The 1,127,294-nt window shown below is 40.1% G+C and overlaps 17 protein-coding genes and 2 long non-coding RNA genes across 67 annotated transcripts; 10 read left to right on the forward strand and 9 right to left on the reverse strand.

Moving 5' to 3' along the window:
• The first annotated feature begins 7,913 nt into the window (after positions 1-7,913).
• On the forward strand, positions 7,914-12,783 carry EIF3F (eukaryotic translation initiation factor 3 subunit F). Its single transcript, XM_054637028.2, has 8 exons — positions 7,914-8,231; positions 8,332-8,402; positions 8,535-8,614; positions 9,702-9,839; positions 10,954-11,045; positions 11,249-11,385; positions 11,523-11,636; positions 12,388-12,783. Exons 1-8 carry the CDS (start codon positions 7,922-7,924, stop codon positions 12,463-12,465), a joined length of 1,020 nt encoding a protein of 339 aa, XP_054493003.2. The 5' UTR covers positions 7,914-7,921; the 3' UTR covers positions 12,466-12,783.
• A 4,360-nt stretch (positions 12,784-17,143) lies between these two features.
• On the forward strand, positions 17,144-30,554 carry ANXA7 (annexin A7). Of its 3 annotated transcripts, none has more exons than XM_054636958.2 (13): positions 17,144-17,277; positions 18,743-18,800; positions 21,586-21,802; positions 22,121-22,222; positions 23,408-23,448; positions 23,713-23,815; positions 24,102-24,196; positions 24,949-25,062; positions 26,335-26,505; positions 27,985-28,155; positions 28,263-28,338; positions 29,570-29,682; positions 30,205-30,554. In XM_054636958.2, the coding sequence occupies exons 2-13, from the start codon at positions 18,744-18,746 to the stop codon at positions 30,325-30,327; spliced, it is 1,383 nt and encodes a 460-aa protein (XP_054492933.1). In that variant the 5' UTR covers positions 17,144-17,277; position 18,743; the 3' UTR covers positions 30,328-30,554. The 3 variants fall into 3 exon arrangements, with proteins under 3 accessions (XP_054492933.1, XP_077039322.1, XP_077039321.1); XM_077183207.1 differs by having other exon boundaries at positions 29,926-30,339; XM_077183206.1 differs by having other exon boundaries at positions 29,570-30,339.
• PPP3CB (protein phosphatase 3 catalytic subunit beta) lies at positions 27,270-73,403 on the reverse strand. Of its 5 annotated transcripts, XR_008534637.2 has the most exons (15): positions 73,185-73,403; positions 62,416-62,616; positions 60,245-60,369; positions 58,127-58,238; positions 57,096-57,241; positions 51,664-51,803; positions 51,492-51,569; positions 51,298-51,392; positions 49,681-49,806; positions 47,630-47,707; positions 43,109-43,193; positions 42,134-42,231; positions 32,697-32,754; positions 32,014-32,085; positions 27,270-27,643 (listed from the first exon to the last, which is right to left on the reverse strand). XR_008534637.2 is itself a non-coding variant. In XM_054636955.2 (14 exons), the coding sequence occupies exons 1-14, from the start codon at positions 73,252-73,254 to the stop codon at positions 34,805-34,807; spliced, it is 1,560 nt and encodes a 519-aa protein (XP_054492930.1). In that variant the 5' UTR covers positions 73,255-73,400; the 3' UTR covers positions 33,294-34,804. The 5 variants fall into 5 exon arrangements, 4 of the variants coding, with proteins under 4 accessions (XP_054492930.1, XP_054492929.1, XP_054492932.1 ...); XM_054636955.2 differs by lacking the exons at positions 27,270-27,643; positions 32,014-32,085; positions 32,697-32,754 and adding exons at positions 33,294-34,983; positions 36,630-36,659 and having other exon boundaries at positions 43,109-43,190; positions 73,185-73,400; XM_054636954.2 differs by lacking the exons at positions 27,270-27,643; positions 32,014-32,085; positions 32,697-32,754 and adding exons at positions 33,294-34,983; positions 36,630-36,659 and having other exon boundaries at positions 73,185-73,399.
• An 8,902-nt stretch (positions 73,404-82,305) lies between these two features.
• USP54 (ubiquitin specific peptidase 54) lies at positions 82,306-174,335 on the reverse strand. 8 transcript variants are annotated; one of them, XM_077183208.1, is made up of 23 exons: positions 173,930-174,335; positions 128,566-129,412; positions 125,853-125,945; positions 115,877-116,011; positions 114,640-114,753; positions 114,399-114,481; positions 112,488-112,593; positions 110,455-110,601; positions 108,959-109,108; positions 107,532-107,700; positions 106,096-106,266; positions 101,967-102,098; positions 101,288-101,668; positions 100,025-100,259; positions 99,127-99,266; positions 97,970-98,143; positions 94,831-94,950; positions 93,505-93,697; positions 89,825-91,278; positions 87,358-87,476; positions 86,086-86,226; positions 84,430-84,616; positions 82,306-83,719 (listed from the first exon to the last, which is right to left on the reverse strand). In XM_077183208.1, the coding sequence occupies exons 2-23, from the start codon at positions 128,710-128,712 to the stop codon at positions 83,061-83,063; spliced, it is 5,250 nt and encodes a 1,749-aa protein (XP_077039323.1). In that variant the 5' UTR covers positions 128,713-129,412; positions 173,930-174,335; the 3' UTR covers positions 82,306-83,060. The 8 variants fall into 8 exon arrangements, 6 of the variants coding, with proteins under 6 accessions (XP_077039323.1, XP_054493551.2, XP_077039325.1 ...); XM_054637576.2 differs by lacking the exon at positions 173,930-174,335 and adding an exon at positions 152,522-152,726; XM_077183210.1 differs by lacking the exon at positions 173,930-174,335 and adding an exon at positions 122,594-122,695 and having other exon boundaries at positions 128,566-128,584.
• Positions 174,336-181,147: 6,812 nt separating this feature from the next.
• MYOZ1 (myozenin 1) lies at positions 181,148-194,177 on the reverse strand. Its single transcript, XM_054637619.2, has 5 exons — positions 194,102-194,177; positions 193,005-193,186; positions 184,357-184,591; positions 182,177-182,336; positions 181,148-181,379 (listed from the first exon to the last, which is right to left on the reverse strand). The coding sequence occupies exons 1-5, from the start codon at positions 194,175-194,177 to the stop codon at positions 181,148-181,150; spliced, it is 885 nt and encodes a 294-aa protein (XP_054493594.1).
• A 12,478-nt stretch (positions 194,178-206,655) lies between these two features.
• SYNPO2L (synaptopodin 2 like) lies at positions 206,656-236,895 on the reverse strand. Its single transcript, XM_054637624.2, has 4 exons — positions 236,791-236,895; positions 225,417-225,568; positions 222,257-222,918; positions 206,656-208,991 (listed from the first exon to the last, which is right to left on the reverse strand). Exons 1-4 carry the CDS (start codon positions 236,893-236,895, stop codon positions 206,656-206,658), a joined length of 3,255 nt encoding a protein of 1,084 aa, XP_054493599.2.
• Positions 236,896-239,749: 2,854 nt separating this feature from the next.
• Positions 239,750-277,592, forward strand: SEC24C (SEC24 homolog C, COPII component). 4 transcript variants are annotated; one of them, XM_054637109.2, is made up of 25 exons: positions 239,750-239,872; positions 247,316-247,518; positions 250,468-250,551; positions 252,936-253,077; positions 253,927-254,105; positions 255,327-255,767; positions 256,956-257,086; positions 258,238-258,306; positions 260,008-260,119; positions 260,944-261,071; positions 262,510-262,648; positions 264,589-264,704; positions 265,968-266,092; positions 266,353-266,544; positions 267,558-267,651; positions 269,344-269,460; positions 269,938-270,108; positions 270,485-270,581; positions 270,848-270,993; positions 271,383-271,521; positions 272,151-272,269; positions 272,651-272,830; positions 273,476-273,667; positions 274,082-274,171; positions 274,613-277,592. In XM_054637109.2, exons 2-25 carry the CDS (start codon positions 247,344-247,346, stop codon positions 274,751-274,753), a joined length of 3,519 nt encoding a protein of 1,172 aa, XP_054493084.2. In that variant the 5' UTR covers positions 239,750-239,872; positions 247,316-247,343; the 3' UTR covers positions 274,754-277,592. The 4 variants fall into 4 exon arrangements, with proteins under 4 accessions (XP_054493084.2, XP_077039328.1, XP_077039329.1 ...); XM_077183213.1 differs by lacking the exon at positions 258,238-258,306; XM_077183214.1 differs by lacking the exon at positions 250,468-250,551.
• A 959-nt stretch (positions 277,593-278,551) lies between these two features.
• POFUT4 (protein O-fucosyltransferase 4) lies at positions 278,552-284,112 on the forward strand. The gene is made up of 3 exons (XM_054637003.2): positions 278,552-279,292; positions 280,547-281,172; positions 283,191-284,112. The coding sequence occupies exons 1-3, from the start codon at positions 278,594-278,596 to the stop codon at positions 283,336-283,338; spliced, it is 1,473 nt and encodes a 490-aa protein (XP_054492978.1). The 5' UTR covers positions 278,552-278,593; the 3' UTR covers positions 283,339-284,112.
• A 7,719-nt stretch (positions 284,113-291,831) lies between these two features.
• On the forward strand, positions 291,832-296,977 carry CHCHD1 (coiled-coil-helix-coiled-coil-helix domain containing 1). The gene is made up of 3 exons (XM_054637005.2): positions 291,832-292,037; positions 292,436-292,554; positions 293,692-296,977. The coding sequence occupies exons 1-3, from the start codon at positions 291,896-291,898 to the stop codon at positions 293,800-293,802; spliced, it is 372 nt and encodes a 123-aa protein (XP_054492980.1). The 5' UTR covers positions 291,832-291,895; the 3' UTR covers positions 293,803-296,977.
• A 42-nt stretch (positions 296,978-297,019) lies between these two features.
• On the forward strand, positions 297,020-322,553 carry LOC129123157 (neurotrypsin-like). 2 transcript variants are annotated; one of them, XM_077183216.1, is made up of 16 exons: positions 297,020-297,286; positions 298,504-298,684; positions 300,707-300,752; positions 301,953-302,189; positions 303,436-303,559; positions 304,259-304,434; positions 304,750-304,897; positions 305,724-305,902; positions 306,302-306,443; positions 307,485-307,687; positions 308,644-308,785; positions 309,036-309,241; positions 309,837-309,915; positions 310,152-310,274; positions 310,816-311,096; positions 312,630-322,553. In XM_077183216.1, exons 2-16 carry the CDS (start codon positions 298,613-298,615, stop codon positions 312,938-312,940), a joined length of 2,469 nt encoding a protein of 822 aa, XP_077039331.1. In that variant the 5' UTR covers positions 297,020-297,286; positions 298,504-298,612; the 3' UTR covers positions 312,941-322,553. The 2 variants fall into 2 exon arrangements, with proteins under 2 accessions (XP_077039331.1, XP_054493386.2); XM_054637411.2 differs by lacking the exon at positions 297,020-297,286 and having other exon boundaries at positions 297,335-298,684.
• A 2,695-nt stretch (positions 322,554-325,248) lies between these two features.
• Positions 325,249-380,113, forward strand: ZSWIM8 (zinc finger SWIM-type containing 8). Of its 5 annotated transcripts, none has more exons than XM_054636858.2 (26): positions 325,249-326,345; positions 345,771-345,924; positions 347,105-347,199; positions 351,357-351,529; positions 353,256-353,363; positions 356,145-356,226; positions 356,870-356,990; positions 357,331-357,532; positions 358,451-358,626; positions 361,018-362,023; positions 362,817-362,948; positions 363,465-363,644; positions 364,904-365,087; positions 365,653-365,751; positions 366,643-366,767; positions 367,990-368,221; positions 368,481-368,636; positions 369,554-369,776; positions 369,959-370,248; positions 371,067-371,290; positions 371,574-372,056; positions 372,649-372,817; positions 375,090-375,263; positions 376,668-376,787; positions 377,719-377,897; positions 379,097-380,113. In XM_054636858.2, the coding sequence occupies exons 1-26, from the start codon at positions 326,168-326,170 to the stop codon at positions 379,298-379,300; spliced, it is 5,469 nt and encodes a 1,822-aa protein (XP_054492833.2). In that variant the 5' UTR covers positions 325,249-326,167; the 3' UTR covers positions 379,301-380,113. The 5 variants fall into 5 exon arrangements, with proteins under 5 accessions (XP_054492833.2, XP_054492834.2, XP_054492836.2 ...); XM_054636859.2 differs by having other exon boundaries at positions 368,484-368,636; XM_054636862.2 differs by lacking the exons at positions 325,249-326,345; positions 345,771-345,924 and adding an exon at positions 350,110-350,159.
• Positions 380,114-385,663: 5,550 nt separating this feature from the next.
• On the reverse strand, positions 385,664-509,385 carry NDST2 (N-deacetylase and N-sulfotransferase 2). 3 transcript variants are annotated; one of them, XM_077183219.1, is made up of 16 exons: positions 509,182-509,385; positions 484,875-484,953; positions 436,727-436,786; positions 408,206-409,601; positions 401,110-401,197; positions 400,780-400,934; positions 399,093-399,278; positions 398,565-398,693; positions 394,801-394,983; positions 393,901-393,997; positions 392,615-392,738; positions 391,010-391,184; positions 390,611-390,781; positions 389,184-389,293; positions 387,582-387,684; positions 385,664-387,430 (listed from the first exon to the last, which is right to left on the reverse strand). In XM_077183219.1, the coding sequence occupies exons 4-16, from the start codon at positions 409,196-409,198 to the stop codon at positions 387,305-387,307; spliced, it is 2,640 nt and encodes an 879-aa protein (XP_077039334.1). In that variant the 5' UTR covers positions 409,199-409,601; positions 436,727-436,786; positions 484,875-484,953; positions 509,182-509,385; the 3' UTR covers positions 385,664-387,304. The 3 variants fall into 3 exon arrangements, with proteins under 3 accessions (XP_077039334.1, XP_054492838.1, XP_077039335.1); XM_054636863.2 differs by lacking the exon at positions 484,875-484,953; XM_077183220.1 differs by lacking the exons at positions 484,875-484,953; positions 509,182-509,385 and adding an exon at positions 471,562-471,820.
• Positions 509,386-514,792: 5,407 nt separating this feature from the next.
• CAMK2G (calcium/calmodulin dependent protein kinase II gamma) lies at positions 514,793-633,243 on the reverse strand. 21 transcript variants are annotated; one of them, XM_077183221.1, is made up of 24 exons: positions 632,838-633,243; positions 630,900-630,994; positions 628,020-628,094; positions 580,925-580,984; positions 565,724-565,778; positions 565,087-565,152; positions 562,188-562,260; positions 558,897-558,999; positions 557,944-558,027; positions 556,978-557,072; positions 554,264-554,386; positions 551,907-551,990; positions 551,229-551,271; positions 543,355-543,395; positions 534,687-534,719; positions 530,781-530,849; positions 529,134-529,178; positions 528,442-528,490; positions 526,294-526,407; positions 524,518-524,643; positions 521,955-522,030; positions 521,375-521,469; positions 520,068-520,313; positions 514,793-517,539 (listed from the first exon to the last, which is right to left on the reverse strand). In XM_077183221.1, exons 1-23 carry the CDS (start codon positions 632,900-632,902, stop codon positions 520,081-520,083), a joined length of 1,902 nt encoding a protein of 633 aa, XP_077039336.1. In that variant the 5' UTR covers positions 632,903-633,243; the 3' UTR covers positions 514,793-517,539; positions 520,068-520,080. The 21 variants fall into 21 exon arrangements, with proteins under 21 accessions (XP_077039336.1, XP_054493640.2, XP_077039337.1 ...); XM_054637665.2 differs by lacking the exon at positions 534,687-534,719 and having other exon boundaries at positions 632,838-633,241; XM_077183222.1 differs by lacking the exon at positions 628,020-628,094 and having other exon boundaries at positions 632,838-633,238.
• On the reverse strand, positions 614,574-616,498 carry LOC143694774 (uncharacterized). The gene is made up of 2 exons (XR_013183474.1): positions 616,293-616,498; positions 614,574-614,730 (listed from the first exon to the last, which is right to left on the reverse strand). It is a non-coding gene; the product is annotated as an uncharacterized LOC143694774 (long non-coding RNA).
• A 14,648-nt stretch (positions 633,244-647,891) lies between the features above and the next one.
• Positions 647,892-718,378, reverse strand: LOC143694818 (uncharacterized). Its single transcript, XR_013183536.1, has 5 exons — positions 718,251-718,378; positions 701,478-701,592; positions 693,964-694,083; positions 649,508-649,668; positions 647,892-648,026 (listed from the first exon to the last, which is right to left on the reverse strand). It is a non-coding gene; the product is annotated as an uncharacterized LOC143694818 (long non-coding RNA).
• Positions 702,790-711,290, forward strand: PLAU (plasminogen activator, urokinase). The gene is made up of 11 exons (XM_054637442.2): positions 702,790-702,890; positions 704,432-704,544; positions 705,132-705,183; positions 705,353-705,457; positions 706,000-706,165; positions 706,421-706,506; positions 706,626-706,815; positions 707,443-707,597; positions 708,514-708,654; positions 709,219-709,367; positions 710,191-711,290. The coding sequence occupies exons 2-11, from the start codon at positions 704,485-704,487 to the stop codon at positions 710,383-710,385; spliced, it is 1,299 nt and encodes a 432-aa protein (XP_054493417.1). The 5' UTR covers positions 702,790-702,890; positions 704,432-704,484; the 3' UTR covers positions 710,386-711,290.
• Positions 718,379-756,661: 38,283 nt separating the features above from the next.
• On the forward strand, positions 756,662-812,669 carry VCL (vinculin). 4 transcript variants are annotated; one of them, XM_054636930.2, is made up of 22 exons: positions 756,662-757,085; positions 775,285-775,355; positions 781,417-781,567; positions 783,403-783,511; positions 785,900-786,022; positions 786,281-786,441; positions 792,178-792,268; positions 793,031-793,178; positions 794,052-794,205; positions 795,139-795,314; positions 796,300-796,490; positions 797,831-798,030; positions 798,738-798,866; positions 799,882-800,031; positions 800,617-800,725; positions 801,709-802,011; positions 802,593-802,717; positions 803,037-803,222; positions 806,167-806,376; positions 808,480-808,683; positions 809,303-809,407; positions 810,084-812,669. In XM_054636930.2, exons 1-22 carry the CDS (start codon positions 756,918-756,920, stop codon positions 810,228-810,230), a joined length of 3,411 nt encoding a protein of 1,136 aa, XP_054492905.2. In that variant the 5' UTR covers positions 756,662-756,917; the 3' UTR covers positions 810,231-812,669. The 4 variants fall into 4 exon arrangements, 3 of the variants coding, with proteins under 3 accessions (XP_054492905.2, XP_054492903.2, XP_077039345.1); XM_054636928.2 differs by lacking the exon at positions 806,167-806,376; XR_013183475.1 differs by lacking the exons at positions 809,303-809,407; positions 810,084-812,669 and having other exon boundaries at positions 806,167-807,097; positions 808,480-808,619.
• Positions 812,670-814,531: 1,862 nt separating this feature from the next.
• On the reverse strand, positions 814,532-834,308 carry AP3M1 (adaptor related protein complex 3 subunit mu 1). Of its 2 annotated transcripts, none has more exons than XM_077183231.1 (9): positions 834,181-834,308; positions 825,287-825,562; positions 824,087-824,258; positions 821,715-821,852; positions 819,694-819,779; positions 819,213-819,346; positions 818,340-818,547; positions 816,860-817,004; positions 814,532-815,564 (listed from the first exon to the last, which is right to left on the reverse strand). In XM_077183231.1, exons 2-9 carry the CDS (start codon positions 825,557-825,559, stop codon positions 815,464-815,466), a joined length of 1,257 nt encoding a protein of 418 aa, XP_077039346.1. In that variant the 5' UTR covers positions 825,560-825,562; positions 834,181-834,308; the 3' UTR covers positions 814,532-815,463. The 2 variants fall into 2 exon arrangements, with proteins under 2 accessions (XP_077039346.1, XP_054493276.1); XM_054637301.2 differs by lacking the exon at positions 834,181-834,308 and adding an exon at positions 833,913-834,065.
• A 10-nt stretch (positions 834,309-834,318) lies between these two features.
• Positions 834,319-1,102,697, forward strand: ADK (adenosine kinase). Of its 2 annotated transcripts, none has more exons than XM_054637303.2 (11): positions 834,319-834,452; positions 849,711-849,785; positions 869,283-869,336; positions 905,959-906,037; positions 956,026-956,198; positions 961,390-961,498; positions 1,025,608-1,025,778; positions 1,056,056-1,056,091; positions 1,062,221-1,062,335; positions 1,084,416-1,084,502; positions 1,101,519-1,102,697. In XM_054637303.2, exons 1-11 carry the CDS (start codon positions 834,391-834,393, stop codon positions 1,101,641-1,101,643), a joined length of 1,086 nt encoding a protein of 361 aa, XP_054493278.1. In that variant the 5' UTR covers positions 834,319-834,390; the 3' UTR covers positions 1,101,644-1,102,697. The 2 variants fall into 2 exon arrangements, with proteins under 2 accessions (XP_054493278.1, XP_054493279.1); XM_054637304.2 differs by lacking the exon at positions 834,319-834,452 and adding an exon at positions 842,752-842,903.
• The last annotated feature ends 24,597 nt before the right edge of the window (positions 1,102,698-1,127,294 follow it).

Below are 1,127,294 nucleotides of genomic sequence, written 5' to 3' on the forward strand. Positions count from 1 at the left end.
GATGTCATCCAGAATAGCAAACAGCAAATGCCATATTTTTGAGAGAATTAGAACAGAAAATCCACAGAAAATCTAAAAACAACTGTGGAAATTCTGAACTTCTCATGTCAAATTACACTGTAAAAGTTGTGAAGTTGTAGCTGCAAATAGAAATTTAACTTTTCAAAATGGGCCTGGAAACCAAACCTGAACAGTCTAATTGAGTGTACATAAGCACACTCTCTGCCACAATAACTCAAGTTGAACAGTGCTGTGAAGACCTGTGATTCAGCTGGAGTACTGGGCAGTTGGAATCAACTCCTTGTTTGTGCAGACCAGTCCAACCAGCCTGATACAGTTTGCTCAGCCAATGCTGTATCATGCTTTCTGATGCAGAAAGGCAAATTGGCAATCAGAATATAGAGGGTGAATTCATATGTCAGTGCTCATGGAATTTGAAATCCAGACAGATTGGTTAGGACAGCATTTAGCAGAGAGTAACCTGTGCAAGGTTTGATACAAGATGAAATAAAATTTTGCTGCTGCACCTGAGATCTCAGCAGCATGAACTCATCTCAGCTGAAGAATTATTTCTTCTTGGGAAACAGTATGGACACAATACTGTTCTCCTTAGGCTAGTTGAAGACTTCCTCTCTTTCCAAAGTGCACAGGGTCTAGGTCAGGAAATGCCCTGTTCAGCTTCCTCTCAAAGCTGTTTCCTCAAAGGGTAAGGTCTTTCCCGCCTTCCCTCAGAAAACTGTACATATCCTACACATAAACCTATCCTCTACATTAAAATGACTGAAGGATCATCAGGATCATCAGTCATATTTTGCAGAAGTGGAAAACTGAGATCTAAAGGTTAAATGACTCCCCCAAAGTCAGTGGAACAGACAGAGGGACAATACTATCCTAATTGTTTTCAAGCCCTTCACATTGTAAGAGCTAAAGCACTACCCAAAGTATGTCTCTGGCATTTTTTTCAGTTATATGGATGCCTTGCCTTAACATCACCCAAATGCCAGCAACAGAAACATATTGGATCCTCAGGTCTCCCAAGCTCCTACACAGAAACTGTTCCCTGGATTTTATTCCCACTGCTCCTTTCCAGCTCCTATTTCTATATGCAAATCATTATCTTCTTACCTTCTCCCCCACTGCCCACTTACTCATCCAACACATCATGATGCAGCTGCCTCAAACTGGAAAAAACCTGTTGAGAGCTGTGAAGGGACAGAAAACACTGTTAGACCCTGGTGATATACAAATCATATAAGTATTCACAAAATAACATTTTTGCCATTACATATCTTGGCAAGCCTCCCTCCACCATCAAATGAAATATCTATTTTCCATTATAGTTACTTCACTTCTGCATGCATATTTTGTCTCAAGACACCAAATCAAATGCTTGTGCTGAATGACACAGCAAACATTGTCAGTCTCAAAAGGCTTGTTCAACACTTTAGAGGACATATGCAATTTTGGTCTGGGCTGATATGTACAAACAATGGTCATTTTGACCCATGTCATAAAGGGCACCAAGGAAAAGGATTTGCTTACTGATAGGAGAAGTAAAGTCATAAAGTGATTGTATAAGAACAAGGGACTGGAAAATGAGATTATCTTCCCAACAAATAGCACACTGACACATTAGCTGTCAGAAGTGTTAGAAGTTCTTAATATTTGAAATCTGCCTGCACAAGAACTTTCACACTTATCTGCTATTAGTGGCACTATGCATAATTTTATTTGGGTGTCAGGTATTAAAGGACACAGCTCTTCTCTGTTACAAATGCTTTTAAGTCAAACACAGTAGCAGCAAGTCACTAGACAAAGGAACACTGTGTTTAAGGCTGCCTGCCAGAGATGACTTATTCAAGTTGATTACACAGAAAGGACAGTAGTGCTGCCACGCTTCTATCCTATACTCCCTGGGGAAGAAAAAAAGCCAAGAGTCATATCTAGGTTTCCTTCAGTTCTCACTGCATGGGGTAGGCAGAAATAATATAAAGACACAAGGTTTGATCTTGCAGAGTAGTGCACCTAACTGCTTTGCTAGGTCAATGCAAGCACATTCTATCTTAGTTTTAAGTACAAGCAGCATATAAAATGCCTCTCATTTGAAAGCTGACTCTGTCCATGATTTGAGTCAAGAGCAGAAAAGAATCATTATTTTAGATCATCACTAAGCAGGAATGTCTTGAGAGTTTGAGGAGTTCAGGCTCTCATCAAAAACCCAAATCACCTTTCATTTCCATATATTTCAGCAAAATTTGGGGTTATACTGTCATATTATCACATCTTAAGGTTGCCTAGTCTTAATATCTGTAAGTAAATTTCTCCATAACATTCCTATGTGAAATGAAGGTAGGATTTTATTAATTATGAGGAATTAAGGTACAATTGCAGTAAAATTAACAAATTCTACCTCATTGATTCAACCTTAATGGTTACTAACTTAAGAAATAAACTGCTGCGTGAAATACATGTAATAAACACTGGTGGGAAAAGCTGTATGCACCAATTCCCACTTACGCTACTCACTTCAAAGGCGGCAGAGTGAAGTCAGCAATTAATTAGCAGTGAGTGGCTGGCAGGCTGCGGCGCTCCCACAGCCCCTGGAGCCGGCAATGGCCCCGCGGCTCCAGCCGGGCCCCGCGCGCCCTCTGGCGGCGAGCGCCGCGCATCCCCCGGGAACGGGAGCCGGCTCTCACCGGGGAAGGACCGAATTTCCTCCGGCGGGCACGACAGACAGCACCTTCGGTAAGTTCGGTAAGATCTGCCTGCACCATAAAATACACTGCTGGCTGCGTTTTTATAGAATATTAGGACTAGCATTTTCAGTCAGGTAACACACCCAGGAAAAGACAGTGAACACATGACTGTACAGACTACGGGAGAGGCATGGTATGAGACAACAGAAGACTCTTTCAGAATATTGTAGAATCATAGATTCATTTACGTTGAAAAAGACCTCTAAGAGGATCAAGTTCAACTGTTAACTGTCACTATCAAGTCCACCACTAAGCCATTTCCCTAAGTGCCACATCTACACATGCTACTTCCCTGATCCAACGTTTGACAACCATTTCAGTGAGTAAATTTTGTCTAATATCCAATCTAATCCTGCTGCAACTTCAGATTATTTCCACTTTCAGAATAAAAGCAATTAGCCATGGATCCCAACATTATGCAGTGATTTACAAAATTACAACAAAAAGCCCACCACCAAACCTACCTTCTCTTCTTGAAGAGCTTATTCCAAGTTTTTACTGACAGATTCCCATTAAAGCCTGAGGGGTTACAGTACTGCCACATCAAAAATCTGCCTTTCAAATCAAAATGCCCTTTACTGCAGGTTTTTAAAGGTAGTTCACCCATCTTTTTTTGACAGATCTCTCATTGGAAGCAGTGGAACTCTACATGCAAGAACTAAATAAAAGCAGCTAAAGAAATAGGTTTTGGGACATACTTTGACAATTTAAAAATTTCAACACTTCTCTGAGCCAAACATTTGTACCATTTGGGGTTTAGGATACTTTATTTCCATAGCCATTCTTCAGTGAGTATGTGTTTCCATTTTCCCTTCCTCAGTAAGTATAAAACTCTGACCATGAAAGTATCTGTTGCCCTACACATGCCAGCCTATGGGCATTGCTCTCTGTTAATTTTCACTGCAAGTTTTATTGTATACTTTAGCTTGGATTTCTATATTTCCATATAGCAACTAAAAAGCTCCAAGCAGCCCCCAGTGTGCTATTTTGATTCTTTTTTTTGATCACCTAATGATAACTTCCATGGCCACTCTAACTTTAACAAAGGTATATTCTTTTATCTACATAGTATGCAATTGACACTATGCCTCATTATTTTTAGAAGGTATTTGGATTTTCAGTTTAAGCATTACCTCAGTAGTCCTATGTGTCAGTGTTATTTCTCTGATAATTAAGGCAGCCCCATAAAACATTACACAAAAGCAAAAAGGGCCTGAATCCTTTTTGCTGAAATGATGAGGCTGAGTCAGCTGATGCATTGCACTGGGAGCTGGTGGCTGTTAACAGCTGTCTTTCATCTCCTGGTAATTCTCAGATGCATCAGTATCTAAGACATTTGATGAAGAATAAATAAGGGAACTATTATCTTTTTTGAATAGGAAAAAAACAAAGACAACCCCCAAACAAACAAACCAACCCCTCACAACCCAGAACCTGAAACCATTGCCCATGACTGCATCATGTATAAATCCCGGATAGAAGGCAGAGCTAATGGATCCTTGCATGGTTTAACCCCAGGCAGCAGCCAAGCAGTGCCCAGCCTCTCACTCACAGCTCCTACAGTGGGATTGGGGAGAGAATCAGAAGGGTAAAAGCTGGAACACTCCTGGGTTGAGATACAGTTTAACAGGGAAAGCAAAAGCCATACACACAAGCAAAACAGAACAAGGAATTAATTCACTGCTTCCCATGGACAGGCAGGTGTTATGAAGCTGAGTAATGCAGAGTCCCCAAGCAGGTGCAAGAGAGAGCCCTTCATTGCAAAACCCAGGCCTTTTTAAGCAGTTAGCTCCTTATCAGCTACATTCCATTTAAGCACAACAAATGTAATTCAACCAGCAGCCATAAGCCAAAATGTGAGCACATAATGGCTGTATAACTTGTTTTTCTGCCTCCAATTCAGCTGAGTCACTTTCCCATAGTCCTTTTCTACTTAGCCAAGTAGCAGGCCTGAGCCACAATTTTACAAGGATAACAAGGCCCTTCTTTTATTAATGTTTTACCTGCAACAGGCAGGTGTTCAGCCATCTTCAGGGAAGCAGGACCCCATCACCTGTACCCCTTATTTGGGAAGACAAAAAAACATCACTCCCAACATCCCCCATTTCATGTATTGAGCATGATGTCAGATGGTCTGGAATACCCCTTTGGTCAGTTTGTGTCACCTGACTGTGTCTTCTTCCATCCTTGTAGACAGAATGTACAACAACATTCTTATAATGAAGGAATAAAAAAAATATTAAATCCCATGAAACTACCCAGATAAAACTGCATTCTGAAATGATAAATCAAATCAATTGTAGATATTTCACTTTACCTGTAATGCAATATAACAAATCTCCCCTAGAGCAAGAAATTATGTTAGATAATTTCTAACATAAGATAAGAAGATGGCTACTGATAAAGAAATTACACATCACCAGTGAAAGTGCAGCTGACATGACAGCAAATGCAATAATAATGACTCAGTCACAATCAAGGACTAAAAAGAGAAATATTACAAGAACAGAGCTTGGAAATAATTATAGTCATCATTGAAATCAGACGCAAGGAAACATACCAAGGGACACTGTAAAATCAGAAGGCCTTGAGTTACCATGCTGATCCATGCACACATGAGAATGTGTTTTCAGTGTCCCTCTAGGCAGACAAATTCTACTGCAGTGGGGTAGTATCTGAACATCTTAATCCTATCAGTAGATATATGTCAAGCTTTTATCAATAGGCACCATTGATAAGTGCATCTACCCTGCTCTAAAAGTTGTTATCATCTTACTGCAGGGGTTCCACGCTGTTGTCTCCTTATCACAAAAGTTTCATACTTTCTTGGTGTTTTCTCATGGGCAACTCCTTCCTTCTTCTTCTTCACAAAGCAGTCAACTGGCCCCAGTCCCCCTCTCAACCAGCCACCCCACTCTTTTATAGCACTCTTCTTCTCATTGGTTACACCTGTGGCCTGTTAAAGTCAGGCCTGTTCCTACTATTTGATAATTGGCCCAGCTGCAACTCCTTAGGGGTAAGATTACTTTCTACACTATCTTTATTTTCTTATATTCTATCCCCCTACAAAAAGTAACCTGATACTTTGTGAAACAATATTAATTATAAAGGTCTTCATTTTTCAGCAGTCATTTAGCAAGGAAAAAACAGTGTTATAGCTTGGAGACATCTGCTCCAGGCACGATCACATGATTGATTTTCTTATCATTAGATTTATACAATCTTTGTATTGAGCGGGCTTTTTATGAGCCAACCACTGGTCTTGGACTTTTGAGATACAGGCTATCCATCTTCACTCACTACATATACTCTCTGGCACCCTGTGCAGCAACTGGACATCAACTAATTAAAAGAAGGTTATCACAGTTGCCAGTTTTGAAACACAACTGCTGCTTGCTTCACATTAAGTTGCCTAATTTTTAAGGTGAAAACATAAAAGTATAATGGGCTCTTACAGAGCCTTGCTTGCTCCACATGACTCTGCAGCTGACTATGTCAAATTAAGCACTAAGCCCAGTTTGATGCAAACAAAAATGAGATCAAACTGCTACTCTCTAACAAGAACACCTCACACATTAGACTCCTCAATGACACATCAAAGCTCTGGGAACAGAAACGTTTTAAAGCTTTATGCAATTTCACCCAGCCACACCTACAAGAAATGAAGGCTGCACGGAGAAAGCCTAAGAATAGGAGATCCAGTTTTTACTGGCACACAGACCTGGAAGTGCTTTTATGAAGAGATAAAATCTGTTCATGCTCCCATACATTAGCTCTGCTTTGTAGTTTTGAAAGGTGTTTCCCATTTACGTAACAGAAGCAGACTGCTTCCACATAGGCAGAACGTGTAATCCTTATATTGAGGTGCTTCTTTTATACTTGGGAGCCTTCTTCAATGACATAGTTGAAACTGCTCATTTACTGATGACGTTCAGGCCTCAATTAATGAAGCAGAGAAAACTCCAAAAGTCATCTGTCATGATAAAATGGTTAACAAAGAGAAAGCAAAATTTGGAAAGAATCCAGTCCCCTTAGCAGCTATTGAAAGCATATATGTTTCATTTCACAGAATATTTTCAGGTGGAAGGGACCCACTGGTCCAGGAGTCACACAATGTGCCTGAGAGCAGGGTTCAAACACTTTTTGAACTCCGTCAGGCTGGTGCTGTGACCACTTCCCTGGCGACGCTGTTCCCTGTTCCAATCACCCTCTGGGTGAAGAGCCTTTTTCTAACATCCAAATTAAATCTCCCCTGACACATCTTCAGGACGTTCCCCTGGCTCTGTCAATGCCACCACAGACATCAGAGCCTGCCCCCCCCGCTTCCCCTCACGAGGGAAGAAGCTGCGGGCTGCGATGAGGTTTCACCACCTCAGCGATTCCTGCCCCACCCGCACAGCTGCGCTGCTCGGGAGCGAACCCACGGGCGCTACAAGCAACAGGCAAGTGTCATCCAGTAAGTGAATTTGCTGGGCAGTCACTAAACCTTGGATAGGGACAACCAGCATTTCCTCTTGACAGAATACTTGACGACCTCTTATTCTTCTATTGGGGCAATAAAGACTAACAGCACTTGCTCGTCTCACAGAACCAAGACCCCAAGGGCTGCATAGCCCCGCATTACATCACTACTGGAGCACCTTCCCAGGCGCCGCGCCGCCCAGCTGCGTTTGCAGCGCCACCACCTGAGAGCCGTGAGGCAGCCCCGGCCGCCTGCGCCCTCACGGCGCCCGGGGCCCCGCGGCAGCGGCCCTGCCGTACCCGGCCCGCCCGCATGAGGGCGCTCACCCGGCCCCGCCAGGGGAGCGCGCGGCGCAGCACCACACACCAAGCGCGACCCCGCTGCCTCCCTACGCAGCGCTGAGTGGCATCTCCGCAGCTAATAAATGGCCTTAAAGACGGGCGGGGAGGGCGTTTCTGACCAATAGGAGAGCGGAGAATGGGGAGGCGGGTAATGCGAGAGCCCAATTGAGAAACTTTCCGGCCCCGGGAGGGTGGGAACAAGAGTAAGGTTCAGTCACAGACGGTGCGCGCTTCCTCGAATCAGAATGTCTCCCCTCATCGCCCGTTCCGGATTGGCTAACAGATAGCCTCAGCTCGCCCGTCTCGCCAATAGGAAAGCAGCGCTGCATGACAGACGTTCGGCTCAGCCAATTACTGTCGGTATGAAGGACCCAGCCTCTCTCTCTTGCAAAATGGCGGCTACAGCTCCCAGTGCGGCTCCTCCAGCGGCCGCTCCGCCGCAGAGTCCGACGGCGGCTCCCCCCGCCCCGGCGGGGAGCGCTCCCCCCGCAGCCGCGCCGACTCCGCCGGCCGCGCCGGCCCCGCCACCCGCCGCGCCACTGTCAGCTGCGCTCTCGGGCCCCTTCCCCGGCGGCCGCGTGGTGCGGCTCCACCCGGTTGTGCTCGCCTCCATCGTGGACAGCTTCGAGCGGCGCAACGAGGGCGCAGCGCGGGTGATCGGGACGCTGCTGGGTGAGAGCCGCCGCCCTGCCCTGCCCTGCCCGCCGCGGCCTCGGGGGCAGCGCGGCGCCCCCTTACCCGCTGTTCTCCCTTCCTTCCTCTCCCCCCGCAGGCACCGTGGACAAGCACTCGGTGGAGGTCACCAACTGCTTCTCCGTCCCGCACAACGAGTCCGAGGATGAGGTACGGAGGCGGCCCGGGCAGAGCCGGGCTTCTCTCGGCGGGGCGCGAGGGGGAGCCTCGCCGGCTGCCGGCCGGTGCCCGTGTTGCCCTCCGGGCTAAGCACCCTGTAACCGGCTGTCTCGCGTTTCGCAGGTCGCTGTGGATATGGAATTTGCCAAAAACATGTATGAGCTGCACAAGAAAGTGTCTCCTAGCGAGATTATCTTGGGCTGGTAAGTTGTCCTTCTGCAAGAACACGCAGGTCGTTCTGTTGATTCCTTAAACTACTTAAAATACATAATTCACTTTGTCACAGATGGAAAAGCAGAAGCACTAATGTCCGTGACAGTCATACCTTGCAACTCTTGTTACACAGTCAGTGGTAAAGCTCCTGAAGCTCATGAAAAGAAGAGACAGTATTGGAGACTTAAAGGGTTGGGTTTTGTTTATGTCTAGCAAGGTACCACAGAGGGAGTGATGTGTTAGAGAATGTGTGTCCAGCTTTGTTAGAAGAACTTACTTCCTGTAATACAACCTGTACCATGGAAGTTAACTGGTTAGAAAGAAGAGAGAATACAAAAGAGGCTTTTAATGTACCAAAGGTGTCAGGAGGAATCACTGATACCAGTTTGAGTACTTAGTTCTCTGCTGGAAGTAACCTGTGTGTGGGATGTGAAGCAAGATCAGTTCAGTCTTATGGGAACAGAGTGTGGCACAGTGTGTTTCGCTCTTTTCATGCCTACAAAATGGCTTCATTTTCTTTTTGTGTAGCAAGCTTCCTCAACAGCCTTCTAATGGCACAGCAGAGTACAGCTCCAGTGACAGGAGTTTGCCTGAGAATGTGAGATGCTAATTGTAGAGCAGTTAAAAGAGCTAGATTAACAAGTTCGACCTCCTGCAGAGGGATGTGTGATTTGTGGATGAGAAAATTCGTCCAAGTTTGTTTGGTATGCTTTGACTTACATAGATGGAAAAAGCTGGTCTAGAACACAGTGACACTGTAACTGAATATTGAGTGTTCAGTAATTGAATATTGGGTGTCTGATGTGAATTTACTGATGTTTTATGGCTGGTACTGCAACACAGACCCTTTGCATATTTTCGACATGGGTGTGCTCAGCCTGTGATTCCTACAATTTTAGCGACAAGAGGCCATAAAGTAAAAAATCCTCAGTTAAAACACTTCTGTTTAGTATGTTGCTACATCTTAGTCTTTGGAAGTTGGTGGTTTAGGATACAAACCTGTTAAATACCCACAGTATAAAACACTGGGCACTTGAATGTTGGAAGGATGGCTCTTCACCGTGTGTTCTTTTGAAGGTATGCAACAGGGCATGACATCACGGAGCACTCAGTCCTGATCCATGAGTATTACAGCCGGGAAGCTCACAATCCAATCCACCTCACCGTGGACACGAGTCTCCAGAATTCACGCATGAGCATCAAAGCCTATGTCAGGTACTCTGGGATTTCTGGGAGGGCAGCAGTCTGAGTTACTGAGAGATGCCCCATCAGGGTAACAAGGAATGTAGTGGGGTGCAGTGTCCTTTCTTGGGCAATATTGTGCAGTAGTTAAACATAATGGTGAGCTGGGGATCATGGCTTACTTCTCATGGTAGTTAAACATAGTGGTGAGCTGGGGATCGTGGCTTACAAGACATTGGAATGTCTTGACCATTGTATATAGGCTTAAAGACTTCATTCATTGGAACCTCATTGGGTTGGTGAATCATGACTTAATTTACAATTTTCAGAACATCTTTGGGATATTTCACAGGGTTCACACAGCTGGCAGTAATGTCACTAACTTCCATTACACTGACTGAATGATAGCCTGTAGGCACAGGGCTTTATTGCTTGGCAGTGCACTTATACAAGTTGGAGGATAAGTGTGGTTAAAACAATTCAAACAGCACCTTCTTGATGGGTCTTTATTTCCCTTAACCCCATCATTCTTATCAATTAACAATGGAGATTAAATATTAAGAAATTAAACTCTTCCACCTCACTGAATTCCTCCCACTATTGGCTGAGGAGCTCTGCTCTGTAAGGAAAAAACCCTTTTCTTTGTAGAGAAAGTACTGCTTCTTGACTGTGCGTCTTTAAAATGGGAACTGTTCCATCAGATCTTATTTAAAGCTTAAATGGACTTCAAGTACTTAGAATAAGAGGTATAATAAAGGTGTTGAGAGTGCTTTGTACTTGAATTTTGTCATATTGCTCATTGTTTCAGTAATTTCTTAAAGCGTGAAGTATTTCAGGATGGAACAGCACTTTGTCTAAAAGCAAGAAGGAACTCTGCTTAAGATGATAGTTCTTCATGCATTCATGGTGACGTCAAACCAGCTAGGAGTATTCTTGGATGAAAAAGAACAATTAATAGCATGCCAGAACTGGTTTCCTGTCCTCAGTTATCCTTGGGTCTTAAAATTGCTGATTTTGGTGAGAATGAGTAATGTACTCATGTTCATGCTTTAGTGCTAACAGAGATCTTTGAGATGGAAATCTCTTCCTTCCTCCCTTATATATGTCCTTGCTGAAAACGTTTTGTTGTTCTCTTTTTTTTCCCTAGTGCCCCAATGGGAGTCCCTGGTAAAACCATGGGCGTGATGTTCACACCACTAACAGTGAAATACGTTTATTATGATACAGAGCGGATAGGAGGTGAATGCTTTCTTCCTATTTTGGTTATAACCATTGTTGTGACAATGTTCAAATGTTTCTTTTACCTGGTAAAACTGCTGTTCTGGGAATTTTACTGGTAATCAGACTGTCTTGCTGAAGCTGACCTAAAAAATTTTCAACAAGGGTTTAAACTGGTATCTGTGGCAGTCAGTTTTTTTCACTGATCTTCCTTTTGCTTTCAGTGGATCTTATCATGAAGACCTGCTTTAGCCCCAACAGAGTGATTGGCTTGTCCAGTGACTTGCAGCAGGTGGGGTCGGCCTCAGCCAGGATCCAGGACACCCTGACCATGGTGCTGCAGTACGCTGAGGACGTGCTGGTAAGGCCAGCTTTCTGTCAGCCAGGAAAAAAGTCTGATGTTAACTTGTGCATCTGGGTTTTCTCTTTATTATTTCTCTTTCTGGGCCATAAATTCTGAGTTCCACTTATGCTGAAGTGTGTTTTTCTTTTGCTTAGTCTGGCAAAGTGGCTGCTGACAACACTGTCGGGCGCTTCCTGATGGATCTTATTAACCAGGTGCCAAAGATTTCACCAGAGGACTTTGAGACCATGTTGAACAGCAATATCAATGTAAGATCTTAATTTATTTTTTCTGTGGCTTGCTAGCAATTTGGAAAGTTTTATATACAGACATACATTTGTCGATGATCTATCTTTTCATACAACATGCTAATAGCTAATATAGCTTTTTTATTGTCAGTAATTTGGTGTTGTAAGGGCTGAGAGTAGATAAAGAAGCTCAGCATAATCTTGCAAGAAAATGCAGATAAAAGTATTCCTTTTTAAGGACTTAGGAATTTTGCAAGTCATCTGAAAACCAGTACCAATTCTTCTTTCATATTGATTGGACAGTATGAATTTCAAAACTTTAAAAAAAATTTATTTCAGCAATAACGGGTGACTTGCCAGATTCTTTTGTCTGAGCTGGAGTTCTGTCTCTGCATATCACTTACAAACATGAACAGGGTTTTAATTTTAGCATGCTACCTGATTTCTCTAACAGATTTTTAGAAAATTTAAGGTTTTGAATGTGTTGTTCACCACAGTCTGTAAGACCAGAACTAATTTTTAATTTTGCTTATACCCTTTGACTTCTCTGGTTAACATGGGTGAACTCAGAGTTAAAATTTCACAAGCAGTGTTTCATATGCCAGTAATACCAAAAGCTTCCTGCAAGGCAAGGATTCTTCAGGGTAGGACTTTTAGGACTAACAATATTTCTTGTAGCTGATTGTAAAATGCTTTACAGATGTTAAAAAATCAGCTAATAAGCTATAATTTGTTAATATTCTAATCACTGGTTTTTTTCCATCCCTTTCAGGACCTACTGATGGTAACCTACTTGGCAAATCTCACACAGTCACAGATTGCTCTCAATGAAAAACTTCTGAGTTTATAAAGAAACTTTTGCCACCCTACACTTTAAGGAGCCCGAAGAATGAGCAGATACACTTCTCTGTGGTGTTAGGAATTTCCTTGGACTGTAATTTAATGATCTACATGACTTGGTTTACATCACTATTTCCATTGCTCTGAAAAGCCCCTAACATGTTTTAGGAGATGAATGGGAATGGCTGCAGTTCAGTTGAGCCTGGTATTTTAAAATGGAATACGAAAATCTTAGGTCTTGTGGATTTGTCTACTTGTATAACAAAATACAGCTTTATTGTAAGAATGTATTTGGAATAAAAGTTCCATTGCAGTGGCAACAATGGCATCTGTCCAGAAAAAAACTTCCTCATTTATTGTGTAATGAATCCATTTTTGAAAGAAGGTGGTGGGGGGGTAAGGTGGCATCAGGAAAGAAAGAGTGGATGGGAGTGAAGTCCAATTCTCTGCAGTTTTTTTTTCCAACTGCTAAAGCACACTGAAAGTGTGGAGATTTGTGTTGCATATAATATGCTTTACTATGAAGGACTGCAGAATAGTCTCTGGTTTATCAGTGGTGCTGTGTATATCCCTTCAGCAAGGTACTGACACTACAAGACAGTAAATTCAGTTTATGGTATCACTTCTATCCATATAATTATTTTCTGATTGTTTGGGAAAGGAAGTAAAGGTCACTAGCATTAGCCTCTTGCAAAGGGGGAGTTCAGAGAATTAAAGCTAGCAACTGAGTTCATTGTAAAAAAGAGTTTGAAAAGTATTTGTGGCTAAACAAGCTTGGCTACTGGAGTTTCCATCTTTGCCAAATAAGAAAATGACAGCAAAATGACAATCCATGAGATTTGAGGCAGAAAGTTGGGTGTTGCCAAATAGGAATTTTCTATTTCATAATGCTGTTTCTATTTCATACTGCTGCTAAAATTATGTGAAGAGAATCCCCATTTTCTCCCCAAGATATGTTTCATGTTAAGTTCAGCTGGAAGAAAGCCAATACAAATATCAGCTGTAACTTTGCAGAGTCTCTGCCAATAATATTACCTTTAGAAGGCTGTCTTACAGTCCAGCTGTGCTGAGGGGGTACTCTGCTTTAACAGAGTTAAAGCATCCCTCCTCTACAACAAAACTGTTCCCACTTTAGTAAGGACTGTATCTAGTTTGGTGAATGAATTTGAAATTGAAGTATGCAAAGAGAGTGTTCTCCAAAACTGGTAATTTGCCAGCTAAATCCAAGAATAAGACTCAGATTACAAATCTATAGATCCTATATTGGTTGTTCCAATTTAGAGAGTTCCCCCAGTGACTAAATGCTAAATTCTAAGTTCTAATTGCAAGGTCAGTGTAAGTGAAAAGTGAAGGTCAAGCAAAGATCCTCATCTCATTGAAAATGTTATTTGTGAACATTAAATAAGTATTAAAACTCAGGTTTTTTATTAGTCTGAATAAAAATGTTTTGCTTTCCTTTCTCTTTTTTAAACTTAATATTCTTAAATTCAGCCATTTAATGTTTCAAAATTTTCATATCACAGTGTTTTTTGAAGAAAGTTTTGACATGGCATCAAGTGGCAGAAAAGAGGAAGCAGCAAAGGTGGACAAGTCTCTCAATTATTGCAAAGAAGTTGTGTGGAGAGAGGGGGAAGCAAAATATTCTTTCCCTGACCTCTCCTCTGCAGGAAGCTCTTTGTCATTCCCTGTTAGGAAAATGGAGAAAACATAAAAAGAAAGCTATTCAGCTTTTAGAGTGTTAAAAATCAATGTTTTATAAGCTGGTGTGCACAAAATGCAAAGTTCCAAGAAGAACAATTTGTGATCATTGGGGAATTTGCCAGTCCTTGCAAGTACTGAACACTAATAATAAAGATATGTGATAAGGGACACAGACATTATGCTTCTCTCTGACATCTTCCAGCACAGTACGACTGTTATGTTTCTTATAAAAATTAATACTTTCAGGATAAACTATCTTATTTATAATTTATATTTAGGGAATGCCTTCATAAAAATTCAGGAGGAGGTGGTAATGGCCCACTATTTTTTAACCGATGAGACTCAGCAGAAAAAAATTCTATATTGTTGGGAATGACAAACCTTATTGTTATCTGCAAATTGAAAATTAAATCCTTGCTGCCAGGTTAACAACTTCATTTGGTGATTATTTCCATGTACTCAGATGAAGGTCACTAAATTTGTGTTTTGAGTTGAGTCACTTCAGTTTCTTGGCAGAAAACTCAAACCTGCTGCAAAGAGGAGCAGTGTTTTGGTGTGCAATTTTGTGAACCTGTGGACATACGCCACCTCAACCTGAAATTCATGGGTTCAATCCTGATGATTAAAATTGATGTGAAAATGTTAGACACACAACCCTTCTAGAAGAGTTAAGCAGAACAAGCTGCTGTTCTCCTGTGGTTTGAGGAAGGGTGAAGCTTCAAGTTCCTCCCAACGGAACCAGAGACTGGTTGGCAGCTCTGTAGGGGTTGTGTGAAACCCCGATGCTCAGAGCAGGGCGGGTGGAGCATTCCATGAGTCACCGGCAGTGACTCCCTGGAGCAGCTGACCAAACCCAGGGCTCCTCCTGCCTCCTGAAGGGGCTGAACTCGCTCTGCTCCCTGCACAGGGAAGGTTACCTCAACAGCTACTGGGACTGCAGTCACAAGGCAGTCTAACAGTAGAAGTGGCTTTAGTACATAATGTAGACTTGGGCCACTGCAGTATCCTGTGGGTTTATTACACTTGGACCTATGGTTCAAAGCTGACCAGTTCTTACAACAAACTTGGGGGAAGTCTTTGTTTTTAATTTAATTATATTGGCCGGAGTAGAGCACCAAAAGTAACTTCCTATTACTTTAGTGGGAAACAATATTCCAACCAAGACACATAGAGAAGCAGCAATGCTTTAGCTGCCTACATCACCAACAATAAATTCTTCTGGAAAAAAAGTTTTGTTTCAGCTCTTTTGACAGCACTCAGCACAACTATGTAGTTGAGCCAAGTCACTCCGGACCAGAATTCTGTCCAGTACCATGTCCTAGGATCAGATCCAAGAATATTACAAAAGAGAAGAACAAAAGTTTGTCTCTCCATAAACTTGAATTTTCTAATAGTGAGAAGCTGCCTTGACTCTGCATGGGGTTTTAGAAGCTTTCCTAAATGTGTGGGCTGTAGGTATAATAACAAGCCAAGGGATTTCCCAAAATACAGAGTGAAATTAGATGACCACAAGGGTTCCATTGCATGCTTTAAAAAAGTAATTCCAAACATTCTCCTTGATACATAAACATTCAATGCATTTAACAGATTCTTCAAACACATGTAATTTTGTTAAAAATATTTTCTTCCTTTTACACAAAAAGAAAGGAATTTATTTTAAAACAAATCTTTCTTTTCTTGAGTAGCTTAAGTCAAAACAGTCCAGTAAATGAAAAAGAGAAAGAACTGTGTATTTTATGAATGTACTTGGTTCCCATGGAAACAAGGATTAAAATATATACCTGTCCTGAAAGAAATGTGCTTAACAGGTGAAATAAAGTAGACATGAACTCGGAGTGTCAGCTGAAGAATGCTGTGAGGATTAAATTCTTAAAGCCACTCACTCCTGATGTGTTCTGGGCAAACAAGAGAGAACAAGCCCAATTTTCCTGGATTGGTAATGTATTAGATTCATGTGGCTTTAGGTGCTCTTCATTTGAAGTGAGCAAGCATGGTAAATTATTACCCAGCTATTTTCTGCTGTCTGCACTTCACGCTGTTTTATGGACAAAGAGAACAGTGGTTGTTATTTCATCTAGAGCTGAAGTGCTGCACCAGGTTACAGGAAGGAACCAAAGCTGTTTGCATTGGAATGGTCTCTAAACTGCTAACATGTTTGTCATAAAGAAACAAAAAAAAAGGGATATTTTGAATAACCTCAAGTAACTGGTGCATAATATTATAGGTGAATCCTTCATAAATCTTATATTGTTTGTCAGAATGTCTTATGAATAATTAACCATCAGATAAAGTACCTGTTTATAATGTCTATTCAAAGTATAATAGTAATAAACATTACAACAGACAGAAACAAAACAGTAGGCGCACTCCCCATAATTACATTCAAATAACTATAATTAACATTTCTTTCTAGAAAAGTGTATGTAGTAGTCAGTCAATCTTACCTTTATGTCCTCTTGGGACTTAGATCCTGGTCTTCAGTAACTACAGCAAAAGGAGCAGCTCCTCTAGCTCCGTGCACTTAGGTCTTTTATATTCTTTGCCTGTTACATGCAGTTCTGGCGGCCTGGGTGACTTGATGGACTCCCTGCAGCTACTGAACAATGATCCTCATCTAAAGACGCATGTGTTATTGGATTACAGACTTGGCTTAAAACTACACGCATTAGGGCTGAACTCCATTGCAGTGGTGCTACAGGGAAACTGCAGTGTGGACTTTTCCTTCCCTTTCCTACCGGGTGGCAAAGGGCTGCCGTGGGACAGCATCTCCGGGCGCTTCCTGTGGGAACGCTTCCCTGTCACAGCTCCACTGGCGAGCGGCTCTGCGTTCGTGGCACTTGCGCCTGTGAGCTTACCTCTCGTCCGTCCCGAGAGACAGCCGGGCATCTCACAGCTCCCTTCAGCGAGACAGCCGAGCCTGCACGGACAGCAAAGGGTTCTGTGCTGGCAGGGCCGTCACTACCGGCACCGGGCGCGGTGCCCCTGCCCGCGGGGAGCGCGGCCCGTGGGCCGGGCGGGGCGGGCTCGGTGCCGGGGGCGGGGCGGGTATCGCCGGCCGCACGGGCTCCATTTTGCGGTGTGGCTGCGGAGAGAGGTCGGAGGCTCCGCAAGTTCCCCTCAGGTGAGGCGGCTGGGGGGGGGGAGGGAGGAGCCCCTCGCCCCAGCCCCGCCGGCTCCGCTCGCACCGCCCGGGGCCTCGGCCGCAGCCCCGACTCTGCTCAGACATCGCTGGGGGGCTCGGCCGCAGCCCCGGGGTGTGCATGGAGCTCCGGGCAGCGCTCCCGGAGCCGCGGCCGCCCGCGGTTCGGGGCTCGGCAGGTGTCCGACCGAGGGAGGTGTCGCCTGCCCCCGGGAGCCGCACCCCCGGCGGGAGCTGCCCTGGCGCTGCGGAGCGGGGACGAGCTCAGGTGGCCTCGGGAGAAGTGGGTACCGGGACAGAGGGACACTTGCCTCCGCTCGCAGCTCCACCTCGCCGGAGGGTTCGCCGGGCCGGCCCGCGGCTGGCGGCTGGGGGAGCGGGAGGAGCCTGGGGCGATGCGTGACTGCCCTGAGCGGAGCGGGGCAGCGGCAGGCGGGGCCCTTAAAGGCCGCGGGGGCGGGCGCCGTGCCGGCGGGGGTGCGGGGCCGGGCGGTCCCGGCGGAGCAGCCGCCACGGGGAGACTTCTCGGTGTTTACCGGCCGAGCTCCCGCCCAACGCACGGAGCGCGGCGCGCCCGCTGATGCTTCACCGCGGGCCAGTGCCGCAGCTGACTCACACCCGGCCCCCGGCTCAACCCGCCCCGTGCCCATCCGCGGACAGCGGGGGGAAACGACAGTCTGATGGAAAAAAATCTGTTGTTGTTTTGGTTATAAAAGTAGTTATGACAGAGCCACTGTTCAACTTGAGGATGCTTGTGCCAAATTTAAAGTCCATTTTTTTCCCCCCGTCATTAAAAGTTTCATAACCTGGCTAATGGTCTTGGATCTCCCTGCCCAACTGGTTGGCAACATGCAGGATGGGATGATCTCTACCCCTACTCCCCAAGTCCCTCTGTTAAAAATGTGACTAAGAAAAACCCAGTTACTGTCAGGAAATAGAAATTGGCTCCACAAATGAAGTAATGCTAAATACCTGTTCTTATCGAATTACCATTTTACATGGCATAGCTAGGGTACTGCTCTTCTCCTGGGAACTACCCCTGTGAGCGGAGCAGTGCCGGATGATGGATACAGGTGCTTGGTGCAGTCCAGAAACCTGCATAGTTTCTGTCCTGGCAAAGGGTTCAAGCTCCCTCCTGCTGGCACCTCAAAGTGTATCCTGTATTTTAGAGCTTTCTGGAAGTTTGAGCCTCTTACCATGCTTAAATGTCTGTCTGACCCCTAAATAAGACTGATAGTTAATTACTATAATTACTATGAGTTGAAGATGCTTCCCTTCTGAATTCTGATGGTTATGGTCAGATGTAGGAGAGAAAAAAAGGAAAGTTCTGTGGGTTAATAGCAGATTATTCAAGTGATTTAAGAGATAATTAGCAAGCTAATACCTACTACAAACTCAAAGATAGTGCCTCACAATGAAAATACCTTTTTTTTTTTTTCTTCCCCAGAATGTCATACCCAGGTTATCCCCCTTCTGATGGCTACCCTGCTTTCCCAGGTTACCCTGTAAGTATGGCTCTTGAATGTGTTGCATTCCTAATGCACTTGTGTTCTGTGAATACCCCTTCTGACTGTGCTCCATGTGTCTGTAAATAGTAGCTAGTAGTAAATAGTCGTAGTCAGTTCATGTACCCTGTTCTCTAGTCTATGGTCTTCCTCTGTGTATCTCTGGGAATGAGTTTACAGCTGTCACACAAGAATTCCAAGAGGAAGCTTAATTTTTTTTAGTGACACCCATTGTTCCAGAAAAGTCTTTGGTCTTGTTTTATTTTATCCTGTGAGCTTGGTGTTTTAAATATAGCTGTCTCATCTCAACAATTCTTTTTCTTTTCTAAAGTTTCTTCTGTAAATAGGAGGTCCTTCACATGTAGGGTTAGAAGTAATCTCTGAACCAATCTGTACAAAATACTCACATAGCCATATCCCAGGATTTTCAGAGATGTTCAACAAGCTTCACTGGTCACAGCCATCAGGAAGAGCTTGGAACACTTCACTCAAGTAGCCCAGCTTTCATATAACACCAAGTAAATATTTTTCTGAGGATAGAGGACACTCTATCTTGACTACCTTATCCACAGGACTGTTCCACCTTCATCTCACAACTGAATGGACTAAAAATTTGAAGGAAACTTAATGGAAGGCTGAATTGTATCAGGTATGGCTGATACTGCAGTCTTTTTGATATGCCTGCAATATTTTTCAAAGCTAGATTAATCTCTGTGCTTTTATGGCATTGATGGTGGCACTTGTCATGCTGTAATTATGGGAATTTTACCTGTGTTCTGTGTAGTACAGAACTAGACTTAAGCACGGATCAGCCTGAATGCCTTTAAGATACTGAAAAGCTATAAATACATGTAAAATATAAACATATACATATAAATACGTGCAATAAATTCTCTGATGATTTTGCTTTACAATCTATCCTTACTTCTTCTGAAACACTAAAGTCAGTCAAATGAAAAACATGTTAGAAACAAGACTATTAACTCCAGGATTTCAGGATTTCTTCCCTTAAGGTTCTGCTGAACCCTCATGATTTTAGCTGTAGTTTATTTTTAACTACATCTGAAAATATCTTTTTTTCTTAGCTAACATCTAAAAAATAGCCAGCTTCAATGAATTAATTTATAAGACCTTTTAGACTTGTTATCAATGATTTTCTAGTCTCGTTGATGATGCCCAATATGATAACCAATTTAAAAAGCATATGTGAAATTGGTTTTTTCTGCAGCACCAGTAGTAATCTGAGCAGGGCTTTTGAGGATCCTAATTTTGGATTTATGAATCTAAATTCTAATAAAATATTTTTGTTGAGTCAGGCAGAGAAATGTTAGACTGTACCTCTAGGGAAAAGAATATTATATAGCCTGGGCACAGGAATTTGGGGGTAGAAATCTTGGGGCAGCCAAACCCGAGAACATTTGATTTAGGCTTTTCTGCTCTGCACTTTATTTGTTTTCTGGGGTCAAGAATGAATGTGTACTATATGTAATGTGTGACTCGTATTTCTAAAGCAGTAAAGATGATTCCCAGCAAGTGAGTAATGGGTCCCATCCATTATGCTTCATTATGAAGCTGATTTTGAATGCCTGATTTCTAAGATCATGTACAATGACTTTTACCTTACAGGGCTTTCCCTTAGAGATCTAGATTATCCAAGTAAATATTTCTAATATATCTTAATGCTAATAGCAGCCTTTGTGGTATGGCTGGTGAATCATACATGTAGCAAAACAAATATATATCTGTTAGACTTGTTCTTTTTATTTAAAACCTGTAATAGGTGTTCAGTCTGACTCAGTGATCCAGATTTAATCATTGAATGTCCATGCTTTATAACCTGGATTCCAAAGGAAATGGGAAAAAAAACCCCAAAAAAGTTCTTACCCTGTAACATTTGAGAATACTGTTTGTGCAAGAGAGGCAGAAGTTTCAAAGCTACTAAGCTCTTAAAAGTCTTTTAACAGGGGGTGAGCTCCTAATGCTTCAAAGAGAGCAAGCTGAGCTGAGCTCACCTCCTCCTTGTGTGGGATAGAAAGAACAGCTTTCCAGTTAAGGACCAGGAGTCACAGTGGCTGACAAGACGAGTGTGGCTCAGCACTGAGTCCTCAGGGAGGAAGGCTAATGGCACAGCAGGCTTCAGCAAGAGCATCTCTGCAATGCTGTGTCTGCTTGTGGCCTCCCAGTACAACAAAGGCATGGACAAAGAGGAGCATGTGCAGGGAAGGCTGCTTACCTGGAGCAGAGCAGGCTAAGCACAGATCTGTTCAGTTTTCTGCTGGCTGAGGAGGAGCAATAGAGACATTGGAGCCAACTCTTGTCAGACGTACACAGTGAAAGGGCAGCTAGAAAATACAGCTTGCAATTGCAATTTGGTTTGAGGAAAACATTTTTCTCTAGGATAGTGGTCAAAAGCTGGAACAGGGGCCCAGAGAGGCTGTGAATTTGTCATTCCTTGTATAAACTGAAAACTTGACTATCAGGCCTTGCATGAGCTCACCCAACTCCAAAGCTGGCCGTGCTTTGATGGTGGACGGGATCACAGGTTCCTCCAGAGGTGACTTCCACCCTGCAGCAGTCTCTGATTCCATGTCAACATAGGAGATGCATCAGAATACCCAACCAGGAGGACCCCACCCAGGCTTCAGAATTCTGCTGCTGCTGTGAGCCCTACAACTAATTGTATAATTCACGTTGTTATTATACACGTGGACATTTTGGCAGCTTGGGAGTTTTTACTCTAATGTGCTGTTAACAGGCATACAGACATCCCATTTTTGTGTTTCAGCCAACAGGACAGGAGTCTGTCTATCCACCAGCTGGTCAGTATGCCTATCCTGCTGTTCCTGGAGGATTCCCTCCATCAGGAGGAGGGACCTATCCTGCAGCACCACCAAATGCTGGGTTTCCAGGGGCAGCAGGGTATCCCGCCCCAGGGGGCTACCCCGCTTCGGGGGGCTTCCCTGGAGCTCCCCAGGCTGGAGGAATGCCACCTTACCCTGGAGGTAAGATCCTTTGTTAGAGTACCAGTCAGGAGTGATCTCCAGTGTAACCATTCCCTGTGCTTGTCAGAAACAGCAAAGAAAAGCAGTTTTGTTCAGTGATGGGTGCAGGCAGCAGCATGCAGGCAGCTAGGTTGCCATCCAGCAGTAAATACCTGAGTGCTGCTGGCAGAGCCTTGCTGGTTCTGGGTCACTGCACAGACACGGAGAAACCGGTCTCTTACATAGTTTTGCTTAATAAGCTGGCTCCTGTTGTGTCAAGAAGTCAAGTACAAAATACTACGTGTGCTAAAGTCTTTTTTTTTTCCCTGGCTCCTCCAGGCCCTGGCTTTGCTGTGCCTCCCACTGGGCCTGGCTTTGGTGGCTATCCACAGCAGCCTCCTGCCCAAAGCTATGCTGGAGGTGGACAAGCACAAATTCCAGGTATGTCATATATAAGAAACTCCAAGCATCCATGGTTAAACCAAGAGACTCCAGGATAGGTAGTAACAAATTAAGCCCTTACCTTTGTTACTTGTAGCTGTTGAGGTTTGTATGCTGTGCACCTCCTGCCACCTTTTCTGACCAGGCCACTGAAGGGCTGATAAGAACCATGTCTGTAGGTGCTACATCCAAAGGGGATGGCTGTCCCTGAATAATGGTCATGACGCAGTGGTTTAGGTCCTTTTTCAAACTGCAAGTATCTGATGAGAATTGTGAAACCCAGAGTCCACATTCAGTGAGTATCTAGCAGTTCTGTTAATCTCAATTGCATTTTTCAGATCTGTGTGTTCACAGTGATTCCTGACACACTGGAGAAAGAGGAAAGGAGAATGCACACATTTGCTTAAAATCAGTGCAGTGTTTGTAATGCTTTGAGTGGTCAGTTGCTATAGAGATGATTTTCTTTTAGAAAATCATATATACAGAGATATATAGAGACTATAGAGATGATTTTTTTTACCTTAGAGATGATTTTCAGTTACTCTAGAGATGATGTCCTGGAATGTATTAGTTGTGTTTTAAAGAAGTTCTAAGCAGCAAAACCTTTTTGTTTTATGGTTGCTGTAGTTAACTAGTTAACTCTAGTACTAAGTTGCTATTAAACTGATAAGGAATGTGCATACATATTATGAATAAAAATAAAATTCCAGTACAAAATACTAGTTTTAGCTTTTGTATTACTAGTGCTTTTGATCACAAAATGAGGTTACTTCAATCCTTTTTGCAGCAATGAGTTCTAAATATTTATTGTTTACATGCTAGGCATTTTAAAATGTACATAACATCTTTTAAAGAGAGCATGGAACACACATTCTTTGTTTCGGCTATCTTGGCTTCTGTCAAAAATAGCAGAATTTCATAAAGAGACATCCTTCCAGTTCCCACAGCACCAGTAAGTTTAGTATTTTTAGAATTGCCTTGCTAGTGTATGTACCAAAATGCATCTGTGATTGCTTCTTCCTATTATCCCCAAGGGAAGAAATTCAATTACAGATTGTGGTAGGTACCATTAGGAAAGAGGTTGTGTGCAGTGGTAGGTTTGACTTTATATTCAGATTAGATGGCATTTCCATAATAAGAGGAGACCTAATTAATTTCTCCTTCCTTGTTCTTTATTTTCTCTAGGATTTCCTGGTGGACAAGTACCATCCCCAATGCCTGGTCTGGTATGTGCTGTTTTCTTTTCTATAATTGATCTTATGTGGCTTCTGTAGTTTTAATGTTTTTACAGCTGATTTCCAAAGGTTTTGGTTTTGTTCTGCATCAGGAGTTTCCATCTACCCTCAGAATAATGTTGCCCTGATTCTGTGTTAGAGGAAAAAACAGAGAACTAACGGAGAACTCCTTCTCAAGTACTGATTGCAGAGTTGTGATTTTAATTTGAATTTTTATTGTGCAGATATCTAGTTACATGTGACTCTTATTTTCAGCCTGCTGCAGTGGTTCAGTGTACCCAGGGTACAATTCAAGCTGCTCCAAACTTCGATGCTGGAAGGGATGCAGAAATCCTACGCAAAGCTATGAAGGGTTTTGGTAAGTAAGAAATAGAAGCTATAGTTCTTATTGATCTAACTTCTTAATGCCATTATTTTATTTTCTTCAGTGCTTATTTAACTATACTTCCCTCCCAGAAGCTTTTCAAAAATTACCTTTTCAAAATGGCTGGGGTTATTTAGTAGATGAAGTTACACAGAAAATTTGGTGGACTTAAATAGCAGCCTCTTATTATGTAATTATGCCCAAATGCAACAGTATAAAATGCACAGTTTTGGAGGGACTATATTGCATTCTTACATGACATTGCCCTTCTGTTTCCAAGGAACTGATGAGCAGGCCATCATAAATGTTGTTGCTAACCGCTCCAATGATCAAAGGCAAAAAATCAAGGCAGCTTTCAAGACTATGTATGGCAAGGTATGTTCACTAGTTCTTTGAATTGGGAAATAAACCCAAACTTTCAGCTCCTGCTTTAACTGCCTGGTTGCATTTTAGTCCTGGGGAATGATTTGAACATTTTTAAAATGCACTTCTTTTGGTTATATTCCTTATGTATTGGGAGACATCTGGTATTTGATATAGGCTGGTCCTGATACCTGGCAGAAGGAGGGGTGGGGGAAGGCTGGAGGCTGTCTCTGTCCCTGACCACACAAGCTTCTCATGCTTGACAGAAAATAATCAAGCTTAAACTGCCCTTATTATTAGTATTAGTAATACTCAGTATTACTAATACTAATAGTATTAGTATTAGCAAAAAAACTCAGTAGTGTCAGACACTCAGTATTAGTGTCTGACACTACTGAGTTTTTTTGCAGACAAACCAGCACTGAAATCTTCTTTTTCCCAAGAAACAAACTGAGAAATGATTGAGGATTGGATAGTAAATAAAATTCCAGGTTAATTTAATTTCTTCCCTGTCATTCTTGCAACCTAAAGTGAAATTTTGTAATTGTGGCATTAATGAGGAGATAATGGAGAAGAGCTGAGCTGTCAGAGACTTGGACAGAGGGAAGTTCTAATAAGAAATAAAGCTTTACAGGAAAAACAGCACAAAGCTACAAAGGTAGAAATAAATCACAAAAGTAAGTTCTAGTTTGATCTTTCTTCAGTATGTAATCTATATAATCCTAACACTCTGCAAAGCCCTTTCTATGTTTATAATTGAACAGGATTTAATTAAAGATCTGAAGTCTGAGTTAAGTGGTAACGTGGAAGAATTGATTCTAGCCCTCTTCATGCCTAGTACCTACTATGATGCCTGGAGTTTACGTCATGCAATGAAGGTATGGTATTCTTGCAAAGGAAACAGTTTGAAACTATCTTAAAATGCTCATCTAAGAATACTGAGTCCCAGCATTGTTGAAAAATCCACTAGTGTCAAACAAATCCCGGGATTGCAGGGCTTAAAATTCTTTCCTGCTGTGTCCCCAGTTCCAGACATCCCCAGTTCCAGACAATTTCTGCTGGATTAGCCAATTGGCCAGGGCAAATGTCCATTCAGTAGAGGAGGAAATGCTGCAGGACAGAACCTTGTTCTCTGCTACCTGGGCATAATTTTTGCTAGAACCTAGAAAGGGCCAGGGTTAAAACCATAACCCCTGTTTAAACCAAAGGTATATGCATTTCCTTACTAGAAATAAACCTTTGTTACTGAAAGATATTTTTGGATTTTCCCTTTTTTACCCAAAAAACTTAATGAAAAAGTAATTTCTTAAAGCCAGATGATGGATGTATCTTTTGAAATATAAAGACACCATTTAGAGATTAGGTGAACTATTGGTTTAAACTTTTAACTCAGGTAAACTGGTACATCCAGTTTACTGGAATGTCTTGTTTGAGCTGCAGCAGCTAGCAAGTGGAAATGAGTAACTCAACCCATGTATGAATGCACACCTTCTAGACAACATGGAGCTTAAATGAAGATCTGCCTTTAATGGGGAATAGCCACTTAACCATTTTCAAAAATTCATAATATAAGATTACCTGGAAGTCTCACATACATCTCCTCTCCTATCAAATCCTTCCCTGAATTTAGATGCTCATGCCAGTAAGATCCCCCAGTATACAGAAATCACAATTAACTTTTATTCTGGAGAGAGGGAAGCATCTATAAAAAGTTCCACATTGTGGAAGCAGCCACATTTGGATTGAGAATACACTTGTGTACTGACCAAAACAGAATTTACATGTGTACATTTGACTTTAATGATTATTATAAGACTTTACGTTCCTTTGGTAAATTTCCAGATTAAGGTTGCCAAAGAATTTCCTTTCCTAAACCATTTTGCCTTTAACTTTGGCCATTGTCACCGATGTGGATGTATGGGGATGTTTTGGGGTGTTTGTCTGAACTGGTGCAGAATGGCATGTTTGAGGAATCTTTATTCCATTTTAAGTACACAGGAGACTCGGTGCTTTCGCACTGCAGGCAATACTGCTCTTACAAGCTAGATTGTATTAAATTTTGAAATACCAGATGACTGCCCTATTTCACAGTTGAAGGAAACTGCATAGATAGTGCTCTGTATTTATGCCTTTGTTTTCTCTGCCTGCAGGGAGCAGGCACTCAGGAGAGTGTGCTGATTGAGATCCTTTGCACAAGGACAAACCAGGAGATTCGCGAAATAGTCAACTGCTATAAATCAGAATTTGGAAGGGACATTGAACAAGACATCAGATCAGACACTTCGGGACACTTTGAACGACTACTTATATCTATGTGCCAAGTGAGCTTTTAATTTTTTTTTTAATATAAGATAACAGTGTACAGTCTGATATGTTTAGTCATAATGGCTCCACAATAGCCTGTGCATGCTTAGCATGAGGCAGGTTTTTAAGAAATTAGCCCGTGGTCATTAATTTATTCCCTAAGATATGACCCTTCAGTCCCTCCTCAAGAGATACTTCTTATCTACAAATCCATTATGAATTCTGTGACCTAATTTAGCACCCTTAATTAATATCAGAACTTATGTGGAAATATTGTGCAGATGCAACCAAGTGGATCCCTAAACCAGTGCTCTACACTGCTGTTAGAGCAAGATGCTTTTTATTTTTTGCATATGTCAACAAAGCAATCTGGGTGAAGCTGATTGGATAATCTCTGTGGTATGCAGAATGCCTGTGAGAATCCCTACAAACGAGATAAGAGCAAAACCTCCCCGTCAAGTTACTCCAGTGCCTGCCTTCCCTTTATGTCACTAGATGTAGGGAGGTGCTGCTGTTGAACTCAGATAATCACTGGAGCTCTTTTATCCCATATCATTTACTAGGGCTTATTTTGTGTTGAAGAATAGTAACGTGCAATTACTCATATTTAGGAAGAAATATGTAACTAATGCAACTTCCCACATTTCTCTGATCAATTTGCCTATTTCTGTTAGAATTTCTATGGCACTTCTCTATCTTATTGGCTTCTTCCTTTGTGAGAGTTCAGCTATGATCTAGATATTTGGTTAAAAGTCAAAATCCACAAGAAAGCAAACCTGGAGAAGCTCATGCTGCTAATTTTTATTTTGATAAATCCAGTAGTTTACAATAACTGACAACCACATCATTTAAATAGAATATTAACCTCTATAGATACAACAGTATTGGAGAGAATGTATTCAGCCTACTCAGCCAGTATGTTTAGCGGTGTCCATCCATGCACTGGGCAGCAAAATGCCAAAACAACCAACAAAGCACATAAAATGTCATATAAGCCCTACTGACATAAGTGTAGTAAGTGGTTTCTAAAGACATTCTTACTTGAAATAAGCAACTTATAAATAAAATAGGAAGGAAACCTGAGATATTTCAGGTGTGCATATTCAGTAAGATAATTCATTAGTTCGTTTGGGAAGAGTCTTTGCAACTTGAAGCCTAGAAACAAACAAATCAAGAGAAAGCTTACATTATTAAGTAAAATAGAGAATTAAGTACAGTACTTAATTAGAACTATGAGATGGTTTGTAGGGGTGAAGTTATCTGAGTCAGTGTATCTGCAGTTTAAAGCATGTCCTACAGATAGTGTTCTGAGCCACTTTTGTATTTACTTCCTATAAAGAATATTAAACCAAAGAGAAGTTTTAGTATTTCAAACGACCTCTCTTTCTGCTTCAAGCTTTGAAGATATATGCTTGGGGTCTCTGTACAATGGAAGTAGTTAAAGCATAGCTTTCTCTCTGAAATTTAATTTTGAAATCTGCTGTGTTTGCATTAAGGGTAATCGTGATGAGAATCAAACTGTGGATTATCAAAAAGCTCAAGAAGATGCTCAGCGTCTGTACCAAGCTGGTGAAGGAAAACTTGGGACTGATGAATCTTGCTTTAATATGGTTCTGGCAAGCAGAAGTTTTCCCCAGCTGAAAGCAACAGTTGAGGCATACTCCAGGGTAAGAGGTGTTCACCGATTTCAAATAAGCTTGGTCAATGTATTTTAAATTAAGTTCCAGTTGCTACTGCATTTCATCATCCACATATTAATCTCATTTATTTGTAGATTGCTAATCGTGATTTATTAAGCAGCATTGATCGAGAATTTTCTGGAAATGTGGAACGTGGTTTGAAGACTATTGGTAAGTTATATGTTCTTCCCTCCCCTCTTATCCTTTAGGAATTAAACCTAAATGTAACCAAAGAAAAATCCAATGCAGCACTGGCCATATGGCAACTGATCACATAATCAGAGACTCTGCTAGAACAGAAGTAGCTTCAGTTATTCAAATGATTCATCTTGTACTTCAGTGAAGAAAATATGCAACCATCAAGAAGAAGTCAGTTTCAAATAAGAAAAGGCCACATAGAAACTACTTGTCACTTCTCTGGGAAGGCAGGCAAGTGCTCAGAACCAAGGGTCACTGGTTAGTGCTTGTAGCTGTGTAATTCAGAGTTCTGCAAAAGGGGGTACCAGTGTCACAGAGCTGTGACTGGGTGTGCAGCTCCTCAGCAGAGACAGCTGAGCCACCCACACAGATAACCTCAGAGCCAACATGAACCCACTGACGGCACAGTTCCTTTTCCATCCCCCTCCTCGCTACCATCTACCCCAAAAAGCTCAGCTGTGGCTAAGGACAAGCTTAGCAAAACAGAAGATGTTGTTTTGAATTAACTTTTTCCTACTGACTTGCTATAATAAAGCAGTTCAACACAATTCAGCACAATTAACTGATGATGAAATGAAAATCAGTAATATTTAGTAGTAAATCTGGAGACACCAGTCATATCAGTGCTTACCCAAATGACAGCAATTCTGTAGCCATAATGGATAAGCAAAAACTTACCAGAGTATATTCTGCTCAAAAGTTTAATGGGAAAAATTCAGGTCTGAGAATCAGGTAGAATAGTGGCTTGTCTCTAAGCGTGAACAATCTACCTGAAACAAGATCTATTCTGTAAGTACAAGAGTTGCAGAACTACTACAGCACCTTCTACATTTGTACTTTTCCTAGTGAGATTCTAGCAATGGAACATGAGTAAAATACCTTGTGTCCCAATACCACCTATCCAAGGAGAAGAACTGTTTTAGAATTACCTGTTGAGAATTAAGATTTCAGAGAGTTTTGAAAAACACTTCCAGAGGAGTTAACTGCTACTAACTGTAAGTTTTTGTGTGAAGGAATAACTCATTTGAACAACTTGAAAATAAGTTTAGCTCTATAAGCAAGTCCTGTTATTTACAGTAACTGGATCTTCACTAAGACCAACCTCTAGCTGTCTACACCAAAAATCCTGCCAAGTTGATCCTGCCAAGTGTCACTATTTAGGATACATTACTGGAACTAATCCTAACAATATGCTTTATTGCAGTGCAATGTGCTTTAAATCGCCCAGCCTTTTTTGCAGAAAGACTTTATTATTCTATGAAAGGAGCTGGCACAGATGATTCTACCCTCATCAGAATTGTAGTCACTCGCAGTGAGGTAAGAAATTCTCTCCTGTGTACCAGTCATATGCAGCAGAAAACCATCTACCTAAACCAGCTTGTCACTCAGTCCTCCTTTCACAGGTGTAAAATCATGTACTGCATGAAACTTTTATGGGGCTCACATTTAGATGCATGTGTTAATTAGCTTTAAAGCCAGCTTTCACATAATAATTTAATTAACTATGCCTTGATTGCAGTAACTGCTTGTTTTCCTTTTTAACTGTTGTTGCCCGTCTAGGTAGCAAGTGAGCACCTCCAGGTGAGAAGTTCACCTGTTCACAGTTAGGACAGCACAATCTTAACAAAGCATGGAACAACTGCTGCACTCTGCTTTGGGAGCTGCTCTTCTACCCTTGGAGGGACCAGCTGGCTTGTCCACTGCACAGGGTTAATCACTGCACATCTCACCCTTGGCATGTGTTCTCTAGTTCACAAGGGAGGAGATGTGGGGTGACTGTCTAGGATTTAAATCATACACTGTGGTTGAGTTTTCTGCTTTTTTTTTGTCTTTGCATAGATTGACCTTGTGCAAATTAAACAGATGTTCACACAGATGTATCAGAAGACACTGGCTACAATGATAGCAAGTGATACGAGCGGTGATTACCGGAAGTTGCTGCTGGCAATTGTTGGGCAATAGAAGAGGATTATCTGGTTTTTTGGTTTGTTTTTTTTTGAAACAAACTGAAGGACATGAAACATGCTTTAAGTAGATACTAACTATCGCTGTAAAAGAATAATTTTAAAGGTTGCCTAATCAAATACGCCTTCTTGATGATTCAGTAAGCTTTTTGCACTTACAATGCCTTAATTTACAGCAGATAATAATCTTTATTGTATAATAAAAGATATATCTTATCTATTAGACCCTAAGCCTTAGTCTTTTTGACCCAGACAAAACCACTTCCCCTCTACTGGATTCCTGCATGCATCTCTGTGGGAGTCAACTGTTTCAGCCAAATGAATCTGCAGCACTCAACAGGTTTCTGAAATACCTAAACTGCTGAACTTACTGTAGAAGACAAAGCCCAAGGCTGTGATGTCTAGCATTTTACACCCTGTCCCCTTTTAATATGTTTCCATCATAATGTTGAAAAACATGTGGGTGCACAGTTTAAGTCACAATACACTGACAGTTTAGGGGCCTTGGCAGAATCTGACTGCACTCACCTATTAAATTCCTTAAATTAGTGGTTAGGTGTAATGGTAACTAAGGCAACAATGGAAAGGAGAAATCATATTGGATCTGATTCTCAAATCTCTCTTGTAAAGGAGTGGGTTATACAGTAGCTGACCAAGCAGTGAAAAAGCATTTATTTAATGCTAACCTGTAAATGCAACCCAAAGCAGTTGTGATCTACACAATATAAATGGCTATGTGGATGTTTTCAAAGGATTTAAAGAGAACATCTTTGAACAGCACATACGGGTTTTTTAGAAAGATGCAATGAATCTGTCCCCAACCATAAATTTAAGAAAAGCTTCAAATCCAGCAGTAATAAGCAGTGTGTTCTTTCTTCAAGTCCAGCAGTAATAAGCAGTGTGTAAAGCAATGCTTTAACAAGTAACAACTGCATTATAGGACAACCTCACACAAACAGCACAAACCTATTTCTTCTATTATCAGACAAAAGTCGCTAGGGCTGGTAGAGCTGGTTCCAAGATGACAAATCTTTCACTCTGCTCAGCATGAACATAGAGGTTTTTACACAGCAACTACAGATTATCAAGTGTATCATACAAAAAAGCTTATGTGTTTTACTTATATCAGTAGTCTGCAACCTAAATCTGGTTTTAGACTATAAACTTTTTCTGTTACTAACTGAGAAATACAGTTCAGCTGGGTCAGATTAATTATTTCAAATACAAATTAGATGGAAGATGATTTGGAGAGAGTAGAAAACATTCTACTCTGCAGTGCTTTGGTCATCCTTAGTGCAAGCATCCACTGAGATAGATAGATATACATGTGTGTGTATAGATAGCTATCCGTCAATAGCTTTCCAAGCTTGACCAAGATTTTTAAAAGCTTTGGTTCTCATTTGTTCCTGAACAAACTTCCTTACATATGAAGCACCTTAATAATTAAAGCATATTATTGCGTGTCTTTTTATGTGACTGAAAATCCCTACCATTTCACTTGTCATTCAAAGCAGAATATTGATTAAATCTGGTTCATGTACTATCACAAGGAAATGAACAGATGAATAGACTTCTATGTTCTATTCTATGTGAATGTAAAACATTAACCTGTTTTATGGCAAAAATATTTTCTTTCCCTTCTTAAAATGCTGAAAGCATAAAACTAGTAATGCAAACTACTTACAGTTTTCTGGGTGTAAGGAAATAATTTCTTCTCCCAAACAATATAAGAATTAGAGACAGCTCCAGACTCCACCTTACAGAAACACAAAAAATGAGTGCTTCCTTTACAAACAGCAACACCCCCAGACACAACCCTGTTACCTGACTACTTGCCTAAAAGGTGACAGGAGAAACACAGCATGAGAAATCAGGCCAACAACCCAGTGTATTTTCTTTTACTGCAGATCTGCCTTCATATCTGGTGAAAACTATTACAGACAATGGATACTGCAAGGGAATCCTTACAGCAGCAAAACAGATACTGCAAGGGAATCCTCACAGAAGTGAACATCATTGCTGCTGGGCACTTACTGCCACACAAGTATCAGAACCTGTTCTCTCCAATTACAGTGAAGTCTTTCCACACAAAGACTGAATCTGTATTTTCTTAATATGTACAGTTCCAGCTACTCGAAATCCTTATCACAACCAAGATCTGAGTATCAAATCAGGACAAATACCTTCTTGTGAGGTTGTGACATTTTCCACTAGCATTTACAAGGAGAAAGGTACCATCACCATGTTCATCATAAAATTTCAGTTGAACTTTGTAATAGGTTTCTGTTCTTCTCTAATATGACACTGTATGCAGACTGTACAGCTTGTGGGGATAGGAGTGCTTCATAAAAAAGCCAAAAAACTTACCATTTTTAACTTGATCTTCTGGACTCAAATCTGAGAAGAATTTCCAATTAGAATGCATCTGCAATAAAGTAAAATTGAGTATTAAAACTCCCCTTATCAACAGTGTGTCTTATCTTAATTCTCATCCTGTTCAGCAGCTTGTCCTTAGTTTAAAAAGAATATGCCAAAAGGCTAATTTGTGTGTCTGTACAGAGGGCCAAAACAAACAATTTTTTACCTCTGCCTAAAAAGCATCCCCAACACACTTCAGCAGTCAACCCAACTGTTTAGCTCAAACCAACATATGAAACAGAGCTATGCATAAGAGTCTTTTCTACAGTCCGCTAACCCTGTTCTGACAAGCCTGTACAAACCAAAAATGGATGTCTGGTTTACCACGCACAAAATATTCCTGAGCGAGAACTCAAAAGCAAAAAATAGCAGCAGGAATAAAATTTAAATTACATAGTGACTGTTTACATTCAACTAGTTCTCTGCAAGCTAAATCTGACCTTTTATGCTATTTTTTTGAATGGCTTAAATATTGAAGGCTATTTCTAAAAAATTTGCAAGGCCAGATTAGACCTATGTATGCCAAATAAAACCAATACACAGTGATAGGAGCCGCAGCCCATGCACAAAATTTATTGTGTGCTACCGTTTATAAAATACTTGAATAGTTCAGAACATGCATAAAATTTCCAACTTAGGGGTATGTACAGATTGTAGTTTATGGCAAAGAAAAAAAAAAAAAAAAGAGATGAACTCTAGTGACATAAGTTTCAAGTCGTGTTCCAGGGGATGAGAAGGACATGTAGCAAATGTCAAAATATATAACAAAGTACACTGGCAATCAGTACAGTCCATTATTTGTGAACAAATTAGCACAGGGCTTCAATTTTTATTTTAACCAAGCAGTCCTGTAGATACCAAAATACATGCAGTCTCAAGTTACACTTTCACTAATGCCTTAGCAGTTGAACATAGCAATTGCTTACGCGCTGCTTTGCTTAAACAAAAAGTATGTCCGATACAGGTTCAGTTTCCTTTACAGATTTAAAAATAATAAAAAAGCTTGCAGCTATTCAGCCCAGTGATTGTTAGCTATTTATGCAACCGTAATACTCACAATAAACTAAAAGTACTTATAACATCTAGGTAACCTATAGATGTACATCATAGGTCTATATATTAAATATTTGCAAAATGAAAACATGCATACACAAAATACAATGCCAAGCTTTACAGACTTGATATGAATCAAAATTTACTTAAACAATGTACAAAGTTCAATTAAAAGTACCTTAAAATTAACACTTCCATACTTTTCTTACTTTTAAAATTAGTATATATATTTTTTTTAAATTCAAGGTGGGGAAAAGTCTTGAAAAAGCTGGGCAAAAAAGTTTCTAAATTAAATATTTTTTTTTTAATCTGTGTTCAAGTAATAAACATTCCTACATAGAAATCTTCTGATAAGCTGTAACTAAAAAATACAGTGAATACAATATAGAATTAGCAACATCTAAAGGAGTAAACCTGAGGTCAGCATTTTACAGAATGACCAACTGAAACGTTTTGGCATTTTTTTCTGTTATTTAAAATACAGTTTTTGCAGCCTCAGATATTTTAAGACCATTCTAATCTATAATTTTAAAGACATATCATGAAACCAATGTCCATTAATAAATAGTTAGCTCTTAGGGTTGTATTTGAAAGTCTGATTTAAACAAATGAACAAACAAACTACCTCTACTGAAAGAAAACTCCCATTTGTAAACTTAAAAGTGTTGACAACGTAAGCGTAAGATGCTAGCCTAGGTGTGCTTTAGTGAGAACAGTCCGATCCTTTCCCCAGATCTCTTCCGAAGCTGCAGCAGCCAGTGATGGATGTTTGTGTGAAAGGGTGAGGCACACGCTCCCGGGAGGTTGGGTCACCGTGTAAGAGGGGGGCTGTTGTCTCAAAAGCATGATGGTCTCTCTTTAGTGGGATCAAGTCAGATGGTTTTCCACCTCGTGTAAGTAGTCACTTCAAGTGATCCCGCTATTTCATTTGTTGTCACATCAAAAAGCAGTAATCTAGGAATTCTCAGGCAGGACATGAGTGAGTAAACCAGAAGCTGATGTGGTCACTGTGCATTGTTGTTGCCAGTTCCATTGTTTCCATTGGCATTTGCTGTGTTTACAGTATTAATACCATCTTGCTGAAGAGCATCTTTTCTTGGTGGCATTCTCTCATTGATCCTATCCAAACCTTTTGCTTCTTCAAAACTGCAGATTCTATGTTGCGGAGAGAATCCTCGTATTGCTTAACAAAATGCAAATTTGATATGTCAGTAATGGAAAAATAAGATGAAAGCATATACTTTTTCTAACAAATGATGTTTAAAAAAAGATTAAAAATCAGCCAAAGAAACTTATGGCCCTGCAACTGTATTGCTAAAAGATTCTCTAACCTGCTTTCCTGGAATGTTCACAGCAATCATTGTTTCAGCTCATTACAAAAAGAACAAAGTATGGCAAATATTCTGCAAGCAGGAATCAAGGGGTTTAAGCCCACTTGATTGCTTCTGCGTGTCCCTGGTGGGGCCAGCTATCACTGCTGTGCTTTTGCTGCTCAGCTCATTGGGCTAATCTTAACATCCCCCTGCTCTTCAGGGCAATGTCAGTAAGATCTAAGCAGCACAGCAAGTGCAGTGGAGGCAAAGCAGCAAAGGGTTACAAAAGTAGTGGCAGATTTACATCCTGCACACACACCAATGGCCTGATCCTGCAGTTTTCATGCAGGCAAAACTGCAGGATGTGGTTCACACTGTGCTAATCATGTGGATGATGGAAATGGACACAACCACAATCACCAAGTTAGCACTGTGGTTCAACAATGGTATAATTTAAATACACATGTATTTAAAGTATAGAAAATAGGTATTATTTTGCTACTGATTATTTTGATGAATGAGGTCTGTAGTTGAATTTACACCTGAAAATGGCTGACCACATAATAAGACTGAAGTCTTTGGGATGAAATAATTCTTTGGAGATTTAAGTACGGCTTTCCACTCACAACAACAGGACCTCTTGCAGGTGTGTGTGAGAACAGAATATGGCACTTGTTTATATTTTTGGAGATCTGACTTCCTTAATTAAAAAAACAAAGAATAGAGTCATTAAACGGTGCTTTGCAACTAAATCTGAAAAACCCCAAAGGCAGCTCTCTCTCTCAATGGCTATGCTGTTTGTCATTCATTTCACTGAATTCTGAGCAAGAAGAAACTAAAGTCTCTCTGAAAAGAAACAATCTGAAGTTGAATACTCTGAACCAAATAATTTGATGGCATTTTGCTCAATACCAATAATAGAGGATGTATATACAACTCATTTAGCATAGAAGCACTAATAATCCATTGAATTTAACAGTCTCATAAATACTAGCTATAATTTTGAACAGTAATTTATATTCAAAATCTATAGAAAAAAGTTATATGTCTTGCACTACCAGATATCACAGAAAGTTTAAAAAAAAGTTCAAAGCCATTAAATATATTTTATGAGAAAAGGCATGCATAAACAACCCTCCTTCCACATATAACATCCCTCCCCACAATCAAACAAAACCTTCAGTTGAATGCAGAAAAAAAACCACTAAACACTTCTATTTTTAAGAACTTCGAGACAACATCACATATCACAACATGCTATTGTACAAAAACCTACAGCATATTCTGTAAAAATAAAAAAAAGGAGACCAAAAACCCCCAAGAACTTCCCTAAAATATTAAAGATAATCATTATCCTAAAGCCAGAAATGAATGTTACATGTAAAATAGATGAATCAATGCAGTTGATTCATCTCTGCTTGTGCAAGTTGAAAATAAAACACACCCACACAGAGTACTTTTGAATTCCCTCCCAGACACCACAGATCTCTGCCAAGGGCAAAGACTCTGATCATACCTTTTTCAGCCTCAATTGCCTCTACAGTGGCTGTACAGAAGTGAGCAGATGCATGCAAAATGAATGAGAAAGATGAAGAGTGTAATATCGCACAGCAGAAAAGGCAATGATCAATTTAATATAGTATGCTACGCCAGATTCGATTACAATTAGTTAAAATGACAATTAAGTTTTTGGGGGATTGTTTTTAGGTCTAAGTGAAACTTTTCCTAAATTTTAACTAACAGAGTTATCAACTAGAAGTTTGTCTAAGTAACACTAATTGAACTGATGTTATTAACTATACATTTCTGTAACTTTTAGTTGTGATTTTTGTTTTGATTTTTTTTTAAGACAGCAACAGAAAACTTCAACAGATGCTAAAATTGTGGTATGGTTTTAAAAAATACTAAAAATCTATTTGAGACTATTTCTGAAGATTAAAATGCATTAGTGAGCTTCATTAAATTACCAGGAGTGACACTATAAAAATAACACCACCAGCATTTGAATAATAATAAAAAATTACTTTTCTCTTTATCTTTAGCTCCCTGAAGTTTAACTAGTACTTCAATTTCTCACAATATTTTAAGCTAAAATGGGCATCTCTGAGAATTGAATCGTGAAATTTAAGCCAAAGAAGACAAATCTAGAAAGTTAGTTAAATCTGCATATTTAAAAAGTAAATTGTTTAGCTGAATCAATGACAAAGTCTACAGCAGGAAGAGGTCTGGATTTAACATAGTTTTAGTGGGTGAATTAATGTGAATATGAAGAACATCTAGCTCACTAGCTGTTCTTCTAACTAAATAACTATGACAACTGCTTTGATTTCTTATGTGTAAGATCTTTCCTCATAATTTTAGCTTTAGATAGCAAAGCTTTAACATAAGGTTATTATTATTACAACCTGAACTGTAGCTAAGTCAATCACGGTAACAACTTTTTACCTCCTCCTCCATTTGCCATGCCTCTAATACCATAATTTCAGAAATATTAACAAAAAGTAGCTTACATAGTGGTAAACCTACTTGTGTGGTGCTTCATACATACTGTTAACAACAAAAATCATGGCAGAGTATTCAAGCAAGTGCTGGGGAAAATAGCTCTATAAGAAAATAGGGCATTAGATGAGAATAGAATTCTTTAAAGAGATTTAAGTTTATTACTTCTCATTTCCTATCCAACAAAACCAATCATCTACACTGTGCCTACACTATCTTATGTATGAATTGCCTACACTATGTTTTAAGCTCACTGTTGCATAAGGTTCTAATTTTCACTGAGATAGTCTAAAAAAATCAGATACTTGCATTATGTAAGTATCCAATAAATACTATTTTATTTCATAAAATAATATTAAATACTTAAGGAAAATGCAGCATTTTGAATTTCATATACTGCACTTTCCATGGAACAAAAAATGAAAAAAATGTTAAAACAGTTCTGCACTGAAATCTACAGAGACAAGGGCAATTGCAGAATCAAATCAAAAAGCCACTTGAATGGAAGCTTATTTATTTTTACTTTAAGGGAAAGAAACTTTCTCTATTTCTAAAAATAAATTACTTTAAGAATTGTTTTAGAAAGTCACCAAATACATATATGCAAACTATAATCAATTTGCCATACAAATATAAAACTATGTAAAGAAACCACCTCTTTCCACCATTTTCTGTTACCTGTGGAGTCTTTGTTTTCAATCTTTTCCTGAAAAGATCATGAATACTGATTTATCTCTGCAAATTATGTCGCTTGGTCATAAATACAAATTTCAAAATTTACTCCTAGTTCACGCTACTTGTAGTACTACTATTCCAAAAAGACCTTGGAATATTCATCACAGTTAGGAAGAAGATAATTTTCAACTTGACATAAAAGAGCAAACTGACTGGAAAATACAAGCACTTAAAAAACCTGTTGAGACTCAATTTGGAAAATCATTTTGTTGGATTCTCTTTTGCAGGTATATCTAATTAAAATTTTATACTTTGTAGACCTTGATAAACCTCAAATAAATACTGGACCATATGAACAGATAATTCTGAAGTCTTTGCTCTGAAAATTCTCAATAGAAAGCTCATTTTAAGCAACAGGTTTCAATGGCATTTCTATCCTTAATTTCAGCTCTCCTCTTTTTTTACTTAATGGATGTATCTGAGAGAAAATCCTTACCAATTTGCAACCTAAACACAAAAAACTATCTTAACTGCTTCCTGACTAATAGCAGGGGCAGTAGGTCAACTGATATCCATGGAAGTACTTACAATTATTAATTTATATTTCTGTTTAGTATGTTGCTGAATAAAGCTCTAGGTGTTTAGTCAGTTTTTAGCAGATGTTGGCTCAGTTTGGAAGCTAATTTTATTGAATTCAATTCACAAAATAAGTCACTAGGAAATGTTATTTTAAAGACCAGTACTTAATATTATCTTTATTATTTCAGCTACTATAATGCAAGCAACAAAAACAATAAAAAACAAATTGACATTAAAAAAAATTAGAAATATACAAAGACCATGGTTTCCCAAAGTCTGTTTTTAACCTAACACATTAAAGCTATCAAAAAGTAAGTTATGATTCTTAAAATAAATATATCTATATTCATGAAAAAAGAAATCATACATTGACATCTCCCATAGGAAATAGGCTTGCATTTTTTTCCAGAATTACACTTTTGAACTGAGCTGTCTTTGTTTAAGCCCTTTGCTGCACTCTGCATTTGCCATTCCCCCCATGGCTGCACTGGGCTGCAGCGAGGATCTGTCCTGGGGCTGCCTGGAGGGATGGCAAAGCCACCAGGCAAAAACACCAGGCAAAACCACCAGGCACTGCTGCTCCGAGCAGGAGGAGGAGGAGAAGGGTCAGCAGGTCACAAACACAGCAGCTGGGCTCTACAAAGTCCTGACAGAACAGTGGCAGCTGCTAAGACCTACTACGGAAAATGTTACTGACATTAGGAACTATAATAGGTAGATATGCAAAAATTGCATGTGTGTGTGTATCTATTTGCCCTGATAAAATTATTTCAGCCAGCTCTCTAGAGAAATGTAAATATACACTCCAATTTCTTATAACTTTCAAAGCTGCTTATTGATTTAACAATAACCAATGTGCCATTGAAAAATGAGCATCTGTAAGACTGAAACCAGGAAAACCTGGGACATACTGGTCAATTCTGTATATCTTTAGGCCAACAGAAGAACAGAATAAAAAAATTACTTCAATTTAAAATTACTTCAATTAAAATTACTTCAATTACTATGTTCTTTTATTTTTGCAAGCCTACGCTAGTTTAAATTATTGATAATATACTGACCAACATAGTACAAAATACTTCAAAGAGTAAATATTTGTAGTAAGAAATATAAACTATACTATCAGTGACTGTATTTTTTGTAAAGAATATAAATTCTCTGATACTACAATGGCTTAGAAAATAGTCAGTTAGTGAAGTTTTATTTTATTTTTGCTTTACTGCTACCTTTGCAATTGAGCATTAACTCTAATTTGAAAACTACTCTCCTAAGACTGAAACAGTAACATGCCTATCACTAAAAAGAAGTTACTTCCATTTAAGAACTAACTAATTTATTTTGAACAATCAACATGACTAAAACAAATGAGGAATATTAATGTAGTGCATCAGAGAATACTGCCATCGAAGTTCTAGTCAAGAGAAAACCCACACCCACAAAAATCCAGTATAGATTTTGCATACTTTCCAAATGTCCCACATTTTCAGTAATGGTAGAAAGTCATATGCTTTATGAAAAAAAAATTTTCAAGTCAGTTTGATCCTCCCTGGTATTTGTAATGCAACATGGATAAAAATTTGTTAAATGAGTGAGAGGAATGCAGACTCATTTTTAAGCATAATAAAATTTCTTATTAAACAATGAAAATTAAAGCTAGAACATATGCTTTTGGAATAGTTGAATGGATTAGGAAACATACACCATTTCTTGTTATAGACATTCACAAAACAATCACATACATACACTGGACATATAAACTTACTTGTAGACATTATATGTCCACTGAAAAATGATTTAAAATGTGACATTTGTGTTTCAAAGCTATTAAAAACCAGCTTTGATAGTTTAATAGAAAATGTAGTGAAAGGCTTTTAAAAAACTACATAGAAAATATAAGGAATTCAAATAAACAGTCTAAATCATGAAATGAGAAAAGCAGCTACTCTTGTAAAGTAGATTGTGTAAAAAGTGGTATTCATATATCACAATCTTTCAATAGTTATAAAATTCAGTGTTCCCACACTAAAGTTTTATACTTCATAGTAAAGCCTGAAGGTGGCCAATAAAAAGTCTTTGAATATGTTAAGAGTGCTGCTGATATGAAGCCCAGTTTCAGACTGGTGTTTTTTAGTTATTCACCACTGTGAGCAGAAAACATGGACTTCATTCTTTTAATACACTTGGTACAAGCTCATAGCATCTTCTCCCTAATCCTAACTAATCATTATAAGCCTTGTGAAAAATATGATCCAATGATTCAACAAACTAAAAAAAGAATGAAAACCTTTTACAAAATATTCAATGAGCCAGATTACCGTTATATTTTGTATAGAGTTCTTTTTATTTTCATGCAAAAAAATATATGCACACTTAATAACACCCTTTTATTTTGATTTATTTACAAGTTTTAAATTCAATCCCTTTATTCTCAACTGATTTTATAACAAATGATTGAATATTTTTCAATTACATTGTTGTTGAAAATGCACAGACAGTGTGCAGCAGCAAATGCAGCAAACCTCAAAAACAAGGTGCTACAACATTGCTTCTACATCAAGAGACAGACAAGTGTCTGGGATAGTGGTTTAATTTTAACACTTATACAGACATACATCTATACCTAGAGAGAGACAGACAGATCTAAGAAAGCAGCTACATCTGCAGAGGAAGGAAACAGCATGTTACAAGGACAATTCAGGGAGGTCAATTATACATAGAACATTTGACAAACAACATAGAGAACAAACTTTGGCATTAATTACCAGGGTACAAAACATAGCACATTCCAATCTGTCAATGGAGTGTAATATGGAACTATGCAGTCTGTAGCTGTTTGTTAATATTAATATCAACAAGTATTTGACATTGTCAATGAAAATACTAACACAGCTATAATAAAACCATTTTAATGGAGAGCACACAAGTAATGATGCAAAATTACACTGCCATTTTTTTATCTGTAACGACTAAATGCCTCAATACGAGATCTATAAGGTCACCCCACCTGAAAAATTGTAAACTAAGGAAGCTCAGAGTCTGAAAAACATAGCTTGACACTGCTGAACTAGTTGGCTTTTAGTTTTATACCCTGGTTAAGTATCCATTTCACATTGCCTGATTAACACATAACACTATGCTTGTATCAGCCGCTAAGACAAGAACTGAAAAGCATAAGAAATTCCCTGCATGCATTATGTGTGGTGTTAGCAAAAGAGTGAGATGTGCCCCAGTCCATCTGAGGCACAGCAAGTTGCATAACATCATTACCACTTTGCAGGGTCTGTCGTCCTCCAGCCAACACTCCACTAGGTAACATTCCAGTGGGAGTCAAACCCTTGAGTGTCAGCACACTTTCACTCTCCTCCCTGGGTGAAAAAAACAGTAGCAAAACCTTAAATATCTGCACATGAAAACTTACATTAAAGTAAAATAATGGATGGGGAAAGGGACAGCCAAGTTTTTTGCTGTGTTTTAGGCATGTCCAGACTGACTGCATATACAATTTCCAACAATTTAAAAGGCGAAAACAATTCTATTCCATACCAGTCTTTCCTCTGCCTAGGAGTTATAAATTCTTGCTACTTCTGAACCAAATTCTGAGCAGTTATTCCCATGCAGGTTCATTAGCTTTGAAATGAGCACTGAATGCTTCATGAGGTACAGAATATGTCTCACTACCATAAAACAGTCCCCAATTTTGTCTGAAATGTCTCTACTTTGGGAAATAGGAACTTTAAAAAATTACCCCTATTTGAGCAATTATGTTCTGTGGAAAAACAGACATTTTGGGTAAATAGGATGATGAAATCTCAACATTTAAAGAAGATGGGATATTTTTTAAATAGCTGAAAAGAAACAAACCAAATCTGAAAACAAAACCCCTCTACTCCTCAAGTTTGTGGTATGTCAGAAATTTTCAGAGTCAGTCCTGACCTCCTTCATTATACACTTGATTTCAGTCTCTCTATCTGGTATTGCCTTTCCAAGACTCTTAGTTAACAGCTGGACAAACAACATGTACACTAAAGATCACGTTCTCTAATTTCTTGCAACATGTCTGAAAAATAACTCAAAAATATTCTTCAACCAAAAATTCCATCAACAGGGTGTTCCAATATGCCAAACCAGATTCTGATGCACAGTGATCTCCCTGAAAAATCTTTGGCATTCATTATCCTGAAACAGAGATGTTTACCTTGCATATGTAATAGGGGTTAAGGAAAGCAGAAATCATGCAAGTACCTGAGAACAGAGAAGACTCTTGCCATCTTGCCAATTGCACGAATTTTATTTCTGATTATTTCCTTCCTTGCGGCAGCTGTACCTACTTTCAATAGAAGAAGAAAGAGTCTCAAGCTCATGATTCTTTAGAAGGTGCATCAAATTTAAAGTGCATCAAATTTAACAACTGTTTAAGTTCAGTACTCTTCATAGGAGGTCACAAAGTTATCAAATTAGAGCTTCAGAATGCCAGCAAAACCACCATCATCTCTGTGTCCACAAAATACACACAAAAAAGTTTAGATTGTTCACAATGATTTTCTAAACCTAGTAAGAACCTGAACTACCACCACTACAATGTAGTAACTATATTCACTCATTTACCTAAATTTTACACTTTAAATTCTTAGTACTGACATGTACTAAGAATTGTGTATGTGTGTATATCAACACATAGGCAAGTAGCCTAATATAGAAGCCAAAGAGATACTAAAGCCACAAAAATTCAAGATTTTCTAATTGTTACACAGCTGTTCAAGAGAAAACAGTGGTTTCCTTGTTTTTATGTCAGCTACCCGAAACACAACTCCATGAAAACCCCTCAGAAAATAAACAAGCAAAAAACTGCAGTGGTACCTTTCTTACCATTAAGTCTGTGTTCCACATCATCTTAGGTTTGCATCATTTGCAGAAATTACAAATACCAAAGATCTGGTGTAAATACTGCATATTCCACAGGGCAGAGCAATACCACTTATGACCAACAAAAGTGAAGACAAAACTCTGAAAGGAGGCTTGTGATTAGGAAGGAGAGCCACCTTTGCCTGCCTTGACATGAAAACAGAAACACCTTTCTCCAACACCCTTCTCCTTTCTCTGGTTTGTTTCAATGTACAAAAGTCATCCTTCCCCTCATCTTACTTTCCCTTTGCTGACTCCTCAATTTTATTAAAACAGTAGAGGCAGATGAGGAGATATCAAAACCAAAATCCTTACTTCTCCTCAGCCATTGGAGAAGGAGAGCATTAATCACATCAAGTAAGAGTAACTCAGTCATACTGTGAATTGAACCACAGGGGACCAAGAGCGAACAAGCTCAGACAGGTCTGTCAGGTATTCCAGAACTCCATGTACGGTGGAGAAAGGCACACAGTAAGAAGCTGCCAACTAAATCGCAAGAATGTAGAAGAGAGGACCAAAGAAGCAGGCAGAGGAAGAGCCACATGTCCAAAACTGTCCTACTTGCACTCAAAAAGGGAGCTGAGCTGTGGAAGAAGCTGTTTTCCATCCCTGCTCACTAGCACGGGGCTTCCCCATGAGGGCACAGACACTCAGGCACAACAGTCACACTTCTCAGACCACAGCTGCAAGGACACAAGGCCTTCTGTGGCACAAGAGTGGGTAGACTTTCCACCCTGAACACCAAACCAAATAAAAGACAAAAGATAAAGCACATAAGGGCAAACAACAACAACAAAACCACACAAGACAGAAAAGGTGTAATGACAAAGAAAAAATGGGGGCAAGAGACAGCCTTTGTAAGAACACAATGACAGAATCTTGGGGTATGACAAATACCTGCCAGTCCACATAAACAAAGCAAAAAAGCCAGGAACTGCTGAGTAAAATTTTTTTTTATACAAAGTTACAATTTTAACAGACATAAAACTAAAAAACTGGCAAAACAGGTGGCTCAGGAAAGACTTGGAATAGGACAGTATGAAACATTCAATTTTTACTGAAAAAAAATTTCCTTGAAATCTTAACTTTTAATTTTTAAAGTTGTAGAAATTTTTGCTTTCTCTCTTTGAACACTACTGAATAGCTACTTGAGAATCCGGAATGAGGAGACTCTTTTAGAGTTTGAGAAGCTCAGGGCTAAAAGGGACATCAAATATTTCTCTTTAAGTTCCTCAATTTTCCTTCTACCTACACCAACCTGCAGGCTTCACTGATGCCAAGCTGTAATGTGCCAAATGGAAAGACTTCAGGCAGTGCTAGTCTCTGTGCTCTAAAATGAGAAAGGTTGCTTTGGGGTGTTTGGTTTGTTTGACGGGGTTTTGTTTGTTGGGATTTTTCATTTTTGTTTTTTTTTAAGATGATTTCTCATTGCCCTGGCCCTCCAGAAGCAACACAGCCAAGGCAAAAAGCCAAAGGCATCACTCCAGGCTGCAGCACTGCACTAATGTGGCCACTCAATCCTGGTTACTTAGAGAATGGCATCTGCTTGCAGAAGAATGTCTTGGTTACACCCCAAATTATAGGAGATATGACAAAGAACTTCCCCATTTCCCATTCCCAAGGCCTGCATAAGAAACAAATTCTGAAATGCTGACATGTTATGCCCCCAGACATAACTTCTGGAAACATGTCTATAATCTAATGCATTCCAAAGTATTAGAAATATTCTCTGGAACCAACAAATTCACACAGAGAGAAAAAATATTATTAGGCAAGTAGTAGCCAGAAGAATATCTCTGCACAAAACTATCTGTCCTGTGATTTCTGAAAAACAAGTGACAGACCATGAATTTAAGTTGGTAACTAGGCTTCTTTTTACAATTTGCATCTGGCCAGTTTCAAAATTCACAGAGAATTAAAAAGTACTTTTTTTGACATCTCAGTTAAGAAGACGAAATGTACCACACAAACCAGATTTTGGAACATTTTATAAACACATTCCATGCACAACCTTAAAAAACAGCTCATGAGGAAAGTATTAAAGAGCAAGACAGACAACTGAAAGCTCCCTACACATGCAGGACCAAAGATAAAATTTTTTAGAAGTAGATAAAAGAATGAAATTCTACAAAAAAAAGGAATGAAAAAAGAAGGAAAAAAATTCATGCACAGAAAGACAGATGTCTTGAAGTATGACTTCTCATCACAAAATACACAAGTTTTTATAAAATTCCCATTAAAACGGTTAATAATCATAAAATATTACAAAATAACTCTCAATAGAAAGGTTATTTTCTCATTAATACTTTAGACTGTCAGGTTCTGTGGAGTCATATTTCAAAACATTCCTACTCTGTCTGGTCTGTACCTTTTTTATTGCCATATATGAGTCGCTCTTCAGATGGAGAGTCCAGAAAAAAAGGAAGTGAACGATGGAGAAAAAGGTGAGTGAGACAAAAAAAAAGATATTTAACTTGGCAGTGGTAATAAAGAAGGAATGGAGAAGAAATATGAAAAAAAAAGGAAAATTGCAACACTTGAAAATGCATTCATCAAACAAGAAGTGCAATTGTTGAGAATATTTAAAATTTGACGAATAACAAGTGAATGCTTGAAAGTCAACAGTTAAAAAAAAATCCAACCACATAGAAAGATAAAGCATAGACAGTACCTAGGTGGCATAAGAGATGCATCAAGCAAAGAAATTGTTTAAGGAGACAGAATAAAAAATAATTCAAATTAAGAAACTACAGACAGGGCATATGCAATCAACTGACAACTGCAGCTACTCTGGCAAACATAAATCCTAATGCCTCAGAATACCACCACACCCTGCTTGGTGCAACTGCTTTATGCTCAGTTTAGGAGATTTACTTGCATGAAGACCAGGAATTGACTGTTGGTAGGATCACTTTTGACACTTCTTCCACGTTTTCACATTTTTGGCAATCATCTAAATAGCAGCAAAGTTGAAGTGGCTCAGAACCAATGCACTCCAATGGGAAACACACAGCTGCTTAGCACAACACTATTCTGCTATTGAATTTGAACACAGTAATGCTAAGAAAGGGGTTGTGTCTAATGTCTTTACAAATGATCCTTTCATGTTCCTCACAGGCTGAAAGTTTTCTTCCTCCTCCCCCATCAACAACAATTCACCAGATCAGTTCTGTTATTGGATGAAATGAAGCAAGTCTGAAAAACGTTTAGGTGTGGCATTAAGTACTTCTGTAAAGAGCCCAACAAAACTAAGTGTGATATGCTAGGCCTTCATGTCAATGTTGCTTCCTAATCATCACGCTACAAACCTCTCTTAACAAGCTACTGCATCACAATTTAAGAGACAAAAAGATGTTGTCATTCATTACACAAATACACATAATACAATGTACATAAACAAGTTGTCCTTTGAACTCAAATGCAGACTTAACCTTGCATTTCAGACTTTATTTATAGTACTTTGCCATAAAAATATTGTGTCTGATGTTCTCCAACATCAACTGTTATTGAAGGGCAATAATTAAGAAATTTAGTGTATTATAATGCATTTATTCTAAATAGTAGCAAAGTAAGTTAGTATGTTTCAAATTTCAAGTGCCAAGACATTTGGTGAATTTCCCACTAAAAGTTTATTTTATATTATAATCAGATATGAGGATTTGCAAAGATTACTATTACTGCTTCTCGATCACAAACACAAATGCAATTCCCTTCTCTGCCCCACCAAAAGCATTGTTTTCCACAGAAAAATTTGAAGGCAATTTTGTTCAAATGCCAGGCAATATTACACCAGTCTGAGTTAACTATTGTTTATAAGTTATTACAATTAGGAAGATTTACATATCTTAAAGTAAACCCTACCGTCAAATTGATCTTCTCCCTCTGTCATCAGCTCATCATCAGAGCAAATGCTCAAAACATTCACCAACATTTCTGTTACTGTATAGGAAAAAATAAATCTTAATTCATTCTGTGTAGAATTTAAAATATTTCCATGTACACAAAATACAGCTAGTCACCAGCAACTCTAGTGAATGAACTTCTCACACCACAGCCATCGCTCAGTAACCTCATTTCAAAATAATTCTTGATGTGAGCTGTCAAAGAATTTAAAAAGCTCAAAAAAATAAGCAGCTATAAATTATACAACTAAACATTAAACAATCAAACAACTTGAACATTCCTCTCTTACAAGTGGTTCTTTTAGATAAGACTTTTCTTGTAAATTAGTAGTTTTATGTTAAAAGTCAAGTACTTGAACTAGTTTTTATGCAAACTTTACCTAAATATGAAAAATTTTGACTGCTCAAAATCAGGCTTGAAGTGAAAAAGCTATTCTATGCCTGACAACGGCAGGCATGTAGCAGAAATACTCAAGCAGAAAAATATTAGAACATAAATATGTTAAATATAAATACATAAAACATATTTATATAAATATAAATATCTATTTGTATTTTCAAACTCCCCTTAAATATATTAACATAGTGGATACAAGATTTTTGAGATGAGTTTGTGTATTTTTTCCCCTCCATGAGCATTCTTCTTCTGCCATTTAATCTTTCCGATGTATATCAGACTTTTTCTTAAAATATTCAAACCTTCTTCTACATGGAGTATTCAGAAACCTATCCCAAAGGCAGTAGGTTAAAAACCCTGTAAATTGCTGCCTACGTTGATCCATGACTAATTCATACAACCCCAGTGTTATCTGCTATGGTTGTATTCTTCATTCTTGGGAAAGAGTTACTTGCTACTGTAAAAAAACCCCAAATTATTATGATTTTGATTTGATCAATGCAGACCAGACAATATTGACATTAAATCCTTCACCAAAGTGGAAACATGCATTTGTCCAAAAGCAAGGCTACCTAAGGGCCATGACTGCAGCAGTCTGAAGCACTGAGCAGGGCAATGAAACACTCACTGTTAAATAAGCTGCTGGATATCATTACCAGCAATGCAACAAAAGCAAAATACACAGTAGCAACCCTTTTCTGTTGAAAACATTATCTACTGCATAATCAGGCAAGAGAGATACAAACCAAATCTTCTTTCAAATGTGAGGTCCCTTCATTTAAACATTAAAAAAAAATTGTTGAGTGTGTTAACCACAGTAAGAAGTGTCCAAAGTATTTGCATGTAACTTCTCACTAAAGACAACATAAGCAAATCTAGAATCCTAGGTTTTTATGTCCTTAAATACATAACTGCAGGAAACCTAAAATTTAGTTAAATTTATTTTATTTAAATTAAACTTAAACTAAATTAAAAAGAAACTTTCAAAGAAATCTAAAGAGCTCTCCAGATCTCTCTTTATGAAAAGAGCAGTTTCTGTCATAGAAGGATTTTAAACAGACCCAAATAGCCTCTAACCTCGTTGCTTGCCAACTGAGGACTACTTGGGGCCCCAGTGTCCTAGATTCAGAGTTATCATCTCTAGAGGGAAAAGAAAAAAAAAAAAGGAGGATCTGTGCTAAATTATCTTTTTTACAAGAAAAAATTATAACTGAAAAACTTATCTTCAGTGAAGGTCAATCTGTTATAGCCATATAGGAAAGTTAACATTTTACACAAACATCTCAATATAAATTTATATCTATAACTACACAGGATTAATGTATATAACTTAGCATTCTGTAGAGTATGAACAACTTAAATATTAACTTCAAATGCAGTTCAAAGGTGCTACTTAACAATGAAGATGCACACCCCCAATGGAAATTATAATTTAACATCTTAGCTATAGTGGATGCAGTTCTAACTACCTTGACTTGAACAAGTAAAGAAAACAAACACAAAAATAATGCAATTCATCTTTCATTGGTAAATATATTTTAAAAAACAAAAATCCTACCAACATTAATCTGGGAGAAATAAGATGTATTAGTTGATGCATAAAATCTACTAACCTTTTTCTCCAACAAATGGCAAAGACCATGTGAAAACATCCATAAAATTTGGTAGCCAGTAAGGATGAGGAGAACAATTGAACTGACGAATATTCATCACATTGTTTTCATATTTTAATACAGCAGCTACAATGAAATTCAAACATTTTGAAAAGAATGTTTAAAACTTTTGAGTACCACAAATGTAAAGTCACAGGTTTGGCTTAGGTCTATTTATACTTTAGACTAAATAATCCCAAAGGTATTCCATTCTCTTTCTTTCACAATATTTACAGACAGGTAACTAATGGAGCACTTTGGATTTTTACTGTGTATGTTTCACTCTAAGGTACTGTTACATGTCAATACAGGTCTGTACTGTCCTATTTTAGGTCTACAATCAACAAAGATTTTTAAAAGTCCTGAAAAGGTATAATTTCAGTAACTTTAACAAGACTAATTCAGAACAGCAGTACATTCAGTATATGCAAATTCAGGTTTTATTCTTCATATGTGTCTTCCCATACTATAAGACTGGAGTAAAACCACAGACATCTTGAAGATGAGGGAAAAGAGAAAGCATAAAGAAAAAAGACAGAAAACCAGAAGCATTCTAAAGCTAAACAAGTAGTTGACCACATTTTTCTATACTTACACTTGCATCAGACTGGGAATAGCTCATGTGAAAAAGGGTTCTATGAATACAGTATCCATAGAGATAGTGAAAAAACTTGAAAAGCCAGTTGAAGATATTTTTACTTCCCCTTTACTGTGCAATCAGTGAAAGTAACAACGGCTCATCTTTTCCTGTGTACAGTTATGCACCCGACAGAAGTGGTATGGGCTGGGGGTGGTTCTTTATAGGTGGGTGGAAGAAAATGCAATGTATTTAACAGAAAAAAGGTGTTGGTTTCAAAGGAACACTATTGGAACATTTGGAGATCATTCATTCATCACATACTTGAAATGCCTTACTTTAATATCATACTTGAATTTCAGCAGGATTTATTTTTAAATTCCGTTGTTGAACTTTATTCTCATCAATGAATAATACTAATTCACAGCTAAGCTCTTCTCTGTAATTCTGACTTGCAAATCTTTCTCCACACTATTAAACACACTTCCCCTGTTCAACTCCATCTTAGCAGAGGATGGACAAAAATGGATTTCTTGTTCTATACTTCCATCTTAATATTTCTAATGGTGATCAGTATTTTGATCACTACTTGCTCTTCTTTGATTTCCCATATATGGCCATTATGGGAATTACAACCACAATTAAGATGCTCAGATGCTACAATCCACAATGCAAACCACCTTCCTTGCCCACTAAAAACAATGAGAGCAGTGAATACTCATAGCACAGGGAAACCTTGCCTGACTGGATAACACCAGCAGATTTAATCACAAGTACTAAATAGCAACAACTTTCACAAAGGAAACCTCTGACCACACTTATGCTTCAAGGTACTCCTCTTACAGGAGATTGTCATTTATGGCTCTTCTTTATAACTTTCAGTAAAAGATTTTTTTTTTTGTCCTTTAGTTTCTTAATTGGAAAAAACAGTTGATATTAGATTATCTACTTAGACAATTTTATTTTATTATAACATACAATTACTAATAACAAGTTCTTACCTTTATTATTGTAGACATCCAGGTAATTAGGTGCTGAAAAAATTGTTATTAAAGATGGGAACCCTGTAGTTTGACTTTTCCTGTACATTCTATAACTGTAAAACCAAACAAATTATATTACATCTTACAGCAAATAAGCAATTAATTTTTATTTTACATTGTGACTATTTCCTTGAAAGATACAAAGTACTCACCCTGCATCTTGTGCTTCATGTGCTCTAATGATTGACAACAAATTATTATTTTGCAAAAATTCACAAACTGCTGGATAGCTGTGAAATGAAAACAATTATGAGTAAAAGATATCCTCTTAAAATATTCAGGGTGAGTACTAAAACACCCAACTAGATCACAGCATACTCTCACCTATAAAAGTAGGAGCATCCTCTGACTGTGTTATGACTGAAATGCTCTGGTGAATTTTCATTTCCAAAATCTTCTGAAGGATCTGACCACAATAAGTCACACATTGGTCCAAAAGCTGGAGGCTCTTTGAATCTATCTAACTGTTTAGAAAAAAAAGGCAGAAGCACAAATACTCTTTAAATATTAAATTATTAAGTTTTACACATTTGTTAACCTACATATCCATCAATACCAAACATTTTTAGAATAAATCCCAACCATATCAAAGAGAAGTAGTTTCTGTATAGTTTTTCCTCTCCTCCTCATGAAATAAGGCACAGGCATGCCAAAAGAACCAAACCTGTTAAGAGCAATAAGATTTATTAGTTGTAAAAAGAAGGGAGATAACTTCCAGACTGATGGATATGTGTAATACAAGGTCAAGATACAGACAAGGAACAAAATGGTCCTTTTTCATGCACATGCCACATCTACCAATCTGGAGATACTACCAGGAATTAGAAAAGAGAAACAGTACAGAAAACAGGAATTATAAAAGAAAAGCATGAATAAGTAGCACCAACTAGAAGAGACTAAATATATATTACGAAAAGACCCTAAAAATCCAAACCAAAAAAAGGAAAAAAAAAACCACCCTGAAACACCCATCTCCATAATGGATCATTTAACAATGTAATGAAGATGCAACTGGCCCAGCTGGCTAAGGCTTTTTCATACAAGCTTTATTTTTCAGCTCTATCCCTGATGTAATGGGCCATAGAATTTTGGCGGATTTTCTCTTGGTTTCTCTCTTGCTGCTTCCTTATTGATTTAAACTTGAAACACCTATTTTAGCAGCCTGCAAATTTCCTAGTAACCACAGTCAAAAGGGGCAGAAGTTAAGGAGCAAAGTGCATTTGTTAATGTAAAAGGAAAATGCCCTGCTTAATTAAGTTATAGGCAATCAATCTCTGATGTCCCAGAAATGAAAGTTGATATCCCAGGTTCAATGTAAAGTTTATTTGGTCTTTATGTAGCTGGAGTTTGTTCACAAGATGATTTTATCCAAGAAATGTAGGAACGGTTCTTTGATGGACAGTGCATTTATCTCACTTCACTTCCCATACCAAAGAAGATGACTTTGATGGTACTAGAGAACACTTAACTCTTCATGACAGGCTCGAAGGGAGGTTTGGTGAGCACCTGGTGAATTTGACTCTAACGGTCCATAGGAATCCATTCAAATATGGAACCAGCAGTAGTGCCAAGCTCTCTCATGCCCTGGAAAATCAGAGCTCCCGAGGCTGCCACCTGTAACATAAGTGGAGAGGTCCAGATCTTTACAAATTCCTGCCAGATAATGGTAAGGCAGGTATTAACTGAAGTTGTTGTTGGAATTTATTCAATATTAAAATCCTGTGGTTTAACATTTCCCACACTGGATGATAAACCTGGTATGGAGTATTTCTTCCAGATTGAAGAAGTCAGTCCATCAACTTCTGCAAGTACCTGAATTTCTGTAGATTAAACCATCAAGTTTCTAAACCTCCAGCAATAAATATGGGTCCAGAAGCTAACAGAGGCATTCACACAAGGAAGTTTCAACTGTTTGCTGAGTGATGTTTCCTGCAATACAGAAGGCTGAAAGTCTAGAAAATATTTCTAAGAATTTTTCTTTAGTCTTCAGGGATTTTCCTTACGACTTTGGCCAAATCAATAGAGACATTATAAATAAAAAGTTCTGGCTGCCTGCAATTAACACACCTCTCTCCCAAAACAATTTCTCATAGCATTGAAACAATAATGCAGCTATTTCCTGAAGTAAGGTGAGTTTGTAAAAAATAAATATACTTACATACACTTATACATACAGTACATATACTTACTTACATACACACCAAATCAGTTTCTTCTTCACTAGAAAATCTACTAACTGGCACAGTTCTCAGGATAGCCCAAAATTTAAGGAAATGTCCCTTCAAGCTACTCAACCCAGACTACATGTATCAAATCAGAATAATCAATTTAAGGGCTTCTCTACTATTGGCACAGCAAGTAAGTTAAAGGACACGAGTAAATTCAAAACATCTGTTACTGATTTAACTATTTCTGAATGTGCTTTGACTATAGCAAAACAGAATCTCAGTACAAACTGGCTTAACATTTTTCTAAATATGATTAAGGTAAATGAGAAAGACAATTTTCCAGAATAAGAATCAGTACACCTGGTGTTGAACTGAACTAGGTAGTGTATTTTTTATATACTGTGAAACATTTAAATCTGTATTATTTTCAAGGTACTATGCAGTCAGGACAACTAACGTGACATGCATTATTCCTCCACATAGATGTTTCCATTCAGAAGCACCAAAACCTGAGAGGCAGATTAAGGTCCAGCAAATTAAAACAATTTTGCTTTTGAGACAAAAGACCTTCACAGAAGTTTCACACACAGACACCAGTTTTAATTAATCTGTCCTAATTTTCTTGAGAACTACCTAATAAAGCCTAAAGAACAATGTGAAGGCCAGTGAAAAGTGGAAGCCCTCTTACATATTACTGAACAAAAGGATATTTCAGCAGGGCACAGAAAAGAAGCAAGGTATTACAGATTCCCATTTGTGCTGCCATATATTTCAAGGCAATTTGATCAAGTCTTAGTATCACCAAAAGCTAAAGAAAGAGTGAGCATCTGCTGTAAATGAGGGAAAAAAAATTTTGTCTCTCTTTTTTAGACTCCCCATAATCTTACCTGGATACTTCCTTCTTTCTAAAATGCTAGGTTTGAAAATGACAATTCCTGGCATTTTGTTTCAGTAGAAGTCTTGGCAGTGTAAATGAAATCAACTAAACATCATCTCTAAGTTGATGGACATGTGTCTGAAAGAGACACTCTTTACCAAGACAACCACAACATTCATGGAATTGATATTCAAAAAAAAATATCAGAGTACCACAAGTTTGACAAACTTCCATTTTGGCAGAAACACGAAGCACCTAGAATAACCTTTCTGGTTAGGATTCAATGTCATGCCTAGTATGAAAGCAGTCCTCTTCTGGAAGTAAATTTATGACAGCAAAAATAATAGTTTAAATTGTGTAGTTTATTCACCTTCCTACATATCAATACTGATTAAAGACTTCATCCAGAAGAAACTGCACCCGGCAGAGAATTTTTCTTTTGTTCTTAGGTGATTCCTGCACTATTTATAGAGCTGTGGTTTCCCTTTTATGCCAGATAATTATGTCCTTGCAGCTAAGACCTCTCCTTAGTAAGAACTTCTGCTAAAAAACCAGAAGGCCTGAAATATGATACAATTGTCTTGATTGCTTACAGAAGTAACTTCACACACCACACTCGTACCCCAAGTATATGATTTTTTCCTAGATATAAAGTGAGCATTCCACATCACCCATTTAATTTAAATACATTTAAAATATCAGTGCATGCCAAGCTCTAATGCAGCTACTGAAGCCACTGCCCATCCATGACTAGCACCTTTTTCAGGTTACCAGATGATTCTTTGAAAACAAAGAAGGCCCAAGGAACAGTTCTATTAACACTGCCTTACATTTATAAATGTGTTTTTCACCAGAAGAAAATACAATGCAGATTTTCATATATGCATATAAACATTTCAGCCTAATGTAGCCTTGAACATTACAGAAGCACATCTGAAAATACAGGCCAAGACAAGAGAACTACCTTTTAGTTACATTTACTTGATACTGTGAAACCTGATCAGCTACAAGACTGAGACTAGCAGAAAAATGAATCACAGTCCTGTTATGAGAGTGGCTTTCCAAAATGTTTTTCCAGAGTATGTTTTCTATATTACTTTCCAGAAAGCCTTGACCATGCTTCTTTCCATCTGTATCGTGAGAAGAGTTAAGGCTTTGTGAGAATGGCACTGTTAAGTCTCTTTGCTTTCTTACTGCCCTTTCTCTGCACACTGCATTTGGATTTCTGTACACGTCAGTATTTGCTCTGACAATGCAATGTGCCTCAGTACATTTTCCCACTTACACCACTGATCGAGTAAATACACTTCCTCTCTGTTTCTGCCATTTTCTTCTCCTCTCACATCACTCTGCTTGGCAGTGTAATATCTGTAAGCAAAATAAACTGACATTTGAGGCTCTGAAATGGTCCAATCACTACAAAAAATCCCTAATTAATAAATACAGTGAATTAAAAAATGAGATTCAACTCGATGGCCTATAAATTTGAGAAAAGGGAGAGGTAAAAAAGAAAAACAAAGCACAAATAAAGGAGAAGATGCTAAGAAAATGAGAAATGTAATTAATGAAGATAAAAAGACAAAATAGGCTGCAATATATACTTTTATATACTATAAAAGCAATTTAGGAGCATGCTTTTACTTTCTCTCTGACATTTAGATCCTTTTACAAATAGGCCCCCATGTACCTTCTTCCATATGTGGATAAACCACATTTTTTCTTCCATCCTTACCTATAATCCCAAGGCTTTCTTAGAACCACCTACACATATTTTAAGCTGAAATCATTTGCATGTTAGTTGTTCCTAATCATAACAGGAATGGTTTTGAGTTCCAAGTGCAGCAGTCAAGATGTGAGCTAAGTTAACTTAAAGAAGCTTAAAATGAGTATGCAAAAATGAAGGCAATGGTAAATTTCATTTTGATTGAAAATTCCCATCTGATACAATCTCCACCTGACAAGCTACCCATGCAAGTAGAAACCACGTTATTAGAAACAGATACCTCATGCTATCACAATCTTCTGCCCTTTAAATTGCACACCATGATTTAGTGTTTCCATTGTGTAATATTTAAAAAAATCTTTTAAATTCTTCTTATTAATATACTCAGCACATTCATCACAGTGAGAAGTACTCCTCAACTGTTACTCATATGCCTACCAATTTTGCCATTTTAAATAGTAATCTGAATTTCTATTAAATACTGCAATATCTCACTTTGTCAAAACTAAAATCCACATATTTGAGACAGTAAAAAAATTTTCAAAGAAATTTGAGAATAACTGAAACATGATGGTAGACATAGGAAACAATTTTAAGACTACAATTAATTTCAACAAGTTTTCTCCTGGAAGCCATGAGAACACTAGCTCTTATCTAGAAAGAAATACAATGTATTATTTGGAATGGATATGAAACTCTTCACATGTCCTACCTGTCTCAAAAAACTATGTGGGGATTTTGAGGTTTCTTCTTTGTGTGTGTTTTGTAACAGTCCTAGCTGTCCCAATGAAGTCTACTAATTGAAAATGCACTAGATAATCCATGAGATTTTAATTATGATACTGCTTAGCCTACATTTCAGCCCTGATTTACACTTCAACAAGAGACAAGAACGGAAAGCATACTGACAACTTCATAAAGATGACTTTGTAGAGCATCATATAAATATCTCTATTTTCACTTATTTACAAATGCACAAAATACTCACTCTCCTAATGTCATCTAGTGTATTAATTTCTGGTGAAAGTCCACCATGAACACAAAGAAACTGTTGATTTAAGAGAGCAGCAAGAGGGAGACAATCAAAAGCTTCCATACAAGCATCATAGACTCTTTCAGAGTACTTTATTTTACCTGCAAGAAAGAAAATAGAAATCATTAAAAAATCTATAGTATATGGATGAAGTACTCTAGTGGATCATGGTTATAAGAATATATATCAAAGTGAATCCTTAAAAAAGGTGAAACAATGAGTATTTTGGGGTTTAAATTAGCATTTCCAAACACCTAAATAGCAAGCATGTTTCTAAGACATATTTTCTTCCAGAACTATAAACTGTTTTCACTTCTTCTGTTATCTCAAGTGTGAAGAAACTATTGTTTTTAAAATCAATTTTAAAATTTTTGTTTTTTATAAAATCACTGAAATATTTAATATTTTTATACAATCATACAGCATACTTCAGTATAAAACGCTACTAAGAAATTTGTGAATTCTCATTCACAGTGAAAAGCTAAGAACTGATTATAGATTATATAATTTTTACCTACATCAAAGAGGGTTTCACCAGGCCAAATGATCCATTTATCACAGGATCAATACTTACACAAGCCTTCAAATGGAGAGGCAGCTTGTATCACCAAAGAGTTATCTTACTAGTATAGCTGAAATCCATCCTCCAAATGGAAAAATTATCCCACAGTAGGGACTTTTTGCTAGCTTCACATCACTTCTCAGCAAGTTACTCTGCACTCCTGACTACTGCAAAATTATCTTCCTCTTAAGGACTTTAAAATCAAGATTGTTACATCAAAATTTACTCCATAATGTATATTTACGGCTAGCTCTCTTCTTGCACTCTCTCTAAGGCCACACTGAACTGCAAGCAATTCTGCAGAAGTCAGTGGTGCCTCCAGATGTTTGCAAGGCCTTAATTAAACTAATTTTTCAAGCACAATGACAGACTATAGATCAGCAGGTTGCAAGGAGCTAATTTTACATTCTTAGACAGTACTTACATTCTTGCTTAAAGGTAAAATACTCTGTTAGGTGTCTGCATTCATGGTTGCCTCTCAAAAGAAACAATGTGCTTGGGTAAAGAATTTTCAGGACCCATAAGTACAGCACGCACTGTTGAGAAAACAGGATAACCAGTAAAATACACTAGTTTAAATGAACTTTAAAAATTATTACTGAGAAATACTGAATAAGGGTGTTAACAGTTTCAAAAAGCAGGTACTGCTTAATGTGCCATTTTAAAACAGCACTACTTCCCCGAATCCAGTTCTGGACATGAGTTATCCAAATTGCTTATTACTTTTCCTAATAACAGCCACATAGAATACTGGGAAAAAAATTATATTTGCTGGATATTCAATACTAAAATAAACTCAGCAGAATTAAACTGTAGAATATTTTCATCTAGACAAATACTGTACGTGTTTCTGCCTAAAATCTGGTATAATATATGATTCTAAACACTGGCATAGGAAGAAAAGCAGACATTTATTAACAGAGACTGGGAAAAAAACCCTGACAAAATAATTTCCCTTAAGGTTAGATACATCATTTGGACATCATTTTTAAACTACAAATGGACAGAGTAAATCATCCTCTCCCCAAACACTGGGGAAGCTGACTGCTTTTTCAGTGTATAAACAGCAAAGTCAAAGAATTATAGTAATTTTCTATCTATCATTATTACTGCAAGAAGAGCAGCAAAAGCTCAAAAAGAGCCTGTTACCATCCAGCAGTCCTGAATGCCCAAAATGTATTTCACAAATTTCAGATCTAATTATTTTATTTTTGACTGAGCACAGAAAACTCAAAACCCCACAAGTTTTGGACTTCATTGAAGTCACCTACAAACTCTTATTATCATTGTTCTTAACAAATTCCAGTACCCTGAAGCTATCATTACTCAAAGTTATTTTACACAGAATAGCAGAATACATGAAAAGGGAAGAAAGAAAACAAATGGACACTTAAAAAAAACACTGCTAACATTGATAAACACATCAAAGACTTTTATTGTGAAGTTTAGTTAAACTACTGAATTTTTATCTTCTTAGTAAGAAAATGTAAAACTAACCTTTGTTCAGAAATTTTTTTAAGTGTAGTGGTTGAAAAGCTTTCATACCAGATTTTGATATATTAACATATAGAGTTGTTATGTAAATGCCTTTTTCAAGGACAATTACATTATTTGTAATCATCAAAAACAAGCAAAGATCAAATTAATAAATAGGGAATATCTATTGAAATTTTTCCTTAAAGATGACTTTTGAGGCAATTGCTGCATCTCCTGTTGGTCTACCATCTCTAACAACCCCAAAATGCATTGTGCATGCCTTTCACAGCACGTAGCCACACATTATCAGAACTGCAACATTTTAATACAGAAACAAAAGAACTACACTGGGACTTGCAAGACACGGTTTCAAATGGCATGCTATTCCATTAGATTCAGTATCTATGAAGAGATCCCAAGCTGAGGCACTTCCCAGGCTGGTTACAGAAGAACACTTAACTTAAAAACCATGCTCTGAAACTAATCGATGTGAATATGTGAATATCTTTAAAACGCAGCACAATTAAGGAACATGCTGAAAATAAAAAAATTGTTTGAATTCAAAGTAACTGAAAAATTGATGGCAGAAACACAGGTCATCCTTAGGGAATATCTGTATTTGCTCTAAGAGTTTTTGTAAAGAAAAATATTAATAATTATTAAAAACCATTTGATTATCTAAATAAAATTAGTTTCTTTTATAAAAATAAACAGATAATAATATTATAAATAATTGAAAGACCTTGCAGTCATGACTCACCTGTTGTCCACAAACATACAAACATATTACCAGACAAGCAGCAGTACATATAATAATGTAATAGAATTCAACTTTTAGAAAACCAGCTAAAGAAAGAGGAGAAAAAATGAGTAAGTGGCGATTTCAATGGGACAGTCCAAACGACTGGTCAACATCCTCCTGTCAACAGGCCTTTAGCACAGGAGAAGGCACAGCAAGGAAGAATGCATTCAAATGTTAAAGCAGACCTAAAACTGCATTTGAAAACCTAAGTGAAAGTGTGCTTATAAAAAAATCAGGACAGAACAGATTAATATATTCAGTTACCTCTATACTAAAATAACCTCTGTCTACATAGTCACCGAGGAAGAGGTATCTTGTGTTAGCAGGTGATCCTCCCACTTCAAACAGCTTCATTAGATCAAAGAACTGGCCATGAATATCACCACACACTGCAAGCAAAAATTTTGTTCAAATTAATTTAAAAAAATCTAAAGGAAAAGGTACCAATTATAGTTAACATCCACAAACTACTTCTAATTAAGAAGAAAGACAGGTATAAAGCAGAATAACAGAAATTTTTGAAGGTTGCCCCTTTGCTTTTCATTAAGATGCTGTCTTCACTACCTGTGACAATACTGACGATATAGCTCTGAGTCCAGGAGACTGGGGGGTATTCTTCCAACACATTTAATGCACTGAGATTGAGGCCTTGAAAGCTGTCAGCACCTCTTTAATGTCCTCCCCAGCTCCTTAGGTATCTTTGCAAATTCTCCTTGGCATGTGTATTTGAAAATGCCTGCTGCTTCACAACAATTTGCTGAGTTCATGTGAACTTGAAAAAAACCAGGGAGTGTACTTTTGTTTCTGTTTCAGACTAACACACTTCTTATTAAAATCATATCTTCTCCTTGCTGAGTTACTTTTCTCCTTCAAATAACCATGTGCATTATTTCAACAGTGGATTTTTCCTGTGTTTTTAGAATATGAGAAGGGACAAGGCCAGTGGTCAGCAACCAAAGGCAGAAGTGCCAAAGATAGCAGCAGATGGGAAGTCTTTAGGGAGCATACAGCAAAACCAGGTCATCTCACAACTTTAAAAAGTAATTAAAAATGCATGGAAGAGACAACTGCTCCTGTCTCCTCTTTCCCACAGGAGTTCCCAGTTCAATGGAAGTCAGGAGCTGCCTTCTCACTTCTGCATAAGGTGTCAATGGTAACAACAGGAATTTGAGAGATTATGCCTTTCCTTGATGCACAATGTCACCGATCAACTGACAAACAGCATGTCCTGACTTTTTAGAGTTTATCAGTAAAATCTCTGGGGAAAAAAGTTGTCCTAATTTAGGAAAGAAATACTGGATATGGCACACCACTATATAAAGGTTGTTATTCGCTTAGAGCAGACCATTTGTCATCACAATCTATAAAATATGAGACTAAATAGAATGTGCACTCTTTTTTGTCTCTTTTCTTAAGATTTCTACTCAAACACTGAAAGAACTTCCCTCCTTTTTAAATTGCCAATAGACCAATTACCTGTATATACAGAAATACAAGAATGCTAAACAAACTTTAATTCTGAGTTTATCTGGAACTGCAAAGGACTCCAAACTCAGTCAGCCACTTAATAGTTTCCACCATTTCAATCATTCATTTTTTTCAAAATGTCAGCAATAATAGGTAAAGTTTTCATTTACCCAATACTAAGAAATAACAAGCTGATGCCCTAAAAGAAGCTCGCAGACACTATTTTAATTTATATAAGTCCATTTAGAAGAAAACATGTTCAGATTAAAGAAAATGTGATTTGAACATAAAAAGCAAATCTACTTTCATTATCATGAATAACAGACATGCAACATAGCTACATTCTCTGAGTCTAGACTGTTTATAAATAAAAGTATTAAACTACACCAATTCCACCTTTCACCAGGTCAAACAGAAACAGAACTGTTCCAACTATGAAAATACTCAAGAAAACCCTAAAAGTCAGTTTTGTATCCCAGTGGCTCTGGCCCTTGTGTCAAAGATGCTAAAACAATATCAGTACTACTGCTCTCACAAGAACATGGTTTTACACGCAGTCACCAGTCTCACTTACAGAGCAATATAAAGGTGAATTTTTCACTAAGAATCCCAGTTCACAGTATCTGTTTCAAACCACAATCATGAGCTTCTCTTCACATATTTAGATTTCAGAATTATCCTGAGTTCAGGTAGATGCCTTTATTCCTACTTATAATATTGAAGGAATTAGAAATTCATATTTCAACAGCATTTAACTACTTCCTTCTTTTTTCCCAATTTTACTACCAATCCTACTAGTTTTTCGATAGGTTTAATGCCTTCATTTGTTGAGCAAATGCAGTTGTGAGGGATAATTCAGAAGGACTAACAGAGAAATTTTCGTTCAGCAATTTGAAGACAAATTCTACTACTGAAAATATCTGGCTTTTTCAAATTTAATTATGTATGAAATTACCTAGAAATATTACCTGTAATTGGAGCTTCAACTTCTATCATAGTTTTTTCCCTCCGTAATATTGCAGCACCCTCATTGATGATTCTAAGTGCAATTTCTTCATCCACTCGACCTTCCTTTATCAAGTGGTTCTTCAAAATGTCAACCCTTGGTCTTCCATCTGTGTCAAACACTTCTTCAGATGTCAAGCGATGCGTTGGTGGAAAAGGGACAGCTAAAATTTAAAAAGAAGAAACAGTAGTCATGACACTCAATTTTAAATAGGAATGGGGATCCATCATGGAATAGCTGCTAGCCCAAGTAGCAAACTTGTCTTTTCACCAAGGAATTTTACGACATCATTAAAATTTGGAAAGAGTAGTGCTGTGTTTGTATCTAAAAAAATAAACATCTCTATTATGCAAGGTTGTAGAAACTATAAAACAGAGTTAGAAGGCATAGTAATATGTACAATATCTGGAAGAGTCAAAACTGACTTTGCAAAGGGAAATGATCTCTCTCCATTATACCACCATTCCCTGAAGGACTCATGAAGTACTGGTGATGCAGCATTATCCATTTAATAGCTACTCAGACTTTCAACATTAAAAATTATCCCATCATCAAAGCCTCAGGTGAAAAAACCCACCAAAAAACCTCAAACAAACAAAAAGAACTACCAAAACAAATGCAAAGCTAGCAAGAAAAGGATCCAATACTGTTCAAAAGACTAGAAATAAAAGGAGTCAGTAAGCAGTGGTTGGGGTACCAAAGCAGGCTCAGCAACTGCCCAGACAGCACATCTGGCAATCTGCAGCAGTTCAGTTACTGCACAAGTAACTGAATATGGATGTGAGCCATGGAAAAAGACAACACTTCAAAATGCCACTAAGCAATGTCATGGCACTCAGGATGTTACAGGAAATAAAACTAATCTGACCCTGTCCTCTCCTCAAGCATTCTACTGTTGAAAGAATTAACTACAACAGAAGCAAAACCATTCTGTTTCTCACCATTTAAATACTCTGTGTTAAAGAGGAAAATAGGAGGAATACATCTATTCAGAAATAAGAACTAGTGGCATAAATACACTTGTAGATAGAGTATTCATATTTATTTTCATACTCCAAGAAGTTAAACATTACATTCAAAAAATCAATGCTCAGATACTGAAACATTCCCTGACTTCATTTAAATCAATTTCTAGATTACTAGTTACACATTGCTACCCTTCTGTTTTATGGAGGAGTAAAAATAAAACACCTGAAGCACAAATCATATATATATTCACTGAAATAAATTTTTCTGGAAGATAAACTGCAGATATGTCTACTATTCCTCTTATAAAAGTTTCTATGTAGCAAAAATCTGCAAAATGTGCCCCTGCATATTGTAGAACAAATTCACCACTTTTCTGCGGACATAAAGCATTCGATTAATGAAAGGAAAATTTTATGCCTTTCCTTCAGCCTCCTCTATCAGCAATTCAAGTTTCACTCAGAAATGCTAAAATTCCATGTAGTCCAAATGTTAATAAACTTAACTTATTTAAGATATCAAAAGACAATCACTTCTATTCCACGCACAATTATTTAAAAACATAAATCCGGCTCTGAGAAGAGAAATTAATTATTCTGACAAAACAAATTCATCTAATTTTTAAAAGCACTTAATTATGACCAGGCAAGCATCAGTTCAAATATTAACTGCTTTTCTGAACTTACTTTCTAACCTTCAGATTCTCTTAATGTTATCTTTTACATTATTTGGAAGTTTTTATCAGTCTGTACATGAATCAATTTTAGGCTCTTTCTTGCCTCACTTTTTTTAATACATTATTTGTGGGCCCACAACTGCCTTCAGCAATTCAAAGTTGAGCTTATCTTTTCAGGAGAGACCAGACAACTCAAAAAGAAGATTTCTCCTGCTTTAATTCCTTCAAAAGCATTAGAGATCTCACACACCATCCCACAACCAAAGTCAGTGACCTCCAAGACACAGTTTTTTAAAAGCTGTGCTCCATTAATCCTAGTACTATTCAGATCTACCAAGGTGAAGATGACTGTTTTGTTCTTTTTGGAAGCTTTCTTTGGTAGATGCAGGATGTGGCAGAGAATGGTCTGTTGAGGTGACCACCCATTCTTCATTCTCTTAAATGTAAATCATGACTAACTTACTACAACTACCAGTGGCTGCAGAATTCAAGAAGACCTCTTCCTTATGGCAGTTCAGATATTTCAGGGGTTTTAAGTTCATGGTAAATGAAATTTTCTTCTCTTAAAAAAGTTCTTGTATCTACTAACAAAATAAAGCTTTGAGTTTGTCTATTGAATTATATTCTCTAGGAGGCTTAAAACCCAGCTGTTTTTACTCCAGTGTCAAGATCTGTCTCAAATTATTTGAATTAATATACTTATGAAGACTCAGATTTAAAACTCTGTATCCGGGGGTTTGTTATCCATAATGCTCAAAACCCACAACTGTGGTATGAGAAGTAATTAAGGATCTCTGAAGTTATATTTGCCTCATGAAAAAATGAAGTCTTAAAACTAGTTCCTCAGAGTTTAACAAAATCCTTTTCACATAATACATGTATTTTCCCATTGCTCAAGAAGGATTTCTTAAAAATAATTTCAGAGAAGACAGAATAAAATATGGTAAAGATTTTAGCCATGATCTGCATCACCCAGTAAATAAAAAGTAATACATTTTAGAAAAATTGTTTTTTTCCATTTAATACTTTGAGTTTTGTTCCAGCAAAAGTTAACACCGTATTAGAGTGCATACCTTTGAAAAATATTACAACTGCTTTTAATAGGTTAAGGATGAGGATTTTTGAAGCATGTAGACAATTTCTGCAAACTAATTGGTTTAATTAAAGCTTTGATGAAGTAGTCATAGAATGTTATAGCCTGAGGAAAAAGAATTGCAGCAAGATGTGTTCCAAGACATGAATATAATCCATGTTTCAAAGTCTTTGTGCACAACCTGCGCTCTCGGGACTGAAACAGAATGGTAATTAAGAGGAGTTACCCTAAGGAAATAACATGGTGTTGGGCATTAAAGGATTCTCTTCTTCCATTCCCAGCCAAGCTAAACAATAGAAAAGTATCTAGAGATGAATATCTAATACACACTGCAATATCTTATTAGTAGAAGTATAGATGTTAATAACAAATGTAGCACATAATGATTTACAACCACAGACAAGACCTTCTAAAATAAACCATTGCTTACTAGTCACAATTCATCAATTTCACTTTAAAAATACATACAAATGATACAATTTTAATATACTGATCAAACAGTGTAAAAAATAGAGCTGAGGAAAAAACAGTAAATAGCTTTTGGGAGTTGTTAATGAAAATATTTTGATGACTTTTTATTGCTAATTGAATATGCATTAACAAAGAGGAAAAAAAATCACCTTTCCTTTGTACTGCAGTATCAATAAGAGATATAGAAAGCAAAACCTCAAAACTTAATTCTACACTGACTTTCTACAAGCCTCTGGGTACATGGATACCTTACAATAAAGCATGCTGTGGAGATTCAAAGATTAGCAGCAATCTGAAGAATGAATTCCCATGACATAGTAAGAAGTTCAAAGGAGAAAAACAACATTAGTGTGGCACTTTACCCAATATAATAATCCCTGCTGAGAGGCGCAATACGGCAACTCACACAAACACGCCACCTCCAGACCCAAAGCAGATCTCACACTGCCTAGTAACTAAATACAACAGTAGCTGCTAATCAAATTTTACATGTAGATACTGTAAATTTAAAGCACACTGATACCTGTGCCCATTGTAATAACCTCAGATAAATCTGGCTTGTATCAAGAGACACCCTGTTGGAACAGGCTCAAGAAACAAAATGAGATCAAAGCCCCTAGACTAATGTAAGAAATAGCATCAGGGATCAACCGTAGAAGGTACTCTACTTTCACAAGCAAAATTGTTTCTGTTCTTATGACTGTAAAACTTAAAAAAATTCTTTTTCCCTCACAGTGAAAGAAAAGTAACCATTCTTCCTCTATCATCAGAAGCCCATGACATGTTTCATGAATTTAATTTTGGCTGTTAAACCTGCTCAATATCCCAGACTGCATTTTCTGTTTCAAGAATGTTTTTGATTTTATTGATGAAGTCTGTCTCACCTCACATTACTAAGGTTACTAAACACAGATATTCTGCTTGCCAACAATTTGTTGCTTTGGTGATAGGTATACATGAAACAGTCTATATAATGTTTGTCTCCACCAAGTGTATCATGTAGCATACAAGCATGGTGCTCTGTGAAAAGGAAGGCCAGCATCCTTCATTTTCTCAGCAAGTTTATTACCATGATAGCAAAATGGTCTGTGGTTTTTCTGTCATTTAGCCACCTTTTGTGGTCTTTTGGTTTTATAAATGCATTGCTGTCTATGTATTGTCACTCAGAAGAATCACAAAGCCTAACATCTATTTACATATTTACTCTTTCAATTTGTCCCTGGAGTTTTCACACCTCTGCCAGCATCTCTACAGAAGGAAAAGATGCAGCATCCATAACTGCTATGAGGACAGAATATATCCAAATATTCTTCTGCACTGGCAGAACAGATTTGAAAAGAAACAGCATAAAGGCATCACAGATGGTCTGTGGACCAGCAACTTTGAAAATACTAGATAAGCACAAATACATAGCCACATCCATTGGAATCAGAAAGCTACAATCAAAAGCTGACAAAACCCACAAGTTACCCTATTCACCTCAAGCAAGAAAGCATAAATACATCAAAGTCAATTTCTTGCAAATTACCAAAACTATCCCAAAGTTTCTTTGAATGCAAGGTTCCTGCTATGTTAACCAGCATTCTTAAAAGCAAGAAAAAATGGCACTGTAAACCTTGAAACCCTACAACAGCACTAAAGGTACTATTTATTTCATCCTCACTTATCATGTACTTGTAGTCTCAAAAGTTTCATAGAATTTTAAATCTCAAATGAAAGTGTGGATATATCTTGTATGCCATGGTACATTCATTCATCTTTTATACTGTGTAGTTTTTCAATTAACTTGGTTGATGTTTTTAAAAGTTCCTCACAGGAAAAATACAATTATTTATTTGAAAAGTATTTAAAGATACTACTGCCCTTAAAATGGCCACACTGTGTAATATATATATTAAAGATTACATAGTGCTTAAATGCACTTCTGGCGATGACGGATGCATAGATCTTTCCCTCTCCCTACTCTGTTTTTGAAACAAGGTGGTTTATGGATTTTCTCTAAAGTTTCATCCAGACCACCATGTTTATGACCACTGCTAGAACTGTTTTCCACTATTTTGTCCAAATTCTGAAGAGACATTTTCATAGCTTTTGCCTCCACTGCACCTTTTTACTACTAATTCAACAATCTGAACTACATGTTACACAAAAAGGTATTTCACGTCTTCTATTGTTTGGTACTGCATTCCTCCTTTTCACAGGGTGACAAGAATTACAGTAGCTTCCCATTCAACTTTTCCATTAAATATCATTCATAAGATAAGAAATATCTAACTCTATCCTCTATTCAACCACTCCTTTTCCAAGTCAGAGACCTGTCAACTTTGTCACTCCACCTCACCCAAATGCCACTCTCTGCCTCTGAACACATCTTTGGATAAAGAAAACCAGAAAGATGGAACAAAATTACATGTTGTTGTTCAAGAGGCACATATAACACAATATACATATAATGGCATGATGGTGCAATCTCTTTTTTCTAAATTGGTCATCTAATACTCCCTGAATTCTTATCAGACCAGTTGACTGCCACTGCATTAACATTTTTGTAATATCATCCATACAGATCCTAATATTTATTTCCCAAGTTCACTGCCTCCTATGTTTAAAAAATAATTGTTCTGTCCTTTGTAGAGTCTGCTCTGTCTTTCTCTGAACAGCATCTCCTACAACTTCTTTACCAAGCACTCAGCCTAACAAGAGCTTACTGAAGCATCTCTGGAAGTCCCTGGATAAGTGTTACTATTTGCCATTCACTCTGTTTTCTAAAGAACCTGTCAACACATTTAAAGAGCACACATGACAGATGTCAACCTCCATCCACCATGGGAGTTTATCACCTATTAAGATCCTTTCTCTCCTAACTTTGATCCAGAAGAGGATATTTCCTCTTCTGCTTACTTTAAAGACTTCAGTGAAGAAACATGATTAATAGTTTTGCCTGGATCAACAAGCTCACTGGCTTCTTCAAAATATTCTAACAATTTCTCTTGATTTTCATCTATGAAACCTGTACCAATTCCTCTTTAACACTGTATTTCCTGGGTATATAGCTAGGCCACTCTTTCTTATAAGTGCTATGAACCTGTTTAAATTAAACTTATTGATTTACAGTTGTCCAGTTAATTCCCTTTTTTTTTTAAATGCAGCCATGCTCCATCTCTCAGACTCAGAAGATGAGTTACACCACAGGCTATGGAAAATAAACATTTTGTACCCAAAACTCCCAAGGAATTCCTTTAGAGCCACCAGACAAATATCTCCTGATCCTGAGATACTTTTTGGGAACATTTTTCTCGTTGATGAATCTTGAAACCACTTACATTTCAATGAGAGAATTCTTTGATCCATTCAGCAATAAGAACTGACTCATGTGGGAAAGAGTTCCTTACACAATAAACACAAATGTGAGCAGTTGCCAGATTTTTGTGCTCTGGCCTTACCTTCCCAGCCCTCAACTGCCAATTTGCCCTACTGAAATTGAAACAGGCTTCCATTTTTGGGTGAGTTTTTTTTGGTTTTGTTGTTGTGATTTCAAGATTCATCCCCTCTAAACATCCCCTGAAACAAAAAAGAAAGACCAAACACTCACTTGCCAGAATTCAGTTCCATTCCATTGTCTATCCCCCAAAACAAAACTCTGATTTTTTTTTTTTAATATGACCCTTTAATACTCTCTTCATGCTGCTGCTTCTCTGGATCCTCTTAGAATCTGGCCAGCAGCATAAATGCCTTACAAAATTTTTAAAACAGGCTTCATGCTGCCTGTCGACTTTCTACCTTTTTTTAAAACCAGACTCTGAATTATAAATTTAAATACTGCAATGATTTCTTTTTCTCCCTACATGGGCGTAATTGTTCAAAAGTAGCTATTAGAGCCTTTATTTCAGAACCTGCTCGCTCAAGGATTTGAGTTACATTTCTTTGGGTTTCTCTAAAGAGCTGTTTCAATAAGCTTCCATTTAATATCTCAAATGACTGTCTGCCAATCAGACTGTACCATGACTTCTATCCAAAACAAAGGAATCTTTCCATTTCCAGAAGAACAGACATAATCTCCAAATTTAGCATTAGGTCAGCATGACAAGATCCCGTGGATTGTGTCCCAAGGCCTAGCAACACCCACAGTGCACAGTGTAATGCTGGGAGGATGGGAACTCCCAAGAACAGCTCTGGGCTGCAACTACCCACAAGAGAGTCAGGGAAACCCTGATGCTTTGCTCTCAAAAGAAAGCAATCAAGGCTCACCCCTGCCATGCTCGGGACCACTGTATCAGTGTGAGCTTCCAAACTCTTCTTCATCCCTATCAGGGAAAAAGTGCCTTACTACAAGGCAGTGAAACAGCTGTTTCAGGAGCAAAGATACATTGACAAATTTAAAGTTTGAAAGTCACATGGCTGAAAGGTGAGGTGAGCTGACTGCAGTCAGTCAATTCTCATCTAAAAAAAGGCAAACCCAAAGAATCAGATACAGCATTTAAGTATCAAGAACAGTTCATTGCAAAAGATTTTGACAGAACATAACGAAGAGAACTGATTTGTTTCAGAAGACAGTAAAACACTAAGTATCCTTCAAAGATGGACAGGGTGCCTTAGAAAACAGTGAATCAGAACAACAGGTACATTTTCTCATCCTCTTTGGGAAAAAAAAAAATATAGCAGTAACAAAAGCCTCATCACAAGACACCTTTTGGGAACCAAATGCCAAAAGCTGACTTCAGACAGTTTTTCAGTTCCACAGCTAACCATTAATTTACAGGAAACTCTGTAAGTACAAATTACTTAGGCAATTTAACTAAGCCATGTAATAGAAAATTTGAGCTTTTTATACACTTCAAAAGCAATCAATGACCTTTGATGAGAAAATTTGTACTTGGAAAGATATGCTAGACAACACAGCTAAACTGCATATTTAAAGCTATTTTTATTTTGTATATATCTATCTGATATGACATATTAAATCTGTCAGCCTTTCAGATACTTCTCTACATATCTGTATTTCCCATCAACTGCTAAATGTACAAGTAAAAATATGAAGGGGGACACATCCTAATCATTATCCTACCTTATTAGAAAAAATTAGTTACTGATGATACAGTAATTCAGTCATTTCTTCTTGGGTGAGCATCTCTTGCCCACTTTTGCTAACATATATTATAACTGGTAAAGAATTCAATTTCTCACAGCCTCTGAAATTTAATGGATTCTATTCTTTATCCCCCTCTTCCACTGATACAGAGGAAGAAAATAAAACTTAAATAAAATCAAGATAAACAATGCAAGTAACAGCAAGCTTTAGGTACTGAATTCAAAATTTTCTCCCCAAAAGACACAGTATATAAAAGGCATGAAAGCAGAAATATGGACCAAAACACAGATACACCAGATAATATTACTACATTTTCTCTGTGGCTTTTCTTAAGAACCTGAGACATTATAAAAGACCTATTCATTGTATAATAGGAGAGAGTATGGTGAATGTTTCTTGGTATGCAAGAGGCAATGCATCTGTTTGGGAAGAGGGATGTGACACAGTTGTCACATCTTAGCACGGTTTCAACAAATTGCACAGATACTCCCACTTAGGACTGACATAACCTGCAATCTTGCACTTCTGGGGTCACTGTCTAAAAAAAGTATTTCCAACTGCACTGCACCTAATGGGGGAGGAGAAACCAAACCACCCTGTCCTTTGTATCAATAACACAGAGAGCTTGGCACAACTGGCCAGGCTTTCTCCAGCAGCCAGTGATTCAGCATGATAGGGGTGGAGAGGACAGGTCAACAGAAGGTACAGAAAAATGCTGCTATAGGAACTGGTTCCAATCATGTCAGATGAAGCCATCAAAGACTGATTACCTATACAATACAATATTACCTACACAAATAGGTATACCTATACCTGTTATCTATACAAATTACCTATACAATAGCTCTGCATCCTAACACCCAGGTTCAAAGAAATACTGCAAACTCAGGCAATAATTCTGCTTAGAATGAAGCAACTCTCAAAGACAATTTAAACAACCAGATGCACAGGTCACATTGTGACAAGCTGACTTATTAAGTGATTGGAAATCAGCAGGTTTTCCACTGCGTTCTAAAGCACCTGATCACTTACTAATAATTTTTTCCCATTGTTTGAAGAACTTAACTTCTTACCACAAATTGCAGTAAAGGTACAAAAATTCAGCAGGTCTAAACACCACACACTGAAGTAGCACTAAGGAGTACAGGTTTCCAACAGACTGGTTTTAACATTTTCTACTTTTACCCATGCAATTTGTTCAAACAAATCAACAGATTAAGCAATTCAAATGAGTAACAACTTATTGCTAGTAAAGCTTTCCAGTTTTCTAGAAAACACATCAATGTTCAAAATATCCAATGGGATTCCAAGGCTTTAATTAACACCTGCTGAGGACAAATGCATCCTTTTCATTTCTCAAGGCCCCCTGTAACATAACAAGTTAAACAACCAGATCTGAACCCCTTCCACCTCAGTCAGACCCTGTGTTCCTAGGAATGTCAATCTTAAAAGCAGACTCTTGTGTACACCTGAGATTTCCAACCAGGCCTGCCAATTGTCCACACTGACACCACCAAATACAGTGTAACACGAAAACCACTGGGATCAAAATAAAATGATGTGCAACTTGAGTAAACATAACCTAGGAATTCTTTGAAGCAATACCTATGCTCTACCCTTACCTATCAATTTAGGTCTATCACACATATTTCAGGATGCTTTGGCTGCAAAGGATTATTCTCCTCACAGAAACTAAAATGACACACTTCACAGGGTTCAGATAAAAGAACTACTTTATACCATTTTGGTCGCTAGACCATCCTAGTTTTAGATGGATGTATCTGCTATAAAATGCTTTACTTTTTCTCCTAGAAGTATAACGTTTGACTTTTCGCGGCTCCCCACGAGATTACCAAGGAAGGCCACAAAGAAATAGATCAAGGTGAATTTTCGCCATCAGAACTGGAACCTGAGAACAGCAGCCAATAGAACGGGCGGCAGCACCTTCCCATTCGCTCTTCCCCGGCGCTGTCAGCGGCTGCAATTACAGGGCTCTCCCCTGGCAGGCAGCGGAAAAGCCCCGCAGAGCCGAGGCCCGGGAGGGCCGGAGCGCGGCGGGGCCCCCGGTCAGCCCCACACGCCCCTCGGGCAGCGGATCCGGGCGGGACGCGCCAGGCCCGCAGGCCCCGGCCACCGCTTCCCCCGCAGCCCCGCCGCCCTCACAGGCCGCCCGCGCCCAGCTCAGTCCCCCCGATGCAGCAGTGCCCACCCCGGATACTCCCACGCCCGTGCGGGCATCCCACGCCTCCGCAAGGTGGCCGAGCTTCCCTCCCGTCCCCACCTGCGGGCAGGGCAGCCGGCCCGCACATGGAGGGCACCGCTGCCCACGGCCAGGCCTCCTCTCCGCGCCCAGGCGGGCCCCGGCGCTCGGGCGGGGGTCACGGCCCCGCCGCGCCGTGCAGCCATGTTCCCTCTGAGGGACAGCGGGACGCTCACCCTTGACGGCGCGTTCGCTGGTGGCGTGGGGCGTCAGCAGCAGCACCTTGCTCCCTTCCTTGGCGGACATCGCTGAGCGCTGCCGGGCTCCGGCGGCGGCTGCTGGGCGCGGCAGCGCCTTCGTCCGCCCCTCCGCCGGCGGCTGGTGGGGCGCGGCGGGGCGGGCGGGGGCGGCTACAGGCGCCGGGCGGCGGCGGCCCGGCGGAACATGGCGGCGGGCGCGGCTCGCGGCTCCTGGCGCAGCGCGGGGACGGTCCGCCCCGGGCCCGGCATGCACCGCGCCGCCGCCCGCCGGGCACCGCGGGAGCGCGCGGAGCTCCCGGCCCCGACCGGGACCACGGCGAGACTCCCGCCCGACCCTGGGCGGCGGCGCGGGGCGGGGCGGGGAATGCGGCCCGACACCTCCCGGCGAGCCCCGGAGAGCAGGGGGAGGCGGGCGAGGCGGCCGGAACGCCCCCGCCCCAGGACGGGCGGGCGCCAGGCCGGGGCCGAGGGGGAGGTGCGGCGGATGGCCCGGCCCCCAACGAAGCCGCGCGGGCGAGGGCCGGCGGCCACCATGGAGAGCTCCGTGGGGCCAAACCGGGGGCCACACAGCCGGGGGAGCGGTGTTGGGGCGTGGCGAGGCCCTCGCTTCCCACCGGGAACCAGCGCAGAGCGAGGGGCCGCGGCCGTGCCCTCAGGGGCGCCAGCACGACAGAAGGAGACCCAGAGCCGCACCTGGCAGGAGAGGGAGGAGGAAAGAGAAGTTCCCCCGCCGTGAGAGTTTGGGCACAGCTTGGGGCAAACTCCCCGTGACAGATCATTTAGCCAAATTCTCTGCCTTCTCCCTGGAGCTGAGCAAGAGTGGACCAAAGAGCATGAAGGGCCCTGGGTACGGCGGCAGGAGCTGCACCCCTCATCTCCCAAAGCTGCGCAGGCTGAGAGGGGGGGCAGTGTCCCTTCCATCGCAGCCCTTATGTTCTATACAAACCAACAAAGTTCACATGCATTATTTATACCGAGCTGTACAATCTATTCCACACAATAAACCAGGAAGTTAAGAAAGAAAAGCCATTCAGAAGTTTTGGTTTCCAGCAAGGTCTTTGTTCTTGCCACATTCAGGTCCAAGGGAAAATGATGACACCTGAGATGAAGATCTCCCATGCAGAGCACGAAAAGCTCTTTGGCTTAAGCGAAAAAACATTGAAATTGACACATTACACAAGTGCTTGAGTTAACCTTGCTTTTCTATGTTACAGCCAAGACAGTACAAGCAAGAAACTTTGAATGAAACACATAAAAACACTCAAGGAAGCAAATGAAAATTTTAAGAGAGTAATAATTATAAACCCTTGGGGTATTTATTAGTACACTTGCAAGACTCCGAAGTTTTGGAAAACCAGAGTTCTAGTAATTCCATGCCCATAAGTAAAATGTGTGCGTGCATGCAAAAAGAGAGCTGGGATACCTTAGAGTATCATGGAAAAAAATCCTGGATGACTCTTTTAGATTTAATTACTAAGCTTTCCAGCAGCAAGAATTACTACTTTATACCACATGTTCTGCAAATGTCTGTCATTGTACAATCAATTTAAAGGGCCTGGTTTTTAAATAGGACAAAAGCTCATTTCCTTCAACAGCAAGGATGTGTATCAATTCAGTGTATGCAGGAAGAGCACAGGACAGGAAGGGCAGTAAGTAGATGTCACTCCTGATTTTAATGTTAACTTAAAGGAGATCTGCTGAAACAAGAAGCAGGGGGAATGAAATCAGTCTTGTATTTAAAATCAAGAGGAGTCCAGTAATAAATGCAGTTTGAATTTTTGACAGCACGAAACAGCAGAGAATCCCATAATATAAAGAAATTCATTTATCCATGCATTTCCAAACACACAGGGAACCAGAGACCTTGCTGAGTGTTGTCAGGAATCTCCTCTTCACCTCACCTGAAATGCAGCTGCAAGAGAGATGCCTTACTTATTTCAATTGTTCTCTTCTCCCAGGAGCCTGCAGCCCTGTTCCCTGGGGTGTGAAGTAAAAGGGACTGATACAGTCAGAATGCTCATTGAGGAAAAAGCACAGCATAATATTATTTTGTTATGATGCTGTACCAGAAGGGGACATTATCAGCCTCTAGGCAGCATACCTAGTGCCCTGCAGGCTGAAACACTTCCAGTTACATCCAGGCATTACCTGAAGAAAAGGCACATATGGATGAAATCTTGCTGGCTTTGCTCCCCCAATATCAGGTTGATATGAAAAATGGTATTATGTCTCCCTACAAATGACACATCCAAAAAACATTAAAATAATTATCTTACCACTTTCATTGATAAAAACAGCTAGAAAAGTAAAAAAGCACAGTTACCTTGGCATTTTACTGTCATTTTTCTGACATCTTCTATATTACCTCATTAAAATGCCAAGCATGCGTGATTCTCACTAGGACAATATAAAAATCGTCATTAGGCAGAAATATGTTGTGTCTCTCCCTAATCCCTTTATTGAAGCTTTTCCATGTGGTATTGGCTCTAAATCTGCTACCAACTCTGTAAGGGACATTTACATTGTCCCAATTTGGCGAACCTCACGGCGAAGGCAAAGATGATTGATTTGATCCATCCTGTGTTCAACAAATCAAACATCTTCCACCAGCACCACATGTAGCATTATCATTGTAGGAACTTTGGAACACAATTACAAACAGAAATACAGCCTTGCAGGTAGAAGGCAGTGTGCCTTTATAATCCTGTGAGTTTCCCACAAGTGCCATTCAAATCTGAAAAGCCAAGTCATGTTTTACTTCCTGTTCAGCTTTGCCACCAAGTGGCCATTCCGTTCCAAGGAATGGAATGAGAAGGAAAGGGATAGGGAAAGGAGAAAAGAGAAAAAGAATATGATGAAGTCCTATTCTGATGGGATATTCCAAACCATTACCTAGTTGCTAGAACTGGACTGCTTTCTGAACAACTTGCTTTCATAATGAAAAAACAGTTCAGCAGGAGAAACACATGGAATCACCAAACCAATCCATCTTCTTCTGTACCATGGGGAATGGGACCATTTGGGATGCAGATACCTGATTTCCTTCTGCTCCATCTCAAGGCAGTACCCACTGAAGCAGCATGCAAGAGCTGTTTAAACAAAAAGGTGCTATGTTAAAACCTTGACTGTTCTGACACCTCTGCTGATGGAGGGCTGCAAAGTATAGTAGCAACTACATTTTAGTTAATCATTGCCTGAGACAAGTGCTGTTTATTGAATTTCAAGCAGAAAGAAGTCAGACTTAAAAATGATTGTGAAATTTTGTAGCAGCAGGGCAGATACCAGAACAGTATCTTCTGACTCTAACAGCGACATACCTTAAAAACTGGCACAATGTCCCAGAATCATCTAATTACCCAACAAGAACTTTTTGAAAACTAAGAAGGAAATTGATTCACAGGAGAGAGAGATATATTCCAGATCCCAAGAGAAAGATGCACAGAACAAATCTTGCAAAGATAAACCAGGTCTGAGAGGGGAAGACGTGATATGAGCAGGAGAGTAAGATGAAGGCAAAACTTTTAAGAAGGTGTTCCATTTCATTGACTCTTACTACTGACTGTTTGTAGCTGTACTTTCCTAAACGCCAAAAATGATACTGAGGTTGGTATAAACTGTAGGACTGCCTCAAAACAAGGCACATATTATTTTAAATATATCTTGACATACTGCTGGACTGAGTTTCAATATCAGTAGTTCAAAGTTTTAAGAGGGCACAAGGTTTCCCTGCCGTCCCAAGTCAGCTATTTTATGACAAATCTTATTATCTGTAACACAGAGGCATTTTTCAGAAAGGTTGAAAGCATTGTCTTAAGCTATTTTCTCCAGCATTACAAAGTCATTATCAATGCAATACTCCAGCTCCCAATGTCATCCAGTACTGAGAAGCTGCACCGACTTCAAAAGAGAATAACCAAAACCAAATTATTAAATAGTGTGTATATATATATATTAGATAGTGCTGGTATAAAATGACAAGCTACTTCAGTATTACAGTGTATCCTGTCCCACTCCCTCCCAGCACACATTTCCCTCATTGCCTGATAAACTCTGTGAACGGGCTGAGGAAGTACAGACTACATTTAAGAAGTTAGTCAAGGCCACAGGCATTACTTGCATCATACAAGAACTGTAAAAAACATGCTAAAGCAACCCGACTCCAGAATTTAGGTAACTTTCACATACCAAACCCTACCAGACACGTATTTGATTTAAATTTCACACCTCTAGAGTGATGGTACCTCAAACCCTTCCTTAGGTTCCTCAAAACATCACTTTATCTGCTTAAAGCATTCCTTCCCCTGCCCTTATTATCTAGTTCAAACTTTTCCTTCCTTAGCCTTAAGCAATTGCTCTTTCTCCTACCATCTGAGACCAACCAATTCCCTCTCTTCATTTATCTTACTACCTTAATGATATTAATAGACTATTAATAGTCACCTCTACTCACTCTAAAAATTGAGTTCACTCTGCTTTTTGCTGCCCTCCTTTGTGTTCTCTCGTTTCCTCAGCGCCTCCACAAGCAAAGACTTAACTGACAAAGTACTCAAGGTAAGCAGGTCTATGTATAGGAGCCTGCAAAAACCCCCCAAACTTACTATTGCTCTGTAACAGGAACTATGACAGAAAACAGTGTGAGATATGTTTTACTATTTTTTTAAACTTTGTTGATCCATGAACACAATGTCTTACAGATCAGAGAAATCCCATTAATTAATTTTAAAGGAAAGTGTTGGGGCAACAAACCCACAAAAAGCAGATATGACAACTCAGTTGCAGAAGAGTTCATGCACTCTTTTCTCACAAATGCATCTGACCATCATGACTATGAGGTGAAAGTGCAACTATGCTTTCAGCTTACCTCTCTGCATCTTTGAGACCAAACACCATGAAGTACTAATAAGAATTAACTGTTACTTTAGGATTGGATAGGGTTGAAGAAAGGGTTTGACAAAAATGACCTTCATAACTGGGCAACCCTGAGGTCATGAAAAATGAATGCAGAAAAGGATATCTCAAGGAAATATCAAAATCACCCACATAAACATTTTAAAGCTCTTCTACTATGTATTCTGTCCCCGTAAATTCCTAAGCTAATAGACAATTCTGAAACTACTGGAGAGATGTGGGCTTCCCCCCAACCCACCATGAGAGGTCATTCCATGAGAAGTCATTACAATTTTATTTTCTCATCTGTACCACTGTGCTCTTCCCATGAATTACAACCGTGTTTTCAAATCAGCAGCTTACTGATCGATCAAGACTCCCACACACATACCACCTTCTCTCTCTTCAGAAGAGTATGGTGCCAAAAACCTGGCTTGATTCATCTGCTACATTAAATAGCTTCTTTTATGCCTCGAAGGACAGTTATCCAAAACCAGTCCACAGCACTGAAATGGTTGTTTAATGTCAACTGAGTTTTTTTAATCTATCTGGAGAAACCAACTGAATTTAAAAAAAAAGGGAATGCATGCATTATTTCATCCTGTTAGGAACAATTAATACATACCACCATGAACAACTGGTTATTTCTTCTTAAATGTACTTTTAAATACATATCTGATTTCTGAAAATTTGTAGCTGAGTTAACAGTAATTTAAGATTAACTTCCATTTGATTGACATATTTTAGATCTTAAACAAAAGTCAGTCTGAACCTTCACAGAGATACTGTCTGTTAATGTGCTTTAAGGTGCTTTCAGTAATTTAAGGCAACCTTGAATAGGTTTGTTTCTTTTTTTGTAAGCAGCAAAAGTTCTATGCTTGGAGCTCCCTCAATTGACAGTCACATAATTATTAACTGGTATAAATTGTGAGTAAAACCCTGGAAGGATAGCTAACCCTAAACTGCCATCAAAATAATTTTGCCTGACTAGTGAAGAAGTTAAAATTTAGCAATATTAAATGATTCTTACAGTTATTATTGAAGTACAGTTTATTATATTAACTTTTCTCATGTGGTCCTATTTTAAATTATTTTGATTAGTGATATATACACACATAAAACTTCTCAAGCCTATGATTAACTGGTGAATCATCTGGGACCGAGCCAGCCAAAACTTAAGATAATCCTCTTTCAACAAACCTAATGTAAGTTAGTTTACAAACAGACACTTGACCTTCTTATTCATGAGTATATTCAGTGTTTACTCACTCCAGAATTAATATTAAAACAATTCTATTGATGCCAATAAGGAAGTTTGTTTCTTCAGCAGAACTCTTTCACTTGTATCTGCTTCCACAAACATGCTAGTGAAAATATCAGTGCTCTCAAGTGACTCCACAGCTGGTCTTAGCATTTTTCCATTAATGAAAAAGCAATCTTAAAAACCTTTCCAAGCTACATTGCTTTGGTTTTAAAGGATAAAAAAATTATTCAATGAACTAGAAGAATAATGCAGATAGCAAGAGAATTACAAAATAATGGATCTAACATGCTTTTTCTACAACATTTTCTGAAACTTTAAAGGTAATTCCATCTGCAATAGCAATGGTGAAGAATTAGCCTTTAAAAAGCTGTACAGATATATAAGTAGCCTTGGAAAGATTCTGGGCTATGAAGTGATAAAATGCTAGAGGCAGCAAGCACAGATGGATGAAAATATACTTTTGTTTTTTACCAGCCACAGCACTGAACAAGAGACAGCACAGTGGCTGGAGACTCCAGAACACATCTAACTTCAGTGAGGTGTTTGTAAATCCCAAGCACGTTTTTATCTTTGTCCAAGCTCGCAAACACTGACTTGTCCTACACTGTTTGTCCAATGTCTATTTATACACTGTTTGCCAATGTCTATAGCAGCAGTACCTAAGTGCTTCTGCACAGTTTCATTTACCACAGCAGTAACATAACCAAAGACTGCTACTAAGAACATTGCCTACTCTCTCCATCAGTCAATCTTCCCTTCTCAAAAGCTTCAGCACCCCACTGCTGCTGAGGACCATCTCTGTACAGGAATCTATCCACTGAAAGAAGGAAGGAAAATTTAGACTGATTACTGAGTGTTCCTTAAAAAGAGACACATCTGAGCGAAGATATGCACACATTTCCTTTCATTCTGCCTTTTTCACCTATCCATCTGTTCCTTCCTATTCCAATCCACCATTTCTTTTGCTTTCCTCCTTCTCTTCTCCCTAAAGCTCTGCCCTACCCCTCTCCCTGCATAACATTAGATCCAAACCCTTTGTGAATTCCAGTATTCTGAAATCCTGCCTGTACTTTCTATGTCCTACCCAACCATCACTGCTAAGTCCATTCCAGCAATGTTAACGATCAGGGGAAATTATCAGTAAACAGTTCCTTCCCTCTTCCCAAATTCCCCCATCTTAATGTGGGTGCAGTAGCCTTTGTTAAAAAGAAATGGGCATTTCCCTTCTCTAAAGCAGAGCACATTCTGGTTAACTCCCAAGTGCTGCATGCTCCATTTGAGCACATGTGCTGCTCAGCAGGTCTAAATATGACTTCCACAAACAGCAGGTACAAACTTGGTTGCCTTTGAGAGAAGGAACTGTGCTAGGTAGTTCCTTTTCCAAACACAGAAGGATCATACTTACATAATTTCGCTACTGCTAGGACAGCAAGTTACTCGTCATTTTATTATTGCCTTCTTTTGCTCCCTGCACAAGGTCTAAATGCATATTACAAACAGAATGAATGATCATAAAAATACAGGGAGTAAGAATTTTATATTTAGAAGAACTGGCATGCACTTATTTTAAAAAGGTGAATTTAAGTGTGTCTGGCAGTCATTTCATTTAATTCCATCCAATAACATACTCTTCAGCCAGGGACAAAGAAAAGGTTATATTGCATCAAAGCTTACAAACTGTTAACTCTTAAGAATTCTCAATAGCTGCTGAATTCCTGTGGGAACCCCCTCCTCATCCTTTCTATAGGCAACAGTGAACTTCAACAAGCTATTAAACTACTACATAATTGATTTTTGTATGGTATAAATATCACTAAAAAGACAAGTTAGTCAAAAGAATTACAAAGTGAATATGTAAATACTGACCTTACTAAAATTTGCAGACACAAGCTGAAGCAACAGTATTTTTCCAGCCTCACATTTCCTCCCATGTTAAATATATTGTTGAAAGTACTTCAGTTTGTTTCTCTTCAGATGTACTAATATACTGCTTGGTATGGACCCAGTTTTTCCTTTTCAGGCCTCTGTTTAACTTCATACAAAGCAACTGATATACAAAGGACACATAAAAAGAGTTTTGAAACTTGGTAGCTAGAAATGTAATGGAATAAACACAACAGTTCTCTTAAAAAAAACCCACTTGGTTACTACTGATTATTTTAATAAATTTCATCAACTCAGAATTATTCTGCAGAGCTTTATGTAAGTATACTTCCATTCTTTCCTGGTCATCACAACGACATAAGAAAGCTAAAGCATGCACATTGTCTTCAATTGCAGAAGTTTCATACTTTATATTGATTCTTGAAGTGATGACTTTGCACTTTACTTTGGCAGCTTGTTTTCTTAGATTATCCTGTCATTCACAGGGCAGCAATGGGGCAGGGCAGCCCTTCCAGCAGCAGTGGCATCGCCACAGCTCCAGCCTGTTCCCAACAGAACCATGTACCAGGACAAGCATAGAACAGAACCATGGAACAGGATAAGCATGGAACAGAACCCCCCCCGCCATGCTTCTGAATACCTCACAACCATCACACCTGAAAGCATCTGCAGGAGCAGGAGGACAAGCATGATTAAAATGACACTTCTCTCCACACCAATAATTTCTAATCATTTTTCTATAGATCTGCATACACTACCTTCCTGCTTAAATGTAGTAGTTTTCCTTAAAACAAGTAGTCAGTCTCAAAATACTTTTTGAAGGATGCTTAATTATTGTCCATCATGAGGAGAAACTTAAGTGCTGAGTAGTAATGAAACACATGAAGTCCTGAGTCAAAATTAGGCATGTCCTCCAATCTAAGTCTTTATTACATAAACCTTGTTAATGAACTAGAATAAACAACTTAATTACGTTTGTTCACATGTAAGAAAATTAATTAGACGTTTCCAGCCAACTGAAAAGTAAAGCTAAACTGAAAAGAAAGCTCAAACACAGACATGTAAATAGAACTATTTTCATAGATTTATTTGAAAAATACTTACAAAAGCAAGTATGCTTGACACTAAAATAGTTAAACTTATTCTGTGTTTACATTGGTGTTGTTAAGCGTGCAGCATTAACAGTCTTTTCTGTTTGAAGCATCATTAGTTTGCTTTAAAGAAGTGGAGAAAATTGGGGTTTACTGTGAACAATGTCTCCCTGTCACTTCCTCTGCTGTGATCTCTGTATGAGATCTCAGAACACTGAAAACCGTGCTTGCTTTACTAACTACCACCTGCCAAGCACAGATTTACTGGAACCTGGAAGGTGGATCAGTTTTTTTTTTCCCTAGGAAGGAACAGGAGAGAGGAAGGAGAAGAAAACAAAAGGATTGGTTTCTTTTTGTGAAGAATTTACCAAAGCTACATTTCATGAAAAAGAGTCCTTAAAAATGTCCTTTTGTTAGTTGCCATCTTCCTTCAAAATGTGTGCACACTTCTGAACTTACCCGTAAGCAAATTACCATTCCTATAGCACTTGTTTGCTAGGAGAGGCCAGGACTAAAATAGTTAAGATTCCCCATCCAGACAGCAGTTCAGTAGTGTCAGAAACGAAATACAGTGCAATTAGTTTCCACATACTGTATAGCTACATTTTAAGACAAAACTGGCAGAGATAGTGTTTGAAAGACTTTCCTGTCTCCATGCAATCCACACTCTGGCAACAACCATAGTCCACAGAGTGGTGTACTGGGGCACATGGAGTGAATGGGATCTCACCAGCCATTATTTTGCATGGTGCCAGTAGCTGCTGCTGCTCGAGCCAGCATATTTCTGTGTGTCTCAGAAGCAGAAGCAAAAGTCCCATCCCTCACATGCACTGGCAGCATTCTCCTTCTGCCAGGCTGAGGGGCGTAGCTGTTCTCTCGCCAGTCTTCTTCTGGAGGCATGTCCACTCTCCTTGGGCCCGGGGCCTTAACACAAGAGGGGGGCACAGGGCAACCTTGAGAAGCACCGGGATCCCAAGAAGGCTCACGTAGTATTCTTAAAGTGCTGTAGTCTGTGCTGGCTGGTACTCTGCAACCCATGGCATGAGATTCATGCATGTGATGTTGTGAAGGCTGCTGAAGGAAGCCCTCTTGGAAACTCTTGCCTGGCTGGCCAGCATGTTTCCCCCAGAGCATTGTTCGCTTATCTGGTAACGTGGCTGTTTGTGCAGCAGGATAATTTGTGTTCAGCAAACGGCCAGAGACTCTCGATGCTCCACCTCCTAAATGCAAATTAACAAGAGGCTTTTGCCCCTGGGAGAGGGTGCCTTTGGGTACACAAGGGAGACTCCCATAGCTCAGTGCCACACCTGGGTAGTCTTCACCTTGGAAAGCTTCACCCCTGTCAGGCACAACCAGAAGCTTCTGGATGATGTTCTTCTGATCTCCTGAAATAAATTTTTAAAAAAAGGTTTGCTTAGTTATAATTTTTGTTTCATCGTCTCTGAACTATCAGCTGTGGCCAGCAGGTGACAGAAGAACAATGAAATCACTAGTACATCCAGTTACTGCCTGACATGCAATTCTGAATAAAAGCTAGCTGTACCTTTTCCACCATTCATTTTCCTCACTGCATTTCCTCTCCTTATCCTACTGCAGCTGCTGTCACAGATTTCTTTACTAGCCCCTTGTTTCATCAAGGAGCCCAACAAAGTATTCCAAGGCTGGCAGATCAAACTGGTTTTGATGCTGTCACAGGAAAATAATTCTCATGCAGGAAGTAGTTATTTCTACTGGCACATGTGTGATTCGTGGGAATGAGTAATTTGTGGAAGTACTCTTACACATGGAAACAAGGTGGTGGGTCTTACTACTACTTTAACATTAAAGAAAATAACTCATAAAAATATTGATATGACTTTGTATATAGCCATCATAATGTTTCCATAAAGGTTATTGGCTTTGGTTATGCACAGTTAGCACAGAACCACAGAAAAATTCTGAAGGACAGAGAAGAAGAAACGTGATTTGTCCTTCCAGATTTCTGGAGGAATTCAGGCAGATAGTGAAACTCCATTATGAAGGACAAGAACCGAGGAGCTGTACTTCAGCAATATTTCTGATCACCAAGAAGGATGAAAAGTCCTGTGATTATTACCTGACAGTTTACGTGCCTTGCCCACCATGCTGGGCATCAGTACATCATGGGGTGGGTGCTGCACCTGGTTTGGGTTGTGCTGGGGATCAAAGGGAAATACAGGAGGATCATGGGGGAAAGGAAGGGAAGTGGAGCTGGAAGAACGGTGGCTGGTGTCCACTGGCATTTTCCTCGTATTTGGTGCTTCCTTTTGTAAAATGAGAAAGGAGAAGAACAGAACATAAAATGATGAGTAAACACAGAGTTGGGTTGAAACAAGCAAAGGTGGTGTTGATCCAAGGAAGAAAGGGATGAGTCACTGGAACAAAAACATGCATCTGTATGTGAAAAAGACGGACAGACAAAAATTGCATCAATCCAGTAAGGCTCTTACTGAAGTGGTGGGCTACATAGGATCATTAGACTGGAATTGTAACAAAAAGAAAAAGTCAAAACGAACACAAACCACTCCTGGGGGTTTGGCTGACAAACTGAATACACCAAACAATGTCAGGCCAGTCAGCATTGGAAATGGCATGCTACACAAGCCATCAAATACAGTATTGCTGATTCTTCTTTTCTATTATCTACCAGGCTTTATTGAAAGCTCTGATTCCAGACTGTAAACAGATTTACCTGTCACAGCTGAAATATTTACCTGTGCTGTACCATTTGCCTCTATTAGGAGATACCTATCCCAAAAAGCAGGGATGGCTGAATGGCACAACAACAAACCATCACAGACTTAAGTGCAGTGACTTACTTGAAACAGACAACCATTCTACTGGCCACTTATGTTATGGGGATAGAAACCTTAGCAGAAAGGGCAAATCTTGAACAGCTAGAGGTTTGTAATTGCTTCTGCCAGCACTTCCAGGTATGTCAGAGCCCTTAACTAAAGCATGCTGAGAAGCAAACTCTTCAAAGTTTGACATATACTTAGTTTACAGCAGAGAGGTGCAATTGGAGCAACCTAACTGATTTCGTAACTGAGACTCTTCTATACCTGTTACGTAGTTGGTTTCAAATAAAAGTTTGACCAGAGTTTGCAATAAATTCAGTCAAAGCCAAAACTTGACATTATATCTAGCTGTGTTGCTAAACACTCTGTTACTGTTTTTCTGACACTTTAAAATTGCATCTAAGACAACTTAACAGAAAGGACAAAGGAAAGATCAACCCCCTTACTTTTAGTTATTTTCTGTATATAACTGTCTGCACCAAGTCTTGAATTGCCTCCCCTTTAATGTTGACTTTTACTCTCTAAAAATGCTATTTGCTTAATAAACTCACAAGAGAGCAGAAACGTTCCTATTGGTACTGGTGGGTTTTTTTGGAAATTATAGGTGCATCAGAAGCTTTCTTAAAAATACTTTAAGTCAACTGAAAAAAATATTTATACTGGCTGTTTCTGCATACTGACAAGTAATGTTAGCTGACATGCCTATCAGCTGCAGCAGTCACCACTCTGCAATGATACCTGAAAAAGACAGCCTTGCTTCTTATATAAAAGTTCATTCTTCTTCCAAAGACAGAACAAAAAAGACAGGCTTTTATCATGGCTTATTATTGAGCTGTCTTCTGTCTTGTTTGTTAACTACTAAATGAAGACATAGAAAACACCAACCCTACACAGAGATGATAGCTCTTTGGAAAGCTGCACATCATCCTACTTACAAAACTGTGAGAAGAGACCAAGGTCTCTTCTCTGTTAGAGATAACTGTCCCGCTGAGACTGCGAGCAATGCGACGGAAATTCTCTGCACTGTAGATTTCCTCCTCTTCTGGTTCCCTGCTATGTTCTCTGGTAAATGTGACCTGCAGACAATATCCCACATTTCAGACAAGGTTTTTAATAACATCAATTTTGTATAATAATTAGGGGCAACAGATGAATAGAAATATAATGGAGCATATTTCAATGATATTTAATGACCTTTTCTTTCCTAAAATCCTTCACTTGGGTACTACTTGGAAAACTTGAGATAAATGGGTCTGTCTGGATCTGCTGATTAAAAGTATTATTCCTTATAGTATTTCTTACCTTAGTAAATATACACAGATTGATTTGTCTAAATGAGATACATTCTTTTATAAGTACCTAAATCCAGGACAAAATGTCTTTAGTGGGATGAATCTACCTGAAGGACTGACTGCTGCTACAGGCATCATTGCCCCTGGAGAGATAATCATGGCTGCAGCTGACAGTCATCTTACGATAAAATACTACAGTCTTCTCATAACAAAAACAAAATTAAAAATCTAGGATTATTTGATGAATGCTGGAAACTTGTTAATCTTGTGCTAGCAAGGGAAATGTTTGTTCCATCCTTCCTTTCTTTTGTTCTATAAAGGAACAGACTTTGGGCTCCCTTAAACAAGTACAGAGATATTACAGGAAATGTCATTTCCCCTTGAAAATACTTCCATGTCTTCATATACAGACAGTGATATGTAACTGCCAGTTATTTAAACAGTTTCTTCCCAGGAAAAAAATGAGAAAGAATGTTCTCCCACTCTGAGGTGACTAACTACCAACTGTAGCAAATACCAAATTATCACCCACTTTAAAAATATGTAGTGACACAGTGAAAAAAAAAAGAGCCTGTGCCCCTGCAAGTGGCAAAATTAAGAAGCAGTTATCATCAGCTGTGATGCAAGGGAATTCATGCCACCAAGTTGAAAGAGACTAGATCTTAATGTTTTCAGGAGTGTCTTCCTCCAAGCCAGAATTTAGATCATCTGACTGCATGCAGTGCATGCAGCATGAATCACTCATATTTTAGCTAGTTAATCCTGAGCTAGACTGCACTTAAAATTCTTTCTAACATTAATAAAAATGACCCCAGTATCTTTTTCATAATGTACTTCACTTATCCCACTGTAAATTCTTTCTTGCACAGGGAGAGCCCTTCCCCCTCTAGTACATTTTAAGTACCAAAATATCACCTTGGAGACAGAAGAGACACTGGATCCACACAGACTGCGCTCGATCTCCGCCGTTGGGGTTTTCGACAGCCCCATGCCAGCTGTAGCAGGCAGCTTCCTCACACCCGGGCTCACAGACACTGGGAAGGAAAACACTGATTAAATTCAACACCTGATTGCACCTTAACGGCACATTTCTGACTACCTTAGGTCTGACTCCAGCAAAGACAGAGGGACTATACACACAGAACAAGAAGTCACAGATCCTTGGAACATGAATACATCAGCTAACACCCAACATTTCAAGGGGAGACGGCCTATCAGGATACTATGCCTACTTCCCTGGCCCTCCTGCAGGCTTCAGGGGAGCAGTTAACCAAACTATTTAGGATTTAAATACTTTAACTGCACATCAACACTTGCCTGATACAGAGGTGAGATTGTTTAAAGGGCCCAAAAAGACAGAAGATCAGCTACCAGAAGGAAGTTACCTTAAGTTATTTGGGATAAAAAAGTCAGCCTCAGGTTCCTTCCCCACATATTCACCTGCTCCTTCCCATTCAATGCTACCATTTCTCAGCCATTTTCTGCGCTGGGTAAATACTTAAAGGTGTTATTTTTAACTAGGATTGCTACAATTCACTTCAGTGCAATCCCCATCAACCACTTACAGTCCTAAAATTCCTCATGGAATAGACAGATCAGTGGCCTAATTTAAACTGGTCACAGGGAGTTCCTCTCAAAAGAAAGAAAGGTGATATGCTGATAACAACACCTTTTCTGCATTGAGGTGGTCGCATTTGGCTTGGCTTTAACTGTGCTGTAAAGCCCCTCTAATGAAAACTGACATTTCACCAAGATTCTGAATGCAAAGGTCTAACAAAACCAGTGGATATGGGTCAAAGTTTCAACAGCATTTGAAAATGAATATGTAATCCAAGTTAAGAGAAAGAAAGAGCAGTCCTAGACCTAGGACTAGGTCTAAAAAAAAAAATAAATCAGGTGATTTTCATCCAGTTCATCACAGTAGATGCCCTGGTTCAAACTTTTCAGTTTTACACAGAATTTGCAGAACTTAGGAAAAAACAACTGGAAGTTACAGCAAACCAGATGATCTCAAATACAAACTTCACTTTAGAAGAATATCCCTATCTCATATCAAATATGTGGTGGGAAAATAGGCAAGAAAAGTCAGCATAAGAAATGGGTCATTTGATGACAGAACTCTGAAACTCCAGCTACCACTAAAGCAACTGGGCTTTATGCTGGTAGATTTCCAGAAAGAACTTCCAAAATCAGTCAGCTAAGTAGGAATTTATAAGACCTTCTGATTCAAGCCCATGCATGACAGTATCTGCAAAGTTGTGAAGTCAGATCCTGCCTAAATCTGAAAGTAAACCAACAGGACAACAAATGGTAAATGGCCACATTTTGATATCTTAAGTGGTCTATGAGCAGACTGCAAGACACAAGAGTTCCAGAGAAAACTCAAGCTGTTCAACAAAAATCTGCTCAAGACTTTACTGCAGTACTCACTCTGGTCACAGCCAGGTCTGACATTGTCAGGAATGATGGGGGCTCCACTGCCATGGCTGTAGGGCAGGGGAGAACCTGTCCTGTGTATGTATTCATTGCAATATACATCATATGTGTACAGCTATATCTGTGTCACCTTGGTACCCATCCAATTTCAGGCTGCCTTGTATTTAACCAGAAAATTCATAGCTTTAATGCTATGACACAGATTATAAAGAAATTTGCTTCACTTGTGAAGCAGAGAAACAAGGTTGCCCTGTCTCAGGCAGGAGATTAGATCAGTTTAAGTGGAACCAGATTGCTGTCATCAGACTCTAATTGAATGTCTCCAGCAACAGCTGGATGTCCTCACTGTTGGAATCTGTTCATTTTCTTTCATCATCTACTAATCCACAAGGTCTCATGGATCCTCATGTACCCTCAGTGCTGCTTTCACAAGTAACTTTTCAGAATTTAAAGCAGGCAGTCCTTAGCAAAACACAGGTTCAACTCTCAGATCTTGATAAACTTTTAAAAGTTTTCCCTCAACCAGATAGAGACCAAATTCTCAATTACAATACAATCAGTTAAAATTCACCAATGTGGAGAACATTAGCATCAGGGATAGAAACAGTTTAATAAATTCCAGAGGGGGTGCAGGACTTTCAAACAGCAAAATTCATTAGCCTGACATAAGCAGCTGGCTCTCTACTTGAAAACAGGATCAATTATTTCTATGTTACTCTCAACAGATGTTTGCCATGATCAACAGCTACTCTGCAGTCACCCCAGGCAGTGCTATGACACTGCTTTCTCTAGTTAGCTGGAAAGTTTCCAGAGTCTACAACCTGACTTTTTCTGCATCTGTGCACGAATTAATACCCATTTAACTAAATCTACTGGAAAACGCATCTTCACCTACACTGGAGTACACAGGCAGGTCAACCAAGAAAAACAACTGCAGCATTCTTACCTGATTGATCAAATGGATACCTAGCACTGTCCTGTCTTCCCAAGAAAGGCCTAGTGGCCTGAGATGCCTGCAGACTAGTCTGATAGAGGGATTCCAGTTCTGAGAGCTCCTGTTCTGTGTCTTGATTCCACTGTGGATGCAGGTGTACTGGGATCCTGCTCAAGTCATCTCCAACTGCTCTCTGATCAGAAAGGAGTGGACTCCTCCCAGGTACAGGAAGCCATTCAGTATTCTTATTAGCCTTCTGAGAACTGTAACACCTAGAAACATTATTCACCCAACGGTCCACAGGCATAGAGGCAACCATGCTACTAGCAGCTCCATCATCCACCTCTTTCATTCCTCCATCATGACAGTGCCTTTCCACGCAGGGTACAGGGTCTGCCATATTCTGTCCACCTCTTCTACACAGTTCTTCACTGTGAGAACAAAAACTCCCAGAAGCAACATGTTGGGCACTAAAACCCTTCAAAGAAACTACCCCGTCCCTAATATCCACAGTTGAGTGTAACTTTTCAGAAGACTGGGTTTTATTTTCTTGGTTTTGATGGATTAGCTGTCTGTAACCGGAAGATGAATGGTTGATGAAAGATTTTTGTGTTAACTTTGGAGACTTCTCATCCTGACACACTGCAGTAATCCAGTCTTTTTCACGAGTACCTTTTCTCTGGGAGACTGCATGCATTTTCTGAAACTGCTCTGCCAAGGAGCGAACGTGTCCCTTTGTACTAAATGCCTCAGATTTAGAACCGTCTGCTGTGCCATATTCACCCTGTGAGGGAAATAAAATCTCCTGGCTGTTTGCTGTGTAGTACTTATTTTTCTGCAAAGGATCCGAGGAGCACTGCTGTGTAGGGGATGAAGTTGCAGGGGTCATTGCATGATAGGCCCCTAAAAGATCAATGCTGGGCCGCACTGGAGAGCTGGCAAGTTTGGAACAAGGACTGTGCTGGCTGTCCTTTTCAGGAGATGCTGCTTGTGGTGGATGTGGACAGGAAAACAGTGTAGGCAAAGACCCAGAGTTTACTGTGTTAGCCTTGGATTGGTACTGAGGTGTGAGAACAGGCATTACGTTATGAACCTCCTCTAACGTGCTGCTACTGCAGCAATCCCTATAGTCTTTTAGCCCTGTGGCTGTCGTGTCAGCAAATTCCCCACTCTTGTGGGCTTCATTCTCAGTTCTTGCAGACCTCTCTGCCAACCCTTGCCTATAAGGAAAAGAGGGGACTTGGTCATGAAAATCAGCAGAAGCAGACTGGATGTTTGGAGAGATCCTGTTGGATGGATTGCTTTCAGAAGGGGGCAAGGAGGAAGACTCTGGATATAATGATGAGTGCAATTCATGGCAGGAAGCAGGTGGGTGGAAGAAAGAACTGGACCCAAATTCCACTTCTTTGTTGGGTTCCAGTGGTACCTCCTGGCTCAGCAGTACTTGGAGCGGGCCAGTCTGTTCACTAAAACACACAGAAGAGTAAATGATTAGCGGCAGTCATTGCTTACGTTTATCTCCAGGGTACAGACCCTGCACTAGCTGACATACAGCTCAACACGCTCTCCTCACTGTATTCTGATGAAGACTTTGCATTAATTCACTAGACACATTTGTGTTAGTCCTTTGCTTCTAACTTTGTTTTCCTACTTTAACAGTCTAACTGAATCAATTTCATGTTTTTAAGAGTATTTTGCTACAGTTAGGCTTTATATGAAGTATTCTTGCACAGCACCAGAGGCATTTCAACCAGTACACTGAGTATGTGAGAAGGGATAACTGTAAGAAGAGTAGGAATAGCATTTATATAAAATAAAATTAAATAACTGCTTTCAACAGTAACATCTTAGATATCTTTTAAAATACTTTGGGAATGTTTGTGATCTGAAAATGAACTGACAGTATTTCTCTAAGATTCCCTCTCTCATTCTTCATGAAGAATGACTTGACAAATGGAAGAACAGGTTGGAATTTTTCTCATATCATTCTTATAGTCTAATTCTTTGAGATATTGATCTAAAACATTAAATAAAGTTCAAGTTAAATGCATAACTATTACTCTGCAATAATTTGTACCCTAAGCATACTTCTAGAAAATAATGTCAATTCTTTTAAGTACCAAAGCAAGACAGTTATATTCTTGAGTGGCATTTTTCTGCATTTAGTTAGCATTTTAATATACAGACAGAACAAACAGTAGTACGTCCACAGCCTATGAGAAAATGATAGGCTACATCAGCTCCAGCAGAAAACTTAAGGCAACTGTAAAATTACTGCTTTGTTTCCTCCTTGAGATGCATGGAATGAAAGTTATCATGAAGACCTAGTTGATGTGTGTAGCAATAGAATATTATTTGTGAGGAATTGCAAACTTTGTACTGTCTACGTTATTTAAATCAAAGCTGGAGTACAGAACTCCAGCTATGAACAGGGTTTCTTTTTCCTTGACTGAAATATTAACATTCAGTTGGATATAACATTTCGCAAAAGTAACGCTCATTTCCCAGAGCAGCCATGAGTGAGTTTAGCATTAGCAAAACTAGTTAAGACAGTGCTTTTCATTTTCTTAGAATCTGCCAAATGCCTAATTTGAGCTCTGCATTTCTCCTGTAAGAGAGAATATAATGGACTCCTGATTGACAACAGGATCAGCTTTCATTACATGTAATTCAGGTACTGCAGGAAAAGAAAAGAATGTTATGAACTATAGCCTGGCAGGTGTGCAAATTAACTGGGTTTGGATAGCTGTACCCGGCCTTTTACAGAAAGGAACAGAAAAATGATTCTCATCCGAGATTTTACCTAAGCTTCTGGTAATACAACATGTTAGGAAGGGGAGAGGGGAAAAAAGTAACAGTTCAAGAAATAGCCTAGAAATTGGATAGGGATGGTCTAGTGCTAGGAGGGAATGGCATGGGAAGAAAGAAGGATTAAGCTGCATGCTAAAGACAGTAGGAAGAAAGGATCAGTTATAGCAGAGAGTTAATTATGCTGTAGTTAAAGTCAGTATGGAAGAAGGAATCATGAAGAGACACTGAGGAGGGCTGGTAAGCCAGGCTACAGGATGCTGAGAAGCACAGAAAGAAAATGAAGAATGATGGAGTAGTCAAGGTGACAGGATCAGGATCTGGATTCAAGAGTTGTACCAGTGCACCACGAGAGAAGTGGACTAGAAAGAAAAGATCAATGTACTTGACAGTTTTCAAACTACAGAGCACTAAACATACTGGCTAATATTCCCAACATAAAAGCAGCTATAGCAAAATTTTGACTGCAGTACAGTCTTTTACTGACTGAGTCCTGAAACTGCTCCTGATTATAAACAGTCACATTTTATCCTAACGTACCCCCGCTTCTTTTAGCCAGATTATTGTCTATTGTATTTTTTCGCTTGGTGCATGAGACATCAATGCTGCCAGGCACTGACTGCTACAATTCTGTGTCACAGATCACATTCTGAACACATGCACATTGGACTGTTCTATAAAGACTGGGAGAAAGGGTGGTGGGGGGGGGGAAATGGGGTAGTTGACTGTTTTACAATAGGATTGAACCTAGAGAAGAGAAGAATAGGTGTAACACAGTAGGACTTGGACTATCCAGGGAATAGACAATAGTTTGCTATTTCTTTCCAGACTGCACTGCTCACAGATGCAGCCCGGGTGGTGCCCAGGCGAGGTACTGGCACTACCTTGTAGACTGGGCCATGGTGCCGCCCTGTGGTGGGTGGCAGGCTGGCGGAGGCAGCGGCTGCGGTGGCTGTTGGTGCTGCATGCGATCCTGGAGGCTCCGGGCTTTTCGGATACTGATTTGCAGCTTCTTATCGACTAGGGCTCTGCTGTGAGTGCTAGCGCTGGCATCATGCATGGCAAGTCTTAGTTTAGCTAAAATGCAAAAGAAAACATAGCAGAAAACAAACAGAAAAAAGGAATAAAATTGAAAAAGAAAAAAAAAAGAAAAAATATGCAGCAGGAACAAAAAACATGGAGCATGCAAATACTGCCACAAAAAAATTCACAAGGATGCTACTGTTTCCATTAATGCACATTCAGCTTAGCCAGGTGTACAAACACATTAATTGAAACTAAACCAAAATAAAATAAAAATATCGTTGTTTTAGCCCAATTTCTCATCCCTTCACACAGGCTCTTTCCAGCTCTACTACAATGATGCTTCATTCTGTCATGTACTCTTCTCCTGCGTCCTCCGTACCTGGGACTCCCTTTGTGCGCAGGAATACCCAGCTGGGATTTGAGATTCCTTGCTGGAAAGAAAGCTAATAGAGCTGTCACTACAGCTGTATGCTGCACCCTTTATTCTGCAGTCCATAAAAGCCAATTTCTAAATGAAAACAGCACAGGAGCTACTCACCCTGTCTGCAGCCATTCTACACAGACAGAGGAGAGTATGGGGTGAGACAGCCAGCCAGTCATAATGGAAAACCACCAAAAATAAAATGAAATCACATAGCACACATTCTCAAAGGTCACAATGCATTTAAGCACTTCAATGTCCTAATGCTTTTTTCTTCATGAAAGTTAAAGTACAGCATAGTTCACTTCTGCTAATCCAGAAGACTCCAGAGTGGGCTACCATTTTCTTCCTATGCTACACCCTCCATGAAAAACAGGGGAGCTTAATGGCCTTTGCAATTCGGCCTGACAATGGAGAAAAATTGTGAGGACTGAGTGGGAAGGGGAACCACCTACCAGGTGCTTGCTGAAACATAACAGCACCAAAAAGGGCACATCAGCACCCCAGTGCTGTTACTGCCTTAACACTGGAGAGAACAACAAAATTAATGTAAACATGAAAAAAACAGAGATGAAGAGGAATAGGACTAAAACCCCCAAATGGAAATGCTTATAAAAATGAAAAATTCTCTCCACCTGCATGTTCCTAAAGAGCAGCAACTCCCTAGCACGACCTGACCACTTACTGTGATGCGGCGTTTCAGCCTCTATTCTGTATTAGTAACAGTCAAAGCGCAGTAGCTCAGGCGGTTACGGTTACTTACATATAGCTTCGTTACAGAGAGCCAAAGCTGCAGCACAATCCCCCTTCTGCTCCTGATTCAGCGACTCTTCAAAGATTGAGTCTGCCTCCTGCATCGACTTCTCAAAGCCATCACTCCTCCCTGCAAATGGGCAGCACCCTTCATTTTGGTTTCATTATTGCAGAACCCTCACTTACCCTCATCCCATTTGTGATCACCAAATCCTTCCACACACGGATTCTTGCAGACGCTGTGCATATTCCAGACTGCACCACCTAACCCTCCCTAAGCAGAAATACATCTTGAGCACCCTGATATGCTTGACATCCATACAGTAAAACAACATGAAAGGGATTTTTTCCCTCAAATTTTCTTTAGTTGAGAGAGCTGTACTGGCTTATTCTGCTATTTTCAACACTTTAAGTCAGTATAAAAGATGGTACAGACATAGAACAGAGTCAGTTCAAATGACTTCTGTCAAGAAGGAATTAAACTAAATTTAGAACCAAATCTAAACCAAAATGTATCAGTAAAAGAAATACAGCAGATTAGGGTTTTTTCATTGTATGATAATTTTCCTGACAAAATCCATCTGCCTCTTCTTCATCAAAATGGAAACAAACTGAAACAACCAACATGTCTGGGGAAGAAAATTCAGGAGTTGAGTGTGAACATAAATGCCTGCATGAAATACTTCCATAAATGAGTTTAGTGCATATACTTAACTGCTCTAAGTCAGAATATAAAAACCCAACAGTCTTGCAACTTGAAAAACAAGGTGGTGGAAGCTGAGAAGAAGGGGACAACTGTCAAGAATTCCTTTTGCGACAATTTGGAAAACAGTGCTGGAGAAGGATAAATAATTTTGGACACAAAAAGAAACTGTGTCCTGGCATCATAACATCCATTTCTGAGAAGAAGAAATGCCCAAACTATTTTGTGTCACCTATTAGGCATTATGCAAATGATACACTAAAATGTAAGCATTCAAATGAGGCAGGAAAAATAGAAAATAAAACTTGACTTTTACTCTCTTCAGGGGTGGGTCTTTTTTAATGGAACATCTCTGTCATTGTGGCAGAGAATGTGAGTACCTTGATCAGCCAACAATAAATCACGTTCTCTCAATATGCATAACACATGCTACGGCCTGACCTGCTCCGTAACATCGCTGTGCACAGATGTAAATACAAACTCTTTTACCATAAACCCCAAAGAATCTGCATTAAAAGCTAGTACTGGAGAAAGAAGTGAGAATTGTTAGAGCAGTAAGTTAATCAAGCAGCACAGCACCTTCAGTTTCAAAATCAAGGCAACTGAGGCTTGTAATTAAGGGCAGAATACTAAAGTTAGCTTTCATTGCATGAATTTAGCAGTTTACTTGAGGGGAAAATGAGTCACAAGCATTCTGGAGTTCTGCATACAAGCAAGCCTTCCAGGCAGTCCAGCAGCCTGTTCAGCTATTATATCTCTGACTGGGGTGGGGAAAGACTGAAAAGGAATAAACAAAGGCTTCCCTAGATCTCAAGTCAATGCATCTGGACTCCTCAAACATTCTACTAAATTCTTTTTGGATTAAGCATTAGTCTACTCTACTTTCTTTTCAACAAAGAAAAGCTAAGTAATTTTTGCTTCCATCAACTAATAGAATAGATCAAGAAGAGGGGTAAAGTACTGGAGAATATGCTGTTTTCTTTCATGCAGGAGAAGCAGAGAAGACAACATGCTCAGCAACAGAGGTTTACTTTTCAGTTTTTAAACTACTGGCATTTATGTTACAAAAGTAAACACTATACTAATAGAAAAATATATTTATCTACTCTGGTACATCAGAATTTTTGACCTGGTTACCAGCAGACCATAGTAGGACTGTAAAGTATAACTGATGGTCAGTAAAAATTATACACATTTCCACAAATTATACAAATTATATACACATATAAAAATTATACATTATTTCCAGTCAGACATTCTCATGGAGATCATATTGTTCAGTTGTCACTGGCACAGCGTCATTCTGCCTGCTGAGCAGCTGGCATGGCTGTAGGTTGCAAAGCACAGTTGGGATTGTGTCCAAAACTGGCACTGCTGTGGGCTGGCCCTCTCCTTCCTCTCCTTGAGCAGCAAACCAGCAACCTCAACTCCCTTCTACATCAGGTTGAAGAAAGCAGCATGGGGATGCCAGGAGGGCTGGCAGCACAGTATACCACAGCAGGACTGCCCTGATCATATATACATTAGTTAGACCAGAGCCCAGGTGTTCACTCTTCTTGGCCCTGCTCACCCTCCAACAACCCCCAGTTAAGTGTTCCAGCAGGTTTCAAGGTTCACTCTTGACTGGGTCAGTGCACTTTATCCCACCTTTCTCCTGAATCCTCTTACTGGCTGATGGAGATTCAGGGCTAAGACAAAGTATTACACGTGAATCCTGTCATGTTCCCTCTGTTCCAGCTGCATCCTTCCAATTAAACCTGTTTTGCTGCCATCTCCTCCCAGAAAGATGAGGAGTCATGGAAAAGACAATCAAACTTTGTATTTAGTTCTTAATTTTTTAAAAATTCTTTTTCCCTAGAAAAGATAGGCAACTAAACCCAGCTCAGATTTTCAATTAGATCCAGCCAGAGTACTTGTCCCAACACCTGTGCCGTGGGTCCACAGCCAGGCAGGGAGAAACACTGCACAGCACAAGGGCAGAACAAGCAGAATTGCTCAGGGCTGCAAAGGTACTAAAATCAAGCGGAAACAGAATGATGGTTTATATTAACCACCTCTGCTGCAGATGAAGCTGAGGTGCCTGAAAGGTAAAAACAGCCCTGCCCATTCCAAGATGCTGGTTAAAGGCTTACAGCTAAATCAAGGTATCAATACTATCAACAGCGTGTATCACTAAAAAATTGGAAAAATGCACATATACTAAGAATATCTCTACATTATTTTGCTTTTTCATTTAAGAAGAAATTTGGTCAAAATACTAAACAGTTTTTTACTCTCTACAGGTTTGAAATGGACCGTATTTCACTTCCTGAAGGCACATATCTGTAATGGGAGGTGGATGTGGCGAGAGACATGCACACACACAAATAAATCAGGAAATTACATTCAAAGGTTCAAAAAACTTCAGCACTACCATCTTGCAAAATATACTGCATTCAAAGGTTACCCTGATTCTGCAGTTCATCTAGATCCATAAACCTGCTGGGACGGGGATTAAAGCCCATTGCTGCCTCCATTTCCTTTTCTCTTTTTCTGCGTAGCTCTTGCTCATGTGCTCTCCTTGCCACCTCTTCTTGCAATTCATCCAGCTCACTCTTTAAAGGAACAAAGATGTCTCCACCTTCAAAACAAACAAGTAACATTTTTGATAGCTACATCTCTTGAAGTATCCCTTAAAAGACAAGGCAACATTACTGGAGAATAAAATTAATATTAGGTAATAAGAGTCTGAGACCACAGAATTGCAGAACATCAATTTTGTTAAGTTTTATTTATAAAAATACAGCAGTGCTTCAAGCTCCCCTGCAGCACAGCCCATGGATTCACTGACTCACACAAACAGCATATAGAACAGAAAGAACCATTGGAAGAAATAACCCTAAGCTGATGATGAAATCTTGAGGCTTCTTGCGGTTTTTATAACTTGTAAATAAAGCTTTGTCAAATTAGCCAGATCACTAGCTCGTGGAAGTTAAATGGATTCCAATGAGATGTTTTTCATCTAACTGCATGAAGTGGATGAAAATGGGAGGAAAATAAAGCACCACAATATCCTACACAACAGAAATCCATCAGTTCTCATTCTCACTCCAACTATTACTGGTATTCAGAAAGTGTCTCCCCTGCTGCCTTTCCCTTCCCTCTCTGGAAAAAAGTATTTGCTTAGAATGATACATAAGCAGAAAAGCTTAGCCTCAGCCCAAACAGCTTGTAAAAGATTCACAGTTCTAACAGTTTTGAATTTTGTATAGAATTACAAGCTGGTTTTCAGAACTTTACTAAGTTATGAGCTATGCTTGGGAAGGTTTTTTTGATGGCAGAATACTGAGTTATATGAAAGAATAGGAAAAATTAGTTTTATTTTATCATTTAAGTCAATACACAAAAAGACATGCCAGAGCAACATGATCAAAGGAATATTCCAACAGGTTTTTTACAATGCCCTTTGGTAAATCTTATAATTATTTCTTATGAAACTGTTATGTTCTTCAAAGTTGCTTCTCCCTTTCCTTATAATTTCCCTGTCATCATAAACATCCAGAAAGCAAAGAACAACTCAATACATTTTACCTTGCATAACCACCCCTACAAAGTGTACCTTACCATTTCCCATGGTGTGTGGGCTGTTTGTCCAGCTCCCAATTGATGAAGCTGACTCCACTTCCAAGATGCTGCTACTGTGAGACTTCGGGATGTTGCGCCATGCAGGAACAAAGGCACCTCCTCTCTTCATATGAACATCCCTCCAAGAAGACAGTAATTATAGTTTACCATTTGACCAATTTCTCCAGGAGAAATTGTATCTACCTTTTTTGTATCCACACAAACAAATACTTGCATTTTAATCTAATTTTTAAAGAAGTCTACCATAAGAAAATCTTGGAAGAAACAGCGGAAGAGAACGTTAACAAGGAGGACAGTAATTCTATTCTCCTCCATATGATGACGCATTTCATATTAAACTGTGGTCCAGGAGTTGTTCAGAACAGATTCTTACCTACTGTTTATTGGCCATAAACAGTGCCAATATGTGATTACCTAAAGCTTCCTAAGTCAAGGAAAAAAACACATAGTGCTGTCTATTTTTACATAAAAATATTACAAGTATGTCAGAAAACAAAGATTTCTATACAAGGCTACTGATTTCTGATTTTGTACAAGGTGTCTAAGAATCAATGGTCTAATGCAAACAAAAAGGACTATGAGTTACTCAAAGTACAAGCTTTTAAATCATAGATTAAAGGCACAACTATTTCAGATGCATCACTTTAGACCATATTTCTTGCTCACTCAAGCCCCGTTTTTTTCTCTGCTTACCAGCAGGAAGTTTTTAATATACTGAGAAGAATAGGCTCCCATTTCCCTACTATTTCTCCCCTGTTCCAATACAGCTCTATGTGAAACTGGGACCACTGTTTTGCAAAATGTTCTACACCATTATGTAACTACAAAAAAAATCAAGACTTCAATCGTTCCAAACATGAATTTTGCTGAAATGTACCTGTGGGTGCTTGAACTTTCAGACAAGGGCATGTCCAGACTAACTGGGCTGTTGCTGTTGCGCTCACTGCTTTCATAGCCAGACTCCATCCTCTGTATTAGGTGAGGATGTTGATCCACCACGTGGTGCTGGGTGCCCCGGCCCAGCACACCACGCTTGTATCTGACATTTGACTGGCTTGACCTTGTTTCGTGAACAGCATGCTCCTTCACCTCATTCTCAGTAAGTTCTTTACCTGTCAAGATAAACAACACAGCTTGGTAGAAGACATAAGCTTCAATACCAGCAAAACATCCATACATGTCAGCTTCTCAAATATGTTTAAATCACAAGCACCATCCTTAATTTTGTGTAAAATCTGCAATATTAAGCAAGAAAACACACAATACTTTTACAGCTTTCCTTGCAATTTTAAACAATAACCTGTTCACAATTTTATCTTCGAGTCTTTCTTCAGTATAACTTACCATATTCCCCCTGAGGTAAAAATTATGTCTGGAATGAAAATTCCTTTCTTCCCCAAAATAATTTTTATTTGTACAAGATAATTTTACAGTATATCCAATTGCATTTCCAATACTCTGTCGTATCTATTTCAGATGCTCTCATTTTTTACACTGTTTATTTTGCTATTTATGATTTGTTGTGGCTTATACAGAGAACAGGAAAACTTGTTGTTTTTTTTTTAAATTCTGCCTTATACATTTCACAGTCTTTCCACTTAATTCTTGTTTGCGTCCATTCCTTCCCTGGAGGTGTGTTCTCTTCCCCTTCACCTTCCCTTTACATATCTCTTTATGCTTCCCAATTTATTTCAATTGTCAAAACCAGCAAAGTCTCCATGTACAAGCTGCATAGCTGTAAAATCATTCCAGATAAATCATCACTGGCTTCCATGCTCTTATCTTCACAACAAGACCTCTGCACTGATACACAAGGTACTTTCTGCACCATACTCTGAGCCATCAAGTAAAAATACCACAATGAGCCAGAGGAAAAACCAGAGCAATACAAAAGCTTGCTCCAAAGGACAAACTTGGGACACTCAGTAATATAGCTTGTGTCCATTCAAGCAGGGTAGATGGTACATTTTCCCTTAGACAGGAAATGCAGGACACAGAAATCAAACAGAACTACCACACATGCAATATGAATACCCACACAGGATTCAGTCTTCACAGACATGACTCACCACTGACCTGAATTCCATGCTCAACATTTCACTTCCCACACATTCTGAAGTAAATCTTCTCAAAGTCTTACCTGCTTCTTCAGAGAAAGGGCTAAGCTGAGTGTAGCCACAATGTTTCCTCTTGTCTTTACTGAAGATGCTGTCTATATTCAGAGACTCTCTTTTGGGTCTCCACGTTGGCCGGTACCTGCTAGATGAACTGGACTTAGACTCACTACTGGTACTCTCCACTTCCCAGTCACGGGTGTGTGCAGAAAGGCTTTTTGAGGGTCGTGTTTCTGCCTGATCCACGGTATTCCCTCCGCGAGGGGAATTCTGGATGGTTTGGGACATCTGCTGTGGTCTGCTGTGGATCATATTGCTCACTGTCTCTTTAAATTCCCTCAGCCTGCTGGTGCTGCTGGATGGTTTGGGGGCAGTTCTGGGGGCTTGTTTCTCCTTCAAGGTTTCCCCTGCGTTTGTAGAGACAGCAAAAGCCACAAAAATAACTTCAATTAAACTAGCAGCCCTACTTGCAGCATCTTCATGCAGACTTTGAGAAGTACAATCCAAAACAACAAAATTATAATATAAAATCCAACACTCCCTAAACAAACATCCAACCAAAACAGACCTAAATATCAAAAAGCAAAGAGAGGACTAAATAACGACAAAGACGGAAGAAACAATGAGGGAAATGCACGTACACACTGAGAACATTAAAAAGATTCAGAAAGATACTGATATTTAAAATAAAGTAACATCTCTTGCCTTCACTGTGGTATCCTGATGACTGAGCCTCATCTCCTTTCCGCCTAGACCGGCTAGAACTCCTCTTGCGGTCTGCCAGCGAGCCCTTCTTTGAAACATGCCTCTGATTGCACTCACTGTCAGTCAGGTGGCCTGGAAGGAGGAAGAACACAGCAGAGATGACAAGAGCCTTCAGATCAAGTGTTCACTGTGCTAAGAGCAGCAGGACTCTTGCTCCTTAGGAACTGCAGACACTTCAACACTAACTGGCAAGTTTAGGTAAGTTTTTTCTATCTGTAAGTTTTTGGTTTGTCTTGGAGAGGATGTTCCATTTTTAAGGTCATAAAAGAACAATACAACCCCTCCAACGACTCTGGTTAATGACAGCTTATCCAAGTGCCAAGGAAAATGTTGACTCTGCTTTGTCTTCGAACAGTCTAAGGACACCACTTTCTTGCTGTCAGTTTTAATGACCATGAACATGAAAGTCCTGTGGACAGCTTGCCAGACATTACTCTGTTGAATAAAGACTCAAACACATGGACAAGTTACCATCTGATAATAAATGACTGCACATCACCAGCTGCTCTGCACTAACTATTCATCTCTTTGCCTGTAGCAAACACTAAGTAATCTGAGTTAGCCTAGTCTACAGTGAAGAAGCCTCACTTGGCTCTCAAGGGCCAAGCCAGCCAATTCACAAGTGCCACAAGCTAAGAGCACACCCACAAACTATGAACATGGATCAGCTGACACACAACACTCCCTTACTACAGCTTATGTGTCTGAACGCCAGTATTTTCTCTTCAACACAATTTACTCCCCATTTCCTCATATCAAATGGGATTTAAGACTATTTGATATCACAGGTTTTCTGTATTGCCTTTGCTCAATTCTAAGGTTCTCACACAGTCACAGTCCTAAACCTGCAAGCACAAACACACACATGGCTTTACTCACGTGAGTAGTCCCAAGCAGAGATGCAGGATAAGAAGGGAATTTATGATAAGCTACAAAGACTTTTTTCTAGCCTTTATATCACAAACTTTTACCCCTCATAGGATGATAGGAAATCAAAGTCCCTAATAGCAAATAGTGGTCCAACAGCCCCCAGAGTGCATAGCTGGCCCTCCTGAGCCTTCTCCCTGCTCTAGAGATTAGCATCAAAATCAACAACATTAAAAGCAGATTCTACATATAAAATTGTACCTGCAACAGTTAAAAAACCAATTCACTGCAACTACAATTGCTATAAAGATATTACAATAAATGAGCAGGAAGGAATCCAAACAATAAAAAGCAAGCTACACAAGGTTCACTTTTCATTTGCAAAGGAAAGAGTAATTTTGTGGTGAAATTTTTTAGAAACAAGCAGACTACATAAAAGAAAAGAAATTAAGGAAGCAAAAGAGAAATGTTGGCAATGAAAATAAAAGATGTGTAGCACTTTGGTACACAAGTCTGTACTTTGATGGATTTTTTTCCCCTTCACAGCATGGACTGCCACATATCTTTCAGGAACTCCAAGAACAGTATTATCCTTGTAGTGTCTCCCCCCAAGACAGAAGAGAGTGATGTTTCATTTCAGCACGTGCAACTTCTCTAGTTAAACATTCCAATCTGGTAAAGACTGTTTGGTAAGCATCCTTAACTACCATGAGAGAAACTATTTGACAGTATTTAGTGCTATTAGCACTAGCTGAGGGTTTGCATTGAATAAAGCCCAGCTCAGTCTTTTAGAATGAAGGCTGCTAGCTTTGCATTAATATTTTCTTTTCCTTTCAAAGACTGCAAATATTGTCCCATTGTCATCAGACGTTTAATTGCCATGGAGGAGATGTCAAGAATCAGAAGTCCTTAGGACACAAGCTTTGTTGTCTGTATTGGGACACTCTGAAACAAAGACTAAATCCAACATAATGCATGAATATAGGAATTAAAATCCCAAGGATATAAGCTAGCACTTAACACTCACTTTTTAAAATTCACTAAAACAACAATCCAAGACTTTTGAGTGCCTAACAATGCTTAAAAGTTGTGTCTTGATGGATGTATCACTTAAACACCTCATCCTCTAGACTTAGGATGGCTTCACAAGCAAACAGCAATATTCCAAGGAAAAGTTTGGTTTTGTAGGAGTTGCATGTGTGTCTAAGAGCATGTCAGAGAAGGAAATTAAATCACATGGGTTAAGACAGAACACCCTCTACTCCCTCCCCCTGAGATCTCAGTTGCATGAATAGGGCAGCCAGAATACGCACATTTTTCTCAGCAGCACAGGTGGGTAGGAGCAAAGAGAGGGCTTGTGCCCCACTCTTCTGCCCCCATTCTGAAGTACCCAGGAGCCTGAGGTCATGCAACCCAATGGTGGAGCTTCCCTGGAGGATGATGTGGGATAGGGTCCATAACTTTCTGGGCTGGAGTAGTGGGTAAATGGCCATTAAATGAAGAATCCTGCTCTTGCCCAGAATGATTCAGTTGACAGTTCAGTGTGGATGGCCTCTTTACAGCCCCACGGATCGCCATTTGATGACAGAGCAGTTGTATTAGTTGGCAGACTGACTTTTTTTGGAAAGGTAGTGGGTAGGTAAAAAAAGAGGGGAAATGCCCAGACAAGCGGTTAGCTAAGGGGATGGACTGACTATGGCTAAGGCTGAATCAGGGAAGATAAGGACAACTGAATTTAGGTGGAGAAATGGGCTAAGCTGAAGGGAATAACACAGGATAGAATCAATAGGAGAAGAAAGAAAAAGAAAAGGACAAAGTCACTAAAAATGACAGAACAAAAGGTTACATGCTGAACTTCATGCTTACATGTTTGCGACCATCACCCTTACTCTCCTTTTCTGCCAACTTCTGCATGGCAAGTTTTGCAGGCAGGAACCTAATCCAATAAACTCTGTGCCATTTTTGCAGACTATTTAAGAAGTATACCACAATCTCTTTCAATGTTGTCTTCTTTGTACACCAAAGACAAACATACATTTTGTTTCCACATCACTCAATTTCTGCTCCAACTTTCTTTTCTTTCTCACACCCTACCTAAGGCTATGACTGGTCCCTACAGAATTAAGTATTTGCTAAAACACTGGAAGGATTGTTGGGCTATCTTAACCTGTGTATTACAGTTACTCGGGCCTCTGATGAAGAATGAAAGAATACTAAATAAAATGAACTTGAAACATTTTTTTCAGATTTTGATGTACCATACATTTTACAAATGAACCAATTACAATACAAAAGAGGAATAACTTTACAAAAAAAGGACAAAGCAGTCTGACAGCTTTGAAACTCTGGTGCAACCTAACAACTGCTGATTCTACTCTTAGGTCTTCTTAGAAAATCTATTTACGGCACATTAAGGTAACTTTTCAAACAGAAATAGCAGATCCTACTTCTGATGCTACTGAAGTCTGACCTTAACTTATGCACTACTTTTTTAGAAGTGATGTTAGAAATTACTGCATGCAGAAACAGGCTGACTGTGGACACTGGCCATCAATAATTGAGGAGATCAAGTCTTTAGACTTCCAGTTAACCTCTTTTCAACTAGGGAGTGTGAGGCAGACTGTTCAGCTGCCCAAAGGAACATATATACAGACTGTCTTCTCACTGGATATTCCAGCTTAACTTGCTTCCATGGAACAGGCAGGAAATTGTCTGATGCTCCTCACTGTGCGGTAAATACTACCAGCACTCACTTACACAAAGTCTTTAGTTCCCAAGTATGAGGGACTCTGGTGATGAAAGCACCTTTTCCAGACAGCTGCAACTCCTGAAACGAAGTAACTGCCCAGACACGAGTAAGTAGCTCACACAACAATTACCAAATCCTACAACAGGGCCATGCAGACTCCAACTCATAGAATTATATAACAGAGCAGGCAGTATTGTGGATAACAGAAAAACAAATCTCTAAATGCTTGTCTGGCTAGACACAGGTCTACAGAGGCCAACAAGACTTTTAAATCATGGGGGTTTTTTGGTGAATGCCAACTGTTCATTACAAATCAAAAACTCAGGATATTAAACACTGTTTGCTGTTCTATTACAGGTTGTGTGTATATATAGAGATATTTTCAACTAGAATCCACTGAAGTCATCTTATCTAGTGACAATGATCACACACAGATGTAATAGTATCTACTACCTGTGTCCCTGCTGCTTTGTGAAGCGGCATCATTCTCCACATTGTAGATGACTGTCCCCTGGGAGTCAGAGGAGAAGTGACTGACCACAGACTCGTGGTGTGCCTGTTTGTAAGGATAGCTGTCTGTAGAGGAATCTGTCCGGGTATCACTGGAGATGGAAGGTTCTCTCCCTGGAGAAAAAAGTAATGTCAAGGAAGCAATGTCAAATTTCAATCTTTTTCTGCTATTATAAAAGTCAAGAAAGACTAAGAAAAGAGAGCAGGGGCAACTATACAGAAGTTAACAGAAAAACAGAAGACCAAGATACCAACTCAGATTCAAGAACACCAGAGATTATGGGAAAAGTTTGCTCCTTTGGAAGCAGGGAGACAGTGTCATTCCTTCTAAAACCCCGTTTCTTTCTTCCTCTTTTATAAGTACAGGTTTACCAAATCTTTTTAATATGCAAAATTAAACTACATCCACTGGACTGCAAAGTACACATTACTACCATACTGAAATTATTGTTCATTTTCAACACTGTTGAAAATGTTGAGAGCAACTACAATATGAAACACTGCTTTGGAGAAAGCAAAAAAAAAAATTACTCAAGTACAAAATATTAATAAGTGTAACAAGAACATCATGTTATAATAACTCACAGGTTTCATCTACTACGACTCAAAAGCTATCTGGTATGAACTTTGTACTGAAATACTTCCATCTAAAGCAAAGTAACCTGCTCCTTCTCAAGAAGCCAGCATTGATCCCTACTGAAAAGTATGAAGCATCATGATTCAGTTTCAATACAGTAATACTTGAACTCATTAGTGGAGGTGAAAAGGGCAATCTCCTCCCTCCACTTTTCAGTGAATAAAATTTAAAAAAAGTAATTAAAAGTAAAATCTAAACAGTTTGAAGACTATTGGTAATTTTACATATGTGATATATACACTCCTTAATACACAGGATATTAGTTTCATACTCATTTCTCCATAGAGACATTAAAGAAGAAAAAAATACAATAAAGAATGAAGTCATTCTTATGTTTAACTGCTGACCTTGAAGGCACTTTGTATTTTTGGTGAGAACAAGCCCTGCAGTAAATGTCCTATTTAAGGACAGTTCAGATCTTTTGAAGTCAGAAACTGCAGTTATTGAAGTCATCAGTTAGTGTTCCTCTCTACATCCAAATCATACCAGGTCCTTCACTTCCCCCATCCCCCAATTTCTTTCTCCAAACTTTTTTGGTAAAAATTGCTATCCAAAAAATCAGCAGTCTTAGACCAAGAGAGAGGTTCACAGATAAAACACTGGAAATCCTCTTCAGAATTCTTGATCAGCTTTAACAAGCAACAAGGACCCCTGCTGACAATAATACACTCCAAAGAAGGAAAACATTTCACATCCCACATTTCAGGGTGAAGGTACAAGGCCCAGAGCTCACACTGCTTACCTGAGTCCTCACTGTCATAGCAAGTCCTGCTATATTGCTGTAAATCCACCTGAGGGGGCAAGTCTTGCGTTGACACTGGAGTTCCTCTTGGATCTGCATAGAGCAGCAGCAAAGGCTGATAGTGACCCTTAATGCACTTTGTCACAACATCTTTCCATTTTGGACCAATCTGAATTGACAACAAGAGAAAAAAAAAAAAAGAAAAAAAAAAGAAAAGAAAAGAAAATTTAAGGTTTTCTGTCATCATTTCTCTATAAGTTCTCTTTTCCCCCATCACAATTATTTCAGAGTTTGATTTTCTACTGACATACTTTAACTCTTTTATAGCCAGCATTGACCTGGACTCAGCAAGAAAGCTCCTGAGCCAACCTAATTAAAATCCAGGTATTCATCATCCTATGGCTAAATTGATTACAATTCCTGCTAAAAATACAACTACAAAAATAGTCATTCCCTTTCAGATTTTTTTCCATAAAAAACTTATCATCCTCTGGGATGTTCTAACTTTGCATCAACCAAAAAGCAGAAGAATTTTTAATGAACAAAATGAACAATAAAAGATACCAATACAGTAAATTCAAGTCAAAGCTAAATACTTCAGGTGTGCAAATCTTTCTGCTGTGACAGAACCTCTGCAAGCACTGATAGGCCAGGCAAGTAATTCACATAGTAATACTAATCTCACAGGTTTCACCTGACAGACTGAACATTTACTCCAACAAATTTGCTCCTTATGTGAGTATTCTACTAAAGCACTGCAGTACCTATCCTTGCAAATTTTTCTGCTAAGAAGCACGTCTGAATATATGCATTAAGAGGTTTTCACTCATTGAGACTGTGTTTGGCATGACTACAGGAGAAAATTTTCCTCTCTCACCTTTGTGATTCCATGACTAGAAGGAAAAAAGGAGAGTGGCATCAATAATGCCAAACAATCTAATGGGTTATAATGTCCTGCCAAGATCCCAGCACTGGTGGCTTTAATGTCAAGGACCTCACGCTTGGTGAAAAGGCTAAAAAAAGCACTAACAGAAGAGCGGAAAATTTGTTGTTGGCAGCAAGCACTAGGGAAGACTGGCATGTAGACACTCAAGCAGAGTTCAACAACAGGCACTAAATAGCTATACTGCTTGTCAGCAAGGGAAAGAGATGGGTGTTAGCTGTATGCACAAGCAACTGTATATTTTCAAACAACAGCATAAAAACAAGACTGGGAGCCAACAGAACAGAACTAAGAATAGGGCTTCTGAGATTTCTGGTATGCTTTTTTAAAAAATATTTCACTTTGCTGAGAAAAAAGGAGGAACAAATTTGTGAGTGGAAAACCAGCAAAAAACCCTCTCAAAATCTGTAGAAAATAGAATGGATTTACACACAAGCAGCTAACAAATTTCCCAAAGAGTGTTTTCCTAAACATTTTTTCTCACCTCTTTGACATGAGCATCATCAAAGTACATCCATTTGCGGATTTTAGTCTGGAAGAAGAAGGTTGAATAGTGTTTTCCATAGTAACAGATCATTCCCACCAAATACAGCTCCGAGTGTTTTGCTCTGTCATCAGTTACTCTGAAGAAGAGCTTCAAGAAGGGAGGTAAGAAAAAGAGAAGGAGAAATTAATAAAGTGCTCAGAATTTTACATACTGCTTTATATTCAAAGACCTCAAAGTACTATAGAGAGGTGTCAGGCTTTTATTTCAAAAGATAGAGAAAACAAGGCAATAAGTAATCATGCAGCGTTTAAGCAAACTCAGAGACACAGACCAGAAATGGACTCTGACCAACTCAAGAGATGCTCATAAATTGAGTTAGACTTGGAGTATGTGTACACTTGAAGGAAAACATTTACAACAATGTTAAAATACCTGTTACATAATTTGAATGCGGTTCTATTCTGAAAAGTTGTATTCTGTGTCATGCTTGCTGATTATACCAAATACTGTTTAAAACATTCATTCCTTTTTGCAGAAACAAGGTGGTTTGGACAGTAAACAGCTGGCATTTATTCTGACTTGAGCAAGGGCTATCCAGAATATAGATGGACCAATTTATGATGCTAACACACAAAAGATCAACTGAAGACATCCGCAGATCAAAAGAATTCAGCACACAGGAAAAAAAAATCTTTTCTAATAATTGAATTTTGTTAATTTGAATTGCACAGGTCTCATGTTTTAGTGCATTACTGCTTTACTATACAAAGACCACACTGTTTTATAACCACATTTCCATCAGCTCACACTGATTCTGGTACATTGTGCGCTGGAAAATGCTTTTTTTCTTTAAACATCATGTGTATTTATATATTAACTATTTTATGTAGTATCTCAATGCTACAATAAGACAGAGCTACAGTTTGGTACACCAATAATTCAGCTCTAATGCATCAGTTAATGCAGAATAAGTGAATCCTCCAGGGAATCCTATTTAATTCAGTCTGACATTCAATCACACAGTGCCAGTCACCATCTCTTAGAGACTGTTCAGTCACAAATAACTCTTCAGTGTAATGACCACACATTTCACCAAAAAGAGGAGCTAAAGGTAAAAAAAAAAAAAACCAAACAAAAAACCCAAAGACCACTAAACCACATTTTGTCTTCAAAAGAAATAGAAAAAAATTTCTTTAAAATGAAAGAGCACATATGTATTTTTATAGAAATAGCACAACCCTGATCCAGAATTTCCTTTCACTTGAAAGTATTTTTGCAGTTTCAGACATTTCAGAAACCCAAGAATATAGAATTCACAGGTTTTTCTAAGGCTTTCAGAGACAGGTCAGATCCTTGGTTCTGCCCTCTATTCCTCTTTTTATGGACACCAAAAAGGTGAAGCTGGTGACTTTATATTTTTCTCCATTTGCTACTGTAGACTACCACGAAAAAGACAGCCTTTGTAAGTAGTGCCAAAATAAAAACAAACTCACATCTCCCAGTTTAAGGCAAGTTCCCAGACTGTGAATCACATCCTCAGCCAGATCAGAATGGTCTGAGTCCCAAACCAAGCCAATGGTGATGATCTGTGGCGAGTTCATCAGCACACGACGAATACGGATCTTTTCCCCACAGTTACTCTGAGCATATAAATAAAACAAGACACTGAATTTAATTCTTCACTTATTATAATGTTAGGGCAAGGCACTAACAAGTATAAGTCTCAGAATTACAGCTTCCAAAGAGGAGGTGGTGAAACACAGCAGATATGCTCAGTGCCAAGGTAGGAGCTTCTCATGTCATAGATGAGATGTGCTATCAAGACTACCCTGCATTCTCAAGCTTTGAAGTGAACACTGCCAATCCTTCCTCCTGCTATTGATAGATTAAAACATAAGAGTACAAAATCAAGCTTATTTAGAAAAAGATAAGCAAATATACATGGAAGATCCTAGTAACATTCTTAGGAATTGGACAGAAAGGTCACTTTTGATCAGAATCTCAGATTAAAAATTGTATGTACACAGACTGATGCTTTATATGACAATGTCAGGAAAAATTTTCTGCTTTGCTGTTAAATTTGAGTGTTTCTATAGGGTACCTCAAATATCCCATCTTAGACAGTATAGCTAAGTCTGTATTTGTATAAATATGAGAACAGTAACTAAAAGATGAGATTAAGAGTTGTTTTAATAACTCAAAGGAGTTCTACAATTCTTATTTCCTGTTTTGATTTTTCTTCCCATTTTTTACTTTTTAAATAAGTACCAGTGCACTTTGCAGGGGAGGGGGGTGTCAATGATGCAATGGAGTTGGGGGGGGGGAACATGACAAAAGCTATGATGAAGTCCATTCACAACATTCCTTTTTTCCCTGCGGCACATCACAATGGTACCCCTAGAAAATTGTAAGAAAAAAACATTTTCGTACTGAGAATCATTTCTCTTGTCTACAGAGTCCAGTTTCACAACTGGATATAATAATTTCTGACACTAAAACCAGGGAAGATATCACAAAGTGCCTCTTACACACAGCAATCTAGAAAATTTCATCAGAATTTCAGTCCCAAACATCATTAAGAAACAAAAATGAAAAATTGAAAAAAAAAAAAGAAACTGCAGAGGACTCTGATGTTTAAATGTAGATATGAGGTCTTAACATTAGGATGACTTTTTTCACATGTATTTTGAAAGGTTCTTTTAAAGTACAAGCAATTCTGTTTATTACCTCCCAACCTATCTTACTCTCAAATTGTCTTCTTTGCTTCAGCATTTTCAGCATGACAGCAGGAACATGGCATCCTGATAAAAAGCTCCCTTACCATAACTTTGAGGCCACACTTAGCTAAACCTCAATAGAAATTGTTTTTGAGTATAAAAAGAAAGGAGCAGCAAATGCTGGTATGCAATTTTATTCAACTGATTATTTCACAGTCAAAGAGCAGTTTGCCCTCACCAAGAATGTCTTTCTATTAAATTTCACATTCTTTGGTTATTAAATAGATGGACTCGTATGCACCTTTTAAACGACAATAAAATATCTTAATTCCTTTTACTTAGATAAGTACGCCACTGCTTGCCAATATTAAAAAGTATATATTTCAATGGAGACTTTTACTGAAGGTTTCAGAGTTATAAACTGGGAGGGGAGCCAGGTATAAAATGGAAATACTTACACTGGCCCCAGGGACCAGGTACACAAGGCCTCATGTTAAAGGCAATGCACCTAACAGTAGCATTATATGAAGCAGCAACTCTACAGCTGTTTCCTGCCCTACCTATTAATCAATATGTAAAAAACGTTTGATGATAACTCTTTTTGCATATTTATTAAAAGGCAGAACAAGATATTGAACTCTTATTTTAGAAATCTAGCACTTATGCTATACATAAAAAATAAGCACCTATTCTTGTTTTAATGCTTGTGGCTAGTCAAAGCAGCACCCATCATCACTAAATTTTCCCTTCCTTCACTGAGTACCTGTGAGACACTGAATTCACACCCAAAGAGAACCAAGACTACTCACTGGACAGTTTCTCAGGTCCCCCATGGTGCTGGCATTCTGCAGCAGCTCTCCAAACATATCTGGAGTTGGCTTCTCCCGCCTCTCCAGCATACAAATAGCTTGATTGCTTCAGTATAGACAAAGCATGGAAAACAAAAGTTTAATAATAAAACCACAAACCCACACTAATCTAGTATACATTTCACCTAAATTTTTTATTAAATTAAGAAACTTAAAATACAGAACACTTTTTATATTTAACATTGTAGTACAGAAAAAAAATCACATAGTTAATTGTGAATTACCACATCTTCCACAAAAATACTGCATAAAGAAAACAAGTAGAACTGAAAACAGAAATAGATTGCTTGGTTTCAAAATGAAATATTTGCTTCAAAATGTGCCTCCTTCAACAAGCACAATTATAGTAAAGTAGCACAGAAAGACACATTCTGAATAAAATTACAAACAAAAAATAGCACGGTACCCAATTTATTTCACTGTCCAAATTCAAAGAAAGATATGTACACAAGAGTATTAGTGCTCAAAGCATGTTCCAGCTTAAAATGGTTTCAGAGATGAATAAACATATTAGTATGTATTGGTATTTCCAAAATAATGCATGACTTAAGATTTATTGTGATATTTCCTAAAAAATACTGAACACCATTTACATAACTATTTTGCCCTTTTTCTAATAAATAATATTCTGATATACAGTGCCTGCTGGAACCTAATGAAAATCTGCAGCTTGATGGAACAGCAGGCATCAGCCACAAGGGGGATGCTTTACAGTACTCAGGTTAAGTGGTACCTTTTAGAAGATCTGTATGTGAAGAGCAACTAGCAGTCTTCATGACAATTTTTTCTGTAACTATAGATATCACTGTAACTACGTATCTCACATGCCAGACATAAAACAAAGAAAAGTTCTAATCCCAATAAAGATTTCAAGACAGAAACAAATAACAGATTCCCGCCTTAATCAGATTTAAAAGCCTTCGAACCGAGCAGCCATATACTCAAAGAAGACTTCTCCAGCATTAATTCAAACAATCTGCTACAGACTTCATGCTCATACTCTGTGCAGCACCTTTGAAGAAAGGTCACAGTGACCAGGGAAGTTCCCCCCTAAATAGATTAAACAGGAGCTATATATTCGTCCAAGTAAAGAGGATTTGAGAACTACAGGCTGGTCAGTCTCACTCCACCACCTGGGGCCATGACAGACTAAATCAATCCCCTTGGAAATCAACCCTATGCATGTGAAGGATAAGGTGACTCAGGGCAGTCAGCACAGATTTACCAAGGGCAAACCATGTCTCCAGTGAGAACTTCCCTTTCTGCAACTTCCCCTAGTTACTGAGGAACTGTCCTGGTCACCATGAAGGAGGGAAAAAACCTTTCAGTTCAGAACTGGAACAGGCAGCCCAGAGAAGTCATGGAATTTTTGTCCTTTAGGCACTTCCAAAACTCAGCTACACACAACCCCAAGCAGCCTGATTTAGCTTTGAAGTTTGTCCTGCTTTAAACAGGAGGTTGGAGTAGATGTCCAAAGGTTCTTTTGAATGTAATTTTTTTGTTGTTTTACTTATCTGTCTTCTTAAATCACCTGCTCAGACATTAAAGTATTTCAAAATGTACATGAGTCCTCGCTACTACAGTTGTCAAGATTCAGAATCATTAACAAGCAGACACACTGATCCATGCCTAAACTACCATCTTCTGCTTCACTAAATCCTCGTGTTCTTTATCAGAGTTATCAAAGCTCTGCCAACTTCGAACAAATCATGTTCTAGGCATTTAATCAATGAAGATCATAAAGATCCAACTGCAATACCAGGGTGGGAGGAGAAAAAAAAGAAAGAAAAAAGTGGGGGGGGAGCGGAGGGTAGGGGGGGGGGGGGGATACCTGTGAAAAACTCAACTCACCAGAGTGAAGTTGTGGAAATATAATGTACCATCTGGATGAAAGGTAATGGGTCAGAGGTGGCACCACAACTGGTACAAACACACTAAAGAAAAGAAAACATAATACATTGACAAGATTACCAGGTATTTCCACTGCAACACTTCTGCCTGTACGTTTCTTTACTGTGGCAATGCATGTTTTAGGTGAAAACATAAAACTTGAGAACTGGCCCTTGGCATAAAGCACATATCTTTACCTCACCTGTTCAAATAAAGTCATTGCAAACTTCTGGTGGGAAACACAATGTGGTGCAGTGCAAATGTCTTCCTTTGTCTCATCTGCAATGTGGAAGTGAATTCGCATTAACAGGTTTTCCTAGCCAAAGGAAAAAAGGAAAAAATGCATTAGATAATTTCAACTGCAGACAAAAGCTAAGATACAAATCACAAAAGCATGCCAGATGCAATAATGTTAAAGACAGAAGGCTCCTGCGAATTCATGAAAGTTACTTCAGAAACAAAGAAGTTAGTATTTCTTGGATAAAAAAAGGAAATGGCCTCCACTTCTGATTTGAAATGCTGGATCAGGTAACCATTTATTTTATTTAATAGCACTGCTGAAGACTCTGCTGCTGATTTTTCTGTCCAGTTCTCAAGCATCCATGGATATGACCAAATGTAACACAGTACCTATGCAGTTTTAAAAGTCACTGGATTGACACTAACTTCTCATCAACACAAAATAAATCGACTTCTACATTCCGTGAGAGCTTTGAAATTTGCCACATCAACTACATTCTATCAAAAAGGGGGAGAACTAATAAATGAAGAGGCAGACTAAATTCTGTATGAAACAAAAGGACTGAACATTTCCTAGATATTAATTCATACAACTGCATCTCTTTTAAAGTATCCAGGAATCCTTGTCCCAAGACCACCTCTCCTCCCACTGTTGCCAACATTAATCTGTGGGTGCCAGAATCTCTTGACAACTCTTCCAGCAGAACACTTTCCACTAACACTACTAGCTGCCTGGGTGGTTTATAGGCCTGCAATAAACAGGTCAAGATTAATTACTTGGCAAAACAGCTCTAACATTGTACAACTTCCCTTGAAAAATTTTCCTGTGGAAATGCAATTTCAGAAAAACTGGCAAACAAAATGTCCTTTCACCCTTTTGAGGAGATCCTTAAAACTAGAATCTTGGATCATTCTTTTAGTGCAATTTTTTCATAATTCACATCTAAAGCACACTGAAGAGGGCAAGCAGTTCACATGCAAAAGAAACTGTAAAAACGATTACCAATGCTATTACCATTTCCAAATCATTAGTCTGGGGATCCCTCTGTGCACTTTTCCAGGCCAGACATGCTAAGTCTGTTGCAATTTGGGGAAAGAAGAAATAGTGGGGAAAAAAATTAAGGGGAAAAAAATCAGGGAATATTGGGTAGTGGTGGGCCACATCTCTGCCTGTCAAACCACCTTTCAGTTATACTCACAAAACATTCAGCAGCATCATCCATGATGCCCAGCTGGAAGCGTTGCTCATCCTGAAATGTCTTTGCAAGAGCAGTGCGCAGGGCATCAGAAGGCAGTACCTTCTCACTGCTACATTGAAACTGGTTGAATATACCCTAGCAAAAAACCAGAAAGATAGTTAAGTTACTGTATTTTTCAAAATATGACTCAATTTATCTGAAAACAAACAGCAAACATTTAAGTTGTTTGAATCCTGCAACACACAGATACTTGTACAGTACACAGACTACAAGAACAAATCCCAGGAGTTCCTCCTTTGAAATAATACGCACCTTTGTGCATTTCTTCCTTTTCTTTCACAGATACAAGGGAGGGTTAGGAATTTAGGATAAAAATTCCCTCAGTGTCAATCCCTCCTGGATCTATTTGTCTTTCTCCAAATCTGATTCCTGAAGCAATGAACACCAAAACATTGTGCTTTTTACTTCCATCTCTCCCTCTCCATTTAACTTTCTCACCTCCAGTTTACCCATACCACCTTGTTACCTCTTTTAAGCAACTCTTTCCAAACATCTCTAGCCCTTAAACAGCCACAACTTGATACTTGCACACTTTAAGAAATTTGCCCTTCCTAAGTCCAAGTGGGTAAGAATTAGATTATTTTTGTATCGGTATGCAGGAGGGAAAAGGCACGATGTGAATAGGATAGCAGTTCCCATGTACAGCCAGCTGTTCATTTGCTGCCATAAACCTGCATTTTCATAACTGTAACTCACACATCACCTGGGTAACAACCATTTGCAAGGAGGAGTAGTTCTAAGAAGACACATTATTTTGTGAAATGTAAGTTATATGCATGGAAGTTCTGTACATATTCCCAACTGATTAAACACCCACATTTATTTTGTGTGCTTGCGTGCACATGTGTGTGAAATATCCAAAACATCATCTGAACAGTTAACTTTCACTGTACCCTTCCTACAAAAACAGGAAAATAATTCTGTATGCAAGATCCTCAGTCTAAGCAAAAAACTTCTAGTCCTTATTTTAATACAAGACAACTCTCCATCACCACTGTGCTCTACTTTCTACCTCATTTCATATGACAAGCAACCATCTTCATCAGTGTCAATCTCAAAATTCTGCCTGTCCTTTCCTATAAAACTGTCCTCATAATTTCTCTAAAGACTGTGGAAAAGCTCAATTCATACTGCAAGAGAGGAAAAAGGGATCACCAGTCTGCTTTTCTGCATTCTAAACTTAGTAAGATGAGGGAAAAAAAAAAAAATCAAACTGTTTTGCCTGCTTGATATTCTTTCAAATCTATATTAATCTGCAGTGATTCACAATTCATGTAGCACTTCTTCCTTTAATTACAGAAACCTTCTCCCCAACATACTTAGGATCTACAGTAATTGGAAGTCATCTAAATCTTTCTCTCCTTTAACTATTTTTACTTGTTTCTCATCAGGAAACGAGGAAGGTAAGCTGGGAGGTTTGCCAAATGGTATAACCTTGTCTGTTTTGAGGAAGCTGGAAAAAGTGCCAAGCACAGCTGTCACTGCACAGGCAGTGAACCACCCTCCACGCCCCTGCCATTTCTGCCCATAGGAATGGTACAATTTATAGTGCTGACGTAATCTAAAATAGATGTAATATGCCTATATCTCTTTACTGCAACCTTTATTTTGGTGATCCTCAAGGTGCTCATTGATGGAAAATAGCCCATTGTGTTGAAGCTCACAGCTCTTCTATTATTGCCTTTATTAGAGTATCACAGAATCATGAGAAAAGGGTAATGAAAAGAAAGCCATGAGGCAGTATTATACTTCAGGAACTACAGACAATACCCCCCTCAGTTATCTTCTATATATACATACACAAAACAGAAACAACAACAAAGTCTCTGCACTTAAACTTGATTGCTATTTCTGTCACTCTGATAACTGAGCAAGTTTCATGTTTCATTAGTGAATTTTCTCATTTCAGTGACCCTTAAAAAAAAAAAAAGGCAGTGAAACACAACTCCACCCTGCTTCACATTTTGCATTAAATCATTTAAGAGCACTCCAAAATATTCACAACTGTGCTTCAGAAATGTGTTTATTCTATTTATTCAATCTCACTTCATAGATCTGAGACTTGTCTAGCAACTGGTCAACAACCTCACTGCTGTGAGCTGATGGGCAGGATCTGGTTTGCTTCAATGAGAGCCCTGAAATGGCTTTGCACTCCTGAGGGGTGAGGAACAATGCAGGCTCTAAACTAGGTAAAAGGAGAAGCAAACAAGGAAGCTGGAACTCTTCTTTTTAACTTCCATCTTTAAAGAAACAGTATACTTACCATGGAACAAAAAATAATTAAGCAATGTCAATTCTGTGAAGAATGCAAAAATCAGGATGTAACAGATCCCAATATTACATGGAAGAATGCTTCCTCAAATTTGTAATGACATAGCACACAATGGTATATAGTCCTATTCAGATTACAAAAGAGGAACAAAAACTTAAAACCAGTGAGTAATTGTGCAATTTAATTAAATAAAGATCAAATCTTATTATGGTATTGGACAATCCAGTTTAGAGCACGTTGGAACCTAGTGCTTGTAGGAAGTCCCAAAAGCACCTCAAATGGAGTCAAAAGTACTCTGAACACGGGGGAGTTTGGTTTTTCTTAGGTTTCAGTCACCGGGGTTGGATTGGGGTTTTGGGGAGGGAGATGGGGTTTGTTGGGGTTAATTCCCCTTTCTTTTCAAGATAGGTTCTTTGCTCCCCTTCAGAACAAGTCTATCTTGTCTCTCAACCTTAGACGGACAGGTGTGGCATTTCCTGCAATTTCATCACTTCAGATTATCTAAGTCAGATCTCCCTCCTTAATTTAAGGTCTTGCCTGTGAGCAATACTGTTAAGTGCTCAAACATTGGTTCCCTCCACAGGTATGGAAGCCAGCTGGGTGCAGACCACGAAAGCACTCATTCTTCCCCAGGAGTTCTCATGGCACCTTTCTTCCAAAGGACTATGGAACATGAGAACTTCATAAATGAAACATTCAAACTTCATTCTCCTCCAAAAACTTCTTCAACTTCTTCTGAAACTGAAGATGATGGAAATCCCATCAGCATACTCATGACACTGATGATCTCTTTCAATGACTACATTCCAACACAAATGAGAAGTGGCAACAGTAAGAATGAACACTGCCAGAAGCCCCATGAAAATGCAAAGTTTCTTATATTTTACCTGTTTTCAGTAACTAAAATCAAGGAGGCGATACAAAAAATAATTAGCTTAACATAAAATCTAAGAATTATTAATACTGTATTAACAGCAGTACTTTGACTTCTACACTGAGGAAATGGTTCTTGGCATGTTGGTCAGTCTACAAGCTAAGACAGAACAGTGTGAGCAAGGGATTTTTCAGATAGTAAGTGTGTGTTCTGGTTATACTGCATTCCTATGAGAGGTCTATATGTAAAAGAAGCCCATCTCCCTTCACATCCCCTTCCCTACAGCTATTCTTAAGTCTGGAAATGCTAGCAGAGAATAAAATTAGGAAGTGCATGTGCTCTTTAAGACCAATAAATTCGCTAAGTCCATCTAGTTGCATATAGTCCTTCCCCTAACACTAAGATCAACTCCCAACTACATTGTTATCTTTCACCAGCTTGCTCTCAGATGGGTCCAAACCTGGAACTTCCTTAACCGTCTTACACTATCAATTGTAGGGCCTCACTCCATTTTTTTACTATTCAGAAGGCTTTTTCATAGTTTTTAAACTGAAGGCTTCATGTCCTTTCTACTACTACACAGCTGGGCCTCTGTTACACATCAGAACAAAGCCTTGCAGTCAGTGGGCTTCCAAAATAATGTCCTCCACTTTGGGAACTGTGGGAGTGGGGATCAGTATGAACTTCCTAGATGTACATTGATCAAGGATCAAATAAAGAAAAACAACCTAAGTTTTGAGAAAAGGTATATTTATCATACAGCTCTTCAAGAAACATTGAAGATATTTCAGAACACTAAAATTCACATGCATGATCATAAACCAAGTTTTTTTCACCTGGTTTATTGATTAAAGATAAAAAGTATTCTTTTAGGTAATCCATGGGCTTGACAGGCATTCTTGGGAGTTCTTTTAAAGATCTGAAAGTTGCAATAACTGCAAACCCCCTCCTATCACTTACAAGATCTACTCCCAATTATCCTTAATAATGTTTGGAATCAACTTCCTCTGTAGGAAAGAAGTGTTCCATTTATTTGGGGTAAACTGACATCTGCAGTGTGTAACTAACCATAGTGATGAAACAAACCAAACTTGATACACATTCACATGTGACTTTCTAATCAAGCATGCAAAAGTAGGCTGACATAAGGATAAATTGATGGGTGAAGACAACAGGGAACAGCTACTGAATCAGAACAGTGTTTATGCACTGTAATTTTGAGTTGTGTCCTTGGCAGCTTTCTGGGAACTAACCCTTCCAGAATTATATAGAAGCTTCTTCTGTATAGGTGTATCACTGCAGCTCTAGTGGTATGGTATTTCAAAGAATAAAACATGTTCGCCTCACCTTAGTATTCCCTACACTAATCAATTGTTTCTGGGTTTTGGTGATGGATTTTTGTTTGCATCATTTTTTAAGCTTTCTCTCCATTTCAGTAGCATGCCTTTCTCACCCTGTTCAGTGCACCTTTTTTCTTGCCTGTAGTACCTAATCTCTCATTCAGAACATCACACTCTCCCACTGAAGCCTCATACTCAGTACAATAACCTGTTTCAAATGGCTGCTAAAAATAATTTTTCTCCTATCCAAACACAACACTCCCATACCAACAGTATTTTCACTAGCTCAATTTCTTCCCCACATTTCCTCGTGTTATATTTGCCTTCAAGGTTGCAACAAATTCTATGTCTATTTGGTTTTGTGTCTTTTGATCTCTTTTCAAACTTCTAAGTCTGGTGACAATCAACCTAGATTTCCATTCATTCCCTTCTTTTTATGTATCTTCCATTTGTACTCACACTGTACCCTGAATATTAAGATCAGGTCCCCAGTAGAGACTATCAAGTCAGGCACTTCTGGCTACTACCAAAATCAAGTAAAAATAATACTTTCCACAAGTCTTGTTTAGGAAGGTGGCAGGAAAAGAAATTCAAATCATAGAATGTGCACATCTACTAGGTAACAATTCATTAACTGCTTGATCAAGATCAAAGCAGCCAATTGTTATTTGGAAGCTTCAATTACCAGTTTATTAACTCAGGGAACTGTACTTGCTGCTAGTTTATTTGGCAGGCAGTTAACTGCAAGTGCCAACTGATGGAAAACATTCAAACAATAAAAGTAATTATGTTATGTGTTTTGACTACTGTTTTACCTGAAATACTACTGTCATTAGAAAAAGAGCATAAAAAAGAGGATGTAGTCTTTGCAACCAACTTATTATGGTCTCAACCACATGATGAACATTTCATAATAAATCACTCAATTTCAAGCAAGTGACTTATGAGAACCAACTGTAGTCATTCCACTTTTTTAAAAAAGTGCTGTAAAACCCTACTGTTCTCCATTTTCATCTTAAACAACATCATCTCTACACAGAAAATTCACATTCTTCCTGCTTTTGTTGCACATGACAAAACAACAGAAAAGACCAGCCCTATTAGAATGTATCAATCAATAGAACATTCTTCTTTGTGACCTACAAAAAACACTCTGTCCCGTATCCTGGCACTATGGAGCTCTCAGTACAATCCCTGGAAGGAGAACAAACTCTGTGGCATGCTCAGTACAGTGGACGGATTTCCCCCTTCCTACCCTCTTCCAGCTGTGATAAACACCAAAGCAAAGTCATGCTGAAAAAAAAAAGGAAAATAAACCAAATCATAGTAGACTTCATCATAAATAATAAATCAAAAAGCTGTTCAAGTGTTATGGCAGGCAAACCACATAGTGGTACAGACAGCTTGTGTATTGAAAAAAATACTTAAATAATGCCACATTTTAAGGGACAGTGTTTGGGGTTCCAGCACTGAGTCTGCAACTCTCCCTTTTTATAGCTGTTGATGCAAGGTAACTTCCAAATAACCAAGGAATGCATATCTGGAATGATTTCAAGGTTCATTTTCTAGCTACATAAACACAGTCATGGAGCACATCAAGTTTTAAAATGACTTCAAGAATTTGTGAAATGGAAGTCTTCAACACGGTACAAAAATAAAATGTGATTTAATCAGGTATGACATCACTGTCCTGTGATCCCATATTTGAAATTACAAGTAATATTTAGAGAGCTAACTGAGCAATTACAGTAAATACAGTGCATGACATCCAAATTCCTAGAAACAGTTGCAACAAGCCAAGAAAGTGTGGAAAAAATACAACTTCTTCAGTGTTATTCCATGGCTAAATTTAGCTTAGAGAAGACTATCTTCCTCTAGAGCCAAAAGGAAGAGGATGTCACCTTCAGAGCAGCATTTCAGAGCAGGAGAAGAGCATGAAGCATCTCTATACAACACAGATGGTGTCAGGTATGCTGTGAAAGGACCCTGAAGTGAAGTGGGGGAGCATGACGTAGGCTCCTCCCCACAAGTACTGTCCCTTTCCCAGGCCAGGCTGGAATCTGAACATGCCAGCATGCTCTGAAGAAGGGTAAACATGTCCTGCCTCCACCTTGCTTGGTCTGGACAAGTGTTTTGGGCAGGTCCACCTGACAGCATGCAAGGCTAATTACCTCTCCCCAGACCCTAATAGGAGATTTTCGCATGGTATAGAGCTCCAAATTCTGGTGTTCCCACTGGATCCAGCCACTTCTTCTCCCTCATCTTAGCAAAGCCTAAGGCAAGATTCAAGAAAAAGAGGATGTCAAAGACCTGGAGGCTAATCCAGCATTACTCTGGCAGGACAATAGTTAAAGGCTTCCAGAGCAGAAAGGAGAGCTGGGGCAGGGGAAGAGATGGGCACAGAAGGGAGGGGATAACCCTGCTGCCCTGGAACACAAAACATGCTCTTGGTGATGCTTGCAGTATTAGGTGTACATAAAGCACATAATCCCACTTGTCGCATAGAAGTTTACACATAACATGTACCAGACAGACTTTTACAGGAGCAAGAAAATAGAGCAATTTGAAAACACTGATCCAGAGGGCAGCAGAGAACGAGTAAACACCTTGAACAGCCCTTTTCCCCCTTCTACTGCCTGCTTAAGGAGAACATGAAGATGAATGTGACCATCTCCATGGTTTGGGGCTGTCCCTTGTGAATATCCCTACCCTTTCAGCTGCTTTTAAGCAAGACAGCTTACATTTCTGGTGCCCAGAGGTTTTTTTAGGGGTTGAGGGGAGGCTTGCACCCCCAATTTCACTTAGAGTCAAGTGACAGCCCTTATAACTCACCTTTATAATGGTATTTGACTTGATAGCAACACAAAAAGGGGGACGGGGGAATTTTCAAATGCTTATGAACACACATCAACATTTTACACAAGATAATAAAAGTGAAAGCTTGGCACAATATTACCCAGAGAAAGAGTTTCTGGAATAGGCTTTGGTAGGATGCACAGCAATGTCCCATGAAGAACAGACTGCACATAGAGTAGATGCTAACTTTTTGATTTGGATCCAGTTGGAATCTATTTACTTTTTTAAGTTTTGGTTACTGCCCACTTTCATAAATAATTGTCTGGTAATTCTTCAATTGCTTATGTGATCTTTAGAGTTTTTGTGAGCTCTAGGAATTCTGCACACAACCAGACACAAGTTTCCCAAAATGTGCAAAAGTAGTAGAGGATTTGGTGCAATATTATTGTTTTATTGGAAATTAAGGGTTGTAACAAGTGCCACCTAGGAACATTATTGCTGAGAACTTCAGGTAAAAAAAAAAAGCCAAAGAAAACCAAAAACACACACACATAAAATCTTGGCAGGTATCTGAGAGTGAAGAAACAGCCGCAAATTTTTTCAAAAGCTGCTTATTAAAAAATAAACACACGGCTGCATGCATAGAATTTGTGAATTCCGCCACACCACCTGTCATTTCCTAGTTTTATAATAGCACACTACACAATTCAAGACATCAAAAACAGGGATTTTACCAACAAAACTGAACATTATTTGACCCAATGTCTGCTTTTAGTACATATATTTCAGAGATCCTGTCATTTTCCAGTTTTCCTGTAGTGCTTTCCCTCTCCCACCAGTACTGCTAATCCACATGCATCTTTGTCTGCAGTTCATCTTTCAAGATCAGTAACACAAAGGTTCATCCTCTCCTTTTTCCTGCAATATTCTTTCACATCCCTCTCCCTCTTTTTCAGTATTCTCTACAGAAAGACTTTTAACTATTATCATAATATTAAAACCTAGACTCTAGTGCAGAGTTGAGAGTCTACTTTCATTCATGGCAGAACCTGTCTGATCTCCTGGTATTTCCTTGATCATGTTTTTCAGTTAAACCCCAGAAGAGTAAAAGCTTACATTCATGGTAAATTCCTAAATCCTTTTCTTTCTGACCTCATCTTGGCTAACAAAGAATACCAACAAGCACTTGACATTACTCAAGGGCATGATCCAAAAAATACCTTTAAATTATCCCACTGAACTTAATGAACTCAAACCAGATCATGACTAAGTCTTGTCATTCCCCTTTAAGGAAGGGGATATATTTAATATTCCATCTTTTCTGTGTCTGAAGAGCTGTATCTCACTTTGGATGCACTACCTTGCTCCTAACCCACTGTTACATCCTCTTCTGATGATACTGGTGTAAATATCATCCTGTCTCATCATTTCAATAGATATGTCATGAGACAAATTTCCCCTCAAAAACAGAAAAATTCTCTCACTTCATGCCTTAATAGTCTCCCCTTTAGTGTTCATTTGCCAGGAAAAACTCCTCAACAACAGCCCAAAAGCTCCCTACATAATTCATTTCAAGCCTGTCTCTACCAGAGCACCTGTGACGTTACTTAACAGCAGCAAGACAGCTGTTGTATCATAAATATTGCCTGGGAACGTCAGATGATCTTAATTTAACCCTGCACTCTCTATTTTACCATTTTTATAAGACATGGTGTCTGCCATTTTTATTACTGTACATAGAATTCATGACACAAATTCTCTACAATTAATTTATATATTTAGGTGGATTTCACAACGCACTTGTGATCAAAGAAGATGTTTAAGTCTCAAGCTCAGAAAGGAAAATCACTGCTCAGGAAGATTAAAGCTAGGTTATTTTCATCATGTTTGCATCATATACATTTCTCCCACAAAAAGCCAGGGTTTGAGCTAGCAAAATTTAGAAAGGGGGTCACAAAAAACCTCAAGAATGCAACAAATTAATTGATAGAGACAAACAGAGACACAGGATTGCACAATTTACTCAAGTACATAACAGTACTCAAAATCAGAGCTAGCCTCTAGATCTTACTGTCCAGGCAGCCTCTATGACAGTCAGTTATTGGATCTGCAGCTACAAACAGAATTGATGTTTTTTAAAACAGAGACTACAAAGAGCTGAGCCATTTAATGCAGACATCAATATTTACAGTAGAAAATAGCCTTTTAGTCTTACATAATCAACAGTTTTGAACTGTTTGAAGAAAGGCTTAGCTAAATGGCCTTCCCTATCCTGACATTTAAAGTAACTCTGAAGGGAAAGGTAAATGGTGATGAGCACACTGACTGCATACAGTATTGTATTTGTATACCAAATGATAAATCAGAAGAAATAAAGCAAACTTTTATTTTACTGCCTGAACTAATGGAGACTCACAATGACCTGCACGCCATTAAGAAGAGTCCTTGTGACTGAAACTTTACCAACACATTTGAACACATTTTAGAAACTGGATCCTGGACCACTAGCTATCACATTTACCTTGTTCTCACATATTTTCAGGTGCAAGTTTGATTATAAATATTAATTAAATATCATAAATATTTCTGCTCAAATTTTAAAAGAATGGTTTTCAATGCATTTCTAACTTTTACCTTAAGAGCACAGAAGATGCAAGAATCACCCATACATTTGTGCGTTGTGATCTGCCGGAAACTGCGGCGAAAAATGTCCAGGTGCCACAGAACCTGAAACAGAAAAGGGGGCACAGCCAATTTTATGAATATATAACATAAAATATTGCATAAGCTTCTGATTAAACTGCATATGCTGAATAATCCAAGAAGTATACCAATGTCAGCAGTGATCACCTTCAAAGGGATGCCTTTTATCTAACTGCAAGTTGACGTTTTCAACTCTCTTCTTTAGCTGTAACCTTCACATGCTAATTTACAGTATGACCTTCCTCTGAATTTCTTGCCTTATGCTTTTAGATAGAAAACTCACTTCTCCATCCATGTGGCAGTGCTGGCTTAAACAGCACCTGCTCTGACTGCTCTGCTGTGCTGGCACCAGGGCCGGCCACGGGGCAACTGCACCATGAGGCTGAGCAGAGCTGCTGAGGACACCCCCTGGACTGATGGGGATGAAACTCTTCCTTTCTTCCAATCCCACACAGCTTTCTTGTTCTGAGCAGAAAGCCCGGATTACGGAAACAGAGCACCAAAGGCATATACATAAACGAGTCCGTGGAGAGGAAACAGCAGAATGCTAAAATCCGTTATGCCCAATATTATCACTACTAAGTGTCCTGACAGGCCATGATTACTAACCCTAGCCTGTTAGGGCAGTTACAGCTTTCTCTCAGGAGAATTATGGTGGTAATACCAGCTGTGTGACTAGGTAGGGTCATAGCACAGAAAAGCAAGCGGGCTTTCACATGTTCTGCTAGCAACAGTGAGAGGCGACATCTGCTCTAACAGCACCATGGTTTTTTATTCTTCAGCTTTACCACTAAACCTGTACACTCTTGGGAAATTATTCAAATTTGTATCTATAAAATAGCAACAATATCCACCTCTGAGGTGTTCTACAGTGGGCTCTTTATGTATAAATGTGGTCAGGACTGGCTATTTCAGCTCAAACTACCATTCCTGCAAACTTCAGTCACCAGCCTTCCTGAAGGCAGAAGTCTGCACTGAAAGAAGCCCTGACCTAAATCACGTCCTACCAGGTTCCAGACAGAGCAGCAAGGTCCAAGCTGACATGTGACTGGCTAAATGCTTCATTAGCACAAACAGAGGAACCACACTTCTTATTTCTGATGAATTTGCCTCAAGTAATTGCCTAGAAAAAATTTAGCACCCTGGCAAAATTTGTGCTGGTTTCAAGAAGTGTTTTCAACTGGAACGATTTGTTATTTAAACCATACTAATATGTAATATTCAGTAAACACAATTTTAAATATAATCTGTAAGTTTCCCAAAAATTCATAATTGCCAGGGCTATGTTTATACTCAAACTATCCCTGTACTTAAGGGCCTGGGAGGAAATATAAGCCTTGAAAACATTTGATTACACACAAACATTCCTGAAGAACTACTGCAGACTTTAGAAAATGACAAAAAATCATATTTAGGAATGAGTCCAATTTTTTTATGTAACTCCCTTTGGAGTTTAGCTTGAATGTTTAGAGAAAATCGTAAGAGTGAGGAGCAAGAAACATTCAAGAGCATTTCAGACTAAGTGTTAAAAAATTAAGATATACGCCAGAAGTATGTATTTTATGAAATGATTACCACCTTGCCTTTTCTTTTAAATTCAGCTCTGATTTTAAGTACTTTCAGTATCCTGTCTCTCTTCAGCTTTAGAAGAAAAGGGTTTCTGTAGCAGATTAAAGACCAGGTCATATGCTTTCATCTTCATGTATGGTATGCAGCTGGTATTAAGATCTACTTAGTCCAGACCTAGGTTCACTAACTCAAAATTAGGAAGCAGCTGGTCATTACACCTTACAGCTTAATAAAGGTAATTGATACAGAACATCACTAGAAACTTCTCTTTGCCCTGTCATTCCTAATTAAGCCTATTGAGGGTCATAGTTATACAAATATGTATTATTTGCACTAGGGGTATATGGAAGCCTGAAGTTAGTTGAGAACCTGATTGTGCCCATGGGAAAAAAAACTAAACAGAAGTCAAACCTACAGTGATACAGTCTGTTCTGCACAGACAAGTCATATGAAGGGATGGAAACCCATGTGAAGGGGTTTTAAGCCCTGCTGCCAAAATGACTGAACCTCAACCATCAGATATTCAAAGCATCTAAGTGGTTACAACACCTCTATAGCAGCCATTCCACTCCACTGAATGTGGTACCAGAAAAGGTTTTTCTTCTAACTCTTCTAAATCAAAAGGCAAACACTTAGTCATTTAAACTAAGCTACAAAGCAGCAGCCAGAAAGAAAATTGAACTACATAAAATGGATCTTGTATAGTTATTATCAAACCTTGACTAGTTCAACAAAGAAGTTTACTTTTAAGGAGCATGCTTTCTGCAAGCTATGCAATATCCTATTATTTTTAAATACATTTTCTATGTATATTTTTAGCTTTGGTTGACATTCTACAAGCTTACACAAACAAGACATTCAAGTAAATGATGACTGTGTAAATGCTATTGAATTCACTAGGAAAACCTGAAAATTAAAAAGCTCAAACTCAATCTGCTTTTCCAAATGTAGCTTTATTCTATCTAGGCCCACCAACAGTCATGTACTCTAGTTTGGCTATATTGCACAGTGCCTAGGAAAATACTGCAAGAGACAGAGGGCAAAACAAGAAACATTCTTTATTCTGTGCTCTTACCTGTAGCGCACTATTCAGGAAGCAACTGTTCTGTCCTGGTTCATTGCTGAGACCTTTACTGGGTGCTATGGAGGTGGTATTTCGTGGAGTAAACATGCCCTGTACATTGCCCCGACCCACAGAAAAGTAATTTCTTTTCCAAGACATCTTCCAGTTTCAGCTGCAGAAAATGCAGGTTTAGGCTGGCAGAATATTTGACTTGATCAGATGCTTCCTTTCAAAAAATTTGAAACTGCAACAACACCCAGTCTTCCTTAAAATATAGTTTAAACAGTATTTATCCTTTTGCCAGGGCTCAAGGAGCTTGCCTCTTTTAAATCCAGCCTGGGATGCTATTCTTCATTTGCTGCTTATGCATGCAAAAACCTCCTTTAAAAGCAGCCACATAGAACATTTGCAAAGGGATTGAATCCATGGTTGTGCAAGTTCATGTTAAGCTGCTTCTCCCTTTTCCAAATAGACAGCAACTTCAGAGAACAAATGGCAAATCAAGGAGGTCCCAGACTCAAGACGAGAAAAACAACAACTTCCTCCCACACCCCCAAAAACACAGCTTCTGTAATCCTTCTATAATCCTCCAGAAGAACACGGGAAAAATCCAATTAGTAGGGGTGCAAAGAAACCAAAACACAACCTTGGCAGCTCTCTTTCAGTTACATGTATCTTGGGTGATGAAAGAGACATTAGCCTCACAGGGGAAAAAGAAGTAACTCCAGAACTTGAGAGCGAAGAGCTCTAAAGAAGCGAGACGTCTCCGACACAGCTCTTCTAATTCTGCATGCAATCTTTAGAAACTTCTTCTCCCGATCCTCCTTTTGCAATCGGAATGCCCAGCCGCGCCAGAAAGCTTGAGAGAGAAAAATAATCAAAGGCTTGCGTCATTTAATTACTCTTGGTTTTGTGGTGTTCTGCCAAGACCAGTGTTGCCTCACCTCCCACAATACACTGAATCTTCAGAGACAAAGCAAAAAATATAAATGTTCCTCCACCCAAAAAATAAAAATATGGAAAAGAACAGAGGATTCTGAGAAAAGCATGTAACAGCAAGGAAGTTTGGAGTACGTTGGCAAGGTTAAGAATGAAACTAGATTAAAAAAATAAACCACAACATTCAAGTAAACCCCATGGCAGTAGTCAAACATATCCTTTACAATCTTGTAGTGCTTTTTTTTTTTTTAAATAATATCTTATTCATTCAAACAGTTACACGAGGATTTGTGGTTCTATGAACACATGCTAGCATGTTCTCCACCCTAGAACTGGGATTTTGCACTGAACATGGAAGCCACAAGGCTCATCCCTGACTCGACAACACACTGCATTCTCCAGGGGAAAAAGTCTCCAATTTCCTTCATCTGAAACTATGTGTACCTCTACTTAATCTAGGTACATGGAATATATGATGTCTTATAAAAGGCACGGAAACAGGAACAACAAGATTCATAACAACATATCTTTTTTTAAATTCTCTTAAGTGTAGTCCACCTATATTTAAAGAAACTTGCATAGTATCTTCCAGGGACATTCCCAATGACATCTAGAATTCTACCAATTTTGATACACATAACAATTGAAATTACCTATTAGGGCTAGTATGAGCAAGATAACTCTAATCCAAATATATTTAAGCATTAACTGCAGCATGAAGTCACTACCAAATAGACATATGTAGGGGTTTGTACATCAGCAAAAATTAACTGAGAGTATAATACCCTACAAAGATATCCTGGGTATCTCTGAAGGCATGTTCTTCATCTTCCATACAATTATAAATTCTTCATCTCCTGTCAAAACACACAGAACTTCCTAAATACCTCCAAATGTGTTACAGCAGCCTAACACATTCCCTTCTAGTAATACTTCATTTGTATTTCTGTTAAACTCATTCTACAAATATTAATGAAGTCTCAGCATTGCTGTAAGGCAGGCAAATATCTTCTCACAGATGAGTAGTCCTGGTTGCCAGTGTGCCATGCAAAATTTCAGACATGCTTGCAAGCCTGCAGGCACAGACCATTGCCATGCCCGTCACACAACATTCCTGAGTGCTGAACTTACACAGGAATCATTTCAAAGCAATTTCAGCCACAGCTCCCTTTCTTTGCTCAACCCCTTAATGAACCATGAGCCAATCATACTGTGTGAGCTACTGAGGGATCAATTTAGGGATCTCTCTAAAGCAACACTACTTGCAATAGGTGCAGTGGCTAAGACTGTGTGTCACAGACAGAGCAATGCTGAGTGTAATAAACTGAGACAGGCAGGCTCTGTGCTTCCTCACAAAAACCACTGAGCCAAACACCTGGTCTTCTTTCCAAGCACCTACAAAAAAAAAAACCCCAAACAATTCAAAACATGCTCAAGACACACAGCTAAGAGCTGCACCTATTCAGTGGACTTCAAGTTCAAAACACAACTCTGCTCTCAAAATGGGCTGTAAAACTAACTTTTGAACAATTTTTGAGCAAAGCTACAGATATGACAAAGTGATTACATTTTTTTAGTTTATTTTTATTGTTTTGGAGCAAAATTCAGGACTAGAGGCTTTGCAGTTCTGCCATTGCAGCAAGACTAATTCAAGCTGGCCTGAATCCTTACAGTGGCCATGTAAGCTTAGTACCTGCACTGCTTCTCCTCAGGCTTAGCAGAACTGACTTCTTACCATCATGACTGCTCACAGGAGCACATCCAGTTTGCTCATTTGGCTACATGGCCTTTGCAAAGCTAAGAACAAGCAAATAACACTTAAGCTGGTAACCACCCAGTTAGGACAAAACCAGGTCTCCAGATCACAGCTTTGCACTCTGCCAACCTCGATAAAACTTGCCAGTGCCATACAACTCCTCATATTAAATAAACATTATACAAATGCTTTAATAAGGAGTAAATAAAATAATAATAGATAACATATAATAAAAAAATCCAACCCAACATTGTAGATCTTGCTTTGTAGCAGCTTCCTTTGGGAAGGCAGGAGGGCTCCCAGCCACAGAGACAGGCATGGGGCATCACTGCAGCAACACAGCCCCAGAGCAAAGCTGGCCATGGTTCAGCACACAATTCTGGCCTGAGGAAACCAGACTCTGTCCTTTGACAGCAGAGCACAACACTCTACAAGATGTACCACAGAAGATAGCAAGACCCTGTTTATCCCCATATTCCCTTGCTAAATCAATCACACAGAAATGTAACATCTCAAGTTGCATCCTATATTCTCTGGCAAGGGCTCACTATCATTGTTCATTTTTGGGGGTGAGGAGGAGGGGTGTGTGGAATGTAACACCCCTCTCCCACTGCAGTCTCACGTAGCCAAACATTTTGGGCTATTGCTTGAACTCTCAATCCAAGCATGTGGGTGAATTAGAACAATCCTGTTTAGGAACAAAGATGCTTCCATATAGCACTAGGCATGGCTGAAACCACCAATTAAGCATTTATCACACTATTAAATAAGAGCAGAGGTCTGGAATTTAGTGTTTATTACTTATATTTCTGAAAAAAAACCTTTCAAAACACAGAACAAAGTAAATGCTTCAATGTGTGAATGTGTCTGATTTTAGAGAAGAGACTCCTTTCCCCCAGTATCCTACCACCTATTCTGATGGTAGGGAGTAGATTAATGGTGTTGAGGGCAAATCATGCCTTCACATGCTGCAACACCTCTGAAACCCAAAGAGGTGAGAAACAGCTTTGAAATCAAGATCTTTTGATAACAAAAAAAGACAGACTTGTCCAAGACAATGGATTTTGATGAAAGTTTTCACCCAGATGGCTCCTGAGTTTGACTCAGTGAAGAGGCACAAGAATAATCCCATGGCTGTTCTCAGCTAGATGGAAAGTTTGTAGAAATAGAGGCTTGAGAACACACTTTCTCCATGTACCTGCAATGATGAAAGTGTCTGTGAACTTCTGCATGGATTATATTATATTTAATTGCAGAGATATCAATATTAAAGTCTTAATTTAGTTTGGACATCCCAAAAGATAGTCAGCTTTGCAAGTCAGTTTAAATTCAATCTTGAAGGTAATGAAATAAAATAGATTGGGGTGGAAAAACTTCCCAATACCAAATAACCATGAGGCTGGATGAAGAAAAGAGTGAAGAGGGCAATGACCTGACAGAAGCAAAAGAAGATGATTTCCTCCTCTTGAGGATGTCTCTTCTTTTTGAGATTCTTAGCTAGCCAGAAATACGAGACAGATGTACTTGCTCACCTAGACAATAAAGTGCAACTACAAAAAGGTAGATTTACATTCATCTCTGTTGCCAAGAATTTTTTCACAGTACAAATGGAACAACAGAGGGGAAAAAATTTCTGCTTTATGCATGCATTTCTCAGCCTTGATGGCTCTGCTGGGAGAAAGGGGCAGGGAAGAGTCTGTAATACTTCTGCCGTCAAGCTTGCACCCATCTGTCAGCCTTCCTCTTAAATGAACAACCTGGTTACCTGGCTCCGTGCTACTTGTGCCAACTGGGAGGGACCAGGAACTGCAACTGACAGCACCTCACAGAGCCATTGGTGCCCACAACAGACTCAGACTGCTCTTCCTTGTTTCCCATGTGCTATTGTGCAATTCTCAGTCCCTGAAGTGTTGTAGAGACAAAGCTTTGAGTACCAGGGACCTTAGGCTAACTTCCCAGAGCCTTTTTGGAAAATAGAGTTTGCTAAGTTTATGATAAATACTCTTTCAGACACCAAAGAAATCCTTCCAAAAACTAGATGCAAATTGTCCAAATGTCTGGCTAAAAGTAGCTGATAAAGACAATCAAAATGATCTTGGAGTGAACACTAAAAACATGCTTCCCAAATCCATGGATGTGCTTCTACAGAGAGCACTGATACAGCAAGCCTGATCCAACACCACAGGTTTCTCCAGAAGACACAGTGAGGCCATTTCTGAGAGATCACCTCAAGATAATGCAAACAAAAATGGATAAGACTAGACAGAACAGCAAACAAAACTAGCATAACAAACATTATTTTTGGTCATTACCACTGTATTTATACAGCCTATCAACCAACAGAAGAAACTGTAGTCAAAATACTGGTGGGTCAATCACTTTTTAGGAATGCATTTCCCCAGTGCAGCAATGTTGCCATTTCTACAGATAACTTAATGCTTCTACAGTCATAGGAAGGAAAAAAACTGAACAATTTTATGAAGAAAAAATATGGTTTTATACCAACTTTTGAAACCAACAACCAACAAACCATGAAACATGAAAACCAACCACTCAACATTCCTGTTAACTGCTCAGACCAACAAGAGGCATGAAGAGATCACATTCTGCAGAAACACTCCAAAGTGAGACCCTGTAAACTGCTGGGGTCAAGTATAGCTTTATACTGCATGAAAACATTCTTTACACCAAAACATTCTCCAATTTCCTCATCCAAAATGCTAGTAGGTTTTATAAAACTCTGGTGGACTGCCCCTTAAAGCAGTGTAATGAAATCTTGCAAACACTTACCTAATCTGAATCATTTGATTTTAAGCCTGAGAGTCAGCCAAATCTATTTAAAGAGCATCTTTCACAGTTAAGGGAAAAAAAAAAAAAAAAAAACCACCAAAAAAAACCCCAACCACCAAAACCCAGAAGAAAGCCATTGGCTTTGAAATGCAGAAGATTCTCCCCAGGGTTACAGTTTTATCAGCCTTTTCTGCAGCCCTTTCTGAAATAAGGACATCAGCTGATAAACACCTCTGTTCTGTGCTGACAACCACATAGACTTCTGTTCAGAATAATGGAAAAGTATGTCACTTTTCTATACAGCTATTGAGACAGTAAGGTAGCTGTGTCCAGACTTGCATAAAACAGTTAAGACTCCTCAAAATATCCAGCTGCCTCTCAAATAATGAGAGAAGCAATTAAAACCTATCTGGTAAGGAGTTCCAGTACAACATGACAATTATTCAAAGGCAAATTATAATTAAGAAATAAATTAAAAGCCCAAATGCAACTCTCAGTACCTAAAGCCAGCATTACAGCCTTTTCTGATCAACAATTACTTAACCTGTAAAATGATCTAGAAGTTTCTAAAGTAAAGCATATCTTCTTAAAGTCTGCAATTGTCTGTTTGAAGGCAAACAATGAGAGAGTGGAGGTCAGACCTAGAGATGAAAATGCAACATTATTTACTTTCTGTGAGGCTTACTGGCAAAACACATTTTGCTCCCCAAACAATGGTTCTACTGACAGAAAAAGCAGTATATTAATATTGATCTCATGCATCATGGTACTTTCAGCACATGAACTTGCTGTGAAGGTTACAGAGAATGGAGGCAGACAAGCCCACTGGTTTTACTTCCAAAATCCTTTGGAAGCAGCAGCCGCCTTTATGTTACACGACCCTTTTGTATCAGCAACTTCTCTCTGATAGTTGGAGAGGCAAGGAATATATATAAAATTAAGAAAGTCTGCCCAATCCTAAGTAAACTCAAATCCTTTCAAAACCGTCTGCATTCCCTTCAGATCTACCCTTCACAGTTGTTCAGCTCTAAGACCGCTGTACAAGATAATAAAAGCCTACATTTTAACTCACTTGGATTTCCAAAGTGCTTATCCTCAAGTTTTCTATTTCTTTCTATATGAAATATAACTTTATCCTCCCAAGCCTATATTTAAAAATCACTCTACCTTACCCCAGGCTGGTGCTAGACATTTCTCAAGAAACAAGGGTAGAGTGAAATCAGCTTTTCTTCTCACTCTGCATGGAACTTGTGGAGTTTGGATAAATGGAAAAACACAGCAGCTTCAAATGTTATGCAATTGCTCAAAAGTAGTTAAATATCACTAATCAATCCTGTGTAACACAGGAAAACATGAAAAATAGGCAGCTGTCAACCCTCCAATGAAATGGAAGGTTCTGGTTTGACTCAAGCAAGAGCTCAGTCAGCCTCTTGCTACCAGTTATTCCCTTTCCAAATCTTTACCTTGACTTTCCAAAGCAGAGCTTCAAGATTAATTTAGTATTTGATTCAGTCTCCAGATGTAAACACTTTGATTGCAAAATTCTGTATTTTACAGCCATCAGCTATTGCCAAAAGCTTTCAGGGTCCATTTTCATATGGCATCTTATTAACAAACGATCTCATCTCTCTTCCACTGATAACAGCACTGGTCCAAAAAACCAAGGGATTTGCACTCTGGCTTGTGAATTCCAGTCCAACAATGACTTAAGAGCCCTAAAAGATTTCAGAAGCAGTCAGCAGTATTCAACAACATATGGCTTAATGACTGGTAACTCTTTAAATCCTAAAATCCTGCTGCCATTCTTTTCCTGGCCTTGCAGATTTTCACTGCTGAACAGAAAAATTCTTCCTCATCTGTAACTGCTACTTTGTTGTAACTGTGAGTTCTGTCAGTCTTCACACCTTTTTTTGCTTAAAGCAGAAGTCAGTAGCAATCAACTCCTAATCATACACTGTTCACATTACAGCACCACAAACCCCTCTGTTCTATTAAACTCTATTATAAACCAATGATTTCTGATATGTTTGAATGTGGAAATACACACATATCCATACAGAATAACAACTACACAAGAAACAGATTTTGCAGGAAAACAGGCAAACAGAAGAAGTCTGGCTCCATTAGTACTTTTGATTTCAAAGGAAACACAACAAAGATTAAGCAAAGGCAGCAACACATTGAGAGTAGCAACAAACTGATCAAACAGATGGACAGTGTTTGGGTGGAAAAACAGGTCTTTCTGCTGATGTGCTAAGAATCTCAAAGTCAAATACTGCAATGCACTGTTCTCTCCTGGTAGTGCTCAAGGGGAAAGATGACATCCAGAGCAGAAATCAGTTTCCTCAACATATGCACATAATGGACCTTTTGATAACACTGGCTAGTGAAAACTTCCACAGAGGTGAGCAGACAATTCCCACCTCCCTTGTGATGAACAGCTGGGGCCAGATAATGCATTTGTTAATAGCATAAAAGCATTTATTCCCTCCTTCTTTGCTCAGGACAGTATTTGGTATTAAAATAATAGTTCTAGATGAAAGTATTAGTTCATTGTATTTTGTGTTTTATCTACACCACCATTATCATGTACCAAGACAGATTGTAACTCTCAGGTTCTTGACAGACTAATAACACACCAAGGTGCAAAAGTAAAGCAGTATAGGGGAACTCACAAAAACAGAGTAAAGGCAGAGTGAGCAGCAGTTTATAGTGCCTTTGCTGGGTCCCAGTATTAAATGCTTAGATCATTTTTCTCCTGTTTTACTAGAACTGACAAGCAGAAGAAGCACTGCTGCACTGCAGAACATTATATAGATTCATACTTCACATAAAGCTATAAAGCAAATGCTCTCAGCATGCACAACATGCTGATTATTCTTCTTTTTTAAGCAATCATCTGTGCTGTATAGCTATAAATAACATTTCAGCAGAATCACGAGTGTGCACACACATGCATAAGCTGAGTTTAAGATCATTACTATGTAGTTTTAGAAGAATAAGTATAACTAATAAGAACAGGGAAACTCATTTTTGCTTCATTTGGCTCTGTATAGAGAAGCATTTGCTGTGAAACTCACTGAAGACTTCAGAACCTGAGTAGGAAAAACATTTGCACACACCACAAGAAAAAGCTTACTTAATCAGAACATCCCATATCCAACAGCACTTAACAGCATATGGAAGAGTAAAACAAACAGGTTGGGGAAAATATGCAATGGCACCAAACACCTCACCAACAACCTGGAACAGACAAGCAAGGGTAGTGGAACTGTACCAATAGGAGGCCAGCAGAAGAAAACATCTGACCAATGCATTGAGGGAAATCAGAGGAAAAGACTGTCTCTGCAAGCTGATGAGCTGGGTCCTATCCTTTCCTGAATATAAAGCAAATAGACATGACCATACCTCAAGACTTTTCAACCCAAAGCAGCAAATAAAGTGTTTGGATTATGCTGCCATGGCCTCCCTGTGGGTCCTGCAGCCCAAGACTAGACCTGGCCAACCAGTCCATCGCTGGCTGATCCAACAGCCATGGACGCACTGTGCTTCTGCCCAGCTGCAGACTCAGTCCACCACAGACCTTAAAAACTAAAGAGCCATTCCACAGGTCTCTGTGAGTTTTGAAAAAAGAGGATAATAACAACTTCATGCACAACAATCCTGAACTCAGAGCTAAACATCAAACATAGGCAAAGTCATGAAATGGTTCCTACAAACACAGGAAAGGAACTCTTGTACAACAGGATGTTCAGCTATCTCCATTACTCGAATTTTTACTTTCATTGAGAAGCCCCTTACAAATAGATAAATTGCTTGAATTCTTCTGGTATAAAACATCTTCTGAAAGATAGTAAAAAAAAGCCTTAAAGTCAAGTTTAACAGATCTCACAATGGGAAAGCTGGAGTAGATGGCTAAAACAGACAAAGAATTCTTTCTTTGTCAAACATTACATAATATATGCCTAGTATACAAAAATGAAAGCTTCATATGTGCAGATTGTTGTACAAACATGTTTTCTGAAATATGTATATTTTATGTTAGAACTAATAATAAGGTGAAGCCATGAGATTGCATATGAACTTCACAAAAATCTGCCCTCACTGGATTCAAAATACAAAGACAAATTTTTAAGTTATGATTTAAAAAAACTGGTTGTCTAAGTCTTAACAGACATTACTGTAAGAAACTAATTACATACTGACTTAAAAAACTTTTAAAACCCTTTCCAAGATTTTAAAATATTAAAATCCATAAGTAATGTGCTGGGGAAGAAAAACCCAAACAAACTGTTGTTCATTTTATAAGATGCAGAAACAATAACACAATTTCCTTCTATCAAAACCAGGCTGATGGAGATGATGCTATTGTTTTCATTCAGAAAGGTTATTTTATCTTCACCAGAAAAGTACTGTGAAACTACCAAATGCAAAAGGGATTATTTTGTGTCCTGCTGTGGCCTGGAGAGATCCACAAAGCATGAAAGAGACTCTTGTTAAGCACAAGCAGGCTCTGTCCTAATGGGTCACAGAAGCAGAAGCTGTGCAAATGCAGTATAATACAAACTGAACAGATCAGTTGGGTGTTGGGGTAAGAAAAAGAAGAATGATGTCAACAGCTTTGATTTTTTTTTTCTCTGCCTGGCAATAAAATGACCCAACTGAGTGGCACCAGAAGCTCCCTACGAAAAACCCACCAAAAAACCCCAAACTCATCTAAACAAAAAACCCAAATCCCCTTACCTCTCAAAAAAACCCAAAACATCTCCCAGCCAGAAAAAAAACCCAAGTCCCAGGAAGCACTCAAGAGGAAGTTATGTACCCTGAAAGGGGCCTTTCCAGATTATTTGTGGGTTGCTCATTGGCAGAAAAAGACCATAAAGAGATAGGTCACAAGAGCTCTTTTCTTAGCAACTGAAGAAACCTGTTAAAGATATAATTAAAACTATTCTGAAGGTGCCCAGGAAAGTTGTAATACATTTAACCAACTAGTACATGTGGAAAGGAAAACACCTCTAATGAAACTTCATCCTGTTGTTATTTTAAAACAGACTGACAAGGAGCAAATTTAAGGATATGTACACATGCTTTCATACACAAAAAGGAGGCCTGTTCTGACAGGACTGCAAAGTACCCAGCCAACAACAAATGTCAAAGCTACTAGTTTCAACACTGAAAAAGTATCTAGAGAAAACTGCAGTCTAGCTTAACATCAGACAGTAAGATTTCAACCTGCATTGTAAAAAACAAACAAACAAACAAAAAAAGTATGCTTTTACTTTAGAGATTCAGTTTAATTCCTTTCAGCAGTAATTCAACTTTTTCAATGCTTCTGTGGGTTTGAGCTCTACAAAAAAATTAGCAGCTACTTCTGTTGCTCTCTGAAATCTGATCTTGCACTGGCTGAAATCACATGTGAAACTAAACACAACACACATACCCTTTAAATAGGGACTCCCAGGAGTGCGGCAATGTTAAGCACAAAGGATTAAGCAGCTTCTGGCTTAGTCCAGCACAGAACACATGAAATTTAGAAAGCACAGCTTCCTAAACTCGTGTCTTCTATTCTGTGTACTCGGTTCATCTTTTTTCTTCCAGCACAGAGAAAAAATGCCCAGCCTACAATGATGTGTGCCACTCCCTAAGCAAAGTACCTTGGGGAACAGCATTGGAGCACAGAGAAGCTTTGGGGAAAGGTTTCAGGCAAGAGACAACAGCAGCTTTAGGGGTTCTTCCACTCCATCACACACAGTAGGACACGGGAAACTAACTGGGTCTCAGGATGATAACATTTATGTAAGCATTTGGTTTCTGGCTTTTAATTACGGGTGCCATACTTTAAGAGTGTGGCTATGCCACGTAGCACCCCTGGGGGCAGAGTCCTATCCTGCCATCTTGGGGAGATACCAAGGCTATTCAAAGATGAAAGCTCCAGGGATTGTGTGGTATGGCTAGTCTTAGCACAAAATTTCCAGTAAGACATTTGGGACCACTCAGTGACTGCAGGCTGGGCAAGCAAGATATAGTTGGTAACAGGAAACTTGCACACAAGCCAATTTCCATTTTGTATTCTCTAGATTTTTTTTTAATTTTTTCTTTTTAAAAAAGTAACATTTCTATTACTATTTAAATAAAATATGGCTTTTCTGATGTTAAAATACTTTCAGTCTTTTGGGAATTCACCACAGCAGAAGGGTTAGGCACATCCATCTCAAAAACTGTGGAGAACTCCATATCCTGCCACGGCAATCCAAAATGGTCCCTAAGGCTTGCTTCTTCCTGCAGGCTCCTGTACAGGTTACACAGCCACCACTCCCTACTACACCGGGACCCCCTAGAGCTGGTCACAGGACGGAATCTTCACCTTCCAGTTGCAAAGCAGTCACATGTTGCCCACACCTTCTCTTGCCAAATTCTGTTAGTGCCAGACTAGCTGACATTGCTCCAGGCTCACATCTACAAGCATTGTAAGGCTGTACAATAGAACTTGTTTTCCCCAGAATTCCCCAGACAATATGCTGGCAACATAAGAAGCTGCTGAAGAGATGCAACTGTTGCATTAACAACTCGGGGCAGAAAACAATTCAGATCCAGAGCACCAGCAAGGCAATAAAAGGACAAAACCAAACACTGTCCTGTTTAAAAGTCCTCTCCCCTTAGAATAACTGGGCTTCAAGGAACAATCACCTGACTTCTGGGAAAGCAACATCTCTAACAGCTATCCTTATCAAGAAGGGTTACCACACCACAACGGTATTTTCAGTTATGTTATTACACCAAGATAAATACTTTTTTGAGAAATAATTTACAAAATTTTCCTTCAACTCTAGACAAAAGCATTCAGACACACTGTTACTATAATTATTATCCCTTGCTTAACCAGCATTACAAGTCTTATACAACACTTCCTTATACACACACCTGTAAGGGAAACAGGAAAAAATAAGAATATTTTATCCAGATTAAGAGTCTATGCATCCTTCCTCTGTGATTAAGAAAATAAAATAAATCATGCACACGTGTGCGTGCACACGTGCAAGTAAGTGGATGATCTGGAAAAATCTTACATTTCTCATCCATCAGAACTGAGCTCACTCCATTTGAAGTTAAACTGCTCTGAGCTTGAGCGAAAAGGTACAGTATTAGAGGCATTTTCTTTGCTAGACTAAAAGGAAATTTCTCCAGCTTTTTCAGTCACTTAAAAAGACTATTATTATGACTGTAATCTGGTCTCACATCTTACATCTGCATCAACTTCTAGGAGAAGCATCAAGAGAATAATATCAGTTGGAACATGGTGGAGTTGAAAAACTGTCATACTGAAAAAACATCTTCCAAATGCATTTGTTTCAGCTCTCTTAATTTTCTTCTTGATTATGTTTATGTCTACTCAGAGGGGCAGTATGAGCATAAATTTCTCTAACACATTGCTTTGACTATATCCAACTATTCCCCCTTCCCATGGTAAATCAGTTTCCCTGCACTCCCTTCTAAGAGTCCTCAAGTTTAGCAAAATATTGACTTCCACATTTCTAAGTGCATTATTAAATCCTGCCCCAAAAGTTTATGGTTCCAGTCTTCCAGTCTAACCAACCATTAGTTACATTATAAAGCAAGTGCTTCTGTTTTCTCTCCCTCAGAGAAGATGGAAACATACCAAAAACATCTACAAACCTATCTGGTTATCCTCCAAATCACTCCTTTCCTGCCAAGCACACAGAGAAGCTCAGCAGCAAAGCAGCAGGTGTGCCAAAACCATTGTTCAACCTGACAGCCACCACAGTCTGCTTCCTTCACTCCTCAGGCTGTTTGTCATCTTTCTCTGGCCTTAAACAGAGAACTCTTAAACCTGGAATCATCCTGTTTGGGATTTTAAGATACTTAAAATTCTTGAGACCACTGTCATAACCTATAGGCATTACTACATCATAAATTAACAACTTCAGAAAGCACAAACTTCTGTATATCTACTGCAACACTTCTCCATCAAAACACCCCAAGAGGTTTCTGAACTGTCAGTTATAATAATAGTAATAAAAAAGCCTACGGCTTCTCCAACTCCCATGAAATACACTGTTCAAGAAAGAGGATGTATAATCTCAGACAACCTCTGAGAGGAACCTTATTAAATAACCAAATGAAGCCAAAATCTTGGGGCCACCAGAGTAGTGTGAAGAGGGCACTTATCCCTCCATGAATGCTCTGGGGCAGGCAGTTCACACTTAGGCTCACAGAAGCAAATTCAGCTCACAGAATTAGCACACTTGGAGAGATGGCAAGAGAGGAGGAGGGGGTTTGCTTTATTTCCTACTAGGTTAGTGACCTGAATCAGCTTATCAAGAAGTTATAGTTAGGGCAAGGACATTGGGACTGCACCTTCCAGGTACGAATCAGATGAATCCTGCCTCTCAAGATTATAATCAATGTTCCTGTAATTCTCGTCTGCTTTAGGCTGCCTGAGAAGTCATTCCTTCAAAACAATCTGGAATGCATTAGAACAGGCAGAATGTTTATTATACTGAATGTCAAGTATGGGAACTGATACATAGATTATTCCCCTCTCCTTCACCCTCTCTGATGACAAAGTCTAGAACTGGACTTATAATTTTGGGGAATTAGAACTTCTGCTTAGTGTCACCAAATATATCAAAATAGTGTGAGGGTTTTTGTTTCTTTTTTTTCAAATCTAGAAATTTAAACAAATACATACTTTTTGCTAAGCTGAACTGCAAAAAGTATGAAACAGTAGTGACAGACTTCAAACAATCACAAAACTATTACTATTTTTGGAAACAAGACACTCGATAGAAGGTAGGGGATCAGGAAAACAGATAAAGCAAGTTGACTTTTATAAATCAGCACATTACAATAAAAGAAAAGCTCTGCATATGTTTAGTACCTCATTTCATTATCAACTTTCTTACACAGGATCCAACAAGTAGAGGGAAGGAAAACCACATCTAACTCATCAAAAAAGCAGTCTGGAGCACTTCTGACTCAGTAATTCTTAAACTGTACAATAAGTGGGATGGGAAATGAATTGCCAACATCCTTTCCAGCTGTAACAATTGATATGGTGAGAAGAGATTCTGATGGGTTTTATCTTCAGATTTATCATGGATACCATTAGACAAAAAGTTATGGTATGGTAGACCAGAGGCAGCTTATGTCTTAGAAAGTACCTTTCACAGAGGTAGAACATCATAAACAAAGTGTACACATATGAAACACCATTAGCTAGCAGGACTGGAACACTGAAAAGCAAACTATTAACTAAGTGAAGCAATACTCTTTCTTTGTATCTTAGAAACAAAAGTCAGCCACATTGAAAAGCAGAATTTTCTATCTTTCGGTACCATATGTAGGAGAGAATTCCTATGACAACCTGAACTCAATCAAAACAGTCACATCACAGTGGTGGTGATGCTGAATTAAAAATCACAAAGACCTACCTTCAGAAGCTGCTTTCTATTTATTGTGTGGACTCCACACTGGTATCACAACAGAAGCTGGAGATCAGAGTGAGTTAGGAAAACTGAGGACTCACTGTGAGAGTAACTGCTCTGATTAATACTTGCACAAAAAAATTATTTAAGGGAGGAGGAAAGAGCTAGAATAGCATGGGAGGGGATAACCTGCTGTTTCAAACAATAGGAAGCTGTTAAAACAAAAAAACAAGGGCCTCCCTAAGCACAGGAAAGTCTCATTTGAAAAGCATTGCCCCCGCTGCCACCTACCAGGCAGGCAGCTCTGACAATAGAGATAAGGCCAGAGGCCCAGCCCTGCTCACTCCCCTCGGACACAGGGCCAGGCAAGGAGGAGGGTTTTCTAAACCCTTTTATAAAAGAGACCAGACTGGGGGCAGAGGAGAGGGAGATAGGGCTGCAAGGGATGACTTCATTTTACAGCAGCCGCCTGCCTGTGCAAGGCAGGGCTCCCCTCATTGTGACAAGTGAACTGGAGAGGTTCCTGCAGACTCTGCAGTTAAATGCCAAGGATTGTTTTCTTGTAGAAGAATTTGATAACCAGGAGCAACATGTCACCATTTAACAGAAAAAACGGAAAGGACTCGAAAGATAGATTCAGTTTTGGTCTCTCAGTTTACAGCCCTGCAGTTGCAATACAAACTTAAGAGCAGTTTTTCAAAGAACAATTATTGCAGGACACTTCCTGGAACCATCCCCAGAGCCAGTGATACAGATCACGGAAAAAAGAAATTTGTTCAGAAAAACGGCTTCCTAGCCCCAAAACCTCCCATAACTTCAGCATTAGCATTACTACACAATTATTCCCAGACACTCCTACAGTACAGCTCCAGGACAGGGCTGCCATCTGCATTCAGCATCAATTTGTTCTTCTAACACGGTCACGTTTAGAGCACAGACAGGGAGACTTACTGTACATCCAAGACCAAAACAGCTGAAGAGAAAACTTTGGTTATGTTACCAAAAAAAAACCCCAAAGCAATGCACACCATTGTCTTGCTGCCCCAGCACAATATACTGCTAACAGAATCAGATTGAAACATAATAATGCTTTGGACATACAAGGAATTGAAGATACTATCCCCACTGGGACCATTTACCTAACAGAAACAAACAATGAAAAAAGGAAGCATTTGGAATACAATTAAATTGGTTTGCCTTAAGAACAATTTAGTCTTGCAGGATAGAAGGGGCTGAGCCAAGTTTTAACTATGTCTTTCCATAATGATAGACTTTTGGAGGGACAAAAATAGGAGAACAAGAAAGGAAAAAATATAGTAAAAGCACAATACTCTAAGCAGTTTTACCTCATGATGCTTCTACACAACTTTTTTTTTAAGATTCAGTGTGAGCAAATTTCAAATAAAGTAATTTTTTAAAGTGCAATGACAGTGCCATAATTGTGAACAAAAAACAGTCCAATGTTCAGTAATCATGCTGGGCTCCAAACCTCCTCCACAGCTGTGCGTGGTTAAAGCAGCATGTTAACTCTGTAGCACTCTTCCCTCAAACAGCTTGTTTCAAGGAAGCCAAATCACTTAAAAACACAGTTTGCAACACCAACATAGACTTTTGCCAGGCAAAAACAATATGCCAAACACAGAAAGAGTGACCAAGTCTTCCAGGTGTCTCACCCTATTTCTTGGATCTGCATGTTTACTCTCAAATATCTGTAGAATTTTACCAAGAGTATGGTGGCATTATTTCCACAAAACAACAACCCAAGGTTGGTAAGCACCCTTGCAGAGAAAACACTGGTGTCTACACTCCTTTAGTCCTCCTCCTTCCAAAGCAAAAGCATTTGCCTTTCCTCCTCAGACACAAAGACCACACGCATCCCCCATGACTCCACTGACTCCCTTGATGAGGTGATGCCGGTCAATGCTCACAAAAGGGCAAAAGCATCTAAATCAGTAACATCAAGAGTTTTGTGGTACTGATGTTTCCAAATTCCTATTTGCTTCTGCCTTAGTTTCCATAATTTTAGAACTCGATTTCAGCTTTTTGATAAAGTGCTTCAGGTGTCCACACATACTTGAGTAACTGCAAGGAATATGGATCCAATAGCAATTGGATCCAATTGGACGTTTTCAAACACCTGTTTTGACATCATTTTGCACAGTCCCTCAGCATGTGGATAGTGGAGACTACCTGCCTAAACAATAACCAGTTCTTCAATACTTCAGTGCATTAAGAAAGCATGAAAATTATTTCTAAATGCTCTCTTGAAAGCAAGATCAGTTCTGCTTCCATCACACCTATAATTAAAACTTTTTAGAATCATACAGCAGCAAAGGACAGTAAGTGTTTTACTACTGAAACAAATCCCTCTGCATTAGACAGAAAGTAAGAGTTCACTCTGTGCTGATAAGGGTCTGACAGTTCAAACAGTGAGCAGGGCTCCATGCCTTGAGCAGAAGCAGGGGGACAGGTCCCCAGCTGAAGAACAACAGTGCTACTGCACTCACAAAAGAAAACTTTGCCAAACATACCAGCTAAGAATCTGACTCACTGCCACCAAACTATGACAGAATTCAGAGCAATTACCACACTTCTGCACAGAACAGGAAGAAAGGGGCAGGGGGGAAATCATTTCAACTCTTCTAACATTTCATCTAAATTAGTACAGCACAGCAACCCTCAAACTGTTCTGGTCAAGTACTGCAGCCCTCAGGGCAACTGGAAGAGCAATGGTAGCAATTATACAGCCATGCTCACAGCTACCTCAGCAATGAGGCAGGAAAACCAGGCAAACTAAACCAACAGAGACAAGCCTGAAATCTCTGCCTTCCTTGCTTTTTTTGCTTTGGTTCAGACATAGCAATCTGAAGCAAATGTATTTGCAAATAACCCCATCTGTTAGAAGCATGCATGCCAACAGCATACCTTCACAGCTGGCAAGACAAAGAGCGATGGCCAAGAAAAACTACAAAAACAGAAGTTAAAAAAAACCTGAAGAAACAAAGTAGAGATGACAGAGCTGAAACAACCATTCTCTTAAGACTGAAAAGAGTTATTTTCCAAATGTCTGCAGAATCACATGATTTTGGCTTCCTTCTGCTTTTGCAGATCTTTTAGCTTCCTACCTAGCAAAGGCTATGCTAGCCCTTCCCTTCACCTTCACATAATTATCCACCACAGCACTCCCACTCATAGAGCTGTAAATGTCAGCACACTTAGTACAGTTTAAATACCCTAAGTTTGTCTACATGGAGAAGTTTGTCAGGAATAAATGCTACATGGTAAAGATGAAGTTTCTTGACTGCCAACAAAGCAGCTGGTTGCTGCTGCCTAAGATCCTGCCAAACTTCCACAGATCACTTCTTACTATTCTCATCTGATGCTCTATTCTGCAGGTGGCAACCAGTGTAGGACCACATTACAAATTGCGACATGAAAATAATGTAGGTTAAAAATAACCAGAAGATAAAAGTATGAAGTGGGCTACTTTTAAAATTTCAGTTATTCAGAATAAAGAGTAGTCCTGCAGTATGCACTTGTAACTGGCACAACATAGACCAGCAGCAAATTACAGAGCACTACAGGGCGGAGAAACAGTAATTACAGCAGCTTCTTTGTGAGCTTTGCCACCAAAGTCAAGACACCGAGCAGATGTACTAGTCACTAATTTCTAGCACAGGTAACTTACAGTATGTTTTATGATACAGCTGTGCCAAGCTGACAGCTGCTACCAGGGTGATCTGTTCACCATCACGTGCCCCTTCCACTCCCCTTATGCTAACACTGTTAAGCTTGCAAAATGACGTATAACAAACAGGACAGCAAAAAACAGTTGGCAAAAAACGACTCTACCAATGGAAATTTTATTTTTTTTCATTAGCTTTCTCACTCAAAAGCAGGAAAGTAGGCCGAGTGAACAATGCTTCTTGACAGTGGCCTGTAGTTAGATCCTCCTACCCAGCTACCAAAGCTGCCCCTCCATCTGCAGTCAGAAGGCTGAGCAGCAATCAGGAGCACAGACAGAAGGCACAGTTTCATTTCACTGAGGGAAGCAGCAGACTGTGTCACTCTGTGTACTTTCCCCAGCCTCACGCTCCCACTGCTTCCAAGAACTGCACTGAGCTGTGAGCCACTTCCAGGAGCCACTTCAACTAAGAGCTGAACAGGGAGAGAGCAGGAGCACCTACTCCAGACCCAGCCACCTGCCCTGCCCTGTCTTTAAGCAGCCACAGTGAAGCTGCACTCCAGGAGACATCAGTTCAAAACAACTGGTGCAAATTAATCCCCCTGGTTAACCTTTTCTAGCCTCTTTCATTTATTAAGTACATTCTTCTGGGATCCTAGTTTTGAACTTGGAGAATGCATCTCCTGGACTTTTAAGAAGTCTGAAAACAGATGTTTGCCCTGTTCACTGAAAATCTCTGAGGTCAAAAAAGTTAATTCTGTGGCTAAAAAGCAGTGACCATCTATAATTTCTTTTTTGGGGTATGAGGAGGGTGAAGAAGTTGGGTTAAGAAAGAGAAGCTCATGTTGCCACATCAGCAGTGCAATTTTCAAGAGGATGGAAAAAAAACCCAAAAAATCTAACAACAGTCTTAACAAATTTTAGGGCAATGTGTTCAAACATATTGGGCAAATACATATGCTGTACTCAGCTGACCTTTTCCACATGGCAAGACAACTGTTTAAATAAGGTCTGGGGAGTGGGGAGGCACAGCAAAATCTTGCTTTTACTTCATCAACTTAGCCTTAGAATCAAATGGACTCATATTTAAAAAAAAAATCCATTCTGTTTTGTCTTACCATCCCAGTTACTTTTTTTTTATTAAAGTCAGGTAACCCAGAGCTATTCAGATAGCTTGTAAATTACAAGACGAACAAAAATCTTTTTTTGCCTTTTCTCATATAAAAGAATAACCAAACCAAGCTGTTTTAATAGCTACCAAAAGAGAGTCAGAAATATTTTTCAAGACTACTCAGACATTGACTAATGTGAGGACAGAGCTTTTATGCCCCCACTTTCCTTCAGCCTCCCAACTGCTCATTCTCATCCTTGTGCAACCCTTCAACATGGCAACACAACAACCTGCTCAGGGTAAACAGCAGCCAGGTGGAAAGACAGGCCAGGGTGGTTTGAAGTCAGATCTGTTCCTCAGTGTTCCCTACATAGCCTCCACAAGCATTTTCTGTGTGGAGCAACTTGGGGTGCTAGAACCAGTTAAATTAGTTTAGACTACATCTGTTCAAATAAAATCTAAACTAGTTTAAAAACAAGCTTGAGAGCAACGAAGTGGAAACAATGCCTTCATAGGTGATGTCCAGTCATCGCTATCAGGAGTACTATTGTCAAAATTCCATTACAACCTTATACTTGACAAATGAATCTGGCTCATTTATAATCTTAAGAGTAAAAAGTTGGTATATACACTCAATATTTTCCCCTTAACTGATAAAAGCTATTTTATTTCTTATGTTTATGTGCTAGAAGGCAGAGTGCTCCTCATCGAAACTAGTCTTTCTTTTGGCAGATGACTCAAAAAACAAAAAATAAATACTGGGAAAAAAACAAAGTGCTAATACCCTCAGCACATTACTATGAACATATCCTGCTAGCAATTTGACTTTCTACATCTAGGAACTCTTAAGAGTGACTCAAACTAGTTTTACCTGTAGCACTGGGAAGTCTCGAAGACTACAAAAGTCAGGGTTTAAAAGTTACCAAAGACAAGCAAGAATCTAAATACCACTCTTTACCACAGAGGTAACACCACAAATACCACAAATAACTGCACTTCTTGTTTCAACTCCCCTCCCAAAACCACCACAAAAATAAGAAAAGCAATTCTATTGCATACTTACTCCCAGTGACTGCCAAACACAGCGCAATGCATTTAATCCATCCTGCTTTTTGTAACTTCCACCTCAGTAAGTGGACCCAAGCCAAAGAATGTTTTATAAATACCCTATCAAAAAGAGAAGGCAAAAGGTCTTCTTGACTGCAAGTAAGACACCAGGTTATAGATGCCTGTTAATCAAGCAAAGCACTAAATTAAATTTCTTGGTCAAAGCATGAGCACATTCTTTGAGTGACTGTGATGCCATGCTGTGTTGAAAGCCAAAGACAAGTCTCTTGTCACCTCTGCAGCTGGGAAAGAGACACATACACAGAGTTTTATGCCCTAAGAGGCATGGTAGGAAATAATTTTCCTGTAGAAAAAGAAATTTCCTGTGGTTTAAATATGATCACACGTCATTGAGGAATTAATTTATAGTTTGATTAAGTCAGGAATCAGGAAACAACTTTTCCTACATAAAGCACACATATGGCACAGAACCAGCATAACTGGAGTGATAAATCTGTATCCATTTTTCCTACACTAGTCAAGAACTTAGATAACTTTGTGACCCTAAATTACAGCACACAACCTGTAAACCTTGAATCTTAGCAATGCTAAGATGTGGTACTTGACAAAAGGCTTGCAAGAAGTCTTGAGAAAGGAAATTGTGCAAGTTGGTTTCACCTGCCTGCATCAAATAAAACCAGCGCTTTTCAGCCTCTTATCTGACATAAAAAGGAGATGACAGGTTGAAGGTGTAAGATTCACCTTGGAAAATATCTTGCATCATTGTGAAACCCAAAGCTTGGCTGTTTGACTTGATTTTTTTATCACTTCATTTAACAGAAAAAAACTAGATCACAAAGCTATAGTAATAGAGAAGGTAATGAGACTCATAAAATATTCTCTTCCACAATTCCACATTCTGCATTAATTATTTTCTGTTCTGTTTTATTTTTGTCCTATGACCGAACCTTGGCAGACTGATATGCAGTCAGGATGTACATATATAGCATGGAACTCCCAAGAGCATTTAAATCCATGCCACAATACTGAAGAGCTGAAAATAAAAGTCAATGCCACACATGATTCCAGGAATCCTCCCAATCACAATGGGGGAATTAGGATCTTAAACAAACTTTTATTTGCAATTCATAAAACTAAGTCCTCTATGAAAATGTGCCATTAGAAAGAAGAGGGGAAGTAACAACAATTCTTGAATCAGCTTTCTTTTCACCCTGAAATATTTTCTAATAATTTCATTAGAACAGCCATTATTTCTTATAATTTTATGTAAGCAGATGCTTACATTTCAGTGACTTTTTCAACAGTATATACAATTACATCTTCTGATGACTATTGTTTATTTCACAGCCAGTGAAATTTAACTGGCTTCAGATGCTAAATATGAACAAGAAGGGGAAGAAATAGGTGATGACATCCAGAGGAAACAGTAGCCACTTGCCAAAAACCTATGGAAAGTCACATCTGTTACAGTAATAGGTGCTGTAATGAAAAAATATACTTAAAAGTTAAAGAGATTTTAAGGTAGAAAAGTAATTGACTGGATTTCACCCTGTGGACTAATCCTGCTATGCCCTGGATTACCTACTTGCTCACCTTAGCCTGGTGTCCCATGGCTGGAACATCCCACTGGACTACAAACCTGTTTCTGACACAACACCCATACTGTCTGCATAAATATGGGAGAAAAAAAAGAAAAAGGAGTAGTAAACACTAGCAAAATGTGTCATTCACTCCCTTTCCCCTCCCCGAGGTGTAAGGCACAAGTATACATACATTAACAAGATACAGAGCAAGTATACATGAACAGACCTAAAGACTCCACCGGTCTTAAAGCATGCTAGATTAACATATTCATCCCTTTAAACACCCACTGTTAATATGTCATTTGGGATGATGCATTTTCCCGGACAAAGGCCGTTGGGGCTGATCTATCTATGCAGGATGCCCTCTACAAAGACCAATACAGAATACCAAGTAGTATATAAACATCAGCAGCTAAATTTAGAGAGCAAAAACATCACCCATTGAATACTGATTAGACTGAAATGCTATCAAGACAATAGAAAAAAGAAACCTGCAGAATGATGGCTTCAGAGGTGTGGATTCAAAAATAAAAATAGCACATCTCTGAACATATAGATACATCCATACAAGTATTTTTGTTTATTTAAACAAAGACCTACTCCAGAACCCTGCTCTGCAAGATTAGAAGAGACTAAATCGACTTTGGAATCTAATGCAAAAAATTAGATGTGGTAAACATGGGCATTTCCAAATCAGGACTTCAAAGGAAAGTCTTAGCCTACATTTTTAGCATAACAATGCCCAAGAGACTTTTCTCTAGTCTTAAGAACCAAGCCTGCTAAAGCCATGTTTTACTTGGTCACATCCTTCTGCCACCCAGAAAATTACAGAGGTCCTCCTGCCAACTTTATCTTCACATGATGATTTCCCTAAGCAGGGATTTTTTTTTTTTTCTGTCAATTTTAACTTATCTGGTGAAAAGTGAACATATTAGCCAGAAATTAGAACTACAAATATAGAAGTCTATTTATCATGAAGATTAAATAAATGTTCAAAGAAAGGTTTCAATGCCTCCCCTCACCTTACAAAGAAAAAAAACCCAAAAACCCAACCAACCAATAAAAAATACAAAAACAAAAGCCCCAAAAAAAGCTACAAGCAATCCCTTGCCTTTCTTCCTTTCTTCTCCAGAACCAGCAAACACAATTTCTGTGCATACAAGTATTTAGGCAGTGTAAATTCCACATGGGCTTACACATTCCCACCTAGCTGGCAAAAGGTCCAGTCTCTTTTCCATACAGGGGGGATATAATCTTCCATTGGCAAGGGAGGAAGACATCTGACATCCCTCCTCTAGTCCAAACCTTAGTGTTTGGATTTGCCTTAGTTTACCCAAGCATAAAGAGTCAAATTTCGCGCAGCACTTTCTATCAAGGACAGTAGGTACACAGCACAATTCATCATCATGGAAAACACAATCAACTGAGGCAGTATCTGCTGTTCACTTACTGCCTAAGCAACAGTTTCAACAAGTAAACACAAATGAAACACACAACATGATGGATGGCTGTATCACAGAAAAAAAGCCCCAAAACACCAATTAAATTTGCAAATAATTAAACACGCTGCACACAGCACATTTTTCCCACCTAGCCTGCTGCAGGAGAAAACCTTTCACGTGCTCACAGGGCAGGCAGCCCCACACGGACCGAGCCGACACCTGCTGCAGCGGCGCCGCTCCCTCAGCGGCCCCGCTCCCGCCGCTCCGGCCCGCGCGGCCCCGCGCGCTCTCCGCCGCCCCGCGCACGTGCGCAGCCGCCGCCGCCCCGTCCCGCGGCGCGGGCAGCGCGAGCGGGAGCCGCGGCCCCGCCCCATTACGTCATCGCTCCGGCCGCGCACCTGATCCCCGGCAGGTCGCGCCTTAAAGGGGCCGCTGCGCCTCAGCCCCGCTCCTGTAGGAGCCGGCTTCCCCCGCGGGGCACGCCGGGCCGCCCCACGGCTTCCAGCGCCTCTCCGCCACCTCCCGGCACCGCCGAGACACCCTTCAGCCGCGCCCTGCCCTCGCACGCCCGCAGCCCTCCTCCCCGGAAAGAACTTCCCAGGGTGCCGAATATGGAAATCATTTGGGCGACCAAACCGCTCACCTGGTGGATTTTAGCAACACACATCAAATCCTTTCCCGTTCTTTCCACAGCTCTTTTTAAGAGGCGGCCGTGGCCATAGTAGGATGTGCCTCTCTGATTCTTCCTATCCAAGAATCCAAATTGCGACAGTTGCTAAGAACTTGGAAGGCCACAGCTTTCCTCTTTTATCCTAGAACCACAATATCAGTCTGCCCATCGGTAAAGTACAGCTTGACCATTCCCAGCATCATGTTCGCAATCAGACACAGAACGAGAACTGCTGTATTTCTGCCAGAAGAAACCAGCTGATGTAACATGGTACAAAACTGATAACCACTTAGTTTGTATCATCAACAAACAAGACACTCAAAACGCAATTGGGGCAAATCAGACTTATCACTATCCTCTTCCCTAATCAAAATCAATTGTCCTCTTACCCTGCTCAGTGATCCTCTGTACTAAGGAAATTTGCTGGAGGACAAAAGACCTTTAAATCAGTATCTGCATCACTTCAACTCAAGACAGGCAAATAACATGAAATGGGGAAGAGACGATAATGAAATGGAAGATACGAATACTAAAAGTTCAAACCCCAAATTTGAACAGAAAATGGCAGTTTCTATACTGTCATCCTTCTTATTTCTATCTACCCACATCTATTTATATCCTATTAATATCTAATCCATACAGAAAAATACTATTCTTACAGAAAATATTTCACTGTCACCTAAACCTCAAAGAGGTTGCTGGGAATCTCAAGGTGCAGTCACATTTTGAATTCTCTCACTGCTGTTATCAACCACCAGTCTAGACAGACTAGCAGGATTAACCATCATGTCTTCCAACTTTCAGGGCAACTTCATGCAAATGAATTCATCTCTGTCTGCTCCAATTCCTGATTTGTAAAATGGACAAATGACACTATCCTAATTCTCATGCATGTTCCCAGGGATAGTTCCTCCTTGTAGATATCAAAGATGAAGTAATAATAGAGCACAGTGTCACTCATCCTCCAACTACTATCAAAAAGCTTTTATTTAACCTTCTACAGCTGTTTCTAAATAATTATTTGAATCTGCAAAATTTCCCCTTTTTCTTTGTTTCTGTGTATGGGTTCCATCATCAATTACACCAGCACTCATCAAAAACTGTGCTGGCCATTGAAAGTGCAGCATTCAGAAAAGAGGAGAGACAATTCTGGTGTGCATATGGGAACAGGCTGAATTGTACTTCAACAAAATATATTATAACCTCATACATAAGCTTTTGCTTCTTGCTTTGTTAATAAGGAAATACCATAAATATATACATAATCTGATACTTCAATTCCATTCAACTCTTGTTTTCCCTTAAAGAGATTACGGCTCCCCCTTCCCATGACATTTGCAGGCACCCAGATGTCCAAAAACATTTTATGTTTAGACTCCTTTCTTTCCTCCACCCCCATTTCCCTGAGTACTTATAAAATCTGTGTTTCTGCTTTAGTGAGCTTAGTTGCCTAAGATTACTATACTAAATAATCCGGACTATTTTCCAGAAAATGATGAATGTGATACGGCATGTTTTCTAAAATAGAATTCCACTTTCATACTAATCTCAGATTGCATGTGGACAGAAGTTATACAATCTTATTTTATTTAGGTGCTTAAAAAAAAAAGTAAATGCTTAATGCTTCTACAACTAAGGCACCTCATCCCCTGCACTCCCTAGGCTATTATTTAAATGTGAAAATTTTTTGCTTTTTTATCTTTCATTCTAAGGTGAGAAAGTGTGTGGAACAATCAAAACAGTTATACTACACTATAATTAAAAAACTCTACTTATTGTCATAAGCTAGGCCTCCAGTTCATTAGTGCTAGTTTCAGTTCAGCACCTCATTTGCTAAAATTTTAGTGGCAAACACGTAGTGGCATTTTATTTTAAAGTATATTCAGAACAGACTTAATTATTGATAACAATAAATGTGGAATTTAAATACACTTAAGTACACTTTTCCCTAAATAAAAGTAGTTTTAATCAGTTTAAAATGTCACATTAAAAAAAATCCCTTGTTTGATTGTTATCCATCCTGTTTGGTGTCTTTTTGATCACTGAGCTCCCACCCTTAGAGAGATGTCTGTGCAACTTCAGTTGGAGCCTGGAAGTCAGCTCTTCACAGCTGACAGATTGACTATTGTCTGCAACATGTTTGCAGTGCTATTGCTTATCCAGACTATTGTGTTGCCTTCCTGTTGCCTTCCTCTAGAACTATTAAATTAAACCAACATATTTACACATATTACCATCCAACACAGCTATCCCACTCACAGTGTTGAATAAGCAAGACTTAGTTGAATAAGTAAAATTACAGCTCAGTTCTGTCTTGCACAGTGAAATCATGACAAAATCACTTCTGGACTTTATTTTACGTATGGAACATAAAATAAACATTGGATTTTTGCCCACATTTCAGTAGCTTATATAAATTCACAGTACTTTTAGTCCTCTAAATAAATTGATGTCACTTAGGACCATTTAGCTACTAAGTTTCTACTGTAACAAGAATTTCATTTACTTCTGTTGCAACAAGATAATTCAAATCCACTTTACAGTGAAAGGGACTGCAGCTGTCTCACTAAATTTCAGGTTTGGGTTTGACTCTGCTACAGAGTCTTCATAACACCACACTTTATGCTTATAAATAAAGCTTCTATTATGCTTTTTAATGTTATCCTACAAAGAGACAGACAAATACTAGGCACTAAGACATCCAATAGCCTAATCCAGCATTCCACAATGAGCAGCATTCTTCCTCCACCAAATAAAGCAAAGTAATTTTTGTTGGCCTAAAGTTACTTATCTTCATTAAGTCAAGCACAGAAACTACAACATGATGCAACATAAACAGTAGGTAAGACAGGTCTGTGCTTCCTCAGTAGATTTGCAAATGCAGCTAAACAAGGAACTCCAGTTCCAGAAACCTACATTATTTAAGGCATATACATTCCAAGTCTAGGAAAAAATAAAGCCATGAGTTTTCTGATCTACTATGGCTTTCAAAAACAATAGATAAGATACAACATGAAATTATCCATTGATAAGCAGCCATTTGCTGCTGTAAATTTCATTCCAACCATGCAAGGGAAAAGCAGCTGTAGTGCCCTAACCTCGGGCACTGGCATCAGCTCAGCTCCCAGCTCAGCAGCATCACAGCACTCCTAAACCCCAGGCCTTCTTAAGTACATCATTTGAATCCCACCAAATGCTGGTTTGGCCTCCTACACCCAGTACTTAGAGCTGGTTGATGAGGCTGCAACATCCTGCAAGTTCCGTACTACAGCATCTCTTTATTACACATTCCTCCTACGTAGCAGTCTTACCCTCCAGTTCCAGTGGCAGATGCTATTGGCATTCTCTCTGAGGCTTAGTATTTGGGGCATATTTTTCAAAGATTATTTTATCACTAAGTCTTCATGGACAATAACTGTCTTACTTTGCATTCCACTACAGTAAGGGTCCTCCTATTTATTCCTAGTATCGATATCACCTACTAGATTCATACAACTAACTCTACATTTTCTACTTTAAAGCAAGAGTTTCTGGCTCTGTTGGTTAAAAATAATACCATTAAAATGTGGCCAGAGGTTGAAAAAGCACCAACTTGTGAGTTTTCCACATAGATTTGTCTGGAAATTTGAAAGCTTATTATCAATATTTAAAAAATCAATGTCAACAGTAACTTTTCTTGCAGACAATATGAACACAAACCTAGGAAGGCAAGGTATGTGATGCAGTAAAAATAAGAGAATTTACAGCACTTAGCCCAAATTCTCTATGTGATGGAGAAGCAAAATAGTAGCAGAGGAGAGAGAGAGAGGGGTTCAAATGATCACCTCAAAACCAAAACAAATATTTTCAAGTCACCCTGATCCTTTGTGTAACATGCAAAAACCTCCACCTCTTAAAAGCTCCAGTGTCTCCCTGCAGGACGCTGAACTCCTACTGCTTCCATACCAGACTGTGTGTAAAGACTGCCCATGGGAGAAAGGAAGGGAAATAGTAGGCATTGAATGGAGCTTTAATAAGTTATTAGAGATAAGGAATACTGAAATGCTGGTATTTCCTTCACATTTAATTTAACAAGAAGCTCCATTAAAAACTGCTTGGAGCTGTGACAAATTCCATTCTCAGGCGCAAAATTCAGGTTTGGCTGGCTACACTGTACACAGGCTGTTGGCTTTGACTCACAAAACCTCTCTGAGCAAACAGAAACTAAAAATGCTAAGTAAGGTAATTTCCAACTGCAATGATTAAAGACACATATTCCAGGGTATAACAATGCAAATACAGACTCGAAGTATACTAACAACATATGTTACACCCCCAGGTAACTGAAGCTGTATTCATTTCTTAGTGGAGAAACAGACAATGGAAACTGAGAAAGATTTTATAAACAAAACAATCACCAACAGTACACTCCTTGTTTTCATAGCCTAATAATATGTTCAGTACCCAGAGTACTGGAGAAACAACTGAAGTCATTATGAAAATGAGAAAGAAATAAAAGTTAACTACTGACAGGCTTGTTAAGGGCCCTTGAAAAGGAAAAAAGAGCTGAAAATCTTGTGTGGTACAACTCTTACTTGCATAGTGAGATACCAACAAAAAAAAGATGAGGCTACTGAGTTAGAGGCTGTTAGAACTCAAAGGACTGTCAATATGGAGACTGATTACATCACAATTTTGTCAAGTGGATACTGTCACAGGGTAAATTGTATCCACGTACAAAGTGTTAATTTTTTACTCAGTAACATTCCAAAAGGCTATATGTACCGTTCATCAATGAAAATAACGATGTTGTTCAAAAAACAGCTAAATAAAATTCTTGAGAAGAAAGAACAGTCAGCTGTCTCAGCAGCCAGTCCTTTGTTCATGATGAGACCTAAGCTACGGTTTTTGTAACATTTTAAGATCGCTCATCTTTCCTTTTTTCTCATAGATGGGCTTTATACCAAACAACTTCCTACCTTCCTGAAATTGCCTACCACATACACACAAAATTATGCCTTCTGGTTCTCTTTTTGGCACTTGCACACTCACTCCTCTCCCCAGTTCAAATTATTTCAGTCTTTCCAATTAGGCCTCATTTTCTAGACCTCAAATTATTTGATTACTCTTCTCCCAAACTCTGCTCAGGTGAACTCTATTTCCTTAGGGCATTTGCCCTTGTGAGATGCAACACTTCAAGAGAGGACTTACCCATAGATTAAAAAAAAAAAAAAAAAAAAAAAAAAAAAAAGATTGTTCTGTATCTTTTTATCCCTCCTCGTATAACATTTGGCCTTTTACATCAGAAATTCTGGAGAATTATAATCTAACTACTTGTTCCCTACAGTCTAATTGTGTATTCATGATTTCTGTTAAGTGTAGAACTTCAATCTGTCACTATTTATCTCCTAAGATTTTTTTAAATTTCTCAAAATAATTTGGTGTTCATAAAATTGTGTCATATATATATATTCCCTCCAAGTTCTAGGGGCATTTTTAGTGAATCAATTTTGTAAGCACACTCTCTATTCTATCATCAAGGTCATTAACAAGAAGATTGAAATGAAGCAGAATGAGTACAGACCCAACAGACCGTGGCAGATCCGGATTCAATACAACCATTTCATTCTGACAGACGATCATTAGTAACCACCTACTAGGCACAGTCATCCACCAAGTCTTGCTCCTACTCTACAAGAGTTTCTTTCAGGTCACATTTCTTCCCTTGTTTGCAATATTATAGCAAGAGAACTCTACCAGAGAACTCACTAACATGAAAAATACTAACAGTCACACTTTTCCTGTCAATTTGCTGGCCTTATTGTCATGTTACAGAAGTAACTGTAAGGACTGTTAAGACTGGCAGGACTATTTACTCTTCCTAAATTCATCATACTTGTGCCTCACGTTCCTGTTGTCTCCCTGAGGCTTATGCTTTCTGCAAGAATTTGTTCAAAATGTGGAAGACAGGATACAGGAAATTATAGACCTTTCCTCTCTTTACCCACCCTCTTTACATTTTCAAGCGTTAAAGCATCTCAAAGGGCAGCCAGCTGTACTGAGATAGCTTCCATCACTTTTTTTTTTCCTTAACCAGTCAAAGGACGCATGTCATCAGGATCCAGCCTAATAAATAACCTACCGCAGTAGGTTTTGCATACTAAAAAGTATGTGTTGTATTTCCTCCTTGTGCTAACTGCTGCTCATTTATACTCCTCTTAAGGGTATTTTCATAGTTCTTACTTCTAGTCCATCTTACAAAACTGTGCTGCCTATGAAGAGCCATGGCTCTGTGGCTGCAGGGAGGGCACTGCGGTGAGTGCAGCTCAGAGGGCAGCGATGCTCCAGGGCTGCCCCGGGCTCTGCAGCCCCTGGGAAGGTCAGGACGGGGCTCTGCAGAAGGAAGGGACACTTCCCACTGGGGTGGCCACCCCTAGTGCAATGCCAACACAGCAGAGCCGCACTGAGACAGGAACAGAACCAGAGCTCGGCAATCCACTTAGCAATCACACCAGCAAGGGAGAACAATTACCAGATCGTTTGCAGCATATTAGCGTCGTTTCTGTGTCCATTATGAAATCTGTCTCTACAGCCAGCCGGGCAGACGGAGCTGGGTTGGATGGGACACACACACAGTACTTTGTTCACAAAATTCATGCATATACACTGAAAAAGAGATTGCAGATTAAAAAAAAAAAAACAAACAGGATTAAGCCTGACACAAATGATCCTGCAGATACGATGGCTCTCACAGTGTTGATAGCACAGCACACAAACCCAACAACCCTTTTGTACATTCCTACATTGTTGCACTATTACTTTTAAAACGTTAGTAACTTGCTGTCCTTGCCCAAAATTAAACTGCATAATAATACCCTTATTATAGTACATGTACATGTGGCATGTACTATATTAATGTAAATATTTCATTACATTATTTCAACATAGTAACAAAGAACAGGAAGAAAAAAGTTTAAAATACATGAGTTAAAGATAACTAATTCCTATGTTTTCTTAAGCATATTGTAGGTTATTCACCATGTACCCAAACTGTTTATTTCCTTTTCACAAGAATTATACAATGATTACATAAAACTCAAAAACTGCTCATTATCTTTCGTGTACAGTAAGCATACTCATAGCCTTCTGGCCCTTCCTTTCATTGAAGTTTAATCTTCCCAAAAATATCAGAGACTAAAAGAAGTAAGATAGTGTAATACAATTGTAAAATAATAAAAATACTTAGGATGCAAAAGTACCTACAAAACTAATTAGTTCCCCTAAGATTATCCAAAATTAATCTGACACATTATATAATTTTATGGCAATACTTTATAAAACAGCAGAGCAAAGTCTAACAAGTTTAACATTAGAACAAAAATAATAAAAATACTATTTGTGTAGGTGAATGTAGCAAATGAATGCTTAGCTGTTGGGAAATATCTAACTTTTTTTCATTAAAAGTGCAAAACCAAATGTTTTTGAAGGGGAAAAAATACCTGACATGCATGCTTTATCCCTGACAGAAGGAAAAGGCTAAAACACTGATTTATCACGACTTAACAGGATACTGACCACCAGCTAACCTGCATTAATCGACTAATGCATTTCTAGTCCAATTACCCTGAGAAGCAAAACAACTTAGTATAAACCACTAGTGAATTAACTATATATATTCTCAGTGAAATCTCAGACAACATAACAAAAGAAAACTTACACCGAAACTGGTCAGTCACTAATTTACATCTTACCATATCTTTTCCTGATGAGATAAAGTAATTTACAAGGACAAATATTCAGGTTTCAACTGGTGGGATTTTGGAGAAGGATTTGTTTGTTTGCTTATTTGCTTTTTTACTATAGGCACGCTAAAGGGTTAATGTTTGGAAGGTAGTAAAAATGTTACAAATTATATTAATCTTGAACACTAATATTAATCACTAATCACAACTAAATCACCAATGAGATAACAATTTGAAGTGGGCTGGCATTCAGTATATTTTGCAACAGATATTACATACTAACTGATTTTTCTTTTACATGAAGTAGATTGATTACTAGTTCCCATAACAATTATTTCATCTCAAAGATCAAGAAATTAATGTGTTTAGGAAAATGTTCATAATAAGAGGCACATCTCCTTGCAGACTTTGTACTACTGCCTCATATATGCAACAGATATTGACAGAAAAAAAATCACATTGATGCAGCCTCCTAATATTACCTTTAAACTTGGAAAGAAGTAAGAACTCTCTCCTATTTAGTTCACTGTCTGATACATGATAGTATGTGAATGTAACACATCTGCTCTATTCACATGCACACTGGAATTCAGTACAAACACATATTTAGTTTAATAATTCTTTTAACATAATTTGAACAGTTAGTACAGTCTGTATTTACAATGCTTGTTTATGGTTGGTTTTAGCTGCAAGTTCAGTTGCATCCTTTCTATATGGTCAGGACCCATAACAAGAAATAATTACTGCTGATTACTGTCCAGAGAAAGCCTGTTCTGTGAAGGTGATCTCGGTAATGAAATCCAATTTTTGTCTCTTGTGTATAGATATGTACTTGTACAAGTTACACTACCAAAAACATTTGCTAACTCAAAAGATTTCATTGTAATGTTTCATTATGCTACTTCACATATCCTCCAAGAATTTCCACCCCAGTAGAATGTAACAGATTTTAGAACTATTTCTGTAAGAAGACAGACAGTTCAAGATCTGGTTCCTCTTCTCACTGAACTGGGAATGTGACAGCACCGGAACAGCCAGAACACCCAAATTTTATTCTGAGTTCTACACTAACATCTTCTGACAAGCCAAGCCTCTGTGCCCATCAATTCTGGCTACTTCTGATACGATGCCAAAGTTAATTTTGTTGAAATATCTGCATTGAAAGTCTCCAAACAGAATTCAAGTAAAAAAGAAAAGCTAAAAAACATGTCCAGAACTGAGTTTTTCAAATTAATTTGAATTTTCAAACAGTAAAAAGAATTCTGCCTGCTTATGTAGCAAAGACAAGAAATAAATCTTCAACCCCTTGCTTGTCAGAGGAAGCCTCATTTGTGGACATCCCTCACAAGCAGCAAAGGAGTGGTGCCATATAAAGCAGCTGACCCTGACTACAACACATGCATCACCATGCCTGGGGAACAGCTATGTACAATTTGACAGGGAAGGCTGGAATGGATGCTGATGCAATAAGTACTGAGTAGAAACTAATGCAGGCCCAGTTCTCATTCCTCTGAAATGTTAACTGTCATCATCTTTTCCACAGTACCAGCCCACCAACAGTTACTATTTGAATGAATAAGCTAAACCTAAAGACAGTATTGAAGCAAAAGAAATTGTGCATACTCCTTTCCTAAGTATTTACCAGTCCACCAACCTCCTCTCCTTTTTATATGCTTCCCCTATGATAGATGAACAGCTTTGCAACTTAAAAACTGGCTGCAAAACCTGCAATGAGCAAACTCAGTATTAAGGCTCACAAATGTCTGAAATCAAAACACCTAACTCAAGTTCTTCTGAATTTTCCTATTCTAATTCTCCTTACTGCAAAGGATACAGAAGAGCTGAGTAAGCAAGTGATGTCACTGCACTTTACAAAAGAGGTAGAAATTGCATAAAGTGTAAAGATGCAATGCACATCAATTGATTTCCCAATTACTTACATAATAGATATTGTTGCTTTTTGTTATTATATCTTGCAAATTTACACCATTTTAAACATGCATTCTAATACTTTGCCTAGCAATTCTACTTAATTATCTACTAGGCAGAATTATATTTCTAATTAAAACATAACCAAACATGCAAGGAAGTGACATATAAAATTTATGTATGTCATTCATAACACAAAGCTTTCAGTGTTGGTATCCTGGCTGTATCCCGAAATCCAAGAGTACCAGTAAACATATCTTCCTGTTATACCATTCAATAGGAATAAAAAGCTTACAAGGCTGTAATTTAAACAATCTAAGAAAGCAGGGCTGATTCCAGTTGTAAATACATCTGAAATTCCAGTCATGGGTTGCTGCCTAAGGCAGCAACAGCCACTGAAATCACAGAAATTCCCTCCTGGTAGAAACTTCTGTCTGCAAGAAAGAGGCTACTCTAGTTGTGGAAGCAGAACTGACATCATTAAAGAGGAGACAATCCTGCTATACATTATCTTACTCTAAATTCCAAATAATTTTGGCAGCACCAGTATGCATTTAAAAAATCTTAGTGAAACAGAGGAAATATTTCCCTAACAACCCTTTTAAAGAATCTCCAAAACAATTCTGCCCTGAAAATACATGAAATGTTTCCTCCAGCACAGGTTTCTTTATAAAAATGTCAAGTGGATTTTTGGCAGCGATATTTTTCCTACTTCAACTTTCAATTTTCAAAACCATAATTTTGAAGATCTCAATCTGCAAATGGGCTAAGTTGTGACATTAAGTCCAGGTAAGTTTAAAGGAGGCACTGGATTTGGCTTTGCATTTCCCAAAGAACATGGAGATGGATAGACAAACACACACACGTGCTTCATCCTCTGTCACCAAATTCAGAAACCAAGATATTTAAGTGAATGCCTTTGAGGCAAAAAACATTATTTTCCTGCTCTAAAGTCAGCTGGATAATTATACCCCGCAAGTAGTGCTAAACACTTGAAGGAACTACTAAGTAATTAGACTTTGCAGGTGTGCCATTTATTTTGTAAAGTCCAAACAGGAGAAAAAAGTTGACACAAACACCTCTGTGACCATTAGCTTTTTTGGGAAGTTCTGACTAATATAAAAAGTTACAAGTGTCCAAAGTTACAAGTGTTTCAAAAGCCAGAATTCCTGTGATTGGCTTTGTCTAGACTTCTCTATGTAGCGTTACATTAATATTATTATGTTTCTCTCAGATTAATAATAAAATCCTTTGTGAAAGCTGATTGGAAAACCACAAAAAATACCTACATACCAGCTACTGTTGCAAACACACTTTTTGTTCAAGGAGTGAACATTGTGCTACTTTTTCTATTTCTTCTGAGGAGGTAAACTGCTTATGAGAGGAAGAGTTAAGGACAGCATTATCAAGGATAGCACTAGTAATTAAGAGTCTTCATGCTGTCCTGAGTTAGGCTAGCCAGGGATAATAACATAAAAATGCTGGCCTTTATTAAAAGAGACTGAGGGTTTAATAAATTCAAGAATTTTTCCACAACCTCTTTAGAGCAGCCCAGAGTTGGCCTTCACTATTTCTTAACGGATTCAAAATCATGATCACTGCTTCTCATTTATGTGGAATATTATCAGTCGATGGAAAATTCCTTTGGTAAGCAGCCAAGGCAACTTCTCCCCACCCTGACAAAGAAAAAATAAACATATTTAAAAACCCACACAAACCAAACCGGTTGATATTAATAAAAAGGGGGAGAATTGAACGTCCTTTGTTTCATTTGACACCATTTTCCTCTATATTCAGTAGCTGTTTGGATTTTTATTTTTTTAAGAAAAAAGAATGTTGGCAGAATTAAAACTGTGTGACTACAAACCTAAATAATGGGAGTGGGCAGAGGTAGAAAAATTCAAACACTAATTTATGTGCTAAAATTCTATTTATTGCCTATAGTCATCATGTGGGAGGACAGATATCAGATCATTATTGGGGAAAGTAAGGGGCAAGATATTTTTTAACTGTTTTTCAGTTTGTACCACCTGTATGCAGTCCAAAACAAGCAGCTGGATCTCACTTTGGCATTCACACCAGAAAGCAATGCCATCACCTCTTTCTGTGGAAGTGATCTGGCAAAGCAGACCGGCAATGCAGAACATCCCCGCGCAGCACCAGCAGCTCTGCTGGGGCGGGCAGGCCCGCAACCTGGAGATCTCCTTACAAACATGCACATGAAAATCAACTATTTGATCCTCATCCCACACCAATAGATAACACTAGAATCAAAAGTGGGTATTTAAAACAAAAGTGACCCGATTAAAGTCTAGGACCAGTTTTATTAAAAGAATATTACTATTAGATAGAGAAATAAGACTTCTTCCTCCCCGTTGTAACTTAAATCAGGCATTAACTTCTTCATAAAACGCTATTAGTTATACTTATAGGCATAAATTATGAATGTGTCTATATTTTTCCTGTCTTATGACAACTCCAACTCTGAAGACAGGATCCTATGAAAAAGGATTTTTCATAGTCTCAAAAAAAAATCTCCCAAAGAGATTAGTTTTTAAATCTAAATGCATCTTTCATGTCTTATCAAAGAATCAAAAGTAACTGACAATGTTATTCTTGAAAAACATTTATGCAGTTCAGTCTGCTCAACAGCTGACAGCAATTTAACAAAATTTCTTTTTGGCCTTCTTCTTTGTTTATATGAGTAACAAAAGAAAAAAAAAAAGGAAACCAAACACATTTAGTCATTTAGTTGCAGCAACTATCTCAGCAACAGGCACATTATACAATGCCTCAGTGACTTCCTGCTTAGGAACCCTACTAAACTCTTCTGAAATTCTGTCTGTTTTATTAGAAGAAAAAATATGCTGGCTCCCTTGCTCTAATTCTTCTTGCCTGCATAATATCCAAGTTACGCTATGTCCTACTCACAATTAGAACTTGTTCTGAATATTATATAATGTCTGAGAATCATCTATTTCTTGTACAAAAATTAATGTTTGTTTAGTCAAGGTCCTGCATAATTTATTAAAATTTAGAACAAAGAATTTCATCGTTTGGTTAAGTCCTCTTAGGAAAATGGCTTAATCTAGACTAAATCTTCACAGAAATATTCTTTAAGGCAGGAGTTAATCTGTCCACAGCCACAGCTGCTTATCAAGACAGTTGAACAGCAATTTGCTGCACTCCCTTTCCCCCTGAGCTGGTGCCTCCAATTCTCCAGTCTCATGTGATGCCATTCTTACCAAAGGAATTTATTGAACACTTCAAATGAACAGCTCACGCAATTAGGAAGAAAGAATGCTGAAAATGAGTGTGATCAACAAGTACATCAGAGCCACAGAATAACTGAGGCTAGAAAGGATGCCAGAGGAGGTTTATCACCTAACCTCACACCGAAAGCATGACTAAGAGGTCAGATCAGGTGGCTCTGGGCTTCATCCAGTTGGGACTTAAAATCCTCTAGGGATGTAGACTGGATTGCCTCTCATTCAAATGCACAGCTGTCAATAGAGTGAGGAAAAATATCTTCCTTACCACCAGTCAGAACCTTTCCTATTTTAATTTATGCCCATAAATTGATAACAGACGTCACGTGCTTCCCAAGGAAAGTTCCTATGTCATATTTATGTGTGATTTCCACAAACCAAATGAGAACATTAGTTTGACTGGACAAGTGAAGACATTTTTATGTCCTATTTAAAGCAGAGACATATTGGCAATCCCATATCAGCTCAACAGGCTGGCATTACACAGAAGGAGTGAAAATTTAGTATGCAGAAAACAAGAAAATGCCACTGAGAATTCTTAGAATTCACCTCAAGAACAGTATTTCAATTGTTTTATTGAAGTAATAATCTCAAGTGTTGCTTTGCAGAATAATCCTGAAAAATAAGATTTTCCCAGTACTGTTGCTTTTGTCTAGAAATGTTTCTGCAGCTATGCCATCAGAAAAAGCAACTTCAATTTGAAAACGTCCCTCTCTATCCCTGAGCCTGAAAAATTCTCTGTTCTAGTGGAGATAACAAGACTCTACCATCTTCTGCCTGTGGTTGCTGTTGGTTCCTACCAGGCAACAATCAAATACAGTGGAATTGCCCAGCTACCTTTCCAGGCTGCAGCTGCAATATCAGACAAACAGACAGAGGAGAATCCATCACATGCAGACAGTGAACAGAGGAAAATATAATGGGTAGTGGTAAATATCTTCATTTATGTGATAATTATACAGCTGACTATCACTGCTACAATTATTAACAACAGACTGTTTGAATAAATACATTACTAAATATTAAACTGCCTTTCTATCTCTCCCAAAAATGAAGAGCCCTTAAAGAAAACACATTTGCACAACAGAAGATATTTCTTAAAAGACAGCTATTTCTGGGTCTTAAACCCAGCTAGGTTTTGTTAACATTCCTTCTCCATCCTCTCCTGAAGCAATGCATTTTAAGAGATATATCTAAAGCAAAGTTTTGAAAAGCTTCCCTGAAAAATCTGTGCAAGTTTTCTGTCTTCAAGAATTTAAACAAATTAGGAATATCATAAAAACACCACTTAAATGAAAACTGCAATATTGCCAAATTCACACCACAGCATTTTTTCCTAATTCACTTTGAGAAAAATAAATAAATCTCTATTTAAAATCTATCAAGCATCCGTAGTCAAAGAACCCTAAAGTTTTTGCTGGCAGCGCCTTTTTTTAACATACTTCAAAAGTATTTACATCAACTCGCCAGATATCATCTGTTACAAGTACTGCATGGATTGTTGTGGTAAGGGTCCAAAACAGACATCAGAGAGAGTGCTGCAGTTTACTATCCCAATGTTTATGAAGTTTTGCTGTCTATTCATTAGCACACTTCAGATACAGCATAATGAAAAAGTTTTAAAGAACAGGAAGAGTAAAAAAAAAAAAAAAAAAAAATCAACCTTTTTTTTCCCCTTTTATTTTCCCTTCCCTTCCCCTACACCATGACCTATTTTCTTGAATAAAATGCAGATCTACTGAGGACATTAACCTGTTTCCATGTCACAGTAACAGCCCATGTATCAACATGCTGAGATGCATTAGCTGTTGTTTATTGATCCATTTATAAGTTCACTGTACTGGGAATAAAAACTGGAGGATTATAAAGTCTTTTGCTATCCTCTGCTTTGTGACACACTTTACTGATTAACTATTTCCCAGAACACATTTATTTCCATGTTTTGTGGAAATACTTACAGAACATTCCTCCTCTTCAAACAGTCTCCCACATCTGAATCACTCTTACATATTTTTAGTCCATTCATTATTTTCAAAATTCAAAACGTAATAAACTACATATCATTTTTTTAATTAAATCATATTAATTACATCCACCAAACAATATCTACTACAAATACTGATTGACAAGTATGAGAAATAAACAAGCAGCTAGGATAAAAAAAATAAAGCTAATTTCCCCTTGATTCCCTGCAGGCTTCTCATATGTGAACTGTTCCCACCATACACAGGACATGCAGCATGTACCTCTGCATAAATTTTGGTGAGCCAAAGTGTTCCATAAGAAAAGCATTCTAGCCAAGACACTAACATGTGGCCATTGGTTATGACAGTTCATCCTACCTGCTTCTACCTTTGAACCAGTAGTTACTGCTTATTTGTAAAGCACACATTCAAACCTGCTCTTTTGTGCTGCTTTATGGCACTAAATAGTTTATACCATCTAGCAAGTTTGACTACATTCTAAAAACAGGAATCCACAATAAACCCACATTCACTGCTTCAATTTATATAGGATGGGAAAGCAGCTGAAGTTTAACTGCCTGGATTTTCAGAGTTGTAAAAGACAAAAGGGAAAAGCAATTCCAAAAGCCAGACTACTACCCTTCAAATTCAAGGACTGCATGCTTGATCAAAAGCACACATCAAATCAATTATGGCAGAATGTAAAAAGACAGATTTTATTGCAAAATTATTAAAAGATCACCAAGGTTCATGTTCTGTCACACTTTTACAGACAACCACAATTCAATGAAATCTTATCTGCATTAAAAAAAAACCCAAAACCACAAAACAAAAACAAAACAAAAACACCCAAAGGAAAAAAAAAGTATAGTTTCAGGCTTGGAGAGATATCTGAAAGAGGAAACATTCATAAATTGTATCTATGACTTTTAAAACCCTAATTTCTAGAATTCTCAAAAACCCCCAAGGATTGAGATATTTTGCTTTCAACAATAGAACCCTTAGAAGATGAGTTCAGTGCCATCAAAGGAGTGGGGGGAAAATTACAAAAGAGATACAGCTCATGTCCTGTCTACTAGAAATTGCTATGCAAAAAGAAAAATACTGCCCCAAGAGAGATGCTCTAGCTGATACTCTCTAGAGGGAGAAAACAAATTGCACCAAGGATACACCACACAGCATAATCATATGCCTTGTTTCACTAGTAACTTGGCAGTAATTTTTTTTTTTTGTTGCCCACAGAAGCATATGACCAAAACAGGTTTTCTACCAATACCTTTTGAATCAGTTGGCCAATTTTCAACATTTTGAAATAAAACCCCCAGAGATCTCTAAAATAACTTATGTTCCTCTAAACCACATGAAAATTAATGGTCGGGGAGTGGAAAAAAACCTAATTTGTTCTCATAGTGAGGGGACAGTAGGAAATTCACCTCTTTATACTTGATTTGGCAGCAGATCAATCCATACAGAAACACTTGATATGAAGTCGAATGAGATTAAGGATTGGAGGAAAAGGGATAAGGAGATAAAAAGACAATCCAAATACATACAAATGTTAATTTTATTATTTCTGTAGCTCACAAAAACTGTAACTTGTAGACAGTAACTTAATAGCTTTAGAAACTAAGAATCACTTGCCCAAGTATTTACATTTGTTGACCTCCTCCTGCTCACTAGGTTGCCTAGGAACACCTTACCTCAGAATGAATGGAAAAATAGTTTATGAGCCCATCTGGACATTTCAAATACTTTTAAATCTATTTTATGAAATCCATGCAAATGGTTTTCCATTATGCTTTTTTACAGCATTAAAGATACTCAATGAAGAAAAAAATTAGAGGAGTAATAAAGATAATATACTTTGAAAAGGCTTTCATAGATAAATACCAACTTGGATACAACATGCAGAAGTGTTGGTGGGATGACTCAGATCCTAATGATATTTTATTTAAGTTCATTTTCTTAGCAATAGCCTGACATTGTTAATAACTCCCAGTAGGCTACTTAGAGCTGTAGATTCATTTTCCCATTAATGGCAGCAAAAGGTTCTTTGTTAATGGTTTTAGGATAATGCTGGGTTTTGCCATATGGTTGGATTTCTATGAGGGTTTCTCATGAAAAGCCAGAGAGTGTAAGAAATTGTTACTATATTTAACTGCAGTGTCCTCACACGCACAGCAGACAACTGGAATGGACACTGTTCTAACATTTACAAGTGCAAATGATGCTCAATATTTACTGCATGTTCTGTTTAAGAGGACTACAGGGACCTTAAACAAGAGAACATATGGATAGATCAGAGGATTCGTAAAACAATACTGAGCTTTTCACCTCTAGGTCATTGGCTCAAATCTAAACTGGTCGGTAATGAAGGCAAGCTATTATCATCTGACAGCCCTGGTCTCTGCAAATTGATTTGTCAGGCTCAGTCCTGCTCTCATCAAACTCAAAATTCAAAATGTCAATTTGCATTTCTGAAAACAACCCCAGCAACATAAGAAAAAAATGAACAAACAGAAGTAATCTCTTCCTCCTCAGATACCATCTCCAGACCAAAGCCTCTGGAGAGTGCCAGAGGAACAGTGCAAATTATAGCACTACTATAGCACTAGCACAATGCATCATTCTGTGGATAAAGGTTATTTCTGACTCTCAGATACCCAATTGTACAAGTATAAAGCTTTCAGAGGTTTCATTAATAAAGAAAAGACAAGAAAGAAGAGACCAATATGCAGATCTTAAAGCTGAAACTTCACAGTCCTGCTTAAAGATCTCCTCATATACGTTGTTCAAAGGTGTGTTTCTTAAGGTTGAAAATTTTGAAGAAAATGGTTACAGTACTCTATAAAAAGAATACCAAATTTAGTTTCCATGTTGTTATGATGTCTTTGTAGTCAAAATGTTTAAACACCACTTGTAACAGCAACAATGTATTCTATTACTTGAAGCTTTAATTCAGAAATGGATTTATTTACAAGTTATCATGAATAATACTAAAGAAGCCATATTTTTACAGTATTTCTTCAAAATCATGTTAGACAGAAAAAGCACAGATAATGTCATAACAGTATATAATTTTCCACATGCTTTCATAATTTGAACAAAAATGGTCTTAAACCTCAAAACCACATCCAGCCCATTCCTTTGCCTTTTACTAGCTTGGGAGCAATCACAAGAAACACTCAGCAGGTACCACAGTCCTCCATTTTACTAAGCAATCACTGCTACAGGACTGAATAGACACACCAACTTTTAATACAGTGCCTTTAAGATCACCTTTACATCACAAACTTACGGCACTAGACAACAAAATCTACTCAAAGTTTTACACTCTATGAACATGAAATATTACTCCTAATATTTGAGACTACAACGGAATACATACAACTCACAAATCTTGGGAAGTATCAAAAAAGTAAGAGCCTCTTGCAGGTTCCTTGGTTTTAACTAAGGTGCTGATAAACTGAAGTTTTTCCTTCCTTTTTCAATAACTCCAGATATAAAACACTGTAACTGTAGGAAAGGCCCAACAGGTTAACTTGCCAGCTGAATGACTGTACATAGGTTCTGCAAGCTGAGTAACTGAGCTGTATACAGCCTATTCCTATAAAACCAGAGTAGCACAGCCCAGCCATATCCTAGTCTGGCCAAACATTAGACCCACAGTGTCCCATGGACAGTGGCTGGTGACATGCACCCAAACCCAACCTTCCCCTGTCCCAGAACAAGAAACCCCATGCATCAAGTGACATAACAGAAAAAGAGAAGAAATGAACTGCACACTAAATTGTATGTCAAGAGACACAATAAGACTGACTACACTGTGTCGTTTGTCTCAGAAAGTGTCCAGCCTACACCAGGAGATGGCTCCTCCCAGCAGTCTCACACACAGAGCATAAGCCTAGGCAATGGGGCTGCCTAAATATGAAGGGAAGAAGGCAAAATCCTAAAGACTATGGATTGCCTATTACTTAACTTGCAATTAACAGGACCAATAGAGGGATCCAAGCAAGCCAATCCAAATTCTTTGACAGTCAGTAATAAAATTTCATGCTGTTCCTCTCTGCCATCAAGCACTGCATATCTTTTCTAGGGAATGACCTTCAGTGACAGAATATAAAAATGTTTTGGAATTGTGCCTGTAGCCACCATTGACAGAAAATAAAGAAATTTAAAAGCAAACAAGAAGTATTTCAGAGAACAAATTAAAACAGTTTGAATATATGTCTGTGGAACATATGTTAGAAAACTGAAGGATGTGTAAGGTATTCAGAAGGCTGCATGAGAAAAAATGAAAATACTAATAAGCTCTACAGGTATCAACAGGTATGTTAATTATAAAACAGTTTTGTTGGTTCTGAAGTTAGGTAAGCAGATTAAAAAAAAGAAAAAACAAAAACAAACAATAGCTGTGACATTTTATTATTCTTTCATCCTCTTACCTCATTTTTTTTTTATATCATCTGTTGCAATTTACACAGTTGGACCAAAAGAGATTCTGGACAGGCACAACTGTTTTTTACAGAGATATGTTAATAGAGTCCTCAAAGTAAATGAGCCTCTCAAGGTAACAAACTTTTTGAAGCTCCACAAACTGGGAAATAAACACACTTTCTCTTCTATGTACTGTCCATGAAAACTCGCCTAAGAAGGCTTAATCCCTAATAACATCTCCAAGACTAGACAGAGAAGGATTTAAATTCCCATTATCCTTTTTAACAAACTTGTGACTACAGTCTCAAAATAGACACTTAACCCAAAACTGAGAGAAGAACTGGCATATATCTTACCTGCAATGCCTGAAAGAAATGAACTGAAATGTTTTACAGCTGCTTCCAAAACATCTAAATTCTCTGGGATAACTGTAAATTTATAAATGCAAATTTGTAAATTTGTAAATGCACCAGACAAATCTGGCACACCCTTACTCCTCACTGCACCCCAAGAACATAAAGACTTCATAGGTGACATTACCAGGTGAGAAGAAAACAAACAAGCAAAAAATAAAGCTTCTATTTAATCCAGTCTGAATGACATGCAGCATGCTTGATTAGATATAGTTTTGATTAGGTGATGGAATAGAACTTACAGACTATCCTATCTAATTTAACTGTTACTATTCCTATCACTTCCTAAATGAGAACAGATTTCAAGAGGCTGACAAATATTTTTCAGCCCATAATACATTATTTTAATTATTTTTAAAAGCTGTCATATTCAAGTCGTGTTACCTCACCAGTTGAGTTCTCAGCACAGCAGTACTTTCCCTCACTCTTGAAGGAAACACAAGACTATCTGTGCTGCTGCTGTTTTCCAAATCTGCTACTCAGTGTCAAGTATATTGCAGCACAAAATCTTTCCGTTGGAGATTTTTTTTCGAGTCTGGAAAGTAGCACAAGCTTAGATAATTTTTTTTTCGGTACACACGTCTTTCTTTCAGGCTGCATGAGAAATACACAGCTATTTTCCCTCCCTCTTCATACGCATCTTTTTTCCATGATTAAAACCTTCAGAATTTGTTCTGAAATCTGAAAAGCTTTTGGAATTTTTTTAACACACGATCAGCCATTACAATAACCACAAGAAGTTCACGTAGCTGAAAGACCAGAAAGCCATTGTGCCTGCAACTTTTTGAAAGCAGAGGGTGTATATTGTTATGGTTTCTATTTATGGCTGTAATCCTCATGAATGTCCACTTATAATCTTTCTACTCAAAGAAAGATTTTAAGAGAACTCCGACTCCGGCAAAGCAAAGAGCTTCTGCTTTCTTTTAAAAGAGGGGTGGAAAAAGCACATGGTTTTAACTACCTTAGACCAACACAGTCAATTAAATACTGAGGAGGTTCTGCTAACCAACAGCAGCTCCCATGCAAGTTTAACTTTTGACGGCAGCGATCACGCCTCGGTTATTAACCAAGATAATACAACATCCCTTATTATTTCAAAGACCCCCGCTAATAAAATACCTTTTTAGCCTCTAGCATTCTCTTTTTCTCGTACCTGCTACTCCTTCTCTCTTCTGCGGGCGTGCAGGGCAGAAGGGCCTTTCACGCCCAGCCCCGCCGGAGGTCGGGCCGAGATTGGGGCCCGGCTGAGTCCCGCACGGACCCCGCTGCGGCCCGACCGAAGCGGGCGGGGGCTGCGCCACAGCGCAGGGCGGGGGTCGCCACCGGCGAGGCTCCGGGCGCACGGTCGAGCAGCAAGTGAACAGCTGGGTCTGGCCGCGGCTCCTCCTGAGCGGACGGGACGGGACGGGACGGGACGGGACGGGAGGAGAGGAATACCCCGCACTCCGGCAGCGGCTTCAGTCCCCACCTGTCCCCGCGCGCGGGTCCCGCCGGGCGCGCTCATCCCCCGCTGCCATAGCTACGGGCAGCCGCGCCGCCCGCCTCTCGCGAGAGCCGCCATCTTCCCGCGAGAGCCGCGGGCTGCGCCGGCGGCGGGCGCCTCCTCTGGCGAGAGGGCTGAGGGAGCGCGGGGCGGGGCGGCGGCGCTGCTGCTGCTGCTGCTGCAGGGGCGCGGCTCTGCCTGCCGGGGCACGGCTCTGCCGGCCGGGAAACACCTCGGGGTTGCCCACAGCTGCAAAACCTGGGCAGTGCTCGCTGCCGTGAAATGGCTGGAGGAAACAGACACATTCGTGTCCAGTAAAAGTTTGCTTGTAGTTCATGTGAGCTGAGTTGGCTGACAGGGTAGAGCCGAGACATGGGGTGTTCAACACCGTGCATACTTCAGGTGTGAATTAGACCATCTCAGGATGAGGGAAAATTGAGTAAGATATTTTAGAAATTTGTAGTGTGATTTTCTGAATTCTAGGCAATATGTGAAATTATTATAAATCTCGTATTCCCTGAACTGTGTCAACTGTACATTGGAATCTCTGATTTTCCTGTCACCAGTGCAGACTGATGGTGATATTAACTCTGGTGTAATAGTTCTCTTGGTGATACCCAAGAAACACTTTTCAAGCCCACTGAAATAAATAGGTGTTTCCCTATGAATTCAGGACCATGTATGTAGAGATAATCTGAGGATAACTGCGGCGACCACCATTTCCATGACCAGTTGGTACCTCAGTGCCACATGGATAAACAACAATAGTAATTACTCAGACAGAAATATGAAGACATGAGGGTTAATACATTTTCTTTTCTGCTCTTTTATTTCCAGTGTTCCCAGCATCTGAGAGATACAGCTTTTGTAACAAATCTTAGAGAAGTGCCACCACCTCTGTAAGTGTACAGGAAGTTCTTTCTATTTAATTGCTGAGCCCACTTTTACATAAGAGAAGTGAGTTGATGCATAGTGTTCTGTATCTAAAAGATGTCTGCCAGAATTTGCAGCTTCTGATAATTCAGGTATCCTGGTAGTGGTGTTCCAGATGCACAGAGTGTGCCTGGGGGTCTGGGACTGTTGTTTGTTCTGCTTACAGCAAACAAAACATAGAGTCTGTGAATATATGTCTGCAATAGTGTTCATGCTGCTGTTAATATGGCATTTCTAACACCTCTAAGAATAAGTTTGTGCATTTGGGAGAATATTTGTTTACTTGTGTCTTCCCATCCCATTTCAGTCTTTTGCTTTGGGAATCTAACCAACCATAGTGGAAAAAAGAGCAAATGAGGAAGGCCTCAAGCCTCTCTTAGGGACCAAAGATAATTAAGAGGAGCAGTTAGAGAGAGAGTAGATATAATGAAGCCCTGAATATGTGCTAGCTTCAGGCCCATAAAAGTATGGCTGTTTTTGTAATAGACTATGGAACTAATTGCATGTCTGAGCCAGCACTGTGGGGTTTGACTGAAGCACTCCTCAGTGTAATTGAATTTGTGTAGCATCTGTGAGCAGGGGGGGTCCTGTGCCACAGGGCCCATAGGGTGTCCTTAGGCAGGCCAGCAGAAAGTTGCTCGTTTGTTTGTCCCTCCTTCCAGGGACCACTTTGTTTTCCCTGCAGTGAACGATGTACTATGGGATTGTTGCTTCAAGCAGGAACTTCTCCCAGTAAGAGCACAAAGTCCACAGAGTCCTTGTTTACCCTTTTGTGTAGAGGGATGTTTTGGAGCAGGAGTGCAGCATTGCTTAGTGGCCAGCTTTTTCACTGCTCTTTGTGTCCTCCTTGTATGCCTTTCTTCTCCCTAGCTGCAAATGCAGGAACCTGGAGTTAAACAATGATGTCTGAGCCTGGGAAGAGTTGAGACCTTTGTCAGCCTTCAGTAGTACAATTACACTGTCTCTGTCTGAATGTCTAGAAAATATTTGTTCCCAGTAAGCCCTGTTACAAGAACCAAGAGGAATAACTATTTTGATTTGGCACCTGAAGAACTTATTACCATAAATTAATCTCATCTTGTGCATTTATTTGTTCACTGGATTTTTGAAAGGCAAATGTTTGTTTTCATTCTGGCTTGAGCTATACCTAACTTCTTCTGCTCCAATTTTTTTAAAGGGTAGTCTGCAAATTTATTTGTATCAGTTCTCTCTGACAGTATTTCAGATGATATTTTGTTTAAATTAAAAACAAACTTTTAGAATTAAAACTCTTTGTACAAAACATTTTGTGTTTCTTTTATTGTTCATCAAAAGATCAAAATAAACACACAAAAAAGAACCCTGCAGGTTTTCTTAAAAATAGTTGGACAATATGCATTAAAAGTTTTGATGTAAATAATGTTTCTAAAAAGTATAATTGAAAATCAAAGTAATAGTTTATATTTGAGAATTTGTTTATTAAGCTGACTGAAGTTTAGATTGCATTTTAAAAGCACTGCTTCAGGGTTGTTTATGTAGTTCTCTTCCCTTTACTGCGTGTCTTAATTAACACAAAATATATCTGAGCAAGTACTTGCACTCCTTAAAGCTTCATGTAGGTTGTACTGCAAGCAGAAGATGATCATCAGAGAGATAACACCTACTGTGTGCTAAATACTTAGAGAGAAAGAACATAAAGGCACTGCTACTTAATTACATTCGCTGAAGAGACTTTTACTGGTAGATATATTATTATAATTATTTTAATTAAGAATGTTTCAAATTCCACATACTCTCAATTCACAAAACTTTTAGAGTTCCATCAAATCTATGTAATCTTGCTCCTGTGTCTGCCTGCAAGTTCTTCTTGGTTATCTGTGGCCCCAGTCAGGCACATCTGCAAGACAGAATAGGCAACTTGTCTAAATTAGTTTATAACCTGCAATTTGGCCATAGATGAGATTGCATGTAAATGTCTCAATGTGCTCTGAGCCAGTAGGATGGCTTGAAAACTTGTGACACTGAATCTAGAGAGATTCTTGCGTGTGCAGCAGTGGCCCCTGTAAATTCCCAGAGTGATGTCGGCAGCATTGCTGTGCCAGGGGGCAGTCCCTTGGAAGGAGGATGTTTTCCAGATGATCACACCTGTAGCAGCCTTCTGTGGAAGAGAACACATACTTGCAGACAAGCTAGTTAAGGGGAAAAAAACCTCAGTGCAGTGAATGTTCAAGCCTTGTACCACAAAACTGTACTTCCCATGGAGGGAAGTACTCTGCTCCATAACAGAAATACCATAGGCTGTCTGGTGCCTGCCATGTTGTAGTAAGAAAAATGAATACATTTTATATATTCACAGTATGATTAAAAAAAAAAAGTCAAAAAGACAAAGCACATATTCTTTTAACAGCCTGAAACTCTCCCAGATCTTATTTCAGAGAGAGTAAGTCTGATGCCAAAGCCATCTTTTCTAAGTGATCTGTCAATGATCTGTCAAACTGTTCCCTTTGATTAGGGAATACATTGCAGTCAAATGGAAACTTTTCTGCACAACACAGAAAATCATGTTAACTGTGCTACTGCCTGTCGAATATTTATGCAATCAGCTATAACTTCAGGCAAAGTTTTAAAACATCTGAGACCATATTTCTGGATAATATGATTGAGATTTTTTTAAATGCTTTTTTAAAATGTGGCCACTATTTTTTAATGCATTTTTAACATAGCTTGGATTCTTTATGATAGAATTTGTCTTCATGAGAGAAACATTTCAAAACTTGGAAACTGTAAAATAATATTATTAGAAATGACAGTGTAAATAACTAAAAATGTGAGAGCATTTTGTTTTGAATGAAAGATCTGAATGTCATAAAATTCTCTGCAATCCATTTTTCAAGGGTGAGCCCCTCCCTATTAAATGCATTTTCAGCTGTTGTTCCATAAGCTTAATATCCAGTATATCCTATATAAGGGAACTGTAGCCTTTTCAAGAAGATGAACTCAATAATTTGTTCTTTTTTATCTATAACTATGATGATGCTGCTTAAAAGCACTTGACTTTTTGTTCTGTAGCTTCTACTATGTGAAAGAAAATCCACTGTAATTAAATCTAATAAAATCCTCTAATTCCCAATATAAACAATTCTCTGACATAGACAATTGCTCTGAGTCTACATCAGAGCCCAAGGAAAACAAAGAACAGGAGGCTGTTTCTTACTTCTTTTTAAATATTTGATCATTATGGACAAAGTTCTACCCTGATTAACAGTAGCTGAAAGCCTTACTCAAAGTAATTATTTTTGAAACAGAATCTGAATTACTGGTTTTTCTCTCACTTGTAATGTTACTTTGCATGATGACTAAACTAGCATGTAATTTAGGCTGTGTAAACAACAAGACAATAGTTGTCTGAACTGTTCTACAACATGTAGTGTTGTATTTCTCATTTTGTACTAGAAACAAAAGCACATAAATCCTGCTTGACAGGATTTGAGATTGCAAGTGCACTGCAAAAGAAGAGCTATGTGCCTTATTAAGCAAATGTACCAAAACTGATGAAACAGCTTACAAGTATGAATCATAGGAATATTGTTAATACATTTCAGTGATGCAGTACTAATTCCAAGGACATTGCAATGTCTGTCTCCATTTAGGGTTTGTGTTAATGGAGTGTGTTGACAAAACCCCTTATCCAACTGTATATTGTGAACCAGACAGAGCTTTGGGTACATGCCCAGCCCTTTAGCTACCTGCAGGATCATGCTGCTTTCCTCGTACCTGGGAGCTTTGAGACTACACCACCAGAGAGCACTGTGCTATTTCTGCATGTCTTCCTTACCTGTCTCTGTGTGTTTAAGGACCTATTTTATTCAGTCTTTTTTCCTGTGATACAGTAGAACTCAAGTGGTTGTTGTGATTCTACTGAAATTCCCAAACATTTTGCTTTTGTTGTCCTGTGTGCACCCTGTGTGCAGCCCTTCCTTGACCTAACCTCATCTGGGACCTTCACCCCACTTATGGCCCAGAAATCTCTTTTAAGCTCAGACCCACTCCTGGGGTCCTTTGTGTGAGTGATGTTGTTCAGGTGCTGGCCTGCACTCTTGAGTCCTGGGTGGACCTGAGACCTGTGCTGTGATTGTCTGGGGCAACCCCTTCTCAGAGCAGCCAGTCCTCTCTGCACCTTGGCATTCCTTAACTGGCCCATGACCTGGAATACCTGCTGCTGAAAATAGATTGTGACACGTGGCTACCTATCTTGTTTCTGCTATTCCTGACGTATTTACCAGGAAAGCATAATGTATTCCACTTAAAAAAAAAACCAAAAGAAAAAAACCAAAAAAAACCCCAAAAGAAAACGTAATTCTATATTGCAGTAGGATAAAATCTGTGTAAGAAAAGGGGAGGCAATATTTTGCTTAATGTCACCTTTTTTTCTCTGAAATTTCCTCTGACTTTCTGAATTCCTAGCTTTGTCATTGCGGACTGAGTTCTTGTATTAAAGTACTTTTGAACTGAAAAAGAAATTCATCCTCCTTAATTACAATGCAATTGAAAAGCTAGATTGATTTGAAATATTGGAAAACAGCAACCTTATCTCCAACCAGTGCTCAAACAGAGCTTTTTCATTTTTGTTGAAATGTTCTCCAGACCAAAGTAGCACCTAAATATTTTTAAGTTTAGTCACAGAACTGAGTTATGGATACCTCTTAATAATATAATAGGATATATAATAAATGTTCTTTAGCCATTGCTAAAGACCATTTAGCAATGCTTATTATTAGCATAATTTTAAAGACATCTCACAGTAGCCCTGGCAGTAGCTTTATAGAGGCATGTAATAAAGACAACCACATAACTATCCCAAGAGAATAAAAATCAAATACATGGTTGCAGGAATTCCTAGACAAGGAGGAAAAGCTCCTAAATTAAAAGTACTTCACTGGAAGCTGTCCCCAAGAATAAACTGTTCAGCCCTGCTTACAGGAGGAAATGTTGAGGTACCAGAACAGAATTCCAAACCAGTCTCCAAGCAGGAATTCTTTAGTGGTTTTCCACAGTGCCTGCCTTTCTTCCTATTTGTGTGGCATTGCTGAAACTGCTGCAAGAAATGGAATAGACTTTCATGGTGTGTATTTGAATAAGTAATGCACTGTGGTAGGTGTGAAATTAGCTCTGTTGTTATTAAAGCATTTGTTTTCTTGCTCTGTCACTATGGGTTAGCCATCTTACTTGGGTGTGCCTCTGTTGCTTCCCAACCTATTAACTTTATGTTCACTGTAAAAAAAAGAAGAGAAAAAAAAGAACCAAAAAACTGCTTAAGCTGTCACTTTGTTTATACTCTGGACAACTGGGGGATCTTAGCTGGCAGTGAAATACTTTAAGCTGTTTGTTTTGCTGACAGGCTGACTTGCTATTTCATTTCTGATGTTGTTCTAATTTCCTCTCAAAGTCATCATCCTTCCCCATCACTTTGGCAGTATTTTTCCAAGCTACCTGGATGTATATAAATCTATGACCATCCCTGTAAGTCCTTGATCTTTCCTCCCAGGATAATAGTCTCATTGTGAGATTGAAACTTTTGTTTCAATTTGCTAATCGCCAAATTCTTTCAGTAGCACTTTTTAAAGAGAAAACACAAAAGCTGTTTTTCATCTTGGTGTTTTATTTTTTGTTAACACATGACAAAACAGGTTTATTATCAATCAGACAGGCAGCATGCAGCATTGCTAAACACAAAAACACTTCCTTAGTCTTGGCCTCTTATGTGCTGGTGAATAAAAAGCTCCTTTTCCTCAAACTGTGTCTGATTTAGATTAGCAGTACAGTGAAGAGAAGTTTAGAACCTGCTTGGGACTTGTCTTGGCTACAGGTAAAAGAAAGAAAGAGCTGACAGAGCAAGAGTTGCACTTTTCCTCCTTACTATCAACTTGCATATAGAAAGGGCTGAGAAAAAAAGGGGAAGGTCTTGGCAGTGGGGATTTACAACTCTTCTGTTTCACCACTCATTGGCACATTGACCGTAGTCTGGTACTCTGAGAAGTCTCCTGAAGGCATCCATGGTATTGGGGTTCTGTTGAAGGAGGGTCTTTTGCTGAAATTTTGATTATATATCATGAGAGATTCTGGGAGCAAAGGGCAGATATCAAACTGAGGCACTTTGAAGGTCATCCGTTTGGCTGCTTTTTCAAAACCCCCATAAGGCATGGCAGTCCTGGCATAGGGGAATACATGGAGTTAGCAAACAGAGCACAGGTAAACAACAGGATTTATAAAATAAATAGTCAAAGTTATCAAGATTCTAAATTGTGCTACTCTTGCAGTTGGCCAACAAATCCTTCATGAGAACATAGATGTACCCATTGCCCATGTACTAAAAGTTATGTAAACACATACATATGCTGCTGTGCACTTCCTTCACCCTTGTTGCACCAATCTCCATCAAACCATACACCTTTCACACCTGTTAGTTTTCTGTACATGTAGCAGGCAGAGGCTGCATTATTGCAGAAATGAACAGGATGTGGGTTTGTTCTTGGTACTGATGACCTGAGGCTGTGGAGGTGGGTGGCAAAATTGTTGCTGTCCTAGAAATATTTGTAAAACTTTCAATGCTTATCATAAACAGCAGAAACAGCCTGATTTGTATATGAAGTGCTGTGAAATCTATGGCTGCTGATCATAAGTATTTTTCATGACCTCTTGAACTTCGAAGGGTTTCAGTAAAAAACAGTGGCAAGTTACATCTCCTGGTCAAATGGGGAGAGAAAGAGAGGCAAATAAGATTAAAGTCCTCTTATCCAACTGCATTGGTTTTCTGTGCATAATCTGAATTAAAATCTCTAGGTCATAATGTATTTTGTCTTTGTAGTCTTCCAAACATTTCATCCACTGGAGACTGTTCTAAGCAAAATGAAGTGCAGCTAAAACTTATTTACAGGAGGGCTATGATCAGCATTATTGTGTTTTCTCTTGCTAAATAAACTGCATTGAATATCTAAGAGGACTTACCGGTTAAAAGACTTGTAGTGGGGGAAATCAGCTTTGGGGCTGTATGACAGTAAGTCCGTGGAGAACTGGCTTTTGTCCTCAGGGCTGATACCCATCGCTCGTTCCCAAGGGGAAATATAAGTTTTAAATATAGTAACTTTTTTGCCTCCTGACTTCCCATCTGTAAACAGAGGAAGGTAAAGCAGTCTAGTTAGATGGCACTCTTAACTGCATTGTGCTACTATGTCCTGCTGCTGAAGTTGAAGCACCAGCTTTGTTTCCATATTCTGTAACTTCTACATCAATACAAGCTTTTATGGTTAGATTTCTGTTTTGCAAAGATGATCGTACATCACTTCTGTTCTTATCCACAAAAGCAGATAGTACCACAGTCTAAGAGCCACTCATCCAGGAATTTGCATTAAAGCATGTATTTGGAATTTTTCATTCTTCTTTTTGCTGTCAGATCATAGCAGACATGACCTGGCATTTTCTTTGTGATTACATGAACAGATATTCACATTTTTCCCCTTCTGAACTGGGATGTTAGAGATAAGTCTGTCTCAATCACCTCAGGATGGCTAAAAGCAGTTTGCAAATATTATGTGGTATCTCGCTTGAAGTTAAAATCCTATCAGTGACTAAAGCTGCACTTTGTTGTAAACTCAGACACTTGATTGCTAGAAATTTTAGATTAGCTTCTAGCTGCTCCATTAAGCAAATGAGTTTAGACAAGGGATTTCATTCTGCCTTTCCCTTCCCTCTCCTCCCCTTCCCTTCCCTAGCTGTGTATAATACCACCTCGCTAGTAAGAACATAAGTTTTGTATTGATATGTAGCACACTTATAATATTTTCATCCTTCATAAACCTTAAAACCCCTGAGCAATGATATCTGCTTAGCTTGATTAGGGCAGATGAGAATAACAGATTAGTGGAGAGAGACATTCTGGTGCTTTCTTGGTGCTACATTTTGTGTAGAAAACAAATCCTTATGAAGTAAGTGGCAAAGAATGAACATTATTATCTGAATCTTTCTTCTTTATCTCCTTTGTCTGTCTTGCTTATTGCAAACCATGCCAAGTCCTGGGGTTCCCTGCTTTCAAAGAATTGCAGACATTTACAAGAATCTTTTTTTAATTTAAAAAAAGCCCTAGAAAACAACTACTCCCCTCTTTTTTGTGTGAAGTATTTAAACTAAGCAGTTTACCAGCAAATTGATTGCTAGAGTTGAAACAAAAGCAGCTGGGATCTGTCTCTGCAGTGAAAGCTATAGGATGATATTAATCCTCCTTCTCCCTGCACACACGATAACAATGAAGAAAAGTCTCCTGTAAGAAAACTATAAGAGTCTCTACAGATTGCTTTTTCACAGGAAATGTAAAAGCTGATTTTGATATAAAATGCACATTATTCCAGAATGTAAATGAAAATACTTGCATTTTACAAGATTTTACAATTACAAATCCATTGGTTACTCAAGGCAGTTATTCCTGGTTCCCGAGCAAATTTGATTTTTTTTTTTTTTTTTTAATCTATAGGGACTGTTAAAGTGATGATTACATCTGCTGACTCTCATACTAGGTATTTGTTTCTAGAGATTTCTGGCCAAACTAAACAGAGGATAAAATCAGGCAAAGACTAAATTGAATTAAAACTATTTTTACTCATAAAGATATTGCCTCAGTGGCCCAGTGGTGGTTACCAGATAACTTTTAGAAATATTGCTGCTCCTTTCTGAAGATTATCAAAAAAGTGTTCTTTTTTTTAGGTAGAAGCTTTGATTTGAAATCAGGGCTCAGATATTCAAGTCTGATACTCAGATCAGACTACTGATCTAAAGAGTTAATACCAGTGTCTCCAGCAGTGCTCAGTGTGAAAGCCTTGAAAGGTGGTGCTACACTGACATGGCATAGCTGTACTGGCCTACTGCTCTACCAGCCTTAGGAGCTCAGCAGATAAGTTTCCTGTAATTTCTGTGGTCCAGCCAAGCAAGGTATTTCTACCTCCTGCCTGTGGTTGAGCAACACAGAAGAATACAAACAAAACCATCAACCTAAAAGCAGTTCAACTCTTCTAGACTTTACACTGGAGCTTTGTTTGGAAGAATCCAGGAGTTAGATTAATTTGCTTTTCCTTAAGAGTAGGCTTGGCATCTGGTCTGATAGCTTTAGTTTCTTATTTTTGCAGAGAGATACTTGCCTTTGTCAGTACCATCTCCTCCTTCTCCAGCACTTCCAGAGGACTTCCCGGCATGCTCCCCTTCACCATCTCTGGCGCCTGCTCTGCTTGCAGGCCTGGGAGGGCCCCCGGGCTGCTGCTGCGTGCTGGAGCCGTGCTGCCCGGCTGCCGATCCTCCCACCATCCGCCCGTGGGCATAGCCGTGAGCATCTTCCCCATAGCTCCCTCCTGGCGGGATGAACTTCTGGAAGTGATCCTAGGGGAGGAGAAAAGAGCGTGCTTGAATCTCTGCTACAGGACATGGTGTATTTGTGTTTGTAGGGCTGGGTCTCAGAATGTGAACTCCTGAGTCTCTGTGATCTGACCAGTTCTGTGTCTCTGTTACAAAGCCAGTGGCAGAACTTCATGCGAGTTATTCCCTTTATTCAGAATCGTAGCAGCTGAGGAACAGCAGAAGTGGCAATGGAAGCACACTCGCCTCAAAGTCATTTATGTGATCAGGGTGGTGTTGTCCCCACCAGTGATGACTGTGAAATAGAGGAGGAGGTGAAAGGAAATTTAGCTTTTGCCAGAGCAGGTAGAAGTCCAAACAGAGATAACGTTGGCTAACCTGTAGGAAAGCAAGCCTGGCAAGAAAGTGTTTTCCTGTCAAAGTTAACATAACCCCAGCTCAATTACAGTGTGGGAATTAAGTGTTACAGGTTACCAGAACAGCAGGGTCTCTGTGACAACACAAAAGTCAGGAAGATATCTGCCCTTTTGCCTGTTTCCCATATATATAATACCATTGAAGGTCTATATGAAGGTCTGCTTGAGGAGGAGTATTTACATGTCGAGAAAAACTGAAGAAATAGCAGCCTAGGAAAACAGAAAATACTTTCTGGAGAACACAAGAGGGAAATGACAAAAAGGAAGAATTTTGTTTGTAGCAGTATGTGAATTAGCAAACCAAATCTAACCAGCAACAGGCTAAGAAAGAAAGAAAGTTGTATCCATCAATAAAATTAGGTTGGTCTTATTTTGCAGACCATTCACTCTTCCTTGGTCAGGCTAGAAGGCACAATCTCTGCAGTATGTAGTAAAAGAGCAAACAATCCATGCAGGATTTATTGACCTTGTGGTGTACATTTTGGCACAATATCCTGTCTTTGCACACAGAAACTTTCATAAATGCTTGTGTGGAATAGAAACTGATATAGTATGTTTAGAAAAATGTTTCACATATTGGTCATGAGTGACATCAAAACTAGACTCCTATCAGACTTTAAAAGTATCTCTTGTGCAGTACAGCCCACACAGCTATATAATGCAAGTAACCTGGGTTATATATCACATATAGTCTTTCCTGTTGGACTAGGAGATTGGATATTAGATGCACAAAGATGCAACAAATACATATTCATGACACTGGATGAATCTGTGGTTCCTCATACTGCTATTCTACCTGTATAAATTAATCTCAGGCAGCCTCAGAGATGGCTCTCAAAGGGTTTAGGCTTTCTCAGGGCTCTTACACCTAGCACAGTTTAGCAAAAAGAAGCTTTCCAGGCTGTAAACAGGCTTCCAAGGCCAGCTGTTCAGTCAGCTAAAAATAGTCGAGAAGTGAAAACCCCACAAGGCTCAAGGCAGAATTAGCTAACCCTCTGCTCCCTGTGTCTCCCACAACAGTGTCCAGGGTTTCACAGCAGGTCACCAGGCTGCAACCCAGGCAGGCAGCCAGCTGCAGGCTGAAGTGGCAGAGTTGGTTCCCCCAGGGCCTTTAGGGACTGTCTGTCCTTCTCCTAGCTGCAGGGAATTCCCTTTTTAGGAACACAGGAGATAATGTTCCCGTGAATGTCAGGAAGCACTGAGAGGGGAGAGGATTGCGAGCATTAAGCTGTGCACAGGAGCTAACTGGGCAATCTGCTCCATTATGCGTGGCAGCTATGTAGCTGTAAAAAGGCAAACTGAAAAGGGGTATTTTGAGGGTTAGGGGTCAGAATGAGGTTATTTTCAAAATGTTAATATATATGCTAGGGTAATGCTTCTACTGGTTTGCTCACTACCTTCAAAACTAAATTTGCATCTGTTTTCCTTCTAGTTTCACCCATGCTGTGTGCCCTTTCTGAGAATTATGGGCTTATTTCTCCTTTCCTGTAGTTACTTACATGCCTCTCCTGCAAGAGAAAAAAAGTCCCAAAGCATCAGCATAACATGAGCTGCAGTAAAATGGACTTGTGTTTCTGCTCACAGCAGTATTTGATGTGACTAGGGAGGGGCATCATTGTCATCTGGTGTTATTTTAAATGGCAGTATTATCACTAAGTAGGAATGAAGTTTCTCTGGAACAGAAGGTCTGTATCAGGAAAGCCATTCCTAAATCTTATTTAGCTGCAAATTAAATTAGTTTGATTTGCCTTAAGCTATTCTTCATGGGCCTGCTGAGAAAACATCTGATCTGCTAAAAGCAGGCAACTCCATTCAGATAGGAAAGATATTTTCCATGTAACACCCCAGTTTACTCACCTGCTAAAACAAAAATATAATTTACTTCAGTTTTGGTCACCACAATTGTTTTTCCTAGCTCAAATTAACATGAATCAAAGAGAAAATAATCTTTTTGAAAGATTTTCCAAGACAGTGGAGCTCAGGAAAGACAGCCTCAATCAAGAGTCTCAACATAGTCAAAGCTGCATAGGTACAGCTTTGTCTCCAATACAGAGAGCACGCCTCTGGTCAGAGTTTTAGAGTGAAATTTTAGAGTTTTGGAGCTCACACTTGAGGAGAATGCATGTCTTGGGCCACTGCTAACAGCATGTGGAACATTTACATATATGCATATTCACATCATAAAACCAGCCTCTCTGCTAGTATTGATTGACTGTGTTGGTGGGAGTTCCAGGAGAGAAGTCCAGGAATGTCAGTTGAGATGGCTGACAACCTCCTGTTGGGTCTGGGGACAGATCACACAGCTCCTCCTGTCTGTGCATTGGTGGAGGTAGTGGATATTATCAGTCCCAGGGCGTCCCTAAATCCACTCTAATAGGAGAGCACTTGTTGCGAGTTCATGTGATGGGCCCCCTGGGTTGGCTAAACAAATTGGGCTCATGTCTTTCAAGTCCTTAGTGTTAGCAAGCGCCTGCTCTTGCAGGCTGAGTGCTTAGATGGACAAATTCTGAATTCTCTAGAGCATGTGCCTAATAAAAACTAGATAATGAAAGATGATCCAACTAATGGAGCTGAGATCTCTGTGTATCTCAAGGCCCTGACGTCATGCGGGCAGTCCCCAGGAGAGACACCGTGTGCTCCCCTTCAGCTCCTTGCTGTGCCCTAAAGAAAATGATTGAGGCCACCAAATGTGTTTCTATTTCCACCTCACTGCTAAAGAGCTCCCCAAATGTTTGATGCCTATGTAGTTACTAACACTTCTGAAGTTACTGGACTGCATCGTCTCCGTGGCAGCCACTCAAATGCTCCTTAATGGTGGGATGGAAGATTTAAAATTCAGACACTTGGAGAGTCTCATAGACTGCCTGCTGTTTTTATCAAAGCGTGGGCCTCAGTCCTTCATTTGGAATTGCATAGCCTTAAACCTATGACTCATTTCTTTAAAAAGGGTGAAAATAAGAAGCTGTAGAAGCATCTTACATTTTTTTTCAAACTTGCTACCCAGAGAGGCACAGTAGATTGAGCTCCTGCTTTCTATTTCCAGGTCCATTTCTGACTTGCTGTGTAATCTTAGACAAAATATTTTTTGCTTCTGTGCCTGAATTTACCCATCTAAATAACAGGAATTTTTATCTAATGCTACCCAAAATTAGACATATCTTATTTGTATATTTTATATCATTTTTGTCACATTTTCTTTGTGGATGAAAGAAATTGTGTTTCAGAATTTTGGTCCAGAGTTTTCTCACACTGCTGCAACAAATTGGAGCACTGTGGAAAATAAAAGACTTTTTTTCTGTTACTCTGCTTTTTCCACTCCAGTCACTTCTTGAATAAGAATGCATCAGACTCCACGTTCACTCTTCCACAGCTTTGGGTATAGTGGGACCTCTAGGTCTTCTGCACCAATCCGGCTCCAGTGCAGCAAGGCTCATTTTGTTAAAGAAGTTACAATCTCACCTGGCTCAGTCGACTTAGGTCATAAGCTGAGAATTGTATCTTAGCCTGCAATTATCCTGTAATGTTTGTTCAAGAGGTTTAACATTCTAGGAAGAACAGAACTCCTAGAAAAATTATACCTAACATTTCCCCTTTAACCTTACCTCCACTGATCTTGACTGACATTCATCCAAGTACATTAAGGGGCATACAGAGCCAGCACTGCATGCTCTGTAATAAACCAAGCAGCTGCATGATGACATTTCTCCATCATTGTTTTCCTTCAGACACTGTATCATGCCTGGCTATTCATCATGTAAGATCTCTGAGGCAGGTTGGTGGTGTACTGCTGTCTGCTCTGAAGCATCACTTTTGGTTTGTAACATAACCACTTCCATTTTCTTCCTGCTACTTCTGCCTGCTCTGAGTTCTTGTCCAGCACTGAAAAGCATACTAATTCCTGCCATTTTCCAGAACAGCAGTAATCCAATTCTTTAGATTTCTTAGATTTTGTTTCACAGTTGGTATCAGCTTAAAAGAGACCTCTTGACCTGAAGTCCAGCAGAAATTGCCAACACATTTTAGTTTGTTTTCATACAAGCTTTGCCATGACTGGAAGCTGCATTTATTTTAACTTGTGGATGAGGGTAAGAAAGCACCAAGGTGGGGATTTTGGTTGTGGGTTGGTGTGGTTTTTGAAGTACTACTGCTCATAATTGTCTATTTAGATATTGGTTATTTTACCTTCCTAATTGTTTTAAGATCTGATAATAAAACATAAAAAGGAGAGGAGAAAAAGGAAAGTCTCCTACATGTAACCCAAATCAAGCCACAGGTTTTGACTAGCAGAAGGACCATATTTAAGGATTCTTACTGGAAGAGAGACAGAGTAATGGCAACATCCAAGACACATAACTATGGCTTTGTTTTCAGTTTCCCATTAATGCCTGCCAGTCAGGTGTTAAAAAGTTTCCACTTGATGACAGCAAGCTCTTACACTGAGGTTCAAAAGCAGAGGTGGGATGTTGAAAGGAGTTAGGGCAATAATGAGTGCGGCTGCAGGGCTAAGAAATGTTGTTTTACATGATCTTACATGTATTTGAGGCCAAACAAATTCAGCATTATGCAGGAAAGCAGTCTGTGAACTGCTGATTTATTAACTGCTGAACGGTGAAGTGGGATTTAGGAGATCCAAAGAGAAGACTGAGACCCTATCTTTGATTTTGGGTGACTCATTAATCTACTCCATGTTTCAGTTTCACTGTTAAAAAACAAATGTAGTGATTTTCCTCATTCTCTAGTCGGCCAGAGGATACAGTAATAGAGCACACAGCAAGATAGGATTTCATTGTGGTCTTTAGTCAGTAATAAATTATATCTTGCAACTCCACAATGAAGTTGAAAATATCCTCTGAGACATGGAGAGAATCACAGTTCCTGTGGGTGGCACAGCCTGGGATGAGGAGAAGAAATCCTACATCTGGTTTACTAGAGAGGGCTCAGAAGAGCCCAGCTTCTCCAGCACAGCACAAAACAAGGAGGATGTTGCCCAAATTCTCCCTGTTTGGCAGGATATTGGTGTCAAACTCACCCCTCCCTAAAACCTTCCCTTTGTACTGTATATTTGCAAGCAAAGAGAGTCACAGTATTGAGAACAGCTCTACAGGATGTGGTGCATTTCATTTTACTCATGTTAGGAATGGTCAGTCCTTTTGACTGGGGGTTTATCCACATTTGCCTTTAACTGGATGGGTAGAGGTGCAGCAGTTACAGAGAGTGACAGGTTTTCACTTTTACATGGGGCTGTCTGACCTTCATGTGCACACAGTATATGTGTTTCCTCTGCTACAAGTAAGGAGAGTGATCTGATTGTCCAGTGTGGATTTTTGGCTGGAGGAAAAGAAGGAGGAGAGAAGCAGAAGGGTGGGTCAATGACACATGACTGCTGAGATCTTCTCCCTTGTGTGGAAGGTTTATGGCTACAGCACAGGCTATTCTGGAACCCCTTATATGGTTTGGATTTATTTTTAATAACCTTTCTCTTTGTGTGTTTTTATATTACATTATCATGCTAGTAAACTTCTTCTGGGGGAAAGAAACAGTCCATACTCCATCCCAGACCTGCCTTGCCCTGCTTTCTTAAGCGTGTCCTGAGAATATTTTAAGACAAGACAGTTAGGAAATCTATGATATACAAGCAGAAAACACATCACCAGCTTCAAATTCCTTCACTGTCCCACAGCCTCAAAACCACAAGAACTTCTTTGGAATGGGGCACAAAGGACATGGAAGTTAATTGAGAGAGGGAAGTAACTGGGTGTAGCAGTAGGACTTCTTACTCTGCCATTATCTTCCTCACACAGTTATCTTTTGCTTGAGCTTTCTTTTCTGCATCTGCCCTTGAGCAGATAGAGCAGCAAGAAAGGAAAAGAAAGCTATTCAAAGTCACTGCAATCAAAAGGGCTTTTGATGAGAGTTATTTGGTGCTAAGGTCAGGCGCTGTCCTGATGGTTTGGAAGATAACAGAGCAGATCTGTTGCCTTTACCTGCTCAAGAGCACCCAGCTCTCCGAGACAATGGCTCAGTTGCTGTGATTGCTCCGTTTTCCTTAATGGTCTGACTGCAGCAAAGCAGTGATGAGAACAGTTACCTGCAAAGGCAGTGGGTGCAAGCAGCGAGCTCCTGGAGCAGCCAAAAACCAGTAACAATTAATTATGTTTTGATCTTGCTAAACTGACCCCAAGCGAGGGCTGTAGGCAGACCAAAGTCTTCTTGCACTGACCGTTACAGTTTTGCTATCTGTTGTCTCTCCATGGATGTGGAGAGAAGGCCTGTAAGCTAATCATGAAGGATTTTAAGCAGAATGCCACCTGGTTTGGAGACCATGACATGGTTCTCCTACAGCAAAGCAACAAAGAAAATCCTAGCTTTTTAAAGGATTTTCTAACCCCCAACTACATTTCCCCATGGCATAGGATCTGAACAGCCATGCTGAAAGATCTTGGGAGCAGATGTGTGCTCACAAAAGAGAGAGATCCACTACAGAAGGGGTATGGAGTGAAAGTCAGGCACAGATTAATAAACAAAGTAGGAAAAAGCTGCTAACAAAAGATAAGCAATTGTCATCAGCATTTATAATGTTAGTCATGAAGTGACTGTGCATGTCCAGTCTTGAGTCAGTTTGTCACAACTTCTTTGTTTTGGATTGTTCTGATTGAGCATTCTTTAGTGACACCCTCAAATTTTTGTCACTTTGGACTCTAGCCTTATATTCCATCAATTTGTCATTTTCTCACTTCTCACTGCAGCAGATTCTCACATATGAACTTGGCCCTCGTATGTTTTAGGAACTCTGAGATTGCTGCATACTTATGAAAACAGCATGCATTTCTCTAGGATATTCATCTGTGGAGTCCAAAGTTCAATATACCATTCATTCTCACATTCTTTCTGGGAGATAATTCACTGAAGAAAAGAACTACCTAAAGCACAAAGAGGTGAAGAAACCGACCAAAGTTTAACATTACGGGATATGCTTGTTATATCTCTGGTCTGTCATCCCTCATCTGTAATCTTACTGTTTAATTTTAATTTTTTTTTTTTTTTGTTAGGCATCTTTCCACATTCTGATTTTTATGTTGGCATTTCTAGAAGTGAACTGCAGATATTTTCCTATTGCTGTTTTTGAAAACATCAGAATGCTAAAAGATAGTGTGTTTTTGTTTGGCAAAACATTTTCTTCAGCCTAACTTTTGTTGTTTTCCTTGAGTTTCCTTAGACTGGAAGATAGATGCCATAAAGGGATAAAATGTCACCAAACCAACTTTAAAGAACATCAGAAGATGAGGTGGTATATCAAAATGCATTTGATCCTTAAACATTTTCTATTTGTTTTACTGAATTCTGATAATCACGTGAACAGAGAGTTTCATTTGTAAAAGTTTAGGGGTCTTCAAAAGACTTTACACCTGCAACTAGCTGTAGAAAGGAGTAATACCAATGCAAGGGAAAGGGAAAAGAAAATGAATGTCTGTATTTATATACCATATCTGAAAGGAAAATGTTTTAGGGGAAAACAAACTGGGCTTCTAGCAAATTAACTGAAAATATTTCAGAGTCAGGTTAGAGGTTTCACTTGTGGAACTTGCAGATACTAGCAGAGGACTCTGTCCAGCAAAAAGCATAAAAGTATCCTAGACTAAAAATAGCCCTGGTCTACTGGAGTTGGATGGATCATTGCCATCATGCAAAGAAGAAATGGAATGGGTACAAAACCAATTAGCCCTGCCCTGAGTTCTGAACACTTGCCAAACATGCAGCCTTCCTTCATCACTCAGTACTGAATTTTGTCATGCTTCTGTATGTGTGATACCAAATATTTGCCAGACGAGACTAATGCTGCTGCCAAAAGGAAATAAAACTTGTGTATTTATGTAATTTTGTTTTCTTCTTTCACTGCTTTGCTAGTAGACCCTCCCTACCCCCTGCCCACACACATTAAAACAGAAGAGAGCTTGGGCACACTCCATTCCTGTTTTCCCTGAGTGTATGGAGTAGCATTTTAGTCTTAATCTTCAACTTACCACAGAGTTGTCAGTGAAGGCATCAGGGTTATTCTCATAAATGAATTTCTCCACTCTTAGCTGACGTAATTTGAACATCTTGGATCCTTTGTTGGTGAGGAGAGAAAGCTCTTCTAGCATCACATCTCTGGGGATGCTGATCTTCTTCCCCAGGTTCAGCTTGGACACCTCTTGTGGCATAGCTACAAAACATATACAGTGGGACACTTTAGGAAGCACTCTGGTCTATGTCTTTTGTCTGTTTCTTCCTATCATCAGTAGTGACTTCAAGCACCCAAATTATCTTCTAAATTAAGATTTTAGGACATTATCTATGCACCAAGTCTTTACATTGAAGACACTTTGGGTATAGATCTTTGGTATTTACTCTGGACTGCAATCAAGGCAAATCTGCAGAGAGAAGTTGCATAGGGGTGGAGCTAGATGGGTGTCTGCCACATCTGAAGCATCTCAGTCAGTGCAGCAGGATTTCTTGGCACTGCTTCAAATGAATACTTTTCCAAACCTCTAAAACCTTCCTCATGCTGTCAAAAGTAAAGAAAAGATAAGGACATCACACTTATTTGAAAGTTACCCTACCCAATATACACATATTCTGTAGAAAGAAAAATGTTCCAGGTTATATTCTTCCTGGTCTATTAACCTCTCTAAGAGATCTTATCTTGTTCAGCTAATGAGTGCTGGAATTAAAGAAACTCTCTCACACAGAGAGAAAACAAGTATGAAACAAAGGTTGTAAGAGAGAGAATGATGTAGAATAAATCTAGGCACTGCAATATTGACCCCTGTAAAATATCATGTTTTCTGTCCATTTACACTGATCTGCATCCAAATTAATGCTGCAGGAGAATACAAGTTTGCAGAGTGCAGTCTTGGTTGACTTTTGGCCTGAGTGTGTGCAATGCTTTTCAGCTGTAAGATAGAAAATGTGACGTGGTTGAAGGCTGGGCTTCAGTAAAATTTGTGGCTGTGCCTCCTGGTATGTTCAATGGATCTCTTGCTTTGAGAGTTCAGTTAGGCAAGATGTGAGATTTTAAAGGCCGAAATTCAGGTTGAAATCCAAACAATTTTTACATGTGCAGTTTTGCATATCTTACCTTCATGTGTCAGCTTCCCAATGAGTTTAGTGGACTTTTTCCTTTTAAGAGGAGCAGGAGTCCCTGCAAGGGGCATTCCCACAAAGGGTTCTCTGCTTTGCTCTAAACACACAAGGAAATGGAGAATGAAACACTGGAAATGTATTTCTTGCCTCTCTTTTAGTTGCCATCTACAGGTAAAAGACACACAGCCTTCCTTTCCCACACTGGTTTTTTTCTATCCCTTCCCCATAATGGAGCTAGTGGAAGGTGTCATCCCATACAGGAAATCATCAGCAGGCCATTCTGGGGTTCTCTGGAGACTCAGCATTCTGACAAAATATGGTAGCAGATCCCAGCAGAAGCATTGCCAAGGTGCCCTATAGCACTCATCCAAAAGAGGCAATTTAATTGCAACAAGGCAGTCTCTCAGAATCCACATGAGCTATAAGAATACTCTGTTATTATCTTGTGCTGCAGTAACAGGATGTCACTTGGAAAATTTGCTCTATGATGCAATGTTATAACAACATGCAGTTATCATTAGATGGTAATATATATTTTTGGATAAAGGTTTCAGGTCTGTCCACAAGTTATTTGGAGCATTTTGCATCATGTGCAGTTCTGGTTTGCATATTTCAACAGTCTTTTAGAATTAGAGTAGGTACTCAGAAAGTTACCAGACTGCAAGTCTGGAAGGGAAAAAACAAAACAAAACAAAACAAAACAAAATTCCAAGTAGTTCTGTCTTTTATGACTGCTACTGTTTTGTTACAGAAGGGCTGGAGGAGGAAGGCACAGGAAAACTTGTTAAAGTTGTTCACCCAATTTGTTTGAAGTCACTTGCATCTGTATCTTATGTATTGATCTTATCTGATACCATTTTGAAGGGAGGAAGAGGAGAAGAGGGAGATTTCTTCTGATACAGTGTTCCCCATCTCTATCCCCAGATAGGATGAGATGTGAACTGCAAAAGCAGGGAAAATCAGCAATTCCATTTCAGGCAGCTTTTGAGAGTCCTTCTCAGGGGTTATTACACATAATGTAAGTAGAGTAAATGTCTTGCCTTTGCTTCAGCACTGTCCATGCCCAAACAACAGCATATAGGGGACAGATCCCCACCTAATATAATGCAATACAATACAAAGAAAAATGGGCAAAGATACATTGGCTTCAGCTGCAGCAATAACTACCATCTCTGTCTTGTGATTCTTTGTACTTTACTTGCTTAAGATTTCAGAACTGAAAAACTTTGAACTATGAGTTATATTTTAAAACTAGCAAGCAAACAGCTGTAACTGGAAGTTTGTATACTACTCTTCTGATCAAGACGTTTTTATCTCCTGTGTATTCTGAAGTATCATTCCACCATTACTTCTTTTGCAACATAATTTTACGTGATGGAATTGTGATAACTGTTAAAAGAAGCCCAGCCACAGCAAAACAGTGCCAATCACATTGGCAGATACTCCCTTGGATTATTTTTTCTTTCAAATTTGCAAGTTTTTCCTTTTACTGAGATGCTGCCTGTGTAGTTCACATCATTTATGAGCCCATCCTGGGGTACTCCCAAAGCAAGTGTGAGCAGGTGCAGCCATGACGCACACACTGCACATTCTCTTTAAGCAGCCAGACATCTGCTTGGCTGTATAAAAGAAGCAGGCCCTGCTTGACAGGAAAAGGGCAATGCTGCCAGGAAATAGCAGAGGTGAGAGGTTATGGCCCATCTGATGGGTCCTAAAATTCACAAAACAGAGAAATCATCCGTATGCCACAAGCATGGATTTCCTGGGGCAAGGCAGAAAGGGAAGCCGCAGTGGAAAGCTGTGCTCCTCACACTAATTCCCAAGCAGCAGTGAGGACAAGTCTATCACATTCTGCTGTCCTTCTTTACTAATCCAGCAGGACTGAAGATTGAAAAACCCACTGCATGCAGTTGGTCTAGCAGAAGGAAAGAGACAGCAGTGTCTCACTATGGACAGGGTCCAGAGTTACACAGTACTACTGCTCTCTCAGCCCTCCCAGAAGCTGCTGGAGCCTCAAACCCCATTCTCCTCACTATGTCATACATAAAGCCAGGGCTTTTCTCCCTCAGCTCTGTCTTCTTGTTCAATTCCTCTGTCTTTTTGTGCATTGATCTTTGCAGCAGTCATTGGTGCTGGAAGCCAAACCAGTCTTTACTTCTCCACCACCTGCACTATTTTGCTGTCCAGTCAACTCACCTCAGGCTTGCAGTGCCAGGCTCAGACCAGCTCACACACCTGCCCCAGAGCTCAGCAGTGGCTGCTTCCTCCCAGCCTGTCTCTGGGTGCTGCCTGGGGAGGCTTGTCCAGCAGCCCCCTCTCCCAGGGTGCCTGGGTGCAGGGAAGCTCTGCCCAGCACAAAATGCTGATGCAAAGTGCAGTGAATTTGACTCCTGAAGGCTGCTCGCACAGGCATCCTGCAGTTATTAATAGCCAAAGGCCCAGAGGGCAGAGTCTCAGATAGCACTGCTGCCATCCCTGAGGAAAGAAAAGGTTGCACCTCAGGTCTCCTGCAGTCACTGTCTCAATGTCCAGGAAGACCAGGCACTCCATAGGCAGCTCACTTCTTCCTCCTCTTTGTTCAAATAAACATGCAGTTCCTCCTCCTATTGCTTTTTGATGCAATTCATAAAATCTTCTCAATATCCTGCTTGTCAGTAATGCCTCAAAAGCTATCTTGGGTCTTGGTGTGTTTTACACCCTCCTTCTGCCTCTTCTTAATCAGTCATCCCAGTGTCCCCTAGGCTCTCATACATATTTCCTAAAATGCTTCAGAAAATACAGAAGCAAAATAATAGTATGCATGAAGCAAGAAGTAGTAGGAAAACCCACAAAGTCTAGAAAGCTATTTATAGAATTCTAGGAAGTAGGTATTAAATATGTATGGGAAACCCAACTGAACCAAAGATCAAGGAAATTAATTTCCAGATCTATCAGGAAATTGGAGTTGATAGTCTGCATTTGGTGCAGCTTTTTACATTCAAATAACTCCCCTTAACTCCTGTTCATTATGAGGTGACTCTCCCTCTTTTTCCTGCTTACCCAATTGGGTTCTGGTTTTAGGATGAAGAAAACATATCTCATTTTACTGGAGTACTCAAAAATGAACATACCTTTCAGTTTCTGAATAAGGCAAAAATCCTCCAGAAAACATTGTCTTAGTATTTCACATTGGAAGATCAAATCCCTAGTGGATCAAAATCAAGTTGTCCATTGAATAATCCCAGAGTCTAATGAGGAGAAAAAAAACCAAAACACAGTTGTGATTATAATAGAAAATCATTTGGAAAAAGAATTGCAAGCAAAGTTGATATAAAGGAACATCAGGACATAGCCACTTTCCTTTTTCCCTAGACTTTGCTGCTGTTTTTTCCTGCACCAAATGCATATAAAACTTTGCAGTATGGTAACTGGGGTGAAAGCACCACGTGTTAATCCCCAGTACTGTTAAGAAGGTCCTGTAGAAGACTGCTGAACATTCCTATGGGCAATAGGAAAACAGTTTTTATATCCTGCTTGGAGTTAGGGCACACATGGCATTCTCCTGGCCTAATGTTTCCCATTTTCCTCTTGCTTGCATCCATATAACCACGATGTATACTTTGCATTGTGCCTATTTCACAGCTCTGATTCTCCCTCATTTATATCTACTGTAAGAGCATGATGTACATGTTCCACTGCCCATGAGAGCGCTGCATCCTTCACTGAGCTGGGGTGAGACACCAGAGTGATGTCCAGCCCAGATCCTGCCCTCACACTCCCATGCCAGTGATTCAGGAGCAAATCCCTGGAGCAGTTCCAGTGTAAAATAAGCACAATTAAACTGTAAATACCCACTGCCTGCTCTGGGCACCATCACAGAGCTTCATGCCTGGTGAAGGCATTTACATCTGCACAAAGGAGGGTGTCAAATGCTACAGTCACAGCTGACCATCTGTCCACACGTCACACCCACTCTGCACAAGTGCAGGTGGCCATAGAGGAGCGGGTCTCTTGGTGCTACCAAGCCCTCCTCACTGCAGATTGTACAAGGAGGAGTGTTTTTCTCACCATGGTAATTCTTCTGGATTGGTTTAGCACCGTGCTTGACATTTGGCCAGAGTGCCCAGTGTCTGCTGTGACATCCAGTTGTGCTCCTGGAGATGCTGTTCTCCTATTCAAATTCCTGTGCTCTAAATACTCATTCATCATTCATCAAGGGAGGGTGGTGGCATATGGAGGGACAGAGTGAGAAAAATACAATGTGCTGCTTTATTGCTTAAAATCAGAGCCCTTTGCCTCTCCTTTCCCAAAGGCATGAGGTAGAGTTACATCTAAATTTAAGAAGTTTCTAGCTCCATTTTGATAATCATCAGAGAAATTAATGTGATTTATATCATCAGGTGAGAAGCTGAGAAATGCAGCTACCATTATTTGGCACCTTTTTGTGGTAACTAGGCTGATGCTAAACTCTGCCTCCTCTCTACTTCTTCGAGCAGCTGTTTTCAGACCATTCTATAGCTGTTGTTTTATTTCTCCAGTCATCTCCTGGGCCTACCTGAGCACAAATTACCCCTTAGGGGAACAGTTTGTGCCAGCTGGATATCATGTGGAACCTGATGGGTTTTGAGGCATGGTGTATCTCCAAAAGATGATGTAGCAGGGAAGTATGTGATTGCTCTTCCCTGTGACATGACCTGGTGCAGCTCTGCTTCCTCCCACCCCAGGCAGCTGCAGAGAGAGAGAAGCTGAGCATGCTGGAAGGGAGCAGAGTGCCCCATGGTAATTGGAAGTGAGCAGGAAACAGATGTGTTTCTTTATCAGTTCCTCTCATAAAACTGAAGTGAGACTAGGATAAAGCAATAGCAAGAAGAAGGCATGTCTAGCATGGTGTGTGAAGATCTCAATCAGACTGTGAGCAGGCATGTCCTGCAGTTAGGACCAGGAACAAGGCACTGACAGTTCAGGATGAGCCAGCTCCAGGAGACAAGAGCCTGCTGTGGATCCCCAGCCTAAAGGGCAAGAGGCAGGCAGGATCAGGGCCAAGGCCAAGGATGCTGAAGTCCAGATTTAAAGAGTGATGGGAACTGTGGTCTGATGGGAACAAAGCATATGTTTGTCTAGTTACAGTCTCATGTGAGAAGTATACATATACCAGGTGAGAAATGGGACCTAAGAGTGCATCTGGGAGGAATTGAATGGAGCCTGAGCCCTGAACCCATTAGTATGGCACCAGGATTTATAGGGTGATTTGTATAAGGCACTCTTGTATCTGACACTTAAGCACCAAGACACACCTTAAACTGAGATTCTTACCTCCTACCCTATCTTCAAATAAAATTATGTCTTTATTTTCAGTTTCCACACTGAGTACTAAATCCTGCTTGTTTCTCCTTTCTATACACAGTTTCTCCTGAGACACAGGAATGTCTAGAGTGGGTCTAGCAGAGACTTCACTTGTGTCCTGCCACAGTGCCAAGTTCAATGGCTTTTTTGCACTGGAATATTTTACCAATCTTCTATCCCTGCCATAAATAATGCAATGAACTCAGAAGAAGATACCTGTTATCTTACTGTTATCTTACCCACTCATACTAGTCAATGCTAAGGGGTTTTAATCACTACAAGCTGTACTTGAGGTGGTTCAGTTTTCTTTAGGATGGAAGGATTTACCTGGACCATGAGGTGGTTTGGTGGCTAAATTCAATCCTTGCATAAGTACACGGAATTTCCATTAATGCCAGTGGGGTAGTATATGTGCTGCCTGTAGGACTTTTCACCCCTTCAGAGAGTTTATAATCATACAGGAAAATGTCTTTATTTCACTGTGAGCACCTCCTTCTTTCCAAATATACCTTTTGTTTAAGTGACCTGAGGAACAGCCTAAACCAAGCATGTATCTTCAAAATTAATTTATTTTCGCTCTGCATTCTTGTACACCTAATTTCAAATGATCTAACTTGAAGTTGTCAATGCCTACAAACTTATTTAGAGAGTAGCATATGAAATCTGCTTTATTATGCTGCTAGATGGACACAAGCAGTACTTCAGTGAAACATCAGCAGCAGAGCTGTGTCCAGAGCACATTTTGATCATGTAGAAGTCAGGAAACAGCATCAGTATTCACCACTTTAATTTTTCCAAGATGGAGAATTAAACCTTGCCCTTGCTCTTCTTTTTCCCTGATGCCCAGGACTGATCTTTCTTGAAAGTATTCATAAACAGCAGATTCCAACATGACTCAATCTGTTCTGAAAAAAAGTTGCAAGACTCTTGATTTGGCGCTTTTTTCCTGGTTATTGTTATGGTGATGATGATGAAATAAATATAATTTTTGTTATTGTAAAATATTTCACGTGTTCTTAACCTGTTCCAGTTTACAGAGACATCAGAGAGACTTGTAGCACCAAAATAGGAGAAATAATAAATTCCAGGCTCTTTTGTACCACTAAGTGGGCTTAGTGCACAATAAGACATAGGACTGGGACAGAAATATGTGGGATTTGAGTACAGAGCTGGAGTGTGTGTGGAAATAGCTGCCGTTCCCGTGGTGTGTTACTTGCTGGGCAGCCTGTTTGTCTGGGTGACCCAGGAATCCCCTCCGAGCTGCAGCAAGCCCCTGGCTGCCAAAACTCTCTGGTATGAGCCTGACCTTCTCCTCTGCTATGTGGGACTGAGCAACACCATATGTGAACGTCAAAAGAGGATAGATTAGGAAGAAAGGACTTCCTAAGATTTTAAACCCTCTAGACTTAACACGACATCAGGCGAATGCCAAACCCGCAGGTAGCTCAGAGCAGAGCAGTGGCTACATCTAGTGGCAGTGGCAGCTCTAGGTCTGAGCTGTCGGGAACAGCCTTGTCTGTCTTCCCTGTGTGCCGCGCACTTCCCGCTGTGCTCTTCGCTGCACATCCTCCTTCCGTCGGGTAGGATTGTTTGGGGGTAGATATCTCCACTAGACACCTTACTATTTTCTGGTTTTAAACTTCTCTCTAAGATGGGTACCGAAGGCCAGGTTAATCCCTAGGCTGCTACATAGCTGTTTAGTAATCCTTTGGCTTGGCAGGCTCCTGTTCCACCTTTCAAAGTCTGTTTGTCTGGCTCCTTCTGACACGATCTGCTCCGAGAGGAAATGACTCTCACTTGAGAAGGTTGTAGAGGTTAACAGGGAATTTAATTAAGAGCCCTAGATACAGTAACTGCCCTGCAATGTGTCAAACCATCTGGAGTAGCTCATAATCCTACTTTGTCAGATTTATTAAGCAAAACAAGATACAGTCCTAATCTGCAGCCTTGCATCTGTATACTCACTTTTCTGGGAGCTGTGCTTCTGGTTGGACCAAAGCTTAGGTTTGGCATCAGCAAATATTGCTGACCCTTTCTGCATTTTCTCATGGCAAGTCCATCAGAAATATGCTGGATACTCCTACAACCTACCTGCAGACCACTGCAAAAGGAAGCCCTCCTTGCAATTAATCCAACAAACATCCACAAAATTATACTTGGACAAATGTCCAGAGCCCACAGTCTAATCCTACAGCTGATCCCAGAGTCTTTTGCAGTGCTTAGGATGTTCTATCTGTGAGTGAGGTATGTCTGGGAAAGGCAACCTGCTAACACTTGTCCTAAACTGAACACAATGAACCTCTCAGGACCCAGAAACTGAGTAGATTTTAACATGAACTGGGTTAAGTTTAGAGTGAGAATTATATTTGGAGCCTGGGAAAACAATGGGATATATTTGATTTTCTGACTGACTTGTTTTTCTGATATCTTGGCTAATATTAAGTTGAATTGTTCAGTGCAAGTTTCTATTTGGATTCATCAGAGCTGACCATCTTACACTGATACTGGATTTACAAGCAGAGGGTAGGGTTTATATTGGAACAGGCTGAGGGGCAGTCATGGGGCAGGCCAGCTCAGGCTGGCCCACAAATGTCTTCAACCTGTCAGTGAGTGAGTATTTTATAGTCTGTAGTATCAAAGTTTTGGATCTCACTTAAGTTTTTGCTTCCATGGGGCTTTTTTAATGTATAGGGGCTTTAAGTACAACATAGGTGTTTTTATTGCTGGGAGATCCCATCCTTTTTTGAACTCCTTATATTCTCTTGTCCTTAGCAGTTTGTAGTAGGTAGTGCTAAATGCATGTGCTGTACACATAGCAATTCCTCCTGGGTGCCAAGCAAAGAAAATTACAAAATGCCACATGTAAAGTGCATATCACAAGTTTATTTCTCTGCACAAACAAATAGAAAGTGATTGTACATTGGAAAAAAAAAAAAGACAAAACAGAAAAGGAAAAAAGGTATTTCCATAAACAAAGATGCCAACTCTGTTCATCTGGAGTCACATCTTTCACCAGACAGAGCACTGCTGCTGGGCTCCCATTTTCAGAGCACTGATGGGTCTCTTCTAGGAAAAGGGTTTAGTAGGGGTGCTGGATTTTATAGCAGAAAGGGAGCATATTCTTTATGAGGAACAATCTTGCCTCACACAGTGCTCATGTCTGGCATCAGTGACTCCTCATCACACCAGTCTCTTCTGAGATGCTTCCTCCCAGGTGCTGCAGGATCTTGAGGTTTTCTTTGGTAAGTGTTCCCATATATTGAGAGGGAAGGGACTGTTACTTCTGAAGCAAAGATAAAACCCCTGAATTTCCAGAGCTGCAATGTGTAGCCTGCAGCATGCTAGAGAGGAGGTATGATAGGCAGTTTTAAATCAGAGCCCATGAAGACATCTTCAAATACTTAACAAGGGAACACTGGGGTTTGGCCTACCACTGCAGCTTATAACTTAGCAGGTGGGAGCTAAAACTTGTCAAACAACTGTTTATGTCTGTGCTTGTTCAACAGCTGAGGAATTAGACATTTGGAAAGGCTCAAGACAAGCTTACATGTTTCTAAAGTATTCCTTGTATCCTCACCTGTGACCTTTTTAACAGGCCAGCCACAGTATTTTCATGAGCAGACATTAGCAGAGCTGCTTAAAGCCAGCAGTAGTTCAGGTTTCTTCTTTAAAACTTAACAGATGCATTTCAGTATTATTTCTCATGTCATGCTACTTGCAGCTACAGGCCTTATTTGGGATACACCACGAGCACTGTAGGCCTCATCTGCAACAGCCTCTGCTTCTGCAGATCAGTCCTGTGTCAGCATAGGATCCAGAAAAGTTTGTGAGGGGCTGAAATCTATTAAACTACTTCAGTTTTGCTTCTAAACATAGCTTTGAAGCAAGGATGTAAGTAAAATTCAGGATTCCCAGCCTCCTGTTCTTTTCCTTGCTCTTATATTTTATATTTGTTCTCCAGTCAAATGTAAATTTTTCATTTCCTGCCCATTACATTATCAGAAATGATGGGGCAAATGCATTTATTCTACTCACTTGGATCATGATATCTAACATTGAATGGTGTTTGGCAATCACTCCTCAGCAGAAATCATTGTCTCCCAGAAATCTGGAGTGGGATCACTAAAATACTAAACCCATGCAATCTCCCTTACATACTGACGCCAGACTTCTCTATTTTTCCAGTGGCAAAATGAATTTCCTGAGACTTTCAGGCTCTGAGAGCACTTAATTTTAGGAGCCTGAGGGAAAGGGATACTGGAGTAAGATTCAAACTTTCTGAGGTTATTTCTTGACTGCAGAATTATGTTGAGCACCTTTCCTCTGGTCCACACAACCCCTCTCTACACCTGAGTTTGGTAATGCTTTCAACCTGGGCTAGCTTGTCTGTCTAAGGCTAATGGCTTAAATCACTGACCAGGGACAGACAACACTCCACAAGATGAGAGACAAAGCTTTTGGAGCACTGCTACTTCTTGACTTCCTTCATAGAGCTTTCCTACATAAAATAGAAGATTCCTCCCTCCATGTTTGGGAAGAGTCACAGAGGTTCAGTTTGCACACAGGTCTTTTTTTTTTCTTTCTTGTTTTTTTTCTTCTTTTTTTGTTTACTTTTTTTTATCTTCTTTTTTTTTTTTCCCCAGAAATGCTGGCAATGAAAAGCAGTACAGGATGAGTGAGAAAGCAATCATCTGAGATAGGTTTTATAGCATGGCTGCTCCCCTTCACTGGAGCTAAATGGATTCTGGTGATCTGAATTAACTCTGGGGTGATGATTTCTCCTAAGACATCCTCTCTGGGGCTTTTCAGGGACACAGTCTCCTCATCAATTCAGGTTGGCTGCTCCTATGTCATACAACCAGATGCAGCATCTCTTCTGACTCAGCCTCACCTTTGGCCATTAACTCAAGGTATTCCCATGCCTTTTCTTACAATCCTCTCCCACAGTTGATAGTGTGCCAAGTAAGGTGTAAGTTCTGTCCTCCTCTCTTCCCAGCATGCTCATGATATATTTCAGGGCCACCAGGAATGTGCAGTGCAAACACAGGTGTGCAAAAAAAGTCCAGCCAGAGTGGGAAGGATTCAAAGGCAGAATTGTGAATTACTTCTCCTTTTCTCTCATTCTCTCCCTCCGAAGAGGTCCAGGGTCAGAGGTGCTGGCTAGGTTTTCCAGCCTTCTTTTTCTTCACAGGAGAGCACACATGAAAAATCTCCAGGTGCCCACAGAGAAAGACTTTCAAGCCTCCAAGAAAAAGTGGAGCCCCAGCTGTCATGAAAATGCTACACATCATAAACTCTTGCTGTGCAGAGGAAGGTTGGCTTAGATTTATTATGAAACAACACTAGCTGCACTGCATACAGACTGCTTCAGACTCATTAGCATTCCTTTTTTTCCCCCAGAACCTACACTTTTGTATATCCAAAGTTTGTGCTCAGTCCAGTCAGGGAATAGCTACTGCTTGAAGCAGAGGAGCAAGTCTAATGAGAGGGAGACTTGTCTCAAGGAGAGAGGGCTTTGAGACCCTCATTCTGCCTCCTGTACACATTCCTCTGGGTTTTGCAAAAGGCTGGGCAACCCTGACCCAGAAAGAGGTGGCAAACCCCTTCCCTGCAGCTGGGGCATCTGCTGTGTTTGGAGCCAGATTTCCAGGAGCAATGCTTTCTTGGTGTACTTGTGGGATCGCACTGGAAAAGTGGCTGCTGGCAAAGGAGGATCACAAGCAGAAAGTAAATGGCCAGGAGGTGTGTAAACCAGTGTATAGATGACATGCACACACACATGCACAGTCCCTACTAAAATGCTGAATTCTTCCTTGGGAAGGCAGTGCTTCCTTCCTGTATGCCTGTAGTGTGGAGATGAAGTTGGAGGCTAGCCTGGGACATTCAAGGAATAACCAGAACTGTTTCCCTAGCATCACCAGCAAACTGAACTCTGTGTATGTGTATGACTGCAGATCCTCTGGGATTCTCAGAGCACTTCTGTTTTTACCAAATAGGCCCCACAATAATACCTAAGTTGTTTCATATGAAGTTTTACTTGTGACTTTCTGTTTCCTTGACCTCCACTTCCATGCTGAGAATGTCTGTAAAGGCCCTCTGTTTCCCCCTCATCACAAAGCTTTCAGCAAGTTTTATGTCATGACCCATTTCTAATTTAGTCCCACTTCTGTCCTGAACTAAACCAAAAGATCATGAACAAATGCATATTCAGTCCTGTCTCATTTTAAAGCCAACTGTACTTCCTCCCATGCAATCCACCTTTCTACTTACAGCATCCATATCCTGTTCAGTGGGACTGATGCTGCAGGGCCTTTCTTTGTGCCAACCAGACACTGCCTGAGCTTAGCTTTGATTTTGTGTATCCTTAAAAATGGATACTTCCTCCTACAGTTCCCACAGGTGGTGATAGCCCCATCAAGCCCCCTCAAAGCCCCTCTTTGACAAACTATTTCCAGACCTGATAGTGGTAATTAGTACCAGCTAGGATGACTCTCCTTTTTAGCCCCAGCCCTGGTGGCTGGAGAAACAGGCACACATGGGCACTCTTGGGCTCAGCCACACGGCCCACATGTGCATGGGCAAACACCACTGCTCACTCTGCTCTCTTGCCTTCTTTCCCATGTCCCCACCAAGGGAATTCTGGGAGAAATGTCCCAGGTGAGGCCCCACTTGTCCTTTCACTCCCTGCTGAGTGTTGCTGTGTGCATGTGTGTGTGCACACACAAGTGAACATGACAGACTGGGAGGATCAGAGAAGAACAGTCTCATGGGAAAGCTGCAGCTTCTGCTCTGTAATCCCACCTCTCACCCTTTCTTCCTGGAAAGCTCTTGCCTCCTACTTTCCTTCCATGCAGGGGTGACTTCAAAGCCCTTGGGAAAGGAAAACTACTGCTTCATGTTGTCTCCATGTGAGATAATCTCTGCCATTCACCCCCTCTGGAGGTGGGTTTTGCTGCTGTGTACAAGTTCCCAGTCTTTGTGTACCACACACTTGCCTTCTCTCCACATTCTTCCTCCTACTGTAGCCACAGCCAGTAAGCCTTTCCATGAAGCATTTCATCTAAGACCAAGGGGAGGCTGGGGAAGGGGGTGGTGCAGAAGGGCAGTAATTTTTTGAGGTTTTTTTCTTCATTTTGTGTCACTCATCCCAATGTACTGAGCTGACATGAAAGACAAAACAAGCGCTATCTCTGTGGGGCCACAGACAGGATGGGAGGGGTGCCTGCCTCAGTGATGGCCAAAACTTGGCCTCCACACATTGGCCTGCATGCCTGTTCTTGCTGCAGAGAATTTGGGCCTGGCCACCTGAAACCGAGAGGCAGAGGCTGAGTTTGGAGGAGGTCCCTGTCCCACCTGTCCAGGCTCTGGGGAGCTCTGATATGGCTTAGGGGAGGGGCTGAGCTCCACCTGGAAGGGTGCTGGTGTAGCAGGGGCAGAAGAGGCCATTTCTGTTCTCCACAATGGCTCATCCAGCGTGGTGGCTGAGCGGGGCATAAGCACAGTGGGTGCCAGGCTGCTGGAGGTTGGCATGGGAGCCGGAGTGGAGAAGCGACGAATCTCCTGGGTCTTGGCTATTTTCACAGGGACCTGCTTGGCTGCCACGAAGGATGAGCTAGCCTGTGGGGTTGGCTGACCAGGAGTAGTCAGAGTGCTGGGGCTTGGGGGATCCCCAAAACAGAACATGGCTGACTTCAATTGATAGGGCTGGTGGCGCATTAAATCAATGACCTTGATCCCTGATTTCTGGCCAGGTGCCTTTTTCACTTTGCTCTCTGCTTTGCTAGCCTGAGATTTGCTGGCTGCCAGAGGATAGAAAGGGGAATGCATTGGGTTGTAAGCTATTGGAGGGGGAGCCCGGATGTTGGGTGAATATTTCCAGCATGAGGGTAGAGAAGGGGATGGAGAAGGGGTCCTGGGCTTGTACTCTGGCTTCGGTGTTGTTTCCACCACATATTTGTCCATGCGGCTCTGGCGTTTGGCAAAGAGCTCTGCCCCCTTGCCTTTAAGCTGAGGCATGTCCTGGGCCCCATTTACCAATCCAGCATCTTGCTGAGGCTTGGGGGCCACTGGAGGTGGGGTCTTGAATTTGCGGCCTGAGGACTGCATGAAGTTGCAGGCCTCAGCACCCAGGCTGAGGAAGTCCTCCTCAGGCCCAGACTCAAAGCCTGTCGCAGGGTGGTCACCCTTTGGCTTCTCATCCAGGTTCTGCACCAGAGACAGGAGCTCAGGATTGGGTGAATTCTTCTTCTTCTCCTCAATCTTACTGAACATGGGTTTCTTGTTGCCCCGTCGGCGAGCCTCCTGCAGGATGCCTGTGCGGGGAGCTGGCACAGCAATCCTCTGCTCCCTGGAGGTTAAGGGCTCTGAAGGAGGTCGTGGCGTTGCTGGAGTTATGGCAGGAGAAGGCTGTTTTGGCCCTGGAGAGCTGCTTCTCATGTGCTGTGATGGTGCTGGACTAATATACAACGAAGAAGAGGCTGTTCCAGGGACTCGTGGCTGGGATGCTGTGGAGGCCACATCCCCTCCTGGCTTTGAGGGAGTTGACAGAAAGATAGAAGTGGTGGATGTCCGGGCAGTGTTAGCAGAAGGCTTGACCTCTGAAGCGCTTCCTCCCCCTTTTGGCTGTGATTCCAGTGGTGATGTTGGTCTTCCTGGTGCAGGAATATACAGAGATGTGGAGGAACTGACTGGACCACGCTGTGTTGGCACTGGGGCATTGGCAGGTGTTCCTGGAACCAGAGGTGAGAAAGGGGGAACCACTGTGCTTTGCCCACCCAGACTTTCAGTGGGTTTTTTGGGTGCAGGTGGCCTAAAGATGACAGAGGATGTTGCTGGACGCTGGCCAGAAAAGCCAGGAGTAAAGGGCCTTGCAGACCTGTTGAACATGCTTGTTGAACTTGCAGAGAAGGGGTCGGGGGTGCTTGGGGGAGGAGGGAAGAAAGTGGGGCTGGGGGCAGTTAGGAGCTGAGTGGGGACAGTGGCTGGCTGCTTGCTGGGTACTTGCACAGCTTCCAGGTGGATGCTGAGGGACACGTTGTCTGCCTTCTCTGGCACAGGCATATCTCCATTCACTGTGCCCTGCTTTGGCTGGGCAGCTGGGGCAAGCTCTGGGCTCTTGTGCACTGGAGTTTTCTCAACTGTGTACTTCCCAGCCCGTTCCCTCTGCTGCTCAAATAATCGTGCTCCTTTACCTGAGGCTTCACTCAAACCTTTTTGCTTCTCTTCCTTCTGTTCAGAGTCAGATTTGGACTTTTCAATGTCTAGGTAAGTGTTGTCCCAGTCTGAGTGATTAGTTAGGCTTCGGGCATCAGAGAAACCTTCCTCATCAAATTCAGATTCACTGGTTGGAAAAACTCCGTCTTCCTCCTCGTAGGAGCGGTCTTCATCCACACTGCCAAAGCTCACCAATGTATACTTCTTAGCCCTCTGCCTGCGTTTCTTAAACATCAGCACCCCCTTGGAGTGGGGGTTGGGTGCATCTGTCAGCAGGGATGCAATGGTTCTGCACTTGGTTTTGGCTTCTTTCACATTCTTCTCCTGGATGCTTTCGTGGCGGTGGAGCTCTGAAAGAGATAGAAAGAGGCACTCTGAGAGGTCAGAAAAGGTTGGGTGGGCAAAGGTGGACAGTGAAATGGCTATAGGTGCTCTAGTGAACATAAGAGGAAACACAGCCCTTGCCCTTTTTTTTCATTCCACTTTTGCTGGTTATATAAACTGTCTTTATAAACCGTGTCTTTATAAACTGTTGGTAGAAAATCAGGAGCAGTTTTCTCTTTCCCTGCAAACACAGTAGAAGTCAATGCAGGTGTGGGGAGGGAACTCCTCCCAGTCCGATGCCCAGTCTTAAGTTTCCTCATCAGACCTGGGATTTCCTATTTCTAAAGCATGTGAACAAGACGTTTTTACAGTGCTTCCCTTGCTTGAGGAAATTTTTACCATTTATTTTTCATCCTGAAGGTGGAGCCCTGCTTTCTGTAGATGTTCCTTCTACCATTTAGAGGATTGCACGTGTGCAAAAGAAGGGGTGCTCTGCAGGCTCAGCCGGGCTGCTCCTGATCTAAGCCCTGCAATGTCAGCTACAGTCAGTGTGGTGCAGCAGCATTGTGTGTAGGGCTGTTTGCTGCTCTGCAGCAGCCCTGCCACTGCAGGAGGCAAAGGAAGAATGATTTCATCCTTGCTGCAGTCTCTTCCCTGTGTCCCATGCCTGGCAAGGAAGAAGAGTATTTGCTCCTGAGCAAGAATCCCAGATCCCCACAACTGATCAGCCAGACCAGAAGGAAATCCACTTAGACAGGTTTGCTTGGAAAAGATACCACCTGTTGGGACACTGGCATAAAAGTGTGGGATAATAATTTTCCACCTGCTCTGTGGTCAGTAAAGCCCCAGGGAGGAACATTGTATCCTCTGTCTTTGTGTGCAGGGAAAGCAGGTGGTGAACAGGATTCAATAGTAAAACCAGACTTGTCTGCCCTAATGAAAGAATGGACATGCCTTGAATCACTGCTGAAGAGACAGAAGTCAGCATTAGCCTTGCAGAGAAAAAAAGCCCCACATACCTAAACCACAGACTAATTTGTGATGTCTTTCATTTCACCCTTTTCCATTGCCTTTTTCCCAGCATGATAGTACAGATGAAACAACCATCCACTGTACATATCTAATAATTTGTCAAAAAACCACCTTGTCCAGCCCTGACATTCCCAAGAGAGATGTAATAAATTCTGCTGTGCTGAAGGGAGAGAGGAGAGGAGAGGAGAGGAGAGGAGAGGAGAGGAGAGGAGAGGAGAGGAGAGGAGAGGAGAGGAGAGGAGAGGAGAGGAGAGGAGAGGAGAGGAGAGGAGAGGAGAGGAGAGGAGAGGAGAGGAGAGGAGAGGAGAGGAGAGGAGAGGAGAGGAGAGGAGAGGAGAGGAGAGGAGAGGAGAGGAGAGGAGAGGAGAGGAGAGGAGAGGAGAGGAGAGGAGAGGAGAGGAGAGGAGAGGAGAGCTGCAAGGCAGTACTGAGGGATGGTGTTAGCTTAAGAGATGATGGAAGCTGCTCAGTCCTCTCAGGATCTCACTTCTGATCAATTTATCACAAAGCATTCATTCAATGTGAACCTGTTAATGTCAGAGTCACCTGCAGTGAGGGACAGGGAGCTTAGTTTAGAAATTAACTAGTTTTCCTGAGGGCTGCAGTCTCCCAAAACCTTTCTAGTCTGCACAATTGTGGTGTCATCATTCCACACTGCATCAGTGTAACCACAGAAGGAAGAGTTTCCCTTTCCCACTCCATGCTGAAAATAAAGTGTTGATTTGCAAAGCAGTTATCCTTCCAGGAAGCTCTCAAAGTCTGCAGCCATTCCACAGCACATGCTGCTGCTTTGAGATTTCAGCAAGGGGAATTCTGTGGTTTGAGATCACTTCATGTGGATGCACAGTCCACTCCTCTCCTTTACACCCAGAACTAGGAACAGGAAAAGCAATGCTGACATGGCTCAATATTTGTACTCGCATTTGCAAAGTGAAGGCTCTTTGCAAAACTTTCCTTACAGAGTAACTCCACCTTTAGTGTTCTTCAGGGCAGTCACAGACTTGCCCTCAAAGACCTGCTCTCCATGGTAGAAACAAGCTACACTCCCTGAAGGTCTGCCCACTTCATTTACAAATCTGCATGCCTGTGTCTCTAGGGGTTGTTGACAATGGCAAAAATAAGGGAAGTTGCTACAAACAACCTTACTAAAAGCTCTACCTCACCTGGTGGTATTTTGCTTCTAAATTTACAAGGAGAAAGAGCAGTACAACAGAATCTTAGTCCAGTGCAGAATATGTAAACTCTGGCCTGAGTGACTCACAGGAGGATTTCTAGCATCAGGAGCTACCAGATAGGGAGCAACACTATTCAAAGTGATGTCTGCACAGCCCTTTCTGACAGGAGACTACCATGGAAGTGCCAACTCTAAACTCTGGGCTGGCAAACACTGTCAGAGAAAATGTAACAGAAGATGGTCTTTAACTCCACCAGCCTGTAGCCCTAGCTCAGCATTAGGATTCATGTACAACTTTCCTAGAAAGTTGCTCTAAACTGTCCTGTGCTCTGAAGGAGCTGGTAAATAGGGCCCTCTGGGACCTGCTTCTCACCTCCCTCTTTTCTTCTTCCTACCTTTCTCCTCATCAAAGGCTAAAGCACACAACTAATTACACCAGTCCCCCAAACAGAAAAATGGTCATGCTATTCAAGCTACAATCTTCCACAACTGTTTAAGAAAAAACAGGAAGAGAAATATTCCTAAGATGACTTGTAGAAGGTAGAGAGCAAGAATGAAATCAGAATAGGCAAAAGAATGGGGTAAGGAGAGTAGACTAAAAAAAGTAGAGGAAAGGAAAGAAGGACGAGAAGAGAAGAGAAGAGAAGAGAAGAGAAGAGAAGAGAAGAGAAGAGAAGAGAAGAAAGAAAAGAAAAGAAAAGAAAAGAAAAGAAAAGAAAAGAAAAGAAAAGAAAAGAAAAGAAAAGAAAAGAAAAGAAAAGAAAAGAAAAGAAAAGAAAAGAAAAGAAAAGAAAAGAAAAGAAAAGAAAAGAAAAGAAAAGAAAAGAAAAGAAAAGAAAAGAAAGAAGACATTTGTACCTGCATAAGGCTGATCCAAGCTTGAGAAAGTAGAGTCCAGACCTGGAGAGCTGGGCATGTCACAAAGCCCGTTTAATTCACAACTCTCCATAAACAGAGAGGCAATGAGACGAGCAAAGCAAAGCTCTTCTGGAGCAGAACCAAAACTCTGAGATGTCCAAGCTCTTTGCTATCAGTCCACAGGCCTTTTAAAGCCTCTCTTTTGTCTCGTAGGCTTTGCTGCTGAAAGCCATGAGGTCACTTTGTCTATTTTTGTCTTCATAGCTTCATCACTGAGCAGTGTGATGGACATTGTCACCTGGCACTTGAACTTATTCTTTCCTCCTCCCTGAACTCCCTGTATAGGAGAAACTCCTATTTTTTATTTTAAAATAGGAAAATATACTTTATATTATCACAGCTTCTATGATGTAAGCTTCAGGTTAGAAAGGTGCAGGCTTCAAATTAATGTTACCAATGCCTCAATGTCCAGCATTTCTGTGCCAAAGAGCCCTTCAGAGAGATATAACTAACACTGCGTGCATGTCCAATATGGAGAGGCAGAAGAAACTTGCACAGGAGAGAAATAACTTTCCTTGCCTGAAACTCTCAGCACTCAGCCCCAGGTAAAGAGGAAGAAGAGAGAGAGCAGGGGCTTTCCTGTGTATATCAACTTTCTTCCATGTCTGAGGAGAACCAGTCCACGGTTCAGATTTCTGTTGCATACACAAGTGAGGAACATTTAACAGAGGAGCATAACTGAGGAACATTTAACAGAGGAGCATTAGGATTCTGGATGCCTGCAGTGAAGTTGTTTAGCTGAATTAAAACAGCAGAGGCTGTTACCTACACTGAAAGCATGGTTGTGCCCAGGGAGGGTGACAGAGTGTTTGGAAACCAGGTAGTGGTGTTTTGGCAGCACCATTCAGAGCCCCAGCACAGGAGACTGCGAGTTGTTGAAAGATGAGATGCTGATAGTAAGGACTGTGGTGGATGGGAAGGAAGGGAATAGATGGTGCTGGGAAGTCTGCAGATCTCTGCAGTTGTGGCCTGCTCAGCATCGCTTCACACTTTGTCTAGGTCCTGTCTTACCACTCCTTTCTGTACTCCAGCAATAGGTCCTGTGAGACAATCCCAGAGCCATGGCCAAGGGACACTCTCCCATGATTGATCCTCCAGCAGCCCCAGCCTTAGCAATTCTGTAGCCTTGGCAGACAATCTCCAGTGTTAGACTGGAAAAATGAAGGTCTGACCATACATGCTGAAATCCAGCAGCCATCACTGCACACCAAGAAAGCAACTCCCACACGGCAACAGTGCTGTAGAGAGACCTGTCATGTGTTATACAGAGGCTCTTAGTGCAAGAGCCATGAAAGTGGTTCTTCTTCAAGCCTCTTCTTTGATGAATATTTACACATATAGGGATATATGTATATATGTGTCTTTGGGGAAACCATTCAATATTGATACGTATCTCTGGGATGAAAATACAGCTCTGTCTCTTGTAAGAACATTCAAATGGAATAGATAAAAGAGTAAAAGGAAGGGTTATAAAACTCATAAATTCTGTTGGTGTGGTGAATAATTTCTATAGGAAACTTTTTGTTAACTTCTAAAGCACTTATTTCATGTACACACTGAATTCTGTTGTAAAAAATCCACAAAAAGGAAAAATTTCTATGAAGCAAAGTCTATGGAATTAAGTTTAACTAAGTTTCACTGAAGTGAAATTATTTTTGTTACCTAATTACAGTAAAGAGAAGTATAAAAAGTACAAATCTTTCCAAGATCAGACCTTATTAAAAGAAAGCATTTTAATGCCCAGGCAAGGTACTGAACAAGCAGGCTTACATGAGGTCAGATACTATTCATGTTCTCTAGGAAACAAAAAACGGTAAATTTTATTACCAAGACTGAATTCTAGAAAAGCCATTACTATAGAAAATAAGGTATTCTGCTACTTCTAGAGATAAAGAACCTGTTCCTCTGTGATGAAATGCTACTTGTCAGCTGCTTTTTTCATATAGGGTCACCTCGAATTTTGTTCTTCTAGCTATTTATGTTAGACAAAGTCATTTTTCCATGGCTAATGTTGCAAATATCTCAGTAAGTCGTTAGAGGCTACAGACATCTCATACTTTACATACCTGAAGTCCTTTCGAAATAAGATTTGGATGGGTTATATTGACCTTCTAAGTATTTCCCTGTTGAAAGTTTCAACCTTTAAAGCTTTGATCAGTATTTATATTGGTCATTCTTGGATATTTGCACACTTCCATCACATAATCTGTGCATAATATCAAACACAGATATGGCTTCAGCTCCAGTTTAGGATGCTACAGCAAATGCTACAGTCCTACTCAAGTCTGCAACACTTTAGCTTGTATCTGAGGTTAAATAGTTAAAATACTTGTCAAACCAGTGTTTCTTCTTAAATGGCTAGTGATTTTAAATGTGCCAGTGAGACACTGCCCCACAGCAAAATCCTGGTTTTGGAAAAACAGAAAGAAACAGGCTTTTCTGAAGGTAAGTTAACAGCCCAGGGAAAAAAACATGCTCATTCATTTTGTAGATTTTTGAGCATTTTTAGCCATACTGCTATTGGAGAGCTCTGTTAGGCAGAGAGAGTGTAGAGACATCACTGTGCATGGCTGCAATGTCTTAGTCTTATGGTATCCTGCTGGAGACTTGAATAGCTTTTTCATTCAAAAAATTTCTCAGCTGGGTGACAGTTTGCCCTTCTTTCTGAGCTGGATGGAAAAGTAAGTGCAAAAGCACAAAAGGTAGCACACATGGCCAGTTTTTCTGTGCTGACAGATCACACCTGGGCCCTGGATATTCCCCACACAGCCCTCTCCCAAAGGAGAACTTTCTTTTGCCAGGACAGCACCTGTTTAATGCACTAGTGAATCTGTCTTTTGCAGTTTTAGCTCAATTTCCTCTGAAAGGTTTATTCAGTCAATGCTGCACGTCTTTTGATCTTACCCATTTCATGCTAATAGTGTTTGAGTCCATTTACTAATTTTAAGAGTCTGAAGTCACGAAGATACAATGGTCCTACAAGTTTACATGGAAGTAGGAGGCTCAGCAGAGGAGAGACCCCACCATAGGAAGCGAGAAGCCTGAGTGCAATCTTAATTTGGCATCAAAAACTGGTAAGAAAACACACACATGTGCACACACACACACACACAAAAGCTTTCTCATTTTGAATGTGAGAGACAGACATCAGACAGATTTGCATTTACTAGACATGAGAGAATGAGATATCAAATACAAAACATAAATTAAAAGGATGCCAGGATCTGCTAAGTGTGCTGCTTACAAAATTGATGTCTGACAGCAGGATACCACTGATTGATCACGTCTTTTGTCTTTCAGTCTATCCAACATCTACTCCAGTAATACTGACAAGTATATGCTCACCATCTCACTATGTGGACGTGATTAATCCACTTGCCATATAGTCTCATTAAACAGTTGATTTTAGTCATTTTCTGCAACTATTCAAGCTCCTGCCACATTAAAAATTCTAGCATTTCATGAGACAACTGTGTATCTTCCATGTGTTATGTCATCTGCCAATTAATACACAGCAATCTCCACTGAATCCCCATGACACCCATTGATAATGGTATTATTGCTATTTTCTGTTACTGCTTGCTAGGTACAACACCCAAGAGAAATAAGCCACGTTTACAAAGCTTCACTAGCAGGGATTAGCATCTGAAAAAAACAGATAGGAAGACAACAGTGGTGTACCTGGGAACACTTTTGAGCTCCTCAGTCCAGATAACCCCCCTCCCTCCCCTGTGTCCCCCACACACCTGGGTTTCTCTGGGAAGAAAAACCAGAGAGAAGCTGCAAGGTGTCTCAGCTACGTTCCAGATCTGAATAACAGCAGTTTGGGGGCTGTGGTGTGCCCCACAGTACATGCTCCTTGTTCCGTCTAGGTGCAGCCAGAGGATAAGATCCACTGACAGAAGAGAAGAGGGTTGGGATTTTTTATCATCTGTCTCCTTGCCAGTCATATAACATTGAGGTGGAGAGGACCTTTGATTGACATTAGTGTTTAAAGCTCTGTGGGTGAAAATATAGAGGTAGTCCTGTTGGATTCAGAAGGCCAGTGAAACACTACTACCAACTTAGCCAGTTAGCTCATCTGACATCATGAGCCATTAATAGTGATGTTTTCTGTTCTATTCTTAGCCAATTGTGTGGTCACCTTACGGTACTCCTATCTCATCCATATTTCTCTCATTGGAAAAGTCATGTGGAACTGTATCAAGTATCTTATAGAAGCCAGTATATACTGTGTTCATGTTATTCCTTCAGCCATTAAGTCTTACCTTACTGAGCAGGTCAAAGACTCTTTCTACATTTTGTTAGTCCATGTTGATTTTAGTTTTCATTTTGTTTTCTGCAAAAATGCACCAAAAAATCACTTCATGCACCTAATTGAAGCCAAATAATTGGTTTTTTCTTATTGTCACATCTATGTCTGCTAGAAGGGTATATTCTTCTCATTATTCCAAGGTACTTGGCAAGGACTGAGGACCATTCTGATACAAGTTTCATTGATTCCTTACATTTGACCTCTACAGAGAAGCCGACTGAGCCTTGCCCTTTCAGTATAGGCAGTGTATCAAGATATGCTGAATCTACTTGCCCCTGCTTCTGCTCCTGTTTCTTTCTGCAAAGAGATTCTTAGTTAATGTAAGTGGTAGATACTGATGACAGTAAAGCTTTACACATTTCCCAGCAAACTGATGTCCCTTCCTATGATGAGTTTAAGTGAAACTGAAGAACAATTAGCCAGGTATTGGCCAGGTTGACAGTTTTCTCCTTCCTGACTATAACTCTCTCTCACTTCTCTTGAGTAATGCCTGTTGTTTAATCACTTGTCAAAGTCCTTTTATGCCTCACCCTTTTATGCCTCTCCCTCATCCATCAATATCACTTTGTCCCAAAAACATTTCAGTGTTGTCCCTGAGCAGACTTGTCCCTATCTTGTCAGAAACCTTGTCCCATATCACTTTCAGAACTGATGGAAACAACTGGATGGGGAAAGGAATCCTGTTGTCTGTTTGCATTACAAATTCTTTCAACTAATATGTCAAAACCCTGGAATCTAAAACTACCAGCTTGATTAAGACAGTCTGTGGGGTTATATGTATAGCTGTTTCAGTGTGATTATTGCTCTAATCATCTTTGTGATCTGATCTATTGGCAAAATTTTGATTTAATGTCATTGTTCCCCATCAGCCTTACACATCTTAAGTCAGAGTAGAAGTGCATGTGCAAGGCCAGGCTATGTTAACATATGAGACAACACAGTCTGAAAAATCACTAACTGGGGCTCTGCAAGGACCATGGAAATGTCAGCTTGGAAGCAAACTCTGACACTGCTTCACAAGCAGCAGGATGATGAATGACCTCTGATCATGTCTGAGGAACTGTGACCCAGAGTCAGAGTCCCTGTGCTGACAATAATGACGTAGAAGTAATATCTGAGTAACTGATTGTTTTAAAAAAGTGCTTCAAATGATATCTCATACAGTAGAAGTACTAGGACAAATGAGAGTATACACTTTTTCATTTCAGGGATCACATAGTTTTCCTCCATACATCTTCAAATGCTAAAGATCTTTCCCCTCCCAGAGAATATTATCTGCAGCTAGATTTATCTTGAGCTAACACATGTTCAGCTAAATTTGTGTCTCTGTCAGGCTCTGGGGCAGCAGGATTGCAGTAAGATGCAAAGGTAGAACAGAGTAGAGCTCTATCAACTTTACTTCCAGTGCTGCAACCCACAACATCCTCATTGAAATGCTGGACAAGAGTGATGCCTGAGGGAACGGTCCTGGAGGTCTCCAGTAAGAATACCTGAGGAAGATGGCAAATTACTTGTGACAATTATGAGATTACTCAAGAAAGAGTGAAAAATTCATCCACCCTCGCTAAGACAGACAGCAGTATTTTATAATCTTGATTCTGCCCCATTAATATATCAGCCTGAAAATACTACCTCTGCTTTCCACAGAAGGACATAAACTGAAGGAATAAGACCAAATGTCATACTCAAGCCTAAAGGTGGAGAAACGGAGAAAGAGGGCTCTAGATGCCTGGTGTTTATCTCTCTGTAGTCTTTAATAAATGCCTTCCAAGTGGCAGAGAATTCACACATGAATGACAGTTATTAAGTGAGGTTTCTTAAACAAACACATACAACTACACTGCTACTGAAGTGTTTGGAAACTGATTTCCCAAGCAGAAGCAATTTCCAGTTTCATGCATGCTGAAATGAGATCAGTCCCTCCATCTGTGGTTCAGTCATAGAACCCTGTGTCCTTGTTTCCTGAATGACTGGCTGCTCATTGAGTGGCAAGGGCCAAGGGTGATTCAGCATGGCTTCATGATGCTAGGAACAGACTTCTGTAAGATCAATAGTTCAGGAATTAATTTTAATCTCCTGGTCTAAGAAGAATGCTTTTCTATTTTACTTTAAGGTATGTAGGATGTAGTAGTAGTAGGCTATTATCCTAAACCTATTGGTCTCCTAGACTGCAGTGAAGGTCAAAACCAGCAAGTTGGTCTAACAGTCACATAACTGTGATCATTAGAGTTACAACTGTCAAAGCTGAAAGCCAAATAGAAAATGTGGTGCAATAACTTCAAACTGCCATTCAGATACTTCATCTTGTTCACAGCCCCTGTGGCCTATACCAGTTGTAACAGGCTGAGAGATGGCTTGCTGCACTCACCCTCTCTGCAGAGAAATGTGACTGCAGTCACTCTTAGAAGAGGTAATCTCTATGACCTGCTGATGAATAGGCCACTTATTTATAAGCAACCTATCTTTTCAAGTGATGCTGCTGTACATCCGCTTTAAACAAGAAGGATTTCCTTTTCTGATATGGAATGTAGTAACTTTGATGACTCTGCACAGGCAGCCAGGTCCATATAAAGCAGAGGAGGAAATTTCCCCACCCAGTTTTCCCTCCCTTCCTCTACCATACATGGAGAGGCTCTTGAATCCTAGGAACTAAAAATAGTTCAGCAGATAAGTTTAAATTAAGATATTTTGAAGCACTTCTTTCACTGACACAGTGTGATAGCAAGTTAGGAATAGACTGCTGTCCTGGTATGTCTGTCCTATTTCCAGTTGTGGAAAAGGCTGAGCCTTTTGTCCTGTGAGATGATTTACAATGGGGCTGAAAATACAGTGCACCCCAGAGAGCACAAGTGGCTGAGAAGAAGCAACCCTGGCTACAGATGGATCCCAAGCCTCCAAAGGTGGGGTGAGAAGAGAAGGACACTGCAGAACCTATGAGAAACCAAAAAACCTCACCTGCAATTACTTGTGACAACTATAGTCTGATTCTCCCTTCCACAAGCTCCCACTTTCCCCCTGAAACTGATGTAGATTTTTTAATTTGTATTTTCTGTCTAGAGATAGGAAGTAAAGAACCAAGCTACAGAAAACCCAAGAGCTGACAGCAGTAGCAGTGTTACTGAGATCCTTGCAGGCAATAGAGCAGTGAAGAATGTCAGTTGCTACTCTTGGTGATATGCAAAAGAATTATTATGTATCTCTGTTCTTTTTCAGGGATTTCAGTTATTTATATGGAGGTTTGATGTTTCTAAATACTCATCTAGAAATAATGTACCCTCAATTCTGTTTGCTTGAGGTGCAGGCAGAAGTGGGAAAAGGAGACAGTTTCTGGAGCTTAAAAATGACAGTGAAAAGTTAGAAAGAATTAAAACAAAGGACAAGAGAAATACCCCCAAAATTGAAGTAAACATCAGAGCAGACATGAGAAAGTAGAACATTCTTGGAAGAAAGAATAAGGAACCACCTGGGGATCAGTCCCAACAAAACAATTTTTCACATTCTTATGGTGCAGTGGTGGGAGCTGAAGAAGGCTGTGGCAAAGCAAGGAGGGTGTATTATTCCCAGATGCACTGGGATATATTTAAATAGTGCTTCAAAAGGCAGCCATCTGCATAAGTATTCACAGTGGCTCTTAAATGTTTCCTGCCTATATATCGATACTTAGGCTCTCACAACTGATAGTCCAAGTCATTCCTGGAGCTAACTCAGGTTTTAAAACCCTGCCTGACTTTTAAAATATTATTTCACATTCCTGTTTAGCAAAACCCAGGAGTGTCTGTGTCCCAGAGTAGGCTACTGTGCTCTGGATATTGCTAAGGAAAGGCAGAGGAACAGAACTTTAAATGCTGCTGTCTCCATGGGAGCCTAGAGCAGCTGTAGGAGCTGGAGCAATGCTAGCCCAGACATCCTCACCAAGGCTACACCTTTCTGGCAAGAGATGCTCTACCATGTCCTCCTATGCCAGTCCAAGCAGCCTCCCATGGAGCCAGTGCAGCTCAGCAGTGAAGAGGGTGAAGGAGTGACAGGAGAATAAAATACTACCTCAGTCTGCAATGCTTCTGGGAACCCAAACTCCAGCTGGCAATATTGTTGCATCATCTCCTGCCATGGGATATTATCTTGCCATCAGAAATGCTCTGAATGAAATACATAGTTTTTCTGGGATCCCTCTGTACTGATGCAGTCCATGGAAATAAGTCTTGATGTAAAGCGATTGCTCTTGTACTGCTAGGACTATCGGGTGGCAGGGAGCAGCTGAACATGCCTTTCTCAACATTCACCTCATGCTTGGACATCATTCAAAGGGGGAAAAATAGCTTCATCTTTAGGGAGGCTGAAATTGCTGATTTCTTTCCTGTCCTAAGGAAAATGAGAGCTAAAGAGTAGGAAGAAGTAGAACAAGGCATCAGGTCAGGTGCAGTGCCCAGCAGAGCAAGACATAAGGGACCCAACTGAGCCTCCCTTTGTAACACTGGAAAGAGCAGCAGGACAGTGCCCTGTCTGAAGGAAGCAACTAGGTTTGAAAGTTACCTCTACAGGAGTCCTTAGGCAGAACAGATAAAAGAATATTTAGCCCAAGGATAAAACAGAGGTTTAATAATTGCCTTGCAGTATTATCTGTCCTGGGTAAAATCTCTAGCATTTGAAGCAGAGGATCAGAAGTTAGAATCCACATGTTTTCTTTCTGATTCAGTCTAGTAACTTTTCTGTGTCTCTGTTTTCCATTCTGTCACTTTTTTAAAGTCACTTTTTAAAAACTTTATTTCCAGGCTCACAGAAATGTAATAAGTTATAGTACACTGAGATACATATATGAAGATAAATTTATGCTTACCTTGTTTTTAATACAACTAGATACATCACAACTGTGAAATCAGATAACACTTTGTTCTGCCCTCATATTTGTGCCTGAAATACTCTATGTGTAGCAGAAATCAGGAAAGATATTCACAATCAAGGTCACTTCAGGACCATCACCCATATACTACACCACATTTTTCAGTACTTTATTCCACATAGAAAGGTCCTGACTGTCAGGGATGGCACTACCAGGAACTGATTCAAGAGCTAATTTACTGTCTCCTGCCTGTCCTTGCTGGCAACCCTCCACTGCCAACACCTAAAAAATGATAAATTCTACCTGAACACACCAGCTGCTGCCAGCCAGACATGAGCATCCTTGCCGGAGTGAGTGCCTGCAGGGAAAGTTGATGTAGAAGAGTCCCTCCCTGAGCTGGACAGGGTGAGAGAAATAAATCAGTTTCTGACAAGACTCTTTTGCAGCTATGCTGCCTACAAATTATCTCTCATCATCCTTAACTGTGTAATACTGCATGCCTCTGTGTCCATGGAGAGCTGAAGTGAGCAGAGGGGTCCTTAGGAGCCTCTTGAAATGAGTGTTCTGTGCTTAACACACAGGTAGCTAAGGAGCAAACTGAGCTGCCATAAGATCTCTGGAAAGTCAGGGAAATTTAACCTCCAAGTTATTTCCTGACACCATCATGTCACCCGAGTCTTCTTAGCCCAAAGTGTTGAAGAAACCAGTGACATCCATCCTTTTTCCTGCACATAGAGGTACTAGAGCACATCTGGTTGAATGGCTGCAGCCTCTGTGAGTGACTCCCAGACCCCTGACTCCAGACTCTTTACCTTATCTATTTCTTAGGATGCCTCGGGTGAGGAATACCCCAGGGCCAAAGCTGCAGCGGGAAGCCCTGGTCTCTGCAGGGCTGATTTGACTCCTTTGTAAGCTAGAGGAGCTAACCCACCTGGCGTTTGCAGGAATCAGGCTTTTGGAAGGAGCATCCAGCACAAGGAAAAGGCATGGATGAATGGCAGTTTGGGGGACTTACTGGCCTGCTTGGCTTTCTCTGCGTAAGTGGTGGTTAGGTCTTCATCAATCGGGTGTTCCACCGGCCCCACCATGGGGATGAGATGGCGTTCCGCTCGGATCGCCTTGGTGGCGTGGGGCAGGAGCATCGCCTCTGGAGAAGGCTCCCGCCCCTCTGCTGACGGTGGCCGCAGCTGTCCCTCGCTGTCCGAGAACGGAGTGTCCGTGCGGCTGCCAGGCAGGCAGACAATCTCCCTCTTGGCCACCCCGCTGGAGCTGGCGGGCTCGGCTCCCCCCTGCGCCGCAGCCTCGGGCATGCTCTCGTAGCCGCTCTGCTCAGACAGGGACACCTCGTCCTGAGGCGCGTCCGCCCTGCCGGTGGTGCTGTCCGGCGGGGAGCGCGGGCTCTTCCTGCGAGCGCGGCGCTGCTTCTCCTGCGCCACGTTGTCAGCGTCGCTGTCTGTCTCACCATAGTAGGCCTCGCTGTCCGGTGGGGACGTGAGGCTCTCCAGGTGCCTCTGTGACCTCCATGGCTGTGAGGGCTGAGTGGTGGCTGGGGCTCGTGCTGCTTCAGAGCTGAGTAACTGAGCTGAGGGGCTGGGCACGGATGGTGGAGAGAGCACTCGCTGCCCTGGAGAAGGGGAGCGCTGGAGCCACGGGCCAGTCTGGTCCCCACCAACTATCCTGTGGGGAGAAGGAAAAGTGGTGAGTGAGGTTTCCTTTGTGCAACTAAACTGGAAAGAAACCCTGGAGTGAGAGAGGGCTATGGACTGGGACATACAGGTATTATAGGACAGTGTTACAGGTGTTTTACAGGTGGTACAGGCACATGAAGTGTAGATGCCAAGGACAGACTTATCCCTGACATCAGCTATGTGCCCTCATTCTCATTTTCTGCTTCACAGCTCTATGGAAACCAGGTGTTAAACATTCAAAAATCAGAATGCCCTAAAACCATAAAAAATCTACCAAGCTTAATCAGCTCCCCAGGCATTTCTCCTGGAGAGCTGAATTCCTGCATAGCAAGCATTCCCCAGGACATGGAGACCTACCCTACCCTTCAGCCTGCAGCTTGTCAGCAGAGAACGGCTGGTGCTCAGATATCACAATGCACTCCAGCTGCTCCTGCAGCTGAGACTGTGTCAGATCTGCAGATCCTGGCTCCCCAAACTGCTTTAGTTCAGACTGGGCTCCAAGAAGTCAGTGCTATTTGTTTGCTCTGACCTCTATGTGGGAGTAAATAGCAAATACTTAGGATATAAAGGCCCAAGCATTTTTTGGGGATAGGACTATGGTATCTGGTGGTAGGAGACCACTCTAATATTTAGCCTGCTCACTGTGGGACTGCTTCACAAGCTATCAGTACCTGGGTTTTGACAACCATATGCAGTCATGCTGGCCAGCCCAATCCATGGTGGCATTTGCCTTTGGTTTAGACATAGCAATTTCAAGCCTCTAAGACATCTGGAGGGATGACTGGAGTAGGTGCCAGACAGACTGAGGCAGTTAACCCTGCTGCTGGCTTCCAGAGGGAAGGAGAATTGGCTGAGCTGACAGAAAAAGAGCCCATTCTATCTCCCTGGTCCTCAAGAGTGAGTCTGGATTTCCACAGCAGTTTGACTCCAGCCTACACAGATGGAGCTGGGAACTTGTTATTTCTCTTGTCAGACTCACCAGGGCTTATAAGAGCTATAAAGGAGTCCTAAGTATTTGCCTTCTGAACATGCATACCATGAAGCCAGGCAGACAACATTGCCTCTGTAAAGCTGTGCAACTCGTGACTTGGATCCCAATTCTAAACTGTGAAAAATTTTTATTTATGTCAAATGCAAACTTTTTGGAAGCTAAGGGTGGGAGAATTTCTCTGGCAATTTACTTTTTAATACTCTTTGCCATTATGAAATCTCACTGGGGAGCAACCTCAACATTCCACAAGCGAAACAGAACAGTCCCTCCTCTTCTTTAAACACTTGATCAGGTAACTGAGAAGCATAACTGCTTGTAAGCCAGTTTCTCTTGTTCTGTACTGTCAGGTCAATGTCTCTCCCTCTTTTTCTGAAATACACACACTCCAGAGTCATCCAGCTACCTCTCCTTTCTGAACAGGAATGGTTGGTATTTTCTCTGGGAATGTAAAGATTAAGTAGGAATAGACGTGTGATCAAGAAAGCAACATTTGATGATTTCTCCACTACTCCAAATGAACCAACTGATTTCATTATTTCCAAACCATTCAGTGTTGGCTCCATCCAGAAGATGCAAGAAGCCTGCCTTTGTCACTTTGTTAATTCAAAGTGTGCTGATCTTGATCGATTAAAATTTGCCCAGGCACCTGTTTGCTGCAGATAGGTGTGAGATATGGCCTTGGCAAGGGACCAGGAGCTATTCTGGACACCTTGTACAGAACTTACCCATCCCACTTACTCACAGTTAGGGTATAGAGTGAGCACATCAGAAGGCACCGGCACTTTTTCTGAAACCAAGGGGAAGATCCTCCATGCTCAGGCTTTCCTTCTCTGAGCACTGCCCACCTCTGCTCCTGCTTTACGGATGACAGCAACCAGCATGGCTGTGCCTTCCCACTGCTCACAGTGCTCTCTCTGTCTTTTCAGGACTGTAGAAGATCACATCTCCCAGCCTCCTTCACCAGGGCATGATTTTCTGAGGGTGACTTCTGTTTAGGCAGTAGTGTGGACTAGCTAGGACCTCACACAGTTTTGCTGCCTTCACCTTTATAGGATTACTCATTTATAGCCTGGGTCGCATCCAGCATGCACTGACGCACTGGGTTAACTTAGCACAGGGAGGACAAGGAACATTACTGGGACTATTTTTTGTCCATAAATTTGAGCTTGATCTCCAGTATTCTCCTGAACTAGAGACTGGCACAGATATTTCTTCCCATGAAAAAGGGACCTAGCCACACACCTCTCATCCTTGTGGGAGTCAGTATACAGACTGTTGGACTACAACAGCCCGCTGTAAGACAGGACAAAACATTGAGATGTCAACATGTTAGCCAGGTTAGGACATGGGTAAGTCCTCCTAGTACACCTTGCAATATGGTGAAACCAAAGGCTTCCTGCCTGCCTTGTTTCTGCTGGATGTGGACAGCTGCTGTACTGGATGAAACCACCCTACTGCCTGCACTGTCACAGCACTGGCACTTGGGAGCAGGTTACCTTTTCACACGGATGTTGAGCATGCCATTGGAGGAATCGATGATCTGCATGGCATTAGCATGGGACAGGCCAGCACATGACTTCCCATTGATAGATACTAGAACATCATTTTCCCACAGGCCTCCACGGCACGCTTTGCTTCTCTTTCGAATCTGAAAAAGCAGGAGAGAGGATAAGGATGAAGGGAAGAACAGCAGCTATTTAGTGCAGTTGCTGGCCCTTCTATTGCTCCATTTCTCAGAGAATAAAATAAGCCCTAAGACTTACTGTGCTGACAGGGTGGAGTTGGATGAGCCCTGGCTATGCCTTTTGGTCTCTGTATCCCTGTTAATTCTAAGAATCACTCTGCTGAGCATAGGCCTGACCTGCTCACCAACCCTGTTCAAGTTCTTTAGTGCAGATTAAAGACTCAAGAATATCTACATGCTCTTCTCCTCTTGTTCCCTGTCTCCTAAGTTGGTTAGGGAGTCTCTGTTTCAGAGAAGGAACAGACTATGCCTGCACATGTCCATGTGTCCTTATGCACGCCTCTACTGTACTTCCTTGGTATGATCCCTGACTCATGCAGAGTCTCTGCAAGTACCATCCTCAGGGAAGCTGACACTGGGGAGAGGTGGCAGTTCTGAGGCATATTCTGGTGTTAAGCATTCCTGCTCCAATGGCTTTGGTCAGTGTATTTCTGGACATCTGCATCAGGCAACATGGTGTCCTGTTACACAAGTGTAAACTTGGAATAAATCTTTAGCCTTAACAGGAGTTGTGCAAGATATGCATTGCTTTATCTGAGAAGGGAGTCAGAGTCACTGTCTCCAGGCAAGCTCCTAGATCTGTCCTCTCATGGCCATCTTGCACCAAGTGTTTACTCTCCCTTTCATTCCATCATCCATCAGTTAAACTTCTTACCAACTCAGCCTAGCCTTTCTGCTAGGGCAAGCAAGAAAGCAAGCAAATGCCCACTCAGCCAAAAACCACTGACCTCTCCCATATATGCAAGCAACAGGGATAGTCTTGTAGGACAGCTTGGCACCCATAATGTACTCATTTTTCACATAGAAGAATAGCTGTGTAAAATCACTGGGTCAGAGCAAGTCAGGAACAAGGTACTATTACACTCTATTTGTAGATTCTTCTACAATATTTCCTCAGATCTTGCAGTTAAGTGAAAGACAAATCAGTGCAGAGGTGTTTAACAAAGGGTGCAGTGAACGGGCTGTGTCAGTAATACTCAACAGGGCACCTTCACCCATATCTCACAGCCTTGCTGCTTGAGCCACCAGACTCATCTATAACATCATGCAGCTACTTTGCCCACACTCTCATGGCAGCTTCAGGAAAGAGAAGGGAATATGGGAGGATTGCTGCCCTGTCATTGTTCTTGCAGGAGCAGCAGGGGAGCAGGAGAGGAGAGAGCTGGAGCCCTTAGGAAGTCCCATGGCCTGACTGGCTGGTCTTAGTGGCCCAGGCCCTCTGCACCTATGGGGTGTGTGAGTGCCTTGGGCTTGACCCTGCTGCCCTGTGTTGGGCAGACAAGAGCAATGCACCTCCAGGTCAGCCTGTCAGCAGGACTGAGAGGTGTTGGGGAAGAAGATGGAGAGATGAGGGCTATGCTTCAAGTTGTTTTTGTGTTCACTGGTACTTTATCACTCTGTAGCCTTTCCAACTTGACCCCAAATCCTGCCTGCATGCTTAAAATAGGGACTGGCTCATCCCAGCTGCCACATCCATCAGCCTCTGTCATTTTAGTCCTTTATCTCTCTCCTTGTTAATATAAGCCTGGAATGAGCATGTGTAGGTCTGTAATGACCCACCGCTGAAGAACCCCTGTTACAGTACAAATGCTGCTTCCTGATACTTCATCCAGATGCAGCTGTTAACTGAGAAGGTAAAGAAGACACATTTTCCAGTGCTGCCTACTGATACAGCAGCTAATGAAAAGAGTTAGGAAGTTGAAAAGAGGTTAAAAGGAGGGTTTCCCAGTATTCCCCAAAAGGCCAACTGCTGCTCCATAGCCAAGTACTTGGTGCTTAGCACTGGATGGAAACACACTTACTGAGTATCTCTCCCAGTTGTAAAGCGAGGGGATTGGGGGTTAAAGGCTGTCAGCAGGTGTTCAGAGAATTCCTCACATCCCATGGTATTCCTCCCTGCTCACTGGAACCAAAGATGTAGGCTGGTGACCAGCCAGAACAGCAACAGTAAATTTCCTGCAATTCTCTAGTCCCTCAGTACTGCAAGTCTTTGCAGGCAACTGTTTGGGGTTCCCAGGCAGGAAGGATCAGGCTGTGCTCCCAACACTGCCTGATGCTGTTTCAGGTACCTTTATATCAGAGAAGACTGGTGAGACTCAGGCAGGCCATGTGGGCTGATAATCATGAGCAAGCAATGCATTTTTCTTATGGTTAGTGAGGATGCTGGGTCTGGCTTGGTTTGTGCTCAAATCTTACTGACTGACAGAGAGTATATGCACTAAAGCAACTATTGGTATTTCAGTGCTCTGCAATCCAGGAGGGACTTTTCCAGGTCTCCATTCCTTTCTGGGAAAACAGGATCAGGTCTCTTCCAGTGCAGGAAGAGACCTATGGAGTCTGAAAGTAGCATGTGTCTGGCTCAGTCTTCCACAGATTTATAAACCCTCCTTGGAAGCTTATGAATTTGCTCCTGGGATCAGAGGGAAATGGACTATCCATAGCTTTATTTTTACACCAAACCCCTACCCCACTGCATTTGCCAGGGAGGAAGGCAAAGGGGTTAAACACAGAAGAGGATTGTGCAGAGAAAGAAGGACAGGACAGGACTTAATCCACAGTCATGACAGCAGGGTGCAATGTACTGGAGGCTGCAGAGCCTCTGGACAGAGACCAACACAAGTCTGCCAATTTTTACATGACTGCCAGTTCTGTGCTGTAGATACTTTAATGGCAACCCATAACCTGCTCATCTTGAGTACAGCGAGAGCAGCACTGAGCCTTTGAGGCCCCAGGACAGGGTGGCTGCCCAGTCCAAAAGCCAGGCTCCCTGCCCATCCTGAAGGTCAGGCTGCCCTCAGGATCAGCCACTTGCTCCCCATGTCCAAAAGATGCCCTCTCCTGGGCACCCAGTGAGCCACATGAAGTGTCACTAACAGGGAGCTTCTCCTTAGGCTGCAGAAAGCTTGGAAGGTGTCACCCAACAGCTGATCTGAAGAGGTGGCAAAAGTTGGAAAAAGTGGTATTTCAAAGAGAAAACCTCTCTGCTTGCTGTAACACATACCTGAAGAACTTTCTTGTGCAAATGAGAAGAAGCACTGACAGACTCTGACCAGTGGTAAGGGTTGGCCCCAGACCTGGCCCTGGGGGATTGCACTGTCCAACCTTCTAGCATATACTGGTGAGAATTGACCTCTCCTTTTATGTGAGAAGCCCCACAAACTCTGGGAGCCTCTTGTAACTGACTGTTAGACTTTTCACTACATGCCTCAGTAGACACACTCTCCCATGGCATATTCATGTCAAGGTATGTCCTGTTTATATTTCAGATGGGTTTAGGAAATCCCAGTTTCAGAGTCTTATGGATTTATGCTACTGGAAATAGAAATCAGTGTGAAAAACTGGAACACATTTACTCAGAAAATGGCTCATCTCCCTGCCCTCTCAGCAGGAGATCTGTAGTGACAAAAGAGCTCTTGTCAGAGAGGTTTGGGTGTCTGCAGTACTATGTACATGCACATACACACATGTTTTCTTTCATTACTTTGCCTGCTTCCTCCCATTGATCATGTTCAACCAGACAGAGGGAAAGGACAGAGCCAGCTGAGACAGAAAAAAAAAAAAAAAGAAAAGAAAAGAGTAAGGCAACAATTGAGGAGGAAAGGAATAAGAAGAGGTGTTGAAAGGAAGGTCAGTGCTAGGAGAGGCCAGGAGGGCCAGGGCTGAGATCAAGAGTACAGTACAGGTTTCCTTGTACAGCCCTAGGCAGACAAAAGGACATGCTGATTGTTGACGTGTCTTGGGGAATTCAGCCTGGCTTTCAGGAACAGAATGCAAGAGAAGAGAGGGTCAGATGCAACTTGGCAACATCTCTCCTTCAGTAGGGACTATATTTAGATAGTGGTATGTGGGGGCTGAACACATGCTGGGATGCTAAGAATAGAGTAATCCTGATAGTAACTCAGTGGCTTCACATCTTGCCTCAATACCGCCCAGTGAACCTGTCTTGAAACTTTGCAACCACTGTCCCTGCTGGCCAGCACAGCTTCTCTGTAATGAAGTAGGCTGTGGGTAAATAGAAGTGGTTTGCAGTGTAGGCTCATGTCATCCATTTCTCCCCTTGCCTGCCCAAACCACCTCCCACTTCCTCTCACTGGGAGAGCTCAGCCTGTAAGGTAGGAAGATAAATTTTATTATCAGTCTTCATCTAATCTCCTACAATCTTTCCAGCAGAAACCTCTTAGCCTCAGTCTGAGTCAGAGTTTAATACTGAATACAATTCACCTTCCCACCCAATGCCCTTCCACTCTCTTATTGCATCTCTCAATGAGCCATCCCCTTCCCCCCAAAGCTACAATGACATGGGGTCCAATACTCCATACAACCTGGCAGAGTTTAAATTTCATTCCCAGCCTTCTGTGATATGCAGTCCTGTCACAGGGTTCTCATGGAGAGATAACAAATTACTTTTTGTGGTATAAAGCCGTACCAAAATGGAATGACTCAAGCAAGAGCCAACCAGCATGTGGGCCTGCTCCTCCTAGAACTTCCTGCTCAAACCACAAACAGAGCAGTTGCTAGATGCAGAAGCAAAAGCAAACACCCTCCATCTCTTCTTCTTTCTGAAGATGCATTCATATAATTTTGCTTACCGGGCCAGTTTGGTTTTCATTTAAGGCCAGGGTTTACTCTTTTTGTGTAAGGAAGGATTCACCTGTGGCTAGAGAGATGAGATGGCTAGAGTGGGTAGATGGCTAGATTGGGATTCAGAAGACCTGGATGATTTTTTGTGTGACCTCAGAGAAGACAGACTGTAGCCATAAAAGGCAAGAGCCTGGAAATAGGACATTTTCCAACAGTCTTTCTTTATCTCAGTTGCCTACCTGAACACAGAGATCCAGTGAGATACTTTCACTGTGCCTAATGTATTAAGTAGGAAATAACATCACATCCTCATGCCAATGCCATGATTTTATTGGAGGCTATTTTACAGGAGAATATCCATAATAATTACACTAAGCATTACAACTACACAGGAAGTTAGTTCCAGTAATTTCCTGACAAAGCCTCATGTTTCTTCTTAAGAGGTGACCCTGGAAGACTTGCCTCTTGGTAAAGCAGGTCCAGTGTCCCTGCAGAGCTACTTCATCCATGGTGAAGCTTAATTAGGGAGTCTTTATATAAAGAAAGAGGGAAGAAAACACCTACTTTGTAGGGTGGACACAGCAAGGGAGAGTGGTGAAAAGATGTGTCTTAAGTGGTAGGACAGACTTGGGCGCCTTCTGGGCAAGGGGTTTAACAATGAGGGCTGGTAGTGGAAGAGGATGCTAATGCTGCTCAGTTGGTTAAGTACATGTCAGACTACTGTAAAATAGGTTACTGCCTAGAGTGTACTGGTGCAGGAACAGAAGAACAAGTTCTTGTTATTTGATGATAAATTAGCTGAAAAGTGATTGAAATGTAACATCAATGACAAGGAATAATGCCACATGTACTAGAATATATGCTTAAAGTACTTAATAAGCATTTTACCCTCAACAGAGTAAGCAGCAGGATATGAAGTGGTTTTTATATGAAGCCAGGTTTCAGAAGGAACAGATATATTTGTCAAATATTTGTACCAGGTCCCACATTTAGGAGCTGTGAGAAAAGCAACTAAATGTTCAGAAAAAGCATGCTTATACATGTAAGTCCTTTTTCTAGATTCTTAGCCTGGCTTGTGTGCCATGAAGGATTTTAGAATCTAAACCTAATGGAATTGAAGCTCATATAAGCACCATTGTTCTGCGGCAGCAAGGACAGGATCAGCCACAAGTATGGATTAAAGAAGCATCCCATTCACCTGAAGGATCTAGGGCACTTAGGTACAGAGAGCCTCCTGTGCCTTGCAGCATCTTTGTAGTCATCTTCTAGGTATAAATGTACATCAGAAACCAGGCTCAGCCTCCACAGGTGTATTCAGTTGTTCTAGCCAGTAGCAGGCTGAATAATATCAGCGAATGAACCTGGGCTCTGGACTGCAACTACTGTAGTAAAATATTGAAATGATCCTTGGCACATCTTTGACTGAGATTGTTCTGGACAGCAATAGCCAATTTCCAGGCACAGTTTGGGAGCTAGAACAGATCATTCCCAGAGCCACTGCCTATGGGCATGTGGCCATTTTGTTTGGAAGAACAGAAAACGTTAATTGCTAGGCTTCATTACAGTCTGTAGCAGCTGGCATAAGTGCCAGAGAATGGTCCCAGGTACATTTAGTGCACCAGGTATAGATGGAACATGTATGGTTTCACTGCAACTTCTCATCAAGAGATTCTTCCAGAACCTCGGAAAGTTCCACTGGTGCCACAGCATGCCCTCCCTCGCCAGCAGCCAAACATAGCACCTCCCTAAGTGCCAACAGGCCATAAAATATGTCCAGGAGTACTCCCAAAGAAGCTTGAGGCACTCCAAAACCAGCATTAGTGATGGCTACAGACTAGCAGTGCTTTTTTAGGTGTGACAGTAAACATCTGCGAAAACAGATAAAGAACAGGCTGCCCACTGAAAAGGGGAGAGGAAGAGAAGGTGCTCACAAATCTGGTAGCCATCAGGCCTATTTGGGTTAGAGCTGGCATCTCCAGCAGGAATCATGTCACATGAGCATAGGAGAGTGGCACACAGCAGCCAGGCTGTGTGTCACAGGGAGCAGGGACATGGCAAACAGGCAGCAAGGATATCTTGCAGGGGAGACAGTAAGAAATAGTGAATTATCAGCAGAGAACCATTAAGGAAAAAGAGGGAATTAGAGAGCTAAAAATGAGGTTGTGATGAACTGCTCTTAAACAAAAAAAAAATTTTTGCTTTAGAACCAATACAATCCTGTGTTACTGCTTCCCCTAACAATTACCCTAACATTGCTGCAGAGTATTTGTACAGAACAGGCAACTGAAAGGAGTCTCTTAAGCTACCAGGGCCAATCCTCTGTAGTTTTCAGAGGCCATATTGTTTACTCCACTTCATAAACTGACTCAAAAGATTTTAAATTCTTTTTCTTGATTGGAAATTCATTGCTGAACCTTCCTGGTTAGTTGTTCTATGCTGTCAATCCTGTCACCTATATTTGAATAGTGTTGCTGGTATTTGCTCAACATCTACTTGTAGATTGCAGTCACCTCTTTCAATATTTTGCTAGGTGAAAGAAGCCTTCTCTTCTCCCCTTCTTTTCTATGGCTGCTCTACCTTACATTTATTTTCCTTGAGAGGGGCTGGTTCTGTGAGTATGGTATTTCCAGTGAATTCCCCCTTGTGCATTAGACAGTAATATCAACACCTTCCTATCTCTGTTAGACATGTCTACCTGAGGCTCATTTGTTTATGTTTGCTCTTTTTTTTTCAGAGATTCATAATTTTGCTGGCTTATTATTGGTGATGCACTAATATGCCCAGGTCCTTTGCCTCTACTATCAGTACCAGCTGTAAAGACTCAGTTTTTACTCTATTTTGTCAGTATTACTAGTTCTTGTGCTGGAGGTAGATGTGCCTTCCTTGCTTTTTATAGAAAGTAACCATGTTTGCCTCTCATTGAATAAATCTTGTTTTGTAGCAGGATCCCTAAAGGCAGGTTTGCATATACTTGTACTACCCTAAAACTGTCCTGTTCATCTTCATAAAAATTATTTCCATAATATAATTTTATGTTAGGTTTCTACTTTCATTGATTAATAGCATTAGTGCTTACAACTTTTCTCAGACTAGCTATTTTACATTTTCTTTTGTTTTGAAAGCATTTGATGCACATATCCTTACTGCAAAGAAATCCTCCAGGAACCTGATAGTATTGTTCTCTCTTACTCTCTTTCCAGAATGGGTTAACTTTCTCATCAGTTACAGCTACATGTGAGGACCATGTACTTTCCCTCAGCCTTTCTAAAATAAAAATCTTGCCATCTATGGATCCTTTTTGCTTCTTGTGTTTATGTTTGTTCTCTTTCTTTCCTAAAGACTGTTACTGGTCAAAGATCTTTCCTGCACTGAGGACCCCATAGGTTTATGCAGTGCTTCAAGTGGGCAGAGGGGCAGAATCTCTTCCCTCCACCTGCTGGCCACTCCTCTTTGGATGCAGCTCAGAATGCTGTTGGCCTTCTGGGTTGTCAGGGCACACTGCAGGCTCATGCCCAGTAATATCCAACCCAAGAGACTGTCCACAAGGATTTCATTCCAGCTTCTTTCTCCAGGTGTGTCCCTGAACCCATAAGCCACAGAGAGTTATTGAATGGCACAGAAGCTCTGTGGCAGCTACATCCAGCATGTGAAGATAGAGCTGCTTTTCTACCCCTTTCTGGCAGCTGGACTGAGGTTTAGAATTGATCCCTTGCTTGGAGAAATAGTTGAAGCTACAGCTATGCATCCTTTTAGTCTGTAGAAAAATGGGTTCACACCCAATTTCCACCATGCTCATGTACTTTATTTTGTTACAGCCAGTTGAATACTTTGAACTAGAAAACAGTCTCAAAGGCATATGTTCACTGTACATTTCGAGTTAATTGCAATTTGAAAAAAGCCAATAATTTAAGCCATCCTTGTGAACACCTTATGAGAGAACAACCAATTAGAGGTCCCGGAAAGGAAAGGAAAGGGGAAAGAAAAGGGAAAAGGAAAGGAAAAAGGAAAGGAGAAAGGAACCATGCAGCACACCCAAAGAATTTTCAGGAAAACAAAAAAAAAAAAGATACCAAGAACAGCAACCAGTGATTAATTTTATCCTAAAATCCATAAAGAGAAACAATGAAAAGATGATGGTGATGTAAACTTTGGAAAGCATAAAGGCAAGAAGACTGAACTGTGTACATGGGTCATGTAAGATGAGGAATTGTGAAGGGCTCTGTGATACAGCAAGAGCGACTCAAGCAGGAAATCCCACTTAGTGCAACCTTTAGTCTTTGGAATGCCTGGTTGCTTGGTGTTATCAAATCTTCATTAGGAAATCACATAAGACTTAGACAGGTAAGGTACTAGTGGTTCAGAAACAGTTTTCTGTTTATCTATAGGGTAAACCACTAAGACTGCCAATTCTTAGATACTTCCAAGGGCATGCTGATAACTACCAGAGGGGAAAGGATTTCTCTCCACATTGCATTACACAAAAATTAGATGCATTGTGAAACTTACAACTTCCTCTGAAACACTTTCAGGAAACACAAAGGAAGCAAGAAGCAGAACAAGAGGTGACTCTTAACCTAGTCTGGCTTGGCAAATCCAGCACCTCTACCAAAGTACAACATGTATCATTTATATATAATGTATTTGTTATACTTGATTAATTTCCCAAATTAACTTCCTATCACTTATTCATCATTTGACTCAGCATCCAAAGGTAAGCATCTTTCCTTAGTGTTACTGCTATGACTTTCTAGCCTAGAAGTTGAAATTCTCTAAAATGACAGCACTGGAATCTCTGAGACACAAACAGTGTCCACTCAGTTATCTCCTGGCACCTATCAGCTATTCATGGCTGTACTTTCCATCACATGACACCTGGCAGTTTGTTCTCTTCTAAGCAGGTTACATTCAGATATGATCTTCCTGAGTACCTGGTAAGGACCATCCATTCTTTGGAGACTACTTAATTGGTGTTGCCTTTAAGAAAGCATGTAGGTCATTGGATGCTATTAAATTCTGGGAGATAACAGACAAAAAAGATAATTATAAAATGAAAATCCTGCCTAAAGAATGATGTCTACTTTGAGCCTCAAATTGATTTGTATAAATTATATTTTTCATAATTATTTTTAATGCAATATCCAAGTATTGTAAAATTATATATATTTGTATTGCTAGACTTAAAGTACAGCACCCAATTCTGGGTAAAAGCTGCTTCTAGTTAATACCTTCCTGCAAGTGCTACTAATCCTTGAGCAATATTCCATTCACCTTAAGGTGCAACTTAGCCTGGGTAATGACTAGTTCTTGCTGCTGTTCAATCCTGAGTAATCTTTATAGACACTCACAATCTCCTCCCTCTTCAGTACCAGTTTCTTATCTACTGAGGGAAAAACAAGAGTGAAAACAATCTTAGACCATGCAGAATTAATGTAACCCCTGAAAATTCCATTTTCCTAAGAACCACTGATGCCAGACACCTGTTTAAAGGATATTGATTCTTTCTTTTTAACCTGAAACTCTATGAGTTTGTGCAGAAGTTGTTTTTCTGGAGAAAAATCATGTTTCTCTACATAAGAAACATTCACTTCAAGGCCAAGCTATGGGATTCCAAACAATTTGGCAGAAGTTATAAACAAACACTACGTGATCTGGGGTGAGCCAAGTGACACAGAACATCTAATTTCAAAATTCTGTCAGAGACATGGTCTGCTTAAGGAAACAGAAGGAGCTGGGCAGAGCATTTTTTCATTTCTGTTGCTGGGTGCCTTCCAGCGAGATATCCCAAGATATCATTGTGTCAAGACTAATGCAGCTGTCTTGAGCTTAATAAAGAGGACCTTTTTTTCCTCTAGTTTTCAATCTATTCAGTAGTCTTTCTGAAAAGACAACAGTAACAGCTGTTTATCAAAAGTAGTGCAACACAAGGTTCATGTTTATTCAATTTTTTAAATCTCCCATTCAAACAATTGTTTTTCTTTAATTCTTGAAATTAAACCTGTATTTGCTGCCTAGAGCATCACAAATATTCGCTTCAGACAGTGTGGAAAAACTTTCACCAACAGAAGAGGCACTAAGAAATGTACATCTATTTTGAAAGCTGGAATATAGTAATGAAGTGTTAGGGACAATTGAATTAAAAATATGGCTTTAACTGCTTCAATTTATTTTTTCTTTAGCTGGATGTCTTCCATGAGTACTGAAGTTTCCATATTTGAACCCTTTTCCCTGCACTGTCACTATGGTTATAGCTCTTCTGACAACTCAGGAGAGTTGTACAGCCTACAAAGTGTCTGAGCTGTACAGACCTGCACTGAAGCAGATCTTCACCTGACACTTGTCTCTACCTCAATAGCATCTATTCCAGGATCCACAGCCCACCTCACACCCTGCTTGAGCACACCACCCAATTTTTCCTTTTGAAGATCTGCTGCCACTGTAAGGAGTTCCTGTATTCCTTAACAGTAGTGAAAGATGCCGAAATCAGTAGGGATATCTTAGTTCAGCAGAACAACTTTGCTCTCACAGTTCACACCTCAAGGTCCTACCTTTGACACTTGAAGGGGTCTTTTCTGCTCTGAACCCCCTTGCAGGCGGAAGCCCCAGGGGGCACCTCCAGACAGAGTGATGAGCATTTCTTCTTCAGCTCCCATGATTTCTGTGCTTTAGGTATTTTGTCTTCACAACTTCAGTACAGATTCCAGTTCTTAACAGGCAGAATCTTCTATTCCCATATTCACAATTCACACCACCACTCTCTAGTCCCCACAAGGCCCTCTGCTTACTTTCTCCTTGAAATTCACACACACACAAGAGTTGAGACTGTCAAGCCCAGCCTTCACTGCTCTTCTGGACTCTCAGCTGCTGCTCTGCCTATGATTAGACATTTGATTCTGCCCTTGGTAAGGGGCCAGAGTTGTCCTACACACGTGTCATGTCAATCTCACCCTCTGTGCCCCCCCGCATCCATGATGGATCTCTCACCGGAACGTGGCTGAAAATAGCACACCTCCTGTCTCTCCAGAGCTTTGTCTGACACTCTTAAAGCTGGAAGCATTTCAGTAAAACTTTTATTTCCACTTTGCATTCCAAATGCAAATCTTAGAGTCACTCAGTACTCAGGATCCATTAGTTTGAGTTTCAGGCAATGACATGTCACAGGCACAAACTCGTACAAATCAGGTGACAGCACCTGACCCTATGAATTGAACAAAACCAGCTTGCAATTAATGTGCTCTCCACTGCTATTTTCTCCATGCAGCTAGTGTCTTTACACAGCAGCACTATATGTCTGCCCTGAAAGCCACAGGCAGACTGTAGACATACTGTGCTCCCTCTGCAGCGTGCAGCTCCCTGACATCCCCTACATTCACTTGTAATACTAGACACTGGGACCAGAATAGCTGGGATTAGCTCCACACACAGGATTCACACAGTTCTCTGCAGGGCACTGCTTATATAGACTCAATGGCCAAGAGAGCCCAACCAGGTCATAGAATCATAGAATAGTTTGGGTTGGAAGGAACTTTTAAGGATCATCTAGCCCAATCTACCTGCAATGAGCAGGGACATTTTCAACTCTATCAGATTGCTCAGAGCCCTGTCCAATGTGACCTTGAGTGTTTCCAGGGATGGGGCAACTGCCACCACTCTGGGCAGCCTGTTACAGTGCTTCACCAGCCTGGTAGCTGTCACAATCCGTCTTTATGAACGGGTTTCGTGATGGTTCAAGGATTTAATCTGAGGGTGCAAAAAACCGACACAGCACAGGGGATTTGCAGTAACAATCAAAACAAATGCACCTTTATTGAATGATCACAGCAAAATGCGATAGAGGGATTAAGGGAGAGAAAAAGATAGAGAGAGAAAAGAGAGAGAGAGAGAAAGAAGGGGCTATAGCTACCAAACCTAGAGACGAAGTCCTTCGGTCCAGTCCAGTCAAGGATCCACCTGTTACGTTGGCGAGATCTCAAAATCTCTCGCTAGCTCAGAGGGTTTTTTTCCTTATATCTAGTCTAAATCTACCTCTTTTCATTTAAAAGCATTACTCCTTGTCTTGTAACTATAAGCCCTACTAAAAAGTCTGTCCCCAGCTTTTTTAAAAATCTCCTTTAAGTATTGAAAGACCACAATAAAGTCTCCTCAAAATGTTCTTTCAGACTGAACAACCTCAACTCTCTCAGCCTTTCTTAGTAAGAGAAGCCTTCATCCCTATGATTATTTTCTTAGCTTCCCTCTGGACCTACTCCAATGGGTTTATGTCTTTCCTGTGCTGAGGACCTCAGAGCTGGATGCAGGTCTCTGGATGGAGTCTCACTAGAGTGGAGCAGAGTCTTTCCGTGGTTTTTCTTTAGGATCATGATAGACACGACCTCCTAGCCATCCCAAGTCAGGGAGTTATACAAGAGTTAAAGTCCATGTTCCCCCTTTCCTGCAAGGCATAAACCACCATTTTCTGTTAAGGTTCAGAGGACAAGCTTACCCTTACCTTTTCCTTATTCTGCATGTGCTTAGCTCTCAGTGACTAATATCCTTGTACCATAACATCCAGAGGATATACTTTTGCTGTGATGCCATTGCTTGGTTGACTACTTCATTGCCACTACTATAGCACCACTCATCCGGTGCCATTGCATATTGCTGGCAACACAATCACAGAATCATCAAGGTTGGAAGAGATCTTTAAGAACATCAAGTCCAACCATCCACCCAGCACTACCACTGTAACCCCTAAACCACTAAATCACATCACCCAGCACCAGATCCTGATGCCTCTTAAACACCTCCGGGTTGGTGACTCCACCAAATTCCTGGGCAACCTATTCCAATGCCTGACCACCTTAACAGTGAAAATGTTTTTAATATCTAATCTGACTCTCCTCTGTCTCAGCTTTAGACCATTTCCTTTTGTCCTCTCTGTAGTCACAGAAGAGACCAGTCCCCACTTCACAGCAATCTCCTTTCAGGCAGTTGTAGAGGGCGATGAGATCCCCCATGAGCATCCTCTTCTCGAGAATAAACAATCCCATATCCCTCACCCATTCCTGTAAGTTTTCTAGACCTTTCACGAGCCTTGTTACCCTGCTCTGGACACGCTCCAACACCTCAGCGCCCCTTCTGAAGTGAGGGGGCCAGTAGGGCCTGCTGAAGGCAGTACCTGCTGAAGGCAGTACCTGAGGTGTGGCCTCAGCAGTGCCGAGTACGGAGGGACGATCACTCTGCTGCTGTTAGCAGGGAGTGAACAACTCTTTTGCAACTTGGCGCAGAACTGGCCCTGGCTGCTCCCCTGTCGCGGTCTTCCACAGGCCGCAGGTGGGACAGGCGGCCAAGGGCACCGTGGTCAGTGGTGCCCGCGGCTCAGCAGCGTTCGGCCGAGCCCCGCTCACGCCTCAGCTGCCCGTGCGGGCAGCGCTGCTTTGGGCCGCGCGAGAAGCGGCCCCACGGCCCTCCCCGCAGCTGCAGTCACCGCCCGCCCCAGCCAGGACGTCAGGGGCCGGTGCCTCCCAGCGCCTGCGCCGCATCCGGGCCCCGGCGGGCGGAGCGCGGACGTGGCAGCGGCAGGCGGGGAGCGGCAGGCGGGGAGCGGCGGGGCGGGAGCCGGAAGTGGGCCCGGCAGTGGCGGCAGCGGTGGTGAGTGAGGCCCGAGGGGGCTCCGGGTGGCCGGGCCCACCGGCGGGGCCCTGCGGTGCCCGCTGCGGGCGAGCGAGCGGGTGGGCGGCATTGGGCCCGGCACCGCGCCCGGCGGCCCGGCCGCGGTCCGGAGCCGAGGCGGTGCCGCCGCTGCCGCTTCCTCCTCCGCCGAGGCCCGGTGGCACCGGTCGGGTGACGCGTCGGGCCTACCGTGCTGCGCGCCACGGGAGGCTCTACAGAGCCCCGGGGCTCCCCGGAATGCGCCCGGCCGGGAGTGTCCGCATCGCCCGCGGCCCGGCCGGTGCCGGCGGCCTGCGGAGCCGGGCCGGCTGCCGGCGGGGCCTGCACTTCCAGTGCCTGGGCTGCCCAGGACACCCGTCGGTGTCCCGGTGCGGTTCGGCGACACCCCGCGGCTGCGAGTCGGGCCGTCGGTCCGGCACGGAGAACCGAGTGCTGCTTTTTGGTCGGGGTGCGCCGCGAGTCAGATACCCCCCTCTGCAACCTCTCTAATCTCCTGTAATCCGCGGATCCTTCCCCTGGCGTTTGTGCTGGGCTGTTCAAGCTTTCATTCATTCGAGCTTTGCAAAGGATGGTCATTCCTGGCGCAGATCTGGCCACTGAGATTGGGTGGATTTGGTAGTAAAACTTAGTGGTCGTGTGGTTGTGAGAAAAGGAAGAAGGAAAGTAAAGGAGATGGCATGATCGAAATATAAGTGTAGTCTTGAAAAGGTAGTTATGCAAGATGTGACTCTTGCTTTCCATGTAGATGAGGCTTTAAATGTGTTTTCTGTTGTTGGAATTTGTTTTCACTCTTTCTGAGAAATGCTTTTGATGGAGTATGGTGAAGCTTAGTTTCCTTTAGTTTGTTTGGTGGGTTTTTTTTGGAATGTATTGATCTCTGAGAGGGACTACAAAACCATCCAAACTGGGCTGTAGTTGAAGTTCTTTTTAAACTTACTGGCTAATAGAAACTAGTTGCTGGGACGTAAAAGAATTGCTTACACCTATGTCAGAAGTTATCCACAGGAAGTAATGTTTATACTGTCATTGAATATACAGATTTTTTTTTTCCCAGTTTGGTACTCAGTTGATTGTTAGCTATTAATGTGATAATTCCTTAAAAATATTTCTGGATCCATTTCTGTTACAGGATTATTATGTAGTTAACTTTACCAAATGTTGTGAGGAATGTTGGACAGAAATCACTATCTGAGGCATAACATGCAAATTCTTTTTTTTGTTGTTTTATACAAACAGTGTAAAAATGGGAGATGACTAACTGATTTTGTATTAAAGTCTTTGTTTTTTATTAATGTGGAGTTTTCATAAGTAAACTTAGGGAACTCTCGCTTTAACATTGTTTTTCTCTTTCCCACAACATTCTCCTAGAGTAGGTGTTCCAGCTAAGGGACAGATAGAAAGCTTCCAAGCTTTCCTCTTTAAAGGAGACTTACTTTCAATCACATATATACACTCTGTGAAAACATAAATATTTCTATCCGTTTTTCATGTGGAACCGGTTCTTGCTAATGGAACTACCCTTTTTGGCTTGAAACTGTGCAATTCAGGATTCTTTTACTGTTGTAGACAGAATATGAAGAGGACATCAATATAAAGAATATATAATTGCTTCTTAATATGCTGTGACACTCCAGGTTTTAATTTCATGGCTGAAAGCTGACTTATAGCAGTGAACAGCTATTAAAAAGATTATTTCTTTGATGAGTGGTTTGGTGCTTGTACTTCTTTGGAAGTTTTTTCCTGCTGTGGTAGGACTATGTTATCTTTGTGTAACACTTATTATCAGAAGGAGGGTCAAAAATCAAAGGAAGAACTGATGGTTGGCTAAAGAAGGACAAGGTACAGAGTCACCAACAGTAATCAACAACAAGGTCTCTGCAAAAGAGAGGTGGATGTCTCTTTTTCTTTAGATTTGAAAAGATGTGCTAGGGATAAATTGTGAAGATAGAGCTTGTTTTATATGTTCAGCAGGATTCATTGTTAACATAGAAAGCATTAAAAGGCAGTATGAACTGGAAATAGGTATTAGGAAAAGCTAGTTGTGACCTTTTTTGTTTCTTGCAAGTGATGGAAATTGTGTAATGTGTATTTGTGTAGAGCAAGTCAGAGCACAGAGATGGCCAGTGTTACAATGTATGTGAAGAAAACTTGTTTTTTAGTCCTGTTCTATGTACTCCCTTTCTTCCTTCTGGCCTCTTCCCTAAATTTGAAACTGCTCATGTGGCTTTTTCTAATCCATTATGCTTGTGCAAGATTCACAGAAATGGTTCCGATTACTTCACTCATTGTATCGTCTGTACACATGTATGTGGAGGTAGCTAGGAAACAGAGATCCTTCTCTGTGGTTTTGTTGATGCTGTATTGTCAGTGACTTTTGCCTCCCTGGGCTTGCTCTTCCGAAGCCATGCTCATAGCAGAGCGTTTTTCAAATCTTTTCATAGAGCTTTATTACAGTGATAGAGATACCAATCAGTCCCACCAGGAGACTTGAGTCAACAAAGTATGAAGTGTTCTTGAAGTAGAAATCTGGTGGTGATGGCAGGGGTTGGAAGTATTGGTAGTTTTAGGTTAGGTCAAGACTAAACTGGGTTTTTTTACTTGTGTACCGTATTGTACCTTGCCCAGGATGATGAGTCAGCCTTACAAAACTGGGTTTAATGTGGCCTTCTTTAGACTAATATGGAAGTGATCATACCTTAGATTCACTTTGAAAACTGTGTCTTATACTTTTTGTGAACTGTTAAAACAAATGTTTCTGGCAGTAACTCAAAATGCATAGATGAAGATGTTACCTGTGGTGTAACAAGTTGAGAATCTGCAAAAGAAGGAAGAGAGAGTGCCACAGATTACAACCAGATTGGAGTGGATTCCAGTATTGCCTTTTGGGTTGATTTGGACAAATGTGTGGTGTGGGAGGCATTTGTTACAATGGCCTTACGGATTAGTTGGCAGTTCCTGACTTCTAGGACACGAGTTTGTTTTCTGAGATGTTCTACAGAAAAAAACCCCACCCAGGAATTTTTTATATCTGAAAAGAACCGAGTGTTCCATGAGTGCTCGTAGAAGACCTAGTCAATGAAACAAAAGCAAGGACATTTCCCTTTCTGAAGAGTGCTGTTAGCTCCAGAGTCTAGGTCTTTGTAAGAATAGCAAAACCTTGCTGCTTCCAGAAAGTTGCAGAACAGAAACATTAAAAGTAGCGTAGGCAATACTCTGAATTACTGGTGCTCTCCTTCTATCCCATCTTTTGGAAATAGTTTTGATTTTTGTGTTAAGTTAAATATTTCCTTTGTGGCCATGTGGTTGACTTGGGTTATGTTTTTTTGTTGTTGTTGTTGTTGTTGTAGGTTTGTTTTTTTTTTTTTTTAAGGTATCAGTCTCCTCAGAAGTTGAAACAAACAGGCTTTTTCTTTCTCTGGGACCAGTAAAAAAAAAAAAATTACTTTCTGAAGGAAAGTAATTTTGCTGTATGCCTTTCCTTTAGAAAGTGAGCAAGAACTGATGAGATCAAGCTTTTCAGTTTCAAAAGGGAGTTAACAATGAATGCAGACTATAAAAAATGATGAATATGAAGTTTTCAGTGATTTGGGAGATTTGCTCATTGAAACAAGCTCATATGAATCACTAGGTTTTTTTTTAAAGCACGTCATAGAAACTTCACTGTGGCCTGATTTGTTTGGATACTAAGTAATCTTGAAGCTATTGTAAAAATTTAGATATTCAGCACCCTCCTACATTATTCCTGTGTATTTTCCTCCCATCAGTTCATTACTGATCCTCACTGCTTGTCTGTCTTGTACAGCAGTCTTCTCGTGTAATTGTGGCTTTGTAACTGTGCTGAGCAAAACTTCATGGTCAGCTGCCTTTATACAGAGGAATAGAAAATGGTATAGAGTGACTGCTTCCTGCTTTGCAGGAAAATTGTTGTTTATGGTAATGACCACTTGTCATAGGCTTTTTTTCTCTAGCATCAGTCCTGCTTATTTGAGCTTTGTATTGTAACTGCTGAGTAGTAATACGGTGTCCAACACCATGTGTCAGTATTATGTTTGGCTTAGTTTTGGTAATGTTGTTATGTTTGGTTAGCTTTGCTACGTGCAAAGGAATATCCTCAACATTTTTATCCAGTGAAGTGGCCTGTTATCTCCATTTCTCTCTATCTGGGAAATGTATTATTTCTGTCATTCTCCCTACCCTGGCCACCCTTCATGTCATAAGACAGAGCATGAAATTCTCCCTTTCTCCATATCTCTTCAAGTGACCAGGTTCTAATTTACACAGAGATGTTTTTTGAGTGGAAACAAAATGAATGTTTGGTACGAATAACTTGTACTGGGGAAGAGGGAAAACAGACTACCTCAGCGACAACTGTCTTCCACCTTCTTAGAGGCAAATACTCCTGGTCCTGCCTTATGGTATTTCACATCAGTGATGAGCAAGTGTGCCACAAGCCTTATGTTCAGAGCAAGTTGGGCAACAAAACAATGAAGCAGCCTTGTCCACAGCTTCAGCACTGGACTTGTTCCTAAGTCTCCCTCCTTGACCCTCTGCCAGTGTAGAGAAAGTAATAGCTTGTGCTGTGGTGGAGGTGAGCCTGTGCTGGCTGGCACATGTGCTGGCTAAAGGTCTGAGGTGTATCTGTCTTTCAACTGGGACACTGAATTAGAACCATCTTGTTTGTGTAGCTACTTTTTCCACAAAAGTGTAGGAGATTATCTCAAAACTCTTATTTTCTGTAAGATGTGCATTAAATCAGCTTACCTCTCAGTTTTGGTATTGAGGAGAGAGCAACAAGCTACAGATATCACCTGCTCAGGCAGGAGGCACAGACATTCACGTGAGGAAGGGAAGGCTGAAAAGGGAATAGTAAAAGATCATCAGGTGAGATTACTGAGTATGCACTCACAGCAGTAAGTCACAAGTGGTTTACAAGGGACGTGCTTGAGTTCTTATCCTATTGTGCTTTAGAAAATCAGGGGAAAAAGCGTGAAAGATTCATCTTCTGCCCTGTAGTAATTCCCAGTTCAAGCATTAGACCTGTTCAGGGATTTCTGTAGGTCTAACTTGTGAAAAGTGTCTTAGTGGTTATAGCTCAGGAGCTATCCTGTGGAATACTGCTACTCTGCAGCTCTTCCTGGAGGAGAGACCTGTTTGCAGGAGCAGTGACTAGAAGCCAGGTTTCTCATCCAATCCAATAAGCAGGGACAGGAAGAAGAGAACACAGCCCTCCTTCCTTGTCAGAAAGCCCTGCCCAGATGTTCCAAGATGTGCCAGGTAGAGGAGTCCTCTCCTTGGGTTCTTCCTTGCTGGTACTCCCCCCTTTGCAGGAGGTACTCTCTTGCTGTACTGTTTGTACAGAACAGGAGGTGGCTGAGGGTAGGGCTGTCATTGCAGTGTGGTCACACTGATTGCCTGCCTAGGCAGTAAGAGGTTAACCTTTCAGGGAAGAGAGCAGGTCCCAAAGTCCAGGCTTCCTGCCCACATGGCTGCTCAGGTTAGACTGTTTTGCAGAACTAAGTCAAAGGTAGTGTGGGAAGCCAGAGTTTTTAGAGATTACACGTTATAAACGTGACAGTAAGAGAGTAATCATGTTTAAAACCACTGCAGGCTGATGAAGAATTGTCATGCTCTTGTAAGCTGTTGCAAATTGCATGTTAACTTTCAAGAGCAAATTACCTGTAAATATTTAAGAGGAGATCTTTTTCTAAACAAAAGCCCTATCTTTGCCTTTATACAGTTTGGAGAATAACAGTGTAAAACTTCATTTATTTCCTTTCATAAAAGTTTAAAATCTAATTTCAGAGTAAGCGTTAGTAATCTTAGCATTGACATTTGTCATGTTTACTAGCTGTAGGAGGTTAAATGTAGTTTTTATGTTATGTGCTAGCTTTCTTTTGTAAGTAATTAAATCTCTTTATTATGATATATGTATTTTTCCTTTATGGTATGTATGAAAGAATTTCTTCATGTGAATGATTCTTAGAGCTGTAGTTCTTCCAGTGGCTTTGCTGTACAACTGTGGTGTCAGTTGCTGAAATAATTCTTTAGCATCATATTTTTGGTAATGTGAAGAACCATTCTTAGCATTGTTTGGCATGTGCTGATCAGAGTGTAGGCAAACCAGTTTGGGGCTTTGATACCTGATTGAGTTAAGCTACAGATTCCTGGTAAGGCTTTGCTTCTGGTGGCTGTTGCACCCCTGTCTCCTCTGTCTTGAAATTTAATTTGTATCTTTAATGCACAAGTTCATCATAGAGTTTGGAGAAAAATGTAAGAGCAGCATTAGTTATTTATTTTACTTTTGCTTTGCATTTTTATATAAACTGATGGTTTTTAGTGAATAATTTGATTGCCCTAAACATATTTCTTTAGTGTTAGTGTAGGTAGTCTCAGCTGAAGAGGCTAAGAGTGACATGGAGTGTCCAAAGAAGTGCAGGTGATGCAAAATATTCTTATGAGAAACACACCATGAGGGAATCTCCTGCCCCTGAAGTAATCTTCTTGCTTCTCCACAAGTGAAAGGCACTGTGGGTTATCTGCCTGCTTCCTGTTGTAAAAATTGCCTCTTTGGTTTGGGGTCTTACAATAACAGTTTTGCTTTTCTTATTATAAAGCTAGTCAGTCTCTTTATACAGTTAGTTAGGGGAGTTGGGAATCTGTTAAGCAAAATTTCTTGCAAAAGTTTGCTAAGAAATGCCTCTCCTGCCTCTGACACTCTTTTTCAGGTGTTATACTTTGGTAAAACTCCTTTAGTGCCATCTTTGCCTGTAATTATTTTCCATTTTTAACACCTTTCCTAGGTGAAAATTTTGTTTTTGGAATATCTTTGTTTTCTGAAACGTATGTATATAGCAAGGACTTTAAATCATCTACTGCTAAAAAAAAGGCTACAGCCCCCTATTCTGGTCCTCTTCTAGAGTCCATCAAACACTTCAAGCAGCTGCCTTTGTGGATGGTGAAGCTTGCTGTTTGTAATGAGGAAACATGATCGAGTAAACTAACACAGTGGTGACAGCTGAACTTGTTTGATGTTATTGAAGTGTTATGTTAAGGGATCATTCATCTATATCATGAAATGTGTTCTCTGTTGGTCTGATTCTGTGAGGTGGAAGTAGTTTGAAAGGTTTCTTGGAAGCTTGATAATAATCTGCTATGGAATGGCAAATGATGGTATTTCTATCTAAGGTGATAATCACAGGTCTAACTAGTATGAAATGCTGACTAGAAAACATAGCTTCTGAAACTACTGTTTTAAATAGCTCTTGTAAAGCATTTATCTGACTTGCTGTGCAAGAGTAAGTTATCATTAATGTTTTAGCTTCCCAAGTATCTTAAGATCTCTCACTTATTTGAAAACACTAGGGAAGCTGACCAGTTTGGTTTTATATCTGCTTAAAGTCATTTTTCCCCCCCTTTTTGCAGGTGAGGTTAGGTTGGGGATGTGAATACAATGAGTGTAAACCAGCAAACTCACACGGGGCCTCCTTACGGGCAACCTCAGCCTGGATATCAGGGATTCCAGCAGCCTGCCTACGGAGGACAGTCATTGCCAGGGGCTCCTCAGTCGCAGTACGGAGCTTATAATGGGCCGGTGCCAGGATACCAACAGCCAGTCCCTCCACAAGGTACTGCTCGGGCAACACTTACTGATTGATTACCTGTCAATTATGGGTGCTTGCAATTTTTGCTGTATGCTTACACAATGTCCTATTGCTGTATACAATATCCTATTGTAAGTCTTCAGGGTTTTTTTTGTGGTAGTGATTATCTTTTTTCCTCTGTGTAATTTGCATGATGCTAAAAATCATGTCATCCCATATTCTGAGGTTATTGTGCTGTTTCTTGTCCAGTTTAGTAGGGTTTACTCTTTTTGGTAGGTCATAAAATTAACATGTTGAGAAACAGCCTGCTTTTTTTCTCTATGTCCATGTCCCTGTGTTACTGAAACACCTGACTCAAAGAGTCTTCTATGGTGAGGTTATGTTGAGAGGCAGCAGTTAGGGACTGGAACAGATTTATAATTGAGACTGCCTTACATTATTATATAGAAATATCTGCACTCTATCCTGAAAGATTGACATATAACTCTACGTAAAAAGTGTATTTCAAGCTATTTTCTCTAATGCCTTTAAATTCAATATAAAGTTTGTGGGCGTGGGGTAAGCTAATGTATTCTAGAATTTCACTGATTCTGCAGGATCTTATCCCTTGTTATTTTTGTCTGTTAAAAAAAATAAAAGTAATTCAACTTTTGTTTTCCTGTTTTCAAAAGAAAGTCCGACTCTAATAAAGAACTTTGTGAGTCTTGGTTTTCAATTATGTTGATTGCTTTGGCAAATCAATAGTGTCTTTAACATTTGAAATGTAGAGGAGAAAATACTATTGCTTTGAATGCAAGTATGTCTGCCTTTTCAGATCACAGGAATGAATTCAGTTTTGCTAAAATAAGCACAACATGAACTTGAAAATACTTGTTTACGTTTCAGATGGGTGTTCTAAGGTAATTAGGACTGTGCTGGTCGTGTTAATTGTCTCTATTCCCCCCTGCAAGTACATTTTCAATCTTTTGCAACTTCTCAAATTTTGACTCAGACTCAGTGAGAAGGATAGAGCAATTGAAGTGCCTCTAGTTGTCTTGAAACTAACAGAAGTGGGGGACTGAAATTTGGGTGCTGAATAATTGCACTGTTGGATTTTTGTCTAGAGTTAGTAGAGTAGCATAGTAAAAGAGTTAAGTGTGGTGTGATAGAGAATAGCTTATTCAGATGCTCCATCTTCCTTTTCTTTCCTTAATCCTCTTCCTCCCATGCTCTCAATAAATCTCTTCTAACAGCACTTTTAATCAAAGAGTTTTGAACTAATTTCACAAGGGGTTTGAATTCCTCTGAAAGTAATGAAAATGATCTCTGAGTGGAGGAAGGAAACGCTGCTTCCTGGGAGAGCAGAAGCAGGGCTCAGCCACTGAGAGCTCTGTCTGACTGCTCGCTGTAGCCAGCAACTAAATCCTGTTTTCTGTCCAGTGATTGGACCTGCTTTAGTGAAGGAGAGAAGGGGATTCAAGAAGAACAAAAATTGCCACAGATTTGGAAAAGTTGCATCAGTGCAGCTATTTATAAAAAGAGGCTTTAGTTGTAGCTAGTGTGAAGAATGATTAGAGTGTTTGTGAAAAGAAACTGATGAGCATCTTCTATCAGATACTTCAAGAATTTTCAGACTTCACAAGCCTGAAAAGCATTGCTTTTTAAGGGAATTAACTTTTTTCTTCTAGATTATTTATGGTTTGCCTTTTTTCATTTTGAGACAGCTCAGTAAGGACATACCTAGATACCTTGATAACATTCATATAAACCTGTGCTAATTAAAAATGCAGATTTTGTGCCAGTATTGATTGAAAGGTGGTGTGACACTGAGGGCAACAAGGTGGTCTTATTTGAACAACAAAACTGTATAGCACTACTCCAGTAGTATCTCATGTACTTTATTGTTGTTATCAGACAAAGGCCATCCATAGCTTGTGGGGATTTTTTTCCATCTTTTTTTCTGCGACCATCATTCCTTGACTTAGTAGGCTGTATTAAGGAAATCTCAGTTGTCAGGCTGTGCATTTTAGACCCGCTCTTTAGGATTCTTATCTTTAGAAGAAAGAAATGTAAAATTCAGAGCCTTACACAACAGCCAGAGGTTGACCTGTCAGTGGCTGCTGAGTATGAAATCCCTGTGGAAGAAGGAGTCAAACGAATGTCTGTCATTATCAGAGACAGCAGACAGGTTAAAGTAAAAATAGTGACAGTTATCCTTTCCACCACCACCTCCAACACATTATGTTTACTGCAAGTCTTTGTGGCAAGACCTATTATTGCTGTACAATAGAAAGGAGAGAGAATTAATTTCAGAGGCAGAAATTTAGGAAACACTGAGGGGTAAAGGGAAAACTGCCAGTGTTATTCTATAATTTCAAAGTAGTTGTCTTAGGGATTTATTTTTAAAATAACAGTAAAATTGCCTGGGGAACCGAGTGGAGAAATGTTAGGAGTTGGTACCATCCTTAGTCAGGGAGTGTTTTGCTACTGATTTATGTGACAAACCCTGACTAACTAAGTGGAATCATGGGAATGCTATGGCAGTGATGATAGTTCATGATAGTCTTTTTGAGGATCAGAAGTGGAGTGCTGTGGTGCTAGCTGAAAATAGCTGCTTCTTGCTATGAGAATATTGAAAGAAGCAGGACAATTTTGCCCCAGTCCTTTAGTCAGTCTATTGGTTTCCTTCAGATGAGGTCATGCAGTTGAAAGTGCAAACACAATTATCTGAATACCAGTAACCATTAGGCTGTAGATTGTTTTATATAGGCTTGCTTTATGAAAATGTTAACACTTGTAATATGTCAAGAGTGCATTTGTAATATGTTGTGCATGGTAGAAGAGAGGGAGTATAGCTTAAAGAACAAGGTGGTAGATGACATTAATTTTGTGTATGAGGTATTTTCTGGACTGCAGACTGTTCTTAGCATTGGAAAGGCTGTCTCTCAGTGCTTTCTCTCAGGCTTCATTTACTGGTGTATTCTGTCTTTCCAGGTTACTATCCTTCCTTGGGGTTTCCTTCGAAGGGCTCTCCTGTATCTCTCAACTCTGACACTTCTCTTGCACCTAATTTCATAGGTAAATGGTGTCCTTTCTGTGGGAGTGTTTGTCTGTGTTGCTTCTTCTGTGCCAAGTTCCCATTTAATATGGATACTTATCTCAAAGGTTGGCTACCTGATTGTTTAGGCAGAGGTGGATGGGACGTTTCCCAATCTATTTGTAGGCAGCATTCCAGAAGCATAAATAGGAATGAAGAAATAACCCTAGTAGAAATCCCTTATGCATGCAGATTCATAGATAAAACTTGTGACTAATGTTTTCTGAAGTCTGATTTTAAAACCTGAATTGACCCATTCAGGTTTTGTCAGGTGCAATCCTTAGTTTTAAAGAATTCAGTCTCTCCCTTGAGGGGGAAGGTGAGGTTTGAAATGATAGCATTGCAAAGAAGTGAAAAATCTCTGCAAACTACCAGGAGATTGTTACTGAAAGTCATGAGATTTGTGTAACTTGTGCTTTCATTTAGGGGGAAAAAACAAGTCTTTAACGTCCTTGGCTATACTTTGAATCCAAGGTATATGTTAGGAACAATTATTTTTCCTAAAGTTGTGACTTGAAGAATGAAGTATCTTTTTGCAACTAGCAATCAAAATGTAAGAAATGCTACAAGAGACCATATTGTACTTTTCCTTTTATCAAACTAGTGGTATTTTGGAAGAGCTATTTCTAGAGGTGTTGATTTGTTTAGAAGGGTGTCAAAAGACAACCATATAGGCTCAGGCTTTGAGGAAAATCACAGGCATTTCCCATTTTGCTGTAACAAGTAAGAACATCACAAAGATGTTGAGGATTTGTCAAGAATAATGAATCTTAGGCTAATAAACCACTGGATACCTATACCTATTCTGGTGATTTCTTTTTCAGTGACTGTTTGAGCAGTCTGTAGTAAGTGTGATAGAAGTATATTTACGATGAGAACTAGAAAAAAATACTTACAAAGCTTTTTCTGAAGCACATATTTGTCAAATGGTATGCCTGTTAAATTTGGGGGTGGGGGAATTTAACTTAATGTATATTAGAAAAGTGTGTAGGGTCCCTCCAGAAATTGGATTAAATATGCCTTCAAAGACAAAAGATAAGAAGGCCAAACTATTCACATGTACTATCAAAGGAATGCATTGGAAAATAGATGAGAGGTATCACAAAAGAAATTCAAAAGAAATAACATACATTCAAAAGAAATAACATAGTTGGAGATCAGGAACTGCTTAGCCAGAGGAACAGTGAGATGAAGGTGCTGTAACAGTAGTTTAGAAAATATGAGATTAATGAGATAAAAGTATATAAAAATAATAAATGTCTCTAGGAGTAATTAAATCCTGTCTCAAAATGAAGAACAGGAGGATGTTTAGTAATAAATAAAGAAACCCAAGAAAAATTATCAGTTATTCATACAAGGTCTAGTTAACTCCTTCCTTGAATTTTCATTCCCAGCTTTGCTAAGAATTGGATGTAGTAGATAAGATAAAATATATGAGTTAAAACCTCATGCTTTAGGGTATATATGGTACTGTAGAATTGAGAAACGGCTCCCCTTATTTCCTATTTTGTAATGATTCCTCACAAGAAGGTTTCAGAATCCCTTTGAAACTTGCCATGCCAGTCACTGTCAGAGTGACACAAGAATGTGTCTGTGTGGGCCTGGTCTCACAGGGCACTTTTAGTCATCTGTACTTAATGATACCCTATATGTGAAATAGGTTCCCTGGTGGTTAACAGTCATGGTCAATTGTTCTAATTACCACCATTGTTAATATAGTTTTATTAAAAGGGACGTTTATATGCTCTTTTTTGGAAGTAAAAACTGCAGTTGGTCTGCTGGTATTGTATCCAACATTTTGTGGTCTGTGGAAAGACTGGTTTCTGAGGCAAATATATTTGGGCTGTGACTGAACCAGCTCAGTCTGAAAGAAAGATGGGAAAGTATTTGTGTTAGCCTCCAAGCTTGAGAGGCTGGAAAGAATGGTCTGTGGTGGCCCCCATTATGCTATATATAAATGCAGTAGGCCTTGTAGATTTTGAAAATGGAATCTGCTTGCATAGCCTGCGCACCTTTGAGGCAGGGAAAACTGACTTGTAATGGACATTAGATTCCACTGAATACTCTTGGTTTAGATAAAAATAATTGGACTTGGAGGGGAAAGGTTTCAGTACCTTACTGATGAGATAATTTTTTTTTCTTCATAAAAGATGAAGCTGTCTTTTGAAAACCATCCACAGCACATATTTTCTGCTTGATCTGTGTGGAGATGGTAACTAGTGACACTGGCTAAAAATATTTGTGCATAAATTATTTGTTACTCATGGACTATTGTTATAGCAATTCTGCACTTGAATTTTTCAATGGTTCAAGCCCTTGTTTCTATAATTTGTGATATTTTAATATTTTTCCCTTATGTTTGTAGGTTCATTAAGAGCCCCACCAACATCTGGAGCTCCTCCTCCAGCCTCTGGAGCATCTCATCCTTCTGGCCATGTGGCATACAGTCAGTTTGAACATGGAGATGTGCAGAATGGAATTCCAGCCTCAGCAGCCCCAGTGCAGAGGTGCATATGAGAAGAGTGAATTGTAACAAATTCCCACCTTGGCATACTCATGCTAGGTCTAGACTTTTTAGATCTAAATCAAACTAAGCACTTCAGGGTTTTGTAGGACATTGACTTTTTTCCTTGTTATTGTTTCGGAGCAATGTTTTGCCACAGGGGTATTCATCAGACTGTGAGTATATCTGGAGATGAAAAACTTGTGAAAGGATGTGAGCAGATGTCAATGATGAAAATCTCTTCTCCTCCTAAGACATTCTTTGTGGTTTTGGTTTTCCTCTAAAAAAAATCAGTTGCATCCACCCAACTGTAGTATTTGTTCCTCGGCAGTGTGAAATGATCTCTGGAGCTTGTGTCAGTCTTTACTGAATAATTTCTTAGTATTGATTCTGGGCCCTCTTCTGTCCTTATGGATCCCTGAGTTACTGTCATCTAAGGCTCTTCAACATCTTTTCCAGAAAGACACTGCCATTACCTCTGTGGTGAAAGTGGCAATAGTCCTGGAGAGTTCAAATGTTTTGAGTGGCACAACATTTTTACATAGCTGTGCAGGCCTTACTGTTGCTCACCCTATAGACTCTATGCAGTGTTTCTGATTTGTTGTGTAAACTGAAATGGAATTAATAAAAATACAGAATTTGTATTTTAAGAGCTAATAGATTTATTTGTTTGGAGAAAGGGATTCAGATACAGGCAGAATATGTAATTTTTTTCCAAAACTGAGCTACAGTGTTTCATGTAAATATCTGAGACCCATATAGTGTTTATGTGCTAGAAGAATTTTAAAAGGCACAGGGAATTGTAACTTCTTCTATAATGAGAACTCACTCAGTTTGTCATCTTTCCTCTCAGGCCACCTGCTTCTCAGCCGTTTCTGCCAGGCTCAGCACCCACGCCTGTCAGCCAGATATCTACGTTCCAGCAATATGGGCCCCCCCCAGGCAGCGTGCAGCAGCTCAGGAATCACATGGCAGGGATGACAATTGGCTCTACTGCAGCCTCTGCTCCTCCTCCAGCTGGACTGGGCTATGGTAAGGTTTCCTTACTACTGAAGTGTGCTATTGATTTTCATTTTTGCTAGTATTTCATAAAAGATTTTTCTCGTCAGTGATTCATTACCATGTATATGGTTGTGGGAATTCTCTGGGTGTTGATGTCTGCCATAGTAAGCAGTAGTTTTCTTAACTAATAAGGTCATAATTGGGGAAAACAGGACTGAGACTATTGCAGGGAACAGTGCTGGCACTGCTGGACGTGGATAACAAAGGAGAGCAATAGCATTGGTCGTTGACTAGGTGAATCTTGTGAAACACTGGAGAGTCTACCCCTAAGTCACCTGTTGGAAAGTCTACATGTCTTGCCACTGTTGTATGACAGCCCAGTCAAAAAAAAAAAAAAGGGAAAAAGGGCCCTGTAAATGTAAATCACAAAGGGCTGAAAATACTCTGAATGATTGGGTATGGGGCTCTGCTAGAGGTCAAGAAGACACTCACTTAAACAGTAGAAACTGAATTTAGATACTTTTTGTTCTATGGTATTAGTTCTACAGTCTCATTGCTGTAGATTAGGGGACTTTTTAAATTGATGACTAGAGTTTTGGTTTTATTATGTGTAAACTGGTTTGACTATTTAAAAATTGTTTTGCTAAAGTACTTTTTAACAAGCATCTTGTAAGACAGATTTTATAGGAAAATTAGGAGTAGGTAGGGGATACAGATTTCCTTGGCCTTTTGGTAGCACATTTGTCAAAAATTATTCTCAGAAATAGTACAGTGCTACATACAAATGGTGCTAGTTTCATGCTATTAAAACCACAAAGCTCAAAACCATTCTTGATCTACAGGCTCCCACTGAGTGTGGGGTTTAAGACAGAAACTTAGTTCAGAAAATCTATGGATAGACTTGTGGTGGTTCATGTTTTGCATATTCCTGGCTTTGTCCTTTTTTTTCTGGCCCTGAATCCTGAAATATATTCTGATTATGTAAAATAAGTAGCTCAGACTTTGAGAGAGAAAGCAATGAAAGAACTATTGAGTTTCAGATCCACTGAAGGAATTTCAGCTCTCTGATCAATCTAGGACAATGGTCATTTAGGATTTATCTCTGCCAGTACTGCTAAGTTCATCTGAAGATGAGAAAGTGGTAGATTTACTCAGGTGATCTGGAGCGAATGGGTTTTTCTTGCATCTTAATTGTCTTGAGGATAGAAGAAAATGATGTTATATCTTTTTTTTTCTTACTGGCTCCCCCAGCATCGGTTCCTCCAGTCTCAGGAAGCGTCAGTGCAACGGGATCTGGTCTCTACACACCTTACAGTGCGAGCCAAGGACCCCCTCTTCCCAGTGTGTCCCAGGCTCTTCCTGTGGCACAGCCTCCGTTTCCTGGTCAGACAATACCAACTCAGCGCCTGCCTGCTCAAGTTCCTGGTTTTACCCCACCTCCTCCTTCTACAGGGGTTGGACCTTCCTCTTACCCTCCTACCACAGGTGCTCCAAGGCCACCTGCCATGCCAGGCCCACCACTGCCTGGGCAGACAGTTGCTGGACCACCATCCTCCCAGCCTAATCATGTTTCCTCACCACCACCTCCATCAGCTATGGCGGGGCTGCACCCTGGGCCTCCCATGAGTGGTCTTCATGGACCACCTCCTCCCACTCATCCTCCTCAGCCAGGATACCAAATGCAGCAGAATGGTGAGTATTCCTAGTATAGGAATTTTAAGTTAAGTATTCTCTGCATGCTGAGAACTAGATTTCACGTTGTCACCTATGGGCTCCTGGCTGCACATTAAACCTTCCTTCTTGTTTCCCTGTGCTCATGTCTGAGATAATAATTGTGTGTCATTCTAAGGTATTTTATAATACAGGTTTTAATCAGATTAATGTAACTAAAAAAATTCTAGCTTACTTGGCCAAAAAGGTGTTTAGCAATTAGTGCCATAATACTACCAGAATTTGTGATCAGAATTTTATTATGGGCTCCAATTTGTTGTCTGCAACTTCACCTGTTCAAAAATAGACATTGGAAATACTGAAAAGCCTTATTTTATATTTTTAAAATTTGTGGCCACCGTGCATATGCAATGTGTGTGAAAGGAGTTGTTAAGCGTTGAAAAAGGAGTTGCTATGTTTTCTCCTTAAATTTGCATAATCATATTTTTCTCCCTTGTAGAACCTTGCACATCTTAAAAGTAAGACCAGTTAAGCTTTCTGAATTAAAACCAGTTTTGGCTGGTTTTTAATCAATAACACTTAGAGATAGCTGGGATAAAATAATCATGTGCAAATGTTAGCACTGAGAATTCCATCCCCCATGCAGCTTTGCACAGCTGGACAGGTAAATTACTTTAAAAATCTGTTAAAATTCCTATGAACTGTAAAAATACTAATGGGTTAAATCATGCTCTTTGTAAGTGATTGGAATGGTGTAAAATAATATGAAATGGCTTCAGGTAGTTACAAAACAAAAGAGAAAATCACACCGTAGCCTATTACTGTAGTTTCAAACAAGCCAAAATCGCCCAAGGGAACTCCTTGCATATCTTTAATTTGAAGAATTAGGAGTCATCCACTCACTTATTTGGCTGTTCTGTGTGTACTTTCCATTAGACAGTTCTTCAGGTAAATATTCATAGTGCATGATCTTAATGTGCATTATAATCAACAATTACAAACTCTAAAACTACTTACAGTAGTGTGCTGGTTTGGGCTGAGGTGGAGCTGATAGAGTTCAGACTAAAAGCCTCTGTTTCCTTAAGTCTAATTTTGTGGATTGTTGATAGAGATGTACCAGTCTAAGCTGAAACACTGTGATAAATATGTTTAATCATAATTAACTGAAAAGCACCTGACTTTAATTTTTTTCGTTCTTTTCTTGCTAAGGTTCCTTTGGACAGATGAGGGGTCCCCAGCCAAACTATGGAGGAGCCTATCCAGGAGCACCAAATTATGGAAGTCCCCCTGGACCACCACCTCCACCAAAACGCTTGGATCCAGATTCCATTCCTAGTCCTGTAAGCTTACTTGTTCTTACCAGTGTCAACTCTTCTGTAGTGTCTTTGCATAGGACAACTGACAAAGAGCAAAGCTGAAAACAGGTTTCTCATTCCAAGGAACATCAGTCTGTTTTCCTGCTTGTGTTTCTCTCTCCTTCCCGCCTTCAGTCTTCTGTGATGAATAAGCCCAGAGGCAGTATTTTTCTTGGTGACTAAAGAATGGCACTGCATATGGAAATCACTGCTCTAATTCCTCAGGTCTTTTTTGTACTGTGTTATCTTTTGAGGATCCTTGAGGGCTTTGATTAAACATGTTTCTCCATTTCTGGATTCTTACATAATGACTTTCCAAGGTGAACTAATTTTGGGTTTTGAGGTGACAGTCTGTGAACTGTATGATTTATGTTTAAAGTATGGTTTGTAGGAGGTGATTGTAGTGCTTTTCCTATAATCTGTCAAAAAGCTGGTTTGTGTTTTTTTGGGTCATGAAGTCATGATGCTACATCAGTCAAATATGGACAGCTTTTCAAACTGGGATTGTCTTTCAGAGTGGAGGTTCTGAGACAGGATAAGCAGTTATATGTAATGGTTACCAACATTGAGTAGTATTACACCTGGTGGTATTGTTGCCACTGGTCTACAGTGCTGTTCCTTCCACTGCTCTTGATGCTGTTTCAAAACTATGAAATAATGTAGTCTTGAGTTAGATCAGAACTGATGTTATTCAGAAGGTACTTCTATTTAAAAAAGATTTACCTATTTAGATTCCAGGTTTATGTAAAGCTTACTACTGGATTTTTTTCATAGAATATAAGTCTTTAATTGCTTGTCTGCCTCTCTTCCGCTAAATGAAATCTCAAATGGCTTGTGTCAGTTGCCTTCATGTTAGCATGTTCTTAAAGCATAAATCCTCAGTTTCTAACCAAAATTAGCAGGTGAGCCACTGCCTTCATTAGCAAGGTGTTCAGAGCCAAGCCCAATATCCTGGCAAGACTGGTTTTGGGATCAGTGTTTGCTGCAGAAGCTGATGTCCTGTTGCATGAACCAGTATCTAAATCTATCTAATTCCAGTGCTACAGGTTTGGGTAGAGAGAAGTAACACTGTTACTTTTTGGTTTATTATTCTCTCTTTTTTTTTTACACTCTTTATTTCTTATTAAAAAAAAAAGCAACTTAATGAGCTGCCACCCCAGCAGAAACCCAGGCACAGAATAGACCCAGATGCAATTCCTAGTCCAGTAAGTGCTGTATATATGTCAATTGTAGACTGTGTGTTGGTGACCATCTGTGCATGCCTGAAACCTGAACTTCACCTTGCTAACCCTCCATCATTAATCTTTTACCCTTTCCTTGCTGTCTTCTGCTTGCCTTATCAAAATGAGTAACATTACACCACATGAGGCTGTTAAAATCTACTGTGATGAATGGTGAGGCAATAGAAAGCAGTGTTTCAGAAACAGATCATGAAGAATGTCTCCCCTTCACTTTGTCTGAGCTTTAGGCTATTGCCTTCACCAGATTCCAGCTGGCATTTTCAATGTGAGCCAGTTGTGTAGTTGCCCATACAATGTGTGTCTCGTGTCAGTATGCACACAGCATGAGCTGTTGTAGCCATGTTTTCTACTGTGTTGTGATCAGAATTTGATTACTGTTCTTGCTGATATACCAGTACTGGGCCAGTGCTCTGGAGTTCTAAAATTGCAGATGAACTGGAGTTTTTTTAATGTTAATTCCTGATACAAATCTTCTAGTATGAGACATGGGGAGCTATAAACATTCTCTCATTATCTGTGCTCATGCATAACCATTAAATTTTGAATTTGAAAATTTAATGTTTATGTTGGACAGTCTTATCTAAAGAAAGAAAAAAGCAGCTACCTTTTGGATTGGAAGACAAAAAAAAAACTTTTGGTTTTTGTTACCCTGTGTCACTGCTTCCTCATGTAGTCAAAGTTCATAATTTAACAGGTACCAGTGGTGAGATCACCGCCAGTCAGCCTGTAGACTTTTGTAATGGGACTACATTTATTCTAGAGTAGTCACTGAGGCTATGGGAGGCTCTCTGCTTGCAATCAGTAGTGAGAGGATGGAAGTTCTGCCATACAAACTTCTGAATCTCAGAATTTGCTCTAGGCAAAGGCAGGTGTATTTGATGGCAAAATAAGAGCAGAAGAATGATTGCTAGCTTTAATTCTTTCATTCAGTCGCCACTGAGGAAATGTAGTTTGAGCTGTGTACAGCTACAAAGGTCAGTGAATATTTTAGTTAAGGCAAACTATTTAATACATTTCTGTTATCTTAAGCAAATTTGCACTTGTGAAGAATTTGAAATACCAAGAAATTTAAGATTTTTACTTTGAAGTTTGATTCATTGACAAGTCTATTGAAATTTCACTTTCCACATTTGTAGAATTCAAATCACAAACCCTTGAGCACCACAAAGTAATGAAGACTTCCACCTTGCAAGCCATCTGTCTTTAGGCCAGAGTTACAGTGGTTAGAAATAAAGGCATACTATGGAAACAGTGGGACCGTAATGGAAAGAAAAGGCCAGGTTACCTGTAGGACTTCAGCTTGAGGATTACAGAAGCTTCTAATTCTTACTTGACTAGAACTGTACAGGGGAATACCTAAAAAAATTCCTTTCTTGGTCTGAGTTTGGCTTTTTTGAGCTCAGGTCAGACTTTAAAACACAAAATACTAAGTATAATACTTGGGGAAAAATACTATTTGCAGCTTGTAATTTATCGTTAGTCAATAAGTACTATTTGAAATCAAACTGAGAGGTGACTGCTTGACAAAATTTACTTGCTCTTCTATTTTTAGAGATAGTAATGTTTGCCTCAGGTCCCCTTTTTACTGCCTTAGAGATTTTTTATTTTACTTATTTTACTTTGAAACCAAGCCTCCACGTAATAACATGGTATTTTCCATCACAGATTCAAGTGATTGAAGATGACAGAAATAACCGTGGGTCAGAACCATTTGTCACTGGAGTGAGAGGGCAGGTCCCACCTCTTGTTACTACAAATTTCTTGGTCAAGGATCAAGGTAAACTATTTTTATTTTCCTAAACAAACAAACAAAACACAGAGTCAGTGACAAAACCGTGTCTTTAAAGGAAACGTGTGTTTTACCAACAGAAGCTTAGTTTCAAGTCCTGTGTTGATTTGATCTCAGTTTAGATTCTCCTGATTGTTTGGTAGCTAGTAACCAATTTGCAGGTAAAAGATGTTTTCCAAGGCAGATACCTAGGACCAGCATTAGCAGAGATACCAGAAAGCAGCAAATGAGACCTCTACTGTAGAGCTTTGTAAAAAATGTTTAAGAACTGAAATCTACTAGCAATATCATTAGAATTGGACTGGCAACTGTATTTTTTAAAATGGAGAGGGATATAAATAGGTCTGAGGGCTCCGTAGAGAAAAGATATTTCATCTTTTAATTGCTGACACTTCTTTTGAGCTTTAAAGTTCCAGAAAAAACTTCAGAATCTATAATCAAGTTCTTCAGTTCTATAATCAAGTATTTTACTCTTCAGCCCAAATTACAAAACGAAACAGTAGAAATGTTTAAGTAGAGGTTTCTGTCTACGTTATGTTTTAGTCTCTGAATATATGAAACAGAAATGCTTTTTTATAGCTTTAGGTTGACAGGGAGTCAAGTTCATTTGTTTTAAGATCTTTTATTATATATAGTTAATAATGAGGAGGTATTTTATTGGGAATTCAAGCTTTCCATAGATTAAAACAATATTTAGCTAAGCTCATAGTGTGTGTGGCTTAACGACACAACTTAAGGTATCTTTGTTTCTGTTCTTGAATATGAACTGAATTTGTACTGAAATTTGTGGGGCTTTTTTATTTGTTCCCCAGGTAATGCAAGCCCCCGCTACATCAGATGCACATCTTACAATATTCCCTGCACGTCTGACATGGCCAAACAATCCCAAGTTCCTCTGGCTGCCGTCATAAAGCCGCTGGCTACTCTGCCACCGGAGGAGGTGAGAGCAGTGCTGGGGTTATGTGTGCCATGGGCACGCTCAGGTGTCAGCATTTAACAGATTTGTTTAGAAGCATATTGAGGTGAAGAAGTCCAGGTAAACATTGATTCCCCAACAGGCGTGTGATAGCAGAAGCTTCTGCTTCTGTAAAGCAGAAGAATGTTGTGTTCCAAACATTTAGTATTTTGACTGCCATGATAATTTCAGCTTTTTTGCAGTAGCTGTCAAGCACTGTGACTAAGTGACCAAAATACTAGGGTGGTCACAGAGGTGTACACTTCCAGCTGATCTCAGTTTCTTTCTTAGTCTAAAGTATTTAAATGGTTGCTAATCATAGGTATTAAGTCTTTTCTAGAATGCCAGGTTGTGAAATTGGATGAGAATGTATGGAACAGCACTGGTTTGGCTGTCTTATATGCATGTATATGCACAGCACTGTGTGGGATGACAGCACAACACTAAGTACTGAGCACTGTTGAGCTGCACTTGTATTTCCGCCCTTTCTCTCTCAGCACTTACTTTCTTCTAGTTGTAATGTGTGGCCATTGAGCCTTTTACCCACTCATGTTTGGTTGCTGAGAATATGAAAGCTCAGAGATTTTTACAGAGTTTGACGTTTTTTAAAGTAGGCTGAATACTCTGGCTGTTGTGTAATGTTAGCCTGCTTGGAGCAGTGACATGAAGACAAACAGGCTTGTTAAATTTGAATATATAGGTCCGCAGTGTTCTGTGCCCTGTTAAACCTAACTGTAGCATCTGCTGAGGAAAGCAATTTCCTCTGGTCTTTTAAGGGTGTTTTTCTCTTGTTGCATTTCATTTATGTCCCTAAACTATGGTTTGAATTTTAAAAACTGGTTTATGATAAAACTGATCTGTGGCTGAAGTTTAAAAAGTCCACAATAGGAGAATAAGGTCTTATTGATAACTTGGAGGCTTGTAGAGTTACACATTTTTAGAGACACTTTACAAATAATAGTTGTTTGGTCTCCTGGTGTATTTATACTTCGAACAAACACTTGTAGTGTCCAGAAAAAAAAGGCCACGATTGGAAAATTGCCCTGGAGACCAGTCAGCTTCTAGTATTTGGAAGTTCTTAGTGGCAAGGGCAAACTCACTGTAGAGGGGCCCTTCCAACAGATGAAGACTCAGCTGTTCAGAGTAGCAACACTGTAAATAGAGCTAAAGCTTTACATAGCTAGGTGGGATAGCCCATTAATGACTCTAACCCTCAAAATACTGCTGTGCTAGAGCTTGAATTGAAAAGCACTTAAATACTTGTTCAGGCTTCCCACATCCCCTACACTCTATCCCACAGCTGCCAAATGCTAAATCCTATGCAGTGTACAGGGAGATAGCAATGACCACACAATGCAAAGCTTAAAACTTTCTCATCAGCATGAGACCTTTCTTTTCATGTTTTTTTCTCTTGCTTCCACAGACCCTTCCTTATTTGGTAGACCACGGAGAATCCGGTCCTGTCCGATGCAATAGGTGCAAAGCTTACATGTGCCCTTTTATGCAATTCATTGAAGGTGGAAGGAGGTTCCAGTGTTGTTTCTGCAGCTGTGTCACTGAGGGTAAGGTTTCTTCTGGAAATGCCTCTCTGGGCTCTACTGGAAAGGTCTTTGAACAAGATGCAAGCAAATAAGTCTTGATCATGTTATGATCATTTATAATGAATACTGTGATTTAGTATGTGTCTAGTCTTGTAAAAAATTATTGGAAGGCATGTTCAGTGTTCAGTTCTGAAATTGTGTTCAAAAAGGTGCTTATGTGTTGTAGTATTGTAGCAAATTTTTAATATGAGGTATTTGTAGCATAATGCCTGGTGGTTTAAAAGTCTATTGTATTTTCTTAGGGTATTTCGAAAGTACAGGGTTTTTTAACAGACTGATATATAGGTCTAGTCAGTAGCATGTGTTAGGATTATTTTTTTTCTCACAAAGCCTTTTTTTGTCTCACTAACACTCCTTTGAGATGAGATTGCAGTTAAATCTGCTACAGCTGAATGAGAGTGTGCAGTACAGGCCAGTTAATATTAGTTGCTTTTCTAAATTAGTACAAAACATGGCTTCCTTTTAAGCAGAAGTGACAATGAGCTGCTCATAGCATGACATTTGTAGATTTGTTTTGAAGGCATAGAGGAAAGTAAGGTAGAACAAACCTTATGATGATGTTTTCAATGTTCCATTTGGTAGCACTGATGGCGTTTAATGGACTGTTCTTACCACCTCAGTTATGCTGTACAACTGTTGGTACTAACCAAAATGGGAATTAGAAATGGCCAACTTTAAAAACCAATTTTGTCTGGTGATTTTCTGCCTGCATACACTCCCTGTCCTGCTCACTCAGCAGCTGTAAGAAGGGCTGTACCTGTAACAATTGAGCAGAGGCAGAAAAGGGAGGGATGCTGAGGCACTGCTGATGAAAGCAATACTGTGAAAACACAAGGTAGCTGTACCTAAAACCTAATAACAATTTTTGTTTTCTCTGCAAATACCATGAGGTATTTCTTCTTTGCAAGTACCAAATTAACTTGTATGGGATGTGTACTTGGAGACAAGAGTGATAAAAGCTTATATATAATCTTAATGATATCACTTTGTTTTCTTTTGAACTTTTGAAACTTGGAATGTTTAGAATAGTTTAAATGTGGTGAATAATGTCATTCCAGGTAATCTCATTTTAATCTCCTCTGGGGCTGTATAGACAGCTGTATAGAGCTATATAGACAGCTATGGCTGGAATAAATTTTGTCACCCGAGCAGTTCTGCAGGAGGGAGTGTCTGTCATGGTAGTTCTTGGGGCATAAGGGAAATGCTTTGTTTCTACAGCTGAGTTTTGTAGGCAAAAATTTAGCTTAACTCCCATTTTATTTTCTTATGCCTTGTACCAGCACAAAAGTACTGGGTTCTGGGCTTGTGGTTGCACTTCTGTTCCTCCTTAATCCACTGTAAGAAGGACTTTGTCTATTCTGATAAAAAGATTATGGGAGTCTCTGCACACGAGAGTGCCTGGAGGCTTCACTCTTGTGCAGCACAGGAAGAGAAGGAAAAACTAATTTATATAGCAAAATAAGGAGCTCAGTCTTTTAGTAAGCCTGACTTGAGTCAGTAATGCCGTAGCCTGTAGTTTGCCTCAAACTCACTTTTAAGTAATTTATTACTACTTATATGGGACGGTTATATTTTTCCTTTGGATTAGATCCTTCAGAATAATCCTAAAACTGTATTGTAGTGATGTTTCTGATAGGAAATGGAAAGGAGATTCAAGAAAAATATAACAGTAACTATACTGTGTGCTGTCTGATGCATGAGACGAACTGGAATAAGTTTGTATTGTTTTGCTTTTATGATATTCTTAAATTGCATTAGTATTTTTAATACTTGTGGGCTAATCCAGAGTGCTAGTTCACTTTCCTGGAGTTTAGTTTGAAACAGTTGTTGTCATGTTGGCACCCTAGTTCCAGTGTTTATTATGGGCATATCACTGAGTTTAAGGATTTTTCCTTTCCCAGTTCCACCTCACTACTTCCAACATTTGGATCATACTGGAAAGCGAGTAGATTTCTATGACCGACCTGAGTTATCACTGGGGTCATACGAGTTTCTAGCAACAGTTGACTATTGCAAGGTACAGTAGTATGTTTTTATTGCTGTATTTATTTTGCTTTTAAGTAAAAAGACTATTTTCTTCAAAGTAAGAAAGACATTGATTGTCTGGGGCTGATTTCTAGCTGGCAGAGATAATTAACAGCATTAATCCAGCGCACTTGATTGTGAAAAAGAACATCCTTGTTTGCTTACTTACAAAATCAGTAAGGTCCTGATCACACATGACATAATATAATTGAATAGCTGTCTCTGTATTTTTTTTTCTGGAGCTATATAAGCAGCTGTAGCTGCACTTACCTTAGGAATTCTACAGAAGGGATTCTTGTGCAGTAGTCCTTGGCAGAAAAGGGAATTGTAGGAAAGGTTCAATGCAAGTACAGTAGTAACTATGCAATGTGCCACCTGTTCCACAAGGCAGACCTTACCTATTGAACTTCAATGTCAAATCCTGCCATAGTGGTTAGAAGCACAAGAAAAGTGTGGAAATATATATTTCATAGCTGGTTTGCTTTTAAATTAAACGCTTAAATAATAATTAACTTCTAAGGAATAGGGAAACTATGTGCAAGGTATTTATTAAAGCAACTTATATCTCTGCTGAAATATTACGATGAGAAAATAGATGCCTAAATGTTGCAAGTTGATACTGGTTGCCTTCTAATGCCTCTGCTTTACTTTGAGTTAAGCAAAAGTCCAATTATTTTCTAACAGCATATGAACTTCAAAGAAGATGTGATCTTCACAGCTTTTTTGAAAGTTCTTATGTTTTGCTTTTGTTCTGAGTGCTTGTTCCAGTATGACCTATAGACTTCAGAAAACTACTGACTAAAAGAAGTTTTTCATTTCCAAAGAAGGCCTGATTTTTAAGAAGGAAAAGGTTGTAATCCTTGGAGAGGAAAATATTTTACTTTATGTTGATGGAATCACCTATGATAAGTCTGGTCAGGGTCCAAAGTTTTGAGAACTGGCAGAAATCATCCCTGTCTACTTTTCCAATCTAGCTGAATCATGTAAATGGATTATTTAGTTGTAATTGTTCTCTGATCAATGGTAAAGTCAGTTTAGGGCATTTAATACCAGTCCATTTCAAATATAGTATGATACCACGTCTGTTAGTTGGAAAAGGATAGGAGAGAGAGCTTAAGAAACAACTGCTGCTCATGCTTACAGAGGTACATGAAAGCAGCTAAGTTTTGACAAGCATTGATTTGTCTGTGTTAGGGAGCTCTTACATGAGCTGCATTACATGGTAATAGTCTGATTTCTTCCCTCTCTTTCACAGAATAACAAGTTCCCTAGTCCACCTGCTTTCATTTTTATGATTGATGTGTCTTACAATGCTGTGAAGAGTGGCTTAGTGAGGCTAATATGTGAAGAATTAAAGTCACTCCTGGATTATCTGCCCAGGTAGGTATATTGTAAACTACTGTAGTCAATGCAAATGGAGGATGCTGTTATTTTTTCTCTTTAAAAAATGCTAGAAGTTTAAAAATTACTTGATAATCCTGTCAAGCTTTTCTTCAGAAAAAGGCCAAGCAGAACATCTTTTTTGAAACCCTTCTTGGTGAAAATAAATTCTGCTTCCTTTCATTTTTCCCTTAATGTGTGGGTTATATGTAATGGTTTATCTATCTTCTTGGTTGTGAAGGCAAGTATATCTCTTACAGGGAAGGGAACATGGAGGAATCAGCCATTCGAGTGGGCTTTGTCACCTACAACAAAGTTTTACACTTCTATAACGTGAAGAGCTCACTGGCACAGCCACAAATGATGGTGGTCTCAGATGTGGCAGATATGTTTGTGCCACTCCTTGATGGTTTTCTGGTGAATGTCAATGAGTCCAGGACAGTTATTGCCAGGTAATATCAATTGATTTACAATGTGTGTGGTAAAATACTTGTTTGGTAGATTCAAATGTTACATGCTTAATTGTCATGTCAAGTCACTCCATGTACTTTAATTTGCTACACTATTTGAGATTAAGCTGGCACAGGAGGATGGGGAAATTGAAGAGCTAAGGGATTATTTGGTTCATAGTCCAGCTTGGCAGAAAGTGTATATAAGGGCATTTAGTGCAGAAGGGCATTTCTGGAGAGAAAAAAAGGAAAAACAAACAAAATCCAAGCCAAAAAAAGCCCCACCTAAAATAAAGCCACAACAAAACACAACCAGGATGATGCAGAGTGAAAGCTGTAAGAATACTGAATCACTGTCTTTAATTCAGCTGCTTAAATAACTGCAAACTGAGACAACAGGGATGTCCAGTTTTGGTTCTGTAGAGAAAAAAAAAAAGTGGGATAGAGAAGATAAAATCTGAAAGGAAAGAAGGAAGTTAGCAAAGTTTTGGCAAACTGTTTACTGTGGTACTTGAAGTGTAATTAATCTATGGTGTGTAGCTAACTACATGTTAGGAAATAGAACTGGAATTGCATGTTTTTAGAGAAAATTTCTAGCCTTTTTAATGCATTAAACAAGCCTAAATACAAGACTGTGGATTACACCTATTAATCTTTGAGTAGTACACAAGATGCTTTGCAGAGGCCAAATGTCACTAGTATTTCCTAAGAATTTACTTACCTATGTACATTGGAATATATTAAAAGATAAAAAATACAGAAGAGCTGTGGAATTGGCATCAGTTGAGGCTATACAGAAGACACTGAGGAAATAGATGAGAGAAGCCAATGGAGAACAAGGCAGCATTTTTTCCAGATGAGATGCCAAATACTGTAAAAGTTACGCAAATTTACAGACATGTTAGGGGCTTCTGTTTAAACCACCTCAATCCTATAAATCATCAACTACAGCTGTGTGGCTTTTCTTATTAAATAGGATCTTGAATTGCTCTTTTTTTTTTCTTGTTCTTTGCTAGTTTGCTGGATCAGATTCCAGAAATGTTTGCAGACACGAGAGAAACAGAAACTGTTTTTGCACCTGTGATTCAAGCAGGGCTGGAGGCGCTGAAGGTTAGTAAATGCATTTTTATGACAAATTGTTTTCAGCCAAGTACTCTGAAGTTTATATTCTGCTAACATACACTATTAAGGCAATTCTAAAGATTTTGTAAGCTCCTTGTACTAGATGCACTACATGTAGGGAGTACTTGGCTCATTCTTGAAGTGCATGAACCTTCTGTTTTGTGCACCTATCTATATGTTCTTTACCCAATTCTTTTTTAACTAATTTTTTTCAAAGTGCAAGAACATGGCTTACTCACAGTTGTCTGTCTGAGTTTTGCTTTAAACAGTTCATAGAACCTATGGGGGGAAAAAAAAAACCCCTCCAGCACTGAAAAACCACTGCTGAAGTCTGTTAAATCTCATGGAGGTGTTCCATAGTTTGGTGTCTTTTTAATCCTGTGCTCTGGTAGAATCTTAAATAAAAGGAGAGAATATCACCTCTTGAAGTTGCCTGCAGCAATGTGCTAAACAAGCGAACTTTTCTTGAAGTTCTTCCATTCCAGTACGTCATCCAGAGAGAATTACATGCATGGTTTAACTCTGATTTGTATCTACTGATCAAATTGACTGCCTGTATGACCTCACCCCAAACTGGTGACACAGCTCTATTTGTCTGTCACATCGGTCAGCGAATCATTTTAGTTGGAAGAGACTTTTATGATAAGTCCAACCTTTAACCCAGTACTGCTATGTCCTCCACTAAACCATGTTCCTAACATCTTTCAAATACCTCCAGGGATGCTAACTCCACCACTTCCTTGGGCAGCCTGTTCCAGGGCTTGACAACCATTTCCATGAAGAAGTTTTTCCCAGTATCTAATCTAAAACTCCCCTGCTGCAATTTGAAGCCATTTCCTATTGTCCTATCTCATATTACATGGGAGAAAATGCTGATTCCCACCTGACTACAATCTCCTTTCAGGTAGTTGTAGAGAGCCAGAAGATCTCCCCTGAGCCTCCCCAACCTGAGTTCTCTCACTCATTGCTCATGCAAGAATTGTGCTCCAGACCCTTAACCAGCTCCACAGCCCTTCTCTGAACATGCCACAGCATCTCAGTGTCCTTGTAATGAAGGGCCCAAAACATCAAGGTGTAGCCTCACCAGTGCTGAGTACAGAGGGAATGATCCTTTAAAGTCTCTCTTAAACTCAGTTTTTGTTACAATTGTTCAATCAAGAAGTAGTAAAAATTGCTAATTGATTTTTACATACTGCATGTGTCAGAGAAAATAACCTATTAAACATTAGCTAGTGTTGGCATAGGGTGTTGATTTAAAATTACTGAGCTGTTGAAGCTCAGATTACAAAATTCTTTGCCATTTCTGTGACTTTTTTCCACAAATCCAGTAACTGCAAATCAGGGAAGAAGACAATGCAACACGTTTGCACAAAACCTTTTGTATCTGGGTCCTGCTTACTCTGTATCCTTGGAGAAAGTCCTTTTCTCCCTGCTGTGGAATTAGCACAAATCCAGTAGAACTCAGTAGAGACTTGTTCTTCTGTAACTGACCAGTAATTTGTGCTCCCTCTGTTGGACACCAGTCACATAACCGAGTGACAGTGAGCCTGTGTGTTGGTAGAATCACCCTGACATTAAAAGAGTGATGAGGTTGCTTGAATGTTTGTTCTTGAATCACAGCTTCCCTTACAATTTTTGTAGATCTTTCTGACCTCTGTTATTGCACTCACTTTCCTGCAGGCAGCTGAGTGTGCTGGCAAGCTCTTCATTTTCCACACCTCTCTGCCCATTGCAGAGGCTCCAGGGAAGTTAAAGAACAGGGATGATAGGAAACTGATCAACACAGATAAGGAGAAGGTAATAATGGTTTGCATAATCTTTACATAAGGGTGTATATTATGCTTTTTATGGAATAAAATAACTGAAACAGTATTAAAAAAATTACAAGGATAGCACATTCTGTAACTGTCCCAGCTAATATCTTTTAATATTCCACTTTTGTCTTCTGCTCCCAAGCAGGGCTATGGAGACTTGACATCATAAGGACAGCTCTAGTTTAAGAGCAAGAAGAGTTAGCTCTAGATTATTACACAGGGTAAAATACCAAAATCTGTGTTAAAGTAAATGTGCTGAATTTACAATTAAAGCAAAATGTGTAGTAATTTTCATAATAATTAACAGTTCTTCAAAGGCAGAGTCAGGGAGAATTTAGATGATTCTATTTCCCCTGAAGAAAGACTTAAAGTATAAGAGTATTGACTGGGATTATAAACTGGATCTCACTTTCCTTTTCCTGGACAAACTTCTGATGTCATCTCTGATTTCCTTTCTTAGACTTTGTTTCAACCACAGACGAGCTTTTACAACAACTTGGCCAAGGACTGTGTGGCCCAGGGCTGCTGTGTGGATCTATTCCTGTTTCCAAACCAGTATTTGGATGTGGCCACGCTGGGTGTGGTACCTTACCAGACAGGAGGCTCCATTTATAAGTATGCCTATTTCCAGGTAGGAGTGACATTGACTCAGACTGCTGAAGTAAGAATTATTGTTTAGCTGAGAGTTATTTTTTTCATAGTGGGAACCATAGTGAAGAAGTACTTCTTTGGAAATAAATGGCTACTTAAATTTCAAGATAATCAGCAAAATTATGTGCTAGCTTTGTGTCTTTATACAAACATCTCTGTTAATAACAAAACCCAACAGGAAGAGCTAGGCTGTTACCTCTTAGCACAATATTTTATTAGCAGGCCACTGAGCCTGATATCGGTGACTTTTAAAGTAAGACCATAGGAGGTAGTGTCTGGTTTTACATTACTTTATGGTTTATGAAGCCAGTCTGATTTATGAAAGTGTGAAACTTCAATTACTGCTTGCCTTCTAGCTGGAGACAGACCAGTACAGATTCCTGAACGACTTGAGAAGGGACGTCCAGAAAGAAGTGGGATTTGATGCCGTAATGAGAGTGCGCACAAGCACAGGTGGGTGTTAGCAGGGAGGAATCTTAATGAATTGGCCACTTCAAGCATGTCTCATGGGAAGAAAGAAATCTTCCTAGAATTTAAAACACATGGTGACTAGGCTATCCCAAAAGCTCTGCTAAAGCTTTGGAATTCTAAGACTTTTGTTGAGACTGCAAAGATCCCTGCTGAAATTGGTCAGGATAACTTGGTGTCAGGGTCAAAAGGCTGACTATGTTGTATTGTGTTGAAAATGGTGGTTCATGTTGGGTTTTTCCCTCTTTTAGGTATTAGAGCAACGGACTTTTTTGGAGCTTTCTATATGAGCAACACAACTGATGTAGAGATGGCAGGTCTGGACTGTGATAAAACAATAACAGTGGAATTCAAGCATGATGATAAATTGAGTGAAGATAGTGGTGCACTGCTTCAGGTGAGGGGGGAGGCTTTGTAGAAGATGTGAGTTGGTAATTGAACTGAACTATTAGACACTTCTTCAAGGAATTTTTGGTTCTTTCTTTCTGCATCTAACCATACCCCTCCAGCATACTTGTTTTTAGGGTGACCTAGACTGCTTCAAACCACAGTCCTGTCTTCTAAGACCAAGTCCCTTAATACAGCTGCTAAAATTGCTGCTTGTTACTTTTCATTGACCCTGATTCTTAGCATGTGTTTCTAGCTTATTGTCCAAGTCTTTTATGTAGTCACCTTATTTGTTTTTGCATCTGAGTCCTAGCTTTTAATAAAGTATATTCTAACCCTGCCCTTCTCATTGTAAGAGGACCTTATTTCTGTGTCTCCTGGCATTTTTTTCTCCTGCAGTGTGCTCTGCTGTATACAAGTTGTGCAGGACAGCGACGGCTCCGCATTCACAATCTCTCCTTAAACTGCTGCACGCAGCTTGCTGACCTCTATCGGAACTGTGAGACTGACACCCTCATCAACTACTTGGCTAAGTATGGTAAGGGTAAATATGGAAACAGGAATTGCAGCCTTTAACTACTGCTAAAATGCCTGTTTTGTCACCCAGTGACACCTGTTTTTCCTCCTGCTTCAAATGTCAGGTGGCAGTTCTGATAATTCAGTCAGTTATGGGAAAGAGCATAAAGCTGTGATTGTATTGCTGCTTAGGATGAAAGGTACAGATGAAGGGTGTAGGCTGATTCTTCATACAGATTATTTTCCAAATGTTTTTAATAACATTTTGTATTGCCAGCTGTCTGAATTCATCCTTGTATTTGTTTTTGGGCTGTTCTAGTTCATTCCTTAACTGTTGCAGAATTTTGCTTTCACAATAGGAAATGGTGGCCCTTGTTCATATGAGTTAAATGTCATACACTGTACCCTATTTACCCTTTCTAGCTTGCAGTAAAAGCCTAGAAATCCAACAGAGATTGAGAGTTGTGTATGTTTATTGCCATTAAAATGAAGGAAAATTTATCATCATTTTCCTACAAGTTTGAAGCGGGAAGAAGAAAGGCTTCCATAAACAATAGTTCTTTAGATTTCCTTTGTGGAAGTAGTGTTGGGGTTTTGGTGTTCTTGAGCAATCACTTGACAGCAGTCCGTCTCTTTCCTCTCTCTGTGCAGCATATCGTGGAGTCCTGAGTAGTCCAGTGAAGACTGTACGAGATGCACTGATCAACCAGTGTGCCCAGATCCTAGCCTGCTATCGAAAGAACTGTGCTAGTCCCTCTTCTGCTGGCCAGGTAAACTCCAGGGCTTTCACTTGAATCTCAGGCTTGGAAATTAAAAAGTGATGACAGCTTCTTCTTAGCCTGCTCAAAAAAAGTCAATTCCTTTCCTCAGCAGAAATGTGCAAAGAGGAGACTCAGGAAACTAGATACACTACTACAAGTAAAATTATAGTTGAGAATGTCTTCTTGGACATCTGTCTGGAGCCCAGGGAGCACTGCCTGCCTCAGGGAAAGGTTTTATGTTTCTTTTGCAGTCCATGATATAAGTAGACTATCAGCTTTTACTCCTCATGGCTGTACCACACTTTGTTGGTTCACGCAAGTCTCTTTTTGTCAAACATAAGCTTATTCAGCGAGACAGCTGACCAGCTTCTGTCTGCTTGTGACTTTTAGCTCATCCTCCCTGAATGCATGAAGCTGCTTCCTGTGTACTTGAACTGTGTGTTGAAGAGTGACGTTCTTCAGCCCGGCCCAGAGGTCACAACGGATGACCGTGCCTACATCCGTCACTTAGTGACATCCATGGACGTGGCTGAAACTAATGTTTTCTTTTATCCCAGGCTTTTGCCTCTGGTGAGTAATTCAAGATCTGCTTAGCACTTGAGGCTTGCTGTTGTCTCACTGACTCATCTTAAGGAATGGCATTTATATTTTAGCAAGGGAAAGTGATTTGAGAAGTATTTGGGGATCTGCCATCTGGGATATTTCACTTAATTTTGCTCAGCATTACTGCACCTTGTGAATTTCTTGGAGGATACTTTTTTCCTGAGCTGTAAGCATATGACTAGCAACAAATAAGACACTTTTGACCCTTTCATAGTCTTTTTTAAAAAAGTCCTAAGGCTTACAACTTTGTGTAGTAATTTTCATTATTACAAGGTAACTCCAAATACTGTTCTGACTTTTCATTACCATAGTTGCTGGAATAACACTAAAAGCTGATTACATTCCTACTCCAGGGGGTGGTATTTGAACTTGAGTCTTTCCACAGAAGCCTTGTGTTCTCTTTTGCTGACCAAGTCTCTGAACTGCTTCTGTGTCACTTTGAGTAAGAAAACTAAGGAAAATTCTACTTCAGTCACAAGAGTGACTACTTCTTGAGAGTCCTAGAAATGAGAAAATCATTGGTGTCCTTGTGTCCGAAATTTTCAAGACTTCCTAAAATGTTCTTTTTTTATAACTATTATTTTACTTTATTTTTATTTCCCTGTAAAACAGACCAAAGCAGATGTTGACAGTGATTCCTTGCCAGCAGCCATTCGGAACTCCGAGGAGCGTCTCTCCAAGGGTGACATCTACCTGCTGGAGAATGGGCTGAACATCTTTGTGTGGGTGGGAGTCAACGTGCAGCAAAGCCTGATCCAGAACCTCTTTGGAGTGTCATCCTTCAGTCAAATTAGCAATGCCTTGGTGAGCTGGATGGCAGTGTGGGAGCTAGAGTCTGTGATAGTCACACAAAACTTAAAACTATGAGAAAGCCAGCAGAAAAAATAGCATTTCATTTTCATTAATAGAAATGAGAGAAGCACAGATGTGTGAAATGTTGATAGTCTGGGCATGTCAGGCATGCTTTTGCCTAGGTTTATTTGACAAGTCATATCATTAACAGTGAAGAGAACAGTTGATATCTAAATGGAATAAATAATTGATGTCTAATTCTGATTTCATGTTATATTCTCTTCTAAGTAGTCAAAGTCAAAGAGATTGTATGCTGATGGGGGTAGATATTTCTCTACCCTTTTACAGTATGCCAAAACTGCTGACTTCTGTTTAACATTGCTCTATTTCCCAAGACTAATGGGGATTGGGTATCTTTCATTCCAGAGTACCCTGCCAGTCTTGGAAAACCCCTTTTCAAAGAAAGTTCGGTCTATTGTTGATATGCTTCAAGGGCAGAGATCCCGCTACATGAAGGTAAAAATGTCCCCCATTTACAGCTTTAAATCCCCTTCCCTCTTAAGTAGAGTCTGGTGATACCTGGTAATGCTGCAGTCCTGAACTTACTCTTCACAATCTCATAAATGTTATTCAAAGTTTTGAAGAATCTGAAAACAAATTTCACTAGTTTTGGAGTTTTGTGCTTACCATAGTTCTAAAACTGCCTTTTTTCAGACCTATTACAATACACTACTATATGAACTACATATATGGTATTTTCCTTCTGTTTAGAAAGGATTGAGGCTTAGCCCAACTAAGTTACAGAGGTCAAAGCACATAAGCCATATATGCTGTGATTCTGGCTGGCTATCTTTGGAGTTTTGAGCATTTAGCTTTTTGCTCTGTTTTCCCCATGAAGATTAATTCTAATAGCTACTCACTGTTGGTTTTGTTCTTGTTTTGTTTGGTTTCTTGTAGTTGATAATTGTGAAGCAAGAAGATAAGCTGGAAATGCTGTTCAAACACTTTCTAGTGGAGGACAAGAGTCTGAGTGGGGGGGCTTCATATGTGGACTTCCTGTGTCACATGCACAAGGAGATTCGGCAGCTACTGAGCTAGAGCAGTGAGTGGTGCTAGAACTCAGCAGTGACATTTCAGTCTCCACTAATGACCTGATCAGAAGGCCCAGCGCCCTCAAAAAGGACAACATAGAAATCTGTACAATTCCATAATTTTTAATACACATTGCATTAGCAGAAATCCTTTCAACCTTTCCCAATCCCATATGAGAGATGAAATATTTTCCTGGTGAGGGCTAAAAAAAGAAAAAGGCCTTTGATACCAGGTCTTTTATTTGCATCTAAATTGTTTCCTGTGCTTGGCAGGAGTTCACCCCCCACCCCACCCCATGCTCGCTAATCCTGTTGTAATGAATGTAGGGTTTTTTTCAGTTCACTGTACATGATTCAACATTGGGTGAAAAGCGATAACTCTTCAAAACTTCTGGTAGCTGCTGTGCATTTGTGTGGGTGTGTGTGCATGCTCCAAGTGTGAAGAGGATGCACAGGTGGGGAGGGCAAGAGGCAGGTCAGGTGATGGGAGCTGGAGCAGCCAAGTATTTTGTGTCTCCTTTAAAGAGAGAAGCATGATCTATCAGAGCACAGATGTATCATGTGGCTGTCCAAACCAGAAAGCCATGAAACATGAAATGAGTGGTAAGCCAGGAAGGCAGCAGGGCAAACTTCTCTCCACAATCTTCCCCGTACTATAAGTTGCTGTGCAGAACTGTAATGGAGTAATCAGTAGTTAAGTGGGCAAAAATCAACAGCTTCTGAGCAGTGTAGGGGTAGAGACGGTACTTCCTGTTGACATGTGTGGTGACTCCTTTCCTTCTCATTGCACGGCTCTGTATTGTCCTACTCAATCCATGTTCCATGACCTCTCCTGCAGAGTTTACCTGTCTGTCAGATGGTGGTGGGAACAAAAGCTTCTTAACCTTAAGCAGAAAATACCTTTAACAAGGTGACGAGGGACTGTGTAGGAACTGAATGATAAGGAAGTGGCCATTTTCAACCATATTTTTGTGAATCATAGCCAACAAGCAGGAATTTGATTTATACTGACATGAATTTGAGATTGCTTTGTACCCAGGAACACAAGGAAGGGGATACAAAACCTTAAGATTTAGACTACTGTAATAGGTATTGCAAGTACCTGATTTCGGCTATTGACAGCACCTGGGCCATAGCAAAGAGTTTCATTACTGGATGTTTATACCCTCCACATTCTGTCTACTGATCAGCTTGCACAAAACCTTTTATAAGCCTGTTTGTTAAACTAAAATACCTCAGACAGATTAATCCATCCACTTTGGCTGCTCTGCTGCTTCATTTTGCAGGGGTGGATGAGAAGACTCCTGTGAAGAGGGAGCTAGTGTAATCAAATTCAGAATTCTAAGGGCTTTGTTTATTTACTTTTGAAAGGGGGCTTGTATATTTTAACTTGAACACTTAACAGGTGTTCTTCCAGTACCCAGGAGTTTAAGCTACCAATAGCACTAAAAGCGAAAGGAAGAATGTGGATGGATTAGAGAACATGTTATCTGGGCTTGATATTTCATAGGAAAGTCCTTGTTAAGATCGGAAAAATATCTGGCTGTGGTTTTCGTTCCATATCCTGTAGCATGTATATAAATCCATTTTTCTTCTAATGCTGCTAGTTTGTCTTCCCTCCCATCACTACACAGAAAGGGGAACATGAAATTGTAATGTAGAAACTCTTTCAAGATGTAGTTGACAGAACTTTCAGCGGTTTTGTATGAATGTGGCTGACTTTTTACTCCACATACTGCCTCCAACCAAAAAATCTAGAGGATTTTTAATCAGAGGGGGAAAAAAGAACTTCCCAGGAATATAATGCACAGCAACCACAGACTTCCACAAATACTAATTTCTAGTATTAATATTGGGGGGTGTGGGGGTGGAAATGAAATCATGAATGAACCTTTCATTTTCTTCACTTGTTTTTCCAATGCATCTTTTAATTTGTAAAGAAATAAAAATATATTAAGATGTATTTTATGTCATTGTTAGTAAATAAACACTGCTTATTTTTCCAAACCCTGTATTTTGCGGGGAGGGGGGAAATGGGAAGGGCTGAAGTCTAGCTCATTGATCCTTTACAATCCAATCTTCTGCTAACCAAGTTCAGTCTTTCTTTTTTTGTCGTTGTTGTTATTCGCACTGAATGATAAGAAATTCAACAAGAGTCAACAGACAAAAGGTACTGTTTAATCTCAGTGTTCCTTTATTTAGCTGATTGGTTTTTTGGACTTTCTGCCCTGTCTGAACTTCCATTTCACAAAGAAATTCCCTTTTTTTTTCTGACACAGCTTGAGTCATTGATTGGGTGGGGGGTTTTTTGGTCTACTTAAGCAAATATTGCCCTTACCTTGTGACAATGTCGAGGTAATGACTTCAGCAGTCTTAAAAGAGCTCATATTTCAGGGTTAAAGATACCTGGGTGAATTGGTTGGGTTTTTGTTTTTTTTTTTTTGTTGTTGTTGTTGTTGGGTTTTTTTGTTTGGGTTTTTTTGGGTTTGTTTTTTTTTTTGGGGGGGTTGGCTTTGGTTGTGGGTTTTTTGCTGGGAGTGTTGCTAATTGCAAAAATAAAAGTTCAGAGTGAACTGGCATTGTTATCTTGACTGTACCCATGATATTGGTGTTGTACAGTTTGCTGATAGCCTTATAACAAATCTGTATGAAAGCACAAGACAATCATTGCTAAATATCCGATAATACTAAATTTGCTGTCGAATATTTTTGAGATTCCTCTCCTATAGAATGTACATTATGTCCAGAATCTGCCATAGAACTGGTGTGATGATGATGGGCCTTGTGGATCTTGTACATTTATTGTGTGGAGTAAATTGTGCAGCACATTCTGATGCTTGTGGAAATTGCTGTGGAGAGCCCGTGTCTGTTACCTTCTCTCTGGGCCCAGGTGGAGGACACTGTGGTGCTGTTGGAGCAGGCCCAAGCAATGTCTACACCTAACTTCTCAAAGGAAAGGAAAACTATTCCCTCTCTAAGTTGTTTCTAACATAGCTGAAAATACTTCTTTGCCTTGTGTCCATACTAACTAATGTCCTGTATTATAACTGATAATTCATAAATATTATATTGTCTCTTAAGAAGTTAATGTGAAGCTTTTAGCAATTATGTAAATGAGCAACTGAGTGGTAATTCCGGAATATGTCTGTTGGATTTACATAGTGTAGCACAAACCACTCTCCCATTTACAGAATATTTTAATACTGTAGGAATTATTCAAGGTTTGTATAGAAAAGCAGCTTTCAAGGGAGCTTTAAAATTACCTGTAGATATTAAAAAAAAAAAAAAACCAACAAAACAACAACCAAAACCCCCAAAAACCTAAACAGAAGATTTCTGTTAGTAAAAGTTGTTTTCTGTTCCTTCCCTTTATGGTCTCCAGAAGGAGCTGAGCTGGGGGCTCTTTCTTGTAACAGCTGACCGCTTGCTTGGTCCAGGAGCCCTCTCTCTGCGGGTGCGTTCAGTCGCGGCATGCTGTGCCTTCGGGGAGCAGCGGCTTTCTCGCTGTCAGCTGCAGGTACTGCGGGGCCCTGTGTTAGCGCAGATGGATGCGGCAGAGGCAGAGAGGCTCACAGCAGCTTCAGCCATTGTACAGCGGGGTTGGGAGGCAGCTGCGCACAGGTCACCGCGTCGGGCCGCTGCAGCAGGGCTGACGCCGCCCCTCCGAGCCACTTGAAAGGCGCGCTGACAGTCCGAGCTGAGAGCGGCGGGGAAGGCGGTGCCGCTCCCGTCCGGCCTCCTCCGGCCTTTCCCCGCCCCGTGACGGCACCACCGGGGGCGGGCCCAGCATCGCTTCCTGGGGCGGCGGGGCGGGCCCGCGGCACGGCCCGGGGCTGGCGGGCCGGCCATGGGGGGCATCGGGCCGGGGTGGGGGCCCGCGGGCCTGTGGGTGACGGTGGCGCTGGCCTGGAGCGCGGCGGTGGCTCTGGCCGCGGAGGAGCCGGCCGAGCCGTGCGGAGCGGACGGGTGGGCGCAGGACGCCGTCCCGCCGGGCGCGGCCTTCGTCGCCGCCGCGTCGTACCGGGGGCCCGGCAACGACGACACGCGGAGCAACAAGGAGCTGCCCATCCTGCTGTGGTGGAGCGGGAGCCTCTTCCCGCACTTCCCCGGCGACACGGAGCGCATCGACTGCCCCCGCGGCTCCTGCCTCGTCACCCGGAGCCGGCGGGTGGCCCGGCACCGCCGCACTAAGGCGCTCATCTTCTACGGCACCGACTTCAGGGCGTACGAGGCGCCGCTGCCCCGCCTGCCCCACCAGACCTGGGCGCTCTTCCACGAGGAGTCCCCCATGAACAACTACGTGCTCTCGCACTCGCCCGGCATTCGGCTCTTCAACTACACGGCCACCTTCCGCCGGGAGTCCGACTACCCGCTCACGCTGCAGTGGCTGCCCGGCACCGCGTACCTGCGGGCCCCGGCCGTGTCCCTGGCCGAGAAGGACGCGTGGCGGCGGAAGGGCTACGGCCCCGTGTTGTACATGCAGTCCCACTGCGATGTGCCTTCGGACCGGGACCGCTACGTGCGGGAGCTCATGAAGTACATCCAGGTAGGTCGGCTGAGTGCACGGGAAAGCTGTGGCGTGGGGCTGCTCCCCTCTACCGCCTCGTTTTAATGAGGTTTGTTTGTCCTTGTTTTTAGCCAAGACACGAATCATAACGGGATGCATGCTGACTACAAGCTGGACAGAAAAACTAGTTGTATTCCTTCCCAAAGCGTGATCTAGACTACACCGCATGTCATTAGGTAGGCCTGATGCAGATGTTAGATGTGGAGTTGGCCGCAATCGGGATCAGTCGCAAGCTGGGCAAAGCCTGAATAAGTTCGGTCTTGTGGATCAAGTGCTAGAAGTTGCTGAAATCTCTGGATTTTGAAGTTAGCATACAGGAAGGCTGTCCCTTTACAAGCCTCGCTCCCGTTTGAAAGTACAGGACTGAACTTATAAGGCAGGTTGCTCTGTTGTGAGAATCTGCTCCTTACATAGTGTTTCTATGATGGCTTGTACTGCTATGGTACAGCTGATGGTGAGTAGCTTCATAAAGTAAAATAATGGTTTTTCCAAGCAGGAAAAACTGCATTTTTTCTCTTAAAAAGTGTGAAAGATATTAGATTGATTAAAAAAAAAAAAAAAAAAAAAAAGTTGTTTTTAGACTTTGCCAGAGACTTTTTTTTCTAGTGGTTTCTGTTGTTTCTATTGGTCATGATTAAGTTACTGTGTAAGGTCATCATGTACTGAGTAGTGAAGCAAAGGCAAAATAATTTCTTAAAAATTACTGTCTTCTCAAAGTATGGTGCAGGTTCCAGCTAAAGCATGTTGTCTTGTATTTTTAGACAGTATTCTCTTAGCTCCCTGTATCAGTTTTTCTCAGTCTAAAAAATGGAAAAATTCTGTCAGCTTGCTGAGACTGGCTGGAACTCTGTGTAATAACTGTTTGGAAGAGCACTATGTCTCTTAAGTAGAAAGAGAATCTTTAAACTGACATAGAGTCAAATGCTATTCTTTACTTGTCAGTTTCTGATTTGTCCAGAAATACATTTTTGGGTGGCATCTGCGTGCTCCCCTTGCCCCTCAGTCTGTAGTGTGGCTAATGTTGCTTTTGGAACTCAGCACTTGGTTTTCTCTAAAGCTTGTAGAACTTGGACTCTAGGAATAATCTCAAGAGAAAGACCTTGGAGTGAAAATGAAGCTAAATTAACATAGCTACGAACTGATCCAAGTTAGGAATTTTACAAGAACTACAAGGTCTGAAAACAAGTTCCGGGGGAACAAATCACTTTGTAAAGATGCTGTTTGTTATTTTAGGTTGACTCCTATGGTAAATGCCTGCATAACCGTGAGCTCCCCAGTGAGCGACTGAGAGACACTTCTACAGCCACTACAGAAGATTCTGAATTTATGACTTTTATTGCCAGGTACAAGTTCCATCTGGCCTTGGAGAATGCCATATGTGATGACTACATGACAGAGAAGCTGTGGCGTCCCATGCACTTGGGTGCTGTCCCAGTGTATCGAGGCTCCCCAGCTGTGCGGGACTGGATGCCAAACAACCTCTCCATCATTCTTATAGATGATTTTGACAGCCCCCAAGAGCTGGCAAAGTATCTGGATTTCCTGGACAAGAATGGAGAGGAATATTTGAAGTATCTAGAGTATAAAAATGCTGGTGGAATCAAAAACCAGTTCTTGCTAGAGAGCTTGGAGAAGCGGGAGTGGGGTGTGAATGACATGACTCTCCCCAATTACCTGAATGGCTTTGAGTGTTTCATCTGTGACAAGGAGAACACCCGGGTCAAAGAGGAACAGGAACACAAGAAATCTCATGGAAAAATTCCAGCTCCCAGACCTCATATAGCTCAGTTCAAGCACATGGGATGTCCTATGCCAACCCCCGGGTTTGGAAGTGTTGAAGACCTCTCTGGTGGAGACAGGTAACGTGCCAATATTATGCTTTTTGAAGGGAGAAAAAGCTTCAAGTAACAAGAGCTGTAACTTTAATAACTTTTTGTACTTAAAGGAGTTCTTGTTACTTCTCCAGTTACATTTTGTATTATGTCTTGTGGGTGGTGTAGGGGGTCCTGCTAATACTGTGTAATGCTGAGGCTGAGCGAGAGGCTTGGACAGCAGTGCTAGCAGTTCAAGTCGAGTGTGACACTCAGGATATTCTGTTAAAATGCTCTGTTACCTCAGGCAGTGGGGTTATCCTTTGTCTATCTTAGCCTCTTTGCTTGAGAGAGGGATGTTTTTCAGTACAGTGGTGGTAAAGCACTTGGCAGCCCTCAGGCAAAAGCAGCTCTGTAACTCCTTACAAAGTACTGCGTTACAACGGGGTTCCCAATGTTCACTGCAGGCCTGGTTGACTCCTGTAGACTTCAGAGCAGAAATTAGGCTCACCCAGAATACAAGACTTAATGCTGTTTTGTGCAACAGAACTCTGGCTGTGTTCAAGGATGCCACTTATTTAGGAGAGGACTGTGCAGGAGAGAAAACAGATTGGCTTTTTTCTTTGTAGTGTGCTGTGCATCACCCTACTCTGGAGAGTTCATAGGAGATCCAGCTCCGTAGGTTTTCTGTTTGAGCATCAGGTGGCAGTAGAGTAGTACCTGTGGAGGCACACACAGAGTTGCTGCCGGTGCCATGTGCAGACCCAGGTGCTTCCATCATTCTTCACAGAGGTCATCAGCAGGGAGTTTTGAACAGCTGGTCCATAATTCAAGCTACAGTTTCATCCCAGGGAAGTTTCCGTGTCTCACTGTTACTCTCCTCATCTGTAGGCATGAGATGTGTCTGGAAAAATTGTTCAGGGGAAGCTTTTACATTCGCTGCTATTTACTCTATAAAGATATGTGTCCATAGTTCCCAAGGCATGATCGTGGGCATCTCCTGTTAAATACAGTAGTTTCTATCTGATAAGCATCTAAGCTTTACCCATTTTTATTTGCAAAATGGAACATGACTACTTGTAATTCTAACTGGTGTAATAATAGCATAAAATTGCCATCAAAACATTAGCTAAGCATACCCATATTTTTGTCTGAGTTTGACAGTAATGTTATTTAACAGTGTGATCAATTTAGATGAATGCCTACTGAGCCAGTCTGTGGAGTGTTTTGTTAGTTTAGAAAAACATTATTGTGAAAAAATGACACAGATCTAGTGGGGATACAAGTGCTAGACTGTATGCAACATGCAGGGTCTGACTATAAACACATTGTGACTTGTGGTTCTGGAGCCTTCTGAACTCAGAGGACAACAAAGGAGTTTATGTTAGAGCATATACCCAGTTACAGTAAGGTTACATTACACATTTGCATGCTCTGTAACCTTTATTCCCAGATGTAATTTGTTTTTAGGGTTGATAAATATGCTGAATTCTCAGAATGCTGCTGCAATCAGAATCTCTCTTTGTGTAGGTGTATGTAGCTGGAGCACTATTACACCTTTAGCTGTATATGTGGGGATCTGGTTTCTCAATCCTTATGCTTACAGCTTCACTTGTATTTGGACTGCTGGGTTTCACTCCCAAGTAAGCTTAAGGAAGAAAGCTGTAGAACAGGCAGTTGTATGTGTCAGGTTGTGGTCAGTCACTACAATCTACTCTCAAAATAATATAAGTACTCTGTGATAAATTTTATTATAATAGAAGTTTTTATTCTCTGCAATTAGTAATTTAGTCTCTGTGGTTAACACGATAGTGATAGTATATACTGATACTTCTAGAATGTGGTAAAGCTAAAAGTGAACTTATATTTGCTACAGTGAATTTTCAAAGCAAGTTTCTTTAAATGACTTGGAGCACAGTGGCACACTAACAACATTCTTTGTTATGACCATCTCTGGGCCTGTTTTCATCTTAAGGGAAAGAAAAACATGGTTTCAGTGCTATTACAGCTGCAGACTAATTTGGGGCTGTTAATTATTTGTGATGATGTTTCTTTTTTTGTTTCAGTTGGAAAGAAATGTGGCTGCAGGATTATTGGCAAAGCCTTGATCAGGGTGAGGCCCTCACTGCTATGATTCATCGCAATGAGTCTCATCAGGGAAGATTTTGGGACTACATGCATGAGATTTTTCTGAAGAGGACAAGGCAACACTGACCCATCTTTGTAAGAGCTTGATTTGAAAATTGCATTGAAAGTTGAGACTGTGAATTCTTACTCACTTCAAATGTTTGCCTTGAAAAAACAAAACCAAAAAAACTCTCACAGAGACAATTTTTTCTGGTGCATGAAGTGAGTAAGTTTCTGTTATGATTGGATTTCAGCAGTGGAAACATTAGTAACTGCTTTGGTTTGAGTTTCAGCTCTGTGGTGTGAAGCCACTCCTGGCTTGCAGGTGTCAACATGTGGGGCAAAAGAGGAATTTACTCTCCTTTTGCATTTGCTGTACGTATATTGTGTCTTACATGACTTCAGGCTCTTGCTCAAGTGCCCTAAGATATTTCAGGGATTTTTTTAAGTCTTCAGACTATTAGTTGTTTTTTTAAGTATTTTATCAATCACATATTCTCTTCATTAAGATGTACTTTTAGTTGCTATTAACAAATGGCTTTTCCAGTGAAGGAATTACAAAAGACACATCTGTGAAGAGCAATCGTGCCTTATGAAATTGCTGCAATAAAGTCTATTCTCCCCAAGTAACATGCCTCAGATACTGCTCCTTTTCAAGCTAACTGAATAACTATGGGGAGGGATAGTCACTTAACTCTCAGCCTAATTTTCCTCTTTTGATGACTTAGCAGGTCATATGTACAATGGGATGGGAGAACAAATTATTTAAGCTGCAACTTTCAACCAAGTATTTCACACCAGAAAGTGTATTACCTGGTATTGTGTAGAACAAAATAAAATTCTATACTTTGGTTCTTTTAAGTTTCCATCAAATCTGAAATCTGTAATCTCAATTTACTGTTATCTCCTTAATGCTACCAATTCAGAGGCCTTGGATTTTTTCCTTTTGAGTATGTGCAACTTTCTGCAAAAACAAATACATTTTCACAATGGTGCCTTTGCAGTGGTCTCTACAGTTTGGATACAAGTCTTGAAGTCTTTGTATGCTGAAATGGGTGATCAGAGCCAGGTGCACTGAGGTGGTTTTGTATCTCTGCCGACCTTAACACATTGTGATCCTGGTCTGTGACCAGAGTTCCTGAGTGACAACTTGTGGACTGATCTTCTTGCTGCATAGCCTGTATTGCTTACAGGTATAAATTCCACTGTTCCCTGCCATAGTGAGTATCTTTCTGAAATAACTGATCTTGCAGTGGAGGGAAACTAATTAATTCAGGGTCAAAGGTTTAAATGCATAGGCAAATATGGCCACACTCTAGTGATGTCTCTGATGGTATAATGCTATTTTCTTTTTTCGTTTCCCCTTCTTCAGAAGTTAACTACTGACTAAAGAGCCAGAGTTTATCTGTGCTTAAGACAGTTTGTTGGTAATGAAAGTCTACATTCTGTTGTGTAAATTGATGTTGTAAGACAGTTTTTGCAATTGCTATGGGAAGTTTGATGTCTGTCAGTAAAAGTTAGGAACAGCAGTGACTCTACATTCTCTTCCTAATTACATCACTGTCTATTGCTTAGTGCTGTGTGCTTCACTTAATATCTTTTTCTTTCCACTCAAATTCCCCTTTATAATGTTATAGATATGGGATTACAGGTATCATACCAGTATAAGTGATGATCATCTCCATGTTTGCCTCTCAGGTGACATAACAATATTGCCATGTTAAAAATCAGGGTACCTTGACAAAGACTTCAGACCCATGACTATCACTGGATTTTTATAAATGTAGAAAATGCATACAGTGTACATTGTTCTCACCTAATTGTTTTTAGGAGAAGAATGGTTTTTTATCTCCTCTAGTAACATTAACAAGTGATTCTTCAGCTAAAATGTATTTATCAGTATTTTAAGTTCCTTTTTTTCAGTTATTCAGGAGACATGAATACCTAAGAGAATAACCATTAAACTGGATGACTCAAATCAGATTAAAAATTACAGATGTGTGTTCAGGATTGAAGAGGCCACTTGCTGGAGAAGTAAATTAAGATAAAACAAATTAAAGCTGCTTTAGTTCTGAATATTGACTTCTGCTAATCAAGTTAATGATACTTAGGTAAATTGTTTGAATTAATGCCTTCAGTTGCATCACTTCATGTTTCTGTATAGAAAATAATTCAGTCTTCTTTAACTGCATTCTCTTAATTAGCTATATCTCAAAACACTTTCTTATTCAAATGTTTGGTGGACTAGCCAGGAGCAATTGTGATCTTGCTTTTTGTACTAAACATAAAAAATAAGAACCAGGTACTAGCACATGCTACTTTTACTCTTTTATCCTGTAATTTAAGTAGATTTTTCAGAAGTGCAGCATTTATAGTAATTTCCAGGTCTATAATATAATGTATCTACTGTTGCCAAAATTAGACATGCTACATTTAAGGCACTGTCCTTACATGAGTAACAGGAGGAAGTACCAGTATAAGTATGTGCATCAGCACCTGCTTAGTCCTTGCTGAGTGATCTCCAAAGCCCCATTTTGTCTTCCTGCTCAGAAACATGAGCGTGTTTCTCAACTAACAGTAGCATTGAAGATATGGTGATGCAAGCTGAATAGTAGCTAGCAAAGTAGGTAAAAACTTATTCCTTGGGGCTCTGATTTGTTCATTAGCCATTTCACAACCGAGTATTCCTTCACCACTATATACTTCATGTACTCAGTGTATTACAATCAACAGCCAACAAGGTTATTTTGTTCGTCCTGCAGGCTTTCTTTGTTGCTTTGCTCTGTGTCTGTACTACAGAAGGCTGTTGCTTTGGGCTTGATGACTGTTGCCAAGCATGAGTATTTTTGATTGCCATCTATCTTCTTGAAGTGTGTATGGAAAGAGTACAGATCTGAAAGTAACTTATTACAGATATTCTGTGGGTTTTGTCTGGTTTTCAAAGTACAACTTCCAGTTTGTAGTTGAGTCACAAGTCACTTGATAGCTTTATTTTCTGAGTGTTTAGTGTCTTCCTAGGTTTAATTGTTTTTTGCAGTCTTAGAGATGGTGAACTTCTCAAAAGGTTATGAGTATTAGCTACCACTCTTAGCTGTGAAGCTCACCCAAGCCTTGTTTCTTTTGTATCTGCAGTGGTTTTTTATGCAGTGCATGGTTTGAATACTTTGTGTAGCTGCCAGGCAAACTCTGCAGGGACAGGAGAGGTGGGAATCCTGCCCAGCTGGATAAAGAGTTGTGGTTGCAGTTGTGTTCAGTGCTGCTGACCGACCTTCACAGCATCTACTGCTCTGCACAGCAAGGACTACAAAATGTTGAGTAAACATTTTGCCATGGCTTTGCTTTCATTCTCTCCTGTTATTTGGAGGAGACAGGAGGAGAAGCTGGGTCTCATACCTTTGAAGAGTTTGCAGTTAATTTACTTAATAATGCATTTGAAAGGATTGCTATCTAGTGCCAACGTGTACTGCCAGTCATGGCCAGAGTGAATTCAATTTACCCTCCTAGTTGTCTGTCTGCTAATGCAAGCGTGTGAATGCAGACAAGGAGGAAGGTCACTACAGCATTATTATTTTGAGAAAAGTTTCCTGATTTCTGTTCTTGGCTAACTGAATTTCTCACTGCTTTAAATCCAGACCAGCAAGATGGTGGCTGAATGTCATCACTCAGATTGTGACTACTGGAAGGCTACGTGATACTCAGACTGAACATGATAGATTCAATAGTGCAGGTTGAACAATTCAACAGTTCTTACAATGCAGGCCCATATTCATAAAAACTGATACTAATAAGGAATTTATCAAAGATAGCAAATATTGAAGATATTTACCCGTGTAAACGCTTTGGCAGGATCCTGCAGACTAGGGTGAGTGGCTTCACTGCTTGTCATGGATTGTGCCTGTTTACTGTGTGACTAGAGGGAGGCTTTCAAGGCTGTCAGGATAGCTTTATCCACTAGCATTACTGTTCTAAAAATAAATATCTCCTCATTACTGCTCACATGCAACACCAGTAGATTCTATTGATGCTGTGTCTCAGAATTGACTTGACAAGCTAGAATACATGTATGCCCTCTGAGAGGTGAGAGACAAGAAACAAATAACTGACTGAAGGTTAAAAATCTAGCAGTCCAAGGCATTGCATTGATTGGGCAAGCCACAGTTCTCATTCTTCTGCCAAAACTGATACCACATGTTGCCTATTTTTTCAGTTAGAAGTTGATTATTTAATTTACTGAACTAGTACTAGTCTGCATTTTCTGTCCTTTAGCAAGGACTGCAATTTGTAGGAAGCATATAACCTCACTGAAGAATATTGATTTGATAGCTAACATTATGATTTCTAGAACTCAAGAAGTTCAGAGTTGCCTTTGAGTTCAGAAAGAGTTGCCTTTTCTTATTTCAGTCACTGTAGTAATTTTCAAACTGAAAGATCTCTGGGTCCTCTGTAATGGTAAGTAGAATGAGATCCAAGCAGCAGTGGATGTATATGTTTAGAGGGAAAGGAGAATGAGCTGCTTTCTCTGGAAATGGTCTGCAAAGTGCAGCAGCTGCTGGAGAATCAGCAGAAATGCCACTCTTGCATTTTGACTGAGGGTAGCTTTAAGTGATGTGGAAGAACAACTTCTAAAGGACTGGGAACAGGATAAATTGAATTGAAACTCAGCCATCAGGGACATGAGTTTTAGCAGGCATTGCTGTGTTAGACAAGTAGCCATCTGCCTCGCTTACTGTCCTGCCATACACACTCCTCAGCCATAGTCCCAAGAGAGCCACTCCCTTAATCATTAGTTGTCATCTATTTGGCTGTATTTAATTAAAGTTATTGATGGATCTCCAGGCACCTTCTGGGAAGTTGTATTAATTGGAAACATACAGGGTGCCAGGTTCCTTCATTCTGCCCAGAGACCAGAGACCTCTACTGACAGGTTGACATTAATCAGAGATAAAATCCTTTTAGTGATACGACCAACTGAGCCAAAGCCTGCGTCAGGCTTTAACAAACTGTACTTCTCTTTATGGTCCATTGTCTCAGAGCTGCCAGGGAGAGATATATGGCCCTGCAGAGGGATTAGGAAGGATAGAGAGGAGTGGAGCTACAGGATTTGTTCCAGAACTCTGACACCACTAGCATCTTCGTTCGTGTGCTGTTAAATACATTTTTACTGCAGAAAAGACCCATTTGATGTGCAAGTGTCTCAGCTAGAGATGGTACTGGGGATCTTGGAACGGATCAGAGCAGATGATAATACTTTGTGGCATCTTTGAGCAAATAAGGAGGCACAGGTAATTTGCAGTGGAAATGGACTGAGTTTCCTAGATCCTGGGAATTAGGGATGGCAGCTCAGAACTACTCAGGATGACAGGAAAATGCAGGGCAGCTGATCTGATTGAGATAGTGCAGTGCAGGATAAGGGTTGTTGTGGGAGTTGGGATGGGGTGTGGCACATCTAGTTGTGAGTGCATGAATATATTGTGCTAATATTTTCCAAACACAATAGCTCAGCAGGCAGGAGTTAAGTCTGAACCACCTGGAATCTCAGCAAACTGGTTACTTTCACTGCTAAAGTTAAAGTGGAAGTGCTTTAAATTTTAAGGCATCTCTAATTAAATTGGTTTAAGGAGGTCAGGGTGAGACAGATGAGAATAAAGTGTGGTTGGTGAGGGCATTGTGAACTGGTATGGTGCATTCAGGGTACATTTGTGTGAATATAGTGGAATTTATCTGAAAGCTGGATCCAGGCAGTCAAAAAGACATGGATATCAACTCTATTTTTTTTTGCCAATACAGCGGATTTCTTAGCCTCATACCCTAACTGATTTTTAGGTAGTATCTGGACATTTTACATAACTACACAGGAAGTGAAGAATACATGGTGTAATTTCTCATCTCCTAAAGAGGTATTTAAGATAGCAGTCTCATTTTAAAGGGTGTATTTTATCACAGCATTGTTTTTAATTGTGGCATAGCATTTACTGTAGCATCATATGTGGCCCTTATTCAGTTGTGATATATATTCTTTTCAAATCTAGTATTAATAGTTTAAGGTCTGTGTTTTATTTTGGTTTTGACCAGCTGAAACGCAAGCTAGGATTCAGCTTTAAATGTGTCAATACAAGAAAAAAAATGTTGTAAATGCTAATTAGCAAAAGTTTTACGTGGTTTCTATAGTTGTACATTCAGGATTCACAGTAAAACATCTCTGGGGTTCACTGTTGAGGGAATTTAGTTTCTGACTGTCCCTATAAAGTCATCACTTCTGTCCCATCCATTAGTGACTTGGTGCTATCAGCTATACAAAATATAGGCTGTAGAGGCATTTGGCTATTCAATAACACAGCCTTTTTGTAGTTCTGCATTCTTCCTTAAACTTAATGTGTAATATAAAAAAATAATGTTTAATAATAAAACTGTGTCCTGCTTCAAACATCTCTGCATGGTGTGTGCAGACACCCATCATGTACCGTATTCTGTCTGCTTGGGAATCTCTTATGCTGAGGCTCCAATATGGGACTGATGCCAAAAAATTAGTTCTAATGCAGACAGCAGTAACTTACAGGAAGCTATTACAATTCTCCTTGTGTAGTTTGCCTTTCTCTTTCTCAGCCTCCCCTCCTACCCCACCTCATTTTTCTTGGAATTACTTAAATGAGAGATCAGCTTTTGAAGGTGAAAGGACTTGAAGGTGCTGCCACCATTAGCTAATGTAATTTGGGAAAAGGGACGCTGATTTACAGGGAGTGCAGTTCAGCTTTTCTTATATCACAGTACTTTTGTCTTTCCTTGTTACTGTTTCTTGCCCATCCAGTTAGACATTGCAGGAGGCAAATGCAGCAGGGGAAGGTGGGTAGCTAGCAGTAAGGCAGGAAGGGTAGCTAGAAGAGGCAAAACCAAGAATAGCTGAACTTTACATGAATGGGAATACTGAAATGTATTTCATGTCCCTGTCTGGGATTTTCAAAGTCTCCATTGTTCAGAGTTGTACAGTGCAAGCTCTCTGGCCTAATTTGAAGGTGTCAACCTGTTTCTTCTCTACTGTCAAGCTCAAAGGATAGCTTGTTTCCTGTTTTTACAGAAAAAAATGGGAATACAGAAACATCCTGCTTACCAAAATGTTTCAGAATTGCCAGTAAGTGTTTGAATTTGGACCTTAAGAGATGAAAATGCATTACCAGAAGAGAGGTAAAAAAAAAAAAATTGCTTACTTGAACATGTCTCATACTCTTTAATTTGAACTCTTAAGTATATACTATTTTGCAAGTAACACAAAAATAATTATAGAATTGGATATACCAGGATTTATTGTCAGCAGATGCAGTAAATTCTAGTGACCATCTTGAGAATAATGTGGTATAGGTCTGGTGATGTTTAGCTCAAGTTAACGAAATTTCCAAAGTCTCTAACTTCCTTGACTAGGCAAAGGGGTGTGCTTTGGGCTTTATGTCTTGGAGGTTGAATATATTTTAATCCAAATCAGTGTCCTGTGGAAAAAAAAATGCAAAGGAAAGCATTTTTGATGTAGTCTTGTGTATATGGTCAGAGGACTCCAGCCGTTCCTGATATGGTGGTAAAATGGCATATTCAGGAACTGCTCAAGACAAGGATCTGAGTGCTTTGTGTCCCCAGTGTTCAGCATCTACCTCCTCAGTTTTGTGTATCTACCTTGTCCCTCCTGCTGTGCAGAGACCTGTTTGTATCCCAGCCCTTGGAATGCTCCTGTGCCTTCTGTATTCCATGCCTTTTTCAGCTGGGGACAGAAGCCCTCCAGAACCTGCCAGATCAGTTGGGGACTTCCAGGACCTGGGGAAGAAACTTCTGGGAACAGGAGTTTTTTCCACCAGAGTATGAGGCTGTGGGAACGATGGAAGCAGCAGTTGGAACTGCATTTTGGAAGCAGCAGTTTCAGTATCTTCTTGGAAGGAACACTGGGAACAGTGCAGGGGAGATCCAGCTGTATTGTAACGGAGAGAAATGAGGGGCTGGGAGCTGAGTGGTGAGAGTTTGGAGCACCAAGAAGAGTTTCCATGCAGTTGCAGAAGAAATTGAGAAGAGACAGGTGAGAGGGACCTCAGCCATGTCTATAGTATCTGAGGGGAGAGTGTCAAAGGGATGGAGGGATCCAGGCCCTTCTCTCTAGTGCTGTGCACCAGGACAAGAGGCGACGGGCAGAAACTGATGCACAGGAAGTTCCATCTGAACATGAATAACAACTTTACTGTGCAGGTGACCGAGCACTGGAACAGCCCAGAGAGGCTGTGGAGTCTCCCTCGTTGGAGATACTCTGTTGTAAGTGTCTGGATGCAATCCCGTGCAATGTGCTCTAGGACCCTGCTTGAGCACAGATCACCTACTGTGATCCTTTCCAGCCTCGCCCATTCTGTGATTCCCTTAATTCCGTCTGAATTACTTGAGACAATCATGATTTCTCCTGCTCTGGCTGAGAGTGTTTGCTACTTCCTTTATTATTTCTGCCGCAGAAGGAGTTGTTGGTAGGAGATTGTGGGGACAGTGTCGCTCTGGTTCCGCCCAGTGCGGAAGCTGAGGGGAGTTACTCGATTTCCATGGCCTATCCTCGGCCTGACGGGCAGGATGGGGCGGGCCAGGCTTCCCGCGCCCGGCACCGCCCTCAGGGCGCCCGCGCGCGGACATGGCGGCGCCCGCCTACCCCGCCTGGGTGACGCGCTGGGTGTCGGGGCAGTGGCGGAACAAGAAGCGGCCCCCGACGCTCCGCCCGCCCCGGACACTGGCGCTGGCCGACAAGGTGGCGAACCGCCGGGAGCAGTCGACAGGTGAGCTGCCGGCGGCGGGGAGCTGAGCCGCCGCTGTGCCCCGGGAGGGGCCGCGCTGCTGGCAGAGCTCGGCGGCGCCTTGCGCTCCGCAGGGCAAGAGGGGAGGGGCTGGTCTGGGCCATGGATATTCCGCGTGGATTCTGTGGGAAGGATCGCTTCCTCACACTGCAACCCTGAGTTTGTGTCGTACGTGAGTCAGACACGTTAAAAATTCAGTCAGATGCTGAATGGCTGCAGCGCTTTGCTTTCTGTTAGCAACAACTTCTCTGCCCAAAGCAAAGCTGGGATCTTGAGTTATGCATTTTCTCACCTGCCTCTACCCCGTTTTAAACTTCTTTGGAGGTTGTTAGCATGAAATCCCAATCACCTGAGATTTCTGGTTGTGTCTTTCCCTTCAGAGGCAACGTGCATTACGGAGATGTCAGTCATGATGGCCTGCTGGAAACGGAATGACTTCAACGATGCGCCTTGTGCCGAGGAGATCAGGACGTTCTATGACTGCGTGGCCAAGGCAGAAGTAATTAAGGCCTCTTTTATGTTCTTAAAGGCTAGTAGTAGGAAAGGAGGAAGCCTCCAGTCATTTTTTGTATGCCAGTAAGAATAATGTTCTCTGAAGGATTTGATTGTCACCCATTTGAGCAACTAAGAGCAATGAAAATGGTGAAGGATCCTACAAGGCTCCTACAAGGACGGGCTGAGGTAGCTGGGGTTGTTTAGTCTGGAGAGGAGGCTCAAGGGAGACCTTATTGCTCTTTACAATTACCAGGTATGGGTAGATCTCTTGTCCCAGGCAACTGGTGATGTGACAAGAGGACATAGCCTTGAGCTGTGCCAGGGGAGGTTCAGGCTGGACATCAGGAAAAGCTTTTTCAGTGAAAGGGTGCTGAAGCATTGGAAGAAGCTGGCCTGGGAGGTGGTGGAGTCACCATCCCTGGTGGCATTCAGGAAATGACTGGATGTATCAGTTAGTGCCATGGTCTAGTTGGCAAGGTGGTCATAGGTCAAAAGGTTGGACTCAATGATCTTGGAGGTCTTTTCCAACCTGTTTCTGACTGTAAAGGCCAGACATTTTTGAAAAATAAATTTCATACTGCTTGAAAATTAGGGGTGTCTGATTATATATTATATATTGATATACTATAATAATACTATATGATAAGCTTGAAATAAAATAATTTTCAAAATAGACTATAGGTAAGTATATGTACTAAACTTGTCCTTAAACTGGTTTCAGGTTTCCATTTTCTTTCAGTAACAGTGTCATCATTTAAAAGTTAGTTTTTGTTGCTGTTTGACAGCATAAGTGAAAAATTATCCACAATTTCTTTGGTAGATGACAAAGAATCAAACAAAGATGAAAAAATAACAGAAAGTAAAAAGAAAAAATCTGGGTTGTTACCAGAAGTTTATATCATTGTATCATAACTAAGAATATGGAAGGATATAATCTTCACAAGATCACAGTCATTAATTGCATCATTTCAAGGTCATCACTTGTAATTATTGAGCCAAGTGCTATGGTAAGTGTTCCTTAAAGAAACAGCATTTTTTTGAAAGAAACGTCCCTGTACAATTAGTAGTAGTCTCTGGGAATGAGCATCAACTTTGCAAATAAACAGCAGTAAATATTTTGAGGAGTTTTTTTCTCTTTCAGAAAGAGCGCAAGAATCAAAATGAGGACACCCTGTCATCCAGGGGAAATTTGCCTTCAAGCAAAGTGAACAAGCTCCTGAAGAGGTTTCCTCAGATCACACGTTATGTATAATGTACTTTATGAAAGAGACTGTGGACAAGCAATTAAAGTTGGGGTCTTGGTTAAAAAAAAGGAAAGTCAAGTTGAGTGATTTTTTGATGTCAAGTGGTGTGTGGGTCTTGACCCTGCTTTTGATTCCAGAGCAAAAACCACCCATCTTGACTATCAGCTGATTTTGTTCATGAGGCTCTTGGGTCTTGTAGTGTTAGGATCTCTGCAGTGTGTTTTTCAGCTTGCCTACTCAGGTCCTCACTGTTAAATAAAACCTTCTAGGCATTCATGCAAGTACATTTTGTAACAGGGCATGACTTCTTCATGTGCAAGCTTCTTGCCCAGCTCTGGAGCTGCTATCAAAATGTGCTTGGGTTCAAACACTGAGCCAAGTTAGAATTAGTAATGATATGATATTAATGATAGTAGTAATTGATGGTATGATGGCTCATGCTCTTCTTACATGGGTGTATACACAATCTGGTGCCTCTTGAAATTTTTAAAATTTCCACTGCTGTAAAAAAAAAGGCTGTAAAATTTAGAAAAAATCTCCAGCAAAATACCTTGTTCATACATAATACAATGGTAAGTATTAAATATAACTTTAACATGGAAGTTTGTGATTTAGACCCTCTGATTTGCAGGTGGGACAGGTATGGTGCCACATAAGTTTGATTATTTTGTCTGTACTGTAATAAAGCAAGACTGGTGTTTGACTTGGGCAACTCATAATCTACAACAAAATGTTTCATTTTTTTTGGTAAAAAAACCTAAAAGGGGGAGAAGAAGTTAAAGCATGGACTGATAATTGAAATAATGTAATTAATTTCTAGTTTTGATTGGGGGGGGGTAGTGAGGAGGGGGAGTTTCCACTGCAGTACCACAAAACTACAGGCAGGTTCTTGGGAACAGTACCTCATTGGTGGGGAAAATGCAGGGTCTTGGAGAACTAATGTTATAATCATTTATATCAGTAATTCTTTGGGGCATGTAGAAGAAGCAGAATAAGAGGAAAGTCAGGCACACACAGACTGTGTGATTACCCATGGGTGGCTGTGGAGTTTGCTGGAGCTGAATCCTCTGGAGCCCCAGGCTGATACCTGTTCATCACAAAAATTTTGGTCAGGTGAAGGCTTTCAAGTTACTGAAGCAACATTTGCTTAGTGGTTAATTACAGAGGCTCATTAGTGGATAATCCAGGGTAGCTTATTCTTTTGTTGCTATTATGACATAATTGGGTCTTTTAGAGGATTTGGGGTCAGTAAGAACACAGTATCCACATCTGAGTTTGGAAAAACGCTTTGGTTCTGTGGCATTTTGTATTTTCTCTCCAGAAGACATTGTGAAAAAGAATGCTATTTGCTTTTCCTTCTTTTCTGAAGGATATAAGCTAGATTGAGAGTGAGGAACTGATTTACCTCTGTTGATGATGATTTTTCTTCATATTAAAACTTGGAACAAAAGTGTTATGCATCTCTTAAGATAGCATTTGTGCTGAATGTACCAAATTCTAGTGTGTGTGAGGAACAGTCTTACATAAGAGGCTGTAACAGAGAAACTTAATACCTTTTTCTATTTTTACTTTTGAAATTTTGCACTGCTCCCACTAATCTGAACAGCTATTTTTGTATTATACTGCTTCATGGTGAGCTTCACAAATTCAGTTGTTTGGGGCTCTAACTTTTTATATATCTACTATAAGCTTGGAATTACTATGCTAAGGTTTTCCAATCCTTTTATTTATTGAGAGGAAGGAAGCAATGCTTTTCAGGTGCACCCAGGTTTTACAGTGCTTCCTTTAAAAGTACTTGAGCAATTCTTTTGCTTCTTTTGTTATAGCCAAAACCACCCCAGTTACTGATTGTCCTTGGCAATTTCAGCTGCTGGCCATTTTCCTGTATCTCACCATTAAGCTTATATTAGGTGTTTAAATGCATTCTGTGACATGCTTGTATTGAGGATCACTCCATTAATAGTTCATGTGTGTACCCACAGGGACCAGCACTGTTCTTTCTGAGCTGGGTTTGTACTATCCCATGATGCTGTTGCTGAGGGGTAAGGAAAACTCTGTTCTGGTGTGGAGCACACTGGTTAAGAACATTGCTGCAGAGACCTGTATGTGATTGCGTGGTGAGGAAAGAATTAAACAAAAGCTGACTAGCTGTTCTACCCTCCTAAGTCGGATTTACAGGATTTAAGCAGATCTGCTGGAATTCCTTGGTCTTATTCCTGTACCTTATAGCTTGACTGCTATACCAGCTCTGGGTATGATTGCTGTTAACTACTCCTTTTAGGCTTTCACTGTGGATATAGCATTAATATTTCAGCTGGTCCTGATGAACAGTTGTCCTGCTAGTTCAGGAGAAATAGGTTGAATTCCAGAGAGCCAGGGACATTTTAGAAGATGGCATTTCTTGTTCAGAAGGGTCAATAAAGGAAAATCTGGTAAAATCAAGACAGACTCTGTAGGGAATCACAGACTTCCTGTAATAGAACTATGCATATGTCATGGTGAGAAGGTGACTACTGTTAAATAGCAGATTTAGATATTTACAACTACTTCAAATTTGCCCATAGAAGAAAGTTCAGGATGTTTTACCTGTAGATACATTACTGATCTAAACTGCTGTAGTTATATTGGTATAATTCAGTTTTAGGTCTTCCTCTCCACCATGGAGAGTAGTCATGAGAAGCTTTTGAGATCCACCTCTCTCAAGAAATGTCATTATGTGTGTGAGAAAAACAAGGGGGCTCTTGGTAAGAAGGAAATAGTTCCAAAACTACCTGCCAGAGAGGAGACAACTGGAAAACCCTCTGTGTCTTCCTGGTTCATCATTCTTCCAGAAAGTGAATACAGGCTTGGACTTCTGTTTTTTTCTGCTTTTAGTGTACTGGTCTGTTTCCTTTAAAATTACCTAATCTATTAAATCACTTTATTTAGGAAAACTTTGCCTTGACAGGGAGGCAACTTAGAAGGTACCATGAGAAAAATCCAGTGCAGACTTCTGTTTGAGGTGTGAAACCCTGTTCGTCAGAGGCCTGAACAGGGAGTGTCTCACCGCATGGAGTTCTGAATGAGCACCAACAACCTCTAGTAAGGAGCTAGTTTTCTCTGAATGCTAATAGAATTTCTGTTCCTGTTTCCAGTATGTCCTTTCCTTGTGTGTTCAGTGGAATAAATGGTTCTAAATTCTAACACAGTCCCATATTTTTTATTTTGTGCAGCTCCTTTGTGTTACTGCTGCCTGAGAGTTATAATGTGATGCAGTGTGATGCAGCATCTAAGCTATTTCCATCCCCTGCTGCCCTGATCGTCTGCCTCCCTGACTATGAGGATATAGGAGATTTGCTCCTGATTAACTGAGTGTAATTCTTGGCCAAATCCACTCCAGAAACAGCTTCTTTTTATCATTAGTGACTCCTGTAAAAGATCCAGCATGGAGGGAAATTTCCTTGCTTTTGATGAGTGACTTGAGGATGAGGCAACACAGAACTGTCACATGAAGTGAGTAATGGGCAAAAGTGAAGGAAGAAAAAAAAGACGCTTTTTGTGAAGTCAGTAGATTTTTAGCAGCCTGTTCCTTGTTTTTATGCTGAAGGTGTCTTTGCAAGTGCTATTCAGCAGACTCGGCCAGAAGTGAGCTCATTCCTAAAGGTGACCTTCATGTTTCATGCTGTAGAACACCACGAATTCATTGCTCCAAAATCAGAATATAAGAAATGCCCATTAGACTGAGCAGAGAAGCAGCACCAGGAAAGCGTAAAAAAAGCATTTTCAAGACTGAATAGCTTCAAAGACCCAATTGCTTTCTTAGATTTAATAGTGTTTAAAGCTTGTGGCCTTGAACCCTAATTCATATGAAGGACCAGCAAGTTGAAAATGCTAAAAACCCCTATGGGATAGGATTGTTCACGGTAATACCATAATGATTAACCCTCTGGAAAGCATCCTAGGCAATTGAGGGAAAATATAGCTCAAGGTCAAGGAGACACTCGATGGCAAAGTTCTCTGGTGGCAATACCCACGATGGCAAGATAGAGGGCTGAAAATTGGGAGCACCCTGGAGAGGGCTGTGCCACCTGTAGGTTTTCTGGGGGAGATCTGGAAGCTGCTTAACATAGAGTTTTCTGGGTCCCATTTACCTGGGTTCAAATCTGAGGAGAGCTGACCTCGGGAAGCTGCAAGCTGCTAATCGAGGAGGCAGCGGTGGGGGGGATAAAGTCCAGATTCCTTCCAAGAAGTCTAATCTCTGGCAAATGTACGCGCACACGCCGTTGCCTTTCCCAGCTGTTGCTGGGGGCTTTGCAATAGGACGCAGCCCCAGCTCCTTGCCGTGCTGCAGCCTCTGTGCCTTGGGAAGAGGAGGAAAAGGCAACTGGGGAAGGACATTGCAGGAGAGGAGAGGAGCGGAGCGGCGGCCGGCCCCGCCGCTGGGCAGAAGGGGCGGGGAGGCGGAGGCTGGCACTGCGAGCAGCGCGTACCTGGAGCACGGGGGCGGGGTGAGGAGAGGGCTCAGGGCTGTGCCCCAGCGCTTGTGCTCCCCTCCGAATGTGCCAGAGAAATTCGGGGACGTGTTCTGTTCCCTTATTTCTCTCCTCCCTTCTTCCCCTTTCTGAAGAGAAGAATCAATGAGAAGAGATGGGGAGAGGAATAGGAAAGTGAAATTCTAAGATGCCGCGGGGAACTTTGATCCCTCTCCTCACATCCCTTTCCCTGCGTAGCAATGGATAAGGCACCCCGCTCCCTCCGGTGCGGAGCGGCTAGCGTGGGAAAGCACACCCTGGCAGCTGAACGAGAATGTGATGCTTGAAGACACTTTGTATACGAGGGATGGAAATCTCCAAAATACTCGGGCTCCTGGTAGAGCTCTCAAGTCTGCTATCCTGTCTCAGATGTGTGGAGGTAAGAAAAGGTTGTTTTTCTATCTGTTTGTAAGAAGTCACATGGCTCTTTAATATCCTCCCTGTAAGTGGATCTTGTTATTACTTGAAAATGTTTCTAGAGCATTTAGGCAGTTGTGGTCTCTGGGAAGGACTGGGGGCTTGGGGAGAGATTTGTTTCATTGTGCATATAAATCCAGAAAAAGAAATAAACCGGGAAAGCAGAATACACAAGGGCTTGCAGATGCTTTGGCTTGGGTTTCCAGTGTTTCTCATGCACTGCAGTGACCCTGGCAGGAAAGATCCTTTATTTCTGTTCTTTGCTGATTGTCTCTCTTGCTTGTGGACAGATGATTTATAGCTGCACAGACCTGGGACAATGCCTGCAGCATAGGCTGTTTGCACTGAATTTAATTGGTGGCGATGGTCAGCGTTGGAGTATTTTAGAAGCTGCTACAGAAACTGGCAGCAACTGATTTTTCATTAGAAGGGAAGCTTATTACTTGGACTGAAGTACTTTTGTTTGTGGTCCAAGAAGAGCAGGTTCAGTCTCTCGTATTTATATCACTGGCAGGCTTACGTGTGTGTGCAGGTGTGCACTAAAAGCTAGGGATTGAGGGACCTGGATTGTGGTGCAGTCACAGAAGTACAGCTTAGCTCACTTTCTACTCTCTGCAAAGAGCTTTGAGATCATCAGGTAAGTCCTTCAGTGTTGTTGGTCTGGAAACCATATGTAGGCTTGCAACAGCCTGATACATGCAAACAGATGAATTTTTTGCCTGAAAAGAGTTTATCTGTGCATCCCTTTGTGCATACAAACCTGAGATCTGATCTGCTACTACTGAACCATGTCAGGAATTCATCTTCCATATGCAGTATCCCATTCTGACTTCTGGGAAGTGATGCTGGAGCGTGGCCATGGTTGTCAGCACCTTCTGGATCATATTCATAAGGTTGATTTGAAAATTATATCTGACATGAATAGGTGTTGTTCTTGTCAGATTTCTGTGGGAATTACCTCTGCTTATTCCAGAAGTGGATTTGGTTTAATTCCAAATATAACTTTTCCTATTTTCCAGGAAGAGGTGAAGCTGAGAGAGGCAAAATTACTACATTTTGAAGAAAACCACAACCATTACCAATAGCTAGTATCCTTTAGCTATCCTTTAGCTGCACATCTCTGCTCTATGAATTACAACTCTTTCTTCCTATAAAAGTATTAGAAATGTTCATTTAGAAACTAATTAAACTACAAGGAGCTAGCAGAAGCATGTATAGTTTCTTCTTTTCACTCTGAGTCTGTGAAGGTCTTGCACTTGCTTGCACACTATGTAGTGATGTTGAGTGGAGATCCCTATCTCTCAGCCTATAGTCACATAGCAACCACAAAAAAACCTGCCCATAAGAGGAAATGCAGTTGTGGGGTCAGACAGGACACTAGAATTCTGAGGACTTTGTTTCATATTTTTTGGTTTTAACTATTTAACCCCATTTAGATAATAACAGCATAGGCCATATCATATTTTCAAGTATTAAAAACAAAATCCTCAAAAGGCCTTGGATTTTCTTCCTTTGATGTTTCCTACTTTATACATGGATGTTTATTACCATTTTTACAGGAATCCTGTGGGCATCATCTTCTCACTCAAGTAAATAAATATCTGCTACTATAGCTGTAGATGACTTGCCCTATAAACAGTGAGAGGATTAGTAGTTACTATTTTTCTTACTGATAATAATGATTTTCTTCTAGATTTCCTTTCCATAGGCATATCATTCAGACTTCCAACTCTGTTGAAAAAAAACAAGCAGAGCCCAGTAATGTAGTGCTTAGATCAAGGGTAAATCTCTGCAGGCCAGTAATTATTCATTTTGTTGTTAGTGGACAGAGCTATGGTTGTATTTGAAGAGGAGCAACAGGGAGACCAGGGAAGAGGCTGGTTACTAGGGTGTGTTTGCCCAAAGCTGAGCTGCTTTTAGGACATGCCCATGTTTATTTCATTGGATAATCATCTCTCTGCTTTTGTTCTGTTTCTTTTCCCAGGCTTTCCTGGGATCCAAGCCCAACCAAAACCATTTGCAGAGTGCAGGTAAGAACAAGAAGTTATTAATTCAGTCATTGGGCAGACTCTTTCCTGCAGTGGTGATCTGAGACCATAGGCACGATGAACCACTGCTACCTGGCCTTCTTCCTTTCTTTTCATCACTTCTTCAATCTTTTCTCTTGTCCCAATGCCTGTTCATCTCCTTCACCAACATGGCCAGACTACTTCTGTTCCTTCATGTCGAATGCTTTTGCAGCTCCCTGCTCCTCCTACACGTTCTTTTCTTTAATCTCTTTCTTTGCCTTGGTCTTTTTTACATGCTTACTTTTCCTCTGCTCTAACAACTACTGAATTCTCAGACACCCTCTCAGACACCATCCCAGTTGATGCCACACATATGATTTGTTTTCCAGGCACTGACTTCCAACTGCTTCTCATTTTTGTACCTTGCATTTAACCTTCAGCTGTCACTTACCCCCTCTGGGCCTGGCAGTGGCTAGAAAGCAAATGACAGGATGCAACATTACTTTGTACCCTTGCTCTTACCCCCAGGTGCAGAAGGGTTTTCTGAAAGTGTTGGCTTCTTTCTGTTTGCTTAGTGAGTAGAGCTGTAAATGTCCCTTTCTCAGTCTACTCTTCCCATGTTATGGACTCTATAAAGCCCACAAAACCTGGGTGTTTTTTTCCCACTTTGTTATTTCAGTGCCATGAATGGAGAGTTTTCTCCTTTTTTAAGGATCATAATAAATTAATTATTGGGTATTTTTACACAGGATATTTCACATGGGCACTGAAACATTGGCACCTGCACTTCCCACAAAATAAATTTGAATATATTAGCCAAGTCCAGATGAGCAAGGTGATCTGCTCATGTGTATAGGGAAACTACATGCTATGAAATACATTTCCCACCTTCCTGCTTTGTGCAGTTCTGCTCCGAAGTGAATACATGTATTGCATGTACAGTAATGGGAACCAGTTCAACTTGTCATGTTTGGGCCCTAAGTTAACACTCTTCAAAGGTCTGTCTGGGCAGTTCATTGCTTCAGATCAGTTTGTGATTTAGACAGTGAGTACTATGAATATTCTTTGAGCAGCACCTTGGAGAGTGATAGAGTTTGAATCAAGCAAGCAGCAGCTGAGACTGCAAACACCAGGGGTATTTCTCCTAACCAGCTGGTGTCTCCCATGTTGTCTGAGCTTCAGTGTGTGATGGTGATGGTAACCCTCCCTTCCTGTGCCCAGCTCCCAGCGTGTGTCCTGTGGGACCTCTTGGCTACTACAATGGCTCACTGGCGGTCACCGAGGCCGGGGCAGAGTGTCTCAACTGGGCAGAGTTCCCTGACTATGTCCAGCAGTACCCAGACCGTGGCCTGGGGGACCACAACTTCTGCAGGAACCCAGACGGGGGAGCGACACCCTGGTGCTTCTACAGGCTTGTGTCAGGAGCCATCGGCTGGGCCAACTGTGACTGTAACCAAGGTAAGGGCTCTGCTGCCTCAGGGCTCAAGCCAGCAGTGTGTGCTGCATAGACTTGCAAGTGGCAGGTGGAACACCCTGTGGAAAAAGCACAGTACAAAGGCTATTCTGAACTGTTGAAATAATTAATACTAGAGGCTAGCCTGTGTGGGAGAAAAACGTCTGTACATCGTAGGGGGTGGATTTAAGCTGCTGTAGCTGTAATGCCTTGTATAGATGTTTTATTCTTATACAAAGAGACTTCTTTTTTTCTACTGCTAACTTATGCCACTTTGAAAACAGTTTCAGTTATGTAGAAAACAACCCACTTCTTCTCCTTTAGGGTCCATATCAGAGCATTCCTCACGTAAGTGTAGCAGTTCAAATATAAACTACTTCTTCAATATAAAATCTTTAGTGACAAGGCAGGTCATAGGCTCGTGTTAAACTTCCTCAGTGCTGGCAGAAGGACTGAGCTCTCTCAATGCATTGGCTGCTGTGCAGCATTCTTGAAAATGTCCTGTTTTCTGACCTTCCTTGCTTTTCCTGCATTTTGCAGAACAGTTGAAACACCAGTTTAATAAATGAATTGACAGTCTTTTCCCTTGCCAGTGGATGTTCTTTCAAAGATGTCTTCATTAAAGAGAAGAATATAAGTGTAGTGGTGCTGTGTTCCTGTACTGAGGTGCTGCAGACAAGTGTGTCCTTTGGAAGTACTAAAACTGAGTGAGGAAATGTGCCTTCTAAACAGTGGTAAAATTTTTGGTGGGGTGGGAATTGAAAGGGTATTTACACTGGCACTTCCTTTTCTTAGAGAAATTAAAGAGGATTCATCTGCTGTTACTAAACATCTCACTGTAGCAACACTGTCATGCAGGTGAAGTGGTTGATGGAAAGAGATCAGTGGAGTGTCAGAAGTAATTAGATAGATTTTCACACACCCCTTCAAGATAGCATGTAAAATCATCCCCATTCACAGAAGGAGAATCCAGGAGCTTTTGCAGAAGCCAAATTTCCTGCTGGTATTACCATGGATTTGAAAAGACCATAACACCAACCATCCTCCCAATCAGCCATTGCTGGGACTGGGAAGGTGCCCCACCCCACACTCTTTCATGCACATCACTTCAGTGCCAGCACAGGTAAAACAGGGATGAAAGAAGTCAAGTGCAGTTCAGCTCAGCTACATGCAAATCCAAGACTTGCTGGTCTGAAACTTCTATCAGCAGATAGCAGCTGGTTTTTGGTTGTTTTTTTTTCTCTTTGGAAGGTGCTGTGCGGTTGGCTGAAGACAGTAGTGTGGAGCTGTACTTCAATGGACTCTGGGGTACCATCTGTGCTGACCACTGGACTGACTGGGATGCCAGTGTTGTCTGCAGGCAACTAGGTCTCAGGTGGGAACCTCAGTCTAATTGTGAGAGGTACATGCTTGTGTGGCTTCTGAAAGAGCAGCCTCTGTGGTTACAGTCCCTCTGGCTGGCAGAAAGGAGTTTGTTTTGTGGTCTAATTTTCCACTTACCAGAGTCCTTTTTTACTGTTTTCTTTCTGTGGCTACCCCCAACCCAATCATCATTTGCAAGAAGTTTTTGAAACAATAGTCTCTGCTTCATGCTCCAGGCTGTGAAAAGTGAGCTATGAGATCACTTTCCCTTTTTATGATCATCAGCTGGAGTTACTATAGTGATCTAACAGAAATTTTAGGAGTATGAATGCTCTTTGGGTGTCTGGGATTTGGACATTCAAACTTCTAAACAGCAAGGAGATAAGGTCCACAGAGAGGGAAGGTGATTCAGACAGTTTGGTGTTTGAGCCTGTTGATGGGTTTGTTCATTGCTCTCAAATGAGAGTGCCATTTCTGACTACACCAACTCCTCTGCAGTAGGTGGGCACATAAAGGGGTTGGGAAGTGCTGTGTGCTTGATTGTGCTTTCTCATTAGATGGTAAATGGTCACCCCTTTATGCACTTCCAATTAACTGGGCACACCAGGATGTGAAATGCCACAACTGGCCTGGAGAGTCACAACAACAGCAGGAACTTGTAAGTCAAGCCATGCTGTGGCATTTCATTGCTCTGTTGCATCCTCTGTACCAGTGAGATCGGCACAGCTGGCAAGAAGAGTCATTCTGGACCATGGCCTGTTCCCCTGCACCTGCAGTCAGCAAACTGCCATGGAGATGAGGAAGCCCTGCTGCAGTGTGGCTATCAGGAAGCTCTGTCAGGAGTTTGTAACCAGGGGAGTGCCGTGGTAACTTGTGTTCCTCCAGAAGGTAAATCTCCAGGGAAAGATCTCAATTGCCCAAAGATGGCTGGTGCTTATGACCACATCCCCTTTTTATCAAGCCAGGTTTTTGTCTACAGGCAGAAAACTCCTGGTCACCACAGCAGCCAATTAAAGAGACAGCACTATCCCACTCTGGGGGCTGCAATCATGGGTACTTGCTGGGGGTCTAGAGGGGAGGATGTGGTAAGAGAGCATCAGGAGAGCTCCTCTGGCTAGAGAATGGTTCTACACCCTAAACTGCTGGATGTGCTTTGTCTCTGTCTTGTTCTGTTGTGCTCTCTTTCCATTCCTTGAAGCACAGGTGTAGGTGCCCCACTTCGTATAGTTGGGGGGAAGGAGAGCTTTGAAGGGCGAGTGGAGGTTTACCATGATGGCAAGTGGGGAACCATCTGTGATGATCAGTGGGACGACCAGGATGCTGAAGTAGTCTGTAGACAGCTGGGACTCAGGTAATTTCCTTGCTGAATGTCATGGAGTAGTAATAGAAGTAGGCAGAATGAAGAACATGAGAGCATGTCCATTCACTATACTACCAGCCCTTCCTATAGGAGATACACAGAAACCTTGGGAAACATAATTCTGGATTGATGGGATGATAAAGGGATTTTGTACCCCATTCTTCTCAATTTTATGGGTTTGTGCTGTGTAAAAAAAAAAGGTACATTCCTGTCTCAGGATTGTGTTTACCCCTGTTCAACATTTTTGCATAAATCCTAATACAAATCTTATTGGCCTCAATGACAACTTGTCATGGTGATTTCCATATGTGAACTGCAGTTTCTTACTTGGTTAAGTTTAAACACCTCTAGTTTCACTGGCTGCCCTTATCCTCTTCAGACAGGAAAGCAAGAGAGACCACCTCATTCTTCTGTGTGCAATTCAATGCTCAACATGGGAGCTGTTGTATACGGACCATTCTTGAAAATCACTTCAGTACAGGATTATTTAAAATAGATTCTTCAAATTTGAGATCCCTCAATCTTTAGGAGTTTTGCCTGTTATGAGATTGTAACTGAGACTGATGGTACATCATTGTCTGCAGAAGTCTGAACTGTTCGTGTTGTAGTAACATTTTTGTTATTTGCTGGAAGGGCTCATTGCAAACTTTCCAATAACATATTTCTATTAACAGTTGGCAACTCCACTGTATCAAAAATACAGATGATCTATGGGAGGACAGTGACCTAGCATAGGAGAGTCCCTGTGCAAGGCAGAATCTGAGGACACAGGACTGTGGCCTTCCTTACTGAGCATACATATCTGTAATGTTTACAGTGGGACCCCAAAAGCCTTGTCATGGGCTCACTACGGGCAGGGATCTGGCCCAATCCTGCTGGATGAAGTGCAGTGCTCAGGGAATGAACTCTCCCTTGATCAGTGCAAGAAGAGTGACTGGGGACAGCAAAACTGTGACCACATTGAAGACGCTGGGGTCTCCTGTGACCCTTTCACAGGTACAGATGTACAGCTCTGCCAGTCAGATGCGGTCGGTCTCACCCCCCATTACTTGACTTGCTCAGCAGGTAACCCCCTTATCCTGGTTCAGGATCCTGCACAGCTTCCATATATAGCTCCCACAAGGGCTGCTGGATGCGGAGGCAGAGAGTAGATCAGAGGCAGACTCAGTGGTGTTCCCACGGTTTTGCTCAGGTAGTGTGGAAAGACTGAAGTGAATCCTCCCCTGACAGATGGGTATATTTGGAACCAATGAACGTTTGTATTTTGAGTATCCACAGACATCTGTCTCTTTTGTTTCTTTCACTCATGGGTGGTACAGAGACCTAGCATGGTGCACAGGCTGTTTCTTTTCTCCCCTGCTGAGTGCTGCCCTTTCCTTCTCCCACCCCCTGCAGAGGGCACGGTCCGGCTGGCCGGCGGCCGCAGCCCCAGCGAAGGCAGGGTGGAAGTTTACTACAATGGAGACTGGGGCACAGTGTGCGATGATGGCTGGACAGACCTTGCTGCCCAAGTGGTCTGCAGGCAGCTGGGCTTCAGGTAGGACTGAGAGTGTGTAGTGTCTGTGCTTCCTAATTTCCAGGATTAGATTCCATCACCATTGACTGGGATAGGCCGGATCTTAATCCTTCAATGGTGTTTTTGTTAGAAGGCTTATTTCCATTATACAATTTATTAAGGAAAGATTACTAGGTATCCACATCCTTTCCAAGGGGCAAAAATAAATCTATTATCTCTTGCCTCAGCCTGTTTTGAAAGCAGATAACAGACTTAATACTGTCCTTATGAACCCCTCAGCAAAATCAGAGAATTTTCTTTAATGCTCCTTAAATTTGCAGGTGTCACTTCTACTTTATCAGTAAAAGGATATTACCTATCTGCTCCAAATGTATCACCTTCAGTAGCTGAACAAAGACCATCAGGGCAAAAAAGAGTAGCAATAGGGATTTTCAGCCCATTGCTGAGCTGTCATCCCTTCAAATAGGAGTTGGGAAAGATTTAAAATCAGGATACTCTTGCCTTTGAGCTAGTAAAATGGGGTTATGTGGCTTTTTTTAACATGATTAGGGTCTCCTTCTAAACTTTCAACTTCATAGATGAAAAAAGGACTAAATTCTTCCATTTGAGTTCAGCTACATACTATGTTTGTCATCTCTTTTAGTGCCTAAGTTTGCAGCCTTCTGCAGTTCAATTCCAGGTAGCTGTTTCCTATAAAAAGAAATAGAATTACTTAAATGTTGACATTTTTGATGCCTCCTCTGCCAGCCCCTCCTCAAATTGATGTACCTGCCATGACTGCAAAGCAGCCTCTGCTGGCCCTCTGTGCCTTTGAATGTACCTTTGACCAAACACTAGAAAATTGACTGGTCTGGGGAGGCCTCCCTGAAAACTGAAGCTGGCAAGACATGAGGGTGCTTGGTTGCCATCCTGTGTGGCCACTGAGTTGTTTAGGTCAGAAGGCCACCGGTACCATAGTTAAGCAGGGGAGTTTCTCTTTGGATCTGAGCTTGGGTCCTTCTGTGGCATTTAGAGTTTCAATGTTAATTTTTTCAATGACAATTTTCTGTTTCCTTCCTCTAGTGGTCCTGCTGCCCTGGCCTCTGAAGGAGAGTATGGTGCTGGCCAAGGCTTCATCTTACTGGATGATGTGGCATGTGTGGGGACAGAGCTGACTCTCCTGGACTGTCCCCACAGCAACTGGGGGCAGCATGACTGCTCCCATGCTGAGGATCTGGGAGTCCGCTGTTCCCCAGAAAGCAACACGGTCATGGATGGCAGCCTGGGTAACTCACCTTGCTCTTGCCCAGAACAGTGGGAAAATTTCACTTTCTGGTCTGTTCCCTTGTAAGCTCTGGCAGATGTGGGAGTTTTCCCTGTGCTGTTTCAATAAGGGGTCTGCTTTTTGAGGAGGAATGAGCCCTGGCTGAATTGGGGCAGAGCCACAAATCTGTGGCTCCACCAGACCTACTATCAGACCAGCAGATAAATGGAAACTGGAGAGAGTTGCATTGGCAGTCTCTGAAACAAACCTCAGGGGCTGAGGGACAGTGGCTGCCTTAGTGTGCCATTGCTCAAGGGAACACTTTTACTAGACCTTTTAGGAAACTTAGGTGTGGTTACATTAGTGCCACACCTAGCAAAGACAGGAGGATTTCAGATGCAAGGGGTTGTTGTTTGCACTCCCTTTTGTGGATGGCACAAATTGTGACAGTATTTCAAGTTAGCATAATTTCCTCATTTATATAATGCCTGATACTCTCCCCTTTCCTTACTACAGGAGACTTTCCAGTTTGTTAGACATTTGTTTGGCATCCAAATTTTTGTTTTTCCTGGATATAGAACTCTTCTCTTGCTTAGAATCATGTAATAGTTTTACAATTCAATTGATTTTTTTTTCCCCAGGTATGTTTAAGCTTGTCTAACTCTTGCCTTAGGATTAATAACTTTCTTTCTGTTCTTATTCTCCTCTTTACCCAGCTTTCAGAGTATGATCCACTGATGATTTCCAGTATGTATTAAATAAATTAGTATGTATATAGTGTTCTGATTCAGCACAGAGGTAAAATGTCTTCATATAGACACACTTCTTTATTTTCTTTATTTTTTTTCTCCCTTTTTTTCCTTTTAGTTTTAAGCTTACTGATGTCTGGGATTCATCTTTTTCTGTAGAACGCAAGTTTTGGACAGCTGACCCCTCTGGTTATTTTGCTTGCAGCAGCTCATGTGTTTTCTGCTTCAGGGCCTCCTGTGCGGCTGGTGGATGGAGAAAGCACCAAGGAGGGCCGGGTTGAGGTCCTGCTGAACGGGCAGTGGGGCAGTGTCTGTGACGATGACTGGACAGACAGAGATGCTGCAGTGGTTTGCAGGCAGCTGGGATTCAGGTAAGAGCTGTGGTACAGGCATCTTACAGACAGAAACAGCTCTCAGGAGCACTTCTGGACTTGTTTCTGGGGGCTTAGTTTTAGTTTTGGCACACCCAGATATGCTTGAGGGAGTAGGTTGCTCTTCTCACTCTACTACTGTCGGTGTGTGGAGTGACACATAAATATTACTCCACTTAAAATGCACTGGTGACTCAGGTTCACTAGGCTCCTGCTCACTGCAGATTAGCCACCTTCTCTCTAATTGCAGTGGGACAGCAAAAGCCAGGGCAATGGCTTATTTTGGTGAAGGCCATGGGCCCATCCATCTGGACAACATAGAATGCAGTGGCATGGAGGACAGCCTGGGCCAATGTGCCACGCCTGACACCAGGATTCACAGCTGCTGGCACAGTGAGGATGCTGGGGTGATCTGTGACTATGTGGAAGAAAAGGTCCAAGATTTCAAGAGAACAGGTGACATTCCCATTTCTTCTGTGCAGGAATCTGGAGTTCTGGTTGTAGGATCTCTGCATGTTTTTGTGGTTTTTCCCTGTCATTCTTGTCTTTGGCTGAAACCTCACCTACAAAATAAGCATGTCCTGTCCTGCACCTCCTATGTTTTTTTTGTTTTCAGTGTATCTTCTTAGCAGCACAGAGTGTTCCAAATTAGACTGAGGAGCTCCACCCATGTCAGGCCTTTGAGCCTGCACAATTTCCCCACAGCCGAGTCACCATACTCTTCCTTAGAACAGCAATCATAAGCAATCTTTGGGATTTAGAATACTGAGGAGGTGTAAGTATAGGTCCCACTCTTGGCATGAGACTATAGAGACTTCAGGTAAGCACCTCTGGTGAAATTAAGGAAACCTATGGGATCAAATATTCTATGAATTCCATATGCACAACACAACACAGTCCACAGTCCATTAATCCACAACCTTGAGGATTAATGCCCTCATTAATCCATTAATAAATACCATTAATGCTGAATGGTATTTGGCTCTGTGACAGCAATGCTGATACTCTAAGGTGAAGGTCCCTATCCAACTGCTGAAACTTTGCCATGCAGGTCCAGAGTCTGAAGTGTGTGGGATGCGCCTGCTTCACCGTCGCAAGAAAAGGATCATAGGTGGAAACAAGTCTCTGAGGTACTACCCTGTAAATGCTGAGTCAGACTGGTTCCAGCTTTCCTTCAGGCTCTGGAAATAGCCTGGGAGATGCTTGACTACATTAATGCATTTTCACTGGTGATTTTTGAACTTGGTTTGAACCAGTATCTAGGAAAGAATGCAAGCCAGCTGAGCCCAGATGAGACAGAGTGGATGGGAAAAGAGGAAAATGGCTCCCATGTGTGTGAGACTGCTTATTCCTGTTTCTCCTTCAGAGGCAGTTGGCCATGGCAGGCCTCACTGCGGCTGAAGGGTTTTCGTCGAGATACTCGTCTGCTGTGTGGAGCAACGCTGATCAGCAGCTGCTGGGTGGTGACTGCAGCCCACTGCTTCAAAAGGTGTGTTTGGGAGTGGGGAGCCCCAAGGGATACTCAGTGATGAACAAGATAACCTCATACAAGTTTATCCTCCTAGCCCAGTGGAACTACATGAGCAAAGTTTCTAAAGTAAGACCTTCAAGTTATGATGTGTGTGATCTTGGAGTGCTTATGGGGATAACTCAATATAGACTTGCTTTTTCCTTCACTGCTTACAGCTGGCCTCTTAACTGTGAGACTTTACAGCATAAAGGGAACCAGCATTTTGACATTTAAAGTGCTTTAAGGAACTGTGAATAGGTCAGTTCGCAAGTCTGTTGCAACTATAATAATCATTTTTATAGAAGCAAAAGTCCTGTGCCTGGTAGATAGTGATTTGAGACACCAAATCTACAGCAGCTGGCATGATCATATCTGCTAAAGAGGTCCAACATTCCTGCAGCTGGAACTGTTTTACCACTGTGGTATGAGGAGGTGGTTCAGTCTCATAGCAACTGAGGCTTGTGTGAGTCTGCTTTCCTCTTAGCAGGACTATTGAGATCTTGAGTCTGAATTTCTCCAGGTTTGGTGTTGATGTGCGGCGCTACCTCCTGCGTGTGGGCGATTACCACACGGGTGTGAAGGATGAGTTTGAGAGGGAGCTGCCCGTGGAGCGGATTGTCCTGCACAGGAACTACTGGGCTGGCAGCAATGACAATGACATAGCCCTGGTCCGGATGCGGGGCAGAGAAGGGCACTGTCTCTCCTTCAATCACCACGTTCTGCCCGTCTGCCTGCCTGACAGGAGAGAGAGGTCTGACATCAACAGGCAAGCCTGCATCATCTCTGGCTGGGGAGACACAGGTGAGTGGTGGGGCTTTGAGAGGCAAGAGGGATGAGGAAGTCTGCCTTCAGAAGCCTACATGGGCCATTAATTTATGTCAATTCAAGGCTATGTTCTTGCTGCTCCCATTGTCTGTGCCAGTGCATGGTGCTAAGGAATAGGAAGATGAGTGAGGTTTTGTGCTATTGTGTTTTCATCTGATTTTGAGGCTTATTGAGTCTGCTCAATATTGGTGAAAGCTTTGGTATCCACAGCATCCCTCTGAAGCTGTGGGAGAGACCAATGCTGCCATCTGGCCACAGTCCTCTCTTTCTTCCCATTTCTACACATGTATTTGCCCACAGTAGGCCCCTAAGGGAGCAGCCTGTGCAGAGCTGCTATACCAAGCCTGTGAGAGGCCCCCATGTTTCATTAACCTGCCTTCTTCATGGTACTGTCATAGTGAAGTGAGGGCTTAGAGGTAGAAGGAGCCCTCAGTGAGAAATCTTTCTTGGACTACCTTGCTTAATCTGCCTGTGTATTTCTGCAAGGACAGATGGACTCTGAGTCTGGTTTCTGCCCTGGGTTCAAGACAGTCTGGACCTGTCCTCTTTGAGCATATTACTGTGAAGCTTCCTAGGTAAAAGGGAGCATGGAGGCCTTTCTGGGGCTGCTATGACTGGAGAAAAGCCATATGTTTAGAAAGATTTCCTGCCAAAAGCCCCAGGAGCTCATCTGTTGATTTTGGACTTGCCCGTCCTTCTCAGCTGTTTCCCTAGCTATTACCGCAGCTTTTTAACTGCAAGTACGTATTTGCCTTTAGAGTTCAGTTGTGCCAGTTGCACGTGTCACTTCAGGATATTTGGGGTGGATCAAGGAGCAACTTAGCCATGTAACTTACCTTAAGCTGTACTGGAGCTTAGTGGCTAGAATCCTTCCCACGCACCAAACCCAGCTTTCTCAATGGGGAGCAGTTACCTACTACCTTGTGAACTTACATAAACCTTGGGCACAGAAAGGTCATGCTCTAATATAGCACATTACCTTATGTTCTCAGCAACCCTGGGCTAATAAAGAGATGTGATCAAATAGACTCAAGTCTGGCCAAAGATGAAGGGAATTCCCTTTGAATAATATTTGAATACCTCTGAAACATCTTCTAAAACTTCTCTGAGGATTGAGCACTTAACAGCTACGACTGCATTTATTTTCTTGAGAAAACACTGTCCTTGCTTTACTGAAGAGGAAATTGAGGTTTGGAGAGGTGAGATAAATTGAACAAAGTTCAAGTTACTTGTTGACAGAATCAGGAGTAAGACTCATCCTTTGATCTAACCTTTTTCTAAAATCCTCTTCCCCACATCTTTGATCTTACAGCTCTTTTTTTGTGGTCTGGCTTGGCATCACTGTTTTCAGAAGTTCTCGTGGTTTCAGAGATGCTGAACTCAGCCTATTTTTGTGCGGCAGACTTGACATGAAATGTAGAAGTGTCTGGTTTTGTAGGGAGCACTGTTGCACCAGGTCACTGCTGTTGCCTGTATGTGAATCAGTCTGGCTCGTCTGTTTTATTCCAGGGAAGTCCTATTCCAGAACCCTGCTGCAGGGGGTGGTGCCCCTTCTCCCACGGGAAGACTGTGAGGCCCGTTACGGGCGGAAGTTCACCAACCGCATGATTTGTGCTGGGAACCTCTCTGAAGACAAACGGGTGGACAGCTGTCAGGGTGACAGTGGAGGGCCACTCATGTGTCAGAGGTCAAATGGACGCTGGATCATCTTGGGCATCACTTCCTGGGGGTATGGCTGTGGTCGGAAGGATTCGCCCGGTGTGTACACAAAGGTCAGCAAATTCGTACCCTGGATCAAGAAAGTGACCAAGCTAAAATGAAAATGACTGAGCTCTTGGAATTTCAGCACATGGTCCTTTTGCTCTGCAGCAGCAGAAGGCTGTGGCTTCTGGTCTGTGACTGATGGAGATTTATTTTGACATTGGACACTGGCAAAAGATTTTAATGTAGAACTGGAAGGAAAACAGTTGTGACTGATTCTTTAAAGTCTTTGGTTTCACTTTTGTCTGTAATCTGTAAGCAGAGAAAGCAGGTGCACAGTGGTAACAATGATCAGTATACATTGCTCTAAATATCTGAATCCTTTAATGCAATCACACTTATTCCTTTGCCCTGGCACACAGAAATGGTAGAAGTAGAGAGATACCTATTGCTGCAAATCTATTCATGGTTGTATGTTTGGACAGTTGAAACATGCTGCAAGGAGAGGCGAGATGCTTGGAAGACAGCACCACATGTTGGCATAGTGGAAATCTTCAGATTTTTTTTCATAACAGCTCTCTTCAGTTCCAGGAATCAGAAGATTTGACCTGAGTTGAGGAACAGGGCAACAGCTGGGTTTTTTAGCTTCCCTGATATGTCTCTAGGGGGAACCTTTTCTCTTCTGAATAGTAGGTCTGCTCCCATAGGATCCCTTTCAAGTGTCTGCCTAGGCTAAGAGATGCTTGTCCCTCCTGCTGTAATCCTTTGTCACACATTTCCAGCTGCCAGATGCTGTGGTTTTATTGCTGCAGTTTTGCTATAGTAGTTTGTGTGTGTGGTTGGGCTTTTTTTTGTTTCCCCTAAGTAGCATCTTCTAGAATCAGTTGTCGGTGTGAGAGGCAGTAGCTTTCTTGCCTTCATGATTACTATGAAGAACTTAAGACTGACCTCAAGTGGCTGAATAGACATATAATTTTTCTTAAATCCAAATGTAATGTTAATCTCAAACATTCAGGCATTGAATCATGATTTAACAGCACTGTGGGGACTTCCTACATCGTCCCCTATTCATCATAGTTATTAGCTGCCCTTTGTTTGTGCTGCTAGTCTCTAGTATTTCTGTGTTCACTGTTTTCCATGAAACATGGAATTACTCCTGGGGTATAGATACACCTCAAGCAAATTACTCACTCCTTGTGAAAAACAGTAAGTGTGCTGCAAAGCAGCTTCCCACTTTGAAGTGTGTTCTATTCTTGAAACCTCTGGGTCATGCTTCCTTTTTTCTCTTCTCTGCACTCTGTCTTTTCATTCCTCTCAGTGGGAGTAAACTGGATTAACTTGAGGTTATGCAAGCACTATCATCAAGATGTAGTTCTCAGCCCGAACAGATACAATGCTGAGAGAAAGCAGAGGTTATTGAATATTACAATTTCTTCCTTCTGTCTCATCCAAACAAATGAACAGAGTTCCCTCTTATGCCTTAAGCACTTTTTAAAGTTAATATATTATTCTTGAGTAATAAAAAAAAATAAGTAGACAAAAGGGCTAAGTGCCTTAATAGCTGTGCAGTGCAGCCTCTTCTCACTGTGTACAGATAAGGCAGAGAGGAGACAGGTCTGTACAGGAAGAGGAGCAAAAAGCTTTGATGTATAACCAAGGGCTCGAATGTGGAGGATTAATATAGGATGGGACACATGGAACTTGTGCCAGATGTGCATGTTTTGGGTAGGCAGTAACTGGGTCAAGCACTGACCTTCTGTCTGGAAGGTTTGCACTCAGGGCATTGAGGTGTTCAGTATCTGGGTATTACCAATACAAGAACAGAAGGCAGAGCACAGTCTGTGTATTAGCAATGTCATATTACAGGGCATGTAGTGACAGAATCCCAGAAATTGCCCTGGGTTCAAGAAGTACTTATTGCCTAAAGTTTTAATTTTTCTTCTACAAATTAGCTTAATGTAGAGGTGCTGACCTGACTAGGTGGCTGATTTTTGTGTGTGAAGGCTAAACTAAACTGTTTCATTTACTTTTTCCAGATAGGATAGTTGGACTACCAGTGTTGCAATGGGCTGTTCTAAAATCCTGCTTGCAAACTTTATTTTAATGAAGAATTGTCAGAATCTTTAAAACATGCAATGTCAGGACCCCTACGACCTGGCCTTTGAGACAAACCTGATCTGTTTGTGCCTCTTCTTGAGGTGCTGAATGTCTTCAGCACAGCTTTGTGCTGATAACCCTGTTTAAAATGCCAGACTTGGTTCCTTGGCAGCACTGTGCTTGGCTCCACGTGGGCTGTGTTGTCCTATGGCTCCTGGCAGAGTCTCTAAAATGCAAGCTGCACACTGCTCCTTATCTCCCAGGCATTAAAATGCCAAGAGGACCAAGGGCAATTATTCACAGACCTTTCATCTTGTGGGGGATTAAATGCCAAGTTCTGTACTGGCAGGAGTAGTACCTGTCTGGGAAACATGGAGGGATTTGACTTTTACCTTCAGCTTCCCCTGAGCCAGCATGATACAGCAGCTTAAAGGGAGTTTCTGTGCCTTGGGTGCTGTCACATCTCTAGTTTAACCTGGTTTGATCTTTCAGTTTATACCCACAACCCGAACAGGCATAGAAACACCCAAAGGATGACACTGTGAGGTTATTTCCCTAAGCTTACTTAGCAAGTGGCCATTCAGGAGTTAGCATAAATTACCATGTAACACAAGTGAGATGTGGGCCTAGCATTGTCTTCTGCAATTCCCATGTTCTAGTTAAAAATATTTCTTTCTCCTAGATCTTGTCACTATGAAAGCTGTGAGAATCCTTGTAATTAACACCCTTTGAGTCCTGCATGAGCCAGGAGGAGGGAAGGAAGTATCCAATCTCCTTTGCCTGCTTTTATACCTTACTTGTGCTGTAGGCAAGCCTGTCAGTACTCTCCTACACTGACCTGGCCTCTTTCAGGATACAGCTGTTGCTCTTCACTCTTTAACCTGGGACTGTGGTCCAAACCAAATTCATGTGCTTTGCCACTGAGGCTTACTGGAACTGCCTGGTTGGATGAACAGCACTCAGTCACCCTAGGACTGTATTTTGTAATGTTGGATAGCAGCAGATGTTTCAAAGGATAGTATGTGTGAGTTGTGCTGAACAAGTTTTAACAGCCTTTCCTTCTGGGGAATTTTGTTCTTGACCCATTTAAATTAATTACTTGCATTACTATTATCATCATTAAAAATGGAAGTACAAATACTTGATCCTCTAGGTGCTGTACAAACACTGTGCACTATTCTTTTGTCATTCTTTTTTTTTTCCTAAAGTGTAAGAGTTTATATCTCTAACTTTTAAAAACTATTTAATGTAACCACCCTTCATCTTCCATATAAATGTTTAAATGTTTTGGTTTTAATCTAACTAAGCTCTCAATCCCAGTATTTTCTGGTAATGAAAACCATTATAATTTAATTCTCCATAGCACATAATTTCTTTTTATGGTTCCTGAATTAATTGCCTTTTGTTTTCATTAAGTACCATCTGTCCTTGTGTTCTCAGCCATGAGAGGAAATAAGGGGCCTGGCTTTATATTTTCTGTCATGCATTATTCTAGAGTTAGTTCCTTTTCTAAGACTGTGGCTTCTCTGTCTCTCTTCAATCCAAACTGTCTAGGTGTCTGATAACATGCTGACTGTCTCTGTGTGTCTTCTCTTTCTGATGGATCTTTAAACTTTGGTAAACAACTGAATGCAGTTTGCCAGGGGAGGCTGTATCCCCTGCTGATTATTTGAGTACAGTTTTCTCTAGCAGGCAATTCTGTAAGTGATTTCAGTGCTGTGTCTGTATACTGGAGCTAGTTTAAACTTGCTAGTGTGGTCTTGGTGGCAGCCTTGCTTCAAGGGGATGAAAACCCACTGAGGTTAGCTCCCCATGTGTCTCAGTAGGTGCAGCAGTCCCACCGAGCTCACAGAAATTGCTGTAGGTCTGTCTGGGGAGCTCTGGGCAGGGACACCAGGTCTGTGCAGACCTTTCCCTGTGTTGACATAGATGGAGGGCTGAGACATTCCACCTTCATAGCATTAGTACTTTGGATAAGGCTCATGCATGTGCACTGGTTCCAGGAGCTGAGAGCTCACTCAGTGTTGCTGGTGGCTGCACTGTGCCACATGGATGCTCTGAGAGAACTTTGCATGGCTGAGTGGCACATTGTGGTTGTGTGAGAAAGGGAACATCACTGTGGCTAGGAGCATTGGCAGGAGTAGAAACATGGCTATGGTAAGGATCTAAGGAGCAGCTCTTGGTGCTGCTCCTATGCTTCTTTGAGAGAATACTGCAATCCTCCAAAGGCTGCCCCAGTGCTCCAAAGGCTGTCCCAGTACTGGGGTCTTCCTGACCTGCAGTGCCTGCAGTGGTAATATCTCAAACCTGTTCACACTTTGGCTACCTGAAGCTGGATTAAAGATTTATCACTTTCTTGTGGCTGAAAACTGTTGTGATGATTTCCATGAATTATGGTCTAAGCTATAATTAATCAGGCAGCTGTTTATTAACCTGGACTGGATGTCAATTATCCTTGTAATCTCTGTAAACCTGTAGCAGAAAATAACAGATCCGTTTCTCTAAGGACTGGAGGCATTGGTGAGGAACAAGCCAAGTGGGCATTTGCTATCTCAAGGTAACAGAGGTAGATCTGCCTTTTGTCTGTCTTCCTTTCTTTCTGAAGCCTGTATCCGGAAGTCTTTTCACTCCAAAAAAGCTGCAGTGATTCACTGACCACCTGAAAAGAGGTTTTGATGTGTATATTCAGCAATCAGATGAAAACTTTGGAGAGATGAAACTACACTGTGGCATTTAACACTATCCTGATAGACTCATGGGGGGTTTCTTACAGTTAGAGAGAACAGAATCACCTCTGGTGGTAACCAAGTTGGGACTACTCCTTGTAGAACAAGGCACTGTGACCTGGACTAATGAACATGTCCTGGGCTGCGTTTTCCCTTGTTTGGGAAAATATTTAATTTTCCTCATCAGAAACTTGTTTGTGCAGTAGCCTGCTATTAAATCCTTTTCTACTAAGGGCTGAGTACCTCTGAAATCAGTCAAGTGCCAAAGCTGTTATGTCCCCTGGATCACCACCAATGGCTCACCAGGTATGCTAATAAATGGATTATACTGTGACTGTGTGGGGCTCTGTCTTATTTTTAATAAAGGAATCTGTTCCAAGGGCAGATTTTAGGGTTTTTTTCAGCACTGAGTTAATTAAATTTTTTTATTAACATTATTTTTTACAAGTCTGCCAAACATCATTTTGTATTAAAGCACTTGACCACTGCCTTCCTATGGTGAAAAGGCTGGGGATGAGTGTATGGCATGAGCTTACTTGTTTCAGATGGGCTACTCTTAAGATATCTTTGGATTTTGAAACTGAAATATGAATTAGGAGAAAGCTGAGCTTTACTTCATGTTGTTTTCTAACTAGGACAGCTACCATATTCATTGGGAGAGAGGAAGAAGGGCATTCAGGTATCACCGTTGATGTAAAAAATTCTTTCTTGGGTACAGTTTCCTCTTTCAGTGGAGGGAGACAGGATACTGCTCAAATTGCCTTGGTTTGCTGGGCTGAGTCCTGTGCTGCTCTTAAACTGGCCTGTTTAGAATGGGTTCCTGGCATTGGTAGGGATTTCTATGGAATTCTGTTCATGTGCAAAAGGGAAAAGAGGAAGCAGAGCCAGCAAAATATGGATGGTCCAGCTGGAGTAATTTATGTTTAAAAAAACCTTTGGATTTAAGATGTGCTGATGGAGGACAGGTGTAGGACAGACAAATTCAAACAAATTGGTGAAACCCCAGTGCACCACTTGATCTTCTCCTCCCTGCTTTTCAAATCTCACACATTCTGCCAGAAATAAAAGGCACTGTTCTCTTTGCAGATTTTCAAAACTAGCCTGTCACCTGAAAGGAAGAACCAACTTCTTTGGATCAGCTTTACTAATGAGAAGCTGTGTCGCTCTGTCAGCTAAGCACAAGGCCTTGTTTCTCCTATCCCTTTATATCTGCAGTGGCTTTCATCCACACATCAGGGCAGCTGAGGCTGAGATGGGAACAGGGGGAACTCACTGCTGTTCAGTTGCTGCCCAACAGAAGAAACAAGGTGGCAGGAACTGCAGAAGTGTATACTCTTCTGTCACTTGCTTCTTGGAAACAGGACAGAACCACTTCAAACAACAACAAAACCCTGTTCTTTGCAATTTAACTAATCTGCTCTGTGCAAACCAGAGCTGTAGGAGAAGAACATGTGCTTCTAAAGGTTAGTTCCTTGCTCTTTTTCCCCCTCCCCACTCGCACGTAGAAGCTTGCTGCAGGTAAAGTAGGATTATAACCTCTGATTGTGGGAATCTAAAACCAAACATACCAAAGGAAAACTCCTTTGCTTAAGGTTTACTATTTTGTTATCTCTTGCAAGACTAAGAAGCAGATTCTGTTATTCAGCACAATTATACTGAAGTCTCAACAGAAAGCCTTTTAACTCCCCACATGCTTAAGCCACAGCTGGGTTAATTAAGGCTTGAGAAATCTTTACTTTCCTGCAAGGCTTGTCTTCAAGTTACATGGGTTTAACAAATTGGTTAAACTGATGCAACTTTGTGGATGAAACTTAGGGATGATGCTCTATTTTAATCAGATGCCTCTGTTTAGATTAGTCAGGAGTGACCACACACAAGATTCCTGAAGAAATAAGCAAAGAGCATGCCACTAAACTCCTACTGCTATTACATTTAACCATCCTAAATAAATACAGTTTGCTAAATTTAACACTAAAGGTGATGACAGAATTACACAAATCTAGTTACCTTCCCCCAAGAAGATATGTGAAATAATTATATTGGGGAATGCATTAAAATTTTGGATAGGAAATTTTATAGGATCTTGTCACAGCACTTGGCAGGAACATGGCTGAAAATGAAGATCTGACTAAAATAGCTGGTAGCCTTTGAGGCAGTGCACAAAACAGCCACTGTCAGTACCTGCTAAGGGTTGGTAACCTGCCTAGAGAAGAGAGATAAAAATAGAAGCAGCAGATTTAATCTGAGAATCTCTAAGTCGCATAAAGGAGGATCCTGTTGAAAAAGCTTGCCACCTGAATACACCAGGGATATGAGATCTGCAGGTAGAATAGGTGAACACTCTTTACCAATAAGCATTCAGAGAATTTTAAGGCTTGACTGATTTTACAGAGTACTGTGCAATAAATCCTACTTGCTCAAGTCAATAGGTCTAGGGAATTTTTTTCCCCCCTCACTTATTACAGAAAAAGAAAAGTGACTGAGGTGTTGTCTCTGTATCTAGCAGTCCAGGTAGTTTTCAGTCATCATGACATAATATCATGGCATCATATCTTTTTTAGTGTCTCCTCTTTCTTATACAAAAAAGGCCAGTTAAATATATGGAACTGGAACAGCATGGACCTTAGCCACACCCATGGGCACAAAACTTGTCAGGTGTGTTTTCTTAAACGAAGCGTTGCTGCGTGGTTGTAGCAACCACACTATTTGTAAGAGAGAAGCTTATCTCTTCTCTCTTCTAAGCTTAAATTGTCTTAGATTGACAATTTAATTGATGATTGAACTTCCCATTGGGATCTGATGAGAGGTAGCATGATTTCAGTTTTTAAAATAAAACCCCTCACATCCCTAACGCCATGGTTAGATTATTTTTCTAGGGAAAGGCTGTAGAGAATACATACCATTTTACTGTCTATAATATTGTACACAGTTGTTCTTGCATTTTAGAATCACCTTTTCTTGGCAATCTTTCATCCCTATGCTTAAGTACTAATGTGCCTGTTCATATTTTGAAAGACTTTACTGCTAAGAAGCAGCTATAGTGCAAATTTTGCTATGGTGAGTTTCATCTGAAGGAGCGGGTTCCATAGCATGGGGAAGGCTTCTGCTCCTGAAGATATGAGGAGCACATAAATACAGCAGAGCGTTACTCACTTAGCCAAGATGTGCTTGCATGCATTGCAGAGCAGTGCATGTGGCCTTGACATGAACAAATGGGCTTCCTATATTCCCCAACAGTTATCCTTCACTTACCAGCTGACTGTACCCTCAAAAACAAATTACAGAAACCTTTCTTCTGCAGCAAAGGCATGTTAAGGGTCAGCTACTGCAGCACTTGTTATTTTTAATTACCAGTTTTGATTTCTAAAATTGTAGATTGCTAGAGAAGGAGTGTCACATTTATCAATTTTCCTTGATAATTTTTTGGTGAACTGAAAATAAGCCAAGGAACTATGGTTTGCCTGCATCAAAAGAGTAATCTTGGAGTACTTTCAATGGTATAACATTGCTAGTTAGGGTAATACACTCTCTAGACAAACTGAGTTATCAATTGCTGAGTTTCCATAATGGATGTATCTAACCTGCTCTCTGGACAAAGGAGAGAGCTATTTTACTGCTTTCACAATCTTTTCACACTGGCTAAGGAAACATCCAAATGTGATACTGACAGAAAAAAGAGGACTTGCAGTGTAATAGTTGTTTTCTTTCCCCTCTGCAAAATGGAGAACATTTCAGTTCCCTTTAGCTTGGTGCTTCTATCTGTGAATGTATAGTGCATATTAGACCCTGCCAGACTGTCAGCTTTGGTAATGGCAGAAGTGTGAAAACTAAAACAAATGCTCCTGCAGGTTAGTGTGAAAGGAAGAGGGAAATATATTTGTATCCTGTGAAATACAAGATGCCAGACAACATATGCTCAGTAATCCTTGCAGGCAATATTATCTGTAAATGCCACCTTCTCTTTCTGAAGAGTAGCAGTTATGTTGCTACATGAGGTCTTAGCCATAATTGTTGTCTCCTGCTGTATAACAGTAATTTTAGCAGCTGTTGCACAGTGTTTCCCTACTGACTCTATTTTCCATGTGTGTATGTATGTATGTACCAGTCACTTATCTCACAAATGGTGAATTTAGTTTTGAATAAGGCTTTACTCAGGCACATGTTCATATTCTCCGTGATCCCAGAGACAGCACCTTGGACAACATCAGTTTAAAGTCTTCTGTGACAAGGATTAGTCAAAGATTGGAAAATGCTTAATCCAAATGGGGGAAGTTTAGATTGCAATACCTCAGAGCAGCTTTGCTTTCAGCTTCCTGGTATGCATTGTCTGGAAAAGCTCTGTGCATTCTGTACAGCCATTTGCCTAGTTAGAAGCAGAGCAAGGAGCAATGAGCTGTGTGCTGTCCCTTCTTTTGTGCTAAAACAGTTTTTTGCTCCATCTGTTGTACAGACCTAATGTTTTGAAATAAATAATGGTGGCTGGTTGTTATGTCTGTGGAGATGTTTAATATCTGTTATTAATTATTATTAGTTATTAATTAAGTGATCAGTATAGCATGAAACAGTGATCATCTAGGAGGAACAGGAACTTTTGGCAGTTTGCCATTGTGCCATAGTTCTAGAGCACAAAAATCTATTACTCTGCACATCCAATATATTACTTAGACACAAAGCCATATGTGTGCTTTAAGAATTTGCCTTTGCTCGTCATTTCTGAGTGCATTATCACATGCAAAGAGACAATGAAACCTTTGTTGAGTCAGAATGGAGCTGAACAGCTGGGTCCCACTGCACTTGCAGTGAAAATCTCTACAGTGCTGTATTTTGTTATTGAGTATTAGATTCAAGCCATAGCAAGGATGTGTTTTACTTTCCATGCAATCAGAAATAAAGAACATGCTGGATATGACTTGCAGTGTAGCACATGACTCACCAGTGAAAAGCAGACACTTCTGAGGTGCAATGCAGACTCATTGACTTTTAGTCCCCAGCGAGAGCTTAAGACAGGAAACAAATGTAAATGTTGCAATTCTGCTTTAGGGTAGGCGTGTGTACTCATATGTGTCTCTCTCATATGGAATGCTGCATTCTGAAAATTGTCTGCATTGGAGGCAGAGGAATTCTCAACAGCAATTTCCTTTTTCTGAAATTGGAAAAGAAAAAAAGTACATCCCTGCAAGGAAGGAAGCATCTTACTGGCAACCTTGTCATTTCTGCAGGATTTCTTACTGAATTTCTTTCTTCCTAGCAGAACACTGCTGAAATTAGTCAGATGTTACATGTCAGATATTATTTTTCACAGTCTCTAGTTTTTGTCTGTTGGAAGATCCACAAGAGGAAATACATGCCTGTCTCATGAAATAAGTTGGCTGGGGAAAAAAAATGGAAGAGTGTTTATAAACTTGTGTGCCTTTCCAAGCCATGAGGACAAGGAGAAGTGAAGCACTCACACCTGCACTCCCTCATGTTGGCCAGGGCAGCAACACACCCAGGCCTGCTCTGCATGAGACAGCAGACACATTTTTACAGGGTCTTGAAATGCACTTTAAGATGAAAGTCCAAATGTTCACTCTGCTTTGCTTGTCTCATTATTTTCATTACCTCTTCCATGCTTTCAGCTCACGATGTTTAAGAAAGTGAAAGCAAGATTCTTTGAAAGTATCCATAACTTGTGGTATCCCAAAGCTGGAAGAAGGAGGAATGGGAGTGAGGATTGTTACAATTTAATGGAATCAAACACAATGAATGTACTGAAGTCCCCTTATAATTAGTACTGTCTAACATTCCTCCTCTCCTCTGCCCTTTCTGGATGTAATGTGTATTCTCTACTGGAATTAGCTAAAATTTAAGAGTGCCGTGTTGCACATAATGTTGTCAAAATATATTGGTGAGCAGCATCAGCCTGATGACATCACTGTGTTTCCCTGCCCATTTCTGTCATTTCAAGTGCCACAACATCTGAGTCGGGGTGCTGAATTTTACCTGTAGTTACCTCTTCACTCCTTGGACACAATGCATTTAATTTCTTTTTTCTTGAATATACTCTTCAAAATTTCAGCTGTATTTTTTTATTCTTTTCTAAATGCTTTTTTCTCACTAGGGAAACGCCTTTCCTGAGGTGAAATCCTTCTTTAATGCAACATTGCACCAAGTATTACAATGCCTTTGTGTATCTTTGCTTTCTCACCTGGCAGAGATTCTCTGCAATGCCCTTGACTCAGAGCGCTATTGATGTAACCCGCCAGAATTCCCATTATCAGGCAGGTGTGTCTCTCTCCTGAATTACTGCTGGTGTGGCACTATCAGGTTCTATGGCAGCACAGATTTGATCGAGTCAGGCATCAGGACAGGACAACTTTGGTGTAGGATTAGGCAGCACAGGAGCCAGAACCTGGCACGCTGTGCTGTGGCACATTGCCTCCAGCTGCCTCCCTGCCCAGTGCACCTGGGATGTCTGCCTGGGTAGCACTGAAGGACCTGACATTTCACTGAGTGACCTCTTACAGCTGATGGACACAGCAGCAATGGATCTTTGTGCTCAAAACCTTGAACTGGAAGCATTACATTTGTAAGGACAAACCATGCAGGAAGCTTCCTTTAGGATCGCAGACGCATTGCTTAGGACCCTCTGTGAAGACTCATCAATTAATATAATTTTTTTGGATCAAGGACTACAGTGAGAGGAGGGGGATAGTGAATGTTCCAAGATGCATTTCAGTTTCTCCCGGCTCTACATTTACTATTTCTTAGTATGTTATTATGTTATTCTTTTTATTATTTTGTTTGTGTTATTATTATTCTTTTCCCATCATTTGCTTTTCCCCTCTGTGCAAACACAGGAAGGGAGGTGTAGGTCCAGCTGTTTGGCTGACATGTACTCTAAGAGCAAATTTATCCTTTGGTACTTAAACAGTCAACTCTCTCAATGGAGCAATGAACTAGAACTCCAAGAAATAGAATTATAGAAAAAAAAATAAAAGAGCATCACTGCTGCTTTCAGAGTGGGTAGGATAGGACGACCTTAGCTAGCCAATGCAATTCCTCATGGACCTGGCACGTGAGTTATCTCCTCTGTTTGAGTTTTGGAGCTGTTCAGACCCGAGCAGCTCCTCAGACCCTCCTTCCCTTCGGCCTCTGACAGCGAGGGGCTCTCGGCCGAAGGATAGCGGTCACTGCACTTGAACGGGACTTATTCGAGCCACGGTCTCAGTTCCTTTTTCCTCCTTGATCTCCTTTACTGTTGTTTTTTTCTTAAAAAGAAAAAGTTGTTACTGAGAACTCGTATATTTCTTTAATCTCCAATCAGTTGATCACAGCTGAGTGATTTCTGCCTCACGCACTCATCTTCGCTGCGTTCCGGGGCAGCCCCCGTATTTTAGCACAACGAGCGCTCTCCCGCTGCGCACGGCGGCGCGGGCAGGCGCACCACACAGGCCTTTGTTTTGTTCCGGCCCCTCCAAGGGCCCCGCTGTGTGCTTGGCGGCGGCAGGGGCCGGCCGAGCCCCAGCCCATCCCGGGGCCCGCGGGCTCCTTCCCCGGCCCGCCCGGCATGCCCCACGCAGCGGAAGCCGGAAGCGCGGCGGCGGAAGGGGCGCTCAGCTGGCGGGGGGTGTCGCAGGTGAAGCTGGGAAGCGCGGAGCCATCTTGGTGCCCGCGCCGGGCAGGGACGGGACCCGCCGGGGCCGCGAACCGCCGGGGCCGCGCCGGGCTCGGGGGCGTCCAGCAGGGCCCGCCGGCCATGGGCTCATAGAGACAGCGCGGGGCCACCGCGACCGGAGCGGCGACGGGCTGCCCCCACCCTGCCCGCCGGGACCAGCGCCGGGCGCTCCCCGCCGGCCGCCGCCCGCGCCCCCGTGAGGCCGGAGCCGCCGCCTGCCCGCCCGCGCCGCTGCCGGTGCCGGTGCCCGTGACGAGCAGCCGGGAGGTCGCGCCGCCCCTCCGCGGGCGCTCCGGCCCCACCGGGCTGTTTTTAAGCCCCCGCGAGCGGCAGGGAAGTTGTTCCCCCCCAGCCCCCGCCGGTGCCCCTGCCCTCCCTCCCCTCGGTTCCTGCGCCGGGAGTGAGACAAGCACAAGCTCAGGGAGACCCGGCCCTGCGCACAGACACCGGCGGCCCCCCCGCGGGAGCTCCGGAGGAGGAAGCCGGCCCCCTTCCCTCGTCCTGCAGCGCCGGGAGCCTTCGGACCTTCCGTATGCCCGGCACGCACCTGTCCCGCCTGGAGGCAGCTCTCATGGACTAACCAGCCCCCTCCGCCTCAAGTACATTCTGTGGACATAAGCATTTTTTAACTTTTTAAAGAACTTTTTTGTTTCCCCCCATGGAATTTTTACCAGCTGTCCTGGTAGTTATTTCCTGCTTCTCTCATCTCAGACAGCGCTTTGTTTTTTCCTGGTACTGTAGTATGGGGATTAAATCAAAACCGAGATTTTAAGTATTGCAAGAGCCCTCAAGTCCATTCACCTGTTAAAAGTGAGCAGTGCTGTTCCTGTCTTCCTTCTTTTCCCCCACGTCGCCTCTCGGATGTGATGGAACTCATGTTCGCAGAGTGGGAGGACGGGGAGAGGTTTTCATTTGAAGACTCCGATCGCTTTGAGGAAGACTCTCTTTGTTCCTTCATCTCTGAGGCGGAGAGCCTTTGCCAGAACTGGAGAGGATGGAGGAAGCAATCGGCTGGACCCACTTCCCCCACGGTCAAAATGAAAGGTGAGGTCTCCCGATTTAATTGAGATGCTCTTTGGATTCGTGGAAGTTGTGGGGCAACGGGGGGTGGTAGGTGAGGAGATCTGCAGAACGAAATTCAGAGCAGCAGAGAGAACTCCTGTGTATGATTCGTTGTCGGGATAAATTTTGTGCAAAGATTGAAACTGTGAGTTCACCGGGGTTCTTAAGGCAATGTCTTTTAGGTGAGTTTTCACTGGGAGCACTCGTAGTATCGTGATGCTGCTCTACTGAGTGGATTTTGTGGGATTGCTCTTGGAAATCTGAAAACTGTTTTCTATAAACAAACTGCAGACTTGGCTGGGAATAACTGCATAGGTTCCCACAGGCTTTGATTGAAATCCACTAAGGTTTCATGGAGATTTTTGTTACTTCTATCAAGCTACTCATGTAAAGCTATGTAAGCCATCGTTGTATAGAGCAGTCCATTTTCCTTGTCTGATTCTTGGCATTTCTCCTTTTTCTAGTAAATTAGCTCTTTCTTTTGCAATAGTGGAGCAAGAGGGCCTTACCACTGCCACAAAGAAGTCGGCAACAGCAGTGTGCCTGCTTCAAGAGTTGTCTTATTTCCTTTCTGCTGATAGTAATTTAATAGCAGACAGCAAAATAGGCAACATTAGCAAATGAATTTTATTTTTAATTAACATATAGCTCTTAGCTCTTTGCTTTATTTTTTTTTTCTTTTCAACAAAACTTGATTTCACTATTATTCTACTGCATCATGACCCTGGAATTCAGGTGATGTTTGCACTAAGCAGAGTCAGACACACAGTTAACTGAAATTACACAAACTCTTTCTACTTTTCCTCTCCTGTTTCTTCAGGCCAGTGTCAGTACTTTTCCTGATCTTTAACCATCACCTGCCTCATTGATATCTCCCTATCTGGAACTGTAAAACTTTATTCTCTTCTGAATATTGCCCTTACATGGACAGGAAATGCAATTTATATTGAATTGAATTGGAATCTGGCCATGTTGTGCTATGGACAAATGTTCAGTTTTTGCTGGTTTAGTACCATAAAGTACACTTTGCATTACCCATAGGCTTTCCAGAGCAGATTAAGTTTTAAATTCTACTGCTGTAAAGAAGGGGAACTGTGTTGGCATTTGTAAAATCTCTGAGTCCTGAGATGCAGAAGTAAGCGTTGTGCATGGGGCAAAGCATATACATATATATTTATTTCATGTTTTGCATTAAGTCTTGTTGAACGTGTTATCTTGCTAGAAAGGAGCTGAATTTTTAAAAACATACTGGTGTGGAAATAAAGACATCTTTAGTTTGGCAGATTGGTTTGCATGGCTCTGCAAGTCAGACTGATGTTTGCAAAGATGATTTTTTTTTTTCAACTTCTAGATGCTTTTAGCCAGCTTTTCTCCACTGGTTCAGTGTATGAGTGAGTGTTCTTCTGGGTCTTGACCTAGTTCCTTGAGCTCTCTTGACCGAATTAAATCAAGCAGCAATTGCTCTCTCTGCTGACACCCACTTGTTGCATTAAAAGGAAAAGATACTTCAGTAGATGGTGCATATTTGCAGTCTTCAGGCTCTTTTCTGACATGTAAGACACAATAGCTAGCATTGCTGTGATAATTGTAATTATTTACATGATGTTGCTGTTCTGCAGACTTGCATAGGCAAAGCTTTTATTGCTTATACTTGGTTCATGTATTTCAGGTTCATATATTTCAGCTATATATATATATATTGCCTCCTTTATTAGACACCTAATTCCTTTGTATGAGAATCTTATTTTAACAGGAGGGACATTTTGAGAGGATACTGTTGCCTCCTTTAAGACCCTTACTGGCAATTCCCAGGCTCTGGTCAGAGTTATTTTTAGAAGAATGTGAATGTGGATTTGTGGCCTAAATAATTATTTGTTCACGCTGTGAAGTCACATATGATACTACCAGTGTGGAACACTTGCAGGTGCTTTACTGTACACAGTTGTGTTGCCAGAAAGTCTGGTCTGACGTGAGATCTGTCATTGTCTGGAATCTCCTTGGATTTCAGAACTCCTGTACCAGTCTTGTTGTTTTTAATAACCTCTTCTTGACACTGTTTTTGAGTCAGAAGACACAGAACTTGCTGGGTCCTGAGGTTGTTGCTTGTAGTGAGTAATTTCAAATGTGATAATTCAAAATTGAGCTGTGTATTTTTATTTCCACAGTTTGCCATTTTACTGTTGCCTAATAAAACAAAAAGTGTGGTTAGACACTAGGTTATTCTGTCAAATGCTAAGAGGAAACAAGAGGAGCTATATTCTGTTAGTCTTTTCCTCCAGTTTGGAGCTCAGCCTTTGGTGTGGAATTAGTCAGACAAGTTATGTAATAGAAAGGATTTCTAGCTTTTTCAATTGTTTTCAGTTTGTCCTTGTAAGTGTCAAGTTCTTCTTTAATTGGTTCAAAGAGAATCCCCCTAAGACTGGTGGAAGAGCTGTTGGCTGTCTCTTTAACAAACAAACTACCTGCACAGAGGTAGTTACAGCTTTCTTACTTTTTGCAAGTTTTTATTTTCTTCTTGGGTATCTTTAATATTACTGTCAGGTTTATTGGAAGTTTTGTAATAAGGCTTGGGTTGCAAATATACACAGTATTCACTACAGAGGCTTGCCAAAAAGATGAGTTATTCGCTTGTCTGTGAATCACCCCATTGGTTTGCTAGAAGATGATGGAAGGGAGAGAGAAATGCTTGAGTTTCTCTAATACAATCCTTAGAACTGATTTCTTTATAAAATCAGGTATCTTGAGTAGTTATATCAGAAAAATAGAATTATAATTGGTTGATTTTTCTCACATTTAATTTCTGCTATGGTGAAGTCCTCTTACAGTCTTCCTATACTGCACTCTAGAAAGGAATTTTCTCCTTATGTGTAGAATTGCCAATGTGGAGAAGGAATGCATTGTGTCCACTTCATGGATGCCCTTAGATTTCGAAACTACTCTTAATCTCCACTAATTCACCTGCACTGAAATCCTGGAGGAAACATGTCAGTTTTGGGAGTACTGGGAGTCCTGTGATGATTTGGAATGGTTTTTTTTTTTACAAATGCCTTGTTCTCTTGTCAGCTGCCTTGATTGCTTGCTTTAGCCCTTGTGTTTTTAGTTTAGAGTGGTGTAATGCTTCTAACTGACATTTGGCCAGTCATTACCTGTATACATCATTGATTGCACACACAGACAGAGGATTCTGCTCTGAAGTTAAGGTGAATGGATGTTTGAAAGTACAGTGTCCTTGCAGTGTGTTCAGAATTATCTGGTTCTTAGAGCTAGTTTGTAACTCCAACTCTTTTTCTTAGATATCAAATTACATTCCACCAATTTGTTACCCAGCTACTGACAAATGCGCCCACCTGCCTTTTCTGCCCTTTTCTGGACAAGTCTGTTCTTTCCCAGGAGCCATTATGATCCTCTCATGCCTTTCTCACTTAAAAGCAGTTGCATTTTTCATTGGTAATTGAAGTAAGTGTAGTCTTTCTGCAAATGTTTAAACATCTAATGTTATCTTCACATAAATATTTTTGTGATAGAATTTGTAAGAATAAGAGTTCAAGTACACTCATTATCTCTTCAAATCCACTGTGCCTTTGTTTCTTCCTGAAAGCTTCTAAGCTCTTTCCCACCCTTAGTCCTTTGTTTCACAGTTTCTGAAGCATAAATATTTACCAGACATTTAGGAAGCTGACATTAATACTTTAGGATTGTTAAATAGTGTCTTCACAATATATTTACTCATTTTGTGTTTATTCATTCATGGTGAATTTGGTTGGAAGTGTGCTGAAGAGTTCTGTTGAATCTGTATTCAGTAGGCAGCTAGTGAGAAAACTTGACTTTTTTTCCTTTCCTTTACTGTAAACTTGAATTATTGTGTACTTTATTGCAGAACCCCCTCAGACTTGACTAAGAAATTATGCAGGTAGTGCTCTCATGGAGAATATTTTCATTATCCAGTTGCAGACAGTTTTTGTTCTTTCAAACTGTTAGGAGCACCCACATTGTGAAGTTTTGGGCACAGTGCCTCAAAAGTTCAAGCTGTATAGAGAAAATCATTGGCAGAGATTATACAGAGCTTGAGGTGAAGGTATGATCAGTTCAGAGAGCAGAGTCTGAGCAGTGTCTATGCTGGTAAAATAACAGTGACTGATTTTCATTAATTTATACAGGAAAAGAATAAATAGTATAAAGAGCACTCTTTCTTCCTCAGGATTGCCACTAACTAACAAATTCAAGTTAATCCTTGTTCAACTTCAGAAAACAGCATATTTAGTCTCTTTCAAATTCATACTGTGTGCTCTTGGGACTCTTGGTATAATCAGAGAAGAATGCTGGTATCATCCCAAAGTATGTCCACTCTTTGAGCCTAGTGAAGCTTCAGATGGACACTCTGTGGTTTGCTGTTGTTTTGTTACTGGCCATTACTGTATATTACAACTGATTTCTTTTTTTTTCTGCTTTATTTGTGCCTCTGCTATGAAGAGGGAGATTTTGTAGTCAGCTCACACTTCTGGGAGGTACAGGTGTAATAAGGGTTCAGGTTTGATCTAGACTGTGAATTGTGCTCTGCCTTTGTTTCCCATCCCTTTCTTTATCTCCCCCTCTCCCTGTTAGGGATTTTTTTCCCTGAGTTGATGAGTTCACATCAACTTCAAGAAGCTTCAAGAAACCAGGCAGGCTTGGTCAATAGGTGGTGTCCTCCTAGCTTCAAGAATTGTGCTGGGCTCTTGTACATTCTGTGCTCCTCTTGCTCTGGTTGCTTCTAGTTGTAGTATGGTGAAATGATCTGTGTGTTTGAAGACCCAGCAGTTAAGTGTGGTTTAATATGCAAGTCTACAATTTTGCAGTTCCAGTTCAGTCTGAGGAACAGCACAAATCCATAGCATACCCTATATGCACAAAAATAGCACCTTCTGTACAGTCTGTATTTCTTTAGTGAGGAAGGAAGAAATGAGAAGTCAACTGATCAAACTTAGGAAAGTTTGTTTAGAGGTATTAATGTAGCCAAAGTAAAAATCATTCAGCATATGAATTGTGGGAGTAGATTTCACATTGCTCATGTTAACTTGTGGCCAGGCCCTTTTTTCTCTGCTCTCTGAAGTCAACCTGTGTTTTGCAGTCTTTTAAACAAACACACAAAAGCTCTCTTCTCTCCCTCCTCCAGCAGTACCTTTGAGGGAAGAGAAATAGATGTTGGTGATTTGAGCAGTGTCTCTTTTGCCAGTTACAAACCAGGAGCAAAGAGCATTCCTCTTTAATTTTCTGTGTTCTAGGTAATATACAGTACTTTGTTCCAGAGGAACAAAAGGAATGTACAGTTTCAAAAGATGTTTACATACTTTAATGAACTCTGGAGTAAATGTTTGTCTATTTAGAATATCAATAATTGATTTGGAAGCTTTTGTTTGTTTTTGTATAAGAAACTTAACAAGGAATCAAAACCTATTTATTCTTTGGTGCCTAAAGTTGAATAATGTCTTTAAAATTTCATTGCTCCTTTTAGACCAACAGCTTTTTGTATTACCTATCTAGGTGTAAGAGTGTAAAGCAGTTATAAGACTAATATAAAATAGTGTCATGGCTAGAAGTTATTTTTTTCAACTTTATTTTAATGCACTTTATGTGTATTAAGCACTTTCCTCCCTCTTCCTGGTTTGTAACAGCCTTCTGAACCCTCCAGAAGTAAAAGTCAAAGCACATAGGTGTCAACTAGCTAAAATATTACATTTAGAATTTTATTTGTTAAACATTAAATAGCAGTGGTGCACAATGTACAAAATACTTGAAATACTGATTCTAATTTCAAAATACCATGTGACACATTTTTAAATTGCCTCCTCTGAAGCTGTGTAGTCTTGAGCAGTTAAGTGTAAGATTAGCAGTCAGAAGTTTCTCATTCTTCTCACAGTTTGTGTGTTCTTTGATGCATCTTTTCTTTATTTCTGGCAAGGCTGTGGGTAGTTGTGTAGCATTTTTAACAGAAAAGACTGGAAGTGATGTCTTTGACCACATTTCCCCATGTGCTTTAAACATTATGGGCAAGGCTTGTGGAAACTTTGCTGTTTTGATTATTTTTAGTTCATCTATATTTGCTTCCATACAGCTGGAAATGTGCTGTCTTTGAAAAGAGTGAAACAAAGGAGCTCTGTCAGGTTGCAATATACCTATTAATTAAAATCTTCTGGAATTATGTGTTTTGAAAAAAGTGATGCTGTGAAAAGTACTTAGTTTTATTAAAAATATATCTTCTACAATGAATCATTATTAGTGTTTCTAGATTGCTGGAAGAAAAAAAAAAAGAAAAATGAAGGCATCAGTATTTACCAGTATCAATTAGGCAAAAGCTGAACATATGTAAGCTGGAAAAAGCTTGTGTTGATTTTTTGTATTTACCTTAATCTCTGCTGGTGTGAGAAAAAAAATTTGGAAATTAAGACATTGTCTTTCCACAGAAGGAGGAAACCTGAAAAGATTGCAGGAGTAGTTCTTTGATCTTTGAACAAAATCTTAACATTCTCATTCAGCTGCTGGAAGTAGGGGAACCTGAGTGTTTCTTGGTGTCTCAGTGACTGTTTAGCTTTTCTTTTGTCTTCTAGGCTTATCTTGTGACTGTGAACATATAGTAGGGCTTTCACGCTTCTTTCTCTTGTGGGATAAAAATTGGCTTGTAAAAGAAAGGGAAAGGATAAATTGATAAGATGGAGGGAGGAAGAAAAATATTTGTCCTCAGAAGAAATCCTGTCCTTTTGTGGGAGAAAAGCTGGATACTGGAAGGGAGAACACAGTTGACAGAAGGAAGAAGAGAGACCTTGGAGACCAAATACAATACAAAAAAAGAAGTCCACATTTTTTTACAAAAATATAACTAGCTAGCATGATAAAAGAAATATTACCCAGAATTTATCTGCAAGCAGTTAGTCTTTACAGGGAGGCATCCAGGGGTACTTTTTTCTCCCAAGTTAAGACATTTATGTGGTGGGTTATTGCAACAGTGGGCAGGTGAACACCTGGGCCACTGAGTCTGGCTTCTTCCTCTGTCCAGAGAGATGAAAACTTTAAGCGGATGGCCATCGTTCATTGCTACCCAGAAATACTGGTAAACATGAATAATTCATTGGTGGAGACCTGAACATGAAAACACCAATCTTTTAAAATTCAATTGGCATTGCGTGTACCCCAAACCTTCCCACAGATAAACCAGTGGAAAAAGTTAAGTGTGGCTTTTCTATTCATTAGACTTGAGATCTCTAAAGATGCTGCTTTGAGCATGTCTCCCAGTCAAAAGGAAAGAAAAAGTGACTTAAAATAAAAGTACCAAGATACCATCTAGACTCTTTCTTAGAGCTATTTATTAAAATAATGCCTGTGTGCATTAGGGCCATTCTTGATGGCATCTTGTCACTTTGTGTGACAAAATGAGGTTCTTGGTTGAGTACAGAAAAGTTTCTGAACCTGTGAATATTAGGTATTGTATGGCCTTATGGAATCTGTCTGTGTCTTGTTTCAGGTTTACTGTTCTCTGCATATGCTCCCATTTGCCTTTGTGTATCACCAGTTGTGATTCTTGAGACTGATTCTTTTTGTGACTGATTTTTATTTTCTTTTTAATATCCCTGTACTGGAATTCTTATGTGGTAAAATCACATCTGTCTCATCCTTTGGATAGTGCACCAACATGAAGTCTTGTTAATCCATGCTCAAGGCTAATTGAATAGCCTAATGATGGCTTGAATACCCAAGTTCCATGGTTTTAGGAAATGATTGCTAATGTAAAAGTACCTAGTCAGGGTTTGATATTGAGTCTTCATGGTAGTCCTGCAGGTAGTGTGTAATTAATAGGTGTACAAATGAAATTACCATTTTTCTGAGAGGCGAATACATTTGTGAAGCCTATAGGGCATCTTTTAGCAATTCTCTTGAGCTCTTTACAGTTCCTATTGCATATTGCTTGTAATTTAATTTCTTACCTCATATTTAGGTCAGTGAATGCTGAGACAGGAGGAAGAAAGAAATGTAACTGGTAAATTTGTTTACCAGAGGTCTGGGTGAAAATACTTGTAACTTAGGCTTTTTATGCATATCTTGCAGAGAAGGTTGTATTTGACCTAAAATCTCTCCAAGTTTCATTGACTACTTGCTTGCATTTAGAGCAGTAGTGCATGGGGACATTTTGAGAAGATGGTTGACTTTGCTTCAGTCTTGTGATGTTGGGAAGATCTTGGGAGATACTATTCATCTGCCTTGCCAAATTCATGCAATGGACTGCAGTTAATCAGTGCCTCATAGTTTTCAGGGATGCTTTAGGTATTATTTTTGTGCACTGAAAATAATAGACATGCTTGTAACTAACCCTTCCTCTGTAAACATTCTATAGATGCCTTCCTGCTTCATATGTGCCTTTGTACCCAGTTTTGTTTGGCCTGTTTTGTTCTCCCTGCAGGTGATGGGAGAAATTGGAAGGGAGTTTATTTCTTGTTAGAAGAGGGACTCTCTCCAGCTCTTGGTTATTAACATATGATCACATGAATACTTTACCTCGAGTGGGAGAAAATGTAATTGCTAGGGGCTGAGAGCTCAAGGCAGGCTGGGTGCTGCCAGCATTGGAAGCTCGTGTCCAACAGGGGGGTTCAGACAGGCTGGGACTGCTCTGCTGTGCCTTGGGACTGGGGGGGACAGCCTGGAACTGAAGGACATTGCTGACTGAGCTCTGTTACTTTGCATGAAGCCTCAGGTTAGATTTGGGGAGATTTTTACCAAACCAAAGGAAAGAAAAAGGAGTCAGGTAAGATTTTTTTCAAAAGAATTTAGATATCTAAGTTCTTGTATTTATGAAATAGATATTTAAACCTCTGTTGGTTTCCATTTGGTGATGTTAAGTGTTGATACCTTCTTCTAGTTCCTGACAGTTGTTTAATTTTTTTTTACTCTAGAGGTGAGAATGCTTATCCTTTATTCTTTTCAGATGATAACTTTCCCATCAGCCACCCAAAAATTGGCCTCCTGACATGCTGATACATTCAGTAAATGCACCTCTTCAGTGTTTGCCAGTGCATTTGTTTGGAGGCCAAGTGATACTGTTCTGGCATTTATTTAGACACTTGAAAAAAGCTGGTTAGGAATTAATTTTGCATGTTATACTTAAAGATGGTTACTAAGGATGGTGCTGTAGAGACCAGCACACTAAGTAGTGGAGGTTGCATGGTGTTTTGTATGACTTCCTTTTGTGTCTGAAAACATATCCATACTTCTTGATAGAGATTGATTCTCAGCTGTGGTGAAGTCAGACTTTGATTTATATTTGTGTTCCATCATCTACAATCAGAAAAATATTTGGTCTGTGTCGGTCTTTGTAGCTTTTTTTTGGTCATAGGCCACTGGAAAAAATTTTGAATTCTGAGCTTTTGAAATACCTTGTGTGGGGCAGGAGTGGGAATAACTGGTAATACTGAGTTTTGCTTTCAGGAGGCAGGAGCTGTTTGATGTCTGTGCTCTGAATGCACAATCCTGGTTGTACAGAATTCTTTCTGCATGGGGTGAGAGAGCAAGGAGTAACAGTGCAGGGGAAATGACTTGCCTGAAGCTAATCTGCTCCATCAGCTGTAGACTTATTTTGAATGCAAGCTGCCCAATTTGTCGTGAAACCTTGGCCAGCACTGGGCATGAGTGCAGTGTTTTGTTGCACTGTCTGTCTTGCTTTACAAAAATCTGCTGTTTATTTTAGGATTTCTAGCAGCTGTCAGTTGCTTGCCCAGGCTGCTCTTTTTATGAAATGAATAAATTTTTTTAGGGAAGGAAATGGAAAGGTTTGAAATAAGAATTTTCTTGTCTGAATTTTCAGAGGTGATTCTCAAGTTGGGAATGCTGCATTACCTGCCTAATACTGGTATCAGAGTTTTGGGATCTCAGTCATGTTAGAGTAGGTGAGAGTTGAAAAAAAAGGCCATAGAATATTCCAATTTCATGAACATAGCCTTGTGCAGATTTTCACAGTTATTGCATAGGATTAGCAATAAAATTAGATGGAAAAAACACCTTTCTGATCTAGATTGGAGTTTTGTGTGAAGAGGTCCTTACATTTTCTCAGAGCAGATGTTTTCTGTGGGTGCATTGTACACCTTTGCAACAAAATCTTGAAATATTAGGCAGAACATAGGTGAGTTGGATCTTAGGACTTCAAGTTAGTGTTGGAGAAATGTGCTGATGTTCCTGTCCTGAAGTCATGGAAACGAATAATGGATTTTTTCCCTTTCCCTCATCAAACATATTCTTTGTTACCAAATGTAACTTGTAGCTTTCTACATTTTCCTTGAACTGTAGTTCAGAAGGTGTTAATAAAATGGTCTTCTTTGTAGAGATCTGGTTTGTAATATAGTAAGAATGTTGTAGTTATGATGCTTTAAGGACATAACGAAGAGAGCTCTTGTAAGAGAAGAAGGGGAAGCTGTTCTTCAGCCAGCTGACCTTCAGAGTGCAAAAAGTTTTCAGACATGCACCTCTTTAAATTCTTAGTGTGTTAGAAATCTTAATGTTGGATTAAACAGACATTGTGCATCTTCTGAGTTTTAGTTCTCTGGTCAGTTATTGCTAACCTTTCTAAAACCTAACCAGCTTTCCTTTTTCTAGGGCTTTTCTTGACTCATGAAGTCAAGTGAAGGTGTTACCAGGAGTTGGCATGGCACTGGAATGCTTAAAAATGTAACTTTAAGTAATGATCTAAAGATAAAATAGTTTTAAATCAGTCTAACATTAAAACAGCAGGAATTGTGCTGAGCGTGGCATTCTTCCTCTGTTGGGGGCTCAGGTTCATTAGCAAAAACTGTTTTGAGGTGCAGTCTCTCTGATCAATGTTAACACTGTGGTAATGTCATTTCTGCACAGGTGAGCAAAGTTAAGTCAGTTGGTTTTCAGTTGTGGGGTTTTTAACTCTGTATACATACAGAGAGTGATTGTAGAAAACCATAGTGAAGTGGGTTTGTCAGAAATGTGCAGAAGGGACCTGCAAGCCTTAGCAGATTTAGAACTCCTGACACTTGAAAAGATTCCCCACCCACTCAGCCCTCTAAATCTGCAATCATTTGTGTTCTGCAATTCTACAGGGCTTGCATGCTAATAAAATATAAGTATTGTTTTTCTGATATTTTAATGTATATTAAGGCCTGCCTTATAGAAGGAACTAATTATAGCTTCCTAAATTATCTTCATCTTGGAGGCAGAAGTCATGAGTCCAGGAGATATGTATATGTTGTCAGCTAAAGAATATACTTCTCTCATTTTGAAGGGCAATCCAAATCCTGCAACCAAAGATAATTTGAGCCATTAAATATTTTGACTTACACATAGGAGCTGTTTGTGATGTATTGTTAAGCAGTTTTTAGAAATTGCATTCAGATGAAATTTGACTCTGCTATGGCTTTTGCTGCAGGTAGCAGAGACTTTGTGGGTGAATTGGACACCCTCCTGTGATAAAACAGCCCTTTTTGCATTGGGTTAAAAAAACTGCCATTCTTAAAATGTTGTGATGTCTGTAATGGAATTTGTGTAGTGCTGCAGTTTGTCAGTTAAGTGTGAAGTTTCCTACTCTGGAAACTGCAGAAATCTGCCCATCTGGGATCTGTTTTTTTTAATGGTTTGTGGCAATGAATCTCATCAGTGTTATCCATTAAATGCTAATGAAAAAATTATGTTGCTTATTCATCTTTTCAACTGTTTTATACATAAAATGTCATTGTGTGGCTTAGGGCTGATGTAGGCCTCCCCCAAATTATTTTTGCTTTCAACATGGTCCTACATCTCTGCATTTGCAACTCATTGACATAATTTTCAATGTCATTTTACTGCTGCAAAATGTTTATGTGATCAGACAGAGTTGCATAACTCTCACTGAGGAAATAAGAGATATAAGAAAGTCTTGTAAACACAGATCCCATTAGGGTTTTAGTGCTGTTAGTAAGCTTATGGGGCTAGTAGCAATGGAGAAGGAGAAAGATAAAAGCAAATAAGAGGAGCAGATTTGTCTGTCAATTTTAAAAAAGCCTGAATTTTTAATTGAGAGTTCTGCACTATTTACAGGCAGTAAGAAGGCTAATGTGCATATTTAATGAGTGAATTGCATAGACAGAAAAAGAAAACCAAATAATCCCGCTAGTTTCTTGTTTGATTTCTTTTTGTGAACAAATTAGTGTACCTGTGATTCAAAGTGTCTCTTGCTTTTTTCTCCAGAGCGTTTTGCTCACTATGAATATATTTTTTGATTTTTAAAAAATGTGTGTATATGTATGTGTGTGTGTATATAAATACTTTCATTCTTCCATGATGAGAATATCATCCTGCCATACAAGCCTATTGGATAAAAACATATTTTTAGAGTTTTTCCTGTGGCTAATTGCCTGAAATACTTGAGGGTTGCATTACAGTGTCCTGTCCTTGCTGCTTTTGCTAGATCAATTCTTTAGTTGTGCTTGCTTGCCATGAGTATGTGGATATTTTAAAAGTACAGTAACATTAAGAGAAAACAAAACCAAGGGAGCCCTCAGGTCAGAATGTTCCCTCTAGTCTGTGTTCTGAGCAAGGTTGATTAACAGTAAATCAGCAGTAGGATGTGTAGCATCCTATCTCCATCACTTGATCCCTGTTCTTGTCTTGTCTAACCCTCTTGATCTGTTACAGTGTGTGAAAACCTCACACAGATGAATTCCACCAATGACTGTTGTTCTCCATTTGTTGTTGCAGCTGGCTTTGTGAATGCTGAGGTGTTTTGCAGGGAATTTGTTTGGGGTGTGTATTATCTGAGAAACAAGTAGCTGAAACTTTATTATAGCTTGGTACAGCAAGTATTTTAGTGTAAAGAAGTTGCTTTTTTTCTTAAGACTGATGCTGCACAAATAGTTGGGGAATCAGGAGCCTGTATCTTTGCATTAGCTTCCTTAACCTGTGAAAGAAAAACTTCTACTTTTTAGCAATACTCTGGTTTGCTTGTTTTTTTCTTACAAAGGAACGTTGTGGGTTTTTTCCCTTTGTACAAAATGGTGTGGAATTATTAATCTGAAGCATGGGAATTGAAACCAGCTAATTGAAGACAGCTGGGAGTCAGTATTTGAATATTGCCTTGTGTCTTGTGGTTTTCAGATGCTTCATTCTGCTTGTAGTCAAGCTAGACTATGACTGGGTGCAGATGCAGCTCCCTGTGTCCATTCAGCTGCCAAGTTCTGATGCAGGAGGGTCTTGGTTCAACTTCAGGGTCCTCACCCCTTGGCTTGCCTCTTGGTTTTGTTCCCTTGTGTTGTATTTGGGAGAAGAAGGTGGTACCTCTTCTTGGTGTCTGCTCAGTCCTTGTGCCTGCTGGGCTGCTGTAAGAACCCAGCATCCCCAGCTGAGCTGAAGCAGTTTGTGATGAGTGTGTTCTCTTTGAACACCACTGAGACCAGCTGTGGGATTTGAAGAGATCATATGCAGCTGAGAGATTGATGATCTTTTGAAGAGAAATTAATCCCTAGTTGTAAGTATCTGAATACTGGCCTGAAAGAGGCCATCTTGAGTCGGGTTTTCTTCATTATCTACAGTGCTTCTTTGGATGGTCTACTCTCAGCATATGTGTAGCTGATCTGTCTTTTGCTGTATGGTATAGCCTCAGAGCTGCTCCAGCAGTTCATCTGTGAGCCTTTACAATGGAAGTTTCTCATGGTGTTCAATTTAGTTCCACTCTTCTATTCCAAATCCTCTCTCCCCTTATTTGGACTCATTTTGGTATGGGTGTTTAAAGGTAAGTAGTTCAATTGTTTTCAGTGCTTGTTACCTCTGTGTTACCTCTCTTTCTTTGAAATTTTTAAGTTTATGTTGATTATTTCAGTTGTGTTTTTATGTTAAGTATTTAGTTTTCTTCTGGAGCTTGGTGGTTGTGGTTCACAACACTTCGTGTGTTCCAAGAGTTACAGGCACAGAGTAGCTGAAAAATCTCTTCCACTTAGGTGGAGAACTTTTCCTCTATCTCTTTGAAAACACAGCTGTCCTGTTTGTGACTGGACCATGAACCTTAATTTAATTTACTTAGTCTGATTTTCTCCCAGGATTGTAATCCTAAGACTATTCAAGGATGCTCTTAATATTCCATCATTTCTATATATTATGTACCTAGTGCATTGTAAATGGGCTGTGTTTTTTAATAATGTTGCCTGAAGTTTGGGGAACTGTATAGTAAGTATTTACTACTCCTCTCACAAGTCTGTGCTTGAAAGCCACAGAGCAGCAAGCAGACGTGAAGCAGAACTGTGTCTTGTGACCCTTACTGCTTATGTAGGCTGCAAGGATGTTAGTTCAACCCTTCTGATGTTCCCTTTTTGTTGACTTTGTAGGGCTGGAACTTAATGAGGCAAAAAGTTAGTGTGATAGAAAACCAACTGTGGTGGTGTGTCTGTGACCCATTTATTCTGCTCTTAATGAACACCTCTTTGAATAGGGGACTAAAATTCATGTGCCTTTTGGATGGAGCTTTGCATGAGAAATACCTTTAAAGCAAGAGAAAGTATCTTATTTTCAGACTTTTGCAAAATGCTTCTGGTACATACTATGTAGCTTATCTGCAGTTCAGAGATGGATTTTGTCTATTTTTAATAGACATGTTGCTTTTATAAGATGCCGATTATATGGTAAAATGGAAGAAGAAAAAGAAGTATAAATGGCCTAAATGCCTTGGATATAATTAATTTGCAATAAACAAGTGCATCTTTAATTAAAAGGCTTGTGTGTCATTTTGCAATGTTCACTTTGGGAAACTGTTTTAAAAATACATTCACAGCATTCACCCTCAAGTATTACAGCGTTAAAGACAAAGGTGATGTTTTCTGATATTTCTTGCCAGGTCTGAGCCCTGAAGGACTGTATTTCTCTGGCATCTACTTCTTAAAGACATCAACTCAGAATAAATGTCTAGAAAGAAAAAAAAGAGCAAGAGAATAAACTAAAACCAACAGCAGAATTTTAGAAGGAAATGTACAGAAAACAGTAAGAAAACAAATCTTTTTAAAGAGTTGGTTTATGTATGTTATGATTAAATGCAATGCTTCCTCTGCTTGCCTGTTTGAGAATTGTCAGCACATTTTGATTTTAAGTGGTATCAGAGAGACAGTGTATCACTGGCTTAAGCCAAGGGGCATTTTACTGACAGGCAGTTAAACTAAACAAGCAGAAATCCTGTATGTGCATTCTACAGTAACAGTTTTATGTTTCTACATGGGAAATCCTGTAAAAAGCAATGTGTTATTTACTATTTTTAAAATGAGATTTGTAAAACAGATTTTGTAACACCCTCCCCATACCTCCTTCACCAGCCAAGATTGAACTCTGCATATTTCCTCTTAGTTTTACTGTTCTCACTAGCTTTTGATATCACAGGTGATTCACTTAATTTTCTTCATCTTCTTGTTCTGTGTATAGTTATATTACTTTGTTACTCTTTGTTACATTTAGGAGTGAAGCCAGTGAGAAAGGTGAGGCGAAAGGTCAGATAGGGACCAGGGATTGCTGTAACATCAAAGCTGTAGACTCATCTCTTAAAAGAGAATGTAGCCTAAAATGCCATTTTTCTAAAGTTAGGGAAAGCAATGTGTCCTGTCTTTGTACTGTGTCTTATCTCTTGCTGTGAGTTTTGTTCACTTGCATTGTATTCGTTCACTTGTATGTATACTTTACTTTTAGAATGTGTATCAAATGAAAGTAACTCAATGGAAATAACCTGATAACAGATACATTCGGTGTTTAGCCCAGTTGCTTTTTCTTTGTTGTGTTTTAATAGCTCTTCGGTATTCTCACGGTCCTGTTCTGCTGATTATTCCAGCTGTTTCTTCTCTGTTTTTCGGTTACTCTGCTGAAGGAATACTGCTACATCATTTTGAACATGATCTGTTCTTATGAGTAATTGTTGGCTGCACCTTATTACAGCCTACTCTCTAATAGGAAAGGTTAAGCAACTGCTACGCATTCATCTCTGTGTGGTAAGTCCTGCTGGCACAGAAGTTGTTCTGCTGGTGAAATTGCAGGTTTGTGTGCACAGCTTGTGTTGGCTGTTTTGGGGTCAGGTGTTTTGTTGTTGTTGTTGTTCCAGCAGGAATAATTACATCTATGCAAGGTTTCAGCTTTTACAAAATGGCTGTAAAAATTGAACCTGTAATTCATGCAAAACAGTAGCAAAAAGGGCAGGATAGTCCTCATGAAAGCTGCATGTTGTGTGATGGTAAATAATGGGGTGTGATTTATTCAGAATGGTTCAGATATGCTTGATCTTGCATTTTGGTTAGGAGATATAGATTAGATGGCTTCTCAAAATCCCTTCCAGACCTGGGTTTTCTTGGTCATTTAGCCTGTGAGAATTGTTTCAGGTTGCTTATGCTTTACTTGTGACTCTATTCTTCCAAGATTTTAAATGTGCTTTTTCTTCTGATTGGGTCATGTCTGCTTCCAAGAACAAATAGCGATTCATGCTAATTTTGCTCCACAATTTAAAATTATCTTCTCCCTTGGATTGTTTTGTCTCAAGAGTTTAACTTCACTGCTATTTAATTTTTTTTTTAATATTAAATTTGCAGTCTTCCTTCCTATACTTATTTTTGCTTTATGAGCAGAAGCTGTGGTGCTTTCTCCTTTACTTTTCTAGCAGACTTCCTTTTTCCTTCTTTGCTAAAAATATTTATTATAGAACCTGAGAGTACCTTTTGTCTGTTTTATTGATAATACCTCTTGGTACAAGTGGGTATGAATCTACCTACAAGTAGGTATAAATCCACCAACCCAAGATTTGTGTATCCAGAAATAAACTTCTTGAATAGATCTCTCTTTGTTTGGGACTCAGATGAGAGTATTTGAAGTCTAGTTTTAGCACCAAAGTAGGACTGTCCAGCTGACTTTACAGGAGTAAATAAGGAAAATACCCTCTAAGACTGCTCTGAGCCATATTGCATTTAGGGTTGTCTCACCTTGGCTACATGGGTGACTACCTCCTTGAAACTTAGGGCACTTTAACGTCTTTCATTTTGGCATTTACATGTGTGCCAGGGTAGCTATTGTGAATTCACACACCCTTGGAGTATGATTGACAAATTGTTTTCTACTTTTCAGTTAATTTCTACTATTTTTTTTAATCTCTCTTTTTCCTTATTGAAAGTTCTGAACTTTAGAACCATGCATGGTCTTATAAGTAAGATGGTTGGTTTTTTCCCCCTGCAGGTTTTACTGCTTTCACCTTGTTCCCAAGATGTTTCAGCTGTGTGCTGTGAGTTATGCCACATAATTGGCCACCTGCCTTCTGCTCATTACTACTGACACGGTACAGCTGATGAATCAGTTAATGGGTTCAGTGCCAAGTCAGCCTTACCTTACCTTACTTTGTACAGTTATTAAAGTCAAGCTGATTGACTTGTGCAAGACTTGTGCTGGAGCAGATGAGGTCTCTGTTGTAGTATTTCTAATCTAACCTTCATACCCAGCACCAGATCTTTATAGAAAGGAATGGTAAAAAGGAATACCATCCAGGCTGAAGGCTTGCAGCTCTCAAAAGAATGTACAGGTGTTTCAGTAAATACTGACATCATTTTCTGAGCCTTTTAGCTTGTAGAGGTTGTTTAGGTGTTAATCTCTTTTCTAGTATTGTGTAATGAGATAACTGAGTAGAGTACCTCTATAGAAGAAATGCATTTTAAACCATGCAAAATAACTCTCCTTTCATTGCTCAGAGTAATTTCAAGTATGAAAGTGCCTCAATTTGGACTTTCTGCAGTATCTACTACTACTGTAGTAGCAGGAATGATATTAATTTGACTGTGTTGCACTAATTAGAAACAGTGCACTTTTTAGGGACTAATTAAAAGCAGTATATTTTTTAGTGACTTGATTAAAGGCTTTACACCTGTTTTGGTTGTCAAATGTGGAAATGAAATTACTTTTCTGCTAAAAGCTTGTTTATCTGCTAGCTGTAGAGAAAGGGGCACATCTTTTTCCAATTTCACTCCTTTTATAAGCTGCTTCTCTCACATTTGTGAAGGGGATTATAGCACTGTAAAATAAAGACTGGATCTATAACATAAAAATCATTGGTGGTGGAGAACCAACCCTGATGGCAAAAGACTGACTCTATCTGGGAGAATGGAATAGTAACTAATAAATCTAATTTCACTGCAAAAAAAATCCTAAATGTGGATGTTTGATGTTTTTTTCCATACTTATGTAATCCTTATGCTTGTTGGGTCTGCTCAGTGCTGGGGGAGATGTTGACTGCTTTGCTGTGTGCATGCACTTTCAAAGCCCTCTCCTCTCCTGTCTTTCCCAGCTGCTGGGACTGGAGGGTGTCTCTAGGCAGAGGGTGAGAAAGTGCTTACTCACATCAGGGCTTAAGTTTTCCTTGGATATGCTGTCTGGAGGCTGGTGTGGAGGGGAAGCTGAATGCCGGGTTGGTTTATGTCCTGGCTTCCAGTCATGTTTTAGTGGCTGGTGAGGGAGGCGAAGAGACAGAACATTGAATATCTGAATTAATTAGGGGTTTGGCATCAGGGTTTGGAAGATGGGGCAACCGAGGCTGCTGTAGTGATGGATCAGGAGGTGAGCTCAGTACAGCAGGGATGTATGTACTTGCAGATATGACAAGTCTGGCATTTTGTATAAAGTGTAATTTGGGTCAGAGCAAAGCAGAAACATGAGGGTTCTGTAGCCAGATGATAGGAAATCTTCATCTGTGGGTAAAAACCATAAAAAGTGGAGTTAATTTGGTAGAAAGGTGATGGTTAAATATATTTATATAAAGCTCTTACTGCCTTAAGATCCTCATGAGCTTTGTGTAGTCAGCACTGCACTGACACGTGAATTCTCAGTTGCTTCTGTAAGGTGCTTTAAGTATAAAGGCAGATATCAAATGAAGGGTGGTGGTGAAGGAAATAAACCAACAGATACTAATTGAAATAAAAACCTTGTAAATAGGTGAATACTGAGCGTTGTCAAAAAAAGTCAACACTAAAGTTCCTGGATAGCCATTCCGTTGTTGTTTGTGCATATATGTTGGACTAATTCTTTGTGTAGCCTATTGGAATTCACGGGATGTCGCTGTCACATTGTGACAGAAATGTGTGGGGAAAATACTTGGTTACCTTAAGTCTTTCTGAACAATGTCAGTTTTGGCAGGAGACAAAGTGCTAGGCTGATGCAGCTCTTTTGGCCAAGGACTGTTTTTTGAGATTTGTGCCCTGAGTGGTTGAAAACAAACATAGAGCTGACAGACAACTCTTCAAAACTCTTCAAAAGATTTCTGTGCTGACTTTACTATCCGTCAAAAATGGTCTTTAACGTGAGATAAAAGAGAAGCTGGAAGAGCTTTGACCTCTTAGCCTCTCACAAGTTTTGTTCTCTGAATGGCTAATTGTGTTTTGTTTCTTGTCTTTCTAGATGGACTGGTGATCCCATTGGTGGAACTCTCTGCAAAACAGGTTGCATTTCACATTCCATTTGAGGTGGTGGAGAAAGTTTATCCTCCAGTGCCTGAACAGCTGCAGCTTCGAATCGCCTTCTGGAGCTTCCCAGAAAATGAGGAGGATATCAGGTAATAAATACTATTTTTTTTTCACTGATGCTTAAGAAAAGATTTTGTTCACTTGAGGAGAATCATTGTTCTTTTGATGTCCTGTGTATTTGGTGCTTCTGTAGCTCTCATGTGCCTTTTGTAATACATGGATAGATTACTGTGGGATATGCTGTGATATGGGGTTTTATTCTGAGGTGAGCTGCCTTGCATATGTGCCAGGAAAACCATGTAGATGTCTAGGTTCTGTGTGTAAAGGATAAAAAAAATAAATGCATCCTTTAATTTGGTTAACAGTAGGCTAGGCTAGCTTGTGGAGTTTTGTCCTTATGTTAATCTTACAAAATCATCTTTCCAATTTGAACCTGTTGCTGGAGTCAGAGCTTTAACTGGGTTCAGAAATTGTCAAAGAGGGCATGCTCATTGTGCTGTGCAATCCTTTTGTTTGTGTAAGTAGGAGAACCAGAATTTGCTGAATACATCAGTGATCAGAATTGATATAGTCAGATGATTATATTTCTTATGCTTCCACATTAACTATGTGACTACATAGTCAAAGATTTTCTGCCTTTAGATCTATTTCTAAGCTTTGCTGAAGCTTTTATGTTGTAGGAGGTCTACCCATGTAACTGTGCATTCAGAATTTTGTTGCAAAGTAGTGATACTACACTCTTTTAGAAAGAATCTTGCTGAAAGTTGTTGGATATGTTTGTCTAAGGTTCAGGTATCAATTGGGGGAGGTAGTGTCAGGAGTACTGATGTAAGATCACCTGCTAGGGAATAGAGCAAGCCAGCTGGTTGTACATGTTCATTATTCTGATGAACACAGATAGAAAAAAACCTCACAAGAGCATGCAGATAATTAGTCTAGAAGGAGTTTTTACTGTGGCATGCTAACATTAGACCTTGAACTATACTATACTATATGAAGGCTTAATTTTAGACTATGAATGAATTTGTATTTCAGAGCCTTAGGTGGAAATTCCTAAAACTGCCGGTGGCTATACACAAACCCAGTTAGGAAGAGACTAATGATTTTTGTGGTTGAATTGTAATGTTGAAATGGCAGGAGAGACCTAGACTTTGTATTCAAGATAGCAAGGTTTTTTCAAAAGCCAGAGGAAAAAGTCAGCAAAGAGGATAATGCTGTGAAGTTTCTCAAAAGCAGATGGCCCTGACAGGTTCTGTTTGTGTCTTGCAGGTTGTACTCATGCTTGGCGAATGGCAGTGCAGATGAGTTCCAGCGAGGAGAGCAGCTCTTCCGGGTCAGGGCTGTCAAAGACCCTCTCCAGATAGGTAAGGACAGTGCAGCACCATGTCTTTAGATACTTCAGAGTCCCAAAAGCATATCTGCAATGGGACAGCAGTGCGATGACCGTGTCTCAAAACAAGCTTTTCTGGCATCTTAGCTGAAACTCCCTGCCACATGTCTTCTTTGCAATGTGTGGAGCTAAATGCTATGTTTTATTTTGGCCTCAACCAGCCCAGCTGTGAAATGGTCAGAAATGTTCTGATCCTTAATGTGTCTTAGAATTTTCCAAAAAACTGTATAGGATACCTTTTTCTCCATAATGCTTAAATTCTTCATTGCTAAAGAGAACTTGACATTCTAGTTGTCTGATCAAATGACCAATGCCTAAAGTACCTGTATGGCACGGAGGAAATTTGCTAGGTTTATTTTTGTAACAAAAGAGTTTTATTAATTGTACAGTTATTCATGTAGTATTTTGGCAGATGGAAATCCTTCTTGTTGGACAGTACCTTTTACAGCTTCTCCTACTGTCTTGTTCTTTTCATGTATTTTGGCTATAGAAGCTAATTTTATCTATACAAAGAATTGGATTCTGTTTTTTTCATTAAATCCTTTGAAGCAAAGAAGAATATTGAGATAGCTTTTTCAGTGGCAGCTGTTTGACCAGAAGGCATTATGTGAAATAAAGGTACTACTAGTATGTCAAGGTAGGCTGTGTCAATCCCATGCAGATTTTTTTTCCTGCAAGTGTGAGCTTCAGAATCAGAATATTATTTGGCATGTGGGAACCAAGCCTGTTCTAATAAGAAAAATGATAATATAAAAAAGTGTATAATATTGAGAAGGAAATTTAGGAAATTTCTTGTATTTTCATGTGATGAGGGATAGAAGCTTCTGTGGGCCTGTTTAGTTATTAGAACCAGGAGTACTTAACTCTCAGTGATGAGAGAAATGAATAAATTTAGGTAAAGAGCCCTCAGAAAGTGAATAAAAGGGACATGTGCTATAAAGGTTTGGGGATACCGAAAAGAGAAAGAGATGGCAGCACTTGGTGGTCAGCACTTGTTTCAGTAATACATTAAAAAGGTAAGGAGGTGTAAATGTACGTGAAAAAAAAATGTACGTGAACAAAGGCTGGGAATATTAATGCAAAACCTGTGTTTGGGGGAGCAGAAGAGTAGGGAAAAAGAGGAGGTGGGGAGTGATACAGGGGGAAAAATTTCTCAAGGACACATAGAAGCAACTGTGATTCTTGACAAAGGATTATGTGTGTGGAAGGGAAGGAAGAAACTTAGTTTAAATAGTAAGGTTGCCTTGTCCTTAGGAGAGGAACTGTATCTAATTGTGGTGTTTTTTTTCCTCCATAGATAGCAGCCCAGAAGCTGGGCAGCAGAGAAGGGGGTGAATATATTTTCATTTGTCCACTGCAAAGGATTTTAAGTTGTGTAGTTGAAGTGTTGGGTTTCATACACTGACAAATGGGAAAGGAAGCCCAGGAAATCAAGCAGCCCTTGAGGGGGGAATTGATTTGGAGAGGGATTGAGCAGTGCATTTTGATACTGTGTTCAGTAGGAAAAATCTTGACTTGTGCTTTGTGCTCTTCTTGTCCCATTTCCATTTGTAGTCTAAGATTTATTTTTTTTTACCATAAATAATCTTAGTAATTTTGTCTGCATGCATATCCATATCTATGATTTCTGAACAGTAGCACCTCTTCACTACATTTCAAACCCCCAGTTTTTTACAGCTTTCTACTGTATATACACATGGAATTGGCTTTTGTAGACCTTCTCCCTCCATTCTCTTTGTAGCAGTCATATACCCACATTGTTGCACTGAAGACATTATTGCTGTTCTTAAACAGGTGTGTTGTAGATTTCAGGGACTTCTTTTTTATCATAGTCTTAGTTTCTTTTTAACAGCTGAGGAAGGCAGCAGCAGGTTTAGTTTGGATTCTAACTTGGCTTCTCCTTCAATAGTGTCTCCACTTTTGTCTCCACTGCTGTCTTGGTTTAAAACAGACAACTGTCCAAAAATGCCTTCCATGTAAAAGCTTTTGTTCAGCTCTTGTTTTCCCCATTTTTTTTCCCAAAAGTTCCTGAACTCTAAGCAGAGATGTATGTTTTCTGTTACTGTTGTAGGGGCATCAGAACTGCTGCTACATCACAACAGTGATGAAGAAAGCCATGTTGCAATGACTTGATGTGGAACTTGGGGACATGATTTAGTGGTGAATGTGGCAGTGCCAGGTTAATGCTTAGGTAGATGATCCTAAGGGGTCTTTTACAACCTCAAAGATTCTGTGATTCTTTTAATTTTTCCTGGTAAAAGAAACCATTAATTATAATCCAGATTGCTTTCCTCATACACTTTCCTGTGCCAGCCCACAAACAATTGTTAAGTACCGCAAGATTGGTGTTGCAAAAGAATTAACTGGGCAGTACTGCTTGAATTAGCATTGTAAGTGTCAGACATGTTTGTCAAGCTACAGATTGATTTGAAGCTTGTGATATGTCATGCTAAGCTCTTCAAATTTTGTCTCATTTTTTTAAGTGTTGTTCCCTTGTTGCATTATCATTTAACTGTCTTCATATACAAAGAATGTCATGGAAGGGGCTTGAGCTGGAATCCAGTCTTCTCTAACACCTTTTGTATATTTCTTTTGTTGCAGTGTAACAGAATTGCTACAATTCCGACTCATGAAATGCTTAATTTGCTTATGTGAAAGTCAGAGCATTACTCTGAGTTGCTTTTAGTATAACAGAAGGACTAGCTGAACTGTTTGGGTTGTATTAACCAAATGTGGAACATAAATTAGAACTGTATCTGGTAATAAGCAGTGCAGTAATGTTGTGTGAATGCCTTCCTTTGTTTTGATTCTGTTCCAATTGCTAAAATGGCTGATGAATTTGGATGGCATTATGTGTACTAATCAAATTAATCACTCCCATCAGGGAGAGGATTTGAATTGTGGTGAACCGGACAAATAGAAAGGTTAAGCAAGGTAAGAGCAAATTTGTATTGGTATGGGGATTATATTTTGAGGAGAATGATGCACATTATTTTAAATGGAATAAATTTTAGTAGGTCATGTGCACTCCTGAACACCATTATTTTTATCATCTCACACTATCATAATAAAAACTTATGGAAGTACATTATAAATCCACACTACTGTCCTCATGATGGAAAAGCTATTATCTATCCCAAGCCAGACTGAAGTTTGGTTATGGCTTTGATGCCCTGGTGCTTTCTGTGCTTTGTGAAAACTGAATTCCAGATTAGCAGAAAGGTTCTGAGGCTGATACTCATTGCTGTAGAGGATTACTAACTGCTGATAGGCACCTTCAAGACCGGTAGATGATCCATGCTGCTGCTGGCCCTTTCCTGATCATACATGTCCCTCTGGATGAGCAACATCTCCAGAGGAAGCTGCATTATGAGTACAATTCATAAGCACTGTTCATGAGTTTACATGAAGCTAAGCCTTCTTGAAGTCCTTTGTCATAATTTATTTGTTTATGGTCACTGATTAATGGGGCTAGATTCAAATGTTATTCCTAAAATTTCTCCTTTCCATTGTTTTAGTCTAAGCAAGAGGTTTTGGGTTTTTTTTCTGAGGTCATGATTTGTAAAAAAGGGATATTAACAAAATTGCAAGGAGGTGCATAACTGATGACAAATGGGTAGTTTCTGGAGCCACAAAGTGAAAGAAAGTGTTCAGATTAAGTACTGCCTTTTTTAGTTGACTGTGAAATTGTGAAAATTGATTGACTTGGAAATAATTCCAAACAAGTCACCCGGCCCGTTCTGCACTGCTGCCAGAGTTAGGACAGAGGTTATGCCTAAAATGTGTATGTATAGTCTAGCTTTGACCCTGTAAACAAAACCTGACCGTTTTCAGGGATGACTTTATCCACTTCTGCTTTTCTCTATTAAATAATAAGAGAAATTAATTCATGTATTACAAGCTGGTATGTTGGAGTCTCTTACAACACATTATGCTTCTCTGCTAATGTTTAGGCATAGTTGGTTGGGAAGAATGAACTACTGGAGACTCTAGATGCATGTTCATCCTTATGTGAATGTTGGTGCCAGACATTGTTTCAGTGTTTAAATAGCATATATCTGTGTTTCTGTGCTGGCTGCACCTTTTCCCCAAATACCTGAAGAGTAACTTTGCACTTGTGAATTTCCACAGGCTTCCATCTAAGTGCCACTGTGGTGCCCCCGCAGATGGTACCCCCCAAGGGCGCGTACAACGTGGCGGTGATGTTTGACCGGTGCCGGATCACGTCGTGCAGCTGCACCTGCGGCGCCGGGGCCAAGTGGTGCGCTCACGTCGTGGCGCTCTGCCTCTTCCGCATCCACAATGTAGGCACCCAGCACAGCTCTGCTTCCCCTTCCTTCTCCCGGGCGCTCCTCAGGGCAGTTCTGTGCAACACACACTCTCTTTAGGGAAATGGCTCTTGGCACTCCTTTTGGTTACAGACTGTGCAGATGTCTGCTCGCAGTTGCGCTCTGCAGGCTGAATTGTGTGAGGCCCTAAACTGCAGACTGTCTTTGGTAATGTGCAGATTTCTAAGGGTAGATACCAAGTGCTTTTTGGCCCCTTCCTATTTCTCATTTAAATGCTAAAATCACTCATTATTTCTTCATCTCTGAAAAGAAGATGAATGGAAGGTCACTCTTGCTTAGTGGAATAGTTTCTTTTAATAAAGTCTTTGTAAGTGCAGGATTTGAAAGCTCACTCTTTATGTTGTTTGATCAGATGCAGAAGGAAAGTCATTTTGAACACTGTTGGCCTTTATGTTCACCAGTTCATTTTAACACTTACTGAGGTAACTGTCATTTGGACTTGAAGATTTCAAGCAGTCAGGTTTATGTTTTTATTTGACTGCTTTAATTCTATGTAGCCTTCCGTAGAGCAAAAAGTAGGCATTTTATATCCTAACCAACTTCAGTTGAAAATGTGTAGAATCAACATGAAATGCAACCAGTTGAGAGTTTGGTCTTGCATACAGTTGAATTTGGGAAGCTGAGAACCACAAAGGATTAAGTTTTGATTATGGTAAGAACAGAAGATTTTCTGCTGTCACAGAACATTGTACAGCTACCGTGCTTATGATCAAATCTAGATTCTTTAATAAGTTCTAATAACCTGCTGAAGCTTGTTAGTATTTCACAATGGACAAGTGTAATTGGCTTAAATTTATACTCTTGTGAAATAATCAGAATATTGGTGTACTTTCTGTATTTAGGACTGGACAGCTGGCAAGAAAACAGTTTCTGCTTTGAATTTTTAGTTTGAGTTTTAAAAGGTGGATATGGAGAATGAGGCTATAAACTAAAGTGTCATTTATATTATTTACACTCAACGTTTGGACCCTGTGTAAGATAAAAATCATTCTTTTGCCTCCAATCCTTTCTCTGCCTGAAAAGTGACAGTGAAAGTATTTTTGTGTTTGTAAAAACTGACTTCTGATACTAGCAAGTTACAAGTGAAGATATGTTGTTCTATGTAGACAAGATAATATCAGAAGTGTCTTTATTATCAAACTGCTCTTGACTGTGTATGGGTTAAAATTTAAGTGGGACATTTTTGTTATGTAGAGTGAAAAAGGTTAAGAAGCTAGTGGTGAGGTTTTTTTAGAATCTAATTTGTTCTAAGATATGGAAAGAGATTTTTAGACTGAATTAAGAAACTCTAAAGAGATAAATGAGATTGTGGTGATTCTGTGAAACAGTCCCCCACAGAGCTGGTTCATTTGCCAGAAGCTTAAGGGATAATGTCCTATTTTAGAGGTTTGTTTGTGAAGTCTCTGCCAGTATTTCTGCAATTGCTAGCAACAACAGATCTTAAGCACAGCTGTTACATCAGTTTCCTTGAAAAAAACCCTTAAAACCAGTTTTTATAAAGCCTAGACAGCTTATTTGCATCTTATCTGCAACATGCTACATAATTTCAGAGAAAAAATAATTGGCCATCAAGACCAAGCATGGTATGTATGCATCAGCATAGCAAGTGTTTGTGACACTTCATCAGTTTGGTGGACACAGCTTCATTAATGGTAGTTTGTGTCTCCTTTTCTTTCTTCAGGCATCTGCAGTGTGCTTACGAGCACCTGTTTCTGAGTCTTTGTCTCGTTTACAAAGAGACCAGTTGCAAAAATTTGCTCAGTACCTAATCAGCGAACTTCCACAGCAGGTAAGTGGGGACCATCATCTGACTGACAACTGGTTAAATGCAGTTATCTTTATTCTGGGTCAATTTATGTGATGTCTTTTGTTGCAAAATAACCAGTTATGCTATTCAGTTGTGAGCTGCTGGGAAGGCATTCAGTTCTTGCTCTTTTCAGTTTTGCTATTCTATTATTTGACAATTGTCTATTGCCAAGTGAAAGATGAGAAGTATCTCAAAAGGAGAAAGAAGAGTGGTGGCTATTCACATCAGCATGAATATATGCTAAGCTTGTGAAAGATCAAACACAGTAAATCAGTTCATGATTGTTGAAAACTTAGGTCAGCCCTAATCAGCTTGTTTCTTTTTTGTGTGTTTGGTTAGCTAAGTGGAGAGAACTACCCAGATAAAGTATTGTATGTGCTTTAAGTGGGCACTTTGTAATGCACCTAACTGGTAACCTTTTGACTTCCCCCAGTGTGACTTCTCGATGATTCATAAGAATCATTCAGTCTAATAGACATGACATTTTTTTAGTCAAAGGCTAAGTATGCTCTCTCATTCCTTAAATATCTGTGTTGTTCAGGGTCAGGTCATTTGTATCATCTGCCTAAAATGTTTGCACAAAATAGACAAGAATTCCCAAGTGATTGTGAAATGGCTGCTTTAAAATTACAAGGGCTTGGCAACTGTTTTATGCTGGTTCAGCTAAAGGAGGTTGAGAAAAACTGACCTGCATGGGTATCTGTCACATTTCAGCAGTGCATTTGTAACACACTCCTCTTAAGTAGGAGTTAGATTACTGGAAGCATGTGCCTAAAATTCATTTTACAGTGCTGTGCTTAGGACACTATGATATTGTATTGCTAAAATATCCTGTAAATTTCCTACAGAAATAGTAATCTTCTTATGAGAGGGAATAGAGGAATTGTATAATATGAAAGTGATAAAAAATTACTGCTTTTTTGTTGCTGAGAAATGAGGGCCAGTAGTGTGTGCTTGATGCATTATGTAACAGGCAAAGCTTTCTTTCTCTCCTCAGACTAAACTTTATGGTACAGTCTGGTGCTTAATATGGAGGGCTTTGAAAGTAGTGGTAGTGGTTGTTTCCTGAATGGCATGTGAGTTGGCATGTTTGCTTTCAGATATTCTGTGTCTGTCTGCTTCTTTCTGCAGGGTTTATTTCTCCTTTGGTCACATGTACCAGCTGTGCATCAGGGACATCTGGATTAATTAATTATTACAATTTTTCTAGATAATCTGATGAATGCTGCCCAACAGAAAAAATTGGGGTTTATTGGGAGATATGTCTTAACCTGTGTTGTATAATTCTTTTAAAAAGGCAAGGTGTGCCCCACATTCTTTCAACTGTCTTATTCCTGGTCTTCAAGGTTTCCGGGTGGAGATAGATACTCTAATTCCTTGGGACCCCATATTTTGACTACATGACGTAGAATTAGAGTGGGCTGGACGCATGATTTTATTTTATCCTTATTTCCAGTTTATGAATGACATGATACAGTAATATAATGCTGAATTACTTTCATGTGTAAGAGAATGATGGTTTATAGGAATGCAGCTAGATGCTTTTCAGAATCTCTGTAGAAGCTGTTTTCTATATCTAGGAAAATCCTGGAAAAGCAGCTGGAATTCATTACCTAGTTCCTTGCCCAAGAGCTATTTCCCCTTATGAACCCAGTATTCCTATTCCAATTAAGCATGAATATCTTAGCAAAAAAGACTGAAGGAGGTTAACTGCAGGTCTCTGGTACTTCAGCCTTAAGGTGTGACACTGCCGAGACTTGTGAATTTTCTTAAAATATGTAGTAGTTAGTGGGAAAACAGTACAAAATAGTTGAATGCTGAATTAGTTTCTTTAGGTGATCGAAATGCAAAATATCCGTATGAAGCATTTTTTTCTTCCATCTGTTTGAGATGTATGTGTACTATTTGCAAAGACAGGTGTACTGAATGTGCCTTTCTTTACAGTAAGAGTGATCTTTTACCTCAGCTGTTATATGGAGAGAGCTCGGGGATATCAGACATTCTGTTGCAAGTCATTTTAATCCTAATTATGTGGATTAACAATTTGCGTGTTCTGTGCATACATACTAAAGGCTAAATGGATCTACACTTTCAGACTTAGTGTGTGGGGAAAAAACTCTTTTAACTGTGCATTTTTCTTTCAAAAATAGCATTTTAAGGATGTATAAGATTTTACAATCAGTGTGAACCTTCTCTGCTTATGCTCTGAGCTGGTCCAGAAGTTATGATCAGTTTAGTGCTGAAATTGCATTAATCTACGACTGCATCCCTTTACTAACTGGATGGTAAATTAGCTGAAGTCTACCCCAAAAATTATGTCTACGTGTATTTTATAGTTTGCTCCCCTGCTCCCGTTTGCTTGGGTTTTAGACAAATTATTTAGGAACAAGAAGTAAAGATCTTTTGAAGTACAGGAAAATGGTGACCTTGACAGCAGTGGCTTCTCTAACTCTCAAAATTAGTTGTAGTATCTACTTTCTGCAGGCTCCTATTCCTCAAGAAATGAGAGATGAGTTAATAAATTGTGATGCTTTTGCTTACTTAGGATGTGACTGCAGAAAGTGAGCCTTTCATGGGCTGTGAGAGAGGCGTCACAGCTGGTGGCTGTTGTGTGATCTTTAGCACCCTCTGTCGTCCTTTCTGAAAATGTAGCTCTGGATTCCATACTCTTGAAATTGCCAGAGTGCTTCAGTCATGATCTTTGGCTGGGTGTAGCAGGATAAAAAATACTGTGTATATTCAAAGTTTGCTTCATGTTTTCAGATTCTTCCAACAGCTCAGCGCTTGCTGGACGAGTTGTTATCTTCTCAGTCTACTGCCATCAACACTGTGTGTGGAGCCCCAGGTAATTTTAATACTTCTCATTTCAGCAATCTGTATCACACAGAGGAAGAGAATTATTCCATTGCTTCGGGTTTCTGAACTGATTTGTTAGCCGGTAGCTTGGATTACACATGGAAATAGAGGGAAAGGGATGAGTGTTGGCACCTACATGTATATATGGCACAACAAGGGGCACCTCAGAGCGCTTCCAGAGGAAGGGAGCATCAGGCAATGCACTTTCTAACAAAGTGGGTTTTTTAAAATTTGGTATTAAGTATAGACTCCTGGAATGTCGATTGGAGGGGACGTCTCCCAAGTTCCTGCTTAAAACTGGACTGTTTACGACACTAGACTGGGTTAGCTGGGATTTGGGGTAGCTTACATAAGTGTTGGTTACCAGAGATGTTAGAGCATAAGTGTTGGTTACAAGAGATGTTAGAGCATTCCTATTTTAGTGCTGCTTTACCCTTCTGGTCAAGAAGAATCTGCTAATTTAATGTTGATAATGTTGAAGGTAATGTTATGGTAACATTTAAAGATAATTCTGAATAGGGTGTTCAGCAATGGGTGAAATAACTTGGGTAGCACTGCCTGTGTACTCTGTGGTTGGGCACATAAAGTATCTTCAAAGCTTGCATACTGTTAATGTGTTTTTCATTTGTAAGATCCCACTGCTGGACCTTCTGCATCAGATCAAAGCACCTGGTACTTAGATGAATCTACTCTGAGTGACAACATAAAGAAAACCCTTCATAAATTCTGTGGGCCTACTCCTGTTGTTTTCAGGTAAGCTGTTTCCCATTGAAGGGAAAGTGTGATGTTCATGTGATCTGTAAATTCATTCACCATATAGCCTGTATGCTTTGGACTGAAGGATGCTCAGTTTCATGGTCACTCTTCTGGACTGTATTTTTGTGTAGCTTCTGCAGTGTTATTTCAGTAGAGCAGACTGCATTTGTACAATATTTTGCTTGTGTGGTGTTCTTTAGCTATTTATGCATTTTGTCTTTTAGGTTACTTGTGTCTGTGCCATTGAAGGGCAAATATATTTCTGGATGTAGACTATACTCAGGATTTTGTATGACTGTACTTGATTTTTCTCCTTATTCTTCTGCTTTATGTACAGTGATGTGAATTCAATGTATCTGTCTTCCACTGAGCCACCAGCTGCTGCTGAGTGGGCTTGTCTGCTGCGTCCCCTGCGAGGGAGAGAACCCGAAGGAATCTGGAACTTGCTTTCCATTGTGCGGGAGATGTTTAAGAGGCGGGATAGCAATGCAGCTCCTTTGCTGGAGATTCTGACTGACCAGTGTCTCAACTATGAGCAGGTATCTCTTTGCTTGGAGTGCGGGGATGTTTTGAGGAACCAGGCAGAGCCAGTAACTGGTGCTTTGTGTCTGTACAACCCATGGCTGAATACAATTATTTTATTATTTTACAATTATTTTATTATTTATTATTTTAATAGCCTATGTGCGTTGTAGGCAGGTGCTTCTCCACACTGAAAGGATGTTACAGTTTGCTCTTGTTCTGATTTAGTGATGTCCTGGTAACACTGTATTTCCCAAATGCCTCAGTTGTTCTACCATGAATATGTAGAGTCTGAGTTCTTTTGTTGAGCATATTTGATTTGATTTCTTCCCAATTAAGTTGATTTATTTTACAGTTGTTCTGTTTCTGTTTTTTTATTTTTAACAAAGCACGTCATGTATGAGCTGTCATGTTGATAAAAACTAAATATATATGTTATGTGATAGAATCTCAGATTCTTTTGTTATCTTCACGGAAGATATCTTTTGGTGGATTGAAGCAGTACTTTTATTTTGTCAAAATAATATTAGAAGAAACTATTTCTTTTGATAGTTCAGGACTTCGATCTCAGTCTGTAATATAAATTGTGGTGTAAGTTTCCTTATTGCTCCATCCCATACCTCGACTTTAAGCAAGGGAAAGGAAATGCTCCATTTATCACATTTGTTTACTTTTTCTCTCCAAGTGTGAAGACCTCTAGGAAGTGAATGTCCTGTGAGTGTTTTGTTCTTTGCACATGTGCCTTCTAACCAGAGAAATTTTGAGACCCTTAGTTCTCACAAGCCAATACTGCTTTAGTGGTCATAATTATTTTAGAGTCAAATGAAAACCTGGTATTAACTACAGTTCCCATTTCCTTGGGATTATGAGATAAATGAAAGCAGAGGATGAGATGTTGGCCACAGCACAGCTTCACTGAACCTTTTCTTCTGCAGATAACTGGCTGGTGGTACAGTGTGCGAACGTCCGCGTCACACAGCAGTGCCAGCGGGCACACAGGACGCAGCAATGGCCAGTCAGAAGTAGCTGCTCATGCTTGTGCAAGCATGTGTGATGAGATGGTGGTGCTTTGGAGGCTGGCTGTCCTCGACCCAACTATTAGTCCACAGAGGTGAGCTCCAGAATCAGTTCCTGTCTCTCTGTAATTTCTGTGATACTCAACCACACTAAAGAGTTTTGTCCTGTAGATTTCTTGTGTTTGAATCATTACCTCAATACCTGTTCAACCATTAGTCCTTCTGGACTATGTGCTATGTAACATTCAAAGCACTGTAATTACTTTAATTGCTATTGCTGCTTACTTTTACCAACATCAAGTAGTGTGACTAATTTGTTTTCTGAGAGCCCTTTCTTACATATGGGTGTAATTCTGCATTTTAGTGTCCCAGTGGAGAGCATTTCTTTGAATGATAGCATCAGCTACCAATTAATTTTAAAGGTTTCTATATTTGACCATTCAGCAGTTTAATGGAATTCTGTTTAGCCCAGTCATTCATATTGTGTATTTCGAGATGAACCAGTTTTTACTTTCTGGGCTCTTAAGAAGTTGTTCTCTGCAGTGTATTGGTAAACAGTGTCACCAGTGTATGATATTCACTCAGTGTTTTCAATTGACTGAGAAAAAATGGTGTGACTTCTGCAGATTTCTAAACCATATTGTGCTCTGGTAAGTCACTGCCATCTTTATTTAGCACCATCTTTATTTAGCACCAGTTGAATAGCAGAGGAGGTACTGAGAGCTCCTGTTGAGATAGTGTGGTTGACATCATAATAGTTTGTTTTGTACATCTTATCTACAGAGTGTGGGGTATAAAATGTATTGGATTAGTTTAATGTGCTATAAATTCTCAGAAGTTTCTCAGAACAAATGAAAACGGGATGGTAATTTCAGAACAATTACACATTAAAAGGATTAGCTTTCTCTGAATTGTGTAACATTAATAAAATGCCCTATGAAAGGCATATTAGGTACATTAAAATGGATGCAGTTTCTGTCTTGTACAGTTTACAATATGAAGTAGCTAAGTATAGGAGTTGAAGACAAAAACTGTGGGGAATGAGGCTTAAAATAAACACAAACATCAATCAAATCACACAGAAAAAGCATAAAGCATTTAAATAACGTATGAAGCATAAAGTATTTTAATAACGTATGAAGTTGTGCTATCTATAGTCACATTTGAGTTATTTGATGCAGTTCAGATTTGCTTAGATCTGCTACTTGAGCTAATGAATAATTGAAATGCTCCTGCTTGATTACCTATTCTCTTGGTATTTGAATAGTCTCCAAAGACCCTCTTCTTGTGCTTCCCAGCCCTTACAGGGAGTCACAAGGAGACTTCACAGATTCTCATCCTTATGTTACCCTTCCCGAGTAGTTCCTGCTCCTTTTTCCTTTTGAAAATAATGTTCTTAACCATTATGTTTCCTGGTTAATTAATTTCTTGAGTGGACAAACATAAGTAGTCCATTTCATTTAGTCCCTCTTGTCCTAATACCCTTTGCACCTAAATTGGGTCACCTCAGTGTTAATTTTGTTTTCTTGTCCTTTTACTTTTATTAGAAAATCTGATAGGATTTAAGTGTTGGGATAATACATGAGAAATGTGTGGCAGAAACAGAATGGCAGTTGATTGAGACACCTGGTGAAATTTCTAGAAATGTCTTTTTCTCTTGAATTAGATCTCCATTTAGACTATTTTGCTCAAGTGCATAGGCCCTATGTGAGATTTGGAGCTGGAAAATGCAGAACTGTTTTGTTTTTCCCATAGTAATATGGGGGCATGGGACTAACTGTGCTACATGAGTCTATGTAGTCCTGCCAGCTTGCTATTTCTTCAGAGTTACTTGAACATCAATTATTGCTGTCCCTATGGTTTACAACAGTTTGTTCTCCTGAGGACGGCCTGCTAAAGCTTAAATTAAGTTGTTGGCTTCTATATAGGCACGTTAGGGTTAAGAGGTAAATGCCTGGCAGGGAGATTAGGTGGTCCTGTCTGTCATTGTGCTTCCCAGGGTAGGCTATTTAGGTTGTACTTGTGAGTATCTTAACTGGAGTTATTCACAGGGCTGTTTCACAGCTGCTGCAAGCTGTTTTATGAGTGTTTCCAAGGGCAGTTCCCCATGGAACTGAAACTCTGAGGCTCATCTCACTCATCTGAGATTGCTGAGACTCAAATCACTAACGCCTTATTTTTAGGGCAGATAAGCAAACAGGGCAGACAGTGTTTTATTTTAAACCTCCCAGTTTGTATTGTGCTTTCATGTTGGCGATGTTCGTGTTTTGTTTCTGGATCATGAACCTGTCTACAACCCAGTTGTTAATATATCTGTTTGCTTTTTTCAGCCTGTCTTCTTACTACTGCTGCCTGTATTTAGCATTAACTTAATTCAGCAGATGATGCTTCCTGCCAAAGGAAGGAAGTGTTCTGTGGGTTGAGTAGTAGTTTGTTGCAGGTGCTTTTTGTGTCTGCTTCCTAACCTGTCCCCTTTCTTCTCTTAGGCGCAGGGATCTTTGCTCACAGCTCAGACAGTGGCAGCTGAAAGTCATAGATAACGTTAAGAGGGGTCAGCACAAGAAATCACTGGAGAAGCTCTTCCAAGGTTTCAAGCCAGCTGTAGAAGCCTGTTACTTCAGTTGGGAGGAAGCTTATCCCATTCCTGGGATTACATATAGCAGCACTGACAAGAAGAACTCGTTCTGTTGGGTAAAGGCCATCCAACAGAGGAGCTGCCGGTTGCAGTGTGCAGAAAACGCCTGTGAGGCTGGCAGGACGCACAGCCAGGAGCCCGGGGGAGCGTGTGTGCAGGCCGGGGACAGGCTGTGGCCCTCTCCCCAGGAGCCAGCCGTCCGTCCAAAGGAGCTCACGGGGAAGAGGAAAGTCGTCTCTGAAACGCCGCAGAGGGTTCTGAGGCGGCTCTCTGCAGAAGGGGATAAAGCTGTCTATAAGACTGCAGTGAGCAAAGCAAAGTTGCCAGTGAGCAAAGGCTTGACCAGTAAACATAGTGGGAAACGCCGTATGAGCAGCGAGGACAGCTCTCTGGAGCCAGACTTGGCAGAGATGAGCCTGGATGACAGCAGCTTGGCACTGGGGGCAGAAGCCAGCAATACCTTCAGTTTTACAGAAAGTCCACTGAGCAGGAGCTACAGGGATGCCTTTGAGGAGGATGGGGGAGTGTACTTCTCCGAGGGACCTGAGCCTACTCTCAGGAGCAGTTCCATGGCCAAGAAACTCCCCAAGGATCCTGTGGGGGAGATGGGTAGTTGTGATGATGACTTGCCTTTTGCAGATGAGCACTCCGGTGGTGTGAGTCTGAAGCCAGAAGAAGTGGGAGAGAATGGTGCAGCAGGGGGAGGGGATGATGAAGAGGAAGATGATTACCAGGTATACTATCTGAATCCACAAGAGATAGCCAAGGAAGATGATGACAAAGCTGAAGGGGAAATTGAAGAGGAGCAGGATATATTTGCTGGTATAAAGCCTCTGGAACAGGAAAACCGGATGGAGGTGAGTTGAATCTAGTTCAAAATGCTGTTTTGCAGTTTTATATATTGTATAAATCATGGTCTCACCACCCTCATAGCTGTCACACTGAACCTAGGATGTTGTTAAATCAAGTGCTTAATTACAATGTTGTGATAACCAAGTGTGTCATAAGGTATCTACAAGCTTAATGCGGTGGTAGCGTATGTCTGCTTCCCACAAGCTTGATTCCCTGTTTCTGTGCTAACTGCAAGTGTGTCCCAGTTTTAGTTAGTCCCATCTCACACTCCAGGATTTACAAATGTAGACAAAACAGTGTTGCTTTTCACCTAGTCTCACCCTTGGAAAAGGCAAAAATTATCTGAAATTAAAAATGAGACTGAGACATGCTCAGAAAAAAAAAATTAAATCCAACTATTTAAGCAGAAGTTCTTTGGAAAGAAGAAGCAGTTGAAATAAACTGTGTCTTATTCCTGTAATAACCACAAAATGTGCTTAGAGATTGCACCTATATAACCAAGCAGCCAAATGGCAATGCATGGAAACAGTGGTAATTTGAAGTTTAGCATTTTTTGAGCTATTCTCTGATCTCACAGCACTTGGAAAGAGGATGGGACTTGATCATATAAGAAAAGGCTTTTTAGGGGAGTGTTTCAGGGAGTGGTGGTGAAGGACGAGGCAAGGAGGACTCTGAGAATACCTGCTGCTGAAGTTAGTTGAGAATTGTGCTTGCAGTCTTTGTGACAGGTGGTTTGAACAGGCTGACTCCAGGCTGGGCAGGTGTGGTTTGAACATGACCATCTGTTCCTTCTTGCAGGTCCTGTTTGCCTGTGCAGAGGCACTGTATGCACACGGATACAGTAGCGAGGCGTCCCGCTTGACTGTAGAGCTTGCCAGGGACCTACTGGCCAACCCTCCAGATCTCAAAGTGGAGCAGCCACCAACTAAGGTAGAGAGATGGCAGAAACCATCAGTAGTCTTGATGTTAGTGCAGCTCTGTGCAGGTGACCCTGTTTCTTGAGATTCTCTCCAAAACCTTAGTCTCCTATTTCATACTGTACATCACTGGAAATGTTAGTAGTTTTGCTGTTTCAGGATAAGAAGGTTGGACATAAGCATAAGTTTCTGGAAACTCAGTTGTAGTGACACTATGTAGTGTTTGTTGTATAGAAGGGTTCCCTTGGAAGGGACAGGTGTGTGACATCTGCCTGCACAGCATCAGTCCAACAGGGAACATGTGTCTTGTCCACAGGCCAGCTCTTTCACTGTGTTGTCCTGGGGTGACATAGGAGAGGCGCTGATGTTCAATGGTAACCACTGAAATTGGGGATTTCTCAGCAGAAGGAACAAAATCTAAATGTATTTTATTCTTTCCTCTGTCCATAATTACTGCAAAGGATAAGAGGACAAGAGAGTCATTTAGGATGTTTAGGAAAGTGTCTGTGACAAATTCCTCCTCAAACAGGGCAAAAAGAACAAGGTGTCAACCAGCAAGCAGACATGGATGGCAACCAACACCTTGTCTAAAGCTGCTTTCTTGCTGACTGTCTTGAGTGAGCGGCTGGAGTACCACAACCTGGCCTTCCGAATAGGAATGTTTGCTCTGGAGCTGCAGAGACCACCTGCCTCTACCAAGGCTCTGGAGGTAATGAAATATCTCAAAAAGACAGTATCCATAAACCTTGTTCTCTTGGAATGTGTTTGCTCACGTGGTTTAAATTTCAGCGCCTGAAGTTTGGTTGTGCTTTTATATGTTTTCTTAAAATGGATTGCAATAGAACTAAATCAATTGAGTGCACATCCCATTAGGACATGTTGATCTCCTAAAAAAATTTCTAGCAATATCACTTGAGCTGTTGTTACCTTCACTGATAGGAAGCTCAGATGAAGCTATAGGTCTGAAAATATTTAAATGAATACAAAATCTTTTATGAATGTATTATTTGGATAAGAACAGCCTAGTTCTTAAATATGTTTTCATTTTGCTTCGCCAATGTGGGGAAAACAAAGTCATTTGTGAATGCCCATATTTGTCCATATTTGCATCGGTGAAATGGTTTGAAAGTTATTCCTTAGGGTGAATTGGTGCAATTGTTATGTATCTGAAAATTGTTGCTTTTGCTGATACCTCATTCACTGGCAAGCAAGCATATGCACTGTACAAGCATATTATTTTGGACACTCCTTGATTACTATGAGGATTCTTGTTTTGAAAAAAGTGTCCAGTGAAGACCATGTCTGTGTGATTTACAGCTACCTTGCTTTTCACTGCAGGGTTGTTCAGTCTCTTAGAGTGTGTATTGTTGCTAGTTATCCACCAACTACAATTATTACATTAATAATCTGTACTTCTTATGGTCTGATTAGAAAATTGTGACTTTGGCAGTCACTTGCAACCTAAAAGAAAGCTATTGCTTTCACGTGTTAAGAATGGAGGGAATACAGGCACAGAGCAGTGCCTTCATCCTGATGGCATGTGTGCTGCAACTGTGCCCTTTCTTCTTCTAATCAGTCTCTGGTGTCTCAAATGGGTGTATCACTTAACATAGCATTCTTTCTTCCTACAATTACAAGTAACCACCTTTTCCACTGGCCTATCCAGTCAGATACTTCTGCTGATGTTCTTGTGAGAGCTGATGCATTTTTTCTGTATGCAGCTGAAAAGTCATAATTTGAGTAAAAAAAATTTGTGTATTAATATGAAGCAAAACTCTTATTAGATTTGAAAACCTTTTTTCATTGTGGAGAGAATGGTAATGGTGGCTAGGCTGGTAAGCACTGCTGTCATTTAATAAACTAATAAAAACTATTGCTGTACTTTATGTATAGGGGAGAACGGTGTGCTCCCCACAGGGGACTGTGCATATGACAGCTTTTTTTCTGTTTTCTTGTGGATACCACCAGGTGAAGCTGGCTTACCAGGAATCTGAGATTGCAGCCCTCTTGAAGAAGATTCCCTTGGGCACCAGTGAGATGAACACTATTCGAGGAAGAGCCGAAGAACTGCGAGAAGGGACCTTGTGTGATTACCGTCCTGTCCTGCCTCTGATGTTGGCAAGCTTTATATTTGATGTCCTGTGCACTCCAGGTACTGACAGCATTGGCCTGAGTGTGTGCTGGGCATATTCTGAGATGCCAGGTCTTGAGGGATTTTCAAAGAGAAGATGTCTTCTGTATAAGAACAACCAAAGTTTAATTCTTCATACACTGTTGCTTGCACTTGCCTCTACATTGTTTTAAAGATATTTTGTTCCCCAGTGGAACAGTTTCTCCTTCTACCTACATTTGAAAACAATTGCACGCTTAAGACGTTTCAGCACTATGTGTGTGTTTGTAAAATAGTTATAAATTACTGATTTTGCTGCTTTTACTCTGGTTATATTTTGAGGAATCTAATACAAATCTAGAATATAATAAGAACACAGCAACCTGGGATTGGAAGACTGACTTGGCAGTATACTGGTTTTGAGCCTTCTGAGCTTAGAGAGAGAAATGGGAAGACAACCTTGTAAGGCGCAGTGATCTTGAAGCTGGTATGAGGCTAAGAATAGGACCACAGGAAGCTATGAAAATTCAGAAAGCTCTCAGAAATGTCTTTTGCTTTGAAGCCTTAGCTTTGAAAGATGAACACTAATTCTATTGTCTTCTTTCAGTGGTTTCTCCTACAGGCTCTAGACCCCCAAGCCGTAATTGGAATAATGAAATGCCTGGAGATGAAGAGCTTGGTTTTGAGGCAGCTGTTGCTGCTCTTGGTAAGAATCTTTTACAAGGAAAGTCTGCCTTCATCCATGTTCTGCATGCTTTGCCATTTTGAATGGTGAGAGTGAGTAGTTCATTCCAGTTTGGTGCAGAAATAGAGATGTTTGCAGAGTTTGACAGAACCAGGTGCAGGATTCTACATGCCAGGGTTGAGGTATCATTGCAAAGCTGTGAAAAAATGGAAGGAGAATATGGGATGAGAGCTCAGTATTTAGGCAGTAACATGAATTTTAGCTTTCTGCTTGCTCTTTTGTCAGGAAATATGTATTGCCTGGACTTCAATGGAAATGGACAGTTTCAGAGGCAATCACGACAAAAGGCAATAATTTTTGAAGAGATTAGACAATGATAGCAAAAAATTAGCAGAAGTACTCTCAAGTATTATCGTTCAGGATCTTAGCATAGTACTGAATTCTTGCCTCATTTGCTTCAACAACAAAGCAGTGATTATATACATGTTATGTTGACAGTACTGTATGCGTGTTTTAAAGCAGTATGCAAAAAGAAATTGAATGGATTAGACAAAACCCGGTGTTTGTTGCCTCATCTCTGAAAGATGAGTTTTTTATGGTGTTGGAATGCTGGCTTGTAGCATCTGCAGAAACCAAAAGGTGTGTTTCAAGATAGGGTTGTAGGCTTGCCTGGACTCTTCCTGTAGCTTTTTAGTATCTGGTTGTTCTGACAGTTGTGGCCAACTTAGTATTCTAGGGACAGATTGCAGCTTCTGTTTATTCATGGCCTCTTTTTGAAGTTAACAGAAAAAATCTTTTTTTTGCCTGTAACAGTGAGGCTATTAAAACAGTCTGAAGTTTAGACAGCTCTCAGGATGTAGTGTAGTCCCATGAGCTCACTTGTCTCTTCATGCTCTCTTTTATGGGCTGCAGGTATGAAAACAACTGTCAGTGAAGCAGAACATCCTCTGTTGTGTGAAGGCACACGAAGGGAGAAAGGGGATCTGGCACTAGCCCTGATGATCACTTACAAGGATGATCAGTCTAAGCTGAAGAAGGTGAGTTTCCCTTTGAAAGGGGAGAGAAGGAAGGTTTGGGTTTTGATGGATTTGATAGTTTTGCCAGTGAGTGTAAGTTGCTGTGTCACATACTGATGTTTTACAAGCTATGTTGTGGTATTTATATTCATCCACTGCTGCAAAACCTGACTGTATGGAGTGTGTTGCCCTGGGAGAGACATTCTTTCCATAGGTTTCTTAAGATCCAGTCAGGACATGTGTTGTCACTGCTTTTATTGCTAAGACAAGTCCACTCCTAAGGGTTTTTGGTGTGCAGTCTGTGTGTGGTCTGGGAATTGCATATGTTTTGCTGCAGGGATATTGGCTTGCAGAACAGTATAGCTAGCAAAAGCTCTGTTTCTTAACCTCTCACCTCTTTGATATACTAGTTCATTACACCTATCTTAATTTCCTATGTAAGAGAGAGAGACTAAAACTCTGCCTGTCCACCCCAAAGGAAGAAAAAAATTTGAAAACTGCTGAAGCTTCAGAAAAGATTTTATTAATCTTTTATATTCAGAAATCCTCCTACACAGCAAGAACTACATTATTAGTGTCTTTTTGTCTCCTAAAAGAGAAGCATTTTTGCTATACTCTTCTCCAGGGAATAACAGGGACACTGTGATATCAATCATCTGTGCATAAATGATCTGTCAGACTTGTGGTGTTGATTAAATATGGAGAACAAACAGTAGAAGTGGACAAACCCTTAGAATGTGGTGATGCATTGTTCCCCAATTACATAATAAATTATGACAAGAAAATGTTGCTGTAGGCCAGTATAAAGCAGTTTCTCTAGTGGCTTTGCCCGTTTCTCAGTAATGTATGACAGGATTTTCTGAATGGTGGAATTTTTCTGACTTAAACAACATTTGACAGGACTAAATTTAGAATTCTCCATTCTGTCCTTGCTATACCAGAATTGCTTATTTTTTGTGAGTTTTGGGTGCTTTTCAAGTAAAGCCAGTGGCTGTTTCAAGTGAAAATGTGGTATTACTGAGTCTTTCCTTCCTCAAGTAATGCAGAGCACATGGCTCTCAACTGTGCATTGCATTGCTCTTTGGTGCAGGAAGATGGTGCATATTTTCTTTTTTTCTCCAACAAATAAAATTTGTTGTCCACCAGGAAGTTGATTTGATATTTTACCTCTTTATCTTGGTGTAATGCCTGGTCTCTTACCCTTCTGCTGAGTGCCTTTTTTTTTTTTCCCTTGTTGTTGAAGATTTTAGACAAACTCCTGGACAGAGAAAGTCAAACTCACAAACCACAGACACTGAGCTCCTTCTACTCATCCAGCAAGCCTGCAGTGGCCAACCAAAAATCTCCTTCCAAACATGCTGCCCAGTCTGCTGCAGCTATCCAGCAGCTTCCAGGGACTTCTGTCACTCAGCAAGCTGCTGTAAGCACTGCAGTCCAGAGCAGTCCTGAGAACTTTGTGGAGAAGAGTACACAGGGTAAGAAGTGGTTTGTAACAGCTATCCTAAATTTTTCCACAGTTACAGCCTATTTTCCAAATCTTGAGTGAAATGTTCTTGGCCTAGTGTCAGGTGATCTGCTTTATAACTGAAAGAAAACTGACATAATCCTGCTCATAAATATAATTAATTTCATAAAAATCCTTTATCTGTTGATACTTGTATCTTTTAAATGGCCATGTCTGATTTTAGAGATACAGAAACAAGATGGTGTTTACGTTGTCCCTGTTCTGTTTAGCAGAGAGCTCTCAGAGGTCCCCCTGTGAGCCAGCTGCAGAGGCCACTGTTTTGAAACAGGAGGGGAAGGTCCCCAGTCGCCTGGCCCTTGGAAACCGAGGTGGATACAATGGGAGATGCTGGGGCTCACCTGTCAGGCAGAAGAAGAAACACACAGGTGGGAATGGACTAGCTCATACAGCACCTAGTGCTTCCTTAGGCAGTAAGGGTTTTTTACAAGGACATGTAGTGATATGACAAAGGATAACAGCTTTAAGCTGAAAGCTGGGAGATATAGATTGGACATTAGGAAGAAGGTCTTTATTGTAAGGGTAGTGAGGCTCTGAACAGGTTGTACAGAGAAGTGGTGGATGCCCCATCCCTGGGAGTTCAAGACCAGGTTGGATGGGACTGAGCAAACTGTTCTATGATTCTGGGATTTTACTTGTCAGCCTTTCCTGTACAACAGAAGCAGCTGAGTATCTCTGAGGTGTTTGACATGGACAAATAAGATTTGCTCCATAAATTTCCTGCCTTTCTTGCACCAGTTATGTTCTGTGTGATGGATTAGATACCCAGAGCTGAATGACTGCTGACTCTAGAAGTGCAGCACTGTGCTCCTGGATCCAGAAATAAATTCAGAGAAGCTGCTGCCTCTCTACACTTCTCTTGGGAAGGGTATAAGTTAGAGGCAGAGGATGTGAAGGTTGGGCAGCATGTATCTGAAGGGTTTTCTTCCTATTTGTATAATCTGTGGAACTTGACTAAGTACATTTGCTTCTTGTTATCATACTCTGCCACAAAACTTGGCAGGTGGAGTGAGGGGCTGTGATGGTGTGAAGGGGGAAATAAAGATGCCTTGTTCTTGGACTCTTCTGCATTTTAATCCAAGAATTACAAAATGTCACTGATGTCTTTGGCCAAATTGATTTGATTTAACCTCTCTCAATTTACAATGAATGCCTGTCAGCCCTAAGGCAGTCACTGACACAACTGATCTTAGCTGGTACTGCAGGTGATATGGTTCAGAGTTTACCTTCCTGCATTGCATTTACCAGCCCTGGTGACATTTCTGTTTTGGTTCTGGTGTTGTAGGCATGGCTAGTATTGACAGCAGTGCTCCTGAAACCACTTCTGACAGTTCTCCAACACTCAGTCGGCGTCCTCTACGTGGGGGCTGGGCAACAACATCCTGGGGCAGAGGACAGGACAGTGACAGCATCAGCAGTTCTTCAAGTGATTCACTGGGATCTTCCTCTTCCAGTGGCAGTAGGAGAGCAAGTGGGGGAGCCCGTGCAAAGACTGTGGAAGTTGGCAGGTAATGAATAATACCAATGCACAGAGGCAACCTATAGGCCTGATGATGGGGACATGCCATGCGTGCATCAGGAAATACTTTATGGGGAAAATTTGCTGTGTTTCCTCTAGACCCCAAAGACAGGAGCTCCAGCTGGCAAACTTGGGCTACTTACGTGAAAGATTCCTCTGTCTTTCTTCTAGGTATAAAGGGAGGCGGCTGGAGAGCCATGCTCCTCATGTCCCAAACCAGCCCTCAGAGGCAGCTGCTCACTTCTACTTTGAATTGGCTAAGACAGTCCTTATCAAAGCAGGTGGAAACAGCAGTACCTCTATCTTCACCCACCCTTCCTCCAGCGGTGGGCACCAGGGACCACACCGCAACCTTCACCTCTGCGCCTTTGAGATTGGGCTGTATGCACTAGGGCTGCACAACTTCGTGTCTCCCAACTGGCTCTCTCGAACTTACTCCTCACATGTCTCCTGGATCACAGGTTACAGCAAAGCTTTTTTGGGAGGATGACTTTTGGGCAGGAAGTGGGGTAGGGGAGTAAGCTTGTTCTTGAGAATAGTGATACTGATGTGCTGTAGGAGCCATGTGAGCAGCTCACACAGCTGCAGTAGTTACTGATCAGCATTACTACTGCAGTAACTGCAGTAGTTACTGATCATAACTACTGATCAGTAGTTATTGATCAGCAAATCAACCACCATTTGCACAGTGGTGGTTACTTTGGCCTGGAAAGTTCTTGTGACCTCTTTCTTGTTTGAACTGCAAAATGCTTCAGTGTAAAAAGCCCACTTCTCATACAGAGACTGGTCTTTACCTCTCCTTCAGAAGTGTGCTGAAGAGACAGACATGTGTCAAGTCTGAACATGCTCTCTGGCAGTGTTCAGTTCTCACTTTCCACTTCCTTTTGATTGCAACCATACCTACTACCTATCCATATGGCTTTTAGAGGCCTAAAAAATACACTTTCAAAAATTCATGTTTTCCTGATGTGAATTACTAGACTGGCAGTCCAGACTGGTTTGTGGGTTCTAAAATCAGATATAGCAAGTACTTTTGCTATTTCCAATGCATTTTAGCTTAAGTAATGGTGTCCTCACTCACCACTTGCTCATTGAGGGCTCTTGTTTGTCCTGTGTTTTGGGAAGAGGCACCTAAATTTGATGTGAACCTTAATGGAAGCAACTGGGTTGTGTCACTGCTGCTGAAGTAAGTGAAGAATGAAGCTGCTGTTGAAAGAAAGCTGACTAACTGTGCTGGGCAATACAGTGTTGTGAGAGTCTCTCTCACTCTTCTTCTTAGGGCAGGCCATGGAGATTGGTAGTGCAGCCTTGAACATCTTAGTGGAGTGTTGGGATGGACATCTAACTCCCCCAGAGGTGGCATCATTGGCAGACAGAGCTTCACGGGCCAGAGACTCCAACATGGTGCGGGCAGCTGCTGAACTGGCACTCAGCTGCCTGCCTCATGCCCATGCCCTGAACCCAAACGAGATCCAGAGGGCTCTGGTGCAGTGTAAGGAACAGGTGAGCATCATATGGCAGCTGCTAGTGGAGGCTGTTTTCTAGTATTGAGGATGTGCTGTTGTTACCTGTGGGGTTGGCTCCTTTGCTACTGCCCAGCCTTAATCCCAGTTCTCTGGATTTCTTATGTTTCATGAATAACACTGGTTATTCTGCTGCATAGCATCTGGCTGGTCCCCATAATATTAGTCATTTTAGCGTGCCTTGTACTTCTCCCCTCTTGTAGTTTTTCCTTCTTGTGTTTCTCATTTTACATTCTTAACTTCTTTTGTTTCACTGCTCCCAGGACAACCTGATGCTGGAAAAGGCCTGCATGGCAGTAGAAGAGGCAGCTAAAGGAGGTGGTGTGTACCCAGAAGTCCTGTTTGAAGTAGCTCATCAATGGTACTGGCTTTATGAACAGACTGTTGGTGGGACCCCAGCCCAGAGAGAAGGTGCCACTGGCTGCAGTGCCGGTGGCGCGCGGGCCGTGTCCGAAGCAGCACGTGGCCTGGCAGACAGCCGGGTGACCTCAGAGCCAACCACGGTGACAGTGGCAGCTGCAGTAACTGCAGCAGCAACCGTCATGCCAGTGATCTCTGTGGGGTCGACCATGTACCAGCAGCACACGGTGGCAGGGCCAGCAATGGCACATACACACACGCAGGGTCTCCACCCTTACACCACCCTTCAGACTCACATCCCCTGTAACCCCCAGTATATCGGACACACCATCCAGCACATGCCGCGCCCAGCAGTCTTCCCGGTCCCTGGTTCGGCGTATCCCCAGGTGAGTTTTGGATGTGCCTTGTTCATTTACTGTGACCTTGTGGGGCTGCTTCTGGGGGAGTATGTTGGAGTGGAGAGAGCATGGGGCTCAGAACTGTCATGGCTTGAGATCAGGTCTCTCTTTCTGCTCTGACTTGCCAGTTGGTGACACTTACTTTGGCCCTCCAGCTCAGCATTTGCACAGTAAGGAGCCTTTTGTGGCTGTGTTTAAAGTCTCAAGAGAATATAAAATATCATACATCAGTAGTTCCTAATTTCTGTTTCTCTGTAGTTTCTCAGAAGGCACTGGACAGAAAGCTTGTTTTCTTGAGAGCTTGCAGGCTAAACAGAGACTATGCTGGGAAAGCCAAATAAAGGTTATTTTTACCTTTGCCTATTTTTGAAGGTCTTGGAGTGGTTTTCTGCAAAATGATTAGGTTTTTAAAAGGAGGAGGAGCAAGCAGATGTAATGCTCATGTGGTGCAAGTTTCCTCCTTTGCTTCCTTCAGACTGGACTTTTAAAGCTCTGGGGCTTGTGTGGGGACATGATGTTTTGAATTACTTGTAAGTGGTGAGGTGAAGCAGACACGGCTGTTCTGTACCTTCTGTTGCAGGGTGTCCACCCAGCATTCATCGGGGCGCAGTACCCTTACTCAGTGACTGCACCGTCCCTGGCAGCTACAGCAGTGTCCTTCCCTGGCGTGCCCGTCCCCTCCATGGCTCAGATCGCTGTGCATCCCTATCACAGTGAGACGGGACTGTCGCTGTCTTCCAATGTAGCGCGTAAGTTACACCTCTGGGCTGGGGAGCACAGGTTTCTTTACTGTCTCTTAACTCTTCACCAGTGAAGTCCTGTTCCTCATTGATTACAAGTGGAACGAGGGTTCTTGCACTGGAAGGTTCTGGCCAAATGAATGTCATTTTAAAGGTGCGCATGCTCTGGGGTACTGGGATTCCCAAGGGAACCTGATACAGCTGGCAGAGAGAAACTTCTGTTCAGCTGAATTTCCAGTATGAGATTGTTTTGACCTCAAGACTAAATCATTTTTGGAGCCCTTGTGGTCTTTCTGACTTCTTTCTAACTGGTAAAAGCTTAATTCCTGCTCTCCTTGGGCAAGGTGAGCATAGATGATCTTGAGCAAACTCATGTAATTCTGTTGGGTCGGGTGAACAGAGTGTAGGAAGCAGGCAGACTTCTGCTACAGAAGCACTACTAAATGTCTTTTCCTGCCTCAAAGGGTTGGAGGCAGCCAGTTCCCAAATGTGGAACTATCAGAGATGATGGATGTTTTGTCAAGAGTCATGTCAATAGCATTTGGAATGGGTGCTCATGTGTTGTGCTAGGGCTCAAGTGATGGTGAAAATGCATGAAGTAGCATGTAGCACTGGGAGAACAGATGTTGGCTGGATTGTGGACATGCTGTCATTGCCATGGAGTTCTGCACCAGTGGGTCGTGCTTGACCCCAATCTCTGCTAATCCATCATTGCAGAGGCTGTAATATTTCTCTGCTTTCAGTGTGTTGCAACTCACCAGGTGCTGGAAGACTGGTATGTGAAAAATACTGAAGAGTTGTGTTGGTCTCCTTCATATTCAGAGTATAAGTAGAATAATTTTAGTTATTTTTTATCCCGTATTTTGATGCTAAAAAGCTACCAGAAAATCAAATAAAACAGTCTTGAAGGCCTTAGGATCTGATAGCTGCCAGCCTTGAGCACAATCTGATGCTGTGACTTTTCATTGTGAGAAACCATTTCTGTACTCCTCCAAAGAGCTATGAATCTTCCAGAAGTGCTAATTCATCCTAGAATGCTTTAAATACCAAAAGGAGAAAACAACCCCACCCTTTCCAGTTGCCATTGTTTATGGCTTTCATAAACTTATTTTCAGTTCTTACAATACTGTTTCACTGTTCCTCAAGTACAGAATCATGTGGTGAGGCCTGAGCTCTGGCAATAATTTACCTCATTCTTATGGGTTATTCTTCTTGGCCAGACTTCAAACACAGTATGAATTTTGCCGTGCTTTGTGCGTTGTTTGGCACCCTGTGTCTCCTTGGTTGAGGAGGTTAGACAGGTCTTTCCTGGGAGACACATTGTTCTCAGGTATTCAACTGTTCACTAGCAAACATGGAGGGGGAAATTAAAAGGAACTTAGAGCATTGCTCAAGCTGGTGTAGTAGCATCACAGAGAAACTGTGAAATAAGGGCAACAGTTTGCACACACCTAATGGCATCTGTGCTCTGGAGTTCTCAAGCAAACCTTGCTTTTTACTCTTTGTACCTTTCTTGAGAGGGACAGGTAAATTTGAGTCTTGTAAGAGTGCAGCTTAGTGACTCAGTGTTTACTGCTGTCCGTACAAGTTTAGGTGGTACAATGAAATGGATTTGCATTTGAAACCTTTCATTTCCCTTGAGCTTGCTTATACTAGTTAAGTGTCTGAAGGTGACAACTTCTCAAGTCTCCCTGCTGTTTTTACTGTTGCTACATGCTGCCAGTGTGTGCAGTGCCTGTTCTTTCCAGGGATGATTGGAGGTCAGCCTCCAGTGACGGCCTTCCTGAACGCAGTGACAGCTGTCATACAGCCCAAGTGGAAGAATCTTGCATTGTTGGACTTGATCTTTGAGTGACTTAATTCTGTTCCTGCTCAGTAATGGTCCTAGCAGTTTCTCATCAGGTGTAGAACATACACATGATTGTTTCCTTGGACAAGAAATCAGAACCAAATATTTTATTTAACGATAGCAAATGCATTCAAATCAACATACACGTCTACAAGTAAAACATGGATTTTGTGCATGTTCCCGAGATACTGCAGAAGAAATGGACACACATGTTACTGACCCTGTCAGGCCCACCTTGCAAACAGAATAGGGCTTTTCCTGGCCCATTGTATTTCAGTTGTAAGCCTGTGGGTTTTGATTGCTTTATTGTTCTGTTTAGGGGAATGTAACCCTACACTGGCAGGGGGCAGTCAGGTGAAGGAGATGATGTCCCAAGTAAACCTTCCTTTAGGCTGGTGCTGGGTCCTAATGCTGCTGTTTTGCTCTCTTCAGTAGGCAGTGTCCATGCAGGATCAACGTTCCCAGCGATTCAGGGTGCTTCCTTGACAACTCTGTCCTCACAGCCCACCTCCCTCGTTACGGGGGGTTTTCCTGCCGAGGATGAGCAGCACAGTCAGCCTGTGAGCCCCCAGGGTCTGCACTACCTCCACTCTGCATACCGAGTTGGTAAGGATGGCCAAGTGGGTTTCTGTAGTCCCCTTGAGAGGGATTCAGGGCAAGGCTGCAGGTTTTCACTGTCAATTTGGCAATTGGCTACTGCACCTGTTGGGGGTGAATGCACCTGAGGGACATGGGAAAAGCAAGTTGATGATCAGATGTGGAGTCTAAAAGTGAAGGCAAAGCATTGTAAGATTGAACAATTGCTTTTCAGGACCATCAGAGCAGAAAAGAAAGCTAAGTGGGTTAAAGCTAGGAAGAGTCTTGCCTTTCAGCAGATGTAGAAAGGAGCCTGAGTATGCCTCCAAGGATGTGACTGTGCAAGTTGTGATTATATGATAAAATTATATTTGGCTCCTGCTGCTCATGGATGGGGAGGGCACACCTCTAGTTTAATGCCAGCTGAGTCTTCAGATGCACAAAGAAAGTGCCCTGTGCCTCTCCAGTTATTTGTTGAAGATAGATGCAGGAGGAACTTATATGTAGTGAAGAGTGGGTATGTAATTAGCATTCCTTTCCCAGTCACACTGGTTATGAGAAAATAAGAGAGTCTGCCTGAATTGCCATTGGTACAAGGATAGCAGTCTTATGGTTTGGGATGAAGCTTAGATTGCAGTAAGCTACTGTACTAGTAAGTAGTAAGCTACTTGTACGTACTCATGGTTCAACCCAGTGGATGCTTGATGTAGGATAAAGAAGCCTCTAAAATAAGCAAAGGAAGAGAAACAGCAGGAAAATGGAAGGAAAGCTTGACTTTTTTGTTGAAAGCCAGAATAGGGAGTACTTGTTAGCTGGAAAGGTGTGCAGGTGTCTTTTAAGTGGTACATGGCATGCCATGAAAGGTGTTTAATAACCTGAATAAGAGAGAGGCACAGGCAGGGAAGATGGTCTGGAATATCAGAACGTGGCACATATTGGTATTTGAATACTGTTGAAATGGGTAGATTTGTCTGAAGAACTGTAATGGCACAAGTGAAACGTTTGCAGATTGGCAATACTGCAGCTCAGTGGTGGCCTGTTGTCTTTGCTGCAGAGCAGGGTGGTTTGGGTAGCTTCTCTGTTGCAAAATTTAGATCAAAAGCTTTGCTTTCAGGACATCTCTTGTAGTGCAGCCTTTGGGGCTCTCTTGCTTGACGCTGCTGTGGGTGCTTGAGTGCCTCTTTGCAGCTCTGGTGAGGGGTGATGGCTGTGCAGGTTTCCCAGCTTGAAGCAGTAGATCCAGATGTTCTTGCAGATAGTTCCTGTGCTGGCAGGCTCCAAGGTTGCCCTTTTGTTTCTATCTGGACTCTGCAGCTGTGGAATTTTCTGTTGGTGAGGGGCAGGCCAGTCAGGTTGTGTTGCAGTGAGTGAAATGCTAGACTCAGCCTCACTGGGCAGAAGTGCTGCTTGACTGTGGCTGCCCCTTTCTCACAGGGATGCTGGCTCTGGAGATGCTTGGCCGAAGAGCTCACAACGACCATCCCAACAACTTCTCCCGCAGCCCGCCCTACACTGAGGATGTAAAATGGCTGCTTGGGTTAGCTGCAAAGTTAGGTAAGGCTCAGAGCAGTACTTAACAGAAATCCACTTGCTGGGATTTGGGCCATGGTGGGAAAAAGCTCTTGGAGTGAAGCCTCAAAGATTGGGTGAGCCTGATAGCAGTGCCATTCCTGAGAGAAGATCCCTCCTGCTCTTTCATCCCGTCATTTGTCCCATTTTTGGGTTCTGTAGGCATGCTGTTGAATTTTGAGTCACTGGATGAAGTACATGAGATTGGACAGGGTTCAGAGCTTGTATCTCTTCCATTCTATAACATTGATTCTTTCTCTTCCATTTGCACTGTATTGTAGGTATTCCTCTTACGTATATTTATACCTTCTGTGAAGATTTTTTTATAGCAATAGGTGCTCAAAACATCTATTTTTGGGGGTTGCTTGTTTTTACTTCCGTTTTGCTCTTGGATCTTTTTTGTCAGCTCACTTTCTAAATGCTTTCATAAGCAGTAAGCTAAAAAAATCTTAACCAACAGCCTGTTTAGTGGGACAGCTTCTGCTGCTCCTGCTGGCAGAGCTCCACCGTAGGAAGTGGTGGGGAAGCTTGACTTATGTCTACAGCCTCCTTAAAGCCTGAGTGCTGAGGCATCTGGGTGCTTCCTTGATGGGCAGTCAGGAAACAATGGAGAAGGTAGTGTGTTATCCTTGTATTTCTAGTAACTTTGCCACATTAATTTCCTTTCATATCTCCTTTAAAGAAAAGTGAATTTGGCAACACCAGTAACTGAGGTGGTACCTGGTCTCTCCTCAGACCTGATGGGTATAGCAGAATCTTCTCTGTCCCATGAGTCTGCCAGACTGTCTCCCCCAAGCCTGCTGGAGGATGCAGTACTGTGAGAAGGAGGTGCTCCAGATCCAGGTTCTTGCTGTGAAGTGTGATTTCTTGTGTGTTTGTTACCTTAGCACTGTTGTTCTGACTTCCTCCTGTGCAGGTGTAAACTACGTGCATCAGTTTTGCGTTGGTGCTGCCAAGGGGGTGCTGAGCCCTTTTGTGCTTCAGGAGATCATCATGGAAGCTCTACAGAGGCTCAACCCTGCGCATGTGCACAACCACCTGCGCACCCCAGCCTTCCACCAGCTGGTGCAGAGGTGCCAGCAGGCCTATATGCAGGTAAAGTGTGGCTTATCTTCCTGCCTCTCAGAGCTGCCAGGCCATTGCTTGCCTTGGAGGTGCTGCCTGTGTGTGCATGTGCAGAGGGGAAGGGGCCTTGGGCACTGGGAGCTGAAGTGGTCCATTCCTGATGCATCCTTCTCCCTCAGCAGGGACTGGAATAGGCATCACCTGCCTGTATGGGGGCTGCATGCAAAGGATCTCGCTGTACTGCTTCTGCCAAGGCCTTCCACCTCCTGTGCTCTTCCATGAAGGCTGGGGTGGTTGTGTTCTTCCTCACTCTGAATGCTATGTGTACCTTTTAACTTCTGAACTTTCTTTATGTTTTCAAGCCTCATGTCCACCCCGTCCCTAGCCCATCCTTTTTACTTTGTTAGCAGTAGCCTGTTTTCCCCTTCTCATGAAGGGGAAAACCATTTGCTGTCTGGTGTGCCTGCTGACAGCAACAGTGGAAATAGCTTGGTTAGCTACCAGCACAGATATCCCTCCCAGGCTTTGTTGAAACCAGTGTTTCAGTGAGCCAGCTGGAATATTAAAGCTGCCTGCTCTTTAAAACAGTGCAGTCAGGACATATCACATATACCTTCTTCTTGAATAAACGACCAAAGGGTGATTCTGTAGCCATATTGTCAAGGTTGGATTAGCTATTCTATCATCCTAGATGGTATTTTTGAGACATAACAGCTTCTTCATTTGGCCTTGAAAGCTAAGCCTGCTGGCTTGGGGCCTTGTTTGAGAAGCTGATAGAAGTGACAGTGTTAAGCCTAGAGATATTTTGTAGCAATTTAGTGTAAACTTAACTCAGCCCATGTCCCTTAGCAAAGAGATGTGCAGTGACCAGGCTGGGTGTAACCTGCAGAATGAAAGGTTGTAAGGCTTGGATGCTGGTGGGGTGGAATATTACAATATTACACCTGGGCCTTTAGTGCTGTACTATGGCTCAATACAGTGCTCATGACATAGAGGACACTTGCTGATGCTGCATTTTGGTGCTCTGAGGAGCACTGCCCTTGGGTGTGCTGGGGTGTAGGATACAGCACTGCTGCCTTTGAGGTACTCTTCTCTGTCAGAGCTGCCAGCCTTGGACCACTGCTGGGTAACAGGACCATGTGACCTATTGCTCTGGGAGATCTTGTGAGTTTCACCAGCAGGAGGGTGGTGAGCAAATGCCTTAAGGCTCTTTCCCTTTTCCCATCCAGTACATCCATCATCGACTGATCCATCTCACTCCAGCTGACTACGATGACTTTGTGAATGCCATCCGCAGCGCCAGAAGCGCCTTCTGCCTGACTCCCATGGGCATGATGCAGTTTAATGATATTCTCCAGAACCTAAAGCGCAGCAAGCAGACAAAGGAGCTGTGGCAAAGGGTCTCTCTGGAAATGACCACCTTCTCACCATGACATCAGGTGGAGTTCCCGGACACACAACCCTTTGCCCAACATAGTTTTAGTTCCATTTACACCATCCTTCCTTCTGGTGTCTTTTTTATTTTAGTTTTAACTTGTTGGAAGCCACTGATCTGATGTATTTATACCATGACATTCCTCTCCAGCACTGTTGCGTGTTGGCGCTCTGCTTTGCTCGCTCTTCCTCCTCCTTCTCAGGGGGCTGCAGGCTTGAGAAGCATCAGGAAATGAGAAGGAAGTTGAGCTGGCTGCCCTGTGTAGTCACTGCTTTTCTCCCTGAGCCCTGGAGGCTGTCCTGCGAGCAGTTTGCAGTGTGATTGCGCACATGTTAGAGGGGTTGGGGATTCTGTCTGAAATATTTATTTTAGCATTTATAAATATGTAAACTTTTTTTTTTGTATGGGCTTCTCTTACTCCACACACCATCTCCTTTTGGAGAGTGGCTGGAACTGCTGTGCACAGCGAGTGCTTCCTCCATCCCTTTCAGCAACTCCTGGTGAGAGAAGCTGAGACTAGAGTAGCAGGGCCAGGGCCACCTCTGCAGCTTTCTGCAGCAGCTGAGGACAGAGGCTGGAGCTCGGGCAGTGAGTCCTTGACTGCACTGAGCTGCCTGGAGACTGCCAGGAGTGCTTGAGCTCTTTCTCAGGAGCGTTCCTCACTGGGCACTGCTGGCTCATAGAATGTTTTGATCCTGGTTGTTCCAAGTTGTACAATCCTGTTTCTTTTGGCTGGGGTATTACTCTCCTGTAATCACTTTCTTATCCCTCGTTTCTTCTCGTTTCCTGATTAAACACTTGTTTTCTTAGACTGACTCTCTCTTCTCTCTGCTATGATGTTGGCAGTCTGAAGGAGCTGGCCAGCTGTGTGTCAGTGGGAGTTCCTATGAGCCCTGGTAGGTGGCTGCTGTGCTCTGGAGAGCAGCAGTCCAGCACAACATGGGGCCCAAAGGTTTCTTGCCTGGTACTGCTCTGACAATGACCTGCCTCTGCAGAGGCTGAGCTACATGTTTGATGGGTGTTGGGAGAGTTGGTGGTAAGTCTGGGATGTTCTTCCTACAGTTCTGTCAGTCACTGGCTTCCTTTTCTAGCCTTGATACTGTGTGATAATGCAGAGCCTTGTATTTCCCAAGTATTGTGTAGAACACCAGCTGCTCCCATGTATTGGTGGTATGAGAGGTATGTGGTGGACTGTGAAAGGTATCTAGTAGGGATGACATTGCAGAAAATAAGTTTAGATAGCTTAAGTGTATAAGCACATAGCTTTCAGGGCTTTTAAAAGTGGAAGTTAGATGACTTATAGATGTTAAGAATCCCACTTCTCAGCAGTAATGTATTTTGCTTCTTACTTGGGTTTACCAATGAGTTTTAATTTCTGCAAGTTAGAAATATGTACCTGTTTGATATTTTCAATGATGCTCTTAAAGAATAAAGTAAATCATAGGCATAGAGCAAAAGAGATGAACAGGCTCTTTTGGTTTGGCTTTGTGTAGTGCACAGGCCAGAGAGTATAGCTTACTTTCTCTACTTCTGATTGTGCAACAGTAACTATTTAAAGATCTCCTTATAGCTCCTTGTGTTCCTCCATAAGGTGTCTAGTTACATGCTAAGTAGAAATGCAGATGGTGATAATAATGGGTTAGGTTCTGTGGTTTTTAAACTGAAGTCTGTGTTGATTATGAGCTGCCTGTTATTTTGCAAAACTTCTGGATCTGACTGGAGAGCACAGCCTGATGATGTGTGGAAGGTTTAGGTTCCTAGAACACTTTCTGTGCTCTGGTTCTTGCATGTTCAGAACTGTGAAAGGAGCATAGAGAAAAATGAGTTGTCTAATAAGGTCTAATATTTCTAATGCTATAGGGGAAAATCTGTGGAAGAGAAGGGAGCATGTTTTAGAAGGAAAGAAGCAGAAGGGAAATGGGTAAAAGAGCTGAATATTAAGTATCAGGAGCAGAAGTGATCTGTAGCATTAAGAATTTGGATTGAACAGGGATTTGGATTGAACAGATTGAATTACTCTGAAACGTCAGGGCCTCATCTGTAATGTTGATTGGAAAAACACACTTGACGCTGAGCAGGTGAGTTTTCAGACCACTGTGTCTGGTAATATGTTGTTGTTCCTGAGCCAAGTCCCATGAAATATATCTGAGCAAGGACAGAAGAAAGTAAGGAAAGGGATGATGATGTTTTTTACTGCCATGTGGCTGTGAGGTTATTGAGGTATTTTTCCTTCCTAAGAGATGGGATGAGTCCTGATGGCCCCACAAGCATTCATTTCCTGTTAAAAAAAAATTATTACCCACTGCAGTCTTGTTAGTCAGTATTCCAGGAGTGGGGAAAAATATACAAAATATACAGGCTTAGAAATTCTGAAAAGACATTTCAGCAGAAGACCTGTAAAAGGCAACTCAAATTTCCTTTGACTTTTAACACATGTTTTTTCACTTGGAATAAATGTTCTCCAGGACTTTGCCAGCAGCACATGAAGTGTCTCTATCTCTGGACATGTTCATCTATTACCATCTTTCTTGCCTGTGAAAATTTTCTTTTGGAGGCATTTTCCAGGAATATGAGTTAATAGAACAGTGTTTGCCTTTGAACTTCAGTGTCTTTACAGCCCTTGAACAAGGTGAGTTTGAGCTGTCCTGTAATGAAATGACATTCCTGGCAACAGGTATGGCTGTAATTAGCTGAAAAATCCCCCTGTCTAGTTTTTCTTTACAGTCCTTACAATTTATTTGGGATTTTTATTTTGGTTTTTGGGGAGTCTATTCAGAACTAGTCTTCTGGAGAGTTGTTGAAACTAGTTTTAAACTTTTTTTTGCTTGGGTTTGGTTTTTATCAAGCCTGGAACTGTGGTATTTTGAAGCAGAATACAGCTTTTACTTTCCCAGCTTATTTAGCACCAGCTTGGCTATTGCTACACAGTGCTGGAGTGCTCTGTGGAACCTTGGAAACTTCAGTCAGTGGAGATGGGGTAAACATTGAAGTTCCCATGAAGTTCTTCACCACCTCTTGGTCAAAGTTGTCAGCTGTAACAACATGGCATAAATTTAGACCAGTTTTCTAGAAGAGGCAGAAAAGTTGTATTTTTCTTACCTAGACATGAAGAGACAGGGCAGGATATAAAAATGAATTTTTCAGGATGTAACTGGGAAGAGAATGTGCCAAAAGAGATGTATGTTCTCACAATGGTCTGCTACCACTGACTTTTTTTTTTTTTTTTAAACTGAGGTGCAGAAAGTAAAAGGTTGGGCCATCAGGACTTCTCAGCATCTGCTCACCGTGACTGTTGCAGGAGTTTTCTTTTAAACCCTTTTAAGCCATAGACCGAATGGCTCTCAACTAGTTTATTTAAAATACTTTGTGTTTTCTCTTTCTATGCCTGAATTTGCCATTGACATGATTATGGTGAAGGCAGGATCTTCTGGTTGGTGGTTTGTTCTTTTTTAAACTGCCTCCCCCTCACTATCTCCTTGCCCCCAGAATTATTCAAATGTGGCTTTTGAACTCATTCCTGCTTCCTGTTTCCATTTTAAGGGTATTTGCACTTGGGGCAGGTTGGTGGAGGCACCTCTCCCAAAGTAGCATTAATTTGTGGAAGCTGCAAGTGGAGCTGGAGCTGTTCTGGGTGAGGGTTTTTATTTGAGCTGAGGATTTGTGAGTGCTCTCCCTGAGGGCACCATGCAGATGAACTGTGTGTGCTGTCAGGAGCTGCCACTACTGAGTAGTGTTTCTGCTTCTTGTAAAGACTGATTGTGCTCTCTAAACAAGTGACCTTTTATCTTGAGGGCATTGTCTGCTCCCAGTTACAGTATTCATAACTACTCAGTGCTGTCCAGGCTGCACTGCACAATTCCTTTTTTGCCATGAAGGAGTTGTGAGTTTTGGGGGGAAAATGGTGGAAATGCATTAAATCCAGTAGATATCTGTATATGTATGTAGCATGCATTGTAAACAGGGACTGGGTCCCTGACATTTCCTTCCATGTCCTGCTTGCATTGCCTCATTTAAGTCAGCCAAGAACTTTTTCCTCTAAGTCCTGAAAAGCACCTTTTGCAGTGACCTGGGGCATTATGGCCCAGCCTGATTTATGATCCTGTCACTGTAAGTGACACAACCACGAGCTGGATTCTGACTGTGCAATGGTGTCACCACTACGGACCTGCTGCTTTACAAGCATTGTGGGGAGATGTGAGAGCTGACAAAGCTATGGAGATGAGAAAGGTGAGAAACCAAGTCTTGGAAGAAAGCCACTTTTTAAAGCTAATAATAGATTCTTTATTTCCACATAGAATAGTGGAGATGAGTGTCAGGAATACTTTTTGTAGCAAAACAGTCTGCTAAGTGTTTCAGAGGTGACTATTACTTGGTTTGTTGTGTTTTTTAACCCCTACAAGCCTTTAAGAAAAAAAAGGAACAAACAAACTGATAAATGGAGAGAAGGTACCAGTGTTCCACCTATGTTCTGCTATGTGCTGGGGGATGGGATTCCTGGGTTGAGGCAGCCTGAAAACACTTGTATGTGTTGGCTGCTACTGTGGTGGTGTCTTGTGTGCACCATGTCAGCCAGGAGTCCCTCAGGATTCAGCATTGTTTGATTCAGTTGGCATGTTCAGACCTGTTTATCATTACTTTCCTGGCCCTATTACTACTGACACAGCAAAATGATCAGCAAGGAATCAAAGGATTTTCTTTCCAACTGCATGCAAGAACTGAAAAACATCAGGAAGCGGTTGATCAAGTGGCTTGTTAGATTCCTGTGTGTCATTCTGACTTCCAGGAGCTGCAGGATTCTGTCAGGAATATTTGTCTTTGCAGTGCTGTCATCCAATGAAAATTGCAATTTTCAGTGATCAGCTTTTTGTGTAGAATTGATACATGCTGCCACCTACAGAGAAATTCTCCAGTTCCTTTACCAGGTCTTCACCCTATAGCTGAGATTCATACCAGGGCTCCCTGAACGTTGTGCTGACTAGAAAGAGACAGCAGAGAACTTTTAAGTATGTTCCTGATTGAATTCCTGAGGTGGTTGGCCAGCACAAGCTCCAAAGAGTTTCCTAGTGTTGTTTTGCCAGTTCTCACCTCCCATGCACTTGGCTCTAAGAATTACGTGGCCTTCTGCTTCCTGGGCCAAATTACTCCTTTTTAAATGAGAGTTGCATCAGACTAAAGAAGTTTTTTAATACATTACCAAAAAAACCCTTAAGGTCCTGTCTTGTGCTTTTTATTTTCCTTTGCCTTAGCCGTGAACTGGTTACCATGAACTTCTATGCAGCAGTGAGGCAAGAAGGTGAGGTTTGTTTCTGCTATGGAAGGGTGAGGATCTGCAATGTTTTAGTGTCAAATGGGTCAGTATCTAGTACCCAGTGTCTCTCACTAAAAAAGAGGGGGCTTGTTGGCTTTTTGGTATCACAGAGCTTCTGACATTATACATGCTTCTCTTAGGAGGCAGTGTTTGATTCCACAGCTTTGAAGCGATGACTGGAAGGCAGGTAGCTTCTGCATCCATGTGCAGATTGGAAAACAGCTTTTCATCAGGTAAGGATGTCCTGTAGTTGGAGCTGACCACAGCAGGTGCTTTGTCTGTCATTAGCATAAGCAGTAAGAACTAGTGCAGTGCAGAAATTAAGCAACCAGGGGAGGAAAGAAATAGATAATGAGACTCCACAGTTGCCATTTGCTGCCTTGAGTGACAGTCTATTACCAGTAAAGTAACACTGACTTACCGAGCCCCTCCCAACATTTATTCCTCAGACCACATTTATTTTTACTGGGCCTCTCCTCAAAGATGTACCATACTCTGAGGTAAAGCAGGAAGTGATTGTGTGACAACCTATAATGAATTAAGAGCAGGATAACGTTTAAGGGAGCAGCACAATCCTTGGTCCTGGATCCTCCACCTCCTGTGGCAGCATGTGAAAATGCTTTGCTGCTGCCAGGGTTATTTGTGAAGTGTCTGGTGGAAGGAAAGCTGTAGGACTGTTTTACAATGCTCTCACAAGCTTGACTATTCAAACAATGTTTTCCTTCCAGTTTTTACTGTGAGGGCTGCTGTGCCAGGCACACTTGGACAGGAGCTACAGAGCCAAGCTCTGCTGTGGCAAGCACAGCAGCTGGAAACAACTGCAGTAGCCAGGAATGGCCCCAACGTCATCACTACTACAAACCAGTGAGAATGAGTCTCAAACTCCAGCCTGGCTGCAAGTAGCACACTGCTTGTACCTTGTTTCAAATGTAAGTTAAACACCACTGTTGCCCTTCCAAATATCAGGCCTAAGGCCTGGAGGAGGAGTTCCAGTTTTTCTTACCCTTGTAGCAACTTAGGGTCCATGACACCACTCCAAATCATCACAAAGAAGAAAAATAAGTAGTACATTTATTGAATCTCCACTTACTACTACTTCTAGCCTTTATTGAGACACATGTGCTCAGCTTCGAGAGCCAAGAATTTCTTCATTATCATTCAATGTGAATGATGCTATACATGAATCAAGTGCAGGAAGTTGGGCTTTTCTCTCTAACAGGAATGAGAGAGGGGTTTCTAGTCTTTCCATCCGTTTTTTGGCTGCACAAAATAACCCTTTCCTAGGGCACATGAAATAAAATACTATATTGCATACTATATACATTTACATACAACGGTAAATGCACCATTCATTCAGAAATACACAATACCTAAGGCTCAATGGAAAAGGTCAGTTTAAGCAACTTCTCTGTGGATGAGAGAGAACTGGCTTGTGACAGTTGTGGAAGTTTCCATGACTTGTTCATGTGGATCCTGCCCCACTGCAGAACTCTCCAAGGACCACCTGTGCCTGGGAAGGAGGGCTCAAAGAAAATATGTACAACCATGATGGGGGATTTCCTCTGAGAATAATTATCCAGTAACTGCAGGAGGAAAAGTACCTTCGTGTACTTTGCAGAAGCCCCTTGTAGGCATAGGGAACCACTTCTGGTGCAAAGCTGTCCCTTTGTAGCTGAACAATACTTACTTTTAACTGTTTTTTTTTCCTTTTTTCCTTGGACTGTTGGCGTGCAAGAAGATTTAAACAGTGCTAGCAACTGGACTATGTGATAGGGATGCTGGAACTGTTGGAAAGGGATTTGTTTTTTAAGCTGATCAGACATGGGGAACTGAATTGCCTGTTTTCAGCTGTAACATCAGCCATATTTTACAATACCTGAGCTTTGCCTCCCCCTGCTGCTGGGCTGCACTTACACCTCCCGAGTGCTCTACAGGTACATTACTGCTCCTTGGTTATCTTTTGAAACGTCTTAAGTCCCTGCAGAGAAATACTTGCCATGTTGCCACATGTGACAAACCTTTTCTCTAAGATCACAAAGCAATTCATTGACCAGAGTCAGCAGACAGTGTATCCACCCCAAGCCCTGCAGCTAAGGAGGGACAAGGTTACCTGTCTGTGCCTGTCCCCGCAGGTGCAGTCCCCACCATCCCCACACAGCGGCACTGTAAGCAATGGGCACGGGCAGAACAGGGCGTTCTTGGGCCTCGCTGTGCCAAATACACTACGGGTAAAAGCTGGGCTTCACTGCACTGGATTCCCCTTTTATTAGGCTGCTGCTCTTTTCTCAGCAGTGGGCTCACTTGTCTCCCTTCTTCAGCCTTTACTTCTGGGCTCAGAGGAGTAACACATTAACTCCAGCTCATGCCTGTTTCATAGACTGAGAAAAGTAATTTAAAAATACACAAAGTGTTAACTCTGCTTTCTCCCCTGCTCTAAGTAGGGCAGGCATTTCAAATCCTTCCTGTAAGTAAAAGTTGAATTGCAGTAGCACACCATTAATACTTCAAGAATGTGACTTGCACTCTATGCCCCAAGGCAGTGGCAGGGCAGCAGCCCTTTCCAAGGGTGGGGCAAGGCTCCACATGCACATTCTCTGCTCCTTTGTCCAGTTGTTTTGGCTTGACAGGAGATGGCATCATAGCACATGTTGGAGCACCACACATGCCAATGGCACTGGGGCCAGGGAGTCCCTCTCAGCTCCAGCTGGAGTTTTGCAGTTCCTCTCGGAGCCAGGTAGGAAGGGGCTGCCCCAGTCTGTTCATCAGCTTGGATAATTCAATGTTGTGCTCCCGGTAGAAGTCTCTTAGAAAGAGCCGTGACTGTGGAAAAAACAGACACATGAGCATGAAAGATGTTACCCTCAACACATGCTCCACAGGTCATCTAGGACAGAGGGTAGGAAAATCCATGTGGGTTTGCTGGGATGTTTCTACTTCTCTTGTTGTCAAGAGATTTGAGACAGCTACTCACCAAGGAATCCATATCAGGGTATTTCCTTCCTTTACTCTTTCCTAGGCATTTAGTCTTTCCTCCATCTAGCAGCTGGCACCAAAATCCTTTTGCTTCATCAAATCTGAAAAAGACATTTATCTTTGAAAGATTCAGCCACATACCCAATTAGCAGCAGCAGCAATTAAGTAACTCCATAGTTATTTCCTATTTCAGTGTTTTACCTATTTATTTTGTGATATTGGTTCCTTGGATTTTTTAGCACTGGACTACTTTGACAAGAAATCTATTACAAACATGGTGGTTTCAGCTTTGTGCAAATTTCAGCTGTACCATGGTTACACAGTTTGTCTGTTCAGCTGGGAGGAAAGATAATAATCAGTTTTTTGGTGTATGTAAATTCTTTTAAAATCTCCTCACTATAGTTGAGTATTAGAGAATCCCCTGACTGTTTATTAAGAGTCAAGTGTTTCTTTTCTTGCTCAAACACAGGCATGAGGCAATGCTGGGAACCATGTCTGGATCTGGCCTGGTCTGTCCCTTCAGCTGGCCAAGGTGAGCTTGAGGTTTGAGCAGGTCCCTTGAAGAAACTGGAGGCAAGCTGACAAATCCCATCTATTTTCTGACCCTGGCTGAGGGGTACTGGCACTACCTCTACCGTAGATACTCCATTCACCATTGGCACATGTGCTGCAGCAAGTGAAGCTTTCAAGTAACCTGACATTTCTCTAAATCTGTTCCCCCCTGAGGAGCTCTGTGCCACCCCTTTGGAAACAGCTGAAGGGGGAGAACTGAATTAGTTGTCCTCTCTTTACTGTGAAAGGAAAGGGCATCCCCACCCACCATCCTCAGCTGGCATAGGCTGTGACAGCAGAGAAGATGTGAAAACAGTTTTCACCTGCAAAGAACAATATTCAGCATCTTCAGTGGGCTTGCACAGTTTCCACTGAACAGTTCCACTGAACTGGTATGGCCACAGTACACCTTCAACAGCACTTAATCTATTCAGATTAACTGTACATGCAGTGTGGGCAAGATCACAGTCACAGCTCAGAAACACCCTGTAACTGTAGCAGTGAGGTGGTGCCTCTGCTAATGCTCCCTCTCAGACAGCTCTGGGCACCTGTCAAATCCACATCATCTCTAATAACAGACTCTTTACCTCAAAACTGTGCAGTGCAGCCCTAATCTCCATCTGGGTGAAGATATGAGCAGATTGTCACACATTTTTTATCATACCTCTTCTACTTTTTGTCAAATACATGTATGTATAACACAAAGCATAAGGAGTGCTAATAATTCCAGCACCTTTTCTGAAACACAAAGACCAGATGGAAAAAATATAGTTACTGCTGTGAACAACTTCATTCTTCTCCAAGACAGTGTCAGAACCTTGTCCTTCCCCTATAATTTCAGGAAACACCAAGGTGTGATTTCAGTCTCCACAAAGCATCTCATGCTATCTGAATCTAATTTTAGGGTTAGGCATTAACTGTGAAATGGTTGATCTGGCAGATCAACCAAGATCTTGGCAGATCTTGTGATCAGAGACAAGAAGTATTCTTTTAATCATGGGCTTCCTGGCTGAGAAAGCATTTTCCCAAAAGGGAGCTATTTCCCTACCTGAGGGCCTGGGTGTAGTTGAAGAGCGGCGTAACTCCCAAGAACTTCTGGATGTTGTCCATTACAGAGGCAGGGTTGTGTCTCAGCTCCTGACCATCCACAATGAGAAGCTGAAAAGAGAACAGTTGCCTTAGCTTCTGCCAGCTTGTGCTGACTGACACCTGTGAGCTTCCTCCATCTCCAACTGCCCTGGCCTGTGAGTACAGGCAGCCAAAATCTGTCTGTTCTAGAACAACACAGTGGGGGATGTGGCCCATTTGTCACCAGAGATAGAGAAGTTGTGATATGGGCCACATGACAGGCTTTGCTTAATAAAGTTGTCTTTGACCAAATGCCCTGTAACTAAGGCCCCGAAGCAGCATGTACAGATTGTCTCTGGAAACCCTTTTTTTTTGGATGTCAGCAGCCATTGTGCTAGGTATTCTCCTGTTACATGTCTCATAGACAATGAACAACATTTGTGCTAATAAATTATCTACTCCAAAGAGCAACAGTCACACAAACTAAAGACTGACCTGCAGTAAGAACAAGGAGGTGGGTGTTTGGCTCCATCATTCCTCAAGCAATAACCTCCAGGAATAGTAAGGCAATGAGATACAAGCCTAAGAATGCTTTGCCATCTCTCTTTTAGTCTTGACACATCTGTCATGTACAGTTCAGGCTCTGCTGCTTTGGCAGAGAATAAGAGACCAAATGGACATTATAACCCTCTGCTGGACTACAGACTGTCTGAAGAATAACCCCAGCAGCAGAAAGAACTTGATGAAACATCTGACTCACAGTAATCACATATATATATATATATATATATATATATATATACACAAAGATAGGTAGATAGATAGATAATCTTAGACAGTTTAGAAATGTCTTCAGAATTTAGAGACCGAAATAGTCTACACTGTCTATTCATTTGCATTTTTGCAAATTTATACACAAAACACTAAATCCTGACATCTCTGCAGTGAACTTTCCCTTCAGCAGACAGCTAAAGGCTTCACAACATGGGAACTAACAAGATGCAGAGTCCATGAGCCTCTCTGTAAAGCAACAAAACCACAGCAAGTGGCTGAAGACCTGGGTCTGAAGAAGGTCCCTAGACTGCAGACTGCCAAGATGAAAGGAAGGGAGTGCTAACCCTGCTGTTCTTGCTGAAATTCCCAGTACTGTGGAGCATTCTAGGAGATCACAGTATCCTCATGCAGTCATTTTCTTTTACAAATACAATAAAGTGCAAAATTGGGAGTATTCAAGCCTAATTTCTTACCCACTCATAACAAGAGAAAGGAAGTAGTGGCTTTTGTTCCAAAAGACAAGAAAGAAGGTAAAACTAAAATTATGGGGGGGGGCGCACATGCTCCTGAATCAGTTTGTTCCCCTTTCTTCTACACTAAACCTGCAGGGGGCTCCACAGGCAGCTCTCCTACCTGCCCAGAGGGATAGTAGGTCAGCCAGCGCTCCAGGTGGGTGGAATACCAGCCGGGGAACAGGCACCGGCTCTGCAGGGTGCGCAGCTCCTGCGGGGCCTGGGCTTTCGCAGAGATCACTTGGTAGAAGGTGTAATTGAGTGCCACAGGGTCATTGTGAGCACGCTGGTGCTGAAAAACACAAGCTGGATTCAGGAGCAGGAACACGATTCCGCCTTAAGCTTCTCAGTGCAGATCCCAATGACTCAGCACAGCCACCCATCAATGCCTCTGTATGTGAACGTGTCCACACCCTGCAGGGAACCTGCCTCCTCTAGGGAAGCACATCCGTGGGCTTTCTACCTCCCCCACTGAAATATCTCTGTAGCTGTTAATCCCCAGCCAGCGCAGGGAAGTTACCTGATACCACGAATAGGCTCGGTCTGCAGGGTTGATCAGAACAGTGATGATTTTGGCTCGAGGCAGCAGGGCTGCACCACGTTTCGGTACCACCTCTGTGTCAAAGTAATTGGCACTCTTCTCAAACATGAAGTCTGTGCTGGCATTGGAGGGAATGGGAAAGAATTCCATGTACCTGCCAAACAGAAGGGATGCTGGTGAGCAGCATGGCCCAATAAGAAAAGGCACAGCCCCACGATGCCCTTACTCCTCTTCAACAGACACAGCTGCAGCAAAGGCGTGACTCAAAAAGGGGTGGTGGCATATGACAAAGAAAGTTGAGAAATTATACAAAGGTAAGGAAGTATTTTGCTGAGAGTGTGTTCCCCGAGTCCCTGGGCAGTGGAAGGAAAAGCCTGAGGGTAAGGTCCCAGTTGCAAGCTTTAGCTGGAAAGACATTTTGTCCAAGAGTAAGGTCAGAATCATGTGCCTGCCTTGTTACCAATCACTTACTTAAACCTGTCTAAAGCATTTATCTCTTTGTACCTCAATCCATAGCTGAAGTGCAGGGTAAAGATCTCTGCCTTGCCTCACAGGAGCTTGTTGAATAAGTAACATGGAAACTGTCAGGTATTTGATTAATAAGAGGGTAAGGTGAGCTGGGGACTGTGAAGCACTGGAAGGCTGATCTGTGCTCAAATCTAAGCTGTGCAACAAACGCAAATTCCGTGTTAAATACAAAGATTCTCCCCTTGCATGTGATGCTACACTCCACATGTATCTGGAGGACTTTTCCAGGGGATGCTCATAGAAGCCTTCACTTTCTAACCTGTCAGCTAGTGCAACTGCTCTGTAGTGCTTGACTTCTGTGAGCTCTGCTCAAGTACTAACCATCTTCCAGTATCTTTTCAAAAGGCCCCTAAATGATTAGAGAAGTCAATCTCCCACGACTCATGGATAAAGAAATCCCAGAATGCCTTTGTGCCACACAGCCATCCCTCAGAGCCACACACAAGGGAGGCCAGTGCCACTGTCAGCTAAAGTTACTGCCTTGAGTAAGAAACACCTTTAAACTTTGTCTCCCTGGAAACACAGTGGCATAATAGTGCCATGATGAGGCTAGAATTTGCCTGCCAGTTGGAAACTTCTACATGTAAACAGCAAGGTATGCATATGGATACTGGAGCCAGCACAAGGAATACAGTGGTTGTTCTAAGTGTCAAGGCTTGAGAACAATAGCAGGGAGGTTGTCCCCTCCAGTATTGTGTGTTTTAACTCTAAAACCATAAGAACTTTGTAATGGAAACACTGCTGTCTGTTTTGCATGTCAAAGTACCTTCATGACAGCAGTGCATTCATCAAGGACTTGCTGAATTTTTAAAGCTAGTTCATACCTACAGCTCTCCTGGTGAAGAGTCAGTAAAATGAGAAACTACTTGTGCTGCTCCTGGGACTACACAGCTGGGTTACCAGGAAAACAGAGAGCATGCACTGAGCAAAGCGAGGAAAACAGCTGTTCCGAGACAGAGAAGCTGCTAAGGGGGACGAGGAAGACATACAGAGAGACTTGGGAGAAGGCAGCATGGGTGCACCATATCACAGAAGAACATGTGTCAGGTCTCTTACCAATCAATTCCTTTGTGATAGTTGGGACCATTAAAAAACTGGATCTCCTCAAAGGTGGATGGACTTGGGAAGTTACTGGTGACAGCTGGATGCATGGTCAAGAAGAAGTGCACAGCTGTTGTGCCTGCAACAGGAACCAGTTAAGGGACCTGGGTCACACAGTGATTTGGCTGAATTAAAGGCTTACCTACACTGCAAGAAACTGTTCCCAGATGGGCACACTCCTCTCCTTTGTAGCTGACCAACCCTGTAACTCACACAGGTTACAACAGCAGTGACACCAAGCACTGCTCAGTCAAATTCAATCCACATTTTAACTCATGCAGCTGATTTGAGCTGCCTCCTTTGCAAGACATCTGCCAGCCATGTCAGTTACTCCCATGCCAGTGGCACAGCCACATTGTCATGTGGCAGAATACAAACGTGCTGCATGAGAGGTGGCCTGGGCAGGAGGTGTGCTAGGGACAGCATTAGTGTCCTGGGGTGAGAACTCCACCAGAGACGCCTTGTCCTGCCTTTGCTGTAGATGTTTTCCCTTTACCCTGCTCTTACTGAGCCACCTGAAACTAGCCTGGGTCATGATACAGCTGGGTTCATGCTGCACACACACCATCAGAGCTGCCCAGTGACACAGCCAGGGGACAGCAGCTCTCCTGGGACAACCTTGGGACAGCTGGTCCCAAGTCCAGGATCACCATTTGCTGTGAATAGTTGGTGCTGCTGTTGCACTGCATTACACAGAAAGCCAAGGCTTGAAGACCTGGTCTTAGCTGAAGAGATTTTGCTCTCTTCAGCGTAGCAGGGAATCATCAGTACAGTATATACAGCTATGTCACTGCCAGCCACAATGCCACAGCAGTTTAAAGGTGGTGACAGAGATCAGACAAAGGAGTTTCTCTCCCTCTCAATGACAGAGACATGGAGCATGCAGTGGGTACACAGATCTGCAGCAATAAAAGCACTACAGGACATTCATTGTAGCATTTGCTAAGTGTGTGTGCTTAGTCCTGCTGACAGCCTGTTTGTGACACACTAAGGTCACAGGTTCTCTGAGCTTTTGGAAAGCCAAAACAGGTAGGGCAAGCCAAGCACAGTGCCAGGGGGGAAAAGTACTGACAGACTTGCCAGATTTAGGTTAGAACATATCTGAGATTGTCTGAAATGTCCTCTGTGGCCATTTGGCAGCTTGTGCAAAGGGCAGCCATATAGAGCTACAGCATGGACCTTTCCAGCTCTCTGCAAGAGTGAGATGGAAGCCACAATCTATATAACAGTGTTCACATTACCAGTTTTCTGAGGTCCCACGATGAGGAACTTGGGGAGTCGATCACATGTTTTCTCTTTCGACCAGATATCCTTGTGCCTTTTATCATCACAGGGATTCTGTAGCACAAGTGATGAGATTAAGCATTACCACAGAAGGTAATGGCAAGGGGAGGAAAAGCTGGAAGGGCCAGTCCTCTGGGGAAAATGCTCCTAGCATATGAAGAATACTTCAGAGCCACACTGCTGCTCTGCCAGGCATCAAGTGTTAAGTAAAAACACTGGGGACTATTTTCAAAAGCTCCAGTGACACGGGATCCAAAGTCCCTCTGAGAGTGTTAACCACAGGCCTTGCCCTATGTAGCCATTCTGGGCTGGGCCACTGTGACAGCACAGCTCAGCATCTGTGAGCTTCTGGCAGACAGACAACTCTATCACCTTCAGTTAATTTCATCTGCTCATTACCATGCAGAGAGCTGCTGCACTGGGATAAAATGGAATAAGTGTGTTTTTATTTAATGAACATGAATTCTGCAGTGTGAAATTACTTTGAGATTAATCACATTAACATGCCTGCAAGCTCCTCCAGCACCAAACAGGGCTCTTGCTTGCACACTTTACATTTCACAGCAGCTTGCTCTAAAACAAACCCTTTAATGACCCAAATGCCTGCAAGCTGGCCCCTGGTCATGTATGACAGTCAATCCATGTCCCTAAGCTCACACTGTGACTGTGTCCTACTGCTCCTACTCCCCATCCCTTCCACCTTACCATTTGTCACAGGCAACTTGAAGCCACAAAAGTTAAACCTAAAAGCTTTATGCTTTACCCCTCTGTACTCTGGATCAGCAGTCTTGCTACACTTCAAATGTGGGATACACCTCTTACAAAATCACTAGGAGTGGTAAAAGCTGCCTTCTCACCTGCCACAAGGGATTCTTCTCCTGTGGGAAGATTTCAAAGTACTTTTTTGCAAGCTGGACCGGAGGCAATGTTTGCAGACGAAGGTTGGTCCAGCACTGCACAAACTTGACCAGGCTCTCAAAAGTGTACAGTCCCAGACGGTCATTCCCATAGTTGGACAGGTGTGTCATGAAGATGCTGATCTGAAAATAAAAAAGACATGGGATACTGGTAAATCAGGTAACAGAACTATTTCTGCCTAGTCTGATTCCATGGTCAGCAAGAAGCTGTTCACAACTCAGAATGCCATGGCTGTCTTGGCTGACAAATGTCCATCTGTCAGGAAACAGTCTTGGAAGACAAGAAGAACTCAGCAGAGGAGGGGCACAGACCTCTCAGTAATCCCTGGGAATGGTGCAGGGTCATGGTAACTGAACCCTGGATATGTGTCCAGAACAGTTTCAAAATGCCATTCAAGTGGCTCTAGGACATTTAGGTGAACAAGGCTTAGTCAGTAACTCCCTACTACTCAAAAACCACGCAAAGCCACTTTCATGGGAAAACAGGGGCTTCCCTTTCCCTCCCCAAGGCACAACCAGGGCAACCTCTTGAGCTGCAGAGTCTGCTACAGCAGGGCAGCAGGCCAGGGAGGGGGTACCACACTGCAGGCCAGGCCACACAGCACAGGGACGGTTGTCACAGGAGTCCTTCGTGGGCCCACAGCCCATCAGCTTTCATTCTCTTTGGAACTGACATCTCAAATGTAAAGGAACAACTGGCAACTCCCACTTTAAAATATAAACAGGTGTGTCTGGGGATCTGAACAGAGACTGCAAAGAGACACTGCAGCAGGATACTGTCCTAGAAAGAGACACCAGCTGGTAAGTTTTAGCCTGCAAGAACCTTCAGCACAGGCAACCCCTGAAAAGTGTCCTGCCAAGCTTTAACATCCATGGGCAAAGTGGCACTCAACAGCCATGGCAGCTGCCTCAGCACTGCAGTGATCAGGAGGTTGTGCACTCTCTCTGCTGTGCCAAGCCATCTCTTCCCTCAAGTAGATACATTTCCCTCCTGTCAGTTTTTCACTATTTTAATTTTTGGAAAAGAGTGTGAAGGACTCTTGTCAGCTTAACTCTAGTGTGTGGTTTTGATCTGTCCCATAGAATTCAGCATCCCATGTCTGTAACACAACAGCACCTTGCCAGACATAAACCACACCTTGGTTAGAAGTTAGAAAAACAAAAGCAGAACACTGAGGCCACTGGAGGAATGGCTGATTTAGCACGCCTTGCCCAGTGTCTGCAAGTGCAGGGAGGGAACATGACCTCAGTCACAGTAGGGGCACCCATTGCTGTACAGTCCTGGGTTCAATTCTGGTGACACCAGGTAAGGTCAGGAAGCAGTGACAGGCTTCCCTGGCAGGGGACAGGAATGGCTTTCCCACTCACAGTAGGAAAAGAGCAAAATGGGGAAGCAGGAGACAGATGGTCTTGGGATGAAGACATTTGCTGGCACTGAGGAAGTCTGAATTCAGTTTTCTGCCCAGTGTCACCATGGGTTGGTCTCAGCAAAAGAAGAGGTACTGATAGAAAGTAGCTCTTTGTGCCTGAGCCATCCCCAAGACCGTATGAAACAAACCTAATTCTGTCCATAAAGTGCTCACAACCCAGCATCTTTGGGTAGGCAACAGAAAACACTGGTAGGACTCTGGGACACATGGAAAGTAAGTGCAGATCAAGATTTATCATGTTTGTCTGCCTGGGAGTTTTTCACTTCTGGTTCCCTACTGAGCTGACAGAGAGGCCCTGCCAGACAGGCTCTGGCAACTACACTTCAAAGAGCAGCGTGTGCTTGGTGCTGTTATGTAAGGATGTGCTAAATACAACACAGAGCAGAGGACAGAAAGATCTGTGTAACTGCAAGGCATGGTGGCAAGAGGATCTCATGTTGTATTTTGCCCCTTTCTGCGAGACATCAGGGAGGTTCTGTGACAGCAAAATATGCCTCATCCCTTTGATTTGCTGGTGAAATACATAGAGGAAAAATTTCCTGTATGAGGAGTCTGGCTCGCTGGCACAAATCAAGTATCGCAGCAGGGGGGACAAAGGAGACCACCTGGGACCCCTTCATGATTTCCAGAATGAAAAAACCAGCCTGCATGTGCTCCAAATTAGCAACTGTGTCTCAAGACTGACTACATTTGGTAAAATGGCTCACACAGGTAATGCTGCCACCTGCAAACAGTCACAAGCAACTGGATTGGAAGAAGAAAAGACAAATCCAGCCAATGAGCCATTTCCCTGGACTTTTGAGCGTGCAGTCACAGCCTGTAACATGTGCACTGTTTAACAAGGCCTGGCAGCCTGCTCTGCCCCCTCACAGCTACTGCTGCCAGAACAGCTCCGAGCACTCCTCCTGACATAAGCTACACTCAAGGGCCGTCTCCCTCCCTTCCTCTCATCCACACCCACTGACTCTGCAGACTGACTTGGAAGTAACACCTCGCTCCTCACCCCTCCCTTCTGCTGTCAGTGTGCTGTGATTTCCCTTTTTTCACACTGAGGAAAGATGAGAGCAAAGATCCCAAAGAGCCTAGCATACAGAAACAGAAGGGTATGAGCACCCTTGCAATAACAAGCAGCTGTGGGCACAGCAGTAACCGGCCGGCGCAGTGTGAGCAGAAGCGTTTGTGAGAAGCAATCAGCCTGTGCTCAGGATCAACAGCTATTCTGACATCAGACCTTGTTCACTAGTCAGAAGATCAAACATCTTCTGTTTGCACTGTGGAGTTGATCACACACATACAGGCTTGGATACTCCTCCATGTCACTTAATGGGAGCTGGAAGCACCATAAAGGACTGGAAGAGCCTGGTCCAAGTCTGCTACGGATCACTGCTGGGGCTGCAGAGCTGGCCAGCTTTCTATCAGGCCCCTGAGATGGCTCTATCAGCAAGGGGGGGAATGCAAGGTCTGAGTCACTGTGCAAACACCAGAGGAGCTTAGAGCACAGCACTCTGCTCTGACACAGAGAAATGCTACACTGCCAAAAGGAAGCAGAAGTGTAAACATGGGAAGCATCCGAAGGTCCCTGAAAGAGTTCTAAGTCACCACAAAGAGCCAACAGTAAATCTGGCAAATAAGCTCATCCTGTACCAGAACACAATTTTCCTAAATTGTTTTTGGATCACAGATTACTGCCAGCAGCTTTGACCATCATATCTTATCAGTAAATTTTAATGGGTAGTTCTAGATACTATGTTTCTATTAATTCTTTGGCAGGGCCTCCTAGATCAGTAAAGATCTCTAGATTACAGCCTAGCAACTGGTTTTCCTGGAGAGACCTACAGCCTTTACTTTCACAGAGGCTATTTCTGCATGCTTCAAGATTTGACAATCACAGAGTAGGGCAAGGTGCAATTCACCCAGCATATGGGAACACAAGCCCAGAAAAGAAATGGTCAAGAGAAAAAAGCAGTTTCTTTCCATCTGACTGATCACTCCATACGTAATACAAAGAACAACCTCCTTACTCCAGACTTTTATCAAGCAGGAAGGTTTGGTTGTGGTGTGTAAAGAAAACAATTTATCTCAGGCAATAGGGACAGAAGGCTGGCTTCCAGACCTGAAAGTATAAACTCCTACAGCTTTTTAGCTGGGGCTGCCATAGACCCACAGCTGCTGCAGATCCTACACAAGCCAGAGCTGGTCACAACAAGATCTAGTCCTTTCCCATATCAGGCACTGGGACAGCTGTGCACAAATTCCCCTTTCAGATGAACTTACTGGGTTCAAAAGCACCGTCAGGAAGAGTTCACCACCACGAATGCTCTTGTCCAACTCCTTTGAGCCACCAGGATATTCATTATAGAAGATAGTGTGAGTAAAAAGACCACAGGTCTGTCGAGGCAGAACCTGGCAATATGAGAAAAAAGCAAAGTTAGACAAGAGGAGATGCAGCAGCATCTGTGTGAGAATGAGTCAAAGCAGCACTTTATGGATCAATATAAAGAGTAAGGGGTGTAAGTGACATAGGTGCAGAGGACTCTTGCTATTCCTCTCAACCACCTAACTCATCACACTGTAAACAAGCCCCTGGGATTTCCATTTAGTCTAGATGGGCTTGGTTTTGCTCTCCATTCAGTACTGACCCCTGAATTGTTCTGAGAAACACAGAACTGACCCTAGCTAAGTTTTTCTTCTCTGCCTCACTTACTGATTTTGGAAACACTGGTGATATTAAGATTAATGTCCCTGATGGAGGTCATGAGAAGACCATTCCCTGGGCAGGCAAGTGGGCTCTGCTGTGCTTACCATGATTCCATTATGGATGAATCCACGCCGGTACCGGGCAGGCCGTAGGTGTGGGTATTCCTCTGTGCTCGTTACTTGGATGCTCCAAACCGATTTCCATGCCTCATAGAGCTGTGTGTGGACAGGATAAACCCCAGAATGATGGGGGGCTACAGCATAGCCCAAGTCTGTGGGAATCCCATGCTCCTAGAAGCAGAATATACAGCTTGATAATTCGGTATTTAACTAATAGCCTTAATAAGGATCATATTTAGCAACAGCATCCAAGTTGGAGCAAGATGACAGAGGAACATGAAAACTCTCTGGATTGGGAAAACTGAAATACTGCTCATACTTCTTGCTTTATGCATCTGTAGAACTAGAAGGGGAATTCTGTACCAACAAGGACATTCAACATTAGTAACAGCTGCTGTAAGAATGGTCTTGTAGCTTGCAGCTGTGACAGATCAGATTAATTCAGAACCTTCAGGTCAGGCTCCCTGGTTACTACAAACTAATCAATGCTGGTAAGTGACACATCTTACTCCCACAATGCCTAGATGTGAGTCACTAGAGAAGGAGAACAAAATTTCCTTAACTGATATAGAGAAAAGGAAGATGACTGGGATCTGTATTGTCTCTAGCAATTCAAAGAAAAGCAGACAAGGAGCAAGAGACTATTGCAGGTGAAGAGATGGGGCCTGGAGCTACATTAAAATGACAGGAAATTTCTGAATTTCTTGGGTTTTAATTCCACTAAATGGTTCTGGTAACAATATCAATGATGACAGCTCTGCCCTGGTGGTGTATGAAAAAACCAGAGCCCCTAAATGATGCAATAACCTTTTCTGACTGCTAGCCTGTTTTATGTTAAATATGTGTAATTGTGTTCTGTGCTTTGTCTCTCTTTGCAAAAGACTGCATTGTTATTTAACCAGGAAAAGGAGGAGCCTAAATTGTTTCTATAATGCTGTGACTGTGCTCTGCATTCATGATCATTCCTCATCTATGTGTGTCACAGGAACACAAGACAGCAGCCTGTTATTCCCAAGGGGATTACCATCAAAAGAACCAAACTAGAGGTGAAGAGGACATTTCTTTTCAGTGAAACATGTATGCTATATTCAACTCTGAGCTGTAAGAACTAAACAGACATTGTTCCATCAATGCAGGATGTTCAATGCTTCCCTCTCCTCTGCCAAAACCCAGGGAATTTCCTCTGTGCTTCCTAGCTAAGTAACTTCCTTCAACATTGTCTGAAAGGCCAGAAGAAGGGCTGTTAGCAGACAGAGCATTTTATACTCTCGACCAGGTGACTTCCTTACAGAACCACACTAAATAAGGATGGAAAAGGAAATGCTTGCTTACTGCCAGAGTTTGTAAATTAATTGCATTGGGATGGCAATACTGCAAGTTCACACCTCAGGAAACAAGAGCTTTGGGATTTGCACCCTGGAATGTAGCAGAGCTGCCTGGGGCCATGCAGGTGCTGGGAAACATGTCCCATGGAACAGGCAAGCATGTGAATGGTGTTTCTTGCCTCAAGACAGCAGGAGCTACACATCAATTTGAACTTCCAGAACTGCCTTGCTTAAATGCAGCTGAAATACTAGACTAGTATTTGGTTCAGTGGGTCCAAACAGCTATTCCAGGAGAAAAATGTTTAAGCATTAGCACTGTAAAGTAAATAAACTGCAATGCTCCCTACCACAGCAAACTGCTTGTTCAGCTTCATCTGCTCAGCCAACACAGTGACATTGTGGAAAAGATGAGGCTGCATGTGACTCCACATGTGAGGGAACCACCAGAACTCTTTCCTGTGCTTGAGCAGCATGTCATCCCCTTCATCTTCTTCATCTGTACCTACAGAAAGCAGAAAAGGAAGTGCAAAATCAAAAGGCAGAAGAGGGGCTCAATGTTTAAAAGCAGTAGCTAATCCCCTTCCAACAGTCATGCTCTCTCTACTGCATTACACAAGTCACACCCCAAGGTAGGGGCTGTATGCAGGTGCTGAGACAAAGGAGTGCCAGGGGCTTACCTGTGTGGTAGAATTTCCCTGAGAAGCCCAGGTTGAAGGTGAAATTTGGGACTAAAGTTCTCAGCTTATTCTGAGTGCTCAGTAAAGCCTGTTTGAACAAAAGGGAAAAGAAATGTTCATATTAATATTTTTTCCTCTGTAACATGATTTTTGTGTTCTACCGCCCAGTTGAGTCTGAAGAGGTATCACAAGAGATGGGGCTTAGGCATTGTTTCCCTTGGAGTGGAGCAGAGCAGATAAGTGCTCCTCATACACAGACTTAACTTGAAGTAGTTCTGCTGTACTAAAAGATGCCTCTTTAAAACCATGGTCAGGTCATGCTCTCCACTTCAATATGAGGGACCCAGAGTGTCTGTCCTAAGGCAAAAGGACAATAAATCTCACTTGAAAGCAATAGATTATTTACACTTTACAGGTTCAGCCTCAATGCTCCCTTTTCAGCCATGTTGGCTGGGACTTTGCTAATGAAACTCTGCCCCTTCTCAGTCTATGTCCTAGTGAAAAGGAAGATGGTCTATGGTACACAGATGAAAGAAGTCAATATCATGAACAGTAAGTGATCCAAAGGGAGGGGGCTTTTATTTAAAGAGGAAAGGTGGATTCTCAGAACTACCTATGCAAAGAGTCCTGCCACAGCAAATAGGTTTCCCTGACTTTGTGCTCCCTTGAAAGTGCCAAAAATCTGTAGCAGAAAAAGTTTCCTGGATTCTGGGAAGAAAATCTGGGAAAGCCAACATTCACAATCCTTGCATCTCCTACAGGTTCTCTTGTGCTCACTTGCGATGACTTTAAATGTCCAAAGTCACTGCTTTAACCTTGTGCCACAAACCTCAGGGGCCAGCAGGGTACAGAGTAAGACAGCACACAGCCTTGACAGAAAAAAACCAAACCAAAACCCAAATCCCAGAGGCTCAGTGTGTCACAGACAAGTAGGACACAAACTAATTCTAGTCAAATTCCTTCTGCTGGAAAACGATAAAAAGAGAGCAGCTGTGAGATGAACACTCTGCTGCTACCTGTGTGCTTTGGGGAAATATCACTGGTGCATCTCCCTGTGGGAGAATTCCCAATCAAACAAGGGGATAGCAGGAGGGCTGTTGGCAAGTGACAGACTTGGTCCTTGCCTGGGCTATTTAGATTTTAATAGCTTTTCTCAGAAAGCAATGGATCTGTGGCTGCACCAAGGTGAGGGTGATGACCTCTCAACACCAGACTTCAGCTGGATGTAATCACACAGGAAACATGGAATATAACTCTGGGGAAAGCACACAGACCTAGCAAACCATGTGGGGAAGGTGGACAGATCTTCCTGCATCAGCTGCCCTTCCCCAGGCCCAGGAGCAGAACACAGCACCACAAGGTGCCCTCACACAGCTCACACTCCATAGGCACTGTCTGGGTGCACCACTCCCTCAGCAGTGAATGTGCACTCACAAAGGCAGACTCATTCCATGGAGGTGCCTTGACACCAACTTCTTATGGATAACCTCACAAATCACTGCTGCCACTGATAGATCAAACCACTGTTAACCAAACACTGGTCATCAGATTAATTTAAAAATGGCTTCTATAATTCACTTCAATCACCCATTCACCTCAAACATATGGTGAGTGGTTTTACACTCAAGGCAGGCAGTCCATTACCATGGCAGGATGGGAAGACAGACAGATTACAGGTGCAGTGCTACAAGACACTCTCAATGCTTCTCTATGAGGGATCCAAGCTTTCAGACCTTTCCCTACAGACACATTTCACTGCCTGCTCCTCATTCCCACATCCACACAACACAGACACCAAATGCAGCTGGGGACAAATTTCTAAGATTTTAGCTTTTCCATGGCCACTTGCCTACCACATCTTTACCTCAGTCCCCACCCAGGAACAGTAATTTGATAAATGCAAGGCAGGTGACATCTCCAGAACCCATCACAAATACAGGCAGTGCTTTTAAAAAGTGACGTGCCAGCAAAACTGATGGCTGAAGCCTACTTTGCAGTACAAGACCCAGAGCAGGCAATGGGAGGTTGAGTTCCCTTTATGTGGCCCAGCAAGACACTGGGACTCACCCCACACATCAGGGAGCACAGAATAAGAGCTGTGCATCTCTCCTTGGAAAAACATCTGTCTGTCCGTCCAGATGATGGTTTACAAGATCACTTCAAATTTGGGACCAGCACCTTGAACACATCACCCAGTAATTTAGACAGGAAAGTGCCACTTTGTTTTCTTTCTCCAGAGCTGTCCCAAGCTCCAACATTTCCCTCTGCTGCCCTGAAAGGCACATCCAGTTCCCCAAGCTTGAGTAGGAAAGTGGTGGGAGGAAAGACAGCGGTTAAGAGGCTTAGCATTCCTCTGCACAGAAAGAGATTTAAAGCCTGGCTGGGGTTACCATGACAACACATCTGTCTGAGAATAAATCCCAAAAAGCCCTGCTCCAGCAGGCTGCAATCCTTTGTGCCTGGGGAGGGAACAGGGAGGAACTGTGGGGCCCCCAGAAATTCAGAGACTATGGAGTCCTATGGAGTCCAGCTCTCTGGCAAGTTTATTGTTAATAGTGTGCCATCCCTCTGCTGCTGCTGGGTCCTTGTCATAGTCACGGCCGTGAGGTGGCAGAGCACGGGTTTGATGAAATGCCTTTCCCCTGAACGGGATAAAGGAGACTAAGGTGCCAGTATGTGAACATTTGTTTCAACAGATTATGCATTCTGTGTTCCCTGGTTCCACATTGGTTCCAAGAGGTCTCAAGAGGTAAGCTGCAGTAAGGTTCAATCATGCAGGCTGGAAGATGGCACTTCTCTCTGCACTCTCTTTCATAAAGTAAGATGAATATGATAGTACTAACCACATCTAACAGGTGATTCAAGTGGTATTTCTTTTGTATCCATAATACCCTCTAAGACTCAAACAAAAGGCAATCAAGAGTTGTGGAGCAGGCTACCCCTTAGGAGAGAAAACAGCCAGCCAGATGTGAACAGATCTTCATTTGCATATTTAAGAAGTTCAGTTTGCTCACATGGTATGAGAGATGGCTGGCATTTAAGCTATCTCCCACCTCTAAAAGGCAGACTTTATTACCCTAGAAAACTGCCCCTCCATCCATCCAAGTATCTCTTTTTATCTGTTCTTATATTTTATTGTTATCTTTTATTTCAAAAAGCCTTCCAAGATACAAGCCTGCCCACTAACTAGCCAGAAAGGCGCCTGCCCAGCTATGCTCCCTGCTAAAGGCTCACCCCAGCAAGGCACTGATGGGGTCCCCAAAGAGATTCCCAGCACTGACCACTGGAATTCACTGACCACTGCTTCATGCTTGTCACAGTCTATCAGAGCATTCACTGCCATGCACAACCTGTATTTTTGGAGGCCTTTAGTACTTAACTGTGGCAGTCATGCTGCAGGCCCAAGTGACAGAAAACCACATTCCAAGGCACACTTCTGGACACAATGGTAAAAATGTCTAAGCTCACTCTGATAACTGTCATTTTAAAAAAGGCTTTTTAATAATATCAAATTACAATAACTATTTACTTCTAAGCAAATGTTAGGGGAAAACCATTTAAAATTGTGCCTTTTGTTGCAGTACATTAAAAATCTGTATCTCACTGACAGATCTGCAGAGACTTCCTAAACAGTCACTACAAGCTCTTGATGTCATCCAGGGAAAATAAAATCTCTCCTCATTCTAAGAGTGAGGAAGAAATCAGGGAAAGTATTGGGACTCTGACTGTAATGGGAGCTTCTTTAGAGCTAAATCCTTTCCTAAGATAACAGGGTGTCCTTGGCATTGGAGTAACACAGGGCTAAATCTTAATGCAAATTTGCTTTTTAAGCTAAGAAATTTTTAACTTCCGGAAGTGTTTGCAGAGAATTTAGTTGTTCCACACAAACCCTAAATGTTTCCTATCTCAGCTCCCTCTAACAAGAGGCAAAATAAAATAGGCAAATAAGGCCGAGAGTGAGATGCTCAGAAAAGAAAAAAAACATGACTCTAAGAAAACAGTACATGGGCAAATGAAGAGAAAGAGGTGATAAAAAAATGGAGGAAGAAAGCGGAGTGCTTTGGCAGCCTCTTTTCAATGCTCATGCAAACCATACTAGGAACATGTGGCAGAAACACAGTCTTGGCAGATAGTGCCCTGGGCAGCGTACAGCAGCACTGGCAGAGCTCAAAACAACACTGGCAAAAAAGAAAGCTCTCATGGTACTGCTATGTCTACCTCCACTGCAGTCTTAGAATCAAGGAGTTAAAAATTGCTGAGTACTTCAATTGCAGGTAAGATCACCCTCTACAATTTAGAAAGGCAAGAGCTGGCTGACAGTCACCATCACTAGGCTCTCTCTTCTGCACCCTCACCATTCATAATCCAAAATGAAATTACTGTCCTTGATTTTCACTTAGCTTGCTCTCAGACTCACTTGCAATGATTGTTCACTATTTATGCCCTTGCAGAGATTACCAGCAAAAGAGGCAAAAACTCATCTACTTAATCTTCTTTCCTCATACCTAAAGATGACCAGAAAGGATCACAAAAGCCAGATCCTTTTGCATTAGAAACGGCTTGTCTTTGTTGGCCAGTTCCATGGAGGTTTGGTAAATTCCAAGGATTATGATTTTAGAAGAGACTAAATGTGGAATAAATTGAGAAGAGAAGGGATTCTCTGAGATTTAGTTTTGTTAATTATGTGCAGCTCAAATCTCTGGTAAACTCTACAAAGGAAAAACATTTTCTTTGTGCAACTTCCAACTGTTCCACTTCTATTGAGGACTGCAAGCTCCTGCTGCAGCATTTCAGCAGAAACAGGAACTCAAGGGTTATCATCTTTAAAGTAAAAGCAAGCACAATTCCTTTTTTTCTTGTTAAAGAAGAAAGCTGTCTCCTTTAAGCATCACAAATAAAAACATTTCTCTTGTGTACTATGGGCATGCATTTGATCAAATGATATTCACTGCTTTCTTTTAATAGTCATTTTGTCTGGGAAGGTCTCTGAATGTGGACCTGCATATGGCAAAGAGGCTCACTGGGACAGCAGAGTCAATTTTATACCTTCACACAACATCCAGTCTTCAAACCACTACCCTGACCACTGTAATCTAAGCTTTGAGATAAGGAGCTGTGTGTTGAGATATCAGCCCTGAAACAGAGCTTTCATATAAAAGGCCAAAGAAAATGCCAGCTGTTCCGTTACTGTTATATCCCCTTCTCTCCCCATGGTGAGACACTATCAACAAATCCATGTAGTTATTTCTCGCTTTTAAAAAATAAAAATTCATTAACCTCATGTGGCTTTGCAATCAGAGAGCTTCTTTTAAATGGATAAATCTGGGTTTTATCTGCTTTGCCTGAGATTCTCTGCTTACTGATCACAGATTATTCCTCCATTTTGCCCTGTTAAAACCCAAACAAAGCATCTTTTGGACTAATCTTGTCTGGGTTTGTTTTTAACATCACTAGAGCAGCCCTTGTTCCCAAGAGCTTTGGCCACCTATCCCGCCTTCCCACGTGGGTCTGTAACCTCCAGAAACACTACAGAGGTGAGAATCTCTGAATCTCTGCTGGTTTGGACTAGTGGGTGTAGGGCCTTCTTAGGACCAAGATAAGATTGTGATTTTTCCTTCAAAAAGGAAAAAAAATTTAAAAAAAAATCTCTTTCCGAACATTTCAGCACTTCAAAGCACAGGGACACTGAAGTGAAATGAAGAAAGTTTTAGCATCTTCTTAAATAAATACTCCATATAAAACATAAAGTCTTGAAGTCCTAAAACCTTGGAGATGAACTAAGACATATGGTGCACAGATGCATAAAACATGTAGAAAAGGTGGTATGACTCCTGGGGAGGTGGAAGAGGGCTCTTGGGAACATGCAACAGACAAGGTTTAGGTAAGGGGCCAAAGCTCTACAACAGTGTTCTTCTTACACCTTTGCCTCAAATATTTTGTGCCTCGGATGTAAGTTGAACAGGTGCTTCACCTTGAAGTTGTTTTGGAAACATGCTAAAGCAGTTGCTGTCACAAGCTTACCACCATCATGGCTGGTACCATCCAGGACTCACCTGAGGGCAAGTGGTGAATGGGAATCCAGTGTACTACCCATGGACAACCTCAGCACACCTGAGAAACAGGGAGTGCACCTCCCTCAGTGGCTACAAACCACAACTGATGGGGAAGATACAAAGGGAAGTCCTTGACTCTGTGAAACATCACATTCACACAGATCACAGACTTAACAGAACACTTCATCATTACTTTCAAGGACACAGAGAATCAGAAGGAGCATTTAAGCACTTAACTTTTTCCTACTTATTTTTATCTTTGCCTGTCTCAGTTCCCTCTCCTCCACAAAATCTGTCTCTTACCCATAACCTTTCCTAATAGGTCACTGTATTATTACAGGAAGTGCCAAGGAAAGCAAACCACAGGGCTGGCATGTCTTTTTCAATTGTGAGGCCACAGAGATAGTTCTCATGAAGGCTTGGTCTGAGCATATTTCTCTGGTGAATTTGTTGATATTCCCTCAGGGATGAGAGCTGCTGGTGGCAGGCATGAGGTAGGTACAAAGGGTAAAGAGAAAACCCTTCCTTTCCCAATTTAGTTGTGTATTGAAAAGCTACATTGCTAAAATACAGACTGTATGAATTCACACTGCATGGACTGGCCTACACTTCTGCAATATAATATATACAGCTTATACACATCACAAATAATAATAAACACATTCTTTTCTGTTCTGTTCTAACACAACTTGCTTTTTCCTTTTGAACAGCAGAGTTTACAGCTACAAATAGGTTGGCATAGGAAACCTGCATATACTTGTTCCTTACATCACAGAGGAGACAGGATAGACAACCAGAGGCACCTTCCTCTTAAACTGAGAGAGGCCAGCTCCTAAAGTGCTCCATTTTAAACCTGCAAAACTGCTGAGAGGATCACACACGATGCCTAGGCATCTTTGCAGGCTAATTCTCTGTATAAGATGAGTACGACTGCAGCAATCAATGCTTTCCCTCAAATTAAATGCCATCTTGGCTTTCCCAGTACAGCACACACACCAGAAATCTGTCTAGAACCTCTGGAGGTATCTACTCTAGGATTTTACCTCCACATCAGACACTTTCATGCGAGTGCCCTCTTTTCCCACAAATATATCATCGATGTCAACAAGGATATAGCGATCAAGTGTCAGACAGAGGCGTTTGCCAGTCAAGTAGGCAATGGCATCCACAAAAATGAGTTTGTGCAGCCAAAAATTGAGGTTATTGCCGAAGAGAACCCGCTGGATCCCATCATGCAGACCCAGGTCCTGCATCACTGTGGCATGCAAGGCTTTGTGAGTGGCCAGGTGAGGAATGGACTCCGAGGACTTCGTGCTGGCCAACAGCACTGGCTCATAGGTGCTGTGGTTTGACTGAAACACAGTCCAGTCATCACCAGGCAGAGGACCCTGCTCCACCTCATTAGCCCGGGTGACATAGAGCAGGGGAGCACTAGGATTGATGTGATAGTCCCGCAGCCCCAAGTTGGAATGTAGGAAAAGGGGGAAACCCTTGAGCTGTGCACTGAGCAGGCTGTTCTCATTAGCTTTGAAAAAGCCTATAATTCCCACTCCATACTCTACACAGTATTTGTCTAGCAGCTCTCGGTTCCAAGCATCTAGATTCACATATTTAAGGATGTTCTCATAGATAATTAGAGCATAGCGTCCTCTATCTTTGTCTGTCAGGGTGGGCATATCCCCTTTGCCAGGGGCAATCTCTGTCCTGTATTTGAACCGGCTGGATTCCAGGATGGCCACTATTTCCTGCCCAAGCTGGGAATAAATGCTTTCCACAAAGACGAGCACCACGGGATCCGTGCGCGACGTGTCCACAGACTTGGTGAGCCTCCAGCTGGCTTGCGGTGGGATCAAGATGCGGTGCTGGCTGCTGCAGTCACTGAAGGGCAGGGGCGGCGGCTCCTTGATTTTGGGACTGTTAGTGACGTAATAAGCCAGGATGCACATGGAGATCAGGCTGAAGGCAATGAGCAGCAGGATCAATCTGTGCAGCTCCAGCTGTCGCACGTGCCGCACCACTTTCCACAGCTGAATCATGGTGAGGCGGGTGGCTCACCCCCTCCTCACGCTCCGGACCCACGGCGCGCTTGGAATCTCCAGTGGCGCCGTGGCAGTGCCCAGCAGCGGCTCACAAAAAATAAAGTGCAGCTGCAGAGAGAGAAAAAGCTAAAGCAAACAGCTACAAGGCGAGACTCCCAGAGATCTGCCATTTATCTCAGGTAACCATGGCCCTCAATTCCCATCGCTCTTTTGTGTGCTTCCTCGGGCTCCTCTCCTCTCACTCGGAAGTCTCTGGAAGAACAAGGTTTCCAGAATCTCGTCTTCAGCAGCAAATCAGTCTGTCATTCTGTGCACAGGCAGTTTCAGCTCAGCCTTCCCATGTGTCCTGTTTCTCATTTAGGTGTTCCACATTCACATGATGGCACCTTCTTTTTGCATCCTGCAATTTAAAAAGAAAAAGTCAATTCTCAGTATGACTCCAGCATTTAACAGGCTGAATGGCAGGACTAGAGGGTGATAGGGTGGCAGCATCACTTGCCCATCTGCAGGTCTGGTCCCTGGGAAGTGTCACATCCCATTTGTGTGGAAGCTTGACAGAACAACCAAATGGCCTTTGGAAGAAAGGTCCTGACAGTGCACAGCAACTCAACATTCACCGTGGGTGAGATTCTCACACACTACAGCAAACAGAGCCAAGTACCTGGCCTTTCCCCCGCCCTCTGCAAGCCACTGGACAGAAAACATGAAACCCTTTCATTCTAACCTATATTTCAAAGCTGACAGGAAGAGGAGAGAGCACTCTCTGCAAGGCTATCTCTATTTGTCCTGGGAACTCACTTTCTTCCAGAGATCACAAAATACAGCTCTGGAGAGGCATCATCCCTCCGGCAGCACAGAGGGCAGGGGACACACTGCACACTTAGAGGCTGCCAAATGATTCAGTGGCAGTTGGAGACGAAACATCTCCTGAAACCTTCATCACCTCATATGCCACTGAAGAACATGAAGCCAGTTTTAAATCACCAACAGCACAACATAAATTTGGGTTGGTCTCAAATACATGAAAGCCTCTTGTTACAAAGCTCTCTCACCTCCTGCTTTGTGTTCATGGCAGCAGACTATTTCACCATATGTTGCTATTTTTCCAGGAAAAGTGCCTAACAAAGCCAACAAATAACAAATAATCCAAAACAAACACCAGAGAAAAGAACTAAATTTCTCCTTTGTTTAAAACAAAAGTAAACTCGCAGTGGAGTCTTCTCTCCCCCATCAGCAGTGTGACTTACCCTTATAGCAATACCCTGGTGGCCTTTCCTGGAATACGAGCACATTTTTGGGGCACACCTCCTGCCTCTCCCAGAACAATGCAAGAGCACCCTCAATGCCAGACGTTGCTCACCAAATCCGTCATGCTCATGACGACTTCTTTGTAAAAATTAAACCACCTTTTTCCTTTAAAAAGCTTTTTTTGTCACCCCCTCAACTCCTGCAGATGTGCTCCACCACATACAAACCCTCAAACCACCTGCTCAACTGGCACAGCTTGCAACACCAGGAGGCACAAGAAAGCAATAGCAAACAATATTGCTAAAAGACATCTTCATCCTTTCTCCATTCCTCCCATTTTTGAGCTTTTCTGTTTCTACCATTCTGATGTAACAAAGAATATGAGAAGACTAGTGCGTCTATGAGTTCAAGGCATACATAAGTTTCTTATATAGTAAAGCAAGGGGTTTCTAACAACCAGCTCCACCAGAAAAGGAACTACTTGTGAGACAGATGCTTATTTTGGAATGTGTATTACTAGACGGAAAAAAGTCCTTCTGAGTCAGGGAAAATACCAGTTCATAGATGAGGCCAAAAGTCCCACTCTAAAGACTCCCACCAGGCTGTTTTCCAAACTGTTGGTGCAGCTTGAAGCAGAGACAAAAACCACAAACAGATTTTATATGAAGAGATATAATACTGCTAACTTTATGACAGCAGATGTAAGAGAGTCAGAGTGCTCTTTACACAAGCCTTATGATGATCATTAAATATTATCTCAAACAACACCTCTGCTATAAGCTCAGCAGAGCAGGGACTGGTTTGTGCAGTGCACAATGAAATCTTAGCCCTGATGAGGTTTTCAGAATAGCTGTAGACTATGTATATAAATTATATCACACAAATAATTTTCCACTGGAGAAACTGAGACACAGCAAAACTTACTGAAGGTTGCACTGCAACACAGCAGGATCAGGATTTTTGGTAGAATTGTCCCTGTTCCCAAGATTCCAAATGGATTGGGGTCTCCATTCCCAAATGGCCCTCTGTAATGACAGAGCTGACTTTGGAAATCCAGCACAGTCAGCAACAATAAGCTGTGTTTTCTTAATCACAGACTGTCACATTCACATTTTCTGAAAAATCCCTTTGCCCAGGATTTTTCTCCTGGGAAGCTGAGAAGCCTCAGAGACAAATGAAAACAATAATTATCTCATTTGCTTCTCCTCTGTTTTGCTCATGTGGAATGTGTTTGGAGATTGTTTATCCAACAGGTGATTGTTTCATTGGTTTCTGGTGTGGGTTGTTTTCACTCTTTGGCCAATCAGTGCCAAGCTGTGTTGAGACTCTGGAAAGAGTCACGAGTTTTCATTATTATCTTTTTAGCCTTCTGTAAGTATCCTTTCTGTATTCTTTAGCATAGTATTCTTTAATATAATATAGTATCATAAAATAATAAATTAGCCTTCTGAGAACATGGAGTCAGATTCATCATTCCTTCCAGCCACAGGGGTCACTGCAAATAAGATACACAGACAACTTATCATCTTTCAGTTTTGTCTCTACATACTGTTAACTATTTACTGGGAAAAGGACAGGGGAGAGAAAGTGAGAAATAACTATGTGAAGATGTAAAAACCAGAACTTGTATAGATTTTTCTTTTTCTTGCTACTGATTTTGAATATATGATTCCCTGGACAGAGCATAGAACATGACTTCTCAAGTCAAGTTCAGTCCCTGTAATACACCAGGAATTCAAATGTATCAGCATAGTACCCCAAAACATGTCCCACCTTCCAAGAGCAGCCAGGAAAATAGCCTTTCCACCTCCACAACAAGCCCTTCCCATCTCACTGACTCTGCAGGGAACACTCCAATGTTACCACCTTCCTGCTTGGCATTACAGCTTCAAAGCTGCAGAGAGGCAGAAGCCAGCAGAGGCAGAATTCAGCAGGGCAGAGAGAGGTAAAAGAGAAACATACAAAGGATGCTGTATCTTTTTTATGAGGTGAATTCCTTGTAAAACAGAGTAATACACAGCTCCATGCACATCACAATGCTGCATGTGTGAGAAGTGATCTTCATTTTACTCCTGTGCAACAAATTCATGCTTGAACACTTCACTCAGATTCCAATAATAGTCAGTTTTGATGGAGAAACCTGAGAATTCCAAGTTATTGCCTCCCCTCACTTCCTTTTGCTTGTCAATCCCATTGAATAAAACAGAAACATAAAAACTATTCTGGATTTAAAGATTCACTATCTTAACATGTATTAGACACAAAATTGTTTTTGCAGGAGAAAATAATGTAAAGAGGAACTCAGGAGCCCAAGTTTTACTTCTATGAATTTCCAAGCAAGTGTTTCTGGGGTAGAATTTGTAATCTAAACACCAGGGTAAAGGTAAGAAAATCAAGAAGATGTTGATTTATGCAAACCCTGGCAAGGTTCTACTTTTACAACTCTTTATCCCCAAAGCATCAACATGGAAAACACTTCTCTTCCCTGGTTGGGACTCATTCATCTCTCCAACTTAATTTTAACTTTTGAGCTGACTGTTTTGTACAGAACTGTAGCTTCAGTTTCCCAATTATCAGTTTAAAGATGAAAATCACAGGACAACTGGATTATTCCATAGAATAAGAATGAAACCAGAGTTTAAGCTAGGCTGCCACACCTGCAGTGCCCAGCTGAGGGGCACCAGGGAGAAGAACCCCCTTTGCTGGGCACTTCTGAATCACTGCAGTGTTTTGATAACAATGATTCCATTCAAGCCTCTAGCGAAGCTCCCAAACAAGCCCCCATTTGTTACAAGGGTGAGCTCAAAAAAGCAAATTAAAAAAAAAGGCCTGTATCAGATTGCTGCTCAAGAATCTGTCAGCTCCCATCTCTTTAACAAGGCTTCACAGCCAGAGGGCACGCCAGCTGGCACGGGATGTATTTCTTTCTTTGGGGACTGCATCAGCTGGTTTAGGTTCAAACTAAAAGGAAAAAAAAAGCAACAAACAGATACACTGAACAAAATTTATATTGCAAGGCGAGAGAACTGTCAGAAACCAGTCATACCCAAAAAGCTGAGAAATATCTATACTGGAGAAAGAAAAGGAAAAAAAAATAATTACAGTGAAAATTATTCCCTCTTCAAGGAAAAGAAAATACCTGTGTCCTCTTTTGACATTACTTCTGGGAATCTAACACCACAAAAAAACCAGGTTTCTAGATAAATTGAGGTCCACTCTGAACTCCTGCCAGGACTGCCTCAGTGTGAATTGAGGGAGGTGGCAGTCAGAATGCACAGCAAGAATGTTCAGAGGTCCAAGGACGCAGGCTCAGCAGGCACCCATCCTGCCAGAAAAGCATCTCTAAATCAGAGAGCATCAGCTGTAAGGTCAGATATCCTACAGATCACCAGCATTAAGACAAAGGCTTAGATATTCTGTTTCCTAATGATATACAGTGTTAATGTGAAACATAAACTGCTTTTTGAATTATCACCTGCTTAACCACATAGCAACAGATGTGATATGAAAGCAAGATAACAACCTCAACCCTGTGGTTTTTAACATCTGATCTCCAGATTATTTCCAGTGCTTGGAAATGATTGTGGGAGATCAGTACAAATGCTCAGGACCAGCACTTACCCAAAACCACTGACCAGAACATGAGTATTTGGAGCTTCTGGTACATTCATGCCAAAGCACATGGAAGATACTGAGTATCATCTGACACCTTTATCAAGAACTGTCAATGCATTCCCAGCTGAGCTACAGAAGGTCTTACTACCCAAACCCCAGTGTCACCAGTACATTTCCCCCAGCCCTTTTCATTATTCATAATATAATCTCTCTGTCTGGAATGCACAGCAGCAAGATCTTGCCTTTGTCCACAACAGCTCTATTTCAGAGGCCTTTCTTCTGCACTTCCTGTGAGATGGTTGTTGCCTTGGGCCCTAGGGAGACTGCAGTAATTGAGTTACACAGTAATCAGAGAAGGCATCTGATTGATTTTCCAACCCATTCCACTTTAATGGTGTCATCAAGACACAAAATTCCTCATTAGTCCATTCCATTCTGAGATATCATGGCCCCTCTCTCTTTGCCTCTTTGTCTGTGGTGGCATCTGTATGCCAGACCTCCAGGTAGAGCCCCTCTCTCACAAAGATGGGGAACCTGGTAAGTAGTGTCAGCAAAACACAGCAAGCCACACAGCAAAAGAATTAGTAGAAAGCTCAGGAGAATGAATGCTGCTTGTATTTCACATATTGGGTAGAAAAAATATTGTGAAAATTACAGCCACATTGCAATGAAATTGCCATGCTCATTTTTGGGCTCTGGCCATGTGTTTCAGCTAACAGGCACTGCCAGTCGAATCCTGCCATGAGAGACTGCCTAAGGAATACAAAATTCAGATCAAAGACAGAAGAAACACTAATGATGCCCATGCTGCTCTGACAGACAGGGCTGCAGCCTCCAGCCAGCTCTGTGTTTTGCTTGGGCAAGTCCCCATGCAGGGAAAAGCCTCTCAGTACAGACCTGTGCTGAGCCAGAAAGCTGCCAGCTGGCCAGCAGGCTTGAAATGTGCCAGTCTGAGGTAAGAGGAGATGACCTGTGTGCTGAAGTAATAATTATTTTAATTCTTTTTTTATCACCCCTAGACAGGTAAGTAACTTCACACCTTCTTCAAGAGCAACAAACTGCAGTCCATGCTAAACAGATCTGCATGCACTCCTCTCACCCCAGCCTGGTGGAAACCCAACTGCAGCCATGAATTTACCCTTGTGTCAGTGCAATGAAGTCTGAAGACAACATGAAGGCAGAGATCTTGGAGAGGCTGGCTCCAGGTGAGCTTCACAGAGGGCTGCACAGAGACCCCAGGACTCCTGCAAGGTTCTTGGTGTTTGGGTACATAATAGATACCTTTGTTTGCAGCAGATCTTTGCTCCTTTGCTCTTTCATATTACAAAAAGAAATAAACAACAGGTTTACTCCTTCACGTGCCAGTGACAGAGGCATGGCCCAGCATTGCCTGTTAGCAACCAGTCCCTTCTCCTGAAAACAAAAAGATCCTCCTCATAAGAATTTCCAGGAAATCTCATTTTCAGCTCCCTGCCTTCTCCCCATCATAATATACTCACTGCTTAGGGTCATTACAACTGACCTTATTTTCCAAAGCAAGGGAATTTCAGACTTTTACACTGGTGTATTCCCTCAAGTTAAATGTCAGAACCACAAGCCTTAACAGATTTCACAGCCTCAGCATAGGACAAATTTGGGAAAGGAAAACCGTTTGTTGTCTTTTATTTTCAGCCTGCTTAAAGATCTCCAATTAAGGAACCTGAAGAATTGTTAAAAACCAAATAAATAAAATTTCAGCCTTCAGCAGTCACTGATGCTGCTTGATAGAAATAACAGGTAGCTTGGCAGCAGCACACCTCTGCTGAAATGAAAAGGAAAGACTAAAGGTATTATAGCAGTGGAAGTCCTCACACAAGTCATAGCTTTCCACCAGCTATGGGGATGTAAGTGCTCTGGGGATACACAGGTCTCTGAAATGCAACTGCTCACCGGAGAGAAAGGAGGCACTTTCCTCAGAGAGAACTGAAGGGAAGTGGCCATTGCTACGTTTCACGTGGTACTGAGCCTTTCAAGTCTAGGGATCGGGCCACCAGAAGAACACCAGTTTCATTCTGGCCAGACCTCTCCTTCTGTTTGGTGCCTTTCCTGACACACAAGTCTGTGCCCACTCTGACCTTTTCCCACAGCAGGGGATAATGAGACAGCAGCTCCTCTTTGCACCCAGACACGCAGAGCTGTGGGATAGAGAGCCAGAGACATTGCAGGCCAGAGCCTTGCAACACAAGGGCAGTCCAAGCTGCTCTACAATCCCCCCAGCTGGAAAGTAAATTCTTCAGTCACCCCAAAGGGAGGGAATACACCATCTTCAGCCTCCTGCTTTCATCAGGAATCAACACGTATGCCCTATCATGGCAGAACATCTCCAGCTTAGCTGTGGGAACAGGAAATAGATGCAGTTCCTTCCGCATTAGATATGGACAAGAATCACATTTCCATTCTCTCATGCTCCTTGCTTATCACAATTCAGATCAACTATTCTGCTGCAGAAAGCAAAATGTCTTCTCTGGTGATTTCTCCTAAGTAACTTAATCAAGTGGGGAAATAGAGTCAAACCGGCAAACCCAAGAAAATTCAGTGTCAGTCAGAGTTGAAGTGTCTTAATATAGAATGTATATTATGAAAGTTTATCTTTAATTGTTACAAAAGCAGCCTAACCATTCTTCCTATGAGGACTCAGAAAATTTCACCTTAATTAACAAGAGGCTGATCTTCTATATTCAGTTTCTTCCTCCTGTCACATAACACATAGGAGATAATCTTTACAATCAGTTCTATCTAGGAACATATGACATTAGGGAATAGGTTTAATACTATGACACTGAAAGTTTATCCAAACTGACACCAGAACACTAAGTATGCTCTATCAAATCTTAAAACCTCAGGAAAGCTCTTGAGTTCTTGTGCACACCTGTTTCTGGTGTATTTGCAGTAAAATTCAGGGTCAGAATGTGCTGGGCTCATAAAAGAACAAGCTCCCCAGCTGCGTACAGCAGCACCCTCCTGCCTGCCTTCAACTGAGATATTCTGCTCACAAGATCCCCACCCAGTGTAACGTTCATGGCATATCTCCCAGCCTTTGCAGTATCTAACTATCCAGTTCTCTTAGTGTGATTGAAATAAGTCTCCAGGACTCAGAAAACAAAATATTTGCATTTTTGCTGGCTTGTCTATTGCAAGACAGCTCTTAAAAGAATGCAAATTCCTGTTAAAAAAAGAAAAAGAAAAAAAATTTAAAAAATTTAAAAAGGAAAAAAATAAGAAAAAAAAAAAAAAGAGAGAGCCAAAAGTGATATAAGCAAACTATAAATCTGCCCAGGCAAAAAGAGTAAAAAAAAAAAAAAAATGGGAAGAAAAGCAAAATGAGTGTAAAATGCATGAATTAAGGTCTTTGAAGATTACCCAGGCTGGGTGAGACAATGGTTTGGAGGCCTGGTTTTTACAAGACAGGAGCAAATCCAAAGTGCTCTACTGCCCTCTCCAAGCCTTCACGTCCATCTGGGCAATGAAAAGTCATTATTTGCTTTTTCACAAGCATTATGGCAGAAATAGATTTCAATGGGGGCACTGGACCCACCAACAGCCTCTGAATGCCCTGACCAGCTTCCACTTGCTGAACTGTGAGCTGCACCTGAGATTAGGCCAGACCCAAACCAGGCTCCAAGTATGCTCTGCCTTGCTGACCTGACTGATCACTGTGCTCTCACCTGGTGACTGGAGTCCAGGCTGAACCTGGCAGCCACCACTGCCTGCCTCTGCACTTGTGCTCTTTGGGCGCTGCTGCTGAGGGCGCTGCCTGTGCCAGCAGAGGGTGGATGGAGCCCCCTGCACAGTGGGGTGAGGCAGCTCTAGCCTAGTGCGGTCCTTGATGGGCCCCACAGCAGCTTCACACACTGTTACTTTTCCATAGACAAAGGATGTGTAAGAGACAGGAGGACAGAGACTGCTAGAGAAATAGGGTGATAAAAAGTTGTGACTATTGTTAGACTTCCCTGTCTTCATGTGGGTGGAATTATTTAATTTTCTCTTAAACCATCTGTGTTTGCAATTGTTACAAAATCACAGGCAATGCACATTTATTTCCATACCCTACACTATGCCATGCTCACTACAAAAAACAATAATTTCAACCCCATACCTTCTGTTTCCCCTTGTTTCTACCTTGTTTTTAGATAATCAACTCACAAAAAAGAAACTCTTTTGAAAAGACATACATCTCAAAGATATTAATTTTAAACTGTACTGTAATTACATGCCACTAGCTTTTAGTCTTTCTCCCATTTTCTAGACTTAATTACTAGAGTGGGTGCTATATTCTTACATTTTTAATTAGTCAACTGTTTACAACTAGGATTTTTTCTGCTATGAAGTACTGCATCCTTAAAATATTCATTCATGCAGAATTAAGTCCAGGACCTCATTAACATCTTAATTAACAGTACCCAGGACAACTCAGGAAAAAAGCTGCCATATTTGCAATCAAATCTCCCCTCTGATAAAACTGAAGTTTTGTCAGGAAAGCTCAAGAGTTTTGAGCAAAATATAGATCTTTGTTTTGGACTACAGCTGAAGTAAAACTGATCTGGCTATTGAAAACTGCAAGGTGCTCAATTATAGATTTTGGAGAATAACTTTGATATCTTGGGGACTCTTCCCCCAAATTTATAGGTGGTAGTAAAATGCCCAATGAAATGCAACCAATTACTGAAAACCGGATTAATTTTTTATTATTAACATGGAAAATGTTTATGTGTTGAAGCATGAAAATTTTCTTCCATGAAGAAATTAAATATTAAGTTTACGTATAGTTTCTGATAATGAAAAAACATGTTTAACCTTTGAGTCAAAATAATGGAATTAGTCTGCGCCATTTTGCAAGTTTTTATAAGTATTTATAGGACAAAACAATTATGAAACTATTTCTGTTTCACACGTAGCAGTAAGAGATAAGGACAGATGATATCAGAAGTAGGACTTAAGAAAAAAGAAGCATTCAGAACACTGTTGATTATGAAACTTGGTCTAACACAACATTAATGTTTTCAGGGATTCTTAGACTTTCTTAATAAATTTTAAGCTTAGTTCAAATAGGTGAACTGAATACAGGAAATCACAATTTTTTTAAAAAATCAGTGATCCAATTGCCTAATCTCAGTTGGAATAGAAAGAAGAAAATTGCCAGAAAAGAAAAATTTTCTCCAAGTAGAAATGTGCATCTGCCTGTTTGGCGAGGTCTTCAGCAGGACAGAGAACACATTTCTTTTGGTCTAGTCTGCTACAGCGTACTCAGTCTGTAAAGTGCATTGCAGAAAGCACAGTAACTTGATCCACCACTTGCATACAACAACATAATCACTTACCAACATGTATTTCTACTAGTATGGTGGGTCTTGTGCTTGTTTTTGTGGAAAGACTTGTTCCACAAAGAAAGAGACACAAAATGGTTTAACAACAGTAAGCAGATCCATCTCATGCCTGCCTCTGTGAGCTTGTCCATGCTAGGGAATAACAGCCATGGCAGCATAATTACCACTGCAGTGAAGCTGTGCAATGACAGGAGCACTGCTGAGCACCACCCAGCTTGCCCAGAGCCCTGTGTTTCCTACTTCACATTCCTGCAGGTTGATCAACACGGCTGAACTTTGCCTATAGACAGGCTAGATGATGGCACTTGCTGTAATACAGACACTACTCCCCACAACCTGGCAATTATGTTAAGATAAAATGTGCCTGCTCTTTAACAGGACAGAGAAAATAGCAAACTATGTGAAAAATTCTGCACTCAAAATGAAAAGGGGAATTTATAACTAACCACTGTATGAAGATCTAATGAAAACAATGCTCAAAATAGGGAAAAATACACTCCATCTTGCCATACATACTATCTCACATTAAGAAACATGACCCAGAACAGTAGATATAAGAAAGGAAGGCTACAAAAGAGAGACAATTAGTCAAGTAAACAACGTAGGAACGATTTCTGGAAGAAATGGGTTAACAAGAGCAGAGAAAGGGAGGGAGGGTTTGGCAGCCGAGATTGGGAAACTGTTCCAGGAATACGAGGCAGTAGAAACAAAATGCAAAGCGCAACCCTAACCCTATGCAGCAGAGCAGTAAATGCAGCCTTGGGCTAAGGCTGGTTCCAAAGAAAAAGCTGTGGAGGAAGCCATGTTGGGGCAGTTCTGTGTTCCCCTTGGGATGCCTTTTGCAGCTGCAGTGTGCCTGGAGCTCTGGGCTTGGTGGTTTTCAAACCCCTAACCCTAGGTGGGGTAGGAAGAGGTGCATGGGGGCGAGGTTGGTGCAAAGCAGAAAGGTGGGGAGGAAGCCATGTTGTGGCAGTTCTGTGTAACCCTTGGGATGCAGCTGCAGTGTGCCTGGAGCTCTGGGCTTTGTGGTTTTCAAACCCCTAACCCTAGGCAGAACCCTAACCCTAGGTAGTAAACACAGCCTTGGGCTAAGGCTGGTTCCAAGGAAAAAGCTGTGGAGGAAGCCATGTTGGGGCAGTTCTGTGATCCTCTTGGCATGCCTTTTGCAGCTGCAGTGTGCCTGGAGCTCTGGGCTTGGTGGTTTTCAGGACCCTAACCCTAGGGGAGTGGGAGTGTGAGACAACTGGAGGGACACACAGCGAGTCAGAGGGGAGTAAGAAAAAATGACAGCTCACATTGCTTAAGGAGGCACAAACGTAGTGGCTAAAGACAGAATTTTCCTATGACATTAGGTCTAGCTTGCCTGCATTTAAAAAAACAGTTTAATTACCAAAAGAAACATGGTCTAAAAGGCTCAACAACTCAACTTCAAAGATGAATTCCACCAGAAACAGGCCAGTATGCTTACAGCTTATACATTTAATGCTGATAGAGGAGGGCTCACACAGTCCGGACCTCTGAAATTCACTATGTCACACAATATTCCAGACACACTGCAACATTACTGCATCCATATCCTGACTAAAGGCACTACTGGTTTGGTTGTGAAAAACATAACACGCTTGCGGTACTCGCTGCATTCATCGCTTTCCTTTGTCCAGAACAAAGAGCAAAAAGTTCTGGAGCAATGGAAGGCTAGAGCTACACTATGTAAAGAGTAAAGTTGCCTCAACTACATTCCAACAGTGCTTTCAGCCCTTTCAATTGTTTACCATGTCCCACACAGAGACAAAAGTGGTATTAGTTAGCTGACAGTTTAGATTACCTGCATTAAAGAATAATCTCAAGAAACATTATAAATGCTGAAAATTCATCATTAATGTTGAAATCCCAAGTGCAAATGTGCTAACTGATGTCACTGAAATAACAGATACTTTATAGTTTTCAGATCACTTAACACTATATCTTGTGCAGGTATGCGATGGGAGAGAAACAACTGCATTTAGCATTCAATTAATTCAAACTTGACTTCGCAGCAACACTATAACTAAATAATTAATGCTTTCTCATAGCCTCAGATTAACACTATACTTCCAGACATAATGTTTTCCTCCTTATTCTACTCAACAGTGCTGCAAATGAGAGAGCAAAGGCAGTCTGGATTCCAACTCTGAAGTTTCCTACCTTCTTCATTGCAGACAAAACACCAGAATAAATAATTTTTAGCTAGACAGTAACTTTGAAGAGCTATGTTACTGAAATATATATAATGAACAACATATTTTAAAATTTTAGACATTAATTTTAGAAGTAAAATACGGAAATTAATTTTAACTCTAATGATTTGGTCTACTTAACTCTCATATAATTAATTTGGTAGCTAGAATAGAATTATAGAATATAGAATTATAGCTAGAATATAGAATATAGCTACCATATTTCTATATGGTATATAGAAATATAAAGGTAAAACCTTTTTGGAAGACATGCTGTTTTCTTATACAACAAAGAAATGAAGCCTGTAAAATTCAGTGTTCATTATGAATCTGGGTTAGTTTTTCTGCAGTAATTTGAAATGCTTTGAGTTTGTCCCCACTCTCCTGTGAAGTGCTAAGTGACTTGCAGAATATCTGTGATTGCAAGCGTTAACAGAAAGCACATTCAGAGGACCTGCTGACATCTTGGTACCTATAGCAAGAATCTTGCCCCAGTGGTTCCATGTTTATTTTTTCCCATATTCCCCATTGCCAGCCTGAATTTTTCCAAACAATTTAGTTGACAGGACCAGGCAGCATCATGAGGCAGCTGCCTGCCACTGGATGGAACCCAGCCTCTTCTCTGCTTGCCAGGTGCCACCTTTGCTGCCTGACCTCCCTCTCAGCTGAGAGGGGCATGGAAAACTGTGCAAATTCACCAGTATCACCCCACCCCTCCCAGGAGACCAGACCTGAACATCATTCTCTTCCTCAGCCACACAAGGTGACAATTTGAAAAATGCATTGGTCGTTTCAGCCTCAAGAAATCCAGGGCCCTAGCTCTCAAGCCCTGGTGTCCCTGTGCTCAGCCAGGCTGTCCCTGGGCAGCAGTGCCCAGGGTGTGGGTTAAGGGTTATCAAGTTTTCAGCCTGAAAACGTGATAACTTTCAGCTTTCTGCTACCTCACTCAGCTCCTCCAGAGTTAGACAGGATGACTGTTTTCTAATTCCTGCATACATAAACTAAGGACCCAATTTTTGTCCTCTCACCTGAATGCCAATTTCCCAAAGCATTCAGAGAGGAAGACTCCACAGATGAGCTACAGGTGAGAATTCTGTGTTCAAGAGACCAACATTAGGAGTTGCCAGAGAAACTTCAGTACCCTGTTTGGTTTCTGTCTTGCTGTTTTTGCAGGGTTAGAAGAACAAAAGGACAAACAGCATTATCACAGGAGATGAGACAGGGTGGGACATTAAAATCTTAAATTTCTCTTTGTGCACTGGTCCACAAACAGAAGAAATGGGTTCAAAGAATCTTTGAGACAGTGAGACTTCTTCATGTACTCTCTTGGAGAGAGCCAGACATCATCCTAAACGCTAGGGAGTTCAAGGGTAATGAATTCCCTAGCTGACTTCAGTCCTTAACTCCACTTTTACCTTGATGCGGTTACACATTCCGGAACTCCATCCGGAAAATGGGAATCACATGCCACAAAGATGCTGAACATCAATGCCTCTACAGCACTTTGTGAATGTATCAGAATGAATTGGTATCCTGGTGTTACCTGGGTAAAACACAAACTTCAAAACAGTGATAAGGGTGGGATTGTCACATCTTGCTGCTCTACTGCAAACACTCCAGAGAACCAGATCTAAGACAGACAGAAAGTAAAAAATTCTCCATCCGTTCTCAATTAGCAGAAGGACTATAACTCAGCTTGGTTTGCTGACAAGAAACCAAGGAAGGGGTGAAAATTCTTTTCCCTTCCACTGCATTTTCCAGGCTACCATACATTTCCTTTCCTTCACTGCTGTTATTTGCATCAAAACAGGAATCACATTCATTCAACAAGAGCCACCTTGGAGGTTAAACTACAGGCAGTGACATTTAATTTATTGAGAAGGGGGAAGACAGAGTTTATTTTAGGTCAAACTGCTTATATGAAGAATCACCTTGGACTCTGCAAATACTCTGGTAAGAATACAAATAAAGAGGACATATAGGAGTCCTCTATTTCTATGGGAGAGTTCCACTTCCCTCCACAATGCTAAACAGAGTAGTCCACCAACTGATGTAACATCTGCAGGCTGAATCAATGCCATGAATGCTTCCACCTCAGAAGTAACACCTTATCTTCTACCCCCTGCTCCTTATAGAAATACAAACCGAACAATCTATCAGTGGGAGACTCTGGAGGTTTTTATTATGTGCTCTCCCACATTCCCATCCCTATCCCCAGGAAGACTCTTTGGCCTTCACACAAATATATTCTGCATTTGAATTTTCAGTATAAAATTGATTTACTTATTCTGAAATGAAGCACATAATATAGAGTGGTCACTAAGCACCAGAAAAAGGCTGAAAAGCTACAACACACTAAAGCAGAGAGGGGTAAATGTCTCTCTTTGGGTTTTTTCAGTTCCAAAAAGGAGGGTCTCTGCATAATCTCAGTTCACATAAGGGGTATGAAAAAGCAAGACTATGCTATGTTCATACGATACCTAACTGCACAGTCTTTTGTTTGGAAGAAGGCATCACATTGACTGAAAGCTTTTCAAATAGCAAGCTACAAAACCAAATTCCTTTGAGGAATATTTTGCATTAAAAGTGGCTTCATACTTGCAGTGAAATATTCCAGCAGCAGCCATATTCTAAGAACAATGTGTGCTCCCTCTCCACAAGCCCCTAGGCTGTGCTTGCTGACTCTACAGTGAATTTGTTATTGCCCTAAGAGAGCATTAGATAATGAAGAGCTCAGAGTTTTCCTTTCATTTCATGCCTGGGCTCATCATAATGGGTGCAAGCAGGCTTAGCGTGCAGACCTTCCTTCTTTACATCCTCCCCCTCCTATTTTCCAATAACCCAACATTTTTTACAAATGAGCACTATCAAGTGTCTCTTTTGAAACAAGGTTATTGAAACCATCACCTTCTTTTTAGTGTTGCAGAGAATAAGACAAAGGTCCCAGCTTTCAAACATAACTGAATGCTTCTACGACTGCATCAGGTGACTCCATCACGAAGCATCAGAAAACAGGCGCCCCACAGAGCGATAACTGCTCCAATACCGGCACCTGTCCAGCTCTGCTCTACAAGTGGCACTTCACCCTGCTGGAAGAAAAATTCAGCAAGGTCCAGGTGTGAAAGGAGGTACAACAACAGGGACAAGTCTATATATACCCAAGTAGTAACACCAGGTTGAACACCTTGCAATGTGAGCTTAACTGTGCCTTGAGGCAAACGGCTGCTGTATTCCTGAAACGTCTCTGACATACTGCAGCATTTTAGTGTGCCTAACATTGTTCTTCCACAGGAAGGACAGCAGCAGGGTTAACAACCTTCTGTTATATTTCATCTAAGGTGAACAGTTAATACAGCATTTCCAATGGTTTAGAGAAAAAAAATGTTTATATTGAAAGATCATTTGTGTTTTTAGTAATTTCCTTCAAATCATCAAAGCTGAACAGCCACATGGGAGGCTGTCTGACAATTCCAGCAGTGAAGTAAGATCCAAGATTTTTGGAGTCAGCAGCAACCCTTCAACAGGGTTCTTTGGCTCTCTTTTGGTTAGGTATGCCTATCAAAATATACCTTTTCTTTATATCTTTAGGATTCTTGAACTGGATGGCTTATGGAAAGGCCACATCCTAAAACAATATGGAAAAAACCTGCAATTTTAGCTAACCTGAAACATATGACATCACTTAAACAGAGACCATCACCCTTCTTCATCCTTTATGAGCTGAATTTGGGGAGTGAAGGGGAAGGGTAGAGAAGGTAATTAAAAACTGTGTCTCCTCTTCCACATTTGTGAGGGCAGGTTTTAGATAGCAACAGTCTACACTGATGCTTACAATGCAGGCTAACCACCTAACTTATATTTGTTACTTTAACATGAAAAACCAAAGACCATTAAGAAAAGAGACCTGGTGAAAAGTCTCAAGTCTATGCCCCAGGCCATGCTCTTGCTTTCTACATCTGCAGTGTCTGGCCAAATTTCAGAAGCATCTGTATTATTGACATGAACGTGACTGGTTAATAAAAGAATATTTTCAAAGACCCAAATTCTGTTTAATGTGCCTTGACCAAGAGAATGGCAGCTACATGTCACTCAAGGATCAAGAAGTTTCTTAATGACCAGAAAAACCCTCAGTGTTCCAAGTGAATCTCTTTTCCAAGAAACTAAAAAAATAATGGAAATCAAACACACTGTTAACCAAAGGATCATCATTTACTAGTCTGTGGTTAAAGGAAAAATAATATGTATAAAAATTTCCATTTCTAAGCTTTCATCTTGCTAAATATTAACTAAGCAGAACTAGCTTTGCTCTTGAGATACAAACGAGAATTTAGATTGCTGTGTGACAAAACACTAATAATTGTGATTTAGTCCTCAGAAAACATATAATGCATCCTCTGATTTTCTAAATGTTCTCTATAATGGGTCTGATCTTTACAGTGATTTCATCAATTACCAATATTGCTGATATCTCTTCATCTACCAGTCTGATAGCCAAGACAATGAAGGTTCAAGGGAGTATCTATTTATAGTGCATCATGAGCAGCAGCCTAGGCAAAGGCGTGTGCAGCTACAACCACCTTCCCTGCGCTACTCAAGTGCATTAATGAGCCACCAGTTCATCACAGGCCAGATTTCATCCTCCTCCAGCACATTTCAGAACATGAATTTAACCCAGCAGCAAGGTTAGATGCAGAGACATTCTGTGGGGAGGGAAAAGGAGAGCAGGGGGAGGCAGAGGAGAAGGAACTAACAAAGAGCTTAATGAGCAAGGAACTATAGCAGGCATATCAGTATGAGATACAAGCCCTGCCAACTCCACTTAGTGCACTGCCTAATACAGTCACTGAATAGCAGCTCCTCCATCCTCCTCTCAAAGCATTGTCCTTGCAGATAATGACTGGTTAACAAGCAGTCAAACAGCAAGGCATGAAAGAAAACAGTGTTTTCTTGTAACAACCTAGGTAGCACTTAGACAAGTAACAGCGAAGATAGGCATAAAGATTCAAATTCCTACCTTTAAAAGTGAAATCCTTACATGCAGTTAATCTATCCAAACAGGTCAGAAAGTCAGCAACCCAAGGAAAGACACAGAGCCAAATGGAAAGCAAGAAAGACTGAGAGCTGGTCTTCACAAAAATCATACAGTGAGGTGGGCCTTTCTGGGGAAGGGCAGCTGGGCTGCACAGTTGGTAGATGGATAAACCATTAGTACCAGTGGCTGCCTTCCCTTTACTCAGTGTTGCCAAAATCTCTCATATTTTGTCAACCTAAGGATGCTGTAATTTTAAGCACAGGCAAATGGAAAAACGTAAATAAATTCATGCTATTAAAAAGAGCACGTTAGTGCTGAGAATAAGCACCATTAAAGACTAGCTGCTATACCATACTGCAGCTACAGGTAGGTGGTGGGTAAAGCACAGTCCCACGTAAACAATCCAAAAGCACAGCTCCCTTCCCCCCAGAATCTATCTTGCCTTGCAGCTCCTCTCTGAAAAGCTCCCATGTCACTCCCTAAAATCTCAGGAACAATGAGAGGAGAGTAAGGAAGATGGTGTGCAAAGGAAGGCATGGTCCAGTGCAAAGGAAAGCATGGTCCAGTGCTCAGCTTCTCACGGCACACGGCACACGGCAGATTCGAGATGCGACTCAGGGTGGGAACAGCTCCTCCATTCCTTCCTCCTTTTACACACTGTGCATCTAATCACGGTGGGGCGCTGAACTCCATTTGCACGGCAGACAATGGGATCTGGCAGCAGTTCAAAGGCATTTATAGCAAAGTGACTGAACAAGCTCACTGCTGGCGCAGGCGGGCGAGCACGCAGAGCGCCCCACTTCCCTCCCTGTCACTACTCAGGCTGCAAAGACAGGTGCTGCACCATGGGCAGCCAGCTCTCCTTTTGTTCCAGTGGCTAGAGTGAAGGAGGAAACCAAAAAGGTGTCACCACCAAGAACAGCAGCACCTAAACCCACATCAATAAGGTAGAGGGAGGTGGGGAGTGAGTGGGGGAAGAGGAAGGAGAGAGAGACAGAGAAGAGAGAGGCTGGCAGGCAGAGGGAGAGCAAGCAGGCAGGCAAAGGGGGGGAGCAAAAAAAGGGAGCCCACAGACAGCAGTGCCTGGCACCCTGACAGCCTGCTGCCAGAGTTCATCTTCTGAAGCTGTCACGGGTTTATGGATGCCTCTAGACTGACAAGCTGACAAGATGAGAGAAACTACACTCAGAAAATATATTCAGCAGCAGTAAATTGCTTCTCTTGCCCTAATGTGGTTTGCAGCTTCACTCAGGGAACTGATCTCATTTGGGGCGGTGCAGGGAGCAAATCAACTATGTATATTCAGACACTATTATTGGAATCTGGAGACTGGAATAAATTTACAGAGGGACAAAGAAAAATCACCTTCTTGTGCACCACTAATAAAAAATTAACATGTTAAAGGAACAAATACATAAATCTCAGATTATGCTGTGTCCCCATATAAGCACTTTTGGTAGCAATGGTTGGGGGGGGGGGGGGGGGGGGGGTGGCAGGAGCTAAACTCCTGAAAGCCTGGCACGAGAGGGGCTCTCTACTTCAAAAGGTAACAGGAAACGGTGCTGTACAGAAGCAGAGACACAGGCAGGAAAAAAGGCACTTCCTACCACAGCAGCATACTCTGCTCTTCAAAGATGCAATGCCCCAGGTATGCTCAAAGTTGTATCCTTTCCCAGTCAGGGTTTGGGAGTAGAGGGTTTTCAGACAGGATGACATACTAGCACACATCTCTAGAGAAGTTCCTATAACAGGAGCTGACAGTTCACAGCAAACACTTCTGTAGTAAGACAGGGTGACCTTAATGCAATGGAATGTTGCAGGGTAGTAGAGAGCACTACGGAAGAGGCCTGAATCTCACTGATTCATCAAGTGCTGTCTCTGTTATAAAGTGAAAAAAGCACCTCGTAAAAATTTTATCCTGACAATAACAAACTAAAAACTAACATCAGAAACAAGGGTCAAGCACCAGGCTCTTGGGTTTACCTACTATGATTTAACCTGCTTTTGTAGAATGTCCAGCTTTAAGGTCTGCTTCAAAGATATTTCCTACTGTCTCATTGTTTTGGCAGGACCAAAAAAAAAAACCCTGGAAGCTAAGGTGGAAAATGTTTTAAAATGTTTTTTAAGAGTAAATTACTTTCCTTTTGAATTAACAATAAAATTCATTCCGAATAGGCACACAATAGGTATTCTTTCTGTCCTACAATGGCACAAAGATTTGCTCAGTGTTTTTTAATCCTAGAAGATGTATTACAAAAATATTACATTACCTTATATTACAAAAAAAGCACAATTCTTCATTCATTTATTTAATATGAAAACTGAAAAAAACCACTGAAGTATTTCAGAAAGGAAAGCACATAACCACAAAGATATTTATTGCTAAGCAGTGAATAAAAGACGAGGTGCTGAGGGATAAGGATTACACACATAAAACTAGAGCTGCTGTTCTAATCAATCAATGAAAGATAAATGGAAGTTGAGCACCTTTGAAAAATGTTGTTTCCACATCTAAGAGAGGAGACAATTCTCTATTTTGCCTCATTCAAAAAAAAAATCCTCTCACATACATGTCATGCTACAATGCAGCACTGCGAATCTGCAAGCCTTTGTGAACTGCAGATGGATAATGCTGACAAAAATTTTCATAGAATCATAACCTAAAACCATTAAAATTTTTAGCTCCCATCTATGCCAGTAAACAAACCCTTTTCCATTCAAGCTGCAGTATGCAAACAGCAGATGCTGGAAATCTCTTGATACTCCACTAATCAGAAAGATGACAAAAAATTCTGACTCCACACAACAAAGAACCAGTTTTTAGAATAACTGAGATTTTCATGATGGGTTTCCACTATACACTTAATACACCTTTCTCCAGTCTCCAGTGTTTTATAGAGATTCAGTCTTACTGGACACTTGCTGGTAACCTTTTCAAATCTATTAGTTTAGAAAACATTAGAAAGAAGAATTACTACTGCTCCATATACATGAAGACAATTAACTTTTGCTCACTGCCTAAAGTCACAACTTCAGTATTTCTCTCAAAGGCTAGACTTCCTCTTCTTCATCCTCCTTAACCAAACCTCCTGCCCTTACCCATGCCCCACCAACTCCCACAACTATTCCACAGTGTCCCCTAGATCAATGGCAACCAGAGGAATAACTTAGCCCAACTGAGGTTAAGCACCATTTAGGGGCAAGCACATGAACTATGCTAGCAGGTAGTTCTGGTGAGATTTCAATGGTATTTTTCTACACAGTTCAGTCCTAATTACCCTACCATAACACAATAATGCAGCTCTGCACAGTGTTGGTTTGTGGTAATCTTTTCCAAAGAGCCCTGGAAATAAAGGGGGAAATTGCAGATGTTGCTACCAGTTAACAAACAGTCTCTACTGCTGCTCAGTTTAAGGACAGTCTCCCCTTCCAGGCAGCTTCCCACTCATTGGGATAACCCTGTAGGTCTTTCAATAACATGCCCAGTGCTGACTGTGATATACAAGGCCTTTCTGACACTACTGCATGATCTTTATATTTGCTATTCAACGGATTTTAATCACAGAGACAGCAGTAGCACAATTGCACAATTATACAACACCAGAGCAGTGGGTCTCCACCAGAATCAGCAGACTACTTCTGAGGGGTCCAAGAAAACATTACCAAGAAAATCAAGCCAATCCTCAGAAGCTTTAATTCCATGTAAAGGTGTCAGTACCTTTATTAGGTAATTTTTTTTTTAGATCTGTGAATTAAAACAGATTGAAAAAGTAATTTTTGTGAGGGTAATGCTCAGAAAAATGAAAACAAATTCAAAATATCTAGTCATGATTCAGATGAAAGTCTCTCTTCTGTCACTGGCTGAAATCGTGCATGCTGCAGTATTTATGGACCAGCCAGTATCTTTACTTCTAATACCCATAATCTGGAAAACTCATCTAAAAATCAGAACTAACAACTCAGAGAAAGAAAGGTGTCTTTTAGAGTCCCTACAAAAGAATCACGTTTTTTACAGAAATGTTAACAGTATTTGCAGTATTTCCACCTCACCAGGGTCATACTGTATAGTGGCATGATTTCTAGGATGTTGATAAGACCCAAGCTGTTTGCTGTGTTTTGTACCAACTTAAAAGAGCACATGATACCAAGGTAAATACATTTCAACCAAGTGGCCTTAGATTGTAAATAACCCAATCTTGAAACATTAAACAAAAAATCAGCAAAATTCGACTGTCCAAGCAAATCTGCTGGCAGACATATACTGAAATCCTAACTTCATGAAGCAGGACACTTGATAATCCTCTCGGATGCCTCTCATTTACTGAGCTATACTACAATGTTTACTTGAATTTTCATGAAGACTTTAAACAGCTGGACAAAACACGTTTTTCATGCCCTGCCATGCTCAAAGGGTATGTTTTTCTGTTACATGTTTTTCAAAATACCTCAGGTTTATTATGCTTTTCACACTGATTACACTTGAGAAACAGTCAAGGCCTAAATGGTTCTGGCTACCAAGACATAATAAGACATGTGCTTGTTTAGCTTACATTATTTGAAGTTTTTTTTCTTGATCAAGCCTTATTTGTAAGTCATCATGACACAATAGTACTGATAGTTCTATCTTAAACCCCAGAGAGAAAGACATAAATCTAGAATGGATTATGGTAAAGTGCCAAGTAAGAATTACTCATCCAAGTTCTTCAGTCACACACACCCCCCTCCCCATCCCCAGTCTACCCTGTTCACAGATCTTGTCCCCCCAGGCTCTGTCCACCATCTCATTAACTCAATTTACCATATTCGCAGCTGAAGGGAACACACAGGATATAATGTAGCCAGTCCCATAAATCTTGAAATTCTCACTGAAGCCGTGAAGACTAAACCTATTTTTGTGTAAATTTCCCTGAAAAAATACCAGCAAAGATAGATTACTATTGAGATACTTAAATACTGCACTTACTAGCTGAAAAAAGTTCATTTCCTTTGAGTTTCTCCGTTCTTCCTCACCCAAATATTGATACAGAATATATATTACCTCAGCTCTTTTCAAAAAGATACTTGGGCAGAACTCAGATTTTCTAGGGATCACTAAGGGAGAAGGTAAAACTTCTCATGCACCTTAGCAGCTGTGAAAGGTATAGACAATTCAAGGATGCACTTAACCCAGCCAATATCTGCCTGTTGACAAAAGAACAGTTTCCTCTCCTGAATTTCCTCTTTAACTAAGGATAACAGAGATCCACCCAAAGCACAAGGAAGACTACAATTATACCCAACAAGAGCTTATTTGCCTTAACAAGCCATGTGAACATAGCCAGAATGGAGGCTGGGATTGGGCTGAGAAAGGAGATTGACTTTGCAGACTTGAGTAGGTAGAATCTCTTCACCTTCAATCAAGTCATGTTATTTGCACATATTTTGGTAAATTTCTAGTTGGCTTGAATGTTCATGTCACCACTGGTGAAATCTACCCAACCTGAAATTTAATCAAAGACAGATATGTCATATCATCCTTTTTTTTTGTCCTGGCACTGAAATAGAAAACAAGAGTGGTTCTTGAAAAGGTCCTTTTTGCCACTCTGGTTGTAGTTGATGTTGGAATTAAGAGGGGAAACAAAACAAAGCAAAACAAGCAAACAGCAAAAGGTTTGTATCCTAAAAACACATCTCTGTCTTTAACAGCAGGAGACAAGTGAACCACTATCCACCCCATTTGGAATGAGTGCCTATCCAGCAAGGCAACAATTTCTGAAGCCAGAATAAACATGTGAGTGAGAACTCTTTTCTTTTTCTTCAGTGAAACAAAGAGGCTTTGTAATTGGTACCAGTTATATAATTAAAATTCGTGTGAGATGGCAGTAGAGGGAACAAGCAACCTTTCATCCCATGGAACTAAAGGTGTCAGTACCTGAGGCACCATCAGCCTTTGATGACATGGACTACTCTCAAGTGGACCTCCATGCACTCCCTCTGCACCCCAATTTAAGGCTGGGCCTGGCCCCCTGCTCTCTGCCTGAACCTGTCTGCAGCCCTGCCTCTGGCTTCATCTCCTGGATTGACTTAGGCTGTAGGAAGCTCTTCTTCTGGAAGGATCCCTCATAGACATGGTGTAACGTGAACCCAGTTCTGTCTTTGGCCCTATCTCCTGGGTGGCCTTTGGACCCACGATGCTGCTTTGCCTCCAGCCATGTCTTAAACTCCTGGATGGAACCTCATTGCTCCCTCTTAGCTGGGAGTGTCAACAAACCCTGTTACTAGGAGCCAGCTCTGCCTGCCATGCTCAGACCCTGTGGAACAGTGTCCCATCAATGGTGGCACTGCTGCAATGGAGTCACTCTTACCTTCTGACTTGCCTCAGCTCCTAGCTCGTGCTGTACACTCACAAGAGGCTGGTGCATAGCGGTTGCAGGAACAAATTTAAAAATCAATGGAAGCAATATTCATCTCTTAACTGTCAGCTGCCCAGGTCTTTTCTGGGAAGTACTCCAAGTTGTCCATAATCAAAACCTAAGCTGATTTCTGAAGCCTTTAAGGATGGCCTTCAGACAGACCTTGGCAGTTTGGTGTGGGTCTTTGGACCAACAACTTTAATACCAGATATAGTAAATAAAATCTGAGAGACTAACAGAGTTTTGTAATATATTAAGCACATGAATCATTTTGTGAAAGAAGGTGAAAGAAAGGAAGAATATGCATCTGCATTTATAGAAGAAAACCTAACAATAATGTGTTACTTTTAATCTTCCATGTTAAGGGAGGGGAAAAGCTCTTAATATATTGAACGCAGCATTCCCCAGCCATGATATTCATTTAAAATGCATGACGAACAGGGTAAAAAGGGTCAGAGTTAAGCCATTCAATTGACAAACAGATGATACATCCAGAAGGGAGGAACGGGCCCCCACAAAGCACCCTAAGTCATGCCCTTCTGCTTTGTAATTAATTATTTGTTTCTGTTCAGCTGTGCTCACATTTCTTACCTCACAGATCTCCAAGGCCCACTTGGGGACAAAGTATGCTTAAATGGAGGAAAGGATAATGCAGTTAGTGGGTATGGCTATGCAGGTTGCTAGTCTTACACGGTCTTTCTACTTCATAGTGCTTATAATTTCAGGTAGTTAATTTTTGTATTAATCTTTAATACTTGACAGACTCATCTTCAGCAATAGCCAACCCTTAAAAATGATGTAAATTGTAGCTGGCAAAAATCCACTATGAATGTGCCAGTTCTCAAACGTCAGACCAATAAGCTAATTGAAATGTTTAAAACTAAATCCTGTCCAAGCACTAGAACTCATCCCTATTGAATAAATGTGGCACAATGACATGAAGACACACTATTTAAATAAACTAGCACACCTCTGGAGATGTTTCGATGACAGCACCTCTTTGATAATATTAGGTCAATTCCACAAAGTTTCAGAGGAACTGGTTTACTGCAGCCTGCTCCAGACATGGAGATGAAGAACTGGTGACTGCAAAGGTGACTGACCTGGCAGACAAATCCTTATTAGAACCAACTAACAAAACAAACACAGTTAGGAACTAGAAAAAGTTAAAATATAATAGAAGAGAAAAGAAGTTATTTGCCCCTCTATTTCTGCTACAACTGAATAGAGTTGAGATATCTCACAGGAAAATAAAGACTTTTGGGAAAATAAATGTTTTTTGAAAAGTATGCTATAGGCATTTTGGCACTCACTTTCTGTAATTTAACTGTGGGATATTGCTGGCATAGGCAGGAAGCATTAAGACATTAGTCTTAAGCAATTAGTAAGTATTGCTAAGGATGAACTAACCATGTACTAGTACAAGGAAGGCCTAAATTCCACTTTTAAATTAATAATAACAACTTAAAATTTCCAATAACTCTGCTTTTATGTAGAGTGAAATGGATTCTGCATGGACTACCTGGCTGTATATTCTACTGCATGGTCCCCTTTCCATCTCCTATAATTTCTACATTTCTGCTTTCCCATTTTCTACCCTTTGTGTCAATGAAATCAGTGGTGTAGTAGCAATTTACTGTGGCTCTACCTTAAGTCAAACATTGCTCTCCCTTTGCTCTTCTAGCCATGTTGTCATATACACACTGACACTAGCAGAACACATGAAGTGTTCCATTAATATTTTGACTCTTTCACTTATTATAAATATCTATCAACGTGAAAGTTACACCAAATGTCTCTGGAAGTACATCACTATTCAAGCTGATTAGAATGCTAATGTGGTCACTACATTCATTCTACTCCATGTCAAATTTTTGTGCAATTTATTCTTTTTAAAACTTTGAGTTTGCAAACTTAGCTGCACCTTCTTCTACCAGTTTACTCTTCACAAGAATGCACTGCAAGTATACAAACATGTACCACACATTTCAAGTAATTTTTGTTCCTTTACTAGTCTTTCTGCAAATATCACCTGCAAAACTGATAAAAAGTTGACAGGAGACAAGATTTAGTATTTGAATCACACTGGAATGAGTTATGATAACAGGGCCACACTACCTACATAGGTCATACCTCTCTTCCAAAATCCTTTTATCCAACCAAGGCCTAAGGACTCTTGTCTACATGTCTGTAGAAAACTCAGGGTTAGGGTTGTGAAAAAGCATAAAGCTGCAGTGTGAGTGGCTGCCAAAAGAAAGTGGGACCTGGGTGGAAATCAGCCCAGGAAGAAATCTTTCATTTGGGCAACAGTATCAGAGCCTTAACAGGAAAATTCAGTAAGGTTCAGCAGCTTCTGGTTGACATACAAAGGAATTTAGAATTGTAGCCTATGTAGGGCTCAAAGAGCCCAAAGTCTTTGTTTAAGCATATCCACCTTTCCTCACCACGTCAGCTACTGTACACTGGAACTCAGCACTAAGCACCAGCTCTGTAATCTCCTTTCCATAAACCCAGGCTACTTGCCTAAGTCATGAGCTGTTCCATCCTCCCTTCTCTGCCCCCGATTTTCTGCACAGTTAAAGCCATAGTGGTCTACTCAAATAAAGCAATCTGAGAAATCCATACAGCACTCTTTAAGGCATGAAAAAGTACTTCAATCAGATTTGTTCAGCATACACACAGAACTGAATCATCCCTGTTCTTTCCAAGAAAACAATCTAAGAACCTTTCACTGGACCGCATCATCTGTCTTTCTACTGCACTGATTGCAGGAACTTCCACTCCTAAGACAGGAGTAACACTTTTGTAAGTATATTAGCACCTGAAAATCATAAATATTACAGAAGGCTGAATCTCTGCAAGTTTTCCATCAGACAACCTGGGAGAACAGTGCTTTTCTTTTGCTACATTAGAGTACAGTATTCAAACATATATACTAAATAAACTCCACAAGAATAACCTTCCCTCACTATTCATCCAGACAGAAATGAGCGGGGAAAGAAAATAGAACTCCTTTCCTTCAGCACAGAATTTTGACCAATCCAGTATTCCTATTTTTAATTTTTAATTACATTTATGATATTTCCTGTGGGTTTAAGTCATGAATGCAGTTCCAGTATGCTGGGAGGAACATAAATAGTTATTCCCGAAGGGATCTTACAGCTGTTATGCACGGGTCAGAGACTCTGTGAAACGCAAAATCTGAAACTTTAAAAGCTTTTTAGCCCACATCCTTCCCATTTCTTTTCAAAGGCAGAGTTAATGGATAATGAATGACATTGCCCCAAATTTTGCCCAGAAGGTATGGAAGTAGTAACTCCATCTAAATAAAGTAATATTTAGCAGTAAGCAACCCAGTCTTATCACAGTATCACAGTCCCAGAACTGCATCAGAAATTCCTTCCTGACCTAAATTAACTCATCTGCCACTTTGTGCTGACAACAGTACAACTGAAGACCAGAGACATGAAATTGTTTCCTCTGCAACTCTTTATAGAGGGATGAAAGAGAGTGCAACTTCACACTGCAGCAAAATAGTCCAGCCTCCTCCTAATCCACGTCTCTTTTCTGACATGAGACTGCTCAGGAGGACTTGAGGCCTTACCCTCACCAAGTCTGAATATGTCAGTCCATAAAAATGCAAAAGGTTGTGCACTTACCTTTGATCACAGTCTGGTGAAGGAAAACACTCATCAGTTGCTTCACTCAGGAACAAGGTTCTAAAAAAAATAAAGAGACAAAACAAAATTTAGAACAATCTTTCCCCCTCTCTCTTCCCTAAGTTAGCCTTCAGCAGTGTTGGTAAACATTTACTTAGCAGGAGCACCTTCGCTCTCCACAAGCAAGGTAATGATTACATTACACTAAACAGGGCATGAGGACAGATGGAGGCCCTGACAACAGTCATGTTGGCAATGACTAGACAATGACACAGGGCTGCACTGCAGCAAGCTCAACTCTTTCTCAATGAGTGAGAAAGAGTGGGGCAAGGTGAGAAATGAAAAATGCAGGGGGGAAAAAATCCCCCAGTCAACAAACCAGGATCCCGGATTTAGAACCATAAAGGAAAAAGAAAGTTCACAGAACAAGCAAATTCAGTATGAGCTGAGAGAACTGGAAATGCCAGCACAATCTGAAAGGGATTTCTCACACCTGTTCATTAATATTGTCGTCTTTGAAACAACCAACAAAGCAAACTATAAGATGTTACCTTCTTTTGTCTTAGCCACAGCTAAATCAGTTCAGTAAAACTTCAATGGTATGACAAAGTCTGTGTAGTTTATTCCCAAAGCCTTCCAAATTAGGTATACTGTGAAATAAAAACAAGCTACCCCAAGGAGGGAGTCACACCCTCCTCCACACCTCTGCCTGGCTGGCGATCACAGGGATGGAAGTACTCTGTGAAGCAGCTGAAGCTCAGATGAAGCTCAGGAAATGTGTCTGTGTACACACACACTGAGACAGGCACACGGAGCAGCTGGCCAGAGAGGGCATCTCAAGAGCCACCAACACCCCCAGGGAGGGCACAGACTAGACTGCTATAATTTTACTATACCTGTTGGACAGCCTCTGAAGTCAGATCTTTCACATCAGGTACCTCTGTAGCCTTCCAGTTCACACAGACCCTGATTCAGCAAAAGTTCTGACCTTTGAGTTTCCAATAATCTTTAATACCTCTACAGCCAATTACTGCACAAGAACCACACTTGCCCTGCCTGTAAATATAATGAAGCACACCCAGCTCTCTGCCTTCCTCATATAATTACAAGAGCAAAAGTTTTTCCTCTTTCCTGGTTAGATAAAGATTAGTTTAGTAAAAAAAACACCTATCCTTTTGCAGGACACAATTTTTCTCTTTTCTTTTGATCCATAATTCTTATCTTCCTTCATTAAATAGTTTGAGAAAGCAGAATAAGAAGCCCTGCATGCCTGGCCTCCGCAGATCCCAAAACACCAGGGGTAAACTTTGGAACAGCCAGATGAAACCACAAAACAACTAAACTACAGAAGATGTGAATGTTTGATTTCACTGTAAAAAGAATAGACAACTAAAGAAACATTTTTTCACAGTACAATCCCATGAGAGTCATTGAGAAAAACAGTCAAATTAGGAAGTTAATTACTAGCAGAATTTATAAAATTCTACCCTCATGGTAGTCAGTAAGACCCACACAAGCAAATAGACCAATATCCAACTACTAGCATTTAACAGAAGTTTCCTATAGGGGTTAGCTCTCTGTTTCACTGCAAAGTATCTTGCACTCTCTGGTGTAAACTATTACCAAGATGCTGATTTGGAACAGGATACAGTATCACTCTGATCTAGTTGATTGTACTTTCCAGAATACAGAAAACTTGAAAAAACCCGAAAGGATTAGCAAATAGCAAATGCAGGGGAGACACTCAGAGAGGAACTTAAGTTTCAAATGATTTTGTCTTCAGCTTTTAAAAATTCAACTTACTCCTGCTTACAGAAACTCAGAAAATTGTTACAGGAAGGAGGTGAAGAAACTGCTCTTTGTGCCAATTTTCCACTAAGGCATGTCAAAACAGATACAAGTAGAAATGCAACAGAGCTTGGTAAGAAGGTGGCAGAATTCAATGCCAGCTGAATGGCGCAACAGGGAATTTAAACTGAATGCAATAATTGATAAGTGATTAAACACAAAGAACAGAGCAATATTATCAACCAGACAGAAAAATCTATCGGTAAAATAGACTGGACTTGGCCAAATCTGATTTCGCTACAAGATTTATTTTACAGAACCTCAATTAAAGGAGCGTGAAGTCATCTTGAAAGGGATGACACGGTCATCATTTCCACAGAAAGCCAAGTGAGGTGGCAAAAAACATACCTAATGATTTCCCATTTCCCTCCTCCATACATACTCTTGTGCCTATGTCATCCCTAAAAAGCAAACAGATCTGTATGTTTGCAAAGCTCTCAACACACAAAGTGTACATTGCACCATTATCAACAGCTGCTTAATACCAGCTCCCAAATGCTGAACAGAAGAGGCAACCCCACATTTCATCTCTAGGCATCAAAGCACTTACTAATGGAAACGAAACTCTGCCTAGCACACAATTAAGTGATTTTGGAAGGATGTCATTAACTCTAGAAGCATCATATCTTTTCCCATGTTTGTATTTACTTGCAAATTTACCAGCCATAACAGCGGAGTGGGAAAGCTCAGGAGCTTGTGTGCCAGCCAGGCAGGCTCCTGCAGGAACTCCTGTTAGTCAGGGTGTGCACCACACAGAGACTCAATAAGCAGTGACATTGGTACTCCTGACAGCTTTATTTCTTCAAACACCAGTCACACTGGAAGTTTCGCTTTACTTTTTTACTCCAGAATAAAGCCAAATCTCAGTATAACAGATGGTGCCTGGAAATCCCATGACACATATGAGAGCACGTGTGTGGTCCCCCTTCACCATTATAAGATAAAACTGCTTTCAGGAAAATGAGAAGGGTGCTTGGTTTTTTTAAGCATAAAAACCTTAATATTTACACTAATCAAATATAACAGGATCCTCTTAGTCAGAAGAATAGTATTCATATAGGAGCCCAACCAGGCAGAACTATTTTCCCATGAAGATCTTATCCTCAGTCTGGGCAAACAATCCAAGTCACACTAGGCAGACAACAGTTCTACCCTGTATGTCTCTGTAGCAATTACACCAAAGAAACACGACTGTCCTTAGCTTAAAAATATTAATCATTTTAAAAGCCCAAAGCACAGAGAAAATATATAATGATAAAGCATACATGGGGAAAAGAGAATATAGCTTGATATAGTCAAAATAGGCAAATATTCACAGGAATATGAGAAGAGAAAGAAATATAGAAATAGAGAGTAGGACACAGAATATTACTTTTTACATGCTTGCTCAATGTTCAGCCCCAAATTCAGCTTAGCCAATGCTCAGAAACAGACATATCTTCAGGATTTTCCTCACACTTCAGGAATGATAGCCTTCTTTCTCTTTACACAGAGTCTTCTCAAGCTCTGCTCCTCACTGCTGCTACTTTCCAAAATGCCCAGATAGCTGATTGCTGATGATTAAGATTGCAGGTGCAGTCAGTTGATGAGGAATACACAAATGTTGAACAGACTGTTCCCTCCTCCCTCGGGGCTCCCAATTGTCACTGAGGTTGACTGTACAAACGCTCAAACTGTCACCAAACCTTCCCACATATGGAAACAGATACCTGATCCATCCAGAGAAGTCTCCACTACCACATATTTGGGAAGTATATTTGAATACACTATTTTACTCTCTCATTCCTCTTCCTTTACGTTTTCTGGCGTGCAGAGGTAAAACAATCTGCTGCACAAACCTATTTTGAAAGACTACAAATGATGCAGTTGCTTGATCCTGCTGTACATTATGCCTGGAAGAAAAATCTTTGCATAAATCAGTAATCATGAGACAATAATACAGATTATGGATACTGAGAGAGCAGTGCCAGAACAATCTGAGGAGAGCATTATCAATTCTTTCAATGCTAAAGGTACAAGGACTTGGCTGCCTAATTTTACTTGATTTTATGAAGTCAACAATCTGACTGTGGTTGAATTGTAAGGAAGAATGGCATCTGAAAAAAGGTACACATGATCAACCAACCTGAGTTCAAGGAACACCACAAATGCTTTGAGATTAGCAGTCAGAAAAGCCTGGAGATTCTCTAGGACACTGGGTTATGATCAGGGAGAAGTGTCAGTACTTAGAGACTGACACATGGAAACACAACTAAAGCAGCTCTGTGTGGCATTGTTTGAGAGCCACTGACCCAGAAAGGCACTAAAGTAAAGCTGTACATAACACTCCCAATGCAGGCAGCCCTCAGCTCTCTGCTCTTCTGCTGGAAGGGAAACACTGCATGAAGCTCCACAATTTTAGAGCTCACATTAAGAGCTAAAGGAGCTTTGTGCTTGCAATGAAATAAAAATTTCTGCTCACCTTCTTAATTTCCTTTCATATCTCAAGTTAAAAGCTCTCTGCTGCCATCCTTCTTTCTTTTCCCCTCTCTTACTCTAGCCTTTCAGAGTAATTCTGAGTCAATCAGCTTAAATTCCCTGTGTTTCCATGCAAACATCTGACTTTCCTGGCTTCACTGGAATCTCAGCAAAGGCCCCCCTCCCACTCCTCTCATCCCAAGACATTGAGGCATGCACAACTTTCCCTGAGCATCATTTCGGAATAAGGCCACACTTGTGTTTTTAAGAGGGGCATCCAGCCAGCTGGAGGTTTCTTTATGGCTTCACTAAGTGAAAAGCCTTTTAGACTTGTAGACTGAGCCAAAACCTTGACCTACCATGCCCTTGTGGGGCCAACAACATTCTTCCACTACTTGAGAGAGAAAGTACATGAACTGTCAGTTTGGACAATGCACTCAGGCACATGGTGGGATTCTTGGGGTGTCCTACACAGAGACAGGAGTTGGACTCGTTGATCCTGATGGGTCCCCTCTAAGTCAGCATATTCTGCTGTTTTACGGTTCTGACTCCATGCAAAAATCATCCAAGTGAGTATTATCATTGTGTACTATCAGTGTTTCAGTAGAAAAAAACCACAGAAAGGTCCCATGTGCAGGGCAAATATTTTTTAAGACTTTGAATCAACTCTGCTCCATTTTAAGGCAGTTAGAAAAAAAAATTCTAAAGCAGAAGATTTGGTTTGAGTTTCAGAACACATTCCAGTGTCAGTGTGAGAATCTGATCAAATGCTTGTCAGAACCATCAGAAGCATTTCCTGAATTGAACAAGCACTGGGTCAAGATCTAAATTTATGTTATGTCAGTATTTGTACATACATTTACAGATATAAACACCATGCTGTACACTACTATTGTAATTTTTTTGCGTGTAATTGTCTAAGCATTACACATGAATCACAGCAAAGGGTTGGGTTTTTTAATAATATTAAAAAATTCCTTCTCCTTTGGGACCCAGCCATAACCCATTCTTATCTCTGTAATAACATAGATTTTCATCTCACTAATCTTCTTCCATCCTCAATACAAAAAGAGAATTTGTAAAGTGGATGACTAACCAACCCCCTTTCAGTAAAGCATCACTCTGCTTAGGTGTTTTGACACTCCTAAGCTGTATTTTTCTACTAAATTTTTTTTGAAAATGCATGTTCCTTTTGTTTCCCTAGATTTACAACAGACAAAGTCAGAGACAATGCTCCATCTGAGTTACCTCATAAATCAGCAAAAACATAAGGGGAAACTGCCTTTACCATCTTAGCAGTGCAAACAGAAACTTGTCCAGCCTTAGATAACAAACCATCTTGCTGGTGAACTGCATAACCCTCACACTGTCCTGAACACACCCACGCTCCCATGAACTAAGGCTCCTGCAGATTATAAGGCTTTTCATGGGAAACAGTTTTTCTCATTCCTTCTCTTCATCTTAACTACCAGTCTAACCTGAATTGTATAAACCAAAGGAAAATAACTTCCCAATATAAATAATAAAGAATAAATAACTGCCAACACTTAAACCACTTTGTACTTCCAACCACCATTTTCACCAGGCTCTGCCATCTCACCATCACCCAGACTCAAGTCTGACTCAACTGTCAGAAGAAAAACAGAACTGTTCAAATACAACAGCATTTAGGCCTTCTGTCAACAGAATAGCAGAGCTCTCCCTAAAACAGGCTAAGTATAGTTTTTCTGATCTACAGGACAGCAAAACTGAGGAAGAGAACATGAGCTTGAACACTTACCATGTCAGCAGCAAAACTGGGCATGTGAAGACACAGGAACAGAGTTCACAGGCACTAACCATTGCCTTTTTGCCTCTGGAGCACTATTTTGTGTCCAACCAGAGCATTCCCCTAATTTTCTCCTCCCATGGAACACAGGCCATGTTCTCTGAGGTTCCTGGCATAGGCCAGGGCTGAGACTGTGATGCTCTCAGGGTTTTATCTTCCAGGTGTCATCCTATATCACCACAAACATTAAATACCCAACATTTAATATAGGTCACCTCAAGTGTTTACCAAAGGGAAAGGGCAGATTTTGATGAAAAAAATAACTTCCCACTAAAAATCACAGTTCCTTCCTTTTTCTTCCTAGCACCTTCTCTCCTATTCCAGCTCACCCTCAGTTTTAATAGTTTCCCTACCAAAGAACATCCCACATTGCATCACAAAATACAGAAAGAAATTTTCTGCAAGAAGATTAATACCTTCTTACCTAGAAGAGCACAAGTAGTTCTAATAAAATCAGATTTTAGAGGTTATCTGAGCCATCTTTTCCCATTTTCAATGGCAGCTGGATGACAGTTTTCTGTCTTTTTCACTGCCTCTCTTGTCTATCTCTGCAGGACTCAAGCTAATAAAGCTTCCCATTAATGAAATGACTATGCCAAGGTACTGGCAGATGGTCCTGTGTTCCAAGCACATCTTCCCATTCCCTCCCTCCCAGAAGTCCTAATCTATACACAGTGTAATCGCCACAAAAACATATGCTCCCTGACAGAGAGCTTCCCTCCCATTATCTCTGTACTCCAGGGGATTGCCCCTGAAACCTCAGTGACACAAAGCAACTCCCTTCCTACTCAAGTCTCAGTTTCCTATATGCCTGAACAGACATTCAGCAGGTCATGGCTGAAGTACCTGTACAAGGCTTAAAATCCATATTAATCTGTCTGTGATACTGCCCATAGCCTAGGCTATTTCTGAGTAAAATGCACTGACACAAATCCATACTTTTTAAAAAAGTAATATATAGCTGATATTTCTTTTGTGCAACACTTTGTTACTGCTTTACTTACAGGTTCCTAATAACAGTGCACGAGCCTTTCTCAAAGACAAAAGCCACAAAGGGTAATTTATTACATTGGTTACCAGGAAATCTCTTGAGCAACACTTTCACTTAAATGCTGAGTCAGTTACTAATTGGGTATCTCATATATCTTAAAATAATCTGTTTGTTTCATCTGCTGGCTCCCTCTCCCCCATCAATTTAATCAGATTATTGTGATTGATGAATTCATTTATATGGTCATTGTATCCTGAGAGCAGAGCAACTTCTAGAGAGAAAGCTTTAGGAAGGAAGAGCAAATATCTCCCTTTTGCACACACAGATAGCTTCATGCAGAGGAACAAAAGAATGCTATCAGTTTCCCAGCTGTGGGCAGGGCTGCACAAAGGATATTTCTAGACACTTCAGATCACTGTGGCTGGCTCTGCAGGAGCCCCTCAGAGAAGATGAGGGATATGATGGGAACAGACAGGTCACCATAATATGAAGGGTTGTTTTAGCTCTCAAAATTGACTCCAAACCTTCTGAAACATCACTTCTTTACAGAGGAAGAGAAAATTTTTATTGTCACTACTTCTCTGCATTTAATCCCAACAGTACTGAATAACTTTTCCACACTGCAGATAGGGAAAAACCCCTAACAGAAAGTAGAAAAGCTTCCTTTTAATCTTTGCTGCCTCCTTTTCAACTTCAAGTTGAAAGTCTTCAAAGTAAGACCTTTTCTCATACCTCCTAACACTTCAAGTCACTGACTGTCATAGGGAATAACTTCAGCTTAGTAACTCCAAAATGGTCTACCTTACAAAAGGTGAGAGTTAAAAAGCTGGTTCATTTTCAAGTGAAACAAAAACAAACGGGTCTAATGCAGGCAACAGTGGACAGGAGAAAAACACTAAGAAACATTCGTTAGCCAGGAGTAAAAATAAGATAATTATGTTTCTGTATCTATTGTCATTCAAAAAATAAGGAAGCCGAAACGCTTTGACAGCACATTTCCCCAATCTTCCCAAACACTATAGGAAAGGAAAAAAAGTAAAGAATTTGGCACTTACCAGGAAAATCAGTAACTACAGAAAAGCATGCAAGAGCATTGCTCAAGTTCCCAGGAGTCATCACCTCAGGAGCTGAGGAAGATGATATAAATAACCTCTACTTGTGCTTACTAGATGTCTGAAACTGCATTCACTCTCCCTTGAGCTGTAACTTTATATCTTTCTAAAAACTTCATAAACCAGATGAAAAACATGTATCTTAAAAACATCGTCAGACACCAAATTTCTAATGAAGAAATCTAGACTCTACCTTCTGCGGTCTGTCAGAGCAACAACCAAGGTGACACTGAGCATTTGAAGATCAAAAAGGCTCTCGGGTGAGCATTTCTTGAATGAAGAATTTGGATGAGGATTACTTTCGGAGGAGAGCCAGTCTGATAAACAGCAGCAAGCAAACAGGAAAAGCTACTTGTTGCAGGGAGAAATGCACAACAGGCTTCCAGAAACTAACCGAAACTAACCACACCATACATAATTACAGCAATTCATTACTGTTACATGGCTTCACACACTTGGAAATGCATTTTCCCATTCTTAGTCTGGGAGAAGTGTGCTTATTCATGAAAACTGAAAGGGAACGCGTACTAAACAGTTTTGAAAAATTCTAGAACAAAGTGTGAGAATGGAACATTTGATATGGCATTATCTTGCAAATGTCTCCGGATTCTTCTCTGGTCACTGTGTGGGCAGCACATTCCCAGGACAGAGAGCAGGGTAGGCGGGAGAAAGGGGACTGTAAAACTATTCATGAACAGAATTTCGTCTTCACCCGCTGAGGTTCACTAGGGACCTAGCGGAGCTGTCGGGAGGAGGGAGGGAAAGGGTTGTTTCCCTCAGGAAGTGAGGGCACACGGAGCCTGGCACCGCCCGCCTTGGAGGAGGCCGAGCCAGGAGAGCGCAGCCCCCGCTGCTCCGGGCCCACAGAGCCCGGCTCGGGCTGGGCCCTCCGCAATCGCTCTTGGATGTGCCAAGTGCAATCCTTCAAGAGGAAAGTTAATCCATCACAGTGGAGCTCTTACAAAACAGCCAGCCCTTTCCCCATCCCCCGCACAAATAAAAAAATAAAAAGTCTTATCACCCACATTTCCCCTGAGCCCAGCAAAGCTTAGGGATGCTCCCCGAGGCAGACAAACTAAAGAGGCCAGTGGAGACCCTGCGCTCGCTGCTGCGCTGACAAACGAGGCCTGCGGCACCCAATGCCTGCAGAGTCAGGTCCCCACCTATGTCATCACTCACCTTGCTGCTGCAAGCACTGGAGCCATCCTAAATCTTCCTGCTACAGGAAACATCAGAAAATGCCCCAACACACAGCACATTAATTCTGACTTAGAATGCTGGTAGAAATAGAAAATGCAGACCGCACTCTCTAGGGAAGGATCTGCCCAGTATTTTGCTTCCAAGCATCTTCTGCCAGCAGATCCTCCTTTCCCCCATTGAGCAGTGCCCTCTGTGACACAGGGCAGCTCTACAACCAAGGCAACGTGAGAAAGCAAGGTCTGTCTGGGGCTCTGACCATGAGGACAGATTTTGAAGCTGTGGGATGAAATAACATGCCATTGCTAACAAGTGGATGATAAGCCCTGAGTATGTAGCAGACAGCTACTAGTACAGGCTGCCTATGGAGAGAACAGCACTGAATAGTGCCCACAAGGCAGGGGGCAAAGGAAAAGGTGGGGGAAACACAGCTGGAGAATCCTGATAACTGGTTTATCTGTGCAGCCCATCATTACTCCAGGTATCTCTCACAGCTGAGGGACATGGAAATCAGAATCTGTGAAATAGCCCTGGCCCCTTTAAAAATGTTCTCCTTGTGAGAGACAGAAGATGCATTCATACACGGTAGACTGCAAAAATGGTAAAAGTGAGTGTTTGGGGTCTTCTGAGTTCAGGGTTAATTTCTGTCCCATTTTTAGACCAGTAACATCTGGGGCTCAAGAGGCTGATGTAGGATGAAGAATGATATAAAAGAGAGAGAAAATTACTCTGCCATGCAAGAAGTGAACGATCTAACAAGCAGAATCAAAATGCAATAGAATGACAGAAGTCAACAGGCTGCAATCACAGAGGGCTACAAACCAGAATACATCACACTAATGAGGTAGGAAAAGATTTGTCATATGCAGAGGATTACAGAGAGTATAATAAAAACATTTTCTATTAGGAGAAAAACAGAATCTAATTCATATGGAAACAACTTTCATATCATACAAATCATGGTACAAAATACAGAACAGAAATTCAAAGAATGGCAGGTAACACTGATATAAAACAAGCTGTTTGAGAAAATCATAATACTGATGACAGAAAATACAACTATTTGAACTAATCAAACAACAGTAGAAAACTATTTCAAAGATTTGAAGTCACAAATGCTGTACTCTAAACATACAGAAATGGTAGTGCAATGAGTTTTTGATTAATAAATCTGAATTCTGCAGCTTACAAATGAGTTCAAATGAAGGATTTGGGCTTTTGTGCTGTATTCCTGCAGCATCCAAAACAGCTAGCACCTGACCTGTGGAGGACTCTATGCACTTTGGCAATACAAACAGACTGTAATCCAAACAGTAACTTCATATGTACATGTATTTCTCTCAGGAGAATTTAATTATGTAGAGGAAACATGAGGACACATTATATTTAAGCAAAGTACTAAACGGTGAAAATTATAACCACTCATACTTCTTGTTGAACGGGGTCATAAATAAATTACTAGCTCAAAAAAAGAGGAAAAACCAGACACCTTAATGAAGGTCCACTGTGTGCTTGATAAAAAATGACAATAAAAATACACATTAAGTTATATTAAGATGCATAAGAAACTAAGAGATGAGTAGTACAAGAACTAACATGTGCATTCCACTGTGAAACACTGTTCAGTTCTCACCAGTTGATCCTAAAACAACAGAACATTGAAGTAATGGACTGGAATTACTAATTGACAAAAACAAAGACAACCATCTGAAGTCTGTTGCATTTGTGATTTTTTTGTTGTTGTTGGGGTTTTGTTTTTTGTTTTATAAAATATAACATGCATTTAAGAAGCACATGAAAAAATCCTCAACAGTCAAGAGGAGAGGCTGGTCAGATTAAGAACTATTAATTTAGTTTCCTAATAAAAGAACAAGGGAATACATAATGCTACTCAGGGCAAAAAATGTGGGTCATTTGAGATTATATAGTTACACATCATACACAATTATCCTGTAGTGCTTACTGTAGAATTACACTGATGTTAAGAAAATTATAAAACATTAATATTCGTAAGTAGAATATTTGAATTAGAAGAATAAATAGCCATCAGAAAAAAAAGGAAACATGATCTTTTCAAAGAAAAACATAACAGTAAACACCTAGGATAAATGTAACATAATTTTCTACAGAAGTTTTTTCTTTAACAGAGCTACTGCTCACAAAGGAAAGACTTGGAATCTTGATCAACAGATGCTCTGCTCCTCTAAGGAAAATGGAAAAGACATACCAGCAGCAGTTTCATCTGCAGAAAAAGCCACATAAATGATATCACTATGGTGTGATAAAGTCTTATGAAAAGTGCCACAGAAAGACAGAACAAAGATCTTCTAGTTTAAGCTTAAGAAAAGAGGACAACAGGAGGACATACAGTCAAAGCTGTAACAGAAGGCAAGATAACTAATCAACAACACTGGGCCAATGTTTTTAAAATCAAGGAGGTTTTGTACACATTTTGAGCATTTCTGGAGATTTTTAAAATATGATTTAAGGATTGAGACCCTTAAATATGAAGGACAGACCACTGTTGGTCCTGCAGCAAATATGAGGAGAGAGAAAACAGAATTTTTGTTGCATGCCACATGCTGTTTACCAGTAGTGTGGGTGGTTGGTGTTAGGCAGAAACAGCTTAAAAAAAAAAAAAGCCACTGAAATACCTCCAGCAAGAAAAGAAGCATTCTAACCCTCTGCTCTCACATTTTCATCTTTTCAACTATTTCAGCTACATAAAGACAAAGTGATCTTGCAGGTAGTTTGTTCCATCACTTGTGGTTACTTTTCTCATCTAAAATGACTAAGCTGGCACCATGTCTTATGGTCTCAGGGTACCTCAAGGGCTGGCTGCCCCAACAGAAAGAGTGGAAAGCCCAGGGCACTTAAGGGCCACACACATATCTGAACATTGTGGGCAGAGCTGTGTGTTGGTGACAATCCCAAGCAAGGAGAGTGACAGAACAGGTCTAAGGGTCACCCAAATGTTCAGTTCATAGCAAAAGGACTGAACAAGACTGTGGGGTCCATCCAGGAAACAAGGCTGGAGACAGAAGAGGAGACAGGTACACCTATCATGCCACTCAGACTGGGACTGAAGGCTGAGGCTTGAGTTGGAGGAACTCCCTGGACTCCTGGGGAAACAAGGGCACAGGCAGAGGCCCAGAATGAAGGTTTTCAGGACATTGGTGCCTTCAGGGCTGGTGCTTAGCTGCTTTCTGCAACCTCTGAGTGCAAGAAAGGACTGAGAACATCTGAAGGAACAGCGGATGATGTGCCAAAGATCAAGGGTGGTTTATATCACACATTCTACTGTCCCCACGGGAATATTCAGAAAATTACAGATCTCTGAGGGTTTTTTTACTCCTGGGAATATATATAAAATTACAGATATTTGAGAGCAGTTTTCTTACAAATTATGTAAACATATTTCCGCCAGAGAGGGTGGGGGAGGATGGGAGGTGTAGAGAGTTGGGAAATACTTCTTTCCCACTTCACCTGCACTGGAGTGCTCTTCTGTAATTGCTCGTTCAACCCATACTGGCCTCTTTATACCAGTGCAGTCTCCACTCAACTATATCTTAAAAGGTCTGAAGCAGCATTTTGCCTCCAGCAATCACCATCCCAAGTGTTCTAAATGCTCTTGACAATACAGGCAATACAGCTGCACGCCCTTCTTCAAGGCTCTGCTAGTGTCTCTCACACCCTCCTCGAACACAGCCCCGGGAAGGGGAGCCTCACCTGCAAGAAAAGGCACTCCTGGAAGTTAGGGAAGAGCGAGGAGGTGTGACACGAACAGAAAACAGCAAACCTAAAGAGAAGATAAAATCTTGTGGACTAATTCCTTCCACATGAGCAGTGCTGGGCTTGTCTACATCGATACTGTTGTTTAAAATTTCCTCTGTTCCAGTGCTGCCAGTGCCCGCGGGGCTGACGCGTGAAGCGCCGCTCTGCACCAGTTTCCCAGGCACAGCCATGATTACACAGCCTCGCTGCCGCTGCGAATGGGACACATCCGCTCCTCGCCTTCCTGGGATTTCCCTGCTTTAAAACACTTGACAAGCACGGTTTAAAATTTAAAACCATAACAACACGCTTCTCTGCATGCTGGAGGAAAAATCCAGGCCCAAGGGTATAATTTCATACATTTGGTTAAGCCATGAAGAAAGGTACTGTGGATGCAGAAAAAAAAACCAGCCTTCTGTGATTTGTTGGGGTTTGCCACATAAAACTGCAAACATTGAACTTACGATTAAAAATCACACACCTAGTTTTTTTTGGTCAAGTAGCTTAAAAATGTAAAAGTACACAAAGTTGTTAGCAATGTTCAGCTAACAGTTACAACACACTGACCTCTACCTTAACTCACATGGTTTTAACATCAAAGCCTGCTTAAAACTATTTAAATACCAACATTCTTAAGCATAGCAGACATGCTGCACACTCAAATGGAGCCAGCCTGCTGCATGTGAAAGCCAGTTTCTGTAGTTACTCCCCCTTATTTCCCAGGCTAAGCTTACCTGCTCTCCAGAGCAAGAGTTTCCTGTTACATTTCTGACTGAGAACAGTAGTGTTTCCCTGCTCTATCACCCTTGGACTACTACTTTTTATTTCCTTGCCATGGGCTGACCCTGCCTGGATGCCAGGTGCTCACCCAAACTGCTCTATCGCTCCCCTCCTCAGCTGAACTGGGAGAGCAAATATAATGAAAGGCCCATGGGTCAAGATAAGGACAGGGAAATCACTCACCAATTATTGTCATAGGCAAAACAGACTCGACTTCGGGAAAAAATTCATTTCATTCATTACCAATCAAAACAGTGTTGGATAATGAGAAATAAAACCTTATCTTAAAAACACCTTCTGTCTTTCCAGGTTTCACTTTATTCCTGATTTTCCCTACATCCCCCCAAGCAGTGCACAGTGAAGGGGAATGGGAGTTGCAGTCAGTGCATCACACATCACACCTCTGCTGCTCCTTCCTCCTCATGGAGAGGACTCCTCACACTCTTCCCCTGCTCCAGCACAGGTTCCCTCACTTGAGACAGTCTTCTACAAACTTCTCCAAGGTGAATCCTTCCCACAGGCTGCAGGTCAAGAACTGCTCCGGCGTGGGGCCCTTCCAGAGGGTGCAGTCCTTCAGGAACAGAGGGGTTCCCTGGGGGTCCCAAGTCCTGCCAGCAAAGCTGCTCCAGCTTGGGCTCCTCCCCATGGGTCCACAGGCCCTGCCAGGAGCCTGCTCCAGCACAGGCTTCCCTCGGGGCCACAGCCCCCTTTGGACACATCCACCTGCCCCACTGTGGGGCTCTCCACGGGCTGTAGGTGGATGTCTGCCCCATCATGGCCCTCCGTGGGCTCTGGGGGCACAGCTGCCTCACCATGGTCTTCACCTGGGGCTGCCATGAAATCTCCACCCCGGCAGCTGGAGCACCTCCTGCCTCCCCTTGTGCAAGGACACTGATGCCTACAGAGCCGTTCCTCTCACATCTCCTCACTCCTCTCATTGGCTGCAAATGCTGCTGCACAACTTGTCCCTCTCCTAATTCCTTTATCCCAGAGGTGTTACCCTATCTCTGATGGGCTCAGCCTTGGCCAGCAGCAGTTCCATCTTAGTAGCAGCTGGTATTGGATCCATCAGACACAGGGAAAGCTTATAATACCTTCTCACAGAAGCCAGTGCTGTAGCCCTCCCTCTAGCAGAACCATGGCATAAAAACCCAATAGATTCCCTTTTTGCCAACTGCAGTGGAGACTAGCACAGAGCTTCTTTGTTTCAAGTGAAAAGTCTGCACCATTTCCCCAGTGGCTCTGCAGGTGCCCTTTCCATTGTGGATGGGGAGGAACCAAAGGCTGCACTGAAATTCCAATGTGGCTCTCCTGCTGTACACGTGGCAGGTGTACAGAAACTCCCTGCTATGACTGACTGAGCAGGAAGGGCACTGGGGAGTCCACCTGCTTGTGCCATTATAGAGGCTGTAACACTACAGAGATTCTTTTAAATAAGAAACATACAAGGAATCTGAAAGATTACTTACAGAAGGACCAAACAGCACTGGAATTTTTGCAATCATCCATAAAATTAACCAAGAACAGAGCTCTTGTAAAAGCTTGTGTCTCATAAATGACAGCCAAGCAGCAGGAAAGCCTGGTCTGCTAAAGCCCTTCAACACAGGCTTTCTGGATCTTCCAGCATCTTTTCCACTGCATTTGTTACTGATTCTGTGTCTTGAAGGACACTGGAGCAAAAACACTACATAAAGAAAATTATCTGCCATCAGCAGTGATTATAAGGAAATGCCATAATTGAACCAATGTCAAAAAGAGTTTAACTGCTTAACTATCAAATGCTTAACATACTTTGAGCAGAACTTTCAACCCAGCTTCTCAATCATCACTTAAGGCTGCCATTAGTAACATTTGGATCTCCAGAACATTCTGCTGATATCTGCTGGCAAAAGAAATGTTTAGTAGCCTGAAAATTGTCCAGGGGGTAAAATTGCAACAGCTCATTTCAGATGCAGCTATGAAGCTGCAAAATCAAGAGCACAATCCCAGAGCAGCAATCTTCACAAGAATGTTGTTTTGTTTTTTAAACTCTTCTCCTTTCTGTCTTTTAAGGGTCCTGGGTGCAGTTATGATACTCAAACTAGGACTAATCACTATGTACCCTGTAGCATTTTCCCCTTGGTCCTTACTGCTGTGGCTCAAACATTTTTAGCTTCTCTTGAGAACCAGAGCATAGAGAGACACACCGTTCACAGAGACCTTTTATTCCAGACTGCTGGGCTCCAACACACAGTCTTCTAATAAAATTATTTTTAAGACTTATGTCAAGTCAAAAATGTATTAAATTCTTGGCTTCAACAAAATCAAAACTACTCTCTCCAGCCTAGAAGACATATACATTCCAATGTAAAATTTTCACAACTGACTTTTAACTAAAAGCCTTAGACCTTGTGCTTCTAAGTAATAATCTGTTCTCAAAAATATTACCTTTGAACACAGTTTTCTTTAAGGATGAAAGAAAAAGGAGGAATCTAGATTTAAAGATTGTGTGAGCACATGGGGAAATAGGCATTCTGTGCTTATAAATTAACCAGTGCTTGGCACAAGTATTGCATTTTTCCATGTGTTTTCTTCCTTGCCTCCAAAGGAATATATTTTAGTCCTATCAACAAAAGGTACATACAGCAGGTTGAAATTATACATCTTGAAGTTTACACACCAGCAAAGGACTTCTATATACTGTCACCTTCTCCACTCTACCCCCAGTGTAACTCTTAGTCTCTGAGTGAGGTCATTATCCAATAGTCTGCAACAATCTGTTCTACATTCTGGATGCTTGCAGTGAAACCTCAGAAGAGCTAGGGAATAGACAGGGAGTAAAAGCTGGATATGAGAGACCACTCCAGCACTAATACCCCAGATCAATTACCAATATAGATCCACTGCATTAAAAATATCCTGTTTCTGAACCCTTTCTAAAAGCCCCCTTGAGCATGCAGTCCCAACATACATAATGATGGGATAAAAAATGGTAGGAAGGAGATGTAGAAGAAAAAAATCCTAAACATAAGAAAAGGTAAATGTATTCAAATGGACAATCATAAGCACAGTAAAATCTAGACTGAAGCAGGAATTCAGATACAGGGTTCTGGTACCTGATCACAGAATCATTGAGAAGTCTTGCCTACTTCTGTCAGCTTTAACACACAGAAGCCTGCAACAGCAAATCTTTCTGTAATATCCACTGGAAATATTTCAGTACTAGTTTATCTTGCAGCTTGAAGTTATACCTTCTTTTGAAGCTTAGATGAGGTACTTTGATGAGGAAGGCTAAGGCAGGAAAGGACCCCAGGCCTTGCAAATAGGTTCAAGTGGTCTTCCTACTGGTTTATTGCAGAGTACCCTGCTTGAGCACTTTCTGAGATCAGTTCAGAGCTGAAACCAGTTTTTCCCTCTCTCAGACATGCTTCTATCCCCTCACACAGTAAAAATTATTGCCTTGGCAAGAAACTTACAATGCATCACTATAGGGTTAACTGCCTTCTACCTTCTACTACTACCCTTGAGTGCAGAGTGCTGAGCTTGGCTAAAAGCTTAAAGGCCATGAATAATATAAGAGAACTCCACTGGGAGGACCCCTAATGCCTCAGAAAGCTTCACTAGATCTCACAGTTCAGTTCTCACTTGCCATATCCTTCATTTCCTTTAAATGCTACAGTCCCAGTGTTAAATGCAGCTCGAACTTGGAGCTCCAACGTTTAGCACCTTCCCAGCAGCAGGCAGCCAGCAGATTACAGAGGCTTCAGGATCAAAGGGGGGCAGGAGGGCTGGGCTCTGCAGCCTCCTGGCTATGCCACCTAGCTCCTCCACCTTCTCAGCCTCTTGTTAATTGCTCCTCAGATTGCACTTTTGCCTTCAGCACTGCGCTATTAATCCTTCATTTAAGCAAAACCCCTTCATCCGCCTTTGAGTTATAGAGAAACCTAACAAATTCAAGAAATCATTTTCATATTTGGAAAATGTACTCTGCTTTCGAGGATGGCTGAAATCCAAGTGAAGTGTTCACCTTGTAACATAACATGGACATCAACCTTACAAGATGGCCCATGAAACATTAAACTTGGGAAATTTGACAATAAAATGATTTGTGGTTACAAGAAAACCCAGACAGGTGCATGCAGGCGAGTCTGAAAGTTATCTGATGAGCCACAAACTTGATACATCACACATCTATGAAATTACATATAGTTCATAATTGAACCATTCCAAATCAAATCAGGAAAACAGAACCAGAATTACAGGAAATACTGGGAATCTCAGGCAAATTGCTTTCAGTGTCTGCACTCAGTTATGCTATCTGTAAAATACAATCAATAAGCATAACCATTAAGGAAATGCAAAACACAGTAGGTTTAATTCTTAAGCAGAAAAAATTAGGCAGGTACTTGTTAGGTCTCGTGTCAGATATCTGCTTTGCACTACACTAGAACTATCACCCAATTTCCAAATACTGAAAAGGCTGGAAAATGGGAGTTGGAAAAGCACATTATAGACAAACAATTTGAACACGGAAAAATCCTTAGATTTGCATATGCACAATTATGATTTGTATTAGCTTCTCCTGCACACATAAACTGAAGTAACAAAATACACAAAAACAAACTGTGAGGACTAAAGGAGGAGTGTCTTAACTCATAGCTATGAAGATGAAGTAACACCACACACGGAAAAAAAAAGTCCTCTGGACTTCAGTATTTGGTTAAGCCTACATGACAGGAGATTTAAGTGATACTGCAAGTAGTCACCAAAGAATAACTAAAGGTAAAGATGAGAAATCACAAGCCTGTGGTTCTAATTTTAAAAGAAAATGAAAGAAAAGAGGATTGAAGGGCACTGATGATTCTAAGACTGGATGAAAGCATTACTTAAAAAGTAGTTTGAAGCTGTGATTTGAAGTCTTTTTATACAGAGAGACCTCCAGAGGGTTAACTCAAACCTTCTTCTGCAAGCTATGGAAACTGAGTTTTGTGTTAGAAACCACTAGACAACTACACTGTGCTCAACACTAAAAGTTGTAATACCAGACATCTGCTGGAATTGTAAAATGTCCTCTAGCTCTTTAAAATGTATAAATTTGCTTTGGCCATTGTATTATCTACACATTTTCCCAATTCATACATGACTGTGTGAAATGCTTTGAAATGAAAGATGCTACGCAAGTGCCAAACGTTACAGCAATACACTAACTTAATTTGGACATGCTCCAGCATCTCATGTCAAGAGTGAGCTCATGTTAGAGTGAGTTCCTTTATTGAGACATCTGCTAGGAAACCAATTTAGCCAAATCAGAGTGTGTGATAATGAGTGCTGTTTAATCAAGACAGTATTAACATAAATTTTAACTTGTGTCAAGTAGCTTAATAGCAAATTACTGAATGTTAAACAGACATGGAATTTTTTACTCTGGTCTTTTAATAAGCAAATTCTTGAGTAAACAAAAATGTACAGTTTCTTCAGTGTGCAGTCAAAAAGAGCTAGATACAACCAATAAGAATTGAAGTGAAGCAATGCAAGCCCTGCAATCATAAACTTATTTTCAATTTTAAAACAGTTCAGTACTGGAATGCTCTTCATCTTTCAACTAAATGTAAGATTTTTAACAGGAGAAGTACATCCAGATGTGCTTACAATGAAAAAGTAATAAAAGGTATTTTTGTTAATTTCTGGTTTTTATATGGATATGACATTTCTGATTTGGACACTTAATCCTGAACAGCTTTTAACATTTTATATGGATAAGCATTATATGGACAAGAGCATTTCTGGCCTCAGAACTGTAAAGATAGCTATAAACAATGTGCCTTTCCAAGATAAACCCAGATCATTTGGTGTCATATACTAGCTGTTTGTTTTCCCAGTTTCACTTACTGTTTGTCAGAGAAAAATAACAAAAAATTCTGCCATCCTGACTCAAAACTGTTAGGCACCAAAATACTGATGGCAAAGAATCACAACACGCATCAAGCAGAGGTCTCTACTGCAAAAGCCATAACACAGTGACAGATATTGCTTAAGATATTCACTCTTAAAGGAACGGAGATTCCCAAATTCAATATTATTACTATAATTGACTTGTCTGAATTTCAAATCATTCCACGATATAGTGGGTTAGTTAGCGTGTTAAAAAGCAGAACAGCACTTACAGCATGAACATGCAGTTCTTAAGAAAGGGAAGAGAAGTAAAGGAAGGAAAAAAAAAAAAAAGAAAAAAAAAATCACAGGGAACAGCTCAGTACCACAAATTGTATGTTCTGCAGGAAAAGATGACAGCTTATTTTTTAGGACAAAGGTACTGGCAAAGAGACAAAATAAAACAGTTGAAAAAAATAAAACAATCGTTTTTAGGGTTGTGTTAGGCACCCATATAAGAGGAAACTTTCTAAACTGGTGAAAAAAGCCAACCCCAAGAAATTGGTATCAAGCCACATGCTTGTGTTCTCACCCACCTTTAAATGGTAAGAAAAGGGGCAGATCTGTGGAATTCTTTCAAAAATGGAAAGCTTCTTAGTCCTCCACACTGTAGCAGATGTTGAGATGGGCATGTGTATTGTTTGAAAGGAAATGTCTCAATACCCCAGCAAGTACCATACCAAGGACATGGCAAAACAGCTACATCCTACTTCAGTGGAACAAGTGAATCTCTTCCCCACAGTGCTAGGACAAACTCTGTGACAAAGAGCAGCACTTTTAACGTGACACGCACACAACAAAGTATCTATGGGCAGGAGACAGAAGAAGGAACACCGTTGTTTTATAGAGCACATGAACACATGCATGAAGTGGATGTGGGTTCTAAATGATTACAAGAGCACATGCAAAGGGCTATGGTGACAGTCACTAATGACCCAGACCTTTCATCTGCAGAACTTAGAAAGAGCTGTGACTTTCAAAACAATCATATTATCAGCACTAAAGCCACAGTTAAGTAAGACTCATTACTTTCACTGTCACTTCATAATTATACTGTCTCTGCCAAGAGTCACACTCTCCCTATCCTACTCCTTCCACTCTTCACCTGTGCAAACCAAAATCTCGGTAGAGAACAAGAGGACCAAGCTTTTCCATGTATCTAATTCTCAAGGCAACAGTCACCTTGAGAGGAGAAAAAAAGGGAAAGTGTGCTGTTGCTGTGGAAACCGTATGAGAGCACAGAAATACTCCTATCAGATCAAATACCTCTTGGAGGACCAGGCACACCACTGAACAGTTACTGCAACTTCCCCCAGCGTGCCTGAAGGGTCAGGACAGGGAACCCAGCCAGGCTGGATGTCTCCAACACCACCCAGATTTCAGATCTGGAATAGCTTTTCAAATGTGAGTTCCATGCTATTCTTGGTGAAAACAACTACCACTGTCTGAAGGCCCTAAACTGAGAAGTGGAGAAATTGCACAGCCTTCTTAAATTCCTGAGAGATGTATTAATACAGAATACAAGATATGGTGGTTAACAGAGAACTGCAGAAATGCCTGGGCCCAATCCAAAGGTTTACAGGCTGAATTCAAAAGCAATGCTGATGAATGGTAGAGAAGAAAATAAACCTACACCCCAGCAGAATTCTTCTGTTCCTTGTTCCCTAAGAAATGAAAGAGAATAAATAAGAATGTGATTGTGTCATTATAGATTACATGATAATTAACACTCAAAAATGCCTAAACTAAGACCATGTGGGTGAACACAATATCAGACTACTCTAATCTGAATGACTGGAATTTAAAATCCCTCATGTATAAACCTATAGTTTTATTCCTCTCTCCATTCCCTTTGAGGTCCCTTAACTGAACTACTACATGAACAGCAAGACTGCAAGAGTCTAATGCAAATCAGAGAGAGCAATGTAGTTAAAAACAGTGTTAATGAGAACACCATTGACACAAAAGCCCTCTAGGTTTTCAAGAAGTGAGAAATTGCCAGGTGTCAGTATCCAAACTCCTGGTATTACCGAAGATTAGTGAAACCAGCAATCTGAAGCAATTTGATAGTCTAAACCACTGATTTTATGAGGACATTTTAAACACCAGACAAAGAGAACAGGGAATTGGAACAGGTTATAAATTTGTTTATAAACACTGCAATGCTACCAGACATTAATCCCCACAACTGCATCTTCTACCTTCCCTTCTCATCCCTGCAAAACATCTCATATTAAAAGAAACTAGACCATTGGCAAGCTAGAATAATGATTTATTTCACAAGGGTGTTGTGAAGCTTAATTCATGTTTGTAAAGCCCTTTGTATTATGCCTTTCATCTACTGTGGGAACCTCACAGTATTATCAATAAGGTCTTTCCTACAGTAGAAGGGCTTTGCTAAAATAGCTATACTAGTAAATCTGCCTAGTCAAGATGTGGTTTACACAGGCAAAAAAGTTATTTTGACAGAACAGCTAATACCAGTTCCCTGAAAAAAACATGCTAAACTAGCAGAAGCACACTTTTGGTGGTATCTAACTGAATCTAGCATAGGATATTGTATATCAACTAAGGGTGATTTCTGCACAATCTTAACAAAACAGTTACGCTGAAAAATCCTGAGAGCAACATGATTTGGAGAGTGCAAATGAAGGGTAAGTATTTCCTACTTCCACACTACCAAGCATCTGTGCTCATTTATTCGTGTGAACAAGCTAGAAGCAAAGTCCCTGGAAACAGATCCCATTAGCAAAAAATGCATATGACATTACTATTTTATCCAAAATAATTGAAGGAATAAAGATAAAGCCACAGTCAGATATATTCTGCCAAACAGAAAAGGAACAGAGGATTAACAGCACTAGAATGAATGCCTAGAAACTACTTACACAACTGCAAAGAACAAAGACTGTGGTACAAGAAATTAATTCATGGGCTAGTTCTTTGAACTGTGCTGTTATTATTATTTTCCATTCAAACCCCCAGTTTTCTCACTCAAGTTTAAAACAAGACTAAACATCCAACTGTTATTTGTTTCCTAATGGAGAGGCACCATTTATGCCAGGTTCCCAAATGACTACTTGCCATTTTTCTAGACATGTTTGACCATATTCTGAGCAGCTTAGGGTGGTAGCCTGAAGCTACAGTAGTGCATCTGCATTTGCCTTTCAACATTTCCTCTTCTTGCTAGAAGCCTGTAGCAGATCTTATCATTTAAGGGCTTGCTTAGACAGGGAAAGGCAACTCATCTGTTTCACATCTCTAGAAAGCACTTCTCTGGTAGATACCTGTATTTATTTTAGAAAGGTGTCACTCCATATCCATGCGCAGTACATACAATTTTCCACATCCAACAGACCAAAGTAATGCACTAAAGTGTAAGACTTTGGCAGAGTCAGATTTCAAAACTCTGGTGGGTTACAAATTGGCTAAACATTATTCCACAAACAAATCTGGATCAGACATGTTCGAATCTGGAATAGAGATCAAAATCCAGAGAGAAATTGCCATATTTGACAATATTTATTTTGCATATGAAGGATGGTTTCACAACCAAAATTTAAACAGGTGTATTCAGCTGCTTTCCACTGAAAAGTGAAGCTAACACTACTTTAAAGCAAAACTAACAATCTTCTGCTATTGAGACAAATTCGAAAATACTAACTACTGTAAATTAATCAGTAACTCATTATTTATTGACATAGGACTGTAGAATACACAGCTCACATACCAGCACTACCTGATGTGCTGTTTTATTCCACCTAGGATTCATTTATGTGACCTCCAAAATGATAAGAATAATAATAAGCAGCAATTTATAATTGCTGCATGTTCTTTCAGTCACTGATGCAGCTGCCTATATAGCATAAGAACAACACTGACCTAAGAAAACAGACTTGGCAATTTTGGACTAGGGTTAAAAAGATGAAGGTTCAATCTTTTTGCAGAGTTGCTAAGATACACACCAAAGCTACAGCACCAAAAGGCTGGGACCACTTGCTCCCTAAGCTGCACTTTCATGTCATGAGAGTATTAAAAAAAAAGCTGGATCATGTTTTCTTTTTCCACTGTCATACATTTTGCGTGGACGCAGCTGATCCTAATCAGTGAGAATTTAATATTAACACCTCACATGACATAAAAATTTTTGTCACAGACTGTTTCAAAGACATATGACATTTGACTTTAAGACAAATGTCTAGAAAGACATTTTCCTCATCAGCTCTGTGCCATAGGCCAGACAGTACTCAATTTACTGTACCTACAGCAAAACAACCAGGCAGCCTTACATGCTTTAGAAGGCTTGCATGAAGATGAAGAAGAGACTATAGATGGCCATTAGTTATTACACTTCCAGGTGGAAAAGTTCACTCTTGCCTTTGGGATACTCAGCAGGATAATTTAAAGTTAACCATCTTTCAGGACAAGGCTATCTTGCCCCTCTGTTTCTTCCCATCCAACTCACTTCTCTGCTTTAGCTCTTTCCCATCCATTCTTAAGTGTCAGCTCTCTTGAGCCTTTGATCACACTTGACTGATCCCTGCATTTGTTCCCAGGAGGAGAAGTCATGGGGAACTTGTACATTTCAGCATGTCATCTTCCTGTATGCCGTGGGTCCTGCCTGCACAGCTGCTCCCTTGCTGTGTACGTCCTGGCAGCCAAGTTTGCTAAAGCACTGGAAGCTAAAGCCTAGGAGCAAGTACATAGAGGCTGAGGCCAGGCTTCCCACTGAAAGGTCACCTACTCTGAAACATCCCTCTATCACAGACAGATATCCCACATTTATAATTCTCAAGTTCAAGTACACTTCAAGGCCAGCTTCATTTCTCTTAAGCAAAAATGGAAGACAAGAAATACACTCAGGCTGAGGCTTTTTCCCTCCCAGCTTTCTGGAGTGCTGCAAAGTTTCTGCAGGGGTAGGAATGAAATCTGAAGGGTAGAAACAACAGTTACTCAGCATGATCAGCTGTTCTTTCCTGCACTTAATCACGAAGCCCAACCACAAAAGAAATGCAGTTAAATTATGAGGAGCTCACTTCTATTGAGCCAGCTAAAGCACTCTGAACAGTATGGGAAGACTGAGGGTATACATCTTCATCAAGCCCAAGCCCAAGCTGTTGCTTTTGACCTTCAATGTCCTTTGTGATTTCTGTCCTGAACCACTAAGAATGGGAGAAGGTCTAGGACAGGTAAAAGATTTAGCCAGCAAAGAGCACGTGTATCTCAGTGACAAACTTCCTATTTCTAATAGAATGGCAGATCACCAGCTTTCAGAGCATGCTGGGGCCTCTGTACTCATTATGGGGATGATGGCAGGAAGGATAACTACAGAGGGAAAAAAGATTTAATTTTTTGATATGTAGATTTTGTAGCTCTTGAATAATCCATATAGAAGTAGTTTAGAATTAGCTATAACAGTACCTAAAGATATTTATTTTAACGAAATACACAAGTTGGACAACAACAGGCAGAACTGAAGACATACTAATTTTCCACAGAGGGCTGAAGTACAATCAAAATCCAGAAGTTCTAGCACAGTAAGTATGATTTAAAAAGTCAACGACAAATACATAATGAAATGCTTTCTTTACTCTTTTGCAGTAAAGAAAGCAAAGAAAAAGCAGAACTCTGGGTAGTCAATCAGCCTGCCTAGGAATCCATTTGTGCATGCTATTTCTTTGAATGTAGAACACAGGCTTCAAATGTAGCTGAACTTATTTCATAATTCACATCACCTTTTAACTATAAAGGCAGCATAACAGTCTCTGCTTATGCACAAATAATCTGTGACAAACCATTAGCCCTAATTGACAAAAATACTTTAAGACATAACATTGAGAAAATTAATTGCCTTTTGGTGCCTCAGAAACAGCACAGAATTTCCAACTTCTCTTCATTTTAGTGTATGTCTGTACTTAAATGTAACAGACTTGGGTGCTGTTCTGGTGCTTCTTTCACAAAGGAATAGTCACTTCTCAGCTGAAAATGAGTCTGAAAAAAGTTATCTTAAGATTGAACGCGCAAGACTAAAATGCAGGTTCTTGTTCTTCCTCCACCAAAATGTTAACACTTTCCACACCACTCTTCCAGAAGATTTTACTTATATATTCTTCCATAAGAGATTTTTCTTGAAATAGCTGTAAAACAAACAGTTGAAAAACAAAATGGCATGATGTGTGCTACATGTCTCCCTGCTTTCCAGAGAATGTCAGAGCCAGTGTCTCATACAGAAGAGTATTTCTAAACAAGCAAACCCATGATATCAAAATCTGAAAATGATCTAATAGTAGCTGATCCTAACCTAATTTTAGAACCCTAAGATTTGAAAACACAAACTTAAAAACAAACTCAAAAACAAACCAACACCACAATCCTGGATAAATTTCATATAATAATCTGAATGGTTCTACTGTCTCTTTTGTCACGCTCAAGTTTGCTTTGTTGTTGTTGTTTTCATCTTTCCTTTTAAAACAGCCTCCTGCAGCTCTGAGCTAAAAATCTTCCTGGACTTTCTATGTGACAGCTGCAGTATCTTTGCCATCTGTTTAATTTATATTTGCTAATGCAGCTCCTGCTGTTTTCAACTGACAGGTTTTTTTCTCTCTTATTACCCCCACACGGGAAATCATTGCACTTGCCAAACTTTCTCTGTAGTCTCAGATGTCAAATCAAGTCTGGTGACAAAAGGTGATGAATGAGGCTCCTATACACCTCCCTTTTATGTTTTTTGGGTTGTTTTTGTTGTTATTGTTGGGAGAGCTTCTTAATTATGGAAATTGTAAGGGGTTTTTGTTATTTCTTTAAAGAATAATTATAAGCAAAAAGGAAGCAGTACAGAAACAAAGAGAGCACATCAAGGGAAATCTTATTCCCTTCTCTCAACATAGTAATTCTGTAGAAAGGTTGAGGCTGGGGGATCTCCAAGATACTCTCTAAAGCAGATTATCCATTATCCATTTCATATTCAGTCACTGAAGTCCTGATTCAATCTCTTCAGTCATTTATGGTCACCTACCAAGCTCAGGGTTTGTCTGAGTACTGAATTTCCCTCACTTGCAACCAACATGCTTCCTAACTTTTCTGGAGTGCTCTGGATCTCAGAAGTATTCAGAAGTCAAAGGCAAGTGATGGAGCCCCATGGTTCAGCATGTTGCAATGCCAGTACTTGCTGCCATCCTCTAAAACCTCCTGCAGGAAGGTGCAGTGCCCACACTCCCTGTGCTGTTCAGAGACACTGGATAAAAGGACCAACTGACTCCTGAAACAGCTGTCAGCCTTATACAGCAAGCACAGATGTTACTGTCCCTGCAACTCCCCTGGGCCATGGTAACAAGAAGATTAAAGAGTCTTTCACTGCTGAAAAGTAACATCAGGTTTAACACCAAACTTTGCAATGTAACACAGATACCCTCATCCTGTGTAAAACTGCATCCACTGAATCCCAGTGAGCTCTGCAATACCTGCCTGAGGTGATGCAACACTCCTCTGCCACAAGGAGCACATTGCAGTGGCCAGCCCCAGCCCAGAGACAGGTAGTCACATTAAACACAAAGAAATCACGCCCAGAAAGTGTGACCACTCTTCCTTTCCAAATTTCCCCTTTCAAAACAACTTTAACTGGAGAGATGCATAGAAACGTGAAATGAGCAGTTGCCAAAGGGCTGGAAGATGTGTGCCAGAGAGAGAGCCCTGCAGAGTAGCTGAGAAATGTTAGCAGGGATACATGTTTGAGGGAATACTTGGGAGACAAGAAGTCATAATCTCTTATTACTACTGTTCCCAAAAGTTGATGATGAGAAAATAAATACAGTGTTCTGAAACAGTAGAGATTGCTCCAGCTCCCAACATCAAAGCCACCCATTGGACTGAACTTGTGACAGCTCCCTATCTTGAGCAGAATCATCCCATGAGCTCTGGAGGATAAAATCACTTGAAGCAAAATGAACGATTCTGCTTGTGAAAGTACAGCAAGCTAAGTGCCAAAAATAACTACAGGTGCACTCTGGAGAAGGTTACTGCTTCATATTCATATCCCCTGAACATCATCATACTCAGGTACACCTTGCATGATTGTACTACAAAAATTTGATCTTTGAAGAGCATACTGGACAAAACAGAAAAGCTAAAAAGAAAAACCCTTAGACCTAATATACTGATAGCTACAGCATACATGAGGACATTATATATACTTTCCTACCCAGGGGATTCTGCACAAGAGACAGACAAGTAAACTCTTAATTTGCAATCTGTATCTCAGTATTTTGATCTGAAAATATATATGTATGTATATGGATATGCTGATGTGTGCAAATGCTAATGTACTTCACTACAGTACTATGATAAGGTATATAGGCTAGATACTCAGCACAAATTCTAACACTTGTATAACTCAGTGCCAATACCAATAGGGGAAAAAAAGTAATTTCTAAGAGTATACAGGCCTGAATACCTAAAGAGTCACTACTCAGCTTCATTACTTGTACTTTATGACATTTCGAAAGTAACACAATAAAGAAAGTGTAAAGATTAAATGAGAACTAACACTTTATTCTTACCTTGGTCTGACACCACTTGACAGAGCCTTCCACAGAGCACCAAGCATACTAACTTGGCTTTCCACTGTCCAAGAACGGGGGGGATGGGAATAGCCAGATAACCAGAAAACCTGAACACACTGCTGCAAAAAGGCCAACGCCTTGGGCCCTTGCACCATGTTGTGCAGCACTCCAAGTTCTGGGACAATTCAGCTGAGGTACAAAGGCAGCCCCATAAGAAACCCCACCTGACGAATCTCTCAAAGCAGAAGGGATCACAGTAGATACATGGTACTCTTTCACCAGTTATCCCTCCTGAAACTGCTGCTATCATCAGCTCCACAGCTCTAAGTCTTGCAGAGCCAGAGCTTTAGTCTATATCTGTGAGTTGTGGAGCCAGATGGCTCCTGAATGCTCCTCCAGCACCTTCAAAGCCAGCTTCCCAGCATCCCATGTTTCAGAAGCATAAACAGAGACATCAGCAGTAGCTCTGAGCAAAGTTGGTGAGGGTTCAGCAGGTGAACTAGCTCAGGGTCTGAGCCACACAAACCTATGTACTGCTTCCAGGTCTGAGCCCAGGATTTCAGTATGGATAACTTGTCACCTGAATAATGCATCCGTGCAGAAAAAAAGCAAATTTCTGTGTCTACAAAGTCATTCTAAGGTCAAAAATTAACCTATCGAGCTAACAAAGGTTATTTGCAAGATGTCCTATACAGTGTTTAAAATCCTGTCCTATAAAGCTTTGCCTGAGTATATTTCTCATCACTTGCCAGCATCCTCAGGCATTCCCCAAGACCCACTTCTGCAAAGAGTACATAAAGATTATACCTTCAAGGAAATCCAACTTAATTCTCTAGGCTGTCCCATATATGCAAGCAATGTACTGGGTTAAGCATGACTGTCCATGCCTAGACAGTATTTCAAAACCAAGCCACTACAGACATTAATACTCACTACCCTAAACTGTAACTCTGAGCTCTAACAAGAAGCTCAGAGCCTTCCCCAAGATGTTAATGCTAGCTTACTTTAAGTAGAGATGCAACAGCCTTCAACAAACTTCAACAAATTTTAAAGTTTCACCTTCCAGAAAAATGAATTTTGTTGTTTATCTGCACTTTAAGTGTCAGATTTAAAATGAAAAGGCAAGTACAGCTGCTCACAGCTGATAAGGCCTCATGCTTCTGGCATTTATTTATATCCATGATCCAGAGTAACAAACCCATGTACTTTAAACAACTGAAGCAACTCTTGGATAAAATATGGAAATAGGAAGATGGAACTAGAAGCAACCTCTTTTACTGTATAAATCCACTTATTCACCATAAATCAAGAAAAAACACTTTTGGATGAAGGCAATAAAAGAGCCATAATGTCTGAGAAGATCAACTGCCAAGGTAGAGTGTCTCAACAACAATTTCCAAGTTAGGGCACAAGAGCAGCTCCTGATGACATCTTGTTGGTTCTCATCTGAACAAGGGGCCAGCAACCCTGCCAATGCAGTTAATGTTTTCTGGCTGAGGTCACTAACATCTGGTTTGTGTACAGGCAGCTTCTGCTGCTCAGTGCTGCACAGGAACAGAGGCATCACAGGATGTCACAGGGCAGCACAGGTTTGGTGTTTGTGATTAACCTCAAGCAATGCCTGATTTGTGGGGTTGCAAAACACAGATGGAAACTCAAGTTTAAGATTCCATGAAATAGGAAGAGGTATGGGGCAAAGTCCTAAAAGAGAGCAAATAATGAGAGAAGACAGAAGAGGATGGAACAGAAGTGTGCTTCCACCCATGGCTGTTCCAGCTTGGCCCAGGTTGACCTGGCTCCTGCAGATGATACCCAGCCCAACTGAGTCTGAAAACTCCCAACTCAGTACACACAGCCATTACACTACATCAAGATACTGCTTATGTACTGCAGCTTGTCTGTACTCATCTGCAATATAATACTGGGTTAGGCTGTACTCAGTTATCCAAAAGTGGAGGGTTAAGAACTTCAGGGTACAGCTCTGCAAGGAGCATAAAGCAATTTTAGTGGCTGCCAGCAAAAGAGGTGGACCCACATCCCCAGCTATTTATAGCACACTCATCCAAATAATTAATTCACCAAAGATTTGTTATCAATCAGACTTATGAGCTTATAAAATGCACCCTACAACTCCCTGACTGCAGGAGCTGAAGACAGGAATGCTGTAACTGTGGCAGATGAGAGTAACACTGAGCTCTCCTGGAGAAGCACAGTTTGAGATGACCTCTCACAAAACAGTATCTTTATTATTCAGACTAAAGGGAAAGGCAGGAGATAAAAAGGCTGGCTAAAGAATGCCCTAATCCATTAGACAATCATTTTTCATGTGCGTGTCTTGTCCTATACCTCAAGAATCACTATGGAACTGAAACAGTGGTTATTTCCATATAAACTTCTAAACTCTAAACTGACGACAAATTTTGAACATGTTCTAGTAGTCAAAACCCTGAACCAGACTGAAACACAACAGCATTTTCAAGACCTCTCCCTAGTGTGCCCTCCTGTTTGTTCTATAGTATCTCTCTGCTATGAAAAAGGTTAACTTTCAGTTAAAACAGCAGCCAATACTCAGTTCAGATATCCCTTCCCCTGCTTCTCTCCTACCATTTTGCCCTGCTGATAGTATAACAATCCAGTATCACAGCCAGGGAAGAGCACTGCAGAGCCAACAGAAGATAACCAGACTGGCTGGAGAGGGATGTACTGGAGTCAAGTGCTACAGCTCTGGAACAAGACTAAAGGAGAGGATTCCACAGGGACAAATCTGAAAGAGCCAGCAACTGGCTGTGAGACACATGCGACACAAATCCACTGAAATACAAGGGGCATCTCTCATGTTGCACCCAAATTTGACTCAATCTCACAACAGTTTGCTATTCTTGGTCTTCACAGTAAACTGACATCAACACTTAATCAGAAATCCAAGGCTAGAGAAAATAATATTTACATTACAGAGATCAATCCCACTTCTTGTCATGCCTTCTGTGCTTTATTTTGTTTTGCAGTTTTTCATTTGAATTTTGTGTTCCAAATTTGGGTTATGGCCAAGACAACAGGAACTTCAATTGCTATGCGTAATATAAAGTAAATAAAATAAATTTAAAATTCTTATCTCTGAGAAGCAAATGCTCTTAGATATCATTAGATAATGCCAGCATCAACACTATGTGCCTGATGCTTAGGCACAAAAAAATGAAAATCTGTCTCAGACACTGACCATGTTAGTTTTAAGTATGAGGTATGCCATATGCAACAAAGTGACTTGGACATGGATAACAGGCAAAAGCAAGTATGTCAGTACCTGAAATTGTCTTTTTTTTTTTTTTGCAGTCAAAACCTCACAACTATTAATAATTATTCAAATGTCACCATCCTTGATGAGCACTAATACTGCACATCTGAGTCTTTCAGCTAGCAGCTCCATGGTTTGTGAAGCAGCCTCTCAGCCAGGTGAGGGGAAATGATAGCCTGTTGTGCTGATCTAGCACTGAAACACATTCCATCCACCTGAAAATTGTTCTTTTACAACCAGTGCTCTCAGTACACTAGAAAATAGTTTAGATACCTGATGATTTAGATTTTAATGTTCTCACCGTGGATATAGCCATCAAAATTCCCACTGCCTCTCATTCCTCACACACTTAATATGCTGATTTAATTATATGCCTGTAATTCAGTTTACATTTTACAGGAGGCAAAAGGTAAGGAGATTCCAGTAAAAGACACTTGAGATAACAGAATGAGTTACTGGAGAGCACAATGTTCGTTCTTTGCATATGTACCAGCCTATTATAAAGGGCTTAAAAATTCACTCAAACAGAACAGGTAGGAAGCCTTGGCAAAAGCTAAGCTAAAATTAATTTTGCAGATTTTAAGGTTATAAAGGTAACTTACAAGGTACAAATCAGTGAAGAGCTGTCTGTGTAAATCCATGGACAGATAGCTTCAGTCTGCTGCTCAATCAGGTTTTTCTGCCCAGCGGCCCTGAACAAAGCTTTGCCTACACTCACTGACTGGGGCACCAGGCAGCAGGGACAGGAGTGGAGCTGAAGCAAATGAGGTCAGTTCCATGCTGCACTGCCTGGGAAAGCAATGGAGGGAAACTCAGGCACTGATCACTAAGGAAAAGCTGAAATAAAACATCTAGCAAGCAGAAAGAGGTTTAGAGATGGATTGTTCTACAGCTGCCCACATTTAAATAGCAAGGACAAGATAAAAAAATTCCAAGCTCCTGCTACCATTAAGATAAAAAAGGAAGACAGGAAAAAGGAATCAAACAACTCTGAATCTAAAAAGAGTGGGACATGAGAATTTTTCCAAGAATAATTTAACAAAAGACCAGATGGAATGAAGCAGCGATATGTCCTAATTACAAGTTTATTATGTCAGCCTCAGAGAAAACATAAAAATCAAAAGACCCCAATCAAGTAAAGGTCAATCTTGGTGATGGGAAAAGGAGGAATTTCAGAAGGCAAAGTGAATTTAAATACAACCATGTTAAAAACTGGAAGATCTTTTTTCAGAGATTGAATCCTGTCAGTAATACTCAGAAAAATTTTTGACAATCTCTAAAATTATTAGCATAACAATCCTCACAGAGTATGAGAGAAAGATTTGGGATTTTATCTCATGCAAATCCATAAGCTGCTACGAGTATATGTTTTTCATAAAGAAGATAATACTAAATCAAAAAACTCCAGCAGGTTAACAGAATAAATGGAAATACACATGTAAGCTTTGATGCTGATGTTGTTGCTGCTTACTCAAAATCACCAGTTTAAAACAGATGCTCACTCTTTCCCCATCCCTTACAAATGGTAACATGAAGCTGAGTTCCTATCAGGAACCTAATCCCAAACTACATTCTCTCTCTCAATGGACTTCCCCTTTTTTCCTCTCTGTAACACTTTACCTCAACTCCACCCAACATGTGTGATTTATTTATGATAGAAAAAAAGCTGCTACATTGGTGTATTTTTGAAAATCTATTTTTTTCTGCAGTAGCCTAGCCAACCAGGAAATCAAAGCCCTAGATATGATAATATATTATTTTGTATGACTGAAGGTCACAGGCAGTCAAATCCTCTGTGTGCACATCTCTCTAGGAAATCCTGATCTCTGGGAACAAAAATACTACTACAATCTCTAGAATAAACTACTTGAGGGACTGGATGGTATGTGTTCAGATGTATTTCAAATACATGTATTTATTTTGTATGTATTGACATACACACATGCCCTTCTGATGCAGGAGTTAAAAATTCCCAAACAGCTAACATAGCAGCATTTGGAAGTGGCTTGCACAACAGGAAAAGCAATTGCACAGTAGGAAAACTCCAGCAGGGAGACAACAATCCAACAACAAACAGGACATAAAGCATCAAACGGAAAGTGAACTCGTGAGGAGCTAAGATCTCTTGAGGATGCCAAAGCTGTTGGTGGTAGTGTGAAGAGATGTATTGGTTAGCAACCTTAGGAATACACAGAAGACGTGGAAATATTTATCAGTGCAAGGTGCTGAAAAGATGCATTGAAACAAAGTTCACAGTCACTTATCAAACACAGCACTTCAAAATCACCCAGGACAAATTTTCACATATGATCTCAAAAATACTGAAACACCACCCATTAAGGTATACCACCAGTATTAATTCTTTTGCTGGTACAGTCCTGACACAGCAGGTTTTAGCAGAAAACTCACAGAAATATCTTCTCTCAACAATTATATGTTTGTGAAATGCTTCTACTTGGAAGCAATGTCAAAATTTAAAGTCATAACATTTACTTCCAGATGCACAAGTCACACATCTATTAAATAATGCCAGGTATACACTTCTCCCAAGCCATCACTACAAAGTGCTCATCAGTCAAAACAACCCTTTCTTTAAAAAGGACAGGCTTAAGCCTTTCAGCATAGGCTAAACATTTTTTTGATACCCTCTAAAACTACAGTTATCTGTATGAAAAGTAATAAATAACAACAAAACAAATGTTTTCGGTATAATTTTACAGAGCTATAATTTTAATTTTTCTGCTTTGCAGCTCCATTTCTTGCATGTCAACAATAGCCTCAAACTCATATTTCAACCCCGGGCCTGTCAATATCCACAATATTTGTTATTAAAAGGTGCCTTATTCAGAAAGCTGTTTTGACACTGCACTACTGATGCCCCATGTATGCAGTCAGCTCATACAGGGACTACTGGAACCCCACTAAACACAGAGACCCCTGCTAACTTCAGCATCACAGCCAGGAAACCACCCAAGTCAGACTGCAGCAAAGAAATTCCATTTCTGATGTGATGTGGACACAAATAAAGAAGTATATATGAGAGGAACAGATTATGCCAGAGCATTTATTGTATTCATTCATTCCTTACCTTTCCCTTTACACTGCAGAGGTTACTTCACCCCTTGAAACACAGTCATAAGCAGCAACAGGTTTCACATATGAATTCTTTTTTCCCTGGGTGCTCTGGGGAAGCAAGAACATTCACTCAAGTGAGCATTCATTCCTCAGCTTGTGGACAAGGCTCTGCACCGAAGCCCTTAAGACCTTCTCACGGCTGCTGATTTCATCCACCAAGTGAAAGAGCATCTCAGCAGGACACTGCCAGCCTCCTTTTCAGCTCCCACTCACTGATTGCCAGTCTCTGGCAAGTGAAATGTCAAGAAACAGGCAGGGGCGGTGTTTGGAGAAGGAGGGATAAGAGATTCTCACCATCCATCAACCTCAAAACCTATTCAGCCGACAACTTGAATGGAACAGGCATTTCATTCTCCATGGTAACAAGAGATGGAAGGAGGCTGAGGAAAAAAAGGAGAGAGTACAGACCCGGGAAAATCCAATGTTGAAGATGCAGGGAAACTTGCAAACTTTGCAATTTCTCTCTGCTGTACAAGTTGCATGCAGAAGAGAGAAAAGCCCTTTCCTTGCCTGCAGTCTGAGACAAGCCGTGGCCACGGTGAGGTGTCTTTTCTCCAGGCAGCGTATTGATGTAGGGAGAGGAAATCCCTTATCCTGCGCCAGTCCTACCCAGAGGAAAGACAAATGCCTTCTGAACACTGGAAATTTGGGAAAAATGCAGATTATTGCCCCCCCAGAAAAAAGAACTGCCTGAAAGGGAAAGATACTGTCATTCCTTGTACAGTACTTGTCTACAGATCAAAGCCACTGATGCCAATTCAGTCTGTGTGCCAGCGCTGACCACAAACCAGAGTGGAGGATTAACATCACTCTGCTTTTCATCTTACATGGAAGAAAATGTTTGTTACTTCTGTTATGCCAAACAACTTAGATGCAGAGATAAAAACAAGGAATTTATTTATTCTTTTCCAAGGCACACCAAAACGAAGCATGGAAGCAGACAAACTTAAAATTCGGGCGGCACCTTTGCCAGCCTCAAGGGATCTCATGGTAAGTCAGTTCTTATTAACATTTCAGGTCTGGCCATCTTCTGAACTTTTTTTCCTGCTATTTTACATTCATAACTTGAGCTGTCACAGCCAGAATGTGCACAACAGGGAAATTACATTTGGATTCATGCACGTTTGTGTTCCAAGCTGGCCCCATGCAGCTACTGAAAAGTCTCTGGCTAAAGTACTTATGCAAGATAACCCAACAAAGGACTGAAAAGCTCTGCAAATCCTGGCTGCTGCCATCTTATTTTTTCTCAGTTTTGTACACTGATTCTTTCCTGAAGAACACATTTAAATCTCTCTCCCCCATCCAAATCCCCCACCTCTCAATTTGGAGTTTGTTCTCACTTTTATATTGCATATGGGACATGCTGTTGGTGTGACACTTTTTTTTAAACTTATATTATTATCTCTATACAGAGAGCTTTTTGTTAAAGATGACCTGCAGAGTTTAGTTTTTTCAGTAGTCCATATGTATAAACAAATATGCTTCAGATCATAGTTTTTTAAAAACTATGAATTTTTCTTCATTGTACTAATTTGAATTTTGGATAGACAACTTTCAATTTCTTACATAGATCTTTACCATTCATGACATTGCAACCCATAAGGCATGTTAATACACAATCCTGCCCAGTGAATTTCAGCCTTTATTCTCACTAATCATTTCAAAGCCACCTGAATACATTCTTGCTTTTGAAAATCACTTTCCTCCTCTGAAAAAAAATTGTTTTATTTTCTCCTTTGTCTTCCATGACTGACCAAAACAGAACCTCAGCAGGAACAATCTTACAGTCACTTGCTACTTGTTCTCCAACTTATCTTCCCGAGACCGTCCTTTCTTTAGGCAAAGGAGGGCACATTTACCTTTTGAAATTTACTTCAGGTCCATGGCTTAGAACTATTTCCTTTTTTTCCTGAAGACTTTAGCAAGAAAATGAGAAATGAGACTACTCCATTCTCTCTTTCCCAGCTAAAGCCAATTAAAGTGGGAATGACACACACCTCAGCTGGAAGATGTCAGCCTCCTACAACTCTATATAAGCAAATAAATGCTCTTAAATGCACTTGCATGATCAGATGAATTCAGTTTTTTCAGCTAGTTTTGAAGACACTTCAGAATTCCAAGGAGATATTTCCAGCCCATTTAAAATATATTCTACTGACATCTATTAAGATGAGAGTATTTAACATAGAAAGCTTTTTGTGTTCTTTTCATAGAACAATCTCAGAGTATTTTGTTATTTTGCTTTGTTACAGGAGCACAAAAAGGAAAGAATGTATTTTTGCCAATTGCCATAAAAGCAGAATCATCTTCCCTGCACTTGCTGTTCACTGCATTTCACCTTGATCCTCTTGAAGGTTTGAAAGCTCCAGTTGTTTATCTGGAGCTCAGGGAAAGGGATTTTCTTTCTCTCTGAAGTTGATTCTAATGTACTTCAAAGAGTTGCCATCTATTAACATTACCCACTTGTCTTCCTATGATCCAAAAACTATACCCTTAGAAATGAAGAGCTTTCCCAAATCTGTTCTAGCAGCATGCTTTAGGCAAAAAAGAAGACACTGACAATGTTACCAATATTCAGAAATGTGACAAAATCCAGTCCAAGAGCACAGAGTAGTACCAACCACAGCGCCCACTGTGTGTTCCTTTTCAGCCACCAGATGGGAAATGTCGATGTGTCTCACCAAGGGCACACACAGAGATACACATTTTGGAAACAAATCTACTATGAATTGGCTAAAACTAGTATCTCAAAAGGCACCCTACCAAGAGGTACTGAAGTGAAGGGTGAAGCATGCCCACACAGAATCAAGGCCTTATCCAGCTTCCAAAACAGAAGAATAAACAGTACAGTACAGCCAAGATTCAAAGGACTGCCTACCATGTGTGCCTGCCAGGCAATAATAAAAGCTGAAACGCATCAATAGCTTCAGGCTGGCTGAGAACGAAACTGACTTGAGTTCTGATCAAGTTTGGTGGTCTCCACACAGCTCTTGCATTACTAAAGTTTCCATCTCTACTGACAGCAATTTCACAGAGAAGTGAACCAGTGGGAACCAGTGGTGAACCTCACTGGGACAGCCCTGGCAGCGGCACATCACAGCATCCCGAACTGCACCTGCCCAGCTAACAAATGGTTTCTGGGAACAAAAAAAGGCTAAAAAACATGATTGGAAAGCACACAAAAATCATCAAGACCTCAAAAAATTCTGAGAGCAGCACCTGGGAAAGCCAAAGCATCTTGGTTTAAATTGACAACCATGGCTGAAATATCTCTGAGCCATTCTCAATAGAAATGATTTTGAGGTAGGAATGAGTACGGACAGAGTACACAGGGCTGACCTGACAACACAGTGTGTGTGCCATCAGTAAAAGAACATACTGTGCCACTGAATTACTGAATTACCAGGCATTGCCCACTGCAGACACACCACCCCAAAACAGGAGAGGTGGACTTCATGCGTGCAATTTTATCAAAACATATTTCTCTAACAAGCAAAATTATACTAACCTAATAGTTTCCTATTTTCAAGTGTGCCCAAAATTAATCAAAGACTTTAATAAAAAGCTCCGCAAAAGAATCAGCATTAATCACCACAGAGGTGAAGACTGAAATTTTAACCTACTTAAAGTTAATTTTTTCTTACTTAGTCAGTGCTATAAAAACTTTTAATAAAACAGGAACTCTCCACTACTTTAGAAACAAAAAGAATAAATGCAAAATCCTTTGGATCACAAGAATTTCACGTTTCATAAGAGAAAAAGAGCAAATGACAGCAAGATTCCTAACAATTTGTTTGGCAAATACCATCTAAACCAGCACACAAAGTCACCTCAATCTGTTATCCAAGAACTTGCAACAGCAGTAAATGTTAATGACACATGGCAAGGTAAAAGCTATCAGCCAGGGAAGGAACAGCTTTTAGGAGAGCATTACAGGCTTATAAATTTTAAATTCTAAAATTCTGTATCTGCAGAAAAGGTTTTCAGTGTTTCACATGCAAACATTTTCATGCAAATAAATACATTTTCCTCTAAACTAAAAGAGTTTAAAAGGGCACAATTAGCAGTTTTCACTGAGTATAAATCAGACAGCTGCCTGTAATTGGAACCAGGAGCAAAAGACATATAAGAGATGCTTTCTTCCTTGCAGATGCTTTCCCAAGATCTAAGGGAAAGTTCTACATCAAGAAATAAATATAATACTATCTAAATCTACACAGTCTATGGCTTTAATAGGTACATTTACATGTGAATAGTTAGTTTTGGTTTGTTTTTTTTTCTTTTCGTTCCCAATTTCCTTTTGGATTTCATCTATTTCATATAAGATTAAAACAGCTACAAAGATGCAGCAAGCCAAATTAAGCTCACTGTGATACCTCTGCAAATAAAGCAATCTTTTAACAAGGAGCAGAGGGGTCAATACCAATGAATCAGTACTAACTGCTATCACTAGCAGTGCAAGAAAGGAAACCACTACCCCTTCATTCCAATGGGGATCAGAAGAAGCTATGAAGTTAAAACTAAGTTTGAAGAAACGAAATATGAAGAAACTAAATCTGTTTCACATGATAGAGGCATGTTTAAATGTCTACTTCTGTCTACATTTCATAATGCTACTGAAATACAAGTGATGTCCAACATATGCTTGGGACACAGGACACTACTTAAGGCAAAGCACTAAACAATGCCTTAAAACTCCATCAGCAAAAATAATACAAAAACAATGGGTTGGAGATTTTTTTGGGTGGGGAGCAGTGGGGGCATAGAGATAACACCAACTAACCAATTTTTTTTCCACTAAGTCAGCATTTCAACAACTCAAGTATCTATAAATGAACCAGCCTCTTAAGAAAAAAAGTATTTACATTTGTATCATTCTGTAAATAAGAGGACATTTTTTAGAACAGATGACACCATCTTCTTCCGCCTTTCTGCAACAACTAACTGCTCCCATGATTTCTTAACTACTTTTCTGTTTTACACAGTGACCCCAGTTGTAAAACAACAGGGAAAAACTTCCCCTTCCTTCAGGTCAATGGAAAACCAGAATCAAACACTTTTCAACAAGCTGATCAGAACACTGCAGATAAATATAAAGAAGAATAAAGAATAAACTACATATTTTTAGGCACACCACTCCCAAGACACCAAAATGACAGAAGAACCAGCTGAGATACTAATGCAGATGTGACCTAAGAGGCCTCAGGCACAGATAACCAACCAACCTGTGCAACTTAAAAAGCAACACAAACTCCCAGCTGCTGGCTTCTCTTCCCCAGTGTAATAAGATGTAACACATATTCAGTTAACAGTATGATGCCACATTTTTGCTGCAAGGCATAAGAGATATGAATTTAACAATGTGTTAAATTGGAGCACTGCACCTGTGTCTTACTACCAGCCTGCTTGATTTCCCCAGGGCTGGAGGATGTGTCTGCCACCTGGAGATGGGCAGCACAGCCTGACTTATCCTTTCTAAGCTCTTTCTAGAACTACCTGGGCACAAGGTCCCCAGCCTGACCGCAGATCCTAGGCACTGTGATAGGGTGGGCAGGAGAAGCATGCTTTGAATCACAGAATCATTTGGTTGGAAAAGACCTCTAAGATGCAGTCCAGCCATCAAGCTGGCACTGTCAGGTACACCTAAATCAAACCAAGTGGTAGACTTGGCAGTCCCTAAGTGCCATATCTACACATATTTTAAATACCTCCAGGTATGGTGATTCAACTAGAATGCTAAGCATAGATTCACAGAAAAAAGTTAGCCCCTGAATGAAAATATTTCACATAGTTTACAAACATCTCTCACATTATCTCCTCTCACTTGTCTGTGCTGATATAAGAACAGCAGGCATATATTGTAAGTCAGGCAACTGCTTCAAGTGACTGCACCACAGGAAGAAGCATCGACACCAGCGACAAAAGGGAATGTTAGGGAAGCTTGTGGCTCCTACAAAATGCTTTGAAAAAACCCCTCTCTGTTGCAGCATGGACTCTAAACAAATATGCCTACATTCTCTCAAGGTATTTTACTTTCAAATGCAAATAATATGATGTGTAATGAAAGGGAATAAAGCCTTGTTCCCAGAATATAAAATGAAACTAACTGAATTTACCAAAGGACAAAAGAAGGTTGAAGCTCTCACTAATGGCTTTGTGTCTGATTTTTAATACTAAAAGCTTCCCGTGCTTAGTTTATGAATTTGGAAGGGAGAAATTTTCAAACAAAATTATGTAACACATTTATATGTAACATACAAAAGTATGTAACACATTTTCTCACAGGCATATTGACTTCTACCTTTCCTGTGAAGATAATACGCACATTTCAGTTTGCTGCATTTTAAGATTTTATCACCTTTTGGAGCAGCAAGGAAGGAGACGTTGCTGAAAACATCTCATATTACCTAGATTAACCTTGTGCTCACTACTTCCCCACACAAATAAACGCCAAAATAGCAAGCCAAGTCTTTCCTCTCTGACCTCCAAGTAAGTACTACTGCTTGAAAAAGTGTATCTTGTTACTGCTTGAAAAAAAAAATCTACTGTATTCCCACCCCCTCAAACCATTCCTCTGTAAAACAGTTCATCTTAAAAATACAGTGCTGTCACCTTCCTTTTTCAGGTTTTTGCCATTGCTGTCACTATGGAAACAATCAGATCATCAGATATGTCAGTAAGCACGATTTATAAAATACAAAAGCACCAATTGTAGATATTCTACATAAAACCCAATCAAGACAAAATTAGCACGTTAGCAGGGAAACATTGGCCTTAAAGAACTTTCAGTTTCATATGATTTCCTAGAGCAATTCTGCAATGAGCTATGGCCAAGGAGAGAGCTGCCAGTGCAGAATCATGCATGAAGTCACACAGCCAAAGGCTGCAACAAACCGCCAGGACAAAGGGCTGCGATCAACCCTCTTCCATCCATTTAAAACACAAAAATCCTACAGTAAAGGGAAGTCAGTATATCCCCAAAACATTACACCAACATAAGAAATATGACAAGACATACAAATATTTGTTTCTCTGAGACTTAGAAATAAATTAAGGAAGACCCTTTCAGTTTGTTTTGCCTGTATCTCAATAGCGCATTCACTCATATTCCCCTCTGTTCATCACCTTTGTTCACATCTGCATCAGAAGCAAAGGTGAAGCCAATTACTCACAGCTTCCCAACCAAACAAAGATTTAAAGCAGTTCTTAGAGAAACATCAGTAATAGAGCTTGGTTGGGCAGCTATTCTGTTGAGTTGTAGTTTCAGCAGTGCAAAAGCAGAGTGCTTATTATCCCTGTAAGATGGGGTTCATCCAAATCTGTACGTGCAGAAGATGCAGTTTTCCCCTGCTCCCAAAGCTCAGGACATACTTCACTTTGACATGTTGACTCAATTATAGCACTCGGGAGCCTCAAGAGAACAAACACAGCTTTTTGAGACACCTCCCTCTCTAGCACACACACACACATTCTCCCTGTGCTTATTTAGAAGCTCACTGCCTTGCATCATCACACTATTCTCTCATATGTTACACTGATTCACCTACTCACATTGCTGCTTTTCCTCACCTCTACTATCTTGGAAAGTAAGCAATTACCATACTTCAAATTCAGCTACTGAAGTTACAACACAGATAACAAAAGCAAGAGGGACCTCTTTTTATGACAAGATAAAATATTTCAGCTCAAGAAAACAGGTCAAACCCAAGAGTCATAAAGCACTAGGAGAAGAGAGAACAGACACGAAGTTGTAAAATGCTTTTAAAACATTGTGGAGCCAAAATAATAATGTGTACTTTTCTTAATAATGGCATGGCAAACAGTAAGCTCCAGGCGCCATTTCAGGTTGGCAAGACAATCTGCCAATCTGCCAGTGCTTCCCAGCTGACCCTGAGACTGCCTGCTGCCTTTAGGGCTTGGCTGAAGGACTTCTGCCTTTGACGCTACATGCACATACAGCAAAGTCCCTTACATTCAGAGCCCCTCAAGTGGCTCAACAGAAGAAACAGTCTACAGTACTCTTCTCTTGAAAGCTCTGGTTTTGACTGGCTATCTTGATGACAGATGGATACTTATCAGATTATTCACTTTTTGACACAGGACAAGCAGATCAGGTACTCTGAGATGGAGACAGTTCCTTCCTCACTTGAAACATATGCTTTTGATTCCTAATTTCCAAAACGTAAGATTACATTCTTTGTCCAAAATTTCCTCTATTACACTGCAGAAGTCAGATGGAATGAATTCAGACAGCAGCTGCAAAGAGAGAATGACTGAAGGATTTGGAATTCTGAACTATCAAGAGGGTAAGGAAGAACAAAAGTTATGAATTACATAACTGAGTGAAAAGGTAGAGTAGAGGGCAAAGTAAGATAAATTTAATAAGTCTTTTGTGGGAAAATCCCCTTCCACAAAAAGCTTCTAGAAACAGAGTGAATTTTGATGCAGTTTCCCTGCAATGAATTATATTAGTTCACAAAAATCAGGAAACTGTAAGATAGTACAGAGGACAATTCAGAGCTGGAGTTTATGTTGCTCAAATATTGGACAATTGTGCAAGTTTATATCTGTTTTCTATCTGGCTCTTTTTTTCCTCTTTTCCCTCAATTGTGCATGCCTGAGGGGTTCCAAATACCCTGGGCTGAAGTATTCAACACTTTAAGAAAAGTTAGAATCATATTTATCTGGGACAGTGGTACTTCTCATTTGTGTATGTAGCTCTCTGCCCTTGCTTCTCTTGTATCCTTTCCTAGGCTTTAAAGTGACTAGAAAACACGGCATGTTGAAGTCTGGGTAACAAACAGTATCTACACAATATTTTCAGTATTATCACCTACTGTACATTCCTAAGCACAATTTCTAGTACATTTCTTAAGACCATAGGTTACTCCAATCAGTCTGATATTAATTATAACATGTCCTCTAGCAAAGATTGCTCTTAGGACTCTGAACAACCACCAAAGTCAGTGCCACAACACCAACATGAAAAAATCCAAGCAATAAACATAAAGAACTTTTGCATGTACTGTATGACTTCTGCATAATTTAATATGTCACTGAAACCAGTAGGGGAGATCATTACAAAATTCCTTGTCATATACAGGAGCTTTCATTCTTCAGGTATTTAGAAAGAAAGCTAAAGACACAGCAAACTCAGGTAAACTTCTTTTTTAAATAATAAGTCTACACCATGATTTAAGGTACTTGTTGGTACTTGAGTTTACTACATACTGACTTCCTAGCTGTAAAACACTGATTTTACCTTTTCTCATTGCATTCATGCAAACAAGTCTTCAGTCAACACATGAAACTCTTGCCCTCCACATGCCCTGAGAGTAACTCTGGGACAGGAAAACTACTTCAATATTTCCCTGTGATGGTGGATGTAACAAAAAAAAAAAAACAAATCTGTTTTTACCAGACAGTAAAACAAGTACTTTGTAGTAATAGAGAGAAGTACCTTGAAAGGGTCCTTAACCTCACTATGAATACCATGCCCTATAAACTCGACTTGGCAAATCTGTGCTACATAAAAACAGAGGAGTTTCACTATCTGTAATTCCATTGAAAAAGACAGGATTACTGTTTATAAAAGGGTAGACAACAGAAGCAAATACAGAGCTGGAGAGGAGAAAGCAATCCTGCTTAATGGAAAAATACACCTGAAGTCTGAAATATAAACACATTTAATCTTCTTGGGCTGTTCTTGCTTAGCATAAACAGAAAATACAACTGTATCTATTACTTCTTCCCTTCTTTGCTTACTGACTAGTGAACTGAATATCATCTTCTTACTCTGGGTTCTTGGAGCTTTCTTCTAATAGATTAATGACAATAGAAAAGCCACAACATTGAACAGCAAACATATGCTATTTTCTTGGACTCATATGCATTTTCTAACAGCACCCTGAACTAGAAAATACTCTTCATACACATGCCCGAGGTTCCCATGCATTATAATCGAGCTACAAGCGTTCAGACTGAACTTGCTTCCAATATTCTGATACTCTGTAACAGAGCAACAAGAAGGCAAAAAAGTTTCAGAAGACCTATTTATTTTGGAAACTGATAGTGATTCTCAGTCACTTAACAGCTGTCTTCCAAGAAAATAAACAAAATTCAAAGGTTCCTACTGATTCTGGAAGAATCAGTGCTGTTCACTAGCCAGCACTTAATACTGCCTACATTCAAATACAACTCTGTAGCAGTAGAGCAGGCTCTCTAGAGGAATCACACACTATCAGAACAACTGTCAAAATCAACATGTAAAACCACGTCCCCATTGTATGTGGCACGCTCCAGTTATTTCAAATATCCTTCCATATTACCATAAGATAACCTGCTTGGTAAAAATGTCAAGTGGCAAAAAAGACAGGATAAAATCTAACTTTTCACCCAGTAAATAAATTAATTCTATGAATGAATTGCACTGATGACATTTGTGCCCTTTTTCTTTGGCATAAATAAAGTAGTTAGCCTGCTGAGAAAACAGAATCTCTAAATCCAAATGAAGTTTGACAATCATGTGGCATACATTTATTACATATTTAATGCAGTTCTGGAAATCAGAGATTGTTGGCAATAAGTACAGTGGAAGAAGCTTGACAAAACAAAAGGAAACACCTGAGGAGGAGTTATTCCCAAGGAAGAGCTGAGGAAGTAAGGACAGCATTTCTCACAGATTTTTCAGACCCAACACATCTTCAAAGCTACTACTTTGAATATGGACTCTCCCTCCTGCTCTTGCTAGTTCATGGGAAATTTCATCTCTGCCAAACAAATCAAGGGAAACTGAACTGCAGATTCCATTAACTTGAACTCTGAGACAGCAACTCGGCTACTGTGAGTCACTGACAGCTGGGAACAACCCTGCCAGCTTGGGAGAAACACCAAATTCAGTGCAATATCCATCCTCATACACGCAAATCCACAACGGCCAGCACATCTGAAAGGAATCACAAGGATGCTTACTGGAGAGGGAGATCTCTGGTGGATAAAGATTCCTCAGCAGGAAGGGTCTGCTTCAGGCAGTTGCTGATAATACAGCCCTACATGCCCAGAGCTCTCAGCAGAACACAACTCCATGTTCAAATCTGGTGTTTTCAATATAGAGGTCCAAAACTTTGTCCTGCGCCTGAACTTCTGATGAGTGAGAATCTCAAAAAGGATCTTAGACAGTTTTCCAGCAGTAAACCTACGTACATGCAACCACTTCCAAATGATCCGTTCCCTTGGTATGGAAGAGGAAGTGAAAATGCAGTATGCTAATTAAGGACTCCAAAGATGCCTCTACAGATTCTACACGTATCAAAAAAGATATTCTGGCCTTCCTGCATCACAAATCAAAGTACAAAGAAACAGATACCACCAAACAGGAGGGATGAGCAATCAGCTTCTTTCAATACCTAAAACTACATCACTAAATCCAGTGATGTTTGTATCTCTGGTCTCATCAGGCTGTCTCATTAAAAAATCTGGCTTGTGCATTATATATTGCTTTTGTAGCTGCACCAAGTCACTGCACGACCACAGTTCAGCCAGTTACATGGCTATGGCAGAGGGCAAAGAGTAACTCATTTAGAAGGGTGAGAGAAATGACAGGAGGAAAGAAGCAACTTGATGTAGATTCCTTAGGCTACATATTTCATAAAAGCATCACACTGGGAAATAAAATTAAGAGAGTTGCTTGGGATGGGGGAAGGTTTGGCTCTTTTAAAGAAATTCATGTTTTCTAGAGGACAAGCACAAAAACACATGGCTCGTCAGTAACTGCCCTTACAGTTTTCTTCAACATATAAGATTTACTCACTTTTAGAGCCTTGTCTACAACAGCAAGCTTTAGAAGAAAAAAACCCAAGTGCTATTTCCAACTCAGCTCAGTTGTATCACGAAGTCTCACATGACTTAGCCACTAACAGTAGAAAGACCAAAAATGCTTAGTCTCAAGAGTACTAATGTAATTGCTAAATTCAACCTTATTAGAAACGATTATTCTCTACAAGCCCCCAGGTACAGAGAATTATTCTTTATGATTATTTAATAAAATTACAATTTCATAACTGTAACTTCTTCCAGGACAGATCCTTACATCTACCTGCTACCTCTTAAATTAAACTTATTTCTTGCTTGCTTGCTAATCTTTCTTGATATTGTATTCGTCATGATTGCATCTCACCACTTCCCGACCGAGGAAACATTGCAAACCAAATGGAATTTTAAATTCAATGCATACTGTCATGTCAAATGTCAGCTAGGGACATATTTCTGCCACACAGAACTACCTCTGGAGTTGTATGCAGTGAACTACTGATTTTAGTGTCCTTCAGTTAGGAGACTGTAGTAGTCCTTGGTCAGATAGGTGCTTCTCATTGAAATCACAGAGCAAGATAATGACAGAACAAGATCTTGCTTTACCAGACAAATTTATCTATAAACAAAACGAGGAGGAGAATCTTGCCTCGCCTTTCATGGTTTCAAAGATACACCTTGAAATTGGGTTGATGATTAATGCAGTCTCATGGAAAACACATGAATACAGACATTACAATATCACATATTTACTTTCATCTACCCTTCTTCAGAATACTAATAACTTCCTATAAACAAAGTTTTCTTTATTTCCTATAAACTAAGTTTGACACTCCCCTTAGTCACTGCACTCTTGCCACATGCCTAGCACACTCGGTATTTCACTGACTGAAGGGGAAGATTTTGAAAAATTCTTGGTAAGTACTCACAGCAGAGTAATGCCATTAAATTTATTCCCCGTCTTATAAACAGTCCTGTCGATTTGATCAAAGTCTGTTCAGTTAATGCTCAGGTACCTCAGCTACCTTCAGAAGACAGTTGATGTGGTAACATAGAATCTTAAGAGAAATTCACACAACTATGTAGGGAACACGTAGTCATGCATGCCCCTCAGCCATCCCTTCCTGTGTAGATTATAGGCTGGGTATTGCATTTGTATCATTTATTTTCAGGGTCTCAGATTCCTCTAGCTCTAAATTCAGATCTGTTCAAGAGACAAAACATGCCTACCTGTCAGCTTCTCTGGTCTCCAGTGCTGCAGAATGCCACACAATTTACACTAAACCAGAGTCTCACAGTGTTTTGATAGCTGATGCTTGCAATTTTATGAGCTGGTAGATTAGACTTTTTCCATTGCAAACGTAGATACAGTTTAAGGTGACAGGTTTTGCAAGTCTGGGTTTATCAGTTCCTCTGAACATAAACCCGCATCAAAGAGGATGGAAGTTAAGCACTCACCTTTTCAGCAGTGCCTTTGTTCAGAAGCCAACACACAGAGCAAAGTCAACAATGCCTGGCTTACAAGCACACCCTCCAGCTGGGAAAAAAAAACCCAGAATGAGTCGAGATTAGAGATACACAGGAAAGAAAGATCAAAGAGTACTTTATTTTATACACATATGAAGAGCACTGCACACAGGCTGTGCAACCAAGCAGTTTGTTCTAAACAGAAAATATTCAACACAGTGCACACACTATTGTGGCTCCCTAAAAACATGTCAAGTGAAAGCAAATGCAGTATTTCTCAATCATGGAAACCAACCCCCAGTATACAGAAGGAAAAGTAGGAAGAGAAAAAATATGCTCAGAACCCCTTGGTTTGTTTTAAGAGTTAAGAGTCCACCAGGCAAGAGAGTTCCAACTTCCTTGACTATAACTGCCAGAGAACTTGGCCTTAAATTTCACATAACAACATTTCTTTGTAATGAGAAAGTTAAAACATGCCCCAATAGGAAGTCCTCAATACCAGAGTTCAGACAGCAACTGAAACTCTTGTGCAGACTGCATAAAACCAGAATCACAGAATATTCTGAGCTGGAAGAGATCCACAAGGATGGTTGAGTCCAGCTCTTAAGTGAATGGTCTGTACAGGGATCAAACTCACAGCCTTGGTGCTATTAGCACCATGCTCTGACCAACTGAGCTGATCCTGAGGATATGGAGAGACCATGCATAGAAATTAAATGGAGCAATATAAATTGCTGTCTCATAGTTGTGTTTGAAAAAAAAGATCCAGGGTTTTTTGCTTTGCAAAGGGACATCCCCAGACTGGTACATTTTCCAAATTCTTTAAATAATCTCCTCAAATTAATTCCAGGGGCTGCCTTCCAGCCTACAGGAATCACCCAGCAAATGCCAAGCACAGGCAAGTCCTTTCTCCCCCAAGCTGGGGTCTGGGGCAGCAGCTCCATGTGATGACCTCTCATTGTCCACTTCCACCACACCAGAGCCCAGCAGCACTGGCACCTACCCAGAGAAGTTACTGAGGGGAGCAGTGAACCTGAACACATTTTACTATTTACCCTATGGCACCAGCCAAACACAGCAGCTCAGGGCTGCTCCCTATCTGTTCAGATGCAGCCAAACTGACTTTCTGAATGGAATTTTAAGATACACTTTACTTCATTAATGAAAAATTCTCTGCTGCCTTCCCCTACATTAAAAAGGTATCAATCCTGTTCATACCATCCTATCATGTGCAGGTGGCCACACGTAACACAAACAGTAATTCACAGTCCAGGAGCTCCCTTAACCTTCCCCACTAGATGCAAACAGGAACAAACCAGTGCAACTAGACCTCTATATCTGGTACTGGTTTGCTCCCATGTATCTGCACCTACAGCTCTTAAGCAGAATGCAGCAGGACACCATTCTTGAAAAATCATTCCTGAAATTTACTCACCTTTCTTCTCTTATACCTTTTCATACTGTTGGCCCAACTGTTCCTTTTTAAAATACTTTTTTCCTGAAGAAAGGCAGTATCTAAGACTGGTATGCAATAACGTAGATTTGAATCAGCAGGAAGCAGTATGGAGGCAATATTAAAGAGTTAAGAGAGTCTGCCAACTTGTCCTAATACCTCAAAAGCAAACAGAAATTAAATGGGTAAAAGATTTCCAAATTATTTAATCTATTTTCATTAGAAAATTGAGTCTTTGATGTCAGAGTATTTCCTGACTATTTCTATCAGTCTTCTGTATTATATATTTGTTTTTATATATTTGTTCTTCCAGTCTTTCCTTTGGGCAGACTATTCCATACTTCAATGTATTTTACAACCTCATTCCCTTATTTCTAGTTATGCCCCTTCTCACTTTCCAAATTAATTAGTTTCTATCTTTCAAGTATGCACCTTTCAAATATTTGTAGACTCTTATCACATCTCTCAGCTACACTTCTGGTTATCATATGGCCAAGAAGGCATGTGTGCCTGTAGGTCCCCTGGTCTGTACTCCTTTGCCATTTGTCCCTCCAATCTCTTCAGTTCATTTAAATCTATCTAAAAACAAGAAGTTTGAGCCTGGTACAACTTGCAAATTAACTCTCACAGTTGTTCAAGAAGGACCTTCTCTTTAATTTTTGTAACTCAAAACTGTATTAATTTACCACCTGCTACCATGACACATCTGTAAACTGATTTATCTGCTGTGCAGCTATTCACTCCAAATGTTTCTGGTGCTTGAAAAACTAGTGCTTTTCCAGTTTCACTCCTTCCCTGGAGCACACACACAAACACATTTCTTGTTAAACCATTTTGACTGAATTCTCCCCAGGGCCTCCCCACAAGTGGGAAGTACTTTTTTTTTATATTCTCCAATTAGTTCTACTATCTCTAGTTCCTCTGTTAGTGTCTTCATTGTTAATTCACTTCTAACATTTGGCATCTTAGAAGTTTAGAAAGACCCCAGCCTCTAATAAAGGTGTAAAACCATACATTTTTCAGTAAGATACAACAATACAAGGACTCCACATGGCTAAATAGAGTATTCTTCAGCACTACCACGTTTACATTTCTGTGACTTCCTGTTGAGAATTTCCTACTCTCAGCCTGAATTATCTAATGCAAGAGACCAAAACACACAATCTGATGTCTCTTAAGCCAGTTACAATACACAGTTAAGCCAGGGGTGCTGTTAGCAGGCAGCAGCTGTCTCCCTTCCCTTCCCCACACATTCACCAGCAGCACGTTGCCTTTGTCGTGCCACCACTGCCCTGTGGTGAGCCAGGTTACTTTTCTATTTTAGATCTAGTGCATTGTGCATCTGCACAAATACTTGTAATGGTACTCTGCACAGATTATGCAGGGACAGGAGAGTGGGACTGTGTGAGAACTTACACCACAGAAAATGTCCATTGAGTCCTGTGCTGAATTCCCACTTGTAAACATCACCTTAGTGTCAGAAAGTAAGCCTGGCATCCTGTAACTGGCAAGTCTGCAAAAACCCAAAGACTTCTCAGAAACAAACAGAAGGAGAATCCTTAAGACCATGTGAACGACCACTGAAGACTTCTGCATAGTTGAGGGGACAAGATGAATTGAACACAAGGTAGAATTGTTAAGGAGCTGAATTCTTTCAAGGATTAGAAAAAAAAAATTGATGGAGTAAAGGAATACAAAAACACATTGTTTATTGGAACTTTCTCAAAAGATTTGGTAGAGTTCTTCACAAAGGGCTACTCAAGTCACTGTGCAGGCAAGAAGAACAAAGTACTGTCACAAGCAGGAAACTGGCAAAAAGAAATTAAACAAGAATCACTGATCAGTTTTGAGCATGGAAGAAGGGTATATGTGGAGTTCTCAAACATCAGCATCTATTTCTTTCAGCTTGTTATTAAATAATTGCAAAAGAAAGCAAAAACAAAATTTCATCTGGACACAACTTCGAGTGAGGTGGGTTGAATACACAGAATAATGTGTATTATTTAAGGAAATTCTAACAGAGAGAACTCTTGGGCAGTTTGAAACCATAGCAACAAAGAAAATGAGAAAGATGAGAAAGAAATAAACCCCAGAAAGAGAGGTCTTTAATTATGAGCTATAAACTTCCTGTCGTTACTCTGTAAGAATTTATGTTGTCTGTCAGTAAAAACAGTCATGTGATCAGCACTGTAAAAAAAGTAAACAAGATGTTTAGAAAAAAACCCCATTCTATATATTAGCATTCACTAGCATACACTTTCTAAACCTATACCTTCACCTTTAATGTATTTAAGTCTCCAGCTTGATTGAAGCAATATTTAGCAGAAAGAAAAAACCTCATCAAAATTCAGTGAAAATTATCAGCACAAAGAATACGCCTAAAATTAAAGGGAAACTATACAGAAACCATTTCAGTACCCTTGAAAATCACAGGCAACAGGCTTGGGATCAGTGACACCTAAAGCATTTCCACATTTGCCTGTTATCTCTGCTAGTACCTTCCAGGACAGAATATGCCTGGTTTCTAGGCAATTCAGTCTACTGCTTAACTGCTGGCACTGTTGGAAAGCTTTTCCTGAATTCTAATTATACAATTTACACTCTTTACTTCTGGGCAGAGAGAATAGGAGAGAATTTTTTTTTCTCTTTGCAGCACACTTTAAAATTTTTACGTTATTGTAACTCCTCTAGCCTGAACAATTCTGATTGTTCCATTCTCTCCTGGTAGGTCACCTTTGCTTTGCTATTACATTCTCCTGAGCTACTTTCAGTTGGCCCTCATCTTTCCTCAAATATGGTGTGCAAAAATACCTGCAGCAGTCCATTGTTCCAGAACACAGTAAAGAGAAAGATCATGTAGGACTGCTGTAGTTTGAGTTCAGACCGGAGCAATCCAGGTCAGTTTCTTCCATTGATCAATTTTCCATAACACAAAAAATAAAGATTCTATCACTTCCTCCTAAACAGTAGATTGGGTACTAAGAGCAGGACACCGTATTACACACAGCACTTCTATGACTGGATACAGCATTCTCTCCTTTTTTATTTCTCATCAGTGCATTCTATGCCTCAAAGTAAGCCAGAAAGGAGACTGGCTGTTAAAATAAAACAATAATGACATCAAAGAAACAAACTAATGAAATGACAGACAGCAATCTTTCTTTAATGTATTTGTGTATGGATATATGACACCTGAAAGCCATCACACAACAATTATGACAACACTTTAAAATGTCACTTACTGTAAAAAACAGGAAACAGTGTTTTGTGACTAAATTGTTGAGAAAACTTTCTATAATTTGTTTCAACTATATTCTCACTTCTATTTACATTACAGCACAGACAAAAAGGCTTCAGCCAAGGCTAGGCTCGTTGCATATTAAGAATCTACCCAAACACACAGCTGCCCTTTTTATAAGGGCATGTAGTAATAGGACTCAGAGGAATGGCTTTAAACTAACTGAAAGAGGGCAGGTTTTATTTGGGAAGATACTATGAGGGTAGTGGGGCACTGTAGTAAACCCCATAAGTTTGGGAAAAGCACCATGGAGAATATGAACAATAGGAATGCTGAAACAGCAAAAGAAAATTCCTGTTTCCCTGTCCTCCGCCCTTAACCTATCTCTGTAACCCTATAAGACAATGTCATGTTAACCCCTTACCATTGGTCAAGCTTGGATCCTTTCCAACCCTATAAAGGAAGCATACTGTACCCCATTAGTGGGGAAGAAGAAGAGCAGAGACCCTTCACGGACCTCCCCAAATTAAAGCCATCTCTGTGGAACAGCCTGTGCCTTCTCCTTCTCCTCTCTCTCCATCTGCTGCAGCCTCCAGCCCGGGGCACCACTACCAAGCAAGCAGAGCTGAAATCCTGAGAGCTTGCAATCACTCTAGAGCTGATAATCACCATGCTTGCTAGATGGCAGCCCCGCGGCGTTGGCATGAGCGAGCCAGCTTCGGGCACCCAGTCCCTACCCAGGGACTGAGCTCCTGAGCCCTACTGCTCTGCTTTATGATAAGGCCAAATCAGAGAGGCTTTATTAGGGCACAGCAATAAATCATTCAGAGAAGCTGCAGATGCCCCATCCTGGAAGTGTTCAAGCCAGGTTGGATGGGCTCTGAGCACCCTGGGCTAGTGGAAAGGTGTCACTGGTCATGGCAGGAGTGCTAGTAACTAGATAAGGTCTTTTCCAACCAAAACCACTAGGATTCTAACAGTATCTGTACATGTAATCAGATTTCTGTATGCCTAACAAAAGACAGATGCTGTACCACATCCTTTCCAAAAGAAATGGATACAGCACACAAGCAGAAGTATTATCCAAATTTTACACAAACAGAACTGAAACAGCAATGAGTGAACTACCAAAGTTCACATGAAAAGCAGAGCAAGAGGCCTAGATTTAATTTTCTAATCACAGTTACAAGCTCATTAACCACAAAACAATGCTCCTCTCCCCTCCCTTATCACCAAATAACACACACATATAACGCCTGCGCCTAACGCTCATTCACAGAAATACTGGTGGTTGAACATGCAACACTTCTCCAAAAGAAAGCAGGAAATATTTTCTTTCTTTACCATCCTGCATTTAGGAAGCCAATATCACTATTTTCATTCTTCCTCCTTCTCCTAAGTTCGTGCCAGTTCATACCAAAGGCCTACACAACAGGGTTTAAGCAAACAGCTCATTCCACAACTGAAGGAAACGAGGAATTCTGTCACTGCAGTCCACCTCCAGCAGCTGGTTGTTAAATCAGGAGAACTAAAAAATTGCTTAAGTTTCTTCACTCTTAAAACTACAGTATGATGGAGTGCTACACTACAACAGCTGAAAAGAGAAAAATCACACCTTAAGTTAGTTAGAGTTTAGACTTTAGTTAGAGTGCAGACTTTAAGAAATAAAGGAGTCACTGAAAAAAAAGCAAGCTAGCCACAGACATTTTCATCTACACTTTAAAAAAAGCATGCAAAACCAGCTAAGAGTGTATCAGAAGTGAGTATGTGTTTTTATTAAGAAAACCAGAAATGCTGCAGGAAATGATGGAAAAGCAAAGCGCTAAACCGCGAGCTAGGTTAGAAAGGGACATCTCCCTGGAGCCTTAACAAATTCATCACAAGACCCTAGGGAGATGTTAAAAAACAAGGGGCTTTTGTAGCATTTTTAATACTCTTTCATGTGACACAGTGCATATAGTTACCAAGAAGAGTAATGCAGTATGCAGAAACTAAAAATACAATTGCATACTGAAAAAAGTTCAGGAGACACAACAGCATTTGATCAGATACACAAAGGTAACAGACCACAGAAGGGTACAAATGATGTGAGAAAAAGTGATAAGGGTATATTTCAAAGAACAGGGAAGAAACCACAGAGAAAGAGCTGGCAGAAAATATCACACAGGTTACACCTGCAGCTTAGTGAAAAGTTTAATGCAGCACTGGAGCAAAGCACAATCTGCAACAAGCAAGCAAAAGAGTCAAGTACCAGTATGCATGGTGGGCACACAGAAAAAACACATAACTGGGTACTTCTATGACCTATTTTGTTCACTTCATATTAATGGTATCTTTCTAATCACTTTATGTTTGTATCCAGGCAACAGGACCAACCATGCATGTAAAAGATCATGATACTATTAATATATCTTTAAGCTGGGGCAGATGACAAATTTTTACAGAGGCAGTGAAGAATTCCAGGCCTCATTTCCCCACCAATTGGAAAAAACCTGCCCCCAAACCCAAAAACCATCCTACTCACCCCCCAGATCATACACTCTGCTGCAATACAGCAGCAAACTACTCCCATCACGTGAATTATCATGCAATAAGCACCAGTTCCACTTCTATTATGTGATATAATTACTTGCAGAGGATGGAAAAGTATCAGTAAAAGTTAGCAAGAAATAGGTAATTGAGACAACTCATGAACTCCTCAACCTGCTCTCCAGCACATCTGCAGAATCCTGAGTAAAAGGAGGACCATGGCCAGATGACCTTTGTTGCTGCCATGAACCTGATCTGCTGTCCAGCCTTCTCACCTTTAAGTGAAATATTACAGTTCTTGTCCTCATCCTGCATCTCTTACAGAGCTTTCAAACTTGCAACATCAGAATGATTTACAGAAGACTTCTCCCAGTAAAGACAGGTAATGTGTGTGAACAGCTAAAGGCAATGGGATTTTCCTGCTCATGGCAGGAAGAGTAGCACACCGACCTCTGCTAAATACAGTATCCATCCCCTCTCTCCAAAAGAAATGCCTGTATGCTATTAATACCACAAGATGAAACTCAGCTGTATAAATAAAATCCCTCATTTCAGCTAAGTCTTCGTCATCTCTCTGGCATCCACCACCGTCTCTTCACAACAAAATTCTCAGGAGGACCTACAGTGCAGGGTTTTTTTTTTTCTGGACAGGAATGCAAGCCTAGTTTTATTATCTCCTCTTGGCAACTTAACATTTATGAACAATTAGGTTGGAATTAAGGAAAAAAACACATCAAAGCCCAAAGTTCTGTAGCAAGTACTCAAGTATTTACAAATCAGCATGGTTTAAAATGGAAACATACTGTCTGGAAGTCAAGGGGACCCTGCACACTCTTTCAAGAGACTCTGACATGCTGGATGACCTCAAGTACATCACTTATCTTTCCCACATTAAAAAATATCTCCTCAAATGACCTTGCTAGGTAGCTCACTTTGAGAATTAAAAAATAAATACACTGTAAATCCTCCTATTATTATTACTGCTGTTACTATGGGGGCTGGAACTGTCGTCAGCGAGCAGGCAGGACATAATTTAATTTTCTTTAAATATTTATTATGCGACAGCATAGCCATCTGTTTAACATTCACTATATTTAGTTTCTGTCTTAAAAACAGAAGGAAAGAAAATACCAGCTTTTGACTTTCACTTCCACATATCCTTTCCAGCCACATATGCACTAATACATGGCCAATATCCTTTCAACTGCAGTATCCAAAAAACTGCAGGAAAGTAAAAAGAATTTCAAGCTTGGATGAAAACAATTCCAATTACAAATTTATTCTCCAAGATAAAAAAAAAGACAATCTCTAGTTTTAGCAGTATATATTTTGACTTCAGCATTGAGAAGGCAAAACAGGATATGAAGGAAAATAGTGGGACAAGAAGACATAGATGGCAATAAAGCACTGTGCAGAATATGGTACCAGAGGAGAGACATAAAATATCACATACCTATACAAAATAGTAACTTCTCAATAGCATTAGTTTCTCTCCAGTGAATTATAATAAAAAACATCATTCTTAAGTAACAGCTGTTACACAAAGGTGCCTTTGGCATCAAAATGTATTCTGTTTGGACCCTTCTATGAAAAGGCTTCTCTTTTCCCTGTTTGCACTCTGTACTTCCAGCAGTCTGCACACAAAAATCTTCTAACATGTCAAACCACTGGGACTTTGAAGTAATACAAGTCAAGGAGGTAGAAAAGAAAACTAATCAACACACATTGAATGCATTTTTAAGTAAGGCAAACTAAAAACTAGAAAACATCAGTTAAAATGCACTCATCCCATTTTATGCTTTCCCACTGCTGTATCTATTATTCCAAGGCTGAGACCATGAACCCCTCCAAGCACACCTTAACAAGCCACTCCTGGTCCACACCACTGCAATTCCAATATACAGAGCTCAGCCCTTTCTGGGAGTATGCCCTAATTTTCTAGGGCTATTTATAAACTGTCATAGCACATCAGGTCAGTCAGGCCTGTCTAGAGGCCAGTATCTGAGATCACAACAAAATGGTATAGAGCTCAGGCCAAGAAACTCCAGCATAAAGGTGAAAAAGCATAAGCCAGACACACAAATGCAAAAAGATGCCCAAACCTATGATGCCTGAATTGTTTTAAACAGCTTATTTTCAGATCTTCTATTGCTGTCAATAGAAGCAACATATTCCTGTTTTTATACAGTCAAAAGATAACATGCTATAATGGTGGTACACTGTGTCATTAATTTACTGGCACTTGATGATTGAATGGATAACAAACAACTCCCATATACAGTACCAGTAAATTGACCTTCAACTACAGATGCGACCTTCTGTTCATAAACTGTAGTTTCCAAATATATGAAGCAAATGATTTTTTAAAAACTGTGTGTAATAAACCAGTAAACATCTGAATGTTACCTTTTTACCCAAAAAAAAAAACCCAAAACAAAGAGAAGCCTAATCATTTAGGAGAGATAGCAACTGCTTTGGAAATACTTTTGTATTTGAGACCAGCACAGAAACTGCCCACTTTCAAGTTATGTTCCTGTGGAGCAAGGGTTGAGCACTGGCACAGGCCTTTAACCTCTCCTCAGTTTCTCAACAAGGACAAAGGTTTAGGCAAACACAACAGCACATAGACTTCGGTCTAAAATGAGCTAACTCTGGGCTTGGTTTAAATTGAACATGGTGGGAGAAGAAGTTGAAGATGTGCCATTGCCTGATCCATCCAAATAACAACTAGTTATAGTTGTATTCTGTGTTGTAGCTCTTGAGCATATCACAAAAAAAGGGGGAAAACTGCCCCCCCCTTGAACTACATTTTTCCTCCATCCTGTCAAAACTCAGTGTTTATTTTTAGTGTTAATCTGCAATGCAGAATACATTTCTACCAAATATTTTATCACCAGTGTAATAATCTGAATTTAACACCTTGTTTTTAATGGGATATTTGTAATTGCTTTCTGACTAACAAGAATCATAGCTATTGAAAACACCTGAAAAATACAGGACATAAGAAACTCATTCTGAATTTCGCCTAAAACTCGTTCGCTTCCGTTCCTACAGCCTGTACTGTCCAGCTCCAGGTATTTCAAAGATTAGCAGAAGAAAGCCTTAAAGACAAATTTGCAAAATAGGAATAAGGAAAAGTAGTCCTTCTTATTATTGTTTACACTTATGGATATCTTGAGCTCAAGGAAGCTGTCCAGAAGACCTTAAAAAGTGTTTTAATTTGCAGGATTTGTGTATATAACTGACACATAAATATCAGATGACTTTTGACCCTACACATTTTTAACCTCAATGATGTACTGTAGCAATATATTCCACACATTAATTTGTGTACGGATGGAATATATTTCCTTTGGCCAGAAATGAATTTGTTATTTCCCAGTTAAATTGACAGTTTCCTTTTCTGATGACAGCAAGGTATCTCTAACTAAGCCACTACTTCAAACAAAAAAATGTGAATATCCCTTTCACAAGATCTTTTTTACAGAGGAACAATTTCACAAATAGAAATAACTCTGCAATCACAGTAATTCATAAAGATGCTGCAATCAGTAGGAAAGATACTGACAATGCATGCACTGCACATTCTCTGCCTATGTTTCTAAACAGCAGGATTACCCTTTATGTGCCCCTGCATTAAGGCTTGAAGGGCAGAGCTCAGAGCACCTTCCTCACAGCTCAACACCCAGGCCTAGGAACAACAGGACCAGCAATACCATTATCACAAGGAATGATGATAAATACAAAGCTTTCTGAGCATGGCAGCACAGCTGTGGTATACCAGAAAGATTCACGCCTCCCTTGGTGGTTGGAACAGCTGTATGAATTAGCTATTCACTGGAGTGCTGCTCTTTTAAACTTGCCTTTATATATGATTCCTACCTGCAGAATGTCAAGTTTGAAGCAGCTGGTGTCCTCATGATGCTGTTTTATAAAAATCTGAGGTAGCACATACAAAAAACCACAACAACAACAGCAACATACAAAAAAGCCAAACAACACATGAAAATTGAGATTACTCAACTAAGTGACATAAAGAAAGAAATACAACGAACAACCCACTTGAGATTCCAATGTAGTAATTTGATCTCTTCATCCACCATAAACTATTAGGACAGCTAAGCAAAGCATTTTCTTATACTTTTCACTGTCATGAACTGGATCTTCTGTCCTGATCTGGCCAGAGCTACTTAGAGCAGCAAAACCAAACCTCATCAGTGTGCTGGCTGGCTTCCTCTCCATCACCTGAAAACCTGGACAGGAACCATGTGACCCTCTCCTCCATTAAAAAGCCTCACATAGCCATTAATTCATCTCTTGCAATTAATGGTGTCCCTAAAATAGATTAAATATCTTGCTATCCATCTTCAAAGGTACTTTTACTTGATTTCAGCTTTTCTTGTATTGACAATTCGAAAACATGGAAGGATATCTAAGTACTGCTAAAGAGATCTAGTAATTAGCTCCCTGTGTTAGCCATCAGGTTTTACTTGGGTCAAATAATCTCTCCATTTATTAGAAGAACAATTCCAGATGATTCAACAGTTTTCAAAAGATGTCTCTGATAGGCCTAATGATGAGATCACTCACACTGTTGGATTCCAAAAGGTCAGTTAATACCAGAAGACAGAAAACAACCCTCAATCTGTAGTAGCATGCTTTCTTCCTTACAGTAATTACAATAAAGCGTGTATAGATGGTAAAATTAAATGGACACATTTTGAAAAGTTAAATTTTTCCACTGTATTTTTATGATTTGTGCAAGTTAGAACTTGTTTTGTTTAAGAGGGACATAACATAGTTGCTCAAACAAAATAAACTCTGATATGTTCTATCTTATGTTTGTCCTCACCAACTTCTGAATGTGGTAGTGTACATCCATACACATCTCTACGTGTGTCCCTCTTCCTGTTTACAATTCCCACATTAAAGCAAAATCCTGAATGAGAAACTCCACTACACAAGCATCCCACTGGTATCACACAGGCTGAGCAACCATCTGATAAGCCACAGGGGCATCCTGAGCTAACTAGAAGTTATAGCAACTATAGGTGGTTGTTCTCAGGGTAGAAGCACTTCAGAACTGAAGGAGCACTGCCAAAAGGTTTTAGGTATTCTCTGACAGCCATGTCTTCAGATTTAGAGAGCTACATTCCATGTAGGGTACAGGAAATGTGTCCTACATGGAATGTAGGTCTCTAAATCTGCAAAGCTTTCTATCTACTGCAAAGCTTTGTATCTACTCCTGCTATCTGCTGCAAAGCTTTGTATCTTCTCCTGCTATCTGCATCTTAGCTACTTCATCTTCCTTTCTCCTCAAAACCCATCTTTTCCATCTAACCTTCTCACGTTCCTCATGCCACACTTGCCTGTCCTCTCTGGTCATCTGTCAATTCCCTGTCTAACATTTCTCTTTTGGCAACTGAACTTGCCTGAGATAAAGCTTCTCTTTAGAAGCCACACCATGCAAAGCACTGCCCATGCAAAGGCACACAACAAACAGCTCTTCTACCCAGAAATAAACTCCTTTAGAAAATGTAGCTTTTTACTGAAACTGACTTTTGGGTCTCCTTCTGACAGCGGATATCATTCCCCAAAGCAACACAGCAGAATGGCCAATATCTGTAAACTACCTTAGATCTCACAGTAACAGAAGAAAAACATCACAGTCGACTGTTTCAAGAGTGCAGTGGGGAAGCACTCTTACAGAAACTGCCACTCAGGTATCACAGCTGGGTGGCAACTGCTTTGTAATCTCTGGCACAGGGCCCTCCAGTCCCAGAACCATGCAGAAAAACAGCAGCTGGCACACAAAGATCAGAAAAGTCAATATTGATTAAAATTACATTCCAATGTCAAAATTTTAAAGCCATATGAAATTTTCGGACTGTTGGACCTTGGGGGAAAAGAAGCAAAGCTGGTTTTCCAAAAAGGTTTCTGATCTCCTGGAAAGTACAAATTGGTAATGCTGTAAAATCCAACATCACAGCAAGAATGAAGTCTGCCTACTGCAGGTGCTCTCAACCTCACCACACACAGCCCCCCCTTTTCTTACAAACCATCTGAGTGCAAATGCTCAGGAAGAAGAGGACTTAACTCAAATTCTTAACAGGGTGACACACTTCACTGGAGTTAGAAGTAGATGAATATGGTAGAGATAATCTTATGACTGCCTGGCTCTAGGAAGGGCCAGGGGGCTCTGATGAATGTATTTATTGCTGTAATCTTGAGCCAAATGCCTAAGGGTGACTGCTACATCAAATCCTCTAAAGCCTGAGAAAACAGATAATCCATTGTTTAAAGATTTTAACTAAAAAAGACTAAGGTTGCAAAGCCTCAGGCAGAAAGAACAATAAAACATTAGACAGGAAAACTCTTTGCATTAGTTTGCTGACCACATACTGCTGTGCTTTGCACATTATACAAGAAATAGCAGCAACTGGACCTTTATATTAAGAAAGAGCTTTTATTGAAGAAGGAAAAGAAAGGGGATTCCTCTGCCTAGTCTTACAGCTACCTGCTCCCAGATGCACTATACACCAAAGGTTTTAAATCCCAGCAGTGATTAGTTGTGCCAAATATGAGCTACATTATACAGGCACAGAATTTTTACAGCAATTGGCACTTCCTATGAATATTTAATATTGTACCACTCAAAAAAGTCAGTGGTCATGTACAACCTCTGCAGCTAGTACATTTAAAGCATGACTATGCTGGGCTAGCAGTGTAATGGGAATGCTGACCTCATGCAAGAAGCTTACCAAGCCAAAAAATGCATTGTATGACTTCTCCCCAGGAGAGAGACAATATATCTGAGCAAGTGTAACAGGGGAAAAAGTATTGCACTCACTGCTCTCAAGGACTGCTTCCTAGAATTTGTCATTTCCAAACCCAGTAATAATTAACCAACATTTCTAAGAATTTTTGTGTGACACTTTCTCATCACAGTTTAAGATGATCTTGGGTGACAGTGATAGGACAAAAAATGTTCTGCACTAGTATTACCAATTTAAAGTTAGCTTCAGATCAGTATTAGTCAAAACTCATTTCTCCTTTTTTCCTGTATTCCACATTGATTGCCGCAGTCTCAGTGAAGCCAGCCTTACAAGCAGAAAAGAGGGATAAGAAGTCTCCTCACATTCACAGGATGAATTTCCCTGCAGTAGCAGCTTGTGCCCATAACTTTACATGAAAAAACCCTGCCAAACCCACATTTCTTCCTGCATCTCTTTTCTTTTCCTTCAAGACAGATGGAATCAAGCTAGGTAAGATTTTCTAAAAAGTATTACCTAAGGATAATTAATTTTATGAAATTGAAATTTTAAGGCCTGAGTGTTATATCCTGATGTCTGTACATACAAGGTTTCAATACTTCATTTGGCTGAGAGCTCCCTCAATGTTATTCTGGCTACCATGAAAGCCCTGGCATTTGTGCTCACAAGCATTGCAACCACTTCCCCAGCTCTGTCAGCAGTTTCACAGCTACACTGGAAGACACTCGTGGTTAAAGGTCATGACTGCAAATGAGGATGGAACTCCACAGAGCCCCAGGAAAAGTATCCCAGCAGAGAGCAGCTAGCAGAGACTGTGTAACACCAGAGTGAAAGAGTTGTGAACACAGAACAAAATGAGCAGCACTCTCAACACTCATTTTCAAGCTTAGTGTTACCCATCCCATCCCAGAAGATCAAGCATGAGGTTTCTAAATCACTAACCCATGAAGACCAAATAACATCTGTGTCCCCACCAAATGCTCTCTCCAGATAAAGCCTAATGACAGGGGAAACCTGGGAATCTTGCATTTGTGGTTTACACCCTAGAGCTGTATGAAGATGTGTTTGGCTGTATTTTTATTCTTTCTTCATTTTTAGAAGTACTCAGTACACTTTAAGACCAAAGAGTTTACAGACATACCTTTCAAGAAAAGTCTGGCTTCCAGTGCTGACACTGGATCAGTTTCCACTGCCCTGTTTCCCAGCACTGCCTGGAGCTGATCTTCACCCTTGCACAGGATGCATTTCAGGAAGATATAATTGCAGGAAGGGGAAGGGGCCTGAGCACTCCCAACAATTTCAGCCCTCAAAGATCTGTCCAGAACAGTGTCATGGGACAAACTGTCTGTGCAAGGGTGCTAGAAAAAACTTGTTGAGGAAAACAGAGAAACATTGCTATTGTTTGTTTGGTTTTTTCTTTGTTTGTTTTTGGTTGGGGTTTTTTTTTCCCCAACAAAATATGGAAAAAACCAAGCCCAAGATTAATTCCACAGAAACATAACTAGTTTTCTGACATAACATGTCATGTTGTTCTGGTAAATTGCACAGGACCATAAAGATAATACAGCACTGCTCATCAGAGAAGCTGAGAATTCTTGGAGTAGATGCAAAAGAAAAAAAAAAATAAAGTGCAGAACATGTGAACTCAGTGCTGGTATGCACCTTGACCAAAATGACTACTTTTCTCTTCCTCAGGACCCATTTTCACCAGAAACTGCTATTGCTATTACTTCTTCAATCTTACCCCTTAGAAGAAATCAGCGATATAAAAACTAATCCAGTGTCCAATTAGAGGTGGAAAAGAACAGGCAGCAATAAAGGACTGCAGCATGCAGCTTGGCTCTTATCCTGCTGCTTGTTTCAGAGTTTCTCATGACCACTGTTAGTTAAGGCTAACCTAGATTTAAAAACTTTGCAGGACTGATGCAGAGAGAAGTAGCACAAGACTCCTCTTCAGCTTACTCCATGTGAAACTACTGAGGTGACCATCTGGCATGTCTTTAGGTGGTCACTCCTCTCCCCCAAAGACACCTGCCCTGGCATGCCATCAATTCATCTTATCCTCAAGGTACTCTGTGGTGTGCCACTGCAAGAGCATTTGAGCCTGTCTGGGTTTCTTACATTCATTTTCCCTTCTGGAGAATGATAACATAGCAAAAAAGGAGGTTTGTTTTTTTCTGTTATTTTAATTTCCACGTGAGTTTCCTGATCCTCCTTGCTGAGTCCTTGCACCAATACCGAGAAGCACCAGTACAGGATTGCATTGCTTTCCTCAGCAGCAGTATCAGTTTAAATGCAACCAAGAGGAGCATGTTCAAAGGGCATCCTCACCCTGTTTTCATTTAGCAATAGGAAAATGCTAGGACTAACATAAAAATAATTATACCATAGCTCTACTACGTGCAAGAGTTAACAACCCCAGAGAAACCTTATGTTCAACACCAACTGCAATTATGACAATCCCTGAATACCAGTTTGCTCTTAACCTGCCCACATACACAGTGCAAGACCAAAAAGAACCTTCAAGCTCTGCCTGCCACCACAGGCACTGTAGCATCGCGTGTGGTTAGTGAGGAATTTGTATTTATAAGTGATGCTGGGAAAGGCAAACATCAATATTTTGTTTGAGGCAAAGCGAGTTTTCCTGCAGAAAGCTTTGTGTTTATATGTTTATGTGGACTTGGGCCATGGAAACACACCCTGTTGTTCCACGCACAGTTACAGGATACTAAAATCTAGATACGAGCACATGATAACAGCAGCTTTCACGGTAGCCTTGACTCAGGAAAGTAGGCTCATTCACATCATGCTTTGATACAACAGAATCAGAAAAAGGACCAGATCAGAAAAAGGAACATAAAGGAAGGATATGGATAGAAGTCTCCAGACAAAACTAAATCAGGAGACAGTGACAGATCTCTGCTTATGAGGAAGATGATTATGACTCAGCCAAAAGTAAGGCACATTCATTTTGAGCTTCAGTATCACTGAGTGAATCCAGAGCATTACATTAAAAATAATGAAATTACAAGTAACAAATTAAACACATTATTTTAACCAAAAATAGGGGGCAGGGGAAAGCTGAATGTTTCAGAGCTGTTCTGAACAATAGATCAGACATGGAGACTAGCAATTTGTGCCAGGCTTCAGTGCTGAAATGAATCTGCCTCCTCACAACAGCTGGACTGGGCCACGATCCCACCTTATCCCACTGAAAAAGCAGGTTTAACACTACAGTAGTTCACATGGTTCTCCTAAAAGTGGATTCACACAGCTGATCAAGCAGGGAGCTGCAGCAGCCCTCACACACAGGCACTCTGTGTTGATCAATACAACGTCTACACTAGTTTCTGTCTGCTCTTTATAATACCTCTACAGCCCTCAAAAAATTGAGGACAAGCAGTTTTCCAACAGTTAGGTGGTGATGATTTCAGTTCTGTAGCTCCATTGCTGAGACAAAGGATGCCACTTCAAAGACATCTCTATACTTGAAACTGACCTACACACAGGCGATGTCCAGAAAAGAAACACAAACAAAACATGGGGGATGACAGATGCAAGATGATGACATTTTAAGGGGTTAGGCAAAACACCCTAAAATTTTCTCCACTAAAATTTCTGCCTTTTATTAAACTGCACAAGAGTTCCCAGTCTTGCTGTGCTCCTTGTTCATCTTGGGCCGTTAAATACTAAGAGGTATTCAACTTGCTGTGAAATGACATCATTCATCTCAGTCCTGTTATGTGCCACTGGGCTGGGCCACTCCAAACCTGACCTCACCATCTGGTCAAGGTTAAGCTTCCAGCAGTGCAAAACCCAGACTGTGCAGGACAGAAACTGGTCTCTTGACAGAAAAAAGTCATTGGGCAGTACCTGACATTTTGACATTCTCCTCACTTAGAGTCAACTACAATCTCTGCAGCTAGATTTTGAATCAAAGACCCACCCATGATTTGGTCTCACTTCTCAGGGACAGGATGGCTGTCCAGGACCACTGTAAGGTCCTGGTTACCACTTACAATGGAATCCTGTCTGTTGAACAACTTAATCTCAGAGGCATGGGCAAAGACAATCGACAGCTGCAGAACAAGCCCTAACACTCAGCACTTGCAAAAGCTTTCAGAATAAAGTGTGAGTGGCACAGAATCCCCATGTAAGCATTAGCTTAAAAAGATAAATGTACAGAAAAAACGTTCTAAATATGGAAAAGGTAGTTAAGATAAGAATAGGCAAATGTACATAATTAATAGTGATGATATTAAAAATGCTACACTGAAAAGCAGTCCAGGACTACAAGGAAGGTAGTTGTCACTCTGGAAGGTGTTCAACTCAGCTTCTGCTCAGATATTTATCCTGCTGACATTCTCTACATCTGGAGTGACATTCTCAGTTTTTAATATATTCAGTGGAAAAGCAAAAAAGGAATTCCCAGCAAGTGATTCACCTCAATAAATGTGGACATGTACTTTAGGGTAGATTTAGAAATGAACAGTGCCCAAACATACCCTTAACATAAAGGGAACTTACAGTGCCCAGCTCAGTTGTGGACACTTGAGCTGTATTTACATACTATATTTTCACATGTAATCAGATGAGTCCAACTCTCATTATCCAAGAGAAGCTAGACTTCTCTTCTGACTGTTTTAAAAGCCCGTTGTAATACAAAATTTTCCATTTACCTTAAAGTACCAGTAAGGGCTGAAGGGCTAATGCAAAGTCATTCAGTAAGAGGTTCTTAAAACAAAAATAGACATTTGTAAATGTTCTGTGGTTCTTCTAACCTTTCTGAAGTAAATCTCAAGTTTCTCTGCTTTTCTAAATTTTACTCTATTACTCACAATGCAGAACAGCTAAGGCCTATCATTCCACTGTTTCCTTTGAGGAATTAATACCAAAGTGATTGAAAATGTGAAAGTTAAGATCTGTTGAAGAGCTCTAAAAACCCACGTGCAAGCTCTGATTTTACTTCAGAAGTACTGCCAAGCAAATTAGCATTACTTAGAGACAAGCTTAAAGACCAATAAAATATTAGGCTAATGGAATCATCTGGAACTGTAAAACTAAATACCATCAAAGGAAAACAAGTTGCTCCATCAGCTAATCTAATGGTCCTGACACAGGAGCCTCCCAACACAAACCAGTCAGGAGTGTGATATTCTTGGAGAGCTCCTAACACAGGATTGAAGGATGTAGGAGACTGGAGAAACAAAGGGAAGCGTAAGGACAGGGTTGTATGCTTTCAAAGAGACTGACCAGATGGCAGACCAGGACTGCAAAAAGAGATTAAGTAGGGATAAAATTGTCATTTTGCTGTCCCTCTTTACTCCTTCCCTCTTCCATCAGTTATGCCAACCCAGCTCCCAATCCAACAACTGAATACAGAGAAAAAACACACATCAATAAAAAAAAATCAGCAGTGACCCCTGGCTCTGGAGAGGGCTATGACTTGCTGGTGTGCCATCTAAGACATGCAGCTTTATGACCTTCTCTCTCCCCTACCATGGAAACCCTCCCTGAGGAGGCATCCTCCTCTTGTGAGCTGCTGTGCTGGATGGGGAGGTAAGAGAGGAGGGGACAGACTCTGCTGTCTCTTGCTTTACTGAGAACGCCCTGGACAATCTTTTCTACTAATGGAGATATTTCTAAAGGGGAAATAAAAAGAATTCAGAATAATGCACTACAGTATTGAGAGAAAACAGATCAGTACTAGTGCAGTACAACTGTATCCCACAACCCCTCACTTCCATTCCACACTCAAAACACGACAAAATGCTGTAGATGTTAAGTGCAGAGTGAGACACCCAAAGCATAGGGACTACCAGCACTAGGACCTGCACAAGCCCTGTACACTGAGCAAAGGACAAAATCTATCTCCCCTTCTTCTACCTCCTTTGACTTTGGAGAAAAAAATATGAACGTTGGAATCTAACTGCTGTTACTTTTAATGCATAACTTCATTATTTGTATTTAATGACAAATATAAAGTTCACTTAACAGAAAGAAGAGGGCACTATCACAGACTAAGTTAAGGTGGTAACATTTCAGCCTGAGAAGAGCTGCAAGCACTGTTGATACTCCACATCTGCAACCCCAGCAGGAAGAATGGCTGTGGTTACACACAGCTACAAACACATTTGGAAGAGACAGGTATTTCCAAACACCTTCTTGGTGTTGCTAGTATATAAGCAAGTGCTGCATGAAGCTGTCCTTTTTTTTATTTTTTATTTTCCTTGATAAATTTAAAAGCAGGCTGAGCCTATATAGAGAGAGCATGTGCCCATCCCTTCTCCTTGTTTGAAGAGTTTGGGCAGCTTTAGAAAACAAGCGAACAGCAAATCCCACTTCTGTGAAAACAGATCTTGTTACACTGCCCAGCATAAGCCACAAATATTTTGAGAAGGTCCAAACTGCACTTACAATCTTACCAAATCCCTCACATTCACTGATAAATCAGTTAGCTTACTAAAAAATATTAGAGCAGGCAAGAACGTGATGGAGGGTATCTTCCTGGTGCAGAGGATTAATTCATCACTCATGTCTAGAGAGTTCTACTGCATTTTTAACAGAGCACATATGGATTGAGTCCAGTGATCTATATAATTTTCTTTCAGGATATGGGTCTATATTGAAAAACAGTCCCCAAACAGCAACTGTCAGAGGACAAAGACCTTCAAAAATCATTATTCAGGAAGAACAGGTACGGCTCTGATCTGTCCACTTCACTAAATCTTTCAGTGGTGATTTAAGCTATAACTGTGCTCCACAGCTCTACTGGAGATTCCTGCTTCCAGAGCAGGAGCAGCAAAGCCAAAGGTCTGTCTGCACCTTCACTGATACACCATGCAGTCTGCCATCTCCAGCAGCTGAAGCAGAGGCACATGGTCCCTTCTGATTCTACTGTAGTGGGAAAACTGCCAGTGTAAAAGCAGAGGGTACAGCACAAAAAAGAAAAAGCCCAGACTTTGAGCCTTTCAGAGCTGATGCCAGAAGAGCCAGCGATCAGGCGGGAGCTGCACAGCGCATGGTGCCTGCAGACTGCGCTGCTACGGGCCAGAGGTGAAGTGCTCAGCACAGGCATAATGAAATACAGAGCTTCACCTCTGTGCATTATGTTCAATTAACCAAAGCAACGGTGTTCAGCAAAGTCACAGGGAATTTTCTAAAGACAGCTAATGTTGCTTTGGGCCTTGTAAAAATGCGCTCCCAGTACTTGCCTTTCACCACCCCTGTACTGCTCAAAGCCTGTCATCAGAAAACAGCAGCAACTTGGATGTGTTTGCCTTGAAACAAAGAGATTGGAAAGACAGCTAGAAAGGAAAAAATTGAACTCAAAGACCCCTGCATCAGCAAAGCAAGAATAAAACGAGAGAAGCAGAGAGAGCAAACAGGAGCATTCCTCCCAGTTATCTCCAGAATCCAGGACAAACCCTGCTCTCATGCCCAGCGCCACCACCACTGACTGTCTGTGTGCTGCTGCTGCAGCATCACTGCCTTACACCCACCAACTCCACTGCAGCTGCCTGTTGAGCTGGAAATTTGATACACTGCAAAGGCTGCTGACAGCCAGAGGCTGCTCCCCTGTCTATAAAATATCCTGTAATAAATTACATTACAGACTGGGGAAAAGGATTCGGAAGAGCGAGAATTAAAACACAACCTTATGAGAGCTAAATGAGACCAATTAAAGGAGATTTGCTACGAGTGCTGAGGGATTTTGACCTGAGCTGTAATCAGGGATGGATATGCATTCTTTTAAAAGAGGAAAATGAGCAAGAGATCATGTGTAAACAACTCTGCCAATTAAAATGAAATGGATTATCTTATCTGTGCAGCTCTGCTCAGAGAATCCCCACATACTCCAGATATACCACAGAGAGACCTGAGAGTCAGATCACAGTCCTCTGAAACAAGGCTCAGTGATGGGGAGATAGGCTGTGGTTCAGGGCACATCGAAATCTTAGCTGCATTTGGTTATTTCCCCTTCCCCCGTTAAAACAAAAAAAAAACAAAAACAAAAAGACCCCCATGGAATTACAAATGTAAATACAAAAGTAGGCTCAAGCTATTTTTACCAGACCCCTACATGAATTCTGATGCAGATCAGACTGAAGGTTAGGCACAACAGTGAAACATGCTTTATGCAAAATCCATGCAGCAGATCCCACCATCACTGCACTACTGGATGCTGCTGGGAGACCCAGCTTGCCCAGGCACATGCTCACATCCTGATAAACAACTGCACATATTATACCATACCTCAAAACACTGACTCTCAATTTTTCTGCATCATAATCTCATTTTGCTGCCAGATTGCCCCCCACTCTCCATTCTGACATCCAGTCTGAGAACCCATACCAAAAGCAAAAGTAATTTCTGCAACTGAAGCAAAAAATTTAATATGGACAGATGTACCACTACTCCTGCTCTGTGTCCTTGCTTGCAGCTCATTCTGAGCTGTATCTTTTTTTGAAAATCCCAGTTCTTCATAGTTCATATATACATGCAAAACCACAGTTTTACAAAGAATGAACAAATACTGAAACAGAGGAAGAGAAGACCCATTACAAAACCATATTCAAGAAGCAGCAAGGAAAACACTACCATGTGCTTAGGGGAGAACAAAAACTAAAAGGGAAGAACAAACAAAGAGAGGAATTTAGGATAAGGAAGAAAAATTTAAGAAGCAGCTACTGAACAAGATAATAACCGTAAGAGATACGTACTTGTTCACAGCTGCTGACAGGAGAAAGTTTTTAGACCATTTTATGCTGGTTGCCAGACTTAAGCACACAGATTTTCCACTGGCTCAAAACTGATCTACTGGAGTCTGGCTGGTTTCGGAACCAACAATCTCAACACATCACAATCACTTTTGTGCAGGGTGAAGAACAAACTAAAATGCCTTTCTATGTCCATTCTGTCAGCAGATCAGTGATCTCAGTGCCATGAAAACAGCTGCACTGAGAAGCCCAATGAAGAAATACTGCACAAACCCACTGTGGATGGAGCACCACACGTGTCTTTGTGCAGCACTTCTAGAGAGCTTGGCTTTGGGATCACTGTCCAGGTGCCGAGCCAGCTCACATGGGCAATCAATGTCAGCACGTGTAGATACCCAGGCCAATGAACTCTTGGTTTGATGCTAAGCTTCTAATTTTTTCTGGCTCTTGGGGTGTTTTCGTACATGACGTGTCCCTCTATACCGCCATCATCCAAAATTTCTCAGCCCAATTACCAAAGATAATTGACTGCACATAACCTGAACAATCCATCAGAAGTTTCTAGTTTACCTCTGCCACAAAGGGCAAAGTTACATTTCCTAATGAGAAATGCACATACTATTAACAACTCTGAATACTTCCTTGGCAAAATTGGTCACAAAGGATCCCAGTGTGGAGTAGCTTAACCTGTGGCTGAATTCAGAGGTCTGACATTTGCTCACTTCTAATTCAGGCAACACACTTTACTCACTCTTGCATAAGCAAACAGAGATGTCTCATGCTTTTATTTATCACTTTACCTCTGTAAAAATGTTTTAACAACTAAAATATGATGGGAAATACTACAGGAGCGATTCCTCATGTTCCATCAGCTTTCTCTATGTAATTTTTGTTGTGTCTTTATAATACCACAACTGTGCCCGCGGTTGGCCTGCCCTGAGCGTAGCCCCCAGAGAGCAGCGTGTGCAGCACGGGCAGTGCAGCCGCAGCCTCGCCACGGGGACAGGAGCATCCCCTGCCCCGGTGCACGCCGACTACTCGGGCGCCGGTCCCGCCGTACTCCGCAGCCTCGGCGCCTGCAACGCGACGCCCTGGGGTAAACAAAGCTGGAGCGAGGCCGGGAGCGCAGCTCCGGCCCAGGACCCCGCTCCCCGCCGGCGGCCGGAGCACGGGGGCTCCGAGGGGCGGCAGCCGCGATGGGGCAGGGGCTGCCGCTCCCAGCCGCGTGTCGGGGACCCAGCACCCGACGAAGGCAGCCGTGAAAGGCTGCGAAACCTTCGGCCCCGGGCACGGCCGGCAACGGAGCACCGTGCAGGGGCACGGGTCCCCCGGAGTGGGCTCCCAGCGGGGTCCCCCAGCCGCACAGGTGGCTCCGGGGCGGGGGGCAGCGCCCTCCGCACCGCCCGCCCGCCCCCCCCCCCCGCCTCCTCCAACGCTCCGGCCGCCCCTCACAGACCGCCCGCACCCGTGACCATCGCCCCCGGCCGGCACAACTTCCCCCGGCCCCGCTCGCTCAGCCCCGCCGCCCTCCGAGCCGGAGCGGGCCGGGCCGCCGCCACCGCGCTGCCCTCCTCCTCCACCTCACCTGCCGCAAGGAGGCCCCGCCGGGCGGGCAGGGCACGGGTCCCGGAGGGAGAGCGGACGGGCGTCCCCCGGCGCCGCGAGCAGCGCTCAGGCCGGTCGCGGCCCGCCGGCTCCGGGGCGCTGCGCGTCCGTCCGGCCGCTGGGGGAGCCGCCGCCGCCGCGCTGCCCGGCCGCCATCTTCCGCTGGGAGGGAGGGACGGAGGGAGGGAGGGGCGCGGGGCCCCGCCCGCCGGCAGCGCCGGGCTGGGCTCGGGCCGGGGTCCCGCGGACCGGCCGCGCCCCGCACGCCAACACGTGGCCGGGGCTTCCCCGCGGCCGCGGGCACCGGCGGCGCCGCCGTGGCCCCGGTGCTGCCCGGCACGGTCGCGGCCGCCGCGCTCTCGGGTGGGATGCCCAGGAAAGCAGTAGGTAGGGATTGCCCCTGCTGTGACATCCCCGGCAGCTGCCTCCCGAGAAACACAAACACGCACGGTGCAATTTGCTACGTTAAAGCGGTGGAGGAAACTGTACTAGGAAGCCAGAATGGGATGTGAAGCCACATCACAGAAACATTTATTCTCAGGGGAGGCTGGAGGAGTGGACAGCAGTCCGGCAGTGCTATTGCACGGTCCTGCTTTTGGATCAGCTCTGGAGAAAGAACCCACCGCGCTGCAGAGAGTGAACATTTGGGACAGGTTAACATGACTGGGACCTGGAACAGTCAAAAGCGACAGAAGAAAAGGGAAAGCACAGGCAAAGCAGGTGCTCAGGGAATAAGGCCTCATGTTGGCAAAGTACTGCTTCCCATCCTGCTGATCACCTTGTGAATAACTCTCAGAAAACCCTTTGAATAACTCTAAAAAGGCAATGCAACATATAGATTTAACGTACAGCAAGATGCTCCTCTATTAAAAAGTTTGAAAAGCTCAAAAATCATGGTTTATGGACACATTTATAGAGGATTTTTAATCTTCAGCTAATCAATTTGCACCTGAAGCACTGACCAGACTTTTGCAAGCCTGTTAAGCCCATGTTAGCAGGTGAATCAAATAACTGAAGAAAAACAGACAAAGCTATGAGCAATCATATCTTAGCACGCTTCAAAAGCCTGTTCTGCCTCTGGCTGACAGCACCCCCACCTCAGGAGAGGTGGATGAGGCAGCTGCTCCCACCACCTGCCGGCCCATCTCACAGGTCTGTGCTGCCAAAATCCCCAGCAGCACATATTTAACACGTGATTGCATTTCTGTTGAGTTAACCCAAACACGTGCCACAGTGCTCACATCAGATTAATATCACTCCCCTGCCTGCAGCCGTCCCAAAGCTAGTGTGGCAGCAACAGGTGATGCCCAGTCTAGCACAGACCTTGCACTTTCCAAAACAGCTGATCAAATCTGAGCCAACAGAAGGACTATGGACTATGTGGCAGCTCAGAACTTTGTGTCATGTGCTTGTAGCATTTATCATCCAGTACTACATTCTGTGAAATGGGATTTATCATTTCAAAGTACAATTTGATAGTCTGGTTAAAAAAAAAAAAAATTTCTTCCTCAGCCCAACCTATTTCAGTTACAGCGAGGGAGGGAGATCAGTGACAGGAGGGTATTTTGTACACTATAGTTTGCTATACAGGCAGAAGAGTATCAGCTTAAAACTCTAACTAAATGTGCCATGGAAGAAACTACCCCAAAATATGCCCCATCTCTCCAAACCCCTCCTCAAACCACCAGCACAGAATTCACCTACTTTCCTTCTCATTTCACCACAAAATAACTCTCCATCCCACTGTCCTCACTGCCGTTCTAGCTACCTCATATGTAACTTCCTCTACTCACTTGCAAGACACCTTCAACCCCATCTTGCATCTCCACTCTCTTCCTCACACTCCAACCCACTCTGAGTGCTTGGCTTTATGACTCCCATCTTCCAGCTTATCATATTGCTCTGTACCTACCTCACTTAGCATGTGCTATCCCTGGTAACATTGCACTTCACTGAAGCAATTTCTCTTTCTTAAGGTCACATAAACCATCTTTGCCTGGATATTCCGTTTAATGGCTCAGGCCTGTTTCTTCCCAAAGGGAAAGTTGAAGTAGAAAATTAAATGTCTTGCTGTTTCCGTTGAGGCTCAATATAGTCTTTGTAATAGGGATGGAAGATTTTTACTGATATTATAACAGATTAGAAGGTGTTAAAACTTGCCAACTTACCATATATAAAACAATTTCAGCATTAATACTTTTTGAAATGAACAAGACTGAAATCTGTTTACAATTCTTAAAAACATTTAAGACTATCTATACCAAGTTTGGGCCTTTTTTATACAAGAAAAATATGCTAAATCTAAAGCAATGAATTTCAAATGTCACTTTAATAGAACATATCCTTTTCTGTATAAGTATTTTTTTCAGTTTATTTTGAACTAGACATGTAGCAAGAAACAAACAAACAAACAAACGCTTTCTGGAGCAGGAACAACCATACGGCAGTAGCACTGCTCTGACTCTGATGTAACCTGTAGCATGTTCCAATGTAAACAAGCCTCTGAAGCAGAGCCCTGGTGCCATTTTTGCAGGCTGTCCTCTGTTGGTACGAGCACTACTCTTTCCCACAGATGCATGAAGGAGAAATAAACCATGATGAGACAGTATTTCATTGCAAGTACTGGCCAAAACCCAAGTCTGCCAACATGCAGTCGTATGATGCATTAGCAAAATGGTTTTCTGTGAATAAATGTCATCCTGCCCATCCATTCACAGATAATTATGGTAAAATTATATAAATTGTAACAAATTAGGCACAGCCACCTTTCCCTCTCCCCATCCGCCAGTGCTTCAGAGGACTCTCCTGTAGCACAAGAAACCTTCAGAATGAGATTTTATTAACTTAATTATATTCATCCTTTCCTTGTAGCCAGTCTGCCTTAAAAACCACAAACATATGCATTTTTGTTTTCTAATACTTGTTAAGTACATAAGAAATTGGCTTAAAATTCTTTAGAGCCCTACACACCAACCAGTAAATTCCTATTCCTTACCAGCCAGCAAAGAGGTGGTGAGGAGTTCTGGCAGGTGAGGAGTTCTCAGGCATCAAGGATCTCAAGGGAAAAATTCATAATCCTCCACTCAAGCTGCTTTAAGTGCCCCCAAAGGATCACCTTTCTCTACTCTTAAATAAATGTATACCAAACCCAAATAAACAAGCATTCCAGGTGCGTTAATCTGCAGTCCCAAATCTTTCAAATTCTCAGGCAAAAAAAATCACCTGTGATGTGCAGCAGCAAGACCACCTCAGCCTCTCTGCAGCACTGTCCATCAGTCTCTTACAGCAGTTTCTACAGAGGCCAGGCTTATCATCCGCATGGACAAATGGGAAAGCTGAAGCACAGAGCACATACCTGGCTTATCTGCAGTCACCCTGCAAAGCCATAGCAAACTCAAAACCAGATCACAAATCCAATCATTAGTAAAATGCTCTGTTTGGTTTCCTATGTTATCAATTACCCATAAGTAAGAGGTAACAATTTTCATAGTAAAATTGAAAGGATATTAACATTCAAGGTCCAGTTCTGCTTATATTCTCATATTCATATTTACATTCAGGGCCCAGTGCTGTTCATACTTCTCCCCACATCTCATAGATACTGTAAGCACAGGAGCATCCTGCCAGGCCTTTGTGTCACTAGCCCAGCAAGTGAGAGCAGAGCAATCCTAGTTTAAAAGCAAATCTATTTGGGCATAAATAAAAGCTACCATCAATTACAAGTCTCCCACAGAGTAATCCACCTGTGTATACAATCATGCATGTACATAAATTGGAAGGGAACTTAAAAAACCACGTTCCGACACTCATCTTTGGTAGGAAGATAGCAAAACTTCATCTAACAGGATGAACAGATTTTAAACAGCTATAGCAGAGTGGGAAGTAAGGTTCTGGGACTATCCCTGTTTGATAGCTCAATACTGGAGCTATTACAATGCAGGGAAGTATCATTCCTAATCCCTGCTGTCAGCTCAAACATAAGACATAAAACAGGCACCATATATATGCTACACTAAATATTCTTTACCTGAGTGTTAGTCTGACTACTTTGCTTTCAGCAAGTGTTTAGATTACTCTTATCCTGGTTAAAAGGGTTCCTAAAAACACGGGATATCGCCACTAATTTTATGAGTACCTTCCTAGTGCTTATCGGCTCATATTGCTACGTATCTTCAAAGATCATCAAGACAGGATTAACTGCTTCAGAAGAAATCTTACCTGATGAACGCTCCTGCCTCCTGTGTCAGAAATGAGAGCAGAACGTCTCTTTGCTCCCCAAATAGCAGGAGCCATTTCTTCCGGGCACGAGCAGATTGCCTTTAGTCCCAGTAAAACGGACTATAAAACTCTTACCTTCTCCCTTTAAACACTAAGGACAGTTTTTTTTTCCTCCTGTTTCATCAGGCAGCAAAAGTAATCATCTCTCTAAGCAGCACCAGCTGACACCTATTTACTGGGTAATTGCTGCAGTTAAAGGGGATTAAGCACAATGAACTCGCTTTCAGCGATAAGGCAAAGCCACTCCCTCCCCTTCGCCACTTCCCAGACACACCTGGGAAGAGCTCAAGGGAACGGAGGCCCGCCAGGCCTGCCAAATGGGGGCCGTATGCTGGCTAGAGCCCCTTTGCTGCAGCCAGCGCTAAATGGAGATGTGTGTGCCCCGCACAGTGACAGCAGTGACTGTGATGGACAGGAGAGGTGTGTGCCCCGCACAGTGACAGCAGTGACTGTGATGGACAGGAGATGTGTCCCCACACAGTGACAGCAGTGACTGTGATGGACAGGAGATGTGTCCCCACACAGTGACAGCAGTGACTGTGCCGCACGCGAGGCCCCTGGGCAGCCCAGGCGGAGAAGGCCCCGAGTGCCCCCGGCCCAGCCGTGCTGGGCAGGGCTCGGGCAGCGCCTGCTGAGCCTCGGCTCAGCCACCTGCCCTCAGGAGCAGCTGAGATTGCAGGGTGGGAATAACCGAGAAAGGGCAAAGCGGCAAAGGCCCGAGCGGAACAAAGCCTACCTCGTGGGGCATACGTGAAATGATAACAACGAGAGGCAGTATAAAAACAAAATGAGTTAAATCCAACTAACTTTTAACTTAAGAAATGATACTTACACTGCTAGACCTGACAAGTTCTGTGCCTCTGCAGAAGCATCCCAGCTAGGACACAACATACACTAGTTAATAAATAACTAAATCACAACTTGAGATCAGCTGTTTACATCAGGCAAACCAAATAGCAGGATAGCTTCTCCCACAAGAATAATCTTAAATATTGTTGAGGAAAACAAAGACCAGGAAAGGAAGGAATAGCATTGATTTGCCAAGGATGAGGCTGTTTGGAACAAAAGCAGAATTTCCCTGTTATCCCTAGTCTGTCAGGGAAATGCCATAAAGGTAATTTTAACAGGTTCTGCCATCCTTTTGTTTTTAATGCTAGTATTCTCCCCTCCCCCCTTTTAGGTATGGTCCCACTTAACTTTTTAAACATTACATTTTTAAATGACACAGGAAAAAACACCTCCTCTGTCAATTGATTCTTATCCCAGAAGTACCAACTTCATATTGCTCAGGAGAATAATGTGACACTCCAAACTTTACACTGTTTAAATGTTATTTTATTAAATATCTTCAGTTCAAGGTTTCATTGTAACAAAGCTATGAAGGTTCTACCAACATTCAGACCAAACAAACAAACACTAGCTAACTTTAATTATTTCTATATCATGCAAAAATTCTGCATCAAATGCCTTCCATTTCCTGTTTAAAATGTGATATTTATAATATATATTATATAGATGCTTACATTAGCCCCATAAGAGAACATTAAGAATGCTAAAGGTGTACAGCTGTGTTTGATAATGGCCATACCAAGCTAAGGTTCTCATTAACTTAAAAGGAAACAAAACAAAACAAAACAAAAAAAACCCAAAGAGTTTGTCTCCAAGACTGTGCAAAAACAAAAAACCCAACAGTTCTCTTCTTTTAAATTTTTTTCTGAAAGATGCATATACTTAATACAGAGGGTTCTCTTTTTTAACTATTAATAATTATCAGGTAAAGAGACAAGGAAGATCAGACCGAAAGAAGGCATGCATAATATTTTGTATTTATCTTTTTTAAGTGGCATAACTGTAATCTGTTTGCTTTCTTTGTGGCTTAAAAAATTTTCTGAATGAAATATCAAGGCCTTTTACTTTTCCACTTCAGTCACTGTCTTAAAAATGTTTTGAAATAATAAAATCTAGTGTTTGCCCCCCCAAGGGTTCAGTCCCCTCCTCACTCCTCCCCTGGGATAGCAAAGGGAGGAAGAAAAGGGTGTTTGCTCAAATAAACCTGGGAAGAGTGGATGGCCTTTTCCTTCACCAGTGGTTAGCTGATCTAATCCTGGTGTGGGATAGCACCTCTCCAATAAAGGGAGCAGAGCGCTATCTGCTGCAAAGTGACAGCTCCACTTTGTGCAACAGCTTTAATTGTCTGCAATTTACTGAATAAGGATTAACATTGCAAATTCTCTTTCTTCTCATCTATAGTCTGCTAGAAGATTGCCACACACTTAGTATGCTCTCATGGAAATAATTTTAACTCTCTCTAGAGATCCAAAAAATTATTAGGGGTAGATAAATTCAGGTAAAAGCCCATTCCAACTTCTGCAAGTGATGCCTTCCCTTGGTCAAGACATATCCCATCAGGTCTGCTAGAAAGGCCATTTTCTTCTTGGGGCTGGGCTCCCTCCTTGGTAAGGTCAACAAAACACTTCCGTATCTCCCACCCAATGAATAAAGGAACTGAACTCCTTTTGCAGCAAAGAAAAGAAAGGAAAATGAATTGGCCCAAAGGACGAACATCAGATCACGTGTTCATTCCCTTTCCCCTCTGCTTCATGAGGTATCCTCTAACACCCAGAGGCAACACGGGGTGGGGGGTGGCCTGGATTCCTTCAGCTACAGCTTTTGAGGTTCTGATCTGACAGTTTTCTGTGTTACAACATCACTGTAAAAAATAGAAAAATTACCCAAATAAACACTAGGAAACATGACACTTACAAACATCAGATGGGTTAGTGGTGGGGAGAAGCACCTGGCTGGGGCTGCTGGCTCCCACTGCTATTTTACTGGAGACCAACAAATCATACAGGAGGCCAGGTAACCCCTTTAATTCTAAGGGTGCATATATTTCAGTATAAAAAACACACGCTATTTATGCCTCATATAGGAGTGTATGTGCAAGTTTTCATGAAGAACATAACACTAAGTTTTTTGTCTGCTTCCTAAGGAACATGTGTTCTGCAGCACTGTGGATCCCAACTACGCTACTAAAAAGAAAAAAAAATAGAAAATCCCATACAAATACCCTTTTCCTCTAAAATCTCTGCTCTTAATGAAATGGTTTTTTATTTTGTTAAATTAAATAAGCTGGCTTCAAAACTCCATGTTTGTCCAGGTAGTGGCTGTTTCTAAAACCAGTATCACTAAAGAGCAAGCTTCTAGTTAACTTCAAGTTAATTAATTGGGTTAATAATGGGTTACTTACACCCATTTTTAAATCCCTACTTCCATCTTTAGTTTTAAAACAACATTCCATTTTGTTTTATTTCTTTAAAAAAAAAAAAAAAAACGGAAAAAAAAAAAAGAAAAGAAAAGTCTGTTTTGGGATCCAGCAGCCGAGCAACCAGGTCTCCATAGTATTCTTGCTGTGCAGAAATCGAGGAAGAAACAGGCTGAAGTCAGACTGCTGGGCAACAGGAAGAGAAGCACCTCCTCTCTCTTGAACCCCAGTCTTCACACTGGCTCCTCTGGGGTCCCTCCTTGCCACCTCTCACCGACTGTAGCTGCAGCACAGCCCGACTGTGGTATTAACTTCCACATGGCTTTGCGGAGCACAGTTCAGCCATCCGCTGTTCAAGCCGCCTCCTTTCTTGCTCTCCTTCTCTCTTTCTCTCCTTCACTTTTGCTTTCCCCCTCACTTCATTTCTGAAAGATGTTCCGGCTGCTGCCACTTTCTTAGCCCTGGGGGAGGGGGCACGTTGGATAATCTGTCATTTATTTAGCATTATTCCTGTTTTTTTATTCTTTTATACAAACAACATGTCTTTTTTTTTTTTAGATTTAAAAACACCTTCGTACAGCAGAAACAGACACGATGGATCCATGGAAAACAACAGAAAGGCAGTGCCCGGAGCATCAGATGCATGCAGGGTTTCGTGCATTTGGCTGCTGCCTGTTTGTAATTTGTATTTATTTTTTTAATGTCAAAACAGACATGACCGTTGCTGTCACTCAGGCACTCCAGAGCTGCTTGCTAAGAAGATATTGCCCTCCAGCTGAGTATCTCCACAAGTTGCTGCAGTCAGGAAGAGGCAATGTCCACCCAGAAAGGAGAGGGGAGAACAGGATGGAAGATGGAAGGAAATAAAGCCATATATTAGCTGTACACAATTAAAAAACCACATTTTCTACAGGTTAATTATTTAATGTAGGTAGAAACCCCTAACACAAGACAAAGTGCAGCTCATGAGGAGACTTCTAAAGGTAAGAGGCACTCACATCCCCTTCCAGGGGGCTGAGAGTGCCAGTGAAAATTAAGTAATTGCTAAAATGTATTACATGCTGCTTTGGAACAGCCTTGAGCCCACCCTCTCATAGCCATGACCCACAAGCTGAAGAAGTTTCCTAAGGAGTGCTCAAAAGCTCTGGTCCTAAGGAACATTTTCTGCCTCACTTTCCATTGGCTTTTGCCTTGAACTGAAAGATAATTATATTTTTGTTAGGGTTTTTATTTTTCAAATCTTCCATAATTTTGTCTCTGAACTTACTTAATATTTAAACAAATGTACGAGCTTCTCTGCAGTTTTGTGAAATTGTAGCCCTTTTGACTGCTTTTAGCAAAGGCCCTTCCTAGTTAACCCTCATGTACCAAATTACTGGATTTATTTTGATCAGTTTTAAGTCTGGGGTTTTTTCATGTTTGTTTAGCATTATCCTGTCATGAAAGTGTAGCCAAACTCTTCTTTCTACCATTTCTTAGTTTGCAAATCTTTGCAGAATCTCCCTTATAAGTCTTCTCCCTTCATGGTTCCCACTCTCTCCTTATACAGAAGTCCTCTGATTAATATCAAACTTTTTTTCTGGCTGCAGTTTCCTTTTCAGATGATTTACCCAGAACTGAACTCTGCCTTCCAGGTGAGAAGAAACCACTAATTTCTACTTAAGCATTCTTACTCACTTCATTCATTCTTCATCCTTCACTTTCACTGCACATAGGATAACACTACTCCAAAATGATTCAGTGCATTCAGATGGGGGCTGCCCACACTGACCCCATTTGTAATTGCTTGTGGGTATACCTCCTCCAGAACCCAGAAATGCATGCAAATACTTCAACTTCCATTAGTTTACAGGGTATTTTTAAATATTGTTTTAACCAACATTTTGTGGTTTGGAAATACTTTCTGCTCTGCAGTTTTCAGAAACCCTTCAGCACATACTTTTGGAGGGCTTCAGCATTTCCACAGCCAAGAAACATACCTCTTCTGCAGCAGACTTTCCATTCCTAAATTTCCTCAGAAGTCATAGGCATAGCCACTGAGCCATACCGATCTTTAATTTAATAATTTCTTCTGCATAATTTTTTGGACAGACATCTCTCTCAACATTCCTGTGATGAAATCTGATGCAAGTTTTTTTGTTTTCCTGCAAAGGCTTTTTCCTTCTCACTGCCTTACTCCCTGGAAATGCAGCTGATTTTCCAGCTCCCTTGAAACTTCCCTGCTTCTGGTGCCCCCAACTGGCTTCTGCTTTTCAAATTCCATCTGTGACCTCTGCAGCTTGCTTGTGATAGTTCACATTCCTTCCCATTGCCTTCAGCAGGGTTGAATACCTCACAACACACGAATATAAACTGCTCTTGGCTTAGTACCAAGTTGTTCACAGAACTAGGACTCAAGTAGCAGCTATACTTGAGTGGTTCATCCTTAAATGACCACATAAAAAAAAGGCTGCCTCCCAGTTGGAAATGTTTGTTGTGTTTGCCCTTAAATAGAAAATACTTAGTAGAAAGGTCCTAAGATTAGGAAACTTTGGACTATAAAATGGATGTAACATGTATTTCAGCATAAAACGAAAGGATGCAGAAAGACTTTGTACATCCACATTAAGGCAATAAACAAGAATGCCTTAATGCTGAAGAAGTAATTGGATCTGATGTCCTTAGGAGCAAGCAACAATCATTTTGTCATGATATATTTTAGAGCCAAAGTTTCTTCCAATTATGAATTGTGGCAAGTTAATTGGGGGGTATTTTAAATCCTCTGATATTACTGTTTGTTTAGATTCTTTTCCCCTCTGAGTTTTCTCAATGTGGTACATTAAATACTTTTTGCTTATCGGAAAATCAGTAGTAAAATTTATATTAATAAACCCTTACCCCATATGGCACAGAAATTGTTCTGTATGGATTCTACAATATCCTTTCTAGAAGATGACATAATCATCAAAAAAGTCCTCTGAAATGACCCCCAGCATCGAAAGGTAGATGTGAAAGGGCCAACCTGTGCACAGCATGAGATACTCTTCCTCTCTGCTCCAGATTAGCCATTTGTCCAAGCACAGACCTGAGCACCTGGGAGGAAGCACAGCTGCTACAAGGGTACCTATGCCCAGGAACAGCTGTCTGGCACATGACTCCCATTTGTCAGGAGTGGCAGATACCCCTACTGAGTCCAGAGGACAGGACTTAAAGGAACACCATCTACAAGCCAAAGTGTTGAGCCATACAGACAACTAAAGATGGTTCTCTGACAGCCAGCTAAACGGCCCTGAATGCCGAATTCCCACAGAGAGCAGCCTCAGCCGTGTGTGATGTACTCATACCCGTATGTGATCCTCACTGGAGAGGTGCTGCAGGAGCTCCAGAGCAGTGGTAGTGCACATTGAGCCACTTGCCGTCGCGGCGGTGCCAGACGCGCGTCTCCTCGGACTGCGTGGTGCGGGGCCGGCCCTGCCCGTCGATGTACTGCGTCAGGCGGATGTAGGCGATGCAGGCGGCGTCCTCCCCGATGACGTGCACGTGCGGGTTCAGGATGGTCGTGTGGATTGGCTTGCTGTTCTTCGACAGTACTGGCAGGACATGCAAAACCATCGGGTTCATTTTACAGCTAAGGAGGAACACATTCTCCAACCTCTTCTATATTCTACTCACCTTTCACTGCATTCTGGAATACCACAAAAATTGGTCCTGCTATTTTTCAGGAAAAGTCCAAGCAATTCTTACCCCTATCACCTGTTGTTCTCGCTACGAACTGTACACTTATTGCCAGGAATGCCCTGGCCCCTTTGCCCCCACTTCCTCTGCTGCTGTGTCTTCAGTTATGGGGAAAGAACTTTCACTGACAGAATATCAAAGGAGTCAAAGGAGTCAGTAATCAGGAGATCTTTAAGCTAGGACAGCATTAAATATGAACAAACCTCAGAGAAGTGTTAGAATCACTCCATAAATAGGCTGTTGAGAGAGACAAAGTCTCTGCATACTTAGAGAACTACATTTGCCCATACAAAGGACCTTGACCTAACCCCCAAAATAAAACAGATTGAACAGCTCAGGATTTAAATTTCAATTATCTCATCCTGTGGAGACATCCAGGAAAGGAGAGAAATCCCATAGTATAAATGACAGCATTTCTCCCAACTCTTTCCTGCCCCAGACTGACAAGGTGACTCTTGTCTATGTAAAAGGTTCATTAGGTGTTAGAGAGCTGAAACCATCCAGGGAAAGTTCAAAGCAAAAGCATCTTTATGCCTGACCATTCAGTATGTCTACCCCAAACATACATGTTGCTTCTGCCAAAATCTGATCATTTTTTCGATTTTCATATCAGTAAGAACTCCAGTGAGTCAAACTTTTAAAACTCCTGCAGTCCGTGCCAGGTACAAAACATTTCCACTTGGCAGATTGCATGCCTAGAGTGAAGGGATGTGGGGGTTAGAATTGAAATTGTTGCTGAACAGGCTTTTTGACAGAAAGGCTGCTGGCTTTTATGAATGCATCATAACCCAAGCACAATCAAGTTCCTGCTTACTCTGATAATCAGTAACAACAAGGCAAATTTTCTTCCCCAAATGTGACATAAAGGAAGAGGAGAGAGAGAAAGGTGTTGGAGTTACCAAATCTACCCACTCACAGTTTTCAAAGTAAAACTTATGGAAATCCATTCCTTCAACCAGGTTCCCCAGTGCTTCAGGTTCAAATGAGGTCAAGCCAGGATCACAGATTTTTCTGCAAAGAAAAGCAGCACAGGTTTACAGCTTGAATTTGAGCCCAAGAGCTATTCACACAGTGAAGTGCTGCTATGCCATTTGACTCACACCCTGTGTCCACCTAACTACATCTCCCTGCTACAAGAAGTAAGTTCCTGAAGACTCAACCCTACCATAACTCTAGGAGCCAACTAGATGGCATTTCACATGAAATAAATTTCTAGGTTACTGACTTTCCTTTTATTCTCTTTCTGCTCTTCTCGTTGCCCTCCCCTGCACTTTTCTTACAAACCCAGGACATTTTCCTATTGTTGCTCCTGTTGCTGTGTGCTACCTGACTTGATATTCATTTAGAGCTCTACTACTCCATCCTAACTGATGTAGGCTAAGAAGGATAAAACCTTTTACCATCCCTGACTGTGTGACAGCTCCTCATACCCAGGAGCCAGAGCATCACTTGCACACAAACTCATAAACAACCTGTCAGAAAGCATCTCTACTTACGTATAAGCCTCAAAATCTCCATTGTTGATGGCCTCTATCAGCTGCTCTGTTATCTTAATGATCTCTTGCTTACGCACTGTGAACAAGAAGAAAGAGCAATTTAGCTGTGCTGAAGAGTTCAGTAGAAATATGAGGCTAGTGGGTGCTTCCTACAAGCAATTTGTAGAGCACCATTAGTCTAGATCTCATAGGATGCTGCTCCCTGCATCCTGGAGATATGCAGTTAAGACAGCTATCCACATGAGAGTAGGGGGGCAGTGGTATGAAAGGGAAATGGTGATCCCATAATGCAGGGAGAAAGGAAATAAAGAAACCATATTAATTTTCTTTTTTTTTTCTTCTACAAAGGTCTAAGGCACCAGAGGTGTCTCCTAAATGACAGCCAGAGCTGCTTCTGGGGAGTCTGACCAATGAATGCCAGTGGCCCTGCCCATGTGAAGTAGTTTGGCAGCTTAAGACGTGGAAAACCTTCACCACAGTAGCCATATACAAATGGCCACCACACAGATCAAGCCAATTGGAAAGAGTCTCCCAACAACTTGCCTATCACCATAATCAACACCTCAGCTATTGTGAATGCTGCACAAGCAACTGGGACATGTAGGGATGGCTTCTGCAAGCTAGAAGGATGACAGCAGCAGGATGGATGGGTTGAATGAGCAGGTCCTAGCTATGTCTGAGAGTGCACACTGTTCCTCAGGCAGTTACCTTCTGCCAATCCCTATGGCACAATTCTTTATAGCACTCTGACAGCACTGCCATTAAGCCAACCCAGCACACTGGACTTCAAGATGAATGAAGACAAGGGTTGTCTATCTATTGTTGTTTGGCCCCCATGTGGCCAGCACCTCTGCATTCTCTTCTCTTGGTTCCCCACAACAGATTGCCCAGGCCCCATCCCCTCTGCGGTGCTCCATCATCCATGCTGATCTCAAGAATTAATAACATTTACAAAGTTTCAATTAGGTCTGTTAAACAACACAATTATAGTCTATGACTACTGTGTGCACCATACCTATGCCTGAGCCTATATGCACAACCTCACATCTCTTCAGCCTTCCTCACACCTGCAGGTAGACTCTTCTGCACATTATACAGGCATTTAAGAGGTTCTCTAGCATTCTTTTCAATGTTATCAGATAATATACAATTCCTGCCACTAGAAGTGCCATTCTTGTGCCCTTCAGCATCTAAAATATACGTGTCTGAAATGGAACCAGTCCCCTGACTGTTCTCCCTTTGGGCCCTGAAGCAAATTGTGCTGGGACTTCTGGGAAGTCTCATATAGGCATCTTAGAGGCCTATGATTAGGGGGATGGTGTTTAAATCAGGACCTACTGACCTACTACCCTTAGATGTTCAAGTCAGGGAAACTGAATTCCATTCTAAATGCCAGAAGATGCTACTCTGAACTGCTCCCCCCTTGCCCATGCACCTCATCCCACCATTGGTAAGTGCACCCAAAGAGCAACAAGATAATAATCTCACTGGCCATGAAAGATGTCCATACCCACTCTGGAAATCACTAAAGAGAATTTTACTACTGAGCCAGCCTCAGAAACCCCTCAGACAGGGGACATCTGGCTCATAACACTAAGTTGGTTGGTTTTACTATGCAGGCTGTATACACTCCCACATGTGAAAAGATATACACAGGGAATGGGTCAAAATGATACAGTGGGCTGTGTCTGTTGTGAAAAATGTCCTTACAAGCAAGTTGTCTGGGATTACTTTCACATGAAAAAGGGCTGCTTGTTGGACCTCCAAACCATGCACCAGCCATGTCCAGAAGATGGAGTGCATGGGAAAGACTGCATTTGGGATGAGTGAGGGAGTCTGCAGTCCACAGTCACGGTGTGCTGGCTCATCTTAAGGAAATCTGCATTCCCTTCCGAGGTGCCTTGATGCAGTGCCATCAGGCCTGTCCTTCAGCACTAGTCCATCCCATCAGACTGTGCTCGTCTCCTGGCTCTCACTACATGTCCCGAGCTAGAACCGGCACACGGGAGGTGACCGCTCTGTCCGAAGGACAGAGCGCCTCGGGATGTCCCGGGGGCGGCATCGGCGTTTGCCGCTCCCGATGAATCCGCGGGTCCTCCAAACTGGCACGGCAGAGGCACAAGCGGGAGGCGACATGCACCAGCACGGCCATCGAGCGTGGCCCACGGCTGCTCCACCCTGCCTTGTGCGAGCCCAGGAGGCAGCCCCGCCGCAGCAGCTACACTGCCGGCCCGGGGAGCGCTGCGGGCGCGTTCAGCGAGCCCCGTTCACGGCCGGGGCAGGCCTGGGGCCGGGCTCTGTGTTCCCCGCGGCCGGGCCGGGCCGGGCTGAGGGCGGCCCCGCTCCCCCCGCGTGGCGCCCCCCGGCGGCCGCCGCCGCTCCCCGCACCCGCTCCTGCGGCCGCGGCCCCGCCGGGCCGATGGCGCCAGCTCGGAGCGCCCGGCCCCGGCCCGTTTCGGACGGGCGGGGTGAGGGACGGGGGGGATAGAGAAGGGAACTTTACATCTAGGGTAACTAGCGTGAGTTGCACTACTCCACTACTGCTACCCAGCTGCTAACTTACACGGTGCCCGGTTAAGTACAAAGGGAACTACTGGAGTTAGCAAAGGCTCCGACCGAGCACGCTCTAACTCCAATGTCTGCCCTGGGCTGTCCCAGGCATGGAGCTTCTCTTCACAAGACTGTGTAGCTGCAAAACAAATGTAAGCGTTAAAATAATAAACAGACAAAAATTAGAAAGTAAAATAAAAACCAACAAAGAAGTGCAGACACACACAGCCCCAGCCCCGGTCAGCACACAGACACATCCACATCCCAGTAACTTGTATCTGCTCTCCTGCCTCTGTCACATCACTTGAGCCACACACTGCTTGGCAGGGGCCACCCAGGCACTGGTGCAAAAAGCACAGCAGGAATTGCACCAGTGCTGGAGGAAGTTTGAGGGTGACCTAAAACAGTGGTCGGAGTAGTGACAGCAGCACAAGGGCAAGTACAAGATGGGGTTAAAGAAAGCAGGGATATCCAAATCACTGCACATCTCAACTTGGAGGGAAGCAAAGTGGGAGAACACTGACCCACTTGGCAGAGAGGTGATTCAGCACTCCTCAGTGTACCAAGCAGGGCCTTGCTATGAGCAAGAGGAAGGAATTAATAAGAGAGCAGTGATGGACAGCTCACAGCAAAAAGAACTTCAGAAGAGATCATTTCCCTTCTATTCTGGCTAGGCAAAACACCTTTCCTATTGCACCTTACAAACCAGCGGTCTGAAATCCTTTGAGCTACTTCATACTTTGAGCTACAAACAGAGACACTCCAACTGCTGCAGTATACGAGATACTGGTGCTGTGTGTAGAAAACCAGGGAAATGCCACGGGAAAAGATAGAAGAGGACACACCTGGTTCTTCCTTCCTAGACTGACCTGAACAGAATCAAATATTCCAGATGCTCCCAGCTCACACTAAAGATCCTTCTACTGTTGCTTTAAAGTCAGGCAGCTAGTACAGTATGTGTGTAGGAGAAAGGCTGTGAATTACACCTAGATTTTCTCCAACCAACAGCCTTTTTCATATGCATTTTTTGGAGTTTTTCAGCCACAGGCTCCTCTACAGAGATAGCAAGTTCAGGAGCTATCAGGCAGAACTAACCATAACTCATAGACTAACCATAGTACCAGCTAAGTGAGCTAAAGACAAACACACAAGGTAAAGCTCGTGACAGACAAATGCTCTTCAGAGCCAACATTATTCCAGAATTTTCACTCAAAGCACCTGATAATGGATTAAAAATGCTTTGGGGTCTTTCAGGAGCCACAGCCTCCCTTTCAAAGCACCTTAAAGTAGTCTGAAAAAAATGGTTTTTGTTCCTTTGGTACTTCTGAGCATCATCCATGTCAGAAGTTCTCAGAAGTTCTGAGCAGTGCGACTGAATTCAGTCTCATGCATCCCCTCCATAAGCACATAAGCAGACCTGCACCACTGACCCCATTTACCACAAGAAAAAATAAGAGATGCAGTGACTTGCCCAAGGAAACCCCAAAAGGCAGTGTCTCTGCACAGAACTCCACATTTCATCCAGATGAAAGCAAGGGAATGAAATTAGCTAGGATGAGGTTCTGGTTTTTGGTTGTTTTTTTTTTTTTCAGAAAGGGAAGGAAATGTTTGGAAAATTTCAGTGTGCAAAGGAGGGTATTTTGCAGGAAGGGAGATGATTTCTTTGTATTCTGGAACACTGGAAATGGAAAATCAACACATTGGAAGGAAGTTGAGGTAAGGAGAAATGGGAAGGGTGGAGGAAGGGGTGAGAAAAAGATGCTGTGAAGCACTGCACCCCTGGACTTACTGGCTGAGAAACAGAGAGAAAGCTGGGACTGCATGGACTCAGTCTGTGTTTTGCTCTCACTGTGCCTCCGTCCTTCAAGCACTGAGCTGCCGTCCCCGGTGGAGAGAGGGGGAGCTAGCATGGCAGGGAATTAAAACACAAACACAAACAAAACACGCAAGTTCAGTAAATAAAAAAAGAGAAAGTAAATAGGAGAACATTAAAGAAACCACAATGCTGGGCACAAAACATGCAGGAGTATCCTCCAGGGCAAAGCCAAGTAGACAGCTCGACAACATGAACCTGCTGTGCAATTTAGAATGACACAAGGGCAGGGGGGCGGAGGAAGAACGACGACACACACTGCCTTTAGCCTCACCACAGTGGAAACAACATATCCCTGAGGCCACTGTCACTGATGGATAAAGATAATGTCCCCTACAGCACAGCAGAGCTGATCTGTGTATCCTGGTGTCTATTTAAAACAAGAAGCTGGCAGAGGAACTGCACAAGCACTTCCCTTTTCCGAGAGTCATGGCTATGCAGAACACTGAGAACTTCAACACTCCCAAACCTTTTGGTCTACTTAGTTTTGCCCAAGTACTTGCTTATCTTAAAATGTGGAAGGGCAGGAATGGAAAAAGAACACTGGTGAACACAGCTACACTTAAAACTGGAGGACTAAAATTACCAGAGCTGGCCACAGCACAAACCACTACTGTGCAAACTCTTTCCCTCCCAATCACCATTCAAATGCTCCCTTCTATTAAATCATAACAAAATTTTCTAACCTCTGCCAAAAAAACCCAAAACACAGTTTTGATCTGTAGCAATGTAGCCATATACAACTCTGTACACTGACCAGCTGCCTTCCTTCCTACCCACCTTCTGTTGCAGTCCTAGACTTCTTTTCCTTGCAGCATTTGTATTCCTGACTTACAACACCCATTGGCTCAGCTAGCTCAACCATGGAACCTCTCCAGAATAAAAAGTGCCACAGGAGACAAGGTTCTGGACAAATACCCATTCTGGATGGCTATCCAGAAGAGCGGATAAATCAAATTTATAACTGCACTATGAAACTCATCCAGTTCCCGTCACTCAAAGCTAGATTCCTAACCCACAGCTTACTCTTTGGCAAAAAGGTGGGAGCTAGAACACTGTCCTATAATGAGGCCAGGTCTTATCTCAAACAATCTGTATTGCAGAGCTCATTCACTCACTGGCGTGTGTTTCTGCTCCCTGTGATTCCTCAAAAGAGGAGCCAGCAGCTTGTGACAAGCCACAGGAAAAGCATCAGGAATTACCCCAATGACAGAGGTGACATTGCTGCTACATCACAGGGTCAGCACTGCTTTTTCCCTGGATATGAAACTCAGATAAACTACATGGAGAATGAGAATACCTCTGCCTCAAAATGCAAGTTATTAACACATTTGTCTCAGAATGCAAACTACCTTCACCCATCTCAAACTTGTTTATTCAGGAAGATGTCTGCTCATCTTCATTAGGGAGGTTAGGCAAAAAATAGCTGCTCAAACAACATGAGCAGATATGGAACTTGGAGCTCCTTCATTTCAGAGGTTTACAAGCACAGGATATTTATGATATGGTCACTGAAATATATGAAATCTCCTCTTGGCCTCTTCCTCTACTGATATCTCAGTCAAGGACAACAGGCCGAGAATGATCTTCATCTTAAAAAAATATAGACCCAAAGAGAAAAAATAACAAGGAAAGTCATTGCATGTCATGGAAGACATTCCCAGAAAGGGGTGAAAAGGGAGTCTGAGTAGTGACAGAGATGTTTCAACTCTCTGCAATCTACAGGGAAGCAGAAACACACAAGCAGAGTTCAAACCTCAAGGGACTGGTAGGGATTTTCCACACCTAGAAATGGACTGGAGATGAACAGATTATGATATATGCAAGAAAAGAATTCCAACTCTGAGACAAAAACAAATTAGCTCAGTGTTTATATACCGCAGAGGCCAAGTCAGATGGTTCCCCAGTGCATGGTCCCACTGTGACAGGAATGACAGCGTCATGGCGAATTTATGAACTGAGTCAGACACAGAAATCTGGGAAGCTAGTTCAAGGCAATGATTGAATCTCTAGAATCCCTTGCCTACACTTAGCTGTATTAGAAATTACAGGCAAAATACCTACCTTTCAGATCCTCATCTTCAGTTGTGGTGTTACAGCTCTCTGTGGAACCCTGCACGGCAGAACAGAGCATTACCAGGCATCAGCACTTGGGAGAATGAGCAAGTAGTTTGATTTCTTTGTGAGAAAGATGGGTAAAAGCACAAAAACGTTGGCAGGGATGGAAGGGAGAGGATGATACAAGGAAGATTTGAATGTAAGCAGGCCAAATACAAAGCATAACATAACAGCATCTCTGCTCAGCTTTTGCATGTTCGAGCTCTTAACCCAGAACTTCTACAAGTGTGGAAGTTACCAAACTCTGTCAAATTAAATCTAATGATAGTTGCTTCTGTTTGGAAGAATAGCCACAAGAAGCTAAAGAAGGATTCCTAGGCTTTCTCAGAGGAAGTGTCCATTTGTAGAAGAAAAAAAAAATAATTGCCTAAGTGCCTATCTCTCCTCTTCCATCCCACATATGAAAGAGAGTGGTAGTTATACACCACAATAGGAAAGACATGTTACTATCTGAACAGTTGTTTTTACTCAGCCTCTTCCAGAGATCCACAGCCATATAACACAACCCTCCTATTGTCAGCAGTATTCAGGAGCATGCTACAAACCAGACATTGGAAAAGTAGAAACTGAATTAAGACACATGAAGACAGGAACAAGAGAGTAGCAGAGGTTTTTCTAACAACACTCCTATCCCTTACCTTTATGCCATCTGTAGCATTATGGACAACAGTTGTTTGAGGCTCCTAGGAAAGGATGGAAGAATCATTAAACTCTAGTTCCAAAGCATTCTCTAATTTACCTTCACTCCCCAGCAAGTGGAGAAAAGGAGACTGACATTAAAAAAAGTCAAATCAAACCACAAACTCCAAACAGCACACGTGTGCCTGCGTGCGTGCGCACACACTTCCTGCACGGGTTTCATTAAGAGAGAGGCTGCACTAAAAGCTACAGTCACAAGGAGACAAAGCCCCCAGCTTCCCTGCAACTGCCCCTAATTCCCAATTCGCTTCCAGTGAACCAGGCTGCCACAGACACCAGGGGGCAACCAAGCAGCCAGTCTGCACCGTCTGCAGCCATTCATGAGGTAATGACCCCTCAACAGCATCCTCACTCGAAAATGCTTCAGAAGAGGAAAGGGGAAAGAAAGGATAATACTGGGCTGGGGCCTTTGTCTCCCAGTTTTTTGGAAAGGTTGCTGGGTATTTTACCCTAAAAAAGGGACATTCATAATTTTCATAATAAAAATAGGATGAGCCAGACCACCTCAATGCCTCTCAGAGAGGAGTTGCTAAGGAACTGTGAAAAAAGGCACATTTTTCTAAAAGCCTCTGAAATGAGCTCCAATTTCAATAATAATAATATTTAATAATTTAGAAAGGCTCTCTCCATATCAAAAACATAATGAAAAAGATAGTGAAAGGAAAGCAGAAAATTATGAAGTGTCCCAAGAATCCTTCATTCTCCAACAAAAAAAAACCCAACACCAAATCCCACGTCCCATGCCCCAGAAATGCCAAATCCAACTCTCCAGAGACAGACAACAAAGAGCAGCTACCAGGCCTATGGGTGCTAACTAGCTCCTGCACTCATCCCTTCATTACCAGGACAAGACTTCAGGATCTTGCACCATCTCCTCCCACTGCTGTTGTTGCTGGGTGGCTCAGCAAGGGCATCAGGGACAGTGCTGGGCAGTGCTGCACACTCTTCCATCTGCCTCTGCCACCCGCTGCCCTGCTGCCTGACTCCATGGGTACTGAGGCAGGCCACACACCCAAGCTGTGCCATTCAATGGACTTGGCACTGGCACTGTGCTGGCACTGCAGAGCTTGCACACAGGCCAAACAGAAAGTGCCAGCCCAGCAAGTCTGTGAGCTGCAGGAGATCAGCCACTCAACTGAGCAGGCCAAATAGGCCAGCAAAGGATTCTTCTAAAAACCCTTTGTCTGCCCTTTCCTCTCTGGTGTCCTGAAGTCCATCCTCCATTTCCTGAGTGTTGGAGAGTGGATGGAGCTTGACACTCTCTTCTTCAAAACCATCCTCCCCAAAGCCAGCAGGAACAGATGAACGGGACACACAGAACTATACAGGGGTGGCACACGGGGAAGTCCAGGCAAGCTGCGATCCCCACATCCAACCACAGCTCTGCTCAGCACCCCCATCCCAAAGCCTGTGAGGCTGTGATCAGGCCCCACAGCAGCACAGGGACACAGACAGAACGAAGCCAAAACATAAGCTGAAACAGAGTGGCACAAGCAGCACTCGGGAAGGGGTTTGGGAGGAGAAGGGGAGAGGACAGAATCAAAACTAAACCAAACAGGAAAAAAAATAGCGTTTGGGGAAGATACCATGGACGTCTGCACTGGGGGTGTTTCTTTTGCAGTGCTTACTATACTGGTTTTGTTGTTGCTCTGTGGCTGAGACAGAAAAACATGGTTTTAGTTTCCATGCTGGGCAGCAGAGGCAGCAAGAAAATGACAGTATTGCTTCAACCCCCACCATCTCTCCTCAGACCCGACCCTCCCCACAATCTCAGTCACCAAGAAGAGGGAGGAAGGAGGAGTCCTGCCCCAGTTGCTGGACATCATCCTTCCCTCAGAGGCAATAGAAGTTGTAAGGGCTGTACCAAAATTCAAATGCAAATGGACTGCTAGAGCTATAAGGAAGGAAAACAGAAGGCAAAAAGGCAGCAGCCCAAAGGGGTGGGGAGAATCCTGCAATGAGCACTAACAAAAAATATCTGGTCAAGGAAAATGAGACATGGCAGCTGTCCTGAGAGAAAGAGACTACAAAAGTGAGAAACACACAGCAGTCATGGTCTCTAACAGGGCACAAATGGGAGTCAAGTCTGAGGTGTCCCAAAGTGTACAGAAACAGTTCTAGGTGAGAGTTCCAGAGAATCTATTGAGCCAAGTAAAAGCATGGTAAGCCTAGAAAAGGTAGAGAAAAAGTAATGTATGATACGTTGTATCCCTGTTGTAACCTGAACAAAGAGACTTCAGGACCAAAATATTGAAAGGAATGGGACTGGGACATAAGGAAAAGGCCATAGAGTTCCACAAGTAGGAAGTTCTCTGGATGATGCCCAGCAGCTTTTCATCTTTCCCCTCTTCAGACTCTCTTGTAGCTGTAGCAGAAGAATAAAATCTCCATTTTCTGCATTCATACAGCACAACAGTGAGGCCATCACCAGCTTGCTGAAAAGAATTGTCCCATTGAGTCATGTATGTCAGGAATGAACCAAGTCTATGTTTGTAGGAAGCCAAACCTATCCATAAGTACAGGGTTCCTAGCCCACAAATCCAGCCCACGTGTGACCCCCCACACCAGGCTACGTCTCTTTTGCCACTGAACGCCAGCAGCAAGGTCAAAATTGCCTCTGCAGGAGCCTCACTCACACTCCTCAGTTTACAGATCAGGGCACCTGATGGGAGCTCACAGTAGTGTATGCCCTCATTGCAGTGGCTCTCTATCCCACTCAGGGAGTGCAAACTCATACTGCAAAACATCAGGCCCTCATCACCACACCACAAACACCACAAAGAATTGAAAAGTGAAATGCTAAGCTGGAAAACATCTGCCAAAGGTATAATTATGTCAACCAGTGACAGATCTTATAAGACCGAGACTTAACAAACACCTACTAATTCAGCTTTTCTTCACAAGCAACAGGTCTTGGCTTAACTATCCATTTTGGAGAGGGAGAGAGGAGAAACAAAAGAGGAAGATGGGGCACATGGAGGGGGGAGGAAGTACAAGAAAGAGAGGCAGAAATGAACTCTTTGGAAGTCTGTGGGGAAAAATCCCAAACATTTACACTCAAACTCCAACTTAAGAAAGGAGAAATACCGCAGAAATTATGGTTTGCTGCCTCTTTCTATACATCCCTGCATTGTCCTAAGACTCTGGCCTTCCAAGAGTTTTGTTTTATGCATGTCTTTCCAGCCTGATGGCAGAAGAGATGACAGGTCACTGTAGATCAACCTGAAAAAGTTAATCCCAAGCTATTTTATGGCACAAACTTCTGACAATGGTCCACCTCTCCACACAGCACTGAGGCTCTTGTACTTCTTCAGAAACAGTCATCCTAATGCAGAGATCTATCTTCCAAACCTCTTCCAGTGAGAGGAAGGTAACCCATTTTTCTTATCCCACTGGGATAAGAAGATAAAATTAGCACGGAAGAAGCTATACAAAAATAATTCCACTGGTTTGGAAGGCTTTATAACTAAAAGGCCAAATGAGAAAAAAACCCAACAAAACGACCAAAACCTAAACAAACATCCACAAAGCCACTGTTCCAAATAAAAAGTTGACAACAGCCTGTTAGGAGTGTTATGTTGCCTTATAAAGTGCAAAGCCCCACACACTCAAAGCACACAGCCTACCCTCCAGTCTGCACTGAGCACCCAGCTCACCCACAATATTCTTCCCCAGCCAGTGGGCTGAAGGACAACCAAGTTTGCTAGTCCAGAATTGGATAGCATTTTACTGCAGGATAGTGTCCCAATGAAATTGGAGGCAGCTTAGCCTGCATGTTTTTCACAGCTCTTTCTCAGGTGAAGGAAGGTATCTGACATATTGAGCTTCCTGCACACACATCCTGTGGCCATCTAACCACGTGCTCTTCCCTGGAACAAGCCAGCCTTTCCTTCCCAGAGGTGCAGGCAGCACAGCCAACTCTTACCCCTCCTTCCCCCCTGCTGCCAGCCAGCATCAGTCACTGGCCAGGGCACAGTCCTTGGTAATTCTATACAACTCAAGTTAAAAGAGGCCCATTCACCTAAAAAAGGTGCTAGGTCCTTCTTAAGATCTGTAACACAATTCGTTTTGGCACAGCAGTTGGCAACATTTCCTGAGCTCGACAAGAGACAGACAGACAGACAGACAGGCACGAGCAAAACAGAGGGTGCAAGAGAAAGAAAACAGACCAGTGCTCATATCGTAGGGACACACACACATAGCCAACTAAAAGAAACTACCAATACATGGGCCGTGTCTGGTTATTCAGCCACTTTCACTGCTTCCATATTTTCAGAGGCTGACGCTTACATGCTTTACATATCCCAACTGCTTTAAAACAATATGCAAAGAGAATTTAAGTATTGCTGGCAGTAGGCAAATTTAAGTATTGCTGGCAGAAGGGCAAGAAAGGCAAAGTGAACTTCTGCCCCACATAAAAGGCAGGGCTGGTGAAAAGTTAGTCACTCACTTCAGATTTTCAAAGCAGTACTTTGGGATTACTTTTTTTGTGGGTTTTTTTTTACACAGTTTTAAGGTGTCATTGAAGGAGGAAGAGGAGAAATATCTTCCAGGTAGTAATGAAAAAACAATTATTCTGCTGTCTTGGTACTGTAACATTCCCACCTCTATCTGAAATGGGAGAAATCCTTTCTGTTATTTTTCTGTGCATAGGAGATAATACAATAACTAATTCTTGTCCTTTGGTTACTGTTCATATCTTGGTGTCAAAGTGTGTCATTGGGCCGTGTATGACTTCTGACAATATGACACTGGCCAATTTCCTCTTTGAACCCTTGAGAGTGGATTTGACTATTTTTTAAACAAATTCTATAAATGTCAAACACCTTGATGGATGAAAAAGGAAATGAACAGGACAGGGGGGCAGTTACTGGGTATTTGGTCATGCTGGGATACATAAACAAGATCGGGACAAAAGGAAGTTTTGGATTATAAAGGCTCTGAACAAACCTTTTCAGTAAGTATGCTAAAAATAGAAGTGACCAGGCAGCTCTGAGCTGCGCAGTGGTGCTGTGCCCACACATTTCATCTGAACAGTGGAGCCCCATCAGTCTCTGCCACATTTGGAGTGACTCCCAGTTTGTTCTACACTGCAAGACTCCTATCAAGGATGGCAGCACCAACACCAGGCAAAGCACCTGTTCCTCTTTTTGGCACCTCTGCAACAGAATGACAAAGCCTCCTGTCCAGGAAGGCACACACCTGCTCTGCTGAGCCCAGGAGACCACTGTCTTTTTTCATTTCACACTCAGAGCACACAAAGTCAAACTGAGTTGCCAGCAGCTGGATTTTCTGCACAAAATGGGAGCTGTATGTGGCCAGAGGATCATAGAGCCCTTTTTGTGAGAACATGGACCCCTGGGTGCACACTGACCCCCCCGGCCACCCCCTGGCACGGACATGCTATGTAGGGTGATGAGCACAAGCCGAGCGTGCATGGCATGGAGAATGGCGGAGGCACGAATCGCAGGCAGCTTACGGGAGGTGCTCACCATCAAATGCACACTGGAGCTCGACTTCCTTTTCTGGACACATCATTGAGAGAGGGAAAGAGAAGGGAAGAGAGGAGATGAGAAGAAAAGCACAGAAACTATTCACACATTAGTGTGCCAGCAAGGGCCCCCCTGCCAATAATGCTCCCCTGAGGCAGGTATAAGCAGCAGCAGAAATGCACAGACACGGAAAAAAGGAACAGAGAGAAAAGTCACCATTAAAGCACACAACTACACACCAGAGGAAAGGGCAGGGCTGAAGACCCCCATCTCCTCAAACACTGAGGTCAGAATATAGGTGCCCCACACACTGATATAAGGGGAGAAGAAGAGAGAGCAATATATGTGCACAAGATATGGGATAGAAGGGGGTGTCTCTCTGTGCTCTCCCACCTCAGAAAATGGGGCAGCTTCCCCAGCCAAACTGAAGAGGTAGGCAGAAACCCCCTGTGTGTTCACATTTGGAGAATGCAGAGTGTGTTTGCAACTCAAACTACAGGGTAGGGAGGAGGCCACAACAGAAAGGCACACAGGGACGGACGAAAGAAGAGGGAACTTGTGTGCATAGCATGGGGAGGAGAAAGGCTCCCTCACATTGAATTTGGGCCTGATTGGAGAGGTAATGCTCAAACAAAGTAAGACAGAAGCACTCAACAGCTAGAGCACTTTGCACTCAGATATTGGGAGAAGAACAAACAGGTTCAAACACTACTCAACCTTCTTGGACTCTACTCTTGTTTAATGGCATTTTCAGTCATCTTCAAAAACACCTTCACACCAAATTGCACTCTCCAGTAAATGAGGCTCAGCATGCAGTTCCCTCCTTTTTCACTAAACTCTTGGAGTCATCCAGTTCAAGCTGAGCCTGGCAGGTCATTCAGCATTACAATGCTATGCCTTCCCCTTACTGTCTCCATGTGCATGTTCCATCTCCCCTCCTCCTTTGGTACTATCTAGGCTATTTCTCTGCTGCTTACTACAGTCTAGCCCACAGAGTGGTATAGCACAGTACACCTCGTGCCAGTCAAAACCCACGATGGTGTGGGCTCAGTTCTGTAGCTCTGGACTCCTGCACACTACCACAGCACCCCCTGGAGCAGCCTGTGAACACAGAACAGGCCACGGAGCTGTGGCTCCCCACTCCATACACTTACTGAGTCTTCAGAGCTCTTACCTTGAAGATTGCCTTCATCCCTGCTGTCCTTGCATCAGAGCTGCTCAATCACACACAAACACTGGCATGTGTTTGGAAGCAGAAGTGCCCATGTTCACCTCATACCCAGAACCACATTCCTATCCCACTATACAGTCCACAGTCACATAGGCACTGCATGAACAGACTCAAACTAGCAAAGCTTCTGCCTCATCTGATCTTTAATTCCAGAACAGATAGACTCTGATCTGATCACCATTTGGCTCACAAATCTTCCATTTCATGGAGGCGTAACACAGGGCTTGTCATTACATGGTGTACAAATTTGTGTTTCCTCTCATTTCTTTCAGGACAATTTAGCTTCTCCACGGGCTTTTCCTCAAGGTAGAACTAAAATAGCATCTACTACCAGTACATGGATATAATCCTTAGACTGCCATCAACTCAGAGAGATCCTTGTACCCCATCACAACAGGGAATTTGTGGAAATTCACAACAATGAAAAACTACTGGTTTTACTTTTAATGCATCCTGTAAGTTGCAGCAGACAAAAAGGAACTATATGGATACTGAGGTAAACCCGTCCCTAAGAAAGACAATCTCATTTGAAATTCATACAGACTTCCAGTAAGTTACAAAAGAAAAAAGGGACAGAAAATGTTAAGATACAAGCATAAGGTTCAATAGGAAAAGAATCAACTAAACCATGTGGAAAACAAACACCCTCCTACACAGAGGCACAAGTAACACTGACACAGGAGGAAACAGAACCCTCTGCAGATCAGAACTTAATTAGAGTACAAGCTAAATTTAAAACAGTGTTAGTCTATTACAGGGCATGATGTAGTGTAGAAATCCCAGAAAGGACATTATTCCTGGCTACTATAATAACACAGGGAACAAAAGCTAGGTTGGCAGTATGAAAAGGGCAAGGAGTGATGTCTGTGTTAGGACCAGAGCATCAAAGTACTATGAAAATAAAAGACAGGTTAGATAATGCCAACATGAGACACTGGCAGGAAGTGCTAAAGCATCAAAATTTATTAAGTCAAATCATATACAAGGAAGTTACTAAACCAGATCCATCTCCCAGTACATCTTAACAGCTGCATCAGAACCATCTATTGTTACCTTCCCAAGGTGACTAGCTGAGTGAGCAAACCTTTTTGTTCTTCTTGTAAAGTGACTGCAACTTAGCAAAGTAAATAAGATAACAGAAGTTTAGCTATAGAGTTCTCTTTCCCTTCTATAACACAGAACCCTCTAAGAACTACTAGGCAGGGCAGAGATGTCCCAGGGAATGAAAAAAACTTGTTAAAGACAGACACAGCCTATGGCAAAGCACCTCACTGATCACTTAGAGAGTTTCCCTACACCTGAGTGACAAAACACTCTCCCAAAGGATTACAGACAACAAACCTAGGGATGAATATTTGTTACAGTTCTGTTTTTATTATGTGTGTGAATTTAGGTGTTCATCTCTCAAAGAGGAGCAGATTCTCTACAGTGAAACTTAAAGAACAGTCTTGCTTTAGGTAACAATCAACAGAAGTCAGCAGGTGACAGAAGACAATCTGAAGAATCACTTTCTCTTCAGCATGGCAGCAATACTAGAAATGGTGAGTGTAAATCATTCCACAGCACATACTAAAACATACTATAAGAAGCAGAGTGATTCCAAGCAAGGTCCCATTCATAGTCCCAGGAACTTAACATGGCTATTTTATTTTTATGACAGCTTTCTGTGTTTCCATTTTCTACATGCAGTTTTCCCCCAGTCTGATACTGACAGTATTTATGTTAAAATATCATGCTTGCAGGAACTCATATTCCTATGGAGAGTATAGTCATTTCAGAACTTAAGGTAGGAAAAAAATATTGAACTAAAAGCAGATCATCATAGTGAGAGTCATCTTGAACCAGCAAATTTGAGGCCCTATTTCTACTTCTACTTTAGCCCTTTTGTGTGATGCTGAGCAAATAATTTAATCTTTGTCAATCCATCTTCTCTCTTGCCCTTTTGTCAGCTTGTCTATTTAAATTGTAAGCTAAGAGGCAGGGATTTTCTGCTTAGCCACCACTAGCTAAGCACACTGGACCCTTGATCTCAGCTGGTGTTTCCAGGCATTACAACAATGCAGTGAAAAAACTGACTGCATCAAAGATGGATATAATGTGCTACTGGATGTCAGCACTCAGACAGATCTAAAGCACTCCCCAGGTGTCTTGCATAACACAGTTCAGCACAAAACTCTGCTGTTCAGATGAACTTGGGCTCTCCCCGTTTAGCTTCACCAAAACAATCAGTTACACTTTAAACAGTATGGCTTTAAGATTATAACAAGTCCAGATACACAGATAGGAGCATTAACTCCTGTTGGCCACTGTGTGAATGTTACTTGACTCTTGCAGATTTTATAGTTGCTTTACCTTGCTACTGTGCCTTCTCTGTTTAAGGCATGCTTTCACCAACTGCTTCCCAGCAGCCATGCCAATTTACAGAGCATCCTTCCTTCCCCATATACTCTTTACTGGGCAAAGGACAGGCAAAGTGGTACTCATCAGGCATAACATGTACACTTACTGCAATATTTCTTACAAACAGCAGAACAAATGGCATTTGGTACCTCTTTGCAGTTATGTAACATATAGGGCAGATTTTAGAACATTAACCTTGTTAAACCAAATGAATGGATTTTTCCTCTTTCAGTCGAGTTCTGCTTTCAGCTGTGCTATTCAGCTTTTACTGGGAAAGAAAACAGAGTGCATATGGCAGAAAGACAAGGTAGAAAATCAACTGACTTGGCAAAGCATTGCAAGTGAATGCTGTTAAAATCTCCTGCACCCCACAGCATGCTCCACAATTTACTATCCACATAATGTTACAGGGGGCCTGAAGAACATTATTGATATAATTTTATAAATCGTTGTCACAAACCCAAGTGGTCAGAAGTAAACAGCAAAGAAAAAAAGAAACTGACAAAGAAATTAGAGAAGGATCAATTAAAAAATAATTACCATTACATGCTTAACTGAAAATAAGACTTAGTGCATTAAAAAATTCTGATTATAGAAATGGGTCTTACAGGCCCTGCTAGAACTGGCAACACACACAACTTCTCACACCAGCAGGAAGTAAAATACCCCTTTGGACCTTTGGAAAAAAGGGAACATGACTCTTTGAAGTGCTACCCAGAGACAAAAAAAAAAAAAAAAAAAAAAAAAAAAAAAAAAAAAAAAAAAAAAATCAGCAGTAGGACTGTAACACTCACTACAGGGAGCCCAGACCCCGACAAGCTTAGAGGAAGGACACTCAGCATAAGCATAAAGTGTCCTTAATCTTCATCCAGGTGTTTACCCCAGCCCACTCCTTAACCCCTCTCACCTTGCAGTAGATGGCAACTCCACATAACAGTCATACAGTCATAAAGGGGAACAAGAAAGCAAATAAATCTGATTTGAAAGTATCTAAAGTAAATTTTTTAATGGTAGATGCACAACATTGCTCATAAATTTAGAATCTTAAAAAAATACCTGGGACCTACAGAGATGACCACAAGATAGGTGGTATCTTACAGGGGCTCTGCAACTCGTCACTCAGGATCTTCTAGCCTCACTTTCTGGATTTGAAAGCAGAAAACCATATTCCTTGGGGAGAAAACTTGGCCCTTCCTGCTCCTACTCCAACAGCTTGGATCCAAATTCTGCTTGAAAAAAGTGAGTGCAGCACCACAAAGGTTTGGTGAGCAGGCAGAATTTAAGATTCAAGGCAGTTTAAATCATTCATTATTTAAGATAATGGAAAAGTTCTCAAGTGCCAAGCTGATGAAATATCTACCAATTAGCAGAATTAGTACTTGAAATAGAAGCAACAGTGCAAAATGAAAACCAGGAATGCTTCAAATAAAATTTGGAATGGAATTTGCTGGAGGGGGCAGTCATTTCTATGGAAATTTATCAAAACAACCCCAGTGTGGACACACTAGTATTGGGATTTAAAAAACGAGTTTCTTTCCTGTCCTCCCCTCCTGATTTAAACTTCTCCCACTGCCTTCCAAAATGGTCTGATCCAAGTAAAATGCATGCATCCTCATTGCTTTAGTGCTAAACTTTCTTCAGCAAAGGATTTGAACCTATTGCTAGAGAAACAATAATTGTGCTTTTTTTTTTAGTATCAGCTCAACACAACTCACGCTAGTTCCTCCTATCACCATGTATGACTATCAAAGCATTCCTCTCTCATTTATGCTAAGTTAGCAAGTACATGCTGTACTTTGCATCAGAAATTCACCAACACACATTTTCATGGAGTTATTTGGAATAAAACTCAAGAAAGATGTGTATGTCTCACTCAAGCTTGTGTAATACTATGTAATAGAAATTCCTACTATCCTTGTCAAACAATGTGGAATTCTAGCACGGTCAGCTCTGAATACCAGCCAAAAAAAAGGGAAAGTTACCTTGAACAGAGAGTAAATAAACACAAACTGGTGGTGCTTTTTTCTCAATGTCTTTAAAGCCTTTAAGTTTTTCACTAGTGTAATAATCTATTTGTGGAAGAAATACTCTTTCAATTCTTATCTACTTTGTGGATATCTGTGACAACAGTCTTATGGTGCATAGTCACCCTGGATCAGATAAAACCAATGAAGAAACTGAAACATATTTCCTCTCAAATCTCCATCAAGAGTTGATTTCCAAGAACGTTGTAAGAGACAAACAGAAAACTCTACAATCAAACAAACCAGTCTTCTTATCTGGAGGAAACATGAGAAACAGCCTAACCAGATGGCATGTGGTCAGCAGCAGACTCCAGTTAGAAGTACAGCATGCAGTGCTTGTTCTAAACCTGCACTGGATGTAGAATAATTTACATAGGAAGTGGGAGTGAAAAAGCTGAAAATCTGGTTGGTGTTCAAGCCATGGTATTTGTGCTCTGCACTACTGCAATGGGCAGAAAATCGTTGTTAGCCACAAGTAACACCAGATGCTCTTACCTCAACCAGACACTGGCACAAGTTGTTTGTCAGAACTCTACAGGGTGAGAAAGTGAGTGGAGCTAAAATTACACATTCCCTGCATAAGGAGCAACATGTGACAAGTATGGTGGTCACAATGGTGAGGCCACCAACCAGACAGTGACCAGCACAAAGCCTGTCCTCAGCAGTCCACGGGCCAGTACTGCTCCAACAAGCAAATGGACGTGGTAAAAGACTACATTTCAAATGGGATGCAGCACCCATTACAGTAGGGCAAAGAAAGAGATAAGCATGTAGACACAGAAATTCTACAACAGAAGTGTTAAGGATGTCCTACTAACACACACAGAGTACTATGTATTCTCTGTCTTGTCCAAGCTTAGCACTGGGGGAAAACAACTTGTACTTTTAAAAGTCTGTATTATTGAGCACAAGAGTAACTCAAAACAGGAGTTTTAATAAGAAACACATTATTTATTTCTGTGTTTTTAACACTTACAGAAATGAGGACTCAAAATCCATACCTGAAGATAGACACCATTTAGGGAAAATGGGAAGCTTAAACACCTGTCCTGGGGGGCCTCAGCCCAGGGTGATCATGAGCAATGCACCTCATGAACAACACCAAGGCTCACACTGCAAAGCCAGACTGCTGTAACCCTTTGGAGGGAGGAAGCTGCATGGACTCTTGACTGCAGGTCTCCAGTGTCCTGCAGAAGCAGTGGTTTCCTGAGGACAATCTCATTCACCATGAACAGAGAATGCTATGCTCTCTAATATACCTTCCACTTTATCCAAGTATTCAATTACACATTCGAGGAGCAACATACACTGCAAAGGGATGAAGAAAAGTAAATCCAGAATTATTCTTTTCACAGAGGAAGACATTGTGTACTCCATGAACCAAACACCACAAGCTTTCTATGGAGCTGGAAGGTTCTAACATACAGGCTCTCCTTGTAACTACATTACCAGGAAGTTGTGCCTCAAGATTTACGTGTACATCCTTTGCCCATTTTTTGAATATTTTAACCCAAGATGTGACACTCCCTGAAAGCTCGTTAGAAATCAAGAATCCTAAGAAGAAAGCCACTTTTTATCTAGATGGGTAGCAAAACTTTGTAGACATGTTGATACCTGCTGTTTTTCCAATTACTTCTCCCCTGCCTCATTGAGATTTTGAAGCAAGCACCTGTTGGCTCTCATTTCACAACATTAGGGATAATCCATTCTTATTCCACTGGAATTCTACTGTAATATTTTAAATATCAACAGATGCAACAACTCTAACACACTTGCTGTACTAGTGTGCATGTGTTCAATGCATGTCTGTACAAGAGGCAGGCTGGTGCAATGGCCAAAATCTCACTCTTGCGGGCACATACCAAAGACAAGAATCTTAGGGCAGGAACAGCATTTTCACAGAGCATTTTGATCCAAAAATAAACAAACCCCAAAACCTGGATGTCAATAGGGCAGAATACTGCAGAACTGTAAGAATACATGTTTTATTAGAGCAGTCCCAAAAACAAACACAACTCTTCTGAAAACACCTCTTTTTTCAGCACCCTGCTTGTACTGTGAGCCCTCTGGGAACAAAGCCTCATTAAAATGGAAAAGGGCTCATAGAGCAGGAGAGAACAAGTGTGCTGGTCCTACAGTGTGAATGTCAGCCCCCCAGCAGAGGGAGAATGAAGACTGCCACAGTGCTAAACCAGGAGATGAACTGTTCCACCTAACAGCTGTGGAGAAAGGTCTGGTCTTCAAAGGAAAATGCAAGCAAATGAATCCAACTCTTCTTTTCCATGTGGAGGACAATTATCCTTAAGAACAGTTAGGGGAGGACCATGCTCTAGCCTATAATTGTCTCTCCTCCAGTACCAGACAATAAAGGGCTGCTGCCTGCAACAACAGAGCCTTGGCAAGGGCCTGTGTGATCTCCAGAAATAAAGGATGACCATGCAACACAAAGAGTGACACTGAAGTGGGGAAAAAATAATTCCCTTCAGAGGGGAACAGGAGAGTGCCTCAACTTCAGGCACATGAATTGAACTTTTTACACAATCCTTAGTTTCCGTTCTGTCCAAATATGAACATTTGGAGGCTCCTCCTTCTCCACCCTTCTTCCCAGCTCAGCCTTCAGCATCTGTCCAAGTGAGTAGACCAAGAAACTTCCATGGGGTCTGCTGGCTGTATCATCAGTCATTCACAATTGCTCTATGCAATTTTCACAGTCAGAAGCACTGAACAGAACAGACTTGTCAGAGGCATGTGTAACAACTGAGCAAGTCCTTGGTCTTTCTAATCCAGTGCTGACCAGTTCTCCATACATCACAGAAAGGGGAAAAGGAATTCCTGCTGCTGCAACAGTGCACTTAGCTAGTTATGCATGTAAGGGACACTAAGATCCCACCCAGGGTTCCATAACAAGACACAGGGCTGTGTTTTTACCCTGGAAAGGGACAGGCACCAGAGAGACTGGCTGCCTTCTGTTCAGATGGTGGGAGAGACAGTGAATGGCAAAGCAAGAACTTACCTTCACTCCATCTGACTTCTTGTTCAGCAAGCTTTTGGCAGCTGTGGAGAAAAGCAGAAGTAGATCACATTTTGGTTTCAAGACTATCTTCTCTCTCTCCCCCTCTCCCAATTCTCTTAAAAATGCACAAAACTTCAGAAGGACAATCATCCTGCTAATTCCTCTCTAGCAGCAAGAGACCTGGAAAACAGGACAAGTCACTCATCAAATTCATCCTGATAGCAGAGGGTCATCTATCCTATCTATTGTTCACCTATTCAGGCAAAATACTACCACTTTCACCACATCAAGAAGACCAAGTCTGAAATGGTAATTTAGAGCTTCTCTGTCAATCCCCCACTCACACACTATGACCCCACCCAAAAGTGTCAGCAGTTACAGGGGAAAAGAAACCTTTCTGATTTTTGCAGCAGGATAAAGGCTGCACCTGTAAGTACAGCCATTCACATAACAGATGTGGTTTATAAAGGGGGTGCTGATAATACAGAAGCCTTTTAATTACTGTTATTCACAGTTTCTCTGGGGATAGCTGGGTAGCTAAAAGTGCAAAAGGCAGCATCTGAAAACTGAAAAAAAAAGGAAGAATGGCAAAAGAGATGGGGAACTAGGCTGAATTTCCTAATTGAAAGATAAAGATGCTCTGCTGTGCTCAACTTGAACAACTAGCACTACCAATGAAACTGAGAATGATAAGCACACACAGAGAGCCCACAACAAATGCCTACTTGGGAGTGATGAAGGAGCTGCTTCATCTATTATAGCAAAGTGGTGCATTAACCATGACTGTCAACAGCAAGACCCCATCTACAACTTCAACAGATACAAACCATTTCTTGTCTACTTATGAAGAATGTATTCAGTTGTATCAGCTTCTGTAAACAGCATGCAAGACAACTACTGCACCAACACAAGCTATGGCTCTCCTAAGCAGCTACCTTCTGGGACTGGGCACAGGGGTTTTAGGTGCAGCAAAGATGAGGCCTAGAGAAAAGGCAAGTCCTAAGACAATGCTGACATGACTGCTGAAATTCCCAAACACATACTGACCAACTTGCACAGAGTGCTCAGTCTCCCTAGAAGCAGCAACATTAGGCAAAAAAGGTTTTTGCAATACCTAAGCAACTGTTCAAATTTTATGTCAACCACATTTTCCACTCTGCTTTCTCTACAAGACCATACAGACATGGATTAACTACACAATATTAGCTGAGTTGGTGCAAATGACTACAGGATCTCCTCCCAACGGAGGTGGCACCCCATATAAGCTTACTAGAATCTTTGAATTGGTTTCCTAAATTCTACTCTCTAATGCAAGTATAAAGCTAGATTACAATTTTGTTTTCATTCCAGCTCTCAGAAGCCAAGAACATTGGAAGACCCTCATGCAGAGGTTTTCTGAATGTCATGTATCAAAACAAAGTGTTTCAATGTGCACACATAAATGTGGGCAAAGCAACTCATCCACCCTGCAACAGTCTCTTTTCTGAGTGTACACATATTAAAGCATTGCAAGACTGCAAGACAAGTAAGTTCTTGCCACCTTCAAGGCATGACAAAGGCTAGCTTGATTCTCCATGCAAGTGAGAAGGAGAACAATGTGACTATGGGGTCAAAAGGGATCCAGCATTCATACCACGCATGCATGAAGGCATCTCACACAACAACTGCTGAAAACAAGAAACTGTTACGGCCTTACAACACTTCAGAAGGAGTAAAGGATTCTGCAACTTAACAAATACGCCAAATGGGACATCCTTGAAGTGGGAAAAAAAAGCCACCATCAGAGAAGCAAAATAGTACCACCATATGTTCTGGGAACATCCCAGAGACAAGCAGGGAAGCAATATTTTTCACACTTTCTGCAGTTTTCCCACAACCTCACATTCATCTTTGTGGACAGAAGGCAGCTAAAACCACATTCTACAACATTAGAGCAAATTCAGCTGAGAGTCCCTCCCTGCAGCCCAGCACTATGTAATGCTGATCTGTGTTCCCTGGTGCAGCCTGCCCACCCAGCCTCCTTCCCTGATTGTAGCTCTGCAGGGCATACACTGCCCTCCCACAGCCCTGACTGCATCCTAGGACTGTAGAAAGAAACCTGGTCTGTGGTGTACTTGGTTCATGCACCATACTGTGTTTATAAAGAGCTGGAGAGCCCATGAAATGCATTTACACACAAAGATGACTCAGACACCTCAGACAACAGGGAAACACACAGGTCTACCCACAGATCAACCTGTACAAATTACAAGACACAAATAAAAGGGGATGCAAGAGGATTTTCTGCACAAGCAACAGACAAGACTTCCTGTAACAATAATCCTTTTAGAAGAGAGGCAGATTAGCAAAGAGACAACAGGAGGGGAAATATCCAAAGACACATGCAGACAGATTCTTTACCATTCCTCAAACAGTCTTGTACCAATGCTCTACTGTTTTCCAGGTGTGAGATGCTAGGACTAATTTTTTCTATCTTTCCCATTTCCTCTACATGTTAAAGGGATTAACTTCCCTCTTCTCTTAACTTCTAGAAGTTAAGAGTTCTTCTAGAATAAAGAAACATGAAAGCACATGCTGCTAACCCAGTAACTTAAAAACACAATTCTGTTCCTGGCTTAACAAGACACTCTTCAGTTAAACTCTGAAGAGAAACACAAAAGGCCTCTCCTGCACATACTCCTCCCTCTTCCCACATTTTTCAGTTCTGGCATCCATAGTAAACAGCCTGGGCTCTGGACCATGCTCCTGGCAGAAACACAAATCCTTAATGCTGAACTCATCAGCAATAAACACCAGACACTCTGGATGTACCAGAGCCAAGGGGGGACTGAAGAGGAAACTCACTGCAAAGGTAGCCATGGATAGTGCCTTCCCCACTGCCAGCCCCACTACTCCTCTTCCAGAGACAGCAACCCCTTCATCCAGCCTGTCCCTGGGCTTGCCCTGTCCTCAACTGCCAAAACTCAGGGACATTTCTCACTTCAGTTAAGTTTCCAGAGATTTTTTTTTTTTTTTTTTTTTTTTTTGGGATGCAGGAAGAATACTGAGGCTGTTTTTATTAAGTTTGACTAACTTATGATGCTAGTCTAACAAACAAGCCAAGTTCTGGCTTCTAAACACAAGCATTTACACCTGAAGAATTCTGGACTTTACTAAGACTTCATAAAATAAAAATTGTATCATACCAATACAGACTTCCCAATGACACAGAGTTGCAGCTTGTCATTCTCATATTCTCAGTTAAAAGAAAGTAATATTAACTATTTCTCAACTTGATGACGCTTCTGGAGTCACCACAAAGGAGCCAACAGTCACAAGTAGTCACAAGAGGCACTTTGGCTACCATCACACACAATACCCATGAACGCAGTGTAACTTCAAGAATATCTATTTATTAAGGACAAACACCACAATAAAAAGTATTCTCAGAGCTTTCCTGAACTTTAGAGAGAAGAATGTAGAAGTAGAAGAAATTATTCTAATAATTTACATCCACTTTTGATGATAAATTAGACTCTCTGGCTATAGTGATAAACAATTAAATGAAGCAATGAAATCTGTATCACTCTAGGAAGTTACTAACTGCAATCCACTACTTTGCCAGGTCCACACTGTAGTAGCTGAGCACCATTCACTGAAACCCTTACTGTTTCTTAAGAGATTTAGTAGATACAGAGAAAACACTTAAAAACAACTTGATCTTTCATTAAATGTGACTTCATCTTCTGCTTGGGAAATGTAGTTTTCAGTGATGTTATACTTTTTTAGTCAAAGCTCTACAAATACCTTAATAATTTTTCCCCCTCCAGATTTTCATACCTTTGGATTCGTACCAGGAGATACAAATTTCTGGTCCTGAATCAATATCTACCTAACATAACACAGTAGAAACTTCACATAAATTACTCATTTCAGTTAAAGAAAAGAACTCAAATTTCAACCTGAGTATAGATATATATGTATATACATACACACACATGCACAAAATAACAAAAATTCAGTTTCATACTTCTGGAAGGGAGGTATAACAAGACAGCAAAATATTTCAGTACCACTTCAGTATTTGTATTATTTCCTCCCTGCTCTTTAGTCAGCTAAAAAAAATGTCTCTGTACAGGTTGCACTAAATATACACAGGCATATTCAGGGCTTCTTTACTTAGTTAGAAAGAACTCCGCTCCTCAAATCTGTCTCCAGCCTCTCTCAACCTCACCTATCTAGCCAAAACCTCAAACCTGCACAGTGTTAATAAGGATCTGTGAGAGACATGTAACGAATTCCACTTATTGTCACACTCTGCCACAATAGCTCCCTCACAAAACTGACTTGAGCAAGCAGTGACAACCCAGAAAAAAGCTCAACATCAGTTAAAAATAGAGGTTTCAGGCATAAGGCGTAATTACCTGCAATGTCTGCCTTAGGATCTATTTTGAACAGAAGACTTGTGCTGAACCACGTGATAGAAATTAATTTCACAGTGTGAAAGCTTGTTGAACAACTTCCCAAATTAACAGTTGCAATCCACTTAGGAAAACAGTACTAAGAATTTCACAGAGGCCACTTGTAAGTTGTGCACAAAAATCAGCTTACGGAGAAAAGCCACTTCTCAGCATTTTGTGATGCTCCTCCTGGCACCATGGCTGCTCCTAAGATGAATACCAGCTTTTTTTCATCCTTTTACTCAGTTTATAGCAAGCCTATTTACAGAGTTTTATCTACATAAATGAGTCCAGGCACCCTTAAATATAGCAGGAGTCTCTAAAAACCTTGCCAACTCTCTTCTAGTAATAAATTTACATTTACTTCTCAGAAGATGATTTAGGAGTTTCTTGCATATGATCTAATCAGTTGATTTACCGACTGCACTTCTGTATTCTATAAATGAATGCAGATCAGATCAGTGCTTGCTTGGATCATCTGAACATCTGAAGCCCCAAGTGAACACCCAAGTAACCCTGGGTGTACCCTGGTGTGACCCCAACAATCCTACAGCAAAACTTAGATGCCATTGTTCTCTCTTGCAGCTGAATTAACACCTTACCAGAGTGTGGAGAGAAGCTACAAACCCCTTATTGTCATCAGGTTTCTTCTCCCTGACTTATGCTGAAAGGAGTACAACTGTACCTGCTTTAACCAAACAGCCTACAGCTGGCCTGAGATGCAATCTTCTAAAAAGAACCACAAACAGCCAATATTAAATGGCTGAATACATCATAACTGGGGAAAGGAACCAGGTATCTTTTAACTTAACTGGCCTGGGGCAAAAGGCACACAGCAAGCAACAAATTACTCACAAAAGAATAGAAACTTTTTTTTTTTCTTTGTAAAAAGCAAGAATTTTTGATGGGCTAAGGAGAGAGAGAAAGTACTGCTACAGATTCTTTAGGAATACAATTTGTCACAGGCCTATACAGAGAAGGAGCTCCATACCACAAAATGTGACACAGGAGATGGTAATGGCAATGAGATTAAAGGAGTCTTCTCATATTTCCTGCAGATAGTACAATCATGCCTAATTAATTGATACTGGGGTCACATGAGCCTTTATTTTCCTCTTTGTTCAAAACATCTATGAAAGAAGCTTTTAGGAGATCTCATCCCCAGGCAGGAAGAAGCTTCCCTCTTCATAAATCTAGTCCCCTGTCTGCTGCGAGTGGGACTTTGAAAAATCCACAAAATAGTGTCATCCAATTAGAGAAAAATAAAAACCCCTTAAAAGGGCTTTAGGAAAAGAAAGAAATATTATTGCAGAGCCCTTCAAGTCTGAGGCCTACCTGAAGTTCCCACACAAACTTTTAAACTTATTACTTTTAGTTAGCATGCATTTATTCTTTAATTTCAGCAGATGTACCTACTTCAACTGCAGCCAACTAGAAAACCAAAGTAAATTAAAAATAATTACAATTTTAAAAAGTCAAGCTCATATTACACAGAGTCCTGCAAAGGAAACAGGAGTAGATGATCTCATCCCTCTAAAAACACATTAAAAGGTAAGGAATTGCTACTCTCGACAGAGGCTTTGCATCTAAATTCACAACATCTCCCTCTGGACAGTTTTTCTGAGTGTCTCATACTTGGAATCACAGTTTATATTCAAAGCAGAACTCAGTGACACTGCAAACCCTGCACTCGCTATGGGCCACCTAGGATTTCCTTTTCTTCAGCTGTTAACTGAAGTGGATCCAGCAGCTTCAGCCCTTGACACAGAGAAGAATGAGTAGAGCAAGCTTCTTCCTCCTCACTACTAGCTCAGGGATTAAGTGGATGTATAGGTCACACACCATTAAGGAGAACCCTTCTCTCTGGCATTTCATGTACTCAAAATCTTACCCATAAGAGATTTTCTCACCCAAGTACTTCTGCAGCTTCATTAGAAGTGACAACATTCGCAGACTAAAAATTATCTAAACCTTCTGTTTATAAAAAAGGAATAAAACCCCTGACTATTCCAGAATCATCAATTAAGTGAAATAAAGATGAGCCATGTAAATAGAACAAAAACAGTTCACACCAGCAGAAGGCCCAAGAAAATGTACAGGCCTGTGGAAGTCCTGTCATTGTGCCATAGCTCCTCAAACAGTTATTTCAGAATCAATCTCAGAAAACAGTATAGCATTTTAAAGTCCTGTAACAGCACAATTGTGGGACAGATGAATGGATAAAATTACTCTGTCCCTTTAAGGCCAAACGATGAGAAAAGAAATTGTTGTAGTCACAAGAAATGCTGACATATTGGCACAGGTCTTCCTGAAAGCAAGAACCAAGAAAAAAAGTTTGGATGTTGGTGAGGGCTGGCCCTTAATTGTAGCATAGTTTCACTTAATTGTTTTTTTTTTTTTTTAACATCACCATACAGAAGGTTAAAAACACTGCCTTGAGTTCACAGAAGAATGTATGCATGAATGTGCACTTTGTGTGCTGAGATGATCATTTCACAGAGGTTTTCATTCCAATTACAAGTTTATTGTAACAACATCCAGAATATAAGTATTGGTATCCACCATTAGTAAATGGCCAGATGAAATCAATACACTTCCATCATCACATAATCCACATAGCAGACTTCCACTTGAAAGCAGCTGTAGTCAGGTGCAATAAAAATCTGACTCATTAATTCAATGGCTGCTCTTTTACAAGAGAAAGAAAATTCCAAAGAGGGTAAAGAAAACGAAGATCTCATAAACCAAAAGCAGTTACAAATAGAGGTTTTCCACCCAAATGAAAATGAACCCAGATAAGACTGCGTCACCTAGGTGTGTCGAGCCAAGACAGTAATCTTCCAAAGAGCATGGATTTACATGTTGAGATTTGCATTTTCAGTAAATGCACTACGTAATGCACTTGGGTGGGAGCCAGACTACCAGCTATTAAATTTAAAAGGATGAAAACCACTTCTGAGACTCCAAGAAGGAAAACTAATAGCCAGACACTTCAGACCCATTTTTGATGAGTCAAAGTAATACAATATCCAAATAGCTCCTGTCCCTATTCTCACCAATATTACTTCCCTGTCCCTGCCTCAGGTCTGAAGGAAACACTCCTACCTAATAAGAGCTCTTCACTCCTGGTTTACAATGGGAAAGCCAGTGATACCAGCTAGAATTTCTCACAAGTAAGTTGCTAATAAAACATCATGAGACAATTATGGAAGCTGACTTTACTTCTGTTTTGTGCCAGACTATAATACCATGGGCTCCTCTCCAAACAAATAATTTCCTATTTCACACTGGTCACCAGCTCAGGCAAAGTGACCACCATGATGAACTGAAACTATGTTTCCTCCTCTCCTACTTGACCCCAAAATGGTTTAAATATTCTCCAGCTCACTCACACAAAACAAAACCAAAGAAGGGATGGGAACATTGAGGACTTACCTGAAAAATTCCGAGACACAAGCATCGTTGTGAGGATTGCACCCTGTGGGGAAGACAAAGCAGGGATTACAGAAAGTGCCACTTGAGAAAGGGGCTGTGCTGACCCATGGAGGACACAATGCATCAGTTACCAATGCAGAGGTACCCCCTGGTACCCTGAAGAAGCCTAGTGTATCCAGGATTCCCACATGTGCCTCTTAGGCCCAACACAGGACACCCACAGTCCTGCCTTTCTAGAGCAGCAGCTAGATGCCAGGCAGGGTAGCCTAGGAAATCTGAAAGGGCACTAAGAATTAAACACATAGCTGCTTCCTAGGTTTCACACAGCAGAGAGCTGCTTTGTGCATAGGCCAGAGGCTTTGCCCCAGCTGCAGGCAACTGGTAACACTACTACTGGAAGGTGCAGAACTAAAGTCCCAGAACTACCTGCTCTACTTCAACTCACTGGCAGAAACTAGAAGGGGTGAATATGTAGCAGAGGAGGCATGGGAAGCTTAGAGCTTGGAGAAAGAAACTACCCAGCTCCTCAGTACACTGCTTCAGTGCCCTGTATTGGAGGATCACATAAGGTACTTCTCTAAAACTGTGCTAGTCATGAAAAGTATTGCTGCTAGGAAGACACTAACCTCAAATTCAGAGAACTAAAATCAAACCTAAAGCAAATTAAGATGTACTTACCTTTAGCTTCCTTCTAGCATTGAACTTTCTCAAGCATTCCACAGTCTCCTGCCTGTGCATCATTGATGCAACAGTGGATCGTTGCTGAAAAACAGGAACAGCAGAAGGTCAAGAACATACCCATACCAAATCAGCCAGGGAAGTTCATTCCACTTGCACACAACCAACACATTTAGGCTGACATGGCCGAGCCTCTCACCACTGCGTGGATGCAAAGCACTGCAACTGGTTCATAATCTGAGAACTTCTATTAAAGACACATTTAATCAAGATGGGCTGTGACGGGACTGCACCCAAGAAATTTATGACTGAAGTAAAGGTGAGAATCAGTGCTCCCTGCCTTTCAGGCACACACAGGTATTAAGATAGTATGAAGACAAAGAATACCCATGGGCAACTGAGTTAGATGCACTACAGAAAAGACCTGGGCTGCACTGGCTACAGTTTGAAAGGGAAATTTCAAGCACTAAGGGAATACTTGTGAGCAACGGACTTCTTGGACATGGCAACCCCTTGAATGTAAAAGATTGACTGGCAGAGGCTTGGCACCTTTATATCAGTATTGTAGAAACAGATTCTCAGCATGTAAGAGAAAAGATCGGGTATTTCTATTGTACCAATGGAAAAAAATGAGCATAATCTCTATGCAGTGATGCACATCTGTCACTCACAGCAGACTGGGATGCCATCAACTGCTAAAAGACAACTTCCCAGAAGCGTTGCAGCCATTAAGACCACAAGAGGAAATCAGAGACTGTTACTGCCAAGCATTTAGAGCACACGAGGAAGCCAGTGACTAATGCCAAAGTAGCTGTTGCTCTTGCATAGAACCACAAGCCTGAATTCCCTTTACGAGGACAGTGAGTAACTAACCTGGCAGGTAAGTGTGAATGAAGTCTCCACTAACTTTCTCTTGCTTGGAAAAAATTCTGCAATACCCAAAAGAACTGTAAACTGTGCATATATTCAGCTAGTTTCATGGGAAGTCTCTGTGCTTTGATGCTATTGTCAAAGCTGGTCACCCATTGCAGTAGACATGGCAGTGTGTGGGGAGAATGTAGCCAAATTATTCTCAAACAACTCTGGCTGGTTCCTCCAGTCTCTTCAGGAGAGACTGTGATGTCCAGCTGTTTCAATGTGCACTTACAAGAATCAGGACACATATTTCAGAAGTTCAGTGATGCTAAGACACTCAGTGTCTCAGATAAACTTTTAAACTTTTTTCGATTTCCTACGACATTTACTTTAGAGGAGCCATACATATCCAGAAAAAAACATGTTGTGCACACAGGGACTGCAAAGCAAAGGGAAACAACAGACTCAGGAGGCAGTTTCAGTGAGAGGCTGACATTGCTGGGAAGTGAAATCAGACTCTCCCTAGCTCAGAGAAGTAAAGTTGCCACAGGGAGTGGGCTATCATAATACAACTTTGGCTACAGGCATTGGGAGGAAAGTTTAATACACAGGAACTTGATTATAAGCATGCAAGGAGAAAAAAAAATATATATGCAGTCTCAGCTAGTGTGAAGTTTTGACTTCCAAGGAACTGCATCATCTTACAGCAGACACTCCTGTTAGACAGATGTTCACATAATTAACTTTAAATTGCTGTCTGTTGATTTGTGGTATAAGGAGCACCACCACAGTTTTTCAAGAACAAATGGGTAAAGGAGCACACTAGACCCATCCCAGAAGTATGCTGTGGTATTACCAGAGCATCTGGTAAGACTTAGGTCAAACTATTTCATCCTGCAGAGATAAAAGTGCATCACTGCTGCCCTCCCCTACACCCACACCCAGCTGTGTTCTGATATTTCCTTGCCAACTTTGCAAAAGATGAAAAATACTTATGTGTGAGGCCTGGCAAGGCAGAAACTACATACACAGAACAGCAAAAGATTTTTTGCTGATTTCAAGTTTACAGCCAGTTAAGCTGCAGCATAGCAGAAATGTCCCAAATATTGCCAAGATGCTATGCCATAAACTGAAGCAGAGATGAAGAAAAAAATGGTCCTAAAATTTTTGTCTGATGCCAAACTCCATTTAATATTTTTGGATGCTATGGATTGGAAAAGATGTGGGGAAAAAACCAGAAACTGTGGACACTGACAAAATTCTAAAAGAACAAGGGATTTTTTTTTACTATTGTGGCAATAAAAGCACCAGAGCATGACAAAGTTGGCTTGTTGAAGGTCAGTAGTCAAAAAAAAAAAAAAACCCTGAAATATTTGAAATTGTAGTGAGGGGTGGAATGTGGTGGTTTTGCCAACACAGAAATATACTGGGTCCTTCAAGTCTTCCTGTCATGTCCATTCAAGGCAAACCACAAATTAACCTGTCACAAGGAGAACACTTACACAAACCCATGGGTGTTTGAGAGCCTGGTCAGCTGTGATGCGCTTCGCTGGGTTTATCGTCAGCATCTGGTTGATCAAATTCTTGGCTTCGGGAGTCACGGTGTCCCACTCAGGTGATGGGAACTAAAAGAGGAAGAAGGAACAGATGATGAACTGAACAGAAATATCTTCTACTAGCAGAAGAGATTCTTCCCTGCTACACAGCTAAATTCCAGCCTTTGCCCTTTTGATGCCAGGGCTAACACATTTGCAAAATCCACCAGTTTTTGTGAAAACTCATACTGAACAAAAATCATCCAGAATCCAACAAATGAATGGTACCAGACAGAAGAACACACCTGTACCATTCACCAGACATAAGCAAGAAGATTAAGAGTCTAAAAACCTTTTAGGAATCACTCAGACCTTTGAATTTCTTTCACACTCAACAGTCAAAAAAGTAAAGTCACAGACCTTTTTAACCAAGTTCTTACATGAAAAACACGGGCACTATCTTTTTTTACCCCACCTGTCTCTTTCTACAGCATACTAAAAGCTCTAACAACTTATGAAAAATCACAAACAGTTAACTACAGTAAAACTGCATGAAAGCAAAACCCACTAACAGGGAACATCCCACCAGGTACACTTTTCCCACCATAAAACACTATATCCTAGAACAATACCAGTCACTTGGGTGTAGCAACCCTCCAGCAAGTTGTTAGCAACCACCTACCATACCAACATCTTTACTTGGGGGGCAAGAGAGATGTAACAGTGGATGGGAATACAGAAGCATGAAAACAAAGAAAAGAATTTTAAGTATTTCAGCTGCTGATCATCCATGAGGGGTAACTGTTTTCTGCTATAATTCCAGCAATGATAAAGATGAGATATTTATACCATCCCGTACAGGCTTGCATGTGGTATGGATGACAGCATGCTGAGATTAAATCCTATGAATCTACTGTACAAATACAGGTGAACTTCAGAACACAAATATGCTGTTGGGGTAAAGTTCCCTGTCTGTAAGTGGGAGGAAAAAATGGATTTATCCTGAAAACATTTCCTTACAGTACTGCATAATTTAGAAAAAGTTTATTCCATCTTTTTTTCTTATGCTTTTTTATTGCTTTACTCTGTTGGGTCATAACAATACACCTGCTGTATTTGATTTGCATATAATCTCATTTCTGCATTTGCAGGCATCACTAAGGCATTATACAATTTGTTCTGCAAACACTGCATGAGGATACTCAAAAATCATCATACTGAAGTTTCAGGCAAGGACAATTTTCCTACACCTGAACTCTGAAGTATTCATAGTAATGTCTTGCAAAACCCCTAATCAACAGTACAAAAAAAAAAAAAAAAAAAAAAAAAAAAAAAAAATCACTGTTTTCACTGTTGCCACTTCCTGTCTGGTCAAGGGAGAACAACAGACTGGTCATGTGCCTACAAGCCCCTTGGTGCTGGGTAAGGACACCAGGGACAGGTGCATCATTAAAATGCAACAATTTTCTATCAGGCAAAATGAGGGAAGGATCTAGTGAAATTTGTTCACTATAGATAAGAATTCAAAAACAATAAATAGGTAAGGAGGAATCAGGCACTTCACTCTTCATGACTTACAGAAAGAGGTATTTAATCCCTGAAGTGCTTTGAAAATCTCTATTGATATAATTAGTGCAAAAATGCTTCAAATAAGAACAACTAACACAAAAACTGGAGGGGCAGCAAGGCAAGAGAAGAACACAAGTCCATTTAAAGCTATCAAGTACAAAGACATCACTTTGCTTTCACTCAGGAAAGCCACAGAGCCAGGACATAGGCAGACCTTTGTTCTCACCAGCACAGCTGCTCTCATGGTCTCAAGCACAGAAGCTGGGAGGTAGCTGGCAGAAGGAGTCCAGCAGAACCCCCACCTTTTGGGTTTTTATTTTTGTTTAATTCAAACCACAAGATGGCCTACAAAAAGAACTCCCCAACTTCTTGATATTCATGCCCACAGGCTTTGAACTAGGATTTCCAGGAGTTCCTTCTTCCCTCTCAAGACTCTCCTTACATGGAAGAATTTATGTCAAACATTAAAGCTGTGGTACTCAAATTATATTTTATTCCACCTTTGCTTCCCTCAGTACTAACCTCCTTGCTATTCCTCTTTCAGGCACTTTTTACACCTCAGTTTTGCTGTGCTCTAGGAAGTGTTCCATGATCTGTTTGGCTTTTTACAAGAGCCTCCAACCCAATCCACCATGCTGATCCCCACCACAAAGCCACCCCTCCAATGGTCCCCCACCATTCAGTCTTCTCACTTGCCTCCATGGTTTCCATGGACTACAGCACAGAGGAGTAAAAGACTATAACTGAAGTTAATATTCTACAGAATACATCCCCATACTTTTTATTAGGCCTTGACAAAGACAAGCTCCTTCATTCTATCTTCCCTCTACTCCACTAAAAATATCAGCATTACTAGAAGACACCATTTCCCACCTCTGCATTTCCCTAACAAGTGTTAATGTTCTAGTGCCCACTGTGATGCTTTCCCTCCATATCCCTCCAGCAGCCCCAGACAGGGCTGTATCCCAGGCAGTGAAGACAGCGAGGTGTATGAGCACGTCAAACGTCACTCGGCACAGAAGCTCGGCCTGCTGCAGGACACCAGGTGAGACAGTGCCATGTTTGGATGGCTTCTACACCCATGCAGGTACTCAGCAAGGAAGTGCCCTTACGTCATAGGCTCCGGCCTTGATCTGCTGATAGAGTTTGTGCTGATCTTCATCCCAAAAGGGAGGGTACCCCACTAGTAATATGTACAGAATCACTCCTGGGAGGGAGAGACACAGATACACTATGGTTAGGCTCATATGCCATTTATTCCTTCAGCCCCTCTTCCTTCCCTCCTGACAGTCCCCAAGGCAATGATTGCTCCATAGATTCATTTGCCATCATATTTAGCCTTCTGAGATAGCAAAGCACAGTACAAATCTGTCACCTGCTGGACCTCACCCTGGCACTTCACGTTCAGCTCTTAACGCCAGTGTCAGGAGCTAGAACGAGCTGCATAATGTCCTTCCACCCTCCTCTGGCTACCATGGCTGGTGAGCCACAACTCCCAGCTGCTCTCAGAGTAAGATGAAGCCACATCTCCGAGGGTTCCTGGGCAGCAAGGGATGTTTTAGGAAGGACTCTGTTTTTAGATGCTTACTGTGCATGGTGTTGGGACAAAATTGACACTGACAAAGCTGACACTCCTGGCCTGCAGAGAACTATTTAGTCCATGTCAGGCAACACTGATATCACAAATCTTTAAACTTATCTGTCCCAGATACATTAACAGTTACTTATTTTCTGTAAAAAAAAATCATCCTTCTTCAGTATTTAATCTTCTACATAGTTAGTGTAATAGGAAATTGCTACAGTTATCTAAACAACTGACTCTGCAAAGCATAGACAGGTCCTATCTCTTGAGTCTCAAACATCTGATAGGTGGCCCAAGGAGAAGATTAGGAGCCAGAATCAAGTGAGTTCAGGCTCCAGTATTCATTCCATCTACACAAGGTGCTTATGCTCAGTTGTGCCTTCATGTCTCCACCCAGTAAGGAGCACTGTGCACCCTCCCAGCAACAGGCTACAAGGAATCACTCTTTTACACAAAATGATGCTGTTTAAGTGTAAAACATTTTGCCAAATCTTACCACATGCCCATATATCCACTGGTTTTCCATAAGGATCTTTTCTTAAGACTTCAGGGGAGAGGTAGCCTGGAGTACCAGCAAACCCTGCCAGAAAATGGATGACATGACTTACAGTACCCAAGCAGAAGAGAGATTGCCATATCACAAAATCCACTAGTGGTAACTAACAAGTTCCAAAACCTGTCTCTCCCACCCTTCATCTCTCATTTGCTAGAGCTGTCTCTTGGTAAACCAGCAAAAAGAGGCAAGAAACCCCAAAATAAAGCAGAAAATCAGATGGGATCCAGTGCCTGTGTATTGCAAGAAAAACAGACAAGTAAGAGGGACCATGTCAACCAGCTGGGCACAAACTTGTATGCCAGGCTTTATATAATTGTTACATATAATGGCTTGGAGTTTGAAAACACAAGACACAAATGGGACACATCTGATTGCTGAGCAGTACGGGGAGACCAGGAGAAGAAGCAGTTTTTCCAGAATCTCTGCAGCATTGCAGAGTATCAGAGCTGATTTTTAGCCTGAAAAGGTCTCATTTCTAATTATGCTTTAGCTAAACAAAGATAAGGTCAGATCCAAATGTGCCTGAGGAAGGCTAGGTCAAATGCATTTCTGTAAAGTGACCAAACAAAATTCCAGATGTCTACACTTCTGAGCAGTAGGAAAGTTCACATCAGGGTCTAAACTTAGCAGCTGCATTCATCTCTGACACTAGCATCCACTGTAAACTGAGAAGAAAAATAGAGAAACACAGCCATTTTTTCTGTCTTTCTTTATTAGTTTTTCCTCTATTGCACCTAGGCTTGAGCCTAACACCCAGAGGCTGTCATCCTTGGCAAAGAAACAGCCAAATACAGAGAAGTGTGCTGGAAGAGCTGAGAGAAAGTACTCAGGAGGATGCAACTCAACCAGCCACCAGAAAACAGGGGAGCAAAGCTGGGAAAGCTCAGTCTTACCAAACCAGGCCTGCTGCTCTCCCTGGACTTCTATAGCCAGTCCGAAGTCAGCCAGTTTGACAGCAGCACCCTTACATTTACTCGCTAGTAGTAAATTCTCAGGCTGAGGAGAAGAAAGAAAAAAGAGAGTAAGAATGAAAGACTGACATCCTTGTTAAAACCTCTCACCTAGTATTCACATCACTAAATTGCACCTGCTGACTGAATTTAGCATGCAGTACTAAACCTCTTCAGATGAAGACACAGCAACAGCAACGAATGGCCTTGACCAAGAGTGGCAGAAAATTGTCAAGTCTATCACAAATCCTCTGGCTCCTCCGTGGGAGACAGAGCCTCATCTAACCCAGCCCATACATTACATGCTGACACCAGAGGGCACTGGCAGTACAGCTCCTGCAGCACTTAAGCCAAAATTCTCTTCTGCCCTGCTCAGAGAGGATAACTGGGGGGAGGGGAAAGGGAAGCGGAGGAAGAAGGGAGGGACAATGCAGGAGATACAATCTGCAGTGATGTTTCTCCCCTTGAACATTAGACAGTCCCCAAGGCACTGAAAAAGTAAATATGATGCTAATAAGGGCTGCCAAACACACTGCTGTAATGTGGGAAGGCATCATCTGGCTAGGCAGTAGTTTTCATCCCTTACAGAAAAAGCCTCAGCCTCAAACTGGCATAAGCAGCACAGCAGTGAGTATTCTTGTAAGCAATTTTTTCATGCTACACATTTACAGCAGTATAAAATATTCTGTCTTGCTACTGCTGCCATCACCTATACAAGAAGCAACTATGTCACTTTTCCCATGTGCTAGGAAAGGGAGACAGACTTTTGACCCTCATATTTCCACCTTGAATGAATCTCACTCAAACCATAATTCTGTTGTGTTCCAACAGAGGACTTCAGCAGAAGGCTTTACACAGCTCCAAAAAGTGGACTGAGAATTGGCAGCTTCCTCTGAAACACCAGAGCAGCTAGCTACATAGGACTCCTTGAAACTCCAAAGCCTTTAAGGTGATGGCTATTATGGCTTTGCAGGAAAATCAACTTGAAGATAGGCAAGTCAAATGGTGGTTTCTCATCCTAAGCTCTTCTCATCTTTTATGCAATTCGTTATCAAGTTGATTTTTTAACTGAGCAGGATGGATACCTGGAAATCCAGAAACAGGACCTTGTCTCAGTTTCAAAAATCTGATAAGGGTCTTTTTTGCAGCCTGCTCAGTATTTCCACCCCATAGCAACTCTTTACCCCTGTTCTGCCTGACAGGCACAAGATGCTTTGCTCACTCATCTGTCCTGAAGTACCGGGCATGTGCCTACTTCTGCCTTGAATGAAAGGAGCAAAGCCTTCCTCAACACAGCCCTTGCCATAAGCAGCAGGGAAGGAAGGACACCTGGGTCTCGATACATTTGGATGCCACTGGCTTTTCACTATATGGCAAGAAGAAAAGATTGTGGTAATTAGGCCACACTAATGAAAATTCACCACTATAAACAAGACCCTAAAGCAGAAGATCAATTAAATATTCTGAAAATCCCTCTCAACTCCAGATTGCACCTAGGCTTAGCTTGACTAAGAGCAACATTTAAGACAGACTTGTGCTAGTTAAGCACTTTGTACCTCTATTTTAGAAGCAAACACCTTAAGGCTAATGGTGCTTATCCATGTGCATGTTTGCCAGCATATGGGTTGTCTCAGGTTTCACATACTTTTTGGTGAGGATGTGAATGCACTCCCTAATTTCTTCCAGTCCCTATAGGCAGCTCAACATTTGACATTCTTTAATAGCATGTCAGCCAAAAGACAGGCTTATGAGAATGAGGTGCAAAAGACAAAACCTTACTTGAAGCTGGCTCTGCAGTTATTACACACTGACCCTGAAGGCCAAGCTTTTGGAGAGGAGAAGAGAGGAGCTAATATTAAATAAAAAGCATAGGAACTTTCATTGCTAAAAGAAATGGTTACTCCTCAGGCCTGGATAGTTTCAGACAACCAGAGCAAGCAACAGAAGAAACATATTAATTACAAGAGGGAGTGTCTAGAAGCTGATAAATCCTGAACAAGTTGCTAGCTTTCCTACAAACAAAACTTTTGGAAGGAAACCAGATTATATTTGAACACAATGAAAGCTTCTTCTGTACTAGAAAACATTATTGATTTTCACAGACTCCCTAATTTTGGGCACTAGTGCCTCTTGGATGCTGCTTTCTCAGGAGCTGGTGTTGGGTCTAATCAGGAGCAGCCACAGTCCACAGCAGATCATTTGCATTTTTTCACAGTGTAGTGAAGCAGAAGGTCAAAAGTGTTGCATGGGAATTTGTCAGAAACACAAAGGGTTCTCCACTAGATCAAAACACCAGAAGAACACTGCTACCAAGCTTGCAGTGTGCTTTTACCTTGCTGTCTGCAAAATATTTTTCTACCTTCCCCCTCACACATGGTTTAACAAGCCCAAACCAATACTAGCAGCAGGTGTCATCCTGCATTAATTTAACTGGACTGTTGGTGACCATCACCATTGCCACTTTAGACAGAGAAGGCTCCAGGGCACGCAGACTTTCCTGCACAAATCCCTTCATTCTGGAGCCTGCCCAGCTCCCAGCACAGCTGCCCAGTTTGGGGAGTTTAGGAGACTCTACTGCGGAGGCTTAGGGGCTATAAATGTGTTATAATGTGTCAAATGATTGATTCATCCAGTCTTTAACTGGCCAGCAGTTTTGGTTTTAGATTAAAAGTGCTTCTACTGATGAGAGAAGAAAGAAATAACACAAAAAATTCTTGTTGAACATCTCTGCCCTAGCGCAGTGGCATGTATTTGGCAACACTGCAGAATAAAAATATACATGCTCTGTGCAGACAAACTCATCCTGGCAGATTGAACAAAGATTGCTGCAGGTCTCTAGAGATCTCTTCAATCACAAAGTAGAAAGTGTCCTTCATTATAATGAATCCTACCCAAGTTTCTCTGGAAGCATACTTCTCTCCAAGATTCACAACAACCACATCCTGGAGCTGCCTCAGAGAAGCTGAGAGCTGGCAAGTTTCACAAAGACTGAAAACTTCCTTGGGAGTTCATCACACCCTCTAGCCCTCTAGAAAACTCTGAAGAAGCAAATTCGTGCTTCAGGAACCCCTGAACCAAGTTCAAGTAAAGAAAAAAAACCAAAAACAACAAAACCAAACCCAAAAAAAGCCCACACAAAAATCTCTGCCAGCTGGCAACACAATATTCCTGTCTTGCCTCTTCCAATGATCCCCTGGCTGCTCTCCTCAGACTACAGCACAGAGGAAACATTACCTTCAAGTCCCTGTGCACAATATCATGCTGGTGAATGTGATTCACACTCTCCAGTATCTGATGAATACAGTGGCTGCAAGATAAAAGGGAGAGACACACAAAGTTACGCACACACATTTAACATCTCATCTCATCCCAGAACTACCTCCCTAACTTTTATATTTGTACTACAGGGCATTCAAGATCTCATGCTGAATGTCTTCCTCATGAGCAGTGGATGCCACAGCTCAGCACCATCACAGATGAACGACTCCAGCGCCCCCAGTAACAGGATGCCAAACATCCTTTCTGTAGCAGGACCACAAAGCCTCTCTCCTACCTCCCATCATTTCCTTCCTTCCCTTCCCATCATACTAAGCCTCTCATTTGTTCCTTCAGCCAACAGTGCCCACCCCACACAGAACAACCAAGGTATCTGAGTATCTTCAAACAGCAGCCAAAATTGCAAGCAAGACCAAATCACTCCAGGAAACATTCCACTGGGCTAGTCCTGAGCAAAGAATAAACTTCGGGAGAGCAGCAGCCTCCCCCAGAAAATTCAGGATGACGACGCCTGGGTGCCTGCCAGTTTGCAAAGCTTTCAGAGGAGCATCTCAAGCACTTTATATACACAATGTGCACACACACCCGCTTGCTGGGTGCCTTTTAAGTACAGATCCCACTTAAGGGGTTAGTAATCTGAAAAGCAGACTCATTCCGTTAAGTGCAGCGTGCTGCACTCCCCCAGCTCACAGAAAACCCTGTCTCTGCCATTCCCACTGCTGTAAACCACAGGGACAAAAACAAGATGTTATTTACACCTGTCGCATAACAACAGCACAATCCACCCATGGGTGAGATTCCAGGTTGGAACCATCCCTTCCATTAAACATTTACTTGGCTCCCAAGGGTGCATGTGGAACAGAATAGGGATTTTGACAACTATGGCTGGGCAGTAAGCACACAGATGTGGACAACTCAGAGAGGTCTATGTCCTCACTGTAGGACCTCTCAGATCCTTCTCTGACTTCTACAAAACACAGAGGAACAAATTTGAAATAAGTGAAATATTTGTGGAAAGGAAAAAGGCTACAGGAAAAGATGGGAACAGGGTGAGGAGAGGAAGAGGAGAGGCATTACAGCACTGTGTATTTGCTATCCCCCGCCCTCTGGAGCTGGCAGTACAATCCTCAGGGTCGGAATCCATGAAAATCTCCCTGCTCCCAAAACAAAAATGTATAATTAGAACAGAGCTGAGTCTGAGCGAGAGAGATATTCTGGCCAAAAATGGCAAAAGTGTGAGGTGTCCCAGGCGAGCCAAACACGGCAGATTGGCACAGACCTCGCTCCCTCGCTCTCTCAGACTGCTCTGGAATTCAGCACAGCATGGGGAGAGAAAGGGAGGAGTTTCACTCTGTCATCTTGTGGGCACTTGGAGACCTGACCAGCTGACAGTCAGAGTGCTGAGCACCCTGAGGAAGGCTCACAGAGCAACAGACAGTCCTCCTTTTCCCCTAACCCTGCCATAATTTTCCTGAACAGTGTCAGTCACTGACAGCTTTTGAGCACTTCAGGGAGCAGGCACTGGCAAGAGGAACAGGGGAAGGATTGTGATTGATAACCTCAAAACTTCCCAACTTCAAGGCAGAGCGGCATGACTGACTGTGTATCCATCTGAGATGCTGTGCCTACAGGATCTGTACACCCCACTGAAAACATCTATGGGGCTCTCAGACCTCTCTGCCAGGAGCTCCAGCAGAGCTGATGAGTTCACTGGCCTTCCCAATCACCAGATGGCTCCTGGCAGAGCGCACAGGGCAGTGCCTCATTTGAAAGCCTGCAATGACCAGAAGACACACACTGTAAATGAACCACAGGGAAAACAAGTGCCTGCAGACTCCATTAGCAGTACCTACACCAACACCTCAGGTCACACTCTCTTTCCCTCCCTGCACCCAGTATCTCTGTCCTTAAAGTACTGCCTACCACGCTCAACCTGCCACGGGTACCCACTACATCCTTCTTACTCCTCTATTCTCATGGCTCCCCTGATTTCTGCTTCAGCAAGGGTTAGTATGGGATAAGAACATGACTGGTGTTCAGTCTGCAGGGTGAAATGTCACCATTGGGCCACTCTGAGGCCATGCAAAAGCAGAGCAGGAGTGGCCTAATCCCAGCTTTGATTCCAGATGCTGCATGTCCAGCAGATGGATGGGTCAGACAACACCCTCAGCTACTGCTGCACAAAACATCCACCCTGTATAAACAGGGACATGCACGTACCACTTCAGGAAACTCACATGTGGGAGAGAGGGGACACATTCAGGAACAGAAGGGCATAACTCTAAATCTTTTTAACATCAAAATATGAAGGTTGCTCTCTCATGTTGTGCCTTCTGTCACTGCACTGACCAGCTGACAGTCAGAGAGGGCTTCCACAGAAACACAGCCGTCAAAGCCCCCTCTCCTCACTGTCCTGTAAACCATTACCTAGACACAGGCAAATTGAATGGATCTGCCCAACAGCAGTGGCACATCACTGGAAACCCTGCTAGAAGAAGAAAAAGGCCAAGCAGGCAGCACCCTCACAGCTCTCCCTTATGTTTGCTCTGTAAAGACATTCTGTCACCAAAAAGGCCAGGTAGACAAAGCTGCTAACAGTGGATCTCCCAGCAAAGAGCACAGCATCTGCAAGTGGCAGAGACAGCAATGTCTCCAAGTGGGCAAGGGCTAGAGCTGTACTGAGTCAGGCTGTCTGGTGACAATTAAGTTCATGCTAATAGCAGAAAGAGGATTTGTTTTATCCAGACAAGGGGCAAGAGTGTTAGAACAAAGTCACACGCAGATCAGCAGTCAGGAAACTCATTCCACTTGTACATGTACATGGAACATGCATGCAAGGGTCTGGAAACAGTCTTACCTGGCATCTGCTTCACTGTAGTATTCTCTAGCAACAATATCTTCAAAGAGCTCCCCTCCAGTAACCCTGGAGTGCAAAAGAACAAAGGATGTTACAGAGCCCATGCTTGTGCAGTCAAAGGATGTATATGGCCACCCAGCAGGGCCCTTTGCCAGAGCCTGCATGGGTTACTGCCTTCCAGGGGAACCAGGGCAGAGCTCCACCATTATGGCACCAGCACTGCTACATCCACATGACTGAGCCCTTGGACTGCCTTTGCACCAGCAGTGCACAGGACACTGCTGACACACTGTGCACGAATTGCCCACACACCCCTGCTGAGCACAGGTGTATGCTGAGCTTGGGAAGAACCCCTGTGGGGCTGCCTCAGAGACAAAGATCAGTCTCCATACACAGGACAGACATTCTTTGCCATCCCCACACTTACACCTGGTGCAAGGAGCCAGGAGCTTTCCTGGTCTGTCCCCACCACACAGTCAATGGATTTTTGTCAAATAGGCCAGAGGTCTATTTGAGGTATTTACAGGTCTCAAAAGAGAAGGGGAGAATGATACTAATGCAGGTGCTATTTATTCCACTCTTAGTCAACCGCCAATGTGACTGCATCACTGGTGAAGCATCAGAGACAGACACTTACAGATCAAAGACGAGGTAATGGAAACCTTCTTCTGAAATACTGTCATGGAGTCGCACTGCAAAAGCAATCAAGAATTGGAGATTTACAGAGCATGTAGCAAATATGACACTTCACAAATCAAACTCATGCACACAACCAAGTCCTCCCTCAACCCACTCAGTCTATTAATTCCCCATGCCCTTTACTCTGTGTGCTCCCTTAGTGACCTATTTTCTTCTGTTATCTCAAAGGAACAGATGGGTGTCCTGTACATACATTCACCCCTCTCCAGCATCAAAACAAGCTCTGAGTATTTTTGACCTCCTGTTCATTCTTCTTCTCTAATGTTTCAGTACCCTCCTTTCACATCTGCCAACTTTTTCCTACATGCTCATATTTTGGCATTTCTCCCAATCCATTATTTCCTAAAACAAACCTTTTTCTCGAGTCCTGAAACAAACCCTCAATCCATAAATTGACTCTGACTCTACTGGCATGTCAGTAACTCCTTTCTGCCATTTATCTGTAAGGCTTAACTATGTTCTCTTCTGTTATTTCTTTTTCCTCACTTCATTCTGATTTACACTGCAAATCCTTACCCAAAATTCAGAACCAGTTTCTTGTCTCATTTTTCTGACCTGCTTGTTTCCAAAGACATATTTGATCACATTCCGCTTCTCAAAATTTCATCCACCTTCAGGTATCCCTCCTTAATTCTGCTCCTATTACCTAAATTAACTTTCATCTTTTACTGTTCCATGTCCCAGGCTCATGATGGGCCACTATTCCCTAATATTCTGGGATCTCTGAGGTTCTAATCTCTGAGGTTCTCTTCTCCTTTCCCCATGTTACACACAGGCAATAACTATTGTATCTATGCATTCAGCACAGTTCCATTACCTCTTGCCTGATTCAAAATCTCCATTTCTTTGACCATTCTTAGATACCTAGGCACTATTGTAACCCAAGAGGACAAACTTCATATGGCTACAGAAACCATACTTTTTGCTTTTTTCCTCTGCTGCAGAGCATCACTCTTTTCCTTGCCAATCAGTCACAAGTTAGCAATTCTCTTTCACTCGATTCCTAAGCCTTCACATCCTGACTAGAACAAGACGTCTTCTTCATATGACCATCTATAATCTTTGTCTATTGATTCACCCAAGTAAAGCAACTAGCTGAGACAAGACTGGGTCTCAGTCACTTTAACACCTTGTAATTGAGTATTGACCAAAGCAGTGTTGACCGTTCTCATCGTTACAAGAAAAATCCTATTATCCTGCTCTGTCACTTCAATGGTACCTTTGCCTCTCTTCCCTATCTGACATTCTCTTCCACATACATCACAGGTGACCTTCCTTGATTTTCCCATCATCATGATTTCCTCTCTGTCAGTATCAAGAAGTCAGTTTGCACCTCTTATCAGTGCATGACATCAGCTACCATCGTCACTGTCTTGGGAAGATTTCAAACTAGCACTGGGCACACATGGAACAGCTTTTGCACATGTTGTCAGTGCTCTTCTTTACTCCTCCTTGCAACTCTCCTTTGTTCAGGCACCCTTCCATGTGCATGCAAGCACACTCAAACCCAGAAGAGAGAGTAGCACAGATGTGCAGAGACCACTGCCAGTACCCCTTCTCAGAGGATTTAGTTCTTTCCTTGTTCTTTTTGCCTGCTGATTCCCATATTTTTTCTCCCTTTAACTAAAAGCTCTCTGACCTGGTCCCTTGGCCAGTTTCCTCTCCTTAGCATTTCTACTGCATATCTAACTGCAGAGATTTGGGAGGAGCACTCCATCCAGTAAAACGCTGTGGACAAGCCAGTGCAGCATTCAGGTGCAACATGCTGTTCCTAATGTGTGAGAACAGACACATCACCCTGACCAACTATGTCTCGTAAATCACTTGCTGCAAACAAAAAATTCTCCAAGCAAGCAGTTTTAGTTGGGTTTGTAATAACTTTATTGTAACACAAATTTGTGTTTACAAGAAAACTTGCCTCCCAAGCACTTGGCAGAAAGCAGCAGAGGCGGAATTACAAAAACACAAGTGAGAAGAAAGGTATTTCCTAGGAGAGAAGATTTCCATTCAAGACTGGAAATAGGATGGAAAGCAGCTGAAAGAAACACTTGGATTTCCAGTGCAGGGCAGTTAGCACTCCAGTGAAGACTGCTTGAGGTGAAACTAGGACAAAAGCACATCAACAAGAGCTGAAACCCAGAGCGCAGGCAAAAGTCTGCCGAGAGATGTTATGAACAGATGGAGAAACTTCAAGGAAAGCTGAATGTACTAACAAGGTCGTGTTTGGTGATGCACAGTGGGCATGAAGAAGCATTCTCCTTCCTCTGGCACCCGAATGGTCACCAAAGCACTGCAAGAACCACCAAGCAGAGAGGAGAGTGGCATGAGTGATACAAAATGAGGAGTACAGCCACCAGCATGCTGAGAACAGCAGCCTTGAAAAAGACATGTAAACATGTTGGCAGGTAGAAGTGGGGAACAGTGAATGATAAACTTTGATCCAAAGATTTGGACAGCAAATTACATCAGAAAATAAAACACAAATGAGCTGATCGGTGCTATTCCTTTGTCCCAAGGAAAGCAATTTTGTCAGCTACATTATGAAAAGGGAAGGAAGTAGCAATTCAGCTGGCAGAGACTGGCAGAGGCAGCAAAAAGAGCCTTCAAGGACAGTAAAACACTACTTGTGTCCTTAGGTGAGGAACCATGACAAGACAACAGAGACAGTTCATAAATACTGACGTTGTGCACCACCCCAGGGCTGCAAGCTAAAGAAGGCCTTGGAGGAGGACGCAGGTCATTAACTTAACAAGGGAGCTGCCTCCTCACAACAGCTCACAATGACGCTGGAATAAAATCTGCCTGGGACTTCATCTGCTGAGGTAACGAAGCTCAGGGAGTCATGGTAGAATAGCAACACCCAGAAAAGGAAGAATTACCCTGGGCACCACCACCTTGCACAGGAATAATGAGTGACAGCTCAGAATAGCAGGCTTTAAGTGTGGAGCAGGACAGCAATAAGGGGAGACAGAAAGGATCAAAATAAAAGTCTGAATATACCAAAACTCTCATGACTCTCAATTCCAGCCCTAACTTCACACTGATGCAAAGAAATAAAAGCAATACACAATAGCAGAACAGAAATAAAATCTAGTTTCCTTTTCATCCTAAAGTTTTGCTTACCTACCCTCCTGCAGAGCCACAAGAGCTTTCCTGACTAGCAAGGAGTCTGCAATGGACAGCTCTGAGGCCATGGTTCACTCTGCTGACATGCAAAGTTAAAATGCCTTGCTTTCTACTACAGTGTTAACATCCCTAACTAAGGGATAATTAGCTCAAAAACATGACCTGCCTTTTCCAACACTGTTCAGCTAGTCCATGAAATGGAATATATTCAGAAATATCTGAATGGTAAAAACCATTTTATAAATTTCTGTGCCTTCTCTCCACTTTGGTGGTTCACAAATATGATCCACATTGTGTGAGTCTTCACCATGAAGAAACACAAACATCAGAAAGCATCTGAAACCTTCACCATCCAGACAGTACAGAATGCCCTCTCTGCTTAAAGATAACCTGTGTAAATGTCCTCCACCTGAAGGCAAAACACAGGTTCCCAAATGGCCCAGTTCCAATGGCCCAAATGCCAGTTCCAAGAGCAAAACTCAAGTATTGGGCTGTCCTCTGTTTCAAACATCTTTCCATGAAAAGAGGATCTCATTTCTTTCACAGGCTGCTGGTCCTGACACACTAACAGCTCCTTTACTACCATAAATTCAGCTTTAACACAGTGGTTGAGCAGAGCCCACAAAAGCTGCTCATATCTGTATAACCTGTTGACAGAGGTTACAAGAGAGTGAAAAATATAATTATATGGAGACACTGGAGAGCAAAGTACTCCTGAAACCTGATTATCCATAATAAGAAAAACAGAGAAATAAAAAGTATTCATCCAGTTAAACTTTTCTTCAAAAATATTACAGTACTGTGTTTTTTTCTGTCATCAGGGGACCAGTGATGCATGTGTCTAGTAGGGTAGGCTAGACAAATGCACACATCACAAAAGGAATCTCAAGCTGCAGCAAGAGGGAAGTTGCACAACAGTAACAGAGTGTCTTTCAAAATACAACCAAACTTAAAAGAGATCAGTATTTGCCAAGGAAGCTCATTTCACTCTATTCACCAGAAGATGAGGTGGATTATTTCTATTAGCTGATTCTGTTACCAAGAAGCAGTAATTCAAACCATGTTTCCTTCCTAGCCAAACCCTTTTAACACGGGGATTCTTTTAGATGTAGGAAATTAGACCCTGCCAATACCACTCACAGCTGGAGTCACCTGATGACTCTTCCCATTCAAAGATCTCTGATGGATGTACTACAATGGTTAGGTTCACAAGAACAGACAGAGGGGGGAGTAGGAAAGAAAGAAGAAGCAAGTCAGACAACAAGGCACTAAATCAATTACAGGATATGGTGAAAGACTTCACCCAAAGTTTTATTCAGGAGAAAAAAAAAAGGTCCCATCCACACAAAAAAACAAAGAGGTTTTGTAGAGTTCACAAGCACATCTAATTTTGTAAGACTGACAAGTCTTACAGATAACTTTTGAAATAATACCTAAAAAGCCACAGAGCACTAGTAAGAACTGCCAGAACAAATGCTGTCCAAAGGAGCAGCATCAATTACAGACTGGTAGGTAGAAAGCTTTCCAACAAAACCAGCTGCTCAGTCAGGAGAAAGTGTGCATCACCACTTGGGTGAAATTGCCAAGAAGCACATAGATTCTGGGAGGAATAAGCAATGGTTTCAATACAGCATCTTGATGAAACAATGTTTTCAGCAAGCCACAAAGAAAGCCTAATGGGTTTTTTAAAGTATCTCCTGAATCTGGTACTGCAGTGGTACTCCACTAAGGGTCTGCTACTCAAGCTGTCCCTCCAATTTTAAATGCACACATGTAACTGCACTGCTAAAGAGCTGTGAGACACACACAAGACACAACCTAGCTAACTGCTCTAAGCATACTTTTCTTTGCTCAGTCTTCCCTTCAGCCTTATCCTATGTAAACTGATTTTACCTGTACAGGAAGCATCTCCCACAACACTGGTCTTTTGGAAAAGTAACTAACAACAGAAGAACAAAGGTACCAAATGGCTCCCTTTCCCCAAAAACTCAGATCTTCAGCACACCCTGCAAGTTAGGGCAAGTTTTTTTTCTGTCTTGTGTGGGTGTGTGCACAAGGTCCAAGGCCCTAACGCAATCCAGGGTATTTGCACAGAGCCTGACACCACACTGAGTGGCTCAAGGGGACGTGCTGCGGTTACTGAACCTAACAGCAGCTGTGGACTGGAGTTCAGGCACTTTCTAAGAACATCTGCTGTGAATATTACTTTTCCCTGCCTGCTGTCTTCAGAGTCTCACTGGAAATCTTGCCTCAAGAACAGAACTTCAAGCTGCTACTTCAAAGTGTTCCAAAATCCTTGTGCACTTACCTTTTTTATTTTAGAAAGAAATAATACTGATAAGGTATTACATTAATGAGAGAAAATTAGGCATTTTTGTAAAAAACAGCAATGCAGTAACAGTCATGCCATATGGTTTGCATTCCATGCCTGAATAAAGTGACCTAGTACAGACAGCCTCAGCTCTCTGATGCCTGAGTGTGATACAAACCAACTGAACATAAGAGGAAAATCTCCTTCATAACAAACTGCACCAGCCTAAAAACAAATGCAAATTGCTGCTGAGTCACGCAAAGCAAAGCTCTGTGAATGCAAAAGTTGAAGTGAATAATGAAGAAATCAGAAAATAGCTATCAAATTTTGTAAAAATCCACCCGAACTACAAGAACATAAGACATTTGAAAAGCAACAGGCATCTCATCTTTAAAAGGTCATATCTATAATGCTAATTGGTATTGGGGTCACAAACATAGAATATGCCTAGCCTAGTTCTGACCCACATCTCCCTTTCACTCTGTCCAGTGTGCTGAATATTATTATCTTTTTACTCTTACGTCAAGCACAACAGGCCAGGATTTGTGCCTGCCACGTAAGCCCCAGGATGAACATTCCCTGTATCCCATATCCACAGGAAACAGCAGAGCAGGGCTGTACAGGGGCTTAGCCCATGGCAAGGGCAGGCAGGCTCTTGTCAACACAGGGTGATTTCTGGCAACCTGCTGCAAGTAAATATCTTAAAGCAAAGAAGTTTCCAAAGTTGCAACAAAAAGCAAGTATAGAAGCAGAATTTCACAGGACAATTCCCAGTATTGTCATGCAGCAATCACTCATCTCTGCTTAGGAGAAGGTAACATAGGATGAAATCTGCTTACTCCTATGTATCAGTAGTTTTTGCCTGTCCTTAGGGAAAGTGTTCAAGCTACAGGTAATCTTGTCTGCTAAATCTAGGTTCACTGGTGCTCCAAAGTGTAAAGCATTTTGATACTATGGGCACACAAAGGACAGTATAACTGTCAACTAACAGCCAACTACTTCTGCACCAACACACATCGAGTGCACAATGCAGTATTTAGGGCTCTCAAATTAAGTTGCCGGTGTTGCAGAGCCAATAAAAGACAATACAGAGGTTTATGATTGTCTCCTGGGTCATGGTAATTGCAACACAGGAATTCTTCCATGCAGCCTTAGTAATGCAAACTCAAAAGTGCTCTGGGATCTTCTGGACTGAGCCATGTTATTTAAACATCAGCCACTCATTAGGAAAAACCACAGCTTCACTTTTCAGCAACTTTCAACCAGACATCAGATATTTGCCTGTATCATGGAGAAATGGAAGAGGTTAGAGATGCTGCAAGGGCTTATTTCAAGACACTCTGCATACCAGAAGCAGCAGAATAAAACTGGAGGGTAAAGTCTACCTGATTCCTCTTCCATGGACACTCTGCAATGTGCCAGGAGGTACTGAAACTATTACAAACACACATGGCCCAACAGCCTGCAAACTGAACACTATTGTCCATGGCAGCACAAGTGACAAGTGAACTGAGGCAGATGGCTACCACCCACACTCCCTGCTTCCCCAGCTGCTCAGCAGCCTGGGCAGCCAAGACAGGAACTGTCCCACCATCTCCAAGCCTGGCTGTGTGCCAGGACACTTCCTGCACGCTTCACATCACTCAGGATGTCTGTCCCACGAGGAGCCACCACCAACCTGTGCCTGCCTGTGAGCTGGGTGCTCAGCTCCCACCCCAGCTGTTTCTCTAATTACATTAAACACGCAAAATTCAGTTGCAGCTGCTCAGGCTGCTTCCAAAAGGACTCTCCTTTTAATTAAAAATTCGCTATTAAAAAGCATTAAATTGTGTAATGCAAATAATCCTCTAGAAATCATCTGTCCCAGCAGCTAATGCCCAGCTTTGTCAGAGCAGTGACCAGCAGCAGCAGGACAGTTAGCTAACAGGACACAGCAGGCTGCTGTTCCCCAGCCCCTCAGAAACGTGCTCTCCTTTCCTCCTCTCCCCAGCCTGACACAGCGAGGTCAGGGTATGCTGGACAAACGCCCCACAGCATTTTACACCAAATGCAGTTCCAAAGCTTTGGAAAATGGAAGAGAAGGAGGATTTGTTAACACTCTGCTCAGGTTCAGACAGAACCAAGCTGCTGCAGGCTCTGCAAAGAAAGGCAAGGAACACTGCTAAGGAAGTATGACAAGGCCCACAAGCACAGAGGTGGATTTCCTGTCCCCCTCACCATTGTTCTTACTGTAACCTTTTTAACTCTCCAGCCCTAAAAAATGAGACTAAGGTAGTGCCCAGTTGGGAAATTCCCTTATGCACAGAAATTCACAGCCTAGAAAGGAGCTGCAGGGAGAACAGTACCTCTCCTATTAAGAAACCTGTCTTTCTGCAGAAGTAAAAAGCAGAAGTAAAAAAGAAAAAAACCCCACACAAAGTATTTTTAAAAAACATTTCAGTGCCAACTAAATGCTATTCTTCCTTTGATTTTATAATGTCTGTATTGAAAAGCTGAAGTTCAGCACACAATACATAACATCTAGAATGCCCTAGTTAAGCATTAGATGAGCCAAAAGAATATTCCACAGGAATATTTCCTGCTCTCCTGATAACAGTGCAATCATGACCATCCAGAATTATTAATAATTTCCTATTAGCCACATAGCAGATAAGCAAAGTACTTCTGATAACCACTAGTATTATATAAGAGCTTTTTCTAAAAACACCCAAAATAATAACAAGCCAACTTCACTGGTGTCTCAAAGAAAATAAGCAGAGAACACCCACTTTATTAAAATTAATAAAATACAGATAGCGGCCACGACAAATTTTAGCTCTCTCACACAATGCTCTGCATCTTGGCATTTCTGCCATCAGGGCTGAATCCCTGCAGGCAGGTGCTGTGCCTGCCATCCCCAAACCTTGCTGTGTGAAACTGATATTCTCAGCTCGTGCCTGGCACTGCCCAGCACAGCCAGGAGCCCCTGGCACGGCCGCAGGCTCTGCTGCGAAGGCCGCCTGTCGCCTGCAGGATTTGACCAGAGTGCAGCCACCCCCTGCTGCCATCAGGCCTTGGGCAGAGGCAGCCCAAAGGAGGCTCTCTCCATTCCTCAGTGTGGGGGGGAAGGCAGAAAGCAGGGGAATCCTCCTCTGATTTTTGCAGTACCTCTGAGTGCACGGAATCTGGCCCTCATCCCACTATTTATTTTTTTAAGGGATTGCTTGCACACAGATAAATCTCACAGCTAAATAGATGAATAATGGAATCCAAATATGTCTCTAGCATAGACCAGAGAGACATACAGAATAAATATATCCCCTGGCAAGGAAAAAAAAGCAATTATTACTCCATTCCCAAACTGAGATGGATTATGTAGAAATGGTTTTCTTGAAACCAGAGGAAAAGCTATAAGAAGAGCTAGCAGTAAAAGAAGAAAATATGCAGATATAAATAATAGTGAAGTAATTAACTGTGAAAATCAGAATGAGAAATGAAAAGGTGGACTGCCTGGGGTTTTGGAGAGCATTCCATCAGGCAAACATGCATGAGCACTCACCTAAATCTCTAACAATACAGAGACTAGAAATAACAAATGGTAACTTGCAGCTCAAAGGCCCAAACTTTGTAGCAGGAACTCACTTCAGCTGATAGTCTGTTTGAGGGATTTTTGAATGTTTGTTGGTGGTTTTTTGGGGTTTTTTTTGGTTTTTTTTTTTGGCAAGGTAGGAGGAGAGCAGGTTAAAGGTTTAAGTCCAAGAATATTATTGTTTGACCTCTTAGGAAGCTCAGCAACTTGCTGTCCTCTCAGATAGCCCCATGACACTTCCAAGGAAAAGCTGCTCAGTAACTGAGAAAGTCTCAAAGCATAACTCTTACCAAAAGGTCTCTTTTCCCCCCTACTCTACCTTCCCTATACCATCCCCTCTGCACCAGAAACAGTCCCTCAGCAATAAATTGCAGGGCAGCAGATTTAAACAGCCAGCCATGCATGGGAGCATCCCACTTGAAAACCCCTGAGTATCCATAGGGAGCAATCATGGCCAAAACACTGGAGAATCCCCTGCATTTTAACTATTCTTTGCACATTACATCCTTTCTGTCCCAAATGCAAAGGCAGTCTGGATGCCTGCAGCCAAATGAAAACAAGGAAATCTGCTGTTTACAGCAAAACACAGCCTACACTTTTTTTCTTGTTCACTAAGGAAGCAATTCAAATCTCTTGTTAAGGAAAAGGTGATAGGAAAACATTTCAAATGGCAGCAGGGGAGAAATACTGAAGGCTTTCTAATCAAGACTAGTATGTTAAAATGAGGAATGAGTGAACCTGAAGTTGTGGCTGATACCACCAAGACAAGAAGTCCAGTATTAATTCTGCAGATGTGATCCACACACCCTGTTTCCCACAAAGGTTTGCTATTTGTGGGATAATCCAGCTGGGCTGGACACAGAAGCACAGCATTCTTCTTTCTGTCTTTGCCCCACTTCACACCTCAGCTGTAACCATCATTTAAGGGCACACAAACTGGAGCCCTTTTCTTATACACATCCATCAAAATCACTCCCACAACTCAGAGGTAGGAGGAGGACAGACCACTTGTCAAAGGAAATGAAATTTAACTGGGTCAAAAGAAATTCTTCTAATTCACAGGAGATTTCTATACCATTTTCTCCCCATTTTAAATAAGGACATGCCCAAAATTGTGGGTTTGTGCTGAGAAAAGCCAATGGATAGAAGTTAAAATAAGAAGAATTCAGGTGCAAGCATATTTTGGAGAAGAAGTCTGAAGTAGGAAAAACCTGAAAAAGCAATAATTCTGATAGATGCTGAGGACAGCATTTCACCACTGCTATAAATTCCCTCAAAGAAATTAACTCTGAAGCATTCAGCAGAGGATACAAAGGCAGAAATCAGGAAAATATTTTGGGTCTGGCTCTCGGGCTACTACCAACCTCTCTTAAAACATATGGTTTTATTATTCTAGGCCTAAGTGCACGCAGCTCTTCACAGCAATGGGCTGCCATGAGCTGGGGCACAATGACCACCCAGAAGTGCTCAGTTCCAACTATGAACAAAAGATATTCAAGAACTTCTTTTGTATAGTTAGATTAAAAACACCTAATAAAAAATACAGCTCAAGTGATGACAAATCCAGAAAAGAGGCCCATATTTAGACTGCCATAACAAAGAAAATTTAGGAGAAGGGCAACACCTAACAACACAGTGGACAAAACCCACACACAGAGCAGACTTCTGCTCTGTACACTGAACAAGTCACAACCCTACCTTTGTAGGAGAATGCTAGAAAAGACTTTTCAAAACTATGAATGATGACTTTGATTGAATTTTGCATCATTATTGCTTTGGGAAATAAGACAGGAAAGGTCATGTTTCTCAACTTCATATCTGCATTGAACATACCTGCAGGAAGATTCTAGGGTTCCCAGCTCTGTTACTGCTTCAAACCTTTGATAGGTAGCAGGAAGTATGAGGGAAAAATGAATGTTTCACAAAGACAGTGTCTGTAGTGGATGAACTACAGGACTTAAAAATCAAATTCAGATTTTCAGACTGACTAAACTTTTCAACTAAGCAGAAGACCAAAACAGCTCTTCCTTTAAGCAGGAGTTGATATTCAAGGCATTGTAGGTTTAGCTCTGGTCTTAGCAATTGCACAATTTTCAGTAGCACAACCAGCAAAGCATCTGCAAATGAAGGGTCAGGGCTATGATTGTTCTTACAGAAATCTACCTCTTTCCAGCAAAACAGGGATTAAGGGGGAAGCAGCTGTATCATTCTCTTCTACACGTTCAGAAATACATCCATGTCTAATGTCACAAGATCTATACCTAAGTGAATCACTGAACACTAAGTTGTTCTAGAAGTGGAATTTCCCACAGAGCCATAACTCTTGCCAACTTCCACAGGCACTTTATCTCTTTATGGACAGTGGGGTTTTAATGATGTTGTCTTCTGCTTCTTCTACACATCCATATCCTCAGTAATGGGTGCCTTTTTTGAAAAGAACAGATCACTGACTGATCTCTGTCCAGTTCTGCTGTATTTGATGACAATGGCTGGCAAATGTCTCTCTGGGCCAGAATGCAAAGTTCTCTAAGAGTTGTCAGAAGGAGAAAGAACAAACTGAAATGTAGGGAAAGAAGTCCTTACTCTAGTGAAGTCTGACCAGCTATAATGACACATTCCATATCATGCATACCATAAGATGGAAATCAGAAGAAAATTGCCTCGAGTCAACTTTATTTTGTCCAGACAAAAATCCCTTATTGCAACACCAAGCTTTTAGAAGGATTACTCCACTGTGATTACCTTGGCCATAATGTGCATCTAAAGACAAGCCAAACACCCAGCTACAGAGCCAAAGCCTCTAATTAGAGCTGATATTTGATGAAGGCATGTTAGGATAACTCAGAAAGCAGTCATTTAAAAACAAACCCAACATAAAATGGGAATATCACTTCTACTTTTTATCTAGAGAAATCTTTATTTTATCAGATAGCAGTGTTATGGTCATGCACTGCAGTTCAGAATCAACTGTCCTGCAGTAAATGCATTAAACCACAAATTCAACAGCCGGCTTGCTTTATATCCTGTGTACAGGCCAGAGGGAAAAGCAGCCTGCCTCACAGAGTTCTAACTTTCAGTCTTCTGCCCAGACTTGCTACAGGCTCAGGTCCCTGTTGATTTGCTGCAACACAGTTTGCAACAAAAACAGTAACAACAAAAGTTGAAATTGAAAGCAAGTGCAAAAGCTGCAGAATTCTTTTTGGTTTGTGCAGTGTTACTCACATAGCTCACACTGAGGCAACACACCAAGTACTCACTCAGAAGAGTTTACAACATGGAATGCCAGAAACTTGGTGATTACTAACTGCTAATACACATTTTGAGGAAAAAAAAAACCCCACTATATCAGAGCAACGTTTCCCTTCCATGACAAAATAACAAGTCCAAGGAAAATGGAAGCAGCAATGCATGTAGCATCTGGACTTCAGCAAGGCCTCTGACAGCATCTTACATGCTCTTTCCACAAGCAATTCAGAAAAAATGTGTATTCAGAACTAGCTGACAACAGTGTATACAACTCATTGAGAAAAATACTCAAATTTTATCATTGTCAAACTGGAACAATGAATCAAGTGATATCTTCAAGATTTTGACTGGAGTCCAACAGTACTCAACAGTGTTATTAACTAGCTACATGATTCAATATATGGCATTGCTATCAAAGACCATATTCCTGTGGGACCTGAAACCCTTTTACACTATCAGAAGAAAAATCAAAATGGTTTTGACAAATGTGGAGAGGTGAACCCCCAGACCAGATTTCTTCTTTTTTCTGTCTTTTTAAATAAAGATAAAGGTAATATACAGTCAGTTCAATAGGGATTCTCATTTATACAGGAAAAAAAATAAAAATGTGCTTGCCAGAAGTTTTGCAGAAACTAGTCTGGACCAATAATGTGTCAAAAAACAAATGTGCATCAACAATATATTTAAATGAAAGCTTCAAAGGTTGATGTACAAAACAAACATCTTTGGTGGGACAGGTGAAGCAATTCTTTCCCCTCTGGACAACACTGACATGACCTCAGTCACGTCCAATTTTGGGCATCACATTTCTAGAAAGATATGAAGCAACTGGAGAGAGTCCAGAGAAGGAGGAGGGGGAAAAGGGAAAAAAAGGACTGGAGGTCTAGAAAATATGACATATGAGAAAAGATTGAAAGAACTGGGTTTGTTTAGTCTGAAGAAATAGACTAAAAAGAGACATGATAACAGTCTTCAAATATGTAAAAGATTGTTACAAGAAAAAAACTACTTTCCCCAGATACTCCAGATACAACTAGAAACAACAAGCTAAGAAAAGGCAAATTATGTTTTTAATGTTTAACTGACAGAAATTGAAACATTTGAAAGACTGCCACCAGGGGCTGTGAAAGGATTAAAGGTTTTTAAGTACAAACATGCCTGGAACCAGCCAGATATAAAAGATTTTCACAGGATTGCTGAATGAACCATATGACTTCTTGAGGTCTTATTCAATGCACTTTGATTCTGTATTGTAGGCATAAAAATTGATTCCCTTATTTTTATTTGTAAGCACTCATTGAGTTTACAATGACTAGTTCCTTTTCTTAAAAGAAAATCTCTTCTTTCTAGGAAGATGGGAAATTCTCTGAAGAAAATGCAAGGGACCACTGACATTCCCCCAAAGTGTCTTTTCCAAACCACAACAGAACAGAAGACAAGCACTGCCACTCATTACAACTGCAGAATTGAACCAGGAATGTGATACATTTCTCTCTCCATGCTGTTTACTTATAAGAGTGGTTTTCCTGTTGTGTATAAAATTTACTCTGTGAGAGGTTTGTAAAGAAAAGATATAAGAAATTGTAAAAAGGAGAGATTATGGAAGTGAAGTTAAGGTCAAAATATAAAGTGACATCACCTACTAAACTAAGTATAGCAAGTCTTACAGGGCAAATGAAATGCAATAACTAGAGTTTTAGTCAGTCTGAGTACTGCCAAGCAATAAACTTACTGGCTAATATATTCATCAGTGCAAATTACTGCAGAAGGGGGCCCCTGGTCCTCTCAAGCCATACCTATATCACAGCTACACTCAGATGCAAGAAAGCTCTTTCTGATTAAAAGCTGCTGCTAAGGAACTTTGCATTAAGTCAGGTCCTGAGCTTGTGGAAATTGCTTGTTGACCACACATGGAATAGAGTAGAGATGCAAGTCCATGGGGTATGCTCTAAGGCACCTTTCCTCTCCCAGCCTTTCAGAGCAGGAGCAAAGGATTACAAAGCTGAAAGTCAGAAGACCAGAGAGATGCCCTTAAAGTATTATCTCCACTGACTGATTTATGCAAAAGTAATACAAAGTAATACATCATAGTCTTCCCAGGAATTGATATTTAACTGTGGTTTGGTTAAAAGTGGCAGTTTGGTATTTCTTAATGTTTTCTTAAATAAATTAGCTCAAATCAGATTGTAGCTAGGATCCTAGAGGCTTTATTTATTTAAAAAAGCTAAAAAAGAGGATTATTAATGGTCCAAGCTTCCATGGTGCTTTGGAACTAGATAAAAATCCATGCCCCCTCTCTACATTTCAGTAAGTAAGTTAGGTTTTTTTATGTTGTGCCTTATTTTGCCTCCCTCTTTATTTTTAGACAAACTATTCCCTTTGCTCCAGTACTCTTTTGTTTTCCCCCCTTCAACAAAGGCAATTCAGTCTTGGTTCCTTGTTTTCAGAGTAAGTGGCCACTACAATGAGAGGAGCTGAATTATTAGCCCATGCTTGTCTCTGAGTACAGCATTTAAACTGACATGTCAGTAAAGGCCAAGGAGAACAAACAGAGTATGGATGTGGAGAAAACAAACACAACACCTCACTCCCATTGCAGAATGCCAGATGAGCAGACAAGAGTCATGCCTCCCCCAAAGAGCAGGGACAGCTCTGCAGGGGGAGCAGGCAGGAACACTGCACTCTCTGGTGAACGCCTGCGGCAGGATGCTAAGGCATGGGACAGGGTTGGATGCAAAATTTGTCAGAGAGATAAACTACTGAGGTGATTTCAACTTTGACAAGCTGTTGTGAACATTCAGAATACATCTGTTCTCTTACAGCATGCTAGCTGAGTCACACTGCTACTCTTGTCTCACCCCTACCCCTCTGAGCCCAAATAAATTTACCAATATTTGGATGCTTTAGAAGTCGGCAAATTCGAGCTTCACGTTCCAGTTTCTGGTGATCTGAAAGAGAATAAGAAACAAGGTGTTAGGTACCACAACTCTGAATTAAGCTCTTGCTCATATTCAACAGAGAGAGGAACACAGTGACCCAGCAGACATCCTGAAGGCTGAGAACTGCTGGAACATGTCTGTCTCCCAAAACTTCACAGGCATTTCAGGAGAGGGCTATGCAGCTGAGGCTGCACAAGGACTGCTGCTCACACTACAGAGCCAGCACTAAACTGGTATTGCACCCTTTGATTCAAAGTGAGTAGCTGCAGAATGAAAGGCACTGCTCTTCCATCAGCTTCTCAAATATGCAAAGCCAGTTCCAGTGAGACCCTTTCTGGGAGGTATTCTTTCTCCAAGGCTGCAGAGTTGGAGAAAAAGTCTCAGAAGAAATAACACACATGAAATGGGAAAAGGAACTGCTTCCACTCCAAAGAAACGCTGCGAAAGAAGGGCAGAGTAGGAGGGAGAAACACAGCCCCTGCTAGTGCACAGCCATCACATGAAGTAGAGAACTCTGCCAGCTTCAGTGAACTGTAAAGGTAACCATACTTCAGTACCCATGGACAGTCTCGCTGGTGAAATGCTGATCACGCACTTAGGAATCTCCAGGCAAGAAATTCTGCTCAAATGCTAAGTATGCTTATTCCAGCCCAAAGGCAACATCAGTTCAAGCACGACATTCATCTGGATTAAAGAAAAATATCAAGGAGAGTAAAAAATGGTTTCTCTTCCCATGTGTGAGTTCAAGGAAAGGAGAAGGACTTAGAACAACTCTGCCTTTCTCAGCCAAGAAGCAAGGGGCTTTTTAGCCACTGAGACTTTTCACTACAGCAGTGGTAGACTCCTGAATTTACACTACAACAGCTCCTTCTTCTCCTTTGAAATGCTCACAGTGGACAAGCACAGATTGACTGAAAGGAACTGAGGGAGACAAAATATTTTAGGCAGCCCTGGCAGCTGCTAAAATCTAGATGTTTGTGGATGCAGATGCCTAGAACAAGACAAGTAAGAATGTCCAGTCCTTGGACTTCCCATTCCAGCCATCTAAAGAACATAGCAAAGGGAAGTACCCGAACCTGTCCACTCTTGACAATTCCTCTCTAGCAGATCTTCAGCACAGGTGTGACTCTCTATCCCTGTGACACACAGACCTTCACAGGAGTAAGCAGGATCCTTGTCTGGTTGGACTACTCAGCAAATCACTGGCAGGAATGCAGCACCCTTTGATTTATAGGAACCCCACTGGAGACCCACTTCAACAAAGCTGCACTGCACTACTATGCCTGAAAATTGTCTGTTCAGCTACTTGATCTCTGCACCATCTTCCCTTCTCTCTGTAAAGGAGGCTTGGGGCAATTGTTCTCTTCCCCATGAGCAGAAGACTGAGACTGAGCCAAATCTCAGCACAGAACACTTTTCTCTCCCAGGCTGGGAATAGAAGCTCAGGGCATTGCACGATTCCTGTCTTCTTTTCCACTGCTGAACTATAGAAAATGTCCCAATTAATACATTATAGGGCTGAGATGTGCTTACATCCTCATCTGCTATTGTTCAGGGATGGGGGAAGGTAAATTACTCCTTTCATCTCTCCTTCTTTCTCAGTCCTGGAAATTATTGTTGTTGTTGCATATATTTTAGAGTTCTGTGCCAGAACCACTCTCCAATAAAATACGAGGCAGCAAGAAAGCCTGGAGAGCTTCCATGCTCCTGAGGCCTTGGTGCAGTGCAAGCACTTTCTCACCTGCATTAGTTGGAAGGGGTGGGGGTGTCTTTGCTTCCCTTTTAGCAGCATCTCTCAGAAATGAAGTTTTGCAGAACACAGTAGCAAAGTAACAGACAGCGCTGCACTCAGGATAGATTCTTACAGCAGGACAACAGTTTAAGATAAACTATCCACAGTCTGCTTGCGTGCTTTGGCCTTGCAAATTCCCCACTTTCCCTCTCAGCTCTACTTGGAACTCCTACGGAAGGGGATCCTTCACCTGCCCAGATCACGTTGCCCTCGTGCACAGCTATACTTGCTGAGAATCTGCTCCCAAGTACAAGGACACAGAGAAGCAGGCAGCAAAAACAGCTGAGCAAAGGGGGAAGAAGAGGCAAGAGCTCACCACGTGCTATTCAGCTCCCAAGTCCTGACAGTCAGGACAGACAGCTGACAGGAGCAAGGCTCAAACAAAATGACATAACCATCAAAATGCCATGGGAGATGTAAATCAAGAGCAATTGCTCCCCTGAAATCCTACACCGTCGTGCAGAGGGAGGGGAGCTGGCAGGGCAGCTAGTGTTCATGGGCAGCAGCCACACCAGAACTTGTGACAAGAGGTCACCACCCCACACTCCATCCCTCCAGCACCACACAGCCTGGCCGGAGACCAGAGGAGGAGTACAGCACTCCGGTCACAAGGTACAGGAAACTATTTCTGGTCGGGGGGAAAGCATACCACACTCTTCTGTCTCCAGGGCAACAAAACAGGCCAACTCAAGCACAACTCCCAGAGAAAAAGCACACTCCAGCCCTGGGAGCACCAGCCTGCAGCAGTCAGCCGCCACAACTGGGAGCAGCGAAAGGTCAGGCTGGGCGGGTTTCCTGCCGCCTGCCCTACGGGATCACAGCTCCCGTTCCTGCAGCAGCACCAGCACACGGCCCAGCCAGGGCCTTGATAAACACTCCATCCCCAAAGGTCTTCAGCACCTGGTGGCCTTTGGCACGGTGTAAACATTTGACTCTTATCAAATCAGCACCAGAGTCAATTCACTACTTATGGGGAACAACCTGGTACCCAAATGCATAAGGAATAAACACAGAACCTCAATTTTCTACCTTACTCTGTTCTAACAGAGGTTTATTTCCAGCAGGAGACAAAATATCCAATATTTTTTGAGTCCAGCAGAGCAGTGAATGGGTTGGCTTTAACACTTTTCTCATACAGGATCTGTCTGAACTTTAAAATGCAATGTAGTCTTAACTGTATTAAAATAACAATTAAAAGATCCCTTCCTTACCAAGAGCTTGCAAAGAAATAATTTCTCCTCCCTCTGCCCTAAAGAAAAAACTTATTTCTGCAGGTCATTTGTGGAGTGGAGGTGTTTATTCCTAATGCACAGTGAAACTATACCTCATAGCTAACAGGAACACAACAACACATCTGATCTACCTTGCAGGATTCTAGGCCTGGGATGCTAGGTTGGGCCTATTTCTCACCTTTCACAAAACTGTGGCATTCAACCAGTAATTTCCATAATCTGCCTAAAACAAAGTATATCCTTTAGAAAGCATAAAGGTTCACATTCAAGAATACAAGTGATAAATAAAGTCATACACCCACAGAAATTACTGCAAATGTTAGCTCTCCTTCCTGTTAAAATTCGGCACTGCTGTTCCAAGTCTGAATTCATCTACCTCCTGCTTCCAAATATTGGATTTCATTAAGCTCTTTTCCTGCTACGTTACAGAGCTGTCTAGCCCTGAACAATAGCTGATGCTTAAAACTTAAGTACAGGATATTACAAACACTCATCTAATATTCATTTACTGTTTTCCAGCCAAAAAAAAAATCTTGCTATTTGGAAAATTATTCTATCTGCAGTCTGAAGCAATGAGTATCTACACAGACAGGAAAGTGCAGTCTATGTATCTCTTTTGCAGCAAAACTTAAATTGTAAATGCTTAAGAAGATGGTGCTTAAAAAAGGACAAAACTTACTTGTGTTTGATACACAAACTAAAGTGTGAATATCTATTTATCTTTATCAGTCCTTTATATAGTATGATTTTTCTATCTCTGTTCAGCATGCAAACTTACATTTAACTCAAGTACCTTTAACATCATTGCTCTGCAAACATAGCACTGTCACTTCAGTGACATTACTGCTGGATTTCTTTAGAACATACCTGATGAGAAAATGCCTTTTAAAAGAACTGGGATTTCTTTGGGATGGCTTTTGATTTTGATTTACTTAAACAGAAAATAAGAATGGCTGTGTTAGCACACAACACAATATGCAGTCCACTCACTGAGGCAGGACTCTTCATGCACAATGGATGGGCAGAAACGGCTGTAAATCAGCACAATCAGTAAAGTCACTGCTGTAAGAAACTCTAACTGGGAAGGTTAAAACAACAACTCTGCCTGAGTACAGAAGACAGCAGACCAAAACCATCATAGTTAGTCCTGATTTTCCACAATGCATCAAACTTCAGCAGGTCTTGTGGCTAAAGCTCACTCTTTATTTAGTACACCTGCCTTAAGAAAGGAAAAAGATAAAGGAGCAGGGGATAACTTTTAGCAGCCTAAATTTTAGCCACTTTAGTGGAAAGGCAGATTCTTTCCTAAAGCAGTAAAAAGAAGCATCAAGAAAACTAACACTTAGATGTGAATCAGCTCTGTGATAAGAATCTATGTCATGAAGAAAAAAAAAAGTGTTCCTCCCTTTACAAATGCATAATATTTCTATTCTCAACTGGAATATACAATCTGGGTGCTCAATACTGCAGTCCACCTGTCTTCATCCTGCATTAGGATCATGCTCTGTCCTTGCTTACAACTATCATTCCTGTGGGAACACATTCTAGATTACATTTCTGAGAATGGGAAGAGTCCGGAAGAAGAATCAAACTCAAAGCAATAAATTCAGTTTGATTGCTGTCATCATGCCAATTCCGGGAGATAGTCAATTGGTGCCAGCTGCTAAGATACCATTTGAGTTGCTTCAAGACAGAAATCGAATTTACATCAAATACATTTTGTAGTGTGAGACTAGTCTGAACCTTCAGGTTCCTTCATGCTTGTTTAAATTTAAACTTCCTCTCTGAGACATTCCCAGCAAAAGAGAGTTAGCTCCCTCACCCTGCACTTCAAGACACAGACTTTGCCCCATATTCTGTCATTTTTTCCAGCAAGGCTGTACTACAGAACAACTGACATGTCTCAGCATTTGCAACAGGGTAGCAGAGGACACTATGCCATACCAAACCACCACCTTAAACAGGGATACCAGCAAGCCTTAGACTGACACCACTTCCCCATCTGCAGAATTAGTAGAAACAAACATAGAAATCATCCTAGGCCTTAGGAATGACCAGAGGCTCCCATGGATTCAGTATATCCTTTCTGACAGAGCTAGGAGCAGATGCCTAAAAAGAAATGCAAAGAAAATAAGCATATAATGACCCCTTCCTCCCTCCTTTTCATTTCAGTGTTTCTACACTGCCATTTCAAAGACCAGCTAAAATTAATAAATCTGTAGCAGCATACTACTGCCATTGCAGGCAACATTTCTGAAAGCCAGAGTCTGTTTTCTAGCCTCTCAGTGCAGAATGATCCCAGTGCCACCACGTCCCAAGTGCAAGGGCAGAGGGGCTCTCACACCCAAACAGCACCTCCAGCACCTCTGTGGTAGCAACTGTGCAAGAGTCACAAAGTCACCAAGGGGAACACATGTCTGGAGCCACATGTGAGGATGAAAGAGCCAAGCTCCACTCTTCTCAGCCACTGAAAGCTAGAGAAACAAGACAGTGGCAAAATCCTCATCTCTTGCCATCAGCTACAGACAGAAGGAGGAGGTTTAAGTGCCAACATGACACAATAAACAAATATAAGATTTCTTTCAAGAAATGCTGGTAAACATATTTTCTGAAAGCCTTTCCTTCAGTAAAATCACTAACATCAACACCTTGTTGAAAACAACTCCATGTGTAAAAGTGTAATATGACCCCTAACAGTACATATACACACAGATCTTAAAGACAATCCTAAGTCCACACCATTGGTCACAAGCTCTGTTTACACACACCAGTATCTGTGAACCCCTCGGTATTACTGTACAGAGAAACCAAAACAAACAAATTAAAATAAACAACCTACATAAACTTAGCACAGTCTCTACTTTTCTCTTCAAGTAACACAGAAATTAGACTTTGAACACCACAGAGTAGAAATCAAGATGGTTTAAGTAATTCTATTTGTATCTCAAATGAGCACCCTGAAGAGTGGGCCACAGCAATTTATTCTCTTTTCCTGCATTTCATTACCTTGTACTTACCTTGCAAAGATAATCTGACTGAAGGCAGATATTAATATGTATACAACAGTGGCCAAAGCAAAAAAGCTATTAAAAATACCTAGAAGAGAGGAATCTTTTTTAAAAAGTCATAGTGTGCACCTTTGATATTGCACTTTCTACACGTGGTGTCACTCAAAGCTGCCTTTTCTATTCACATGTATATTTCTCAGTTTATCAGCTAACAACTTGTTGAAAATTTTTCTTTGAATTACCCAGCAGGTGGACCTGGTAAAAGAAAGAGAATTCCACTTGTTTTCAACAGGAACACATACCCTGAGTATTACCTACTGCACGCCTTACAAAGCAAACCAGCAGCACACCAATGTGCACGTGAAGAGGAAGTGGGGAGCTTGAGCTCTCGCAGCAACCAGCAACTTTCCAGGAACTTCAAGAATCAAAGGAGGTCAAATTAATGAATCAGCACAGGCTCACTGCTGCAGGTGAGAGTGATCTCTGTCACAATTAATGATGTGAGCAGATTAAGTGTGGTCAAGCCTAACATGCCATTCTTTGCCTACAAAGGCACAGATAAAGCCATATGTGTGTTTCACTATCTCAGAGAGTATGATAACCGGGTTCTGGCAGGTTCTCACCTCCAGAAGATCCCACAGTTTGACCAAAGCCAGCACTGCAAAGCAACACGAAATACAACTGCATGGGCATTCAGGAAGGGGAGGGAGCAAGCACCCCAGCCATCCACTGCAGACATAGTCCTTGGCTTCAAACTTAAGATAAACTCAGAATCTGGGCAAGGGAACTCCTTCTGACCTTTCTACAGCACTCAGGGAAGCATTCTGTGAGCCCCTTCATGAGACATCCCTCCACACCACACACTGCCCCCTCCCCACTAGCCACAGGCTCCTGCGGCCCTGCCCTTCACACTGTTTTAAAAGCTTTACTGTTCCCAGTCTTACTCAGCAAAGTGCAATGAGCCAAGCAAAGCCCAGTGGATTCAGCTGGAAGCCCTGGTGTCAATGCAGCCACTGACAAATGAGCCAGCAGATGACTGCCTTAGGAGAGTGGAGGATACCTGCCTACAGAACAACTGACAGAAGCCAAAGCACCACTGAGACCCAGTTAGAGTCTTCAATAAAATCTGACGTGACATACATGCCATCTCATGCACGAGCCTGTTTGTGGTCCACATTTCTCAGGGCATATCAGTCTCTCTTGCTGGGAAGATAAACATCTCTCCATCTCCCCAGTCATCTTTCCCATGCCACCAGTGGGATATACAAGGCCTGTGCCAACTCTGCTTTATTCTGCTTTATTATCTGTCTTTCCCATCAAATATTTACTTTAGTTGCTAAAAACCAATGAAGAATTTCCAAGAGCCTCTGACTTGAATTTCATTCTTCCTCTTTTTTCCTGCTAACCATCACGTTTATTTCATGTCAACACAATAGAGGCAAGTAATAGAAGGGTACCTTTTCAGGGTTGGTGGTGAATGGGTAGGAAGGAAACGTTTCAGCTCAGAGATTGCCTGCAAAGCTGTGTGCCAGATTAACACCTACAGCCACCAAGTTGGTACCTAGAGTCTGCTGCAATAATTAAGAATTCTACAAACTGACCATTAAAATTACCCATCATTCACCAACTCCACCTGTTCCATTGGCTACTGCAAAGAATGCCATTTCTTGCTTTACGAACTTCTTCCTTGCTCAGGGCGGGATGGAACACAAGGAAAATCAGTGCTGCAGTGGGAGGGCCTGGCAACCATTCCCACAGCAGCAGATTGTAGCTCCCCTCTGAAGGAATACATCCTCCAGCTGACAAGAACAAAAATGCAGCCACCTTCCTCCTAATCTGAAGCAATGAAGATCATCAACCACAAATTCTGTCAGGCTGATAGCAGCACAGCAAAGGGCACAAATATTATCTACTGTGGCCAGGGGGCATTAGTGCACCCATCACAGCCCTGACACAGGAAGAAATGTGGTGCAATTGCACACCCACTAAGAATGGTGTGATTGCCCTGCTGGCCAGCCTGGCACATTGGGGGCATTTGCTTGAAGGTCCCCACTAAGTGTGAGATGAGCATAACAGCTTATTTTAGCTCTTCTTGGGCATATTAGCTTAGTGTAATTTAAAAACTTCCAAAAGCCTATATCCCAGAGAAAAGAAGAACTGTGGGGTACAAACACAACTAGCAAAATGAATGAAGTTTTCCAAACAGAAGACACTGAGCTCCCCAACTGTGAATGGTCAAACAAACTTCCCTTTCTTGCACCAAACCAGAACAAAAATGACTACAACTCTCTGTCATGCACATTTCAGACTGTTTCTTGCAAGAAGACCTTCACTCAGAGTACCTGTGCAGCCCAACTCTCAAAGCCCAGCCCCTCACACCACGTGCAACAGAGCCCTCCCTTTCCTTGTGCCTGCCCCACATGCAGCACGCCCACCTCCTTCCCGGTAAGGCTGTGGTTCAGCACATTCTGCTCCATTTTGCCTCTTGCAGCTTACACTTTCCTCTGCAGCCCCACATCCCCCCCAGTTTCAGCAACTTAGCAGGGAGACATCCTCGTTCCCTCTGATGGCAGCCCCAGCTGCACCCAGGCAGCCCCAGCCCAGCTCTCCCATCCCTAGTTTCCCATCTGCAAGGGCACCATTTTTTAAAAAAAAACTGCATTTTACAAGTAAATCATGTGATCAGCTGCTAGTTTGGGTGCAGAGCCAAGAAACACTCTGGTGTATGGGGGAAGGGAGCTGATGTATTTTTTGTTTCATGTGACCAGCTTACCAGAAACTTCGCTAAGACCAAGAGCAGATCCTCCACCCACACCCCTCCTTTACCACAGCCCCTTCCCCCTGACACTCTCACAGCAGAGCTGCAGAGCAAATGCACAACAGGGGAATCTGGCAGCTCACATGCCTACAGCCAACCATCAAGTCCAAAAAGAGGTGGGACACCAGCTTTGCATCCCAGTGGATCCACTGAAGGCAAACATTCAAGGAGCTCATCTCTCCCACCAAGGTTATGGCTCGCACACAGAGAAAGGGAGAAGTTGTGGCTTAGGAGGTGCTGAGGCAGGAGGCTGCAGCACCAATGCTAACTTGCACAAACACACCACAATATTTGGTTAGAAAGTTGAGGGGGAATGTTTTAGATCCAAGAGGCCAGCTGTAGGATATATGCTTAAATAAAGAGCATCCCAACATGCTCTCACAGAGACATGAGGAGGGGATAAGTGATTTTTAAAAAAAAATCCACAGTCTAAATTTTACATGGGTTCCATATGCTTTCTGCAATGAGATGGACAGGATAATATGCATGGCAGCATCTCTTAGCTCACACAGAGCTGTACAATAATGTATTTCCTTAGGTGCCCTTTAGACACCTCTCTTGAATTGCCCCTAAACCTACACAGCACAAGCAGAGATTTGGGAAAATAGAAATTCTGGCAAATTTCTAAAAAACAGAGAATTAAATGGTGGGGGAAAAAAGTTAGAAAACAAAATATGCTCATAAATTAACAACTACTTCCATAGTATCTTTTTTTGGAGAATCTCTAGGTGTATAACAATTATTTACTCTAAGGCCAGAAAACCCTTGAAGCATGAGGTTTCTTTCTCTACCTTTGAAGAGCTGGAGAAGAAAAGTAGAGGTACTGAAACCAGAGAATGTCAGTGACAAGTCTGTGAACAAACTCAGATCTTTGGAACCTGAGCCTTTCACTATGCTGTTTTTCATCCCTCTGCAGAAAGAGAAATGAAGATAGAAACAATGCAGTTCAGATCTAATGGATTTTGAACACTCAAAGCAAAAATTGATAGGGGCAGCATTAGTACTGCTGTGATACCTCATCATGTCTCACTCTGGGAAGCCTGAAAGCTGACTTCAATGGCATGCTAGGACCTAAAAAATTTTTATTATGAGGTCTGGTGTTCAGAATTGGAAAAAAAATATTTTTCTTTTAAAAAAACACACATTTAGTCTCTTTGGGAACTGCCGCCCAACAAAGACTGCATTGCACTTGACAAGAGCACAGCCTGAAAATAGCTTCGTTCACATGAAAGCTCCAGATTTGGACAATCTGGTGTGCACAACAGCTTTAAAGTGGTCACCCTGTTCCATTACCATGCTTGCTTTCAGATTCTCAGGGAATGAGGCACCTGACTTGCACCTTTTTCCAAAAAAGCAGCTGCTATGCTACAGTTTTGATTTATTCTCTGGCTAAGTTAATTTCTTGTTTTGATCCATGTTTAATGCTCCTGGCTAGATCAGTTTAGATCTTGTTTGCCTGGAGGCATTTAATGCTGCTACATTACCGTAATACCAATTTTAAGGTCATCTACAGCTCCCCCACACCAAGTCTCTTGCTGTGATTTGGATCTAAATTATGTGGTACATTTTGGCATTGAATTGCACGGCACCACATCAAGTCAACAGACACTTACTGAATCTCAAGAGATGGTCAGATTTGCTGATTAACAAACACACCCAGAACATTCTCACTGATGAAGTCCACCCCATCACAAAGAAAGACTGAACAAGAGGGATTGAAACCGTATCCCTCACATTATCTCAGAGAACACAGTTCTGTAAATTGCTGCCTATCTGAGGCAAAAAATGAGAGGGGAAAGGGTGGTTTGTCATATGGAGAAAGAAGATGCAGTGAAACAGTTATTAAAACACTAACACTGATGTCTACAAAGGAACTTTCTCTGTTGAGATTCAGTTTTAATGAGGTGGTGGTTAAGATGTCAAGCCAACGTGTCTGAAGACTAAACCCTCCTTTGTCTACAGAACACATAAATGAGAAGAGTGGCAGAAAAATCTTCTCCACATTACCCACCAGGCAGCCTCAGATTTGACCTAAAAGGAACACTTCTGCCCTCCAAATGTTATTTCCACAAAGAGTTTGAATTTCAAATCCAATAAAGACAGCAGATCATGGTCTTGTCTATGACCAGTGCCTGAGGAGTCTTCACAGTTCAGTATGAGATCTGTGGAGCACAAAGGTGGGCTGTAGACTGCAGCACTCCCTGGTAGAAGAAGCTTCTGAACAGGCACCATTGGCAGCAGACAGCATGGTAAAAAATGTGTCCTTATGCTCACTTTTTTGCCATCTCTACCTGGACAGCTGGTCTAGCAAAATAAGATTTGGGATCTTGCTCATCCTATCACTGAAGCTGCCATCTTTGTTTCAAGGGCAATGCTAGCAAAGGTGATTCCTGCCCCTTCCTAAGCCTCTCTCCTTTTCTTCAGTTCTTCTGTCAAGAAGGGTATCCAAATAGTGCAGTCCTCCAGCACAGCAGTCAGAGGACAACTACAGGTGTATACTGTGAAGATACTGCTGCAGCCTCAGCACAGAAATACATAGCTCACAAGCTCACAGACAGCTGGGGAACGTGGAAAAAAGCAGTATGGCCCATTACCTAAAATAAATAACTAACTAACTAGTCACCTGTGCTGTAGGACTGGTCTCTGCAGCAAAAGAGGTTCCTGGGTTCTGTGACCCAGCAGAGGAGGGGAGCAGTGGCAGAGCAAGCAGCAGTGTTCAGGACTTAGGGACAGCAAGTCTTCCAAGCTGCTTATATCTAACACAGCCAGGATCTGGAGTGACAGCAGCCAGCGGGCAGGAAGGCCTAGAAAGCGTGTCCTCCAGGCCCTGGGAAATGCAAGCATAAACTGTGCTTCTAAAAGAAAAACATTAACGGCACTCGTAGACAGGAAGAGAGACAGGAGACAAAGACAACTAAAGAAGTGTCCAGAGGGAAGACAAAGCCACGTGTATGGAGCATGGGAAGGACAGAGAACCCACCAAAAGAGGCAGCATAAGGAAAATGGGATCATGTGAACTGAGAAGGCCCAACTCAGAGATGTGATTTGTTGGCCTTGGTGAATGGGAGCAAAAGGCAGCACAGTGGATGCCCAGGGCAGGCTGCTCTCCTTCATGGGCCACAACCCTCAGCAGCCTTACTGACCATGTCACCCACAGTTCAACAGAAATTAAGTTTGGCAACTTCTGATTAGTTTAGCAACTGTTTTAATCATAAATGAATCTGTTTTTCATTTTACAATTATTTAAACCATTTCCTGTTCTTCCCACTGTACCCATATTCAGTCCTCCACCACACACTGAAACATGTTTCTCTGTGCTGGACCAAAGCCATAAGACCCTCCAGTCCTCACAGCCAAGGAGGTGCCCAGAGAGGGCACTCAGCCTAACCACAAGAGCCACCATCCAAAACAGTGACCATGCTGCTGGCGGATCAGCTCAGGAAGTTTCTGCCTCCAGCCCATTTGCTTGTTCTCACCTCCTCAGCCAAGTTCAGTGCCAGATCAGCTGTTTGGGTGACAGCCCTACGAGCAGGGAAGGAGAAGAGAGCAGCAAAGGCAATTTTAAGTCTTCTCTGAAGTCAGTTAGCTTTGAAAGCAGTTGATAAAATTAACAACCCCAACAGAAACTGCCCACTGCAAACAGCAACCAAATAAAGCTGCTAGTTCCCAAATGGCTGATGACCAAGGCACAGCTGTGCCGGGTGGGGGAGGAGAGGGGGAAAGCACGCATGAATCCTCGAGTGAGTCACTCACTCCCTGCATCCCTGCTGGCCTAGATAAATGCTGCTGCCAGCCGATGATGGGTGCTGCAAACCGACTCTTAAGCCCACAGCATTCCTGCTGCTCATCTCCTGGTGGGCACAAAGCCTGCACTGAACAGCACCATCTTTGTGCAAGTGGGCAAGCAAGAGAGGTAGTCACAATCACTATTAGGGCTCAGGTGTTCCCATTTGCCTGGGATTGACTTTTATGTCTCTTCTTGCCCTTGCTCCTGCTTTCAGGAATTGTCCCTCAAGGGCTGAGATCTCAGGCAGATGAGGATGCATTATAAAGTTTGCCCATTTAGACAAGGAAAATACTGAAAAAAGTGTGAAAGCAAACAGATGATAAAAATAGCAATAAAGACACTGTGTAGGATGTTGCTCTGAGTCCCTGCACTGGCATTAGTTTGTTTACAGTGCAGGATGCTCACTCGTACCGTCTGAGCAACAAGTCCTAGTGGATCATATCAGAGCTGCCTTACCTTGATGCAGAAGTTTAGGATGAAGGCAGAATTACCCAAAGCACAAAATGCATCAGAATTAAGAGCAAATCATATCAAGTCTGTACCACGTGTAACATCTCCACTACAGATGCACCAAGGTCAGGGAACTGGTCTAAAACACTCCAGCTAGTTAGATCTCTGTAAGACAAAGCCTTAAATGCTGTAATACTGAGGCACCACAGCTGCAAATTCTGCAGTCATGTCATTCATTGTTTTAAGAATGAAGGACTTTAAGTAAGTCCTATGCCCAGTGCAATCCCTGTGGCACAGCTATTGAAGTTTTAACTTCACGCCCTGAGAATGTGACAGATTTTTTTACTCTGGTTTCCCAAGTGTACAAATATACCAGAAGGAACATGGCAAGAAAAGGAAAAGAACCTCGAAGGAGCAGAGTCTCAATTAGCTGCATCTACAGCACTGGTGTACATGCTGGATGTTAAGGATTTCAGAAACAGAAGCTGGCTAGCTGATATGCATACTAAGAAAAAAGGTCAGGCCACAAACTCCAAGTTTCAGGCTAATGATGCTACATTTTGCAATTTTCTAAATTCTACTTTCTATGTCACGCAGTTCTGAAAACTTCCCTCCTGACTCTTGGCTGTGAAATTACAAGACAAATGGAACTCTGGGAAAAACACAGTTGTACCCACAGTTAAAACTGACCAAGACTGCACTGGTGTCTCTTCCAAATCATTATCATAAGTATTTCACAGAATCCAAAGAAATAAAAGAACAGCTTATCCTTCATCTAATCTATCTTTCCCTCTGACCTGAAGAGAATGTTACAGTGATTTTCCCACTCCCTATCACAAAAAAAAAAAAATCCAGTCATTTTAGATGTACCTGTAAAACTTCCTGCCTGCAACTTTTGACACATGGATGGGAGGACTACAGTGCTGCCACACATGGTTAAAAGCAAGGAATATATGAAGAAGAGAGAGCAGCACAAGGCAGCAAGTAAGGTGCTGCACAGGGCACCCGCCTCAACCCAGGGCATGTTAACAACAAATCCTACCAAGTACCCATACCTGCAATAGCTCCATAAAGGGTCACTGATATAACTAAATACTGACAAAAGGTCAATGGATTAAACTACTTGTGCAGTCTTTATATCTGTTCCCTATGCAGGTGGAATTGTTTGAAAGCTTTGATGCCAGGTTTCTCTAATGAAACAGCCAAGACAAGCTTATCTGAGCTCCTTTACTGCATTACTGAAAGTGAAGAGGAAAGAGATGCTCATTTCTACAGCCTTCAGATCAACACAGCACACAGTGAGAAACAGCAAGAGAATGGATGAAACGAGTGGTCAAGACACAAAGTACTGCCTATTGTACCCCAAGACAGCAAAGCAAACTGACTTACACTAGTCACAAACACTCTGTCCAGTCTCCAACTGGGTACTCCAGCACACTGGTTCTTCTGAAGCACTGCTGCCGCCTGTTCCAAGAAAACACCTGGCTAGCAATGCCAATGTGCCAAAAAACAGGCTAGCCCAAGATATTGATGTATTCATGAGGCTTCTAAAATCTCCTGAAAATGCCAAGATGTCCTGCCTTAAAAAGTTCTGTCTTCTACCCAGCCCTAGCAAAGGTACCCTCAAACAGCAAATCCTTGCTTTACAAGAAAATGGTGCAGGGACTCAATGAACTATGGAGAGGCAGAGGAAAGCATCTTCCCATTATACTGAGCTCATGTAAAAGTACAGCAATGGACAAATCAACCTGTGGACTTGGAGACCTGGGAAGACTTCTTTATTTCCTTCTATCGGTCAGCTTGGTCCATCCAATACCACTCTAAAGTAATCCCTGCTTAACTTCCCTAAGCAGATTCGTATCAACTGGCTCAGGTCCTGCTTGTGCAATTAATCACACTTTGTCATATTTAGGAGTGGCATTTCTTTAGCCCAACTCTGAAGCCTAAGGCAAGAGACTGTTCACTGAGCTGTCAAGGAGACCAAGAACTCTAGATAAAAGGTCTGTGGGAGGAGGAAGTCACTAGGATTGTTGAACCTGTGAGGGATAAAGCAGGGGTCTATGTTCTTTGGAGAAAGAAACATTTTTAGGAGAAACAGCTTGCTGCTAGCAGCAATTATGCTACCTTTTATATGGCAAATTTGTTTCCATTTCATGACCGGAGTTTGGATAAACGTCTGATTGATTCCAGCACAGATTTCTTGCTTTTGAAGTCCAAGTTTCCCCTCTTATATTCCTTCCATCTCACCGTAATTGTAGACTCTTTCCTTACTTCACATTTTAACCAACAGACTTGTGCTTATAAATAAAACTATTTTTCCTTTTGAAATATAAACAACAAACTCAAAAGGCCTATAGAAGAAAATCCATACTTTGGCTCTTCATAGTAAAGTCAGCAAGTAACTTCATATAAATCTTAATTTAGAAGGTACCCAAAAGACAGCTGAGGGCCACTGTGGTGACCTCTGAAAGTCAGACAGGAGCATAAGACTTGGCTATCTCCACTTGTGTGTACAGACTGGGTAATGAGAGCAGCCCTAGAGAAAGAGATCTGAGGGTCCTGGGCAGTGGCAAGCAGAACATGAGTCAGCAGTGCCCTGGCAGCCAGGAGAGCCAAGTACATCCTGGGGGCTATCAGGGACAGCATGGCCCGCAGGGCAAGGGAGGGCATTGTCCCACTCTGCTCCGCACTGGGGCCTCCTCACCTCGAGTGCTGGGGGCAGCTCTGGGCACACTTTAAGAAACATATAAGGAGCATCCAAAGAAGCACTGTGAACATGGCAAAGGGCCTTGAGGGGAAGGCTTATGAAGAATGGCTGAGGTCACTTGGCCTGTTCAGCCTGGAGGAGACTGAGGAGAGACCCTATTTCAACTCACAGCTTCTTTGTGAGGGGAAGTGAAGGGACAGATACTGATCTTTCCTCCCTGGTGACCAGTGACAGGACCTGAAGAAATGACCTGAAGCTGAGGGGAGGTTTATGTTGGATAGGAAAAGATTCTGCACCTAGCAGGTGGTTGGACCCTAGAGCAGGTTCCCCAGGACAGTGGTCACAACGCCAGCCTGACAAAGTAGAAGGAGTCTTTGGACAATGCTGTCAGGCACCTGGTGAGACTCTTGGGGATGGTCCTGGAAGCCCTGCCAGGAGCTGGGCTTCAATGATCCTTGTGGGTGCCTTCCAGCTCAGGATATTCAGTGATTCTATGATTCACTTCTACGAGCACCCCAGAGACCTGCGAGTACAAGTGCAGGCAAGAGCAAGCAGCTAGCCTGTCACAGGAGGAGCAACTAAGGTCAGTTATAAGCTGGATATAAAGAGAGGGTGGGGAAAGGCTGCAGTGAAGACTTGGTGTCATACCAGGACAGGCAGAGAGAGCAACCAAAGAGAACAAGTCATGATTTGGTGGAGGGAAGGGCAGGATGGGAGGTGCAGAGCAAAATAGAGAGGAAAATGAGGAATAATCCTGTCTGACAAAGGACAAAAAAAAAAATCTGAAAAATTCTTCTTTGTAACACTGCAGTGACAGTTTAACTACTACTCTAGCAACATAGAGCTGCCAGAGGACTGTTACACAGGCTGGTCTGCACTGTGGGAAGGAAGAAATACGCTTGATGGCCTCCTCAAAAGAAAACACGTGCTCTTACCAAGTACTGCTCCTCTGTGCTCTTTCCAGAAGGTTCACAAGGCAGAGCTCACATGGTATTTGACAGCATTAAGATATCTTTTTCTGTCCTTGCTGCCTTGAAAATAGAAATATATCTGGGATGCAAAACACCTGACCCAACTTACAAGCAGTTTTCTAGACTTCTTTTCAGAAAAGGTCAATGTGACAAAGTCAGATAGGCTTTTATGGAATCTACTTGCCAAATCCAAGACATCACCCAAGAACATTATTGTTCCAAGTCCTTACAGATCTGTCTCCAATGATGAATAACCTTTGAGACCATGGAGAAAATTCAGAGCAGGGTTCAGGGTTCTGTGTGCAATTTTTCTATTTGATATACCATTTCCACCTAAAACTAAGCTTCCTATTGAATTACAAGTCCTTCTTTTTCATAATGCATTTACCACATGAGTTGTATCTCCCTAGACATCTTGGTGAATACTGTTTCTGGTTCTTTAGGGTAGCTTGTTAGCGTACTGTGTGTATCTGCGAGGGCCAGACAGCATGGCACTAGCACAGTGAGCTTTCTCCAAGAGCTTTTAGCAAGCCCACAGGCTTCCTAACCTGCAGGCTGGCAGCTGTCTGTTAGTAGAATGCCAGGAAAAAAATAGGCTGCCCCTTCACAAGGATTAGGTGTGCAATCAGGAGCAAGTGTCTGAGCACAGTCCAAATGTACAGGACTAACTGCATGCTGTCACACGTCCAACCAAAAAAATTAAAGAAAGGGTTGATTCTCCTGCTTTGTAGACATAACACAGGTTCCAATATGAGAAAGAAAGATCAGCATATGGAACAAAAAAATCACTTTAAGAGTGCACCATGACCCTCATAAAAAAACGAATACAGAAAGTACCTTCTAGAATTAAGTATCACATGAGAAAAAGGAGCAATAAGCTGCCTTTTGTAAAAGACCTGCATCACTGCTACACCACCAATAAGAATAAAATAAGACGAAAGAGAGCTCTGAGCAACTCCATTTATAGGAGGGGAAGGGAAAAAAAGCCTTTATTAGTCACTGATAGGACAAGTTGCATTTACAAAGAGTGCATTAGTTATCCACTGGTTTTTTTTTACAGAGGAAGTTGAGGAGGGCTCTATCTTCCCAGCTTCCATGGGAGACAAGGCCTCCATGCCCCAAAGTGCAGCTGCTGCACATTTCCTTCCAGAAAGTGCTCATAATGGCACAAGGTCTCCATATCCCTTCATCTAGGCACTGCCTTCTGCTCTCTCACAGACACTGACTAGGAAGATGCAGCTGGAAAATGGATCCTTCCAACTGGCACTGGCCCACACTGTCTCAAGGCTTGGTCTGTTAAACACACATCAAAACAGCACCGCCAGCTCTGGTGGGAGGAAGACGCAGGAAAATCCTGAGGCTGCAGCTTCTCTAGTAGCTGTCACTGTTCTCATGAAAGCTCATCCACAAAGGAAGAGTGCAAGGCAAGCAATTCAGATGTTTTGAAAAGACAGCCACTCCTCTTTTCCTGCCTAAAGTTGCAGCATGCTGCAGAAAGCCCAAAATACACAGAGACTCTCCCCTAGTCAGGGCAGTTTGAGGTGTCTGAACTACACTGTACTTCTGCATGGCTCTTGTGCCTGCTCCAGCTTTCTGAGCACACCTTATCCCCAGCAGCCAGACAGGAATCATCTCTTCTTGCACACCTTCTTGTTCTATGTTGGCTACAGCCAGCAAGGAAGGCTGCAGCAAGAAGGAGATGCCTCTCAGCATGAAGGGAGCACCAAGGAAATGCTGCTGCTGTGCTTCACCAGCACCTGCAGAGAGGTTAGCCTTCCAGAGGGCTGGAGGGTCAGGCAGGCTGAGGAATGCAAGAATAGTCACAGAGTAAGTATGCTGTCCCTTCAAATGTTGAGCTGTTATCAACTCTTCAAGAGTTTCTGAGCTGGGGGGAAATCTGCCTCCAGTTCACATGAGCAATTCTAGGAAGTTCTCAAATTCCTGAGATGAGGGCTGCCAGCTCAGTGCATGCTTTACTGCTACTATACCAAAAACCTGTTCATTCCTGCTAAAAATAAAAAAAAAAAACAAACCAAAACCAACAAACAAACACAAAAATCAAACCTGTAACCACACTCTAGTCTGCCCTTGTAACAGTGATTTTGCTGCCTCCTTCCCCTGCCCAGCCACTCATTCATCTTCACACAAAACAGCAAAGGGATTATGCAGATGTTGCTTTGCTATCCTGACCTTCTTAACCTATGCCCACATGCCATCAGTGATGTTGTGCGTCCACTGTCCCTTCAACCATACGTCAGAGGCTAATTCCCTTCTGGCTGTACCCTCATTCAGAAGCTGGATGATAATTCTCATCTCCTGCCACAAAGCTTCACAGGAACAGAGACAGGAACTCCCTGCATCAGTACAACTGAGGTTTGGAACACAGAACTAGTTGTAAAGCACAACAAAGAAGGACAACACAGGCGGTGTATCCAGAGTTGTGTCCAGCTGAGGAGCAGCAGGAACACTGAAAAACTGAATGCTCAGAGAGGCAGTCCATGGCATGGCCAACATAAAGCATCTGTGGATGTCTGCCTGGGGAAGAGTAAGTGGGGGAGGAAACAGCACCATGAGGGACAGGATTTCACTCTAGTGCCCAGCAGAAGTAGCTGCTCAAATGGAGCTAAGGCTACTGCAAAGGAGTAACAGAAGGTGACTGAGCCATCAGTTTCCATGCAAGCTGGGTGAGTCTCTGTCTAATCCAGAAAAAGAGGCTGCACAGGTCTTGAAGAACAGGTCAGCAAGGATTTTCACAGTGATTACTTGACCACACTTAGGGACCCAGGAAAGTTGCATCCCATCCAGCAATGATAAATGACTGTCACTGTCCATTTCCTGCTCCACAGAGCCTGAGATGCTAACAGCAGCCTTGAATATATCCATGAATCCACAATGATATCTAGAGTGGGGAAACAACCTTGATTCAGAACAGCATCTTGACAGATCTACAGCTGGGGAGATTCCAAGTGAACAGGAGGAAAGATTCTGAAAATTGCTTGGCAAACTGGAGGAAGCATATAACAGACACAGGACCAGGTGGCAGGGAGAAGTCTCTGGCAGGGACAACAGGGTAACTTCTGCATGGACATGACTGCAATGATCACAGTCAATACTGCTGCTGAACTTTCTGTCAAGAGCCAAGCACCAGAAAAATGAAATTCACAGAACCTGTCACCAGGTCTGACAGATCACCCAGAGCATGCAAGGAAGCATCTCTTACTTTGATTTCAAGAATCAGGTAATCTTGGTTTCAGCCCTGCTGTCCCCACAGTTCTCCCCTGTTTACTGCAGTGCTTGAGGTATCTGCCCTGGGGAGCTCTAGGGCTGACACGTCCACTCCACCGGGCAGAGTTGAGTCACCTTTCCAAGAACACAGTTTTCTCTGGAGCTTTGTGACGAGGGAGAAAAAACCCCAAACAAACAACAAAAAAAAAAGGCCTCTTCAAACCACAACCCAACAATCCCACTGCCAAAACTTAGAAACCAACATAGTTAATAATTCCCATGGTTGCATTTTCATTCCTTTGGCAGGAAAGGTGAGTGGAGGGGCAAAGTAAGGTATACTGCAGCACACATGGGTTACTAGGCTTTGTGGTCACTTTCCTAGTTTTTAGATCCCTTTTTCACATTTCATAAGCCATGAGAGTCATGGTAATTCCCCGTGCACACTACAGTACTAACTTTCGTGACCTCCAGGACATTAAAAACACTAGCACCCCTAACACACCACAGCTAGCACAGACACAGGCTATCAACATCCTTTGGCTTTCTAGAACCCTCTCTGCTACTGTGCCATGAAAGGACAGATGGATGGCTCCAAGTGTCTTCCATCCATCTGCTTCCTCACCTCAACTAAGGGGACAGAATTCAGCCATCCCTTGGATCCCATGATGATGATTAATCCAGCATCGTGGACAAGCTGTTGCCTATAAGGACTCCAGTGATCACACAGATTTTTCTCCATAGGGTTAGAGAGAAGAAAAGTTCCAGGAGGCTGGGCCTCAGTGAACAAGACCCTGCACAAGGGGATATCATGAGCAGCTGTCCTCTGAGAAGCCAAGACCTTCACTTTAAAAGTACAGCAGCAGCAGAGAGAGAGATGGTGTAAAACTGAAGTGATAAGCAAATTGCATAACAATTTCCTCTGGAACTGGCACTCATGAGCAGGAGACAGACACCCAGCTTCTGATATTGCTCCTGCTGGGCACCTTCTGTCCTTGCAAAAGAGCTCCAATCTTTATGGAGATGTCTAGTCCACAATCAAAGGTTTAATCACAGCATGAACATACATATCCATGTTAGCACTACACCTCACAAGCAGGACTAGTAATAGTGGGATTCATAGACTTGAACACAAATTGTAAGGCCTGCTGGGGACTTACATATGTTCCTAAGCTGCTAGCCTCCACTGAAAGCCATATCACTGGGGCTTCAATGCTGTTATCTCTACAACACTGAGAATAAAGTTCATGAACTGTGTCCTTCATGCTGCAATCACACCTTCTGCTACACTACCAGCAGAGACTCACCTCTCTCTTCATCAGCTTCACATGTTTAGTTCTTGTGTTTAGACTAGGAGTAGCACAGTAAAGGAAATTGACAGAGGGAGAGACAGAGAGAAAATACAGACACTGAGGTATTAATAATTATGCTTTGCTTGTCCAGTCCTGCACATTTTCACTCTCAAACACTGAGCACATGCAGAAACAAAATCATACAAGAATAGTGATTGTATAAATAAATAATAATAATAATAACATAAAAACACACCAAAAGGAAGAAACACATGAAGACCAGCTCCAGGAACTCATAGCACATGTGGGTGAAGTGATTACACTTCCTGTCTCACAACTCCACTGTCCACGGTCAATTTCATTTTCAGTGCAATGAGCAGCCTCCAGAGAAGCTGCAGGTGAGTTCAGTCACACACAGGACTGGTTCCCCCTCTCAGCATGCTGGCAGTACTACTTCCTCATTCACTGTGATCACTCCCTTCACTTGCCTTTCTACATCGCGTCACCCAGCAGGATGGGGCAGTACTGGTAGTTAGTGTGTCAATTTATGGCTCAACTCTATACTTGAGTGTGCTTTTCCTAGGTTGAATTAATGTTCTCTCTCCCAGGTCTGACAGAAAAAATTGCAAACAAACAAACAAAAAAGAGGCCAGGCCTGAATCACCCAGCATTGCATAATTTTCCTTCCAAAAGGTAGGCATCAGAAAGAAAAGAGGTTTTCAAAATTATCATTCTGAATTTTAAAAAGATCAGGCCACCCTCAAAGGCACATGGACAGGAACAAAAATGAGAGTACAGAACTCAAAGAGGCTTTGGACCAGGAAGGTCAGAAGAATGACACCAACAGAGCCATCATCAACAGGACTGAACTCCATCTCAGTTAAGCATGCGCTTGTTGTACCACCAACATGATGCCAGGTGCTCAGGAGTCTGAGCCATACTCAAATTACGAGCTGCAGCTGGCTACCCAAGGCCACTGAGTTAAAGAAACTGAGAAGCAGATCACCCAAAACCACACAGTGCTACTAACTATGGATGTGTGTTTTGGGACTTCTGGAACAATGAGGTCCACGAGGGCTCAGGTTATTGCTGGAACAAGAGCAAGCTCCCACCTGCTGATTGTATTTCCTTCACTTCTCTTCACCAAGCAAAACCCTCAAAATACATAATTTAAGGAAATAATCAACCCTGCTAACAAAACCGTAGAACACCTGAACACACTCCTTTCTTCCCTTAAAATTCACACAGTGTAAATCTGTTTAAGAGTCCTCGAAGTTGGAGACACATGTGCTAACAAAATTAACCACAGAAAACAACTAGCTGGACCCCTAGGGATCTGCAAATTAGTTAATTTTGCAGGATCAGATGTATCTAGGAAAGGGAGCACAAGAAGGACAGAGCAGAAGAAAACACTCTATTCAGTCTGCATCACTACCAGCGAACTACTGGGCAAAGAAGCAGTCACTAGTACTCCCATATCCTCTATCTTGCCATGTCAAGAAAGCAAGTAAAATAGGAAGCCTAAGAATAAACACAAAAACAGTTATTAGAGTAAAATAATATATCAGAGACCCAGCGGCCTTGCCCAAGAATTCAACAGGATACTTTAAAAACTCACCAAAAGAGACAGACTTGCTTAATTGTTACAGCAAGCTTATACAAAAGAATCCTGCCATTTGTAAATCCTGAGTTTGTTTCAGAACTCTTCTGAGGGAACTGAGGGAAAGGCACTTGGGTGACAGGACCCAAGGAAAAAGCCCTGATGGCAAAGGTGCTTGGGTGAACAGCAACAGCCTGCCCAGCTTGCTTTGCTTGCTGACACAGCACAGTGGCCTGCCTGCACATGCAAACCCACATGCATGGAAGGCATTCCTCCCAGCTCCAGCACTTAATTGTGAAAATATTTGAGTGACATCCCACCAGGGTACACAGGGGACATCGTTCTGCCCAACAGTTCGGGAAAGGCTACATCTTGAGATGCACAAAGGCAGAGAGGCAGCAGCTGAGGGGGAAGGTCTAGGGAGATTAACATGTTTATCTCCTCGCTTAAGTCTCTTACCGGCCAATGGTTTCAGCACGATGGCAGCAACAGGACTAAAAATAAGAACTCGGGCATTACCAGTGACTCACCGTGTGGGCAATGACACTGCGAGGGATCACGCAGATAACCGCTCCCGCAGCCCAGCTCCTCTATGCATGAAATGGCTCGCCACAGAGACAAAGGACACACTGCACAGAGATCTCTTCATTCAAGTGATCTTTAGACTCTATGACATTCTCTTCAACCATCAGTAGCTTTAAGTAGATTATCAGACCAATCTCAGACCCAAATGTTGGGTTCAGCACCTGACACAGAGGCTTGAGGGGACAGAAAACACCATGAAGACTATGCTTCCAGAACATCAAAATTCCCTGTTAGAGGGAATACTGATGATACTAACCACTGCTGGTCTTCCTTTCTGTCTGGATTATGTCTACCAGTAAATAAATTTCATAGGCATAAGCAATTCCAGGATGTTGCATTAGAAGAGTTCCTTCAGCAAAGTCTAGTGCACATCAGCAAAGCTAGCACCACAGCAAGACAGTGCTTACCATAAAGAACCTCACACTTCCTCCAAAAAAGCCCATATACTCATAAGATAGTATTTTAGTAATTCAGCTATATAGAGATGCAACAGCATTTCAGATTCTTTATGTAAGCCACTGGAATGAAGGGTTTCAGTGGTACAGCTGTAGGAGTTAACATCCCACTACAGCACTGATGTAGTACCCCGACTTCCTCCCCTGAAAGGCCACAGCTAAGATAAAGCCAGATTTTTTTTTTAATATCTCTAGGAAAAAAAGAGATCACTCTTCTGGCCCTGCCTGTGGTGCAGATTTGTCCAACAGCAGGTAAAGGAGATCCCCTTGTTGCAAAGCTGGCACTCACAGCAGTCACATCCTTCCCCTGCCTCTTGCTAATGGCCCTGTATCCTCTTTACTTTTGATGCTGACGCAAGCACTTGTGCAGCAGCGCACTGAACTGGATAACTGAACTGATCCATCATTAACCTGGTTCACCACACACCTATATAAAGAATTTGTGCTAGTGCAAGGAGGGAACAGCCAGAAGAAAGGCTGCCTCTTTCAGCAGCAGCAGAGCTCCTGCTGGCTGAGACTGCTCATGTTGCTATGGGGGACAGTTCAACTACCCTTTGCTATGATACTCCAAGATATTGCTCATATACAGATCATGTCAGACCATGAGATGTTCTAGTCCCCTGACTGAACTACCCCTAGTTTCTGACCCATCATAAGAGAAAATTGTTCAGATCTCCCCTAATATTCACCCTTCATAACTTCTGCCACTCATAAAGAGGCCATCATTTTTGTAAGTACATAGGGAATATCTATCTTTACCATCACCACTTCATGTAGTGAAGAAAAATACTCAGTTCTGGAGATCAAAAAAGTAGAGTGAGAATACAGCAATTTATTTGAAATTTGCAAGGAGTCAGATCCTGTGCCTAAAAGAAAGAAATAAAACCCTATCCATAAAATACCAGGATATCACATGCAATCTGGATTGTATGAAGGCAAATAGGACATTGCTGTTGAGACAGCAGTGCTTAGAGATGGGCTGTTCAGCAGTCAGTGATACACAGCGATTTCCTAAGAAGTAATTATGCAGTTGGCTGCTTACAGTCAGAACCAAGGACCTCTCCCATGAGAACAGACACTGAATGATATCCCTCAGATTGCCTACTGCTCTTTAACAAGAGCAGCCAAAACTACAGTGTACCAACTCCTAAATCTGCATTTAGCCCTCTCTCATTCATTCAATATACTGGAAAACTTGCAAGGAGCAGCATCTCCTCCTATGCCCATAAGCATAAAGAGCAATTCTCTCTCTAGCTCTAGCTGGTCAGGAAACCACCAGGTCAGAGCACTGAGGCATTTACAGCATCCCAAGATAAAACTGGAGACAGCTAAATCTTCCCAGTCTGCCTGACAAGAGCAGAGGCACACATCAAGAATTATTCAAATATTAGAGAAATAGGACACTTGACTCCACAACTAAAAGAAATGAAGCTTCAAGGGAACAGCAACTTATACAGAAAAGCACATCAGTGACTGCTTTTGTGAGAAGCTCTTATTTATTACAGCCTATACATAAATCTGCACACTAAGAGAAAAATCATTAAGATGGCTCCACAGGAACAAAGGAAGACATGTCTGGGGAAAGCAGGTACCAAACAGCCCAGGCAGATGTGGTAGGAAGGCATTTCAGAAGGAAGAGCCAGGTGACAGCACCAAGAACCATGGCTGGCAGGAAGTGCTGTGCCAGACTCACTGATGGCAGGCTGCACTGCTGTGGGCTAAGATAAACCTGTCTTGGCCTCTCTGATCTGCAGCACACAGAAAACAAGATAAGCAGAGTCCAGAGAGGGAAAACACCCATTTTACCAGGAAAAGAGGGGATTTTGAAGAGTTTGCTTTGTTTATTAAATAAGCAGGTCCTCATATAGGAGAACTTGGGGCAGTTTGCTTCCTGCCATCAGAGGTGAAAGAGGGCAACATATATCAGAAAACCAGATGTCTGCTGCTCTAAGGTGCTTTTCCAGTTTTTTCTGCCTCCTGCTGAGTAAACATATTTTGGCCTATCCAGCTATTCTGACAAAAGACAGTCCTTAGGAACTTTTGGTTGCCTTCATAATAACAAGATGCATCCTTCAGTCTTAACCACTGGGCAAAATCAGTTTGCAACTCTGTGATCAGATGCTCCCAGGAATATAAGTCAGACAAGAGAAACAATGAGTCATATTTTGGCAAAAATACACCAGATCTTTATTTTGCATCTTCCTGTGTTCGTCAGTGCAAGGCTGCTTCCCTCTGCTCCTCATACTTTTAAAAGAGCAGTAACTATCACCACTCCCCCCCCCCCAAGAAAAAAGCTTTATTATTTCTTCTGATTTTATGCTGAACCATCATATTTCCAACATGTTAAGTGTCTTCACCATGCCTGAATTATGCAATAGGAGAATTCAGATTCAGCACCAATTTAAGATACAGCTCTGTTCTGTGATTCCCCAGCCTATGACTGCAATTCAGTAGTCCCACTACCACTGTCAGCTTGGAATGCACTTTGAGATCCCTCAGCTTATGAAATTTTATTACAAAGATAAAATATTTGCTCCTGGTTCAGTTCATAAGATTCTGATTAGCAAAGCTCTAAGGGCATCACTAGAAGAGCTCTAATCATCTACCTCAGTAGACCAGAGTGACCCAAAACATGACAGCTTATTAGCAAATATTTCATGTTATAGGAAAGATCCTTCTGCTCAGACATAAATTGTTAAAGTCTGTATTTACTATGTAGAAAATGGATGTTAACATATAGACAGGTCATGACTAAGCATCAAGAAGAATTTGAAACACCCTTCAAACAAAATACAGATTTAGCATTTCATACTGGCTGCAAAAAGAACACCCAGCATTTCCTATGACAACTTCTAGCACTAGTTTTTCAGATGCTTTGAACAGCAATTAACTTAACCTAATAGTTCCAGCCATAACAGACTACACCATTTCACAGAAACACAATCCAAGACTCAAAATTGTCTGCATTCTAAAAGGTTGAGGCCCAGTATGACTCTCTGCTTTTCCACAGATGATGCCTGCCCAACAATCTGACTTGCTTTGACCAGACATTAGCTACTTCTGAAAGAATGGAGACAGACAGGAGAGAAAAGGATGAAAAAAAAAGAGGAGGTATTGGGCTTTCTGTCTGAATTGAATACCAAACCTCAGCAGACACCAAAATGCAATGACTGCCTTATCACCTTATTACAAAAGCTATGAGTAAGGTTTCTAAGGAAAAGGACACTATTTGCCCCAGAGATACCCACTTGCTACTGATGCTTCTAATAAAGGGCACTTCTTGGTGTCTCCTCTTCCATACCAGCTACACAGAAACTATGCTCTAATATCCAAACATTAAATGCACTTTGAAGTGGCACCCAGCCATTTATCCCCATTCACTGTAGTCAAAAGACATTCTAGACATCTTGGAAGTGATGGCAGATTGTGATAAACTGCATCTTTGTTCACCATGCTCTTTTGATCTCCATAGAAAAGGAGACAGAAGGAGAAGTGGCAGCTACTGCAAAAGACACGATCTCCTAGCAAAGGACTCATAGATGTAAAAGCCTTCCTTCCCTACCAGCCAACAGTTAACCCAGGAGTGGGAATAATAAAAAACTGGATTGCAGCACTGAATGACCAAGTCAATTAAGAGAAAGAGGAAGAATATTTACATAGATCCAGTAGGCAAAACACACATTTTTAAAAATGGAATACCTAAGTTCTATTCCAAAACACCTAGGAGTTAAAAAAATAGCAGAATTAACATTGTCTATGCAAATTGGTAGTGATGCCATGTCACAGATGTGATTAGAGAATGCATGAATAGATGTTTGATCCCAAGGAATGCTCAACAATGGGAATGTCAAGATAAATTATGCCCAGTAGAAGCATGGGTGCTCAGTGCTTCCACCCCAAAAACAGACAAGCTAAGGAGAGCAAGAGGCAATTAATAAAGTCCAAGTTTTAGCACAAGTTTAAATCAGGGTATTCAGGTTTGCTGAATTACTTTTCCCCTTCCTTCTGTTAACACCTTATTAGAAGATATGAAATTCCAGGGGAAATCATCTCTGTTTTGATTTCTCAGTAAGGAAATCCTAATCTTTTCAAACACACCAGTCTAAGAAAACAGAGCAGAGACTTATCCTTGCAATTCTGGGTCAAACTCACAAATCTTGGACTTGTGGCAGTGTACAGCAGGAGAGAGCAAGACCTGGAAAAGAAAATCTGGCCAAATGTGCATGCAAAGCTGGCACTGGTGAGTGGCCTTGGCCATCAGGCCACAAAACACTTTTCACCAAGAACTAATTTCTCCTCTCACCTACAGAGCAGCGCTCTGCACACCCCCATCAGTGCTCTGCTCCCCACTTCACTGCCAGTCACCTCCTTCTCCACGCACTGGCCTGCTTCCTGTCTAACAATCTTGCAGCTTCACTGGGGATGCAGAAGCTCACCATACAGCATATTTGTTGGCTCCATTTTAAAGGAATCTCCTAGCCAATGATCCTACATGCCCTAGGTATCCACTGGATTCCAATTTCCACACAGAAACAGCTTCAGAAGCCTGTTTTCAAGAAGGTGATTGTCTCTCCCAGATGGCTCAACAGTCTCTACAGTAGAGGTTGAGTGCTCTATGGCAAACACTCCAACTCCTCTCTTCCACAAAGGACACATACATTAGCATATAAAATATCCTGAAAAATTACATGAACCTCTCAAAACCTGCTAGAAGCAAGGACAAAGTGGTTTGAAATGCTTTCTTTATAGCACAGAAACAGCTCCTCTGTAAGCAGACATTGACACCCTTCTGCTTAGTACCAGAGGATAAAGAGACAGAAGAAATGCCACTGAGCTGGACACTGTCTATCCATCTAGAACTGTTTTGAGCATGTGATCCTGCCACAGATGGCAGTTAATAGGATGGTGCCTTCTTAGAAGATGTTCAATTAAAACCCCGAGGGGTGTGGTACCATTAGCTTTAGTTGGCAGCCAGGGTACAGAACCAAGAAATTAAGTCTGTCTTCACTAATCAGTGCTGCCCCCAAAGTGGAGAAGAAACATCCCTTTTACATGAAAATCTCTCCTTTGTCCTAAAATGTGCCCACTTTGTCCCACAGCATGGAAGTTCTCCCAATATACAGAACCTATAACCACAAAAAGCTGCAATTCTTAGCATAAACAGAGCACTAACAGAACCAGAGAAATCCTCTTCAGTGAAGATGGACAAGGTGGTCCGATACTAAATGAAGCTATTCCAAGTCTGCTGGCTGGCATGACAGGCTGTCCTGGCTGAAAAGGGAATTACTAAAATGTACATGGGAGTGCAATACTGAGTGGGAGGACACCAAGGCAGAGATATAGGTAGCTTTCACTTCTCTAGACTTTCCCTGTAATGCCTGACTATTTATTCATATGAACAGCCACCATGCAGGCAGTCTCCTTGTGTCCTTTCCTAAGCAGGAATGTAGGGGTTTTTGTATCTCAAATCCAATAAAATCATTGCCAATCCTCCCCCTTTCCTTAAGCAGGATTATTCACATATTGAAAAGCAGTGTATATCCTGTCTAACTAAAACAGCACATGATGCGGAGGTGGCAACACACTACAATACAAACATAGCCAGATGAATAATTATGTAAAAAAATCACTTTTCTACTCCATGCAACTGCTCTGTGTTGTTGAGTCAGATGTGTTCATTTGAGCAGACAAAAAAAAGGGTTTTACTACTGCTGCTCCCACTGAGGCTTGGGAAAGCAAAGCCAAGCCTACATGCCCCAGTCTCAGCTATGCTCAGTCTGGGAAGCTCTTTAGCTCTAGAAGCCCCAGCTCTGCAAATCCCCAGCAGGAACTGCAGATCACGGGCACATATGTAGAAGAATAATTAGTTTCAGAGCCAAGACTGTGCTCCTCCCCCACCCCTTAAATTAAATAAGCCAAGAAAGAGTACACAGCCATCCAGTCATTCTTGAAGAATTATTTTTCTGACTAGCTCTGCACTTTAAGGATGCCATTTTTCATTATTGTTAATAGGTCTCATTAACTAGAAGCTCTTAAGCACAAGACCATTACTAAATGCAGTTTACACTGCACAAAAGCAATGCCCTTATTGTAGCAAGGGCAGGAGGGAAGGAAACAGTTTGCCTTTCCATAAATACCAATAATTCAAACCCAAGCTTTTTTTTTTCTTCATTTGGGTTCACAGTTACTTCAAATTAGTAGGCAGTTAAGAGAAGGATGGTTTTAAAGATCTCCAGTTTGCAATTAAGCTATACCTCATGACTTAAAAATGAACAATAATTCATTTTAAAACAGAAGCTTTACTCAAGCCAAACTTTCAGACCTTTCTGGGGTTAATGATCACATCATGGATTATAAAGATATGCAACCACACCCTTAAATTTCAGGCACATAAGCAACCTAAAGAAAGAAATACATATTTCCCCCCTTCCACCCATCTCACATACAGACAGAACAGTGAACCTCTCACTTCTGCTGAAAGTCTGAAATAATATGTGTATTTGGAAGCCCAAAGAGGAGCATGAATAAAAATTTCACTTTTATGAAGCTATAGAACTACTGAGGAAAAGGAAAGTTGGCTTCTTCCTAGAAGAGTCAGCCTAGGCTGGCCTTCAGAGGACGTGGATAAGTTCAAGAAGCGTGCCCATGGGAATCTCATTACGTTTAACAATACCAAGTGCAAGGTGCTGCACCTGGAAGAGGCAACCCCAAGCATCAATCCAGGCTGGGGTATGAACCAACCCAGAGCAGCCCTGCCGAGAGCTTGGGGGTGCTGGAGGATGAGACGCTGGACATGAGCCAACAACGTGCACCTGGAGTGCTGCCTTCAGCTCTGCAGCGCCCAGCACAGGGGGACATTGATTGGTTGGAACGAGTCCATAGGAGGGCCAGCAACTTGATTAGAGGGATCTAATCAACTTCTTCTATGAGGAAAGGCTGAGAGAACTGAGATTGTTCAGTCTGGAGAAGAGAAGGCTTCAGGGTGACCTAATTGCAGCCTTCCAGCACCTGAAGGGAGCTCACAAGAAAGACGGAGAGGGACTATTTACAAGGGCATGTAGTGACAGGGCAAGGGGGAATATCTTCAAACTGAAAGAGGTTTAGATTAGATATTAAGAAGAAATTCTTCCCTGTAAGGGTAGTGAGGCACTGACACAGGTTGCCCAGAGAAGGTGTGCCTGCTCCATCCCCGGGAGTGCTTGAGGCCAGGTTAGATGGGACTCTGAACAGCCTGGACTTCTGAAGGATGTCTCTGTCCATGGCAGGGGGGGCTAGAACTAGATGATCTTTAAGGTCCTTTCCAACCCAGGCCATTCTATGACTCTGTGATTCCATGAAAATTGAAACCCACTCAAAAGTCAGAGAAGTACCTTCCCCACTTGTTGTAGTGTTTCAGAGCTTCACAAAATTTGTAGAATCACCAGGGCTTTCAGTTAGTAATATAACTGACACCACCACAACTTGTGCATTGAAACAGCTAGCAACTTTTAATATCATTTTCCATGGAGAAGGCTTGACATCATGCTCTTCACACTTTCAATTCAAATACTGCTTAACTCAAAGTGAATTTCTAATCATGAACAGACACCCTCTTTGTTTGGAGGTGATCAACATATCATCCACACAGAGAAGCAGAACAATGTTTATAGCTCCAGCGTAAAAAGTTAATTCCAACCATGCACCACATCGAGGTTGTTCACAGGACTGAGCCTAGAAGAATAGTGCTTCACATCCTCCTTCACAGTATTAACATTCTTTTATTCATAGGAGGTAAAAAACTGGGGGTGGCAGGGAAATGCTTAAGTGTCTTTTGTATAAACCTGCACCACAAAGAATTTCTAAAAACAGCATCATGGAATGCTACATTTTCTTGAGGCTTTTCTTTTCTCCTCTGTCCTCCATCAAAAAACCCAACAAACTAGCAGAAAAATTCTTTGCAACCTGGAGGCCAAAACATTATGTGCAATAGTGCTAACACAGGTCCATGCATGAGCATTAGTCCTCAGCAGCATTACACACTATGCAAACCTGCTAAAGATGAAAACAAAGCTCAAGCACAAAAAGACAAATACAATTTCCAAAAGTGGAGAAAGTCAAATCATGATAGGCAGTACCTAAATTTAATATACACGCATTGCCAGACCTCTAATTCATTTTCCCTTGTGTTCAGTAACCAATGGTGTCTGAAACTTGCTAATTCAGGTACAATAGCAACAATACAACTTGCAACATGCCGGAACATTAGGACAGCCAGGTGGCAGAAAGGACAGACTGAAAAAGGATAATGTCTGGATGTACATTGCTGCTTTTTTTCTGCTGTTGTTGTTTTGGTTTGTTTTCATGGTTTTTCTTGCTTGTTTCTTTGGGCTTTTCTGTATAAAGACATCGGATGAATCATTCCCAATGCTGGAGTCAAACATCCACCCCTTCCTCCATCTTTCACTCTCCTGCTCTGGTGTTAGGAGAGCACCTTTCTCTCCAAAGGGAAACCTGTATTCTTTGCTGAAGTTATGACGAAAACAACTGTTGATTTAAAGAAAAAAAAAAGACAAGTATCCATGTTTCAGGATGATCTCAGTCATCCTGTACAAAAGAAAGAACGGATGAATCTCACAATGCAAAACACAACCTGAAGAAATAAGTCTGTAAACCCTTTCCTTTTTTAAAAGCATTCCTCTTCTAATATGCTGACTTAAATTACACACAAGTATTTAATTCTTTTTTTCTAATCTACAATATTTGTCTAAAGGCAACAAGTTTGAAATTAATTATTGAAAAGATAAATTTTCCATGCATTGCCTAACCACATTTGTTTTTATTACAGAAAGGGCAGACCAGAGCCTCTAACTAGTTTTCACACTACACTTTAATTAACCTTAATCACATTCCACCTCTCCCTACTATTTTCCTTTTCTCTCTACTCTTATATGGCTATTCCTTGCAGCACTGCCCCAGTACGGTTTCTGTCTTCTAAACAAAACGTGAATCACCCTACTTGAAAAGTAAGCAGTATCCCCAGCATACACATTATTAAGTGTAGAATAGCTTTCTGGTCATTCCCTCATGGCTTTTATTCCTTCCCCTGGCCTGGCTTTCAGTTAATGACAGGTCTTCAGCTCTGTCCCATAACTTCTCATTATTCCTTCCAATGAGCCAACAGTAATCTTCTTAAACACACACAAGATTTTATTCCTCCCTGGGTGGTAAAGGATGTTCTGCTCTTGAAGACTTCATATTAGTTTGACATTATCATATGGTCAAGAGGGCTTGCAGTAGTATACCTTGTGCACCTACAGCTGTTTCCTGGGGATAGACTTCAAATGCCTAAACCATGCATTAATATGGAGGCTTCTAAATTCTTGAGGAAGGCAGAAACCTTTGCACTAACACACAGATTATTAGCCAAAAGACAGAGCAAGAGCAGGGCAGGAAGAGTTTCCTGACAGCATCCCATAATCCAAATTTTCACAACCTAATCAATTACTTAGATCTCAAAATGCAGACAATTTTAGAGTTTACCTAAATTCTTGTCATGAAATTGGGGTTTTCTTAACTCTTAGGTACAGTTGCTTATCTTAGAGATTTAAGTTTTCATTTCTGCCACCTTACTTTAACACACTTCAGAAAATAAACTATTGCAGATGGCACTGTCCCTGTAGTTATGACTAATACAAGGTAATAATTTTACATCTAAGTGACCTTTAATTTTTCTGATTGGTTTTCAAACACACACACACACCCACACACATACACAAAACCATTGTGTGTTTATTGTCATGTAAGAGCCTTCTGTACCAACAGTAGTTAGCTCTGATTGAGTTTTCAATCCTCTTCACCTGGAAAAATCACAGAAAGGGAGAGAGTCCAAAGGCATACCAAATATATTTTGAAGTTGTATCACACAAACAGTAAGCAAATGAGAGTGAATAGTAGTACAGAAAATACATCAAAATATTATTCCTGTAACCAGCAAACTATACCACAACTCCTCATACTACTACATGCTTTAGCCCACGTTATTTTCTGCCAAATGCCCACAGGTTTTTTTCTACCTACACTCTTCTTATCACTGTTACAGCAAAGAATATGACTTGGACTCTTTTCCTAACTCATCATGGCTCATTGCCAAGTGTTCTGGAAAGCACTTGAAAATGTGCATCTTTCTCAGTATTCCCAAGTGTAAAACAGGGCTAATACTTCCCTGCCCAGTAGTAGTACTGGGAGGATCAAGGATACTTAATGAAACCTGTTGAAGTATTACATAGTTGACAGGGAGAAAAACAAAATAAGACTGAGGGTACATGGTTAAAAAAAGTTGCAGGAACTCTTTCCTGGTGGTGCAGAGGAGCATACTGCAGTGGAATGATGACATTCCTTCAGGTAGGGGAATACTAATTTTAGAAGGACAAAACAGTGGGGGCAAAGAGAACCAAGCTCCTGGAAAACAAGACTAAACACCCACAGGTGAAAGCGCCCTGAGAGAAACCCTACTTGGAGGAGGAAGCTCCTGTCACTGACTCCACCTTTACCAACATATAAACAGAAACCATAATGCTCTCCCTGTGCACAAGGGGCTACAGAAGCTCCTTCTCAAACCCAATGTGCTCCAATTCTGCCATCACTGTCAGAGCTATCCTAGCCTGCACACCTACTGCATCCAGTTCCAGTTTTCCCATGACACAGCTGTACAATGTGGCTCTTGAATAAAATGCTACATGATAATGCAGCCACTGGTCACCAAACAGCTGGATTTATTTTGAATGAACCAAGGAAATGTATGCTTGAATGAAAATGACAGACACTCAGGAGGGAAACAAAACCTCAGAATTTCTGCACACTCCTAATACTGGTACTCAGCAGAGCATCATTGTTCAATGCATAATTCCATCCTTCACTGCAGGAGATGCTGGGGGGCCTGTGTCCATGCAACACCAAGTTTACATCCTTTGCTTCTTTTTAGCTATTTCAGTCAGCTGGGAGAAGGAAGGATGCTGGAAATGCTGCCTTGATTTGATATTTGAGAGACATGAATGAGAGAAGTAAACTAAAAAGAAAATCTTCTTAAAGGCACAGATGAATGGCACTGCACCCCAGTGCTGAATGACTTCTCTCCGAAAGAGATAATACCTCCGCTAAAATACCCTCTTCTGACAAGAAGGAACATCAAGCCTCAGGGGATTAGAATAATTAAAAAAAAAAAGGTCAAACCTTCTATTTTAAGGCTAAGTTCCCCTAGCAATGCTAGGAGAACTTTAAATTAAGCAGAGCAAGCAGTAAATACAGAGCAGCTAACCAGACACTTAAATGAGAAAAGACTTAAAATGCACACATGTGCCACAGCAGATACCACCTGCAGCAGAGCCACCAAAATACTTCTGTACCAAAGAGCAAAGCTCACCATGTCTCAGTAAATCCATGTGGCAGCAGGGAAAGAGACAGCGTGGTTGCCTCTGACTCCTGAAGAGTCCAAGAGCTTCATCCTGTTCCTTTAAAGTGCTCAGGCTCTTCAAGGTATTGTATGGAAGCGAGACAGCAAGAAGACATGATAAAAGCTACCACTCACTAAAACAACTTCAAATGTCAGGATTGCTTAAAAACATACACAGGGTTATGCATGTATGTTACACACATAGAAAGAAACTCTTTGTATGTAAAAGCATAAAGAGAAGTTTCTAAGCACTGATAACTTTGAAGATGCTATCTAATCAGGGAGGAGTCTCCCCCAATCTTTCTGTAACTGGCTTTTCTTGCAGGCGGCTCACAAGTGTCTGTTGCACAGGCACAGCATCCACCCACTCGAGACTGCTGCCACCATCCCTGCACTGCAGACACACAGCTTCCTGATCCCAACAGCATCAGGACTGAAAACCAAGTTTAACTTCTCTGTTACCTTGATCAGAAGCCACACAAGGGGCTCTGCTTCCTATGCTCTCTTCCAGGAGTACAATACAGGCACAAAAAGCTATTTCCACATCTCCACGTCACCAACATAACACTCCACATGCACTTTTCTCAGACCCAGCTGCAAAAGATCCTGGTGTCCAGAGCTACACTAAAGCAGCCCCTTCTACAGTTGCTCCAAGAAATATGAAGATCTAAACAGATCTCCAGGCTACCCAGAGACCAAATAACTGCCCATCCCCACCACTTCAATAATTCCTTACTGAATGGTTCTTATGAACTTGTTTTCCCGATTCAAGGCATAAGACTGAAAAGGAAAAGAAATGCACTGCAATACAGAGGGAACAGACATCTTCAGAGGAAGACACAGGTGCTCCTTGAGCCAAGTATTTTGTCAGCACACAGCCTTGGTCAGTTGAGCTTTGTAATCTGCCTCTATTACATTCATGCTAAAGATCAACTTTTTTGGGCATTGCAAGCCATAGACCTGGGGGGTGGGAGAGGTGTTTCAAAAGAATAAGCACACACCTCCTCTAGCCTAGACCAGCCATTTGGCAGCAACCCAGTGCAACATAATACATCCAGTACAAGGAGCAAATTGACTGTGAGGGACTGGCCTGTACACGGACACACAGCTCTGCAGCACTGACATCCCTATATACAAAAAATAAAAAGGACAGAAACAAACTCCACTGCAACCAAAGAAAGGCTTTACTTATTTTTAATTTCTTTCTTCTTGTTTTCTTCTTTTCCCCTGGGCTAATTCAGAAGCCCATTATACTTTTAACAGGGAGTTATGCTGTACAGTCACTGGGGCTGTGTCCCTGAGTGCTGGCAATGTATTTGTAAGGAACTCATGATCTCCATGGGCACCCTTACAAAAGAAAGATCAGGCATGCTATCAATGAATTGGGAGTCCTTTCTGCATCTCAGTGACATTTTCATCACCATAACTGGCCACGGGTAGAATATCCCAGGAAGCAAACCCTAAAAATAACTTCTTACAACAAGTCAGACAGTCCCCCAGCAAAAGGGGAGGGAACATTGCTTACACACAGTAAGCACAATTTGGTTATTACGAGAGGGACAACAAATGTCCAGAAAACAGGAGAGGCAGAGAGGAAGCAGAGGAGGAAAAGTTGGTGTTGAATCATACATCAATTTTTTCTGCATCATCAATGACTGCCAATTGGAAATGCTTTCCCAAGTGGAAAAATAAAGAAATTGAAATAGAAATATGGAACCAAGTCTGCCCAGAATACTTTTAAATACAGTGAAGGAAGAACCCTTGCCAGAATGTACCAGAATGAAAAGCATTATGCACTCCCCATAAGCTGCAGCCACCTTGGAGGAAGGTCCTTTAGGGCCCTCTCCAGCAATGGCCTAAGGGGCCCTAGGAATCCCTGTGAGCTACAGAGGAATTTCTTCACCAGAATATCCTCAGAAACTTGTGGATGGGGAACCAGGAAGCAATTGTACAAGTGCTCCTGTCATAGCTGATAGCCAGGCAGTCTTTCAAGGAGCTTCTACTTCCTGGGGAAGCAGAGGAGAGGCAGGGGAAGAGCAGAATAACAAGTGGTCCACTCCTCAGCCACATGCTTAAAGCCACAAGCTCCCCAGCCAGCCTACCTGACATGTGCTGGAGGGGCTGCAATCCTCTCAGAGTTCCCCTCAGACAGCTCATCTACCCCCCTTGTAGGAGGGCTACTGCACACATGGCTCTTCTCCTCCCCTTTCCCCTCATAGCAAGTCACTCAGCAGCAGAGCCAGCCTGCCAGGTGCAGCACCTGAACAGCCAGGGCACTCCAACTGACCCCACCTGTGGGCTCTCCCCCAGCATCATCCCTTTGCACCAGCACATGGTCTCTCTGACAGCCACGCAACAAAAGACAATACAGTTGTGAACCTGCAACCCATGGGGCCTCTGTGCACTTCTGACTGGCATGCAGAAGCTCACAACCAGCTCCAAATTCTAACAGGACTTCCTGTGTAAGAAGGGAGTGTGCTGTAAAGACATCCTGACAGGACTGGCCCTAAGCAAACACCTGGTTAGACTGTGGCAGAGTGAGGAGGGGAAAAGCATGACAGGATTTTCCAGTTCCAGGATTGCTCCCCATTGTGCTTTTCCATGTTTTCCTGCTCCTGAGCAGTTGATGCATACACAGGCACAGAAGGGAGGGGCTCCTACCATCAGCACTGTGCTGCCATCCCTTTCTCCTCCTGCAAAAAGTCCTTTCTGAACAAGTTTCCCTGTGCTTTGGGGAGGACCCAGCCACAACTGCAGACACTGGGCTCACTTGCACTCACTCCCTCTTGATTTACAGAAGTTTCCTGCTAACAGCTGCATTGCAGATGAACTCTCTTAAAGTGGACACGCAGTGAGACAGTAGGAGACAGAGCTGCTCCAAAGGCAACACAGCCATATCAGCACCTTCTCTGCTGCATTCACAGCAACTGTATGTGTGCAAGAACTCCAGCAGCTCTGTCTCACTATGCACAGAGGGTCCTGAAGAACACAGCCTAACAAAGGGAAACCACACCAAGTGAGCTTATTTCTGGACATAAGTTCCCTTCTTCTCCCCATCAGCTGACCACATCAGGTGTCGTGGTTTTGGCTGAAGCAGCTCAGTATCAGACTACAGCTGGTGAGCAGACAAGGTAACAATGCGACAGGGAGGCAGATCTCAGCAGTGTCAAGTCACTGCAATGCAGGATCCAGGAATTCAAAGATGCAGAAGGAAGAATTTAAGTTACTCTGGCTCAATCGAGCTGCATGTTGCCTTGTTCCTGAGCCAACCCCTGCCACCCCTTTAGATAAGGTAACTGCAACCATGAGACCCAAGTTTTGTTTTCAAGATGGGAAGAAATTTTGGCTGTGCTTTCAAATGAGAAAAAACTTCAGCAATTAACACTTCATAATTCCTCAGGGAGATAAACTTCTTGACTATTTGTGAAGTGGTGGGAGGGAAAGCTTTTTAAGCTCAGCTTCAGGACTACTGAAGAAACTAAATGTACATAGCCACAAAGAGTTAAGAAGGCATAATGTGCTTTCTTAAAACTGTAACCAGTTCTGCAGCAACATAAACTGCTAGCAGCAACCAGAGTCACCTGAACTTGTTAGCAAAACAGCCAACTGCCTTGGGTCTCTTTTTTCATATCTTCTTGCTGAACTTGGCTGTCTGGAGAAGACAAATGAGTGCTCAACTCCTGGCCTACTACTGTAGAAGTGCTTCCACACAAAGGACAAGCTGACCAACACTTGAGTCCTCTACATCATCCTTAAGTGCAAGAGCAATTCAGACAGACAGAGAAGGCTGTGGATCATTGCTCTGCATCAAAAATTTTAATCCAGGCAACTTCATAACAAGCGGCAGACACAACACAATACCCTAATCTGCAGAGCTGGCAGATTCTAGGCCAGATGACAGACAAGTCAAACAAAAATGGGCAGAACTGAAAGCCACTTTTCAATCTGCAATCCAAAAATCAGGAATATTTAAAGTAACACAGGAGCTATAAATCACTACTTTAACTTGGACTGAAGAAACACATCATCACAATCAAGCTTTGTCTCTGCACAGGCACCAGTTATAAAATAAAGCTGTGCAACTTCAATGCTCCTAATCTCTCTGACACAATCTCAACAGAGGACATTTGATACCCAAAGCTTACATGGACAGGCCCTGAGGCAGACAAAATTAAACTTAACAGCATATCAATTCTTTTGGCAAACAACAGAAAAGTCCTGCTTGGCATCACCAGGCCATACTCTCTAGTAGCCTCCCAGAAAAACGTTCCAGGGGCCAGTAAAGACAACTTCCTCCTTTTACATCTATTTTTTTCCTCCAGCCAATGGGCAATTTCTCGGCCCATTACTTATGAAATGTTATATGCTTTGACATAAAGGGATATGAGGAAATAATAAAGTTTTTTAAAAAATGAAAAAAACAACCAAGATACACATGGACATTTTCAGAATGGGAGCTGCCCTAATACAGTAGAAACACAAAGTTTATTTGGCGCTGGAGACCAATATAGGATGAGTTTTAACCAGCTATTTTCCCTGAAAAAGCTTCCAGGGTACCCATGTAATTTGAAATGTGCATATAGAAAGTGCATTGCAGAGAGAGCACTGGACTGTCCCCTATGAAGTCACATTTCAAGTCAGGTGTATGAGATCAGGTCTCTAGCAGCAAACAGAGCTGGATAAACACACATATCCCACCCATCTCCAGAGCTGCAGGAAACTTTACAAACTAAATTCTGCTGCACAGGCAAGGAGACCCCTTGTGAAAGAGAGGTCCCTGTAAAAGAACAGGGAACAGAGGAAGTATGCTAAAGTTTAAGGATTTAGCTCTTCAGTCTCCTTTTTTTCACCTCACACATGAGGCTATGTCAGACAGTTCTCCTTTTCTCACTGCTCCCCTGGGATTGAGAAAACCTCTTTCAAAAAAGAGTTGTCTTCAACATCAAGAAATGACATCTGTCTTCACAGCTATCACTTACCACAGTCTACACCAACTGACTTATCGGGGATGACACAGTAACTGCAGAAGATAAAGCACATCCAAACACTGAGTTGCTTCATAAGACAAGCTGCAGCCTACACCAGCTAACTCAGGTGCCTAGAAGAGGAGTAGAAGTGAAGGAAAGGAAAGAATCCTTTCCATAGGCTTTCAGGAACTGGCTTTGGAGGCCTAAAATCCTTGTCCTCACATATGGCTTGTATTCACAGGAGCTTAAAAAGTCCATTGGGATTTGGCCTGGTGGGAAAGACCTATATCAATAATTTCCATAGATATTAGTGTCTCATTCTGTAAATAAATGTTTTAAGTTGAAGAAGCCCTTCTAGAATGAAACTAGTTTTTATTACCACAATTCTATCTTACTAAGCCTTCAGACAAACATTTTACACTAGTATATTGCTGTTCAGAAGTTTTCCAGGCACAGACAAGTAGGTCTTTCCTGAAGCTGCCTGCAAGTAGGTATCATAATAATTTGCAGTACTGCAAACAACGAAGTGATACCACATTTTGCTGAGCAAAATAAGAGCACTGAGTGCAGAGACCCCCTCACCAGCTCTGTGCTCCCCAGCCAGCTGCAAATCACTAATTCTTCTAGGACCAGTCCTTATTGCTGTCAACCTCCACAAAGGAGGCTGCAGCACAGGGTCGTAACAGGACTTCCTTAGACTCCAGAGGAGGGAAAACTGCCAAGCTTAGCCTCTCTCATGCACTGCCTGCCCACCATGCTATCAACTCTGCTATGCAGGGACACTGCCCCAGCTCTGGGAAAGGAACAAAAGCATATGCAGGGCCAAGACCACTACTAGCTGGTATGGTTTTGCATCAGACATTTTCAATGACAACAGTCTTGTGCCATCGATGACAGTAGTGCAGGCTGATTAGCACCATGTTTGATAGTCTGCAACCTGCAGGCAACACTGAAACTTGATTTCTGCGAACTCTAGTGCAGAAAATCTCTAAGCACAAAGTAAAGAACTAGACTTACTTGTAAGTATAGGGAATAGGGAGAAAAAAGACTAAAAAAGAGAGACAATCTTTTTCCACTTCTTTCTTTCCACCTGCCAAAGCAATGCAAATCCCAATGACAGATGCAGTGAAAGGATGGTGCATTCACCCTCTCTTCAAAGAGGAAATCTATTAGAGCAGTGTTGCTCAGAGTTTAGACTGGAGGAGGAATGCCAGTCTGCATTCCCCCCTGCCATCCCAGTAGTATAGCAAAGTGAGCCTGGTATTTCTCACTAGGATACTGCCCTTCGTTAATTCATCACTCACCCTCCTCCCCTCCCTTCTCTCCTATGAGAAAGTTTAATCCTTTGGCTCACATGCATCTGGTAAATTTTTCAGTCCCTGTTTGCCACTGTCATCATGGCAACAGCCCCCAGAGATAACCCAGCAGTTCTGCCACAGCAGGCAGGCTGCCACTCCCTGCCTGATCTGCCATTTAGCCTTTGGCTCGTAGGCCTTCAAAGAGCTGCGGCCGCTCCCAGGCTCATCTTCGCAAGCATAGTCCTTCCTTAGAGATAAGTTTACATGGTCTTTGTTTTTCCTTAAAATTAACTGTGTCTTCATTCCCACAATGCCTGAGACAATTCTCAGCTCAACTTTTGGGACTCTGACAGAATCACACAAATAATAGCTTTGCTAAAAGAGATGCTACCTTTGCTGTCCCAGAAAGAAAAGTTTTGTGTTTAACAGTGAAATCACCTGTGGCTTCTAGCAAAGAGACAAGATCAGCTAGCAACCGTCTCTGAAGCACCACACTAACCTGGACTTGTCCCAGCATCACAGGTAAGCACACTCCAGGCACAGGTAAGGCAAGGGCTCATGGCTGTAGAGGCCTGGACAGCAGCTAACTCAGGACGGGAATTTTGGACGGAGCAGCAGGACAGGGGGTCACCAGAGAGACATGTAACTCGTGCTCTCAGGAACAGAACGCGAAAGTTATACGGGCACACATTCTCTGAAATGTCATCGCATTTACTCAACTCACATCTCAGAGATGGGGAATTCTCTCTCTGGCTCTGCCAGGAGCAGAGGGAGACAGATCCTGACACCAGAAGTCAAGCCACATGGTCATCTCCTCCTCTCCTGATTCCATCAGAAAAAGGCAAGGTACAATATTGACCAGCTCTCCTGGCATCTCTGTATTAGTCTCAGACATGAGTAATCAGCCGTTTGCACCAACATCCACACTTCCCAGTCTGGTCATCTAAATTGTGGGAGCAACAGAAATTGTACAATATTCTCTGGGAGGGAAGGAGAGTAAAGCAGCATTACTAAAGGGCTATTTTCAATCAAAGCATTATAAATTAATATAATTATAGGTTAAAGTAACTGATCCATGAGAAACAAATGAACATTCAAACCGAACTCAAAATTAAAAAGGAAAGAAAGGCAGATGAAGTGTAAAAGGTGAAAAAAGCTACAAGGAAATAAAATCTAACAACTGTAGACTCAGTTTCAGCAGAAAGTTAAATCCATGTTTCACTTATCTTTGGCTACCCTTAGTGTTCAGAAAGCTTACTTCCAAGATACTGCCAGCCCATTTGTTCAGAGGTATTCTGCAACTGGTCTCCAAAAATCATGCAGGCAGCAATACCAGAATGTTTGGGGAGATGTTGCCAAAGTATAAAGTGGTATTTAAATTTAATAAGGTATAAAAAGGAACATGATGTCAGCCTAATTCATAGGGCCCCAATTTTTGAAGCATTAAGCATATTGTCATAAAGATCAGCAGCAACTACTGCGGTTGAAGTTACAGGGTCACATTTCCTCCATACACTAAAAAAAAAGCCCAAAACATCTAGTGAGCAACTCAAAATTTTAAGGATGCATTTGCCCATCAGAAATCAGTGCACCTCTGTTTTCTTGAAGATAACTATTCTGAGCACTGACATCACTCCAGTTGCAGGCAAACACACAGTGATGTGAGATACTCCACATTTCTTTTTTACAGCATTCAAGGCTTCTTTCCTGTGCTGGTGACCCTGGTGCCAGGCAATATTGCCCTCTTCGCCCAACCAAGCCAACAGCAATAGTTTACTTTACAGTCAAACACCGGCAAATGAATGTGAGTTTTTTTACATCTGTTATGTTGGTAAAAATCAGGAGATTTCAAGAACAGAGGAAACAAAAAGAAACATCTGAAATACCAAAACAGGTGACAGGTCAGAAAAAGTGGGAGGTGATGCCTTCATTGTCAGGGTTGTGCTCACAAACAGCACAGCGGAGAAAAATTTCTGCATTAGCATGCTTCCCTTTTAAAAACTGTCTTCACCCAATCTGGAGGGCAAGAACAACTAGAATACTTGCAGGGCGTGGAAGAAAATATTGTCATAGTCCTCCCTTAAAACAGTGGAACAGTGGTGCTAACCCATTGTTGGGAAGGAGGGCACTCTTTAAAAATTTCTTTCTGATCCACAGATGAATCCCCCTCTGCTAGTGATGATTTTGCTACTGTCCAGAGAAGGATTAAATTTGGAGACAGTGAAATCTCTTTGATACACTGCAAAAAAAAGCAAATAGTTTTTTCACTGGATCCTTCCTACAAGAACTCCAAGTAGCTCTCCTTACCCAAAATATCTACAGGCTGCTCAACACCCTTCTCTTCACTGTAGGGACACTTACAAATATTTCAACCATGGCTGGCTGACCAGAGTAAATGCTCTAGAGCCAAGGGCTTTGGGACACGTGCAGGAGTTAGTCTAATCACATTTCTGCCATACACAAATCCAGTTTATATTGGGAAAACAAGAAACCCGACTCTCTCACCAAGCTCCTTTCTCTAACCTCGTGCAGAGGCAGTAGGAATTCCTGCCCAATCTGTGTGCCCACTTCCCCCCCCAATTGTTAATGCTGGAAATTTAATACTCAATGTGACCACTGAGAAGACAGACACAAGCTGAAATCCTGTCTGCTCTGTTCCAGCTCCTTTATAAAATATACAGCGTAAACTGAGAGGCAACCTGGGGTAACCCCAACCATCACTAACATCCACAGTGGGAGGAAGCCAGCTTCTAGCCGTAGTGAGCCACAGTAAAGCAAGGCTTCCACCACTCACCACCCTGACAATCTCTGCTGGCTCTCACACTGGGGCATTTTCCTGCCTGTACTGATATGTTGGGGCAGGCAAAAAGCCAAGCTGACCCTCAGCAGCCCCCGCTAATTTCCCAGGTCCAGCCTCTCCTCCAAGGTCAGGGTCTCCTTTTTGGCACTCCTCTTCTCCAAACACCTCTTCCAATGAAATGTCCCATACTGGTTTATACATACCATTTGAACCCCTCTTCCCCTCTGCAAGGGACTGCAAGCAGAGGCAGGTAGGAAGAAAAGGGGGAGGCAGGCTGCTGGTGGGAGGTAGAGGGTTGCTGTTTCTAACATCAGCTGAGCAGCCTCACCACCAGCCCCTGCCACACCTGTGTGCTGTGGTGCAGAGTGATGAGTTCAGCTGCTTGCTACCCGCAAGCCCATTCCACCAACTGATTCCTCCCCTGCAGCTCCCATCCCGAGCACCCAGACTCTTACAGTCGCTCCACCAGGCAGTTCCCTGCCTCATACACTGCTCTGGGGATGTGCAGCACTCTGCTCTCTGCTTCTCTCCATGAGTGCAAAGACCTCCTAAAAATTTCCAACCCACTGCAGCTGGTCTGCTATATATGCACCCAGCATCTCTCAGACTTCTGCACACAGCAAAGGGGAGGCACGGGGTGGAGCTGGGGCGCAGGGAAGCTCTTCACTCAGCCCATGCTGCAGGAAGGAAAGCTTCTCTCCCAAACCAAATCACTGGACCTGATTTGGCTGCTCAGCAAGTACGGCTGAGCAGGCACAGTTTGATTTGCCATCCTCCGCAAGACAGGACATTTGTCCTCAACCTGCAAACACAGGAAGACGCAGAGGACACCCATGAGAGGACATTTCTCTGCGAGTCTGGCTTTGCGCTTGAGCCCCCTGTGAGCGGGCGCCGGGTTCGCCTGCCCCGGCAGAGCCGGCGGCCCCACTGCAGTGCAGCAGCCTGCACACCTGCACACAGCCCATTCCAGCAGCGTGCCCTGCCCCACAGAGACTGGAAACCTGGCAGCCTCAAGAGCGGGCCAAGGGAGTTTTAATGCAAGCAGCAGCTAGGAACACAGACCAGATCAAGAGAGATGTTAGGGACTGATGCTGCTAGTCTTCCTCTGCAGCATTCAAGCTCAAGTTTTTAGTGTCCAGGGGAACTATTGCTGACACTTTCAACAAAACATATTGTAAAGCCCAAATCTGCGACCACTACAGAACCAAAAGCCCAGACAATAGTGGTGTGGGAAAATAGCAGAGTTGGAAGTATAAAGAGTGGTTTTTTCCTGTTGGGGTTTGATACACAGAAGTAATTCCCTGCTCCTCCCACAATCCACATAATCTCCTAGACGAACAACAACAAAATAACTTGGTAGACTGCAAATTTTTATCTGGTTTACAAATTTGGAAAGATGAAAAACAGGGAGAGAAACCACCTCTATTTCACAGTCAAAAACAAAGCCACAGTAAGGACAGTGAAGTGGACTAACTTACAAGACAGCCGTTTTTAATTCATTCATCAAGAGATGTCACTTGCCAGAGTTAAAAGATATAGATTTTCAACAGTAAATTAAATTTAGCAATAGAGGTAATACACAGAGATTTTTCCTTCTGCACCTAAAAAAAATGGGCAGAAATACTACAGGTGGTGGCAGATCACTAAATACTATTTGGTATAAAAAACATCCTAAAAATTATCAAATCCTAAAGCTCTGCCTACCTCTTTCAAAAGCCAGACTCTCTCTTGAAGTATATGCTAGCAAGTTAAATTGGGGATATCTCCCTACTGCTACTGAAGCTGCTGCTTCTCTCTTGATCTTTTGATCACTGCAAGTAATTTTACTTTATTTGAACTTCACTGTAGCACTACTTGCTATGAATTTTCACGTTCAAAAAAAGTATTCTGGTGAAAGCCACAAGACAACTTCCAAAAAATTACAGTTATTACTTCCCTCAACCCGTAGTGCTGGTACAAGTCTGTGCATTCAATCCCATAGGAATTTCAGGTGACTGAAGCATTGTATTTCCTCCATGTGTAATAACAACTGCTCTTATGTATCAGCTGAACGCTGACTAAGGTGAAGTTCCTCTCCCTTTCCACAAGCATTTGGACCCTATTTAACATTACACTTCTTGGCATGGTCTTCACTGGGCAGACTTTAGCATCAACACAACATGAATAATAGCAAATACTTCACTAAAGCCAAAATATGAATTTTAATTTAGACCAGCTCTTACTGACAAAACTTATTAAAAGAGAAAATAGGCATCCAAAAATCACAGACAATATAAAAAAGAGACTCCTCTCAACTGCTGACTTGGCATTTTATGATGGGTGACATTTACAGACTGAAGCTGTTAGGACCAGCACTCTGTCCATCCTCCTTGCTTTCACAGAGAAACACCATGCCTCTTCAAGTCTTTCATTGCATATAATTCATCCTGAAGCATTCCTCTTCCCCCTTGTCAGTCACATACAGTAAGCTTTTCAGCACTTCCCAGTTAGTTATCTAGTATTTCTTCATCACAAGTCTTGAAAAACAAAGGTAACAAGAAGTACTGCAGGAGGAGGGCAAGGCTCTGTTACCATTGCAGATTCAAGGAAAGCACTAGAGCAGGCAAAACTGTGAAGCAGCAATGGGCTATACCTTGCAGCAGCAGCAAGACGCTGACTCTTGAAGTAGCAGTTACTGCATCAGGTGTCCATACTGGTTCAAATTCTGCTAGAGATAGTATAAAATGTTAAATGTACCTATGCTTAAATTGGACAGGGGCTGGCTGTCCCCATAATAAGGGAATATTCTGGCTCTCTGACCATGCCTAGAAGAAAACCAGCAGCGTGGGAGGAAGGTCAGGAGGGTGGGTGACCCTGCACTATGGACAGCGTGCAGCTGGGTGCACAGGAGAGCCCTGGACAGAGGTACTGATGGGCAGAGACATGGACAGCCCAAGGAGAAGTGCCAGCTTGGGAAAGGACACATCAGGCAACACATATCCAAGATGCTGCAGAATTAACACCATAATTCTGCTCCTTAGGGAGACAGCTTTCTAAAACGCCTTTTCCCAAGACTTTCCTTTTCAGGTTGCTGAATTGAATCTCCCTAATCACTGATTTACAGCTGCAATGTCTAAATAGCACACATTTCTCCTTCGATGTTTTAAAGACCTATTCCAAGGTGAATTCACTAACTTCCTATCAAAATACTTGAGTCTTTTACAATAAGTACTTTTTGTTCTTACCCCTTGAGCTCTCAACAAACACAGCTGGAATAACTGAGGAACCCACATATTCAGCTAAAGTCACCATCCACTTTTCACAGATTCCTCAGTTCTCAGTTAAAACTTCAACATAACCTGACCAGTACCTTGTTTCTGATACTCCTCTGTAGTAGCAGAAACACATTTTCTTTCTTAGTTCTCCTCACATTTTCCCTACCTAACCAGTACATTTTAAAGTACATCATTGCCAGCTGCCTCGAGTTGAGTACCTAAGGACCAGGCTAGCAGCCTCAACGTATTTTATTTATAGGAGGGTATGAAATCTAAATAGTAAGTATAGATCAAAACATAGCCTATATTCACCCATACTTACTTTTCCTACTTGTTGGGTCATTAAACTGTCATCACCTTACTACAAAAAACAATTAGAATCTATGCATTTCTCCCTCTGTAACTTATTAAATGACCAAACACTTAAAAACTGACTCAATCAGTTTTTCTGAGAGTTTTGGCCTTCAGCTAATATATTTTTGAATTTTCAACTATGTTCAGCATGCATTTTTTTCCCATTTTTCTTATCTCCAGAGCTAACTTCAGTACCCTGTCCCTTGTATGATAAAGGTTTAACCTTCATGATCAGTTTATCAAACTGCCCTTCCCTTCTCCAAGAGCCTGGTGTCCACTAATGTCTGAGAAATGGCTCTCCTGAGCTTTAGTCCTCACCACAGGATGGACAGGGAAGTCTGGGGAGCACACAAGGCATTAATGGCTGTCAGCAAAGCAAAGCCACTCTTCAGACCTCTCCCATATTAAGTTGAACTAATTTTGAACTCAAGAGATTGAATATCCCACCTACATCAGCAGGCACTGTCACGTGACCATTGAGGGGACACTGATTCTCAGAAGATCTGCAGCCACTTCATTAAAAATCCAGGGCTCCACTGGTAGGCCCCCAAAACCACCTCACTCAGGCTAAATACTAAACACCTTAGCAGATATGCTTGCTTCCAGAAGTAAAAAAAAAAAAGAAAAAACCACCACCAAAAAAAAAAAAAAAAGAAAAGAAAAGAAAAGAAAAAAAAACTAAAGAAAAAAATCACTGCTTCACAGCATACTACCACTGACACTACTTCTTCATACAAACCACACAAACTACAGTAAATGGAAATTTTTCACTATTCTTCAAGCTGGCTTCTGTTCTTATCATCACATTTCATATTCTGGCAAAAAGGAGAATACATATTCTATTTTTCTTTTTTGTAAGGATTAGTAAAACATTATTCATTTCTAAATCATTTCTCAAGATCATTTGCTTTCTCCTCATGCTTTTCCCTTTCATTTCTCAGTCAACCCCCCCACTAAGCCCTCTACTCAACTAGCAAGATAGTCAAGGGCTTCATACATTAACTTTGTGAAATCTGAAAGGCCTCTAAAGACTTACAACTCTTCTTGCTCACTTTTTCTAGAAAGAGTTGCCTCTGGCATCTCAACTTGTTGCACTCCCTGTTTTCAGCACCTTTCATTGGAGGTCAATTTCTCTCATTCTCCCCTCACCCCTCCACCCCAGCCACACAATCCCTGTAGTGATTCCCTACACACCAGAGGATGCACATTCCCCTCATTCTGTATGGCCTACTGCCCTTTATGCGTACCTATGTCCCTGGAAAGCAAAAGACTCACAGCTTGGAGGAGTTAGATTTTTCCTCTTTACATAACACTACAGTCTAGCTTCAGGTTTTATAAGTCTCCAGGAGTAATGAAAGCACAAGCCCCTTGTTCTAATATGCTGAGAAGTCAAATTGGCAAGATTTCTCCATCCTATTTCTGCCTTTGAATGCAGACTTTTTAGCTTCCAAACACACCACCTTTAACTACAGCATGAAAGGAGCAAGGCATATAGCATCTATCTTTCAAAAAAATAATCACATCTGTTCTGGTAAGACAGATCTCCTAGGTAAAAAAGACATTCAGCAAAATAAGTCTGCAACACTTCTCTTTATTATGAGTGATTGGTACAGACACACACATAGATGAATCTACCTCTAGCTCAGGTTGAAGAAGAAAGATCTCAAGAAGAAAAAAGACAACATCACTTTACAGAGTATCCATTTCCAGACACAGGAATTTTTCTATCATCCCACACTACCTTCTTTCAAGCTCCTCTTTGCCACACAACTCAATTATTTTGAAATGCCTAAAAATAATGACTGAAACAAGCAACTCCAGATCCCTTAAATTTATTACAGCCTCAACTCCAGTGAAGTATTTTCCTACTAATACAGGGAAGAAAGGTAGATAGAGACACTAACCTCTGGCTGACAGTTTTTTGGTGTTGATGATTTTTGCAGCATATTCCTGGGAAGAATTTTTCTTTACACATCTGCGGACCACAGAGAAGGCTCCCCTGGAAGAAAAATAAAGAGGGTAGGTGCTATGAAACTGAAAATGAAACTATAATAGCAACAATTCCTGTTCCCAGAGTGGACCAGATTAAGGAGAGGGCAGAAGACATACTGAGGAGGGACACAACACCTGAGAATCTGATGAACAATGTATGCTGTCTGATCAGCATAAAACCTAAGTCTATATGGTACTCAAGCCTCCTGAAGACTCCTCAAGCTCCCTCACAGACAGTGCAGTAGGAAGAGCACATTGTGTGGGGAGAGAGAGACCATATGGGCACAGAAACAGGACATGAAGGGATTGATAAACAAGAGACAAACAGCCCCAAACAGTGCTGCAAACACTAGCTGGGGTAAGGCCATCTCCCAGAGACAGCATCCCTGGCAATCACAGCACAAAGGACTCGTGTCTCCCATGCTCAAGTGCAAGCTCAGTCACAAAATCATTACAACACTTTGCAGAAGTTACTAGCTCTCTTATATCCCTCAACCCACTTGCAAAATGGGGATACACATGTAACTATTAATGAAGTGAGGAGAAAACGACAAGGCTTTCTACGTTTCCTCAAGCTGGAAATATTGATATTATTATAACTATTCCACAGATAATTACTCTTGGAGAAGAGGTCTGAGAGAGAGGGAAGAAGGATTTCTGTGAGGAAAAAGAGTGAATACAAGAGACCAAGGTGAAAAGACAGAGACTGAAAATCTACAGGACAACACAATTAGCACTTGGAAACAGCCCCTTATTTTTTAAAAACAAAAAACACCATGGCAGGTAAAGAACAACTACTAGCTTTACACAAAAGATCTGAAATGAGGAAAGGACAAATATGAGAAAACTAGCAGAAAATTCCAAGTCCTTCAGATCAGGAATGCAAACCCACGTCTAGGGACAAATGTCCATGTTTCAACTATGAGAGAGGGGAACAGAAGCTGCACAAGGGCCCCACAGACAGTCAGTCCTACAGGGAGCCTAAAATAGCTTGAATCCTTCCAATGCTGCAGAGTCCTGCCTTTTTATCCCCTTCCTCAACCTCTACATACAAACCAATGAGCATCAAGGTGAGCACCAGCACTGGGGCCCGGGCTTGGTGACACACAGCTGCAGCAGCCTGGGGAGGGACAGGGACACCGGGCTGGAGAGAAGAGATGCAGCAGAGCCCAGCAGTTGGTGCAGGAAGGGAGGGAGCGAGCAGTAGCACCCACGAAAGCACTGTCCCCATAATCCTACTCTAGCCCTTTCTGCACTGCCTTCCTGCCCAACTGCGCTCCCCTGCAAAGCCCTGTCCTAGGGTGCAGCAGCAAGTCTGCCAATGCGGAGACAAGTGCGGAGAGAGGGAGGGAAGAAGCGAGGAAGCGGGGAGGGAAGAGAAGCGCGGTGCAGCAGCACCTGGTCCTTTCACAGGGACAAGGAAGTGGGGACTGAAGCATCGCGGAGTGGCTGTAACAGTGCCGCGTCCCAGCGCAGAAACAGTTGCAGGGAACGACAACGTGCAGCCGGGAGACGGTGCGGGAAGGAGAACGGGGCAGTAGGGTCCTGAGGAAGGAAAGGAGGGAAGAGAGAAAATCTCGGGGTGCAACAGGAGCGCGCAGCCCGAGACAGGCTTCAGGGACACCCGCTGCGGCGGGGCGACCCAGCAGGGCAGGAACACCTTCCCCTCGGGCGGCTATGCCGCTGGGGTGGACGGGGGGCTGGAGAACAGGATTACAGCGCGACAGCTAATCCTTCTCCGGCTCCCGGGAGAGCCGGGTCGCCGGCACAGTGCTCCCAGCAGCGTCGGTGGGTCCCGGGGCCGGGGCGGGCGGCGGGGCGCGGCGCGGGGCGCACAGCAGGCTCCGTACTTGCCAAGCTCCTCGTAGAGCTGGTACTCGTCGGTGAAGCGGGTGCACGTTGCCGTGGTGGCCATGTTCGGGCTGCGGGAGGCTCAGCGTCGCTGGGGCATGGGGCAGGGCGGCGGGGACGGGCCGGGCGGCGCGCTGCTCGGCGGCCTTCCTCCTGGCTCGGCGGGGCGGCGCGGGCTCCCCCGGCGCCCGGCTCGGCGCTCCCCGCTCCGCCGTGCACAGTCACCGCTCGCCGGGGAGGGGAAGGAGGCTGAGCCTGGCCAGCACCGCGAGAACTGGCTCGGAGACACCCCGCGCCGGCCCCCTCCCTCCGCCGGCCCCGGCCCGCCGCGGGGTGTGGCCGCCGGGGGCGCTCCCGGGGCGCCCGCAGCGCCGTCGCCCGCCGGGGGCTGCAGCCGGGGCGCGGCCGCTCCCCCCGCCCGCGGGCGCGGAGCGGGCACTGCAGTGAGCGCCCCCGCCCCGCGCCAAGGGCGGGCGGACTGCGGCGGGCGGGCGCGCCCCCTCCCCACACGCTCCGCAGGCGGCCGAGAGCAGACCCCGGCCGGGGGCACCGCGGGTATTTCTCTTAATTCCCCGCGCGAGGGGCGCCGGGCCAGCTGCGGCCGGATAAGCTTCCTGCGTGCGGCGGGAGGGGAGGGAAGAGGGAGCCGCCGCCGCCGCCCTCTCCCGGGCGCACGTCAGCGGGGCTAACACCGGGCCACCCGGCCCCTGCGTGTCGCGGCCCGCCGGCAGCAGCCACTCGGCTCGCTCCGGCCGCTCCGTGCGCGGGGAGGGAGAAGCGGCAACTCCCGGCCGCCGCCGCCCGTCCCGACCGCAGTCAGAGCCCGGCGCACGGTGCAGGGAGCTCGGCACGCTGCGCTGCCGCCCGAGACCCGGGGAAGCGGGGCCTGAAGCCTTTCTGCGGATCCACCTCAAAGTTGGGCCCTGTGCTCTCGAGCGCTGTCAGGCTGCCCGACCTTGGGGACGCGTGTGGAAGTCCCCGAGGAAATGAACCATCTGGTGCAGAGGTAAAGCGGTAACACGCGAAATGGCTTGAAACTGTTAAGAGAGTGCGAACCGGCATTCGCACACACGCGTGGTTTATGGTGATGGGACTTGGACGCAGAAGACAAACAGAAATCATCAGTCTCCCAACTACAAAAGAAAACAAACCAGCCTCTGTGCTGTCTCCACTAGCACAGCATCTGAGCCTGCTGCTGCAGTGCCTTCATAAGCAAGTTTGTTTTCTCCTTTTACTTAAGTGAGCCTGTCTCTGTCTGAACAATTGCCAAATCTGCTTAATATGCAGATTTATATAGGGCAGTCACTGATCCAGCCAGAGAGGGAAGGGCTGCACTGGCCTCTCCTGCGTGACTGGGAGCGCAAGCTGTGTTAAGAACATTCAGAGAGACAGATGAGTGTACCATAAGCCAGGAGTAGCATTAAACTGATCTGAAAATTAAGAGTACTGTATAAGTACCATATATTTCTGCGCCATGTCTGGACTATGAAATCATCATGTCATCATGTTATTCAATCATATGAAAAGCAGTGACAGCAGCCACCTGCATAAACCCCCCTGCTCCCTGTCTCCAAGTTAAATGCAGCCAGCCCAGTGCTGCAAAGACTACACCGAAGTGATGCAGTGGGCAAAAATTCCCTCCTCCTATGCAGAAAGTAGATAGCAAAAGTAGGACAACATAACAGTAGCATTACAACAAAGCAATACCTCTAGAAGGTGATTATGAAACAACAGCATTCTGCGTCTTACACCATGCCAGCATTTAAACCTGGAAACCTGCTGACACAGCTGTATAATTCAGGGAACCAACAAATGATCTATCCAACAGGTATCAGTTGATCAGGCTCCTGCCAAGATAAAACTGTTCCAACAACCTCATTTGGTGGTCCACCAGTTTCTTTAACAGAACAGTTGCAGCCAAGGAGGAAAGCAGTTTGACAACCCATGGTCCTTACCAGGGGAATTGGCTGATAACATGAAATTCAAGTGGGAGATTATATATACAGAGGTGGGCAATGTTGCTGATACACAACCAGCACTGCATTTCCACCACCCAAAATGACATTAGATGTCCTTTGTGCAGGAAAAGTGAGCTGTTAAGTTTGTGCTGTGGTTGAGCTAGGCGATGTCATCAGGAAACATGCGACCCATTCCCCAATGTTAAGATGCACAGAGCAACTGGAAAAGGGCTCTGTTCCAACAATACAAAACTGAGAGGGGAGGATTAGGACTAAATTTTAGCATGCTGTAGTGAATAAGCAGCCAGAGGGAGCGAATCTTACTTTTATGCAGAGGAAAGCAGCTGAGCCATGACCAAAAAGTACAGCAACAGGAGAGGTTTATCTAAAGCTATGTATTAAACTGAGAACTATTCTGCAGTTTTAACTGGACTCACGGCGTGTTCTATGCTCCACACAAAGCACCCCATGGTATTTAAGAAGCTCTGATAGCAGTGGTCTTATAAAAATACACGAGGAACGTAAAAAGAGGGAGACAGAAGAGGACATTTCTCATCTTCAAGTGCTACGAGGAAAAGTGAGGTCTGGAAATCGGAAAGGGAGCAGAGGAGCAAGTGCGTAAAGAAAAGCTAACCATGTGTTCTGCATAGCAAGTGCTACAGAAACAGATTGCTAACTGAGAAATTTGTGTTAAGTGAGAAGTGGGATATAAATTGAGTGACAGACTTGATTAAACCAAGTACTGAGTGGGAGACTAAATTATGGGAGTAGAGTTTTTAAAAGGAATGTAGACAAAATGAAGCAGGAGGAGGGGTGGCAATATGGATAAGAGAGTATTGTGTCAACAGAAAGAAATATTGATGTTCTGGCTGACATTCCAGTCTACTTGTACTGAGAGCAAAACTGCAAACAGAGGTGAATCTGGATGGTGCCTGGTCAGAATAATGTTGCAGGGACCAGAAAATATCTGAACAGTAAGAAATGGTTTTGAGAGCCTGTGCACTAGCAATGGGAAATTGAGCTAATGAACAGTGAGCTCCTTGACCTGAGTTATATGCAGGATTGAAATCAAAGTAAAGCTTTGCTTTAGTACTAGCCAGCTGCAGATTTCACATTAGCAGAGTGGCAGTTTTGGTCTCTATCTTTGAAGTAGCACAGTTTGGCTTATATAGTACTCTAAACTGTCAGGAATCTGTGAGCTAATAATCTGATTTTAATAACTGGAGCTGAGTAAGAGGCACTAAAGAAAGTAAGTAAAATGCAAAGGATTTAATGCAAAGCCCATGGGCGTAAATGGACATTTCCTCTGATGTTAATGGACTTCGGATCAGGCCCCATCTGTCCATGGAGCCTAAGGTCAGCTTTGGTATGTTGAAGAATGTCTGTGGGAAGGCAATTACACAAAAACGTTGGTCTTTAGGGAAGCAGAGTGAAGGACTAAAAAAATATTTCACAGAAACTAACTAGAATTCAGACCACTGTGGAAAATGGGAAGGATGCTGGAGAAGATGCATGATAGCATCTTTCCAGCAAGGTTGAACAAGCCCATGGGCAGCATGTATCCATGTGCTGAGTGCAGCAGTGCTGGCTAGTACCAGATAGGAAGAAAGAGTGTTAGCAAAAGTAAAGGACTTGGGAAGGGTAAGAATGGGTGGAGTTAGAAATCAGTTGAGGAGGTTGAAAGCAAGTACCAAAAAAGAAACATGCAGTAAACAAAATGAGTAGGCATATTTTTAAACAGATATTTTCTGGATTTCTGCTGTTAACTTGGGGTCCCACAAAGAATCAGCCAATTTTTCTTTCTATGTCTCTGCTCTCCAGCGTGTCTCTTTAAAGTGAGTAGGTCCAGGTAGGTCTTATCTCTCACAGAGATATTACAGGGCATAAAATTCAACCTGCCCTGCTATTGTGTGGGACTTCCTGACACTACTTCAGTATAATAACAAATGAAAATGCAAAAGAAAACATCCAAACATCTAAAATTGTGTGAAATATTCCATAATCTTAAAATGAGAGATTTTTTGGCAGATGAGGAAAAGTTTTGAAGTCCTTAACTATTATCTTGCTTCTGAATCTAAAAAAAAAAAAAAAAAAAAAAGCAGAGTTACCTAAATGAAGCACTGTTTTATCATTACTGTTCATGGACTCACATTCATGCTCACAGAAGAAAGCCCCCTTATTTTCAAAGGTGATCATTCATGTTGGCTATTAAAAAATCTTTTTTTTTCTTTTATTTACGCCATTGTTGAGTATCTACCAAGAAAATCAATTTTCTTTAATATGTCTGCTTGTTTTCTTCCTTCTCCCAAACTGACATTCATTTGCTACCTCTGAGGATTTATAAGTGAGGCTGATAAAAATAAAAAGTAGCATGCATAGAAAGAAGATTGGAAAGAGAGGAACTTTTTAGTGAATGAATATAAAATTTATATTTGAAATAAACGATAGAGTTCTGGAGAGAAGCAAATATTAAATTACCCTATTAGTAGGGACTATTCAGCCATCCATCTAGTTTAGTGTCTTGTCTTCAGTAGTGACCTATTCCAGATGATAAATGTGAGAGAGGGGGAAGAGAAGGGTATGAAAGGAAGACAGAGAAGAAAAAGGGAAAGGAATCAAAGCAGGCCAATAAAGAAATCCATGTAACTATGACCCATGTGCATATTGCATGCTTCTTGATTAGAGGCTGGCTTTCCTCCTGACCCCAAGCTGATGACCAAAATATGCCCTGAAGCACCAGGATTGGTAGTCCCTGTAATTTTGATCCTAGCTTGTGTCAGTGCACATGCTATTCTGTTTCATGTCAACGCCTAATCCTTTTTGATAGTTACTAAGCTATTTAAGTCAATAATATCCCACGGCTCTGAGTGTCGCATGTTAATTATATGGCTCATAAAACATATAACCTGATCTCATTGCAAATTTGTTCTATTTTAATGTCTCTGAGTGCTTTCTACTGTTATGAGACAGGGTCAGTATAGGTAGTGTGACCAAGTGGCCAGCCCTGTTCTGTACATCTCTACTCTTCAGTGCTGTGGGTCACTGCCCCAGGAACTCAGACCAAGGAGGGGGCAGCTGTGTCTGGCAGGGTCCCAGAGCCTGGGTGCTTCTGGACAGGCTCTGTGTACCTGCTGGCAGCCTGCCTGCTTCCCCAGCCCCCCTAGTGAGCCATGGGGGCACATGCCTTTCCCTGGGATTTTTCCAAGTCACCTAGACACCAGGTATTTTCCTCTCAGCTTGAAGAGCTTGCAGCTTTGGATTTCAGAAGCATGGGCTGGGTCCCCAGCTAGGAAGGGGAAGCATTTAGTCCACATTTTGTGTATTTAACTGGAAAAAGCTCACTCCACACTATCTTTTCTCTAGAGCCCTATCCTACCTTAATAAGGGATCAATATCAGGTTTATTGACTGATTTCACAAGCTGTTATGGATTCCTGCGCAACTACATCTAATATAGGCAAAGCCTAGTGGAAGACAACACATGGATAGCCTGGAAGAGCTGAGTACTTCACCCACAAAGCAATACAGAATGGGCTACAACAGCCTGATTTTACGTTTTTCATCTCATGAAAATCCAAGTCCCTTCAATAATAGCATGAGCTCTGGGTTAGAAACTGAGTGAGCTCCAGAAGACTCAGCTTTACGGATTCTTCTTGGGAACTTTCTTTGCTAGAGAGACATCACTAAACAATTTTTGAATGCTGAACTACACTGTCTGCTGGCTGCTCTCTTAACTGATGAGTTTTACAACATATTATGCTTTTATCACATCTAAATTATCCTTTGAAATTTATCCATAGGACCCTATAGAAAACAGTAAGGATTATGAAAGCTGGACAAATAATGTGAGCAGTAAAAACTTCCTCTAGTTCTGTATCTGTAAGAATATTAATAATAATGCATTAAAAAAACCCAAGTTTTCACTTCTATCTTCTTGAAACTGGCCAGTGTCAATTGTTAATCGGGTGGAGAGCAGGGTTTCCCACCAGTTATATGGCAACAAGGTCATGTTCCACAAACTCCTTTAATAACTGTCCAGTAACAGTAACTGGAATGCTAAAATCACTATCAGATGAGCTTAGCCTCAAAACATTTAATTTCTGTTGCCTCCTTTGGTGGATGGATGACAGAGAAACAGATTTTCCAGCCTCACCAGAGAAAGTGGACAGATCCTTATGATCAGTGCCCAGTTTAGCTTAATAGTGACTCCAGGCAGCTCTGCTGTCACTGAAGGGTTACTCTGTGGGTATACGATAGTGGGGAAACATCTTGAACATTCATTTGAATATGGCCATCGCAGTGGAATGTTCAGGGCTATTTTAAGATTCACACTGTTTGTTTAAACAAGATGGCATGACTCAATGACTGTTACGTAAAGGATGAACACAGATTTCTCCCTATATCCCAAATATCTCTACCAACTTAAAATATTGTATGGAATTATACATATACCATGCTGAATGGTATTGATTACTGAATGAATACTGAAAACTGGAGACTCCCTCTTTTTAAGGTAAGGTCCCTGTCAAAGGAAAGGCTAATACTGCAAAAAAGATGATGCATGGACAGACTACAAGATCTGAATGCTGCCTTTCAGGGGGTTGAGAAGAATATGAACAAGTAACTCCCTCATTACTGGGGTTCACCCATAACCAAAAGGAATGAGAAATGAGCATTTGGTTTCCAGTGATCGGTCAATGCGATCTATTGCTACTGCTGAAAGAAAAGACTTCCATTTAGTGCCAGCTGCAACAAATTTTGTTTCTTTGCTGTTTAAAATGGAGCAGAGATCACTGAGAAAACCTCCGGTTTCACTCTCAACCAAAATCATCAAAACATTTGGCTATTACTAGTTCTATTTGAATTAAATTCAAATTAAGATAAACTAATGTATCTCACACTGTCCATTTTGTCATCTTGTCATCTTAGTTGAATTTATGGCACAGTCCTTGGGGAGATACTAAACTTCCATTGAGTTTTCTGTTAGTTCTTGATTTAAATGGTTGTGGATTATTGCCCCAGAATAAAAGTGCTTAACACCAAAGATACCCGGGAGTGTGTGCAGACTCTTGAGATTACAAAGAGACCAAATCATTCCCTTGGGAAATTTGCTGTCATATAATATATTGATGGATCAATCTCAAACTGCAGGCTGTTCAGAACAAGACATCTGTCTGGTCTTGTTTGGTAAAATACTGTGCATATCTGGTAGCATGGCATTGAGAGATCAGTTTTAAACTCTGAAATCATAGCACCCTACCAATTAAACATCAAACTATGAGTGGAGTTATTTAATGTTAGCACAAAATAATAGAAAGCTATTTAAAAAATACAGGGGTTTATTCTTAATTTTGTTAAGCTTGCATTTGAAAGTTTTTGGTTTTCACTAAGAACACCCTGTGCTCCTTGCCCTCATGGGAGTACTGAATATGTAACATGACAGAATCATCCAGCACTGGGATTCTCAAACATTTTTATCCTAAGAGATTACTCTGAATCTGGGAGACATTACAAGCAACATTTAATCATCAAAGCTCCTGGTCCATTATAAGCCATGAAGTAGTGTACTTCCACAGCACAAACGTCACTGCCAAAATTGGCATGAACTGGCCTCTCCTGGCAGTCTCAGGAAATCAACATTTACAGAGCCTGTGCTTCCCTGTCATCACCAGGCAGAAGTCCTTTCAAATTTAGGACTAAGGCAGGAAGGGTGTATTTTCACTAACAATGTCCACAGTACAAATACAAAGGAGTAGATGAAGAAGCAATATCTCCAGAGTATTTCACCATCACTTTCACCAGCACAAAACTCTCAAATAACACCTGTTAGCAGAAAACACTGGTTTTCATTTTTTTCATCTTTGAATTGTCTTGGTCCAGTGTTTCACCTCCTCAGTTTAAATAGTAACTGTTTAAAGATGACCTTGATATTTTTAAAAGAGCCTGTAAAACCTCTCCACTGTAAACAAGCCAGTTTAACATTTATGCATAATTTTAAAAAAATAAACATTTTAACCAAAATTGCCTGAATGTTTACACGACGGGAGAGATGGCTCACGGGACTCTTCAAAGAGCATTGGCTGTAATTTTCTACCTTGAGTAAAATAAATTAATTAACACACACATCCTGTTTCACATCAAAAGAAAATCTTGCTCCAAGGAACAATCCAAAGGAGAGGGCCTGTGAATGTTTACAAAAACAGCCTGAGCCAACAAGAGCAGCAAGAGGGTATTTGGGAACCACAGTAAAACCTCCACCCAGCAGCTGGACTCTCTGGCTTCTCCAGGTTTCTGTTCTGCCTGTGTGTAACGAACAGGGAACACACAGTGAGAAAGACAGGCCTGATTTCCCAGCCAGAGCAATAGTAAAATAATGATTTAAACTCTCCATTACAAACGGGGCCACAAAACCTGTGGGAATAAGTGAAGTAAATCATGTTTTACAATGAGAGAAATGAGCCAGACAGTGGGACAGTGACTCTCATGACCTCATGGGACTACATCTGTCATGGAAGGCAGAATTCAGGTTGCTCTCCAACATGAACAGATACAGACGCTTTCCTGTGGATCTTGATTTTGGGTGAAGGTAATGCAGTTGTGCCACTCTGAATTAAACATGCAGCTCTCATCAGCTTTCTCCCCAAAATTATGCATGGAGTGCCACCCGCAATTAAAAACTCACTCAACCTTTCTTATGTTCCTGCATCTTTTTTCTATGGAATAGCTGTGATTGCCACTGCATTCTACAACTCCTTCTGAGTGCACTTTGTTCCTTGTATCTTGTTAATAAAAATAAAATGCAAAGGAAAAAAAGATGATTCTTGACAGGTTAAAAAAATTACACCCAACATCTGTCAGTTTGGGTTGGGATCCCCATTAAGAATCCACTACTGTGAGTCTGCAGTGACACAGACTTCCTGCCTTTGAAGGGCAGTAGGCAAACACACCTGACTGTGCAGAAACACAAATATTTGCACATTCAGAAGCCCTCAAGTATCTAATTTCTATACTGCAGAGAAGGGTGTTATTTCCATGTTTAATGACCTTATGTTACGTTTGAGAAGTACCAGTGGAAAAAATATATCCCAGCAAGAAAATAAGATGCTAGCTTGTGGCTCCTTGTTTCTTGAATACTTGCAAATCACAGAAGTGTGTGCAGGTGCATGGAGCAGAACCGTGCTTCTGGTCACATAGATGTGGATAAGGCGACTCATGCTGAGGCGTGCACGTGTACGTGTGACTGTGCAGAGGCCAGGTAGATGTAGGCACTGCAGTCCCACAAATGGGAACAACAGCAGAGACACCATAAACTGCAAGGAAAGATGAAAGGTGTTTTTAAATATATATTCCAAGACACACAATACGTGGAAAGGCCAGGGACCCAGAAATAATAGGGAGGAACTGACTTAGAGTGAGCTCCGTGCAGCAAACAAGAATAGGCTAGGGTGTGTCAGAGAGAGAGTGACAAAGCATTTTATGTTTACATGAGAAAATAAATGCTGTCAATACAATTAAGAGCCAAACTCCATTTAGCTTTTGCTTCTGAGTGAGTATCAAAGAGCATGTGCACTCTGTGATCCCATGCAGCTGAAACATTTGGCTGTCATTCTTACAGGAAAAGCAAGCTCCCTGTGGAAATCACACCTGCTGGCTATAACTAAAATTCACAGAACTAACATCTGCCTCAGCTTTGGCATCTGTCTCTATTCCTAGGTATGCACAGGAGTAGCTGAAAAGACAATCTGGACTGTCCCTGACTCCACTGGATGGTCCTCAAGTCCAGGAGCTGGGGGGTAATTCATTTGAGGAATGAATGATGCCAGTTAAGGATTTGAAAGTCCTATTCCTAGCCCACACTTCCCTTTGGCAAGAGAGCATGGGGGAGTTAAAAACTTAGTTGTACTGTATGTCACTAGAAATACCATTTCAGAGTGAAACTCAAGAGTTTTACAGGCACACACAAAATGTTTGGAACTCTCATGTGATTCCATTTCTCTTGCTTTAGAAGAGCTTAATATCATATTCATATTTTTCTGTCAACAACTTAGATGCTTTCTAAAGCTAAATACTGCCAATTTATTTAAATCTATACCTTCATCCTTTTGTCTCAAGGGTCTAATCCTCTTGTTTTCTTGGGATAGTATGCATTTCTTGGTAACTAAAACTTTCTTTATTATTTTCTAAAGCATTTTTACCAACACTGATATCACGAAGGTGACTGCCTAGATCAGCAGTTCTTTTCTGTATGTGAAACATTGTGATGGACAGTTTTGAGCTATGATTACCACCCAGCTGATTTAGAGGTGAGGTCTTCTTATGGACACCATGCACACTTTGAGCATTAAATTTATTATTTATTTGTCTCTGTCCACCTGCTAACAGGCCGAACCTTACAGAAATCATCTCAATGCTGGAGATTAGAATCTAGCCTGCTGTATTTCCAACACCTTTCTCTAACTAGGACTTTGTTAGTTATAAAGTGTATAGCCAGAAGAATAGCAATTGTTGTATTCAGTGAAAAGGATATATATTATGAGTGGTTTTTGGTTGCCTCAAGTCTACCTTCACAGCACATTAGCATAAAGATTCGCTCAAACACACACCATGTGGTTGTTCTGGCCTTAGGCTGGTACAAAGACAAGGCCCAGCAACAGGGACATTCACAATTCAAGTTTGCAACATAACTTCTCCAAATGCCAGCACAGTCAGTAACATGCTGCACATGCTGGGCTTGTGTGCCACCCTGTCAATGTGTGTTGCTTCTGGGACTATTTTTACTTCTGAAATTGTTTTCGGAACAGGAGCACAGGACAAGTGACATTCAGGACTCACCTGCAGCTTTCAGCTCCACCTTGGAAGCAGGCATGCCCTTTGGGAATAGTGCTTTTGGGGACCCATCCTCACCTAAGTCCACCAGCACAACTGAGAGGGAAGGGAAGCACTGCTAAGTACTTACTCCATATGTGTTGTATAGGGATATTTCCTAGCAGTAAATATTTAAGAAGCAGCAGGGGAAAAGATGCAAGCTGCATACAGCCAAAACAGATGTGGGACATCTGAGTGAAGGGTAAGGAAGAAGAAAAGTATCAGTGACTATTGGAACAGTCCTGCTACTACTGAGTCATAAGCAAAAGAGGCCACTGTGGGAAAACCTGCAATCCATTGCCAATGCAATTTAGCATTTATAGAACATGCATAAGCATGGCAAGATCTCAAGACCTACAGACAGTGAAAGTCATCAGGAGATCACAGTACCTAATACCATGAAAGACAGTCCAAATAGCTTCAAATTTCTTCCTTAACAGTTAAAAAGATTAGCAGAAAAGGAGCGCGTCGGCGGAGCTGCGTGCTGCGCTGGAAGAGTTCTGATCGCTGGGCAGAACTCGGGATGCTCGGGCGCCCTCAGGAAACACCGTCGGGAGGCGCCGCGCGGAGCGGCTGCCGAGCCTGGCCGCGAGTGCGGCAACGGGGCCCGGCCTGCGCCCGGGGCGGGCTGCGGCCCCCACGCACGGACCCGCCCAGGGGCAAAGACCCCAGCTGTCCATATCCCTACCCTGCCCAGGATTAAACCCGCGCCTACAACAGCCACTGTAATCCCGAGGTTTAATTAGCTAAGAAAACACTTCCAGTTTAAGGAGCTATGAATTACCCACATGGCAAAACTACATTCCTTTCAATCAGCTACAGCCGTGTGCGTGTCCAGCTTTCGACACCACAACCTCTGCTTTTGCTGTCCTCCGCTCCTGTAAAACTCTTTGTGCTCATTTGCCAGTGTTCCCTTGTTAAAATCAAACCTTACCAATAGGATCTTGAAGCAGATGATCCTGCCTTCTTTTCATAAACAATTTCCTCTACTGAACAGATTTTGTGCCTTCTTGGTAGCAAACAGAGCTCTTTGGAGATGGGCTTCTTATTTGCACAGGTCAGTAAGTATTTACACAGAGATGTACAATAATACAATGAGATAATTAGAGAGTTACATTAATAAGTCATGACTGGACATCATTACAGAGGCAGAACTCCTAATCAAGGCAAAAAAGTGTTTAGAGAAGGGACTCAGAAGAAAATTCTCTCTTCCTTTCCTATGTCATTTACATCAATGGTGAAATCAGAAACCATTATTTAGATTCCATTTACCAGATTAAAAAGATTTTTGGCACTTAGGAAATTATCACTTGGTATTTTTAACTATTTAGAGGAGAAATTACAAATATTCACTAATATATTTGAGGAGAATACCTGATTTATACAAGATAGCCAAGCACGCATATTCAAATTTAATTTCTAAGAACCTATTTTAAACTGCCCTTTAACACTACATATAAAAAGGAGTGGAAAAAGCACAAGAACAAATGCAGAAGCATACCCCACGATGCCATCACAATTCACTTAAGTAATTTTCCCTAAAAATTACTGCAAATTTAACATCAGTCTGGGCCAGTTATGAGGTACTCCTTCCTTTTGTATTTATCTCAGACAGCACCTTCTGAAAGCATTTCTAAGCATTGTACTACAACAATCAAACCTATGTCAATTAGCAATTTCTTGTGCTTTTCAGAAATTAATGATACAATATATTGTATATATACAGTAACAGGAGATATGAAAGACCCCAAAGGCTACATTTCAGCACCCAGTTTAATGTGAATTAAAGTTTTCCAGGCTGAAGATGCCACTTGCTTCTGCCACACAACAGGCAGGAAAACCTCTGATCACTGGATTTGGCAGCTTGCTGAGACAATCTTTACTGGAAGTCTGGCCTCCACACAGGGTATCCGAGCAGAACCCCTTAAATAGCCCTCTACTAGGAGTAGGTAATGGCCCCATTGTGAATGGGTGGGGCCCACCTCTTTACAGGAGGTGTAAAGAGCCGGGCTAGAGCCTATGGGGAGGTAGTTCCAGCATAAGAGGAATTCTTGAAACAACCGCCGCCGTGAGTTTGCACATGAGAAATCATCACAGTTCCTGTAATTACACAAGCGCACACTGCCCCCAGAAGGCAGCATCCCACACTTTCCCATTCATGTTGCCTTTTTCTGCTCCCTCTCACTTGCCTGCACCAAGGATAGTTAAATACATGGAACACCACTCTTACAGAGAACATTAAGTAAACTAGGACTCTTCAAATTAGAAAGGTAACAAATTAAAGTGATGTGAAACTTGTGTATAAAATAACAAGGGGATTCAGAGAGAAGGAAGGAAGGAAGGAAGGAAGGAAGGAAGGAAGGAAGGAAGGAAGGAAGGAAGGAAGGAAGGAAGGAAGGAAGGAAGGAAGGAAGGAAGGAAGGAAGGAAGGAAGGAAGGAAGGAAGGAAGGAAGGAAGGAAGGAAGGAAGGAAGGAAGGAAGGAAGGAAGGAAGGAAGGAAGGAAGGAAGGAAGGAAGGAAGGAAGGAAGGAAGGAAGGAAGGAAGGAAGGAAGGAAGGAAGGAAGGAAGGAAGGAAGGAAGGAAGGAAGGAAGGAAGGAAGGAAGGAAGGAAGGAAGGAAGGAAGGAAGGAAGGAAGGAAGGAAGGAAGGAAGGAAGGAAGGAAGGAAGGAAGGAAGGAAGGAAGGAAGGAAGGAAGGATCATAAACATATCCTGTCCATTAAGTAGCTAGTCCTGGTATTGTCCCCTGGAATTCAGCAAGCCAGGTAGCCTTAGGCTTGCAAGGTGAGTATCAGGCTAGCAGGCCTCTGAACAACAGGGTGACATGGTCCTCCAGAGTTCCTCACATTGCTGCTGCCACCCTGGGCTCCCCAAAAGTACATCAGGGCCAGACAGAAACACCCTCCTACCCCACAGCCTGAGCTTTGAATGGACTGGACAGAACTGAGCTGGTACTTTCTGAAGGAATCGGGTAAGATTCTCAATCCCAAGCAAGGTTCTGAATGCTCCCTCCAGCTGTCATCTGGACCTGCACAAATAGATCACAACTCTGAGCAGAGGTATGCAGACCTTTAGAAAGCTACAGATATTTAAGTGGCTGCCACCTTCAGAGAAATTTTTTGCATGGTCTTCTCACTTTGTTTATATTTATTGAGATACTCTTTTCCTCCAATGCCTGGAAGAGCTTTAAAGCGTTTTTCAAACTTCCCCTTTGCAGAACAACACACATGCACAACTACAGTAATATAATTCCCTCTATCATTTCCTAACAGGTTAAAATATTAAAGTCTGATCCCACAAGACACTTTGCCATAAACAAAGTGAAATTTATGCTTTCATAAATCAACTGTTCAGTGACAGCACAAGCAGCACACCTGGAACTGCAGAGGGGAGTGATCCAGAGGGATGCCTGGCACAGGCGAGCCAGGTGAGATGAAGACTAAAGCAATCGGAGGATATTGCAACTTACGACAGCGAGAGCATTTCACGTACCTGGGAAGAGTGATGGAAACCCTCGCTTGAGAATGCGGAGCCCGCCGGACACCGGGGAGGACAACGCGGCGGGGCCTGCGGGGACGGGCGGCTGCGGACGCCAGGGGGCGCCCCCGGACAGCGCCGCGGGCCCTCTCTGGGCCCGGGCTGTCCCGGGACATCCGGGGTGTCCCAGAGTACCCCGGGCTGTGCCAGAGTATCCCGGGACATCCCGGGGTGTCCCACTGTATCCCGAGGCATCCCGGTGTACCCTGGTCCCGGAGGGGCACGGCCGGGCAGCCGCCACCGGGCCCGTGTGGCCGGGTGCGGGCCCTGGCCTGCACTGGCTGCAGATTCACTGCCTGCTGTTCGGCTGCGGCCCGAGACACAGCAGCAGTTAGTTTTAGTTTTACCCGTGAGGGGTTCAAAGTGTGACACGGACGAGATTTTTTTTTTTTTTTATTTTTTTGAGCCGTAGCTTGTGTCCTTAGTAGTCTCTTAAATTTGACTTAAAGATTTTAAAGACAGGACCTGTTCAAACGTCTTCAAAAATTTACACTTACAGAAAAATTTCAAAGAAATCAATGGGTTTATGCAGGCTGTAGGAAGTGCCTTTGTCTGGATTTTTGGCTATCTGAACAGCAACTCATGATTGCTGTAGATGTACAATGGAAGCTGTGCTCAGCTCAGCCCCAAGCACAGGCTGTAGTGCAGGTGATGAAATTCAGCACTTACCCCACTGTAAGGGCTGCTGTGGCTCTGAGGTGTGTGAGGGAATGGCTGGGTGTAGTGCTCGCCCTCCTTGAACAAATCACCCTCCTGCAGTCTAATTCCTGCAATGCCCCGACAAGTAATCAGCAAACCCAATCAAAATGGGGACTCTCCTGCAAGACACTTAATTGTAAACACAACAAGAAGAAGGAATTTATCAAAGAGCAAAAGGATAATACACCATGAAACATGACACATTTCTGTGGCAACATCTAGCTTAAAATTAACACAGACTCTGAGAGCTCATTATTCTTGAAAAATTATTTTCAAATATAGACTCGGTTTGTGGCCTAAGGCACTTCATAGAGTTGAGACCAGTAAGAAAAGGTCAGTGCCACCAGACACTTTACATTTGTAAATATAGACCTGGAGCTGTCATATTTTAAGTCACTGGCTCTACAGTAGCCTCAGCAAGCCCTATGCTTTTTCCTTTTATCTCTTTATTTGCAAGATGTGATAGCAGTTATCTCTCCCATAAATCACAAACAGGGCTCTGACTGACAACTGGTATATAAAGAATGAAGGCTTGTTAACAGTCACTGAAGTTATGCCAACTAACAGCCCTGCAAATTCATGCTGTTTGGCTGTGGGTGTATTCATTTAGCCAATGAATATCAGTGTGTGGGATTAACCAGATAAACCTGTAGCCAGTGAGAAATGAATACTATGTAGGGTGTGCATCCCTCTCAGCAATCCATGATTAATAGATTCTACTACAGTCTATGCTTTTCATAAATTCCAGAATAATGAGCCCCAGTTTGCTCAGGGAACTTAATTTTTCTAAATGTAATACTCTGGAGGCTATGGCTCCCCAGGTGACTTAAAAAGGACAAACAAAAATTCAGGAGAGAAACAGTTTTTGCAGTTGAACCTAAATGTGGATCCCCATTGCAAACAGGAGGAGGGGCTGTTGTTTGCAGTTTAGGTTCCCAGGGCTGTTTGCCATGGCCAAGAGAAATGTTTACTACAGCTGTAATCTGTTATGTGCTGTTGATTTTAATTGCTTTTCAAAATGTGAAGACAACTGTGATATTTGGAAGAGACTGGCAAGCTGCAGTAATAAGCTCTGTTGTGCAGCAGATCAGTTCACAATGTGTTCTGCAGGCTTCTCTGCAAAATCTTGACAGTATCCTGGGAAGTGAGGAAGGAAAGGAAGGATCTTAGACATGCCCTACACAGCCAAAGAAGTGAGCCTGATTCACTGCTTCTCTTAGGTCTGTATCCAGAGAAGCCTAAACCCTTCCCTAGAAGACCCTACAGAAAGCAGCCAGCTATAGCCACAGAGCTACGGTGATACTAATTAATTAATTCTTATTGTAAAAGCAACACTGACCATCAGATTTACACAAGTTATTTGGTCCAGCAAGAACTGTCTTGGAAATTAGTAACATAGTACTTGGGTTAGAAATGGGTAGCCAGCAAGGCACCTTGGTTGAGGGCTCAGAGGGGTTCCTCAAATATTTGGGAACACTCCAGTTCCAGGCTAATGACCATCTGGAGGCTGTTCCCAAAAGGTTTCAGGCCCAGGTCTCAGCTGGTGATGTATAAAGGAAATTCTTTGCTTCACTCCACTAGGCAATTGGTATTCTGTGACATTGACTCACCTAGAAGAGTGTTGGAGGTGCAGTGTGGGTGCTGGTCACAGCTGGGTGCTCTTGTGATGGGAAATGGTGCAGTTTGCTTCATCCAGCCCCTTGGAGTCCAAGAGTGTGGCTTCTTCCTGAGGCTTGTGTGGTCTCAGCCCCAAATGCAGAGTGGGTTTTCACTAGCAAGAGATGAACCAAATGAGAATGACATGTCAGAGGGTTAAGACTTATTTCAGCAAAGCTGTATTGTATAGACTCCACAGACAGCTTTTCTTTTGCAGCTGTGAGCTGGAAAAATCAGAAAATGAGGGAAAAAACATCAGCCAGGCAACTAGTATAAACTGGCAGATTCAAACACAGTAATGGAGCAAAGCTATTGCTCTCATCCTGTCACACCCAGATACCCAGAAACTTCAATATAAACCTGATTGTAAACATAATTTTCAGTCATGGACCCCAGTTTCTAATCCTCCAGAAGAGCTAGGTGTCAATTCTCTGTATGCAGGTTGCTTCGTTCGAACTGCAGCACCAGAGGTTACCATGTCTATTTAGAAGTGGGTAACAAATATGAACTGATTTTCAGAAATGCTTGAGGTCCTGGTAATTTCAAAGCAAGCTGTAGATGTTCAGTATCTCTGGGGAAAAATAAAATTAAGAGACCCTCAGTTGTTTTCATGTGCCAAATATTAATTCTTGGAAGACTGACCACACACGTGCTGGCTCACTTGTTTGACCTCACTGAGACCTGTTTTCTTCTTCTGGATTATACACATAATAATGATATCTCTCTTTATAATTTGTCTGAATAATGCTATGCAAATAGTAGATATGATTAATTACTGTCCACCTCACACATAAGGAATAGGCAAATTGGTAATTTAACCTTTTCTAAAGATTTTGGCTTTTGAACTGTTAATTTGACAAGTAAGTGAAAACCCCAAACACTTGCACTTACGTACCTTGTTAAAATCAAAGCCAAAGCCATACCTTACTGATATAAACAATATCTGCAAATAAACAGGCACTTCAGATTTTCTTGCATAAACAACTGGAAACAGGTCTGAGCAAATGGAGGCAAGTCCATACCTTCACCACCCAGTCCCTGGAGCCAGGGCAACACGGGACTGAGCAAGTTCTACCTGCCAGAGCCCTGCCTGCACCTCCCTTGCCTCAGGGTTTCTGTGTCTGTGCTCCAGGTCTGTCCTGATAGCGTTTGACTGTCATGTGGATTCAGATTAGGAAACAGGGACCTGCCCTTTTATTCCAGGCAACAGCTGAGGAGCGGTGCTGAAGCGAAGCCCCTCAGCCCCATCCTTGCCCAGGCTGTGTCCAGGGTGTGGCCATGCCTGCTCTCTCCCTCCCTGCCCTCTGTCCTCCTGGCCCGAGCACCCACCCCTGCTGCTCCCTGGCACCCCTCTCCCCTTCTCACAAAAGGATCAAAGGTGCAAAAAAAAAAAAGTCTCTTTATTATATTTCTTTATTCTGGATGGAAAATTATGATTTATTTGATTGCTTTGGGTAAACAGAGGCCTGTGGGATCTTGCCCTACTGAGGTTTTTACCTCAGATGCTTTTACAGAGGGATTTGGCCATAGAACATGGCAGGCAGGGCACTGAGGGGAGGCAACACCTGACCAGGACACAGTAGGAACCATAGGTTCTTGGGAGCCAGTATGCTAATAGAACCTTAACTATATTTGGTCAAGTTTCCAGTCTTCCTTCACCGTTGGTCAAGACCTTTTTCTTATAAGGTCATGTTCTAAGTTCACTTTTCTGATTGGGCCTGTGTCCAATACCTGGCTGTGTTTGCCCTGCCCCTGGGGTCTTTGGAACCGAGTCTCTGGCATTTGTTATTTTTGCTATTAAAGTTTTTTATTTTTTGTCTAGTTCCATTGTTCTCTTTCCTCTTTATTAGCCAGCTCTTCCCAGCAAAGCCAAAGCAGGGAGACCTCACAAGGCTTCAAAGCTCATAGAGGCCCCTTCATACTTCTGTGTCTATGGTGACCTAGCTTTAATCTTCATAGTGAATTGATAAATCTGTTTGGATGGAAAGCTTTCCTGGAAACTCTGCTCTTACAGGACAAGTGCCCAGCTGGGATTCACAAATGAACCAAGTATACCTGGAAAATTCACCCCAAAACTTCTTATAATCTAAAATGGAAACTGCTGAATGCTTTCAGCACATGCACATATCACCAGTCCTCACCATACACACAGGTGGCTGCCATTCTGCAGAGGCCTATGGAGGTGCAGTGTGAACAACCCTGACTCACCCAGAGAGCCCAACTTGGTCTGAAACAAACCTGCCTTGCCTGTGACACTGGCAGGGCTCGGGCTGATGAACACACCACCTTGGCATCTGAGCCACACTGGCCTGCCTTTGCTGAGGGGCATGGTAGCAAACACCAACAAAATTCACTGTGTGTCATACAACCCCAGTAAACATGCTTGGGGGAGAAAGCAAAAGTGCAGCTCAATGTTGTAGCCAAAGAATTATGTATTATCTAAAGAAAAAAAACACAGGCAGAAAAGCCTCTTCACTGGCTTGCAAAAGAGATACTCATTGTCACCATGCTGTACACAGGTAAGATTCAAAACAAATGTGCTACCAGCTGACCAATTAGACACAGGCACTTAGAATGTTACTCCACTTAGCCTGTGCTTTTTAAGGCAAAGCATTAGGTCCTCTCCTTGTGTTCCTTAGCATAACGGGGCTTTGGTCTGTAACTGATATTCCTACAGCTGTTCAATAGTTGAGGCATTTAAGGGATATCAGAAAACTGACCAGTACAACTGGCAGGTAGTCTAGCTGGTTGTTACAGGACAAACTAAGGACAGGACAAAGAAAACAACTTTGAAAGAAAAGTAGAAGTAAAATGGTAGGATAGTTTTGCTGTGGCTACACACTAGATAATCTGAATGAAAAAAGAAAGCTTTTGAATAGTTGCTCAATTTTAAAAAGCAGATATTAATTACCACATTAAGGTAAAGGGAGAATGATGGAATCTAGAATTACTTTTTCCAAGTAGTTTAACTTTAAAAAAAGCTAGTCTTTCTTTTGGGTAAATGCAGTAGTAAATAATCAAAACTTTATCATATTAATGCTGTAACTCTAAGCAAAAAGCCCCATATTATTTCAAGCCCACTTGTGCCTCTAATATACTTGAAATTATCCCAGCCATTGCATGATGATTGTTTGCTGAGATTTTTCATTTGATTAATTTCTCTCTGATTTATCAATTTTCTATATTTATTTTTTGTAACACATTTTAGTTTTTCTAAGGCCAAACGTTTTGTCTTCTCTAACTAGCAATAGTTGAATGATATGACCAATTAAAAGCAGATTACACTGCATGGTATATTTCCATTATGTCTTCAGCCTGTGCCTAATAGCACTGTTTTTCTTTCTACAAAATATTTTGGTTTCCTTGAAGAAGTCCAGTGACAGAGATGAAAAAACAAAGATTAAATTATCCAAACACAGATGCTCAAAAGCAAACATATAAGAACCCCAGTACAAGGATCCTTGGAAAAGTAATGCTTTAATTTGCTAGAGAACAAATATTAAGAATATCAGATTAGGGGACATGCTGAGCCTTGGTTTTTGAAGGAAGCCACTTCAAAACATCCTGTTTCTTAAAATGACTGATCTTATCTGTGAAACAGTAACATGCCTCATTTCATCATTTGGGAAGATGCCCCAGACCAATAGCAGTGATAGTCAGAGGATTTCAATTTCCAGCCTAAACATACTTAGAACCAGTGGACACAATCTGAACAGTCTGTTCCAGGGATTCCCCTAAGTGACAGATTTTTCATAAGTAACTTCAGTCATGTAAAGGCCAATGGAGAAATACATCCCTTTCATCCAGTCATCTTTGTGCCCACAATAATTCTCCAAATCTCTTCAAACAGATATTATACCCTCCACTCCAGCTTCCTATGGACTCACCTACAGGTACCTATTGCTTACTGCTTTTTCTTTCCTTGGATCCTCTGCTCTTGTGTCTGTATTTTTTTTATCTTTTTGTCTGTGTAACATACAGTGTTAGCAAATCCATCAGCCATGTGCAAGGGAAGGAAAGAGTCCTCCTTCCAGTCTTCACCAGAGCACTAGGCCTTCATCCTCATCTCCTAGAGGTGAACCTGCAGATGACATGGCACATGAGTAGAGGTCAGCCAGGGGGCAGACCTTCAACTCAACAGACTGACACTTGCCAAGCCTGACAGACAGCTAACTTTTCTGACTATCAACAGAAATTTCAGGCACTTGCAGTTAAAGAACATATTGTAAGGTGTTGGTTCAGGGAATTAATTTGAACGTATTTGAATAGATTTGATTGGAACTGAAAATAAATAACTCTACAAAAGATACCAAGAATCATAAGAAAAGCTTTAAATAAGTGGGCTGGACATTTTAAACAATCCAACAGGAATGAAGATTCTTAGAGCCAATGTGTGAGTCAGTGACAGAGCTGGTACTAAAACTTAGCTTTGCAACTCATGAATCCAGGGTCCTTCTAAGGCACTACAGTACTACAGCTACTACAGTAAAGCAGCTTATGTGTATTTTCAGTGTGAGAGAAGAGACTGGAAACTGTGCTGCTCACCTAACTCTCAGTTAACAGCCAGGTCAAAAGCCAGGAGGCCAAATTAGATAGATCAAATATCTATCTATGCTGACATTGCTAAAAGCATGTGAAATATAGAACTGCATTAACAGATTCTGTAGTGGGCTAGACCTCTTGTTATCCAGGCAGCTCGAGTAGGTGTTCATTTATAATTATGTATCGGTGAATTTCCTAGTTGATGAAAAGCAATACTTATTTGAGCTCCTCAGCATTCTCTCAGTCTTGTCTTAGCTTGAAGAGAAAGAAAACCTCTCACTGATACATGAGAAAGCAGGAAAGCAGACCCAACAAAAAGCACAGCATTGCTTAATGAATTGGGAAAGGAATGAGAATATTTGTCTTGTAGCTTTTTGCATACAGGGTCCTTCCCCCAACATCATGTAGGGAGTGTGCACTTGGCTTGCTTTTCCAATTACCATGTACCAAGTAAGTGAGGAATAGATCAAGCAAGAAGCTTGAAGGGTAATTTTTAATGTCTACTCTGAGGTTTCCAATAGGATCCGTGTCCCTGTGTTTTGTCTAACTATAGGCTAAACTGCTACTTGTAAGCTAACTTTGTATAAATCAGATTTAAAGTAGCTTAATCCATTTACACTTGCAGCTGCAGCAGCTTTATTCAATGGGTTCATCCTTAAGGTAAGCTAATTGTACTTCTCTGGTTACCGACCTTCTCCAATACAGATACCCTGCAATAAAGTGAAGCACCATAAATTCAAAGTGATTGAATGCAGTGAACATATTCTTCACATACCTATGTTGTAAGGCACTTCTGCCTTAGGAAAAGAAAATAGAACTGAAAAATCCTTCACAATTCACTACAAATTAAAGAATTTCAATTATTCACTCATTTTAAGAATATGATCCACATGTGGTGGGTCAAATAAGTAGGGATTCCTTCTCAAAGGCTGTTATGGTATGAAAAATTACTTGATCACACCAAAGTGGCTTCTAAATGCAACTTTTTTACAGCAACCCATAGCCTTTCATGAGTTCTATAGGAATGCACTAACCCTCACCACAAACACAAGGCCTGAGAACGAGTGTAAAGATAAATTAATTAAGTAAATAAAGCTTTAAGCAGCTGATCCATTGAGCACAGGGGATTGTGGTTTCTCTGGAATCACTTACCCAAGCCATTGTCAGGAACAAAACTGTAAAGCAATATCACATAGCATGTGAATCAGCACCTTCAAACCTGCTCACCTTCACATTGACAGTGGTGTACAAAGGTGCTAGCCTGCAGCCAGAGCTCCTTAGTCTCTGCAGAAGAAATCATTCATTGCTTTTCTCATCAGAGATATCTGTCCCTTATAACATTCAGGCTCAAATTTCAGTTTCAGACATGCTAAAGCACAGAGTGGCGATGTGCTTGAATTTCTCCATCAACAATTTGCAGGAATAGAATCAATTATATGCCCCACCAACATTCTTTCCAGCAGGTGGGTGGGAGTAGAACCGCTCTTCTGGTTGTTTTCCATCCACAGAACAGAATGAGAACCCCAAGATATTCAGAATATTATAATATACTGCTACTCTATATTCATGATGCCCTGAAAAGGAGCGTACTTCCCAATTTGCAAGAAACCAACTCCTTGAAGGTTAAACATTATTCAAGGGAGGAAGGAGATAAGCCATCCTATAAAGGATGTCTGTAATTATTAATAAATACAATGAAGGAAAGTAAGACCATCCTGTTGGAAAGCAGTGTGAAAGGAAACAAGGAACCATTTCCTCCTAAAACCACACATTCACCATGCTGTTCACTCCCAGTCACTGAGAGTGTCATTATCAGTCACGTTATAAGGTGAGACTACTGAACTCCTACTGTTCCCAAGGGAACTCATGCAAAAACTTGATAGAAAACAAACTGAAGGCAAAGGTATTTGAAAAGTTGGAAGAGTTTCCAAAGATACATCTGCATTTTGGTACTTCTTTTCTTAGCAGTACTCATGACATAGACAACAGAAACCTATGTAAGCAAGGTAAGGCTACTTTACCAATTATTTCTGCAAGCAGTGACACAGAATTGAGCAGGAAATGCACTGAGAACTGGTAGGCAGAAAAGCCATCTTCCTATGCAATGAGAGTGCTGCCTGACACAAACACTTCAAGAACCCCATGGATGCAGAGATTAAAATGCCCCAGAGACAGAAGGACACTGAATAACATAGGGTTTGGCAAATTCACCTCCTGAACATTGTTGGTTGCCAAGAAAATTCATTCTGACTCACAAGAAGCCATATGTATTGTTCCACAAAAGGATATGAACAAGTGTAGTACTGATGGCCCATAAAAGCAGTTAAAAATACAGCAGCTTTAATAGATTTCTATCTGGTGTGAAGAATAATTCTGGTCTGCAGACCAGAAGCTCACTGAATGGCACTTGTCCAAAAAGACCTGGCGGGTGGCCTGCCTGGGAAAAAGAGAGCAAAAGGACGGAAGCGGAGGTGACCTGGTAATGTGTCAGCAAGGAGTGGCAGGCCTGAAAAAGACTTTATGGAGCCAAAATGGGATAGAGGCATATAATCAAAGCCTATTTTCCTACAACAGTTCTGCCCTGCAGAGCCCTTTTTCTTTTTTTTTTTTTTAGGCCTGTGTGACAGGAACCCTGAGGAAACCCCACCTGACCTTCCCAGGACTGATGCTTAGTAATTGATAGTGCTGTTTACACAAGTGTCAGGATATTTCATTACAAAATTTGGTCCCTTAATTGTTAGATTTAGTTCTGAATTATTTCACTGAATGGTTGACTGAAGATCTGCACATTTGTCAAAAAGATTTACAAAGATTTACAAAGCAAAAAAATCCAAGCCATAGTACTGTGGATGTTCAGGCTCTCATCTGTTAAAAACACTTTTGGCTTTGCATATCTGTAAGATCTATCTTGGACAACAGCATGCTTCTCACATAGTCATTAGTCAAACTGCACAGCATGTCTGGGCAGTAACTAAGGTTTATAGTCCACTAAATGGATATGTCAGTCAGAAACTGAAAAAATCTGACTCACCTAAAGCAACAAAAAGGTGATAGCAAATAATTCAGATCTACACAATAACATTTTTCTACTTTGTTTGATGTTACTCTTTTAGGTTAACTAGCAGAACTCTTCAACTCTGTTTCCAAAAGTAACTCTCTTCATTCCATACCTGTAAGATCTTCCCATTCTACACTGACCAGGCTGGAAATAAGAGGCTTCCTGGTATTAAAAAACATACATTTCAAAAATTGTTTGCATGTCACAAATTTCCATGTCTCCACTACTTTCAAGCTTTTAAAAAATTGTAAAATCACATCCAATGAGGATGTGCCCCTTGCATCTGGTAACTTATCACTCCCTTAAGGTCCACATCCTAGCTGTTTATATATCTGTCTAAAAGGACTCAAGCATGCTAACACTATTTGAAAGAGAGACACAAATTGACAAGACACACCATAAACAGCCCAGATCCACCAATAAAAAGCAGGGATAAAGGAGGTATCAACATCCCTTCAAAAGCTGAAACTGAGAAAAGGTTTAAGAGCCCTTTTTTCTTACTGTTATAGGCACCAAGGTAGGATTGCCCAGATTTGGAGCCCAGAAACACTGCTGTTCTCTGCAAGTAAAGGAGCTCAGTCTAATTTTTTGCTGAGAATTCACTATTTGTTTTAATGTCCCCACAAACTATTTGGCAGCAGCACAAAGGTTTCTTCAGACAGCTGTGGGATATTACTGAGCATTTCATGCTCCTAGCAATGCAGTAATTCCCTAACCACTGTATAATTAAGGGCTTTGTTGAGGTCTGGTGACATATTTGAGTACTTGCAGTGCTGCACCTTGTTTCATAGGTCAGACTGACATGCACCAAGAAAAAAGCCGAATTTCTAGCCAATATATTTTTCTGCAAAGATGGATTCTTCAGCAGTCTTTCACAGCTAGTAGAAGTGTAGTCCATCCCCAATCTACTCCACTTGTCCTCCCCTTGGAACATAACCATGCTCTGCATTTGCTTTTAGTCACCATTAAAGCCCCAGTGCTCAGAGAACTGACATGGCTTTCTCGAGGTCAGAGCAGCTAAACATTGAGCCTTTTGTTCTCATCACCCAATGAAAGGAGAACAAAATTCCTGAGTAGATGATTCTATCTTATTGGATCATAGTTTGTAATTTCTTTGTTTCCTGTCATGGACTTCCCTGGGAAAGAAAAGAAGAAGCTTTCCCTGCCTAGTGTGTGATTTCCCTGCCCTTCTGCTGACAAGCCAGTTGGCTGGTGCTGACTGGTGATAATATTACACTCTATGCAAGAGGCAAAGGGGAAGTGACCTGTCAGCATTCAAATAATAAAACTTGCAACTGCCACATTTCACTGCTGATGACTTACTCATATTTGTCTTTTTAGAGCCTTTTCCACCCTGCAAAATCCTAAAAAAAAAGGTGAAAATACATTGCAGAATTAAAGACTGATTCTGACAACCCTTTCTCATGCAGGTGCTTCATGAAAGTCTTCTGTAAAATCATGTGGATGACTCATACAAATGTGTGCAAAAGCAAGCACCGTTCTTCTAAGCTAAGTACATTTACTGAGAACAACATATCATTGACTGCAAGATGAGCAGTTACATCTCTTAAACAGGCATTCAGAGAGCTGATAAAAGCTTTGAACAACTTGAGTGGCAAACATGGACTTCAATTGCCTAACTTGTTTTAAGTTCCATTTCATGCTTCATGTCCCAGCAACATAAAGATATGAGAACTAATTGAGATGCTATCAGACTTCTGCATTTTTCCAGTTCAACACTATCTGTTCCTTTCATGTACAATATTTCAGATTTAAGGAATTCTGGCTCAAGCTGTGATATATGTAGAGAAAAAGAGAAAATGTTATCTCAAAGGATTTTATATGAGTTTCCAAAATCTCACATATAGAAAAAAAGCCACCTGTATTTAGACATTAGTATGTTAAATAAAATTCAGAAGGTGGTATAATAGAGAAGTGATATCCCAGGCAAGTATGGGCATTCCAACCTGCTAGTATAGTAGAAACTACAGAATGATTTTTCTACAGTGACTAAAACCCCTTGAGGCTTAATGTAATTTAACCTGCTTTTCTTGAGGAAGTATGTTCAATGTAGGTTTTGGCAACATTTTATTTTTCACACATGATGAAATAACCAGCAAAACATCCTGCCCTTTCTCACACAGATGAAATAAACTCTATGATTTTCCATGAGAAGACTTAAAAACAAAAACAAAACCCACAGAATTAGCTCTGATTTGATCTCTGTTGAAAACATAGTTTTTGGTAGAATATACATTTCTATAGGACCTGAGTGGGGTTTTGCATATCCATTTTATCAGAAATTTTGGATGTTTTCCATAACCATTAGTGCCCCCATTGAATAGGGTGACTTAAATCCTTCAGTCACACACTATTCCATGTCTTTCTGGCATGTAACAGAGGTTGGTGAGGAAAGACACAGGGCTGAAACTCAGGGCATTCCCAGAAAACAGTCCAGATTGTCTCATGGTAAGACATCAAGAAAATCATTGTCAACCTGCTGCAAAATACGAGTCTGGATTTGGTTTATGCCTCACCTTTCTATCTATAGAAAGGGGACTTTTTAGAATAGAAAGTCTTCAGGGCAAGGAGGGTGACTTAGCAAGTACTTGTAAATTTTCTGGCAGGCTGGAAGTCTGATTTCAGCACTGGCCTCCAGGCAAAACCTTAAAGGTAAGCAAGAGATAATAAACTTTGCTGCAACTTCCCTGTGAAGCACCTGGATGCTATCAGTGATCATTATCTGACTGCCTTGTCTATTGGATGGCTCTGCATTGCTTGCAGAGGGCTAAGAGTTACATCTCATGGTGTTTCATATATGTACCTGGAAAAAGGTAAGAAATTTCACATATTTGGTAACAAAACAGGTGTCAAAGGCCTCACATATTTTGGGTAGAACATTGCTACAGGACATGCAATTGTGAATAGAATTTCTGAGGATCTGTCCAGAGTACGAGAGGCAAGAACTGAAATTTTGCTACCCTGTGAGTAGTGACACTTGAGTAAGTGTCTGCTTCAGTGCAAAGGAAGGTGCTGAGCACTGTCTAGGATAATTTGCATGCTGGCCTTTTATTGTTATGTGCTTCCTCTGTCTTCTAGATGTATACATAAGAAGGAAATTTTTCTGGGTCTTTGTATTAACAAAAAATTACAGCTCTCTTCTAAACAAGTTGTTTAGAAATGCTCAGGCAGAATGAAGCTGAAAAAATAACAATGCCTGGAACTTTAGGCTGAAAACACCTTTGAAACCTGTTTGTACCCAGAACAGAAAAACTTGGGACTGTTATTCACATAGCAAGATCTGGAGAGAAAGAAAAGTCCATAGATATGACTAGTCCTGAATAAGTTGTTCTAAAATATTTATTTCTATCATAGAAATATAGGAAAATTATAGAAGAGTGTCATTTCATCCTCTATGTCTGTAATATTCTTTTAAATCCCAAAGGGCTAGGGAGAGTGGTTCTGGTGTAAGATGGTATATATGAATTCTGCTGGTGTTCCAGTTCAAAATAAATGGGCAATGTTGCTTTATATTACCTGTATATAAAGTCAGTCTTCACACTCTCTGTCATCCACCTTTAAAACAGATATAGCATTTCCTCTGAAGTACAAGGATTAAGAACTGTTGAGTAGATAATGATCTAAACATGAATGTGCTTGTAGCAGCAAAACCAGTTTCTACAGGGACATGGACATTCTGTGGGTGCTGCCAATGAATATTTTAATTTTCATGGGATTGCTAACTTGGGAGTTTCCCCACCCTCTGGCTGCTTGGTGAAAATATATGTCACATGATCCTTGAGACAGTGAGTTGATTTTTTCATTTCTTTTCAAGATATCTCCCTTAGTCTGGATGAAAAGATAATAAAACCCACATTTTTCAGATTTTGGAAGTTAGTATCCTTTAACATCCACTATGGTAGCTGCTTTCTGTGTGACTTTTTCATATAGATCAGTGATCAGGTGTTACAAATACAAGGCAATTTAATTCTTATTCTCTTTTGGTGACAGTCCCACCTGCAAGCTGTGATGGTCATGTCTTTTCTGGAGTCATTGAAAGAGCAAACCTTGCTTTGTGACCCTTCACTGATCATGGGCTTGTACCCACACACATGCTCCTGTTTCTGTTTCTATCCTTAAGTAGTACTAATGAGAAGCTGAAGTGCTATGCCCTAAGATCATAAACCACAAAGATTTCAGGTTCTAAGAAAGAAAAAGTAAAGAGAGTAGTGGGTGAAGGGAAGTACTGGTAGCCTGATTTGACAGCTGAGAATCAGTTTGAGAAGACATTAAGTTTCAAGAACTACACATGCATGGCAAGACCTTCAGAGTTAGGTAATCTAGTTAAATTCTTGAACTATTCAGCGAGAGAGAGAGAGAGAGAGTCAAGTTCCAAAACACAGTCCTTCCACATCCATAACTGGAAGCCAGATCTGGGCAGGTTAAAATCAGAACAGGTCTCTTATACCTGTGACAAAGAGAAGCTTAGTATAGTACCTGGGGTTGGAGACTGCTGTTTGGTGCTGAGACTGGCTTATTCTGTACAGCAAATTCTCTGGCTGGTTAACTCTCTCCAGCTGCATTAAGCAGCACACACCATTCTCTTCCTGAAGGAGACCCAGCCTCTTGCCTCCTTAAGTGTTAGCAAGCTACAGTTTTATTATTAGAAAACTGGGCCCATGTGTATTACAGCATAGCTGCTGTAGGGTAGCAGGTCAAATCAGTATGCAGTCCAAAGAAAAGCAGCAGATGTCTATTTTCTGGCTATTTTGGTACATGTTTAGTTTAGGTGAGAATCTTTCCATGTTCAAAGATGCAAAATCCTAGAATCTGGAATCCCTTGAAACTCTCAGTTTTTAACTATCTGTACTCCTTGTCCTATTAATTCTTGTATCTTTTTATAATTTCTTCTTCCCTCCCTAACGTCCTACAGGTATTGGGTATTATTAACCCCAGCCACAGCTCTACAAATGTGAGTCTGACTGCCTTGACACCTTGCAAGTGGTCAGTGGGACAGCCTGTCTGCCTCTGCACAGCAGGCTCTGCTATCTCTGTGCCACACACCCATGAGCTCTGTTTCCCAGGGTGGCACCAACAGACTTGCCTTATATTTAGCTACTACCAGTCTCATGATGTTTCAGAATGTCCTCAGGTAAACTTACTAACTCCTCTGTCAAACCCATGAGTCAAGCCAGACAGCTTCTGCTGTCTCACACATTTAATAAGAAGGCCAGCCCTCAACAGGTTAGAAAAGCCTGTGCATTGAATGAAAGAACAACACCCACCTTAACACATCTGCTTGTTTGAGCTTTTCCCAACTGAACAGCCAATAAACCTCCAATAACCAAGGGAAAGAAACAAATATTCTCCGAAGAGCTGCAATACTCTACACTGCAAAGAGAGAGCAGATTATAAGGTTTCTCCTTTAGCAAGATTTCAGGACACAAGGCAGACAGCCAAAAAGTCAGAACTGCCTTCTCTTTGCTGGGGGGCCTTCCACAGACAGCCAGAGCTGGAAGAAGAGCTACAATCTCAACAGGTTGTCGAGATGTTTCAAGAAAGAAGGTGGGGATTCTGTCTAGTTTCCATTATGTTGCCATTTTCTTCTCCCCCAAACCCTGTAATCTCAGTTCTCAACACAGAGATACAGCTAAAGATAGTGAGCAATTTATATTAAAAGCGCTGGCTTGGATGTTGTCACTATCAAATATCAGCTTGGTCAGACAGACCGAGCAATGTGGCATCTGGGAGAGATCTGCTAAAAGGCAGCTGCAGCTTGGGAAGAGCTGCATGCAGTAGGAAAAAACCCATTGAAGAGCAGGTGTAAAAGAGTAAGATACAACATAGAAATAGAGGAAGGTGAACTTTCTCTCTCTTGGCTGTGAATCCCAGCTCATTTGTCGTTTCCCCAGCCATGCCTTGTCTGTTTGCATGATCCTTCCATACAACTGAGAAGGATGTGGGTGCTCCTCAAAGGCAGAGTACAAGAGATACAATAAACTGGAGAAACATATTGAAGTGTCTGTAGAGCAAGACAGGATAAGAGCATTTCCCTTTTTGATGGGTAATCTAGCTGTGGGAGAGGCACACTCCTGTCTCTCCACACTCTCTTTAGGGGCTGGCTGGTGTGTTTATATTCAAAATTACACAAGCAGCTTTCTGCAAACCTCTGTCCTATTTCATGTATGCAACACCAAACTCTGCTTCCATCACAGCCCTCTACATTTCCTCTGTTCATACTCTCAGGATGTTTCAGATTCCCAAACCTCTTCAGCCCCCACATAGAGCCTTTGAGTAGTCTTTCCTGGAAGCTCACCCTGGCTTTTTGTTAACTTCTCTCACCTGGGTGCAGGGCATGTCTGCATTAGTATGTTCTCATTATCTTATTGTTTGCTTTCCTGTTTTGTTCATGATTTTCAAAATGGTTTCTGAAAGATCTGGCATCTCTATTCCCTGTGTACCTTAACGTGGACTTTGGCTTGTGATGCTCAGACCCCCTCATAAGACCCAGGCATGCTTTCACATTTCCATTCTACCCACAGGGAGGGTGTGTTAGGAGATGTCTCCACTACAGTGTACAGTGCTCTGTAGGAGGAACAACTCCTTCATGTGTTAGTAGGGCTACTAAAACTGTAAAAGGGAAAAAGCTCAACAGGAAAGGCAGATGTGAGCAGCTCCTGCCTCAGACAGTCTCATTGATTTCAGCTCTGCCACTCTGAGCCACAAAAGGCAGTGGGGAAGGGAATTCGGGAGAAGTAAAGTGGGGCAATGAGCTGCAGAATACAAGCACAACTTACATGTTGCAGAACAAGACACAGGCCCAGTCAAGTCAGAGCATCACTCAGGCCTATGAACAACAACTGGGTGTTGCCAAAGTCCAAAAGCAGCTGCAGGCAAGTCTGTAGTGGTCACAGAATGGCAATTCAAATTTCTTAATGGCAAAGGAGGTGGGATTGAGTTAATCAGTTTGTGAAACATGTGAAAAAAAATCAAGTATGCAGGACACTCTCAGAAAAAGAGTACACAGCTGGTACACAATTGAAAAAGTCTCTATAGTAGTGTAGCAGTCATTAAAAAATTAATACAGTGTCTTGGGTTAAGTGAAAATATGGACCTTAGCCAAAAAAGAAAAACATACTTTAACCATTTGCCAAATACTTGTGGACTGTACTTTAAGACTTAGGTGAAGACACCACTGGACACCTTCAGATAAAACTGATCTCTCAGGTAGTGCTAGTGACATATTTCAGGAGAATGTCTACATCATCTCTACTGATGTTGACATTCCCTAGCAAACTCCTAAAAGGCATACAGAGAGAATTACATTACTTTCCCCAAGAAAAGTATTTGGCTTTTTTTACTCTGGCTATACAGGAGCTAGCTCACTACCAAGCACTTGCACATGCAGAGTTCTCTTTCTCTGAATTGTCTATTAAAGGATTTCTAAATTATAAACTTTATCTGTTACTATTAGAGGACTTTCCAAAGCCATATTCTTAATTGGCCATTATCTTACAGTTATGGGACAACTGGTGTGTATTCATGAATTACTTGGTACAGCCAAGTGCCCTCTAGCTTGCTAGCATCTTTCCTCAGGAGTCTAGAATCAGAATACCTGATTTCAATCTTGTTTCCTTGTTTAAAAGGGCACAAAAATATGAACAGGACTTCAGTGGTATCAAAAGTGTTTCTTAACCACCTGGTGATCACTACCAGCATTCCTGCTGATAACTCAGAACCAGAGTTCTCCTTTGTTTCAAAGGACCTGAACTTTACTGAATCAAAACTTAGTCCCAAAGACTGTGACTTTGATCTTTTTTTGACATATTCATATATGCAGTGCACCCGTAAAGGAGATAAATTTCCTTCAGAATTGAAAACCCAGGACTAAGCACTCTGCATAGTTATTTGCTTAACTAATCCAGCCAAAGGAAAAATTTGCCTGAAGGAACATGTCAGCAGTTTGCTGAACAAAGGCTGCTTGTGCTGCAGATGAATTTCCAGACTTTTTCTGATTAAATCCATGATAAATAGTCCACAGACCAATTCCAGTTTGTGAAACACGTTCTGACTATTATGGTTCATCAGTAATCTAATTGTTAGATTCCTAGTTCTATGTAAGAGCTGAGAATATTCTGTACGCAATTGGACTTTCCTTTTCCCTAAGTTTCATGTTTATTTGACCACAAAACATTTGTTAAAGGTCACTTTCATAACCATCATGAAAAAATCTTTGAATCTCATATAACTCAGGCCAAAATTGTAATGGTGATTTGCTATTTTTACTGCCACGTGACAAATGCCAATCCAGCTGCTCTGTTCTCCCTCCCCTCCTCCACTGCCAGCAGGAGATGACACATACAGAGGAGATTGTAGGAAAAAAGTCTACTGTGAGCCAGATACTTTGGTCCCCCAGGCTTGCAGAGCACTATGTGAGAGAGAGGTATCCAGATATTGCCTTTGAATGAGCAGCACAAAGCTGCAGAACTCTGACTCTCCTGCACAATTCCTTTCTGTATATAAAAAGAAACAGTGAATGAGTCAGAAACAGAGAGAATATGGGAAAAGGGCAGTCATGTTTCTGACCAGGAAGAGAATGGGGATGGAAGCCAGCTCTGTAGATTGGAGCAGTTTGTCCAGCTGTCCCTGCCACACAGCTACAGCCACAGCACACACTGAAATGGTTTCCTGCAGCACACTGCTAAAAGCCAGAAAGACACCCTGGAAGCATCAGGGTGAACAGTAGAATTACCTGAAGTTTCTGTGAAATGGAACAAATACTTAATCTCAGCTCGTCAGTTATTCCAACCTAGCTCACCCCTCTTTAATGTTGTCTCAGGATACTGGTAAGGAGGAAAAAAAATAATATTTTCCTGCACTAACTACAACTATTCCAGAATACTGAAATTCCAGGTATATCCCTTTACACTTGATTCTGTATATTATAAAACACATTTATAAATGACCAAATCTATTCTTACTCACTCTATATGAACTTGGAAAAGAAATCTTGAAGTGTTTGGCTTTTTGGTTTTTGGTGGTTTTTTCTGTCATACATTCACACTGGCATATTATTGCAGAAAAGCAGGCAAGTGCTGAGATGAGAACATTGGTTTACCATTATCTGAATGGTCACAAAGTGATGAGTTTTGCACAAAATAATTTTTTACTTCAAAGTTTCTCAGAAGATCTGAGTTGTTTGCACAGGTTTGCTATTCTAGGGTTGCTCACAAGTGCTGAACTGTAGAAATGTTTGTTATTGTGTTAAAGACACTAAGTGCTAGACGGTTGTTTGCATTTTTTTGGTTGGTTTTGGCTGGTTCGTTCTTGAGGTTTTTTATAATACCAAGTATCAATTGTACTGAAAAAACCCAAACAGTTAACCAAACTCCTAAGCCTCCATTAAAGCTAATGCCTTAATTATTTATCTGTTTCATTTCTTCACTTCCTTGTAGCAAACAACTGTAAAACCAAGTTCTGAGATTTCCATTTAAAGTACTAGGCAGTATAAAAGAGTGTAATTGCAACAATTATATGTGAATTCTTTAATGAACAATTTCTTAAACTATCAACAATTAATGACATACAAATCTTAGAAGTGATAGTGTTCTTAAATATATATATATTTAAAATCTTAGAAGTGATAGCAATATTTTTCTGATGAAATACATAAATCTCAATCATGTCTCAGCTGCAGGTAAATTTTGCTCCCATTTGCACCATGTAAACAAAATAGCTCTGCTTAATTAAGTTCCTGTGGTATCCTGAGACCATAATTTGTTAGTCAATTAAAAGACCTGAACATTATAGATCAGATGCAAATGACTGCCATATTACTTTACAGTCTTTCATCCTAAAAAAGAGAAAGTCCAGCACTCTTCATGCACTGTTATGTATACCAACAAGCACAACCTTTGCCTTCCTCATTTTAAACACCCTTCAAATAAAATGAGAAACAGAACAGGAATATGCAGGCAAGAAGCTTCACTTTGGATCTTTTGAACATTGGAGTTACTAATAGAGGCAACAGTTTTTACAGGAACTGTGTGCTCTGGCCCTAAAGCATTTCAATGCAATTTGGGCATTTAAATCCTCAGCCAAAAATACACATTAAAATATCATGTTTAAATAAGAAAAAAATCAGCCTAAGAATAATTTACTTCAAGGATAATTACACTATGCAGTAAAGTTAGAACTGACACTAAAGAAGCAAAACACTCCTATGGTAAAGTTTTAGGAAATCCTTTATAAAATTCCAAAGAATTTTATGAAATATTATTTGAAATTATTGCTTCTTAATGGACAGATGCATACCTGTGAAGAAGCCTTGCCTTACACACAGCAGCTTTGAAAGGCATATTTTAGAATTATGGCTGCTGAACAAGTCTCTTCTGAGAGATGCAAACACTACTAGCAAAGCCTATCTTAGAACCCAGAATTCTATTCTTTCCTTTTGCATTATTCAAAATTATAAAACCTGAGCCTTTTCCAACTAAAGATGATTTCCTATTAATGTTGTCAACAAGAAATTGCTGTCTCTATGCTGTTTTCAATTAGTGGACAGTTGGAATTAATTATTATGACATCTGGTTGGTCCAATCTGTGAGATTCACTGAGTTCACTGTCTAGCAATTTGGTGGTCAAGCTGAGGGCAGCTGCTCTGTGAATGGGCACCACACCATAACATTCACCCTTTGACTGGTTTTGCAACTAAGCCCTTTCTTTTCCATGGTCTCTTCTTTTCTGTAAGCCCCTTGCTACCGGCCAGTCTCATCTCTTTCATGGTCTCTCCCACACCAGGGTGCTGTGCAGCTTCTGGTACATGGCCTGTGCAGTGCATACATTCTCACTGCAAGTTTCCACATTGCTCTTTTTCATTGAACATTTTCATGGAAAGATGCCTGGAACTGTGATCTTTCCACAGTGTTTGTGAAATACATTTCACCCAATTCCCAGTGGGAAATGAGCTTAGAGACAAGTAAACAGAATGTAATCAACCCTTTATAACAACCTTCTGGTTTACATCAAACTTCTACCAACACCAAACATATGTCTGCAACTGACAAAATGCTTGTCCATCATTTGAGAAATATTTACAAGGGGAAGTGATGGGTCAGGAAGAAAGTGACCTATACACAAGGGTGAGCCTGCCATTTTGATAGCTGACCTAGCTGCTCTCTCCCTCAGTATGGTAAGTAGCTCAGTATATTGCTCAGTATAGCTCAGTAGATGGACAGCTGGTTGAACCACAACCATACAACCTGCCTGACAGCCCCCTCTGGCTGTGTTCATAACTGTCCTTAACTTGGAAAACACCAGGAGAACACTGTTGGTGGTGATAGAGCACTGGTCAGTGTGCTCAGGACTGTAAAGATTTTGTTGCTGCTGGTGGACAATCTCTAATTTAAAGTTGATATGGCATTTAACTTCAACCTGTGGAGAGACTTCTTAGGACATGCTCTGTGATCCTACCAGTACCCACCATGCAGGACCACATCCTCACTTTGGCACAGTGCAGATGCCAGTGTGAGTGGCAGAGGGAAGTCTGACCCCATTTTCACAATCCCGTGCACTACAACTAGGTCAGTGACTCATATCAGTGACTCACTACGGTGCCTGCTGATTATAAACATTTCACTGGATGCCTGTTCTTTAAAAACCTTGCTGCAGAGGCCAGGACTTCACACAATATAGTTGCATGAAGTTGGTGGGTTTGAATTTGAGATGGAATACACAAAAATTAACGAAAATCCATAGAAAAGCAGATTTATCCCTGTCATCTCATTTTTTGACTCTACTGATAAGTGGCCAGGAGAGGAAGACAAGCCACCAGCTTAAGCTTGAAATCTTCAGTGGATAAGAGTTTGCATCATTACTTTATCTCGACATGGCTCTATGTTTAGAACCATGGCTCTGGGTTCTATGTTTAGAACCCAGCTGTAATACATGTATCACATACTGCATCAACTGGGAGTCTGATAATGAACTGCAAGAAGAAAAATTATCACCTCAAATGCTTTAAGGAAAGATTTTCCTTCAATTAATGACATTTTCAAAATACCATATTTTGTGGGTCCTATAATTTCCTCTATGAAATCCATGCTCCTGTGCTTCAATTCTTTTTTCCAATAATCAGGAAGGTATAAAAAGGTAGCTCACATTCTCCACTGCTTTGATACACCAGGCAACCTTGAAGTATTAAAGCAACTGCAGAAAGTCTTGCCATGAAATTGTGAAATTTGGCAATACTGACAAACAAGAGTGGCTTGCAGCTCCCTTATAATTAGCTCATAGGAGCAACCAGCCAGGCAAGGAAACAGAGTTATTACATAGACTCCTTTGGGTCCACTTTGTGACATGGTGTCTATGTAACACCTCAAATGTTTCCATGAATTTATTAAACATGACCAGCATGAACTCAAAATTCTTGAATTTTTCTGCGTTCTTTATTGAAACTTTCGTAATTTCTGAAATGACTCTAGGTTTTTCCTCCTTGTAGTGTTCCCTGAATCTGTGCTGCTGGGGTGGAGGTGAGGCTGCAACATTGCTGGGCAGCTAACTTTAGGAATTCTTCAAATTCCTTATATTCAGCCTCAGGAGAAAGGTGTGGCTTGCATGACTTTATTGTGGCTGATTTAATTTGTTTACTCCTTTACCTAGTGCCTTGTAAGTGGATTTGGGTTCAGCACCTCTGCCTTTCTTATGCAAGTAAGAATTATGACATGCTCAGAAGGTAAAGAGCAAAAACAAAACAAAACAAACAAACAAACCCCCAACAACAACGAAAAAGGTATTCTCAGCAATGTGGTGAATTAAAAATTGAATTTTACAGAACGGTTCTGAACTGACAGCTGCAGTCCTGATAGCTGTCCTCAAACTCTTCTAGTCAAATCCTTGGACTTTCAAACTTGTGACAGACACATCACTTCCCCTGCAGACCACTTCCACTTATTAACTTATTAACACCAGGAAATGGTGTCTGAGAGGGACGTGCTTTGGTTGGAGTGCCCACTTGGGCAGACTGTGGGATGGACCACTTCCTCTTGACATCAGAGCTCTTCAATATCCTGCTCTGCCATGCTGGCTCTTCTCCGTTTTCACCACTCTATCTGCTTCCCAGGCAAATTATCTGCACTAAAATAGGTCCATCACTGTAACATTCACTTCTGGAAAGAAAAAACCCAAGCCCCACAAACCATTAAAATGCACCATCCTTTGGAGCTACTCTGAGCTTGCCTGCATTGGTCGGTACCAGGCTGTCCCTCAGTTTTGCTCCAGCGCACGGTCACGGAGGGCAGCATTCACACCTCTCCGCACTGGGTGGCGCGAGGCCGGCAGGACACGGATTCCTCTCAGGAACAGTGCTCAGTGACCAACAGTGCCTGCATCATGGTCTGGATGACGAAACTCAGGGCAAGCAAATCTGGCACATTCTCTGAGACTTGTACATGGGAGGACACATGGTCTCTTAAGGGTCATGTTCTCTCAGCCTTATCCCTAAGCTCTTCACTAACAATGAAATAACGAAACAATTACTTAGAAGCACCACCTACAACACCACTCACAGCCCAATGTTACATCTGACAGCTGCACTGCTATTACAATGGCTTGTTTTTAATGACTGGGTTTTCTTGGCCAAGGTCTGATTCAACCCATAGGGAAAGGAAAAATTCTACAAATTCTGAAATACTGCCAGCTCTTTCTGTAAAAATATGTCCTTGGGGGATGGGGAGGGGGTTCAAATGCGTTGTGATTTGATGTCTTACTCCTCATTTCTGTGAAAAGAAGTGACAGCCTGTGACTAAGGAGATCAAGATATAGACAATGTCCACTGTGAAAAGGTGGTGGAGCAATATTTGGAAATAAGTCATTGATGATACAATGTCTATTCTCAAAGGAAAGGGTGGCAGGAAAGTGAAAAGTGTTTTTTTCTAAACGTGACCTATGAATAAAAAAACTTGAACATGAACTTAAACCAGAAAAATCTTATCCATCCTTCATTAAGCTGTTTTATTGTCTCACCTCCTGTTTTTGTTTAGCTGTCATGACTGTGAGAGGGAAATATGGAAGAAGACAACACCAATTTCCCCAAATGCAAACCCTCTATTCACTGCATTGTAACCACTCTACATTAAATTACTTTCACCCCGAATGTCAGGCTGCCCTCGTGTCAGTGGAAGTTCCAGCACTTTTCCATCTGCTGAGAATCAACTCCATGGTATTTATGTTTAGAAGTTTTGACAACTTTATCCTCTAGATTTGCAGGATTGTGTGGGCAAGCTGCTAAAAATAAACATATTATTTCCAGTCTACCACAGTCAGTATGTGATAAACAAGAATTTGAGGAGAAATTTAGAAAACTGCCAGGGTTACACACTATCATGATGAAGTATAAACACCATAGATATTTTTCTTCCAATTAAAATACTTCAAATTCATGAACTCTGGTTAAGAAATGCATTTAAGCAGATTTTTCATTTCCACCATATGTGACTTACACACAGATCTCACAAGAAATGATTTTTTGAATCAAGACAATTTACATTTTAATTACAAAGTGCTCTCCTACCCTACTGACCTGATTATAAAGTAATTACATCAAGATGGATACAAAAAAGGTAAATCTCAACTTATTAAAAATTTACAGTTTCATTGTGGATTAGACAATGGAGGTGAAAATACAGTGCTTCTGAATGCTTGTGAAGAACAATATGTACTACTTTGAAGACAAGCAAAATAAAGATGAAGGCAGAGATCTGGACAAAGACCAGAGAAGGGCAATATGAATGCAGACTCAACTAAACAGCATGGCCTAAAAGAAAAGGTTGAAGAAATTGGGGTGACAGCATCTGGAAAAGATATAACCATGAAGGACCATGAGGAAAACGCCAGGTCTAAGGTTTGTAAGATAAGAAAAGATGTTATTAGAAGAACAGCGATGCACTTTTCTCCAGCTTTGATGGTAGGGAAAACAAGAAGTATAATATGTGGAAGCTGAGGTTTAGTACAAACACTGCATTACTAAAGAAAAAGCTCTTGAAGAAGATAGCTTTGGAGGTTTTAAGTCCCATTCACAGGAGGTTTGAACACAAATATGTCTCAGGAATTTATAACTAATGTAGTTATTTATAACTAGGAATTTATGTAATGTAGGAATTTATAACTAATGTATAACCTCCCTAATAATGTAGGAATTTATAACTAATGTATAACCTCCCTCAGTAGGGAGGTTACATGACCTCTCAAACCTCCCTTTCATTTTCACATTTCTGGATCATTTTAGTCAGAGAGAAAAAAAAAAAAGCACAGAAGTATTAACTTCCCTAAACTGAGAAAGTCTTGAAAGAGCCAAGACAGAACACAAAATTGGATTTCAATTTCTCTCTATAAGAGAAATCCCTGCTATGCACACAGCACTGAGCAAATTGGTATGCATTCCTAAAACCATCAGGGAAACTCCCAGCTCCCTCCTCCTCCTTTTTGTCCCTCTTATATTAAGTGTTAAGACTGGTAACTTAATGGTACTGAACATCAGATCAACTGGAATAACAATGTTAAACAGTCCCACTTTTTAATAGGGATTATGGATAGAGAATGTGCCCTTGTGGGGCCTGTGAAAGAATACGTGACTCGGTGTCAACCTTTGTCACTCAGCCTGCCCACCCTGAAGAGCAGGGCCATGCAGTGGCCATCTAGAGCCACACCTCAATTTCCTTTCATGCAGGGAGGCTGCTCTTCACATTCCTTTTCTCAGTCAGAGATAGCACAGCCCCTGCAGGCTGGCCTGCATGATCAACAAGTACCAGATTTTTATCCTGGCACACTAAATGTTCTTCAGAGCAAACCAGAGAAACCTGCTTTTTTTGGTTTTGTTTTAATTACCATAGGGTAGATATGGGTTGGGGTTTCACTGGATGGGGTTTTAAAAACTAGTTTGTCTTTGACCTAGGACTGTTTAATGTTTTCAAAACAGCAAGAAGGGTAGAATAGAGATTATCATTATTCAACATGTAAGACTCAAATAGTAGGGTATGAGGGTGAAGATCAAATAATAGGGTGAAGATCAGGTTATAATTTTGGAAATTTTGGCAAACTAGAAAAACAATTTTTAAAAAATGCTAATCTCTTTTGGCAAGTACAAGAAAATGAGTTTCAACAAAAAGATGGCACTGGCTGGGATCCTGCTGTGCCAGCAGCAGGTCTGTGGGAAGAGATCCCAGGGTTATAATCATTCGCAGATGAGTCAACAACATCGTGGCATTGTGAAAACAGCAGGGACTGTACTGATTGTCTACACTGGAGTATGGCCTGAACAGCATAGGAAATAATCCCACTTCACTATCCCCTTGGGCACTTGTAAAGCCTCAGCTGCAGCACTGAGTGTTGGCTCTAAGTGCCAAGAAGGGCACACACCAGCAGGAGACAGAAGGAACCCAAGTAATGCATTCAGGGGCTCAGGAAATGCTGCCTGTGGGCAGAGATCAGACACACTGCACCAGGCAGCAAGAGGTGGGGGCCATACAAGTCTTACTGTACATCAGGAATCTAGAAATAAAATGTTTAAATGCCCACGGTAGGCAGGACAAAAACTAATGGATTCCAGTTGCAGTGCCTGATTTTCATGAGAATAAATTGATGAGGAGCATTTACTGCCTCTGTTAGCATAGGTTTATTAAAGCAGGTGAAACAATGTCATAGATAGAATGACCCTGCTTTTGGACAGAAGGATGAACACAAGGTTCCTCTGAATATGATTTTTATAATTTAATAGAATTAATTTTTATCTTTTAATAATTTATTGCAGATGGATTATTCCTGAACTTAAGACTATAAAAGAAAACAAATCTAAAAATTTATGTACAACTCTCTGCCTCTCAGATGACATCCTTCTCAAGACCATGTGGATGTGAATGTCTCCAATTCCTGTTATGATATGTAGAAACAAAAATACTAACATGGCAAAAAAAGAACCTCAATGAAATCATTCTCTTCCTCTTTAACACAAGTTCCTTCTCTGTCCAACAATAAAAAAACCTATTCTCTGGTTTATGCCTATTATGGAAATGGTTAAGCCTTTGACACACTAACCTCAAATCTTTCTAACAAACATTATTCCTTCCATAAATTAATTCCTTGCCCAACATTATAATCCATCACACAACCCAAAGCCTCAGTGAGACACGCTGCCTCCAGAAGCCCAGGAATTAGTTAAACAATTTAATTTGCTATGACTGCAGGTTTATTTAATTTCCCTAAGCCTCAGTTTTTATTTCCTGGGAATATTAAAGCTTAAAAGCATGACTGTCAAAAAAAGTCACTAAGCAGTGACTTTTATACATAAAAGTCTGTTTTATGTACTTTTCTACATAAAAGTATATTTTCACAATATACTCAAAACATTATTTTCCTTGTCAATACATAACAAAATAGAGACTAGGTTAAGTAGTATGTTGCCTAGAAAGCATATAAACTAATCCTAATACACACAGCTTTTAAAATTAACAGTATTTTATTTGGTATTATTTGGAAGATGCCTCCAGTAGCCATAAAATTTCAAAAAGATCCAAAAACCAGGAAAAAACACAATCCTAACTTTCTTTCACTTTCAGAAATGGCTTCTGTAATTGCTAAAAGATCTTCAATGACTCGCAGAAGGTAAGAGGTATCTAGATTCAATAAATACATTTTCTTCATGAGAACATCTGAAATTAAAGATCTGTTTTCCCAGGTGGAAGTATTACTATAATGAAAATCCTTATGAGAGCATTTTTATGATGACTGAGGATTCAAAATAAGAGAGAAATACAGTATTCATAAATCTCATCCATACTCAGGGGTTAGGATACATGGATCAAGGGATTGAACCTCATGTCCTGATTACAATCCTGCAAAGAGTAGGCTGCAAAAGAGAAAAAAATAGACATCCCCACCATCTGCTAAGGAACTAGATTTACACAGTGCAAGCACTACAAGCAGTAGGAGAACTTGGATTCTGATAGAGAACATGGACACAATCCTGCAGCCAGGGAAATCTTGGGTTCTTGGCTGGATAAGAGAGACAACCAGCACAGAGCTTTTACTGCCTGTAAAAATCTGTCTGAAAAGGCAATTATCCTTCATTCAATTTGATGAAGACACTTGTAAGACACAAAATACTGGTATGGTAACACAATGGCTCTTGCTCCCCTTTCTGCATCTGATATAACCACTCAGAATGAACTTTCCTATCTGCCTCTCGTGATCTGACAGAATTTGTTAACATATAAGAAATTTCAAAGATATGCTAAGATCTTAAAGGCAAGCATATTAATAGACAAATTGTCAAACAGGAATGGTTTTCTAATCGAGGCCTCCAAAGTAATAAACCACAGAAAACCAGAGGTTACAGAGGATGGACCCAGCAACCTCAGCTCTGAAAAAAGGGCCAAGAACAATACTGGGGACACTGACTCATAGAGAGGTCTTTAAAACCCTGAGTAAACCACTGCACATCTGCATTATATCCTGCAGAAAAGACAGACTTGGAGACTTTATAGACTCCTTTTAAAAAGCCCCTTGGGGTTATATAAATGATTCTTGGGCAATCTCAGACAAGAAGGAACCGAGTTTAGGAAATATAGAACTGGTTAACGTGGCTGAACTAAGATGAAGACAAGTAACTTATAAGCATGTCAGCTTCATCCCAGTATGCCATTTGTGCCTCTTGAGATTCACTAAACTCAGGTTCATTTGACAAAGGCAAGGAAAAGTTGCTTCACTTGCACAGGAATTCAACTAGTAAAATTCAGATTCGTCTCAGAATTTTAAGAGCATACCTTAGCTTTTGACAGAGTATTCCTGAATTCAATGGAAAAGGTCTGAAACTTCTATTTTTGCAGTATATCACTGGTATCTGGTAACAAAAGATGCTACAGGGGGGTTTATCACAGTAACTGTATCAATGGCTACCCCAAAAATGCTATGCTTTTGCATACAACAAAAAGTCTGTTACAGCCCCATAAAGGACAGACTGCACTGTAAATGGGTTTGGTTTTAACATTCACACTGAAGGCTTCTTTGATTTGCAAATACCTCATGAGTCACTTCTGATTTCTTCATTTCTAGTAACTGGGTCATGTGAACATAATATTTTCACAAGTATCTGAAAACTATTTGAATGAAATCTCACAAACGATTGTGCTTCTATGTCTTACAGTATTTGCAATGTTGATTTACCAAACTCCATTTGTCCTTTTCAACATATTTTTTCTCTAGCATAGTGTTATCACAATACATTTACATTGCATAGTGCCAGAACTGCACTCAAGGTACTTCAAACTATCACACTGTATCTAATATAAAAAAGAGGAAGTCCTGTCTGATCAATACTATTGAGCTTTTAAAACTAGTCAGGAAAACAGTGTGACAGCTTTCTCCATATACTCATAATTTATGGGAGGATTATTTTACTTCCTAGGTTGGGCTAAGTTTCTGAACATGTCCCTGAATTATGCAGTTTTGCCACGAATTCCATAAGCAATTATCAGAAAAACAACAGCTGAAGCCAGATCTGAAAGACTATTTCCATTACAGAACAAACCAGTATAATCATGGTTTAGTTCCACATCAATGCCATCAGAGTAGCCATGCCAATATGCAGGAAAAACAACAGAAGGTCCAAAAAGTTACTTATTTTACTCCATTCCAAATTTTTTTTTGGTTCTTACCACAAGATTATTCGAGTTCTTTAGCATATTAAAATCAAAATTCTAAAACAGAAAACTAAATAATCTCATTCATATTCATTCTTCATTATACTGACATGGTCAAATAAGAGAAGATTTACCCTTGCAAAACCTGTTTTCTGTCTTACTTTGAGAACATCATCTTCCAACATCCTCTCTATTGCAGCTACAGGTTCAAAAAATTGTTGGGAATAAAGGTAAGGTTTTGTGGTATGAAACACTGAGTTAACCTTGGAATATTTTTTTAACACAAGAGCACTATTATGAATTCTAATCCTCAGCAGCAGCAATTTTAATTGAGGAACAGCATGGTTTTTGACATTCTTGTACTTCAAATTAAAGTCAATTCAGAAGCTTGAGATGCTGCTTACCTCCTAACAGCACTACTTCTTTCTGAACTACAGGTTTGATCAGGCACCCCTCTTTTGGATATCTCTTTTTTAATGTACATTGTACAATGTCTAAGACAGGTACAACTCCAAAATTAACAGAGAAGATAGATACAGAAAGTTGGTTTGCAGTCACAGCAATTGTCTACATTTCCTCATGTTTCCTAACATCTCGTGATCCTCTCAGCTAACCAAACCACTGCCTTCTCTTTCCCAATAAACTTAAGCTGGCACAGTATTCTTTTGTTTGATTTTACAGCATTAACCCTTTTCTTAATTATCTGTAATATTTTACCTCTTTATCCCTGAAAAAAAATTGTATTTCAATTTGTATTTGTAATTTACTGATTTCATCCATCACAGGCTGCTGTGTGGCTTTAATGGGTTTTCAAACCTCGCCATGTAGCCAAAACAATTCTTTGGAATTGAATGGAGCAAATGTTTTTTTCAAACTTCTGTATTTTGCTCCAGTTCCTTTTAAAGGAATTTAAATTAACTGAAATTGAGCACACATGGATACAGGATCAAACATGATCCATCGTACCAATGCAATGACACTCTGAAACAGCACAAGTGTCAAATAATCCCTGTCACAGAAGTGGGGCACCAAAAAAGGCAGGCCAGAGGGGAAAAAACCTGAAACAAAATCACAAAATTCGTGAAGGAATGTGGAATGTGGATAGATCAGTCAAGGCCTGAGATGTGAAGTCAAAGGAAAAAAAAAGCAATTTGGCTGGTGGTTAGGAGTCATTAACACACTGCACGTAACAGACCAAGAGAGTCCTCAATGTACGGAATGCAGTATCTGTGCAGAGGAAATGAACAAAGATGACCCTACAAGGCTGACAGTCTATTCAGTCTAAAAGGCTACTTAAGTCACATCCTACTTTGTCAGGAAAGGCAGCCCACAGTTATGTAAAGCAAGAGAGACTTAGCGTCAAGTCACAATTGCATAAACTTATTTACAATAGCGTAAATAAAGGAAGCAGCTGAAAAAGATGTTGAAAACCTGACTGATATTAGGCAGTCCTCTTGCTCATGCTATTGCAATCCTTTCACCCCTGTGGGGATCAGCAAAGTTACAAAGGGGCAGGTATATCTAAAAATTGTTCCTTGCCATCAGAAAAACTGAACATGCAAAGAAAGGTTAGTTTTATGTTGGATCTGAGGAATGAGTCATATGGGTTGCAAGCATGTGGCCTATCCTCCTGTGTGGCCTCAAGTTCAGATAAGGTGACACCTGAGAAGAAGTCACATGGTATGGCTTCTAAGGAGGAAAGCAGATAGCATAATTTCAATTTAACTTAATCCTGGCAAAATCATAAAGATTCTGGAAGTCAGTACTTAACCTCCATGGTCCAAAAGGTTTGAAAATTCATCCAGACTTCAGAATGATGCTGTTTTTATTAAAATTAAAGTATTTCCTCCCAGCAGGCCCCAAACATACTTCTCTACTCTTTCTAGCAGACACTAGCATCTCTATTGCACCTCCACTTGTCCCAGCAGGATGATATTTGCCTTTTCCAACATGCCCATCATAATCCCCATTGACTTTGAGAAATCTTTGAGTAAGTAGAGCAGAGGAAAACTGCTCACTTTATATCTCCTAATTATCCTTGCATTACCCTTGTTAAGTGCCTGGGGAAGTGTGTTTTCTTCTTAAGGAAAAAGATGTTGAAGTTCATTTAGTATTTCCTATTAGTATCAAATTAGCTAAAGGGCAATCTTCAAACATTCACACTTCAAGGGCAAGCAGACCCTTAGCCTTTTCTCCTTCCCTTCCAAGACATATAAAAATAAGGGACTTATGGCAGAAGAATTGTTGAAATTTATTCATCCCTTTGGATATTTGGCACATGAGAGATCTTTGCTGAATTAACTTCCTCTAGGTTTAAGGGTGTAATGATATAAGTTTATATGCAGGATAAAGTTCTTTAACCATCTTTCCAGTTTTGAGACAGGAATTCTACAGAAGTTCAGGGGTTTTTGCTACTGACTCATGACATCTATCATCATAAACCAGCACATGAAGATGCTTGTCATTTTCTTTTTAAAAAATGGGCCTTGGTTACTCTAACATCTGTGTTCTGTGGCAGTCCTTATTCCAAACAGTTCCAGTTTTAGATTTGTTCATCATTTCACAGTAATCAGATTAAGATACTGTTACCATTACCAGCTGCTGGACTCTGTCTTTCACACAGAAAACTGCTTTTCCTTACGATGCTCTCTTTTTTTTTTGACACTTCAACTTAAATTAACAACATTTTGCTTGAAAAATGCAGGATTTGTAAAATATCATACTTAGAAAAGTGCAACATTATCAGTACTGACTGATGGTAGTTCAAAGAACAATAAGCCAGATTTTCTTCTGGTGGAGAAATTAATTCCAGGAATTAACAGACAATGGCTGATAATAGTGCTAAAGCTGGGAAGAAGCAGATGGGACTGCTGCTGTTAAGTATGCATATATTGTTTTTAAAAGTCTGAAGTTTCACTTCTCAAGTGCTCTGTTCTGTAAAGAACTAGCATATAAACACATTTTTGGCTGCCAGTAAACATTCCAGCTGGAATGCCAATACCATGTATCATTGGAAAGTAAACAATTCTTGATTTACTATGTCTCAAATGGAGGAACGCAATCAAACACAAACCCCTAATCTCCACAAAAATTACCTCCAATCATACCATAGCAAAGACTGCTTGTGATAGACATATCATCTTTAAGACTGAAGATTGCAGTTTGTCAATATTTGTGGTATCTATTAGATGGGTATATGTCTATGATTTAAGAGGACAGAGATACACAGGAATTGACTTTGCAGTTGATGGAAATTATTTGGGAAATCTTTATTTTAGTGTCATTGATGCCTTTTTCTGTACTTCAATTTTATTATTTTGCTCTGCCAGCTGAACTTCCCATAACTTAGTTTCTCATTTCCTTTTCTACCAAATAATGGTATATAAGTTGAGTTGCAAATTTATTTTAGAACACGACTTTCTATGCATCTATAAAATGCTTAAAACCACAAAATCTTATTCTACTGTAGGCTTTTGAAGGACTAATAAAGAAAATATGTATAGATTGCGAGAGCTTTCAAAAAATACCTGAAAACAAAGTTTTGGGGTGGTCAGCTTAAGATACTTAAGTCAACATCGAAGTTAAGTGCAAACTCCAAAAATCATTAAAAAGGTGAACTGAAGGAGCCACATTTTTAAAAAACCCCTCAGCACTTCAACGTACTCAAGGTAATTGCATACACGTTATGGACGTGAACCCCTTGCTAGCATGGCACGTGACTTTGGCTAGGTTCTTATTTCTAAATATAGAACACACAAATTGAGGTCCTTTACGTAATCTTAAAAACTACTCCACACCCAAACTAAACAAATGTACCATGAATGACCCAGAGCTCCTTTGACTCCATCAGAGGCATCAGATGTGGGAGCAAATGCAATGTCCCAAGTGCTGGGGGAAGAAGAGGATACTTTGGCTGACAGGCCGCTTTAATTCAAACTCAATGAATAAACAAAGCTGTTCCAATTAGTAAGTACTAAGGATTCCTGTAATAGCTTGTATTTATAAACTAGAACACACTAAATGCTAAGAAAGAATGTAGACTATGCAACAACATAAAAACACAAATATTTATCATTTATTTTAAATCATAAGGTTGTAATTTTCAAGGGACGTCTGGTATAGGAGTCAGAGAAACATGGGCATCAGGAAAGGTCTAAATTTCAAAAGGGTTTGTTTTTATTAATGATTTTTTTCATAACTACCTTGTGTTTTCTAGAACAGGAGGCTACTTTTCTAAATATTATCTGACAGAAATAATGGTTGAGGGGATTTATCACTGTGGAGCCATTAAAAATGGAAATAGTGAAACCAAAAACATCATGCACAGTCACACACAAGACCCTCAGGGCACTTCAATGTTCACATGATTTCACTTGAAGATATCTAAATAGAGCCCTGGAATGGAACTCAAGACTTAAATCTGCACCCTGTTTTTCCACTGACCTATAAACCATGTAATTTAAACTTTTGGTGCCTCCTGCTGCAGCTAAACCATTTATTTATGCATTCATGTATGCAGAATATCAGATGCAATTTGCAGCAGGTGTTCCCCAGAAAGGTAAAATGTTTATCAGGGTTTTTAATCTGGATCATGTGTTATGGAAAATTAACTCTGAGACTATTCAGGGGAAATTTAAAACTCTGCAAGGAGACTTTGTCTTACATTTCTGTGTGGGATTGGTTTCGGTGCAGGCGAAGTGCCGGCAGTTGCACAGAGCAGGTGATTTCCAGGGCACAACTGGAAATGAGTAATGACCAGAGCTGCAAGAAATCAAACGTGCTCCTGTGATTGTCTTCACAGGAAGGATCAGGGTGTGGGAGATGACAGCTCCAGCTGGCAATCGGTGGAATATGTACCCTTAGCTATAGCTTCTGTCACAGCTTTTCTTCTACCTCTCACCTATGCTGGAGAGCAGGAAAAAACACAAGTTGATCTCTCTTCCATTTTTAAACTGTATTTGCCATTTTTACAAACATGGGTTTAATTTTGTCTTTTGTTCTTAAAAAGGGCTGATCTGTTAGCGAGGAAGCATTTAAATACTTTAAATTTTGTTTAATGAGAAAGGCAAATAAAATTCTACTTTTACTTCTATCTTTAGTAAGAATAGTAAATATTTTAGTAAGAATTTAAGGACTGAGGGAAAGCTGGCTTGAAAATTGGATGCCCTTCTCCCCAGTTGATATCAAGTGACTAAAAATAGTTGGTCCTCTTCCTTATTGAAAAAAAAAAAAGAAGAAAAATGGAACACCTGTTGACCAAAAGCAACACAGAGAAGTATTTGCTTGCTGTGACTACTTGTGCTACTTCCTCCTACTAATTGTACCAGAGCTCTCACTATTACAACTAAAGATTCTGTAAAAGTAGCATACAATACCACCATCATTACATTTCCTAAATGCATCATTGAAAACACTGAATACAACTGTTTGAAGGTCACAAACTGTGACGTCAGTGGCATTTTAAGGGTGTGGCTTGGGACATATTTTGACTCACTGTTTGTAAATGATCAGTATAGTGACCAGTCCGAAACTGAGCTACTTCATCACAGTGTAAGATGTTTACCGTTTTTCAGAAATTTTTACTAATTATTTAAGTAGTATTCATACATTAGTAACAAAAACGCAAGGCTGCTTTCTTCCTATATGCACTGAATACTTTTCTTTTAAACACAGTGTGACAAGCACAATATCTGGTAGTACCACAGTATCTTTGCAAAATTGCTGTCAGCTGTCAAGACTGCACAGCTCTAGGCTGTATGTTTGCCCATGGGAAACAATAAACAGGGACTTGCAGATAGAACAGCCTGAGTTTTTTTGAAACACCTGAAAGTTAAAATGGGAAGCTGTTTATGTACTTCTAATCACAAGTATTAGTCAAGTCTGTGAAAGAATTTGAGAGTGAAGACATTGTGACAGTTTCTTTAGTCCATCTGTGAATACTGATTTTTCACTGAAATCCTATCTGGGGACTCAGTACTTTGGTGTTCCTGAGTTTTCAGCCCAGATGTTAATGTGAGCAATTTCTGAGTTTCACTTCTACCTCAGCAGTTAAAAAACAGCAGCAAGAGTTCTTATGATACATATTTGAGAGAACTACACTGGTTATTGACTGTGTAGTTATCATCAGATAGAAATGCTCAGACATAGATGGAAACCAAGATGAATAGGAAGCTTTAAATTTCAAATTCTTTTGTAATTTAGGAGAAAACAGCAACTTCACTTACAAAACCAGGCTACTTGCAATTTGTGAACCCCTCACTCTTGTAGTCTCTCTCTTCTGTGAATAAATTGGTGGGACACATAGTGAAATCAGCAGCATTTAACATACAGGTAAAAAATAAGTAAAGGACTCCACACAGCACTCAGACCAGAAAAATAACCTGTTTCAATAACCATATGACTGCCTCAAACAGCAAACAATCTGATGAGAGGAGGTAAGCAAAACCCCAAGAGGTGTGAGGAGCTGACAGAATAATGGTTCCCACTGGACATGCCTCTGATGGTACAAGGGTAGCTTTGTGGGAGGATACTCTGGCCTGCTCAGGGAAAGATTGCCCCTCATGAGATACTTGGAGAAAATAGTTGAACGTGGTAAGACAGAGCACAGGATGGAGGTAGGAGGAAAATGGACAAGTCACTGATACCTTTCACACAAATTTCTCAGAGTACCCTCATCTATCTTAGGAACACATCCTACTGTAAATATGACATACTACAGTAAATATGACTAATTCATGGTCCTCCATCAGTCAGCTACTTTGGTCATATTACCTTGCTTTTCCTCTTCTGGGTTAGTGATTCAATGAAGAGCTTCCTGCACTCAAGTGCAAAGTCAACAAACAATTCTATGACAAACGTCCTCAGTACAGTATGTTTCATGCACCGCAGCAAACTGAATGGCAGAAGCACATACCGCTTCAGAACTAAGATACAAAAATTACATAGGACAAGGAAACACATACTTTAGGTGAGAACATAATTTGTCTTACTGCCTCTATGCCTGGAGGCTGGATCATCACTGAGTTGGCACTTGAGTGGGCAGCAGGATAGTGCTGCTCAGAGATCTGTCTGTGAGCCTTGGCAAAAAGAGTTGCAAGAGAACTGGAGATCAATGAGATTTGCTCTGTGGATTTGAGACAGTGGTGGATGTCACAGAAAAGCAGCCTGGAAATGGTTGTAACTTGGCTGGATGTGCAGAAGAGATTTGAGTGGGCTTCACACTTTTGATCTGTCTAGAGGGCAATCCAGTGGCAATACAACTTGTATAAACATATCGCAAAAGCTTTTAGCACAAGTTCTTCACTGCTGCCAGCATAGCTGGGGCAGCCTGAGCTCTACATGGCCAGAAGGGACTCCAGGCCTAACACTGGAACCTCCCTGTCCCTGCAGCTCTACTAGATGGAGATAAGCTAGCAAGTGTAAAGCTGCCTCAGGAATACCAATAGCAACTCTACTTCACACCTGGATTTCAGGAAGTTCCAGATACAGTTTGCAGGGAGTTATATAGTTCTTTTTAGGTTGTGTCCTAAAATAGCTATGTTCCTTAATGTGTTTTTAGTTCAAATCTAGCAAGAACTGGACATAGCGTGTGGCAGCTACAAATCTTTTTTCCAAAGCCTGCTTGTTTTATTACTTTTCACAATAATAAAGAATTTACTTGCCTCAATTTTCCTATATTTAAATGGTCACTTTGGTTATTCAGGTAATAATTAAATAATTTTAAGAACTCTTTTGTTCACTACTATTTTATTTCAAAAATAAAAAGCCTGTTCTTTCTTTTTTTACCCAAGAAGAGATCTTAATCAATTTCAGCTGTGTTTACATACTTCTTGTCAGGATTAATTCTAGATTACAAGATAAATGAGCAACGACTTTGAACTCCACAAGGCATTTATTTCAACACACTGGACTATTCTTATCATACTTTAAAAATCTTGAAAATCTAAACAAAACTGTACAGCCCCCTCTTGTTTATCCCAAATCAGTTCAAATGTAATGTAACCAAATGCCCATGCAATGTTACGCAGCAGGATGCACTGGTGAGTTCTGAGATGTTGCAGATCAGCAGTAAGAATACAAAAGGCACTGCATTGAGAAACTCATACTGCTAGCATCTCCTGAAACATATATATTTGCAAATTTTGGCCTATTTGGAATAGTGAAAATAAACAGTTTCCGTAACAGGACAGAAGATAATATGCAGTACACCTTGCTTTTTAACACAATGTCAGGAATTAAGCCCCTTGCTTTAGAGTTTGACAATTTCTTTCATTATGTTATCACAGATTACTTTTAAACATACTACAGAAACCTTACTTTCTGCATATCTTTGGAGTAGCACAGAATTTCTTCCCTGTGAGGACATGATGTCATTTCAACCCACCACTCTATCATGTCAGATAAATTTTAGAATTAATATGGGAAAGATAAACTTTCATTTATTGCTGCTTGAGTGGTTATATCCAGCTACACCTTACTTTCAGGTGCAACTGGTTTATTGATTTGCCTGGCTCTAGCCTTCCTCCATGAAACTGTTTCTCTTTACATCTTTTCCAGGTGGGTACTTTTGATCTTCATAAAATAATACTTTATGAAACATTCTGCTACTTTTGAGGGAAGCAGCTGCATTAAAAATATTTGTTTTTCTTAGAAGACCTTCATGAAATTATTTCCATGAAAGGATTGATGTTTTAATTAAAGAAATGGAAATTATTAATTGTGCAGCCAAAAAAATTGATCTTACTAGTTGAATTGAAGCAAACTAATTTCACAATGTGAAATTAATTCCTGTCTCATTACCTCAAAAATGAAATGGGCTTCAGGATGTCTGCTACATCCTAGTTCTTGTAAGGTCAAAACTATCAACTTTTGTTCTCCTGTTTTAAAGCTGATAGTTCATAAGCATTTAAAAACACAACTTGGAAACAGAACTCAATTCTGACAAGTCAGAGAAAAAGAGTTAAGCCTGGACGTTCATTTCTAACATTTTTATTTTGAAACAAGAACAGGGAAAAGGAACTAAATTTGTATGAAGTTCCATCAGAGACAATGAACTTGCCTTAAGTTTTAATATAATCTATTCTAAGGTATTTGACTTTTTGTCCATGAAACACAGGCAAAAACTCTTCACAAATATCCTGATCAAGTGCATCACACCTCAACAGGGAGCTTGCCCTACATTACTTCCTTTCATAGCTGCAAACATATGCCCACCTCTCATTTACATTCATGACCTCCCTAGCAAGCCATGGAAACTCAAAAAAGTAGTAGAGAAGTGCAGTCATAGGTATGAATAAATGGCTGTAATGTTAAAGATATGGTTGTTTCCAGCACCAGTTTTTGCTGTCTGTGTTACTCCTGAAAATTGTTGATGAGTGCATTCACCCTGAAAATTACTTCTCCCTGGAAGGCTTGGAGGGGAGATGGTTGAGCTTATCTTTTTCTCACATTGCTAGGTGTCAAAGAGTCTGGGTTTTTTTCAGGTCACTGGAAATAGCAGAATGGGGACTTTTAGTAAATAATAACCTAGATCTCTTCAGGTAATAGTTGGGGAAACCTCAGGCTTAAAATTCAAGCAGTATAATAATGGCCAGGTCTCTGTCCTACTCTTCAGTCTGAATTCTTACGACCTTGAAAAATTTGCTTTGCTTCCCCCTGCACTTATAGGTAAGAAGTTGAGGCAAATGAATATGTGAGGCAGAGACAGGCAAGATATGAGCATCTTCAGCTGACAAGTAACAGGCAGGTGTACTGAGGCCTGCATCTGACAGAGGTCTTCATCTGGAGGCTACTCCTACTGCCACACACTTAAGAATGAAATCTCACAGCTAGAAAGGGACTTGTGAAAATGTATCATCTTCCTGCACCTGGAAACAACTCCATTAGCTGCTTTCAAGGAATGAACTGTCAATCATTTGTCAGCAGGCTGAACCTGGAGAAGAATCTGCTAGCAGAGCTTTTTTCACTACAGGGAAAAAAAAAAAGTCAAGAAAAGTACTTTCCCAGAAGTGAAAGAAACAGAAATTTCCTGTGCCACTAAACATTGTGTTCTTGTTTATGTGTCTGAAGGAAATGGGGAAGTTGCCCCAATGTACCTAAAAAAATTTGTGGGTGACAGACATATTTCTTTTCAGTATTTGACTTTTAGTCTCTTAATCTTCATTCTAGAGAGCTGTGTGTACCCTGGCTAATAAGCTTACAGTTAGGGGATACAGCACCTAATTTCTCCTTGCTGATCAAGGCTGGATAAAGCGAAGAGGTCCACTGTAAGCCAGGGAGTTTTATAAGCACAATGATAACAGCCATCAAGGAGTGGTGCCAGCTGTTCATCTTGTATACTCTAACCATTTTACCTTCAACCTGCATTTCAAAGCAGAGGGTGAAATAATTCTGCCCTTTCAACTCTTAAGCAGATAACATTTTCCTGTTCACAATACCACAAGGCTCAGAGATAGCAGAGTGCAGGAAGGGACAAAAATCCTATTCATAAACCTGGCTTAGTACAGGAAAGGACAATGCACTTTGTTCACTCAATGACTTTATACTGATACACTATAAAAAACCTTCCTAAGGTGATTGAGCTGTCTTAGCTACTTGGCAATGCAAGATCTTTCCAATATGTCTTCAACTACTAACCCTTCCTTGCATCTTGAACTAACTACTTCAGCATGTTTTGATATCTTCAGAGTTCCCCAAAGGCTAGGAACCATTCTATAATGGTTTGGGTTGGAAAGGACCTTAAAATCATCTTGTTTCAACCCCATCTGTCAGGGGCTGAGACACACATCACTAGACCAGGGCTCAGAGCCCCATCCAACCTGGCCTTGAACACTATCAGAGATGGGGCCTCCACAGCTTCTCTGGGTAACCTGTTCCAGTGCCTCACCAGCCTCACAGCAAAGAGTTTCTTCCAGCTGTCTAATCTAAATCTACTCTCTTTCAGCTTGAGATCATTCCCCCTTGTTCTGTCACTACATACTCTTGAAAAAGTCTCTCTCTATGTTTCTTATTTACCCCCTTCAGGTACTGGAAGGGCACAACTAGGTCATCCCAAAGTCTTCTCTTTTGGAGCTAAACAATCCCAGTTCTCTCTGCCTTGTCTTGTAGGCACTTCATCCCTCTAATGAGCTTGGTGTCCCTCCTCTGGACTTGCTCCAACAGATCCATGTCCTCTCTGGGGACCCCAGAGCTGGACACAGCACTCCAGGTGGGTCTCATCAGAGTGGACGAGAAGGGGGCAATCACATCCTCGGCTTCCTGCCCATTCTGCTTTTGATGCAGCCCAGGATGTGAAAGGATATCCAAAAGGAAGTTCAGGATAGGAAAGAGGTAGTCAAGTCATAAAATCTAAAACTGTTACTATTTTTTCACTTCTTTTCTGCCAGCCCTTAAGAGCAGAATTTTTCAGGAAGCCTGTGTGCTTACAAAGGCACTCCACTGTCTGTGATCACACAGCTCTTGTCAGCTGTGAGCTTCCATGCTATGGCAATACAGGTGTAGGATACCAGCATTTCTGACTGAAGAACTTTTAAAAGTTTTTCATTTTCTGCACTATGCAAGTCTTTTCAGCATTATAAAATGAGAGCAATACACTTACAAAACCCCAGCATGCTCACAAGCAGCTTGGCTGGCTCCTATAGATGCTCGGAGAACTATGAGAGAAGTGCTAGTTGAAGAAATACCTTAAAAACAACACTTAAGCCAAGAAAGAGCTGAAAAAGAGGGAAAAACCTTAGGACTGGCCAACACAAAATACATTAATATATGGTAGCACAGTATAAATACCAACAATTCCTTGGTTTTCTAACTAAACAGATACTAATAGACACAAGCAAAGTACACTAATATGGTAACTGGATTATGATATTATCAGTTTTTTGTGGTGCTGTGGTTTTTTTAAGTGTTAGAATGCAGACAGCTTAAATCATCATATCTGAGAGAGGGAAGCCACAAAGAAAGGTGCTGCAAGGATATGACAGATGAAGGTATCAGCAAGGATTCCACTCAAAATGGAGTTATGGTCAACCAGACTCATAGGACAAAGTGGTCCCAGGAGTTCCATAAAAATAGGCATTTCTGGTACAATATATAGTGAGAATCAACACTCCAATTCATTGTTGGCAGTTGGTCTCACACAAGACCCCAGGCTTTGGAATCTCCATTTCCTAATTGCATATGATGAAACTGTTTTGCATACATTATTCCCACTTCTCACTTCTAAAGAAATGTTTCCACATATTTCTCGTCCAAATTAATCCTGTATTTAGAACTTTATTTTTCAATGATCATTTCCTTCTCCTCCCCTTTGCTTGACTAAGTCACCCAGCCCTTCCTCTAGCTTTCTCCCTTGGGGTGGCATCCAGGCTCCCTCATTTCCTTCATGACCAAGCGGAAACTTTTGTGTTGAAGGGTGGAGGAAAGATAAAGGAAGGAGAAAGGAAGAGACCAGGATTGATTGGTGTGCTGTGCATAAACCTTGTGCTCTTCATATGACACCATGAGAACTCGATGTGTTTCAGAGTGAAATCTTGTCACTGTTTCTCACACTGAATAACCCTCTATTCCTAACTCCAATGGAATGAAGAACAAAGAGGCTTGGACCTGCAAGTCCAGATCTAGCAGGTAGTACTGCTGTGTGCTACTCTAGAGGTAGTACTGCTGTGTCCAGGGAAGTGAATTTTGTGTCCTTATGTCCCTTAGTCTGCTTGGAAGCTACGGCATCACTGGCTGATGACCCCCTTCTAGCCTAGATGATATGTGTAACATTTAAACACATTGCCAACATTAATGGGGAAACTCACATGTTGACAAACTTATACCCCTGCTAAATGAGCTACCTAGTATTTAATATGTTCCATAACCCTAGAAATCATTTAGCCATTGCATACAGATTACAGAGTCTAACTAAATGGTTGAAACCACATCTGCCTGCTACAAAATTTGATTCATTTATATGTACCTAGCAATGATTCTGATCAAAATGTTAGCAGGTCCAAAACAAGTGTTACCAAAAAATTTTCTCTAAATTTCAGTCAAAAGCAGGTAGATATTATTTCATAATTACAAAAAAATTAAAATTGAGGCAAGTATAAAAATATGTTTGTGAACAATTGACATGAAAAATATTTACAATTCTAAGCACTATATCATCAATTATATGCAGGTTCACAGCACTTAGACTGCCTGTTGGAAAACTTTGGATTTGTAGCTGTGATTTTTCACAGCAACTTTTGGCATTATTTTGGAAATCTGGATGCCAAAATTTACTGCCACAAACCTTCACATAAATTAGTATGTGGATGAATGACATTAAACATCTGTTTTGAAGACTTATTTTTGTTACATTTTAAAGTATATGTAACAACTGGACTAAAAAAAAAAAAAAAAGAAAACACCAGAAAACCTAATGAGTAGAGAACAATTCTTGGCATGTGAAAACCAGTAGGAGAGATCAAATATGTGGAGCATCTTTGCTTAAAACTTAGCTGAGGTTTGTTCAATTCCTACCCCTGAATTAAGGTTTTGCTTAGAAAAGGCTGTTCTGAGTCACTGTGCCCATCTAGTGGGTAATGAATTGGAGAAGAAATGTACTGCAAATGCCTCAGCACATCCCTTCAGCTGCAAAACTGAACTAGCTGGAAAAGCTCAGGTAGGTTATGATGATGGTGTCCATTGACATCTCCAAGTGGGATAAGTAATGGAATTGCAAAACTGCAGGTGCCACACCTGGTATTTCCAGCATAGCCCATAGAAAGACAGACTGCACATCTGAGTTGCGGCACTCATCCTTCCAACATGCCTAGAGGATGGTGATCTGTTAAGTACAGAAAAAAAGTACAAGGCTTAGAGAAAATTAGAAGAATTATTCTGCCAGTGAAGTAAGTGGGGGAAAGTTGTCATTATCCCTGTCTGGAATCTGGGATGTTGCGGTTAATATCCCTGTTCTCGTCAATAGTTCAGTGAATTTCCCAGTGGCGGCAGCAGTCATGACTTCAGTTTTATATTCCACACTCTAGAAACGCATTTGGACTTTGGCTCAACACTGACTCAGTGGGCAAGGTGCCGCTGACTGAATCACAAATACCACTTCCTGCGGGACTCCTGCTGCCTGTAGTATTTCCAAGGACTGCTTGGCTGGTTGGCTGAAAATCAGCCTCACAACTTAAGACAATAACATCTCAAACACACAGAGTTTGTGTAACATTTGTTCAAAATGCACTATTCCATCCCATAGTCTTTGAATGAGGTTATTCAAATGCAGTAACATTTTGTAAGTGTTATACAATATTTTTTTCTTAGGAAGATAAAATAAGGAGTTTATTTCAAAAGAAATCATGTCTATCTTTATGTTTCTTTTGCTTTATGTCCTTCTTCAATGGCATGGTGAAGCATTTTCTTACAGATAGAATGAATAACAATTCATAAGAATGGACATCTTATTGATTAGGATAATTTTTTCTTATCAAGGAAGTAATGATAGCTCAAACTTTCTGAGAGTCAGAGTTCCATATCTTTGGCTGAACAACACTTTTAGAAAGAGAAAAAACCAAAATAAGCAACTCTTAGGTCACTGTAATATTACAAATCTTTAAAACAAATAAATTACTAGTGGGAAAATTTTACATGGTACTATAATCAGAAATTGCAGAAATCAGTTCATAAATTCATTGCGAAGTCTCTGGTCAACACGGCTGATAAATATACTTGCCCTTATGATATCCAAACGGAAGACAGCAGTCTCTTCCTCTTGGTGATAAACTGCTGGCTACAAGTAGCCAAATGATTAATTCCTAGTGAGGATCAGTGAGTTTATCATGAGGTCATGCCTGCGTGCCAGTCCAAACCACCTCAGCTGTGCATGGGACAGCAGAGCTGTTTCTGCAACCCTGCCAAGCCTAGGCACTCTTCTACAGTTTTGTGACACTCCTGCTATGATTTCCACTAGCAAAAGTTTTGGCAAGTTGTGCTTAGATGTTTGTCAAGTCCTAGGAATATGCATGAAATCAGGCTGATTAAGTAAGTAATAGACCCTTCTGTTTAGATTTCTCATTGTTAGCCCAGCTCTAAGCTCTCCCTTGAGAGCTTATTTAAAATATATCTGACTTGTTGCATGTCTGCCAAAGTAGCCAGTATTTCACATCTTCTTTAATGGGCAGTAAGTCACTTTTCCTTCTGAAAGATATTACTACTCTCAAGCCTCAATTAACTACTAGATTTCTGAAGAAGCTTGTCTGAAAGGAGAGTAGTGGAATGAGAAGGCAACTGTATAATAACATTCATAACCATGAATGCGAAAACATTCCAATTTCTCTGAGATTTAGTGACAGGAATTAGGACATTACTTTTGCCAGTAGAGTAACAGCACTGACACCCTATTCTGTACCTGAATGACATAAGAACCACTGTCAAACTCAAAAATTCAAATCGGAAATTCTAAGGTGTCATATGTGCCAGGCACTTTTGAATTTAATATAATTTCAGCTTATACAGGCAGCCCAAATAGATCACAGCATGCCTAATATACCTGTACATCTGAAACTGCAGCTTCTAAGTATTTACTGTGGAATTTCCCATAGCCATAATCTAACATTGTGCTGCAAATAATTGCCCTGCTGTGAAATACAGGTTTCAGTAGAGATGAAACGACAATCATACTTTACAAGAACGCAGGAGTTCACTGTTTCCTTCAGTCATTCATAGGATCTGCCATTTCAGGGCTTTGAAATAAGAGTAACAGATAAAGACACACTCCTATTGTTAATCACCTGTTTAAAAGCAGTGCTTATAAATATTTTTTTATCAATAGCTAAAAAGAAAACACAATGTTGACTTCCAGCTGCTCAGATTTTTGCTCCCTTCTTTTTCTAGAAAGACTTTAAAAGAAGTGTTTCCATTGTTTCAGAAGGTAATTTTCATGCCAGGATTCAGAAAACTACCTGTCAAATCAAAGGTTTCTCAGCACTCCTGATGAGTCACAGCTCCTGGGCTCTGCTGGCTCTAATAGCACTGGTCCAATGAACATCTGAAAAAATTGTCTCCTAAATGAGTCGCACCAGATGTTTAGGTATCTACTCTTATTTTCACTCAATGAAATTGCTGTAAATGTCCATGTCATTTGTTAACAACCAAAGCATAGCTTATACTATTTCTCTTGCCTTTTGAATTGTCAATACTATATACATATGTAGTAGAGCTTATACTTTTATTCTAAGAGTTTAATAGGGTTTTTTTGAAGATGCTAAATGTAAAGTTTGCCATTGCCTAGCCTGAAGTTACTTACACAAACTGTTTCAATTTTTAGTACTTGATATATGCTTGCACAGGCTTGAATGTCACATGCTCAGACTGTGGTTTTCTTACGTTCCTTAAATGATTGTGTCTTTCCTCTTTAGTGTTTTGGCTTTGGTTTTTTTGGTTTTATTTTTTTTTTAGGAATCAGTCTCGCAGCTAGAGAGAAAATGTCATACATGCCTATAGAAGTCAATGCACAGAAACACAGAGGTCCAAGTGTGCCAAATTATCTTGCTCCAGAACTGACAGCTGTGAAACTGTAACTGGGCAGCACTGGAAGTTTAATGAACCTCACTTTGAGGAATGATCTCATGTTAATGTGTTAACATGCTTTGGGGTCAAAGGAAACACCTCTGCCTGGCACTGAATACTATTGTGGAATCATCTACTAATATATCACCATACTGTGAAAGACAAGATAAATGCCTTTTTCATTATGAATCACATAGGGGGAAGAATGAAAGGCAGAGGAATAGCAATTAATCACCTAAAACTATTTGAAGCAAGTGACCTAGTAGCCTACATTACCTTTATTGGAATTTAGTGAAAATCATCACTAATACCAGCTTAATTTCTGTATGTATCCAACTTAGGAATCGAAGCACTTAAAAAAAAGTTGCGTGACCTGGTTCAGAATGCCTAGAGTAGGTATTTGATGTCCTTATGTCCCATGATAGCATCCCCTAAAAACATTAAACAGGTCCTCTGGTATATTTGTAGAATCATTGCATTCAGTGCCTGCACCTTCTCAAGGCATATGAAATGATCTTCTCAGAGCAGGAGTTTGACAAAAGAGCAGGCAGTAGCAGTACTGACTTTTTGCACTTACCCTGAAAGGAAAGATTTGGATTCCAGGCTCTTGTCAGTCTAAGGCATGGATTTCTAGCTTTTGTGAAAAGGGTTGTCTAGGGCAAGAGACAATCTCCACCTTTTTCTGATGAGACCGACCCTGCAGAGAGAGAAACATATCTGAGGCCCAAGAGACACTTGAATAACCACGTAGCCTTCAGGAGAAGCTGTTCCATTGGAACATATGTTCTATAGTGGGCTTTTTCCATAATTTGGTGGATACAAGAAAACAGTAAAGAGTTATTACAGGCCAAATGCTGACCCCTGTTAGAGTAGTATAAAGATGCTATGGAGCAATTGAGCTTATAAACATGTGTTTCAGAAGAGAGTTCACATCTCTGGTTTAGTAGGTATTTTGGACCTATTCCATTGAAATGAACAGAAAATGAGCATCTACCTAAGCTATTTTTATTTTAAATAATATTCAGTGCAGCTCAAGGTGAATTTAAGTAATATTCAGTACAGCATAATACAGTAGCCTAGGATTTGTCCTGACATTCCTTACACCCACTGAGTAATGCTTATTCATAGAAGTAGTTCCATATAATGAATTGTATTACACAGACTGTGTTAGAAATTTCCATTTATCTCAGGGGGTTTCACATGGGCTACAAAAGCTTTCCTATTGGATGGCAACATGAATGTTCATCACCAGGTGCCATGAGGGAAAATCCAGTTCTTTCCTACACTAAGTCTTACCTTAACAATATCCCACTGCATACTTGCAACTCCTTCACATGGTGATCTCCTTAGAGCTTACCAAATACAAACTTAACGGTGGAGTTTCTCCTCCAACTCCAGTTTAGGCTTCCTCCAATCTTGTTCTGCCCTTTACATGGAATTCAAACTATTCTCACAGAACTGCTCAGAGGCAGAGTTCTGTCCTTGTTTTTCTGAGCTTGGGAAGCTTCCTTTACACATCACTGGCCACATTCCTCAATTCTCTTCTTCACTGAATCTCTCCATACTCTTCTAACACAACATTTTTTACTTTGAAATGGCTCTCTTCTGGTTTTCTTTTTTCACTTGGAAACACAAACTAATTTGCCATCTCCATGTGGGTGATGTTAATATCTACTGTGAACTTTCTGTAAACTCTGTCAAAGACTAAATTCAAACATCTCTCTGGTATTACCTTTTCATAAGACCTTTCATAAGATCTAACTCAGTTATGACAGAGCTCCATCTTTCTTAGTCCTTTTGGGTCCAAAACAACCATCTTCTATTTCCTTTGGCTGTCATTTGAAAGGAATGTAACTTTTCTGCTTGACAGAAACCTTGAAAATTGCAATTATGTTTCTCTTGTCTGCACACAGACAAGCTCCTGAAAAGGCATCTCTTTGATCAAGTCATTCTGTATCTTATGCCTGTTTTTCACTGAGTCAACCATACATAATTTGTTTTCACTCTCAGAGCACTTCATGGCCCATGCCCTCTAGGCCTATCCTCTCACACTCATTCTTTGGATGCTAAGTCCTCCTGAATAATTCATGTGGCCAACCTACATTGTCCACATAGTAATTTTTCTGATATTATGTCCATGGATAAGCATCTTTCCACTTTTTGCAGCAGTGCCCTTGTCCTTGCAAGTGACATTTAACACTGCCTCTTCCCCCATCTCCCCACTTCCCTTCCTATCTTTCTGATCATGACTACAGCAGTACCAGCTTGCAGCCCAAGATGCTGAGCCTCACAGCAGATTTATTAGCATGGAGTGTGCTCTCCACCTTGCCTTAATCTCCCCTCTAAATGATGGTCTTCCTCACTGCTTGGTCCATAGAAAGAAGCGAGCATACTCCTGACACCTCTTGGGGAACAATGGGAAGACAAACTCCAAAAACTCCACATGATGGAGACTTTGTTGTATCTCAAGACAATTTTTATCAAAACCACATATGTTTCAGAAGAAAGAAAACATTGTCATTTCCAACCGTTCTAACCAAAATCACAGAATGGCATAAGTAGTAGCAAGTAAGGCCAAGAAAAAGCCTTGGAGACAGAAGGGAGAAGCAGAAAGTAAGTATTTCTGTTCTCTGGCAGGAATACTCCTGCTGGAACTGATGATAGGTCACTCTATGCCAGAACCTCCCTCTGGAAGAGTTTGCACAAAGAAGAAAAAAGGCCTATTTTGCAAACAAAACATATTTTTTAAAGTTTTGCTTTTCTGTCGGGCTTATGATATATGAGAAGGCTCTGCAGTCTCTCTTTTACTTCATTTTTTGGGTTTTTTTTTTGGTCTACCTTGTTTGCCCATAAAATCTGCAACTGCTATAGACAGGATAAGAGGAATAAGCACAACTTTCTTTACAGATGTATTTACTTAAAGCTTATAAACTTGAAACAACAATCAGCAAACAAAGATTAGGGAAAATAGTACATTGTCCATAGTAGAAATAAGTTACAGGAAGGGAACTAAAAAAAAGGAAGAATGCAGCCAAAACATCCACAGGAGTGGTGGTGGGAGGAAGATAAGCGCTATTATTAGAGCACACGATATACACACTATTATTACCAAGAGTACCCAAGTTAAATCTGTTTCTCCTTTCTTTTCAGCACAGTTTCTTTATGAGCTTATGCAGGAAGAATGCAGTTATTCAACAGCACCCAGGAAGCAGCTTCTTTTTTCTCCCTAAAACTCTTTATCCCCTGATCCCCTGAATTGTTCAATAGCTGTTCACGTGCAAATCTATAGAGACAGCCTGACACACTGGGCAGAACTGCTTTATGGGCTCTCTACCAATTTTTTGCATTTAGTGACCTTTTCCTTCAACTATAAATTCACAGAGCTGCCATCATTTTCCCTCCAGAGCTTCTTCAGAACAGTCCACTACTAATGTCATTAATGTCAAGACATAAGAAATATTCTTCCTCTATCTTGTATTTATTTAGATAATTAATGCTTTAGAGGGAGTGGAATCCTAAATGATCCTCCCAGGCAGCCTTTCACAGAGATGAACAGTGCAGTTTTCTCTCTGGGGCTGTACTGCATAGGGGGTTTAGGGTATGCTGCTTCCTTGGATACGCCATCACTGGGACACAGCTTGCAGAAGTCAATCCCCAGAATCTGCTTTCTTCCAAGTTTTTGGCAAATCTTTTTTCTCCAGAAATATGCTAACTGGCATGCTTTCAGTTTTTTGGGTTTCCTGTGGAATGTGCATCTGATTGACTGATGCACTGCAGAAAAAATAGTCCAAAATCAGTTCTTTCTGTAAATTTCCAATGTTGGATTTCAATGTGCTATTCCAGACCAGTAAATGGTTGGATAGAAAAAGGATTCCTTTGAAAATATAAGATCACCAAAGGAAGCACAACTGAATCCCTAAAAACCCCTGTTGTTTTCTGCCTTCTACTTTCAGACTCAGAAATCTTTTTTATGTTTTCCCCAGTGCTATCAGCACTTTGATTTCAACTAAAAACAGGCCTAGACCTATACACAAACGTGATTTTCAAGTATTTATGATCTGGATGCAAGATCTGTAGCTCAACTAATATTTAAATTTTAGATATTAGCTGCCCCAAATGAGCAATTTGATCAAATATCAGAGAGATTGCTGATTTTCATAATCAATGAATTTTCATAACTGCTAAATGAGATACAAAGCATAGTTTAAAAGCAGGTGCATATCAAGCTGATGAAGAAATCCTCAGATGTGATCATCGCTGTTCTGAAAAACACCCGTATCCGGACAGCTCACTGAAACAACAAATCATTGTATACAGCAAGAAGAGCACTCGTGGGGCAGCTGCTCCCTGGCCTGAATGCGAGGCTGGTGGCCGGGACTGCACAGGCGCTCAAGGTGACACTGCCTCAGGCCAGAGATAAAGCCTGGCTGCTCCCTCTGCCTGCAAAGCCACAGGCAGCGCTCACAGGCATCCCAGAGAGCCCAGTGGCCCCCAAGTGAGAATGCTCTGCTACTTCTGCACACTCGGATAACAGAGATAAGAGGAAAAGCAGTAGGCAGCAAGGAAAAGGAAAGAAAAATTAAATAAAGAAACCTGAGTAGCTGAATTGTACCTAAAGGAAATGATATCACCACTTGCTTCAGATTCCAACCACAAACAACTGACAAGTAATCAAGAGTCATTAAAGTACAAGAATTTTTATGAATCACATTCAACTTAAAATCAGCTACTCTGGAAATTCCTGGGACTCATACAAACAGTAATTTGAGAAAATAAGATTAAAGAGTGAGCTGTATATTTTTAACTTTATGAATAGCGATAACATAACATTTGAAATCTAGTTGTTTACATTTCAAAATCTAATGGTTTATTCAGTAATTCCAGTTATTATCTCAAGAGCTAGAAATAAACTGATTAAAAAATTTAACTTGGATAACATCAGAGAGAGAATACAAAGTGTTTTAGTGTAAAAGTACCCATGTTTTTCAAGATGAAGACAAAATAATCTAAATCAACTTTATACTGGAAAATTTCCCTTAAACTCGTGACACACTTTCTGACTGATGTAAAATCCTTTCTACCCTAATCCCAAATTAACTGTAACCAAACACAGTTCGAGTTTGAAGCTACACTCCAATACACAAAGAAATGGTAAATATAGCTGTGTTCTGTAAATTCTATACCCATAGCTAGGGCTACTTAATTCAATGACAAACTAATTTCTTTAACAAAACTGACAACAACAAGCCATCATTGTTACAGAGATGACAAGTCACGTCAATCTTTTGTCATGACTTCTAGGTGTTTTCTTAACTTTTGTATTCTTAATCACTAAGCAAATACTCACTGTGTGGTTTAACCCTGCTCTTTCATTTGAGATGACAGAGGTTTAAGCACATATAACTGCTTTTATGCAAATTTAAACTTCTCCATTCATAATGTACCACGAGCAGAGAGGACTTGAAATTCCCGTTGCAAAGCACACATTTTACTAGTCAAAGGACTAATTTTGATGTCACTTATGCTGGATATAAACCAGAACATGCACCACATGACCATCAGACTTCAGGCAATAAAAAGCCTCAGGCCTAAATTTTCCTTTTAGAACAGCACTTCTGTAGCAGTTCTTGCTACTAATATTTACAGAGTTATTTAACTCCCTGAAAAGTTCTAGCCTTTTGGGGTTTACTGATGGACCAGCAGAGTCAATATATGGTGGATGGTATTTCTCTTGAGTTTTAATATTTTATCATCAGCTGTGAAAATGAACACTGTTACCAATAATACCTCCACCACAGCAACTTCTGCAGAACAATGCAAACCTCACAATCTCTTTCAGTACACCACCATGAGATAAAACCCCTGTATTTCTCTGAGGGTCAGTGTTCTCATCTAGCTGGAATGGAATGTTATCTTTCCTAAATTTGCTAAGTCAGGCTGGCCAACTAGTCTGAAACATTCAAGTTACTTCAACAATAAATTAAAAGAATCAGCAAGATTTTTATTTGGAACTGAAAACTGAAACATAAAATCACAGTAACCCAAGAACTGTCTGGCTGTGGCTCTGATACTACTTGTTCTTCAGGGTTAGATCCACTGCATCTGACTTCTATTTTAGAGAAGTGCTATATGACTGCAGACTCAAATCACATTAGGAGTTCATAATAGGTGTATACATTTTCTTTACTCTGTGATATAATCCAGGTGCACACAAGAGAAATATATAAAGCCCTATTATTAACAGCCCTAACTAAAAAATAAGCAAATGACTTGAGATTTTGTGAGTAGTTTTTTCTGATGTAGATGCTGTACTCCTACTAAGCAGGTAAAGTACCTTTTACAAGGTCACTCTAGCACTTCCTTTATTACCTCTTTCTTTAGAAGTCTTTCCTCCTTCCATCCTGCCTACACCTCAGCCAAATTTCGGTAAGAGATCAAAGTGATGAAACCACGCACAGGTAAAAGGAAAAGGAAATAAACTGTGGAAAGCACAATGTGGCTCTCAAAATAGAAAACTTGTTCACGAGTCTGTACAAGTGTTTCTCTCTTAAGCCTCATGACTTCTCATAATCAGTATCAACTGAGCAAGTAAGTTCCACTTCCACTGAGAGTCTTGCAGTAGGCATTTAACTTTATTCACTGTTTTTCCCAAACAACTTTGCTTTTGAGTTATAAAGACCTGCTTTCCCTCTGTCCTATCACAGTCTTGTCCTGGAGAGAAGACATGGCCTGTAACCAGGCCCTTCTAAACTCTTGAGACATGCAATGGAGAACAAATGCTGACCCTGAAGCTACCAAAAATCCCTTGGTAGCAGAACCGGTCCTGCTTCATCCCTCCCACTCCCTGAGCATGTGCATTTCCCATCTGTGCTGGCAGGTCCAGCTCTGAGGTCAGATGGAGGACACGGCAGAAGTGCCATGCTACAGATTTTCCAAGGTCTCTGCCTTAAGGCAGGGCACGTGACAAGGTTCCAAGGATTTATTTTACCTGAAACTTCAGTTCAGCTCTTGTTGTGCCAGCCATCAGCCAGCTCAGTGAATCCAGGCACTGGAAATTATCTTCTGCATCTCTGCTTCCCTAAGAGTCATTTAATGCTCATAGAGATAGTGCAGCTGTGAGGTTACTTGGAACACCAAAACAAACTTATTTTCAGTTGGCTTGGATATCTTTCTACTAAACCATATTGTCAGTTCAGTGGAGTCCAGTGCCAACTATAACTCATTTACCTATCTAGGTAGTACAAATATTTAGACCAAAGGAATTGGATAGCTTTAAAGCAGCACTGCAAACACATCAGAATTTCTGATCATAGCTGTCACAAGTCTGATTGAAAGACAGTGACACCTCAGCCCAAGTCACTTCTCCTGGGGGCCTTCTAGATGTACTTAAGAAGTACAGGATTTCAGTAAAACCTGAGTATATCACAACTGGCAGAAAAAGGGAGATTTGAATCTTGCTGTATCTTGTGTCAGAGTGAAGACAACAAAAGTTTTTGGTTCTTGGATCTGGAAAACAAGTATGAACCTGCAGGTTTTAGAGAGAAAATTAGGAACAGGGGCATCTGCAAAGCTTGGTCAAAGGTTCAGGGAGAGGATAACTGATCATACTTCTTAGGAAACAAAAATATCAAAGAGGAAACAGTTGCTCTAGGGGTTTTTCCCAGAAGGATAGTTTGAGGAAGGCTTAGAGACTCTTCCTTGGGAGCATGGAGGAGGAAGGAGAGGTGCTGCCCAGGCCTGAAGAGCCCCCCTCTTCCTGCATCCAGGCTTCTCTCTGCTCTTCCTGTTGAATCAAACTATGACCTATTTCTTCATTTATTATGTATAAGGTTGGTGTATTAAAATTAATTGGGTAAATGTTCCAGACTGCTGTTAAAATCTGGATTATTTCCCCCTCTGCAGAATTGATTCCCTAAGATAAGTTTAGCTGACAGCCACTCCTCTGAAATAAAGAGTGCCATGGGGATTTTACCCTCATACTTGCTGCCCTGTTTCTTAGAGGGTCTAATTACTTGTGATGTTGATATATCAAGTCACCACAAAATGTGAGCCACATTTCTCTCCTGAAATTCAGAAAGGCTTATTGCTTACCTATGCTGACTTATGGACTTCCAGCTTGAGCTGTTTCTCTTGACTCCGTTCCTGCCATTCAGTGAAGTGAACTCCATGTGCTTTCTGCAAACGTGAGATCTGTTCTGATCTGAGCCTGAAGATGCGAACAGAAAGAAGTAGAGCATGTAAGCAGACAGTAGCTAAATAAAGGTATGGTTATACCACAGACTTGACACAGATAGAAAATGGGGAGGGAAGAAGAAAGCTGAGCCATAGTCACACCAGTTGTTACATGGCAAACATAGAAAGATGGTCTCCTTAAGCTCTGAATTGTCAAGTTATAAAAACATTTCTCTTGAGGGAATTTCAGGTCAGCTACTTCTCTGACCTGACCTCTAAAGAAACTGCTCTTCATCAGCTACACAGCCTGTGGACACCTACCTCACCTTAGTCATCAGCACTACCTGAAGCTAGACCCTACGAATACACACACAAATATTATGTATTGGTTTGCTGTTATTCACCACATTGCTATAACATCACAGCATAATGTGAACAAAATCACATTTAACTGGGCCAGGAAAGACTATCTGTCGTACTGGGTCTGCATTCTTAGACATCTGGCACTTCAAATTTCCATCCTCATTCTCATGAAATGAGCTGCTTTGAATACTTCTTTGGGAGGCAGAAATTATAAGAAAACCATGACCACTTTCTCACGATTGCTCAGGCCCAAGGGAGCATAAGTAATTTGGAGGAGATGAGTTTAGCACCTGCTGTAAGCCCGGAGTCCTAACACATTCCAGCTGGCATGAGAACTGCACCCTGCTCACCCCGAGCTGAAGACAGCTCTCTGAAAACACACCCAGTGCTTCAAGTGCATTCTGACCCAATACTCCCTCCCAGCGGGCTGTTTTATCCACACCTGAAAGAGTTTAATCCTCTATTAGTTAAAAAATCACTTGTGCTTCTCTCATTATGGGTAGTACCATATGAATAACACACCACATTTGCATATATCTCCAGGTATGTTTCACAGTCATTTTATGTTTATTGATAATGCATACATACATACATGTTATCATTGTTATCATTCTGTCAAGTCTCCAGGCATGTTTCTAGTCATTCCTTTCATAGCTCGCACTCACATTTCTCTTTTGATTTTATAACTGTCCCTAAGGAATTGCTGACTGTCGCAGGGAGGCCAAGGAGCCCCTTCCAGAAATCCTACTCCATACAAAGCTGTTTATTCGCCCTGACCGTACTCCCTTCCTCGAAACTGAAAAGCAGCATAGAAAATTCCCCCCTTGAGTCACGCCGCAGCTCGCTGGAGCGCCGCGGGGCGGAGCGGCGGCGGCGGCCCCGCCCCGGGCCGGCCTTTATAGAGCCCGCAGCGGGCAGCGCCCCGGCAGCCGCCGCAGCTCCGCCAGCCCGGCACCGACAGCGCCGCCGGTAAGTGCCGTGCCTTTGGAACCCAGTCGGCAGCTAAAGGCACCAGCGCCGCGTCTAAATCGATCGCGATGAAACGATTACTCTTAAAATTGCATAGAAATTAAAAAAGAAAAATGCTGCTGTGGTGCAGTATCGCAGGTGTGGGGAAGGTCAGTTCTAGTTGCCACGGCATAGCAGAATTTTAAAGGGAATCAGCAGTACTGCCGCTTATGGTGTGGAGGCTGCGCCTGAGAAACTAATTATAATCGCAAAGAATAAATTACTTTCATTTCTGCCAAAAATGCTAAAAATAATTGTCATAGTAAAGTTTAAGGGAAGTATATCTGCTAACATTTCATCTGAATCTGAAAAGCATGCACAGCCAAGTTTCTGAGGCATGATTTGCTTTCTTGCATTATGACACCTGCTTACCAGCAAAGGTTGCGTCTGCATTAGCATTTTCATTTGCATTGTGTCTATTTTCCAATCTTCTCTTTACCGTGTGTTTTGGTCCACACCACTGAGTGTGTGAACGTGTGTTAGGAGTGCTCAATAATGAGCTATAAAGTACTTGCACTCCATTTCTTCCAAATGAAGTAAAACTAGAAGGTGCAATCCACATATCAGCAGGCATTCAATCTGCAGGGCCAAACTGGAATTAGTCCACTGTAGAAACCTGAAGCAGGTACAGTGTACAGCTCAGTTGTGCATCCTCTTCTACTGCATTGCTTTTATTGCTAATATAAATATAGCTATGATTCCCATGGAATCTCTTAAAAATCAAGTTTTATAGTTTTCTAGAAGTGAGAGAGCACTAAAAGAGTCAGAGCTTAAAAAAAAAAAACTCCCATGACTTCCTTTGCAATTTAAAAAGAGGGAAAAGACATATGGGACTTCATTGTGCACCCATTGTTATTACATGATAATTATTTGCTTTTGGAAAGATTGCTATACCTGCTTGGCTACAAGATCCAGCTGTATATAAGAAGTTGAGACAGACTATGTTGTAAACCTCTAACACTGAAAATAAGTGAGGCAACATCACCAGCAGACTTTCAAGAGGTAGCAGTGGTCAGAGGCTCTTGGTCAGGTGGCCAGGTTTACCTAAGTGCTGAGCAGCAACAAAATGCAGCTGATAACTACAGAGGGACTGAAAAACGGAGCTTTCCCTTTCATACCCTGAAGGTGCATGCTCAGTGCTTTCGTTGAAGGTAGAAGTGCTCAGTTCAATAGGTAAAAACAGTTGGGCAGCAGCTAAATACATCTGCCAATTTCCAACTTAGTCTGTACTGCAAAAATAGAGTATGGATTTTTCCAATTTCTCTTTCCCTGCTTCAATTACACTCTCAAAAAAAAAACTCATTTTATTGCTGCCTGTACAAAAAAAGCTTCAAAGTATAACCTCTAATTTAATATATGGAAATAATAAGCAGATATCCTGCTGCAAGTAAAAGCTTCATTCTTCATCAGTTGTGTTGTTGTGTTGTAACTGAAGACAACAGAAGCAAGAAAACTGGCACTGCAGGCTACAGCATGACACTAAATTCCTCTTTTATTTTCAGAATTAAATAATACAGATAGAAGAAGAAGAAAAAGGGAGAAGTTAACTAACAACATGAAGTTACTCATCTTCCTCACAGTAACGTTGGGTGCCCTTGTCACGGGACTAGAGTCTGTAAGTTTTAAGTATATCAAAACCTAATCTTATTTCATGGAGAAAGGCAGACCCAGCCTGCAAAGCAGGAAAAACCCTGAAGGACAGAACAAGAATCCTTTGTTGAATAAATTTTCTGGCTTTCATTTTCTGGCACAAATGTGAAGCACCAAGGTCAGCAAAATGATAGGGGCAATTGATGAATGTTGCATCTTTGCTGCACTGCTTGGTGGAGAGGGCGAAGTTTCCTTTCCCTTTTTAGGGACAACGACCATTAAGAGCTGCTTATGTTCCTACAGCATAAATAACTGCAATGTTGACCTGATGCAGTGGCACAGCTCAGTGGGGCTTTTCTGATCCTGGCATTTTTGGGGTTTTTTTCGGTGGTTTTTGTTTGCATGACATGGGATTAGTTTTTATTCCCCATTCTGCTTAGCTTAATTAGAGCTGCACTTCTCATTCATATCCAGATTCCACAGAGTAGGTTCAGCAGGTAGCTACATGCAAAAAACTAAACAGTTGAAGGTATGCAGTAGGGAAAAGATGATCAAACCACATAAAAGGAACTGCCTTCTTAAAAATCTTTTTTTTTTTTTCTTTTCCTGTAGATTTATAGCTGGAAATACTACAAACAATATAAACGCAGATCAGAACACAAGGGTAAGCATCTGCCTGTTCTATTTGAACCTAAAAATAACTTATTATCCTGTACTTGTACAAGAAGAAAGACCCTTAATGAGACTGAAACACCTAAAACTTAATTTTCAATTACATTTCATCTCCACATTCAAATGTTTTGCCTATAATCAGTGATGTCTTTGACTTACAGAATGCCCTTGTTTGAATGGAGGAACATGCATTACCTATTACCTCTTCAGTGGAATTGGTCGTTGCATATGTCCAGATGGATACACTGGGCTTCACTGTGAACTAGGTAGAGTATCTGTCTTCCTCAATGCTAACTAAATTGATTGGAAAGGTCTAAAAGATAGTCAAAGAATTCATATGAAATGCCAAGTGATGAAAGCATTATCCAGAGATATGACTGGATAGCCTTTAGCAGTTTGTACTAACAGACTAAATGAGAAGTAAGAAAATGCTGGTGTAAGAAAATCAGGATCTCTAATTTCTTTGTCCCTGCCTCCTCATTAAGGTTGCTTACCTCAACCTTACTTTTAGATTGGGGTGGAAAAAATGAACCAGTTTGTTGGTGGTCAGAAGCAGAAGAACTTATTAGACTTAATAAATTCACTTAAACTGTTAACGAATTAATATGCATGCTTTAAAGTGTAAGATACTTGATGCTCAAAGTCCATACAGAGCAAATTTAATAATAGTATCTAGTCAGTCTGGATTTTGCATCTGATTTTGAGTGTAATGCAAGAACTTTTTTCCTCATTTGAAGGATTTGTCCATGTCTGTCACAGAACAATTGTAAGCAAGAGCATGCTGCTAATAAAATATTTATTTTCTCAGACACTGACAGTACATGCTATACTGGAAATGGGGAGAGCTACAGAGGGATGGCAACAGAAGACAAATGTCTGCCATGGAACTTGCCCTCACTAATCAGGAGGGGTCGTTACCACGCTTACTCAGAGAATGCTTTGCAGCTTGGGCTGGGCAAACACAGCTACTGCAGGTAAGAAAAGCAGCACTCATCTTGTGAAAACTTTTATTATCACAGCCCCAGAAATACTTTACTGAGAAACATGTTTTTAAAAAATAACATTACAGAGCTGAATTATTGACTAGAAATATTTGGAATGTGAGTTTCTGAAGCATTATTTCCCTTGGCATATATTACAACAAAATATTTTTGTTTTTTCCAAAACACTTGGAAATTTTAAAATACTATGACTGTCTTTATGAAAAGGACACTCTTTTTATCTTTCAGAAACCCAAATGGAAGGAGCGGACCCTGGTGTTACACCAAAAAGGGATCTGCCATTCGAGAAACACTTTGCAACATAGAGAAGTGTGGTAAGTAATATTAGTTTCAACACAATTGGGGTTTTGTTTGTTTTTTTAATTTTATTTTTGATAGCAAAAGTTTGGAGTTTATTTGTAAGAACATCTGAATGAATTTTTTCTTTTCATAGGGCCTACATGTGGTCAAAGGAGCATCAGTAAGATGTTCAAGATTGTTGGTGGAAAGCAGGCAGAGATTGAGTCTCAGCCTTGGATAGCAGGCATCTTCCAAACCATAAGGGGGATGGAGCACTTCCTGTGTGGTGGCAGCCTCATCGACCCTTGCTGGGTGCTCACAGCAGCACACTGCTTCCACACTCCGTAAGTTTCCAGTTCCATGGCCTTCTTAGTTGACACGTTCTTCAACTGATTTCTTGGTGTGATGCTCCCTGACCAACCCTTTGGAATGCACCACAGTAAGAATGTTCCTTTGATTGAACAAAGCAAGAGCAGCAAAAGAAACATTAAGCCTCTGGGAGCCCACATCTAGCAGAATGAACTAGCAAGATGTGGATGGCTGGGTGGGATGCAATTTTAACAATTCAGTGTATATTGGTGCCAGGATTTCATTTTTACCTCAGCCCTTCCCTAAACGTAATAGTTGTACTGATGATGAGCTGTGTAATACATCTATGGCTGCTTTTTGTTGACTTTTCTATGGAAAGCTGATCCTTTTGGCATCCTGCAGGGGATTCTTAAGGCCAACGCCTTTCATTAGTAGCAACTAGTTAGGCATGTTTCAGAATGTCTGAGTACCTATTTAATCCCCTCAAATGGAAAATTAGGATGCTTTTCTTCAGAATATTGGATCAACTTTCAAAGCAAACTAAAGTTTACTTTTTCTTATCAGCATTAAAATAAATGTGAAAGAGACCTGGACTGGATCTCAGCTGTTGACCTTACTTTCAGAAATCAGTAGTCCTCATCAGTCTCTCTACTCTCACTCAGGTCAAGAAGACCAATAAACAAATCTGTTTACAAAGTTTTCCTTGGAAAGTCCATACTGAATGTTACTGATGATAAAGAACAAGTGTTCATGGTTGATGAGATCATCTCTCACCCTGACTTTACAGATGAAACAGGTGGCAATGAGAATGATATTGGTAAGTGTTGTCTTAATATAAGTCTTTAAAACACTGGGATAGGTGAAGGCTGCATAATTGTGGCATACATTCAAAAGAAGTGGAACCAGAGATGGAAGAAGGGGAGCAGGAACAGTCTGAAAACTAAGCCTGTGCTGACAGGTTTTGCACTTGTTAAGTTTTGGTTGTGGTGCATATCCGGTGCATTACCTGAAAAGCAGTTTCTGGAACTGTGGAAGACATGGCTTTTCCATAAGCACTGGTGGCAGCATTGCATTTCTGCCATTTTATTGTGTGTCTAAAGATCAGACTGTATGTATAGTAAAAGATGAAAAAATGCATGCACAGTAGGTTTCATCATATGGCATGGGAATGCCATATCAGCCACCTTATTAGCTGAAGATTATCCTGAATTAATTCAGACTTTCATAAAAGTCTGGGTTTCACAAGCCTGTTCCTAAAGCAACTATGTCAGAGATGGGTTTTTGCAACTTGAAGAGACCAGACTTCTCACTCTTGCTCTTGACATTTAGAACTCTACCACCCCTTCCAGATTCCTGCTGCTGCTGAAGTAAAGAAAATCCAAGAATATCTTTGTAAGCCATTCAGGATAGTGGGTACTGCCCTCTACAGCCAGTCAGGAAGTTGATCTTTTAAAACATCTAAAGATAGCTCAGGCAAAAGAGTCTTCTGCAAGAGTATCAGCCCCTATCCTTTGAGGAAGCAAGTTGGAACACTTGTCAATTTTAGTGTTGGGAAACTAATGTTGTTGTTATTAAGTAATGACTCATTCCAAAAGCAATGAGGGGAGCCGTGTGGAACCAGAACTAAATATAATTGCAGCTATTCCCATTAACTGTACCAAGTACTGCTATTGTCAGAACTCGAGGGGAAAACTTTACAAATCTAACTGTATCTTTTCTGACTTGGTTCATAGCTTTGATAAGGATAAGAACAACTTCTGGACAGTGTGCAGTAGAATCCAAGTATGTCAGAACAGTCTGCTTGCCAGAGAGGGACCTCTCATTAAAAGAAAATACACACTGTGAAATAGCTGGCTATGGAAAACAAGATTTTTGTAAGTAAATGACTTCTCTTTCTGAAGTTGGTCTTCCACAATGGTGGGAATGAGGTGATTTTTACTCCATGATCTGTGAAGTGTTAAAAAAGGATTCCTTTCCATTGTATGTATTCCATGTGCATCTCTTGAAGATGACCTTTGCTATCATCTTCTCTAGTTGTCTATGGCATTTCCTATCTGATGCTTCTCTCTCATATCAACCATACAAAGTAAGGCAAAATATAAACCACAATTTTTATTGTTCCTGATGTGATGAGGAGGAGAAGAAAAATTAAGTTGTGTAGGAGGATTAGCAAGGGATTGTGTTTGTGCAGAATTTCCATCAAAAATTTTTAAACTCTTTCCTTCTAAAAGCTAAACTTTTTATTTTGTGTTTGGACCATTTGTTTTTCTCTTTGAAACCTTTTTATGAACAGTAAAAGCAAAGGTGGAAGTAAAAACCTCAATGGAGAATTGGAATGGTTATGCTAATTTAAGTGCAGTAATTGTGTTATGGGGGGTTTCTTGCTGCTTTTTGTTTCTTGGAGAGTGAGAACAATGAATTACTTTTTGTTTTTGCAGATGACATCTTCTATGCTCAAAGACTGATGTCAGCCACTGTGAACTTAATATCACAGAGAAAATGCAAATATGAATACTATGACAATATTAGAGTTACTGACAACATGGTCTGTGCTGGGGATCCCACATGGCAGATTGATGCCTGCAAGGTAAAATTGGTTTGGTTTATTTTCTAAATAACTTGAAATACATGTACACTACTATATGGATCAGTTGGCAGCATCTTGTAACTCTACTAGTCACTAGAGTCTCTAATGTAACTAGAAATTACTATGTCAAGTGGAGTTGACCTGTTGTGTGGCCAAATATCTGGAATAAAGTTGGAATCCAGAGTTAGGTTTTACCCCCTCCAGGTCTTCCTTTGGAGGTGCAAGTGCAGTATCTTAGCTACTGTTTTTCCTCAAGACCTTATTTTCAATCTATTCAAAAAATAGCTGATAGATATCCATCAGAGCTATATAGCAACTGTTCTAATCTCAGTTTGCACATTAACTATAGCTTTGCAAGGGTAGATTAAGGGGACACTGAGCGCCTCCAGGTTCCTCAAAACTAGATTTATTTTGCTGCACCTTAATGGGCAGAGTGACTATAGGAGCCACTGAAAAGAACAAGCATCCTCAAGTGTAAGAGTGTCTTTGGACAGGGAGACACTTGATTCTGTGATGAAGAATAGGGCGTGTTGGCCTTGACCTTGTATCACTAGTCTAATATCTATGTTTATAAACTTGGGATGGGGATGGAAGGTTATTTTCCAAGGTAACTATTCTCCTGGTATCCTGACAAGGGGAACTAGAGATCTCAGCTTTAGAGACTGTTCAAGTCACAGCAGATGCCAAACCTTCTGTTCCATCTAAGCAATGTTTTCAAAGATCAAAGCTTTAGCTCATAGGTCCTCACTAGCCTGCTTAACTCTAGAAAAACAATCACAGCTTCCATCTGCAATGACCTAATATGTTCCCTTTCTGTTGTCAGGGAGATTCCGGTGGCCCCATGGTCTGTGAGCACAATGGCAGGATGATGGTTTATGGCATTGTCAGCTGGGGAGATGGCTGTGCAAAGGAAAACAAGCCTGGTGTTTACACCAGAGTTACTCAATACCTTAACTGGATTGACTCCAGCATGAATGGGTTAGCTGCCAAGAGTCGTTTTCTTCCTGAACCAAAGTGATCTGGTTTAGACAGCTGGACTGAAATGAACAAAATTTTGCCTATACTGACACCAGGACAGTGAAGACCTGAATGTCATAAGAGGCTTTCATTTTGAATGCTTGTGTGGTCAGTCACTCAGATGAGTGTTCCTGAGGCACGAGGCAGAGAGAGGGTTGATATTTTATCTTACTACACTGAGTTACTTGGAAACCACTCAGTGGGAAGCTAAAATATTTAACATTTAAATGACTATTCCCATGCATGATACTATGCATAGCAAGTTAGCTGTCTACTCAATTTATGAACCAGCATTTGCTCTGGAAATATTGATACAGTTTCAACTAACTTAACTCAAGTATTCATTTTATACATGACCTGAGTCTAAAATCTCCCCTTATTGTACTGAATAATACTAAGTCTCAAGTCCCACAAACCTAGCCTGTTAAGACCCCTACTTGAGAGGGTGATCTGACTTGGCATCAAAAAGTTGGGGGGAAAAAAAAGTAGTGGCATTACAAACTGGTAATGTATTTAACTTAAGAATTGTGCTGCAAGGTGTCGAGTTGGAAACTTGCTTCCAGGTCATGTGGGAAGGTGTCCCCTGGAAAGTCTGATTATGCAACTTCTACATCTATCTATACACCCTGGAGAAGATTTAAGGACTTGGCATTTGTCAAATGCTGCAGGCATCGAAAGTCAGAAATTTATTTCCATTCATTTAACTGATATTATATGGAAGTGATTTTTTTTTTTTTTTTCTCAGAGACTTATTCTGGGTTTATTTTTAAACTTGTCTTTGTTTTGTAGATTTGGATTATTTGCATGAGGGCTGGAACCTCAAACTTTATTTAAATTATTTTTACTGTGTTTAACTTATTGTTTGTATTATGGATGTTAACTATCAATAAAAAAACTTTCTTCTTATGTGTGTTTCTCCTCTCTGGAAAATAGAAGGGTGACTCAAAAGAGAATTGTCATTATTAAGTTGTAATCTCACTGTAATCTTCCTTCGTAAAACATAAATATTAGTGAAGAATTTGATATGCATAAGCTAAATTCTCTTTTTCCAAAATGCACATGGGTGTCTGTGAAAAGGCTACTCCAGCTGTAGCTTCATGTAGTCTGGGTACATGAACCTTGCACATTGGTGATGGAATGATAGGAAGAAGAACCTTGATGAAGTCTGGTCCTTAAGACTCAAGACTGAACTCAGTAACATCTCCACTCTTTGCAGTGCTGTTGTTGTCGTCATGTGTCCTTAGACTTCAGTCCTCTCTCTATAAAAGGGGTGGGACAATACTTCCCCTTTCCCACAGCTGTGCCTGGCTCTGAGCTGTCAGGAGTGAGAGTTGACAACTGTGTGACTGTACTGAGACTAATGCCCTGACAGCCCAGTGGTGGACAGGGACACCAAGCACTGCTGAAACATGAAATGATTACTGGCACTGCTGGATTGCAATCTGTTAGGCAATACAATTTGTGGTTGGGATCTGCAACTAAATTTATTAGTGTTTACCACTGCTTGTGCTAAAGCTATTCGGGGCAAGTTTGTGGACTCCCGATTCAAGTTTGTGCAGGGAGCTGGTTACAATTGCATTGTTTCTGGAGTTAGAGATCTCATGTGAGAGACAGGAGACTGTGAGAAGAAAAGTTCCTCTTCACTGCTTCTTTTGATAGCAGCTACCAGGGCCGCTTGATCATTGCTGGCAGAGAATGCTTCATGCCCAAAGTAAGCAATGGTAATACTGTTTTAGACAAAAATATTCTAGGTTTTAAGCATGTCTTTTGGCATGCTACACATTTTTTACTTTACTATTCCACTTTAATACTTAGCAAAATGCTTAAATCAGTGAATCTTCAACAGGTGGAGAAATATAAATACCTTCATGGCCATTGCATATGATTCTCATTGCAATGAACAGCACATTTATCATCAGTTTCTCTAGGCTTTTTCTATGGAGAGATATGATTTAAATTTCAACTTCTTTCCATCATTATGTATATAAGTAAGAATGAAAAAGGAGTGAAAAATCAAACTTGTATTTAGGTGTCCTTCAGTCTGGAGACTAGGGAACTCTAGGTGAAGTATAAATAAAGACAGGATCTTGAAAGCAGAGAGCATTTAGATGCTGTTTGGGTGTGCATCTTATTTGTTTAGTTTATATTGGATAAGTTATTCCAACAAAATTTAAATTTTTAGTCAAACATATACTATACATACACATCTGCTCTGGCTGCTATACCATTTTATGTAGTCTCCTTCAATGTTCTTTGGCCTCACAGCTACACTATCAGCTGCCTGGCTAGTTATCAGAGCCTGGAAAAATGAAGGGCAAAGATGAGAGCACAGTTTGGCAAAACATCCTCTTCCTGCAACAGAATCCACAGGAAATACTCTCTTTCCGTGTTACAGAGAGTGAGCAGGTGTTGATCCAGGTTGAGGTGCTGGTGAAGATGGAAACAGCCCAGAGAACTCTGCATAGAGGCTGGCAAAAACCCCTGCAGAATGAGAGGAGCATGACCGGAGAAAGGATGGTTTTAGAAGATATTAGATATCTGCTGGGTACAAACATACATGCAAGACAAAATTTGGTATCATAAAGCTACTCATAGTTAATATGGTTCATTGACTTCAGGTACTTGCTGTCACTAGAGAGGAACAGAATAGGAGTCCAACAAGTATTTAGAAGCAGCTCAGAGGTGCTTAGCATGACTAACATGATCTCAAGTTCCTACTTATCTTCAATCCTCCCACAGAAGAAAGACATCAAATAAAGAGGAAAAAGCAGTATCCGATGTGTCCAGAGCACAGAGGAAGCTTGTTTAACCTGTCAGCTCTTAGGAGGAAGTGATGCATCCTGAACAAACAGACCACTTGACCTTATATAGCTGAAGCTTTCTTCATGGAAGTGAAACTAAAATGTGACTCAAAGCACTTAAAAATAAAATCTGTTATAAAAAAAACTAAGGGATGAGGAAATGTAACACATCATCATCCATTTGTTATACCACTTCCACGTGGAATTGTATGCATGAGAGTATTTTGGTTGTGCATATTGAAACCTGAACTAAAAACCCAACATGATTATTTGGTCACTAAGCCTTTGGCTCACTTCTGACACCTAACCACAGCTCTTGTTTTAGGCCTAACAAGTACAGAATTCATCCATAAAAAGAGAATCAACAAGCATCCATCAGTCTTGTAATTTCAGGTTTCAGATATCTCCATCTTAAGCTGAAGTTAAAAAAGTGACATATTTGAAACACTACATATTCATTGAAGAAAAAATCTGGGTTCAAACTTGGTCTGGAATAACCCTTCCAAATCCATCACATCTCATAGAAGTGGGAAATCTGAACAGAATGTGGGCTGTGCTGTATAACCTTTTGGCAAGTGAATGAAATGGAACTATGAGAAATGGAAACTTGTGCATTTGAAGGCACAAGGGCTATGTACTGAATGAACAGCAAAATGAGATGCAGACCCACATGAGCAGTATGCTCAGCTCCTGTGTGCAGCTCCATAGCTACAGCCAACAAGTTGATTCATTGAGATTTAGGCAGCATCTGCCTGGTAGGATACACTAATGATCTTTGAAGCTGGATAGGGCTGTGAGAATACCAGCATCCAAACAGAATCCAGAGTGAATGCAGCAATCCAGAGGCATCGAAAATGAACAAGATAATGAAGACAAAGAGGAATAACCAAATGCACAGAAGGAGATGAGTGATGACTGGTATTAAAACAGATCCAGAAAGCCTTGCAGACCACAGGCTGGATTTAAGTCAACAGTGTTGAGTAAGAAACTGTAAACATACTGACATGTACTTAAGGGCACAGTTTGTAAACATCAGGACAAGGCAAACACTCCGCTGTGTTTCGTTTTGAGTGTCATTCTTCTTGATGAGAAGACAACAGTAATAAGTGGTCAAGAACATGACAAGGAGAAAAGACTGAAAACATTCCAGAGAAGCAAAATCTACGAGGGACACTTTCTTCAAAAGAGAAAAGGCTGAAGCAGAGAAGGGAATAAACTGTTCTCTGCATCTTCTGGAGTTGGGTGAAAAACAATAATCTTGTTTGCAGGGAGGGAAACTGAACTGAATTATTATGAAATTACTCTACTAGTAAGAGTAGTGAAGCATGAAATAAATGGAATTGAGTGGTGCTGAGCCTCAGTCACTGGAATTTTTAAGAAAAATTTAAACAGAAATAAAATAGTTGGTTTGGATTCTTGCAATGCAACTGAAAGGTATTTTGAGAAATCATCTAACCTCCGGTTCCCTGCTTTATTATGAAATCAAAGAACATGCTCAGTGACTGAGATGACTACATGAAAATAAAGACATTGCAGGCAGATTTAGAAATCATATTACACAATTTACCCATCTCTTAAAAAAGCGGCTTTAAGAAATGGGTCTATGAAAGAAAAAAGTCTGGATTTCTGAATTACCAATTAAAGGCAAACCTCTAAATGCTAGACTAATAACTATAATGAGTTTTGAGCAAACCTTTCAGTGACTCTTAACAAAATAATATTCTAGAAAGGACTAGAATCAAATTGTTTCCATGTCCCACTGGACAAAATAATGCCAATGAATAACATGTGCAACTGGCAAGAGAGTAAAATTATTATCCCCCATTGGATAGTAGAAATGTTATTTTTTCTACTGAGTAACTGAAAAGTGGTTTGTATGTAATGCTGTGACTTGGCATCATACACATGAATTACCTCAGTATGCTTTGAGCTAGAGGCCTCTGGGTGTATGATAAAATCTCCCAAAGCTCCATATTATTGTAAGAGGCAATCATGGAAGAAGATGAAAATTACAGGCAACCATGAGACTTTGCTAGTCACAGACTTGTGCATTTTGGGACTTGGTACCTGTTTGGTGACAGTATAATTCCAGAAAACCAGATGGACACATTTACACATCCACAAGCAGCTTCACATTTATTAGAAATGAACCAATGAACTCTGCTAGTCACTGCTGGGATGTTCCAAGTGCAGTAAATTCATAACATCAGCAGTAGTAGTTAAGAATTACTTACCACAAATTCTTCCCTAAATGTTCTTGCCTTGTGGCACAAAACTTTAGCCTAAGTTAAAAGAAAGCATGCCCAAGTGAGATAAACCAGAACATCACTACAGCTGTTGAAATTGCAGCTGTTCCATGAAGATCACAGCATGTACTTGGCATTACTACAGCATGTTAGCACCCATGATAAAAAAATCTTCACTAACGTTCCAACTCCTTCATCTTCAAATGCACCTGCAAAGTCTGACACATTGCAAATTTGTGTGGTTGGATAATATTTTTATTTTTAAACATGCTTACGTGCTGTGTTAAGAGCAGCCCCAGCCACGTGAAGGATTGCCTTAAACAGTTGCCTGTGACCATCTCAGTCAAATTTTGCTCTAGAACTTGCTAGACCATACCTGAGCCAACACTACAGGACAGCAAAGGAGTTTAAGTAGCTGTCATTCAAAACTGAATTGATTTATCTCAGAAATTATTTTCCTTAGACATCTTGTATTTGGGAGCAGTGTATTTGACTAAAGACATCACATTCCTCTTAAAGAACAAGCAATTGCTAATTTAATTTCAAATTACACATGCACAGATAAATTAGAAATATTTTTCCAGAACAACTGAGTTCCATCTAAAATAACTGCAATTAGGTTTATCTTAGATATTAAATCTTTTGCCCTCTAAGATCACTCTGTCTTACAATAACTGTATCCTCTATTTACAATGTTTTAATACACACAACATCAAGAGATCTTGTGTTTATTACCTGGAGAGACAAATCAGAATTTTTTAACATTCTGTAGCTGAAACCAGGTTACAGAAATGTTTTCTGATGGTCAACTTGACTCAGCCTTAAAACTAAATTAAAGGGATTTTAAAACATTCACAGGGAGAATTATACCAGCCACAAGCTTTACTCTTAAAAATTTGGAACAGTTGTTATTTTTACAATCCTATTCTAGACATAAAATACACATATGTCCTCCTTAAGCACAGAAAAAATTATATGGCCAGGAAAAATGTTCAGAGGCAACAGAGCTGTCAAACATATGAGATGATAAGGGGTGGAAGAAGATAAGGAAACAAGGGATTTCAGCCTCCCAAGTTTATGAGTGCATTGAACTGCAAAGCTTAAAAACAAAGTTTGTCACCTGACTGTGATCTATGTCAGCAGTCTTTTATAGCAACAAAGCTGCAATAATAATAAAAAGATGCATTATTAATATATTGAAAATGCCAGGAGAAAGCAATGTTTAAAGAACTCTCTTATGTCAAGGGCTGAAGTTTTTATATATATATGTAATGTATTTTATTGACTTAATCCCAAAGAATCCCATAAATCTCCAGCATCTGAGCTCCTGCATTAAACCTGAATGAGAAAAGAGCTATATCTGCTGGTATATTCTAGTTTCTATAGGGACAATCAAGATTAGATGCTATTTAATTATTGGGTTTGCTTTGTCTGGTATCTGTTAAACTTGCCTGAGCACTACCATTAACATTACAGTCTCCAATGGCAAAGAGCATTTCTGTAGGAGCTTTCTCTCATAAAAGGTTACCAGTAACCCAACCATGTTATTGGTATCACTGCACAGGAGCGAATGGCTAATTTTTATTGATTACAAACCCACTGCCAAACAGAGCTTTTAGTGCTGTATTTTTATTAACAGAATCTTGGAATGGAAACAAAGATACATCAAAACAGAGTTTATACATTAAGCTTTACAGAAAAGAAATGTAAAAGTCTTCAGCTCAAAGATACAGGTAATCATATCCATTTGGAGACTTGTGAGCTATTAGGAAAAGATATTTTAAAGGGAGAATGTAAATATAGCACTGACAAGCACACCTTTAATACCGAATGATCTACAAGAGTGACTGAATTCTTATCTCCAGATTTAGTACTAAGTGTTTGGCCAGCCTCATCTCTCATTTTACATGAAATAATCTCACACCTACAAAGCTCACAGCAGACAAGGTGGTTTCCCTGATTTAAATCCCATTTTTCTCTATTACAAGTTTTATGAACATCTGCAGAAAAATTAAGTACGTCTTTTATTGATTGGTCTAGATAGACTCCAACTTTGATGGTTGCCGCACTTGCTGCTGATCAAATGAATATCCATGAATAAGCTGGGTGCCTACGGCGAGCAGCATCTCCATCCCTGTACCGGCAGCCAAGGCACAGACCTGCCGCTAGATGGGGGAGCAGCCTCGGAAAAGGAGACGCTGTCGCTCGCAGCCAATGCACAGGCCATTCCTTGAGCACGTAAATCACAGGGAAGTGGTTTTATTTATAGGATAACCTTTGTCCCCCTTCCACCCCAGTACTTATAAAAAGGTAAGCATAGGACAAAGAGTAGTTACTCAGCCATTTAAGTATACAACTTGTCACTTCTAACTATGATCCTGCCAGACAAGTCTGTGACTCCTCACTGACATTTATAATCCTGCATTTTCCTGATCTATCTAGACTTCAGGTAATGCTAGCAACCTCTACAGCAGCAGAATGGCCAGAACGCTCTCCTTATGAGAACCCCTTGCAACAACAAAGACAGTTACTTCGCGAACAAAAAATAAATAAACAAACAAAAAACAAAACCCAAAACACCCCCACAACCAAAACCAAAACTAATCAAAACCAAATAAAAGCAATTATTTCATGTCACGTCCACAGGAAGTCGTGGAAGGCATGGAAACAGCGGGAAAAGTGTTTAAGAAGAACCTGCAAAAGTGTACTACACCCCATAACCATTTTCCTCCAACAAAGCACAAGCTCGACTGAAATAGCACAGCCAGAGATAATCTGGCAAACAAAGCACAAGCAAACGCGGCAATACTAAGTCTTACCTAAGAAGAGTAACAGTTATAATTGTGTTGAGTGGGAGCGCTGACAGTGATCCTCCCTGAGCCGCTCCAAAGCTCTGGATCATTAAAACGTGCCCGCCAACCGCAGCCGCCTGAGAGCATCTGCTGAGAGCATCTCCCGCCGCCGCCACGCTGCCGCCTCCGCTGGGGGCGCCCGTGCCCCGCGGCGGCGGGGCCGGCACGGCGGGATGGGCACGGCGGGATGGGCACGGCGGGATGGGCACGGCGGGATGGACACGGCGGGATGGGGACAGCAGGATGGGCACGGGGGATGGACACGGCGGGATGGGGACAGCGGGAAGGGGGACAGCGGGATGGGCACGGCGGGGCCGGGACGGCGAGATGGGCACGGCGGGATGGACACGGAGGGATGGGGACGGCGGGGCCGGGACGGCGGCTGCAGGAAGCCCCCGGCCAGCGGGGCGTGCGAAGACAGAGCTGGGCGGCGCAGACTGCGGCGGCTGTGCGTGCTCTCATACAAACGCCGTGGAGAGCGGATGGTGCCCTCCCCAAGGGATATCCCGGGCACCCGCAGTGGTGCGAGGCTGTAACCCCGCTTATGAAGGTAGTAATTCCCATATTTTTATAAGAATACTAACTTCAGGCCCTATGGCCACGTCTAAGTAGGAGCCAACTCGCTGCTCTGGCTTGAGAAATGCTGACTCTTCTCCAGATCGCTTCTGTCACTTGCTACACACAGAGACAAGTACTTTGCTGTCCCCCAGTTAGAACAACACAATTTGCTTTGAATTGGTTTAATCTCCTGGATTTTGGACGTTTGAAATTTTAACTTCAAGACAACACCCACAAAATTTCTACTCAGCCCTTAACTGCTTTCTTAAGGTAGTGCAAACACACTCAGATAATAGGCAAAAAGTTTGTTTACAATTTACTTTTCATGAGTCTTCACATCTGACACGTTCAGACAGGGAAGCAAAGTATGGTCAAGTGATTTCTGAAAATATGCTGCCACTGGAAGCTGCATCAACATTATCAGAACCCAACTGATCTTACATTGACTAATTATTGTGATCTATTCAGGCATCAGTGCACAGCTAAAATGACAAATCTTAACAATTTCTTCAAGAAGTTGTCCTGTTCTGAAATCACGAATAGCATTACAATATCAAAATAGGTGTAACACAAAGATTAACAGAGCATCCAGCCAGAGAGCACTTGAATGTGTTTAATAAATAAGTCTGCACACCCCTTTGCTACAGTTGTCTGATTTGTGTTATCACTTGTTACCAAATTTTAGGAAGCCCATGACCCAAACACTATCATTCTGAACCTTGGAAACAAGAAACTGTTAAAGCTTCCATGACTGGAACATTTTAAGATTAAGAAACATATTCAGGCTCTGAATTATCAAATTAACATATTTTTAAGAAATACATAAGGCAAATATTAAGAATCCTAATTCATCATTCCATTAAAGATTAAAAGATTACTTCAAATATTATTTTCTTCTTTACACATGAACAGAACTCAGTATTGCTTAAAGAAGCAAATTAAAAAAACCAAACAATTATTTCATCTCATTCTGCAGATGGCAAACAAACATGACATCAGTCAGAATGCTGAGATATTCTGCATTTCTCACAAATTACTCACCCTCATTAGAAACAGGTTTTGTAACATTTAAATAGGTTTGTTACTTACTCTGTTAGACTATTACAAGAGCACAGCACATAAGAATTACCCAGTTTTTAGGTTACTATTGATCTTCTTTATGCATCACTTAAGTTCTAAAATGATGCCAAACCCTCCATTCCTTTTAGAGCTATTTCTGCTACAGATATATGATGTACTGTGTTTTGACAGCAAATGTGACCAAGCTGCGGCAACCGGTATTGATTCAGAAGTTAAAGGAAGAGGCAAATAATTGTCATAATCTTCAGTGATTAAAAAAATATTTCTAGAATTTATATCTTTTGCAAAAATTGGTGATTTAAATGCCAAGGGTAAGTAAATAGCTTTGCCTTTTTTTTTTAAGGGCTAAATTCTACCTGAGAATGTGAAGATAATTCAGCATAGAAGTCTTTCTAGAGCATTCAGTTATGAATTAAATTAACACTATCCATCAAGTAATAAATTTCCTCAACAAGATTCGTGTGACCTATTAACATATGCTATATAAATTCAAAATTGCATTACACAGGAAAGATGTCTCTCATGCAAAAATGGAAATTAAGTCACCATCATTCCCAGGCTCTGCTGAAGAAGGGAGTCTAATGAAGCAGCTCCTGCTGTTACTGCCTGGGCTGCACTCTGTGTGGCAGCCCCCCAGCATCTGCAGGAAGGTTATTAAAGCCACAGCAATGGCAGATACTTAACCTGTGTCACTGGGATAAACACAGTCCAGAGAAATGATATCTTCTAGCATATGTATGAACACAGAATTGTGCACCTTCGTGCAAACACCCTTATTGGCTTGCATAACTTATTTCTTCTACCAGTGTCATGCATCATGGGCAGTTCCTGATTTTTTAATTCTCTAACACCAAAGCTTATTGGGCCTTTCAAAGCATGAACACAGCTGATAACTTCTTCAGATCTTTTGGAACACGGTGCAGATACATCACTTCTCAGCTATCAAACATTCAGTTTTCAAATCTCAACATCAGATGTTCAGTCTAAGAGTAGTTACAGACACTTCAAGAGCCTGAAGTTCATTTCCTGCACTCTTTGGAGTGTACTCCTGGTCTCTTCACCACAAAACCTACTCTAACTTTTGTGTTCCCTTTCTGTTTCTGTGCTTGTCCATCTCTAAAAATAGATTTTAATAGTTGCAACATTTCTCTATTCACTGGGTATGTCCACCTTACATAAGGAGGCATATCATGCAAATATTATATAGAACAGATTTTCTTACTATAATCATAGAATCACAGAATAGTCTGAGTTGGAAGGGACCTACAAGGATCATCAAAGTCCAACTCCTGGCCCTGCACAGGACAGCACCAACAATCACACCATGTGCCCAAGAGTGTTGTCTAAGCACTTCTTGAACTTTGGCAGGTTTGGTGCTCTGACCACTGCCCTGGGGAGTTGTTCCAGTGCCCAACCACCCCCTGGGTGAAAAACCTTTCCCTAGTACCCAACCCAAATCTTCCCTGACACAATTTCATGCCACTGCCTTGGGTCTCATCACTGGCAGCCAGAGAGAAGAGATCAGCACCTGTCCTTCTGCTTCCCCTTGCAAGAAAGCTACAAAATTCCAAAGAAAGTGCAGAATTCTACTAGAAGAAAAGGTGCTACACAGCATGAATAGAGGATCTTAAAAAATCTGGTCATTTTCTGTCTTTTCCTTTTATCACAGCCCAGCCCAGCCCTCCTCTCCCCCCACCCCCTCAATAGCTCATTACAATTCTTTCTCAAGTAATCATAAAATTGTAACAATTACTTTATTTCTTCTGTTGAAAATGTACATTGATAAAACCCATCATTCTTGCTGGAAAAGAAACAACTCAAGTCAGGGGGTTTTGTTTGTATAAATGAAGACTCAAAACATTAACAAATCTAAATTAATAAAAATAAAGCCAGCCTTAAAACCATTATTCACTTTGTCCCAGGTCTTAAATCTGAATTTCCAGTTCTTTATTGTCTCTTTAAAATTATCTCTGTGGTCAGTAAGGAATTTTGTGATCTTTTGTAATCACACATAAAGAATGTTACTGCAACCAGTTAGAGGACACATAAGTGAAGTTAAACTGCAGGTAAGCAAACAACTCTCAAGGAGTTAGACAAGTGTCTATTGCTTATTTAGCAACCAGTTCAAATGCCAGTGTTTAGTCTGGCACACAGTTCAAGAAGTAAAGAAATTAAATGGGAACACTGTCACCTCCCAGACCTGACGTACGGATGTCCCTTGTGAAATAACTGGACAGACAATGTAAGAAAAAGGAGGGGGATTAAGAGGCAGCAATTAGGATAGAGCTACACTTTGCCAAAAACCTTTCAAGAATGGGTGGAAATTTTGCTCTGCCAAGGAGTTATAAAACAATGGTAAGCTCTAAACATCTTATTTTTTGAGATGTGATGGGCAAGCTGGAATTCTGACCCAAATTTACAGAGAAACTCTTTAATTTATTGCTATTGTAGATAATTTTTAAGTATAGGAAGAATCCATAACCTCTCTGCAGAGTATAGGGCAAGGATGACTTTCCAAAAGTTTCATTAGGACTTCTAAATAGCTGAAGAACATTGTGACTCTACTTCTAAAAGAGGTATAGACCAGCAAAAATTTGTAGAAACCAACCACTTCTATACTGTATTTCAGTATTGATTAGTCAGATTGTCTGGGTTAGCTATGGAAGAAAACTATTTTAGGGAAAGAAATTAATATCCTGAGCTTGTGCCATGAAGCACACCAACACAGGAAATGGCAGAATATTCACAATGCATGGGCTCAGTTCACCCAAGATCCACGCTGAAGGAAAAGCTTTTCCTTTCACAACAAAAAAAAAAAAAAAAGGAAAATTAGTGCATTCACAGCTTAATAAAATAAAAGGAAAGGTAGTAATTCTTTGCTTGTATTTTACTTTTTCATGCAAATTATTCCCACTGTTCCAACAAAGTATAGATGTGTGTCTAAACAAAGTATTTCCTACTTATAGGACATTTTCTGATTTGGTCCATAAATATTACAACTATATCAGTTGAAAAAGTATTTGAATTTTGTAATGAAACATGTCACAGCTTTATTTTAGCTGTTGTAAAGGAGTTAAAGTCTGCTAAATAGGAAAGCAGTGCTTCAGCAAATGAATCCAATTTTCTTCCCTAACTATACAAACTGTTGCATACATTTTCCCCTCTAGCAATCTCATTTTCATTGTTTCACACAACCATCCAGAATAGCAATTTAGCTTTGAATAATTCCTCTCATCATAATGCATATGTCAACATCAAATGATAGAGGCACATGCTACAGCATATGCAGCAGCTCTGGATTAAAATGCAGACTCTTGTATGCAGAGCCAGTGGAGCATGTGGTTTTTATTTTTCAGCTGTTTCCATCAGATTGAAAATTCCACAGACTAGAGAGTTTTGAATAATTTAGAATGCTGCTTGGAATACTTTTTAGCTAGAAAAATATATAAAGAGAGGGAGAAAATTGCTTAATTTTAGTTTGCTGGATAGATTTGATTCCTAAATAATAGTGTCTTCCTGGGGAAGAGAGACTAAGTACATAAAACATGCCAGTTCAGGAGAACATATTGATTCACTTTATTAATGAGACTCCAGAGCAATTTCATCTTTGAACAAGCCCAGCAGCAGGGCTATTTCTCTGCCTCTGTGACAGGAAATGAATAAAAACTAAGCTGTCAACTTGCTTGACTTCTCAGAACTGACAAGACTCAGGTAGGTGTAGAATAAATTAGCCCACAATTGCTTTAACAGCAATGTTGGGGAACCAAATACTATGGCAGCTGTAAGTTGCAAAGAAATGGCTAAACATGTTTATTCAAATGCATTGATTATCTAAGTTTTTAAAAAATGTTAGTTTTAAAAATTCTATTACTTATGGTTATCTCTTGAGTTAAAAAGCATGAACCCAGCAAGGGAGTAGGTTAAGATCAGATTTCCCATTATGCTTTTTTTTTCCCATCTCCTCTGCATGTGTCTTCTTCAGCTGGAGTCAAATTCAGAAATGGTATTTATGTTGCATCATTTTTCAAACAACTATTTTACCAAATATAAAATACATCCTAAAGAATCTCATATGAAATAAAAAATAAAATCCTCTGCAAATCCTGTTTGTCTAGATTATGTCCCAATGAATAAAACAGCAGGACTTGAAATTGTTCTTCAGGGTCAATCCCAAATATTCAGCCCTCACCTCAATGCCAGCAGCTCCCACAGAATCTGCCAGGAACCATGCACTCATTCCAGAAGCAGAATCTGGCAACTTGCTTTTACCCTAAAGTCCAGTTTGCCGTGAAATAGAAATATACTGCAGCAAAATCGAACTCCTGCAAAGACAAGAGATTCAGAACTACAAAATGCCCAAGTATGAATTTCTTATGCAGTTTATTTTTGCAAACATTTGCAAGTCATAGTTCCAAGGCTAGGCTGCAGCTCTAGCAAGAGGCTGACAAGGAACTGAACTGTGGTAGCAATAGTGTTCTCTCTCTGAAGAGCCCCTCCGGGCCTTTCCTCACTGAGACCTGACAGGGCTCATTGCTCCGAGTGATGACTCTCTCCGTCAGACCTCAGCTGAGGCACTTTCACACCTCTGCCTCAGTCTGCATTCCGTGCATTTGCATGGCTGGGATTCTCCTCTTTGCTGTGCCTTGTCCGTGGTGTTTCAGAAGGAGCGGACGAGGCAGCAGTGCACATTTTCTGGGCAGCTGCCTGCAGCTATGTGCTTTCCCACAAACACATGAACCCGTGACACGACCTTGAGCACACCAGATGCACAAAGCTCACAATCCCTCATCAGCTGGAGTCCCATGAGTCAGGGGCAATATCTGCTGAGAGATTCCTGCTCGGAGCAGTGACCGAGTGAGCGAAGGGAATAGAATTAAACAAATCTCTTCATGGCTAATTAGACTGTGCTTGCACTCAAGTGGAATCTACGAGAAGCAAACAGCCAACACTGCCAGATTCATGGGGACTGGTAACAAGTCAACAACCAGACTGTAACTTTCCTCTGCTCCAAGCAACAAATGGAGCTCAAACACTGAGGGAGAAATGTCTGTGGCTCCAGCTTTACTTCTGAGACTGAATGAGATTGGAAGCTCTGCACATCATGAAAAGCCAGACAACTCATCTTCTCTGTTTCTTAAAGCCATTACTGAATCAAAAGGCTGCACCTTGTGTAGGTTCTCATCTGTATTCCTATTTGAACTAGACTCCCATTTCAAGGCATAGTGGAAGACTATTCAGTAAGAACTAATTATACTTATAAATCACATCCTTTACTGACTGTAATTACACAACTTAAGCATTAACTTTCTGCACTGGGCTTTCATGCTGTAGGTTACTTCATTTTGTGACACATTCCTAGCACAAATGGAAATACAAAATAAAAAAAAGCTGAAAACCATAAACTCAGGGAAGCCACATTAATTTATGCATCCATCTGGTAAGTCCTGCTATTGTTTCTCACATGGTACTTAGCAGACAACAATTATTTTCTATGGTTCAAACCACTTCATTATTTCATTAGCACTTACACTGATTAATTAAAATGTCTTGTCAAAAAGCATGAAAGCATAAATTCTGTTAAATAGGGAATTTATTATCATCATCACAGTCTAAAATTGATGCCTTGATTGAATTTCCTGCAAAAGCTGCACTAGTAATCAATTCTGTACCTGGTTGGTTGCTTGTATGTTTAGAAGGAAATGAAGCTTAGTGCTGTATGAAGACAGAAAACTCACTAAACAACAATAAGGAAATATGCAGGAGATGAGTCTTCATTTGGAATCTGGGCAGTTTTTTTTTTTAAGGGCAGTTAAAGCTTTAAAAATGGCATATTGGTTTTGAAGATAGACATTAATATAAAGACATTCTGACACTCATGGTTAGCCATAAGTAACTTTTTTTTAATTAAAAAAAAAAACAGATAAAACATATATAAACCAAAAGGAATTAGGTACTTAGATTTCATGAGTGGTTATTCTTGTGTTGGGACTACAAGATTTACACCAACAATCAAAGCAAGCTCTGAGTGTGAAAGCTGTCCTCACTTTCCTTCAGCAGACATTGGTCTCAGTGGACTTAGGGTAACAACAGCTTTTGGAAACAGTTATGATGCAAACCTACATGATGACAGGAAGGCAAACGATGCCAGAAGATGATGTGCAGCAGACGTGGTATTTTTTTTTTTTATTGTCTGTATACAAAGAAGTGAAAGGGTGTTTCTGCATCCATGACCCTGACAAAGGATACCTTAGGGTCCTTCCTAACATAACTTTGTGAGGGTGTCACCAAGCTGCTAAATGCTTATTATCATACTGGGAAAGATCATGGCACAGCAATTAAATCAACTGAATTGTGTTTGTCACCTGGTGCTTGTGTGTCAAGTATAGGAAATAAAATTAGGTTCTCATTTTGAACCTGCAATGTTCTGTCCTCCTTCACCTCAGCATCTTTCATGGCCAGAGATAAGACTTGATTGAAAACAATCAGCCCAGTCAACAAGAATCCTGTACTGCAGAACAAGCTAAATAGGCTTTCTGTGAATTACCACTGGTATTTAACGGGGTCTTTAATTAGAAATGATACCACTCATCCAAAGTGGAATAAGAAAAGCTATGAGAACTTCTAATGAAAATTGTTGTTTAACTCAGATCCCAGAGTCAAAGGATTAAAGCTTTCACTCACAAGAAAAATTGCATTCCTCATGGCTAGAGAGAAAAAGGAAAATCATGACTCAGATGTTTCCTTAAACAACAGAAAGAAATAAGTGAAAAAGACCCATGGATCACACAAAAGAAGCCCATGATTTTACAGGATGGTGGGGAACAGGAGAGGAGAGATTTGCACACAAAATTACCATCCTTGAATCCTGTATAACTGTATTTGTGATGCAGTGTATTTTAAAGATCATCCACAGGGAAGCCTAAGCAAACAGAAGACAAATCTGAACGGCTCTAAGACTGCTAACATTTGCATTTCACTTTCACAAGCTGACCAAAATGAAAAAAAACACAGAACAAGACCAGCATATTTAATTCTGCCTTGCAGAATCTTTCAAGTTCCCAAAATTATTTTCCCTCTGCAATGGTAGCAGGAAAATAATTTCCATACTTTTGCAACAACACAAGGGTTCAGGACAATCTAAATTCCTGCTCTAATATTTGAATATAGATTATGAATATTTACTGTGAATTATCATCCTACACGATTCTAAATATGGTAGAGTGTGGTTTAAATGGGCTTTTTCACACACCATGTCTGTAGCCCTACTTTTCAAGCTGTAGCCAACAGCAGGCTTTAATTCAGTCTTTAAATATCTCCTGCCTATTTCTAAGAATGTTCACATTAACCAGTAATTGTACTGAAGAACTAATTTCCACACACTAGGTCTACATATTACTCAGCAATATTACCGCTGCCTTTTAAGAATCTTTTTTCTTCATGTGGAAACAAGTTTTAAGTCCTAGAAGAAAAGCTTCTCTTCTAGGCTTGTATGTAGCAAGGAGGATGCAGTAGACTTCCACATCAGTGATTTCTTCTTCATTGAAATGCCAGCTTGGAAAGACCCAATACCTAATCACCAGAATCTACCAGGATAACACATGAAAATATGAAAGAATAATGTATTTTCTTTCCTCTTTTTGGCTAGGCAGCATTTCACTTGACTGACACTGTATTCAGAATGACCAGGCTGAACAGAAAGTCGAGAATTTTAGCCAGAGTGAAGACATACACATTCATATAACTGCACTGCTTCCAGCAGCCAAGCTACATTGCCCAGGTCTAGCAGGGCACCTCCATGCAGCAAGGCACAGGATCTGGTGTGCATTGAGTAAGTACCAGTTATGAGAGAAAAAAACCACTTAGACAAATCTTCCTCTTACAACAACCTCACTTGCTCATGAGAGTGGCTGAAATAGCCTTTTCAGTTAGATGGGGCAGGATGAACATCTTTGGTGGTTTTGGGCACATAGTCAAAGTATTCCAAAAATGTAACAAACATGAAGGGTTACCTTGAAAGCAAACAGCAGCAGCCAGTCTGCTACTAAGCCACAAAAGTACATCCATTAAGGATCTTGTAATGTCTTATTTGGAAAGCTGGTAAGTGCCAAATCAATGAAGATATAACTTTAGATCACTGCGTAAGAATGCAGCAAAAATATTCCTGTCATTTTTTTAAAAACAGGCAAATTCTTAAAAATAGCAAAAAGTACTGTTTTCTGTTTTATAGCAAGATGCCAATTTTTGAGTAATTTATATACAGCATCAGATCATAAAGAATTTCACAATTCCACAATGAAGATGAAGTAGAAGCTGAAAACATAGAAATTAAATGCAACTGCATCTCACAGCATGAAAATAATGTACATGAGGGGTCTTTCCTTGTTCGTGGCCCTGCAGAAGAAAGCAAGAACACTCTGCACCATCAGCCTCCAAAAACTTCTCCAAGAGATGAGGACCCAGATGGATTCCACAGAACCATCATCTGTCCGTGCTCTATTCTTCCAGCCACAAAACTGTTCCTTGCCAAGGTAAAACAGATCAAGTCCTCTGGCACAACTGCAACAAGTAAGGAATAGATTCTTTGTGATTTCCTGACCTCAGCCATGATTTTCCCCTCATCAGATGGCACAGTTTTAGGGTTACTCTGACCAGCATTATGAGAAAGCCCCAGATGATTTTTACAGCTTTCAGAAAAGCACTTTGCCTTATCCTGGCACAGCCATTGTGCCGGTATCTGAGAAAGCTGTGATGTAAAGCTGACTGTTGTTTTGGCAGCAATAACATTTGCCAATATTTACTCAAGGAAGAGGAGTGGCAGATGGTTACAAATGAGTCATTGGTAAATAATGCAAGAATATTTTTTAGCTCACCCTGAAGTAATCCCTTGGGATTGCTGAAGATCCCTAGGAGAGAGACAATATCAATTTCATGGACATAGATTTAAGGAGAGTCTTAGCAAATTCAGAGGTAGAATCTTGATTTGGAGTAAATTTTATACTGCTTCTTTGTCTCATCGCCATCTATGTTTCCAAATAATTTTTAGTAACTACATTTGCAAATGTTTGTAGTCCTTGAAGTCAGTGTTCCTGAAAGCTCAAATCAAGCTCCATAGTATCATTACCTCATAAATAATTTTCTACATATAAGTGAGTGTAATGCTTTTATTCCTCCCTAAATTAGATATTGCAACACATGCACACTCAAAATCAGACATAATAGCAGCTGAACCACTGAGAGGAGCCAGTAATTTTGTCAATGTGATGTGACTTGAACCTAAATAAGAAAATTCTTATAGGGCCAGTATTCTTTTCTATTGAAGTGCATTCATTTTCTGTCCTCCACTGCCATGGTGTAGCTATTGCTTGTGGATTCAGGTTTAAGGCAGCATAAGCAAAAAGTCAGAAAATCTAAAAAAAATCTACATGAGTTGAGGATTAGGGAGTGGATTTTACTGGGAGTCTCCATTCATTGTGACAGAAAGATTTCAAGAGGAAGGCAAGGCTAGACAAATAAAATGTCAATTATGATTCCTTTTTAGAAGCACAGTATATCTCATGAACATGCCTTCATTCCACTTCCTTCAGCAGACTGACACACATTACCCTTGACTTTAAGTCCCATCCACGAGGGGCTCAGCTGTGTGCTGCACTTCCCATACACCCAGCACCATCTCTAACCACAGCAATCACCCAGCCACCATATGGCTTAGTCACTTCCTTCCAAGCTTGTGTCTTACCAACAGGATAGATCCACATAACAGAAGATTTTGCAGCAATTTTCAGAACCAATAGAAAAACAAGTTTATCTAATTGGTCATTGAAGGAAGTAGTAAAGTTTCTCAAAAGCTGAAACATTCCTTCTTTTAGACTTCTACTCCTCACTTGTGCTTCAGTCTGAAGAGCTTTAGACCTGAAATTTGGTGCAGCTGCTGCCTAGCAGCATGTACACAAGGCAGCAACAAAAAGGAGTTCTGCTGGTGCCTAGAAAGCCCCAGCTAAGCATAAAGTCATTGTAAACTTAGCCAGATGAGCTAGCATTGCTCATCAGTCATCCAGAATTAGCATTGCACTGCTGAGTGGCTGAAAAACACAATGGCTCATTACCAGACAATATATAAAATCAGAGCTGACAAATAGAATCTGAATTTTTCCTGCAATCAGAATTGAAATATTATATTCTACAGGTCATGAGGTGCATCATACTATAAGAGCACCCAACAACTAAAGAGCTATATCAACTCTATTCTTTTTTGCCAGGACTAACACCTCGCACAGGAAATCTTTAGCCATTGGTGAGCAACAAAAATCATGAAGAAAAACAACAAACTGCAGCTCTGCTTCATGGCTAGTTTTTTTTTTTTTTTTAAGTTTCCTTTACTGATCCTATCTATCTACTTTAATCTGACATTTATGTACAGGCACATCTCTCATGTACAAGTGCTACACACACACACACACACACCCTTTTTTGCTGTTTCATGCTTGCCTTTCTGTATGAAATGGAAGTAGAGCTCCTTCTACATGCACCAAGCCTCTAATCAGACTAACAAGCACATCACAACTTGATTCTGAGGATCTGGAGGACAATGTCACTTAGAATTATGGTGCTGATTCATCAATGTGAAAAACAGTATCACATAGTCAAGAAAAAATGTATTTCCCAAACTATGAATATTATTTTGAAATTTTTCAGCTTACAATGTCCAAGCACACTCAGATTTCTCCCCTCAGAACCACTCTCCCTATTGGTAATTGTATCTTTCTCTAGATAACTAGGAAATTACAGCTTACTGGGTGCTAAGCAAATTACTGTACAGATAGGTCTCTGGTTGGAGAGAGAAATAGTGATATATTTGCTTTAGAGTTGCCTAGCCATTGACCACCATGACATGCTGATTAGTGCATAACCTAATTTATCAGCCAGATGTTCCAGGCTGGAATTCTGTGCCTTGTAATGTGTGCTCTAAAAATGCTGTATTTAACTGCTGTTGTTACCTGCTAGACAATAGTTTGAAATTTTAAAGTGCAGAAAGTACCTAAATCACCAAGAGCAAGGAAAGACGTTATCATTAATTTAAAAATATGTCCATTTAAACATACATTCCTACAGAGCAAAATGTAGTCAGGTAGGTTGTTAAAAACTGCTAGATAGTGATCACAAGGCCACATGTGTTACATCCTGTTGAGACTCCAGCAGATGTTATTTGCAAAGTGCCCCTGACAGCCCAGCACCATTACCAGTACAATTTGCAAAGGTGTTGTGTTATAAAAAGCTACAATTTATGGCAACCACGTGCAACAGAACGATGCCAGTTCTCCATCACCACAGTAAACTCACCTAATTTCAGCAGTGCTTGTCACAATAAGGATTCCAAATACAACTTTGAATGGAAACCTAAGAAATTTTGGCTAGTTTGTGTCCTGCCTATTCCCCTTTTATTTCTGTTCACTTGGTTGTGAGATGGAAACAAAAAGCAGTGCTGTGGCCTGCATTAGTAACTAATACAAGTGTTGCACTTCTGATGCAAATAATTTTGTAGTAAAATGAAACACAATGCAAAGAGAAATTACACTAATGAAAAAGGTTAGGAAAAGGATACAGTCAGAGTTCTATAAAGAACATTATAGCTCAAGAAAAAACAAAATAATAATAAAAAGAATGCTATGTTCTGTTACATTGTGGTCACTAGGAACAACATATGAGAGGCAGAAGTGAGAAAGACCAATAAATCAAACCTTTTGCTTTGCTACAATTGATTTCTAAAGCTTTTTTCTTTCTCTGGTACAACAGACAGGCTCTTAATTTAAAGTTTATAAGCTAAATATGTATTTCAAAGCTGTCCATCACTATGGCATTTGGATGGCTTTTGAGAAATACACCATTAAAGCAAAATCACTGCTCTGGCCACTGCCCTCCTGGTGTGTTCAAAACTGTCTCAGTCATCAGCAGAGAACATCCAAGGGCTAATCCAGCAGAAAGACTCTTTTTATCAGTGAAAAAGAGACACCTGAACAGACTGTACATAATGTCACACAGCCAACACCTTGCAATCTGAGGCCTGTTGTCTTCAGGGTAGAGGAAAGTTAATGGAAAACATTTCCAGTAACAATTAATAAATCAGAACCAGTAATAATGAAATGGCTGACACTTTGATAGATTTGCAGTTGAGACACTACAAATATACTTTGATAGTGTAGCTAAAACATGGAAGAGTTTTAGTTCTAAGATGTTAGCAGTGGGAAAATGCAAGACTCACATTCCTGGGTGGGCCAGATGACTGCTGAAAATTAACATATGTGGAAAAAACATTTCAGTGTAGCACTGACCAAATGAACCACCACTTCCCTGCCATCCTTCCCCGGGCTGCATTCTGTTTTCTAAGAATTACAAAGTTTTAAAAAAAGAAAGAGGAACCTGAACAACTAAAACCAAGTTTGTGTTTGTACTTAAAATGCCAGCATGTCTAGAACCATTCATTTGGAATGGCCTCAAACTTAATGTAGTGGTTCTGGTTTCTGTAATTCATGTTTACAAAACATCAACATTTCCCAGTTGTATTACAACTTTTTCAAGGCAGGGTGACACCAAAAATCCTTTGATTCTTGACTCTGAAACTGCATCATAATAAAGCATCTCACTGGTTGTCCACAAAACTGTGTTTTCAGAGTTTTGCACTAACTAGAGTTTAGAATAAAGTAAACAAGATATGAAAAATATTTCTGTGCATTTTTGGGCTTGGGTCAGGAGAGTAAAGAACTGAACTCTTAGATCCTGGCAATGTGAGCTGGGGACTGCTGTGCTGGGCACCAGGAGTGAGGGTGCCCTCTCTAATGCTGATGGAGAGGGTTTGCTTGCTGCCCCAATGTAGGCATTCAGAGCATTTTAGAGACTTCCCCACAGTTCAGTCTTTGATTTGAGACACTGAAAAAATTACCCTCTCCTTTCCTTGGAGTAAGTGACCTACACAGTGTACCTCATTTTTCCACTTCTCTCCATGCCTTGTACTAAGAAATATCCTGTTTTTCTACACAGGATAAGCATTGTGTCTGCTCTGCCATAATGCCTGTCTGAAGGCAAGAAGAACTGGCATGGGCAGGGCATCCCTAATCAGCTCAAACCTTCTGCCTCTTGTCTCCAAGCCACCAGCTCTTCTATTTCTGTACAAGTGTCATGCCCTCTGATGGCATAATGTAGCTGTGCTGCCTTCCTTGGGTCTCCAGATGCTTCATATTTGTGGTTCTGTCTGTTACACCGGCTAACAGCCCATTTCCTCATGGAGCTTAGCCTGATGAAAATGCAAATATTTGGGGATATATGCAGTTGCATTATACGCCCACATTAGCATGTGCACTCCTGTGATATCTCAAATTTTAAAAAACATTGTATTTTGCTTGAATAATATATTTCATAAGCTTGCCAGTATAAATAGTGATGTTTGATAGGTACTTCTCATTTGCAAAATAAAATATGTGGTACTGCATTTAGAATTAAATACATAAGAATAACTAAAAGCAATAAAAAGCTCAAACTCTGTCCTGAGTATGATTGACACTCAGCAACAGTATGGAAGTTTAAAAAGCAATATTATTCACATAACATCATTGCAGAGGCATTAAACACACTAGAAATGGAAGAAGAGGTGGGTGCTGCATTTTCCCTCAATCACAAGAAGTGGATTAAAACACTTACAAACATCGTTGTTTAGAACTTAGAGCAACCTTCAAAGCATCCTACCACAGAAGTCTCTACTAGCCCATGTGTGCCACAGAAAATTATTCTTTAGCACCAAAAACTAGACTTATTTTCCTCTGCTGTTACAGTGGGCATCCAAACCCACCCACCCCCAGAGCACCTTGCATACAATGTTCTCTCTTTTACAGAAAATGGATTTTTCTGTCTGCTTTAGTCATGTCATATAGAAAAGGACAAACAAATTTCTGCTTGGGAGTTCCTGATAAAAACTGCCTGCATTCATATGACACTGTACTTGACAGTAGTCACCTGCTTTTAGGACATGCCAGAATTACTGTGCATGCATAGCTGTTTCACTCAACATTTTCCAGAATGCCTGTGACAGCAGGCCCAGGGTTTCTGGAAGTGCAAACCTGAATCAGAGCTATTGGGCAGTTACAGCATTGTTCACCTCAGGAATTTCATATATATTTGCATTTTGCTTACTTGGAAAAAGCAAAACAGGACAGAGTTGTTATATGTTTAATTGTGTGTTACTTTCAGGTAAAAATAGAATTACCATTTTTATCTGTATATTTCATCCACACACCAAAAAGTTCACTACACAGTCAGATGCATTGCATAGAGATGATGCTATTCTCAGTGCTGAAATATTTACTTACATGTGGACCTGCTTGCTTATATTAGTTTAAAATCAGCTGGGAAAAAGTGCAAATTAACAGAATATAGAGAAAAGTATAAGGAAAGGAAAACAAAGAGAGACATTCAAGAAACTTCTCCAGGGCACACAGCAAGACAGTGTCAATGCTGGAGTCCTAAGACTCAGCATTTCTTTTATTTGGAGCTCCCAGCTCAAGAAGAATATGCTTTTATCTCTCAGCTCAAAAAATTGTAGACTCAATTCAAAATAATTCATACAATCCTCTACCTATTATCAGGTTTTCCACTCTACAAGTTATTCAAAGCTTTGGAATAACCTAGCTGTCTTAGCAGTGATTCATAAAAGCAACAAGAAAAATCATAAATAGTAACAATTATGGTTGATCTCATTTGGCACTGATGCCAGGAGGAGGCTGCCTGCCAAGGGGAACATTCCTTGCAAGTTAGTCCTACAATGTGCTGGCAGGCAGCAGTGCCTGGAACCAATCCGATGTTCTGCTTAGTCGGGCTGCCCCCAGGGCACGAGTGAGACAGGGCAACACAGGGGTGTTTCAGGAAGCCCTCAGGGTGCATGGAAAGGAGAGCATTCCCTCTTTCTGGACAAGGGAGGCTTTGTGATAAGTGGAAGCTTTTTCTCAAAGTTTGGGAGTAAGATACAGGAAGAAAAAAAATCACACTAGAGAGGTCAGGCTCTGCTACTCAGGAATTTGTTTGCATCTGTTAGCAAACCTTAAACTGAACTATTCTCTTTAATTCAAAATACTGTGTTTCACAGAGAGGAAAGTGCCAAGTTTTTAGCATCCATCTCCATGATAGAGCCAACAGCAAGCACAGAGGATTGTTTCAGGATTTAAAGGCTATTGTAGCTTTTGGACCTGTATGCATCATTGTGTACTGCAGGAGGAGAGGCAGTTGTCAAGGGATTTAAAACTAAAGCAAGTCCATGTTCAGTGCAGTTCTTTCTGGAACCCAAAAGGTTCAGGGTAATTCCTTTGAACCCTTGTATTCCACCACAGAACAATGCACCTACTGTGTTGAAGGCTGAACCACCTCTCTATTTTTGATATTTCCTGATACGTTTTTAATATCTGGTAAGGATAGGATGTGTTTACCTAGGAATTTAGAAGCAGATTAAGAAGTAGATGCTACCAACAGACCACCTTACTAGAGTACAGCAACTATATGAGTGCTTTAAAACACTTCATGAAGTTTAGAAAAAAATTAAATATCTTGCATTTCATACTGTTCATGGTAGCTGTGAATATTTTTATTTCTCACTAAGCAAGCACAGAGTCTCTTATCCTGACAAGTTCAGGTAATTTCAGATTCTCTCAGATACCATTTCCAGCATAATTGATTACTTTTAGCTCTCCATGACCTTAAAAGAGTATTCTAGGAGCAATTTCCATGAGTAGCTGAAAGTTGTAATTTGTTCAGTAAAAGATGGCAACTTCTGCTGTTGAGAACTTCATGAAAACATATATTATGTTCTGTGATGCTCTGGATTTTCACTAAACTCAAGAAAAAAAAAGGAAGAAAATAATCCCTTTCATGTCACTATCTATCTTTAAATTCAGCTGAATTAATGATCACCATCTTGATTCAGTAAGCTTTAAGATAAAGATGTGGACACTTCCTAGAACATCTTTAGTATCACTGAAACTCTGTAGAACTCCCCAGATTTAATAACAATACTTACACTTTCTTTATTTATACTTTTTTTTGCTGTTGAAATCATCAAAGGTCTTGGTTTCAAGCTGAAACAAAATAAGAACTGAAAATAGAAAAAAAGCTAATTATAAAGGAGAAGTAATTTTTGAGAAGTTTAGATAGACACTTAGAGCTTGAAGTAGCTTGGTGCTGGCAACTCTCACTTTTCTGCAGTGTGATAGTACAGAAACAGTGGCCACTTTGATTGCCCAGGTCTGGAAGGAAGACTGCAGTGCCAAAGTCTGCTGAACATCTGAGAGCCCGTGGCACAAAACTTTCTTCCACCATCTCAAAGCCTGTTTATATGAAGCCCTGACTATTCTGAAGGCAGACACCTTATTCCATTTCATTGCTATTGTCCAGTATCCCAGTCTCTAGTTATGTAACCTTGAAAACCATTAAATCATTTCTCCTTTGTTGAAAGGACATTCTGCAAGCCAATGTTCAGCCCATGTTTTATAAGTGCAGAATTCTTTTAAGCAACACATCAGATAACCTGACTCCATGCTTTATGTCTTTTCCTAGAAAAGATGATTTAAATCTATGCAAGCAATAATATTCTTTAGTTATTAAGCACATCTATACCTGAAAAAATACTAATGTATGCTGGATGATGTTGCAAAAATCTTTGCTTTAAAAAATTTCTTTGCAGTTATCAGTATAATCTTAAATACAGGAAGAGCCTTGAAATGCTTTTTTAAGTCCTAAAACCAGAATATTTTAAGCATTTGGATAGGGATGTAACCCTCTTAAGCCTAAAAAGACAAGGATTTAAAAAGACTGAATAGCTCAAAGGATTAGCAATGAAAGACAGACACTTTCACATATAAACTTGTCTGGGTTCATCTAAATACAACAGTTACTGAAGTCACTAAATTAAAAGAATGTTTGGTGGTTCACTGGAAGCAAGTCTGTGGCTCTCAGCCCAGTTTCTAAAGAAAAGATACTCATCAAAAACATGCCTCTATTTGGCATTCTGGCAAACTGGGTGCTTCAGAAAAGACAAAGAAATGAAAATACACAGAGCAGTTCTCTTACAATAAGATATATTAGTGGCCTAGCTAGAAGCATGGTGGGGGGCACAACCTCCTTTTTTTCAATTGAGGATATGCAATGCAATCCATAATCCAATAAAAGCAGATTTTTATAGTATTACTAATGCAGATTTTTCTAAAAACTTGTAATGTATTCAGTAAGTGGGAAGGAGAGTTCATGTGATTCACCACTGAATTTTTCATTTCTAAACCTAAACTCTGTTTACACCACAATGGGGCTTACCATTTTACATTGCTGCCGAGGGCTTTCTTTTCTACAGCCCTTCCCCACAGAGCTGGACCTGAGCAAAGCTGGACTCCTTTCTCTCAGGAGCACACTGGGAATGCATTATGCTTTTATAAGACACTGCTGTCCCACATTCACAGGGGACACTGATGGGCCTCAAGTACTTCAGCAGACACCGCTGACAAAGGCACTGAAGTCACTGTGATGAGTCTGGACCAGAGCTGCCAAGCCAGGGGGAGAATGCAGGTCACTGCCCATCCACGTGGGCTGAGGCAGGGGAATTCCACAAGTGATCAAATCTCTTCTTCCTCAGCTAAGCAGCCATCAGACAAGACTTTTGCACTCAGTATCAGCTCAAATTTCTTCATAAAGTTCCTCAGTTTTGTAGGCATGCATTTCTTCAAGTGTTAAAAAACAAAGCTAGACACTGGGAAAAAAGCAAAATTTTCAGAGAAGCTACAAATTAATAGTCATTCCTCAAGCAAAAAATGAATGGAGGGAGAAAATTACCTTTTTTCTCAGATGACTTCTTATATATAAGCATATGAAATTCTAGAAATGTTTACATGGCTGTAAACTTACTGTGATCAGTAACCTCAAAAAGATAAGCTGCATTTTAATGAAAAATAATTTTGTACACTGTTTTTTATCAAAGCATCTATGGACTCGATAGCGGGTACTCTCTATTCATTAGCCAGTTCTCAAAGTGATCAAATTAATTCTGTGCCTAGAAATCAAATCATGTCCTCATGTAGGTGTTATGAATACACAAATGCATAGACATTATCAGACTGTTTGCCTCTTCTGCTTTAAAAATGGGGAGGGACATGGCACTCCAGAGCATTCCAGCTATAAATGCTTTCTGTATATCATTGCATGGTACACTTGCACTCCCCAAACTCAGGCTGGTGGTAAAAATAACCCTCTCTTGAAGAGCAGACATTAAGTTATCTACTAGGGCTTCCACCTGTTAACATTTTTCAGAGAGGGGCCCTGTCTGGAAATAACTTTGTATTTCATTATGAACTCTATGTACTTTACTGAACAGAACCAAGATGTGACTCATTGCTCTGAGCTGTGTAAATACTAAACCTGTTTCAGCCATGGAGGCTCAGATTTGCCTGAAAATAGACAGACATCACAGGTGGAGCAGAAAAGAGACAATAAAACCCGTGTGTGTGTGGGTGTGGGTGGGTGTTTTGGAGAGGGTGTGAGGGGTGTGGGGGTTTGGTTGTTTGGTTTGCTTTGTTTTTTAAGGACTATTCCTAACCAGACCTATGAACACTAGTGAAAAAAGTTGGAATCTTTTATTCCTATAGTACTTGCACATCATATGCCACTCAGAGAATGTGCTCTTTATTCTGGCTCCTGATTGAATACCAGGACGGCAAACACAGTCTTTACAAGGGTTCTCACATTGGGTCTTTCCTAATCTGGGTTCCTAACTTGAGTTCTTTACTGCAAGGAATTAATGAACAAGAAGAAAACTTTTCTTGGCTTTCACTATCCAATCAAAATATGTAGGAGTAGCTGTCAAAAATAGCATTTTATTTATAAGCAGATAAGATTTGAGGTAGGTACCAATGTGGAAATGGAGAGCATTCCAAAGCCACTTCATAATTCCTTCTGAGACTTGAACTGCACTATAAAACAGTCATTTTAAAAGTATGAACTCTCTTCAACCATCAAATGGCCTGACACTTCAAAGAAGTATTTCCAAAAGCCATCATAAAGATGACTGATATATTCTATACAAGTTTAGCTATTTAGCCACCACACAGCTTTAAGCTGGAGAAGCTAATACAGCTTCCCTGACAGTATTTGTTACAGAAGCACTGGAGGACCTTGAAGGCCCCAACAAAAACCAGGAACTTCTGCAAAAGTAGAATTCATATTTATGAACTCCAGCATTCTGCACTGAAAAGCTCATTTCCCAAGCTGTAATAAGGTGTGTTTTAGGAGTCACCATCTGTGAGATCATTAAGTCTCAGAAGGCACCAGATTACCAGTAACTTTCTTTGCAATAGATTTATAGACATAATCCACAGTACAAAAATATTTGACATTAAATAGAAGAAAATTCTAAATCTCTTGCTGGGCTGGTGCTGGCCACTAATAAAGATAAGCCCAATGCAAAGTAAATACAGTAATGAACTACCACATTTAATGGGGACAACAGAAAGTAAGTTGGATCCTGAAAAGTCATGTAGTATTGTAATTAAGAGTAGTCTTTTAATTAAGGGTTATGGCTCGAACTACTCTCTGGGGTTTTAGAATTAGAGTGCCCCATTCCTGAGCTTTTCTCCCCAGAAGAGATACAGAAATTAGGCATATTAATTTTAGAAATATTAAATAATTAGAAAACATATTAAATAATTAGAAAACTCAAAAACTAGTGTTCAATTAGTAGTAATACAAATGCTAAGACAAAAACTGAAATTGTAGCCAGAAAATCTTAATGTTAAATTAGCTGAGATGAGAAAATGACCTAAACTGATGTAATGAAAGCAGATTTTTCATCAGATAATAATCAATCAGACAAAATTGTGCCTCTCAAAACAAAATCCTGACAACAACACTCCAGCCATTAAACAAAAGGCACTACTGAGTATCTGAAGACAGTGCAGACACAGGGGAATTCATTTTAAGCTTACCTAGCTGACCACGGACTTTGTGGGTGTGAAGAGTTCTCTGCATTAGTATTCAGTTTCAATGCCTCTTTTGCATCACCAGTGTCAGGTCCAGGACAAAGCTACAGCCTAAGCAATACAGATGTGGGTGATGAATTTGTTTCAGACTGTGAGCTATTAACAAGAAGATTAGTCAATGGGTTAGATGGGTGTGATGATACACAGGGTGTGAAGAAAGCCTGTCACTGAAAGAGTTATGAACTGCATTTCTGAACAGATTAAGGGCGATCTGTTTTTAAAGGGGATTTTAAACTAGCTTTTATGCACATGAATTATTTTTACTTCTTTTCAAAAGTCTTTGCTTCATATAAATACTTTTAAGTGAGAACTCTTGTCTCATTCACAATGAATTGCACACCCTGGGGTGCTGCTCTTCAAAAACTTGACCTTGTCACAGCTCACATTGTTGCAACACTGCAGATCATTTGAAATCTAGGGCGCTGTTTGGTCTGTAAACCACAGTTACAGTTTCTGGCGTCCCTGCACAGGGTAAACTCACAAGAAACAAGGACAAAAAATAAGGTGAACAGAGATGACTCCAGGATGGAGAAAAGCACCTGTTTGCTTTCTCTGTTACAGAACTGGAAGTTGTACTGTTTCCTCTACCTCAGTGTCGGCAGGCCAAATTCCAAACAAAGGCAAGGCCTTTGTGTCTTTACAGATGACAACACATAAGTAAAATACATGTTTACACCACCTTACTGACTGTTTTCATAGTAACTTGATACAACTTCCACTGCAAGAATATCTGTGTTTCTGCTGGTCTTCTGTGTGCTACTTGGTATGTCCAGTTCTTCAGCAAAGAAAAAATTAATATTGTCCCACATGAAGTGGGCAGACTATTCCTAGAATTACTAGGGGAGATGGCATAAACGGTCTGCCAGGAAAAGTTTACAGTTCTACTCTGCATGTTGGGATAATCGTTAGCAAATGAGCTGCATTGCCCTCAACTGCTGCTCCTGTCAGGGATAAGTAAGGGGATAAGTTCACTTTTCAGAAAAATGATAATAGCAGTTTTGTAACAGTAATAGACAATTGTTACCAAAAAGCATGTTGGAATGTCACAGACTATAAAAATTCTGTCTGAGAGTCCTATGTGAGCTGCTTGTCATCTCCCAGAGTGTCTGAAAGCTTTGCAGATGCTTGGAGATATTCTGGAAGATGTTAAAACTCACCAGCAACACTCATGACTGAATGGATATTCCCCAACTTCCATCCACAGCTATAAAGCCTCCTATACATTACTTATTTCTTCCTGACCTTATCTATTGCTGAACTACTACCTGCAACTTCGACAGAAGAAGAAGAAATTTATTTGGTTCAAGAAGCTGGATTTATTTTTAACCAGACTAAGTAACATTCAAAGTGTTTATGTACACAGTCCAAGGGCAGCTCCTGCTCTGCTTCACAGCTCCCTCTGCAATACCCAGGAGCATCTCTGGACTGTCAAGAGTGTTTAAATCTAGACTGAATATGTTCGGGAATAATGTGCACATACCTAAAAATATTATTCTGTTCCATTAGTTCTGGTAATGTTAAAACAGGGAAATAGTCTCTGGATTTTTTTCCCTGGTCACAGAAGTCCTTTGAAATTCAGGGGTAAATTCCTTGCTCTATAACAGTATGTGTGCATTCTATTACTTAATTCAGTGACATGAGGATTTCAGTAAAGATATTTCCTTGGGTGCTTAGGACTTGGATAAAATTTTGCAAAGTTGGGCTAAGTACTAAGGAAATCTGGGTCAAATAATGGCTTATGCAGAAATTACAGAAGACCAAGGTATAAGCTGCACTTTTTTTGTCTTGTCTGAATATATATAAAGTTGGTAGCTTATATTAAGTACTCTTCCACATGTTCAAATGTTCATATAAAAAATTGAGAGATATGCAGAAGTCTTACAAGAGTATAATTTACACAGAGTAAATACCCCCCCCCACCTCCCCCTGCCATGTAAGAAAGCTTTAACTATGCCAAACATTTCAAGAATGGGAGCTCAGAGAAAAAGACACTGGCTAGGCATAAGTAGTATCACATCATCTCTAACTGAAATCTAACACCTATAGTTAAGAATTTAAGAGAATGGATTCTCAGCATGTATATTACTGGAGCCAGAGAGGTCAAAAGAATTAGCTTAAAATACCCAGAACTGGAGACTAGAACTAACAGTGTTGAACACCTTGGGGTGTTGTAACTCAGGTGCTTATTCACAGATGTATCCAAGACCATTGGCTAAAACCCATAATAGGATTTAATTCTGAGACCACTTCTTGACACCTCTGAGTCGGATGTGTAATTACCCTGTTCATGTCAAATTATGTAAAATAAAGCACAGAGACAGTGCTCCCAAGTATTCCAAAAAGAGGCAGTACAGACTAAGCCTAAAAATATGACTTAGCAATTTCAGGCACTACTAAAGAAGGAAAAATTGTTTATTTTTAAAAAGTCTCAGTTCCTTCTTTTCTAAAATAAGAATGGCCCATGCCAACCTCAGAAGAGAGTACCACAATTAGCTAATATCTAAACTATCCTTTGAAAAATACAGTGATGAATGAACTTGCAAAGCATACCAGTAGAAATAAGCAATATAATTACTTGCAGAGAAAACAGATAATCCACAACCATGGAGAATAATCTACCAGCAGATAAATAGATATTATTACTACTACTAAGCAATACTTCCAGTTTCTTAATAACTGTAAATTTTGGCAGCAAAAAGATAGGAGTATTTACTGTTCATAATCTCAAATCATTATGTTGTATCTGTATTTCTTGAAGATTACAATGGGAATTTTGTGAGCTGATCAGTTTTGTAAATCCAAATACTTATGAATGTCATTTTGCCAGTATGTGAATCATGCAGCCGGTGAAATCCCACCCTAATGGGATTTTCATGTGTAGGGGAATGAATGTATCTAAATTCTGAATTCAGCACTATTTCATGTCCAAAAGGAGTTTGCTTTATCTTCAGGTTACAGCAAAAGTAACAGTAAGAATTCACTGCCACATTATTGGGGTGAAAAGAACACCCACAGTCTCCTACCATGGGCGGGAATTCCGAAGTGGGGTTTCTTAAACCTTCCTCTGAAAGTGTCAGGACTGGCCACAGACTGATTGAACTTGGAGGGGTTAGTGGTCTGAGCTGTGACAACTGCTGCCTTCCTGTGGAATGCCTGTGGAAGTATTTGTGCTTCTAGGAAAATGTACAGAGGAAGGACTTTTTATTTCTCATCTCAAATGAAGAGATCTTTCTCTGCTTTTGGAATACTAAGAAGTCTGAACTCAGTGTGGCTGTAGGATGCTAGCTGGGAAAGAGAAAAGAGAAACAGCCTGGAGATTTTGATGATGCTCTGGAACATTCCATACACATACATATTCATAGATCATACATTTGCAGTAGCACCAGCAGTAGTACCAAATTACCTCTTCTCCCCACAGAAGCCATCTTCTGGCCATGGTACCTGCGAGAGAACACATTTCTAAGGTGTCAGCTGCCATCTGTTGGATTTTGCAGACCAAGGGGGCAGCGGCACTTTATTTCCCATGTATTGACCTGGTTGAAATTCAGTATACAGAGAACAGAAGGTGAAAGTAAAAAGAAACAGTAAAGTAGAAAGAAACAAAACTCCTTTGATCTAAGGTGTGGTGGAAGAGCCACACCCTAGATATGGAGCAAAGAAGCACACTTCTCCATTCAATAATTTTTATCAGCTGCATGGTTAATTCCCTGGGATGCTCCTACAGTGTCTGTATATTCAAATGCACTCAATGTAAGCCATAACTTAAGAGTATTTAACAGTTTATAGCAGGCTCAAAGCTCATTGGAGACAATTATCACCACTTTGAATATAACTCAGTTTATGTTTGCATGCACTTTTAAATTGTTTTGTTATCAGTAAAAAAACCAAATTATTTTATCATAAAGACTACTCCTCTCCTTAGGTCTCCTTTTTGTTCTCAGCTTGTGCCAGAGTTGAATCTTTCCTAAATGACTCTTTCCAAATGAATGTCATCATTATCATTGCTGTCCTCTTTTTTTTTTTTTTAACCTTTTTACCCTTTATTTGCTTTTATTTTTTCTTGACTTTTCTTGATTTATCTTTTTTTCCCCCCCAATATATAGTAGCAGCTTTAGATGTTATCACAAAATGATGGAGCCTGGGACACTATGGACAGGTGCTGGGCAAGATTCTTTACATAGTTTTTCTGGGGCAAGGCACCTCAACCCTTGGCCTCTGGCAGCTGCTGTTCTTCTAGTCCTGCATTTATTAAGGATGTCTCTCTCTGCATGTCTACACTCCCTGTTTTTCTACTCCTGGACCTCCCAAGTTCTTGCCTTTATGCATGTCCTGCAGTTCCCACCCTGGCCTGGAGAGACCCTGAGCAGAATCTAAGCCATGCAGATTCAGCCTGTTGGGCTGTTTGTGGGTCAGGGGGACCTAGCTTTTTTTGTTTGTTTGTGTGTTGGGTTTGAAGGGAGGTTTTTGTAGGTGGGTTTGGGGTATTTGGGGGCATACATATTTTTTTGGTTTTAGATTTATTTGCTCTTTTCTTAATGTTTTCTTAATGTTCTCTTAGAGACACAGGTCTGAGTTGCAACTCCGCTCCTTCCTATTTTGTGGGCAGAAAGAGCAAACGGCAGCAGCCAGGATGCAGTGTTTACTCTTCCTCCTCTGTGGTATAGCTTGCTGCATGGTTCCCTATGATCTGCTGGATTTCAGCACAAAGGCCATGGCCCCCCACTCACACAGCATCTCTGTGTGCACCCACTTGCACCCACTAGAGGCTTTGTGAAAAAAGGACATCTCTCACAACTATAAAATCAGTATATCTGATTGGGATTTTTGCATCTGTGATATTATTGTTTCTTAAAAAAATATATTCATGTTCTTTTTGTATTCACTTTTCTTGTTGGTTTTAAGAAGACTAACGACATTTGTTTGCTAGAGTGGAATAGGACTTAAATTTTCTTACAACCTAACCCCAAATGCACAAATTCAATTACCTTGTTATCTATTGTGCAGCTGTGATCAATGTCATGGACATAATAATCTCTTTCCTATTCCATGTAAGACAGACCTCACACAATGACATCTGCTCTTTCATTGGCAGGTTTATTCCCTATCATAACATGAGGCAATTGATTTTTATATCTCATCTTGTCACTGTACATTTGACATGCAATCAAAGGGTTCCCCAGAATATTGGAGCCCTTTCTATAGCCACTTGAAGGGCACTTGCTCTTAGGGTTTGAGCCTCACAAATCCACAAACTATGATTCTCTTTGTACTTCAGCTATTTAACTAACACTCCTGTATTTTGCAACAAGACAGTTAAAAGGAGAACCAGACTTCAGTGTGCAGTGGTGAAGGTTGCTATGTTTGTCCCAGGATTGTCTCAGCTGCAAGATTTGAAAAGTAGCTGTGCCACAGTGATTCTCTTCATAACCATCAAGGACCCCAATTAGTCTTCAGAATTGCAGTACAGAGCTTTCCTGACAACAGCTAGTGCAGCTGGCCTTCCCTGCTCAAACTCACATTTGGAAATACACTTAGCGATATTATTTTAAACTCTTCCTGAAAGTTATAGAAGTCCTGGTTTCCTACAGCAGCAGAAGGAAGCTGACATCCCAAGGGGTTTCTGTTGTGGACACATGAACTGTATGTACTCAGATATGTGTGTGTGTGTGTGTGTAACTTCTTAAAATGTTTGCCTCGGTTTTGACCCATGCTTTTCCTCTCCTTTATCATTAATTTGAAATTAAAACATAGAAAGCATGTTTCCTATGTTCACTCTGATTTCATGGACAAAACAAAATCTCCTTTCATGAAATCTCTCAGCTTGTCAAAGCGGTTCTGTCAGTAGAAAGCCTAAATAATGTTCCCAAAATAAATTTTCTGTCTCAGTCCTGTGTTCAGAATCTGTTTTCTTTACCTCACTTTCAGATCTAATTTTCCCAGGGTTTCTATTGCATTATATTCTCTCTGCCTTCGCTCCAAGTCTCCAAGAGAAATGCAAACCTAATTAAAGACACATGGCATTTTTAGCCTATATTAGTTAGAGACATTTTGATTGAAAATAGGCTTGCATGAAGCCATAGGAAGTTGTTTCTAGACTTCTTTTTTAGGAGACAGATGCTACAAGCTTACTCTCAACTTACATAAAGGAGTTGCAAGGAAAATATTTCACAGAGAGTGCCATAAATACTGTCAACTGGGGGGCTTATCTGCTGGAAAGTAACTCTGCAGGGAAGGATCTCAGGGGTCATGGTGGACAACAAGCTGTTCATGAGCCAGCAGTGTGCCCTTGTGGACAAGAAAGCCAAAGGTATCATGAGGTGCCTTGGGAAGAGCATTGCCAGCAGGCTGAGGGAGATGATCCTGCCCCTCTGCTCAGTCCTAATGAGGGGCAGCTGAAGCATTGTGTCCTGTTCTGGGCTCCCCAACACATGAGAGACATGAAGCTCCTGGCACAGGTCCAGCACATGGTGACAGAGATGATTAAGGGACTGGATCATCTCTTTAATGAGGAAAGGCTGAGGGAGCCGGGCCTGATCAGCCTCGAGCAGAGACCACTGAGAGGGGATCTCATGCATGTCTGAAAGTGCCTGAAGGGAGGGTGTTGAAAGGATGGATCCAGGCTCTGCTCGGCAGTGCTGGGCAACAGGACAAGAAGCAACAGGCAGAAATTGATACACAGGAAGTTCCACCTGAACATGAGGAAGAAGTTTCCTGTGCAGGAGACCAAGCACTGTAACAGATTGCACAGAGAGGCTGTGGAGTCTCCCACACTGGAAATATTTAAGAACTATTTGGATGCAATCCTGTGCAATGTGCCCTGCTTGAGCAGAGAGGTTGAACCAGATGACCTCACCCATGATCCCTTCCCAACCTTACCCATTTTATGATAAGCATGTTAATCAGGTGCATGGGAGTACATACATTAATATAAGTATTTATGTACATATATTTAATATATAATGTGCATATATTTAATATATGTACAATTCTTTTCTTACAGCTCGTGTTTTATGTGATAAAAGCATGCATGGCATTTAAAAGTTTGTTCACAAGTAGTCCCTGCCACATGACTAGATGCAAGCCCACTCCATGACCTGATCCACAGCTGTGCTTTTCATATCACTGTGCCCATGGTTGTCCACAGTGCTGGGATGGGATGACACAGCACACACTGTTTTTCCTCACAGTATCACTAATTATCAAATGGCAACTGTACTGTGTTTATACAATATATATCTTTGTTGCAACAGAGACGAGTCAACTCTAGGAGAGGAAAAGCTCAGTCACAGAAAAGAGGATGTAAGGGCAACAGCAGATAAGAAGTTACTTTCATATCACACATTATCACCCTGAAGTTTCTTATTACCCTGACACAAATTTTGGTCCTTCTTTCATGAGTAACCATTTCCCAGGAACAACATGAAGATGCCCAGTCAGGCCATGTGTGTCATCTAGCACAGTATCCTGACTCTGATGTTGGTCAAGAGCAAATGTCTATGAAAGAGTAAAAAAGAGGGGAAAAGAATAAAATAACAATTCCCCAGGTACATATGTTCAGCTGAAAAATCTAAAGCTGGGGATTTGAACTAAAAATAGTGTCTCTATGTATTTAATAGTCTCTGATGGGTCTATTTGTGAATTTGTAAAAATGGCTTTTGAATTTTTTTTTTCATAAAGCTTTTGGAATCAGTAACTTTTTTTGATGATAATATAGTGAAAATATATCTCTACTGAAGTTATAAGCACTTAACATTCAGAACCCTTTATTTTATAATTTACAGCTATATGTAGCACTTCTTTTTTTAATTCTTCAACTAAAGCCTGAGCAGTTTTTAGCATGTACTGGGAGGAGGAATCTTTAACATTGCAAAATAATTTTTGGACTCCATGATTATGTACAGGAATGGAGGCTGAAAAGAAACAAATCAGGCATTAGGGTTTAAGACTTTTGAGGCATAAAATATATCTGCCAAACAGCAGCCACACCTGTAAGAAGGATGTCTTCTTACAGAATAATGTCCAAAATCTCTTCAGGTAGGCAGAAACAACTTTATCCAAGTTGCTACATTCCTATTTTGAACAGCTCTGAAAGATAAGGGTTCATTTAGTAGCACTCCTGCTAAATCTTTCACTGATGGGACAGTAGCAGAATCACAATGACTCAATTTTAACATATAATCCTAATTTGAGAGACTTTGACTTGAAATTTAGGAGCCCTTTCCACTACAACTTGCACTTTTCATCAACCTGAAAAGTGTTGATGCTTTTACCTAATGACATATAAATAATATACTCTTATATGGACCACCATATGACCTTCAAAAAACTCAAATTCACTCATTGTTTAGACAGCGGAGTCAGTTCAAGAAATTTGAAACACACTGCAATCAATTCTCATTTTCTGACAGAACACAGGACAGTCGCTTTAAGGAGTTTAAAAAGAAAAACAGAATCTATTGCTCCACCTTCACCTTGACAATAAGAAGCCCCCATCCCTAAAGGTAGGCTTTTTTAATGGCATTTCAATTTGTAAGACCTTGGCTTAATTCCCCTTGTTTGTTTCTAAAAGCCAGATCTATCCTCATGCTAACAAAAGCTTCTAAGCTACGTCTACAATGCAGTGAACAAAGGTACCACTTGTAGAGAATTCTGTAAACAGCAGCCCAGTAGAAATGTGAACCACACTGCCCTCCCCTACTCTGTCAGTTGCTCTTGCTGCTTTGTCCCTGTGCTCTTTTGGCCTGTAGGTCACTGCTTCTCTATGTGCCTGGCTGACACACAGCTACTGCTGCTCATAGAAATGAGAAACCCCAAAAACCTGCAACAGCTAAATACAAGGCACTCTGCCAGCAATTAGAATCTGTTGAGCCTTTACATTTTTGGGGCTATATGTATATTAAAAGCTCTTCTCAAGCCTTTGAATCAGAATTTGCAGAATGTGGGGTATAAATATTGGTGAATTTATTTTTATTGAGAGAAAATGTTCTGGCAGAATTTCAACCAGACCTGGCACTGAGCCCCACTAATTTCCTCACAAATTTTTTTCTTCAGGGTTTTCCTGATTAAACTGTGATCCTAACAGATTGATATTGGCAGAGTTTAGATACACATTTGGATCTGGAGCAAGTGCACTATTACATACTTAAAAATAGAATTTAAAAAAATAGCTGCACTTCTGTTGTTCAGGCCCTAGACAGTTAACATAAACTGTGCTTCCTTCTGCAATCACAGTATTTGTATTTCATTCCATCACTCTGACTAAAACATGACAGCAGTTACCTTTCTGAACAAATTCCAAAAAGCTCACATAGTTCCAACTATTTTGTCCCTTGCTGTTCTGAGGATGTCTTCCCAGGCTACTACTGCTGCTTCTCTTCTCCCATATTTGGAAGTTGGCCTTCAGCATGGAGATCCCTTGTGGGTTTCTGTTTAAATTCCAGAGTCACTGTTGCACATTACCATTTCCTTCAGCTGATGTAAATCAAATACAGTATGAGTGAAAAATGTGAGTCTAGGCTTGGCTAACTGCTTTGCAAGGGGAACTGTGATGAAGGCAGAAAGTTTGTCTCAGGAGGCAATGTTTCACAAGCACAGCATGCTTTGCACAGTGGGACATTGCTGAGGCTGTGGCCCCTCTTTCAGCATCAGTTTGCACAAACTTTACCACTGAGTTGGCAATGCTGACACAGTATGCAACAGTGGAGAACTCACATGGAAAATATTGCCTGGCATCAGGGACACTTTTCTATACACAAAGCCCAAAACCAAAACAGGAATTTAATTTCACCCCTGGCATTTTAGGGCATTTGTAGCAAACTTAATAGCCTATAATTTTTGCTTCTCATCCTCCAGCAGCTTCAAGACAGCAGAACCCAAATAGCTCCTAATTTCAAAAAACACTAAAAATTTTATTGATCAACTGTTACCTTTTCTAAGTACACTGAATATATGATATTGTATTGCATATAATGCCTTAAATAGGAATTATTTTGAGACATTTTAACAGAACTAATAGTTTACAGACAAGCCCCTTTAGGACAGGATTTATGAACCTCTCACTCCTAACTCTGAATATTGACATGGCAATGTCACCTGTGGTATGGGGCAAAATGCCACTAACACTTGACACCTACAGGAAAGCAAGGCACAGCACAGGGATTTTCCCTATGGATAAAAGAGTCACAGTTTGATATTTAATAGGTAGGAATCTAGCTATAGAGGAGACTAAAAGAAAGATGATCATGTTTTCAGTAGACTGAAGAGATTCTAAAACAAATCACATGCCATGACAACAGATTTTTCAGGCCCAGCATGAATCTATGTCATTTTGGATTCTTCCCTTTGCAGTGGGATAAAACTCTCACTACAATCCTAATGATCTTTAAAATCATGAGTGCCAATGTTGAATACACACTGTCTTTCTGTAATGCCACTGCACTTTATGTGGACCAGAGAACAAAAAGGTTCACAAAGCAATCTTACAATGAGTCCCACTGAATTTTCCCCAAGTACAAGGTCCATTTATATGAAAATAACTGCAAGTTCAGGATCAGGAGGTAGGAAGAAGGAAGTATTTTTGCATTTGGTTGTCTTTCTCTATTGTAATTACTTGAAGCTCTTCTGAGACACTTGGAAGAGTTTTAGTTAATCTGTATTACTGAATACAACACAGATAAACTCAAAAGTACATCAAAAAAGTATATTTATTCTGTGGATTTCCATCTCCACTGTATATGGAGGGAGTCTATAAATTGATACAGAAATTAAGTGCTATCTACCATTTTCTCTTTGAAGCCCAATTGGGCCATTTAGTATTTGTTGATATCAGTAAACTCTTATATCTACTAATATATGGATACAAATCTTTAGCTTGCACACTAAACCAGATTATTATATATGCCATAAAGAATCTATGAAAATATTAAATATCTCTACAATTATGCAGTTAAAAACCAATCACATGCAGGCATATATAGAAAGAGTTCATTATTACTCCATGTAGTAGTTCTTAATTTCAGCCAGTGGCTTTTCAAGAAGCATTGCCCAGTCTAAAGGCTTTGACCTCTTAACTGTTGGCATCTCACCTGAGATATCTGTCCTTTTCAGAGCAAAGCACAACAGGGGAGGCTTAAACTGATCAACAGGAGTAATTTAAAACAGCCTTCTCTTTTAAAGGAAGTACACCAAGCCCATACAAGAAGTTGGTTGCCACATCTCAGCTGGTAGATGCAGCAGCTGAGTTAACTGCCTGATGACAGCTGAGTTAACTGCTCTCACAAAGCCTGTACTTGAAAAGGAATCACGGAGCAGCAAAGGCCATTTAAAGCCAAACAAGAACATCCACACGTTGTTTAATAGTATTAACTTAAACACATTTGACATCTTCAGTTTATCTGCCTCAACTTCCTTGTGTCCATGTGTAGAAATGACCATAAATATTAGCCAAAATCCCTATTTGCAAAATTAATGCTTAGACTATTAAAATGGTCACCCACTGTAAATAAAGCACTTGGATTGTTTACCAGGTAGTCAATTAAACTGACAAGCTCTGAGCCAGTATAGGAGTCAAGCTCCTGAAAACCACCTGCTGCTCTATGAAACACCAAAGTCTGCTGTAGGTTAATAGTAACGTTAGCACAAGAGTAGAAAGACTTTTTGTTTGCATTTACTGGGAAGAGACTGTATAATTTTAACTGCACATACACTATCATGTGTTCTTTGCATGTACATATTTTCACCTGCAATTTTTTAGAAGAAAAGTTGAAAAATGCTTTTTTGAACCTCATCCCTAGTTAGCAATTTCTAGAATAAATACACAAAAATATGTATTTATTATGCTTACCTTTCTTTTCTACATGTTTCATGTTCTTAAAAGCATTCCTTGAATTTTGTTGTTACAATTGTTGTGATACTTACTCCACAATAAACCGCTTCAGAATGTGGTGTAGTTAAAAAAAAGTTTTGGATTCAGTGCAGTTGACACAGTAACTGAGAAGATGAAAAAAATTAACTACATTTGCACTCGCTTTCCCAGCAGAACTTGTAGCATGAAACCCTTTGCAGGAGACAGGGAATTGGTAGCAGCCTTCTCTGCTGACCTAAGCCCCACTATGTCTGCACAGCAACAGAACACAGCTATAGAAGGGCAGCTGGGAACCAAGTGGTGTTGTACGATGAAACAAAGTTTGTATTATGGAGCTGGATGACAACTGTGATGTAAATTTTCCAGTTGTAATAGGCTGCTCCCATCTAGCTCAGATAGTGAGCCAGTGTATAAAAATTCTGAAGTGTTGGTGTCATTGCAGTTCCTAGAACACAGCCAGCCAAGATGCAGAACTAAACAGAACCTAACCTGGTTTCATGGCAAAAGTTATCTAAATAATGGCAAAGCACATTGACAGGCCATTGTGGTGAAGTTACATTGTCAAACACCTTAGTAATCTGCTCTTTCTTTCTCCAAGGTTGTAATTTATTAGGCATGAAATTTATTCCTCCTGTGCCAGTCACTTACACACTAGAGCTATCAATGTGGTAATACTGTTCTACAACAAACTCATGACATATTTAAAATTTATGTTTAAGGTGGACATTACCACAGAAAGAAAAAAAAAACCTTTTAACTTAAAATTCAATCATCCATTGCTTACTCCTTAGATTACCCAGTGAATGCTTGATAAGAGGGAAATGCAGAATGTCCACTGACCGACAGCAGCCTCCAATTCTCCAGAAGCTGATAATATGGACTCTAAATTTCAACATATGCTTAACTCTTCATAGGATCAAGACATTTATACAATCCAGTTTATGCAATTTATGAAAATAACATTTCTGTAAATTTCCTCAGGTAGCTAAATAATTAGTTTTTACTCAGAAAAGTTAGAAACTGGTGCAGTAAAGGAACAAGATCAGATGATTCCAGAGAAAAGTGATTAATCACAGACAAGTGTATTTGCCTAGAAAGCATAATTGTTCTCTGCTGTGGTACCTAATACTGAAAATAACTACTGTAAAATGGAGGCTAGTGCTTTGAGCTAATCAGACACATTCACTTCCATTAAGTGTTAATACTATCACAATACCTTATAACTGCAGACAACTGCAGGTTCATGAAACTCTTTGCAAATAGCTCAGTTCCACTGCTCCCACCACCTGCAGCTGCAGTGCCATGTACCCTGAGAATGGGATACAGAACCCTCCAAAAGACACTGTAGCTGAGGCTGCATTGCAGTGACACATTTTGTAAGCACACAGTGTCCTCCCTTTCTCCACCTAAGCCTTTTTCCACCTATTGCTTCTGTATTCATGCATCTTACCTCAGTGGAAGTAAAGAGAGAATTTCTTTGCTTTGTTAAAAGACCTGTGGAAAAAGAAGACTTTATTTGCTCATTTGGGTCACAGAGATAGTATGTCCCAAACGACAATGGAGATTTCTGTAAGCAGAAGAGTCCGCTGACATCAGGTTTTCTGCAGAACTGGGTTTAGCTGCACTCACCTGAGTTTGTATGACATAATAAAAGACACGGAAAGATGTTGTCATCTTATTTCAAATCTTCCATACCTTCTCAGTGATTTCTCATGGGCAGCTCCTCACAGCACTGACTCCTTCTTCACAGCACAGCCAACAAACTCCAACACTCTCCTCACCCAGCTACCCCACTCTTTTGTAGCACTCGTCTTCTTATTGGACACAGCTGTGGCCTGTTAAGGGCAGGCCTGTTCCTAACCTTTGGTGATTAGTACAGCTGCAACTCCTCAGGGGTGAGACTACCTTCTGCACTATCTTTATTTTCTTACATTCTATCCCCCACAGAAAGAATACCTTAAAAGCTATTCCTTTCACTCTAAACACATTAATTTATTTGAGATGCTGGTCACCATTGTCATACTAATAACAGATACTACTTCTTAATAACACTAACAGTTTGAGTGTGTAGAAAGAAAAGGAGATTTTGCATCCCTTTGTTTATTTTGTTTGATGTGCAATACCATATTGGAAGAGGACAAAAGAAATCACATGTTTCCATCCTGGGTTTTATAAACAGAAAATATCAAATCTATCATTACTTTCTAACAATCTACTAGGACCCAATGAATTAATAACTAATGTAGAACCTGGGGAAACAACATCATAGTAAGAAACAGAAATTTTTGAAAAAAGTACCTGCCTCAAAGCTGTTACTCATATGACATCAATGTGACAGCTGTGAATACTGCAAAGGAAAGAGAAAACTTTGTAAATTTCATACTTCAAAAGAAAAAAAGAACCCAACAACCAGAAAAGCAGTGTTACATATATTGCTGTTAATTGCATGGAATTTTGCTGGATGTGGCTTCAAAAATTAGGCAGCCACACCAACAGCATGGAGGACATTTCAGCGATGCACATGCAGTACAGTCACATAATGCAAAGAATAAAATTTCGGTTTTGTATGGGCAAAAATTACACCAATATAGGTGAAATAGTGAAACAAACTCTTAATACCAATACATCCCAAATACAAGTAGAGGTTTTGGTCCTGTAGGCAGGAAAAGTTCCAGGAGGCCACCAAAAATTTCCATCTGTTCTGTATTTTAGTTTGCCTGTAGTAAGTGTACCTATTTGAGCTACCAGATCAGCCTTTTATAATGATCAGATAACACTTTTTCCTTAAAGTCATATACATAAACATGCATATTTCAGCCATAAGTCAGTACACACAATCCTAAATCTAAAGCAATTATTTTTAATCAAAGAGGTTCACTAATGTGCAAGTCCCACAAATGACTAAATAAATAGGATTTATTAAGTTTGCATACTTCTATAAAACAGAATTTAGCACATTATCACACATGGACTAATTGCTTTTTGCAACTTCCAGATCCTGCACACTGCTGTCCAGAAGGATTTTTATCTATTCTCATTATTACTGATCCACAGTATGTGAAAGAGGTACTGCTAGGCATGTATATGCTAAAAATGGTACCTGCTATACAGTCAATAGCAATCACATAAGCTACTCTTATAGGACACAGTTCAAGTAACTTAAAACACTCCTTACTGCTGAAAGACTGATACTGTAATTATGTTTTGCATGCCAATAGGATCATTTGATTATTTGTTACTGAGCCTACAGGTACTCTTCCCAAACCAAGTAGACTTGTACAACATGGAAGTTAGTACTATGGTTTCTACTACTGGAGATTCAATAAACACAAAGAAATACAATTTCCATCATACTAAAAAGAGAACAGTAAACAAACCAAAACAAAAAGAAAACCTCTGAGCTAAAGGTGTTGCTAAGATGTTTTAACCCTGCACAAAACCTGTTTTTCATAGCTTTTTAGGCCTACAACTTGTAGCTGTCTCAGTAGCTCCAACAGTGACAACACCAGTACAAGTTACAAAGAAATCCTTGAGCTCACACCAGCCTTACTGATTTAACTGCTCTTTCTATACGTCCCTGTGTCTTCTGGTAGGAGTGGCTGTGTTCAAACACTGCACAGAAAACACATTGTTTGCTCTGGACCACTTCAGAGTGCAACCTAGTCTGATAGGGACATTGATTTATAGCTTAAAATAGCAGCACAAGGATAAAACCACCTACAAGCCAGCAATAACTTTCCAAATCTGAACCTGCGCTCTTTTATCAAAGAAAGTAGGAAGTGTAGAGCGTAACTCCTTACCCACGTTTTATTTTATTACCACAAGTGCTGCCAGTGCCACAAGAGACCGTGCCCGGGACACGCCGGAGGGCGGGCAGCGCTCACCCCGAGCCGTGCTGGGACCGGCAGGCACGCTCCCACACGGGAGCTACGGAAAGCGGGGATTTATCTTCCTCTCTGACTACGGTTTGTACTCCTTCTCCCAACACCATACCGCTCACCTAAGTGTATTTAAACAAGCTCCCACTGCTACCACCAGTCATAGCGGTAAAACCCGAGCCGAGGTTCACGCTCCCGGTACGTGCCGCCCCGCAGGGCCGCCGCCGCCTCAGCGCTGTCCCGCCGTCTCCCCTCAGCCGCTGAGGGGCGGCGCGCGGGGAGCGGGACGGCAGGGACAGCCCTCCCCACTCGAAGCAGAGCGCGGTCGAGAATCGGCACCCGCAGCCTCTCGCCACTTTTCCTCAGTGTGGGCGGAAGCGTTTAGGGCCGCGCCCAGGGCGGGCCGCGCAGAGCCGGCTGCGGAGAGAACGCACACTCCGCACGAAGCGGCGCGCCCCAGGCAGTCTGGGGACAGCGGGTCCGGCCAGGATCGCCGCCTCTCCTCGGCCACTCCCGTCCTAGCGGTGCCCAGCCCCACGCGCCCGGCCAGGCAGTCACGCTCCACCTCAGCCCAAAGCAGCGAACTCGCTCCGGCGGCGGGCGTGGCGCAGGAACCCCACCACCCTCGCCCCCCGCGATCCCGGCACCCTGGCATTAATCGTCTCCTTATATGGACACCAGAATGTCTGACGTCATCTCGACGCTGGGAAACCAGCGCCCGCGCAACCAAGCTTGGTTGGGAAGGCGGGTGGTGCGGGAAAGGCGGGGGGTGGAGGGGAAGGAGGCTCTGGAATGTTGATGGACGCGGCGTTGCGCCACTGGGAGCGGCGGCCTCGGCTCGGCCATTGGGCAAGGCGGCCAGGGGCGGGAGCCGCGGGCGGGGCGGGTTGTGGCGCTTGAAAAGCCGCCGCCTGGCTGAGGAGCGGCGCCAGTGTGGGGTGGGCGCTGCCAGCGGGTGGCAGGAGGGCAGTGAGTTCGAGTCCCGCCTCCGCGAGTCTGAGCCGGCAGCTGCTTCTCCGTGTGCCGCACTCCGCTCTGGGGCGAGGGGAGCTTGGAGTTGGCTTTTGGTTTCTTCTTCTTCCTTCTTTTCCTCTTTGCGCGGAGGCCGCGGCTTTCTCTGTGGGGCGCCCGCCCGCAGGGACAGAGTTTGCCAGGAGTTTGTGCTGAGTTCGGGCCCCGGCCCCCCCCCCACCCCGCCGCCGCCATGCCCGTCTTCCACACGCGCACCATCGAGAGCATCCTGGAGCCGGTGGCCCAGCAGATCTCCCACCTGGTCATCATGCACGAGGAGGGGGAGGTGGACGGAAAGGCCATCCCGGACCTCACCGCCCCCGTGTCGGCCGTGCAGGCCGCTGTCAGCAACCTGGTGCGGGTGAGTAGCGGTGGCTGGTCCGCCTCCTCCGCGCCTTCTCCTGGGAGCGACTTTGGCCGCTGCGGCCAGCTTGGGAGTCTGGCGGCGCCCGCCCGGCCCGGGCTGTCGCGGACAGGTGTCCCGGCCCCCGCCCCGTGAGGACCGGCTGGGCGCGGTGCTGGGGCCTAGGAAAGGGTTAAGTTGGAAGGTTGTCTGCACCTCTGCGGCTCCCGCCTGGAAGCCGCTGTCGTTTGTTCCCGCTCCGGCCAGCGGAGGAGCCGTGCAGCGGAGCAGTGAGTTGTCCCAAGAGCGAGTTGCTCGCCGTCTCGGAGCGAAGAGAAGCCTTTGCCCACCTGAGGAGCGGCATCCCATTAAAGTGCAGTAAAGCGCGGTAGTTGCTGCTTTCATACCCACCCCGAAACGCTTCACAGATGGCTCTGATACGCTGCGTGGTTCTTTGCTGCCTAGGAAACTCCTATTTTAAGTATATGCGCTATAAAAGGCAAAATACTTACTTGGCGTGAGCCTATCCAAAAAATCCCAAACCCAACCAATAATAAAGCCCAAACCTCCCAGGCATTTGGGTTTCATTTTTAAATCGGTGAGGGCTGGCCGTTCCTTATCAGTGCAGAAGTTGAGGCGCGACAGACCTGTGGCTTCCAGGCAAAGTCTGGAGCTGTAAATTGTTCCTGTTACTTAGCCTCGAGTGTGAGTTACTGTTTGCTTGTGGTGAGCTAAAGGTGACGGAAATTTGGCCTGACTCTTTCGACTTCTTGAAAGGGGTTATGCATAGCTTGTCTCTTTAAGATCTGAGTACTTGCAGTATGGACACGGCAGTGTGAGAAGTGCAAGTGACTAATACATTTGAAATGTTTCAGTCCTATTAACACTTTTATAATAAACAAAAGAGTAACGAACTGTTGCAAAGCAGAAATACTTTCTTTGATATGGAAAGCACTGTGACATTGCTTAACCTTCTACTGCATTAAGAATTACCTGGTAATACTTACCTTGCACCTTTGCTAAGCTTGTTTACAAATACTGAGTACATGTTCCTTGCTCATTTTGAATCCTGTTAAATTCTGAAGTAATTCCTAGCAAAAAATAGCTCTTGCCAGTAAACTAATAAATGGGAAGGCACCTCTTGCTGCCTCTTTGCCTTAAAATGAATAGCTATGCAAGTTAAAAACTGTGTCACTGTTAACCAGTGTTTGAGTGCACTGAAATCATGAGACTTGTGGGCATAAGAAGCTGTCAAGATGACTAATGTATGTGATGTGTTAATCATGTTTTGGCCTGTACTACTGGCTGCTGCTAGAATAACTTGCCACTTGGAGGTTTTGCAGTTTACTACAGTGTAACTAGGTCTCTTGGTCGCCATGACTATAAATATTACAGACTGTCTAGAATACTTGTGCTTCTTGCTGACTATAGCAGACACTCATCTCTTTATGAAGAACAGTTGTTCTGCAGCAGTTCACTGATGTAATAGGTGTTTTGGCTGGAAGGGTGCGAAGCCTGTGTGTATGAAATACTTTTCCTTGAAAGGAAGACGTTGGAATAATGCTTGGCTTCTCTGAGCTAACCCTGTAACACTGGGTTGTATGACTATTTTCTTCACCCCACCTTTCTCTCAAAAGAAACTTGATCTGATAAAATTTCATTTATTAGAGAAATACATGAACAGATTTAGTTTCCTTCTGCAGCTTGCTAATGCTAGATCTTCTTTCATTTTGGACTGTTTTGGAAGCCTCTGTTTTTCTTTTCTTGCCTGCTAGTTTGATAAAAGGAATGATTGTTGAATTATTTTTTCTGTGTTTATTCACAAAGAGCTAGTAAAAGTGGTGTAATCTGAGGTGGTCATTACCAGGAGGATGCCCTGATCGGTGAAAATACAGATTTGTCTATATTAGGAAAAATACAGAATTTAAGTTCTCATTCCTATCTGAATCTCTGTTTTCAGTGCATTGCTCTGAAGTGTAAAGGTGATTTATGAAACAGCAGTTTGACAGGAGCAGGAGAATTTGTGCAGACAGGTTCTCGAATTACGAGCCTTCTGGTGGCTTCCCAGGTGACAGCAAAGATGGAGTTATCAGTGCAGCCAAGAGAGTAATGTGGTGCTGGCTCGTTGTGTTGCTTGCTGTCTGCTCAGGGTTCTTAGTGTAGTGTGAGTATTGCAATGTACATGAAGAAAAGTACTGAGGAGCAGGGAGTTTTTTAGTGATAAATTTTCATATACAGCAGCATTACTCTCCAGCTACCCAGCCTATAGTAGGGATTTTGCATTTGGAAAATGCAATATTTAATCGATCTAACTTATGTCTCTGTGTAATTGCTGGTAGCAGTGTTTGAAGTTTTGAGACCCATTCTTGTTGAAGGCCTAGAAGATGTACTGTGAGGGGAAATGGGCTAGGAAAAGACTATATGCCTATAAGGAAGGTCCTATGTGCAGTAACTTGAATATTCCAGAGATGGAGCTAGCACAATATGCTATTCAAGGTGGAATAGAGATTGATCGATATGAGAGTCTTACCTTAGGTCTATTAGATGAGTCAAAAGGGGGTCCTCCTCCTAAGTACCCTTATGGAGACCTCTATAAGAGAACTTTTCCTTTGGCATGCATTTCTGTATTTTCTGTCGTTAACGGCTATGCTGTATTTCAAGGTTTGCCTGAAGCCATCTTAAATTACATGCCTTTTTAATGTAAAGTTTGCACACTCAAGTGGACCTATCCTAGAGATACTGCCTTGTCAGGAACTAATTGTAAAGTAATCCTGGAGAAGAGATAGTCCAAGTCATTGTTGAAGTTAATGAAATAACTAAATCTTTTACAAGTTAGTCATTGCTGTATTAAAATACCAAAGAAAGCCTTGGTATTATGTTTCCAATATGTGACAGTTTGCTTCTACTGTATCTTGATTATTTTGGGAGTAGCTTTTGCACAATAATTCTCAAATTGTTTTGAAGCATTTTGATGAAATTTCTTAATTGTGGGGTGAAGTCCTTGTTGCCCGTGCAAAAATGTAAGGTGGAGGTAACATCAGAAGCTTTTTTGCATGGGAATCAACTTTGACTGGAGCCAGGAATTTGAGGGAGAGGCTTGAGATACCACAGGACTATGAATGTTCTAAATTGGTCCTTCTTTTAACTGAAAATCTTCATGTTTGTATTGGCTTATATTTGTAGTGGATGTGTGCCTCTTATGGGAAGGAAGGTTGGCATTTGGTATTTCTTTTATCTAAAAGATGTGACACTGTAAGCCAGCAGAAGTGGTGGGTAATAGTCAAGGCTGCCTAATAGGTATGGAATAATTTTGAGCTTGCTAAATATCCTATTAGTTTAGAGGAGAGTGAAATGAAATTTTGAGTTTTAGTCAAGATTAACCAGGGAAGAAATTAACCAAACTAGTCAAATTTCCCAGGGAGGAAATTAACCATGTGGTGATTTTCTAGTTGTTTCAGCCTTTTTTTTTTCCTCCTTATTGTTTGATTTTCTTGGTAGGTTTTTTTTGTTTTGGTTTGTTTTTTTTATACTTCACTGGACTTTTAGCCTATTTTAAAAATAGGGATTTTATCAAGAATGACTGATGATAATGCAGGAATGGTGAACCAATCATGCACATTATATATACGATTTTATTTCATGGAGGAGAAAAAAAACCTGCTACTTGGCAGTAGTGAATTTACAAGCATTTATGTTCAGACCAATGTTATATTATTGCCAAACAGAGAAAGCAAATTCTACCCTGATGTTGTAAGCTCCAGTGCTTTGTATGGCTCCTGGCATTCTGTCAGTACAGGCAGAGCCCGCTCTGGTCACTTCTCTCTGCTGTTTCAGACAGAGCTGCCTCAGAGCAGTGTTGCCGTTGCTCTGCCAAGTGCCAACAATACCATGGGTGAAGCTGCTGAGTTGGACAGATTGGGTTGTAATTCTCTGCATGACAATTAAGGTAGTAGAAGGGACTTGGGAAGCACACAATTTAAAATATTGGAGCAGGCGCAGCAGCTCAAGGAGGTGTTGCCTTTTCAGAGTCTGGGCTGTTGAATGAGGTCAATGGCCTAAAAGACCTGCTTTGTCTGAGACCAGTTGCTTGAGATTTACCCTGTTTTCATGTCCTTCCTTTTCATAGAGCTTGGGGCATCTGAGCAAAGTGATAGTCCTATGAAATCTCATAATGGAAGATTTAAGACACTAATGGTAACAAGTAAAGTGACTGAGATCTTTCATAACAGAGATCTGCTCTGAAAAAACAGTGCTTGTCTATTTGAGGATGCAACTTCTGCCATTCCATCCTCTGTGTTGTCCTTTTTTATATGAGTCTGCTTCACAAGTGTCTATATGCTTCCAGTTTCTAATAGATTATTTTTTAATGGGGAAAAAAATGCTTTACTTGCTATTAAATTGCTGATGGCCACATTTCTTAAGAAGATGTTATTGTTGGATGCTGTGATATGACTTTATTTACTTACTGAGGTTTGGAGGCTTATGAAACACTACTGGCACCTTTCTGTATCTCAGCTACTAACTATGACTAGCCAGGTCAGGCCTGACTAGGTCAGGCTAATCATCAGGAAGGCTCTCTTAGATAATAAATCTTCTGTCTCATAGTCAGAGTTTATCAGATGTTTCCTTTAAGTAGGTCTGGGCCAAGTACTATTTTAAAATGTAAATAAAAGCAGTCTAGAGTAAGATTAAGCTTGACTGGATATTGTACTTCATGGGAACAAGACCCTGTACTGCTGGGTCGAAGTCACGTGTGTCAAGGGTTTTTGTGACTTCCTAAAGTTGTGAGGTTGGTCTCCTTAACCTACCACCAGCTGAAGCCCACCCCATCTAGGCACAACTAAAAGTACCCAGATAGCTCTTAAAACAGATGGAATTAATACCAGTTCTTTGGCAGAGAAATAAAGTTTAAACTAAACAAAAGAGTTAACAGTGGGAGTGTTGCATTCACTGTAGCTATAGCAGCTGTCCTGTCTCAGCAGAGGAAGAAGCAGCTATCACCTGAAGCCACTGGCATGTTCTGCCTGCATCCAGGGCCTCTGACAGGTGAGAAGTTGCCTGGGGTTGTAGGGCCATTTGGAAAGGGCTATCCATCTTCCCTGGCCAGGCTGTAAATTGTCTACTGATACCTGCAAACCACCAGCTTGGAAATCACCTGTTTAAATGAAATTGTGAAGAATGCAGCCTGCCTTGAAATCCTTGCCATGATTCCAGCAGCAAAAGTCAAATACAGAGGTAACACCTGGAATGAGGAGAAATGCTCTGGCTGTTGAGGAGAATGGATGGTAAAACAGCTTTATCATCCTAAGTTTTCTTTTGGCATAGCTGACTTGCCCGTAATTCAGGCTACAAAGACAGGAGTGAGCTGTTGTGAGCAGCTTAGTGTCTCTCTTTTTTGAGGGGAAAAATTAGCTTGCAATATGTTTATATATCTTGGAAAAGGATGGAGAAGAAAGGAAAAAGATAAGCTTTTTGCCTTGCAGAATTTCTACATGGCACAAAAGATGACTCTCAAGGAGGTTGTGGTTTTTGCATTTTTCCTTGATGTTTGTAACTTGCCATGGGATATGTATAGATCTATGCCTCCCTATTTCCAGTTTATTATGTTATGTTTGTTATGTTTTGAAGCTGAAAGAAATGGTCAAAAGAGCAGATAACCTGAACTCTACACAGCTCAAAATAAATGACAAGTGAATGAACACTAGAATAAGCTTGAAGATCTCATGAGAGAATGTCTTTTCACTACAGCTTTCTAGGTCTTACCTGTGAGTAGTAGAAAACTGAGATTAGTGTTTTACAAATAATAATAATAATTTCCCTTTTTTTTATGAGAACATCCTTCTTCAGTGCACAGCAATTTCTTCAGGGATCATTTACCATTCTGGGAACTGTGGCCATATGCTCTGAGAAAGTGGATAAACCCCATCAGGGTGTGTGTATGGGAGGAGCTAGGAGAAGAGTGATTAATCAGACAGAAAGCAACTTTGTAATAACAAAAGCACATAATAAACTTCTTTCTTGCTTTTATCTGTTAGGAATCATCTTTACATAAGTGATTAATTAGTTTCTGATTTGAATGCAATAATCTTTGTTCTCTTATTGTGTTTGGGTACTTAATTTATTCCAGTCTCCTCCATCAGCTTTAAAAGGAATCTTTTGTTCTCTTTTCCTTTAAATGTACATAGAGATTGTTAAATGTGTCCTCATATGCAGCTTGCTTTTTTGGCCATAAAAACTGAGACTATTATTGTGGCATGGATAGTCTTTAAGTGGCAGTTGGATTAAAAAGTTCCATGTGCCAAGAATCTGGTGAATACCACTCCTGCTTTGAAAAACTTAGTAAATGCTTTTTTCTGCATAAGTCAAATACACCAGTGTGGGAAGAGTTAAACCCATGTTAAGGACCAGTGTTTTTTAGCCATTTATTCTTCCTGATGTTCTGTAACTTTAGAGAGTGATGTAGTTTTGCTTTGTTTTTTGAAACAAAAAGATACTTTTCTCCACATAGTGATATTGGACTGTGGATGTGGAATTCCTTTTAGAGGTTAATAAAAAGTTAACCAAACAAAACATGGGTCAGAAATATGTACCTTCACAACACAGAGTAATTTACAAGTATTGCAATATAATATTTTTTTCCTTTAGTGGCACTAATTATATTCTATCACTTGCTCATTCAAATGCTGAGAAACAGTTCTTGATACAGAACTTCACTGCAGCCACAGTTCTTAATTTTTGCAAACTGATAGCCTTCCTGACATTTATCTTTAAACACAGCCATAGCAGTATTGTTGTTATTGATTTTGAACATGAAGTGTCTTTTTTTAGTAACTGTATAGTTGTTAAATTTTATCCACTATGTTAATTGTAATATTTAGATGTATAATTTCTTCCTTAATTTTTATGACAAGAGGTGAGAGAGAATTAACTCTTAATATTGTCCTGTACTTGGAGTCTAGAGTAACAACTTACGTTGAACCATCTGGAAATAGACCAGATGAATGAATATTGCAGCTACCTTTATTTCTGAAGATGCTTGGTGGGTACCAGATGACTTGCTGCATGGGCAGATGAAATGATCAAATGAAGGCTGGATCTTCTTTTCAGTTACAGATATTTCACCTATAAGGATTACTTCAAACACGAGCTGAGCATCCCAGCAGCTCAAAACTGAGCTGGGAGGGGGGGAGGATGGGGGCATGACCCTACATGCACAGTGCTTGGAAGTGGGTCTAGTTTGTCCCTGGAGTAAATCAGGCCCTAGTGTTTCTGTGGGGATATGAATAACTGACTAGAATCAATAGAGGGCACAAACCTTTCCTTTGCTTTCTTTGCCTAATAATTAAAGTGTACTGAGGTATAACTTGTACTTGTCCATATCCTGAGACTAGAACCAAACATTTGTGTCAAAATATATTGAACAACTCACTTTGTAACATATCTTCTATTCAGGAGTCAGTGTTGTTCTGATGCTTCAGGAGAGCTATTTACAACATGAATAATGAACAATGGATAACAATAGTAGCTAATGAAGGGGGACAAAAGCAAAAAACCAAAAACCTCTTCATTATCAAAGCCATTCCAGAGTTTCTGAAACTGTCAGCTTGCTGACTCTTAGGGTTAGATTTCATCATCATCAACTTTGTCTCACTGAAAAAACAAGTGTTGGAACAGTTTCCTAGTATTCTGACTTCATGGGTAGGGTAGGAAACTGATGATTCATGTTGGGTTTCTCCAGTGAAGAATGGAGAAAGAAACAAGCTGTTTCTGTTGGTGTTGGCCTAGGATACTTATGAAGAGACCTATTGTAATAATGTTGCATTGCATTTTAAATCAATGGTTACACCCACAGAATACCAAATGTAAATTTTCCTTGTGCCAAACTCTCTGATGATTTTAGGACCTGAGGTTGCTGGAGGCAGATAGTCTCAGAAAAGACAGAGGTAAGTAAATTTTTGAGTACATAATTTTTTGTGGTGTGGTCAGACATCCACACCTATCCCACAGTGGGCCCATATTTTACCTAGTCCTTATTTTGCTGCTGTGTTTATACAAGCATTTTTTGTTTTTCATGCCCCTCACTAGGTTCAGCTCTAGATACACTTTGGGCTGGACCCCATCCCTGTGTGCTCAGCTAAGGTCTCTGCTCCTCCAGCAGGAGCACTGTTCATTCAGGCAGGTCTCCTGCCACTTGGGCTTGTCTTCCTGCTCATCAGGATGAACCAGCTCTCCAGAATTTCTCTTTCTAGGACTGTATTCTATGTGATTTCTCCAGTTAGGTCCCTGAAGAGGCTAAAGTTGGTTCTGAAGCTCAAGCTCTGATTTGTCTAGTTTTTTCCTTTCAGGATTCTTAATTCTACCATTTAATGGTTACTCCACCTGTCATTGGCATTCCCAATCAATTCTTTCCTGTTTCTAACAGCAAAGCACTTCCTGCCTTCAGCTCCTCAGTCTGTGTCTACCAGTGAAAGATAATTAGAGCTTATAGTCTGTGAGAGGAAAAGTATAGGCAAGCAGTTTTCATACTAAACTGAGTGTTTGGGATGGCTTAAGAAGGTTTCATTTCAGCAAGTATCATGCTTAATCTTTGACCTAAGATACATATGGTACATAAATAAAATGGTGAATAGCTGAGAGCTGAGAAAGTACTGCTTTGGTGAACTTGACAAGCTTTATGTTCAGATATCTTTGTGTATGCAGCTTAAAATGTTTGGGTATGTTGCAGCTGTTCTGGTCTCATTGCTCAATGTTTAACATGTGTTTGTGGGAATAGTAAAATACAATGGTATTCAATTTGAACTTCATTTTAGTAGCTGAACCTTAGAATGAGCTAGAACACAAGCCTGCCCCTCCTTAAATGCTGAAAAGCATGCAAGAAAAGAGCTATGGCCATTAATTTCATAAATGAGTATAGTCACAGAAGTGCTGTAGTAGCAGTATGAGAAATGGTTGTGTGTTCTCACCCCTGAACAGATGAGAGGCACTCTGGTCACCTTAGTTAAGTCATTGTGTCATGGGAAACTAATGAATGTTCTCAGCCTTTCTTTTTGAATGGGTGCATCAAAATGGAAGCTTATTAAAGGCTGAGCCAGGAAAGTCCATATCAAATATCAACTTCTTGCCCATTCTCATCTTTCATCTATTTGCCAGGTATCGGCTCTTCAGTGTCAGAAGTCTGACTCTTCCTGTCAAGCAGGGGAGCTGTTAGAAGCTGTCATCTAGAACTTATTTCAGCTGGGTTGCTGCTTCTCCTGGCTTCCAAACTTTTCCTGAATTTTCAAGAGGCTGCACATTGCAACTGTTTTAGAGGAGGGAAGCATTAATAAAGCTTCCTTTTATGCAGGTTTTGTTTTGTTCACCTGTACAAATACTTGCCAGAAGGAGCAGAAACTGACTTTGATTAGACTGATAGTCAGTACATGTGAGACACAGATATGTTGTGAGCTGTGAGCATTTTGGGGTGGATTTGGTTCCTGGTGACCACAAGCTTACAGTTAGAACAAATGGACTTGTTATAAATGTGTATGATACCTGTCTGTTCATGGGCAAGGAATGGTTAAGCTCTTCAGTGCAAAATGGGATGTAGTAATACATAACTGAGTGAAAAACCTTGTAAGTTGCTAACAGACATTCATGTAGTTGATTAGAGGAGGTTTTTAATTCTGAGCTATGTGATGCACTGAATATTTATCTAAAGAGTTATCACTAGAAAAAAATGGATGCATCAAGCACCCGGACGGAAGTTACTGGAAGTTTAACTTGTTTTGGTGTGCCTGTTTGTTACTAAAATCCTAGGGGTTTTTGTAACTTTGGTCAAGATAAATCACAAAAGGTGCTTCACATTTCAGCCTCTGAGTGTGTATACAGGTGTCTGTTTGCCCTTCAGCTAAGTCTTCAAAAGCTTCTGGTTTTACACTTTAAAAGAAGTTTTTTTCCAAGTATTGCTTTTTCAAATTACTGCATAACCCTTACAGGTTTTTAGGTGAGCTAACAAATTAAACTGACTAATGTTTGGACTACAGTAATAATCACTTTCACGAGCATAGCTGTCTTTGCAGCTTTTGCAGCACAATAGTTGTGCTGAATAACAGAAACAAATAAATGGGGTCTCTCTGGAACTAGGCAGTAGTAGCAAGAAGGTCACTATTTATTTAGCTTGCTCTAAATACAATACAATGACAAAAAATGGATTGTGAAGGCCTAGTAGTTGCCAAACCACTGGCTTAACTGTAGCAAGTCACGTGGACTTTGAGTCTTTGCCACACCTATAAAATGCTCCCTTTTCCTCAAGAAAGTCAAAGCATGGTAAACAGGAACCTCAGTAAATTTTAGGTAGGTTTCACTTCAGTTTTTCTCTGAGTAAAAAAAAACCATAATGGCATGGCATTTCTTTAATTTCTCTTTAATGTAACTAGATACTGTTGTAGCTAATTAGAAGATTTCATTTAAAATGTGAGTAATAATTTACACCATGAACTCTGTACACTAGAAATAGCTGTTAGACAAGTAAAGTGAGACTTATAAAAGACAAATTATCCAGTGTGCTGCAGAAGGTGGATAATTGCTATAGAACTCTGTGTAGCATGTATCATGCTGGTCAAGATACATTTGCTGTTGCAGAGCTTATGACAAAAGATTTAATGCTGTGAATTTCTGTTGCTTGAGTCATATATTAGTGAGTATGTGAAGATATTTTCAATATATTAAAGACATAGTGTAAAATATTACTTTATCAATAAAGGAATTCTAGATCAGTGTTTTTTTTTTCTTATTCTGTTTTCCTGCAGGGAACCATTTCTGCCATGAACTTAGAGGAAAAAAAAATCTGTTCTCTGGAACCACTGATCCTCTAGGACAGAGCTGATAAGGGAAGTGGTACCACTCTTTCTGTGCAAGAGGGAAAATCAGTGTTGAATAGTCTGGTTTTCAGAAGTCAGTACAAGCATAACAACTGGATGATCCTAAAATTCAGGGCCTGGTAGCCATCCTACATTATCAGCTGTGACATTTTTAAATGTCTCATTTAGGTAGGAATACCTGTCAAATCAGCAGTGTTTTCAAAAAGTAAAATGGGTTATAAAAGGTAACAACAGATTTTGTAGTTAATTAAATGGCAAAGGGAAATTAGGCACTTCTATTGGATATCTGCCTTGTAGCTGATGCAGTCAGTTACTACATCAGTAATTTTCAGATGCAGGACAGTAGAGAAAGAAACTGCAGTATTGTTCTACATTTGAAAGTTACTCAATAAGTAATAGAAAACACATTTTGTCTTTGCTTTTTTTTAGCTTCTTGAATATCTGTGCCAGCATGTGGGTAAGTGGAATACTAACTTATGTTGTGATCTGTGAATAATAATGTTAGTTTGTCCTTCTGATGAAGGAAAAAACTGGGTGGACTCAGTTATTATCTATGTGAAGCTATAACTTGGGTTGGTTTAGAGATGCTGCAGTACAATATTTATCTGTATCACAATCACAGATTCTTATAGGCAGCCCTGCTGTATTTGGAGCCAAATCTGCCTTCATTTGATATGATCTGCACACTTCTTATGATGACACTTCTTACTATTACTCTCTTGCCAACAGGGCCAAAAAGCTTTAAGATTAGTAAACTTTCTGGATGCTTCTACTTGACTTAACACTTGAAATGCTGGGAGGACAGGATACATCTGAGTTTCTGGGGCATGATGGAGTTCCTCATCCACCAAATCCTCTGCAGCATGCAGATATTAGCACATTGTCAAAGATGGTATAAATCTACCAACAGAATCATGGTGTTTGGTTTCTTGTTTTTCAGACAAGCATCTGAATAATGAGAAAACATGATTTTGGAGCTAAGTTATCTTTTAGTACAGTCCTAATATGTGTATACACATGCAGCAGGATTTGTGTTAAGAGGTGCTCTGAAATTCTTTATCACAGATGTGAGTACATGGAAATGAGCTGGAAGAGCTTTTGGAGTCTGCAGTGCTGTTTGGTATGTGGTGTTGTCTTTAGATTTTCTTGTAAAGGTAACTGTTAGCAGCTCTCAATCTAATTTCTAGACTACAGTTGCTGTATCTTATTTTTCCTGGTGAGTTTTGTAAATGCCCAAGGGTTAGAGGTTACTTACATGAGTTATGTTATTTGGCTGAAATAGTTATAATGTCCTAAAGTAATTTTAATTTGAAGTATTGCTTTGGAAAAAGAAACTCTTCTTTTCATGAAAGAATTAATTTCCAAATTATAATAGTTCTGTTAAAAATATCACATAATCAGTATGTGTTTATTTAACTTCTGTGAAGTTAACCCTGTAATTTGCCAAACCATCCGGGCCTCAGCTCTCTACTGGTAACAGAGTTAGTAGGTACTAGCAGCATGAAGAAGTTTTTTGGTATCCAAATGATGCTGCTCTCTGTTTTCCATATGCTTCTTGTTTCATAGTTCTGTATTTTAAGTGGACAGCAGGATTTCCTTAGCCTTAAGCCAGTTAAATTTTTCTTAACCATCAGTGCAGACAGGTAGGTCAGTTTGCTGCTGCTGGGGACCAGATGGCTGGTGTGTTCTAATTTGCTTGCCAGATGACTTTGGAATTGTACCCTGCTATGGGTGGAATGCAGTCTGCAGGGAATCATGAGAAAACCAGGAGCGAGGACACAGCTTCCATGCTGGCTGAAAGGACAGGACAGGGGATAGGCTCTGATTCACCAGTCTCCTTAGCACTGGGCCTGGCTTCAAGCCAGACTTGGGACTGCCTCACTGCTGGGATATGTGCAGTGTTCATTTGGTGTAAACTAAAGGCAGGAGGAGAATTCAGCTGCACATTTCTTTGGACTTCTTTCCATCTCTAATGATATAAGCCTGTTCACCTACAGAGAAGTAGAAAACTCTAAAGTTTCTTAAAGCAGTGGTAAATTAACTAATTGCAATTGACATATCAATCCAATTTATAATTCAAAGCAAGATGAGTGGAATGATGAAGAGATTGGAAATTTGCTTTTTTAAAGGCTTCTGAGAGCCTTTGAAGGAAAAACAAAAGTTTGTGTCGAAAAAAAAATAGTTGTAGCTTAAGACTCACTTTTTCAGTTGTATTAAATGAGAAGGATGAGATTGTGAGGAGTGACCTGTAAACCTGTTCACTTTGATTTTTCTAAAAACACTTTACCATTGCTTGACTTTTCTGTTCGGAGTTTGTAAAAGTCCTGTCTTTACTGGAAGCTGGTTGTATATGATAATTTTTGAGTGACTTGTAAATTCAGATAAGATGGGTAATTTTGTGATACACCCCAAAGCTGTTTGACTTGTGTCTGACAAAGTTTGGTGCTATGCTGCTATGCCAGGATGTACACAACCCTGTTTTGACTGATTTACCACATGGATTATGGCAGCTAGGGGTTAGGGCATGATAAACATTCACTCCAACACCTGTATTTCTAAAAGAGCTGAGATAGAAGGAATACCAACAACTGGATCTTCTTGACAGTGTACATAATGCCAGTGGGGGTTGCAATCAAAATCCTGTGACTGATAAGAGCAAAGGTAAACAGCCAAGTCCTGTTTTGATTCTCTTTCCTGCCAGAGCTTCTTCCAAAAAACTTTCCGTGTAATTGGGCTCTGATGACTGGTTTCACAAAAGGAAAACTGAACAATTGCAAAGTACTTACTGAGCCCTTGCCACTTCTGAAGTTACTGAGACAAGCTGGTCTCTGAATCAGTGTGTTATAAAGGGCCTCCTTTCTAGGCCTTCAGTGGACAAGCCTTGTACAAGGAATGAACTCTGAAAGGTATAGGATTCACAACTGGATATCATAAATTTCAGTCATCATTTTCCTTATGTTGTCTTGTGTGAGTAAGACCCCTCAATATGGAACCTGAATTGAAAATTCTGTTGTGAGGATTTATTTCTCTCTGCCCACATTTTATTTTTTCAGTCCAGACTGAAATATATTTCATCTATGCCAGCAAGGAGTTAGAATAAATTTGGTGTGACTTTGGCTTGCTTCTAGCTCAACTTGATTCTTTGTTCCTAGTCATGATATCTAGATTAGTTTTAATTGAAGATGCAGGATGTGTGGAAAGTACTGGTTAATTCAATTCTGAGATGGATTATAGATGTGGCTGTGCAATGTAGGGATGGTTGTAACTGTAGAATTAAAGCAAATACTTAATTTTATTTTTTCAGGATAGACATCTAAAGAAATTTGTGAAGAAGTTGCAGGGAACTTGATAGGACTGAACTGGTGAACAAAAATGTTTTTATTTGAGATTTAATGCTCCTACTATTGTCACAGTCCTTTCTGAAAGCAAAGGACTGAAAGCAAAGGACTAATGCATAAACCAGGGAGTGGATTTTTGAGTTGTCCTCTGATAAAGCTGCTTTTACAGCATATAGACTTAGATCCCTTTGTGTGGCACTTGGGTTTGTCAAGCAAAACTCATACTGCAGCTTATTTCTTGGAGGAGCCATGGGGGTAACAGCCAGGGCTGTTCTGTGTTCACTGGGTGATGGTGAAGGAATATTTTAAGGCTCCTTGCTAAAATGACAGATGTTTTAAATTAAACTTCTGGAACATTGCAAGAACTAATTCTTCTAAGGTCATCTTCCCTTTTAACAGAGGAAATCATATAAGCTATGAGGAAAATGTCTCTTGCAGCATTTGGCAAATTGTCAAACTAGTATTGTCAACAGAGGCATTCAGAGGAATCTTTGTTTAAAAAATAAATAAAATTACCCTTAAACAATAAACTTTGGACTCCCATCTTAATTATTTTTGTGGTTTATTTGATGTGATATGTGCAGTTTTTACTTTCAAACTGCACAAGTAAAAAGGGCTGGATATTACTGGGTGCTTGTCTGCTTAAACAAACTCTCATAGAATTACAGAAGATGAAGTTATTTCTCCTTCTCACTGAGCAGCTGTTGTTTGCTATGTCTAGCAGGCTAAGAAGGTTGGGCAAGGGACCTTGTCTTATTTTTCCTGCAGTAGAAGCAGAAATGACAAAAAACTGCAAAACTGCTCATAAGGAAGAAACTTGGCCAGAAAACCTTTTCTTTCTTTTCCATGAAGAAAATTCTCCACATCAGAAAGCCTAAAGCATGCTGGGTTTGTACTGATCAGTGGCAAATAGGACTTGCAGGAGACTGGCAAACAAGGTTAAAAGCAGGAGCAGGAAATCACAATCTCTTCCTCCTGCTTATAGCTACATTCCTAGAAAGTTTTTCAGTGGCCATATATATATATGCCCTTTGACCTTTGTGTGTCCCATTTCCTTTAAATTTCTTGACTTGTCTGCCTCTTGTTCCCTGCTTTTTGAGCCGGGAGCAAGAAGGAAAGTAGCTCACTCTTTATTCATCTGATTTGTCTGTAATCTCCAAATTGCAGAGTTGGGAAATGAATATGGGGTAGAAGTTGTAACTAGGAAACTGTCTTGGTCAGGTTTGCTTGAGAGTTCCCCTTACTCTGTAATGTGCAGTGTTGAAATGATGGTTATTTTAGTGTGTTAGTCAGGGCAGTTTCTTTGGAACCGTGACTAAGTGCCACTCCAACACTGTAATAGCAGAAGCTTCTTTATCTGTCTGTCACTTCCCAGTAAGTTAAGGAAAGATCATCTTAGGAGGTAAGAATATCCAAAACCCAAGCAGGAATCATGTGTACTGTTGGCTAGAAATAAAATGTGTTTCTCAGATGATTTTTTTATATTAGCATGAAGCTGGACAAGCTACCTGTCTGAAATAAGGAATGTAGATACTACATCTTCAAGGAGAAAAAAAATCCTCATTTTGTTGGTATTGGACTGTGAGGAGGGTATTTGTTAACCTTGTGTTACACTGCAATGTGTCCAAAACTTGCTTAGGCCATGTAAAGTTCAATCTGAAAAAAACCAGGATCTTGTGAAAACTAAGTAGGAAACAAAGCAACAGAAACCTCGAACCACAAAGCTAGAACGGCAAACCCACTCAACTTTTTTGAGGATGTATATTTTCACTCATTAATATGTCTTTATGTTTTGAGACTTTTCCTGTGAAGTGTTATGTGGGGTGCATTTGTTTTTTACATGACATTTCTATACCTTGGCAACAACTGCAAAGAGCAGTTAATGGAAAGGTTAGCAAACAAGGTTTTCCATTTAAACAAGTTCAGGAGTACATTCTATGTTGGTGCTTAAAACAAGGTTGAAAGTCCTTTTTACTAGAAAGGTAGTGGATATTTTTAATTGATGCATCATTGAAACTCCTTGAAATCTTGTGTGCCTTCTGTGGTATACAGTGCTGAGGATATGGATGGACTTGGAAGAGAAATGTCACTGGAGTTTAGGACAATTTTTTTGAGGACAAAAATCTCCACAGAAAACCCCCAAACAACAGAAGAGGAATTGACTTTTATCCTATATGTTACTTCTATTTGAAGATTAAAGATGGCTATATAGCTACTTTGCTAGCTATAGCAGAAAAGTCTATATATATACATATATATATATGCATCTCTAGACATATAAAGTAGATATACATCTGCCTATAAGTAGTTGATATGCTTCTTTGATTCCTGAACCTAGATCCAGCCTTTTATAGAAGAGACTTGTCCTTTCTAGATTGAGTGATTAAATGCTTTTTGTATGGTCTAATATACCTGGCCAATATAAAATAACAGTTGCTAAAATGACTGTGAACTTGAAGTGCCCCCCACACTGTCTTATTTTTTTGCATTCTTTAAAGTTATACTTTTTCCAGTATACTCAACTGAATGCAGGTTGGTACAGCTGCAGGAAAATAAATCTTGAAGGCATGGTTCTTGTAAGTACAGTATTGTTCTTCATTTTCACCTGGTGAGAATCTTCGGTCTAACAATGTGTAATCCAGAGATTACTGAGTTACTGAGAACTACTCAATTTTTTGTGTTATCATGTTCATGCACTTATCCATGCAAGCTTGTGGGAAATATAAAGGATGTGTTTCCTGGGTGCAATGGAAATAAGTAGAACAAAGCAGGCATACTCTCTGGTGGGCCATGAGATACATTTAGAATCATGCTCTTGAGGCATTGCCATGAAGTTCAGTAGCCAAAGCAACACTGCAGTGCTGTGCACCAGGACAGTGCATGACTGTTTGTAAACCTGCTGTGAACACAAGAGACAGAAATCTACCATAGAATTCAAGATCTTAAAGTTTTTTTGCGCTTTCATTACTTTTAAATATCCGTGTGACTAATTGTGATTGTAGTACTAATAGATGAAAAAAAAAAAAAGCAGGCTAGGCTCAATGTCTTTGAAGCAAATAAAATACTAGGCCAATGGACTTCTGTGAAGTTCCTCTGAAAAGGAGCAGACCAGGGAGAGAGTTTTTGGCAAGCAGCAAAAATTTGCAAGGAAACAAAGAACCTTCCAGTGGTTCTGGAAGGCTGTACAGCATTGGAATTGGCAAGTGCTGTGCATACTGACACACTGCATCTTCTGTCCAAAGCCAGTGAATCTTTAAGCACCAGCTGATCAGGGATTTTCAGGGCTATCTTGTCTAGCTTGAGCAGGTCTGGCAGCTCTTAACACAAAGTGGTGTCTGATTTAAAGACCTTCTGCTTTGTGATGCCTTTCTGAATAGCTTATTCAGCTGGAAAATACAGCGAACAAAGGAGCTGGAAATATTTTGTCAAGTTGGTGATCTCACAGTTCAGAGAGTCAGCTACCAATTATAAAGACTTCTATTGTGTAACACAAGAGCTAGTGTATAGAAAGCTCCAGATCTTACTCTCTTTCTTTATTGGCTTCTGCATAATTATTTTTTCCCTAAAGGATGGTGTGGATGTGGGGTGCATTCTCAGTAATTAACTACATTTTTCTAATAGACTAAGTTGCCAGCAAAAGGGGGGTAAATTTTTTTATCTTTGAATTTGATTTCTGACTTGTGGAGATCAGGACAGAGGGAAACCTTCAGAGATTAAATTTTTACAACTAAGTGCAGGAAAAAAACAGTATTGTTTCTGTGGAGAGTGGGAAGAGGGAGAAGTGTCTTGGTGTGTCCTCGTTTGATTTAGTAGAGATGTTGATAGGAAACAACTTAGGATTTCTGAAGCATTAAGTTGACCACAGTATATAGTGATCTCAAAAGTAAACACAGCAACAGGAACCTGGTGAAAGGAGCTGTCATTAGTACAAAGTGCCTTTTTTTTTTATTTCACTATTTGCTTTTATCTAGCCTTGACATTGAAATTTTGATTTTTAAGTATGTCTGTTTTCTTCTGCAGGTTGGAAAAGAGACTGTGCAGACAACAGAAGACCAGATCTTGAAAAGGGATATGCCACCAGCATTTATCAAGTAAACTAATTTTATTTTAAATCTTGTATTGTGTGTACAGGAAACCTGTTCTAATGTCAGGAACAACCTCTTTGGCAGTAGGGATTTGTCTTGTTACATTCTGTATATATAAGTCCATATATATGGTATTTCTTCCTTTAAAAATAGTTACAAAAATTAATTGGGGTAACAGTGGTACTTAGCTGTGTGCTCCTGTAGGTTTGCCTAAAGTGTCAGAGACAATGTGGTGACTCAATCTTTTTCTATTTATTTGGCTGATGGGAAAATGTGAATTTGTCAGTATAGGCAGCTGATAGCATAACTGCCTGGAAATCTAAGACATTTGAAGAGCTTAGTTACTGCAGACAGTGTAGTAGACAGTCCCCTTACAGCAGACATTCTTAATTCCATGTCTTGGTGTAAAGGACAACTGACTTTCTCCTTCTGTTGCCTTAAGCCTAAAAAATGATCCATCACACCTTGTTGTGGAATTTCCAAGCTGCTTATTGCCACCTGACAGACCTCTATTGAAGTAACTTTTTTCTACTACCTATAGGAACCTCTTTGTTAGCATTGTCCAGTGTATACAGAATTTCTGAGTATTTTACTGTTATTTCCAAACACCAAACAGGCAGATAGTCAAAACAAGAAAGCATTGAGACAACTGGGAAAATAATGAAAGGGAGAAGGGAGGTGATGTCTAAGGAGATACTTTATGGTAGGCAGTGGATAAGGATTTAGTTTATTGCATTGTAGGGTGACAAAATGAATTATTAAAATAATGCTTAGGACCAGGTGGTATTAGCATATGAGTTCAAGAATGAAATAGCTGAATTATTAGTGAAGTAGTCTGTCACTTGAGACCACCAGTATGTCTATCAAAGTGATGCTACAGCCTGAGAAACTTTCTAGGGAAATCCGGGGAACAGGAGATGTATAGGTCTGGTGTACTTTTGGAATAAATTAGAAAATCTGTATTAGAGAGCAGAGAGACCTCACCTATATATAGTGTGCTTTGTGTGAATTGACAGTTTCTGTGGAGGGAAATTCTGCCTTATAAATCTATTGGTATTCTTAGAAATATTGCCAACAGGGGAAAGGGTAGTCCAGCTAATACAGTACACACTGATTTCCAAACTTGGCAGGTGAAGGCTTTTAAGAAGGTGAAGTAGCTGCAGGGTAGTTAGAAGAAATTTTGTATGAGAAGGGAAATTGAAAGTGGAAGAAAAGATTATATGGGTAACCCTGACAATGGCAGAAGAAAATCAGTAGGACTGTGGAGCTCTTGGTTGGGATTGTGTTTTTCACCATGTTAATAAGTGTTCTGGAGACCAGGCTGATTTGGGAGGCAAAAGTCCTTAGTGAAAAGTACAAGTCTTATGCAGGCCAGAGAGGTTAATGGATGACTCTGGGAAATTACAGTACCTTATTAATTGAAGTGACTTGATGTTAAGTGTGGATTAAATTACTTCTAAATATCTGAAATTATGCATGTCTGGGAGAGCAGCAGGTCTGGTGGCAGATAGGATGATTGAACTGACCATTACCAATAGTGAGCAAAGACTGGTGAGAGCATCCTTACTAATAATGTAAAAGTAAACATTATGTTTCTTATCAAAGAATGAGAGATAAAAATGTCACAATACAGCTTTATTCTGCAGCTTGAATACTGCATGTCCTGGTAGTCACACAAGATTCAAAAGATTGTAGTAGGACTGGAAAAGCTCATAGAAGGGCTTGGAGAACAAAGGCATAGAATTATTCTCTGTAATGCAAAGCTGAACAGACTGAAAGTGGGAAAAGTGACAGAGGGGATTGAGGCCCTGACAATGTCTAAGGAAGGAGGAGTTGCATGGAGAAGGTGAAAACTTGTGTTTTTCCTGTGCAGAACTTAATGGGGGAATTGCTTTAAGCTAGCAGTTTGTAAGCCAGCAGTAGAGAGAGATTCTTTGTACAGCTAGTTGTGTACTGTGAAAACTCTTCATGTGGGTTTGGAGGTTAATAGCTAAGGACTTAGAGGGATCCATTCTGGGTCAAATACACAAACTGCAGGAAGTCCCAAGAACTGAAAATAGTTGAAGGATGGGAGAGTGCCTAGAGGAAGCATGATAAATGCTTATCCTGCTTTTAACCTTCCTTAGGCTTTTACTTGCAGCTTCTATTGGAGACAGGATGCTGAGCTAAATGGGCCTTTGATACAATCCACTGCAGTATTTATCATGCTGTGTGCCTGGTGTGTGATCTTGTGTGGCTGTAGGGGGGTTTGAGGTTTTGAGGGGAGTGTTTATTTCATGAAATGAGATCAAAGTGTTTTTCTAACTCCTTGAGTGATTGTATGCAAACGTGTAATTTTTATTGTGCTCATTTTCTGGGATATGTGGAATTTTTAGTTTATTTCCAGCTTCTTCTTCACCTAGATGAGTAAAGGATTAAGGAAAAGAGATTTTTCAAATTGCTATACTGTATTAAGCCTTTGATCAAAATGTAGCAAATTGTGCATGACTTGAATAATTAAATTACTGTAGAAATGTGACACAAGTACTGCTGAATGGTGCCAGTTTATGCTGGCTGCAAGAACTTTTTCTGCAGCAATTCATGACTGCATGAGCTGTGATACAATGTAAAATGGGAACCAAAGGTATCTGTCAGAGTAAGGACACCCACTCCACAGAGTACTTACTGTCCTAGATGCAGTAACATGAGTTAGGAATTGTCAATGGATTTTATGAATGATACTGTGTTCCATTTGTGGGTTTTTGTTAATCTAGAGTTTATATCAAAAGGAATTAGTAGAAGTTAACAGTTTCTTGTTAACATGGGGAGTATATTGTCCTGGGTATCTTGGTTGTGGGGGACCAATCATAGTCACAGGTGAGGTACAAAGGGAGCCTTATCTTCTACTGCTGTAAAGGACAGAATTTAGATGCAAGAATTGAGACAGATGAGAGTCTTTTTTTTTTGGTTTTGTTTTCCTGAGAGGGAGTTTTTATTTCTGAAGCATTAGTTCGGGAATTGGCATTCCTTTTTAAGGGAGTGCTCTGGCAGAGTTTGTACTGGTGCATGGATGATGGGTAAGAAGCAGTACACATGTGCTAGCACTGCATTCCCTGTTTGTATTTCCTCCATTTAAAGGGATCACCAGTCCTGGAGGATGGAGAGGTGTGTTTATTATTTTGAAAGACTTGATACAGGCGTAGAAGGTTCATAATAAATATATATTATGGTAATCTGTAAAGCTTTTCAGTAGGAGTGTGATTAAGCAGCAAAATAACTTGCTGGCTGCTGAAAAGCTACCATGCATCCCTTCATTTGCTACAGACATAAACCACATTGGAACTGTTGACTTAGAGCTAAAAAATGCTGAGTTCTTTATCTTAATTGTCTTAATCACCAGGGAGTATAACTAATGCATATAATTTACATCAGATGTTTTGCAATGTGTTCCTATTACTTGTTAAGCTTCTCTTGTAGAGAAGTGAAGAACTGCAGTCTCTAGGCAAGGAATAGGGTTACACTATTTGTTTACACTGAGAATAAAAATTTGTTTAACTTTCATGCTCATTTAACAAATCAAGCAATAATGCTATTCTATGTTAATGTTATTTTGGTAGCCGAGCTGTAGCTGCACTGCTGGTGTCTGTATTAACAAATTATTGTTAACATAAAAGATTTGCTTTTTACTTTATATTTCTAGAACTGCAAGTAATCTAAACTGTAGTGGTTAAACTGGAAAACAAACTCAGGGAAAAGCAGAGGTCAATCCTGAAACCTAAAAACTAGAATGATAGTTTAGCATAAGCTACTTTTTTCCCCTCATGTTTTGTAAGGAATACATTTAACAGTGATTAAGTAGATTGGCTACCCAAAGTAGTATGGTTAGAAATATTGTGACCAGTGTCTTCCCCACAAAGAATTTGGCTGGTGTTAAGATAGCTTTATTGTAATTATGCCTCAAAAATAAGTATACTTTTTTATTAAGATACGTTGTTGGGTTTTTAAGTTGCAATATAATACGGAGATTAGAAATTTCACCATAGCAATAAACTTCTATTTGAAACTTCTGAACATGGTTGATTGTTGTGATAGAACAAGTGGTTCATTACATTTTTAGGGGCTTTGGTCATTTGTGTTGTTTTGGTTGGTTTGTTTTTTCATGGAAGTAAATGAATCCTAATCTTTTGCTCCCTAGCATGTGTGCTTTGGATGAAATGTGTCTGATTTTCAAACACCACTATGATTTTCTTGTACACAGCTTACACTGCTGAAGCATTTTAAGTGCATTGGGAAATTCATACAAAATAGGCATTATACTATTGAAATTCATATTTGCCTTTAAGAGGTTCAACCCTAAAAACTGTAAAAGAAAACTTTAAATCTTTAGAAACACTATTTTCATTAATTATGATGGCTTTGGGTGTAACATGCATTTATGTTAATTCTTGTCTTAACAAATGAGAAAGGCAGCCTTGAGATAATTATCAGTATTAAACAGACAACCATGAAATTAAACTGTAGGAAATTAAGTATTTCTGAGCCTATAGCTCTGAGCTGCTGAATAGGTGATTTGTTTAATCCCTTTCTTGGCAGAGTTGAAAAGAATAAATGTGAGAAGCAGGCACGGAAGTGTAATTTAGTGAAGTCAGTTGACTTTGATAACACAACTAAGTGCATTGCATAGTGATGAGCAGACCATTTCCACTTTCTGCCTTGAAATCCTGTGGCATTTTCTTGCTCAGTTAGGAGCCTCTGCCATCTGATACACTGAGCAGATGTCTCCCAAAAAGAGCTGGTTATGATAATGTAGCTGATCCAATGTGATCTATTCTAGGGAGCTGTTAGCTGAGAACTTTACTTTCTGGACAAAAATGAGTTTTCCTGTAGTGGATGTCTTATTTATACTTGTTAAATTTAGATGTAACCATTAAGTTCTAATATTTGTGTTAGCAAAGAACATGGGGGGAGGAGGAAATGGGTTAACTATAACTTTCCAAAAGCACTTTAATACATATGGTAAAAGAATGTGCCCAAGTGGTCAGTAGAAAATGGGCTATGTGACAAGCATGCAGAAGTGGTCATAAGAGGTAGCATTGCTGTAGTAAAAGTGTTTTATGTTTGTTGGAACCTCATGTTATCGAATGAGCACATGGCATTCACATGCACAGAGCATTATGCGTTACACTACACTTAAATGAAGTGGGAGACAGTGGAGGAAAGTGCAGTCATGAGTAGCATAGCTAACATGACAGGGAAGTCTGAATTTTTTATTCTCCAAAGCCATCACAAAGTAATTACAAAAGAACAAAATCAAAACATTTTCAGTCTTCCAATTTTTGATATTTTAAAATTGTTATATTAAATGATTTGATGGAATCTAATTTCAGAGCTTATCTTCTTATTCTAAGTAGCTTTTGTGTTACTGTATTTACATACTGTAATATCTTGCAAAATCTTCTTTCTGCTTTTATGTCTGGAATTGCCAGCTGCATTTGAACATTGTACCTTACCATGGCATTTTGTGGTTATTTAAAATGCTCTTTCTATGAGTGTTAACATTCTGAAGACCTGGATTACAGCTTCAATGACCAGAGCACAGTGTCTTTCTTAAAACTGTTATTTTGTCCTCATGTGTAGCTGTCATTTAATATGTATTAATAGCAATTGCTACTTGAATAACAATGCCTATACAAGGCTGGTAAAAGTTAACAGTTACTTTGATTATGAAGTCCTAAAAGAATCATTGTTTTGTTCCCTGCCCTTGTCATGAAGAATGTAAGGTATTTTGCTGGGTTGGGATCTCTCCTTAATGACACTGTACTATGTGCTCTGTAAGGGGTACTTCAGACCTTCCCTATGTGGGAAGGTTGTGTGACTTCTGAAAAACTAGATTGTATGGTTGCTGGTGACTTTTTGTTAGAAAAAATACAATAAATACTCTTGCCTTTTTAACTATAAAGGTGTAGAATGATCAGTTTGTTGGTGGTGCCTCAAATGGTAAAGTTAAAAATAAATCCAGCATTTTCTCAAGCCTGTGGTCACACAGACAGGAGCTAACCAGCAATTGTTGTCTGCTGGCTTCCCACAGAGTGGAGAACGCCTGCACCAAGCTGGTGCGGGCAGCCCAGATGCTGCAGGCAGACCCTTACTCAGTCCCAGCTCGAGATTATCTCATTGATGGCTCAAGAGGAATCCTCTCTGGAACATCAGACTTGCTCCTGACATTCGATGAAGCAGAGGTAGGAATCCCAGCCTGACTGACATAAGTGCCTGCTCAACAGTGTTATTAATTAAAATGTCCCCCTAACTAAAGTAGCTAAACCAAACTATTAAATAGATTAATGAGGTTTTGACCGTTTCAGTTTGATTGCAAACATATTTTGCATTCCTTTCTGTCTGAAGGAGCTTAAGACTTTTTGCTCTGTTTCATTAGGAGCATTTTTGCATGACATAATGTTTAGGTGCTGCCTAAACTTAAGGTGATTATTGCTCAAGAAGGCCAGATCTCTTCAACTGTCTGATACCTTCCTGATGCTTTTCTGTATTCCCTTCACTTTACCCATTACTGATCCTTATATTTTCTGTATCCCTTCATTGAGAAGCCCTGGGCCATTTTCTAACATGTTTGTCTGGCTCAATAGCTCTGGCAATTTAATTGGCCTTGTGGGATGGGAGGTAATACAAATTTGGACTGTCTGGCTAGTCAGGCATCAGAAGATGTATTCTGATAAATCGAACAGTTGCCACGTTTTGGCTGTTGCACTAGCCAGAAACTGACTCAGAAGTGCTGTTTGTCCGTCCTCATATGTACCAAAAAAAAACCCACCAAACCATAGTTGCAAGGAAATGTAAATGTCTCATGTTTGAATTTTTTTTTGTTACAAATCAAAGTTTTGATGCTCTTTCTGGGGATGTACAGTCTTGCTTATTTCTGAATAAGAAAGATCATGCTGTTAGAAATACTGATGTCAATCCTAATTCTGCCACAATTTGTTAACCTATGGAATTGTGTTGCTCTTCTTGCTGTTCTGAGTAATCTAACATGGTATCCATGTCTCATTTAACCATCTCATGGCAATGTTAGCATGTTCCTCTGAAATGGTTTTTAATAGAAGTGTTATGGGGCTTTCAAGGAAGTTAATAGCTTTTAATCTCTCTTTCTACTATTTAGGAAATGAATTGACTTTTGTGAATTTAATGCTTTGTGGGACTCACCTGACAACTCCTTGTTAATGAAAAGAATGCCATTAGTCAGGAATGATTGATTTTTACAAGTACTTAAGTTGGCACATGTCTGTGCTAAGTTTCAATATAAACTAACATTGGGACAAACTGAAATGGGTTTCAGAGGAAGCTTTGGTCTTTTCTGGGTGCTAAACACTGCATGTGGTTGATACAAATTAAATGTCAATTAACTCGTTCTTACATAATTGTATGTAGTGATGTCAGAAGTAATGTGGTTCAGAGGTTAGGATATTTACTGACAGAACTGTTTGGGAATCAAATGTAGACTGAAAGAAGTTAAGCTGAGGCAGAGGTCCAGAGGTAAATGAAATACAGCCTTCACAGATTTTTCCGGAAAGTTTAAGATGTTGGATCTATCTTCCCTGCTGGAATGCTGGGTAATGCTGTATCCATATGTAAAGCTGTATGGTAAATGATACTTCCTCTGAAAGCCTGAAGTCTGCTTTCTATGTAGCTTTGCTTTGTTATTTAAGTTAAATATTTTATTGATGAAATTGCAATGAAAAGCTTCAAGCATGACAGCATACATAGATGAAGCTCTTTCTAATCCATTTTCTCAATGCTATCCTTTGTATATCATACAAAGTGAAGACATTGGAAGTAGGATTTTGCATTGCTGAGTAGTGGAAAGCTGATTGAATATTGGCTTGCCACTACAGCACTTGACTAATGGAATTTGGGTAACTTATTCAGCATCTCAGACCTTTATAATTGCCCATTTGTCCTATTAGCAAGTGCTATAACTAAACTGTTCTAATAACAGATTTGCATTTCTAATGCAAGTGTGTCTTAGCTTGAGCTAAGAAATAATGGGATGTTTCTCTCTTAGGTCCGTAAAATCATCCGTGTCTGCAAAGGAATATTGGAATATTTGACTGTGGCAGAAGTGGTAGAGACAATGGAGGATCTGGTGACTTACACAAAGAATTTAGGGCCAGGTTTGATTTGCTCCAGTCTTTCATAAATATATCAAGTATAGTCTTTTCTACTGCTTTGTTCTCCTGCCAACATCTCCCTCTCCCAAGTTTTGAACACTGGGACAATGGTAAAGCAGTTGCTTTAGAAGTTTCTATTGGGAAGAATGACTCTTTCTGTTTCACAGTCTCTTTCAAGAATGCAGAAGATGTTGGTAAATGAGATGTGCACATGAATGATATGTACTGTACTTTTCCTGTACGGTGAAGGAAGTAAGCATGCATTAGTAAGGATAAAAAAAAAATTGAAAAAGCTGTGTAACTAAGCACTCACAGATAGAAAATCCATTAAGCTGATAAAATGTCTGCACTGGCTGAGATACTTAAGCCCAGAAGGAATTTCTTGGAATAATATATGCTACATGTCATATGTTAACATCTTAATGAGGTTGCAGAAATAGCTGTCTTGAAGTATGATACAAAAGCCCAGCTGTTACGGAAATTCTCTGTTTGCTCTTTGATGCTCCTTCTCTACTTGTTACTTCACTGTGTTAACTCACACTTTGAGTGGTGGAAGTGATGGGTAAGTGAGGAGCTGCTGTCTCTATCTCTCTGTTGCTCTAGAGGAAACCTACCATTAATCTGTCATCTGCTAGTTCAAATGCTTTAGCTTCAGCATGAAGTAGCTAAAGTATTTAACAAATGCATTCTGTAAAATCAAGATGTGGTGGTGGTAGTGTAGGAAGATGTTGGAATTAAAATTACACTGAACTAAAGAATGCTTATATAAAACCAGCAGGAATCTAGTTAGTGCTTTATATTTATAAATACTTGTGTTATGTGGCTAGGTGATAAATGAAATGACTAAGAGCTGTCATGGCACAGAGCATGTTTGTAGATTATCCTGTTTTTATTTAACACGTGTATACTTGACCTTGTTTCTAGATGTGGAAAAACTTTGAAGTTCCATATGGAGGTATAGTGTTCTCTAAACTTTTATTTTTCATCAGAAATTGCCTTCAATTAAATAGTTTTTGCCTTGTTTTGAAGAGGAAATGATAAAACAAAAGGGCAATCTTCTCTTTCCCTGAAACATTTTCTTCAACTTGGTATATACACATTTAGTTTCTCTGTGGTTATTGTTTTACATATCTTTGAAATGGAAGTTTTCCCTAAATTCAGTTTGCTCTGTTGGGCTCAGTTACAAGCATTTGGCTCTTTTCACTGAACCTCACATAATTTGCTGCTACATATGTATGACAGAGGTCTTGGGTAAGTGTCTTAGTTTCTTAGAGTGAAGTATAGGCTTGTTATCTTTATTGTAAATAATCTTCTCTAAACTCATGGTATTCTGAACAAATAGTGGGCCTTGTGCTTCTGGAATGCTGTAGAAGCTCTGTCTTTGTCTGAGCTGGCTGCTGCTCAACATCTGCAGCCCATGCCCACAAAATGTAAAGCCCAGAGTCCTGGCAGTTATATTAATGGGCATTTGAACTTAACCATTCATGTGAGTACTATATAAATAATATATATTTATATATAGGAGTATCAGCAGGTACGCTTAAAGTCAAGGAAGTGCTTATAGGGTTTATGCTGGAACTTGAGAGGGGAACATGATTACGTATTAAGGCTTTTGTCATTTAAAAGGAAATGTGGTTCTGCACAGCTTGCTTCTCTGTGCTCTCAATGTGAGGATCCTACTACTTTCAGTGATGTCATGAAACAGTATTAACATGCCTAAGATGCTAACCAGCAGAAAGGTAATTCAGCCAAAGAATATACAGCTTCCTTCCAGTTTTGTACCCTGGAGGAGAAAGAGTAGGAGCACTACAGCACCAATTTAAATAATAAGTTTTTGTGAAGCTGTGTCTGAAGTTTCCACATGCACTGTGTGATAAACCTCACAAGTCTTAGCTATTGTTCTAGAATAAATGTAATTCTTTACAGGCTTCTAGGGTACTGAAGTATTTCTAGCAAATATGAAGTGTAAATAAATAAGTTCTTGACCTCTGGTAGAACCTCCAAGCAAGCAAACAAAATCCTGACATTTCCTTTTTCTGTCCTTCACTTAAGCCATGGATCAAATCTTAACAGAAAAGATGACACCCTCCTCCTGCCCCTTTAATCAGCTTCCAGTGTTCATTAAGTGACTTTGTCCTAAACCTGTAATTTCAAGTATTTTCCTATTTTATTGATAGGCTTTTAAATCAAGAATTTTGAGTAGTCTTTCTGTTTTGGCAGAAAGTGGCTAGGTTTTGAATAGGTGACTTCTCTGAAGTATCTGGAATGTGTTTAAAGTAACAGCTGCTAATATAAAAGTTTTAAACTTCATTATAGTTTTCATCAATCATTATGCCTTATTCTTGTTTTGAAATCTCAAGTGTTTTAATGTTCAATTACTTCAATCTTTAGGAATGACAAAGATGGCCAAAATGATTGACGAGCGACAACAGGAATTAACTCATCAGGAACATAGGGTTATGCTGGTAAACTCCATGAATACAGTCAAGGAGCTATTGCCAGTACTTATTTCAGGTATGTTTTGCTTTGTTCTTTAATACCATTCTGAATTATTGTTTTGAACTGGAGTTCCCATGTTTTATGTCAATTAAGAATAATCTCGACATCTGTAATCTATTGCAAGTAACTGTGCTTCTTGTATTAAAACTTCAATTACTTTGAGATGAAATGGTCCAAGCAAAAGGAAATGTTCCATATAAATACAGTAGAAGGTCAACTTGACCACTGATTGGTCTTGCATATACCTTTTTCTAATCTCTGATATTTCCACAGCTATGAAGATTTTTGTAACCACAAAAAATTCTAAAAGCCAGGGAATAGAAGAGGCCTTGAAAAATCGCAATTTCACAGTAGAGAAAATGAGTGCTGAGATAAACGAAATAATTCGTGTATTGCAACTCACTTCCTGGGATGAAGATGCCTGGGCAAGCAAGGTATTTTCATATCAACATTTGTATGTAGAAGTCTAGTTTTTGTCTACTGTGTTTTACCCTTTTAAACTTGTGCTTCTGAGACCACTGAAATATGAAATATTTAGCTTTCTCTAAATAAGCAAAATTTAACTAGTGTAGCATGTGAAGGTAGTTCGATGGTTTACTGCAACTCAGTGGTGTAACAGGAGACAGATTTATTTGTGCTTTAGTTTCAGCATCATTAGGAAGTCCTGCAATATTGTATATTCCACTCAAAGAAGGATATTTTCCCTATCTATAATTACCCTATATAATAATTTTTGACATAGGATAGTTAGGTATAAAAGTTACTGTTCATTCAGCTGGTCTCATAAGTGAGATTGAGATTTTCCTTCTAGATCCTGCCAGAAAAGATAGGCTGCTGTTGTATTCCTTGTGCAAAAGGCTTGGAACAGAGAAATTTTAGTCAATTTTGGGGAATTCCTCCTTGAACACTTGCCCTGTTTCTCCCTGCCCCATTTTTAGTCTGGACATGAGAGTAAATTTCAGGTTTTTGTCTTATCTCAAAAAGAAATCTGTTAGATTGAAGAGGCTTTCTGGGTAAGTTTGATGCCTGTGAAAGTGGTTTATGGACAGGATTGGTTCTTACACCTCAGTGTTGAGCTGTGTGAGTGACTGCAACCACTTAACCTGGAGCTAATTGCTGCTCTGAAGTGATGCTGAAGTGTCTAGAAGACTGTAAAGCAGGTCTGACAGACAGAACCATGAGTGTTCTGGGCTTACAAATAAATGCAGCTGCATAACTGAAATTCCTGCCAAGTTATTTTTGAGTACTTGGAGGTAAATTGCTGAGGATACTTTTTTAAAGGTTAACAATATGAGCAACAAATAAGCATAAATGTCATGGAAAACTTACTGAGACCTGAAGCCAGACTGGTTAGTAAGCAGAGTCTAGCAGGAAATCTAACATTGATGTAACCAAGATATAAAATCACTTTGGCCTATGTTGTTTGGCACTTGACCCTTAGTTTGCCTCTTGATTTATTTGGTCACTATCACTTCCTTATTATGATTACTGTATGCATCTCTGTTTTTGTTGTCCTGTTTCTTACCCTTTTCTCACCTTTAGAAGGTAAGCTTTCTTCCACACCCTCCACCTCTACCTTGTACTAAACCCAAAAAAAGCATGTCTGTGGGATTTTGTGCTGTGTGTAGACTGTGTGCTGTGCAACTTCTCTGAGTGCCAGCTGTGGCACTGGCATTTATACTTATGGATATACACACAGTTTTAAAAAGATCATAATAGCTCTGTCTAGCTGTGTGTAGCATTGGCTGTCACTGAGAATGGTAATTGCAAGCTGATCTGCATCAAGACTCTTTCTGAATCTGATTAGAGTTAGGGCAAGATTTTACAGCACATTCTTGCTGAATGCTTTTATGTTAATTTATGAGTCTCTCCAGTGACAAATAAAGGGTCCAGTCATGCAGGAATCAGCTTTCTGCATGGCCAGAAAGCTTTATTAAGTCAGGAATTTTGTCTCTTCCATAGTGTTTTACCCATAGCCTTCCTTCATTTCAGATGGTTCATGTTCTTTAGGTCTAGGCATAAAACTGCAGTCTTGCATGGGCACTTTTTCAATTCAGTTTTATTTTTGGATTTAAGCTTTCCTGTATTTTATGAAATATGGATACTATTTTATTTTACACAACAAATGTGGAAATTTTTGTGGTAAAGAAAAATGTCTATTGCAAGGACTTGGCAATTTTGGCTTAGGAAACTCTTATTCATACTGCTGGTGAGGCAGATTAATAAAGGATTTAATTAAGAAAACAGTTGGTGTATTAGCAGTATTTCCTAATGGAAAACATTGGTCATTATGCTTAATGCATAAATATGTTGTATGGATTAGTATAATCAAAGTATCATTCTGTTCTGAACTGAGAATTTTTTAATTGTATTTTGTTTTTGAATTAAGATATCCTAATGATTTGGAACTGTAGCACTGGGTATTAATCAAAAAGTGATGACAAAGCATTTGAATTGAAAAATGCAGTGGGATGAAGAAGCAGAATCTAGTTTGCTAATAGCCACCTATCACAGACATTATCCTGTATTTGCACACATATCTAAGAATTGACTTGTTATTTTGCTAGGAGGGAGATGAAGGAGCTGTTTAGTTGTAGCTGAGGTCACTGTTGCATGCATTTTGTGCCTGGTGGTGAAAGAAAAGATTTTCCTCATGCTTTTCTGGAATAAAGTAAAGGTGTTTGGGGATGCCCAGCCTTGAATTTTTATCTGTATAGTACATGCTGTTGCTGATGTTGGACTTGATAAATAACTCAAGATATAATAATAAACATAAAATACCTTGAGTTATCACAATCTGTCTAGAGATAGTGGAGAATGAACAAGGTATGGAGCCAAATTTGTAGGTTTTGTAGGAGTTGTAGCTGTAGGTAAACTATTTTGTTGGTCTTTCTGGACTCTGCACATTACTATTACTGGATTGCAATAATCTCTGTTTACACTGGATTTTAAAAATAGTATGGTGCTTTAGAACTGAAATACTATTCTTGGACTAAATTCTGGGGAAAAGAATTGTATCTATTTTTTCATTCATAGCTTTGAACTTTTTTCCTTGATTTTTTTGCTTTTCAGAGGAATTTAATTTTCTCTTGTGTATTGTTAGTGTTTATTTTAAAATGAATTTCAAGTAATACTCAATCCAAACATCTTTCATTTCCATGGAATTGGAGGGAGTTAACAGTTGTAAGAAGCTGAGAGATATCCAATGTCTTGCAGGATGGAACCCTGAATGGTGACTAAGCTATCTATCTTGCCAGAACACTGGCTTTGCCTATTTCCTCCAGCATTGCCTTCTTTGGTCATGAAATGCAGATATCCTTAGACTAGACCACTCTATTGAGTCAGAGCTTGTGTTTTACATCCAGCAAGGAATTGTGTAGGATTTATTTTGCTCTTTTGCATAGCAGAGCCAATACTACCTGCTCCCTGAATAAGCTTGAAATTCTTGGTAGTGGCAGAAATGATGCATGGAAGTGTATTCAATAATATTTGCTTTAGGAATTGGTTTGGAACAAATCCAGATTGCTCTTTTCCCTTCAGACAGTGTTGCCCTAGTTGTTTAATTTGATTAACTGAAATAAGTTTACCTCTTCTGAAAATGCAATAGTGCTGATTTTGTTAATAAACTTCCTTTTGATAACAGAGGAACTGTTGGCAGGGAGAGGAGGGAAAGAATAAATTTTTGCTGATGAAATTGTATAATTTTTTTTTGCAAAAGAGCAGTAGTATTAAAAAAAAATCATTCTTGCAAACGATATTCCATTGGCAAATCCCAAAGAGTTACATTTTAAATATATTTAGCTGTTTAGGGGAGGAGTAAAATATTTAAACAGCTGGAGAAATTGGGACTGTCAAGACACTTTCAAGCAGTGAGACCTTGAGCAAGTTGCTGTGTTTTTTTAGATGGAGTGTTTCTGCCTTTGTCTTCCTTCTTTCTTAATAGCCTGAATTGGTTGGTGAGTCCAGACCTTTCAGTATGGCTGTACCTTTTGCTTGCCAGGTATCTGACACCAGACACAGCTCTGGCAGACACAAAAGTGCTGTACCAACAACCCTAGTTAAGGATGCATTCTAGTTTTCTGTTGTGTTATTCAGCTCACTGCAATGAAAACTCCTGATCAGGCTATGGCTGAGAGGGATTCCTTGGGCTGTGTAGATGGGGAATTGGTGCTTTAAGAGCAGTTGTCTTGAAACACTTCAAGTGCTATGCTAGGATTTTACCAGACTTTTCTCAATAGGAAAAGGGGACATATGCAGAGGAACACAGGATAGCCAGGCTCACCCTGCAGAGCAATCCAGTTGTGTAACTCCATATGACAGGGCAGATGGATCCTGTTGCTGCTGGGGCAGTGCTGGCAAGTACAAAATCATGAGTGCAAAATCTGCAGCACCTATGATTTTATCCTCAGATATTAGACCTCAGATTCAGAGGCTTCTGTATAATTCTGCTGAAACTGCAACTCTGCAGGCAGCTGAGACAACACAAAGCCTGTGAGAGTAAAAAGGGAGGGGCAAAGACAGTTTTCCCAACACTGCTTTTCTCCACCCACTCCTACCATTGCATTGGCACAATAAGAAACATCTGCTGCCTTTTTAAAAATTCAGTTAATTGTTTCAAATTATTTCTGGGTAGACAGGCCTGAAATAGCATTTCAAGCTAAAGTAGCTTCAGCCTGACATAAACAACAGAAAACAGTAACACCTACCTTCATAGGTAGTAAGATTTATATACACATTTGAATAGTCAATGAATATTTGCCTGTCTCGTAGCATACATTGAATGCACAATTATTGAGCTATAGAGAAGATAACTTTTAAAATAATGTGTCCATCTCCCACCCCTAGCTGCATATCCGACCTTTTGGAAGGTTTTTCAAACAGGTCCAAACTCAGTTTGGAGAGCCAGTTTCTAGATTTGAGACCCAGTCATCTAGGTGAAAATAATTCTGCTTTTGGTGCTCTCTCTCAGGCTGTGATTGAAGAGCCTTTAAAAATATTCAGCTGCATTGCATGACATTTTACAAAATTGCTTGCTGAATTATATTATAGCACCTTATCAATAGCTGACAGACTAATATGCCTCAATAAAAATGCCAGACTATTAGTGTTGTATGTTTGAGACTAAGCATGCAGAATGAACAACTCCACAAAATGTGGCATTTCTTTAGTGTTGTCAGGATAGCACATGCTATAGCAAGATACTGATCACTGATGGTAGTAGGCTTCTCTTCAAAAGCATTGGACATGGGCAGTCTGATTCAGATGCTATATGAGAGCCAGGCTTCTTTTTGTCATCTCTATACCATTCATGGGATCTTAGATGCATTTCAAATCACTTCCATGATATGTGTGGTAAAAAGCTATTTTGGCTTTTCTGCAACTTCTTACTTAGGTACATGTTACTGTTTTCATTGTCCTTCCGTTTGTGTAAGATGGAAAACTTGTGGCCTCTAGTGGAGAGATGGCACATGAACAATGTGCAGACTGTGAATAGAAATCAGAACTGGGAGGTTGTTTCCTCTGCAGCCTGAGGTGTTGGATAGTAGTGGCATAATAGTGAAGGAAACAGCTTCTTTGATGATCCTGGCAGAGGAGTTCAGAGTTTTAAACAATCACCTGTAAATACTTGTGTCTGTCTCCAAGGACATTCAGCTCTATATCTGAGACTTTCAGAAATTAGCTGGTAGTCTTACTTTTCTGTAAACAGTAACTGTTTGACTTTAGGCAGCAGAGCAGGTGAGAAATGCAGATGTGCAGCCTCTTATGTGAAGTAAGTAGTAAGATTCACTGGCCAATTACCAGATATTGATACTCCAATTACATCACAACTCTTCTATGTGCCCTGATGTAAAATGGAACTAACTCCAAGATGTGTGCTTATTAGAGCTCCAACTTTGGAAATTAAAGCACTAGTGAATAAAGAAATAGAAAAACCACTAAAATTGCATGCATAATTTTTGCATTTTGAGTGAAATGAAGATGTCTGTTCTAACTGGAAAGAAGCTATTTTGACCTGCTAGTTTGAAAATGGGTTTTGAGCTGCTTATACGAATGGGTTTTTATAAGTAGACTCTGCTTTATAGAACCTTTGTCAGCTTTGGTTGCAATGATTATTTGTGCTTTGATATTTTTGTTTTGAGTATCATTTTGCTGGTTTCTCTTTTGTAAAGGACACTGAAGCCATGAAAAGAGCTTTAGCCTTAATAGATTCAAAGATGAATCAGGCAAAAGGTTGGCTGAGAGATCCAAATGCACCTCCAGGTAATATGTAAACACAAACAACAGCATAAAGTATTTTGATTTTTGAAGGTCTCATTATTTCTGTTGTTTAAGACAAATTTGTCTTTAAGCATTAATAACCCTTACATAGTGGATCATTCTGAAGGTGCCTGTATTTATTCCTTTCTTTAGATACTGGGAATTTAACAAGTTGTGTCTAATGACCTGGAAGGCTTTGCTTCTTCTAAATGGTCTAAAATATATGTATTCTGTGGAACATACATGTTCTTAATTTGCATTCCAGCAGTATACCCAAAAAGTTGGGAATTGAACAGTACTTAATTGTAGCCATGGCTAATATTTAAAATCCCTTCTTTTGTATTTTCGAATTTTCATAACTTGAGATTTCCCTAACAGAATCTCTTTAAGTGTTTTTCTTTCAGTCTTGACATAAAATTTTTAGTATGAGTATCTGCCATAAATATGCCTAATTGCAATCACCTTTACTTATATAAGGGTTTGTTTACCTTTGTGTCTTTCAAGTAAACAAAACTCAATAGAGGTCTGTTCCATTTGGATGTCGAAAGACCTTATTAAATGGACTTCCTCTGAAATCAAAGCCAAACTAATACAGTTGTAAAAGTTGGATGTGAATTGTTGTTTTTTGGTGTATATCTCCCTTTTTGGTAAATGTGCTTTCCCAGCTGAACCTAATGCAGTTCACGTGACATGGTGATATCGGGAGTTTTCTCATACATGTCACAGAATGTCTTGTTTGCTGTACTGACTGACCCTGTGCCTCAGGGGATGCTGGTGAGCAGGCCATAAGGCAGATCCTTGATGAAGCTGGCAAAGCAGGAGAGCTGTGTGCAGGCAAAGAGCGCAGAGAGATCCTGGGCACGTGCAAAACCCTGGGGCAGATGACAGATCAGGTGGCTGACCTCCGGGCCAGGTAAAGCTCTACTGGGGCTGGGCGCTTCCCAAGTGCTATGGAAATGTTTTCTCTGCAGTTGTCACTTCCTAACTTGTAAAAAAGCAGGCCAGAACTGTGTTTTGCCTTTTTTTACTTCAATTTCTTCTTTTCTGATGAGAATATGTTTTAATAGGAGAAATGTTAATTACATAATATGATGATTAGAATTGCTCAAGTAGATAATTCTGACTTTGCTTGCTAACACGTAACTTTCCTCCAAATTAGGCAGAAAGGAAATTTTAAACTCTCCTCTTAAGTCTGTTCTCCAAAGAAGATATACTCCACTTACTGTAAGATACATGGATATTCTACTTTTCAGGTGTTTTTTGGGATGTTAAACAACAACTACCACATGTGATCTATCCTTCACTGGCAAATTCTATTGAACTTTGCATGTCACATGATTGAGGCAGCTAAGACATTTTATTTTCATATTTATTTTTTTAATTTACTTGCTGTCATCACTTAGATGTAGGAAGACTTTAACTCCTGCAGATTTTGACTCTCTGCAACAGTCTGTAAATGAGAGAAAAGGGGCCTTGTCCTGGGTACTTTAATGGAACTGTATCCTTAAACAGCTTTACTTTTTGACTCTTAAAAAATGTTTATTCCTCTGAGACTGCTAAAGGTCACATTCTGGAATAGAGAAAAATATGTTCTTAGTTTTTATCTCTACTTCTGTTCCTCACTTATTTTTTGTTTCCTTAAGGAGGAAACCAAATCTGATTAAGTTCTATATCTCTTGCAATAAATGCTGGGAATAAGTGCAAACAGGTTTTGTTGCTCCTTGACTAGAAAATAGCTTTAGTCAGTCCTGAGCTGAACCTGTGGTGCTCTTTTTGTCTCGGGCAGAGGACAGGGTGCCACACCCATGGCCATGCAGAAAGCCCAGCAGGTGTCCCAGGGGCTGGACCTGCTCACTGCCAAGGTGGAGAACGCAGCCCGCAAGCTGGAGGCCATGACCAACTCCAAGCAGGCAATTGCTAAGAAGATTGATGCTGCTCAGGTACCACCAGTGATTAGTAAATCCTTCAGAACATTGCCACTCTCACAGCTGTTATACTGAACTACTGTAGTTGTTTCCAAACAAAACACAGTTACTTGACAGGAAGAACATAGAGGGGATACTTGCTTTAACAAAGAAAAATCTTAAATTCAGTGATTTACAGCATACGGTGAATTTTGCTTCAGTTGATCTTTTTTGGTAACTTACTTGGCATTGCTAAAAATTTCAAGGTTATTAAATTAAAATTATGGAATACCCTAAATTTGCATATAAATGAATCTTATTAAACAAAAGAATAGAAGAGGTTTAGATTGAACAGACTTATTTGTGGATCAAACCAGAGCCCTTTCTTTGGCCTCTGTTTTGGGAGTGGAGTTCAGGATTTAGAACTGTATGTTAATGACAGAAAAGAAATTATGTTAATGAAACTACATTTTCTTTCAATTGATCCTTTATTTTTGTTACTCTTAATATCTCTCAATGGTCAGTCTCTTACCCAGTGATGATTATGATTATCATGAAATAATATACCTTATCTAAATGTTATATGTGTCTATTATCAATAGATAAAGATACATTAATATTATATATGCATCAAATGAAATGGTAATGGGACTTTATAGGAAGAGCTCTGTGTACACCCTGGGCTCAAGAGCATGTTTTCATTTTTTTCTGAAAGTCACATCATCAGTTTCTAAAGACAGTGATTCAATTTTACTTCTAAATTATTGTTGGCAAATATTGAGGGGAGAGAGAGAATGTAAAATCTTTGGGTAGATTTAATCTAGTTTGACTTTTTTTTCAAAACAGAAAAACTATGAGGCAGTAGAATAAAGTTTTGAAAGCTCTATTGGTATTTTCTTTCCCTATAAAATCATGTATAGAATAAACATTACTTTTTGTCTTCACTTGAACACCATTCTTTCTGTTAAGAATTGGCTTGCAGATCCTAATGGGGGCAGTGAAGGGGAGGAGCATATTCGGGGAATTATGGCTGAGGCAAGGAAAGTTGCAGAAATGTGTGAGGAGCCTAAAGAGAGAGATGACATCCTTCGTTCCTTGGGGGAGATATCTGCTTTGACAGCCAAGCTGTCAGATCTGCGACGACAGTAAGTGTTTGTTTCATCACCATTGATTTATTTCTTTGAATGACTTTCCTGTGCATTCCTAATGCTGAGCAAGATCAAAATATTGATCATTAAAATAAACCCTTTTAAGTTACTCAGCCTAGTGATTTCTATCTCAAAGCCTAGCTTGCACTGGCTTCCTTAAGAAAAAGGTAACCAGACATGTATTACATGGAAGTATTTTCTTTCTATTGCCTATGGAATATTTGAGAAGGAAACTGAAGCCAAAAGTGAGCTTGTTTGTACTGTTGAAACAACAAGGTAAAGGGAAATCTAAGTTTGTTTATGCAGATGGGTGTCATGACTGGTTTCTGCTAAGCACTTTACTAAATATCAAAGTGGAATATCTACCACTTCCATCATGGTCAGTGTTCTAAGCTGTAACTGCAAACTATACAAAAGATAAGCCTTTCAGAAATTCTATTTCTGTATCAGTTTTGCAAAGAGGCTGCTAGAGAATGGAAGAGGAGAAAGAAACTGTTATTGTACAAATTGTCATCTTCACCTAAGGCTGGTTGCAATATAACAATAGATGTTTTTCTTGCTTCATTAGTTAGATGCTTTAATCAAATTTTTATTGAACTTTAGCTGCTGTAGGTCTTAATGTGCTACCTTTTGTCAGGTTTGTATATAGCCTTTGCTCTGTGGCTGCTTACTCTTCTGCTTGTAATCTGTATGGCATGATTGCAGTTCCTCATAAGACAGCCATGGAAATGGGAAATCAATTCTTACACCAGTATTGGCAATGCCAGTCTATGCCTTCCCCCACCTCAGTGCTGTGCTCAACATATGTAATGTCCAGGCACCACAGCAGAGAATTGCTCCTCAGAGTCTCAACCCAAGGGTCAAATTCAACTTTATTTAAAAATACTGAGATCTTTTTGTGTGTCTTCTTGCTGAACTTAAGATCATCTGTAAATGATCTTTCTATGACTACACTGTTTTTTTTTTATTTTTAAATCCTTAGTGGGAAAGGTGACTCTCCTGAGGCCCGTGCTTTGGCTAAGCAAATAGCTACATCACTTCAGAATTTACAGTCCAAAACAAACAGGGCTGTAGCAAATACAAGGCCAGTTAAAGCAGCTGTCCATTTGGAGGGCAAGATTGAACAAGCTCAGAGGTGGATAGACAATCCCACCGTTGCTGATAGGGGAGTAGGTAAGTGTTTCCTCTATGATTTCCCCCCCCCAGGTTTAGAATCAAACCCATCACCAGTTTTTGTGGTGGAAACTACTGCTCCTGAGATGCTGAGGATGCATTGAATCTTCACTGGTGTGGAGACTTAGAGTTAGAGCTAAGTCCTGACTGCAATTATGCTGGCCCGTGATTCTCTTTGTGTTCTTTCCTAAAGAATGGAAGAACACGTGCTGTAGAGAAAACAAACTTAAGATTGCTTCTTGCTTTCCTTATTATGCAAATATTGTATCTCAAATTTGAATTTATACCTACTCCTGCAAATTGAGTAATTAAGTCCTTCTGAGAAGAGAAAAACACTCATAAACCTGACCTAGAAGTATCACTTCTTGTATGGTTTCTGGGTTATCTGAGGAGAATGCTAACAATTAAAGAGAAAGGGGATCTGATAATCTCATTTTACTCTCGATGAGCATATAACTCTGGTTCAGGAGTTGCTGGCACTTGGCAGGATACTCATAAGAAAAGTAAATTAAGAATATAAAAGATGCCAGCAGTGCTGAGTGATTCTTGGATAGTCTGATGCTGTCACAACTTCTTAGGTAATTTAAAGCTTGATCACAAACTTGGATTACTTATGGGTTAGCATTAGTTTAAAATTATTCTTCAGTAGGTCTTTGGAGTTCATACATGATGAGTTCTTTTAAAAGAATACTGCTATTGTATTATTGAAAGAACAGAGAATTACATTCTTGTGAATGAGCAGGAAGCATCTGTAAGTGAATGAAGGAAATTACCCATGCTAAAAATAATTTTTTTATGGAAAAGCTTTTGACACACTGTGGAGGCTTTGTAAGGTGTTCCCTACCCCCACTGTCCCTTGCAATCCAGACTACTTGACACTTCTTACTTATGGCTTCTGGAATTCTGGGAGAGGGCATTTGGCTTTTTAAGTTGTGTTTCTAATTGTCTTTTCTTTCCCTCTTGCTGCTCATCTTCTATTGAGGGGATGAATTGCAGTATTTGAAATTTGTAAGTGCTCCATTGGATTCAACAGATTAGTTATGTGGAAATACCTGACAGCTGCCATGGTTATTTTTTGTCAGACCACTCTAATTAAAAAGGATGTATCTCTAGCCAGAGTTGCTGAATTAAACAAAAAAAACCTGGAGACAGTTGAATTCCTCTGTGGTTTTGAACTGTAATTATTCAGTGATAAACTGCACAAGATCTTCTCTACCGCCTAGGGGAGTGTTGTTAAAAACGCAGGAGTTGTGATGTGTGCACGTAGGCTTGTGGTGCTTGCTGGTGGCTCTGGTGTTTGTCCCCCTGCGTGTCACTGCCCTGTCCCCTGTCCCCTGCAGGCCAGGCAGCCATCCGGGGGCTGGTTGCCGAAGGCCGGCGCTTGGCCAACGTCATGATGGGCCCGTACCGGCAGGAGCTGCTGGCCAAGTGTGACCGCGTGGAGCAGCTCTCGGCCCAGCTGGCCGAGCTGGCTGCCCGCGGGGAGGGCGAGTCCCCGCAGGCCAGGGCCATTGCTGCTCAGCTCCAGGACTCGCTCAAGGTAAGGACCTGCTCTGGGCAGGCAGGCGCTGAAACCCCTGGCTCCTCTGCCAGCCCTGTGTGCGTGAGGCCTCCATAGAAACAACAGTGCAGCTACAGACCTGCTGCTTTAGCTGGGTGGCTAAAGCAGACTTTCTAGAAAGGGCTTGTTATTGTGCCATGGGGGTTAATTTCAGATGAACAGTTTAGAAGGAAAATTTAAGTCTGTCTTAAAAAAAATAGTATGCCAGTATTGCAGATTTGAGGGGCAAGGTCTCAAATAATGCTGTTCATTCATAGGACTGTGATTCGTATAATACCATGGCCTCCAAGTTTTAGGAGCAGGGCTGCCAGCAGCATGGAGCCGGCAATGGGGGCTGCTACGTGGGCTTTAGGCAGTCATAGGTGTAGGCTCTACAGGGGGGCTTAGACTATGAAGGCTGGGAGGAGGGCTAGGCTTGAGATTAGGCCTAATCAAGAAGAGTTTAATGTAGGGTGTGAAATGTAGGTGTAGAGTTTAATGTAGACTGCTTCAAGGAGTGGTATGTAAGCTGTGTATATTTCAAATTATGTAAAAGGTGATTAATTGGTCATACTTCTAAGGTAATTTTATCTTAATATCTGCCATTGGAACAGGCATTTTTTTGCAAGAGAAGGTTTTATGGGATTTGAACCTTTACAACTTAATATCCCTCTATCATATGCTAATAATTTTCCACTTTTTTTAAGGATCTTAAAGCACGAATGCAAGAAGCAATGACCCAGGAAGTTTCTGATGTTTTTAGTGACACCACAACTCCTATTAAATTGTTAGCTGTAGCAGCCACTGCTCCCTCTGATGCTCCCAACAGAGATGAGGCAAGTATACCCAGGTGGTCTTTTCTTTCCATATAAAGCTTCAGTTATTGTTTAATTTTACCTGAATTGGTATTTTGAAAAATAAATCAGTGCTCTGAAAAATGAATTGGTAATTTTTCTCAAGTTTGTGGTACATGCTTAATAATTCTGACAACATAAAGATTACTGTGCAAACCTCTCCAGACTCCTGGAGACTGTGAGTTGTATAACCCAGGAAACAGTGTTGTCCCTGACTTCATAAATGGCAAAAATGTTTCCCCATGTTGCTGGTATCACATTGAAAAATTTTTGTGCAAAAATCCCTAACACACTAGTTGGTGGATTTTTATATCCCAGCATTACATAAGCTGATTACAATAGTCAAATTCATGCCAGAATTAATCAACAGACTAAACCTGTTCTCTTGCTGGATATTGTTTCCTGTACTTGAAAGCCACTGGCTGCACATGAAGTACCTAAAATGCAGTGTCTGGCAGTTCTATTTGGCTATTCTGGCTTTTGGCTACATGATCAAAATAATTCCCAAGGCCTTGGAGAATTCAGCTTTGTGGCAGGATAGCTTTTTGTCCAACTACTCTGTTTCTTGAATATCTAAGCACTGTAAAAGGAGGCAGTTTTTTTCCAATGTCAATTTTTAGTGTAAACCCCCTTATTTATCTTTTAAATATAGTTACTTTTGTATTATGGGTTTGAAGGTGAATCTCTGAGCTAAAATAGTTTTAATAGAGTATTTCTTGCAGCAGTAGTCATCAGGAATTACTGAACTTCATACCTTGAAGCTATAAAGTGCATAGCCATCTCCTTAGTTGTCCCATTGAGTTAGTAAAGAAGAAAGTCTGGTAATGTAAAGATTAAAAAAACCAAATGCCTTCAAAGCTTTTGTGTCCTTTTGCATCCTCTCAGGATGAGTTAAGTGGGGATGTTACGAAGGTATTTCTGACACTTTGAAGCAATTGTTTGTTCTGATAAGGAGGTTAGGGCTTTTTTAAATGTTTTTTTCTCTTTTGACAACTAGGTATTTGATGAAAGAGCAGCAAACTTTGAAAACCATGCTGCTAAACTGGGAGCTACAGCAGAAAAAGCAGCTGCAGTTGGAACTGCCAATAAAACTACTGTGGAGGGCATTCAGGCAACAGTGAAATCAGCAAGGGAACTCACCCCACAGGTGGGTTTGCAGGGTTGTTAAAAGGACTGGGGATGACTTCTGGGGAATTTTCCTTATGCTTCTGTTCTCAAAGAGAATGTTGTTGATTGATGCTTGTTAATACCAACAAAGAACATAGTGCTGATGCTCTCAAAAGGGGAATGGCAAATATTTCTATACATGATACTAAAAGTAGAACAAAAGATCAAATGACACATTTTATTTTTCAGCGCTTGGACAGAAGTGTCTGTGACTTAGACTTGAAACCAAATGATTTTGAGGCTTAGTAAAATATGTAAGGGGAAAGATACTCCTTTTTTATTCCAAAATAAATTTCTATCTAAATGTTGGTAGTGTAATAAGTATTGTACTTTAGTGTTTTCAAGAGTTGTTTATAAGAAATTAGTACATAATTGAAGTTGCAGAAAAAAGTATTTGTCAGCTAATTTCAAAGTATGGTAGATCTTCAAGGAGCTAGATACTAGAATTAATGAACTAGGTTTTCAAATGTAGAGCTACACATCTAGTCCTGAAAAACAAGAGCATTTTCAAGAATGTGCATAATGTTGATGTGTACTGACAATTAAAAATGTCTTCTGTTTGCAGGTAGTATCAGCAGCTCGTATCCTCTTGAGAAATCCTGGAAATCAAGCTGCTTATGAACATTTTGAGACCATGAAAAACCAGTGGATTGATAATGTAGAGAAAATGACAGGTAAAGTAGGAATTTTTGTTGAAGATCCTACCTGTGGCTAACTAGCTTGTATAGATTTTTCTCCATGCTGTTTGGATTGATGAAACATGCAAAGAATAATGATTGGTTAAAAATAAATTAAGAGAAGTGGGAATGTGCTCTCTCACCCCAGGAATATGTATATGTTACAAAATATACAAAATAGCTGGCTCCTTATCTGCTGATACTGAGCTGGAGAGGAGCAAATTCTGCTTTAGTTCTTTTTTGGGAAAATCAGAATACCATCATTTTTTATTGCAGTTGCTACTCTAGCAGTATATCACTGTGACAACTTGAGGTTTTCTTCTGTATAATCTTGGCATGTTGAAATAGGACAGATAATGAAGTGAAGGAAAGGAAATATGTTGAAAATATTGTAACAGCTCAATGAATACAGAGAATAAGACAAAGCTACTGCTCCTGCTGAGGTACTGAAATGTTACAGTCCTTCCCAAGTGTAGATCCTTTGCACTGACCTGCTGAACAGCTGACTGTACTATCTCCTCCTTCATCTCAGTAATTAAATCCTTGGTATTTTAAATCTCACTGCCTTGTCACTATGAATCACCCCTGTGTAAAAAGCACAGCAAGAGGGATATTTCCTTTGGAATGAATAGGAGAGTACAAAAAGTACTGAATATGCTTAAAGAAATTTGGTGTGAAGAAAGAATCTCTGCTGCATATTCTGTTTAAGACAATTCTTGACTGAAACAACATTCCATGGTAGAGGAGTAAGAGCTTGGGATGTCATTACCAAGCTTACCATGGTAACTGTCACAGAGGTACAACAGAATCACGAGTTAAACTGCAGTAGTACTTTGGTCTGATTTCCATGCCCTCTTCTACTCCTCCCCTGACCCCAGTGTTAAAATACTTTTCTGGTTTTGAACTATCTCTGGAGTACCAAATATCCCTTTCCACAGATGAATACATTAGAATATTAATGTATTGAACTCTTATTCTAGGGTTGGTGGATGAAGCCATTGATACTAAATCTCTGTTGGATGCATCAGAAGAGGCCATTAAGAAGGACCTGGACAAATGTAAAGTTGCAATGGCCAACATGCAGCCTCAGATGCTGGTAGCTGGTGCCACCAGCATTGCCAGGCGAGCAAACCGCATCCTGCTGGTTGCAAAGCGGGAGGTGGAAAATTCCGAAGACCCCAAATTTCGGGAGGCTGTTAAAGCAGCCTCTGATGAGCTGAGCAAAACTATATCACCCATGGTAATGGATGCTAAAGCTGTGGCAGGCAACATTTCTGATCCTGGTAAGGGTTGTCAGCTAATTTAAAATGGGCTTTTTATTGACTGGAGATGATGTGAAGTAGTGCTCATTTTTTTTATACAGCTGTGTATCTCCTTTTATGTAAATATGGTGTACAGCTACATCTCAGAATGATGAAATCAAGCTCACACCATTAACTGCTGCATCCTGCTGTTCTAAAATGCAATCAAAGGCCTTTGGCATATTCAAGGGGAAAAGGATTCAGCATTCTAATATGTTGTGCAATTTCATGTTCTTAATTAGAAGCATTTGTTGCTAGTTTTAAGTAATACTACTTTATAGCAGAAAATACTATGTAGTTTTTTGATTCTAAAAGTTGTTCAGGGAATTACTTTGGCTATTGATAGTGATTATTATTCAGCCAAGGCTTTATTGTATGCATGTTGCATGTGACACTAACATTTCAAGCATGCAAGTCTGCTGTAAACAATTTGGTAGTTTCTAAATACATATGTAAGTGTACTTGGCACAGTACATTGGAGAAGTAATTTTTGGGGGTAGTGTTCTAAGTATTACCAAGTTCTATTAAATTGGTATTAAACTGGTATTGGAATTTTCGTTCAGGTTTGCAGAAGAGTTTCTTGGATTCTGGATACAAAATTCTGGGAGCTGTGGCCAAAGTCAGAGAAGCCTTCCAGCCTCAGGAACCAGATTTTCCTCCTCCTCCTCCTGACCTTGAGCACCTTCATGTAAGTGTAGGTAGTTGGTAATAAAATAGACAATTATCATTGATGTGTGGATTACACTGAAATTACTTAAGTATATTATTCTTCCTTAGAAATAAAAGGTATTATCTGGTCAGCCATGCATACAAGTAGCCTCAAGTCTAAAAAATATCAATCCAGCTTTCAAAAGGAAAGTGTAAAACATGGTATTTTCTTTAAGAGGAAGCACTTGGAAAACAGGAACAAGACCTGAGGTCATGCAGTCGTGTCCTGCCATGACACCATTGTTTGCTCAGTCTTTGCTCTGTTTCATTGCTCTCAATAAGATGTTTGCCTCCCTCAGCTGACTGATGAGCTCGCTCCTCCAAAACCACCACTGCCAGAGGGGGAGGTTCCCCCGCCCAGGCCACCACCACCTGAAGAAAAGGATGAAGAGTTCCCAGAGCAAAAGGCAGGAGAAGCAATCAATCAGCCCATGATGATGGCTGCAAGGCAGTTGCATGATGAAGCCCGGAAATGGTCCAGCAAGGTAGGAAATTGTTCTAAGTGTTTTGTGCTAAAAGGATTCTCTTTTTGTTTTCAGGATCAGTGTGTCTCATCTTAAGACAGTGTCTTTCACAGACTAAATAGTAAAAACACTGGTGTAGGAGGAATTAGAAACCCTTTCAAGATCAGAGTGAACAAGGGTCAGTCAGGCAATGCTTAGGATTGCTAGACTGCTTTATTAACATAGTCCTGGGAACACAAATATGCTCTGTATGCCAAGCTGTTTGTGATTCTTGGTGCTGGTATTGCCTAGAGAGTCACTAATACGCTTGTGCAGGCTGACAAGCTGATTGCTATATTTAATTGACTTTGAAAAGTCTGTGTGCAGAAGTCCATATGGATTTTGCAGATGCCAGCTGCAGAAATTGTGAACTGGTTTGTCTTAATTCTGGAGGAAGCTGCAAGGTACTTTGCTGTTAATCAGATGCATTTATGATGGGGAAAATGACCACATATTGGTAGCCTGGTCTCATTCTTTTTTTGGAGTGAGTCACGTTTTCCTGTTAAGGCTGAAAACCTGAATTTCCTTCCCATTTCAGTGCTATGAAGAAGAGTGAATTTGCTGGTCTCATAAATGCTAATATCACTTTGTTTTGCTTTTCTTTTCTCCCTCCTTTCCCCAAGAGCTACATTTTTTCTCTGGCAGAAGCTGAGTGCTGAGAAAGCACTTCAGATGTTTAGGCTTCTGCAAGTGTAAGTTTAAGGGACAGAATTTGGCTATTTTAATCTCTCCCTTTTTCTGCACTAAATTAGATGGTGAGTAAGGAGATAAATTTGAATAGCTTACAGAATCAACTTTAGTGCTTTGGGCTAAAGGGACATCTGTTTTGGAAGCACAGATAAAATAAAAAAAGTTTCTGCAAATCTCTTTGGGTGTCTCTTATCCAAAATCCAAAGCTCTATTTTCCCCATACTTCTAGATATACCAAGCACTTTTTTATATTACTAAAGAGACAGTACTGGAATGTATTAGTGATCTCAGAAGGTAATTTTGAGGCTAAAAGCTTTAATTTCAGTTTCCTAAAAGTGTTTTGATGTTGGAATCCCAGAACTGATCCCTGTTGGAATCCCTGAATTGAACAATACAGAGTAGGTAACAAAATGCTTTTACCATATATACTATATATATGCATATATACTATATGCATTCTACATTAAATAGTGCAGAGCCAAGCAGCAGACCTTAAAACTCCTTGCTGATTATGAAAGATCTCCAAGCTCAGTGACTTAAGATTATAAAACACTGTATTTATTGCTTTCATTTGAGACTAACAACCCAGTAAGTCAGCCTCCCAATTGTCCTTCTTTTTAAGCATCATTTTAGCAAGAGGAGCTCAGTTATTCTCACAGTCTGTTTTGGGGGAAGAAGTTTTAAAAACACTTCTGTAGTCTCTGAACTCTCTTTATTGGTTGGAAGAGGGATTGATGGACAGTGCTACTGAGGAATATGGGCTAGCCCTGGAAAAACAGAACTATAAGGTCTTGCTTGTATGAAGTCCCAACAGACTGTGTGTCAACTGTCTTTTTCCTTTTTGCTGATCACTGTCTACTGGTATTTTACCTGCAGTAAAGTGGGAGGGGTGGGTGAACAAGTACTTAAACTTTAAAATATGTTGATAACATTGTTCATTCTAAGAATGAAAATCTGGTTTTTTTTTTTTTTCCTTCTTTACAAAAGCTGCTCTTCACTGAGTGGATTCTGAGTTTTCATGTGCTCCATTTTTCTCATGGAACACCAGCTGAACAATGTCTACTGCTTTAATTTCCCTGGCTCCCCCCTCATTGGGATAAATCAGAAAATGAGGGATATTTGGATACTTTTAAATTACAATTTCGATTTGAATACTTATTAGATTAAGACTTATATAAAAGCTGCCTTTGAAGGCAAGTTGATTTGGCCTTACAAATCAACAAATCACAATCCAAAATTCCTGTATCTTGTTGTTGACAAAGACTTTTTTTTTCCCTATAACTGTATCTTAAGCAAAACACATTTGCAAATGCACAGTTTTTGGTAAGGGTACCTTAACTTTTATCACACTTGGCTTTAGTTGAAGAAATACAGTTAACTTGTAGACTACTTTTGTATTGAAATATTGTCTTATTAATGCCTATATTGTTATAACTCTCACCTCTTCCTTGAGGACATCTCTAATGTAATTCACTTGAACCCCCTTTCTTTTTTTTCTTTTTGAAGGTAATGGATACAACATACTGTGGCAAAATAGTATTATATGCTTCATAATCCTCTTTTTTTAATTAATTCCATTTCAGTCTTCTTTAAGAACTGTCATATTCACAGTATTCATGGCATTCAACATCACCTCTTCTATTTCGAACCCTGCGTTGCTCTTTTACATGTTCTGTGTGGTACCTCAGTATTTGCTTCTACAGTGTCTTCCATCCCATCTCCTTTTTTTACTCTACAGCAAGCAATGTCAGTGGCTTTTCTGCTGGTATCTGCTCTTATCACACATATGAATGGGCTTCCATACAAAGCTTTGTATCTGTGCAAATACCACAGTCATCTGCTGCTGTGCCTGCTCCTGTGCAGTCAGAACAGCTTCCATTGAGACAGAAAAGCCATTCATTTCATTGTTGACCTGCCAGTAAAATGTTGTTCTGTGGGTCAGCCTCTGTCTACAGAAGCTGAATGCTCAGATGGAAAATGTTGCTGCATATCTGAATTGTAACTTTTTAATATTTTTGGTAACTTTGGTTCACAGGTGAACTGTTGGTTTCCGTCTGCTAATTTTATATTCCTTCCCCTCCTTCCCTTGACCTGATCCTAGAGCTGCCTTGTCAGATCCTGAGAGGCCAAGAGGATGTTTTGGTCACTAAAACTGCTCAGTTTGTGCTCTTCTACCAAATTCTGCTTCTTGTACTAACTGTCCCCTGTTTCTCCACCCTTGCTGCCACCTGCAAAGCCTGATGTGACTGTGATTAATGAAGCGGCTGAGGCTGGTGTAGATGTAGATGAGGAGGATGATGCAGATGTTGAATTCACTCTCCCCTATGACATTGAAGATGATTACGAGCCTGAGCTGCTGTTAATGCCAACCAATCAGCCCGTTAACCAGCCCATTCTGGCTGCTGCTCAGTCTCTACACCGGGAAGCAACCAAGTGGTCTAGTAAGGTACTCCTGAGTCCCGGGACTGATCCGCGTGCATCCGGCCACTTGGAACGCTGACACATTTGCATCACTCCTGATCCCTGCTGGGCCCCGCCATCCTGAATGAATAAGTGTGTCTGCACTTCATTTTAAGGACTGAGAGTGGCTTCACAAGTTTGCTAGATCTGTTTGTCAGTGCCGGATTGAAGCTTGATTGGGGTCACTTATTAATATTCAAAGACTTCCTCTCTCTTTGCATCTGCCTGGTCTTCTTTGTTATGGCAGTTTTCAGATTTTAATAGGGATTGTCTTCCTCCCCTTTGGTTCCTTTTTCCATTCACGTGGGCTACCTGGGAAGCCGTGGTTAATGGTTTCCTAATGACTTCCGGATACAGCAGAGTTACAGAATTCAAGAAGTCATTTAAGGTGTCTATTGTGCTTGGCCTCAATTGATGCCGCCAATTAACATCCCTTCCAACAAGGAATGGCTTTGTATGGCAGTGTTTGTGGAAGAGACTGCCTGACTGCTGGCTTGCACTGGGCTGTATTGCAAATGCTGGTCTTGAGAGAATTCTTTTCTGAAGAAGCTGCACTGAATGCTGTTAGCTGTTGAATTGAGATCCTGTCTATATGAAACCAGTGGAAATCTAACGAGGTTCAGACATTCACAAGTAGTCTGTCTTCTGTCTAAGCACAAATGTTTGCAAGACTGGGCACTTTTCATAGCATGCTGCAAAAAAATAAGGTTGGTGTCCCATAACAAACAAAAGTTATAGGGGAGTGTGCATATGTATGTGTGTGTGTATACTTACATAGATAGTTATACTAAACCATTTTAATCAAAAGGGCTTTAAAAATGTTCTTGTCCTTTTCAGATTCTGGTGCTTGGATAACTTGTTAGACACTGATCCTTCTACGTGAAAACATGGAAAAACTTTGTGTTATGTCATTTTTATCCTAACTGGTTATAGTAGCAAACTGTTTAGCTAATAGGCCACGGTAACGAATAGTTGAGCTGTTTGGGTCACTGTATGTGTAAAATGCCTGGGATATCATCTTGAACTTGCTCATAGTGAGTCACAGAAGTGTGTGCACAGGGTACAGGATACCTTGGCTTAGCTGGGTTCTCACTTTGTACTCCTTGCTCTGAACTTCATTGGTCATTATCTGTGGGATTATTCCAGGGGAATGGTGTACTAATACTTAAACTCACTCTGCTGCTGTTTCATCCACACAGTAGGAATGCTTCAAAGCACCAAATAGTTCTCTTGTGACTAACTATGAAAGGGAATAAGATAAATACACTAAATGTACTGACAGACTACTAACAATCAATCAGGTCTGCTTTCCCTTGCACTAGGTTTCTCTTTGGAACAGTGTATAAGGAATGGGTTTGCCTTGGTCGCAATTAATTCACATATCAAATATTTCTCAGATGAATTGCTGTGACTGTAAATTTTGATGTACAAGAAATCTTGATTTTAATATAAGAAGTATGACTGGATTATCTTTTGATAATCCATGTTCTTCTCTCCTGGAGGCTTTATTTTAAAGAGAGAGATTGTATCAAAGAAGATTTATTTTCAAGGAATAATTTAAAAAAAAGTAAAAGTTGCATCTCACTTCCACATTACTGGTGACAAAAGTTATATGTGTTGGATTCTCTTCCATTTATCCTTTGGCATTATTAGCAGCATAGCTGTTGCTTTACCAACTTCAGTTTCAGATGCCACTGAAAATCCCATGCTCAACTGTTATGACAACAACTGGTTTAACAGGTTGTTTAGCACATTTTTTTTTAACTTTATAAGAAGTCTTTTTTGGGGGAAAATCTGGAGTTTCAAATGCTAATAACATGCTTTATCCTAAAATCTAGTCATCAGAGCAGTAACTCATTCCATGGACAAACTAACACTTTACAACTTCTTTTTCAGTTTTGAAGTAAGCTTTTTTCTCTGAGCGTTAAAAAAAAAAATGTCAGAAATGAGTAGTTAGTAGAGATCTTCCCTGTTCCTTGAAGAAACCCCTTCTGTGTTCACAAGTGGTTCTTCCATCCTTAACCTCTTTGAGTGTTTCTGCTGAGCAGAGCCGTGCTGGCAGGAGCAGTGACCGTGTCATTCCGTGCAGGGCAACGACATCATCGCGGCGGCGAAGCGCATGGCGCTGCTCATGGCCGAGATGTCGCGCCTGGTGCGAGGCGGCAGCGGCAACAAGCGCGCCCTCATCCAGTGCGCCAAGGACATCGCCAAGGCCTCCGACGAGGTCACCCGGCTCGCCAAGGAGGTGGCCAAGCAGTGCACGGACAAGCGCATCAGAACCAACCTCCTGCAGGTAACCAGGGAGCTGCTCAATGCTGCTTCTGCTGGGCCTCTCTCAGCGGGGGTGAGCACAGGAATTGTCCCAGGAAATCATGGGTGTCTTCCCTTGGCTTGTAAAGTTTTGTCAAGGTCTGTGTTTTTAGATCCCATGGGAATATGTATATATATATACATTCATACATACATATATATTTATGTGAACATATATTCTGTAAAGTTAGAATTTGATGTCAAAAGAACTTTTGAAAAAATACTGTGCTACAAATACTGATCTGTCCTAAGTCAGCATTTTGTATTTCATTTACTCATTCCTTTGTATCAAAGAATAGTACCAGAAATGCAACAATTTAAAGCTTTTCAGTGTCAGGCAAAAAAAAAAAAAAATAAAATGCTATTCTTAACCAAGCAGACATTTGAAAGGAAAGGAAGAACAGAAGAATGTTGTCTCCATCCTAAATACTCCTGAAGCAAGTAAAATAAGATTCAGATATCCTACCAATATTTATCAGATAGTCTTGAAGGTGTAGGAGCACCTCTGTGCTCATTCATATTCTAATAGTAAAAGCAAATAAAATATTTTAATGTATTGGTTCAATTTACAATATGAAGTGGTTTTTATCCCTATTACTTAGGTCTGTGAGCGAATCCCAACCATCAGTACGCAGCTGAAAATTCTCTCCACTGTCAAAGCTACCATGCTGGGCAGAACTAATATCAGTGATGAAGAGTCGGAACAGGTAAGAGGTGTAAAGACTGATGGTAGCATGGAATTGTTGATCACTTTTATGGGGACAAATATGCAACCTGTTGTCAGATGTGTTTTGGGAACTTGATGTTGAAGCTCACCTCAGCTGTTTAGGGAGGATAATCTAGTACAGGACCTTGGTTTCTGGCTCAAACGCTACAGTTTAATAGAGGAACAAGTCAAAAAGCTACTCGGGTTCCAATTTTGTGACAAACAACTTGGTAATCTCCTGCTTTGCCCAGTAAAAAGCGGAGGGAAGGACTCGCCACCGCACACTGGACCTGGGAGGGGCAGGGGCGCCCTCGGGTGGATTCCAGGGGAAACGTTTATTTTCCAGCATTATCTCGAGTCCCCTGCAGCTCAGTTACCTTCCAAATGCATCTTTTCAGGAGAAATCTCGCAGCTTTGGCTTCTGAGGGAGGTTATTCTACTTAGAGACATGAAGGTTGTATTAAGATTTTGCACAAATAGGCAGTGAGGAATGGCAAAGTTTTGTTTTGAGTCAGGATAATGCTGGTTCCCAGAGACAGTTACTTCACTTGTATTTTCATAGTTTCAGGCAGCAGACTTAATATATTGTACTGGGAGTTCTTGTGCACGAAGAGTTTACATGCTACTGTCCTAATCATGGTATTTACTGATATATTGGAAATTGTTTTTCTTGACAGGCAACTGAGATGTTGGTTCATAACGCCCAGAATCTCATGCAGTCTGTGAAGGAAACTGTGAGAGAAGCTGAAGCAGCATCCATTAAGATAAGAACAGACGCTGGATTCACTCTTCGCTGGGTCAGAAAGACCCCATGGTATCAGTAAATACTTGCCACATTAGTATTGTTTTCTGTAACATAAAATGCCTTTTTTTGGAAACACAAGAGATATATTAACAGCAGAAGGTGCTGTATACATGAGCTTAAGATTAGCTTATGCTAATGCCCCATTCTAAGGGTATGAATTATAAGATAATGCATTTCAAGTGTCTTTGAAACACATTTGATATCCAACACCTCTAATTTGCTGCCAACAGTAGACAGTTCTTATATTTAATTTTTTTCCTTTTTTTTTTTTCCTTTCCAAGATTCTCTTAGTGAATTCTGTACTCCCAGAAGCACATTTCATTTATGCACTGTATGTTCCAGTAACTTCCATGTGATGATATAAAACATGGGCCTCACTATAAGCTTGTCTTGAGCGTTTAGGACACTTGGTTACTTGGCAGTTTTTTAGGGACAATCATTGACACACAAACATTCAACTTCTCAACAGGACTTTATCTGGCTATTCTAAAACCATGCAGAAATGATGGAAGGTGTGGGGTATTTCATTAAAAGAGGGAAGGTGGGGCAGCAGAACAGTTGTAAACTGAGGATTAAAGTTCCATGTCTGAAATGCTTTTTGCTTTTGATTCTTGCCTGGCAACAGTACTTTACCAGAAACTGGAGCTGTCTCTGTTCCCCTCCTGTCACCCTGTAGGTAGGCATTCCAGAACTCTTGTACTGTACTGAAAGGTTTTGCAGATTTTGTTAGTGGCACACTGTTGACAGCTTGAGCCTTATGGCTGGAGACCTTAAATCATGGAACTCTTTCCTTGCTCAATTCAGCAATGTCTTGAGCTGAAAAATCCTGGTTCTGTTAACTTAGCTGCATGTCCAGGACCAGAAGATGCCACATGCTGGCTCTTTTTTTTTGAAAACCAAATGAGCACATGCAATTAATCTTATTTCCCTCATCGCTCCATCTAATGTTATTCCAGCCACTCAAGGTGAAAATTAAAATATAAAGATATTCAGTTTATAAGTACCTTTAGCCTCACTGCTCTTCTTTCTAACAATGTATAAGCTTCTTGAAACCTGAGCTCTGCAGGGGCATGAAACCCTCTTTAGGTAAGCTGGTGCCTACCAGCAAATGGTGGTTCCTAATGCTGCACATACCTCATTATTTTTACTGCTTGTGGAGTTAGGAGTCTCAAAATCTTTTTTTCAAGTGAATTGAACAAAGTGTTACTATATCTTTAAAAAAAATTCCAAATAAAATGACCACAATAAAACCCCCCTCAAACCGCCTCCCCTTACTAAAACAGACTTATGGTGTTTTATCCTTCCATAGTTGAATCTGCCTTCATATATATAAATATACACATATATTCATACCTGTTCATTTAATGGACAGGAAGACTTGTTTGAGAATGAGTTTCTACATTTGCAAGGAATACTTGCAGACTTTTGCCCAAATCAGCACTGACCTCATAATACCCTCTTAATTTGCTGAGAATTGTTGGACGATCAAACCACCTTGAATAGAAGTGTCCTTGGGGAAAAACTTTTCAGTCTTAACAGCTCAAAGGAAGAGACACAGTGCACTCAGCTGTCCTCTACCTGCCTGCCACAGTTATTCTGTGCTTGGACCTTGTCCCCTCCACCCCCTTCATTGCACTGTTATCTAAAAAGGGAAGTTAAACTGTTGATAATACAACTGTCTCAAACTGACCTCAGCAAGAGAAGGCGTGTGTTCTTCTTCAATTTGCTCCTTGTGTCTGGGTATCATGAAATATTTGGTACTTAGGATCTTTCCTTAGTACTCTCTTCTTGCAGTTACCTGCAACAGGAAGAGGAAGGAAGGGGTGCCAGAGCCTTAACCTGGATGCATTTGGTTGGTTTATATCAGATCTTTAGTATAATTTTAATGTAGTAATTTCTATTTAATAGTACATAACACTGAATATGTAGGGATTATTTTAAAGGGATTTTCTAAATAGTCTTCCTGTATTGCTTTTCAATGCTCCTCACATCCCCTCATCCTGCTCCTGCCATCCAGGCTTCTCTGTGAGATTTTTTTTTTAATTATTATTATTTTAGCATCACTGTTTAGTTGCTTGAATGATATTAATGCAATATTACTAATGCCTTTAATACATAATTGTTTATGCCAAAGATCACTTTTTGTTTCTTGAGGAATGTTTGCAGGAGAACTATGAATCATGGTTGCCTTTGATATTCTTCAGAATGTTTGCTCTAAGTTCTCGAACTATTTATAGAAGCCGAGATACTTGACCACCTTATGCAATTTCTGCATTTTTGAACACTACTGGTCTTCAGACCTGATGTGCAGCAAAAATTTGAACAAGACCATGAATGTCACTTAGAAATGTTTTACCACTATAAAACTTTGTTTATAAACCAAAATGTATTGTATAGTCTAATGTTTTCAACCTTTCTTTGGTTCTGTTAAAACAATAAAAATGCATTTGTACAAAAATCAGCTTCTGAGTGTTAATGATAACAGCAGTGGATGATGCTGTAACAAGAAGAGCAAAAAGCTAAAGCAAAAGAACAGTTGTTTCTACATGTTCTGAACAGAAAGGAAGTGCAAAGTTTCTCAAACAGGAGAAGATTAAACAAAAGTTTTTTTTGTCTTTTGTGCCTGTCCAACCTAGTAATTGAAGCATTTAATGGAAGCTATGTTTAGTGGGAGAGAACAGGAGATTTCCTGAGACCTGACAGTGATCTGCTGTATTGTGAAAACTTAAAATGGGGTTGGCCTGGTCCTGTCAAGGGAAGAACTGCTACTCTGACTAGCATCTTGTTATTGTGAATTTTACTTCCTAAAGTGAATGCAGGGGTGATGAGTATGAAACCACTGTTGTATTTCCTTCACTCCATCACTGTAAGAACATCTTATAAACATTTTTTCTTACTAAAAATTTCTACCAGCACACAGTGTTCTGACTTGTTGGAACCAATGTTTTATTGGTACTGTAGGACCAAACACAGCCTCATAGTCCCAGGGTATTTAGTAATAATTGGTAAAATTCAGAGTTTTGTACTTTTCACAGTTCTCTCCATATCTGAAAGAAGATGAGACCCTGACAGACAACCACCTTTGTCAGCACTCCCAGAGCTGGACATGAGGAGAAGGGGAGATGAAGACTTTGCAGTGTAATTCCTTGCTAATGATTCTGTCTGATTCCCTAAACTCTGCTCTTCAGAGAAGTGCTGGTACATTATTTTTTTCAAACAGAACAGGAACACAGGCCCCCTTTTGCAGTTGAGCATCTTGTGTTTGGAGATGCAGAGGGCACCAGCACATGTACAAGAAAGGTTCTGGCCTCACACACCTGCAGCCATCTCCTTGACAAAACACATCTGCATGCCTAGACTGGTTTCCTAAAGGTGAGTGCAGTTCTTGCTGACAGTGAGTCGTGGTGATGAGCTGGGCTTTCCCCTGCTGTGGGAGCCTCCCTGCTGCCTGAGGTCCTGGGGTGGGCAGGACTTCTTCAGTCACACGTGGGAGGCAGTGCTGGGGTCAGGACTGGAGCTCTGACACTTCTGTATGTCCTAGCTCAGGAAAGGTGTCAGCTTGGGATGTTACCTGTCAGTTCTAAAAACAAGATTTCTTCTACAAGTACAGTAACTGAAGGATGCCATGTGCTGAAACACAGAACACTGGTTCTTCATAGTGCTGTTTTATCTACTGTAATTTTAGAAATTCAAAATGGTTGTTTATGGCCAAGTTTACTCTAATGATATTACTGAAGTTACAGATAGAGACTGTATGCCCATTTCTTTCCTTACTGACTTGCTGCCAGGGTTCAGATGAATTTCCCCTCCTCTTTCCAGACTGATCATTTTTGTCCCAGTATTTGAAATTTTGACTAAGTGACTTTGCTTCAGATGAAGAGTAGGAACCAAAGCCAGAACCTACTCATTAATTTGTAATGCAAACAGGTTAGACAAACAAAGGGTCTCCAGTATCCCATCCTTAATTAATACTGACCAAATGCATGGTTTGGAACCTGATAGCTACTCTGGAGTATGTATTGGTTTGGAGAGATGGTTTTGTTGGTGTATAACAAGAAGTTCAGTCAGCTTTGCTCTGACTGTTGAGCCTTTGAAATATCATAAATAAATACCTGTCCTCCATTTAAAAATAAGAACTATGAAAGGGACCTTCCCTATTGTGCTATTCATGGCCTTGTAAAACTCTAAGCAGCTGCACAGTGCTCAAGTTCAGTAAAGATATAGCAAATAGTCATTGATGAATAGTGTATCAGATGCCTCCTGCTGAAGAGCACCATGAATTGTTTACAAGAGCATGAACATTTCATAAGGTGAGACGTATTTGCAGTGGAGTTCCCTTTATTTCAGAACATTAAAGCACACAACCATTAAATACACTTGACACTTCTACTGTGCTATCTAAAAAGCTACGCTCAAAGGTACACACTGCACAGACCTGGTGGCATCCACTTCGAACAAGTGGAACATTAAATCAAAGCAAAGGCTTCACATAAAAAATAGATCTTGCTCTCTGCAACTGTATTCTTAAAAAAAATGATGGGGATGATGGGATTGAATGGAAAGAAAGTGGATTACTGAAGCAACAATCACCTCCCAGATTTAATGCAGGATGTTATTTTTATCAGCTCATCTGCAGCTGGCAGAAATGAAAGCTGATTAAGGCAAATGCTTCTTAAGAAAGGCGATTTCTTGTAAACAAGACAGAAATTATTTTTTACTTCATCAGAAGCTTTTTCTGGAGTGACACTTGCAATGTCCCAGGCCCTGGGGGGGACCCCTGCCCCTCTCACTGCTGCTCTCTGTTTCTGAAGGGATTACATGTTGCTTTGTGGAATGCCAGCTCGCAGCTGGCTGTGGATGGAACTGAGCTTTCTTTGCAGGTGCCTGCAGCAGCAAAACATGCCACCAGAAGACTTTTCCAGTGGCCTGTCTGGCCTTCAGAATGTGCTTGACCTCAGGGCTTTGGTATCTGACTGGCAGTGTAGTGTTTGCAACATTCTGTGGGTTGCCCATATCAAACTATTCACCAGCACAACAATTCAGTAAAAAAAGAGTGAAAGTGTAATAGAAAAAAAGTACCTTATTTTAAAGCCATATTAAGAAAAACTAAGCTATGCTTTCATTTTAAGAGCTGCTGTGCACAAATGCTTTGATCCCAAACTAATCAGTGTCTATTAATTAATTGGCACCTAACCAACATAAGTCACTAAGCAGTCAAGTTTTTTTAAGGGGAATTTCCTCTTAGCATCTTCTCATGTCCTGACTTGGAATTTTCCTGCTTTTGTAATGTATTTGACACCTTTAAAAGGCTTGTATTTTTCTCCATACATGTCTAGGCGATTCACTTTCAGTCCTGAAAAAAGACAGAGACAAGTACAAAGTTAAAAGCAGAATGCCAGGAATCACAGCAGTCTGATAGAAACCTGGCTGTCTTGAAAGCACATTAGGATTGGTTAGGAAGCTCGTTTTCCTTTCTTTCACAAGTTCATCTGGTTTGGAGTGGCAGATGAGAATGTTCTTGTCACCTAATCATAGCTGTCTTGGCAGAGCAGCACCTTGTTTCTCTTCTACTCCATAAGCCAACATCCTCCTTCCAAGAGATGAACTATGGAACAACTGAGTCTATCTTCCACAGCTCCTGTACACTGCACTCCTTTCCAATCGTGGAGATGAAGCAAAGGACAAGTTTTAGAATTCTTTTCACTCCAAGTCATAATTGCAAGAACCAGCAATGCCTCTGCTATTCCTTGAGGAAGGCCAGTAGCTATTAAATACCTACAGCTTCAGGCTGTTCTGTGCTTTCTCACAGGTCTGTTATCTTTGGTGTCCAGCCACTGGAGCAGCTGTATCTTGTAAGATTTAAACTAGTTCAGGAGCAAACTGCAGGATTCTGTTCTTACACAGGAGCTGTTGTTTACTCCAAATAGTCTAGGGGCCAAAAAGACCATAGCTTGGTACCTATCCAGAGAGGTACCACATCTACTACCACCAACTCTCATCAACTGTCTTCAGTCATTCTCCTCCTCTGCCTCTCTGTGAGTTCTTGCATTGTTAGAGCCTTAATCCTGCAAAGCTTGCTTGGAGAAGCACTTTACACAGGGACAACTCACATGATTTAAGTGTTTGCAGACTGAGGCCTTGTCTGCTTTAAATTTACTTTTGCACTTACCCTATAGACTTAATTCTGCTTTTACTTGCAAATTGTTTCAAAGATGAAAAACTAACGAGCTCCAGAAGGAAAGAATAAGAAGGGCATTCTTCAAAATTAATGCATTCTTATGACCACTAGAAATAGCTTTAGTGGTACAAGGCTAAAGCATGTCAGGAGCAGCACACTAAATTATCATGCATCAATCTTCACTAAAAGGATATGTTTGCATGTTGAATGCACCAGTCAACAAAGAAAAATCCATTCTTCTGTATACTTCTCCCAGTCTTTCTGGAGCAAAACAATTGGGAATTCACAATTCCCAGCAAAGAAATCTTCCATCAAGGATAACTGTCAGGTTTGGGTAAATCAGACTTTATCATTTTGATGAAGCTGACTTCAGACTGCACCTCCAATTAAATGATTAACAGTTTCCCACTTCGTTTCCTACACCAGATCGTTCTGCCAGCACCAATTTCATGTAATACCCCTCCACTCACCTGAAATTGCAAGCTGTTGTATCTTAAACTGGATGTTCAAACTTGGGTTCTCCTCTGGCTTGGGGGCTCCAGACTGCAGGTTCACTATACCCTTCAGGTTTGGTAGCTTTTGAGGGGTAATTTTGCCCACATCCCATGTTAGCACCTTGTCAGGAAGGAGAGAATAGTAGTAGTAGCATTCTAGGAAACAACCTATGAGGTCAAGTTCATGTCCAGCTTTTCGTTTGCAGGCTGGGTACCAACAGAAGCCTGGGAGCCCTGAGAATTACCTCACTGGCTGGGAGAGGGCTCCTGTAGATATGGGGTCTTTTTTCTCACCCTGTCAGTGTGGGTCTATGCACTGAGAACATCTTGTTCCCTTTGCTAAGGATAACTGAGCCTGATGTCTGTTTGGGTCAGCTGGATCCATGAAACCGACAGTAACCAGCACAGGGAGCATAGAAACAAACACAAGAATGAGGAGGGTAGGAGTAAGGCACTGGACAAAAGGAGATTGTCTAAGCCAAACTAACTTTCTCAAGGCTCACTTGTTTGCCATTGATTCCTACACTCATTGGAGAAATGTGGAACCAAGCAGGCCCTTTACTCACTCACACGAGGTGGTTCGTTTGTTCTTACCATAAAGTCATAAATGCAGAAAGACCCCAATTCTCTGTGCTTTTAAAAATTTTTGCAGTTTCAATTCATCTAGTTATCCCAACTCTTGATAAAAACACAGTAAAATTTATTTCTGCAGAGAGTTTTTTTTTGTTGGTGCTTTTCTTTTAAAAAGATGAAGGTCTATTGTTTTTGAAACAAAATGCTTCTTGGAGACCTTTCCCTAACAATTTTAATGAATTGCTGACTGAGATATTCCAAGGGCAGCAGAAAGCTCAGAGCAGGGTATTAGAGCCAGCAGAATGGTTTGGCTCAAACTGCTTTGCAGCAAAATGGCTCCTGGGTACTAAAAGGCTTCAGGAGCTTTATGAAATTTATGTCTCAAACCCCAGATCAGAGGCAAGGAATCAGGAGCCCAACACATGTTTTTTCAGACACTTTATTTTCCTGTGTGTCTATAGGCAGATCTTTTGTAAGAGAAATTTTTTCTCATCTCCTGCTCCCAGTTTTTCTGTCTGCCCATTTTCAAGGCTAGTGCATTTTCTTTAGAAAAATATGTTTCCACAACATACATGCAAAATATAGCATGGCTGAAACTATTGGCAAAATAGTGCTGCATCCACTAAGGAATGATATTAGTGGGTGAAAGAGCAGGGTGAAAAGAGAGGGAAGGGAAGGAAAAGGATACTATCAAAGTCAGAAATCACAGCTGGTGTGTATCTAAGTTTGAAAAAGCAAATTTTAAAGGTAAATTTTTAATTCATAAACATATGCTGAACAGAGCTCTCTGACAGCTGTGGAACACTATTCCAGTATTCTGCAATAGGGGTGACTTTAGTAATGCCATCCTCAATATTTAAATAAATAAAAATTCATGACTTACTTTAGTAACTGGGTCAAATGTATAGCTGCCTTGTGTAGCAGTGAGGTTCATGTTAAGCACGGCCTTTGGCATGTGAACTGTCATGACTACTCCTTCTACTGTTTTCCCCATATTCTGTTTTGGTCCAATGGTAACATCAAATCTTCCTGAAGAAGTATTTTCCTTAAAACTGATCATGTGCTTCACATATACAGGAATTGCCACCAAGCTGAAAAGAGAAGACAGTAGTTGAATGCATCCTGGCTACTTCTCTGCTTGAGAAATCAAAGCACTTTCTCATAAATGGGTCTTGTGTTTTTGGAAGGTGTTCAAGTTAGAACTGGTTTGTTTCAGAAGTGATAAATGAAGTGATACTTTGGTCTTCAGCATCATTGCTGAAATGATTTTATCAGCAGAGAATAACAGGAAAAAAATATTTTCTTTCTTTTCGTCCAAATACCTTGTCCTATTCTCTCTTCATCTGGTTGCTGTTTTGTTTTTTTTTTAAAGTAATCTCACTGAACCAAATCTCAGAAGAGCCACTAGTCAAATCAGGCTTTAGTTTTCAAAATCTGAAGTTTGGACTTTTTTGCTTTAATCTCTTCATGAGGCTTAAAGTCCTCCATGTACACAGAGACTTACTCATAAAGCATCTAGCACCAACAACAGTTACTAGAATTGAATAGCCCTATATCATGTGTGATTTACTCCCCTGAAAAACTATTGCTGAGTATCTGCAGGTCAATGAAAAATGGTTTTCTTCTTTGAGTAGGGACAGAGCAACAGCTGAGACAAAACCCGAGCACACACATTTCAGAACAATGCAAATTCCCCCTTTACAAGGAGGAATGTGTTCCTCAGGTGGAAAGCAGCAGTGCCTGGATGGAAACGCACTTCTGGGAACTGACGCGGTAGGAGATGAGCCTGAAGTTGCCATCGGGGGGAATAAAGGACAGGACCCGCTCAGACTCCCAGCGCTTGAAGCGGATACACGGATGGAAGCTGACGTCATCCAGCAGCCGTGGGTTCTGGAAGGAGTGCCACAATGGTAAGTGGAATCTCATCACGTACCAGCAGTTTGAGCCAGCTACTGAACTCTACCCATGTTTCTTAGACTCTGAGTAGCCATTATCAGACACGTTACTGTGCTAGATGGATTTCTGATCTGACCCAGTACAGCAGCTCCTATGAGGTATTTTTATGTACACACAAAAGCCATTCCAACTACTGAACAATGCAGCTTCTACAATATAACTTGTTACTTTGTATGTGTAGCACATGAAATGGTGATAGTGATCTTAAAGTTGTTTAACTCTGATCACTAAGAAAAATAAACCCTGAGCAATTAAGATTCCCAAATATAGGCTGAATTTACCATGAAAGACAGAGAAAGATCTGGCATTCCTGAGAGCTTAATACACGAATCAATAACACCTTGGATTTCTGCAAAGACTGTGGAACCTGCAGAGAAAAACAAGACACTTGACTTAACATTATTATGAAAGGCTTAACAGATGTGGTGAAGTGCAGCTAGAGGGCACAGATTTGCACAACACTCAACAGCCTGCCAAGCCCAGCTAGGAAAGGTCATTCCAGTTACCTGTGTCCTGGGCAGCTTGCTAAAATACATGAGCCAGAGCAAACAGCCTGTTCCAAACTGGTTCATGATACTCATGCCAGCTGTTACACAGGACTTGTACTTGATGTGCTTGAACTGGTTGCCAGCAATAAGCAAATAAGAATTTCATAACGCACCAGCTCTGAATCTTTTCTTTCATCCCTGTCCCTGGTCTCCAGAAAACTAGCAAGTGGTGTAGTGGTGCAAGGAAGTTGAAGCATATCAAAACAGTTAATGTCAAAATGCAGTAAGTTGGTGCTAACTTTGGCTTTCACAAGTAAAGGATGTTTAACAATGAAATTAAATATTCGTCTTGATGTTAAATAAATCTATAGCAAAAAACCCCAAACTCCAAAGCAAGAGTACCAAGCATTTTACCCAGGAAATGCTCATTTCCTGAAATATCTTCTAAGTATAAGAAGGCATAAGCAGGATGCTGGACTAATTAATTAACTCCACATGCAAAAGTAATTTTAGAAGATAGGTAGAAAGTGCCTTATCTAGGCAAGGGAAAGGAGAAATGGTGGCTTTATCCTTTGAAAAGAAGTGATCCTGTTTCAGGTTAAAGCAGTCGACCATATCCCTAATGAAACAAGATAACCTCCCTATTCTAGGGGAGCAACCTTATCTGCCTTAGTCTTGGTGAAGGCTATAAAGAGGGGTTCTTGCATTGCTGGTCCCCAAGGGAACAGAGCAGAAAAGAGTAGCTATGACTACTGCAGCAGATCCTCAGTAGGAAATTGAACACTCAGTACACACTGATTTGGCCTGAAATACACACAGAAATTCACCATGGTACCTTCTCAGACTAAGCACTCACACCACTCCTGGAAATCCTAAGGAGCCAGGACAGCAACACAGTCATCAGAATGTTCTATAAGGGCCCTGTAAGGGCCACCTTCTTTTAGCTTCAAGATGAGAAGAGTAAGAGCTGCACAATGGCTTTTTATGACTCTCCACTTCAACAGTGGCCAAAGCATTTGCTGAAGTGGTGTACAGAATCAAACCAACACTGACACTGCTACAACAGCAGCACTGAATGAATAATCAGAGGTTTTCTCCCTGCCCCATACCACCACAAAAAGGTCTCCTGCAGTCTTCACCCTTGCTACTGCTGGCCCCAGTACTGAACAAAACAGAAGGTTCTTGCCCTCAGCTTTGCAGTTTTCTTTTTGCATTATTTTTTCCTTTCTCTTGGCATACAAGTTATCAGGTTCCTCCTCAAAGTTAAATCTCAGAATAAAGACTTCTGTATTTGAAAATTATATGTTTCATTCACAGAAAAGAAAGGAGTATTATTATGCTTCATAATATCTGGCTCCTTAAATATAAGGAAAACAACATTGTGCAACTATTTTGCACCAAGTTTAGCTTGCTATCAGAAGAAAGCTAATGAAGGATTTTGTCTTGCTCACTTGAGGGCCTTCAAGGACTACAGTACATTGTTGGCAGGAGCAATAGGAGATAATTTTCTCATCACATTTCAACTACTTTTTTTCCCATTTATATTTGTTATGAGATAATCAATTTACAAACAGAAAACAGACTTCTTGTGGATGTTCTTGAAGCAGCCCAGAGAATGATGCTGTTTAAAGATGAACTGAAGAAATACACTTAAGCTCATCATTTTAAATTGAATATTTCTACCTAAGATATTAATGCATGTATATAAAACATATGCAAAAAAATAAGAAGGTTGGACTATATTCTCTCTAAAACATCACTAGCTACATGTAAACACACTTGAGAGACAAGTTTCAGTTTGCAAGGCATCTTACCTGATTTGTCTATAATTGCATCAATTTCTTCAATGACATCAAAATAGGCCTCGTTGTTTGTGTATTTTACTCCTGCTCTGCGCCAGGGAATGTTGGATAACTGTCCAGTGGGAAGTGTGTCTCCCACATTACTACTGCCTTAAAAATGAAAAGGAACTTAAAATCAGTAATTAATTACAAAAGGAATGTTTCAACTGCCAAAACTAAAAATCAGGGCAAGCCTTGCCCCAGGTACTGTTGGCTAGAACCTGGACCCTTCAGTGTTATTTGTGAGGTGACATGAAGGCACTGGAGCCATGTGTCCAGACTTAACAGCTTTCAGACTACATCTTGCACAGCAAAATACAATACTCAAGTCAGCAGGAGGTTTGAGTGGGAATAGATGTGGGGCTAGATCTTCTGGAGAATTTCATCACTAATTCAAGACAAGACAGCTCCCTGTGAGGGCCTTAAGCCTACTTCCCCCTTCTCCTAAGAGTTTTAGCTGGATGACTTCAGGGCTGATTAACAGGTAAGGGTCATTAGCAAGAAAGATGTGTAAGAAGCCTTAGGGAGTGCTCCTACAATCTTTGCTTGGAGCTGGTGTTAGGCTGAGGGTCTCACCCTTGGTACCCATCTGAGCTACCCTCTATCAACATGACAGCCATGTCTATACCTGAGCATGTGTCAAATCGATCCAGACCCTGGCCCAGACTGGACTTTCTGGCTTGACCTGTCCCATTCTGATGGATGTTACTGGCAATCACTGAGCTGTAGATGACCTGTTAATCATCTGATCCAGTCCCTGACCTGTTGCCTCAACTCCTGGGCTCCCGACCAATGATACCACTGTCCCTGCCTGCCTTGCTCTCACCCTTGCCTCCTGCTTCTCAATACCACCCAGCATGAGTAGAAGGCTTCCTGAGTTATAAAGTAAATTGATGATACTTTAAAAAGAAAAAGAAAAAAATCTATTCACTTCTGGGGCTGATGCCAGAATCCCAGCACAGTGGAAACAACTCCCTCTGCTAGAAGTAGGTCTTGGGATAGGGCCACAGCTCATGCTGACTTGTGCCCTTTAGCACAATGAACATGGTGGTGTGTCCTGCCATATGAAACAGCTTCACTGAGAAGCTGGTGGCCAGCAGGTATCATTTCCACAAAACCTGCTTGGGCAAGCCCTAGCCTGGCAGGCAGAAAGCAGAAGTTTTAATTCCTTTGAGCTAGTAGAAGTAGTTACTCAAAAAAACCCCTTCCTAAAGTCCACCCCTGTATATGCTATAACTCAGGGGGGAGTTATAACTCATTTCTTCACTCCCACTGCATCTCTGAAGAGGAGCAGTTGCTGTCTGTCCCTCAGCAGCCTTGCAGGGTGCAGTAGTACTGCAAAGCCAGGTAGATAGGAGACCTCTCAGGCTGCTGTCTCCACCTGCTCAGTGCTGAACTGTTGACAGTGACAAGATGCAGGCTGCCTTGGGCAGGCACTTTAGGCTCCTGGGAAATTTTAATAAGGTTTCAGATAAAACACTTATTTTCATAAGTGTAAATACTAGCATTCCAATCCACATGTAAAAAACCTATCTAAACTCCAAATAACAGAAATGAAAACTGATGAGATTTATACTCAGAGACTAAACCATACCTACTACCCTAAAGAGCGGCTCCTCTGAGCATTAGGTGTGTGGCCTGCAGCCTGACTAGTCCCTTCTCTAACACAATGTACCAGTGACCGTCTCGCATCTCTCTGCCCACGTGACACTCATGGCTCACCTCCCTTGCACCCGCTTGCCAGACAAGCAGATTCCACCAGCTCAGCTGACAGACATTTGGCTTCCTCACAGCAAGACAGACCCATTTACAACAGCCCAAAATCAGTTGCAAAATCAAATCCATATGAATCCATGTGCTGCTCGGTGCTGGGGGCAGGGTGGGAGATGAGGACAGGCTGTTTGCTTCCCTCCATGCTATCTATTCCCACCCATCAAGGATTTATTACATAGCTATTATATACCTTTCTATATGGATTTCTTACAAAATGCTTAACCTTCTCCAGTGCCCCTCAGTTATTCAAGGCTTGGGGTGAGCTCTGTACCAATCCCAGAGCACCTGTCTCCAGTATGTCCTGACTGTGTCCTGAGCTGCTGCTCCTGAGGGACTTCAGCAGCTGTGGCTGAACCAGGCGGTGCCTCTGAGGACAGCAAAGGGGCGAGGCGTAAACTACAAATAAGGAGGCACTTGTTTCATTCAATTCCTATTGATGAGAAGTGGCAGGACAGTGCCCTCACCTTACAGATTCATACCAATATATTATTTTTTAGCTAATTTTAGAAATTTAGAAATGATGGGCCTTTTTTTTAAAACAGCCTCATTGCTGAAATGACATATTTTCATACCTGTGATGGAGTTGACAACAGAGCGCAAAATTGTGGGAGGCTTAATCAGCTCCTTCAGTATGTTAGATTCTGTTGCCAGTGGAAAGCCATTGTCTAGCATTTCTTCTAGAAGTTCATACACAATTACTACATTGTCCTTAATTGCCGTCTCAGAACATTCGCCGAAGTAATCCTAAACAAATTCAGAGATTACAAAAGAGAGGATTTTTATTCCTGTTAGAATGCTTTGCAAAAGGAAGTTTGTTCAGTTTTTTCTTACAGAAACCCTCCAATATATGAAGTCATTTTAGTGCCTAAACTGACTATTTCTATAGTCTGATAGCATCCTATTGTTAATGTTATATTTATCACCTAGCTGAAAATAAATACAAGCATGAACAGTGAAATAATGTAATGTGATGTGCTACTGTTTATGTTACAAAGGTCCTACTAGTTGTGAACATTAACACATCTTCAATTACAAGACTCTTGTAAAATAAAGGTACTATCATTTGGCAATGCTCAATCTTCACAGCATTTCCTTTATAGAAAGTATCTGTGAAATTGGTTGAGAAGTGGCTTCTTTGCAGACCTTTCCTCACTACACAGTGCACGCTGCCCGACTACATACTCCTCCTTCCCATCTACATAACATTAATAGTACAAAAGCTTACAGAAAAGAAACCCAGCATTTACAAAGTCAGATTTGGGTTCTGGTGCTTGTGAGTGCACAAAATAAACCTCTTTTGTCCTTTGTACTCTATAAACCTGTGCTTGACTTAAAAATTGCAGACAGAAAAGTCACTCACAGAAGGGTTTATTACCTTTCTCTAAAAGAAGTTTATGCAAAAAAAAAAATCCCTTGAAGTCATTTTAGAATAATAGAATCGCAGAATGTTAAGGGGTGGTCCCAACCCCCCCTGCCATGGGCATGGACACCTCCCACTAGATCAGGTTGCTCAAAGCTCCATTCAATCTGGCCCTGACTACTGCCACAGTTGGGGCATCCACAACCTCTGTGGGCAACCTGTTCCATTCACTGTTTTACTACCCTCACAGAATAGAATTTTTTCCTAATATCTAGCTTAATTTTCCCCTCTTTCAGTTTGTACTCATTTCTACTTGTCCTATCACTACAGTTCCTGATGAAGAGTCCCTCTTTGGCTTCCCCGTAGGCCTCCTTCAGACACTGAATTTTAAAATCATTGAATGGTGACAGACCTGGAAAGTATCTGCTACTCGGTGCAGAAATTCAATTACAAAGAGTGGTGGCACTTCTGTCTGTATGACAGACACAAAGAAGATTTTATCCCGATAGATGCTGATGAGGTAGTGGTGTGGAGTTGAGATGACAGGAGGCACATTCTCAACATCAATAGCTTTCTCCTGAGCTTCGAAGAAATAATCGCAGACAGACTGGCTCACAACGCTCTTCCAGTGCTTCTCCAAGAAGATATCACCAGAACAGTTTATAAGAAACAGGCTGTGGATCATTTTCTGTTGGAAACACATTAAAAGAAGTTAAAATAAACAAAAGGATATGTGGATTGACATTTCATATCCCAGATTCCCTTTCTTTCGATGGTTATTCTTTATTAAAATGCACTGTGAATTTAGGAAAAATATCTACTTTGTTGCTGTTCTTTGAATTCCATTTTCTTTATTTACAAGAACATTCCACAAAAAATATTTGCCACTGGATTAAGTCGTTAATGTATATCATAATGCAAGCATGAAGAAAGCACCCTCATTTTCCACTTTCATCCCTATCTGGTATCTGCAATTTATTTATTTAAGAAAAGCTGACTCCCATGAGCTGGCACTCGCTCAAACGTGTTTGCCGACATGAAAGAGTTCCTTGTACAGAAGTTTCCTATGGCAGCTGGCCTGGCAGTTGCCCCCTTAACTTAGAATTGCTCTATCTTAAAGATACAGCTCTTTAGCTTGTCAGCTTTCAGCTGTTGAACTAGAAAAGTGCTTTTTACTTGCTGGCAGATTAGTCTTATGGTCTATGCCAAGCTGCACTTGGGTAAAGGGTTGGAATTCATTAAAAGTACACAAAACTAGCCATTTAAATCTGATTTAATGGATAAAATTGCCTCAAATGTGCTTGGCATGCATGAAATATGTTTACATAAAATGATTTCCACTTAAAAACTCACTTACGTAAAAGGGGAGTATGAACTTCAGGTAAGGAATGTAACTTTTTTCTTATCTCTTTAAACATTTACAAATAACATGCCTCAGCCACTGATCCTTCATTTTATTCATGGGGTGAGAAGCTTATGTGCCTATTAAAAAAATAATTCCAAGTCTATTTCTCAACTTTCAATGCAATAGTAAGTGAACTAAGTAGTTGCTAAAATGAATAGACTATTATCTCTGGATCTACAAATCCAGAGAGGAGACAAATGCTGGCAAACTTGAGTTTATCTCTTCAGCCTTTACATGAGACAGATACAATGCTTTGGCTGACCTGAATATAATGATCCTCTTAAAAATAAGTTAAAACTTGGGCTTAGAAAACAAACCAAACTGTAACCCCAGCAGCTTCTGAAGGTGAAGTTAACCTGGTATTCAATGTCAAGCATAAATTCATCTGTAGTTGAAGAAGCTGCTTCTGGCATTGGCTGTTCTTCCCTTCTGCCTCTCAGGTATTGATTTGAGTAGGTCTGTGGCTCTGCAATTATCTACATTAAGAAAATAGTCTAGCCAGAAATTGACCCAGCAAAAGGAGCTGCTGGTCAGACCAGCTTCCTAATGCAAGATATTTCATTGCCAGGGAGTGCTAGAGCTGGCACAGGGCATGTGGTGGAAATGGGCAGAGAACAGCAGTGGAGATCCAGAATTGAAAGTTAGCCTTTGGAGGAATTCAAACATGACTGGAAAGAGACCAGACAATTATTGAGTGTCCACACCTTGAAACAGGAAGACCACCATGATCTCTGCATGTCCAACAGAAGCCAAAGACACCTACCAAAAACCCATCATAGCTGTCATTAATGTTACTATGTTTGCCTAGGATATTGTCCTAAAACACAGATAAAATTTGCTCCTCCTCTGTTAACTCTGGAACACTAAAAATAGCATGGAAGCATCTAGATGCACATGGCCCAGTCCCACAGAGATTTTAAGAGTATAAACACTGTATGACTAAATCTCATTCCAAAATACTGGAATAAGCACTTAGATCCACCCAGAGCGAGCTTGTGTTGCCATGTCTGAATCTGAACTACCCAGAGTAGTACTCATCTACCAATACACTTGTAGCAATGAAAAATGGTCTGGCCTGCCAGATGTTCACAAAACAAAAGTATGTCTCCCAAAGCTCACCAAAGACAGTGAAAAAGGACAGCTCAGGAAGGTTGTCAGCATGATATTTCCCTCCACCTAAGTCAGAAGATGTGGGAAGAGAGCCAAGATCCAGCTTTTCAAATTCTAAACTCCAGCTGCTCCTTCACAACCATGACAGCAACGTGCTCATCTTCACTGGGGCCATGCCAGGTCTCAGATACCTCCTGCCAAGAGCATGCTGTCTTTGGTAGCTGACAAAAAAACCCCAATAGCCAAAAGGTGGACAAAAATATTCATCTAAGCCAATAGGGAATGTAAAGGGAAGTTCTTTTAGAAACTGTGATTGCAAATTTGCTTAACAGTGGGAAAGGAAACAAAGCTACAAAGCGCTATTGCATGTTTCTACTATCTCTCTCCTGGACCAAATTAATCTCTAATTTAGTTAGTTAAAAAACCAGAAAATTTTAATACTGTGAGCACAGGATTTTTATAAAGGAGCCTTGACACAATTGCTTTAATCCAGCTCTAGTAAACATGTTCTGAATTTAGCCAGCACTGAACATTAAAGCCTTCCAAAATCTCCTTGACAGTCACACAAGGGTGGCAAGTATAATCAACCACTGAATGTCAGTATTGTTCGACACCATGGCTGCCCACACATACGAAGGTGCTCAGCTGTAAAGCTTAGAATAGATCTCTGTACATTTTAAAATCGATTCAATAGCTTATCTGCTAACAAATATCAGACCCATTTCTGATTAAATGCACACAAAACTGCATCTGAGAGTCCAGTACAAGCAGCACTGGTAAGACTCCACTTGCAGAGGAGCTGATCCACAGCCTGCTCTGGAGGAGCTATGTTGGACAGCAGGCAGCTTCCAATGATTCGCTGACAAAGAGTATCAGACACGTGTGACTGTGTTTGTAGTGCTTCTGTTAACATTCATCCAGATTCTATTCATCTACAGATCAGAAATGTCTGCATTTGTCACAATATACTTTTAACAAGCACAGCTGTGCAGCAGACCACACAATCACAGCAAGCACCAAATGACTGCAATAGCAGGGCCCCTTCTTTTGCCCTAAGTTCCACTGAGGATATTAGACCATGACTTGATATGCAATCAAGGGAGGGCGTGGGTAGCCAGAAGGGGAGGTAGCACTTGGCCAGTGTCTTCCTTTACTCATCTGCCCCAAGCTGCCTGGGTACCAGCTGTGTTCATAGGAGTGTTTGTGTGGCCTTGTGGTGAACCAGAGTAGCAAACAGATCCAGGGGACCACGCCTGGCAGATGACAGCTTTGTAGTACCTATGGAATATGAGCAGTAAAATCCCCCCTGGCTGCCTACCCTATCTTCTAAGTAGGAAGATCAGGATTACTGAATTTCCCATGATACATATTCTGCTTCTAGAGTAAGACTTCCCTTCAAATCCTCTCACATACTCCTTTCTTCCTTCACAAGTTTTAGCAGTATGCTAATTTGCTGCTAATTTGAAGTGCTCTGGAAAACTGAAGCTCTCTCCTTGCAGCCTAAGTGGAGAGCAGGCAGCTCCAGAGGCACAAGCCCTGCCCTGTCAGTCAAGGGGCAGCTCAGCTGGTACACTTCCCAGAGCTGACTAGAATAAAGACACTCCTAGAGCACTGGGGACATCAGTCTATTATACACAATGCTCAGTAATTTGATTTATCCCATACACTGTCAAACAATTGGCACCAGCTGATTAAAGACACATTTTAAAACTGGTAACACTACAAAAATATCAATACAAGATATATAAACTATTATTTAACAAAAATTACTTATATTGCTCCAAGTACTGAAGATTTTTCCCTGTTACTCTATTTTTGAGTGCCAGATTTCATTTCAGACATGTAGAGATCCCTCAACTAATTTTGCAGTACCTGACTTTTTTGTCTCATCAGAACATGATCTGAAAAGCAAAAAAGATTGACAAATGCTAAACATAAGAAATCAATCCAGTAACATTAAAATTCCTCACACCAGTCAGTCAACAGCAAAGTGTGTTAAGAGCTGCAGCACTTTGAGGGTAAAGGTCATGAAACAAAGTTCCTAAGTTTTAAAAAACAGTAGCAAAAGTACATCACCAGAATTCAGGAATCATGAGATTCTTCTCCATGTAGTAGTGTACACAGACACCACTTTGAGATGTCAGCATAAAACCACTCTATGTAAGGCACTGAAGATCTTTCTAGGACTATTCTATAGGACATGCCTCCCATCTCTCTGCTTCTAGTCCTCCCTAAGAGCAGACTGAAGGTGTACATTGATCATTATTTGCATCCAGGCCAAAGCAAAGTGTTCAAGCTCATTTTCAGTAGACTGACAGCCTTTCATATTACTGCCTGACTGCAAGGCACCTTACAGGCTCTGCAGAAACAAACAGCTCCCTGCAGTTTTGCAGTTTCTTCTCACAAACTTCCCATCCCTCATCTAACATGCAAAACTCCACATGATTCATCTCAGTCATTTCCATCCTACCAGAATCTGAAGTCCACATAGAAGAAAAACATATTTTAACTAAGATGCCTTCAATGAGCTCTTTCCACATCTCTAACTTTTCTTTTGACTAAATCTGGATTTGCAATGTTACTGATTTTCAAATTCTTGGCACGGAAACATCTGGACTAAAGGCACAGCAGGCTCACAAGACAAAAGTGGAGCTCACTGGCAAGAGAGAGAGGCTGCGAGCATGGGAAAAAAGACTGATTGCACATGCTTGTCCTTAGCTGCAATTAAGTACTTCAAAGTGTAATTAATGCAGAAATACTGTCAACAGCTGCTTTTTCATAACACTGAGCTGAGTTACATACAAAGCTCTGAAACCACGAAGTGAGGAATCAATCACTGACCTCTGCAATGCCCTTTATAGCTAGTACTAATTACTGAAAATACTCCAAATAGGACCATCACTAGAAAAGTATTGCACAGCTTCAATGTTCCCTGAATTAGGCATAGCTGCTCTGAAGGGTGAAGAATTAGTGGTGGTAGACTGTATGAGTCTCTGTTATGTATTTGTGGAAATGAACTTGTAGTGACAAGTGAATGGAAAGTAATCAAATGCTTAAAGTAATCTGGAGAAATAAGCTAAAATAGGCAGTTCTATTTCTATTGAAGCTAGTACTTTTGTCACAATCAGCTAGTCAGCACTTTAGCTTTTTCCTATAAATTCAATATATGCTACAAATGTGTTCCTGACCTCCCCAACCCCATTCACTGGCTTTCAAACCAGCAAACCTAATAAAGAGAAGTCCCATTAAACACCTGAACAACACTTTCAAGACAGCCAACACGGCAGCTCTGAAATATTGTTTAATTGGCAGGACCAACATGACACATCATTAGCAGCTATGATTCAAGTTGATAAATCTGTAAGTCTCAGGTTTACTAAAACATGAATGTTCTGTAATTTCACAGGGTTTTTTATGCTCCTATTATTGTTTGTGTGTTTTAATGATGCTGCTCAAGTGTCATGAATCTTTTTACATATAAGATGCTCACAGCTTAGGTATCTACACGTCAAAGTAAAAACATTTTTGCAATCTTTTTTAAGAACTGCTTGTTGTCCCCCTCTGTTAGTCAAGCAAAACTTCATATCTACTCAACACCATGAAGTGCTTGTGTCTGTACAAGTACTCAGACATATTTTATCAGCAAGATCATCCCTATTAAAGACTAAATGCTTTGCTTCCCAGATGTTCAGCATATATTTATTTATCTTTGCTCTCATTTCAAACACTGTTAGTAACTTTCTGAAATTGTTTTTAAGAGGAAGCAGTCCTTTGAGAATACTCTAAAATTGACTTAAATCAGTGTTTGGTATCCATAACAAAATTTGCAACTTCCTCTGTGCTTTTACCAGTAGTTATTACAGCCTGCATGAGAATTTGTGCAGCATTTAATCTACTGTCTGATGAGCCATCCAATAATACACTTGCATGGCGCCTCTGTTCAGTTTAGTTTCAGTATAAATCTTCTAACTGCTGGCAAGAGTTCCGTCTCTTGTCAACAGAACAATATTAGATTCTGAATAATCAAACAATATTTGATCCTGAATAACTGCAGTTCCCTTTGGGACCTGCAAGAACAGAAAGCTTTGCTGGAAAAACAAGAGTTTCTTAGGAAAAAACCCACACCAAAACAATTAAAAATTCTTTGCTAAAACTGCATTTTCCCATGGAGATGGAGCATTTGAACACAACTTACATGTGAATCAGTAGCTTTAGGACTACTAAGGGACAACTTAAGAAATTCATCCTCTGAAAGCAGGACAGTGAATAGACAGGGCCAAATAGAGCGAGTATCAGTTCACATATCGAGTGTCCATAGTATTTTCAGGAAAATACTGATAACTAGGCTCATATTCCAGCCAAACCATGAAGAACTCTGAATGGACAAGGCAGCAGGATTCAATCATAGGGATATCAAAGCCCCAAGTCAGCAGCTCTTTGTGAAGATGTTTTCCACCATGCTTGCCCAGTTCACTCCTGCAGTAAGTCTGACAGGCCAGAGCAACAGTGCTTCCAGCTTTACACTGCTGTCCTTCACAGGCTCTCTCTGAAGAGGCACTCAAGGTTCCAGAAAGGACAGTGCCAGAGCCATGCACTACTGAAACACTCCATCAGAGCCAGCAAGCATCACTGGAACACTGCTGTGCATGGCAGCCCTTCCCAACGTGTGTGCACTGTCCCAACCAGTCCAAACACAGAGGGCAGAAAGAAGGCACATAACCTCTTGTACCTTCCTTCTCCTCCAAGAGGACAGAGCAAAGCAGCACCCTAATTTTTTTATCCTGTATGAATGAGTCTCATGGATACTCTTATTCTAAGCAGCTCCTGTTAAAAGGCTGCCTTTCATACATTATGTTAAATAAGCATAAAAAAGATTTAACTTATCTTCACTGTATTCTTTTAAGCTATATGTGGAGCTGTAATTTGGGGGGAAATTAAAGGGATATAAGAGGAAGGAACTTCACATTTTAAACAAATTTTAATTTGGTTTCTTGCCATTATTACAGCTGTAAAATGACACTACCACTCATCTCCTACTGTTTAGCCTTCTCTACCTCAAGGACTTCAATTTCTGTTTTCTGAATCCTCATGGCAAGGTTTTTATTAAAGATTCCTCATGAAGGAAATCTGTATATGAGAGAATAACTGGGATTTAGCTGGTGCATAACTGTCTTGTACAAGAGAAAAATTAATTTCTGAATAAATCCAGCAAAATTGATCATGGAAGCACATGGAGTATTCATAAAGTTTGATTTGCCATTTGCAAGGAATTTTCAGATATATGCATACAGGCAGTAAAGAATCTATTTGTCCTTTTTTTCCCCCAAAAAAACCCCAAGTTTGCTCGTGTTTTTGAGTTAGCATGCAACACAAGACATTTTTTTACAGAGAAATATCACTCAGATATTTCCTCTTCTTTTTTTTTTTTTATTTTTTCTTTAACAAATAAATGAGAAGCTATGTATGATTCAAACCCACTGGAAATTGCCAGGGCAGAAACATTCCCATGGTTGACATAGTCAGTTATTTTATAAAACATTGTTTCCATCATTTTACTCCTTACATGAGTAATTGAAGTTGGTTTTGCTTTTCTTGTAAAATACCTTTTCCTCTCCAATACTGCAGTCTGCCTGCTATGAACACAATTTTTCATCATTTAGGTATGATTTTTTTGCCTGGTTGTTTATAGAAAAGCTACACTGAATGGTGATGCTATTCCTCCAGTTTGATTAACACTTAATGGGTATGAACGATTCATCATATACTGAAAAGATGGTAAGTGCATTACTAATTCACAGCAGATTTGAACTGAAACAAAAGAAGACAAGCGTCAACCTCCACTCAGTTACCACTGGGTACTGAACAGGGCAGGAGCGCTGTGCAGTGCATAGAGGTGGATGGTAACGGGTTTATTCCCAGCGCATATTATGTGGATCCGCACTCACAGGGGCCCTTGCTAATTAAGCAGGAGCAGCCCGAGTGGCAACACCGTGGCTGAGCAGGGCTGCTAAAGATGGACCCAGGTGAGCCAGCGCCGCTCCCCCGGCCGCTCTGCCCCTCCCGGCCTGGCCTTGCCGCGGGCTCTACATCGCCCCTCCGCAGGCCTGCGCTGGCTGCCGGACAGCCCGGTGCCCGATCCCTCACGCTGCGCCTCATCTCGGAGCGTGAGGGGGCAGATCCGCCGCTACCGGGCTCGGACCCGACCCTACCGGGCGGTTCCGCACCTCCGCCAGAGCCCAGAACAACGGCAAGGGGGGGGTGGTATTCAAACACGGCAACGATTTTGTATTTAAATAGACACCGAACAACGGAAACGGAGGCGAGTAAAGCGGAAAGTCTCAGATTTGCGGGGCAGACTCCCGGTACCACCACTGCCGGGGATGTCGCCCCTGTCCGACTCCGGCCAACCAGGGCGGCCGGGACCGGGCACGGGCGGCTCCCGCCTAGTAGGGATCCCGTCCCCCCGATCAAGGGCAGCGCCGCCCCACTCCCTCACGGCCCGGGCCCCCCGCGCCCCACGTACCTCCCCCGGCCCGGCACGGCCCGTCCCGCTCCCGGGACAGCGGGGCAGCGGCCAAGATGGCGGCGAGGCCCGGCAGCGGCGGCGCGGGGCCGCCCCCCGGCGGAGGCGCGGGCGGCCGGGGCGCTGCCTGCGCCGAGCGCCCGAGCGCGGCCCCCTCCCTCCCCGGGCCCGCCGGCCCCGCTGCCACGGCCTCCCTCACCCCCGGTTAGCACCGCTCGGCCTCGGCGGCCGGCAGGAGACGGGAGTGGCCCCCGGGCGCTAAACCCACCCGGGCCGGAGCCGCGGCAGCGCGCGGCTGGGCAGGGACGGCGGGCGGCGCGGGCTCCGCTCCCCGCCCCTTCAGGCGCCCGGCGCGGCCGTACGCTCGTCCCGGTGCCCCCGCCCCCCGGTGGCGGTGCCGGCGCGGTCGGCGGGGCGGATCGGGGCCGGCGGGCGGGCCGAGGGGAGCGGAGCGCGCCGCACGCCGCCCAGCGCGAAGATGGCAGCGGGGGAGCCGCAAGCCAAGAAGCTCAAGCTGGAGCAGAAGCAGCAGCAGCTGAGGTAACGGGCTCCGGGACGGGCGCTGCTTCGCGAGCAACCCCTGCGGGTGCCGGAGGGCGGCTGGTGCTGCCCCCGGCGGAGGGCGAGACACGTGCCGCCGCCGCGGTGCGGTCAGACTCCGCCGGCAGGGTCCCGCCGCGCCGGGCTGTGCTCGGCCGGGCTGCGCGCGGGCTGTGCGGGCGGCCCCGCCGCGGCACCGGGCGCACGTGGAGGCGGCGGCGGGGCCGTCCCGCCGCGCTGCCCCGGCTCCTGCCGCGGTACCGCTGCCCGGGCCCGGCGGGTGCCCGGGGGCGCCGCCGCACCGGGCTCCCCGCAGCCGAGGAAGGGGCGGGTGGGAGGCGCGGGGGTCGCGCTGTGCCCTGGGATCGGGGCGGTCAGTGCGAATGAGCTGCTGAGCATCTGGATGGGGTGCGGTGAAACGGAACGCTGCCCGCAGCGATGGCCCCGAACTAGAGCACAGCTGGGGTTGTCAATGCTTCTGCCTCCCCTTTGGAAACAGCCTCTGAAAAATGCCCCGAGTAATACTCGTGCGAGGGTCTCTGTCCCCGTTGGACAGGAAACTGAAAATCCGCGTTAACAGTTACATTCTCTTTAAGACCTACCATATATTTTAAAATATTTTCATATTGAAGTAATTTATGCGATTTGCTATACTTCCTCATTTCTGTGATTACAGTACAATAGCGCTGACTGAATCCCATCTGAATGATGGCCTGCACAGACATAAGTAATTTATTTGTAAGTGTCATAGCAGAAAAATGTAAGGTTTCTCAACGGAGGATGCACAGTCAAAATGAGAACTCTGAGTACTGAGAGCTGTAGAGCAGCTTGGGGTTTTTTTGGTACAGTTTCAAGTTTGTTTTCTCAGGATTATTCAGATATGAATATAATTGTAAGCTAGCTAACTTCCTTCCAACTGTTCAGTGTATGAAGAGAATTAATGGCATAAGCCCTGAAAGGTCCAAAATTATCTTGGCGATAACTGCTAACTAATAACTCACTCAAATATAGTATAAAGGGGATGTACTTTAGTACTGAGATGAGAACAGTCTTTTTTGGTACTGATGTCCTTATTGAAAGAGCTAATCCTATTAAATTTGTCAAAGTCAGGATACTTGCTGCTTCAGCAGCCAAGTGACTTTTCAAGTTTAATAATGGTTGACAAGCTCAGTTGCAGATAGTAGAAGAGGGAAGATGTGGCTGAGCTCTGAAAGCAAATAAATAGCAGACAGCAAGATAAAGTTGTAGTCAAAAAACAACAGTTATCTCCATGGCCCTTAAAGCAAGATGAGACAAGAAATTGGCATCTGCAATGTTTCTGTTAATAAAGTTTATTAGAGGAAACAGCATTTTAAGATGAAACATGAGAAAAATTTTAAATTTGAGTATATTATTGGTGTACTGAGTTAAAAATTTAAAGGTTGTTTGCAGTGGAATGAAAGGCAGTGGTGACATGCTCTGGTAATGACTGACTAAACTGCAAATACTACTTCTGTAAGGTATGATAGATAAAACATGAGGAATGTTGTTAGAACTTGCATATGCTAATTCTGTTGCAAGTTATTTCAAGCCAAAGTATAAATAGGCTCCAGCTCTGTTTCATAAGAGGAGAAATGCCGTAATTAACTGGTGATCAAATAAAGTTAATGTGTGCTGTTTGCCACAGGTTGAACTCATGAAGCAGTTGGTGGTTGGACTAGATTTAGCAGACCTCAACACTCATTGGCAAGAACGTGTTTGGCTGAGTGCTGTTGTGGGACTTAAAAGCCACTAGAGAAAGTACCAGACTGGTTGAGGTTCCATGACTTGGCTGTATTTGTAACGAGATTCAGTTTAAATGTAAAGCATTGCTAGATAGGCTTGGAAACAGTTCCTCTATAGATTAGAAAAGAAGTGAAAAATCACTTAAAAATTTTTGGAGCTCAATAACATCATACTTGTTAGAGCAAGAATTTGAGATTATAGAGAACGATTCCTTCTTCTCAACATGTAGGTCTGAGGCTCTCCAGTCTCTTCAGAAGACCATGTCTAATGGATTCAACAAAGGCAATTGTACCACATTTATCCTCTCAAAGTGGCTTCATAGAGGTTTCATGGATACATTTTTAGACCCTTTTGATCTTTTCAGACAAAGGAAAGCAAATATAACTCCCTCACGAGGTGGCAAAGCTGATTGGGTTCAGGAAGGTACACTTGTTTGAAAGCAGTGTAGGATGGCTGGCTTTTGCCACCCAGTGAGCAGCACACAAAGCCCGAGACCCAAACTGGCATTCCCAGCCCAACAATGTGTTGTGCTGACATTCATCTGCTGGGCGGCAGGTTTTGCATTGTCTTTATTGAGGCTTGCAAATCCCTACTACAAACCAATGGGCTTTAGGCAAGGCCATCAATGTGTGCTGCCTTGTTTCGGGCTTCTGACTGCATCTCTGCTGTGTGAAGTAGAATATCATTGTACGTGTGTGAACTGCACTGTTTGGACAGAAAATGGGCTTGCAAAACTGCAAATGGCTTGTCATGGAGTGGCAGCATCAACTTACTGGAAACATCATGAGGTGTTACTTTAGAGGAGAATTACTAAGGATTTGTGTCCTTTTCTATTTGGTTTTGTTAGGGTAGTCTGTGAAAAACACAAGCAGATTCTGTTAGCAGCCTGGTACAGTGATGAAAGAATTTGGACATTTTCTGTAGAAATGTTTGAACTTATATGTACGTGTCTGTATAGAAATAGGCATGTTCATTTTTTCCTTCTGCACACAAACTTGTCAAGTCCCTTGTGCTGCATGATGACCTTCTGGCTGTTCTGCAGCTGCTGTATTGATTGAATAGTCATGACGTGGCTAGTTGTTTGAACAAATCAGTTTATCTAGAAGACAATGTAAGCATTGAGTTTGGCAAATAGTTCATACTAAAAGTAAAAAGTACAGTATTCTTCCTCTTCTGCTATTAGACATCTCTTCATTTTAAGAATAAATTGTCAAATACTCTGTGAATGTTATCAAAAGCAGTCCTTTGTCATTACTGTTCCACTAGATTTTAAAAAGCTTGATACTAGTGGCTGTAAAAAATATTGCTAATTTCATGCATTTTTAATTTTTTTAATAAGCTGACTTTTAATTTAGCTTATTCCTTTATCAATTCTTTATAAATGAAATAAGAGTCTGAATATTTTAAGTTAGCTGTGACTAAGCTTTCAGTTAGAATTTAGTAAATAATTTTTCTTTCTCTTTTATCTCTTGGTTTGGGGTTTGTTTGTTTGTTTTTAATTTCACCTTGCTCCCTATTTGTGTTCATTTCAGTTTTTGTCTTCATGGCTTATAGTTTTCTTACTTTCCTATTTCCTATTTCTGCAAATACAGGTAACATTTTCCATGTTGGTGCTCGTAATGTCCTCAGGTCAAAGAAAGATCTGAAACCCAAGCACTTTGCCGCGTTTGTTCCCAGAATTAAAGCAATAGACTTTTTCTTCAGATGAATATTTAGTCTGCTTTAGAAATCAGACAAATGCTCTTGAGGACACTAGCAACAGACATTGCTAATTTTGTTTTATTTAGGATGTAACAGCAGTTACCTTCCCTTCCAAGCTGTCTTGACAGAAATACATCCAAAACCAGAATAACTTGCAGCATGGAAACTCCTGTGCTCTTACGGTGCGGGCACTGCTTTCCATTGTTCAGATGTGTAACTCTCAAATTACCGTTGTCAAGTGTCTTCACCTGGCCTTTGATGTAATCCTCTGGGATTTTGCACAGCATGTGTCATGTTTCCACGATTTTGTGTTCTTGTTTTGGAGAAGGTTGCTGTGGTGTTTCATCCTTTTAATGAAGTAATTCCTTGCTTTATTGTAGGGAGTGTGTAACCTGAGGAAAAGGAGGTTGTGGGAAGGCTCTTTGTTCTCTGGACCACAGGCTGTCTTTCCTTACTGATGTTACCTGCAGCCCACCTGGCCAGCAGAGTCACACCCGCAGCAGCAGTTTAGACATAACAGCCTTGGCCAATAGCCTGCAGAGAGGGGCAGCTCTGCCTTGCTGGCATAAGTCCTTGCTTCCCTTAAGTCACTGGGACTAGTCCTGTCCCTGAGGGTGCTCGCAAGCTGGATTACCTGGCAGAGAAGAGCCAGTGTAAATAGGCCTATTTCATCTTGAAATGGTGTTTTCCTGAGATTTGAGTCCCTTCTTTTTCAACTAAAGGAACAGTTTGTGTAGGATTACTCACCTCATTGGATCTACTAATATTGCTTATGAACAGACAAGGAAGGTGCCCAGGAACGAGACTTAAATGAATGTAGAATTAGCTGACTATGGTGTTAGTGTAGCAATGTGAAATTCTGTAGCACAAGACCTTGGCTTACTCTGCTGTTGCTAAGGTATATTTCATGTGGAAATCTTGGAAGCAAAATTCTGGCTTGTGATACAAGGTTGTGATATTGAATTTTAGTAGTTACTTACACAGGCATGGTACACAAATATTTCACAAAACCAGTTTCAGAAGCAGGGAATGGGTTGCTATCTAAAGGTCATTAATTACTATTTGCTGACAGTGTATTGGAAAATCTTATCTTCTTGAAAAAAGTAAATTGAATTTGCAGATACAATGTGAACACTATGTTTTTTTCAAGGCTGTTCATTTTTTATTTACATAAATTGATTTTTAAAAATGTATTATTCATATAATGTATAGTAGTAGTACAAAATATTATTATTTATATAATATCAACGCATTTTGTGTGAAGAAGAGAAGTCTTTGGGTATTACTCAGATTTCAGGGAAGGGAAAGGGATTTTTTCCATTTTGAACAGTAATAATAATAGTAATGATGATGATGACGATTTGACCACAGTCAAAGCTGTTCTGCACTTGAAGGATATGGTAAGAAAAAGCTGCTTGCTGGCTTTATGCTACCTTGGGATTTCATTTACAGTGAAAGGTTGTTGTGGGGTTTTCTTCCTTGTACATTCAGTGGTACAAAGCAGTTGTAACTGTTTCAAGGGCTATGCTATTTAATTATAATAAAATAAAAGAAAGTATGGATGTCTGCAGTATGCTGAAGAGTCAGCAGATTTATAGACTTTCCTTTGCTTTCACAGCTGAACACTCTGTGAAGTTACATGAAAAAAATGGGATGATGTCACAGAATTTTAAAAATAATAAAAGATTTTAACACTTTGCAAGTAGAACCCATACAAGCTAAAAATGCATCTTATTTTATGTTGCAAGATATTAAATTCTCTCTGCAGAAAAGTTTCCAAAACAACTGTTATAATAGAATATATTTGCAAGCTCTGCAAAATGCTGTTATTGAAAGAGAATTTGTGGACTTGCTGCTCACTAGTCCCATTTTATAATGTCTGCTGGGGCTATTGCGTAAAAGATCATCCTTCTGTCTTGGAAACAGATGGGCAGCTTATCTAAGATCAACCTTACTTTTGTACTTTGAAGAAATTGAGTGAAAATATGGGGGTTAATAGAGAACTTTTTGTTTACATATTGCAAACTGTAAGATTTATACCAAATGTTTGTGGTGTAAAACATAACACATTAGTCCAAGGTTAAGGCCTAGATTGCCTATCTCTTGGTTGCAAGTTACAAATGTATAATGTGTAGAGTTTCATGGATTACTTCACTAAAGTACAATTTTAAATGTTCTCATACGCCTGCCTGTTATTTTATCAGGTAGGGGTGGAGTTCATTTTGAATTCATAGTGTGCTTGAAAGGAAACATTTTAGTGAAATAACCCAAGGAAGTTGTTTATATACAGAGAGAAACTGACATGGTCATGAAGATTTCTCTCTTGTATACTAACAACAGCGGCCAAGAAAGCACAGTGGTTAGACTGTGTCAGACATTATATATGTAGATAGATACAAAAGCTGTAAATTTCATGTTTCTCTCAGGGATTTCTGAGGCCGGATCACATGTGAAGGCAAGGTCAGCTGCCCCATGCAAGCAGGGGGAGTTTGGAAGGTCAGGAGTGAGGAAGACAAACTCAGACTGCCTGCCCAGCACATACATGGTGGGACTGCAAGTTGAACTCGGGGCACAGGCATTAAGTTCATCTCTGAATGACTATAAGTCATAACTGACCATTTTTCCAGAATACTCTGACTGCTGTTTCTCCACTTCCTTAGACTAGGGTTCGGTCTGGATGTGTAGCAGTTCCCTGGCCAATGACTAAAAGCCCAGTGATAAGTGGTAGTAGGGTAGGTGGTGTCTCGAAGATTTCAGTAGCAGTAGAACCTGTGCGTATGTGATAGCACAGCCAAGATGATTGGCACAGGGAAGAGCTGCAAGCTTATACAGTGCTATTGACTGCTGTTGAGGTGTCATACATGCTATTCCATGAAAAGATGTTAATATTTTTTAGAGAAAATATGCTCAAGTGGTAAAATTTAGAAACATTTGATTGTACCTCATTTGGCCTCTTGCTCTGTAGCTTGCTATTCATAATATGCAGTTGTATGTTGCAAATTACTGTAGATATAGTTCGTGTATACATCTATTTTTCTTTACATATCTTTATGTGCCTGTTAAAATCAGGCAATTATTTATGAGAGAATCTACAACTAGATTTTTTTTAAAAAAAGGTTTTTAATATTTTGAATACAATAATATTTTGATAGAACCAAGAAGACAGCTGCATTCTATAGTTATATACAATAACAAGTTATGTAGCTATTACTATATTTGCTAGTGCTGGGATCCTCCTTCCCCACCTTCTAGGTTACAAAACAGAGTTTTGGCTATTAAGTACTGAAACTGTTAAACTGGACATAATAAATAGTTTAACATGAATCAGAAGATGCAACCATTATGTATGTATGTATTTGCATTTCAATAGAGCTCAGAATCCTCCCTCAGGATTTGAGGACCTCTTACACATTGTGTTACAATAACAGTAAGAGGATGGATGTGTTTCCTACTCTTAGTTTCCTACTCTTAGTTTCCTACTCTTAGTTTCCTACTCTTAGTTTCCTACTCTTATTAGACTTTTCAGGACCCCTGACACAAGTCAATAATGAGAATTTTGTGACAAGTTCAATAAGTGGTGATTATTTTTCGAGTGTCTGATTTAGAGAACCTAGGAGATTTGTCTTACATCAGGTATTGAGCATAATTTTTTCTGTTATTTTCGTGTGACAATGCAGGTCCTTGACCTTCATCAATGTGTCATATTTTGGCATCATCTCCTCTGAGAGGAAAATTAGAAATAGATGGAAAGTTTGGCTTTAATTTTTCTGAGTACAATATTCCCATTTTGTAGATGGAAAGGAAGGGAAACTTCGGACTAATAACCACAGGATTATGAAGTTGTCAAGTTTAAATATTTAGTTAGAGGTGACACAGCAGTACTTAACAACGTGGGATTCATTTTTGGCAAAAACAACCTATTGGCTTCAGTTTCATGAATCAGTGCTTCTGGTGCTAGTAAGTTAACAAAGTAAGTGCCAAATCTGCACAATGTGGCAGTAACTTTGACAGCCAAATGAGGAGTGACGATAGAAACCTGGCTTAAGCGAGGCTTTCTAAACTTTCTGATACGGCAGTTCTGCCAGTGTCAGGCGAATAAGAAAAGGCAGTAAGCAATGCCGGGCTGCCCTTTTCTTCCCGTGTTTCCAGCCTGTGGTCTGGCCGCCTGGGCAGCCGGAGCGCTGCGTTCCACAGGTGGCTGCCAGGCGCTCCGGCAGCCCGGAATGAGGCGATGTGCGCCGGGGCTCGGCAGCCCGGCCCGGCGGCCGCCGCCTGCGGGGGAAGGCAGGCTCCGCAGGGGGTCACTGACCCAAGGCACAGTTAAAGAAAAAGAATGAAAACGCGTTCGTGTCGAGGGTGCAGCGATCGGGTGTCGGGGCGGGCGTCAGCCCGCGGCCAGGACAGAGCCGGGGCGGGGGTGTCCCCTCGGTTCCCACGACCCCGTGACAGCCGAGGGGCAGCGTTGCCAGGGGCTCCGCTGGCCATCTTTACTGTGGGCGGTGCGGCTCGAGCCCCGCACCTCCGCGGGGCTACCGCCGCTAAACTTTTTTTGGTTTTCCTTGGCCAATTGTCACTGTCTCCCACGCTGGCCGCCGGGGCTCGCGGAGGGCAGCAGCAGGAGCTGTGTGGGAGGCGCGCGCTCTCCGCCCGTACCAAAGATGGCGGTCGAGGAGCCCGGGGGTGCCGGGCGGGCGGCACCGCTCGGTACCGGGCGCTGCCGAACCGGGGCGCGGGGCCCGTCGGCAGCGCCCCGCGGCTCCTCGCGCCGCGCGGCCGCCGCGCAGGGCCCGGGCCCGCCCCGCCGGCCTCCCGGCCAATGGCGGGACGCGCGAGCGGGCGGGGCGGGGCGCGCGGTGGGCCGGCCGAGCGCTGCCCGGCGCTCAGTCGCGGCTGAGGCGCGGGCGCCGGGCGGAGAGGTGACGGTGCCGCTGCCAGGGGACTCTGCCGCGGGCGGCCGGGCGGGCGTGGAGCCATGGCCACTCTCAGGTAACGTCGAGCCCCCGCGCAGCGCCCGCAGCACAGCTCCACATCCCGGGGGAAGGGGCGGCGGGTGCTGATGCGCTCCCGCTGGCGGGGCGGAGGCGCCCGGCGCGATGCTCCGCCGCAGCCGGGCTCTTCTCCCCGCTGTGTAATCACCGTGCGGGGCAGCGCGGCTTCGTCCCATCCCTCTCCCTGTGCCGCGAGTTGGTTTGGTGGCTGCACGCCCGCTCCCCTGGGGCGAGGAAGGAGGGAGAGCTGTGCCGCTGCCCCGGCGGCCCCTCAGCCCCGTGGGAACAGCGCTCCCGGGGCGCCGCGATGGCTTCTCGCGGGCAGGTGGGCGCGCCCGGCCGGGGCTCCCGGCGGCACTGGGCAGTGCCGGTTCCCAGCGGCACCGGGAGCGAGAGCCCCGAGCAGCGCCGGGCCGGGCCCGCAGGTGCTCCGCTGATCCGCGGGGCGGTGGCCGGGGGCTGCGTGCGGCGTCGCTCGGCGGCGGTGCCGCTGTCACAGGTAGCGCCTGGGCGTGGGCGGCCGCCGCCCGCCGCGGGGTGCCGCCCGTGGGCGTGGGAGGATGCGTGTCCAGGGGCTCCGGCAGCCGCTTTGGAACCTTAAACCCTCGCTGTAGCTTGCCGTGACTGCAACTAGATTTTAAAAGAATCCCCAATAACGAGAAGAGGGGTGTTAATAGCGGGCTAGGCTCTTGGCAGGCTGTTGGAACTGCGGTGATATCAGCCTGTCAGCAAACCCGGAGGATGACAAACCCCCGTAACTTAACATTCAGTGAAAGGAGTTACTGAGAATAGTTTTTCTCCCCCAAACACTTCATCTCAAGATGGGGTTGTATTGTGAGGTAAATCGGTAGCCTTTGATCGGGCCTTTGGCTGCTAAAGAAATGCTTAATAATTATCAAATTGCCTCTAGAATTCAAGGCCGTTCTCCCATCTCCTCTCTCCACCCTCCAAACTCTGTGTATCAGGTTTCACTCACACCGTTTCTGACCGAGACGGTAACTTTGAAATTGCAATAGTATTTCACTGCTGGGGCTTGTGAAGTTAGTGCAGCTGTGTGAGGAGCTGGGTAGTGGTGGAACAGTTTTTTTCTGCGGCAGCCTTGCTTACATAAGGCCAAAGCTTTTCGGCTTGTTTTCAAAGTTGGAGCCTGTGAGTGTGTCACTTTAGAAAACTACAAAAGTTTCATAATAAATGAAACCTTCACTGAAGATATTCCTCTAAGTCAGTATGTAAATATGTAACTGCTTAGCCAAATATTGTCTTCGCTTAAGACCCACGTCAGGAAAGCATGTAAGCAGTCCAGCAGGCTACCTTATGTGTTTAAGGTCTAAATGCTAAAGTGATTTGCTGACCAGTGATGCAAGAAAATTGTCTGAACTCTGGAAGGATGGGATAATAGTTCTAAGGTACTTCTGTGTTAGATGAGTTACTTACTGATGTAAGTATTGTCCTGCTTGTAATGATGTTACATGGGCATGTGGGATGAGAGAGGGATGCTCTTAGTTAAGAGCTTATAGCTAGTCAAGTGCTATAAATCTGGTACTATTGCTGTTTTGCTTTAACTAAACATAAAAATGACTTTTGGTAAGTTCAAATCTTGTGTTATATGGGGTTTTAAACTGAAACGGATATGCTGAGGACAGGCTTAAAACATGCCTTGTTTTTGCCTTACTTTAAAGGGCATAGTGAAACCCTTTAGAAATACTAATATTTTAGATCTTACAAGACCATCTCTTAAATTTGTAAAAGGAAGACTAGGCACACACCGTGCTGCCATGCGATTGCACACCCAAATGTCTCAGCCATGTTTAAGGCTTTCTGAGTTGCCAGTATCCCAAGGCCCAAAATATTCCTCTGTCTCTGTGCCAGTAGCTAATAATAAGCTTTCACTGATATTTTGATGTTGCTCTTCCACGGAAGTGCGCAGCAGCCTGGGATGATAACAATATTGTGTGATAGTTGGATATAGTGCTGCTAATGCTCAGCAGCCAACTTCAATCAGGACCATATTTTAAAAAATGCCTGCAGCAGTAGAGCATGAGATTGGACACAGCTTTCCAGATCGTTCAGTTGCAGTTAATTTCGTTGGCTTCTTATGAGGTTCAAGGGTAGCTCAGTACTGATGTTTTGCGTTCTTTTTTGTTTATATGTTTGGGTTTGTTGTTTTGTTTTTATCTAGTTTGGTTTCATTTTATCACTTCTGCCACTTGTGATAAGAGTAAGGTGTGAAACACTGGCCATTTGTATAAAATCAGTCATATTAGTAATGTCTGAACAAAACACCTAATTAACAGGTGAAGATTTACTTATACTTAATGAGTTCCATTGCTTGAATTTGTAATTGCAACTCACACTTCATGTAGTCCTAAGTTAAAAGCCAAACTCATAAAATTCGTTGCAGCTTGTCAATAATTAAGAATGTGAATGTGATGTACATCAAAGCTCTCTGTAGTTACTGTTCTGTAGTTTTGCCTGCTAGATGGATGGTGTATGTTCGTCCAAACAACTTTTAGATTTGTACCTCTTATTTCAACATCTTATTTGTAGTTTGGAGCGTAGAAAGTATAAATCTTGTTCATGTATATGTACTCTTTGTGTGTCTGTACGTGTATGCACATAGATGCTGACTGTATAGTCAATGATATGTGCCCTTAATTTGTTCAGGTGAAGGATTTATCACCTGCTTCCTGAAGAACTGATCCAGATGTTCTTTTGCAGTAGGTTAGTTGGGTTAAACAAGAACATCCTTTTTGAATGATCCCAGTACTGCAGGGAAGGAGAAGGGACTGAGGGTAGTCAGGGAGGCAGGGGAATACAAAAGTGTGTTCTGTGGTAGAGATGTGTTCCCAAATAACCTGTGTATTGTGGAATCTCAAACTTCAGGAAATTATTACTGATTCCTCACTATGTTTTATCTCTAGTTGGTTGGAAATAATCACTGAAATTTTAATAACTGCAGATGTCCAGTGTGACTGAACAGCAAACATAAGGCTTCTAAGGTTCAAATCTGCTGTTCAAACAACTTGGTGAGAATATAACCGTTTAATATCTCAATTTTTCACTCTGGAGACTCATAAATTTAGCATTCTCCAGAATCATAAATATTTGGCTTATTTTATGCTTTTACAGAGGCTTATGTGGCTTTACAGAGTATATGAGATTTTTTTTTTTTTTATTTTTACTGAGGATCAACCTGAAACTAAGTAGTTGCTGTACCTCATGTAGTGCCACAAGCAGTGCCATAGTATAACAGTGTGGAAACTTTGCAGCTCCTCCAGAAGGGAAGGGTGATTTGCATTGCACTAAATGTAGCCAGTGTTGGGTTAGTCAGGTTGAACATGCTAACAATTTACACAGTCAAGGCTTCCTCTTTAACAGTAGGACCTTCCAAATTGGTCAGAAAGCTTGTATTAGAAAATGCTGATCACAGTGAGGGATCCCAAAATCAGTTACATTGGAAAAGACCTCTGAGATGGAGTCCAACCACTTAAATACCTGCTTATTGACTTTTAAAAATTTGTGACTTAGACTTTTCTTTAGACTTTTCCCGTTTTGCGCATAAAGGTATTTTTATCAAATACAGTGACAGTTCAGGAAAAATACAACTCCAGTCCCCAGTACAAGTGGAGAGTATGGATTTTTCTTTTTTTTTTCTTTTTTTTTTTTTCTCCAATGGAATGTTAATACATATTTTTAAGCACAGAAGTTCTAATATCTTAGGGCTTAGATAACTTTAACACCTAGGAAGAACCAAAAATGTAGAAATACATTTTAGTTGAAGACACAGAGCTAGAGATTAGTATATGTTATCTTATGTGTTTAGATTATTTGCAAAAATAGATAAACAGTTTATGACACTTAACTTGATTTCTTCAGCAAAATCAATGTTAAATCTACTCAAACTTTTATGTGTTTAAAATGTTGTCAAGTTCTGCTGTCCTACATTTAGTTGTGAGAAACAACTATACTGAATTCGAGCAGAGTTTGCCCAGGAGTTTCAGTGGAATGTTTCTAAACATACATTTACTAATCTAATGCTAGCTACCTTGGCTTTTCAAACTTGATTCCAAATGGTGCCCTACATACAGCCTCTGGAATACTTGAATGGAGATGATAATAAAATATTGTGGGTGAAGGAAGGCTTGGGAACGAGCAGGACTTACATGTGATGTAAAGAGCTGCCTGGATTAAATGGCACCGAAAGTTCTGGTTCCTGCTGCTGCTGACATGGGAGGAGTTTGCACATGTCATTGGCTTCATAGAGCTTCTGCACAAAGTTGCTCTTGTGCTGCTTTGAGCACATTTACCTGCAGGTTCTGTAGCCCACAGCTCATTGAATGTTGGGTAGCTTCTATTCTGCTTTTTCCATTGAACGTGGTAACTTCTTCATAGGCGGTGACCTCAGCATGTCAGCTGTATTTCAGATTTTTTTTTTGTAAGTACAGCTGCTGTTTTCTGGCATACTGACCATTAAAGTGCTGGCTCTTGTCTTATACAGAAGTTATCCATTATATGTTTGTTTGGGGTTTTTTTTAAGTGTAATTATAAATCTATTGATGTGTAGAATTTTACAGCATGTGAGAATCAGGTAAACATTAAGTACAGGAGCATATAGCTTGGGAACAAATCTGCATTCAACACTTGAAAAGTTCTGACTTCATTCATTGTCCTATATACTACTTATGCAACACTTAGGTTTTACAACAGGGTGAATGTTCTGTCTTGTGACTTCGACTGCAATCCCCTTTATCCTTATGTCTCCTGAGCTGTCGTCTGTCTCTCACTCTTCTTGTCTTCTAGCCGGGTGTAACGTATGGGTATGCTATTTCAAACACTGTGCTATTTGTCACACTGACAAAAGTATTTAGCCAGTCTTACAGGTTTTTACTAAGCAGATGTTAACTATTCCAGTTAGGAGCGAGCTGGATTTCTGGCTCCATCTTCCGCAAGCAGCATCAAGCACATGTCTCAAGCAGCATCTTCCACATTTTATTCACAGTGAAATGGGCTCTAATGGATTGTCCTTAAAGCTACAAAAACTAGGATACTTAAAGCATGGTTTGCTGTGTCTTAGTATCAAGGTTATTAATCATGTTTTCCACAGTGCAACATTTGTCACTGTTCTACTGATTGGAGTCCCTCAAGGACAGGCTGCTCCAGCATGGCTCCTTCACAGGGTCACAGGTCCTACCAGGAAACCTGCTCCAGCATGGGCTCCTCTCTCTATGGGTCTGCAGGTCCCTGCCAGGTGGCTGCTCCAGCATGGGCATCTTATGAGGTCCCAGCCCCCTCTCAGGCATCCACCTTTCCCAGCCTGGGTCTCTTGCATGGCTGCAGGGGGATCTCTGCATCCCCGTGGACCTCCATGGGCTGCAGGGGCACATCCTGCTTCACCGTGATCTTCACCAAGGGCTGCAGGGGCACATCCTGCTTCACCATGATCTTCACCAAGGGCTGCAGGGGCACGTCCTGCTTCACCATGATCTTCACCAAGGGCTGCAGGGGCACATCCTGCTTCACTGTGATCTTCACCAAGGGCTGCAGGGGCACATCCTGCTTCACCATGATCTTCACCAAGGGCTGCAGGGGCACATCCTGCTTCACCATGATCTTCACCAAGGGCTGCAGGGGCACATCCTGCTTCACTGTGATCTTCACCATGGGCTGCAGGGGAATCTCAGCTCAGGTGCCTGGAGCACCTCCTGCCCCTCCTTCTCCACTGACCATGGTGTCTGCAGAGCTGTTCTCTCACATGTTCTCACCCTGCTCTTCTCTGGCCTCATTACATCTGCACAATAACTTTTTCCCCCCTTCTTCTGAAATCTGTGATCATCAAGGTGTAACGATCATTTCTAATTAGCCCTGCCTTGGCCAGCAGCATGCCCATCTTGGAGCTACCAGGGATTGGCTCTGCTGGACATGGCAGAAGCTTCTGGTAGCTTCTCACAGAAGCCACCCCTGTAGGCCCCTGGCTACCAAAACCTGGGCAACCTGTATATGTGGTCATACTGAAGGTACCTTTGGTAGCTGGAGCATGGTGTGCCTTGCTGGTTGGAGACAGTAGGTGTTAGTTTGGCAAGGAATGTGATGGGTTTGGATGTAGTTCTAGAGAACAGCTGCATTCACTCCTACTTGACACTAGGCCACATAGCTAATCCTTTGGTATTACTGCATTATCACCCAAGTACATGCTATTCAGGAAAATGTAACACATGGTTTCTGAATTAATCTAAAAAAAGAGGTTAAAGCTATCTGTCTCAGGAATACTGTTTACAGTAATTTTGATATCTTTTTTCTACATGAGAGAAGTGAATGTCAAATTGCTTAAAAAGTACATCCAATGTACCAATAGACAGCTACACTGTTTAAAATGGCTGACAATGCAGAATCCGTAGTCTCTTTGTTTCAGTTTAGTAGAACAGACTTAAATTGTTAATTATTTGTTGGTACCCAGCAACTGAGAGGTTTTAGTGAAATTCGTATTACTCTGGTGTGATGCTTCCATGTCTAAAATTTGGTATTACAACTTGAATGTCATCCTTTAAAACTCCAGAACATGGCATGCAGCTTAAATTCTTTATCTGAGTAAGTGACAGTTTAACAGAATAATCTGTGTATTGCTCAAAGATCACTGTGGGATGGTAGTTCACTCAAATTTGATTCTGTGTATATGCCAGGTCACAGTGTATTTACTGTGCTGGGCAAAATGTGTATTCTTTTGTTTTTCTCTCTAATAAAGTCTTTACATGTACTAGAAACAATAAACCAGTGCCAAACTAACATGAAATACTTGATTCTCTTACAGTGAAAATGTCCTGTTTGGAATGGGAAATCCTCTGCTTGATATCTGTGCAGTTGTGGACAAGGACTTCCTTGACAAGTAAGGCTGGATATCTTTTTTTTTTTCATGTCAGTTTTGTTTCCAGAATTATGCCTATAAATAAATGGTGGCCTACCTGCCTGTATAATGCTGTGTTTAGGCTGATCTCTGGGATTCTGGCCTTGTGCTGGAAGTAGCCAGTATTTGTCATTTGATTGTTCTTGCTCTCTGAAACTGTGGTGGTGTTATCTATGAAAACCTTCTGTGTTTTCATATGTTGTTTCATCAATTTATTCTAGGGTCCTCATGCTGTCTTTGTTAGTCTTTAATTGGAAGGAATCATCAATTTCAGTAAGATTTAGGTAGCTCTTGTATGAATCTTCATGTACTACTTTTGATTTACTATGAACTGTACTCTTCTTCAGTGATGTCTATGGGGTAAATAGGCCATTTCTGTAACACACCATAAAAGTTGTGCAAATACACCTTTAAAAAAAAATATACCCGTTTATCAGTAAGGAACAGGACTGCTTCTTATCAGGTTGTCTATTATCTTGCTTAAGCCTACTTGTTATACTACCATCCATATAACCATATTGCTGGATTGCCTAATTGTCATTAAGCTTACTTGTTCTTGAATCAGCTTAGACATCTGTCTTTTCCAGAGGTGTAAAATACAATTGCTCTTTTAAATCTTTCTGCTTGAGCTCCATTTTTATTGCTGTTGCCACTTCTTCTCTGCTTTGTAAGTTGATTTGATCTTTCAGAGTGCTTGCAATTTTTTTCTTTAATTTTTCAAGTGTTAATAATTTTTTTTTCTAATAGTTCTTTATTTTGTTAATGGAAATGTTGCATCAAAACTAAATTTTGCATCATCAAATAAGGAATGGGTGCAGAGTTTTTATTTTTGAATGTGTATTGTCAGCCACAAATATTTTGTTCTGCAGCTTTTAATAGCAATAATTTGGCATTAATATTTCATCACTCATATTTTATCATAAGATTTGTTTAAGTAAGAGCCTCTGTGTTGTAAGCTGGAAACAAAAGACACGAATGTAATGGATTGTGTCAAATTCAAACACCTGGAACTTTAGAAATCAGGTCTATGTCTTGAATATTAAAAAAAGTGAATTAATCTGGTGTAATTCTGTGCCTCATGTTTCCACTGAAATAACTTGAAAGCCAGTTTCTAAAAATTAGTAACGCCCTTCTCCCAACCCAACAATACTCCCCAACTAATCCTTATAAATTGCTGACATAAAAGAGATGATGGGATCTCTACTGCAGCACTGAAATCCTTCAGGAGTGCATTGTGCTTTTCACTGGATGTGATGTGATGTGCAGAATTTAATTTAATTTAAAAATTAGAAGTCTTATGTATTCAAATTTGAGTCCTGTCAGACAAATTAAATTATGTGCTGGAGCAGCACATGCTCTGTGAGCATTGCTTTACTGCCAGGATGCATTTGTGGGGTGTTGCATTATTGAAAGCCATAAGCAGTGTTCCCCCAGCAGTTTCACAGGAGCCTGCTGATGGTGTGATAGCTCTGGTAATGACCTCAAAACTGAGGAGCTTGTTTAGCTTCTCCTGCACCTGATTTGATATCCCTCTCCCTGTTTGTCAGGGTATGCAGAGAAGTCCGTTTAACAAACCAAAAAGAGCGTTTCTACTCCAGGTCCAACTACCTTTTGCAACACTTTCTGAAACGGGGATCAGATCCCATCCTTCCCAGCTTGTGAAGAGAGATAAAATAGAAAATGGAGCTGTAGAGCAACTGCTGGAATAAAGTTATCTAGTCAAATGCTGCAGGGAGGTGCAAGAGCATAGACGTTTCAGGACTGTGAAACATTTGAAAGAGAAATTGTTGATCATTGTAATTTCTCTTTTTTTCAAGCAAGACCTGCACCCATCTCTAGCCATGTAGTGTCAGCTTTTGGTATCTTGGCAACCTTGAGTCTGTTTCTCACCTCTTCTGCTGGGTGGGAATGTTTAATGGTGTTGTCAGGCCAGCAGGGCTCTGACTTGAGAAGGTAGCTTAGGCAAACAAGAAAAGTTTAGGTAAACACACATAAAAATTTTATACATTTAATTTTTACAGTGTTTTTGTTACTTTATCCACCTCTTGTACAGTCAGTTTTAAGAATTCCTTTGTTCAGAATAAAGGACTTGATGTTGCAAGTTTAATCAATATATATTGTCAATGAAATAAGAGTATTGAGTCCTGTAAACAGCTTATTTTTGTAGCTTCTCTTAAGAAAGTGCAAACTGAAGCAGCATAAAGAAGTATAGAACATGGCCTTTTTAACAATATTTAATTGGCCTACAATGCATGTTAGAAATAAACCTGAAAATAAATATATAATGCAGTCCCCTTGCAGATTCTAAACAGTTTCCTGCCCTGTAATACTGGTTTGAGGAACTGAGCAGTGTTGGAGGGCTCGGTGGGTATTTTTGGCTTGGGTTAGCACAACCCTGATACTTGGCTTTCAAAGTGGATTTTGGTTTAATCTGATCTCCAAAGTCTTTTGCTCTCTAGACAAGTTTTGGAGGGCTTTAAGCCTTTTCTAGGCGAGGCAGTTTTAATTTATATCACAACAGAATTTGACCATGCCCATCTGAGCTTTTCAGACCATATCAGCAGTCTGGCATTACCTGAGCCAGAGAAGCTTTAGCCTCTGTTGTGATTTCTGGGTCCCATTTCTTGCCTCTCTTCAGGGAGACAATCTGGAAAAGTGCTAGCAGCTTTGATGGCACTGTTGAAAACTGGTGATACCACAAACCACTTTAGTTTCTGTTTACAGAGCTGGAAAGAAGTCTTAAAATAAATATAGTCCACCATATGTCTTTGGGTATTTTTAGTATCTGCATGAAAGAAATATCAGAAATGTGATTTTGTTTTGGTTTTTTGTCTGCATCAACTCCATTACCTAAGAGTATTTTTGTTTAATTTATCAAGATATGGACACTTACTCAAAGAGCAAGTATCTTCTTAGGGGTGAGAGGGGAAGGAATAGAAGAAGAATTAATGCATTGTGGGTGAATTGCTAACTATAGCTATGCTAATCTATGAAAATAACTTTGCTAACAGGTATTCATTAAAGCTTTTGGTGTACTCACTTCTACCTATGACATTTAACAGGAATGATTCTTCTACCTTTTAACTCCAAAAGGCATTTAAAAATAACTTAATCTACACTACTTACATTAAACTCTGCTAAAATGGGCAAAGAAATTCTGATTAACATGCCAATAACATTTTAAGACTAAACTCAGTATTGCTGACTCCTGTAAATACTCCAATGTCCTGCTGTTAAAATCTGGGGGTTGCATGTGTTTCATTGCTCTCCCTAGAGCGCTCTGTTTTGCAAATATTCAGTTTTTGACACTGAATTTAGCTTACCTAGTTGTAGTTAATTTTTAGGTTATAGAGAGCTGGGCACTACTTGTCACCTCAGGTGCACTTCAGTGGTTAAGAAATGTGTGTTCATGGTATGGTTAAATCTTCTCTTGCTGGGTCTATGAGCTGAGGAGGAGAAGAGAATCAATGTTGACAAATCGACATTGACAGGACTATTGTGCCAGTCCTGAAACTTCCCAGTATGTGGAACCTTGTATCTTCCCTGACTGATCAGAGCGAAGGCAAGGAAAATATCTGTAATTGCCAGCATCTGGAAAAGCATGGAAATATCCTTCAGCCTATGCTCTTAAAAAGGAGTGGAGATATAGGGGAAAATTAGGATATATGTTTTATTTATCACAGCAAGTTTCAAGAATCATATTGCTGTATTTCACTCTAATTTCTGGGCTCTTGACCAGAGCCATGATCTCATGAGTTGAGGTATGTTTACTACTTGGGCTGGCAAATTCCATTATAGTTAAAACCTGCAGACTATTTTGTCACCATCATGGTCCAGGATTACAAGTTTCTGTGTGATTACTTGTTGGTTGTCCAAGCAGACAAGTATTTTTCTCTTTAGGTCTTCTTTTTTTTCCCCCCTTAAATTAGGGTCTGTGGCAATCTTTGCACAAGTTAATTTAGAATGCTCAGCGTTGGAATTTTTATAACTTTCATGCCCTCTACCATCTGTTCCTTAGTTCTCTTCCCTGCCTTTTCTGGTGTAAATACAAACTATCTTTAAATCAAGAAGTGGGTTTATTTTCTTTTTCCTCTTCACTGGAAAGAACAGGTTTGAAGAAATAGGGAAGGAAGAATGAATGGGGTCTTTGGAGTGGTGGTAACCACTGAAAAGACTTGCAGTGAAGGAAGAAATGCTGTCATTGTGATCCATAATTTCACAAGTATGGATGTGGATCTCCTGCAGTGTGCTACCAACTTAACTGTAGCACTGGAAGTGGTTGGGTCATTCCTGGAGATGCCAAGATGTGTGAGCGTCCTTTACCTTTCCTCACTGCAGAGTACTGGCAGGAGGTGATGGGTTAGTTGAGCACAAACTATTGTGCTAGAACAGCATTAACATCTGGTAAATTAAACATTCTTGTGTGAAGCTATTTTAGTGTTTGCTGTGATGAAAGTAAGAAGATACACATATTTGATCCCTTTTCCAGTCTTGTGGAAATGTGGATTATAAATTAAGAAAAAGTTTGTGAAGCAGCTTCAGTTGACAATTACGAAAAACTTGTGCTTACTTGTGTTAAATTTAGGTTAGTCTGTATGAACTGTGGCTTGTGTTATTCTCAGCTTTTTCAGTTTGTTACCTTTGCTCCTGTCTAACAGAAGCCTTTGTAGCTTCCCATAGAAAAAAAAAAACATCAAAAGACCATTCATCCAGTTAACTCTCATGAAGTGGCCAAGGGTCTAAATAGCTTTTATACAACCAGAGGTAATTCTCTATTCACCAAACTCAGCTTCAATGCAAAACAAACCCTTCCCCAAAAACTCATGCTGAAGTGAGCTTGAAAAATGAGAAGAACAAATGGCAATTCTGTACTTGGAAGTTGCAGTATCCAGGAATGCAGAGCCTGCAAACATGGGCTTTGCTGCTTTTTTAAGTGGGGACCCCCTACCCCTTTCAGACTTGCAGCCTTTTCAGTTTCATTAATGTGTTAACTTAGATTCTGTGCTTCTTCAGCCCTTGGGAGAGGTTAATGGGTTTTTGTATTGCTTTGAGCTAGGAGTTGTGTTACCTGTTGTCCTGGTTTTGGCTGAGACAGGGTTAATTCTCTTTCTAGTAGGTGTTGCAGTGCTGTGTGTTTTGGATTTAGTGTGTACAGTCTGTACAGTGATGAAGGTATGTAAAGTACATGGTAAAAACTTTAAAATCTCCCAGAAAATTTGGCCTGAGATCTCCCTGAAAAATACAAAATTTTTGTATTTTCTTCCCCTTGCAGATGATAATTTGGTGTATGATGTTCCATTGTTTCAGTAATTCTTGGGAAAGATTAATCCTGAATGTATTTGTTGCATCGGCTCATCTGGCAGAGGCCGAATAGCTGAGTGCTATATTATTACCTTGTGGTTTTAGTTGTATCTGTAGAAGTCCATTTAATTAGTCACAAGGTCTGAACATAGAACATGCTTGAAACTGTTGAGCCCAATTGCATCATCTGACTGCTGATAAATGGTAAAAATTCCAGTGTTTGCTTGCAAAAACTTAGAATGATGATAGCTGTCTTAAGAAGGTCCTCTTCATACTAATATGTCTATAAATTTGGTAGTATTCCTGACAACATAATCAAAGCTTTCTACAGCCCTAATGCTTTCTCCTAGTGCATTTAGTTAAATATGTAGTTTACATGTGTGAAAGATTTTAGTTATGCTCCATTAGGAAAGGCTGTTTGAAAAATCTACTATGGAGTAACAGTGTTGCATGGAGAGCTGAAGTTTTCAGGGTATATAGGGCTTGAGCAGTGTTTATAGAGGAGCTTGTCATTATGTATTTACCTGTAAAATAGAATGTAAGATGTTCACAAATGGGAAATATTCCACTCTTCTCTTTATTGTATGTTTTCACTTTTGAAAAAGTACTTGTTTAGTAATGAACTGTAAATCATGAATTATTCTTTTATTTTTCCCATTCATCAGAAGACTTACAGATTTAATGCATGTCAGTAGAATGTCTATTTAATGGACTAATTGTATTCTTTAGAATAACCTTAAGCACATGACAGATACACACACACACAGAGCTTATCTGTATTTTCCCTTTGCTTACAAGTAAAAATTTGTTTAACAAAACTTTGTGTCTTGCATTACACGGCAAATGAGGAAAGAATGGGTTCAATTTGCATCTTTAATGCAAACAAGAAGCTTTAAGTGGAAGTGATCTATGAATTAACAAAGTGTCTCTGGTTTTAATTAGGCAATAATATTAAATGAAAAGACCCTTGCTGATGATATCTTTGATGGAAAAAGCTGGGTCTTGTCAGTAAAGAACCAGAATCCATCTTAAACTCAATGGTAAAACTTTCTCTTTGAAAGTGTTACTTGCTTTTTCTACTGAGAAACCTTGCATATTAGAGTTTCCAGATGGCACAATTACTAGATAGATTTTTATTTAGGATACAGTAAACAAACATTGTGATTCATGTTCTGGATATGGTTTCAGGCATTATTTTAATTACAGATTTCTAAGATATGATTTTAATATTGTTTTCCATTCCTGTCCTGCTTGTCCAATCCAAAATTTTCAATGGCATAGTACAGATTAGAGGAGTTTTTTCTGCTCCAGTAATAAAGTGTAGCTGGTTGATCACTTGTGACTTGAAGAATAAAAAAGCCCAGTCAAAAAGTAGCAATTATTTTACATAGTCTCAGTTTTTTTACTCTAAATGAAATTGATCTGTTGTCTTTTGGAAAAGATGGCTTTTTAATGATAACATTTTGGTTGGAATATTTTCATCTTACTAAAAACTTCAGTTTCAAAAAAAATGAGATATTTAAGTAAATTATAATGCTCATTACTACTTGATTAGTTTTGCTTCATTCAGGTGAGGCAATATGCAATCTCAACAGGTTTTCTTCCCATGTTACATTTATCAAGAAGAGAAAGACTTGTCCTTCCTTTTGAAATTGAATACTGTTAACATTTCTTGTTAGTAACTTGCTATTACATCAGGCTATTCCTGAGCAAAGTGCAGGTACCACAGCAGTGTTACAGGTAACTAACTGTAAGCTAAGGTGTGAGGTGCTTATGCCACTGAAGATCCCTGACCCTGTGCCTCTGCTCTTCGGCACAGAACCCTGCCCAGGCCTGCTCTGTGTTGTGCTCTCCTTGTCCTGCTCCTTTTGGAGGAAAAAAAAGGAACTGTTTCCCTTGTGGTCTCTGCTATAGCCACAGGGAAAGGGTGGAGGCAGCCCATCTTCCTCTTAATTACTGGTGTTCTTGTTTCCCCGTAGCCAAGAGCTGGAGTAGGGTAAACTAGCTGTTTGAGTGTTGTTTTATGTTATTTTTGTCAGGGCAGAATCATCAATATTCCAAGTTACTGGAGATCTTTTTGTATTGTAGACTTCAGAATGTTACAAAGCCTGCAGTTCCCTTATAAATTTAGAGTAAATGCAGAGCTGGGGAAAGACTATTTTCATTTTACAAACCCTTGATTCCTCTCTTCAATGTGTTAGCATACAAATTATTTTCATTTTTTAGTTTTACTTGAGACTTGTGGGTATATGGCAGTGGCTAAACAATTTTTGGTGATTATTTTAGCAGATTGTCCCAGTAAATTTTTTTCCTTTTATTTCTTTCCTTGTTTTGTGACAAGCAAAAGTGATTAAGTTTCAATGTAAGAATCTGAGGTGCACAGGACAAGGTGTGAAGGGGAGCAAATCTGTCTAACGTGACAAGCTGTACCAAGTGAACACTAGCATGAAGCCACAGAAGTACAAACATTACCAGGAACATTTTTTCAGTTCTCGTATTATTGAAGCTATTTCCTTCTTCAGTCTTGAGGCTGGGTTTTAGTCTTTTTATATAACAGAAACTTCCCACTGGTAGGAAGGTAGGCAATAAAGATTACTTGACATTAGGCTGTCACTGTAGTCTGGAAGTGTACAGTCAACTTCCTCCATTAGAGATTAAACTATACCCAAATTCACTTCCAGACCACTCCAAGGAAAGGCTGCATGCAGTCTCACCTTGGAATATTAAGTTAAGCCTGGTGTCCTATGTGGCTTCAGGCTAGCATACCTGTTCTGGTCTGTGTTGACACAAGAACTACAGTTACAAATGTAAATCTTCTGATTTCTGCCATTCATATTTCCCAGTAAAAGCGAAAAAGTGTTCCAGAATCTCACATGTCTCCTATACAATTTATTTTGTATAGTTACTGTGTAGACAAGAGATCAAAGACCTTCCCCAAATATGATTGCAATAACTCCCATTTTTGCCAGAATATGTTCCAGTGTGTTTCACTGAAGCTGTTTTGAAATGTGCTTGTGATGTTATGTGTGGCAGTGTTAAACAGCAGCCAAAGTTCCAAACAGAATCCTCAGGGCGTGTCAAGTTCTGTATGTAATTCTACAACCAGTCCTGAGACAAAACACTCACCTGGGCCTAAAGTGACAGGAACTGCCCAAATACCTGTTTCCTCTGCCAGACCCTTGCATGTCTGGACTTGATGCTGCAGGTCCCACTGTGGGTGAAGAATTTAATATATACTGAGCAGTGGCCATGTCTTGAGGCAAAAAGGAGGAACAGTTCTTCTCAGAAAGAGTAATTGCAGTTCCTGGTATGCACCAGTGGCAGCAGAGCAAGGACTTAATCTCTCAAGAACACTGCCCTACATCTCCATCTTGGTATTGCTCATTCATTTCTCAGGATAAAATCAAAATTTTCAGTGCAGTAAAAAAGCTTTCTCTGCCATTTTCCCCATGCTACTTTTTGCTAGAAAGCTGATGACTATATTGGCTTGGATATGTTCTTTGAGCATGGCTGAAATTTCACAGCTGTAACATTTGTCTGTAGCTTTCTGTTTGCTGTAAACAGTGTTAAAATAATTTGTAGAGAAGGCAAATTAAGGTAAGTGAATTCCCTGACAATTACTATTTAAATTTCTGTAAGCTGGACTATCCTGTATTAAGCCCTTGGGTGCAGAGACAGGTGATGAGAGAGATGCAGCTTTTAGACAGCACTGAGACTCATTTAGGTTGCAGCAATAATATGAATTAGTACTTCAGCCTAGCCTGTCACAAGCAGAAGCACATTGATAAAGTTGTCTAACAGGAAAATGGAATACATTTTAAACTATATTTTTTTAAGAAAGAAGAGAGGTTTTAACTGATATGTAAGACTTGCTGTTAGTTTCCTTATAATTTCTAAATAGGAACAATGTGTATTTTATTAAATAGGATGCACCAGTCTTTTTCTGTCTCTCTATGAATGACGACAAGGTCCATTCTTAGCATTTTGAAGACAGTTAAATATTTAATATCAATCAAGATTTAATTCAGTCTCAGAACTTTCAGTTCCTTCCTTTTGGAGGATTTTGTTGCTTAAAGGTAATATTCTGGACTGACTTGTGGTTTGTGAGTTCGTCACTGACGAATAAATGACTTTTGCTCTGTCTTAATTGATTTTTATTGATGTGGCATGTATTGCTTTGTACTAGAGACACTAAAATAATTGTATTTTAGAGATTCTGTTTTCATTTGTTCTTTTTGGAGATAGAGATAGAACAGATCTAGTATGGGGACAGAGGTGTAATTCAGTTCTGAAATGTACTTTGTGTTAATGGAGCCCAGCATGGTTGTATGTTTGCAATGTAACGTTATTGTGTTTGTTAGTGTATCCAGAGTATTAACAGGTATTTTATTGTAGGTGTAGAGCCTATTGAAATTCATCCCGATGGCCTTTTATAAGCCTACCTTCTCTGAGGAGGCAATGAAGAGTGTGTTTTCAAGTGTAAATTGAGTAGCTGGCAGTGCTATTCATATATGGCAGACGGTAGTCTTTATTTAGAAGAAGTCATGAATATTTAGAAGAAATATATCAATCTGAGGGTCACATTAACAACCACACTACTGTGCCTTCTCTGAATTAGATATATATATATATGTATATGTGTGTGTATATATATATATATAAAATTCTCAAAGCAGAGCTACTCAGGGGCAGGGGAAGTATTTGGGGATTTTCAGTACTAGTGGTGCCAGGATCTGTTGTAGAACTGGTACAAGTTGGTCTGAACAAAAAATTTTAAGGTGATAATAGCAAATAATTGTGGGTAACTAGGAAAAGAAAAGGAGCCCTCCAGTTTAGATTATGTACATGTTACTTTAGTTGGTGTTTTTCAGTAAGTTTTATGCAAGTAAAACTTTAAGGCATGATTGTGGAAACTGGTTTGTATTTATAATCAAAATGAATTGAACTGCAAATGAGTGTTTATTTCTGGTTGAAGAAAATAGTTATGTAAATGTTAGATGATAATTTCAGAGCAGAAACAATGCAAGAAGAACTAGAAAAACTAAAGTGGCTTAAATATTTGAGGCTCAAAGGAATAATAGTAAATGGAGTATGTTAAGAGTTCAGTCTGTAAGGAGAATACCTATAGTTCTGCACAAATTGAATTAATATTTTCTCCCTTGATAAAGTTACTAAAAGTCAATAAAATGTATTTCTACTGGTGCAATGAGTCTAGAATTCAGAGTACCAATTTAAAAAAAATGTACCGAGTGTGTACAGCTTTTAAAAAGGTACTTGTAGTCAGAAAAATGGTTTTTGGTCATAATTTTAAAAACATCTATATCTCTATACAGCAAGTGTTTAGCTGTCTTAAATTTTTATCTCCCTAGTTTGTAGTTAAGGACACTGTTTTGACAAGGCCACTTCTATATGCTTAAGTGCAGCGTGATAGGGCTGACCCTATTAAATGATCATAGTTTTTCGCAGTCTGGTGATTAACAGGCTTTGAACTTTCCTGGCTTTCTTAATCCCTTTTAATCATTTAAACCTATTATTGTTTTGACTTCAATTTCAAAAGCCCTTTAAATCTGTCTTACAATATTAATAGCTGATTAAAGTCCTGATTTCAAACCATATTATCAGTGGGGCATCTTACCTTATTACTCTGAATAATTCAGAAACAACTAGGAAAATATTGATGAAGGGTGAAAGAAAAGAACATCAGAAAAACTGGACCTAGAAATTTTTATATTCAAAGTAGTGGTCACATCCATGCGTTAAGTGGGAGAGACAAAATCTATGCTTTAATTTATGACATGAATAACTGTATTTCTTTTTTCTTTGAGGTTTAGTAGTGTCATTTTAAGCTAATTCTGTGTTGACATTTAAAGCCATAATCCATTTTTCATCATAAGTAATGTGTTAAAAAAATTCTGCTAATATTTTTTGAATCCCTTTCACTCAGAAATTCCAACTTTTTTTTTTTCGGAAGAAGAGAGGTTTGTATAGGGAGTCATGCAGCCAAAAAAGACTCCAGTCATAATAGTGGAGAGGAACTGAGTAAAAAGGAAAACACTAGAAATTTGCTCCATGTGTTCTCCAAGGTGGTCCTTCATTCTCTCAGCTCTGACATATCTATTCCCATAGCAAGGATTAAAGTCTGGATTTTTTTTTTTAAATAAAGTGCCCAGTATCTGTGGTTTGAGTTGCAGTTAATTTTTTCCCTAAGCAGATGCTTTTGTTTAGTTAAGCAGTGCAATTCTCTGCCAGTCAATGTACATGCCCTTTCCCAAACTGAACTTGATTCTTTGTCATTGATAACTATAAAGTAATTTATTTCCTTTTAAATATGAAGTAATTGATTTTTTTCTGAAGTAATTTGTTTTCTGCATTGTATAGAATTTAAGGTTGAAGTATCTTAACCTTCTGCTGCTATTTTTTCAAGTCTCCTTCCCACTACCACTAGTGTGTGCTTTAATCCTGCCTACATTTCTTCTTCTGAAGCTGAACACTTTAGCTACAACTTTATTTGTTTGAAAATTTAAGAATATGAAATAATTAGTTAGGCTAACAGCTCACTCTGGAGTATTTTTGCTTATTTTTGTTTTGTTTGTTTGCTTGTTCCTATTTCTGGATTGTAGAAGTTCATTGCTGTCTTAAATGCTTGGTGTGAGTTGGAAGCTCAGGTTGAATTAGTTCCAATTCATAACACCCCATTTCCCCTCTCCCCAGATTACTACTCTATGCGATGCCTTTAACCCCACCCATATTTTTATGCTTTTAATTTACCTATTTGGCTTCAGATGTGTTAGTATTTTGAACTCTGTCTGCTACAATGCTCTGTTGTCATGACATACCTGTGCCAGTCTCCTGTCATCTGTGGATTTCATCAGTATCTTCTGTACTTAGGGCCAGATCACTCATGGATTTGTGGCATAGTGTTGGGTCTAGCACTGATCCATGTTGAAATCAGTCTGATTCACGCATTGTCTCACAGTTCTAATATTTTCCCAAAGATATGTCTGAAAGGTGTTTTAAGCAGTTTCCTCTTTTGTTGGTATAAATGGACCCTTGCAAAACCTTTTTCTGGAAGCATGCTTTCTTAGGGGTTGTATTGCTACTGTACAGTCTGTCTTTAATCTTTCAGTTTTTCAGGGATGGCAATCTGGCCTTTTATATTTGTCAACAAAGCAGTATCTACTCAGTAAGAAATTGTTCTAAAATGGTCTAACCTGTTACAAGATCATCCTTAAGTAACAGTGAATAATGATGAGCTGTCTCTGAACCCAGAAATTAGTGTAGGTCTCTGTTTTGCTGTCAACTTGAGGCCAGGAAGGAATGTGAAAAGATAGGGAGGACCAGCTGCCCTGGTATAGAATAGGAGAGAGGCTAAAGAGGGGAAGACACTTTGAGGGGATGGAGAGTGTGGTGCATTTCAGATGGTGAAACTAGGAGACTAAGCAACAGTGGAATCTACAGGGGGGAAAAAAAGTAAATGTATTAAACTGCTGGAGTAAAAACAGTGCAAGTCAGGCAAGACAGTGAGACTTTTCAGAATACGAATCAAAGGCCTTTACTGTTTGGGTCTGTCTTTTTTTTTAGTGGAGGGAAAAAACATGTCTTAAATATTTGGACTAAGGTCCTTGTATCTGCCAGTTACAGAAAACTTTAATTTGGTTTAGCTGCTTTCATCTGGTCCATGATGAATTGAGCTGCTAAACTTACGTACCAGGTGTGGTCTCGGTTGTGGAATTTTTTGTTTTTATCTGGATTTAGAAAATTCACAGCCCTAGAATCTGGTTTAGCAAGTTCAAAGTAATGATCCAGACTCGTACAAGTCATGATACTCACACTGTATTTGTGTGCGTGGGAAAGATTATTGGGCTAGTGGGAAGAGCAAGGCTACATTAGATGTAACTGAACTTTCTATGCAGCTATAGCCTTGTCAAAAATGCAGAAATACTTCAAATGCTATTTGACTACTGTAGGAAAAGCAGTTTCCTTACTGCTTTTTGATCTCTGTATAGATCAAGTCAGAAGAAATGGCATTAGCACTTACGGCAGCATTACTTATTCTGTCTGATAAATTGCAGATGGAACTTGAGAAACAGGCTGACCTTCTGTACCCATCCCCCATAAATCTGAGGCATTAGAAATATTTTGTGAGCTGGGCTCGCTGTGCACATTGGCTTGGAAATGCTCGTGAGGATGCCCTGTTGTAGCAGGTTCACACATGGCTGATGATCTCGTGCAATGTGAGAACTGCACAGAAATCAGTCAATATACTCTGAAAAAGGACATGTGAATACAATGTCCCAGAGATGCCTTGTTCTAGTTTTGACAAGATTAATAATTATGAAAAAGAAGAAAAAAAAGGACTGTGGTTCCTTTTTTTTTTAGCCTAGTGAAGGTAGCCTTAACATCACTTGGAAGTTGAAGTAACACAATTGCTGAATCATTCTTATGCAACCTTCTTTAAATTAATCTGAAATATAATAAGACTATAGGGAAATCCTTAAGGTTCCTTATGACTTCTTTGAAAATTTATGAAGAAATGCGTCTGCTGAGCTCTGTCTTAACAGGTATCTTCTTTTATTGATGAAGCATAGCCTAGTATAAATAAAATCTACTTGTCTGGTCCAGTTAATGCAGCCAATGGGTGTCAGGTGTCTGATGGAGAAATCACACTCTGTTCCTTTTTTTGATGACTTTTCTGCAAAGTTCAAAGAACACTTTGGAAATCTGCCCTTTCACGTATTGAATTTTTAATCAATCTGGGGAATACTTAAAGCAGTAAGTGCAGCAAAGCATGTCAAATACAATAAGCTTATGGAATAGCAAAGCCCAAGTGCGTTTAAAGGTGAGCAGGGTTAGTCAGAGCCATGTATTGAGGCAAGAAGTTTGTATTTATTTGTACATCAACCAAAGCAGAGCAATGTCTGTGCAGATATATATTTTGGGCTTCCTGGAATGCTTTACTGTCCCAGCTTTCTGTCATGGACATAGTTTAAATATAGGGGTTTTTTTGCTCACTACTCACATTGACGGTTAATGCTTAGAAAAATACTTATATCTCTAGTATCTTGTTCTTCACAAGTACTCTTGAAAATAGTGATCAGAATATTACTGTCATACATATGCAGTTTTTCATACATCCTGGTGTACATTTCATCTTGGCTTTTCTGGCCCAAGCAGCATATATATATATATATATGTGTATGTGTGCTGATTTTCATTTGGATATTTGTGCAATTATTACTTATTTTTTGTTTAGATTGGTGGATTCAACTAAAAAACTTTGAAAGTTGACTTAGTTTTAAAGCTATGAAGATATATTGCCTTTTTTTAAACTCTTTGCTCATCACTAGTTTCATTTTGGGCTTTTGGACAGGTGAATGTTACCATCTTTTCAGGAAGTTTTTGACAGACAAGATCTGAATTTTTTGTATGTTTGGAGTTTATCACCAGTGCATATTTCATGCAGGCTGTGTTTTCTTTTTAATTTGGTCAAGGCTTTGTGAAATTGGATGCTGCCTGAAAGGAACCATACTTTATGGCTGTTTGTTGCATTAAAAATATTTCTGTAAAAATGCTCTCTACTGTCTAAGTACATGAATTTTCATACTGTCTTGTATGAGAAGCTGGGAAATAAAAAATCCTGGAGTTGTGGGATTACTGTTTTAGAAGTATCATTAAAATACATTACAGAAGTTGAACTTGGAAGTTCTGGTATGCTTAAAAAATGAAAAACCGGCATATAATAAAAATGATACGTTTTGGCAGAAATTGAAATTGAGATGATAAACTTGCAGGTGAATGCTGGGCAAGTTCTTCAATGTGCATGAAGAAGTGAAGAATATAGCACCTTGTTTACCACTGTAACCAAATGGAATGTACTGGTCAGAGTTGTACTTCTAGCTGTTGGAATAGACCTCTTCCAAGTGGCCGTAGCATTTTTTTCAGAGTATATTTAGGTGTACCTAGAGCAAATTTATTCAACACCATGTCCTCAGAATGCCTGCAATAATGTTTTAGTCTGGGTCCCTTACTTTATTTCCAGGTTTGTGGAGAGGAAAAATATTTGAGATTTCTATAGCTGTGAATTTATAATTAGTTGTGCCTTTGTTTATTGATGAAATACAGGCACATGAGATTGATCATTTGTCCTGGTAAGTTACATGTGTAAACATGTCTTTTTGTAGTGTCAGAAAGAATACTGTCTGAAAGAATTCTCTTGACACTGGAAAATTTATTGTATAGCACTGTGAAACTTACAATTTAAACTGTCATTAGAGATGGATGATAGGTGCTAAGAGAAACTACAATTCTGTCTGTAGTTGGGACACTTAGCTTTAGAGTAGGGTATGTTGGAGTGGCCACATTACAATGACATCTAGAGGTTAAACCAGGTGCTATGGCTTAAGAAAGTTCCTGAGGAGCTGAGTTTGGGGAAGAAGCAGCTCTCAGAGCTGGCCCCTTGCCCCGTGCAGCGGGGCTGTCAGAAGCCATCACGGTGATGCTCGGAGGCCGGGTGCTGTACGGGCAGCGGCAGCTGCGCAGCCCCGTGCAGGGACAGCTGTGCGCTGGGTCAGCGCTGCAGCCCAGCCCTTTGCTGCCCAGCCCTTTGCTGCCCAGCCCTTTGCTGCCCAGCCCTTTGCTGCCCAGCTTCATGGACAGCTGCCTTTCTCTAGGCTATCTGGAACACTGGCTGCTCTTCCCATAGATTAAATGTTTGTGAAGGACAAATCAAAGGGCTTCAATGTATCATTTTTGAAAGGCGCTGCAGTGTGTTCTGGCACCTATATGGTCAGGCTGTAGACCCTTCTGCATGTTTTTACTCTTAAGCCTCCTTTTTTAAAATAGGACCTCAAGCAGTGATGAAGAGACTATTAATGTTTTGAAACTATCACAGTTTGCTACTGGATAGTTGAAAGAATAATAATTATTTTGTGTTCTACTTTGAATTGAACTTTTTGTTGAACTTTGAATTTTAGAATAGAAAAAAAGAAAGTTGTGATCACTCCTTTGCTTACTTCCATAGCATATACGGCTCTCTTCTACTCACTAGTTTAATATCGGGCAATTAAATACGTACACAATTGGTTGTTCTGGTTGCTTAGAGGGTTTAGATGTCCTTATTTTAAATTTTTTGATTGCTTATCTTTGGCTTCAGTTTTGCACTTAGTATTGTTAGCTCCTAAATGTTATTTAGAGAAGTTGTGACAAATCTAACCTTCATTAGTTAGGAAGACCCAACTGGTGTTTATCAATCTTGCCTATGAAGCACATGTTGGGAAAATATTACATAAGCTGCTCACTGTGCTAGTTGCACATTAAAATGTATTAAATAGTTCAGCAGCTGTGTATGAAATATGATATACGTCTTAATGCATAAAGTACTCATAAAAATTTGAACTCTTCAAGCATGTCCCTTTGTGGGAAATTTTCTTTGACAACTTTCTATCAAAGCAATGTCTTTAGGGATCAAGGAAGAATATTTTAAGAAAACTGTTTTCACAGTAATAAAAGGTGCTGGTGGTGAAAAAGATTGTGTAAGCTGAGGTTCACCAAAGGAAGCATTCTGCAAACCTTAGGGGTAGCAACTGTGTCCCTCCCAGCCCCTCTGTGGTATGTCAGTAACATAGCCCAAAATCACACATCTGTTGAACATCACTCCCCTTATGTAACATGATTTCTGTAGTAGCTGACTTACTAGGCTGAGTAAGACAGGTTTTATTTGTTTGAGTTTTTTCCCCTCTAAATAACTGTAGAGATAATACTGTGGTTAAAAAAAAGTGTAGTAACAAATATTCTGGAAGCTTTGAAAAGCTAAAGATAGATTTTGTTTCTCAGCAGAGAAAATTGTATACAATTGAAGCTGATGTAGTCTGACTGCTGGTAGAGGAAAAGCACACAGCTTAATTTTTAATGAAGAATGTCTGTGACTTTCTGTGGATATATTTGTTAATGGGTAAAATGATCTCCATTTGCAAAATGGATTGCATATTAGTGTATCTGTCTATGACAGATAAATCCTTTGGACATGGACCTGATTTAATTTTAAGTCAGATTGCAAGTTTCATAAGAAGAGATACTGTCCTTTGACTTCTGAAAGATGTTCCTTTTAGAATTTCCTGGTAACTCACTCTATTTTCTCTGATACATGAGTATTTGTTATCAGTGAAATTCATATTAAGATATGACAAATGGAGTTATCGGGGAGGTGTAGCAGCATTGTGAAGAGACTGGTATTGGGCTAGACCCTTTTTCATGTAAGAAAAAGAGCCTGATACTGTTGATTACAGAAAACATGAAGTTGGAAATAAATGTAAGATCATAAGAGTAAAAATTGGTGTCTTTAAAGACTGACAGGATGGTAAAGTATGAAGAAGACTGGGCAATTGAAACCAGTGACCTGAATCTGTACAGGAAACCCTGCCTACCCTGAGTCAAACGTGAGCCCTGCACTTGGAAGGAGAACATGGATGAACCACTGTATCCTGATTAGGAGTGTCTACACCAAGGATTTAGCAGCAAAGTGGATAAATGGATTCAAGTCAGCATGACACTGTAGCAAATAACCTGGGGAAGTCTCTGTGTTTGTAAACAATAAAAATCAGTCAGTGTCCTGTATGTCTGAGTGCAGTGAGCACTAGTGAGCGTGAAGGTGTCCAGCATTGGTCCAGTGTGACGGTGTTCACAGGGGTCTTATGTTGGAGGAAGAGACGGAGATCTGACTCTGTATTTCAGAAAGCTTGATTTATTATTTTATGATATATATTACATTAAAACTATACTAAAAGAATGGAAGAAAAGGTTTCATCTCAGAAGGCTTGCTAAGCTAAGAATAGAAAGGAAAGAATGATAACAAAGGTTTGTGGCTCAGACAGAAAGTCTGAGCCAGCTGGGCTGTGATTGGCCATTAATTATAAACATCCAAGATAGGCCAATCAAAGATCCACCTTTTGCATTTCACAGCAGCAGATAATCATTGTTCATATTTTGTTCCTGAGGCCTCTCAGCTTCTCAGGAGGAAAAAATCCTAAGGAAAGGGGTTTTTAATGAAAAGATGTCTGCGACAGTCCAGCATTGCATTTTCAATGGATGCTGAAAATAGGAGTTTCAGAGAGTATCATCAGAAAATGCTGTAAGGAATAGAGAAAGGATATTGTACCTATTTGTTATAAACAAAAATAATTTTGCAAGATAGATTGAGTGTAGTTGTTGGTGACCAGAATCTTCCCTCAGGAGGAATAACTTACGGTTCTGCAGCTGTGTAGAGCAAGGAACAAACACAGAGGACAAAGGGACAGTGGGAACATTCAGCAGTGTGAGCAGATAGCTGCTTGCAGAGTTGTCCAATGGACACTTGACTTCTAGCTCCTTACATTATGAATGATTGTCTTACAAACCAATCCACCAAAAACCCCACCAAATGCAAGAGAAAAAACCCAAACCCTACAGAATACTACAGCAATTTATTTTGAGATTTCAGAAGATTTGACTCTGATGCAGAACAAAAGTGAGGTCACCCCTTAAAGGTTTTGCACAGTGAGTGACAGTGCAGGCTGCAGCATGGCTGGCAGTAGACTGTCCTGGCAGAGACTGCATTCTTTTCCCTCTGATCAGGCAGTGTTGGCAACCTATTCTGTTAAATCAGCTATTAGGTTAAGCTAGCAAAGAAAGTTTGTTTCTCTCAAGCACTCACTTTTATCAGAAGTTGCTTGTATGGGCTGCAGAAGTTTCCCTAAATAGCCTGTTGTTAAAGTATATTTTTTTCTACAGAATTATTTTGGTATTTATTTTAATAGTTTTATTTGGTACAGGGAGAAACACTACAGCCACATTTAGTGTTTCTATTGTCTGTAATCTTCCCTTTCATGTTTTGGCAGATTCAAATTATAAGATTAATGTGTGGTTCATGGTATGAAATGCAGTGATTTTTGGTAGATAGTGTCAGCCAAAGTGTCCAGTGGAGTTTGAAGCCAACACATAAAGCAAAATTTTGTGTGATGTTAAGTTTACTTTGATAAACATGTTATAAGTTTTTAGAAAATTTTGTGACTGTCTTTGCAATACCTGTATCTGAATCAGCAAACACATAGTTTAATAATTTGAAACTGTAAAACTTCATTTTATGGCCATATTCTCATGTGAGTAACTGCTTTGTGTTTTTTCTCTTTTTTTTTTCCCCCCAAGGTATGGGCTGAAGCCAAATGACCAAATTTTGGCAGAGGAGAAGCACAAAGAACTGTAAGCTTTTTTTGTGATGATATACATGCGTGTTACCTATATACTTTTTAATGTATATACATGTCTTATTGTTAAATACCTGAAGCAAAAATATTAGCTTTTGCTCTTTAGTATTGTCTGCTGTAAATTGCAAAGCTTGTCTTAAGACTAATTGTTACAAAAAGAGGTTTTAAAATCTTTTTTCATTAATTTCTTTTAAAAATTCTTTAATTAACTGCAGTTGGTACTAATGCAATTTAAATGCACCATTTAAATGTTCATCCTAAACGCCTATGTTAATTTCTAAATTAGATACAGATTTCTAGGATTAATTTCACATTTCTTGCTTTCAGGGTAGAGATACTGGGGAATTTGGTCCATTTTGTGTTCATCTACATGCTTAGATATAAAAATAACACCCCTTTTTTTTCCTTACTATTTTAAACTTTAGGCTCTTGCACATAACTGTTTGTTTCCATTACTACCTTAGCATTATTTTGCATTATTTTGCATTTTTCATGATACACCAGAAGACTTATGGAGTTTATCCTCGTGTAAGGTAATGTACCTGGTTTCAGATGAATTCACATCTATAAGTGTCAAGTTTTCCCATATTAAATTTTGGATGTTTTTAGAAAGAACAAAGATTTCAAACAATAAAAATGTATTCTGGTAACAAGGATCTAATTCCTCTGGAAAATATTTTTTTTCCAAAAGTTTTAGTGATTTAATTATTAACCAAATGTCCCATGTTCTTTTAGAAGATGGAAAAAGATATTTAACTTGAGTTAGTACATCATGGTAATGTACCTGTGACATTGAAACTGCTCGAGCTCCAGCCAAGAGACAGGCAACATGAGTTTCCTTTGATGAATGATAAGATTGGTTTTATGCAGAGCACACTCTCTAGTGATAGAACACTTATGGACAGCATAGCTTTGATTAACCCATTAACTCCTTTTGGATGCTATGAACTACAAGTGTTAAAAGTACTGCAGAGAAAATGCAGAGGGGTTAAACACAAGGTAAATCACATGCAGGTCTGTATTTTGGACAGTACAAGTTGTACTGTGTACACAAGCTTTATTTGTTCAATAGATACTGATTAAACTGAGCCTTTTGATGTGAGTTATTTCATTTGAAGTATTTATCTTTTAGCTTTTTATTATAGGTATATTGCATATCAGTAACAAACATGGAAAATTGCATGTTTGTTACTGATATGTTTACAGCATAGTCACTTCTTAAATGGAGGATTGAACTAATTTTATTAAACTAGTTATTAAACTAGTTATTTATTAGATTTTGTTGAATACAGAAAGTTCAGTAAAACTCAAGATTTACATGGATCAGCTGCAACAGAAGCCCTTCTTTAGTGTTTTGTTGTACACACTGCATTAGCTCCTGGGATTATTTATATGTTGGTGGGTATAATGAAAGAGGTTGAACATGCTTTTGCCACTGATCTTGTCATCTTGAATGTCACTGGATACTTGACCAGGGAAAAACTCCTGGAGGTCAGTGTCACGTTGTTTTCAGGAGAGACCTTTGGAACATTTCTAATGCTGTGTACTCTTCTCCTTGGACATGTGAACACAACAGATTGCACATTGTTGAACTTCAGAGCACTTTTAGCCCTTCAAGCTAAATTCTCTGATTTAACTTATAGATGAGTTGTTAGGTACTTAATTAACCCTTTTCTGATGTTTAAGTAGACCTTCATATTTTAAAGAAGTGCCAGTTCTAAGAAACATGAAAGACCACTTAACACTAGGGTAACTGTTGATGAAGTGATTATAAACTTATTTTTAGGTACTGTGCCCTTATAATTAAGGTATTCTCCTGACCCTATTGTAATGTTTTAAAGTCAAATACAAAGTTAGTTTCTACATATTACTGTTCAGTTATAAAATCCTCCTACTTGAAATAATTTATCTTTCAGTCTTTGAAATGTCAGAAGATTTTATATTGTCTTCCCTAGTAGTAAAGTAGATTTCTTTTGGCATTCTTCATCTAAAATCCATCATGGTGATTTATCTGACTGTCAAATGTCCTTCAGTTTCTCAGAGATACTTCAGTATAGGTGTTGTTCATAAAAATGTAAATTTTGTTCAGTAATGAATTCCTGACCTCCAAAGGTAGCTAAGCCTGCTACCCTGACTTGGCTTGATCCTTTAGTCCTTGAGTCTTAGTTATCTACAGAGAGAAGTACAGCCACTAAGAGTGGCGTTGGTTTACAGGCATGGCATCGTGCTTAACTTCTATTTTAAGCACTAAGGTATGAAAGATCACCTTTTTCCCTCCCTGCTTACAATGCACTTCAACTGTAGCAGTCTTCTAAATTTGTCTTTTCATTTTGTGTACACTTCTTTTGTTTAACAGCAATTTATTAGCACTAAAGCTGTTAAGTTTGGGCATATATGCGTTCTTTTCAGAATTTAGTTGGAAATATCTACTCCTTCCCCACCCCAATCAATTTTTGAATATACCTTGTGAAGGGTGGAGGGTACTGTCCCACAGCTCAACCTGATTCCATTCAAATTAGCAGATTAGTTAAAGCCATCAGCACTGGTGGTGATCAAGCCAAGCCATGCCCATGTTGTAGGGAACCAGATGAGCAACGCACTTGTTCTCAGAGGGGAGTCTGCTGTTCTGCAGAGGGAATAACAAAGGTGGTATCTTCTGTGTGCATTGGTGTTTTACAAGGGAAGTATTGAGCATTTGTGGCTCAAGCAATGTCCTGCGGATGTTTCCCACCTTCCCTAACCCAGCTAATTCCCCTCAACTCCGAGTCCTGCAGGATTGCTGCGGAAACTTGGACGTAATAAGGTGAGGCCTTAATGTTGCATATATTGTTTCTCCTTCTGAGAAAAATAAAAAAATGTAAACTCTGAGACAAACAAAAATATTTTTCCTGACCCTTTGTATAGTTCTTTTACAGGAGTTGTTTCTATTTTTATTTCTCAGAATTGGCCTGATTGGCTTTAACTGAAGGTCATATTAGCAAGTATAGACTTGTGTATGCTGTTGCCTAGACTGATTTTTCTTTTTTTTACTAAGGTTCCACATCAAAGTTTTTTAGGAGAATAAATTTAGGCTAGGTGCAGCCAGCGCTGGGGTGTGATGGAAGTTGTCTTGATATTAAAGTAGGAATACTTTAATACAGAGTTCATCTTCACCATGTAGAGTAAGTGTTGACAGAGGAGTTGGAATTTCTTACTAATATTTTCTTTTACTAAACTAGGGGCTGTAAGCCAAATTTTGGTAGCTCGACTAGCTTGTATGAATACAGGTGACTGAAATACAGTCACTGTGAGTTTTAAAAACATTGTTTGGAATTCAGTAGTACCACTGAGTCTGTAAGCAATGCTTCAAAACACTTCTTTTAGTGCAGCTTTGACTGACTCCTTGTTGAACAGTTTTATAAACTTTTGCTTAAGCAGTTTTGGCTGTAATGGGACACTTTTGAAAATTAGTTGAAAGAGAGAGTAAGAAATGTGGAATCCTCATTGTGTTTCTCATTTTTTAAGCTTTCTTTTTCAAAGATCAAGACCATGAAGTGTGGAAGAGGAAGAAGATAAATATCAGCTTTCTTTCTCTTCAGTCAGTTTTTGATGTATTGGTCAGAAGGGAAAGAGCAGATGTCTTGCTCTGCTGCAAGTTGGCTGAGGGGGATTCATTTAGCTGAGAGGGATTTCATTCTCACCTGCATGCTTGCTATTTTTCACAGTGAAGCTGAACAAGGGAGAGAGGGACTCAACCTGTTTGGGTGACTGATGGAGTTTTGATTTACCTGTAACATCTGGCAGGAGGTGGTGTGTACATATTTTCTGTTTTTGCTTAGGCAGTGTATATATTTAAGTGGAAAGGTCAATCATCATAATAGGGATGTTTGGGGATTACAGGGGGCCTCTATAGCTTGGGAAAGAGTAGAGAAATCTACAGGAGGGGTTTAGAAGTAGTCTGGGTATGTCAGAGAGCTCAAGGATCTCAAAGGGATTAGAAGCATGTCACAGGAATGTTGAGAGCAGTACCCCGTGTTGGTCGCTGTCCATCCCAGTACTTCAGTACAAATCTAAGGCACTCGACCCCAAGCACAGCGAGAGTGCAGCCGTGTGTCATTGGTAGTTCAGCTTGCAGGGAGGGGGTCGTGAATTCTGGGTCACCAGAGGGATGCAGCTGTCCCTGTAACGCTTTGGGGAACAGCCGAGTGTTCTGTGCCACTAGAGGGGGCACTGTGTCTTCGGTAGCTCTCGCAGAAATCCTTCCCCATGTGCGGGGTTCAGGATTTGTCCTGTTGGGCTGAACTCTCTCTAAAATACCTTGGGTTTTTATCCATCCTCTTTCCCCCCCACAGACGAAAAAGAGGGTAGCGAGTTGTTTGTGGAAGCAGGGGGAAGAGAGAGTAAAATATCAGGAATGTGAAGCTTTAATTCTTGTTGGCCTTCTCAACATATGCTGACAATATATGTGATTTGTATGGATGAGGTGATATATGAATCTGTCACAGCTGTTGAGTTACTCCATATAATATGCCTCACTTGTAATTACATTTGAGTAGATTAATATATATTATGAAATATGATTTGGCAATGAATTAATGTGGAAAACTGTTATGGCAGTTATAACAAGGTGCTCAGATTAATGAAAAAACCTGCCAGCTCCCACATTTACACGACTTTATTTTAGATTTCTTCCTCATTTTTTTTTTTAAATCAAGTATCATATTGACCTGTTTTCTAGTGTAGAGTTTTGTCTGAGAACTTCAGTAAAAATCACAACTGTGCAACTGATACAAAATCAAATATTTTTAGAGTTTTTACAGAGGAAAACTCTTAAACTTCTCTTTTTAACAAATAAAGAGTAATTTAGAATGAACTAGTCTCCTAAATTGTCACTTTTTCCCAAAGCAAATAAAATTCTGTATATATTGACTCTGATTGTTCCATGATATGTAATTAAGCACTTCTTTAATTAAACTTCCATTAAGTACTTGGGAATTCTGTAGAGTAAGAATGATATGCTGTCTATATTTGAGAAACTTGTAAGGAATGATCTTGATGGATGGGAAGAACTCTGTACTGATCTGGAATGGTTTCTTAACCCAGTTCCTTGAGTTGTTGGCTCCCTCTGTAGAAACTACTTTAAATTGCAGTTTGATTTCTCTTGAATTGTTTTGTCACTTCTGTGTACACACGTAAAAGCTTGAGTCAGATGTACAAAAGGAACGATTTATGGTTAGCTACAGAATTGCTATTACAGATTCCTTCCTCTGTATTTTTCCCTTCCCTTTTCTGGATGTCCACTATTCATGCAATTATTTTGAATTACAGCACCAATGCAAATTAGCAGTATAGAAATCAGCTTGTGAAATTCTTGGTAAGAAGCAGTCCTGCATAAAATTTCTAGAAGCTAAGGTACCAAGTTATAGCAGAAATACTTTTAACTTCTTTCATGGAGCAGTCTTTACATATGCTTAAATTTAAAATCAAAACTTTCAAGTTAGTTTTAGTATATAATTTCATTTTGCATCCTGCTGTTGAGGATGTTAAATGAGTAATCTGCACAATACTTGTTCAGGGTGGTAAGCAATTGCATCAGTATTTTAAAACTTTGTGTATGTATCAGTACAGTGTTTTAATTGAGCCTCTTCCCTCTGTTCATGTTCCTTTGTGTGTACAGTACATTGAAGCCCAACTTTGCTATGTGGCTATAAAGGCCCTATTACAATAGTTTCTATTGTTAAATGGCTCCTGGAAATCAGTGTCAATTCATTCTTGTATGGCAGAGTGCTTATTTAATGTAAAATAGAAGAAAACTTCTGATAACAGCCATGGCTGGCAGTTAAGAGCAAGGCTTATGTTCCTCTGGGGAGCTTGGTTTTGTAGCCTGAGATGCTTATCTGAGGCTGTTGTGTGATACAACACTTCCATGGTAGTGGGAAGGAGGAGTGCTGCAGGGGAAAGAGAAGGATGGCTATGAAAGCCAAGGGAAAATCCAGAATATTTATGTACGTCACATACAAGGTGTAAAACCTGCTGCTAAAGGATTGAACTTAATTTGCTTAAAAGTTCTTAATGTCAGATTCACTGTTCTTCTGTAGTCTTGCTCTAAATCACACATTAATTTTTCTTCTCTTTCCTTCAGTAGAGGTTTTCTTGTGTCATCTGCTTTGATTACCACAGCCTTATCATAGGTGGTACAGAAGAGATATCAAAAGATCCTTCAAGGGAAAGATGTTTTCTAATATTCCAACTCAAATTTAATTGCTTACAGGAACCCTCACAGTACTGATTATTGAATTAAATTGATCTCTTGTAATGATTTCTTACTTTGACAGTTTTTGCAGGAGTAGGTGGACTGACATGGACCACCTATTTGGTTCCTCTGTGTAGTGAGCTAATGAGGCCAGGTTACTCTGTTTTTCTTTTTGATAATATTCCTGACGGTGATTACTGTTCCTCAGTGTGTACTAGACATACATGCTTTAAAGCAAGGAAATAACATTTTTCCTTTTGCTGTCTGTTCCTAAGCTCACCCCCCTGCACAAACTGAGCAGAGAACCCACAGCCCTGAACTGAACTCTCAGACTTGGAAGGCTCAAGTGATCTGAACTCCTGTAAAGCACTTCAGCTTGCCTCTCACCCCGTGCAGAGCAAAGGCTTCACAGACAGCACAGGATGGCTGCATCCTCCTGTCCTGCTGGGGCTCATTTCCAATAAATGCAGTTTGGGCAGTCACTAAGACATGACTGTCCAGAAGATGACTTCCCTCATGATTTCTGTTGGCACTTTTCTTATTTATACAACTTGTTAAAAAATGGTGTTCATGTTTCAACAGCACTGACTCCTGGTATTGATGAAGTGTGGTCCAATAAATAAATAATAAATTCCTAAAATTTATTATTTATTTATTGGACCTTTTGATAGCCTAGAAGATACTTTGTCTTAGTGTCTTTTAGAAAGAGAATGTATTAAAGATGGCTGTGGCATGGTTTTGAGCTGTCAGAGTAATTATTTAACTTCAAGCTGCAAGTTACACAGCAAGAACTGCATATTCTAAAACAAAGAGTGAGAATTTAACATGGGATTTTTATTCTATTCTCTTACTGTATTTCTTACATGTATTCTGCTCACAGTCCTCTAGTCATAGCACCAGAATCAGAATAAAAGCTAATGCCCGCCCAATCATTTTGTGGAATTACATTAATTTTATTGCCTTAAGTATACTACGTGTGAAGGAGAGCCTTCAGATAATCTTCTGTTGGCAGATCCCGTTTTAATTCTGGTTTTGTTCTGATTTTAGTGACATAACATCAAAGCTGTTGAAGTGGAGGCGCTGTTCCAAAGCCCCGGCAAAGGGTGCGGTCAGTGCTGGGAGTGCCACCAGCTGAGGGGGTGCTTTGAGCAGCAGCCACCTCGCTGGCAGCTCTTTGAAACCTGTTGTAAAAGGTGTAAAATGTCTAAAGCTTTTAACCACTTCAAAGGACTTGACAGTGCACTGTTATCTTTTTGCTTAAACACTTCTAAGCCTGAGGTGAGGGGGCTTACTGCTTTCACTGAGGCTCCTTAAAACCAGTGGAGGTAAGAAATGCAAATTCGAGTGCATGCAGTTTGAGCTTGAGATGAGATACACCTGAGTGAGGTGGGGCTTGGGAGGGCTTTTTGTGTCATTCAGACCACAAACATCTTTCATGTTCATATTGCTGTGTTAACTGGTTAAGTGAAATTGCAAAACCCAGAATAAGAGTGTAATCATCTCTTCTCTAAAATCAGTTTTGATTTTGTTCTGGTTTTTAATGTCTTGCTGGTATGATTATCTTAAAGTCAATGGTCAATGCCAAAGAGAATAAAAATATTCATTATTTAATTCTTAGTAATTTTTTGGATGATCCTGAGAGTAGATGGAAAATTTAAACTTCCAATGTTTTTGCATTTTAGTGACCGAAAAAATTACTGTAATAGAAAATACACCATAACTGAATTTTCAAATGCAGGCACATTTCATTTGATTTTTGAGTAGCCTGAAGCTTTTGTGAACTCTTAGGATTTTAAGAATAGAACTTATTTATTGGTGGCACTTGTGTTTGACTGCTCTGTTAACATCAATAAAGTATATGCATTTATTGCATATTGTTTTTTCATAATTCCATAAGAGACATAATTAGGATATAATGCCAGCATTTTTCCTAAATAATCAGGTAATGAGCTTTATTGTTGTGACATTTGTGTGCAATTAATAACATGGTATAAATTCTTCCTGTGCTGGCACTTCAATTTTCTCACTTGAAGTCTTTTTTTTTAGTGAAGCTCTTAAGAATTGACTTGCCAGAGAATGCCCACTGATGTCCTGCTTGTTACCCTATTATAAAAATGGCAGAATCACATCAGATGTTCCATTTCCAAAGCAGTTAATGCAGTATCACTCTCTTTGCTAATTTGGCTCTAAAAGTATCCTCATTTAGAGATGTAAGCACCACAAATAAAATGTAAAATAAGCTGTAGAGTTTGTTAGCAACTGAGAGAACAGATAAGTCTCTATTGCCCATTCAGTCTTTTCTGAGTTAAGCTTAGCCCCAAGAGTACCAATTAGTGCTCAGAATAGTGAATTCTGCTATTTTAAAGGTGGTCATCTATCAGAGCAGATTAAATGGCTTGTGTGAAAATAATTTAGTAGCTGTCCATTAATTGCCTTTCCTTTCATAGAACTGTAGAAAGAGACCTCAAGAGATCATTTAGTTTCAATCCCCCAATCCAGCTAGAGATGCATCTTTGTCATTCCTGGCAGATATTTGTCTAGCTGTCTCTAAGGGTCTTTGGAAATAGTAAGATGTCATGTGGTGACAGTGCAATCTTACTACATTACTTGTAATGGTGTGCTCCTTCATTCCCACTGAAAGGTTTGCTTGCAGGATGGAACAGAGAGCTATTGCCCATAACAGTGAAGAGGGAGTTGGATGGATTACAGAATGCACAGAATGCATTACAGAATGCACAATGGGGGGTAAAAAGGCAGTGGTTCTAAGCAGGGGAGCCAGGACAGCTATATAGGACAAGGCTGTGTGCAAAGAGAATGTGCACATGTATTTTGGCTAGGGTAAGGTTCTGTGCACCCATGCACCCCTACAGGCAAAAAACATAGAGCAGACAGAGTAGCCTGTAGTGTGAGGAAAATATTGAGAATCTAGCCATTTTAGTAGTGTGATGAAAGAGGTCGCATCAAGTTGACCATCTGATTTAATCAGGACATCTGGAAGCTCCTGCTTAGCAGTCTTAAAGATATGTGTTTGGTATGGATGTGCAGTTTTGCATTTGCAGAGAGATATGTTTGTTTTGCTTTCCTCTTGCTCATGAATAGTATTGAAGACTTGCCAGGAAATATTGTCTGATCTACATACTTGTATAGTTCAATAATCATTGTCTCATGTAAACGTCTCTCAGACATCTAAATTGATTTGTTCTTGAAGCTTTGTACCAGATAAGATTGTAATTCTATGGATTTGTGGCCAAAGCAAACAGGGAATGTAGCTGGCTCTAAATTGCATGGGAAACTTGCTGCACATGCAGGAGCTGTGTGTCTGAAGGATGGAGCCATCTGCTTATTCTGAAGGGGGTCTCCTGCCCTGGTGCTGTTGTGGCTGTATGATCAGATGACCCTTGTTTACAAGAAGTGGAAACAGCAACTGACGCACACTGCAGCTTCTGTCCCCAACCAGCGATCACAGATGGAGTGCAGCTGCTGCAAGGGATTCAGTGCTACCTTCTGGTCACATGAGTCAGCTAGTGCAGTTGCAGCTGCAGATGCCAGTGTCTCTGCTGAGCAGCTGAAACACACAGACCTTACACAGGCGAGTGCAGGGGTGGGTGGGAGGTGATGGACACAAACTGCCTGTGCCACTTGAGCGTCTGAACCACCCTGCACCCAGTATGTCAGTCCTGGCCTGATCTTGTCTCTTTAACTGATGTCACTGGCTCTCGTTGTGAGGGAAGTGACAAGAGAGCTACAGACAGTGGCAATATAATGGCATTACTTAATTTCAATTTCTTATTTCTAATATCTATGTAAAACACCCTGAAGACATATATGTTCTCCTGTCTTGCTTGTCCTCAGTGTAGTTCAGGTCCAATATTGGACTATCAAAGATTGGAGGGCAGAATCACAGTCTTTTCCTATGGGAAAAAATATTTGGGGAAATTCAGTATTAGCACAAAAATGTGTCGGGTGCTTTAAGTTTAAATTGAGTATTTAAATAGGCTATGCAACTCCAGCAGTTAACACTGTGATTTTAAACTGTAGTGACAAATTTTCTCACAGATTTGTTGAAAGCTTCTGAACTAACTTAAAGAACTTTTCTATAAGTAGGCGATCTCTTGAGCTAACATTTCTAGCACTCAACAACAGTAATATATCAGTCTGCATGCATCAGTGAATAAGCCTACCAATTTCCATCTGTTGACAGTCCTGCACAGATTTCTTGAATTCTAAGAAAAAAATTTTGGGTTAGAATTCAAGCAGCAGCTATGAGAATGTTTAGAAACAAACAGGAGCTTTGTTAAAACTTTGCAGTGTGAATATCCCACTTCACAATGAAGGGAAAATCATTCCATCTTAGTTGTCCAAATACACAGTGTTATTGGTTGATACATTTTATGGGAATCCTTCCTAAGCTGGAAGGATGTGCCTGTGTCAAGGGTTGGACACTGAACTATTAAACTTTGTGACTGTTTATTTACTGTCTACTCTGAGAAAAACACTTTGAAAACGTCCTTAAAACCAGTACTTTCTTTATTTCTGTTGCTTGGTTATTGCAGTTGGCAATTACTCTGCAACAGCCTTTTTCCCCTTTATTGTTTTATGGGGTTTCCTTTGGCTCTGCCACTGGTGCTTACCATGAGTAAAGGTTACCACTCTGCTACTGAAAATATAAAATACTTTTTATTCTGAGGAAACGGGACATCAAGCAAGTGAATAGAAGGGAAAATCTTAAATTTATATGAATAAAAAATCTGGAGGGAGGAACAAGCAGGTGTAAGATACACAGGGTACCATTGTTCAAATATTTTTTTTAGTGGAAATGGCCAGGTTTATCTTTTTGTTTGGGTCTTTAATTTTAAAGTATATACTGAGAAGATGCTGAATAATTTTCTGCCTAAAAAGCAATAAGGAGTGGCCTAGTTCAGGTAAAAGTATTTTAAACTTTCAGTGAGCATATTAGAAAGTTTCAGTATCAGAATCAACTAGAATTACAGATGTTGCAATATTTACGAACTTAGACAATTATATTTGTTGCTTTTTTCAGTATTTTTCCCCAATTATTTGTATGTGCAGTTGCTCTTTTCAAACTCTTTGCTAGTACTGCATTTTCTACCAAGACCCCTATATTCTCTGGATGCTGCTGCTCAAAAAACTCTGGATTACAAGTGGAAGTACCCTGCTTACCTGTTTTTAAAGTTGCTTCATGCTAAGTGTTGTGAGTGATGAATATCTCAAAGGGAAGATACTGCCACTGGATGGTGCTATTGTTATGTTATTTAACTTACTTTCTGTGATAATGTGGATGGCATGAAATCTCCACCCCTATCCCCCTAAAAGATTTTGTGAGGATCTGCTGCAACAAAGTCCTATGTATAGAGGTCACCAGTAGTAAAGTAGTCATCCTCCACCAGTAACTTCATGAAGGCTGGGCAAAGGTAATTCTGTCTGCTGTGATCTGTGTTTGAGCTTTGCAGATGAATGTTTAAAACAAGTTTGGATGACAGCCTGCCTTTGCTAATACAGTTGTTTGTAGGGAAGGTGATGTTCTTGAGGAATGGGATACATTTAAGCCAATCAGCTGTGTGAAATCTGCATATTCATAATACATCTAATTATCCAGAAAGAGATGCTGAGTTACTGAAATTGTCACTTTGAACGGTTTCCTAACGAGGGGACTGTCTTTTAAAACGGCAGGGGTTACATAGTTAGCTACCTATTACATTACAAAAAAAAAAGTTTTGACTGTTTTATGCAAATATACTGCATTACCTTGTATAAATGAGAAGGTAAATCAGCTTTTGAAAGCCCTTCATGTTTTTTTGAGGGTGGAGAAAATGAATTCTTCTTACAAATTTGCATTTCAAGAAGTAAATAACTACTTGAAAAGGTGTGCTTTCTTTTAAAGATTGCAGTTTGATAAGCTAGAGATTTGAGTGTTAAAATGGCTTTATAAATTTTTGAAATTCATCTTTGAATATGCTGAATATGCTATGAACAATTGAAAACATACTTCAATTTTCTTATAAGCTGCCTTAAAAATTTTTTTTGTGCTTGCTTTCTCTTTCCCTTCCATTTTCATTCACATATTTTGATCTGTCTGGAGCAATTGGAGTAAATTTTTTAGAGCCCTGGGAGAGGAGAGGAAAGGAAAGAAAGTCCCTAGAACCTAAGCAAACTATTGCTGTTGTCAGTCTTGACTTCAGAAGAAATTATGAGATTTGGCAAGACATCTTCTTGTGTATTTATAGCCTGTCTCTTTTACCAATTGAGCTATTCTGTGTCTGTCTCTAATAACTCTTAAGCTCAGTGGGCAATATCAGAACCATGTTTGACAGGGGAGAGAAAATGTGTAGGATAAGAAGTTACTGAAGGTCTCCAGTGAGTTAGGGGCTTGATAAAGAAGGGACTTGCATGTAGGGAAAGGGGGGTGGAACACAGACTTTCTTTCGTGCAGCAGGATCAGGCCTGATGCACTGGAACAGCCAATGGGCATTACCCAGTCAACCTCAATGCAGGGAATCAGAAATCAGTGGGTCCTCCCTTTCCACCAGCCAGGCAGCTGGGCTGGAGGAGGTGGGGAGAAGAATGAGGGTGAGAAGGTACTTTGAAGGGACTTCAAAAACATGACAGAGAAGTAAGGCTGTTGATACAGCCAATACAGAATATGCATTGTTAAGAAACCAGGCTTCTTTATTAGAAGCGGTTTTACTTTCATCAGGTAATTTAAGAGGCTGCTCCTTGGATATGTTCATTACTTGCTGCAATCAGAAGCTGTATGCTTGCTCAGTCTGCACCTGAAAGACCTTCGTTTGTTTATGCTACATCTGTCCTGGAGTTTTAATTTTCCTTTTATTACTTGAATTCTCTAATATGAGAGTAGCTAGCTTTTGTTTTTTTTAAATTTCTTTTTGTTGTCAGGCAACCTGTCCCAAAGTCTCTGTTTTACAGGCATAGATTTCAGTCTTCTTTTTCTGATGCAATTTTTTCATATGATTTATGTTAACTTTTCGGTCATAACCCATGAGCTCTTTTTCTGTGTTTACTTTACTTGCTGTTGTAGATGTTAGCCTTATCCAGCACAGACATAGTCAATGGCAACTTAAACTTTTGAGGTGACAGTAAGTGTATAATCATATGAGTAATGTGTCTTACATTCTCAAAGAGAAGGAAATTCTCTTCCTAGAGCTCTGATCAAGAACAGGGTTGGGATAAGGCAGGATGGAATTAGACTGTGAGGAACTGGCTTGAAGTGTTGACAGATTATTTCTGAGAGAAGTCTGGGCAGAAATTCAGAGGCTTAGGGACATGCTGCAGTAGTGCTAGGTCTCAGTGGAGACTCTTGGGGCCAGGAGGGGTCAAGACAAGATGCAGGGAATCCCTGCTGGAAGCTGAAGTGCAGGAGTTTACAAGGAGTTGACCAACATACTTTGGAGCTTCATGTGAAAGGTTTTTTATGACAGAGATGAGTGGTATTGATCTCATACTTGGAGCGTGTGTTGGGCTGAACGTTGTACTTCCTTGAAGCAGGTAGATGTTGTGGATGGTAGAAGTTGAGAAGAGACGTGAAGTATTAGACTAAGTCTGTCTAGGACATTATCTCAAAAAATTACGAATAATGGACCCATTCCTCTTGCATCAAGGGTTCAGAAGAGATGTAATTCTAGTTGAAAATCCCCTTCATTTTGTTTAAATAGTTTAATAGAATATGTAACTCTTCCCACTTGATACAAGCAAATGGGAAGTTAGATCTTGATTGTTTTTGGTTTTTGGTTGTTTTTTTTTAATTTCCACTTGGCTGAAGTTTTAAAAAATTGCTTAGTGGCAAAAAGGACCTAAAATGCTTGAAAGTGATGATCTTGGTCAATGATAATCTTATTCTATGTACTTGGACCTGTAAGCTGGATGGACTACTTTTAGTGTGATATATTTTTGTTTCTTCATCTCTTGAATACCTGAAGCTGATGTGTTTCAGAAAGAAAAAATGGGAAAATTACCTTTGTATTCTTCTTTGTGTCCCTCCTCCTGGGACAAATTGAGATCATCTGCAAGATCAAACACCTGCAAGAATCTGTGTTCTTGTAATTGAAAACTGGAAGTCTTCTGTGGATGTTTATTGGACAATGTCATGTCTCTATGAGGTATTAAAGGAATTTGATGAATGTATTTTATGATTTTATTGATTGTGCTTTATCATACATTTTTTTGTAAGTCACTATAAAATAATGTTACTTAATGGTGGGGAAAAAACCTCACATTATTCACCCCTCTAGGTTTTCTCAAATTCCTCTTTTTTTACTATAGGCTCAAAAATGACCAGGCCATACAAAAAAGTGTCAATAAACTGGGATGAAATTTCTGAATCACCATAGCTAAGTATGGGATTCCAGATACACCTCAGTTTTTCAGGTTTTTTTTCCTTGATTATTTGGTCTGCATGTGGGAGAGTCATTATGTTCTATTATGTGACTGCTGCTATGCTGTCCAGCTTCTGTATGAAATAGTGAAACAGAATGATCCCTTGTTTGAAGGAATGTGAAATCCAAGGTACATTCCCACATGGAGTTCTCATGTTCAGTGTGTCATAGGTCTGCCTCACTTAAATTCTTATTACTAGGGATTCATTTTCTGAGTGTAATGAAGTAACACATCACAAACTCATGTTTTAGTCAGTGTGACTGTGAATATAGATAGGGTGTTCAACATCAAGATGTAGTAGTAACATGTCTTTTTTAAAAATTATAATGTACAGTAGTCGTGATAGATTTTGTAAAATAGATATTGTCCAAGAGCATCCAGCTTCATTTGATAAATAAAGACAATTCTTTAAAGATACCATCTGAAGAGGTCTCATGTTTTTGGATCTTTGTAGTGTAAATTCTGAAATTTTCACTGATTATTGGAAGTCCCTTCTCCAGCTTTTTTCCAGTTATCTGTTTATTTCAACTTTTCTTTCCCAACTATCATTTCCCAACCTCTTATATAAAAGAAGTTAGAACTCAGGGTTGCACCTTAGTGCCCTGTGTCACCTCTTGCATCTTGGGATACTATTCAAACACTTTGTCTTGCAAGAGTAAGAATCCTTAATAGATGCATTTTAAGGAGGGTGAAAACTGGCCTCTTATAATGCTCCTCTGTTTTGTTTTTTTAAGTAATATATCCTGTTTTCTTCTTCATTTGTTATCCATACAGCAGTTTTATCCATAGCATTTGTTATCCATATAGCAGTTGTGTTAAGTCTTACAGGTTTTCATTTATTACCTTGTTGTTCCAGTCTTTCTGAAAGATGGAATTGCTGGAGTTGTCCTGTTTCAGTTGTGCTGTGACTGGTCCTGTCTGGGGGAGCTCTGTCTTTCACTGTGTGCAGACACATGCACAAAGTAAACGAGGAGGGTGGAAATCTTGGCATTCTCCCAGGAACAGCTTGCCTCTTCTGCCTTAAAAACTTCAGCGTTAGGGATGTTGTCCCAGACTTGACAACAGCCTTGATAGGGAGAAAATGCAGACTGTTGGAGAGTGGGTTTTAATATAAAAGAGAAGATAACCAAGATGAAACCAGTCTGGAAGTTTAAGGCATGCAAACTGATCTGTGATGAAGCATGCTGAAGTCGGTAAGCTGGTTGGATAAAGTAATGCCAATCCTGCAAGCACTGTCTTGACAATTAATGATATGAATTATTTTTCCTTGTTAAGTCCTTAATAAACTGAGGTAGGAGAGGACATATGCAGATGTTAAATTTTGCATTAAACACCCAAAGATGCAATGAGAGGGAACAGAGTAGAGACATTTCTCATATTATGTCAGGACTTGTCTCTGAATACTTGGCATTATTTAAAACAACTTTGTTGAATTGGGTGAACTTTGATCCTAATGAAGAACATTTGATTGAATTAAGTGCAGACTTCAACTGGTGTTTATCTTGAAGAATTGTTTGCAAGTGTTAAATGTTTATCTAAACAATATAAAATTAGTGTATTTAGTCTATTGTATGTTAATATGCACATTTCTGTTAGCCAGGATGTGTATGTTTACTGCTTTCCAAATTGTGCTTGATGTTTCAGTTTCTCCTAGCAGAACAAAGAATTCATTTGGACTTGCTCTTTCTTCCTGCTCTCTCATCATGCAAGTATGGGTTTGGAATGAGGTGGTACAGGCTTGATCTTCAAGGATGCAAAGCAGTGTTAGCCTAATTCTTTCTGGTACTGATAGAGTGGAAGTAATTTTCTCCAAGTACATTACCTTGGGGGCAGACACTCTGCTATAACCTTACCTCCTCTGTGTACTTTGCAGGGGAAAGGTGAGATTATGGCTGGCTTTGGGAGATGAGGGGAAGTATCATGATTGTCTGATGTATAATGCTATGGGTTACTACAGCTCTGGAAATCAGACTTGGAATGCTGCTTTTGTTTGTTTTTTAAGTAGACTGTAGGTTATCTCAGTCAGTGTTAATACATAAATGAAGGATGCTTAATTAAGCTGACTCACTGGAATTACATGCAGGAATACCAATTGGAAAGATGGATGTTATGTGTAATCCTAAAAACACAGCAGGGAATTAGCCTTTGAGGAAAAGACCTTTAGCTAATCTGGGTTCTGTCTGGACAGATTGAACTAATGTGTTGTGTAGGTGCCTTGATATTAGTGTCTAGTTTGGATTTCCTCTTCTTCTGAATTGATTTTTTCATCTGTTCCCACCTATTTCACTTGACTTGCCATTGCAGAGTGATCTGTGAGCACATAAACTGAATTCTTTTTGGACAAAACAAAATAGCTAGCTAGAATGTTCCAGGAGCAGGCCTTATCTGCCTCAGCTGCTGTGAACTCAGGCTCTGGGAGCAGACCAGAGCTAGTGTGACAGCTGCCCTGAAATACTTGTGCACTGCATGGCTGCTCCTGAAGGCAGCTAATTGTCTGGCTCCATCATGGCTCCACATATAGGAGCTTGAAATGAGTTCTAGATCTAGGACTTGTAGGGGCAGATCTAGGACTTGTTGGGGCAATGCACTACTATCCACAAGCTATCTGCATGCTTATATTGCCATTGTTAAACCTTTCAAATGTGGGGCTGCTGCTGCTGAGCTCATAGCTGTTAATGCATTTGAAGCTTTTATCTTATTTGAAGAAAAAAATAAGTGAAGACATGGTGGAAGAGTTCACACTGTTCTGGGAAAAGAATAACCACCAATGTTGGATTTAAAGAAAAGACAGAAGTCAGGACTGGACTGGAATGCATGTACTGGCTGTTAATGCTTGTTTGTTAGCTTAGGAATGTCTTCATAAAGTTAAGATTTTATAAAAAGTTTGCTCTTCAGGAGCTGGATTTGGAGTAGTAATAGTTGGTTGTTCCTCTTTTTGCAGTTCAAGTTAGGTTCTGCATTTAGGCTTAGCACAAACTGTTTTAATAGAGACTTTAACATCACTGCAGGATTTTTAGGTATAATTTCTATTCTTAATTTCAGTTGCAGTACTAAGATGTCAGAGTAATTGCTGCTTGAAAAATCAATTAAGTAAAACAAAGTTCACAGATATTAAATAGCAATAGAACATAGAAAAAATTGTTGGGACTAGCAAAAGAAAAACATGGAATAGTTGTGCTTTTGCACCACCCGGGTAGTGAGTGATATAAGCAGGATTGTTTGGGAGTTGCCACCTCTGACTCTTGACATAAATGAGAGAAAGTGGTTTGAGTTTTGACAGAAGAGAGGACAAAGTTGATAGATGATGCATCTACTGTCCTCTCTGAGGTTTACTTTTTATTTCCATTTTCTTGTTATTTGCTTTGAAGCCTGTTAAATCATCTTCAGTTTTCTTGAACTGGTGGAGTACTAAGCTGTTTCTCTGGGACTGGTTTTGTGATTTTGGTTTTGAGGTTAGACTTGAGCATCTAGACTGAGGCTTGATTCTCTAATGTGTAGGATTTGAGGTTTTTTAATGACTCTTCCTCAGCCTCTGTAATAGTTTTGGGTTTTTTTTCTATGTCTACCAGATCTTGAGTTATCAGTGAATTGGGATTTCTGGTGAGTATTATTGTATCATTGGTGACTGAGAGAGAGAGAGAAATCACTTCTATTCTTAAACTTCTGGAAAAAGTACCAGTGTGTATCAAATTGTCAGTAGACCAGGCATGAAAAAAATTACTGACTTCTGGGGATGAGAGAGGCTGGACAGTACAGACAGTACCTTTGGGCCACTGTGGTGAAGAGCAGCACTTTGACTTTTTATGTGCTGCCCATGTGCTAAATTTCAAAGGTTTGAAGGTAGAGGCTTGCATCTTCTTGTTGATTTGTTTGAGTTTTTCTTTTTAAACTTAATAGGTGAGTGTTCTTAACTTGTTTGAATTCCTATCATAGTCACAGTGTGGTCGTTGTAAAATTCATTTGTTAGCCTTTCAGAGGAATGATGTGCATGCTTATTGTAAATTACATGCATCAAATTGATTTGAAATTGGACCATTAGTTACATTGATTTAAAGTGCCAGAAAATTGATCTAAATTTCATAATTTAAGAATGGAACTAGTTTCTCTTACTTACATGAGGATGATTTATTTAGAGACCAACTGGAGCATGAGTACTTGTATAATAAAGTAGATAATGGAGTGACAGCAGTGCTGGGAAAGAAATAAAAGGGCTATCACGGTTTGTTCAGGGAATAATTTTGTTGTAACCTATTAAAAATCAAACATACCTGAATATTTCTGGAGATCTTCTTAAAATGTGTTTCCACATACCATCACATTTTTTACCATTGCATTTCTTTCCTTTCATTTTTTTAGTTTGCTTTGAAGATTTGGCTGGCAAGCATTGTGTCTGTTTAATAAAACCTTCAAAATAAAAGGCTTTTCCTGTGTAATAAGTAAGAATGACTTGCTAGCATATTAGATTCAGAAAATGCTGATTAGGAAAATTAGGAAGTTAAGTATACTGGAAAGTTTGAAAAGATGTCAGATACTGAAATCACCCCGAGAAGCAACAGTTGGGGGAGATGTGTGAAAGTAAAATTTGAACTCTTTTGTTTCTAAACCTTTGCACCTGGTGGTAATATTCTGGGTAAACTGTTAATGCTGTGGCTAGTTTGTGGAGCCAGCAAATACAGGTAGGCCATGTGGAAATGTACACAGTGTTTTGTATCAAAGTGAAATTGCACAAACTTGGAGTATAACAGTCTTCAAGCAACTTAAATAGTGAATTACCAAGTGTAGGTGACATTGGCAAATACTCTTATGTTTTAGAAAATTTTTAACCACTTGAGGCAGTTAATTCTATTACCTTGGATTACTTAATTAATAGCAAGAAGCGCATTAATTAATTCATTCATTCATTCATGTAGTGACCTCTGATCCATAGAGTGCTCTTAAACTTTAAATGTTTTTTTTATATAACTGAATTTGAATGTCTGCATACTGAGCTTTTTCTTATTTGTCTTAGATTCTTAATGCTGCCAAGCATAGCCCCAGGTTTGTGAAGGTGCCCTTTGTTACAGGGGGGTTGTGTCTTAGTGCTGTGACTAAGGCAGAAGTGGAATGGTCATGGAAATGTGCAGGGGGAGCCTGAGAACCAATTATTTCTGCTAAATATTTTCTTGGAGCTGAAGGGTATGGGTGATGCATATGCTTTGTATTAACTTCATATTAGTTTCATCATTTTGGTGTTTGATTTTGCCAAAGTCATGTTTTTGACATGGGCTAATTCATTATTATCTTCAGCAGGAAACTGATTTTTTGTTTCTTTAGTGTGAATGGATTTTCCTAAGTGTTCAAAAACTAAATCAGAACATTATGATCAATTGTGGTTATTCCTGTTGTGTTTCACTATAGTCTTGATACCTTGTGTATGCAGAGAGCAGCACTGGTGCTAAGCTGTGTGAATAAATAATGTGTGTAATTAGATTACCTGTTAGCCTTTAACAATATTTTGGAGGGACTAGTACAGAATTTGAGAGCAGGGGTGGGAAAAAATGAAGAAGGGCATTTTGTACCTTACTGTGTTCGGGTTATTGAAGCTAAGTACATTGTCTCAGGGAATTCAGTTATATGTGTGGGTTGTAAGCCAAGTTATGGCAGTTCTAAACCTGAAACAGTTTTTGAAAAAGATCAAGATGCACTAATTTTAACTTTTCCAAGTGAAGTTCAGCAGATACAATAAAAGAAATTTATAAATGCAAGTGGAAATGAGAGGCAAAATAGTAGGTATGGAGATTGAATTTAGTTTCAATAATGAACAAAGACTGTAATTATTGATTATAGTAGGCAATTAGGTCAGTTTTGTTAATGTGTGTGCTTAAATTTGATGTTTGTTTAGATTCTTTGATAAAGATGGTAAGTATTTAGATAAAAATACTTTATTCAGATAGAAATAGTGGTAAGATGTTTTAATTCTGGTAATGAAAGAAGTGAGCATTGGGAGAGGGGATGGAGAGAATCAATGATTGTACTTTAAGCTTTTTGAGTCTTCTTTTGGTGTTAGCTTACAATAAAAAGTGTTAAGGTCTTACTTCTTAAAGTATTTTTTTAACTTTCATCTGTGAACTTGCCGACTGGCTGTTTCACTTTTCTTGCTTGATATTAATTTAAATATATAATAAAATTATTTATTCACCCATATTTCTTTAAACCCAACCATATTTCTACTGATACTAAATTTGTTAATGGCCAAGAAAGTAAAAATGACTTCAAGATGTTGTTTATATAGTAAATGCATCTTTTAAAAAATTGCTTTCTAACTTGCATTGTGAGTAGTGCCATTAGTAATGAACATCATAGAGGGACCTGACAATGTATGAATTATTCACTGGTAGATTATTATATCTTTGTTGTTAGCATGCAAGATAATGAACATAATTACTGTGGCAGTGTACTCAGGGGAATGTGTGGTTCTTCCCTCTGTCTAGACTGGAGTTACCATCCAAAGGAGCTTTAAGCAAATATGGATGAGGTCTGGTAGCTGGGTTGCTGCTGCTTGTTTCCCTCTGCTGCTTTAATAAAGGCATATGCTTTGTACACTTTAACCTTAAAGGTGGTTTGGGTTTTTTTGGGGTCAATTTTGGTTTGGTTTTCATTTTTGAGAGTAATAATCATCCTTCTGTTCTCAGTCTGGCAATATTGTGTACTGACTTAAAGGATCTGATGTGTAATTGTAGCAGCTTTGGAGATGTACCCTCTTCTGTTAGAATGGTCTATTATAGTAAATTAGTATGAACAGTCTAATTGCTTAGGAAATCCAGGGTAAAAGGTTAATCAGCAATTTAACTTTCTTTAAAAGACTTAGCTTGTTATGATTTACGTGTCTTGAAGAACTCTGCGGGCATTCGTTTGTGTGCTCTCTAATCTGTGAGGATGTCCACCTGATCTTAAGTTAAGCTTTCTTGATAAACCAAGTACTTCTATTTTCTGTTTTATATTATGATAACATAAATTATCTGTAATAAGCCGTCCTAATTAATGTTGGTAAATCTAGAGCTCTGCTCCAATTACACACTAATCAATTATACACTAATTGAATTCTACTTAGCTTGATACAGTGCATCATTAATCAGGTTCAGATTTAATACAACAGATTTACTGTATTAACCAAAAAATTGGTGCATTCAAGTAGGGGGAAATAAAGGAAGTCACTAGGCCAAACAGTGTACATAAATACTTTCTTATCAATAATGTGTTACAGAAGATTTAATTTTTCCTGGGGGAAGTATAACTGAAACTAGTTCTTTGTGAACAGATTATTGTTACGAGCTGAAACCACAGATAATATAATAGATTTAAGCAGATCATGGTGCTTGTTCTGAATGTTATACCTAATTATCTAATACATGCAGTTGCCTCGCTTCTAATGTTATTTAAATGATTAGTTATAAATTAAATGTGTAAATTCTGCTCAGACTTTTAATGTCATTATCCATATGTAACTCTTCATAGGAGTTTAACCTATCTGCTGTGCTTACCAGTGAGACAGACATGTGTGTGAGGAGCTGTCTGCACGCTCTCTTTTCCTCCTCTTGAGCAGGGCCTAGGAATGACTGAAATCGGCCACCTGGATTTACTCTAAAAGTTTGAGTTGCAGGGTGCATTTACCTTCAACAGTAAAAGGTCACACAGAGCTAATATGGTTTCCAAAAGGGCTACCAAATAAAGACATTAACCAGACAAATAGAAAATTCTTCCAAATAGAGGAGATAGCCCAGCTAACAAAACAAGGTCTGCAGATGAGATCACTTAAAAAACCTCTGTGCTTCTCAGAAACAATTGAAGGGGAATAAGGGAGTTGAACAGGTATTTCATAAAATACTAGGTAGGAATTAAATTGAATAATAAACGAAGTTAAATTTTCTTGCTCGGAGGACAGTATGATAAATTCTCATGTATCTTTGCTGGAGAAAAGAGCAGGAAGACAATTAGGTTCGGAAAAATATTTTGGAAACCATTACTCGAAAACAGGAATAAGAGAACACATGGATAATGGTTGCTATCTTCAGGCCTGCTGTTATGGATAAAATGCATATTTGCAAAGCAAAGGATTTGAAAAAATACTTTTTTTGTGATTCTGCCTGTTAAGGAACAAAAAAAACCCCATAACCAGGACTTAATTTATTTTGCTATATAAGCTCTTGGTTTCTCCACATTCAAGATTTCTGCTGATAACATGCACGCATTAAATTCTTAAATCTGGATGGTTTGCAATAAGGGCTTGGGAAAATATAGTTATTTGTCTTATAAAATCTTAATTTGAGGTTTGTATGTGATGCCTTGATTGTCATTGCCATTGCTGCTGCATTTTCCTGCCCTAAATGTTTAAAGCATATTAAAATAATCCTGTATTCAGTTGAACAGCAGATTCAGCCAATTTTTCCAGATTTTCAGATCAGCCTTTTAGAGCTCGTCAGTTTGCACTGTTGTAGCTTGATTTAGCTTAATAATCTCTGCCAGCCAAATCTGATTTCTCTGTTGTAGGATCTAAACTGAAAAAAGAGGTAAGAAAAGGTCTTTGAAACATCTCTGAGTATTAAATACTACAGGTTTTCAGGATGCATCTTTGTCCAGCAATATCTTATATTTTCATTTTGTGGATGTACTTGTTCTTTCTACAAGTTCACAAATGCGTGGTTAATATCCGTTCCAGTAACAACGTGATGATTGTATATGTCACACAAGGCTTTGCTTGTGGGAGTATTTTCAGTGAGGATGTGCCTTCTCATTATCCCTGAAGGTGATTTGAAGTAATTTGCCTTGTTTTACACTGAAACTGACCATCCACATTTATACAGGCAGTTATTGCCTTCTCCACTAAGGTGTCAGTAGCTGTCAGCAGTATGATTGTCTTCAGTTCTTTCGTCTTGATAGCCAGTGGTATCTCCATGCCAGTGGTCCTAGACAATATGATCATTTTTTATGTAGAACTGTTCAGAGCACAATATGAAATGGAAGGTGATTCTGACATGACAAGATGTCCTTGTGCATAGAGCATCTTACACTGTGGAAAATGGGATATGTACATATGAATGAAAAGAGAGATAGAGAAAATCGTGCAGGTTCCTGTACAGCAGAATTGAAGAATCTCCTGGAATATTGATTTCTGGTAACTTTTCTGGTAACTTCTGTGTAACTTTTCCAATTTTTACACATGATTCGTTTTTCTCTTCCAAGTGTTTGACTTGTGATCTAAATACATGCACTCATATATACAGTGTATTTTATACATATGCACATATACATACTTCTTTCTGATAATTGGGGTTTTTAATTTTTAATGTTACTTTTGCTTTTATTACTATTCTTGTATGACTTAAAAGTCAATAAAGTGATTTTTGAAGACTGTATTGGTTACCTCTGTATCAACTTCTTAGATATTGAAAGATAGCATTTTTCACAATTGTTTAGTTACTAGAATGCAAGCTTGAAATACAACTTGCATTTGGCTCTGTTTTGACAATAGTAGTTAATAATGTATGGTTTTTGTTAAAGCACTGTTGAAAAAATATCTCATTGAGCTATTTGTGGTGTTTTTTTAAAAGATGTTTAAGATTTCACATTCAGTTTAACTGATCACAGATGAAACTGTAAATTAATACCTCATGAGTTTTACTGACTGCAGGGCATTGTTTGTGATTCAAAGCTGCTTTGTTCCTACTCCCTGGGAAAAGCAAACAAATTAGGGTTCACCATTATATCAAACTACTTATTAAAACTGAAGACTCTGATTTTTAATTTATTACTTGACTGTGACTTTTACTATAACTTGTTAAGAACATATTTTTAAAAGCCTAGAATTTTAGGAATTAAAATTAAATATATAAAATTGGTTTAAATGTTGGTCTTAATTCACCTTGGTTGAAATTTCATACTTGAAGGATTACATGGCATACAAAGTGAGAAAATGCAAGGTACATCAGTTCAACTTGGTTTTTTATATGTTTCCATTGCCACTGACTTGTGTATGGTCTTGATACAAATAATGTCTCTGCAGAAAACCTTCAGTCATTCTTACCTAGAGAATGTTTGTTTCTTCAACTTGCTTTTTTTTGTATTCCCTAATGTCACAAAGCGTTTGTAGGGTGGCTTTTATATTTTTACTATTTTTGCAGAATTAATGAATAAACATTGCAGAGGGAAATAGTTTTGCAATTTGAGACATTTTTCCTATGCTAAGGAGTTTCTAACAACAACTAAGGAGTTTCTACTAGAAAAAGATTGACTTTGCCTGTAGACAGAGTGGCATATTCAAGGTTACAGGGAAGTCACCCACCATGTATAGATAGTGATGCTATCTTTAAGCTCTCTACTCAATAATGCTCCCTTGTGGATCATCTCACAAGGCCAGCAAAAACTACATTTTGAAATGTGTTTGAGTTGGCTACTATTGCTGTAGTGTGGCAAACACCAGCCAGCCTTGGGCATAAGAGCAAATGTGGTTTTGCAAGCAATTCAGCCATGCCAACATTAGTGTAATGCACCAAGTATTCTCAATAATAAAGCAGTGTGCAACTGTGACCAAGGCTGCTTAAACAGCTGAAGTGGCTCATGTTCCTCTGTTTGATTTTATGTAACAATGTAGTTATGCTCACATCCTCTCAGTTCAAAGGCTTAATTACTAGTATTTGAGACTAGAGAGAAGGGCTGTGAGATACAACTACCATTTCTAAGTATTTGTGTTGAAGAGTCATTGTTAAGCTGTCCATATTGTTTCTAGACATTTCTTTTCTGCATTAAACTCCATTTTTTTCAATCTTTTCTTAAGAATTAGTTTGTGAAGAAAATGTTATTATCAAATTAGTGGTAACTGTGAAACAGTTAATTACCAGGTAGTTATGCACAGGTGTTTTGCTTCAGTGGCTTTCCTGACAAAGAAATTAACTTATGTGGTATTTGCTGTGTCAAGAAGTGGGCCCATGTGAGCCTGATGAGCTTCAACAAGGCCCAATGCAAGCAGGGTCCTGCACCTGGCTCAGGGCAGCCCCTGCTCTCAATCAGGCTGGGATAAAAGGGGCTGAGAGCAGCCCTGCCAAGGATGACTTGGGGTCATGAGCAAATAGAAAGCTGAGCGTGAGCCAGCCAGGGTGGGCACACAGCCCAGGCAGCCAACAGCATCCTGGGCTGCCTGAAAAGCAGCATGGCCAGCAGGTCAAGGGAAGGGATTCTGCCCGTGTGAGACCTCACCTGCAGTGCTCATCCAGTTCTGGGGTCCTCAAGACACACACCTGTTGGAAGGGGTCAGGAGAAGGGCCCCATCCTTCAATACTTTCATAGTGAGGTATGGGGCTCTGAGCAACCTGTTCCAGGTGAAGATACTTCACTTATTGCACTTGAACTAGTTGGCCTTTAAAGGTTTTCTGTAACCTAAGCTAGTCTGTGATTTCATGGTCCACAATTTATTTCTGTACTTCATAAAGAGAGATTAATTTTTTTTGCAGGCTTAAAGATAGGAAGGTAAGTTTTTTCCTCCTTCATTGCAGCCTTCTTGGGAGTGGAGGAAAATTCTTTAATGCACATCTCCTGTGACAAAATGCTGTCTTTTTAGAAATCCTGTTCAGCAAAAGAGCTGGTGGAATTCTGTGCAACATGACAGCTGACCATAAGCTTCTTAATAAAAGCATGAAGAATTACACAGGGTGTCACCAAACATGTCTTGTTAGTGTAGTGGCAGGGTATGCGCAGACAGGGGAAGTCAAAATTACTTTTTTCAGAGGAAAACACAGGGTTGTCTTATTTGTGTCAAATATTTCTATTTTTCCTTTCAGTCCATTAATTGTTCTGCTGTGAAATTAGTCTTTTAAGTGCTGCTTGGAACATTGATTTTTGAAATTACTTATGCAGTACTATCCCCTTGGAGCTTTGCTGGAGCTTGTGATTTTCTTTCTTTGTTTTGTTAGGTTGGTGCCCCTGTGCCTTGCCCTGCCCTCCCCAGTTCACTGCATATGCTAATTCCCCCCCAAAAAGGTGACCCTCTGAGATGGTGCCTGTGGAGTGAAGAGACGGACTGACTTGTCATAGGCTGTGGGATGAGTTATTTTTAGCTGTTGGCATTTCAGGCTGGAACACTTCATTCTGTCGTGCTTGTTAATGAGTCATCTGGAGAAAATGGGCTTGCTTTCAGAGAGGGTCTGTAGCAAATAATAATAGGCTAATCTCTGCAGGAGATACTCTGTCAAGTAACTAAAACTCCAACTGGAAAATGTGCTGAAATGGAGACTAATCTCCCTGTAAGAATAAGCATGCGCTCACTATTATTATTATTATATTATCATGTATATGAAATCTCAAAACCTGGAAAACTTAGGAAGAGCCTGGTAATGGTATAATAGTGAAATATTTTTGAGGAAGAAGCTTAATTGAAAATAGTCACATTTTAGAGATAGAGAGGAAAATATAGTTGCTTCCTAATTGAGAACATTATACACTTTCTAAAATTTGAATGTGTTCCCTAGATCTAGAGGAATCTCCTGAAAAAATCCCTAAGTAGAGGAGCACCATAAAAAGCTTGTGCCTTTGAGAGAACTCCAAATTCATTAATGTTATGCATTATTTTCTAGGAGTAACTAGCATCTTTGCTTTTTTTCCCTACTGAAGACTGTATTTAATTTTTTTTTTTTTACTTTTCTGTGTGCAATTTGTGGTCTCTCCTTCCACTTCTTCCTCAAGGTTTGAAGGTTTTGTGTTGATATAGCATGGGAGGCTTTGTTTTGGAGATGACAATATCAACACTCAAGGAAATAACTTAATGTAAGAGTAACTAATCAAAGCTGTTGATCTGGTTGCTTTGTTTTTGTGTTATTGAAATTCCAGACTTGGGTAGTGCAGATGATTCATTTGTTTAAAAAAAAAGGCAAATATTTAGGGCAAACTGTTGAAAGACAGGATAAAAAAGACTTCCAAACACTCTTCTGTAAGGGAATGTTTTAAAGAATAGCTTGAGTATCAAGTCTTTTGTCACTTTTGGTACTTCTAATGCCACTTACAGTCTTTACACGTGTCTTATTTTGTTTACACATCTTCTTCCTGTAAAGCAGATTACACATCTGAGGACTCCTTTCTTTTTTGGTGGCAAAAGGATATTTCCTTTAGAGCTAATAACTTTTACACTCCATTGATTATTAAGCTGTTTGGGTTTCCCCTTGATTTATAAATGGAGTACTGAGATAAAAAAGAATGCTTTCTCTTACCTTATTGAGATAAATATTTTTGCATTATTAGCAGGTATTGACCTTTCAATGTATACTGTTTTAACTCAGCTTCTCATATTGCTATGGTCATTCTACAGAATGGTTTAAAACATTCCAGTGTAGTGATTCTGATATTACCAGTGTGTGCTGCTCCTAATTAACTCACAATGCTTGGACTGGGTTAGTCAAGATGAATTATTAGACATTTTAGAAATTTGGCAAATATCTACATTGTGGACAGCAGTGTTGGGGTCAAGACAGTTGAGAAACCTATAAAGAAACTTGTGTGAGTATCAGAGTCAGTTTACCTGCAATAGCATGCAAGTTTTTTCCTACTATCATTAGGTGACTGTCTTAATGTATATTGAAGACCGAGCTGTATTGAGAAACAGAGAGGGTAAAGAGAACTGAACACAAAATATCTCTTGGTATTTACTGATGGTTGTGCTCTAAGCAGGGTTTTCTGCACTCATCATTTGTTCATGAGGAAAACTATTAGCAGTTCACTGCATGTTAATAGGAGCTTAGAGTGGATGCATACTGTCTTCTTGGTCTACTTATATCTCCTGATCTATTTTTAATGTTTTCCTGGTTTAAGTGTGCCAACTGTCTACCAATTTATAGAATTTAAAATAGCACAAGAGTTGAAGAAAAATAGATGTTTTAGCAATGTAGTTGCATTGACATGAACCATTTAAATTACTTCAACAAAAAAAAAAAGTTGGCTTAGGTTGTGGTTAACAACTGTCACCATTATGTTGGATTTTGTGTTAATAGAGAATATTGCTTAGATGAAATGTTTCTTGATCTGAGTGATGCATGGGAACAATTAGTTTATAATTCTGTTTTGAAACAGCTCTGCAAAACTTTCTAATATCTTTTTGGCTCAAAATTGGAACCCAAACTTTGCACATAACACATTTTTTACAATTTTTATGTATTTACAGATTAAACTACAAACTGTAAAATTTCTATAGTAAAACATTTCTGTCTACCATGTGTGAATGTGCCTATGGATTTTTTGTGGGGTTTTTTTGTCAGTTCATTACAGTTTAATATGATTTGTACTACGGCTTTAGATAATCCAAATTGTAGCAAAGATACAGTCTAGGATGTCTTGATGACTAAATACTCTTAATATTAAAATATTCTTGGCAAATACTTTATTAAGTTAAACAAATTTTCACTTTGATGTGAGCTGGAGTAAGTTGATGCTTTGTGAAACAGCAGTTTCAATTAGCATTCACTAAAGGTTTATTGACAGTTAACACCTGGTCTCTACTGTGCCAAGTGGGAAGCATCTATTGCAGTCTCTTATATTTGTTGCATAATTAGGATTATGATCTCTAATTTGCTTTTAATTTTGTAAATCTAGTCTTACTTTCAAAACCTGTTAGTCTTTTGTTCCTGCATTTTTATTGTAGATCAAAGATACTGATGATAAAAGGATTAAGTTCACTACTTTTAATATGATAAACAGTTTGCCCTTTTACTGTTTTTAGTTAGGAAGTAAATTTGGACACGAAAAATTTACTGGTAGGTCTCGTAAAACACATATTCTTCCCATGCTACTTCTGAGAAGCAAAAAGAAAATAGTGTTTTTTTGAAGTAGTATTCTTGCACAAGCTGCCAGATGTATACTGGGAACATCAGGAGCAAGTGTAAATGTAATGGTGCTGAGAAATAACAAAGGAAATGACCGTGTTCTTTGTGCTCCAGAACAGACTTGGTGCATGCAAGGACGAAGAAGGTCAATGCTCCATTCTTTGCCCTGCCTGCAATGCCTTTTGATGCTTCTTGCCTATGCATAAGGGCAGAGGGCTGCTTCTGCCTACGGTGTTTTGCAACAAACTCTATGGTGAAAATCCCTAGATGTGTCCACAAAGTGCTTGAGTCTTGGCTGTTGTTTTGGAAGATCTTCTTTCAAAAAGACAGTGGGAGGAAAGCATGCAGTTGTAGTGAATTACTGAACTGACAGAATTTCTTTATTAATAGTGTTCTTGATTACTGCCCTTATATGAAACTTCTTAAAATATTTTGAATAGAAATTTAATAGACGGAGGGATGTTGTAGTAATTATATATTATACATAAATTTTAAGGCTTGAAAAGGTGCTCTGTGTATCTATAGTGTATGTATTTGTAGTGTTTAGAGACAGAATCAGAAATGTGCTCTTTTAATTATCTAGTGGTTGAGAGTGGGGGGTTATGGGGTTTGTTTGTTTTCGTTTTCCTACACCATTGTAGAATATCAACAGAAAAACTTGCCTTGTGGCTGATACTTCTGAGTGTAATCATATATATATTTTGAGATAATGTAGAGGAAGATATCCAGATAGTCTGGAATAAGGGGGGGGGGGGGGGGTGGGTTTCAAGAACACTTGCATAAATTTGCCTCTGCTGAAAAAAAAAAAATCTTTCAGAAATTTCTTTAAATCATGATCTTAAGAGCTGATGTTTTAACCTTACATTTGAATGACTGTTACTTCTTCCATCTTGTTTCAATATGCCTAAATGCAAACACATGTGGAAAATGTTCTTTTGGCTTTTATCAAACTGACATTTAAGTGCATTTTTTTAAACCTCACTAACATTTGTGGTAAAATATTTCAAAGCTATGAATCTTGCAATTTGCCTATGCATTTTTTTCTTTTTTCATATAATAACATTTGGTACTCATAATCCTAACCTGGTTGGAATTACTGGCTTTTTTCATTTGGTGTTTGTTTGGATGAGGTGATTAGGAAAATACTTCATGTGAAATTCTAGTTTGCAGCAGTAAATGCTTCCATGAAGAGTCACCGTTCTGTGAACTTCAGTAAATAAAGGAGAAAAATATGATGATGTGCTCTATTCAATTGTGGCAGTCCTATTCCTAACAAATTTAGCTTTCTGTTGTGTTCTATGGCTATGGTGCTAACCTGTCTGCAATACTTCCTTCTTAGCATGCTTCGTTCTTCCCCTTTGCTCCCCTACCCCTTCCCAAGCTCTTTAATTCTGTGCCAAGCTAATAAGAAGAACTAGCTCTGCATAAAGTCAGTCATTGCCAAGCAGCTGTTATGAAGTTTCCTCATGTACCTCTGTGATTGTACTTCATTTCAAAAGGGGATTTTTGCTCTTTCAGGTTCAATTTTAAGTAAGAGCAACCAATTATATCTGTGTCTCAGAGACTAGGGATGAAAGTGTTCATATATGTAACTATCCTTTCTAGGGTTTGAACTTTGAACACAGAGTTGTACAGTTTAGATAGAGAAATTAGTACACTGTTTAGAGTTAAAAATATGAATTGCACTTTTTTAAAACCCACAGAATTAGTTCTAAAATATTCTCCCTTCTATTTCTGTTAAAAAAATAATACTCTCTGATTTAATTATCATGTTTCAATCTCAAGACTAGACCTTTTTCTTAAATGTAAATTAGATTTTTCTTAGGATGAGATTATGAGGGCTTCAGCTTGCCTGCTAACACTGACCAGGGAAGGTTGTCTTTCAACAACATGTGCCCCATCTGCCTGGCGCTGTGGCTGCCTGCATTGTTCTGGCACTGGCCCAGGCTGTGATGAAACTGAGAATGTGACAGATGACAGCCTTGTCCAGATGTACGCATAACTACTTCTGCCATGCCCTGCAAAACAATCAGGATGCAGGTTTGGCATTATTTCCTTGTTTGTGTTGGTTTATTCCTTGAGGGTTTCCTTAAAGATTGAAATAATATTTGGTGTTGTTCTTGTAGTTTTACTGAGCTTTTATTATTATTAAAACAGGTTGTAAAATATGATTCTCGCTCTCTTACATACTTTCTTCTTTAATTTATGGAGTGATTTCATAGGCAATTGGACACAGGTTACTTAATTTGAAGATTTAAGTAGATTTTTGAAAAAATGCAAGTAAAAGGATCAAACATCCAACTGTCAGCATATTAGTCTGGCTCTTCTCACAGCTGAACATTTAAAGCTATTCCATGTCTTAATATGAATGCTTCTTGCCAGTAAAAATAAATATCTGGCAAAGGTGTCAAAATCACCATTAATTATGATTTTTAATTAAAATCTAATTAAAATTCATCCAATACCTTAAAAACATACAAAATCCTTGTCTACCTCCCTCTCTTAGAGGTATAAACAATGGCTGCATCCCCAGCCAGAACATAACCTTTAAAGAAAAGGAGTTATAGACTTAGGTGCAGCTTGCAACCTTTTATTGATTATTTAAGAGGTTTTCATCTTAGTGGTTTCGAAGATTTTTATAACACCAAACAAAATATAAAATCCACTGAAAATACTTTATTATTATTATATGAAATAGCCTGATTTTTGTCTTACATTCAGGCTGTCATTATCTGGTTATCTGACATTCAAAAGGGCAAAAAATACTTTCCTCTCTAGCTGCTTTTGGCAGGTGATTTTTTTATGTGTTGTTCCTGCTGATGTGTGCTATTGAGTACATCTTAGGTAATAAGCAGATATATCAAAAGATATCCAGGGCAACATACCCTGCTGAAAAACAAGAGATTACTTTTCTCTATTTCTTGCAGATAAGTAGCTTCTGACATATGCATCAGGATTGGTTTTTTTCTGGGGCACTCTCAGTGTAAGACTGGTGTTCTGTGGCTATTTTACTCTTTGAAAAGGATTTTTTTGTAGTTTAATATAAATTATGTCATAAAACTTAACAGCATTACTTGAATTGCTTTAATTTTCCATAGTGTAGCTCCACTGCCTTATGTTGACTGTTTTTGGTTGTAGGGAATGTTTTATGTGCTTATTTTTCTTGTCAGTTTGATTTTTGGAACCATGGTGAGCCATACATGAGTGTATCTGTTGCTGTGTAACAAGAAGACAGTCCCAGCTCCAAACCCCTAAGAATTTGTGTATAAAGCAAGTTATGAGAGATGGGTATTGATCCACGAGAGGATTGCCAGTTATTAGGCTGGAGAGTAGCCTCGGGAAATCACACAGCCTTGCTGATGACTTTTTTATGACATTATGGTGAAAGATAGTTTGAAGGAAGATTTAAAGTAGTTTTGCTAATAGTCATAGAAAATTCTAGTAACTGGACATTGGATGATATCATGGCTTAGTGAGAGGAAAGCTATTTTTGTTGACAGCTTTGTGCCCGGAGGCTGTTGTAAATGTGAATGTACCGAATGAAGGATGGTGTGTTCAGTGCATTGCACTGCAGGGCCTTGAAAATGTACAGAAGTGACTTGTGCTTGCAATGGCAGGGAGAGAGCTGGGGTGAGAGGCAAGAGCTGGTCAGAGGGGGAGCTGACACAGATGATCTTTGCAGGTGTCTGAAGGGATTCGATATTACAGCAAATGCATTTTTCTTTACTGTACAGTAAATCATGCTTTTTTGAGAGGTGCTATGAGAAGGAATAGTGTAAGGTTTACACACATTTTAGTAAGAGCACACAGAGAAAGTGACTAGTGATGCTCAGGTTATGAATGGTCTGAGAGTCAAACAGGGTGTTGCAATTGTCAGCAGTGATTTTTACTGGGAGAAAATTCTAACAGCTGTCTCCAGTTTGAGGTAACAGTATGGCATATGTTAGAAGAGTCTGTGACTTCTAAAAATCAGCCTCCACCTCCTGTGAAGTAAGGAGATGTATTTTGTTTAAAAAAAAAAGGCAGATTATATGCTCATTCTTGTTTGTGCTCTTTTGTGTAATAGCTTCTTCTACTACCACCCAATAATTTTTTTTAAATAACCATTAATTCTGCCAAAACTGCCAGAACTGGAACAGCCTCACCTTCCAGTATCAAGTTCAATTAGGAGTACATTCTCTTTTGAAGAAGGGGAAAAAAAAGCAACTGACAGAAGTGTTATTGCCTTTACTGTAACTGAGCAAAACATTAACATATCCCCTTTGGTCAGTGCTAGAGGTGATCATCAGTGCCACAGCTGAAAACATATGCTGCTGCAAATGCAAACTTCTTTTTGTTAAAATATGCTTTAATGTGGTGGACAAATTCACGGTACTAAAAATAGAGGCCCCTTTATATGGTGCCGATTGTGGGATTTATTATTCTGTTATTTAAGGTAATGGTATGTTGTGAGGTCAGAAAAAAGGTCACAGTTCTCAGATACAGCACAGCCTTAGAAATACTCAGGAACGCCAGCAACTACAGAACATGAAGCAAAAATAATATTCCATTGTGCTCATAAGGTTCTAATTTTGCCGAATTCTCCTAAGTGTGATAACAGCTTAGTTCTGAGGACACATAGCAGCCCTGTTCAGCATTCCTGAGTCATAGAGCAGTTTCTACAGTTGGACTTGCTTCCTTCAAGGGGAGGTTTTCTAAAAGCAAGCTCTGTGTTTCTGAGGCCTGCTGGAATGAGTCTTCTCTGTGCAGGTCAGGCAGGCAGCATACAGTGACAAAGTCTGAGTTCCCACGCTGCCTGTGCCATCTGCTGACATGGGGAAAAATGTCCATCTGACTCTTCATCTTGAGATAAAAAATGATGAGCATTCTGAATTTTGAGGTCATTCTTGATGCAATTCAGGCTCTTTTTGATTAAACCAACAGAATTTATATTGTCATTCTGACATGTCATGGAAAATGACCAGCAAAATTTACTTTAGTTGCAGCTGTATGAACTCATTATCTTTTATGTAACAGATATTTAGAGATGTTAACTTCACCATCTTAATTTGAAGAAAAGGACATACATGTTTTTGTGTTCAATCTGAAGTAGTGTAACCATCATTTGTCTTAGTGTATTAAGTAATTGTAAAGCAATTTGTTCAGATTATTAGATTGCATAGCTGTCACCTTGAAATTTTTATAATACAGATAGTATTTTATGGCAATTTCCAATTTTTTTTCCTCCAAATTCAGATAGTCTGTATTTTATTCTTCATTTGAACTACAAGACAATTATTGAACACATACTTAGAGATGCTTACATGGGTGCTCAACTGAAGTTTGCTCAACTGTGTTTGCAAGGCTTAACATGCCATTAAATAATGTGGACATGGAAACTTCTTGAATTTCCTTTAGGTAAAATAATTAAAATATCAACTTGCATGCTTATAGATATACAAGGATACAAAAATAACCATGTGACTTGCACAGTACATATTCAAATCGAGTGAAAAGGGAAAATGTCAATTAAATTAAAGAAAAAATATTGCCAAAATACTTAATTGGTTCATAATGGTTTGTCTTTGCTTGAAAAGCAATTGTTAAGAGACCTGTTGGGTTTTGTTATTTTTTTTCCCACTTTCAGCTACTTGCTATCATTTAAGGTTTCAATTGCTTGACTTAGAACTGGTGGATAATTAGTAGTGTGGATAACTGTGAAAAGCATATGTAGTAATTTAGTTCTTGATTCTTTCTAATTGTCTGCCCATTGGTAGTTCACTAGGGGTAAGTAGCTCATTATTCAAACACTTGAAATGGAAAGTACTGTAAAAAGAAAATGCTCTTATTAATAAGATGGTATTGACAATAAAAACCTTTTAAATAAACAAGTCACTATTTAACAAATCTATCCCCAAAGCTGTTGTTCACATAATGTAAGAAGATTGGAGTTGTGAGGAGGAGAGAAAGGGTGGGGTTAGTAGATAGCATTCATCTTGCACTGTGATTGAAATAAAGATGTGTCACTCCTTAAAATGATGCTAAAGGTAAATGCAATAAAATGTATTGGAATACATCTCACTGGGCAAGCTTTGTTTGTTGTTGTTAATAGGCATTAAAGACAAATACACGCTATTAAAATTAGGGTAATGGAAGTAATTTTGAACCTCATATCTGCAAACAAAGTTTACTGTAAACATTTTGACTGGTTTGCAGGAGTACTTCTGAGTCTGACATCTTCTGAGGTTGCTGGTCCTGCTGTTTAATCCACTCATTTTGAGGTGTGCTTGGAAATTAAAGGCATGAAGCAGTATTTGTGCATAGCCTTCCTGCAGACTCCATTACTCCCTCATTCCAGTTCCCTTTTCTAGAGCCTGTGACCAGAGAGGAGACAGTTCTCTGATCAGAGCTCTAGCACATATCCTAGACAGTGAACAGTGCCTTACAGTCGCTGGGTCGTAACCAGAAAATGTGATCTGAAATATGAAGGTAGACACTTCTGTTAAAAGTTCAAATATTTGTTTTAGTATTCAAACCTAATATACTACTGAATGTTGACAGAGAATTCTATATTTTCATAGTAGGATGGCTTGAAGGGTTTGAAAGTTCACCTGGAGACACCTTTTCTGTTATCAAATTTCCTCATATACTGCTGGATTTCTTCATCAAAGTTCTTCACCTGTCTAAAAGTACTATTTTGAATGAAATCTTAAAATATAGCACTACTGTTTGGGTTAAGTTAATTTTGAACTAGGCACCAGATCTCCTCAGTCTTCTCTCTTAAGCTAGAAACAGAATATAAAATTTAATGAGGTGGAATAAGCATCTGAATATCTTCGTTTATGCAATTTTTCTTCAAGCATTTATTTTACCAGTCTAACAGTTCAGTTCTAACAGTTTGCAGTTGCGTTTATGCTCCAGATAATTTTTCCCCCCTGGTTGTTTACTCCACTCGCAACTTTTAGGTGAAGAGTTCAGTTTGATGTCATACTTTCTATTGTGACTTGGACAAACTCTAAATGAATTTATGTCTAACAGTCAATCTATGTGAATTTCTTGTTTTCAAGTAATGTGATGTCATCTACTTCTAATGTTTATTACTTGTTTTGGAAAAAAAAATTGCAGAGTTTAACTTTTTCTCTATTTTTTCTTAACAGATTTGAAGAACTTGTGAAAAAGTTCAAAGTAGAATATCATGCTGGTGGTTCCACTCAAAATTCTGTTAAAGTGGCCCAGGTTTGTTCTTCCTTTGCCAAGAATGATTGATAATTTCAAGTGTTGTGTTTGAATCTGCTCTATGTTGTCTGTTTCATCATGAGCACTGCAGAGTGGCTACTTGTGATTCTGCTGCTCAGCCTATGCTGGTAGTGTCGTATGTGACTTGTTTGTAGTTGTGCTCTTTAGTCTTTTCACAAGTGTTCTGCAAAGGTTATAGCTACACCTCCAGTGTACCAAGAGTGATGAAAAGCTTTTGTCAAAGATGTGTGCTGCAAGGAGAAGAGGCGAGGACAAGGTCGCTAGCTGCAGTTAGGAATCTTACACTGGGAAAAGTCACAATGACAGTGGTTAAACAGAGAAGTTGTTGAGGCTCTGTGCTTGGAGATTTTCATAATGTACCAGGATGAGTCCTTTGGTCAGGCAAATGTAAATTTGAGGCTGTCTCTGCTTTGACTGGTATGTTGGACTGGAGAATTGCAGAGGTCCTGTCTAGCCTGCATTGCTCTGTGATTCTAACCATATTTATCCTGTAAGATCTTCAAAGTTTGTCCATAAAATACTGAAACATAAAACTTTCTTTTATACAATGGGAATGTTTCTGGCTATGGGTATGATGAACAACAGTAATGATGAATTTAGTTTCAGGTGTGTTAGGTTTTCTATAACTAAAGTATGCCTTTTGTCACAACACTTTCAAGCATATACCTGTCTGTATATTTTCATATTATGAGAGATGATGTAAAATTCTGTTAAAAATACACAATACACAAGTGGCACTTAGGATCTTCTTGTTAATGATCCTGGCATATTAGCTTTGATGCTCCCTGTATAGTTAAAACTGACTGCCAGATAGCATTAAATGCACATTTGGAAGAAATAAAATTATATTATAATAAAGGTTGCTCCTCCCTTTGCCCCCCCATAAAAAGGAAAAAATTATTGTCATAATTACTGCTCCTTTCTACAAAACAGTTGTTGCTTCCTTACTAAAGTTTTCATTTTCAGAAACCCCAAATGTCTTGTAAATATTTTGGATTTAAAAAAAAAAAGTTGCATATGTTTTAATGTATATAGTGTTGTCATTCTGAAATGGTTATGTTTTTAAAATATAGTCAGCATTCTGAGCTTTTTTTTTTAACCATGGGGTCAAGACAATTTTTTGCTTTTGATATTTCTGAAAAATCTCTTGATCAATGGAGCTCAAGTTATTGGAATGATTTTCTGTTAGATATCATTGGTGCTTAACCTATGGCAATGGTGTAAAGGTGGTGCCTTTTCCTGACAGCTGATTAGAGGGGAACCTTTTGGAGGGAGTTCTGGAGCTGTTTATTAGTTGAGAGACCTGAAATTCTCCTTCTCTTGCTGCATTTAGTTTGGGGAGGTTTAGAAGTGAATGTACGTGATAAACTCTGAGTTTCTAAACCCTGAAGTGTTCCAAGAGCCCAGGATTTTAATTCCATCTCTCCTTGAAGTGACCTCTGTGGCATTGGCTAATTTATTAGTAAACTATGTTTCATTCTTTAACTGTCATTAATCTATCAGTCCAGGCATTGTTCAATAATTATACTATGAAGTACACAGAACCCATATAGAGTCAAGGAAATAGATGAAATTTCAATCAGTGTAATGTAGGTATTTCTGTGTCAATGTGCCTTTCTTACACTGATCAGGTTTTGTCAGTGAATGTTTCCTTTATCTTGGCTCAGAGCTGGGAGCCTCATTCAGCTCCAGTTGCCATCTGGAATTGTATTTGTCTCCAGAAGGTTTGTCATCTCCTAGTTTCTGTTTTAAATACGATTGAAGCTTAAACAGTTGTGCATGAATAACATAACATCACTAAAAAGACTTTAAAAAGCGACATGGGAGAATGAGAGAGAGGAAAAAAGTGAATTCTGGAAATCTTGAAAGAAGCTGTTATTCTGTAAGCTTTAGCAGAAGAAAAAAATGTGGAATGATAGGGGAAAAGTAGTTGAAATGTAAATCAAAAATTACATTAGAAATTCTGGAAGAGTTTTTGCAGCAATATTCATTGGCTTATTGGAGAGAATGAGTGTGTAAGTAACCTTAGAGAGAGCCAACTTATATATTAATTTGTTGAAAGTAATGGGAGAAAGAAACACTATTTTAGTAAGCTTATCTGGTGACTGAAAAGTAAACGACCAATAAATAAGTTCAGAGTGCTAAGGTAGCCACACTTGGTGTGAATGTGGATTCTCTGTGAGATGAGGCAGGGAAGAAATCCTAAGAATACAGCTCTTACTAATTTCTCAACATTATGGGAAAAGCTTGAAAATGTGTGCAATGAGAGCCAAAACCTAAAAGAGGTTACTCCAACTGTTTAAAAGTTGGACAGAAATAATGAGATGTTAAAGAAAGGCATCCTTGGAAGCCTGACTACAATGAAATGCTACCGAGTCAAATGGTTGGAAATGAGCAAATAGGCCCTGAAGTCTGATAAATGGCTTTTTTAAAAGCTGAGCTCTCAGTGGAAAGAGCAGTGTAATAGGAAAAGTGCAAAAACAAAAAGATCAAATTAAACAAAAGGAAGAAATTAGGAAGCAGCTCAAGGTTATGGAATTGTTTGTTTCAGATAGATAGACCCTCTTTAAAGGTCAGAAAAGAAACACTATGTCAAAACAAAAATACCCAAAGGGAATGGGTGGAGAAACTTTAGAGTATATAATGTGTTTAAAAAGGGAAAATGAACCTGTCAGATGCTTGCTTACACGGTGATCATCTGGTGATCATCTGCTCATGGTGTATGAACACATCATCATCTGTTACATGTGCTCAAATGTCTTGGATATTTCCTTTGTACCTGCAAAGGTAGTATCATCTACTCAAGAAATGCTCTCTGTCTGTTTCTGAGCAGGGTAAGCCAGTTTCTTTAAGAAAAAAAGAAAAAAAAGTCTTAGAAATACTGTATTTGTCACGTGTGAAAAATCTGAGATAGGAATCACAGAAAGAGCCAATAGGAAGAAGTTTGGAATTACGAAGAAAACTGGGAAGAAAATGAAGCTTAAATCGTGGGGTTTGCATAAACTATAAAGCAAGTGAAGATTTTAGAAGTTTACAAAGAATTAACCAGAATTGCAGTTAAGCTGTGAAGAACAGAGTTAGATTTTATTTTTTTTCCAGCATGTTAACAGAAAGGAAAGATGTGAAGTGCAGCCATGGAGGAGGAATTTGGCTGGTAAGGTACAAAAGGCAATCTCTGTGTTTTTTCAGTGTTGTCTTGCAGCAGAGCAGGAGAGTGTGTGGCACTCTGCAGGATTGAACAATAGTTGAAGAGCATTGTGGAAATCAGAAAGCTGAAGGTTTGCCCTGTCGACTGCCCAAAGCAGACATTTTGTGGACAGGGTATCTCAGCAGGGTCAGAAAAAGAGAAAGGTCTGGACATATGAGGGACAATAAAAAAGTTGGGTTTTTTGGTAGAAATGCTTCTAAGGTACAATGGAGAATACATATTTCCAGGCAATGAAATGTGGGAGCAGGGTCACATCATACATTAGAGGGGAAGCTCTGTAAAAGGAAAGGAAAGAGCAAAGGAAACATTCCTGTTTCAGAAAAAATACAGAAGACTGTTGGAGTAAACATTGAGAGGATGGAGGATAAATGACAAAGTGGCAGAAATTCAGAAATACCACACTCTTCAAAAGTGTGTTATATAAGCATTTTTATCAGTAGAATAATATTTCTTAAAAATACCTGCAAATGGTGAAAGGGAGTACCAAGAATAATGTGAAAGTATTGAAGGGCAGTGCTAAATCTCGTTATGGTTAGGTTTTCTGGAATATTAAAGTTGTTTGAACTGATCCTGGAAAGAGTTAGGGAATCATTATTTTCATGGCTTGACTCATGATATGAAAGGGGCAGGGGGGAAGTGATTGATATATTCCAGAAATGACAGTAGCAGGCATAAAAATGGAAAAGATAAAATAAATGAGACAACACTTTAGTAATTTCCTAATGAGATTAAATTAACAGCAAATTATGCTTCAGAAATACCAATTCATATTAGGAGAGTAATGGTGACAAAAAGAAGTGAAGAAAGTGGAGAATGTGAGAGAAATGACAAAACTGAGAGAAAAGTTAATAAGTTATATGGAAAAACAGTATAAAAATGCAAATGTTGCTCTGATTCTGTATTCCCTCACTGTCCCATTCTTGTTTCTTCCTTACCAATCTACTTTCCTTGTCAACTGTAATCCTTCTTGCATGTAAATTTGTTCACCTGCAAAATAAAGATGGTTAACTATGACAGACTGAGTACTTATAAGGCCTTAAACACAAGTCTTATAGAAACATCTTTTTGTTTGAGACTTTAGTTTGGGACACTGGAAAAAGAGGGACAGAATGTAAACAACAGGAAGAGGGTAAAAGGAATAACAAAGGGCTTTCCTGACTGCAATACAATACGAAAACGGATGGAATCCAGATAATCAGTGAAAAATGCAGGCAATATGCTTCTAAAGGTGCTGTATTACTATTAGACACAGTTGTTGGGTTGTTTTTTTTTTCCTTAACCCACCAATAATGGTGTTGATAACTTTGCTGGATCAAATTTCAATTGATCAGGCATCAGTCACTAAAAATCGCTTGATAATACTTTGGAAAATTAGGACTAGAGAGGATGACTGAATTGCAATCCTTTCATTTCTGGAATAGAAACCAACATTTAACTTTCCTGTTAGCTTGGCATTAGAATTATCCCTTTATACTAACTTTTAGTTTTGCTGTATGTTTGAAGTTGTGATGCATGCTTAAGAACAAGAAGTGTAGGGGTATCAAATTGAAACTGCAGTGTGCTTCTCTGACCTTTACTTGTCTCATTAAATTTTGGCTTTATATCTAATATGATATGTGACATCTTGCTTTAATCTGAGCTCTTGCAATCTCTCCAGATGATTGGATCCATTATATTAAATCTATAAAATATGCATACATGTAACTGCATGCAGTTCATAAATAATGTATTGTTTTAGGGTTCTGCCAACAAACTAAATTCAGATTCATAGAGACAGTGTTTTACTACTGCTCAGCTTCCTTCCGTAATTTTAGTTAAGTCTGTGCCCATCTAACAGCAGACATTGATCTGGAAAGGAAAAAAAATTCTGAGTCTTTTAATAGGGCTCATGACTTTAAAGTATGTAAAGCAAATAGCTTACACATGCAGAGAGGGCAAGTATTGCTGACCAGGCTGTATTTGCATGATTTTTATCAGCATTTCTTTTGGTTTTAGAGTGCTGAGGTTAGAACTGCAAGAAATAGTCTTTGAAGTTTTATCTTTCTAACACAAGTGCTGGATTTCAAGTTCAATTTGATAGAATTTTATAACTTGGATTTTAAACTACACAACCTTGGCAACAAACAGCACATTTTCTTTCTTGTTTTTCTGGAAGTACTTACAAAGAATGCCACAATCTTCATCCTCAGAATGGGAGCTCCTGGTTTTTGTCCTATTTCTTAATAGCTTATTTTTGTTCTAGCAACTCTAATGTTGCTGTGAATCTCACTTAGCAGCTAGAGAATCCTGTATTGTTTATTAATCCTTGGCAGATATGTGAAATTCTCATTACACAAGTTTTATTACTGCTGATGCAATGTGAGCTTGGAAGAATGTAGCTTGACATGTTTCAACTTGAATTGGTAGGACTGGCAGGTAAAGGGAAAAATGTAAAATAGAATTTTGGGGAAACTTTCATATAGATAACTCTTGGGAATTCACAGTAATGTTTGTATAATGACACCTGACAAAAGCATCATAACTCCCTTTTTCTTTCTGCATTACTTCTTGCCATCTAATTGTAACCTTTCAATTTTGGAGCTGTGCAACATTTTTGGGAAAAGCCTACATCCTGTCATTAGATACTTTAAAGAAGTTTGGCTTTAAGATAAAGTACATCTTTATTAAGAGTAAATAAAGTGTTGATTGGAATGACATTTAAATGTGGGATAACATTGACAGAATAATATGCTAAATTATGTTGAACTTTTGAATTCACATCAGGGAAGTATGGCACTTTTCTGAATATCAGTCTCTATTTCAAGCACTTGTAAATTAATCCAAATTTTCATTCTTCCATTATGATTAAATTGTTCTGTTAATCTAAAGGGATTGTGTGTTTTAGCATTCTAATGAACTTATGAGAATTTAGCTTTGAAAAATGATTCATGCTTGTTTCTAAAAAGTGGTATGCTCTAAAGGCTTAGAAGTATTTTAAATTTTTACTACTTGTTATATGTGTAATTAGCCAAACTTTGGATTTATATTAAGTACGTGTGTCTACTGGGTCACTTCATACTTAATCCAAAAATAATATATAAAATTAAAAATTTATCTATAAAGAATACTTGCAGGCACAGAGCTGCATTTTATAAACAATGTGAGCTGTAATCTTGTAAACATCTAAGTAGCTTCATTGCAAATTATTCTGTGCTTTTAAAATAAAGTTTATTGCTCTCTGCCAAGAAGTGCCCTTGGTTAAACAGTACTTACTGAATGTAATCTACAAGATCCATAACACAGGGATCCATCAGTCCTTTAGTGGTTTCCTCCTCACCCTGTTGTCATTCTGTATAAATGAGCATATAAGTGATGAATTTAATCTTTTCCTCACTTGTGAGAATTTCTGGATTACTTCTCTGCAGTAGATTAGACTGTGGCATAGCAGGAGGCAAGATTTGGCTGAGGAGCAGGCTTCAAAATGTATTGAACATGCATAATTGGCATGGAGATAATGGAAAGGCTATCAGAGGGGTCACCCCAAGCATACTCTCAATTTTTTCATGTTGATGGAACTTTGCAGGAACTGTCATTTTTTAATGAAATCAATCATGCCATTGACTAGAAATCTTCTGCTTAATTGTGTGCTTAAAATCACTTACACAATGAGTAGCTTTCTCTAAAAACTGTTTCTGGACTATCACTCCAAGAAAGTGCAAGTGAGTCCCCTAAACAACTTTTTCCTCCTGCTTAGTGAAGCAAAGAATATTTAGCTCTGTATCTTTCTGACCCAAAGGAAATAGGTCATTTTTTTTGCTCAGAGGGGTAGCTTTTTTGCTTTCTGAACCATTTGGACCGGAATGTTAAATTCCTCAGAGTTAGTTTTGGCCATACGCTTGATATTCCTTAGGCAGCTTCATTTTCATTCCTTAAGCAGCTCTGTTCATATGGGCTTGGTGGCCCCATCAAACATGTGTTTCCAATATGTTCAGTGGTTTAATCCAGCTTTTAAGAAAATGTACAAAAAAGGTCTCTAAACGATTTTCTGTTTGGCATGGTTTAATAAACTCGGGGTAATAACCTTACCCTCTCTTCAGAAAAAAAAATCCTGAGGTGAGTGCTCCTTTCTATGCCAGGTCTCACATGCTTCTGCTATGCTGGGGTAGCATTCTCAGTGTGGTCTTCTGTCAGTGCCATGTGCTGTCCTGCAAGTGCACATACCTGCTTCTCAAACCTGTTCCATGTAAAATAAGATAGACCAGACAAAGAGCTGAGACTTAGAGCTATTTTTTTCTTATTTATACCTTACTAAAATTTAAATACTACTAGTCAGTTAAGTGGATTTGTTAAACACCTGTCCTCAATACTCTGTGTGATCAGTCCTAATCAATGAGATGTGTATGTGCTGAAGGAGTGGTAAAACATGCCTCAGAGCTAACAAAAACGGTCATTCAAGTTTGTCCCTCTGGAAATTCAGCAGTGGCTGTTCCCACTATCGCAGAGATGATGTCCTGTTGATGGTGTCACAGCAGGGAGTACCACATGCCAGTGACATCAGTTTCCTGAGCTACTTACTCTGTCAAGCGTGTTCTGTCACTCATGCGTGTTTCTGAATCCGTGATGTGTCCCTGCTTGTTACAGAGCAGACAGCCTTTCCTCATCAGAATTAAAACATGCAGCTTGGGAAACTGCTGTAATGCCTAAACTGATCAGTACAGATGTCAGAGAAATTTTGTAACATTTGAGAGTTGCCTAGACTTTTTTGGAATGTCTTAGAGAAAATTGCCAGACCTTTTACTCAGCTGTAGCTAAGATGATTTTCAAAGCCTTATTCAGAGCTACATGGACATTTCAAATAAAGCAACAAAACTTTTTCATCCCAATGACAAACTCTGCAAAAATGTAAGCAAATTTCCCCTCAGATTACAAAACTGGGAACTTGTCAAGCTTTTTTTGTGCTAGTGAAGGAAGCTCATCCATTGTTTATGTGGTTATGGATCAGATGGTGCAAGATGCAGCAGTGGACTGGAGGACCTGACTTTTTGAGGCTGCTGATAGTGAGGCGTTTTTCTGTGAACTGGAAAGTAACTGTGTATGACTCTGAGTATATTTATAGACTTGGGAATATAATTTCAGCCAATATCAGGATGGTCAGAAAATAAAGGTCCAAAGAGCCTGTGGCTCTTTGTTTTTCAGATACTGCAATGCCAGGTCCCTAAAATCTGCCCTCTCAAAAATGAGTGTTCCAGTTACACCACTGTCAGTTTGAGAACTGACTTTGTTACATGGTAACTGTTAAGCAGTGAAAGATAAATTTCCTTATGTACATCACTTTGGTGTGGAATTGAGTGGTTCACTGCTGGTCCCATGGACTTGTCTGTCTGATGTACCAGAACCATATTCACTTGTTTTTTCAGGTCTTGCTCCTGGCCAGCAACATCAATAACATTGTAGGAAGACGATCTTCAAAGTGATTTTGGATGTGACATACTTTAGAAAAACAGAAAAGGAGTTGTACCATCACATTGCTGCTAAATCCATTCAGATAGAACCTTGAAACTCTCTCTTCTTCAGTGTGTTTGAGTGAGCTTTGGCGTGCATATGCAACCTCTGTTCATCCATCCAAAACTGTCATTCATTTCAATGATTAGAAACTGTTTCTGTATTCTGGAGTAATCAAACATCAGTCACCCACATGGAATCAGAAGGCATTATATAATGGTGGCAGTTGGTTCTTTCTGGGTATGCATTTCAGCTGCCTGCAGCTTGACTCAGCTTATATGCCTCTTTAGCTATCATAACATCTTGTTTTAAAGCTGTAAAAACTTTTTTGGATTTTTCAAAAGCAACAAAGGAATTTAGACTCTGTCTCTGAGCTATTGTCTACCTGAATGCTGAATGAGGGAACTCAAACTTCATTGGTTTTTGATTCTGTTTTTCCCTGAGTCAATGCCAGCTTTCACTTGCTATATATGAGTGATATTAATTAGCACATTCCTTGATTTATCTTATCCTGAAAATTAAGCTGTTTCTAGGCAATGCAGTAATTAGTGCAGGTTGGGATTTCTCCTTTTCAGCAAAAATCTGTAACCTACAGTAAGGGGACCTGGTTCCAAATGTGCCATGATGTGAACCCCCTGATGTTTTTGTATGCAGAATGACAATGGGACTTTGTCAGAAATTTTTGCCCCATAAAACTTTCCATGCAGCAGTGGGTTGATGGCTTGACTGACATTTATTTGACTTGCTCCCACTGGTTGACACTGGAAGGAGAATGAGTGCTTGATTTGGCAATCTCAGAAGAGAGGGTAAATCCCTGTGCTTCACTGATATTAATTTGGCGTGCCAGTCAAGCCTTGGGAGCTCGGGAGCTGTTTTATCCTTCGCAGCTCAATAAGTTACATAACTACATCTTTAGCAATTAATTAATGTTAAGTGATGTGATACAGTGGGGAGTTAATTGCCCTGGAAATCTGAAATGCCAAGTTAGAGAGGTTTCTTGCACATCTCTGGAATGCTTCCTGTTGGAAGTCTACTTTTTTCCTCCTTAACACAAACATTGACAATCTTGCTGTTAGCTAGGAACTCAGTGCAGGTTTTATGAGGTACTATTCCTGGAAATTCTTCCTTCAGAAAGTTTAAATATATTGGTATAAGTTCCTTACAAATTTTTTGTTGAATCCACAGGTTTGTTGCCTGAAACCATTCTTTTCTCTCCTTTAATGATTTGTGCTCAGTCCAAGAGGATGTATGTCTGATTTTCTACTTTTGATTACTGCTAACTTACATTGTAGGCCTTAATAAATTAATATCCCTTTCTCTTTCTTATGGATATGATGGAGGTAATAGTGGTTTATCAGAATAGAAATTTAATACAGGAATTAACTTAAACTTTTTAACAGTGTACAGAGGTAAGGACTGATTTGTCAGGGGATACAGTAGTGCTTTTTTTAGGATCCTGAGCATGATTTCAAAGGGACAAGTTGTAAATCACATGAACAGACTGTGATGCAGTGGCTTTTGCAGTGACTAGCAATGTGCTGCTTTCTTCAAAGAAATGATATGGGATAATGCAATTAATTCCCCATAGAGAAGTCTAATCCTAGGACTGCTCCATTAGCAGTTCACTGACCCATAAGAGTAGGCCTATAGGTTATCTTTTTATTGGTACATATGTCTAGTAAAAAAAAAAAAACGAAGAAACAAACAGAAACTTTTGTAAAATTTGATCTCGTTGATGTGCGTTGAGTTTCACAGTTTTATTTTTCTTGCCGCAAAATAATATTCGGATGGATTAGGCCTGTTATAATCTCAGCTGTAGTAGAAAATGTACCAGAGTATTTACCTCATGTTGCTGGAGTTCCATTCAGAATGGTCACAAGACCTGAAGGGTAAAGATACGGCTCTTGTATAATGTGAATTTGTTAAAGCATGAGAAAATATGCAGCAGCTCCACTTAGTTTTTTGCTGTATTGTACCCATAAAGTACTGAAAGCTGGCAGTTATTCACTTCAAGTGCTGTGCTTGTGTTCTGCTTTTAACTGAGGTTTTTTTTTCACTTGTGAGTGAGGAAGAGACCTTTATGTGTAATAGCTGCATTCTTCATCCTTTGCCTTGCTATGCAAGGTCCTGTTCCTAACGATCTATCTTTCCCTCTTCATCCTCACTGTACTAACTGAACAATGTCTGCAGTATTCAACTTGTTTGATTCTACACAGTTTTATTTTTTCCATTTTTCGTGTAAGAAGACTACTCTGATTTACTAAGGCATCTTTAGGAGTTAGATGCAGACTTTGTGGAATTGAATGGTATTTACTTATGGAAGACATACTTTATATTACATACATATCAGTATAAGCAGAGTGAAGTTTAGAGATCCTACTGCAGTGAAATGACTACACCCAATTATACTGAGCATCTTCATGACATTACAGTCTGACAAATAAACTAATTCAATAAAATGATTTACTCTTGTTCTGCCAATGGTAGCATTGTGTTGACACTTACTTGTAAACCCTAAGAATACATCTTTATTTTATTGTCTTTGTAGTGGTAAAAGTGAGCTGTAAGATCAATTAAGTTGGTTAGCTTGTCTTTTAAAAATACAGCCTGAAATCAGCAATTGCATATTCTTAATTTGTAAATAAAATAAATGAGTTTTGGTTTTTAAAAACAGTTTTTGCGAGTTCACTGGAACTCTTAAGATTAGCCAAGATTTTCTGCATCTTTTGTGGAGTAATGTTGCAGCGTGATGCAATATCCTGTTTTAGCTATCCCAGTCCTTTCCCAGGTGTGCCAATACCTTCTCCCTTCCCCTCCCCTTGCCTCCTGCTAAGTGCTGTCTGGCAATCTCAGTAGGCCAGCAAGGCCGTCTCTGATTGGCGAAGTTCAAAAGATGCCTCTCAGCCCTGGGGACAATTGGGCCATCCAAGTGTCATTTGTCCCCTGAGCTTTCCCCCCTCCTACCTGGTTGGTGGGATCCCTACCCCTTCCCTCCCCCTGTCCCCGGGACTTAACAGGACCCTGGGACCGTGCGGTCGGGATTCTGTTGGAGCTGTTACAAGATTCAGAGATCCGTGACCCTGGAATAAAGCTCTGGATTAAACCCTCCGGCAGAATCCGTCTCCTTTTCCTCTTCACCGTCGCCTAAAGCCTTTCCACCAGAGCTAAAACTGAGTTCCTGCTTGCCTGGACTTGTTCCAAGTGCCAGCTGCAGCATCCAGCCAGCCAGGGGTGTCTCTGAGGTGAAAGGCACCTCAGTTGCTGCCTCTGGTCGAGCAGCAAGGGCCAGATGAGCCCAGGCACGTTCCACCCGGTAATATTGGGATCTTATTCCAGTAGAGTAAGTTATGCATGACTCTAGATTAATTCTGTAGTTTATAGTAGATAATTATTAAATGAAAAAGGAACTTTGTTGATATTAATGTTTAACATTGTTAGTATTCATTGTTCAAGTTTTTAAAAGACATTGTGTACAAATAGAGACTACAGTGGGTGTGACAGATGAAGAGAGCTGACTTTTGTGTGGCCTCAGCAGTTCTCATCTGTGATCTCAAAATGGGTCAGCTTATTCTGTAGCAGCTGCTGAATTGCTGCAACCTGCAGGCTGGAGTACAGAGAACATAGGTGCTGGTTTATTTTAATTTACCAGGCTGTCACCTAGGCTAGCTCAGTAGATATGTCATGAGCCAGTGAATTGTTGCTGCAGTGAGGGCAAGGGTTCCTGGGAAAGAGATTGGGAGGCTGCTGCTTGAACTCCCCTAAACTCTGCCATGGAAATCTGTTCCTTCTGCTAAATCAGAGCTGGTCACCAAACTGAGAACCCAGGAAATCAGCTCTTCCTCCCTGGGGGATTACATTACAGGAATTCATCTGCATCATTCACTGGGGTCCAGCTATGTCTGCATGGGCCCCTGCACTGTTGTGAGAGGGAATTTGATCTCAGATTATTGCATCCTTTGCTTATTCCTAAAGATAATTGTGAGGTAGTCCAAGATTCAGCATTACTCTAATTACAGAAATGTTCCCCACATTAATTTTGGGAATGGTTATCATGTATGAAATGCAGGTACTTTGATAACATGGTGATATGCATTACCTTTTAAAATTGCTGTGAAAAGTTGCTAACTACTACTGCTTATAACAATCTGCCCTACTCCCATCTTATAAATGACATAAGATGGTAACACATGATTAAGTTTTTAGGGATTGCCTATTTAAGTCACTGTGAAGTTTTTCCAGCTATTACTTTCAAAACTTTATTAAATGGAAATATACAAAATGCAAAAAACACTGCAGAAATACACTTATGCTACAATTATATCTAATACTTAATTATTGTATCATTAATTACATTTTTTAAACAATTACATACTTTACAGTATAGAAAAAGTTTTGGTTTTCTTCCAAAGAAATTATTCTCAAATAATTAGTCTCAAGTAAGCATTTGTCTGCCTGTTTAGTTGGGTTCATAACCTTGTCAGTTTTTTTATTACAAGCCTTGGCCCTCTAAACTGGGAGCTTATCAAATTTTGACATCGCTATTGATGAAGATATATCTACTTTTTAAATTGTTTGCAGTAATTCTTTAAGAAACTGCATGACTTGTTTTCCACTAAGCACGTTCTAGGATCCAGAGATCTAGAATGAGCTGAGACGGATGGGTCACAAATAATAGCAAGTTGGTAGGAATCAAAGGAAAAATTTCTTTCTGCTACCCTGTTTCTGGTATGGTTGGATAATGGCTTTAGGTATGACACATATAATTTTTTCAGAAGAACTAACATGATTTAAAAAACTGTAGCAATGACAGTTTTTAAATTTACATACATAATGTAAATTTGAGCTTTATGCTGGGAATGCTGCTGTGAAGTAGACTAAGTGTGATTTTCTGTGACAATCTAACTGTGTTAGAATTGTAGACTAGATGACTCAAAGCTGCCCTGCTAAAAATAAAGCAGGTTTCTGTTTTAAAATCTGAGCTGTACACACAAATTCAGAATATATATGCAAATAGAAAAAAAAAAAGCAGGCTTCTGTCCATGAGATATTTTTTGTGGTATTTTATTTAACTCTTATGTACAGTTCAAAGATTTGAAGATACTGAGAATTAAGATACTTAAAAGAATAGGTAACCCTGACCTGGTCATCAGAAACTGTTTCCAAGAGACCCCTGTGTCAATAGCCTAATACTTTTCTTGCAAATAAAAGAAGCTCAGTGGAGCAATTAGTGCAGGCAGCACAAGCTTGACATCCAGGTTTGCTTTTGTTAAATATTGTGGCCAAGTTAAATTTTAGAATCAGTTTAAAGATTAATAATTAAATTCCAAAGCAGCTTCCTTCACAAAATGGAGAATGGCATGGTATGCTTTATTACCCATGTTTAGGTATAGTTGTTGGGTATTTTCCAAGTCAAGCAAGCAATAACATGTGTGAGATGATTGTTTTTTAATTGCAACATGATGGAGTGAATTGGCATTTTGGGTTCTCTGTTTTTCTTTTACTCTTGTAATGTTTTTAATATTGTGATTTTTCTTATCCATTCTTTGAGATATATTGATAAATTATTTTGTTAGTCATATCAAGATGAGTTTTAATTATTTTTTCTTCTTTTCTAGAAGGTTTAGAAGGAGGGGAAGAATTTGACAGTCATCTGACCTGGGTTCTTGTCAGATTTTTCTTATTTAATTAGCATTATGAAAAGTGTCTAGTTTTTAAGATGCTTTTAGTCAGCTGAAAGCAGGCTTTTGCCTATTAAAATATAAATCTGTTCCATCAAAGACACAAAAAAGACATAAAATTGTTTTTCTAACTCATGCTCTGAACTACTCTCTGACCACTGACATTGAAGTTCTCTTTTATAATGTGTCTGGCTTAATAAGAAGTGACCTCTTCCACTTTCCATGATCTCTTTCCATGCCTTTTTAGTTGTGAGCATGCAAACAACACCAAATATTCCCAGTTCTAAAGCTATAATTTAAAATTATATGGGTGAGGCAGCCAAAATAAAAAAGTTTTAAAATAAATCTCACCCTGTTCTGTTATTTTTAGGGCTTTTTTGATGGTTTTGCTTTGTAGTCTAGGGGCTGAAATGGCTTCTGACACTAGACAAATTCTGTGCAATTTCCTCTTCACCCTGAGATCTCTGCAAGTGTTTGCTTTGGATTTGTTCTCTAATACAAGCTCACTGTACCTCTTAGGAGTCTGTAATCTTCCCTCGTTCTGATCTGAAGAAGGGAACATTACTTTTTCCAAGGGAGCCACTCCAGGTTATTGTCAGGACAGTAGAAACATGCCTCCTCTTAAAACAGTGGGACCCAGACTGCAGTGGCAAGATGTCATTACATGAAAGTTTTCTTTTTAGAAAGTTTTTCTGCTTAGGGAGGAGCTGATGGCTCTTTGTTAGTACAGAATTTGTCAGTTGCTGCTTATTCTGTCAACAAGCAGCAGTCTCCACTGTCCTTATGGAAAGAGTACCTTACAAACAGTTCCAAACTGTTCCTTTTTTGCTTTGGTTTTGGAGTATCCTTGGGAGTGTTGTTGCCAGACATAGGATCCAGCCTGTACTATAGAGTTATGTTTGAAGTGTAGATATTTGCATCTCTTTCACTCTTTCAAGGACAGTGCTTTTTTTTTTTTTCAATAGTAATCTATGTAGCATACAAGTATGAAATATAATTTAGACGTAAGAGAAGATTAAAAAGAAAAACACTTGATGCTTCTGTATCTTTCTCAGTGAATGATAGCTTTTCACTTCTGAAGAATCTGCTTTAGAAGCATATTGAAGGACAATTCCAAAAAATGCCCGTCTTGTGCCATTCTTGTGGAGCTATTCCACTTGGCCCTTTCATTAGTTTGGCTTTGGATGCGGGTAAGCATTAATTTTAACAGGGCTAATATTAGGGTTATAATCAGAGGTGTAATAAAAGAAGAGATGGAAACAACTTTTCCACAGTCGTGTTCATTATTTGTTTGTCTCACATCTCAGGGATCCGAATGCTGCTGCTACTGTCAGTAGCAGTAAGTTTGGTAATTCCGTATTATGAGAAGTGACATCTTTGTTGCATGAGCTGTCTTGTATGGAGTCTTTCAGACTTGTGGTTTCTTCTCCATGGTAGTTTGAATTCACATGAAACCCCAGGAGGTTATCGAATATTGCCAGTATGCAGACATGAAATAATTCTATATTTCCTTTAAGTCAGTGCAGGGAGCGTCAAAGGCTTCTGAAGAATCTGAACATAAATGAAAAATCAATATATTTGGACTGAACTTAGTGTAGAACTGATACCAATGGAAAGATGAAACCTTTGCTAGAAGTTAGTGCTTCAAACGTCACACTTTGTTAAAAATTATGTACAGCTTAAGATCTTCAGTCTAGGACAGAGCTTTTAAAATTTGCTTTTTATTGACTACAAGTCTGTGCTGTTACTGTGACACATACAGATCTTACATTTGAGACTTGCATTATTCTAACTAACAGTCATATACCTGGAAAAGACCTGAGGCTTAAAGTAATGCTTTCTGGTCCAGAACATGGCAACTTAAGGTTCAGCTGAAAGTTTCAGTTCTAAGCTGCAGTTTTGCACACTATTACATACTGAAACTGGCTACAGAGCATGGTGCTAAATGTCAAAGCTCACTGCTCCACCTCTCCCATGATGGCTGTCCTCCACAGAAACAGTGGAGCTGTTAAAAATTACAACTGGAAATAAATAATCAAATTTAGAGACAGAGGGAAGTCATTTATAGGTATGAACTCTAATCTGGGCATCCTAACAAGGGCTAAATCAGGCAAGTCAGTGTAAAGCAATATATTTTATGAGAGTTTTATGTCATTTTGGAACATCGCCTAGACTTTTTTCTGATGATCAGCCTCCAGAAATTTTCTTGCAAGGAGAATTTGTGACGTCAGATCTTCTGAACCACCTGTAAGCTTTCAGTGGTAACTGAAATCCAGGTAGCTATTCAAAAGCTACTTATGATAACAATTATTTTTATTTAATACTTTCTATGGAGTAAAATAACTACAGATGCAAGGAAAAAGCAAGATAAACATAGTAAAGTGTCCAGACAAGACTGAAAGGCAACTAAGAGGAAAATAAAGACTTTTGGGTTTGGGTGGTTTGGATTTCTTTAGCCTTTTGGTTTTTGTTGTTGAACCTTCAGAAATATTTAGCTCTGTGGTTAGGCTAGAAGGTAAAAGTATTTGTTCTGGGGGAAGTGGAGCATCACTTGGTAGAATGCTGTCAGGCAGTTTTATTTCACCTACTTTCTCTTTGACCTTTTAGAGTCTCATTCTATAGCTGTCTCTCAGTATATTAAGTTACATGTGCACCCATCAATTTCTCATGAAGGTGATTGTGAGGGGGGAAGTCTAGATGAGAAAAGTCAACTTTGTCTGTAGAAAAAAACCTCTCTTTCAAACACTTCAATAACAACTTTGAAATAAAAAGATTTACAATTGGGATTGATCCACAATACTGTAAAATTTCTCAAAAATGCGCCTGGACTCAGCTTTGTCATTATTGACGTTATCTGTGGTACTAGAGCAGAGTTATTTAATCATAGTAGCAGCTTAACTTGCATTTGCTCATATGTTTAGGATTGTTGGATAATGAAACAAAACAAATGGATGTTTTTGTTCAAATATGTTGCTTTCTTCACTTTCAAGACTGTTGATGTTGCTTTAATAGGAAATACAATATCCTGCAAGCACAAGTAACAGCTTTTCAGTGTGTACCAACTTGGGGTCTTCAGTGCAGTGTGTGTGTGTGTGTGTAGTGATCTTTCATGGCATGTGGTGCATTACCTAGACACCATGCAGTTAAGGTGAGGAATCCTGCTAGGATACCATTGCTTCTGTTGGTAAACTCAGGCTTTTAATGCCTGGTCCAACTTGTTTGAGTGTTGGGCTTTTTATGGTATAATATTTTCTTTGTGTAAGTTGAAGACCCCATCTTCTATATGACAAAATAATTTAGAGATCTATTAAACTTCTAATTTTAAAACAGTGATATATTGGTGATTATGTGAGTAAACTGGTTTTGAAGCAATGCTTTTGAATTACAGCAAGGCAGACTTAAATTTCCACTGAGACAAATAAAAAAGAAAATTTTTTTTCAGGACACAAAAAAAAGTATTATATCAATAATTTAAGTGCTTGCTTTTATCAATGGAATAGAAAATTATTGGTTTAAAAATCTGTTTTGTAACAATCAAGTCTTCCCTTGTTCCTGTGAATTTCAGGAATTATCACCTCGTTTTTTTCAGAGGAATGTTTTTCTGAGATTGTACTTCAGATAAAAATGAATAAACTGTAAAGAGCCCATGCCAAAATATGAGCCACCTTGATAAGATATGGATTTAATTGCATTACTTGTGTCTTTCATGAGGGAAGTAATCCTAGTCTGCAGATACTACACTTCTGCTAGTTCTGGCCCCTCAGTTTGGGAAGGACATTGAGACACTCCAGCACATCCAGAGGAGGCAACGAGGCTGGTGAGGGGCTGGGAACACAAACCCTGTGAGGAGCAGCTGAGGGAGCTGGGGGTGTTTAGCCTGGAGAAAAGGAGGCTCAGGGGTGACCTTATCAGTCTCTACAGCTCCCTGAAAGGTGGCTGTAGTCAGGTGAGGGTTGGTCTCTCTCACCAGGCAGCAACTGACAGAACCAGAGGACACACTCTCAAGCTGTATCAAGGGAAATAGGAAAAAGTTTTTCATGGAAAGAGTGATGAAATTCTGGAATGGTCTGCCCAGGGAGGTGGTGAAGTCACCATCCCTGGATGTGTTTAAAAAAAGACTGCATGTGGCACTCAATGCCATGGTTTAGTTGAGGTATTAGGACATGGGTTGGACTCAGTGATCTTGAAGGTCTCTTCCAACCCTGTGATTCTGTAATATAACTTAATATAATAAATGTCAGGGTAAGGTTTTCAGTTCTGGAGCTTTGGGGTTTTTTTCCTAAAGTGCTGAACCAGCATGGTAATAAAACTGAAATGAAGGAAAGATGAGTATTTAAATATCTCATTTGGAAAATGTACTGGAACATAAAATTTAAAATATCATCTAGAAAATAACAACAATTAATTCTGAAGTTAGTTTTATTTCAAAAGTCTTTTTTTAACATTTTAGGTAGGTTTTTCTGTATTTCTCTCTTTTTAATTTGGGCATTGCAAGAATGTATCTTCAAAGTTGGGAATTTAGAAATTGACACAGGGTTTAGTTCTACAGAGCACTCTAATCCCATTACTCCTCCCTCTGCATTTCTCGGTGTTTCCTAGCAGTGTAAAACATAGTATTTCCCAGCTGTATGTAGGAATCATGAATGTATTCACACTTGGAAGTACCTGGTGCTGGTATTTACTAGAGAAAGACTGTTCTCTCTATGAGTTTAAGAAACAAAATATAGAGAAGCTTTTTCTTTTCCTCTGTCAGAAAATGAAATTTCACTGGTGTTTTGTGATGCTTCACACTCTCAGCTATGTCTTTGTCAACGAATAGTTTTTCCTTCCTATGAAACATCAAAAGATTTCCAAGAGCCAGCTTTTTAAGAGCCTGTACCAACTGAGCCAAATCTGATAGGGTAAGAAAAAAAATTAAAGTATAAAGAAATGTTCAACATGAGGTAACAATGTGCACTTGCAGCCCAGAAAGCCCAAAGCCTGAGTTCCATCAAAAGCAGCGTGGACATCAGGTTGAGGGAGATGATTCTGCCCCTCTGCTCTTGAGAGACCCCACCTGGGGTGCTGTATCCAGAGGAGGACCATGAAGATGATCAGAGGGAGGAAGACTTCTCTTGTGAGGAAAGGCTGAGAGAGCTGGGTTTGTTCAGTCTGTAGAAGAGAAGGCACCACCATGGAGACTTTATTGTGGCCTTTCAGTACCTAAAGGAGGCTTGTAAGAAAGAGGGCGACAAACTTTTTAATAGGCCTTGTAGGGATAGGACAAGGAATAGTGTCATTCAGATAAAAGGTGGCAGATTTAAGGAAGAAAACTTTTAGAATTATAGAATGAAACTCTGGGCGATGGGTGCTCCATTCCTGGAAACATTTAAGGTCAAGTTGAATGGGGCTGTGAGCAATCTGATCTACTTCAAGATGTGTGTGGTCATCAGAGCGGGTTGGACTAGATGACCTTTAAAGGTCCCTTCCAACCTAGACCATTCTATGACAAAAAATAATCAGCCCAAAGGATACTGAAGTAGTCCTTGCAGTCACTGGGTACAGGAAACCCTTATTCAGAATGTCCTTTGCCATTTCCCAGCACCCTAATTCGATGATCTGCAGCAAAACTCTTGGATGTGCTCAGGTCTGTCTCGCTGATGAGGAGGTGCATTTTCATCATGAACAGTCTTGACAAAAGTCTTGTCAAATAGAGATACCCTTCTGCACAATTAAATGAAATTCCCAATCTACTGGATTCATGATCCACTTTCTTCTCTAATTTAAAACCAAGTGATAAGAGAGGGCATTTAACAACAGGGAACAATACACAGTGGTTATTGGCATTGCATGGAGCTTGAGTTAACCTCTAACAGTAACTGAGTTTCTAACACTGTCTGGACTCAGTGACTGAGGCTACATGGTGAAGTGTAGCGTGGGTGGAAACAGCATCGGTTAGTACTGTAATTTAATACGAATCTGGCAGAGAGGCTGGAAGCAAGGGCATAGAAAATTTTCACTTTCTTTAGGTTAGTATTATTGTCTGAGAGGTAGAAAATTAAACATTTTGCAATGTTTTCTTCTTTTGAGTACTTTTTAAAACATCTACTGAAATGAATAAAAGTCCAAAGTCTCCTGTTATCTTTAAGTGTTGAAATTATGTTGAGATTAAGTCAGATTAATTATACTTTATTCAGATAAGTTCAAATTCTCTGAGCTGCATTACAGTCAACTTGCTAGAATTAGTAAAAGTTGTGTTAGAATTGTTTTGCATTCTTTATTTCAAAAGAAATTGCAGAAGCATCTGAATACATGCTGTTAACTGCTTTTGAAGCAATATGCACTGTTCAGAATATTTAAATAACTAATGAATCCATTTATAATAAATCTTTCATACTTTGAAAGAGTATTCAAGATGAAGCCTGATAAAAGGGAAAGGCTTTTGTGTTGTAATCTCATATTTCATCATGCTTTTTGGAACTTGCATGCTACAAAAAGGATGTTTTAAATTAAAAGTAGTGTTTGTGGTTGCTTGAAAGTTCTTAGAAAAAAACCACTTGGATGTTAACAAAAATGGGATCCTGTTGGCATTTTCCATTCCATGCATGCGAAGTCAAAAGTGTAGTATCTAAATATGCTACAGGGAATTATTAAAATTACAGAGTTATTTCCTAGCCAAAACTTGAAATTATCTGCTAACTTTCTTGCTGTAATTTAGTGCTTAAAAATATGTACAATTTAACAGAAGTTAAAATTGTAGATGGTTTCCAACCTTTAAAATAATTCCCATTTGGTTGCAAATTCCATTGCAATTAGAAAAGGCCATAACAGTTTTTAGTTTTATTTAAGACATAGAAGAATAGATTTAATTTCCAAAAGTGCTGTGTATCAGCAACTCTGAAGTATTTTAAATTCTAGCCAGAAGCATAACATAATTGATATTTATATTATTTGGTATGGCAGCATTCTCAGGGCTGTCATTTGCTTGTAATTTTCTCCTTGCTTGTAAAATTGTCTTATTTATTATTTGCACTTTATTCCTAATCAGTTTTGCTAATGTAATAAAAACATTGAAATGTTATTATATGATTAGCAATTTTCCACTATATTAATCCAGCATTACATTATACTGTGTGGTGACAATAATGATTTCTAATGTGGTAATGAGAGAGAGTTATTAACATGTCCCAGTATTTAATAGTTTCTTAATTGCAAGATGGAAAAATATTTTAAGTTACCATAATCAGCTGTATTAGTGGTGAGAACTGTGAAATGGTGGGATCTGGACCATAAAAATTTAAAGATATATGTTGAGTGGAACACTTTCTCCATCACTATAAAGCTGTTTTGGTTTTATGCTTGTTTTCAGGAGTCATAGTTAAGCATAGGATTTTTTCCCCGTATATTAAACTCAATATTAATATTGACAAATAGAGGACGACTTGCAGATTTAAGTCATGTTTACCAGTGTGCATTAAATGGGTGTGTAACACACTTTTTAATGAGAAAGGTGAAAAGTCTGTGGTATCCAGCTGGGAAGATGATTTCAAGTGATTAAGCCTCTCCTAGCTGAGATACAGTGCACTAAAATAGCCACAGTACAAACGAAGAGCTGCATGTTGGCAGGAACAGGGATTCAGAAGCATCACTAAACAAGTACATAAATGTTATAAATTATTTCTCTAACTCACTACATTGAGTGGACTCTTAAATTCAGCAAACAATTTAGAAAGTGTTGGAGGTACTACAAAATTCAGAAGTTCAAATGGAGCTTCTGGCTGTGTGTATGTGCATGCATGGAACGGGCAGGTTTGCCTGTGTTTGTGTCTGGGTGTTTGTGCAGAAGTATTGCAAATACTGTATTTCAAAGTGTTTTTTATTGAGAAAAAATACTCTGTTTTAATAAAAACATTAAAAAATTTCAAGAAAATGTATTTCCCACTTAATTGTAAGAGTTTTATAGATAACTTGGAAAACTGTTGGGAAAGAGTAAAAAAGAGGAAAATAATTATAATTGGTGGGGGAAAGAAGTATATTTTCAAACCTAAAGGTATTATAAACCTGTATAAAGTAATGGTACAATGTGTACTGGCAAGTATGCTTACATAAAATCTTATTACAACAGCATCATGTTAAGCTTCAGATGGAAAACACACTGTAGAAGTGGAAAATATGTAGTCCTGTGGAGTACTATCATCAGTAATACAGCTACTACTGGGAAATTCAGCACTTGGCCGATGCTGGGTGTTACATTACTTCTAGAAATTAAATTTCTTGAGAAGTCCCTCCAATACAGTGTGTGTGGCATAAGAACAGGAGCAAAGTCACCTTATAAAAATTAAAAATACTATACTACAGCATTCTTAGGTGTAAATTGTCCACCAGGAAATGTGGGTTGTTTACCTTATACCCTTTTCAAATCAACAATTTAGTTTATGAGGTAGTGTTAATGACATATTAAAAAATTACTTCTAATGGTTCCACTGGAATGACTTGCATTTTATTACCCAATAAAAGCTGTGAGGCTTCTATCAGGATTCTTATAACTGAGGATTTTGCATAATACAGCTGTCACTTGAAGCCAGTATTTATGGACATGAGTGCAGTCCTGTAATAACTAAAGGATAAGCCTTCACTAATTTTGCATCTGCTACAATTAAGAGATAGATTTAGATTCACTTTATGTGGCATGCTGTAAAACAGATTCTGTGAATGAAGCTGAAATGTTTAGCCTGCTTTTATTACATGTTTAAATAGCATAAGGAATTGACATTTCAATACCCATCCCTCTAAATGTGTATATTATTCTCAGTGGTGCACTTCTTTGTCTCAATGATTTGCTTCTAGCCAGAAGTATTGTGTTCTCTTCAATTTTTCTGTGTAAAACTCATTGAAAACTTGCTCATATTTCAAATTTTCTTTTCAAAAAGAAGCAAATATAAACAAAAACATAGCAAATGCCAGCATTGCTTTCATCACTCTGGTTTTTAATCCACAAATTTCTACCAGCTTGTCACTGCGTTTTACTGAAAGAAGAAATTGGTCATACCTGCTTTAATCTTTTTTCAAGTGGTACACTGCAGCTACATTGAAGGAAATATTTCAGGTTATGGTTGGAATTCTGTGGTGAGATCAGACAATCTGGAATCACAGACCAAATGCAGTTTTCCTCTCTCAAATATATGAATAATAATATTGGTATAGTGGCACCTCTAAGCCCCTTCTTCTTAATCATCTACTTTTTATTATGTACAATATGGGTTACTGAAAATCCTGTTAAAATAGCACTCCAGCTTTTCCTCAAGTTTTATATTATTTCAGCACCTATGTTAGATGAAAAGGCTTAAAGCAACTGCAGAGTGAGATTTGATGTTTAGGTGCTGCACTGACTGTTCTGGTGTTACAGCAGTTGGGAGCATTTCTTGTGCTGCTTGCAGTGTCATGTTTCAGTAATGCATTCTTGCTGCTGCTTTACAGCTTTCTTTTGCCCATCTGTATAGTTAAATGTGACTCTCATGGTGTTTAATTCCTAGTTACTAAACCAGAGACTCTAACAGATGAGCCATCACTCACAGAATAAATGCTTATGAAGGTGCCCTGCAAAAGCATTAGCTGCTTAATCATATGGGGGTTTGTTTGTTCCTTGCCATCCCTTTCAGATATTCCTTTGTTGTGCCAGATTAAATATGGGATGCTATTTGTAGCTTAATTTATCTTTATGATAAGTATTGATGAATTTTTGTTTATTTCATACGTATCTATTTTCCATTTCCAGATGAAAAAAGTTGCAATACTTTTCTTTTGGATGTTAGGGAGAAAAGTTAGTGTGTGAAAATCTACACACAATTAAAGAAAGTTATATTAACAAAGTTTTATAACGGTATACGTAACTTTCACCTTATTTTTTGCCTTCTGTGTCATAAGTGACAACTCTGCAGATTTTTGGATGATCCTACAGCAGTGTTCTTTTTCCTTTTTGGTGGTTGGATTGTTCTTCTGCACTGTGATACTGTTACATGTGGGTGGACACCTTTTCTCAGATATCATGGATAAGAAATTAGGATGTTTAAAAATAGATGGTTTTCCCCTTGTGTCAAGGAATGATATTTGAAATTCAACATCTTAATGAATGGTTAAGAATACTTCCTTATTTGTCTGAAAAATTTTCAGATACTCCTATATCTCCTTTTGTCTCTGTAGGTACCTAAACATTATCTTGTAAAAACTGATTTTACTGGAAAAGGAGTATTTTCCCTTGCTGTATCAATATTTCTCTTCTTGCCTACTTATTTCAAGTTTTCTGCCTGTTTGTCAAAAAACCCAAACAAAGCAATGAACCCCAAACAACCACCAAAACAGCTTTTATTCAAGTATTTCTTAAACAACTTGACTGCAGTGCTCAGGCCTGATGTGTTGGTTTGATGGTTTTACATTCCCCTGTGCTTTACCTTTCTCCTCTCCTGTCTTGGGGTATTTGGGCCTTTCTCTTTAGTGGTCATCATGTGTATTAACAAGCAGGCCATCTGCTCCCTCAGAGTTTTCTTCCCAGTCTAGTATCTAACTCTTGAAGAAAACATTGAATATATCCCTTTTTATGTAATTTAGTAGAAAGTCTCTGATTGTCTTTTCAGTTCTTTGTGTGCTGGTGCATTCGGAATGGATTCTGGAACAGGGAGTAGCTTTTTACTGAAACTATAAAAAGTATCTGCTTAATTTTTCTCAACTGCAGTATTTGCATTAAAATGTTCTTATCTTGTCTTTTATAGTGCCTCTGACCTCACCGGGTGCTTGATTTTTTTTTTTTTCAACTTTACATTGTTGCCAATGACTGAGGACTATCCCCAGCTGTCCTATTTACTTCTTAAGGTTCACGTATAGTTTCATTCTGGGAATTAATATGTGAACTGCCTCAGAACCCTCAAAAGAACTGTTCTAAAATTGTCTTTTGACAGAGACCATTTCCTACTTCACATCATTTATTTCTGATTGTTCTCTTCTGGGTTTTGTGTATTGCATCTGTGATGTACTCTACACAGCTGGTGGTCATTTGTCTTCTCATCTATATTGATCTCCTTGGCTGTGTCAAACAGCTTTCAGTCTGTTCCACCACAAGCAGGAGGTGAACAAAATGCGTGCTATAACTACATTCATTTGTTCTGGTATGAAAAATAATGCCTTCCTGTAGACAGTGAACTGCATCGATTACAGAATTCTTATATTTTTTGTTAGTGTTCTGTATTAATAAAAGAAATATCAAACCTGATCATTCTAATAGTCAGTTGTTACCCTTTAAATTAAAGGTGTGTAGTCTTTCCTTTGGATAAATCCATACAGCCATCAGAACAATAGCAGTGCGCAAATTATGGCTTTTGCAGGAAATCAAGCAGGGAGTATGCAAGGCTCTGTTGTTTCTTTCTATATCCATCTTTGCAATAACAATGTCTCTGCTCATTCTCACAATCCTTAATTGTCAGAGTATCCCATTTGAGTTCAATTATATGCTCTTAAGGGGTAGGAACCCTGTTAATGTTTATCTGTAAAGCCCTGTGCTCATTTATAGCACTCTGTATGTAGTGATCAATTTTCTTTTATACTATGCATTCTGGTTTGTACTAAATCCATTTTAGCAGGCAGTAATTTTTCAACACCAGTCTTTCTCAGTGTGTGTTATTGGTAGTTCAGTGAAAAACTACAACAGTGGCATGCAGTTGTTACTTTCTTTTTATCAATTTTCTTTCTTAACTAACACTTTCAAAAGTGGTAAAATTACATATTATTTAAGAACATTGCATACAGGTTAGGGTAAATCTTATTTCTTCTATTTTTCCAAGACCCGTGTTTTTCATGTGCCAATTAAGAAGAAAACCCAGTGGGGATATTTGTTTATGCATGCAGGAAAGCGGTCTTATTTTCTTCTAAAACAGCCATATTCTACATCAAAGTGATTAAGTACATTACATTTAATGTCTTCATTTTTTTTTAGAGTACTTTTGTATTGAACATTAGAAATGCAGGTGATGACTGATAAAAAGTGTCTTATTCATATAGCTTCAGTAGAGAAGGAAGTGAAGTGAGCATAAGATCATGTGTCTCTCTTAACTTTGTACTGAATATTGTAATATGAAGAATAGGAAGCCCAAAGTGCTACTAAAAGAGAAACTGTGGTTTTACCACTGTGCATTTGTCCAGAACAGGAGCTAGCTCTGATGATTATTAAAACAGAAATTATTTTTACAGTATTAATTCTGCTTATGGTTACCTGAAGTCAAAGAAAATTATTCCAATACAGTTCTATTGGACTTGCTGGTTTCAGTTATTGAACTACATAAAAAAGGAATTTAGATTCACCATAGAAGGAAACCAAATTGACTTGGTCACTTTCTGAGTGGTTTTGACCTTTATAAATAATACTGACCACTTGTTTTGGAGTTTTTAATAAATTTTGATTATTTTTATAATTTTAAAGAATAAGACTAGGTGGCATACCCCAGAAATCTTCATACTGCACAGGTTTGCTAGATTGTACTTAGGATATGTGTATGGCAAAGGCCTGAGGAGTCCAGAAGATGCACAGTGCTAGGGAGCTGACCAACAGACAGGGCCTGATGGCTGCCACTTCCTGGCTTCCCTTGGCTTTTTCTCTTGGTCTTTGCAGACTGTCTGAAGTACCATTCTACATATCTGGGACTTTCTGTTTGGTGGGTCTTTTAGCCTCCACACAACTGTACAAGGGCATTTCTGCCATTTAGCTCATCTTCCCATCTTCAGTTTTGACTACTGTCTTCTGAAGCATTTAGGTGTCTGTTGAGCTGAGTAAATGTCTGAAGTTGTATCTGGAATTATAGATATATTTTGAGCATGAAATGATTCTTGCATGCCTTTATGCCTTCACTCTCTAATAGTAAAGCTGGAAGAACCATAGCTATTTAAATGAGAATTGAATTTTGTGATGCCAGTTCTTTAAATCCTCTGTCCTGCTGGCAAATGGGAGGCTGATAGAGCCAGTCTTAGCTGTGTCAGAGAATATCATTGGTTACACTGTACATGAGAATGGGAGCTCCCCATGAAAGATTTCATGTTCTCTTTTGGTTAAATGGTCACACAGAAACACTCTGTTTATGAGAGTGAGCCACTGAGCAAGCACCTTGCTGGCAGTGTTGACATTCAGTATTTTATCTCCAATCAATGTCAGTAAATGGAGGAGTTACCTAATACTCTTGAACATGGCAGGTGCTATATTCAATACTGAACTTCAGTTATTTAGGCACGTGCACTTGAAAATTCATATGAGTTTGGATTCACACTGAAGAAATCCTGACAGAAGCTATTTCTATTAAAATGAAACATTTTTAAAAGTTAAGTTGCTTCCTTCTTTTAGGATTGAAAATGTGGCTACAAAGATTTGTTACAGAGATGAAAGATTGCTAGACAGAGTAACTGACAGTTTCTACATGTTTGTGGTCAAAAAAAAAACTTGTCTGGTGTTATCAGTTCAAGTGAAATGTAGTTGTCCCATGGCTTCTTAACAGTTAAATATAACTTTTTCCCCAAGGTAGGTTTTTTTTTCCTCCCTTGCCTTGCAGGTTGTTTTTGCTTACAGCTATTATATATTTGTTTTTCTGACATATTTCCATGCAGGATATTACCAAATGAAGTATTTGGCAGAATTACTCCTCTGATTTAGCAAAAATGAATAACACTTCATCTGTAACTAGAGTATCCATGTATTCTCCCTGGAAAAATATATTATGGTAGATACTTCAGCATTTTTTGAAGTGTTTTATCACAGTTTTAAATTCAGAAACAATATGTCATTGTCCCAACAGCCATTTCAGAAATTGCTTGGTTGCTTGTATTTTATGGAAGTGTGATGAGAAGGGAAGGAGAATATTTTCGTGTTGTTTTCATTTTGTAAGATCAGGGGCCAGTAAAAGCTTACTATAAGGGTATTGTGATAAAGTAGTACCTTCAGATTTTTACTTAACTTTACAGTAGTCCATTTACACTGTTGGAAGTAGGCTGACTTTTAAAAGCCAATAAAGAGCATATGTTGAATGCCAGCATAGGTCAAATGGGTAAGAAAATCCTGCCATTTCAAAGTAATTACAATTCAATTTTGTGTATTGTGTGGACAGCTGCTGTTTGCAAGAGAGGAAATGTAGTGATAACAGTTAAAAACTGCCAATGAAAAGGCAGGATAACTCCACAAACTGCTGTATTGGAATGCACTTCCGTAGAAAACAGTTTTAAGATGATGTCTGCAGATAATTGTTTTCTTATGTATGCAAAACATTTGATTATGACTAGTAGTTATTATTCCATGCCATAAATTGTTTGATATTTCCTTATTACAGTCATACACTAAATGGATAACTTGCTAATCTGTTAAAAAAAAACAAAACAAAAAAGCAACAAACCAAAAAATACTCAACTTTTCTATATTTTGAATGTTTATTCAGAAGTATGTTTAATTGCTTGCTGCCATGAAATCAATTGCTCAGAAGTTATGGTATGCCATAGTTGGTGGGGCACTGAAGATGCTATGGAGTGAAGTAGATTCAAGAAAAGATAGGCTTCTTCCATAAACAGATCTTAAGACCCAGAAGTCAAGGAGAGGTGGCTTAACCTATTCTAAGTATTTCCATTTTTGCACTTGGAAAAAGGTGTACATTTGAAAATCAGCAACTCTTAGCTGGTGCTTATTTGTTCAGGGTTTTATCTTTAATTGCAGAAATCATTCTTCAATGTAGGCATTTAAAAAATTCTAGTGGAAATTTTGGACTTTGGTGTTTGGAGAAAACTGATAATTGGGGTAGTGTGAGTTGGGAGTTGGAAATTGGTTGGTTTTGGTTTCTTCCATTATCATTTTTTTCTCAAGGTGTGTTAATGAATGAGTTTCTAAGGTAAAAATTTAAAACCTATGTACCTTCAGCCCAGAATATCAGATAGTTTTCAGTTCACTTCACGGTCCATTTACAGAGGTTGTACTTCATCATTTGAGAATGTTATGAGAGAAGCTGTCAACAACCTTGCTGAAGTCAAGATAAACAACACCCTTTGCATTCCCTTCATTCACTGACCTAGTAATCTCAGTGTAGAAAGATGTATCATCTAAAGTAAAAATCCTTGTCATCCTTTTTTTTATTAAGCTACATGAAGCTAGAATATTTTAGGATCCATTTATACCTTCTTTGTTTTTCTGATTTATGATGATACTTCCTGTCATCATCATAATAATGATTCTGTAATCTACAGGTTTACAATAATATATTCTGAAATCAGTATTTTTTAAAATATCACTTTATTACTTACAATCAGTACCTGAAATCTATTAAATGTTGAAGACATATTAAATTATTGGATCAAGATTAGCATATTGGGTAAAATTAACATAAGTTATGAATATTGATCATCACAGACAGGGTTCATTTTACACTGAATACTTACTAGACCAAGAATAAAAGTAAGGTATAAAGTCCAACTTGTTTTTTGTTCTGCTTGGGATCTTTGGGGGATTTTGAAAGCTGTAAGTAGCTTTTATATATTAATTTTGACCTTTTTTCAATAGATAGTCCCCCAAATTTTTAATTTTTCCTATCACTACTAGCATAGAATGGATTATTTAAAATTGGAATCTCACAGTATCATAATATCCAAAAAAAGCCATTCTTCAGTAACATGTTCAACACCAAGTCAGCTGGCCATTAATATATATCTAAAATGAATCCTTTCAATGAGATCAAAATCAGGTGATAGTAAAATGTATATCAGTGTCAAAATAATACTGAATATAAATCTTAGCAGACTGCTGATCTGGATGTGGTAATTTTCTAATTCTCTGCCGTACTACAGTTACAGTTAGTAGTCTATTTTATTTTGATCTTTCTAATGAATCATACAACACCTTTTGGAAAAGTGAGTGCTGGAATACTTCCATCTAGAAGTCTTTGCCAAATGTAGTATTATTATTATAAAGTATGTGTAACTTCCTTTGCCAATCATATGAGCTATGATAGCAGAATGGAATGCCAAGAGCTGGCAGCTGTTTGTTCTTTTATTCACTCTCTTTGATATTCCTTGCTTAGTCATTAGTACTTCCACAAACATTTAGCAGGTTAATGTGTCAGCTACATATCAGCTATGGAAGTATTTCTGGCAGTCTTTCAAAGAAACTTTTCTTTTGTGGCTGAAACAATCCAGTCTTCTATTCAGTGTGTTAAAAATAACTTGAGTTTAGATTATACAGACTGTAGCTGTAAAACTGAACATGGGTATCACAGTTTTTATTAAGTGTTTAAAAATCTACTAGGTACAATTTATTCGGAAAACTTAAATTTAAGAAATCTAAACACACAGTTTTTCACCTGATACATAACTTTGTTTTACTCTCATCAGTGTTTCAGATTAAAGAAATAATAAATGGACAAAATGACAGCACAAATTGCAGTTTTAAAAAAAAAGGTAGAGTTGCAGGTAAGCTTCCATTAGCCAAATTAAATTCACTGTCAAACTCTTAAATCTAATTAATTTTGTGTCTAGAATATTATGACATCTAAATCTACTCAGACTTCTCTTCACATGTTGAACTACTGCAGCTTCTTCTGTGCCAGTTACACTTGTACTTCTTCCTGAAGATCTTACTCTGTTTGTGTGTTGTACTTGAGGTTTGTTTCTCAGAGCTGCAAATCCACCCACATGAATATATTGTCATTTTTGTCCCATCATATGATTTTTCCTATTCTTTAAAGTTACAAGTTGTGTTTTCTTAATACGTTCGAAGTTCATAGAACACAGAATATCCCAAATTGAAAGGATCCACAAGGATCATCAAAGTCCAGCTCCTGACCCTGCACAGGACACCCCTTAGAGTCACACCATGTGCCTGAGAGCATTGTCCAAACACTTGCTGAACTCTGTCAGGCTGGTGCTGTCACCACTTTCCTGGGGTGCTATTCCAGTACCTGATCACCCTCCAGGTGAAGCTTTTTCTCATATCCAACCTAAACCTCCCCTGACAACTTCAGGCCATTCTCTTGGGTCCTGTCACTGTCACCCCAGAGCAGAGATCAATGTCTGCCCATTCTCTTCCCCTCAGAGGAAGCTGTAACTGCAGTGAGGTCTCTCCTCAGTCTCCTCTTGTCCAGGCTGAACAGACCAAGTGACCTCAGCTGCTCCTCATGTGGCTTCACCTCAAGGACCTTCACTGTCTTCATAGCCCTTCTCTGGACACTCTCTAATGCCTTAAGCTATTATATCTAAATAGCTTGAAGTTAAGATAAAATTCTTGCTTTTCAGCTTTTCTCTGTATGGCTCTCAAATGAAAGTGTTAAGCTGCTCAGAATAAGGAAACAGAAGTCATTCCCAGCAGTTACAAGGACTATCCCCACTTACAGCTGTTCTCTGCTGTGAATCAATAGCTCAGGATCTGAAGCATAGAGCTTTTCTTTCTTAGAGTTGGGAAGTGCAGTTTCTTATCAAAGCACCTTCCCACTTGCCTGCAGACTCTATACAGTGTATTGGAAAGAGTTTGTTGTCACTGTGATGAACATGCTTAACTTCCATTAACATTAATGGGAGCTATGCCAGAATGTCAAGAGAAGGATCACTTCCCAGTGCAGTAAAGGAATTAATTAAGCTGTGTTTGGTTCATTGGTTACTGAAATGTGATCATTAGACTCAAAGGAAAAAAAACCCCAAAACTATTAGGGTGATAGACTAGTTTACTTTGTACTGTGCTGAAACCTCTTGATTTGCCAAGGCAGAACTATTAGAAGATTGGTTAAATTTGGGTATTTGCTGTACAAGTATGGTGAATGTATAGCATGACAAAAGTACTTGTTAATGGTTTCCTGAGATGTAAAAGGAGCATATTTTATTTGTGCAATTAAATAAGCTGAAATGAGACTTTTTTTGAAGGTTGCTTATAAAGAAATATCTGACTTGTTTTTGCTAGCCATTTTGACATCTAACATGCTTGTAGTAACTGCATGAAGAATTGCTCACAGAAATAGTTAGGGAACTGTAACTGAGAGAAGCACTGAGGTATGTATTCAAACCCCTTCTGCTGCTCCATTTGGTATTAATAATGTTGTGCTTGGTTTTTCCCTATTCTCTGTATGTTGAGTCAGATAGTTACAGGTAGTTGGAGTTCTTGTTTGTCTCTATATTAAGCCCCACTATCAAACACAAACTAATCCAGTTATTTTGGCTGTTCTGGAAATTCTGTAACCCATTCTCTCTGCCATGCATCTGTTACTTCAAATAATATCTCAAAATAAATATGGATGCCTTCTTGAGTGCAGCATGATCTGAAACAAAAAACGGATTCATAGATAGACTAGCTTGAATTTTTTTCTTTCCTCAATAGGTAGTAACACCCTGCAGTTTGTGTAGAAGATAAACCATAGCTTCTGTTAGTGTTTGTGTAGAAGGGTTCCCTGAGTGATCCAGATCTCAGACTGCATATTTAGAATCACAGAATCATTAGGGTTGAAAAAGACCTCTAGACTGAGTCCAGCCCTCAGCCAAACACCACCACCACAACTAAACCATAGCTCTAATTGCCATGTTGTTTCTTGAATACTTCCAGGGATGGGGACTCTACTGCTTCCCTGGGCAGCCCATTCCAGTGCTTAATAAACCTTTCAGTGAAAAAATTCTTCCAAATGTTCAACTTGAAGTAATTTTTTTTTCCAAATACTAGAAGCAATTCCATCTTTATTGTGCCTTGTGGTAGATATTGTCTTCAGAACACAGTAAATAGCACATATAATACTATTTCTATGTAGAGTATTTATTGCTTGGTTTAGGTGAATATTTTTGTTTTGAATATGCAGAATCTCTTTTCTTTTTGGTATGAAACAGTATAATAAATCTTGAAGTACTTTATTATCTACCATCTTTTCTGAACCAAATTTTACGCTTTCACTGGAGTTTGGTACAAAACACAGGAATGGAAAATTGCTTTATAATGGCTTCCCAGTGCTCATCTTTCATTTAAATTTCTAGGGGATGCTGAAGATTTTCTCTGTGTTAATGAAAGCAGAACAGTTTTATATGCATGCCTGGGAACAATTTATTGTGATTGACTGAACAAATTTTATCCGTGTAATGGTAACAATAGCTTGGTTCTCTTCCAGGTACATTTGTCTCATTAGTACAGTTCAAGGAGACCTTGTCTTGGAATAATAGGTTGTTCAAGGTAGAACAATTTGCAATTGTTTTGCAAGTAGCTATGATAGGAAGTTTTGAGGTGACATACTCTCCTAGACAGAAAACTAGAATTTTTACAGGGGAAATCAGTTAAGTCAGCATGGTCTTCCGGTGATGCAATTGTGAGTAAGAAGTAATCCCCTGCTATAACAAGGTGACTGTACAATAGCTGGGAATTACAATAAAGAAGGTACATCTTGAGATGTATTTATGCTGTTAAAGTGACAAAATATTGAATGACTGTATAATGCTCAGCCATATGTGCTGTAGTTATAACTGCTTCTTTATTTTAAGGTAGTTTCCATCTTAGCAAAACTCAGGATTTTTCTCTTAGAAATTTCATGTGCAGTGTTAGTCTGAATTCCATAAATCAGCTGATTTCTCTGTACTTGACAGAGGTGGCTAATGCTCTCTCAGTGGGATCTATCCCTGCACACTGCCAGTTGTGGCAATTAATTGATATGCTGTAGAATTCTGCCAGAAATGTCTTTTCTCAGTTTCAGTTCCTCCTTAGTGTACAGGAATGCAATCTGCTAATTCTAATCATGCTATCTGCAAACTGGCTTAATGTGGACAGACAGATTAGTAACAATTTAAGAGGATTTCTGTATTTGTTTTTGTTTTTAAGGAGTCCAGAGCACTGTTGCAGAAAGCTTAGACTTCCATATCGGTGTTGAGGTTTGTTTTGGTTTTTGCTTGGTTGGTTTGGTTTTTTGTTGGAGGCTTGGTTTGGTTTTGTTATTCTGAGGAGGGGAAGTAGAAGATTAGCTTATTGTAACACAGGGAGTTGTCTAGATGTGTGTGATGTCTGGTAAGGTCAGGGTAAAAAGGATTTTTGCAGCTCCCTACTTTGGTATCTTCTGCATGTGCATCCTACAGCACTGTCAGAGTTGTTGTCTTTTTAAAGCCTCATTCTGAAACAGTCCAAGATTTGTCATATGTCTAGCTCTCATTTTTTAACATTGCTATCTTTTCTTCTGGCTTGAGCAATTTTTAAAATGGATAATGGATTAGCAAGGAAATTGGATACGATTTCTTGACATAAGAATTCTTCTTTGGCTTTTAGCAGAGGAAAGAAAGAAAAAGAGAAAGAAAAAGTTGACATGATTAATGCTGTAAGTCATTTAATTGCAGGAATGACTGCAACAGCATTGTTTTCCTACATTTGTCATCCTAACCTTTCCAAAATGTTAAAATAGTGGGTTAGACTGGGATTTTAACAGATAAAATTTGGAAAAATCAAGTGTTTATTTTGGCTCACATAAAAAGTTCTAGAAGACAGTATGCTGAGGCTGGAGCTGAATTGTTGAGAGACAAGTCATCAAAAATACTGCTCTAAAGGGTGAGCTTTTAGTATCACTAAATTGAGAAGGAATCCTCACTTTGGCAGTTATTTCTGCTATTTGAGGAAGCAACCTAAGAGTTAATAAATCTGGATTTAGACACAGCAGGCATGACACACAGTCTCTCTACAAAGATTAGCTATAAGCTATTGTTTCATTTGTAACTCTGTTTGGGAGTGGTGGTGGAAGAGGAGCAACTATTGAAGATACCAACTTGAACTAGCTGAATTTGGGTTCATTTCTAATTTACCTGGTGGAGGGCTAGAATGTAAGAAAATATTGCAGAAGGTAATCTCACACCTGAGGAGTTGCAGCTGTACTAATCACCAAAGGTTAGGAACAGGCCTGCCCTTAGTGTAGGCCACAGCTGTGTCCAATAAGAAGACGAGTGCTACAAAAGAGTGGGGTAGCTGGGTGAGGAGAGAGCTGGAAGTTTTTGGTGCTGTGAAGAAGGAGGAGTCAGCGCTGTGAGGAGATGCCCATGAGAAATCACCAAGCAGGTATTGAACTTTTGCAATAAGATGACAACATTACCCTTTGAAGGAGGATGTGGTTTAGTATTTGCCTTGTGTTTGTCTATGGTAGGACCAAGTGATCATGATCATTTTAGATCAAGGCTTGTTAAGTGGTTCAAATTCAAGAAATTCTTGTCTGCTCTCCAGATTTATTTGTATAGCAAAAATCTAGTGGATGTCCACTTCCAGGAAACAACTGGAAAGGTCTGGAAATGAAGACTTTTCATACCATGTTGCATTTCATCACTAGAAATATTCGACTTAATAGGCTAAGTTGAAATGCAAATAGTTGTTAGGCCCTCTGAGAAGTTAGTAATGGTGGTCATGCTCCTCTGAAATTTCATTTAATGTGAAAACCAATACATAACAGATTTTAGTCTCATAAAAATCAGCCTGTCCTTTTGTGACATCTGTGTTTGTTTTTCTGGAAAATATATAAAATATATACTTCCTTTTGCCTTAAATATATAAAAATATATATAATATATAAAAATATACTTCCTTTTGCTTTAAACAAGGCAAAAGGAAGTATAAAAAATCATTTTAGAAATACAAGTCATGGTGGTGATAGTAACTAGTCCCTGGTCAGATGGTGTGATGAGGTGACAATACACAATCCATACCTTCTCCCTGGAGAGTGAGGTGTTAGAGAGGGAACCCATCCTGGTCATCTCATACCATCTATGCATAGGGCACTGCTGTACACCCATATGTGTTAAAGGAAACTGTGAGTTTAGGAATGCTCTTGATAAACCTGGGTATCTGCTGTCACTGGCCACTGCTGCTACTGGCCAGTCATGGGTGGCTTTTAGATTTCAGTAGCAATTGTCCAGTCCTTCTAGACTGCCTCAAAATAAGAGTAATCACGTTGTTGTATTATCCCCAGTTGTTTTTATGCCATACTAATATGGCATTTTTCAGAGTGTGGGTTATGTCATGTTACTGAAGGGATGAATGTTGTTTAAATAATGGATCTGCAGAAATAATTTTTGTTAGTATTTGGGTGGTCTAACTTCATTTCAACTTGTTCTTTTTTATTTTAAATTGCTTGGATTTAGTTAAAGTACCTCAACTGGTAAAAAGAAATGTGTTTATATTTTCTTAGAAATAAAAAGTGGTGATGCTGCCTTTGAAATCATATGTATAGGGAGAACTTTCATACCAGCATCAGGCATTGATCTGGTCTACTTGGTTTCAGATTGCTTTATGGTTACTAATTAATGTCCTCACAGCCAACTAATGTAGCAATGTCTTTCCATCCTGAGGACCTGATTTTGAGTGGTAGTGCACTGTGTAGAACAACTAACAATTTACCAACAGAATTAAGATAATAGGACCAAATTCTCTTTTAATACATACTGGGGTAATCCCACTGATATCAATCACATTCCATTCAAATAAGTATGAGCAGAAAATAGGCTTTTAGGTTAAAAGCATCTGAAATGGATAGGGATTTGATCTGGAAAATTAAAAATAGGGACTAATGAGTTCACCTTTTGTATAATAACTTGTTAGCTTTTGCATAAAGGAAACAGTTTTATAGTCATTATAGCTGGTATATATAAATATTGAAACTTGTCCTTATCTTACAGTTGATTTATTGACAGATTCTCCTCTTAATGAAGTTTAGATAGATTTTTTTTGTTGTTGCTGTTGAGTCATATCTTCTAATGCATTAGCATTTTTTTGTACAGAGGCTGCCTGAAGCTACTTTGGTGCTTCTGTTTTAAGAAGCATTTCTGTATCTTGCATGATGTATTTAAAAAAGCCAATTTGCATTTTATGTCAGGTTATCATTTTGACAGCCTTCTAATCTACTGTGTTCCTCAGAAGTGAATAAATAGATAGAATTACAAGTTGTTATTGATGGGAAATCATTTAATGATGTAATTACTATTAATATAGCAGCTAAAAATAATAAGATAAAAAAACTCAAGAAGGAAGCCTTTAAATGATGTTGCAGTTTCTGTCTTTCTGAAAGGGAGGTATCTCAAGATACTTACAGTCCAAAATCCCTTGATTTTAGTTTTCCACAGATGTTAAGTTAAATACAAATTATACTTACAAACATCCAATAGAATAGATTTTGTGCTGTACAGAAAATGATACAAAATACCAGAGTAATGAAAATTAAGTATAGATCCAAATTAATGAACACATGTACTGTTAGAGTTTCACATGAAGTACATGCTGTTGTCCATGCTGGATGTTGAGGGCTCACAATTGGCATGCCCTGCAGCCAGTGCAAGCAGGGTATGGGGATATGGGGCTGTTGCCTTACATGGTGCTGCTGAAAGTTTCCCTGAACAGAAAACAACTGTTTGCTGAATGACATTATTGCTTAGACTGGTCTTTATCTTCTTCTATAAGGCATACCTAAAAATATTTCTTTAAAAAGTAAATGGACTCAGATGGAGATATTTTATGACAGATTTATTATAAAATTCAATTTACCAAATTTCTTGTATTACCAATGCATCAGCTGAGGATTTCTGTCTCATTCAATAGCATTGACTGTCCTCTATGACATGTACAGGCCCAGAGTATGTCACACCAAATTTTGGCCGCAAGATTTTTCAATTTTTTTAAAATTTTTTGTAACAGTTATTGCCTGTGATACTAGTAGAAGCTACTCTAGTCCTAGAGTATGTTTTGGAAAACAGTACCTTCTGCAAATATTTCTGATTCTGCCTTTTGGGGAAGGAATGGTTTGGTTTAGTTTGTTTTTTCTTGTGTGGCGGCCCTTCCAACTCTTGCCTTTTGAATTTAGTTGTGAATCCACATTTCACCCTTATAGTACAATCTTCATCAATAGCATGCATTCCAAAATACAGATAACCCCCTTGGTCCCTGCAAAAAATTCAAAATCTGTGAATTTGAGGGATAGAAACAAGCACATTTTCAGAGCTGCTGTTTTTGCCTATAGTTAAAGGATCAGTTGCCAGTAGTATTTTAAGACATCCTTGTAAAACTGGACTAATTGAGATCCCAAGTGGGCCAGGGCTTTCCAGATTCTCAGAAGAAATTGGAAAAGGAAGGTGTTAACTTCAAAATAGACCTGACTCAAAGAATATTAACTGGATCAGGAATGTACAGTTGCTAGCAAAGCATCTTCTCAGTGTTTGGTGTATGTTTGTCTCCTTTCTTGTTGATTTTGATTTTATATGTGAATAAAATATTTCCTGTAATATCAAAGATAAGGTGAAGTTCATCAGGTATGACCCTGTGGGGTTTTTTTTTAACCCAATGGCCAAGAAGCTGACACTCTTTTTTTTAAATCAAAACCAGCATTTTAGTAAATGTAAGCTTTCCATTGCCTTCCACTCCTGCCAGATTGGGTCTTGGAGTTCAGTGTTGAGGTGGAGATGACCGTGGGAGTAAAGTGTCAAGTGCCTTAGCAGGGATTGAATTCAGGAAAAAAACAAATTTAAGAGCAATTTGCAGTTCTTTTTCAGAAGTACACAGGAGTTGGCAACTAAATTATCTGTTCTGTGAAAATTATTTCAACTTACTGGAGTGTTTGAGCTATGTGCCAAGAAATCCAGGTAGTGTCAAGTGCTGCTTTCAACTGCAAATAATTATATGTGACTTCTGTAATACATTTAGTTAAAATAATTTTTTAAAAAAATTAGATTTGTTACAATGAAATCTAAAAATTACCGTGAGGGAAGAAATACGTCTGTTTAAAAGAAATCTATTTTGCTATTTTTTTAATGTATCTTGGGAATCAGAATGGGATGTCTTTTAGTTTGCGGCAAATAGAAATTCTCCTAAATTAAATTGGTAAAAGCATCGATTGTACCGCCACAGCAAATCTAAAGACATTATGGACAAAACTTGCAAAAAGAGATTTTTGTGATTGGAACAGATAAAATACAGTATTTGTATGCTTAAGAAATAGTAAAAATAAGTTTTTTTGCCATTCAGTTATTGGTGACTAGACTAAAGCCCCATCTATTTATGTGAATGGCTAACATTAACTGCAGTGGAGGAGTCACATGTCATGTCTCCCCTAAGTGAATGCAGAAGCATCTGACAGAAGGGCTTGAAGAAGTTCTCTGCATTGGGCTACAAAATTTCCATGTTGTTTCTCCTGGAGACATCTGTGCAGAATTCCCAATGTTACTGTAGCAGAGACAATAAGACAGGAGCTGTGCAGCTTATATCCTGTCTTCATTTTTTATCTGACTGGTACCAGAATAAAAAGCTGTTAGAAATGTGAAAATGCATTCTTTATCCAAAGTTTCTTGTTCTTTCCTGAACTATTAAAGACACCTCTGTTTGTACACATTGCAGTGAACTTAATGGATTTGCTTCGATAACAAAACAATCTAATTTTGAGGGAGTACTTCCCATGGGGAATACTATGGCAGTTTTATTATTTTTGAGAGTGTGTATGAGTTCTCCAAAGCATTGTTCATGTGCACACTGTGGACCAGTATTCCCCTGGAATCTCAGCTTGGGCTGTTCCAGTCACAGGTTTGGTGGACACAGAGCATTTCCAACTAAATGTGGTTGGAAGTCACACATGAGGAATCCAAAGGCTTTTCCGGGATTTGCCAGTCTTGAGGCAGTAATTTTTCAGTTGATTGACATTTTTCTTTCTTAGAAGAGGGATCATTCCTTAAGAATATTGAACTTTGGAGGGGGAGCATTTCCATGTGGAACTGTGGATGAAGTATATGGTACAACAATTAGGAGAGGCCAATCCTGAAATTCTAATTCCTAAAAGGATCGACTCAAAGCCTAATATCTCCTTTCCAATGTTTTGACTTGGTCTTTAAGAGGGCTCATAGTCCAGTAAGAGAAAGCCTTTAAGTTCGAGGGAAGACACCCTATATTAATCTTTTTTTAAAAACTTCTTTTCTCCTATTCTCTTTTGGAGAAGGTTGTTTATTAACTCTGGAAGAAATAAACTCCATATCAGCTTAGATGGAATGCTCCACCACAATGCTGTAAGCCTTACTGGATATATATGATAAAGTTGAGGCTGAATTTGTACTCTTTGCTACTGGGTATGATGGTTTTCTGTTTCTTTGGAAAGATATTGCAATTCAGTAGTGCTAATCCCATCAGTTCTGAATTTGTTTCGAGCTCCTGAAACCTTCTCTGTTTTGAACTTTTATTAAAAAACCCAGTTAAAATCTGGCTAATTACTTAATTTCTACACTGATGCTGTTAGTGCTAGGTGCTGTAATTGGTTGCTTTCCTGACTGGATTGTCTGTCTTTGTGGCATGGGGTGACAGGCTCTTAGATAGGCTCATGTTTGCAACCTGATAAGATGCTCTGTTACCTACAAGCTGTATCCTGGCATTTACGTGAAACCCATCAGTTTCTAGTGAACTATCCTGGTTTTGTTTTATTTGGCTTTGGTTTTGTTTGTTTGGTTGGATTTTTGTTTGGTTGTTGTTGTTAGATCTAGGTTATGTCCCATTCCTTCAGAATAGATTTCCTGAAGAGATGCCATCATGCTAAAAGTCAACAAACTCCTGAGGCATCTTCAGTGACATCTCAGGGATGTCTCTGTTCAAGAATTTTATACATTTTTCCCTTCTGGAGATTATCTACCACTTTCCTTCCTAGCCCAGGCCTCCATTGTGCCTTTGGTGCAACATCTGGGGACGATGCATCCTTATAGTAAAGAGTTTTAGAATCGGTGTCTTCCTACAACTGCCAGGTAAACTTCTATGGTTCAAATACTACTTGGAGTCAGTCACTGTGGGAACAAGATGTGGAAATCAAATATTCATGGAATAAAAGAGAAGGTTGTTTAGTAGTAAAGGCAAATTCTTTGAAATGTACTTTGTGTAGGCAGGTTTGCAAGTAGCCCTCCTTCCTTCTCTGTCCAAAAAGATTGGGATTTAGAAATGGAAGGGTGAAGTACATTTTACATTATCCAGTACTTGTTGCTGTGGCAACATAGATGCATAATTTTAAAGGCAAGCATTTTTTAGCCTTTGGGGTAGATAGCATTTAGTGTCTTTTTCCTACTTCAGATTGAGAAATAGGATTTATGTTTCGTCCAATTTTTATAGCTAGCATGCATTTTTGTGAAATACGATGTATGTTATGTTTGTAAAATGTATAATAATTTATAAATTAGTAAAAAGGGTGATTTCCAATTGCTCTGGCATGCCTTAAAAATGAAAGGTTTGCTATTACAACAAAAATTATAATCTGTATTACGAGAGCTTTGGTAAATAGTTTAATGCACTGGGAATTCTTGACAACAGATAGATGAAGACCTGCCACTTTAAAAACTCCCTTGCCTTTACTGCTTTCTAACTCCAGTAGTCAAAAGCTTTTAAGCTTTAAGTGCTCTGTCATATTTGTGGGCTTTTATAGCAAAGAGTAGAGCAGACAGCAGTGATGATGGAAAACTATGGTAGGTAGACTTAAAATACTATAAAGCATAGAGACAATTGTATGTAATGCCTGGAATTGAAACCTTTTTGAATGAAATGATCAGCCATATGTGCCACCCTTATGGACCCTGTAAGAAGAAGAAAAGAAATGTACCCTATTGCTAACTGTGCATGAAATTGCAGTGTTAGAAGATATTGACCAGATGTTTCAATCTCAACAAATAGCTTGTTATGTGACTGAGTGAAAATCTCTCTGCTGCTTTGATCACATACACCTTAAAGGAAGAAGTAATTTAATAGAGGTTGTCCAAGTTCATCATTGTCAATAAACTTTGACTTGACCTTTGCCATCTGTTTTTGACACTGTTGCTGATAGAAGCTGATAGGCAGCTGTTTACAGTTTGTGCTATGTGAATTCTGTGCTGCCAGACAATGAAAGAAGTCTCACCACTTGTGGATTTTATGCTGTCCTTTTATGAGTGTGGGTGTATTCATTGAGACTGCACATCATTTAGCAGGGGAGTGTGGCTGACATATGCATGGGTTTTGAAAAGGAAGTTCTGTTTTTCTGTTACAGATATGCAAAATCATACATGAAATATCCTAAAAATGTCACTTTTCACCAGCATCAGCTTCACTTAAGCAGTAGTACCTAAATACATATACAGTGTTTTATGCTGGACAATTTAAGGTATTTTTAAATTGCTTATCAACTTTTAAAATTTATTTGAAGTGCTAATTCTTTACAAGTAGGCTGAGGCATTGTTAACAGTACCTTACAGTTGCCCAGTGAGCCTTTCTTACTATACCTGGGTATGAAGTTCCATTTTCATGGTTTTTGTATCCTTCTATTCACATCTGAACACCTCTGCTTCTGACCAGAGAGGAACAACACTCTATGTTGTACTTTATTTGCCACTTTTCATTATTTCACACCCAGTCCTCAAGAAGGATGTTGGTATATTTTGATTTCTTTTACTAATAAAGATGCTCTTAATCCTTACTTCATGCACAGCTTTGCGATATTGGTGATTTTTTGAATAAATAATTGTATATACTGAGACAGCTGCAGAAGAGTCCAGAAGTAAATCTGGAATTCTTTCTGTTGTGATACCCTTCAAGTAGCTGTCATCTGTGACAGTGATGAAGAACTGGTGTGACCAGCCCTGTTCTGTAGGTCTGTCATCTTTTACCTGGTTTTGGGAAGGGAATGCACAGAGTTTGAGGATGGGGTGACACATCAGATCAGGCAGTGGGGCCGTGGTTGGTGACTCTGCCCTTCAAATGGGAATAGGACACAAGGCCAGCTATGTCTCAGTTGTGTGCCTTGTAAGGCCTTGCAGGAGACATTCTGCCTGTGGCCTCAGATAACTTAAATTAACCTTCAGAAGAGAGGCTGCAGCACTTCAGGTGTTTGAACTGTAACATTATAAATACAGCATAAGAGTGTGATGGAGTAGGGTATATTGGACTTAAGTGTTACTTAAAGGGAGCAGTAAAAAAAGCAGCTTGCTTTTGGTCACATTGAAACTTTGGGATATGGCTACTACGTGTTTAATTACAGAAAATATCTTTGTACAGCAAGAAGCTTACAAGCTAGACTAAAAATAAAACAGTGAACAAGCACATGAAGAGCAATGATGAATAGGAAATGGAATACAGAAGAATAGGGGCACTGAAAATAGTTATTTGGATTATTGAATTTTTTTTAGAGGTTGTTTGTTAAATTTGTTTATAAATGTAGAAGTGAATGAAGTTCTGCTCCTGAATGATTAATATTTTGATAGGCATCTTAATTTGAAAAGCTGTAGCAAAAGGCTCTTGTGGCACCATGTTAAAACTAATAGATGTTCTTGTGCAGGGATTTGTATCGCACATGTTGAGCCAAACGCTGAAAAGATTTAGATATTGGTCTCACTGCAAGGCTTTAAATAGTCATTTCCTTAAAAAAATGTTATCACTTTTATCTAATTTGACTGGAAGTTGCTTGAGGGTGTTGTCATGCATTTTAACAATATCACTTCCTCATGCAAGATTTGGCAGCTTCAGCTAATGGTGGAAGAATTACTGTACAGGACATGGGGCTCCTTTTCACAAGCCTGCTTTTATAAAGATAAGCTTATTTTTTTCCTTTTCCCATTTTTTTTCTTAAATGGCCACTGTGTGATAATAGCTGTTGCCATGTTTAAAAATCCATCAACAAAAATAAGAGAAAGGAAGAAAGTTGCAAAGGTATTGGAACAAACTGTAGTAACTCATCTGTCTCCCAGGGTCTTGCTGGTGTTGTCTCATAACAGTGATTCTGGAGTTAGGTGTACTGGGTCTGCTTGGGATGAAGTTAATTTTCATAGCAGCCCATATGGTTCTGTGGTTTAGGTTGGTCACCAAAACAGTGTTATTTAACACAGCAATGTTTTAGCTATTGTTGAACAGTGCTTGCACAGCATCAAGGCCTTCTCTGTTTTTTTCACTCTGCTGCCCCCAGCAAGTTGACTGTGTAGAGGGAAAGGAGTTTTGAAGGGACACAGTCAGGACAGCTGACTAAGGAGATAATCCAGGCCACATAGAAAATGGCCAGCAATAAAACTGGAAGGGAGGGGGTGTTTTTCCAAGTGGCCATGGGCTCAGACAGTGCCTGGGCATCAATCTGCTGATGGAAGGTAGTGACTGAATGTCTTTGCATCATTTCTTCTTGAGCCTTGTGGGTTTTTTTCCCACTGTTGCACTTCTCATTCTCTCCTTTATCCCTCCAAGAGGGAGGATTGAGAGAGTTGCTGCGTGGAGGCTTAACTGCTGGCTGGGGTTACCCCACCATACTAGGGATTTTAAATGAATGTGAAATTAAATGTGCAGTGGTAACAGACTATTGCATTCTTTTTGAGCCCTAGGTGAATCATATCATACACAACGAATAAGTGAGCTAAATTTGGAGCAGTGACACTTTCTTTTTTTAGTATTGTTTGCATATTATCAGGCTTCTGAGTTTTTAAGATACATTATTTGATTTTTGATCCCATGTGTTCTCATTTTATATAGCCATCTAAGATGAGTTGTGATTTAATTTCCTTTAACATCTAAAATATTCCTAAAAGTATTTCAAAGAGGTTTTGATGGACAGGTATTGAATGGACTGTATATATATTGGTGGTTGGACATCACAGGGACACAGTTGGTACACAACAGACAGGTAAAACTTTTTGAAAAATATGTGGACTCATTCTAAAATATAGAATATAAAAATAAGTGATACTCCATTCCTGTTTTGGTTTACACTTCATTAGTAGTTGCTCTCATTGTTTAGTTTAGATTTTAGCAGGCATGTTAAATCTTAGCTAATTTTAGTCCTTGGAGTCCTCTCTTCTGTGAACTGCAATTTAAAATAAGATCAGATTTGACAGGTCATGCAGAGAAGAGTCCAACTTCAAATATCGTACTTCAGATGCACTTCAGATGTCTGTATTCAGTGTTAATGAGTTTTGAAGATCCTTCACTGTGAAGGGGCATAATGCTTCCTGTTGTGTTGTCAGTTCCTAGGCATTTGGGATTCAAGTCCACAGCTGAAAACTCCGATGTGCAGAGAAGGTATGTCAGTCTAAGCAAAGCTTTGGATGCTTTGGCATTGTTAGTTTAAGATGACTGACAGATGTGGAAATGCACTACTAGCTGCCACTTAAAAAATTAATTCAGGAGCTCAGGCAGAGAACAATGTGGTTGTGAGTGTCTTCATCATCCTCCTTGTTCCAGTTATCAGTGTTGTCCAGTTAATGGTGGCACTTAAAGCAAAGCAGAGAGTTGGAGTAAAATGAAATAATTTCTGAAGGATCTTTGTTATAGACAGAAGGCTATAAAGCTGCTCTAGGATTCATCTGTAGGATGTTTCTTTTTTAAGTCTTATGGTAATGTGTACTGAGACCCAGCAGAAGAAAACTCTCCTTTAGCAAGGAAAGTGTCTTTGCAACTGAAGACAGTGAGGTAAATTAGTGGGGTCCTCCAATACAATGAACTTTGCAAGAACAGCAAAGACAAGTTTCAAATGCAGATCAAGTGTTGTGGTAGGGCATGCTGGATTCTGCTCCTGTGGCAGAAGCAGGGTATTCTCAAGATAAATAGCATAAGCCTGGGAAATTCCAAGAACTTTCCCTTTCTCTAATTGTATAAGGCCACTGATTTTCTTTCACATAATATGAAGGGGCCTTTTCTTTTTTGGGGGGGGGGGGGGGGGGAGGGGGGGGTTTGTGGAGGGATATTGCTTTTCAAAAGGCAGCACTGAGTACCCAATCAAAGTCAAGTCACTTCTAGTGTTAGAAGTGCTTCTAGGAGTGCTTCTATAACTCAGAAGAAAGGAGAAAGGTTGTTTCCAAAAGCCATTTTCTAATCAGACAAAAGTGGGAAATAGGTGTACGACATCTTCGAGTCTGAGGAAGTGAAAGAGTGGGACATAGTTCACTCCAGGCAGTCTCACAAAGTCACAACTCTTCAGAAGCTTTTCTTGTTACCAAGTTTTCTTGGCATCTCAACATCTTGCAAGAAAAGATGGTGCTGTTCTCTGCAATTACCACCCACTCCCTGGAACACAAAGGTTCTTACACTTCTCTGATAGCTAAAGCTTGCCAGAGAGTTCATCTTCTTCAACTCTGATCATCAAAAATCACATGAACAGATAGTCCTGCTACTGTGAACCCAAGTTAACCTCATGAAAATAAGGAGAGAAGTATTTTGTTACCCTCTAGTGTGTCTTGGAGCAGCCAGGGTGCTGGCTTCTTTTGCAAGTACTGGCCTCAGTGTTTGATTGTAAGAAATAATGTGTCTGTAGGAATATTAGATCAACCTAATATTAGACTATGCTTATTTTTAAATCAGCTGAATTTTAAGACAGGTTTGTGCTAAAGGCAAGGCATAAATAGAACTTGAATTTCAATTTTTTTTTTCTTTGCATTCATCAGAGTGCATGCAACAAAAATGTGAGGAAAATGCCATCTCTTTAACTCAAGAGAAGTCTGAAAGGTGTTCTATTTCCTGTGCTCCTTTCTCTGTCACAGATGTTTATGCTAATTGAAAAGGTCAGGACCTGTCCTTGTGTGTACCTGATGTCCAAGGTGTATTGACAGAAGAAAACTTTAGAGCAGAGAAACACATTAGATTTCATAAACCACTCCTTGAGTTTTCTTTGTGATACCCCACTCCTGAGGCTGTCGTGTTCTTTCATGAAAAGTTCCTACTTTTGACACTTCTGTCTTTGGTCCATTAGCAGCCTCAAATTCCCTTGGGTGCTGGTGAGAATTCATGGTGTGGCCAGGTGCCAACCTCTCCTGACCAGACTGTCAATACAGTTTGTTAGTAGCTGCCTCTGCCTAGCCAAGCCCTGGATAATTAACTCATTATGCTGATTCCCGCTGAGCTGGGTCATTTTCTGTTTCTGTTGAGAGTCTTTTTCATTCAATTAAATCTTCTATTTCACATAAATCTATAAAACTAATTTTCAGTCTCTATAACCATATACATGGCATTAATGTGTCCAGTTTATTATTGGCCTGCATATGATACTGGCTGTAAGGCTGCCTGGCTGCTTCACAATGATAAACATCTCCTGATGACTGACTCCCATTCCCATTTAGAATGTTTTAGCTGGAGTCACTAATAACAGTGTATGAAATAGCCCAGAGAAGCCTGTTTTTTCATATCAGGTTATTCAAACTTAAAATCAAGTTCTGGGTCAAATTAAAAACCTCTGTTGTTTTTTTCACATGTATGCAAAAGATGCCTGCTGTGCCTCATTCCACAAGGTGCAACTTCAGTGGTGTACCACAGAGATGCTTCTATGGTTCAGTTTCATCAAGTCTGGAATGTGATGTCAGCTTTTACTGTTACTAATATGTAGCCTTTTAGCTGAGGAGAGGAGGATCAGCTTGGGCGAGTTCTGCAGCTGACAGCACCTCACCAGCATTATTGTGGGAATAAGAGCAGATCATTCAAAGGACTGTTGGTAACAGGAGATCTGTGATGAGAGGGTCTCTGCAGAAACACTGCTCAACTGCTTTCCCATCTTCCTCCGTGTTGCTTAACTCATATACTCAAATGAAAATAATACCTATACAGTGGGAGTATCCTATATAATACCTGTATTTTAAATAATCATGAATATGAGTAGAACTGCTGATGGAAGAAGTAGTCTGCACCACATACAGAGATTCATCTCAGGAAAGTCTGGATTGTGACTTTTAATTCTCAAATATAACTTGACTTAAATTTAAAATCAGGATTGTGATAGCTTATATATGGCATGTATCACATCTGGATTCAAACTGAGCTGATGCCTATAGCCAAAACTTGAATGGGAATTCTTTTTTCAGAGATCTATGTGAAATATTAGTTACTACTGCTATAGATGTTGTCAGACTTTTTGTATAAAGTAACATCATATGATAAAATGTTTTAAGCCTAAAGTGCAGTTTGAAGTCTTATATTTTTGAAGATATTTTTGGATTTGATTCTTTGATAAATGTTGTTCATAGTGATCTCTATTAATTCTTGTTATTTGTGACAGTAAAGCATGCTTGCATGGGGCACAAACCTTTAGGTACTTCTGTTCTTACCCATGTGGAAATTTGTTCCATATTTGCTTACAGTTGGTCACAGCACATTTCATCTTTTTAAATTATCTGTTCCACTTTATCACACCTCCAAATATAAAGGTATATTGTTCCTGAGACATCCTAAATGAACACTGTGCAAATGCAAATTATGCATGTGCAAAGGTGTGTCAAATACAAGGATATAATTGATATCATTGTATGAAATGTATTAACTCTCTTATTAGGGGTTTTCTTAATTTATTTTAGAGTGGTATGGAATGAATAAGCAGAGCATATGCATTTCATGAATGAGAGATTTAATGCTGCCACCATTGGATGATAAAATCTTTTTTCTCCTTAAACTTTATTCAAAATTGCTGTAACAAAGAGACCTGGCAACTTTTGTCCATCATTGTCTTATTAATAAAGACTTCACATGACCAAAGGTTTATTTTTTTTCCTCTCTTGCTCTTCCCTCTGGAGCTGGTAGTAATAAAGATGTGACTAAGTATGTATTTGCAACTTAGTTACTTGACCTTTCTACAACCCACAGCTACCACTAATGCTGCTTTGTAATGGAGACATTATCATTTATTTAAATCTTGATTAGGAAACAATTATAAGTAGGGTTTTAGTATAGCAGAAAATTGCTGTAGCCTTTAATTCATACTATAGATTGAGTGGATAAGCTTGCTGACTGTAATTAGAATGAATTATAATGACTTCAGTTGGCTGACTCACCACCAGCAGAGTAGGGCCTATGATTGTTTCTTCACATTTATTTTTTTAATTCACTCTTGATTTCACGTTGCTGATAAATGCTGGTTTTCAACTTAGCACAAAATGGAGTTATGTTTACAGCTGAATGATACATTTTTTATTAATAAAAGGAAAACTTTATGAAATAACCTGGCACCTTAGCAACGTTGAGCATCTACTCTCTTTCTTTACAATTCAAGTGACAGAGCTGCTCTTAGTAAAGTTGCAGATTAGATACTTTCATGTGTGGTTTAACAGTGTAAAGAGGGAGCATTTCCTTTTTGCATGCAATTAAATATTAGGCAAAATGATTTTTTCTGTACCACTTAGCTTTTATGTATATTATGAATGTTGCATAATGTTGCTTATGTTTCTCAAATGTCTTTTCTTATATGCTATCCCTTTTTATTTATTTTGTTTGTTTGGAGGGGTTTTGTGGACTATTTTTTTCCTTTTTTCTTTTGTATTTTCTACAGTTTTTCTTTGAAGATACTGTATGTTGCTTGATTTAGAGTAAGTTTAGAGGCAACTCCTTTGAGCAAGGAAACTTCTTTTTGTATACCTTGTAAAAACATACTAATGTATTTTATTTATCATGAGCTATGTTTATTTAGGTTTTACATTAGGTGTTACAGGCTCAGTGGGATCATTAAGGGTAAATTTTGTTTTCTTTTCTGCCCTTTTCTCCTTTGATTTACAAGATGTTTTTTACTTCAGGCATACAAGTGTTCTTTAAGTCAAAATGTAGGCATAGAGTTAAATATGGTGAGTGGAGAGAAAAAATGGAAAAAATAATATACCAGATATGTTAACTTTGTTTTGTGGTTTGTTTTTTTTCTTCTGCCAATTTGCAGTGGATGATTCAGAAACCTCACAAAGCTGCAACTTTCTTTGGATGCATTGGCAAAGATAAATTTGGAGAGATCTTGAAGAAGAAGGCTGAGGAAGCTCATGTGGATGCCCATTATTATGAGCAGAGTGAAGAGCCAACAGGAACCTGTGCTGCCTGCATCACTAGTGATAACAGGTCAGGGGCTTTTGATATCTTCTGAAGGTACAAATGCAGTTGGCATAGTGAATGTAGCCTAATTTGCTTGGAGTATCCAGCCTTGAAAAATTGTGATTTGAATGATAAAGTGTTAGCACTGGTTTGAGACACAGGACTGCCTAGGCCGTAGTTTGGGGCTGAGCAGTATTAATATACTTTCAGAGAACAGCAGTCGTATTGTGGCCAGAAAGTGTGAGATAATAACAGACTACTTCTTCCTGAACTTGATAGCTTCCACTTGCTCTGGAGAAAGGAAATATGTGCAAGACAGCAGTTGGTTAACACTATGTTTGTGCAGCCTATGTGGAAGCTGATTGGTATATAAGGTTTATAATTGATTTGCAAATCAGGAATATGCCTCAGGTGATACTGAGTTTAGCTATATGCTAATAGCTGCTGGATATAGCCAGATTGAAAGGGTTAATTTAATTTTATACAAGAAAAAAACTTTTTGTTTTGCTATTGCACTTTTTGAGAAATTCTTCTAGTACCTATAATTCTGTTTGTCTATGTTTTACGAGTTTTTTCTGAATTTCTTTCATGTTTTTATTTGTTACTTTTTTGCTCTTAATTTTTCTTGAGCATGGCCCTTTGCTTTATTCTTTCACCCTCTACTCAGAACTCTTGAACTTGTATTCTACTTCTTTGCTGATTACCTTCTGACAATTTGTTTAGAGATTTCAAAGCAGCCAATCAGTTTAGCCTTAATTTTGAGACATTCCTGGCACACATCAGCCCTCCCTGACTTCTGACAATATTTAAATTTTCTGATACTACATACCGAATCAATAATGAAAATTGCATCAGTTACCCTAAAGAATATTTTCTTTTTGGCTCAGAATAAGATAAAAACATCTGTCATTATCCTTTTTGGTTTCTCTCTGTGTTTTTCAATGCCATTGGTCCTGAGGACCTACTCCTTGCTTTTCAAAGCAGTATCAGGAGTTAGTAGAATTTATTAAGGTGAGATAGCAGTTCCCTAATTAAAGTTCACACCATAATTCCAGAGAAGTTGGTGAATGTTCTGGGTAGAGTTAGAAAAGGTGGTAGACAGCAACATGAACTGAAAGGAGAGTCTGAGGAGGAAGTGTTTTCTATATAATGTGTAGAACTCTAGAACAGTTTGAATTAGAGCAGGCATCTGAGACAAACCCCTGCAGAAGGCAGGAGCAGCTTCAAAGGTAGGTCAGGTTTTTCATGGCCATGTCCAGCTGGGTTTTGAATATCACAAAGGATAGAGGTTGCACAAGCTCTCTGGGCAAACTGTTCAAATGGTTGATTGCTCTTCATGGGAGAAATTATTCTGATGGTACCCAGTTGCAGTATTCCTTCTTTCAGCTTGTGTCTGTTCTTTCTTGTGTTCAAGAATAGTGTGGCTCCATCTCCTCTGTAAACTTTCATTAGATATTTGAAGTAAGCAGGAAGGTCTCCCCTTAGGTACCTGTTCTTAAGGTTCACCCAAAACTCTTCTGCATTTAAGTGTGCCCGCCTCCTAATAATATTGATGGCCCACTGCTGGACTCACTGCTCTCTATGTTAGTGTCTTGTAATGGACAAGTCAAAGCTGGACACAGATCTCCAGATAAGGTGTGGAGACAGAGGTTCTCCTCCATTCTGGATCTATAACTTCCTTTGTCTACCTGTCTCCATATTTGCTCATATACACCTGATTGTGATTTTCCTTCTCTGTGTCATGCACTGCTGACTCATGTTCCAAGCCTGGTTCACCAGCATCTCCAGGTCCTTCTCTGAAAAATTGTGTAGTACCCTGTCAACATTCAGGCTGTATTGTTGTGTGTGATTGCGTGACTTTGCATTTACCTTCAAGTTTTCTGCCAGCCCAATTCTTCAGGCTGTTGCAGATGCACTGAATGACAGACAGCCCTGTCCTCCAGTTTATCAACCTGTCCCTCCCAATTTAATGTTGTACATAATGTCTTACTCTCTGGAATGAATGCACATACTCTGTGGAGGAAGGAAGTTCATTCATCTTTGTCTGGAGTTCTGACACTAATTATGTCTACAGACTTCCCCCTTCATCTCCAAGATCCATATTCACTTTTTCAAAGACAGGAAAAGCAATAGAAAAGAAAAGCAAGTTTTTGCTCTGTGATTCTCTCTGCCTTCAGTCATAGAGTGCATGTGTATACATGCTGCAGCAATCACCATTTTCTAGATAACATGATGGGAAACTGAAGTCAAGACTGTCAATAGGCACACAGTATGAATTTTCAAAAAAAAACACGTACATCTCAATGGAATTTAAAAGTTTAGGTAAATTTGTTCATAAGAAGGTCTGCAAATACTTCTTTGACTTAATAAGCGGTATTTTTGGTTTGCTAGCATAAACCACGCTTTTTTCTTAATATCAAATATTTGCTCACATTCTAGACAGTGGCTTCATCTCAATCGATGCTTGAGAGAGGCAGGGAGTTCATGCTCCTTGGGAGAAGAAAAACTAGCTAATGGTTGCTGCTGAAGGCTTTATTGTGCAATAGTCCATCCTGTGAGAGCAAGTTTATTCTCAATCTTTAATTACCATCTGATTGGTTTTTTTTGTTTTTAGCATTTTCTATATTGGTAAGAATCACTTCAACTTTGTCCCATTTGGTAACACTATTTATTGATCAATCTCTTATCTTAGCTCAATTAGCTCAGTGCTGACTTCCTTCTTCAGCTCTCTTGTCTCTTCTGGAGCACCTAACTTAGTAGCACTCCTGGTTTTCCTAGGAAGTGGCTGTATCTATTTATGTTCCAGATGCCCTGATATAAATGTTTTTTTGCTTCTGCTAACTGTCTAGCTTTTTGTAGGAAAGGGTTCTGATCTGATGTATGATTACCATCCTGAATTCTCTAGTTCAGTAATTCTAATATGCTTTGTTTTCTCAGAGCTTTTCAAGAAAATCCTAGCACATGATTAAACTCTGAAGTAATACCTACACTCTGTCATAGCCTATGACTTTGATTTGTGCCTTCTGCTTAGAAATAACCACATGCACAGTGCTCCATTAAGCTGTTTCAATTGAAGCACTCTGGCTGTCTCCAATTACTGTATTTCATTGAAAAATATCTACCTAGTCTGTGCTCCACATGTTGAACTGAGTGCTGTCAGACTTACAGTTTTAATTTGGAAAAGTTCACTGCTTTGTCGTCAGTGTAGCAATCTTTTATTACCCATATGTGCAGAGCATCTCTATGGTTGGATGTAGCCACACAGAGCTAGGTTTACAGTTTCAGGGGCATGTGGTAAGTGAAAGGAAACATATAGAAAGTCTTTGCTCAGTTTTCTGGAACGGAATTGCTTTTCACTTAGCAACATATGTAGACAGACAAGATTTCTTTTTTTTTTTCCAAACTATGTCCTTGATGGATATTAGGGTTTGCCAAAACTGAAAGATTTAATTTGCTTTAAAGTTTGATTTACAGAAAATTACCACAGTTATGCACATGTCTTTCTTGGATTCACTTAGTTCTTCACTGGATTTCTTGTCATTGAAATATTAATACTCATGAAGAATGAAACTTCTTGCCCTGTTACTTATAATGCTGCAGAGGCTTGGTGTATTCGTTCATAAATTTTTCTCATTTTTTTTCTTTTTTCTCTATTCCAAATATACATTAGTCTTCATTGCATTTAGATTTTAGAATTAAAGAGATAAGCCCCAAATCTGCTCATGGGATGAAATGACACAACAGTAATTTTGATATATTCAGATAAAGTTGGTCTAACTTTGTTGTCGTTTTGTATATGTGATCTGTTTAACTGACAAGGATTGTCAGTGATGATTGTTTCAGGAAGTTTACTAGGAAATAAAAGTTTTATTTTGGTCTTTTGTTTGTTTTTCATTAAATAAAGAATGTCTTGCTTATTTACCTCCTTACACCTGGACATGGTAATGGGCCTGGAGGCAGAAGCATACCTTGATGAGAGCAAATGAGCACTTTGCTCCCACCTGGAGCTGTCTCTGGATTGTAGTAGCACTTGTACAGAAGAGGATGATGTATAAAGCATCAGTTGCATGCACCTTGAGAAGTTAAAATTAAAGTTTTCAATAGCCAAATGTTGTATCTGTAATTACACATTAATTATCTGGCTAATGCGCTTAAATATCACAAAATAGTGATAGGTTAATGTTAAAAGAGCATATATTGACTATTAAATTTTGAAAATTATATTTAAAGCTCTGTATGCTAGCATAGAAATAATCCATTTCCCAATGCCCTTTCTCTAAAATATTGCACATTATTAAACATTGTCGTAATACGACTGCATAGAATAATCTGGCCATGGTAGCCAGAGTGGAGAGGTAGAGGTCTTATTATGACCTCCTTTTTAGGAGTATGTGTGTAAGTTTTATGTGTTTCATAAGGCTGAATGCAGTGGGTGAAGAAGATGATTTAAAATAGAATGAATCTTGCATGTAACAGAGGCAATGTGATACAAGTATTTTTGTTCTTGGTAATGGAAGTTGTGTCCCACAGCTTGTGTTGTAACTTGTTAGGCAAGAAGGAAGTACAAATGAGTTTTTGGTAGTGTTCCAGTAATCCACAGCTAAGCCAAAGTTTTTTTTTAACAGTTCATCATCTAAAAGTAGGAACCTGACCCTTTTTTATTTGCTAAAGGAAAATGTGAACCTAATGGGGGGAAAAAACCCCAAAACAAGCCCTTTTTAAATAATACAACTATTCATTGGAAAATTGAAATGGCAAGACTTACATATACATCAACCTTTTGCTTCTAGTGAGGGAAACTAGTTTTCAGAAGATAAACTGGAGTAACTACTTTTCTTTAGGTGTTAGGTGCTAGAGGAGTTTTAATGAAAATGTGCAGATGCTAAAGCATATGGAAGGAGTTGATCACAGAATGAAACTAAGGTTGATTCAAAGCCAACAAAGGTGCCTTCAGAAGAATATAATAGTGATAGGTTACCTAAACTATGTCGTTGGATTCAAGATACATTATTTAATATAAGTTTTAAAGTATATTTAATCTATTATTTAAATATATACTTTATTTCTCATGAAATGGTCAAAGTATATGTGGCTATTGGTGCTCCTTGTTAATTGGTTTTATGTTCTGTAGGATCTTTGTGAAATTGTGTTCATTGTGAGAAATTGGCAGTACTGTTGTTTACAGAGGGTCTAATAATTGTTCTTTAATCACTTTCAGGTCTCTTGTAGCTAACCTTGCTGCTGCTAACTGCTATAAGAAGGAAAAGCATCTTGATTTGGAGAAGAACTGGAAGTTGGTGGAAAAGGCCAAAGTTTATTACATAGCAGTAAGTTCAGCCCCTTTCAAAATGCTAAATTTTGTGTTAGAGTATCCTGAAGTTTAAGCAGTGAGTATGTCTGTTGTATGTGGTTTTGAATGATTTTATAGGAAGACAGGGAAAGAAAATGACTGCTTCAATTTCAGTATTTGATTTCTTCAAAATCAGATGTATGAATGCAGAAGAATGTTTTAGTTGTATGTTCACTTAAATTGATGGGAAAAATCATAAGAACTAAACATATTTTCAGGGCTTTTGTAGTAATGCATCAAATTTACATTTCACATTTTCTAGTAAATCGTTGTGAAGGATGCACAAATTATGTAGAAAAACACTATTAGCATAATTATTCACTGCAAACAGTTTGAGCTTATTTGTGTGAACAATCTTAATTGCTATTTATTCCATAGTAATTACTGTGGCACCTTATAACTCAATATTTCAGAAACAATGATTTTGACAAATCTCTTAAATGTGGGTGGTGGGGCAAACTGATTTTAATGATTTAATCTTGCTTTTAGAATAAAGGGGGGTTTGAGGATGGGGCATTAGTAGATTCACAATTAGTATTCTTTTTTTTCCATCCAGAATGAATCAAGCCAGATAAATGTATTTGTGTAGATTATGTCTTGCCTAAATAAGTGATGAATTTGTTTTTACCTTGCTCTCAAATGGATATGACTGGTCAAAATTAACAAACATAGAAGTCTATGACAGATTAAAACATCATAATGTGCATGTAATATATGGATTCTGTATGACAACTCTTTCCATTCTGCTACCTGAGCTATATGGGAACAGCTGGCAAGAAGTGTGAAAAATTGATTATCCAGGAGGAACAAGTTCATTGAAAATACAGTTACTTCTTTTAGGTAGTGTTAATGTCTCTTACAGCCAGTTAGTGTGCACTGCTGTAGGCTTTACATAGTTGTTATTGATTCTTGTGTATGGCCAAGACTGCCCCTTTATAAGTGTCAAAAAGTACTTAAAACCTTCTCAGTGTACAAAGAAAATATGTCCCCCTGTTATGACCATGTGTTTGTGCTGTGGTTAAAATATATGTAGGTGTATTGTCTACTAATTTTTTATTGCTGTTTTTTTTTCACATGTTCTGAGTTCATTATTTTCCAAATGCCATGCTTGGGAATTATTGCTGTTGGCTGAAAAACTTTGGAAGACTAAGAGTATAGGTTAAATAAAGAAGAGCGACAAATATTCCCAAAAGTTTTACTGCACTATGTTTGGGGTTGTTTTTTTTTTTTTTTTAATTTTCCCATGCCTGTATATCATTCCCAATGAAGCTTCCAATGTACCATTTGGAAACATTTAATTTAGTGGAGATGCTTCAGGAAAACTGTGAAACATTACATGAGGTACTAAACAGATTTGTACTTTTTAAGATAAAACCTCTTATTTCAGTTCTGAAGTCACTCTTGTGTGTTCAGTCAGTTTGATCACTTAAATTTTGACTAGGTGATTCACTACTCTGATTCTTGTATATATTAGAAGCTGTTTTTCTCAGATGCCAGTTCTACAACATCCAGACTTTGGGAGACAGAGAATTATTGTACTAAACTGAAAATAAACCCCAAGATGAGCATGTGATAATGGATAAAAAAATTAAATTGAACTGCTGATAAATGGTATTATATATTTACAATATGGAATTCAGATTAGGGAAGGATATGATTGCAGGAGATGTTTTGAGTGAAGAACCTTTTTCACATGTATAGCAAAAGCACTCAAGGAGGGGGTCACTCAGGTTTCTAGGACAGGATTATCACTTCAGATTACAGATTGCATATGTAACTTTACTGAAGGAGAGGAGACAGTGTAGAACCATCCATGGTTCTTCCTGCTACAGTGTGCTCATGCCCTTCTCTTTCATTAAGCTTCTTTTCCTGTGGGTTTGTAGTGATTACCAGATTAAACAAAACCATGTAGTGAGCAATTACCACTCCTGAGGTAGAGGGTAGCTCTGAGTCATTAATTTGTCTGCTGTTGTCTGTCTTCACTTTAGTCTTGTTACCTTCCGTGACATTGCACTGTGCATATGTTGCTTTTCATTTCCTTCTTTCTATCCAACTGTCACCTATTTCTGGAATTGCATTACAGTGTATGTCAGTGACAGATACTTATTCTGGAAATTCATGTCCTGAGATTATCAAACAATCTATTTTCTTGGCAGTACTGGGCAGTTGTTGCTTTAGGACAGGTCTCTGATATCCTGTGGTCACCTGTATATTCTTCCTAGAACAGATAATAAGCTTTTCAATGCAGCATTCAGCAGAATGACCCTCATGTGAAACTTAGCTCTGAAATCTAATCAATTCACAGAGGGAGGAGTAGGTACAAAGGAAAAGATAGTGAAGCCCTGACAGAACCCTTAAAAACAACTTCTGTTACCATGAATGAACACAATACATTTATTTTAGCCATCTGGTAATCAGATCCAGCAGACAAATTATAGAAAGGCTAGCAGAGAATAGGACCTAGTAAATCACAGATAGAAGCAAAATACAGAGGCTGCCCCAGCTTTCTCAAAGATGGTAAACTTTGAAGGTGTATTTTAATCCTTTAAAATTACTCTATTTTGAATCATTTAAGATAGGCTACATGTACTGTCAAACTCTGTGCAATTTCTTTCCCTTCTCCAGACATAATTCCTATACTTGTGGTAATTTATACCATTGACATAATATCTTCCAGTCTGTCATATTCATTTCACTGTGCATCAGCTAGCTGTGCTGCTGGTGTCTGATTAGAATTCACTGTGAGGAATTTTATTTGGTTCCTACTGAGGCTAGAAGATGTCTCTTCCTCAGACATTTCCCTTATTTCAGAATAAGTTCAGAGTCATGATAGCACTAAACACTGTCATTCAGTCTCTGGAGCTGTGAGTGGGACACAACATGAAGCTAATTGTAAATTCGGGGGAGGAACAGGCAAGTTAATTTTTTTTTTCTCTTTCTTTTTCTTTTTTTTTTTTTTTTTTGTCCTGTGAGTTTGTGCTTGCTGTCAGGACTTGCATTTTAGAAATCGTGTCAGAGTTGCATCTTACAGACTTGGGTGATAAAACTCCACATTTGTGCACCTTGTCTTATTTTAAGAGGCATCTGTGGGAGTTGCTGGTGTTCAGCTTCTTTAACATTGCACACAAACATTTTGACATTATTAACGCAACTTGCAGTATATAGCTGGTAATTTTCATATTTTACAAAGGCCTGAAATGCAAAGATATTTTTATTGTCAGTGGTTTTGGTTAAAAAAAAATCTGTTGATAACAGTTACAAGAGCAGAAAAAAATTGAGAAGCATTTTAGTCAATTGACTTCAATGGGTAAGTCTCTGTTACTGTATATAAGCAAGAAATTTTGAGTTTGTTCTTCCATGATGGGAAGAAAATGGAAAAGGAGAAAATGCTTTCCTTCATTAAAAGCTGCACTTAACCTTGTGAAATCTTAACTGTATCAATTAATCCATATGGCTTGCTCATACAGACAACTGAATTTTAACTTTCTCCCTGTACATGAACATGCTTGTTACAAGTGGTGGTTTCCCAGGTATGTGCTCTCTCCTGTTCCAGTTAGCCATCCTTATTTCAGCCAGTTATTTAGTTTTACTCAGTTTGTCCTATGGTCCAACACCTGCATTTGTTCAATGTTTGCAGTTGTTGATTGTGAGGTGGATGAAACACTGGCATTTGATGCTCATATTTTCTTGGTGCTGAAGTAATGTGTTTCTTCTTGAAAGTTCCTTCTGTGCTTCAGTTGGGTTTTTTTGTTTAGTTTCTTTTTGTTTCCCAAGAACTTTCCTTTACTGAGCATCTGAAATGGCAATATTGAGTGCAGTTGTGTTCCCAATCTGTGGTAATGTGAGTCTTAGCCTAGAATGGATCATTAAAGGAGCTTCCAAAACCCAAAAAAATCTTCTTGGTTATTTTGCTGTTGTTATTTCGTAATCTGTAAAAGTTTAAACTGTTTTCTTCTCCTACTTCTGCATAGCAAATACTTGAAGTTTCTCAATGATGATGCCCTTCAGTTATACCACAGTATAAAATTTTCTAATGATGCTTAGATTTGTTAGCCCACAGTTGAGCTACATTCAGGACCTTCAGCATCTTTTGGGCTTTCAAAGCTAATATCAAGTGTACTTTATTTTGGTGATGACAGTTCTGATAAAGACCTGGGCTTAGGCCACGTTTCCAGGTGGGAATATCATTTATTACAGCAAGTCATAATGAACCCAATGCACCACACCTGTCTGCTGGAGAAATTTTTAAAACTCCAGCCACCCTGCTCTGTTTCAACAAATGCTGTGGTATTTTTATATTTACTTTCTTTTAATGCCCAAGTGCTTGTCTAAGCAGAGAGATACTGTGGTAGTGTAGTGGGCTTGATGGAGGAATTATCTGGTTTCAGCATGAGTCTGTCAAAACATAAGCTTGATGTCAGCAATGAGTAGCAAAGTTTAAATAACATTCTACAGTATTTTACATGGAGTTTGGCTATTCTACTTGAGAAGAAATGCTGATTATTACAACGATGTAAGTATAAATGAAATTTCTTTTGTGTTGTCTCTTCCTTTTAGAGGCATATTCAGTGAATGCATTTTTATTGTAATTTACTGCTATGATGAGTATGATAACTTACAAGGGATTTTGATAGGTTTTTTGCTTTGAGATGTGCTAGGTCTGTGTGTGCATCACAGGAAACAAGACACTCACAGGAAGCAAAATATCCCTTAAAAAGGACTTTTGTTTGAATGACTTCACAATAGTTTTTTTTCCCATTGGTAACTTTTGCCATAGTGCTCTGGCACCAGTGTGTTGTGCCATTTGACATGCAAAACTGTTTCTCACAATGATTAATAGGTTTTATGGCCAGGAAACCACCATACTGAGTATCTTAGCCATAGAGAAGAAAGTGCAGCTAGCAACAGTTAGTTGTGGCCAGGGATAACATCCCCTTACTGAAACCCACCATCTTGAGGCATTGTGTTTTCTGGAAATCATAGCTGAAGTGGGATGCATTTATTGTGGAGAGATGGTAGACTCTGTATCTAACCAGGAAGTAAAACTGCCATTTACTGCCTTCCAAAGCAAATACAGGGAAAGAACCCTTTCTCTGTCATAAATACAGAAACCCACAGCTTTATTTCTTTGATTAAAATACAAAAAAAGCTGTGTCTAAACCAGCCACATATTGTGTCATCCTGTGATATATTTAGGGAGTGCATTATGCTACCATTTCAGGTATAACTTCTCATGCATAAACTATTTTGTTAGTGTTTTCTCAAGTAACTTACATGAAAAAATGAATGAGAAACTTCTTTCTTATTTTTTGTTGTGAAATTTGCTCTTCAAGATGCCATTTTTCAAAGTGAGTGCTTTGCACTTTACGGTGAAAAATGCGTCATCAGCTTTTAAGGAAGGTTGTACCTCCTGTTTCTATAGAATAAAATTAAGGACAATCTGTGTAACATTGTAAAAAAAATTAGTTCTAAATGTTCACCTCTATGTTATTAATTGTATTTTTTAAGATGAAGAAAATGCATATTTCCTTTTCAGTCCTTCTCCTCCTACCCCAGTAGCCTTTAAATTGCAGATATGTTTCTTCAGCACAGTAATTAGTGAAGTTCAGTCATCGCTCCTTTTATCATGTGATTTTTGTGTGGTTTTTTTGAAGAATGCCTTATTAGAACACTTACACAGCCAGTCTAGCTGCAACAGCCAGGCGGCAATAGCAGTGCCATTTTTCACAAAGAAAATGTTGAAAAGGAGCCAAATGTTTGGTGGCAGAGTCTGTTGCTAGGAAATCAAGTTCCTGAGGCGATTAATGACAAAGCAAGCAATAAAAAGAAGGCAGAATTACAGATTTAAAAGAGAGGGAGAAAAAAAAGTGGTTGGTGTTATAATTACCCAAAGAAATCCGTACTCATTAAATTGGCTGTTTTTATGATTGACTTTAATTGGAGGTTAGCTCAGATATTTAGCTCCTTTCCCACCCCTTTAAACACACACATGCACATAATCTGTAGAACTGCAGACTTGTTTTTCTAAGCATTGAGAGGAGCTTGCCCTGTAATTTGATCCCCACTGACAGATGCATTTTCTATGCTGCCATTTTGAATTAACCTATTGTGCAACAATTTTCCTCAGCTCTGTTGAATAAAACATCAAGTCTTATTACCTCAGATGGATTTGATAGAGTAAAAGAATGTACTTCTAGCTGAAGTAGACTATTTGCAATGAGTTCAGTGATTTGAACTCTGCCAACAAGCCCCAATAATTTGTGATGTATACTTAAAGAATGAAAGAGAGAGGAGCCACGTGGGGGGTCTTTTTGGCTGTATGAAGTTCAAACACAAACCTCGGAGTAATATTGTTCTATGTGCTAAGGTTATGTCCCGAGATCAAACCTTTTTAGATAAAGCATGTTAACTGAGATTTTTTACTATTAAGCAGATTAGGTTTGAACTAGAGATTCTCTTACCCCAGTAGTTATCCAAACTGTCAGGCTACTGTGGGATTAAAAAAATAAAATCAATCCCTTCTCCCTGAAGCCCCAATAGCTGGATTTTACCTCTGAGACTTCTTTTGTGAAGACAAATTTTCCCATATAAAGTTAGGCTAGAATAAATGATGTTTTTCAATTATATTAAATTCCAAATAATTCTGTGATAAGGGGAGAACAGACTTTCACCTTATTCACTTTTCTGCCCAATTAGAAAAACTTACACAGTTGGTTCAACAAAATTTTGGCACAGAAATGGGAAAGCAACTGACCCTGACATTTAAATCCTGTCATGTTTCATTGCTCGTTTCAAGACAATATTCCCTACTTGGAGCAAGTGATAAGTGAGAAAATAACCTTTTACAATACCTGCAAGTGAATACACAGAAGCTAACTGTAAAAACTAAATGATTCCATAGCTCTCTGAATTCCGAACCAAGCAGTGAGACAATAGAACTGTGCGTATTCTGTCCAACAAAACCCACATTACTAATCAGATGCCAATGCCAAGCTGTCTGCTTTGTTAAATACCCAGGTTCCCTGAGGCAAGAAGACAGCTGCTATAACTACTATGAAATTTGGTAGCTCAATCTATTTTTGCTACCCTTGGGCTATCAAGCTACTGTTAATTCAGACCACCCCAATTGGTACACTTTAGGGATCTTTTTTTCCAAGTGTTTGTAATTAAAATGATAAAACATCATTATTACTCCAAAGATGTTGTGCACGCTTTGTATTTGACAGATACCTACAGAGATAAACCCAGCGTGTAATTTTCATTGACATAATGGTTGTGATTGCATTACCCTTTTAAAAGTATATTGCTTTTTAAAGGGGGGGGTGGGGAGAAGAAGGGAAAGGGCATGCTTTTATTTCATTAATAGAATATGTAAATCTGCTGAAATACTAAATCAGTCTCTTGGTTGTAAGCTACTTCTCTGCAAAGACTGAATCAGGCTTAGCAGCAGGCTGGGGAGTGCTGAAAATTGGTGTTCACAAGGGACAGGGACCTGCTGTGCCACCCACAGCTCACTGCAGAGACCTCTGCTCCCAGGTGCCTCTGCCTTTAGGGACACTGAGTCTCAAGTCATACATAAAGTCTTGGCAGACTTAACACACTTATTTAAATGTAAATTAAAAAGGGAAGACTTCATACTCTAAGTGGTAAGGTGACTCAGTTGGAAGGGAAATTTTTACTGTAGCTTCTCTTGCATGTCAGGCTTTATTCGATGCTCTCCTTATGAGAGCATAAGAATTTTGTCTGTTACCATGTCAACTTTCTTAGAGCAAAATCTCAAAACTAAAGCACCATCAAATCAAGGCATTAGAAGCTCTGAAACAATATTGGTTCTATCTTCTGTTAATTTTTGTTTCAGTACTTCTCTGATAACATTTTTAAAGAATCAATTATTTAAGACTGTTCTAAGGACTAAAACCTGAAATTTCTGAGTTTTTCTAGATTGAGTTAAACTTGTTTGTTTCCTGCATACCAAAATTTATCATAAATTCATAGTTACCACTCTGAGTACAGTTGGTTGAAATGTGAGGTTCCTTCTTTTTTATAAAGGACTTGATCTCATTAACATGAGGAAATGTCATAGTCTACATAACCCTGAAATATGTATTGTATCTATGTCATCGACTTTTACATTAAAAAACATACAAATTCTGCACCAACTGTGCTCTGTTTTACATGAAAAAAGTTTATTTCTTTAACAGCAAAGACTGCATAACCTTAGAGCTAAGCTATTTATGATAGCCCACTACTTGGTCTGAAGTGAAAATTATAGTTTCGTTTATTATTTCCCTCTATAATAAGGACAATGCAGTTGTTTAAATACAAAACTTTTTTTTTTTTGCAAATGGTTATGCTGAATGATTTGCTTTGAAACAAGCATTGAAGTGGTAACATTTGGGCATGATATTTCAAAGCCAGTAACTTGCAGTAAAATTATAGAATGTTAAAATGTGCATGCACATAATGCAAGGGGATTCAAATATGATCTTTCTTATCCCAAAACTTAACCTGTGCTGAGGGGTGTTGATCTTCACTGTAGGCTACAGGTGCTTTGAAATAACAGGATAGGAACCTGCAGGCTACTTTTGGATTCTGCAAGAAACAAACCATTTTAGAAAGAAAAAATGTTTTTACAGCATAGCTAACCAATGTCCTAAAAGTCTGTGTCAAGAAGATTTTTGTGCTATATTGTGCTTAGTAATTGTGTACTTGGAGTCAAAAAACTAATACTGCAAAAATGCTTCTGCATGGATTTTCGGTGACAATACATTAAACACGTAAATAGTATGCCTTGCAGATTGGGCTTTTCACAACTTTGTGATAAATTCTTCGGCCCTTTAGGAGGTAAAGGGCTGAGTCCTGCCAGCTTTGTTTGTTATCAGGTTTATTTGAAACAGGAGTTGACTTGATCCCAAAAGCAGGCTCTAGAAGTTCATTTGAAAGGAGCTGCTGAGGAGTTTTTGTGGTGTGGCTTTAATCCTCCTGGTCGTCAGGCTGCTGTTCAATCAGCAGTGCACCAGGTCACCTTGGTAAATGTGCTTCAGACTGTCTGGTTTGGTCAAAAGAAAGATCATCTTCCTTTCTTCTTTCCTTTTTCATTTAATTAAGGGTAGAATGCTCAAGGAAATACTACATTCTCTGAATAAGGAATAAGTGCTGGTTTTGAAGAATTTTTATAATTTGGAAGAGTGGATGTGAGACACTGTTTCTTTCTAAGGAATATACAGATCATCATGGTAGCAGGTAGTGCTTGACAGATAAAACATCATTTTAGCAATATGAACAAGATAAACACATCAGTACTAATCATTGCAAATGTTTGACATAAACAAAAGATAAAGGCCCTTAGAATTGTTCCATAATAGGAGGATTTTGCTGATGCAGCTGCTGTGGAAAACTGTCCTGGGGATTTACACTTCTTTCTGGCATAAGCACCCTAATATGGAGGCACTTTGTAACAGCTGCTGCCCCAGCAGAAGAGCTCTCACCTTCCCAATCATACTTGCACCATCTTTCTATTGGCAGGACTGTGTTGGTTAAGGATAATGTGGTTTTTTCATGTTTCTAAATAATTTAGCTGCTTGAACAAAATAATTTAATAAACACCTGGCCATAAACACCTGGTGAGTATTCAGCATGAATACTCAGACCTCATGGTCCATAAATATTGCAAAACTCTTCCAAAGTCAGAAGATTTCCCATGGGTTGTACATGGCTAACAATTCTCACCCTTGGAGATGTGTAGATGAGAAGATGTGTCTTGTTACCACTTTTTATGCTGAAGTTACAGAAGTTGTTTTACAGAATGACGCTGCTCCTAATAGTTTTTCCAACTATGGTATTAGCAGCTGCAATATAACAATGCTTTCCTGCATATTTGAAAATGGTGGGAAACAGCAGTTAACAGTATTTATCATGAAATATGCCTCAACATATGCCTCTGAACATGTCTTTTTAAGACCATATGGAGTATAATTGGTGCTGAACAACATTGAGGTGTTTTGTGAAAAGTAAAGGCTAAGCATTATAAAGAGTCATAAAATCTGAAAGAATGAGGTAAATGCAAGAAATGGGAGAAAGAGGGTGGTGCTGAATACTCTGTCTTGTTCTCTGCATAACCTGATGTGAGAGACCACAGTATTTTTCATAGATTTCTCTTCACAGTAGGGTTAAAATAAAGAAATTCAGTAAAACAGTGGCAGGTAGTGGATATAGAAGACTGTGTGAGTAATTGGAATGAAGCAGAGACAACCTTGTTATCTACTGAGGGCACCCAGGACAATACTGGCATTTATAGCTTGCATACTGTCATTGATCACAGCAGAGTAAGGTAAGAATGAACTTTGTTCCTTAAATATGAATTTCCCCTGTCCTTTGAGGACTGTAGTCAAAGTGAAATACCTTTTATTTGTTTAGTTATTAAGAAAGCTTATTTCCAAGAGGAAAAATTCCAGCTTAGAATTAATAGCCAATGTTCTAAAACGTAAATTCCTCATTATTTTATTTATTTTAATCATGAATGACAACTGAATGTAGAAAAAAATTGCAAACTAATAGTGATGGAAAATTTTCAACAATAAGGATCCAATTTTTGCTGAAGAAAGAGAGAAATTTTCAATGTGTGTATATAAAGGATAGCAAGTATTCATTCCCCAGAACTAGTGCTGTCCCTAAGTGCTCCTTTATACTGCTGAGAATGGGCAGAAGAGAGTTTCTGCTGAGGACTGTAGATTCTTATCTGTCTAATTGAGCCATCATTTGTTGACATGAGGGAAATCATGTGACCTGCCTTTAATGCATTTCACAGTAACAGCAGAAGTAGAAAGTGTAGTTCATGGAAGAGGAGCAGAAAATGTTAAAATTTTTTAGACAATGGAATATTGTGAAATTTTTATTGCAGCAGAGTCAAATGTTTGAACATTAGCGTGGTAAATATATTAAATAAGATAATCAGATTCTAATTATCTTGAAAACATTGAATTTCTTTCTATTTCAAAGCCTACAGACCTTCAAAATAAGAATATAGTAAGTACTTAGTTTTATCAGTATGATGATAAAATTAGGTCAGTAAAATTGAAGGCATGTGTCATCTTTCTTTTCTTTTGAGTAAAAATGTCATTATAGTAATCTGCCCAATTGCAGAGTTGGTACCAAGTGTTGTACAGTGGTAAAAGTAACAACAGAAAAACATCCAATATTATGATTTAGTAGATAAATAACAAAAAAGGGTATTAAACCCCCCTGTAATTGGAGGCATATTCTCTGCTTTATTCAGTCACTCTACCATTTCAATTTTATATTAAACTTCAGTCATGCTCCATAACCAAATATCCTATTTTATAGAATGTAGAATGACAGGCTTAACAGTTGTCTTGTTGGGGTTTTTTACAGCACTAGGTTGAATTGATCTCATCTGTAAGAAAGTTAATTTCAATTTTGTTTTAAAAACATGGGATTATTGTCTGCTCTGTTGATAAAGTGACATGACAGATTGGAGGAGATGGGTACAGCAGCAAAACCACTTTAGAATTATATCTAGATTTTAACAGAGTAACCTGAGATTGATAGCACTGTGGAGACTTGTTTACTAATTAATAGATAATCTGATTGTGTCTGCTGATTTTCATATCGCTAGCAGTCGTGTCACCACTGACCTGACAGGAAGGAGTATCAGAAGAATACTCCAGTCCTTCTGCAACTGCAGATCTATGTAGGAAATCTTCTCTACTGAAAATACTTGGCAGCTGCAAGAATATTGTATGTGCTTCTCTTGTTTTAGTCTTGTCTAGACATCCATGTGTGGCTGATGTTGGGATGCTATACTGGACTAGGAAGGACTTGAAACTCATAATTCACTATTGCAGCTTTTAAGTTCAAAAGATTCATGGCTTGCATCTCTCATTCTTGCTTTTTGACCTAGTGTGAGAACTGAAATGGAAACAATAATGAAAAGTAAGACAAAAAGCATCAGAGGTTAAAAAGGAAAGTATGAATCCTTAGATGTTGGGGAAGAAATTCTGCTGGGCATGTTATAATGCAGTATCTTTCTCTTTTGCATAAAAAGAATATATAGGCTTTAATGTTTTATTTTCAGAAATATTGAGATAATGTTAATATAGTAGAATACAGCTTACATGTTGGTGAACCATGGTAGAGCATTTAATGTATTTTCCACACTGTTCAAGCTATTGGTTTTAGATTTGAAAATAGATTTTGGGAAGCTATAATTGTTTTAAACTTGTGTTACCAATTAGAAAGCAACTCAACAATTAACATCTGCCCTAAAGGCAAATATTTTAATTCTGATAGTACAATGCAATAACCTCTAAGTAAGTGGAAAATTCCAAGATGAATTTAGACTTTTATATGTAGAAGACAATACCCAGAATGTTACCCAGGATGTGAATTCCATTTTCTTAGCTGTAGGCTATAAATGGTCATAATACCTAAAAAGCTATAACTGAATCACAGTTGATATATATTTGAGCTGCTTTCAGAGTCATCCTTAGCTCCTTGTTTACTCATATAGAGGAATTGTTCAGGCCTTTGGACAGAATGCAGGATGTTTTGGTGCTGAGTGATATTTGCTGGGAAGGAAGAGTATTTCTACATTTCTTCCCATTCTCCTCACATCCCAGTTAGGCAAACCTTAGATATTGCTCTTGCTTGCTCTTTTTTTACTCATAAATATATTTGTGCATATGCAACTGATGAATCAGTTGCAATTTGGAAAGTAATTTTTTCCTCCTCCTAACAATAATTAGGCGGTATTGTTATAGTAAGAGGAGTTTTTTCCAAAAATCTAAGCTCAGTCATCATTTTATCTTCTCAATCCTATTAGTACTGTATATATTATAATGGTAAAAGTAGTTGCTGACACTTTATTGTAAATAGACACTATTTAATATTGCATCAGTTTTACAACACTGTCTTGTCCTCTTGTTACAATTCAGGTAAGTTTTCAATTCAACAATAGGCTAGGTTAAAAAATAATAGAAAATACATATCTTCACATGGAATTCCTGGAAGCTGCTTCCACTGGTAGCTGGAAGACTTAAAACAAGAAAAGCAAACCCTGAAAAACTTAATATTATTGTGTGGTTGTGGTTTTGGTTTTGCCAATTCAAAATGTCTAGTGGAAATAAATTTCTGGTTTTAGTACAGCAAGAAAATGGGGATCAAGATAATAAGAACTTTGGTTTGTTGATGTGGCCAATGGCAAAAAATTAGTGTTCCAGAGTGACTCATCTGTACCAGAAGGGCAGCAGTAGCCCACAGCTAAATAAAAAGAAATATCAGTTACTTTGTGTGTACTCCTATGTTTTGCTTATGTGCATTAATTATTTTAGATGAAATAAGATTAAATACTTACTATGACCTCAATAAACTGAAAAATTGCATTATGAATTAGGCAAAATCTTACACAACAATCCTGTGCAGGTTTTGGGCCAAATCTAGGACTGTGTTTACAGTCCTTTCAAGCTGAAAAGCTGTAGCTAAATATGGAATTTTGATGAAATGCATGAAATATGTTAGCTGTAAATTCTACAGGAGTATTATTTGCTTGGAGTTCTCTGTGCCTTCACTGATAAGTTTGCCTAGCACTATTCAGAAATGATGACTGCCCTGGAATGGGTGATGGTTCAAAAATAAGCCTTGTGCAAATCAGTGGGAGTTAATATTTGCCTGATATGACAAATGCGTAAGAAGTTTTAGAGCAGGCATAAAAGAGGTTCCCAAATTAAAATCTCTTGTTTAAAAACAATGAAAAGCTTTTAGAAATCCTGTGAAACATTGTGAGTTCATCTTCTGTGTAATGTTTATTGCCACAAATGCTTGAGAATATATTATAATAAACTACCCATTTCTTCCCAGATGTTAAGGATTATTATTAATGACTCATTTGGCTTTGTAATTGCCATAAAAATTTTTCATTACCAAAACCTCTGATGAGAAAACAGCTTTCCCAAAATTTCTCAGTACACTGGTTTTTATATTGAACTTTATAGTTTGTTTGTTTTTCAAAAGCTCTTAGCTTGTAATGTCTGATAAAAAGCGTTTTTTTGTCTAAAATTCATTGTAAAAGGGTGCACATATGGTTGATCTGCCTTTGTCTTATTTTGTATGGCCTTGTTTGGCATAATGTTTCAAATAATGGAATACCACAGATCCTTCAACCCCCTAATACACTCTGCTGTATTTGGTAATAATGGGCCAGAAAAATTGGATTTCATTCTTTTGTCATCGTTATTCCCTCTAACTTGCCACATTAAAAAGATTGCTGCCATTTTACAACAAAATCCTGGATTTTAAGTGTATGGAAGCAGAGGGCTTACACTGAAAGGATGGTTGGTTTAGTCTCCAGAGATTCTTTTTTTAATGTCCTTCAAGATAATGTTCTCTATACTTTGTCATTTATTTTATAGTTTAATTTGCTTGTGTCACATGGAAGATTTCTGTTGCTTGCTGTAGTTTGATGTAAAATATAAAAATTCATCTTGTCATTCTTTGAATCCCTCCTGCTGATGAGCTGCAGGATTCAGTAGCCCACAGTCATGTGGGCCTTTAAACTGAGTCATGGACCTCATAAATCATCTGAAGAGCTGTAATGGTACAGTCTGCAGCAGTTGTCATACATAGGAGGTGTGACTTTTTCCACAGGATAGAAGGAAATCAAGTGAGAGGGGGCAAAGAGCATGTTATAAAAGAGTTTAGAGTCCTATCGGTAATGCTACTCATGTTTTTATTCGACATGTTGAAGATACTTTGTTAGGATGTGGGATACCTCATTCAGTTTACAGTGTGGTTTTCCTGAGAGGGTAACGTTGGTTAAGCACAATAAAGCAAACAAATCATTTTCTCCAGACATATGTGGTTAAAGTTCAGTGATTGTTGGCATTAGGAGCCCCAGACCAGCAGTGGTTGATGTGCCTTTGCTAATGTGAGTGCCTGTGGTTGGTGGTTCAAATGTAGCCATAAATCTAGGTGTAATTTTTCCCCAGTTTTGCTCATACTTTTGTTATATACCTCTCATATCTCTTTTATAAGAGCTTATGTGTTGGTAAGATCACCCAAATATTTGATGCATTATGTTGACTATGCTGCATAATTGCTAATTAAAGTTTTATTAAAGTTTTATTCAACACTGTCATATGTTCATAATGGATATTTGAATTTTTAATATAAATGTTGGTGAGTTTAATAAAAATATAACTTGTCATCTGACTCTGGCAAGCTAATCGTAAAAAAGAAAGGGAAAATAAATTTTCAGATACTAACAAGTCAGATGCAAAATTAAGCACACTTTCAAGTTGCTGCTTTGTCAAAATGGATTTAGTAGGGAAATTCCTGTGGATTTAAGTGAATTCTCCCAAGAAGTGGTGTACGTGACAGAAATAATGAAAACTGCTTAACTTGCTATGAAATGCACAACATTTATTATCACTTTCAAAGCTGATATTTGATGCAGTTGTAGCTGTTTATGGCTGGCTTGAAAGCAGTTGGATAAGGCTGCTTTCAGAGGTGGCCATGCTGCTCCAGCTGGGATGTAGCAGGACTGTTGACAGTTGGATTTAGCTAAATGGGAGTTATGCTACTTTGAGCCATGCTTTGTTCAGGGCTACTTTGTGCTCTGATCTTGATAGTTTAAGGTGCTCTCCAAACTTACAGGGACATAGTTTAATACAAATGTTCAGGCATGGTTTGGACAAAGTTGCTGTCATTGATTTTCCTTTAAGTTCAAAAGCAAGAATTAGCCTCAGCCCCTCTCGTTGCTTTAAACCAATACTGTTTATTACATAAACTCTTCCTTTTATATCACTCTTATTGGATCATCAAACATATAAAACTGGGGTTTAGATACTGTTAATTCTCTTTTAAATATTTTTTTCAACAGAATAAAATAGAAATATGAATGAGCAATAAAACCGTGTAACAAAGCAAGAGCAACATTTACAACTCTTGAACGAGCTGATGGAGTACAGGAAGTGCTAAGGGAAGAGTAGGAGATCATAGCCATGCTGTAGGGAAATATGCACAAAATACCCTGTCAGCTTTCAGTAATCTGCAGCTCAAGGTCTTCCTCAGCTAAAGGCAGTGGCATGTTGCTCAAGAGTTCTTGAGGTTTATCAGCTTTCTACAAGTAAATGTAAATAATAATTTTTTTAACTTCTCCCTTTGTGGCCTCCTAGTGTAGCAAGTTGTATACTTAAGTAATGTATGGTTGAAGTAGAAATTTTTAATTTTGAACTTGCCACATGGTAGTTTTATTGCATGTCCTTTACTCCCCACAGCATCAGAGACACTGAGCAATTTTTCTCTGGGTCCTGAAGCTAAGAGCTGGCTGTGGCTTCTAGAATGATTTTATATCAGGTGGTTGACATGGAGTAAGCAGTTACGTGAGAGTGACCCCATATGGATCTGGTTAGTGTGGGCAGGTTGTGAGCAAACTCTTGTAACTTGTGAGGTGGAATAGGCTGCAGCGTGCCAAGGCTGGGCAGGGTGCAGGCTGCCTGCAGAAGGCAGGCAATAGCAGCCTGGCAGGCACTCTGCTGAGCCATCCCATGCAGTGCTCTTGGATGTACACCACATCCAGGGAGCAGCAAGATGTATTTTCATTCCAAAAACAGGGGTAAGCTCCAAGTAAAGTCTTGCTGTGAGTTACCACAGAGTACAAACTGTATTGGAGATTAGGCTTGATTATCTTGGAGGTCTTTTTCAATCTTAATGACTATAGATTCTATTACAGTCTAGGTTACTATATATATTTTTTATAATGTGGACAAGCACTAATACAGCAAGTATATGTAGATTTGTATTTCTTTTTTTATATTAATTATCCTTCCATTTTTTCAATCTCATATAAAACAAAGTATCTCTTAATTATATGATGCCACATGATTGTGGCATCCTGGCTCTAAATTTCTTAGTTGTGGTTATCTTACTCTGTTTTCATACATCAGATTTCCCTGCAATCACAGAGTCCTGCTACTGGCTCCCAAGAGCTGAACACTGTATTTCACCTGAGGATGTATGACTGTACTTTATTCAGAATTATTTCCTGAATTTTGCTTTTTTTGCAGTTTCTGAGTAATGAGTTTTTCTCAAAAAGGTGAACTTTGAGGGTGTATCTGGCGATGAGCATGTGAGAATAGTCCTTGCCTTAAGGCCTGAGTCATTATGTCTGGTTTGGTGCTGCTGGTGCAGAAGAGGGCAAACTGAAAGACTCTCTGATCAGAAATCAATTTCCTTCTTTGTAAGTGGTTTCTGATAGTTTAGCTTTCTGGAAGTTGAAAATCCCATATGTAAAAAAAGAATATCAATCTTGCTTACATTGTTTTGAATTGGTATGTGAAGGGGTTTTTTCAAGTTATTTTGTGGCTTTGTTTTAAGTTGTTTAGACAGCTCACAAAATGTTGCATATGTGGCTATCTCCCAAGAGTGTAGACTTCTGCTGCTTTAAAAGCCTAAGACTATTCTATGTCCAGTAGCAGAAAGGTAAAACAAACAACAACAACAACAAAGGAAACACCAAACAATTGTCCCAAAATAACAAAACAAATTTGTTAATTATAAAATGCGGGCTGCTACACATGGCTTAATGCCAGAACAGTCAGTCATTTGCAAAGAATCAGTTGCAGTTTGAAAACAATTTTGTCACACTGCCACCCTCCTACACCTAACCCTAGCAATTGCCTGTAGCTTTGCCCAAAATAAGGCTAAAAAATAATTTCATGTTTTCATAGCACCAAATATTCTTACTCATGCAGGCTGTTTGTACAGACCACTTATGATTTGTAAGATTAGATTCATAGATAAACTTAACAAATAATCAACAAACACTTTCAGAAGGAAATAGTGGGCAGACACGGAGGATGTGGTAGCCATTCAGTGATGCTTTGTGGCATGCTTTTTTTGCAGGGTTGCTCGTTTCTTAAATAGTCTGAGCATGGCTTCTGTGAAGTGTGAATGGGCTGTATTTCTGCCCATTTAATTTAATTTCTTTTTGTTTGGATTTTGTTTGGTCCCACTAAAACCATGCCAGTGTTTTGCCCTGTCTGTTGTGAGAGCCTGTTCTAGTTTTTTTCTTTTTCCTGTACAGATCTTCTAATCTGTTTTGCCCTCAAAAACTCTTTCACATCCTTTTATGTCTGTTCTTGAATTACAAATATGCATTTGTCAGCATAACCTTTGCACACACAGCCTGGTGTGAAATAAACGTTCATGTCCAATATTTGCACCCAGACTGAGTGCTCCCTGGAAGGGCCCTGTGTTACTGTACAAGGACACTGTGTACATTTACAGTGCCAGGTCAGGTTTTCTCAGCTCAAGTTGCCTCACTGTAAGTTACTTACCTTGAGTGAGGGTGGACACAGAGTGTGCACAATGGCCTTGAGCTGCTCTGCCCAGGCATTGGGGTACCTGGTGTGGGACAGAGCTGCTTGGGGCTCATCACAGGGTTAGCTGGAACACTATCCCATATGTCTCCTAAGCAGTTGTGGTAAAGCTACTCACTCCTTTTGGGGCACATAATTCTATGTGGCAAAAAATTAGAAATCTTGTAATGGGGCTTAGCAGCATCCACGTTCAGAGTAGTTACGTTAGCAGGAACTGAGTTGTTCTAGATTGAATATGATTGTTTATTGTATTACAGATGTTTCTGCTGTGGCAAAATGCATCCAGCTGACAGTCTTCTTCCCTTGCCACCCTCAGCACAACACTCCAAAAGATAATGTTCAAACTTAGAATTGAACTTTGAAATATAAAAAAAAATCCATGCATAAAAGAGCTAATGGTTAGCAGTAACATTGTTGCTACCTCAAGAATCTTCTTTTTCCTGTGAATCACTGTTTTGTAGTACAAGCCTGCTCATAAATACCAGGTATATGTTCTCAGGGGAAAATCTGGAGAGCATTTTCTTAAATATACCAAACAAATTGAGTATTCCAGTTCTTTTCTTTTAAAACAAATATTTTCTGGAAGACTAGTCTTTTACAAAAGTGGATATTGATGTGGTATCTATGTGGGACAGAAAAGGATTGTTTGAGCTCACTCAAGTGAAGTCTTCTACCCCTTTTGTAACAAATACAGACACCAGTAGATGAATGAGTGTTACAGCTGGTGCCTGTCATGATCACATGTTCTGCTTATGGATCTTGTCTTACTCTAGACTTGATGTATTACAATAATTGAAGTAATAAACTTCACAGTGAAAGATTCAAGGAGTAAAAGATACAGCTTCTACTCAGGCTTGAAAGCCTCCCTTTTATTAAATTGAGGGTTTGAGGTTTAGGACAGCAGTATTTCTGTGGCTTTTTTTTTATGAAAAGACTGAAATGTTTGCTCTATTTCTAGTGAGTGTAGGTGTAAGGAGGCAGCATTTTGTTAAACACATGCAAATATAACAACATTCTGACAGGAGTAATGTTAATTTATAAAATTTTCCTTCACATGTGAATAATAGATAAGGCTTAAGTCTTACGCTGAAGTTTCCACATGACATATCCATTTTGTAGGGGAGCTTAATTCTTTCATAATGATGCTTTTAACTTGGAAAAACAAATGAATAGGTTACTGAAATGGATGTCCTTAATTCATATTTTTCCATATAGTAGATCCAATTTGTTCTTCTTTCAAGTGACCTGTGCCCTGTATAGCCTCAATATTTTCATGTGTGGTCTGCAGCCACAGTAAGAGGAATGTCAGTGCTCTGGAAGGAAAGAGAAAAGTAACAGATGTCTGTGAATGCAAGGAAGTGTTGTGGAAGTAGAGATGGGGTGCAGTGCTATCTCTAGCTTTTCAGAGATTTCTATGGAAACTTGACACTTCTGGAGTGCAGGTGTCCCGTGCCAGCATCACAGAGCAGGACACCTGCCTATTGTAGAAACCCTGCCTATCAGCAATCCTGACATCAAACTCACTGATTTATTTGTAGAAAATGCAAGTCAGATTCAGCAAGTCTTCCATAAAACAAAACAAATCCATCTCTAAAAGAAAGCCAAACCCAACCCATGAAGGAAAAAAAACCAATGGAAGAAAATTAGTTTACTGATTAGTTTATAATCCTTATTATTGCTTTTTGCGTGTATGTTTCTGTTGTCACTGTAATATCCTACCTTTTCTTTTAATAGTGACTTTTTCATACATTTGCCACTCCATAGATGAAAACCACTGTTAATTGAACTTTCTTGTGAAGTCGATGCTCTTATTATTCTTTAATAATGTATCAGCATAAAATATTTCTATAGAAATTAGTGGAAAAGATCATATTCTGCTCCATAAGGCTACCTAAGGTAAATATGCAGGTGTGATATTACATTTTCCCTTTGTATCCTGTGGTTTCCATATGTCTTAGGAGTAAAACATTGATAGGAAAAACACATACAAGACTAGTATAAAACACATACAGAACATCTAGTTCTGTCTCCCTAACAATCTTCATCAATCTGTACGGCTTTCTGAGGAGTTAAATGCCAGTGATGTATTGTTCAAAAAGTTTGCTTTATCCTAGAAGCAGCTGGACCTATTGCTGCATTAACTGGTGCAATGCACCTGCAGTTTTTTACAGGATAATGTCAGTACCATTTATATGTGGTTTATAAAAGTACTATTTAACTTGTAAGGCTAGTCTGAAATCCTGCATTTCCCTGGTGCTAAGCTTGTTTGTCCTTGAATGTGTCTGCCATAGCTTAAGGTATTCAGGAGGAAGTACTTGATCTTGGGGACTTGAAAACAAAAAGAACACTCATAGCAGTATTGAAATCCTTCCCCCCCAAAAAAATCTCTAAAAATTGGATTATTCAAATGGATTTTGTGTATGGGGGTAATAATAGGTATTTAGGGTGCAATTCATAGTGGGGGAATCTTAAAATAGATTTTTGAATGTTTTTTTTCTTTCTGTTTCTTGGACTTTTGAGCATACTGTAAGGTCAAAGATGGAATTGTTGTCTATATCTTAGGTCCTGCTGCAGTGCTGGTTTTTTCCCAGCATCTACTCTTGTATTACAGAAAATACTAGCAGAATAATGTATCTCATTCTAATTTATGAAAGGTTCAGTTATAATCTAGAAAGAAAAACATCTGGTTTGCTACAGTCTTTCTGAAAATTTGAACAGCTGTGTGTGTGTTTCAGCTTCAAGCTGATCTCTCAAAAATGTGTAAATGCATGCTTTACACAATTCTGTTATAAGATTCAGTTGGTTGCATTACTTATGTGCCCTTTTCACCGCATTCTCCCACCTCCCACTCATCTTTAGCAAACCTCTGTAGTTTTTCCTACTGATTAAATGGATGCTTAGAGATGAGTAGAGAGCAGTGAGCTGCAGGCTATGCATCTTGTGGCTCTGATGTGACCTTTGAAGGCTGGTGGTGATTTGTGGGTGGGTTCCTTATTTACCTGTTTGAACCTGGAGGTAAAGTTGGCATTCAGAAATAGCATGCAGTTCTCAACATGTGGCATGAAAGCCTGAACATGAATCATTACAAGAAGGTAGCCGGCTTTCCCTTTTTTTGCTGGTTTTAGATTTGAGCTGGTCAATAAACTTCCTTTCCTGTTTACTTTTTCAAACTAATAATTTTGCTTCATGATCAAGTGAAGTGTGCCTTAGCAGAGGAATAAACATTTAAACCCATGCATCCTTGGACCATAATGTTACAGAGGTGAAGTGTGAGCAGGGAGCCAAGACAGTAAGTGGAGTTTTTTCCCAGCTGCTGGAAAAAATGTACTGAGTGCAACAAACATAAAAGGCAAAAAGGATTATATAATCCATAAAAATGTTGGTCAAAGTAGGCACAACTGTTGATCTAGAATGGATGGAAATTATATATATTATCTTCCTCAGATTTTCTGACTCAAGGTTCTGAGTATGTAAATGTTGTTGTTATTCAGTACTTAACTGTGAAATTTGCTAAGATATTTGATCCTTAGTATTTAATGATATGATATTACATACATTTAAATACATACCACATCAAATTTATACCACACTCCTTAGTATATACTGTCCAATTGGGAAGGGAACAAAAGAAGCCCTTCCCTGTTCTGACAAAGTCAATAGAGAATTCCATGAAGTCTGCCTTTATAGTAATATTTTGTATCAGACTTTGGGTTCTGTTCCTATAAATGTTAAATTCCTCTTAAGAGTGCCTTACATCTTTTATTGTTAGGCTATTTATATATAAAGATGTTACTGAATTTTCTGCTTGTTGTCCATTTTAACCATTGAAATCCAATTTTAAGGCTTGGGGTCAGCATTTTTCAGTTTGCAAAACTGTTATCCTTGAAAAATATTGTACATAAAATAGCAAGCTGTTTTGTATTTGTGAGAAGCTGAGAAAGTTATTACTCCAGCTTTTGCCAAGTAAGATGACTAAAAAAGAAAAGTTTATCGTAGAGGATTATGGAAGGAACAGATTTATGGCAAGTGTCTGATATATACCCAGTATCCACATGTTCAACTAAACCAGACTTGCCCTGGCCCTTCTGGGGCACAATGCCCTGAGCAAGTAGCTTTCGACAGCTTTTTCAGGAAGCAATATTTTTCTTCAGAAAGAGGGTCACTTCACTGTTTTTCTTTTTCCTTCTCTCCTGTCTTATCTTTTGAGTTCAGGAAGTATTTTAAATTTACAGCCAGCTTTGAAGGCATGAAGCAAGTTCAGCCCCAGAAGTATTTCCTGTTATGGCATTAATCTAATTCCATGAAAGTAGAACTGATTTTTCATCTGTAAAGTAAAGTGCCTGGAGCAGCAGACCATTACTCTAGGTTATCATGATAAAGAGGCTTAGTTTTGACACCAAAGTGTTTATCAGCATAACCAGGGGAAGATTTCATCCTTTTTGTTGAAAGAGATATTAATGGATTATAATATTTCTTTGCTTCATGGAGACAATGAGTTCATATTGAAAATGTTGACCCGAAATAACAATGGTCCCATAACATATTATAAGTTAATTTATCTGGAAAGCTACCAGTACCTGGGGAAACTAGTTGTAAAATAATAATGTAGTGAGCAGTGTGTCCTAAGTACATGATAGTGGTAATTTCAGAATTATAAAATAGTTTCAGAGCTCTGGCTGGAGCTGCTGCTTGCTTTATGGTTTCAGTGATGCCTGTGAGTGCAATTAATCTGATCTGCCTCATTTTAAGGATGTTGCAAAATATACTGCATAATAGCACTCATATACTGTAGATGAGAACAACTTCCTTACCTCTTTTAGTGGCTAAAATGATGTTGCCTTTATGTTTCTAACAGTGCTTAAAGCATTCAGCATTTAAATAGAAATGTGCAGCAACTGCTACCATGTTCCTTATTTGTAAGACTACCTTTTCCAGTGTTGAAGATTTTTTTAGTATTTATGTTTTAAATAAATAGTTTGAAGCTAATACTTAAACTCCTCTGTGAACACCAACTGCCAGCTTGAAACCATGACTATCCTGAGTGTATAACTGTACAAACTACATGTACAAATTGTTTCAGACTGTGGGAGCTCTAAGAAATCTGAGTGCAGTTTTTCCCCACTCCAGTTCAAGTGTCTGTATTTAGGTGTCATCTTCCCAAATTAGCATTCATTTCTGTATTTGTTTGCTGTCACTTCAGAACTATGGATGAAGTGTATTCACTGGTCTTGTGAATGTTAACATAATAGTAATTTTTACTTTATGTGTAATGAATAGGCTCTGATATGGGAGTGCCTGAGGACTAGGAGGTGATGAATTTTTTCCTCACTGACCACTTGGGGAGCATTGCCTTTGGTTTGCATGGGAAGGCAGGAACCTAAATGTGTGCAGCCAGCAGGGAGGAGCGCAGCCCAGGCAGGGATGGCAGCTAAAACAGTGTTCTGCAAGCATAGGAAAAACCCAGAGATGCATGGGCCAGTTAAGCTCCAAATACTCAAGGTCGCAGGTATCCCCAAGAGTGACTTCAGACTTGAAGGAAACAGCATTAAGAAGCAGAAGAAAACATGATTCTGAGTGTGAGTAAATTTCAGGGATGGAAAAACATGAGCCTGTGGCTCGTGTGAAGGAGCAGAGTGGAGGGAGAGCAGCAGGATTGTCCTGAGGATCAGCAGGCCTTGAAAGCCTCCTAGCTGAGGGAGGATAGCAGTGCAGTCTGCTCGTGCATCCCTTCTGTGCCTACCACCAAATGCCAGCCATATAGGTGGTTTGTTCACAGAAAAATGTCTGTGCCTACCAGCACTAATTGTCTTACACCTTCAGTCCTTAAGCTGTGAATTCTGCATCAATTCATTTGGTCATTTGAAAAAAAAAAAATTGCTACGTAGCATAGTATGGTTGTATATCGATATACAAATTCATTATTTTGAAAAGTGCTTCCAACATTTCCATGGCAGACAATATAGTCTTAGTGTTTAAGAACAACAAAAAAAGCTGTGTTTTCCCATATCTATATCTAAAAAAAAAAATAGGAAATTTCTGTACTTTGCTCATGGAGATTATAGTGTATCCCAAGCATGGTCTCCCTGTCCTTAATTTGTGTTTTCACTAGTGAACTAATACAATCTGTTGGGCTGCACTCTGAAGTGAAGCAGGGAACTGAGCTGAGTGAAAGAAAATAAATGTTGGGGTTTTAACCAATCACCAAGCAACTCCCATAAAACTGGCCATGGTATAGGGATATTGAAGAGCAGCTGGGGAATGTAGAAGTTAGGAGTTACTTCCCCTAGCACGGCCAAGAGTAAAAGTGTGCAAGTAATTGTGACTTCTGTGAATTCTGTGACTTGTGAATTCTGGCTACATCATGTTTTCATTTTTAAAAATGAAAAAAATGTATGTGTCAAGTACATTTATTGACCACCATTTCTAATACCATTGTGCTTGTAATTTATTATTTTGTTCTTCCAAGACATTAATGTACAACTTAGTCTTAAAAATATATTTTTATTTAGATGTGGGTAGATGGTGTTGTAGTAACTGTATAAAAACTGTTCTTTACACAAAAAGTTAAATTTGAAAGATTTCAATTAAATGGGCCTATTATAATTTTGCTACTTAGCATAATTATATAAAATTAATATTACTTGGTTTTTCTTGTTTTGTTGGTCTTTTAAAATTCTATATAAAATTGGAATTGCCTTTGTTGGTGCCTTATCCGTTAGGGCAGGTCTGCAGTGGTGCATTCATTCTGCAGTAGATCTCCAGCTTCAAAGGCAATGTAACAAGCCCCTTGAGCCACTTTTCCCCACGGCTTTCCCCAAGTGCAGACTGGAAGTCTGCTGGGGGAGGGGATGGGAGCATCTGGGCCTGAAAGGATGGAGCACTTTCAACTCTGTGTTCTGTGCTGTAGAACAGCTGTTGAAAGAAGGCAACCACCATGCATTAGAGCAGCAATTAGCACTGCTCTGGCATATGTTGAAATGCTCTCGTCCACCCCCTGGGGAAGTCAAAAATTATGTGAGATGCAAAGGTAGATGTCCTTTCTCCATTGTGTGATGCCTTCCTGAGATGGTATTATGTATTTAGTCTATTCATCAAATTTCTGTCTTTTGCTATTTTGAGGAACAGAGAGGTGAAGGGTAAGAAAGTGATGATTCTTCAATTCATCAGTAGACTTTCTGCATATGATCAATATTTAAAAGCTTTTTATTGAAAAGTGTTGTCTCTGGGTTTCCCATGGTTCCACTGGAGGAAGGAAGGAAGGGGGAGTTGTGCATTATTACAGGAAAATTATGTCTTGCTCTAAAACTGCATCTATGGTTTCAATTAGTCAAGTCTCAATTATAATAATGTAATGAGGAGTAATGAGGAGGTGGGAGTAACCTGGGTAACTGCAAATGTGACTAACACAAAACACATGTAAAATTAGATTGCAAGAGCCTCCATTGAGAGCTTAATGGAAGTAAAAGGCCTGTGATAACCCTTGGTATGACCAGCAGATCCCATCCAGTTAGGAAACGTTGGAGGAGGTGGACACTTATGTTCTACAAGGAACTAATCCAGCTGGGTCACTCCTGTGCACAGCCAGCTCCCCAGGCAAACCAGGCTTCACCAGGCTTAATCCAGCCATGGGAGATCAGGAGCAGCATCAAACTGCCAGCAACAATGTTTTAGAAGCAAAAAATACCTTTTGTGGGGAAGGGAGTACTTTTTTGGAGAAGACCTTTGGTAACTACTGAATTGATTTGTCAGAGCTGTTCTTAAATAAGCCTTTAGGTATTTTTTTTTCTTAGTGATTGATAACTGATAAGTGTTATCCTAGTCAGATATATTTATTTCTGACTTTCCCAGTATCTTTCTGTTTAAGAAATACAGATGACTTGAAGCTGCAGCTTTGTGGCAATCAGAGATGATACAATTGTATTTCATCCTTCTACCAGAAGATGCAAGCTTCATAGGTAGTGTGGTGGCTGAAATGTAGAGGCAAATAGTTCCCTTCCCATATGTTAATATAGAAGAAGCATGTATGACTGTGTTCACATCTGTAACAAATGTTTTTATCAGTCATATCCCTACTTTAAAAATATTTTTTTTTAAAAAAAGTCGTTTTGGGGGGCGGAAAGTTGAAACTGAAAATACACTTAGAGTATAAAAATATTTTCTGTTGGTTTGGTTGACAACTGTATCTCTTAGCACTTTATCTGAAGTCAAGAAAAAAACATATCTAGTATTTCTTTTCCTTGAAAACAAGGAGTATGTGTTTTAGAACACATTGTCTAAGGATTCTAATAATACACAAAGGAATCTCTGTATTAATATTTATTAATATTATTAATATATTATATAATATATTAATATAATATAATTAATATATTAATGTGTATATATAAAATATAATATAATATTATATATTTATTAATATTTTCCCTTGCAAGTAGTTCAACATTGTAGTTTAGATTATTAGAGATAATCCTGTTGTTCAAGGAATCCCTGAAGTTTCTAGGTATTTACATGCATGTGAGATGGAGATTTTACCAGGAAAATTTAGTAGAGACTAATAAAAAAGTATTAATGAATGCCTGGTAAATAGAGTTCACCTGGGAGAAATCAGTATGGCTTCTGCAAAGGGAAATCTGATTTGTGCTGTTAGAAGGGCTCAACAACCCCCCTTCCTGGGGGTGAAGGATCTCCAACCAGTACAGCTATGTCTGCATTAGGAAGGAATGCATGGTTCTCAGCTGGCCAACAGGACTAACAAAACAAAAGCAAACTAAACAAAATCCAACCCAAAAACTAGGAACCATAAAGCAAGGACTAGAGAGAAAGGTACAGAAGACAAAATACCATTAAGTCATCAAAGAAATCCACACCTTGGATAATGCTGATAGTTCTGTCAATTCTAAAAAGCTGTCACAGAACTGGAAAGAGTTTAGAGAAAGGCAATAAACAAATATAAAGAATGGTTCCTGTATGAGGAGGAACAAATTTGTTGAACTATTATGAACAATTGTTCATAATAGTCTTTTTTGAAGAGTAACAATTGAAAGAAGGAAACTACAGAAGCTGAAAAAATCAGTCATAGTGTAAGAGGACACACAGGAATCAAGTGTTCACTCTCTTACAAGGTGAGACTAAAGTGTTACTTAATCAAGCTAGTAGAAACCAGATTCAAAATAAATGCAGGTAGTAGACATGTGGTGCAGTTTTGGCAAAGGTGTTTGTAGGTGCAAAATATTTGCTTACAAGATGAGCTCTGGCAAGACGGATCCACAGAGTATTGCTTTATATGAGAAAAGATAGTGTGCTCGGGAAAATTTTTGAGCTGGAAACAACTGGAGGCTAAATGATTACATGGGGAAAGTGAAAAATGCAGCACACCTTGTTCTCTGTTTTCCCTAGGTGTGTCCACTCATGCCCATTAGTAGAAATAGGACATGGGACTGGGTGCATCTTTGTATAGGTATAGCTGTGCTCAGTATTGAAAGTTGTGGCTTGCTTTCCAGAATGTTCTGAAACATTCAAAAAATTGTAATAAATTGTTATTCTGTAGACAGGCTTTTCTTGTGTATAGAGCTCATAGGAGCAACTGTGCTACTACTCCTTGTTTCCATGCTACTTCTGGTTTCTGTAGAAGTAGTAAGTTTCCTAACATGGTCAGGTTTGGGGTTTGGGTAGAATAATATGGATGTGTACACCTGATGTTCAGCTATGTGGGAAAATACGACTGTTTACATAATAAAAAATGGAGAGCTGCAGACTACCCTTTATGTAAGCCCAGTTATTTCATCCAGCAGAGCTTGCTTTGGAGTGAAATATCTATTTTTGCAGATCAAATACAATAATGACACTGATTGAAATACTATATGTTGCCCATTTATGGCTCATGCCAAAAAACAGTGATTAGAAAAATCTTTAGCACAAGAAAGCTAAAATCCAAAATTAATTTCAGATGTTGCACTGTAATGGCAACAGATCGTTCTGCTGCAAGTGAGATGTGCAAAAACTCCAATCATAGAATATCCTGATTTGGAAGGGACCCACAAGGATTATCCAAGTCCAGCTCGTGGCCCTGCACAGGACACCCCAAGAATCACACCATGTGCCTGAAAGCATTGTCCAAGCAATGGACTTTGGCAGCCTTGGTGCTGTGACCACTTCCCTGGGGAGCTGGTCCAGGGCCTGAGCACCCTCTGGGTCAAGAATCTTTTCCTAGTATCTAACCTAAACCTCCCCTGACACAAGTTCAGGCCATTCCCTCAGGTCCTGTCACTGTCACCAGGGAAAAGAGTTCAGTGCCTGCCCCTCCACCAGTACTGTTGCTAGCATTCTTCTTTTGTTGCACCTCAATTGTTACTGAAAAAAATTATTTGGGGTACTCTGAATTCCTTTTGAAAGGTTCCCAGGTGAAGATCTGCCTGTGGCTTGTCTTTTTACATGTGGTTGTGAAAGATATCTGTAATAGTTTAAAGTGAAACAGCATCCCTGAAATTGTAAAAGGCGTGTTTTAAAGCATGTTTCACTGGTAGAATTGTCTGTATATGTGAAGCTATCACTGCTCACTGGACTTGCCATTTTTATCAGTGTCTTTGACCATCAACCATATAATTCTAACTCTATTTCATTTATTGTCCTGTCTCAGCTCAGGGATTTCAAATCATAAGGGCATGACAAAGAGGCTTGATGAGTGCCTGTTACTCATCTGATGCTGTCTCACACTGAAGTTGGCCAGGGGCTCTGTGGACAGTGAGAGAGATCAATGTGCCAGTCCCACAGCATGCATTTCTTCCTCAAAAAGAATAAAATCTATTATGCTTCACACATTTACTGGTTTCTGTTAGAAAGTTTTAATAAGTTCTGTTTACACTGCCTTTATTACTGTATGAGTGATTGTGTTGCACTCCTCACAATGCATCTATGTACTTTTTTCTGCATGGGAGATAAGTGTATATGTATTTATTTCTGCAAGGTCTCAGGTCAAGAAAAGCTTCTCTGGGCAATTTGAACATGATCATTTTAGTCATCTGTTAGCCTTTGCTCATGATGAGTTTGGTTTTTTGGGGGGGTTGTTTGTTTTTGAAACAAAAAAACCTCTTTGAACACCCAGAAACCAAACACCGTAGAAATTAATGCTTTCTAGATGTTCATGATGTCTGTTTTCTTTCATAGTGAGAAAGCAGTTTAATTGTTTTCAAGTAAAATTTCAGATTGTTGGATTGAAATTTGAATCATTTCTTCAGAAGTAGAAACGGAGCATGCTGTTTCTCTTAAGATAATGACGTGCATGTGCTCTTGACTGGTTCAGTGTTTTGATCTCGGATTCTCTGGACATCTATCATGTAGCTACTGTCATATGAATTACACATTAATGCCACCAAGATTTATTCCAGTATTTGCAGTAGTAGAAGTTCCCTTCATGATAAAATATTAAATAAAAAATAGGATATGTATCCTATTATTGGAAATGTAATTAAAAACAAAAAACAAAGCTACCTACCTAAACATACTAAGCAGCTGCATCTCTTCCAGCTTTCTGCTAAAAACCTATCACTGATTTTATTGAAATATTTGAAAAGCTTACAGAATTATTAATTTTGTAAATTAAAAAATCTTAATATTTTAGGATCCAGTCTTCTGCATTTGATAAAGAATATGTGATCCACTGGTTATGAATTTTATATTTGTCTGATATTTTAAGATATTAGTGAAGATTTTACTAACCAGTGAGATTAGATCATGAGGACCTTTGTTACTTTCACTACTATTAGAGGAAAACACATTTAAACCAAGCCCTGTCACATCTGCAGGTTTCAGAATCAATGGAAATATTAATATATGTCTGGATACCTTTGTGCTCCCAAACCTTGAGCTTCATTTCCTGTTTCCAGACACTTGTACTGTTTTATAAATGCTGACACGTTGTTGACTAACAAAGGCAGAAAGAGGCACTTGCAGACAGGGAGGGAGAAGCAAGGTGACGGGGGAAGATGGGCAAGCAAGCAATACAGAGGGTATGGCTTCAGCTTAAAATACGAAATCACACCAAAAATATTCACAGTGATGAAGCTGGCACTTGGAAAACATTCCAGAAAACCTGACTATAAATGAAAGAAGTATAACCCCCAAAGAACTTTTAGGCAGGGAGTGCCCCATAGGGGCAAGGCAGAGGAATGTCCTTGGCATAGGACTGTGTTCAGAAACACCAGGAACAACAGCTGGCCTGACTCCAGAGTTTGGGATGACCAATCATGGCATACATGGCAATAGCCATCACTGCTCCTTGAATATAATATATTGTTAAATATCTGTGGGAGATTTGTACAACTATCCCTGGGAGGAATGCTGTACTAAGTAAATTGAGCAGTTCTCATCCAGTGCAGTATGTTCCTTTCTTTTTTTCTTGTAGCTAAAACATGAAATTGAGAAAAGAGACGTAATTGTTATGTTATTTACAGTGACAGAGGAGGAAATGGAAAGGCAATAGGGAATTTATAGAGGTTATAAAAACAGTAGGTAACTACTGTTTCTCTGTGCTCTTAATTACTTTGCTTGTACCCTGTATCATGTTCACTTGCAGTTTTTCTGAAGTTAGAATTTTAGGGTAGGAGTTGAGTCAGCCTTTATGTATAGATCACCTGTACTATAATGAAGTTGCAATCTAGATCAGAAACTTTGAACATTACCACAACATGAATAAATAATAAAACATTATTATTAAGAAACAGCAGCCCATCTGCACAGGATGCACAACTATCTAAATACTATATATGTCAATTGTAGATGAGTTGCAAGCTTTGGGTTTCATGAGTTAGTGCATATTTTTGGTGTAGAGAAAATTTCCTCAAACCATAAAAGAATTTGTCATTGAAAAAGAACTACTTTTTTATGCAAATATCTATTAAAAGAAAAAAATGTGTATATTCTTCAAAAAATAGAAGTTATCTGGATCTAGCAGAACTTCCTGCTTTTGAGATTTTAAGTTATTAGATTGTAAGTATTCCAAGACAGAAGCTGTTGGGTCATTTCTAATTGCAAAGCAGTAGCACAATGAAATCTGAAATAATATTCATCTTAGAAAATAATTTGTTCAGAGGTCTTACCTTCCTTTATGTTCCTTGCTGTTTTGAAATGTGAAGATAGCAGGCAGCTGACAAAGAAAAATATCAGATGTCCATGGGTAGAAAAACACTAATAAGCACTTAGCAGGATACTTAATGATTAACTGTGTGCATTAATTAGTTACAAGTGTTATGTGTCATTAATAAATCTATACTTAATTACAATATTATATACTGTATATTTGTTTTATGATTAATTACATACTAAAGCACGCATTTACATGTTTGTAAATAAGTGATGATTACAGAGTAATTATTGTTAAATTTATTTATATGAATTGTTAACTATGTCATTGTAACCTGCTTCTTTCACTCAGTCTGAGATTGAATGAAACTTGTGGTTGGGGAAGGGGGAAGATTCCTCACCTTGTTTATGTGTTTGCATGAGAAAATTCTGGGCTATTATTCCTCCTGTGTACTTTCAAGTTAAGAAACATAATGCAAAACGAATTCAAAAACAGCAGCCCATTTTTAGCAAAGGCAGATAATACTGTTTGCTCCTAAGTTTGTAAGTACAATGTTTTTGTAATTTAGGATGTTGGTAAATAAATAAGAAAAAGTGCTCCTCTGGTGTATTTGGCTAAATGTTGTCCATCAGTTCGTTAAAAGAGCAGATAAAAGCTATGTGCATTTTATCTTTGTGTTAGAAGTGATTATACAAAATGTGCCTTATGGTCTGTTTCTGTCTCATTGAAAGTTGGACTAAGTCTCATTTAACTTCAGCAAAATCAAGCAGTTACTGTCCTACACATAAAGAACTAGTTTTGATGCTTAAACTACTGAAATGCAGTTGAAAAAACTGCAGTTTTTTAGAACTAGAAATTAAATTCTTCATCCATTAGAGGCAGATGACTTGAGTGCCCACTGGCTCTTTGTAAAGAAAAAAAAAAGAGAAAAATCAGGTAATTTCTGTATTTTTTGCCTATTCAATTTTCTAAGAATGGCAATCAGTTTCATTCTTATTCAACAGTTTTCTGCAATACATGTTCTTCAGTCATTTTCAGTTAATATCTCTGGGCTTACTTTGTGTAGTAGATAGCAGAAAATGGCATGTGACTAAAAAAGCAAGAGGAAGGTGTTTAGGTGTTTCACCCACACTTGTTTGTGCTCTACCTCTTACCTCATTATAAAAAGCTTGGCTTATTAGGATATCCTTGGATTTTTTTATGAAAACAAAGCAGTGAGCTTTGCACAAGCTCTTCTGCACAAGGACGTTTGAGAGCTCCAAAAAATTGCATTAGAGGTGTTTGCTCTTCAGATGTCCATCATTTTGTAACAGTAAATAATAAAGCTTGTGATTCATTTTCACCAAAAAGTGAATTGTTTCACTGCATTTCTCAGTGCATATACAAAGCTCTCACAAAGCAGCACTGGTGTGGTGTCTATCATTTCAATATGGCTGAATCTCATGTGTCAGATTGCGAGAAAGATGAGGAAGGTGACAAAGTTGGAAGCAAGTAATTAATGTGAGTCTTCTCTTAATTGCAAAATGTAAGTGTTCTCTCCAGAATTGTTAGGAGGAAGAGGGGAAATGAAAGTTTGTCTGAGATGAAATACGGTGTCTCAAGCTTTGTTTTTCCTAAAGATACCAGGATGGTATCTACTTTAGATATAGTTTGCAATTTATTTTGAATGTAACTTCAATTTTTTCTTTATTATAATAGAAATCTGACTGTAATTTTTACAACAATATTCCTGACATGAGAAATAACATTTCGTTTTTATCTCATAGTGTGTTTACGCCAGTGAATGTTAGATTTGGTACTTTCAGCCTGCAAAGTACTCATAGAGGAAGTTAAGGAAAACTTTGTTTCCTGGTCACACATACACTAGACTTCACACATACTTTAGATAAAGATAATAAAAAACATTGTAGTATGTAATATATTATTAACAAAAAAAAGGGGCATCTTCCACACTGGGGGGGGTTTTCAGCAGCCAGCAGAATTTGCAAGAAGCCAGCACATGCAGAATTGCTGCAGGACACTATTGATTTTCCTTTCTCTCATCAAAGCTAATTAATTTTGCTGTAGTTAATGAAACACTTACATTGTTCTAGCTCTTGTTTTTTATAGTAAAAGAGAATCTCTAGTTCAACTGAATTAAACTATTACAGCATTGTGAGATGGAGCCAGAAATGAAATCTGGCTTGCATGCTCAAGTATTGCAAGTCACGCTTTTTGGAAAGCAGCCCGTAATAACTTAAAGCTTATAGAATTTAACTCCTTGCTACTATTTAGGTGCTCCAAATGCTCCATTGGATGTCATGGCCTAGATTCATTAACTAAGTTCTGCCAAAGACCTTCTGTCTAGTATTCCCAACTGGCTGCCTCTGTTTCACAAGTGATTTTTCCAGTAAAACACAGTGAATGCCAGGTTTTGCAGATTTTATACAGGATGAGTCCAGCCCATTATGCTACCTCTGAGAAAATAGTGAAAATAACTGAATGGATAATTTTTTTAAAGTACAAATAATGACTTTAAATTATGTTTTTTAAGGCACATGTTTTAAAGGCTAATTTCTAATCTTGACTAATTGTCTTCTTACTGTATCTGCTGGTCAATAGCACATAATTGCATGAAGAAGACTGCTTTACTTGTCATCCTACTGCTTTGACTAATGTTAGTTTTGAAGATAAGAGAAAAAAATACGGAACTTCAATTCCATCTTTGAACCAGGCCATACCATTAAAAAACCATTCTGTGGAAAATCGAAAAGTTTTTCACGTACAGGAGAGAGCTGGAGAAAATCTGAGTTTTGTAAAAGTGTAATTTTTTCCCCTTTGTAAACAGGACATGCATCTTCTTTCTTTGGGAGAATACTAAAAACTGCCTTTCATTTTGGTAACATACATTAGATACCTAAGAAAGAAAGGCAGTGGAACAGTGTAGATTTAGAACATTAATTTCTCATAATGAAGTTAAAACATTTTCTAGTGTTCCAGTCACATGGGATACAAGACTGGTTTGAAGGCTTTTGTATTACTTGGTGTTTTCCTGGCAGGACATGTAACTAAATGAACAGCTTGCAGAATTTTCAACTGCCACTGGATTCTCAGTGCATATCCTTTTTACCAAATCCATAATAATTACCACAGAAGGTAATTCTATACTCAAAACTGTAAAATAACCATGTAGTAACAGTATGGGAAAATCTTTTGAAAAACCAAAAGAAATCAGGTGGCAGTTGCCTAACAGGGACTATGGACTTGTGCCATGGTCTGCATGGTCACAGGGAAAGTATGATATGTTTTTTCCAGGACTTTGAGTACTGATCTATTCCTATTTGAACAATAAGAAATAACATGATTTTTTTAGAAAAGTGGATATTTTTAATTGTATGCCATCCTAATAATATAATTAACAAATATTTACTGTGTAGTCATGACTTATAATGACACACACATCCCTTCTCTCCAGCCCTTTTTTTTCCCAAGCAAAAATTGCATGTGATACACTTCTGTCTTTTTTTCACTCTTTGTGGTATTCTGTGAATTGCTGAATGGTTATATGTTGATATAGGTAGAAGAAATGTACTGAGACTTAAGTAATCATTATTGAAATACAAGAATCATCAGGAAGATGCAGCAGTTTCATGTTCTGTGTCTGCAACATACCGCACTTTTGGTATTTTCAGGGCCAACAGGTCATCTTCTGTAATTCTGAATGTGCACCTGGGATTTTCACAGTAAACATTATTTCACTGTAGCTTTGAGGAAAATACAGGATGGCATTCACTCATTTATCATGTGCAAAGTAAAGACTTCAGACAAAAATTCAGGAGTCTTCGAGACTAATTCCTTGGATAGCTAATGTAAAAGCCTTCATTTTCAGACCTGAATATTGAAAGAGAAATTTAAGGGTTCAGTTCTCAAAGCTACTTGGATGCCTTGTAATACTGATGGTCATCCAGAGTAGTTTCAGAAGTAGTTAAAATCTTACACACCAGTATATTTTTTAAAAGCCCTTGAGAGTGTCCAGTGTTACAATGATGAATAAATAAATTTCTCCTTAATTTCAGCTTTTCTCTTTTCCTGTCTTCTCAAGCCTACTCCTTTATTATCCTGCTCTGCAATTGGATGAGTCAGAAACCATGGCACATTTAGACTTATCCCCTGAAATCCTTTCCTGTTGAAGTATTTGTTACATTGAAATGAGACTAGTGATTTCATGCTGTTGAGAAATGCAAGTTTGGGGAGCACATATAGGGATTTTTTTCAGAAAAGCACAGTAGGGTGCTTAGTGATAACCTAACAGTTGTGTACTTTATGGGTGAGGATTTCTCCAACCACTAAAGGGCAGTGCATGCCACCTTATGATTTCTTTTCTGCAGCCATTGAGCTGTCTGTCCTTGCTGTTAAGCAAATGGAGATAGGGCCCATTGCTGGGCTTTCCTTCCTGAGATTTGTGAGCTTGATGCAGTTTCCAGCACATAAGATTAAAGGTCTGCTGTTGTGAGCAGGACATGAAGAGGAAAATTCTGCCCTTCCCTTGTTCCTGTTCAGAGGCCAGCTGCCTTGTGCCTGTAGTAAATAAAAGAGCTGATTGTTTTTGAAACAACATTTTTTTGTTGGCCAAAAAATTGACTTATGTTGTAAGAAGAATCCTAATTTCAGCACTGGTACTGAAACAGAAATACTGTGCAGATCTAAAGGTCTCATTATGCTAAACACAATGTGTGGTATTTACTGTGCTGTTGAAACTCTTAGCTTCAGTGATGAGTAAATATGATCAGGTTTTGGATGAAGCAAGTAAACAAACATAATAAATGAAGGTATTTGAAATCACGTTTCTTGTTTATGTATTCTGACAAGTATACTTTAATTATTGATCAAGGTAGTAAATATGCAGTTGGTTACATTAAAAATTCAGCATTTTTCAACATTTAGCTGGCAGTATCTATAAAATAGTCTTAGTGGCATGATTCTTTTACCACTATATTGCTCCTGTTGGACAGTGTTGGTGTCTCTTTAAGAATAAGTATCACTTTACAATAGACTGTGAAAATGTCTTGTCTTAGGACAAGACTACTCTGGATCATTGTGCTGTTATGTGTGACAACTATTGACCAAGTGTGTGATACAAGAAACTGGAATATCAGAGCTATGCTCAGTGGTTATTGGTTGGTTTGGCCTTTTGAGTTGCTTTTCTTTTAGTTTTCATGGAATATCAAATCTGGGGCTCCATTAGAATGAACTAGGGAAGTTATAACTCTAATGACAAATAAGAAATACATTTTTCTTCTATATGCAGTAAGGAAATAAAATTCTGTAACAATTTAAACAAGAACTTTTTCTTCTGGGCAATTTTCACAATCTGAGGGATAGCTTTTACTTGGGTATCATCATGTTTTCAACCAAATTCTAATGGCAGAAAGAACGAAGACTCTTTTCTGAGTTTGGCTATGACAGGAATGCAAATGTGAAATAGGTACTTAAGTATTTATCAGGGAGGATGTTGTCAAGGAGCACATTCAGTGCTAGCTCAGGGTGCAGCTGCAGGTTGAGCTCTTGGTGGGAGCCCAGTCAAGAGGTGGTGAGCTGCCAGCACTGTGCAGAGTGCAGGGCTCAGGGGGCTGTGTCCAAACCAGGGGACCACCGGTCACTCAGGGACACGGCAGGAGCTGAGCACCCCAGCCCTTCCCATGCTTGGACTGTGTAAAAGCCCAATGGTTCTTTGTCCATGGTCCCTTCTTGGGACCAGCTCAAACTGCTATTGTGTTATTTAGTTATTGCACCAAGATTAAACTATTTGAAGGGTTTGGTCATCTGAGCCTCTGCTGTGGGAAGCCTGGGAATCCAGCTGGTGAGGAAACCTCCTCTGCCTGTGGGTGGGGATGAACAGGGCCTCCCACTGGAGCCTCCTGCTGTGAAGGGCCTGCACTGCTAGCAAGGGTGGTGCAGATAGGTCTGCCAGGGGGGCTCCTGGATGGTCAGACAGGGAAGTTTCCTTAACAATGTGTAGTCCAGTGGCTGCCAGTTTCTCAGACTCATGTCTGATTGCTTAGTAGGTCTTTATAAAGCATTGCCATGTTATGGAACCCCATAGCATCCAGACTGATGAAATATTGTACCTGCCTCAAGATTTTGCTTTAGTTTGTCTTTTATAAGGATAGTATTTTAACTAGGTGGTGATAATGTGTTCCTTTTCCAGCAAATAAGTATTCCAGGAATCTGATTCTGTGTAGGGAAGAGTAAATGACCAAAGGGAGCAAAAGGTTTGTGCATTCTGTACAGCTCTGCTTGATAAGAACAGAGGCTTGTAAAAAAGTATCAACCCCAGTACCTGGTCTGCTTCTGTTAAAGCTAGTTATTTTTATTGAATTACTTGGAATAAACTAAAGACATGGCAAAGCAGTAAAGACAGGCGATTTCATTTTGTATATTAATATGCTGAGAGTTTTTTTATTGGTGGATTGAGCAGCTGTGTTTTGTTTTCTCTTTATAACAATTTTTTGAATTCTTGAAAACAGTATGAAAATCTATCATTAGTGCTTGTTGAAGCTTGAAAATGGTGATAAGTATTTAAAAAATAAGAATCTTGGCTCATCACAGTAAGGAAACAAGGCTTTGAGGCTTAGTTCAGTATTCTACTGGGAAGTGGCTGTTAGCTGTACTCTCTATTCTGATGGTTTCCAGACCAGATTTTTTTGAGAGAAATATCTGCAAGATAGAACTGTAGAGGTGACTTTGTCTTTGGAAAAATAAATTGCTGGATTTGATCAAATTTGTATATTTCAGTCTTTACTATTTAAAAAAATGTTTTAGCAGCACATTAAGATAAAACATAGTCCTCATGTGTTTGTCATCCTATGGAGAATTGAATTCAAGTCAGAGTTACTTCATACCTTCCTTTTCAAGTAAGTCCTCTGCTTAACATTTTCTGGAAAGATTATTATTTTAGCTTAAAGAAGACATCCAGCACTGACAAATCTTGACCCAAGTGGGAAGTTTTACACAGCCATACACAACTGAGAACCGTCTTATAACTGGAAGTACAAAATCACTTAAATAGTTGTATGACACTGAAGGGAAATCCCTGACATAGCAAATTAAGTTCCCAGTTAGGTGTCAGATGGCTGTTTTTCCTGGGGGTATTTTATGGTTTTGAATTGAGATCTTGTACATCTCACCTTTTGTCATTTGGGGATATTTTGGGGGAATTGTGTTGGGGTGTTTTGCCACTAGTCTAGTAAGTGAAGATATTTAGTAAATATCTACCAGGAACAACACTTCTTTGTCTGAAGAGATTACACCAGACACATGCAGTTGCCCCAAAGGTACGTGTCCTATCCATAATGATCTTTCCTGCTGATAGATACAGGTTTGATGACTGAAATGTATAAATCCAGTTTGCAGAGCTGCAGCTGCTGGCTTGGCCATGTCTTTGTGGGGAGTCTGGTAACCCTGCAGAGTGATGTGTTTCTAGAAGGTGCCGTGTTCTGTTCTGACCTTCCTTGGCACGAGTGTCCCAGGGCCATGGCAGAAGGTGCTGCTGCCAGCTGGGGCTCTGCTGCTGGAGGAGAGGGGAGGCGCACTGAGATCTCAGCACTGTGGGCTCGCTGCTGGGGAAGGGGCACCATTGCCCTGCTGAAGGAAATGCATGGGTGGCACCAGCTCCAGCAGATGGGTCTCTGTGGTGTCCATAGTGGTGTGTGCTTCCAGTCCTCAGTGGACTGGCATTAATCTGCAAGGACTTGCTGCCTAGGGTGAGGTGGAAGGGTTCTAATAAAGCAGCAGGTATTTCAGTTCCACGCCATGTGTCTTTCTCTCCATTTACAGTTGGAGGTGATACCCTGGTATAAGCATGGGAAGATGTATGTTTTACACATGCATTTGACAAAATAGCCATAAAAGTCTAGGTAGAAAAACTTTCAGTATTTAGAAGAAGCTTTTAATGTGTATTTGTGTATGTTTATTTTTTAAAAATTTGGATTGCAGGAATATGTTGCTACTGAATGGTGTATGGCCTTTTAAAGAAAGAAAAGAAAAAATCGCTGCCAACTGCTGAACAGCTAATTCACTCAATATAAAACAAAGATGCATTTCTGTAGGGCTAACGACATGCATCACATCTCCTTGACAACTGCTCTAATTACCTCAGCTTGGACGATCAATATTTGATCTTTTTCCCACCATACAAACATGTCACTTTAACTGCATAGCTTTCTCTTAGCTTTTTGATAATTTGCAGCCAAGTGAAAATGGTCCTTTCTATTTGTTCTCCCTGGCTTGAGGCCAAGGGTTCTCTCAATAGTATAATGCAGTTCATTGATATGAATTTGTTGATCTCCTGGGTAGTTTTTCACAAATTTAGGGCAATTAAAAATCTTTGGAAAGCATTTCAGTTGAAGTCCATAATTTTGCTTTTAGAAATTACTTTGTTTTATGATCATTTTTCCTTCATCTGTTCATAAAATAACTTCAGGAAGAAAAAAAAGACAAAGCACCATTTTATTGAGTAACTTATAAATACATAGAAACACAGCTTTCAAACATAGAATTAAGCAATAATTTAGAAATACTTTATTGAAATGTTTAATTCGTAAGAGTAAGAATTGTTTAATTCTTGTTTGGACTCTGAAAAGCAGTTCTTTAAGGGAAGTCACAGCTGAAGTACAGCATTATCTCCCAAATAATTTCTGTAGGAGACGTGAACACCAGACTTTGGAAGATGGACTGGTCTTGCTTCCACTTAGTGAACACTAGTAAGTTGCTGAAGTGTGTATAAGTGTTAGGAAATGATACTGTGTAGTCCAAAGAAAGCTTTGTGAATTGTTCAATGTGGCCAGTCAGAAGCAGAAGTAGGGAGCACCCAAAATTTAGGCCATTTAATTAGTTATAAAGTGAATTAAAATAAAAGTGATTTTATCAGGACAAATAATTTTTTGACACGTGATGTATTTATTCATTTTGTTTCTTTTTTCCCTATGCTCTCATGAGGGGAAATCTATATTGCTGCAAAATACTGATTACCTCAGGTGGACAGTGTAAGATTTTTTGCTCTCTGGAGTTGTATAGCTGTGTTGTTATTTATGCCATCTTTAGGAATTACCACTGAGCTCTTGGTGTTTTATGGAAGAGTTTAAATACTTTGTTTAGTGCATGCTGTGTTTATTAAATAGCTGTGCTGTGTTGAATTATAATTTCTTCATAGAGTAAAAGGCTGCTATGCCCAAGGATACATTAAAATCTTTCCAGTTGTTCATATCTGCAAAACAAATTCCATCAGAGTAGACCAGGGCAAAAATCCATCTAGCCAAATACCTGGTATCTGATAGATGTCAGCTATTCCTTAAATGTTTAAGGAAACAGGGGGAAAACTGTGTCTGTCTTCTGGAATTCTGGGAGCTTGTGGCTGTCAGCAGGTATGGACTTCACTGATCTGAAGCTGAACCTCCTCAGTTAAGAGCGCCAAGTTCCCATCATAGTAATGAACAATTAATTCAGGTATTTAAAGAAATTTTTCTTTTGACATAATAGAATTCTTTACTGGTTTTTAAAAATATCCTCACACTGTCAAATTTTTGCTTCTGCAAAGTATAGCATTTTAATAGAAATCCTGAGAACTTCAGTAGAGATTGCTAGTATTCAAGAACTACTGAATCTGTAATTTGGAACAGAGTACAGGAGTAAATCATTCAGGACCTATACCAGACAAGCTGAGTGTTAATAAGATGACACAATTTCACTGAGTGTAGAATCATCTCCTTGAAGGCAAAAAATAATTTCCCATGAAATACCTTCTTTACTTAGGCTAATTAGATTCACATTTGAAAAATCTTCACATTTAGCAATGGCCTAATTATTTAGCCAACTAAATATATTGCTTAACTAAAGAGACAGTCAAAAGAGGAATTACATCCTGTTATTTGTATGAAGTACATTTCTTAACTACTACAGGAATTTGGGTTCAGCTTTATTACCACAGTTATTCCTGTGAGAAAGTCCAATTCCAGAAGATGTGTAGTCCTTGGGGAGGAGGAGGATGTTGAGAGAGGGAATATTAGAATGAAAAAGTAGATAGAAAAATGTAAAGGCTAAACCATTAAATTCAGTGTATCCTTACAGTGTGTTCCTATATTGTCAAAGCACCATTTTCCATTACAGGATACATGACATTGAACTCTGGAGGTTGCTTTTCTTATTGCTTTTTAACATACCTTTGCTACTTCTGAACCAGATGTGTCACTTTGTCCTATCTTTTTGTTTTAGTTACAGAAAATAAAAGGTATTGTTGTGGTATGTTTGTCAAATATCTTTAGATAAATGATCAGTAATTTTCTCAAAAATAATCTACTTAATAACCCAATCTCTTTAGAAAGTAAAATATCTTCAGGAACCATTTCAGTATAAGAGTTGTATGCAAAATGGTGGAATAATTTTCATGCACCTTATAAGACTGTGTTAATTAAAAGTAAATAGGGCTCTTAAGTGGAAAATGAAATTATCCTATTGCTTGAAATACCTTGATGCAGTTTTTATTACAGGTTGCATATGGTATCTGTTAGGAATTTGAGCATGGTTGGTTGTTGAATTATTGTGTGGATTAGCTGTAGTATTTGAAGGTTCTCGACTTTAAAAGCATGTGTCTGTTTTAAATCCTACATAAATTCCTCACAGTTTTTTAGAGCAGTCTGTAACTCTAACCAGGGCATTTTTAACACCACAGCTTCAAACAACAGCAGGAGCAAATCTAAAACATTGCTCTGAGTGGTTTCATAACATCATTAAAAGACTTCCATTTAATTAGATAAATTCCCCTTTTCTGTAACTTTTCAACCTTTCTCTCCTAAGTCCTACAAGGCAAAGGGTGAAAAGACTAAGTGAATTGAATTAAATATTAAAACATTAAAATTGGCAGTTTAGAGCTCATAAGGAAAAGACAGGGGAAAAAAAGAACTCATGAAAAACATATATTTCATGCATATTTTAAATTTTATTTTAAGACCTTCCCAAAACTATTATGGATATTCTTAGTAAAGAAATATTTTAGGCTGTGTTGTCTCCCAGGGCAGCTAAAGTTTCCAAAAGGAAGTTCAATCTGTAATACATCTTTCACATGTTATTTTAATAAAGAAGCAAATATAATTTCTGTGTTTCTACTGCTAAATGGAGACTCATTGTTTGGTCATGTTTCCCTACATCAGCAAATACGCTTAGAAAGAATAAAGTAAATTTTATTATAGGTTATCCCAATGTGAAACATTATGTGTGTGTTGCAGTAAAATTGATTTGAGGTTGAATGTGAAAATAGCTTAGCTGATGTCTCCCAGGTTGTGTCTCTATGTGTCCAGGATTTTTTTTACATTCATGGATAACCTGACATGTATTTCCATGTTTGCAACTTTACGTGGTATTAAGTTCTTTCATTTCTCCTCACTTGAGTGGAGAAACTTTATTGGTATTCTAGTACTGTGATTTACAGAAGTGTAAACAAAGGAGAAATTACATTTACTTAGTGTGCTGTTACCATTTCTCCAGAGCAACTTGTAATTTGTATAGTGGAAGTCAAGAAAAGCTGTTCACTGCATAGAAGCATTGATCTGCATTGTAAAACCAATAGGTCTTTCACTATTGTGGGTCATTAGTCTGAAATGTGCTGAAGGAATCATAGCAAGTCTTTGTCTTTCTAATGTGTCTTACTAATTAGTCTTACTAACATCTTACTTGTCCCTGGCATTGGTAGGAAGTGGATTTTCCACCAGTAGTGCTACCACATCCAAACTGTTTGATGCCTTGTGGTATCATAGGCAGCATATGTTGTTCTTGGTGTTTGTCTAGGTTTAGAGACACAGTGAGCACTGACTTTTTTTAAGAACATGAATTTGGTTAAAACCATTTGAATGATGAAATCTGTTTGTTAGAATGTCATAGAAAAGTGGTATTATAATTAGGTCTCTTGAGAAAAGGGCAATGATGTGTAGATAGACCTTATATAAGTATTGTAGGCTGAAACCAGAATAAGTTCTATGCTCCTGTGTGTTGGTTACAAGGGGAAAAGTTTGCTACCAACTAGTCTTTATTTATATAAAATATTTGTGCAGAATTCTTGCAGTGATGTCCAGGTACATCAGGAAGCTGCATTCTGCTGAAGTTATATTCATGCTCTTTTTACTTCCTCACAAGAGTCATGTGCCCACCAGCAGGTTGTGTGGTTAGAGATGATATCTAAGGTGATGTCCTCCAAAAATGTTTTTCTTGTTCCATGCACAGACTTGGTGACTGTGACTGAGTGAGTGCTGCATGTTTGAGGTACCTGTGGAGAATGCTGGGAATCACCAGTAATTCTGGTCATTGGCTGGAGTGCCCCTGTTTCCTGTTCATGGCTAGAGCCCTGTTTCTTTTTCCTTCACACACAAATAACCATGTAAGGTTTTAAAGGATGGATTGTGCCACTTTGCTTGTCAAAGGGTCCTGGTTTCTGAGTTCAGTTCAGAGGGGCCTTAGTTGTCCTGACTTATGGGGGAAATAGAAGAATAGTATGAACAAATGATACTGGATTAGTTGACTGAATCCCAAATTAAAAACTGTAAATAGCAGCAACTTGGTATGCCCAAGTTTACCAAGTCTGTGGAAGCTGGACAGTCAAGAACTGCTCTTTCTACTTCTTACTACAGCATAAAAGTGAACTGATTCCCTTTGGTGCAGTTTTATATATTGATCAGTATTTTTATATATGGTGCAGTTTTATATATTGATCAGAATTTTTAAATGCTTTTAAGGCTCTTAGACCAGGTGTTATCTGAGGACTCAGCTTCTCTGGTCCTTTGTGAGCTGGTAAGAATGCTAGGGTATTACTGAGTGATTGACAGGGCCTACTTGTGTTTTGTCATGTACTTCTTATATAATCTAAAAAAGTGATAAAGAGGAAATACAGAAAAATACAGTTATCAGTTTTTTAGTTTTGTATAATTACTTCTGAATCTCCTTGCTTTTTTTTCCTTCTAATACTATTGTAGAAACTGCAGCATCTTTATGATGAAATTGAGGTTACTTTTCTGAAAACTCGGTCTGGAATTAATTTTTATTTGGCTTTTATTTTTTGGTTACTCTGCATAATTTGCCATAATCTAACAATTTCTACTTTACTTATACTGCCTTTTCAAAGTTGGGATTTTTGAAAGTTTGCACTACATGTTGTTTGCTAAGGATACAACCTGACATCTCTGGTGACTACTCAGAGAGTCTCAAAGCACTTTCTAGATGATGTAATTGATACATCATATAAAGAATCAAAAAGAATGAAGCTGCTCAGTAACTCACAATGGCACTGTGTGATAGTTTAGAACAGGAAGTGTGGAATAACTATGTGCAGCTGGATCTACAGGATGAAATTAAATAGACAGGAAATACTTAACCAAGCTGGAATTTAACCACATCCAAAGTGGAATTTGATGTGGAAACTAGCACCTTTAATTATATGATTTTTTTTCCAAAAGGAACGCTTATGACTGTATGTGATCACAATCTTAATTTTCTTCTGTTGACACTGAAATTCATTGATTGAACTAAGTTTTACTTCTCTTGTAATAATGTCAGGATCCTAACTGTCTTTGGTATAACTCCCTCTGCTGTGCAGTATTTAATTATTGTATAGAAATGCTTTTGTGGTTTTCCAGGACTAAATCAATAATGAGTGATTTTACTTTTGCAGTTGAACAAAAGAATTGCAGCTGTCCCCCCCTCCATTACTTCTGTTGTTTTACTACGATTGCAGCAAATGGACTGACAGTGGTCAGTATTGTGTGAGTTGCACGGGGTAAAACACACTCAAAACTGTGCTCTTTCCTCTCTGTCTCAGGAACTTTCTCTATAAACTTTCACACAGATTTATTCTTTTTTCATCCTATTGTTGTAGTGCCTTGGAGCCCAATGACAGATCCAAGCCCTGCTGGGATGCTACTCAGAGAAATATTTCCTGTTGCAGAGTGTGCAGTAGGGACAGCACATAAAAATAAGAACATAGCAATGATGTTGTTCTGAGTATTCCAGAATTCCCAGAATCTCCAGAGCTAAAAGCTTTATAGTGGACCTGGAAAGCCAGAGCTTAGAGGAAGCTGTCCACCTGCTTGTGGGACAGAATGGGATAGAAGAAGATAGCTGATTGTTTCACAAGTGAAGTAGCAAGCAGTGTATGCTCAGAGATAATCTGGTTTAAGATGGGTATCAAAACTGGAAGAGAAGCCAAATCCCAAATACTCACTCAATTCAGGAAGGTGATGAATGGAAAATTATTTGTATTTCTTTTTCAAACACAGTTGGAATAAGGTGATGTGTACTCAATTTAAGCTGTGCGACTAGTAAGTAAGTAAAATTTTCTGCAGCAACTTTTAAAAGAATTCAAGTGGCAACATAAAAAAATACTTGAGAATGTGGTTTGAAAATAGGGATCTCAGCTTGGACAGAGTAAGGCATGACAAAAACAGAGAAGGGAGAAGAAATAAAGGTCCTTCTGCTATCAGCTGAAATGTGTTTGGTGATGATTACCTCAAAACAGGAGGCAGGCAGAGGATATGTTAAACCCACCTGCAGAACCATGTTCAGTACTATAGAAGGGGATCTTGCAAAATAGGTACTGAAGGAGTTGTTAGGTAAGAGCATCTAAAAGGGAAAGGTTAGCAAAGTCAAGAGAAAAACAACACTTCAGGAAGAAGAATTTACCTCAAAATTTACTGTAGCATAAAAGAAGTGGAAAGTGAATTTGGGTTGGGGGTTGGTGGCTGTATTATGGAAAGAGTGCAATAGCCAAAAAGATGGGAGAAGGGAACTTGGAAGTCAAGGGCCATCGGTGGATGAAAGGGCAGGATGATGTATTAACCTGTTATTTTCATCCTCTAGCTCTAATCCTTGAAAATTATAGCATAAATTATAGAATGTGCTACTTGAAAATTAGATGTCTTTATTATAAATTCTTTTCTATTGTCTTGCCTTCTATACCTGCCCTTTCCTTTTCCTTGTTAAAACAGTTGGCCAGTCTTTAGCTTGCTAAGTTGCACATTATGTCACTGGTATGTTGAGGCACATGTGTCAGCACAGTTCATAAATAGAAGCAGCTGCTTTCCTCTGCACTTGTGAGAATGTACAAACACAAAACCAAGATCTTCAAATCCTCTGTATGCTTTGGATACAATTCCTATCCTGAAAAGCCTTGCTGTGATTTCAATTAGTGCAGATGTGCACCAAGCCACCTTATTGGCTCAGGAAAGAATTCTTTTGTTTCAACACTTGAACTGCTAGATCTGGTTAGTGTTACCAAATGAAAAAAAAAAAAAAATAGCATCACACCTATGGTATTAATCTTATTCTCCAGTATCTGAAAAAACCCTGGCAGACAAAAAAAATGTTGTCATCTCACTGGGAAAAGCTGAATTCATACACAGGAACTGCAGGATTACTTCGACATTTTACTAGTCCCCTGTAACACCAGCCAGTCCCATAAATGCCTAATGGAAAAACAGCAGAAAATGAGATCTGCAGCAGCCTTTAGAGATCAAATTTATGTTGCCGAACACTTTTTTCAGGTCAGGTTTAAAGGTCAGAAGAAAGTGGATAGATTAAATTTACTGATTTTGCCAACTTTAAAGGCCCCTTTCAGAGATTTTCTGTTTCTACAGGAAGCCCCAATATGCTTTTAGATGGTTTTCTGCAAGAACTGAAATGTATAGAATCTTTACTGTATTTTTCTCATGTGAGAAAGGCACTCATGTAACAATACTTAGTTATCCCCACTATGCTCTTGAGCAGTATCTGATTTAGATCCAAGGTGTGTTATCATCTTGGGGTAATTAGTACTTTCATTAATAAAGTTTTTTGTGTATATTAATTTCATACACAGACTGACTCATCCATCACAAGGCCAGATGTGACCCCACAGTGACAAAAATGGTAACCCCAATTCATTTTCACACTTGTGTTAAAATTTATCTCCCTGTTTCTCACACAGTATTAATCTCTTCTTTGTCCCAAACAGAAAAGTCTCTTCCTATGGGCATCACTAACTTTTACACTCTGTGCTCCTTTAAATGTGAATATAATAGAACTTACTGCCCTCAGTGGTGAAAAAAGAAAGTGGAATACAAAATCTTATCACAAGGGACTTTGGAGATCATCAGTCTCTGCAAACACTAGTTGCAAAATGAATGACTGGAAGTGGGAGGATGACTGTGGACAATATCTTCAGAATCCTAAGTAATGTGGGCATAATGCCAAAAATGTCATTTTTAGAAACAAAACACAAGCTTTTCTAAGGGGTAGTAATATTACAGAAAGACCAGTTGAATGAAAAGCTTAGTTTCTGTATATAAAGCAGTGCTGAACAAGCGGTGTATTTGTGTAGCTGTATTTTGGGGGGGTAGAGGAAGGAGGGAGTTATTTATGTGGAGGTATTTCATCAGTTCACATATTTAAACATATGTGTAATTCAGTGCAAGATGTTACAATGTTAGCTCAATATCAAGTCTTAATACTTCCCAATTCAAAAAATTTTGACCCGGCTTCCTCAGTGTTCCCTCTTAGGAAAGCCTTGAATTTGTAGCAAATGCAGTTGTTCTCCAGTGTATATGATTGCTTGTAAATGATTGTGCTTAAATTTTAGTAAATATTCACTCAAAAAGCCTTTTCAAAATTACTTTGAATTGCCACTTTATTTAACTTTCTCTTGGATACTTTTCTAGTATGTGGTGATTTTTCGGACATGAGGTTTTTAGAGTAGTTCACAGTTTTATTAATGTCAAATTGAGCAAAGGCCATAGACAACTGTTTTGGCTTTCAACTGTGTGAATTTCCTGTCTGCTCATTAACATTAGGGGTGTCTTTGGAACTGGAGAATTGAGTGATATCTGTAATCACAGATTTACCAGTATCTCCATAGTGAAATACTTTATTAGCCACTCATTAAAGAAAGGATTTCAACATTAATTTTTAAACACTAAAACCTGTTATTCTCCAGTTTAGTTCTTTAGTGAAGCTTCTGCTAGGATTTGAAGAGCTAGCTGTGGGGAGATCTTGTGGCTTGCATGTAGTCCTGTGGGATGTATTGTAGCTTGAACTCCACTATTTATGAAGATTTTCAAATTTAGCCAAATTCAACAGAATAATTCCAGTTTCAGGGCTAGCTGAAAGATTTACTGAGATGGGAGCTCAAATATCCAAGCAGTCTTAGAAAAATACAGTTGTTTTTCACACCCACAAACACAGAAGACTGCCTGTGTAGATATGGACCTTGTTAAACTAAATGGAATAAAGCTTAACACTTGGGTTTCAGCTTAAAAACAACTTGTAACAAATGTGCACAAGCCCAGGGTAAATCTGAAAATTCTCCTTTTGGAGTAGAGCTGATGGGACAAATTTTAATAAAATTGGATACATCTGCAGTGGTATCATATATCAACCAAGAGGCAGACAAAAGAAGTAGGAATTTATTGGAGGAATCCATCTGACTTTTCTTGTGGGCAGAATTACATCTGGCATTTGTGAGTGTGTGCCATTTCCCAGATCTTCACAGTATGTTGGCAGACTTTTTTAGCAGGCTTGGATGTTCATTTGGGAGAGCATGATCTCTGAATAGATGCGTAATTCACTGCAGTAAAACCAAGGTACATGTCTCCTCACAACAGACTCTTTTGCCATAAGAAGAATATCCAAAGACAAATACAAATTTGTAGCAGGCAGTCAGAAGAGCAGACTAAGTATTACTCTGTCAAAATGCCAGACATTCAAAAGATGTTTTATAAAAGTTTCTAGCATCTCCTGGTCATCTTAATCCTCTTCTCAGCATAGAGTTCTCATAGAATGGTTATGGTGGTAATTGTGGAAAATTGGTAAGCATCAGTGGTGTTAAATATCTGAATTCTAAAATATATCTGAGTTTTGAAATTGATAAATCTTTTCCAAGGACTATTATTACCAGTGAATATTCTAAAGTTTCTTTGCTCCAGGATTAGAGTGGTCAGGGATATGGCAGGGTACATGAGACGTAAGAAATTGTTGTGGAGGGCAAATTGCTAGAAAAGCAAGTTCACAGGAAGAATTCTGCAACTCCTGTGTGTATGAATGCAGTTTGTCAGGAGTAAATAGGGTCAGAAGACACTTCAGAGATTATTACAAATATACAGAAGTACTGCTGTGCTGCAAACCGTTCTCTGAAGTCTGCTGTTTCAGCAGCCTGAAGTATTATTACTCCAAGGTTATGGATGTACATTAGGCTTAGACTTGAGTCCTGTTGGATTTACAAAGTTAAGTGCATAAGCTTCACAGGCCTGAGGCTCTTATTCAAGGGGAACTCATGTAATTTCTCTGCTTGTAGACAAGGCCAGGCCTGCAGGTAATTAACAGTAATTAATTACCTCTGGCTAAACCTAGCAGTTAGGTGATATAAGCATATTCTATTATTTATATGTGTCAGTTGTAAACTGGTAAGGTGTGGATGAATTCTTAACTTGTTCTAGTTCACAGTGGATAAAATCAGTTGAGTGCTGGCAATAGAAGATTTGGACATTCTTTGTTGGGTATTAAGTGTCTAAAGTACTCATTTGGTGAAGCTAGAGCCTCAAACCTTAGCTAAGTCATTATATACAAAGGAAGCTCTTTCTATTGGAGCAGTTTGGTCTCTTTTGGTGCCTGGAAGGGAAGCATATGAAGAAAGTCAGCTTCCAAACTCAAGTTCAGCAAATATAAAGTCCAGACCAGTGTCACCATTGGTACAGTGGTGCTCACTTGTGAAAGCTGAAGTAAAGCCTATGCCAGCATGAATTTATTATCGTCTTTGCATTTCAGTTTGTGTCTCTGGTGCCTGATTTAAAAAATTACCTTTTTGTAAAGTAGCATCCATGAAGAATAGGTAAATGGATCAGCACAGTAAGGATTAAGTTTACCGGCATGGGAGCCACTATCCTATGACGAACAATTTTTCAATAAGTGTCATTTGCAACTGTTATGAAAATCTGTCAGTGCCTGTGTCTTTTACAGAGCAACCGTGCTGACAGCTCAGAGGTGAGGGAGTTCTGCTGTAGAACTGCAGGAAGAGCTGAATGTGCCTGCATGGTTCTTTCACCTGAGTGACAGGTCAGAAAGAATAGCTCTCCAGCCTGCCTGGTGGCTCTTTGCATATGGAAACAATAAACAAGCAATCCATCTGTTTGTGGATCTTCTTTAAATCATTGATCCAGACATGTCATATTTTATAAACCATTTACTTCCAGTTGAAATTTTTTGCTTTGAGTTTCATGAAATAAGATTTCCATACTATAGAATTACGGAGCATAAAAGGAAAAAAAAGTGAAAGGCAGTTTGTTCTTCAGATTAGTACAAATAAAGTGAACAAAGCCATCCATTGTGTTCCATTTGTGTCACTGTTGTTAGATATTAATTTGATAAGGACAGACTGTGTTAAAATGGGGACTGAAAAAAAATGTTGAAACTTTTTTTTTTCACTTGACTGCTCCATCATACATTATAATGTTTATTGTTGAGATTAAGTACTCTCTATTCAAGCAGTAACAAGTTTCATAGTGGAACAAAAGTAAGCAGCACTCAAGAAATTCATTTTAACAAAAAGTATGAACAGAAAGATATGAAAACTATTGATTATGTTGTCTGTGGTGACATACAAACAAAATGATAACTGTTCACATCTATACAAGTGGAAGAATGGCAATGTCAGATTGTGCAGAGATTAACATAAGAATCTGACATCTTTGGTGAAAATTTATAATTACAATTGATGCTTTGGTAGAGATTGGAATGAGGGTGGAATATTGTCAAATAATTTTTTCTGTTGTTCATGTCATTGCCAACTGCTTAACCCTTTGGTTAGCAGTGATTGTTGCTATGGGTAAAGTGACTGTTGTAATAAGTTTTTCTGTGATTTGTACCAGTTCTGAACATCTGTTTCAGAAGGAAACTTCTTAAGCTTAATTTTGTTCTGCAGAAGATGTCATAAATAGTATCATATAGATACTGCTCTCCAGGGCAAAATTTTGTAAAAATGGCTGATTTGTGTCTCAACTGCCTTTACTGAAGAAAAGTAGACCTCTAAACATCAGAAAACTGAAGAAATGTAAAGAATTTATCTGTGACTGCTGAGCGCTGGTTTCAAGGTGCCATCATGGCTTCTGTTTCTTATTATTTACAGAAGTGTTTGATAGCACTCTGCTAGCTTGGGTTTCTTACTACATTCATGACTGGGTTGGACTAGAGATGTTGATGAGGAGGCATTGTAGGGACAGGAGTAAAAAGGAAATCCTTCATTTCCATAGTTAGCTGTTCTGAAGAGAGAGCAAGCTCCAGTAAGTACCAATCATCTGACTTTTATGTAAATGAAGGCATGTCATTGATACAGATGCATAAAAGTACATCAAAAACTTGAGACAGACACTTTCCATGTTTTAAGAATGCATGCTGCATTTTACTTTGACATGGCCCGATAATTTTATTCCCTAAAATGAGGTTATTCTGTTACATAGTTTCAAAATGTTCTTGTTTGGCTGGTTAAAAAGTTGAAATTCTGTTTATCTAGCATTAGGAAGGGATTTAAAAACTCTCTGAACTAAGTAGGTGATTTTGAGAGATCCCATCTTCATTTTCTTATAAAAGCACTGAAACATGAGTTCAACTGCTGATTTTAAAAGGAGTGCTTTTTCATTTGTCTTAGCTATGTGCCTCAAATATGTCAAAGTTATTCAGTGATAGTCTAATCCAGAAATCGTGGTTATAGTGTATAAATTAGCACACAAGTTAACACTGTTAAATACATTATGATAGCTTTAGTGTCTATTTTTCTTATTTTCTCTGTTTTCAGGGACACAAATTGAATGGGCAAAGATTCAAGCAAAGGGTAAAAAAGAAGAGGGAACATTTTTTCATAATTAATATTCTGATTAATATTCTGTAACAGAGCTCATTCCTGTTCAAAGGACTATCTACATATAGGGTTGTAGGCATTATTAAGATCACATTGACTTTGTAATTTGGAATTCAGAGATGCTCCATGTGAAGAGGAAGGGCTGCAGAAGGATCTCAAACTCTAAGGTGTTCTAATGCATCTACGTGGTTTGTTTGCAAAGTGCATACATTTTGTGGTGCTTGTTTCAGGGTAAAATAGCTAATTTCTGATTGTTAGGGGACCCCCTGGGATGCTCTTCTTTGAGATTCTTTTTTAGAAGCTGATAGAACATTGGAGACTGTTTGTCCACATATTTTTTTGTCCATCCTTTTCAAATATTCACAGATCTAGTATATCATAGATTTTTACAGTAATTCATGTTTCAAGGGACCCCTAGAGATTTGCTAGAGCAAATCTGAAGTTTTCAGTTGCTTTGTGTTCAGTCATTTTGAATACTTCCAAGGATGTTCTAATGTTTGATCCCTATCATGAAAATTCTTTCTCCGTGTGAAATTTCTTTGAATATTATAAAACTCACCTGAGTTTCAAAAGCAGTTTGATTTATATGATTTTTAATACCATTTTTAAGAACATGAACTCTTCTTTTTTCCTATGCATTTCAACATTGCAGAAAGAAACCAATTGAATTAAACCACACAAACTAATTTGTGCAAGAAGAGACATTGGTTCAGGAGGTTAGGTCTGATTTCTAAAACTAGAATTTCCATGTTGGAAGTATCTCCTTGAATGTAACCTTGTTTCCATAAAGTAAAAGTTTTGGAGACTTAAATGAGTCCAAAGAAGTCACTTAATTACTAGTTAGCAGTGGTTTTCTTCATTGCTGGTTGTGTTCTGCACTGTTGTAAATTGATTTGGATCTATAAATTCTCATTTACAGGGCAGTTTACAAAATCCATTTTTTGCCATACATTAAAAAGTAGTGCCCATGTGTTTCTACTGTTTCAGAAGAAGTGTGTAACATTTTACAGTATTTTTGAAATCAGTAGCACAAAATCCTACTATGAAAAATCACATTGTGTTGCCTGTCTGAGCAGCCTCAGTCGGTGTTCCCTGAGCCCACCCTCAGGTGGGAGTTTGGTGCTAAACACAGCAGAGCAGGCACAGAAGGCCCCTGGTCCCATCACCTGGGGTCCCTATTCCTGAAGGCTGAGAAGCTCCCTGGCTGCCCTATACTGCCAAGGGGGTGTTGTCACCCATTCTTAGGGTGACAGGTATTTATTTGCTCACTCAGTTTCAGGGGCTTCCTGTTCTCAGAATCATTTGACTTGGAATCTCACTGATATTCTGCATCAAGAAAGGTTCATTGTCTGTTATAGGCTGACCATCTCTTATTGATCTAAAACTTCTGTTAAAAATTGCATTTTTAGTTATATTGGGAAAAAAAGTTTGTTCTATCATATTTCATGTATCTGGAGTGTGATTTTCTCTGAAGGTGGGCAAATAATGTGACAGGAGTGGAGTCAGTTTCAGGTAGAGAGGCATGGAAAATATTCAGTAGAAAATTAAAACCTACTTAGGGTATTCAAGCATCTTGAATAGCAGTGCAAAGTGAAGCCCCTACTAAAGTCTCTTACTCCTCCAATGATATGACATTACAAAAATTAATGTCTTTGCAGAAAATAATGTCTTAGCAGGGAAGTTTCCCCTGAGGTTATAAGATCTGGAAGTAAAAGGCTTACTCTATTCTCCCTGGTTACAGTAGTGGTCCTGCTATTAAAAGTAGGTTTCTGAGGTATGAACTCATAAGTTCATTAGAAATAGCAACTTAATGTAAGTATTATTTGGCTCTAAAAAGCTAATAATTAAGGGTATTTCCCCCTCACCCTTGGAATTTGAAGGAAGTACTTATTCAAGCTGTAATAATTAAGGCAAAACACTTACATAGCTCATTGTTTTCAAAATATTCTATAGCCAGTTATTATTGCCTAAATTAAGTGAAGATATCTCTGTTTAGAGCTTAGCATCTGTCCACATTTCAACTATATTAATAATTATTAGAATTAGCATAGGTCCTGACCCTCATTTTCTTGTGTTCAGAAACAAAGCCATGTAAGAGTCTTTCTATAATGAAAATTAAAAGGCCAAGCAATAACATTAATGTTCTTTTAAATAATTAATTTTAATGTGTGGAAGTGTGGGCAATAAATGTTTTATTGTAAACCCTGATGTGGTAATTAATCCAAGTGATTAGGACCTAATTGCGTGTTCATATTAAATGTTATATTTGCTGTGAAAGACATTTTGTTGGACCTGTGGTTTGGAGGATAGAATTGTGAGAAGAGTGATACTTGAAAGAAATATTTAACTCACTGTCTCACGACTTGGTAAGCCAGAAAATGAAAAAAATATATCCTGTATTATTATTATGCCAATTATGTTTTTAGTACTTCTGAGCTTTTTGTTGCACTATGCACTTAATTCTATGCAACAGTGGTGCTTAAACATGAAAGTAATATGTAGGCCCTGTAAAATCAGCTAGGGAGTACCTTGGGGCTGGGAGAGGTATTTGTTTTATTATTTACACCTTAATTTGCAAATAATGGAAGTCGTACTATTTCATAAGGCTGGTAATTTCTTTGATGCAAAGAATAAGTCATCCTGTGAGCAGTGTTGGTTTCAGGTGCCCTGGTTGTGCTTTGGAAAGCCCCATTGCACACCAAATGAATTCAGATCTCCACTGAAGCTTTGGAGCTGCTCCAGAATTTCACTAATATATTGATGGAGTTTGGGTCCCTCTTTTAAAAAATTTTTATTTTATTAGCATAGGTGGGTTTTTTTCCTTCAGCAAAGTTACTTATTTTAAATATACTGTGGGCTTCTCTGGTTCTATATAGAGCTCAGTTTTGCCCATGGTGAGTCTGCCTTGTTTAAACAGACTCAGTCAAAGGATGAGTTGGCATTTGAATAGTGCTATAAGCTTCAGAAATCTTTTGACTTACCACTTGATCATTTCTTTTTTCCTCTTCATACCTACCATGCTACATATTTCTGATGATACCATCTTTATTAGTGAAATAATATGCTCTTTCTGTGGGGCTCTTGAAATATGTTCTAACGATGATGGTAATGACTTTGATTAATATTTAATCCCCATGCTGCTATGTTCTTATAAATTACAAGATCTCAAAGGTAGCTGGGGGAGGGAAGAAAGGTTTCTGCTGAAGTGCTTCAGGATTAGAGTGCTTAGGGAGAAAGATACCTATATTTTATTATTTTGTATCTGCTTTCAAATCTGAATTTCAGTGAAACATTTTGTAACATAACCACATTCTTGACAGGGAAATCTGTAAGATGGATTTATTGTCCAGGGCACTGGACTCATTCTCATGTTTGTTTATGTTGTGGGACTGTTGCATTCCTCTGCATCACCTGGGGATCATTAGAGAGGCCACAGGTATAGCAGTTATATGCCAGTATAGAGCAAGAGCTTGGTGAGACTTTTTTTTTTTTCCTTTTGACTCCCAGTCAGTCAGTAGTGATTATCTAATATCAGTCATTGTTTCACTCTGAGTGTTAACCTGTATTCATGAAACACACCATTGTGCTGATATAAGCACATTTAATTAAGCAAATACTTCTATTGGTTCTCTTCTTGTCCAAGGCTATTTTAATAAGCAAGAAATGGTCTTGTTTAAAGTATTTACTTAGAGAGCTTTCAAACTGAGGAATAACTGTCTAGAGAATTAGAAATTCTCTATGCATTTGTAGTTACATAGATTCTCTCAATTTACTAATATACTGTAAATATTATGTACACACCAAACTTGAATGAATTCAACATATGGTTGATGTTTACATAATTTATGAGATGCCACATTATATTAATGGAACTAACCATATACAAAAAAGCAAATGTTGCACTATCATCGAGGGCCTAAATTAACCATACCTTATTCTGTGCTTCCTCAAATGTTTATTTGCCGGGATGAGGATCCTGGGATGGTGCTCAAAATTTTGGCAATTAAGATTCAAAACCAGTTATCTCATTGTTCCAAACATCATCAATAATATTGATGCCAATTTTTAGACTTCTGGATATTGTTTAATTAAATAATAATAAATAATAAAATAAAATAAATTAAATTAAATAAATAATAAAAAGTATGTCCAAGTCTGCTCTTTGGTCTAAACACAACATTATCCTCATATTAATAATCGAGTTAGAAAAACCTAATAAAGAGTTATTTTAAAAGGATGAAAGGTGAAAGAAATGGTTTCTCTCGTTAATCAGCAATTTAACAATTTTTTAAGACGCATGGCTTTCTCAGTAAGGATTAAATTGGTTTTCAATGAAAAAAAAAGTGTGGTGAAGTGGTTCTGGGATACTAGGAGAAATGAAGTGGCTTGCTCTTTATCATAGCTTGCTTGATCTGCAGCTTATATTTTATTGATGGTAATACCCTATACTCTATAATACCTTTCAACACAAAATTTCAGTCATTTCAGTAATGTTAAGTAATTAAACCTCCCACTGGTTCTGCCAACGGAGGTGCATTTATCATTATAACTATTTTGCAAGTGGGTAAACAGAGGCAAAAGAGGTTGAATTATTAATTGAAGTAATAAAATCTCTGGGCTCCTGTCTCCCAGATGATGTTTAGTACTTCCTCCAAAATTTTGTTAAAAATTCAGTATAATTAAATGTATACATCTCACTCCCCGAGTTTAATAAACTCATGTAAAAGTATGTGCTGAATTTGAGAGAGCATATCTGGGAGGTGTTTTTGCTTTTTCACAGAGGGGCCAACTTAAGGGAGCATTGTCAAACCAAATTCCTAAACTCATTTTGGCAAGATGAATTTAGATCTTAATTAACTTAGTACTTTTCAGGGAAATAGGAGAATTTATTTATTTGGGATGACGTTTCTCTATGCCAAAAGTAGGTATATTACTGCTCTCTGGCACATGAGTTACACCTCATTGTTAAAGTTCACATCTACACTGTGAGTACACATCTCCTAAGTAAAGTCACACAATTATTTTGTCCTTAGCGTGGCTTAAAACAACTCCTGGAGAGTGCCAAATTTAAACAGTAGTAAACAGGATTGAAAAACATTTTCAAACTGATTAAAATTAAAAATAGATTGGTAATATATGCATAAAATAATTGTTTTCTTTAGCATGCAATGTCAGATATTGAAGGTTTTCTGCTACTGATGGATACAAATATGGCAATAATGAGAGTTCACTTCAGCAACAGAGAAGCTGTTCAAGTCTGAAAGCAATCCTCTCCTTCTGACATGCTGGCACCATCATAGAGGAAAATGTCATGGTCAATATAAGCACATTTACTGACAGTTAGGTTTTTTCCTATGTTCCTGAAAACTGTTTGAAACTTGGCTTTTATCAAAAACAGAAACACTGGCCACTCAGAATGATAAAACAATAGTTTATGGCTGAGTCATTTTCCAGTTATAAAGCAATACTTTCATAAAAATAAACAAGGCATACAGGAACAAGCCAAAACAATTACTCAGAGAAATTGTTGCATTCTTGCTGTCCTTGCTTCCTGATTTAAAACAACTGTCTCTGGTAGGAACTGGACAAAAAGCAGCGGGTTTTGTTTCATTAAGTAACTGCTTGCTGATCACTGAGATAAAATTTATCACTGAGATAAAATATAATTCAAAAATGCAATTGATACTAGGTCTACATACTTTTCTAAATTCTAAATTACCTTTTACAGGAAGAACAGGTACATAGATTAAAATAACATTAATCTATTTCACTAATTTACAGACTGAACATTTCCCAAGTGGATAGTTACAAAGAGCTTTTGTCCTTTCTAGAGAAAGTAAAATGCTACTTTAAAGCCACAAGAACTTTTATTAGTAAAGGTCATGTTGATTATTTAATTTGTAGGGGTTTGTTAATTATTTCTGAAGGGTTTTTTCCCCATACTGTGAGTATTTTATTATCTGCATCATCATGACTATTCTTTCACAGTTCAGTAAGGAAAATAATTTAACAATATTTTCAAGCAGGAACCGGATACAAATATAAATGCTCAAAACTGAGAGATGGGAGAGGTAAGGGGTCGATAAATCTGCTAACTTGACAGTCTTGCACATCCCAAGTAATGTACTCAGATGTTTCAATGTTAAAGGTAGTTTTTAAATTGCTCCCTGCTCTTTTAAGCTCATATAAGTACTAAGGCAGATGAAGAATTTTTGCTCTGTCATTCCAAGAAGATTTCTTCTGATTCCTGTTCTGAGGAAGATGATTTCATTGCCATGTCTCACAGTGGGTAGTACATGGGCTGCACCCCATCCATGCTCAGGCAGTTCAGAGGCTGGAATACAAAAGTCTTTCAGACTGTTCTGGTTGGGAGAGCACCTGGCAGCCTTGTGCAAGTCCTTTGGTCTGGAGCAGGTACCTGTGGTTCCTCTCCAGCTCAGGGACTGCCTTGTGCTCAGCCTCACTCTTGCCAAGCCCTGGTCCTTTTGCTAGGCTGCAGCAGATGAGGCTGATGGCAGAGCAGAGCTGAGGGATGCCTCTTGTGCCCAAGTGTGTGCCTTCAAGCTCTCTTTGAGTGCAGAATGTAGGAAACTTAACCAGGTCCAAAAGCTCTGGCTTGGTTGTGTCTGTCATGTAATGGAGCAAGTTTTTCTAGCACCTCAGCACTCTCACTCTCTCACTGGAGCTGCCAGCACATTTGAAGTTAGATGATTTCTGTAGGGCTTTACTGAATTGTGGTATTTATCAGGACTGTCAGTATGTAACTGTCAAGCTTTCTGTGTGTCTGAAAAATTCCACCCTTTAGATGGATGGGACTCTGATGTCATCATAATTGTATTTTTATGTAAATGCTTGCTATAAAATAATTTTGGATTAAATGATGTGTTCCTTTCCTGTTGGCAGAATATAATTTGTCTTAAATGGCAGCAGACTGTTGTATCTGTTTTCCTGAAAGTTAAATATTTTGATTCACACTTACGATTTATTGATTTTACATTGTTACCAAATGGCATTCCCAAATCATCTCAGAATATCATGGTTCAAAAGCCTGTCGTTCATATGATAAAGTTGTTTTCGTGTAATCCACTGTGCAAATGGGTGTGGCAAGGAAAGTGGAAGAGCTAGAAAGAAAGAAATGCATTGTAACAGGTAGTGAGTTTGAAAGAAATCCCAGTTTTTGTTATCGCTGTGTGTTTTTGAGGCAATATTGCTTCTTTACTATTTAACAGTAATAAATCCCAAATTGCAAGGCAGTTTGTTATCATCTTTCCCTGAATTTGTTTGGAAATACTCCCTCAGGAAAAAAAATCTTGATGGTGATTGTGCAAACATTCCACGTGCATAATCTGGATGAATTCATGTGCATGAATGCAGTGTAAGGCAAGGCTTCTCAGCTTGGCCAGAACACCTTATACAGAAATGCCTTCACCACAGCCAGAGTTGTGCTGGTTTCATGAGGTCACCTCTTCAACACTCTCTGTTTCTGTGCTGCTGACACTTTTGACACCCTTAATTTGCTGCCTTCACATCTGCTATAGCTGGTGCTGTAAGAGCTTAGTGCAGGTCAGAAGAAACCTTTTGGGTCTGTGTGTGTGATAAAAATGAGAGAGGTGGCTTACAAGACAAATTACTGGTGTGTAAACTCGCCAAATCTTTCTGGTAATGCTTGTGTCTACGAAGAAAAAAGATGTGAATGGGAAAGACTATCCAATATTCACAGTACCCTGGCATATCTTATGAGGTGCATCAAAGAATTCCTGAATATTGTAGGAGTGAGATTAATGTAACATCCTCTACTGACTTTGTCCTCTGCTGTTGTATGCATCTTACTGCATTTTAAAAGCTCTTAAGTTACAAACAAGGGACTGTGTCTCCTATAGCCATGTCTGCAGTACATGAATGCGTTTTTCTTATTTCTTCCTTTTTGTTTCTTTTTATCCCACGAGGAAAATGGGGGTTTTTCCCCACCAAAGGACTGTACTTAAATAAAAGGACTGCTTACAGTGCCTAAGAATGGTATTGCTTTGAGCATGTGTACATATAAACATGCATATAAATAATTCAATCTACCATCCTATTTTCCTGGTCTGTATTTTAGTTCAGCCTTGCTCTCTCGCTTGTGGTACAATGGTGCCTTCCTCCTGGCATAGAAAAGACACTCATTACATTTTGAGCAGCAGAAAATAGTAGCACATCATGAAGCAGTAGGATCTGGTATACTCTATCTGCAAATGCCAAAGGAATGCTTTGTGCTGCTAATATATCTGATAGCCTTTAATGTTTTATAGATTTTCTTAGTGTACACTATTCCTGCCTTTCACTTCCTGTGACTGTGCTGCCCAGTTGTCCCATGTCCTTCTATCACAGAATCATCAAGGTTGGGAGAGACCTTTGAGATCATTGAATCCAACCCAGCACTACCAGTGTAACCCCTAAAACACCACAAAACCCAGCACCAGATCCTGATGCCTCCTAGACACCTCTAGTCTAGGGAATAGTGACTTCTCCACATCCCTGGGCCACATATTCCAATGCCTGACCATCCTAACAGTGAAAAAAACCCTTCTAATATCTCATCTGAGTCTCCTCTGTCTCAGCTTTAGGCCATTTCCTCTTGTCCTCTGTAGGCAGAGCAGAAGATACCAGTCCCCCCTTCACTGCAGTCTCATTTCATGCAGCTGTAGAAGGCAATGAGGTTCCCCCTGGGCCTGCTCTTGAGACTAAACAGGTCCCTCACCCATTCCAGTTTTCTAGATCTTTCTTGAGCCTGGCTCCAGCAGCTCAATGCCTTTCTGAAGTGAGGGCAGTACTGAAGCAGTACTCGAGGTGTGGCCTCACCAGTGCCCAGTGCAGTGGCACAATCACTGCCACACTCACACTGGCTGCACTATTCTTGCTACAGGCCAGGATGCCATTGGCCTTCTTGGCCACCTGGGCACATTGCTGGCTCATACTGGGCTGGTTGTCCACCAGCATCCTCCTCCGTCACAAAGGTAGATACATACACAGTAATTTCATTTTTTTGTGTAATGTACATTTTCCAGGCTGTTGGAATTTCTGTTAGCTGTCTCATCCTTTGATTAGAGGTATTTTCTTCATGGTTGTTTGTTTTAAGTAGCTTTAGAGTTTGCAGGTAAATAGGACCCCAAAACTCTTTGTGGTAGTCTAAGGTATGTAGGTGGGTATAGAATATCTCTGAGGAGCCTCTTACCGTTCTTGTTAGTGGGAATAGAACTTCCTACTGGTGAAATACAAAGTGTTTTATACCAGTGATACAGGATACACTTATTCTCCCACTCAAAGCTCATGTTGGCTGACAGTTAATTGTTAGAGTAGGTAAGAGTAGTTGGCTTAGGCATTCCTTTGTATCCATCTGTCTGGACCAAAAGCAGTGGCAGCTGCAAGAGTCTGCAGGCTGAGTTTCTGTGCAAGTCACAGAGCAACTGTGCTCTGAATCCTAGTGAGATAAAGGAAAACCTGGGGTTTTTTGGGGAATTCATTCCTGTACACAATTGTAGCCTGCCACAGTAGGCTGGCCTGTGGCTTCTCTGGTTGCAATTTAAGCTTGGGGAGCTGGGTTACTGTAACTACCCTGGTCATAGCTGCATGGAATTCTACTAAAAGTAGAGACAAAGTCAATTTAAATACCTGAAGAGGGGGGCTGAATTAGGTTTCTTTAAATCAATGTCTGTTCAGATCAAATTTTATTTTCTCCCTACTTTTTTAATTCCATTGTGTGGATTGTACTGCTACAATTTTGTTTTGCAAAAATGCTTTACTTGGAAAAGAGTTGTCATACAAAGAACTCTTAATTTCTAGATGTTTTAATGTCAAACAGTTATTTAAAAAAATATAAACAAAACCATGGAAGAATGCAATTAAATGGCAGAAGTGATTTTTAAGAAACCCAGAAGACAGAGCAATGGCCTTTGAGATTTCCTGGCCTTTACTTTGCAGGATCTTAAAAGCAAACTCTCCTATCTGTATCTCAGCACTTTTATGATGCCTTTACAAGGAAAAGGGAGTTGGATGCAGGCCTAAGTTAGATCTCATGGGGATAGTGTTCTGTACCTTAAATTACAATCAGATGTGTTTTACTTCAGATGAAGTTTTCAGCCTAAAATTGGTAAGAAGCCTAATTATTTGACCAGGTTACTATTTATGTAGACCACTGTAGAGCTATCTGTCATTTATCCAGAGCTGGCAATGCATCACCCTTGAAAGATTTTTATTTTGTGTTTGGAACAGGTTTTTTAAAAATCCATCTCTCTGTTCATTACATAAAATACTAAAAGATGGTAGAGATTGCTATGGAGATTAGAAGTTACAGAAACTGTTCATTTTAATTCTTCTGAATGTAAAATTAGCAAAGAAGCTTGGATGTTTATAGGCTTCCAGTCCTTCAGAGTGCTAACTAGCTCCACAGCATGCATAGGATTCTTGTGCCCTTTGGACTTAGATTGAAAACTAGCAAGTTGTGCCCAGATTTTGAAATCAGTCAGGTATCTTTGAGACTGGAGAGTGCGGAGTAAGGAGAAATAAATAGATATACTCTCAAAGTAGCCTTTAATCTATAGACTTATATTTTCTAGTGATTAGAATGCCTAAAATGATCTGATAACTGAAGTAGGCAGGATGAAAATATAGCTATTCTGTGATTCAAAGGCATAATCATATGGATGAAAACTGGAAAATAAGACTGTGTCACTATTGTATCTTCTGGAGTGTCGTGGTGGTGATGTTATAGATAGGACTGAGATGGTGTTTTATTTGTCAGACCCTCCTTGAAGTTGTTTCTCACTGTGCCTTAGACATTATTTCTGGCCTTAAATTTTACACTTGCTGCTCATGCTTGAAAATTGCTATTATTTACTGAGTTAGGAGAACAGTTAGCAAACTAAGTTTTAGAATTATAAAAGCAAAACATACAGAATTTGTTTAATTAGTGCAAGTCTAAGCCTTTGTTTACTTAGTAGATTAATAAAACTGTAGGGAATCTTTACATGGCTCCTGGAACTTGTGGAGTTGTGATGGTTGGGGTAACCATCTCCAATGCTAAACTCAAAATGGGAGCCTTGTTCTTCATAGGATCGGTATTCACAATTTAGTAGACAAATAGTGATTTATGGAAGCTGATAGTTACTTAAATGTGGATGTTCTGAGTGAAGGAAAGTACTTTTGGAAGAAGGGGGCAAATAAAATACCTATGTGGAAACATGAAAACCCCTGGGTTTTTTTCTGCAAAACAGTAGCAAGTGCTACAAAGTCAGCATTTCCAAGGCCTTTATTGTAAACTAAGTACTAATGTTTATGTTGGGATTTGATTAGATTCCTAGCTGTGTACAGATCCATCAGACTGGACTGTGGAATTAAGCAGCAGAGTCTGATTGACTCTAGTACTATAAAGGGGCATTTACAATTATAATCATTACATTTTAGGATATGAACATTAGTCTTAGCTGCCATGGGAAAGTGTAGTCCATGGAATGCAGAGGTAAGGAGATAGATTTCATTTTGAAAGGCTGTGATGCTAGGCATATGCAGATTGTTTGTCAACTTTTGAATACCTTAATGGAAGGGCAGTATTTCCCAGAAGTTTTTATGTGTGCACGTGCATGACAAACGTGGGCTGGGAGAGACATTACAGAAATAGCATGCTTCATGTGGTACCTAATATAAAATTAGTAACATACATTGATTTGTTTTGATGCTTGCAGGGATTCTTCCTGACAGTGTCACCAGAAGCAGTATTAAAAGTGGCTGCTCAGGCTTCTGCCAACAACAAGATCTTCAGCTTGAATCTTTCTGCACCATTTATAAGCCAGTTCTACAAAGAGCCGATGATGAAGGTCATGCCTTACGTGGATGTTCTCTTTGGAAATGAAACGGTGAGTCTTGAGAGAGTGATGGAATGATTTGTATCTCTTGCACTTTGGGATTTGTGTCTCAGGGCCTGCTTCCCCAGGATATAGCCTCAGGCTGGGCCTCAAGGTTGGATGTCAGGGAGAATTTCTTCACTGAAAGGCTTGTCAAGAATGAACTGCCCAGGGAGGTGGTGGAATCAGCATCCCTGGAGGTGTTCAGGAAATGCCTGGACATGGCACTTAGTGCTGCAGATCCAGTGATGAGGTGATGGTCAGTCAGAGGTTAGACTTGATGGTGTTGAAGGTCTTTTCCAACCTTGAGGATTCTGTAATTCATGGTCCTTCTTTTTTTATAGAAGGAATCTGACTATGTGAGGTGTCACTAGAAAGTTAAATCTGTGGTCACTGGACTGGGATATTTCAGTAGATGCCAAAGATGTCACTTGACCTGTTAGAGGTTTACAACTTGCTCATTCTAGCAGGACACACCCAACACATTGGTGCTTTGTAACAACTGTCCATGTGCATAATCTCCTCACCCTGAGTTTAACTCTGCTGCAAGAAAGCACATGAAGGGCTGCCACTGAGCTCCTGTAACTCGATTCCTTACCCATAGTGCTGCTATTAATAGCATTTTCTCTGATGAAGATGACTCTTTGGGGAGAAGTGGGAGGAGAAAACTAAGAAATAGAGAGTTGGTTTAAAAGGTTCTCGTTGATTTTATGGTGGATGGACTGGCAGCCCATCAGAGGAATGCTTATCTTTGCTGTGTAAGTTGGCAAACAGATTGCATGAAATTCTGCCTGGAAGTACGTGTTAATAGACCAAATTAATTCAGATTTCCCTCATCGTTTTTGATTTTTCTTCACTTTAGAAAGTGTTCCTAAAGATTTATTAGTTTTCTCAGCAGGAAAAGGTTGAAAAAAGCCTTGAAATATGTGACACACCTAAATGAAATCTGGGTTTGTCACTCAAGATAACTACAGGAGTAGTTACAGGAGTACAGGAAAATGATGGAAAAGCAACTTACTCTTGTGAGTGGTTATTCCTGATTGTGACAAAGGGACTTGCACCAACACAAGTCAGTTTTTAAACTATTGTCCACATGTCTACATAGGGGCTAGCATTGTTACCTATACTTAAATACCTTATAGATATAGATAGGACTTAAAAAAATTAAAATACTTATTTTTAAAACAAAGAAAATTGCAATGTTTTTAAATGCAAGGGCTAAGGGAAACCCTTTTAACTAAAGTTAACTGCACAGAAAAAGTATTTTCCAGACATCTTCTTGCTATTTCCAGCTGTTACCTTTGTACAGTTTTCTTGATACAGTCCTCACAAAGATGGTGTTGAGTATTTTTTGTTAAATAGCAGTGTAATCTCAACACAAAATCCTGTCAGACATCACAGATTATGTAATACCAAGTCTAGATAATTTTACAGTTGAAGAGCTTCACAAAAATTTCTGGATTAAAACTTGAGGATCTTTTATATAAATATTACTACACTGACCTATTAGGATAATTCAGATCAGAATGTTTCATTAAGTGCTATTTTTCAGAGGTTGTTACTTCTTGTGCATTTGTGTATTTTATAAGCAGTAGCCCATGATACAGGTGACACTCCCATTTCAGAAATTTTATTCTGACTAGGTTATTTTCCTCTGTAATTTGTTTGTTATGGTATTATTCACCTGCTGTCAAAAATATTGTTCAGTACTGGTATGTTTGTTAAAGTTGAAAGACTCCCTGCATTTTCTGTATATAATTTCTGAAGCATTTGGTGTGTTTCAGAATAAAAGATTATTATTTAAACTTAAGTGATCATCCTTAAACTTGGCAGTACAATATATATAAATACTTTAGAGTACCAGCCTCTTTGTTCCTTACACTAGTCATGAAACTCTGGTCACTTTTTAGTCTCAGCTTCCTGCTGGCTATTTCTGCTTTGGAGTTGTTGAAATGCTGCTTGCAGTGGTTTATTGTCTTGCCTTTCTGTGTGACTTGAAGCCATGCTTTTGGCATGATGTACTTCTAGTTTTGAGTAGCTTCTGTGTCTTCTCATTGTCAGTAATTCTGCTCTCTGTGTATGGTTTTTGATAACGAGTACTTGCAAAACTCAAAGCTCAGTCTGACATGTTCTGCCTTTGTAGCTTCCACCCTTGGTTTTGGTCCTTTTTCTTTCCTCCCATGGGAATTTCAGCTACAAGTACATGCAGGATTTTTTTTGTGTCTGTGTATATCTTGATGGGCCATGAACCACTTGAGCTAGCCAACACCAAGTTTTTGTCCATTTGGTGTGATTTCCTTTTGCTTTTTGCTACATCTTCCATCAGTGTAAGTGCATAAGTTAACAAATAAGCAAGGCGTACTAAGTTGTGTGGTTGTTACTTCATTAGTACTAACAATACTCTTAGACACAATTTTATTCTTCCCTATATTTATCTTCACATCCTAGTCCAATAAAATTCTGTTGTTAAGCACTGAGCTGTTTATTTTTTGAATAATACGAAAACATCCAAATGCAACAAAATTCCAAATTGCTGCCATTCCTAAACTAAAAACAATTGGCAAAGTGATTTTAAATTACATCTTCTACTTAAAAATTTACATCTGAATGGAGATTGGTTATTTCAAGTTTCAGCCAGATGGTAATTAAAATGGGCAAGTTATAAACCTCTCAGAATAAATACTCTAGTTTTGAATGTAAATGCTAGCATAGCCTTAACTGCAGTTTAGACACTGAATGCTGTGCTAACAGCTCAGTATATGTATCCATTTCAGTGTATTAACTCAGTGACCACTGGTGTTTTGATAATTTATTTAAATCTCATTTATAACCTACCTAAGCGTCCTGTCTTGATTGTTTTTTTTATTTATTAACAGTACTTCATATAACAAATTTAGTACAGAACATTCAGAAAAGGAATAATTATATGGTCATTGCAGTTAACCAAGTAGGGCCATTCTGTAGTCATTATCTAGCAATACATGACTGAAGAACTTGATTATTGTCATTGCTTTTAATTTTTATTAAATTAAGGTTTTTTTAATAGTGTCATTTTGCAAATGGTTCTTAGCAGTAATACCTTCCAAGCTACCATAATCACTGGATAATTAACCTGCCAGGATTAAGCACACTCTACTTTGCCTCAGGATGCTTAACTCTCAAATAAGGTCAATTATCTCCTGATGATAACTGCTTTGTCACAAGTTGCTGCTTAATTTGGCTGTAAAAGCTCACCTTAGAATACATATTTTACAACTCAGAGTAACTTCTAGTAACAGGATGGTCAAAAGAGTGAAAGCTTTGAAAACAACACCTTTACACAGAGCTGTAGAAAGTCTCCTACACAGCAATTATTCTAGGCAAGTAAATGAGACTAAATTTGTATGTATCACTTTCCATTTTCCTGGTTAGGGCTAAATGGTGATGTATATTAAATACTTGACACATCAAAGTCCGTAATGGACATGGGAACTTGAATTAAATTTCCTGTCACCCCAAAAGATGGGAGTTACAATGGCATCTCCTCAGGGAAGGAACTTCCTTGGGGGAGCAGTCTGTCTATTTTTGCATGTGCACCTGGTTAGCAGTTTCTTCAGGATTTAAGGGAGACTGCAAGGTTTTCACATGATTGATCTTCACATTCTGGCACCAGTTCTTGACTCAAAGGAATATTTATTGATATTGATGTGGTAAAGATCTTCTGGGTTCTCTTGCTATGTGTAGGCAGGGCATCACTGAAAAAGTTTAGAATTTAGAACCTTTGGAGTTATAGACACATTGAACTTTTCATCTGGTGCTTTACAACAAAAACAATAAACCAATGATGTAACTGGTGGTACATCAGTTATACCAGTTAACTTGTACAGCCATCCCTAGAGGTTGAGGAGGTTTTGTAGAAGAGAAATTGTGAAATTTTTTTGAAATGCAAAATAATAAAGAAAACAAAGATAAAAATTATTCTTTAAAAATTGATCCTCTTTGTCTCTAGTGTAAAGAGCTGTTACTTCTAAACACTCAGTCTCTGAACAAATTAATTACAGGATTATAAACTGAAGTTTTGCAAAGACACAGCATCTGTGAGCCCATTGGGAAATTGCTGCTCGTGTGACAGCAAATGTGCTGAAAAGAAAGCAGGTTGTGTACAAGACTTGTACATTTTAAGAAGCAATGACAATAGGTTGAGTGGTGGTTCTAGAGTTAGAAATCCTGAGCTTTAAAGAGATAAATGCCTTTGGAATAAGATACCAAATGGGTCTTGTCATCATTTCCTCTTCACAATTATACTATTATATGGTACATTGTGCCTTCTTTGTATAAAATATTTTCAGTTGAGGTATCAAATACTAACAGAAAGATCCCTACTAATGTAGGTGGTTTGGACAGCAACCTTTAATACCCTTTTTAAGTCCTTATAAATGCAAGTCTCTTGAATTACATGGAAATTCTCTTCAATGGTGATGAAAAACATTTAATATAAAACTGAGGGGTTGGTGGGATTTTGGTGAGATTATGGTGAGATTAATGAACTCCTTATTTTGAACTTGCAGGCAGTCTGTAGTTTTGTGCTTGTTTTAGCTGAGGGAGGGAATGGAAATACTGGTAAGTTTTCTGGCATAAACTGTGTTCAACACACTAGGATTTACACCTAAATGGCAGTTTCCAAACAAATTTGTCTGTTCCCTTGCTGTAAGCTCTCACTCCATATAATTTGATATATTACATATTACATACAAGATATGACACTGAGAACACCCTTCAGTTCCACCTGCAGATTTCCTCTGCTGCATTATCACCTGGGATCAGATTGATACCTGCAGGCTTAGCAATCTGCCCACAGCACAGAAAAATCTTGAATGAGACATAATCACTTTTGTAAGATAAATGAGCTTCATGGTGATTCTCTTCAAACTAGTGTGCATTCATAATCACATACCTGAATTGATCTGAATTTACACAGTGCAATTCCTGCTGTTTCTAGACCCAGCACATAGCTTTCCACAACCATGGGAGTTCTTTTACACTGGTGAGTTGTCTGACTTTGAGGAAACAATTAAGAACTACGAGTCAGGAGAAAATCAGATGGCAGATGTAATTTGGTATAGGGAAGAAGAGAGATAAAGTTTGACTTTCAATAAATAATGAAAGAGAGACCAACATTTCAGTCTGTTCTTCAGTATCAGATGGGGCTAAGAAGTGAGGAACATAGTAAAGAATCGCTGGTCATGCCATAAATATTACTAAGTTGATGTTTCTGTTTGAAGTATTTTCAAGTAAGCATTTATAATTATTATTGAAAGGCAAATAATACACGTATTTGAGACAGATTATCTTGAAGAGGCTCATTTTAGTACTGCTGACTTGAATGTATGTTATGTAAAGAGCCCTTAAGAAACATTTTCTTCTTGTCTTACTGGACCTGGTCTATATTGAGAGGTTATTTCCAGTCACTGGTTGTTGGCAAGCTATCATCCTTAAGAGTTCAGCCTTTGCCTTCTACATCTCTGTTCACTTGGAATTAAATTTTCAGAATTTAAATCATCTTAATGACATTAAGTAATCATCTTAAATGACATTAAGTTGGGTGTTAGTGTTTTGCATTTCAGTTTATATACTGATATTTTCTTTTTTGTTTTGCTTTCAGTTCTCAGAAACTTGCCCCACAGGTGAGGGTAATTATCTTCAGTTCCTAGGCTGGGTGAGAGACTGAGGTTTGCACAGTTCCCTACAGGGAGTCTGTGCTTCAGTTAAAAATCATAGTCGGATATTCTGACCCAGTTTATTAAATACACATGGGAAAAAATTTTGTAAGGAGACATCTCATCTTCCCTTATATTTTAACAGGTAGAGGTTTTTAAGGTCAGCTGCTGCTGGTGTTTACTTTTCCAAACTGCAGTAAACAGATAGTATTTCTTTTTATAAATCTTACACTTAAGATTTCTGCAAAGCCTTATTAAAAATTGTAATTCTGAATGAAGGGAATTAAAAATTGTGATTCTGAATGGAGGAAAAATAAATACTATTTTTATTTGATGTCTTTGTAGAATTTTGATGCCCTTTTCCTGTGATAGATGTTGTGTTTTCAATTATAGGACAGCTATGGTGTTGTGATATTGCTCCTTAATTCATAGAATTAACTTTCTCAGTAGTGGAATATCTAATAAATTGTGGCCATCTGAAAAATGAGAGGGTCTCTAGCACAAGGGAGGTTGATAATGTCAGTGGTGTGTTGTAAAGATGTGCTGTGGGAAGGATGCTGAAACAGCCCAAGGCTATTTCAGCTGCAGACACTGAATCTGCTGCTTCTTCTCTCCTCTTTTTTTTTTTCCCCTCCCATGTGAACTGCAGTGGCTCTCTAAGATAAAATGCTTTTAAATCATTTCCCAACCTTGCAGCCGTTTTTGATAAAAGCCCTGTTATCTGAAATGATATGAATCACTGTGGAGTTAACCATACCTTTTACAACAACATATTTTGTTGTGATTCATTCTGTCTCAATTAATCATCTTATTTATCTATATTGTCTCAGCTGCTACACTGAAATTCATGAGTAATAAGCAAGTAATTATTTTAGTATAGTTTACCTAGTACATCATGAATGAAAGGAAAATTGAGAGCCAAGTATTTAAATTTATATTTAGTGCTGCTTTCAGCTAATGTCTAGCTATTTAAGCAATTTAGGAAGTGTATCTCGAAAAATGTCTTTCTTGTTTCCTGTTATGGGAAACAAGCAGGTATTTAGAAGCAAAGCTTATACTTTCCAACAGACTTCATTTCTTAAAACTAAAAATATTTTCTGGTAGTCTCTCAGAATGCTTAGGGATATTTATCCTTCCTTATGCTATGCAGTGTTGAGATACTTTTAAGACTGTGAATACTGGAGAACATGCAGCACAAGACAGAATGTCCTTTGAGAGAGGAAAGCAGATTCCACGGTTTTTCAGCAGCTTGTGTTTTACTGACAATGATTGATAACCCTTTTCACTTTGTAGCACTTCCCAGAGCATCTCATAACACTTCATAAACATTAAAGCTCAGAATAAACCAATAAGGTGGGTGTGTAGTCTTGACTATTTTACAGGTGGACAATTGAAAGGTTATTTGCCCAAGGTCATACAGCAAGAGCAGAGCCAGGAACAAGCAAAATTGAATTCTAACTTTTTTCTTCAGTTAAGTGTCCTGAAATGTGTTCAGCTGCTGAATACATCTTGGACAAAACTCACCTATCTGGAGGAAAGAACCTGCAGAATCTGGCTTTCAGTTTTCACTATAATATTAACATATGTCTCTGAAAGCCTTTCAAAGGTAAACTATATATGCCTTTTAATACTCAGATCACTAGGGCAAAAATGTGTAATATATAATATCTAATATATAATTTAAGAACTGCAAAAATAAGAGTATGAATAAAATTGAGTTACACAGTTGATACGAACAAGAAGAGAAACTGAAATGTTCACAAATGCTTCATTAAATCAGTGTAAATTCAGAACTTTTCAATTTCACAGAGATATTTGCAGATAACAATGCAGGTGAAAACTAGGTTACAATAAAGCTTTGTTTTCCAATCCAGCTAAGGTTAATTCGATGCCTCCACATTGCAAGCCCTGTTTGGGGCAGATACAGCCAGTTTCTGATTCAGAAGATTAGGTTATGCTAAAGTCTCTTATGGTGGCGTGTGCTGGAGATTCTCCTCCTGTTATAGAGAGTCCTTGCAGTGGATTGTAAGGCTGCAGTGCCATGCTATCCCCATGGATAGCATCTAAGTGTGAGCTGATGCAGGCCTCTCTCACCTGCCCTTATCACATGATGTCATCTGCCCCCTTTACTCAGAATAACAATTTTACATCCAGAGCAACATTGAGTTCTGTGGGCCAGACTGCTGTTAATCACTGAGCTGGTCCAGCTTTCTTAAACAACACAATCACTAGATCTAATTAGATGAGAGGATAATGCATGGTGGTACAAAGGACTTTGAAAGAGAAAACATGATAACCTCTCTGTTTCATCAGATATAAGCAGCCACTGCTGTTAGGGTCTCCCAGGCAATACAGCAAGAAACAATTATTGGCTGACTTAAATGTTATTATGAATGGGTAAGTTGTAAATTAGCTGTAAATGTTCTTGGACAGAGGTTTTTATATAAAAGAGACAGTTTTTACCTAAAGAGTATGTACTGATGCTTCCTGGCTTATGAATTTGAGTCTGAGCAAAGGTTCTTGAAAGGGGAGAAAAGGGAAGGATAGTTGAGGAGACAGTAGTAGGTCCATGCTGATGTTCAGAATCTTGAAAACATGGTTTGGGGGTTTTGGAATAGAATTGGCAATTGGCAATATCATTATTATGTTAACCTATTTTTCTGTACTATTGCGTAGCACTATTTTTTCAAAACTGCAGTTTCAGCCTTGTTCTTTCTCTCATGTTATCCTTCTCTGTCAACACCTTCCTTCTCTCTGTTTATATAGCTCATATAATATTTTTATTCCCTCAAGAGAGTTTCACATCTCATTATAAATCTATTAGCTAGTTTCATTTTTCTGGCTTGCTTCAACAAAGAGCAAAATTAGGCATTTGAACCCTCTCTTCTTTCCAATTAGCTATATAATCTTCTGTTACCAGGATTCCTTCTGTAGATTTTATAAGAATAAATTTAATCCACTGCTGTTGCCTTAAGACTATTGAAAAGTTGCTATGTATAAGTAAATTAATGAAGAGAGATTATTCCTTCATGTGCTGACATAAACACTGAGATTATTTAGAATGTACATATGCTAAACTATTACTGATTAAAATCTGTGGGGTTTTTTTTAATCATAGTTTAGGCAATGATGTTAAATTGAAAACTAATTGTTCATATATTATGAAGCACATGCAATGGGGCATAAATATATGTAAGGGTTGCAAAAATATTTTTCTAATTTTAATTTTTTTTTCAGAGTTTTCCTAAAAGCAGGAAATAAGCTTGGAAAAGAAATAGAAAAAGTATGTTGCAGCATACCTGATATATTTAAAAGATAGATAAAAGCATCCATGGTTTTCCCAAAGGCATTAATTGATCTCTAAAACCTTGCCTTATTTATAAACTTAAGCCACCCCATTTATAATAGCCTTTGGGTGATCATCTTGCAGCCACATCAAAGTGTGTCCTTGAGCTGTATTTTTAGATTTAATGGTCATATTCTGACTTAAAAAACATTTGTTTAAGTACTGACCTATTGGGCCAGAAATGTGGAGAAGTTGCTTTGCTGTATAAGTTTTTTGTTCTAAGTTAACAGAACTTATCCCTCCTAGTCATTGCATTTGGGTCTTTTTTAGTTCTCCAGAGAAGTGATCCATTAAACCTGTCCTTTAGTAAAACTACTGCTAATCCACATGTGATAAGTAACATTGTCAAAATGTTGCTCTTTAAGTCCTCAAACCCTCCTTTGACTCCTCATATTCTGTGTCCAAACCAGCAGCATATGCAATCACTTCAGGGAAACAAGCATCCACGGGTCAGTTTGCTTTCCCTGCTGAAGTGGTTTTCAGGTGCAGGAGCTTCTCTCTAAAGGACAGAATTGTAGCAGTTTCATGACTGGGACAGTAGAACTGTTGAAATATAGAAACCTGTTTGCTGGTTATGTTTCTAGTGGTGTAGAGGGGAACCCCGTACTCTGAACTTGAAATTCTACAAACAGTTGTGTCCATCGTCTTCAATTGATGTTATCTGAAGGCTATAATTTCACAAGTAGAAAGTTTCTTTCTTCCCCCACAGCTAAGGAGAAGGACTTCCTCTCCACCCTTGCAAAGGTACCAGCCATCAGCATCTGCTTCTGGTCCCACCAGATGAGCTGGGCTGCAGGCAAAACCCTTTAGCATTGGAGAAACTCACCTGAAGGCAATGGCAAGGGGCTACACATTCCAGTGGAAGACCCTTAGGACCCCCAAGCAGCCTGTCCTTTGTGATACTTGTCAAGCTGGTTTGCTCTTGTCAAGGTATAGCCTTGCTAGCTGAATAAGCTGTTTGAAGATATCCCAAGTATTTCTGGAGTTAGGAATTCTATTTTAAACTTTTCTGAGGCTGGAAACTCATGGATCTCAATTCAAGGGAAATTCACGATCTTTTTTCAGAACTTGAGAAATTCTGCTTCTTCATCTTGCTATTATTGTCCTATGAGTCTAAGCCAGTCTGCAGGCACCAATCAACAGCATTTCTGTTCATTTCTCTTTGTCTGTGGCTGCCCTTCTGTAGGATTCTGTTTTTGAGAATCTGAGAGGCCAAGCTATGGACACTATTTTTGACCCTAGGTTCTCTTTAGAATCTCTTTTAATAAAGCATGTTTCTGCTCCAGAATTCCTCTGAGAAACCAGGGCATGTTTAACTTGTCTGTCAGACTGTTGAGCTCTCCAGGGTGTGCAACAGTCCTTTAAATAAAAAAAGAGCTAGAATTTTCATGAAAAATTAAGTGGTAGCCATAAAATGTGTTGTTGTGGTAGTCCTGATTGCTCTGCAAGGAGGACCTCCCTGCAACTGGAAAAATATCTGCATTTTAATGGAATCACAGGTATCCGTTACCATCAGTTTACCTGGTTTTTCTCAACCTCTTTTGAAATGTGGGTGGGCAGTCAGATGGTCTTAACACACAATATTTGCTGTATGTGTTATTTTGGAGCAGCTATGATTAACATGTCTTTTTCCTCTTGTTGGAATTTCTACTAGAGCAGGAGAAATACATCTGTGAGTGGTCTTGGACACATACCAGTTTCAGATAAATGGATCAGTCAATTTAAATTCTGCATATATAGTTGCCAAACACTATGCATTTGATTTGAACATCAAAGTAAATGCCAGATTTGGATGGAGCTGCATCTTGGTATATGTGAATTACGATAATGAGTCAAACTACTGAATCTCACTGCTCAAAAAAGAACACTCATCATCTGGAACCAAATTCCTTTCTTCTAGAATCTAAAGTCACAAAAAGAGCTGAAGAAGTACATAGCCTTATGCTGCCAGTTGTGACCTGTCTCTGAACAAGCATTACCTGAGAGGTGGGTGGACAGGCTTAGGAGCATTCTAAAGTGTAGAATGGTGGGAGGTTGGACCCATTATTTAGACCCCTTGAAAACCCTATGTTTCAGGAGTCCATATTAGCTTTACTTGCAGATGAGTTTCTTGAATATTTCAAACAAGAACTCTGTGTCCCAGGATGAGTGGTGCCTGTATATATTTCAGGTGGAACAAGCTAAAATCAAGATGAAAGTGTTAAGGGTGTTAACATGATCTTCAGCCACGTTCTTGGGATAATTTTTAAGTCTGCAAGGAAGTGACAACATAACCTATCCCAAAGTTATTTTTTTCATTTATGGTAAAGATATGAAGTATTTTAGGGGAGGGTCTTCATTGTAACAGACATTATTCAGGCCATAGGGATTCATTTTGTACCTCTTCCATTGGAGTTGGTTTTTTTAGGAACTTAAATGTCAATTATCACTTTTTAACCATGCTTAACCTCTGCTACTCTTAAAAAGGTTTCTCTTTATTGTTACTTGAATTTGAAAAATGCATTGTGTAAAATATTGCAGCATAAATTAACAGAAGTTACCTACTTCCGACAACATTTGCATAGATTCAGTGGGAAGAGAGCAGGTAATAGATTATTGAACAATGTTATTAGACCAGGAAAATGCTTAATTCAGGAGTAAGCTATACAGACATTCTGTCTTGTGGATGCTCTTCAGGGTAACAACTTTTAGAATTGTGTTTCATGCAATGAAGCACAAAGAAAACCCCCGAATTTTTCTATTTTACAATCTTGTACATTTGATGATAATGTAATGATTTTGAGAGTTAGGTGGATGCAGAGAATTGGGTAACTTATATAATATGTAGAAATGTTTCAAATTATTTCTTTAATTAGATTAGAAAAATATTTTCAGTGCTACAGTTTTTTATTTTTATTATTAGTAAGATCTTCTGCAATAAATCCTTGTTCAGGATCACAAGGAAGAAAAATTATTCATCATGTAAATAAAATTCACAAAAGGAGATTTGAAATATAATCAATTGATCCTGAAAACTATTTGAGATGTAACTAATTTTGTCTATGCTAAGTTGCCCAAACCCTGTGACTAATTTAAATTGACATCGGAGCAAGTTGCAATGCTTACCTTTTCATAACATTTCCTAATATATATCTATACTGTGCAAAACAGAGTAAGAGGCATGCCTTGTCCTGAGAAACTTACTTTAAACAGAGATAAAGAAAATGAATAAAGAGAAGTAATTACCAGAGAGAGGTGAAATCTCATAACACTGATGATACACTTGTTCAGTGCCATTACAAATTGTAGCTAAGGTTTTTGCTCCATAATCTCATATATCAATTTTTAAAATAAATGCAGTGAATGGAAAAGAAAAATAGCAATGATGATCTGTGCTAAAGTTGGATATACAAGTCCCTTGATATGTTTTTTTTGGGAATTCTCTTATTCTCTTCCATGGTGGTTGGTTTTTTGGTTTTGTTTTTTTTGTTTTGTTTTGTTTTTTTGTTTTTGGTTTTTTTTTGGTTTGCTTTCAGTCTTAAATATCATGCAGAATTAAAGCAGTTCATGATCAGTTAAAATTTCAAATATTTAAGACAGCAGTTTTTAAGATTAACTGTTTTCCATTTACTGACTGTTACTTGGAACCAAAAGAATCTTGTATTTTTGTAAGCATAGTAAGCTGCACTGTTTTTCTTTAAACTTTAGGGTATGAATTATATTCCTATAATGACAGCTGCAGGGTGGAATGTTTTAACACACTGGAGTGAGATATATCTTGGACACATTCTTGGTACCTTAAGTTCAACATGCTCCATATGGTGCCACTGAGCCAGTGATTTTGAAGAAAACAGTTAAAGACTGCTGAAACAGCGTAAAATACAAATTAGTCTTTGCTATATAAGTAAAAAAATTCACTGTCAATCTTTTCAGCTTCCTGCATGAATACTTCCAGCAACTTTCAGTAGTAGTCCCCATGTTTTAAAACAACTGTTGAATTCTAGCAGAACAGAGTGAAAGCTTGTGGGCTAAGAATACATTAACTGAATTATGCCTAACTCTTATGCAGGGGAGCAAAGGGAAAGGAGATTGGGCTTCCCTGCATTTCCACATTAGTTTTTAATGTGACAGCAGGGTTTGTGTGATGCAAGATCTGTGAGAAATAGCTGGCTCTTTGGTAATTTGGTCCTCTGTCAGCACAAGAGCACCATGAAGGAAGGAGCTGTGTGTTGGGGAGGTGTCTCAGTCCTACTCTTGAGACTACTAATGATACAGTATCCTGTAGTAAAACTACAGAATAACTATTGTTGCTACTAAATATTTTAGTGTTTGGAGAAATAAATTAGCTGGGAATTACATTTTCAGAACACTGGACTTTTTTATGTTTTCATTCGTAGTATCAAGACCAGCAGGAGTTAATGTATGAGTAACTTGCTTGTCTTTTACCTTAGTTTAATTGATTTTTTTTCAATATCACTCCAACCCTGGGTTTTTGGAATTTCTATTCAAGCTGTGGATTGTAAAATTCTTACAGCAATACTTGAGTTCTTAATACTGAAGTTATCAGTTCATACCCTGATTTTTACTGATATTGACTTGATGTAAATTTTCACCCTGGATTATTATTATTCTTGTCCTTATTATTATTGTTAATTACTAATAGCGTTCTTGTTGTTATCATTGTCATCATTATCATCATCGCTTTTTAAAAGTATCATACATTAACTCCAAAGAAAAGACCAAGGATTACACAACAGTGCAAAAATTCTATTCTTCTCAAGTGGTACCAACCTTAAATTGTTGTGTATCAGTGTTGACTCATAAGAACAGATTTCCAAATGTAACAGAGCATGAGATAAACAGCCACAGTGCACCAGCCTGTTAACCTGTACTTGTGTACCTTCTGGATCAGCAAAACAGCACAATGAAGTGAGAGCACCACTGGTGAATGAAGCCTCTGAGGGGGTGATTTGCAGTTATATTAGTGTGAAGTTGCACATTGCAGCCTGAGTTGATCTAAGAATTTACTGCTGGAGGAATATGGAGATCTTGCTCCCTGTTGTCCCTTTCCAGACTTGTAGTTTCTGTCTCAGGTTCCCTCTGTACAGTGTAGCTAAGGCAGCAGAGACATGGGGGATATTTTAAAGAAAAGAGGATGTGGCTGCATGATTTTTTTTTTTATTAGGGATGTAGTTAATTAGAGACAGTCCATCTAAAAATAAGAAATCAAAAAACAGTCCTTGAGCTTCTTTCCCAAAGAAAAATTGTTACAGTCTATAAAATCGTGAGGCAAGGACTGATAAATACCATTTCAGCAATCCCATATCAGAGCTGCCTGCACTGTTTTAGTCCTTCTAGATATAATTAGGTAAAGTCATTGTGAATAGTTTGTGTACAAATTTCCATCTTTGAATATAGCCTGAATGTCAAATTTCAAATGATGATTACTTATGATATTTGGTAAACCCTTTGGGATACAGCCAGTGAGTATCTATGGTAAAGGACCTAGTTGTCAAAGGATTCATAAATAAAGTTCTTGTACACTCAGAAAATATATTGAAAGCAAGTAAGGTTATGATACAGTATATGTCACAGCAAACAGAGGTCAAATATCTGCTTTAAGTGAAAAACAGGACTTAATATTGGCATTAGAGAGATGACCAGAACATCAATGATGCATTAAAGTAGATGCTTTCTCATCATACATAAAATGAGCACCTTTTCTCTTTTTTTCTTGCAGCAGCAGGATTCTCTAGTTTAAGAGGGTGTCTGTTGATGTTTGTCCAGTCACTGGGCATTCGTTGGTAAATGTTCTGTAAAAGACACATTCAGCTGTACTTCCCTCATCACTGATAGCTGGCTGGGCCTTCCAGTCTCCATGGCCATCCTAATCCATTTGATATGATGATATAATGCAGCTGTCACAGAACACTGTTCTCTTTGTTTCTGAAGTGTAAGACTTCCAAGCCATACATGTAATGTAAGCCAAGGAGGTGATCCCAGGGGATCCACTTGACCTATCAGTGCCTGCCTTCATTCTGTGCCATGGGCAGACCAGCAGAGTTGCAGTCCTGCTCTAAATTGGAAGACAACTGTGCTTCCTTTCTCTGAGTATCAGTTCATTGTCACTATGTGTGAGAAGCTTGGGTTAAGCTCTGTGTTAAGCTTGTGCTTTGCTGTTCCAAAACAAGTTTGTGTATGAAAGACATAACAATGGTGTTATATTGCTCTGCTGGGACAAAAGGGGGACCAAACCCTTTTTCTGCACATTACTGCTGCTTGCTGAAGGAGGCACGGTCCAGCCTGTCTTTTACATTCCACATCTCAGCCATTAGTGTATAATTTGAGGAGAGGAGGAAATAAAGAATAAGGGAAAAACTTGAGAAGATCCAATGGAGCTCTCTGCCTGGAAATGACTCTGTATTTCCCAGTGATGGAGAAATTGCCTTAGCATTTTATACCCACAACAGCTCAGTCTTGCCTGAGTGCAAACCTGGAAGTAGTTTTCTTTATTCAGGCCAGAAGCCTGTTCATACTTTGCTACTTACAGGCCAATAAATTACTTCTTCAGAAAGTTCCTATTTTGATAAATTGATGTGCTTGTGTGTTTGCACTATATTATGTACGAGGAGCCTTGTCATCTTATTGAAATTATAGGACATTGAGAGATACCAAGTATTTATGGCTAGATTTAACGATTTTAAAGGAAGGAAATTATTGCAGCCCCAGGGCAACAGTAACTTATATAGTGACAACTTATACATGTTTTATGTACCTACTTACTTCAGTGTTTACTACAAAAGTATAGTTACCATAGCAATGACCATGTCACCAGACTTCTTTGCTAGTTCTGAAATGCAAAATACCCAAATGCCACCTGAACTGTGAATATTCTCTGCACAAGTATTGAAAGTAGAAGTTGAGAGTGTCACACACTTTTCTAAACAAACAGGAACACACAGATTTACAGAACGTTTTATGTTGCAAATGGATGTTGGGTTGTTGGCATCCCTAGTACTGTAAATTCTTTGCCACTAAGCTGCAAGAAAAGCTTCACTGGCTCCTATCAGAAGAGACTCCACTAGTATATACTTAACCTGTAGTCTTCTGTGGAATATTGGTACTTACCTGCAGTGCTTCAAGAAAATAATGTGTGCTATTCAGGAAGACACTTTATCTGATTATAAGTGTTAACTAAATAAAACTATCCTTTGGATATTTACAGGTTGTTAGTATTATATAAAATAGCATCACAGAAAGTGGTGTGATTTTTACCTGCTGCTTCTTTTATTTTAGAAATGGCAAATTTATGAAGAATTTAGGTGGCAACTTCTAAACCTTGGCATGCAGCTCACTACCCAATAGAATTGAGAAGCCAGGTACTAGATTTCCCAAGTCAGCATTAACCACTGGGCAGTAAAGCATTACCTCAGTATGACTTGTGGGCAAGTAAAAGGTGAAAACTCTTACCATACTTGCAGACCACTGCTTTTCATAGCTAGATTTTTCCATGCGTAGGGAGTGTGAGTTAAGTATGGATACTTGAAGAAAAGCAGTTTGCAGGACTGCAGACTTAATCCACCATATCAGTCATTCTCCTTTAATAAAGACTGGTTACAAGGAAACATTAATCTGAACTGAAAGAGCGCATAATTTTAAGCACAACAGCTTTAACTCAGATTTGTGTTGTGTCCACTTGTGGACAAGCTTATGCTGGAACAGAGGTGGGGTTTTTTTCTTGTTTAACTGAGGAGAAGCATGGCCCATGAATTACTGAGCAAACATGTCAACACTTGGAGCCCACCTTTAGCAATTCCATGTGAAAATGTGAAAGTAAAATTGATCTACATTCATGTAATGGTTGATCTTTTCTTCCTTGCATTGTGTCGTGTCAGAATTCTCACAAAGAAAGAATCTCACTTTGCTGGGTAGGGATGTGGACATGGTGCTGTTAGGTATTATTTGTCTGTAGGAGTTTTAGAGAAGAGTAAGGAAATCACTTTAGCTAGGAAGTTTGATCCAACCTCCCTAAGTCCTGGCAGTGAACATGTGGACCAGGTGGTTCAGATTCCAGCTTTATATAGCAGTGCTGTTGTTTAGACTCTTTAACCTGATCAAAGGACCCCAAAGGAAAATTAAGTCTTAAGTTAGAAAGAAGGAAGGAAGCTTTTTTACACAGCTTCAGTGTTGACTGAGAATTGTGTAAAAGTATCCAAAAAAGCCTCTTTCATGGTTTTGTAATTCTTAACCATTAAGAAGTAATTTCAGCTACTTCAGTTTTTGTTTGGATTCTTTCCGTTCTCCTATGTTTCTTTCTCAGAAAAAAAAACCCTCAGTGTTTTTATATTTATCTAGGCAGCAAGTGGAATTTACAACTAATCCTTGAAGTGCATAGGTGTACACTTCAACCAATGACACTTGAACTGACCCAGGACAGGCAACCTGCAAAACTAGATGATTCAATTTGCTGGTGCTTCAAAAGTACCTTCAGCTGTGTGACTGTGCATGAATTACCAGCTCAGCCTGGTAGCTCAGGCAGTTCTGAGACCTCTGTGATGCTCCACTGCCTGCTACAAACATGCCCAGAGACTCACATTGTGCCTGATCCTTGCAGAGCCATCCAGCCACTAATTTCCCAGCTAGCCTTTGGCAGTGACCTGTCCATGGGGAAGGTAAGATCTGGCAAATCACTGGACTGTGACCACCCAGCTTTACACTGATGGGCAGGTGTGGGAGGAACTCTGTCCAGAGAGCCCCTCATCCCTGCAGCTGATGGGCTGTGTGATGGATTAGGTCACTCTGTCTATGTCACCTCTTTTACCACATACTGCTTTCATAGTCAGAGGTGTGTTTGTTCCAGCTGTGATGTTAAAAAGTGTAACTCTATTTACATCTACCGGGAGGGTCTGGCCAGAGCATTATTTATCATTACTGCCAAATACACTCAGTATAGACTGAAGCACATGCATCTTGTGTATGGTTGAAAGTGTAGCATACACTCATTGTTGTTGACACTGCAACAGGCTTAGGAATGAATCTGCTTTTTTTTCTGGGTGAAGGCTGTCTTTCTCCTGCTAAAATCTGACATCCAGTTCTTGTTCTGCAGCTAGTCAAGTATTGTATTTCTTCTCTGTTCTCTTGCTGGTGCAGCCACCTGGTGTGGGGTGGATTCCATGTGTGTGATGCTCACACACATGCTGCTCTGCTGCCAGGAGCAGAGGACCTAATCTTTTGTGACATGAAAAGAAACTTGCTGGTACAGTACATTACTAAATGCTACAGCCTGACTTCATGAAATGGGAACACCGCAGGGGAATCTGGCAAGGAAGATGTGTTTATGTAACTGAATTGAGTGTTGCAACTGCCATCACTTAGTTCCCTTGGCTGCAGTGAGCGAGTTGTAAGAGAAAAACAATCCAAACAGAGATCTTCAGATGCTAAGGGCAGCTCTAATTACATACAAATAATTAATAAAAATGAAGTGCAATATTGTCAGAAAATACAAATAGCATTAATTTTCTTCCATGATCGTGTGTACCAAGATCATTGGTAGGGATGGAAACACTCAAGCTTTTGCACTTTTATTTGAAGTATATATTGTTTGAGTGTCTTCAGCACATTCTGATATCCCAGAGAGATTCATGACACAAGAGTAATTGCATATAACATAAACAAGATCTGCATTAGTTGGCTCTTTTACTCAGAATCCTTTTCCAAGTCCAGATGTGTGATGTGTAAATGTTAGGAGAACAGAGTCCTTATGAAGTAGCTTTATCAAATGCAGCTAGTCTTCCAGCAAAATGGAGAAAATATAAATTAGCACTCAAGACCTTGGTCAAATCTGGTGCATAAAATTTTACGGTTATATTTACGTTCCATATGTGCTTTGGACAAGTGCCATGTTTGTAAAGAACTGCTTCAATATTATTTTTTTAAAGTGACACTTTTAGCACAGTATCCTCTGCAAACTGTTCACTGCTTGCCATGTAAGCCATCCAGGCTCCAAATAAACTGTTCATTTTCATGGTCTAAACCTGAGATCAAAATGCCTTTTTAGAGCATGGTGATTTTCAAAACATGGCATGGTAGATATCATATGTGGCTTCTTTAAGCACTGTTCAGAAGAGCTGATTAATGTGACTGAAAGAGGAGAATGCATGATATAAAAATCTGACAAGAGGCAAGGAATCAGGAAGTTGTAGTGTACATGTTTGCTAGTGCTGAATATCTGTTCTGACTTGTTTATAACATAATTAGATTTTAGTACATTATGTGAGCACTACATTCCTTGTAGCTCTTTAGAAAAGAAAATAAACCTCAAACCAAGGAGATTCTACAAATTTGTGCCACTTTTCAGAGGCCTCAGCCTATTTTTTCTTCATTTCCCTAAATCCATAAATAACTGTCTTTAAAAGAAAAAAAAAAAACTCCAATGCAGCATCTGGTGTGCTGTTATTGCCACTACTTCTGTTCTGAGAGTATAGCACTACTGCTTTAGAATGTTCTCATTCACTTGTTATCTGGTATTTGGCCAAAAAATTTATTACCAATGTAAGAGAAAGAAGTAAATTTCTAGAGCCCAAATCAGAATGCAGTCTGAGCAAAAGAACAGCACTGAGCTGACCCTACAGCTCTTTTCAAATTTTGCATAAAATGGAAGAGACACAGCATCTTGGAAAAAAATCACAGGAATCCTTTGTGTTGGAAAGTGTGAGTCAAACTAAATAGCTTGAAATAACTTCTGTTATATTTAAACACAAATGTAATGCTAGAGGCAGAGGAAAAAATAGATTATTTATACTTTGAAACACTCAGAGGTGTAAGAAATCTGCAGTGAAGGGCTTGAGCAAGTACATAGCTAAAAATAACCTGTCCAAAACTGAATTACTACTACTATTACTATGACTACTAATTTCAGCTTCAGAATAATTTGTAGTCTTCCGCTTGTCATGTGTAAAATAAGAAAGGTATCAGGTGCAATTGCAGGTTCATTTGCTTACATCTACTAAGCATATAGAACTGGTTAACAAATATATAAATGTATACTCAAATTTAATGTCAATCTGTTATCTCAGTAATTAAAGAATAGTTGGGAGACAAATCCTAAAATAAATGTAGCGTTTTGAAGTAATAGAATTAGAGGTGAAATGGTAGCTGTTCTGAAATGTAGCTGAGGCATAAAAAAAAATTTCCTTGAGTCTGGAAGTATGTGGAGAATGCACATATGGTAGAATCAGAAATGGTAATTTTTTTGTATCATTCTGTACCAAGTTTATAAAACTTTATTGTTTGAAAACTATTATAGATTTTTGTGATCCTTTAGAATATACAGTTGGTGGCACTAGGATGGTGTCCTTGCTTAACAGAGATTTAGAGAAGTGTTCTTGTAAAAATAGCACAGTTGAAACTCAGAATTTTCTTTTATTCAGATGTTGACCAAATCTTTCATTTCTCTGTGTGGACTGAGTCCAAATTTTATTTTTCAGCTTGGCTTTAAAAGTTATTTATGTGAGTTTATGAACATAGCAAATTGTACAACTTCAGTCAGTATGCTGAAAGAAAAATGTATTTATAATTTAATGTTTTATAACTAGTGAATATATCAAATGATACCTTGAAGGGGAAATGGATAATAAGTCATTGCAACTATATTAACAAGGTAAAATAACTTCATAGTAACAAAAATATCTGTCAGTACTATTTAATATGAATGATGCTATAACCAGTGTATCTCAAATCATAGCTGTAGGTCTTCATAACCTTCCAGTGCTCAGAAAAGGTGAGGGTGCCAATAAATTGTTATATTTTACTGAATGGGATTCCATTGCAGACATCTTGTTTTTCCCTAGCTGGAGGTCTAGTGAATATAATTGCTTATGAAAACCACTAATTTAACAAGGAAGGGCTTGGAAAATGAGTGCATATGGAAAACTGAAACAGGAAGTTTTAGACAGGGAGATCACATTTGTTTTATCATGATCTAGATATGCATTTGTAAAAGTCATGTATGTGTATGTATATGTATGTGTGTACATAAGGTTGGTTTAACAGGGAAGCAAATACCCTGCAGGCAAAACCTGTGAATTCAGCATATCAATATTACTGCTGCATACCCAGTGCATCTTGGGGCAAATGGTCACACTGAAAGAAAGGGATCTGCATACAGTTATCCATGGAGTAATGCATTGCTAAACTATGCACTTTTGACAAGTAAGTTGTTTTCATAATTATGTTGTTATGTATTAGGTGAAAGATTACTGATCTTCAATGCAGGAATGTAATTTTCCATAATTACAATATCTGTTTTTTTCTATAGGAATTAATGCATCCTTATACACTATTTTATTATTTTATTATTTTTACCTCTTAGTTTTTGTAATTTTCTTTTTTTTTTCCTTTTTTCTTAAGTGTGGTGTCTTAAAAGTAGAATGGAATCCTCAGTATGCTTGTAGTTTCATTTGTCATAGGAATTCTGAACCCCGCTTCCTCAAGAAAAATCACAGTATAATATCAAGTTTCAAAGACCTTGACAGAGGGAAGAAATGGCCTGATGGGAATCTCATGAAGTTCAGCAAATGGAAATGGAAGGTCATCTTACCTAGGGAGGAACGTTAGTCCCAGGACAGGCTGGAAACCACTTGGGTAGAAAGCAGCTTTGCAAAAGAGGACGTCAGAATTTCAGTGGAAAAAAAGGATATGAGGCAGGGATGTGACTGCACAACAAGGAAGGGAGCTCAGCACCACAGGCTGCCTTAGGAAGGGCACTGCCAGCAGGTGGAGGGGCAGAGATTGTGCCTCCCCTCTGCTCAGCCCTGATGAGATGTGTCTGCAGTGCTGGGTCCAGTTCTGGGCTCCTGGCGTGAGAAGGACAGGGATTTACTGGAGTGGTGCCACCAAAGGGCCACAAAGATGAGTGAGGGCTGGAGCATCTGTTGTATGAGGAGGGGAGAGTGAGGGTCTGAGGAAGAGGAGGTCAGGGAGGTGTTATCAAGGCACACTAACAAGAGGTAGTAAATAAAATGGAGGCAGGCTCTTTGCAGCGGTGGGAGGTGACACAAAGAGGGACAACAGACACACATTCAGCTACTGGAGATTTCATTTAAGCATAAGAAAAAATCTCTACTGTGATGGTGGTCAAGTGTTGAAACAGATTTTCCAGAAAGGCTGTGGAGACTCCATCCTTGGAAATATTCAAAACTTGGGGGTCCTGGGCAGCCTGCTTTAGCTGACCCTGCTTGAGGAATGGGGTTGGACTCTGGAGATAATGTGCAGAGGTCCCTCCTAAACTCAACCACTGCGTGTCTTTTTAATACCATTTTAAAATATTTTGGAATCATATCCCTTTAATTTCATTATTTGACTATTCTTTTGATCTCTGATCTGTTTGAGCCTGTCTCAAGTTCAGAATGGCTTCTAATAGAAAAATAAACTTTACCAAACTCCCTCATCCATAAATACTTAATGGTCAAAAGCAGTTAAATTCTAACTTCTATGGATTTTTTAAAAATTGATCCAAGAAATTAGCAACTTGTCCAAAATGATAAATAGTGCCCTAGTCACATCTGGAATTAGAACTTGTGTTCTTCACTCAGGACCACAGTGATCTAACTGTGGTCAGATATAAATGTTGTTTTTCTGTGCAATGACCATGTTGTGAGAGAGCGCTGCTGGTACAGACTGAGAACTAGGTTTTTCCTTCCATAAAGTAGCTACAGTTAGCTAAAATTGAAAATTTCAGAAAACAAAATTCATCTTGAGTATTTGTATCTTGAATACAGATAAATGCATCACTGAATTTGCATTAAACAGCACAAGAAACTCCAGTAAGAATCCTAAAGTCAAGTGGGTTTGAAATTCATTGAAAGGGTAAAATATGTCATTTGAAGATCAATTTAAAAGATATTGTTATTGCTGAAGATTGCAGTGAGCAACTTTATTTTTTTGCCAGAGTTAGCCAGCAAAGCAAGCCCAGCACATGAAGAGTGTGACACAATGATTGCTTTTTACAGAGTTCCCAATGCCACAGCCTCAGTTATAATTCTAAATGGTTGTGCATGACATCACACTAAACAAAGTATATAAAACAACTCAATTTCACTGCTAAAAATACATTAACCTTTTAGCAGGACTAGAGAGAATCCTGCTAGATCCTAGCACTTTTAGCAGAGTGTCTGATTATTCTCTTCATCTGAAATTGCTAGATGAGAATATCTAGTCTGATTTCAGGCTAGTTTAAGTGGTTACAATCACAGAAGGCCTCATTGAAAATGATGCAAGCTTTTATTTCTGTTTGTCACCCTCCAGCCAGAAAGGTAGCACTGGGAGCGTTCAGTGAGCAGTATTAAAGACTTCAAAAGACCCCACACATCTTCTATTTTTATATACAAATAGAACTATTCTAGCTATTAATATTTTTGTTTTCATTTTTATTATGTTCTCCTGATTTAATGATATTTAAGGAAGGGGTGTCTTTTTTCTTTCTTTCTCACTTCTGATGATGATGCATTTATTTTTAAGGTAGAAACAGACATATTTGTATAGAGAAATGATGTAAACAAGTATTGCTCACTAATTTGATGCTTGTAATGTGCGAGGAGAGAGCCACATACAGAGTCATAAGAAGTTCAGTTCTTTAGGTAAGGATGTAAGATAGAGATGTAAGTAATAGCACTTTATCCATCATAAAATTTCAAAATGGCTCAGAGGCACATCCCTGCTGCAGCCGTTGCAGACCCTGTAATGGCATTAAGCTCTGACTCAGGGTGATTCTTTCCACAGAAGATTCTGGCAGGAACTGTAGTTCTGGTAGTAACCTGAATAGGAGGATAAATAGCTTGAATATTAATGAATTGTACGTGATGCAAACACTCCAGGGTGAACCCAAGCAGGACAGGAAATATGTTTCTTTCTCAATTCTTTTCACACTAGGCTTTTTCAGACAAAAACCTCTGGTACTCTGCCAGAACCCCCTCTGAACACTACAACTTTAACCCCATATGGTATTTATACTTATTCTGATTATTCACTTGAACTGATTCTTATTATTTTATATTTTCAGCTGCTGGGTGAAGACAGTGTACATATATTTGCCAGTGTCTTTAGTATTTCTGGAGCAAGCTGAAATGTTTTTTAGGATATGATATGAATTCTCACTATCTATCCTTCATGGAAAAAAATAAAATTGAGGTCTAGTACTGCTCATAAGAAAAAGAAAGTGGGGTAAAAAAACCCTCAGTGTTCCTTTATGATAATCTGCCCATCCAATTGATGCCAGCTGCGTTTTTTCCAGTAATATCCAGGAGGGGTGGATACTTGCTGGTTCTCAGTGTTGATTCTCAAGCTGTGTGTGGGGTCTGTCCATTCTCTGATCACTTTCACTGACCTTCTCTGAAACATGAACAGATTTACACTACTGACTGAATCAAGGATTAGGCCTCTGTGTTGTCAAACAAAAATAATACTGAAACATTACATCCGTGTAGCACATCCCCACGTGTATCGCAAACTTTCCCAGCTGTAGCAGAATTTCACCATGTGTTTCAGAAAATATCCTGTGTGGTTCTTTTGTCTCTCTGTGTGTATGTATATGAATCTATTACTTTCCTAGAATTGGGACAGGGAATAAAATCAGATTTACCTTAGTCTGGCTTTGTGAACCATATACAGGAAAAAGTGGTATAAAGACAGGTCATAGTGCTGCATGTTCATGGGCTGCATTAAATACCTGATGATTTTATAGAACACCCCACCAACACTGCTTTGAAGTTTGTGAATGTATTTATGACATCTTTGTTATAATTCAAAGGCAGCAATTGAAAATCCATTGTCTTCTCTGTGCCTTAAGTCCCATTTCCAGGGTCATATTTAGTATAAACTGGCCTGGAGCTGGAAGAGTAGAAAACATGGCATGGCACAGCTCACAAGGTCTCTTTCTTAAAAACTAGTTCATCTCCTGCACTGTGACAAGTTTTTTGGAAGGAAATACCAAAAGGAGGGCACATGTTAATTCATTCTTCTTTACTTATCTTCCAAGAAAATAAGAAGGGAGATTTTAACAAAAGAGAGTATCATTTTTTGGCTTATACTCAGATTTACAGGGCACAACAGATGCCACTGAAAACAGAGGTTCTCAGTACCTATGATGTATATTAAAAAAGGGTATAGCTCTAAAAACACAGAATTGTATAAGAAACCTCTTTGTTAGGGAATGGGGAAGATGGTAGAAGGGACAGATAGATAGAAGGACAAATGTGCCTACTTAAGGGACAGTAAACTACAAGTCTTAGTAATTACATTACAATAAACACTCATGTCTGTAGTGCAGAGAGACAAATGGTACTTTTTTTTGGTTTTTTGTTTTGTTTGGTTTTGGTTTTTTGTTTTACAAGTCTGCTGTCCTTTAGGAAATCTTGTATAAAAATGTCTGTTTCAGAAATATGAAACTTCAGCATCTATCTCTAAGAAAGATTATCAGTCTAAGCCAACCTTGATCATTTGAGTCTGTCTTCTACAGAATGAAGTTGTGGATATCAGTGGGCATCACTTCTACAAAAATCTTCCCTATATCTTAATTTATTTATTTCAGTTGTCACCCATCCTTTTAGAAAACAGGGTTTTAATGTTGGAGTTGTGAAAGTAACTTTGTTGCCACAAACAGTAGAATCTGTAGAAAAGCAGGGGAGGATACAAAGAACACGACTGTACACCCGCATTGGAGGTGAACTCAGGAGTGGGATAAATGGTAGTAAATGATTATACTGAAAAAAAAGGGAATTACCTGAGCGAGAAAATCATAGCATTCAGTGTCTTCAAGGAAACAATGTAAATAGAAAAAAACTAACAATCCGTACTTCTGAAATGTAAAAAAGGAAGAAAATGTTTAAGAGTAATTTTTAGAAGATTTTAGCAGTCTAGAAAGGCTTATAAGGTACAGTGTTGGAAGTACTATTCAAATGACAATCAAACATGGTTGTTACCAGTAGGAATTGTCCCATCAAACAGACACAAAGTATATGGTCCTCATGGTCATTTATTATTTCTCCTTGAGTGAGTTACTTTTTTATTTCTTTTTGTTGTCATGCACTCAGCTCTGCTCTGGGCTGCAAGGAGCTTCCTCTGCAGTTCCACATGGTCTGTGTGAGTGCAGGCTTGAGGCTGCGCTGATTCACGGGCTGGGCTGAGCCCTCTGCGTCACCGACTGGCTGTGCAGAGAAAAGAGGATGGTATTCCTGGAAATGTGAATAGGGTATATTTTGGGCAAGTCGGGAAGTTCACAGTTAATGAAGTAGGAACTCCCTCAAAACCTGTCAGTAATCTCCCAGTTAAAAACAGCAAATCCAGGGGGTAGTACTGTAATATGTGAGTTGAGGTTATTCTGTGAGATGTTTTCCCTACCAAGAAGGATGGCAGGGGAGGGATTATCTTCAGCGTCCCCTGCATTTGCTTTTTTGTGCAATTATGGGAAATGCATTCAGTGTGCAAGGGTATCATTGCTGTCCTGCTGTTTTATCATTTCTTTATGAGATAATGTTGATTTCGGCAATGAAATGCAAATTTAGTTTTCAGTGCTCCTTCTTTTTTCCATACAAAGGTTAAAATGCATATTGTACATAATAATGTTGCTGGTGTTTTTGAAACAGCCTTTGTCAGCTAATTTTGGCAATACGTGGTTTCAAATGCTGTTCAGTACAATTGTGTGAGTTTTATGTTGGCCTACATAAATTAATTTTAACCCACTATGCATATTGTTACCATTTTGGCTGTAATTTGATCAAGTAATCATAAAACCTTGGTACCAACAAAAAAAATTTTGGATGTGCCAAGAATATTCAATATATGATGGGCCTTCTGTGTCTCACGGCAAACTGAACATGCAATTATCAAAGTTGAGCCATTTTAACTCTATAATCATAAAAGTATTCTAACACAGGGGGCTAGCATAGGATTATACATTACTCCTAGGATTGCAGAGGCTGATGGATTCTGTGTTTGGAGGGTACGTTTCTGCTTACTTATAAACAAATAGTTTGTACTGGCTGTGATAAAAGGGCTCAGGATTTTAACAAGTCCTGTTAAAATTAGCCTGTGTGTAGATTGTAAACAGTTCCTTTTACTGAGTGCTGGGGCTCAGACAGCAATAAAATACGTGCAAGAATGGAAAAAGTTTTCAGCTGGGGCTCCAACAGCAGTAGAATACATGCAAGAATGGAAATAGTTTTCAGCTAGCAAACAAATTCTAACATAACAGCAAGGCCAGCACTAACGGAAGTTGTCTTTTTTATTGTTATCTCCTTAATTAATCTCGCTTTCCTGTGTAAACTGCTCACTATTGTGTAAAGAGAAGGGTGTGTGTTAACTTTGGTGACATTGTGTTACTCCCATTAACTGGCATTGCACACAGGTTTCGTCAGCTTGAGTGTACTTAGGATTTTTTTCCCCCAAACAGCATGAGCCAAATGACATTTCACAACTAAAAACAAATCTCATTTCTACTTTAGATGGTGCAACAATAAATTTGTTGTCACAGTTAGTAAAAAGGCTATATTGAAAAAGGAGTGTGAATTTTTAATATTTTTAGTATGAAACAGTGATAAGGTGGGGAGAGGGTTTATGAAATGTTCTGTAGGCAGTAACAGAAACAGCTCTGAAAATGCTGAGTTGGAATAATGAATGAATAATGTGTAAAGTTTATCAAAACTGAAAGAAGTCCTGATGTGAAATGAAGCCTCCTAAGAAAATTCTGTTCTGTCGCTGTTTTGCTCTGCTGTTGTCGCATGTCACGCATGAATGAAAATGCTGCATTCTCTGGGGAGCGGTAAAGCTTCTGTGTGGGTTGTTTATTTCCTTAATCCCTCCTTCTTCGTGATTTTCAGTGTCAGATATAAAATGGAAAGCCTGTAAATATAGTGATTATCATACTGATTATCACCTGCACCAGGGAACGCCCCGGCTGGCCGCTGTAACCCAAGCAGTCTCCACATGTTACATCCACTTAGACTTTAACCTGACTACTTTATTAGAGACGTGAAGCTCAGTATGAGGTGCCCTAGGGCTGCACAGATGGGTTCTGCTTGTTTCCTGTTCTCACTGTTATTGTGAATAGATACTAAAAGGTTCTCGTCGCTTTTATCTGGTTAATTTACTTTGAACTGTCCCTGGCAATCAGAGCCTGCCTCACATTTCTCAGTGTTTCACAAGCACTAAACTCTACAGTCCAAATGTGTGTTTTGAGCTTTATTTTTTTTTTTTTTTACTGGAAAGGCCTTAATTCTTAAAGGGATCTTGTTCTGAGAGAGGCTGGTTTGTAGGGGACTGTAAGCACAATCCTTACTGAAATAAGCTGCTCAGGAGTCATTCTGAGGTTCAGTTGAGAGGAGAGAAGAAAATTAAGATTGCTGTTGTTCTTTGGCATGCTCAGGCACCCTTAGATTAGAGGTCAACTGCAGGAAAATCTATGATTTTATGCTGGCTGCCATTATTCATGTAGCTGGGCAGCAGACCAGGCTAAAAGATGACGCTCTTACAGGAGAATCTGAAGATGAGATACTTTTTAACAAATGTGCAATCATTTATCCTTTCTTGTGGAAGGGCCAGGTCTTCCAAAACACATGTGCTATGCATGGGTGCCCTAGTACAGAAAATTAAGATGAATTCTCTGAAAGTCTCCCACACAAGAAAGCACCACTTCACTGGAACAGTTTTTATTTCATGTACCGGTGTCCAATTTCCTGGCCAGACAATAGTTTAACACAGATGTTAATGTCCTGCTGTATTGGGATTTTAAAGAAATCCCTTAGGACAGATCAGTGTAACTTCCGATTTCAATTGCATGACCAAAAACCTGAGGTTAAAGAAATTATTTGGCTAGAAGACATAATTTTTAGTCAATTTTCTTATTCTCTTCCCCCTTATTGCTCCCTTATTTCTCCTATTTTATTTTTTCTTCTGTGTCACGGTCCCATTTGAGGCTTTCTTGATTGTGTTGCAGTTCATTGTAAGTGCATCACTACAGAGTGGAAGCTTGCAAGGCTCCTTTTTTCATATGAGCATAGGCTTTGTTAATCACATGCTGGTTTAGGAAAACACTGCATGATATCTTTGAACCCTACACTCCTTCTTGACAGCCAGGCTAGCAAATGTCATTGACTGTGTGATGTACAAGAAGGGATTCAATTGTAAGTAAATTGTCAAAGTGGCTAACCTTGCCCGCACCCAATTGTCAGGACCATGATTCAGTTTTTCTGTCAACATCAGCTAAGGGTAACCCGGTCAGCCTTATGTTTCTGCAGTGAAGCAGCCTGAGGAGTTGTGCTTTTCAGCTTATCACATTTTATTAACCTCAACTTACTGTTGTTATAATCAATTGTACCCACTTCAAATTCTTCTATTGCCCCCAAATTGACGGATCATGTAGGTCCACAACTGTGTGTTTTCTGAAGCACTGAAACCCCTTGTAGGCACACTGGATTGCTTTGGTACAGTATTCATTTCTGTTTACTTAGATCAACTCACCATTTTGGCTCTAGATTATCCCTCTATTAATATTACTTGGCAAAGATAATCTGGAAGAATGCAAGTTAAAACATAAAGACTTCAAGGGTTTTCTGCAGTATTTCCAATGTTAAGATAGAAAGTAAGTAAGGGAAAAACATTGCTATTGTCTTCCATTCCCTTGCTTTTATTTCAAAACAGATTTTTAGTTGCACCTATTAGTATAAATAAGACATGAGGACATACTGATACCATGATGTTTCCTCTGTTCTTTCAGGAAAAGAACATAGTTAAATTGCTTAAAGCAGTGATTAAGACATCAGAATATTTTTAAATGCTCATCTGATTCTACCACAAGGGTTTGAACACATTTAGTGATCCTGATTTTTTAATGCACAAATGATTTTTTTTAAATGGCTTGATAACATGTATCCCATGAAGTGTCATTCATAAATGGAGATAGTACAATTTCAATTAAAAATATGTCTGAGGGCTGTTTCCTAGTTCAAGTCCTATCTGCAGAAGTAACTTTCCTTACTTGGAAAAAAACATATTGTACCTTCTTTATTTGAACTTGAGAAATGTGTTGACATTGTACTGTTGTTGGGCTTGAGGGAAGAGGGAGAAGCTTTTGGTGCTTCTATCAGAATTGCACAACTGTATATGGCTATATTGAGATAATCGTGTAAAAGGAAAACTGGCTGAATGAGTTTCAAAATGTGTTATTTCTTCATTATCTAGCACTTTATAATTAACTGTTCTTTTTTTATTATTTCAGGAAGCTGCCACTTTTGCTAGAGAGCAAGGCTTTGAGGTGAGTTAACCCACAATTGCACACTAAACAGATCCTAAAGGTTTTTTTCTTGCTGATAATGAAGTTCTTTTGGACAATGATTGATGTGCTATTATACTCTCCAAGCCTCGCAGCGGTTGCCATGGAAACTTGGCAGTCGTCATGGTTTCTTTGTTCTGCCAGCTCAGTGTTATGACGCACTCTGCTAGGTCTGCACCCAACATCGCCTACAGATGTTATTTATTGAATTTTGAAAAGCCTCTTGGGAAGCCGAGAGGTTGGGCACGGTTTCAAGCTGCCTCTGCAGATATGGGACCTGTCAGTTTGTTCAGTTAAAAAGCTACCTCATTAGCTGCATTACACTCCAGAAGGATTCGCTGCTAAAGCAGTGGTGAAGCAACACTAAATAGTGAAATATAACACTGCTTAAATAACTTAAACCCTGCCATATGCGGATTATCATTATGCAAATGAATTTTAGAAAGGTTGTATATAAAATTGTTAGGTACTGATTAATGTAAACCATACTTCTACAAACAGCTGCTTTTTAGAAAAGGTAGTGTGGCAATTGTTTCAAAACATATTCGAGTCAGTGTTCTCCATCTGAGCTCTAAAAATGTCTGATCCTCTACTTTCTTGAAGTAAATACTGTTGATTTTACAGTGATTTTCAGAGCTTTTGATTTCATCTTCTCAAGGTATTTATTTGACTAGTACCTCCCATTGGCTACATTCAGATAGCTTAATCTGGAGAACCATCAGCTATTGGTCTCTAACCAATTCAAACAGGCAGTTTTTAAATACTGTAATTAATGTGACAAGGCTTGTGCTAATTTTGCAGATAGTAAGTGATCTTACTGAAATCTAAATTGCAGAACTGAACACACATAAATCCTTTTGCATGTTGCTTTTTCACTGGAATAAGACCCACCTTAATCGATTTGTTTGCAGTGCAAAAGAATAGAAAGGAGTTTGACTGCTCAACACCCATTTTGCATAAATAATAGAAGCCGCGCAATTCAAACCGCATTGCTTCCAGAGTGTGCCACTTCTGTGTGTGATTGGTTGCATAGAAAAAAAGAGGGAAAGACTGACAGCTTTTGTTCTACAATTTAGATTTCTTTAGAACCATACACCAGCAGGTACATCAATGCCATCACTGTTTTAGCTATTAAAACTGTGGGCTGTCCCATTTCATTTTATGTTTCCCAAATTCACGTGGCTGCTTTGTAGAAATCAAGACTTTTTATCACTGTCAGTTTTCATTTGTATAATCTGTATTGTTAGGCATAAAAATACACTTTGAGTTTATGCTAATGAATGAATTTCACAGATGCCTCCAAAATATGAAGCATAAGATATTATTGGTACCCTCTGGTAGCTAGACAATAAAAAGAAAGGAAGTAGTGTATTAAGTCTACCCATTCTATATTTTTATTGCCCCCTTGAGCTAAAGACTTTGAATGTGCCTGGTTTAAATTCAGCTCTAGTGACAAACTGCTTTTGCTGGTGTCTGCTAACTACCATCATATTAACCTTTCCATTAGTGCATGCTTAGAGATTTTAGCACAGTTCCTCCTGAACATCCTAAATCTGCCACATTTGATTACAGCATATCAGTAAAGTGCACAATGATTATGATCTTATCTCTTATTACTCCCTTGCTTGGCAACGATTCACATGTCAAGTTTGCTGACAGAGATGAGTAAAACTTGATAGTGTCCACAGTTTTGTTTTCCTTTTGTGCTGTAGAGACCAAAAAAAAATATTGCACTGATAATAAAGCATCTTATGAAAAACTTGGAGAGCTTCAATTAGCCTTTCAATTAAAACCAAGAAAAATTCCCAACAACTCTCAAAAGCTTGATTTTTATATTGAGAATAGAAAACTGGTAAAGCATGGCAAATTAAAAGAAAGGACTCGATTGACCAGGGCAAAAATCAAGAGTATGTTTTTCATAGAAGTGATTAAAAGTTGCTGGTGGCTGCATTTGAATTGCCACTGGGAAAGACTTTTATTTTTTAATCAGAAATCTTTTAGCATAGAAAATCAGTTGGTGACCAGCTTCTTTTGTTTAGTTGGTTGTTTGTTTATGGTTTTTTGTTCTACCTCACAGTAATTCAACAGTTTTGTATACTGAGTTCATCTTTTACACATGAAATGAGTTCAATGTATCTGAAACAGTTTTTGAAAAAAAAGAGAAGTTACAATTAAGAGAACTTCAGGAAAATAGACACCTTTTCTGAAGAAATGAAATCTTGTTATAGGTGAGAGAAAACACCTCCATGACACAACTCTGTTTATTTCTTTGTAAGGGAAATTCCAGTCAAAGGAATCTTAATCTTTATGCTGCACCATTCCCACCATTAGTTTTCCATTGTACTTTGCTGAAATACAAAGTATTTTTATAAAATCAGTCACAATATTTGATGACCATTATTTCCCTCATTTTATCCCCTAACCAAGACTTATTTGTAATAATCAAAAATAGAACATTACTTCTGATGTTGTCTCTTTCCAAGCATCACTGTGCGGTTGGGGGTTTTTTGGTGAATTTCATGTTCTATGTAATTTTTAAACTATATGGAGATATATATAGTGTATATCTATACATACTTTATATTTTGACGGCATTTCTATTAATTTTCAAATAACAAAGGCTTATGAGGTTTTGCTTTTACAAAAAAGTAACTTCCTGCTCCTTCTACATAGGAGTTAGGAAAACAAAATACTACTTTAAACATAAAATTCAGGGTTCAGTTCTGTCTGTCCACCCAAGAAGCAAACTGAATTGAATGGGACAGTAAATATCTAAGGGTTTAGTAGCAGCTGCCATGCAAAATAACTTTTCTTGTTAGAGGTCTCCTCTAAGTCCATATTCATTGGGGAACCGTATTAGAGGGAGTTTTGTTACCCTGGACCAGCTTTAGGTCTTTAAGTTAATGAGGTACACTGCACAAGTGCACTGTTTTGGAAGGATTTATGCCTGTTTAGGTCAGGCCTATGGCAGTCCCAGCTATTGGGGATCTGTTCAGAGGCAGGACTCAGAAGACAAGGTTTGGTAGTGGTTCTGGCTGGATGCAGTTTGGCACATGTCTGACCCTGGGACACCTGGCACGCTTCCTTCACGTGCCTCTGTCCCACTGGCCTGCTGCCATGAGTGCCACTGGGAGATTCTCCAGGTGCAGCATCAACAGGCACATCGTGCTTCAGTGAGATGTGTACGTCAGCTTTGTTAAATCAGGTTCAAGTATGTAAGTGGGTATGTGGGAGTATCCTGTGAATTTGAGGAGTGTGTAGAGGCTTTAAGCCACAAACCAATGCAGTTTTATCATTCTGCCATGTCCAGAGGCACAGGACGTATAAGAAAGACTCAGCAAATGGACAGGTAAAAATCACTGCAAAATAAATATTACACATTTTGGCTATTTATTCTGAACAGAAATCAGAGATGGCAGCATTTGATGATGTTTGCCTGACAACAAAATGAGAGGCATTAGTACCTCTGCAGTCTTCAGCTGTAAATAGTCACTTATTGTAAAATGTCACAATTGTACCTTCAAAAAAATCCTGTGCAAAAGTTAAAGCCTCCTCAACACTCACATTGAATCTCTATTTTATTCTCTTCCTTTGAAAAAAATTAGTATGGGAAGTAATTTTGGCAAAAAATGGTAAAGTTACTTTTCACAGAAGACACTATTCAGCTATTTCTAAAGTCTGCAAAATCAGAAGTGTCCAAACCTCTCTGTCTTGAAATTTCTGCTTTTTGAAAAAAGTTACCTTTTTGACCTAAATACTTTCCTTCTCCTGTTACATGCTTATTATATATTTAATTTTTCCTGAAAACATATGTGCTTTTTACTTTTTTCCCTGTCTACATTATTTCATCCTTATCATCACTCTTCACAATCTCTTTCCTCGGGGTCCTCTTTTCTTCATCTAAGTTAATCTTTATTCTTCCTTAAGCTGAAGAAATCATCTCTTGATCATGCCATTTTCTCCCATTAAAACTTCATAATTTTCCTTTTAAAATTCATCGCACCCATAAATACATTGTACAAATATTTTCAAGCTCTTTGATTTCTGTGCCTGCTTTACTCCACTGAAAATGTGCCTAATAAAGTCACTAGTAGCCACTTGCTACTTAGCAAAAACTAAACTCCTCTCCCCTGTTTCCTTTGATCTTCGTGATGCTTTATTGTGCTTTAGTTTGTGGATCTCTTAATTCCCAAGGCCTGAAGTAGCTCAGAATTGAGGTTAACCTTCCTGGGGCAAGGCTTTGGCAAGCCTGTGTATTACCAGGCTGAGGGCTGCATTCTCCATCCATCCCATATTCAACAGCTTGTGCCACCAGCTGATACCTGCTGTTCATAAACCTCTTAAAAAAAACATTTCAAAACAGAAGAGCAATAATTTCAATTTTTTTCTCTGGCATCTTTAAGAGGCTCCTTGCCTTCTGAGAATTAGTGGGAAGATGGCCCCTGTTACTTCCCTCAGTTCTTCTCTTCTCTGGTAGCAGACATTGCCTTCTAAAAGCTTTATTAGCTGTCTAAGCAGGAGGAAGGAGGAAATAACACAAGTGAGAGTATCATATATGGAAATGAAAAGTAGGAGAGAATTTTAAATAATAGGACAATAAATAATAGAATTTTAATTTTAAATAATAGAACAAAAATAAGAGGAAACTATTTTCATGTTTGCCACATGTATATAAATCAGTGGGTTCGCTGACTACCCAAAGTTAGGGAAGAAATTAGAGGGAGGCTGAAAGTGTTGCAGAAACGGTAGGTATTTTCACATAAAGGGGTGCTGGTAAATATATTTACCCAGGCATATTCTCTGTCTGTAATAGTAATTGTGTCAAGTGAGTTTGGAATCATAACAAACAATACACAAAGCAATGCAGAAATTATTATTGTGTTTTCATATATTCAAGGCTATGCCATTGCTATGTTTCACTACAGTTCCTTGCACAAAGAAGAAACTGGGAAAAAAAATACAGCTTTATTTAATACAGATGTTAACAAAGTGGGACACAGTAAATAGCACAGTGATTAGTTACAGACATGCATACTCCTTTCCTAATGTTAGAAAAATAAAAGAAAAAACTATATATATATAAATTATGGCAAGAAATAGATTATACTAAAGTTAATTTGTAGAACTTACTGACTTGAGTTAGAAATTTGAGAACAAAAGTTTCCCATATAGCATTATAAAAGGGTTTGATGTTAATACAAATAACAGAAATACCTATTATAGATTAGCTTGAAAACCATGTCAATTAGAAATTGAAACCCTTTTGTTTCAGATCATAGGGCAACAGAGAGAATAGAAATTATGATATTCTAATGACAAGTGGTGTTGTTAGAGTTTACTGCATTAATTTAGACATTCCAAACTTGCTGATGTGTAAGACACTGGATAAATGAGAGGTTTGGTTCAGTCTGCCAGGTCCTCTGCGCCTACCTACATGCAGAATGAAGTACAATATCCTTTTAAAGCCAAGATTTCTGAAGCTTCTGCAGGTGAGCCTTCCTGCAGAAAATTGGTTATGTTCTGTGCCCCACTGAATATTCCTTTTGCCCTTTGCTTCCCTGCATCTCAATTATGCAACCAGCTAGTGGGAGCTGGGCTGTACACCCTCTCAGGGGTACAGTGCACAGTTTGCTTGATGGGATCAGTTACTGTAGGGAAGTTAGAGAAAGTATTTGTAAGTGTGCTGAAGTTAGAGGTGTGACAATAGTATAAAACCTGGCTACATTGGATGAAAACCAGGCTCGGAGTTTATCCAAAGTACTCTCTTACCAATTTTATTTTTAATTTTATGAAAGGTATGGTTAGAATCCAGTCAGCAGCAGAGAAACCCACTAATTGCTCATTAAGAAATGTTCTGTAATGCCTTTGTTAGCTTTGCAGTGTTGCAGTGGTTGGAATAGCTGAACTATCATTATCAAGATTAAAAACAATAGTCTCATAGTACTACATAAGCCCTTAGGAGAATGCCCTTTTTCCCTTTAAAAATCTTCCTCTACTGACAGTAAAGTCTATTTTATACCTAGCTGTAAGAAAATAAATCTTTGATCTGCTAATAAAGTTCCCACCACTCCAGTATGCTGTGACAAGAATTTTCTTTCTCTCCCTTAATAGACTGAAGACATTAAAGAGATAGCCCGGAAGACACAAGCCCTGCCGAAGGTGAACACTAAAAGGCAGCGAATTGTAGTCTTCACCCAAGGCAAAGATGACACTGTATTGGCTACAGGTATGTTTTTCAAATCTCCATTGTCACTCACAGTAAATATTCCAGCTAATCAATTACAAGTTGAGGTTTTACAATTTTCAAATGGTAGTCAGAGCATTTGCCTTGTGATGTTACTCCATCTTTCTCATCTTTTATGCTTTTAATTGTTTCAAGAGTCTGAATTTAAGAAGCTATTATTTCACAAGAATGCCTGAGAATTTAGTTCTGAACATTTTTATAACACAGATTTAAAATATTGATGCAGTTGGTCTTACTCAGGTTTTTATGACTCGAGATTTTATCTGTGTAGCCATCTTTGCTGCAAACAAGGATACACTGTGCCTGCTGAGAACAGCTGTGCAACAGTGTAGTATATTTAAACATTTGCAAAGAGGAGGAAGTGAAATCCAGTACTAAGTGAATTTCCAGGCTTTTTTTGCTTTGAGCAGAAAGTCTCACTTTAGCTTTTCTCAGCCGTCTGCTCTTCAATTCTCAAAAGAGTACGTGGGAAAAAGGTGTTCTAGCAGGATTCAAGCAGTTTCTGCTGTCTGAATTGATGATGTACGACACACAGATTTAAGCATTATAAACATGACTGCCTACCTTTTGACAGTCTCTTTAATTCTGTCCACCTATGCTTCTAGACTAAATAAAGCTATTAAAAACATGTGCTGTGGCGAGCCATTTTAGTAGCTCATTCCTTCACAAGGTGAGTTATTAGGCTGGGCTGAATTCCTCCTTTGGAAATCAAGTGAAGTAGAGGAATCTTTGCACCTGGGGGACTGGTGCTTACTCATACAATATTTGCCTCAAAATCAGAATTGGCTTCAGACTGTGGCTTCAGGGCTAGGCACTAAGCAGGTATGTCACTGCTATAAAGATCATTCCTAGCAGCAGTTTGAATTATTTCTTCAACAGTTTGCTCCTTCCCATATTTTGTTAGCTACAAACTGTTTTAAAGGGAATAGATACCAGTCACTGAGAGTTGGGTATGTGTATTGCACCGATGATGATGGAAGTGTTCCTTCCAGAAAGTTACTGCCTGATGTGAATGGCCCGTGAGGAGGCACTCCACTTGAGTATTGTACACTTGACTGAAAAATAGCAGCATAAAAATGTTTTTATACATGAGCTAGTAATAATGTAGTAAACCTAAATCTTATGTGTAACCCTCCTGTGCTCTTATTTAATTTTCACTGAGTACTTTTTTTATTCTTCAAACTGGAGTTGTTAACAAATCCATTAATCCCTTCTTTGATATTTTTACAACCAGGAGCTTATTTGAGGACTGACACTTGCTAATCTTAGCTGTTTGTTCGCTATGAAATGAACTTAAATTAGAGAATGCACTTTATATGCATGATAAATGTGAGATGGATAGAGACTGTATGCAATGGTGTCAGCTACAAAAGCAAACATGATAAATGTTAAGGCAGTTTTGAGCCGTGGGATAAGCTATTCAGTGCACAAGCATAGCTGAATCTCTTTGCTATGTTGTTATTCATGGCAGCCAAATAAATGTCAATAATAAAAGAGAATTAAAGATTTTCATTTCCCAGAGGCAGTCCTCTAATACAGCTTGATCTTTCATTTTATTTGTAATTCGTTCTTGTGTCAGGATGCAATCATTCGCCAGGCTCTGTGTGTCATGTTAAGTCATTTAATAATGATTAAGAACATAAAAATGTTTGGCCTGTGGGGCAATTCTCGAAAGAGATACCAATTTGTTATTGTTTTCCCCCTTTTCCTTTGGTGTGGACCATCTTTTTCCCACCTCCTCACATTAAAATAATAATGGAAGAAGGAAAATGTGTCCCTTAGTTTAGCATATGATGATGCCATAGAATGGCATAGAGTGCTGCTTACACACTTATTTCAGAGCTAACTAGGTCTACACTTTCAACCTGCTGTGCAATGTATAAAAGCTTCTAAATGATCTTAAAAAGAATTACTACATTTAGGAGTTACCAGCATAAAATTATTATCTTTTTTCTAATGCATGGGAGTATGTTTTTTTGAAAAAGCAGGCTGTGTGTACTTGTTTTTCTTGTCTTTCTGAGGGAACAGTGAAGTCTCAAAGAGCTTGTGCCTAGATTAAAATAGTATTTGCAGAGTCAGCTATGGATTTGGGTATGCTTGTTCATACCTTCTGCTGTATATTTTGTCCAGGTTAAGAATAATAAGAACAACATGTTTGTTATGTTGAACATATTTATGCAGAGACCTCGACAGATTGCAGAGAGACCTTGACAAATTAGAGAAATGGGCAATCACCAACTGTATGAAGTTTAACAAGGGCAAGTGCTGGATTCTGCACCCTGCACACAGGGATGGCGCAGCCCTGGCTGTGGGTACAAACTGGGGAAGGAGAGGCTGGAGAGGAGCACTGTGGAAAGGCACCTGAAGGTCCTGGCCAGTGGCAAGGTAGATATGAGTCAGCAGTGCCCTGGCAACCAGGAGGGCCAACTGTGTCTGGTTTGGATCAGGCTGTGCTCTGTGCAGAGCCTCCTTCCCTCTCCCCTGCCCCATGCATGGCAAAATGAGACAGGCAGCCAGAGGCTGTGGGGACATCTGTAACAGAGCTCTGTTTGCTCTGTCAAAGGCTCTGCTAAGGATGTTCCAAGCCAAGGCAGGCATGGGGCTGGGTTGTGAGAGAAGAGTGCACCTCTTTGAAGAGTTATGTATGGGTCAAATGCAGATCAGGTTATGGAAATTATGAGGGGATATACTTGGATACAGTTCTGGCTGGAAGGAGACGAAATAAGATGGATAAAAGGGGTTGTTGCAGATTGCTGGGCCATTCATGAAGGGGCACAGAATGATACATGCTGAAAATTTCACCTGGGCTTTCTAGGGCACAGTAGAGATGTGTGTGATATGAAGAAGTGCAGATACAGCTGGTCATCACATGTGGAGAGGACTGTGGCAACAGTTCTTCATTCCTGAGAATGGAAGTATCAATAGGTATTTTAGGAATGGAGCATAGGGCAGAAGGGCACAGCTTATTACCAAAAGAAAAGATTGACCAAACAGATTGGAAAATATAGTTCTAGCATGTGAGGGAGGGAGCTTAGACTGAGACAGCTGAAAAAACGCCTTCCTCCAAAAATCTGGCCTGGCCATACTGCGAAGATTTTGTCATCTTATGAATTGCTGCAATTTATACAACATTGTTTTAATGTCAACCAAAAATACTGGTGGCTTACCTCAAACAGACCACAAGCTGTAGGAAGTCAGGTATGGATTGACAGACAGCTTAGAGGTCCATGCAGCTGGAGCAGATCAATGAAACAGTAAGAATAAAAAACTACATCAGCAGTCTCAATCTAAGCCATTCCCATTTGTCAATCCACTTTCTTTGGCTGTCAGAATTATTTGTGTTTTCAGAGGAAAAATTTCTCTGTCTTTATCCTGGAGTGCATTGGGTCTTTCTGCTGTCTGTTCATATCTGCTCCATCACAGTACTCCAGCCCCAAGGCCCCTTTTCTCTCCCCTGCCTTCCTGTTCTCTGTCATTGCAAGGAAGAGGCAAGCTCAAATTCAATCTGAGTGTGATCAGTGTGTTTTAGAGGGAAGGAAAGGAGTGTTTAGGATTGGCATACAGGAGCTGTGACAGATGAAGTGTTGACTTAATTAACTGTCACCTTCCAATAAGACTCCACAGAGCACAAAGAAATTATTGTGGTCTGAGGTTTTCCTCTCTATGTCATAGAATTGTAGAATGGTTTGGGTTGGAAGGAACCTTTAAAGGTCACCTAGTCCTACCCCCCACAATGGGAAAGGACATCTTCAACTGGAACAAGTTGTTCAAAGCCCTGTCCAGCCGGACCTTGAATGCTTCCAGGGCTGGGAATATCTGCAACACCTCTGGGCAGCCAGAGGTACATTTTTTGGTGATGTTGAATTTTATCTTTTTTACTGAAAAACTTGGAGGTGCTGGACATTCTCTGTGACCTTAGAATGAGCATAGACAAAAAGATTGTAATTTTCTCTATCACTGATCCCCAACATGACTGAATTTTGATAGAACTCTTTTGGAAAAGCCGGCCTGTGAGAGACACCTGTGACAAAAGCTTTCAGCACAGAGGATTATGCTTAGGGAAAGGGACTGGTAACTGTAAATGAGATCTGTGGACTTGCTCAAAAAAAAGTTTATTTGAGGAACAGTATTGGGTTAATTTCTTGTGCAGATGCTCCTCAGCTGTCCTGGGAATTACTTGGCTATCAAGACTCTGATCCCACTACCACAGCCTTGTTCCATGATATCCCTGTTAGCAGGCCTGAGATCCCAGATTTGACTGAGTTTTGAGGTTTGACTAAGCCTATAAGATACATTTCACATTTCAAGACTTTCTTCTATAACCACAAGAAATATACATAAGCAGGGGAAGTTAATGAACATATGCAGTCTCCTGATTTCAGCAGCTGGAGCTTTTAAGAAATGTACTAAAAATCACAAGCTCTGGTAGGAACATATATGTCCTATCTATATGTATGCTCTAATGTTTGTCAGAGTTGCTCATAACAGTTTTAAACAAATTGCTTTTAGTCAGATACATTTTATGACTGGTCTTGGCTCAGAGGGAAATCTTCAGAAAGTGAGCAAAATCAGTTCAGCAATGGAAAATGCTTTTATATTGAAATATTTGCATAATTCAAGACCAGCTGAAGCTACAAACTTTAAACTTGGCTTGTTTTATAGCTTTAATAGAGGAAAGAAAAACAATCCAAATTTAAAGAAAATCACTTCAGCATTTTTCAAGTTATGAATGATGAAATCTGGCGTGTTCAGGGGTGAACATAGAATTTTCCATTCTTTTTTTCCCCCTGATGTTTGCAGGACCACCTCTATTTAAGGGCATGTTTGTAATAACCTCATTTGCTAGACTATGGCAGTGAAAAATAGATTTTTCTAAGGATTCAAGCATTAAAGCCAGGTTGGGCTTACTAGCCACTTAAATCTTCATTTTTTGGGACATATTACTTGAGATATTTCAGGAAATCTATTAGCAGTCTGGGCAAATGTGGTAAAAAGAGAGAAGTTGATCTTAAAACTTCATTAGTGCACCTACCACATAGTGCATGCAGAAACAGTTCTGTAGATTTTTGTGTTATCATTGTTGTTTGATCTAATCCATAAATTAAAGTCAGTGCAGTGTAGCCAAGTTAATATGTCACAATAAAATTGCAATGTTACCAAATTTAGAAGCCTGCCTACCAAGCTCTTGCTGTTGAAGAAATAGTAGGCATTTGCCTCTATGTGTTATCTGAAACAGAAAACTGAGCTGAATGGGTGTTGGTGTCACTCACTACAGCTGTTCTTGTGGTAATATATACAGATATGCTCAGAAATTTAAATTTTCTGTGTTTGAGCAGAACTAAAACCTGATCTTAATTAAAATGACAAATGATAGTATGTTTTGTGAATTATGAAACGCCTCTTACTTTGTAAATATCTGTTAGATCTTGAGTATTTTAGGAGGTTTTTAAAAACCCTTCCTTTAAGAAGGTTTATCACCTTCTGGATACTGAATGAGAGATTTTAAGAGCCATTCTTAGATCCCAATAGCATGATGGAGTTTGCTTTTTGAGGGGAATAAAGAGGGCTGATGTTCACGCATGTAGCTCGCTCTAAACAGAGGTCAGTAGGTTTTCTTTGTCAGGTTGTGCTGCAATCCCAGACCAACATGTTACCCTGTGAGCCTGCCTGTATAACAGAGAAGTATTTGATACTATTGACACTGCTGACATTTTATGGTGGGTCTGTTTGCAGCTCCTCTTCTGTTAAGTTCCTGAGTATAATGTGTTCTTCTCTAAGAAGCAAGAAAAGATTTTATTTTTTTTTTCCCTTGCTTACAGCTCTCCTGCTTGGCCTTCCAGACAGGAAAACCTTGACTTGCCCTTTTTTTATCAACTAGGCTTCCTATGCATTTATACACACCAGAGTAGTACCTTGGACCCAGGGAAACAGCAGCTGAGTTTTATTACCATGTGCTCTCTTTTTCACACAATTACACACTTTCACTCTTCCCTATACATTTATATTCACAAATAGAAAGGATAATTTCAAAAACAAAAGTGGGTTTAGAAAAAGAAAGGACATTTTAGTCCCCTAATGGCTTAACAAGTGAGCCAGAAAGCCCAAAATAATCAGTTTTTTTGTGTCTTATGAAACCAAAAAATCTAAATTAATAATTAGCATTTGGTGGTAGGGATTAATGAATAGCAAAGCTGGTAATACCTTTTTGTAACTGAGACCATTCATGCTTTTTTGCTGTGTGAGAGTGGAAGAGCATTTTATTGGAGAGGTGAAACACATTATTAAAACCTAAATTCCTGGATACAGGTATCTTGACTGGACTTAAAAGTGTACCAAGTGTTGTACCTCAAAGAATGTGTATGCACATATGTAAATAGGCACATGTGTGTGTTTCAGTAATTTCATATTGATTTAAGAAAAGGATTCTTCTCTGGTCTACTGTGTCAATACACCAATTCAGCCCAGAAATTGAGACTAAGATGGGAAATCCCTTATTCATGTATAATCACCAGGAGTAAGGAATATCAAACCTAGCTCCATTTTCAGGTGCTACAATGAGTTTACATTCTACAATTCTGAGGAAAAAATAGGCTGTGGAAAAATGCATGTTTGTTAAATGACAATAAATATGGGCCCCTACTCCATTCCTTAGAACTAGCCTATATTTATTCTTCCAAGGAAGAATTTCTGTACTTGTTTCTCAGATACTGATACATAGATTTAGGAATTCAGTTTTTATACTGTAATTCTAAAAAGGATTCTTGGAGGCATAACTATTAATAGCTAAATCCACTGCTTAGTTAGTAGAAATTATATGATATTGGAGTGGCAATACAGAATGAAAGAGTAGAAACAAGACTGAGGCAGATCAAAGATTTATCTCGAACGTGATGTTTGCAAGTATACAACAGTGGGAACTTGGGAAAGAGGATAAAACCAGAGCAAATCTGGAATAATAGTTCCATGTTACACTCCAGCAAAATGTTGCTTGGGGATTTGTGAACTAGAGATGTTGTCTTTGTGCTGAATAGGCCAGAATAGGATTTTATTATACATGTCTTGTGATAAGGAGTGTCACAGAGACTGTTATGTAAAGAAATACATCCTGCTTGGCCAGTCCATAACCATTTCATGTACAGTGTCTTTTTACTTTTGATTTTGAAGAAGTCTTGCTTACCTCCCCTGGACTAGTCTTTTTTCCAGACTCTTTTTGTATTCTGTTTACTTGTTCTGTGTTTGATCCATAATTCTGACACTCTGAGCCACCCTTCACTGCACCTTTTTGCAGGTCTGCTTAGTCTTTGTGAGTGGGGGACCAGAATATTCAACTTGCAGGCTCCTGAGGAATTTAGAAAGTGGCTTAATTTTGTTGTTTTCTTTGTTTTGTATTCCTCTCTTAATAGTTCCTAACAGCTTCTTGCTTTTCTGGCTGCCAGTTATGATTGATCTGACATTTTCATAGAATTATCTGTTATGACTTCAAATTTTCTTTATGGTAATTTCTGGTTTAGAGCCCATCATTGTGTATTTAAAGCTAGATCATTTTTTAAATGGGCACCTTTTTTGCATTGATTGACAAAGAATTCTATAGCCCTTTAATCTTGGACACTTTTACATTCTTCACTCTCGGCTTTTGTTTTTACTATCCCAAATTAATTTAAATATCTCATAAGAAGACAGTGCCTGTTGCTCTGCTCCCTCAGAAATGGTATATCTAGGCAGGAGATGCTACCCCAGAGCAGGCACACACAGTTAGCATTGAAACTGGACTTAGGCAGGGGGATTTTGGAAAGGCAACCCCTTAAATCACTTCAGGCCTTTATTGCTTGACTCTGGAGAGCAAAATTGAAGGAATTTACAGTAACATACTGATTTAGGGGCCATTGAATCCCAAATAAGCATTCTCTTTCAGGAAAGAAAGTACCTCTAAACTGCAGTGGTTTTTCTTTTTTTTGAGGCATTAAACATGGTGCTTTGTTTTGAATTTCCATCTAGCAGCAAAGACTCAAGTTCCAAAGTTGGAATAGAAGTAACTTCAGCATTGGCTGATAATGCTGTAGAATGATGTCTCAAAGCAAAAAGCAAAGAATACGGGGACAGAGCCACATAAGGAAAACAAACTCTATTTTCTCTTGTGCTGAAAACCACCAATTTTATTATAGAACTCAACTGGAAAGGATGGTGAAACAGCAGAATCAGTAATTGTGAAGCACTGGAAGTGGAACAGCCTTCCAAGTGTAATTTGTGCTTTTCACATATACATGTAATTGATGCAACTTTGTGAAGGATATCCCTGTTTTCTGAAAATAACACCTACGTACCCACCTACCTGCCCACCCATCTCCCTGTACACCAAACAGGGAATTCTGGTGGCTTTTGGTGTTTCAGTGACTGTCCCTACATCTACAATGTTATGTCAGTCTAAATATATCTTTCTGAGTTTTTGAAAAAACTGAAGAAAATCCAAATCTATAGTATTCTGATTCATAGAAAATAGTAATCCTAGGCACTTTTAATTAAATGTATGCTTTAAGTTTAAAGTTCACCACTGTCCTTTTCTGTGCAGTCATTCAATGTTCCTGCAATATTCAGTGTTGGACACTTGCCATTTCTCCTTAAGAACATGTGCTTTAATGAGTTGAAATCTGAAACCTGCGCTTTAAAGGTTTACAGTGCTTAGACTTCTCACCTCCCAACATTTTAGGGTTGAATCATACTAACAGGATGTCTGGTTTATGAAATTATTCCAATAGTATTTTTTTACCAATAATTTTTGAGAAATAGATTTTCTCAGTATCCTAATTTGGTGTGATTATTTTTTTCATTGTAAGAAATTAAATGTATGGCTTGTTCAGCAGGTTTCATAATAGATCAATAATTTGTTGGCTTAAGTTGTTTTTTTCCTGTGGAGATGTGGGAAGATCAATGTCTGTAATGCCCTAGGTCAGGATCAATAGTTTTAATAAAACTTCATTTTTTTGTTGTTTTGGGGTTGTTGGTTTTTTTGTTTTGCCTTTGTACCTTTTTATACCTTTGTATGGTTTGCTTTTATTAAGGAGCTTTTCCTTTAGTTTGAGACCATTAATGGTTTTCAGATAACGTCACACTGCCCAAGGTCAAGGCCAGTTTGAACTAAAAACTCTACTTATCAATCTTTAAATATATTGGATGGGCTTACATCTTTTAGAAGACATAAGAGTTAGAATCACTGCTTTCCAGGGACCAAAGTTAAAGCAAAACAAAATCTCAACCTTTTGGGAGGATGACACATTCAGGCCTTTTGTGTGTTTCCTTAAATAAATAACAGGTCTTATTTATGGATCTCATACTGGCATTAACAACATGGGTAACTACTGTGGCCTTGACTGCTCTTCAGTTAAAGATACTAAATGCTCCATATGGACCTTTATAATGGTATATTGCTCATTCCACAAAACATTTTGAAATAAGATATAGCATATCTTGTTTATTCCTGAAATTCTGGGTGGGAAGAGGCAAATTATCAAAGTGTATGTTATCAGCTGGAGTGCTTGAGAGAATGTGATGTTGCTGTCTCTGAGGCTCAAGCCTGTGTCTTCTGAAATCAATGGACAGATCTCATTAACTTCATTGGCTATTGATTATGGTCATGGAGAACTTAAAACATTCATGAATATTAATGGGTTATACTGATTCATGTGTCTCTATGTGTGTTGTACCTTGTCTGGAATCTGTGTTTCAATTTTTGTAGTTTACCTAGAGGTTATAGGGAAAGCAAACTTCACATAAGCAGAAAGATTTGATAACACATTTCACCTGGAGGTCTTTGTGTGGTGGAAGTGAGGGCCACAAAGAACTGCACCCTTTGACCACTGGCACCTAGGCACCTAGATTATCTCCTGTAGGAGTTATTTTTTCCATTATTTTGGCAGTGTTAGCCTGTTTTTTACTTGGCAGCAGTTCACTTCATAACAAATCACCACAGAGGAGTTTGAACAGCAGAATCTGTACTCAGAAGGTGCCCTACAGACTCTGGTAGCCCATCATCTTTAATTTAGAGATTTTATTTCCCATCTTGTGATTACAGTTGAATGAACATTGTAGAAAAGTTTAAATTGTAGCTATCTGTGTCATGCTTTTGCCATAAATGATGGAACTTATGTTTTCAAGCCTCTAATCTTCACTTGCTCAAATAGTCTCTACAGAATAATTGCACAGAATGGAAGGCGAGTAAAATGTGGGTATGTATGGTGTCCCTGGATGAAAATTACTGCAGGAACTGACCCTTTGATTAGAAGTTTCTCTTCTGTAGCATCCAGTTTCAGACAATGAAAGTTGTGGGAAGTAGATGGCCAAATGGAAGACAAATCCTTAGCTCCAGGAGGGACAGAGCAGAGATCCTTGATAGTGGAAAAAGCAGACAAAGGGGATTTGAATGGGTCCTGCTTTGCCTGACTTTGGGGACTTGGAATTTATTTTGCGCAAGATGACAAAATGTCTAGAATGAACTTTGAGGGCATGTGGAAGGCTAATTAAAGTGCTTTGAAATGGTTAATTGTCTAAAGGTAGAATTGTGAGATTTTATGATCTGTTTGGCTCAGTGATTTCCACAGTAGGTTTTGGAGATAATGCAAAGTGGAAATTATTTAAATGCCATACGTGAAACATAGGCTGTGCTTGTCAGTGTGATACCAATGACTTGGCCTTGACATACCTGAGCATATTATAGACTCTGAAGTGGCAGTTAGGATATAAACCTCTGGATGCCAAAAATAATGTTTATGTAGTTATGTAGTTGATCCCATATGAATGAAAGTAGGCTCTGTCTTATTTTCACCCTAACTGTTTTCTTTGTTATGAATAATAAAGACAGTAAAGTAAGCAGACCTGGCATAGAGTATATACAGACAGCAGATTTTGTGAATAGGGCAAACATGGACTGGTTTTATATTGTTATGTTTTGGCTATACCTACTGAATGATGTAACACTAATGTTTGTTCAAAAAGAATGCACGGAGTAGTCTGACAGCAGATTTAAAGTTTGGGAGGCTGCATACACTGATTTTGTTTGCTGTAGTTCACTACCCTGTGCCCCCCACTGCCTTCCTAATCCGTCCTGATTCTTCTGCCTGCCCCAGGGATTTGCAGTCAAAACTAAATCAGAGAGGAGTCTATGGAACCAAATATTTATGTCCCTTGTAACGTGACACTGTGATACTGTACTGTGAACCTGAAAAGATGCCAGGCCATGCGTTGTGTCTAATAGCAGTTGATCAAAAATGGAACTGCAGAACTGTACTCCAAATTGTTGGCTGTATAAATTTGATAATAAGTACATTTCTTGATAGAATAGAAGAGTGCAGCAAAGTGTGCATGCCCTCTCTTCCCTCCGCACCTGTCCAAGTGCAGAATGCTGTTTGTACAGTACATTGTCCTCGCTGACAAGTGAATAAGAATTTTTAGGAGCAGTTGGCTATCAAGTGATGGCAAATTTAAAGGTTATGCAAATTGTGCCAGTACAGCCCAGCTTGTTTCAGACCTCTTTTCTCTATTATCATATCAATTGAGTCAGCTCATAGTAGACAAAGCAAGGTTATGGGAACCACCTAGAGCATCATGCACCATTAAACATCAATGCAGCACACATGAACATCTGCAACAACGATCTTATTAACAGAGGGTAGAACGGAAGGCAATAAACAGCTTTCTCAGTCACCTAATTGTAAAAAATTTAATAACGTAATACTTGCATTATTTATCAACAGCAATTTGGTCAAAAATTACAATTGCAGTGGATTAGATTACAATACCTATTGTCTGCTGTAAATTGGTGCAAAAATATGAAAATCCTTTTGTGAGCAATAAAACACTTTAGTTAGTAGAATGCTAAAAATGCAATTTCTTTCAATTTCTGGCACATCATGAAATATAAGTATCTGCCTTTTGCACTGACATTTTTATACTTGGCTAAAACTAAATATTATAAAAGAGCCTAAGAATTGTTTTTGATTTCCTGCTTATCTAGATAGCTTGAACATTTCAAAAATCAGGGCACAGTTGTTTTGTTGTGAAAAGTAACATACAGAAAACATAAAATGGTCATGCGTGTGTGCAGTCAAAACAGACATTTGGAAAGATAAAGTAAAGCATATTAGATGTCTGTACTGGCTATGTGTTGTGTGTTTGCTTCTGGAGGAGACACTGCACTGCTTTAGAAAATGAGAATACGTGAAGCTGTGCTCTCAAACAGCTGAGGGAAATGTATGCAAAAATTAAAGTATGTTAGAAGTTGATAAAAAAGAGAAAGGAGGTTTGGCTCTCTAAGGCCAAGCCAAACTCCAGGAATAGGTTAGGCTTGAAGCTCGCCCTTTGCTGGAGTCAGATGCATGGGTGGGGAGGGACAGCCCCTTCTCCATGGAGGGGGGCACTGCTGCACTCCCTGGGAACCAGAGACTGCTCGGGAAGCTCCGAGCTGCAGGAGGAGAGCACCACTCTTCCACTTTTATCCTGAATGTGCAAATTCTTAACTACCTGTTAGTTAAGAATTAAAGCAGACAGGAAATAAGAGACTGGCTGAATAAATCAATACAGGCTCAAAAGTTGAGTTTGACAAGTGCATTCAGCAGAGAATCCTGCTCCAAACATTAGTCTGCTTCCAAGCAGCTTTGTTCCTTCCTGGCACCGTCTGCTCCCGACTGTTGCCACTGAGTAGCAGCAACAAGATCAGATTTGTATTTATGTGGAAGAAGAATGAAGCCTTCTCAGTTTGTGTTAGTGTAAAAATCCAGATTGTGCCAGGATCACTGGCTACACTTAGCCTCCTGGTCAGCAGTAGACACCTCAGTCATTGCTTTAATCAACAAGAATCAACAGGTGATGGCGAAGGATGTGGGGAAGGAGGAAAAGTGATTAGACAAAGATGAGTACAAGCTTGGTAGAAGGATGAATTAGGCAAATTGAGAGTTTCAGGCATTATATTTGTTACCACAGAGAAAGTTTTTCTTTAAAAATGTTAACATCTTTCCTTTTAAATCTGGTTTTATTTCCTCTAGGAAAAGATGGCCAAAAAAAGCAGTGAAACTGTCTAAATAGCCATTAAGTGTATGTTTCCTGCTGAAATGCTTCTAAAAGTAACAAATAACAAATATTTTCCATTTCCATTTTTTTCCGCATTTTTTGAGTTGCGATTCAAATTATCTCACTCTGTAGGTCAACTAGAGTTTTTTCCTGCATATCTCTGCAGTTTTTAAAGCAGTATCTGCTTCTTGCCTTTTTTCATAACTTTTTATAACTTAATTGTATCAGCAGACTGTCCATATTTTTCTTATACACATCTATTTACTTGCTCACCAACCTTGCTTTTCAGTTTGGACACTCTTCAGAGCAGGATTCTTTTACTTCTAAAATGTATCTTGGTGGTCATCTTGACAATACAAGAATAATACATATTACAGAGATCATGAGTTGAACTCACCTGTAGGCACCAACTGAAGTTTGACTAATCTTAAAATGTTTTATTGCTTCTAAAAAGATAAGTGTGTCATTTTGGGTATTATTTTGGAATCACTTAAATTTGAATTATTCCACAAATTAATACTTAAATGAAAAGTAACCAGGAGTGACAGGCGGTGATAGGAGTCTGACAATGTTCTGCAAAGAGAGAGGCTGGACAATTCTGATTTTTCTCCTAGGTTACTTATTTTGCTTTTGTCAAGCAGCCTGACTTTAAAGCATTGGGATTTACATTAAATGACAGTGCATACCCTGTAAAGCCTGTTGGGTTACCTTTGTGGGTGCACATATATGGGTGAACTGCAATGCTTTAAAGGCCTTCATACACAAACATATGATCCAAGAGCTCTTGCCAGAAAATATTTATCAAAGCTGATATTACAGTAACTGTGTGGAAATCAATTCAATCCACTGTGTAGTCAAAAACTGTAAAAATTCAGGAGTGCATAATTTACATCAAAATGTGTGTGATGTTATTTTTAAAAGGTGATAGATTTACCATCCTGTTTATGTCAATGGTTAAACTGGTAACATGATACTACAAAGATCATGGTTTGGGGTATTTAATTATCTAAGAAATTATCTGCAACTAATGTAGGGGAAAAATAAGCTCCTTTATTTTGGGCCAGATTTTTATCTTAGGCTGATATAACCCTTTAAAGAATTCCAATAAAAACAGCAGAATTTCTCTGTTTCAACTGGCATTTTAAGAGTAGGATATTTTCTCATTGACCTTAGAACAAATTTTGGCCTCCATTGCAGTGACATCTTCTAAACAGATTTAAAACCTGCTAAAGTCTGATAAAATTCATTTAGTAAGCATGTTTTATTCTTCAAAAACAAACAAGTACTCGTGGGAGATCTTAATTAAAGGAAACATGGAGCTTACAAATACAGAATGAGAAGAAAAAAATTTGTAAAATTCTAGAGCTGAGCTCTGAGATAAAAGGGTGAAAAATTGAAATTTCTATATGTGATCTGAATTTTTAACAGCACTGCTGTAGAATTTCTGTGGTATGGCTATCTCATCAATGTTCAGCTAGTAGCAATTTTTTTTTCAAGGAGAAGCAGATATATACATTAACTTATTTTTAGTAATATATCTAGGGAAGGCTGTCTCTCTCATTCCAATGGACTGATTTTATTTATGAAACTAAATATAAATTCTCCCAGAAGAAAAATCTCCTTCAGAGCTGCTCTGTAGTGACCTAATGCTCACTCCTTCTCTTTTCAGTCTTACTGATGCTCAAGTGAAATGGAAGTGCCTTGGGCCCATTTCTGCCTCCACTGACAACCCATGCTTCTCAGATTATCGTGTAGCATAAAAAAAGCTGTCATGTAACATGGCATTTATTTAAATGATGTGATTTCTGTGTTCACCACTCTGAAACTGAGGTATAGCTAAGAAAGCTTGCAAGTTTTGACAGGTGTGTTTATCCCGCTAGGGCAATATGCTTAATGTATGAAAAATGTGAGGCAGAATAGAGTTTTTGTCCTACTCAAAATCAAATTATAATATGTTTTTCTCTCTCTTATTTAGTTTGGTTTTGTTTTGTTTTTAGCCAATGCCCTGATAAGCTTTTGAGTAGGAATTGCATTGACATGATTTATAGGTTGGTACATGTCAGAAGATTCTCCCATAGGACAGTGTTTTGGTGGCCTAGCTGTGCAGTGGTTTAAAATACATCTGTAGAATACCACAAAGTGAAGTAGAAGCATACATGTTTCCTGTTGGTGTGTTGGTCAGTGAATGCACACATGGTCTGGTTTCTGAGCTGAGATGTTTCATTTTTGCACAGTCCTCATAGCCACGCTTCAGAAGGCTGAAGAGTGTGTGTGAGCAAAACATGTGTCCCTGTGACCCAGACACACCTTTGGGATGTGTTCCTTACACTGGACATTGACATTCCAGCTCTCATCATCTGTGTGTGTTCACGAGTCTTGGCTACCTATTTACAAATGGAAATCGATTTATTTGTATTTTGAATTCCTATACACAGCTCAAAAAGTAATGATGGAGGAGCATGGCTTGGTATTTTACATGTGAGGATCAACTAAGATGTACAGTGCCCAAAGCAATGCATGTAGGATTTACAGTGCAGGGAGAGATACTTATATTTGTTAATATCCAAGGCCAGATGTGATTTTTTGTCACCCTGTGCTCACTGGTGTGGCTCAGCTCACTGTGGTAGAGCCTGCTCTTCATAAGAGACCAGGATCATACAATTTATGTGCTTTATTTATTGTAACCCATCTTTCCTGTCTTCAGGACTGATTTTGATCTGAGCTCGTTGTAGTACCTCCAGACAGTCATTGTGTTGTAGCAAAGAAATAAATACCTGCAGAACCTTTTGTTGATTTTGGTGCCTGTGACTTCACACCCCTTGCCTTTCCTGAGTCCTCAAGCCCTTTGTGAGCCCAGGCAGAAGGCAGAGGAGAGGCTGGAGCTCTGAGCAGTACCTTATGTCTCCAGCAGCCATGCTGAGCTAGAGCAGTGCAGTCCTGGCAGTTCAGTGGGCGCAGTTTCAGCTGCCTTGGAAATCAGTGCCTGCCGGGCAAATGGCAATACTCCTGTGTGCTCAAAAGGCTTTTTCAACAGAGTTCATTGCCATTCTAAACCTTAAACATTGTGACACATGCCAGAAAAATTCTGCAGCTTGTTCTTTAGGGCAGTTTTTCCACATATATATATATATGCACATATATATATATATATATATATATATATATTTAATGTTTTATTAGCAACAAACTGAAGCAGAACTAGTATTTTCTGTTGACCTCTTTCTTCCCCATCTTTTAAACAAAGTGTTATGTTTACTTGTGCTAAAAATGATTTAATATGAGAAATAAAGCAGAGATTCAACTGGCAGTGAGATATAGAAAATAATGACATTTAAGTGTGCCCCACACCAAATTTTGCCCATAGATGTTCATGAGCCATTAGTCAATGCTATTACATTTCTTACAATTGTTGTAACTATATACAGAGTTCTGAGTCCAATCTTGTGCTGATATAAATCAAGACTTATTTCAAAGGAGTGATGTTGAATTAACAGGATTGCAGACAGAATTGGGGTAGGTTCAGAGGATACACACTGTGTGCAAAAATAGTGTTTAATTTTACATTTTACATCATTGCTAATGGTTGATGTGTATGAGTGTACAAGTTGACTCAGATGAACCTTCTTTCCCCTATTAACTCTAATCCTATGAATCACACTTCACTGAGAGGCTACAAATACGGCTTCTGAATCAAAATGCTCTTGACCAGATAATGGTACAATTTGTATGTCTGAGGAGAGCTATAAGGGGAAGAAGACAAGTCTCATTTAACTCCTAGGACAGAGGAAAATGGGGTCTGCACACTGTCATTTCCCCTAAGGGTATCTATGGGACTATGACTAGAGCCACAGGAGATTTGAAGTCTTTGGCATCATATTCTTTTTCTGTTTCTACTGAAAATGAACTAGCTGTCTCTGAGGGACAGCACTTTGCATCCTGATCAACACTTTTGCTTAGCAAACTGCAAAGAGAATTTTAGCTCCATTGCTAAAGAGACCCATTAATTGGGGTTTTTAATATGGAAATCAATTAATATTTGTATTACTTGTATCATGCTGCAGAAATACTAAAGCATTATAAATGACAACTGCTCTGTAACTTGTTTAGGGTCATTTGTTGATTATAGCAATAAAGAATACACAACTTCTGCATTACTAGTTATAAAGATTTCTTGGGTACATATAGGATTCAGTAGAATACATCATCATTTGTTGTGTACCTTTAAAATACTGGATAGAAAGATCCCAAAGCATGTGGCTGACTTGAATCTTGCTTGTCATGCTGTAACTCCATTGAATGGCACAAAGAGATTCCCTCTTTTTCTGACAAGCCTACATAGCTGCAGCACCAGCCCCACAGTGCACAGACCTAGCTGGTGGAGGGAGCACGTGTTGATGTGCAAAGCAAGGCCAGCTCAACACGCACCCACAAAGTGCCAGAGCACCAGAGTGGCCGTCCAGAACTGGCTCCTGGAAGTCCCAGCCTGCAAATGCAGATCTCCTTCTGTTTGCTTAGAAGGGACAGGCTGCATCAGCTGTGCTGGCTTTGGAGCACATCATCACTGCAAGTGTGAGGGATTCCTAGCTGGGGTTCAGCCCTCCCCAGCGTGGCCTTTAGCTTTGGCCAGGGCTGTGTTGATGGGGTGGGGGAGCTGCAGGGTCTCTCTGATGGACATTAGCAAGCGTGGTGTCATTGCGTGAAGGACAGCACAGCATTATTTTACTGTCAAACAAAACAGGAGAAAGTATTGCTGTACTGAGGGTTTTTGAAGATGTATTGATGTGCTGAAGAAGATACAGAGATTTAGAGCCTGTAGCATTTTGGGGTTTACCTTCTGGAGACAGGTGAGAGCTAAAAATCATCCTAAGCAATATGGTCTGGTTTCAAATACTTTTCCCATTACTTCTTACCTTACAGCTGCCCAGAGACATTTATAGGTTTTGAGTTCAGGTTTCTATGTTCTCTTAAGTTCTTCCTGTCTCTTTTTTTTTTTTTCTTTTCTTTTTATCTCTTTTTTTTATTTGGCCCCTGATCTAAAGAAAGTAAGAGACGATGGAGGTGGGGAGGAGACGGGACAGAATTCTGTTTCACAGTTGTTCCTTTATTTTACAAGTTAAAGCTCACAGAAGACACATGAATGTGACTCCATCTTGTAAGCATCTGTACTACCACTACCAATCCATGGATCAAAAGATTATTTGAGGAAATAGCTAGACCTTTTTTGGATGTATTTTAGGTCTACCTTCTTCCTTTCATTTTATTTTAAAACAAAATTGAGGACACTGCAACATGTTGCCCATAAGAGTTCTGTTACAGGTAATTAAATGTAAGTTTACACATTTAATCTACTTTTAAGAGCAAGAGAGACTGGTAAATGACCCAGTTAAGGAAAGTACTCAGCCTAATTGGATGTAACGATTGCTTGCTGGTGTTTATTACTGTACTAAGAGTAGACATGTAGTCTGTGATTCTAATTTGGTTTAGAGACAGACCTGTAGTATTTGCACCTATCATCAGAGTTCGATTGTTCCTGCTAACATTGTGAAATAGGCTTGTATTCATTTGGGAGCTTAAGAGTATTAGAATGGAAGGAGCACTGGGTTTTTTCAGTACTATTGCTGTCCAGTTATTATCTCTCCAGACTGTTTTGCCTACAGTAATATGTTAAACTGGATATGCTAGCATATATTTTTGCCTAGGAAATTAAATAGAGATTTCACCTCTTTATATATGTAATGTGAGAGATCAACAAGAACTAAATTAACCAATGAGCTCTATCCTTCTGATTTACCTGTGAACTTACCTTGTCTTCAGCCTATGAAGTCACATTAATGTCTGGGTTTGATTATTTCTATGTCATTTTGAAAGAGCTGAGTTCCTGACAAATGTAAAGTCACTGAAAGTTGAATCAAAGCCCCAAAATTTTAGATTTCATTAATGCTTATTTTCTAAAATTTCCCTAATTGTAGACACCTTGTTGCAATTTGTACTCACAATTTTGGGCTTCCAGGAAATTATATCCAAGTGGAATATGTTGTATCATAGAAGATATTTGTTACATAAAAATAGAACACTGGATTTTATGCCCAGAGCAGCAGCACTTGGACTTCAAAACACTTATGTAATTATTCTTTATTTCATAAGCTCTCAGAATGATGAATGAAATCAGAACTGACTTTGAAAAGCAAGGCCACTGACGACCGGTGCACTTAGCCAAGGTGTCTCAGTGTCCGCTATGATGGATTTGAGAGTTTTATAACACAATGGATCAAAAATGAAGTTAGAGCAATATTAAATTGACAAAAAATAAAAAAGGATACTCAGAATGGAGACTTCTGCTTCATCATAATTCATCTTGTTGTGTTTCGTTGTTACAAAACACAGATCAGTAAGAGAAATTAGCTCTTTTGGTGCTATTACACAGACATAGCAATGTAATTTAATGGCAGCTTTAATTCTAACTTACTTCGTTTACTGTAAAGGAAAGGAATAAAAATCCTGAACTTTGGTATTCTTTTGTTGATCTTACAGTATATATTATTGTCAGCTGTAGTTTAGTTGATTCTACTATGCTAGAATCAACCAAAGATAAGGTTAAAGAAAGATAATTTGTCTATTGAATATGTGCAGATGGTAATATTTTGTAATTCAGTATGTGCTCCAAAGCCATGCTGGCTCCTTCTTAAACTTCGGTACTTCAAAAGATGAGATTATTGCTCTGCTTGAAAATATATAGTAAGTTGCAGAAAGAAAATGTATTACCCAGGCACACATGGAAAACTGTGACCAGAAAAAAGAAAAATTTTAAAAATTGACTTTCCTAATATATTTGGGGTTTTAGACTAATTCAGTTACTTATCATTATATCTACTACAGAAAGAATAAAATAGGAGCTCCTAGTGCAATACTTACCTGCACATACTAGAGGGAGCTGAGGGAGGGAGTCAAGACAGAGGAAAAGAAAGGCAAAAGATGATGATGAGAACTTTCATTTGTGCTAGTTTGCTTGAATAGAATCTTATTTGATGCTATACCCCATTTACAGCTTTCAAAATACAGTGTGCATTATTCACTCTGTGTGCCCAAACACAGACATTTGTATGCATATGCAATTGTCTGCTGTGCATTTAACATGGAACATCTGTGTGTGCCCATGCACACTTGGGAAGGAGCAGGTTAGTTCATTACAATGTGTCTTCAACAGACTTAGCACATTGTTCATTGTTTTAGTATTATCTAGAGCAAATCAATATACCTTCTTGTGAAATGGATGAATACACTCTGCTTGTCTGGCAGAGTTTAATGTAAGACCTCTCCTTCATGATTTCCAATTCAAATGAATGCTGTTAAAATTACTAAAAAACATTGCTCTTGAAGACTTATCTTAAGAGCACAACACAGCATTGGAGCACATTTCTAAATAGCTTTCTTAACAGAGTAGAGAGTAGGATGCCCTGAAAACTGACTGAAACCTGTTCTTTAATTGGAATATTCATCTTATGTTTTTCATTACCCTTTTTCCTTTGCCTCTCATGGATGGTTGTTGCTAATGCTCCCCTCCCCTCCTGGTGGGCCAGCCAACAGTTCCCTCTGGAGGCAGCATCATTATATCTGCCTGGTTCACTTAGTAGCAGATGGTGAAGAGCAGTAGAGCTGATACACTGCATTTCACAGAAACCAGGATCCTTCTGGTACCTCTGCAGCATACACAGACTTGCCTGATTTGAGACTGTGAATTCTTTATGTGCCTTCCAAACTAGGTTTCCTTGTTTGCTACTGTGTATGTCAGTGTAAGAGTGATTTTTATGATCTGCTCTGTTGCTGGACAGTGAAGAAACTACTCATCTCCAGGTTTCAGCTACTGGCAGCTCTGTTTTCCATTTTATTTCTATTTTTACCAAAAATTAAAAGAAAACAGCTCTGCTGGTTTTTCTTTTCACTGGTTGACAGGCTTTTCTTCCCCCTCCCCTTTTTGTAATTCCTGCTGTCTGCCAAAGGACAATCTGTTTGCTCTGAGACAGTTTAATGCATACTGACTACCAGAGGCAGAACTTCCATTGGCTCTGTTACAGGGGTAATTTACACTTTAACAAGGTATTGTGACAAGGTGGTAATTATATTTTTATCACGTCATTATGACATTACCACCTGGAAAGCCATAGCTGATTAATTAGTGGCATATATTAAATTTATAACCCTGGAACTCTAAAGTTATCATACCTAAGTGGTGTAATTATGCTGAACTGTGGTGTGGCAGTGAATTGGAGGTGAAGATGCTGAGTATCCACCTATTGCAATACATTTAATGAGTGCCAGTAGAGGGCAGGGAGCTGAAGGAAATAGTTGGGGTTTTTAAAATAAATACTAAGGAAGGGAGTGAAATCATTGAAATCTTGAAACCAAATCTAGTCAGATGGCAAGTTCCAAGGCTTCTTACATATATGGATTTTTTTAAAGGTATAATTTGAAAGCACTTTGATTTACACTTGTTTTTGCTTTTTATTTCACAGCTTTATTTCAGTTAATTCACATCTATTTTGGTTTTAACAATGCAGCAGTTTCTGTTGATCTTTTGGAGGCTTGTACTTGGCCGTTCTGGAGGCTACCTCACCTTCCTGCAACTAGTAGAAAGCACTGGTTTTGGCAGGATGAGTTTTTCTCAGTTTTGTGAATATGCCCAGGTGTTTTATGTTGTCCCTTCTGATTTACTTTTTTTCTTTTACTCTTTTCCTTTCTCTTTTTCTCTTTTCCTTAATATTAGGAGGCAGAGGAAATAAATGAGGCTGGAAGTAAATAATGAAAATGCCCACAACTTATGGCTTTTTTGAATGTATTCCCATATTCCTACGAAGTAAATACAGACAGAATTATAAACCAAATCTATTTTTAACCAAATTATCATGCTAAAGGTCATAGTTTTGAATTGTTTTGATTTTCCCTGTTTGTTGTGCATTTCAAAGTCAGATTGCCAAGTAACTCATGTTTTATTCTTCCCTTTCTCTACAGAAAATGAAGTGACTACTTTCCCTGTGTTGGTGAGTGATCAGAGTGAAATTGTGGATACCAATGGAGCTGGAGATGCATTTGTTGGAGGTATTTCTTACTTCTTTCTGTTGTTTGGAGATTATCTTATTATTCTCTCTATAGAAAATTTACTGTTTTTTCATTCGGCTGTCCTTCAGAACAAGCTTCATTCTTTTACAGCTTTTCTCTGCATCCTGAAGTTATATGATTTAATTAAGTTCTGACTTCCAAAGGGAGAGTGTGTTCTATTACTTCAAAAATAGTATGCCTTTATGCTGTACTCTGGTCGTTTTCATGAGATTAATTGTATCTGTCAGACTGTTGCATAAACAAGCTGCATCAAGTACTATATAGTGTACAGAAATCCCTCCTGGCTTAAATGTTAACACATTGTTGTTCTTTAAAACAGGTTGTAGTGAATATTAAACAGTATGTTAATAAGTGAGCATAATGTCTCTGATCATGTAAATTTTGGTAGAACATCTGCTTCCGATACAATTATTTGGACATCAGAAAAGAACGCAAAGGGTTAATTTGTTAAAACAAACCCTGAAAATATCTGGCATTGCTTAATATCCATTTGCAAACTTACTATTTTTTTTGGCTCAAGCTCTAAGGAAAAAAGAGGATGTTATGTCTGTGCCTGTTTAAAAAATTATTCTATATAAGCCAAAACTCAATCTAATCCAAGATTTCTGTCATTCATTGTAACCTTCATCCATGTAGTTCTGTGATGCACTATTGCATCCTGAGGGCTCTAATATCCAGTCTGTAGTAGCTGTAAGGAGCTCCATTAGTCACTAATTTACTGGAAATATTACAAAAGAGACTTTATAAATAGAATTGCAGGGCTCAGTCTTGTAGCTACGAAGGGGATAGCAAGCAGTGTGTTACCAAATTAAAGCTTCAGAATTGTGTCCCACTTCAACAAAATATTCAACATAAGCTTAATCTTAAGCACGTGAGTAATTCCTTCCTTACTTAATACAGCATTTAAACCAAAGATAAATGTTCAGTATATACTTAAAACTGTCTGAGAATGGGAATGTTTTTACTCATTACTTCAGTGCTTTCATGAATCAAAAAGGACAGAAATAGAAGGAAGCACATTAGGTCATATTATTCATACACCTTTTAGGGCATGTTTGTCACTGTCTATTATTCCTAAATCACAAACAAGACTAAATTTGAACCAGTAGGTAACAGTGACTACAACATAAATAAGATCATCTTCAAGTGCTTGTCCTTGTATGCATTTGCTCTGTTTATCAGCTGTGCCAGATAGCTGCTGTTCTTGTGGGGGGGGAAGAGAGAATAGGTCTTGCCTATTTTGTTTTCATGTGTCTGCCATGTTTATCTCAGGTTGTATTTATTTTCTCTTCTTCAATTTTAGGCCTCTTGAAATCGGGACTTTTGTTTTAATAATCCTAATTTTGTTCTTTCCTATGTTAGCTGCAGGAAGAATATTGCAACTAAATCAGGGCTTTAAGAACTGTTTTATAATACAATAGATCAAACTTAAAAATTGAACTCTCAAAAGCCTTCCTCTTTCAATTACATCCTTTTCCCTGGTACAGCCATAGCTGCTGGTTTTCTGTAGAAGGGCTAAAACATTTACTTTAATCAGAATATCCTGAATGGAAAGACTGATATAAACCAGTTCAGTCTCTATTCCAAACTACTGCCTTCCACCAGCAGTGTAAGGAGTTGGGGCACATCCTGTCAGGCTGGTCTTGGATCAGTTGTGAGATTTCTTTCTCAAAGGGGAAAAATGATGTGGACAATGCTCAGCTGTGGAAGAGAGGGATGAAGGGACATATTCTAAAAGATTAACTCTCCCTCATCATTCCAAGTGTTAGAATACAGCAAGATCATGTATATTTGGGATAATCTTAGCAAAAGTCCTGTATCACAGTTTATGGATGTATATTATCTTCAGTTGCCCCACAAACATCTGAGGCATCAGATGCTTTTTCATTGGGGCACAAGTGAAATGCAGTCCAGTGCATTGTACAGTTCTCCCTCACTATCAGGGAAAGGACCAGAGCTGATTTTCCCTCTGGAATGGAAATCAGCTCAGCCATGGCAAATCTGTCTGAGCTGTCCTTGCAGTGAGACATTACCTGAGCATGGGTGTGTGAGCTCAGCCTCCTGTTGCACCATGCTTCTCTCTCCTGTGACTCAAAGCAACATGAGCTTTAGGATATCCATTCAGAGTTCTTCCATTGGCTTCTGGGATATCTCAGTTCTCCTCTGGCACTCCATAAATAATAAATTGATCATTTATTCTCCTCAGAATATAGATTTTCCTGAGTTTAGTCCAGATGGGAGAATTGGGACTCATAACAGTCTTGCTACACAGCTGATTCTAGTCTTATATGTACTGTGGTCTCCTTCTTCAAGGGGTCACTTAATTTTCCTTCCCATATGTAGGAAATAGGATACTGGACTGGATAGGCTTTGATTTGGTCTGTGTTTCATTTGAGGGAAATGTCTGTATTTTATCTGTGGCACACTTGTTGTGTGTTTTCAAAATGTGTATTTGGAACACATTTGGAGAAGTTCTTGAATGTCTCCTTAGCAGCAAGCCCTGTGCAGTAGTGTAGGTAATACTGCCCAACATGCAAATCTTCTGGCATTGGGTCTAGCATTGAGCCAGCTGCAGTGTTACTGTCCTGACAGATTTTTACAACAGCAAAGTTATATTCTCTTCAGCGCTTTTCCGCTTCTTTCTTTGATTGAGGTTTTAATCAGTTGTTACTACCTAGGCAAAAGTACATTTAATGTTTTGATTTCGATGTCCTTGTAGTAAAATGTTTCAAAATTAATACCTTGACTAAAAAATTCACTCAGTGTGACAATATCTCCTCCTGGAAACCTAGTTCTTTTATTGAAACAGCAGAGAACAAGCCTCCCGTGGCAAAGTTTCCCATACTTCTCTGGAGCCAGTGCATTAACACAACTGAACAGTGGTTTTTCTGGAGCAGGTGTCTTGGCTGAGAGGGGAATGTGGGATATAATGAGAACTAACCCCATCACACAAGATTTATTTTGCATTAGGGGGTCAGGTTTGTTGGACTCTATCATATTTTGAAAGGTCTTTTACAGAGGCACTCTCTTCCAGAGGTATAACTCACAGATCATAGGGAAATTCCTTCTCAATAATTATGCCAACTTGGCAAATCACCCCTCATATGTTTCTCCATGTAAAAGTTGAAAAAAAAGAAAACAGTGTGGGGTTTTTTCACTAGAACCAGTCTAACTACTGAAGCTCTTGAGACCTTAAAGTCAAGACAAAGTTTAAAGCACAAAGTTTCTGGGCACTTGTAACTCTGTGAGTTGATTCATGAGTTCAGCATTTCTGAAGCTGCCAGCCTCCAAGGAGGACTAGCTCACCCCAACAGCTAGCAGCAAGAAATAAACCACATTCTTCAGTTGAAACGTGGTTTTATTAAGTTGGCACCAGGAATATCTCTGAATTTCTTGCCTCTTACTGCAGGCATCAAGTCATCTGCCACTCAGGCTGGTGCAGTGCATGAATAAGAAACTGGATTTTAAAATTGCTGCAGGTATCTTTATGCTAAAAACACTTCTCTAAACAACACTAACACAGTTCTGCCTTTATTGCTTACCAGCAAGACTGCTACCTTTTACAGGTTTAAGCAGTAATGGTTTACTTTGTAGCATCTCAGCACCTCTTGTGGTTTTCAGTAGTACCACAGCTATTTGGTTATAAATCCCTGAAATACCCATAAATTAATGTTGCAATTCTACCTCCAGATTCTTATGACATTGAAAAATCACTTGAGCTTTGCTGGCATGGCTTATGCCACAAAAGTCCTCTTAATGGAATTACAGCCTTAGTTTGTAGAGTTTGGGGAGATCATTAAATTAACATTTATTTATTACTGGTCAGCCCCAGCTTGAAGCACTGCAGTAATGATAATCAAAGTGATAATGGCAATAAATATGAGCAGTTTGACGATCAAATGCTTTCCTTTGTGCCATCCTGCTCTCTTCAGCCAGAGTAGGCTTGCCTTCTGTTTGAACTCCCCTTTGTCATTGCCACCGTAACTAATGAAAACAATCAGCATCTGTTCTGATAGTTGCTGCCATTGTTCCCTGCAAAATCTCTCCCCTAGAATCTGTCTAGTCACGGGAACTGAGTACAGAGTTCATAACAAATGAACAGGAGAAGGTGTAAAATCGATGTTTCTTCAGATTCCATCAATATAAATATATTGACTTTATAATCTGCTATGATTTAGTCATATACTACATGGAAAGTACTAGAGTATGAAATGGAACCACAAATCATTTTCAAGTAGCTTGATAAGGCAGTGACAGAACGATTGCAGCAAGTGTGTATTACTTATCACCATGCTATAAAGATGTTATGCCATTCTCAAGGAAAAGGAATCCCAGGGTAAAGGAGCTCTTCATTAAGCATTGTACAGTGCCAGATAGGAGCTGATAGCAATTTGCCTCTGTCAGTATCAAAGGGGAGGTCAATGGCTCAAACCACCTGTCAATTTAAAAATGGCATTGGCGGCTTTCATGTGCTGGGGAATCTCATAAAGCTGCTAGCTAGAGTTTGAAAGCTACAGTCACAATTTTTTGGTGCACGTTCTTCAAGAATAAGCAGTTCTTTCTCTTTCTTGTGATGCCCAGCATGAGCCTTATGAGATGGTCAGCTCCTGTCTCAGCTATCAGACAACTTTTCTGATAGAGATAGGGAGAGCAGCAAAGGAGGAGTCATCCTCTTTTATATGTCCTTTTGTGAGTGGGCCTCATGGCATCCTTATCTCCTCTTTAGGAACCACAGCCCTTACTGAAGATACTTCCCTCTTTCTGATTCTGTTTGACCCAAACTATCTCAGTAAACCCATGTCCTCATCTTTATTAGAGAGGTTAATTCCAAGCATTATTTTTCCATCTTAATCTAAATGTCTCTACAAATTCAATACAGACCTTGGACTTGTAGGAGTCCAAGGTCTAAAGGTTCTCACACTGTTCAAATTTTAGCCTCTGTTCATGAGGTAAATGCAAATGATTTTCAATAGAGTGACATCCAGCTTTGATTTCAGAGCTAACTAATATTTGATATACTTTTACATTATTGAAATATTGAAATACTGTATTTTGTGTGAAACATTCTTGGAATATATTATGCATATACATGTATGTGTATCTATAAAACCACAGTACAAGAAATAAAAGTACAGGTTCACAAAGAATACTGAGTGCACAGAATAATTGGCCATCATTACTCCTCTACCATTAAGTGTTCAATTCAGAAACCTCTTTTAATAAAGGTCTGGTTCTGTTTTCTGAACACACTAGATTTGCTTTGGAATACCTTGGCTGAAGCTGGTGGATTTAAAGAAGTGTAATATTGATAAAATGGAAACATAATTAAAACCAACATAATAATTCTTATGCTGTTGCTCTGTAGCATCCATCATTTATGGAAGGAATCCAGTGATTTTTAAAATAAAAAATCATCTTGATGGGATTTGATATCATCTGAGCTGACCCTGCCTTAAGCCAGGGGCTGGAGCAAGTGACCTAAAGAGGTGCCTTCCCACCTAAATTGTGTTATGATCCTATGAATTTTAATCCTATTGGTATTAAGTTCCCAGGTGCCAGTTCCTGCTCCTCTGGAAATCCAGACTCAATCATCTTCTGGGGGCAATGTTGGTGGCTCTGGAATAGGAGCTGCCTGAATTAAAAAATTAAGCTCAAAGAGTGGGAATTCCATCTTTTTGCAATAAATGTCTTCTAGGGCAAAGGGGGACTGTACTTATGACTCTGTCTAACAAGTCCCTTATATATTTCTTGTGCAAGCATTGTGGGGATAGAAGCATGTGCACGTGTGAGAAATGAGCTCTTATGAATAGTTCCTATATGGCTATTCCAGGAGTGCTAAACATGCAAAAAGATCTGATAATGCCTTCAGCAGAGGCAGATTTGAATGGTTTTTTCAGAATACTAATTTATCAGTAAGCTTGTGACTATATTAAAAAGAAAGCTACTTAATAGATTTCTAGGGCTCTTGAACACTGTGGAAGAATTTGTTTACACTAAAAGTGAATATTTCTCTTATTTGTTGTATTTTCCTCTTTGTATAAATCTGTGCTGTAAGGGCTGCTCTCCCTCCAGTATTCACCACCCCTAGAACATTGTACATTCATTGAAATAGGAGTAGGAGGAGCTAGGAACAGTTCTTAACTGAACAGCAGGAGCGTGATATCAGAAGCTACTTCATCCACTTATAGTGGTCTTTAATTTTTGTATGGATTTTATACCTGTCTGAAATACCTCGGGAAATTGCCATCATTTTTTAATCACATTTAATAGAGGGAAATACAGTGGACAAAATGTCACTGCTGTGAAGTACTCCCTTCTGATAACACCAGAGCTCTGAGATGCAGAGCTACGTGCCAGCTGGGAGCAAGGGATAATTTTTTGGTGATATCAATTAAGTATGTGTGTGCATGGAACTTGCAATGGCTGATATTTGCTACAAATTTTTTTTTCACCAGCAAAGGGAGAGGGGATACTACTTTGAATCATTCTGGCTTTTCTTTGAAGTAAAGAAAACTGGTACAACAGAAAGCAGCACTCTTAATTTTCATTTGTCCAGCATTGGTGGCTAATTGCCTCTGAGCAATCCTGTTGTTACTGAGATCATGGCAGGTGAGATAGGAAGCTTTGAAATAAAAATACTTACTTAGTGTCATCAGCACTTTGACTGACAGCCCATATTTCCCATCTTTACTACTCCTGGTTTATAAACAGCATACAGGATTATAATAGCTGAGCTGCAGAGAGGGCATCAATCTTTGCTTGCTAGGGGATAACCTGTCAACATGTCCATGACTTACCACCCCTGTGTTCTGATGGCATTCGGAACTCTGTCAGATAAACATCCCACATAAACCCAGGCTATTAGAGGACCACGTTTTCTCTGTAACTGACCTTCTACAAACTAGAGAATGACCAGATTATATGTTCCCAGATGATTTTTTCTCAGTCTCAGCTAGAGGCACATCATTATTGTGATCAATAGTGTAGCCAGTTGCTAGTAATTTCAACATTAGTATTGGCTCATTTTCAAAATTTGCCACTGTTTGAATTGCAGCTACTTAAACAAAACCATAAAAATAGATATCACTCAGAAAAATACATGGAATATTTCTGTTTTCTTTTTAACTCCCTACTTCTTTGTTTACCAATTTCCATTCAAAATTATTTCTTTGCTAAGAATACCCTCTTCTGTGCTGATATTATATGTAAACCTGTTTGCATGTGTTGTCCAAGTATAATTGTGATTATACTGCTTTCATTGTTTTAATTGCTACCCTTCTCTTGATCTCTAACTGTTCCTCCTAATTTCATGACATATGTATTCGTATAACACAGTAATGTAAATATAGTAATTCACATTTTCACCTGTTCCATTTAAAGGCAATCTAGAAAAAGACATAGTAGAATAAAAGTGAGGCAAAACATATTATACTTTCTGTCATTTCTTAAATAACATGCAAAAGATCCACTTAAAAGGATCAGTGTATGGAATTAAAAAACCATCAGAAGTTTTTAATTAGACTGAAGCAGGACTTGATTCCTTTAGCCTCTGTGTCTCTCTTCCTGTCAGTGACACCTCAGTGTTAAGGGAGCCTCAGTACATAGCAAGAGGATTAATATTTTGCAAAATTGGTTTTTAAAAGGCCTAATTTACCTCACCATAAATTCAGTGACATTCTGGACAGGTTTTGTGAAAAATAAACGTCAAATAGGTTGTGTACACTTTAAAAAACAAACCTACTCTGTTAAAAATAGATTTTCAAAACCAATTATGAAGTTCCAATTTTTGCTGTAATAGCTATGGGACAATTACAAATTGACTTAACGCCTCAAAGCAAGTCATCACCGTTTAAAATACTTTGTCATGCCTACTATGCCTACCCTCATAACATTTCATTTTATGTTAATGTGTCATGTGTTAGAAAATCATGTAATGATAAAGAAAATGTTCATGTGGAAGGTTAGAAATTACTTTAATGAGTTACTATTACCTTGCTTGCAGACTGTTGGCAATATTTTTGTGTTATTTTAATGTATTCTGAATAGAGACAGAGGCACTCGTCAGATTGGATCATCAAGAACATTCCCCTGGGAATCAGGGCAGGATATAGTCCCCTAAGAAATGATGTGTCAGATTAAGCTGATGCTGTATTCACAGGAGATAAAACACCACACAATGAAATACAAAACCACACTGAAAGATATTGTCTGTTTGACATCTCACATGCCTCAGTGGGTGCTAAGGACAGGGACACAATGGCCATAAGGACACTTCTCAGGCCGTGGTGTTCACAAGCTGGGTCCTCTCTCACTTACAGCTCCTCTGTTATATAACAGCATGGTAAAGTCTCCCAGAATTTGTTCACTTCCCCCACACTGCAATGGGCTCATACTTGAAGTGGGAAGATGGCAAGATTGCAGTAAAAAGGAATTAGAAGAAAGAACAGTGGTCGTAGTTAAGAGCAGTGGTAGTAGCAGTGCTTGTAGGTTGATTTGACACTGATCTCTGACCCAGTGGAAAGGGATGTTACTGTTATTGGTGATCAGTACATTTTTGCTATCAATCCAGAATTCTAACAGATATTTAAAGAGGCAAAAGATATTAAGTGTCACTGTATTAAAATAGGAGCATTATGAATATAATGCTAGGGTAGGCTCTTTCAGCCCACAAAAGTCAGGAAATTCACAGGCTGCCTAGCTCCCATATTCCCTCTGCCCTGGGTGTTGCTTTCTGATTCTCCTTACATACTGCTGGCTTGGCTGTGTGGAAGCACACCTGCAAATAAAACTCCTGAGACTCATGCATTTGAATCTTGGCTATGAAGTTACATTCGTGCAACCTTTTTGCACTTGAAATATATGTTAAAAACTGAGTAGAGGATAGGACATATTATTCCATTTTATTATCTTTAGAACTTGATTGTATCTATAGTAAATTAGTGCAGTTCTCTTCCTTTTATTCCAAGCAGTAGATGTAATAATCGGCACCATTTAGTGTCAATACAACAGGTTTGAGGCTCAGAAACTTTCCACAGGTACTAATAAAAGAAAGCTTATTTTACTCTTCTGTCTCAAAAAATTCTAAAATCTTTAGATTTTGCAGAACACTTCTGGGAAATGCTTTTAGAAAAAACAAAGATAAAGATCAGCCTGTAAAGTATTTTTTTCAAATAGAGAAGATACTTGCAATGAAAATATCTGTTTCTGGTTTGGCACATGCAGCTCCTTGTAAGCTTGGAGGGGGTTTTTTAATCAAATATTTTCCCCTAGAGGCTGCCGGAGTCATGCCTAAGGCAACCAGATCCTGATCCTAAAGGAAATTTCCCAAAGCTCATCATGTGGACTTAAAAATGAAAAATAGGACCAAACCATGAGAAGTTATAACTTGGTTAGCATTTTCCTCTTTCACATTATTCTTGGAGCACATTATAGACTGAAATGGTTCTTTTCTTGGACAGTAAGATGCACTGGGGAATTTGATAAAAGTGATATGCAACAGGTTATAGAGTCCACTGAGGATGTTTAATGTGGAAGGATGTCAGAGTATAAAATACTGCTTATATTTATAACAAAATATAACAAAGCTCCAGCTTTGAGCTATTCCCTCTCAGAAGGTGGACAGTATGCAGTCAAGGCACAGGGCAGTGATAGAAAATCTCACATCAATCTAAGCAGGCTGCACCTCAGGGTCTATTTTCTCAATCTATGGCACCGTCTTCAGGACCAAACCACAACAGAGCAGCATACACCATTCCTACTTGAAAGCATCAGAGAAATGAGACTGCTGATTTTCCTTGGAGGGAGTTTCTGGTGGGCCTGAGCACATACAGGCCCTGGGAGCTATGATGACACCTTGTTCTCTGAGCTGCAGTGAGCTGGCCCAGTAAAGCCAAACAGTGGCAATCATGTGCAATGCAATGAAATTATTCAGCCTTGAGTAACTGACTCCTAATGGAATAATAGGGATGTAATGAAGTTTTATTTCTTTTTTTTATTTTTATTGTCACATTTCTGCAGAAATCTTTCATTAACATTTTCCACATGTAATGCTTTAAAGCTTTAGACACTGTGTTCTTTTTTTCATTTTGTGTATTCAACACCTCCTCTCCATTCCAGGAAAAGGCTGCTAAACTGAAAACACTCCTTTCACTTATTCATAGTTGTCTAGTAAATGCAAAGTTGTATTATTTGCATGTGTCCATAAATGACTGTATAACCTCAGACTGAAAAATATGTACACCCATCTGAGTGATCCTTACAGAAACTCAGTGCTTTGAAAATGTATCCATAAATCAGAAGAAAACAAGAGGGATAGCATAGTGATACCGATATCACTGCATTTCTTAGAACGTGCTTGGTTTAGTATTCGTGCTGCTGATTATAAAATAAGAAGTTTCTTGTACAAAGGCAGTGAAATGCTTTTAGCACGTGACCATTTTATAAATAAAGTAAATATAGACTTCTGAAATATTTTAGTCGTGATCTCATGGTTTTGTCATTCTCTGGAAGTAAAAATATTGACATTTACCAAGCTGTTTGTTCCAGCTTTCTGGTCTCCTGCAGTTTATTTATATAACAACCTTATCGATGAGCCTCTTACTCAGCTCTCTAGGTTTAACTGAGTTGAGTCGATTTGCTACCACAGCTTCAAGTCGCTGTTACAGAACAAGCAAGACATCCTAATAAAGCTGTAAACGTGTTTACTCAAACATGGTATTGATTTTACTTGGAGAGGGAGAAGCTAGTGCTTAGCATGGTGTCAGGGAGGATGAATTTAACTGCAGTTTTTCATTGTCATCTGTCATGGTTGTGAAACACTAAGTGAAGCCACAAGAGGATAATTAGAATTGCCAGAAATTTAGCCCCTAAAATCAGTTAACCACTTGAGATTTTTGTAGTTTAATTAGTTTTTATTGAAACTTTCCTCCAGTGGTATAGTCAGGAAGGATTTTCTAATGTTCTTTCCAGTGAGAGATTTCAAGGTTGCTACTTGTTAGATATACATCTTAAAAGACCATTTTTACGGAAGGGTTGGTAACCTTTTTTCTCTCAATTGTAATTAGCCTGGCACTACAGTCCTGTTAAAAGCACAGAGGCATTTCATTTTAAAGGAGAGAAAAAGACACGTGTTTCTATGCATATACATTTGTAGTTAATAACATATATATGCATGTATGGCATCATTTTTACAATAAATTCTGTGAAAGTGCTAAAGTGCTTAAAGGTTGAAAGAAATATAGAGTGTTTGAAGATACTTACATTTAATTTGTCTTATATACTGTAAGTCTGATGTGTCAGACCACAGTGCCAAAAGACATGAAAACAGAAGCCAAATCCCACCCTTAATCAAAAACGTTTCCATTTAGAATAGCCAACATTTGGTTTGATAGCAATGGGCAGGACCTCTGGCTTACCACAGTTCTTGGCTGTAATATCCACCATCTGCCACAAAATTAAAAAAGGAGAAACCTCAGCATGTTGACGTATGGTCATTCAGTGACTGTATTGCAGAATCCACTGATGCCAACATCTTTTACAAAATCTAGGGTGGCTGCTTGGCTCTTGGCAGCAGCATTGCCAACTACCCGATTACTACTGACCAGGCTCATGCTACAACATTAGCCTGCTCCAACAGTGCTAGAAGACCTCAAAAAAGCCCCAATCATATCAGCCACAAGGCATTGACTGGGTAATGTTTCTTGAAAACTGCATCTTCCCACACTCCTGGCCTGGAAATGTAGTGGGATCGCATAAAAATAGATGAGTGTCCCAGCAACTGAGATAAATTCTGTATGTGAACAAGAGTGTGAAAAGGTGCTTGCAACTGTCCCCATGGTGGAATAACACCATTTTTAAAAGTGAAGTTTACAAATTCTGTAAAAGCTGTACAAATTTTAAATACAAAAAAGAGGAGTCAGCTAAGCTAGTCAGGATCCTTTTAGTGGCTGGGACAAATTTGATGGTGAGTGGCCTGGCTAGCATAGGTTATATACTTCAGGGTTCATCTGGAAGCAGAATTGTCTGGGAACATCACATAGCAAAAAGGTTTTGAGGGGCTCTGACTCAGGGTCAGCCTGTAGTTGTTTATAATTGATGCATTTGATAATTGGATTTTTTCAGCTTTTATCTCTTGCATTAAAAAAAAGAAATTAATTTTGCCATGGGCATTTTATAAAGGTTGGAAGTGTGAGAGAAACTGCAGAAAGACAAGTAGTGGGGAGCTGGGTGTCGGAGGCTATAAATGGATTTTCAGCCAGCATTAGTAATTAACAGTCATTAAAATTAATTGTCAAGTGTACAATTTGAAATGAAACATTTGGCTTCAATATGAGCTGTTTTTAAGTGTTGTTAAACCATTACTGGAGCAGACCAGAACTGTTTTAAATCTCCACTATCGGACTCCCACATTCCTGCCCAACTGCACTAGTTCTAAGTATTCATTCAGAATTACCACTAATAATCTGGAAATAAAACTTTCAAATAAATCACAGATTTCAGTGAAATTGCCTCTGAAATATCTCTAAATCAACTTGGTTCTCCTTTAATGGTATTTAAGTTCTACTCAACTCTAAGGAGTAACAAAGTGAATAGAACACCTTTTGTGTCAGTCAGTGGACTGTTTGCTGTGTCTTTGCAAACTTCTACTGACATCACCAAAGAGATTTGAGCTGGTCCCAGTGAGAGCCTTGGTTTGGGTCTGGCACCACTTCTGGCACTTGGCTTATGGGACTTTCATTTGGTGGGGAGCACAGAAAGGAACAAAGCAATTTCACTTTTCCATCCCTCATTCTGTTTGTAGACCTAACAATTACAAACATTATCTTTGAGAATATGTAATAAGGAAGCTGGAGGTAATAAAGATTAACTCTCAGTTATTTCAGGCACACTTTTCAGAGCAAAGTGATTCCAGAGTCACTTTTTTTCCTCCTGAGCAGAAAAGAAATAATTAAGGGCCAAAAATAGCTATTGGTGTGTTGTAATCACTTCTATCATCTGAGAATGCAAATACATTTTGTACTACTCCAAAGTTTAAAGCAACTTTTGAAGTAAAGTTGTCGTTTTTCTAGGAATATAAGTAGGATGAATTGGACCCAGTTCCAAAGAAGTTCTCACCATTGGTGGGTGCAAGGTGGTTACTTGGCTATCCATGCCTGTGAAGGGCAAAAGGCATCCCAGTCTACTCTGAAAGCTTACCAAGATGGCTTGCTAGACATCTTGCAACTGCAGTTTCCCTTTGTCCACAAACAGTTGGCATGTTGGATAACAGGGCAGGAGGCAGACAGGAAAGCCTGGAGCAAGTGTGATGAGAGTGGTGCTCAATGCTTGTGACTCCATCCACAGCTCCAGCAGTGCAGAAATGCTCCTGCTCAACAGCTGCAGTTAGAACATGGTAAACAATATTGCCTCAAGTTGTTTTGGTAAAATACTTGAAGTGAGGCTGTCTGGTGTAGCCAAAGTTTACTGCTGCTTTCTGCAGTCCATTCCAGTGATCAGCTCAGACCACAAAGAAATGAAGCAGATGCTGAGCTACCTTAGTATGTGCTGGGATGATCTAGGTCTGTGATACAGGATCAGAGTTCAATCCTGCCCTTTTGGTGTCTGAAGTTGTAGGAGGAGCATGAAGTAAGTCTGAAGCCATGCTCACTTATCTTCTTGCATTTCCAATCATGGCACCTTAAGAGATTACAGCCTTCAACTGCTTCTCATCTTCCCTCCCCTGCCCTGCTCTCTGGTTGGGCTATTTGAGTGCTCACTAACCCACTTCAGTTTCAATCAGCTGTGTTAGCAAAGATCCTCTGCTCAACAGCTACTGTTTAAACTGATCTGGCTCCTTTTGACAGGGTATCAGGTTATACCAGCAGCAAAGCAGCATGGTGAAAAACAGATGGGGGAGTAACTTCTTCAGCTGGAACTCAGATCTGAATCGATGCCTTGAGAGTATGACTCATGGGCTTTGCATCACCGTGCCTTATACACTGGGGGAGGCAAACTCTGAATTATATTCTGACCATGTTGCTTTTTACTGCATTAACTAAAAAGAACATTCTGCAGCTAAGGCAGCCAACCTGATAGAGCTCTTTGCTTCTCTGCTCAAACAGCACTGCTTTCTGGTGTTCCCTCGGGGTCTGCTTTGCCAACTGCCTAGTCTTAGTGTGTGATGTAGTTCTGTTTGTGATATGTGTGTTTGTATTGTCATTCGATGCAGTATTGTGTCAGATGCTGCTATTTCCATTTCATCTATGAAACACATACCTTTTAAGAGAAACTCAGCAGACAAGAGAATGGTTTGAGGGCAAACTCCCCACTGCAGTTTCTACATATGTCATATATGACAGCTGTACTTAATGTCATTTCTGCAACACTGTTAAATCACAGAGATCTCTCATTTCTATCCCCAATTAGAACAAGATGTTTTTTCACCTGACTCTGCTTTCACTTAGATCAGAATAAATAAGAAGTAGCTTCACTGAAGACAAAAGACTCATACTAACTTGAAACTACAATGAGCCTTGGAGATGATGACAGTGTCAGTCTAGTTGGTATTGAAAAGTAATTCATGTTTTATGGTCCTTTGCTCTGTGGATTTTCTCATCTTCATGTATGTTTGATGCCTTGATCATAAATGTAGGGGATAGTTGTTCTTTCTTGTATAAACCTCTCTCTGAATTCATGCTCTGCACAAAAGCTAGCCCCATATTTGCCTTTGGAGACCTGCCCAGTGCATCTTCATACTTACTGAGTCAGAAATGGACTGTCTTAACAGCCTCATTTTACATATGGTTACAACTTGCTCTCAAGTTTTAACCACCCAGAAGCACACTGGCAAGCTCCTGCCTCCCAGGCAGTTTAAATTTAATGATTGACACCCTCCACATATCCAAGAAAGTTTCTCCTAAGAATGCATGTTAATTTAATGGAGAGCAGACCATTTTCATCTTGTTATTCAGAAACGAGCTGATTTCTGCCAGGCATGCTGTTTGAATTTCTCAACTGTTACCCAACTATTGCAGCTGGACCATCCTGCCACAGTTGTGTTGTCTGTCATCCCTGACTGCCATCAGTGATAGCACTCACAGCACAATTTCTTCCTGTTTCAGATTCTTATCTTTGTATATCGATAACTCTTGTCTTCTTCACTTGTGCTTATGGACTTACCTTTTGTTGGTGAAAGAGTAATTTTTTCCCAGCCAGTGTCAGTCAATACCTGGGAAATTCCAGCCAATACATAATTCTCTAGAAAAGTATTGATGTCAGAAACATAGGAGTTTTCTCCTGTTTTAACTAATCTGCTTACTCTGTATGGCCTCCCTATTCCAATGAAAAGTGTTTGATTTATAGATTTTGCAGTTTCAAACTCTTCTCCAATTTGGTGCAGTTTAGAGAAAACTGTATATCAATTAGGCTTCTTTTCACTATCAGTCATGACCAAGAAGGCAAGATAGATATTGGTAATTGATGGAAATAGGTATTTTGCTCACCAGGATTATCCTTCATTAATCTAACCTTCTTTTGCTTGTTTTACGTGATATTTAAGGGAGCAGACATCATTGCATAGGATGAAATATTTTTATTATCGTCTGAAGTTATGCTGCAGTGTATCACCAAGGGAAATATTTAGAAACAGAGCACAGGTTAAATGACAGCATCACAATATGATGTGGAACCTTTTCCCAATAGTAAACCAGATGAACAGAGAAAGTGAATATGAAAGCAAGCTAGCAAAACATATCAGCTTAGAATCAAAATTTGTAATATGTCAGAAGTTGGTACTTATAAGTTTTACACAGTACTTAGCAGAGACATGGTTTCAAGACTACATTTGTACTGTCAAGGCACAAAGCCTGAGCATGACAGAAACTTGAAATGGTGGATGAAATCTTTAAAAAGAACATCTTTCAGCTTGCTAAAATTCTGATTTTCTTGGGCAAGTCTCACTTTCCTTCTGTGATTGGACAAGGAAGAGAGATACATCTGAAACATATTAAAAACAGGATAAAAGTGAATAAAATATTACCTCTAGAATGAGAGCGGAGTTTTAAATTATAAGATACTAAGTTTACTTCTCATATCTTGAAAGCCTCTTCCAAATTTAAAATACGTATTTCACCTCTGCCATAAGTTCTGTCATGCTTTTGATCACAATAGCTTCAGCCAAGACAAAATGCTTCAGAAATGAGGGAGTCAATCCATAAAGTTTCTGGTGCTGCTTGTACTAAACTTCTCCAAGTACCTTTTTAAGACTGCCTACTCTGTTCATTTAGGAGGTGCTCAGGTTTTCAAAGCACTCAGCTCAGGTGATTCCTGAGTTTCCAAGCTGTGCATGCCAGGCTGTGGCAGCTGAAGCCCTGATCCTGAGAGATGCCTGGTTCTCTGCACAGTTTGCTGTTCAGGGGGGTATCTGAACATGCTATGGGGTACCTGCTGTTGCTGAAGTTTTAGATTAAATGTCCCATTATCAAAGGCAGCAGATGTCATCTAACTTTCCTCATCAGGTAAAAATTTTTCACCTTCTTTGCACTGTGAGCACCTGTAACTCTGAATATAATGTTTCTCTATTACATGTCTTTCTCTTTTTTGGAGAAAAGCTTGCACACAGTTGTGTTGGGGCTGTAGATGTAACCAGTAAGAGCAGAAGAAACTCTCTTCAGCAGGGAAAATTTCTTCCTTGTTTTTAAAAAGTTCTTTGAGGAATCAGGGGTTATCTCTATAAAGAAGAGAACAGGAATTCTGTTAAAATAATTTTGAGAACACTAATAATGATCAGTCTTGATAATCTTTCATTTACTGGAAGCTACCAAATGGAGAATTCACGAAGAAACAGCAGCACCACCATTCCAGCCCTGCAGTTCACTCAAGAGTGATTCTCAATTTAAACTGGCCGGGCTGCAGGGGTACATACAGGCAGGCCAGAGCTTTGCCCTGTAACAAACTGATACACTCAAAAAACTAATCTGACCATTTTCTTCCTTCTCTCTCTCCCACTGTGTCCCATAGGCTTTCTGTCCCAGCTCGTCTATGACCGGCCGGTGACTGAGTGCATCCGGGCCGGGCATTATGCAGCCAGCGTCATTATCAAGCGTTCAGGTTGCACCTTCCCAGAGAAACCTGACTTCCACTGATAGTGGTGAATTGGAGGGATCAAGAGTAACTTCTGTGTTGCCATGGGATTGCTGCCTAAATTTTTCCTCCTTCCTTTTCCTTACCTTTCCAGTACCTGCATCAACGCTTCTGTACTTCTGTTCATTGTATTCTAAACAAAATATATATTTCTATGGTGTTTTTTCCATTTCAGACATCTACCACGTCTCAGTAGTCTTAACTTTTGGGAACAGTGCTAAGTGAAGCTTATTATCTCATCCATCAGGAAAAAGTGTTCTATTTACACAGTTTCCAAGGAAGTCCCATTTAAATGACACTGCTGATTAACACCATTAAAATACTTCTGTTGAATTATCTAGTTTGTATCCAGCTGTGGCCAAATCCTATTCATCTTACATGAAATCAACAGACCTGACTTTATTCATAACTTAACCTTATAAACAGGGAGTTGTTCTATCTATCTAGTAGAGTCAGACCTGTGTAAAGAGTGGTGTAAATGTCCCAGGAATTTCCATACATATTGGAGTGTACAAGATCTGGCCATCAGATAGTCCAGCTTCCATGAAAGTACATCACTGTTTTGTCAGTAATTTAAAGGCCTGATCCACAGTTGTGATATCTTGCATTCAGCCATCTAGCACTGATGGCAGTAGCTTTGGGTCTAGCCACTTCTATCTCTCAGTACATCTCTAGGTCTATAGGTACAGTCACTTTTATCTGTCAGGTGAGCTAGCAGATAGGTACTTTCAGTGATTTCAGGGCAGATGCATGAGTTGGTGATGAAAATAAACATACAGATAGGTCCTATCTCCTCCACGTGTGTTTTCTAGAGGCTGTATTAAGGTACACATAATGAAAATGAGGTACAGAAATATTTATGCAGGATACCTTGACAGGATATGCCAAATGGAATCTCTGAAACGCACATTTTTAAACTTTTAATTTACTTTGGATAATTAAGCAATATGGTGGATTTTGTTTGTATTTACAGTATTCAAAAAGGTGATCTGACACTGCATTCATTACTTTGCTATGTAATTTGATACTGATAAATAAAAAATTGTCATACAGTAACTCCTGGTTTTGTTTTGGTATGTGTTTGTCTTTTTACTGTGTATCCTACTGAAATGGGAACAAGATATGGGTGCTTAACCCACATGAATGCTAAATTTGAATGTTTTATACGTGACTTTCAGTGTCCAGGTGGGTGTTGAAGGGTGATCTCAGCAGTAAGGAAGAGAAGGAACATCAAATTGGTGTATGTACCATAGAAGAGCTGAAAAATTAAAGGCTAGGGTTCACCAAAGAATGTTAAGTCAGTGCAGGGTTCACACTTTGTTGCCCAGGATGGAACAAAGGGCACACAGAGACTGAATGCTGTTATTTTAGTTTATCTATTGCAAAGAGAATGGGGAGGAATCAAGGCTGAGATCCCAATTCCCTTGTTGCTCACTGTCCAGTCTGACACATTGGACAACAGGCTCTGTCATCGTGGAGATCACCAGGTGTGGGACTCCTGCAAGTGCATCAACCAGCGACCTCTGCCAATGCTCCCGGGCCTGTGGAACTGCGGTGCTGCAAGCACAGGACACACTCGGTGAGTCCCTCCCTTCTGCAGGGCCTCTGGCTCACTCTGGCTACCTGAGAATGGCTCTATGTACAGCCCTTGTCTCTCTGCCAACGCTACAGCTTTGTGCAAGTAAAACTGCTCTGGTTTCATCATAGTGCCACTCTCAAAAGAGCTTTGGGCTGTACATTTCTCATGTTCGAGCAAAGGTGAGAGGAAGAGAAATGTATATGTTGGAGTGAAAATAGAATGGCAAACAAAACTGAGAGTCTGCAATGTGCATGGTCTACAGGCTTTATGGGTTGATCAAAAGAATGTGATTTTTTTTAACATCTCATAGTTAATTTCTAATTTCTTAACTTGATGTATCCATGTGATATGTTTTAATCAAGAAAAACTGACAGCTGAAGATGGATGCGTTGCAGTCCCTGCTTTTAATATATGGTCACATATGCCACACCACTTACTGCATGAATTTGCCTGTCAGTAAGGAAAGCCCCAATGGTTTGGTGGTTAAATTTGCTGTTCCTCTTGCTCTATACCCATGATGCTTTCCATTCCTTTTGAGAAAACTTTACCAATGTCCTGGCCTGATAATTATGTCTGATTTAAAATGAATATAAATATGTAAACATTGTTTATCTTACTAATGAAACTACAAGACACTTGTATACTGTGAAGAAAAGGAGGATATGTAAAGGCAAGTAGTCATAACATTGTGGAGATTCTTTCTCCTTCCTTCCCTCCTTCCCTCCTGCCTTCCCTACCACCTTCATCTATTCCTTGTTTTCAGTTCAGAATGCAAGAGTCAAGTCAGAGGTTCTGTTCTGAGCTTTTCCACTGATCTGTTCAATGAGCTTGGGCTCCTGACATTTGGCTTTGAGTGTCAGCTACAAAGCATAATTTGAAGCCAGTGGGAGCAGCTGAGGAATAAACTACTACCCAATTCATAGAAGGGCATCAGAGTCTGACCTGCTCTATTTAGCCATTCATTATTTCTCCAATATCTGTCAATGGATATTTTTGGATGCTATATACTTAGAAATATATTGCTAAATCATGCTAAATAATTTCAGGTTGTGCTGTCAGATTGCCTGACAATTTCATTCTGTAATTTTTGCAGGATCTGTATTCCTGTCCTGCTTCTTACTGCTGAAGGAGGGGTTTACCTATATAATCCATAATGTTTTCACCCTTGATGCTTTCTCTCACAAATAGTCTTGCTCTGTCTTCCAGCTTATTCCACACAGAGGTGTGTTAGAAAACTGGGCTTTCTGAAAAGCATCATTGAAAGTGTTGTCTGCCAGTGATGTGTGCCACTTCTTAAATCCCAGATGGGATAACAGAAGTGACTCTGTCACTGAACTTGAGCCATTATTCAAACACAGCGTTTTTACCTGGGTTACTCTCAGGAAAACAAATACTGGAAATCCACTTCCCACTAGCCAACAGCCAAAGCATCTCTCACTGCTATAAAACTTTCCTTTTGCTGGAAATAAAACTGCATCTCCTGAGCCCATTGGGCATTTTAGGCTTGTTTTAATACCAAGTGGGTTGCAATGCTGCTCAGATTAACAGGCAAGGAAACAGGCCCAGTAAGTATTCTGAAAGCCAATATGCTAAATAGCTGAACAGAATGATGAGCTGGGGATCAGGAAATAAAGGCTGTGCTTCTGTTTCTGCAGGTGAGCCACTGTGTAACTTTGGGCAAATCACTTTCCTCTCTCCCTCTCTTTCTATATGTAAAGATGATAAGCTCAATTAGATGGTAAACTTGAGAAGTGAAAGTGGTAAGAATAATTCAAGTAGGGCAGTATCAGCCACATCTCTGCCTGTGTTCATTGCTGGTTTTTTGAGAATTTGAATGCTCTGTTTTGTGTGTGAACTAATGTAGGGCTATTTGTTTACCCTTGAAAAATAGTGCTAGCTGTTACTACTTGTGTGAGGGTTAAGATAGGAGAGGTGAAGGAGGGGGAAGGGGAAGTAAAAAGCTTTACTTATATGAAAGTGAAATAAAATATGCTACATGAAAATGACAATAGGAATGCACACTGTTTTAAGATGACAAATCTGGGAACAATCTTTAATTTAAAGGGTCTTATCCACAGTTTTCATAAAGAAATGTTAATTAAAAGTGTGATGACATGTTTGGGATTTAAAGGAAATCATTCTGCAAAGGATTTATAGCAATCACAGCTCCAGAGCATTAGGATTACAGATCCTTGTGCTGTTCCTTTTCAGTGATCATGTGATTGGCCTGCTGTTAAATATAGCTCCCATTTAGTGAATTGAGACAGGCATGGGAAAGGTAGGGAGAGTTTCCCTTTAACCAGCAGGATTTCAGAGGTGTTGGAGATTATACAATTCATTAGTTTTTACATAAGATCAAAGGGAAAGAGGAAGTCTTAATTTGGGCACCAACTGCTGCTGTCTGAAAGTCTTGCAGATTAACTGAGAAGAGAACATGTGCAGTGCTAACTGCTTGTGTTAGAGCATGAGACTATTGTTTTATATCTCACTAACTCATTGTTCTCTTCCCAGAGATAATTCTCACACTTAAGACCTTCAGAGATAGTTATGTCTGTTGTGAATAGTTCAGCAACCAGCTGGCTCAGAGGTCATTGCCTAAGCATCTTTCCCTTGGTCTAATCCCCTGCAAGGTTTTTTTTTCTGGGCAGTGTTATTAATCTAAAATGACTGCTAACTGACTCCTGTGTCAAACATTATTCATTATGTGCTTTAAATGCTTCCTGCAGAGGCCAAAATAAATTTTGCTTTTTTAAAAGCAGACCACAAGGAGTGCCTATGTAGGATATTTCCTAAAAGATTAGACTCAAAATGGCAGTTTAGACAAGGAGGGGAAAAATTGTCTTCAAAACAAAGGTTCCTAATTTACCAGGGACATACAAAATGGACAAACCTCAGTTACCAAAACCCACTTTTCACGTAGAATTATCTGTAAGTTGCTCCTGTGAAAGAAAACATGCAGCCTTGCAGGGCAGGAGAAATACTTTTATGAAGACATGGAATAAGTGACCTTTTTAGAAAATGAAGACCAAATAAGCAAAATTCTTAAAAAACAGCAATTCTTTTGTGTCTGGGTTTTTTTTCAGGTGTCACTGGTGTTGGTATAAAGCATGAGGGGTTTTTTGTGTCAGTGACACTGACGAGCCTTGCATGTGTAATGGCAGTATGGGAAGAGAGAGGGATAGATTTGAATAGCAATAAGGTGGGTTTTCTTCCAGTGTGAAAGGAGCACGGGATTCATGTGTGCTGAGATGGAAGTATAGCCTTGCTGCACAGTGCAAATATTTAATGCTGTTCTAACTACCCCCTGGTTATTGGAGTGTGACAGTTAATAGCTGTCAGCTGCCAAATGCAAAAGTTAAAAAATGAAGCCAAGTCAAACTCAAAACCCACAAATCATAAATGTGCTGTAGCTTAGCAGGCAGATCATCTCCAAAGTTTAGAGTCATGTTGACCTGAGCTGCCTCTCAAGTAGAGAAGGATGGAGTGCATCTGTCTTCAGGTCCTCACTTTACCAGATACTCACAGGCAAGTTTTGGCTGGGCTTTCTGCCTCCCAAAGCATTGGCATTCCCAAGTGACATTTGTAAAGGAGGTTGAGTGAGGACTGTAATGAAGAAAAGCAAAGCATTATCATTATTCTGGATCAAATATTTCAAGTCAGTGGTGCAGTGTAAATGCATAAAAAAATGGAAGAGCTCCTAAACTGAGTGTGAGAGAAATTGTGGGCTTAGAAAGCCTCCCTGTCTGTGGTGCCATGGAGATGGTAACATTGGTGTAAAATATTGCCCTAAAAGAAGCATTACTGTGGAATAATAACAGCATATGAGAGAATATTTCAAGAAAAGTTCAGCTTGAAAATCACCTCTCATTCTACCTATTATTTTTCATATCCATGCTACAAGTAAGACTTCACTGTACTTAAAAATTGCTCTGCTTGGAACATACCTAGTTTTTGGGTCCCTGGGAATAGTTACATTCCCTGATCCCCTCTATATTTGCTGGCTGTTCCTCTGTGGTGATAATTACCAAATGTATGTGATTAGAAGGCTATGCTGCTCTGGCTACATAGTGTCCCTCCAGAGGACAAGGCAGAGTTCAAACACACCTCCTGTCCCAATTAGCTTTATAAAAAGAGTAGGTCTGGGTTTTTTTAAGAGGTGGGGCAGTTACTAATCAACACAGCTTTTTTCAAAAAATTAGATTGTTGTCAATCTGTGGATCAGTGAATTGTAAATTAAATCTAACTTTGGGATTAATTTTCAGAGATATTACTTATTTTGGGGTCTATTAATGGCACTCAAATAACTTGCAGAATTTCCAGGGTTCTTCTATCAGCCTCACACGGACAGACCTATTTTAGTCTGGCCTGTCCTAAAGCATAGCCAGCTGCTGTGGCTGTCTTGCGGGGTAAGGACAAAGCTTCCCTATTTGTCTCCCAAGGTCAGTACAATAACAAACACATTTTATGTCTGATAGTAAAAAGCATTTGTCAGTGTGACTTTTGCATTCTGTAAATGGTGACAGATTTCACAAGATGAACACTCTGGATTTGGGGAGGGCTCTGCTCCAGATACAGAGTGCTTTGCATGTAACATGAATACGTACGTAATATATTTCATTGCCTGAAATTAGCAGTAAAACAGCCTTTTGAGACTTGATGTTTATTATGCATCACAACATTTCAGGACAAAGCAAGAAACAAGATTTTAGCACATAACCCAACAAATTCAGCTTGGGAAAGGAAGAAATTAATTTGGAATGACTTGTCTTAGTGTGTTTACTATAGAAATTTATGTGAGCTCAGAAGTTAGCCCTTCTACCCTGCAGCAGCAGCAGCAGCTTAAATTGGGCCATGGGAGTCTCATGGAATAGAAAGTTATTTGGGTTTCCCTGAGGCTCAGAGTTCTGCCCTGAAGAAAGCTTTGCATATTGTTGTTTCAAAGAAGAAAGATAATTGTGGTGTGCTTGGGTATTAACTTGCACACTATCAGCTGCAGCTTTGCAGTTTCTGTTGACATACAGAGGTACTTTGTAATCCTGAGCATGACAGATCTGCTCACCTCTTCCTGACACAGTGTTTGCTTGTCCCTCTTCATCCTACCTACAAAGTCATAAGGAGTATGTTTTATTTATTCTAGATGAGGAACTTTTTCCTAATGACCTCATTTTCCTAAAAGAGATAAAGATGGGGCAGTGGGGAGGACATCTCCTCTGTATCACAGGAGAGAAAATCTGAGAAAATCACCTTCCCTGAAGACTCATTCACTCTTTGATGAATGAGGACAGAAGAACTAGCCTGTGCTAAAAAGGCCAGTGAGATTTCTAACAATCCATTGTTTCTTATGTCTCTTCCTATATTTCACATAGTAGTGAGAAATTAGCTGTTACATCAGCAGGGAGCCCTCGGACTGGCCTCTTTGATTTAATGTGCTTTAATTTTTGTTCTTTAATTTTCCATGGATATAACCTGCCCATCCCAATGCTGTGATATGGAGTGGGAGCAGAGCACAGGGCATTTGCCATTGCAGCCCCAGTCACAGCAGAGTTGTGCAGCTGCTGGGTTGCACACAGGGCAGAAAGGATCACAAGGGGCTTGGTTTATTTCCCCTGCAAACATCACTGGCAAAAAGAAAACAGACACAAATGCCTGTTGCACAGACCTCTCGCCTCTCAATTCTGCTCATTTCACAATTCTATTTGGCTGCCCCTTTCCTTCCAAATCCTAGCTGTGAATGCTCAACTTTAAAAGGAAAGTGCTGTGGAAGGGGCCTTCGTGCAGGACTCCCACCGGCTGCCACTCCTGCTGAAATAAAAAGATTGCAAGAAGCAAGAATTTGAATGAAGGACAAACGTCACATATGCTGTGTGCTCTGGAGGACAAATGCTGCATACAAAATATGTTTAATTGCTGAGTTAATTATCCCACTAAAGTCTAAATGTTGGTTTTTGGCACTCCCCCCCCCTCCCCTCAGTTGTTTACTTTTATCAGTTAGAAAATAAAAAATCAATGTCATGAAAAACATAATTATATTCCTACTAATCTGGAGTGTTTTCTCATTTGAGTACTGCAGTCTGATGCATTTTATCACTTTCCATCAGATTATAGCAGTGGAAATTGCCAGCTGAAAGCTATGGCTTGAGAGCAAAAAGGTGGAATAAGCAAACCCGCCCCAAAGCCATGTGCCTTGCCAATCAAATCTTATTCCTAATGACAAAGCTTCTGTGATTTCCTTTTTGACAATACATGAATAGCTAGTGAATAATTGGTTCAACAGGAGCTTCATTACAGTCCAAAAGAGAAAGCAGGATATTTCATGTGAATAATTTGGAATGATTGGTAAAGATGAGGCATTATTATAGGATTGCCTTCTGCTTCACAGTCAGAAACATGCAGCCTCTTCCTTGTTGAAGTATGAAAGCATTTTGTAAATAGTTCTGGGTACTCCCAAGTGGTGGATGATCTTGCTACTCAATGAAATGACTTTTTGGTTGTTACTGTTTATGGATTAAACACACTCATTCTTTACACAAATGGAACGTAACTGAGCTTTGTCTGGAGAGCGCAGCTGTGGACACATCCTCCCACTCCCAGAGCAGGTTTGGTGTAAGCTTTGGGTGCTTCTCCTCCACTGCAGCACACAAGGTGGTGATGCTGACCTGCAGAAACCCAGGCCCTGTGTCTTGGCTCCCCCCACCACACTGCTTCACTCTGTGCTGTCCAGTCTGGGCTGGAGAGGACAAACAAGTGAAGAGCCTCAGGCTGTCCTCAAGGGCTCTGCTGGGCAAAAGCAATGTAGAAAGCTCAGCCTGGTCAGCAGAGTGAGCATTGCCCAGCAGAGTGACCTGAGGGCATTCAGCAGAGTGGATGAGCCTGTGTCAAACCCTTGCCTCACCAACCTGCTCCTCACTCCAGCTCCCCTGCCCTGACCCCCACAAAGCAGGGCAATGCTGCCCAGCAGGTTCTATCAAGTAAACCATGCAGATACTCACACCACACTCCTGTCAAGGTGGGGAAAGGCAAAAGGAGCCAAGACGAGCTTTCAGGAATTTCAGCCCTGGGACTGGGAGCTGACACCCTGTAAACACAGGCCTTTATTTTGAATTGCACCTCTGGGTTCCCTCCCTTGTGATGAGAGCTCAATCCTGCCAGCCCCGATATTTCTGACTAGAGCCAATAAACCTTATATAGACTTGCTTGGGGTTTTCATATGCTCTTAGATTTGCCCTGTGGCATCCTAAACTCTACATACACCTCAGATTTTAAAAAACCCCCATTTTTTAAAAGAAAGAGCCAGTTAATATCTTTACCCTGCAATAAAAGATGCTTCACTTCAATGAAAAATCATTCAGTCATTCTGGAAGCCCCTAAATTGAGTTGCCTGACTCCAGCCATTTTGGATGAATGTGAGCTCAACATGGGAAACTCAGCAGTGGAGCAGCTGTCTCCTTGTCTGTACTCCTGAGGATAATGAAGCCTTCTCCAGTACATAATCCCAAGACATCATCTGTGAAGCTTTTAAACAGTCAGTCAATGCATTAAAATATCACTTTAAAGATAACCTCCTAAGGTCATTCAGTCTTGAGGCAATGCTTTGTTAGTGATGCACAGTGTCGGGGTGTAGGAGTTCAGTTTCCTGCTGTCTGTTGAGTCCTTTTTAGGTTGAGTCAAAGAGGGCCTTGAGAAGTACCAGTAAGGCCCTCAGAAGCCCAAGGAAACAAACCCACATCCCAGCTGGACCCTTTCCTCAGAGGTTCAGCAGTCTGTGCCACAGCAGGACCATGGTATGAAGGCAGGTCTTGAGGCGAGCATATTGGGGGAGCATCTGGTGAGAGTGTCCATATGTGTGCCAGTGGACACACATGCCCTCCTGCTCTGGCCCCTGCCTGTTTTGACAGGAGCCAAAAACCAGGGAATTGATTTTTCACCCAGTGTACCCACTATAGTGCAGCACAGTAATGCTGATGTACAGAGACATACGCTACCTGCCAGAATCTGGCTAATTCCTGCCAAATTCATGACTGTAATAAATAACAACAGCAATGTTGAACATGATCCTGCTCCTCTAGGCAGTGAATAAAACAGCCTTCCCAAATCAGAGGCTGTGGCCCGATGTCAAGTGGCTGCAACCCAGCCAACTCAGAGCAGCTGAGGAGCTACGTGTACCAGAGGAGATTCACTGCAGGGTCACTTACAGAGGGGAAGCAGCTTTCACTTGCTGGGAGTGCCCATTTGCATGGATAACAGTTAATCTGAGCTGTCCCTCTACCATGCTGAGGCTCCTCACCCCATGTGTGCTTCAAATGTGGAGCACCACACTATCCCTGCAGGACTGAGAAGCTCCAGAGGGTCCAGAGCCTCTCTGCAGGTTTTGAGTTTACAGGCAATGCCCATGTTCATTTCCATATCCTTTCAGCCTGCTTTTTAAAACATTTACTCCATCTCTTTCTGTTTTTACAGGTCTTCAGGTAGCTGTTCAGCCAAGTGTGTATTGCTGGCATTAAATAGCTCTGCCTGAGATGGGAACTCGTAGCATCAGGATTGATATGTGAAAAACATCAACAAATTCAGGACATGCAGCAACAGTGAGCAGGATTTCTGTGAACAGTTTGGCCATTCATTAACAAAAAGAAAATATTTGTCATCACTTTTCCCCAGAATGTTTTTACAATGGCAGCTGCTACCTGAGCTGGTATTTGTGTTGCTGAGCAAGTGAGCAGCATCCTAAGGAAATAAACACACGGGCAGGTGTGCAACCATGCTCATTTGCTGCTTTTTGAGGGCAGGAAAAGGGTGATGTAATTAGCAGACACATGTTTAAATTTTTAATTAAGAGTTTTAATGGATTATTCACTGCCTACCAGAACACACATGCTCTTACTTTCTCACTTTTTCAGTCTGGGTTCCTAAGGAAACCAGGCTTACTCAGTCATGCTGCCTGCCTGCCAGCCAGCCTTCCTTCCTAATCAGTGTTGAACTCTTTCAGGTTCATGGCAGGCAAACACCACTTTTCTGGCAAAATCATGACTGCATCACAACACAGTGGTAGGAAAAGGTCTGAGCAGCTGCTGCAGAGTTTAGCAGTAGGCACAAATAGATGTCTTCCAGGAATGGGGCTGAATCACCAGCAAAATCAACAGGGGCAGAGGGAGAAAGGCATGAGAGGAAAGAATGGGAAGAAGAAAAGAAGATCCTGATGGGTTGACCACAGCTTCTCCAGACTCCCTCTGTCTTACTGTTCAAAGACCAGTAAGAAAGACAGGGCAAATTTTTAAACATTTTTGTTAGTCTCATGCCACATGAGACTGGGGCAGTGATACTCTTTGTTGGCACCTGTGTGATACAAGTTGCACTGTTGGGCTGAAGGGCACAAAACTGAAAAACCCACTGGACTCCAAGAGTTCTAAGTGCCACTGCTCTCACAAGTTATTTTCTTCTGCTTGTGAATTCATGGCATTATTTCCAGAACACCTGTATACTTTGTGTATAGAAAGGATGGAGGTCTAAGAAAAAGACTTCTCAAAGTGCCCAGACCAGCATTCTTATCCCTGGGACAGTGAAAACAATGTAAGACTATTCATTTTCTCCTTCCATGGTTCAGTATCATTAGTGGTAGGTTTGATTCTGGGATTCATCCACCATTTCTGCTCTTCTGTGAAGGAAAATGGGTTAACATTTTTGCTGAGATCATCAGTCTTTGAAAGCTGTGGAGATTTTGAGAGGAACAGCCTGATTTTTTTGAGGAAGCAGCAAGAGCTGGCTCTCTGCAAGGAGAGGTGAGCTGGAAGCTGAGCACACCAACACAGCTGCCAGGGCAGGAGTCTCATCAGTGCCACAGCTCCCCAGTGAGCAAAGCAAGGCAGGTCCAGTGTGGGGAGCAAGGATCAGGCACAGCCTGTGAACACCAGGCAGGTTCCTGGTGGAAAGGCAGGTCTGAGGCCAGGCTGGAAGTCAGCTCCAGGTCAGGCTCTAGGTCCAGAGCAATGGTCCAAAGGCAGGGACAGGCATGGCTGCAACACAGCAGGAGCTTTAGCTCAGATGGGGCCTGATGGAAGGGGCTTAGCTTAAAAGCAGGTCCCACAGGGAGGGGTATCAGCCCTGGCTGTGTCCAAGGCCAGCAAAGGAGTGGGGCAGCTCTCAGCTCTGCAAGCTCCAGGCTGGCCCTAGCCCAGACAGCCAAACAGCCAGGAGGGGACCTGCTCTCAGGCCCTCACACAGGGCCCTCATCTCTCTGTTTGCCCTTGCTGAAACATGGAATAAGTCAGAAAGTTGCTTTGTGGTGTGGAATGGTCCCTGATGGCTTTAAATCCCATAATTTTCCCTTTTGGATTTAGGCTTGCCAGATGTAATTGCTGCTTGTTGCCTGGTGGTCCGGCAAATGATTTTTCCAAACCTATGGGGTCTGACAAAATCATGAGGCTACTCAGCACCTGCTGGTGCACCTTCTGGTGGATATGGGATGGAGAGGACCCTGTGTTTATGCTCAATGTGAGATGGATGACAACCTGGGGAGTCCAACTGCAGAGTCATCAATATTAAAGCACAGAAGCTGATCAGCCAAAAATTAAGCACATTGTTACAGCCAAACAAAAATAAAAACTAAAAATAGGAAAACAAAAAAGAAAACAAACCCAAACTAAATACCAAGCTCTTTCTGTATGTGCACAGTTTAAGTGGGGAAAGTGATTCCACTTCACCCATGCAGCCCCTGTGCCCTCAAGGCTACACAAACACACCTGGCAGCTGGACTGGGGTCTTACTTGGGATCTGATCTCTCAGACAGTCCCAGCACAGTATAAAAAACCTTAATGTTGCAACTCAAACTGGCAGAGAACTCCTAGCACCACAATGCAAGAAGATTCTTGTCCCATAATTGAGATCTGCATATTTGTCTTGATTGTTTTGCTGCAAAATACCTCAGTGAAACTACAAAGTATACATTAGACACCTATAGCTGACAGACCTTTTCTACACCATTTACCAAAGCAATGTTTTGTGTGCATTCTGTTCTTGCTACGAGAATGATCCATGCATTCACAGAGTATACAATCACTTTCATTTTCATTGCTGTTGCACTCTCAGCTCATGGGTGAGGTTGTTTATTAATTCCTTGCCCCGAGGTGCCTGGAGGTAACTGTGTTCTGCACTGCCAGCCTGCAGGACAGCTGAGCTGGGAGCAGGAGGGTCCCCCCTGTTTGCTCCATTCCAGGATGGCAGAGGGAGGATGAGTGCTTGACCTGGGCTTGGTTTATATCAGAGCTTCTGCTTCAATTCCAGGGCACCACAGATGCCTAAAGGCCTGTCCCACACTGGTGTCTCTCTGTCAGAGCTGCTGTTTGGAGGGATGCAGGAGTCTCTCATTCAGACTCGGTGAAAGGTGCATTTACACTGCAGCCAAACCAGACCCAGCCTGAATCTGGCTGGAGAAACAATCTGGGAGCCTTAGGATCACTCCCTGTTCCCCAAATCCCTTTTGTAGATAAAGCATTGAACACAAATGCTGCCAGAGCATAGAGAAATTACTGATGTTATGACTCTTCTCAACCTACTTAGAGAATACAACTGGAATTTTAAACTTGCTGCTGCATGTTTTGCTGGTAATCTGCTTTGTTTAGATTGTGTACATTATTTTAATGGCCTATATATAAACCATATATCATTGCACCAAAAATATGTGTGCATATACATGTATGAGCATGTCTCTACAATTGTATAGAGATATGAAGTCATTTGGTTTTCAATATAAATGTTGTCTTCTTAGATTTTTACATGTGGTGCCAGCTTTTCAAGGTCCTGGCTTAAAATAATTGTATTACTGTAGGAATAAGATTGCATTAGACTTATGGGAGAATTTTAAGACAAAATAGAAAATACAACATAGAATTGAAAATATAAGATACATTTTGCCTTCTTCTGTCCATTCAAAAACCTATAACATAGAAAAAAAATGAAACTTAAAAGAAAAAAAAAAGAACAACAAAACCCACAAAAAAAAAACCAACAACCCAAATGAACAAACACCAAACTTGGAAATCAGCAGCTCATAGGGAAAAAAAAAAAATCTTCTTCCAGGCTTCTTTCTACAGGAAAGCATATATCAAGGGCTGAAGTGAAAGAGAATAGGAATATTTGGCTGGAGTTCAGGCTGGTTCTAATAACAGTTCTTTCAAAAGACTATTTGAATTCTTATAGCCAAAAATATTTGCCAGTCTTTTTCCATGTGAAATGTTATAAATCAAAAGGCAATGGATATTGTAAAAAGTCCTGAAAATATATAGATAAGTTTTCCACTGAGCATCCCAAATCCTGGAAATGTCGTATACCCTTTAATTCAGCCTTGCTAGCACCTTCCATGGAATATTGCCTTCATGGGAACTGCTCACATACTCAGATATTTGCAGTGGCATTTTTGTGCGTGGCAAACTCTTGCAAAATGTAAGGGTTTCTTTTCCCTGGCAGTGCAATATGCAAATACACTCCACTGATGCACAACTGAGCCCACTTAGTGCAGCTTATCATACTGAAATAGCCTCATCAGTGCAAACACCCAGCATCCTCTTACCCAGGCTGTAATAAGATCTCAATGACATATACACGGGTTTGTAGGATCAGATTATTATTTGTGTAACATTAAAGTCCTGCTCTATCTGGCAGGCCAATATATGGCACTCCTCATGACATTTAGTTACCAGGAAAACTTGGAGACACAAAGCATCTCTCTGGGAGAGTGTTGACAGCCCTGAGCAGGCTCAGCTGGAGCATCCCCATCACCCCAGCCCTGCCCCAGAGCCCCAGTCTGGCTCAGCCCTGGCTCTGTAGCAGGAGCTCAGCTGCAGCCAGACCTGGCCTTGCCATGGGATCTGTGTTCCCAGGCCTCAGCTCCCAGCAGCTCTGCAGCTTGGCCCTGACCTTGGCCCTGCCCCATCAGCTTGGCCCTGCCAAGGGTCCCTGGACCCCATACAGATCCTGCCAGGCCTGACCTCAGACCTGCCTCATCATCACAGATCCTGCCAGGCCTGACCTTGGACCTGCCTCATCACCACAGACTTGCCTGGTGAGTTGGACTTTTGGGTAGAATATTGGGGTCTGCCCTTCCCTGCTCCCTTGCTGCCAGTCCTGGGATATCCTTTAGCTCTTGGGGTGCAGGGAGCAGCTGACCCTTGCTGCTCCCTGATGTGGTACCAGCCTCTCATGGTGTGTGCTTAGCAGCAAGACAATGAGACTAAGGGATGAGTTGCAAGCTTGTTAATAAGGGAATCCGTGTCTCAACACCCTTGCCACTGTTAGGATGGGCCACATGAAGGATGTTTTTCTAGTGTGTCTCAGATTCTGCTTCAGCAGTATGAAATATAGATCATTAATTAATTAGAAACAATTCAGTTGCATGATCATAAGATTGTTTTTCTTTCCATGAATGGATGTAACTCGTCTGTCTCTGTCACAAGTGCTTGAATTTGTCTCTTGGGAGGGTTAACTCTGTCTAGCCATAGGAAATAATAATCCAGCCTGCTAAAATACAGCTGTAGGGCTGTCCATGTAACAGAGAAGCCTTGTACCTAGAACAGTGACAGGCTGCTCTGCCCAGCAGTGCGCCAGGGTGGGCAGAAGCAGGAGGCCTGAGGAACCTGCCACCTCCAGCTCTCAGTGAGTCCTTTCCTGCCCCTCAGTTGAGCTGCACATCACACACACCTCCCTGTTTGCTGAACTGGCAATGAGTGCTCTGCTCCTCTGTAAGTCTCTGTAAGAGAAGACAGACTTTGGTTGCTGGCAGACACGTGTCTGTCTTGAAGTATGTGCATTGTATGGAGTGCAAATTTTCTGGACTTGTGCTGAAGAAACATTTATCAGAGGATTCTGGTGCTTCTTGGTGTGTGCAGGGAATGATTTCATTTCTTCACTGCATATTTTGCAAACTGTCACATCTTTTGATCTTAAAAAAAGCTCTACTAAGCCTCATCAGTTCATAAAGCAATGTTGAAAAATATAAGATGCTTCTGAAATCAATTGTTGCTTAAATCCACATGTATTTTGTAATGTCTAAAAGCTTCTTTCCCCTCAACCTGGAAAAGATAAATTTAAAAACCAAGCAAACACATACCCCTGCAGCTCCCCCAAGGTCAACATGTACTCATTCAACTCAAGCAGTCAGTCCTGCCTGTAAAGAGCAACACACTTTAATATTGCCAGACTCATAATGGAGACCACAGTGGTGTCAGTTCTCAAATCAAAGAGAAATAAAGGTTCATGTTTCTGTCCCAAGAGAAGGCAACTGGATTTGAAGGGTTGTCAGTCTAGAAGTTTCAAACACAAACATGTACATGTGCCTACAAAGTCAGTCTTCTGGATGTATGAATAGCCTTTCTCTAGACAGGACAGTGTAGCATAAACCCCTCTAAATGGCAGTCTTTGGCACTACTGAATGTGGTGTACTTTGTTCAAATCTTTCAGTTAAAAACTATTTCAAAACAGAAAAGAAAGTTGCTACAGGTTGCTTAATTGGTTACTAGTGAGGAATATGGAAATTGCTTACCCAAGATAACCATTTGCAGTAAACACTAAGAACTGATTTAGGACTATGATTAAGGTTGCAATGACTTGAAACACATTAGGGAAAGATTTAGACTGAGCATCAAGAAAAAATACCAGAAGTTGCAAGGTGTGTATTCCATGCAATGTTTGGAATGTATTGAGAGAACCTCCACCCATGCCACTTTAAGGTAGCTCACTGAGAAAAGGACACAAATGAGTTACATGTTTTTTCTGGGCTTTCATTTGCACATCATCTTTAAATTTAAGCTCTGAAGAACACATTTTAAGGAGAGGTCCTGATGAGAGAAATTAAGTTTACCAAGCTTTCCTCATTTGGATCTGTGTTCTCTGCTTCTTCTCCATGACCCTATACTGGGAGCACTTACGGAACTAAATCATCAACCTAAAACAAGTCGTTTCTTTCTTCTTACTTTCTCTCAAAAAGGAAGGAAAAAAATCAGAGAAACTGTGAAGAGATTTTTAACTAGATAAAATAAAGGAAATTTCAAACTGAAGTAGGTCCTTCTGTTTAAACAGTAGTTACTGCTGTTACTGATTAGAATCACAGTAGTGCCTAGATGTCTTAGCTGAGATTGGGGGGGGGGGGGGATAATGTCACTTTCTTTATACTCTAGATCAAAAAGACAGCCAAAGGAGGTATTACTGTCTCTGTATGATAGAAGATGAAACTCAGGGAGGTTAAGTGACTGCCTTACTGATAGGCAGCCTGTAACAAAGACAGAAAATGAAGCCAAAGCTTCTGGGTTTCAGTTTGGTGCTTCATTCCAAACTCTTTCCCTCTGCCAGGGAGCTTTGTTAGGGTAGGACTCCAAAAAGGTTTGCTGTTGTTTCACCAGTGCATTTCTGCCTGTGTAAAGCAGGAGCTACAGTGCTTGGAAGAGGGAGGCTCTGTGGCATGGATTGGAGCCAGTTAACGTAGCTGGCTGTGGGTTAATTCTTTATGAAATGAGATTGTTGTTCATGTGTGTCATGCAACTGCACTCAAGAGACCTGATTTTGATTGCTTGCATTACCAGCTGGGAAGTCAGAAGTTTGTAATTTTAGAAGCAAAAGGAGAAATGTAATTTCCTGGACTTATAGATGATTTTTTTTAAAGCAATTATCCAATGTCTGTAGAGTCAACATGTAAACTCAGTGTTAATTCTTTTCTAAGAGGTTAATTGTTATAAGAAGAAAGAAGCTCATATGCAGCAATTGAAATTGAGTGGGTTCATCACTATATTCAGAACCCCACTCCCAAGCTGAACATCTTCTCTCTAATAATCCTCAGCATTTATACAGACAGGAGCATTTCTGAGCTTTGCCAAGAGCCAGACTAATATCTTTCCTATTTTATAAACAAGAAAACTGTAGCAAGGAGCTTTCAGCACATTTAGATACAATGCCATGCCTTTAAAACTCAAAAGATCCTTCTGCCCACTCTCATATTTCATCTCTTCACCCATATTATTTCCCATTAGACTATTTGTCTCTGATAGTTTGGGATAGCTGTAGATTTACAGCCAAGGAAAGATTGAAAAAAATAAGACAAGTGAAACTCTTAAAGAAACAAAGGACTAGTAGGCTTATTTACTGTCCTTTCTGAAATATAGACATTAATTATTCCTGGACCTAGTAAAGATGGAATTATTTTTCTTATATTTCTGAATATTCTCAATTTACATAACTCTTCAACTCTACTTATGTTTTAATTTTAACCAAATTACAGCATTGGATTAAAAAGTCAACTTTTGCTAATAAAAGCATAAAGTTTATCATGAGTGCTCATTCTTTAATATGCCTGAATTAATAAAGAGAATTTCTAGTTTACCATTTAAACAGTAATTTAAATACTACCACACCCGATTCTCAGTATACGGAGACCTCCAGTATAATCAATAATTTGATAATACGTTTTAAAAAATCCAAACAGGCCAGCAAGCCCCAAAATAGAAAATGCATATGTCCAATGCAAATAATTTCCCACTTGCTTATTCACTTTTGCTACTAATTGAAAGGTCTCCTATGTGTCTTGGCAATGATAGCATTTGTGAGAAAGTTAGTTTTATGATGTAATGTGGGAATTTATTATATATATTTGTAGATTCCTTTTCTGTTAGGTAATTCAGTATTTGCTTTCTTTTTGATTCTTTTATGTATCCCTTGCTTCCCAGAAAGAGCACTGAGGCCACAGATGAGCTCTTTATTTAACTTCAAATTATTTTAATTTAGTCCAGAGTTTCCAAAGATTAATTATTTGGTGTGCTCTACTTCAGATTGCTTCATTTGCAGGAAATTAATGTTCAGCATTACTTGGAAGTGAAGGAAAACGAACAGGTCATTTATAACAGCCTGTCATTAATACCATACACATATTTTCTATTCCTAATGACTGGGATTTTAAATCAGCCGTGCAAAATTAAGCCCAAACATGCAAACACTTAAGGTATGATAGTCAGCTCCTCATTTTTTTAGAAGATTTGGGATTATTCCCTGAAGCAGGTGTGTAAATTCATAATTGCAGACATGAGTATCTAAATATCCCCACTAAAAAAACTTCCAGACTGCTCAGTTGCAGCCACATATCTTGTTCAGGCACAGCAAAGCTGAGAGTTGATTGAGGCTCCTGAGAAGGTACCCACCTTCTCTCCCCAGAGTGTCTGTTCAGGCACAATTACATCTGTAATCACTCCCTAACCTGTGCAGTTCAGCTTACACACGTTTAATGGCTGGTCATTTCTAGCATGCCTGAAAAGTTCTGTGCACCCTCTGTGGGGCTGTTTGTGTGTGGGTGACAATCCAGGGGATGACTCAGACTCACTGCATGCAAGTTAAGCATCCAGCTCCTGTCGAAAAACAATAAGAGTTGATTAACTCCCAGCTGAGCTTTTGAAAATATCCAACTTTGCTCTTAGGCCACCCTTCAACCGAAGATAAAGCATAGAGAATGCTACTAGTTGCAGTGGAGCAGAATATTCATCTTAGTTATTAGCTCAGGCAGCATGATATCTCACTTAGCAGCAATAAGCTGTGTTAAAAAAAAAAAAATCTGGCAGCCCAGAATTAACAGAGTGGGTGAAATACTGTGAGGAGAGAGAGAGGCAGTGGTGGATGTTACAGAAAGACACAGGGTCTGATTATCCAGGCGTTGAGAGGGATAGAGAAAAAAAAAGAGGGGATGTTCTGCAGCTTAATTAATGGAAAGAGGCTTGTGCATCTGACAGCAGCCCCTCTGCAAGGTGAATTCTTTCATAAAGAGCCTCATTCATGAGTTGCCAAGACATCCACAACCTATTCTTGAATTCACACAAAAATTAAAAGAAAAACAACTGACTGGCTAATTTAGCGACTTGCAGGATGCAGCTGGTGCTACTGTTTTCACAAAAAAAAGGCCTTTTCCCTTCCACCTCCTAACCATTCCAGTCTTCCTCCCCACCCCCAGCTATTTTGTATCCTGCTGCACCAGTGAGGAGTGTGACAACTCCTGACTTAGCTGGCACTGTGGGATATCGAATAACAAAGGGGAATAATATCAGGAGAACAGAGGGGATCTGGCCAGCGCTAAGGAACAAGCTCACAGCTTGCCCAGGTCCTGCCATCAGCTGAGAACTAGAACTTCCCTTTTTTTTTTCTTTTTTTTTTTCTTTTTAAAAAATTATTATTATTATTAAATAAACAAAGGCATTCATTATTCTGGATAATGCAATTGGGACCTTGATAAATCATCAGCTGTGTACCTCTCCTGTGTACCCTGAGGAGACAGTTTGTGTAGTTCTAGGCATATGAAGAAGACACTTAACATTTCCAACATTGATATGTGATTACCTTGCTTCTTCCTAGCTTCTACATTTTCTTATTACCTGATACAGAAAAACAAGTCTCTCCTGCCCTCCAAATCCCTTTTCACTCAGATTTTCCTTCCCAAAGGATATTTAATACAAAATCCTTCTGTTCATGATGATAATTTAACAACCAGAGTTAGTCAGGTTGGGAACCCTAATACAAGCAAGCCAGTGGCAATTTTTAAGGGAGCACTGAGCAGCAGATCTAAAGGTTCCTGAAAGGGTATTTGAAATGATGTGGTGTATTGCCACCTGACTCTGACAGGCCTTCTAGTCTAGCTAACAGAGCCTGAGTTGCTGCAGTACCGGCAGCTATGGGAAGTGACTGAAATAAATTGTTTGTGCAGCCAAAGCTTTATTTAGCAAAGGAACCTCACAACTAATGCTGCCAACAAAGGAAGTAAAGAAAACATCATACAGACACCACTAAAAATCCAGCTGGAGATAGCAGTGTGGTCCTCGACACCAGTCAAACTCCTCTTGGTTCAAGCTGCAAAAAGAAAAGACTAGAGTGGATGTTGCTCAATTTCCAAGCATTGCAGAGCAGACCAAAGGTTTTTCTAAGCCTGGGCTTAGCAATTGGGTTTAGCAATTTCAGAGCTGGTTTGGCACACAGATTATTTCCCAAACTCCCACCCTTGGTGAGAATGTTGGTGTGCCAGGAGATGCTGAGCACACGTTCAAAGGGTAAGTACTCCCACCAGCTTTGCAGTAGGTGAGGGTTTTCACTGTCCACTGAGTTTGCAAAGTGCTCGTTGTGCCTATCAGTCACGTTTCTTAGAACTCTGCTGCTGCCATATACCAAATCTGGATCTCCAAATTATGTGGCTGGTAGCAGCCTCTCTGGTCATTACTATTTCTTCAGCTTATTAATAGGATTTAAAAAAATATATAGTGGAAACTGGATGAGAATAGGATTAGCAAGAATATGATCAAGCTTTCTCCTACCTTTTTCTCTCCATGTTTCTTGGCAATCTTTGATCAATAAAAAATTGCAACAACCACAGATCTGGAAATTTTCCCCTCGCTAAAACTGAACTATAATATAGTACACCCATGTCACAGCTGGAAGTTGTGAGGATTCTTTCAGTTACATTAAGCACTGTCAGAATCCTTTCGCAGCTCAAAGTAGCTTTATTTAGCAAAACTGCCTTTGCAGTCTCTTTTATTGACTTCTAAGTACCGAGGATGGCCCTCTTTTCATCTGAAGGGCTTAGCAAGTGTGCTACCTGCCTTTTTGGAGAAGCTTCCCCTTCTCCCTCCCCCTTGCTTGTCCAGTTCGATCTGGAAAAAGTTATATAAGTCATGTTCATTTAAACAGAGACCAAGAGAATATTCCAGCAGTATGGAGAACAAAATGAGCTGTTGAGAAGCTGTGAAAGGGATTTGGTGTGAACCTTAAAATGAATCCCCCCTCTCATAAAGTGACAACCCAATATCCCCAAAGGGAACAGCAGGAGGGAAACCTAAACCTGTCGACAAAGTCAACCGGTAATGATTGGAGAGTTAATTACTTTAAAGCCCACAAAGACAAGCTGAGGTGTTAAAATGGCCCCTGCAAACATCAGCATCCTCCCCTTTCACCAGACTAACTAAACACAGCAGGACAGTAGCAAGAAGGACCTGAGCAGCCCCTGATTATGGCACTTTTCACTACCTCTGAACAAACTGATCTTTATTCATTTTCAATTTCATCCTTTATCTTGTCAGCTGTCCTCACCAAGTATTACTGTAATGTGTATAAAAACACAAGGCTGCATCAAGTTCAGTCATGCTGGTTGGTATAGAGTCCAGCAATATCCCAGCCCTCCTCTTGGGATTAGCCTTGAAAACACCACTCTTGCACTCAGCAGCAAAATGCTTCCTGTCATATCAGTGCCTTTTACATGGCAAAAGGAGAAACTTAAATCCAGTACAGCTATAACTAACAATTTTCTGTGGAGACTAGGTGCTAATCCTTTTTTCTCCAGCAAATTTGTTTTGAGTCACACATTATATTAAGATTCCATTTGTGAGGTTTAACACAAGATTAGCAGGTGTTTCAATGTAAAGCATATAGAGGTTAAACACATTGGTAGGGTGTTTCAGATGATGATGAGCTATTGTTGTAAGGAACTGTTGACCCATTGGACCCATAACAATTGATTGCCACTTATTGAAACATCTATTAATCACCTACTAATCCTTTATCATGCATAAATAGAACCTCCACATCAAGTACTGTGAGACACCGTATATATGAAAGGCACCATCTTATAGACATTGTCACGTATAAAAGCCACCTGGTTTTTTCAGTCTTTGCTTTTAGCGTTTTCCTTTGCCCTCCCAAATTCTATTCATCCCATTGGTGCTTTAACATGTAGTACAGTTAATGCAGCAAAAAGACATGCTCCTGCTAAGGTCTGAAATGTGTGTTAACAGGCCAGCAGTTTCTTCTCCACAACTAGCATAGGACCTCTGAAACTGGATCTCAGGTGCCCAGAGTGCTCCTGAGGCCAGCATCCTCTTCTAACCACTTTGCTTTAAACTTTGTCTATCTCTGGTTGGGGAACAAGAAAAATAATATTCACTCACCTAACAAAGCTCTTACAGGAACTAATTCATTAAGGATTGTAAAGTACTTTGATATAGCAGTGTGGTATATTTGCCAGAGTAGAAAGGAACATGTGGGATTTATTATAAACAGTCACTGTCTCCATCCCTGTGGGATGACAGCTGATCTACCACAAACATTTATTTCCAAATTACAGTATTATGCCAATTACAACTCCTGAGTTGAAACTGCTATAGCATTTACCTTATAATCTGCTAGTTTCAGGAATTAAAAAGCACCTGAATCAGTAAAATGGCAGCAGGAGACTATTTTACACTATTATTCAATTTGATTAAATGTAATAGATGAGACAGCAAATGATCAGAAAACATGCCCACAGGTTACTCACTTTGTGTGTATATAAATATATGAATGTATATATTAATGTAATCTGTAGGTCTTAAGCTGGGTGGTGATGCTCTGTTGTGTGCAGCAATGCATATCCTCATACAAAAACCAAGAAGCATTCTGCTTGTGCTCAGAAGAGCAGACATAGTTTCATGGATTAATCTTTCAGATTAAATTAAAATATAAAAGGCTTTGGGGGGGGGGAAATATCACAAATTAAAAAAAAAATTAAGAAAAGGCTGTTTTAGTCCCACAGGAGTATGAGGTTGAAGGTTAGAGTAGCAGAGAAGCTGCTGGCAGGTGAGCTGATCAGAGGAGGTGGTGCAGGTAAAGAATTCATGCATTCAGCTCCCAGGCAGGGACATGCTCAGGATGACTATGGGATGAAACTCATTGCACTTTTAGGATGACTTTTCTCCCCTGGGTCACTTCTTTCAACAGCATATGCCAGGGGATGAAATTTCCAGGTGACTGTAGTCAAATATGTGGCTGTGTGTGGTAATAATAGAAGGAACATCCTGGCTTGGTTGAAGTCATAGGATGTTTTGCCAGACTTCTATGAGGGCCAAGATTTTACCCTCCAGCATCTCCAAAGATAAATAGGGATCTGTCACCATACCAACATGGACAACTGCATAATTGTTTCTAAATATGTAACAGCCCCACTAGTTCTAAAGGAACTGCATCAGTGATTAAAGCCCTCACAGGGAAATTCTTAATATGGCAGTAATTTCATGCACAAGAATTTTCTTACTGATTTCAAGCAAGTGTTCAAACTCTAATTTGATGTTCTTTTTTGTACACTGATGAATTTGTTCTGCACATGTCTGGGCTTTATTTAAGCAGTAGTCTCCAGCATGTCTTACACCACAGCCATACAGTAATTTTCAGATTTTCATTTTTGAGAACTGAATTTAACTGAGACCATGCAGAGCCCTTAACTTCTTGCTTTCTCTCACTTGTGATCAAAAAATAGCAGTGTAAGTGCATTTTTAGAATAATTCTAAGGACTTTTGAGGAGAAGCATATGCTCACTACATACTCATGTAGATGTACAATAATATATATTTTTCCATGGAGGGGGTGTGTGGGGCGAAAATCCTGTAAATAAGATTATTTAAAATACAAAAGCAAAGAGGCTAATAGAACAAAGGGAAATTAGCCAAAGTAGTTCTTTCTAGAAGAATACATGAGAAAGTTATTTTGATTTTAGATACTCTTTTTTAACATTAAGGACATGATTTTAGCACATGGAATGAGTATTCAATGTATAAATGTTTAGACACCTGTTATTCCTTGGGGGAATTAGTGATACTTCACCAGTTTTTAGGAGTTATGGGAGAGAAATCCCACAAATTCTGCCCATAAAAGACATACTAAAGTGTAAATTTTATTGTTTGCACTGCCTTGATGGGCTTATTACTTTTCCATGGATATTTTTAATATAGGCTTGAGGGCATTCTCATACAATAAACCAAAAATATTTCTTTTGTAGATGACCAACCAAAATTCTTATAGACATTCTCAGTTAGATCCAAAGCATTCCAGGTACTTAGGTTTCTCTGTGTAAGATGCACTATCTCAAACTGAACTACCATGATGTAGCTCTTTTGAAGTTATAATTTTGGAAAATAGTATAATTTACAGTGACAGTGGATCTGAGTTTGCTGGACGATGATTCATGTATAAAGAGGTTCATGTGCTTAAACTTCTCAGTTTACATAGTATCAGGTACACCTGTAAATGTCAAGATCCATAGGACTCTCTCTCTAAACAAAAGGTTCTTGAGTATGTTAAAAACTGGAACACAACACCCAATGACATATCATCCTATAAAATTTATTTTTAGGAAAAGAGTTAAATGGAGAAGAAAGAATGGAATTATTTAAACCAGAGACTTTTATGATTTTTCTCTGTGCTGTTACTTATGTCTTCACGACACACTCATAATTCCAGAATGGCCAAACATATTATCGAGTTTTCTCCAGTGTTTTGTTTCCTGAACTGGGATGAGGCCATGCCAAGTTTCAGTTTCAAGAAATTATTTTTATGTTTTTACCACTAACCAAGTTGTAAATTTCCCGAGGAAAAAAAAAAAAAGTTTCTGATGGAAATGTTGACACAACATTCCGAATAGTGTTGCAAATGTGACGCTGTGCTACAAATTGTGCTGAAATGATTTATAACATTTCCAATAATTTAAAAACTATTTTAAATCACTGCCAGGTCCTGCATAATACATGAACCTTGACGGATTCTCCAACAAGTATTAGGTCACTACACATTTCAATTTCCCTCTTAATGTTTAAAAGGTTGCATCTGGCAGTTAAAAGACTAAAACCTCAGTCAATGGTTATGGTGTGATAGATACATGCTGGAATATTATTTTCACCCGGTAGCTTTCTGTAAGTAGGTCATACAATTTTACAGTGCTCTGAAACATCACCAAAGAGCTTCCTTACACAGTAACTCCAGAAACTGACTCTGAAAGAAGTTGCACTAAACCCTAATGGTTTTTTAAAATTATTATTTTGGAAACATTGTTTCCTTACTAGTCTACATGCAGTGCATCATCTAGGGAAGACCTTCATAATTTATTGTAGAAGGTCATTTTCCACCCACTCTTAAGGAGTTTTATTTTTAATTTTACTTTTATATTTTCTTATTCAGGACCAGATATTTTTAGAAAACTTTGCAGGCAGGCACCTAACACAACATGTCATGCACAAGATGTGGAAAAGAGGATGTTGAGGAGACGTCTGGAA

The sequence above is a fragment of the Agelaius phoeniceus genome, chromosome 9 (genome assembly GCF_051311805.1).
Source record: "Agelaius phoeniceus isolate bAgePho1 chromosome 9, bAgePho1.hap1, whole genome shotgun sequence".
Taxonomy (NCBI): domain Eukaryota; kingdom Metazoa; phylum Chordata; class Aves; order Passeriformes; family Icteridae; genus Agelaius; species Agelaius phoeniceus.

What these genes read in the sequence shown, in the direction of transcription:
- USP54 (XM_077183208.1), bottom strand. Translation starts at nt 128,712, where the DNA reads ATGTCTTGGAAAAGAAATTACTTTTCTGTGGGTCGGGGCAATGTACAG. An exon ending in GCATCTTCTGTGCTCTTAAG is followed by an intron (nt 116,012 to 125,852) that starts GTAAAAGTTAGA and finishes GTTTTTTGCTAG; the next exon opens with GGTATATTCAACCAGTTTCA. An exon ending in GAAAGTTCAAGCACCCACAG is followed by an intron (nt 99,267 to 100,024) that starts GTACATTTCAGC and finishes GTCTTCTTGGAG; the next exon opens with GGATGTTCATATGAAGAGAG.
- VCL (XM_054636930.2), top strand. Translation starts at nt 756,918, where the DNA reads ATGCCCGTCTTCCACACGCGCACCATCGAGAGCATCCTGGAGCCGGTG. An exon ending in ATGCCACCAGCATTTATCAA is followed by an intron (nt 775,356 to 781,416) that starts GTAAACTAATTT and finishes GGCTTCCCACAG; the next exon opens with AGTGGAGAACGCCTGCACCA. An exon ending in ATGCTCCCAACAGAGATGAG is followed by an intron (nt 798,867 to 799,881) that starts GCAAGTATACCC and finishes TTTGACAACTAG; the next exon opens with GTATTTGATGAAAGAGCAGC.
- POFUT4 (XM_054637003.2), top strand. Translation starts at nt 278,594, where the DNA reads ATGGGGGGCATCGGGCCGGGGTGGGGGCCCGCGGGCCTGTGGGTGACG. An exon ending in AGCTCATGAAGTACATCCAG is followed by an intron (nt 279,293 to 280,546) that starts GTAGGTCGGCTG and finishes TTGTTATTTTAG; the next exon opens with GTTGACTCCTATGGTAAATG. An exon ending in GACCTCTCTGGTGGAGACAG is followed by an intron (nt 281,173 to 283,190) that starts GTAACGTGCCAA and finishes TTTTTGTTTCAG; the next exon opens with TTGGAAAGAAATGTGGCTGC.
- ZSWIM8 (XM_054636858.2), top strand. Translation starts at nt 326,168, where the DNA reads ATGGAACTCATGTTCGCAGAGTGGGAGGACGGGGAGAGGTTTTCATTT. An exon ending in CCAACTATTAGTCCACAGAG is followed by an intron (nt 358,627 to 361,017) that starts GTGAGCTCCAGA and finishes TTCTTCTCTTAG; the next exon opens with GCGCAGGGATCTTTGCTCAC. An exon ending in GCTGTCTTCCAATGTAGCGC is followed by an intron (nt 372,818 to 375,089) that starts GTAAGTTACACC and finishes TGCTCTCTTCAG; the next exon opens with TAGGCAGTGTCCATGCAGGA.
- EIF3F (XM_054637028.2), top strand. Translation starts at nt 7,922, where the DNA reads ATGAAGGACCCAGCCTCTCTCTCTTGCAAAATGGCGGCTACAGCTCCC. An exon ending in AGCATCAAAGCCTATGTCAG is followed by an intron (nt 9,840 to 10,953) that starts GTACTCTGGGAT and finishes TTTTTTCCCTAG; the next exon opens with TGCCCCAATGGGAGTCCCTG. An exon ending in TGATACAGAGCGGATAGGAG is followed by an intron (nt 11,046 to 11,248) that starts GTGAATGCTTTC and finishes TTTTGCTTTCAG; the next exon opens with TGGATCTTATCATGAAGACC.
- CAMK2G (XM_077183221.1), bottom strand. Translation starts at nt 632,902, where the DNA reads ATGGCCACCACGGCAACGTGCACCCGCTTCACCGACGAGTACCAGCTC. An exon ending in CAAAAAACTGTCAGCCAGAG is followed by an intron (nt 628,095 to 630,899) that starts GTTAGTGTCTCT and finishes TACTATCTCTAG; the next exon opens with CAGAATTTGAACCAGTATGG. An exon ending in CCCCAGTGCAGACGTCCATG is followed by an intron (nt 529,179 to 530,780) that starts GTATCTTCCCCA and finishes ATCCTTTCCTAG; the next exon opens with GAGCCTCAAACAACTGTTGT.
- ADK (XM_054637303.2), top strand. Translation starts at nt 834,391, where the DNA reads ATGGCAGCGGGGGAGCCGCAAGCCAAGAAGCTCAAGCTGGAGCAGAAG. An exon ending in GAGGAGAAGCACAAAGAACT is followed by an intron (nt 869,337 to 905,958) that starts GTAAGCTTTTTT and finishes TTTTCTTAACAG; the next exon opens with ATTTGAAGAACTTGTGAAAA. An exon ending in TTCTCTTTGGAAATGAAACG is followed by an intron (nt 1,025,779 to 1,056,055) that starts GTGAGTCTTGAG and finishes TTATTATTTCAG; the next exon opens with GAAGCTGCCACTTTTGCTAG.
- SYNPO2L (XM_054637624.2), bottom strand. Translation starts at nt 236,895, where the DNA reads ATGGGAGCTGAAGAAGAAATGCTCATCACTCTGTCTGGAGGTGCCCCC. An exon ending in GACCCCTTCAAGTGTCAAAG is followed by an intron (nt 225,569 to 236,790) that starts GTAGGACCTTGA and finishes CTGCTTTTTCAG; the next exon opens with ATTCGAAAGAGAAGCAAAGC. An exon ending in CTCAACATCCGTGTGAAAAG is followed by an intron (nt 222,919 to 225,416) that starts GTAACCTGCTCC and finishes TTCTCCCCACAG; the next exon opens with GATAGTTGGTGGGGACCAGA.
- SEC24C (XM_054637109.2), top strand. Translation starts at nt 247,344, where the DNA reads ATGAGTGTAAACCAGCAAACTCACACGGGGCCTCCTTACGGGCAACCT. An exon ending in CTACTCTGCCACCGGAGGAG is followed by an intron (nt 261,072 to 262,509) that starts GTGAGAGCAGTG and finishes TTGCTTCCACAG; the next exon opens with ACCCTTCCTTATTTGGTAGA. An exon ending in CAACTACTTGGCTAAGTATG is followed by an intron (nt 271,522 to 272,150) that starts GTAAGGGTAAAT and finishes CTCTCTGTGCAG; the next exon opens with CATATCGTGGAGTCCTGAGT.
- CHCHD1 (XM_054637005.2), top strand. Translation starts at nt 291,896, where the DNA reads ATGGCGGCGCCCGCCTACCCCGCCTGGGTGACGCGCTGGGTGTCGGGG. An exon ending in CCGCCGGGAGCAGTCGACAG is followed by an intron (nt 292,038 to 292,435) that starts GTGAGCTGCCGG and finishes CTTTCCCTTCAG; the next exon opens with AGGCAACGTGCATTACGGAG. An exon ending in ACTGCGTGGCCAAGGCAGAA is followed by an intron (nt 292,555 to 293,691) that starts GTAATTAAGGCC and finishes TTTCTCTTTCAG; the next exon opens with AAAGAGCGCAAGAATCAAAA.
- ANXA7 (XM_077183206.1), top strand. Translation starts at nt 18,744, where the DNA reads ATGTCATACCCAGGTTATCCCCCTTCTGATGGCTACCCTGCTTTCCCA. An exon ending in CATCCCCAATGCCTGGTCTG is followed by an intron (nt 23,449 to 23,712) that starts GTATGTGCTGTT and finishes TCTTATTTTCAG; the next exon opens with CCTGCTGCAGTGGTTCAGTG. An exon ending in CAGTTGAGGCATACTCCAGG is followed by an intron (nt 28,156 to 28,262) that starts GTAAGAGGTGTT and finishes ATTTATTTGTAG; the next exon opens with ATTGCTAATCGTGATTTATT.
- PPP3CB (XM_054636954.2), bottom strand. Translation starts at nt 73,254, where the DNA reads ATGTCCGCCAAGGAAGGGAGCAAGGTGCTGCTGCTGACGCCCCACGCC. An exon ending in GGATGCTCCTACTTTTATAG is followed by an intron (nt 51,570 to 51,663) that starts GTGAGAGTATGC and finishes TTCATTTCACAG; the next exon opens with CTATCCAGCAGTTTGTGAAT. An exon ending in GGATGTCTACAATAATAAAG is followed by an intron (nt 49,807 to 51,297) that starts GTAAGAACTTGT and finishes ATTTCATTGTAG; the next exon opens with CTGCTGTATTAAAATATGAA.
- NDST2 (XM_054636863.2), bottom strand. Translation starts at nt 409,198, where the DNA reads ATGATTCAGCTGTGGAAAGTGGTGCGGCACGTGCGACAGCTGGAGCTG. An exon ending in TGAAAGTGTCTGATGTGGAG is followed by an intron (nt 401,198 to 408,205) that starts GTAAAATCCTAG and finishes TTGTTCAAACAG; the next exon opens with GCTTTACTGAGCACTCAGAA. An exon ending in CCTACTATCCCTCTGGGCAG is followed by an intron (nt 389,294 to 390,610) that starts GTAGGAGAGCTG and finishes TTCTCTTTTCAG; the next exon opens with CTTCTCATTGTGGATGGTCA.
- MYOZ1 (XM_054637619.2), bottom strand. Translation starts at nt 194,177, where the DNA reads ATGCCCCTTGCAGGGACTCCTGCTCCTCTTAAAAGGAAAAAGTCCACT. An exon ending in CCTTCACTGACAACTCTGTG is followed by an intron (nt 184,592 to 193,004) that starts GTAAGTTGAAGA and finishes CTCCTCCCCTAG; the next exon opens with GATCACTTCCAGAAGTTCAT. An exon ending in CACTACAAGTCTTTTAACCG is followed by an intron (nt 181,380 to 182,176) that starts GTAAGTCCTCTT and finishes CCCCTATGCCAG; the next exon opens with GACTGCCATGCCTTATGGGG.
- LOC129123157 (XM_077183216.1), top strand. Translation starts at nt 298,613, where the DNA reads ATGGAAATCTCCAAAATACTCGGGCTCCTGGTAGAGCTCTCAAGTCTG. An exon ending in GGTCATGGATGGCAGCCTGG is followed by an intron (nt 307,688 to 308,643) that starts GTAACTCACCTT and finishes TTTCTGCTTCAG; the next exon opens with GGCCTCCTGTGCGGCTGGTG. An exon ending in CTCTGGCTGGGGAGACACAG is followed by an intron (nt 311,097 to 312,629) that starts GTGAGTGGTGGG and finishes GTTTTATTCCAG; the next exon opens with GGAAGTCCTATTCCAGAACC.
- PLAU (XM_054637442.2), top strand. Translation starts at nt 704,485, where the DNA reads ATGAAGTTACTCATCTTCCTCACAGTAACGTTGGGTGCCCTTGTCACG. An exon ending in TGGCAATGAGAATGATATTG is followed by an intron (nt 707,598 to 708,513) that starts GTAAGTGTTGTC and finishes CTTGGTTCATAG; the next exon opens with CTTTGATAAGGATAAGAACA. An exon ending in GGCAGATTGATGCCTGCAAG is followed by an intron (nt 709,368 to 710,190) that starts GTAAAATTGGTT and finishes TTCTGTTGTCAG; the next exon opens with GGAGATTCCGGTGGCCCCAT.
- AP3M1 (XM_077183231.1), bottom strand. Translation starts at nt 825,559, where the DNA reads ATGATCCACAGCCTGTTTCTTATAAACTGTTCTGGTGATATCTTCTTG. An exon ending in TGCAATTATAGACAAATCAG is followed by an intron (nt 819,780 to 821,714) that starts GTAAGATGCCTT and finishes TTTTCTCTGCAG; the next exon opens with GTTCCACAGTCTTTGCAGAA. An exon ending in CATTTGACCCAGTTACTAAA is followed by an intron (nt 817,005 to 818,339) that starts GTAAGTCATGAA and finishes CTTCCTGACAAG; the next exon opens with GTGCTAACATGGGATGTGGG.